A 1140000-nucleotide genomic window follows, 5' to 3' on the forward strand; every position below is an offset into this window, starting at 1 on the left:
CATGAACCTTACCGCAAAACAACTAATAAACATGTACGTTAGACATGAACACTTTAACTCAGATTTTGTCTCATAACTTTATTGAAAAACTCATGACAGTAGTCACGTCATCTATATTTTGATTCAATGTTTAATGACACATCTCAAACGGACAAATGATGCATTATATATATATATATATATATATCTTTTTTTCAGAATGGTTACAAGAATGAGAATTGTTCAAAATACAAAATGTTTTAATAAATGCATTTCTGACCAGCTCAAGAAAGACAGCAGAATGAAAAGGCGATACACGTTTCTCTCACTATATTTAACAAGTATTTCAATTAAAGAGCATGTTCCCCTAAAATATGAAAAAATTTCCTTTCCGACATGTAGTTATGAAACATAAATGTGGATTATCCTTTATTTACATGATGATGTGTCTATGTCCTGGCCAATTAGCAGCCATTTTGACTGATTGTTAAAGTCAGAGCTGGTGCATTTAGCTTCAGTTTTAAACTCAAGATTGGCATCTACTATCTCTTTTTAACAAATTGATAATGCTTCAATACAACAACTATCAAACAAATAAATGATGCACTAAATGTGTTATGGTGTAGCGAACATTTAACTCACATGACTGATCAGGTGTTTCCGCTGTAGGCATTTTCTCGGATATTCCCATGACGTGCAAACGCTTGTCTTCGTCTCTGGACAACATGAAACATGACCAATACTAGTTGACATTAAAGAACAATTGAAACTAATTCATGAAAACTTCTTTCCATTTTTCTCTCGTAGATGGTTAGCCGAAATGTTTTGTTTCCAGTTCGCAACCTCTTCTTCTACTCTGTCAACTAGCGGATTACAACCAATGCGGAGCCTATAGCGACAACTTCTGAACAAACTACGCTGTAGCCGAGTTCATTCGCTCCGAACTAATTGATGGAAACGCGCCTAATTCACATTTCTTTTTTGCGACATTTCAAGTTCACTTAAAGATCTCTTGACAATTGAATGGAAACACTACACTATTGAGACCCTTCCTCCTACAATGAACACAGAGACACTGACGAGTCCTGGGACAACATCAAAGACTCCACCCCAAACCCAAATCCAAACCCGGGAAAAAGAGGTTGAGTGAATGTGATATTGAAGGTGTGGAGGTGGATCAGTTCTTCAGAGCTGACTCTGTAGAAGGACAGAGTGCCAGCAGGAAAGTCCACATACACTGCTACTCTACCAGAAGCAGAGGAGGAGGAGGAGGAAAGACGGACTGTTTCTCTGTTATTGTGCCAAGCGGAGTAACCGACATCAGAGCAGTTTAGACTCCACGACTGATCATTCCTTCCAAACCTGCACTCAGCGCTTTTTCCTTTCCTTGTGATTCCTCTGTAAGTCACTGCTACATCAACATCTCCTCTCCACTCGACCTCCCAGTAACAGCGATCGGTCAGATCATTTCCACACAGCAGCTGACAGCAGCGGTCAAATCTTTCTACATGATCGGGATATGGATGTTTTTTCTCTCCCACCAGTGTCACCTTCCTGTTGTTTTCAGACAGTTTGAGCTTTTTGTGTGTGGTGTTTGTGTCCAGTGTGAGTTCACAGGTATCTAACAGAGATAACAAGACACAAAGGCAGCCGTTTATAATCTAAAATTTTACTTATTGATTATTATATTGGTAATATCATGAATCAAACTGAATAAATACTTACACTTCCTCAGACCAGGTTTTAACCACCGCTGTCCACCATGGTCCACCCTGGAGGAAGAAACACATTCAGACCTGCATATTCTCTTGGCTTAATTAAACAGTAACTTTTGATAACCTTCCTCTGTGAGTGTTTCTCAGCTTGCATTCACATTGGTCTTAACGTTTCCCTCATTTCCTTTACTTGTGTCTGCAAAGTGAAGTATAAGATAATGTGATGTGCTATCCAAATAATAACTTTTATAATAATCACTTTTTAATGAGCGGTGATTCCATTCAATAACTTAAGACGTACAGGTAAAGCTGGGCATACACGGTACGATTTTACAAATGTTGTGTAATTCCTATTCCTACTGTACGAGTAGATGGTTTGCGATGTAAAGCAAAAGCTCACGATTTATATGCCCACACTGTACGGTCCGATCGTCAGCCACGACCTGAGTGCTCACACTGTACGTCTAAAATAGAAGAAAAAAAACACGGGCCGTCGGCCCCTGTGGACCATTCTGGCTGTTGACAGTTGTCAATAAAGATTTGTATGAAAGCTCCGAGACAGCAGCTTTCATACACCGTATACTACACAGCAAACGACATCCGACGAAGCTGAAATTCGGTCAGACTCTAAAGTGAGTCAAACGGCTCAGAATTCAGGCCTGAAACAGGCTAAAATTGTAAAGTGCATGGCCAGTTTAAGATGGTTGTGCCTTTCGTCACTCAACCTTTCTCACTCTTGTCATTGAGACATTGATCGTGTTGGTGAACTCTGTTGATCTTTTTTCAGAGGAAGACAAAAGATATGAATTACAGTGGTCTTTCTGGTCATACCTGAGAGTGTCCAGTCTCCTGTGTGGATCCTCCACTGCAGCAGACAGACGCTTCACTCCCGGGTCTCCTGGATGATTGTAGCTCAGGTCCAGCTCTCTCAAATGGGAAGGGTTGGAGCGCAGAGCTGAGGCCAGAGGAGCACAGCCATCCTCTGTGACCAGACAGCCTGACAGACTGCAATTAAGAAAATATTCATACGGCAACATTTTGGGTGAAACATGTAGACAGAAATCTTCACTGAGCCAGAATGAAAAGTATTCAAATGCTAACAAACTGCTGATTTACCTGACCATTTCCAGTGTACAGTTTGGCATCCCAAGTCCAACAGCGAGCTGCTGCACTCCTAAATCCCGCAGGTCATTGTTACTCAGGTCCAACTCTCTCAGACTACACTGCGAGCTGAGAACTGAGGACAGAGCTTCACAGCTTCGCATTGAGAGTTTACATAAACCCAACCTATGAAGAGATGCAAATATTTTAAACAATTGGTTTTGATATTTTATGTGATATATACCGGTTTGTGTGAGTTTCAAGGCAAAGATTATAAATCCACAAAACAGTAGAATTCCCAGGAAATTGACTCTGACATACCAGTGTTATACTTTTAGTGTTCAACTTTACCGAGGTTAAACCTCACCTGAGAGTTCCAAGTGTACAGTGTGGACTCTCCAGTCCAGCAGTGAGCAGCTTCACTCCTGAATCCCGCAGGTTGTTGTTACTCAGGTCCAGCTCTCTCAGAGTAGAGGACTGGGAGCTGAGAACTGAGGACAGAACTTCACAGCTTCTCTCTGAGAGGTTACAGCCACTCAGCCTAAAGAGAAATTAGTGACGAACAAAAGTTAAAAACATTTTTTTTTTACAGTTTCTCCTCTATAAATGATCAAATATTTATATTTACTGATTCCTCCACATACAGGGCTTTTTTGGAGGCTTTGACCACTGGAAGCAGCCTCTGAAGGGCCTCTTCTGAAGCAGAGTATTTCTTCAGGTCAAATACATCCAGATCTTTTTCTGATGACAGTAAGATGAAGACCAGAGCTGACCACTGAGCGGTAGAGAGTTTTTCTGTGGAGAAATGTCCTGATCTCAGGTTCTGTTGGATCTCCTCCACTAGAGAATGATCATTCAGCTCATTCAAACAGTGGAACAGATTGATGTTTTTCTCTGTAGACGATGTCTCGCTGATCTTCTTCTTGATGTATTTAACTGTTTTGTGATTGGTTTCTGAGCTACTTCCTGTCTGTGTCAGGAGACCTCGTAGGAGGGTCTGATTGGGCTGCAGTGAAAGACCGAGGAGGAAGCGGAGGAACAAGTCCAGGTGTCCATTTGGACTCTGTAAGGCCTTGTCCACAGCACTCTGGTAGAGTTCTGTCAGTTTAGGTTTGTCTTTAAAGACTTTAGAACGCCGGGAGGTTGTTTTTTCTCCTGACAGCAGATTGACACCAGAGTTGATGAATGTCAGATGGACATGAAGAGCAGCCAGAAACTCCTGAACACTCAGATGGACGAAGCAGAACACGTTGTCCTGGTACAGCCCTCTCTCCTCTTTAAAGATCTCTGTGAACACTCCTGAGTACACTGAGGCTGCTTTGATATCGATGCCACACTCTGTCAGGTCTGAGTCATAGAAGATCAGGTTGCCTTTCTGCAGCTGCTCAAAAGCCAGTTTTCCCAGAGACTCAATCATCTCCCTGCTCTCTGAACTCCAGCCTGGATCTCTCTCAGCTCCTCTCTCATACTTCTTCTTCATTTTGGACTGAACAACCAGGAAGTGGATGTACATCTCAGTCAGGGTCTTGGGCAGCTCTCCTCCCTCTTTGGTCTTCAACACATTCTCCAGAACCGTAGCAGTGATCCAGCAGAAGACTGGGATGTGGCACATGATGTGGAGGCTTCGGGATGTCTTTATGTGGGAGATGATTTTGCTGGCCTGCTCCTCATCCCTGAATCTCTTCCTGAAGTACTCCTCCTTCTGTGGGTCAGTGAACCCTCTGACCTCTGTCACCATGTCAACACACTCAGGAGGGATCTGACTGGCTGCTGCAGGTCGTGTGGTTATCCAGAGGCGAGCAGAAGGAAGCAGTTTTCCCTTGATGAGGTTTGTCAGCAGCACATCCACTGAGGTGGACTCTGTAACATCAGTCAGGATCTGATTGTTTTGGAAATCCAGAGGAAGTCGACACTCATCCAGACCGTCAAAGATGAACACAACCTGGAACTCTTCAAACCTGCAGATTCCTGCTTCTTTAGTTACATTAAAGAAGTGATGAATAAGTTCCACCAAGCTGAACTCTTTCTCTTTCAGCACATTCAGTTCTCTAAAAGTGAATGGAAATGTGAACTGTATGTCTTTGTTGGCTTTGTCTTCAGCCCAGTCCAGAGTGGACTTCTGTGTTAAGACTGTTTTCCCGATGCCAGCCACTCCCTTTGTCATCACTGTTCTGATTGGTTCATCTCTTCTAGGTGAGGGTTTAAAGATGTCTTCTCGGCTGACTGTCATTTCTGGTCTGTCTTGTTTCCTGGATGATGTTTCAATCTGTCTGACTTCATGTTCCTCATTGACTTCTGCAGTCCCTCCCTCTATGATGTAGAGCTCTGTGTAGATCTTATTCAGAAGGGTTGGGTTTCCTGCTTTAGCAATCCCCTCAAACACACACTCATACTTCTTCTTTAGATCAGACTTTAGTTTGCGCTGACATAAGAGAGCAGCAACACCATTTCCTGAATGAACAAAAGCCAAATGAAAATGTTTGACTCTGGTAGACCTGATATATGGAAACATTAAAGTTCAGATAAAGTTACATGTAGAGTTTCTGCAGTAATATCTGTTAAAAATGATATTATTATTACTGGTCTGGATGATAAAGTATCATATGATGCACTTTTTCTTGATTTATCCAAAGCATTTGACTCAGTGGATCATGGTCTTCTTCTGCAAAAACTCGAACGTATAGGTTCTAGTGACACTTTGTTGCATTGGTTTTCAAACTATTTAACTGGGAGAACTCAGTGTGTGTCCATAGACAATTATTACTCCGCATCTCTAACAATAAAGATGGGTGATCCTAAAGGATCTATCTTGGGACCAATTTTATTTTCTATTTATGAACTGTAAATGATCTTGGTGTAGGACTAGATCCAGCAAAGGTGCACTTCTATGCAGATGACACTATTACTTATACTGTTAAATAAAGGATAAACAAATAAAAAGTCTTCTTCCTAACATGTTATAAGTGTCCATAGCCTCTTACTGCTCTGCAGACGGCCAGCCAGCTCCTCCTGCTTCATTTTCCTCAGGAAGTGCAGTGTGATCTTCAGAAATCCCTCTTTGCTGCTCCTCCACTTCTCTTCTTCCTCGCCTTCCACCGCCTCCTGATCCTCACACTGACTCTCAAAGCATTCTGGGTAATCTGGACTCAGAACTTTCTGGAACTTCTTCAGTTCGTTCTTCACAAAACTGACAATGTTCTCCTCAAGCAGCTGGAACAGAGTGATATTCGAATTTAAATTAGCAGAACACAATCACATTCACCTGAAAGGCAAGGTAATCCTGATGAAACACAAGAGCTTTAATTCTTGATATATTCTTAAGGCGATGGTAGGCTGATTTTGCAATCATCTTAATATAGATATTGAAATTTACATTAGCGACTGAAGCTGAGCTCTAACTTTTAACAATTAAATGTCTTTTAACTTCTTTGGTTCCAAAAACAATTATTTCTATTTTATCTCAGGTTAATTGCAGAACATTTAGCACACCTGATCATTGATTTGTGCAATGCACCTACTCAGTGCTTGTATGGGAATATAGTCACCTAAGGATATTGTAATATAAATCAGTGTATCGTCTGCATATTGGTAAGGTATTTTGTTGTTTTCTATAATCTGAGCTAGTCGGATTAGTTGAAAAGACGAGGCCCGATAATGGAGCCTTGGGGGACTCCACATGTCCTTTTTGTCAACCACATGACAAACCTGCAGGTCTAAATGGTGTAGCATGGAGACTGCTAGGATCACAAAGGAAGTTTGCAGTAGTAGTTGTGCTTGCACATTTACACACCATGAATACGGAGTTCAGGTCTGTTTGATGCTGCTGGGCAGATTGACTACTGGATACAGGAGAGTCTTGTTTCTGATTTTTGATCCTCCTAAAAACACAGGACATAAACACAACGTTTAATGTGTCATTCTTATGAAAATGTTTTTTTACTTCATAAAATATTTTTTTAAGTCGTTATTGTCATTGAAACACAGCTGTATTCAGAGTAGTTGGTGTTGTCGTAATTTCAGAAACCTTCTTTCTGGATAATGTACTGCTGAAAATGATGTAGAGAAATGTCTGTTATAGAAATCCATACTCTCAGTTTTCAATTCTTACTTTTGATCATCTGACTGCTGTGCATGTTTGAAGTCAAAAGGTCGACCCTTAGAGCTGTCACTCTTCAAGGACACACAGCTGGGACCAGAAGGATCCGGTCTCTGCTGAGGGATCCTGTTAAAACACAACACTGATTAACACACATGTCAAGTAAAATCTTTTTAGATCCTTAAATGTTTCCCAATGTTAGTAATGTTGATGCAAAACTTTCTTTTTGTCCGAGATTTTTTTTTTTTTCCAGCTTTCAACTCTTACTTTTGATAATCAGACTTCTCTTCACGTTTGAAGTCCAGAGGTCGACCCTTAGAGATGTCACTCTTCAAGGACACACAGCTGGGACTAGAAGGATCCGGTCTCTGATGAAGGATCCTGTTAAAATGTAACACTGATTAACACACGTCAAGTAAAATCTTTTTGGATCCTTAAATATTTCCCAATGTTAATTATATTGATGCAAAACTTTCTTTTTGTCAAAGAAATGTTTTTTTCCCCCCAGTTTTCAATTCTTACTTTTGATCATCTGACTGCTGTCCATGTTTGAAATCAAGAGGTCGACCCTTAGAGCTGTCACTCTTCAAGGACACACAACTGGGACCAGAAGGATCCGGTCTCTGCTGAGGGATCCTGTTAAAACACAACATTGATTAACACACGTCAAGTAAAATCTTTTTGCATCCTTAAATGTTTCCCAATGTTAATTATGTTGATGCAAAACTTTCTTTCTGTTCAAGATTTTTTTTTCCAGCTTTCAACTCTTACTTTTGAAAATCAGACTTCTGTTCACATTTGAAATCCAGAGGTCGACCCTTAGAGCTGTCACTCTTCATGGACACACAGCTGGATACAGGAGAGTCTTGTTTCTGCTGCCTCATCCTCCTACAAACACAGAACAATCATTTTTTAAAGGGCTTACATGCTCATTATAAATACTTAAACAGTTATCAAATACTTGACGTTAAGTGACTCATATTTATCTCATATTTAACTATGAAAACGCTGCTTTTTAACATCATAAAATCACAGCTGGATTCAGAGTAGTTTTTGTTGTCGTGAGTTCAGAAACATTCTTTCTGGATAAAATACTGCTGAAACGTTTCTGTCATAGAAATTCATACTTTCAATTCTTACTTTTGATCATCAGACTTCTGTCCGTGTTTGAAGTCAAGAGGCCGACCCTTAGAGCTGTCACTCTTCATGGACACGCAGCTGATTCCAGAGTGATCTGGTCTCTGCTGAGGGATCCTATTAAAACAAAACTCTGATTAACGCACATGTAAAAGTAGAATCTTTGTGGATGCTTAAATGTTTTCCAATATGTTGTTGCAAAACTGTATTCTTGTCAATGAAATGGTTTTCAGCTTTCAATTCTTACCTATGATCATCAGACTGCTGTCCATGTTTGAAGTCAAGAGGTCGACCCTTAGAGCTGTCACTCTTCATGGACACACAGCTGGATACAGGAGAGTCCGGTCTGTTTTGCCGCTCTGGGCTTCAATACAACACACGCAGATTTGAGTGTGAATAATGATGGTGGAGTGATTTGAGAGCTGAGCTCAGGCCGTGTTCTGACCTGATATTAGCATGTGTCCTTGGTGATCGGACCACAAGTGGACAGCTTTAAGTACAAGGTGTGAACGCACTCAACAACCATTGAGGACGCATTGAGATGGGATCTTCCAGACCACATATGGCCACATTAAGGACCGCCTACTCAACTGACGTCCTGCTTGGATCGGCGGGTCTCACTGCGCTCAATACCTACGATAACCTTTTATTTTGATGTTAATAAAATGTACCCAAATTCACCAATATGGAGGATATTACTACTGACATTCATGGCATATTACGTCACAACATCTGCTGAAATAGCCATGTGTTTACTACGTGTTTATTTGCATACAGAGCGGAGAAGTTAGATCAGATCACAACTGGCCACTCAGGGCGCATGTGGAGACGCATGTTAATGCCAGGTCTGAACAGGGCCAAAGACATTTTTTTTTCAGCTTTCAATTCTTACCCTGGATCAGCAGACTGCTGTCCATGTTTGAAGTCAAAAGGTCGACCCTTAGAGCTGTCACTCTTCATGGACACACAGCTGGATACAGGAGAGCGTGGTCTGTGTTTCAACACAACACACACAGAGATTTGAGTGTGAATGATGATGGTTGAGTGATTTGAGCGCTGAGCTCCGACATAGAGAAGAATCATGGACAGTTAGAGATCCTCATCTCACCTCTGAGCTTTGGTCTGGCCATCATGTCCTCCACGCAGAGAGGTTTTAGAGGAAGGGACTCCATCCTCTCTGTCCTCACACCGATTCATAGCAGAGCCCACACCTTCACACAAACACAACAACATGCTGTAATTTATTACAACAAGCTTTACATCACAGGACACATTACTTCTCATTACTGTCACTCAAACAAGAAAACCGGTTTGGATGCAGGAATTCCACTCTAGTCGATTAAAATATTTAATCACGATTAATCGCATGATTGTCCATAGATTAATCACAAATGAATTGCAGATTTTTACCTGTTCAAAATGTACCTTAAAGGGAGATTTGTCAAGTATTTAATACTCTTATCAACATGGGAGTGGACAAATATGCTGCTTTATGCAAATGTATGTATATATTATATATGTATTCATGGTAACTTTGGCCACCGTGCAACATGATTTTGTCCTTTTATTATTATCAAAACTAAGAACAACAGCTGATAGTCGTCACATTTCTTAATGATTAACATAATTTACACATCACCTGTACTTGGAATAATTATTTAGAATATATACACAAACTGTAATATTGGTATTTCTATAGTTCTTTTATAACTTTTGTGAAATGCATTTCTCTCTCTCCGTGTCTGTTTTATGATATAGCTGTTATATTTTACTTTATGTCGTTTCATCTTGGTGGTAAATGTGTAAGTCGCAGTCAATGATAAGGATGTTCTGTGATTTTGTGGTTTAATAAAATAAAACTTTGAACCTTGATGTTTACAACATCTGCTACAATTAATAATTAAGAGATTGGAAGTGTGCATGTACAATCTGTCTGACTCAGAAAAAAAACCCTCCCATTCACCTGGGCGCCTAATAGTGTTGGGTATTTACTCTCTTGCTTCTGCTGTTTCCACTTTTATTGAATATTTTATCTGACATCTGGCCTGTTAAAGACAGGTCGTATGATATTATAGGCATAGGCCAGATAGGCGTTTGCCTAGGGGCGCCACTGTCTGGGGGGGCTCTGATCGCCCTCTAAAAAAAAAAAATGAAATACAAAATTTTAGAAAATGACGGTGGGCGCTCTTCCACTTTCTGCATTGACGTAACAAATGAAAGAAAATAAAACAAGAAAGAAATACACTTTTCCCCTCTGTAACTGTCATTGTAGTGAAACCAATTGTTTATTTATATTATAATAAATACAGTTATTTATGAAATTAAAAATATTAATTTTCAGTCCTCCGACGGAGGACCTATCCTGGTCATCACCAGCGTGATAAGGACATCTTCCCATGTGTACATCACCCGGTGAGATCGATTTACATTGTTTTCTATAAACGATAACGTTACTGTGCACAGTTAGCAGAGCGTTTAGCTCATGCTAAACTAGTGAGGTGCTAACAAGAGCGTGTCTGCTCAGTGTTTACCGTTGACAACAGCTCTCCTCTCTGCTCTGTGTAGCACTATAACGAACATTGCTGACTATAGCTTCTGTGTTACGGTTAGCAGCGCGTCCTCGCTCAGGCTAACTCGGCGCGACACCAGCAACAGTTAAGTATATTGGTAACATTACTGTATGCATTGTTTACTATAAACTTTACTGCCTTATTAATTAGCAGAGTGCTCTCGCTCAGGCTAACTTTGGCATTGCCCACCCCCCCCCACTTGAAAACTCATTCCAGCACCACTACTTCCTGTCTTTGTTTGTTTCCCGCCTATTTAATTGTCTGCACAGCCCTGGACAGTTTCATTAGTCTCGCACACACCTGTTCTTACTTTCCCAGTTAGTCAGTCACTATTTATACCATCTCAGGTCCTTTGGTCTTTGTTGGTTCGCCTTTTGTTTGGAGTTTTGTTTGCCTGTACCTGCCTGCCTTCTTGTTTCTTTTTGTTCTATTATAATATCTTTGTTGGATTCAGGTATCAGGTAGCTACTTGCTATCATGTTTTCAAGCCTGAAAACAGAGCCATGAGGAGGTGCAGAAGTCTAGTTATCTCTCAGGACACTTGAATTACAATATGCTGTAAGGTTATTATGGATTCTTTACCCAATTATGCCAAAAAATATACCGCCTACTGCTGATTTAAATGGTTGTTTTTGATCTGTTGATCACAAACCATGCCAAGTCTTTTTGCTGGACTGTGGACCGTGAATGACACAAACATTCAAGGCGATCCAATGTGTGACCCTTGAAACATGCTATAAAACTTATAACACGATACCTCTCTGCGGCTCTGGTGTGGTTGACAGCCCTTGTTTGAACTTTTCATGGCACTAGCAGTCCGTAAATTGTGAAATACACAGAGTGACCAGAAAAAATATTATCTATAATACAACATCAATGTTCAACAAATCCAACACATCACTGCTACGAGCACCTCTACCGTTATGAGATCAATTTAAAACTGGCACTCGCTGAAAGCAAAAACTCTCGGTTAATTGACCTTCTGATGGTAAAAAACAATCTGCATGAAGTCAACGACTGAAGTTAATCAGCAGCTTCAACCAGAAAAAAGAACAAACATGTAACTCACAGCAGGAGGTTTTCAAAGGTCTGTGGATTCACATACTGTCTGAACTCTCTGTATTCGTCTTCTATCTGAAGTGTTCTTTAAGGAAATGAGATAACGGAGCAGCTCTGAACTTTGGAAAGAAGAACTCAAGTCAAACATTAACAGTATTAATCCTTATGAAAGGATCACAGAGTGTGAGGGTCACTTGCCACGCAGCAGGCTGGTTGGGTTAATTATCTCTGAGGAGAGGCAGCCGTGTGTGGCCTGCCCTCGCTGGTTCTTTTGTTTCATTTATGTTCTAGTCAGCTGCTCGGCAGCGGCGTTTTAGTTTTAGTCTTTTCAAGATATATTGAGTGTAGGGATCCTTCCTTTTTGGCCTGTTTTTATTTGATGTTTCCCCTCTCCCTTTAAATCGCTTGCGATTTCTGTTGTGGTTAACCTTCGGGATGAACTTTTAGATTCCCCTGGTCCGCAATTGCGTCCCTCTCCCCGTTCCCCTGACATAAAGATCTGATGATGCAGTCTTAACGGTGTATTTTATTAAGGCAGATATCCTTCTCATAACCTGACGATTAATCTCTAAATTAATGAATTATGGTTTATCAAACATCAGAAAAAAAACTGTGAAAATGTCCATTGTCCGAGAGCCCGAGTTGTCGTCATGAAATGTCTTGTTTAATCCAACCAAGAGTCCAAAACGTAAAGACATTTAATTTACTGAAAAGTATGTCAAAGAACAGCAGCAGAGATATCACATTCAAGGAAGCTGGAACCGATTTTGTAGCATTTTTACATTTTATATATATATAATATATAATAAATAATCATTCTTAATTAACCTGGAAATAAATGTGGGACTGAGCATAACATTAAAGCCTGTGTCTCTGTTCAGCCCAGTTGCACAGAAGTTCATGAAATAGTCAAAAAATGTAATGTATTGATTCTTCTACATAGAATTTCAATATTTTTTTCGTGATGGTCAGCACGAAATCATTCCGTATGTTGTCCACAGAAATATGAACCAGGAAGTATAGAGAGCGGCAAACGCCCTATAAGAAGGAGGAAGTCGGGGTGGATGGATATATTTGTCATTTAACTTCCGTACTTAAGTTATCCAACTTCCGGTGTTATTTAAACTGCAATCGTTTCCTAAACCTAACTAAGTAGTTCGTTGCCTAAGCCTAATCAAGACGATCTTTTCCGAAGCCTAACTAAGTAGTTTTATTTTGAAAGACTGGAGCGGAAATGTGATGTGATTAATTTGTGATTAATTGTGAGTAACTATGGATAATCGTGCGATTAATCGCGATTAAATAATAATATTTTAATCGATTGACAGCCTTAGTAATGATGCATTTCATTTGTTATAGACTTTGCCTTCACACATACACAGCAAAACAATTTTTTTTGTGTTTGTAGTTTGTGAGAGGAGAAATAATTCAGTAAATAATCCAGAAGTAAGCAAGACACTTTTATTCATTTTGTCACATGTACCTGTAGCAACATGACCAGGAGTCAATAAATACACCAGACTTAAGTGAGTCAGTTTCACTTTTATTTGTTTTCTCACGGGTATGATTTTCTCAGGAGTATGATCTGTATGAGGACCGTGTATTAGGACAGTGTATTTGTGAGGACAGTATATGTGGATATGTACAGTAAGTCAGTGTGTTAAAGGACTGTGTGTGTCTGTGTGAGAGAGAGTTGGTTCCCACTGGATTTTATGATGCTAATAACTTAATTTGCGGTAAAGGCAGCAAAGTGTCAAAGCCTACAGGCCTATATTCACTCAAATCTGAAATCCAGTCCAGAAATGTGGAAAGCAATTTAAAGTTTTGAACAAAGTCTGCTGTTGCTAAAGTTAAATCATCGCGAAAATCCCACAAATAAGAAGAGAAAATTAGCAGAATAATAAAGAGTGGAGAGAACATAAGTCAATTGTGAAGGGAACTCCCTTCAGGCTTTTCTTGCCTGCCACGCTCATGTGATTTGCTACAACAGAATATTCTTGTGAAGTATGGAAGACTTAAAATGTCTAAATTATCAACAAACAAAGAAATAAATACACTTTGTTATGTATGTGTTTCCTTTTTTATGTTTGTATTTACTGTCATAGTTAAATGAAAAACAACTGTTTATTTTTTGTCTTTAAATAATTGTCATTTAACATGCATTTTTCTTTCAATTATGACAGAGTTTGATTTGTTTTAATTTAGACATTTTAAACCTTCCATACTTCACAAGAATATTCTGTTTTAACAAATCACATGAGAGTGGCAGTCAGAGTAAGAAGGTTAGGAAAACCCTGAGGACACTATATTCACTTTATTTATTATTTTCAATTTAGGTATTTTAAAGCTTCCACGGTGAAGCCTTTACTCCTAAACTAAAATAAGATTGGGGCAGCTTTTTTTGTTTCACATGGGAGTGTTTAAGAAGATAAGGCATCAACAGGATAGTGTTGCCCATTTTAGCCGTGACGGTGATTCCTGCTGCAGTAGCTTTCTGTGGTCACTACCCTCAAATCCATTACCTGGAGGTCAAACAAAGAGAACAAACTTTACTGCGAACCAGCAAGATAAAGATTTCATCGCTGTGTTCTCTCCAAATGAGAGTTTACAGGTCATCTGAAGGAGTACGCTCATGGTGTATGACGGATGGATTCCAGGAAAATTCCTTGGTAACTCCAATGCACATCTTGTGAAATCACTGTTACTACAGCAGTGTGCCAAGAACAAACACAAGCAGTATATTTTTATTAGGGTTGTCAATCGATTAAAATATTTAATCGCAAATTAATCGCATGATTGTCCAGAGTTAATCGCGATTAATCGCAAATTTATCACACAATTTGTATCGGTTCCAAATGTACCTTAAAGGAAACCCTCACAGGTACTGCGTTTAGCATAAAAAATATGCCCAAATCATAACATGGCAAACTGCAGCCCAACAGGCAAAAACCCGCTCGGTCACATGACTCGGTCACGGGGTCCCAACATCACGCCGTCGTCGCGGCTTGCGTCCAGCCTCGGTCTGGGTCTCATTCACATGAACGGAGGATGGGAAATAACAATTGATTCAGCTATTAGTGCGTTTTACAACTTTAACAACTTAATCTTTTAAATAAGGGCTATTCAAGTGTTCGTACTGGGAAGTTGATTCACCTAAAAAAAAAAATGATCCGCTGAGTTACAGACGTCTCTTTCCCAATGTAAGTCTATGGGATAAAGTCTTTTTGGGCCCAATGGCATCACGGAAGTTGTGACACGGAAGTTGCAGTACCGCCGTTTGGCTACTACAAAAGTTGGGATCGACGACCGGCGCGCTTCGTGGGGGCTTGTTTGTTGCGCACTAAGTGAAGTGACTGATTCATGACGTGATGTGTCACAATCATATCAGACTCTCTATTGGCACACAGCTAACGTGGGTGGTAGTAATGGACACAATATGCTTGTTTTATTGGCGCAAATGGACCCCATCTGTAGATATGTACTTTTTAATGATACAGCACAATTTTATAATTCATAGCAAATTATTTCACGGACCCCCTGACAGAGTGCCACGGACCCCTGGGGGTCCCCGGTCCCCGGTCCCCGCTTTGAGAATCACTGGCATTTGGACAGGAGCATCTCTTATCTGTGTAATGCGAGTGAAAACAGATATATGTCGTAAGGGTAACTTTGCAGAGCGTGGTGTAGATTGCAAAAGATTGCAGTGTCCAAATGTATTCAAATATTGACATGATGACACAAAGAATACAGGGTCACATGGGAGTGAGTCATGTTAAGCTGCGAGAGAGAGGCTCCTGTCCTTGGTTGTGGCCTTAGTTGACGGTTGATCAATCACTGGAATTTCTTGGTTGACTGGATTTAGTTTAGTGCTAATGATTGAAAGCCGGACTGTATAGAGAAAGAGGTTTTCACAATTGAGTTAATAAGTAATGTTTTTTTGACAAAACAGTTTGTTTGTTTTTTAAATATTTTTTAATCCAGTACCGGAAGAAGTGGTCAACGCTGCAGACAGAGATGAAGACATGGTGATAAGTGATGATGAAGGCCAGAGCTTGTACAAGAAGGGAGTACGGCGCCATCCTCCTCTTTCTGACTGCCTTTTTCTTCATCTATGTGCTACATAACAATAACTTTCTGGAGGTGAGGACTTGCTTTTAGTGTTTGAAAAGTTTAATATTAGTCCGGATTGTGGATATAGTTTTGAAATGTGCGTTTCAATGTGGCCCAGCAACAGCAATGTTCTTCATTGCAATGAAATGCAATTTGAGATAAATGGTATTTTCCCTCTCAGCTGGCGGTACCGTGAAATGGTCGGCTTATTATTAACACAGTGTGTTTCTGTTTAACGTATCGGGGGATGCTTCTCTCATTCAGCAGCCTTGTTATGCAGATCTTTCCCATAGGTCAATGTTAACAGCAACAACAAATATATTGAAAACATCTTCCTTCTTGGCCCCTTTTGCTTTATTTAGTTAATTTACCACAGTGCATTTGTTTGATCTATCTTTGTCACCATCTCTCTGCCAATGTCAGCATGAAGTGGACTCCACCATCAGTGTCCCAAGAGTTTCCACTGATCCTGACATGAATCGCAGCTTCTGCAGTTTCCAGCCACTGTCCCCGAAGGACGCTCTGGAGGAACGCTTCATCCTAGACTCCATTGCTTGGCCTGAAACTCCACCTTTAACAGCTCCTGTTTGCTTGGAGCAGACCAGTGATCCAGCTCACAGCACCTTCATCATTCTCCCAGGGAGGGGAGGAGGACAGTGGCACGTAGGGGATCAGCTGGAGGTTATCATACAAATTTTTGACTTCCAGGGCCGTCCCAAGAAGTCTGGGGGGGACTTCTTACTCGCCAAGCTGCACAGCCGGAAGCTTGGTGCAGGTGTGGCTGGACAAGTAGTGGATCATCTTAATGGGAGCTACTCTGCTGTATTCTCTTTACTCTGGGAAGGAGACGCGCAGGTTGAGGTAATGATAAAAACTATCATGTTAAACTTTCCAGTGTGTAGGATTTAGTAGCATCTAGCGGACAGGTTGCAGATTTGCAACCAACTGTAGAGACAGTTTTTGGTTTGTCTGTTCTGGGCAACATGGCGGACTCTTTGGAATAAGACCCACTCACAATGTAGATATGAAGGGCTCATTCTAAGCTAAAAAAACACAACAATTCTTAGTTTCGGGTGATTATGCTCTAATGAAAACATTTCTGCCAATAGATCCCCCTAAATCCAACGCACTGTTTCTCTAAAATGAGATGGTACTTTAGGTGGTTTTAATTTTCTAATTGATTGTTGAAGTCCCATCCCCTTAGTTACTGTTGCCACGCCTGTTAACTTTCACTTCTCGCATGGCACATACGCAGTTTGAAATGATAACGGTGGCAGATTTACCACTAAAAATGTTGTCTTTTTAGAAACAATTTAACTTTTTCATTTCGGACAAAAGCAAGGTCTCATTACTGGCCACAGATTGCAGATTTTTAATGAAACTCTTGTTCTCTATCCTATCAGGTGACGCTGGTTCATCCTAGTGAGGCCGTCACAGTGTTGCGCAGGCTCACCAGCGAACAGCCTGACAGGATTTACTTCAAGAGCCTCTTCCGCTCAGGCTCACGCTCTGTAACTACCGTCTGTAACGTCTGCCTACGTCCAACCCAGCAGCCGCTGTGCAACTTCACTGACGTCCGTACAGGCGAGCCTTGGTTCTGTTACAAGCCAAAGAAGTTGAGCTGTGATGCCAGGGTCGACCACGTCAGGGAGGATACAAACAAACCATCAAGGCCAAGGAGGAGAGGCTCTTTCAAAGGTGATTTTTTTGTAACTACAGGCCATTAAGATTGAATCTAAAGTTTTTAAGTTCATTAAGTTTTACAGATAATACATCTATTTCTTTTGCCACTTGGGAGCAGCACAACAAGCTATTGAGATATGATCATCTTATGAAGTTGATATGGCTTAAGTGTTAGCAAAGGGTGGGCTATTTAAATCTAGTAGACATGGAGGAACATTAGCATTCATTTGCAGTTGAGTTAACGCTACCTGGAAAGTCCAATACGCATTCACCTTTTAGCTCTAGTTTGGTCTCCACCAACTCTTTTTTCTTTCAAGCAGTTGTTTCCCATTTTAGAGTTAGATTTTTTTAGTTTTGACTGATTTCAAATGTTTGTTCTCTTTTCTTGCATTCATGTTGTTAATGTAGTGTGTTGAAGACACATTTTATTATGTGTGCATTTCTTCAGTGGTGTCAACATGAAAGTCTCCATTCGGGCTTCAGGACCTGCCAGTGTCACCGTGTTGCAAAAAAAGGAAGGTAAAGCATGATTTTTACTACTGCCATCACTGCCTACGATAATAATATTCAATAATAATTAAAAACTGAATGTGCGACAGATGATGAAAGTAAAACTGACAGAAAAAATAAAGTGCAAAAATTTTCTTTTGGGTAGCGTTCCCCTTTAGAGGAACATATTCAGCCCAATTTGAGAAGAGCACTGGGCGCATGGAGTACTTGTTCATGAACGTTAGCCGTGTACCTAGTCCCTCAGGACTAAGGATAGTCCATAAGATGTTCATACAATCACTTTATATCTTGGTTTTGGTCTTTTCATGTGATAACCCACCCTTATCCTTTAACTTCCTCTCAGCTCAACCAAAGGTGAAGAGCACCAGTGTGACATCTGGTCCTTCTGGTTATTACTACCAGGATGTGTGGCGAGCACTAGGTGGCACCACAGTTCGCCAATTCAACACCACTGCCATGATTCAGTGTCTGAAAGGCAAGGTGCTCCACCTGCATGGAGACTCCACTATCAGGCAGTGGTTTGAATCCCTCAACGCAGCTCTACCAGGTAGTTGATCCACGGGGGATTCCACGGGGAACAGTTTGATTTTGTTCCCACTGAAGCTCATTCTGTTCCCTCTGTAATACTTTTAGATCTGAAGGAGTTTGACCTGCACAGCCAGAGGCAAATTGGACCTTTCATGGCCTTGGACTATGTAAACAACATCTTGGTGACGTTCCGCTGCCATGGCCCTCCTATCCGCTTTTCCAAGGTCCCAACCAGCGAGCTTCGTTACATTGCCAATGAACTAGATGGCTTAACCGGAGGTACCAACACTGTTGTAGTTTTTGGCATCTGGTCTCACTTCAGCACTTTCCCCGTGGAGATCTATATCCGGAGGCTGCAGAGCATCCGCAGGGCGGTGGTGCGGCTGCTGGACAGGGCTCCAGGAACGCTGGTCGTCATCCGCACCGCAAACCCAAAAGCTTTGACACTTTACGAGACAATAACCAACAGCGACTGGTTTTCGCTGCAGCGTGAAAAGGTGCTCAGAGCCGTGTTCAAAGGACTGAATGTTCATCTGATCGACGCCTGGGAGATGGTTCTGGCCCACCACCTGCCGCACAACCTCCACCCAGAACCTCCCATTATTAAGAATATGATTGACGTTCTCTTGTCCTACATATGTCCTCAAAAGGGTGGCTAGAATATGTTTTGTTGGGGGGAAGTAGTGAGGATTAAAGCACACGTTGAGTTTACATGTTATCTCTGTGTTTCTACCAAGTTCTGCATTATTCCTTCAGCAGTACATGCACAGACTAGACGCCGATTCAACATGCTGCATCGGCCGAAAAACCTCCGACACAGGCAGACTAGAGCCGACGGTGTGGGGCACAACGGAAAAACTACCACAAGCTGGTCAACGGCCGATCGTCGGCTTGGTGCGTCAGGTCCTTAAAGCTCACTTACACGTTAGAGGGTTAGGTTTGTTTGTTTTATTACAAAAACAAAAGTCTAAAATGACAGTTTGTGGTAATGCGCTGGACTTTTTCTTTGCTGAGCACAGTGACTTTCTGGAGTCTCCGCTGGTTGTCTGGCAACCTAAAATTGTCATTGTCAGCCTGCATTACTTCAGCTGGTTCTGGCTTACTGAGTGTAGCCAAGGTTGCAAACAGCTGCTGCCACCATTTTGGACTGAAAACGCTTATTATATTTATAATATTTTATTGTTCAACACAGGCCATTTCAGGAGAATATGACAATAGAATAGAAATGACTTTGTTTTACTTTTGTACGGCACTTTTTAGGCGGACGTTTTACTGGCATCCGGCAGTCGTTTTCAGTCCAAAATGGCGGAAGCCTAGCTTTGCTGCTGGGCGCTGATGTTGCAATGGAACGAACAATTGACTTCTCACTTCTTGGCAATAGATACATATTTTGGTTTTACAAAAACATGCAAATCTGTCTCAAATCGACCCTTGGGGTGGTTTATACACCAGATACTGTTGTTTTCCAGCAGGGTGGGAGTTTCAGTGAAGCATAAAACTGCAACTGGATTCACTTTTAGAAATGCCTTAATATTAAATAATATCTACCTTTACCTCAACGGCCACATATTAATGAAAATCTCCATCAAGAGATATGTCTGTGTTTTGAGGCTCCAAAGAACAGAAACAGACTATTTTCATGATGTAACAATAATATATTTGCATGACGTCAACTTTGGTATGACGTTCAGAGTATTGATGATACACTGTTAAATTACATGTAATTTAAAGATGTTGCTGTTACAGAATCATTAATACTGCAGGAAATGTTAACAGAGTTCTGCTTTTGGCTGTGGGTTGGTGGGAAGTTGTACTTTTTAGCATTTCTTTATATACTGTATAAAAAACCTATATGTAAAATGAAACGGGAATAATCATATGAATGGAGATTATTTTTCTTAAAATTCTCATATATTATTAGTATGAATATGATCCCTCTGTGAAGTGTTTTCACTGTTAATCCCATGGTGTGATGTTCTAACAGGAATAAAAAATGTTTAGACAAAACAAGGGGTTCTGCAAACAAAAGCATTTAATGAAATTTATTTATATTCAGTTGTTTCATAATGATATAAATGGACTTAGACTTTGCGAGCTGTGCTCTATATGGACTTTCATTCATAAAATCAGTCAAAATCCTAAGCAAACATAAAAAATAACAAAGTAAAAAATATGATTTAGCTCTTGCATCCATCATTAAAGATACAGTAGGTAACTTTAAAAAAAACAACTTTTTGTCATATTTTTCTTTGGGCACGGTGGAATCTTGCAAATGCCATTAGGAGCATTAATGGGTTGGGTCCTCTCACTCAGACTTGATCATCATTCTGGTGGCCTTCACGGAGTAAGGTGCAGGAGATTTCCAGGTATGCCAGTGGAGGCCTGACCCCCAACCGATGTGATTACCAGCTGGATGCCAGTCGCCGTGCAGACTGGCAGATCCGCAGCTGCTGTACCACCAGCCACCACCGTCTGAAGAGGCGCAATCCGTTTATGCAATGTCTCCAAAGATGCATGGGGAGCAGCCGTCGCTGTCGCGGTCGACGGTGCTGAAGCCGAAGCCATTCTGGTCAATGCCTGGATAGGCACCGCGGATGGCATCACCTTTGGACAAAGTTGGAAACCATTTAAGGAAGTTTAAAATGCTTTAAAATGCTTTGTAACGCCCCTTGGCATTGGCGTCACGCCCCTTGGCATTGGCGTCATGCCCTTTGGCATTGGCATCACGCCCCTTGGCGTTGTCGTCACACCCCTTATGTTTGGCATCAAAACCACTATAGTTACCCTCAGTATCACTTTAGGTTTAGGCAACTAAACCCTTTAGTTTAGTTTAGGAATAAACTATATTGTTGGGCTTAAAACTACTACGTTTGTACAGTGAAAATGACACTGAACGTTATAAACACGGGACACAAACGAACAGCTGATTGCAACGTTAAAGCGAAACTTAACGCACAGGACATTAACAGCAACATATCACATCTTTTCATATAAAAGACAAAAATGTGTTATTTCATCTTTCAATGTTTTCTCACTTTAAAGCTGGCATGTGTAGCATTTTATGTGTAGATCAACACATCATTAATCTAGACACATTACAAATGAGACCATCCCTGGGTGCTTTACACAACAAAACAGGAAGAGGGTGCTGTTGTTTCACAGAAAACAGAGCTTAGACAGAGTTTGTACTGAAAGCAGATGGTGGAGGAAATGAAAGTCAAAGTTTTAATCACTTTTGGTGGGACTGAAGGAGCAACGATCTTCAAAGGGAAGCAACACGTTGAAAATGTCATAACCATAAGCTATAAAATCAGCTTTTAATGTGGACCCCATCAGAAGTAGTTTCCAAGGTAATAACATTAAACGTAAAACCTCCATCATTAGCCATGTTTCCATTCACATATTTTTATTCGCATTAGAAAAGCTGTATGGAAACGGCAAAATTTGGTAATCGACCTCAATAGCAAAGAAAAAGTTTTTACGCTCGCTTGAGGTGGTTTTTGCCTTTAGTAATAAAGAGTTGATGCACTAAATGGGATATGGAAACGCATTTGCCGAATAAATTCTGAGGTAGCGGATATTTAACAGCTGTTTCTGGTGTCAGCGTCTTCTCGGATATTCCCATAACGTGCGAATGTTTGTCTTCCTCTCCGGACAACATGAAACATGGCCAATACTAGCTGACCTGAAAGAACAATTAGAACTTGCCCAACTAAATACACAGACTAATAAAATGACCACTTGCAATTAATTTTTGGCATTCGTGATCCCCAGAGGATGATGTCAAAAACTCATCGCAATAAACTCTGACATTCACGATCCCCAGATAATAACAAAATAGAAGGCAAAACATTTATAGCACATGATACAAGCATTCCTTCTGGCTTTTATATTTATACAATTTTTGTTATGGCTGATGAAACAGGTGATTTACCGCTCATTTTTCATATCATTTAGCAACAAAACTGTGACAACAAAACAACAAAAGGGAATCAAATTCACCTCCTACTGCCTGTTAGATGCACTTTTCTTCTTTATGGACCAAATGTGATGTCACCCATGTCCTTTACTGGGCACTCCTCTCACCTCTCGGTTTGGGAATGTGATTGGCCTGAAGCCACATGACCATCTATCCGACCCATCTATGTGTGCCCCATTGGCTGATGTGTGGATGGATTCATATGATTGGTTGTCATTTATAATTTCAAATGATTTGCTCTGCATACTACAAATGTTGCTGGAGTTTTACCTCTTAGTAGAAGTAGGTGAAGTTGTGCCGATACTTCCTACTCTGCTCTGTAATGAAAGTAAAAACATATATTTTTTGATATCATGATTGAAAGTTGGACATGTCTATCAAGTTGGACATGTCTATCATTATTTTTATAGAGAGGATTTCATTATCAAGTTTTAACAAGTATTATTTTTTTAGCACAACAAGGTGTCAGTTACCCCTTTTGTTTTTATTTTTTAATCCAGTACCAGAGGAAGTGGTCATAGTATGCTGCAGCCAGAGATGAAGACTAATCCCTGATCATGAAGGCCACAGCTTGTATAACAAGGGAGTACGGCTCCATCTTCCTCTTTCTGGCTGTCTCTGTCTTGATCTTTGTGCTATGTAACAAGAACGTTCTGCAGGAAGAACTTGGTTTTGGTGAGAATGTTTGAAGGGTGGACCCTGTTTGAAATGTTTAATATAAGTCAGGTTTCTGTGTGTGTTTCAATGTGGCTCAGGATAAAAAGTTATGGAGTCAGATCAGTCTCAATATTAATGAATGCACGGCGAAGGATTTACAAATGTATTTTGTGATTTTTATAGAAATTACTCCCTCCACAAAAATATTTTTAATATGTTGTGTATATACATGTAAAACAAAAATAAAAATCTACATATAAAAAAAAAAAACAAGGTTCATAAATATATTTCTGATGCACACACAAATATTTCTTATTTTAAATAAATGGAATATAAATCCACAAATGTATGTACTGTATTTAAAACATATATATACAAATATATATATATATATATATATATTTATATATATTGAATGTAAAATAAATTTGTTGATGCAATATATACTGTATATATACACCTCAAGTGCAACTACCTTTGTTTACATTTATTTATTTATTACATCTACCCTACCTGTTTTACAATTGCAATTACCTCTGATTACATTACATCTATTTTTATATTTTATACTTCTAGTGTAACACTTCTGTTTATATTTATTTATTACATCTACTTTACCTGTTTTATTTGCTTTATAACTCTGTGTGTTTTACCTGTTATATGTTTTATCTTCCTCGTTTAGTCCTGTCAAGTATTTGTTTTAAGGCACTGAACAGAAGTGGCAACTATTCAAATATTCTATTCAGGTACACAGGTGTGGTTACCTGGGTGGGTGTATCACATTTCGCCTCTCAGCCCGAAGCTGACAAACAACAAACAGAGAAACAATCCATCCCTGCTCAGGTGTGTCTCTGTGATCAGTTAGAATCAGAATAGTCAGTAGGGTTCGTTCAATCCCATTTGATTCAGATTTTATTTGGAACAACAAGCTGCTCGCTGGATCACCACTGCATGCTGAACTGAAGTGTTACCCGCCGACAGGTAACAGGTGAGAGTCACTTGGCTGCGTCCTTTTATTCAACAGGAAAACCCGGAAGATGCTTAAAATGATAGAAAAGTAAATGAAGTCTGGTTTCGGGGGGAAAGAACATGCCTTCTTTCATCATTTGTTTACGGATTGGAAATAGTTCTTTGCGACGCATCATGATTTCACGTGGATATTGATCATTGAGTCCATATTTCGTTCGTTTGAGCTGACCGCCTTGTTGTTTAACCTGATGTTTTTGTTTGTAATGTTCAAATTTTGAGAGAGAGAGAGAGAGAGAGAGAGAGAGAGAGAGAGAGAGAATGCAGTGCTATCTGGCTCTAAATCGACAGTACACCATAGCAGACTATTTGAGCATGGTTACTGATCTACATTTAAGAAAAACCTTGACAAAGTACAGACTGAGTGAGCACAGCCTCGCCATAGAACAGGGGCGACACAGGAAGACCTGGCTCCCTGTTGAGCAACGGCTGTGCTCTCACTGCAGCCTGGGTGAGCTTGAAACAGAGCTACACTTCCTCACCAGATGTGAGAAATATCAAGAAATCAGGGATATACATTTTCAAAAAATTTATTTCAGAACTAAACATTTTCTACAGCTCTCAGGTGAAGAGAAGTTATCTGTCCTACTGGGGAGGACACTAGGATCTGTGAGCTGGTAGCAGTCTATGTTGCTGCCTGCCATCAACTGAGGGACAGGGACATGAACTGGGGGACAGGGACGGGGACAGCTGTCTGTACCTTGTTGTTGTTTGTTTGTTTGTAAATTTGTATCATTCCTTTTTTATATCATTGTTCGAATTAATTGATTGAAATTATTTTGTATTTTATTTTATTTAATCGATGTTAATGAATGTAATTATTGTAAAAAAAAAATCATCATTTGAATATGCTTTGGCAACATGTGCAGTGTTACGTCATGCCAATAAAGCCATTTGAATTGAATTGAAATTGAGAGAGAGAGAGAGAGAGATCAAATGTAGTAAAACAAATCATCAGGATGTGACCTCTTCTACTAAACCATAGGAGGGTTGAGCTTCAAACTGCAGTTTCTAAATGTGGTGTAAGAGAGAGAGAGAGAGAGAGAGAGAGAGAGAGATCACGGGTACAATTGTCCATCAAGAAAAGTAAAAGTAGAAAACTAGACTGTCCTTCATACTGCGTCTTTGTAAGTCCAGAATTGTTTCCTTCATAGTTTTCATTTTGGCGGTGACAGAGGTAAACTGGGTGGTAATGGTGTTGACAGATTGTTGTAGTGACTTGTATTATTTTTGTTATATAGCAGTGTTTTATGAGCATGAGTATGAGTGGGCTCAGTTTTAAAGCTAGAGTGAAGATACTGGTATCAAACTAGAAAACCTAAGGAATGTGGTGGCAGTTTCTGTTAAAACAAGACAAACCAAGGTAACAACTTGTCTTTCAAATAAATTTAATAAAAAAGCATATATTAATAAGAAAAGCATCTGCAGATGGACTCACGAGCTCAGCCACCTGAGTGGACTGTGGCAAGTGAGACCCGAACACAAGAGTAGTCAGTATTTATACATACTAAAGCATAACACATAGATAAGTGCAAAGAAGAGAAGGATAAAAAGTGTATCAATGCATCAGCACACAGCAGACAAAAGAGCATCACTAGACATCACAAGTATTTCAGGAATCTGTTGTTTACAGTTACAGAAGGCAAAACCATCTGGTCACTGTCTTATGGTGACAACGTTCAACATGTGAGGACCTGAGATTATTTAAAGGTACAGTGTTAACTGCAGATATGAAAATTGCCATTACATTCCCCCTTTGAGCATTCAATGCTCACTTTAATAATTAACATATCTGATTACTACTAGCACCATTGTAATACACAAAATCAAAGTGTGAAGATACTATGTGATTTTGATTTAAGTATATGAGAAAGAAGGAATTAAACTATCTCAGACAATATCATCATAAAATGGTGGCGTCCACACTGGAGGTGGAAAAAGGTCAGGAATGCCTTTCTCCAGCTGTGGTGTATGTACATATTGTCCAACAGTAGATTTGATCAAAGAGGCAATCATAGCTTTAGCACAAGGAATAATGCATAATCAATTTAACAAGTGTACTCTGTAACACATATAAGATAATGAAAAAATAACAAAGGCATAGGAATGAAAATAAAAATGAAAAATAAAAAAGATAAAAAAGATAAAAAAAGATTGCAATGTGTTTTCTCCAGGTTTTCCTTTAATGCTGCATTAAAGATGGTTGGGGATTCGTTGGGGACTCAGAAAATCCTCGACGAAGACGCGTAAATTTGTACATTTTTTTCTCAAAAGAAAATGTGAACCAAAACTGGCTGTCTGGGTCGACTGGGATGCTGAAAAATCCCTTTTTCCAAGTCAACGACAGGTGTGAGGGCAAAATTTGTCAGTTTCCATTCTGTGTCTGAGAGGAGTTCAATCGATCTGACTGCGTCTACCACAGCAGAGAATCAGAGACCTTGTGAAAATCAACTTTGGGGTCCGCTGTTTTCTCCCAACCTGTAGCATCATTACACCTTTTAGTCTAAGGTCCCAAATCTTGCCACCTTTCATCCTTCGATTTGATCAATGAGACATTGGGATCAGAGTGTGGTATCTGAAATAGAGACTGAAAAAGTGTGTCAGGCAGAGTCACTCAAACAGCCAGTCAAGCTTGAGTTTGTCCCTATCAAGGCCCTCTCTGTACCATTTATTTTCAAACTCACTGTGTACTCCAAAAGAGATAAAACCGTCGGGTCACTGTCTTATGGTGACAAAGTTGAACATGTGAGGCCCTGAGATTATTTAAAGGTACAGTGTTAACTGCAGATATGAAAATTGCCATTACAGGAATCAATTGTTTTTGGGTTTTTTTGCTAAATGCAGTACCTGTGAGGGTTAGGGTTTTATATTTTCAAATTTGTTTGTGTGTTGTATGATGACCCTGATGAAGGCAATAAGCTGAAACATGTTGGTCTAACAATACAGGTGATCTGCATACTACTGGAGTTGCTGGAGTTTTACCTCTTCAGACTCCCATCTCCATGCACCTTGGAAGTAGGTGAAGTTGTGCTGGAAATCCCTTCTCTGCTTCTGTAATGAAAATGAAAACAGATATTTGTGCAACTTGTTGTTAGGGTAACTTTGCAGCGTGTGGTGTCAGGTTGTCAAAGACAGCACAATCCAAATGTATTTGAATTTACTTCTTTACATGACGTGGCAAAGGGTGCGTGACAGAGGGAATTTCAAGTTTTTAGCAGTAACCCCTATGTTTTTTGTTTTTATTTTTTAATAATTCTCTTCTTTAATCCAGTACCAGAGGGAGTGGTCACAGCCTGCTGCAGCCATAGATCAAGACTATCATGAAGGCCAGAGCTTGTATAAGAAAGGAGTACGGAGTCATCTTCCTCTCTCTGGCTGTCTTTGTCTCGATCTATGTGCTACGTAACATGGATGTTCTGGAGGTGAGAACTTGGTTTTAGAGGGTCTGCTTGAAGGGTGGACCCTGTTGGAAATGTTTAATATTAGTCAGGTTTCAGGATATTTTCAAATGCAATGTGGCTCAGCAACAGTAATGTTATTTCATTGCAAATAAATGCAGTTCAATGGTATTTACCCTCTCAATGCTGCACCTTGACCTGGTGACAGCAGCAGCTCCTCTAGCTAGAGAGCAGTGAACAACACTTTGAAAACCTTGATCATTTGAATTTGATTTTGTGCAATTGAGTAAGGGCCACAGGGGAAGTTGAGAAAGGTAGAAATTCCTGCAGCTAACAGATCAACAGTTCTTATCAACCCCCCCAAAGTTAATTTGAGCTTTGGGATGGGAAATATCTTCCTTCTTGGCCCCTTTTGCTTTATTTGGTTAATTTGCTTTCAGTGCGTTTGTCTGATGCATGTTTGTCACCTTCTCTCTCTCCAGTTTCCGCATAAAGTGAACTCCACCATCATCGTCCCAAGAGTTTTCACTGACCCTGACAAGCATCGCCACTTCTGCACCTTCCAGCCACTGTCCCGTGAGGAGGCTCTGGAGGAACGCTTCCTACGAGACTCCATTGCTTGGCCTGAAACTCCACTTGTCTCTTTGGAGCACACCAGCGATCCAGCTCACAGCAACTTCACCATTCTCCCAGCGAGGGGAGGAGGACAGTGGCACGTAGGGGATCAGCTGGAGGTTATGATACAGATGTCTGACTTCAAGGGCCGTCCCAGGAAGTCTGGGGGGGACTTCTTACTCGCCAAGCTGCACAACCGGAAGCTTGGTGCAGGTGTGGTTGGGCAAGTAGTGGATCATCTCAATGGGAGTTACTCTGCTGTGTTCTCTTTACTCTGGGATGGAGACGCGCAGGTTGAGGTAATGCTAAAAACTATCATGTTAAATGTGATTGTACTGTAGGTATTTTTAATCCTTTGATTGTTCGCGAAGCCCCGTCCCCCTTAGATACTGTTGCTACGCCTGTTAACTTTCACTTCTCGCACGGCACATGCCGTTTGTAATGATAACGGTCATGTCTAGAAAGGAGCCCGCAAACTGAGAAATCTGATCTGAGAGCTGCAAAAACTTGCAGAAACTCTTGCGAGATTTGTTGCCAATGACCAATCCTAATCTTAACTATTCAACATCAATGTCTAACCTTAACTAATAAAAATCAATGCCTAACTTTACCCATTCGAGGTCAATGCCTAACTTTACCCATTCGAGGTCAATGCCGAACTTTACCCATTCGAGGTCAATGCCGAACTTTACCCATTCGAGGTCAATGCCGAACTATACCCATTCGAGGTCAATGCCTAACTTTACCCATTCGAGGTCAATGCCTAACTTTACCAGTTTGTGAAATGTGAAATGACCCGTGATTGGCCAAAGTCTCCCATCACGGGCTAGAATTTCTAAAACCTGAAAACAGAGCCATGAGGAGGTGCAGAAGTCTAGTTTTCTCTCGGAATACAATTGAATTACAATTTGCTGTAAGGTTATTATGGAATCTTTGCCCAATGATGCCAAAAATATTCTGCCTACTGCCACTTTAATACATTCATTTGTTGCACTTTACCTCTTTTGTTTTTGGTTTTGGAAAGGCTGTGTGAAAACTCTGGTTCTCTATCCAATCAGGTGACGCTGATTCACCCCGTTGAGGCTATCCCAGTGCTGAACAGGCTGAACAGCGAACAGCCCGACAGGATTTACTTCAAGAGCCTCTTCCGCTCAGGCTCAGTCTCTGAATCTTCCATCTGTAACGTCTGCCTACGTCCAACCCAGCCTCTGTGCAACTACACTGACGTCCGTACAGGCGAGCCTTGGTTCTGCTACAAGCCAAAGAGCCTGAGCTGTGATGCCAGGGTCGACCACGCCATGGGATCATACAAACAAAACATCAAGGCCGAGGAGGAGAAGCTCTTTCGAAGGTGAGGGAGCAGAGAGACAGGACTGGCATTTTGTGTGACCTCAAATAAATACTTCCATCCGGTCTATGTTTCTCCTGGGTGGGAAGTTTCAGAAGTTTGTAGATGCAGGCAATTAAGATTGAAAAAAAGATGTTTAAAGATAATACAGATCAAACTAATCAGTCTGAATCATACCGGTTGACTTTCATTAAGGACATTGGATAGTATTTGCTGTGATTCGTTTATTTTTTATTGTAAATTAATTAATAATTTATATAGCGCCTTTAAAGAAACCCAAGGACGCTTAACATAGACATAAATAGACACAACAAACGGAACATAACAGTAGCTAACTTTTGAAGCCATAAATCTCCTCTATTATGTCTTTTTTAGGACATTACACATTACTATTACCGGTTTGTTTTACTGTCTATGAGGGACACAGGATTGTTTTCCCCCAAAAGGGGGCGTGGTCTGGATGACGTATTACCGGTCTGATGTGTGAAAATATGAATTAGTGCAGCTTTAACTCACAAAAATTGATTTTTAGAGGTCAAGATTTGTGTAATGTTGAATGAACTTTCAAGCAATTGTTTTCCATTTTAGTGTTCGATCTTTGTAGTTTTAACTTCATTGAATGATTCCAAATGTTTGTCCTCCTTTCTTATATTTATGTTGTAAGAGATATTTTATTGTGTGTGCTTTTCTTCAGCGGTGTTAACTTGAAAGTCTACATGCGGTCTTCAGGACCTGCCAGTGTCACTGTGTTGCCACAAAAGGAAGGTAAAGCATGATTCTTCTTACTGCCTACGATAATAATTCAAAACTGAATGTGCTACAGACAATGAAAGTAAAACAGGCTGAAAAAAACATGGAAAAAAACATACTACTTTCTTCTGGCATTCTCCTGCAGAGACATGTATTCAGCCCAGTTTGAGAAGAGCGCTGGTAGCATGGAGCACTAGGCTAAAAGTTCATGAACGTGGCACCAGCTGTTAGCCGTGTATCTAGTCCCTCAGGACTAAGGATAGGCCATAAGATGTTCATACAGTCACTTTATATCTTGGTTTTGTCTTTTCATGTGATAACCCACCCTTATCCTTCAACTTCCTCTCAGCTCAACCAAAGGTGCAGAGCAGCAGTGTGACATCTGGTCCTTCTGGTTTTTACTACCAGGATGTGTGGCGAGCACTAGGTGGCACCACAGTTCAACAGTTCCAATTCAACACTGCTGCCATGATTCAGTGTCTGAAAGGAAAGGTGGTCCACATGTATGGAGACTCCACCGTCAGGCAGCTGTTTGAATTCCTCAACACAGCTCTACCAGGTAGCTGATCCACAGGGATTTCTGGGAAGAGTTTGATTTTGTTCCCACTGAAGCTCATTCTGTTCCTCTGTCCTCTGTAATACTTTTAGATCTGAAGGAGTTTGACCTGCACAGCCCGAAGAAAGCCGGACCTTACATCTCCTTGGACTATGCAAACAATCTCTTGTTGATGTCCCGCTTCCACGGCCCTCCTATCCGTATTGTCGTCGTCTCAACCAGCCAGCTTCGGTACATTGCCAATGAAATAGATGGCTTAATTGGAGGCACCAACACTGTCGTATTTTTTGGCATCTGGGCTCACTTCGGCACTTTCCCGATGGAGATCTACATCCGGAGGCTGCAGAGCATCCGCAGGGCGGTGGTGCGGCTGCTGGACAGGGCTCCAGGCACGCTGGTCGTCATCCGAACCGGGAACCCCAAAGCTCTGTCGCTTTCTATCTCGCTAACCAACAGCGACTGGCACTCGTGGCAGTGTAACAAGGTGCTCAGAGCCGTGTTCAAAGGACTGAATGTTCATCTGATCGATGCCTGGGAGATGACCCTGGCCCACCACCTGCCGCACGACCTTCACCCAGCACCTCCTATTATTAAGAATATGGTTAACGTTCTCTTGTCCTACATGTGCCCTCAAAAGGGTGTATAGATGTGTGTTTGTTTGGGAGGGGGAGTGGGGATTAAAGCACATGCTGAGTTTACTTGTTATCTCTGTGTTTCTATCAAGTCCTGTTTTTTTCGTTCGGCAACCCATGCACCGACTAGACTGACTACAATTTTTCTAATCAATTTTTAATCAGGGATTGTTGAGTGAGCACAAAAGAAACAGAACTGGTTGGAGTTGGACATTGTAAACTGATAAATGTCACTGCATGGCTTTTTCTATGGTGTTCCTCAGGGTCTTGGTGTCTTAATGTGGTATTTTGGAGGGTTTATTGATCTTTTTTTTTTTTTTATCAATTCTCGAGTGCTAAAATGTTTTTTAAATTTAGCACCAAATCTGTGTAACTTATAAGACATAATAGATCACGGGAATGGACATCATATACTTCTATCATAATGTTCTAAGCTCTGTAAAGGACAGAGGGTGTCGTATCTTGTACAGATTGTAAAGCCCCCTGAGGCAAATTTGTGATTTGTAATTTTGGGCTATACAAATAAAATTGACTTGACTCTTACACACTTTTACAAGTTATTTTAATTAATTCATGTTTATTTCTGATTTATGACCAGATCAATTTCACACAGCTGCATCTCAAATTAATCTTCATGTTCCCAGCTTTCAGATGATGTACACCACTTCTATGTGACATCTACTGCTGACCTGCTATCTCCCTCTAAAGACCCCCTGTAACCGCCTAAAAAAAAGGGTCTATTGTGGGTCCCAGAGGATTAATATTAAGGTGACGGGGTCAGTGTATCTTTTGGTCATTCGATTTCCCTTTTACAAACGGATATTAAAAAAATAAAATTTGTGCTTATTTGTTTTTCTTTTTAAAATACAAAGATTAATATTGAAATAAAGACGTTTTTTTCTTTATCGGGGTCAAAAAGGGATGAACTAAATTTAAAAAACGGGTTGATTTTCATTTTCTATTTCTAAAAACAAAAAAATAAAAATCACTAGAAGACAGATCATGAAAAAACGCAAAAACAGCCGTTTTCTCGTTTTTGGTTTCTGAATCAAAAAACGAAAAACGAATTTAAGCACAGTATCGGGGTAACGGTAGAAGATAAATAGGCTAAATAAACACACAAATAAATACACAAATAAATACATAAATAGATATTTTTTCTTTTGTTCTTTCATTAACACATGAATGTCTTTTATAAAAAAAGTGTGTGATAAATTACAGGGAGCGTCTCTACAGATGTTATACAGAACTCTCCCGTAATTGACACTTTTCTCTCTCACACTCTTACTATGGGCTGTTTCTTTGTCTGCAGGTTAGAAGCACTATGTGGCTACTCCTTTCAACACACCTGACACTTCCACCTGATCCCTTGCACTCATCTAGGAAGGCTGTAGTCTAGTAGCTGTAGTTCTGATTTCACCCAGTAGAGTGAACCATAGGACCAGTAGCCTATTTCATGCTCCCATGCTCCAGACGGGAGTCCAGTTACAGCCAGATACATAGAAAGGATGATAGAAGGCTACTGTATCTTATTTGAATAAGATTATTTAACAGTTAATAAGCAGTGAATATGTTCACAATGCTCTATGATCTAGCTCTCAAAAGACATAAAGGTACACAATCCTTTTGTTATTTCTCCAGGCATGGGCAATGCAGAGCCTGGCAAATTCCCATTAAGATAATGTATTGTATTTTTTAAAATTATATTTTGTGATGTACTATTTAGTTGTGCAGGATGAATTAAAAGCCTAATTAGTTACATGTGGAAATTGCCTTTGTAGTCCTTTCCAGCAGAGGTCCCCACCTCACAGTCTCAGAGTAGTGCCTCTGTGCATGTCTCCTACTATCACCTGTGCTTGATCATGAGCTGTGCATGTGCCATCAGTGTGCCTGCACTGAGTAGGCCCCCAAATACAGCACTGAGGGAGAAATACAGATGAGGAGAAGACGGCTGGACTTCACCTGCTATGATTGATGCCTAATGGACATTTCTGTTCATGTGTTCGTCCATGGAAAATATACAGAAACTGTGATGGACCTTGCATTTAACAATTTAATTTCTCATCAGGCTCATTTCACACAACAATGTTTTGTATGCTTTGATCTGCATCAAGATAAACAGCCTTAACTCTACACTTGGACTCTGCATCTCTCTGTTTCTACACTCTCACCTGAGTCCATCACCTTCAGTTACACAGCAGCACCGTGCTTCTTTTTCTCTCATACACAGCACCGTCCTCATATGCGCTCTTACTTTGTAAATGGCAACTTCCGGTCGCAAAATATGAAAAAATGAGGCGTTTTTTCATAATCTGTCTTCTAGTGATTTTTATTTTTTTTGTTTTTAGAAGTAGAAATGAAAATCAACCCGTTTTTTAAATTTAGTTCATCCCTTTTTGACCCCGATATAGAAAAATAAAGTCTTTATTTCAATATTCATTTTTGTATTTTAAAATGAAAATCAAATAACCACAATTGTTTTGTTTTTTAATATCCGTTTGTAAAAGGAAAATCGAATGAACAAAAGATACACTGACCCCGTCACCTTCATTAATCCTCTGTGACCCACAATAGACCCTTTTTTTTTAGGGATTTACAGGGGGTCTTTAGAGGGAGATAGCAGGTCAGCAGTAGATGTCACATAGAAGTGGTGTACATCATCTGAAAGCTGGAAACATGAAGATTAATTTGAGATGCAGCTGTGTCAAGTTGTTCTAGTCATAAATCAGAAATAAACATGAATTAATTAAAATAACTTGTTAAAGTGTGCAAGAGTCAAGTCAATTTTATTTGTATAGCCCAAAATTACAAATCACAAATTTGCGTCAGGGGGCTTTACAATCTGTACAAGATACGACACCCTCTGTCCTTTACAGAGCTTAGAACATTATGATAGAAGTATATGATGTCCATTCCCGTGTCCTATTATGTCTTATAAGTTGCACAGATTTGGTGCAAAATTTAAGAATTTTTTAGCACTCGAGAATTGATAAAAAAAAAAATAGATCAATAACCCCTCCAAAATACCACATTAAGACACCAAGACCCAGAGGAACACCACAGAAAAAGACATGATGTGGTTTGGGATCAAAAACTTTTGACATTTGGAGATTTCTGCACCCTTATTGTCAATCTACCTATAGGAAAGCCATCCATCCTCTGAATGCTCTAGGTCTCTAGTTTGTGACTGTAAAGTTTCATGAGGCTGTGATTATCCTAGAAGTCACCACAGATCATTTTATACAGCGAGGTCAAGTTTAAAAAAAATGGTCTCACTACAATGAAAATGTAGGGTGACCATATTTTCAAACCCCCAAACCGGGACACTTAAGTGTACCGCACGTTCATTCGCGCGCATCCACATGCGTTAATATGCATGCACCATCGGCGTTTTCATCAGGATGGCTTACTTGGCACACCTGCGGCGCATTTGAGCTCGGAGTGGGATTAGAAAGAAGGTATTATTATAGGGGGGTGCATTAGAGGCTGGGAGAATCATGACTTATCACATTCACTACTTTCACCCCCTTTAATCACAGAGCTATCCACCTCATGACGCAATGACAGTTTGGGAGTCCTGTAGAGAGTTTCCCTCAGAGGAAACGTATTGTTGTCTGGGCTTACGTACATTATTTTTCAACTTGTTTCGTCTCAAGCTGTTATAATTATAATTGTGGAGCTCAGACAACATTTTGGTCAGGATGGAGACACCGTCCGGGTGAAAGACGGATCACCGTATACTATGGGGACTAACATCATCACACATGAATACAATTGGACTCATTGGATCCACAAGATTCTAGTCGGTGTCGGTGCATGGGTTGCCGAACGAAAAAAACAGGACTTGATAGAAACACAGAGATAACAAGTAAACTCAGCATGTGCTTTAATCCCCACTCCCCCTCCCAAACAAACACACATCTATACACCCTTTTGAGGGCACATGTAGGACAAGAGAACGTTAACCATATTCTTAATAATAGGAGGTGCTGGGTGAAGGTCGTGTGGCAGGTGGTGGGCCAGGGTCATCTCCCAGGCATCGATCAGATGAACATTCAGTCCTTTGAACACGGCTCTGAGCACCTTGTTACACTGCCACGAGTGCCAGTCGCTGTTGGTTAGCGAGATAAAAAGCGACAGAGCTTTTGGGTTCCCGGTTCGGATGACGACCAGTGTGCCTGGAGCCCTGTCCAGCAGCCGCACCACCGCCCTGCGGATGCACTGCAGCCTCCGGATGTAGATCTCCATCGGGAAAGTGCCGAAGTGAGCCCAGATGCCAAAAAATACGACAGTGTTGGTGCCTCCGATTAAGCCATCTATTTCATTGGCAATGTACCGAAGCTCGCTGGTTGAGACGACGACAATACGGATAGGAGGGCCGTGGAAGCGGGACGTCAACAAGATGTTGTTTGCATAGTCCAAGGAGATGTAAGGTCCGGCTCTCTTCGGGCTGTGCAGGTCAAACTCCTTCAGATCTAAAAGTATTACAGAGGGAACAGAATGAGCTTCAGTGGGAACAAAATCAAACTCTTCCCAGAAATCCCTGTGGATCAGTTACCTGGTAGAGCTGTGTTGAGGAATTCAAACAGCTGCCTGACAGTGGAGTCTCCATTCATGTGGACCACCTTTCCTTTCAGACATTGAATCATGGCAGAAGTGTTGAATTGATGAACTGTGGTGCCATCTAGTGCTCGCCACACACCCTGGTAGTAATAACCAGAAGGAGCAGATGTCACACTGCTGCTCTGCACCTTTGGTTGAGCTGGGAGGAAGTTGAAGGATAAGGGTGGGTTATCACATAAAAAGACCAAAACCAAGATATAAAGTGACTGTATGAACATCTTATGGCCTATCCTTACTCCTGAAAGACCAGATACACGGCTAACAGCTGGTGCCACGTTCATGAACTTTTAGCCTAGTGCTCCATGCTACCAGCGCTCTTCTCAAACTGGGCTGAATACATGTCTCTACAGGAGAATGCCAGAAGAAAGTAGTATGTTTTTTTCCTGCCTGTTTTACTTGCATTGTCTGTAGCACATTCAGTTTTAAATGATAATCGTAGGCAGTAAGAAAAATCATGCTTTACCTTCCTTTTGTGGCAACACGGTGACACTGGCAGGTCCTGAAGACCGCATGTAGACTTTCAAGTTAACACCGCTGAAGAAAAGCACACACAATAAAATATCTCTTACAACATAAAGATAAGAAAGGAGGACAAACATTTGGAATCATTCAATGAAGTTAAAAACCAGAAAGATCGAACACTAAAATGGAAAACAATTGCTTGAAAGTTCATTCAACATTACACAAATCTTGACCTCTAAAAATCAATTTTTGTGAGTTAAAGCTGCACTAATTCATATTTTCACACATCAGACCAGTAATACGTCATCCAGACCACGCCCCCTTTTGGGGGAAAACAATCCCGTGTCCCTCATAGACAGTAAAACAAACTGGTAATAGTAATGTGTAATGTCCTAAAAAAGATATAATAGAGGAGCTTTATGGCTCCAAAAGTTAGCTACTGTTATGTTCCGTTTGTTGTTTCTATTTATGTCTGTGTTAAGCGTCCTTGGGTTTCTTGAAAGGCGCTATATAAATTATTATTAATTAATTTACAATAAACAAAATACCAGTCCTGTCTCTCTGCTCCCTCACCTTCGAAAGAGCTTCTCCTCCTCGGCCTTGATGTTTTGTTTGTATGATCCCATGGCGTGGTCGACCCTGGCATCACAGCTCAGGTTCTTTGGCTTGTAGCAGAACCAAGGCTCGCCTGTACGGACGTCAGTGTAGTTGCACAGAGGCTGGGTTGGACGTAGGCAGACGTTACAGATGGAAGTTTCAGAGACTGAGCCTGAGCGGAAGAGGCTCTTGAAGTAAATCCTGTCGGGCTGTTCGCTGTTCAGCCTGTTCAGCACTGGGATAGCCTCAACGGGGTGAATCAGCGTCACCTGATTGGATAGAGAACCAGAGTTTTCACAAAGCCTTTCCAAAACCAAAAACAAAAGAGGTAAAGTGCAACAAATTAATGTATTAAAGTGGCAGTAGGCAGAATATTTTTGGCATCATTGGGCAAAGATTCCATAATAACCTTTCAGCAAATTGTAATTCAATTGTATTCCGAGAGAAAACTAGACTTCTGCACCTCCTCATGGCTCTGTTTTCAGGCTTTAGAAATTCTAGCCCGTGATGGGAGACTTTGGCCAATCACAGGTCATTTCACATTTCACAAACTGGTAAAGTTAGGCATTGACCTTGAATGGGTAAAGTTAGGGATTGACCTCGAATTGATTTTTATTAGTTAAGGTTAGACATTGATGTTGAATAGTTAAGGTTAGGATAGGTCATCGGCAGCGAGTCTCGCAAGAGTTTTTGCAAGTTTTTGCAGCTCTCAGATCAGATTTCTCAGTTTGCAGGCTCCTTTCTAGACATGACCGTTATCATTACAAACGGCATGTGATGTGCGAGAATTAAAGTTAACAGCCGTAGCAACAGTTTCTAAGGGGAGCGGGGCTTCGCGAACAATCAGAAGATTACAAATACCTACAGTATAATCACATTTAACATGATAGTTTTTAGCATTACCTCAACCTGCGCGCCTCCATCCCAGAGTAAAGAGAATACAGCAGAGTAACTCCCATTGAGATGATCCACTACTTGCCCAACCACACCTGCACCAAGCTTCCGGTTGTGCAGCTTGGCGAGTAAGAAGTCCCCCCCAGACTTCCTGGGACGGCCCTTGAAGTCAGACATCTGTATCATAACCTCCAGCTGATCCCCTACGTGCCACTGTCCTCCTCCCCTCACTGGGAGAATGGTGAAGTTGCTGTGAGCTGGATCGCTGGTGTGCTCCAAAGAGACAAGTGGAGTTTCAGGCCAAGCAATGGAGTCTCGTAGGAAGCGTTCCTCCAGAGCCTCCTCACGGGACAGTGGCTGGAAGGTGCAGAAGTGGCGATGCTTGTCAGGGTCAGTGAAAACTCTTGGGACGATGATGGTGGAGTTCACTTTATGCGGAAACTGGAGAGAGAGAAGGTGACAAACATGCATCAGACAAACGCACTGAAAGCAAATTAACCATATAAAGCAAAAGGGGCCAAGAAGGAAGATTTTTCCCATCCCAAAGCTCAAATTAACTTTGGGGGGGTTGATAAGAACTGTTGATCTGTTAGCTGCAGGAATTTCTACCTTTCTCAACTTCCCCTGTGGCCCTTACTCAATTGCACAAAATCAAATGGTCAAGGTTTTCAAAGTGTTGTTCACTGCTCTCTAGCTAGAGGAGCTGCTGCTGTCACCAGGTCAAGGTGCAACATTGAGAGGGTAAATACCATTGAACTGCATTGATTTGCAATGAAAGAACATTACTGTTGCTGAGCCACATTGCATTTGAAAATATCCTGAAACCTGACTAATATTAAACATTTCAAACAGGGTCCACCCTTCAAGCAGACCCTCTAAAACCAAGTTCTCACCTCCAGAACATCCATGTTATGTAGCACATAGATCGAGACAAAGAGAGCCAGAAAGAGGAAGATGACTCCGTACTCCTTTCTTATACAAGCTCTGGCCTTCATGATAGTCTTGATCTATGGCTGCAGCAGGTTGTGACCACTTCCTCTGGTACTGGATTAAAGAAGAGAATTATTAAAAAATAAAAACAAAAAACATAGGGGTTACTGCTAAAAACTTGAAATTCCTTTGATTAACCAACCATCAACCAAAGAAAGCAGCTTCCTCTCTTGCAGTTGACCATGATTCAATCTATCCCGCACCCTTTGCCACGTCATGTAAAGAAGTAAATTCAAATACATTTGGATTGTGCTGTTTTTGACAACCTGACACCACACACTGCAAAGTTACCCTAATAACAAGTTGCACAACTATCTGTTTTCATGTTCATTACAGAAGCAGAGAAGGGATTTCCAGCACAACTTCACCTACTTCCAAGGTGCATGGAGATGGGAGTCTAAAGAAGTAAAACTCCAGCAACTCCAGTAGTATGCAGATCACCTGTATTGTTAGACCAACATGTTTCAGCGTGTGGCCTTCATCAGGGTCATCATACAATACACAAACAAATTTGAAAATATAAAAGACTACCAATCATATACATCCACTCCCATGTCAGCCAATGAGGCTCACATAGATGGGCTGGATAGATGGTCATGTGGCTTTCGGCCAATCACATTCCCAAACTGGCAGAGAGGTAAGGGGAGTGCCCAATAAAAGACATGGGTGATATCATATTTGGTCCTCATGCACTAGAGAGGTGCATTAAGAGACAGCACTCAGACTTGTGCAGAAGAGGTCTTAACCCAGTGGGCCTATTTAGTGTGGCATCCTTTGAAAACAAACAAAAAAACTATAAAAGCTAAGAATATGATTAAAAAATAAATGTTTATATATTATTTAGATTAGGGCTGTCAATCAATAAAAATATTTAATTGCGATTAATCGCATGAATGTCCATAGTTAATCACGATTAATCACATTATTTCATCTGTTCAAAATGTACCTTAAAGGGAGATTTTTAGTCAAGTATTTAATACTCTTATCAACATGGGAGTGTGCATATATATTAATGCAAATGTATGTACAGTATATATTTATTATTGGAAATCAATTAACAACACAAAACAATGACAGATATTGTCCAGATCCCTCACAGGTACTGCATTTAGCATAAAAAAAACACACCAGTTGATTCCTTAGGTTATCTAGTTTGATACCAGTATCGTCACTCTAGCTTTAAAACTGAGCCCACTCATACTCATAAAACACTGCTACATAACAAAAAATGAAACAAGTCACTACAACAATCTGTCAACACCATTACCACCCAGCTTATGTCTGTCACCGCCAAAATGAAAACTATGAAGGAAACAATTCTGGACTTACAAAGACGCAGTATGAAGGACACTCTAGTTTTCTAGTTTTACTTTCCATAGATGGACAGTTGTACCAGTGATAAGGACATAACCCCCTGGCTCTTCTAGACACCCCCTCATCTCTCTCTCTCTCTCTCTCTCTCTCTCTCTCTCTCTCTCTCTCTCTGAACATTACAAACAAAAACATCAGGTTAAACAACAAAGCAGTCAGCTCAAGGGAACGAACTATGGACTCAATGATCAATATCCACAAATTATACTTAGATGGAGAGTTGTACCGGGATAAGGACATGAACTCCTGGCTCTTCTAGAAACACGCCCCCCCCCCCCTCCCCCAATCTCCCTCTGTCTCTCGTACACCGCTACACACACACACACAAACACTCCTATGTCAAAATTAAGGTTTAAGGTTTAGACCATAACAACCCTTTCAATATGTCATCAGAACCTGGAATATCCGTGGAATTGGTACACAGCCAAAACAAATAAAAGTTCTGAATCATCTGGCCAAACTACAAGCAGATATATTTATTTAATACAAGAAACACATCTCTCAGATTCAGACTACAATAAATTTAAATAATCACAATTCATTCACTTATTCTCAGCTTACTACAACACAAAACAACGAGGGGTATGTATCTTAATAAACAAAAAAAGTCTCATTTGTCCGTAACACCACCATCACAAATAAATAACATTTTCGTAATTTTTATCGCTTATCTTTATTCATTGGAAAAGGATCCAATTCAAGAAGATATCAACTAATTTCTGAACAGCATTGACCTACCACAACCTAGTAAAAATCAAACCAACACACTGGACTCACCAATAACACCGGACAAACTTGCTTCCCTGTGTGAGTGAAAAATACCATGTCCTTTGGAATGTGTACGTAGCAACAAGTTATCATTTGTTTACTCAGATAAATCGGAATGTTCCGGGAGAGCACAGACTGTCCTAATGTGTAGTTACATTTCTTATCCCCCTCGCACCTGCACTCTGCTAAAACTATCATAAGTAACTCCCTTGTATGAATAGAAAATGCTTTCCCACACACAAGCACGGTGGAAGGTGTGGGCCACCAGGGGGGGAGGCTAAATCAGAGTGACCAGAGACTTTTTATTAAGTCATTTCTCAATCATTTTGGGGGCCCGTCCGGGATCCTTAAATACCCGTTTCTCTTCACCAACAGAGACTCATCTGACACCGTGCACGGGGGAGTCCGGGACTCCTGACTGAAAGACCTCCTCCCCGGCGAAGTAAATTCGACAGTTTGGATTATTTAGAGGCTAGTGAGAGTTGGTGGAGACACACAGGGTGACAGGATCTCGACTGAATACGGGCATAGGAGAAGACTCCTAGACAACTGAATCAGGTTGGTCAATTTTAGTTCTGAAACAATACTGTAAAAGTCCCGGGGGATTTGTGATTACTGTTCTGGGGACAGTTTAATTTTAACCAAAGGGTTAAAGTGTGACAGATCTGTGTGAAGTCCTGGGGGCTTGTAATAACTGTTCTGGGAATAATTTAATTTGAACCGGAGGTTAAAATGGGAAAGGGTGGAAGCAAGATGCCCGCTAAGGGACCCGCTTCTCAGATGGAAAATGTTTACGGGCCCTGGGTCCTAAAACATTTAAAACAATGGAATCAATGGGGATTCCCTGTTAATGGAAGTCTACAGAAACAAGACTTAACTGATCTTAAAGAAAAAAATTTAAGAGAAGGCGGGTGGTAAAGAAAGTAAATAAAAAAATATGGGATTAAGGAATGGAAAATGTCACGGACACTAAAGAAGTAATGGCCGGTGTAAAACATCCAAGAGACATTGGGGGACCCGAATTTGTCAGAGATGTGACATCCTTGGTCCAACAGTACCGACCAACCAGCCCCGAGCTCCTTCAACTTCTCCAGTACAAAGTGGGACTGGAAATGGGAGAGGTCCAGGGTAACTTTAACCCCCTAAATGCCGATGGGACACATTGTATGTTTGACTGGACTAATGGCAGTGAATACAGAGTGGCAGTGGAGGCCCTGTTGGGCCGTGTGTCAACACCACCGCAGGCTGTTCCCCATCTCTCAGCACGATTCAGGCATGAATTTGCCTGCCGGACAGGTCTTTGGAGGAACCGGTGATACACCTTTTGAACAACAATACAAGCACCTGTATGTCAAAGGACTGAGAGAAGATGTACAAAGACTGATGACAACCGTATGCATCACATGGGACAACTGCAGGTTTGCTGTAGTAAAAGAACATTCTGTGCACGCTGAAAGGACACTGAGAGACAGAGAAGAGGAGAGGGCCAGGAGGGAGGACAAGGACAAAAAGAAGAAAAACATCGGAGAACTCTTGATGTATCAGGGGGATGGTGGCAGAGGCCGAGGTGGACACTGCAACAAGTGACTACATTCTCACCCAAACTGAGTTAAAACTCCAGAACCTTTAAGCAAGGCTGTAGCTGTAACTGATGAATTGACTGGGAGAGAAGTAAAACAACGTTTTTCTGCTCTCCACATGTTGTTCAGTGCATTTAATGTGCCGAGATTTGATGTGTGCACTGGGCATTTCTGTAAAAGCCTCCCCTGATGGCACTGAGATAGTTAGGGAAGGAGACTGTAACTTTGTACTCCAGGCATTCCTAACTATTATTTTAGATTTGACCTAGTCACACAGGTCACTAAAGATCTCTCAGCATTGTGTGAAGCTAACTCCCCCCCCCCCCCCCCTCCCACGTCTGACAAAAAGAAGGAAGGAAATATGCACTGCACTGTCAAGGTCCAGCTACCCCTATGCAGAAAGATTTTTTAAGACTTCACATGCTCAGGTCAGGATTTCAGACATTTTTTGGGGAAAAGGTTTTCGCACTGGATTAGTTGTATTAAGACCAGAGGAACAAATTCTGTTTGTCCACATGTTTCTCTAGCCAAACCTAAAGACCCCTCTTGGTAACTATGTGGTCCATTTGAAACCATCTGTGCAGAACTCTACGATTGGGAAGCAGTACCCGATACGCCAGGAGTCAGTTATTCAAAGAAAGGGCAAGTTTGCATATGTGTGCATATGACAGGGAGATTGCCTTTGCCTTTGACAAACCTGATGTTGGTTTAATGAATAACACCTAAATCAACGTACAGGCCTTATCAGAGACAACATCCTTTAAAGCCAGAAGGTATAACACAGGTGTTTAAAGCTCTAAAAGAGAAAGGAATAATAATAGCATGTCCTAACTCACCATGTAACACTCCTATTTACCCAGTGAAAAAGGCATCGCCTTCCAGCAGCTGGTGGATGGTCTAGGACGTACAGGGTGTGAATGCTGCAATCCAGCCACGCACACCTGTGGTAGTGGACCGTCTACAATTTTGTTCCACCAACAGACTGCCTAGAAGTGACGCACGCTGTAACCGGTATCCGTCCAGTAGATGACTCCAGTTACAAATGTCCAAAACTCAAGTGAGTAATGTGGCCTGGAAAGTGACTGTCGAAAACATTAATGTTTCACTTCCCCTTCTCCCTGTCATATGCACCAGTTAACAATTTTACATAAACTTCTCTTGTGGTTTCTTGAGACCTCTACACCCAGACAAAAACAATGCATTACTGATCCTCAACCCATTCTGGCTCCGCTTTTCAACAAAATGATAACTAAAATAGAACAAAATTCAAGATTTCCAGCAAACATGAACACAGCCACAATTTCCCTCCCCCTCAAACCCAACAAAGACCCAACCTTGCCGTCAAGTTACCGTCCCATTTCTCTCCTCAACATAGATACAAAAATCATAACAAAGGTACTAACTCACAGAATAGAAAAAAGTCACTCATCCATAATTCACCCAGATCAAACCGGCTTTATCAAAGGTAGACATTCATCCAACAACACACGTAATTTAATTTAATTCATTATTCATCTTTACAGTAAGCAGGAACCATCATAGCCACCTTGGATGCAGAAAAAGCCTTTGACAGAGTAAACTGGAAATTTCTTTTACTTTTATTTCCCTCATGGGCAGAATAGGTACCGTTAAAATGACAATACTCCCTAAAATAAATGAGCTATTCACAATGATCCCATCCCAACCCACCCCCACCTGGTTTAAATCTCTGGACTCAATCATCTCTCAATTTTACTGGAAAAACAAGACACCAAGAATTAAACTATCCACTCTGCAAAAACCAAAAACACAAGGAGGACTCGAAGCTACCCATTTTTACCATTACTCTCTGGCAAATCAACTGAATCCACCCCAACCAATCAGATAACATATGGTTAGATATAGAGGCAAACAGTTTGTAAAGATATTCAAATCTTAGATTTACCTCGCTAACTCCAAATCCTTCTTCGTAGTACAGGCCTCTGAGCAGGGATTTGTTGTTTCTCTGTTTTCTGTTACTGAAGCAGAGGGCTTAGATGCAAATTGTGACACACCCACCCAGGTAACCACACCTGTGAACCTGGTTGTGAGTTCAGGTTACAGCTATAGGATATACTCCATGCTATATAGTCACACGCAAAGTTTATGCCAGAGGGGTGAATTATTCAGTTTTCTTTCCTGAGATTTAAAGGTAAAATTAGAAGTTTAACATCAAAATGCTGTTGCAGTGTACTTATTATTTTGTTATTTCATTGTTTTAAAGTCACCAGAATTCAGGAAACAAAGTCTCTGAAACTATTTGGAGGTCTCAAGGTTGGCAAGTATGCAAAATAACCACATTTGAAGGTATTTTCTCAAACAGAGCCTTCAACAAAACGGGGTACACACAGCACGAATAGCCGGTGATGGGGCCGGTCTGGGCCAAAATGCCAGGGACGAATTTTTGTCCCAGTCCAGCCCTGACGACGGGCAAAAAAATGTCAGGTGATGGTCCTTTAGCAGTTCCCAGAGGAGGTTCCAGGGTTCTTTAAAGAGTGACTGATTGAGAGATTAGCTTCACTCACTTTGAGGTCGGGCGCAGAGACCTGCAGAGGCAGCAGGTAAAATATCTCCCCCTTTCACTGTTTCTAGGCAACAACAACAGTTGCAACTGTTCTCTTTGGCTGTGCTTTGAAAAGTCAGCGGCAACTGATTCTAACTGATCACAGAGACATACCTGAGGCCTGCACTACGAAGCAGGATTTGGCGTTAGCGAGGTAACTTCAGTGTTAACCCTGGGTTTTCCGTCCTATGAAGGTGGATCACTTCTTACCGGGTGGTACATCGCCATGGTAACTTATGCTGAACACCTTACCTGCTCCGGAGCAGGTTATGTTCCAGATTAGAGATTAACTCTTATGAAAGCACCTCCTACTGACAAATCAGAGCTCGGTGCGGTGATAATCGTATGATAATATTACACACATATGAAGAAGTTTAAGTCATAATACAGACTAAAAACAACACAGTTAAACTGACAAATGCAGGAAGGACAGCTGGCTGTATGTGTGGGTGTTGACCACTTTGAATTATGCTTTCATACTTATTTTTTAACTTCCTCTTGAGTCCGTTTCACATCTCCTGAGAGGAAGGATGCAGCTGAAAGACGGTTAAAATAATCATACATGCCACCAAGTTAGTACTGGGCATGATTACGTGTAATCCAGTCATCCGTTATATATTTAAAAGCTATTTATATCTAGACGAGTATATCTTATTTTTAAGTGTTTCGTTAAATTAATAACTCTGATAATTTATGCATTCACACATCGGGAGTTTTTCTTTTGCCAGCTGTCCTTCCTGCATTTGGCAGCTTCAACTGTGTTACTTTTAGCCTGGATTATGTGTTTAATTTCTTCGTATTTGTCTAATATAGTTTACTCTTTGTAAAATGTGCCGCTCTGCCTGTCTGTCTGCAAATCTGTGGACTTGTCCATGTCTGTGATTGGTCAGATGCTGCAAACACCTCCCTGTTCCTGTGAACGCGCTCATAACCAAAGATGACCTTGCCGAACCAAATGCCGCTGCGCTCGCCTGCGCTCGCCTGCGCCAACCACTGGAAAGACGTGATATAGAAGATGGCTGGACACGAGGAAGAAGACCAGACTGAGAAACCCTGGGTTGATTAACCGAGTTGATAACCACCTTCGTAGGACCGCTTAGCGTGATCTCGTTTGTTCGGGTTAGTGAAGCCAGATAAGGAGAAGATACCCTGGGTATGTTGAACTCACTTCGTAGTACAGGCCTCTGAGCAGGGATATATTGTTTCTCTGTTTGTTGTTACTGAAGCAGAGGGCTGAAATGCAAAATGTGACATACCCACCCAGGTAACCACACCAGGCCTCAATTAGCCGATTAATCAAATGAAAATTAATCTGTAATCAATTCATCATTTAAGTTTTTTTTCAAGCAAACAATTTGATGAAATGTGAGAATTTTTTCTAACATTAAATAAAAATTACATTTGTGGGTTATTTATTATGCCTCTGTTTCATATCTCAGTAAACTGAATATCTTTGAGTTTTGGGCATTTTTCACTGTTTCTGACCAAATAACAGATAATTGAAAATAATAATATTATTAATAATAATTAGCTTAACGTTGGCACCCCCCTGTGGACGTGATAGCACTATCACATCATGAGAGACGTCACTTTTACACTGAAAACACATTTCAAATCAAATATTTCTGATCCAAACAAGTTCTGTGTGTAAACACAAGACATCGTTAATGTATTTCAAATTTTATTTTAAAGGACTGACATCTGCGCCTCTGAGGAAGTCATTCCAAATGATTTTTCAGAATAAAACGACGTGTTTGAGTCCTCATCAGTAAAAGCAAACCGTTGCCGTGGTCAGGTGTTTTTGTCATCGTGTCTGTGGTACCTTCATCATCTGACAGACAGACACACGTCCTGATGATTGGCAGGTGACAGGTCAGAGGTCAGAGGTTAGTTCCCTCCTCGGTCCTGAGCGCTGATGTGCGGCAGGCCGTCATACAGAGGACAGCCCTCCACCAGACTGTTCATCGGGGTCAGAGGGACCCGGGAATCCTCCTCCTCCTCCATGTCTCCCAGGCGACCGTCTCCCAGGCAACCGTCTCCGTCCCGCTCCCTCAGGAACTCCTTAACGATGGAGAGGAGCTTCTTTCTGGACGCCAGAGAGTTTCCTTTAAAGAGACACAAATTCATCTCCTCTTATTACATTATATTATTATATTGTATTGTATTATACTTTTATATTATTATATTTGAATATAGTATATTACATTACTATATGGTATTATACTATATTGTATTATTTATATTATATTGTATTATACTATATTATAATATAGTGCGCGCTCGCGTGTGGCCGGAGTCTCTGCTCCTCTGCCTGCTTGCCTTCACTCACACAACGCGCATTCTCGCTGTTACGCTCCACCTCTACACGTGCATGCTCTCACTACACACTGCAGAAGACTTCGTAGCTTTGAGAATATCTAGTGAATGTACGGTGGACGTTTGTGCAGAAATAACTGAGCGATGTTCGTTCATGTCGACTTTCGTTGACTTAACGGCCACAGGTGTCGCTGTTAACAAGCATTTCTGAAAGTTACAAACAGTCCCTTTAAATCCTTTAGGTGTAGTTTTTCAAACTATTCTGATGGCTTGAGGCTTTTATTTATGGACTAAATATCTTCTTCTATTACATTTTTGCCAACTTTTTTAGGCTTGTTCATGCTCCTGAACACTGTCTGCCGTATTACAAAGTGCCATAGTCTACACACTAACGCCCCCACACAGCCCTGATCCTGACTGAGTGGGTGGTGTTAAACCTCAGTCCTCATGGAGCCCTCTCAGTGCACGCCCACGGCTCTGGAGCTCCTACCGTTCAACAACACCGTGCTGAAAAAGCTGCCGGTGGACGACTCAGAGGAGCCCGGGTCCCGGACAGTCCCTGCAGCATGTTTCTCCAGACTTGGGACTCTTCAGCCCCTGGTGCGTCCGACCTTCGTGGCCCTGTCCTGCTCAGCGCTGGCTCTGCTGGACCTCAGTGTGCAGGATGTGTTGGGTGATCCCCTGAGCCCGGATTATCTGAGCGGCTCCAGGCTGCTGCCGGGCTCCCAGCCGGCTGCGCACTGCTACAGCGGCCACCAGTTCGGCCTGTATGCGTCCCAGCTGGGGGATGGAGCGGTGATGTACCTGGGAGAGGTAGAGTCGGCCACCCACGGGCGATGGGAGATTCAGGTGAAGGGTGCAGGAGTCACACCGTACTCCAGGTAATTCATTTAAGAGTTTATGATCCACCTCAGGAACAGGTTGTAGGTCAGGGACAAAAAGATGGATGAAGTTTCCTCAGAGAGAATAGGACATTTTCAGCAGCAGGTGACACAGCCCAGTCTTTCATAAGCCTCCTCCAGAGGCATGTGAGTGCATTAACCCAAGGAGAGCTGCTTAAGAGCTTATAACTGCTTGGCACACATTAAAGGTGTCCAGCATTGCTTAACGACTGTGTGCTCAGCAGAATCAGTACACCTCTAGTTTCCCCAGATCATTGGGTCTGTTAAACACATAATATGAAGAATATGTGAGGCTGTCTTTTATTCTTAAAGGTCCCATATCGTGCTCATTTTTAGGTTCATACTTGTATTTAGTGTTTCTACTAGAACATGTTTACATGCTGTAATGTTAAAAAAAAACTTTATTTTCCTCACACTGTCAGCCTGAATATATCTGTATTTACCCTCTGTCTGAAACGCTCCGTTTTAGCGCATTTTGACGGAATTGCAACGGAATTGCGTTGCTAGGCAACAGCTTGGGTCCATGTGTACTTCCTGTCAGCGAATGACATTCACATACACTGCAACAGGAAATAAACTGGGACACAAATCCGTGTGACAAACCCATTTTCTCAGAGATGGCGATGGCAGGAAGGTGCTTCGCTCCAGCATCAGAGAGTTCCTGTGCAGCGAGGCCATGGCCGCCCTGGGGATACCCAGCACCCGTGCAGCCTCCCTCGTGACCTCTGATCTCTACGTCAGCAGAGATCCACTCAACAGTGGGAGGCGCATCCCTGAGCGCTGCTCAGTCGTCCTGCGTGTCGCCCACTCCTTCATCAGGTAGGAAACATTCCAATTGTTTTCAGACACAAAAACACTTTGTGCTGTCTGTGGATACATATGGACACTTTCTCTCTTTGTTTTAGATTTGGATCTTTTGAGATCTTTCTCGGCCGAGATGATTTCTCAGGCCTGCAGGGTCCCAGTGCAGGGCGGCATGACATTCGCGCTCAGCTGCTGGATTATGTCATTGAGACTTTTTATCCTTGCATCCAGCAGACCAATCGGAAAGACAGGAACAATACTTTCTTCAGAGAGGTGAGGACTGAGGGGTTTGTTGACAGAATGTCAAACACAAGCTCAGCTAATAAAGGCAGTTTAAGACTTTAGTTCATTTCATGTTTGTGTTTTTTACATTTTGGTCGTCAGATTTGACTTGTGTATCCCCAGGTGATGACGCGAACCGCTAAGCTAGTGGCCCAGTGGCAGTGTGTTGGTTTTTGCCATGGCGTCCTTAACACAGACAACATGAGCATCTTGGGTCTTACTCTGGATTATGGCCCCTTTGGTTTCATGGACAGGTAGGCTTCTACTGGCATCATATGAAACTAGAAATGGAGGAATCAAGGAATCCATTGGTACCAACCATGTCATGTTAGCTTGTCGGGAAGAACGCAAAAATAACGCTACGAAGTGACGTTAAATTTTGGTGAGGAAAAACTGGCACGATCATAATCAAAGGAGTCCCTTGACCTCTGACCTCAAGATATGTGAATGAAAATGGGTTCTATGGTACCCATGAGTCTCCCCTTTACAGATATGCCCACTTTATGATAATCACATGCAGTTTTTTTAATGCATTACAACTGTGTTATTTTCACCTATTCTAAAAATGGCGTATTTTAATATTTCTGCATTCTGGGGTCCCTAAACTGTCTTGAATTACATAAATTGGGTATCACTGTAAAGCTGAGACTCTTGTGGATCCAATGAAACCAACTGTATTCATGTGTGATGATCAACTGACGCACGCATGATGTCCCCATAGTAGCCATTTCATTGTAGTGAGACCATTGTTTGAAACTTGACTTCACTGTATAAAGTGACCTGTGGTGACCTCTAGGATAATCACAGCCTCATGAAACTTTACAACCACAATCTATAGACCTAGAGCATTCAGAGGACGGATGGCTTTTCTCATTAGATTGACAATAAGGGTGTTTCTGAACAGTTTCCAGAACAGAAGTTCTCGCCATCCAATCGCCAAAAACTGCAATTCTAGTAGAAATCTCCAAATGTCAAAAGTTTTTGATACCAAATCACAGCATGGCTTTTTCTATGGTGTTCCTCGAGGTCTTGGTGTCTTAATGTGGTATTTTGGAGGGATTATTGATCATTTTATTTTATCAATTTGAATGGTAAAAAATGGTTAAATTTAGCACCAAATCTGTGTAACAAATGGTATTAACCTAAAAATTGCTGCAACAATTTATGAGACATAATAGAGCATGGGGACGACCATCATATACTTCTATTATAATGTTCTTAGTTCTTATATACTTTCACAATTTATTAATTCATTTTTATTTCTTATTATTGACTAGAATAACTTGACACAGTGCTGAGCTGCATCTCAAATTGATCTTCAGGTTTCCAGCTTTCAGATGATGTACACCACTTCTCATGCTGACTCAAAAAACATTTTCAGCTTTGCCTCAGTAAAATGGTTCTAAAAGTCTGATTACAATCTGTTTTGACATACAGTAACTACAATATAATATTTATACAATATAAGATTTTTATATAATAACTCATATCATATTCTATATGAAAACTCCCCCCACCTGTGTGTCAGATTCGATCCAGATTTCGTCTGCAACACCTCGGACAGAAGAGGGCGCTACTCATACCGAGCCCAACCATCTGTGTGCCGCTGGAATCTGGCTCGCCTGGCGGAGGCGCTGGGCTCTGAGCTGGATGCAGCCCAGGCGGGGGCTGTCCTGGATGAATTCGGACCCACATACGAAGCCTTCTACCTGAGCATCATGAGGAAAAAGCTAGGCCTTGTGAGAAAAGAAGAGGCAGAGGACAGCGAGCTCATATCAGACCTACTGCGCGTCATGCACAACACTGGTACAAAGACAGAAAATTAGAAAGATTAATGTTGACATTTTGGTAATGTTGTGTGACTATAATCTATGAAAATGTGATATGCTTGCAGTCTTGTCATAACATAATGTGCTTCCAGGTGCAGATTTCACCAACACCTTCCGCCTGCTGAGCCGCGTCCCCTGGCCAGAGGAGGGCGACAGTGAGAGGGCCACAGTGGGGCCAGTAGTGGACCTCATCCTAGAGCAGTGTGCCTCTATTGAGGAGCTAAAGGTGGCTAATAAGCCAACTATGGAGGACCGGTGAGGGAGTGTATGGTGGATACAAGTGTGTTCCTTCACAAAGCAGCTACTGTATAACAAGAGGGAACATATAGGCCCAATTCCAAACCATCCCCTACACCCTCTCCCTACCCATTTATATATATATACATATATTTCTTATTTTTTACCCCTATCAGCAGCTATAACCCCATCATTTATTATATATTCAACTGTGCAATACTGATTTAACAGTGCAATAATTTAGTGCATTAATTCAGATGTGCAATAATCTGGTTTACTCCGGCATTAACACTGCATTTATTTATACAGTACATTTAAACTAATATTCATATTTATTTATACTATTCTTGCATTTTTTCATAATTAATGATAGATCAGCATTATTATTTGCACTGTTTTTATACATATTTCTTATTTATTAGGGCTGTCATTCGATTAAAATATTCAATCACAATTAATCGCCTGATTGTCCAGAGTTAATCGTGATCAATCAAAAATTAATCACACATTGGCAGAGAATTTTGACAAATTTTACTTGGGCGCTACCCACATAATCAGCTGTGCTGCTCATCCCACAAATGCATGATCCTTACAATCTGGACATCATTGTGAAGGTAAATAAACAGGCTTTCCAACCATGTAAAATACAATGCCAATTAGCATTGTAACAGCAGCGAAATAATGGAGTGTATATATATATATATTTCTGTTTTAGATTCGTAGTAAAATGTAACTCTATTTCCTCCCCGGGGATCAATAAAGTATTTCTGATTCTGATATTTATTTCCTTGCCGGGGGGTTGGAAGTTTGTCCTTAAGTGACTGCTGTATTTATTACCCTACACCTTAAAGAAGGGTGCTTCATTGAGCTGCGAGCGTTACTACAAATGGAGTTCACTCCGTCATGGAGTGGGAGGGTGTAAGGACCTAATTTAAATTGGGCCATAGTCTCTAGCTGCCCCACCATATACTCCTAATGAATGTGTATTTATCCTATAGCTGAGCAGAGCACTGCTTTCAAATGACTGAATCTCTCTCGTCCTCTAATTTGTTTTTCCTTTTACATGCAAGCATTTTGGGGGAAAAGCTTACCAAGACAATATGTAAGTTAAATGTGTGTTTCGGTAGGATTTATGTTGAGACAGTAGCAGGTGTACGTGGAACATCATGTATGACTAGAGCTCGATTTGTGGTCACTTACCTCTTCTCCCGTTCTAGTGAATTGGCGATGATTCTGTCCATGGCACAAACCAACCCGGTCATGTTTGGGATGGTGGCAGACCAACCAGCTGTGTCCCAGCAGCTGGAACAGATGGGACGGCTAAAGGAGCTGCTGGAGACGGATCAGAACGAGCTTAAGAAAAAGCAGCGCGATGACTGGATTCGCTGGGTTAGCCGATACAGGTAAGAAGAAAAAGGCGAAAACAAAAATAATTGCTGCTTTAAACATTGTCTCTGCTGGTAATTTGTTTTCTTTTCAACCCTGTTTATTGTTTTTATAAATCATATATTAGATTTCCATAACGGATAAATACATTTCCCCATTTTCTCTTGTGCTGAAATACCAGGAGGCGTTTAGCCAGGGAGTCTGACGGCACAAGTGACTTGTCTCTCATCAAAAAGGAAAGGCTCGGTGTGATGAACAGCACCAACCCTCATGTCGTCCTACGCAACTACATCGCCCAGAATGCAATTCAGGCTGCAGAAAAGGGAGACTTCTCTGAGGTCAGGACTCTTTCAGAGATTATCTGTCTCATGTAATACTGTCAGGATATAGTGACAGTTTGAGCAAATATGATAAAAAGTTATATTTATAAAAGTTAACTGCACCTTTAATGGACTGAGTTGTCTCAGTGGAGTTTGTGAATAGTTTGAAAAAGTTTGTTTTTGATGATGATTTAATGCAATTTAAATCCTTTGGATCAATAGAAGTCATCCTACCTGTACCTTGTCCTGCAGGTCAACACAGTCCTCAAAGTTCTGGAGGAACCATATTCTGATGCATTTGGGTTGGAGCCTTTGGATGGACCTAATGCATGTGGTGAAAAGGAGCAGAACGGGAGGGAACTCTCCTATAATAGGAAACCTCCCACCTGGGCACAGAGGATTTGTATCACCTGATCATCGTAGAGGCTCACAGACAGGTGAAGGAGAGAGGTCTGTTTCCACCGGTGGACCACTATAGGCTTCAGTTTTCAGAGCAAACACATTTTTCAGTAGTGTTGCTGTTGCTACTCTTGCTGTTCTCCAATTCCACCTCAGACTTTCTTTCCTTCTTCCTGAAAGGAGGATGTCATGTAACTCAGAGTGTTCCAGTGTTCATCAGTATAATCATAGATCAATGTTTGTGTGATCATGATGCTTTTATTGCAGCGTTTAGAGCTGTTGATGCATAATATATAGACAGTTTTCCTAAAGCTCAATTTGACCAAATTTGACAGATTGGTCACCCCTACGTTGCAACCCGTTCTCACTCCCAATTTGTCAAATACCGCAGCTTGATCACAGCGGCCCTCGGCGTCAGATACAGATGCTGTCAACTAACTTCAATGTAAACCCACCCACATCATTATCAGACAGTCAGAGCAGCTGACGTAGGCCTTAACACATCAGGGGCATGAGGAATAAACAACACAAAAAGGTGAAATACTCTCCTGCGAATGTTATATGTCTACGGCTTTTATTGTGAAAGGTAAGAACGGAAGGAGTGGATTTGGTCTGCGCTGCCTTGTCAAGGTTGAACGGAGTAATACAATTTGTAATTGTAATAAGTTTGAGGCGTAGGGCCACTGACCAAGCCTCGTATTTGACGAGTTGGGAGTGAGAAGGTTTTGCTAAAGTAGTCGATGAATTTGCTGATGAAGTATGACGGCTCAGATGTCCAGTCACACAATGACCTGTCTGGGTCTGAAACACAGGAACACACTGACATCAATTATTTACAGATAGTGGACTTAAAAGGTCAAAATATTAATAATCAAATATGAGCAAAATGATTAGTTTCTTAAAGCTACTTTATATAGAATAAATAGAATGATTGTTGGTATTTTGTTTCTCAAATTTCGAAATAAAAGATTACGCATTGTTTGTCATAAAGTGTGTTAATTAAATGTTATACATACGAGGCATTAGCTCCGTATCTTAAAGGACCTGGAAACATCAGTTTCTTGCCAAACTTGGAACAGTGTTTTGTGTTTTTTTAACATGAGGATATCTGAATACATGTTTTATTTTTGCTGGTTTGAAGTGGCCAGGGCCTAATTAGAAAAAGGTGATGTCACAAATTCCCGTGCAACGTTTAAATCAAATGTATAGCACTGTGGTTGTTAAGCGATTAATTTAATATTTATTCATTTCAATTGCATAAACTGCCAGTATAGAGACATGTAAACTCAGCGTGTGCTTTAATCCCCACACATAAAAACAAACACAAATAAAACACATTCTAACCGCCCTTTTGAGGACATATGTTGGACAAGAGAACGTCAATCATATTCTTAATAATGGGGCGTTGTGGGTGGAGGTTGTGCGGCAGGTGGTGGGCCAGAACCATCTCCCAGGCATCGATCAGATGAACATTCAGTCCTTTGAACACGGCTCTGAGCACCGTGTTACCCTGCAGCGAAAACCAGTCGCTGTTGGTCTGAAAAGACGATGAATCTTTGGGGTTCCCGATCCGGATGACGACCAGCGTTCCTGGAGCCCTGTCCAGCAGCCGCACCACCGCCCTGCGGATGCTCTGCAGCCTCCGGATGTAGATCTCCATGGGGTAAGTGCAGAAGTGAGCCCAGATGCCAAAAACTACAACAGTGTTGGTGCCTCCGATTAAGCCATCTAGTTCATTGGCAATGTAACGAAGCTCGCTGGTTGAGACCCTGTCAAAAAAGAGAGGAGGACCATGGCAGCGGAATGTCAACAAGATGTTGTTTGCATAGTCCAAGGCCATGAAAGGTCCAACATTCTTCAGGCTGTGCAGGTCAAACTCCTTCAGATCTAGAAGTGTTACAGAGGTAACAGAATGAGCTGCAGTGGGCACAAAATCAAACGGTTGCTTGAAATCCCTGTGGATCAGCTACCTGGTAGAGCTGGGATGAGGAATTCATACCACTGCCTGATAGTCGAGTCTCCATACAGGTGGACCTCCTTTCCTTTCAGACACTGACTGATGGCATAGGGGGTGTTGAATTGGTGAACTGTGGTGCCATTTAGTGCTCGCCACACATCCTGGTAGTAATAACCAGAAGGTCCAGATGTCACAATGCTGCTCTGCACCTTTGGTTGACCTGAGAGGAAGTTAAAGGATGAAGGTGGAGTTATTTAAGGTTTGTTATTGTCGACAAATTCCACTAAAGGACCAAATCCAAGGGCCTTCCCTAACCTGATCCTAATCTGTGGCACTCAGCCTCAAGTCAATTCGTTACTAGGGTCCTAGCGCTCTTCTCAAATTGGGCTGAATACATTTCTAGACAGGTCAATGCTACGTTGTTTACAAATGAGTTTTTCCTGAATGTTTTACCTTAATTTTCTGAAGCACATTCAGAAGGCGATTATTTTTATAGGCAGTAGTAAAAATTATGCTTTACCTTCCGTTTTTTGCAACACGGTGACACTGGCAGGTCCTGTAGCCCGAATGGAGACTTTCATGTTGACACCACTGAAGAAAAAGCACACATAATAAAATATCTCTCACACATATTACAACACTAACAACTTAAATACAAGAAAATCTGAAAAATCTGAAATCAGGTTAAAACTAGAAGAGTCTAGCCAGCCTATTCTCATTTCCAAGGTTTTGTGACGGCCGTTGGTGTTCGGTACCGCCACACCCGGCACCCTTTAGCACCGGTATGAAACGCACTGGACGTTCCATTAACTATAATGTAAACTAATCCACGGCAACAGTAAACGTCCCACAAAGGAGATACATAGGTAACACTCGCTGCATGTATTAATTAAAAGTCAAACAAAATGCCCCCTCACCCTCGAAAGAGCTTCTCCTCCTGGGCCTTAAGGTTGAGTCTGTATCCTCCCCTGACGTGGTCAACCCTGGCATCACAGCTCAGCTTCTTTGGCTTGTAGCAGAACCAAGGCTCGCCTGTACGGACGTCAGCGTAGTTGCACAGCGGCTGCTGGGTTGGACGTAGGCAGACGTTACAGACGGTAGTTTCAGAGAGTGAGCCTGAGCGGAAGAGGCTGTTGAAGTACATCCTGTCAGGCTGTTCGCTGTTCAGCCTGTTCAGCACTGTGATGGCCTCACAAGGATGAACCAGCGTCACCTGATTGGATAGAGAACCACAGTTTTCACAGTCCAGTCATGTTCAGTCATGTCAATACAGACAAATAAAATGAGTACTACTTGAAGATCCACACTTTGACACATTTATAAAGATTCACTTCTTCGTAGACCAGATTGATCTCAGATGTCAATCGCTGGAGAGTTAGTTAGAGTTGCTAGGGACAGTTTGCAGCCAACAAAACCTACAATCGGTGGCAAGAAATGAGAACCTGCTTTTTGTTTGAAATGTAAAAGTCTCATTGTTTCTCAAATGACTGACAGTTTTGAGTGGTAAATCTGCCACCGTTATCATTACAAACTGCAACAGTGCCGCGTGAGAAGTGAAAGTTAACAGGCGTAGCACCAGTAACTAAGGGGGACGGGACTTAGTGAATAATCAGAAGATTTAAGACACCTGCAGTTAACATGATCACCTCAACCAGCGCATCTCCTTCCCAGAGTAAAGAGAATACAGCAGAGTAACTCCCATTGAGATGATCCACCACTTGTCCAACCACACCTGCATCAAGCTTCCGGTTGTGCAGCTTGGTGAGTAAGAAGTCCCCCCCAAACTTCTTGGGACGGCCCTGGAAGTCAGACATCTGTATGATAACCTCCAGCTGATCCCCTACGTGCCACTGTCCTCCTCCCCTCGCTGGGAGAATGGTGAAGGTGCTGTGAGCTGGATCGCTGGTCTGCTCCAGGGAAGCAGGAGCTGTTAAAGGTGGAGTTTCAGGCCAAGCAATGGAGTCTAGTAGGAAGCGTTCCTCTAGAGCCTCCTCACGGGACAGTGGTTGGAAATTGCAGAAGCTGCGATTCATGTCAGGGTCAGTGGAAACTCTTGGGACGATGATGGGGGATTTCACTTTATGCTGACACTGGCAGAGAGATGGTGACAAACATGCATCAGACAAATGCACTGAAAGCAAATTAACCAAATAAAGCAAAAGGGACTGAGAAGGAAGATTTTTCCCATCCCAAAGCTCAAATTGACTTTGGGGTGTTGATAAGAACTGTTGATCTGTTAGCTGCAGGAATTTCTACCTTTCTCAACTTCCCCTGTGGCCCTTACTCTGTTGTTAACTTTGATCCATGGAAAAAACACATTTGCACAAAATCAAAGTCAAATGGTCAAGGTTTTCAAAGTGTCCACTGAAATTCATATTTTGGGATATTTTACATCATTGGCGCAGAAGCACTATGGAGGCTGTTTCACACCTGATGGTTTGACATGACAGAGGAAGATTTTAATGGCTGAAAAATGCATTTGATGCATACCAATTGGATTGAACCACACTTCAGGTACAAAAGGGACACTTTGTTTTCAAAAATTGCATTGATAAGAGAATCCAAATAAAAGCCATTGAACCTCTTATGGTACGTGTCCACAGCCTCTGTCCTTTCCATGCTTTCCATTCATTGTCTATGTAAGCAGCCGTGCAATGCATTCTAGTAGCGTGGCTACACGATTCAAGAGACAAGGCATCACGTTGGCCGGTCCTCATTTGTTTATAGTTGAGATCTAGGCTACTTTATGCAAACCAGGGGCATCCGGTGCAATTCGCCGCCTCTGGAAACTCCCAAGAGACTTTAAAACTAAGTGTTGTCCATCCAAAATAAAGACAGATTTAGCAACTGCATGGCTTATTTCTCGCATAAAATGTTTTTAGAAACACATTTCGGAAAACTATTTTCATGATATAAGAGAAGAAAGTTTCCAAATGAGCTGCCATGTTGGTTCCGGTTTGAAAGCTCGGAGCAACAGCCCTCGAGGGAAACCATTCGTCCAATCAGGTGCCTAGTGTCTAGTGGCAGCCTGTCAAGCGTCCATTGCTGGGAAGCGAGGCGATCCCTTGCGATAAAAACGCCCCTGTGGACATTTTGGGGAATCTTTTTAAAAACTGTACATTTGTAACTCATTTGTTTAGGTCTTCAGTGAGAACAAATGAGAACAACATTAATGGTTTTGGTCTAAGGCATAGAATAATGCGAGCCTAGCTAGAGGAGCTGCTGCTGTCACCAGGTCAAGGTGCAGCATTGAGAGGGTAAATACAATTTAACTGCATTTATTTGAAATGAAAGAACATTACTGTTGCTGAGCCACGTTGCATTTGAAAATATCCTGAAACTTGACTAATATTAAACATTTCCAACAGGGTCCACCCTTCAAGCAGACCCTCTAAAACCAAGTTCTCACCTCCAGAACATCCATGTTACGTAGCACATAGATCGAGACAAAGAGAGCCAGAAAGAGGAAGATGACTCCGTACTCCATTCTTATACAAGCTCTGGCCTTCATGATAGTCTTGATCTATGGCTGCAGCAGGCTGTGACCACTTCCTCTGGTACTGGATTAAAGAAGAGAATTATTAAAAAATAAAAAACAAAAAACATAGGGGTTACTGCTAAAAACTTGAAATTCCTTTGATTAATCAACCATCAACCAAAGAAAGCAGCTTCCTCTCTTGCAGTTGACCATGATTCAATCTATCCGCACCCTTTGCCACGTCATGTAAATAAGTAAATTCAAATACATTTGGATTGTGCTGTTTTTGACATCCTGACACCACATGCTGCAAAGTTACCCTAATAACAAGTTGCACAAATATCTGTTTTCATTTTCATTACAGAAGCAGAGAAAGGATTTCCAGCACAACTTCACCTTCTTTCAAGGTGCATGGAGATGGGAGTCTGAAGATGGAGGAGTGAAGATACTGGTATCAAACCAGATAACCTAAGGAACAAACTGGTGTGTTTTTTTATGCTAAATGCAGTACCTGTGAGGGTTTCTGGACAATATGTGTCATTGTTTTGTGTTGTTAATTGATTTCAAATAATAAATATATACATACATTTGCATAAAACAGCATATTTACCCACTCCCATGTTGATAAGAGTATTAAATGCTTGACTAAAAATCGCCCTTTAAGGTACATTTTAAACAGTTGAAAAATGTGATTAATCGCAATTAAATATTTTTATCGATTGACAGCCCTAACCTAAATATGATCTAAATATTTATTTTTTAATCATATTCTTAGCTTTTATAGTTTTTTTGTGTGTTTTCAAAGTATGCCACACTAAATAGGCCCACTGGGTTAAGACCTCTACTGCACAAGTCTGAGTGCTGCCTCTTAATGCACTTCTCTTGTGCATGAGGACCAAATATGATGTCACCATGTCCTTTATTGGGCACTCCCCTCACCTCTCTGTCAGTTTGGGAATGTGATTGGCCTGAATCCACATGACCGCATTATCACCCACATCAGGTTAAACAACAAGGCAGGCAGCTCAAAGGAAAGGACTATAGACTCAATGATCAATATCCACGTGAAATCATGCTACATCACAGAGACTATTTCCAATCCGTAAACAAATGATGAAAGAAGGCAAAAAAGCAATAATCTCAGTGGACAAATTCTACATAGATGGAGAGTTGTACCGTGATAAGGACATGACCCCCTGTCTCTTCTAGACACCCCCCCATCTCCCTCTCTCTCTCGTACACCGCTCCATTAGCTACACAAACATGCACACATCCAAAAACCAAAGAATTCCTGCATCCTATCCTGTGTTCTTTCTCTCTGAAACCAGACTTCATTAACTTTTCTATCATTTTAAGCATCTTCCGGGTTTTCCTGTTGAATAAAAGGATGCAGTCAAGTGACTCTCACCTGTTACCTGTCGGCGGGTAACACTTCAGTTCAGCATGCAGTGGTGATCCAGCGAGCAGCTTGTTGTTCCAAATAAAATCTGAATCAAATGGGACTGAACGAACCCTACTGACTATTCTGATTCTAACTGATCACAGAGACACACCTGAGCAGGGATGTACTGTGTCTCGGTTTGTTCTTAATGAAGCAGAGGGCTGAGAGGCAAAATGTGATACACCCACCCAGGTAACCACACCTGTGTACCTGAATAAAATAGTTGAACAGTTGCCACTTCTGTTCAGTGCTTTAAAACAAATACTTGACAGGACTAAACGAGGAAGATAAAACATATAACAGGTAAAACACAAACAGTTATAAAGCAAATAAAACAGGTAAAGTAGATGTACTAAATAAATATAAACAGAAGTGTTACACTAGAAGTATAAAATATAAAAATAGATGTAATGTAATCAGAGGTAATTGCACTTGTAAAACAGGTAGGGTAGATGTAATAAATAAATAAATGTAAACAAAGGTAGTTGCACTTGAGGTGTATATACAGCGGGTAAAATAAGTATTGAACACGTCACCAGCATGAGGAGGAGGTGCCAGGCTGTTGTGGCTGCGTATGGATCTTCCACCGCTACTGAGGCTCCTGACATATTGTATTAAATGAATAAAGTGTAAAACTGCCAATATGTCTTGTTTGTTCCTTGTTACTGATAGAGAGTTCAATCATCCAATCCATCAAACAACTCAAAACAAGAGTCAACACCAACAGGAGAATACACTGTTTACCATTGACGGAGCATTTTGGCAAATTTTTCTTGGGCGTTACCCACATAATCAGCTGTGCTGCTCATCCCACAAATGCATGATCCTTACAAGTTGGACATCATTGCGAAGGTAAATAAACAGGCTTTCCAATGATGTAAAATACAATGCCAATTAGCATTGTAACAACAGAGAAATAATCCATCAAACACAAGTTTCCGAACTTTTTATTTTCCAGTTTACATAATTATAGTAATTATTTCTGAGGAGAGGCAGCTGTGGAGCCTATATCTTGCCCTAGTTTTAGTGTTCAGGTGCTGACTCATTGAATCTTTGTCAGAAGTTGGAAACAAATAAATAACAGGTTTTGAGAGTCACTTGACTGCATCCTTCTGTTTGGTAGTTTGTCACGCGATGATAGCAAACATCAACAGTGTTTAACCTCAGCCAGGCTATACAGCAAAGATAGTAATCATGGTCAAGCACTACCCTTGACGTGGTGCACCGCTCCAAATCACCACCAAGTTCAAATTATTTTAACTTTGACTTCAGTTGCCGCTGACCTTTCAAAGCCCAACCAATGAGAACAGTTGCAACTGTTGTTGTTGCCTAGAAACAGTGAAAGGGGGAGATATTTTGGGGAGATATTTTACCTGCTGCCTCTGCAGGTCTCTGCGCCCGACCTCACAGAGAGTGAAGCTAACCTCTCATTCAGGCACTCTTTAAAGAACCCTGGAACCTCCTCTGGGACCTGCTAAAGGACCATCACCTAGATTTGGTCGTCTCCTTCTTTTTTTTTGCCCGTCGTCAGGGCTGGACTGGGACAAAAAATCTTCCCTGGCATTTTGGCCCTGACCGGCCCCATCACCGGCCATTCGTGCTGTGTGTACCCTGTTTTGTTGAACGCTCTGTTTGAGGAAATGCCTTCAAATATGGTTATTTTGCATACTTGCCAACCTTGAGACCTGAAAAATAGGGAGGATTTCAAAACCAAAGCGGGGGATCTGGAAGGAGAGAGAGGGACATCAAGAATTTGAGTTTCATAGACTTTGTTTCCTGAATTCTGGTGTCTTTAAAACAATGAAAATAACAAAATAATAAGTACAATGCAACAGCATTTTTATGTTAAACTTCTAATTTTAGGGAGGAACAGCGTGGCCCACGCCCCTCTCCACATCAATGGGAACTATGTGGAGAGGGTGTCATCTTTTAAATTCCTGGGAGTGCACATCTCCGAGGACCTCTCCTGGTCCACAAACACAACGGCTGTGAAAAAGAAGGCCCAGCAGTGACTTCACATCCTGAGAATTCTCAGAAAAAACAAACTTGAACAGAAGCTGCTGGAGTAACCCATAGGATTACTGGCTGCCCTCTGCCCTCCCTGGAAGAGATCTCCAGCTCCCGCTGCCTCAGTAGGTCCACAACTATTCTCAGGGACTCCTCCCACCCAGCTCATCACCTGTTTGACCTGCTGCCCTCTGGCAGGCGCTACAGGTCAATGAAAGCCCGCACCTCCAGACTCGCAAACAGTTTCTTTCCCTGGGCGATACGGACACTAAACAACAATAAATCTGTTCAATATTAGTACACTGAATGTAAAATACATTTGTCCGTGCAATATCGTTTATGCAATATATATATACACCTCAAGTGCAACTACCTTTGTTACATTTATTTATTTATTACATCTACCCTACCTGTTTTACAAGTGCAATTACCTCTGATTACATTACATCTATTTTTATATTTTAACTATTCTATTCAGGTACACAGGTGTGGTTACCTGGGTGGGTGTGTCACATTTTTGCCTCTCAGCCCTCTGCTTCATTAAGAACAAACAGAGACACAATACATTCCTGCTCAGGTGTGTCTCTGTGATCAGTTAGAATCAGAATAGTCAGTAGGGTTCGTTCAATCCCATTTGATTCAGATTTTATTTGGAACAACAAGCTGCTCGCTGGATCACCACTGCATGCTGAACTGAAGTGTTACCCGCCGACAGGTAACAGGTGAGAGTCACTTGGCTGCGTCCTTTTATTCAACAGGAAAACCCGGAAGATGCTTAAAATGATAGAAAAGTAAATGAAGTCTGGTTTCGGGGGGAAAGAACATGCCTTCTTTCATCATTTGTTTACGGATTGGAAATAGTTCTTTGCGACGCATCATGATTTCACGTGGATATTGATCATTGAGTCCATATTTCGTTCGTTTGAGCTGACCGCCTTGTTGTTTAACCTGATGTTTTTGTTTGTAATGTTCAAATTTTGAGAGAGAGAGAGAGAGAGAGAGAGAGAATGCAGTGCTATCTGGCTCTAAATCGACAGTACACCATAGCAGACTATTTGAGCATGGTTACTGATCTACATTTAAGAAAAACCTTGACAAAGTACAGACTGAGTGAGCACAGCCTCGCCATAGAACAGGGGCGACACAGGAAGACCTGGCTCCCTGTTGAGCAACGGCTGTGCTCTCACTGCAGCCTGGGTGAGCTTGAAACAGAGCTACACTTCCTCACCAGATGTGAGAAATATCAAGAAATCAGGGATATACATTTTCAAAAAATTTATTTCAGAACTAAACATTTTCTACAGCTCTCAGGTGAAGAGAAGTTATCTGTCCTACTGGGGAGGACACTAGGATCTGTGAGCTGGTAGCAGTCTATGTTGCTGCCTGCCATCAACTGAGGGACAGGGACATGAACTGAGGGACAGGGACGGGGACAGCTGTCTGTACCTTGTTGTTGTTTGTTTGTTTGTAAATTTGTATCATTCCTTTTTTATATCATTGTTCGAATTAATTGATTGAAATTATTTAGTATTTTATTTTATTTAATCGATGTTAATGAATGTAATTATTGTAAAAAAAAAATCATCATTTGAATATGCTTTGGCAACATGTGCAGTGTTACGTCATGCCAATAAAGCCATTTGAATTGAATTGAAATTGAGAGAGAGAGAGCGAGAGAGAGAGAGAGAGAGAGATCAAATGTAGTAAAACAAATCAACAGGATGTGACCTCTTCTACTAAACCATAGGAGGGTTGAGCTTCAAACTGCAGTTTCTAAATGTGGTGTAAGAGAGAGAGAGAGAGAGAGAGAGAGAGAGAGAGAGAGAGAGAGATCACGGGTACAATTATCCATCAAGAAAAGTAAAAGTAGAAAACTAGACTGTCCTTCATACTGCGTCTTTGTAAGTCCAGAATTGTTTCCTTCATAGTTTTCATTTTGGCGGTGACAGAGGTAAGCTGGGTGGTAATGGTGTTGACAGATTGTTGTAGTGACTTGTTTTATTTTTGTTATATAGCAGTGTTTTATGAGCATGAGTATGAGTGGGCTCAGTTTTAAAGCTAGAGTGAAGATACTGGTATCAAACTAGAAAACCTAAGGAATGTGGTGGCAGTTTCTGTTAAAACAAGACAAACCAAGGTAACAACTTGTCTTTCAAATAAATTTAATAAAAAAGCATATATTAATAAGAAAAGCATCTGCAGATGGACTCACGAGCTCAGCCACCTGAGTGGACTGTGGCAAGTGAGACCCGAACACAAGAGTAGTCAGTATTTATACATACTAAAGCATAACACATAGATAAGTGCAAAGAAGAGAAGGATAAAAAGTGTATCAATGCATCAGCACACAGCAGACAAAAGAGCATCACTAGACATCACAAGTATTTCAGCAATCTGTTGTTTACAGTTACAGAAGGCAAAACCATCTGGTCACTGTCTTATGGTGACAACGTTCAACATGTGAGGACCTGAGATTATTTAAAGGTACAGTGTTAACTGCAGATATGAAAATTGCCATTACATTCCCCCTTTGAGCATTCAATGCTCACTTTAATAATTAACATATCTGATTACTACTAGCACCATTGTAATACACAAAATCAAAGTGTGAAGATACTATGTGATTTTGATTTAAGTATATGAGAAAGAAGGAATTAAACTATCTCAGACAATATCATCATAAAATGGTGGCGTCCACACTGGAGGTGGAAAAAGGTCAGGAATGCCTTTCTCCAGCTGTGGTGTATGTACATATTGTCCAACAGTAGATTTGATCAAAGAGGCAATCATAGCTTTAGCACAAGGAATAATGCATAATCAATTTAACAAGTGTACTCTGTAACACATATAAGATAATGAAAAAATAACAAAGGCATAGGAATGAAAATAAAAATGAAAAATAAAAAAGATAAAAAAGATAAAAAAAGATTGCAATGTGTTTTCTCCAGGTTTTCCTTTAATGCTGCATTAAAGATGGTTGGGGATTCGTTGGGGACTCAGAAAATCCTCGACGAAGACGCGTAAATTTGTACATTTTTTTCTCAAAAGAAAATGTGAACCAAAACTGGCTGTCTGGGTCGACTGGGATGCTGAAAAATCCCTTTTTCCAAGTCAACGACAGGTGTGAGGGCAAAATTTGTCAGTTTCCATTCTGTGTCTGAGAGGAGTTCAATCGATCTGACTGCGTCTACCACAGCAGAGAATCAGAGACCTTGTGAAAATCAACTTTGGGGTCCGCTGTTTTCTCCCAACCTGTAGCATCATTACACCTTTTAGTCTAAGGTCCCAAATCTTGCCACCTTTCATCCTTCGATTTGATCAATGAGACATTGGGATCAGAGTGTGGTATCTGAAATAGAGACTGAAAAAGTGTGTCAGGCAGAGTCACTCAAACAGCCAGTCAAGCTTGAGTTTGTCCCTATCAAGGCCCTCTCTGTACCATTTATTTTCAAACTCACTGTGTACTCCAAAAGAGATAAAACCGTCGGGTCACTGTTTTATGGTGACAAAGTTGAACATGTGAGGCCCTGAGATTATTTAAAGGTACAGTGTTAACTGCAGATATGAAAATTGCCATTACAGGAATCAATTGTTTTGTTTTTTTTTTGCTAAATGCAGTACCTGTGAGGGTTAGGGTTTTATATTTTCAAATTTGTTTGTGTGTTGTATGATGACCCTGATGAAGGCAATAAGCTGAAACATGTTGGTCTAACAATACAGGTGATCTGCATACTACTGGAGTTGCTGGAGTTTTACCTCTTCAGACTCCCATCTCCATGCACCTTGGAAGTAGGTGAAGTTGTGCTGGAAATCCCTTCTCTGCTTCTGTAATGAAAATGAAAACAGATATTTGTGCAACTTGTTGTTAGGGTAACTTTGCAGCGTGTGGTGTCAGGTTGTCAAAGACAGCACAATCCAAATGTATTTGAATTTACTTCTTTACATGACGTGGCAAAGGGTGCGTGACAGAGGGAATTTCAAGTTTTTAGCAGTAACCCCTATGTTTTTTGTTTTTATTTTTTAATAATTCTCTTCTTTAATCCAGTACCAGAGGGAGTGGTCACAGCCTGCTGCAGCCATAGATCAAGACTATCATGAAGGCCAGAGCTTGTATAAGAAAGGAGTACGGAGTCATCTTCCTCTCTCTGGCTGTCTTTGTCTCGATCTATGTGCTACGTAACATGGATGTTCTGGAGGTGAGAACTTGGTTTTAGAGGGTCTGCTTGAAGGGTGGACCCTGTTGGAAATGTTTAATATTAGTCAGGTTTCAGGATATTTTCAAATGCAATGTGGCTCAGCAACAGTAATGTTATTTCATTGCAAATGAATGCAGTTCAATGGTATTTACCCTCTCATTGCTGCACCTTGACCTGGTGACAGCAGCAGCTCCTCTAGCTAGAGAGCAGTGAACAACACTTTGAAAACCTTGATCATTTGAATTTGATTTTGTGCAATTGAGTAAGGGCCACAGGGGAAGTTGAGAAAGGTAGAAATTCCTGCAGCTAACAGATCAACAGTTCTTATCAACCCCCCCAAAGTTAATTTGAGCTTTGGGATGGGAAATAGCTTCCTTCTTGGCCCCTTTTGCTTTATTTGGTTAATTTGCTTTCAGTGCGTTTGTCTGATGCATGTTTGTCACCTTCTCTCTCTCCAGTTTCCGCATAAAGTGAACTCCACCATCATCGTCCCAAGAGTTTTCACTGACCCTGACAAGCATCGCCACTTCTGCACCTTCCAGCCACTGTCCCGTGAGGAGGCTCTGGAGGAACGCTTCCTACGAGACTCCATTGCTTGGCCTGAAACTCCACTTGTCTCTTTGGAGCACACCAGCGATCCAGCTCACAGCAACTTCACCATTCTCCCAGCGAGGGGAGGAGGACAGTGGCACGTAGGGGATCAGCTGGAGGTTATGATACAGATGTCTGACTTCAAGGGCCGTCCCAGGAAGTCTGGGGGGGACTTCTTACTCGCCAAGCTGCACAACCGGAAGCTTGGTGCAGGTGTGGTTGGGCAAGTAGTGGATCATCTCAATGGGAGTTACTCTGCTGTGTTCTCTTTACTCTGGGATGGAGACGCGCAGGTTGAGGTAATGCTAAAAACTATCATGTTAAATGTGATTGTACTGTAGGTATTTTTAATCCTTTGATTGTTCGCGAAGCCCCGTCCCCCTTAGATACTGTTGCTACGCCTGTTAACTTTCACTTCTCGCACGGCACATGCCGTTTGTAATGATAACGGTCATGTCTAGAAAGGAGCCCGCAAACTGAGAAATCTGATCTGAGAGCTGCAAAAACTTGCAGAAACTCTTGCGAGATTTGTTGCCAATGACCAATCCTAATCTTAACTATTCAACATCAATGTCTAACTTTACCCATTCGAGGTCAATGCCTAACTTTACCCATTCGAGGTCAATGCCGAACTTTACCCATTCGAGGTCAATGCCGAACTTTACCCATTCGAGGTCAATGCCGAACTATACCCATTCGAGGTCAATGCCTAACTTTACCCATTCGAGGTCAATGCCTAACTTTACCAGTTTGTGAAATGTGAAATGACCTGTGATTGGCCAAAGTCTCCCATCACGGGCTAGAATTTCTAAAGCCTGAAAACAGAGCCATGAGGAGGTGCAGAAGTCTAGTTTTCTCTCGGAATACAATTGAATTACAATTTGCTGAAAGGTTATTATGGAATCTTTGCCCAATGATGCCAAAAATATTCTGCCTACTGCCACTTTAATACATTCATTTGTTGCACTTTACCTCTTTTGTTTTTGGTTTTGGAAAGGCTGTGTGAAAACTCTGGTTCTCTATCCAATCAGGTGACGCTGATTCACCCCGTTGAGGCTATCCCAGTGCTGAACAGGCTGAACAGCGAACAGCCCGACAGGATTTACTTCAAGAGCCTCTTCCGCTCAGGCTCAGTCTCTGAATCTTCCATCTGTAACGTCTGCCTACGTCCAACCCAGCCTCTGTGCAACTACACTGACGTCCGTACAGGCGAGCCTTGGTTCTGCTACAAGCCAAAGAGCCTGAGCTGTGATGCCAGGGTCGACCACGCCATGGGATCATACAAACAAAACATCAAGGCCGAGGAGGAGAAGCTCTTTCGAAGGTGAGGGAGCAGAGAGACAGGACTGGCATTTTGTGTGACCTCAAATAAATACTTCCATCCGGTCTATGTTTCTCCTGGGTGGGAAGTTTCAGAAGTTTGTAGATGCAGGCAATTAAGATTGAAAAAAAGATGTTTAAAGATAATACAGATCAAACTAATCAGTCTGAATCATACCAGTTGACTTTCATTAAGGACATTGGATAGTATTTGCTGTGATTCGTTTATTTTTTATTGTAAATTAATTAATAATTTATATAGCGCCTTTAAAGAAACCCAAGGACGCTTAACATAGACATAAATAGACACAACAAACGGAACATAACAGTAGCTAACTTTTGAAGCCATAAATCTCCTCTATTATGTCTTTTTTAGGACATTACACATTACTATTACCGGTTTGTTTTACCGTCTATGAGGGACACAGGATTGTTTTCCCCCAAAAGGGGGCGTGGTCTGGATGACGTATTACCGGTCTGATGTGTGAAAATATGAATTAGTGCAGCTTTAACTCACAAAAATTGATTTTTAGAGGTCAAGATTTGTATAATGTTGAATGAACTTTCAAGCAATTGTTTTCCATTTTAGTGTTCGATCTTTGTAGTTTTAACTTCATTGAATGATTCCAAATGTTTGTCCTCCTTTCTTATATTTATGTTGTAAGAGATATTTTATTGTGTGTGCTTTTCTTCAGCGGTGTTAACTTGAAAGTCTACATGCGGTCTTCAGGACCTGCCAGTGTCACCGTGTTGCCACAAAAGGAAGGTAAAGCATGATTCTTCTTACTGCCTACGATAATAATTCAAAACTGAATGTGCTACAGACAATGAAAGTAAAACAGGCTGAAAAAAACATGGAAAAAAACATACTACTTTCTTCTGGCATTCTCCTGCAGAGACATGTATTCAGCCCAGTTTGAGAAGAGCGCTGGTAGCATGGAGCACTAGGCTAAAAGTTCATGAACGTGGCACCAGCTGTTAGCCGTGTATCTAGTCCCTCAGGACTAAGGATAGGCCATAAGATGTTCATACAGTCACTTTATATCTTGGTTTTGTCTTTTCATGTGATAACCCACCCTTATCCTTCAACTTCCTCTCAGCTCAACCAAAGGTGCAGAGCAGCAGTGTGACATCTGGTCCTTCTGGTTTTTACTACCAGGATGTGTGGCGAGCACTAGATGGCACCACAGTTCATCAATTCAACACTTCTGCCATGATTCAGTGTCTGAAAGGAAAGGTGGTCCACATGTATGGAGACTCCACCGTCAGGCAGCTGTTTGAATTCCTCAACGCAGCTCTACCAGGTAGCTGATCCACAGGGATTTCTGGGAAGAGTTTGATTTTGTTCCCACTGAAGCTCATTCTGTTCCTCTGTCCTCTGTAATACTTTTAGATCTGAAGGAGTTTGACCTGCACAGCCCGAAGAAAGCCGGACCTTACATCTCCTTGGACTATGCAAACAATGTCTTGTTGATGTCCCGCTTCCACGGCCCTCCTATCCGTATTGTCGTCGTCTCAACCAGCCAGCTCCGGTACATTGCCAATGAAATAGATGGCTTAATTGGAGGCACCAACACTGTCGTATTTTTTGGCATCTGGGCTCACTTCGGCACTTTCCCGATGGAGATCTACATCCGGAGGCTGCAGAGCATCCGCAGGGCGGTGGTGCGGCTGCTGGACAGGGCTCCAGGCACGCTGGTCGTCATCCGAACCGGGAACCCCAAAGCTCTGTCGCTTTCTATCTCGCTAACCAACAGCGACTGGCACTCGTGGCAGTGTAACAAGGTGCTCAGAGCCGTGTTCAAAGGACTGAATGTTCATCTGATCGATGCCTGGGAGATGACCCTGGCCCACCACCTGCCGCACGACCTTCACCCAGCACCTCCTATTATTAAGAATATGGTTAACGTTCTCTTGTCCTACATGTGCCCTCAAAAGGGTGTATAGATGTGTGTTTGTTTGGGAGGGGGAGTGGGGATTAAAGCACATGCTGAGTTTACTTGTTATCTCTGTGTTTCTATCAAGTCCTGTTTTTTTCGTTCGGCAACCCATGCACCGACTAGACTGACTACAATTTTTCTAATCAATTTTTAATCAGGGATTGTTGAGTGAGCACAAAAGAAACAGAACTGGTTGGAGTTGGACATTGTAAACTGATAAATGTCACTGCATGGCTTTTTCTATGGTGTTCCTCAGGGTCTTGGTGTCTTAATGTGGTATTTTGGAGGGTTTATTGATCTTTTTTTTTTTTTTATCAATTCTCGAGTGCTAAAATGTTTTTTAAATTTAGCACCAAATCTGTGTAACTTATAAGACATAATAGATCACTGGAATGGACATCATATACTTCTATCATAATGTTCTAAGCTCTGTAAAGGACAGAGGGTGTCGTATCTTGTACAGATTGTAAAGCCCCCTGAGGCAAATTTGTGATTTGTAATTTTGGGCTATACAAATAAAATTGACTTGACTCTTACACACTTTTACAAGTTATTTTAATTAATTCATGTTTATTTCTGATTTATGACCAGATCAATTTCACACAGCTGCATCTCAAATTAATCTTCATGTTCCCAGCTTTCAGATGATGTACACCACTTCTATGTGACATCTACTGCTGACCTGCTATCTCCCTCTAAAGACCCCCTGTAACCGCCTAAAAAAAAGGGTCTATTGTGGGTCCCAGAGGATTAATATTAAGGTGACGGGGTCAGTGTATCTTTTGGTCATTCGATTTCCCTTTTACAAACGGATATTAAAAAAATAAAATTTGTGCTTATTTGTTTTTCTTTTTAAAATACAAAGATTAATATTGAAATAAAGACGTTTTTTTCTTTATCGGGGTCAAAAAGGGATGAACTAAATTTAAAAAACGGGTTGATTTTCATTTTCTATTTCTAAAAACAAAAAAATAAAAATCACCAGAAGACAGATCATGAAAAAACGCAAAAACAGCCGTTTTCTCGTTTTTGGTTTCTGAATCAAAAAACGAAAAACGAATTTAAGCACAGTATCGGGGTAACGGTAGAAGATAAATAGGCTAAATAAACACACAAATAAATACACAAATAAATACATAAATAGATATTTTTTCTTTTGTTCTTTCATTAACACATGAATGTCTTTTATAAAAAAAGTGTGTGATAAATTACAGGGAGCGTCTCTACAGATGTTATACAGAACTCTCCCGTAATTGACACTTTTCTCTCTCACACTCTTACTATGGGCTGTTTCTTTGTCTGCAGGTTAGAAGCACTATGTGGCTACTCCTTTCAACACACCTGACACTTCCACCTGATCCCTTGCACTCATCTAGGAAGGCTGTAGTCTAGTAGCTGTAGTTCTGATTTCACCCAGTAGAGTGAACCATAGGACCAGTAGCCTATTTCATGCTCCCATGCTCCAGACGGGAGTCCAGTTACAGCCAGATACATAGAAAGGATGATAGAAGGCTACTGTATCTTATTTGAATAAGATTATTTAACAGTTAATAAGCAGTGAATATGTTCACAATGCTCTATGATCTAGCTCTCAAAAGACATAAAGGTACACAATCCTTTTGTTATTTCTCCAGGCATGGGCAATGCAGAGCCTGGCAAATTCCCATTAAGATAATGTATTGTATTTTTTAAAATTATATTTTGTGATGTACTATTTAGTTGTGCAGGATGAATTAAAAGCCTAATTAGTTACATGTGGAAATTGCCTTTGTAGTCCTTTCCAGCAGAGGTCCCCACCTCACAGTCTCAGAGTAGTGCCTCTGTGCATGTCTCCTACTATCACCTGTGCTTGATCATGAGCTGTGCATGTGCCATCAGTGTGCCTGCACTGAGTAGGCCCCCAAATACAGCACTGAGGGAGAAATACAGATGAGGAGAAGACGGCTGGACTTCACCTGCTATGATTGATGCCTAATGGACATTTCTGTTCATGTGTTCGTCCATGGAAAATATACAGAAACTGTGATGGACCTTGCATTTAACAATTTAATTTCTCATCAGGCTCATTTCACACAACAATGTTTTGTATGCTTTGATCTGCATCAAGATAAACAGCCTTAACTCTACACTTGGACTCTGCATCTCTCTGTTTCTACACTCTCACCTGAGTCCATCACCTTCAGTTACACAGCAGCACCGTGCTTCTTTTTCTCTCATACACAGCACCGTCCTCATATGCGCTCTTACTTTGTAAATGGCAACTTCCGGTCGCAAAATATGAAAAAATGAGGCGTTTTTTCATAATCTGTCTTCTAGTGATTTTTATTTTTTTTGTTTTTAGAAGTAGAAATGAAAATCAACCCGTTTTTTAAATTTAGTTCATCCCTTTTTGACCCCGATAAAGAAAAATAAAGTCTTTATTTCAATATTCATTTTTGTATTTTAAAATGAAAATCAAATAACCACAATTGTTTTGTTTTTTAATATCCGTTTGTAAAAGGAAAATCGAATGAACAAAAGATACACTGACCCCGTCACCTTCATTAATCCTCTGTGACCCACAATAGACCCTTTTTTTTTAGGGATTTACAGGGGGTCTTTAGAGGGAGATAGCAGGTCAGCAGTAGATGTCACATAGAAGTGGTGTACATCATCTGAAAGCTGGAAACATGAAGATTAATTTGAGATGCAGCTGTGTCAAGTTGTTCTAGTCATAAATCAGAAATAAACATGAATTAATTAAAATAACTTGTTAAAGTGTGCAAGAGTCAAGTCAATTTTATTTGTATAGCCCAAAATTACAAATCACAAATTTGCGTCAGGGGGCTTTACAATCTGTACAAGATACGACACCCTCTGTCCTTTACAGAGCTTAGAACATTATGATAGAAGTATATGATGTCCATTCCCGTGTCCTATTATGTCTTATAAGTTGCACAGATTTGGTGCAAAATTTAAGAATTTTTTAGCACTCGAGAATTGATAAAAAAAAAAATAGATCAATAACCCCTCCAAAATACCACATTAAGACACCAAGACCCAGAGGAACACCACAGAAAAAGACATGATGTGGTTTGGGATCAAAAACTTTTGACATTTGGAGATTTCTGCACCCTTATTGTCAATCTACCTATAGGAAAGCCATCCATCCTCTGAATGCTCTAGGTCTCTAGTTTGTGACTGTAAAGTTTCATGAGGCTGTGATTATCCTAGAAGTCACCACAGATCATTTTATACAGCGAGGTCAAGTTTAAAAAAAATGGTCTCACTACAATGAAAATGTAGGGTGACCATATTTTCAAACCCCCAAACCGGGACACTTAAGTGTACCGCACGTTCATTCGCGCGCATCCACATGCGTTAATATGCATGCACCATCGGCGTTTTCATCAGGATGGCTTACTTGGCACACCTGCGGCGCATTTGAGCTCGGAGTGGGATTAGAAAGAAGGTATTATTATAGGGGGGTGCATTAGAGGCTGGGAGAATCATGACTTATCACATTCACTACTTTCACCCCCTTTAATCACAGAGCTATCCACCTCATGACGCAATGACAGTTTGGGAGTCCTGTAGAGAGTTTCCCTCAGAGGAAACGTATTGTTGTCTGGGCTTACGTACATTATTTTTCAACTTGTTTCGTCTCAAGCTATTATAATTATAATTGTGGAGCTCAGACAACATTTTGGTCAGGATGGAGACACCGTCCGGGTGAAAGACGGATCACCGTATACTATGGGGACTAACATCATCACACATGAATACAATTGGACTCATTGGATCCACAAGATTCTAGTCGGTGTCGGTGCATGGGTTGCCTGAATGAAAAAAAACAGGACTTGATAGAAACACAGAGATAACAAGTAAACTCAGCATGTGCTTTAATCCCCACTCCCCCTCCCAAACAAACACACATCTATACACCCTTTTGAGGGCACATGTAGGACAAGAGAACGTTAACCATATTCTTAATAATAGGAGGTGCTGGGTGAAGGTCGTGTGGCAGGTGGTGGGCCAGGGTCATCTCCCAGGCATCGATCAGATGAACATTCAGTCCTTTGAACACGGCTCTGAGCACCTTGTTACACTGCCACGAGTGCCAGTCGCTGTTGGTTAGCGAGATAAAAAGCGACAGAGCTTTTGGGTTCCCGGTTCGGATGACGACCAGTGTGCCTGGAGCCCTGTCCAGCAGCCGCACCACCGCCCTGCGGATGCACTGCAGCCTCCGGATGTAGATCTCCATCGGGAAAGTGCCGAAGTGAGCCCAGATGCCAAAAAATACGACAGTGTTGGTGCCTCCGATTAAGCCATCTATTTCATTGGCAATGTACCGAAGCTCGCTGGTTGAGACGACGACAATACGGATAGGAGGGCCGTGGAAGCGGGACGTCAACAAGATGTTGTTTGCATAGTCCAAGGAGATGTAAGGTCCGGCTCTCTTCGGGCTGTGCAGGTCAAACTCCTTCAGATCTAAAAGTATTACAGAGGGAACAGAATGAGCTTCAGTGGGAACAAAATCAAACTCTTCCCAGAAATCCCTGTGGATCAGCTACCTGGTAGAGCTGTGTTGAGGAATTCAAACAGCTGCCTGACAGTGGAGTCTCCATTCATGTGGACCACCTTTCCTTTCAGACATTGAATCATGGCAGAAGTGTTGAATTGATGAACTGTGGTGCCATCTAGTGCTCGCCACACACCCTGGTAGTAATAACCAGAAGGAGCAGATGTCACACTGCTGCTCTGCACCTTTGGTTGAGCTGGGAGGAAGTTGAAGGATAAGGGTGGGTTATCACATAAAAAGACCAAAACCAAGATATAAAGTGACTGTATGAACATCTTATGGCCTATCCTTACTCCTGAAAGACCAGATACACGGCTAACAGCTGGTGCCACGTTCATGAACTTTTAGCCTAGTGCTCCATGCTACCAGCGCTCTTCTCAAACTGGGCTGAATACATGTCTCTACAGGAGAATGCCAGAAGAAAGTAGTATGTTTTTTTCCTGCCTGTTTTACTTGCATTGTCTGTAGCACATTCAGTTTTAAATGATAATCGTAGGCAGTAAGAAAAATCATGCTTTACCTTCCTTTTGTGGCAACACGGTGACACTGGCAGGTCCTGAAGACCGCATGTAGACTTTCAAGTTAACACCGCTGAAGAAAAGCACACACAATAAAATATCTCTTACAACATAAAGATAAGAAAGGAGGACAAACATTTGGAATCATTCAATGAAGTTAAAAACCAGAAAGATCGAACACTAAAATGGAAAACAATTGCTTGAAAGTTCATTCAACATTACACAAATCTTGACCTCTAAAAATAAATTTTTGTGAGTTAAAGCTGCACTAATTCATATTTTCACACATCAGACCAGTAATACGTCATCCAGACCACGCCCCCTTTTGGGGGAAAACAATCCCGTGTCCCTCATAGACAGTAAAACAAACTGGTAATAGTAATGTGTAATGTCCTAAAAAAGATATAATAGAGGAGCTTTATGGCTCCAAAAGTTAGCTACTGTTATGTTCCGTTTGTTGTTTCTATTTATGTCTGTGTTAAGCGTCCTTGGGTTTCTTGAAAGGCGCTATATAAATTATTATTAATTAATTTACAATAAACAAAATACCAGTCCTGTCTCTCTGCTCCCTCACCTTTGAAAGAGCTTCTCCTCCTCGGCCTTGATGTTTTGTTTGTATGATCCCATGGCGTGGTCGACCCTGGCATCACAGCTCAGGTTCTTTGGCTTGTAGCAGAACCAAGGCTCGCCTGTACGGACGTCAGTGTAGTTGCACAGAGGCTGGGTTGGACGTAGGCAGACGTTACAGATGGAAGTTTCAGAGACTGAGCCTGAGCGGAAGAGGCTCTTGAAGTAAATCCTGTCGGGCTGTTCGCTGTTCAGCCTGTTCAGCACTGGGATAGCCTCAACGGGGTGAATCAGCGTCACCTGATTGGATAGAGAACCAGAGTTTTCACAAAGCCTTTCCAAAACCAAAAACAAAAGAGGTAAAGTGCAACAAATTAATGTATTAAAGTGGCAGTAGGCAGAATATTTTTGGCATCATTGGGCAAAGATTCCATAATAACCTTTCAGCAAATTGTAATTCAATTGTATTCCGAGAGAAAACTAGACTTCTGCACCTCCTCATGGCTCTGTTTTCAGGCTTTAGAAATTCTAGCCCGTGATGGGAGACTTTGGCCAATCACGGGTCATTTCACATTTCACAAACTGGTAAAGTTAGGCATTGACCTTGAATGGGTAAAGTTAGGGATTGACCTCGAATTGATTTTTATTAGTTAAGGTTAGACATTGATGTTGAATAGTTAAGGTTAGGATTGGTCATCGGCAGCGAGTCTCGCAAGAGTTTTTGCAAGTTTTTGCAGCTCTCAGATCAGATTTCTCAGTTTGCAGGCTCCTTTCTAGACATGACCGTTATCATTACAAACGGCATGTGATGTGCGAGAATTAAAGTTAACAGCCGTAGCAACAGTTTCTAAGGGGAGCGGGGCTTCGCGAACAATCAGAAGATTACAAATACCTACAGTATAATCACATTTAACATGATAGTTTTTAGCATTACCTCAACCTGCGCGCCTCCATCCCAGAGTAAAGAGAACACAGCAGAGTAACTCCCATTGAGATGATCCACTACTTGCCCAACCACACCTGCACCAAGCTTCCGGTTGTGCAGCTTGGCGAGTAAGAAGTCCCCCCCAGACTTCCTGGGACGGCCCTTGAAGTCAGACATCTGTATCATAACCTCCAGCTGATCCCCTACGTGCCACTGTCCTCCTCCCCTCACTGGGAGAATGGTGAAGTTGCTGTGAGCTGGATCGCTGGTGTGCTCCAAAGAGACAAGTGGAGTTTCAGGCCAAGCAATGGAGTCTCGTAGGAAGCGTTCCTCCAGAGCCTCCTCACGGGACAGTGGCTGGAAGGTGCAGAAGTGGCGATGCTTGTCAGGGTCAGTGAAAACTCTTGGGACGATGATGGTGGAGTTCACTTTATGCGGAAACTGGAGAGAGAGAAGGTGACAAACATGCATCAGACAAACGCACTGAAAGCAAATTAACCATATAAAGCAAAAGGGGCCAAGAAGGAAGATTTTTCCCATCCCAAAGCTCAAATTAACTTTGGGGGGGTTGATAAGAACTGTTGATCTGTTAGCTGCAGGAATTTCTACCTTTCTCAACTTCCCCTGTGGCCCTTACTCAATTGCACAAAATCAAATGGTCAAGGTTTTCAAAGTGTTGTTCACTGCTCTCTAGCTAGAGGAGCTGCTGCTGTCACCAGGTCAAGGTGCAACATTGAGAGGGTAAATACCATTGAACTGCATTGATTTGCAATGAAAGAACATTACTGTTGCTGAGCCACATTGCATTTGAAAATATCCTGAAACCTGACTAATATTAAACATTTCAAACAGGGTCCACCCTTCAAGCAGACCCTCTAAAACCAAGTTCTCACCTCCAGAACATCCATGTTACGTAGCACATAGATCGAGACAAAGAGAGCCAGAAAGAGGAAGATGACTCCGTACTCCTTTCTTATACAAGCTCTGGCCTTCATGATAGTCTTGATCTATGGCTGCAGCAGGTTGTGACCACTTCCTCTGGTACTGGATTAAAGAAGAGAATTATTAAAAAATAAAAACAAAAAACATAGGGGTTACTGCTAAAAACTTGAAATTCCTTTGATTAATCAACCATCAACCAAAGAAAGCAGCTTCCTCTCTTGCAGTTGACCATGATTCAATCTATCCCGCACCCTTTGCCACGTCATGTAAAGAAGTAAATTCAAATACATTTGGATTGTGCTGTTTTTGACAACCTGACACCACACACTGCAAAGTTACCCTAATAACAAGTTGCACAACTATCTGTTTTCATGTTCATTACAGAAGCAGAGAAGGGATTTCCAGCACAACTTCACCTACTTCCAAGGTGCATGGAGATGGGAGTCTAAAGAAGTAAAACTCCAGCAACTCCAGTAGTATGCAGATCACCTGTATTGTTAGACCAACATGTTTCAGCGTGTGGCCTTCATCAGGGTCATCATACAATACACAAACAAATTTGAAAATATAAAAGACTACCAATCATATACATCCACTCCCATGTCAGCCAATGAGGCTCACATAGATGGGCTGGATAGATGGTCATGTGGCTTTCGGCCAATCACATTCCCAAACTGGCAGAGAGGTAAGGGGAGTGCCCAATAAAAGACATGGGTGATATCATATTTGGTCCTCATGCACTAGAGAGGTGCATTAAGAGACAGCACTCAGACTTGTGCAGAAGAGGTCTTAACCCAGTGGGCCTATTTAGTGTGGCATCCTTTGAAAACAAACAAAAAAACTATAAAAGCTAAGAATATGATTAAAAAATAAATGTTTATATATTATTTAGATTAGGGCTGTCAATCAATAAAAATATTTAATTGCGATTAATCGCATGAATGTCCATAGTTAATCACGATTAATCACATTATTTCATCTGTTCAAAATGTACCTTAAAGGGAGATTTTTAGTCAAGTATTTAATACTCTTATCAACATGGGAGTGTGCATATATATTAATGCAAATGTATGTACAGTATATATTTATTATTGGAAATCAATTAACAACACAAAACAATGACAGATATTGTCCAGATCCCTCACAGGTACTGCATTTAGCATAAAAAAAACACACCAGTTGATTCCTTAGGTTATCTAGTTTGATACCAGTATCGTCACTCTAGCTTTAAAACTGAGCCCACTCATACTCATAAAACACTGCTACATAACAAAAAATGAAACAAGTCACTACAACAATCTGTCAACACCATTACCACCCAGCTTATGTCTGTCACCGCCAAAATGAAAACTATGAAGGAAACAATTCTGGACTTACAAAGACGCAGTATGAAGGACACTCTAGTTTTCTAGTTTTACTTTCCATAGATGGACAGTTGTACCAGTGATAAGGACATAACCCCCTGGCTCTTCTAGACACCCCCTCATCTCTCTCTCTCTCTCTCTCTCTCTCTCTCTCTCTCTCTCTCTCTCTGAACATTACAAACAAAAACATCAGGTTAAACAACAAAGCAGTCAGCTCAAGGGAACGAACTATGGACTCAATGATCAATATCCACAAATTATACTTAGATGGAGAGTTGTACCGGGATAAGGACATGAACTCCTGGCTCTTCTAGAAACACCCCCCCCCCCCCCCCCCCCTCCCCCAATCTCCCTCTGTCTCTCGTACACCGCTACACACACACACACAAACACTCCTATGTCAAAATTAAGGTTTAAGGTTTAGACCATAACAACCCTTTCAATATGTCATCAGAACCTGGAATATCCGTGGAATTGGTACACAGCCAAAACAAATAAAAGTTCTGAATCATCTGGCCAAACTACAAGCAGATATATTTATTTAATACAAGAAACACATCTCTCAGATTCAGACTACAATAAATTTAAATAATCACAATTCATTCACTTATTCTCAGCTTACTACAACACAAAACAACGAGGGGTATGTATCTTAATAAACAAAAAAAGTCTCATTTGTCCGTAACACCACCATCACAAATAAATAACATTTTCGTAATTTTTATCGCTTATCTTTATTCATTGGAAAAGGATCCAATTCAAGAAGATATCAACTAATTTCTGAACAGCATTGACCTACCACAACCTAGTAAAAATCAAACCAACACACTGGACTCACCAATAACACCGGACAAACTTGCTTCCCTGTGTGAGTGAAAAATACCATGTCCTTTGGAATGTGTACGTAGCAACAAGTTATCATTTGTTTACTCAGATAAATCGGAATGTTCCGGGAGAGCACAGACTGTCCTAATGTGTAGTTACATTTCTTATCCCCCTCGCACCTGCACTCTGCTAAAACTATCATAAGTAACTCCCTTGTATGAATAGAAAATGCTTTCCCACACACAAGCACGGTGGAAGGTGTGGGCCACCAGGGGGGGAGGCTAAATCAGAGTGACCAGAGACTTTTTATTAAGTCATTTCTCAATCATTTTGGGGGCCCGTCCGGGATCCTTAAATACCCGTTTCTCTTCACCAACAGAGACTCATCTGACACCGTGCACGGGGGAGTCCGGGACTCCTGACTGAAAGACCTCCTCCCCGGCGAAGTAAATTCGACAGTTTGGATTATTTAGAGGCTAGTGAGAGTTGGTGGAGACACACAGGGTGACAGGATCTCGACTGAATACGGGCATAGGAGAAGACTCCTAGACAACTGAATCAGGTTGGTCAATTTTAGTTCTGAAACAATACTGTAAAAGTCCCGGGGGATTTGTGATTACTGTTCTGGGGACAGTTTAATTTTAACCAAAGGGTTAAAGTGTGACAGATCTGTGTGAAGTCCTGGGGGCTTGTAATAACTGTTCTGGGAATAATTTAATTTGAACCGGAGGTTAAAATGGGAAAGGGTGGAAGCAAGATGCCCGCTAAGGGACCCGCTTCTCAGATGGAAAATGTTTACGGGCCCTGGGTCCTAAAACATTTAAAACAATGGAATCAATGGGGATTCCCTGTTAATGGAAGTCTACAGAAACAAGACTTAACTGATCTTAAAGAAAAAAATTTAAGAGAAGGCGGGTGGTAAAGAAAGTAAATAAAAAAATATGGGATTAAGGAATGGAAAATGTCACGGACACTAAAGAAGTAATGGCCGGTGTAAAACATCCAAGAGACATTGGGGGACCCGAATTTGTCAGAGATGTGACATCCTTGGTCCAACAGTACCGACCAACCAGCCCCGAGCTCCTTCAACTTCTCCAGTACAAAGTGGGACTGGAAATGGGAGAGGTCCAGGGTAACTTTAACCCCCTAAATGCCGATGGGACACATTGTATGTTTGACTGGACTAATGGCAGTGAATACAGAGTGGCAGTGGAGGCCCTGTTGGGCCGTGTGTCAACACCACCGCAGGCTGTTCCCCATCTCTCAGCACTATTCAGGCATGAATTTGCCTGCCGGACAGGTCTTTGGAGGAACCGGTGATACACCTTTTGAACAACAATACAAGCACCTGTATGTCAAAGGACTGAGAGAAGATGTACAAAGACTGATGACAACCGTATGCATCACATGGGACAACTGCAGGTTTGCTGTAGTAAAAGAACATTCTGTGCACGCTGAAAGGACACTGAGAGACAGAGAAGAGGAGAGGGCCAGGAGGGAGGACAAGGACAAAAAGAAGAAAAACATCGGAGAACTCTTGATGTATCAGGGGGATGGTGGCAGAGGCCGAGGTGGACACTGCAACAAGTGACTACATTCTCACCCAAACTGAGTTAAAACTCCAGAACCTTTAAGCAAGGCTGTAGCTGTAACTGATGAATTGACTGGGAGAGAAGTAAAACAACGTTTTTCTGCTCTCCACATGTTGTTCAGTGCATTTAATGTGCCGAGATTTGATGTGTGCACTGGGCATTTCTGTAAAAGCCTCCCCTGATGGCACTGAGATAGTTAGGGAAGGAGACTGTAACTTTGTACTCCAGGCATTCCTAACTATTATTTTAGATTTGACCTAGTCACACAGGTCACTAAAGATCTCTCAGCATTGTGTGAAGCTAACTTCCCCCCCCCCCCTCCCACGTCTGACAAAAAGAAGGAAGGAAATATGCACTGCACTGTCAAGGTCCAGCTACCCCCATGCAGAAAGATTTTTTAAGACTTCACATGCTCAGGTCAGGATTTCAGACATTTTTTGGGGAAAAGGTTTTCGCACTGGATTAGTTGTATTAAGACCAGAGGAACAAATTCTGTTTGTCCACATGTTTCTCTAGCCAAACCTAAAGACCCCTCTTGGTAACTATGTGGTCCATTTGCAACCATCTGTGCAGAACTCTACGATTGGGAAGCAGTACCCGATACGCCAGGAGTCAGTTATTCAAAGAAAGGGCAAGTTTGCATATGTGTGCATATGACAGGGAGATTGCCTTTGCCTTTGACAAACCTGATGTTGGTTTAATGAATAACACCTAAATCAACGTACAGGCCTTATCAGAGACAACATCCTTTAAAGCCAGAAGGTATAACACAGGTGTTTAAAGCTCTAAAAGAGAAAGGAATAATAATAGCATGTCCTAACTCACCATGTAACACTCCTATTTACCCAGTGAAAAAGGCATCGCCTTCCAGCAGCTGGTGGATGGTCTAGGACGTACAGGGTGTGAATGCTGCAATCCAGCCACGCACACCTGTGGTAGTGGACCGTCTACAATTTTGTTCCACCAACAGACTGCCTAGAAGTGACGCACGCTGTAACCGGTATCCGTCCAGTAGATGACTCCAGTTACAAATGTCCAAAACTCAAGTGAGTAATGTGGCCTGGAAAGTGACTGTCGAAAACATTAATGTTTCACTTCCCCTTCTCCCTGTCATATGCACCAGTTAACAATTTTACATAAACTTCTCTTGTGGTTTCTTGAGACCTCTACACCCAGACAAAAACAATGCATTACTGATCCTCAACCCATTCTGGCTCCGCTTTTCAACAAAATGATAACTAAAATAGAACAAAATTCAAGATTTCCAGCAAACATGAACACAGCCACAATTTCCCTCCCCCTCAAACCCAACAAAGACCCAACCTTGCCGTCAAGTTACCGTCCCATTTCTCTCCTCAACATAGATACAAAAATCATAACAAAGGTACTAACTCACAGAATAGAAAAAAGTCACTCATCCATAATTCACCCAGATCAAACCGGCTTCATCCAACAACACACGTAATTTAATTTAATTCATTATTCATCTTTACAGTAAGCAGGAACCATCATAGCCACCTTGGATGCAGAAAAAGCCTTTGACAGAGTAAACTGGAAATTTCTTTTACTTTTATTTCCCTCATGGGCAGAATAGGTACCGTTAAAATGACAATACTCCCTAAAATAAATGAGCTATTCACAATGATCCCATCCCAACCCACCCCCACCTGGTTTAAATCTCTGGACTCAATCATCTCTCAATTTTACTGGAAAAACAAGACACCAAGAATTAAACTATCCACTCTGCAAAAACCAAAAACACAAGGAGGACTCGAAGCTACCCATTTTTACCATTACTCTCTGGCAAATCAACTGAATCCACCCCAACCAATCAGATAACATATGGTTAGATATAGAGGCAAACAGTTTGTAAAGATATTCAAATCTTAGATTTACCTCGCTAACTCCAAATCCTTCTTCGTAGTACAGGCCTCTGAGCAGGGATTTGTTGTTTCTCTGTTTTCTGTTACTGAAGCAGAGGGCTTAGATGCAAATTGTGACACACCCACCCAGGTAACCACACCTGTGAACCTGGTTGTGAGTTCAGGTTACAGCTATAGGATATACTCCATGCTATATAGTCACACGCAAAGTTTATGCCAGAGGGGTGAATTATTCAGTTTTCTTTCCTGAGATTTAAAGGTAAAATTAGAAGTTTAACATCAAAATGCTGTTGCAGTGTACTTATTATTTTGTTATTTCATTGTTTTAAAGTCACCAGAATTCAGGAAACAAAGTCTCTGAAACTATTTGGAGGTCTCAAGGTTGGCAAGTATGCAAAATAACCACATTTGAAGGTATTTTCTCAAACAGAGCCTTCAACAAAACGGGGTACACACAGCACGAATAGCCGGTGATGGGGCCGGTCTGGGCCAAAATGCCAGGGACGAATTTTTGTCCCAGTCCAGCCCTGACGACGGGCAAAAAAATGTCAGGTGATGGTCCTTTAGCAGTTCCCAGAGGAGGTTCCAGGGTTCTTTAAAGAGTGACTGATTGAGAGATTAGCTTCACTCACTTTGAGGTCGGGCGCAGAGACCTGCAGAGGCAGCAGGTAAAATATCTCCCCCTTTCACTGTTTCTAGGCAACAACAACAGTTGCAACTGTTCTCTTTGGCTGTGCTTTGAAAAGTCAGCGGCAACTGATTCTAACTGATCACAGAGACATACCTGAGGCCTGCACTACGAAGCAGGATTTGGCGTTAGCGAGGTAACTTCAGTGTTAACCCTGGGTTTTCCGTCCTATGAAGGTGGATCACTTCTTACCGGGTGGTACATCGCCATGGTAACTTATGCTGAACACCTTACCTGCTCCGGAGCAGGTTATGTTCCAGATTAGAGATTAACTCTTATGAAAGCACCTCCTACTGACAAATCAGAGCTCGGTGCGGTGATAATCGTATGATAATATTACACACATATGAAGAAGTTTAAGTCATAATACAGACTAAAAACAACACAGTTAAACTGACAAATGCAGGAAGGACAGCTGGCTGTATGTGTGGGTGTTGACCACTTTGAATTATGCTTTCATACTTATTTTTTAACTTCCTCTTGAGTCCGTTTCACATCTCCTGAGAGGAAGGATGCAGCTGAAAGACGGTTAAAATAATCATACATGCCACCAAGTTAGTACTGGGCATGATTACGTGTAATCCAGTCATCCGTTATATATTTAAAAGCTATTTATATCTAGACGAGTATATCTTATTTTTAAGTGTTTCGTTAAATTAATAACTCTGATAATTTATGCATTCACACATCGGGAGTTTTTCTTTTGCCAGCTGTCCTTCCTGCATTTGGCAGCTTCAACTGTGTTACTTTTAGCCTGGATTATGTGTTTAATTTCTTCGTATTTGTCTAATATAGTTTACTCTTTGTAAAATGTGCCGCTCTGCCTGTCTGTCTGCAAATCTGTGGACTTGTCCATGTCTGTGATTGGTCAGATGCTGCAAACACCTCCCTGTTCCTGTGAACGCGCTCATAACCAAAGATGACCTTGCCGAACCAAATGCCGCTGCGCTCGCCTGCGCTCGCCTGCGCCAACCACTGGAAAGACGTGATATAGAAGATGGCTGGACACGAGGAAGAAGACCAGACTGAGAAACCCTGGGTTGATTAACCGAGTTGATAACCACCTTCGTAGGACCGCTTAGCGTGATCTCGTTTGTTCGGGTTAGTGAAGCCAGATAAGGAGAAGATACCCTGGGTATGTTGAACTCACTTCGTAGTACAGGCCTCTGAGCAGGGATATATTGTTTCTCTGTTTGTTGTTACTGAAGCAGAGGGCTGAAATGCAAAATGTGACATACCCACCCAGGTAACCACACCAGGCCTCAATTAGCCGATTAATCAAATGAAAATTAATCTGTAATCAATTCATCATTTAAGTTTTTTTTCAAGCAAACAATTTGATGAAATGTGAGAATTTTTTCTAACATTAAATAAAAATTACATTTGTGGGTTATTTATTATGCCTCTGTTTCATATCTCAGTAAACTGAATATCTTTGAGTTTTGGGCATTTTTCACTGTTTCTGACCAAATAACAGATAATTGAAAATAATAATATTATTAATAATAATTAGCTTAACGTTGGCACCCCCCTGTGGACGTGATAGCACTATCACATCATGAGAGACGTCACTTTTACACTGAAAACACATTTCAAATCAAATATTTCTGATCCAAACAAGTTCTGTGTGTAAACACAAGACATCGTTAATGTATTTCAAATTTTATTTTAAAGGACTGACATCTGCGCCTCTGAGGAAGTCATTCCAAATGATTTTTCAGAATAAAACGACGTGTTTGAGTCCTCATCAGTAAAAGCAAACCGTTGCCGTGGTCAGGTGTTTTTGTCATCGTGTCTGTGGTACCTTCATCATCTGACAGACAGACACACGTCCTGATGATTGGCAGGTGACAGGTCAGAGGTCAGAGGTTAGTTCCCTCCTCGGTCCTGAGCGCTGATGTGCGGCAGGCCGTCATACAGAGGACAGCCCTCCACCAGACTGTTCATCGGGGTCAGAGGGACCCGGGAATCCTCCTCCTCCTCCATGTCTCCCAGGCGACCGTCTCCCAGGCAACCGTCTCCGTCCCGCTCCCTCAGGAACTCCTTAACGATGGAGAGGAGCTTCTTTCTGGACGCCAGAGAGTTTCCTTTAAAGAGACACAAATTCATCTCCTCTTATTACATTATATTATTATATTGTATTGTATTATACTTTTATATTATTATATTTGAATATAGTATATTACATTACTATATGGTATTATACTATATTGTATTATTTATATTATATTGTATTATACTATATTATAATATAGTGCGCGCTCGCGTGTGGCCGGAGTCTCTGCTCCTCTGCCTGCTTGCCTTCACTCACACAACGCGCATTCTCGCTGTTACGCTCCACCTCTACACGTGCATGCTCTCACTACACACTGCAGAAGACTTCGTAGCTTTGAGAATATCTAGTGAATGTACGGTGGACGTTTGTGCAGAAATAACTGAGCGATGTTCGTTCATGTCGACTTTCGTTGACTTAACGGCCACAGGTGTCGCTGTTAACAAGCATTTCTGAAAGTTACAAACAGTCCCTTTAAATCCTTTAGGTGTAGTTTTTCAAACTATTCTGATGGCTTGAGGCTTTTATTTATGGACTAAATATCTTCTTCTATTACATTTTTGCCAACTTTTTTAGGCTTGTTCATGCTCCTGAACACTGTCTGCCGTATTACAAAGTGCCATAGTCTACACACTAACGCCCCCACACAGCCCTGATCCTGACTGAGTGGGTGGTGTTAAACCTCAGTCCTCATGGAGCCCTCTCAGTGCACGCCCACGGCTCTGGAGCTCCTACCGTTCAACAACACCGTGCTGAAAAAGCTGCCGGTGGACGACTCAGAGGAGCCCGGGTCCCGGACAGTCCCTGCAGCATGTTTCTCCAGACTTGGGACTCTTCAGCCCCTGGTGCGTCCGACCTTCGTGGCCCTGTCCTGCTCAGCGCTGGCTCTGCTGGACCTCAGTGTGCAGGATGTGTTGGGTGATCCCCTGAGCCCGGATTATCTGAGCGGCTCCAGGCTGCTGCCGGGCTCCCAGCCGGCTGCGCACTGCTACAGCGGCCACCAGTTCGGCCTGTATGCGTCCCAGCTGGGGGATGGAGCGGTGATGTACCTGGGAGAGGTAGAGTCGGCCACCCACGGGCGATGGGAGATTCAGGTGAAGGGTGCAGGAGTCACACCGTACTCCAGGTAATTCATTTAAGAGTTTATGATCCACCTCAGGAACAGGTTGTAGGTCAGGGACAAAAAGATGGATGAAGTTTCCTCAGAGAGAATAGGACATTTTCAGCAGCAGGTGACACAGCCCAGTCTTTCATAAGCCTCCTCCAGAGGCATGTGAGTGCATTAACCCAAGGAGAGCTGCTTAAGAGCTTATAACTGCTTGGCACACATTAAAGGTGTCCAGCATTGCTTAACGACTGTGTGCTCAGCAGAATCAGTACACCTCTAGTTTCCCCAGATCATTGGGTCTGTTAAACACATAATATGAAGAATATGTGAGGCTGTCTTTTATTCTTAAAGGTCCCATATCGTGCTCATTTTTAGGTTCATACTTGTATTTAGTGTTTCTACTAGAACATGTTTACATGCTGTAATGTTAAAAAAAAACTTTATTTTCCTCACACTGTCAGCCTGAATATATCTGTATTTACCCTCTGTCTGAAACGCTCCGTTTTAGCGCATTTTGACGGAATTGCAACGGAATTGCGTTGCTAGGCAACAGCTTGGGTCCATGTGTACTTCCTGTCAGCGAATGACATTCACATACACTGCAACAGGAAATAAACTGGGACACAAATCCGTGTGACAAACCCATTTTCTCAGAGATGGCGATGGCAGGAAGGTGCTTCGCTCCAGCATCAGAGAGTTCCTGTGCAGCGAGGCCATGGCCGCCCTGGGGATACCCAGCACCCGTGCAGCCTCCCTCGTGACCTCTGATCTCTACGTCAGCAGAGATCCACTCAACAGTGGGAGGCGCATCCCTGAGCGCTGCTCAGTCGTCCTGCGTGTCGCCCACTCCTTCATCAGGTAGGAAACATTCCAATTGTTTTCAGACACAAAAACACTTTGTGCTGTCTGTGGATACATATGGACACTTTCTCTCTTTGTTTTAGATTTGGATCTTTTGAGATCTTTCTCGGCCGAGATGATTTCTCAGGCCTGCAGGGTCCCAGTGCAGGGCGGCATGACATTCGCGCTCAGCTGCTGGATTATGTCATTGAGACTTTTTATCCTTGCATCCAGCAGACCAATCGGAAAGACAGGAACAATACTTTCTTCAGAGAGGTGAGGACTGAGGGGTTTGTTGACAGAATGTCAAACACAAGCTCAGCTAATAAAGGCAGTTTAAGACTTTAGTTCATTTCATGTTTGTGTTTTTTACATTTTGGTCGTCAGATTTGACTTGTGTATCCCCAGGTGATGACGCGAACCGCTAAGCTAGTGGCCCAGTGGCAGTGTGTTGGTTTTTGCCATGGCGTCCTTAACACAGACAACATGAGCATCTTGGGTCTTACTCTGGATTATGGCCCCTTTGGTTTCATGGACAGGTAGGCTTCTACTGGCATCATATGAAACTAGAAATGGAGGAATCAAGGAATCCATTGGTACCAACCATGTCATGTTAGCTTGTCGGGAAGAACGCAAAAATAACGCTACGAAGTGACGTTAAATTTTGGTGAGGAAAAACTGGCACGATCATAATCAAAGGAGTCCCTTGACCTCTGACCTCAAGATATGTGAATGAAAATGGGTTCTATGGTACCCATGAGTCTCCCCTTTACAGATATGCCCACTTTATGATAATCACATGCAGTTTTTTTAATGCATTACAACTGTGTTATTTTCACCTATTCTAAAAATGGCGTATTTTAATATTTCTGCATTCTGGGGTCCCTAAACTGTCTTGAATTACATAAATTGGGTATCACTGTAAAGCTGAGACTCTTGTGGATCCAATGAAACCAACTGTATTCATGTGTGATGATCAACTGACGCACGCATGATGTCCCCATAGTAGCCATTTCATTGTAGTGAGACCATTGTTTGAAACTTGACTTCACTGTATAAAGTGACCTGTGGTGACCTCTAGGATAATCACAGCCTCATGAAACTTTACAACCACAATCTATAGACCTAGAGCATTCAGAGGACGGATGGCTTTTCTCATTAGATTGACAATAAGGGTGTTTCTGAACAGTTTCCAGAACAGAAGTTCTCGCCATCCAATCGCCAAAAACTGCAATTCTAGTAGAAATCTCCAAATGTCAAAAGTTTTTGATACCAAATCACAGCATGGCTTTTTCTATGGTGTTCCTCGAGGTCTTGGTGTCTTAATGTGGTATTTTGGAGGGATTATTGATCATTTTATTTTATCAATTTGAATGGTAAAAAATGGTTAAATTTAGCACCAAATCTGTGTAACAAATGGTATTAACCTAAAAATTGCTGCAACAATTTATGAGACATAATAGAGCATGGGGACGACCATCATATACTTCTATTATAATGTTCTTAGTTCTTATATACTTTCACAATTTATTAATTCATTTTTATTTCTTATTATTGACTAGAATAACTTGACACAGTGCTGAGCTGCATCTCAAATTGATCTTCAGGTTTCCAGCTTTCAGATGATGTACACCACTTCTCATGCTGACTCAAAAAACATTTTCAGCTTTGCCTCAGTAAAATGGTTCTAAAAGTCTGATTACAATCTGTTTTGACATACAGTAACTACAATATAATATTTATACAATATAAGATTTTTATATAATAACTCATATCATATTCTATATGAAAACTCCCCCCACCTGTGTGTCAGATTCGATCCAGATTTCGTCTGCAACACCTCGGACAGAAGAGGGCGCTACTCATACCGAGCCCAACCATCTGTGTGCCGCTGGAATCTGGCTCGCCTGGCGGAGGCGCTGGGCTCTGAGCTGGATGCAGCCCAGGCGGGGGCTGTCCTGGATGAATTCGGACCCACATACGAAGCCTTCTACCTGAGCATCATGAGGAAAAAGCTAGGCCTTGTGAGAAAAGAAGAGGCAGAGGACAGCGAGCTCATATCAGACCTACTGCGCGTCATGCACAACACTGGTACAAAGACAGAAAATTAGAAAGATTAATGTTGACATTTTGGTAATGTTGTGTGACTATAATCTATGAAAATGTGATATGCTTGCAGTCTTGTCATAACATAATGTGCTTCCAGGTGCAGATTTCACCAACACCTTCCGCCTGCTGAGCCGCGTCCCCTGGCCAGAGGAGGGCGACAGTGAGAGGGCCACAGTGGGGCCAGTAGTGGACCTCATCCTAGAGCAGTGTGCCTCTATTGAGGAGCTAAAGGTGGCTAATAAGCCAACTATGGAGGACCGGTGAGGGAGTGTATGGTGGATACAAGTGTGTTCCTTCACAAAGCAGCTACTGTATAACAAGAGGGAACATATAGGCCCAATTCCAAACCATCCCCTACACCCTCTCCCTACCCATTTATATATATATACATATATTTCTTATTTTTTACCCCTATCAGCAGCTATAACCCCATCATTTATTATATATTCAACTGTGCAATACTGATTTAACAGTGCAATAATTTAGTGCATTAATTCAGATGTGCAATAATCTGGTTTACTCCGGCATTAACACTGCATTTATTTATACAGTACATTTAAACTAATATTCATATTTATTTATACTATTCTTGCATTTTTTCATAATTAATGATAGATCAGCATTATTATTTGCACTGTTTTTATACATATTTCTTATTTATTAGGGCTGTCATTCGATTAAAATATTCAATCACAATTAATCGCCTGATTGTCCAGAGTTAATCGTGATCAATCAAAAATTAATCACACATTGGCAGAGAATTTTGACAAATTTTACTTGGGCGCTACCCACATAATCAGCTGTGCTGCTCATCCCACAAATGCATGATCCTTACAATCTGGACATCATTGTGAAGGTAAATAAACAGGCTTTCCAACCATGTAAAATACAATGCCAATTAGCATTGTAACAGCAGCGAAATAATGGAGTGTATATATATATATATTTCTGTTTTAGATTCGTAGTAAAATGTAACTCTATTTCCTCCCCGGGGATCAATAAAGTATTTCTGATTCTGATATTTATTTCCTTGCCGGGGGGTTGGAAGTTTGTCCTTAAGTGACTGCTGTATTTATTACCCTACACCTTAAAGAAGGGTGCTTCATTGAGCTGCGAGCGTTACTACAAATGGAGTTCACTCCGTCATGGAGTGGGAGGGTGTAAGGACCTAATTTAAATTGGGCCATAGTCTCTAGCTGCCCCACCATATACTCCTAATGAATGTGTATTTATCCTATAGCTGAGCAGAGCACTGCTTTCAAATGACTGAATCTCTCTCGTCCTCTAATTTGTTTTTCCTTTTACATGCAAGCATTTTGGGGGAAAAGCTTACCAAGACAATATGTAAGTTAAATGTGTGTTTCGGTAGGATTTATGTTGAGACAGTAGCAGGTGTACGTGGAACATCATGTATGACTAGAGCTCGATTTGTGGTCACTTACCTCTTCTCCCGTTCTAGTGAATTGGCGATGATTCTGTCCATGGCACAAACCAACCCGGTCATGTTTGGGATGGTGGCAGACCAACCAGCTGTGTCCCAGCAGCTGGAACAGATGGGACGGCTAAAGGAGCTGCTGGAGACGGATCAGAACGAGCTTAAGAAAAAGCAGCGCGATGACTGGATTCGCTGGGTTAGCCGATACAGGTAAGAAGAAAAAGGCGAAAACAAAAATAATTGCTGCTTTAAACATTGTCTCTGCTGGTAATTTGTTTTCTTTTCAACCCTGTTTATTGTTTTTATAAATCATATATTAGATTTCCATAACGGATAAATACATTTCCCCATTTTCTCTTGTGCTGAAATACCAGGAGGCGTTTAGCCAGGGAGTCTGACGGCACAAGTGACTTGTCTCTCATCAAAAAGGAGAGGCTCATTGTGATGAACAGCACCAACCCCCATGTCGTCCTACGCAACTACATCGCCCAGAATGCAATTCAGGCTGCAGAAAAGGGAGACTTCTCCGAGGTCAGGACTCTTTCAGAGATTATCTGTCTCATGTAATACTGTCAGGATATAGTGACAGTTTGAGCAAATATGATAAAAAGTTATTTTTTATAAAAGTTAACTGCACCTTTAATGGACTGAGTTGTCTCAGTGGAGTTTGTGAATAGTTTGAAAAAGTTTGTTTTTGATGATGATTTAATGCAATTTAAATCCTGTGGATCAATAGAAGTCATCCTACCTGTACCTTGTCCTGCAGGTCAACACAGTCCTCAAAGTTCTGGAGGAACCATATTCTGATGCATTTGGGTTGGAGCCTTTGGATGGACCTAATGCATGTGGTGAAAAGGAGCAGAACGGGAGGGAACTCTCCTATAACAGGAAACCTCCCACCTGGGCACAGAGGATTTGTATCACCTGATCATCGTAGAGGCTCACAGACAGGTGAAGGAGAGAGGTCTGTTTCCACCGGTGGACCACTATAGGCTTCAGTTTTCAGAGCAAACACATTTTTCAGTAGTGTTGCTGTTGCTACTCTTGCTGTTCTCCAATTCCACCTCAGACTTTCTTTCCTTCTTCCTGAAAGGAGGATGTCATGTAACTCAGAGTGTTCCAGTGTTCATCAGTATAATCATAGATCAATGTTTGTGTGATCATGATGCTTTTATTGCAGCGTTTAGAGCTGTTGATGCATAATATATAGACAGTTTTCCTAAAGCTCAATTTGACCAAATTTGACAGATTGGTCACCCCTACGTTGCAACCCGTTCTCACTCCCAATTTGTCAAATACCGCAGCTTGATCACAGCGGCCCTCGGCGTCAGATACAGATGCTGTCAACTAACTTCAATGTAAACCCACCCACATCATTATCAGACAGTCAGAGCAGCTGACGTAGGCCTTAACACATCAGGGGCATGAGGAATAAACAACACAAAAAGGTGAAATACTCTCCTGCGAATGTTATATGTCTACGGCTTTTATTGTGAAAGGTAAGAACGGAAGGAGTGGATTTGGTCTGCGCTGCCTTGTCAAGGTTGAACGGAGTAATACAATTTGTAATTGTAATAAGTTTGAGGCGTAGGGCCACTGACCAAGCCTCGTATTTGACGAGTTAGGAGTGAGAAGGTTTTGCTAAAGTAGTCGATGAATTTGCTGATGAAGTATGACGGCTCAGATGTCCAGTCACACAATGACCTGTCTGGGTCTGAAACACAGGAACACACTGACATCAATTATTTACAGATAGTGGACTTAAAAGGTCAAAATATTAATAATCAAATATGAGCAAAATGATTAGTTTCTTAAAGCTACTTTATATAGAATAAATAGAATGATTGTTGGTATTTTGTTTCTCAAATTTCGAAATAAAAGATTACGCATTGTTTGTCATAAAGTGTGTTAATTAAATGTTATACATACGAGGCATTAGCTCCGTATCTTAAAGGACCTGGAAACATCAGTTTCTTGCCAAACTTGGAACAGTGTTTTGTGTTTTTTTAACATGAGGATATCTGAATACGTGTTTTATTTTTGCTGGTTTGAAGTGGCCAGGGCCTAATTAGAAAAAGGTGATGTCACAAATTCCCGTGCAACGTTTAAATCAAATGTATAGCACTGTGGTTGTTAAGCGATTAATTTAATATTTATTCATTTCAATTGCATAAACTGCCAGTATAGAGACATGTAAACTCAGCGTGTGCTTTAATCCCCACACATAAAAACAAACACAAATAAAACACATTCTAACCGCCCTTTTGAGGACATATGTTGGACAAGAGAACGTCAATCATATTCTTAATAATGGGGCGTTGTGGGTGGAGGTTGTGCGGCAGGTGGTGGGCCAGAACCATCTCCCAGGCATCGATCAGATGAACATTCAGTCCTTTGAACACGGCTCTGAGCACCGTGTTACCCTGCAGCGAAAACCAGTCGCTGTTGGTCTGAAAAGACGATGAATCTTTGGGGTTCCCGATCCGGATGACGACCAGCGTTCCTGTAGCCCTGTCCAGCAGCCGCACCACCGCCCTGCGGATGCTCTGCAGCCTCCGGATGTAGATCTCCATGGGGTAAGTGCAGAAGTGAGCCCAGATGCCAAAAACTACAACAGTGTTGGTGCCTCCGATTAAGCCATCTAGTTCATTGGCAATGTAACGAAGCTCGCTGGTTGAGACCCTGTCAAAAAAGAGAGGAGGACCATGGCAGCGGAATGTCAACAAGATGTTGTTTGCATAGTCCAAGGCCATGAAAGGTCCAACATTCTTCAGGCTGTGCAGGTCAAACTCCTTCAGATCTAGAAGTGTTACAGAGGTAACAGAATGAGCTGCAGTGGGCACAAAATCAAACGGTTGCTTGAAATCCCTGTGGATCAGCTACCTGGTAGAGCTGGGATGAGGAATTCATACCACTGCCTGATAGTCGAGTCTCCATACAGGTGGACCTCCTTTCCTTTCAGACACTGACTGATGGCATAGGGGGTGTTGAATTGGTGAACTGTGGTGCCATTTAGTGCTCGCCACACACCCTGGTAGTAATAACCAGAAGGTCCAGATGTCACAATGCTGCTCTGCACCTTTGGTTGACCTGAGAGGAAGTTAAAGGATGAAGGTGGAGTTATTTAAGGTTTGTTATTGTCGACAAATTCCACTAAAGGACCAAATCCAAGGGCCTTCCCTAACCTGATCCTAATCTGTGGCACTCAGCCTCAAGTCAATTCGTTACTAGGGTCCTAGCGCTCTTCTCAAATTGGGCTGAATACATTTCTAGACAGGTCAATGCTACGTTGTTTACAAATGAGTTTTTCCTGAATGTTTTACCTTAATTTTCTGAAGCACATTCAGAAGGCGATTATTTTTATAGGCAGTAGTAAAAATTATGCTTTACCTTCCGTTTTTTGCAACACGGTGACACTGGCAGGTCCTGTAGCCCGAATGGAGACTTTCATGTTGACACCACTGAAGAAAAAGCACACATAATAAAATATCTCTCACACATATTACAACACTAACAACTTAAATACAAGAAAATCTGAAAAATCTGAAATCAGGTTAAAACTAGAAGAGTCTAGCCAGCCTATTCTCATTTCCAAGGTTTTGTGACGGCCGTTGGTGTTCGGTACCGCCACACCCGGCACCCTTTAGCACCGGTATGAAACGCACTGGACGTTCCATTAACTATAATGTAAACTAATCCACGGCAACAGTAAACGTCCCACAAAGGAGATACATAGGTAACACTCGCTGCATGTATTAATTAAAAGTCAAACAAAATGCCCCCTCACCCTCGAAAGAGCTTCTCCTCCTGGGCCTTAAGGTTGAGTCTGTATCCTCCCCTGACGTGGTCAACCCTGGCATCACAGCTCAGCTTCTTTGGCTTGTAGCAGAACCAAGGCTCGCCTGTACGGACGTCAGCGTAGTTGCACAGCGGCTGCTGGGTTGGACGTAGGCAGACGTTACAGACGGTAGTTTCAGAGAGTGAGCCTGAACGGAAGAGGCTGTTGAAGTACATCCTGTCAGGCTGTTCGCTGTTCAGCCTGTTCAGCACTGTGATGGCCTCACAAGGATGAACCAGCGTCACCTGATTGGATAGAGAACCACAGTTTTCACAGTCCAGTCATGTTCAGTCATGTCAATACAGACAAATAAAATGAGTACTACTTGAAGATCCACACTTTGACACATTTATAAAGATTCACTTCTTCGTAGACCAGATTGATCTCAGATGTCAATCGCTGGAGAGTTAGTTAGAGTTGCTAGGGACAGTTTGCAGCCAACAAAACCTACAATCGGTGGCAAGAAATGAGAACCTGCTTTTTGTTTGAAATGTAAAAGTCTCATTGTTTCTCAAATGACTGACAGTTTTGAGTGGTAAATCTGCCACCGTTATCATTACAAACTGCAACAGTGCCGCGTGAGAAGTGAAAGTTAACAGGCGTAGCACCAGTAACTAAGGGGGACGGGACTTAGTGAATAATCAGAAGATTTAAGACACCTGCAGTTAACATGATCACCTCAACCAGCGCATCTCCTTCCCAGAGTAAAGAGAATACAGCAGAGTAACTCCCATTGAGATGATCCACCACTTGTCCAGCCACACCTGCATCAAGCTTCCGGTTGTGCAGCTTGGTGAGTAAGAAGTCCCACCCAAACTTCTTGGGACGGCCCTGGAAGTCAGACATCTGTATGATAACCTCCAGCTGATCCCCTACGTGCCACTGTCCTCCTCCCCTCGCTGGGAGAATGGTGAAGGTGCTGTGAGCTGGATCGCTGGTCTGCTCCAGGGAAGCAGGAGCTGTTAAAGGTGGAGTTTCAGGCCAAGCAATGGAGTCTAGTAGGAAGCGTTCCTCTAGAGCCTCCTCACGGGACAGTGGTTGGAAATTGCAGAAGCTGCGATTCATGTCAGGGTCAGTGGAAACTCTTGGGACGATGATGGGGGATTTCACTTTATGCTGACACTGGCAGAGAGATGGTGACAAACATGCATCAGACAAATGCACTGAAAGCAAATTAACCAAATAAAGCAAAAGGGACTGAGAAGGAAGATTTTTCCCATCCCAAAGCTCAAATTGACTTTGGGGTGTTGATAAGAACTGTTGATCTGTTAGCTGCAGGAATTTCTACCTTTCTCAACTTCCCCTGTGGCCCTTACTCTGTTGTTAACTTTGATCCATGGAAAAAACACATTTGCACAAAATCAAAGTCAAATGGTCAAGGTTTTCAAAGTGTCCACTGAAATTCATATTTTGGGATATTTTACATCATTGGCGCAGAAGCACTATGGAGGCTGTTTCACACCTGATGGTTTGACATGACAGAGGAAGATTTTAATGGCTGAAAAATGCATTTGATGCATACCAATTGGATTGAACCACACTCCAGGTACAAAAGGGACACTTTGTTTTCAAAAATTGCATTGATAAGAGAATCCAAATAAAAGCCATTGAACCTCTTATGGTACGTGTCCACAGCCTCTGTCCTTTCCATGCTTTCCATTCATTGTCTATGTAAGCAGCCGTGCAATGCATTCTAGTAGCGTGGCTACACGATTCAAGAGACAAGGCATCACGTTGGCCGGTCCTCATTTGTTTATAGTTGAGATCTAGGCTACTTTATGCAAACCAGGGGCATCCGGTGCAATTCGCCACCTCTGGAAACTCCCAAGAGACTTTAAAACTAAGTGTTGTCCATCCAAAATAAAGACAGATTTAGCAACTGCATGGCTTATTTCTCGCATAAAATGTTTTTAGAAACACATTTCGGAAAACTATTTTCATGATATAAGAGAAGAAAGTTTCCAAATGAGCTGCCATGTTGGTTCCGGTTTGAAAGCTCGGAGCAACAGCCCTCGAGGGAAACCATTCGTCCAATCAGGTGCCTAGTGTCTAGTGGCAGCCTGTCAAGCGTCCATTGCTGGGAAGCGAGGCGATCCCTTGCGATAAAAACGCCCCTGTGGACATTTTGGGGAATCTTTTTAAAAACTGTACATTTGTAACTCATTTGTTTAGGTCTTCAGCGAGAACAAATGAGAACAACATTAATGGTTTTGGTCTAAGGCATAGAATAATGCGAGCCTAGCTAGAGGAGCTGCTGCTGTCACCAGGTCAAGGTGCAGCATTGAGAGGGTAAATACAATTTAACTGCATTTATTTGAAATGAAAGAACATTACTGTTGCTGAGCCATGTTGCATTTGAAAATATCCTGAAACTTGACTAATATTAAACATTTCCAACAGGGTCCACCCTTCAAGCAGACCCTCTAAAACCAAGTTCTCACCTCCAGAACATCCATGTTACGTAGCACATAGATCGAGACAAAGAGAGCCAGAAAGAGGAAGATGACTCCGTACTCCATTCTTATACAAGCTCTGGCCTTCATGATAGTCTTGATCTATGGCTGCAGCAGGCTGTGACCACTTCCTCTGGTACTGGATTAAAGAAGAGAATTATTAAAAAATAAAAAACAAAAAACATAGGGGTTACTGCTAAAAACTTGAAATTCCTTTGATTAATCAACCATCAACCAAAGAAAGCAGCTTCCTCTCTTGCAGTTGACCATGATTCAATCTATCCGCACCCTTTGCCACGTCATGTAAATAAGTAAATTCAAATACATTTGGATTGTGCTGTTTTTGACATCCTGACACCACATGCTGCAAAGTTACCCTAATAACAAGTTGCACAAATATCTGTTTTCATTTTCATTACAGAAGCAGAGAAAGGATTTCCAGCACAACTTCACCTTCTTCCAAGGTGCATGGAGATGGGAGTCTGAAGATGGAGGAGTGAAGATACTGGTATCAAACCAGATAACCTAAGGAACAAACTGGTGTGTTTTTTTATGCTAAATGCAGTACCTGTGAGGGTTTCTGGACAATATGTGTCATTGTTTTGTGTTGTTAATTGATTTCAAATAATAAATATATACATACATTTGCATAAAACAGCATATTTACCCACTCCCATGTTGATAAGAGTATTAAATGCTTGACTAAAAATCGCCCTTTAAGGTACATTTTAAACAGTTGAAAAATGTGATTAATCGCAATTAAATATTTTTATCGATTGACAGCCCTAACCTAAATATGATCTAAATATTTATTTTTTAATCATATTCTTAGCTTTTATAGTTTTTTTGTGTGTTTTCAAAGTATGCCACACTAAATAGGCCCACTGGGTTAAGACCTCTACTGCACAAGTCTGAGTGCTGCCTCTTAATGCACTTCTCTTGTGCATGAGGACCAAATATGATGTCACCATGTCCTTTATTGGGCACTCCCCTCACCTCTCTGTCAGTTTGGGAATGTGATTGGCCTGAATCCACATGACCGCATCATCACCCACATCAGGTTAAACAACAAGGCAGGCAGCTCAAAGGAAAGGACTATAGACTCAATGATCAATATCCACGTGAAATCATGCTACATCACAGAGACTATTTCCAATCCGTAAACAAATGATGAAAGAAGGCAAAAAAGCAATAATCTCAGTGGACAAATTCTACATAGATGGAGAGTTGTACCGTGATAAGGACATGACCCCCTGTCTCTTCTAGACACCCCCCCATCTCCCTCTCTCTCTCGTACACCGCTCCATTAGCTACACAAACATGCACACATCCAAAAACCAAAGAATTCCTGCATCCTATCCTGTGTTCTTTCTCTCTGAAACCAGACTTCATTAACTTTTCTATCATTTTAAGCATCTTCCGGGTTTTCCTGTTGAATAAAAGGATGCAGTCAAGTGACTCTCACCTGTTACCTGTCGGCGGGTAACACTTCAGTTCAGCATGCAGTGGTGATCCAGCGAGCAGCTTGTTGTTCCAAATAAAATCTGAATCAAATGGGATTGAACGAACCCTACTGACTATTCTGATTCTAACTGATCACAGAGACACACCTGAGCAGGGATGTACTGTGTCTCGGTTTGTTCTTAATGAAGCAGAGGGCTGAGAGGCAAAATGTGATACACCCACCCAGGTAACCACACCTGTGTACCTGAATAAAATAGTTGAACAGTTGCCACTTCTGTTCAGTGCTTTAAAACAAATACTTGACAGGACTAAACGAGGAAGATAAAACATATAACAGGTAAAACACAAACAGTTATAAAGCAAATAAAACAGGTAAAGTAGATGTACTAAATAAATATAAACAGAAGTGTTACACTAGAAGTATAAAATATAAAAATAGATGTAATGTAATCAGAGGTAATTGCACTTGTAAAACAGGTAGGGTAGATGTAATAAATAAATAAATGTAAACAAAGGTAGTTGCACTTGAGGTGTATATACAGCGGGTAAAATAAGTATTGAACACGTCACCAGCATGAGGAGGAGGTGCCAGGCTGTTGTGGCTGCGTATGGATCTTCCACCGCTACTGAGGCTCCTGACATATTGTATTAAATGAATAAAGTGTAAAACTGCCAATATGTCTTGTTTGTTCCTTGTTACTGATAGAGAGTTCAATCATCCAATCCATCAAACAACTCAAAACAAGAGTCAACACCAACAGGAGAATACACTGTTTACCATTGACGGAGCATTTTGGCAAATTTTTCTTGGGCGTTACCCACATAATCAGCTGTGCTGCTCATCCCACAAATGCATGATCCTTACAAGTTGGACATCATTGCGAAGGTAAATAAACAGGCTTTCCAATGATGTAAAATACAATGCCAATTAGCATTGTAACAACAGAGAAATAATCCATCAAACACAAGTTTCCGAACTTTTTATTTTCCAGTTTACATAATTATAGTAATTATTTCTGAGGAGAGGCAGCTGTGGAGCCTATATCTTGCCCTAGTTTTAGTGTTCAGGTGCTGACTCATTGAATCTTTGTCAGAAGTTGGAAACAAATAAATAACAGGTTTTGAGAGTCACTTGACTGCATCCTTCTGTTTGATAGTTTGTCACGTGATGATAGCAAACATCAACAGTGTTTAACCTCAGCCAGGCTATACAGCAAAGATAGTAATCATGGTCAAGCACTACCCTTGACGTGGTGCACCGCTCCAAATCACCACCAAGTTCAAATTATTTTAACTTTGACTTCAGTTGCCGCTGACCTTTCAAAGCCCAACCAATGAGAACAGTTGCAACTGTTGTTGTTGCCTAGAAACAGTGAAAGGGGGAGATATTTTGGGGAGATATTTTACCTGCTGCCTCTGCAGGTCTCTGCGCCCGACCTCACAGTGAGTGAAGCTAACCTCTCATTCAGGCACTCTTTAAAGAACCCTGGAACCTCCTCTGGGACCTGCTAAAGGACCATCACCTAGATTTGGTCGTCTCCTTCTTTTTTTTTGCCCGTCGTCAGGGCTGGACTGGGACAAAAAATCTTCCCTGGCATTTTGGCCCTGACCGGCCCCATCACCGGCCATTCGTGCTGTGTGTACCCTGTTTTGTTGAACGCTCTGTTTGAGGAAATGCCTTCAAATATGGTTATTTTGCATACTTGCCAACCTTGAGACCTGAAAAATAGGGAGGATTTCAAAACCAAAGCGGGGGATCTGGAAGGAGAGAGAGGGACATCAAGAATTTGAGTTTCATAGACTTTGTTTCCTGAATTCTGGTGTCTTTAAAACAATGAAAATAACAAAATAATAAGTACAATGCAACAGCATTTTTATGTTAAACTTCTAATTTTAGGGAGGAACAGCGTGGCCCACGCCCCTCTCCACATCAATGGGAACTATGTGGAGAGGGTGTCATCTTTTAAATTCCTGGGAGTGCACATCTCCGAGGACCTCTCCTGGTCCACAAACACAACGGCTGTGAAAAAGAAGGCCCAGCAGTGACTTCACATCCTGAGAATTCTCAGAAAAAACAAACTTGAACAGAAGCTGCTGGAGTAACCCATAGGATTACTGGCTGCCCTCTGCCCTCCCTGGAAGAGATCTCCAGCTCCCGCTGCCTCAGTAGGTCCACAACTATTCTCAGGGACTCCTCCCACCCAGCTCATCACCTGTTTGACCTGCTGCCCTCTGGCAGGCGCTACAGGTCAATGAAAGCCCGCACCTCCAGACTCGCAAACAGTTTCTTTCCCTGGGCGATACGGACACTAAACAACAATAAATCTGTTCAATATTAGTACACTGAATGTAAAATACATTTGTCCGTGCAATATCGTTTATGCAATATATATATACACCTCAAGTGCAACTACCTTTGTTACATTTATTTATTTATTACATCTACCCTACCTGTTTTACAAGTGCAATTACCTCTGATTACATTACATCTATTTTTATATTTTAACTATTCTATTCAGGTACACAGGTGTGGTTACCTGGGTGGGTGTGTCACATTTTTGCCTCTCAGCCCTCTGCTTCATTAAGAACAAACAGAGACACAATACATTCCTGCTCAGGTGTGTCTCTGTGATCAGTTAGAATCAGAATAGTCAGTAGGGTTCGTTCAATCCCATTTGATTCAGATTTTATTTGGAACAACAAGCTGCTCGCTGGATCACCACTGCATGCTGAACTGAAGTGTTACCCGCCGACAGGTAACAGGTGAGAGTCACTTGACTGCATCCTTTTATTCAACAGGAAAACCCTGAAGATGCTTAAAATGATAGAAAAGTTAATGAAGTCTGGTTTCAGAGAGAAAGAACACAGGATAGGATGCAGGAATTCTTTGGTTTTTGGATGTGTGCATGTTTGTGTAGCTAATGGAGCGGTGTACGAGAGAGAGAGGGAGATGGGGGGGTGTCTAGAAGAGACAGGGGGTCATGTCCTTATCACGGTACAACTCTCCATCTATGTAGAATTTGTCCACTGAGATTATTGCTTTTTTGCCTTCTTTCATCATTTGTTTACGGATTGGAAATAGTCTCTGTGATGTAGCATGATTTCACGTGGATATTGATCATTGAGTCTATAGTCCTTTCCTTTGAGCTGCCTGCCTTGTTGTTTAACCTGATGTGGGTGATGATGCGGTCATGTGGATTCAGGCCAATCACATTCCCAAACTGACAGAGAGGTGAGGGGAGTGCCCAATAAAGGACATGGTGACATCATATTTGGTCCTCATGCACAAGAGAAGTGCATTAAGAGACAGCACTCAGACTTGTGCAGTAGAGGTCTTAACCCAGTGGGCCTATTTAGTGTGGCATACTTTGAAAACACACAAAAAAACTATAAAAGCTAAGAATATGATTAAAAAATAAATATTTAGATCATATTTAGGTTAGGGCTGTCAATCGATAAAAATATTTAATTGCGATTAATCACATTTTTCAACTGTTTAAAATGTACCTTAAAGGGCGATTTTTAGTCAAGCATTTAATACTCTTATCAACATGGGAGTGGGTAAATATGCTGTTTTATGCAAATGTATGTATATATTTATTATTGGAAATCAATTAACAACACAAAACAATGACACATATTGTCCAGAAACCCTCCCAGGTACTGCATTTAGCATAAAAAAAACACACCAGTTTATTCCTTAGGTTATCTGGTTTGATACCAGTATCTTCACTCCTCCATCTTCAGACTTCCATCTCCATGCACCTTGAAAGAAGGTGAAGTTGTGCTGGAAATCCCTTCTCTGCTTCTGTAATGAAAATGAAAACAGATAGTTGTGCAACTTGTTATTAGGGTAACTTTGCAGCATGTGGTGTCAGGATGTCAAAAACAGCACAATCCAAATGTATTTGAATTTACTTCTTTACATGACGTGGCAAAGGGTGCGGGATAGAGGGAATTTCAAGTTTTTAGAAGTAACCCCTATGTTTTTTGTTTTTATTTTTTAATAATTCTCTTCTTTAATCCAGTACCAGAGGGAGTGGTCACAGCCTGCTGCAGCCATAGATCAAGACTATCATGAAGGCCAGAGCTTGTATAAGAATGGAGTACGGAGTCATCTTCCTCTTTCTGGCTCTCTTTGTCTTGATCTTTGTGCTACGTAACATGGATGTTCTGGAGGTGAGAACTTGGTTTTAGAGGGTCTGCTTGAAGGGTGGACCCTGTTGGAAATGTTTAATATTAGTCAGGTTTCAGGATATTTTCAAATGCAATGTGGCTCAGCAACAGTAACGTTCTTTCATTGCAAATAAATGCAGTTAAATTGTATTTACCCTCTCAATGCTGCACCTTGACCTGGTGACAGCAGCAGCTCCTCTAGCTAGGCTCGCATTATTCTATACCTTAAACCAAAACCATTAATGTTGTTCTCATTTGTTCTCACTGAAGACCTAAACAAATGAGTTACAAATGTACAGTTTTTAAAAAGATTCCCCAAAATGTCCACAGGGGCGTTTTTATCGCAAGGGATCGCCTCGCTTCCCAGCAATGGACGCTTGATGGGCTGCCACTAGACACTAGGCACCTGATTGGACGAATTGTTTCCCTCGAGGGCTGTTGCTCCGAGCTTTCAAACCGGAACCAACATGGCAGCTCATTTGGAAACTTTCTTCTCTTATATCATGAAAATAGTTTTCCGAAATGTGTTTCTGAAAACATTTTATGCGAGAAATAAGCCATGCAGTTGCTAAATCTGTCTTTATTTTGGATCGACAACACTTAGTTTTAAAGTCTCTTGGGAGTTTCCAGAGGCGGCGAATTGCACCGGATGCCCCTGGTTTGCATCAAGTAGCCTAGACCTCAACTATAAGCAAATGAGGACCGGCCAACGTGATGTATCGTCTCTTGAATCGTGCCACCACGCTACTAGAATGCATTGCACGGCTGCTTACATAGACAATGAATGGAAAGCATGGAAAGGACGGAGGCTGTGGACACGTACCATAAGAGGTTCAATGGCTTTTATTTGGATTCTCTTATCAATGCAATTTTTGAAAACAAAGTGTCCCTTTTGTACCTGAAGTGTGGTTCAATCCAATTGGTATGCATCAAATGCATTTTTCAGCCATTAAAATCTTCCTCTGTCATGTCAAACCATCAGGTGTGAAACAGCCTCCATAGTGCTTCTGCGCCAATGATGTAAAATATCCCAAAATATGAATTTCAGTGGACACTTTGAAAACCTTGACCATTTGACTTTGATTTTGTGCAAATGTGTTTTTTCCATGGATCAAAGTTAACAACAGAGTAAGGGCCACAGGGGAAGTTGAGAAAGGTAGAAATTCCTGCAGCTAACAGATCAACAGTTCTTATCAACACCCCAAAGTCAATTTGAGCTTTGGGATGGGAAAAATCTTCCTTCTCGGTCCCTTTTGCTTTATTTGGTTAATTTGCTTTCAGTGCATTTGTCTGATGCATGTTTGTCACCATCTCTCTGCCAGTGTCAGCATAAAGTGAAATCCCCCATCATCGTCCCAAGAGTTTCCACTGACCCTGACATGCATCGCCACTACTGCACCTTCCAGCCACTGTCCCGTGAGGAGGCTCTGGAGGAACGCTTCCTACTAAACTCCATTGCTTGGCCTGAAACTCCACCTTTATCAGCTCCTGTTTCCCTGGAGCAGACCAGTGATCCAGCTAACAGCACCTTCACCATTCTCCCAGCGAGGGGAGGAGGACAGTGGCACGTGGGGGATCAGCTTGAGGTTATCATACAGATGTCTGACTTCCAGGGCCGTCCCAAGAAGTCTGGGGGGGACTTCTTACTCGCCCGGCTGCACAACAGGAAGCTTGGTGCAGGTGTGGCTGGGCAAGTGGTGGATCATGTCAATGGGAGCTACTCTGCTGTATTCTCTTTACTCTGGGAAGGAGATGCGCAGGTTGAGGTAATGCTAAAAACTATCATGTTAAATGTCTAGTGTGTAGGATTTAGTGGCATCTAGCGGTGAGGTTGCAGATTGCAACCAACTGGATAAACCTCCGCTCACCCCTCCCTTTACAAGCGTGTCGGAGACTAAACACTAAAGGCCCTCTCTAGAGCCAGTGTTTGGTTTGTCCATTCTGGGCAACATGGCAGACTTTGTGGAATAGGACCCACTCACAATGTAGATATGAAGGGTTCATTCTAAGCTAACAAAAACGCAACAATTCTTAGTTTCGGGTGATTATACTCTCAAGAAAATATATCTGCCAATAGATCCCCCTAAATCCAACGCGCTGTTTCTTTAAATGTGATGGTACTGTAGGTGGTTTTAATTTTCTAATTGATTGTTCACTAAGTCCCGTCCCCCCTTACTTACTGTTGCCACGCCTGTTAACTTTCACTTCTCGCACGGCACATACGCATTTTGAAATGATAACGGTGGCAGATTTACCACTACATTTTTTTTGTCTTTTTAGAAACAATTTAACTTTTTCATTTCGGACAAAAGCAAGGTCTCATTACTGGTCACGGATTGCAGATTTTTTAATAAAAACTCTGGTTCTGTATCCAATCAGGTGACGCTGGTTCATCCTAGTGAGGCCGTCACAGTGCTGCGCAGGCTGACCAGCGAACAGCCTGACAGGATTTACTTCAAGAGCCTCTTCCGCTCAGGCTCACGCTCTGTAACTACCGTCTGTAACGTCTGCCTACGTCCAACCCAGCAGCCGCTGTGCAACTTCACTGACGTCCGTACAGGCGAGCCTTGGTTCTGTTACAAGCCAAAGAAGTTGAGCTGTGATGCCAGGGTCGACCACGTCAGGGGAGGATACAAACAAACCATCAAGGCCAAGGAGGAGAGGCTCTTTCAAAGGTGATTTTTTGTAACTACAGGCCATTAAGATTGAATCTAAAGTTTTTAAGTTCATTAAGTTTTACAGATAATACATCTATTTCTTTTGCCACTTGGGAGCAGCACAACAAGCTATTGAGATATGATCATCTTATGAAGTTGATATGGCTTAAGTGTTAGCAAAGGGTGGGCTATTTAAATCTAGTAGACATGGAGGAACATTAGCATTCATTTGCAGTTGAGTTAACGCTACCTGGAAAGTCCAATACGCATTCACCTTTTAGCTCTAGTTTGGTCTCCACCAACTCTTTTTTCTTTCAAGCAGTTGTTTCCCATTTTAGAGTTAGATTTTTTTAGTTTTGACTGATTTCAAATGTTTGTTCTCTTTTCTTGCATTCATGTTGTTAATGTAGTGTGTTGAAGACACATTTTATTATGTGTGCATTTCTTCAGTGGTGTCAACATGAAAGTCTCCATTCGGGCTTCAGGACCTGCCAGTGTCACCGTGTTGCAAAAAAAGGAAGGTAAAGCATGATTTTTACTACTGCCATCACTGCCTACGATAATAATATTCAATAATAATTAAAAACTGAATGTGCGACAGATGATGAAAGTAAAACTGACAGAAAAAATAAAGTGCAAAAATTTTCTTTTGGGTAGCGTTCCCCTTTAGAGGAACATATTCAGCCCAATTTGAGAAGAGCACTGGGCGCATGGAGTACTTGTTCATGAACGTTAGCCGTGTACCTAGTCCCTCAGGACTAAGGATAGTCCATAAGATGTTCATACAATCACTTTATATCTTGGTTTTGGTCTTTTCATGTGATAACCCACCCTTATCCTTTAACTTCCTCTCAGCTCAACCAAAGGTGAAGAGCACCAGTGTGACATCTGGTCCTTCTGGTTATTACTACCAGGATGTGTGGCGAGCACTAGGTGGCACCACAGTTCGCCAATTCAACACCACTGCCATGATTCAGTGTCTGAAAGGCAAGGTGCTCCACCTGCATGGAGACTCCACTATCAGGCAGTGGTTTGAATCCCTCAACGCAGCTCTACCAGGTAGTTGATCCACGGGGGATTCCACGGGGAACAGTTTGATTTTGTTCCCACTGAAGCTCATTCTGTTCCCTCTGTAATACTTTTAGATCTGAAGGAGTTTGACCTGCACAGCCAGAGGCAAATTGGACCTTTCATGGCCTTGGACTATGTAAACAACATCTTGGTGACGTTCCGCTGCCATGGCCCTCCTATCCGCTTTTCCAAGGTCCCAACCAGCGAGCTTCGTTACATTGCCAATGAACTAGATGGCTTAACCGGAGGTACCAACACTGTTGTAGTTTTTGGCATCTGGTCTCACTTCAGCACTTTCCCCGTGGAGATCTATATCCGGAGGCTGCAGAGCATCCGCAGGGCGGTGGTGCGGCTGCTGGACAGGGCTCCAGGAACGCTGGTCGTCATCCGCACCGCAAACCCAAAAGCTTTGACACTTTACGAGACAATAACCAACAGCGACTGGTTTTCGCTGCAGCGTGAAAAGGTGCTCAGAGCCGTGTTCAAAGGACTGAATGTTCATCTGATCGACGCCTGGGAGATGGTTCTGGCCCACCACCTGCCGCACAACCTCCACCCAGAACCTCCCATTATTAAGAATATGATTGACGTTCTCTTGTCCTACATATGTCCTCAAAAGGGTGGCTAGAATATGTTTTGTTGGGGGGAAGTAGTGAGGATTAAAGCACACGTTGAGTTTACATGTTATCTCTGTGTTTCTACCAAGTTCTGCATTATTCCTTCAGCAGTACATGCACAGACTAGACGCCGATTCAACATGCTGCATCGGCCGAAAAACCTCCGACACAGGCAGACTAGAGCCGACGGTGTGGGGCACAACGGAAAAACTACCACAAGCTGGTCAACGGCCGATCGTCGGCTTGGTGCGTCAGGTCCTTAAAGCTCACTTACACGTTAGAGGGTTAGGTTTGTTTGTTTTATTACAAAAACAAAAGTCTAAAATGACAGTTTGTGGTAATGCGCTGGACTTTTTCTTTGCTGAGCACAGTGACTTTCTGGAGTCTCCGCTGGTTGTCTGGCAACCTAAAATTGTCATTGTCAGCCTGCATTACTTCAGCTGGTTCTGGCTTACTGAGTGTAGCCAAGGTTGCAAACAGCTGCTGCCACCATTTTGGACTGAAAACGCTTATTATATTTATAATATTTTATTGTTCAACACAGGCCATTTCAGGAGAATATGACAATAGAATAGAAATGACTTTGTTTTACTTTTGTACGGCACTTTTTAGGCGGACGTTTTACTGGCATCCGGCAGTCGTTTTCAGTCCAAAATGGCGGAAGCCTAGCTTTGCTGCTGGGCGCTGATGTTGCAATGGAACGAACAATTGACTTCTCACTTCTTGGCAATAGATACATATTTTGGTTTTACAAAAACATGCAAATCTGTCTCAAATCGACCCTTGGGGTGGTTTATACACCAGATACTGTTGTTTTCCAGCAGGGTGGGAGTTTCAGTGAAGCATAAAACTGCAACTGGATTCACTTTTAGAAATGCCTTAATATTAAATAATATCTACCTTTACCTCAACGGCCACATATTAATGAAAATCTCCATCAAGAGATATGTCTGTGTTTTGAGGCTCCAAAGAACAGAAACAGACTATTTTCATGATGTAACAATAATATATTTGCATGACGTCAACTTTGGTATGACGTTCAGAGTATTGATGATACACTGTTAAATTACATGTAATTTAAAGATGTTGCTGTTACAGAATCATTAATACTGCAGGAAATGTTAACAGAGTTCTGCTTTTGGCTGTGGGTTGGTGGGAAGTTGTACTTTTTAGCATTTCTTTATATACTGTATAAAAAACCTATATGTAAAATGAAACGGGAATAATCATATGAATGGAGATTATTTTTCTTAAAATTCTCATATATTATTAGTATGAATATGATCCCTCTGTGAAGTGTTTTCACTGTTAATCCCATGGTGTGATGTTCTAACAGGAATAAAAAATGTTTAGACAAAACAAGGGGTTCTGCAAACAAAAGCATTTAATGAAATTTATTTATATTCAGTTGTTTCATAATGATATAAATGGACTTAGACTTTGCGAGCTGTGCTCTATATGGACTTTCATTCATAAAATCAGTCAAAATCCTAAGCAAACATAAAAAATAACAAAGTAAAAAATATGATTTAGCTCTTGCATCCATCATTAAAGATACAGTAGGTAACTTTAAAAAAAACAACTTTTTGTCATATTTTTCTTTGGGCACGGTGGAATCTTGCAAATGCCATTAGGAGCATTAATGGGTTGGGTCCTCTCACTCAGACTTGATCATCATTCTGGTGGCCTTCACGGAGTAAGGTGCAGGAGATTTCCAGGTATGCCAGTGGAGGCCTGACCCCCAACCGATGTGATTACCAGCTGGATGCCAGTCGCCGTGCAGACTGGCAGATCCGCAGCTGCTGTACCACCAGCCACCACCGTCTGAAGAGGCGCAATCCGTTTATGCAATGTCTCCAAAGATGCATGGGGAGCAGCCGTCGCTGTCGCGGTCGACGGTGCTGAAGCCGAAGCCATTCTGGTCAATGCCTGGATAGGCACCGCGGATGGCATCACCTTTGGACAAAGTTGGAAACCATTTAAGGAAGTTTAAAATGCTTTAAAATGCTTTGTAACGCCCCTTGGCATTGGCGTCACGCCCCTTGGCATTGGCGTCATGCCCTTTGGCATTGGCATCACGCCCCTTGGCGTTGTCGTCACACCCCTTATGTTTGGCATCAAAACCACTATAGTTACCCTCAGTATCACTTTAGGTTTAGGCAACTAAACCCTTTAGTTTAGTTTAGGAATAAACTATATTGTTGGGCTTAAAACTACTACGTTTGTACAGTGAAAATGACACTGAACGTTATAAACACGGGACACAAACGAACAGCTGATTGCAACGTTAAAGCGAAACTTAACGCACAGGACATTAACAGCAACATATCACATCTTTTCATATAAAAGACAAAAATGTGTTATTTCATCTTTCAATGTTTTCTCACTTTAAAGCTGGCATGTGTAGCATTTTATGTGTAGATCAACACATCATTAATCTAGACACATTACAAATGAGACCATCCCTGGGTGCTTTACACAACAAAACAGGAAGAGGGTGCTGTTGTTTCACAGAAAACAGAGCTTAGACAGAGTTTGTACTGAAAGCAGATGGTGGAGGAAATGAAAGTCAAAGTTTTAATCACTTTTGGTGGGACTGAAGGAGCAACGATCTTCAAAGGGAAGCAACACGTTGAAAATGTCATAACCATAAGCTATAAAATCAGCTTTTAATGTGGACCCCATCAGAAGTAGTTTCCAAGGTAATAACATTAAACGTAAAACCTCCATCATTAGCCATGTTTCCATTCACATATTTTTATTCGCATTAGAAAAGCTGTATGGAAACGGCAAAATTTGGTAATCGACCTCAATAGCAAAGAAAAAGTTTTTACGCTCGCTTGAGGTGGTTTTTGCCTTTAGTAATAAAGAGTTGATGCACTAAATGGGATATGGAAACGCATTTGCCGAATAAATTCTGAGGTAGCGGATATTTAACAGCTGTTTCTGGTGTCAGCGTCTTCTCGGATATTCCCATAACGTGCGAATGTTTGTCTTCCTCTCCGGACAACATGAAACATGGCCAATACTAGCTGACCTGAAAGAACAATTAGAACTTGCCCAACTAAATACACAGACTAATAAAATGACCACTTGCAATTAATTTTTGGCATTCGTGATCCCCAGAGGATGATGTCAAAAACTCATCGCAATAAACTCTGACATTCACGATCCCCAGATAATAACAAAATAGAAGGCAAAACATTTATAGCACATGATACAAGCATTCCTTCTGGCTTTTATATTTATACAATTTTTGTTATGGCTGATGAAACAGGTGATTTACCGCTCATTTTTCATATCATTTAGCAACAAAACTGTGACAACAAAACAACAAAAGGGAATCAAATTCACCTCCTACTGCCTGTTAGATGCACTTTTCTTCTTTATGGACCAAATGTGATGTCACCCATGTCCTTTACTGGGCACTCCTCTCACCTCTCGGTTTGGGAATGTGATTGGCCTGAAGCCACATGACCATCTATCCGACCCATCTATGTGTGCCCCATTGGCTGATGTGTGGATGGATTCATATGATTGGTTGTCATTTATAATTTCAAATGATTTGCTCTGCATACTACAAATGTTGCTGGAGTTTTACCTCTTAGTAGAAGTAGGTGAAGTTGTGCCGATACTTCCTACTCTGCTCTGTAATGAAAGTAAAAACATATATTTTTTGATATCATGATTGAAAGTTGGACATGTCTATCAAGTTGGACATGTCTATCATTATTTTTATAGAGAGGATTTCATTATCAAGTTTTAACAAGTATTATTTTTTTAGCACAACAAGGTGTCAGTTACCCCTTTTGTTTTTATTTTTTAATCCAGTACCAGAGGAAGTGGTCATAGTATGCTGCAGCCAGAGATGAAGACTAATCCCTGATCATGAAGGCCACAGCTTGTATAACAAGGGAGTACGGCTCCATCTTCCTCTTTCTGGCTGTCTCTGTCTTGATCTTTGTGCTATGTAACAAGAACGTTCTGCAGGAAGAACTTGGTTTTGGTGAGAATGTTTGAAGGGTGGACCCTGTTTGAAATGTTTAATATAAGTCAGGTTTCTGTGTGTGTTTCAATGTGGCTCAGGATAAAAAGTTATGGAGTCAGATCAGTCTCAATATTAATGAATGCACGGCGAAGGATTTACAAATGTATTTTGTGATTTTTATAGAAATTACTCCCTCCACAAAAATATTTTTAATATGTTGTGTATATACATGTAAAACAAAAATAAAAATCTACATATAAAAAAAAAAAACAAGGTTCATAAATATATTTCTGATGCACACACAAATATTTCTTATTTTAAATAAATGGAATATAAATCCACAAATGTATGTACTGTATTTAAAACATATATATACAAATATATATATATATATATATATATTTATATATATTGAATGTAAAATAAATTTGTTGATGCAATATATACTGTATATATACACCTCAAGTGCAACTACCTTTGTTTACATTTATTTATTTATTACATCTACCCTACCTGTTTTACAATTGCAATTACCTCTGATTACATTACATCTATTTTTATATTTTATACTTCTAGTGTAACACTTCTGTTTATATTTATTTATTACATCTACTTTACCTGTTTTATTTGCTTTATAACTCTGTGTGTTTTACCTGTTATATGTTTTATCTTCCTCGTTTAGTCCTGTCAAGTATTTGTTTTAAGGCACTGAACAGAAGTGGCAACTATTCAAATATTCTATTCAGGTACACAGGTGTGGTTACCTGGGTGGGTGTATCACATTTCGCCTCTCAGCCCGAAGCTGACAAACAACAAACAGAGAAACAATCCATCCCTGCTCAGGTGTGTCTCTGTGATCAGTTAGAATCAGAATAGTCAGTAGGGTTCGTTCAATCCCATTTGATTCAGATTTTATTTGGAACAACAAGCTGCTCGCTGGATCACCACTGCATGCTGAACTGAAGTGTTACCCGCCGACAGGTAACAGGTGAGAGTCACTTGGCTGCGTCCTTTTATTCAACAGGAAAACCCGGAAGATGCTTAAAATGATAGAAAAGTAAATGAAGTCTGGTTTCGGGGGGAAAGAACATGCCTTCTTTCATCATTTGTTTACGGATTGGAAATAGTTCTTTGCGACGCATCATGATTTCACGTGGATATTGATCATTGAGTCCATATTTCGTTCGTTTGAGCTGACCGCCTTGTTGTTTAACCTGATGTTTTTGTTTGTAATGTTCAAATTTTGAGAGAGAGAGAGAGAGAGAGAGAGAGAGAGAGAGAGAGAGAATGCAGTGCTATCTGGCTCTAAATCGACAGTACACCATAGCAGACTATTTGAGCATGGTTACTGATCTACATTTAAGAAAAACCTTGACAAAGTACAGACTGAGTGAGCACAGCCTCGCCATAGAACAGGGGCGACACAGGAAGACCTGGCTCCCTGTTGAGCAACGGCTGTGCTCTCACTGCAGCCTGGGTGAGCTTGAAACAGAGCTACACTTCCTCACCAGATGTGAGAAATATCAAGAAATCAGGGATATACATTTTCAAAAAATTTATTTCAGAACTAAACATTTTCTACAGCTCTCAGGTGAAGAGAAGTTATCTGTCCTACTGGGGAGGACACTAGGATCTGTGAGCTGGTAGCAGTCTATGTTGCTGCCTGCCATCAACTGAGGGACAGGGACATGAACTGGGGGACAGGGACGGGGACAGCTGTCTGTACCTTGTTGTTGTTTGTTTGTTTGTAAATTTGTATCATTCCTTTTTTATATCATTGTTCGAATTAATTGATTGAAATTATTTTGTATTTTATTTTATTTAATCGATGTTAATGAATGTAATTATTGTAAAAAAAAAATCATCATTTGAATATGCTTTGGCAACATGTGCAGTGTTACGTCATGCCAATAAAGCCATTTGAATTGAATTGAAATTGAGAGAGAGAGAGAGAGAGATCAAATGTAGTAAAACAAATCATCAGGATGTGACCTCTTCTACTAAACCATAGGAGGGTTGAGCTTCAAACTGCAGTTTCTAAATGTGGTGTAAGAGAGAGAGAGAGAGAGAGAGAGAGAGAGAGATCACGGGTACAATTGTCCATCAAGAAAAGTAAAAGTAGAAAACTAGACTGTCCTTCATACTGCGTCTTTGTAAGTCCAGAATTGTTTCCTTCATAGTTTTCATTTTGGCGGTGACAGAGGTAAACTGGGTGGTAATGGTGTTGACAGATTGTTGTAGTGACTTGTATTATTTTTGTTATATAGCAGTGTTTTATGAGCATGAGTATGAGTGGGCTCAGTTTTAAAGCTAGAGTGAAGATACTGGTATCAAACTAGAAAACCTAAGGAATGTGGTGGCAGTTTCTGTTAAAACAAGACAAACCAAGGTAACAACTTGTCTTTCAAATAAATTTAATAAAAAAGCATATATTAATAAGAAAAGCATCTGCAGATGGACTCACGAGCTCAGCCACCTGAGTGGACTGTGGCAAGTGAGACCCGAACACAAGAGTAGTCAGTATTTATACATACTAAAGCATAACACATAGATAAGTGCAAAGAAGAGAAGGATAAAAAGTGTATCAATGCATCAGCACACAGCAGACAAAAGAGCATCACTAGACATCACAAGTATTTCAGGAATCTGTTGTTTACAGTTACAGAAGGCAAAACCATCTGGTCACTGTCTTATGGTGACAACGTTCAACATGTGAGGACCTGAGATTATTTAAAGGTACAGTGTTAACTGCAGATATGAAAATTGCCATTACATTCCCCCTTTGAGCATTCAATGCTCACTTTAATAATTAACATATCTGATTACTACTAGCACCATTGTAATACACAAAATCAAAGTGTGAAGATACTATGTGATTTTGATTTAAGTATATGAGAAAGAAGGAATTAAACTATCTCAGACAATATCATCATAAAATGGTGGCGTCCACACTGGAGGTGGAAAAAGGTCAGGAATGCCTTTCTCCAGCTGTGGTGTATGTACATATTGTCCAACAGTAGATTTGATCAAAGAGGCAATCATAGCTTTAGCACAAGGAATAATGCATAATCAATTTAACAAGTGTACTCTGTAACACATATAAGATAATGAAAAAATAACAAAGGCATAGGAATGAAAATAAAAATGAAAAATAAAAAAGATAAAAAAGATAAAAAAAGATTGCAATGTGTTTTCTCCAGGTTTTCCTTTAATGCTGCATTAAAGATGGTTGGGGATTCGTTGGGGACTCAGAAAATCCTCGACGAAGACGCGTAAATTTGTACATTTTTTTCTCAAAAGAAAATGTGAACCAAAACTGGCTGTCTGGGTCGACTGGGATGCTGAAAAATCCCTTTTTCCAAGTCAACGACAGGTGTGAGGGCAAAATTTGTCAGTTTCCATTCTGTGTCTGAGAGGAGTTCAATCGATCTGACTGCGTCTACCACAGCAGAGAATCAGAGACCTTGTGAAAATCAACTTTGGGGTCCGCTGTTTTCTCCCAACCTGTAGCATCATTACACCTTTTAGTCTAAGGTCCCAAATCTTGCCACCTTTCATCCTTCGATTTGATCAATGAGACATTGGGATCAGAGTGTGGTATCTGAAATAGAGACTGAAAAAGTGTGTCAGGCAGAGTCACTCAAACAGCCAGTCAAGCTTGAGTTTGTCCCTATCAAGGCCCTCTCTGTACCATTTATTTTCAAACTCACTGTGTACTCCAAAAGAGATAAAACCGTCGGGTCACTGTCTTATGGTGACAAAGTTGAACATGTGAGGCCCTGAGATTATTTAAAGGTACAGTGTTAACTGCAGATATGAAAATTGCCATTACAGGAATCAATTGTTTTTGGGTTTTTTTGCTAAATGCAGTACCTGTGAGGGTTAGGGTTTTATATTTTCAAATTTGTTTGTGTGTTGTATGATGACCCTGATGAAGGCAATAAGCTGAAACATGTTGGTCTAACAATACAGGTGATCTGCATACTACTGGAGTTGCTGGAGTTTTACCTCTTCAGACTCCCATCTCCATGCACCTTGGAAGTAGGTGAAGTTGTGCTGGAAATCCCTTCTCTGCTTCTGTAATGAAAATGAAAACAGATATTTGTGCAACTTGTTGTTAGGGTAACTTTGCAGCGTGTGGTGTCAGGTTGTCAAAGACAGCACAATCCAAATGTATTTGAATTTACTTCTTTACATGACGTGGCAAAGGGTGCGTGACAGAGGGAATTTCAAGTTTTTAGCAGTAACCCCTATGTTTTTTGTTTTTATTTTTTAATAATTCTCTTCTTTAATCCAGTACCAGAGGGAGTGGTCACAGCCTGCTGCAGCCATAGATCAAGACTATCATGAAGGCCAGAGCTTGTATAAGAAAGGAGTACGGAGTCATCTTCCTCTCTCTGGCTGTCTTTGTCTCGATCTATGTGCTACGTAACATGGATGTTCTGGAGGTGAGAACTTGGTTTTAGAGGGTCTGCTTGAAGGGTGGACCCTGTTGGAAATGTTTAATATTAGTCAGGTTTCAGGATATTTTCAAATGCAATGTGGCTCAGCAACAGTAATGTTATTTCATTGCAAATAAATGCAGTTCAATGGTATTTACCCTCTCAATGCTGCACCTTGACCTGGTGACAGCAGCAGCTCCTCTAGCTAGAGAGCAGTGAACAACACTTTGAAAACCTTGATCATTTGAATTTGATTTTGTGCAATTGAGTAAGGGCCACAGGGGAAGTTGAGAAAGGTAGAAATTCCTGCAGCTAACAGATCAACAGTTCTTATCAACCCCCCCAAAGTTAATTTGAGCTTTGGGATGGGAAATATCTTCCTTCTTGGCCCCTTTTGCTTTATTTGGTTAATTTGCTTTCAGTGCGTTTGTCTGATGCATGTTTGTCACCTTCTCTCTCTCCAGTTTCCGCATAAAGTGAACTCCACCATCATCGTCCCAAGAGTTTTCACTGACCCTGACAAGCATCGCCACTTCTGCACCTTCCAGCCACTGTCCCGTGAGGAGGCTCTGGAGGAACGCTTCCTACGAGACTCCATTGCTTGGCCTGAAACTCCACTTGTCTCTTTGGAGCACACCAGCGATCCAGCTCACAGCAACTTCACCATTCTCCCAGCGAGGGGAGGAGGACAGTGGCACGTAGGGGATCAGCTGGAGGTTATGATACAGATGTCTGACTTCAAGGGCCGTCCCAGGAAGTCTGGGGGGGACTTCTTACTCGCCAAGCTGCACAACCGGAAGCTTGGTGCAGGTGTGGTTGGGCAAGTAGTGGATCATCTCAATGGGAGTTACTCTGCTGTGTTCTCTTTACTCTGGGATGGAGACGCGCAGGTTGAGGTAATGCTAAAAACTATCATGTTAAATGTGATTGTACTGTAGGTATTTTTAATCCTTTGATTGTTCGCGAAGCCCCGTCCCCCTTAGATACTGTTGCTACGCCTGTTAACTTTCACTTCTCGCACGGCACATGCCGTTTGTAATGATAACGGTCATGTCTAGAAAGGAGCCCGCAAACTGAGAAATCTGATCTGAGAGCTGCAAAAACTTGCAGAAACTCTTGCGAGATTTGTTGCCAATGACCAATCCTAATCTTAACTATTCAACATCAATGTCTAACCTTAACTAATAAAAATCAATGCCTAACTTTACCCATTCGAGGTCAATGCCTAACTTTACCCATTCGAGGTCAATGCCGAACTTTACCCATTCGAGGTCAATGCCGAACTTTACCCATTCGAGGTCAATGCCGAACTATACCCATTCGAGGTCAATGCCTAACTTTACCCATTCGAGGTCAATGCCTAACTTTACCAGTTTGTGAAATGTGAAATGACCCGTGATTGGCCAAAGTCTCCCATCACGGGCTAGAATTTCTAAAACCTGAAAACAGAGCCATGAGGAGGTGCAGAAGTCTAGTTTTCTCTCGGAATACAATTGAATTACAATTTGCTGTAAGGTTATTATGGAATCTTTGCCCAATGATGCCAAAAATATTCTGCCTACTGCCACTTTAATACATTCATTTGTTGCACTTTACCTCTTTTGTTTTTGGTTTTGGAAAGGCTGTGTGAAAACTCTGGTTCTCTATCCAATCAGGTGACGCTGATTCACCCCGTTGAGGCTATCCCAGTGCTGAACAGGCTGAACAGCGAACAGCCCGACAGGATTTACTTCAAGAGCCTCTTCCGCTCAGGCTCAGTCTCTGAATCTTCCATCTGTAACGTCTGCCTACGTCCAACCCAGCCTCTGTGCAACTACACTGACGTCCGTACAGGCGAGCCTTGGTTCTGCTACAAGCCAAAGAGCCTGAGCTGTGATGCCAGGGTCGACCACGCCATGGGATCATACAAACAAAACATCAAGGCCGAGGAGGAGAAGCTCTTTCGAAGGTGAGGGAGCAGAGAGACAGGACTGGCATTTTGTGTGACCTCAAATAAATACTTCCATCCGGTCTATGTTTCTCCTGGGTGGGAAGTTTCAGAAGTTTGTAGATGCAGGCAATTAAGATTGAAAAAAAGATGTTTAAAGATAATACAGATCAAACTAATCAGTCTGAATCATACCGGTTGACTTTCATTAAGGACATTGGATAGTATTTGCTGTGATTCGTTTATTTTTTATTGTAAATTAATTAATAATTTATATAGCGCCTTTAAAGAAACCCAAGGACGCTTAACATAGACATAAATAGACACAACAAACGGAACATAACAGTAGCTAACTTTTGAAGCCATAAATCTCCTCTATTATGTCTTTTTTAGGACATTACACATTACTATTACCGGTTTGTTTTACTGTCTATGAGGGACACAGGATTGTTTTCCCCCAAAAGGGGGCGTGGTCTGGATGACGTATTACCGGTCTGATGTGTGAAAATATGAATTAGTGCAGCTTTAACTCACAAAAATTGATTTTTAGAGGTCAAGATTTGTGTAATGTTGAATGAACTTTCAAGCAATTGTTTTCCATTTTAGTGTTCGATCTTTGTAGTTTTAACTTCATTGAATGATTCCAAATGTTTGTCCTCCTTTCTTATATTTATGTTGTAAGAGATATTTTATTGTGTGTGCTTTTCTTCAGCGGTGTTAACTTGAAAGTCTACATGCGGTCTTCAGGACCTGCCAGTGTCACTGTGTTGCCACAAAAGGAAGGTAAAGCATGATTCTTCTTACTGCCTACGATAATAATTCAAAACTGAATGTGCTACAGACAATGAAAGTAAAACAGGCTGAAAAAAACATGGAAAAAAACATACTACTTTCTTCTGGCATTCTCCTGCAGAGACATGTATTCAGCCCAGTTTGAGAAGAGCGCTGGTAGCATGGAGCACTAGGCTAAAAGTTCATGAACGTGGCACCAGCTGTTAGCCGTGTATCTAGTCCCTCAGGACTAAGGATAGGCCATAAGATGTTCATACAGTCACTTTATATCTTGGTTTTGTCTTTTCATGTGATAACCCACCCTTATCCTTCAACTTCCTCTCAGCTCAACCAAAGGTGCAGAGCAGCAGTGTGACATCTGGTCCTTCTGGTTTTTACTACCAGGATGTGTGGCGAGCACTAGGTGGCACCACAGTTCAACAGTTCCAATTCAACACTGCTGCCATGATTCAGTGTCTGAAAGGAAAGGTGGTCCACATGTATGGAGACTCCACCGTCAGGCAGCTGTTTGAATTCCTCAACACAGCTCTACCAGGTAGCTGATCCACAGGGATTTCTGGGAAGAGTTTGATTTTGTTCCCACTGAAGCTCATTCTGTTCCTCTGTCCTCTGTAATACTTTTAGATCTGAAGGAGTTTGACCTGCACAGCCCGAAGAAAGCCGGACCTTACATCTCCTTGGACTATGCAAACAATCTCTTGTTGATGTCCCGCTTCCACGGCCCTCCTATCCGTATTGTCGTCGTCTCAACCAGCCAGCTTCGGTACATTGCCAATGAAATAGATGGCTTAATTGGAGGCACCAACACTGTCGTATTTTTTGGCATCTGGGCTCACTTCGGCACTTTCCCGATGGAGATCTACATCCGGAGGCTGCAGAGCATCCGCAGGGCGGTGGTGCGGCTGCTGGACAGGGCTCCAGGCACGCTGGTCGTCATCCGAACCGGGAACCCCAAAGCTCTGTCGCTTTCTATCTCGCTAACCAACAGCGACTGGCACTCGTGGCAGTGTAACAAGGTGCTCAGAGCCGTGTTCAAAGGACTGAATGTTCATCTGATCGATGCCTGGGAGATGACCCTGGCCCACCACCTGCCGCACGACCTTCACCCAGCACCTCCTATTATTAAGAATATGGTTAACGTTCTCTTGTCCTACATGTGCCCTCAAAAGGGTGTATAGATGTGTGTTTGTTTGGGAGGGGGAGTGGGGATTAAAGCACATGCTGAGTTTACTTGTTATCTCTGTGTTTCTATCAAGTCCTGTTTTTTTCGTTCGGCAACCCATGCACCGACTAGACTGACTACAATTTTTCTAATCAATTTTTAATCAGGGATTGTTGAGTGAGCACAAAAGAAACAGAACTGGTTGGAGTTGGACATTGTAAACTGATAAATGTCACTGCATGGCTTTTTCTATGGTGTTCCTCAGGGTCTTGGTGTCTTAATGTGGTATTTTGGAGGGTTTATTGATCTTTTTTTTTTTTTTATCAATTCTCGAGTGCTAAAATGTTTTTTAAATTTAGCACCAAATCTGTGTAACTTATAAGACATAATAGATCACGGGAATGGACATCATATACTTCTATCATAATGTTCTAAGCTCTGTAAAGGACAGAGGGTGTCGTATCTTGTACAGATTGTAAAGCCCCCTGAGGCAAATTTGTGATTTGTAATTTTGGGCTATACAAATAAAATTGACTTGACTCTTACACACTTTTACAAGTTATTTTAATTAATTCATGTTTATTTCTGATTTATGACCAGATCAATTTCACACAGCTGCATCTCAAATTAATCTTCATGTTCCCAGCTTTCAGATGATGTACACCACTTCTATGTGACATCTACTGCTGACCTGCTATCTCCCTCTAAAGACCCCCTGTAACCGCCTAAAAAAAAGGGTCTATTGTGGGTCCCAGAGGATTAATATTAAGGTGACGGGGTCAGTGTATCTTTTGGTCATTCGATTTCCCTTTTACAAACGGATATTAAAAAAATAAAATTTGTGCTTATTTGTTTTTCTTTTTAAAATACAAAGATTAATATTGAAATAAAGACGTTTTTTTCTTTATCGGGGTCAAAAAGGGATGAACTAAATTTAAAAAACGGGTTGATTTTCATTTTCTATTTCTAAAAACAAAAAAATAAAAATCACTAGAAGACAGATCATGAAAAAACGCAAAAACAGCCGTTTTCTCGTTTTTGGTTTCTGAATCAAAAAACGAAAAACGAATTTAAGCACAGTATCGGGGTAACGGTAGAAGATAAATAGGCTAAATAAACACACAAATAAATACACAAATAAATACATAAATAGATATTTTTTCTTTTGTTCTTTCATTAACACATGAATGTCTTTTATAAAAAAAGTGTGTGATAAATTACAGGGAGCGTCTCTACAGATGTTATACAGAACTCTCCCGTAATTGACACTTTTCTCTCTCACACTCTTACTATGGGCTGTTTCTTTGTCTGCAGGTTAGAAGCACTATGTGGCTACTCCTTTCAACACACCTGACACTTCCACCTGATCCCTTGCACTCATCTAGGAAGGCTGTAGTCTAGTAGCTGTAGTTCTGATTTCACCCAGTAGAGTGAACCATAGGACCAGTAGCCTATTTCATGCTCCCATGCTCCAGACGGGAGTCCAGTTACAGCCAGATACATAGAAAGGATGATAGAAGGCTACTGTATCTTATTTGAATAAGATTATTTAACAGTTAATAAGCAGTGAATATGTTCACAATGCTCTATGATCTAGCTCTCAAAAGACATAAAGGTACACAATCCTTTTGTTATTTCTCCAGGCATGGGCAATGCAGAGCCTGGCAAATTCCCATTAAGATAATGTATTGTATTTTTTAAAATTATATTTTGTGATGTACTATTTAGTTGTGCAGGATGAATTAAAAGCCTAATTAGTTACATGTGGAAATTGCCTTTGTAGTCCTTTCCAGCAGAGGTCCCCACCTCACAGTCTCAGAGTAGTGCCTCTGTGCATGTCTCCTACTATCACCTGTGCTTGATCATGAGCTGTGCATGTGCCATCAGTGTGCCTGCACTGAGTAGGCCCCCAAATACAGCACTGAGGGAGAAATACAGATGAGGAGAAGACGGCTGGACTTCACCTGCTATGATTGATGCCTAATGGACATTTCTGTTCATGTGTTCGTCCATGGAAAATATACAGAAACTGTGATGGACCTTGCATTTAACAATTTAATTTCTCATCAGGCTCATTTCACACAACAATGTTTTGTATGCTTTGATCTGCATCAAGATAAACAGCCTTAACTCTACACTTGGACTCTGCATCTCTCTGTTTCTACACTCTCACCTGAGTCCATCACCTTCAGTTACACAGCAGCACCGTGCTTCTTTTTCTCTCATACACAGCACCGTCCTCATATGCGCTCTTACTTTGTAAATGGCAACTTCCGGTCGCAAAATATGAAAAAATGAGGCGTTTTTTCATAATCTGTCTTCTAGTGATTTTTATTTTTTTTGTTTTTAGAAGTAGAAATGAAAATCAACCCGTTTTTTAAATTTAGTTCATCCCTTTTTGACCCCGATATAGAAAAATAAAGTCTTTATTTCAATATTCATTTTTGTATTTTAAAATGAAAATCAAATAACCACAATTGTTTTGTTTTTTAATATCCGTTTGTAAAAGGAAAATCGAATGAACAAAAGATACACTGACCCCGTCACCTTCATTAATCCTCTGTGACCCACAATAGACCCTTTTTTTTTAGGGATTTACAGGGGGTCTTTAGAGGGAGATAGCAGGTCAGCAGTAGATGTCACATAGAAGTGGTGTACATCATCTGAAAGCTGGAAACATGAAGATTAATTTGAGATGCAGCTGTGTCAAGTTGTTCTAGTCATAAATCAGAAATAAACATGAATTAATTAAAATAACTTGTTAAAGTGTGCAAGAGTCAAGTCAATTTTATTTGTATAGCCCAAAATTACAAATCACAAATTTGCGTCAGGGGGCTTTACAATCTGTACAAGATACGACACCCTCTGTCCTTTACAGAGCTTAGAACATTATGATAGAAGTATATGATGTCCATTCCCGTGTCCTATTATGTCTTATAAGTTGCACAGATTTGGTGCAAAATTTAAGAATTTTTTAGCACTCGAGAATTGATAAAAAAAAAAATAGATCAATAACCCCTCCAAAATACCACATTAAGACACCAAGACCCAGAGGAACACCACAGAAAAAGACATGATGTGGTTTGGGATCAAAAACTTTTGACATTTGGAGATTTCTGCACCCTTATTGTCAATCTACCTATAGGAAAGCCATCCATCCTCTGAATGCTCTAGGTCTCTAGTTTGTGACTGTAAAGTTTCATGAGGCTGTGATTATCCTAGAAGTCACCACAGATCATTTTATACAGCGAGGTCAAGTTTAAAAAAAATGGTCTCACTACAATGAAAATGTAGGGTGACCATATTTTCAAACCCCCAAACCGGGACACTTAAGTGTACCGCACGTTCATTCGCGCGCATCCACATGCGTTAATATGCATGCACCATCGGCGTTTTCATCAGGATGGCTTACTTGGCACACCTGCGGCGCATTTGAGCTCGGAGTGGGATTAGAAAGAAGGTATTATTATAGGGGGGTGCATTAGAGGCTGGGAGAATCATGACTTATCACATTCACTACTTTCACCCCCTTTAATCACAGAGCTATCCACCTCATGACGCAATGACAGTTTGGGAGTCCTGTAGAGAGTTTCCCTCAGAGGAAACGTATTGTTGTCTGGGCTTACGTACATTATTTTTCAACTTGTTTCGTCTCAAGCTGTTATAATTATAATTGTGGAGCTCAGACAACATTTTGGTCAGGATGGAGACACCGTCCGGGTGAAAGACGGATCACCGTATACTATGGGGACTAACATCATCACACATGAATACAATTGGACTCATTGGATCCACAAGATTCTAGTCGGTGTCGGTGCATGGGTTGCCGAACGAAAAAAACAGGACTTGATAGAAACACAGAGATAACAAGTAAACTCAGCATGTGCTTTAATCCCCACTCCCCCTCCCAAACAAACACACATCTATACACCCTTTTGAGGGCACATGTAGGACAAGAGAACGTTAACCATATTCTTAATAATAGGAGGTGCTGGGTGAAGGTCGTGTGGCAGGTGGTGGGCCAGGGTCATCTCCCAGGCATCGATCAGATGAACATTCAGTCCTTTGAACACGGCTCTGAGCACCTTGTTACACTGCCACGAGTGCCAGTCGCTGTTGGTTAGCGAGATAAAAAGCGACAGAGCTTTTGGGTTCCCGGTTCGGATGACGACCAGTGTGCCTGGAGCCCTGTCCAGCAGCCGCACCACCGCCCTGCGGATGCACTGCAGCCTCCGGATGTAGATCTCCATCGGGAAAGTGCCGAAGTGAGCCCAGATGCCAAAAAATACGACAGTGTTGGTGCCTCCGATTAAGCCATCTATTTCATTGGCAATGTACCGAAGCTCGCTGGTTGAGACGACGACAATACGGATAGGAGGGCCGTGGAAGCGGGACGTCAACAAGATGTTGTTTGCATAGTCCAAGGAGATGTAAGGTCCGGCTCTCTTCGGGCTGTGCAGGTCAAACTCCTTCAGATCTAAAAGTATTACAGAGGGAACAGAATGAGCTTCAGTGGGAACAAAATCAAACTCTTCCCAGAAATCCCTGTGGATCAGTTACCTGGTAGAGCTGTGTTGAGGAATTCAAACAGCTGCCTGACAGTGGAGTCTCCATTCATGTGGACCACCTTTCCTTTCAGACATTGAATCATGGCAGAAGTGTTGAATTGATGAACTGTGGTGCCATCTAGTGCTCGCCACACACCCTGGTAGTAATAACCAGAAGGAGCAGATGTCACACTGCTGCTCTGCACCTTTGGTTGAGCTGGGAGGAAGTTGAAGGATAAGGGTGGGTTATCACATAAAAAGACCAAAACCAAGATATAAAGTGACTGTATGAACATCTTATGGCCTATCCTTACTCCTGAAAGACCAGATACACGGCTAACAGCTGGTGCCACGTTCATGAACTTTTAGCCTAGTGCTCCATGCTACCAGCGCTCTTCTCAAACTGGGCTGAATACATGTCTCTACAGGAGAATGCCAGAAGAAAGTAGTATGTTTTTTTCCTGCCTGTTTTACTTGCATTGTCTGTAGCACATTCAGTTTTAAATGATAATCGTAGGCAGTAAGAAAAATCATGCTTTACCTTCCTTTTGTGGCAACACGGTGACACTGGCAGGTCCTGAAGACCGCATGTAGACTTTCAAGTTAACACCGCTGAAGAAAAGCACACACAATAAAATATCTCTTACAACATAAAGATAAGAAAGGAGGACAAACATTTGGAATCATTCAATGAAGTTAAAAACCAGAAAGATCGAACACTAAAATGGAAAACAATTGCTTGAAAGTTCATTCAACATTACACAAATCTTGACCTCTAAAAATCAATTTTTGTGAGTTAAAGCTGCACTAATTCATATTTTCACACATCAGACCAGTAATACGTCATCCAGACCACGCCCCCTTTTGGGGGAAAACAATCCCGTGTCCCTCATAGACAGTAAAACAAACTGGTAATAGTAATGTGTAATGTCCTAAAAAAGATATAATAGAGGAGCTTTATGGCTCCAAAAGTTAGCTACTGTTATGTTCCGTTTGTTGTTTCTATTTATGTCTGTGTTAAGCGTCCTTGGGTTTCTTGAAAGGCGCTATATAAATTATTATTAATTAATTTACAATAAACAAAATACCAGTCCTGTCTCTCTGCTCCCTCACCTTCGAAAGAGCTTCTCCTCCTCGGCCTTGATGTTTTGTTTGTATGATCCCATGGCGTGGTCGACCCTGGCATCACAGCTCAGGTTCTTTGGCTTGTAGCAGAACCAAGGCTCGCCTGTACGGACGTCAGTGTAGTTGCACAGAGGCTGGGTTGGACGTAGGCAGACGTTACAGATGGAAGTTTCAGAGACTGAGCCTGAGCGGAAGAGGCTCTTGAAGTAAATCCTGTCGGGCTGTTCGCTGTTCAGCCTGTTCAGCACTGGGATAGCCTCAACGGGGTGAATCAGCGTCACCTGATTGGATAGAGAACCAGAGTTTTCACAAAGCCTTTCCAAAACCAAAAACAAAAGAGGTAAAGTGCAACAAATTAATGTATTAAAGTGGCAGTAGGCAGAATATTTTTGGCATCATTGGGCAAAGATTCCATAATAACCTTTCAGCAAATTGTAATTCAATTGTATTCCGAGAGAAAACTAGACTTCTGCACCTCCTCATGGCTCTGTTTTCAGGCTTTAGAAATTCTAGCCCGTGATGGGAGACTTTGGCCAATCACAGGTCATTTCACATTTCACAAACTGGTAAAGTTAGGCATTGACCTTGAATGGGTAAAGTTAGGGATTGACCTCGAATTGATTTTTATTAGTTAAGGTTAGACATTGATGTTGAATAGTTAAGGTTAGGATAGGTCATCGGCAGCGAGTCTCGCAAGAGTTTTTGCAAGTTTTTGCAGCTCTCAGATCAGATTTCTCAGTTTGCAGGCTCCTTTCTAGACATGACCGTTATCATTACAAACGGCATGTGATGTGCGAGAATTAAAGTTAACAGCCGTAGCAACAGTTTCTAAGGGGAGCGGGGCTTCGCGAACAATCAGAAGATTACAAATACCTACAGTATAATCACATTTAACATGATAGTTTTTAGCATTACCTCAACCTGCGCGCCTCCATCCCAGAGTAAAGAGAATACAGCAGAGTAACTCCCATTGAGATGATCCACTACTTGCCCAACCACACCTGCACCAAGCTTCCGGTTGTGCAGCTTGGCGAGTAAGAAGTCCCCCCCAGACTTCCTGGGACGGCCCTTGAAGTCAGACATCTGTATCATAACCTCCAGCTGATCCCCTACGTGCCACTGTCCTCCTCCCCTCACTGGGAGAATGGTGAAGTTGCTGTGAGCTGGATCGCTGGTGTGCTCCAAAGAGACAAGTGGAGTTTCAGGCCAAGCAATGGAGTCTCGTAGGAAGCGTTCCTCCAGAGCCTCCTCACGGGACAGTGGCTGGAAGGTGCAGAAGTGGCGATGCTTGTCAGGGTCAGTGAAAACTCTTGGGACGATGATGGTGGAGTTCACTTTATGCGGAAACTGGAGAGAGAGAAGGTGACAAACATGCATCAGACAAACGCACTGAAAGCAAATTAACCATATAAAGCAAAAGGGGCCAAGAAGGAAGATTTTTCCCATCCCAAAGCTCAAATTAACTTTGGGGGGGTTGATAAGAACTGTTGATCTGTTAGCTGCAGGAATTTCTACCTTTCTCAACTTCCCCTGTGGCCCTTACTCAATTGCACAAAATCAAATGGTCAAGGTTTTCAAAGTGTTGTTCACTGCTCTCTAGCTAGAGGAGCTGCTGCTGTCACCAGGTCAAGGTGCAACATTGAGAGGGTAAATACCATTGAACTGCATTGATTTGCAATGAAAGAACATTACTGTTGCTGAGCCACATTGCATTTGAAAATATCCTGAAACCTGACTAATATTAAACATTTCAAACAGGGTCCACCCTTCAAGCAGACCCTCTAAAACCAAGTTCTCACCTCCAGAACATCCATGTTATGTAGCACATAGATCGAGACAAAGAGAGCCAGAAAGAGGAAGATGACTCCGTACTCCTTTCTTATACAAGCTCTGGCCTTCATGATAGTCTTGATCTATGGCTGCAGCAGGTTGTGACCACTTCCTCTGGTACTGGATTAAAGAAGAGAATTATTAAAAAATAAAAACAAAAAACATAGGGGTTACTGCTAAAAACTTGAAATTCCTTTGATTAACCAACCATCAACCAAAGAAAGCAGCTTCCTCTCTTGCAGTTGACCATGATTCAATCTATCCCGCACCCTTTGCCACGTCATGTAAAGAAGTAAATTCAAATACATTTGGATTGTGCTGTTTTTGACAACCTGACACCACACACTGCAAAGTTACCCTAATAACAAGTTGCACAACTATCTGTTTTCATGTTCATTACAGAAGCAGAGAAGGGATTTCCAGCACAACTTCACCTACTTCCAAGGTGCATGGAGATGGGAGTCTAAAGAAGTAAAACTCCAGCAACTCCAGTAGTATGCAGATCACCTGTATTGTTAGACCAACATGTTTCAGCGTGTGGCCTTCATCAGGGTCATCATACAATACACAAACAAATTTGAAAATATAAAAGACTACCAATCATATACATCCACTCCCATGTCAGCCAATGAGGCTCACATAGATGGGCTGGATAGATGGTCATGTGGCTTTCGGCCAATCACATTCCCAAACTGGCAGAGAGGTAAGGGGAGTGCCCAATAAAAGACATGGGTGATATCATATTTGGTCCTCATGCACTAGAGAGGTGCATTAAGAGACAGCACTCAGACTTGTGCAGAAGAGGTCTTAACCCAGTGGGCCTATTTAGTGTGGCATCCTTTGAAAACAAACAAAAAAACTATAAAAGCTAAGAATATGATTAAAAAATAAATGTTTATATATTATTTAGATTAGGGCTGTCAATCAATAAAAATATTTAATTGCGATTAATCGCATGAATGTCCATAGTTAATCACGATTAATCACATTATTTCATCTGTTCAAAATGTACCTTAAAGGGAGATTTTTAGTCAAGTATTTAATACTCTTATCAACATGGGAGTGTGCATATATATTAATGCAAATGTATGTACAGTATATATTTATTATTGGAAATCAATTAACAACACAAAACAATGACAGATATTGTCCAGATCCCTCACAGGTACTGCATTTAGCATAAAAAAAACACACCAGTTGATTCCTTAGGTTATCTAGTTTGATACCAGTATCGTCACTCTAGCTTTAAAACTGAGCCCACTCATACTCATAAAACACTGCTACATAACAAAAAATGAAACAAGTCACTACAACAATCTGTCAACACCATTACCACCCAGCTTATGTCTGTCACCGCCAAAATGAAAACTATGAAGGAAACAATTCTGGACTTACAAAGACGCAGTATGAAGGACACTCTAGTTTTCTAGTTTTACTTTCCATAGATGGACAGTTGTACCAGTGATAAGGACATAACCCCCTGGCTCTTCTAGACACCCCCTCATCTCTCTCTCTCTCTCTCTCTCTCTCTCTCTCTCTCTCTCTCTCTCTGAACATTACAAACAAAAACATCAGGTTAAACAACAAAGCAGTCAGCTCAAGGGAACGAACTATGGACTCAATGATCAATATCCACAAATTATACTTAGATGGAGAGTTGTACCGGGATAAGGACATGAACTCCTGGCTCTTCTAGAAACACGCCCCCCCCCCCCTCCCCCAATCTCCCTCTGTCTCTCGTACACCGCTACACACACACACACAAACACTCCTATGTCAAAATTAAGGTTTAAGGTTTAGACCATAACAACCCTTTCAATATGTCATCAGAACCTGGAATATCCGTGGAATTGGTACACAGCCAAAACAAATAAAAGTTCTGAATCATCTGGCCAAACTACAAGCAGATATATTTATTTAATACAAGAAACACATCTCTCAGATTCAGACTACAATAAATTTAAATAATCACAATTCATTCACTTATTCTCAGCTTACTACAACACAAAACAACGAGGGGTATGTATCTTAATAAACAAAAAAAGTCTCATTTGTCCGTAACACCACCATCACAAATAAATAACATTTTCGTAATTTTTATCGCTTATCTTTATTCATTGGAAAAGGATCCAATTCAAGAAGATATCAACTAATTTCTGAACAGCATTGACCTACCACAACCTAGTAAAAATCAAACCAACACACTGGACTCACCAATAACACCGGACAAACTTGCTTCCCTGTGTGAGTGAAAAATACCATGTCCTTTGGAATGTGTACGTAGCAACAAGTTATCATTTGTTTACTCAGATAAATCGGAATGTTCCGGGAGAGCACAGACTGTCCTAATGTGTAGTTACATTTCTTATCCCCCTCGCACCTGCACTCTGCTAAAACTATCATAAGTAACTCCCTTGTATGAATAGAAAATGCTTTCCCACACACAAGCACGGTGGAAGGTGTGGGCCACCAGGGGGGGAGGCTAAATCAGAGTGACCAGAGACTTTTTATTAAGTCATTTCTCAATCATTTTGGGGGCCCGTCCGGGATCCTTAAATACCCGTTTCTCTTCACCAACAGAGACTCATCTGACACCGTGCACGGGGGAGTCCGGGACTCCTGACTGAAAGACCTCCTCCCCGGCGAAGTAAATTCGACAGTTTGGATTATTTAGAGGCTAGTGAGAGTTGGTGGAGACACACAGGGTGACAGGATCTCGACTGAATACGGGCATAGGAGAAGACTCCTAGACAACTGAATCAGGTTGGTCAATTTTAGTTCTGAAACAATACTGTAAAAGTCCCGGGGGATTTGTGATTACTGTTCTGGGGACAGTTTAATTTTAACCAAAGGGTTAAAGTGTGACAGATCTGTGTGAAGTCCTGGGGGCTTGTAATAACTGTTCTGGGAATAATTTAATTTGAACCGGAGGTTAAAATGGGAAAGGGTGGAAGCAAGATGCCCGCTAAGGGACCCGCTTCTCAGATGGAAAATGTTTACGGGCCCTGGGTCCTAAAACATTTAAAACAATGGAATCAATGGGGATTCCCTGTTAATGGAAGTCTACAGAAACAAGACTTAACTGATCTTAAAGAAAAAAATTTAAGAGAAGGCGGGTGGTAAAGAAAGTAAATAAAAAAATATGGGATTAAGGAATGGAAAATGTCACGGACACTAAAGAAGTAATGGCCGGTGTAAAACATCCAAGAGACATTGGGGGACCCGAATTTGTCAGAGATGTGACATCCTTGGTCCAACAGTACCGACCAACCAGCCCCGAGCTCCTTCAACTTCTCCAGTACAAAGTGGGACTGGAAATGGGAGAGGTCCAGGGTAACTTTAACCCCCTAAATGCCGATGGGACACATTGTATGTTTGACTGGACTAATGGCAGTGAATACAGAGTGGCAGTGGAGGCCCTGTTGGGCCGTGTGTCAACACCACCGCAGGCTGTTCCCCATCTCTCAGCACTATTCAGGCATGAATTTGCCTGCCGGACAGGTCTTTGGAGGAACCGGTGATACACCTTTTGAACAACAATACAAGCACCTGTATGTCAAAGGACTGAGAGAAGATGTACAAAGACTGATGACAACCGTATGCATCACATGGGACAACTGCAGGTTTGCTGTAGTAAAAGAACATTCTGTGCACGCTGAAAGGACACTGAGAGACAGAGAAGAGGAGAGGGCCAGGAGGGAGGACAAGGACAAAAAGAAGAAAAACATCGGAGAACTCTTGATGTATCAGGGGGATGGTGGCAGAGGCCGAGGTGGACACTGCAACAAGTGACTACATTCTCACCCAAACTGAGTTAAAACTCCAGAACCTTTAAGCAAGGCTGTAGCTGTAACTGATGAATTGACTGGGAGAGAAGTAAAACAACGTTTTTCTGCTCTCCACATGTTGTTCAGTGCATTTAATGTGCCGAGATTTGATGTGTGCACTGGGCATTTCTGTAAAAGCCTCCCCTGATGGCACTGAGATAGTTAGGGAAGGAGACTGTAACTTTGTACTCCAGGCATTCCTAACTATTATTTTAGATTTGACCTAGTCACACAGGTCACTAAAGATCTCTCAGCATTGTGTGAAGCTAACTTCCCCCCCCCCCCTCCCACGTCTGACAAAAAGAAGGAAGGAAATATGCACTGCACTGTCAAGGTCCAGCTACCCCTATGCAGAAAGATTTTTTAAGACTTCACATGCTCAGGTCAGGATTTCAGACATTTTTTGGGGAAAAGGTTTTCGCACTGGATTAGTTGTATTAAGACCAGAGGAACAAATTCTGTTTGTCCACATGTTTCTCTAGCCAAACCTAAAGACCCCTCTTGGTAACTATGTGGTCCATTTGAAACCATCTGTGCAGAACTCTACGATTGGGAAGCAGTACCCGATACGCCAGGAGTCAGTTATTCAAAGAAAGGGCAAGTTTGCATATGTGTGCATATGACAGGGAGATTGCCTTTGCCTTTGACAAACCTGATGTTGGTTTAATGAATAACACCTAAATCAACGTACAGGCCTTATCAGAGACAACATCCTTTAAAGCCAGAAGGTATAACACAGGTGTTTAAAGCTCTAAAAGAGAAAGGAATAATAATAGCATGTCCTAACTCACCATGTAACACTCCTATTTACCCAGTGAAAAAGGCATCGCCTTCCAGCAGCTGGTGGATGGTCTAGGACGTACAGGGTGTGAATGCTGCAATCCAGCCACGCACACCTGTGGTAGTGGACCGTCTACAATTTTGTTCCACCAACAGACTGCCTAGAAGTGACGCACGCTGTAACCGGTATCCGTCCAGTAGATGACTCCAGTTACAAATGTCCAAAACTCAAGTGAGTAATGTGGCCTGGAAAGTGACTGTCGAAAACATTAATGTTTCACTTCCCCTTCTCCCTGTCATATGCACCAGTTAACAATTTTACATAAACTTCTCTTGTGGTTTCTTGAGACCTCTACACCCAGACAAAAACAATGCATTACTGATCCTCAACCCATTCTGGCTCCGCTTTTCAACAAAATGATAACTAAAATAGAACAAAATTCAAGATTTCCAGCAAACATGAACACAGCCACAATTTCCCTCCCCCTCAAACCCAACAAAGACCCAACCTTGCCGTCAAGTTACCGTCCCATTTCTCTCCTCAACATAGATACAAAAATCATAACAAAGGTACTAACTCACAGAATAGAAAAAAGTCACTCATCCATAATTCACCCAGATCAAACCGGCTTTATCAAAGGTAGACATTCATCCAACAACACACGTAATTTAATTTAATTCATTATTCATCTTTACAGTAAGCAGGAACCATCATAGCCACCTTGGATGCAGAAAAAGCCTTTGACAGAGTAAACTGGAAATTTCTTTTACTTTTATTTCCCTCATGGGCAGAATAGGTACCGTTAAAATGACAATACTCCCTAAAATAAATGAGCTATTCACAATGATCCCATCCCAACCCACCCCCACCTGGTTTAAATCTCTGGACTCAATCATCTCTCAATTTTACTGGAAAAACAAGACACCAAGAATTAAACTATCCACTCTGCAAAAACCAAAAACACAAGGAGGACTCGAAGCTACCCATTTTTACCATTACTCTCTGGCAAATCAACTGAATCCACCCCAACCAATCAGATAACATATGGTTAGATATAGAGGCAAACAGTTTGTAAAGATATTCAAATCTTAGATTTACCTCGCTAACTCCAAATCCTTCTTCGTAGTACAGGCCTCTGAGCAGGGATTTGTTGTTTCTCTGTTTTCTGTTACTGAAGCAGAGGGCTTAGATGCAAATTGTGACACACCCACCCAGGTAACCACACCTGTGAACCTGGTTGTGAGTTCAGGTTACAGCTATAGGATATACTCCATGCTATATAGTCACACGCAAAGTTTATGCCAGAGGGGTGAATTATTCAGTTTTCTTTCCTGAGATTTAAAGGTAAAATTAGAAGTTTAACATCAAAATGCTGTTGCAGTGTACTTATTATTTTGTTATTTCATTGTTTTAAAGTCACCAGAATTCAGGAAACAAAGTCTCTGAAACTATTTGGAGGTCTCAAGGTTGGCAAGTATGCAAAATAACCACATTTGAAGGTATTTTCTCAAACAGAGCCTTCAACAAAACGGGGTACACACAGCACGAATAGCCGGTGATGGGGCCGGTCTGGGCCAAAATGCCAGGGACGAATTTTTGTCCCAGTCCAGCCCTGACGACGGGCAAAAAAATGTCAGGTGATGGTCCTTTAGCAGTTCCCAGAGGAGGTTCCAGGGTTCTTTAAAGAGTGACTGATTGAGAGATTAGCTTCACTCACTTTGAGGTCGGGCGCAGAGACCTGCAGAGGCAGCAGGTAAAATATCTCCCCCTTTCACTGTTTCTAGGCAACAACAACAGTTGCAACTGTTCTCTTTGGCTGTGCTTTGAAAAGTCAGCGGCAACTGATTCTAACTGATCACAGAGACATACCTGAGGCCTGCACTACGAAGCAGGATTTGGCGTTAGCGAGGTAACTTCAGTGTTAACCCTGGGTTTTCCGTCCTATGAAGGTGGATCACTTCTTACCGGGTGGTACATCGCCATGGTAACTTATGCTGAACACCTTACCTGCTCCGGAGCAGGTTATGTTCCAGATTAGAGATTAACTCTTATGAAAGCACCTCCTACTGACAAATCAGAGCTCAGTGCGGTAATAATCGTATGATAATATTACACACATATGAAGAAGTTTAAGTCATAATACAGACTAAAAACAACACAGTTAAACTGACAAATGCAAGAAGGACAGCTGGCTGTATGTGTGGGTGTTGACCACTTTGAATTATGCTTTCATACTTATTTTTTAACTTCCTCTTGAGTCCGTTTCACATCTCCTGAGAGGAAGGATGCAGCTGAAAGACGGTTAAAATAATCATACATGCCACCAAGTTAGTACTGGGCATGATTACGTGTAATCCAGTCATCCGTTATATATTTAAAAGCTATTTATATCTAGACGAGTATATCTTATTTTTAAGTGTTTCGTTAAATTAATAACTCTGATAATTTATGCATTCACACATCGGGAGTTTTTCTTTTGCCAGCTGTCCTTCCTGCATTTGGCAGCTTCAACTGTGTTACTTTTAGCCTGGATTATGTGTTTAATTTCTTCGTATTTGTCTAATATAGTTTACTCTTTGTAAAATGTGCCGCTCTGCCTGTCTGTCTGCAAATCTGTGGACTTGTCCATGTCTGTGATTGGTCAGATGCTGCAAACACCTCCCTGTTCCTGTGAACGCGCTCATAACCAAAGATGACCTTGCCGAACCAAATGCCGCTGCGCTCGCCTGCGCTCGCCTGCGCCAACCACTGGAAAGACGTGATATAGAAGATGGCTGGACACGAGGAAGAAGACCAGACTGAGAAACCCTGGGTTGATTAACCGAGTTGATAACCACCTTCGTAGGACCGCTTAGCGTGATCTCGTTTGTTCGGGTTAGTGAAGCCAGATAAGGAGAAGATACCCTGGGTATGTTGAACTCACTTCGTAGTACAGGCCTCTGAGCAGGGATATATTGTTTCTCTGTTTGTTGTTACTGAAGCAGAGGGCTGAAATGCAAAATGTGACATACCCACCCAGGTAACCACACCAGGCCTCAATTAGCCGATTAATCAAATGAAAATTAATCTGTAATCAATTCATCATTTAAGTTTTTTTTCAAGCAAACAATTTGATGAAATGTGAGAATTTTTTCTAACATTAAATAAAAATGACATTTGTGGGTTATTTATTATGCCTCTGTTTCATATCTCAGTAAACTGAATATCTTTGAGTTTTGGGCATTTTTCACTGTTTCTGACCAAATAACAGATAATTGAAAATAATAATATTATTAATAATAATTAGCTTAACGTTGGCACCCCCCTGTGGACGTGATAGCACTATCACATCATGAGAGACGTCACTTTTACACTGAAAACACATTTCAAATCAAATATTTCTGATCCAAACAAGTTCTGTGTGTAAACACAAGACATCGTTAATGTATTTCAAATTTTATTTTAAAGGACTGACATCTGCGCCTCTGAGGAAGTCATTCCAAATGATTTTTCAGAATAAAACGACGTGTTTGAGTCCTCATCAGTAAAAGCAAACCGTTGCCGTGGTCAGGTGTTTTTGTCATCGTGTCTGTGGTACCTTCATCATCTGACAGACAGACACACGTCCTGATGATTGGCAGGTGACAGGTCAGAGGTCAGAGGTTAGTTCCCTCCTCGGTCCTGAGCGCTGATGTGCGGCAGGCCGTCATACAGAGGACAGCCCTCCACCAGACTGTTCATCGGGGTCAGAGGGACCCGGGAATCCTCCTCCTCCTCCATGTCTCCCAGGCGACCGTCTCCCAGGCAACCGTCTCCGTCCCGCTCCCTCAGGAACTCCTTAACGATGGAGAGGAGCTTCTTTCTGGACGCCAGAGAGTTTCCTTTAAAGAGACACAAATTCATCTCCTCTTATTACATTATATTATTATATTGTATTGTATTATACTTTTATATTATTATATTTGAATATAGTATATTACATTACTATATGGTATTATACTATATTGTATTATTTATATTATATTGTATTATACTATATTATAATATAGTGCGCGCTCGCGTGTGGCCGGAGTCTCTGCTCCTCTGCCTGCTTGCCTTCACTCACACAACGCGCATTCTCGCTGTTACGCTCCACCTCTACACGTGCATGCTCTCACTACACACTGCAGAAGACTTCGTAGCTTTGAGAATATCTAGTGAATGTACGGTGGACGTTTGTGCAGAAATAACTGAGCGATGTTCGTTCATGTCGACTTTCGTTGACTTAACGGCCACAGGTGTCGCTGTTAACAAGCATTTCTGAAAGTTACAAACAGTCCCTTTAAATCCTTTAGGTGTAGTTTTTCAAACTATTCTGATGGCTTGAGGCTTTTATTTATGGACTAAATATCTTCTTCTATTACATTTTTGCCAACTTTTTTAGGCTTGTTCATGCTCCTGAACACTGTCTGCCGTATTACAAAGTGCCATAGTCTACACACTAACGCCCCCACACAGCCCTGATCCTGACTGAGTGGGTGGTGTTAAACCTCAGTCCTCATGGAGCCCTCTCAGTGCACGCCCACGGCTCTGGAGCTCCTACCGTTCAACAACACCGTGCTGAAAAAGCTGCCGGTGGACGACTCAGAGGAGCCCGGGTCCCGGACAGTCCCTGCAGCATGTTTCTCCAGACTTGGGACTCTTCAGCCCCTGGTGCGTCCGACCTTCGTGGCCCTGTCCTGCTCAGCGCTGGCTCTGCTGGACCTCAGTGTGCAGGATGTGTTGTGTGATCCCCTGAGCCCGGATTATCTGAGCGGCTCCAGGCTGCTGCCGGGCTCCCAGCCGGCTGCGCACTGCTACAGCGGCCACCAGTTCGGCCTGTATGCGTCCCAGCTGGGGGATGGAGCGGTGATGTACCTGGGAGAGGTAGAGTCGGCCACCCACGGGCGATGGGAGATTCAGGTGAAGGGTGCAGGAGTCACACCGTACTCCAGGTAATTCATTTAAGAGTTTATGATCCACCTCAGGAACAGGTTGTAGGTCAGGGACAAAAAGATGGATGAAGTTTCCTCAGAGAGAATAGGACATTTTCAGCAGCAGGTGACACAGCCCAGTCTTTCATAAGCCTCCTCCAGAGGCATGTGAGTGCATTAACCCAAGGAGAGCTGCTTAAGAGCTTATAACTGCTTGGCACACATTAAAGGTGTCCAGCATTGCTTAACGACTGTGTGCTCAGCAGAATCAGTATACCTCTAGTTTCCCCAGATCATTGGGTCTGTTAAACACATAATATGAAGAATATGTGAGGCTGTCTTTTATTCTTAAAGGTCCCATATCGTGCTCATTTTTAGGTTCATACTTGTATTTAGTGTTTCTACTAGAACATGTTTACATGCTGTAATGTTAAAAAAAAACTTTATTTTCCTCACACTGTCAGCCTGAATATATCTGTATTTACCCTTTGTCTGAAACGCCCCGTTTTAGCGCATTTTGACGGAATTGCAACGGAATTGCGTTGCTAGGCAACAGCTTGGGTCCATGTGTACTTCCTGTCAGCGAATGACATTCACATACACTGCAACAGGAAATAAACTGGGACACAAATCCGTGTGACAAACCCATTTTCTCAGAGATGGCGATGGCAGGAAGGTGCTTCGCTCCAGCATCAGAGAGTTCCTGTGCAGCGAGGCCATGGCCGCCCTGGGGATACCCAGCACCCGTGCAGCCTCCCTCGTGACCTCTGATCTCTACGTCAGCAGAGATCCACTCAACAGTGGGAGGCGCATCCCTGAGCGCTGCTCAGTCGTCCTGCGTGTCGCCCACTCCTTCATCAGGTAGGAAACATTCCAATTGTTTTCAGACACAAAAACACTTTGTGCTGTCTGTGGATACATATGGACACTTTCTCTCTTTGTTTTAGATTTGGATCTTTTGAGATCTTTCTCGGCCGAGATGATTTCTCAGGCCTGCAGGGTCCCAGTGCAGGGCGGCATGACATTCGCGCTCAGCTGCTGGATTATGTCATTGAGACTTTTTATCCTTGCATCCAGCAGACCAATCGGAAAGACAGGAACAATACTTTCTTCAGAGAGGTGAGGACTGAGGGGTTTGTTGACAGAATGTCAAACACAAGCTCAGCTAATAAAGGCAGTTTAAGACTTTAGTTCATTTCATGTTTGTGTTTTTTACATTTTGGTCGTCAGATTTGACTTGTGTATCCCCAGGTGATGACGCGAACCGCTAAGCTAGTGGCCCAGTGGCAGTGTGTTGGTTTTTGCCATGGCGTCCTTAACACAGACAACATGAGCATCTTGGGTCTTACTCTGGATTATGGCCCCTTTGGTTTCATGGACAGGTAGGCTTCTACTGGCATCATATGAAACTAGAAATGGAGGAATCAAGGAATCCATTGGTACCAACCATGTCATGTTAGCTTGTCGGGAAGAACGCAAAAATAACGCTACGAAGTGACGTTAAATTTTGGTGAGGAAAAACTGGCACGATCATAATCAAAGGAGTCCCTTGACCTCTGACCTCAAGATATGTGAATGAAAATGGGTTCTATGGTACCCATGAGTCTCCCCTTTACAGATATGCCCACTTTATGATAATCACATGCAGTTTTTTTAATGCATTACAACTGTGTTATTTTCACCTATTCTAAAAATGGCGTATTTTAATATTTCTGCATTCTGGGGTCCCTAAACTGTCTTGAATTACATAAATTGGGTATCACTGTAAAGCTGAGACTCTTGTGGATCCAATGAAACCAACTGTATTCATGTGTGATGATCAACTGACGCACGCATGATGTCCCCATAGTAGCCATTTCATTGTAGTGAGACCATTGTTTGAAACTTGACTTCACTGTATAAAGTGACCTGTGGTGACCTCTAGGATAATCACAGCCTCATGAAACTTTACAACCACAATCTATAGACCTAGAGCATTCAGAGGACGGATGGCTTTTCTCATTAGATTGACAATAAGGGTGTTTCTGAACAGTTTCCAGAACAGAAGTTCTCGCCATCCAATCGCCAAAAACTGCAATTCTAGTAGAAATCTCCAAATGTCAAAAGTTTTTGATACCAAATCACAGCATGGCTTTTTCTATGGTGTTCCTCGAGGTCTTGGTGTCTTAATGTGGTATTTTGGAGGGATTATTGATCATTTTATTTTATCAATTTGAATGGTAAAAAATGGTTAAATTTAGCACCAAATCTGTGTAACAAATGGTATCAACCTAAAAATTGCTGCAACAATTTATGAGACATAATAGAGCATGGGGACGACCATCATATACTTCTATTATAATGTTCTTAGTTCTTATATACTTTCACAATTTATTAATTCATTTTTATTTCTTATTATTGACTAGAATAACTTGACACAGTGCTGAGCTGCATCTCAAATTGATCTTCAGGTTTCCAGCTTTCAGATGATGTACACCACTTCTCATGCTGACTCAAAAAACATTTTCAGCTTTGCCTCAGTAAAATGGTTCTAAAAGTCTGATTACAATCTGTTTTGACATACAGTAACTACAATATAATATTTATACAATATAAGATTTTTATATAATAACTCATATCATATTCTATATGAAAACTCCCCCCACCTGTGTGTCAGATTCGATCCAGATTTCGTCTGCAACACCTCGGACAGAAGAGGGCGCTACTCATACCGAGCCCAACCATCTGTGTGCCGCTGGAATCTGGCTCGCCTGGCGGAGGCGCTGGGCTCTGAGCTGGATGCAGCCCAGGCGGGGGCTGTCCTGGATGAATTCGCACCCACATACGAAGCCTTCTACCTGAGCATCATGAGGAAAAAGCTAGGCCTTGTGAGAAAAGAAGAGGCAGAGGACAGCGAGCTCATATCAGACCTACTGCGCGTCATGCACAACACTGGTACAAAGACAGAAAATTAGAAAGATTAATGTTGACATTTTGGTAATGTTGTGTGACTATAATCTATGAAAATGTGATATGCTTGCAGTCTTGTCATAACATAATGTGCTTCCAGGTGCAGATTTCACCAACACCTTCCGCCTGCTGAGCCGCGTCCCCTGGCCAGAGGAGGGCGACAGTGAGAGGGCCACAGTGGGGCCAGTAGTGGACCTCATCCTAGAGCAGTGTGCCTCTATTGAGGAGCTAAAGGTGGCTAATAAGCCAACTATGGAGGACCGGTGAGGGAGTGTATGGTGGATACAAGTGTGTTCCTTCACAAAGCAGCTACTGTATAACAAGAGGGAACATATAGGCCCAATTCCAAACCATCCCCTACACCCTCTCCCTACCCATTTATATATATATACATATATTTCTTATTTTTTACCCCTATCAGCAGCTATAACCCCATCATTTATTATATATTCAACTGTGCAATACTGATTTAACAGTGCAATAATTTAGTGCATTAATTCAGATGTGCAATAATCTGGTTTACTCCGGCATTAACACTGCATTTATTTATACAGTACATTTAAACTAATATTCATATTTATTTATACTATTCTTGCATTTTTTCATAATTAATGATAGATCAGCATTATTATTTGCACTGTTTTTATACATATTTCTTATTTATTAGGGCTGTCATTCGATTAAAATATTCAATCACAATTAATCGCCTGATTGTCCAGAGTTAATCGTGATCAATCAAAAATTAATCACACATTGGCAGAGAATTTTGACAAATTTTACTTGGGCGCTACCCACATAATCAGCTGTGCTGCTCATCCCACAAATGCATGATCCTTACAATCTGGACATCATTGTGAAGGTAAATAAACAGGCTTTCCAACCATGTAAAATACAATGCCAATTAGCATTGTAACAGCAGCGAAATAATGGAGTGTATATATATATATATTTCTGTTTTAGATTCGTAGTAAAATGTAACTCTATTTCCTCCCCGGGGATCAATAAAGTATTTCTGATTCTGATATTTATTTCCTTGCCGGGGGGTTGGAAGTTTGTCCTTAAGTGACTGCTGTATTTATTACCCTACACCTTAAAGAAGGGTGCTTCATTGAGCTGCGAGCGTTACTACAAATGGAGTTCACTCCGTCATGGAGTGGGAGGGTGTAAGGACCTAATTTAAATTGGGCCATAGTCTCTAGCTGCCCCACCATATACTCCTAATGAATGTGTATTTATCCTATAGCTGAGCAGAGCACTGCTTTCAAATGACTGAATCTCTCTCGTCCTCTAATTTGTTTTTCCTTTTACATGCAAGCATTTTGGGGGAAAAGCTTACCAAGACAATATGTAAGTTAAATGTGTGTTTCGGTAGGATTTATGTTGAGACAGTAGCAGGTGTACGTGGAACATCATGTATGACTAGAGCTCGATTTGTGGTCACTTACCTCTTCTCCCGTTCTAGTGAATTGGCGATGATTCTGTCCATGGCACAAACCAACCCGGTCATGTTTGGGATGGTGGCAGACCAACCAGCTGTGTCCCAGCAGCTGGAACAGATGGGACGGCTAAAGGAGCTGCTGGAGACGGATCAGAACGAGCTTAAGAAAAAGCAGCGCGATGACTGGATTCGCTGGGTTAGCCGATACAGGTAAGAAGAAAAAGGCGAAAACAAAAATAATTGCTGCTTTAAACATTGTCTCTGCTGGTAATTTGTTTTCTTTTCAACCCTGTTTATTGTTTTTATAAATCATATATTAGATTTCCATAACGGATAAATACATTTCCCCATTTTCTCTTGTGCTGAAATACCAGGAGGCGTTTAGCCAGGGAGTCTGACGGCACAAGTGACTTGTCTCTCATCAAAAAGGAAAGGCTCGGTGTGATGAACAGCACCAACCCTCATGTCGTCCTACGCAACTACATCGCCCAGAATGCAATTCAGGCTGCAGAAAAGGGAGACTTCTCTGAGGTCAGGACTCTTTCAGAGATTATCTGTCTCATGTAATACTGTCAGGATATAGTGACAGTTTGAGCAAATATGATAAAAAGTTATATTTATAAAAGTTAACTGCACCTTTAATGGACTGAGTTGTCTCAGTGGAGTTTGTGAATAGTTTGAAAAAGTTTGTTTTTGATGATGATTTAATGCAATTTAAATCCTTTGGATCAATAGAAGTCATCCTACCTGTACCTTGTCCTGCAGGTCAACACAGTCCTCAAAGTTCTGGAGGAACCATATTCTGATGCATTTGGGTTGGAGCCTTTGGATGGACCTAATGCATGTGGTGAAAAGGAGCAGAACGGGAGGGAACTCTCCTATAATAGGAAACCTCCCACCTGGGCACAGAGGATTTGTATCACCTGATCATCGTAGAGGCTCACAGACAGGTGAAGGAGAGAGGTCTGTTTCCACCGGTGGAACACTATAGGCTTCAGTTTTCAGAGCAAACACATTTTTCAGTAGTGTTGCTGTTGCTACTCTTGCTGTTCTCCAATTCCACCTCAGACTTTCTTTCCTTCTTCCTGAAAGGAGGATGTCATGTAACTCAGAGTGTTCCAGTGTTCATCAGTATAATCATAGATCAATGTTTGTGTGATCATGATGCTTTTATTGCAGCGTTTAGAGCTGTTGATGCATAATATATAGACAGTTTTCCTAAAGCTCAATTTGACCAAATTTGACAGATTGGTCACCCCTACGTTGCAACCCGTTCTCACTCCCAATTTGTCAAATACCGCAGCTTGATCACAGCGGCCCTCGGCGTCAGATACAGATGCTGTCAACTAACTTCAATGTAAACCCACCCACATCATTATCAGACAGTCAGAGCAGCTGACGTAGGCCTTAACACATCAGGGGCATGAGGAATAAACAACACAAAAAGGTGAAATACTCTCCTGCGAATGTTATATGTCTACGGCTTTTATTGTGAAAGGTAAGAACGGACGGAGTGGATTTGGTCTGCGCTGCCTTGTCAAGGTTGAACGGAGTAATACAATTTGTAATTGTAATAAGTTTGAGGCGTAGGGCCACTGACCAAGCCTCGTATTTGACGAGTTAGGAGTGAGAAGGTTTTGCTAAAGTAGTCGATGAATTTGCTGATGAAGTATGACGGCTCAGATGTCCAGTCACACAATGACCTGTCTGGGTCTGAAACACAGGAACACACTGACATCAATTATTTACAGATAGTGGACTTAAAAGGTCAAAATATTAATAATCAAATATGAGCAAAATGATTAGTTTCTTAAAGCTACTTTATATAGAATAAATAGAATGATTGTTGGTATTTTGTTTCTCAAATTTCGAAATAAAAGATTACGCATTGTTTGTCATAAAGTGTGTTAATTAAATGTTATACATACGAGGCATTAGCTCCGTATCTTAAAGGACCTGGAAACATCAGTTTCTTGCCAAACTTGGAACAGTGTTTTGTGTTTTTTTAACATGAGGATATCTGAATACATGTTTTATTTTTGCTGGTTTGAAGTGGCCAGGGCCTAATTAGAAAAAGGTGATGTCACAAATTCCCGTGCAACGTTTAAATCAAATGTATAGCACTGTGGTTGTTAAGCGATTAATTTAATATTTATTCATTTCAATTGCATAAACTGCCAGTATAGAGACATGTAAACTCAGCGTGTGCTTTAATCCCCACACATAAAAACAAACACAAATAAAACACATTCTAACCGCCCTTTTGAGGACATATGTTGGACAAGAGAACGTCAATCATATTCTTAATAATGGGGCGTTGTGGGTGGAGGTTGTGCGGCAGGTGGTGGGCCAGAACCATCTCCCAGGCATCGATCAGATGAACATTCAGTCCTTTGAACACGGCTCTGAGCACCGTGTTACCCTGCAGCGAAAACCAGTCGCTGTTGGTCTGAAAAGACGATGAATCTTTGGGGTTCCCGATCCGGATGACGACCAGCGTTCCTGGAGCCCTGTCCAGCAGCCGCACCACCGCCCTGCGGATGCTCTGCAGCCTCCGGATGTAGATCTCCATGGGGTAAGTGCAGAAGTGAGCCCAGATGCCAAAAACTACAACAGTGTTGGTGCCTCCGATTAAGCCATCTAGTTCATTGGCAATGTAACGAAGCTCGCTGGTTGAGACCCTGGTAAAAAAGAGAGGAAGACCATGGCAGCGGAATGTCAACAAGATGTTGTTTGCATAGTCCAAGGCCATGAAAGGTCCAACATTCTTCAGGCTGTGCAGGTCAAACTCCTTCAGATCTAGAAGTGTTACAGAGGTAACAGAATGAGCTGCAGTGGGCACAAAATCAAACGGTTGCTTGAAATCCCTGTGGATCAGCTACCTGGTAGAGCTGGGATGAGGAATTCATACCACTGCCTGATAGTCGAGTCTCCATACAGGTGGACCTCCTTTCCTTTCAGACACTGACTGATGGCATAGGGGGTGTTGAATTGGTGAACTGTGGTGCCATTTAGTGCTCGCCACACATCCTGGTAGTAATAACCAGAAGGTCCAGATGTCACAATGCTGCTCTGCACCTTTGGTTGACCTGAGAGGAAGTTAAAGGATGAAGGTGGAGTTATTTAAGGTTTGTTATTGTCGACAAATTCCACTAAAGGACCAAATCCAAGGGCCTTCCCTAACCTGATCCTAATCTGTGGCACTCAGCCTCAAGTCAATTCGTTACTAGGGTCCTAGCGCTCTTCTCAAATTGGGCTGAATACATTTCTAGACAGGTCAATGCTACGTTGTTTACAAATGAGTTTTTCCTGAATGTTTTACCTTAATTTTCTGAAGCACATTCAGAAGGCGATTATTTTTATAGGCAGTAGTAAAAATTATGCTTTACCTTCCGTTTTTTGCAACACGGTGACACTGGCAGGTCCTGTAGCCCGAATGGAGACTTTCATGTTGACACCACTGAAGAAAAAGCACACATAATAAAATATCTCTCACACATATTACAACACTAACAACTTAAATACAAGAAAATCTGAAAAATCTGAAATCAGGTTAAAACTAGAAGAGTCTAGCCAGCCTATTCTCATTTCCAAGGTTTTGTGACGGCCGTTGGTGTTCGGTACCGCCACACCCGGCACCCTTTAGCACCGGTATGAAACGCACTGGACGTTCCATTAACTATAATGTAAACTAATCCACGGCAACAGTAAACGTCCCACAAAGGAGATACATAGGTAACACTCGCTGCATGTATTAATTAAAAGTCAAACAAAATGCCCCCTCACCCTCGAAAGAGCTTCTCCTCCTGGGCCTTAAGGTTGAGTCTGTATCCTCCCCTGACGTGGTCAACCCTGGCATCACAGCTCAGCTTCTTTGGCTTGTAGCAGAACCAAGGCTCGCCTGTACGGACGTCAGCGTAGTTGCACAGCGGCTGCTGGGTTGGACGTAGGCAGACGTTACAGACGGTAGTTTCAGAGAGTGAGCCTGAGCGGAAGAGGCTGTTGAAGTACATCCTGTCAGGCTGTTCGCTGTTCAGCCTGTTCAGCACTGTGATGGCCTCACAAGGATGAACCAGCGTCACCTGATTGGATAGAGAACCACAGTTTTCACAGTCCAGTCATGTTCAGTCATGTCAATACAGACAAATAAAATGAGTACTACTTGAAGATCCACACTTTGACACATTTATAAAGATTCACTTCTTCGTAGACCAGATTGATCTCAGATGTCAATCGCTGGAGAGTTAGTTAGAGTTGCTAGGGACAGTTTGCAGCCAACAAAACCTACAATCGGTGGCAAGAAATGAGAACCTGCTTTTTGTTTGAAATGTAAAAGTCTCATTGTTTCTCAAATGACTGACAGTTTTGAGTGGTAAATCTGCCACCGTTATCATTACAAACTGCAACAGTGCCGCGTGAGAAGTGAAAGTTAACAGGCGTAGCACCAGTAACTAAGGGGGACGGGACTTAGTGAATAATCAGAAGATTTAAGACACCTGCAGTTAACATGATCACCTCAACCAGCGCATCTCCTTCCCAGAGTAAAGAGAATACAGCAGAGTAACTCCCATTGAGATGATCCACCACTTGTCCAGCCACACCTGCATCAAGCTTCCGGTTGTGCAGCTTGGTGAGTAAGAAGTCCCCCCCAAACTTCTTGGGACGGCCCTGGAAGTCAGACATCTGTATGATAACCTCCAGCTGATCCCCTACGTGCCACTGTCCTCCTCCCCTCGCTGGGAGAATGGTGAAGGTGCTGTGAGCTGGATCGCTGGTCTGCTCCAGGGAAGCAGGAGCTGTTAAAGGTGGAGTTTCAGGCCAAGCAATGGAGTCTAGTAGGAAGCGTTCCTCTAGAGCCTCCTCACGGGACAGTGGTTGGAAATTGCAGAAGCTGCGATTCATGTCAGGGTCAGTGGAAACTCTTGGGACGATGATGGGGGATTTCACTTTATGCTGACACTGGCAGAGAGATGGTGACAAACATGCATCAGACAAATGCACTGAAAGCAAATTAACCAAATAAAGCAAAAGGGACTGAGAAGGAAGATTTTTCCCATCCCAAAGCTCAAATTGACTTTGGGGTGTTGATAAGAACTGTTGATCTGTTAGCTGCAGGAATTTCTACCTTTCTCAACTTCCCCTGTGGCCCTTACTCTGTTGTTAACTTTGATCCATGGAAAAAACACATTTGCACAAAATCAAAGTCAAATGGTCAAGGTTTTCAAAGTGTCCACTGAAATTCATATTTTGGGATATTTTACATCATTGGCGCAGAAGCACTATGGAGGCTGTTTCACACCTGATGGTTTGACATGACAGAGGAAGATTTTAATGGCTGAAAAATGCATTTGATGCATACCAATTGGATTGAACCACACTTCAGGTACAAAAGGGACACTTTGTTTTCAAAAATTGCATTGATAAGAGAATCCAAATAAAAGCCATTGAACCTCTTATGGTACGTGTCCACAGCCTCCGTCCTTTCCATGCTTTCCATTCATTGTCTATGTAAGCAGCCGTGCAATGCATTCTAGTAGCGTGGCGGCACGATTCAAGAGACAAGGCATCACGTTGGCCGGTCCTCATTTGTTTATAGTTGAGGTCTAGGCTACTTTATGCAAACCTGGGGCATCCGGTGCAATTCGCCGCCTCTGGAAACTCCCAAGAGACTTTAAAACTAAGTGTTGTCCATCCAAAATAAAGACAGATTTAGCAACTGCATGGCTTATTTCTCGCATAAAATGTTTTTAGAAACACATTTCGGAAAACTATTTTCATGATATAAGAGAAGAAAGTTTCCAAATGAGCTGCCATGTTGGTTCCGGTTTGAAAGCTCGGAGCAACAGCCCTCGAGGGAAACCATTCGTCCAATCAGGTGCCTAGTGTCTAGTGGCAGCCTGTCAAGCGTCCATTGCTGGGAAGCGAGGCGATCCCTTGCGATAAAAACGCCCCTGTGGACATTTTGGGGAATCTTTTTAAAAACTGTACATTTGTAACTCATTTGTTTAGGTCTTCAGCGAGAACAAATGAGAACAACATTAATGGTTTTGGTCTAAGGCATAGAATAATGCGAGCCTAGCTAGAGGAGCTGCTGCTGTCACCAGGTCAAGGTGCAGCATTGAGAGGGTAAATACAATTTAACTGCATTTATTTGAAATGAAAGAACATTACTGTTGCTGAGCCATGTTGCATTTGAAAATATCCTGAAACTTGACTAATATTAAACATTTCCAACAGGGTCCACCCTTCAAGCAGACCCTCTAAAACCAAGTTCTCACCTCCAGAACATCCATGTTACGTAGCACATAGATCGAGACAAAGAGAGCCAGAAAGAGGAAGATGACTCCGTACTCCATTCTTATACAAGCTCTGGCCTTCATGATAGTCTTGATCTATGGCTGCAGCAGGCTGTGACCACTTCCTCTGGTACTGGATTAAAGAAGAGAATTATTAAAAAATAAAAAACAAAAAACATAGGGGTTACTGCTAAAAACTTGAAATTCCTTTGATTAATCAACCATCAACCAAAGAAAGCAGCTTCCTCTCTTGCAGTTGACCATGATTCAATCTATCCGCACCCTTTGCCACGTCATGTAAATAAGTAAATTCAAATACATTTGGATTGTGCTGTTTTTGACATCCTGACACCACATGCTGCAAAGTTACCCTAATAACAAGTTGCACAAATATCTGTTTTCATTTTCATTACAGAAGCAGAGAAAGGATTTCCAGCACAACTTCACCTTCTTCCAAGGTGCATGGAGATGGGAGTCTGAAGATGGAGGAGTGAAGATACTGGTATCAAACCAGATAACCTAAGGAACAAACTGGTGTGTTTTTTTATGCTAAATGCAGTACCTGTGAGGGTTTCTGGACAATATGTGTCATTGTTTTGTGTTGTTAATTGATTTCAAATAATAAATATATACATACATTTGCATAAAACAGCATATTTACCCACTCCCATGTTGATAAGAGTATTAAATGCTTGACTAAAAATCGCCCTTTAAGGTACATTTTAAACAGTTGAAAAATGTGATTAATCGCAATTAAATATTTTTATCGATTGACAGCCCTAACCTAAATATGATCTAAATATTTATTTTTTAATCATATTCTTAGCTTTTATAGTTTTTTTGTGTGTTTTCAAAGTATGCCACACTAAATAGGCCCACTGGGTTAAGACCTCTACTGCACAAGTCTGAGTGCTGCCTCTTAATGCACTTCTCTTGTGCATGAGGACCAAATATGATGTCACCATGTCCTTTATTGGGCACTCCCCTCACCTCTCTGTCAGTTTGGGAATGTGATTGGCCTGAATCCACATGACCGCATCATCACCCACATCAGGTTAAACAACAAGGCAGGCAGCTCAAAGGAAAGGACTATAGACTCAATGATCAATATCCACGTGAAATCATGCTACATCACAGAGACTATTTCCAATCCGTAAACAAATGATGAAAGAAGGCAAAAAAGCAATAATCTCAGTGGACAAATTCTACATAGATGGAGAGTTGTACCGTGATAAGGACATGACCCCCTGTCTCTTCTAGACACCCCCCCATCTCCCTCTCTCTCTCGTACACCGCTCCATTAGCTACACAAACATGCACACATCCAAAAACCAAAGAATTCCTGCATCCTATCCTGTGTTCTTTCTCTCTGAAACCAGACTTCATTAACTTTTCTATCATTTTAAGCATCTTCCGGGTTTTCCTGTTGAATAAAAGGATGCAGTCAAGTGACTCTCACCTGTTACCTGTCGGCGGGTAACACTTCAGTTCAGCATGCAGTGGTGATCCAGCGAGCAGCTTGTTGTTCCAAATAAAATCTGAATCAAATGGGACTGAACGAACCCTACTGACTATTCTGATTCTAACTGATCACAGAGACACACCTGAGCAGGGATGTACTGTGTCTCGGTTTGTTCTTAATGAAGCAGAGGGCTGAGAGGCAAAATGTGATACACCCACCCAGGTAACCACACCTGTGTACCTGAATAAAATAGTTGAACAGTTGCCACTTCTGTTCAGTGCTTTAAAACAAATACTTGACAGGACTAAACGAGGAAGATAAAACATATAACAGGTAAAACACAAACAGTTATAAAGCAAATAAAACAGGTAAAGTAGATGTACTAAATAAATATAAACAGAAGTGTTACACTAGAAGTATAAAATATAAAAATAGATGTAATGTAATCAGAGGTAATTGCACTTGTAAAACAGGTAGGGTAGATGTAATAAATAAATAAATGTAAACAAAGGTAGTTGCACTTGAGGTGTATATACAGCGGGTAAAATAAGTATTGAACACGTCACCAGCATGAGGAGGAGGTGCCAGGCTGTTGTGGCTGCGTATGGATCTTCCACCGCTACTGAGGCTCCTGACATATTGTATTAAATGAATAAAGTGTAAAACTGCCAATATGTCTTGTTTGTTCCTTGTTACTGATAGAGAGTTCAATCATCCAATCCATCAAACAACTCAAAACAAGAGTCAACACCAACAGGAGAATACACTGTTTACCATTGACGGAGCATTTTGGCAAATTTTTCTTGGGCGTTACCCACATAATCAGCTGTGCTGCTCATCCCACAAATGCATGATCCTTACAAGTTGGACATCATTGCGAAGGTAAATAAACAGGCTTTCCAATGATGTAAAATACAATGCCAATTAGCATTGTAACAACAGAGAAATAATCCATCAAACACAAGTTTCCGAACTTTTTATTTTCCAGTTTACATAATTATAGTAATTATTTCTGAGGAGAGGCAGCTGTGGAGCCTATATCTTGCCCTAGTTTTAGTGTTCAGGTGCTGACTCATTGAATCTTTGTCAGAAGTTGGAAACAAATAAATAACAGGTTTTGAGAGTCACTTGACTGCATCCTTCTGTTTGGTAGTTTGTCACGCGATGATAGCAAACATCAACAGTGTTTAACCTCAGCCAGGCTATACAGCAAAGATAGTAATCATGGTCAAGCACTACCCTTGACGTGGTGCACCGCTCCAAATCACCACCAAGTTCAAATTATTTTAACTTTGACTTCAGTTGCCGCTGACCTTTCAAAGCCCAACCAATGAGAACAGTTGCAACTGTTGTTGTTGCCTAGAAACAGTGAAAGGGGGAGATATTTTGGGGAGATATTTTACCTGCTGCCTCTGCAGGTCTCTGCGCCCGACCTCACAGTGAGTGAAGCTAACCTCTCATTCAGGCACTCTTTAAAGAACCCTGGAACCTCCTCTGGGACCTGCTAAAGGACCATCACCTAGATTTGGTCGTCTCCTTCTTTTTTTTTGCCCGTCGTCAGGGCTGGACTGGGACAAAAAATCTTCCCTGGCATTTTGGCCCTGACCGGCCCCATCACCGGCCATTCGTGCTGTGTGTACCCTGTTTTGTTGAACGCTCTGTTTGAGGAAATGCCTTCAAATATGGTTATTTTGCATACTTGCCAACCTTGAGACCTGAAAAATAGGGAGGATTTCAAAACCAAAGCGGGGGATCTGGAAGGAGAGAGAGGGACATCAAGAATTTGAGTTTCATAGACTTTGTTTCCTGAATTCTGGTGTCTTTAAAACAATGAAAATAACAAAATAATAAGTACAATGCAACAGCATTTTTATGTTAAACTTCTAATTTTAGGGAGGAACAGCGTGGCCCACGCCCCTCTCCACATCAATGGGAACTATGTGGAGAGGGTGTCATCTTTTAAATTCCTGGGAGTGCACATCTCCGAGGACCTCTCCTGGTCCACAAACACAACGGCTGTGAAAAAGAAGGCCCAGCAGTGACTTCACATCCTGAGAATTCTCAGAAAAAACAAACTTGAACAGAAGCTGCTGGAGTAACCCATAGGATTACTGGCTGCCCTCTGCCCTCCCTGGAAGAGATCTCCAGCTCCCGCTGCCTCAGTAGGTCCACAACTATTCTCAGGGACTCCTCCCACCCAGCTCATCACCTGTTTGACCTGCTGCCCTCTGGCAGGCGCTACAGGTCAATGAAAGCCCGCACCTCCAGACTCGCAAACAGTTTCTTTCCCTGGGCGATACGGACACTAAACAACAATAAATCTGTTCAATATTAGTACACTGAATGTAAAATACATTTGTCCGTGCAATATCGTTTATGCAATATATATATACACCTCAAGTGCAACTACCTTTGTTACATTTATTTATTTATTACATCTACCCTACCTGTTTTACAAGTGCAATTACCTCTGATTACATTACATCTATTTTTATATTTTAACTATTCTATTCAGGTACACAGGTGTGGTTACCTGGGTGGGTGTGTCACATTTTTGCCTCTCAGCCCTCTGCTTCATTAAGAACAAACAGAGACACAATACATTCCTGCTCAGGTGTGTCTCTGTGATCAGTTAGAATCAGAATAGTCAGTAGGGTTCGTTCAATCCCATTTGATTCAGATTTTATTTGGAACAACAAGCTGCTCGCTGGATCACCACTGCATGCTGAACTGAAGTGTTACCCGCCGACAGGTAACAGGTGAGAGTCACTTGGCTGCGTCCTTTTATTCAACAGGAAAACCCGGAAGATGCTTAAAATGATAGAAAAGTAAATGAAGTCTGGTTTCGGGGGGAAAGAACATGCCTTCTTTCATCATTTGTTTACGGATTGGAAATAGTTCTTTGCGACGCATCATGATTTCACGTGGATATTGATCATTGAGTCCATATTTCGTTCGTTTGAGCTGACCGCCTTGTTGTTTAACCTGATGTTTTTGTTTGTAATGTTCAAATTTTGAGAGAGAGAGAGAGAGAGAGAGAGAGAATGCAGTGCTATCTGGCTCTAAATCGACAGTACACCATAGCAGACTATTTGAGCATGGTTACTGATCTACATTTAAGAAAAACCTTGACAAAGTACAGACTGAGTGAGCACAGCCTCGCCATAGAACAGGGGCGACACAGGAAGACCTGGCTCCCTGTTGAGCAACGGCTGTGCTCTCACTGCAGCCTGGGTGAGCTTGAAACAGAGCTACACTTCCTCACCAGATGTGAGAAATATCAAGAAATCAGGGATATACATTTTCAAAAAAATTATTTCAGAACTAAACATTTTCTACAGCTCTCAGGTGAAGAGAAGTTATCTGTCCTACTGGGGAGGACACTAGGATCTGTGAGCTGGTAGCAGTCTATGTTGCTGCCTGCCATCAACTGAGGGACAGGGACATGAACTGGGGGACAGGGACGGGGACAGCTGTCTGTACCTTGTTGTTGTTTGTTTGTTTGTAAATTTGTATCATTCCTTTTTTATATCATTGTTCGAATTAATTGATTGAAATTATTTTGTATTTTATTTTATTTAATCGATGTTAATGAATGTAATTATTGTAAAAAAAAAATCATCATTTGAATATGCTTTGGCAACATGTGCAGTGTTACGTCATGCCAATAAAGCCATTTGAATTGAATTGAAATTGAGAGAGAGAGAGAGAGAGATTAAATGTAGTAAAACAAATCAACAGGATGTGACCTCTTCTACTAAACCATAGGAGGGTTGAGCTTCAAACTGCAGTTTCTAAATGTGGTGTAAGAGAGAGAGAGAGAGAGAGAGAGAGAGAGAGAGATCAAATATAGTAAAACAAATCAACAGGATGTGACCTCTTCTACTAAACAATAGGAGGGTTGAGCTTCAAACTGCAGTTTCTAAATGTGGTGTAAGAGAGAGAGAGAGAGAGAGAGAGAGAGAGATCACGGGTACAATTGTCCATCAAGAAAAGTAAAAGTAGAAAACTAGACTGTCCTTCATACTGCGTCTTTGTAAGTCCAGAATTGTTTCCTTCATAATTTTCATTTTGGCGGTGATAGAGGTAAGCTGGGTGGTAATGGTGTTGACAGATTGTTGTAGTGACTTGTATTATTTTTGTTATATAGCAGTGTTTTATGAGTATGAGTATGAGTGGGCTCAGTTTTAAAGCTAGAGTGAAGATACTGGTATCAAACTAGAAAACCTAAGGAATGTGGTGGCAGTTTCTGTTAAAACAAGACAAACCAAGGTAACAACTTGTCTTTCAAATAAATTTAATAAAAAAGCATATATTAATAAGAAAAGCATCTGCAGATGGACTCACGAGCTCAGCCACCTGAGTGGACTGTGGCAAGTGAGACCCGAACACAAGAGTAGTCAGTGTTTATACATACTAAAGCATAACACATAGATAAGTGCAAAGAAGAGAAGGATAAAAAGTGTATCAATGCATCAGCACACAGCAGACAAAAGAGCATCACTAGACATCACAAGTATTTCAGCAATCTGTTGTTTACAGTTACAGAAGGCAAAACCATCTGGTCACTGTCTTATGGTGACAACGTTCAACATGTGAGGACCTGAGATTATTTAAAGGTACAGTGTTAACTGCAGATATGAAAATTGCCATTACATTCCCCCTTTGAGCATTCAATGCTCACTTTAATAATTAACATATCTGATTACTACTAGCACCATTGTAATACACAAAATCAAAGTGTGAAGATACTATGTGATTTTGATTTAAGTATATGAGAAAGAAGGAATTAAACTATCTCAGACAATATCATCATAAAATGGTGGCGTCCACACTGGAGGTGGAAAAAGGTCAGGAATGCCTTTCTCCAGCTGTGGTGTATGTACATATTGTCCAACAGTAGATTTGATCAAAGAGGCAATCATAGCTTTAGTACAAGGAATAATGCATAATCAATTTAACAAGTGTACTCTGTAACACATATAAGATAATGAAAAAATAACAAAGGCATAGGAATGAAAATAAAAATGAAAAATAAAAAAGATAAAAAAGATAAAAAAAGATTGCAATGTGTTTTCTCCAGGTTTTCCTTTAATGCTGCATTAAAGATGGTTGGGGATTCGTTGGGGACTCAGAAAATCCTCGACGAAGACGCGTAAATTTGTACATTTTTTTCTCAAAAGAAAATGTGAACCAAAACTGGCTGTCTGGGTCGACTGGGATGCTGAAAAATCCCTTTTTCCAAGTCAACGACAGGTGTGAGGGCAAAATTTGTCAGTTTCCATTCTGTGTCTGAGAGGAGTTCAATCGATCTGACTGCGTCTACCACAGCAGAGAATCAGAGACCTTGTGAAAATCAACTTTGGGGTCCGCTGTTTTCTCCCAACCTGTAGCATCATTACACCTTTTAGTCTAAGGTCCCAAATCTTGCCACCTTTCATCCTTCGATTTGATCAATGAGACATTGGGATCAGAGTGTGGTATCTGAAATAGAGACTGAAAAAGTGTGTCAGGCAGAGTCACTCAAACAGCCAGTCAAGCTTGAGTTTGTCCCTATCAAGGCCCTCTCTGTACCATTTATTTTCAAACTCACTGTGTACTCCAAAAGAGATAAAACCGTCGGGTCACTGTCTTATGGTGACAAAGTTGAACATGTGAGGCCCTGAGATTATTTAAAGGTACAGTGTTAACTGCAGATATGAAAATTGCCATTACAGGAATCAATTGTTTTGGTTTTTTTTTGCTAAATGCAGTACCTGTGAGGGTTAGGGTTTTATATTTTCAAATTTGTTTGTGTGTTGTATGATGACCCTGATGAAGGCAATAAGCTGAAACATGTTGGTCTAACAATACAGGTGATCTGCATACTACTGGAGTTGCTGGAGTTTTACCTCTTCAGACTCCCATCTCCATGCACCTTGGAAGTAGGTGAAGTTGTGCTGGAAATCCCTTCTCTGCTTCTGTAATGAAAATGAAAACAGATATTTGTGCAACTTGTTGTTAGGGTAACTTTGCAGCGTGTGGTGTCAGGTTGTCAAAGACAGCACAATCCAAATGTATTTGAATTTACTTCTTTACATGACGTGGCAAAGGGTGCGTGACAGAGGGAATTTCAAGTTTTTAGCAGTAACCCCTATGTTTTTTGTTTTTATTTTTTAATAATTCTCTTCTTTAATCCAGTACCAGAGGGAGTGGTCACAGCCTGCTGCAGCCATAGATCAAGACTATCATGAAGGCCAGAGCTTGTATAAGAAAGGAGTACGGAGTCATCTTCCTCTCTCTGGCTGTCTTTGTCTCGATCTATGTGCTACGTAACATGGATGTTCTGGAGGTGAGAACTTGGTTTTAGAGGGTCTGCTTGAAGGGTGGACCCTGTTGGAAATGTTTAATATTAGTCAGGTTTCAGGATATTTTCAAATGCAATGTGGCTCAGCAACAGTAATGTTATTTCATTGCAAATGAATGCAGTTCAATGGTATTTACCCTCTCATTGCTGCACCTTGACCTGGTGACAGCAGCAGCTCCTCTAGCTAGAGAGCAGTGAACAACACTTTGAAAACCTTGATCATTTGAATTTGATTTTGTGCAATTGAGTAAGGGCCACAGGGGAAGTTGAGAAAGGTAGAAATTCCTGCAGCTAACAGATCAACAGTTCTTATCAACCCCCCCAAAGTTAATTTGAGCTTTGGGATGGGAAATAGCTTCCTTCTTGGCCCCTTTTGCTTTATTTGGTTAATTTGCTTTCAGTGCGTTTGTCTGATGCATGTTTGTCACCTTCTCTCTCTCCAGTTTCCGCATAAAGTGAACTCCACCATCATCGTCCCAAGAGTTTTCACTGACCCTGACAAGCATCGCCACTTCTGCACCTTCCAGCCACTGTCCCGTGAGGAGGCTCTGGAGGAACGCTTCCTACGAGACTCCATTGCTTGGCCTGAAACTCCACTTGTCTCTTTGGAGCACACCAGCGATCCAGCTCACAGCAACTTCACCATTCTCCCAGCGAGGGGAGGAGGACAGTGGCACGTAGGGGATCAGCTGGAGGTTATGATACAGATGTCTGACTTCAAGGGCCGTCCCAGGAAGTCTGGGGGGGACTTCTTACTCGCCAAGCTGCACAACCGGAAGCTTGGTGCAGGTGTGGTTGGGCAAGTAGTGGATCATCTCAATGGGAGTTACTCTGCTGTGTTCTCTTTACTCTGGGATGGAGACGCGCAGGTTGAGGTAATGCTAAAAACTATCATGTTAAATGTGATTGTACTGTAGGTATTTTTAATCCTTTGATTGTTCGCGAAGCCCCGTCCCCCTTAGATACTGTTGCTACGCCTGTTAACTTTCACTTCTCGCACGGCACATGCCGTTTGTAATGATAACGGTCATGTCTAGAAAGGAGCCCGCAAACTGAGAAATCTGATCTGAGAGCTGCAAAAACTTGCAGAAACTCTTGCGAGATTTGTTGCCAATGACCAATCCTAATCTTAACTATTCAACATCAATGTCTAACTTTACCCATTCGAGGTCAATGCCTAACTTTACCCATTCGAGGTCAATGCCGAACTTTACCCATTCGAGGTCAATGCCGAACTTTACCCATTCGAGGTCAATGCCGAACTATACCCATTCGAGGTCAATGCCTAACTTTACCCATTCGAGGTCAATGCCTAACTTTACCAGTTTGTGAAATGTGAAATGACCTGTGATTGGCCAAAGTCTCCCATCACGGGCTAGAATTTCTAAAGCCTGAAAACAGAGCCATGAGGAGGTGCAGAAGTCTAGTTTTCTCTCGGAATACAATTGAATTACAATTTGCTGAAAGGTTATTATGGAATCTTTGCCCAATGATGCCAAAAATATTCTGCCTACTGCCACTTTAATACATTCATTTGTTGCACTTTACCTCTTTTGTTTTTGGTTTTGGAAAGGCTGTGTGAAAACTCTGGTTCTCTATCCAATCAGGTGACGCTGATTCACCCCGTTGAGGCTATCCCAGTGCTGAACAGGCTGAACAGCGAACAGCCCGACAGGATTTACTTCAAGAGCCTCTTCCGCTCAGGCTCAGTCTCTGAATCTTCCATCTGTAACGTCTGCCTACGTCCAACCCAGCCTCTGTGCAACTACACTGACGTCCGTACAGGCGAGCCTTGGTTCTGCTACAAGCCAAAGAGCCTGAGCTGTGATGCCAGGGTCGACCACGCCATGGGATCATACAAACAAAACATCAAGGCCGAGGAGGAGAAGCTCTTTCGAAGGTGAGGGAGCAGAGAGACAGGACTGGCATTTTGTGTGACCTCAAATAAATACTTCCATCCGGTCTATGTTTCTCCTGGGTGGGAAGTTTCAGAAGTTTGTAGATGCAGGCAATTAAGATTGAAAAAAAGATGTTTAAAGATAATACAGATCAAACTAATCAGTCTGAATCATACCAGTTGACTTTCATTAAGGACATTGGATAGTATTTGCTGTGATTCGTTTATTTTTTATTGTAAATTAATTAATAATTTATATAGCGCCTTTAAAGAAACCCAAGGACGCTTAACATAGACATAAATAGACACAACAAACGGAACATAACAGTAGCTAACTTTTGAAGCCATAAATCTCCTCTATTATGTCTTTTTTAGGACATTACACATTACTATTACCGGTTTGTTTTACCGTCTATGAGGGACACAGGATTGTTTTCCCCCAAAAGGGGGCGTGGTCTGGATGACGTATTACCGGTCTGATGTGTGAAAATATGAATTAGTGCAGCTTTAACTCACAAAAATTGATTTTTAGAGGTCAAGATTTGTGTAATGTTGAATGAACTTTCAAGCAATTGTTTTCCATTTTAGTGTTCGATCTTTGTAGTTTTAACTTCATTGAATGATTCCAAATGTTTGTCCTCCTTTCTTATATTTATGTTGTAAGAGATATTTTATTGTGTGTGCTTTTCTTCAGCGGTGTTAACTTGAAAGTCTACATGCGGTCTTCAGGACCTGCCAGTGTCACTGTGTTGCCACAAAAGGAAGGTAAAGCATGATTCTTCTTACTGCCTACGATAATAATTCAAAACTGAATGTGCTACAGACAATGAAAGTAAAACAGGCTGAAAAAAACATGGAAAAAACATACTACTTTCTTCTGGCATTCTCCTGCAGAGACATGTATTCAGCCCAGTTTGAGAAGAGCGCTGGTAGCATGGAGCACTAGGCTAAAAGTTCATGAACGTGGCACCAGCTGTTAGCCGTGTATCTAGTCCCTCAGGACTAAGGATAGGCCATAAGATGTTCATACAGTCACTTTATATCTTGGTTTTGTCTTTTCATGTGATAACCCACCCTTATCCTTCAACTTCCTCTCAGCTCAACCAAAGGTGCAGAGCAGCAGTGTGACATCTGGTCCTTCTGGTTTTTACTACCAGGATGTGTGGCGAGCACTAGGTGGCACCACAGTTCAACAGTTCCAATTCAACACTGCTGCCATGATTCAGTGTCTGAAAGGAAAGGTGGTCCACATGTATGGAGACTCCACCGTCAGGCAGCTGTTTGAATTCCTCAACGCAGCTCTACCAGGTAGCTGATCCACAGGGATTTCTGGGAAGAGTTTGATTTTGTTCCCACTGAAGCTCATTCTGTTCCTCTGTCCTCTGTAATACTTTTAGATCTGAAGGAGTTTGACCTGCACAGCCCGAAGAAAGCCGGACCTTACATCTCCTTGGACTATGCAAACAATGTCTTGTTGATGTCCCGCTTCCACGGCCCTCCTATCCGTATTGTCGTCGTCTCAACCAGCCAGCTTCGGTACATTGCCAATGAAATAGATGGCTTAATTGGAGGCACCAACACTGTCGTATTTTTTGGCATCTGGGCTCACTTCGGCACTTTCCCGATGGAGATCTACATCCGGAGGCTGCAGAGCATCCGCAGGTCGGTGGTGCGGCTGCTGGACAGGGCTCCAGGCACGCTGGTCGTCATCCGAACCGGGAACCCCGAAGCTCTGTCGCTTTCTATCTCGCTAACCAACAGCGACTGGCACTCGTGGCAGTGTAACAAGGTGCTCAGAGCCGTGTTCAAAGGACTGAATGTTCATCTGATCGATGCCTGGGAGATGACCCTGGCCCACCACCTGCCGCACGACCTTCACCCAGCACCTCCTATTATTAAGAATATGGTTAACGTTCTCTTGTCCTACATGTGCCCTCAAAAGGGTGTATAGATGTGTGTTTGTTTGGGAGGGGGAGTGGGGATTAAAGCACATGCTGAGTTTACTTGTTATCTCTGTGTTTCTATCAAGTCCTGTTTTTTTCGTTCGGCAACCCATGCACCGACTAGACTGACTACAATTTTTCTAATCAATTTTTAATCAGGGATTGTTGAGTGAGCACAAAAGAAACAGAACTGGTTGGAGTTGGACATTGTAAACTGATAAATGTCACTGCATGGCTTTTTCTATGGTGTTCCTCTGGGTCTTGGTGTCATAATGTGGTATTTTGGAGGGTTTATTGATCTTTTTTTTTTTTATCAATTCTCGAGTGCTAAAATGTTTTTTAAATTTAGCACCAAATCTGTGTAACTTATAAGACATAATAGATCACGGGAATGGACATCATATACTTCTATCATAATGTTCTAAGCTCTGTAAAGGACAGAGGGTGTCGTATCTTGTACAGATTGTAAAGCCCCCTGAGGCAAATTTGTGATTTGTAATTTTGGGCTATACAAATAAAATTGACTTGACTCTTACACACTTTTACAAGTTATTTTAATTAATTCATGTTTATTTCTGATATATGACTAGAACAACTTGTGCTGCGCTGCATCTCAAATTAATCTTCATGTTCCCAGCTTTTAGATGATGTACACCACTTCTATGTGACATCTACTGTTGACCTGCTATCTCCCCCTAAAGACCCCCTGTAACCCCCTAAAAAAAAGGGTCTATTGTGGGTCCCAGAGGATTAATGAAGGTGACGGGGTCAGTGTATCTTTTGGTCATTCGATTTTCCTTTTACAAATTGATATTAAAAAACAAAAAGTTTGTGGTTATTTGATTTTCGTTTTAAAGGTCCCATATTATAAAAACGTGAGATTTACATGTTTTTTTATTATAAAGCAGGCTTAAGTCCTATATAAATACTGTAAAAGTATCAAAAACACTGAATCAACAGGGAAATACACACAGCCTGTATTCAGAAACTCTGCATTTGAAACAAGACGTCAGGATTTCTGCACATTTGTGATGTCACAAATATACAATATTTAGACTCTTGACATGATTCTAAACGTAAACTTTCTAAATGTGTCCCAGTTTATTTCCTTGTTGCAGTGTATGTGAATGTCATCAGCTGACAGGAAGTAAACATGGACCCAAGCTGTCACCTAGCAACGCAATTCTGTTGCAATTCCGTCAAAATGCGCTAAAACGGAGCGTTTCAAGACAGAGGGTAAATACAGGCATATTCAGGAAGACAGTATGAGGAAAATAAAGTTTTTTTTTAACATTACAGCATGTAAACATGTCTAGTAGAAACACAAAATACAAGTATGAATCTGAAAATGAACAAAATATGGGACCTTTAAAATACAAAAAGTATTATTGAAATAAAGACGTTTTTTCTTTATCTGGGTCAAAAAGTGATGAACTAAATTTAAAAAACGGGTTTATTTTCATTTTCTATTTCTAAAAACAAAAAATAAAATCACTAGAAGACAGATCATGAAAAAACGCCCCTTTTTTCATATTCTGCGATCGGAAGTTGCCATTTACAAAGTAAGAGCGCATACGAGGACGGTGCTGTGCCTCAGGTCGCAGAATATGAAAAAAAAAAAACGGGGCGTTATTTCGTTTCTGTCTTCTAGTGATTTTATTTTTTGTTTTTAGAAATAGAAAATGAATTAAAATGTATGTTGTCATATTTTTGTTTCATACATTTGAGGAGACTCTCCAGCAGGTGGCAGTAACAACAACAAAGACACGTGACCTACTGCAAAATAAAAACATGGAGAAGAAGAAGAAGAGATCTCTGACAACAAATCAACTCCACCAACATGAAACTGCTTGTTTTCAACATTTAGCATTATACTTTTAATAAGAGTGCCTCTTTTATTTAGTAGAGAAGTTAGTAGGTTCAGTGTTATATCTACCTTCAGTCTCATCTTTATCACACAGTTACTACTAATACTAGTTAACTGTGGCTGGATAACAACAGCTAACAGCCAGCTACTCAGGTTTTCAACACCAGTGCGAAAAGATGGACTCAAGTGTCTCCAAAGGTTTGTTTTGTTTGTAATCAGAGAGATATTAAAAGTATAAACTCTTGTGTAAAGTTGTAGTTGGTGATAGTTCAGCTAACGTTGACTTTTAGCAGTGCTTTTAGCTACTCTTAGCCAGGTTAGCTTAGTAAACTAGCATGTTGACTGATCTTTCTGATAGTAATGTGTTTTATTATGCATCAATAATCATTTTGCATTCATAATATCTTGTAAGAATTAGTGTTCAGTGTGTAAAAACTGTGCAAAAGTAGAGCTAGCTAGCTGTGTTTGTGCAACGTTGTTGTTTTTGAACGCGCACTCAGTGTTCAACGTTGCATTCAAGACACATCGTTGTTCCTGCAACAGTTAGCGAAAAACCTGTTTTAGTCTTTTTTAGGGGGTCCAGGGGGTCTTTAGAGGGAGATAGCAGGTCAGCAGTAGATGTCACATAGAAGTGGTGTACATCATCTGAAAGCTGAGAACATGAAGATTAATTTGAGATGCAGCTCAACACAAGTTGTTCTAGTCATAAATCAGAAATAAACATGATTTAATTAAAATAACTTGTAAAAGTGTGTAGGAGTCAAGTCAATTTTATTTGTATAGCCCAAAATCACAAATTACAAATTTTTAAGTTGCACAGATTTGGTGCTAAATTTAACAATTTTTTACCACTCGAGAATTGATAAAAATAAAAAAAAGATCAATGATCCCTCCAAAATACCAAATTAAGACAATAAGACCTTGAGGAACACCATAGAAAAAGACATGCTGTGATTTGGGATCAAAAACTTTTGATATTTTGGAGATTTCTGTAAGAATTGCATTTTTTGGTGATTGGATGGCGAGCACTTCTGTTGTATAAACTGCTCAGAAACCCCCTTATTGTTAATGTAGCTAGGAAAGCCATCCATCCTCTGAATGATCTAGGTCTCTAGTTTGATCCATCCATCCTCTGAATGCTCTAGGTCTCTAGTTTGTGGCTGTAAAGTTGCATGAGGCTGTGATTATCCTAGAGGTCCCACAGGTCATTTTATACAGTGAGGTCAAATGTTTAAAAAATGGTCTCACTACAATGAAATGGCTACTATGGGGACTAACATCATCAGACATGAATACAGTTGAGCTCATTGGATCCACAAGAGTCTCAGCTTTACAGTCAATTTATGTAATTCCAAGACTGTTTGTGGACCCCAGTATGCAGAAATATTCAAATACACCATTTTAGTATCAGCGAAAATAACACATTCATACTGCATTCAAAAAACTGCATGTGGTTATCATAAAGTGGGCATGTCTGTAAAGGGGAGACTCGTGGGTACCATAGAACCCATTTACATTCACATATCTTGAGGTCAGAGGTCAAGGGACCCCTTTGAAAATGGCCTTGACAGTTTTTCCTCCCAACAAGCTAGCATGACATGGTACCAGTGGATTCCTCAGGTTTTCTAGTTTCATATGATATCTGTAACTTCACTCTAGCGCTAAAACTGAAACTGCTACAGCCTCTGAAATACAGTAATGTCGGTTACTGTCAGGTCTCACTGTTGTGACTCATTATACATCGCTTGATTGTGTAATTAAAAACATTTAAAACCAATTATTTCACCAAATTAATCCCAGAATTACTTCTGAATCAGTGTAAATAACAGCCCCAGTCTGACTCCTCACCACCATACAGTCCAATTTGATTAGTTGAATGAGGATAAATGGGACAGATAGCTCAGCTGCATTCACTTTCAGTCTAAGTGCTTTTTATATTCTTCAGGTGAGCCCTCACATGTTCCTCTGGCGTCGCTGCGCCTCCTGGTCCCGCCTTTCCAGCTGATGGCAGCTTCCATGTGGCAGGTTGTGAAGAAACAAGACGTCGCGAACTACTGGAAAGTGGCAGAGTTTGTCTCTTTGGTGATGGACGCGGTCCCAGAGCTGCTTATGTACAAGCACAGGACGCAACTTAACCTGGGATTAAGAGCCAGGGTGGGTACCACTGGAGGACTTTCATTGCTAATATCATATTTCTTTTTAAGATGTATGCAATTATAGATAGTTCCACACAGTTTATGATGTGTGAACTGTATTGTGAAGTATTTTGGTGCAATGTTTATGTTTTTCTCCTCATCAGTATATTCTGGAGTTGTGCCGAAGTGAACAGCTTGTGGAACCTGACTTCATCTTGTCTCATTTGGACCGGATTAAACCGCGCCACCCCACCCTGGTAGATGTAAGTGTCTAGAGTCGAGATTAGTTGATATCGGTTCACACACCACTTAGGAAGCTATCCAGTAGTGAACTTGTGTCATTGTTATGCCTTTATTGCAGATGAAAGAATCCCAAGAGGAGGAAGTAGTGGGTAACTTTCTCGAGTTGATCCAGACTCTGCTCAAAGATCCCGAGGAGAGGCGAGACTTTTTCTCGGTGAGGCGATATCACTTACACTTCTGTGGAGCCAAATTTCAGCTGTAAATGTTACTTACTGTTATTAGATTAGAATTTATACCAAGCTTAGTTCTGTCAGTTGCACAGTTGAGTTGTGGAATCTGGCCGGTGGTACAAATTGCTTGGAAACACGTTTGAAATGGAAAAAAACTCATGCAGAATATAAAAAAAAAGACAATATTGGTATTTTTAAGTAGCTGCAAAAATAGCAGCGAAACCTGACTTTGGTTTTGTAGAGGCGTTGCAGTAAAATTGTCTCTTTTTGTCTTTCTAAGGAGGTCTTCCCTGCTGAGTATGGACCTCAGTACGACAGCGATTTGCAGATGCTGTTTTCAGAGTTCCTCTGTCGGCTGGCTCAGCTGTTGCCAGTTCCTGACCTCGAGCAGGTGAGAGGTGTCATTTTGATAAAAAGTTAACAATCAAAGAATAACTTAAACTACCATACTGATTCTATAGCTACTGCTATACTAATACTGATTACCTCAAAGAAAATGATCTTCTGGTTTACAGACGTCTCTTTATACATTCATGTCTGTCGCCATCTAGCGGCTATTGTCAAAAAAGCAGCAGAGTGTCACCTCTTTGCTTCTATACTCTTTGACATGTCTTACAGGTGTTTAATCTACAAATTTGATATCTCGGTATCCTATTTATGAAGTTGAAATATTTGATTATATTGCATGTGGTGTTCTTTGTGTTTTCATGCATTCCTCACAGACTGTTTCTTGGCTTGGAGGCGAATGCTCCGTGTTGGAGGATTGTGTGCATTCGGTCTCTGAGCCTACAGACCTGAAAAGTTTGCTCCAGCATCACAAACACCTTGGGCATTTAGAGCAGCACGGTAAGTCACTTCCCATGACCACATCTATTGTATTTCACTTAGCTCTCTGACAATAACTTTCGCATCATTCTTGTCCTTTTCTGTGCAGTTCCACCGTCGAGCATGGGCGACAGCATCCTGTCCTCCCTCTCTGCAGCTCCCCCCAGCGGAGCGGCAAAACCTACAGAACAACCCAGCCAATCGGATCCCCTGCAAGGCCTCGGCGATGACACGCACACGGTATCATTCGTGGACGACGTAGCGGTTGAAATAATCGCGGTGACGGATTACGCAGAGGTCGAATTGGATGCGAGCACCGACATCGAAATGGTAATGGGAGAAAACTGCTTTGAAGGAACAGACGCAGTGTCTGAAGATTCGCTAGTAGTGCTTCCTGAGGAGACAACCATAGAAGAAGAAGAAGAAGTGGGCGAAGCAGGTGAAGAAGCAGCACAAGAAAAACCTGTTTCGCCGAACAGTCAAACAGAAGTTAACAAGGACGACTTGGCGTCCTCCCAGCAAAAAATCTCCGTGGGACCTCACGACTGCCCCGACTGCGAGAAGAAATTTAAGTTTGCCTCTTCGCTAATCGCCCACCGGGTCATCCACACCGGCGAGCGCCCCCACCGGTGCAACGACTGCGGCCGCTGCTTTTCCTTCAGGCAGTCCCTCGACAGGCACAGACACACGCACAAAACTGGACGCAAGTACAACTGCGTCATCTGTCGGGAGACCTTCCACTCGCTGTCAGCCCGCACAGAGCACAAGCAAACACACATGGAGGACGGTGTTTACACGTGTCTTCAGTGCGACAAGACATTTAACTGGGAGCTGGCACTCGCAAGGCACCTAAAGACTCACACTGATGATGATCACAATCCAAACAAGCCTACAGAGAGCACTAAGGACGGGCAGGAGGTTGTTATAGGTGATGTCAGCGAGGCTCCTGAACCCGACTGCCAGGTGCAGGCAGAAGATGATAATGATGATGATGATGATCCAGAGAACGCAGAGGCTCAGAGCAGTGAGCCTCCCAACTCTGAGCCCGAAGGCACGGCCCCTGAACTCGACGGTGAGGTAATTTCCCTGGTGAAGGTCCGCACAAGTGGGCGCAAACGCAAACCGACCATGAAGATCCAGGTGATAAATTTGCAGAAGCGCATGGCCACGAAAAGAAGGAAGGAGATCCCCAAAGCCGACCCTCCAGAGCTGAAGCCTCTGCCTTTCAATTGGTAAAAGCATCTCCCCTCATTCCTTTTCTCACAAATTATTTCTGTTTCTGTCTTGTTGATTTTATGGCAGGTTCAGTACATAGATACAAAGAGTATAGAAGCAAAGAGGCGAAACTCTGGGGCTATTTTGACAACAGCCGCTACATGGCGCTGCGGTAGCACTTTCATTTAGGACTGAAAACACCAATGAGTCCATAGCCATGGACGTATAAAGAGACGTCTGATGTTGCAATGGAACATACAGTTGACTTCTTAGCAATAAGCATTATTTGATAGAAATATATATAATGTAATATATTGTGTTTATTTGAAGATACGGTGGCTGTTGAGGGACATCAGGCAGATCCAGCCCCTCATGTTTCTTTCTCTTTTCTCTTCAACAGTGCAGAGCACTCTTATGGGTCGCCCGTGGTCTCAGCGAAGGACGGTGATGAGAGTGAGTTCACTTTTAGACATACAGTTGTTTAATTTCCAACTTGTAATTTTCGGGGTTACTGAATATCCTTACAAACATAAAAGTCCAAAATGCAAGCACATCATTTTACCATTTCTTAGCATAATGTTAATTTCTTTCTCCAGTCCCTAATGTGTTGTTGTTTTTTTCCATAAGTTTCTGTCCCAGATGGCTCATCCGCTGCGTTCTCCTGTCCTAAGTGCTCCTTCCACCACTCAGAAGAAGCACAGGTCCAGCAGCACATTGACAAGGTCCACTCTGTTGAGACCGAGGACGACGAGCTGTCCTTTCAGCCCCTCGCGGATGAAGAGGGACGTTTTAGTTGTCCAGACTGTGAGAAGTGCTTCAAGTTCCAATCCTTACTGAAAGCCCACCAGCGCATCCACACGGGCGAGCAGCCCTTCCTGTGTTCTCAGTGCGGACGGCGGTTCTCCTTCAAGCAGTCACTGGAGAGGCACAAGCAGACGCACAAGTCCGGGCGCAAGTACGAGTGCCTGATCTGCGGCGAGTTCTTCAAGTCCCTGGTGGCTCAGAGGGAGCACAAGAGCACTCACATGGAGAACGGCGAGTACCTGTGCTCGGAGTGCGGCCGGGCGTTCGCCTGGAAGTCGGCGCTGGTGAGACACCTGAAGACCCACGGCGAGGACGCTGACAAGTTGGAGCATTCTTACAAATGCCCTCGCTGTGACCTGGTCTTCAGCTGCGTCAGCTACCTCAACAGGCACCTCCAGACTCACCAAGAAGAACGAGCGCACACCTGCAACTGCGGAAAGAGCTTCGCCTACCGTGCCGCTCTCACCGCACATCAGCGCATCCATCAAAAGGAGCGGCCGCACACGTGCACGCAGTGCGGCAAGGGGTTCCTCTACAAGGGGGGTTTGCTGAGCCACATGAAGATCCACTCGGAGGAGATGCCCTTCATGTGTTCCTTCTGCGGCAAGAGCTTCAAGAGGGAGCGTAACATGAAGAAGCACGAGCGCTGCCACACCAGGGAGAACGTTTTCAGCTGCTCGCAGTGCGACAAGAGTTTCGTCTACAAGGCGACTCTGATCAGACACGAGCTGACTCACTCGGGCGAGAGGCCGTTCCTTTGCTCCGACTGCGGGAAAGGCTTCTTTTCCCACGCCGAGCTCCTGAAGCACGAGCGTTTCCACACGGGCCACAAGCCCTTCCAGTGCCCCCACTGCGGCAAGAAATTCACCCAGTCTTGCTACCTGACCATCCACCTGCGCTACCACACCGGAGTCCGGCCGTACTCCTGCACCGACTGCGACAAGAGCTTCCTCAGTGCCAACCGCCTGAAGAGACACCAGCGAACACATTCAGGGGAAAAACCCTACCTCTGTGTAGAATGTGGGAAGGGATTCAGGCAGTCGTATAATCTCAAAATGCATCAACGGACACATATCATGAAGTTGAAATAGTCAAGACTTTAAAAGGGATAGTTTGGGTGTTTTTGAAGTGGGGATGTATGAGGTACTTATTCATAGTCAGTGTATTACCTACAGTAGATAACGGTCAGCACGCCCCCAGTTTGGAGAAACAGACAGGAGTACCGGGGCAGCAGCAACATGTATTTAACCACCTAAAAAGGCTCACCTAAAAAAAATCAATATCAGTTTAAGTGTACGTTATTTAGAATATTTTCACCACTTTACCTCGCCATTAGAGAGCCCTTTCTGATGGGGAACTGGAGCCGTTTTATCCATCCATGCTCTTGCCAAAGCCACCAGACTTCATTGAAAAAACATGTAATTTTACCTCACAGAATGTGGGGGTTTGCCATGTTATGATTTGAGCATAATTTTTATGCTAAATGCAGTACCTGTGAGGAGTTTCTGGACAATATTTGTCATTGTTTTGTGTTTTTAATTGATTTACAATACTAAATATATACACACATTTGCATAAAGCAGCATATTTTCCCACTCCCATGTTGATAAGAGTATCAAATACTTGACAAATCTCCCTTTAAGGTACATTTTGAACAGATAAAAAATGTGGGATTATCTATGGACAATTATGCGATTAATTGCAATAAAACTGAACTGAACCCGTTGCATCTATGTGCCCTCGCCAAAGCCACCAGACGCTGTTGAAAAAACATGTAATTTTACCTCGCAAAACACGCTGCCTTGATCAGTTAGTTTGATTGTGTTATTGTGTGACTTGGGTGAATTCAAACTAACCAAAGTCACACAATAACACAAACTAACTAACCGATCGAGGCAGCGGTAGACCAGCAACTTTCGTGTCCTGCGAGATAAAATTGCAGTTTTTTTCACCGGAGTCTGGTGGCTTTGGTGAGAGCACAGATAACAACTTCAGTTTCCTGTTGGAAACATAGACTGTATAGTTGTCTGACAGCAAGGTAAACCGGCGGAAAAGCGTACACTTAAACTGATATTGATTCTTTTTGGTGGATAAATACGTTTTGCTGCTGCCCCGTCCACAGCAGTACATTGCTTTGCTCCCATGCTGGTCCTCCTGTTGGTTTCTCCAAACTGGGGCCATGCCGACCATCATCTACTATAGGTAATACACTGACTATGGATAAGTACCTCATACAGCCACACTTCAAAACACTTCTTGATCTGGATGTTTTGGAAATGGTATGAAATTATAGATTAGTTTAGAATGGGGTAAAAACAACTGTACGTGGATTGTGACTTTATCTCCTATGCAATTGCAGTGAACCACATCTAGTATAGAACATTGTTTCGGCAAGAATAGGTACATGTTTTTCCATTATACTGAATGCATTTGATTTCCAGGTTGTGTTGCGATTAAAGCACACTCAGCAGAGGAATGTGTTTGTCAGTCAGATGCATTGTGATGCGACTCAGTCTTCAAATAATTAACAGCAGAAGGTACATAAATCCAGTCTTTATTTTGGGCATGTTTTACGACAGAAACATTTTTTTAACACTGCTTTGGAAAAGAGGCTTAAAACATTTTGTGCTAGAACAAGTTTTTTTTTTTTTAACAGCAGTAGTTTAATTTCAGACAGTAACACATACTGCAGGCTCTGTGGCATTGAGGCTGGTCTCAGGTCAGCAGTAGTACAGACAGGAGCCACAATGTGACGCCGTTCCACAGCCAGTCACAGGGCATTGTTGAGCTTAGACATCTTTTGAGTATTTTAGTGTTAAAGAATAGCTGAGAGGGAAGAGGTGAACATCACTGGGTTTTACTGACAAACTTCAATTGTATGAAAAGACATTATGAATTGTGCTGTGGGGTCATTTTATGAAAGTTGAGAAACTGAAAAAGTTAAAAGACAACTAAGCCACTGCTGATCCTACTGAAATAGTTGGAAGTACTAAGAAAACAGTGAGGGCTGTGTAACGCAGTAGCCCTGCTCAGACAGTGATCTACACAGCTAGGTGCAGAGTGATGGGGCAGTGGTCGCTTCCCAAAGCCTTGTTGCGGATCTTGCTGTCGCACAGGCCCGGCAGCAGGCTGGACGACACCACGAAGTAGTCGAGCCTCCAGCCCACGTTCTTGCCGCGGGCGTTCATCATGTAGGTCCAGAAGGTGTAGGCGTTGGTCTGCTCCGGGTAGAGCTCGCGGAAGCTGTCGGTGAAGCCGGACTCCAGCAGCTGGCTGAAGCCCTCGCGCTCCTCCGCGGTGAAGCCGGCGTTTTTCTTGTTCCCCTTGGGGTTCTTCAGGTCGACCTCCTGGTGCGCGACATTGAGGTCGCCGCACAGCACCAGGGGCTTCTGCATGTCCAGCTCGCTGAGGTACGCCCGGAAGTCCACGTCCCAGGTTTTGCGGTAATCGAGGCGCACGAGGCCTCGGCCGGAGTTTGGCACGTAGGTGGTCACCAGGAAGAAGTTGGCGAACTCGGCAGTGATGACGCGGCCCTCCTTGTCATGCTCTTCTTTACCTGGGGGTAAAGAGGAGGTTCAGCTAAAGGCCTTATTGAGAGCATTTTTATGTGGACGAATATATTTAAAAAAATAAAACATCCACAGAGCTTTTAGAAAAGTGCAGAATAAAAGTGTCGCTTTTCGTGAAAAAATTATTGTGAATTCATCATTTTAAAAATGTTGGCGTGTCCAAAGTGAATGTTTTGTACACCTCTGTGGAATATATATATAGACCAATGATTGAGGTCTGCTATACAGGTCCAGTGTTTAATGTTTCATTAGAAAACACCACTCACCAATGCCATAGGTAACTTTGATGGGTTCAGTCTTGCAGAGCATGGCCACACCGCTGTAACCCTCCTTTTCCTTTGAATTGGCCCAGTACTTGTGAGGGTACTCAGGCATTGAGGTGATGTCAGCGGGGAGGGATTTCTCCGCACACTTTGTCTCTTGCAGGCACAAAACATCTGGAGCCTCCTCACGCACCCACTGAGGGGAAGAAACACAAGCGTTTACCGTTAAAACCAGTCCCAAAACTTAACCGGCAAATCATTTTTGCGTTGCTTTTGTTCACTGCAAACTCACATCCAGGCCCTTCTTTTTCACCCAGGCCCTCAGGCCGTCCACGTTCCAGGAGGTGATCTTCATGTTGGCGTCACGTCCGTCTTTGCTGGTCATTTTGTCGGGAGGATCATCGTACAATATCGGGGCCTCTGGTTCCTTAGTCTTCTTTGTTTTCTTTGCAGAAGCTGTGAGGTGAAAGAAACATACAGGGTCATGATAGATCACGTTAGGAAAATGTATGTAGAGAGAACGGTATGTATGTATGTATTCGTGCCCGCTGCAGTACCGTTGCTGGTGTCATTCTCTCCATCTCCAGCCGCCTCCTCTGCCGCCTTGCCTCTCTTCATACTGGAATTCGCTCTAACTGCAAACACACTTCGCAGACACACAACACGCACACACAACAGCACACGCGCCGCTGGGGAAAAAAACAGAAGAGCAATTTAAGTGTCAGATGCTACAACAATATGCAAGAGTTTTACAGTGCTTCTCAAATGTGCCATGAAGGCCAGCAATGGTCAATTAAAGCTTAATTGCTTCTGGCAAAACAAAACAAGCAATTTGGTTCTGGGAATTTGTGATGAGCATTTATTTTTTTTGGAAGTGACTGGGATCATTCTTTAATGCGTAACCCAACATCAGACTTGACTTAAACATTACTTTCCTAACTTTGTAAAACAAAATGTAACAACAAATAAATACACAGATTTAAACTTATTGAATTATTTATTATTAAAGTAATAAGTTGTACACCAGCAACTTGGTAAAAATCTTCAAAATTAACAGGTTTTAATGCAGCAACAAATTGGTCAAAACTTAAACAGGAAGTCAAATTCCCTTATATAATGAATATAGTATATAAACGCAGAATTGAATTGAATAGATCTCAGCTAATGGGGATCCTTTTTAAATAAATAAATAAATGCATCCCTAATTTATCAGCCAATATATGCAATAATACTTCTCAGCAATAAGCCAATATCGGCCGATATATCGGTCAGTTTTTATTCTAACATGACTGATTGTGGAACTGGTGGAAAGTTTCTCCAGTTGTGTGTCCAATTACTTTATTCAAGCTTGAGTATCTTCAAATAGGCAAATCTGATAATGTGTACAATGTGTACCACCAACACTCATGTAGATGCATATCAGCACCAGTATCGGTCTATCTGATGTTTAGATGTCTCTCTTCATGTAAGAAATATGTTATGAACATTGTCATGTTACAAAATGACATATGCATTAGTTTTACAAAGCTTAAGTACGTTTTTAAAGACTTAAATACATTCTCTGACAGATGTATTTTGATGCAAGTCGTTGCACAGGATGTGCATATAAACCAAGCATGCTAAATATTCAAAACAAGAATGCATTTGTGATCCAAGCTGGATGCAAAATGAACAGCATGCATGTGAAAAAAAACCAATAACAGCAGGTTACACAACAGGTTTTCGTGCTAAGCTATGCTAACACTAGCTTCTCCTCTGTGACAAAGAGCCCAGACCATACAGGCCTGCAGCACTGAGGATGTATGGAGAGCTAGCTGGCTTCAATAGCTTCATATGCATCTTATAATATGATTCATCTACAAAATGCAAATAAGGTTAAACAATGCTGGTGTTTTTAATTTCAACCACGTTGCAGGAAAAGGAGATGCAAATAATCTTACTTGCACGTTCACAACCGGATGCAAAGACAAGTGGTTCTTCTTCACAGCAGCAGTCTTCACTCACTTCCTCCAAACACACTCACAAAGAACAGTACCACATGCTTGATCTGCTTAGCTGCCTTAAAGTATGCCTGATCAAAAATAACTAAAAAACTACACATTTTCATTTTATTTATTTATTTATTTATTTATGTAGCTGCTATGATGCATATTATATTATCCTGACATACTACTGAGGTAAAACATTATTTAGCTAGACCAGGGGTCAGCAACCTTTACTATCAAAAGAACCATTTTAGGCAAAAAATAAAAATAAAAATCTGTGTGGAGCTGCAAAACATTTGATCATTGTGATGAAGGTAACGCAGTTTATAGTCTAAGTATATAGTATATAAGTCTGATGCAGTGAGGGCCAAAGTGCAAATGTACTACTACGAAATGTAACTTAACGAGAAAAATAAGTTGTAATATTACAAAATAAAGTCAAAACTTTACGAGAAAAAAGTCGTAATATTACGAGAATAACTTCACAACTTAAAGAGGAAAAAAGTCGTAATATTACAAGAATAAAGTCATAAGTTTACGAAAAAATAAAGTTGTAATATTACGAAAATAAAGTCATAAGTTAACGAGAAAAAAAGTTGTAATATTACAAAATAAAGTCAAAACTTTACGAGAAAAAAGTCGTAATATTACGAGAATAAAGGCAAAACTTTTCGAGAAAAAAAGTCGTAATATTACGAGAATAAAGGCAAAACTTTACGAGAAAAAAGTTGTAATATTACGAAAATAAAGTCATAAGTTTACAAAAAAAAGTTGTATTATTACGAGAATAAAGTCAGAAGTTTACGAGAATTTTTTTTTAATATTTCGAGAATAAAGTCATAATTTAGCGAGAAAAAAAGTTGTAACATTACGAGAATAAAGTCATAAATTTACGAAAAAAAAGTTGTAATATTACGAGAATAAAGTCATAAGTTTACGAAAAAAAAGTTGTAATATTACGGGAATAAAGTCATAACTTTACGAAAAAAAAGTTGTAATATTACAAGAATAAAGTCATAAGTTTACGAAAAAAAAGTCGTAATATTACGAAAATAAAGTCATAACTTCACGAGAAAAAAAGTCGTAACATTATGAGAATAAAGTCATAACTTTACGGAAAAAAAAGTTGTAATATTACGAGAATAAAGTCATAACTTCACGAGAAAAAAAGTCGGAACATTATGAGAATAAAGTCATAACTTTACGAAAAAAAAGTTGTAATATTACGAGAATAAAGTCATAAGTTTACGAGAAAAAAAGTCGTAACATTATGAGAATAAAGTCATAACTTTACGGGAAAAAAAGTTGTAATATTACGAAAATAAAGTCACAACTTTACGAGAAAAAAAGTCATAATATTACGAGAATAAAGTCATAAGTTTACGAAAAAAAAGTCGCAATATTACAAGAATAAAGTCGTAAGTTAACGAGACAAAAAATGTCGTAACATTACGAGAATAAAGGCAAAACTTTACGATGAAAAAAGTCATAACTAAACAAGAAAAAATGTCGTAACATTACGCAAAAATTACTACTTAATAATATTATGACTTTATTTTCCTAATATTAAGACTTTTTTCTCGTAATATTATGACTTTATTCTCGAAATCTCAGATTTACTATTATATTATTATTTTTCATTTCCATGTTTATAAATCCACATGAAGCCACTGGAGAGGGGCTGAAGAGCCACAGGGTTGCAGACCCCTGCTTTAGACAAATCTTTTTGGTCAGGCAGTATCTCCAGCTGTCTCAGTGTTCAGGACCCCAGAGCTTCAAGTGTGTTTTGGATAGAGTTGTTAAAGTTAGCCGAGTCTGTAACGTTATAATTATTAGTTTAAAAGATTAACTAGCACGAATTTACATTAATGTGAACCACCGAAGGAAAGCGAAGAGCTAGGTAAACCTGTTTTAATGTTAAATGCAGAGTTAATATGCAGTTAAGGTAGTTTAATGAAGACAGTTTGCTGTCACTCTCTGCTAGCTGAGCAGCTAACACAGGTGCTTTAATGTTGTTTAGCTGAATATGAGCTTTATGTTATAATGTGATATTAGGTATGTGTTGTGGAGGTTACTGCACTCTTTACATATTGCAATGTTATTGTTTTAAATGTAAAAGTACCGTTTAAATGTTGACAGTTTGCATGCTTATCACCATAAACCTCACACAATGGAGGTTAAATGTTAGTTAGGTTACACTCCACATTAAGCTGCATAATTCAACAGAAAGCACTTTTCTTTGGGGGAATAAAATATTACAATATTTAATAATAATAATACAATATTTTAGGTTGATCTCTCTGCTATGGAAGTCCATTTCTGCCAGGGGAAAAAACAAATAAAGAAAATTTATGATTAAATTTAAAATTGTTTTGGTAATTGAGCGATACCAAATTTTAAAAAAGAAGATTGTATATATATATACATATATATATATATGTATGTATGTGTATATATATTAAAACAGTTTTTTCTGCTTAAATTGTTAATTATTTACACTATTAAACATTATTATTATTTCCATCTCGTTATATTCTTATGCTGATGACCAAGTGAGTGAATATACAATAATGCATATAAAAAGTGGCAACGGCTTACCAGTTTAGCTTACCATGCCATTCGTTGGACTAGACCAATGGACCTGGCAATCACTAATATTAGACCGAATTGAATGTGTAAAATTGGTGCAGGACCCCTTTAATATCTCAAAGTTTGGACTTAATTTTGACCATGAGTCGCAATATATCGATATTATATTGATATCATGATATGAAACTAGATGTTGTCTTTGATTTTGGATCGAAATATTGTAATAAGTGTTGTCTTTTCCTGGTTTTAAAGACTGCATTACTGTAAAGTGTTGTGATTTTCTGAACTTACCAGACTGTTCTAGCTTTTCTATTATTGCCTTTAGTCACTTATATCCACATTATATATCCACATATTTTGATTTTCTCCATATTGCCCAGCCCTAACCATGAGAATTATTTTTTTTATCATGCCTAACTTTTCAGGTTTTTTATTCTTGGCAGAAATGGGTGTCCAAGAGGGACAAAATAATTCCTCTTTAAAACAGATACTTTACTGCTGTAACGATAAGCTTCTTGGCTTGCATGCAAAGACAGAATGCATTAGTCTTCACTGCACATTACTTTTCTCTTTTACTTAGCTGCCATGACTGTAGTAATCGGATTTGAGGGCAGTGCCAACAAGATCGGCATAGGAATCATCAGGGATGGCGAAGTGCTTTCCAACCCTAGACGGACCTACATTACCCCCCCTGGTCAAGGCAAGTTACGATTACGTCACCTTCACTTCTCAGGTGATAAATGTCAACGTCTAACAATCTTGCATGTGAAGTTGAAAACATGTTATTTTACCCATCAGGGTTCATGCCGAGCGACACCGCCAGGCACCACCGTGCTGTCATACTGACTGTCCTGAAGGAGGCACTGGAGGAAGCTGGGCTGAAGCCTGCAGACATTGACTGTGTGGCATACACCAAAGGTAACATCCTGTGTGGTCACCTTATGGTAGAATAAGATCTGAACTTGCCAGATGTTTGTCAGAACAAGGCAACAGATTAAGACACCAAGACCTTGAGGAACACCGTAGAAAAAGCCATGCTGTGATTTGGTATCAAAAACCTTTGACATTTTGAGATTTCTGCAAGAATTGCATTTTTCAGCAATTGGATGGCCAGCACATCTGTTTTGGAAACTGCTCAGAAACCCCCTTATTGTCAATCTACCCAGGAAAGCCATCCATCCTCTGAATGATCTAGGTCTCTAGTTTGTGGCTGTAAAGTTTCATGAGGCTGTGATTATCCTAGAGGTCCTACTTTAGTAGGGGTCAAGCAGTGAGCAAGGGTATGTGAGCAATGCTCACTTTTGCCTTGTTATATAATTATCCATAAAACATCTTATGTTCATCGATGCCTGCAAGGTGACATCAATCTGACAGACTGACGTGATGGTCTCTCTCAAACAAGGATATAACGTCTTTTTATCAATCCCAACGTGACAAACCCCTCTCTCTCTTTCTCCCTTTGCTTCTCTTCTTCTTCTTCTCTTTCAGGTCCTGGTATGGGTGCCCCTTTGGTGACGGTGGCTCTGGTGGCTCGTACAGTCGCACAGCTTTGGGGGAAGCCGCTCCTCGGTGTCAACCACTGTATCGGACACATTGAGATGGGCCGCCTCATCACACAAGCCAACAACCCTACCGTGCTTTACGTCAGCGGAGGGAACACACAGGTTGGTTTCTGTATGTAGGCCTCACTCCTGAGGAGAAACTACTAGTCTGCATGCTCTTCCTGAGGATCAGCTAAATAGTGTTGTGAGTTATAAGTTCATTAGGTACAAATGTAATTTCCTCCTGTGCAGGTTATTGCGTACTCGGAGCGGCGGTACAGAATATTTGGGGAGACCATCGACATCGCAGTTGGCAACTGTCTGGACAGGTTCGCTAGAGTTATAAAGGTGCGCACCATTACGGTCTTCTTCAGAGCATTTGCCTTTTACTGTCTGTGATAGGTGTGTGTTAATACTTAGTGTGGAACTGTTTCTCCACTCAGATTTCCAATGACCCCAGCCCAGGCTACAACATCGAGCAGCTGGCCAAAAAGTGAGTGAGAGCCACTAAGCAGCTTCACAGTTGTGTTACACTACTAATATTTACTACTTAACTTTGCTTGTCGTCCGTGCTGTTAGAGGGAGTCAGTATGTGGAGCTGCCATATACAGTAAAAGGAATGGACGTCTCATTTTCTGGGATTTTATCCTTTATTGAGGTGAGTGGTTTGCTCAATATAATACAATAAATGCTGTCATTTGAATAATGATTTAAGCCTCTCTGTTGTCTTTTGATATGGTGTAGATGTTAATTAGACAAATCCTGAAGCTGATACTCAAGGCTACAGTTTGATACCTACTACTTCTTTATTCTTTTGCTTTATGATCCTAAACGTTTTTTCTGTTTTTTCTTACATAGGAAGCCGCTCATAAGATGCTGAGCTCTGGTCAGTGTGCAGCAGAGGACCTGTGTTTCTCCCTGCAGGTAAAAGAACAATCACTATGAGTTAAATTTTGGAACCCATCGGCTATCGGTCCGGGCAAAGAGTATCGAAGCAAAGAGACAAAACTCTGGTGCTTTTATGACAAAAGCCGCTGTGGTTGCACTACCAGCCATGGATGTATATAAAGAGACGTCTGTAAATCAGAACGCTTCTGATATCAGAATCTTGTCAAGTTGGCTTCAGATTACTTACAGTTAGTCTGTTAATATAGTGCTGACCCACATGGTGGATCTATGTAGTCCGTTAGTTATGGAACCATTTGTAGAAGCCGCTTGAGATTTTGTCAGTATTGCCCAACACTAATGCTTCCCTCCCTACAGGAGACCGTGTTCTCCATGCTGGTGGAGATCACCGAGAGGGCCATGGCTCACTGCGGTTCCGAAGAGGTCCTCATCGTGGGGGGCGTTGGCTGTAAGTACATCACACAAAAATCACCTTGTTTTGGTGTTTTTTTCATTATCCAATGCACAAATGTCCAGATATTTCCAGTAGCTACACTACACAAATATTGTCTCTCCTGGTTTTGTCATGTTGGCAGAGTTGCAACAAAACAAGATTATTCTTATCTTTGTAAGTGGAAAACCAAAGACAATATCCATGCAATGTCTGAGGGCGTTTTCATATTAGCTACGAATGATTCGTACTGTGCTTGAGTACGATTGCCCCCCCCCCCCCTCTCCACTCCCCCGCAGCTCAGCTTCCACATTAGTAAAAATGTTCAGTACCCATGCGTCATCATCCACGTGTATTAACTATACTATGACTTTTTTTCACGAAATTATTCAACAACAAATTTCATGAAAAAGAATTCATGGTATAGTATGTAAAAAGATTTTATGAAAAAAAAGTCTTAGTATGTCGAAAATCTTCAAGAAAAAGAAGTCATAGTATAGTATGTCAAAAATACTTTATAGAAAAAAAACGTCATAGTATAGTATGTCGAAAGATTTCTTGGGAAAATGTCATAGTTTAGTGTGTCAAAAATGTTCACGGAAAAAAACGTCATAGTATAGTATGTCGAAAGGTTTTGATGGAAAAACATCCTAGTATAGTATGAAGAAAGATTTCATGAAAAAAAAGTCTTAGTATAGTATGTCGAAAAGGTTCGTGAAAAACATCCTAGTATAGTATGTAGTTTGTAAATTAAATTCCCTTTACTGTCACAATCACTGTCGGCATGACTGAGCCGCAGGTATAATATGTAACCGTTGTCGGTTGCTGTTTGTTATTATATTAACCATACCTTTAACAACATACTCCTATCATAATTAACTTAAGTGAACTAGTCCCAGGAATCATTAAAGCCGCACATTAACTTACTCACCAGAAGATTTAACTGTGTGACCTCTTGTTTCCTCTGCAGGTAACCTACGCTTGCAGGAGATGATGGGGGTGATGTGCAAGGAGAGAGGAGCCAAGCTGTTTGCCACAGATGAACGGTAAACCAGCCGCTCCACACTCACTTTCATTTACATTCAAATGACAATAGGTCAGAGGTCCCTGGGCTGAAAATGAAATGTCTCATCTTCGTATACATACAAATTAACTGGATCTACAGTCAGGTGTTACACAGAATCACAGAATTATTCATTCAATAACGGGACCAAACCTTTGCTGTTGCATTTTTAATATTATTTACTACATCTTAGAGGTAGATTAATCAGTGCCGAAGGGACGTTTTACAAACTGTGGGACGTACATCACCGTTTTACATGGAGGCTCCAAGGTAGATGGGGAGTAAAACAGTTAAACACCATCAGCTCTTAACTTTCTTACCAATTTGGCGTTCTCTCTTCTATCCATTCATCAAATGAAATCGTAAACTTTAGCCCTGAGAATATGCATGAACATTAATGGTGTGCAAGAGTGGCATTTAACAATGTACGCAACATCGTTCTGCGCGACAGAAGTAATCCTGGACACTTCAGGATGTTCTCTTACTAATGATTAAATTAAGAGTGACAAAAAAATGCATGCTATGTTTTAGACTGTGCTTTGTTTTTTTCCCCTCTCAGGTGCTATTATTTTAATTCATTTCACTCAAATATTTCAGTAAAGTACTTTAAGTAGAGAAAGACATTATAATAAATACATCAAAGATAAGTTATTGTAGGATGGTAATGTAGTTTTAAGTACAGTGACAAATATGCTGAAAGGTAAATGGGCTGAATATGACTAAAACACTGGTACGGCCCTTTAAGAAATGTTAATACTCAACCATATCAAACTATGAATATGTGGAAAGGGCCGTCGTCACTTCTCTCCGTCACATGCCCTCACTGCTGAGTTCCTAAAATAGTCTGGGGATTTCTGTCCGTCAGAACACTGTGTTCCAGGTTCAATCCAGATAAGTGTTCACTTTGTCCCACAGATTCTGCATAGACAACGGAGCAATGATCGCTCAAGCCGGCTGGGAGATGTTTAAATCCGGTCAGGTGACCGAGCTGGAAGACTCGTGGATTACACAAAGGTAGTACCTCAAGTTACTGGTTCTTTTTGTCTCTTTACACTCTGCTGTTCTCATTTGTCTGCATCTGTCTTGTGGGGAATTATAGAAATCCAAACTGGTTGCTTGATTTAAAGATCCCGCACATCGATGTTCAAAATTGGATCCATGGTGCCTTCAGGCTCCCCCAGCTAAAAAAACAGTATAGATATTCTCAATCGTCCAGGGTTAATAGACCCCTTTTCAATACTCTGAGGTGCTTCATGTTTGCCTCCAGCTAACGCCGTGACGTAATCTGTAAAAGGGTTTATAGTATTTCTGTACAAGTAAAATCAATAACAAAGTCTTCACCAGTTAATTCTTCTAGAAAAGTTGTGATAAATAGATTGTGCTGTCATTCCTTATTATCTGTCCATTAACATTTCTCCTTTCGTAGGTACAGAACAGATGAAGTGGAGGTGACGTGGAGAGACTGACTCGCTGGACTGAGCAACATCTTGGTGCTACGTATGTTGCTGCAGCCGGTCTGTTAAGACGGCTGGTTTGGTACTCCACTGAAGGGACACTTCAACTCTGGAAAAAAAAGCATTTTGTATAAAAGAGAACTAGATTTGTTCTGAGAACTTTTTTTTTTTCTATACGGCCTTTCCCCCTGACCTCCATTACAGTTTACTCGTGTTTAAAGTTGCACAGGGCAAATTCACTCTTTGGCGGCTGTAAGTAGTGTAGCAGTGCGAGATGCTTTTAGATTTACAAATTTGTAGAATTTTGCTACCAACACATTTTTCAGGTGAACTACGTAATTTCTTCTGGTCAGGAGAGGTGATTGAGAAAAAAAAAGTTCTGGCAAGTTAAGCTATTGCCTGGCTGGAGCACTGCTGATATGGAACACATTTTGTCACTTCCTTTACACCATAGTTCCGGTAGTGGCTAGAAGGGAGCCCGCAAACTGGGGAAACTCTTGCGAGACTGTTAAAGTTTGGCATTGACCTCTGACGGTTAATGTCGGCATCGACCTTAAGTGGTAAATGTCGGGGATAGGCCTCGCGGGGTTAATGTCGGGCATCGACCTTAAGTGGTAAATGTCGGGGATAGGCCTCGCGGGGTTAATGTCGGGCATCGACCTTAAGTGGTTAATGTCTGGCACCGACCTCGCGGGGTTAATGTCGGACATCGACTTCGAGGGGTTAATGTCGGGCATAGGCATCCAACGGTTAATGTCGGGCATCGGCCTTGCGGGGGTTAATGTCGGGCATTTAATGCAGAGTTTTTGCAGATCTCAAATAGGATTTCACAGTTTGCGGGCTCCCTTCTAGACATGACCCATAGTTCCCTGAACTGTTCATCTGAAACAGATGAGTGGAGGTCAGTTACAATATTACTGACGCTTTTCAATGACAAAACATTTTTTCTGTACTTTTACCCCATTTATTATTTGATAAAGATTTTCTGTTTAAGTTGGGTTATAAATTGCGTAGTTGTCAGTTATCGTGCACTTGTACTGTCAGGGAGGGGGATATTAAATCTGAACTTCAAGTAAAAAAAAGACAGACTTGTCAAGTTTATTCATTTTTATTAAGCAATACTGTTCACTTACATTCCTCTTTCTCCAGTGTAAATTTTTTTTTATTCAATAAATTTTCTTTTCAAAAATCAACATACTGAACATGGTAAGATCCCTTATGGATTTATGAGTAACATTCACCCGATTGGGGAACCAAATAAAAACAAAAAGGGACACAGCATCAAGATGTGACGGGTAAAGGGTGAACTCTACTGTGCCTTTGACTACACCCCTCTGTAAACTCAAGTCCTCTGCACATATGAACCATAAAACTCAAGCAGGTACAAGACATTCTTCTGTTTGTAATCAAGAAGGGGGGGAAATAAATCACTCTGGTGAGGGTTTCTCGCACACAGGGGGGATTGGTCACAATAGATTTTCTAACAAAGTGCTTGATTGACCACTCGCTTAACAGAGGACAAAAAAGAGTGATAAAACTGCAGCTTTCAAAAAGGGGGGGAAATTAAATTACAGCTCCTCAGAGATAGTATTTTTTTTCTTAAAAAAGACCAGCTCTACACATACAAGCTAAAAATGGTGATGAGAGGCGATGAAAACAGGTCTGATTAAGGCAGGCTTTCTGTAAGGCGTTAAAAAAGTCCATTGCTGTAAGATCTCAAAGGAGTTAGTCCAAAGTGTCTCAGTGTGGCTTTGCGTGAAGACATCATCCTGAGTGCAGTGTGTGTGAACGGGACTCATAAATTTGTCCATCTTTACGTGTTTTAATGTGCATGTAGGTGTGTACATGTGTGTGTTGGATACTTGTTTATATATGCTTTGGGTTTGTCACACTGCTAGGCTGGGTGCCCCTTGGTGTCCTTGTACCAGATCACCTTTTTTGGAACTGCAAAACAGAAAAACAAAACAATGTCAGAGGGAGATGTTTGGAAATAAAGATAATTTATAATATCTGTTATACGTTATAATTAGGGCTATCAAAGTTAACATCATAATAACTTGCTAAAGCAAATTTGTTTTAACGCCACCAATTTCTTTAACGCAACTTGCAATTTTTAGGTTGTAGCGGGCTCAGCTGTAAAGCTAGAGTGAAGATACTGATATCATGAAACTATAAAACCTAAAGAATCCATTGGTACCAACCATGTCATACTGGCTTGTTGTGAAGGAGGTTAAATGACAAATACCCAAACCAACTCTCCCTTTAAAATGTGCAATTACTCGTGATTAACTATGGACAACCATGCGATTAGACATTTTAATCAATTGACAGCCCTAATATAATACATAACTTGATAACATTTGAGTGTCTCATTGTATAAAATCTTGTTCTAACTGACCACCAGACAATAAATTGTTAAAAACTAGGTGTGCAATTTCATTCACAATAATACCGGTATATTTTTAAATGATAAAAAAAAAGGATTCATTCATTATATAATATTCCAAATTGTTGACGTAATGTCATAACGTTACACACAGGTAAGGCTTAAAGCGAAATTGCTGCCGCCTCAACAGTGGAGATTTATAATATCGCAGCCCCATCTAGAGCACAAGTACATCTGACTATAAATACATTTGTGTATTCTGTTAAATTAATGTGTTGCTTAGATGTATTTTTCTAGAATATTAGAAGATACTTTAAATTATGGCAATTTTAGCCTTACTCTTTCAGCTGCAACGTTGGCGGTGTGAAAGACTTGAGAGCAAATAAAAATAAATATAAGAACATAATTACTTTCATATCTTATAATCACCCGCAGCATACATAAAAGTATCGGCAGCAAAGTAACGCAAGGCATTTCATACAGTCTGTGGGACTGCAAGCGCACAACTCTGAAGTGTCTCTCAGCAACATACAGCTCAAGAAGTTGATACAGATAAATGAATATATGATATAAATATTAGGGCTGTCAATTTCTCAACATCTCAAACACCATTTCATCAGATGTAATGTTTTAAGTCTCAGTAAGATGAGAAGCTGTGTGACAGCATTGACCAGTTTACCCTTTGAGTCGACGTACCTTTTTTCTGTTTGTTGCAGATAGCGTTCCATTCTGAGGAGACAAAGAGATTTATTGTTAATATCAATGCACTGAAATGACTATTTTCAAATAACAAAATCTGGCAGACACCATCTTCAAAGCTCCTCCCAGCTCTCACCTCTACTGTGATAGTTCAACGCCTCCACTAGATGGCGACAGCTGAGCAGCAGCTTCCCGTTGCTCTCGTCCACCTCTGGGCGTGTGGTGGCGGCGACGGAGGTAGCGACTGGAATAGGCGTTTCTCCGGGGGGCTGGACTGTGAGAATTGTCTCGAACTGTAGCTCTGCTGATTGTTCGGCGTCTGTGGGCTGGGGAGGGAGGGCGTTGGTGGCGGGGCGAGGGCCGGGGCCCTCCGTGGCGGGCCTCGCCTCGCTGATGAAACTGAGACCCCACTGGTTCTGTAGCAGCACGCCGATGGCAGGGCGGTCCTCCTCGAGCCCTCCGCTTGCCGCTCCCGCCTTCACCTTGGAGGCGTAGCTGACGGCGGGCTGCAGCTTGGCGGGGCTGTCCTGCACCGGGAAGGCAGGTGGGGGCTTGAGCAGTGACAGACTGTCCTCCACCCACCTCTCTTTTTGGTTAACCTTTTGCGGCCGGTCGCCCGCTCGCCCGACCCCCTTCTGACTTTCCCTGCGGAGGCTGCGGCCTTTGTGCTGCGGGCCCCTGCGTTCCCTGCGGAAGCTGAAGGCGTGTCCGGGTCCGGGTCCGATCAGGTCTCCTTCGGGTGAAAGCTGCCGGGGCTGTTGGTCACCTCCGGAGATGCAGCCTCCGCCTCCTCCGCCTCCACAGTTTCCAGAGCCAGGAGACAGACGACGGTTGCGAATGTGTGGCTCGGAGTTGGTGGCTGCGACGAGGACTGCTGGATCACACAGGGTATCGGACTCACACACGGTGTTGCTGGCTTCCCATGTACCTGAAACAGATGTTGACATGGCGGTCAAATGTCTGCTGTTTGGATATACCAATATCTACATATCACACATACCAGAAAAAAAGTTCCCGTTCATGGTGATTAGGCTAATCACAAAGAACATCACTAATCACAATTGGAGAGAAACCATCACTGTCTAGGGGTGGAGGAAACAATTTTTTAAATCGGCTAAAGCTGCATGCTAACTCTGTCATGGACAGGAAACGTTATCTATTGCGGTAACGGGCGGTCAAGCCAGCCGTCACTCTCGTCTCCGTGGTGAAATCGGCCGACGCTACAACTGTAGAGCACCCATATACTGACATTTATGTTAAATGCATTCAAACGGCCCCGATGGAGCTGACCATGGATGTATAAAGAGAACGGAGCTGACGGGAGAGCTAGAGACGGCCTTGGAGAAGTTAGAGGAAGTATACAAAGAGAACTATACAGTATATACAAAATACAGTACATATATAGAAATAAGATTGATTGGATTGTATTCACCAGAATGTCCCTTATAAATTTAAAATACCACTAAATTGTGAGGGAAATGTCTTTATTCTTTGATTTTTGGGTTGCTGGGGAAAATAGGAATAATAATACTACCTGACAATGACTGATATATTTGACTTCAGGACATCTGACTACATACATGCTGAAAATCAAACATTTTTCCTCTATTCATTTAGAGATTTTCCAAAGTAAAGTGTATTATTCAACTCTTTCCCAGGGTCCAAAATCGCAATAAATCGTAATATTGGAAAATCGTAAAACATATCAAATCGTAACCCAAATATCATGATAATATGTAATCAGGAGACAGGCAGATTGTCCCAGCCCTATCTCTGTCCTGATCTTATTTAACAACAGTACTGAGTTATAGTTTCTTGCCTAACAACCAGGTGTTTCACATCACACCATTCTACACTAGGCACTGACTCATAATAGGATCTTTGGACTTGGTTGTTTTATATAAAACAAACATCAGGGCTGGGTGACACGTTTCCACGTGACTGCACTGAGCCAGTAGAGTTTAGGCAGAACAACAGTTGCCTGTATTGTTGACTATTTGCCAAGATTTGCAGAAAAGAACAAGATGAACTGATAGTGAATTAAACGGATGGAGCAGCTGGAGCCGTCTCATATGGAATGTAGAAACATTAGAAATCACAAATTGTCCAGTGAGTATGTCTATGTTTATATACATTATATACTGGAATTTATAAAAAATAATAATTCCTGTTTAAGTTTTGACAAATTCATCGCTGCATTTAAAAGGTTTACACTTTGAATTGTAATTCCTGTTAATTTTTAAGATTTCTTTACCAAGTTTTAAAAGTATAATTTATTATTTTAATAATAAATATAAATTCATTAAATTTCTATCTCTGTATTTGTTACATTTTGTTTTACAAAGTTAGGAAAGTAATGTTTAAGTCGAGCCTGATGTTGCATTACACATAACAGAATGATCCCAGTCACTTCCACACAGTGAGGCATACAGGTTATTAATTAAACACTGGTATCAGATCGATACTCAGTGTCGGCCGATACCCAAAGCCCGGGTATCGCTATCAGGACTGAAAAAGTCAGATCAGTGCATTCCTAGTTTAAACTGTTAGTCGGACAAAGTAGGCAAAATGAAAACGGGAAATACATCTTTGGTGAGAATAAGGAGGACACTCCCAACAGGTGCTTTGTAGTGTTGCATAACTTGTTTTGTGGGGGGCGGGTTCACATTTAAGTGTAACACTCATTTTTCACATTTCAAATAAACTGGAGGTAGTTTACCAAATCCAGGGAGCTCAGTCTCAAAACACAGTGATAGAAATCTCAACAAACTAGCCAACTACTACTAGCACAGGGTTCAGCAACCGTTACTATCAAAAGAGCCATTTTAGGCAAAATTAAAAGAAAAAAAATCTGTCTGGATCCACAAAACATTTGATCATTGTGATGAAGGTAACACAGTTTATAATCTAAGTATATAGGATATAAGTCTAATGTTGTGAGGGCCAAAGAGCAAATATACTATGGAGTATTAGGGCCACATTGAGGGAAAAAACATCTGAGATTTACAGAATAAAGTCAGACTATTACAAGAAAAATGTTGTAACATTTCGACAATAAAAACATAACTCAGAGAAAAAGAGTTGTACTATGAGAATAAAGTCGTAACTTTACAAGAATAAAAGAAAATAACACAGAAAATTACTTCATAATATTATGACTTTATTCTCATAATATTACGACTTTATTCTCATAAACTTCTGACTTTATTCTCATAATATTACGACTTTATTCTCAAATTATTATGACTTTATTCTCAAATTATTATGACTTTATTCTCAAATTATTACGACTTTATTCTCATAATATTACGACTTTATTCTCATAAACTTCTGACTTTATTCTCAAATTATTATGACTTTATTCTCATAATATTACGACTTTATTCTCATAAACTTCTGACTTTATTCTCAAATTATTATGACTTTATTCTCAAAAACTTGTGACTTTATTCTATAAATCTCAGATTATTTTTTTCCCTCAATGTGGCCGTAATAATCCGTCGTACCATAGACCTACAACAATGATAAATAAAAATGTAAACAAAACAGTATATATATATATATATATATATATATACACACACACATACACATATATATATATATATATATATATATATATATATATATATATATATATATATATATATACACACACACATATATATATATATATATATATATATATATATATATATATATAAATACTAGTATATATATATACACTAGTATATACACATATATATAATATATATACATACATATATATATATAATATATAAACATACATATATATACTTAGTTATAGGTGCAAATGGCAATCAAGCTCTTGAATCCTGAATCCCTTGAATCGTGTGGTGGTTGAGCTAACAAGAGGAGCACCGGTTGTTAGCAGACTTTAATTAGCAGCGTCATGGTGAGACGACTTAAACTCGACGGTTTCATGTGTGTAGCCTCTTTACTCTTTAATATAGTTAACTAATGTCCCAACAAACACAGCTGTCCTCCATCAGATGTCTCTACTGTTGACTACATCGTGTTATTAGCAGTTAGCTTAGCATGTTAGCTCAAGTCAAAGTTTCGTAACCCTCCATTCAAAGCTAGCATCGCTAGTTAGCATAGAGAGCTAACAGCGTCAACAAACAGCCGCAGAAAGTGACGGATTTAGATCTTTAAATGTACACAAAAGTTGTCCAAACTCACCTGTTTTGATATGCATGTCTTTCTGTGTAGCTCGTTGGTGAAGTTTACCCGTTTAGTAACTTTAGTTTAGAGTTGTATAAGATAGTGAACTGACGGCGGCTCGCTGCTGGAGGAGGTCTTGTTGTGTGGCCACCCGGAAGCGACACGAGAATGTGGGTGGGACAGGAAGTGTCTACTGATAAAGCGGTCCGGCGGGAAACTTGGAGGGAGGGAATTTTTAATATTCAAACTCTGACTATGATGGTGATATAATCCCCATGTGATAACCACGTGGTAACACATATAACAGGGATTCTCAACCTTTTGTAACTCCAGGCTCACTTCCCAGTAATGCATTTTTTCTTATAAATTTGAATTTCTTTGTATTTATGAAAGAAATGGAATTATATCTGTCAACAATCTCTTCCTCACATAACAAAAAAACAATGAATGTATGCAATATCTTTAATGTTTTTAAGTGAAATTATTGTCATACTCTCGCGTGGTCTTTTTTATTATTATCTACTTATTTATTTATTTTTATTGTTTTTGTTTTTTTATGTTCGTTTTGTTTCATTTCTGTTGTCCTTTTATGTTTGTCACAGCTCTTTGTTGATGTTTTCGCTATGCTTCTTTTGTATGTTGTTTGTTGTACTCCAGGCCCACTTCCAATTGTTAAAACATGCATACATACATACATACATACATACATACTGTACATACATACATACATACATACTGTACATACATACATACATACTGTACATACATACATACACACATACTGTACATACATACATACATACTGTACATACATACATACATACTGTACATACATACACACATACCTACATATTACACATACATTTATTTATTGACGGACTGTACACACTATGTTCACCCATTCACTCTGTATCTTTTATATCTCTATTATTGTTCTTATAATTTTTGTATACCTTTACCTCTCCTGTGTTTCACTCTGTTTGCTGATGTTGCTGCTTTGACACCTGAATTTCCCTCCAGGGATAATAAAGGTTCATCTTATCTTATCTTGTTTCCGAGAACCACCTTCCCAAATAAATGACAAACTGGGCTATAAAATAATGTGTTATGCCACTGTCAGATGTAATGACCCACATAGCTTACTCATCCATCACTGCCTGCCATTATGAATCCAAAGTATTCATATTTCCTCGCCACACACTTGGTGTGTTGAATACACTTATTGTAAGTTACTTTGAATAACAGCATCTGCTAAACGAATGTAATCTAATGTATCTGTCTGTTTGACTTATATCTTGATATATATGTAAAAAGTTCCTGTGTTCACAAAACCAGACAGAACTATACTTTTACAAAAAATGGTTCTCATGCAACAGATCATCACCACATTAAAAAAAACAACAACAACTATTGATTAAAGACAGTTTTTATTTTTAATGACGAAGAAACAATCATCTTCTAATAAATACATTCTTAGCTCCTGACGTCTCAAAGAGTAAATGATTCCACGACAATACCCTTCTCCAAGTGCGTGCGCAGGTGTCTCTTCAGCCTCGTGGAAGTCGAGAAACTCTTCTTACAGAGCAGACAGCCGTGTGGCTTCTCCCCGGTGTGTGTTCGGACGTGCATGTTGAGGTCGGACGAGCACCTGAACCTCCTCTCGCAGTGGGAGCAGGGATAAGGCCTCTCTCCTGTGTGGATCCGCTTGTGGAGGAGGAGCTCGCCGGAGGTGAGGAAGGTCTTCCCGCACTGGGAGCACTGGTGAGGCCGCTCCCCCGTGTGGGTCAGGTTGTGTCGGACGAGCGAGGTCGACTTGGCGAACCTCTTCCCGCAACGACTGCACGCGAACGGTCGCTCTCCCGTGTGCGTGTTGAGGTGTTCGCTCTGAGCTCGCTTGGTTTTGAAGCTCTTCGGGCACTGTGGGCAAGCGAACGGCTTGAAGTCGCTATGGCTGCGCTGGTGCCTCGCCAGCTCTCCGTGCGTGAGGAACGTCTTCTCGCAGGTGGCGCAGACGTACGGCCTCTCGCCCGTGTGGATTCTCTCGTGGCGCGTGAGGCTGGCCAGCTGGGTGAAGCTCTTCTCGCAGTGGGAGCACTGGAAAGGTCGCTGGCCGTTGTGAGTCAGCAGATGCCTGTTGAGGATCTGGAGCTGCGTGAAGCTCTTTCCGCACTCTGTGCATGGGTACGCACGCTCCCTGGTGTGGATCTGCTGGTGCTTATTCAGGAGCCACACATGCGTGAAGCTTTTCCCACACTCACAGGCGAACGGACGCTCGCCGGTGTGTTTCATCTGGTGCCTCTTGAGGTCAGACGCTCGGCTGTATATCTTCTCACACATGGAGCACTTGTACTGATGCCTCACCACGTGTCTCTGCCTGTGCTTCAGACGCTCCAGGATGCTACCGAAGCTCTCCCCACATTTCTGGCATTTGTACTGACCGCCTTCTTTCTCCGACGTCACCTCCGCTACCACGACCTCCGTCGTAAAGTCAAGTGGAGGGTTGCAAGTCTGACCGCAGGCGGTACGTTCGTAATGCAGCTTGAGCAAACCCATTTGTGTGAAGCGTTTGCCACACAGCGAGCAGAGGAAGGGTCGCTCTCCGGTGTGAATGCGCTGATGTCGGGTCAGATCCCAAGAGTTCTTGAAGCCCTTCTTACATTCCTCGCAGGTGTACGGGCGCTCGCCCGTGTGTGTCCGCTGGTGGCGAGTCAGGTCCGAGGCGCGTTTGAAAGTTTTGTCACACTCCTGGCACGCGTGAGGGTCGGGCCTGTCGTGGATGGGGAACGGCTTTGGGAAGTCGGGACGCCGGGCCTTCTTCTTGGTGATATCGGCTGTCTCTGCAGACTTCTGGAGTTTGCTATACTGCTCTGGGTGGCTGTGCTCGATGTGCTGCAGCAGGTAGGACTCCTGCATGTGGAAGAATGGACACTCTGAGCAGGCAAACACCTGGGTGGACATCTCCACAGTGGTACCTGTGCAAAACACAGAAAATATAAGCAGTTGTTTTATATTTCCCTCAAATATGGGAAACTGTTTGTTGTGTGGTTGCTACGGCTGTCCTTGACCAAAGACATTCTGAGTCGACTAGCACTCGTACGATTTGGTCGACTAACAGATTAGTTGATTTAACCGACAGAACAGTAAAACTGAGTTTCTCCACAAAGAATCACACAAAAGCACAACTTAAAATCTTGTGTTTACCAGAGATGTGCTCATAAGTTTTCTGAGTAATTAATCATTCTGCATGATTAAAGTGGCTGTTTACCTTGTGTTCCAAGATGCTCGAGGCATTTGTGGTGCTGCAGGAGAGACCTGAGGTCATCAGGACTGGAGAGCGTTTGTAAGCAGTCCTTCAGTACAGAGGGGGCAGAGGTCAGCCACGACACACTCTGGTAATGGACAAAAGCATACTGGTCAGGAAGAATGAGTTGATCATACCTCCATACCATACACCATACAGTCAGTTCAGAGTGAAATGTGACAAAACTTAAACACTTATTAAACACTTAATAAAAAATAAAGAAAAAAATTTAACACTGTTTTTAGTTTTGTTGTGTGTCCTTTTATCCTTTTTTGTTTCTTTCTTTCTTTCCTGTCTACCTGGATTATGTGTCACAATGGAGGCTCACATCAAAATAAAATAAAGAAAAAAATAAATACAGATCAAAAAGTATAAAAAAGCATAAGGTATACTATGTTAGCAATAGTGTTTTTTTAAATGATAGAAGCAATTAACTTTATATCAGATATATAAAAGCCTACTTGCTAAGCACTCTAAAATCATAAGATTTAAATTTGCAAAAAAATCTTGACATATTTATATTACTATATTAAGTTTATTCCAGACTTAAAATCAGAAATAGAGAGGTTGGGACATTCTTAAACACAGTGCATGTCTCAAGTAGCAGCTGCTGTAATGTAATGTTGTTTCCTACCTGACTGAGGTCTGGTACCGGCAGGAGTTTCTCCAGTTTAGACAGAAACTCCCACACAATGAGCTGCATGTCGGTGTCGTAGCTGGGGCCATACTCTGTTGGAAAAACCTCCTGGGAAGCACAAAGGTAACAGGTGCTCAAAATCCAACTGTGACGGGGACATAGATTCTCTTTAGGATGCCTTTGGGGTTACATGTGAAGCTAACTTGCCTGGTAGAAATGCTCCCTCTCTGCTGGGTCTTTCAGTAGCGTTTGGATGAGCTCCACAAAAATTGCCTCCTCTGCATCCACCTCTGCATCTCCACTCTGAAAGACAATAACAGCGTTATCTCTCCAAACAATATAATAGTGGGGCAGCTAAGCTGAAATATTCATAACAAGAATTGTGCATTTTGTGACAAAAGCAACAAATTTGGCACATATGTAGGTTTATATGTTACGAAAAGATATAGATATCGCTGCAAATTGTTGTTGGTTTGGATGTGTACTGGACGTGAAACAAGATTTCTGTTTGTTTTTTTTGCAGACAGATCTCACTACACCCACAGTTATAAAAGATTTGCTTTGAACTGAAAGTTTAAATTGGTCCCATATCATCTGACCAGTAATTACAATGTTCAGGCCACTGTGCTGTACATGTGGCATTGAGAGAAAGGACTGACTTGTTGTTAACTGTTTTTTTTGGGGAATTGTAATAAGACACACTGCTCTCACTTACTCCTGTGTATCCTGGAAGGCGGATTCGCTCTAGGTGAGGCTGTATGCACGAAATGTTGGCTGTTTCCTCATTTCTGCACAACTCAAGAATAACCTGAAGGGAAAGATGTCAAAAGAAGAGAAAGACACACAGAGTTAACTGAAACCTTGAAGTATGACATACTACATTTTTGTAACTTGATCTTGAGTGAAACCCACTGACTCACTTTTGCTCTCAGTCGCAGGAGCAGCTTGCCTCTTTGCTTTGGGTTGAGCAGGTCTGGAACTGTGGCCGTCACCAGCGTCACAAACTCGTCGAGCTTTTCATAATCGAGAACCTCTCTCCGTTGAGCCACCTGCCACATCGCTGCAGAAAGCAGCCGCAGAGGAGGAATCAGTAGCCTTAGTGATGACAGCGGCAGGAATATATCTGTGCAGACATGGACAGAGTCATCATTTTTATAAAAAGGCTTTTTTAACTCCGTAAGGCAACAGCTTAGTGCACATTTTTCCACACCTTATGTTGTCCTCTTTAGTCATATGTATTGATACCACTGGTTACGGGTTTTAGTTTTCTCATTATTTGATCCTTATGTTTTGTTCTTTTGTTGTTTTTGGTTTGTCTGTATGTCATTGTATCTGTGCAAGCACTTTGTAACTATGGTTAGAAAGGTGCTATACAAATAAAGATTATTATTATTATTATTATTATTATATTATCATATACATTTGTTATGTGATAAGTGACTTCTTGTTACACATGTACAGTAAGTGGCAGAACCTGATTCTAATGTGTGCATGTTTGCTTTAAAAATAAAAAATATAGTTATACACAGGGTCTGGTGTGACTATTTAGGTTTAACAATTTAGTTTAAATCTGGCTTAAATATTAAACGTTCGGGAAACTTTTGTATCAGATGTTTTGTAAACAAACCCAACACACCTCGACAGTGCCTGTATCTAAGTCAGAGTGCAGATTAGAAAACTTTATTATAGTAAAAACATGCAAATTACACAACAAACAGCCTCGAGAACTTGACAGCTGAACGTAGCACAACTACACCTCGTTAAGGTCTCATATTGTAAAAAGTGAGATTTTCATGTCTTTTATAATATAAAGCAGGTTTAAGTGATACATATATACTGTGAAAGTATTAAAACACTCAATCCATGGAGAAATACACACAGCCTGTATTCAGAAACTGAGCTTTTGAAACAAGCCGTTGTCACAAATCTACAATATTTAGACCATTTCACAGTTTTAAACGTAAACATTCTAAATGTGTCCCAGTTTATTTCCTGTAACAGTGTATATGAATGACATCAGCTGACAGGAAGTAAACATGGACCCAAACTGTTGCCTAGCAACGCAATTCTGTTGCCATTCCGTTGAAATGCACTAAAACGGAGCGTTTCAGACAGAGTGTGAATACAGGTATATTCAAGCAGACAGTATGAGGAAAAATAATGTGTTTTTTGAACATTAAAGCACGTAAACATGTTCTAGTAGAAACCCTAAATACAAACATGAACCTGAAAATGAGCATGATATGGGACCTTTAAAATATAATGCTGCCACAATAGCTTGTTGAAAACTGTACTGAGGATACAGCTCTCTTTACAGCAACTTGTCCTTGTCCTGTTGTCTCAACACTGTACAGGACATATCTAATGCACAGCACCTAGCATGTCCTCTCACACATCATCATGCACCAACAACAACTCCTTTTAGCAGAGTTGATTTAGAGCATTGCTTAAGGTCTTACGTAAAGTAAATGTTGCCTTAACTCTATGTCTAGCTGTGTTTACATTGTATTTGTTAGCTGAGGCTAAGAGATAACGACAGCTATACAAGACAGCTAACTATCTGTTAGCTGTGACAACATTATTTAACACTCTAATAAGAAAACGAACCTGTGTTTGCCACTTGACAGGAACTGCCAGTCGTTTCCATGATCAATACAATGTAAAGACACTTTTAAAGTCCCCTAAACACACTAGCATCATAAGCTAGCAGGTAGATTGTTATTAGCTTCTCACAGACCGGAAACACGTGTGGTAAACCTTCAAAATAAAAGCTTTGAATTATAGTAAGTATGTGCTCAGTAAGAATACATTGTGTATATGTATATATGTATATATATATATATGTATATATATATATATATATATATACATATATATATATACACATATATACACATACACATATATACATATACACATATATACATTGACATATACACACATATATATATATATATATATATACACATATATATATACACACATATATATACATGTATATCTACATATATATACACACATACAGTATATACACACACATATTTATATACATATATATATATACATATAAATAAACACAGTAGGTGGCTTGTCCTTCATAATCTATCAGGCGAACTAAACATTGTACTATAATTATGTATAACTTGACAGCAGAAATAACTCTCCAAGGCATAATAATTCTTGTACTTAGCTTTTAAATAATAACAGAGTATTCATGTGTGTAAATGGGAATATCATGCAGTGCGAAACAAGCAAAATGAATGGTCACCATTTAGCAGGTAGAGTAAAACATTTTATTTTCAGTATATTATATTCATGTATTCAGTAGATTTAGATGTGCTGGAATCATATTCCAACACAACAAGGAAATTTTTGTGTGCAAGTAAAATCTTGTTTCTCTGCTTTCATCACAGCTCTTCACTTTTGATGATCACCAGATGGCCATTGTCATTTTTCAATAATAAAAATACTTGAAATGTTATCTCTTCCCCACGGCAACAACGGGAATCCATCCACGCAGAAAGACAGTCCACAGCGACCGGGAACAGGTCACCGAGGCAAGGAGCTCTGTGGGTCAAATCTCTGACGTCAAAGCAGGATGCCACATGTAAAAACTTGCAGTTCGATGGTCCAAACCGTGAGAACTTGGAATGTGATAGCATATATAATAATGTGGTGTTAAATTCAGTCGAAGCTGGGTTAGCATTCTTGACAGCAGGGCAGGACTTCAGGCTCCAGAGTAGTCCAGGGGACGAACCTTCAACAAAAGTAAAAGGTTAAATCTCAGCAAAATAAAGGTACAGATGAAATACAGTGATTTGACCAGACTACAACATTTAACTGAATAAGGGCAGGATGTATTTAAAATGCTGTCAGTGGTTATACGAGCTTAATCTGAGCAGTTCATACAAATGTCAGCACCAATATCACTGCAAAACCACACAGTGCCTACAGAAAGTATTCACGTCAGCCTACCTCAGACTTTATGTTTGATTTAAGATTCTGTATGTATTTCATTGTTTTTATTGGATTGTTTTCCACTGTTTGGTTAGGTATTTTTGTGCAGTTTTATATATGTGCAGATAAATAAATAAAATAAAAAATAAAAAGTATTAGATGATGCCTGGTCGATTAATTTATTAGTGGGTCAACAAAATTTGACAACTATTTTACAATATAGATAATAAATTGAACGTCTGGGTTCATTTTCCTAGCTAAAACACTCGAACATTTGCTTGTTCCAGCTTCATATTTCATTCTTTATCTACTGAGAGTAAACTAGGTGTGTGTTTACATTATAATTACCACTGTGGTCAGCGCCACAGTAACTCATATCTAATATTTGAACAGGCAACAGTTAACACATAAAGAGCAACAGTTAGCTATTAGTTTGACTAACTACTTGAAAGATAAAGGCCTCTGGGCTTAGGTTAGTTCTTTCTTTTTCTTTCTTTCTTCTTTTTAAACAATATTTTTATTGAATTTTACATACACACATATATACACATTCAGACAGACTAACAATATTAATAATTAAATTATACAATGAAATGTTTAGTCAGAATTTCAAAGAAAGAAAGACATGACATTTCACTTAACTTACAAAGAAAACAAATAAATAAAATATAAGACAAAATAAATATAAATAATAATATAATACATATATAATTATTATATATTATATTATATTATTAATAATATTATACAATATTATTATATTATATTATTTATAATTATTATTATAAATAATATAATAATAAATATAAATATGACAAAATAAATATAAATAATAATATAATACATATATAATCATTATATATTATTATATTATAAATAATATTATACAATATTATTATATTATATTATTTATAATTATTATTATAAATAATATAATAAATATCAATATAAGACAAAATAAATATAAATAATAATATAATAATACATATATAATCATTATATATTATTATATTATATTATTAATAATATTATACAATATTATTATATTATATTATTTATAATAATTATTATAAATAATATAATAATAAATATAAGACAAAATAAATATAAATAATAATATAATAATACATATATAATTATACAATATTATTATATTATATTATTCATAATATTATACATTATTATATTATTTATAATAATAATTATAAATAATATAATAATAAATATAAATATAAGACAAAATAAATAAATACCTCTAGAAGAACAAAAAAAATAAAAATAAAAATAAAACCACGACAACACAACTTAGGTTAGTTAGCACAGACTAAAATAGTGACAAATAAACATTGTTATTTAATCATCCATCACTTCACTTGTTGTGTTAACACCACTAACTCAGCTCAGTCAGGTTAGCTTAGCTACTTCCCTAGCATCTTCCTCCCAACAACAACACAGAAACTTCATAAACTCACCTCTCTACGGGACTATGAAGTACATGACGAGGAAAAACACGATGTCAAAGATCACGAAGAGCCAGAAGTCGTACCAGTACGAGTGTTTGGGTAGAGATATGGGTAGAGATATGGAAGCTGGTGGAGATTTAAACATGTTAAGGTCTTTCTGTGACTCAGTCAGAGGAGAGGCTGCTGGGGCCATCTTTCATTTGGTCTGCTTCTACGCATGCGCGAACTACACCGGAAGAGAACAGACATGTGAAGTAGTCCTTCAAAATAAAACACACCCAAAAGCTGTACTTTAAAGGTCCCATTTTATAAGAAAAGTGAGATTTTCATGTTTTTTTATTATTATAAAACAGGCTTAAATCCTATATAAATACTGTGAAAGGCAAGGCAATGCAGCTTTATTTGTATATCTTTATAACTTCTCCCCCTTCTGCAGGAAGGACAGCTGAAAACACCGGACACTGAGTACAAATATAATATCAATATCATGTGCAATACTACTTTTTACATTATCATGTGCAATATCACTGTTCATTGTGTGCAATATTAATGTCCAACATGTGCAATATTACTTATTTTTCTGTTTTTTAGCTTACTTTACCTTTTTTATTTTATTTATCTTATCTTATTTACTCATTTTACTAAATGTATCTTACTTAATTGTTATTCTATTAGGCACTGGTGCTAGAAATAATAAATTAATTTCTCCTATTTATTTATTGATTTTTGCATTTGTTCATTATATATTTATTTGTTATCCATTTTTATATATATATATATATTACACATATATATATATATATATATATATATATATGTGTGTGTATTTATTTATTTATTTCTGCAACAATTTTCCCTTTGCATTTCACCCCTTATTTATTTCCCCAAACTTGTTTATTTCTGTATTCTTTTCTTTGTACATTTCTTAACACATTTCTATCCTGATATCTTCCCATCAGAATCAGCTGGCCTGGAACAGAGATATGAAATGTATTTTGCTGAGTTTGTATCAAAGATGACCACAAGATGGCAGCATATCCCATAGAAAGAAATGAATGTGTGTACAGGTCCCTCAAACCCGGCAGAAAGCTCACCACAGGGTACAAAAATAATCCCTTTCGACAGTTCTTATTTATGATATTAATGCTTATTAACAGATTTCTACATTGAAAATGAAGGCAGCTCATTAATGTGCCTTGTATTGAACCTTTCTATTCAAAACAAACAGGAAAATACTGAATTTACTGAAGAAAACCAGATTGAAAATAGGCTTAGGTTGCTTTGCGACACAGAGCCCTGGGCCAGTTTTCCTTTTGTGGAGGACCAAATTTGGTTATACAGCCTGGATGTGAGAAATAAGTCTAAATAAAGGCAACATGGAATGAATTCAAAAAGTGATAGGCGAGCTCTCGGGGGCTCAAGCCTGATGTCGGACAAGATATTATTTGTTAGGCCTATTAGTCAGTGAAAACTACTAAAAATGTATAATGTGTTAGTTTGTCTATATGCTGCACAAGTGCTGTAAGTACATAAGGAGTGCGTAGACGGGCATTTGTAGTGCACATGCTTACAGTTTGCCATCCCAAGGGTTAAATTAGAAACTCATTCATGCCTCAACCCCCAAAACCAAACAAGTAATTTCTTACTATTCTCTAGAAGCGAATCAGGCCTGCCTTTCGTCTCCCTAATGTGAGCACTGTCTTATACAGTCCAACAATTACAACAGTGCATTATCCAACTCGCTGACTGTAATTCAATTAACTTCCTCCCCCCGGCTTCATCCACCCGGATAATACACACATTAATTAACAACAGAATCCAATATCGGCTGTTCTGCGCCTCCACTTATTTTCATTTCCCATAAAAAAGGTCATAGCAGCCACTTCCAAGTGAAGACAATTGGTGTAAGTGTGTAGTAATGGATTACACTTGCATATCACCAGAGCTCAGAATGTGTGTGTGCGAGTGATGCGGAGCGAGGAAAGTAAAGTGTGTTGGCAGTCGGAGGCTGAGGCCTGGGAGAAGTGCTGACACAGCTGTGATGCACATCGATCATCGGAGTTGTCTTTTCACCAAACTCATAAGGCAAAGTCCCCGTAGAGAGGAATTTTAGCGACAAACATTTTCAGGCAGGCAGATTTCATCGGTCTCATTTTTCTCTGCAGGCAGAACGATCTTTGGTTGAGTTAAACCTCAACGGAGAGAGTCTGATATCTGAACTTCTCTTTCCCATTGAGCGAAGACGCGTCCAAAAGTAGGGATGCTCATTCTGAAAAATGTTCTTAACCCATAACCGACTCTCGTTAACCGATTAATAACCGTTAACCGACAACATTTGTGCCTTGCGTCAGCTGCAGTGTAGGAGCACAACAGACAACTGAGAACCCAATTCACCCGTCCGGGAGCGTCCCGGATTAACAATAGCGATTGTCCGACAAACAGTGTGTGTGTTTGTGCTACATTAGCAGCTCTAGCATTGCCGGAGGCTTCGTGCTCACCGCCGCCGCCACACACATACAGTCTGTCAGCGCGACGTAACTTTAACGAGTGTAAGTGTGTGTGTTGGCGGTGAGTGTGAGGCTGTTGGTGGCGTTTTAGCTGCAAACGTAGGTGTAGCAGTGTGTGTACAGTTTAGTTGTCGCTGAATAAATGCTACGAAACCACTGCTCCTCCACTCAAGCGAGCCGGAGAGACCGGAGCCGACTTCCTATATCCTGCAATCCGGCTCCGCCTCTTAATGCTTAATGTCGGTTAACGGTTAAACGGTTCATTATGAACATCCCTATCCAAAAGACATCAATTTAATGTCTCCGTCTTCCTTTAACTGACAGTTGAGCCTTTCTTCTTACTTTAGATAAATGTATAGTGTTAGAAATGTTTTGTTTGTGTCACCTTGAGGTCGCTATATTATACTGCAACTATAAAAAGTTGTATACGTCGTATAAGCAGGGCCGAGTCTATGGGTTGGCCTTGCCAACTGAAAATGCCCACAACACACCACTCACCACTCGAGGGACATGGAGGTCTGCAAGCTCATCTGGACCCCCTGGCTGGAGTTTTTGACCTGTGTGGGGCTCTAAAGGGCAAAGAGACACGACAGGAACACACACATAATCACATACATGTAACCTACTACAATCAGAGGAGCAGAGAGCAAAACAGAACAATTGCGGGGTAAGTGTTTGCGGTTGGGGTGGGTTAGGGGGGATGGGGGGTGTCAGGGCAGTCTCGTTCATCCCCATTCAACGCGCCAACCTAATTACCAGAGGAGAGGGAAGCAGTAATTAGCAGCGAGTCTCACCTCGTTAATCACAAAGGGCTCCTTCGCTTTATTTATATCTGATTAATGGCTTGCTTAAGCACGCCGAGATATTTATGTTTCTGTTAATTGTGTGCTGCTTGTATCCGCTCCGCTCGCTGCGGCTTGTTTGCACCCCCCCACTGACTGACACGCACACACAGACACACCCCCCTCTACACCTTCCTCGTCTCATTATAGGCTACTACTTACTGTTTTGCTCAAACAGTCAAAGACTGTCATTTGTCTCATACCTGATTTGTTTCTTAGTCGTAATTATCCTATTAGATTGGATGCCTTGTCTAGTTTTCAACGCTGCAGGAGGTGGAAACCTTTTTTTTTCTTACCTTTCGTTTCTTGTTTTGGATATTTTGATGACTCTCGGTGAATTTAACTGCACTTAACTAGAAGTAGAGGCACAGTAGAATGTGAATATTTAAAGGTCCCATATTGTAAAATGTAAGATTTTCATATTTTAAAGCAGGTTTAAGTGCTTTATAAATACTGAGAAAGTATCAAAGCACTCAATATACAGAGAAATACACACAGGCCGTATTCAGAAATTGTGCGTTAGAAACAAGCCATTAGGATTTCGGTCCATTTGTGATGTCACAAATATACAATATTTAGACCATTACACGGTTTTAAACGTAAACATTCTGAATGTGTCCCAGTTTATTTCCTGTTGCAGTGTATGTGAATAACATCAGCTGACAGGAAGTAGACATGGACCCAAACTGTTGCCAGGCAACGCAAGTCTGTTGCAATTCCGTTGAAATGCACTAAAACGGAGCATTTCAGTCAGAGGGTAAATACAGGTGTATTTAGACAGACAGTATGAGGAAAATAACGTTTTTTTTTAACATTACAGCATGTAAACATGTTCTAGTAGAAACACAAAATACAAGCATGAACCTGAAAATGAGCACGATATGGGACCTTTAATATTTTCAACATTAGGGGTTTATTTTGCCTCAGTTTGTGCCTTACTTTATCCACTCCATCACTGTCTTTGCCACCCAAAATATGAACACATTATCATTCACAAACACGCCATAAAATATAAGATTAATGTAGACTGGATAAAAACTTACAGTTTTGTATCAACAAGAAAGGCGAAGAAATGTGTGTCACCTCTGGCTGCCATCTTTGTTTGAAGGAACGAAGATGAAAATCTTCTGCACTGGACTGAATATTTATGGTTCTGGCAGCATAGAGGAGTCTTTGAGGATGCTGGAAACGTCTTCAAAACAGTTAAGTTGTGAGAATGTACCTGCCAGTTTTCCACACTTTGGCTTGATTTTATTTTTGAGAAAACAGTGGCGTATACTGTATCTTTGACTTGGAAATAGATCTTTTTTTTTTTCTCCAAAGAAAGTCCCAGGAACTTTTATTCCCAAGAACTCAAAGGTTCCTTCAGCGCTGATTGTTTAAGTTAGTTAGAAACTTTATTGACCACGTCGTGGAAAATTGTCTTTGCCTTCACCACACTGTTAAAAACAATACTGACAATACAGGCCAATGATACAGGAGTGAGAGGAGGGCTATGGTTGAAATCCAAAGTAGGAAGGAGTAGCTATATTCTTACTCGTCTATAGTGCCTCCCTGAGGGTAAAAGCTCAAAGTGCGAGTGCAAGGGGCGGGAAGCTATCACTTAAAATCTGCTGAAAGCTTCTCACGATCACAGCACAATGAGCTACAAAGCAAAACAGCATGTCTGCAGTTGCTGGTTTTTAAAAACGGTAGTTGGAAACACAGATAAAGTTCCTGAGTTCCTCAAAAGGTTCTTGGTCCCCTTGGAAAGCATTCTAAAATATAAAAGAAATAAGATTCAATGAGAGGATAGACGGGACACTTTTTCTAGTAACAGCAACATAGTAACCGCATGTATATCATGTATATATGATTCTGAACTTTCTGCACAAAATTATGATTTTTGACTCATCACTCCTGTTATAACACAGAGCAGACTACGGAAAAGGAAAGTCATGACTGAGCCCAGCCTCTCCGACTACGAAATCACCAAAAGACCCCTCGGCGTCACTCTTTTTGGTCGCAGTAAACACGTGCTTAATGTAGTGACGTAAACAAAAACACTTGCTTCGGTTCAGGCAATAAAACCACTATAGTCCAGTGGGTGTCTTTTCGCTCTTAAAGCGACGTCACCACCACACACCTGGCACACTTTCCCTGAGTGTTTATATTGATTGATGTGACCTTTTTTTTTTTTAGCTTTTCCACAACAATCTTTCGTATTCTTTCACAGCCTGCAGTAAAAAGACTCTTCTATTTCTTTCCAAGAATTTAATGTCATGTGACTGTCCCTGTGGTTTCTCAATGAACAGTTGTAGAGATGTCTGTACAGGCAAACCCAGCTCGGCCAGTCTTCCCTCGAAGGAGTCCGTGTTGAAACGAAAAACGCAGCGCAGAACAGACGACGCGTAGTTACAAAAATTCAGAGGTGCACGACAAACCACCGCGACAACTTGCGGAGCCTTCGTGCACCACGCGAAAGCTGTGATGACGGAATTTTCTGGTCTGTCCTTTAAAAGTTGGTATCCAACGTCGACGGCTGTGACAAAGCATCAGTATTTGACGCCCTCAGAATGAGAATGGGCCTTGTGCACTCGTGGCATCCTACTATGACTGTGCTTTGCACCATTGATGCACCCAACTAAGCTGCTTAGTGTCATCCACCTACCTTGCATGTCTCTGAACTGTGGGAAGAAGCAGAAAAGGGCAGTGACTGTGATTTAAACCATGAGTTGAGGTGATGTTAACCACTGAGGGGAATCAAAACCTCGCTCCTAACCACGACCCCTTGGCTACGCACTGAAAGCCCAAGTAGAGTGATGGGTCTTGCAGATTTCTATCTTGTCCCGTCTCTACGCCTGACTTGCTTTGACAGGTGTAAAAAGCTCCGAGAGAGAGAGAGACGCACGTGGAAAACGGTAAGAAACATCTGTTAATAGTGGAGCCTCAGATGGGAGCATTGTCTGCTATCTCCCCAACATTCCAGCACAGCTTTGCCAGGCTCACTCACTGGTTGCAATGCGAAGGGAGGCATAATGGGAGAGGATCAAAGAGCTAAACGAGGGGCTAAAGATACTGAAGCAGATTAGCGGCACTTCCCACAATGCCGACAGCTGCTCATAACCACGCTTGGGCCTAAAGGTAGCTGCCGTCTGCTGCCCATAATACAATAGGAGAGGGAGGATCAGCGCGCGCACTGAAAAACATGTGTTATCATCACAAAGGGATTGTCAGCTTCAAACGCCTTACATCCCTCTGCCATCCCTCTGGATCAAACAGGCTGTTGGCTGGCAGTTATCACAGAGCTCTCTTCTAGTCTAGTCACATCCCTATTCTCCACTCTTCACTCGCTCTCCTCTCTTTTTCGCCCCCTCTTCCTCTTTTTCCATTCTCTTTCTCAGCGGGGCCTAATCTCAATCACCGTTATCCTCCGAGCCATCGCCGTTCATTATATGCTCCTGACATCGCTGACGGACAAATAATCAAGACAATCCCTTTTGTCTGGAGTTTGTCTCTGTCTCAGTTTATCCCCCCCCCCCTCCTTCCCTCTCCCATCTCCATCCCTTTCAAAAATTATCAACAACACAGGATCTTATTGTGGAGCTCTTGATATATCTCAAAGCGATGCATTGTTTGCCTGAATTCTCTGACAACCTCAGAGCCACACTCGGCATCATAAAGAGGGAAATGTCTGAAACAGATAGGGGAGCGCTTTGTTCTTTATTGTAATGGATGAACTCTCTAACTCAATCCGCGGCGTCCTAAACAGGCTGGGGCTGAATGCGTTCGCCGATATGAATGTGTCATATTATGAGGAAACAATTACGAGAATTAGAGGAGAATTGTGCTCGGAGAATCACAGTAATCACATTCCTTCACACAGGAGATCTTTCCCATCGCGCTTGCTCTCCTCGCAAAGCTTTCTGGTTGCTTTTTTTGCCTTTCCTCTGTCAGGAGTGACACAAATATTCACATGAAGAAAGAGAGGAATTTAATCTTAGTTATATACTTTAAATTAATCTAACTTAGTGACCCTCAATTGAATAAATTCCTTTGCAGACCTTTGTTGACTGCACAGTAAATAATTATTTGACTGATATGACAGTTAAAACATGTCATTATTTACAGTCTTTATGGTTTTAACACCATTTTCTCTGCACTTTTAACTCACGGCTGTCACGCACACTATAAGCCTCGGACTCGAGGTGTTTATAGCAGTCACCGACGCGGTGGTAAATAAACATAAAGTCCCATGTGCGCCCACACCGAATGCACACAAATAAAGCGCAGTAAACACACGTTGAAGGGCATGTGCAGGTATATTTATATTATTTCTCCAAGAGAAAGCTTTTGGATTATGAGATATTAAAAATACATCCATTTGGAATTTGAGAGACTATTCTTCACCAGTGAAAACATTTTTATTAATTTAATGGGATACAAAATATATATATTTTTTTCATTTTTATATTTTGTAATCTAATTTATCTGTCGATTTCTTTCAATTGGTTGCATCCTCGCAAATCATAATGAACATAGTGGTAGTGAAATGCATCAAAAAAATGATCATTTTATGACTAATATATTTTTAAAATGCTGACTTCTACAATTAATACGAGTGACCAATACAAATAATCTGTACTTTTAAGCAAACCTCACATCCAAATATTGAATCCTAACCTGTAAACTGAGCTTTAATTTAACAATTTACCTCTAAAAAAACAACACTTTTTACTAACTATACACATAATGTTGCTCAATTACTTTCCTTTTATTACTTCTACGTTGATCAGGTGGAGATTGAGATATATTGGGTGTAAATAAAGATATAAAGATAAATATTAAAACATGAATTGTGCAAAACTCAATATAAGAAACGTACTGAATGTTATGTACATTACACTTAGCAGGAGACAAGATGTGTAGTTGAGATGTACACCGACTCATCTCACACTTTTTGACTTTGTAGCTGAAACCAGTCCTCAGCAGGGAAATCTGTCAATTTTGGCAAAACTGTCGATGATTAAGTACCGTGTCTTTTTTTGCCAAACCACATAATGTCTGTTATTCATGGTATGGTATGACGCTAGAATCGGAGGTGATGCCTCATCTGTGGAGTTAATCATCTACTTGGAAGAGAAGAGAGGGTGAAATAGTGAGCGTCTGGGTTTCTCTGTTTCTCCAGTAGATGCCAGCAGTGAACCATTTAAAACGCCCGCCGCCATCTATCTCCCCCCTTCTAATTCGAGGGCGCTCTGCATGTAACTGCTCTGGAGTTGGAGATGGTACAGATGGCTGGCCTAAACGCAACACTTATCCAGACATTTCACTGTTTGCAGAATGATATCAAAGTCAACTCAAAATGGAGGCTGTGCCATCAACTTGAAACAAATTCTAACACTTCCAACAAAATTGTATTGTGAGCAAAGTCGCCGCGGATTTGGTCAGCGTTCAGCACAGATGTCCCCCCCCCACCCCGCCTGTATGTGTGTGTGTGTGTGTGTGTGTGTGTGTGTTTGCGTTAAATAAAAACTAGTGCTTCACATCCTCTTAAAAATTCAGCTGTGGATTTTCGGGGGGGGATAAATGCTCGCAATTATAATGTTTTAATCCAGATTGGATTCAGACACATTTATTTATTTCAGAGCGTGAGAGTTTAAATCGTGTGTCGGAACAAAAACAAATGCCCTAAATTATGTGAAATATGGGAGAATAACTGAAACAGCAACATCTAGTTGATTTTGTCTTTTAGGGCGCTGAATAAAATGTCAAACTGATTATTAACATTTAGATAATTCTGTACATAAATTTAATACAATTCCAATTGAAAATAAAACACTTTTCCTCTCGTCTTATTTCACTGCCCTTTTGTCCTCATCTTGACACGAGCTCGAGATCAAAGTTGGCATCGCAGACCTGCTGTCATTTTAATGTTACAGTGCAAACGTCACATTAATACGTGTGAATTAAAGAAATGTACCCCCTCCTCGTTTCCCCTCGCATCCTAAAAAGTGTGTGTGTGAGGGGAGAAAATGTTGTGAATGTGATATTACATTTGTTAAACTAGTTACCAAGGATACCTTTTATTTTTACCCTCTTTGCCCGAATGCCCCCTTCCTCACTGTCTTTCTCCGCTCTGCTTTTTACTCTGATCCATTAGTTTCCATTAGTTTCTCGTTGCGTGTACAATTTGCGGGATTAAATAGCTGTGAAAAAACTCGCGCTACCTGCTGCTCGCTCAGATCCAAACATGTTTGCAGCTGGTTTCAGAACTAATACTCTGAATATGTGTTTTTGTGACCACTGTTTGAGCTCCAACAATAGGTTATCTGTGCCTATTTCGGGAGGGCGGGGCCCCTGAGACCTGGCCTCCCCGCGCCATTGGCTGGCTCGCCACTGTGAGAAGTTTACTTTGGAGGGTGCTGTATGCTGGATTTTTTCGCTTCCAATTAAATGTGGAATGCAGCACTCTCGAAGGCCATTTGAAGTGTGTTGTGTTTGCATGTGTGTGTGTATGTGTGTGTGTGTTTGTTTGTCTCCGTACCCTCCTCTTTCATTTCCACACACACAGAGGTCTTTCAGCGGAGACAAGACAACCTCCCGAAGAGCAGGTAAGATGGGACCCGAAAAACCCCGCTCGGTTATTTTTTCCCAGCGTCCTCCGTGTCGGTCTGATTCCATCTGCGTTCGGCGTCGTGACCTTAAGAGGAAACGAGGAGGCACAAATTATTTCTTGTCAAAAAATCTTCTCATCCGTAGAGGGATAACACTTTCTGTAAATGTGTGCGTGTGTTCCCTGTGAGTCATAAAAGACTTCTGGCTCCTTGTTTACTGTTTGTCAGAGGTGTCTTTTGTCTGGATGTGATTAGCGCCAGCCTTTTTCCTCTCCCCGTACATGCACAGGAGAAGATGCGGCCTGCCTTTCAAAGGGCCCCCGTTTAGACAGAAGACCATTGTCGTGGGCGGCGAGCGAAAAAGAAAAAGATGTCACCGATTGCTAGAACGTTCCGTTTTGGTTTTTTTCCAAGAGAACTTGTGCACCCGCGCGAACGCCGGAGAAACAAAAAAACACAAATATTAGCACCCGGACTCAAATGTGAAAAGGGAGGTGGAAATAAAAGAGAATTTGAACTTAATGAACATGCATTAGTGGCATAGAAGTGCTTTCATCAGTCTCCTTTTCAAACGTGTTTTCACATCCCCTCAGATGCAACATCACAGCACCAGTGAATCTGACAGAGAGGAGAGTCTTTATTTAGACTCAAATGGGTCTCATCTGAAATAATGAATATGTCCTTGAGAAAAACAAAGAGCCCCACAAAACAGGCTACTCTTCTACAGAGGCAACGGAGATGGCAGATAATTGTTTTCAAGTCTGGCACTGCTCTGTAAATGAGTTTGTTCTGTTCTGCGGGCGGCTAACTGTGTCTTTCCTTCCTTTCATTTCTTTTCACACACACACTTTTTTGATTTTCTTCTCTTTGCCTTTGTTTTCTTGTTATCTGGCCTCCATATTTACCCTCTCCTTGGCTCTCTCAACACCCTCTCTTTCACTTTCTCTCTTCTCAATCTTTTTTCTCTCCCTCTCTTTTCTCTCAGTTCCACATTCTTTTGGCGCAGCGGGCTTTTTACATCTTTGCTTTACTCGTTGTTCCCTTTCTTTGTTTTGTTTGCTCACTGAGCGCCGACAACAGAGGAATTCTCTGTTTTGCTGTGCGTCGTTCACAGCAGATAGTTTACCTTGACTTCAGAGTTCCCCTCTAAGTGTTATTATCGCTTCGGAACAACTGAAGATTTCCACGAAACGCTGATGAGTTCGGCTTTGAGTCATTGTGGACATTCAAGTTTCCTTCAGGCTGAATTTGCTGTGGAAGTCACGTGTCCCATGGGATTAAAATGGTAAACAAGAGTGATGAACAAGGAGCTTCCTATATGGGCAATAAGAAGTCCTTCTACAATTAGAAAATGGCTGCCTCAACAGTGACAAGAACACAACTGTTTCAGCAACATGAAGGAAGTCCAAGTCCAAGTTCGTCTGTGAAAGAAATGTTGAGAAACCAAACAAAACATTTAGATTTCCACATTGTTCTCATTCCATGATGGTTTTCACACCAAGTACGGATTTTCGTCTGAAAAATGTGCACGGAAATTTATATTAAAAAAATGATTTTATGGGTTCTTATGAATGCTTGCATACCCCTGCAGGACATTTGTAGAAGGGAAGAAATATTTGGACAGATTCAGCGGATTTCCGACTGCAGAAATATAGGTTTTACCAATGAAATCCTTTCTTGCAACTGATCTTCGTCATTCTGCATAATAATTAGTCATATGCTTCTGTTTGTTGAATGGAGAGTGTGTATTTTCAGGGCCTTTGGAACGATGGCTGTTTGTTTTCGGGGTAACGGATTGTTGGACAAATGGGCCGTCCCCTTCATCCAATAACGTACAATAAACACTACTACCTCAACAACCAAATAAAGCACAATATATGGCTTGATATCGGCCAGCAGCTGGGATACGATGAAGATGGTAATGTAGCCGATATGCATATAAAGTTATATGTTGGTAACGGAAAGGGGCTAGCCACAACAGATAGCTTTTGCATCAAATTTGGGCTCTGATGAGTTTATGTATTGTGTAGTTAACGTTAGCCCCTTAAGACATTCTCTGTCTGGAAAGGATTTTGTTGGGTGGAGTGGATGAAGGCACTATTTAGGAAACTCATTGGGCCTCATTGACAAAAATGGAACATGGCAACGTGGATAATTGGCACCAGAACCGGTGTGCATAGTGGAAAATTTGCACGCAGGTTTTCCGTAGTCCCACACTGCATTTTTGCACCAGTGAGAAACGGCTTAAAATGATCCAACTAAACTCAATTCTCCAGAGGAAGTTGCAATGATTGCAGATACACAATAACTATAACTATGAATTATTAGATCACAATGACTCCAAGAGTCAAAAGGTAAGAAGCAAAGCGTCTTCAAACGGGGCTAATGAATGAATGACATTAGCAAGAAGCTATCGTTTAGCTGCCTAGAGCACAATCACTACTGTCTAATCTTTCATACATCCTATGTTTTGTGATCTTCCCCGATTCCAATCTGTTTTGCAATCACCTGCCACAATCTATCTTTAAATTATGCATCTCTGTATTCTTTTATTTCTTTATCATAAAGTGCTTTGTACTGGGACACAAAGTGAATGTTTATCAGATGCAATTTATGGATGATGACGTTTGCACAGACGGTGGCTCTGATTGGTCAAACAACCTTTTTTTGGCTTTTGTTGATGCAAGGAAAAAGAAGCAGAAAATCAAACCTGTTCCAAAAACTTTAATCAGAGCTTTGTTATCTGGTGAGAGCTGTTAGACTCAACCAAAAAAAAATAAGTTGTGGGCTGTAAAAACCAAAACAATGAGCTGAAAGATGCTAAAACGTGCTTAGTTTAGCGAAACTGCAGAAAACTGTTCCGAAAACTTTAATGACTAACGAAAGTTTCGGAGTGTAAACGTGATTGACACAAAGCAATATTAATTTATATATACATATTTATTTTTAAACGTGCACGGAAAATACAGACATGGTGTGCAAAGGCCTTAATTCACCAAAAAAATTGGTGTTAAGCAAAACAACAAAATCTTGAGATCGGAATGTACATTGCTAACTAGCCTGACCATGTATGGATGCCACTGCCTGGGTTATCTAATGACAACAAATCCGAACTATTCCTTCAATTTCAAGACAGGAGCACTGTAGATAAAGAGCGGCACTTCCTTCCTTCTTCCCCACTTCCCTTCTTGTACTCTAGGGTTTTGTATTCCCAGGGTTCCACTCTGGGGAGCCCGCCGTCCCTCGAGAACCCCACTAAGCCCTCTCTAGCTGGGTAATAATGGCTTTCTAACGTCGCCTATTTAGACTGCAAGTTTCCATTAAATCTCACTGTGTCATTACAGTTCATATTCTTAATTATGCAGCAAATGTCCCCAAGGGAATATCATGGAGGCCACTACTCCACAATCTGTCCATATGGCACTTAATTAAAAGTTTTCTTAAGAATAAATTGCATTCAATTCAATTAAAACTGTAATGTCATACCAAAATAATGGGCAAAGCCTCCTACAACGTGCAGCTCAGAACACACACAAAAAAAATCTTTTCTCTGTTTTTTTTTTGTTTTTTTTGCAATGTTTGCAATGGGAAAAGTGCATATCTCCCTTCCAAAAAAGCCCCCTAGTAGAAAATATGCAAAAAGCAAATATCACCAAAGCCTCCTACATGCCACCGAGCCCCAGGCAACAACCGCGCTTGAACACTCGAGCTATTTCTAGATTCCACTCTTGGAATTCACACCATGACAAATGAACCATTGGAGTTTGGAATTCCTATTTATCTGCCGCGCACAGAGGCACTTGATTTGGGTGTGAAGAATAAAGGAATTATACGGACAAAAAACCAGACGACTTAAAGGATAAATGATAAAAAATAAATAAATAGATTGTGTGTGTGTGTGTGTTTTTTTTTTTCTTCCTCTGGAGCCAGAGTTGTTTGTTCATCTGATTGAGGGCGTTTAGGTGGGCGTGTCCTTATCATCTGGATGCTCTGATCTCACCAAAGCAAGACAATTTCAAATAAGCAGCATCTGATATTAAAACATCCCCTTGCCACAGATGCACTTCCACCGAGCCCTGCAGGATTATTTCCAAGAAAAGACATTTTCCTTTTGAACAATAAATTTTATTTATGTTCCGTTAAGATGCGCGATGAGCGCCGACACCTCAAATGATCTTTTTTGCTTCAACCGGCAACTTCCTAACCCCTTCCCGCCTGCAGCTCCGGGTGCCGTCGCACAGACGACGAGCATTGATTAGTAGATCGGGAAACAGGGAAAAAGAAAAAGTCCATTTGGTAAAGTAGGCTGCTGTTCCCTGCGCCCCATCTGTTGGGTGTGAGATGCTGACTTCATCTGTTGACGACGCGGCGGTGGCTAGGGAACCAGGGATGAGTTGATTTCCCTTCTTTCGCTGGTTGAGCAGTGAAGGGCCCTAAAGCGTAAACAAAGTGTTTTTCTTGTTCTAAACACAGAGTCTTGGCTCGGCTCGGGCTTGGACTTGGCTGCTACGTGGGTGTGTGTGCATGTATGTGTGTGTGTGTGACTCTGCTGCTCACTCAACCTCGCTCTAAAAGGCCTGTTCGGTTGCCCTCGACACAAACACCCCGCAACCAGCAGCCTACAGGTGATTAGCGCGCGCAAACATGCGGAAAACTTCCACACCTACCCGTCGACAAACCACACCCACGTATCCCTCAACTTCCCCCCACCCTCCCCTTCCACACACACCATCTGAGTAATCATACCGCTGAATGTCAACGCATTGAAAGCCACCTCTGAATGGAAACTGCGCTTAAAAAGATTGGAAGGTTGAGGGTCAGATCGTTTTGTTCAAATCACTACACGCTGGTATTTTTTCATTTGCTGCCTACACACACAAATACTCTCTGGCTCACGGGAAAGAACATTGGGTTTCAGATCAATCACACAATCACAACAATCCACATCTTAGGTACATAAAAAGCATGCCTTTCTATCATTGCAAACCATTCACTCCGATATTAGAAGGAAGAGAGGCTATTACAGCCGGGGCTCCGAGGTGGCGGATGACAGATTGTCGGGAGTTATGCGGCCTCGACCTGCCGTCTCCCCTCTGGAAATGAGGGGTTTTTAAAGAGATACCTGGGCAAAGCATTTACTTCAAATGGCCTCAAATATTTCAACTGCTAGAGGTATAATTGATTTAACTTGCTGACCAGTGCACCTCAAACGGGCAGCGGATGAAAGGAAAACCAGGAGGGAGACTGAAAGCGTTTGCATGAGAGACAGAGAATGACAGCGAGGGAGAAAGAAAGAAGCATAAATGAATTTGTCCTTTTCCCTGCACAGCAGCCTCCATATATACAATAACTCACAATGTGGGCTTTAGTGAAAACATTTGCTGTCAGCCAGTTCCACTGTACTAAGCCAGTCTAACAGATGTGCTCTCACCCAAAGACTTGTGCAGCTGCTACCGCTGCTGCTCCTGTGTGCGCTTCTCTCATGCGTGTGTGCGGGGAAGCCTGCTTATACGCGTGTTTACGGCGATGTTTACGCACAGTTCGGCAGGGGGTTTATGGGCATGAGAGTGTATGCGCCTTCATAACTTTAAAAAAACAGAAATAAAGAAAAAAGAAAACAGAATCTGTTCTAGTTAGATTTGATGTTGATTGCATTACCATATATGAGCACATTCTTGGCTATTGTCCTGGTCCCCTGGGCTGACTCGGGCTCAGTTTTTGGACCGCGCCGGGCTGGGCTGGCCTCCGGATCCCTCCCTCTCTTCCCTGGGAGAGGCATCCAAGGGACCGGGGGCATCCTGCGGCCCAGTTTAGCCTCTCATTCTGGTTCAGGGCACCTGGGTGGCTGCCCTAACCCTCTCCCCGGAGGCCGGGACAGAGCCGGGCTCCACCGCCGACTGTTTCACCAGCATCCTAAAAGGTAAACAAGCTCACAATGACGCCTTCAGCTCTTATTCCCAGAAACAGTTGTTTTTAGAATTAGATTTAGATGATGTGAGATTAAACTTGATAGATGTCAATGTCACTCTCTTACAAGTAAGTCTTGTTTTTTTACCTCAGCTAAGTATGCAACTTCTGTTTTGGGGTTTTAATGTAATTGTCTACCAGTCAATCAATCGACTACTTGATCAACATAATTATTAACCAGCAAATATTTTGATAACTGAGGCATCATTTTAGTAATTTTTTAAGCAAACATTCTCCGAATTCTTCTTCTCAAATATGAGAATGTGCTGCTTTTCGTGGTCATTTAGGATAATAAACTGACCGTGAAATGTTGTCATGAATCATAAAATTGTGCTGTATCATTAAAAAGTGCATCTCTACAGATGGTTGACCATTTGCACCAATAAAACAAGCATTATTGTGTATTGTATTGTAGCTTTGTTGCCAATAGAAGCTCTGATAATGATTGTGACAAGCAGTAAAATTATTGATTCATCATTTTAGTCCATTTGTAAACAAGAAATGTCAAACATTTCCATGAATTCAGCTTCTCAGATGTGACAATTTGCTGCTTTTCGAGGTCATTCATGATAATAAACTGAATGTCTTTTGATGATATCACCTTGGTGTTTTTTTTGGAGAATCATTTGTCATTATTTTCTGACATCTTATTGAGCAGTGATTCTAAAAAGTGGGGTCTGGGAACCCCCAGGTATTCGTAGCACTCTTATCAGGAGGTCTGTCAGTGTGATCATTTGCTATAAATTATAAAAAAAAATGTGCTGTATCATTAAAGAAGTGCATCTCTACAGATGGGGACCCTTTGCACCAATAAAACAAGCATATTGTGTCCATTACTCACGCTAGCTTTAGGCCAATAGAAACTCTGATATGTTTGTGACACACAGCAATAAGTTCATTATTTTTAAGTTCTTACTGAAAAGTCAACTTTAGACTGGTAAATTTAAATATGTGGATTTATTATAGCTACGCCAGTCTTGCTATACTCTTCATTTTCTGGAAGCTTTTAAGATCAATTACCTGAAAAGTATAAATGCTGTCAAGTTGAGTCTAAATGTAATTTGAATAAAAATCATCCTGTCTAAAAGTGTATAAGTGGTATTCACATGATTCAAATTGAAATGTATATATGTATGCAAACACAAATACTGTATATAGTAAGCAAATACAAATAGTAGTAAGCATATACTTAAACGGAGTTATGATTAAGAGGGGGCTCTACCCTGTAAGTATAAAGTTGGAGAACCTCTGGTATAGAGCAACAATTAATTAATTAATAAAGAAAATAATCAGCAGATTAATAATAGTGAAAAATATGGTTATTTGTAGCCCTACATCTAATTGTCTTTTGCTGTCATATCTCCACTGTACAGAACATTTTCAAACAGGAATGAAACCGTATCTAACAAAGTGTTAAAAAACAGGTTCGTTTAAAAAGTCTGCACCAAGTTTTTAAGCGTTGGCCATATTGGCAAACTCATCTCCAAAATAATGAGAACACAGCCACCAAAACCACCCATCTGTTGCTGTCAGATCATTCACTCCGCCGCTATTGATCGGAATATTACCTCAAAAGTGTGAGAACAGAAGAAATCGCAGCAGCTAAACTTCAACCTGAATTCACAGCCAAGTCTGGCAGGTTTGAGGTTTAGTTTCTTTTTTTTAACTTACACAAAAAGTCATTGAAAATATGACTGTTTTTAAGGAGTACTTTTTTTCCTGTTTTTTAAAGGAGAGTTTGGAGGACTGCATTCAGCTAAATTACCTGCCAGTGGATGGAGACATCGTGATTCCTTTCATGAAATATGATCAAAACTTGATTGGTCAGATTAGTGAACCTGCACTTCAAATAATTAAGCATTTAATGGGGTTTTAAAAACAACAATTTAACAATTTGTGTCCTCTGAGTTGACCAATGGTCCAAACTTTTAACATTTTTATGGATTTCTGTTAATCCGCAAATTAATCACACATTTTTTATCTGTTCAAAATGAACCTTAAAGGGAGATTTGTCAAGTATTTAATACTCTTATCAACATGGGAGTGAGCAAATATGTTTGCTTTGTGCAAATGTATGTATATATTTATTATTGGAGATCAATTAACAACTCAAAACAATGACAGATATTGTCCAGAAACCCTCACAGGTACTGCATTTAGCATAACAAATATGCTCAAATCATAACATGGCAAACTGCAGCCCAACAGGCAACAACAGCTGTCAGTGTGTCAGTGTGCTGACTTGACTATGACTTGCTCCAAACTGCATGTGATTATCATAAAGTGGGCATGTCTGTAAAGGGGAGACTCGTGGGTACCCATAGAACCCATTTTCATTCACATATCTTGAGGTCAGAGGTCACGGGACCCCTTTGAAAATGGCCATTGCAGTTTTTCCTCGCCAAAATTTAGCATAGGTTTGGAGCGTTATTTAGCAAAAAGCTAGTATGACATGGTCGGTACCAATGGATTCTTTAGATTTTTCTAGTTTCATATGATACCAGTATCTTCACCCTAGCTTCAAAACAATATAATAATCGCAAGTTGCATTAATGCGTTAACTTTGACAGCATTGATTCCTGTAAAAGCAGATCTATTGGCAAAAAAAAGCAAACAAAAATAGTTTGAACACTTCTAAATCTAATTATTGATGTTTATAACTAATGTATTTTTTTTGCTCCTATGAGTCACGTCCATAGGCGTCAAATTATAAACAAAGCTGCCGTTTCAGTAAATGTACTCTCATCAACTCTCCGTTTAACTGTGGAACTATGTAACACACTGTTGCGCTAAATGCACAGAAAAAACAGCCACACACACACACACACACACACACACACACAACACACACACAAGCGCCCCTTATGCATGTGTGCGTGCATATGCATGACTGACACACACACACACACTTGCTCACACACACACACACCACTCTTTCTTCTTGTCTCATTGGCAGGCTCATATCCCATCTGCTCTCCAGGGGGGCGGACAGAGAGATAGTTGTCATTGTGGAACATCTCTCCAGACACACACACACACACACAGACACACACACACACACACACACACACACACACATGCACCCCATGAACCCCCATACATTCACTTTCAAGCATACCGAGTCCGGCTATATTCTTCTCTGCTAATTGACTGTCATAACGGCTGGAGAGATTAACTTCAGCCCAATCCCTGCAAGATATGAAGGATAAAAGACGTGGGGGCCAAACTGGGCTGGGATGTGGGTGTGGTGGCGGTGGCGATGGCGGTGGTGGAACTGGGCGAGGAAAGGGGGGCTAATACCACCACATACGTCTCCTATTTGTTATTGATATTTACTGGCCGTCTTGTCCCTCCACTTCCCCCCCCTCCTCTGCTCCGTCACCCGTACGGATTAGCGTTAATGGCAGGCTTATGAAGCGAGCGAGCCCCTGTCAAACCCATGTCCCCTCTTTGCCATCTCCCAGATTAGCTGACGCTTTGTGATGGGCTCCCTCTCTCTCTCTCTGCAAGACACAAGCCTCCGAGTGTTAAGGAGGGAACTTTGTCTAAACTTCTCATAAAGTGGGGAGGAAAAAAGGAAGGGAGCTTGTGGCGATGCTTTTTGTGTGTGTGTGTGTGTGTGTGTGTGTGCGATGAGATGATGGTGCATGCTGGCGGGGGTTTAGCTTGTGGTTATGTATGTGTGTTTTTTTATAATAAATGATTGACTGCAAAGGCTTAAAACAAATCATATTTTATTTTTTTTTAAAAAGATGACACTGACTGGATCCTCTGGATTTAACAGATGCTGGATGAAGATGGAGAAATGAAACGCACACACTATATTATACAAGTGTTGCAGTTCAGATGAAGGAATTATGATCACAGTTATAATAGACAGACTGTATTAGTAGTAGTGTATGCTCTCTTGCTCAAACACCGCACGCTTTCTACAATATGAAACTTCACTTTCATAATTTCCTGTCTTTCTTTTTGTCTTATGTTCTAGCTATTATGTTCCTGTTTGAGAAGTATAATAAATGTTCTTCTTCTATTCTTCACCATAGCAGTTGTGCTGTAAGATTTAATTACGATCTCCTCGGGAACACAGTGGTTATCGAGAGGTTAAAGGGCAAAATAATGTACAGTTAGTGTGTTTATTTAGGTCTAAAGATGATTGATATTATTCTTTTTTATTATTATTTCTTTATTCATTTTATTATTTTTATTTTATTATTATTTGGTGAAACATTGTATCGCTTTTCATAGCTGCTGTTTTAATTGATTTGATTCAAATTGATTGATTTAATTAATAGAAATTAATATTCAGATTAATGACTGGTGAAAGTTGTCGTAAGAAAACTCAGAGTTTGATGATAAATCATAATCAAATGTACCGATTTAATTAATTGTGTCTGCTGTGTGTAAGATAACTTTAGCAGTAAGATGAGATTCTGCATATTGGGGGAACTGGTTTAGTTTAGAAAAAGTACAGATACATATGTTACACAAGTCTTTTTGGTATTTTTTTGTTTTTCCTCTTCTATATATATAGTTTGTATTTACATTTAGCAACACAGTGAGAGAAGGCGATGAAACCTGAGAATATTGAAGAAAAAACTTGAAACATATTCACCTAAATCACGCCACATTGGGATGATCTCGAGAATGTAATGTTGTTGCAATCTATATACAGTAATTAATACTACATAATTACATAAAAGGCTCAAAGTAAAACTATAAACCAAACTCAGTATGGACAAACTTCAAACATGATTCCTCTCAATCTCCAGCGTTTTCAGGAGGTGGAGGAGTCATTTCTCTCTTAAAATGTTTTGCATATTTGGGCGACCGCATATTTTATTCTATTCTTTTTTTAATTTAATGTCAGTATATTAATGGTATACAAAGTTTAGAATGTCATAACGTATGTACTGCTTGTCTACTCTATGTAAAGTGTCATTTAATAAGCGTTCTGCGAGAGAAAACACAGAAAGAGACGCACTTCCTCAGCCAAATTTACTTTCCTCTACTTTCTCCTTATTTTAAAATTCTTTAAAAGTTTCTTCCTCTTTTTGTTCACTCCTTTCTCTCCTTCCCTTCATTGTATTCTTTCAACCCACACCTGATTACAATCCCCCCCCATTACAGTAGCCTCCTCTGCAGCTTTCAACCTCCCTCTCTCCTTTCCTTCCTACTCCCCGTGCCTCTCTTCTTTCCCTCCATCTCTCTCTCTCTCCAATCCCGGCCTCTCCTCCCTCCATCCTGGCTGTGCGGATGACAGCCGTGCTCTCATGGCATCTGTCTGCTGCTCCCCAGCTTGTCTGTGTGTGATCAGCTCCTCTCCAGCTCTCCTCCACACTTTATCTCCTCGTCTTAGTGCTCCCTTTTTTCACAGACCGCCGCTCAGCTGCCTCGCTGCCAACTCACTGTCGCTGTTAACTCACATACCATCTTATGTATTGCCAAAGCAGATTGTGTTTGGAGGGCAAGCAATTAAGGGGGAGGCAAGCGCAAAACTGTAATGTAATTTTGGCTGCGATATTTACGGGGGGCGGGGGGGGAGAAAGGAGGAGGAGGTGGGGGGACAAAAAAGCACCGAGGAGGGCTTAAGCGGGTCGGACATTGCGGAGTCAACACCGTCGAGAATAATGATTTTGAGCTGAGATTTAGTGGGACGGAATCTGGCACTTCCCTAATTACGAGAGGCCAAATGTCAAGCCTGCTCGCTGTCAGCTTGGTGGCGGGCGGTGCTGCTTTCTCTCCCGTCTCTCGCTCGCAGTCCCTCCCTCTGTTTCCTTCTCCCTCTCTCTCCCTTTTTCTGCAAGTTTCGGCATGTTTTATGAATCTCATTAAAAGTCATTAAAAGTGTGGTGAGATTTTCACAGCCTCCGCTCCGTGACCCCGTGGTCCTCTTTTTCTATCTGTCACAGATCTGAGAGAAAGAGAAACAGAAAGAGAGCGGCGACGGAGAAAAAACATTACAAACCGAGGCAGATTTGAGTTAGAGAGTGAGAGGCATTTAAGGTAAACAAGAAAGAAGAAAAGAAACAGGTAGAAAGACTCAGGGGCAGCGTATCTAAGTGGATTGGGCGGCAAACATCGCTGAGCCACCTCTCCGAAAGGTCTAATTTTTACAGGCCTGTAGCATTATCGGCACTTTCCAAGAAAGCGAGCACTCTAATACAATAACAGAATGCGAGAATGCGAACAAACACCTTGTAGGTGCGGTGTTTTCAGACAATTTGGCCTATTTGGCGATCAACATCTTTCTCTGCCGCGTCCTTTTCAATGAAAACTATTCTGCATTTACGGCTCCCATTTTCGCGGCGCCAGATACAACGAGGGGTCGGAGTCAAGGTCTGGCTGAGTGGGAGAAACTTCAGATCCTGCTCACAAGCCGTCACAAAGACCTGCTGTTTTTCCTCGTCTCTGGGCGGGTCGGGTCGGGGCGAAGGGTTACCGACCCCTTCGCTGCATACGGTGCATTCTTTTAAGGCCTCTCGGCTGAGTCTCGGCGCGGATGTTCGGCTGCGAGAAGAATGAGCTTCCATCCCATTCAGGGGAGACACGTGGATGGAGGGGGTTGGAGGTGAGAACGGGCGATGTAAAGCGATGATGGAGGATGAAAGAGTGCATGTGTGTGTGTGTTTGTGTGTGAAGGAGGGAGAAAAGGGAAGGAGAGATGGCACTAAAAGCAGTTGGTCTGACATATAGCCTTCCAGTTGCTACGCTGTCGGTCGTGCTCCCAATTACACCAGTTCAATAGACGGGCTGGAATCACATTGGCCCCCTGTGTTTGCGCTCTCCTGCTACAATATCCCCTTAACACACTTTCACACCTACACACATGTAGCCTCCTACCTCCATACACAAACACACACAAAGGCACACATTGTTTCGGACTGTGTTGAAAGTGTGCATGTGGAGCCCAGGTTGTAAAAGTAGTTGTGTAACAGCAAGGTGACTTGGCTTGCCGCACCGCCGTGTCGAGACTTTACAGATGGCCCCGGCGCTGCAGAGGTGGTGACGGCTGGGGTGTGTGTGTGTGTGCACTAGGGAGATCGGCGGGGGCCGCCCTGTGACTTGGCGGAGGGAAGCGCGCGAGGAAGAGGCCTGCGTGGGCGAGGAACCGGCAGAGGTATGAAATGACTTCTTGGAGAGGTGGCGGCGGGGGGTCGTCGGAGGGGCGAGGCGTCAATCGGCGGGGCAGGTGAGGGTTTGAGAAGGTGGTGGTGTGGTTCAATTAGGGGGCTGGGAGCTGTGAGAAAGCTAAGGGAGGAGTGTAATGGGGTGAGAAGCAAAAGTAGAGCCACTTTTTTTTGCAAAAAAATATGTATGGTCATGGTCATGTTAAGTAAACGCCAACCTGTGACCTACGAGCTTTCAAGTCTGGCTACACACACTTTACTTTGTTGAATTTTGTACCAGCAACCGGTGTGTGTCAGTATGTCAATGATCTGAAGCCACAACGAAACTGGAACTTCCAAGTCCCGTTACAGAAGCGAAAACACAACATTAGCTTTTGTAATAACTAGGGCTGTCAAAGTTAATGCGATAATAACGCAAATATTTGTTAAAGCCACTAATTTCTTTAACGCAATTTGCGATTTTTAGGTTGTAGGGGGCTCAGTTTTAAAACTAGAGTGAAGATTCTGGCATCATATAAAACAAAAAAAAACTGATGAATCCATCGGTACCAACCACCACAACCATCACACTAGATTGTTGCGAAGGAGGATAAATAACGTTCTAAACGCTAAATGTTGGCGAGGAAATACTGGCATGGCCATTTTCAAAGGGGTCCCTTGACCTCTGACCTCAAGATATGTGAATGAAAATGGGTTCTATGGGTACCCACAAGTCTCCCCTTTACAGACATGCCCACTTTATGATAATCACATGCAGTTTAGGGCAAAAACCATGACGTTTTTTTGCTGTGTTATTTTTACCTATTCTAAAATTGTGTTTTTCTGGACTACTATGACTGTTTTTCAGCTGTTCCTGTGTTCACAACGTCCAGTCACATTTTCACTTTAAAAACGTAGTCATTTTAAGCCCAATCATGTTGTTTTTTCCTAAACCTAATTAAGTGGTTTTGCTGCCTAAACCTAAGCAAGTGTTTGTGTTTAATTCACAACATTACGCATGCATTTACCGCAACCAAAAAGTGACACCGAGGGGTCTGACAAAGCGTAAGTATGTGACATGGGAATGAGAATATGTTGCAAAGTCATACGTTATGATTTAGGAGTATCTGTGTGACGGGGAACACAGATCTGTTAAATTGAGTAACAGGTTAATGGGGTCTGGAAAGTATAAGTCATTGGAGAGATGGTCGGGTCGGTCATGGTCGAGGCAGATTCAGTCAGTGAGTTTTTTGGCGTTAATTAATTTTGATAGCTAAAGAGCGAAAGTGTTTCAACTGAACACATTTTACTCATTTTATGGATTGCTCGATGGCGCTAACTATAATTCCAGTATTCCCTCTGTGTGTGTGCGCTGTAATCTGAATTTTCGAAATCACGATGACTTCAAATTCAAATAGCAAGTAGAGAAAACGTATTGATCTTGGAATACAGCTAGTAACACTATCAGATATCAGACCTTAGCATGAAACAATGACTAAATAGAGGCACAAACGGAAGCTGATAAAAGAAAAAGAGAAGAATTAGATGGTAGAAGTGTGGGGGGGGTTTAAGGTTTAATAGGGCAGAACTGAGCTAGCAGCACGTTGTAGGCAGGAATGGACACACCGGGGGCTCAGAGGTGTGAATTAGATTTTTTTTCCTCCAACAGTGATTCATTCGGTCTTTCTGGGCTAACTGAATGCATACGTATGAGGTCAGAGTGGTGGATAATAGGTGAAATAACAAGGCAACAATAATAGGGCTCCAGTATCCGGAAGAAAGTGAAAAGAAAAAAAAATTGCATCACAAGCATTAGGTATAGTATAGAAGTATAGAATATCCTTGCTGGAGCCTAATAGGCCTTCTATTCATGGTAAAGCGTGCTCACCTACATAGAAGGACAGCTGGATTTCCCCAGGTCCATTGTTGTCGAGTGCCAGGTGAACCCCCTCTCAGGTTACAACCCACCAGTTGACTCATGTCACACGCTTAAATCTAGGAGGAAGTTGAGAGCAATCGAAAGAGAAGAGGAGGTTAGTGAAGGACACAGACGTCATGGTAACAATAGATTAAATGTCATGTTTCTTCCTATCCTATGCATGAGTAAAATAAAACAATGATTTATCTAATCCTTAAAGCAGCTATAATCAATATTTTTTTATATCAACAACGACACAGGCGTCCACTTCTCTTTTCAAAATCCTGTTTTTTGTCACCTTCCCTTTTAGCGTATAGTTTCAGGTTGATGTTCTTACTATAGTCTCTCTGGACTGTATCCTCTTCATGTCCAGCCACCACTGAGTATCTGAGTGAATTCATACAAATGTTGATATGCTCATCTCAGTAGCCTTCAGTTATTATCATGCACTCAAAGAAATGAGCTGAACAAGCAGGAAGGAGGAGAGCGCTGAGTGTTTCGAAGGCATTTTTTTTTACCCAGGTTTCACCGCTCAGACTACTTACAGGCTATTGATGGAGGTTGTTCGGGTTTTATGCAGCCTGAAAGAAATACCTGAAGATGCTACTTAGGGCTGGAAAAAGAAGTCAACTCTCAACTTTGTTTTGGCACAAGAAAAAATAAAAAAATCGAATTTTGTTAATATTACAATGCTAGAATTGAACATAAGTTAAAGGATACGAATTGTAAGGCAAGGCAAGTTTATCTATACAGCACATTTCAGCAACAAGGTAATTAAAAGCGCTTTACATAAAACATTAAAACACATGAAAGATAAAATTAGTTGATTTTTAAAGTCTGATATAACAATAAAAAAAAATTGGAGCAGGAAAAAGCCAATAGCCCCCACAAAACCAAAAATCAACACTGTCGGAAATGAACAATCTTTGACTTAATACAAACTATATAAGTAACTGACATCAAACTCAAAGTAATAAGAGTAATAAGTAAATAAATAAATAAATAAATCTGGAACTGAAAATCAACAACAAACAGCGGACTTTTAACCAGGAGACTCGCATTCGAGAGAGTTCGTTATTGACCGGTATTTTGTTTTGTAAGTTACTTTAGTGATGTTTGTAACGGGACCATTGTCATGTTTTTTATTGACGTGTGTTACAGGTTTTCTGTACTTTGTTTACTTACTTATTTTAAGCCCTACCATGACGTTTTCCCTTACACCAACTGTTTTTCTTGCCGGAACCTAACTCCGGACGTTAACATGGCACACAAATGACATGTGAAAAGTGGCATACAAATGACACGTGAAAAGGTTAAAATGAGTACTCATGACACGTGGAATGTCGTGGTATTTATACGTCTTCCCGTGAAACCGGGTTTGTTCCCGGGACCGCGAAGGTTTAACCCACATTTTCTAACCCTAACCCTAATAATACGTTGAAGGCTTTAATCAGCCAAAACGATTAATTGGTCGACCTCTAAAAATTAGACCTAAACAATCCGCTAAACAGAAAACTGTATCTAGCCTTTGGACATAGTTTTTTTCCTAAAATATAATGGAGTCTATTGTAAAAACTAGATATAGTATGATATGGTAAAACTCACTTTTCAGCCAAACAGTTTGACCGATTTTGAAATTTTCTTCACATTTGTGTTTAGGCAGGCCCAGAGAACACTTCCACCAAAGAGAATTAAAAATTTGAATGGGTTCGTGCTACTAAATAAAAAATACAAGTAATTTTGTGCCACTGTGGATTGAAGATAAATCTGAAAAAGACTGTATTTTACTAATGTGTGCATAATGTAGAACATCCATAGGTACTCTTTTCCTCGTGACAAACATGATGTATTTGGACGTGGTATTTGAAGAGCTTTGTGACATCTGACCAATTACATCACCGTTGACCAAATATGGTGTTAATGTGGCATGTGAATATTGGGTGGAATGAGGTTGACGCCTGAGTGGAACATCTACCCACACTCGAAAAAAAAGTAACGACTAATCCCCGGCGCTCGCATATAAAATATTAATCATGTGAATATAGTATTTCATAACGTCGAGACTGTTGGTTTTAGCTGATCGGTGCAGCTGAAAGTACAGCACATTTAAACTCTGTTTTTTATTCAAATAATGGTTTAGCAATCTTTTATTTATTTATTATAGACCTATTTTAACACCAGAAATACCCATTTCTCCACACAAACATGACCCAGAAAATAATTTTTAAATGCAGTTTAAAAAAAAAAAAATCAAAAACAAGACACAGATGTATCATCCAATTAGTCTGGCAGAGATCAGGGTCCTCTGTTTTGGCTGTCTGAGGAGATGCCTGCCACATTACCCGTCCACACCACTGTATACACCCCCCAACCCCTGAGTGATGGCAGGAGCGGTGGAGAGGCGAGAAGTGGGAACGTGCGGGGGAACCCCTACTGGGCACGAAGACACATGCCCACACACACACACACATATATACAGTACACACACACACACACACATAAACGTCAGACAGAGCCCTGCAGTCCCACCTTTGACACTAAGCTTCCAGAAGCAGAGAACTCTGGCTCATCCTCGCTAACACAGACTGGCAGGTGAAGCTAAGCGCCCTCTCTTCTCTCCTCCAGTCCTCTCCCTTTTCTGTCTGACTTCTTCTCTTTCTCCATCTCTATGTGTGCTTCTTTCTTTCGCTCACTTTCTCTCCTATTTCTGTTTCCTATATCCATCTGTTTCTTTCTCTTAACCTCCCCCCCCTCCCTCCTCCTTTCCTTTCCTTTTCTCTCTCTCCTTCTCCTCTCTTCCCCTCGGAGGCTGCAGGCTGGGGTTGAACTCATCTGTCAGGATCAGAAAGGGGCTGGAGTGACGGGAGACTCCTGTTTCAGCAAGATAAACAGCCAGCACAGATCAAAATACTCTCCCTTAGACACACACACACACTCATACATGCACACCTACACGCATGCACAAAAGGCACGCACGGCGCGAGCGATCCATCTCGCACAACGGCGACGTCAGATTGAGGGTGTTAGCTCCCTTGTCAGCTTAGAAAAAAAAAGGTGCAGCATCCAAATTCAGGAGGCACCTGGTTATTTACAAAGTTAATCACGGGGAATTCTGCTAAACTTGGCCAGAGAACTCAGAGGCGGCTCGGTGATTGACGGCGCCCGAGCAAAGATGGCGATATAGATCTTTAGAAGAAACAAACATATTTTTTGGACGAGGCATAGAGACATCTGTATTCGCTTTGACTGATATGTTGAGAGCGGCTGAATATCTACAAAAACTAACTTCCTTCTCTCTCTCTCTTTTTTTTTTACATTGCAGACGAGAGCTACTTCAACACTTGCCAAGATGACAACGGTTGCCCAAATGTTCTATTTGATGTTTCAAGCCTCAAGAGCAAGTGGGAGAGAAAGAGTGATACAGAGGGAGAGGAACCGAGGGAAAACAGAGAAAATAAATGGCAATAAGAGAGAGGGAGAAAGGGGAGACTGAAAGCAAATGAGAATGAGAGGAGTGGAAAAGAACATTAGCTCGAGAGATGCCAAGTTCACTATCTGCCAGCCTGAGGTGTGTGCAGTCCCGGGTGTCGTAGTGGCAGCGGATGGGAGGGGGGGTGAGGGAGGGGTGAGGCAGTGGGTGTCAGGTATGTCTGTCTTTTCTATCCCAGCGCTCCAACATGCCTTTTTTTGCTGCAGCTGCTGCTTGCCCGGATAACAAATCATTCCCTACAGCGCCTTCTGGTAACCTCGTCATTCCCGCTAATAACATTTGGAGATGCTAAGCTTGTAAATTAGCGAATCTGGACCGAGGAGATATTATTTATGCTTGTCTCCCGTCCTGAAAGACTCGTCTTGATGGGTAAATTGTGTTTAATTCTTGGAGGAAGCCGTTTTTTTCTGCGCCCCAGCGTGAGATGAGATTAATCCCTTGACAACCTTTGCAGGCGCACTTAAAAATTGCTCCCAAATGTCACCGCCGCCGCCGCCACCGACCGAGATTTGCGGAGGGCGGAAACAGGGAAGAAACGAAGCACAGAAACGGGGACACATCCGACACACACACATATATTCTTTAAATGTATTTGCTTTCCCTTCTTAACATTCACAGAAAAAAAAAAAAACACACACAAACTCGAGGCACAAGCCGTCGCCCGCCCACATACGCAGACACACACCTTGCACCCTCCTATAGATTATGTTCTTGTTATGCAGACACACACGTACCGTCGCAAAATAAAACTGTATCACTTCAAACTGTTTGAGCGGCGACAGCAGACACACGCGTTCACACACAGGGAGCAGTTGTCCTAACACACACACACGACACTTACAGCTTGTTCCCCAGATTGCCTTTTACTAATTTGTTCCCTCCGAGTGAGAGTTTGTCTTTGATTTCTTTATGGCTCTCGGTGAGAAGACGGTTTTAGATTTATTTACCGCAAAAGTCAGACGTGGCCGGAGAGAGGCCTCCGCGAGCCTGGGGCTGCTTTTTTAGGTTGCACATAAATTCACATTGAATTAAAAACAACCCCGCCAGTCATGCTTGTGGAGCTTCGACGGGCGTTCGGAGGCTCCTTATCCCAGTTGGCCCTCAACCCTGGAGGGGTTTGTTGGACAGGTTGGCCTGGGTGATGAGTCCTGGTCCTGGTTCAAGATCCCCTGCAGCTTCTAGATCAACTTCCCAAGGAGGGGGCATGGGTAGCGGGTGTGTTTCTCTTTCTTAATGACCCAAAGTGTGGCGGACATACCAACTGTCAACACACATCCTCTTCCTCCATGCCTTCCTCTCTCCATGTTTGTTTCTCTCCGTGCGGTCTCATCTTTATGCTTTCGCTCTTTTTCCTGTTTTTTTTTTTTTCTTTCTCCCCCTCTCAATTCACAGCTGGGAACGGAGGGGGGAGAACAGAGAGTGGAGGAAAAAAAGAAAAAAGAAACGCACATAATTAGATTGTAAATGCTTCATGATATTTGAGGACTTCAAAGGACAACGACTGAAACGATGAGCGAGTTTCGTGTGTGTTTACGCCTCTCTGTTGACAAGTGCTTCTGCGTGCACGCTTGTTGTCCCCCCCCCCCCATGCTCGTTATGTGTATCCGTATGCTCGCGCGTGTTTTATGCATTATCATTATCAAAGGGGGCTGCTGACCCCTCTTTCTACCAGCTTTTGCGGCGGCAAAAAAACACTCAGAAGTTCATTTCACACCAGCGTGTGAAGAGTTCAGCGGCAACGGCAGCGTGACTGAAAACAATGAGCTTTAATGTGTTAAAAATGAGTTGCAAAGTGCTGCAACCCAAAGTTCCACAGACATCTGACCCCCGCACTCAAACAGAAAATGACACATGTGACTGTTTTCATGAAACAAGTCATTTCTGGTAATTACAGTTATTTGCGGCAAACCGTCCCTACACACCAATTACACCCGTCTGGGGCATTTTCTGTGAGTGTGCACATGAGAGAGAAAAAAATAGCAAAGTTGAAAGCAAAACAATTGTCACATGAAAAAGCAAAATTTGACAATGATATTTTTCAGCTGTCAACTTTTCCTCTTCGACTTTAAAAAAAAAGCAGGAAGTAAACCTCTGACCCCCGGCGAGAGAGGATTAGTCGACTTCCTGTCCGTTGGTTCGCGTCCAGCCCAATTTCGGCAAAGGCCTCTGAGCATGTTCATTGTGACCGCATTTATTTTTGGAAGAACTTTGATGAAATATGTTACGTGATAAAAAAAAAAAAAAAAGAAAAAAAAAAAAGGGGGCTTTAAAGTTGTTTTTGCAGAGCTGAAGAGATGTCATTTAAACAGAACATAATCCATAAGCTGAATAACAAGCAGAGATGTTCGTTCTCTCCCTGCTCCCTCTCTCTCTGTGTGTGACACAGCCACATAATGTCTGTCTGTCGCTGTCTGGATGTAGGCTGCAGATCTGGCAACACACACTTCACCAGCACACACACACACGCAAACAGAAAGAGCTGTCCTCTTGCACAGTAATGTTTATTTATTGGAACATTTTAGAGCCGGCATACTTCTGTCTGTTAAATGACAGCTTGGCACAATGCTGAGGGGAAAAGCTCACTGGACCGCTGCTTCATTTCAAGACTGATTGATTGGCACGGAAGGAGAGAGAACATTATTACTACTGATTGGGACTGTTACTGTACATGGACGGCGTTTTATTCAAGTAGAAGTGTATTTATTAGAACAAAGTTTCTCACATACTTGCCAACCCTATTGATTTTCCTCCCGGGGTCACAATTCTCCCGCATTTCTCCCAATTTATAGCAAATTGTCACACTTTTTTTACCTTTTTTTAAAGAAGATAATGCTGGAGGAGGGTGTACGCCTACCAAAGGCACTAATCACAACCTGACAACTCCAAAGTTAGCCCTCAAAGTTATAACATTACAATTAAAGAACTATTTAAAATTTAAATTTAATATAACCATACAAACCCTGCTCTTATAGGCCTACTATGGCGTTGATTGATTCATTTCTCTTCTCATTTCACTTTTATTTCCTTTATTGACTTTGAGGCATCCTAACTAAGCAAAGAAGTACAGAGACGAAACAACGGTGTGTTTTTGACAACAGCGCTGCCGCCATTTTGGACTGAAAACGCTTATTATATTTAAAATATTGTATTGTTCAACACAGGCCATTTCTGTATTTATGACAATAGAATATAAATCATTTTGTTTTACTTTTGAACGCCACTTTTTAGGCGGAAGTTTTACTGGCGTCCGGTAATCGCCTTCAGTCCAAAATGACGGAAGCATATCTTTGCTGCTGGGCACTGATGTTGCAACGGAACGAATAATTGACTTTCACTTCTTGGCAATATATGTTCATTGCTGTAACTGCACTATGAATGTATTTCCGGTCTTTTATTATATTATATACATTTTAAAGTAACCATAAATAAACGATTAGTTACCACTTTTTATAAAACATGACATCAGAAATGGGTTGGCTAACAATAATTGTTTCAACACTTAAGGTGATCAATTATATTCAATATTACAGATATTGGATGTTTGTCTGACAAAGACCATGATGTTGCATCAATAAAAACTTTTTTGAGCTAGAAAACTTCAACGTGAGGACAATCTGTGCTTTTTCACCACCGCCGACAGCCGTTTAAAGATCACTGATTGAAGTATTTATGACATTTTCAACCAATCACAAATCAATATTTTGCTATTCACCCCGAGGAAAACAATACGCACTTTCTTTCTTTCTTGAAGGGGCTTCTGAAATGTTCCAGGTTTATACAGGGTTTAAAAAAATTCCCAGCTGGAATTCCTGAGTTTCAGTTTGTTTTGACCGGAGTAGAAAATGTAGTTAAAAAAAACATAAGTTTATTGACATCCCAGCATGTAGTTTCTGGGTAATTAATCCCTCAAATTGTCAAAAAGAGAATCCCCTGCTTCCATTTCGGGGGCCACCTAAGTGCAAAATGCCCTAGTGCAACTTTAAAGTATATGTAGCAGTGTATACTTTCTGCAGACATCGCTGGAGATGCATTAAGTGCATTCACAGATTACCTAAAACGTTCTGTATACCTGTCCTGTCCAACATATCAGGTGAGAATCTCAAACTAATGACACATAAACTCTTTCTAATGCAACTTTGAACGCCTTGATATGATTGTCACGGACTAACAGCGGTGTGTAAAGGCTTCATCATGACTTCATCATTGCCAGTGAAGTTATCCCGCAGACCTCCAGTCCTTGGCTCCGTCCTCTGCTGAAAGTCTGACAGTGTTTATGGAGCTGTGTTTTGTGGTCACTGTGGTCTCTCGCCTGTCCCCGAGGCCTTGTAAAGAGCCTCGCCGCAGGGCTGCTCAGCCACACTGTGCTCCCTACCACAATACCAGAGCTCACACATGTGTTGAGCAGCAGCATGTCGGAGCTCCAAATTTATGTCCTATAGACCCGACGGGACATCGGGAAAGACTGGATGTCTCGCTTTGGGTTCGCTGTGTTCTCTGGCTCAAAACAGTTGTTTTTACTGTTTTACTGTGGTATAATTTATCATCGTAAAAAGAGCTTTTGTTATAAGTCTTATAAGACTCATAACAGTCTCTTGAAGCTGACTTTAGATTCAGACGGATTGGGTCAGACTCCAAACACTCAGACATACGGTTCCAAATCATTATTAAAGCTGAAGTAGGCAAGTTGGAGCAAATACGATGTACATATTGTGTCCTCTAGTGCGCCTAACGGCATCTGCAAGATTCGCAGACCAGAGGAAAACAACCAATCAGAGCCGAGCTGAAGCCTTGCCGTCTCTGAGCATCTGTCAGTCACTCGCAAACTCCGATCAAACGGTCAAACTAGGCAGCGCTGATCAAATATGAATCAATATTCTGTTACTGTAATGCCTATTTCTTGCATTAAATGTTATCAGAAACATCTTGTAGTGTATTGTTTAGTTGTAAAATGAGAAAGTTTGTGACCCGCGCCATGTTGAGATCAAGTTGAGGAAATCCCAAGCACCGCCGCCCACCAGCCGGAGCAAACTTTCTCATTTTACAGCTAAACCGTGCACTACAAGATGTTTCTGAAAACATTTGAGGCGAGTAATATGCATTACAGTAACAGAATATTGATTCATATTTGATCAGCGCTGCCTAGTTTGACCGTTTGATCGGAGTTTGCAAGTGATTGACAGCTGCCTCCGTTGAATGAACAGCCAATAGGAACGCTCTCTCTCAATGAAATGACCTGTGATTGGCCAAAGTCTCCCGTCACGGGCTAGATTTTCTAAATCCTGCATACAGAGCCATGAGGAGGAGCAGAAGTCTAGTTTTCACTTGAATTACAATATGCTGAAAGGTCATTATGGAATTTTTGCCCGATGATGCCAAAAATATTTTGCATACTGCCGCTTTAATCTTTCAAAAACAAACTTATTTTTCTTCTAAAAAAAGAACCACAATTTGCTTCTATTATTAATCTATTATTTTGCAATCATTTTCTCTTTTATATAAAGTGGTTGGAATAAAAAACTCAGACTCAGATGTGAAAATAAATTCCAGCGATTGTGCATAATCGTCAGAATTTCCCTTTTTGATTAATGCAACCAAAAGCTTTTCATTATCCAAAAAGCATTTCAGTTACATAAGGCATTCATTTGAATTCATTTAAAGCATTTCAGAAGAGTGTTTCATATGTTGACTGAGATCAGAATTTCAATGAACGCCGATGCTCTGAACAGTTTATTTCCCTGAATCTTTCTCTCACTCACACACACACACACACACACACACACATACTGCCGGCCTCGTGTCCCGGCGATGATGGCTAACACATGCCGTTTAAACAATCGCCCCAATCCCCCCTTATCTTCAGGAGTTATGGGCCTAAATCTACTCATAATACACAGCTCACTGAGGGTGTAATCCCTGGGAACATCGGAATAAATCCAGGCTATATCCGCTACATGCAGACTAGCGGCCCGAGCCAGGGCCATTATGGTGGGGACGGAAGAAGAGGAGGAGGAGGAGGAGGAGGAGGAGGTGGGTTAGTGAAGGCCGCTAATGGGCCGTCTATGAATTCATATTAACACCGAGCCATTAGGACACCTCCGTCCAGGAAATCCCTCTTACACTCACGATACAACAGCTGTCCCAAGTTTAAACTTTAAACCGACAATCCCTCTGCTATCACGTCTCTTCCTGTCTGTGTTTTTTTTTTTTTTCTCCCTCTCTCTCTCGGCTGGATTGTCCTGATTTGTCCCAATCGAAAAGTCTTAACAATTCCACACAGGCCCCAGAGGCAGTGGAGACGGAGCCAACTGGTCATATTTGGCTGCAATGAGAGAGGACACAAAAGCAGGGTGAAGGGTGGGAGGAGGGGACAAATACGTGACGACAACCGAGAGGGCAGCGTGTCTTTTGCGCGCAACCTTTCGCAACCTCTTCTTCAAAAAATACACCGAAAAAACAAAGCTGTCAAAATCAAGTTAATCTCGACTCGGATTCAAAGTCAACTGTCAGGACACATGGCTGTCTGCTGCATGGCTTGTGGCGTCTGCAGCGCCGTCTGGAGAGCACGCATGCCGGGGAAATCCTTGTCATATTAAAAAAAGTCCAAAGCAAAGAGAGAGGAGTAAGTGGGCTCTTTAATCTTGGAGCGAAAATGAAGTGACGAGGCGATCGAATTAAAAATGCAAACTCGAGCGCTCTCTTTCTTTCTTTCTCCCCCCCCCCCCGTCCTCGCTCTTTCTCTATGTCTCTCTGCCTTTTCTTTCCCAGGCTTGAATAAGCAGCCAACACAGCCATCTTAGAGTCTGGAGGGGAGGGGGGCGGGGGGGAATCGAGGCCCCTGGGCTCTTTGGCTCCTTGGCTGGACGACAGTTTCCTGGCCTGAAGGGGTCAGCGGTGGGCTGTCTGAGAAACTGGCAGCCATTGGGGTTCCAGAGGGGATGTTTTTCAGGAGGGAAGAGGGGGTGGTGGTGGTGGGGGGGGATATCTTGTGGCTGGTTGGCATGGGGCGGACGCTGACAGTTTCCAAATAGCGTTGTTGCTGCCAGGGCCCGCTGAGCTCTTACGCATTACGCTACACACAGGAAAAGACCAGAGGCACTGGAGGCCTGGCGCTAGAAAGCCCCTGACAGATTCATCAGAAAACGATAGGGGTGCCTTATTTATTTAGGGTGTGTTCGTACTGTAATGTTTCACAACTCTCAATACTCCAAACAATTACATGGTGCAACATGGGGAACGGAGAGGAGAATTCCTGCTAGAAAACAGACTTCATGAATCTCTAGATAATTGCGTAGAAGAGCTTATTTATATCTCTGCACACTTTAACTTTCACAATCCTTAAAGGGACGGTATGTACGTTTTTACACGTATGTTTTAATCGTTTTTTATTGCCAATGTGTGAACAGGTTGTAACCTAAAACATGAGATCTTCTGTGACTTTCTTGTTTCATCTATCACCCTGTAGACGGCTTTTAATGTGAAGAATGCGGAGACGTTTTTACGGGGAAAAATCCAACGGATGTGACGTCAAGCGCACTCGTGCGTGGCTTTTAATTTCAGCTCAGCAACAGGGCTAACAGTGTGCAACAATAGCTAACGTTCGGTTAGAAATGGAGTCCGCTAACGCCAACAAACAACCCTCCAACACCACAACTCAGACTCCAACACGGAAGCATAAAAAAAACAAAGTTATATCTAGTGAAGCCCGTCTTGAAAACAGTAATGTGACCGACATCGGGGGGAAGTAGGTCATTTTGAAGAATAGCAGAGCAAGTGCGAAGACAGGACGCTGACTGTCGTTGACTTAACAGCTACAGGTGTCACTGTTAACATAGAGCCCCTTTAGAGGCGATCTTGAGAAACTAGCAACTAGATTTTTAAAAATGATTCAATGTCTATGCAGATTTAGGCGGAATATGTTGTAAACTACCACAATGAAATGGAAAAGCAGCTACAACAAAGACTGTGAAACTACTTACAAGTATTTATAAGACGGTGGAAGGCTGATTTTCAGAGTCTTTTGTGAAATCTGGCACTTATTTTTCAAAAAGAGATGTGCCGATCTATGGATGCATTTGGGCAAAGCATAGAGATGTTACAAGATAAAGGGCAGAATAGAAATGTTTATTATTTAAGTTAGATAGACGTTATATCATAGACTACCTCTCAGCTTTGGTAAAGTGTCCTACATTGTCCCACACAAACATACTCTTTCGTCATCCTAAGTGAGGATTGAATGCTTTCCAGGGTTCACTTTCATTCATAAAACCCTGTTTGTACCTACGGAAACATTTGTGGCCTCCTTCCCGATCACATATGTAAAAGTTGTGAAAGACGGCAAGTAGGTAGTCCTCTTATCGGGAGCTTGTAGCACTGACTCAGACAACACGATGATGACCTTTACATACATGCCTGTACTCTTCATGGTCTCTCTGCTTTAACCTGCTCTCGTATTCATTCTGCCTTACTTACATTCATTTCTTTTACTCTTGAACACTAGCTTGAGCCACTCTACTTTGCTTGTTTCTCTTACCCTTTTCCTCCATGCTGATCTGCTTAACCCGTCTGTCCTCTAGTCTCCCTTCTTATACATAATTCCTTTCACCTTACGTATTGCTATATCCCTTTCCTTTGAATGTTCAGCCCTCTTTACTCTTATTTGTTTTACCTCTGTCCTGTTTCTTATTCCCTTTACCGTGTCCCCTTTTAATCCCCGTGTCTCCCTCATAAACCCTTCTTTCCCCCTCTCATTCCTTTCCTACCCTTGTCCTCTCCGCTCTGTCGTATTTCCATATCCCTGAGCTGATTCCCTTGTCCCCCTCGCTTGCAGCCTGTTGTATTCCCTGTCTCTCTTCTCATCCGTTTATCACTGGCCCTTGTTCTGTTAATCCCCGAGGGTTTTGTTTATTTGTGTTGGAGCTGCTTTTACAGCTTGCGACTGACCCCACCTATTTTCTCACCAGTCATTTGAACAGCAGGGCTGCTTTGCAGCTACTCCACCAATTAACATACCATTAGCATAATATTTGCATGTGTGCATTAGGGTGTTGATGGGGAGAGAAAATAACAGTTTTACAGGGTTTTTTTTTTTTTATTATTTTTTTCTTGTTTCAAAAAAATATATATTTTTCACGGGATGACGTTAAAGCGCCCACGGGCTTCTTTATCTCGCTTTGATACTGCTGTTCAGCGAACGACATGTTTTTCAAGTTTGCCGTGAAAAGTTATGTGGCTCTTGAGTGACTGGCCCGCCTACACGTTCTACATATCTGATGATTATTATCTGTTCTATCACGATTCTGTTTTGATAATTATATAAACATCTATCCTTTTACCACTTTAGTGATAGATAGAATATGATAAATGGGAAAAAACAGGCTTGGATCATTATCCAAATCACAAAAAGTTTTGCAAATATGTATTTCAGGATGTTTCCGATGACACTAGGGCGTCCTAAGGTCTTTTCCAAACCACTTTTCCTTGACCTCGATGGAAAACTCCATCAAGGAAAGGTGTGAAGGAGAATTCATAAGGATTTAGGAAAAGACAACCGTGGTGTTAAGAGAATCCGACAGCACTTACACTATAGGCTCCGTAATTATGATGCGACGGCGGTGGATGTTATTGACGTTATTGTCTGCCGTGGTGAAACTACAATGTTCTGAAGATGGACTACAAAAGTTTGTTTTCAAATAGGTCTTTCACTGACAGACTGCTTCACCCCTGGTGTGTGAAAGAGAGATACCGCAGGTCCTTCTGCTGCTGGAACACTTTATCAGCGTATAATAAAAGATTATCTGACCTATTGGGGACAAACGGTGAAAAATATCACTTCATTACCAAGGTTGGATTGATAACCTATAGGCTACCACAAATGATGAATATGATAAATATTGAGTTATGGTGAAGGAGTAGAACCATTCAATGATTTTCATAACAAAACTTACAAGAAAATATCTCCTAATTACGAGAAAAGGTCTCAAAATTATCACTTTTTATCTCTTAACAACAAGAAAATATCTCAAAATTACAATTTCTTCTCATAATTACAAGAAAGATCTGTAAATTATGACTTTTAATCTCTTAATAACAAGAAAATATCTCAAAATAATAACTTTTTATATCATAATTATGACTTTTTATCTGATGTTGTATATTTCTTCCTACTCCTTTTCGGACATAATATTTATTTATGTTGATTATTTGTTTTGCTATATGTTTACTGTTCATTTTATTTGTTATTCTTGTTTAGTTTTCTACTTATTTGTGACTTGTTCAAAATAAATAAATAGAAATAAAGTGAAACTAAATGGTTGCCACTCATATTTATCAACATGAATCCCAATTAGTAAATTAAAATATAATGCATGATAAGCATATTGTTTGTTTTCATGAACGGTAGAACGGTAGTGCGTCTCTTTAAAAGGTGAGGCCGCAAGAAATTGTGGTGCGGCGTTATCTCCTTTCCTTCGGTAAAGGATGGTCCGGTGTATCCTATGCTAAAGGAGATAATAAAGGAAGCATTGAAGCAACTTTCCTTAGCATTTAGAGAGTTCGAACACTCGCTGCCACTCAGATACTTCCGGGTCATTTCACTCCTAAGAGAAAAAGACTTTTCGACCGCAGTCTATTATTAAACTAGAGGACGTAGAGTCACATCGTTGAGGTCAAAGGTGAAGAAAAGGGACAAAAGAGAGTCAAGAATGAGACCAAACAGGACAGGAAAGCTTATGAATGAGAGAATAAAGTGGGCACGTGTCATTGAAAAAAGAGACAAAAACAAACAATCACGGCCCGAACACGCCGACACACGAAGGGAAATAAACAAATCCATACATTTTGACGGAGACAGACAGACAGAGAGGGGTGAAAGTAGGCCAGCTGCTGCCGCTGATGACGCCGGTGAGTGTTTTCATGTGAGAGTGGCGGCTGAGCAGAGGGGCGACGTGTCAGGGGAGTCGAGCCAGTTTCCCAGTCTTGATTGGGGATCAGCCCGCGGGCCTCGCTGTTCCGCCGCGCGCCACGCCTGTCCCTCACACGCCGCCGCTCTCAGATCTGTCACATTAGGGCCGTCGCTCAAACACTGACGGCGCTTTGTGATTGTTTTCCTCGTGTCACGCTGATTACTTTGCTCATTGGAACCTGACTGAAGGAAGTGCATGAAGTTGCGCCGAGGAAAGCAAATGAGGCTAATATCTGCGTGGTCATTGGTTTGTCGCGAAAAACCCTCCCCAATCGTCTCGAGGCTCTTGCTTCGTGTAGAGTCAACCCTTCTCCCCCTCCAGAAACAACAGATGCCAGATACAACCGATTAATCTGCCATGTTTGTATTTAAGACACAAGGACTGAGCAGCGCTGTCATGTGATGATGTGATATGTGCGACATGTGAACTGTCACACATTAATCCTACGTGTAAAAAGTACTCACACTTAAAATAACGGGAAATAAAGTAACTGGGTGGCCATCTGCCAGAAATGATAAAGAAAAAATATATATTTAATAAACCATATGCTTGCATATCTCTATTTTATTTTGCATCTCAGCATCGTGTTGCTTTATTTTTATGGTTTGAGTGCAGGCACTTTCTGATATGGGATTATTTTATGGACTCTTAATGCGTCAGCCACCTAATATTAATGGCCAGGCACAGAGATCCTCTTCTCACTTTTTTTTTTGTAGCATCATTGAGAAACGGGGACGACTGATGAAATATTTGAAAAATTTCGCAGCTTAAGTACTTTGCTGAAATCATTTTTATGAGACTTTTACGATCGCGTTTTTCTGTTTTAATGATGCTGCAGTTTGTGTATACATTAGGCGGGGGGGGGATTAGCTGCGCTGCCAGAAACAGAAGATGAAGGAATAAGAAACTGCTACCTGATTTGTGAGAATATGGGTGTTTTTTGCAGGGCCGGCTCGAACCCTTTTGGTGCCCGAGGTGAGATTCAGATTCGGAGGCCCCCTAACCCTAGCCCCGCAAACTGCAACACACATCAGACATCACAATAGATTTAAGACATAAATTTACGATTTTTATCTTCATAAATAACTATTTATTATAATATAACTTAACAATTGGTCACTCATATTGTATGCTTATAAAGTGTTTCACTACAATTTACAGTTATATTAACAAATAAGTGCGGCAGTATTTCTCTCTTTATCTATTTATTTGTGCATTTGTTGCCTAAATGCAGAAAATGACTAAAGGCACCCACTGGCATTATTTTTTAAGTATTATTATTTTTATTATTTATTTATTTATTTATATTGTTTTTTTAAGTTTTATTATTATTATTTTTTTTATTTATATTGTTTTTTTTTTTTAAGTTTTATTATTATTATTTATTTATTTATATTGGTTTTTTTAGGGGGCAACCAGCGCCCCCCTGAAGGTGGCGCCCTAGGCAACCACCTATATGGCCTATTCCTTAAACCAGCCCTAGTTTTTTGGGCTTGAATTGATCCTTTTGTGAGCTTTTTTTTGCTTTTTCTATTTGCTCCTCTACTCAACTCAACAATTATGTATTTTCAAAATAGAGAACCTAGATTTTTTATTTATTTTATTTTATTTTTTTAAATAAAACCGTATTGAAACTGTGTTCTCTTTTGATTTTTGCACATCACAACCTGATTATTGATTAATGGCAGTTTAACAGTCCTGTTTAAACTGCATTGTCTCATGTATTATGTCTGCAGCTTTATGTAATTATATTAATTCATTCACAAAGCATCAATAAAAAAAATTAAAACATGTCGCAACACAGTTAATTCTAATATCATATTGCTTTCTTTTTAATTCCTCTCTGCGGCTCCACAATATGCTGTATATATATATGTGTGTGTTTAGTCCTTCCTCCTGCATTGTGAGATGTGTGCTCCCACAGTATAAATGCAGTTATATATATATAATATCTAGCAGGCCTGTTGGCCCTGGCTGCTCTGCTGCACTCAGCTCTCTAGCTGCTCTTGTCTCTGTATAATCCCCCCTCCTCATGAATACATTAACGCCGGAGCCTTAAACTCAGCTTAGCTGGCGGCTCAGCGTCACAGCACATCCTATTACCGACTTTAAATCATTAATGTGACATCGTTTTCACTCAATTTCCAAACACCCACGGTCGAAAACTGCATATTTCACTGAGCCGGTGCAGAGAGAGAGAGAGAGAGAGAGAGAGAGAGAGAGAGAGAGATAGAGAGAGAGAGAGAGAGAGAGAGAGAAGGCCGCGCTCAAAGTCACACAGTTGACTCGACGCATGCGCGGCGAGGAACAAACATATAAGTGCACATGATTCACAAGTTTTTCACTGAGCTCACACGCAAGAAAAAGTTGGAGCAAATGAAATCATATTGAGAATATCCACATGTGGCATTCAAATGTAATTGTAATATGGTGCCTTTAAATGGCGAACGCGCTTGTGCTCGCTCTACATAGACATGAACAAGCATCGCTCAAAACAGTGAGGCGACACACGTCAGCTAAAACTACAATATCACTCTCTATTTCAGCTGCATGGCAGTAATGTTAGCTGACCAGACGGAGGTCTCTCCATGAATCACTGCTGATCCTAGTGTTGGCTTTTCCTGCTTCAGCCTCCCGACCGCTGCCGGAGGGAACAGGGGAGACACCGGAGTTTTGGTCGGAGACGATAACGTTTCTCGCTGCGGAGCCCCGTCACTTCACAAGACACGGGAAACCTCTGTTGGTCTGGAGGAGCTGCAGCAGTTATTTCTGCACAAACGTCCACTGTGCATTCACTAGATATTCTCAGAGCTAAACTAACTCTTCTGCAGTGTGGAGTGTGCGCGCATGCACGTGTAGAGGTGGAGCGAGAGAGCGAGAACGAGTTTGGTTTGAGTGAAGGCAAGCAGGCAGAAGAGCAGAGGAGCAGAGTACAGCAGAGACTCTGGTCCTGGAGACCAAAGCTACGGTCTCCCCCGCGTCCTCCGACTGCGACCAACACTGTTTAACAGACGGGCTTCACTAGATATAACTTTGTGGTTTTGGTGCTTCCGTGTAGTTTGTGTTGGAGTCTGAGTTTGAACAGCGTAGCCACACGTGAGTGCGCAAGAGACACCGACCCGGATTTATTTATACGTGTAAGAAGTTACAAACAGCTCCTTTAAGGGATATTAACATTTTAACCCAATGGAAAAATCCCATTGACTTTTTGTTTGAGGGAACCCAGGGCGAATCTCACTTTGTGGTTGGCCTACAAAAATGCATCATCCCTGGAGCTCTCTATTTATTGTAATTTTAGTCGTGTTTTTCTTCACTTGTTAGCCTCTGTAGCTTCTGGACACCGACCACTTGAACACCTCGTGTACACAACTTCCCATGTTGTAAACACGACGAAGGCAGCGATAGTTTTTCACTCCTTTTGTCTCAACTATTGTGATGAAATAGTTTTGTGTGGACTATTGTAGTTTTAAGCTGAGCTAACTCCTACAGCAGGCTTCACCTTAAGGGTGCGTGATTTAATCTGTGAGTCTCGCCACTATTTGCTTCCTCCAGCATCTCGTGCTGCTACTGCTGACAATAAAGGAAAAAAAAAAAATCCCCCCTTTCTTGCTCTTCAACTATTCACACATAAACCTTCTTTTCTCAGGTTTTTACCTCCAGGCCATCTCTGAAAAATTCACAACGCCCAGAGAAGTCCTTCACTTACTGTAGGAGTTGTGGATCTGCCCCCATCCTGCCTCTTTATTGCATCAAAGGGGCTTTTTCTCTATGTGTGCGTGTGTGTGTGTGTGTGTGTGGAGCTATGGTAATTAGCAAAGCACGTAAAAATCATCTCCTCTGAGTGCATTTAACTGTTTTTATGCTCACAGAGTTGTGGGGGTTGATTGTTGAACATATGGACCCAGATGGGGACAGGGTTTTAATGGGCGCACTGAGTGGGGTTTTGTGTTTTTAACCCTTTAAAAAAGTCCTCAACATCCTTTAGAGAGCATCAATTAAAGATTTGCTTTTAAACTGCTGCAGTACAGTACATAATCTTCTTTTTTTGTTTGTGAGTAGCACATGTGAACACATTTCATCACTCACCCCCTCTCTCCTCTTCTCTCCTCTCCTCTCTTCCTCATGTGTCCCTTGTTGAGCTTAATTAGGTTATCAGGTGTCTAACAGGCCGTGATTCGGCTCCACGCCTCCCAGCTGGCCCTCTGATTGGAGGGGCAAGGGAAGGTGGACTTCAGCATAATTAACACGTTGTTATGGAGATGATTGAATTGTTCTCGGCGACACGCAGGCAGTCAGTGCCACATTGTGTCACAGAGTGGAGGGAATTTATGGAAGACTTTTAGAGACAAAAATAAAACACAAGTGGGAAAACAAAATTTGATTTAATAAATTTATGAATTTGATAAAATTGACTTTTAATCAATTAGTTGTCAAGTATTAAATTAAACGACAACTATTTTGATTAATCGGTTTGAGTAATTCGGTTTGGAGGACAGAGGGATGTATGGAAGACTTTTAGAGCCATAAATAAAACAGATGTGGAAAACATCAAAATCTGATTTAAACACTTGAAAAGTGTCTTGAGATAACATTTGTTATGATTTGAGTAAAATTGACATTGCAACAATTAATAGATTACTTTTAAACTATTAAAGGTCCCATATCGTGCTCATTTTCAGGTTCATACTTGTATTTTGTGTTTCTACTAGAACATGTTTACATGCTGTAATGTTAAAAAAAAACTTTATTTTACTCATATTGTCTGCCTGAATATACCTGTATTCACCCTCTGTCTGAAACACTCCGTTTTAGCGCATTTCAACGGAATTGCAATGGACTTGCAATGGAATTGCAATGGAATTGTGTTGCTAGGCAACAGTTTGGGTCCATGTTTACTTCCTGTCAGCTGATGTTATTTACAAACACTGCAACAGAAATGAACTGGGACACATTTAGAATGTTTATGTTTAAAACCGTGTAATGGTCTAAATATTGTATATTTGTGACATCACAAAGGGACAGAAATCCTGACGGCTTGTTTCAAACGCACAATTTCTGAATACAGGCTGTGTGTTTTTCTCCGTATATTGAGTGTTTTGATAGTTTAACAGTATTTATATCGCACTTAAATCTGCTTTATAATATAAAAGACCTGAAAATCTCACTTTTTACAATATGGGGCCTTTAATAAATTGATACATTTGATAAAATTGACTTTAGAACTGAAACAATTAACCAATTAGTTGTCAACTATTAAATTAATCGACAACTATTTTGATTATCGATTAATCAGTTTGAGTAATTTGGTATGGAAGACTTTTAGAGCCATAAATAAAACACAGGTTGAAAACATCAAAATTTGATTTAAAGGTCCCATATCGTGCTCATTTTCAGGTTCATACTTGTATTTTATGTTTCTAAGAACATGTTTACATGCTGTAATGTTAAAAAAAAACACTTTATTTTCCTCGTACTGTCTGCCTGAATATACCTGTATTTACCCGCTGTCTGAAACATCACAAATCCTAACGGCTTGTTTCAAACGCACAGTTTCTGAATACGGGTTGCGTGTATTTCTCCGTATATTGAGCGTTTTGATAGTTTAACAGTATTTATATTGCACTTAAATCTGCTTTATAATATAAAAGACATGAAAATCTCCCTTTTTACAATATGGGACCTTTACACACCTGAAAAGTGTCTTGAGATAACATTTGTTATGATTTGAGTAAAATGGACTTTAGTACTGCAACAATTAATTGATTACTATTAAACTAAAAAATATTAAATTAATCGTCTATTATAGTCATAATGGATTTTTAGGAAAAAAACATTAAAATTTCTCTGATTCCAGCTTCTGAAATATGAATATTTTCTGGTTTCTTTACTCAGTAAACTGAATATCTTTGAGTTGTGGACAAAACAAGACATATGAGGATGTAATTTTGGGCTTTAGGGAAACACTGGTCAACATTTTTCACCATTTTCTGACATTTTATAGACCAAACAACTAATCATTAATTGAGAAAACGATCAAATTGAGGGCTCACATTGTGTCACTGAGTGGACAATGTATGGAAGACTTTTAGAGCCAAAAATAAAACACAGGTGGAAAACATCAACATTTTATTTAAACACCTGAAAAGTGTCTTTAGACAACTTTTGTTATGATTTAAGTAAAATTCACTGCAACAATTAATCAATTAGTTGTCAACCATTAAATTAATCATCAACTATATTGATAATTGATTAATCGGTTTGAGTAATTTTTTAAGAGAAAAAAAGAGGAAAAATTCTCTGATTCCAGCTTCTTAAATGTGAATATTTTCTGATTTATTTCGTCCTCTGTGACAGTAAACTTGTTGTGGACAAAACAAGACATTTGAAGACGCCATCTCGGTATCACTGGTCGTCATTTTACACCGTTTTCTGACCTTTTATAGACCAAACAACTAATCATTTAATCGGGAAAATAATCTACAGAATAGTCGACAATGGAAATAATTGTTGGTTGCATTCCTAATTGGCTCGATTGTCTTTCAAAAATTGTTTTGTGCATATCCACTCTTTTATTTGTCTTCTTGGTTTTCTTAATAACACATAAACAAGCGTGGAGATGCATTCATTGTCCTCTCTGTTCTGCAAAAGGAGGTCATGGCAGTGTATGTTTCTGTGAATATGTTGGAGCTGTAAAACCCATTGTGTGAATGTATGTGTGGAAGAAAGAAGTGACCAGGACCAGCACAAGTTTTACCGAACACATTGCTGTCTTTATTAGAGCCTTGTCTGGCAGTAATACTGAAAAAAAAGTGAACTTAGAACAGATGGTGGTGGCAGCCCACGGCTTTTTTTTTCCTTTCCTGTTTTTCTTTATTTCTTTGATATTTTTCTTCATTTTTTTTTTGTTTGTGAGAGTACTGCGACTCCTGCTTTTCTGTGGCATGGATAACATCAATAAAAGAGACAGTAGGGAGAGAAAAAAAAAAGAAATATACAACTTATATTACACTGTGTTATGAACAAAATATAAATCTATAACTCTATGTTATATTTACATAATTATCTTTCTTGATTTTTCAAGTTGAGATGGTAAGATATTTTTTTTTTTTTACTTGTAATAATTCTTACTTTGTTTTGAGCTCCACTCATGACTTTGATTGTCTTAAATAATATCATTTTCATTGTCTTGATATGGGGTCAGACATTGCCAGCAGGGATGATTGACGTCTTAATGCCCCACCCACCCCTGATACCCTTAAAAATGGATTGATCCACTTAGTCCCCCTCTCTCCAGCATCGGGTCGAACCACGCCGTGATAACGGGGGGTGACTATACAGCGAAATTAAGACCCAGAGGCTCATTATGTGGCGAACATCTACAGCGAGAATGATTGTGGGGGGATCACTATGTGACAGCACACCTGAAGATAAGTCATGGCTCCTGTAGCGTCTCGTGGAGCTCAAACAAAGCAAAGGGCTCCTGATGAGAGGTGACTTTAAAGATACTGTAGATGCGCCTGAACGTCTCACACACACACATACACACACAGTGGAACACCCTGGTGGATCACGGTAAACACTGCTTTCCTATGATTTTTAAAAAAAACACCAAACAAAATATATGTACAGGATTTTAAATTTCATAAAACAGAAAAAAAAAAAAAAGGACAGCATAGGATTCGTTTGGTTGTCACGATAATCTCTTCATTTGAAATGTGTGTTAGTGATTGTGCATGTGTGTGTGTGTGTGTGCGGAGCCGAGCCAGAGGTGATGTTCCACTGTGTCTCGTTGTGTGTCGTTCAGAGCTGGTAAACGGGGACGGGACTCTTTGTTCACAGGAAACAGTTTCCAAAAAAAATGATTTCCCTTAAAGAAAAAAAAAAAAAAAAAGGCAAAATAAAAGAGAGGAAACTTCACATTATACATTATAATAACCATTACAAATAAAATTATAATAACAATAAAAAAAAAATATTTTCTCAGAGTCTGAGTGCTTTTTAGAAACGGGTTTGGACATTAAAAGGTTACGTCTTCAGCTCGGAGGAGGGCCGGCGTCGAGTCGCGTCAGTCCAGCTCGCTGTCCTGACTCCGCCCAGCTCGCTGTCCTGACTCCGCCCACCCGTCCGCAGGATTAATACAAAACGAAAAAAAAAAGAGAAAGGGAACAAAAAAAGAAAAAACAAAGCAAGGTAAAATGACAACTTTTTGTTTAGATCTAAAATACCTACCAGCTAAATAGAATAATGTTTCATCGACTGTCATAGTTTCATATGGTCATTTAAAAACCCGATAAAGAGGAGAAAAATAAATTATACTGTACATAACTTACTAAACTTAGGAAACGCTGACCATCCTTATAATTATTGTTAATAATATTATTAGACTAGAGGCAGTTTGAAGAGAAAATAATAAAATACAGTATTCAAATACAAACAGAAACACTGACTGGCTGCTTCAGCTCAGCTCCGCCCGCTGGGGGCAGCAGGACGATGGTGATTGGAGGGAGCGGGAAAAAAAACACTGAGGGGACACAACAACAGTCGTGTGTGTGTGTGAGTGTATATATATATGTGTGTGTGTGGTACAGTAATTAACAGCAGCAGTGTAAGCCTGTCTTTCTGTATCCTGGACTGATATATGAGATTTTTACATACACACACATACTGATGTTTTGCCCCGGACGAGATCGAGATAGAGGGACGGAGCGAGAAGAAGGAAACTGGTGGATTGTCTCACAACACAGTGCTTTTCGTTTCTGCTCCGTGACGCCAGAAAGACTCCCCGTTCTCCCCCCCTGATAATCAAAGTGGGACAGTCCACGCTGTACCGGTCAGTCCTGGCTGGACCGTCCCATCATCGGAGTCAAAAATACAGAGGAGAAAAAAAAGGGAGTAGAGTGGGAAACCGCTGACAGCACACTGCGAGGTCGAAGATATGTTTCTGTTAAAAATAAACACGTCTGATGTCTTTCAGGTGCTTAACAACGAAAAAAGGGTAAAAAGAAATGTCTCTTTTTTCTATTATTATTATTCAAACTTGTAGCACAAAAACAACAAATCACATTCACAAGCCACTTATTGGCACCGTGTACCTGAGTGAGAATATTATAGAACCAAAGAACAAAAAAAAAAAAAAAAGCTGTTCTTTTTTTTAAAAGTGTCTCTTGATAATAAACAGGTCCGCCATCTTAAAGTGTCGTCCGTTAAGCCTTTTGACAGGTCCGCCGATCCGTCTTTTTCATTTTTAAAACGTCTCCTTTTTCCTACAAACGGTTGCTTTTTATTTTGAGTGTGATTTTTTTTTTATCTCCTCACTCACTCACGCGGTATTAACACTCAAAATCTCGCAGTAGTACTTTATAATATTCCTCGGCAAGCTTCGGGAGGCTGGCTCGGTTCGTCTTCGTCCTCCCCAGACTCCAGTTTGTGTAACAGTCAGTGTGAGTGACAGGTCCTGTGCTTCAGTTGATTGATCAGATGCTGGTATCAGGACTCCAGTGGGATCTGGCTCTGTTAGAAGAGTCCATGTTAGTTAGGAGGAGGTGGGAGGTGGGGGGGTGGGGAGAGGAAAGGGGGGGGTGTTGTGAGGTCGGGACTCAAGGTGATTGGCAAAAAGAGAAAGTTTTCTTCCTGATTGGTGGGATTGTGTGGGATTAACCAGCTGTGATTGGCTTATAAAGTAGGCGGGCTGTATATATAACGCGCCGTCCTATTGGGTGATATGGTTCTCGTTGTCGCTGGTGTAATCTGCCTCCTCGTCCTCGTAGTCGAAGTCGTCGTACACGTCGCCGTTGCTGTCGTCCAGCCGCAGCTCCTCCTCCTTGATGATCCGCGGCTCGTCCCCCTTCAGGCCGGCCAGGTGGGGGTGGTGGTTGGCGTTGGGCTCGGGGCTGCTGGACATGCTTGAGTGCTCTGAGGGCATCTGGGGCGAGGGCATTCCCGCCATGGAGAGGGCACCTGGGTAAACCACGCCTGCGGAGGACAAGGGCAACTGGCCCTGCTGCCTGTAAACGCAAACGGGAGAGTTGTTTTAGCACGGGAGCTGTGGTCACAGTGTCAAACTAAATTAAAGAGGACCTACTATGCTTACTTTCAGGTGCACACTTGTATTGGGGTTTCTACTAGAACATGTTTACATGCTTTAATGTTCAGAAAACGCTTCATTTTTCTCATATCCACTGTGCTGCAGCACCTCTTTTCACTCTCTGTCTGAAATGTTTGAGCTCCGCCCCCCTCCCGAAAAGCCCAGTCTGCTCTGATTGGTCAACCGAATCAAACTCTTTGGACTCCGCTCCAGCTCTGCTCTACTGAGCTTTGTTTGAGAGCGTGCCAAACCAGCCGTTATGCAGATGTGTTACTTGGTGACATCACCACGTTACAGAAGAAAAAGGCTGGAATCCAAGCAAGGTGTTTCAGGCAGTTCAGTAACTCCCTTTGGTGTGGACTTTGTAACTTTGCAGACCTTTTAGATGCACAAAAAACTATACAACACACTAAAGGAAAAGGGGGAAAAAGCACAAAAGCATAGTAGGTCCTCTTTAAAACAGCTAATCAGGCTCTGTCCAAAGGTAACAAAATATGCTGTTTCTCCCTGTTTCCAGTCTTTATGCTAAGATAATCTAACCAGCTGCTGGCTGTAGCTTCATATGTACTGTGGAGAGTGGTCTCAATCCTAGCAAATAAATTTGCTTTTTTTTCTTTCCTAATCCCAGAATCATCATAAATTGGGAACAACTGTTTTTGACCTTTAATTTGTAAGACTGGCTTATTAAGAGCCAGAGTGACAACAATTTCTAACAATTAGAAAAACTTTAAACCTGAAGTTTGAAGAAAAAATAAAGGTAAACCAACCAACAAAAAAAAAGATTTGAAAAATGAGAATAATTAGAAAATATACGTCAAATACGTCAAATAATGCCTCTAATTTCTTTAACGCATTAACACAATCAATCTTTCAGAAGTTGTAGTAGGGTCAGTTTTAAAGCTAGAGTGAAGATACTGGCATCTTATGAAACCTCAGACCTCCAGATATGTGAATGTAAATGGTTTCTATGGGTACCCACGAGTCTCCCCTTTACAGACATGCCCACTTTATGATAATCACATGCAGTTTGGGGCAAGTCATAGTCAAGTCAGCACACTGACACACTGACAGCTGTTGTTGCTTGTTGGGCTGCAGTTTGCCATGTTATGATTTGAGCATATTTCTTTATGCTAAATGCAGTACCTGTGAGGGTTTCTGGACAATATCTGTCATTGTTTTGTGTTGTTAATTGATTTCCAATAATAAATATATACATATATTTGCATAAAGCAAACATAAATGCCCACTCTCATGTTGATAAGAGTATTAAATACTTGACAAACAGATAAACAGATAAAAAATGTACGATTAATTTGCGATTACATATTTGAATCGATTGAAAAAAAATATCAATAACTTCAAACCTGGTGGTTGGTGTTGATTTACTGAACTTTTACAGCTACAATATAAAAGCAAATATGCATTCATGCTCTGAGAGTAGTGGACCGATTTTCTTGAGGGCTTTCTAACAAAACTTTGAATTACTTAATATGTGCTAATCACAATATAAATATTAAATTCTACTGAGGTATAAAATCTATTTGCTATCTTACAGACAACAACAGTTCCCCTCAACAGTTCCCCTACCCCACACTGAAGTATTGCCTCATTTCCTGCCTGCGGGACCTCATGATGGCTTTGTACTCGCCGATGCGCAGCTTCTTGCCGTCCACCAGGCAGGTGCGTTTGGGCCGCGGCTTGTACTTGTAGTCGGGGTACTTCTCCAGGTGCTGCTTGCTGAGGCGAGCCTGCTCCTCGTAGTACGGCTGCTTCTCCAGGTTGGTCATGGCTTTCCAGCGTGAGCCTGGATGATGGGGGGACGCATTAATAACGATCAGTTTCGCTTATAAAGATAAAAAAATAACAGCAAAGCATTACACATCAAATCATTAAAGGGAAACTAAATTAGAGAAATCGGCTTGAAATTAAATTTAACGCTTTAAGATCGATTACATTGTGTGTGTGCGAGGAACAAACGCCGGCGTGACACTACATCACATGTGCATACCGACACGCTCGCACACACATAACGGTGGAAGTTTCACCCGGAAAAAGAAAAAGCAAAAGAGAGAGAGAGAGAGAGAGAGAGGGGGAAAAAAAAAAAGGTTAATGAGGAAGAGCGGTGAGGACGACAGGTACTTATCTAAACTAATGAGGACTTCACTTAACCTGCTGTCATCTCTCTCAGCTCACTTTCTGCTCACAGATTTGTAGCATCAGTCATGTGTGTGTGTGAGAGTGTGTGTGTGGGTGTAATCTCCAGCATGTCTTCCCCTGTGTGTTTCATATCTGGTCTGAATTTGCACTCGACTACTGTATGTTTAATGGGTAAAAGCTGTCAGTGCTTGGCTGTTCTCGCTCTCCGTCTTTCTCTCTCTGTTCTGCGATCTGTTAGCAATCGAGAGAGAGGGAGAGAGAGAGAGAGAGAGAGGGCTTATTAAAACCAGATTTCCCTGTGTTATAAAACGCTTAGGAGCTCTTTAAAATGTCAGGGCCGATCCCGGCGGTCCGGGGGAAATGTCAGGCGGCCTCGCGCTGCTTGTTTAATGCATAATGAATTATATCATCATTTGTCAGGAGCCGCGCTCTCCCCAGCCGTTCATTAACAGCCGCTTACACAATGCCGCCGCTTGTAATGAAATCACTGTGTGTGTTTGAGAAAGTGGGAGATAGAAGCCTGCGTCTTCCTTTCGCTTGGGTTGCGTAGAGGGGTTAGGTGACGAGGGGTGGTGGGGGGAGGGGGCAGCACCTGTCATTCAAAGCTGTGTGTGTGTGTGTGTGTGTGTGTGTGTTTACCGAGGATCTTGCTGATGTTGGAGTTGTGCATGTCGGGGAAGGCCTGCAGGATCTTTCTCCTCTCGTCCTTGGCCCACACCATGAAGGCGTTCATCGGCCGCTTGATGTGCGGCTCGGCGCTGCCGCCGCGACCCCGAGCCTCCCGGAATATTCTGGAGTCCGACACGCTGGGGGAGCCTGGAGGGGTGGAGAGGTGCCGGTGAAAGGGGGGTGGAGGAAGGCAGACAGAAGTTAAATATAGACATAAAGTAGGTGGTTTTAAAGCCAACAAGTGAAGCTACTGGTATCATATGAAACTAGAAAAACCTAAGAACTCCATTAGTACCAACCATGTCATACTAGCTTGTCACGAAGAAGGTGAAATAACACTCCAAAGTTATGCTAAACTTTGGCGAGGGAAAACTGTCATGGCCATTTTCAAAGGGGTCCCTTGACTTCTGACCTCAAGATATGTGAATGAAAATGTGTTCTCTGGGTACCCACGAGTCTCCCCTTTACAGACATGCTCACTTTATGATAATCACATGCAGTTTGGGGAAAGTCATAGCCAAGTCAGCACACTGACACACTGACAGCTGTTGTTGCCATGTTGATGATTTAAGCATATTGTTTTATGCTAAATGCAGTACCTGTGAGGGTTTCTGGACAATATTTGTCATTGTTTTGTGTTAATTGATTTCCAATAATAAATATATATATACATTTGCATAAAGCAAGCATTTTTGCCCACTCCCATGTTGATAAGAGTATTAAATACTTTACAAATCTCCCTATAAGGTACATTTTGAACAGATAAAAATGGTGCGATATATTTTATGATTAATCGCAATTACAAATTTTAATCAATTGACAGCCACAATAGAAACTCAATTAATTATATGAAAAATACACAAAGCTGCCTATTTTTCTTAGCTCATGAAAAGGTGAAGTTTTGGAGACACACAGAGCAGCGACATGCAGGATATTATTACATAACCTCATAACATCATATTATATTAAACTAGAGACATGTATCAAAATGAAACACCTCAAAGTAAAAAGAATCACATTTTCCAATCCTTCTTTATAGCAAAAAAAATCCCACACTTTTTGTCACCTAAATGACTGCATGCATATGTGTGTGTGTGTGTGTGTGTGTGTGTGTGTCCCTACCGTCAGAGTCTCCGCTCATGGTGAAGTCCAGCATGGCGTGGCTGAACTTGTCCTCTGCCTGCTGCTTCAGCTGTTGACTCAGACTCTCCAAGGCAGCCTTGTCCTAAACAACACAAACAGTTCACAGTTGCGGTCGGTCGGCGGGTGAGTCAATGAGTGTGAATGTATGAATGGGTGAAACCACGGACCTGCGGTGACGCTGAGGAAATCTCTTTAATTTGCTTTTAAACATTTAAAAGATGATTTTTATATAATTTTTTTTCATGATATTTTTGGCTCCCTTCAAGTGTTTTATTTATTTATTTATTTATTTTTTATCTCCGATATAATTTATTTTTGGCTCCATTCAAGTTTTTTTTTGTTGTTTTTTTTCTCTGATATAATTTATTACATAGTTATAGCTGAAAAGGGCAATCGTCACAAATCTCTGTTTTGGATAACCACAAATCAAATCAGATGTCCGTCGGCCAAAAGCCAGTTTGTCCACAACAAAGATATATAAACTCTCTGATCTGATATAAATCAGTTCAGTAATAATAATTATTTGTTTTTATCAGCGGATCCAAACCCAGAGAAACCAGACGAATGGCAGCAGCGGTTTCAGACAGTTTGTGTTTTGGCTCATTTCCGTGTAAATTTGCGGAAATGTTAATGTCAACAGCAAATTGTTAGAGTGCCGTACGCCTGCCCGCTTGAACACACATCTGTGCGTCTGTTTGCATGTGCAAGAATGTTGATTACATTTAGTCCTATTTGGATGTTTACTGTTGTGTGTACTGTATATTATATGGGTGTGTGTGTGTGTTTGGACTCCTGGCAGCCACCTGCGAGAGTGGAGTGCGGCGGCTTGCCTCTCTCTCGCAGAGGCCCCCCGAGGGTCGACGCATTAGAGGGAGAGAGAGAACGGGAGAGTGCAACGCGGACGAGAGCGAGGCCACGCCGCACGGCCCCCTGGGTATTTATTACAACCAATAAAAGGCTGATTTACTGAGCATTTACATGCTTAATGCAAGCAGCCGGCACACTCTGCGCTACGACCTGACTGTCGACGAACACACACACACACACACACACACACACACACACACACACACACACACACACACACACACACACACACACACACACACACACACACACACACACACACACACACACACACACACACACACACCGCAGTGCTCCAGCGCCAGCGTTTTACAGTTTAATTACACGATTAGGAGCGGTACCCAAAACACTGTCGTCTTCTAAAACAACCTTCCAAAAAGTGTCCCTCTCCATTTACATGTGACCCTGGCGAGCTGGCTGGCTGGATGGGAGGATGGGCGGAATGATAATGAAATGCATTTTCTCTGTTTTTAGTCCAGCAGAGTTTAATTGTTAGAGATAATTTCCCCCCCAGATTGGAATAAATACGGCTAAAAAGAGAGGCAGAGGCGCGCTGCGGAAATGTTATTTTTTTGTTTATTTGCAAGTCATTTAAAAAGTGTTTTATTTTGAATTTATTACGTTTTAATAGATGAACAATTATCTAGCAGATTTAGCCACTTTGTATGTAAATCAGATATATTTTAGGATTTTTCCTCATTTCACACAAACGATCAGCCGCATTTAAACCTCCAGCACTAAATGTGTCTCGCACTTTCTCGATGTTAAGCTCCAATGTGCCGTTACAAAGGGCTTTTTGCTGCGTGCGAGACAGAGACGGAGATGAACAGGGAGACAGAGTGGATGACAGCCTAGTCTGACATTAAGCCCCGGTACAGTACATGAGAAAAGTGGATTGAATGGCTGACACTGGAGCCAAGACACAAAGTAGCGACAAAACTAATCCTCTGAGTGTCTCAGGGATGACACCGTTGTATCCGAACGCCAAGAGCTCGCCGGCTGCACACACTCAGCGCAGCACAAAGCCAAAGGGCCGAGGGAGCGGGGAGTCGGCGCGGAGCGGAGCGGCGTGGCTTCGGAAGCTGAGAAAGAGTTGCGTTTTAATTCCCCAAAAAAATAATAAAAAATTCCTGATATTTAAATTAAAATGATCATATCAGTATTTAAAAAAATATTTAATATAAATTAAAGTAAAAAAAATATTTTCTTATTCTTGTAAAAATGTTATTAATATTCCTAAATAAGGATCATCATTTCCACCATTATAACTGGTGTGAGAGGATAATCACAATAAAAGGAAAACCTCACTTTTTAACCTCATTTCACTGAATTCTTATGTGATAACATACACCAATTTAACAAGAAGTGACACAAATTACATAATAAACTGATGGTCTAGTATTTTATTATCCCCTCCAGCGGAGTAAAACAGCTAAATACCCCCATTTAATGCAATAAATGTGTGGAACAAGCTGTAAAATATGCTCCTGAAAAACAGCTACATTTCCCCGACGTTCCCTCTCTACCCAGTGCTTTCCCTGATGTGAATCTAATTGGCTATTAGACTGAATCCTTAATACTGTATCTACAGTATATTACTATCTACACTCTGTCTAAATGTGTACAAAAAAACTGGGGTGACTAGATAAATCAGTGTGGGTTTGGACTGTTTGAAACACAGAGTAAAAAAAAAGAAAAAGAGAAAGAGACAGATAGAGCTGTTGAATGTCAGCGGTGCAGATGCTTCAAGCACACTGTTGCTCTGTGAGTATGTGTGTGTGTGTGCGTGCACCAGCTGACTCCCAATGTGTTTAACAAATAACCACAATTTAGCCACGCTGCCGAGGAGCCGGCGCCGTCACTTCACATTACCGTCTCCCCGACGCTCCGCTCTGCCACACACATTTACACACACACACGAGTAGCCCCGTAGTGCGCCTCACAGACACACTCATTACCTCCGAGACGCCTCTGGTTTTACCTTATCTGGCCCTGTTTAGCTTCGACACATTTCAGCGAGAGCATTGTGCGCCGATTTACCTCCTACATGGTGCAGTACGGGATGGCATATGGCAAGGCAAATTATTACACGCCGACAACGAGACGGTGCGGCTGGTGAGGACTTTTTTTTCTTCTTTGGAATCGGTTGTATTTTTTTTTTTTATTGAGATAATCCATATATTTTCCTTTTTGTTTTTGATGGTATTGATGAGTGGGAGTCATTTGTCATAAAAATCATAATATGTATTTTAACAGATGCAAGAAAGAAATAATAAATTCATTAATAAAGACTGTATTTCAGTATGTATTTCCATCGCAAAGGCTAGAACAAATATAAATAAAGACTAAAACAAGTGGTATTTAAGGTAAACTAATATGGACCTTTACATATAATGTAAATAATACAATAATAGTGTATCATAACACATTAGTTAAAGTGACAGATGACCTTTTGAACTACTGTTGTTTTGAACTTCTGTTGAACTTGTACAGCAATAACACACTTTGTGACCAAAATATAAAAATAGTGTTAAATACTATAAAGTTCCCGGGTTTAATGTGAAGAAAACAACATTTTAACTTCAAAGAAATTGAGGAATATAAAAAAAACACCTTGATTTTGGAGGCAGTTGTCACACTTTATCGCCTGTTGCTAAGGTTACAGCACAATCCACTGTGATAACTGTGATCTTACCTTGTCCGAGCGTCCGTTGTTGAGGCTGAGGTTGCTGACGGCGGCGACCTTGGCGTCCAGGACCTGCTGCTCCCTCTTCAGCTGCTCCTTCATCTGCCGGGCCTCGGCGAAGGCCTTGGTCACCGCCTCATGGTCGCTCAGGTAGGCGGTCGTGGACAGTGATGACAACAAGTCTGCTGAGACACACAGAGAGACAGAGGGGACGCGGAGAGACGGAGGGGGACGATTAACTTGGTTATGCATATTCGTGTAAAAATGTGATTCAAGTTGAGTGTCTTTGTCGACTGAATTTGTACTTTAAAGCGACAGTAGGCAGAATATTTTTGGCATCATTGGGCAACAATTCCATAATAACCTTTCAGCATATTGTAATTCAAGTGTTCTGAGAGAAAACTAGACTTCTGCACCTCCTCATGGCTCTGTTTTCAGACTTCTAGCCCGTGACGGGAGACTTTGACCAATCACAGGTCATTTCAGAGAGAGAGAGCGTTCCTATTGGTTGTTCGTTCAACGGAGGCTGCCGTCAATCACTCACAAACTCAGATCAAACGGTCAAACTAGGCAGCGCTGATGAAGAAACATCTTGTAGTGTACTGTGTGCTCCGGCTGGTGGGCGGTGCTTGGTATTTCCTCAACTGTTCTCAACGTAACTGCCAGATCCCAAACCTTCTTGTTTTATGTTTTTAATCATATTTGCTCCAACTTGCCTCCTTCAGATTTAAGAGCATTTAAAATAAATAAGAGAATAATATAGATACATTTGGAATAGAGATGAATGTGTGTGTGTTTATGTTTGTGAAGGTTTTCATCCAGAATAAATCTTCCCCTGAACCATGAGGTAAAGGCATTAACATACACTTGATGAGGGGCATCTGTGTGTGTGTGTGTGTGTGTGTGTGTGTCTCTCTCACACACCCACACACTGACCACTTGACAGTCGAGTCGGGCAAAATGTGAGTCAGAGTGCGCCCCGAGCTAGCCTCGCTACAAGCTGCCCACCGCCTCCTCCACCTGCCCTCAGACGTAAACACACACACACACACACACGGACAGACAACTAAAAAACAACCATAAACAAGTTCGACCTCTGGATAATCTCATTACGACGCCCACCTTTCCACACACACACACACACCTCTTTTCATGTGAACCCTCACACTTTGACGACTCTTATTACGGCTAAAAAGTCCCGCTAATTTCCCCAGTCGAGAACATCTGCCCCGCCACCTAACAAAGATCACATCTCCCCGCCGCTCTATTATTCGTATTATTTCCGCAGCTTAAGTCGCCGCCGAGGCATCTGCTCCGAACTGTGTGTTTGTGAGGCCGTGCGCGCACCGCTATCGCCTCTCCCTATCAGCCGGGTTAGCTCTTAACAAAGAGCCGCGGCTGGCTTATGGGGCCTTTATCAGCGCTAATCCGCACCGCTAATGCCATCTCAGGCCAGATTACCAGCTTCAGATTGGTAATGACAGAGCCGTGAACTCTTTCAGAAGTCATAACCGGAAAATCTGGATGTGAGCGGGTCCAAAAAAAAAAAAAAAAAAGGGGGCAAGGGGGGTGAGAGGGACAGAAGAGAGGGCGATGGAATCGGGTGGCAGTCAATTTTAATCTGGAGTCAAAAGAGAGGGAGGGGGCTGATAGATATTATTGCGCGAGTTAAACTGACAGCGATGCCAACCATCCAGACAAGTGAATGTGACCCAGATAGAAGGGGAGGGGGCGTCTGTCTCTCTCTCTCTCTCTCTCTCTCTCTCTACTCCACACTCACTCTCTGAGCGCCAAATCTCTACAGACAGGCACAATACCTTTTTGACCACAAAAAACACTCCTGCAGGGAGGTCAGGGGGAACTGCAGTGTTTTATGACAGACAAATGTGTGATTGTGGTAGAAGTTACAGGCGCTGACAGCCCTTCAGTTCGGTTTGAGATTGGTAGACGGATGGACGGACGGAGTGGGAGACAGAGAGAAGCGTGCCTTTGGGTTGGTAGGTGTCAAAAAATAGAAAGAGAGGTGAATTGTGGGGGAATTAGCAGAGAGCAGACGAACTGGAACTCACATCAAGTGGAGGGCGAAGCTACTGAGAATTAACTTTTTACCTGCAGATATGACCCAGATATTCTAAAAAGCCTTAGTGAGCATAAACGCAGCTATAGATCTAAAATAAGTCACAATTTTTTTCCAGGCATATTTTATCTTTATCTTAAATGAGGATGCAAACTCAAGCCCAACAGGCAACAACAGCTGTCAGTGTGCTGACTAAAGTGGGCATGTCTGTAAAGGGGAGACTCGTGGGTACCCATAGAACCCATTTAGATTCACACATCTTGAGGTCAGAGGTCAAGGGACCCCTTTGAAAGTGTCCATGACAGTTTTTCCTCACCAAAATTTAGCGCAAGTTTGTAGCGTTATTTAACCTCCTTCGCGACAAGCTATAATGACATGGTTGGTATGGATTCCTTAGGTTTTATAGTTTCATAAGATGCCAGCATCTTCACTCTAGCTTTAAAACTGAGCCCGCTACAGCCCAAGCTGCGTTAATGCGTTAAAAAAAGCTAGTGGCGTTAAAACAAATTTGCGTTATTATAAGCGTTAACTTTGACAGCCCTACTAAAAATGCATCATATTTCACAACGTGACCATATATTTTGTTTGTGAAATCTTAACTATAGCTGTAAGAGAAATGTGGTGAAGTAAAAAGTACACCGAATAAAAGCGGAGACACTCAAGTACCTTATTACTAGAGTAAATGTGCCTTGTTACATTCTACCACTGCCAATCATTTAAAACCAAAGTATTTTCAAAGTGGCACTTTTACCTTCTTCTTTAAAACATTTTTTTTTTTACATTTTGTTTCCACTCCATCCACTGCATGCGTGTCTGTTTGTTTGTTCCTGTCTGAATTTAAATAACCTGAACACACATTCATGCTCTGTACCACCCACCCACACACTCACTCCCACATCAAAACCAACCGCCTCTAGACTCTTTTCCAATTTTGTCTGCCCCTTCTATCCCTTCTGAACTTGTAACAGGAATCCTAATACGACTATGAACCGCAATAACAAACAGCGCCGGTGACCGGCTAAACTCAGGGGCAACAGATGGGACCTACGAGCTACGACGTAAAACTGGAGATCTACGACACGAGAACGCACGCTGGTCTCTCTCCCACAGCACAAATAATTCAGCGGGGATCACACACAAACTTTAAACACTGTAATCCATTTTTCCTGAACAAAAAACATCTGGGACCGCAAATCCACTAATCTGATATTAAATCCGCCGATTTGTTGAAAAACAGTGAGATTAGCCAAGAAGTCAGTGAAAAAAAAAAAATGACTAACTGCCTATTGCATAGGAGGAGGAGGTGGGATTGTGTTTGTGTGTGTGTGTGTTGGAGTGTGTGTGCTGTCATTGTGTCATTAATGCTGGGTGTTTGCGCTGTCCTGGCTCATGTAAGAGGCTTGTCTAATCTCATTGGTGATACCTCCTGTCTGTCATGCGCTCCTCTCTTTATTATTCCCCCGCTTCATCGCTCGGAAAAAAAAGTGCTAATCCCCATCTCTCTCTCTCTCTCTCCCTCTCTCCCCTTCCCCTCACTCCCTATGTCTCTCTGTCTCTTTCAGTCACTAATAAACACATAACAATGAAGCAGCCCCGAGGCAAACAGCGACACGGAAAGAAAAACACAAACACACTAATTATAGCCTGTTACATATGTGTAATATTTGAACTATCAGTGTTGCGTGAAAAATGGATTAAGAGTACAAAATAGTGATTCATTTATGTCATATTTCATGTATGTGTGCATATGGCCGGGTATGATTACGGCACTGGCAGTAGCAACAATGGCAACACTACGAGGGAAATGCTATTCTTGTCATCGCCACTACCAGTGAGGCGATTTGCGGTTTTCGTCAAAGGCGTACATTGTCATAATGGGAGCAATTTGCTTTTCATAAAAGTGTAGGGAGCACTTATATTGTATGTATACATGTTTTCGTTGTTGTTGTTGTGTATGAGTGTGTGTGCATTTAAAGGAAAAAATAGGGTTTAATACAACTTGAATCATATTTTTGTAGGCCATCATTTGTAATGGTAATAACAATAAGGCTGTATTCATTCAATTAATAGCAGAGATTGGGGAACGCCACATCGCCTACAAATAAAATGTGGTTGCTAGGAGCAGTCAAATTCATGTTTCAATCTAAGAAATATCTAGATTATACTGTTATCAGGCCATCAAATAGGCGTTATCGGTGGTTATTACACGGCTGTGTTGAATCCTCGATTCTGATTGGTCAATCACGATGTTCTGCGGTCTGTAATTTCTGTATTACAGACCGTTGCTATGTATAACAGACTGTTGCTATGGGCGCAGCTCTGATGTCAGACTCTGGCGGACCGTTTTTGTGTCAAAACATTGATTTCTTCAGTAAATAGCCCTGTAATAAGCGGGATAATGTACAGCTAGCGGGTCATTGTTGTGAGAGAATCCCCTTCAGGCGGATGAGAGACACCTCTGCTTTGCATCGCCCTGTCGGGTATTCTTTCACAACAATGACCGGCTCACTGTACATTATCCCTTCCTTATCAGCCCCATAGATGTGGGTCAGTAGAGCCCTGCTACACTCACTTAGTAGGTTTTATCATCTATTCACATGGGCAATCACTGAAAGAAGGTAAACAAGAAGACAAAAGCGACCTCTAGCGAGCGTAGTAATTATGACAGGAGCAGAAGTTGAAGTCAGGCGCTGTAGTATAGACAGACAAACTCCGACAAACTCCATAAGGGGTGTAGGTCGGGGGCTATGGATGGGGATGGGGTGGTGTGAAACCAACAACGTGTAGTTGTCTTTTTGCTCACAAGCATTAAGTTTCACTTTCGAAACAGTTATATTAAACCAAAACACAATGTTTTCCCCTAAACTTAACTAAGTGGTTTTGTTGTTTAAACCTAAAGAAGTTGTAGACATAGTAGGCCCCTACTGACCCATATCTATGGTGCTTATAGCGACTGATAACGCCTATTTAATGGCCTGATAACAGTCGAATCGGCTAGAAATATGCCACGATATAACAGCTACCATTTTTCTGTCACTATTTTTAAATGATATAGCTTAGTAGCTAGCTAGCTTTGTAGGAAGATGACGTCAACCCCTAAGTCCTAAGGCTGTTACACACTCGCGGCGTTTATTTGTGCGATTAATTTGCATGTCAATATTTTTTTTCGAATTGTTGTTTTTGTCATGAGTACTTTCACACAGAACGCGAATATTAAACGGGAAAAAAAGACGCAGTTTCTTTTGGAATAAGGTTGATTTTCCTTTAGTTCCCTCTAAAAAACAATCAATAATCACAACATCAGACCTTTTTGAATTGCTAAAAAAATTGTAGATGTGAGTGGTGATTCAGAGGTCTACCTGTAGTAGGCTAGTCATGTTCCCAGATCTCAGTAATAAACTTGAGTACAGTGGTATACAAAATGATGGTCAATACTACAAAAACGACCAATAACGTTGGATTATCCTTCAACTTTTCCTGTGCTGTGTGTGTGTGTGATGGGTACTTGAGTCCACTTACCTATCGAGCTGACCCTGGTCGGTGGACCTCCGATGCTGGAGGGGGCGACGCTGTGCTTCATGGAGCCGGCAGGGCCCAGCTTGGCGGCAGCAGCAGCAGCGACCTGTGGGGAAGTTGGGGGGGAGTTGGGTGACTTGCTCTCGGATGCCTTAGGCTTGGCCGACAGGTTCAGTGGCTGTGCACCCTCACTGTCCTGCAAAAACCAAAACAGCACAGTTTCGCCTGCTGTGACCACCGTAAAAAAATTTGGAAGCGAGGAGGCCCCTCACCGAGACCGCTCGCAATTGCACAACACGTGCTAATGAAACGGAGAGCCCATGCACGGCAATGGGACGGATGACAAGGTGCATGCCACTGCCTGTATCCAAAACAGCTCGTCATAAGCAACAAAAACGGCAGCACAGACAACAATAAAAATATATTTTGGTGCAAACCACTGACATTTACATGCAAAATAAGTGACTTCCTATCGCAGTGAAGGTCGGGACGATTCATGAACATGCGTGTGCACAGTCCTCATGCAGGCTCCAGTAAAACATGCACAATAACTCCTTTACATGCTTCAAACAAGGCCAGCGATAAGAGCAACAATCACACACCTGAGGAGAAGAAATCATTCTCAAAACTACAGTCTCTCTGTCTTTCACAAAGAATAGCACCTCCTTGAGACTGTCTTTACAGCTCTGAAGACATGGTGATGTCTCAATGTATCAAACAGCCAACAGAACAGAGGACTGTCTGCCACTTCAATGTGCACTTGCTCCATTAGAAACAAGGAACCGTCTGTGGAACATGCGAGTGTGTGGAGGGAACAGTGAAGCAGCACTTTCTGCCTCAAAGACACACACACACACACAGCCCCAACAACCAATCAATAACTTTTTAGGTATATTCAGGTCCATGTTGTTAAAGTATTATGATGCCAAACAGGACCATCTATATCATTAAATTCATCTAAATCAAAGCATGTCTGCACACAGCAACAACCTCGACACAAGTAACAGACAGCGGCCCCCTAAATGAATCGGCATGTGGACCACCGCACGACGCCGGGGGGGGCTGTTATCGCGTTAATTGTCATGGCAACGCCACCCCTGCCGATGACCTAATCCAATCAGGAGGGGTAGCCTCAGAGGGTCACGTGACAGGAAGGAAGGAATTAGATCGCCGAGGGGCCAGATGCACACAGACCACTCTGTGTAATTAAAACCCTGCAATTAAAAGGCAGACACAACACGGGGGCGAGGGACGGCTTAATGGGCCCCGCCAGTAAAGATGCACCACAATAGAGTCTGTGAGGAGCAGAAATACAGTTTCTTTTTATTATTTTTAGGGCTGTCAATTGATTAAAATATCTAATCGCAATTAATCACATTTTTTATCTGTTCAAAATGTACCTTAAAGGGAGATTTGTCAAGTATTTAATACTCTTAGCAACATAGGAGTGGGCAAATATGCTGCTTTATGGAAATGTATGTATATATTGATTATTAGAAGTAAATTAACAACCCAAAACAATGACAAATATTGTCCAGAAACCCTCACAGGTACTGCATTTAGCATAAAAAATATGCTCAAATCATAACATGGCAAACTGCAGCCCAACAGGCAACAACTGCTGTCAGTGTGTCAGTGTGCTGACTTGACTATGACTTGCCCCAAACTGCATGTGATTATCATAAAGTGGGCATGTCTGTAAAGGGGAGACTCGTGGGTACCCATAGAACCCATTTACATTAACATATCTTGAGATCAGAGGTCAAGGGACCCCTTTGAAAATGGCCATGAGTTTTCCCTCACCAAGATTTAGCACAAGTTTGGAGCGTTATTTAGCCTCCTTCGAGACGAGCTAGTATGACATGGTTGGTACCAATGGATTCCTTACGTTTTATAGTTTCATATGAGGCTTATGGTGTTATTATTGCTTTAACTTTGACAGCCCTGATTATTTTGTATTATTATGGTAATATATTAATTGTTCCCAAGTGTACATTTTATAGAGTTAGTTTTACAGGTGTGGTCCTACTGTAGCACCATTTAAACCACACAATAGAACAGACATGATTTTTCTTTATTTTCTGGTCATTAGTCTAATTGCTGCTTAGGCGGAGTAGAATCCAGCATACAGTGGGATCCAAAAAAAAGGGAACAAGTACTGTATGTATGTATGTGTGTGTGTGTGTGTGTGTGTGGTATACCCACTCATTAAGGCCGACTTTCCCTGATTCCCACTCCTTGAGTCGTACTAAGCCTTATGAGCCCCTCACAACTCAATTAAGCCCTCCCAATTAAGCCCCTCCATGTGTACGTGCCTATGCGTGTGCGCGATCGCCACTTTGTGTGTGTGCGTGCGAGGCCTAACCGGATTGTCCTTCATTAGGGGCGGGGGTGGGGGGGCTTTCTAAATAGACGGAGGACCCCCAAAGATGCCTTCAGTGAGACAATAGGCCGGAGAAGAAGAAGAGGAGGGAAAAGAAAGGGGAGAAAAACTGAGCGGGATCTTCTCAATCCTGACCCATATTATGGCGGGCTTTGGCTGGGAACGCGTTTGAATATTTATTACAAATAGATAATGCCTCTGCCTCTTGTACAGTGGATGGGGCTGGGGGGGGGGGAGTTTCCTCTCAGCGCCAAAGCCAAATCCTATGGTGGGAAGGTGGCCAACCTGCATTATGCCAGTGTGGAGGAATTAGTTGAGACAGTGGGGCTGAGAGGCTTGGACCGACTTGTTTATGAGTGTGTGTGTGTCAGTGCGAGACATTGTTCAACAAGCTCTAAATCTCATGGCACTGTGTGTGTGTGTGTGTGTGTGTGTGTGTGTGTGTGTGTGTGTGTGTGTGTGTGTGTGTGTGTGTGTGTGTGTGTGTGTGTGTGTGTGTGTGTGTGTGTGAGGCCTCTAAAGCCTCTGAAAGCCTCGGAATCTTGAATTAATACAATTGCTTTTGTGTCTCTCTTGGCTGATGAAACAGTCTCCAGCTTTGAGACCGAAAACATGCAGAGTGACAACGAGAGCCAGAGGGACGGAGAGGAAGCGGGAGGGAGAGATAATGTGTGTGTGTTTGTGTGTGTGTGTGTGTGGGCTGCGTTTCACTCCTGCGGATGCCGACATGTGAAAGCGACATCAGGGTTCTGCATCTTATCACTGGAGCTGATGGTTCAATTAACAGGACAAGTGTGTGTGCCACTAACGTTTATCCTGGGCAGGTTGTGTGTGTGTGTGTGTTGAGGTGTGTGTGCTACAACGTTCATGTCAAGACCTTCCCTCTTTCATCTTTCCTCCTTCTCTTCCTTCCCCCTTCCAGCTATAAATGACTGTTTGGATATTAATTATATTGTCATATCTAATTCTCTCAGACAGCAGACGACGCAGAAGAGGCAGATATGACACCGTTCGTGGCACCGATTCAAACGCTAAACTCCTTGAGTATGTAAATGCACTTCACATTTTCTACTCATTTGTATTTGGAGTAAACAGACGCACAGACTTTACCTTGACAGTCTAGACTGATTGTTTTATTTTTCCTAATGAGGCTAGGCTTGTTGGCTCTTGCTGATACTCCCATCCATTAGACTGAAATGACTTAAGTACAAGTAGTACTACTACCATACCTCATATAACGGTTTGCATGATATCTTGTGAAAAGTTATTCCTCGTTTTTGGTGCGTGAATTCAGTGTAAACAAACACTGAACACGAACACTGGTCTCCTGGGAGAAATGCGGTGTTTGTCGCTCTTTACAGTTCCTGGTTCACATTTACGTGGATTACAAACGAATTGATTCGTATTTCGAATTACAGTGCATTACTTTTCGAACGGTGTATGAGAACAGCCTGCAGTAAAACATACTTAAAGTTGCAAAAGTAAAAGTACTCACTACAGAGAATAGCTCCTTCAGGAGTGTTGCATTTATTCATTCTATTATTACTTTATATACTGTTAAACAATTTTATCTGTAGCGATACATCATATTTTTTAAGAGCTGGTTTATGTGTAAAATCTATAAATGAATAAAAGATAAATGAGTAAGAAGTACTTTATTTCCCTCTGAAAATAATTGAAGTATAAGGTAACATAAAATGGAAAGTACATCATAATTGTCCTTAAGTACGGTAAACATACTCAGTTACTTTTGGCCGCTGCGTGTGTGCGTGATGCATGTCAGCGAATAGGCTACATATGGTGCATAATTTGAATTCGCACTATTGTATGGCTCTGTATGCATGCCTGCCTACATCTGACGGTCCACTCTTGCGTATAAGAAAGCTGCATGTATGCTGCAGTGATTTGTGCATGGGTATGTGTGTGTGCGTGGAGGGGCTGGTTGGTATAGTGTCTTATTCAACACCTGTGTGTGCGTGTGTTTTTGTGCACGACTGTGTGTGTGTGTGTCCGTGTCTCACCCGAGGGTAAAGCACTTAAGCGGTGTGCGCCTGAGTCCAAACAGCTGTGAGCAGAGGCAGGCAGCGTGTCTCTAAATGACTAGAGACCTGAGATAGAGCCCACAGGGGGAGCACACCTCTGAAATATACATGTCACTCACCCAGAGAGAGAGAGAGAGCGAGAGAGAGAGAGAGAGTGTTAGAAAGAATGAGTGAGAGCGCCGCAGTGGTCAGCCGGACTGAAAGAAACCAAAGAAGACTGAGAGAAAAGAAAAAAGAAAGACAAATATCTATAAAGCGCCACCGAGCACGTATCTAAAATTTGTCTCTCTCGTTGATCGCAAACAGTGCGAGTGCACGGGGGAGTAACACCAACACAGCGCTGCGGTCAATTGGCCAGTTTGGCTCCATGGGGCCTGTCGGGTGCCATGTGGGTCCACTCCCCAGTCTGCCACTCCTGCTGGACTGGGGGAGGCCATTACGGCTCCCCACTTCCCCTCCACCACAGGCCGCGGCACTCCATATATATGGTAATACGGCGGTAAGAGGAGTGTGTCGGTGGGGCGGGATGGTAGCGTGTGTGTGTGTGTGTGTGTGTGTGTGTGTGTGATGGAGATGCAGGGAGGGGTTGATGGACAAGGAAGCAGGGGTGTGAGCTCTGGGGTCAAACCGTGAGCTTGAATCTATGCCATGAGCTAGTCCTCAGTGTGTGCATGAGTGTTTGAAGACAGCAGGAGGAGGTCAAGAACAAACTGGGAACAAAAGGGTGATGGAGAAGGATGGAGAAGTTGCAAAAGAAAAGATGTGGAAGTGGAAGTAAGGAGGGGGGAGGTGAAGAGAGGAGAGAAGAGGAAAGGACAGGAGAGAATAAAGGGAAAAGAGAGGAGAAGAAAGGAAAGGAAAGGAAAGGAGAGGAGAGAAAGGGAAAGGAGATATGAGGACAGGAAAGTAAAGTAAAGTGAAGTGAAGTAAAGTAAAGTAAAGTAAAGTAATATAAAGGAAAGGAAAGGAAAGGAAAGGAAAGAAGAGGAGAGGAGAGGAGCGGAAAGGAAAACAAAGGAGAGGAGAGGAGAGGAGAGGAGAGGAGAGGAGAGGAGAGGAGAGGAGAGGAGAGGAGAGGAGAGGAGAGGAGAGGAGAGGAGAGGAGAGGAGAGAAAGGGAAAGGAGATGGGAGGAAGGAAATGAAAACGATAGGACAGACCATGACAGGACAGGACAGGATGGGACAGGAAAGGAGATGGAAGGAAAGGAAAGGAGAGGAGAAGAATGGAAAGGAGAGGAGATGAGATGAGAGAAAGAGAAAGGAGATGGGAGGAAAGAAAAGGAGAGGAGAAGAATGGAAAGGAGAGGAGATGAGATGAGAGAAAGAGAAAGGAGATGGGAGGAAAGAAAAGAAAGCAATGGAAAGAAAAAAAAAAAAGGAAAGACGAGGAGAGGAAAGACAAAGGAAGAAAAAGGAAAAGAAGTTGGGAAGCTGTGATGTATGTGATGAGATCTCATTCTCTGTGGGACGGACAAGTCTGATCCCATGTGTGTGTCAATGTGTTGATTTGTGACTGACCACTACACTTGTGGGGGGTCCGAGGGTGGACAGAGGACGGCAGGGGGCTGTGTGTGTGTGTGTGTGTGTGTGTGTGTGTGTGTGTGTGTGTGTGTGTGTGTGTGTGTGTGTGTGTGTTTGTGTGAGGTGGTCAGGGTCCAGATATTCCGACCAGATATTCATAGACTTCCACTCGGATGGACACGAGGCTTCCCCCTCGCCCCTATTGCGCAGCCAGCCGAGAAAACGGCACAAACAGCAATACATCCTCTCAAATCCACCGCGGCCGTATACAGCACCAGCTGGAGGTTTAGGGATAAAGTTGGGCTGCGACTGTGAGTCTTGTCAAGTTGTACCAAAAGGCGTGCATTAGTATGAGGAGCTGAATGTTGCTCAGTCAGGACACTTGTTTGATTGAAATAAAAAAAAGATGCAATCGGGATGCAACCTTCAAACAAGCTGGGACGCACATTTTCAGCTTCATGCACTGCAGTGAAACATTCACTCTCTCAGTCTCTGTTGTAACACTAGAAAGGCCAAAGAGTTTACAGTTTAACTGCAAAAGTCATTTTTATGGCTATAATCAAGTAAAAAGAAAATATTTCCTTTTTAAAAAAGTGAAAGAATTTGCCGGCACAGTAAGAATATTTAATTTTCTTTCAATAGTAATCCAGTTGTTTCAAGGATTTTTAAGAAATCTCTTTATGTTGAAATAAGAAAGAATAAGACCAGTCCATGTACTAGAATAAGGAAAAATAAAACTAAATTTTAGAAAATACTTGCAGCAAGTTGATTTGCATTGAAACTGGCAGATTGTTTCTCTTTTTTTAAGAAAATAAAAAGTTAAGAACTCAATCTCTAAAATATCTTGCAGTTTGGTGGCTAATTTGAATTCTCTAAATGAAAACAATCTGTCTTAATAATGTCCTTCCATGTAATTGAGACATTTTTTTGTAAATTGGAAAAACTGATTCATACTGGCCACCCAACCTTGAGAGTCAACTCTCAAATCCTCAAATCAACAGGCTTTTCTAGTATTAAACACACACACACACACACACACACACACACTGGCACAGAGGCCTCTCCTTACCTTGGCCTTGTTTGGTAGCGGGGAGCTGCGGCCCTTGTCGCTCTGTGAGTGTGTGTTGGTGGGTGGGGAGTGTGTGCCCATGTTGGATTGGGGTGGCAGGCTGCCTCCGTGCTGCTTGGCCCCCGGAGAGACCTGCATGGCCGCCAGCTGAGCTGCGTACAACTGCTGCGAGGTAAGAGAGACAGGTAGAGAGAGACAGACAGGGGGGGGGGAGAGATATCACAGAGAGACAGAGAAGGGGGGAGAGGAAGAAGAGGGGAGGAGGGGGAAAGAAAGGAGAGGAAAGGGGCGACATGAATAAATGAATACTCGAGAGCGCACAAACAAAAAAGGAGAAGATGCCGGCTAAAAAGCTCTGGAAGAAGAGGCCATTAGTGGCCCGGCCTCTGTTTGTGTGACAGAGAGAGACGACGGAGAGGGACATCTCCGCTGTCAACCCCCTCCCTCACCCCATGGGAGAAGCGCTAACAGCCTCTCTGACAGGCCCAGAGATGGCCGTGTCCCCTCCAGGTGCATCGTGGGAGAAAAGGAAAAACATTCCCGGCTATCGAGGTCACGCCGGAGAGCCCGGCTCTCGCTCAAGGTGAAAAAAAAGTGATGATGGAGACGGAAAAGAGAGAGAGAGAGAGAGAGAGAGAGAGAAGGAAATTTGCGAAGCCAGATGGGACGTGCCAGAAGTGTCTTGTGCCCCTGCGATGTTTTTTTTTTACCGACAATAAGACGCAAAAAACACCCATAAAATAGTCGGAAATAAAGATGAATTGATTCAATAACTGCTGTGGGAAACAAAAAAACAGGTTTTCCCCTATTCTTGTTTATGTATTTAATTAATTTCCAATTAAATAAAAGCATTATGGCTTGAGCTGCTATGGTGTGAACATACTCGGGAATATTTATGCAATACCATTGTATCACACAAAACAGTCTCTGGCCGGTATTTCCACAGCAACAGACACGGCGTAATATTCACAATTTGGAAGGAGCTTCAATGTTCATAAACACTTCTTTCTGTCCCTCTATCTGCCTGCTCAAAAAAATCATCCTGCAAAGCTCAATCGCTTTCATGTCGGCTAATACAAATCTCTCAGACGCTGTTTTTGTTTTCTCAGAATTGTTATTCCCTCTTCTGAAGTGCAACAGAACGGTTGTTTAGCGAGAAGTAACTGATGTGTTTTTTTTTTTTTTTGAATAGTTATAATTGTTATCATTTATTTCTGGTGGAAGATTTTTCTGGAAGAGGACCATCCTTTTTTTTTTTTTTTAGTTTAACTTCCGTCCTTCTGTTGGTGCTTGGCTGCCGGCCACCGGCGTCAAACAAAGGCTGGTTTATGCAAATGGACAAGGAAGAGATGCTGTCACTGCTATCTCTCTCTCTCTCTCTCTCTCTCTGTCTGTTTGTACCTCTCTCTATCTCTCTTGACAGCCACATTAGCTCTTGCTCTCCTCTGCTATCTTAAATAAAGACATTTATCTCTTTTTATACAAACAAGAAAAAAACACATTCAAACTGGCAGCGGACACACTGCACACAAAGAAATACTTTTTTTGGAAGAAACTCGTATTTGAATTTGAAATAATCTCCGCCTGACTGTCACTCACATGTGGCAACAACAATATTCACTGTGTAGAAACGTAACAGCAGCATGTTTTCAGTTACAATTCTTTATCTTTTCTCGCTTTTATTGAATTCCCAAACTTTTTAAAGGTCTTATTGATAACATTTTATTGTTATTTATTTATTTATTATAAAATAATACATCCACATAGCTTTTTAAAGTAAGCCTTTTCCTTTTCCTGTTTATGATTGTGAATTAATCACTTTAAAAAAAAAAATTGGCTGTTCCAAAATGAATGTTTTGTTTACCTCTGTGGAAGATATCTGACGATTGGTTCCCACTTCTAACAAGGCTTGTGAGCCAATAGTGAAATGACGTTGGTATCACGTGGCGTGTCTGGGTCGTCAGTTAGTGTTGAAAAAAACAGATAAATGGCTGAGATTGATGGTAAGTGCCTGGCAACAACTTGTTGTGAAGTGAATGCAATGGAACGGGGGGAGGGAGAATGCGACATCTAGTGGCTGAATGTTATCCATGTTATGGTGTAATAGCACCTTAAAATAAGGTACCTGTACCATGTCCAGAAACCCTCATAGGTACTGCATTTATCATCAAAATATGCTCAAATCATAACATGGCAAACTGCAGCCCAACAGGCAACAACAGCTGTCAGTGTGCTGACTTGACTATGACTTGCCCCAAACTGCATGTGATTATCATAAAGTGGGCATGTCTGTGAAGGGGAGACTCGTGGGTACCCATAGAACCCATTTTCATTCACACATCTTGAGGTCCGAGGTCAAGGGACCCCTTTGAGAATGGCCATGACCACCAAAATTTAGAGTAAGTTTGTTGCGACTTTGCCTCGCCATCGGAAGCAAATGCTTTTTTCGCCCCTTCGCTCGCATAGAATGGAAGTGAACGGGAGGTGAATGTAATTCCATGTGTGACCGTGCCTTAACTTCATCCCTGACAAACACTTTCAGAGACTGGATGCTTTAAGAAATATTGAATTAAATAAACTGAGCTCATGGAAAGTTACGGAGAGTTTTGTCTGTGCTTTAATCTTCTTCACTAAATATCAGACGGTAGGTTTGATCAAATCCTTTGGTGCAGTCTTTGGTCTTCGTTTTGGAAAGCAACCCCTGCCGCTGTTATGGACACGGAGGGGAACAATGATAATTGAGGTACATACAGTAGACAGGGTGTGCTGCCGCTGCTGTTGCTGCTGATGTGGAAATCAGCGGGAGATCGGTCATGCTCCGGCGAGCTACGCGAACGACCGGCTCGCTGAGATCAGATCAGCCTCCGCTCGCTCATTTCTCTTCAATTAGCTGCACTGTGGCTCCTGGAAGAGAGAGTGAGGAGGGAGGACGGGGGGGGGGGGGGGGGGGGGGGGAAGGGGGTGCAGCCGAGCATGAACACCCCTCACCCCCCGTCCCCCCTCCCTCCCCTCCCTACCAGCCAGACCCCCTAGCAAGAGGACCACAGGCGGTGTGTGTGTGTGTATGAGTGTGTGTGTGTGTGTCCTGCCATATTCGGACCAGTGGTTCAAAGGCCTCTTTATTTGCGGAGTGAATTGAGTTCCATTACAAGGCCAGCTCCCGTCACTCAAAGCCCCGCTCAATGGGCCGGCGAGCAATGACACACACACACACGCTCACACACACACACACAGACACACACATACACGTACAGAGGCACACTGTGGAGCGCGCCCAGAGCGTCGCCACAACGACATGCATGTCAACAAACAGGAAGTGACAGCGCAAAGCCCCCTGGGGTGACCGGAGGAGCGAACACACACACAGGCGCACAACCACACACACACACACACACACACACACACACACACCCACAGAGCAACACAATGAGTGAGGGGTGGGGGAATGCAATCGTAGATGCAGGATGAGACTAAGGAATTTGAAATGTCACTCACTGCTGAGCTGTGTGTGTGTGTGCGTGTGTGTGTATTACCTACGTTGTGGGGACATTAACCTGTTTACACAGTCACATTGTGGGGACTCGCCTTCCAAATGGGGACAAAATGCACGTCCCCGTAACGTAAACCATTATATTTTAGGGGTGAGGACTCGGTTTAGGGTTAAGGGTTAAGATTAGGCAAGTAGCAGTTACAGTTAAGGTTATGGTAAGTCTCCAGGAAATGAATGTAAGTCAATGTAATGTCCTCAAAAGTCATGAAAACACAATTGTGTTTGTGTGGGCATGTTCTGTGTGTTAAGACCTGCTCCTCACTCTTTCTGCTCTTAATCCCCTAATGTGCGACCAAAACATCTGCTTGTGTGTGTGTGTGTGTGTGTGTGTGTGTGTGCATGTCTAGTGGTCAGCGTGTGCTTGTCACATGACACCCCACTATGTGTGTTTGTATGTGTGTGTGTGTGTGTGCGTGTGTGTGTGTGTGTAAACCTGAGCTCTATTGACAAGAGGTGAAGAGGTGATGTGAGAGTATTGGTGTTCCTCTGAGTGAAGACATGGGGGTGAGTGTTTGGCATTAGTGCTATTGACAGTGTGTGTGTCCATTCTCTTCGTTTCTCCTGTCATTTTAGTAGGAATGGATCTATGTGTGTGAGTGTGTGTGTGAGTGTTGGTCAATAATCTGCAACTTTAGTCAGATTACCAGCCCGTCTGGTCTTTGTTGTCAGAGTTAGCGGCGCTTCAGAGCTCTATTGTTCATTATGGACACCGATGACTATTGTATGGATCTCAATGGATTCTTGTCCGTCTGTCTGTCAGACTTCCTGTCTGTCTGTTTGTGTCTCAGTGCTGAAGGACAAAAAAGAAAAAGAAAAAGCAAGTGTGGACTGAGTCATAGACATTGAACTGTCTTTATGTTTTCTCTTTCGATTTTGTCTCCTTTGAGCCTTTGTACTCATTTAAGTAACTGAAACGCGTTTGTGAACTAAGCAACAAATAAAATAAAAAAAAACTACCCACACAGAAAGATGAATAGAGTGGCAAAGTGCAAATAAAATGATTACGATGCCTTCCTTATACCTATATGGCGCGACTTCAAGGACAAACACTAACACATAAAAAAATCTGAGGAATTTACTTTAAAAACAAACATCTTCAAGGGTTTCTTTTTCTTTCCCCCGCTGTGCCAGCTTGAGACAGTTTAAAAGAACGTTAAAAGAAAGTTAGTTTTTACTTTATATTTGCTGAAAGCGAAGTGCTGTTACTTCAGCATTGCAACCTAAACGTTTAGATTTAGGAATTTCATCCCAATTTGGAGACAAAGTATGTTTTACACCAATAATATATCATAGAGGATTCATACTAGGGCTGTCAAAGCTAACGCTAGAATAACGCATTAACGCAATCGATGTTTCGGAGGTTGTAGCGGGCTCTGTTTTAAAGCTAGAGAGAAGATACTGCATCATATGAGACAAGAAAACCTGAGGAACCCATTGGTGTAATACTAGCTTGTCGACAAGGAGGCTAAATAATATATTTGTCATTGTTTTGTGTTGTTAATTGATTTCCGATAATAAATACATTTGCATAAAGCAGCATATTTGCCCACTCCCACGTTGATAAGAGTATTAAATACTTGACAAATCTCCCTTACAGGTACATTTTGAACGGATAAAAAACGTGCAATTAATTTAATTAATTAACTTTATTCATTATGTGTGCAGAAGTGGTACTATAGTCACCTATCTCTGCTGCCTATTGATTTCACATTGATCCCACGCTGTTATCACAAAATGGCATTTCCTTGCAACTCCGAGAAGCCTTTAAGGCCGAGAGGAAGATACCGACACTGAAGCAGAAAATGCTCTGCTGCACTCTTTCCCTCCTCCAGATAAGGTTTTGTGGGGAAACGAGTTGCTCGATTGATTTCTCATTTACCTTCTGTCATCTGTCCCTGTCTGTTTTTTCCTCTCCCCCCCCCCTCTGCCTCCCTCTAACCGCCTGCCCGTTGTTCGTCCGTCCGTCTCTCCGGTGTACAGTGTGGTAATCCAGGACAATATGTTCAAACATCTGCCTCTCCATATGATGCCTGACCCGCGCCATTGACCCTCTTTATACCACGCGCCACTCACACACACATTTAATCTCTCGCACACATCCACACTTTTTCTACCTCCATCTCTCTTTCTCTCCATTTATCCTTTTAACTGATCATCCTTCTAAATACTTCTCTGGTACCTCAGCCTTTTCACCTTTATCGCCCATCTCTCTCTCGCCTGGATAAGTGCATTTTTCCTTTTCATTTTTCAGCCTTCTGTCTGTCCTTCTCAGTCCATTTGTGGATGATATCAATGATATCAAGGGTCAATAGGGAGCCAGATTAACATGCTCTAATGCACAATGTCACACTCATCCCCCCAGATTAAGATGCTAAATGCCAACCTTGTACACTCCAAAGCCTCCATTGCCTTGAAACCCGTCTGTGAAGGATTCTATGTTAAGCTCCCATTGACTGTAAGAGCTACTCTGTTTGATTCCTATGGATGTTTTACACATAGAAAGAGCTTTAACTCATTGAGAGATTAATACATTTTTCTAAGAACTGCACTTAAATCAAAGCTGTGCTGTTGAGTTTTATCTAAATCTTTTTTTTCTTTCTATGTATACAGTTTCTACACTTTGTAATCGGGGGAAAAGCCATTGTTCCTCGCAGATTTCCTTCTTTATGTGAATACCGTGTACAAAGAAAAAGTTCACGTTTTCATATTTCAGACGTATTTAAGAGGGACTAAAATGTGGAAAATGGTTTGGCGTAATATCAGGACCCCTAATATCAGTATGTACGACAGATTTTATCAGAAAGACTATGTCACAAGTCAGGGGCATTGACTTTAAAAGACATGAGAATGCACCAGTCAGGGATGTTTAAACAGAAGATGCTATTTAGTTGCATTATGGGAAATGTAAGATTCAGTGTTTCTGGGGTTTAACCTATAAATTGAGACTAAAAGTCAGGATATCTCAGGCTCTGCTGCTGCAGTTTTGATTAAATCTTTTAAAAAATATATCTCTTGTAAGTCCCCCAACTTCAAAACTTGTGCAGAACTAAATTGCTGTAGTGCATGACAGAATGCAAATTTAAGAAGAAAGTACTAAATAAATTACCAAACTCTCTGTTCAAAGAAAGAGAAAGACCATTACATTATTTCTGTGTAATAATATTGTCAAAATTGAAACACACATTAGCCTTTTGTGGTCACCAGCAAGATGCCCGGTGCAGCTTCAATGTTGTACTGTGTCAGTTAGGTAAGACGGATGGGCTGCCTATATTAGCACCATTGTACCAGTGAGTCTATTAAAGCCTGTTGAAAGTACTGAGGCACCAAAGGTCATGACCTGGACAAGATTAAACTCATTGCCTGAGAAAAGAAACTCACTCTTACATGTGTGTTGCATATCACTAAAACTCCAATATTTTCATATTTTTACCTCATTTAAGGATTACATTGTTCCTTTGTGGACTGAAAAAAATGACTTATCTTGGACTTATAATACCTTAAAAAAAATAAAGAATATACTGGATTTAAAAATATAAATATGGCTGTTATATGTAGTTCTTGAAAAGTCAACATTCTAGTGCAATTTCATAGGTGTATGGGAGGAAATGCATGACATAGCATACATGAGGAATTTATGCCAAACATTAGGTGTGTACAAGTAATCACACCATAATGAGTGTGTGTGTGCGTGTAGTTCAAGAGGTGTCCACATGTTGAAATAACACATCTGTCAGTATGTTTCCAAGCACTCCTGAATGCAGCTGGGAAGTTCATTGTGTACTCCGTCTGAAAATCTTTCATTTTTCTACCTCTATTTGTCTGTCTCTGTCGGCTAAGTGGGTTCACTTGAGTCCTCTCCTCCGTCAAACCGCTGTGTTGCCGTGGCGACCCGGGGCCCGAGCTAACTGTCATGTCTCGTCTCGGCGACAGAGACACCTCCTTATCAAATGAGGGCGCAGGGACGATCCCCAAAGGAAATCCATCCACATTGAGACATCTGTACTTGTGTTAGCCCGGACAAATCCGTTCCTTTCAGACAAGCCTTAATCTCAGTGTGTGTGTGTGTGTGTGTCTGAGAGGATTGTAAGAAAGAAATCTGCTAGTGAGATGTTTTTTTGCACTTGTTGTGTCCTCTCACCCCTCCCTGCTGGTAAAAAAAAAAAAAATCCAATTGCAAGGTGGACAAAGCCGTTCGACTGGAGATTGAGTGTGTCTGAACACAGTCGAACATATGGACGGCTAGATTGAAGCAGTGATAGCAGCGCAGAGGACATTATTCTCAGGCTAAACACACAAATGTGCTCACACACACACACGCGCGCGAGTAATAATGAAATCAGTGACGACAGCGGGGTCCGTTCTCCTTGATAGAATTACACAGCTATTCTATTCTCCCTGCAGTGTCTCGCATATGGGGCGGCACGTTTGGCTGACAGGTGCAAACGTATTACACACACTCTGCCTAACCTTTAACCCATATTTTCCCATCATTCCACAGTAAGTGAAAAAGATGCGCAGGGAAAATATGTGCGTCAATTGCAGCTGTTTCCCTCAGATATCCGTGTGTGTGTGTCATATTTTATGATAATGCGTGTCAAGGAGACATGAGGGGCCAAGTGCAGCCTGTGCAGAGGCCGAGCCCAACACTGGAGGTTAATGTGTTTCAGACAGGCAACCAGAGGGGGGGGGGACGCCCGCGCAGGCTCTTAACCCCTGGGAGAGGGGGCCCCAAAGCCCACGTGGATCTGAGTGGAAGTATGTGAGGTCTAGTAGTGAGTGTACGAGCTGCGGTCGGTCGGCGGGGTCAGGATAACCAAGCGATAGGCCATTTATTCTAAATATGCAGACAGGAAAAGGACCAAAGTCAGACTCATCCTCCTTATAAACGGGATAACAGATGTTGACTCGCTTTGTTTTTTACCTCTCTGTGGTTTTGTCTCTCTCTGTCTCTGTCATCTCTTTCTGCTTTCTTGCTTATTCACCATCCAAATTTACGACATAGCAGCAGAGCCAACAAGCAGACTGCGTTCTTGAACCTGAATATGGGACGATCCCTTAAATTTGATTGCTTAAATCTGTCAGATCGCTCCGAGCATCCAATCAAAGTATACGTCTCTGTTAAATCCTCAAATGCCATTTTCATCAGTTATAACAAAGAGTATAGAAGCCGCTGCCGCCATTTTCGACTGAAAACGCTTATAATATTTTATTGTTCAACACAGGTCATTTCGGTAGAATATGACAAAAGAAAAGAAATAATTTTGTTTTACTTTTGTACGGCACTTTTTAATCTTACCCTAACTGCAGACATTTGCAATTGAAAGACAAAAAAACTACAAAAAGTGAACAGTTTTAACTTTAATTTGAAATTGAGACCCAGTTGAGTTAAGGCCTTTACACACCAGGGGCGTGAAGAATAAGCATTATAACGAACATTATATGTCTAGGGCTTTTATTGTGAAAGGTAAGAATGGAAGGAGTGGATCTTGTCTGCGCTGCCTTTGTCAAAGCTGAAAGAAGTAATAAAGTTTGCTGTCCTGGTTCAGACTACGTGTTGTTGTTTCATAAATATAGGTGCAACTCAACCTGTTCCGCACAACGTTTGCGTTGTGTGAAAGCTCCGAAAATCAACTTTGTTCCGTAAAAAAAGTAAGTCGCTTTTCAGCCGCATATTTTTTTTACAGTTATTGACGAATGTGTTTCCCACTTGTTTCCATTCAAGAAGAAAATAATGTTTCAGATGCATGAAGCTTCAGATATATAATCCATGACAGCGAATGGCATTTTCCCTTTTTTTTTGTACTCAAAAGCTGAGAGTATACAGTATAATGCCTAATGACTCGGTGTGTTCAGGTGCCTGCGGAACAAAACGTAATTATCATTTCGATAACGACGATAACCTAGAAGTTAAATATATAGCATATATAAAGATGCCTCTGTGCTGTTGAAGGAGATTGAAATCTCTTCCACACATTAGTTCTGACAGTCAATCTGAATATTGCCAGACCAAAGCCGAGGGCTCGGGTTACACTTGACAGTTCCGTGTGATTTTTGGAGCTCTGATCATGAAGATCATGTTTTTATGGGATCATTTCACTGTCCACACTTTGGCGGAAAGTGACAGATTCCCCCCTCCCTCCCTCCCTCCCTCCCTCCCTCCCTCCCTCCCTCCCTCCCTCCTCACCCCCCCTGTGGCTGTGTTTGTGGTCTTGTATAACTCAGTGGGCAGTATGTGGTGTGAACACTGTCAAGGGATTTATTCCCAACTGGACCACCCAAGTGAAAAGAAGAAATGTACTAGTGTGTGATACTCAAAGATTTCTGGTTGTTGTTGTCGTTGTAATTTACTGCATGTTTTTGCTCCCTATAAATGTGCTTCCGAGAGCTCGTCTGTATAGCTGCTGTGGGTCTTACCTGGAGCTGGAGCTGTCCCAGGCCTGGTGAGGCAGCAGCAGCGGCAGCAGCCATTGTTGTAGGGATGAGCTGGAGAGGGTAGGGGTCACCTGAAGAAAACAAGAAGAAGGTTAAATTGATTGTTTTAAAGTGCGTTTTTACACACTAAGATCCCCTCCATCTCTCTGTCATTCATCTCCTTCTTCTCTTCCAGTAGCATCCCTCCCTTCTCTCATCCTTCTCTGCTCCGTGACCCACTCATCCCTCGCCCTATCCTCCATGCTCAGTCTATATCCCCCCTCCATCCTCTTGTTTTTCTCCTCCCTCTCATCCCACCTTCGTCCCCTCGCCTCACCCCCATCACCCCCTCCCACCACCACCACCTGAGTCCCTCTCTGCAGCTGTTAAAGCCGTCCTTTGTGTGCGCTGCCGGTAGGGCCTTAATGAAAAGCCTGATTGTGTGTCCTCCTCCTTAATACCCCCTGACAAAGAGCAGCGAGGTGAGGGGATTCTGATAAAGCTGGCCCCAGCGCCGTAATTAAGAGCCGCCACTGCCGATTGCTGCTCTCCCCCCCCCCCTTCTCAACTGTCTGTTCTCCTGCTTTGTTGGCAGAGAGCTGCTTTCAGTCTCTCTCTCTCTCTCTCTTTCCCACTTTCTCTCTCCTTGTGTCCTTCTTGTTGTCATCTTTCTCTCTTCACAACTTACTCTCCACCTTTATCCCTCCCTCCCTCCCTGCCACCCCCTGTCAGGAATGATAAATCAAGAGATAGATGGACGAACGGGGCGGAGGAGATGACAGAAGTGCAGAGAGAAGGAGACAGAGAAAAGGACGAGTGTGACCAGGTGCAGATAGGCCGTGCTGTAATTACTTCGAGAGAAAGAGAGAGAGAGAGAGAGAGAGAGAGAGAGAGAGAAGAGGAGGGAGAGAAAGGTCAGGAGGAGATGGAGAGGAGGAATACTGTACTTAATTATCGTCATATTGAATAAAACCTGCCTGTTGACAGCTCTGATTTCCATTTTGGACATGCCCACTAACCAAAATAAAGTACACGGAGGTCAGACTTTTGTACTGGTACCACGTCGAGGACACTCTATTCTTCATGGAGAAAAACTTTGGGAATGTTCTCAGGGCTTGACCTTGCATTTCTGACCTGAACTTTCGGCACAGCGGCCAGCTTCTCTGGACCTTTTATTGCCCGCGTAGATGTGCGTGTGCGCTTGGCATAAGCCAAAACTTTCCTTCCGACATATTTTCCCATATAACTCGGGGAAATAAAAAAAAAAAAAAGCTGAGACATTCTTTTCTCCAGCGGGGAGGGAGGGCAGGAGGGATTAAAGAATTATTTCAGGACTGTGTATTCTAGGAGATGGGTCTTTTCTCCTCGCTCCCTAGACAAACATGAGCTGGGTGGATATTTATGCTCCTCCTGGGGGTCGCTGCAACAAAAGGGAGAGGGACGGAGGAAAGCAAACATGTTGCTCTTGGCTTGGGGACAGCGACCTCGGCGGACGGGGACGAAATTTCTCACTGACAAGCAGACGAAAGAGGGAGATGGATCGGGGAGGGAAGTGAGAGGCAAAGCGCCATTTGGTGTCAATTTGTGCACAATTTTACATTTAATAAAACATATACTTTATATTTTACGTATTTAAAAGTTAAAGTTCGGTTTACTCGTCATAAGGAGTACTACTAACCTTGTAAAATAGCTGTTTATTTAATAGTTTGGGAAAAAAACAAAGAAAAAAAAAGTGAAAACCAGCTTCAAATTTAGTTTTTTTTTTAGTGATAACATTTATAATAATCATAATATTAATCAAACAATATTACTTTAAAAAATTCTTAAAATATTAACCATGACAGAAAACAACAAGCTGACAGACATAGAACAGAGACATAGAAAATAAGGCCCTTTTTAAACTGTGTTAGATAAGGCATAGGTAAGGGTGGGATTGTAAAATAATAAAATAAATAATAAAATAAAATAAATAAAAATAAAATAAAATAAAAGATATAAAATAAATAGAAATAGTAATAAAAAAAATCTACTTTTTAAGTTAATTATGAAAATGTCAGACCTGAAAATGCAGTGCTGTTTAGAACTAATTCTATATACTTCATATTTAATAAATATTTATAAAAGATTTAAAAAGTCCTCACAAAAGTGAAACAGTTATCTTTAGCTTCAACACGTCGTGTCAACAGCTTGGACGGCAGAAAAATGGTGTTACCGCTCAACAAGTGGGGCACAGCAATCCATAACGTGCGGGTGAAATCTATTCATATCTTCAAAGCTACGAAAAGCGCCGTGAGAATATGTCAGAGCACAATGCTACACATGTCCTATTTTAGAGCCGCGCGCCGCCAAACTACATCGACTCAACAACAACTTTGAAAGTTGCCAGAGAGTTTTCTCAGGGGCGGCTCAGCCTGGCGCCGGGTGCCAGTCCGGTTGGAGTTGGCGGAGGCAGTGAAAAGACAAGCCCACCACTTGACAGGGTATTTACGTGGGCAGTGGGCGTGGGTGAAGATGGCACTAATTAAAATGGAATGGACTTGTTTGGGAAGCTGTGAAACTCTAAGGGAGTAGGGGTGGGGGGGTGGGGGGGGTGCGTGCACGGAGCTCGTGTGCACGCTCGCATATCTGTGTCGAAGTTTTTTTTTTGTGTTTGCGATATCACAAAGCATTCTCTGGCTGCCTGGACGTTTGTGTGTGTTGGTGTGTGTGGGCTGCGTTGGAAGCATGTTCTGGCTGCTTCCCGTGTTAATGTGAGGAGAACCTGGGGCAGGTCACATTACCACCCCCCCCACCACCGCCACCACCACCCCCTCTGCTAACCCCCCCACCGTGCATTTATTCCCAGCATCCCCTGGCAAGCAACCACCCCTCTTTCTCTCTCTCTCTCTCTCCGTCTCTATCATGGTAAACAACACATTGCCACACAGCCGGAGCGTGATAGCCAAAAAAAAAAAAAAAAACATGTCCTGCAGGACGCCTGTATTTTGTTGCTTTTATACATCAAAAAATAGACAAGACAAAAGGATGGAGCCAAAAGGACTGAGCAAGAGAGAGAGAGAGAGATAGAGAGTGTAAACAGGAAGGGTGTATTTGGACTGGTTTTTCTATTAAGAGAGAGATGTTGTTGTAGGGGCGAGCTCGTCTTTTGGGAAACAATCCGACTCCTTGTGTGGGAAAAAAACGGTCAGACTCTACCTTGCTCGGTTGAATAACACATAAAAAGTAGTTTGAAAGTTTGTTAGCGTCTGCGTGCGTGGACGTTACTCACTGCAGCCGGGCTTGTAGTTGAAGCCGGGGGGCATGAGGAAGCCTTGCTGGGCCGCGGCCGCCGCCAGAGTCCTCTGGTCCGGAGGAAAGACGGGGATCATGAGCGGAGGGAGCTGGCCCTGGACCTGCTGATGGAGGAGGAGGAAGATAAGGAGGGGAGAGAAGGAGCGAGGAAGGGAGGAAAAAGGACAAGAAAACATGAGCATCTCTTTTAATGACCAGCCATAGACATGCACTGAAAATTCACAATGATGCTAAAAATAGAGCTGTGCATGTGTGTAACTGATCCCACAACAGCCTTAAGTAGAGAGACATCTGAATTACATCATAATAATCTCTCAGAATCATATGCATTCAGGCTCATATACATATATTCATGTCATACATATGGATCACACATATGACACCTCCACACACACACACACACACACACGCCAACACACACACACTAAAACACCCCATCTTCTGGATTCAAAGACAAGTCATGAGAACAGTTCACTAAACTCGCACAACAGCTGGCCTTCTCCTTTTATTTGGAAGATGATGTTCTCTCCCTTCTCCCCACATCAACCCCCTCACACACCGACATACACACCAACACACACACACACACACACACACACACATACACACACACACAACCCTCTCCGCGCGCCCGTCGGCAGAGAGCCATACGACTTCACAAGGTTTCCAGGATTTTAAAAGGAGACGCAGAAAAAAGCTCCTCCGATGGGTGGCTTTGGCAGGGACGACAGGAGAGGGAGAGAGAGAGAGAGAGAAGGAGAGAGAGAGAGAGAGAGAGAGAGAGAAAGAGAGAGAGAGAGGGAGACAGAAAGAGAGAGAAGTAGGAGACAGATGGTTGCACTGAACAGCGTTCTGCCAAAAACAACGCACAAAGACTCGCGTGTGATGGACTGACTGACAGTTCGAGGGGGGAGAAGACGAAGGAGAGGAAGCGAGGGAGGAGAGGGAGAGCAGAGAGAAAAAGGTGAGACGAGGAGGAGAACGAGGGATCTTATCGAGCTGTAAAGATGAGGTGTAACGCTGGTATGATGTAGAAAGACACACATATGAGTGGAGGGAGGGAGCTCAAGCCAAATTCTGTGCAAATTTTAAGCAATTTTCCAAATAAAAAAAAGTCGATACAAGAAAATCAATGTGTTTCCTACTGGGCAACATTTTGGATGATCAGACGCTCAATATAGTAACTCTACAAGTACATCCTGTCATTTACGTTATCTTTCCTTAATTAACTTGAAACATGGCGCGGCACAAGTGGTTAGCAATGTCGCCTCACAGCAAGAGGGTCGCAGGTTCGAATCCGGCTTGGGGCCCTTCTGTGTGGAGTTTGCATGTTCTCCCCGTGTTAGTGTGGGTTTACTCCGGGTGCTCAGGTTTCCTCCCACAGTCTATGTCTATGTGTCAGCCCCGTGATAGTCTGGCGACCTGTCCAGGTTGTACCCCGCCTTCGCCCAATGTCAGCTGGGAACAGCTACAACCCCCCCGACGACCCTGAACAGGATAAGCGGTTACAAATATTGGATGGAACTTGAAACATACAACGTGATGTTTTCATTGGCTATCGGTTTTGCTTCTTGAATCTTTGGGCACGGCAACAATGCTACGCCTACACTGTTACAGAAATAAGATAAAAAAGAAGAAGAGCAATGTAATCACTTATCTAACACTTATCTAAACTGTTTCATCGCTCACGTACTTCTTCTTCTCTTTATCAATAAGATGATTTTTACACGTTGTCTGGAGAGACTGAGTCTTCATTTGAGTGTGCAAATTTAAAAATGCCTTCAAAACAGATGAATGGGAACTAACTCTAGACAACTAATAATAATAGACTTTATTTGTATAGCACTTTTCTTAACAATGTTACAAAGTGCTTCACAACAAGAAAAAACTAGGGCTGTAGATTAAGATTAATCGCATGGTTGTCCATAGCTATTTGCGATTAATCGCAAATCAACATTTTTATCTGTTCAAAATGTACCTTAAAGGGAGATTTGCAAGTATTTAATGCGCTTATTGACATGGGAGTGGACAAATATGCTTTATTTATATTTATTATTGGAAATCAATTAACAACACAAATATTGTCCAGAAACCCTCACAGGTACTGCATTTAGATCTCTGTAAAGGGGAGACTCGTGTGTACCCATAGAACCCATTTTCATTCACATATCTTGAGGTCAGAGGTCAAAGGACCCCTTTGAAAACTGTTTTTCCTCGCCAAAATTTAGCGTTAGTTTGGAGTGTTATTTAGCCTCTTTCACGGCATGCAAGTATGACATGGTTGTTACCGATGGATTCCTTAGGTTTTATAGTTTCATGTCAAGCCTAGACTCTAACTTTAAAACTGAGCCCAGTACAAGCTCCGGAAGATCAATTGCTTTAATGCAGAGTATTTGACAGAGAAAAGCTCCTCCAGAGCCACAGAAAAACATTATACAACTGTGACCTATACTCCACATGACGAGTAAACATAACGTCATGTGTAAAAAATTGGTGCCCCTTTCACTCAAATCCCTGATCTTTAGGGCCTTTGACCTGTATTCCTGGTTGCAAAGCTCTTTGCTTCCTCTTTACTCTCCTCCTTCTCCTGCCGCTCTTTATTTCGCCAGGAGGGCAGAGAGGTAATGGCTGAATAGGATAATGGGCAGGTAAAAGCTTGTTTGATGTGGGAAAATTGATCTGGAATGATGGAAATGGCTGCACAATCACAAGGATGTGGCGGTGCGGCGGCACAATCAGGTAATATCTCAGTGATATGGACACTTGAAGTGCTTGAGACAGGTAAATAGAGAGAGCGGCTGTCTCTCAGCGCTAACAGCGCTCCCAGCTTTCCCTCTGCCTGTGTGTGTATACTCAATTTTCCCTGGGCGTATGCATGCTCGTGTACTGTAAATACCTATGTGTGTGTGTGTGTGTGTGAGCGTGCCTCCCCCTCCTCCTGCTCCTGTGTGTTGGCATGCGGCAGCCAGCAGCACTGTAATCAAACTATCACAGCGCAGGGGAATACAGCTCTCTTCAAGCGGCTCCTGTTTCCCCCTTACACCAAAAACAATAATTACTCCACCATTTTGGTTAACCATAAACCGCCGTGCCGCCGCGATCAGAAGGGAGAGGCGTTCCAGCGCGACGCTCGGACAGGACCCCCGCGGGGACGAATCACAGACAGAACAGTTCCGCTTTGCCTTTCAGGCCTAATTGGACATATGCTGGAGTGGAGCTGGCTAGCAATACTGTAATGTACCGTAGGGAGGAGAGAGGAGAGGAGAGGAGAGGAGAGGAGAGGAGAGGAGAGGAGAGGAGAGGAGAGGAGAGGAGAGGAGAGGAGAGGAGAGGAGAAGATGATGAGAGGAGAGGAGAGGATGAGGATCGAAGAGAAGAGGAGGAGAAGAGAAGATGATGAGAGAAGGAGAGGGTGAGGAGGGGAGGTGAGGAGGGGAGGAGAGGAGAGGAATGGAGCAAAGAGGAGAGGAGAGAATGTATCGTACGGAGGAGAGGAGAGGAGTGAAGAAGAGGAGAGGAGAGGAGTGAAGAGAAGTCTGTGGCAGCTGTAATACATACATACTGTACATAGACACACTGGCACATATACTGTATGACGTCTGTGTGTGTGCAGATGGCTTTGCTGAGTCTTCTCCTCTCTATATCTGCCTCTTCCTCTCTCTCAATAACAAAAAGACGGCTGCACACAATAGGAAGATATTAATCAGCCCACAATACATGTGAGTATGTCTCCAGTCCACAACGGGATGAAGAGACGAAACGACAGAAAAGACACAAGACAAGAAGAAGAAGTAATATACAGAGAATGGTTTATGGAGCATCATTTCCTCCCATATGGTGCTGTTAGAATAGTTGGATGTATGTGTAACAGCTGCTGAGCTGGCCTACACACACACACACACTGACCTCTAAATGGTAATACACACACATATATGAGGCAGAAAACATGGGTAAGAGCAAGTTGGGCGTAACAAGTAAGTAAGTGAGAAACAAGGGACTCTACAATAACTGTGTGTTTGGGTGTGTGTGTCCACTAGTCTCCCTCGTGCATTCCTTCCCATTTACATTCCTTTAAATGACTTAATCTGATATTTCTGGATGAACAATAATGCAAAGTGGATTATGAGCTCTGTGCGTTCGCCTCGTGATCACAGTGTAAACTTTGAAACCGAGAGGAAGAGGAGTAGAGGCAAGAGAGCTCTCCCAAATCAGAGAATGAGAATCAGAGACAAAGGGACGCATTGACAGAAGGAAAGAAAAGCCTGCGAGAGAAAAAGTAGAGGGTGAGAGAAACAGTGCGAGCGAGGCCAGATCTATCAGAAAATCTCCAGATCCCACATAAAGGAAAAAAAAGGCACATCTGAAACAGCAGGCGCTTTGGGGAATAACGCACTCCTCAGCTTCTCTTTCACATCAGGCCCAAAGCGAACATGAAAACCTACAACACACGCAGACAAAACATCACACTGCTGCTACTGCAGGCTGCCGACGTGGAGGATAAGGGGGCTTTTTATCTGCACAAAAAAAACCTCCTCCAGATCCAAAAAACCTGAAACAAACAAAACTGGAACTCATCTGAAAAAATCCTCTAATCAGTGATTTTGCAAAGCAAAACAAAGAATGGAAACGGAATCATATATATATATAAAGAAAGAACGTGTGAAACTTTTTTTTCTTGAGAACTTTCACAGGGGCAAAAAGGACAGAAAGAAAGAGAGAAGTCGACAATTCAACCCTGGCGAGAGAACTTCTCAGGAAATAAACAGCAGATAGAGCGAACAGAATGAACGAGAGAGAGGGAGAGCAAGAGTTGGATAATTGGCAGCGAGTCGAGGCTGCGTTCGCCACGCGCCAGGCGGCACAGCTTGAACTTAAAGCGCCGCTGCGGCATAATGAAGATGTGGCCGCTAATTAACATATGGGGTGCGAAACAGGTTGGTTGGCACGCGGCGCCGCTGAAAACTCCAAGGTAAAGTTATTATTGGGGAGTAATTAGCTCTATGAAGTTAATGCGCCGAACAATAGCTGCCAGCGCCGTGCAATATGGCTCGCGAAAAAAATAGCCCCCGCTAAAGTGCGAGTCCCACAGCTAAAATCTGTTGGCGACCATATGCTCCGGCAATTAATGCAAGACCTGGATGACCTATTGCTAAAGAAGGGACGTGCGAGCGACAGAACCAATAATTAATTTGGAGAGAGAGGGAAAGAGAGGCTTTTAATATTAGTCCATTAACTTTCTATGGACAGGGGCTATTAGAGGCCAGTCTGCTGTCAATGCAGGGGCACAGTTCACGTCCCGGTGGTGCTGCGATGGCTGCACACACACACACAGGTATGCGTGTGTTGGAGTGCATTAGATGTGAGAGAGGGTGGGTCTCTGTGGGAATGGCTGGTTGCGGTCCAGTTTGTGTGTGTGCATGTGCATCGACACATAAAGCGCGTAAGGAAAACACAAATTACACTGGTTGCGGTGTAATGGGAGTGATTAAACAATTACACAGGCAATTGGGTTAGCCGCTCCTATGCACAGAGTACAGAGGTGCCAGTGTGTGTGTTTGGAAATGAATGTTTTTCTCCCACAGAATGTAACAAAAATATCGGACATAGCCGTGCTTCAGGTATTACACGTGTGTGTCCTTGTGATTGAGTTACCAACGTATGTTAGCCTTAATAGAGAGCTTGTTAGCCGCTGTCGCCGGCGCGTCTGGCCTCTCTTAAACTAGTCAAAGCATCAGGTGGCTTTACTCATTTTCTGATCACTTTTCTTTTTCTTCTTCTCTCGTCTCCCACCTATATAGCAAACGGCGGCGCTTGATGAGATGAAAGACAGCAGGCGGAGATGTGCGTGTGTGTTTTCGGTTGAGTGAGTTTTGATTCATTAGGCAGGACACGCTCGCGTCCCGCTCATCCCTCTTGTTTCAATACGCATCGCGAGTGTCTGTGTGTGTGCTGGCCTCTATTCTATGAAAATGTGTTCTCAAGGTAAAGCCCTGAGCCGCTCGGCAGGTGAGCTCCTTTCATCCCCCGTTGCGCTTCCCCTCCGCGCGGCGGCAACGAGCGGTCGTCCCCGGCGACACCGGAGGGAGCCTCGGAGACAAGTTGTTTAATTAGAATGAGAGGAGACGAGGGGCGAAGCAAAGGCAAGTTGGAGGAAATGTGCTCACCCCTTCGAGCTTAACAAGAAGGCCCCTAGCAGGGGGTACGAGTCTCTGTGTGTGTGTGTCTTTATGTGCACACATGTTCTTGTTTTGTAGTTCTTTAGAGAGCAAGTTGTGTTACAACCTCAGATTGAGCACAATGTTTTGCAAAGCAGGGGTCATTTTTTTCCTGGTAGGTTTAAGATTAAAATTTGGAGTTAGAGTTAAGGATAACGTAGCGTCAGGACTTGGATTTAAGCTTCAGTCGTAGAAACCTGCACCTCCTCATGGCTGTTTTCAGGCTTTAAAAAATCTGGTTTGTGACAGGAGACTTTGGCCAACCACAGGTCATTTCAGAGAGAGCGTTCCTAACGGCATCTGATTTCACAGATTGACGGAAAACAACCAGTCAGAGCTGATTTGGAGTCTGCTGTCCAGCTGCCGTCTATATGAGCCGGCTGTCAATCACTCACGAACTCCGATCAAACGGTCAAACTAGGCAGCACTGATCAAATATGAATCAATATTCTCTTACTGTAATGCTTATTTCTCACCTCAAATGTTTTCAGAATCATCTTGTAGTGTAATGTTTAGCTGTAAAATGAGAACGTTCGAGACCACGTTGAGATCTGTTGAGGAAATACCAAGCACCGCCAACCAGCCGGAGCATAGCCAATAAGAACGCTCTCTCACTGAGATGACTAGATTTTTTAAAGCCTGTAAACAGAGTCATGAGGAGGTGCAGAAGTCTAGTTTTCTCTCAGAACACTTGAATTACAATATGCTGAAAGGTTATTATGGAATTTTTGCCCAATGATGCCAAAAATATTCTGCCTACTGGCGCTTTAATGACGTCGGTGCCGACCCGTCATCGTCTTGTGATGGAAAAAAAGGTTGTTTATAAACACATTTCGTCATAGGTTTCGTTAATGAAATTAACATGGTGTGGGGGGACAAAATGAATGCATCATAATTGATGCTAATTCATTGATAATTCCAGGTAGAATCAATTAGTCAAAGCGATAAAGTAGCCAGTGACTCATGACTGGTATGTGTGTGTGTGTGTGTGTGTCCTGTTCAGACAGTTGCTCGTGTCGCCTGCTCTCTGTGAAACGCTTGTTTGTCGACTCGGCGAGTGCCTTTAGTGGCCTAAATAGCAGACGCTAAAACGCATATCGCTAGCTCGATTTAGGTTTCAGGGTGAGAAAAGGAAAAAGGAAAAAAAAAAAAAATAGGAAACCGGACGCGAGGACAATAAATAATTTGCCCTCCTTTCACGAGGGATGTGTGTCACTCTCCTCTCTTTTTCATGAGCTTGATTATTCGTTTCATTTCATCACCTCTTCCAAGTGGACGGTTGAAAGCATTCTTCGCAGGCCTTTGGGGGGTTTCGGGGGGCCTAACAAAGCCAAGGACGCAGACACACAAACACACAACGAAGGGGACAGCTGAACTCAGCCTCGTTAGGGGGAAATGCAATCACAAGGGGCTTATCATACAGACACACACACACACACACACACTGCCCAACACACTGAACCTGGTGCCCTCTCTCTGGCAGGCCATTGTATTGTGGGATTGTGCGGACAATCTCTTCATGAATGATTAAGCAGTGTATTTCTCGACCCAAGTCTTTGATGATGAGTGTGTGTTTGATCATCAGGCAGAGTGTGCGGCGCTCTCTGCGACTGCTCGCGATACGTGTGCGCGCGAGCGAGAGGAAGGCGTATATATTTTTGGTATGTTTGCTTGATGTGTGTGATATATGTGTGTGTGTGTGTGTGTTTAGCGCTCCCGTGATGAGCCCCTGTTGATTGTGTCTCCCCCCCCCTCTCTTAACGAGGCTGCCTACAGCTGCCCCTGCTTGTGAGAAACTATTGTTGGGCCCGTTCAATGGAGGGACGCTTGTTTGGGAAAAGGTTGCAAAGTCATGGGAAAAGAGAGCTTTGTCTCGGCGGGGTCGCGAGGGAGTGAATCATGAGCGGACGTGTTTATGGCTTAACACACACAGCTGCGGCGGACGACGCGCACGCACGTATATGCACAGATGAAGAAATGGACGCTTGAGAGAGAGAGAGAGAGAGAGAGAGAACGCACAGAGAAATCCTCAGAAACTTTATTTTTTTTTTGTCGGAGAGAGACACAAAAACGCGAACAATTCAGAATTCAGCTTGGCACAAAGCAAATAAACACAGCTGCTTTACACAGAAATCACATAGACACACGTCCCACACGCATGCTATCACAAGGTCTCTTATCACACAAACGGACTATGGCTAAACTCTTGGGGGGAAAGGGAATGTGTGTGTGTGTGTGTGTGTGTGTGTGTGTTCTCCTCTTGGACAGGGTGTCTCTTTATGATACAAAGCCCGGCTTTCTCAGCTCAAAATTCAGTGTCATCTGCTTTTACAAAGGCCTGGGCTATTCGTTCCAAGCCACCTGGACCCAACATAGAGGCTCCAGTGTAGCACCCGAAAGGACAATACCTCCATTTTTAAGTGTTACATATATACCCACCCCATTTTATCTGAAGCTAAAATCACAGATTCACATTCAAAGGGACTTTTTTAGATGATTTGCTTTGCGGATTTTGTTTGTCTAAATGTGGTTCTTCACATGACGCTCAAAATAAGAAGTCCACTAAATTTCCTACTAATTACAGGTGAAAGGAATTCCTCCTGTGGATGTCAGGTGTAGGGCTGCAACTAACGATTATTTTCATTATTTATTAATCTGTCAATTATTTTCTCAATTAATCAATTAGTTGTTTGGTCTATAAAATGTCAGAAAATGGTGAAAAATGTCATTCAGTGTTTCCCAAAACCCAAGATGACGTCCTCAAATTTCTTATTTCCTCCAAAACTCAAAGCAAATTTTGACTTATTTTTCTCAAAAAGATTAATAAATTATCAAAATAGTTTGCGATTAATATAATAGCTGACAACGAATCGATTAATTGTTGCAGCTCTGATCAGGGGATTGACAAAAAAGCATCATAACACAACATAATGCAGAGGAAAACAAGCTGACACTACACCCAATGTGCCCAATTCTATGTACTGTAAAACACTATTTATTTGCGTTTTCTTTTTTTTAAGTGATTCCTCATAATTCTACAGTGCCCACTGGAGAGCAAAATGAGGTAACTATGTGACTTAACCCAAGAGATTAACTCAAACTGCAGTCCCCAGCAACACACCTGCCAAGTGTGAAGTAGATCGGATGAGCGGTTCTCGAGATATGCGAAGGACACACGGACAGAGAGAGATTCCTCGCTTTATAATTGGATATCTATATGTTAAAGTGCTCCATCTGTGAGGGCACCACTGCTCTCATGAAAGGAAAAAAAAAATCTTAAATTAGGGTCAAACATGGGTCCACTTGGTTCCCTACTAGTAACCAAAACCTGACCTCAGACCTGAGTCAGGTCGGATCCAAATTACATGAAGTATAATGGGGCCCAGGAAGGCTCCCATTCTAGGGTCTTGGATCAGTGTCTGAATGTGCTTGATACCCAAGTGGATCCAAGTAGATTCACTATCAGCTTAGTTGCCTCATTTGAGTTTGTACAACGTTGCAGTTGCTTAACCGAGCCAACCTGCTGCTCTTCCTGTGAAAACACCTTCACAGCCTCTCAAAGACACAATGGAATAAACATGAAAAACGGGTACTTCACTGTCAGTCTGACGGGCAAACTTTGAGTTATATAATAAAGACTTACATACTGCAGTAGTGCTGATTTTTCCAAACAGACTCAGACTGACCACTTTAAAGTGATTACACAGGTTGTGTGTGCGTGTTAGAGGAGGAGGATGGGCTAATATAAGTCAACACTGATTCAGGCCTCCAAAATGCTGATGGCTGAGCAAAGAAAAAGCCGCAACAATCACAATCACAAAATTGCCTTTTGTGGGGCCGCCGTGCAGACGCACATCAGGACACATCCACACAAACACACGGAGAGATACATACACATGACTACACGCGTGGCTGGACGTCACTCACACACACACACACACACACACACACAAAGCGGTCTCACCTGGATTTGCTGCTGCAGGAGGTTGATTTTGTGTTGCTGCTGCAGAAGCTGCTGCTGTTGCCGGGCAATCTGAGGACGGAGAAACACAACATATTACTAGAATGTATATGCAGTATGTTCGTGTGTGGGAGTGTGTGCATGTGTTGTGTGTGTGTGTGGGGGTGGGGGTGGGTTGGGATGTTTGGTGTGTGTGCAGGGCCTGTGGGAGATGCGACACATCTGCAGGTCTCCGAGGCCCCAGTTGCACGACAGAGGGTCGATGCCCCCAGTATGAAATATTAAAGAGCTCATCTAATCTGGACTCAGCTCACAGCCAAGTGGACAACGGTGTCACACCGACACACTCACTGACATGAACACATTCTTTACTGAACGTGGTAAAGTTTTTTTTTGGAATTCTAATCTATTAGTCAAAGACCTTTTTTTTCTTTTCACTTTTACACATTTATTTGCATCGTTTTGTTGCTTGTAATGTCATTTCACTTAACTCCTTAAAACTGTGACGGCCTGCTGATCTAATCTCCAGGTTCCCAGCTTTCAGATGATGTCCACCACTTCTACGTGGCATCTACTGTTAACTTTTTATCTCCATCTCAACATCCCCTGTCCCCCCTACCTTTCAAAAAACAGGAAGGAATGGTAAGGGGTTAAGCTTGCCCTAATAATAATTGCCTTTGTAATCAACTTCTGCACAGAAACGCTCCAGTGGCTCCTAGAGTGGAATACAGTATCCAGTCCACATACAGTACAGTAACGATGCAGCCGAGGGCACTGTGAGGCATTGTGTTTGTCACAGGTGATTAGTCCTTACAGCGGTGTTTCTGCACGTGTGTTCTCTTTGTAAAAAACCAAGCTTTCCAGAAGCTAAAAAGCACAACAAAGAGGGAAACCCTTCTCTATGCAAATACCTGGCAGACTCTCGCCTGGGAGCTTGGAGTGTATGTGTGTAAGTGTGTAAGTGTGTGTGTAGTATGTCTGCGCTACATCCGCTCCAACACTACATACCCTCAGCTTATTCCTGTGCGATGTCCCTGTGTTCACGCTGCCAAAGGCACATGTCTCTGGCTGTGTGAGCACTATACAGTATAAGGTGTGTGTGTGTGTGTGTGTGTGTGTGAGAGAGAGTAGAGGAAAGAAAAATCCTGTGTAATTTGTTGCTTTTTTGACCACACTTTTGAGCCCACCTTAAAAATTAAAGATGTCTGATGTTTAAGTGTGTCTGCACATACCAGTATGTGTGTGTATATATATCCCAAATCAGCATCCAATCATGTGCCTTTGTTGACTGTTTACTGATCAGGCACAACAGATATACAGTTTACAGATACAAAATGTGCTGATTAAATATTTTAATCGAATGACAGCTGTAGTTTTCCTATTAAAATATGGTGGATTACCCAAAGAATGCAGATGTCCACAGATGTGGAAAAAATCTTGAAAAGTGCTGATCTGATTGGAGATCAGCGATATAACAAATACTTCATTCATTATTTATTGTGCGACCTAAAGCCAGGCTAAATGACCTGTAAAGATGGTTTTATTTTGCAGAGTAAGGCATACAGTATACAGTATCCCCTTCACATGCAGCGTGGCCCCAGTACCTGATACAGTACCTGGTCCTGTTGCTGCTTGGCCAGCTCCATCTGCTGCCTCTGCTTCTCCATCTGCGAGGCGGCCAGCTTCTTCTGCTCCTCGTGGGCCGCCAGGAGCTGCTCCCTCAGGCTGCTCAACTGGCCGATCATGCCCATGAGTTGGCGCTCTTTCTCCGCCAGGCTGTCTGCGGTACCTATAGGGGTGAGAGAAGGGCATGGGGGGGAGAGGGGTCAAAGGAGAGATGGTAGCACTTTGAAGAGAAGCGCAAGACTCGGATGAGGTTATAAAACTTCTTTCATCATTTTAAAGTTCTTTTAAGACGTCTAGCTGATCAGAGATATAGGGACAAGTGTTAATTAACGCACAGTAGTTGTCAGTAACTTCTTCTGTGAAGACATATATGTATATAAGCTGTAAAAGCTGAGATGTCGTGCCGTGCTCTTCCTCTTCTTTGAGAGATTTTCATGGCTATCCGGAGGCCAGAAAAGGATGGTGGGGGTGAGGTTATAGAGGTCAGAGGCATGAAGGAGGAACGAACAACAAAGCAGTGCAGAAACCATCCATGGCTTGTTGGTCAACCTAATATATGACTGGTTAGGGGTTTTGAACGGCAGGAAGGGGGGGGCATGTCAACGGAAGGTACGTTTAGCAAAGAGCGTGTGTGTGCTGCGGAGTTGTAAAACCAGATGTTGACTTATTTTCCTGGTGCACAGAAGGGCCAGCAGTGATTACTCAAGAGTCAAGCCACATCCATCACCACCTTTATTGCCTTATTGAAATAAAGAAAATAAATCTGGCCGAGGAAAACGTGAGCAAAACGTGGCGGCAAGACAAATGTGAGATCTGAGCCAGATTCATGTTGTTTAATAACAAACAAAATAAATCTTCAGCCAGGTTGGAAAATCTACACTTCATGCTAAAAACTTTAAGTAAAAATCTAATTTGATTTGATTGGAATTACGTGGTAAATATGGAGCTGTAGCTATGGAGCTGTATTGTGTGAATGTGTGTGTGAGAGAGAGAGAGAGAGAGAGAGAGAAGAAAAAAAAGAGAGAAGTGTGTCTGGTCTGTGTTTACCCTGCAGTCAGCCAACCTCCTGCTCACATTTAGCATGGCCTGACCTCTGACCTCTCAGATCCTGACATACCAGCTCCATTACACACACACACACACACACACACACACACACACACACAGTTACACATACACAAACACACTTCCACACAAGGCCTAAATCATTCAACAGGATGTAGTTAGAAAGAGGCACACTGAGGCACAATCAGTACGAGGGAGTGTGTGCGCCCATGTCTGGTCATATGTACCGATGTTTGCCTACATGCCTTTGTTGTGTGTGTGCGTGCGTTGCGTTCGTGCGTGCGTGTGTGGAATAGCACAATCCCCCATTGTTCTTCAGCTGCTACCTTTAACAGGGCCACATTCCTGCGCCAGTCAAACCAGATGAGGAAGAGAAAGAGAGGGAGGAAAAGAAAGAAAGAAAGAAAGAGAGAGAGACACAACGGGGGGATGAAAGTCGGGAGAGGTGGACGGAGGGAAAGAAGGACGTGGAGCTGAGGCTGCTTGCTGACCTGCCCTCTGACCGCGCGGGGAAGGTGAGAGCCATCCATTTGTCCTCCCTGTTGGTAGCCGCCGCCGCCTCACGCCACCCCCGCCCGCCTAAACTGCCCACCGACACCCCCTCCTCCTCCTCCACCTCCCTCACTTCCCCCCGCACTCCATCCATCCGCCAACAATGAACAATAAAGGCAACTGTCGGGAGCACTGGCCGCTGGAAAAATAAACACGCCGCTGTCCTAACTCACAGACCCACCTTTGTAGAGCGAGAAATGTGTGTGTGTGTGAGTGTGTGTGTGTGTGTGTGTGTGTGTGTGTGTATAGCCAAAGCTGACCAAGACAAGAAAGAGCCTTGTGTTAAAAACTGTTCAAATGTTGGGGGGTGAAAGGGTGGGGAGGAAAGGGGCGAAAAAAAGGATAAGGGGGGGTTGCAAAGGTGAAGCGATGGATCAAAGGAGTCTTTCTTGTAGGGGGGTTCTTGTTGGGGTTAACCCCCCCTTTTTACACACACACATCCACGCACATGCACAAATGCAAACACAGTAAAATCGGGTACTTCTGTGCAAAACGGTGTGTACGTCGAAGGTGGAAGGACATTCCTTTAAGCGGCAGCCTGGATAGACAAGCCGTCTATTCTTTTCCTACAAGCTGCTCTCAATCCCCCTCTCAGCTGTGGATGTTTCATCGGTAAACCCGGAGTATTTGCAGTAAGAAGACGAATCCAAGAAAACAACACGCTCCCCTAACTGAGATTTGGAAACTCTCTCCTCTTTTCTCTTTCAGACTTTTCAAAATTTCCGCCGCCGCCCCCATAAATCAGCCTCGCGTCGGCTTGTTTCCTCAGCTGCTGCAAGGCGGGCAGGCGGATCGATAACTGGTTTCCTCCATCGGTTTGCACACATTCCTCCTTTAGGCAGATTTGCCACGGCCCCGTGCTTTACCTACAAACCTGCCGAACCGACATCAACTCCTTTTTTTCTTCTTCTCGCGCGCACACTCGTGCACGGCGTAATTAACCAATTTGTAACAATGTAATGCTTGTCACCGTGTTCGCGGGGCTAATTAATGACCCCCGGCTGCATTGATAACTCCCCCCGGTGAGGAGGGAGGAGAGGGGATGAGAAGGAGGGAGAGGAGGGAGACGGATAAGACACAGACATGATGGTGGAGGAGAGAAGACGAAGGCAGACAGAAAAAAGCAGTCTGGAAGTATATTAAGAAGTATATTTACATGGACCTCGATAACACAATTAACGTAAATAATCTAATTAAGTTAAGATTAAGCTAATGAAATTAAGGTTTGATTAAAGCACTTACATGGTTTGCAATAACCTGATTTTCCAAATAGTTTACTTGAACTGTTTGACGACAGACAGCATCTGACTATTGGTGGCATAGTGCAGGTTGTGAATTTGATCGCTACCTTTACGCTCTTAAATCCTGTTTTAAGCTCATGCTGTGCAGCCAAGCTTTACTCAAACCCGAATAATTTACAGTAAATTACAGTTGAGACTCCAACATTTCCAAAGATACCAGATATTCTGAGCAGAAGTCGGAGAAAATGTTTATAAAATGTTGCAAAAGACATCCAGAATATTTCAATTTGATGGAATAAAGAATCTTAGGTCTTTTAACGCCACCAATTTTCTTTAACGCAACTCGCGATTTTTAAGTTGTAGTGGGCTCAGTTTTAAAGTTAGAGTGAAGATGCTGGTATCATGTGGACCTCTGACCTCAATATGATGAAAATGGGTTCTCTGGGTACCCACGAGTCTCCCCCTTTACAGACATGCCCACTTTATGATAATCACATGCAGTTTGGGGCAAGTCATAGTCAAGTCAGCACACTGACACACTGACAGCTGTTGTTGCCTGTTGGGCTGCAGTTTGCCATGTCATGATTTGAGCATATTTCTTTATGCTAAATGCAGTACCTGTGAGGGTTTCTGGACAATATCTGTCATTGTTTTGTGTTGGTAATTGATTTCCAATCATAAATATATACATACATTTGCATAAAGCAGCAGATTTGTCCACTCCCATGTTGATAAGAGTATTAAATACATGACAAATCTCCCTTTAAGGTACATTTTGAACAGATAAAAAATGTGAGATTAATCGTGATTAACTATTTGAATCGATTGACAGCCCCAGTATAAAATGATGTGAAGACATCCAGAAGGTTTCTATTTGATGTAATAACTAATCTTAGGTTTTGGGTTTAAATATCTCCCTGGGTGTAACATCGTTGAGCTTTAATGACGTACTGAAAACAAGCTGATACTGTATAGAAAAAAGCACGAGGGCCAATTCAAAAGGAAAATCAAGAGTTTAAGAGATGCATTTTCCACTGTCACTTTCTGCAGCTGATCTGATGTTAATGACACTATACAGTGGGGAGATGTATTCTAGTGCTATGAGGTCCATACTTTTGTGTGTGTGTGTGTGTGTGTGTGTGTGTGTGTGTTTTGCTATGTGAACCGCATGGGGCCTTTTACCAATGTTGCTTCTCAATAAGGCAGACAGAGCGGGAGGCGGTGGCTCAAAAATCACTTTGTTCCCCCACAAAAAGCTCTTCAATGGAATTCGATGGGGGGAGAAAAAAAAAAGTCAAGGGATGCGCTGACAAATGAGAGCACCGCGCACACACACACACACACACTTACACACACATGCACGTACAAAACCGATGTACGAACACTTGACTTTCCATATATTTCTTCTTCTTCTTTTTTCACAATCACAGGCACGAGTACACGTTGGCCCTCACAGACTCACGTTGTTATGTAAGACACACATATGGACTCAACTGTACATGCACTTCCACACACACACACATGCACTCACACATACTCCTGATGTTGCTCCCCAGCTGTTGGTGTGTGGTGCGCCAAGCGGGACGCCCCTACACAGAAATGTCAGCGCGGCAGGGAGCTGGGAAAAAGGGGGTTTGATCAATGGAGCCCCCCTCTCGACGGCCACGCCGCTCCGCGAGGCTCTTTGATTACATATTGCTTTGCTTCCTAATGAAGCTCAATTACTGGAGGAGAGCGACGGCTTTGCCCCGGAGTTACAGGGAATAATAGCCAGACTCTTCCACCACCTCTCTCTCTCTTTCTGCTTCTCTTTTCCTCTCTGGCTGACTCTTGCTCCTGCATATTCACAGCGCAGCTCCCTCGCTCCCCTTTTTTTGTTTTCACTTCCTGCCCTCTGTCCCGCTCTGTCTGTCTCGCTCTCGGATGTTAAGAAGGGGGCTGATGAGGGTAGAATGGGGGTGATTAACACCGAGATTAACACAGAGCTGATGGACTAGCAGAGACGTCATTGACTGTTTGACATGTCGGTCAAACGCGGGGGGATGAGGCAGCCGGCTCGGTTCAGTTCAGGGCGGCTCAGATCATTTGAGTTCACTTCAACTGAATTTAGTCAATTAAACCATGAACCTAGAGTAGGCAGTTTTTCCTTGGCTTTCATTTCCTAGGGCGATCTCTCCTGATTCGATACTGTCACGTTACTTGGGTGCCGATTCGATATATATTGTGATTTATAAGTATCGCGATCCGATTTTACGATTTATTGCGACTTTTGTTAACTTTTTTAACACTAGACCACGGGGAGAAAGCTCAATCATACACTTCCAGGGACTTTTATTTGGAAAATCTCTAAATTGATACGGTAAAAATGTTTGATTTTCAGCATGTATGTAGTCAGAGATGTCCTGAAGTCAAATATTTCAGTCATTGTCAGGCATTATTTATCATTTGTTTTCCAAAGCAACCCAAAAATCAAAGAATAAAAGACATTTCCCTCACAATTTAGTGGTATTTTCTTTTTAAATTTATAAGGGACATGTAATGTTTTATGCTTCTGGTGAATATAATCCAATTAATCTTATTAATCTTATTTCCATATATGTAATCATATTTCTATATATGTATTTTGATACACATATTTCCATATATGTATTTTGATATGATTTGTCCATGCCATCAGCTGACGTGAGTACTGACATTGTATACAGGTAACAGATAACTGGTTTTATGCAAATTGCTTGGGTTTTGTATGTATATATATATGCATATTATTAGAGTCAAGTCAAGTCTAGTCAATTTTATTTGTAAAGCCCAAAATCACTGCCTCAGGGGGCTTTACAATCTGTACAGGATACGACACCCTCTGTCCTTTACAGTACGACCCTCTCATCGAATAAGGAGACAGGAAAGATGGAAACAAGAACAATGTTGATGGGACACTCTGAGCCTTAGTACTGTCAAATAATGTAAAACGAAAAAGCTGAAATTTATGAATTTTTTCCACTCCTGTTGATTTCCTTTTGCTTATGAATATGTTTAGAGTTGTTACTATTAATTTTCTCATCATAGTTGTAAACAGGAAGTATAATGTTGCCAGGGAGTCAGTGACTTCTCCATGGGCTACACCTGACCCATTTTTTTTTTTTAGTTTGCTTTATATCCGTTTGCATTTTGGTGACTCTGTACCATGAAAAGTGATGTTGCATTAGCTTGCAGTTCTGCACTGTAACCATGGATACAGACATCAACCACCTGGATCCCTTTTGATTATGCGGCAAGTTACTTTTTTTAAGGTTTCTCAGTGGATTTATTTATTTATTTTCCCTCAATGGACATCGGAGGTTGATCTTATTAAGTTCAAAGGGTTAATTGAATTCAGCTCACTGAAGTTTAGTTCTGTCATTTATTTAGTGGTACCATACCTTTAATTTCTCCGATGTGCCCTGAGCCCATGGCCAAAAGTTTATCCTTCCAGTCCTTTGACAACAGCCTCTCAATGCTGGGGGCCTCTGTTTAGGGTGGGGGGGGGGGGAGGAAGGGAAGGGAGGGTGGGGGGAAGAGGAAAGAGAGAGAGAGGGATTCAGTTGGCTGGCCAACATGACAATAAAGCTCATTTAAAGTCCATTTGCTGTAATAAAGGCAGCGGCGGCTCAGCCTAATGGCCGCATCAGCAGGAGAGAGAGCGAGAGGTGGAAAGAGAGAAGCTGATAATCGAAAAGAAAGGAAATCTGAAGAACAAAAACAAGTGAGCAAAAAGGGAAAGAGCGAGAGAGAGAGAGAGAGAGAGGCGACGCAAGATAAAGAGAGAGACAAGTGGAGGAGAGGAGAGAGAGGGAGAGAAAGAGAGAGGCTTTTTTTCCCCTCTCTCACCTGCTGCTAGAGAATCATTAGCCCTGTGGGCCCTGAGACAAAGAGGGCCTTAATGCACCCGCCACAATGGACACATTATCAGCTAGCGCTTTGTTTTCAACACACACTCCAAAGACCCTTACGCACACACACACTTGCACAAACACACACATGTGTGCATGCAGGATCACTAATTACAATCCTAACTATGGTCACACACACACACGTATGAACGCGCTCACACACACACACACACAGTGGGGGGAATGGAAATGTCACACAAGAGAGCGTACGGAGATTCAACCCTACATGTGTGTGCGTATATGCGCTAATAGCGATCTCGCGCACACACACACATGCATGATGTGCACATACAGCATCAACCCAGTCACCCTGTTGACTGTTATTGACATGAACAAAGGGGAGCGAATGAAATGATCAGACAAAGGGAGGCTGAAAGTGTGAAGCAAGAGAGAGAGAGAGAGAGAGAGAGAGAGAGAGAGAGAGAGAGAGAGAGAGAGAGAGAGAGAGAGAGAGAGAGAGAGAGAGAGAGAGAGAGAGAGAGAGAGAGAGGGAGAGGGAGAGAGGGAGTAGTCTATTTACTGGGAGCCATCTGCACTTGGGATGCGAGGCCTTGCTAAGGAAAGAGGTTTTACACTTTGAGTGGGGAGATTAACCCTATCAGCCAACGCAAACACACACACTTGAATGCACAAACACACCACATGCACGCCGCACACACACTTGAATGAGCCTGTATATATAGCTGCACATACACACACTGCTGACGGCAGGCGAAAAGTTTGTTTGTCCCTGGATTATTTTTTTTCTCTCTCCATAATGACAAGACTGATTTAAGGAAAAAAGTCTTAATCTCAGTGGTATGAGACGGCTTGGCTGCACCGACACATAGAGAGGGAGAGATGTCCGGTGTGTTGAGCTGAAACAGCTTAGCACTTTTTCCTCCACTAAGTGAGACGTGAACGCTCACACGCAGCAGCAGCCGCCGCACTCGACAACAAATCACTTTTTACCCGTCATTCAAACACAACAAAACTTCTTCCTTTCTTCCCTCTTCATCCCTCTATTTATTTTCCCGTCTGCGGCGGAGTGAACGCCGGCGAGATGAGGATGAGCAACCACCTGGAGATTTTCAGGATTTAAAGTGACACATGATCACACGCAAACACGGAGAAGAGAGTGGAGAAGCTCTGCTCAGACACTCGCAAAGCACTACGGCGTGTCCTACATACTGTACCTCAGTGTGTGAGTGTGTGTGTGTGTGTGTGTGTGTGTGTGTGTGTGTGTGTGTGCAGCCTCCCCAGAGGCCTGAATCAGGTCCTTTCCTCTGGCGCTAAGTCTAGAGCGCTCACGCTCCGTTGATTACACACATTCGCACACGCGTGTATAGCGAAAGATCAATGCTGAACTTCTTCAAGGCGGTCCACCTCGCACGCTTTTCTATTTCTCACCCCCCCCCCCGCCCCCCTTCAAACCTGTCCACCGTCCTTGGACTCTGACTGGTATGTCCTTGCGTTTTTCCGCCGCTGCCACTCCAGCCAGTTAGTCAGTTTGGGGCGCCGCGTCCCTGATGTGCCCTAGTGCTTTCTGTCAGTAGCCTTCGGGGAATAGGTTAGCAGTGGGGTGAAGGTGGGAGGAGGTAGACGGAGAATCAAAAGAACAGAGAGGACGGAAGGAAACGTAGAGAGGAAGAAAGAGTGTGCTCCTGTGTGTCCCCCCCCCGCCCCTCCCTGACAGCTGTCTCACCATCACCCCAACAGGTGCTATTAGCCCCTGGCGCTCCCTCCCTCCCTCTCTCTCTCCCCCCTTTTCTCTACGTCTCTCACTCTCATCTCCCCCTCTCCCTCAACAATGACAGAGGCTTTTAAGCCAAAGAGCTTTGACAAGTGAGAGGGAACAACAAATGGCAGTGTCGCCTGTTCTCTTTCCACCGCACTCCCTCTCTGTCTCCATCTCCTAGTTATTATTTTTATTTATTAACAGGGCTGCGGTTATTGTCCCCAGTGACAGGCCGGGGCCACTTTAACTATTAATAAAAAGCCAAGAGGCTCTTTCATTGTGCGGCAGGATGGGCAAAATGGGGAGGAAATGGGCACGAGGAGGGGAGGAGAGAGGAGAAGAGAAGAAGAGTTGGCATGCTGCAGCTTTTAGTGAGATGTTGATTGATGTGGTGAACACTATGAGGAATGAACCCTCGCTGTCACCCCCCCAGGATAAACACACAACAAGCCTCGGTTAAAAGGTGTGTTTTGGACATCCTGAAAAAAAAGCGTCTCTCACGCATTAGCATCGTGGTTGTTGGCGCATTACAATACCTCCAACTGCCAAGTCCTTGTTTTCATCTTTGTATATATGAACATGAAATATGGCCGCCATTACCTGACGCTGCACAACAATAACAACTTCTCTCACATTCAGGGATTTATTCGCTCCGGCCCCGGCAGATGGAGAAATGCACCTGATTTTATGTTCTGCGATATTTCAACAGCGTTTTTTTTTCTCTACAAAACCCGCTTGACAGTTGGATGGAAACACAGCGAGCGTCTACTACTGGCAATTAAGGCCAAAAATCACATAATAAAGCAGGACAGCACAACTCTTTCCATGAAAATCAAGAGTAGCTACTCCCTGTTCTTCTGACGTATGGACGTCTGTGTGTGTGCGTGTGTTCTGTGAGGTAAGCGGGTGGAGTTTGGTGCCCACGCAGGGGTGTGGGCTGCATATTTTGCAGGGTGGGGTTCTGGGAGCTGAGGGCGAGGGCGAGGGAGGATGCCCGACTCCCCCTTGTCAAAAACGAAGGGGTGAGGAAATGAACAGAAACGAAAAGGGGAGAGAGGAAGTGGAAGTGTGAGGCGCACAGGGCGGTAAAGGAGCGTGTGTGTTCAACTGTTTCTTTTCCCTCTTAATTAGCTTTAAGGTTGGAAAAAACTAAATTTATATTCTGTTCCAGCTGCTTATTAAAGCTACATGATGATGATGTTTGAACGTCATATAGACGGGACATTGGAAACCTTTAAAATCCTTGTTTTGGATGTACGACAGTGAATCCCTCTTGTTGCGTTTTCATACGAAAGCACATTAATTCATCCGAGGGTGACGTTTCCCGTTCCGATCCCACGCGGCGGTGGCGGCGGCGTGCGAGGGGGATTCTGGGAAAAGCAGAGGGGGGAAAACGCTGACAATGACTCTGGAATCGTCGGCTATTATCTTGGCTCATTGGCTCAAACGGAGTCAAGCTGCTGCCCTGCAGCCGAGCCAAAACAACCCCGTCCACCTGCCGAGAGAGGGAGAGAGAAACTGTCTGTGTGTGTGTGTGTGTGTGAGTGTGTGTGTGTGTGTGTGTTAGAGCGAGCCCCCATCCGGCTTTTGGATCCACAGTGAGCTTTTGGTTCAGAAGCTGCTGGAGAGAGAGAGAGAGGGAGAGAGAGAGAGAGAGAGAGAGAGAGAGGGGAGGAGACTCAACTTCAGTCCAGCTCGCCCCGACCAACCTCACAAACAATACCATCTCTCTCTCTCTCTCTCTCTCTCTCTCACTTTCTATTTTTCACTCAGACGTTTTGCCCTGAGTCACCACAAGCGGCCAGCTCTATTTTTCCTATTATCTCATATTTGTGAAGCCTGGAGACCTTTAGAGGAGAAGGGAGGGAGATGGCGAGGAGGAGGAGGAGGAGGAAGAGGAGGAGGAGGAGGGTTTGTGGAAAGAGAGAGAGAGAGAGAAAGAGAGAGAGAGAGAGAGCCCGGGCCTTCGGGTGCACAACAAAGGGACCTCTGTGCCAGCGCCAGGCCCAGCCGGGCTCGGAGGAGGGTGGAGAATGAAGGAGGAGAGCGAAGACGAGGAGGAGGAGGAGGAGGGCCCACAGGAAAGGGCCCTGGCTTGGGACCCGTGGCCCGGCCCTTATATCCCGAAAAAACAGGCTCCACATTGACTTGGGCCTTGGCAGCCATGGGGAGGACTCCAGCTACACCCCCCCTCCGCCCTCCTCCCTTTCCTTCCCCGTTCTCCTCCTCCTCCCTCCTAAACTGAGCAGGGGTCAGCATTGAATAAGCAATTATACAAGCACTGGTGGAGTTTGTCTAAGACTGCCACCCTGAACACTGAAGTATTGAGATGGAGGGAAGAAGTAACAGAGAGAGGGAGAGAGAGCGAGGAGGAGAGATGTGTGGCGACTTCTGTGGTGGAAACACTCTCGCTGGCGGCCATGACGGAGACGGAGAGAGCACGCTTACATGTGATCGAAAGATTAGATTATAACTGGCATGTAAACACCTCAAAGCAGGTTATCTCAACTGAATGACTGAAAAGATTTGATAGGAATTGTTTCATGGTGAACAATAGAGAACAATGAGATCTTTTTCCACATTATTTGGAACCTCCTAAATAGTTTTTTTCTCTTAATCTGGGTTATTAGGCTGCAAAGCCCCAAGCTGGGCTAAACTACGCTTTACAAATGACCTTTACAGCAACAGTTGCTGTTATAATGAATACTTTCTGTACTTTAAAGAGGAGCTATTATGCTTTTTCCTTTGCGTGTAAAAGGTCTGCGAAGTTACAAAGCCCAAAGTCCACGCCAAAAGGAGAAACACTGCTCCTGAACTGCCAGAATCACTCGCTTGAAATCCCGCCTTTATTCCGTAACGTGGTGATGTCACAAAGTAACATATTTGCATAATACCTGCCTTGTGGCTAGTCTGGTACGCCCTCAATTAAAAGCTGGTTAGAGCGGAGCTGGAGCGGAGTCCGAAGAGTGTGGTTCGGTTGACCAATAACAACAGAGTGGGTCAGCTGACCAATCAGAGCAGACTCGGCGGAGCTCAAACAGAGCGTTTCAGACAAAAGAGGTGTTGAATCACAGCTGGTATGAGAAAAATTAAGTGTTTTTTTAACATTAAAGCATGTAAACATCTTTTAGTAGAAACCTAAATTACAAATATGCACCCAAAAATAGGCATAATAGGTCACCTTTAAAAGGGGAAAAAGTAGTGTTACTATTTAATTAATATGAGGTAACTTAAGTCTTTCAGTAGTAAGATGTTACAACTGGATCTTCTACATTATGGAGATGTTCAAAGAAACTTCAGAAGAGAAAAAAAGGCAGAATTTTGAAAACAACTCCTCACTTATTTACACCCTCTTGATACCACAGCTTTCAGTCTGGCTATTCCTCCCCCACCACCACCACACTGAAGGCACCAACACGCTCCATTACGAAATGATGTTGTTGATATTTTGATGATCAATTCATGTCTGGTTGAGCTGGGCCATGTGTCTGGACACATTTTTCATCGATTCCTTCTAAAGACGGTCCAATCGTTTCCAAAGCAAAAGGGGGCCGTGCCAAGATTACGGGCAGTCTCTTGTCAAAAAAAAAAAATGTAATAAATAAATAACAGGGGCACTATACGGCGGCTTGAGAGGAGGAGAAAGAGATAGATAGAGGGAGATGTATCAAAAAGCTTTTTGTCCGAGCCCACCTCGCACCACCACCTCCGCAAGGTTAGCCGCTAACAGTACCAATTACTGTCTTGTTGTTGGGGAGAACAGCGCTTGGCAACAGTTGCCGCGGTGGCCGGGCCTCTGTGTAAACACTAAAATCCCTCTCCTCCTCCTCCTCCTTATTTCCTAGCCCCCTCCCAGTGCTCCCACTGAAGCAGAGGATCGCTACGAGAAAGGGCCAGTGTGTGTTAGACTCAGTCCCTGGTCGGCCTCAACGTCCACAGTGACTTTTAATTCAGAAGCTGCTCCAACTTCAGTTATTAATAAACACCCAGACCACTAGGCAGGCTAAGGGGACACACACACACAAAGTATTTGGCACACACTCACACACCGAGCGACATGACATCAACTTCTGAGAGTTAAGAGACTTGTTATACGCCGTGCAAAGTTAAGTTAAGTTTTTGGGTGAGGCGACGAGGGACATATGGTCCTCCCCTAAAGTACTGTGACAATCGCAGACACATTTCAGGGCGACACACCTGTTAGCAAAAAAATCGCACACACACGATGTCACTTGCCAAAAAACACCTAACCAGAGAGAGGTCTTTATTTTTGTCTTTATAAAAGTGAGATGAAGTTTAAAAAAATTGACAAATTCTTCCTCATATAAATGTGAGGCCAACATGCTGAAAAAAAATATAAAAAAAGGAATATAACTAACACAAAACAACAGATGTAGTAGGCTTTTTTTTTCCTAGTCTAATATTAGGGATTGTATGGATGTATAGCAACATGTTTCCATTAAATGTGACGTTCTAAGAATAGGCCACGGCGCATAAAGCGGACATTTACAAGGGTGTCAGTCAACAATTTAATAAATTGAAAATCCATTTATCCGAATGCAGAGCTCTGCCCTTCACTCCACTGCCTTTCCCTAACAGATGGTGTTGTGGGTGCTTATGTCCAATTTGATTTGAACCAAACCCTCAGCCAATTTTTACACTGGCATGAAATCTCAGCGAGCCAGATCCGCACACTGGCAGTCAGAAATAGCAGCGGAGAGGGCGCGACATTGTGAAAGAACGATGAAGGGCAAAATCTGGAGCGACATTCGAGAAAGTCGCAGAGAAACTTTTCCTTGTTGTTTCGTTTTCGCTTGTGTGCTGTTTTTATTCCCTCTAACTCTCTCTCTCTCTCCTCCTCCTCCTCTGCGTGTTGTTTTTGTGCCGAGCTGGAGAAATTAGCGATGCTATCTTAATGCAATGTTCCTTTCACACACACACACACACACACACACGGACACATACACACATACCATTTTCCCAATTGCCTTTGTGACCTCCATTATCATTAAATGGTGTTTGATAGCATCTAGACATTTGAATCGGCTGCGGACTAATTCAGCTCGGCCCCCTGATAGCCACTGCCACCGCACCTTATTAGGGACAAGCTATGGGGCCGAACACAGATCCCATTTTCATTTTACTGCCTCATACTTTACAAGCTGAAGAGACCAAGTGTCAACTGTGGTACTGATAACCGCCACATACTGCCCGCTAATTGCCTGGTTAACAAACACGGCCTCATGAGAGACTTTTGAATAGATAATAGAGGTTCACACGCAACAATGGGTCATGATGCATTCAAAACTCACTGAGGATCCTTTGAAAAGCTACTCTGACAGGAGCATTGTATCCAGGTGCTGCTGCCAGGTGAAAACGTTGTATCTCCTTATATGCACATACAATGTAAGCTAATAAGATATAATATGTAAACTAAGAAAAGCAAAGAAGCTTTTCTTAGTTTACATTCAGGAGATACAATGTCCCGCACCTTTTTACTTTTATGTTTTTAGTAGGGCTGTCAATCAATTAAAATATTTAATCGCAATTAAGCGCCTGATTGTCCATTAATAATCGCAATTAATCGCAAATTAATCACACATTTTTTATTTAGCTTAAAGGGAGATTTGTCAAGTATTTAATACTCTTATCAACATGGGAGTGGGCAAATATGCTGCTTTATGCAAATGTATGTATATATTTATTACTGGAAATCAATTAACAACACAAAACAATGACAGATATTGTCCAGAAACCCTCACAGGTACTGCATTTAGCATAAAACAATATGCTCAAATCATAACATGGCAAACTGCAGCCCTACAGGCAACAACAGCTGTCAGTGTGTCAGTGTGCTGACTTGACTATGACTTGCCCAAAACTGCATGTGATTATCATAAAGTGGGCATGTCTGTAAAGGGGAGACTCGTGGGTACCCATAGAACCCATTTTCATTCACATATCTTGAGGTCAGAGGTCAAGGGACCCCTTTGAAAATGGCCATGCCAGTTTTTCTCCGCCAAAATTTAGCGTAAGTTTGGAGCGTTATTTAGCCTCTTTCACAACAACCTCCGAAAGATCGAATACGATTTTGACAGCCCTAGTTTTTAGGCTTTTTTTTACATAATCTGATTTGTTTTGAGACTGTTTCACAAGCCCAAGAGTTAGAGATGCATGAGGTAATCTATCAACTAAAGCATGAAAATCACTTAAATTAGGTTTTCAGCAACAATTTCTATGCAACTCGCCGATCCACGAAATCTGTAGCTTCATGGAAAACTCTGATTCATATCAGTGACCTGTGGATCAACCAATAAGACAAGCCAATTGTCTTCTTGTTTTAAACTGCAAATTCTGCTTCCTCGACCTGATGTCAGAGCGAGGAGAGGGTTAAATACTCAGGGCCGGCACTCTTTTAACGCACGCACATCTCTCCCTGTCAAAAGCATCCTGTTGAAGTAGGCCAAGGCGTGTGTGTCGGTGTGTATCTGTGTGTGTGTGTGTGTGTGTGTGTGTGTGTGTGTAAGTGTGTCGTACACAGTGGCTCGGGCCGCTGTAATGGAAAATGACACTTGCAATCTGTCTCGTGGCAATAACCCCTCTTCAGTGCTCTTGTCTCCACTCCACACACACACACACACACACACACACACACACACACACACACACACACACACACACACACACACACACACACACACACACACACACACACACACACTCAATGTCTCTGTCACCGCGGCAGCCCCCGGGCCCGTCCTTGTCACTGCACAGCTTTATTGCATCACTTTAACGTGACAACAAAAGAAGACATTGTGTGTCGGGCCCTGCCGTGTATAGGAGGGGAACGGACCCACGCATTAACTCCGCGAGAGACAGACGGAGAGCACGCACACACACACACACACACAGAGAGAGAGAGTGCGGCGTTTTCTCTTGTGAGTCGTGACATTTTTCGTCTGCCTGTCAAAGCGATGACAGAGAGACAGACAGAACAGCAAGACAGTCTTGACACGCTAATGTTGCTCCGCATGTTGGGAGCCTATTCAAACAGCGGCTGAGCTGTGACTTTAACCTCCCCTGCGCTTGTGAGACTGATGGGTAAAGACTGTTATTTCTGATGCTATCATACTTTTTGGCCCCGTGTTGGCTGCTTGATTGACAGTTGGCTTGGCTTTAGAGTGGCTTCGCGTTGCCGGACGGCGGAGGCGGGACCCGTCTATTCCAGTTAACGCGAACGCCGCTGACGAGCACAAACACACTTCTCCCTCTGTTTATGTGTCTGTGTTGAGTCTCGATATCCGTCTCCGTCTCTTTCTGTCTTTCTTCTTCTCTCGATGTGTGAACGTTTGTTCCATCTGCGCGTCGGTCGGCCCAGAGACGGAGCGCGTTGTGAAAGCTTTTAAGAATAGCCCGCATTGTCCCGCGTGCTGCTCAAAGATAGGGGCGACAGACATGTGAGAACCATTAGACCAATGGCAACAACAGTCCAAACAGCACTGGAATGCTCTGCTGACTAGCATGTGTGTGTCTGCGAGTGTTTGTGTGCCTGACCTGTTGGAGCCTTACGAGTCACTGTGCTCCAATTATCCCCCCCCTGTAAATGTTTTCCTACTCCCCAGTTTTCCTGGCAAGATCATATCGCTTTTTAGGCGAAGAAATTTCTTTTTATTGGTTGATGAGATGTGCTTCGTCGATAACGGCTGATGCTGCCGGTTAGGTCACATTTAGATCACTTAGCCATCTGTGACCAACAAATAGGACGGTGAATCTTTTACAAATCTGTCTCTCGTGAGATCCCCATAGTTATAGGCCATAGTTATTCACGATATAATCGCACATTCTTTATGTTCAAAATGTACCTTAAAGGGAGATTTGTCAAGTATTTAATACTCTTATCAACATGGGAGTGGGGAAATATGCTGCTTTATGCAAATGTATGTATATATTTATTATTGGAAATCAATTAACAACACAAAACAATGACACATATTGTCCAGAAACCCTCACAGGTACTGCATTTAGCATAGAAATATGCTCAAATTGTAACATGGCAAACTGCAGCCCAACAGCTGTCAGTGTGTCAGTGTGCTGACTCGACTATGACTTGCTCCAAACTGCATGTGGTTATCATAAAGTGGGCATGTCTGTAAAGGGGAGACTCGTGGGTACCCATAGAACCCATTTACATTCACATATCTTGAGGTCAGAGGTCAAGGGACCCCTTTGAAAATGGCCATGACAGCTTTTCCACACCAAAATTTAGAATAGATAAGTCAATTTAAGTCTAAATTTAAGTCTAAATTTGATTGGCCTATCTACCAAAAACACTGATTGAAACATAAGTGTAAGTAAAGAACGATTAGGATGTTTATTAAATCAACCACTGTGTTCATCTGATCATTCCTATCTTTATCAGAACTGTGCCGACTCGATTACACTTCAATTGACTTGATTGATAAATGTCTTCAACTCAGTTTCTTGCATTCTTTTCATCCTGGACATTCCTGTGCCTTTGACCCCCCCACCACCACCACCGCTCCTCCGACGAGACACCCATGACTCTGTGAGTGGGCTAATTGTCTTAACAACGTTTGGCTCAGAAAGAGACCGGAGACTAGAGTCGGGTATGATAACCTTGGCCCGTAACCTCGTTAGCGTAATTAAACGAACCAACAAAACGGACGAGGGGGGCGTGATCTAGACTGGGGCGCTATCCAGTTGGGTTAGAGAGGGCTGCGTTCGCCTGTGTTTTCACATAGTAAGCTGATACCGGGAAGGGGGGGGAGGCAGGGAGGGAGAGCTAAACAGAGGGCTCAATGTTAGAGAGTATGTTGGGTGTGTGTGCTTTTGGGTGTAAGAGTGTGTCAGACAAACCGACATGACCTAACAAACAAGTGTCCAGTGTCTCCGTGCGGACGGCTCCTTGAACGGGCATCACAAGACTGTCTAGTGTGAAGCTCGCAAACAAACATGAGTTCAATTTGTGAGAGGGAGAGAGAGAGGGAAAGTGTGTTATTGAGAGAGAGAGAGAGAGAAAGAAAGAGAGGAAGACAGACACCAAGACGGAGAGAGAGATATAAAGATAGATCTGCCAGAAGGAAATGATGGATCGCGGAATGCTTCCCCTCAATACGTATGAAATGGACCCAGATAGCAGCATCACCGCTTTCAATAGCCCACTACCATCTGACACACACAGACAGGAAACCTTGCAAACTCCACCCACATCTAAAGGAGCCTTAAATAGCGCTGTTACACACCGCTGATCATCGATATTCATAGTTAATCATCGCTTTACTCACAAATTTCATCAAGGATTCTAAATTTACGCCACCGGAAAAAAGGGCTGTGAGCGTAGGAAGGGAGTCTGTGCCCAAAAAAATAAAAAGAATGGTGACGCATGCAGATCATAGATGTGTAAGGTGAAAGTTTTCTCGTAACACACACTAAAATGAAGCAAAGAGGGATGTAAGAAGTGAGTGTGAGCAGGGTAAGGAGGGTAAGGAGGGAGGGAGTCAGGGAGGGAGGGTGACAGCGGAGAGGTAGAAATCATGTGTTGCCTTAGGAATGGAGAGTTTCTCCAACAGTAAACACTGTTGGAAGGCCAAGCTAATACAAACAAGCCTTATTGAGGGTGAATACAGAAGCAAATCCACTTAAAGGGGAACACCACATAAATTAAGAATTCCATTTTTTCCATGGCCTCGTAAAGTTCAATCAATACTTGTGAACAGAGCGACTCTCTCTCTCAAAGCCAGAAGCCAGAAAAGTAAGTTTCAAACTTGTGATGTCATCGGGTATAAAGTCTGGAGCTGTCCCATAGACAATGAATGGGAGGCTGATTTTGTGGACCCAAATGAGCTTTATTCTACTGTAGTGTTCTCAGTTGTTAAACAGAAAATGTACCCATTTATTTTGCTATAAATTATAAAATGTGTGTTGTATCATTAAAAAGTATATATCTACAGATGGGGATCATATGCGCCAATAAAACAAGCGTTAGCCCACGTTAGCTTTGGGCCAATCAAAACTCTGATATGATCGTGACACATCACGTCAATCTGTCAAGAATCTGTCACTTCACTCGGGGCGCAACAAACCGGTTCCTGTTGCTGCTTAGCTTATTAGCGAGCCAGCTATAGTTACGATGGCATCTAAGAGTAAAAATGGTAGTAAGCATTATTCTTAATCGGTGTTACGATTATGAGGACGTCCTTGGAATATGTATTCCCCTTTAAGGGGTCCCTAGAACTCCTGATCTAGAACATCTCTTCCATTCATTGTCTAAGGAGCAGTTCCACACATTATACCCAATGACATCACAAATCTGTTTTAGACCATATGAATAAGTATGCTTAGTTCCCCTTTAATTCCTACAATAAGGACCCTTTAAAGGACGGACTCTGATTGTCTCGGTGAGTCTATAACATCTCTGACGAATGTATTAATGATCACTGTAGTATCATGTCCCTTTTAAACCCACTGACTGTGATGTTTTGGAGAGGCTACAGAAACACACACCTGGGTTACAGACTAGACTGGCGCACAGCAGCTGATTTGCTTTGTCGGTATTACAATGAGCCAAGAGGGCCCCGTGTTTGTGTGTGTGTACATGCGCACATCACCCTGTGTGTGTGCACGCTCGCATCCGAGTGTGCGTATGTTTGTGTGTGTGTGTGTGTGTAGGTGACAGCTCCAGCCCCAAACTGACTGGCATCTGGCGGTGGCAGTTGTTTTAACAGCTGAGCTGACAGCATTAATCCGAACGCACCCAAATCAAAAGGAGACAACACCTGTTCACTGCTCCTGAGCCCAGCCGAGGAAGAGACGACGGAGGGGGGGAGGGAGGGATGGAGGGAGGGAGGAGGAGGAGGGGAGACGGAGAGCGAAGTATGAATGGAGGCTGGGAGTGAAAGAGATGGACGGGGAGTGATTAGAAGCAGGTGGAGAGAGTGACGGGGACAAAAGGTGGTAGGAGGAGGATGGAGGCAGAGAAGAGAAAGTGAGGATGGAAAGCGAGGGATGAGAGGGGGGGAAAAGAGAGAAGGATGAGGTAGGAGAAAAAGGAGGGGATGCGACGAGAGCGGGCACGCTGCCAGGCAACACACACACACACACACACACATACACAGCACTCTTTCCCCTGAGCGAGGCGGAAAGGGGCAGTGGGCCAAACGAGGAGGGAGGGGTGAAAATAGAGGGAAGGGAGGTGAATGGATGGATAGAGGGATCCCACAGGGAGGGAGAGAGAGAGAGAGAAGGAGAGAGAGAGGAGGGCTGGAGAGAGGAGGGATGAGTGGGGGAGCAGACAGAGAAGTACAGCATCCAGAGGAGCATCAGAGCTCCGACATGAGTGGCTGGCGATGGACGCTCCGCCGGCCAAGCAGCAGCGATACCGAGAAGAATGCAGCAGGAGTGAAGGGTGGTGGCGGTGGGGGATGCTTGTCTTCAAACATCTGGCTCAAATAAGGCCGGGGTTGCGCTGTGGGCTTGGGGGTCGCGACCCCGCGGGCCTGACAACACAGACGCCACCACTTCATCTGCGGGAGCCGCCCTCTGAACCGGCAAGCACAGGGGTTAATTAATAGAGACCCTGTGGCTTCAAAGAGTGACACAGTGAATGGATGTCTGAGCAGCGACATGACGGAGGAGCCGATGCATTGAGAGGGGGAGTGGCTTCCTCCGCTGGCTGACATATTGAAAGACTGAGTAACTCGCTCTCTAAGTGTTAAAGCGCAACAGTACGTACGCCACCTTGATATCTGTCACATGAGAGCGAGCAGAAGCGGTAGAAGGTGGCCCGTGGGTGGGCGATTACGTGGATCGCTGGAACGCGTCCATTCGCTATCCCCCCTGATGCATCACGGGAAGCTCCTCGGTCGGGTCGCGTTCGTCATCGCGAGCCGGGCGACATACTGCACATGTTTTTCTAAACATCTAACAAGAGCTATGCGGTGATACACACACACACACTCCTCAAGGCTGTTAAAGCCCCTTTTACATCCTTAAATCCTGCGCTGGACACTGCTGACATGGGTGACAGGGGGCTCACATGTATGTCGGAGCTGTTGGGTTAAGCAGATTGTGCTACTTTGCACACAAGCCGACATGGATTATACAGGGGAAACCGGGGTGTAGTCTCTGTCACACACACATATATATATATTAAAGTGATGGTAGGTAACAATTCCATAATAACCTTTCAGCATATTGTAAAACTACACTTCTGCACCTCCTCATGGCTCTGTTTTCGGGCTTTAAAAAATCTAGCCCGTGACGGGAGACTTTGACCAATCACAGGTCCTTTCAGAGAGAGAGAGCGTTCCTATTGGCTGTTCATTCAACAGAGGCAGCTGTCAATCAAACAGACAATTCAATTCAACAATTCATATTTCATCAGCGCTGCCTAGTTTGACCGTTTGATCGGAGTTTGCGAGTGATTGACAGCTGCTTGAAGACGGCAAGGCTCCAGCTCAGCTCTGATTGGTTGTCTTCCTCGTTCTGTGAAATCTTACAGATGCCATCAGGAGCACCGGACATGACTTTTTTCAGATTACCTGTCTCATGCACTACTGTCAGCATATAGTGACCATAATCATATTTGCTCCAACTTGCCTACTGCAGCTTTAACCTGCAGTATGTGGCAGTTAGGGCACACATACAGACTTGCAAAAACAGCCACAGCTAATAAGCTCTAACACAGAGCTTACTTACTTATTTAAAGCACATTATAGCCTACAGTAAGCTTACATGAAGGTGCCATAACATTGTACACCTACAGTATAGGAGCTGTTATTTAGGTCACATAAACACATAAGCAAATATATGTTGTGGATGCACATATGCATCACAATAGGTAGAGTCCCTTTTTGTCCGGAGGTGACAAGAAATTTGCTTGAATAGGATCATGTTGCCCTGTCTGGTATCACATCTATCTGATTAGCCTGGTTCATTTGCTTATGTTTTGCTGAGCTCTACTTCCTTGGTGTCTGGTGTCCTCAGTGTTTACTGATTCATGGAGATAACAATAACGTATGAGCAACTTCTCAGTAACTCTGTGGTTTTACTGGTCCATAATTTCCTAATATTTAAAGACTCATTTGTTTATACCGTTGGTAAAATAGCAAATTCTCTGGGCCTGCAAGATCAAATGTGAAGAAATTTTCAAAATCGGTCAAACCGTTTGGCTGAAAACTAAGTTTTTCTTATCATATCATATCTTGTATTTGGCAACATGGGACTACTGTTTTTTATAATAGACTCCATTATATTTTAGTCCCATGTCAAACTACAAGGAGCACAGTCAAGTATTTGGTATCTATGAACTCATAACAAGTTGAATATCAAATATATGCACTCATATTCAGTGTAAATAATATATTTCATTTAGAAAACATTTGTGAGTCTTTAAAGTAGACGTAGAGAAAGTCAGCTGAACATGCAAAAATGTGAAATGTATCTACAGGCAGGCATACAATTCAACATATATAAGGAAAAAAGGTTTCAAATAATCCACGAATAATGAATGAAGATTAAGTTTAGATGGGTTTTTTTCCCGCTGGAAATTACCAAACTGCTTCATAACTCAACACAGTAAACTAAAAATTACTGTCTCAGAACTTTGTCTCTATTCTCCCCACGATTACGACCACATTACAAAACTCCTTTCCAGGAAACTGTCTGGGAAATTACGGACCCGTAAAATAAAGCGTTACCAATTGTTGTAATTGAGCCTGCAATACAAAACTATGAAGAAAAAACTCTATAAAAAGACATAAATGTTATTAAAAGTCACCTTTTTTTGCCCTTTTATTTGAAAGTAAACTTAGAAATGCCTCCGTGCACTCACACTACAACATTTGCATGTCAACAGAAATGTCTGGAAAGCTCGCAGCAAAGTGATAGCTTTTTATACTTTGCCGTGGCACGACGTCAAGATGAAAAATCAAGCGTTTCATTCCAAAAATGCGACATCCACCTACTCACAAAGCGACTGCTGGTATGTCAGTAAAGTCCTTAATGGAAGGGTGTCGAAGTTATCTGCTAACTTGACGCTTCTTCTTCTTCTTAAGTAAAAATGTTTGAGGGTGCAGTCGTCCGGCTTTCTGAAAACTGGTGGAACTCCAGGAAGCCATTCCTTCCACACAATGACTGTTTTTGTTGCTTAAGTGCCTCGATGAGAAGTTTTACGATTTTTCAGCTGCGTCTCATATCCTTTTGATAAAGCGATCGACGGACAAATAGTCCGCGCACAAAACTCATTCATCTTTACAAGCCATTTTTTTTGCAGCATAAAAACATTCCTCTGTCTCTCCATGGGAATGGGAGAAAAGACCAAGAAAGGGAAAATCGCAGAAATAGAAGAAAAACAACAACAACAGGGCAGGGCGTGCAAAATGAAGAGAGTTTATGAGAAAGCTGAATAGATAAATCATGGATTCCGCTGATTCGGTCATGGGACGTGGCGCTGAATGGAAGTGAATGGGTGTGGATGCCAAAACACTGGGGCCTGTCTCACATTTGGGAGTCTGTGACAGGAGGCCTTTATGTGGAGACACACACACACACACATATTCATATGATTGTATGACACGCAGGAAAATATGTTCTGCAACGCAAAGAAATCACCAGGTACCAACGTACACGCACTGTACTGTAGGACAGTGGCATTGTGGGTAGGTCACAATAGCTAAGCTATGGAAGCCCTGGCTGATTCATGAACCTCAGGCCTTTGTCCTTAACTTAATGCCACGCCGGGAGGCCAATAACACACACACACCATCAGGGAAACCACAGGACCCTCTCTCCTCTCTCTAAAACCCCTTTATGCTCATGTATCGGACAAAAGCTGGGGCACTGCTTTTCCCCTCCAAAAACGCACACACACACATAGACACACACACGCATGCACACTATTCATCTCCTTAATATCGCTCATCTGGACTGGGAAGAATGGCAGAAAAGGAGTTTCATCCCCACTGATTGTCTCGCAGCAAAAGTCGGAGAGAGAATGGCTGCGTTGAAAAGCAAGACGCAAAACAATTCAATAAGAAAAAAGTGACTTGAATGCGCCTTTCATCGGGCAAACAATGGCCGGCCCCACAATAGGCCTCAGGTTCGCCCCATGACGTTGCCTGTTTCTCATGCCACAAAAGGAAAAAAAAAAAGGAATTGACTCGATTTGAATTGTGAGCCAAGAGCGAAGTTAACTGACACTCGGATAACTGGAAAGAATGATAAATAAAAAACTGGTTTTCTTAGATAAGCAACTCAAAGTGAGTTTTTATTGGTGCCATTTTTCTTTTTCAATGTTTCTTTTCCTCCGCCGGGGTCACAGGAAAGGAGGTGTTGCATAAAGAAAACAACGACACGGAGTTCAAATCTCCTTCGTAAGAAGCAGAGTTAGTCTCATAACCGTGATCTTTTTAGCGAATGCTGATTGTGTATTTAGAGCCCTTTAACTGGCGAACAGGATGACAAAATCTCTCTTTTTTCTGGCTCGACTGAACTTTCTTTTTGAGCTTGTCGTGGATTAAAAAAAAAAAAAAAAAATCTCTCTTTTAACCTCCCTCTGTTTCGTTTCACTCGCCTTCCTTTTTTTCCCAGCGCGAGAAGAATGATCGCGACAAACAATGGCTGTGAGAGTCCTGCTGCACTTCATGTTAATTTATACAACTAACTAATTACCGACAAAGGGGTGGAAATCACATAAAGACGCTCCCACGCTAGGGCTGTCAACCTGCTGCTGCATGTGTATGTAGTCCACGAAAAAATTCCCCCCTTAGGGATCTGTGCCTTAAAGTCACAGCTCCATGTGATGATTTGGGTTGTATATGCCATTGTTGATGTTTATAGAGTGTGTGCGAGTGTTTGACGTAACCCCCCAGATAGCAGAGCAGTGGAAGGATTAAGCAAAGTGAAGGAGGAGGAGGAGGGGGGGTGGACTGATGGCCTGCCTCGATCCCTCCACTTCTCCGGCTCCCTTTTCCCCCCCTTCTCTCCTTCTTCTTGGCAGAATGTATCCGCCCTTCCCATTGTCACCCATTGGAGTGTACGGAGGCGTGAGGGAGCTCCGGCCACTGTGCGCTTGTGTGGCACAATGGCCTCGCCTAAGTGCTGTCCTATAAAATGCCTCAGTGCTCTCTAAAAGCAAGCCCTGGGTTCCCCTCCCTCGCCTTGAAAATAGATGAAGTGCTGTGCGTGCATGTGTGAGCATGTGTGTGTTGTGTGACATCTGTCATTGAGTTGGCGTTTTCAGTATGGAAACCAGTGCCTTGGAGCAGCGAGTACGCTCAGCCATAAAAACACCATTCTGGTTGACCTCGAGGTTGCACGGCGCGGCTATAAAACCTGCACAAGTGTGTGTGTGAGGTCGTGTGTGCATGAGTGTGTTTCACCAGCACGTGTGTTCAGGTCAAGGCCGTGCAGTATAGAGGCCAGGGTAGCGCTACGTTATCTTTCATAGGAATAACAATAATTTTTTGTCGAACTGGGTGTCAGTTTACAAGATAGTGGGCGATTTAAGAGTGTTTCTTTTTTACGGTTAAAAATCAGACTTTTGATCTCATAAATTTATAAAACTGTGGTGGCATTCATGCATTTTAAATTGCTGCTGAATCAATAGAAATTTCTCTCAGGTTTTTTTTCACAGGAAGGGAAGTGTTGACACAGAACAGTGAGGAACACTTGATGAATTTGGCTGTGGTGCTTTAATAAAAAGCAAATCGTAATTTAGTTTTCTTTTTATTCTCATATTCCATTGCAACTCTGCACGCAAAAGGCCAAATGCAACGTTTTAAAGGTTTTATTCAGCTAACAAGACAATTCTAGTTGAGGACCCGTGTTTATTCCTGTTCATAGCAGAGGTTACGCTTAGAAAAATGAGTAAACATAAGAAAGTTCCGGAGGCCGCGGAGCCCAAGTGACGGGTAGCTGTAGCTGGGTAGCAGAGGGTCAACAGACGGGTCCAGAGATGGAGCTCAGCTGGCACTCACTGTGAGCCACTTACAGTCAGAGGAGAGGAGAGGAGAGGAGAGGAGAGGAGAGGAGAGGAGAGGAGAGGAGAGGAGAGGAGAGGAGAGGAGAGGAGAGGAGAGGAGAGGAGAGGAGAGGAGAGGAGGAAGGAGAGGAGAAGAGAGGAGGAATGAGGCTGAGTGTCTGGTGAAAGTCCAGGGCAGTGGAGGCACCACTCCAGGGGCCGAGAGGAACATCTGTGCCCCATTTAGTGATTTTTCTCCTCCTTTTAATTCCCCTCGTTTTTTATTCTCTTTCATTTTGCAGTTTCTAATCACATCCTATCTATCTATCTATCTATCTATCTATCTATCTATCTATCTATCTATCTATCTATCTATCTATCTATCTATCTATCATCCTACTGCTGGGCTAATAGATTGTCACCAGGCCTTGCTCTGTGGTACAGGGGGTCACTAGGGGTTAAATGGCGAGTCCAAGGGAACTGTCCAGGTGTGTGCGTGTGTGTGTGTGTGTGTTCAGTTGTACAGGTGTGTACGTGCGGCCATCTCTCTCGGGGCTTTAGCGCCGGCTCTCCTCTCGACCCCGCGCCTCCCGCGACGCTCCGCACTCCGCTCTCATCATTCCGCGTAATGGCACGCAACACACACTCCAGCACGAGCGGGCCTCGAGTCCAGACAAACACACACACACACACACGAGGCGGTGTCATGGCATGTCTTATCTGCGCTGTTCCTCCCTGTCGCTCCTGAAGAATTTATTTATTGAAGACGGCGACTAGTAGTGTGTGTGTGTGTGTGTGTGTGCACGTATATGTTACCAGTGTGTGTGTGAGTGTGTATCTCCAGGGTAGCAGGTGGCCGGTGGAGTAAGACAGGAGATGAATGGAGAGAGCAGGGGAGCGGTGGAGCATGGTTGGGCCAGGCCATGGGGGACAACATGGCTAGTCATTTATTAGAGGCCAACAACACACACACACACACACACACACACCTTGCATGCATGCAGCCAATCCCTCCCATAAAACACACACACACACACACACACACACACACACACACACACGTGCATTGTCACATATGCAAATACACGTACACAAGTGTACATGCTCCCAGAGGCTTAAACAGCACACACACACTGACCTAGTATCTACCGCTCTCCATTCATCTAGCCTAAGTAGAGCAACACTAGCCACACAACTATATCTCTCAAACTTGAGCCACACTTGTGTGTGTGTGTGTGTGCGTGTGTGTGACTGTCCATGTGTGTGTGTGTGTGTGTGTGTGTGTGTGTAGCTTAGGGCTTGTCTCCGATAAGACAGGCTTCTCATTCTTTTTCGAGATGTTTATCGTTTTCTGACCCATTTTGTGTCTTTGGCCCCTTGTTCACATCCCTCCTAGTGTTAATGCTCCTACACTCCAAATGTGTGTGTGTGTGTGTCATTGATCCAGCTGGAAGCAGTGTGTGTGTGTGTGTAAGAGAGAGAGAGCGAGAGCAGTAATATTCCCGGCCTTTCATAATGATTAAAGCCTTCATTAAATTTTCATCCCAACCTGCTGTTTGCTGCTAATGGCCTTTGTGAGCCACACAGCCAAACAATAGCTAGCCGGGCACAGAAAAGGGATTTCTATCTCGCGTTCAATACCGCCCCTCGTCGTTTCTCTCACCCCCCCCGCCTACTCTCCATTTCCCTCTGCCTCTCTTCATCTTTTCTCAGCATCCCTTTTCTTCCTTTACTCTCTTTTCTTTCCTCCTTTCTCTCTTGCTTGGCCTGAGTTTTTGTGTGTGTGTGTGTGTGTGTGTGTGTGTGTGTGCTGGGTCTGGAGGCGCTGGGGCCTTTTGTTAGCGCGTTTCATTTAAACGTAGGGCAGATAATGCTCCGGGTTGGTTTGGAAGCCGCACCACTGTGGCACTCCGCTAATGGGGTCTGTGAAGAAGACGCTGCTCTCTCTCTCTCTCTCTCCTTCACTCTTCTCTTACTCCTTCCTCTCTCTCTCTCTCTCTCTCTCTCTTTCTGCGCTGGCTGACTCATAAAGATCTATTATTGTTGTTGTTTTTTCCCCCTCCCTGTGCAGCCAGTTCACGAGGTCCAGCGAAGCAGCGAACAACCCCAAACACACCTCAATTACAGCTCCGCTCGACAAACAGCCCAGTTTTTTTTTTCTGTAAAATGTGCCACAACAGGCCTCTTCTATTGACTGGAATAAAAGACGACCAGACGGCGAGAGCTGACCGGCAGCCTCGGCCGCTTTGAAAAACCTCGCAGAAAAAAAACCTGGAAAATAAGGTTAGCAGCACATCGCGGCTTGAAATGAAAGCCTGTTGATGTACTGCCGGAACACACACACACTCACACACACACACCAACACATGAACACCTACACTTAAGAGACAAATACACACTGTACCGCTGCGCTGTTCTTTCACCTCCGTGGGCACGGTGTCGTGCGGGCTGCATACAGTTCAGAGATGTTTGAATAGAAATCTCAGCACGCTGCTGTGGTGGATTTAGAAGCTAAAGGGAGAGTGTGTGGGGAAGCGTATAAGAAGATCTAGTGGTTGTTATGGCATGCATCTGCCATGGAGGGGTCTTGATTGCATTGTGGATCGGGTTCAAATATCCTCGGGTCTGTTGGTGCTCAGGTCCCCTTCAAATCGGGTCTTTTTAAAAAAGAAAAATATAACCAACCACAGGAACTTTCCCCCCGGAACAAGGAACCTTTTGAGGAACTCCTTGCATTTAGACCCACGGTCTAAATTAGTTCTGTGGCCTTTTCAACCCCAAAAAGGCCCTGATCAGGGGGTAATACTTTCTGAAAGACGGCAGTGCTATGAATGAGGAAAAAGAAAACAAACAGAATTTTATACGCGTTTTTTAGCTGAAACAGGCGGACACACTGAACTGCAGGCTGCAGGTTGTGTTTACCGCTGTGACCACCAGCAGCAGGTAGAGCTTGTCCTGTTGTTTTTTCATATGTCAGCAAACTAATTTGCCTAATATTTGCATCATATTTGCTAATTTGTCTTTAGACAGCTATGGAAACGCAGACAACAATGGGCTGAGGGAACCGTTTAGTTAATTGAAAAGTAGTTCCTGGGACAGAAATGACCAGGAGCTTCTTGGTGGAAACCCGGCGATTATGTACACATTGGGTTCAAGTAGGGGATCTGTTTCTGACATTTTGGACCCACGAAGACCTCTGATCTGCTTTGCTTAAGTGCCCATGAGCAAGGCAGTAAATCCCTACCAGGTTCCGGTTCCTGTTTTGAAACTGACCTCCCTGACATCTCCTCCAATAAAGCGCAATGTTATTTATATTATCCCATCAGAAGGACACCTGTTGGTAATCTTCCTATCACATTATCACTTTCATAGTGACTTAAGCCCCCATTTATCTGCCCAATGAGAAATTAGAGCTGGCCACCGGCTAATTTTATCTCTTGACTCCGACTGTTAGCCCGAGGCTAAATTTGTGAATGAAATGCGGGGGCTAATCGAGCTAAGCTATGCAGCCCTGGGCAAAAAATCTGGTTTAGGGTTTTCAACAGTATGTGAAATGTTTAACTGATGGCTGAGAGTGAGCGAGTTATCCCAAAGGTTACAAAGGGAGTAGGAAAGGTGATAAGATGCATTTAAAGCTCACTGATCATTTAGGAGAAAGATAATGTGAGTGCCTTTCCTTTGAAATTAAAACCGGGAAGCATTTGGAGAGTTAAGGGTTAAGGAGTTTTGTTAAGGCTTTTCACACACTCCCGCATACACTACACACACACACGCGCACGCACACCCATCTTATGTGTCAGGTTGTGATAGATATGCAAAGCACGGTGGACAATAGGCCCAAACAGCTGATGCTGTCTGTCTGTGTGCCGCAAAAACAAAGGCTCGCCTCTCATCTGAATGTGTGTGGGTTCATAACAGAGAGGGTGATAGAGAGAAAACAACAAGACAGAGAGAAAAAGAAGAAGAGAGAAACGGACATCAGAGTGTGATAAAAGAGCGGCGGCGGAGCCAGAGAGATGGCGGGGAGTTCCAGATCACACATCTGGCCCGCGACAGCGTCCCCCTTTCATCACTGACCTTCTGGCTCGTTCTTGATCAGCTCCTCCATCTTGCGCTGTTTCAGTGTGTCCACCACGTCTGCCAGGCTGCCCTTGCGTCTCTCGGGGGTCCCCAGGGTGCCCGCGGCCGAGCCCCCGTCGCTGCAGGGCCGCCCTCCGCCTCCGCCATCCTCTTTGCCCGGTGAGGTAGCATTGTGCTGGGGGTAAGGACTCAGAGACCTCCCCTTAGTGCCGTCGTGCTCCTGGAGGGAAAGAGAAGGAGATACATTATTAGATTAAAAAATAAACTTTAAGACATACATAAACAAAGTGAGGGAGGAAAAAAAGAAGGAGGAGGAGGAGCTGGCATACGCCCTTCATTATCTCCATCCTCCTCTTCTTCTCTTGCTCCCTTTATTCTCTCCATCTCCCCTTTTCACAGCTCAATGCAACCAACTGTCATCCCCGGCCAGTTATCTCAAGTTAGGGCACACTTCTTCTTCTTCTTCTCCGTCTCTCACATCCTCGGGAATCTGCATTTGACTGACTTGGAGGTACTTGACAGAACGAGCACATGAAACAAGAGCAAAAGACTCCGCACACTCTCAGAGTCACGCTAACTCTTCATTACAAAGCCTCCGACGGCTCGGCTTTGAGGGCCGTCCAACGCTACTGTACCAAATCCCGAGCCCAAGTTTCAGCGCCGGCGCTACTTTTGTCCTACGATTTCGTGACAATTAATGCTGAGGATGCAACTCCATCAAACAAGAAAATCAACAAGAAAAAAGAAATAGATCCCTGTTTCAAAAAAACTAAAAAAAACAAAGCTTTGGAGAGGTGTCAAATAATTTCCATAAATTCATGAAAGGACTGACAAAACAACGATCAGCATGAGAGATACCAAATATAATATATACAGCTCACAGTAAAGCTGTGTGCCTTTTGCCAAGCTGTCGTGATGAATAATTATCATACTGTCTTGTGTCTAAAGTTTACACTGTCTTTAAGTTTAATGACCTTTGGAAATCATAATATATAGATAAACACACAATTGATTCCTAAATTCATAATTTAGAAAACTACACTCTTTAATTTAAGTCCCCCTCCATGATGTGAATGATGTTTGACATTAGAAAGCTGTAAGGGAGTTTATCTGTGCTGTGCTGTAAGGTTACGGCATGTACATGTGATTGTGGCTTGGTGACATCACTTGAAACCTCCAGCTCAAGTAGACTGAGAATGGACTTTTTCAGTAGAGTAGGAGACATCCTGTATCTAGTATTGAAATGAATGATGTATGTATTGCAATGTCATTTCTAACAAAGTAACTGAACTTTTTTTGTGTAAAAAAAATCTCTTAAAACTTAGGGAGGGGGTCTTTAATAGGATAGTTTGGGTGTTTTGAAGTGGGATTGTATGAGGTACCGCACAGAAGCAAAGCAATGTACTGCTGTGGACGGGGCCGGTAGCAAAACGTATTTTAGTCACCTAAAAGAAAGGCTCACTTAAAAAAAAATCTATATCACTTTAAGTGTTCACTATATTTAGAATATCTTGCCGTGTTTCGGACGGGGAACTGAAGCTATTCTCTCTGCTCTTGCCAAAGCAACCAGACTCCATTGACAAAAACACAAATTTTTATCTCGCAGAACACTGAAGTTGCTGCTCTACTCTGCCTCGATCGGTTAGTTTGTTTGTGTTATTGTGTGACTTTGTTTAGTTTGGATTCACCACAGTCACACAGTAGCACAAACAAACTAAATGATCGAGGCAGCGGTAGACCAGCAACACCAGTTTTCTGTGAGGTAAAATTAGTGTTTTTTTCAATGGAGTCTGGTAGCGTTGGCGAGAGCATACATGGATAAAACGGCTTAAGTTCTCCGTCGGAAAGGGCTGTCTCACGGCCAGGTAAAGCGGTGAAAATCTTCTAAATATAGCGTACACTTAAACTGATACATTGCTTTGCTTCCGTGCGGAAACTCCTGTCTGTTTCTCCGAACTGAGTCATCTACTGTAGGTAACACACTGACTATGGATAAGTACCTCATAAAACCCCACTTCAAAACACCCAAACTATCCCATTAAGTTATTGTTATATTTTAAATGACAAGCTTGATAAAGCTGAATGACAGTAAGAAAGCTAACAACAGCAGCTGACTGGTGAGTAACTTCTAGCATCTTAATCTTTGACCTAATAAAACCTGTGTTTGTTTAGATAGCCCGGTTGATAGACTTAATGCCGGCTAAGCCCAATTAACAGTGACACTGAGAAGGAGGATGGCGTCAGCTTCGGAAGAGAACACACCCTTCCTGTTTGTCTCACACACACACACACACACACGGATGACGAGCGTAGGTACTGTATACGGGCGTGTCGAGATTTGCGTGTCGTGCTCTTTAATTACAGAAACAAGCGAGTCAGCCTGTCAGCTCAGCTCTTTGTAGACGGGAGGGTCAATGGTCCACGAGGTTAATCTTTGGCTAATCTCACTACAATATGGAGCACGCCACCTGGGACGCACATATACAGTACTTCTCTGTGCATGTGTGTGGGTGACACACACAGATAGAGAGTGGCACATTCCAGCTGTATTAATGTCATTACGGTGTACTAGGGCGGAGATAGTCTTCTAATCATTAACTCGCCGGCTGCTGGTGGAAGTGGAACTTAATACCGGGATCACAGTCCACAATGAAGTCATTTAGACCCCAGATGACCCCAGATTCAACACTTTCTTTTTAGCAGAAGAGGAAGAAAACTCCTCAAGACAAAAGTTTGAAATCATTCTTCTGCCGTTCTATTGAGAGAATAAAGCCAGGCGGACGCTTTCAATATTGACGACGCTTTCATTGTCAGTGGCCAAACACTGTACGAGAGGTACAGCAGACCATTATCACTTGCCGTTTTCTACACTTCACTGACTCTCTCTCTCTCTCTCTCTCTTTGGCGCCGTGTGTTTCCACACTCTGAATAAGTCAGCACGCTCAATAATTCACTAATTCTCTCCTCGGCCGTGCTTGCACATGCATTGTAGCGGAGGGGACGGAGTGTGACGGCGATGATACGGCTGTAACAGTACGTATGCGATACGGCGACGAGGCCGGTCGCCGTCGAAGGCTCGGCTGAGGGGCTGAAAAGTGTCTCGTGAAAGACTTCTCCGCTCGCCACCTGACCCGTCTTTCCTTCCTAGCTTCACTTCTTCTTCTTCTCTCCTGCTCTTCAGATTAGGGAAATTCACACTTCAAAAATGAGCGGTTTTGTGATCAGGAGTTGCGTCAGCGAACGGCACGACATGCAAATGCAACGAGACAGAGGGAGAGAAGGAGTGTAAGTGGGTAGAAGTCAAAGAAAGAAAGAAAGAAAGAAGGAGAGAGAGGCGATGTTATTAGAGGAAATGAGAGAGACAGAAAGAGAGAGAGAGAGGGGAAGGGAAGGCATCTTGAAGGCAGCGGTCACACCTGTCACATCCCATTTATCTAATCCAGCGCCTACTTAAAACAGCCGCACTCTTTCTTTCGAGAAAGATGTCGCGCAAAACAAAACAAACAGAACAAGAATACGGGAGGGAGCGAGAGAGACAGGGGGGGATGGAGTTCTTCGCCCTGTCGAAAAATCTGATGTCATCTCGCCTCGTCCAACAATGAAGGTCATTTCCCAATCAAGGGGAATTAGCGGGGAGCCGTGGCTTCTTCAAAGATCTGTTAAATTAGCGCTCGTGACATTATGTATGTGTGAAGTCAGACAGATCCCGGAGGCAACTTAAATGGCTTATGATTTTTTTTTTCTCCCCCCACCTCATCAAACCTCCCAGCGTTTAATCCACGTGCCCTGCTGACACCCCGGCGAAGTCCAAGACAAGAGGGATCAAAAAGACAAGACGCCAGATCTTGTATTGTGGAATCGCTCCGTGCGCGGCGACACGCTCCTGGTCGCAAAAACTTTTTCTCATCAACATGCATTTATTCACAACTGGATACTGTAAACGTTCATGCCCTCCTCTCAGTTGTTGTTTTTTTGCCATTTCTGTGTGACACTGTGAGTGCACATAGCCTGTAGGTGTGTATGTGTGTGTGTGTGTGTGTGTGCCTGCATATATGTATTTATATGCACTGCTGGATGTGGCAGGCTGGCAGTGTGGGCGGTTCTGCCTTTAGTTTGCAGATGTCAATTCTCTTCCAAAACGACTGGAACAAAGTAAAAATTGCGCCTCACTCTCTTTATCCTTTTACTGCCTCTGCAATGGAACCGAATTAAACAACTTTTGTCTTCTTAAGCTCATCTGTGAGGGGAGGTTGGTTTAAAAACACGCAACTCTTGCCAGAAAAAGAGGAAAAAAAAAACATTTTTTTTTTTTTTACCAGCACAGATGCCGCTTTTCCTCTTCTTCCCTTCCTCCTTCTCTGTTGCCCGACTCACTCTTTCTCTCTCTCCCTTCTATTTCTCCACCGTAGCCTTGACATGTCTCGGGCTGTGCAAGGTGCATGTGTGAAAAACAATATTTGATGCTTGGCGCGTCGTCGTGGATCAAGGCATGGACAATGTGGCAGTGGGAAGAGCTGGAAACAGCTGCTCAACTAAAATACTCGCACGCAAACACACACCGACGGGGGAATGTCACCGATCGCTCCTGCAGGGGGGGTAAAGGACTTAGCTCTGCTGCCAGAGCTGCCAATCTCCACGACATACACTTAACACACCTCCGATTACACTGCCAAACACACACACACACACACACATGCAGCAAATCCCTTTACATGCCACGGCTAAACACAGACACTGTCAGTTTTGACTTCGAGGTCCCTCGGGCTGGGACAAGCGTTACTTTTATCCTCCTGTTCCAACAATATGCTGCTTTTTTTTTTCAGGAAAATTAAAAAAAAATAAGGTACCAATTATTTAAGTATATTACACAAACTGCCATTTTGAACGTCCTAATTCTAATTGTAAACTTATTGTGCTTATCTGAAAACATGCAGCTGTATTTTCTGTATTTTTGGCTAAAATGCACGCCAGTAGATTTTTTACCACGACCCCTCGCTGTTGACAGGCAAGCGTGTGTTGATTCATTAGTGCATCACTGGCATGAGAAATTAAGTGTGACCACTGTGTCTCAAGACTGCTCAATGACTGTGTTAAATCTGTCAAATTCACATGCGCACACACACACACACACACACACACACACATAATCACACATACAAATTACACAAAAAAAGGAGGGAAAGAGAAGGCCCCGTGGAGGGAAAATGAATTAGAAATAATGCCTGATGAAATATCTTTATAGTTTTCTATCGCGTGCATCCCGCCTGTTAATGAAATAATTAGTGGTTGTCCATTAACACATTTATGAGAGAAGATGCTCGCCCCTGCCTGATGTGAAAACATTGTTTTTTTTTCTACAAGGATATGCAAAAAACACAAATATAAAAGAACCGAAAAGAAAGCAAATAATTTTAATTTTTTAAACTGGGGAATAAATGACTAACTCTGCTGCATCATACCTGGATTCTGTGCTGATTGGCTGACCTCACTGAACCGCCGCTATAAAATCCCCCCCCGCCACATCAGGCATTTGAACCGAGCTGCTCTCAGCCAATCAGGGTCCAGCGGCGCGGTGAGAACTTCACATTCAATAAAAAACACCCTTTTAGCTAAACTACATTCATTTGCAAACCATTATGAAAAGCACTATTCTCATCGAGAGCCGGGGGTTTGTACAAAACAAAATATACAAAAAAAATGAATAATGTGGCACCTTTCAGCTTTTTAAAGTGTACGTGTGAGTGCTGCTTCTTTTTTTATTTTGTGTGTCTGTGTGTGTATTTGTGTGTGTGTGTGTGCGTGTGTGCAGCTGCAGCAGCAGCAGGCAGGTAAAGCAGCCGGGCCAAAGCCGAGCAGGCAGGCGAGGCGGGCGGGATGAAGAGGTCAGTGTGTGGCTGAGCGCTTCTCCGCCGCCGTGTTAATTTACTATGACAAGATAAAGCTGTAATCTCGTCCCCCCCCCCTCTCACCTCTCCCCCTTTCTCTCGCTCTCCCCCGCTGCCTCACTTCCAAGTCAACCGGTCGCCGCCGATGAGCCATTTACTTCCCCCCTATCACTTTACGACAATTGCCCTGAGAGAGATAGACCCCCACCCCACTCCCTCAGAGTCCCACCGACACCCCCGCCACGCTGTAAATCTCCTCCTCTAGTCTCTCTTCATCCACTCTTCACTGACAGTCAGCGGCGAAGGGATTGGCACTGTAACCCCCCCCCCCCTCCCTCTTTAAACCCCCCCAAAAAAGGAAAAACTTACACATCTTACAACATGCCAAGCAGGCAGTGGGATAAGCCCCCATTCCACCAGCTACACACACACACACACACACACACTGTGGCTTGCCACTTCATAAGCCACATCAGCTATTATGCTGTGCATGAGAACCCCCCCCCCCACCAACCCCCTCTTTCTGACAACGCACACAAACACACACATCAACGCTGTCTCCCTTCTGCTGTCAATTAATGGACTAGAAAGCAGTTTGAGGATATTAAAGAGGGGGCAGTGATATAAGGCCAATTCTGTGTAAAATATTAGTTTGTATATTTGCTTAAATACAGATTTTGTAGCGTAAATATTAGGGCTGTCAATCGAATAAAATATTAATCGCAATTGATCACGATTGTCCATAGTTTTTGTTTTTTTTGTTCAAAATGTACCTTAAAGGGAGATTTGCCAAGTATTTAATACTCTTATCAACATGTGAGTGGGCAGATATGCTGCTTTATGCAAATATATGTATATTTTTATATTTGGAAGTCAATTAACAACACAAAACAATGACAGATATTGTCCAGAAACCCTCACAGGTACTGCATTTAGCATAAAAATATGCTCAAATCATAACACGGCAAACTGCAGCCCAACAGGCAACAACAGCTGTCAGTGTGTCAGTGTGTTGACTTGACTATGACTTGCCCCAAACTGCATGTGATTATCATAAAGTGGGCATGTCTGTAAAGGGGAGACTCGTGGGTACCCATAGAACACATTTTCATTCACATATCTTGAGGTCAGAGGTCAAGGGACCCCTTTGAAAATGGCCATGACAGTTTTTCCTTGCCAAAATTTAGCGCAAGTTTGGAGCGTTATTTAGCCTGCTTCGTGAAAAGCTAGCTAGATTCCTTAGGTTTTCTTGTTTTATATGATATAAAACGATCCGTATCTTCACTCTAGCTTTAAAACTGAGCCTGTTACTACCTAAAAATCACAAGTTTTCTTAGAAATTGGCGGCGTGAAAACAAATTTGCGTTATTATCATGTTAACTTTGACAGCCCTAATAAATATATAAAAAATAAATCTATCTAAACGAACAAGGAGTAATCTCATTGTTGTTTTCAACAGCAACAGATAACAACCAGATAACCAGTGTGTGTGTGTGTGTGTGTGTGTGTGTGTGTGTGTGTGTGTGTGTGTGTGTGAGTTTCCACGCCTGGGTGTTCCTCCCACGGTCCCAGGACTTTGGCTTACAGTCGGCGCCTGCCACACATGCAGAGTCCACCGTGGGAGGGGCCTGCGGGCTAATCAGCGGGCTAATTACAGAATTAGCGTTCCATTACAGCTCCTAAGCACCGTTTCATTGTTTTACAGCGAGCAGGGCATTTTATCGGCAGTATGGGGGAAAGGTCGACGGCGGTTATCAGAGCGCCGCTGTGACGAGTGTGTTTATATCAAGGTGAGAGCCCGGGAGGTAAGACAGCGACTTGTGTCCTGGCATGCCCGCTATAAATAGTTTTTGGTACAAACACATAAGAGTACATTTTAAAGAAGAGAAAATCCTTTAACAGATGCTGTTTCTCACGGTGGATAGTCAACATTTTGTTTGATTTTAAAGCACTAAAAAATGCCAGCAACACCCCATACAGTCACATAATCACACTTATGTACCGAACAGGCATTGTAAATCACATCCAATGTATAGAATGAGTCACATGCAGGAAAACAGAGTGCACACACATGCACGTCAACTAGCAGAAGTTTGCAATAAGCCCGTATACCACGAGGCCTACACTAATATTTAACATGAATCACACAGAAGATGCAATTCAACTGTACAAATACACGTACGGAGCCGTGCATACATACAGCCGCACCACCACCGCCACACAATGTCACACTTCATCCCGAAGAAAATGACTCACTGCGATGGCTCACATTTTGCAGTCACGCAACTGTGCATCAAATGGGCTCAAGGCGACGGCTGGTGGCGCGCGCACATATAAAAGCAAAAACACGTGTGCACCTAAACAGTAGCCTTGAACCTTCAATTTTTTTTTTCCATTTCTGAAGAAGAAAAAAAAGCCTCTAGCTCGCAGCGCCAAACTGCTTTTCACTCGCTGAGAAAAAAGTCAATTTCTGCCTCTTTAGAAATCTCACTCTTTTCATGTGTGAATCAACAAACATACATTTTGTTTCCTCATTGTTGAGCTCTGTGCAGTTGTTTTGTGTGCGGGGTTTAAAAGGTGACTCGTAATCGCCATTAAGGGGAGTAAACAACATACCGACGTCAAAGACGTTGCGTTCCAGACTCTATTTTGTTTTCAATATGCAGAAATATGACGGTTCGCTTGTCTAGAGACGAATGGAAATTCTATAAAAGCGACACAATTCTAATTATTTTTAACGTGTTTCATTCCTACATTATAGAAACAAGGTCAGAGAAGTTAATGTCTAGCTGAATACATTCACTGAAATTTAACATTTTTGTTTTTTTTTAGCAATTTACTGTCATACAGGCGCTTTTCCAACTAATGTAGGGCGCTTGTGTTAAACACAACGGGCGCCGTTTGGCCTCAGCGCTGACGATCCCTCTGTAATGCTGGAGGTCGGGATTACCGTGAACACAATCTGATCTTGGGTCTGTGCCCTAAGGGGGTCACCCCGAGCCTCTCAAACACACATAGGCAGATGCTTATTATGGATAGGAATGGATTTGGTCACTCCTGTTATTATTATTTGACTTCTATTTGGGGCATAATCATGCTGGAAGTTTTGGAACTATAATTCCCATAATGCTTTGGGGATGTAAACAAGAAGCATAATGTGGAGGGCTACAACTCAAGTTTTTGTTTATCTTATTTTTGTTTGGCTGCCTCCTACTAATCGGTCGTTTTGGTCTTAGTCGATTAAGATTTTTTTAGTAGATTAGTTGTTTTTTTAATGCCTTTTTCATGCTGAATGACTTATTTCCAAGAAACTTATGAGCACATCTCTGGTAAAAACAAGATTTAAAGCGGTGCTTTTGTGTGATTCTTTGTGGAGAAACTCAGTTTTACAGATTAAATCCACCAAACGAGATTAGTCGACAAAACCGTATGAGTGTTTGGTTGAGGACAGCTTTATATATTTGTTTACATTTTGGCAAATTAGCGTCATAAAAAGTATGCCGAATCATGCATTAGCAGGTCCTGTTTGTAATGTACCCAAGGATGTACAGACATCTATCACTGGATTACTTAGATACTGAAGAAAACTTAGAAATGCAACGATTCTCAAGCAAGTTCTGGAGTTTTAAAAAGCGTCTTTTTTTCTATGATTTCTATCTTCAGAAGGTGTGTGTATCATGTCAGTGTGTTCAGAGTTATGACTCCTAGAAAGAGTGTGATTTTTGATGCAAATTTGGAAGATTGTATCTATCATTTTTTAGCTAATAATGAACAGTGATAAAGTTTCCCAAATAGACAAAAGTATTGTGACTACTCTGTTGGGTTGAGAAGCAAAACCTGAGACGGCAACACAAACGGTGCGTCATTCCGGTTAGAAAACGTCTTCACGTGTTGCACCTGTTTCATAGCGTGACCCCGAGTCGGCGCTCAAGGCCGCCGTCACCCATAGGTGGGGGTGCTTTCACAACACAACAAGCGAGATCGGGACGCCTTACCATGTTGGGGGGGCTGTCCAAGTTGCGGTTGGGGGGCGAGCGAGGGGACACCTTGCCGCAGTAGGAGACCAGGGGGAGGTGGATGACACCGCCCAGTCCCTCGCTATCCTCATCCTCCATTCGCTGTCTGCTGGTTGCCATGGTTACCTCTCCATCTGTCCCCCCATATGGAGAGGCTGGTCGCTTGGAAGACATCCTGGAAAAAAAAAAAGGGAGATAGAAAGACAGAGAGATGAGGAAAAAGCAAGGGAAGGAGTGAGCAATATTCAAAGGATGATATAATAGATTGACGACTGGAGTATATAGTATCATGGTGGCGACAGGAAGTGTGGATAAAACTAGTTCCTGTAAACTCTCGGATAGCCTGAGCCAACTTTAAACTGTGTGTTTACAGTAAAAGAAACCTTACATGAAGACATCTTTAAGTCCCAGTAGGTATTCACCAAATCCCACTCAGCTCATCAACCTGCACCAATTCTCCCTTTTTCTCTGGATTTTTTTTTCTTTTTCCGTCGCACATTCAGCTCGTTCTCAGCTCTCACACTGCAAGTCCACACACAATATCCCACTTCAGTCGGTTTGTGAGCATCCAGCTCCTTGGCAGACCTTCAAACACACTCTCAGGTCTTACAGTATGTTTACCATGGGGGCCATTCAACGTTCGCATTTCCAAAAGATGGAGGCCATTACTGCAAATGGAGCCCGCTTGCACTGGCATTGTGGAGGAAATGATCATGTCTTGACAATGGGCTTTCAGAGGGAGAGACAGAGTGAGAGCAGTATGCACGGTGACAATAATATGTGTTTATGAAAACCTCTGAACAATGGAGGAACCGGAGGAAAAATAGCTAGCAACGCGAAGGCCCCGCTGTTTGCATTTGTTACCGTTGCTTTGTTCCCTTGAAAAGAAGGAAAGGATATAAAGCCACATCTATTAGGTGAACTCTGTCTCTCACAAGGTAAATTTGCCTCCCCGTACTTCAGCTGAATAGGGATGCAGTGACTATGCGGCAATAATAGAATTTAATGTGCTTCTCAGCATCGCCTGAGTGCTTTCAGATGCACTTGTCAGCCTTGAAGCCACTGCGACTATGACCCTGGGTAATAGGCTGCTAAAGCTCAGTCGCACACAGGCAACGCATGGCAGGGATGGAGGCGTGGATGGAGGGGCTGTGAAAAAGCGTGAGGGGAGGGGAGTGTGATGGGAAGGAATAAGCAACAGGCGTCTGACTCTCACACTCATTCTTGCTTTCCCTTTGTTTTGTTTTTTTACTCTTTTTTTTCTACAGCTGTCCTCGACCAAAGAAATCTTTAGTCGACGAACACTCATACGGTTTTGTTGACTAATCGTTTGGTGGATTTAAATCTGTAAAACTGATAAAGAAATAAGACATTAGGATGAAACAAGCATTGAAAAATGACTAACCGGATAAAAAAATCTTAGTCGACTACGACCAAAATGACAGTTTAAATGACAAATCGATTAAGAGGGGGCAGATCTAGTTGCCATGGAGTCAGGGAGTTACGCTGTGGACTACAATTTGTTCACATTTTGGCAAATTGGCACAATAAAAAGTATTCCGAATAAGCCATTTGCAGTTCCTGTTTGTAATGTACCCATGGATGAACAGACATCTATCACTGGATTACTTAAATACTGAAGAAAACTTAAAAATGCAACGATTCTCAAGCAAGTTCTGGAGTTTTTAAGAAGCGTCTTTTTTTCCTAGGGCTGTCCTCGACCAAGGAAATTCTTAGTTGACTAACACTCGACATACGATTAGTTGATTTAATCGACAGATCTGTAAAATTGAGTTTCTCCACAAAGAATCACACAAAAGCACCACTTTAAATCTTGTTTTTATCAAAGATGTCACTCTTCTGCTCATCCTCTCCTTCGTACCTCTTCTGACTCTGATTTTCCTCTCCAGCCTCACACTCTCTCAAATTCTTCCCCTCTCTCTCTTTCTCCCTGCTTGTCTCCGGTAAACTGATTACACTCTTGACTCTATTGGATTTCCTCCGGACTGTACATCTGGCATTGTTCCTCGGAGCAGACCCCGCCACTAATTCATCGCTTTATTTACCTTGTGACGGCGGAAAGGCAAACAATATTGAGTGGCGCTCACTGGAGGCGATGAGGAGAGCGCCACGCTAAGAGACGCGGCATGCGGCGTTATCACATCGCGGGGGGAAAGGTTCAAAATCGAATAAACTCCACTCCGCCGATAACATAAAAAACGTGATGTAATTTAATTATATTTAATTGTTTTGGGAAGATTTTGCCTTCAAGATTCATAGACTAATCTAATGATTGCATATCGCTGAGAAATGTCAAGTTTTCAGGAACAAAGATAACAGTTTGTTTTCTTTCAATAGGCTCTGCGGGGCTTTTAAAGGTTGCACAACTTCATCCATTTATGAGAATACTTCATTAAGAAGAAAATTACTAAATCACAATTACAGAAATTTGTCTATTAAGTTGTGCAAAACTACAATCTCACAATTTGAATCCCTTTTTTTTTGTACTCTTTCTCAAATTCTATCCGTCACGACAATGTTGGACACGTTACAATCAGTGTTTTCACGAAGACAAATCCACAAACACCCACACATACAGTACATATCTGCTTTATCTGTTTCTCCTGGACGCTCTATCTCCGTGGGCTTGCTCAGCAAAAAAATGCGGCCATAAATGACCAGTAAAGATTTTGTATTTGTTTCGATGACAAAAGACTCGAGATAAAACTGCTATCATGAAATCCATATTAAAACTGAAATGATAACATTTATGATACTTATATGATAGAGGAGAAAGAATGTGTGTGTGTGTGTGTGTGTGTGTTGTTCCACACACCGTCCAATGTGAGCGGCAGGCCCAGCTGTACAAACTACACACACACACACACACATGTGTGCATACATAAAACAGAGGCCCTAACACTGCAGGTCTGTCTTCATCACTGCCTGTTTACTTTACCTCCTTTCACTCTCTCACACTGAGGCCTTTTGTTTCACACACACACACCCTTGTGTCCTGTGCACACCTCTGCCTGGCCATAACCCCCGACACATACACACACACACACACAGACCCGGGGTCAGCTTTGAATCCTCGCTAAAATGCTGCATGTCGGCTCAGCTGCACATGTGCATGTGAGGATTTTTTTAGTTTTGTTTTTACAAATTTTATGATCCATCATTCAGCCACAGTAGCCGCACTGACATATCTAGATGGGCAGGCAGTCCAGAGACAAGAGCGGTTACACATTAACACGGAAAAACAACACAGATATCAAAACTCTGCGGGGCCAAAGAGAACTCAGTGGCAAACATTTCATCATGCTTTTTGCTCCTCTTCTTCTTCTTCTTCTTCACACCCATCCACCCCCCACTCCCCATACTCTGCTACTACTTCCTCAGAGGTGGCTGTCTATGAATGGGGAGGCCGTTCACAGCTCCTCTCCGGCTATAAAATCCCTCTCTCTCCCTCCCGTTCGCCTTTGAAGTGGAATTACTATACAATTGGGCACGGCGGGTGTGCAGGTTACGCCGGCTACTTCATTTAAAGTTTGGCAGGGGCTGTCACGCCAGGCGGAGGAGACCTGGAGGAAGACGCTTGAAAGCGCGGAGCGATGCGAGGATAAAAAATAAAGGATGAGGTTTCATTAAGTTGATAAATTGGCAGTGTCATCCGGGTTATAATAAGAGAATATTAGCATGATTTTACCCTGCCGACAACGCCAAAAAATGGAACACCTCACACCAAACACAGTCATTACCACACATGCTGCTAGCCTTTTTCCACAAAAGGATATTTCAAATGACATAACACCAGTGCAACGTGTGTGTTTTCATTTCCAAATAAAATGAAACTCCATGGAAACACATTTCTAATGTGCTGTTTGTCTCTTCTTTTCCCCCTCAAACTCTCATTTCCCTTGCAGGAACCACTCACACACACACACACACACACAACCGTGCACACGGTGAGAGCGCTAAGCTGAGATTAGAGCGCCACTTCCCCTTGGCTTTTTGATGATTAGCGGCTCCTCAGTTAAGTCCCTCTCATATCACATATGTCCACTGCTGCTAAGTCACTAATCGGACGGCAACGCGCGTCCATTAACGGGGCCGAATAATCGCCGCGGACGGTGGTTAACCGCCTCCTGGCCTTGGCTTAACTGTAATCAACGCGTCCATTTTCGTGTTGGCACGTCAGCAAGTTTACGCACACGGAAGCATGTTTAAATACAGGCGGCGAGCTTATGAGCATGATGCTCACACACATAAATCTAACGAATTAAGCAAAAAAATGAGGGCAAAGATTTGTTTCAGCTTTATTGAAGAGTGAGAGAAAGACAAAGCAGCCATGTCACAGACTATCACACACACACACACACACACAAACACACGCCCGGCTCTCTCGCTCTGTGTGTCTGGCTGCTAACATAATCATGGTGCTAACTGCTCTTGTTAACTCCTCTACTCAGAACAAGCTTTCAGGGAGCGTGGGAGCCTCCTCTGGAGAATTCCACAGTAGAGTGTGTGTGCTTCTGTTCTGCGTATTCATGTGTGTGTGTGTGTGTGTGTGTGTGTGTGCGCTCAGCCTCTCTTTAAATTACAACCCATTATTTCAACCACTAACACAAACACACACGCCGTACAGTCAGTCGGATCCATCGTCTACAGTAAAAATAAGCAACGGCGAGCTAATTCCAAAGCGCTGTCAAAGGAGTCAAAGTGACATTTGTGTTTTTTCCCCGCCGCCGCCACCTTGTGACTGCTAAGAAGTGCCCGCCTGTCACTCAGGTCTATTTGCGTGGAAATGCGCAGCTATCTTTTTGAAATTGTTTCTCCGAGGGAATGGAAGGGCATATCAAAATAGTTGAGCGGAATGTGCCTTTTTAGATAAGGCACCCAGGGCGTTTTGCCTCGGAGGAGCCGACCGCAACATTTACATCCGTGTGACACCTCAGGCGGGAATTTAAACAAATGTTTTCCCTTGTGTCGCGCTATCACTCGCTTTATTAACATCGCTTTCCCCCCCTCCACCTCCTCTCTTCTCTCTCGCTACATTTGGTATTCCTGATCTCAGCTTTCAAAACGATTTCTCCTTCTCTTTTTGGTCTCTATCTCTCCGTCGCACACTCTTGAACTTATTTTAACATCGTCTGCTCTTTCCCTCTCTCTCTGTCTTCCTCTCTCTCTCTCTCTCTCCTGGTGTTGTCTTACTTACACTGTTCCCTCTTTACACAATCAGCTGTTTGTAAGAATGTCGCTCCATCCCTCCACTCCCCCTCCCTCCTTCTCTCCCTCCTTCTCTGTGCAGACTCTTAAGGATATTGCCTAATATCTATTTATAGGCTGTCCTTTTGAACAGTGGGAAGAGTGGGGCAGCAACACAGAGGGGAGATGGAGGGATAAAGATTAAGAGAGATATTCCTTTTCGCCTCACTGAAGCTCTGTTAAGTTTTGAAAAGCAGGCAGAACTTTTGAGCGTAAACGTTTTTCTTATTACATCCCTCTCAGACCTTTTGATATAGAAAACAAGTGTGGGGAAAAAAGCAAATGTCCAGTCAATGGGGCAAATTTAAAAACTATTTTCAAAGATGTTTGGATATGAAGTGTGACTGCGTCGTAAGATCGTAAAGCAAAAAATAAAAATGTTCTGCTTGTTAGTATTGAAAAGCAAAATGCTGTAAAACGCTGGATTTCCCCTGATGACTTTCTCCACTGTAAACAGTGTGTTAACGGGGAGAAAATGTGAACACAGCTCCTGCCTGTGTATAATCACACACACTCGTATACACACGGACACACCCTTACACACACACACACACAAAGGCGCAGACACACACACACTCACACACACACAAAGCATCCTCTGTGAGGTGCCCTAAATCGCCGGCCGACAGCCCAAACCCTGTTTCCTGTCCGGCTTAACCACAAAAGGCAATAACACACAACCTAATGTCACCGCTGTTAATCACACACACACGCTGGAGAGACAGTCATGTGTTGTGCATGTGTGTGTGTGTGTGTGTAGAGAGAGAGCAAAGGGGAGTGGGTGCAAAAGACGTGGGCTAACTCATTTGGCCTCTGGGACTACCTCTCTCTCTCTCTCTCATCCATCCACCCAAAGCTTTAGTCACCAGCGAGGCATCGCTCCACATACTTTCCTCGTCATGTTTTTAGCCTTTTTTCCCCTCTTTAAAAAACGTATTTATGTCTTTACACTGAGTCACCGGACGGCGTGATCGCCACTGACATTTTAGAACGGAAGAAAGGTTGAGAGAAAAAGAAAGAAAAGAATGACAGAGAAAGGGAGGAAGGAAAAAGGAAAGGGAAGAAAGTTTGTTGTCTATCTATCTATCAACTTTAGGTTGTCGTCATCGGTTTGAGGCCGAGCGCAGACAGCTCGTGGGAAAATCTTGAGTGTCGCTATAGATGAAGGAAGAAGAGAGGGAGAAGGAGAGAGTTGGGGGGGGGAGGAGGGGGGTGAAAAGAGACAGACGGAGAGAGGAAAAGTGCATCCGGTGGACGGCGGCCCCGCTCCCCTGGTGTGTGTTTTTTTTGCGAGGGGGAAGAGAGAACGCAGCATAATGTTTATTGAGCGAGGGACAGTGTTTTTCCATTGTTGCGCCGAGGCCACTATTTGTGCCGCGTTTGTTAAGCAATCCATAAAGGAGTCGCAACATTTGTCTCACTGTCAGCGACTTGGCCTGCCCCTGTAAACCAGACGCACACACACACACACACACACACACACACACACACACACAAATACAAGCTCATTCTCTCACATAAATGACAACAACACAAATACGAGCGCACACACTCCCAGCTGGCCTCTTTTCTTTCGTCCCCGCACTTTGAAACTCTCCCACCTCGGCCCAAATGGTCTCCTCCTTTTTCCTCTGACCTCCCCCTCTCTCTCTCTCTCCTCTCTCTCTCTCCCCCACTCTATCTTCCCTCTCTCTCTCTCTCTCCCTCCCTCACTACCTGGAAAGACAGAGGTTTCATTGTAGCGCACTGGGAGGGAGTTGCGAGCCTCTAACACTGTCTCCTATTGTAGATTGGACGGATGGTAAATGGTGTGTGTGTGAGAGATGGAGAGAGAGAGAGCGAGAGAGAGAGAGAGAGAGGGAGAGAGGGAGAGAGAGACAGAGAGGGAGAGAGGGAAAGAGGGAGCAACAGAGCGGGATTAGTGTAAGACAAGCTGCCTGAATCGAGAAGAAGAAGAAGAGATGGAGAGAGAAAGAGGGATGCACGCCGCTGGAGTTTTCCTTCGCTTTGCAATACCTCCACCTGACCTTTGACCCCTACCCTGTGACCTCATGTCATATGACCAGACTCTAGTTAGCCTGGAGGGACACCTCTGTCTGTCTCCACACTTACACTCTCTCTTTCACATTCACTTCCAAGACTCCATCACTCTCTCTCCCCTTCCTCCTCCTCCATCTCCATCTCCATCTCCATCCATAAACAACAACAACAACAACAACAACAAATGCAGCCAAATATCCCCTCCTCCCTTTCTTCCGTTGGCTATCAGAGAGGGTCAGTTGATCGCACCGTGGTGGGAGAGAGTCTGAGGGGTGAAGGGGGGGAGGGTGCCGAGAGAGGGGAGGAAGTGGGGGAGGAGGTGGAGGGGCTTTAGCATTCTCCTCTGGTATTTTTTTCTGTCTGTCGTTCTTTCTTTCCTTTTCTTTCTTTTTTTTTGCCCCCCCTCTCTCGCTCCGTGGATGGAGACACGGTTATCAAGGCTCTCTGGGGACAGACAATATGGCCCAGACAATGGCCTCCAGTCCGAGGTGGTGGTGGTGGTGGTGGTGGGAGAGAGAGGGAGAGGGAGAGGGAGAGAGAGAGGGAGGCCGGGACAGGGCCACAGGGGAAGAGAGGGGCAGAACGGCGCATTAGTTTGCAGAGCACGGACACTCTACTCAATTACTCTACTCGCTCTCTCTCTCTCTCTCTCTCTCCTTCACAGACACACATTCTCTCGTTCCTCAAACACACACACCACTTTAATCTCGCCCTTTTAAATGAAGTACAGAGACACTGGAAGCAGCTACTGCTCACTTAAATTGGAAGCAAGTTTTTTTATCACGAGCCATGAGAATTTCTCCCTTTAAAAAAAACAACTGACCGTATAGCGCTATAATTACAAAATAAAAGTTGTAAATTATTCAAATAAATACAAATAAAAACAGCGGAGTTAAAGTAGTAAAAGCACACTATAAAAATACTCCGGCGTTCAAAATGACACTTTAGTAAAAGTATCATATATACTACAAGTTTTAAAAGTACTCATTATGCAGAATAGCCTTTTTCACAATGTTTTATAATTACAATAATATATTATACATTAATGTGTAAACAATTACTGTTTTAGGTGATCAATATGAGCCACATTTCAACAACTTTACACACTGACTGCTAGTTCAGACTATAATGATACATCATATTTTATAAGCTGATCATTATTTTGTCAAATCTTCAAGGTATGCAGCTGTCAAATAAATGTATTTCAGTAAACAAATACAATATTCAGTAGATGAGTAGATGCAAATACCTAAGTAAAGTACCTTAAAATCACACTTAAGTTGTCTAAATGTACTTATTTACTTTCCGCAGCTGAATATAAACCATATTTATGAATACTAATAATTTTAAAAAAACACAGTTTGTCTCAATGAAATGAAGTGAAATCCTCCAGGCTGCTGAGTGCGACGCGGGTAATGTCAGATTGTATCTGTCCTGCTTCAACCGTTCAAAGTGTTGACACAACCGCTGACACACACACACACACACACACACACACAAACACCCCAATAAACTGAAGGGGACAAATGGAAGGGTGTGAAAATCCACCACTGCCTTTAACACCCCATCGACAGAGACCTCTTCCTCTCCTCCCTCCTCCTTCACATCACCCCCCTCTACCTCCCCTCTTAATCTCTGCCACTCTCACTTTTCTGTAACCCTGCTTCTTCCTCTTCTTCTCCTGTTCACCGGGGAGGAATGTGTCAGTTTGACCGCATCATCTGCTCCTTCAAAACGTCTCTCTGTTTTTTCGGTTGCTTTGGCGTCCTCCGTTTTCTTTCTCTATGTGTATATTTCTGTTTCTGTTTGTGCGAACAGATGAGGCCGTGTTAGCGAAGCCAGTCTGTTTCCACTATTTTCAGCTTAGGCTGGAAATTATTTGATACGCAGCCGAGCGCTCGGGGGAAACCAAAGAAATAGTTTCAAATCATAAAAAGACATAATTAGGATATAAAATTAGAATATAAAATAATAGAATCCACGCTGTGTCAAAGACAGAAGTGCATTTTTTTAAACAGCTAAACAAGTAAGAGATGAAAACCATATCACAAGACTTTTGTTGGCTTAAATAAAATGAGAATACAAAATGATATTTTTAAGCCTCAAAGTAGAAAACTCATATTCAGCAACACATATCAAATAAACTACATTTTCAGTAGTGATTTCTCACCTCCAAAAGAACATAATTTGCAGACAAACCCTCTTCTAGAAACTCAGATCAAACTCTTCTTCACCGGCAATTTTCAATCAAAACTCCAGGTGAATTTTAACAATATGATTTAAGATGAAGAGAAGAAGTAGAAGAAGAAGAAGCAGAAGAAGTAGAAGAAGAAGAAGAAGAAGAAGTGTTGAGAACTAGAAGAAGAGGAAGAAGCGTGGTGAGGAAGAAGAAGAAGAAGCATGGGTAAAAGGAGGCAAGCGGACACTTACAGAGACGCAGGAACCGAGAGCATCGCGACCACCGAGGCTGGAGAGCACACACACTGGCAACTCACACACACTCCGCTCCGCAGAGAGACTGGCGTTCGACACACACACACAGGAAACACACACACACACACACGGAATGGAAGATACCCCTCTCTCATTCACACACACACACACACATACACACACACATACATCCACACACACATACACACTCACGGCCACAGTGATGGAGTGCATTACTGGAAAGCAAGAGTTTTAAGCACTCTCCTCCTAAGTCATTGTAATCCCTGCATTTATCTCCATACATTCTGCTTTTTGGTGTAATCCTTTAAATTTTTAATTCCTCCTAGCTGTTGTTATCTTTTTTTTTTCTCTCCTCAACCACTTTGCCGGATTGAACGGTTTATTAAAAACACATTTTTGCTACATCTAAATGTGTTCTTAATTCAAGGGGCCCCTGAAATCCCCCCCAACTCCAACCCAAACCCCACCGACCCCAGTTTATCTCGGAACAAAAGATTAGTTTCATCGGGGCAAAACAGAGCGCTACTTTAATGCAATAAAAGTCAAGGGAGAGATGTGTGTGTGTGTGTGTTAGTATTAAAACGGCGGGTATTATAACATAATCTGTCTCCCGCAGCATTAGCATCAAACAGCCATTATTCGGAAAGCCACTTGTGTTGACAGTGTCGGAAAAGGGCAAAAGGGTTTCGCACCTCTATAAACTGAAGCGGGCCCGCACAAACATCACAGTGAGATTAACATTAGCATAAGGCAAGAAAAACACAACAACATGCAGATCCACAATAGGATTACTGCGGGTTTGCATGCGTTGAATTTGGATTAAGTGGGAAAATAAATTAGTACATTTTCAAAAAGACGAGGCTGAGCAGGAGGGAAAAGTTGTGTGTTTTAAAAATGAAGAAATTTCTCTATGCAATTTGGACTTGTTGATAGCACCTTGAGGCTGTCACAGAAAGAGACGTACGCATAGCTGACGGGGGGAAAGCAGAAGTAAATAAAGTTGTGGCGAGCAGTGATGAGATGAGAGGAGGCGATCACACATTTTGGCTTTGAAACACACACACACACACACACACACACACACACACACACACACACACACACATCTCTCTCTACAAGTGTTTCATTTTCTCTCTTTCACTGACACACAAACAACACTATTTTAAGCAGTTTCTCTATGGAGGTTTTGAATTGAACTTCAGACAGGAGGGACAGAGGGACAGTTATGTTACTTCTGGGGAAAAAAAAACATGCGCTCACACACACACACACACACACACGATGACCCGGCTTTGCATATGGTATCGCTCCCAAAAGAATAGGAGTCAATCATCAACTCTTTACCATCTCTGACTGTGACACACACACACACACACACACTCTCCAGCCTCAAACTCAGCCGACTCATGCTTCACACACACGCCTTTCTACTTTCTACTCCTATCCTCCCTGCCCTCCCTATCTCCGTCCCGCTCCGTCCCGTCCTCCGTCTCTGTCATCTCTACTTGTGTGTGTGTGTGTGTGAGTGTGAGAAAGCGTCACGTACCTGTTACACTCCTGAGGTAGCTCAGGCTCAGTGAGCATGCTGGAGTAAGGGTCCGTGTCTCTCGTCAACAACAACATAAAACAGTCCCACGAATGCTCAGATGAACAAGGTTAGTCTCCCCAAAACAAGACGGGATAGAAGTGATCCTTCAACCTCTCACACACACTGCTGATTCTCTCTCTCTCTCTCTTTCTCTCTCTCTCTCTCTCTCTCTGTGTGTTCGTCTCTGTCTCTCTCTACTCACACACTTTCAGCCTTACACCCTCGCTCACTCTCTCTCTCTCTCTCTCTCTGTCTCTCTCTCTCTCTCTGTCCCTCCTCTTCTCCCTCCCTCGCTGTAAGCTGTGAGATCTAGGCTCAGCTCTTAAAGGGCCAGCAGCAGAGCCTCGTTCTCTGTCGCTCAGTGTGTGTGTGTGTGTGTGTGTGTGTGTGTGTGTGTGTGTGTGTGTGTGAGAAAGCAAAGGGGAGGGTCCGTTTGACCACAGGGCTCATCACTGCCTGAGTGCAAATGCACAGCAGTGCTGCCCCCTTCCTCAAGTCCATCTCTCACACTCACTCACACACTTGGTTTTCACACACTCAGACAACAGTCACAGATCATGTAGACACACTTCAGAGTGATAAGACCTTGTGCACTTTATTATGCAATAAGAAGGGAATTAATCAATATGAGCTGAACTACAGTGAACTGTATGAAACACACACAAGCACATGCTCTTTTCTGTCTATTATATTTGCTCTGTTTTTACTTTTACACCATCTAAATGGGATGTTAACTGTGATAAAAGTTGTAAAAGTGATGATTTCCTCTATCACAAACACTGGTCCATAAACAACATGAAATTAGGAGATAAATGCTTCAAATTAAAAGAACAATTTTTCAAGTTTTCTGCAGCTTTTTTGCTTCTTTTGGAGTAAAGGCCTTCACACACCGGGGGTTAACGAATAAACGAAAATAAACATCATTCGAATTCAACAAAATTTGAATGGAAATTTATAAAAGACTGATTTTGTGGGGTTTTGTGAATGCCTGCACATCACTGCGGAACATTCGCAAGGGAGGAAAAATATTCGGACGGACCTCGATTTCAGTAGAATTCTGCCTGAGGAAATATATGTTTGACCAATTAAATCCTTTCTCCCAACTGATTGCTTTTATTCTGCATAATAATTAGGCATGTGCTTCTGTTTGTTGCACGGAAAGTGTCTATTTTCGTAGCAATGGGCGTTTGTTTTTGGGGTAACGGACTATCGGACAATGGGCTTTTTCTGGTCCAATGAGACATTTTTCGGACTATTGGTTTTTGGACTAACAATGGGCCGTCCCCTACTCAACACCAAATAATGTACGACAAACACTACTACCTCAACAACCAAATAAAGAACAATATGTAGCTTGATATCGCCCAGCAGCCGGGATACAATGAAGATGGTAATGTAGCCGATAACGTTATATGCCACAACAGCTGGCGTTGGCATCATTAACGTTAGCCCCTTACATTCTTTCTGTATGTCTGAGTGGACACGGGCGTTAATTAGGAGGAAAATCATATGGCCTCATTGACGAAAATGGAACACGGCAACGTGGACAATTCGCACGAGAACCGGTGAGTGTAGTTGTCAATGCGGAAAATTCGAATGTGGATTTTCCGCATTCCCGCACCGCATTTTTGCAAAGCATTGGTGAGAAACGGCTTTAATGTGTGTTGTGCTTCCGAAGTTAGTTGACATGAACATGGTCTATTGTATTTTATCAAAGCTTGCAAAGCCACAGCTGAACATAAAAGCACTTCTGATCGTCCTATGGGATGTTCACATTGTAGGATTTTCATGTTATTGCCGCTTATTTCCAATTTGTCCCTTTCAAAGTAAAGTTTTTAAGAGAGTACCTTCTACTGTAACTGAACTGCAGGATGTAATCAGAAAGACAGCTGTGTGTACTTGAGGTATTCTGTTTACTTGCATGAACCCTACAGTATAATACTGACATTCAGTCTGACATACAGTGACGCTGCACAGTGCTGTGGGTCCGTATAAAGACACAACTTCAACTGCAGCCTGGGAACCTCTGTTAAAGAGTGATAATCTACCTCACAGCGTTCACGGTCCGAACAAAGAAAAGAGGAGCTAAAAGTAATACTTTTTACTACATATTTGGAATGCCTCGGACTCAGCCGTGCTTAATTGGTTAACTTGTGTTGTTCCAGCCTCTTTTACTGTCCCTTTGGTTCCACTGTGTTGGGAAAGTGAAGCTGTTTTGTGCTCCACTTCGACACGTATCGTGCTTTTCACATGATTGGCTTCGCTAACAGAGTAAAGCGACAGAACAGTGGACGCAAAACAAGCCTTGTAACAAGATTAATATGAGCTCGAAGCGATTATAGTCTCTCTGCTACAATGTCCAAAATGGTTAAATCACATTTCTGATGCATCAAAACATTATTAATAACACATATCTATACACGGTATTACTAGGGGTGTCAACCGATTAAAACATTTAATCACGTCCATAGTTAAGTGTGATTAATCGCAAATTAATTGCACATTTTTTATCTGTTCAAAATGTACCTTAAAGGGACATTTGTCAAATATTTAATACTCTTATCAACATGGGTCTGGAAAATATGCTGCTTCATGTAAATACATGTATATAATTATTATTGGAAATCAATTAACAACACAAAACAATGACAAATATTGTCCAGAAACCCTCACAGGTACTGCATTTAGCATAAAACAATATGCTCAAATCATAACATGGCAAACTCAACAGCCGTCAGTGTGTCAGTGTGCTGACTTGACTATGACTTGCCCCAAAACTGCATGTGATTATCATAAAGTGGGCATGTCTGTAAAGGGGAGACTCGTGGGTACCCATAGAACCCATTTACATTCACATGTCTTGAGGTCAGAGGTCAAGGGACCCCTTTGAAAATGGCCATGCCAGTTTTTCCTCATCAAAATTCTGCATAAGTTTGGAGCGTTATTTAACCTCCTTCGCAATAAGCTAGTATGACATGGTTGGTACCAATGGATTCCTTCGGTTTTCTAGTTTCATATGATACCAGTATCTTCTCTCTACAACCTAAAAGTCGCAAGTTGCGTTAATGCGTTAAAGAAATTAGCGGTGTTAAAACAAATTTGTGTTATTATGGCGTTAACTTTGACAGCCCAATAATTACTATTTGCTGATTGATGTTATGATCAAACAATAATGTTTGGAGAAATCTTGATTTTTTTCCAAGGAAAAAACAGAACTTTATTGGTACTATCTTTGTCAATCTTGAAATAACTTTTACTTTATAACTCCAACAAATAAAAGTCAGTGATGTCAGCCTATACTGATTAATATCTCCATCTCTATCCATCTATTCCATTCTCACCCTTTCTTCCCCTCCTACCCAGTCCTATGATTAAATACAGTTATTCACATATTTATATCCATCGGTTTAAATAGAATGAGTGTTAATATGATTTTTCTATGCCTTTTCAGTATTAATGTAGAACAATGACAAGGACGAGCCTTGCAGGTATAATGCAGCTGCAATCCTCCAGCCAATCAGAATCGTTTATTTTTCCCATGGCCATATACTGTAGTACGAAAAATGAGATTGAATAAAATGTTTAACAGACTTCTGTTCGTTTTCCCTTTTGTTTCGGTGCAGCGAGAAGCAGACATTTGATTCTGCGACATGGAACAGTTTTGTTACAAGAAGACAGCTGAACACTTTCAGCAGAACATATGCTGAAGCTCACATGCATGAATGAACACACATACACACACACACACACACAGACGCACTCACAAAATATACAAACTGACTGAAACCCTCACCAATCACCCACACCCATTATGTCCTCAGGTGTACATACAGTGTGTGTGTGTGTGTGTGTGTGTGTGTGTGTGTGTGTGTGTGTGTGTGTGTGTGAGAGTGTGTGTGTGTAAGAGCATGCTGCTTCCAGCCCTTAGTGCTGTCAGTCACTATTAGGGGTGTGTGGTCTACGTGTCACACATACGGCCAATCCAGCTATTGTTCTGGAGAGCGCGGAGAAAAGCAGAGCTGACAGTCTGCCACTTCTGTGATACTTTAACACACACGCTCCGACATTGACACACACACACACACACACACACACACACACACACACACACACACACACACACACACACACACACACACACACACACACACACACACACACACACACACACACACACACACACACAGAGGAGGAGAAAGCGAGCCCTGTTACTGTACCTACTGTAGACAAGCACACATCTACTGTAGTCACACACACAGCATGCATACTGTACATACATTTTTTGTCCATGTTAGTTTAAAAGTTCTTAAAGGGCGGGTCCATTATTATTATTATTTTTAGGTTTTCATATCATTCTAAATTGCAAAATTGCATGCAAAGTATGTATGTTTTAGCGTCAAAATGCTGTTTTCCCAATCCCTTTAAAAGCTGAGGGAGTATCATGGTCACTAATGTGACCCCATCCTAATAGTAATTATGGAGGAGAACATTTCTCTCATACTCTAACACACAGAGCCATTAAATAGACTTTGTTCGTAAAGAATCTATACAACTATGTACATGTATGAGTATACACACACACATCCATACCAGCTCCCCCACCCCATGCTCTCTATAAGACACAGATATGAATATGTCAATGTCAACAATAATCAGTGGCATTACTTTTCTATTTACCTAATCGAATTCATGGTCAAACGGAGAGAATACACTGGGAGGGCTGAATCTAATCACATTCCCCGACTAAATTGAGCCCCGATTGGAAACGGCATCTCTCCTTGACCCTGTAAACAGCTGCAAAACCAATGATAACCTCATTTGTGCATTATAGAAACTTAATTTCTCCATTATGCGGCGGACTCCGCGGCAATTGACCGACGTAGCGGAGCGGCGCTGACCTGGGCGCAACCCTTGTCCCGCGCCCCCCGTCGCCACAAACAGCTGGGAGAAAGGGGCGTTTGTCATGTTTTGAATAGATGTTTATGTCATTACCGAGAACACAATGGGTATGGCTAATAGACTTCACTTTGCCATGAACTTAGCGGTGATCCATTTTGACTTGACAATGGGTTATATAGTAGATGGAGGCGACGTAGAGGCCCAGGAGTGACGAGCCTCTCAGGTGTACGCCGGCGGCTGTAGTCAAAACATGATGTCGCTGAGGAATATGAATGAACAAGGCCACCGGAGTGTATTGTGTTCGGCGAGAGAACAAGCGACAAGGAAATGAAAAGGGACTGTTTCACCTGGGCTGGAAACAAAGAGGGCCTGTTAAGTGATACATAGGTTGATAATATGAGCTGTATTTTTAGAAGGACGAGAGGGAGGTGACACGACAAAGATGGAGGTATCACAGAGCTGCTAGTATAAGACAGGATGTGCAACACTATCACAGAGCGACAGGAACACAAAATACCCAGAAGGAACAGCGAAAAATTCACAATGCTGCAAGAACACACACATCCATGTTCAATAAAACACAGGAACAAACACACGGAGAAGCAACACACTCACACACACTCACAGTCCATTACAATGAAACCGTTGATGGGAGGCCCCCGTGTCGGGACCCTAACAGCTGTAGTGCATTAGGGGCCGACCATGTGCAGGGGCAGGGAGAGACCGGCAGTAAACAATCCCAAAGCCTGAAGACACACACACACATAAAGTCACACACATCACCCACACATTTTCACAAACATTCACGCAACATATTATGCAAATGCGGAGGCGCACACACACAAACACACACACGTCGGACACAATGTGGCAAATCAGTAGTTATGGACCTGAGAGGGTTTTTCTGTGGAAGAGCAAGATCACATCTAGAAAATGACATAGTTTGCATTTAAATCGGGGAGAAATGAGCGTGCTCCGGCTTGTTGAATATTGCTGTGCTGTGATGCTGAGAATCTAAATTCTGGCACGGAGCAGCCACCAAAATTTGCCGATGATTTTTTTTTTTTGAATTTCAATCGTAGCCATTCACTACAAGATGGAAAAACGGTGAGCAATTGTGTTGTGAATGACTGGTTGATATTGATGATTGATTATTCAGCCCGGTGTCCCGAAGAATTAGCTCCATATTGTATGATTCTGCAGCACACGATTGACGGCTCAAAGTAAGACTGTGAAGGTTGGAGGGATGGATGGGTGTGTGCCACAGATCAACAATTTAATTTGACTTGTTTGAAACCTGTAACAACAATCTATCCCCTACTTTAAAGGGACTGTATGTCATTTTTACATGTATAAGCGTATTTTAATCGTTTTTTTTACAGCCAATGTGTCAACAGGTTGTAACCTAACCTAAAAATGAGAGCTTCCGCGATCACAGGGGGATCATTTCTGCCAACAAGGAACAGCTTCCAAATATATAGTAACAAAGTTAGCTGATAAAACCCGCTAGAAAATGGAAACATCTAAGGTTAACTTGAAAACTAGAATGTCACTCGGAGAGAGCAGACCTCCGCCAAGGCACCTGACTTTAAAAACAGATCAATGCTGGCGTTACCGTGAGGTTGTCGGCTTATTATTAACATGGTGTGTTTCCGTGTAACGTATCGTCGGATGCCTCTCTCATTCAGCAGCCTTGTTATGTCTGTATAACGTTACACTATGTTGTCTGTTATCCCGTCATCTACCGCTTTTTTCTTTTTCACCGCGGACGGCCAGCAGCTCCCGCACACACATCCACACACGTATCTCTCTGCTCGAAGAAGGAAGAAGAAGGCGGGGTCATGCGGCATCAACGCATCATCAGTCACACTGCGCATGTGTTATACCCTGTGGTCTTAATGCTCAGGCTGATCGGAATTCTTAAAAAAACTCCTGAATCCGGATCATGATCCGGATCGCCACCAAAAAATCTGATGGATTGTTCATTGTGCTACACTCCACCCCTCCAAAAGATTTCATTCAAACGCAAACTTTTGGAGTTATCCTGCTAACAGACAGACCAACAAACTAACGCCGGTGAAAACATTACTGTACCTCCTTGGCCCAAGGGCTTTGGCCTTGGCGGAGGTAATAATGTAAATAAAGAGCCTCCGCTTCGTGTCGGGCTGAACAACGCCTCTTAGCTGTGATATAATCACAACATACCATGGCCTGTCGTGAGCTATTACTTAAATACACCCGTTAACCACATGGGCACTTGCTGAAACGACTGATTCTGTTTATATTTTCTTGGGGAGGACAGTCTCAAAGCAGAACTTGACAAAACAGTTCTGGCAAGAGAGATATAATATACAATACAAAAATGTATTAATTGAACATAAACCACTGAATCGTTTGGCAGAATCCTTCAATTTCACCATTGAGTCTGGTGACGGGGCACAGCAGTGGTGCTCCCTCATTGGGATAAGCCAGTGGAATAACAGCGGACTGAGTAAAGCTTACATCAGTCACCTGACAGTTATAACTTTGGCACCAACAGCGGCTCAGTTGAGCCAGCATTAATACATTAATGACACTGAGACACAACAAGGGAAAGAAAGCCAGATGGAAAACTTGACTCGCGTCTGAAGAGACGCTTTACTTCAATCGACGAGTAGACAAACCCACACAACCAAATCAAAACACGCAGGAAAAAACTAGAACCAAAAATAGTTGTGATGTCTTACTGTTACCCTGCAAACCGTATGTTTTCAACATTGTATCAGATATCACATTCTAGGTTACATCCTAGGACAGTCTTTAAAAAAAAATATCAGATACGATCAACAATTTAGAATTGAGCATGAAGGCTTGTGGTGGGAATGCTTCTTTTTCCCCCCCCTCCGTCAGTCTCTCGCTCGCAGCTCGCCTCAGTCTCGGGGCGAGCTCGTATATCAATACCTCTGGCATCTCTCTCTTCTTTCCTGGGAGAGCAGGGAGAGGAGGAGAGGCCAGCGTGGAGAGGCACAAGCCCCTGTGAAGTGGCTTTATCGTGGGGAGACACGTGCGGGCGGAGGACCCCGTCTGAAGGCTGAGTGGCAGGCGGCAGAAGCCATTAAGATAGAGCCGCTATCTCTTGCTGCCAGGGCCCTCTTAATACAGGCGGGGGCTCAGGCCGCTCTCATCCACACACACACACACACACACACCTTCTATCCCGTGGTACTTGAACTGACTTGCGTTGACATGGATGTAGACATGTGCGCGCTGATTTACACTTACAAGCAACTCTTTCTCTCTGTGTCTATCTGGAGTCTGTTCCACCTCCAGAACCCGTCAATCCCTGAAAAGTGCACAGATAAATGGGCAGGTAGGCAGGTAGAGATGACCAGAAGACGGACAAACAAATTGCCACTTTTACCACCAAAGTATGTGTGAGGTAAAGTGCACACCAGATTCACCCTTTTGGGATATCCAGGAAAGAATATGCTTAAACCTCTGAAACCCACAATAGACCAGTTTTCGTTTTTTTTAGGGTAGTACAGGGAGTCTTTAGGGGGAGATAGCAGGTCAACAGAAGATGTCACATAGAAGTGGTGTACATTATCTGAAAGCTGGGAGCCTGGAGATTGATTTGAGATGCAGCTCAGCACTGTGTGTCAAGTTGTTCTAGTCATAAATCAGAAATAAACATGAATTAATGATTGCAGCAATTTTTGGGTTGATACCATTTCTTACACAATTTTGGTGCTAAATTTAACCATTTTTTACCACTTGAGAATTAATAAAAATGATAAATAATACCTCCAAAATACCACATTAAGACACAAGACCTTGAGGAACACCATAGAAAAAAGCCATGCTGTGATTTGGTTTCAAAAGCTTTTGACATTTGGAGAATTCTTCAAGAATTGCATTTTTTGTCGATTGGATGGCGAGCACTTCTGTTCTGGAAACTGCTCAGAAAACCTCCTATTTTCAATCCACCTAGGAAAGCCATCCATCCTCTGAATGCTCTAGGTCTCTAGTTTGTGGCTGTAAGGTTTCATGAGGCTGTGATTATCCTAGAGGTCACCACAAGTAATTTTTTGTTAAATGGCTATGATGGGGACTAACATCATCACACATGAATACGGTTGAGCTCATTGGATCCACAAGAGTGTCATCTTTACAGTGATTCCCAATTAATGTAATTCCAAGACTGTTTGTTGACCTCAGTATGCAGAAATATTCAAAAACACCATTATTAGAATAGGAAAAAAAAATTAAAAATTGTGCTTTTTGCCCAAAACTGCATGTGATTATCATAAAGTGGGCATGTCTGTAAAGGGGAAACTCGTGGGAACCCATAGAACCCATTTTCAGTCACATATCTTGAGGTCAGAGGTCAAGGGACCCCTTTGAAAGCCTAACTTTGGAGCACTATTTGGATTCCTCAGGTTTTTTTAGTTTCATATGATATCTGTACCTTTGCTCCAGCTCTAAAACTGAACCTGCTACAGCCTCTGACAGACAGTAAAGTCTACGGGTCTCAGAGGGTTAACCCTAACTTAACTACCAGTTATTTCAGATAGTAGATGTTTTCCTGTCTCACCTGACTGACAGCATTTTAGTCCATCCCTTCATTTGTCTTCCTCAGAGACCGTTCACGATCAGAGTCTTTCTCCGCTGCCGCTCAAGGCTGCTGGATATGGGCTGAAGTGTGTTTGAGTGTGTCAGGGACCTTTCCCTGCCGCGTTTCCACGACAAGAGCGCTGCTCCAAACGCGGCGGCAAACTGTAAACAAAGCTGTTTTCTTCCCCCGACAATGGCTGCGTGGAAAATTAATTAACGATCTGTACTCTTTGTGTGAATCTTAACTCATTCCTAATTAGCTGGATTTTTTCCCCCCCTTCCTCTCCTTGAAAACATCAAGTCAGTTAATTATGGCTGAGGGAACACGGATTGTTTCTGGTGTCACTTATTTATTAGTAATCTTTGGTGCTGTGAGAGAGCGAGCGGCTGGAGCAGACAATGCGAGAAGTGAATGAAAGGGAGTCTGTGTCGTGGCGGGGTTAATGAAACACTAGCCTGGGAAGATAAATAAAAAGTGGATGATTTACTAAAAAACTAAAATGACCGGTCCAGACATCTTGGAAACACACACAGACACAAAAAAGTGTTCACGCATGGGCGCACAAACTCACACAACAAATACACTGCTATTGTTCTGCTACCCAACAGAGTTTTCCTTGAACTCTTCCTCTCTCTTCAATTAACAGCAAACTAAAGGCTTTGGCTGACTAAAATCAATCTGCACAGAGAAAAGAATGAGAATTAATCAAATATCTGGAGGACAAAGCTGTTGGCTCCGATCAGTGAAGATGAATGGCAGAGAGAGACGGACAAGGACTTCATCCACCGAGCACCCACTAGTGTGAGACAGGATTCATTTAAAGGTCACCTATTATGCAAAATGCACTTTTCCATGTCTTTTAAACATCAATATCTGTCCCCAGTGTGTCTACAAGTCACCATAGTATCATAAAAGACCATCCTCTCTGTTTTTCTCCTGCTCCGTTTGTCCGGAAATGGGTGTCGAAAAACGCTGCGCAGCTTTTCCTTCTCTTCTGACGTCGTTAGAGAAATGCAAGTCACGTGAGGGTTTCCTGGTCGAACCAGAGAGAACCTTCAGTAGCTGACCCCGCCCCACAGCGCGTCACTGTCTCTCCTCCTCAACCGAACTTGAGCAAAGTAGCTCCTACTGTTAGTCTGCAAGAACCAGCAGAACAGGCTTCATGTACTCCCATCATCTAAATATAACATGTTCTTTCACAAAGGCTTTATGTAATTACACTGTTTAAACAGATGATATTTATATATTATATATATTTGATGTCATGCATGTAGCAGAGTACAGGTAGTAAATAGTGACTTGTAAGCAACACAACACATTTCTGTTTCACAGTCAAACTTTATTTGAGTTGACAGATGACAATATTAATTATTCACAGCATTTGTAATCATCTCACCTGTTAGTTAGTTATGTGACATGGTACAGGAGAAAGTCTTCAGCTCTGGTAAACTATGGTAAGCTAAGCTCCGGTGGTCTGTAGTCATGGTAACACAGAGACAGCTACTACTGTAAATAATATACCATTACTCTGATCTTCCATACATTTATCTTTTAGCAGAAATAATGAACTGACTACTGTTTCACATCTTCTATTTTCCACCCTGATGGTCGCTGTGTTTACACACCGTGTCATAGCGGTAGCATGTAGCTAACCCGTTAGCATGTAGCTACATGCTAACGGGTTAGCTCTGTATCTCCCATCTGCTCACAGCTATCTGCTCTCAGCTATCTGCTCTCAGCTGTCTGCTCACAGCTGTCTGCTCTCAGCTGTCTGCTCACAGCTATCTGCTCTCAGCTATCTGCTCTCAGCTGTCTGCTCTCAGCTGTCTGCTCTCAGCTGTCTGCTCACAGCTATCTGCTCTCAGCTGTCTGCTCTCCTCTGGGATGATTCTGTCGGTCATTTCTCACAGATGGATCTGTAAAGTCAAACGTAAAACAGAGTGTATGTTTACGGTTTACAGAGTTGATGCATGAGGTAAACACTGAGCTAACTAACAGAGCTATAAATAGCATTATTTACCTGAGAGAACCCGTCAGGTAAACCTGGAATCTGGACCGCAGATGTTCATCATGTGTCGCCGATTTCTGATCAGATTCCTCCGGTCACGTGCGCTGGGTGAAGTTTCTGGTTTATAAACTTTATTCTAGCTGCTCTCTCTCTCTCTCTCTCTCTCTCTCTCTCTCTCTCTCTCTCTCTCTCTCGAGAGAGAGAGAGAGAGAGAGAGAGAGAGAGAGAGAGAGAGAGAGAGAGAGAGAGAGAGAGAGAGAGAGAGCTTCTCCGGGAGGGAGGGGGAGGGTGACGCTGTGTTGTTGAGGATGTTTGATTGACAGAAAACGCTGACCAATCAGAGCAGAGTGGGAGGAGACAGGCTGTGAATCAGGGGTTTTCAGACAGAGGCTGAATTAGGCTCTGAGGCAGGCAGACTCAGGCTGCAGTATGAGAAGAATAAAGGGTTTTTTGAACATTGCAGCATGTAAACATGTTCTAGTGCAACATTAAAATACATCTATGAACCTGGAAATGAGCATAATATGTGACCTTTAAACTAAGATTAGCTCTAATCAGAGTTTAGCAAAACTATGTTTAAAATGAGTAGAACTAGATTTAAAATGAAGAACAGCTCTGTTGCACAATTAAAAACAAATCTCCTTTTAGTAAATCCAAGTTAAAACAAAATTAGAGTTTAATCAATATAGAGATGCTTGCTAACTTAAAGATAGGGTCGACGATGTTGGAAAGCTACCATAATTTGAAAGTAGCATCGCCTCAGGAGCTCTGTCTAAACCCACCAACTCCCCTCGGGGCTCCTTCCAAAGCAACACCCCCACACACACACATGCACGAGCACCGCCGCATTGTAACTACTTATCAGAGGCAGAGCGGAGATAGGACCTCAGCTCAACAACGCTACCTCATGACAAGTAACAGTGCTACTGTTGGTTGAGTTTTCTCTTCAATTGTCCAGTAAACGTGCAGCGACGATGCGCTTTGAGTTCAGGCTGGTGCACGCCAAGGGTATGAGCAGGGAGGCAGGGAGGCATCTGATTGGTTATTTCCAAGCGGACCGCGAGGTAGTGATTGGTAGACGTTTTTACAGGATTACAGCAGTTAGAGATGACGGCTCTTTTTCTGGTCCTTTTTCAGAGCTCATCAGTAACGGATCGCTGTCTGGGTGTAGAGACCATTTCAACCAATATAACAAATAGTGTATACTGGAGAACATCATCAACCCTGCCTTTAATTCTTGTCTGTATCAAAGGTCAAGAGGAAAAATTGATCCTCAACCCAACATGTTCAAAAAGTCTTTGAAGTGCTCGGAAAACTAGAATTACCACCTCGCGGCCGTATGCCTCCAACCAACCAGTCAAGTTGCAGTTTACATCCATGTCTGACCAAAATGTCATAATTTTATCCTGTTAGACATTTGTGTAAAATAGTCATAATTAGCATATGAATTCTTGATATAAAGCCAAAAATGTCAGTGACCTTTGACCTCCCAATTCTAATCAGTTCATCCTGAGTCTAAGAGGATGTTTGCGCCAGATGTAATAAAACTCCCTCCAGGCGTTCCTGACATATCGCGTTCACGATATGCCATCAACTACTCGTAACTGCAAATGTCAAACCTTTAATTAAACAATTACATTAATCTAGATATTCATGGTAATCAAGTGTGCACATCCTGAGTGGCAACTTTAAGAGGTGTTTGATCTCCCCGCTCACCGGGACAATAGATGAATCATTTCCCGGGCACCACAGATGTTTTTCCCCCCCTAAAGAAGTAAGTAAAAGTTGACTCCCAGTCTCATTATATCACAGAGATAGGCAACAGCAAAACATCTTTAAATATGAAAACACAGCGGATTATCACTTTGAGACTCCCTGAGCTTTGTTCTTATCCCCAGGAGCTGATGTTCTCTCTCTACCTCTTCATCTCCCTCCTCCTCCTCCATCACAGTTGCTATCTCTCTCTCCCTCTTTTTCATTCTCCCCCCTTCTCCCCATCCCCTAACCCCCCCCCTTTCCACCTCAAAGCTGTCAGGATGCTGCCTCCTTCGGTCTGAGGCTGAATGGGGGGATTTGGCACCGTTCCCCTCTCCGCTCTCGCTGCAGCCGTATTTTTTTTTTTTTTAAGAGCACACATGTTTATGCACCAAATCTCTGCACTTTGTGTTTCTCCACGTCAAGGCACGAGCTCAACCCTGGATTGATGCGCCCAGGCAGCCCCCTGTGGACTTGCTCTGAGGGAGAAGGGGGATGACAGAGAGAACAGAAGAAAAGAGAGGGAGAGAGAGAGAGAGAGAGGGAATCTAGAGTGAAGAGGAAATGATTTTCTGATTTTCTACACAGGCTTTGTGGTCCTGGAAAGGCTGTTTATATGTGTGTTTTTTAAGTCCATTGGTGAGAACAAGAGGAGAGGAGATTGTGCTATCCACTGCCTGAGGGCTATGCTGAGCCTATATATTTAAGCCCCCCTCTGTTCCTTGCTTAACAATAACGCCTACTAGTTTTAATTTAATTCTGTCTTGTTTTTTTTTTTTACTAAATAATCCACTTCCATTTTTCTATGTCACAGCTGGAGAAATAAATCTAATCTTATCGCGCAGCAGACTGGGTGTGAGGTTTGACACTTAAGAGTTTTTCTTTTCCTTTTTTTCCTCCCTCTTTTTCATCTTCAAGGCCTTGTGTGATAAAGAACAATAGAGGCAGAAGTGTGTGTGTGTGTGTGTAGTTTACAGAAGGGCAGGTAGTGCACAGGACATGCATGGAAGTGGTATGCAACCGTGAGCAGCCCGGTCTCACGGCAAAGCGTGTAATAGACCCGCCTGTCCACCGCAAGAAAGCGTGTCAGTGTCACGTTTTGTGTCGCCGAGACGTGAATACTACACGCCTGCATGAAGGTGCAGTGTTTCATAGTGACGGTTGTCACGCGATGTTTGTCATGTGTTGTGTAGAGACGGAAGTCTTTTTTCAGAGCCAGTTACGTAATATATAAAGTGAGAAAGACCACTTGTGGTGGGCGGTTGGGGATGTGTATGGGTCCATCAAACACAGGGCTTTTAAGCGGGTGACCAGTGTGCGAGACCGGTGTTTTGTTTTGCAAGTTGCGTTACGTTTGTCGTGTGTTTTGTAGTGACGGAAGTCTTATTTCAGAGCTAGTTACGTAGTATATAAAGTGAGAAAGACCACTTATGATGGGCGGGTGGGGATGTGTATGGGTCCAACAAACACAGGGCTTTTAAGCGGGAGACCAGTGTGCGAGACCGGTGTTTTGTTTTGCAAGTTACATTAGTGACGTTTGTCACGTGCTTTGGCGTGATATCGGGTTGCCGTGTGTGTTTGTTTGATGGTGGGAGAAGCATGACTTAAAATTAAACAAGATGTCAAAGTAAGACAGCGACACACTGAATGAAGAAAGATGAGAAAGATGAGTAAAAACTAGTGAAGTTCCTCTGAGAGGAAAGAAAAGAAAACAGAAGAAAAAGAACAGTGCTGCTTGAGGTTTAAGGCTACTAGCCAGTTGGCCCCGTGGCCACTCCAGATGTGGCCAGCTTCCTAAACATCTTACAACCCAGCAGCCTCCGTTAAGCAGCCGACACCCACACAACGTCATTACCAGACCGCAGCTCACCACCTTTTTATAGAAGCTATTTACATCCGATTTGTATATTGGTTCAATGTGGAGCCAGCGCAGAAGCCTGTGTTTGTGTGTCTGACCTGAGACCATGAAAACATCCCCACAGGCATGTGGTGCATTAAGTTAATAATGCCCTTTGTGTATTACTTATTCTTTTGGTGCGCATTGATTTAACAATTAGTTGTATTTAACACTCGAGGCTATGCAGAACAGTCTTTTCACACCTTGGTATGCAACTATAGGGTCACTTTCACACCTTGAGTGAACGTTTCACACGCCTCATGTACGTCATGATTTAGCCTGTTTCCATTGTCTCATTTGGTTTTATCGATGCACTAACTATTCCACCTCATCTAAGCGTAAAAAAACATAATTTTGACTTTTTTTTTTGACTTTTTCTGTGTTTCCAATCAGGTTTTTTTTTATCTGCAAGCTGAAAATGCACATAAAAACATGTGGTTGGGAAACACACTTACTGGCACTTTACAAATGAGCCCAGAGCTGTAAACATGAGGTCTGGCGGATTGACGGGTAACTCATTGATTGGACAGTTTTGGTGACTTTCATCTTGCATCACCATCATCATCATCACACGGATTTGTGATGACTGACAGCAAGTCATGTTGCACTTTATTGCGTCATATGTGTACTCTATGTTCTCTGTTGTCACAAGGAGCTGACCAAGAAATAACGAGATAATGAGTATTATTAGTCAAATCTGCAACTCGACCTTGTTTTATGAATAATGACAACCGGGCAGAAACAAAAACAAAAACGGGAGGATTTTTTCACCTACTTTTGGAAATGCCAAAATACTAGGAGTGAGACACAAGCATGAACTCCTTTTCACTTTCTGATCGATTAAACTACACTCATAAATTACAGATCAGTCATAAGATCATCTCCTTAAAAGTTCACAGCCGGGGGATAGTAATTAAAAGTAGTTTGAATTCATGCAAAAAATCTGTTGGCTGCTTTATTTTAAAAAGCAAAATAAGGAGAGAGAGGAGAAGGCTGGTGGGGAGGGAAAGACAACAAGAGGTTCCGACTCAGACGTCACTAATGATGCAAGTGCAGGCAGGAAGAGACCGAACGGAGCCACCGGTTAATACCATGCTGTACTAAAAGAAAGGGTGCGACCGAATCATGTGCCTGTGCGACCAACTGACAACACTGGTAGCACCAGTGCTACTACAGTTAGTATGGAGCCCTGGATGGCTAGTTCTATTATCAGAAATCATATGAATAGGAGTTGGCGTAAGCCGGTCGGCTCGGCCAGACAGACGTCTGCCGTTATCATATAAAATAATTAGCTTTACAATAATTCAATAGGCTGCAAATAGCTTTTTTTATGACTATTTATAATTCATTTGGGCTACCAAGTAAAGTGCACTCACAGTGCTGCACTGTGGCCGATTCACTTCATCTAGACATAACATGCTGATTTCAACCAATCGATTGGCTGAAGAGGAGGTAGAATTTCAGTCGACCAACATTTTCTTGACCGCAAACTGCTTGGAAGCAGACCAAAACCCTGGTCTCGATCCGGTTGTTTAGTCTGCACCAGAGGCAATAATAAGCATGATTATTTTGACTAACTTCAATCCTTTATGTGGTTATGTACTGCATGGGTAAACATAAGAGTAGTAAGAAATACAGCCTTAGTTTCTATTCCATCTATCCCAGTACTTCCACCCCTATGATCCATCTTTGCCCACAGGAATACGATCGGGGCACAGTGGCTTTGACCCTTGGCTCTTACTATTGGCTTCTTATAATGTTGCCGCTTGTGGAGTTGTTGACACTTAATCAGCTGCTGCTCTCTCTCACTCCCTCCGGACTGCAGCTTCAAGCCTAAATGATAAAAAAATATATATATATGCGCCTGCATATACTGTGCACAGTATGCTCCTATATTTGTTTGAATGAACGAGAATCATCTTACAAGTCATACATTAGATGACTTGCCTGGAGGGCAATTAATCAAATATTAATCGCAATCACAATTTTTGCTTCCCACAATTAAATGAGAGATCTATTGGCAGAAATGAAATAACATATTAATAAGTATGTTTTCTTTAGTGTAAAATCACCTGATAATAAGAATTGTTCAGTCGTCGTTACCTTAGAATGAGCCGTTTATATCTACATAGAGAGCGGGTCCCCTCTCAACGGAGTACGCCATGTTGCACCAACATGTTTCTACAGAAGCCCAAAATGGACAAACCAAACTCCTTTAACCTTTCCTGCTTTGGCCGGAGTCGATAGCGTTACTCGCTCCCGACACCGCCACTCTCTCTCTCTTGCTTCACCACTCACTTCCCATGTACACACACACTTGATACCGCTAGATCCAACACACTGTGACTGCATTATTTTATTGTTTAAAAATTTAGAATTTTTGACGGTTGGAATGAAACACAACATGGAAGTGAAAGCAGTGCTTTGTTTTTTTAAATGTGAAATTGCAATAAAAATATTTTGTCCCTAAAATCTATGAATAGTCGTGATAAATAATCTTGATATCAATATTGATCAAAATAATCATGATTATCATTTTGGACATAATTGTGCAGCCCTACTTGTGAAAGCCTGTGTTTTCATTGCCATATTCTGCACGCAGGGCCACCTTATGTCGCCTGTCAATTCTTAATTTTTACCTCGACATACAGTACAGTTTGTTTTTTTAATGTGTGTTGTGGCAACCCCCGTCACCACCGATACGACCCCCTCCCACAAGTCCCCCTTTTCTCACTGTGGGAACACACTGGCACACAGATGGTTAAGCCCACCCTTGTGATGAGTGGGAAGGGTGGGAGGTGGTTGGGGGGGGTTGCTGCAGATGGCACAGAGGGCATCGCCAATCAGCCTACATGAACGCACACACACACACACATCTACACACACACATCTACACGGAGAAATAAAGAGCCAGAGAGAATGAGGTAAACACATGAGGGGGGGGTGAGATAGTCGGAGATGGATGTATGGATGGAAGGTGTAGGTGGGTGAGTCCTGTACCCCTGGGCGCGTTGTGTGCTCTGTACATGCAATGGCTGGCGTTGATCTAGCGTGGCACACAAAGCTCTGGCATCTCGCTGGCACCTCTGCCCACGCCATGCCACACTGAGAGGCACGGCGAGGCCTGCCAGAGGGCCCTGGCAACACAGTGTGTGCGCCTCTGACTTTGTCTACATATATATAAATATACATATCTATATAAATGCTGTGCGTTTCTATGAATTATGTTTACGTGCATTGCTGATCACTACCTTTTCCCTACAGGACTGGGGTGATACACCATCTCCTGATTCGATACTATCAAAATACTTAGGTGCCGATTCGATATGTATTGCGATTTTTAAGCATTGCAATTCTATATTACAATTTATTGCGTTTTTTGTTAACTTTTTTTAACACTAGACCATGGGAAAAAGTTAAATTATACACTTCTAGGGACTTTTACCTTGGAAAATATCTAAATTAATACAATAAAAAATTTAGATTTTCAGCCTGTTTGTAGTCAGAGATGTCCTGAAGTCAAATATATCAGTATTATTGTCAGGCATTATTTTACTTTTTTTTTTCCAGCAACCCAAAAATGAAAGAATGAAGACATTTCCCTTACAAATTATGTAATGTAATGTTTTATACTTCTGGTGAATATAATCCAATAAATCTCATTACCATAAATGTATGTATTTTGTATATATAGTTTGCAAGACCATATTTTGAAAACCTGACAGTCACACATCAGGGCCGTTTGAATGCATTTAACATAAATGTCAGTATATAGGTGCTCTACAGTTGTAGCGTCAGCCGATTTGACCACGGAGATGAGAGTGACGACCGGCTTGACCGCACGTTACCACAATACGATAACGTTTCCTGTCCATGACAGAGTTAGCATCTAGATTTAGCCGTGATGTCTAGCTCTGCTTTTCCTGGCAATGTGTGAAACCCAAAGTGTTTCCATACTTTACTGGATGTGTAGTGTTTAACACATTGGATTTAAAATGTGAGGGTTCAGGTCCTATCCACGTGGACTCTCCGTCGTTTTCTACTTTCTCATTTCGGTCGGCCGCGGTTTGTTTTGGTTGACGGATACGGAACAGATATGACGTCACGTTACTCAGACTACAACATGGTAACTTCCTTTTACCTCCGCATAGCCTCAAATGAAGCAAATATATTGATTCTGGCATTAAAAAAATTGATTTCAAAATCGTAAAAAGAAAAAAGAAATTCCCCCACTCCTACTAAATACGTGTGACAGAGTGCAGAAAGTATAAAGCCCACTGCTTTTGAAGGTGTGTGTCTAAGTATGCATATACTGTGACCCGACCAAACACTACACAGCAGCACAAACACCGGTACCCCCTCTCATTAGGAAGACCCTACCCTATGTCTCTAATGGCTAAGCCTTTGATATGCAATGACGACTAATTCCCTCCTGTGTTCCACTCTCTGCAGACAGCGCAGTCATTAGACCGCGGACAAGGACACACACAAACACAGGAATCTAATCATTTAACCCGTCCAGAGGTTCTGATTCTCATCTGTCTTCACCTTACGCTGTGAATCGTCTACCGGGGGGACTCGCTCCGCTCACTTGTGATGTAAATAGAACGATATTTACATAAAAACATTTGAATTTATCATTAAAAATGGCTCTTCTTGATGTCGGAATGCTCTTTAAGGCAATAAGGTGAAGCCTAATTTGCCCGTTGCACTGTTTGTTTCGTATGCATAAGTTATTCTGGCATCAATCTCGCGCTGTAATGAGGCAGAGAAATCCAAACATTCAAATGCACCTACTTTTTTAAAAGTGAGGACAAACAGTATGCAAGCAGCTATCGAGTAAAAAGTTCTCATTGAAACTAAATGGTCTGGACCTTCCAAGATGTGAAAGTAGAAATAGGATATTATAGCATTTCAATGTGTCGCTGTCTGCACAGCATCAACAAACGTATTGTTAAGTGCTTTTGTGGGAAGTATTGACCGCTTGGTACCAACATCAATGCAACAATGACAGACACAAATGACAGATATAGTATGAGATCATGTGTTCCTTATATTTCTATCATATTATATCATGAATCTTGTACACCTGGGTTTGTGCTTTCATCACTGCAGCTTGAGAAAGGCCCCATGCTTTCTAATGTAAAGGTGCATTATTCATGCCAGTCTGCAAAAACATTTAAATCTAAATTAAAGCATGTTGCACAACTCTTCTCCAGAACATTTGGTGCTCAATCAACCTCACTAAATGTCCTCAGCTATTTTACCCTAGTGGAAAGAGGGCAAGGTGGATTTACATCGAAGTTACATTACCAAAACCATTACAAATAATGCTTAATTTGCTCAGCTTTAAACCAAAACATGCATTACACATGCTGAAGTAACATTTTATGTGTCAGTAATCCTCTAGTTTGACACACCGGATGTAGACTGTGGGTATAAACCGGCCAATATTCTCCTCCCCTTCCGGTATGTATTTTACAAGAGCACCATCGCAGCATCCTGGTGCTTAGGTTTACTCTGCCAAAGACTAAAAGAGGTGCTCCTATGATATGAATAATTAATCTATAATCTGGAGCTGAAGAGATTAACCTGTGAGATTTTGTGAGAGGTTTTAAAGCTAGTGAAAGCGAATATATTGGTATCATATGAAACTGGACGACCTAAAGAATCCATTGGTGCCAAATCCATTGGTACACAAATCAACAGTTTTTCTGACATTTTATAGACTAAACCATTAATCAGGAAAATAATCTGCAGGTGAATTCATAATGTAGCCCTACTATAATCCATTCAGAGAGACAGAGAATTATTATTGCACTGGGATGTGTGAGCGACAGATTGTTAAAAACGAGGTAAAAAACTGAAGGAGCAGAGGCTGTGATAATGTGACTTTTAGTTTCATAAAGTCTTCCCACAATGCAACTCAGTCCTGTTCTCAAACTAGTAAACACCCATGTCCTTCAATTTCCACGCATCACGTTTGTAACACAGGCTTTCTGTTATGAATTTGAGGCCCAAACTGAGATCGCTCAAGTTATGTCGCTTCAGTAATTCTCTCAGACTTGATAAAGCTCCTCCAGAGCAACATTACTAAACTGTTTTCATAAGCTGAATAGTGCTTCCCATAACAAGTAAACTGATTTACTAAATGCCCGTCTGTCATGAGACCCAGTTCAGTGCAGAGCTGGAAAAAAAATTCCTTCCTCTGATTATTCCCTCTCCTACATTTCCTTATGATTGCTTCCTTATCGGTTGCCCTCCTTTACCTCTATTACTGTCCTCACCTCTGTCATTACCTATTGATTTATTTCCTTTTCTCTCTGCTCTCATCTTTTCCCATAGCCCCTCCATCATCTCTCTCCCTCTCTTTCTAACTAGGGGCGTAAGAAAATAACGATACACATGAGGATCGCGTTTTTTTTTTTTTTTGCAATACCGTATCAATTCTCCAAAACGCTGTATAGATTATTAATTAACCTCTTAAAAATCTGATGGCCCGTCGGCAGATCCGGACACTATTCTGTCTTTCGGAGATTGTAGCGGGGTGAGTTTTAAAGCTAGAGTGGTACTGGCATCGTATGAAAGTAGAAAACCGAAGGAATCCATTGGTAACCACCATGTCATACTTGCATGTCACCAAGAACACTAAATAATGCTAAATTTTTGCAGGGAAAACTGGCATGGTCATTTTCAAAGGGGTCCCTTGACATCTGACCTCCAGATATGTGAATGAAAATGGGTTCTGTGGGTACCCACGAAAGTGTATATCACCTTACTTACAGTATTGCAATATATTGAATGGTTACCCCTGTATTATGATGCGTATTGTATATCCAGATTCTTGCCAATACACAGGCCTATCTCTAACCAAACCTCACTGCCTTCCCTCTATCCCTACACCCACATTCATCTCCTTGCCTTCTTCTTCTCTTTTGTTTCATCCTTCCCTAATCCCACCCTCCTCTCAATTTGTCTTTTCCTTCCCCCCCCCCTTCTTCTACCCATCCCCGGTCCTGTTATCACTCTATTACTGCGTCCTCAGTTCATTCTGTAGCTATTAACCTGGTGAACAGCCTCGCCCCTGTTGACCCCAGCCAGCTCATAGCGCTCTCTCACACACACACACACACTCAAACTCAGCTGGCTGTGTTGGCACACTTCCCTGCTCACTTCTGCCATCGCTAACCCTCGTTTCATAAATCCTTCCTAATCGGCCTCTGTCTGTGGAAGCGTGTTACAGTGATGTTTTTGTGGGGAGGAAGGAGTGGAAGTATTGGCAGACTTCTGCATACAGGCACTGACACGGCCTACGCTGTGTCTCTAATGTCAAGACAATTCGGCATCAAGATCAAGACACAAAGTAGTACAGGGATCAAAGTTACATACACAAATGAACGATTAAGCATCAGAGTTTGAACAATGACACACTTGTTACAGAACTTCTTATTAAAGTCACGATAAGATCTACCAGATCGGCAGGTCGTGGTACAAGTGAAGGGATGGTATCTGTTGAATAGTGACACTGAGTCAGAGAAGGGTTCAGCTATTAGCAGAGGAAGTGGAAAGGCTTTGTTTGTTACTGGCAACAGGCCTGGAAATGTGGCCATTAAAGTCCGACACTAGCGACGGTTGCCACAGTTACCACTAATCACCACTGCGTCGGTAGGTGAGGGTGCGAAGACGAGGCTCCCGTTCGACTGTGGAGCACCGCTCCGAGATGGACCGGGCAGGATGAGACTGATTCTTTTGATGATAGAAGGTGGTGACGGGACTTAACGGGGGCGGAGACTGGGAGGCGGGCGTGTGGCGGAATCTGATTGGCCACCCTCAGTGCCACTCCAGATTTCCTCGACAGTCGCTGATTGCTCAGCTTGTATCCAGAAGCTGACGTCACCTCAAAAGGAAGTGTGTTTTCATGTTACCTGGTTGCCAGTTCTGACAGAAAATACGGATTACGGTGATTTCCAGTTTAGTTTAACACTGAACCACCTGGAAGCAGGTAGCTAACATGAATCTGTTGAGCAATTGCATTTTAAAGCTTCAACAGGCAAGACCTTCATACTAGGGCTGTCAAAGTTAACGCAATAACGTGTTAAAGCAAATTCATTTGAACACCACTTATTTCTTTAACGCATTAACGCAACTAAGGAAACCTAAGGAATCCATTGGTACCAAACATGTCATACTAGCTTGTCACGACGGAGGCTAAATAATGCTCCAAACGTAAGCTACATTTTGGCGAGAAAAAACGGTCATGGCCATTTTCAAAGGGGTTCCTTGACCTCTGACCTCAAGATATGTGAATGAAAATGGTTTCTTATATTTATTATTGTAAATCAATTAACAACACCCATTTACATTCACATATCTTGAGGTCAGAGGTCAAGGGACCCCTTTGAAAATGGCCATGACAGTTTCTTCGTTTGAGAGAAGCTAGTATGATCGGTACCAATGGATTCCTTAGGTTTTCTAGTTTCATATGATACCACTATCTTCACTATAGCTTTAAAACTGAGCCGCTACAACCTAAAAATCCCAAGATGTTAATGCGTTAAAGAAATTAGTGGCATTAAAATTAATTTGAGTTAATGCATTATCACTTTGACAGCCCTATAAATAACAGAAACTAAATGCATTTCAATTATGGTAAAACTTTATTCTACAACTTAAAGTACATTGTTTTGTTGCCCTGTTCTAGTTGGACAGTTGGACGCGGCCTTTTCCCATCATATCTTGTCTTCAAACGTCTCTTTGACAATACGGAAACAGGGAGCGCAGCTCAGCGTTATATTGAGGGGCTACCTGCTATGCCATATGTGGATGAGAGTGATGGGAAAAAAAGAAAGGTAAAACAGAATGGATCTTGGTTCCATTATTTTACATGTTCAGTTTGTGACAATTACTACAAAGTTGTTGCACGCCAGAAAGTCTTGTAGACAGGTGTGTCAGATCAAAAACTACTACACACTGTTGATCAATTGTACTCACTTTTTGGTTCTTTCTATGTTTCATGCTATAATATGGGTAAAAAAACATGAATATATGCATATATTTATGGTTAAGTGCCATTTAGTTCTTTGAATTTTATATCCACACAGGCTCTCAGTAAGCACTGACACAATAGCTGTGTAATACTATTGTCTATGACACAGGGGTGATTGGCATTGAAGCAGCATGTGTGTGTTAATGTGTAGGTTGTTTGTCTTTGTCGACATGTGTGTGTGTGCACATGTGTGTATCCGCAACGGCGGGCTGCAGTTAAGTGAGTGAATGCATTAAAAGGGGGTTGTTGGGGAGCCCAGCTCGCTCACTGCCCGCGATAATGAGGATGTTTTCTGTCTTCAGTTCAATCAGCGCTCCGCGGCTCTCTGAGACGGGAGAGCCTAGCAGATGCACGGCACGTAGCAGATGTGTGCTATTGGAGTGACATCTGAAAGTAAAACTCTAGAGCCTTTTTACGACATTGTGCGCTGCTGTTTAGATGCCCGCGATTTCCTGGCGCCGAGCGCCGGCGACGACTGCAACTCGGGGAACAAGAAAAGGCGGAAAAGAAAGAAGGGGAGAGAAGAAGGAGGAAAAAGGGAGGAAATCTTTGGCAAGGGCCTCGTCTTTGAAGTGATTTGGAGAGAGATGACATGCAAAATTAGAGAGTAGCATTTTGCCCTCTCCACTTTGACTATACACATTAAACGCAACAGGGAGAAATTTTCCCCCACAAAGATAAATGGCGAGTGGGGCACGCCGCGGTCCCTAAACAACACAGATTACCTTGTCTGCGCGCTTTCAGAATCCGTTAGGATTTCAAGCTGTTTGATTAAAGTTTTGTTGCTTTTTTTCCAGACGCAGGTACATATAACTTTCCAACTATTCAGTTCCAACTTTTCAAAAGTCCTTTTTTTCTTCAATCGCCTCCCAGCCAATCAAAAACAGGTGCTTGGCCAAAAAGCACTTAACAGACAAAATATATACAAAGCATTTGTTGTGTACAAAACGCGAGATATCTGAAAGAATAAAATGGCTATAGGGATTTCTTTCATTGTATACCGTCTCACAGGGAAACTGTTGTAATTGTACAAGCAGTGTTTGTTTGGCTCATAATCACAGGACGTGTGGCTGCTATGTAGAGATGTTCGGGTCCTATATCTCCGTCTATTCATCTTCATATGGTACGATATGGCACCGGATCAGAGCCATATGGGCTTCTTATTCTTTCCTAAGAAACAACTGGTATTTACCATTTATTATGGTATGGGCAACTTCAGCAGCAACTTAACTTCCAAACAAGATGCTCAAGTAGGCTGTTTCTGACAACACCACGCAACACTTTCCTCTGTTTGGACTTAACGGGCTACTAAATAACAGTGCAGATTGCATGAAAACAGAATATGTGAATAATGAGAACAGCATTTAGAAAGTGAGAGCACATGGAAGTACTAAATAAGCAGCTGGAGTCCTAAATGGAAGCGGGTATACAATATATGTGAGAGTCGCATAGAAGAATCTCCTTTGAAGGATCAACCAACACAACGTATTTATCAATGCAGCGACGAGGTAACAGTAGTGCTCGTACGCAGTACCGACACTTTTTCATTTTACTCCTTGGCGTACCGTGACTTTTTCTTGGGCATCTCAAACCTGAATGATACCCTACTGCAGGCTACAAAATACACAGGAAATCACTTTAACTATTAACACTAAACACACCACCATAACCTTATAATGTTTGAAGTATGAATATTATTGGAGTATTATAGGCCTACTATAGAAGATGCATAGCCCAAGTGTAATAATATAGCAATAATACCACAGCCAATTATGACTGACACAGTATAACATGCTTAAAGAAATAATAAATAAATACGAATAAGTCATGAGAGATTGCTGACACCAGCCGATACACACATAAACATGTGAATAAGAGAGTACTGGCACTTATCTTTTTCCACGTCAAGCACTAATAGGGCTGTGTATTGGCAAGAATCTGGCGATACGACATGATACAGGGGAAACGATTCAATACATTTCGATATATTGCGATTTTTAAAAATCTAATTTTAGGAAAATTGTCATTATATGAAGAACACACAGCCATATTGCATAAAATCTGAGTAAACAAAAGTATTTTTTTTATGCAATCAGAAAAGTGAGATCTGAATTTGCACTAGTACTTCTTTCAGAAGGCACATACACTGAGAGGGTGCATCTCTTTGCCAATGAAATAAAGCATTGAGTGAGAGTTAATCTTTGCATGAAAACTAACTTTTTATATATAACTATATAAAATTCAATACAGTGTTTTTGAGAATCGATACAAAAAATAATATTGCGATACTCGATATTTTCTCACACCCCTACTGGGTAACAGGCAGGAGTTTGCAGAAAGTACTAAAAGCTCTAATAAGCATCAGTTCATCCCTGAACCTGAAATAAAATGTCCACAAAAGAGCCACTCTGAATACAAAGATCCAAGCTGAGAAGACCATCTATGCATTGAGCTAATTTAGATAGTGTGTAGGTGCATGTTTAACAGATTTAGTGGGCAGGCTTCATGAACACAAGCGCACGCACACACACATACTTATTTGTGTCTTTGAGGCCGATGCATTGTGCGAGTATATATGGTGTGAGGCTGATCTAGAGGGAGTTTTATTGTTGTGCCCACGGGAGCAGATGTCGCTGGCACTTACTCAATACTTTCTCTCATTCTCTCTCTGTTTGCTCCCTCTCTCTCTCTATCTCTGTTTTCCTATCCGTCTCTCCATTTTTTGACCAGATGGAGAGATGCTCTGCTCCAAACCTCTCGCTCAGGATCACAATGCTCTTGAGTCATGTGATCCAGCCTGCTATCTCCTCCCTCTCTCTGTCTCTTTCTCTTTGTCTCTCTCTATCCATAAGCGCTCCCTCTTTCTCAGTGTCCTTCCCCCCCCCTTCTGACAAAGCCAGACAAAGGCCTTTCATTTCTCCTAGCCTGCTTGTGCTCTGTGTGTTTGTACTGTACCAAACTAGGCTCCCTCTCTCATTGTGTTCCCTCCTTCTCTTTCCAAAAGAAGGTGTCTAGGGGCCCCGGGGCCCCTGCTCTGAGACAAGGGGCCTGCCTCAGCCCCGGTGCGGGAGGGAGGGGTCGGCGCGGCGAGTGAGGGGAACGAGGGGAAGAAGAAAGAGCAAAAGCGACAGAGTATATTATTTCATTAAGTGCTTTGGAGCTCGGCGGGGATTGGGGAGTAAAACCTCGCGGCTCCGTGTGTGACAAGGGCACGACCTCCCGCAACCTGGGAACTCTATCCACACATCGCGCCGCTTTCATCTGATACTGGGGGTGTGTGAGAGCTCTCAGTCACTGGCGCTGGCCCGGCTCGCTGAGGGCGCTAAGCTTTTTAGTCAGGGCCCGCTGAACGCAGGGAAAGGTGCTGAGAATGACGGAGGAGGGAGGGAGGGAGGGAGGGAGGGAAGGTAAAGTGACTGGAGTGGTGGGGGAGCAGGGTAGGTGAGGAGTGGAGAGCGGAGTGGAGGGGGGGGGGGGTTTGCCCGAGCCCCGGTAAGACAGAATTGGGCATTGTCGCCAAGCAGAGCAGAGCAGAGCTAGCCCATTCTGTTGATCTGAGCAGGATCCCGGAGAAAACAAAACTGCATTGTTCCCCGCAGATGGAAGCCAGTGTCTCCTGGGTAACAGCATTAATCTCCCCTTTTCTCCTGCTTCCTCTCTTGTCGGGGCCATAATCGGTGGGCTCCTTTCAGCAGCCGAGCCAGCCTCAAAGCCCGGGCTCCTAACTAGCCTCCTAATTAGCTGCAATTACAATGAAGACAACATGATGAGATAATAGAAATTTGCAAAATAATGACATACCACGGGAAAATATTCCTCCTCCCCAAGCACCATTTTTTCCCTCCGGGAGAGGCACAATGGAGAGCCGGGGCCCTTTTCTGAGAACGGGGAGCTCAGAAAAAATGGTGGCGCATTATGTAGCATTGAACCCTATTGTCTGCCTTCTGGTTGCTTCAATCAACAGGCCATTGTCTGGCTGCTTAAATCAAAATGACTCAAATACGGGCTCCGTAATGATGCCCTCTCAGCGCAGCATACTGAACAGAGAGACAGATTGAGGGAGAAAGAGGAGAGGAGAGGAGAGGAGAGGAGGAAAGAGGAGAGGAGAGGGGCTATAGTCATGTAACAAGAGGTAAAATAATTGCGATAGGGTTAGGAAAGGGCCCCTATATCATCAAATATCCCAACAGAAGCCTCGAAAAATCAGAAGGAAAACAACAGGGAGTGTCTGGATACCGGTGATGAATTGTTGCTGCTACACAGTTGTTTTCATCTGGTCTCGTTAGATCACATTAAATAGTCAGAGTACAAGAAAACAGGACCGAGAGCGAGGCAGTCGGAGGAAAAAGGAGAGAGAGACGGAGAGGAGGAGAGGGGAGGGGAGGAGACGGAGGTAGACAGCAGGTGGTAGTCATGCACAGAGCAACGTTTTTAGCAACTAAGAGATACCTTCGCTGGGCAAGTTGTGTGTGGATGGAGAGAGGAACGGGTGGCCTGTTCACTATATCTGTCTGCCCGTCTCTCTAATGAATCACAAGCATCCTTTTGGGATTTCCCCGCTACCCATTAGTAATAAAAGCGTAGAGAAATAATTTACACACACACTCTGAGTCTCTCTCATACACACATATGTGAAGTCGTGCATGCCATCTGCTGATTGGTCCACCTGATAGCTCATCAGGTGACTTTTTCAATCGCCAATCACATTTAAACCGACCAATGAGGTGGGGTTTATAACCTTAAGGCTTTCACTTCTTGGAGCTCCCAAGCCGTCTATCTGACACACAACAAGTACAAAGACAGACTGACATATTGTTTGACAGATCACGCTGCCAAATAGACATGAGGACAGACGGACAGACAGGCAGTGGGACAGAGAACCAGAGGTTGATATTCAGGAGAGTTTGTAGTAGTGGCTTGACAGAATTAGATTCATTAATGCACATCTCTGGTAGTTTTAGTCACTGTGGTGTCACTACAACTGCAAACTACAAACACACTCATACACTCAAGTAAAACTTCTGTGGTACATTATAGTTGCGAGGTAATGTGTTTGAAAATGTGTCTGCACAGGTTTAGAGCAACGTGACGCTTTAATTGCATTTGAAACGTTGGGAGTTTTCATTCCGGCATCACCTCTGATCTGTAACGTATTTATGTGGCTGTAAGTTGAGTCCTATATGCAAGGACGCTATAGCTGAAACATTTTAATTACAACCTGATCAGCTATGGCTAAGTAGAGTGGCATTTCAATATAAATGTTTTTTTTGCGACTCTAATTCACTGATGAAAGGATTTTTAAAAAGCAGCAATAATTGTGTTTTAAGTGTGCATTAACAGTTCGGCTTGAATCCAATCTATGAGACACCTGCATCACAATTGAAATGATTAAAGAGGACCTATTTGTGCTTTTTTCCCTTTCCTTTAGTGAGTTATATAGTTTTATGTGCATGCAAAAGGTCTGCAAAGTTACAAAGCCAAAAGTCCTCTCCCCAACAGAAACACTGCTCCTGAACTGCCTTAAACGCCTTGCTTGAAGTCCCGCCTTTTCTTCCGTTACGTGGTGATGTCACCAAGTAACACGTAAGGGATAATGTACAGTGAGCCAGTCATTGTTGTGAAATAAACCCCGCTAGCTATACATTATCCCGCTTATTACGCTTACTTAAGAAATCAATAATTTGACACGAAAACGGTCTGCCAGAGTCTGACATCAGAACTGCGTCCATAGCAACCGTCTGTTATACATAGCAACGTGCTATATACACGCTACAAACAAATAACAGACCGTAGAACGCCGTGATTGATCAATCAGAATCGAGTATTCAACAAAGCCATGTGATAAAATTGCATAATACCTGCCTAGCGCCTAGTTTGGCACGCCCTCAAACAAAGCTAGTTGGAGCGGAGATGGAACGGAGTTGGAAGAGTTTGGTTCGGTCGACCAATTACAACAGAGCGGGCCAGCTGTCAATCAGAGGGGGTTTCGAGGGTGAAAAGAGGTGCTGCAGCACGGCCGGTATGAGAAAAATAAAGTGTTTTTTGAATATTAAAGCATGTAAACATGTTCTAGTAGAAACCCAAAATACAAGTATGAATCTGAAAATAAGCATAATAGGTCCTCTTTAAACTATTTGAAGTTAGTGATGCAGTTAAAAACTGAAGAGTAATCCCATTGAAAGACATGTGTATCAATATGGAGGGCGAAAGGGAGTCTCAGGCGGAGGTGCTGTAACCTTTTTAAAACCAGCAACCCCAAACACTACTTCCTCCTCCCAAACACAGAGGAGTCCCGCGGAGTAATTAGCGTGCGTCAGATAAGTTGACAAGCTCGTTAACACGCCGCATCATCCGATACCGTCGCCTTTTGTTTGTGTAGGCTTCTGAGGGGAAGTTAGCAGTCTAATTAGCATAATTACGACTGCTGATTTATATGGCTGTAATTAGCGAGCACATTTCCGCATGTTGTGGCCTGATGGAGATACGCTGCTGCTGCAGAGGAGGAGGAGGCTGGAGAGGAGATTCCCTTACAGTACGTCAAAGAGGCCTGCACACACACACACACATACGCACACACTTTCTATTTCTACACGTTTTGACAACTAAATTAACTAAACAGAGAGGTAAAAACATGAATACATGAATATAATGAACATATACCGCCCAGAAACATACACACAAAGTTATTTCCTTCTGGATAGCTGTGATAGATGTGTTATTTTTTCCTATTCTAAAATGGTGTGTTTGAATATTTCTGCATACTGGGGTCCCTAAACAGTCTTGGAATTGCATAAATTGGGTATCACTGTAAAGCTGAGACTCTTGTGGATCCAATGAGCCCGACTGTATTCATGTGTGATGATGTTAGTCCCCATAGTAGCCATTTTTTGAACTTGACCTTGCTGGATAAAATGACCTGTGGTGACCTCTAGGATAATCACAGCCTCATGAAACTTTGCAGCCACAAACTAGAGACCTAGAGCATTCAGAGGATGGATGGCTTTCCTAGCAAGATTGACAATAAGGGGGTTTCTGAGCAGTTTCCACAACAGAAGTGCTCGACATCCAATTGCCGAAAAATGGTTCTCAGCTTTCAGATGATGTACACCACTTCTATGTTACATCTACTGTTGACCTGCCATCTCCCCCTAAAGACCCCCTGTACCCCTCTAAAAAAGACAAAAAAGGGTCTATTGTGGGTCTCCGAGGGTTAACAGGTGAACGGGTTCAGTCACACACGCTCCCACCCTCTAAATAAACAAGCGCTCGCAGCCGATCGGGTGTGTTTGAGTGAGAGAACGAGAGTGAAAAGGCAACACAGAGGCATGACCCGTCTGACAAGTTGGCCTTAATTACAGCAGACGTTCACAGTGGGACAGTGAATTAGTGCAGTTACCTCTCATGACTACTGTACAACCCTGAGGTCAGTAGATTACTTCACACACACATACTGTACAGACACACAACGCGGGGTGCCGTCAGGCGATCTTAGCAGCTTCCTGACGTGACGTTGGGGGTGAAATTAGGGTCAGAGTTAATCTCCGTGCCAAACAAGTTACTGTTACAGTACCAAACAGCATCATTAGGAGACTAAGACAGTGTCCTGATGGCTCAGCAAGTTCAAATATAAATGATGTGGTCTTTTCACGCTGGTTATTAAATGTTGCTTGATCCCTCCTGGTCAGTCCACAAGGTTTCTCATTGACAGGGAGGTTATTTTTCTATTATAAAACAAAGTTTTCTCATTAAAAGCAATGCATGGAAACCAGATGATGCATCTTGACTGAGCATGTGCAAGAAATAGACAAGTTCTTAGATTGTGATCAATTCATTTAAAGCAGGATGTACTAGTGACCTTTTACCACAGGTTGATTATGTCTACTGTGAGCCGTGTTTCCAGATCGGGCTGACAAAAAGTAGCCCAATCAGAGCATGGAGTCCGTCCAATCATCATAAAAGGAGTTTATATATTGGTCCTATCGCCTCCAGTCTACTGTTTTATTTGTATAATTAAAAAAACAAACTCAAAACCACAGTTACAATCGAGAAAAATGTTTAAAAGAAATCAAATCAAATAAGCTTTTGCAAATGTTTTATCATAGCTATGACAGAAAAATAATTGGAAAAGGACAAAAAAGTTTCAACTTAGTTGTAAATAAAGTAAAATGACATTTGGTTTTGTTCATAATTTTTACCCGGGGTAACATGACCTCTGACCTAAAGTAGCACAATTGGGCGGAAAAAACGCCCAATCTGGCAACAGTGGTTATAAACAGTTTCCCCTTAAACTCCTCAGATTGTTTAATTTAAATAATTGTTGGAGGCCTAAAGAGGTACAATTATCCAGTGTTTCACAAAGACAATGTCAACAAAGTTGCCAAACACAAGTTTCCTGAACCAAAGAGGACTGCGAAAAACAATCCTAAAACCCAAAGACATCGAGTTCACTATCATATAAGACAAATAAAGATGGGAAATGCTCACATTTGAGAGGCTGAACTGAGCATTGTTTTGGTGTGTTTTCGCCATGAAAAATAACTTAAAACAATTAATCGATTTTCAAAATTATTGCTCGAACTATCTCAGCTCAATTCTAGGCTATTGAACATGCATTGGAAGATTTATGGTATATGCTTGGTTATCATATTTCCTTCCATTCAGTTTGATGTCTTCATCTCTTTGCACATCATTTACCCACAAATATTGACACAAAACAGCCACGACAGACAGCATTAGCGAACTAATGATCCTTATTCGAGGTGTTTACATGTGTATGAGCTCATCTCCTTGTCATGTTAAAGCCCCGACTACACACACAAACAATCACACAGGTAGTAGTCGTGGCCTGATTGATTTCCATACAAAAACACATACATGCCCACCTGCTGTCTAATGCGGGTCGATGGAGAGGGATGTGTGTATTTGTATGTGTGTGTGTGAATGTAAGTTCTGGATTGACTGCATTAATTAATGCAGTGCAGATGAGTCCCCTCGGAGCTGTCTAATTAGACATTAGCATGGAGATGTAATTACCTGAGAGGGCTCAACACGTTTCACTTAACCACTCTCCCTCCTGCATGACAGGCTGAGCAGGTAGGGCTCACATTGTGTGAGTGTTTATATACCGAACGTGTGACTGCTTTAGGTGTTTTCATGTACACATGCTCCTTCTTGCAGTAGAGTGTGAGGGCTTGATTGATTGGCTCCTAAGAAACTTGTTTCCTCCTCCGCTCCGATCTCTTTTTATTCTCGTCTCTTGCTTTTTTTTTTTTCCTCCACTGTACTGGAGCTGGTCATCCTTTTTGTTCCTCCCTCGCTTTCCATCTCTTTCTAGTCTGGGTCCTAAGTGCATTAGGCCTCTGTACGGAGCGACATGGGTTCGATTCTCGATCAATATCCACCACTCTACTGGCGAACAAAAAAAAAGAAAAAGGACGCCTCTCTCTCTGCTCTTCAGACTCCAAAAGCCTCCCTTCCTCTTAGAAGAGAGGACAGAGCCCAGATCTGAGAGATTGTTTGCCAGCGTCGCCATGGCAACCATCTCTGCCAACCTTGACACTGCAGTTGCATTGTCTGGGATCCTGACATTAGATAAATAAATTACACAACCTTTGTCGCGCATACAAATGCAAATAATATGCCCTTTAATCTTAAAAATCTAAAAATTATAATGTATAAGAAAGGCAATCTCAATCATCCCCCACACACATTAGCCATCCTCTTTGATAAAAACACACTGTTAGGCCGAGCCCAGAGGAGACTGTCAATACGATCCGTAAGACAACAGATTGTGAGAACCCCGTGAACTCCGATACAGCCCGCAACACACCTCTCAGAGCACCAGGAAGAAATCCATGGGCCGCTGCAAGCATTGTCTTCTTATCTGGAGATGGTTCTGTCCTGTTTCCAATAAGGATCGATAGCATTAGCATGTCTGACACAGACATGAGAGACACAAAGAGAGATGTTTACTGCAGCTGTAGACCTGGGCAGGGAACACCTTATTGTAAATATCAAGATCATGCCAGAAATATAGAAGGGATTTCTTCCAACTAATATAAAATACACCTTTCAAATGTAGTGTAGCGTTTAATCCTACATTGATTCATTCTGGCATAAAGAGAGATGCTTGAAGCCAATAGTTAGAGCTGACTAGTGGTAGTTGAGCTCCAGATGTCCACCAATGCAAACCAGTACCCGGGTGTCTATACTCTCTGTATTTACTCTGTAAATATGCCAAAACGGACAGTGGACGCATGTATGGTCCTGTTTGTACTACATTGGGTGTCTGCTCACACAGACATGTTCACACATGTTTACGTGAGGGTCCACGCAGATTGACCGCGTGCAGCCCAAAATGAGCTGTGTTTATATATTTCCAGCATTGTCACAGTTTCTCTAAAAATGCACTGCAAAGCTGTTAACAGTAACATTAAAATACACCATGCATGCTGTATGCCTGAGGTCATAAAGCATGTGGTCAAATCACAGACCATTGATCCCAGTTCACATTGACTATTGAGGCAGCAGATGAAACTTGACTGTAAGCAGGAAACCAATCGAGTTGACATCCATGTCTGTCGCTAATGTCATCATTTCATCAATTTATCCTATTAGACATTTGTGTGAAATTGTCATATTTAGCGCATGAATTCTTGAGGTATGGCCAAAAATGTGTTTTATGAGGTCACAGTGACCTTGACCATTGACCACCAAAGAATTTTTAGACTACTTTTACTTAAGTAAAGTATCTGAGAACTTCTTCCCTCAAGGCGTTCCGAAGATATCACGCTCATGAGAATGGGACAGATATGGGGTCACATTGACCATCAAAATCTGATCAGTTCATCCCTGAGTTCAAGAGGAGGTTTGGGCCAAATTAGAAGAAATTCCCTCCAGGCGTTTCTGAGATATCGCGTTCATGAGAATGGACCGTACGGACGGACAACCCAAAAATCCACGTCTGTAGCCGGCGCGGAGGCATAAAAACATACTTATTTTGGGCTCCCACTACTTGTATTTGTATTTAAAAGGGATTTTTACATCTCTGAGTAAAGGTTACATTCTTAAAGCTACTACTAGGAACTTTCATTTAGTGTTGATTTTGGCGGTCCCTCTGGACAAAAGCGGTAATGTTTCTGAGCACCAGAATCCCTTTAGAAAACCTCTCATTTTACTGCACCAAGGTCTGAAAGTCTGCCCCTGTGCAGTCCTGGTTCAGGTTCTCTCGTGCCTCTCTACCCTCCAGCGGGCCCAGCAATACGGACTGAACCTCTAGCAGCATGATGTCGATGTTGGCTCCCGGGGAGGCGGAGCTCTGCACCTCCGCTGGAGTCTGAAGGAGCTGCTGAACATGCACGACTCCCTCTAATTTTGCGCAGAATCTGACCCGATGGCACCGATGACAAACATTAAGAATGACTATAAAGAAATAGCCAATCCTCTTGTTGACAGTGTTGTTTACTTACGTAGGTCATATAGAGGCATCAGTATTAAATTGAGACTGTTTCATAACCAGTTAAAAGTTCCTCGTAGTAACTTTAATATAAAAATGATAAGTAATAGTGCAGCTTTAAAAGGTATCATCAGTTCAAGTAGGCCTATATAAATTATGCAAATACATTTTCTTTGTCGTTACAGACTGAATACTCATTCACAGATGATCATTTGTTCTAGTTATAAAGTATGGCAGCAATATAAAAACAGTCAGAGACTCTCTATTGTGTCTTTATGAGTACAACAATTGGCTTTTTCACAACTGTCCTTCAGCCAGTCGAGCCAAGATTAACTGAGTAAAAAGTTGTAATTCCACAGCGCTGAAGTTGAAATATCGGTGCCTATAGCATGGCGGCTAAAAGAGAATGCTAATGGAATCATGAAGCAGCTTATCATGTGAATGAGAACAATAATGAGGAGACAAAGCAGAGACAAATCCATTGTAAGTGAGGTGGAATTATGTCGGCTCAGTGGATTATAAAAGGCCTTGATCCAGTGGGAGTTGAAAAACATGGCTTCTATTCTCACACGTTTTCCACACACAATGCATTCATACACAAACCCATGCACATGCCCGTACTGTACAGTATGTCAGAAACACTCGAGCATTAGTGCACATTAATACAAAAACACATGCGCGCACATATGCATATTATACACACACAGAAGCAGGCGCGGAGACGTCAAACCTTGATATCTACTCATGCTGCCAGATAATTGAATTAATTCAGCTGAGGAACAACTTCACAGATTAGCGACTTAACTTTTCAATAATAAGAAAAAACTCAGCCGCGCGAAATAATTGCATTTGTCTCAAATGAGGGCAGCCGTCGAAATGTATCATGCATTGCCGTGCGTCCACAGTTTAACCCACACGCTCGCATGCACACACACACACACACACACACAGACACAGACACCACCCCTGATTGGCTGAGAGATAACACATTTTTGGAGTTGGACAACACCGCAGAAAAGTGGTGGAAACACGGCTTCAGTGTACCGTAGTTAGTGCACATTAGTTGTTCCTAACACCAACAGTGTTTTGGGGACCTATCAAAGGAACACATAATAAAGTTGTCTACAATGTGGCCAATAGTATGTGGACACTATTGTCCACGTACACTTGTGTACTTTTACTTCGTGGCTGTTTTTATAGTTTAGCCTAGGCCCCTTAGTTCCAATTAATTAGTACAGCATACACTGTTTTGGAACATAGTGTGCTTCCAACTTGTGGCATTAGTTTGTGGAAGCCTTGTCCTGTTTCAACCAGGCGGCTACCTCCTGTTCTGAAAAGTGAAGCGGTGAAGTGGTTGCAAAAAGAAGTCTGACTGTATAGAAGTCTATGAGACAGAGAGCCTACTTCTCACTTGATTTATTACCTCAGTAGACATTGTAAACATGAGTTTATGGTCTCAATCACTATAGTTTCAAGTCTTCTTCAATACAGCATGATGTTCATTTAGTAAATTATGGTCCCATTTAGAGTCAAATAGACCATAAAGCAGGGGATGCTTTAGGGCGGGCAACCTGGGAGTTGTCCGTGTTTTTGTCTTACAACTTTAACCCTTCAAAACGGCAGTCCACAAACCAATGGGTGACGTCACGGTGACTATACATCCTCTTCTTATATACAGTCTATGGTTTCAACAAGAAATTTGCCAAGCTCACATCAAATCATTACTTTAAGATTGCAACATCATCTGAAAAGATCAGAATAAATCATCATGACAACAACAGCTGTACTGTGTAAAGGGCTATAATAATACTTTAAAATGAGTGATCACAGAGAAAGTAGGTGACAAAAAGGTTGTCTAAGTAGGCTATAGCCACAAAGCATCTGTTGTCACATCTAAATGAGCTGCAGACAGTATTAGATATGCTTGTAAAACGCGAAACAAGTCTATTAGAAATGGGGCCTCTGAAGAACAGACGCTCTGCTTCTGAAACGTTTCCAGTGGACATCCGAACTGCGACAGAGCCGCGACTGAGCCAGAACACCACCAGAACGCGACACAGCAGGAGTCGATGGACATTAGGGTTATCGTCCAGCATCAGTGGCTGACCTCACTAATTATTTTACGACTGAATGGCCAACGCCAGGTTCTTGTAGAGAGCCTTCCCAGAAGGCTGTTGAAGCTACATATTGAAGCTCATGGTTTTGGAATGAGATGTTCAACAATCAACAAAAGGGTGCAATGTTCCACATACTGCACAAAGACCAGCCTTCTAGCCAGGAGACCAATTGGCGTTTTGTTTTGTAAGTTACGTTAGTGACGTGACAAGTGTCACGTGTGTTTTAGTGACGATTCTGACGTGTTTTCCGTAGTTGTGTTACGTTGATTTCCGTACTTATTTTACTTTGTCTACGTACTTATTTTAAGCCCAACCATGACGTTTCTCCTTAACCTGCACTAAGTGTTTTTCTTGCCTAACCCTAACTGTGGACGTTTGCGTGGCGTACTCACGACACGAGTAATGTCCGTGAGACCGGGTTGCTTTTGTAGTGTACATTAAATTCCTTATAAAGTGAAAAAGACATCTAACCTTCACCTCAAAGCTGAGCTGAGCCCTGAACATAAACCATTCTTGTGAGGTCACTTGGCTCTCACAAGAATAGCAATAATAACACACTGTGATCCAGTCATGAGCTGCTTCTAGCAGTGGACAGCCGCATACAGGGAGGTGAGAAAGGTGCAATGTATATGTCATGGCCCCTCGACACTGAACTCTGAAACTGTAAAAACAAGCCATAAAAATTCCAGAGGGTGCATTGAAATCCTCAGTAGGCACCCCCCCCCAACCCCTCCATCCCTCTTTTCCTCCCTCTCTCAATACGCTGTCTCCCTCTCCTATTTCTGTCTATTGTCAGTACAAAGCATCCCATTCAGGCCCCGATGACTTCTCTTACGGCGGGCAGCGGTAGGCTTAGCGAACAATGGCCGCGCGGAAACAAAAGCCAGTTTATTAGGCTGGACGGTGACAGAGAGACGGGCTGAGAGAGAGGGAGAGAGGAAGACAAGAGAGAAAAAGAGTGGCACTCTGCGTTCCATTGTGGCTGGACTCACATCTGGTGGCCATGTGTGACCGGAGCAGCGGGGCTAATGATGGGCTTCCTGAGGCCAGCTCAATTAGGCCAGGCCTCACCGGACTCCCAGAGAGAGGCAGAAAGAGAGATGACTATCGACATGCTGCTTCACTACGTGCGCGTGTTTGTGCGTACGAGTCAATCTGCACTATGTACAGTCGTCTCCCGCTCGCACGTGCACACACGTGTGTCCACGGATGTGTGTGTTGCGTGCACGCAAATTCCCACTGGCACACTCCTGAGCACTGTCCTTATTATTTAGCCCAAACAACGCCTCCCCTCAGCGCACATGCACACGCACACACAGCCTCCTCCTGAGCGGGCTAAAACTAACTAACAAGCCGTAAAGCCATTAACGGTTAGGGCGCTGCTTTGATGGCCCAACACAAGATTTCCAACGCACTTAAAAGCTACACGGGGGGGGGGGGAGGAGAGCAACAAAAAACAAAAAAAAACAACTAGAGCCTGCGACCGTGTCCTCGGGCGTGTGTGTCCATGTCTGTGCGTGGTGTCTGGTGCTGTGTGTTACATGGTGTACAAGAGAGCGCCAAATCAGATGGGTTCCTGCGACAGCTCCCATCCCTTATTATTCCTGCTTCGCAAACTGTTCACCCCAGAAGACACAGGCTGAAAAATACAAACCAAAAACAGCGAAAGAAAAGCCGGTCTGTCTGTGTTAATAAAGGGCTTTATTGGAGAAATTTGATGCCAATTCTTCTCCTGATCACGTGTTGCTAGTCAGATGTGTATAATTAGTATTGCACAAACAAGAGCTAGGGTCAGTTGAGGCTTTCGGTTTGTAAGTACGGTTACGACACAAATATTAATGTTTCAGCCAGACATGTGTGTCCTGTATCAGTGCCTTGAAAAGACATGGTAAAGTCATTGAGCCTTGTTTGGTCAAATCTTTAATATACTGGGTATTTTACGCAACCTACTGTAGAGAACAACACTCCCAGAAGGGCAGAACGTAATTGATGAATCATCCAACAAAACATCACATAATAAATTTAGCTACGGTGCAACAAGACGAGAAAGGAAATTTGATTTAGCATGATCATGGGACCTCGATGGGCCTATTCACTGAAATATGTTTTTGGTTTTTTTTGCAATGGGTTTCGTTTTTGCACATTACAGATTTTGCAACTTAGTCAACTCACTGCGTGGATCATAATGATGACACATTGTCACAAGCGGGTAATCATGCGCTGTTGTTTGCCTGGGTACAGGAAGGATGCACGTTACAAGCCTGTTATGCCACAAGCCCAGGCATTTACAAACTGTGAGAGTGAGAGGTGAAAGTGAAAGGTGCATGCCGATGTAGCTGCAGCAAAGGCACACAGCTCATGGAGGTAGGGATGCAACGATCCGACTTTTTCAGTCCCGATAGCGATACCTACAGCAGACACTGTGAGCACTGTGAGAAGTTAAGTGTGGTAGTATAAAGACATCATCCTACTGTGTACTAGCGCTGTCTGTAACTGTGTGTCTGAGAGTGAGCAGGAGAGTCTGAGAGAGCTGAGTTTGGTCAGAGGAGATGAACTGAGCACAGAAACACTCAATCTAACCTCTGCCCACATCACCCTCGCTGTCTCTCTCTCTCTCTATCTCTCTCTCTCAAACAGTAAATCAATGGTAGTCAACTGGAGCGTTCGATCCCCATCCGTTTTCACTTGCTTCTTTTGTGTGGCTTTATAGATGGTTTCCGTGGTTACATGAGCTCCCTCTGCGGAGGGGAAGTGGTTCTTATGTGGGAGAATCACAGGTTTCAGTCAGACCATCGCCGCCTCATGTAGACACCATCAAAGTTGATTATCGTGTGTCTGAGTGACTCCTGCCTTCCAAACTCACATATTTGTATCAGAGTTGATCTACAGATTCAGTCTTTCAACTGCTAAAGTAATAATACCACTTCCCTTTGATTGATGATGCCATCAACTCTTCCTTCATGGCGTCCAAGCTTAACAATTGTGGCAAATGTGGTTGCCGGTTCAAGTCCCTGCACTGACCAAGTACGGAGTGTGGACTGGTAGCCGGAGAGGTGCCAGTTTGCCTCCTGGGCACTGCCGAGGTACCCTTGGGCAAGGCACAACCCCCCCTATAACTGCTCCTTGTGTGCTGTATAGTAGCTGCCCACTGCTCCAAACATACTAGGAGAGGTTAAATGCAGTAGCTAAATATAACTGTGTGCTGTGATATGTACAATGTGTGACAATAAAATTGGATTTACATTTTTACATTTACAATATTCTAACTCAGTCCAATGCATTTTGTTCCAATCAAGAGACAAAGTCAACTTTATACACACTAGTGGCAAACTGTAAATGCAGAAGTTCAGAAAAAATACACATAACAGCTTAAATTGCAAACAGCAATTTCATTAATCATGTGACACATAGGTACCGACAGTGTATAGGCTTTTGTGATTTGGCCACTGTTCAATTAATACATTAAAACACACAGTAGCAGAGCAGCTTTTGTTGGTCATCAAGGACAATCTGTACCACCTGTTACACGTCTACAGCAGCACACCCACTGGCACCTCTCCCCTCAGTCCCCGGCTCTGTCTCTACAGGAAATGAGCGGGCCAAATAAGCAGACAGAGATAATTACAGACCAAACAATAGCCGTCATTTCTCTCTACATCGACCTCCTGGCCCTGCCCTCCCACCGACAACACAACGCAGTTCGCCGTAATCTGCGTCCACTCGGCAGACGGATCCGAAGCCAGAGAAGCTTTCGCACATCCATTTCTCCGCGTCTATCCCTCTCCCCCTCTCCCTTCGCTTCCACAGAACAAAGCATGTTAACCTTGAGCTGCGAAACAGCTTTCTGCTGGCGTCTGAGGAGATATTAGGAAGGTGATTAAGTGAGATTGATGGTACTTTAATTCCCTGACAAAAATAATGGTTCCTTCCTGTTGTTTAATCTTCAATCTTCATTACATGGGGGAAGGGACTCAAGAGAGTGTGGGTTTTAGCCAAAAGAAGGCCGTGCTTAACAAAGGACACCATCAAGGATGGTGTATTTACATGTTTAATCAAAATGAATTGTAATTGAAAGTCCAAAGGAGGGTTTGGGAATGCAGCAAACTGTGGGCTGAAAAACAGATTGTTTAGAAATGTGAAGGTAATTTTTTTTTTTTTGGAATTAAGAGCATTTGATTTTGCAATTTAGCCAAAGCGTAATTAGGAACACAATCTTGAAACTCTCGTCTGCATATTACGGCTGTGATTTCAATATTGCTGATGAATTACACAACATGAAATTAGCTTGTTCCCATGACCTTGGAGGCCTGGAAACCCTTTTAAAAGTCACTATTTCAAAAGGATGAGGACAAATTAATAGAAAAGTTGCCTTTTTCTCAACTTCGGACAAAGTTTTGGAGACGGAAAGTTGTCAAAAGACAGCGTCCATTTACATTTTCCCCCAGAAGGTCCAGGACTTGTTTGAGAGTAGTTGGACAACAAAGTTTAAGTGCCGTCATGAGAACTGACCTATAACCTCCTCATTGCGGGATGTGAACGATCACACCGTTGCAGGAAGGTTCAATTCTTGGGTTTTCAAGGTGGCCACAGGTTTGAGTCTTCCTCTCGAGGTGGACGGTTGCGTGTCCTTGAGCAAACCTGCTGTTTGCCCGGAGGCGCTGTTCCAAAGCTGACCCCGTGCACTGACCTCCCGGTGGAAAGCGGCAAGCGAACATGAAATTCCTCCTTTGGGTGATCAATACCGCGAGGAGAAAAAAGAAAAAAAAACAAGGCGATAGATGCCGCCTCGGCTATTCGCTCCTACGGCACGGGGGAGGTCAGAACACAGGGTCAGCTGGAGAGCAGCGCTCTCGGAGCTTCAGTGTCTTGCTCAAGGACACTTCAGCAGGGAGGACGCTCGCCCTGATGCAGCCGGGTTCCTGCAGTCCGATGGCGGGGGAGTCCTCGCTCACCAACTAAATCTAAAGCGCACAATAAACAAGCACAGTGTACACAATTTGAGAGGTCTTTCATTAAAGATGAGAGCAACGGGCCGCCAATGAAAAGAAAAACTGTATGTTTTTATCCTGTCAGTCTGTAATAGCGGTTAGAATAAAAAAGGTTATCCATCTACATATAATTATATATATATATAAAACTTATATCAAAGCCCAGCATGCACACAGAGCCTCAAAGTAGCAACGGAAACAAAATAACAACAGTAAGGAGATGTATTCTGTTTATCATACTCGTTAAAAAACAAATGCCAGCCGACAGAGTTTCCAAGTTAAGCGCATTAGAGAGAAATTGGTAAAGTTGGACCATTTGGCCCCCCTGTTAACGCCCCTTGGGTGCGTTTCCTAGATTATTCTTTCAGTGCCGTGTATTCTACGGCCGCCTAATGATTTGACTGCAAACGGACGGGCTGTCAATGCGACAAACACGGCATGCAGATGAAAGGGCGTCCCGCCGAGTCGGGCCGATATTTTGACCGCGCGTCTGTGCATGTATAAGCATCGTCCGTGTGTGGGTGTGTGTTTGTGCATAAATGCACGTGTGATGAATTGACTGTGGCCTTGTCTATAGGCGCCCCTCTGTACAATAGGGACTACAGCAGCAACAACACAAACAATCCTTTTAATCTAGCGCATCTTTCGCCGCGTCTCGGTCTCATGTCCGACTGCACAAAGAAAGGTCAGGGAGGGCTCGGCTCGGGTGGGTGGAACAAACAACTGGGATTTGCTTTCTCTCTCTCTCTCTCTCTCTCCTCTCGGTGAGGCTTAAAGGTCTGCTTTGGCGTACAGTTACAGTTAGTTTGCTCGCCATCAAAGCCGACCCAAACTTCTGAGTTCTCCAATAGATTTATTTGTGTGTTTTGGTGCAGAAAAATGAATGATGGGGGGGCTTTTAAACTTCCTAATAACTCAACTACGCTGGGAGAAAGTTAAGCAACTTGCTTAAAAAGTTCCCATTCTCCTACATCCTCTCTCTCTCTCTGTTTCTTCTTTGTCTATTTATCTCTTCCCCATGTCATATCGGCACTCCCTATCTATGATAATAGCTGCCAGTCTGAACATTTAATAATAGCTTCCGAATCAGTCGCGGTACTAAACCAATGCCTACCAAATAGCGCCTGCCTAATCTAGCTCATCCTCCTGAGTTCAATACAGTTTATCAGCGAGAGGCGAGGGGGGAAAGAAAGAGAGAGAGAGAGAGCTGCGAGGAAGGAGAGAAAATAAGGAATTGGAGGAGAATAGAGCAGGAGGAGAAGGAGGGAGGAGGGAGGGGGTCAGCGGAGGTAGAAAAGGAGAGATGAATGCAGCCCCTGTTCCTCCCCAATGTCTCAAACAAGGCCTGGGTAAACAGGAAGTACAGCTGCGCTCTGTCTCTGTGACTCTCTCTGTCTTTTAGCTCCTGCACCTCCCTCCTTAGCCTGTCCCAAAATACACTGCATTCCACTTTTTCTATATACGCTAACCCGTGACAATAATAATGGACACAAGTTAATGGGGGAGAGAAAAAAAAAAGGGGGAAAAAGTGAGACGCACAAACAAACAATTGACAAATGTCGCCTAGAATGTCCCGCTGCTTTTCTCGTCACATTGCGAAGAGTCACGATAGTTGGCAATCTAGACACGCAGTTCCCCTCAGTGGGCCCTAATCCCCCTATTTCTTTAAGAGAGAGAGGGAGCAGAGCGGAGGAGAAAGGAGGCATTGTGGCTCGAGACAGTGCAGTAAAAAGAGGAGCGTACAGTACCAAATTGAGGTCGCGGCAAGACAATGGCTGCCCTTCACTGGCTCATTCACACACGGTCTCCACACAGCTCTATCAAACGCCTCTTTCTTTTCTTCCTCCCCTCCTCTGTTCTGTTCTTTCTCTTTTCTTTCTCTCACGTCCGCCTTTCTTCTCCCTCATCACAGAGGGATGGGGGATAATGAAACCCCCGGCTCACCCAGGCTGTTCTGGGGCCCGTTTTCAGAGAAGAGGAACTCTCTCTCTCTCTCTCTCTCTCTCTCATTCTCTCTCTCTCTCTCTCTCTCTCTGGCTCTTCTCAATGGCCACCTTCTCATCTTCTCTGTTCAACGCCCTGCTCCTGCTCCTCCCACCACTTTTGTTTTGGAGGGAGAATAGTATAGTTCAACAGGAAGTGGTTGGTTTAGGAACAGGACCCTATATCATCTTATTTTGAGCAGTTCTTAGTGACCTACAGAGGTATGGATTTCAGTCACACGACTTGGACTGGAGTCACAAAATTGATGACTTTGGTCTCGACAAAATAAATTTAAAAAAAAGACTTTAACACCAATGACATCGTGACTTCACTTAAACTTGGGCCTTTTGACTTTAAAATACTTGATACCTTCCCCCAAGCCCAAAATATGTTATTTAACCCTCCGAGACCCACAATAGACCAGTTTTTCATTGTCATTTTTAGGGTGTACAAGGGGTCACTAGGGGGAGATAGCAGGTACTTTATTACTCCTTTCTTGACAAAGGCAGTGAAGACCACATCTACTCCTTCTATTCTACCTTTCACAATAAAAGCTCCACACATATAATATTGTCAGGCGAGTACCTCGCATTTTCGTATCATTTATACGTCACGCCCCCGGTGTGTAGAGGCCTTAACTCCAAACTCCCAGATTTTTTTTTTCATTTTCAAACTTGTAGTCCTCAGCCACAACCGACGCTGACTCAAGTGACATCAGATGAGGCAATTCATCAATTTTTCATGCAGATATCTCCGGAGCAATACAAGATTTTATACGACTTTTTGCACAAGAAATGCTCTCCAAAACCATGTTGAATGTTATAAATGAACAGACAGCTTAATTCACTATATAACCGATGCTACAGTATGTGGGCTAACTAAAAAAGCAAAGGAAGTCTTGTATTAATGTTCGTTGGCTGTGCTCCAGTCAGTAGCACACCACAGACATTGAACTCGAGTCTTTTAGTGACGCTGGCTCTCAAATGTCAGTCAACCGCTACCAAGGGAAACACCCACCCTGAGGCGTTAAAATTACATACCGTTCCCCTTCATATGTCACAAAAAAACGATTTATACTCTCTTGAAAAATTGGGAAATAAACACACAATAACTGCATCATAGTTTATATTTCCTTACTAAAAAAAAAACTGAAAGGAATTCAAAAGGTATGTAATATTGAGGTCAGAATTTGAGTAATTTGATCAAAGTGTTCAAGAGATGAACTGGATGAAGATTTGTTTCAAATTAACAAAATATTAAGATATAACGTGGTGTTTGTTTTGCTATATATTTGTCATATTTCATGAATAGGAGTTTTTGTTTTGCTTGGATTAGATGTGATTTGATTGTTGATGTGTTAAGTGTATATTTTTTTCCGACTAGTGATGATAATTCCTTTCCTGGATTCACTCATCAGTAGGCTTGGGGAGGGGAAGTATCCAGAATACTTTGCAACACTTGCATAGGTATCTCAAATACATTGTATGTATGATTTCCGTCTATTTTAACACCAATTCAGACCATCTGTTATGAAAGAAAGCTTCGTTCTAATATAGAGCTGGCTCTGTCTTTCTTAAGGACAGACAGATGTCTCATTCACTAAGTCATGTATCATATGGACTGGCTTGGAGAGAAGAAAAGAACCATGGACAGTTAAGTATGCTTCCCTTTCTGCAAATGAATGGATCCGTGGAATTCACTGTTTCACACAGAGACAAACATCTCAGAATGCCTCCGTACAGAAACAAGTTAATAAGAGGGCAGAAGCACCTTCGGGCTATTTGGGTCACAAAGGCCTGATGATCCACAAACCTAATTTGGCTTGGCAAACCTAATCGTTCAAAATGGATCGAATACAGGGTCTATTGGAAGGCCTTTAACCGGTTTATTGCGAGACAACGTTGGGAACAGGGATTGGCATTGTTATTCAAAACCACAGAAAAATTGTTGTCGTCCAATCACATTTCAGCGGAAAGATGTCAACGGCCCACAGGGTTGAGCTCGTGATGGTAAGGTGACCATTATTGCACCACTGGAAAAGACTGTGTTCTTTTGATGGTCAAGTGCTCTTCAGTAGAAGTCAATATTATTGCATCGCACAGACTGTACACTTACAATGGTATATAAACCTATACAACACATACACACACAAATACAAGCGTATAGATAGGAACCTGCAGATTCTCGCACACATATCATGCCTGGAGTCAAGTGGAGAGTATAGACCATGAATACTAATAAGAGGAAAGCCTGGATGAGACCACAGGGCAGGGGTCAAAGGCTTCACCTTATTGGTTATCTGTTATACTTTAATATCCGAGGCGATTGACTGAAAACTGATTTTCATTTATGTTAAAGTCACATGGGAGAAGTCACATAGCAAGAACACACTGACATATCCTTTGTATGTATGCAGTGCATTACCGTACAACCACATCGTGTAGTGTCCGGATCCAAACGGTTAAGATGGAGCAACTGGGTGTTTTGTATTTTCAAGGAATTTTGAAAGTAGTGGAAAACATTTTCATCCAGGCCAAGGCCAATCATTTTTTATTATCTCTGAAAATCGCATCACAAATCGGCCTCAAGGGGCTTTAACATCCGTACATGACACCCTCCTCCGTTCAGACCCAAACCAGCCCAGAGTTGGACAGCCGCGTTGTTGGGGGGGCGTGTTTGCTTCAGGCACAGGCGAGACGTGACATTTCGATCCAGGGAGTCCAGTTTGAGTTACCGTAAATGAATAGCAATAAATAGTAGAAATAAGGCGTTCAAGTTACAAAATAATCATACAACAATGTGTGGTTGCATGCATGTGATGGCCAATACAGCGCCTTGTTGGATGATGTCATGTTGCATCAAAAGTTCAAAGTATTTGCTTAATGTTTTTTTGCCAGAGTCCCTCCGCTGCGTCAATACACTGGCTTCATTCATCACACGTGGCCACTGTCGGTCTGAACATCACTTTAGATCCTCTGTCTACCGAGTTTTTTGTGCTATTCTTCATTTCAGCCTACTTTATTTAAATGAATGGACTTACGTCTCTCCATCACTGACTGATATAACATAATAGTCAATCGATCCAGCATTCATGACAATTTTTACTGTATTTTCACCATGCGAAATGCGAAAAAGATTTTGGGCATTGCTTTTGCCTTATTTAACAGAGCCAGACAGGAAATGTAAGGAGAGAGCAACAGGCTTGACATGCAACAAAGTTCCCTAGCCAAAAGCAGATGTTATGATAACACGGCGCGCACCCTAATCCACTAGGGCATGGGGACGCCTAACACACAAAATGCAGGAAGCATTTGATGTTTTCAGTTTATTTGGGGTATGTAGCTACTAACTATAATTATCACCTTGCGGTTGTATGCTTCCGCCAACCAATCAAGTTGCAGTTTACATCCATGTCTTACCAAAATGTCATCACTTTATCATTTTATCCGATTACATATTTGTGTAAAATTGTCATAATTAACATATGAGTTCTTGATTTACAGCCCAAAATGTGTTTTGTGAGGTCGCAGTGACCTTTGACCGCAACCAGTTCATAAGTAGACGTTTAATTCCCTCTAGGTATTCTTGAGATATAAGATACAAGAACAGACGTGAGGTCACAATGACTTTGACCTTTGACCTCCAAAATCTAATCAGTTCATCCTTGAGTCATTGGTGCCAATTATGAAGAAATTCTCTCCACGTCTGAGATATCATGTTCACGAGAACGGTACAGATGGATGTACGGAAAAAACAAAAACATAATGCCTCCAGCCACGGCTATCAATGAATCAAAACCATAAAAAAAAACTAATTTGTCGAATTTTGAAGAATTTTGCAATCAGAAATTCCCCGATGGATGATTCTCTCTTCAAACTCATAATAATTTTGCAGGCAAAGATCTTGGTCGAAGTCATCACTTTAACAGACACATCATACTGTACTTGCCAACAATCATTTTGTCAGAAATGGCGGATTTTAATGGCGAATAAATGAATGAACAAAATTCACACACACTCCTCACTTTTAACGTGACAGCCACTGGTGATGTGAATCGATGATGTGAACGTTAGTGAAATAAGCAAGCAGCATTGACCGTTTTTCCTACTTAATACTGTCATTTCATCTCTGTTCAAACAACACGCACAGTGTAGAAACTGTCTGACAGGAAACAGGCCGAACATGAGGCGGTTAAATGACAGGTAGGGGAAAAAAAGCCAACAGGTGGAAGGACGGTGCTAATGGAGCTATTGTGGATGCAGTCATAGAGGTGACGCTCTGTGGCCCGCAGGGAGCAGACAGCAGGTCTGACCTCCCAATCTTACATCCAGCGCCGCCACTCTCATGCTGTAATTACCTGTCACGCTGTGAGCGGGTGTGTATCTGCGTTTGTTTTGGACGAAGGGGTGTGGCGGGAGACAGCACTCGCACTTGACCTGACATGCAAACCAACCCTGTGTTTCCCGTAAATGACATGAAAAAAAAATACGCCGTCGGGCCGAGGCACACCTACCTGAGACCCTGACTCCCCCTGGCCCTCTCCCTTTCTGGCTCCCAGTAATTACCTGTGGGCCTATGGAGGGGTGGGAACCATTGTGTGCTGCCTGCGTAGCACTCAGGGAGATGTGGGATTGATGCGCACTCAGCGACCTCTCTGATTGGGGTTAACAGCAGCCTCATTTGCATGAGGAGACGGGGCTTTCATTAGCTACAGTAGCGAGACCTCAGGTGCAAAACACACACACACACACGCACATGGAGAGGGTAAATTATTTAACCTTTCAAAAGACACAAGGTTCTCTTGTTTGTTTTTTTAGGTGTGTGTAAAAAATATCATCATATTTGTCATCCTGGCTGAACTTTTACCAGCCAAAATATGCCCCAAAATGTCTGAATACATAAATAGATTTTAATGTGTGAGGGACACAAGTACAGCTACACTTCACCATTCCACATCTGTTTTCTAGTAAAACGTCTGCATAGATAGTTTCAAAGGACAGGCCTACGCTAGCCTACGCTCATCCCACTCATCTGATATATATATATATATATATATATTATAGACTGGAATTTTAATCCCTGTTTAAGTTTTGGCCAATTTGTTGCTGCATTAAAAAATGTTTACACTTGAATTGTAATTCCTGTTCATTTTTAAGATTTTTTTACCAAGTTACTGGAGTACAAGTTATTATATTAATAATAAATAACAATTTATTACATTTATTTCTATGTATTTATTTGTTAGATTTTGATCCCGGTCCCTTCCACACTGTGAGGCATACAGTTTATTAATTAAACACTGGTATTGGAGCGGTACTCAGTATCGGCCGATACCCAAAGCCCAGGTATACCGGCGTTCAAGGATGCCTTGTGCGGCAGTATCGCCATGACAAAGCGTCGGTATTTGACGCCCTGGGAATGAAAACGGGCTGGATGGCGAAAGGTACGAAGAGTTAAGCGTCGCTAGAACGTTTGGTGGAAAAAGAAAGCTTTAAAAAAAAATTATGTGAATAGTTCACCTCAAAAGCAACTAATGATAAAAAACATGTTTCACTCTTCTGTTGCTCTTCCTGAGGTTTCTAACATTTTTTCCCACCATTAAAAGATTTTTGGATGGAGTTGTTCCTTCTGAATCGAGGGTCTAAGGACAGAGGGTGTCATATGCTGCTGTACAGACTGTAAAGCCCTCTGAGGCAAATGTGTGATTTGTGATATTGGGCTGTATATACTGTAACATGACTCTCTCTGGTTTGGTTTATGATCTGTGGGAAAATATTCAATGTTTAAAACGGACATTCTCCCATGTTTGCCAACCGGTTTTGGCAAGAGATTACTTTGCCTTGTATGGTGAGTAAAGTAATGCTCCCCAATAACCTCTCCTACAGTGGCGCCGCCGCCATTTAGCAGAAGCAAAACCAGAGAGCTTAGCACGTTTAAGACGCACCCATGACAATTAGGATAATCCAGAACAAATTGTTTTTTCCTCTTTGCCAGAGTGGCTTCCAGCAGCGAGCTAAACTACTGCTGAGATACATTAGGTCTGGTCAACTGTTTGATTTCAAAAAGGGAGTTTCTTTATAATACTACATAATAGGGGTTGGGATTGTTTTTAATCTTTTTTTGAATGCCAGAATCAATATATTTGCTTAATTTGAGTGTATGCGGAGGTAGAGGGAAGTTACTGCTTTTATTTTTGAAGTCTAAGTAACGTGACGTCGTATCCGTTCTGTATCCTTCAACCAAAACAAACCAGTCGGCCGCCGCGAGCCAAAACAGATAGTGGAAGTATACACGTGTGACTAGGTCCAGTTTTCAAAATAAAGTGTTAACAAACGGTACTGTATATACAAAATACATACATGGAAATAAGATTGATTTGATTATATTAGCTAGAAGTAGAAAACATTTTACATGCACCCTTATAAATTAAAAAGAATATACCAATAATTTGTGAGCGAAATGTCTTTATTCTTTGATTTTTGGGTTGCTGGAAATTAAAAAAAATAATAATTCCTGATAATGACTGATGTATTTGACTTCAAGACATCTCTGACTACATGCATGCTGAAAATCAAATATTCTTACTGTATTAATTTAGATATTTTCCAAAGTAGAAGTCCCTAGAAGTGTAGGATTCAACCGTCCCCCATGGTCCCCCATGATCGCAATACTTGAATCCTCCCATCCTTATTATAGAAAAAACTAAAAGATTGTTGCTCTCTGAGGCAAATTTGTGATTTGTGATATTACGCTGTATATAATATGACTCTCTCTGGTTTGGTTTATGATCTGTGGGAAAATATTAATTATTCCAAATGGACATTCTCCCATGTTTGCCAACCAGTTTTGGCAAGAGTTTACAGAGCCTTGTAGGGTGAGTAAAGTCTTGTATGGCTTCTAGCAGCAATCTAAGGTCTAGCCTTGGTCAACTGATTCAGAAAGGGAGTTTCTTTATAATACTACATAATACAATCATTTGCACAAACACACAGTGAGAGGGCATGCCAGACAATATACAACTAAGGACAGCTCAGCGCAGATCTGAAATAGAGTCACGCAACAAAGTGGACACTTCACTCAGTGGCACCTACAAAATACTCTCTCTCTCACACACACACACACACACACACATAGTCACACACACTGTCCTGTCCTGCGCTGTCATGTATAATTCAGCGTGTGGCCGGGCGGGCAGATGCCTCATCCCCGGGGGGTCCCATCATGCCTTTGCTAGGATGAAACATTTAACAGCACAGGACAAAATGGAAACACGCTCGACGAATAAACAGGACGGGTTTCTGGAACAACACACAAACACACACACAACACATTCACAGCCTCCCTGTCACATGCTTCGCTTTAAAACAAACATAACCTTTCACACACGCGGGAGCCGAATCAAGAATTATCAAGATTTAGGAGGAGGAGGAATTATTGTGTTAAGTTCACATTCGTACATGTTCTTGTACAAAACCAGCTTTTATCATCGTGACCTCCAAGCCCGAATGCACACACACTTTCACACACACACACACACACGCACGCACACACGCTCTTGTGCAGAGAGAAACACTGGTTCTCATTTTAAGCCTGCGAAAACAAATGGCCACTTGGGTTGTGCACGCACACGCACACACACACGCACACACGCCAGAAGTGGGTCGTTAAATGAGTCACCCAACAACTGTAAGAGTGCTTTTACGGCAGCCTCCTAAGTGAATAACTGTAGAGAAACGACAATATGGCCGCATAATATCAATAGCGTTCCATATTCGGCGCATGATGGGGCAAAGAAGAGGAAGCTGTGTGTGTGTGTGTGTGCGTGTGCGTGTGCGTGTGTGTGTGTGTGTGTGTGAGCGCTCAGAGGCTTCTGTATGAACGCATGCCTGTGCTTGATGGAGCAAAGAGGAAGAAGCTCTGTAAGTGTGAGCAGATGCCGGTGCTTTGAGTGTGTGTGTGAGTGTGTGTGTGTGTGAGCCTAAGAAGGCCTGGAGCGAGGCCAGGCCGGCTGTAGACTGTGAATATTAATGCGCTGTAACCTTGACGCACGAGGAGCTGCTGGTGCTGGAGAGAGGAGCCTCCTCTGATGACATCAGACAGGAAGACAGGGACTCCTACCTGATGTAACACACTGAGGCGTGACTCCTCACTTACACCTCCTCTCCTCTAGTTTCCTCTAATCTCACCTTGTCTCCTCACACATTTTACTCCTCATCTTCTCCCTCAACCTAGCCCTCGATCCTCTTCTCTTTTTCCTTCCATCCTCTTCTCCCTTAAATCTCTTTCTCCGACATTGCAGCCGTGCAATGCATTCTGGTAGCGTGGCGGTGGGGTTCGAGTGACGGGGGCGTCACGTTGGCCTGTTCCTCATATGCATAAAGTTGAGGTCTAGGCGACTTTATGCAATATCAGGGGCGTCCCGTGCGACTCGCCGCCTCTGGAAACTCCAGAGAAACTGTTAAACTAACCGTTGTTGATCCAAAATAAAGACAGATTCAGCAACAGCATGGCTTAGAAGAAAGTTTCCAAACGAACCGCTATGTTGGTTCCAGTTCCAAAGTTGGGAGCAGCAGCCCACGAGGGAGAGCGTTCGTCCAATCAGGTGCCTTGTGTCTAGTGACAGCCCATCAAGCGTCCAATGCTGGGAAATATGGATAAAAAACGCCCCTGTGGACACATACCATAACTTTGTCTCCTCACGCACAATGTCCTCCACCCTCCCCCTCTTCTCCCTCGCCCTCCATCACCTCTCTCATCTCGTCTCCTCCACACCTCCTGTCCTCCTTCCTTTTATGTAACCCATGTTCTCCGCCCTCCTCTTCTCAGCTCTCTCCTGTCCTCTACTCCTGACCTTGTCTCCTCAGACCTCATGTCCTCCACCCTTCTTCTCTTTTTTCCAGCAGCCTTCTTCCTCCCTCTCCTTAGCTCCTCTTTCTTCAATTTCTTTCTCCACCTCCATCACTTCCCACCACCTCTGCCCCCCACTCACCTTTCTTTCCTCTAATCCAACCTAGGCCCCTCAAATTCCTCTTCTTTTCCATCCGTCCTCTTTTTCCTCCTTTGTTCTGTCTCATTCTCCACCTCCATCTCCCTCCTCTCCTCCTGTCTTCTACTCCTCCATCCTCCTTCCTTCTATGTAATCTAACCTTGTCCTCCTCCTTTTTTCACTTTACATTCAGTCCTCTTCACTCCTCTCCTCCTCTTTCTTCAATCGCTTTCTCCACCTCCATCTCCCTTTCCTCTCCTCTCCTGTCTTCTACTCCTCCATCCTCCTTCCTTTTACGTAACCTCGTCGCCTCATACCTCATGTCCTCCACCCTTCTCCTTTTCATTCAGTCCTCTTCACTCCTCCTCTGTCTTCAATCTCTTTCTCCACCTCCATCCCCCTCTTCTCCCTCACTTCCCAACACCACTCTCCTCTCCGCTCGTCTCCTTCTCTTCTCTCCTCCTCCTTCTCTTTCCCTTCCATAACCTTGTACAATCCTCAGCTCTCCTTCTCCTCCTCCTCTTCTCTATCCTCTCCATCTCCTCTCCTCTCCTCTTGTCCATCATTATCGCCATTCACCTCCCATTCTTCTCCCTCCTCTGTGAGGCTGTACAACTCTCTCTCTTTCCTCTTTCTGCCTCTCTGTCTTTCCACCCCCCACCCCCTTCTCTCTCTCTCTCTCTCTCTCTCTCCCTCTTTCAGCTCACTGCCAGGCTACCACAGCCCAAACTGTTCAGCTGCAACTGTTCCAAGCCCAATAATTACAGCTTGTCAGAAAGAATTAATTTTCTCATTTCTCATAAAGACGTGTAAAAAATTACCATGTTATTATAACGCCGCCACTCTCTGGAGGCACCGACGAAAACCAAATTTAATTTCGGAAATTCTTCCCTCGCACATTAAATTAAACACATAAATAAGAGTTTAGGAATTGGGGGGAGGTTGTCGGGGGGGTGGTTGGTGGGGAGGGGGGAGCATATGTTCGTTAGGCCGGCCCCGGCTCTGGGTAATGGCCGTCGTAATGTTTTGATGGGCCAGGCTATTGGTAAGCACCAATACATTTGCATGATCACCGTCGCGGCAGGCAAGCGAGCTGCCAATTAGCTCTCACACAGCTCTGGACAGCGCTGGGAGAGAGAGCACCGCGGATCTGTTCGGCATAAGAAACACACAGCGAGATATGGAACCGAGCTAATTAACAAGCACGTATGGAGAATAGCATATTTCCTGCAGGGAGATGCTCAGTGAGATGTGTGGCTCCTCACAGAGGATCTGCTACTCTTAAGAATATGTTTACAGTAAAGCAAGGCCTTGGGTTCAACGGTGCAAATGCAAACAAACAAAAAAATGGCAAGAGACCTTGCACATAGATGCAATCAAATCTATTCAATAAAATGATTTTCTGTTACAATTCTATTAATGCTCTTTTTTTGCTTTGCTCATTTTGTTCTGTCAAGGCTCAGTAAGCAATTGCTTTGGCTGAGTGCCGTGAGCGTGCACTGATCTAAATAACTTTACAGATTCACTTTTACAACAGAAATTAGCCTCTCGTAAGTCGACAGATTCTGCGTACGTGCCGACTCCCCAGCTCCTTGTGGATGATTGGTTTGTCTGTCTGTGATACCCCCGACCCAATCACTTCCTCTTTCATCTCCTTCAAAAAACACACCAGGAATCAGACAACCAACAGCAACGTGAAGCCGCTGTAAAAGTTCTAACAAAGAACCGACTTGCAGCTTTTTCGTGCTTTCTGAGAATATCCTCCTGAGAAGCACAACTGCATCAGTAATATGCAGTCGTGCTTCTTTGTCGTAATACGTTTAAGTTCAAGTGACAAAGTTTTCTAGCTGCCGTATTAGTTATGGGAGCGAAGGAGGAAGAGAGTTTTTATAGAGTGCTACAGGAATGAGTCCTAAAATCTGGAAATAAGTTAACATTTTAGCACTTCCGGTTCCCTCGTCTGGAAGTCTATTTGTTTTTTAAATGTTTTTTTACTTAGATGCCTGAAATAAGGTCTGTGGTTGACACAAGCTAAAGAGATTTAACGTTTTGGTGTACCATATAAAATAAGTCAGTAAATATCCAACTCGTGAATTATGAAGCCTTTATGTGTCTTAAAAAAGTGACTAAATGAGACGACTAAACGTCATCACGCCGACTCGTCCACCTTTACAGCCTCGTTGTGTATACGCGCGCTCATGCGACCGTGGTGTAGTTCGTTTATAGCCTAACGTTACTTTTTACTTCTGGAGATTGCATTTACACTTAAAAAATCATTAAAAAAAAATGGTGTTCATTTGTGGAGATTATCTTGCCGAACAAAACATGTAAGTATCATAAAAGTGTGTTTGCCACAGAGCTTATTTTCCCATTGGCTTTTTGTCGAGGGAGCCCAGGGCGATGCTAACTTCCTGTTTGCGTCATCCCTGGAGCACTCTATTATAGAGCGACATCAATGGGAGATTGCAGTTTGATTCTAGTTTCCAACCGACAGTCAACGTTGTTGTTTTTTATAGCATGTCGTTCCATAACCTTAAACGTTTATTTTTGCAACCATGATGACGATGACCCCCCTAACCTTAAAGCTACAAGGAGGATCTTTAATTTTGTGTTGATTTTGGCGGTCCCTGTGGACGGTAGTGTTTCCGAGCACAAGAGTCCCTTTAGAAAACCTCTCATTTTACTGCAGCAGTCTGACAGTCTGCTCCCTACAGTCATTGCTCTGGTTCTCCTGCGCTTCCCTTCCCTCCAGCGGGCCCAACAATACGGCCTGGGCCTCCAGCAGCGTGGTGTCGGTGTTGGCTCCGAGCGGGGACCGGCTGAGCAGTGAGGCAAAGCTCTGCTCCTGGTCGGAGGAGGAGCCGCTACTGCCGGGCGTTGAGCTCTCCACCTCAAGCCGGAGCTCCGACTGCAGGTCAAAGGTGGCTGCCGGAGGCCCCACTGGAGTCCGAGCTGAAGGAGTTTCTTCTGATTTAACGCGGAATCTGAGCCAGTGGCACCGATGACAGCCATTAGGAAAAGCTATATAAAAATAACCAATCTTCTCGCTGATGGTCTCGTTTACTGATGTAGGTCATAGAAAGGCATCGGAATTAAATTGAGACAGTTTCATAACCAGTTAAAAGTTCCTTTACTATAACTTTTTTAACAATCATCAGTAACAGTTTTGGAAGGCACAGACAAATGATGTCCGTGCAAAGGGGGGCGTCAGATCAGAAAACGTTGTGTTGTTCTGGACAAAATGTATTTTGTCATCTAATTTGCTGTTTACTTCTTGTGCTTTCTTTCTTCTACGGTGGCCTTCCTGTGCGCTTGCTGTACATTTGTCCGCAGCTCTCACAACAGTGTCACAACTCCCGCATGGACAAGTGCATGACTAAGTATGTACAAGCAAGTGTGTACACAATAACTGTTGACAGTGTGCACACAGCCGCAGGTTGCCGTGGGGATCACGCTGAGACTGTAATCCATGCAAATAAAAAAAATACACTATTTATATTGTAATGCAAACTTAAAAATTAAAGTTGAGGTTCCTATGACTACCTTTTACATTTTGTATGAAACAATTTTATGTTTTTTATTGGGATTCCTTCTTTGAGAGTCAGTTTATGCTCGGGGATTTCAAGCTGGGATCCCATTTCTGGAGTTGAATAATAACTACCTCCTTCTCAGTCTCTTCCATCTTTTCTCTTTGTGTGAGGTAACAACCAGTTTCATGACATTTTATTTCCATTGTTTTATGGGGGACACAGATCTTAAAGCCTTTTGAGGCAAATTTGTGATTTTGAGCTGCATATATACAGTATATATATATAAATATAGGGCTGTTAATCAATTAAAATATTTAAACGCGATTAATCGCAAATTAATCACATTTTTTATCTGTTCAAAATTAAGCTTAAAGGGAGATTTGTCAAGTCTTTAATACTCTTATCAACATGAGTGGGAAAATATGCTTGCTTTATGCAAATATATGTATATATTTATTATTAGAAATCAATTAACAACACAAAACAATGACAAATATTGCCCATAAACCCTCACAGGTACGGTATTTAACATAAAAAATATGTTCAAATCATAACATGGCAAACTGCAGCCCAACAGGCAACAACAGCTGTCAGTGTGTCACTCTGTGTGCTAACTTGACTATGACTTGCCCCAAACTGCATGTGATTATCATAAAGTGGGCATGTCTGTAAAGGGGAGACTCGTGGGTACCCATAGAACCCATTTACATTCACATATCTTGAGGTCAGAGGTCAACGGACCCCTTTGAAAATGGCCATGACAGTTTTTCCTCGCCAAAATTTAGCGAAAGTTTGGAGCGTTATTTAACCTCCTTCTCAACAAGCTGGGATGACATGGTTGGTACCAATGGATTCTTTAGGTTTTCTGGTTTCATATGATGCCAGTATCTTCACTAGCTTTAAAACTGAGTCCGCTACAACCTCTGAAAAATCGATTGCTTTAATGTGTTAAAGAAATTAGTGGCGTTAAACAACTCAAACTTACAACAGTGCAAACTGAAGACTGGCTCATGGTCAGAGAGTGTACTGTATGATGGACCAATTGGAACAAAGTTTAAGAAAAGGGACAGGGTGTGATGATGGATGAACCTTACTGATTCATCATCTGATGCCGCTTGAAGCAAATATAGAAGCAGAATACGCAAAGAAGAATTCAGTGACGTTATAAAAGTCTGATGAAACCGATACAGAAGAGACCAGCCCATCTCGCTCCCACAAACAAACTCACCCAAACACAGATGAACGGGGTGTCCCCTCCAACTCTCTGGCACAGCGCAGACAGGGACTTTCCCCGCCTGCAGCGCAGCACAGACACACACACACACACACACACACACATTCCCAGTGACACACAGAGAAAAAGGTCACCCCTGGTTGACACACACGCAGTGGGCAGATTCATGGCTGATCTGACAGGGCCGCGACAAACATTCATACATCCATTCGCAGACACACAAACACACACGGGCCACGGTCAGCGGAAACCAGTGCCAGCTAAATCTCCTCAGCAGAGCGGTGACGAGGCCGCAATCTGTGATCATGACACCGCCTTGACACACACTGTCTGGACTTCTTCACACACATAAACACACAAAGACACGAGCGTAAAGAGCGAGCCGACAGTATCAGCTGAGCCTCTATTTCATGGCCGTTTGTCTTGGATCTATCGCTGCTTTTTCGTCATCGCAGCCGAGCATGCCGCGGGATAGTTTTCCACTGACACGCCACAACATAGAAACACAGAAATTCAACAGTCAAATTCATTTCCAAGCAAAGTTTTTAGATGAGCAGTCAAAGTTCTCAAGATAGAAACAAGTGGCTGTGCAAAAGAGAAGTGGCGAGGACTATGTTCAGAAAGATTCAGTATGTTTACATCCCAAAAGAAAGGAAAAAATATGTGTGAAAAAAATACCCTTCCAGAAAAAAGGTATATAAGGGTTTAGGTGTCTTTGAGTAGGTTATTGTTAATAAGAGTAACTGTAAACCTGCAGTAACTCCGGCAGACTGATGGATGGAACCGTCTGTGTATGAAACACACACTGAAAGGAGAATAGGAGATCAGTTGGAGCTCTTACCGGTAAGTTGACGGAACAACCTGAAGAGATAAATGTCCTGAAGTAATCAGTTCCTCTGTTCACTGGTCGCCCTCACACCTGGACACAAAGAAGAATAAAAAACAGATAATTATTAGAACTAAATGCAGATAATCAGATATGCATTACTGAGGGGTTAGAAATAGGGATGTCACGAGAACCGTAGCGGGCTCAATTTTAAAGCTAGAGCTGCTAGAGCTAGGGTTAGGGTTAGGATACTGGTATCATATGAAACTAGAAAAAACCTAAGGAATCCATTGGTACCAACCATGTCATACTAGCTTGTCGAGAAAAAAGCTGAATAAGGCTCTAAACTTAAACTACATTTTTGCGAGGAAAAACTGCCATGGCCATTTTCAAAGGGGTCCCTTGACCTCTGACCTCCAGATCAGTGAATGTAAATGGGTTCTATGGGTACCCACGAGTCTCCCCTTTACAGACATGCCCACTTTATGATAATCACATGCAGTTTGGGGCAAGTCATAGTCAAGTCAGCACACTGACACACTGACAGCTGTTGTTGTCTGTTGGGCTGCAGTTTGAAATATATACATACATTTCCTTAAATATTTGGTCACTCCCACGTTAATAAGAGTATTAAATACTTGACAAAACTCCCTTTAAGGTACATTTTGAACAGATACAAAACGTGTGATTTGTGTGTGATTAATCGCGATTAACTATGGACAATCATGCGATTAATCGAATTAAATATCTTAATTGACTGACAGCCGTAAAATACATATTTATTTTTTGGAAGCCATTCTGATCTTCAGTCACTCTTAAGGATTTTGTCATCAAAGTTCAGTAAAGTTACTCCCTAATCAATGGGCTTCCATTTTACAAATCTTCCGTTTGCCTGGATATCTGAGTGTGTGTTGGTCGGGTGTGTTGCGTGTCAAACGCCCTTGTGCAGGAAATTATGAGCTAAGAGTGAAAGAGGAGGGTGAAAGGAGATGAAAAGATAAAAAAGTGAAAAGGAGTGACGGAATCCAACAGCTGAGGGTCGATTAACTCATTCTAGTTCACTGATCCTCTCCTCCTTTTCCTCCTCCTCATCCCTTCATTCCTCCTCCTCTTCCTCTCCTTCACCCCCTCTTGCTCCCTACATTCTTCCTACCATCACCCCCCCCTTCATATACCAGAATTCTTCCATCTATAAATATCAACAAGAGAGACTATAGAAGTACATACACACACGTTGTAAACACACACACCAGTTTAAACCAATGAGCACAGTGGCGTATTGTGCCAGCAGAGCCAATACACACTTCCACGGCCATTACTCCCCATGGAAACAGGCGAGCGCATTCGCACACACATGTGATGTTGACGTTGTACCCGCACAGTGGCTGCCTTAGACAATAAGCTATTTCAGGGCCAAATCGCTGACAAAAATCCATTTTTCCACCCCGCTAAAAAAGATCAGGGAATGAGGGAGGGAGAAAAAGAGCAGGATGGAGAGAAAAGCTGAAATCAAATAAACAGTGGCGTACATCTCTCTTAAGCTGGATTTATCTCTGTATTTTGTCATCATTCTAATTTATTCCCCAACCTGCTTACAATTACTGCCTTTTCAAAACTCATATCGCCGGCTTGTTGTTGTTCTCGGAGAGATTGCGTGGTATCTAGCGAATGAATGAGCGGGGGACTTGCATAAGGTGGAAAAGCTCCTAGTGTACTTTTGTAGATTATCCACTTGATACCGATTCATTTTCTCTCTCACTTGTCACAATTTTGTAAAGGAGGCGATGTAGGACAAACATGCAAACACACACACGCACGCACGCAGACACACACACACACAGCGCTGTAGAGTGTAGAGGAAGGGAGTGGGCTCATCATCTTTAGTTGTGATTACAACACTTGGCAAGCTCTCCCCTGCCTGTTTGCCTGCCTATTGCCTTACAAATGGATTAGTAAGCCCTGTTCCATTTGTGTGTGTAGCTTCTCTGAGATTTAGGCTGACTTACAAATAACACCAATCAGATTTGGGAGCAGCCGTTGTGTAGTCTTTTTTCCGGGGGAATATTGGGCGATGCGATTTGGGGACGGTGCTGCTGCTTGTATGCACTTAGTTTTGGAAAACCTTGGGACTGTGTGAGTCTGTGTGTTGGGAAGATTTTACACATTTCATGATATGGAAGACTGAGTGCAACTTTTGGAGTCGGTCGGCGGTTAATCCATGGGAGGCCTGCTCACTCATCCATAGTTTACAAGTAATACAGAAGAGGACAACACTGATCTGAGGAAGAGAGAAATAGAGGTATTTAGACGGGGAAAGAACGGTATAAGATGATGAGTGTGTTAAAAGCAAGAAAGTCTCTTTTTTATTTGGGGGATTGGTGTTTGTTTCTCTTATTGGTGCAACTAAGAGACAGCTATGAAAGAACTGCAATAAACAATGCCACTGGCCACATTTACACTCATCATTTCAAGAAGGGTTGGGCGATATGATGGTATATATCGTGTGACGGTAAAAATCTCTCCATTGGTAGAGATTTGGCAATACCGTTTCCACCGCGGTAGCTATTCTCATGTTGTTTCGTGATCTCGCAAATCCAGCTGCCTGGCAGCGATATTATGAATCCTACTATAGCGGAGGCATAGCCCGCCCTACTCAGCCTCAACCTAACTCCTCACGCCTCATTCCTAAACCTAACCAATCCAACCACTGAAGGCAGCGAGTACTAGCCAATCAGAGGCAGAGTAGGGCGGGTCATGACTTCACTATAGCAGGATTTGTAATTTAGCTGCCTGATGAAGGTAACGTGATTTGGGCAGACATGGAGGAGGAGAGTGAAGTAGAGGAGAAGGCATCCCAGCCAACCCAAGATGAGGAAGAACTCATGTCTCATGTGAGGCAGTTGTTTTTGTTTGGTATGGAAGTTCCAAATAAAAGAAGAAAATAATCAAACTGAATTTGCAGAACAATTACTGTTATATAGCGTTAGATATAAAATGACATATAACGTCATAGATGATTTTGACCATATCCCCCCCACCCCTAATTTCAAGTCTCTTTTCTGGAATTAATCCAAATGAGATTTAAGACACTTTCATTTACATGTAGCCACATATATGCGTCTCCATTGGCCAGATCACAAATCTGACAGTAATCCATCTTGGTTTTCCCGGGCCACATGCAAATTACGGTCAGCCTTACAACCAGCTCAGAGGGTGGTCATCATGATGCTTCCAAATGTTATCTTGTAAAATGTAGTTTTGGGCTAGAAATTTAATTTGAATAAATCCAGTTGTTTGAAGGAGATGTTTTGACATCAATGTGAAATAGATAATAGAGAGAATTATGACCTGTTTAACTTCCTAACTAAAACTAGTATGCAAACGGTGATAAAGGAGTGGATATTGTAAAACGTTGATGTTTTGTTTTTTACCGTGGTATCGAATTGGTATCGAGAATCATGGAATTTCACTGGTATTGGTATCAACTTCTAAATTTCTAGCATCGTAACATCCCTAATTGAGAGCATGATACGTCTATGAAAATTCTTAGCCCTTCATGTACCATATGAACCTGAGCAGGAATAAAACAATATTACAAAAACGTGCAAATATAATAACACACTGAAGAATCTCCCCTTAAAAATAATTAGATTTTTATCTTTGTGCTTGGCATCAAGGAGCTGATCCAGGTCAGTCCATCAGCGGTGATGGACTTCTTTACCCAGGCATTAACTACTGTACATGTGAGAAAATCATTTATTTTTTGTGATTGTAGTGTGAAATCAGTGTAATGTGCTTTAAGTGCCTTGCTCCAGAGCATCATGACTGGCAACCATCTGGTCACAAACTCTCCTCTCCATCATTTATACATTATAAAATAACATTATAACACTGAGAACACCAATTTGAGCGTAGAAGAACATGGAGTGTTTGGTATATGGGAAAAGTGAGTGTGTGTGCCTTTGTGTGTGTGTGTGTGTGTACACATGTGTTTCTCCCGACCCCGAGAGTACAGTTTGTGTGAATAAAGCTCTAAGCTGAGCTTCCATTAAGCCTCTTTCAACACAATGCCTTTCTCTCTCAGAAACTCTGTCTGATGGAAATCTGCTTTTGTTGCCACAGTTCAATGTCCCTGCTATCTCCTGATGGAAGGAGAGAGAAAGGAAGTCCTGAATGGGCCTCTATAGTTTTATGTTCCAGACAGTTCACACACACACACACTCTATTTTGCCAAATCACACACACTCCTTGCTCCTCCACAATGAAATCAATGCTCTCAGTTTTCCTCTCTGCGCGCAGCATCTCACAGTGCCAAAGGCTTCTTGTGATCAAACACCACATCGTGTTCTGCAACTTCTGATACTGATGCTAACACAGTGCAGCTTTTGTACTTCGGTGTGGCTGTTCATTCACATTGTATTCAGGCGCAATAAAGGATGCCTTTTTTTGATGGGTGTTTTGATTATTATCATTATTCTTTTTTGGATGGAAATTTCTTATTTTCTAACGGTTGCCATGATTTTTTTTTTTTCTTACTGATAGTTTCTGATCACATCTTTCTCATATTTGCTGCCAGGTAGAATACGCCTGCACCTTGCATTAGCAATGTCTTTTCAAAATCAAATCAAACTATAAAGTCATGTATTGTATAACTTAAATCAGCAATGTAAAAGTTGTAATATGTTTTATTTAAAGAGACATTTAACTTTAGATTTTTGACTGCATGTTATGTTATGTGGTTCTATAATCTCTGTGCTGTCTGTGTGGGCATGTTTGTGTGTGTTGGGGTTGAGTGGGTTACACAAGTGAACATATGTCAGGAAATATGTGTTGTGGTTTGGTTTGGATGGGAGCGCTGAGCTGCTGCTCCCAGGGCTACCGTGGGACCAGGAGTGTCCGGGGATAAAGCCTGATTGTTGGGGAAGATAAAGACCGCTAACAGAGTGGACGGAGAGGGGAGGGACCACAGGACCGTCCTGCCAAAGGCTGCTACACACACACACACACACACACACACACTCATGAAGGCACAAAGATGTGAACTAAAACACGCACATAAGCATTATCTACAGTGGTTCTGCGTTAGTTTTCTACAGTAGTTTCGCATTAAAAACAAACAAATACAGTGTGAAAAGGGTATGTTGGCAATATGTTGGTGGGGAGATCATAGGACTGTTGGCTGGAAACAAGACTGTTCCGACATAATGATTGTCTCTGAGACAGTCAGAGTCAGACAAAGACAGATACAGAGAGAGGACAGAACATATAGATTGAAAGATATAGACAGTCAATACCGTGGGGATCATTTGCAAAAACATTTGTTTTAATTAAAGGTGTGTTTCTAATGTCAGCCACATGGAAGGCAGTAACAGGGACTCAAAATGAAAATAAGTTATGACCTCCATTGCCGGCCAATTGAAAGCTTGTGACTGGGTGAAATGGATTATAGACAGGATACGATGGAGACAGATAGGGAGGGCTGGGTCTGTAATATTGCTATTGTGTCCGCCTGCAGGTGACCGGGGTCAAAGACACCACTGGTGTCCAGACTGCTGGCGGACAAGAACACGTTGATAAATTCTTATTAATATGCCAGCATATTCTGGTTCTGGTACTTTGTAAAAAATATGATATATTAAGGTTGCTTTCATTATTGTATAATTAAATGCAACACAGTGAATGACAGATTTTAAAGGGTCTGTTCACCCAAATCACAAAAAAACATTTTGCTGTAAACAGTTGTCGAGGGACTATTTCTTTGGTAGAAAGTAGTTCCCTGTAGTTCTGAAACGTGACGGTACTAATTTTTCTACAGTACCACAGGTACTGTCAGCACTCGAGACTAGTAGACTCACTATTAACCCTGATAATGCTATATTGCGAACATAAAATCTGTGTTGCAATCGGCAGAACAAGAGCTAATTAGCATTAGTTAACGTTACCTAGCTCTCGTCCTGCCGATTTCAACACAGGAGGTGCCATAGATTTACATTATGATACACTCAGGCTTTAGTCAGTAAAAATTTGTATTTGGCAAAGGTAAATTCTAACGTTATCATGATGTGTTCAAGTGTAATCTTGTAAAATGTAGTTTTTGGTGAGAAACTTGAATAAATACAAGTGTTTGAAGGAGATGTTTGCACAGCAATATAAAATAGATAATAGAGAGGGAATTATGACCTGTTTAACTTCCTAACAAAAACCAATATGCAATAAAGGAGTGTATGTAGAAGTACATGGGATTTATTGTTTTACTTTTGCTTTTTACCGTGGTATCGAATTGGTATCGAGAATCGTGGAATTTCACTGGTATTGGTATTGTTAATTTCTGGTATTGTGATTTATCCTAAGTAACCGCGACACTGCTTTTAGAGATGTTGTTGTTGAATTGTTGCAGTTTTACAATTCTTTGAGCACTAAAAATTAAGATCTGTTCACCTTCATAGTGTTGAGGTTTGGAGAAGAATCTCAGAGACAGATATCTCAAAACCTCAGCAAATAAAACCCAAACTATCTGCATAGCTAGATATTATCCATCCATTAGCTATACCCATTTATCCTTGAGGGTCGCGAGGGGGGGCTGGAGCCAATCCCAGCTGACATTGGGTGAGAAGAGGCAGGATACACCCTGGACAGGTCGCCAGTCAATCACAGGGCATACCTCGATATCACTAGAGGTAATTGAGCAAACATGTCTTTATATTATTAGGGTGCATTAACCCTTTAAAGGGTGTAAAGTTAAGATTAACTCCAGGACGGAAAGAGCTATATAATGTACGCACAGAGAGTGTGTGTGTGTGTGTGTGTGTGTGTGTGTGTGTGTGTGAGCAGCAGCAGTTGGAGCATCTGTGAGGGTCACAATGTTGAAGTCCAATCTTGTTTTAACAATTTAATAAGCTCAGCATTCCTCCATGCACACACACACACACACACACACAGTTGCATCGCATCTTCACCACTTAATCACGTTACTCACGGCCTGTCGCAGCACAACACACTCCACACTGACCATACACACCTACTCCAGCACACGTACACACACTGTTGATACACAGCTCATACATAAAAAGTATACAGCTGCAAGTAGGGACATAAGCACATATACACTCAACACACTTATTATAAGGTAAAGGTCAAAGGGTGAACATGTCATTGAGGAGCATCTCTTCAAGTATCTGTTGCTCATTGTCTAACACTGACCGTTATATAAACTCATAAATGTAGATTTTCTCTAATTGTCTCTTGAAGGCACTATTCTCCATTCAAAAAGCATCTCCAGTAAAGGACTTGCATTGTGCTATACGCTATACTTTTCCCATCTTCAATTCAATCCATGTGGACAACAACATCGCTGAAGCAATTTCATTTCTTCCTTCATTCATTTTAAATGGATTATGCCGCACTCTCTAAATGATAATGTGAACAATAATAAAATGCACTTCATTATATCCCATGAGCAAATTAATAGCCTAGTGCATTATATGAAAAGAAGGCATGGTCTAATACCACACAAACAATGCACCATTGGGTCAAAAGATATCACCATGAAGCACAACTTAGTGGAACAAATGTGCTTAGCAATTATGCGTCTGTGACATCGGGGTATTTGTGTTGTTTGTTGTATGGACAAGGACGCATCTCGGTACTTTGACCCCTTCTCAGAGCAGCCCAACAGCTATTCAAACTAAGGGTTCCTTTTGAAATACAACATCACTACTTTCTTTTACCAAGTCCAAATCAACACGGGTAATTAGAATTATATAAACAAGGAAGAATGAGGCCTTTTCTGTTGCGCCTTTGTGAGACAGAATGGGTAGATTGCATTTTCTGATGGATGTCAATAGGAACACCAGATACACGGTTGTGAGACCTTGTACAGACCTTGTACAGACCTTGAAACAAACACACAAACATGTTACGGAGGCAAACATCCTACTGCCATTATGTCCTTTTCTCTCGGGCTCTCAAACCAAAAAATCTACAGCAGTGTCTTGTCTTGCCTGCTCGGTCCTGTCTGGTGTAGCAGCCTGTTCAAATCTGGCCTCATGTGGGCAGTTTATACCAAATGACTGGTCCTTATTAAACCTATTACATCGCTTTCATGTTGTGTAGATAAGGAAAATCTGTCCTGGGATCAATAAGGCCTTATTCAGACTGCCAGCCCAAATCCGTTTTTTGGCATATCCAGATTGTATCCAGATTGATTTTTAGAAAGTCTGGAAGCATAAAACCACATGAAATGCAATTTTTTTTGTCAAATCGGATCCAAACCACAATTGGAGGTGGTTTGAAATGCGATTCCAATCGGAGCTCTACAGATGCGTCTCCGTCTGGACGCTCTGGCCGCTACAATGATTTTAAAGCGTCTTTTTGAGTATCGCAACATCTCCAACAAGTGTGGAGATAGGTCTTGCTAGGCTGGACTACTCGCAATGCGACACACACATACAAACACATCTCTCAAAAATCTGTCAAGTGCAACTAAATATTTTCATTGGTCGCACCGGTGCGCCTGGCATTTAGCAGGTGTGTCTCTGTGTGTATGAGTGAAACCGTGCTCTGTACTCCCTCCTGGAATGACAGCAACCCCCGGTGAGATTATCCTGACCCAACATCGATAAAACGGCCAACATTATGCATTGCATTTATTGCAAAGAGTGCAGCCAAAGCATGGCTGGGAACAGTGCTTTTGCTGTCGGAAGCATCAACGTTCCAAATTGAAATAATAGACTGTATATAAGAAGTGGACGTAGTCCCCGTGACGTCACCTATAGGTTTGTGGACTTTGAAGCCTTGAATTTGTCATTTTGGCCGTCGCCGTCTTGTTTTTTTAATCTCAAGTTTACAATATTTACTGAGGTAATAAATCAAGTGAGAAGTAGGCTCATTTTCTCATAGACTTCTATACAATCAGACTTCTTTTTGCAACCAGAGGAGTCGCCCACTGCTGGTCAGTAGAGAGAATGCAAGTTTAAGGCACTTCCACATCGGCTTCACTTTTCAGATCCGGCGGTTGCCCACTGATTGCAAAAAGAAACACGTCCAGTGCCGTGACACATGGATGGCCATCAGAGCAGCCCCCTTCCACGCGGCGGTTCAGCGCCAGGCAGCAGCATTAATTTAATTACATGTTTATTATCGAGGTTGTAGTTTCCAGTGGTGTTGAACTATACTGCATTATATTGAGAGGGGTAATGCTTTTTATTAATGTTTTGTAATAAGCGTTAGTTAATAGGTAATAAGGCCCTTATAAGTCGTGATAAAATGTTTATTAATATATGTGTTAATAAGACTATATAAGTGTAAATAAGAGCATTATAAACTTTAATTTACAAGCACTTAATAAGAAACTTATTAAGAGTTTATAAACTGCTTAAGAATGTTAATAAAAGCCTTATGAGTTTCTTAGAATTGTTTATAATAGCATTACAAACTCATTTATTTATTTTAACTAACTTTTTTGTTTGCTTTTTGTAAGATTAATACATACTTTATTAAGCATTTATTAACAGTTAACTATGCTTTTTTGCAGGTACCGTCTCTAAAGCGAGTACAATGCTTATTAAGGGTAATAAACCATTTATTATGCACTAATTAACAGTTCCTTTTAAGATTATTTTTGAGCATTTTTCTGCTTTTATTAGATACACCTAATTATGACATGCAGGCCGAAGCCTTAGTACATCAATACATTTAGTTTGTGTTTACCACTCTCAATGCCATTTTCTCTCCGTTATTAATCTATTAGGGCGGCTGTGGCTCAGAGGGTAGAGCAGGTTGTCCACCAATCGGAAGGTCGGTGGTTCGATCCCCGGCTGCTCCGGGTCACATGTCGATGTGTCCTTGAGCAAGACACTTAACCCCAAATTGCTCCCGGAGGCATAGCCATCGGTGTGTGAATGAGTATTTAGATTAAATCCTGATGGGCAAAGTTGGCACCTTAGTAGCCTCTGCCATCAGTGTATGAATGTGTGTGTGAATGGGTGAATACTGACATGTAGTGTAAAGCGCTTTGAGTGGTCGGAAGACTAGAAAAGCGCTATATAAGTCCAAGTCCAAGTCCATTAAAGAGCTCCAACATAAACAAGAAAAATGTGGAATTTTTTTATTTCTAAGATGTCATTTGGGGGACTTGAGCATCTTTCTGACATGGTTTATAATCTGTAAATGCTTTGCCAATATTTTTATGTAAAAGTTACTTTGCCAATCTGCTTACTTTGGATATCACCACTCTCTGCAAGGCTCTCAGCTGCCACATTACAAATAGTGACCCGATTATTAAATCCTTACATATACTGTAATATTTTTGCATTTTACTTGCAATCATTTGTCTTGTGAATGTTATGTATTGTTTGTATGTATACTGCTTTTACTTCACAGCATGATGCAGTAAACCAGCCCTAACCTGATGTATTATCCTGAATGTGATGTCATGTAGGATGGATGCCAAATAATGTGGGAGCATTGCATCTCTATCTGTAACGGTCATGTTTGAACGAGTAAACACGGACAGCCAAAAAGCTATTCAACTACTTTAACAGCAGGACAAACCCAGTAATGTTTGATAATGGCAGAGATTGTAGCATTATAGGTGATACTGTAGGTAACATCGTGATGGACAGAGGTAATGAAAGATTAGGAGAAAAGGCCAAAGTGAAACGCTCAGGCTTGTTTTCCTCTATTCTCTCTCTCTCTCTCTCTGACAGTTGCTGTACCATTAACACCGCCTCCACAATTAGTGTCTTCTCACCGGCTACACACTCACGCACACACACAGACGCACAAACACACACACACACACACGGTGACACCCCAGGGCCCTGCACAACCCAAACAGCATAATTAGACATCCCCTAAACAAAGCACACACTCTGTAATTACTCTGTAATGTTACATAGCACAGGGGACGCAACAAAAGCCATTTTCCCCTGGATCAACCGGTGGCACACACACACAAACACACACACACACACACACACACACACACACACACACACACACACACACACACACACACACACACACACACACACACACACACACACACACACACACACACACACACACACACACACACACACACTATACTCTTGTCCCATGTGTCTGTGACTGTGTACATTTCTATTGATTTCACCAGACAGAGAATTCCCACTGGCTGTTGTCTGGCTTGTGAGGACATGGTAAGTGTGTGTGTGTGTGTGTGTGTGTGTGTGTGTGTGTGTGTGTGTGTGTGTGTGTGTGTGTGTGTGTGTGTGCAGCAAGTACTGTATCTATCGGTATGTGTGTGTGTGGTTGCTTACATAAATGCATGTGTGTGTGTGTGTGTGTCTGCACTCGACAGCACATGAAAAGGCAGAGCAATTGAACGTCTTCATCTTGTGTTGCTCAGTCCAGAGAGGCAGCCATGCTAAGCACAGAAGGTGCGCTCACACGCGCTCACACACACACACACACACACACTCTCTCTCTCTCTCTCTCTGTCTCGTTGCTTCCTCGTCTCCAGGACGGGACATGACTAATTTCTCCAAACAGAGCGACAGCGTAAACACACTGCGCTGATACCGCTGTTGACAGGGCTCCCCTCAGCTCCAACAATCTCCCGTACCACCACCACCACCCCCAAAAACACACCCACTCTCCTCCTCCTCCTCCTCCTCCTCCTCCTCCTCCTCCTCCTCCTCCTCCTCCCCTTTTTTCCGCCTCTGTGCCCCTAAGTCAGTGCAGATATTGCTCCAAGTCCAGCGGCAGTAAATTAAATCTCTGTGCCAAGCCAAGTAGTGTGAAATCACATTAGATCTTAATCAGGGACTATTGTGTTTGCCTTGTTGGTTGTTTTTTTTCCTATTATTATGGGTGTTATCTTTTGTTGTGTGCAGTTTTATTTCACAATGTGTAAGCCATCACAGGGGGAAATATCTGTGAGTAACTTTAAGTTCTGACTTCTTGCTAAGTGTCCCTAAAGGGGACATATCCTGCTCATTTTCAGGTTCATATTTGTGTTTTGGGGTTTCTACCAGAACATGTTTATATGTCTTAGTCAGGGCTTTCAAAGTTAACGCAGTAATAACGTGTTAATGCTAAAGTGACTTGCGTCATATGAAACTAGAAAACCTAATGAATCCATTGGTACCAACCATGTCATACTAGTTTGTCGCGAAGGAGGTTAAATAACGCTCCAAACGTACGCTAAATTTTGGCGAGGAAAAACTGCCATGACCTTTCAAAGGGGTCCCTTGACCTCTGACCTCAAGATATGTGAATGTAAATGGGTTCTCTGGGTACCCACAAGTCTCCCCTTTACAGACATGCCCACTTTATGATAATCACATGCAGTTTGGGGGCAACTCATAGTCAAGTCAGCACACTGACACACTGACAGCTGTTGTTGCCTGTTGGGCTGCAGTTTGCCATGTTATGATTTGAGCATATTTTTTATGCTAAATGCATCCTGTGAGGGTTTCTGGACAATATTTGCCATTGTTTTGTGTTATTAATTGATTGACTTTTTGCAAAAAGCAGCATATTTGGCCACTCCCATGTTGATAAGAGTATTAAATACTTGACAAATCTCCCTTTAATGTACATTTGGAACAGATAAAAAATGTGTGATTAATTTGGAGTTATTCACGATTAACTATGGACAATCATGCGATTAATCCAGATTAAATATTTTAATCAACTGACAGCCTTAGTTTTAATGTTCAAAAAACAAATTTTTCCTCACACACTGTCTGAATATATATGTATTCACCCTCTGTCTGAAACTTTCAGTTTTACTGTGTTGTCCACTGTGTTTCCACAAAGAGAGCTCTGCATGATCAATAAAGTCACTTTTCATCACTGTTATTTCTCCTTTGAAGTTCAGGTGTGTGATGTCAAATTATGAGTGACTTCACTAGATAACAAGAGCCCGTGAAGGATGAGCGTGACACCATGAATGCTCTCCACGTTATGAGCTCCCTTTAATGAGCTACACCACACTTTACAACAAATAAAAATGAACTCTCTCCCTCTAATGATGTCTGTTCGGCTTAAAGACCTTCCTCTTCTTCCTTATCTCACTCTGAGCCAATCAACGCAACTTAACAAGTCTTCTTCATCACCAAGTTAACAATCATAGGCATTACTCAACTAGTCAAAGATGTAGACGGAACGATAAGACATACTGTAGAACAGTGATTCCCAACCAGGGGTACTAGAGTTACTTCTGCATTTGCCAGGGAGGTATGTCTAAAGATGTGGAGAAGTAATTTGAAAAAAAGAGAAAACAAATTATGATTTGATTTAAAAAATATTGAGATGTGATTCCTGAACATCACCTGTTGCAATTGAGAGAGCATGAAAACTAGTTAGCAAGCCAGCTGAGAAGTCTAAATCGTGAGCTTAAAGGTGCTAAATTCGAGATTGGGAGCATCTCTATTGCCTCTCAACATGGCGACCAGCTAACGGTGCTGACAGAGCTAACAGTGTTAACCTGAGAGTGAACGAGAGGGTGGGTGCTACGCTTCTGCAATGACGGCGTTAGTCAGGACGCCGTTAGCGGCTGTAACCGCTATATGAGAGCAGACCGGCGGCCGTGAGCTTACCAGTGGGGCAGGTTCACTAAAAGCATGCACGGCCAGCCCGGCTATAAAGAAATTCTGAGTCGGCTAACACTCATACGATTTTGTCGACTAAGCGATTAGTTGATTTAATCGACAGATCTGTAAAACTAAAAGTTTCTCAACTACAATCACACAAAAACACCACTTTAAATATTGAGTTTACCAGAGATGTGCTCATAAGTTTCTTGGAAATAAGTCATTCAGCATGAAAAAAAGCATAAAAAATGACTAATCGAAGACCGAAACGACCAATTAGTCGACTAATAAAATTATTTTTTTGTCATATTTGCTCAAACTATCACTATATCCTGACAGTAGTACATGACACAGATAATCTGTGAAAAAAAAAATCTGCAAGATTTCAACTGCACCCGAAGGAAAACAACCGATCGGGGCTAAGGAGTCTCTAACACAGCTGTCAATCACTGCTCGTGAAGCTTGTGAAGCTTGTTTCTCACCTCAAATGTTTTCAGAAACATACTTCAGTGTACTGTTTAGCTGTGAAATGACCCGTTGTGACCCGGCAGCTATGTTGAAGACAGTCAATCCAAAACCAAGCACGCGGCCTTATCAACCAGGTCAACCTGCTGCCTCCACTTTCATCTTATGGTCCTGCAGCTCCTAACTGTCATCATATTTTCATTGTTGGTATGACAAAAGTCAATGTAATTTTGATTTTTTTGTAGCTTTTAGCTGAAATGACAGTTGATTTCATAGCATCCCTTTAGGATATTTTAAAGGTGTTTTCAAAAATTGATGGTTGCCAACAAGAAAATGAGCATGCTCTTTTTCATTTCCTGAGATGTGTTCCTGAGATCTGTCTGGAGCTGTCAAAAGCTCGGTTCATGTCGTACAACCTGCTAAAAGTTCTACTGAACAAAGTTATAAAAAATAAACTTCTATGCAACTGGAACATCGATTCTTCTCCATTTGTTTTTGATCATTTCCTCCATCTCTGACTGAAGGCCACGAGCATATACACGATGTTATATGAATACATTAGCACATAATGGTTAGGTGACCTAAGACCTCCCTAACACGACCTTCAGAGAAGCATTGTCTGTGCACACAATCTGGATGGGCTGACAGGACATTGAGCTGTCAAGAGTATTCATGCGGAGGCTCTGGCAATAATGAACACATGTCTGACCGTCGCACCGGAGCCTTGACTGCATTGTTGATGGTCACACTGAAGCCCGACTCTTTAAAAACACACATGCTGTTATGTTGACACCTGAATTTCGAGCACTTATACAATACAGATGCAAAATCAAGGCCTGGAGTAATGACGACATTCAACGGCACAAAGGAGAGAAGAATTCTTCAAACTCTTTTTTTTTATATAACAAGGATTTAGAAACAACTTTCACTGAAGTTATAGTCGATGTTAGACAATCAAGTAAGGTGTGAGTTATGGTGAGGTAAAGAAAAGACAAGAAAACACGTGTTTACAATGAAAAGGTCACAAAAACATTTCAGGGGTTGGGAATTGAACTCGGGGGTCAGTGGAGATGAAAGAAAAATCTATACGTCCGTCCACCGCCATGACCCCACGAGCATCCGCTTTCCTCTGCTCGACTTCAATGTCACACTGCTGCATCTTTCTATTTGTGTTTCCCGCACGTAAATGCAACCCCGATGGAGGAGAAGCAGAGCACATAGTAACAAAGAAAAAGCTCCCACGGACAAACTAGTTAAACGTGTGATTTCTCCTCCATAAATGTATAGAGCTCATCTTGCCCGCTGACGTCCTGCTATATGTGGACACAGCGTGCTTCTTTATGTGCTTTTATGTGTTGTACTGTATATGTGTGTGTGTGACCTCGTGTGCCCGCCCGCATTAGCACATTTGTGTGAGTCAGTAGCTGCTGCGTGTCTTGTCAACACACTTCCCCAACTGAACAGATAGTGCTGTTATCATTTATTGTATTACAGTTTTACAGCTCTGCATCAAAATGATCCACAATGTGCAAAAAGAAAGTGTATTTCTTAAAGACACAGTGTGTAGGATTTGGTTACATCTAGTGGTGTGGTTGCAGATTGCAACCAACTCAGTACAAAACCATGGTAACGCCGTTAACCTTAACCATAATAACACTACTTTAGGAGCAACGGAAGTCAGACGGCGGCTGGCAGGTACCACGGTTTTGCACTCTGCGGCTCACGTTAACGCAGTTTCACAAGCGTGTCGGAGAACTACGGTGGCCTTCAGGTAACGCAAAAACGCTCAAGCCCCCCAGGAAGTATGCTGGGCTTTGAAGCAAATTTGACATAGTGGCCAAATGGTGGAATTAAAACGTCAGGGTCGTTCAAGTGATGCCACTGGGCCCAAAAATACTTTTTTCCCATAGACTTACATTGGGAAAGAGACGAAAAGTTACACAATGTTCCTTTAAATATTTTGGCGAGTAAAGCTGGCTACTCTGAACACGGCAAATCTCATTTAACCTTCTTCTTAGTTCAGGTTACTGTGCTAATATGAGCTTTTGGGGCAACATGGTGAATTATGGGAAGTGTTACACTGCATCACCAAAATAAATAATTTCATTGAAAGCTACAAATTTTGATGTGCAATCTTACAAATTCGGCAAATCTGAGTGGAAAGAGAGAGTGAGAGTGACAGACTTGGTGTAAGGAGGGGAAAAGCCTCTTTTCCAGCCCTCTGCTCTGACATGGCTTACCTAACATGCTTTAGCTGATCACATTGCAGCAGAACAGTACATGAAAACATGAAAAGAAGGACTACGCACGTTCGAGAGCGGCGAGCCAGCCTTGATACGCAAACACACACACACACATCCGAACAAAAACATCGACAGAATAAAGGCCTGTGCGTACTTATGTGCGAGTGAAGGCCTGTTGACAAAGTGTGCGTTTGTCTCAGTACGGAGGCCATACATTACTTTTCATACAATGCAGATGTGCTCCTTTCCAAGCTGCCTTCCTCTTCCTCCCTCAACCTCTCCGTCGTCCTATTATCTCCTGTTTTGTCTCACTCTTCTTCCCCTTTTCTCTCAGAAACAAGGGACACTCCATCAATTTTCATAGTTCTCCCTCGCCCTGCCAATGCCATCGGAGCAGAGAACCGCAAACAGACAAAAGGACACTAAAAAAAGTGAAATTATTGATTTGATGTCAGTGTCAATTAGAGGGAAGAGAGGAGAAGAGCAGCACAGAGAGATCAAGGAGAGAGAGGAGAGAGACTGAAAGTGAACTGTTGGCATCACACAGGTAAAGCTAACGGAGGCGTGGAAAAATACAAATGTAGACCGATGAAGAAATGTCTATAAAAGCTAAAAATATTGACTATATGAATGTTAATATGCTTGCAAAGACAGTATATAGGTGTATGTGTGTCCCACATTGGTGTGTGAAAGAGCTTGTCACTGCTAGTGGCGATGAACACATCACTTCTGTACCAATGCACACTGGGAATAGCAGCAACAGCATCATACAAACACAGAAATGCGAAAACATGCCAGAGAATGCCCATCAGCTATAAGGGGATTCACAGATTATATTTATAATCTTATTTTTGATTCGTAATTCCCCTTCCTGTTGTTTTTTATCTTTATTTTGAAAATCTTTATGGAGGATGGAATGCAATGCGGAGGCCTAAAAAAGACACGGAAATCTCACTTTCTACAATATGGCACCTGAAGTTGGTCCAGGTAGAGATAGAATTCTCTTATATGACATTATAATCCTGCTTGTCTTGCTTAAGGACAATTCAGCAGGCCAAAGATGTTTGCCATTACGGGGACTTGCAAGCAAACCAGGGCGAGCTTTAGCCGAGCATGACATGCATGCATGCATAATAAAAGATCTGCTTGATGAAATTGTGAGTGACAGATGTTGTGGAAAGGAGACACAGTATTGATCTCCTCCACAACATCAGAGGTAGAGGAGGAGGAGAGGAAGGAAGAGGAGTATGGATGAATAACTAACCTGTGATAAAACATCAGAATCTAATGCTTTTACTCAACCTTAAATCGACTGCATCTCAAAAGGGTCAGTTCACCCAAATTACAAAAAGAAAATCATATTTTCACTTAACTCTAGTGGCATCTGGAGATTTTGAGATACAGTATCTGTCTCCCCAATACAATAAAGGTGAATGGATTTTTGTTTGTGGTGCTTACAGTATAGAAAATCTGAATCTAAAAAAAATAAACAGCAACATTTCATACCAGAAAGAAGGCCCTGTTAATGTGGATCGCACAAAGAACAGAACAGAAAGTAGGTCAGATGAAAACTGAATGCAATTCCATTCACGTGTCAATTTACGCTCATTACATGCATGCAGTCGTTTCAAAATAAACTTCTGTCTTCACAGGAAACAACTTGGTTAGGTTAAGGTAACAAAACTACTTAGTTAGGTTTAGGAAAATATCGTGGTTTGGGGTAGAATAACTCCGGAAGTGGCGTTATTTAAGTACAGATGTTACATGACAAATACATCAATGTTTGGGTTAAAATAACTCCGGAAGTAGCGTAACCAAAGTACGGATGTTACACGACAAAAAGTCAAAGTTTGGGTTAAATTAACTCCAAAAGTGGCGTTACTTAAGTAACAAATAAGTCAGAGTTGACTTCTGGTTTCACACGGGGTACAAACAGCGGTCTCATTGGCGAAAGTCTGGTGTTTTTTTAATGGAGCAGAGAGAGGGGGAGGTTCAGTGGGGGAAGGGAGGGAGGGAGAATGGTCAGGATCTGTGTTTGCCATCTGACTCCAGACTAGATACAGCTAGTGGAATGGTAAGTGTGTGTATTTATGCATGTGTTTGCATTTGTGCACATGTGTAGGAGATGGAAGGGCAGGGTGAGGATACTGTTATTTTTCAGAGGACATGATGCCTCATTGAACATCACACACACACACACACACGTAGAGTCAGACAAACGCACACACGCCGCGTGTCACTGCGCATTACTGTTGCTTTCTGTGGGCGCCGCGTCCAGACAATGACAAGCAGGCAGGAGCCACAGCATAATGAGAGAGAGCAGGGGCCTTCGCTTACACACACACACACACACACACACACACACTTCCACGCGCACACACACACGAACACAGAGGGCAGTCGGCTTCACTCCGTCCCCTAGCCTCTCAATTACCCAGCAGGCTTTTAGTGCCACTCCGCTCCACTACAGCAAATTACCCAGGGCCCTGTCTCACTTAGAGACCTGTGACTGTGTGTGAGTGTGTGTGTGTGTGAGTGTGTTTTGGTGGGTGTGGGTGCTTGACAGAGGTAGAGCAAAAAGCGAGACTGTGTGTGTGTGTGTGTGTGTGTGTGTGTGTGGGTGTGTGTGTGTGTGTGTGTGTGTGTGTGTGTGTGTGTGTGTGTGTGTCGTGCGTGCTAAAGCGAGTGGCTCTGAAACAGTGGCTGGAGCCCAGCAGAGGCACGTGAAAAGCTAATAAAAGTGTTTGAATGCAACTGCCATTAGGCTAATACCTCTCCACAACTATGACACACACACACACAGACACACACACACACACACACACACACAGTATGAGAGAGGAGAGAAGAGGCGACAGGGTCAGCTGCGGTGCCCTCTCTTAGATCAAATGTAGCTCTCCGGCTGGCTGAGAGTGCTGGCTTTTATTGAATGAGATATTAAAGAGTTGTTAGCTCAAGAATACTGATACAAATGGCTACTGATGGCTATTTAATTGTATCGCAATTTGGTGCAACTTCAGAAAAATCGACACCCCCCCCTCCTTGCCATGATGCACACATTTTTGGACCGTCTGTGTTTGGGTAATTTCACAACCGTGTCAAAAGCCTGCTGGTTTAAGTGTAACACATATAATTTCCTACTGGACAGAAAATAATGCATAGAGCGTTGATTTTTAAGGTTCTCACTGGCCAGAAAAAACAACACATATTGTTCTAAATCATCATATTGCTGGACATCACACATTTACTGACAACAATTACAAATTTGCAGTGAAGAAGAGGAGGAAGCAACGTCACATGAACGTCACACGATGAGAATATTTGCCAACTCAATAACTCATCACCCATCATTATGTGGCTAGCACGACACGGAAACTGGTCTTGGGTCTTGAGGAGTTGTACACTACCATTTATTCGTCAACAAATAAACTGCACACATGTTTAGAGCTATAACTTTACTGCTACTGCTAACTTCAGACTCACCGTCACACACACACTCTCCATCTCTCCCTCTCGACTGAACGCTCGCTAACATTAAGCACACGACCCAGAGTTATTCCTTAAAGGAGTTTGCTATTTGTATAACACATTTTAGTTTAAAAAATCGTATAAATACATAATCCCCGGATGCTTAGGCACGGAGAGGAGTCAACTTAGGCCCATCGGGGCCGCCAGCTTGCAATGTACTGGAAAAGTTAAGGGAACACCCAAGTTACTACAATTCATCCTTAAGGGGACATGAATGTATGTACTAAATTTCATGGCAATCCAACTTATAGTTGCTGAGACATTTCAGTCTGGACCAAAGTGGTGGACAGACCGATATTGCTAAAAATGTTATGTTTGAACTTGATGTGGGTGTTCCAAACTAGATCAGGAGAACAGGACGGCAGCTACTGGAGACTCTCTCCTAACAATACTGGCATTGCACCATTTTCACTGTCTGAGGTGTCTAATCTCGTCATAATACCTGGTAATGAATGCAGGCCTTCGGTAACTTGAACACACAGTACTTGCTTGCTCAACAGCAATCTCAAAAGCTACACGGTCTAATTTATTTCTGCCTAGAGGTTCAATTTGAATGGCCTAACACGTTATACTGTGTTATATTAGCATTGGTTCGCTTCAGTCACTGGCACGAGGCCAGTAGCCAAGTGTTGAACTACAGCACTCGGCCTTTTGTGAATTCATAAATTCATAAAACTAATTGTGCTAAGCGGAGAGTAGTAGTATTTATTTCTCCTTTTCCACACTGCCACATATCAATATCTTACTTTCACTCTCTAAACAGTTGCTGCTGGTGTTGTAGGTGTCACTTTTACTTTCAAGAAGTTGGTTTAAACAGTTGTTACCATTGTTTGGCCTCTTATATTAGCTGCTGAGAGACATAAAAGAAATAACACACAAAGACTCTGACACACGCACCACAATTTCACTTAAATTGACAACACGACATGAAATCAAATAACATTGCCAAGGAGACGATTTGTGCCAGAATAAGATAAAGATAAGTTCAATTGGTTAGAGTGAGTCAGACAGAGGAGGCAGTGTGTGTTTGTGTCTGTGAGCCGTTGCGAGTACACACACATTTTTCTTTTTTTTTCGCCTTGTTAGCTGTGTTTGTGTCCAAGTTCATGTGCACTCGAAAATGTTTGTGTGTTAGCATGTACATGTATGTGTGCCTGTGCTGTACATGCCTTTACTGGGTGTGTGTGTGTGTGTGTGTGTATTAAGAGATGTATTAATTAAGCAGCAGCTCGGCCCTGGTGCTGGGGTGAGAGACGCAGAGGGAGGCCAACAGAGAGACAGACCGGGAGAGAGAGAGAAAGAGAGGATCAAAGCAGGGGTCTGTGGCCAGGGGGCCCCCTCTGTGCTTAGATGAAATGCGGCGGCTGCAAGCTTTAAAGACTTCCTGCCATTAGCCTGGACCTTGTCCCCTCGCAGGCCTGGACCTCCTCCTGCTACTCCCCCCCAAAACAATGACAGAGAAAGAGAGAAAGAGCGAGAGTGAGAGAGAGAGAGAGAGAGATAGGGAGACAAAGTACAATGACCATAATGACAGTTATATAAGTGAAAAAGACCCGCAGACAAAGCACACTGCTATTACCACAAACACAGCACAGCTTATAAATAGATAACTGATTGAGAGCCCACACTAGGATACATGTCAACAACATCTTTTTCTCTGCATTTTGGCCCTCGGCCCACACGATGCCAACATTTTTCACACCTGAAAATATAGCTTTCTGAATTCTGAAACACGGACATGGAAAATTGAGCTTTTGGAAAACGTTGCGGATGATGGACGACATAAGCCTCGTAGAGCTAAAAAGATAAGTCGATTAGCTGATTTGTCGATCAACAGAAGAATAATCCGCAACAATTTTTATCATCAATGAATTGTTGAAGTCATTTCTTAAAAGTGTACTGGTTCCAGCCTCTTAGGGCGCGTTCGGTTGAGCCGAACCCTAGAGCGTTTACCTCCTTTGTTTGGGTTGGTGTGAGCACCGGACCTCGAACTCTGGTGCGAAACCAAACAACCGCTCTCTGGTCTGCCTGGAAGGGGTGGCCTTGGATCACTGTTAAGTGAACTCTGGTGCGGTTCATTTCTGGTGTGAACACCATTCGAACCAGGAAGTGTACCTTTTATGTGTCAGTTTTGATTTTCCTGTTTTGGTGATTGGTGAACTAGTAGCCTATTTGCGCGTTTGCTACCACTAAATATGATGAATTTACTGTTTATCAGACCACAAATGAGACAATAATTTGCTAGCTAGCGCAGATATCACAAGAATGGGACGGACGTGAGGTCAAGTGACCTTGACCTAAATCCAATCGGTTCATCCTCGCATCTAAATGGATGTTTGTGCCAAATTTGAAGAAATTCCCTCAAGGCATTCCAGAGATATCATGTTCACGAGGATGGACCGGACGTAGGGACGGACGGAATGATGTAGACAACCCGAAAACATGATGCCTCTGGGCACAGCGGTCATCGTCACGGACGCATAAAAATAAGTGATTGAGAGTTCAAAAAGTTTGATCAAAAAGTAGAGTAGCTGGGATGTGTCTGTCCAACTCTTCACCATCAAACCAACAGGTTGTGATGCACAGTTTTGTTTGCTGACAAACGAGGACAAAAGAAGAATTCGATTTAGATTTATTCCATATTTTTTTTGTTGCTTTTGTTGCTGAAGATCTTTATGAAAATGTCCTGAAAACATAAATTTTCACGCATAAACTATGTTTTCAGATTTAGCCATCTTAGTGTGGACGTGGTCTGTAAAGGCATAAATAATGAAAGTATATTTTCACATACTTTATTCGAATTTGCATTCTCGCATAACCTGAACATTCATACTTGAGCGTGTGTGTGTAGTTTTTGTGGAAGTCTGGCCCCCTTAGAGCAAGCACCTCCACCTGGGCTGCATTAGGGAGAGGAAGTGTCTTTACTGTCCTTTTGCCAGGGCACACACACACAAATACATGAACACACACACACCTGACAGAGCCAGGGGCGCGATCTGACCATCTCTCTGGGCGGCGGCGAGCAGAGGAAGCTCACCAAGGGCTAACGAGGGAGGATCAAAGAGCGCATTACCATGCCTCCCCTCTTCCTCTCTCTCTCTCCGTCTCCATTCCTCTCTCCGCCGTTCACAAGCAATAAGAGGCCCGCCGGCCGCCTGTCCTTGTGCTTGTTAGGCGGTGACAATAGGACGTGCCCTGAGCCAAAGGAAATGAATTATTTACCCCGCTCCCTCTTGTACTCTTGAAGAAGGGAGAGAAAAAAAAAAATCCCTTTTCTTGTATTACCATTGAACTCATAGCCCTTGTATTACTCGCACGCCTTGTTCTGCGGCCTTAGATGTTAAACGCTCGGAATAATTCTGTTCCCCGCTGTCGGCGGAGATATCCGTCCCCGGCTCGCCTGCGCACACACAGAACGGAAAAAGGACGCATTACTTGAAGAGATATGTACATGCATTTTGTATAGACAAGGATACTTCGATGCACACACGCTCAATCTTTACACAGCTTTTCAGGGTGAACACACGAAGGGCAAGAGAGGGCGCCGGGACACGGCGAGGGCGATGCAGTGGAGGTTGGAGGGTAGGTGTTGTGGGTTGTGTGTGTGTGTGTGTATGTGTGTGTGTGTGGGAGGCTGCTCCTGACAAGCATACGTCTGCTAATTAATCTGATTATAAAGAGACAATTAAATTCACGACGAGACTTCATATCCCATGACCCCCGGCAGCGTGGCGAGACCGTCACAAGCTAACGCTGCCCTCGCCCAAGAGCTGACAAGAGTTGACATTGGCTGACACGAGTGCACCCGTACAATGTGTGTGTGTGTGTGTGTGTGTGTGTGTGTGTGTACTTTCTGCGCAGTACAATATGCCCTTGGTGAAGTGGCTTCCGTAATTATTTCACTTATATTCCCACACGTCCTCTCTTTCTCTCTCCCTTCCCCAATCACACTTTTTTCCTCATCGTAATTCTTCATCACACCCCTCTTCTTCTTCTTCTTCTTCGCCTCTCCTTTCTCATCCGTCCGCCCCTCCTTATTTTCTGTCTCCGCTTATCTGTCTTCCTCCCCTGTCCTCCGTCCTGGCCCTTCCTCTGTTCTTAGGAGCCGTAATGACTGTCTTTGAAACAAGGGGGAGTAATGGTCACCTTGATAATGATGATGGTCGCGTTGCGATACGAGAGGGGAGGCGGAGCGTAGCCTGTCAGCGCCGGCTCACCTCGCTTGCTCTCTTGTCCCGACGTCAGAGCGGGAGCGGAAACTAGCGAGCAGTAATACTGGAGATTGTTCTTTTTTCTTTTCTTTCTTTCTCCGTTCTCCTCGTTAGATCAATACTCAGAGACCTGGGGCCGACACAATGTGCTGCGGGCTACGCTGGGGCCTGTGCGGGCCCCAGACAATCTATCTCTATGCACTTCTACTGGTGGGGAGGAGGGTAAGGACATGAAAGCGCCTTCACTAGCTGCGCCAAAAGACTCATATATTTCTCACAGGGCATAAAAGGCCATTGTAAAAACGCCCTCTGTTCCCTTTCAAACATAAAACGTGTCAGACGGGCACAAAAGGATTCCAGTCGTCACAGAGAGCGAGGATCATTACCGAACGAGTCGGCAGAGCAGGCCATGCAAGGCGAGCGCAGGCAGCGCCGGCAATGAGAGGAAATCATGATTACAGGAATACAGAGAGGGGGAATGGGGTAAGAGTTTTGACGAGTAGCCTAAAAGAGGAGATGCAAAACAGAAGGAGGATGAATGGCCTTGAGGAGAGGATATACATCCACATGGCGGAACATTTCCAGGTAGTCCTTTATGCTTCAGGCAGCTCTGTGTCTTTCTCTCTCTGACTTCCTGTGTGTACAAACCTTGAGTTAGGGGAGCATCTGTTCTAAAAGCTCCTTTCTGGAGTCCTTGGACGGATAATGACTGCACCGCTGGTCTATTATCAAGCACACAGGCCTTGCATGCCGTTGTTCCAGCCTCTCCCAAACAGAGCTTTCACAATAGAGCCAGCTTTCTGGATTTCAATGGTCCCTTACCCCCCCATCCCCTCCTTTTCTCGGCACCCGACTGCAGGGAAACTGACCCCACGCATGACAGGCGAAGGAACTCAATTACTGGTAGGGTGCCACGGTCAAAGCGGTCTCAGTTCCGCGATGCCCAAACTGGCATAGTTGAGGTAGCAAATCACGGCGCTTGTAGGGAGGGTTGTCCCTCGTGAAGTATAACTGGAATTCGGTGGTTCCGCGGAGACAAAGGAGGAGAAATATTACGCTTTGGATATCAGTGCTGCTGAGACCCCTGACAAAAGAAGCTGATTGAGATTGACCTCTGCTATATGGCGTACAGCAGACAATGTTGTGTCCGTTACGAAAGCTTCCTTTATGCGATGAATCCTGGACAGCAATGACCTTCCGATCTGCGCCATTATCCCCCCCCCCAGAATTCTTTTCAGCTTTTAACGTAAAAGAGTTCGCAGCCATGGCCAAAATCAACAATATTTTACGAGAGAAAAAAAATCCTGGAACATAGAAAATAAAATAGTAGAGGTGGAATGACAAGGCTAGAAAGAAGCAGATATTTATCTGTATAAAAATAATAATATAATTCTGATTTCCCTGAATTAAAAGACGCAGATGTTCCGTATTTGATTATTTCAAGGTAGTGGTCTTGTGTCAAAACTGTAGATTAATTTGTTCCTGACTGACAGGTCAAATGTGCGACTTCTGAATACTAAATTCAGAGTGTTCCTTTCTCCCCTAATTGTTTTTTGGTGTAAGACATTTTAGGAAAATGGTTAAATTGTGAATAAAAGTAGCACTGATTATCTGTTGCTCCTGTGCTTCACTTCAGATATTTGCAACTGTGACGCCACTTCTTTGGATTGACCTATTTAGAAATGAGTGCGCTGATAAGACAACAAAAAACAACACTTTGAGAAGGAGGGGAAGGGAAGGGGAGGAGGAGGGAGGGGAGGTCATGTAATGAAAAAAGTTCCCATATTTGTAACGGAGCGGATCAACTTGTCTGCGCGGCTTAAAAGACTCATTACATTATTAAGCCACAGTGCGGTGATTTGTTTTCAAGTACAACAAGGCTCTCGCAGTGCTCAACATTAACCACCCGTGTTGAGCTGTGTGTGTGTATGTGTGTGTGGGGAAGGAGGAGGAGAAGGAAGAGGAGGAGGAGGAGGCTGGAAAGGACACCAACTATCTCAGCAGACGTGTTCAAGATGGAAAGCCACTGGTGACCTGCGTAGGGAAGGACCGAAGTATTAGTCCAACAGCAAAGATTACATGGTACTTACAGGAGGTCAGGCTCCAGAGAGAGTACAGGGGAAGGAAACAGGAGGGAGGGAGGGAGGGGGTGTACAGCATGAGAGGAAGTAAATACAAGAAGATAGTGGAACTGCTTCAGTGTGTCTTAACAGCTTTTCTATTACTGGGGCTCTGTGTGTGTGTATGTAAGAGAGCGTACAGTAGTTCTACTTGTTATCGTGACAGGTCACGTTTGGATAACGGCAGTCTCTGTCTCGTGTGTTTTTTTTACAATCTGAAAATGACATGTAATGCCGACAAAGGTTAAACACTTTGACTCAACAACTTTCCCTCGTACATCTTGTGGGATTTCATTAGTGATTTACCGACGCTGACATTATTGATTCTGCGCGCCGTCCGTGGCAATAAAACGGGGTTTGAAGTTACAAGTTCTGGACTAAATTAAAGTGATTTGTGGATTGGAGGAGTCAAACATCTGGTCTACAAAGAGGACGGCGCTTTGCTAAGATGTAATAATTAGGGCTGATTAAAATATTTAATCGTGATTAATCGCAAATTGATCGTACAATTTCTTTCTGAAGGGAGATTTGTTAAGTATTTCATACTCTTATCAACAAGGGAGTGGACAAATATGATTTCTTTATGCAAATGTATGTTTATGTTTATTACTGGAAATCGATTAACAACACAAAACAATGTCAGAAATTGTCCAGAAACACTCACAGGTACTGCATTTACCACAAAAAATACGCTCAATTCATAACATGGCAAACTGCAGCCTGCAGTGTGTCAGTGTGCTGACTTGACTATGACTTGCCCAAAACTGCGTGTGATTATCATCAAGTGGGCATGTCTGTAAAGGGGAGACTCGTAGAACACATTTTCATTCACATATCTTGAGGTCAGAGGTCAAGGGACCCCTTTGAAAGTGTCCATGACAGTTTTTCCTCGCCAAAATTTAGTGTAACTTTGGAACGTTATTTAGCCTCCTTCCCAACAAGCTAGTGTGACATGGTTGGTACCAATGGATTCCTTAACTTTCAGAGTCCTAGTAATAATCAATGATTTACTAAGATAACTCGTAAACTCCAGGCAACAGTTTATCCACGTCTGAATGAAGACATTCATATAACACTCGTTGCGAAAATGGAACACGGCAATGCAGATAATTTACACCGAACTCTGTGTGCATTTTCGCATCGCACTGGTGAGAAACAGCTTTAAATCATGTGGAGTTTGTTTTTCATTTGAGACAATAACCATGGTCCCCTTTAATTTTTGTTTTGGATTTATTGTTTTTTTGGTTTGTATTTTTGGTTTGTGAATTTGGGGGCAGTACTTTTTGAATGACACTCATTATCTCCCACTTGTTGTCCCAAGGTAAGACTCTTTTTGTTTCATGGACTAGCCATACACCATACAGCACTGCAGCCTGTTAGCAACCTTCTGCATGAGACACAATCACTTCGGAGCTACTAAAAACCTTAAAAGAAAGGGGTAAGAGTGGACATAAAATAAAACTCATCAGGTAGGGAGCAGCAGGTGTTCCTACATTATCGAGCCTTTAACATAATACGTAAAGCAACCCGATTTATTGAATGGGTCCCGTTGAAAAAGCCTTTTGGAACTGTTAGATGGTTGGTCATCTTGCTGTACTAGTCTCAATTGTGTTGTTGTTGTTGTTATTAATGCCTTTATATCTCTATTTTCGGTTGTTATTCCATCAATAGGGATTGTGTGCAGCACATTTACAAGGACATGTGATGGAAAGACACGCCACATCACGTGTCCCGCAGCCTTGACCAAGAAAAATTGCATTCCAACCATTTAAAAATGCCCCTCAGCTTTTTTTATTATGTTGCACTTATGTGTGGTCATGTGCCTCTTTACATCACTTGAATGCACACATTGTGAAGACCTCATAGCATGAAATTCACATGTTAATCTGTTGTGCTGGGCGACATTAGTTCTGACATTTGTTCGAGTTAATCTGATAATGCCCCAACAAGCGTTATATTAAGTTCTCTTCAATCTTAAATACACTGTTAGGGTGCTTAAGCACATTAAGGGCAGCTTGACCGATGTGACTGTGACTGCAGTTTTATGTAAAGTGAGTCCAAGTGTATCTGAGTACTATGTTCAAAGTGCAGAGAGGCGCAGCTGATGGAGATAACTTATCTGTGCCGGTCGGCGAGGGAACGCTTCTGTCACTTGGCTGGAGCATACGATTGCAGGTGTATGCAGATTCTATCGGCGGCCGGGTGAGCGGCGAGTACGCAAGGCTTATCAGGAGTTTGCAGGAGCCGGCTCTCCTACAGTGGGATCCGCAAACATCGTGTTGAGTTCAGCCGCTCCCGCGCTCCTTTTCAACAGGTAACGACAAACGCACCGCTCGCGCCGAAGAGCGGGATGTTCGGAGAGATGTTGATCGCAAACAAACGGGCGTAAAAAAAAAAAAAAGGATGGCAGAAGTTGTCATCTGATGTTCCTTTGCTCCGAGGAAACACACACAGGAGCCTCGGCGATTTTTTTGATGTACCATATGTGCTTCCTTTTTTATGTCCATTGTTTTAAAACGGGGGTGAAATGTTGAAAACCTGGCCATGCTGAATCTTTGTGAAGATTAGCGAGCGGAAAGCACATGTGCTCTGAGGGAGGTTCACCGCGATAATTACCAAGCGCTCCCGGTTGCATCTGCCTCATGCTAACTGGTGGCAGGCCAACCGACAACATGCACCGAAAACAACAGTCCCTCTCTGCTGGCACTGCTGCCGCTCGCTCGCTGCTTCTTCTTTTCTTTTTTCTTCTTTTTTAAAGCTCTCTCTGCCTTTTTCTCTCCCTCTCTCTGGCCCCATCTGTCTCTCCTCCTCTTTCATCTCTTCGTCTTCTGCATCTTTATCACATTTCCTTTTTTTTTTTTTTTCTCCTTCCTTTTTGCTCCTGAGCTTTCTCTCCCCTCCTACTCTCGTTCCCACTCTCCTCCTCTCTCCGTTCTCTCGCTCCTCTCTGCACCCGGAGGCCATGTGGTCCAGGCGAGGTAGCAGGGTGACAGAAGCCGGACCCTTTGGTGTCGCGAGTTCCTTATCTCGCTTACGAGGTGCTGCCGTGCATGCGCGCCGAGTGTTTGTGCGAGTGTGTGTGTGTGTGTGTGTGTGTGAGCGGGGCGCTGTTCTCGAGGGCAAAGTGAGGTGTGAGAGGATGATGCACTTGATACACTGTGAGGAGAGGAGGAAGAAGTGAGGGAGAGGAGTGGAGGGAGAGACTTCCAGAGGGAGGGAGGGAGGGATGGAGGGAGGTGGAGGCCAGGACTGAGCTGCTTGCGCTGAGTACGCCTCCTACTGGACCTTAGTTTAGTCATCAGAAAGCCATGCGTTTCACGCTGTAAGAAAATAATTACATGCATTCAACACATTGATTCTCCCCTTTTTCCTATCATCTTCACGACATTATGATATCTGTGTTTTAAGAAAAGTATTTAAATGGGTGAAACTTTAATTCCAGATTAAACAATACACCCTATTTTGGCAGATTGTTTTCTCATTAATAAGAAAACAAGACTTCGAAATGACTTGTTGAAACATTTTACAGTATAATTCCAAGTGTTAGTAACCATAATCCTGGTTTTAATAAAAGCTACTCCTGATATGTAGTTGCATCTAATCGAGTGAGGGAGATTCAAACTTTGAATGGTGGCTAATATCATTACAAATCTCTTCAAAATCTAGGCTTTTTTTCTTGCTAGATGTTTCTTTACTTCTACGTAATCAAATCATCTTAAAGTGTCTTATTTTTTAAACATTCTTATCATGCAGATAGATCCATCAGTGTCGCTGAGGGGAGCCTTCAGCAAGACTCTTAACCTTCAAGTGCCCCACGGGTGTCGAAGAAGTTGGCGAAGAAGTTTAAAGGCCTTGACACACCAGGCCGTCGGTCGGCCGTCGGACAATTTCGGGCCGTCAGGTGTTTGCGGCGTGTCCCGGAACCGTTGGTTCTAGTCTAGTAGTGTCGAAGGCTTATTGGTCAATTGAGCGTGTTGAATAGCCGGCGCAGCCCGTCAGTGACAGAAATCACTCTGATTGGCGGTTCAGCTTAAGCGAATCAGTGCATGAGAAGAGAAACCGAAGTGAGGAAAGCAAGCAAACGAATAAAGTCAAGATCTCATTGTTCATCTTCATGTCATCTGATCATTCCAATACACGGATATTTTTTACGACATGGCCTGGAATGAAACTAAGTGGTGAGTGAGAGTGGTGTGAAAGTGGTCGGCAAACGCAGCTTTGTTTCATGCACGTATCATAACAACGGCTTGTATATCCGTCGTCCTCGGTCTTCCGGTTTCCCTTTTTTGAATGACGAATACAGACTACCACTAACCTGCTGGTGTGGAGAGTTATTTCCTCTCACGCAGGCGCAGAACGTACGTGGTAGTTGGCCGTCGACTGTAGCGTTGTGTTCGAGTGCAACTTTTTGGCCAAAACACAGGCGACTTGAGCCACAACAGTCAACCTTCGTCACCACTAGTTCTTTGATGTCGGGCCTTAAAAGTGTCAGTATGCTTCATCCGAAGTGCTAGTTGTATGGTCAAACAGCATCTCCCCTCCACACCTTTCTCATGTCGGAAGTGGGTGTCTGAAAAAGGACAAGCGCTGACACACAGTGACCTTGAGTAAAGCTGCATTGCACATGACCAGGAGGAGAGACGTTGGCAAATTCCCGTTGTTTCGGAGTATCAATGTCGATGATGAACTCCTCCAAGATGATGTGAAAATGCTAGTGTAGACTTTCCAACGGCATTTCAAATCTACCCTCATTAGCGCGGACATAGCCTTCGAGCGCGGAGTGGCGTTTTGCGGATGAAGAGAGATGAAGAGCCTCCCTGGGTAAACACACGGAAGTTGAGAGGCAGAGGTCTTCGACTGCTTGTGCCTCTCTGCAGCCTGTAGCCGACAGACAGAGCAGAATGGCTTGACTTTTGGATCGCGGCCCTTTTTGTGTGTGGCACAGACGCCGAGCAGACATTGCACAGCCGTTGCGTGGACGTGGAGGCCTCGGGTCGCCGCTACGCTGTTATTAAAAACAGTGTGATAGCATGTGGGCTGTTCCCTCTCCGCTCCCTGTTTCTTCTCTCTCGGTTCTCTTCCTCGAGCACAATCAATCGCTCCTCTCTTGCCCTCTTTTCAGTAATAGAACGACCGCCGTCCTCCTGTGTTTACCAGTGAGACATTTTTTACCAGAGCAGTCTCAGAGGCCCACAGCCTCACTGTTTATCTCATATACTTCTCCTATCATCTTTCCCTCACCTTTTCTTGCCATTTTTTCATTCCTAAACTTCCCTCTATACTCTTCTCGGTTCAAAATCACTGCCTTGTTGTGAGTCTTCTCCAGCTGACTGGAGCACCCACCCACCCACCCCCAATTGGGAGACAAGTGTTTTTCAAAGACGCTCTCTTGGAGGTCCTTGAAGAAGATGGCGACAATTCTCTGAGTTTTCAAGGAAACCGTGGGCAAAAAAACAACAAAAAAACACATCCCATCATTCAGTGCTACTAAGTGAAATGGCAAGCATTTGGAACCAAAGGGCTTTTTTTCTATATCAGTCTGTCTGTCTGCTCTTTGAAGTGAAAGGTTTTTAAAAAATCGTCGCTGTTTTGGACCTTTTGAAAATGTCACAGTGAATTTTTTATGCAGGTTACACTCTTCATCCAGTGTTGAGAATGCACATATACACACAATATAGAAATATATATATACTGTAAATTGTTTTTAACTGGAATATTATGTTGATTTGCTGATATGTGCTACGATAATGCATTGGCCGAGGTCTCGACTGACTCGCACGTAGGAGCCAACCATCGCCTATCTGCAGAAGAGATATGATGGCTTACTCTAACAGAGGCAAAGATCCTCATTTCCCTCTCATTTCCTTCTCATTTCCCCGTTCACTTTCCCCTGAGAGCGCTGTAAAATGGGTTCTATTACAATACCCATCACAAGCCCCCTTTTTAAAAAGTGGATACAGATGCACACACACAGGTATTCAGGAGCCAAAAAACATTCACATTACAAAGACTCGGCAGAAATGTGTGCGCTCGGGTGTGAAGACTCATATGCATAGGCAAATTGCATGCAAAAAGTCGGTCCCAAAGATCTTTAGACCAAACAAAGTCACAAACACACACACACAGTAACCGAGTGGAGCGGTCAAGGATGGGTCAGTGGCTCAGAACAGTAAGTATATCAGTCAGTCAGTTTAGGCCTGACTGTCAGTTACCCAATTTAGGTCAACAGGATGGAGTCGAGGTCAAGGTTCTTTTCTGGCGATTGAGTAGGTCGGTCAGGTAGCCATCAGACTTACACCAAGCTACCTGACGCCTCAGTAGGCTGCATCTATCTTGGAAACTTTCCAAAACCGACAATCTGACGATCTCTGCAACTTTACACCAGCGACTGGCCGCGTGTGTGCAGAGGTGTGAAAGTAAACCAGGTTTGTTCTCTCTTTCTCCATTATTGACTTAACTACTTGTCACTTTTCATGTGTGCAAACGTGTGCAACACCATGAATACTTTGGAGAAGAGACTGTGTGGAAGTGTGCCTCAAATGTGGTGATTGGGAACAGGTGTAGACACTTTCGGTCGGAGAAGTCGGACAACCACGTCTAGGGGCAAAAGTGCATATTGAAGCATCATGTAGCCGGTCAGTCATCAAGTCAATGGGTCAGTTTCATTCTCATCTACTCAGTCCCCTCGGTTTGGCGTTTGGCGGGGAGTCAGGTAGTCAAGCACTCAGTCAGCCAATCAGCTAGTCAATCAGTCAGAAACAGGAAGGCAGACAGGCAGGCATTATTCCTGGCCGCGGTCTTGAGCTGATTCCCCCCGGCCCGGCCCGCTCGGCTCCAGAGACGGCCGAAAGAGGTGGAGCCAGGAGGCCTATCAAAGGTCCATCCACAACGGACCTCATTACGGCTTCAAGAGGCGCAGTCACACCCCGCTCCAGCCATCCCACCACCCGTCCCCGGAAACCACTTCTGCTATCCTCCTCCTCCGTCTCTCTCTTGTTCTGTTTTCTGATGCTCGTTCATCCTCGCTCACCCTCGCCCATTCTCTCTCTCCGTTTCCCTCTCTCTCATCTGTCTTTCCTAGAAGGGGCACGTCAGATGTAAACAAAGCCCAACGCCAGCCACTAATTAAATAGATGAGCGGTATTAACATAACCTGAAAGCCCCAGCCAATTGTACCCCCCCCTCCACTTCCCTTTAATATCCCTCCTCCTCATCCCTCCATCCATTTTTTGAATTTTTTTTTCCCTTGTTGTTGTGATCCGAGCAGTGAGCGCCAATTGTGGGCAGTGTAATTACCATTAGGACAGAAAGCCTAGCATGTCTTTGATATGGTAATGATGCTTCATGTACACCCTGTACACCCTCCAACCCCCATTCCTAACCAGCACACACACACCCGTTCCATCACCTCCCTCTCCTGTAACCCCCCCGACACACACACTTCCAAATAATCTCACCCATGAATATCAAGTAGGGCAACTCGTCAACACCTGATAGTGACGGCTGCAGTTTTGCATGAGCTGCTCAAGTGGTGACGGGAGGGGTGAGAGAGCAAGAGCGATAGAATGGGGGGGAAAGAAAGAGCGGATGGGCGACGGATAAAGCGACGGAGGGCAGGGTTGGGGGCAGGGGTGTGGTACGAACATAAGTGCCAAAATTACACAGACAGACAGAGAGGGGGAGGGAGTGATAAGAGGAGAGGAAAGTGAAAAGATGACTAAATTGTGACTAAAGAGGAGAGGAGGTGGAAGGGCAGGAGAGTAGGCTTGTCAAGGGAGTGTAACCTCAGTTATCGTCGCATGCTAGCTGCATGACCGTCGGCTCCTGCTTTAATTATTAATTGCACTTGTCAGGCGTCATTAAGTCCTCTTTAGCATCTCAGTGTTGGTCTGATCGGACAAGAACACCCCCCTGCTGCTAGCATTGTTCTAGTGACATTTTCTTCTTCACCCTTTCTCTTCATCTCCTCATAACCCTTCCTGCCTCGGTCACAAAGACCCCCATGTCTCCTTCCTCCCAACACCCCCCACCTCTTTCTCTATCTCTTTCTACTTGCATCCGCCCTGTCCTCTGACTCCTGCTCCCTTTCTCTCCATCATCTCTCATCCTCGGTGTCCAGGCTCTGGCCTCCAGCCCGAGGATGGAACGGGAACAAACCCGACTGCCCAGCTCCCTGCTGCCTCCCTCTCATCCCGACTACACACACCATCCCTCCGATGCCTTCGTCGGTCCAAATCCCGCAGCCTTTCCCCCCTCAACACCACGTGGCCCTGGCCGGCCCCACAAAATAGCCATGGACCTGGATCCCATGAACAAGAGAGTGTGACAAGTCTCATGGGGCACACATTGCACAATGTCAGCTGCACACAGTGTCCTGTACATTCAGCGTCTCGCCTTTGTGGTGGTAAAAAAGCCGATGCCATTGGCTCTGCAACGTGAAGCTCATGCCAGCTGAAGAAAAAATTGGATTCAACACATAAAAAATCACCCAATTAAACTTCAAAACAGATACAGTATAAGCAGCATGTAATCACATGTGAACTTGTGCTGTACACAAAAAAAAACAGCCAAATTGTTCACTGGAGAATGGATATACATGTACGGTGCACTTATACTGCAGGTACTGTATGCTGGCAGTGGCCTCAGGCATTGTGTGCCACATGTGGTCCAAATGATGGCAAAAGGTGGCATTGTCAGTGTCCATACATTGTGTGCAATTTGGATATGTGAAATATGCTTTGGAGGAAGCACAATTACTGCCTGTAGGAATGTGGTCGGGTAGACGGTGGTCCTACAAGGTGTAGCACTTTGTCACCATTTTCCAGAGTTCACATCTTGCATCCTGTAAGTAATTAAGTTTAGGCTACTAAAACCCTTTGGTTGAAGTTAAAGAGTACATTGATTTAGCATCCCACTCCTGAAACATTGTCGGACTCACAATGCAGCAGAACCAAAGATATTGTCTTTTTTATTCCTTGCATTCTCCTTCCTTGTCAATATACTATAAAACAACTAATATACAACTTTCCTAATGTGCATTAGAACTCCCCAAGGTGTTCCCCATTCAAAAAGGTTGTTGTTTTGTTGAAATATCAAAAATTAAGGCTGTCATTCAATTCAAATATTTAATTACGATTTATCACTATTGTCTATAGTTAACCGCGATTAATCACAAATTATTCAAGTCAAGTATTTAACACTCTTATCAACATGGGAGTGGGTATATATGCTTGCTTTATGCAAATGTATGTATATATTTATTATTGGAAATCAATTAACAACACAAAACAATGACCAAAATTGTCCAGAAACCCTCACAGGTACTGCATTTAGCATAAAAAAATAAAAAATATGCTCAAATCAAGTCAAGATGTTTATATAAGATGAACAAATTTAAGTGATTTTATATTTTGTTTTATATAATTTGAGGTCAAAATGAGGCAATAAATATTAAATAAAAACTAAACTGTGTAAGTCAGCAAAGGTCTTTAACAGAGAGTCAATTCTACTCTGTATTGACTTTAAGATAAAACAAAATTTTAATATTCATAACCACATTTCTATAACGCTATGGTGCAGTAACAGAGTTGGTGGAGGTGAGAGGCTGAAGGTAGGTAGGCAGACCTCGCTGCTCTCCGTCTCCGTCGTCCCGCCGGCTCCCCAGTGGGCCTCGGAGAGCAGAGGGAGCCCCGGCCCGATCAGAGGGGAGCCCAGATGGACTGACACGCACGCACACAAACACACACACATACACACACATGCATACACACACTCACTCAGTCACTCACATGTCATATGTTATCCCATCTGCACTGTCACCAAGCTGCCTGTAACCCCAGGGCCTTGTGGGGGATACACACACACATACGCACGCGCAAACACAGTCGAACAGTCACACACAAAGGTTACAGAAACGTGTGATTGTGTGCACACACGTACACACACAGCGGAGGTGTTCGTTGTGTGTAATTGGAGGTGAAGATAACTGCAGCCTCTCTTGTTCGCTTGAGTGGGCACCCGCGTTGTAGCAGCCGTGCACACACAAACACACACACACACACACACTCCTCAAATATGAGTCTTTTCACATGAGTGACAAAGACTGTCAGTAAACAGTGTGGTAAGATCTACCATGTGTATTTTGTCCTATGGAAGACACTTTTTTTATGCGTCGTGTGGACGGTGCACACACGCCTCTGTCTGCGCTCAGTGTCTCCTCTCCTCGTCACTCTGTGTGTTCGAGTGTAGACGTATCTCAAAGTCACGTTTGCAGGCCCTCTCCCGCTAAACGGAGGCGTTTTGAGGCAGATGTCTCCGGGCATTACACACCCGCCTGCAAGCCCGTGCGTAGTGCAGCCTCTGTAAGGATTCTGTTATTCTACAGTGTTGTTGTTTGTATTGTTATTGAATAAAAAACATTTTCCAAAAGGTTTGGTGTGTTATATGCATGTTTGTAATCCTGAGGGGATTAAAAAAGAAATCTAGAATTACCTACTCGTGGTTGTATGCCTCCGCCAACCAGTCAAGTTGCAGTTTGAAATTGTCATAATTAACGTATGAATTCTTGAGTTATGGCCAAAAACGTGTTTTGTGAGGTCACGGTGACCTTGACCTTTGACCACCAAATTCTAATTGTTCATCGTCCAAGTGGTTGATTGTGCCAAATTTGAAGAAATTCTCTCAAGGCGTTCCTGAGATATTATGTTCACGAGAAAGGTACGTACAGACGGACAAACCGAAAACATAGTGCCTACAGCTGCGGCTGTCGCCGGAACAGAGTCATTAAGAAAACAAATATCGGAATACCAAAATTCATCTTCCCAACAAACGAATAATCACACTTCTTTTTGCAACCAGAGGAGTCACCCCCTGCTGGCTAGTAGAAAGAATTCAGGTACTTCAGCATTGGCTTCACTTTTCAGACCCAGAGGTTGCCCACTGGTTTTGCTTCAAAACACGCTTTTTCAATTAACAAAAAAAGCCAAGTCTCAACTGTTAAATCTTATCTCAACACGAGTGGCTTCCTTAAATAAAATACAATCTAAAATTGGCAAAATACAAAAGATCTGACCAGGGTTCTTGATACTTGCTACTGTCAGTTGGTACCAAAGGTGTACTGAGGTTTCGATACCCAACCCTAGCGATGTTGCCATGTTTCCACATCTCAGCAATTCACTTGGTGAGTAAAATGTTATGATGACTGAAAGGAATGATGGTCAAAACCAGTCATGCGTTAGCAATTGAAACATAACTAAAAGGAAATGGTACACAGACGATCAAACTGGATATGAAAATGAATCTCTATTGTCTGCTCACACACACACTGAACTCCGACCTGCTTATTTATCATCAGTCACATAAGAGAATGAGCTAAAGGGCCTAAATGTAAAAATTGACATGCCTGAAACAACAAATGCACTCACACACACGCAGGCCTTTGTCTAACAGAATGAGACCAGTAATCTTTCCTCCACTTATCTTGGACGTGTCAGCTAAATGGGAAGTGAAAAGTCAAATATGAGATGTCACATTTAGTTTACCTCCCTGCCTACTCCCTCCATCTCTCCCTCTCTCCCTCCCTCCTCCTCTCCCTCCATCCTTCGCCCTGTTTTATTCTACACATCTCTATTTGATTGCATCTCCCTCCGCCTCAACATGACGCTCACACAATGCACACTCGGCTCCCATCTGGGTGATGGTTGTGTATCGGCATGTTGTTGAGTTAATGGATTTTATGCGGAGCATGGCGTGTTTAGTCTGAGCGCGGAGTAAGGGGGTCTTAAGGAACTGACAAAGAAAGAGACGGAGATAGAGAGGGACGAGGAAGAAGACAAAAGGAGCTGCAGATTTAATCCTTCCAGCTACCCCATGTTGCCCTAATCATTACTTTTTCTCTGCTGCCACATAGGTGGAAAAGCACTTTTCTTCATATCACACCTGGAAACCACACTGCCACATCTACAAGAGCCAAATTCAACCGGGTACTTGTGTGAAAATTTCACTCACACTTTTCATCTCCAGTAATCCTCTTTGGCTGCAACTGACTTTCAGGGCTGTTATACAACTTTGTGTGGTGGCTTGTATCAGCTGCTGATACAGTGATGTATTGTGAAAGAACCACTGCAATCAATGAGCCAGAATTAAACGACTACCGTGTGATGTTGCAGAATTTCCCACTGTTAAAGTAAGGACCTTTTCACACTTGAAAGTCCGAACCAAGGTCAGAGTTTTTGTCACATTGTATACATTTAAACCGGTTAGTTTTGGTTTCACATTGCAATTATGTGAGCGTAAGAACTCATGACTTACCTACCGTCGTCATCACCTACAGTACGTGAACTGTGTCTCCGGGCTCTCCCGTCCCTCTCTCTGTCATCCTCGGAAAATAATTTGAGTTTTCTCCAACTGGCTCTTTGTTAAGTCCTCTCCCTGTGTGCTACTGTGGCTCATTTTGTCTTGTTGCCTTTGTCCGGTTCTTAACCGTTCCTGCTAAAGCTTCCAGATTGTGGTGGGGAAGCGCAGGAGAGACTTTGTTTATGCCTCCAGGGCCGACGTTGATGCCAACCGCCTTCACTTTATCCAGCAGCTGAGAAGCAAGACATGGGACCTTTACTTGGGTCCTGGAGAGCTGCAGTTTGTATTCAGAGACAAACTGAAACCTACACTGCAAATTTACTACCACTCAACAACTTGACTGTTAATTTCTTCTCACTTTACGGCCCCACTGACGTGTGTTCTGTTGACACCATAACCATAACTAACAACAATTGCCATTTTCTTTTGTAGTAGTCAAATGACCATGACAAAACTAAGGTCTACGGTCCGAATCCGTCCAAAAATTCTAAGTGACCAGGCAAATCATATCACGCTGTATTCTCCATATACTGCTGCAACTAACGATTATTTTCTCGATTAATCGATTAGTTGGTCAATAAAATGTCAGAAAATGGTAGAACAATATAGATCAGTGTTTCCCAAAGCCCAAGAAGACTTCCTCAAATGTCTACAATTGGTCCACAATACAAAGATATTCAGTTTACTGTCATAGAAGAAACCAGAAAATATTCACATGTAAGAAGCTGGAATAAAATAATTTTTACTTTTTTCAACTATCAATATTTGGCGATTAATTCAATTGTTGACAACTAATTGATTAATCGATTAATCATTGCAGCTCTACCTCCACAGCAGATACGAAGGAAGCCGATCACCTCTGGAGCCATAGAGCTATAATCACATTGAAATGAGCTGATAAAGGTTAATGTGTCATCCCCACATCCATCACAAGACTCAACAGAGTCTTGTTTAAAAGCTGTAAAATTGTGTCTCTTCCCTGCACCTCTGAGGAAATTGTCTTAAACCTGGTTAATTACATAACAGGCCACTTTGCAGGTGTAAAAATCACTGCAGTGCATTGGAAAGTCCCTCTGGAGACTCCAACCAACAGGAAATTGCAGTAAAGAGTTTAATTGTAGAATTGAGAACACTGGGAGGTATAAATTCTTTCACCGGCACTCTGGAGAGCGTTTTCTTTGTTCCTGTCGGTGGGAGAGATAACAATTCCTCCCACCGTTAACTACCTGCCTGCCTGCCGACCGGGTTTTGTTGTGTTTTGTTGTTGCTAATAGGCCTAATTGGCCATAACCCAGGCACCCAGAGAGAGAGAGAGAGAGAGAGAGGGCGGGGGTAATGAAACTACCTGCTCTCTCTCGCTCTCTCTCTCTCCTTCGCCTCGGTTCTCTATCGCACTTTTTTCTTTCTCTTCACAGAAAGAGAATTCCACAGAGAAACAGAAAGCGCATTAAGACAATCTATGAGGCCCGTAGCTCTTTGCACACAGGTAAAGAGGGCATGAGAGCGCCAGAAAGAGCGATAGGGAAAAAGAGAAAGGAAGGCGTGGACGTCTGTGTGGTTTCCCCGCTAGCGGAGAACAAAGCCAGGTAATGTTTATGGATGATGATCTTTAAAGGGCCTGCTGGCGTTCGCTGAGCAGCACTTTGATACTAAAAAACACCCTTGATTATCACCGGGTCAGGCTATAGAATGCACGCTCTTGATGTTTAATTGATGCGGCTATTTTGTGACAGTTAAATACGTCACGCTGGCGTTTTGATCTCCCCACTATGCCGTATCTTATAGCAGCAGAAAAGCCATTGATGTGAGATTCATTTGTTCTGCGCCGCAAGTAGTGATCCCCTATTTGATGTGAACGCACGTGGTTAATCTTTTACTGTAACACTGTGCGTGTCAAACGCTCCTGCTCATCAGCATGTAATTCTACTTTTCTACCACGAACAAAGCAGACAAACTATGATAAATTGGCGTTAAATAAGTAGTATGTTCTGGCTGTATAAATGAAAAAAAACAACACTACAGTGTCCCTGTGTCGAAATGTTGTGAATCATGGTGTGTTGTATTAATATTCCTCAGAGATAAAGGCAGTGAAACCGCCCTGCCCGCACTCTGAGGGAATACTATGAGAACAGTATGTCAGTGGGCAGATTGTTTGTATGTGTGTGTGTGAGTGTGTGTGAGTGTGTGTTTGGAGCAATGGGACCTGAAGGAACACCGCGAGGACAATCTGTCGCCCCTCCGCCTGGGCCCTGGGTGACAGATGATGTGCTCCCACTGCTGAGCAGTGTGTGTGTATGTATGTGTGTGTTTGAGGGGGGGTTGACCGTATGGAGACAGCTTGCAACAATAACAATAGCTTTATTTCAGCCGTGTCGTCAAAGGTTTCAGATGTTCCAGCCAAAAATAATACAGAGATCATCCTTGTCCCGTGTCAACGAGCTTCCGCGCTGCTGAAGTGTCTTTAAGCACTGAATCTCTACCGGCTCTACGTGTGCTGAGCTCTGACATTCAAGAGAGAATTCATCTTCATCATGAGGTAAAGGTACCCTGTGGAAACACAATAACTAACGAACTAACATGCAACTATTGGAAAATACACATTAAGTGACATACATTTACAATGTGAGGAAATGCTCAAACAATACTACTAGGGCTTTCAAAGTTAATGCGATAACGCGCTAATGCAAATTTGTTTTAACTCCACTAATTTCTTTAACGCATTAACACAAATTGTGATTTTTAGATTGTAGCGGGCTCGGTTTTAAATCTAGAGTGAAGATACTGGCATCATATGAAACTAGAAAAACTAAGATATCCCTTGGTACCAACCATGTCATACTAGCTTGTTGTGAAAGAGGTTTAAATAAATTACAAAACCAATTTAATTTTGAAGTCGAAACAGTTTACATGCTTAAGGCCTCTACAAACCGGGGGCGTGACGACTAAACGACACAAAAATGCGGAAAAACTCATCTGCGAATATTATATGTCTAGGGCTTTTATTGTGAAAGGTAAGGACGGAAGGAGTGGATCTGGTCTTCGCTGCCTTTGTCATGGTTGAAAGAGTAATAAAGTTTGCCATCTTGGTTCGGACTATGGAGCCTCCGGGTTGTTATTTCATTAATATGCCTTTATTTGCAGTGCGAAAGCTCCAAAAAATCAACTTCATTCCGAACAAAAGTATGTTGCATAATATTCAAGTTCTGTGTGAAAGTATTCATGACAAAAACAACAGTTCTAAAAAAATGTATTGACGTGCGAATTAAACCGCACAAGAAAACCGTCCATGTGTAAAGGCCTTTAAAGAGGACGTGTGGTCAAACACTACACGATATAGCGTGACAATACTGAACATTGGTTTTAATATTGTCTTGTGGCACAATGCATAGGAAACCAGATGGATAATTGTCCTGCACAAAAGGGGAACCAGTACTTTTTCACAACTTTATTCCAGTTCCTCTGTTGACTTTATAATATCAGCTACGTGTTAGAACACAAACTGGAAGTTCCTTGGGAATCAATAAAGTCTGCTATCAAGGCCCTTACAGTATGTTTGCTCTTCTGAGGGGAAAGTAATAGATTTATGGGAATATGGTTTCAACTTTGAGAAACCTAAAATGCTACACACAGCACCTTTAAAAGGCCAGACAGTCCCTTTGAAATCCCACGTATTCTCAGCCACTATCTCCCAGCTGTGCGTGGCTGCAGTGACCACAGGCTAGTCTTCTTAGCATTACTCACCATTGTATTTACAGTGGATCCCAGGGATAAACTCACCCTTTGTTACCAAGCACTTAAGACCTGACGTGTGCTGTATACACACTGCAGAGTGGGGGTGGCGTGTGTACGTGTGCGTCTCATGCTTGTGTGTGTATTTCGGACAGCCGTTTGTCTCTTAAAACTCAAACAAAAGAGCGCACATCCTCCATCACAGCTTTATCTGTTTATGCCATCAGCTCCTCAGCACCCACATGCCTGTAAACACACCAACCCACCCACTCTGCGTCTCAAACACACACACACACACACACATTAGAAAAAGCAAGCACCCAGGTGGGGGCCAATGCCCCACGTCTTTGAAACGGATTAGTCCCGGTGGAAGTGAAGAGTTCACGCATGTGTCATGTGCGTTACGGTGTGTGCGTGATTCCAGCGGTCACAAGATTTATGGAATATTATGGAAAATTATCCAACTCTCTTAAGAGAAGTCATGGACTATCACATACAGTACATACACACAAAGATATGAAAGTAAATGTGAATGTTGAGTTACAGAGAGGTTACTCTTTCAACCACCTCAAACTTCTTTTAGTAGTCATTTAATGATGGACGGCTGCACTAAAGATGTTTTATAAGACAACTTTGTTTGTTTTTTAATGATCTTTGCATGTATTTATTCTCTATGTATCTATTAGAAATGTGAAAACATTTTCCAAAGACAAACAAGGTGTAGGGCACGCACAGGCAAAAAACTTACAGCACAGGTGCTGGATCAAACTAGAATTACCGCCGCGTGATTGATCGTCTCCGCCAACAGGTCAAGTTGCAGTTTACGTCCTTGTCTGACCAAAATGTCATCACTTCATAACTTTATCCTGTAAGATATTTGTGTGAAATTGTCATAAATAGCATATGAATTCTTGAGTTATGGCCAAAAGCGCGATTTGTGAGGTCACAGTGACCTTGACCTATGACCTCTGGCCTCCAAATTCTAATCAGTTCATCCTTGAGTCCAAGTGGACGTTTGTGCCAGATTTGAAGAAATTCCCTCAAGGAGATTCTGAGATATCGCGTTCACAAGAACGGGACGGATGGACAGACAACCCGAAAACATAATGCTCTGACTTTAACTATGCTGAAAGTTTCCTTGAATGCGTCACCAAAAGTCTCTGCTTGCTTCTGCATTGTTACTCAACATCAACTACAAAATGAGGGTAAAAGAAAGTTATATAAGTCTCTGTAGATTCATGAATGGAAAGCAAATGAAAGAGTGTAATTTAGGGGCAACAGCATGTAGGTGAGCTATTCACAGAAAGTGTGTCTGTCACATTGACTCATGGTCGCAACCTGCTCTCCAGACCTCCTACGCTGACCCAGAAGTCGAACGGGGGAACCAACACACACAACAAAGTGACCCAGCGCTGGGGCCGGTGACCCCGTTAGCGGAGCCCCGTCAGTACCCCAGTTTTCGCTCCGCGGACATTAAAGACGACCGGACTGGATGGAAACTGCATCGAACCCAAGGGCTCCATTCTGAGGCTGCCCGCTTGGCCTTGTTTCCTGGACGGAGCAGAGAGGAGCTAAACCCATATGTCAGACAATATAATGCCCTGTGAAGCATGCCACTTCAGTGAGTGTCTGACAGGAAGGAGAAAAAGAGCACACACACACACACACACACACACGCACACACACACAATCTGATTTGAGGACAGGGCTTTCTGGATGGCCGCTCTGGCAGATGAAGAGACAGCAGTGACATAAAGTCTGTTTCAGTCAAAGTGTCAGTGTTGGTGAGTGTGTGCATGTGCATGTGCTCAAGTCAATGTGTTTACATGCATTTGTTTGAAAGTTTGTGTTTGTGTCCAATAAGAATGTGCATATGCTTTTTTTGTATATGTCTACTGGGTGTGTTTGTGCGTCTCAGCGGGCCTGGCATTGTTACTGGGCCATACTTGCCCTCTCACACACTCGACTCATATCTCCCCACTCTTTGTCCCTTGTGCAGATGGCATGTGGGTCTTTGCTCTTCTATTCTGTCCTCGTGGTCCCTCAGTGCTGAGTCTCTGGGCTGGCGGGAGCCATATGTCCCGACTAAACTGACCTAACTCACACCTCACTGTCAATTTACCTGTGTGTGTGTCTCTCCACTTTTTCTTCCCACCTTGCGTCTATTTTCTTGTTTGTACTAAAAATCTTGACAAAGTAGAGGAACAATTTGACCACAGCGGTATTTCAAAAAAATAAATAAAGCAGGCTCTGTGTTGAAGCTCCATATGTCTCTTTTGTCTCAGCTGTCCTTTGCCGTCCCACGGCTTTCATTTCCCGAACAAACCATCCCATTCTCCCTACCCTCCATATGCTGTTCTCTGACCATCTACCTCTTCGGCCCTCTCACCCCTTTGCGCTCCAAGTGTCCCAGTTTACACTCTAGTTCAACTCCCAGTGTTGGAAAATGTGGGGAACGCAATGAAACAGGCCGAGCATCTGAGCAACGTAGCAGCAGAGGACACATGATTCCTACTAAGAGAACAGACAGCATGGGTGTTGGTTAAAGCTTTGTACGGTGCTGCACTTATGCATACATGAGTTGTGGCAAAGGTCAAGCTAACATTCACGAAACTCTACTTCATCCCAGTGCACCTGACACCAAAATAGCACATTCTATTTCAAAATCCTTCTTAAAATCCCTGTTTTTCTTGCTTTTTCTGTGTATATAATGTTTTTTTGTGTGAAGCAACTTGACAAACCTAAAGAAGCACCGATTGGATTGTTAAATATTTGGAGTTTAACATGACTGCTTCCTGTCTCATCTGCGAGGAGTAGGTTGCTGTTACTCTACTGAAAACATAAGAGTAGTATGCAGAAGTTGGAAGGAGGAAAGTTGTTCAGTCTGTGAGTGTACACGGTAGAAAGTTGGTGAAAAATAAACACTGGTCATGTTGCTCTCTCTCTCCCTCAGGAGATGTCAAGTCCAATGAGGGGATTTTGTTCCTTTAGTATTTACTTGTGTATCTGGGTTGTTCGTCTCAGTCCCCCAGGAGTTTCCTACACTGCTTTTGTGAAACCCCCATTTCTCAAGAGGACGAGAGTTTCCTGGCATGCTTTGCATAGTGTTGCTACTGTATTTTGTATACTATTCATAGAGAGGAATCAGTCTGGAACTTATGAGTCACAAAACTTCGGACTGAATTTGGACATTAGCCTCAGTATAAAGAAAATTACTATATCAACTCTTCTATATTAAAGAATAATACATGAGGATATATTGCATTATTAAATTAGTCTTTTTTCATCAGTGAACCTCACAAGATACATTAGACGCCTCTGTACTAACCACCCCTCCTTCACACAAACACCCTCCTCCCCCTTTACCCTCCATGTCAGATGTACAGATATGATGCTTACTGGCTGCCCACTGGCCCCATAGAGGCCAGCTGAGAATGCCGATTGGCTGGATGCTGACTGTGTAGTCATGGAAACTGACTTGAGCCCTGTGTGTGACCTCGCGAAGGCCACATAAAAGCTGGGTTACAGAGAGAGGGAGAGGGGGGGGGAAAGGGTCCATGTGTGTGTTATGAAAGAGAGGGAGCGAGCATGACGGACAGCATCACCCAGTTCAACGAGTGTTTGTTTGCCATAGTTTTAAAAGCAGCGTCCCTTGAGCACTTACATATTTAAATACAGAATGTCTGTGTGTGTGTGTGTGTGTGTGTGTGTGTGTGTGTGTGTGGCGTATGAAAATAGCAGCTGACCTACAAGCATCCCAGGAGAGGTGGCTCTGCTGAAGAGTGGATGCCCATCGGAGACGCGACCGACTCTGGTAAAGAGAAACAGAGAGAGATTTAGAGACACGGCCAGGTTGACAATAACATGGCAACACACACACAGAGATAAAACACCGCTACAGAGATGTTACGGTGGTGAGAGGAGAAAAAAGAGGACAAATGAAGTGTGGAGCAGATCATCAGAGAGATTGAAGGAGAGTGGAGAGCAAAGCAGAGAGGATCAAACTGGGGAAAATCAATGACTATAAGAGGAGACTGAAAAAAGAGAGACGGGAACTCTCAAAGATGAGAAAGAAGAACATGAGGAATAAAGAGTAGAAGAAGAAGAAGCAAGGTATAAAGGGGAAGATCTAGCTATAAAACAATAAACTAATACCGTATGTGTAGGCCAGTAACTCAACACTTTGAACAAGTGTTTGTTCTTGTAATATCTTTTGTGTTAAATATGCAGAGCAGAATGAGTCCTTCCTCTCCTCCAGGGACTCGATTCAACACCGGAGCTCCCTTTTTTTTAAGAGGCTGTTTAATAATCTTCCAAATTTGGAAATTGCACTAGTTAATTGTTTTGCTGTTGCGGTTTGCTTTCATTGTTTCAATTCATTGTGGACTCATCCTGGAGTCAAAACTCCAGGAAGTCACTGCACACAGCCAAGAAATAGTCTGGCTCATAACCCACCATGAAACCACAAATTGACGTTTTTAAACTAGCATGTTAATGAATGAGCTTTAGAGGTACAGGTAGGGGGGGTTGTTTACTTCAGAGAGAGCCGAGCTAGCTGTTCCTCACTGTTTCTGATCTTTGCACTAAGATAAGCTAAGCCAAGTGGCTGTAGCTTCATATTTATTCCACAGACGTGAAAGTGGTATCGATCGGCAAGCATCTTCAGTAATTACGGTATTTCTGCTCGTGATGCTCCGATACCGGATCGGATATCGGGCCGATACTGACTCAAATAGCTGGATCAGGTATCGGTGACAACGGGGCCGATCTATTGAAGACAATTCTGTTTATATACCATATAAGTTATAGACTGTCATTTTAATTCCTGTTTAACTTTTGACCAATTTGTTGCTGCATTAAAAAAAGTTTACACTTGAATTTTAACTACTGTTAATTTGAAGACTTCTTTAGTTGCTGGTGTACAAATTAGTATTTTAATAATAAATAACGATTCAGTAAATTTATATCGATGTATGTATTTGTTACATTTCGTTTTACAAAGTTAAGAAAGCAATGTTTAAGTCAAGCCTGATGTTGCCTTACACATAAAAGAATGATCCCAGTCACTTCCACACAGTGAGGCATACAGCTTATTAATAAAACACTGGGATTTGATCGGTACTCGGTATCGGCCGATACCCAAAGAACAGGAATCGCTATCGGTGCAGCCCTAATTTCTGCACAGTGTCAGATAATGATCAGGCTCCACTAATATTATTATAATCGTATTATACTGTTAGTAGAATTAGATTCCTGTGGTGACTGCGTAGGATTGTTTCTGTCTCGAGTGATCCAAACATTTCCAATAACTGCAGAGCGTTGTAAAGTCCAAAGTCAACATTTATTGAGAAATGAGATATGTAATCATTTCCAAAATATACAACATGTTTTTATCTAATGAAATATTCTGCTTCAATCCATATTTGTTGGGGTTTAGCCTTTCAATAACTACATTTTCACTGCGGTCAAAAACCTGTTTGCTCTCCCGCTTGCCGCACACAAAGGGAGGCACGCACCTGGGGGGGTTCAGCTTTCCTTAGATATAAATAAGGGGGGCTTCAAGGAAAACAGGCTGTGAACCACTGCAGTGGGCTACAGTCCAGTCCTGACCAATGTAGTAGAGTCCAGTTTGTCCTATTCCATCCCAGTCTGGTCCATTCAGTCCTGATTCAACCCTATCTCTTCAAACCTAGCCAGTCTTGCTTGAGATCAAATGGCAAAAGCCAAGATGTTACTTATAACTGAATATAAAGTGGGTGAGTATCTTATTTTAGAGTGTTAAAGGGTGTGGTTCACCTGCAGAGGGAGTCAGGTGCTCATAACTCCTTACTACTTACACACACTTCTTCACATGTGTAGATGGAAAAAAAAAACATGCTCACTGATACACTTGTGTGCAAACAAATCATCCTTACACTCTCAAAGGCACATCCAGTACGGACACTGTGAACATGGACACAGCTAATGAAGCCGGGGGACAAAGACAGCTCATTACCTGTGTGAAATACAAACTGTGGGTAAACATCCAGATCAGTGGATCTCCTCTTGGCAGGCCTCGGCTGCCTTTCTGCCACGTCCAGCCGCAAAAACCGCCACCCTCCTCCCCTTGTTCCGACCCAACACCTCCCTCTTAAACATCAGCCATTAGATAAACACTCACACACACACGCACACACACACACAATCCCCGTTCCATTTATTACTCTTTAAAAAGGTCACTGTTTTCTCTGGCTAAGCGCCCCGCGCTATTGATAATTTTATGCATAAACAAATGGCAAATTTGTGCCACATAAATATGTATTAGCAATTAATAATGGTGGTGTGTGTGTGTGAGGGGACGCCAGGTGCATGCCGAGTGGGGCTGGCTGGCTGGCTGGTTGGCTGGCTGGCTGGTGGAGCCACAGAAGAGCTGGACTGGTGGCTTTATGTTGCTAGCTGGTCTCCCTCTCCTCCACTGTGTCTGCACAATGGCCACTTAGGCACACACCAGCAAAGTGACACACACACAAAAACACCTCAAACACACACACATGCAGTACACCCAAACACCCTATAAAACCAGCAAAGACACACACAAGGATATAGTTACACGATACACACATACGGTGTATTACACCCGAGTTAAATTTCAACTTCAACACATTTGCATGTAAATACACAGGTGGACAGGCACACACACACACACACACACACTAAGACAGGACAGCATTTGTGCACAGAGGCAGGCCTGAGGGAGTGATGGCACAGCGGGCTTAATGTCCTCTCTCTCTCTCTCTCCCACCTGGAGAACAATGCATCCATTACATTTCACACACCACTGGGAGCAAACACAGGCTTCAGTCGCCTAGGTGCATGTCTGCTTCACATTTTGAGTCCTTCTCCGGGTGCATCGTATTTTTATCGAGCAGCTTACTTCACGTACAGATGATATTGCTTCAGTTGTTGGCCAGTTTAACAGTTACAATGAGTCAAAGGTAGCCCTGTTTCAGACTGCCTCATCCACTGTGTTCCAGTTTATGTCCTGTCGCAGTGTATGTGAGTGACATAAGCTGACAAGAAGTTAACGTGGACCCAAGCTGCTGTCTATATGGGAACCATCTGGGACTGTCTCCCACGCAGGGGATGAAACAGTCCTGCATGGGGGCTAAGCTAAAGGATGTGTTAGAAATGTATCCATTGACATTTAATTAGTAAGTGAAAAACGTACAAAAAAAAGTTATTACAGCACGAGAATCTGGAAAAAGTGAGAAAAAGCAAAGAAGAGACTGCATAATCCCAACCTATTGCACCCTATATTTTCCCTGTGTAAGTTTCATGAAATCCTGGTGTGGCATTAGTGCAATATGACTGCTAAGTTATTGAGGGGCAAAACACCATCATTTGACACCGATAGCACACACCAGACACTTCGTACCGACAGAAGTAGTCAACATACAGAAGCCTGTATGTGCCAAATGTTATGAAATCGCCTTTTCTGGACTATTAATGTGTGCTAATGCTGGGAGATAGGACACTATTAATTAGGATGCGGCGATGCGGAGGGTTAAGTTGACTTATAAGAGCAGGATATCACATCATAGCATGGTAACCTATTGCACTGTGTGACTTTTTAAAGGTTCCCACTGGAGTTTTTGACCTCTAGCAGCACTGTGGAGCTGTTTTTCTATGAGTGAGTTTTGTCAATCGCGTGCACATATTCCTGCCAATGGTTTAACACTATTCCACTGATCAACAGGTGGCGGTAACATACCAAGATATGCAGCAGTACACTTGCAAAGGCAGTGAAGAAGACTGCAAGTGAGTAAGCACGGATGTAAACAATGATGCATTTAAAATACTTTCAAAAATGGGCTTTGCAAATGTTTTATGGAGGAAGGAAATGCACTCGACAACTTTGTCAGACCTCAAAGATCCAATGTGTGCCAGTCACACAACGGTAATTAGGTCAAAGAACAGATAGGTAGCCGCATTTCAGTAGCTACTGCAGTGAGAAGACGAAAATGATTAAAATACAGTGTAAACCTGATGAATACATTTGACCTCAGTTGATTTTTAGGACAACAAAACCAGCAAGGGATATCTAAAAAATTTATATATATATAGTGCAGGAGTTGCAGCGGCTGTGTGTGTGTCCGTCCGCGTATGTGTGTGTGTTATGTTGTCCGTCTGGCGTGGTGAGAGCAGGCTGGCTCCCCCGTAGAGCACTATCACTCTGCTTGGCTAAACACAATCACACAACCTCAACCCGACTCAAACGGCCCACTGAGAGACGGAGAGAGAGAGAGAGAGAGAGCAGGGAGCCTACATGGATATATATAAATATATATATATGTGTGTGTGTGTGTGTGTGTGTGTGTGTGTGTGTGTGTGTGTGTGTGTGTGTGTGTCCTATGTGCACTTGTAGGACAAAAGGCAGCCCCATCTGTTCCATTGTCACAGGGTCTTTAATACGGATCAGATAAACATGACATTTGGGATGAGTGGCCAAGCTCACGTCATAAACCCTGACATCAGACCCTACTCTGTGTGTGTGTGTGTGTGTGTGTGTGTGTGTGTGTGTGTGTGTGTGTTTTAAGGCGAATGCATTTGTGTCCTCCTGTTTCTATCAACCTGAAAAAGCAGTGCAAATTTACCGGTATGTATGCTGTGTGTTATTTTCAATCTTACCACTATTTCAATCATCTGTCTGAGTGTTTGTCCTTTCTGTGTGTGCACTGCTGTTGTGTGCACCTTTAAGTGTGTGTCTGTGTGTGTATGTATTAGTTGTATAACCTGCTCCCATTCTCAGAGGTGCAGGGCAGGGCTGACACACTGGATGTGTGGCGGCTGTGGGAGGATTAGCGGCCCATTGGCCTAATCAGAGGAGGTAATCAGACTATTCTCTATCATGACAACAATCAGCCGAGAGAGACACACATCTGCCTATTGAGCTCAGCTCTAATGCCATAATAGTGATGAAACATCTGGTCATTTGGGGCTCAATGCAATCAAGAAGAGGGATTGGGACAGTTGCAGATGGCAAACCTATAGTAATTATCTGTTTTAGGCAACAGAGGGATACGCACAGCGCTCAGGTTCACAGGCCACCCTGCTGCAGGAACAATGAGCTCACACTGACAGAAACATGTCAGTGGTGCTGAAGAGAGAACACATTTGATTTCCATCATTCAAAGCACCTTTCTGAACTTTGAATTTGAAAGATAGACACAAATAGAAATAAATGATAAGAATACCAGTGAAATTTCACGATTCTCGATACCAATTCAATACTACGGTAAAAAACAAAAGTAAAACGATTAGGGCTGTCAATCAATTCAAATATTTAATTCATATTGATCGCGATTAATCGCAAATGAATTGCAGATTTTTTATCTGTTGAAAATGTACTTTAAAAGAGAGATTTGTCCAGTATTTCTCCTTCATACAACTGTATTTAAGTGTAACTGTATATAACTGTCTCGCCAAAAACTATATTTTACAAGATTACATTTGATCACATCATGATAGTTTTACTTCGCCCAATACTCTTTTACTGAATGAAGCCTAAATCCATCATAATGTACAGACAGTTAACGTTACCCGTTAGTTGGTAAGCAGCATAGTCCTGCACGGAGATAACAGCTTACGTTAACCCCCTTTTGTCCTGCCGATTTCAATACGGATTTGTTTTTCACAATATAGTATTATAAGGTAGTGAGTTTACTGTGTCCCAAACACATTTTCTATTGTTCCAGGGATTATGGGATTACAGGACACCATTAGTCCCGAGCCCTGACGGTACGAGTACCGTGATGTTTTCAGAATTTTGCCATCGACTTGGTACCGGAATCAGTTCTCGTGACATCCCTTCACACAACAGCCTATTTCTTTTTCTGTATAATTTTCTGACCATTATCTGTAACTGCTTTTTGTCAAAGTGTTCATGCTTAAAATGGTCTGACAGGAGGATGACATCTTCATTTTAATGATGACTTTAAAAAAAAAAAAAAAAGAAAGCAGAGTAAAAGTTCAAGTCTCAGAAAATTCATCTACAACACTTTTGATATTGATTAATTGTATTTTTCAAGTCATTTATGAAGCGAAAATGCCAACATTAGTTGGTTTCGACAACTGAGTCTTGATTTTCATACTGACATGAACTAAATCCAACGGCTGCCTGGTGTAATGGTCTAAAACCTCCAAAATCATCAGTGTGGTTTTCAAAGCCACTAAGAGGCAACAAACAACACATGATTTAATATATTAAAACTGAGCATCAATGTTCAGTAGTTGTGTTTCATAACCAAATGTGAACTCTTCACCCCTGAGTTTCACACAACTCACTCTCTCTAACCATGGAGCAGCAGAGAATTTCATTTGTCAACATCCCCAATGAGACTCAGGGCTGTCCTACAAACACCAACATCATCGTCTGTACAGGTGGATTTGAGGTGATGATCCACAGGCAAAAATACATCAAGCAGTGTTTGGCCATGGATAGCTTTGTTCCTCAGAGCTCGCTGTGTTATACACATTAATACTTTCCCATTTTCCCATCTGCTGGAGGAAATGCTGCCAACATCGGCGTTACCCTGAGAATATTTCATGGCAGCCGGGGGTGGAGATAATTTGAGTTTTGAGACCTCGGTTGTCTTTTGTTCTTCACTTCTCATACCGAACCCAGTACAGTTTTTTTAGTCATTTTTATATTTGGAGGGATTAGATGTGCTATAATTACCCATTATAAAACGGGTAGCTCAAATCAAGCAATCTGAATGGTTCATAGGCGTGATATAATTCCCACATATCACTGCTATGACGTGTCTAACCTTTGCACTTTCAGTATCACTGAGAAAAAAATGTTGAAGGGCACTGTTTTACAAATAAAAGCCTTATTAAACTCTGTTTAATAGGTGATATCAGAATCAGAAATAATTTATTGATCCCCGGGGGGGATTTACAGTTGTCCCATTTTAGAATAAAAATATATATATAAACATAGAGATGTTATAAGAAAAACAGAAATAAGAATAGAGATGACATGTTAATATGTGAACATTATCATTTTATAAATGCAATATAAAATGAACTATCAAAGAAATCACATAAACTTAAGTATCAGGGACATCAGATTACTGAATACCATTTATTTTTTTTAATGAAAATATTTTTACGTTTTTAATTAATAAAAAAAAAAATTTAAGTTCCATGATCCGTCATCTATTATTTCATTACTTTTCCTGATTTATTTTAGATTTTTTAGTATCGGTATCGAGATATTTAGGCAGGGTATCGTATCGAAGTCATGATTTTGGTATCGTGAAAACACTAGTTAGTTTTGTGCAGAAACAAGTGATTTGACATTGTTGTCACTTCTTCCTGGTATAGAGTATTAACCTAATATCTAAAAGATGTCATAACATAAAGTGAACCAAACACTGGAGTTTCAAGAAAGGATTCGGCTACTACAGAGGTTTTCCCCCAGTTTGTTTTGCTTTGCCCAGCCCACTCAAACCAAAAGTGTAACCAACTACCGCCACCACATTCCACAGTGTCTGAAGCTGCAGCCGAGTGGGCCAAATTACCTGACTAACTACACAATCACACAGAGAAACACACATGCGTCTCTAGTCTAAGGGGAAACTGACCCCCTACGGGATACCCCCAAAGAGTTACCGAATTAATGTGTGCCCGTTTGTGTGAAGCCTCGTGTGTGTGTGTATGTGTGTTTCCTGTCTGGCTGTGTGTGTGTGTGTGTGTGGCTGCTCTGAGACACAGAGTCCAGTCAAACGCTCCAGTGGAATAAAAGAGCCATTGTTCACCAAGGTGGTCCCTGTTGGACCTCCAATCCTACCCCTTTTACACACACACACACACACACACACACACACAGACAGAGACATATACATACATATACAGTACACTCACACAGTTTGTAGGCCGCCACACAAACACACATAATACACACTCCCCTCTGCCTAATCACAGCTTTGTGCTGGAGGGTGCCTGTTGCACAGAGGTAAATATTTGGGTGTGGGATGTAAATGCTGGTCTGTGTAAATCACACACACACTCATGGTAGTCTGTGCAATTCAGACAGAGCTACTTCCTTCCTGTGGGGTGATGATGTTTAGTCTCACTACACCGCAAATCTGATTGGTGCGTTTGATCTCGTCCACTTCCTGTTTAGGAGCACCGTGACCCGTCCTGGGTCTAAGATCTGGAATCAGCCTTCACCGGGTAGATTCATGCGCACCACATGTGGGAGGGTTGATAGCTAGTCTGAGATCAGATCTGTCTGCCCGACGGCTGATTCATCCCAATTGTCTGCGTCATCTGGCAAATGGGACCAAACTGGATGAATGAACCGGCTGAAAACTGTTGCATCATCTCAAGACTTGTTTTTTTGCCACGGGGATCATGTGCAGTAGGAAACATTGTTTGTGGTGATGCCATTTTTTTTTTACTTCCAAGATGCTTGTGATTCTTGTTCAGGCTCAGTCCAGCCTGAGCATTATCACAACTATCAAATGGACCCTAAACATAACCAGACACACAAAAGACAGTGTGACCAATCTATAACTGAAGCATACACTACACACACCCCTAAAATGTTTCTTAGTTTGCATGTGTGTATGTATGGTGTGAGTGTGTCGGAAGCTGCAGGGCATAAAGGGGAACATGAGACTAACAACTTTAAATGCAGTATAAGCGTTTTGACAGCTTGCTTTGGTGCATTCATACACTAGTTATTTACAGCATTTAGGGAAGGAAGTGAATGAGATCTATTCAGTGGCATTCTGTGATAACCCATTGTATGGTCAACTCAAGTTTGTGGGAAATTGCTATAATATGTTGCTTTCATTGAATAGTCACATAGCCATTCACTATTATAACAGTATAACAGTAGTTAATGAGTGTACATCCTATTTTACTGAAGAGGTGAATCCAAGTGTAATCTACACTCGTACAATTACACCACACCAAATTCTGTTCTCAAATTTAACACTTAAAAGCGTCTTCAAGGTATCATTAAATATGTATTTTTCAAAATATTTATTAATCTTTGTTTTCGAAATCCACATGAACCACTCTTCTTCACATCGGCGTAAATTAGATCCACCGCACAGCACTTATTTAAAAAGAAGATACGTCACTTTTAAAGCTGGTTCGCCTGTTATTCACTGTTATTTCCTTCTTACAAAACAGTGGTGTGTTGACTGCATGCCAAAAGGCCAAATTGCCTCGTAAGTTACCATGTGACCAGGTGCTGACAAACAATGTAGCATTTAAAAGGCTATTTTTTTTTTTAAATGGAGTCCAGTGCAGTGCTCATTCCACGTAAACTGCACCAGGGTTACATTACATCGTATGAAACTACAAAACCTAAGGAACCAAACATGACATACTAGCTGGTCTATGGCGAAGAAAAGGGGTCCCTTGACCTCTGACCTCAAGATATGTGAATGCAAATGGGTTCTATGGGTACCCACGAGTCTCCCCTTTACAGACATGCCCACTTTATGATAATCACATGCAGTTTTGGGCAAGTCATAGTCAAGCCAGCACACTGACACACTGACAGCTGTTGTTGCCTGTTGGGCTGCAGTTTGCCATGTTATGATTTGAGCATATTTTTTATGCTAAATGCAGTACCTGTGAGGGTTTCTGGACAATATCTGTCATTGTTTTGTGTTGTTCATTGATTTCCAGTAATAAATATATACATACATTTACATAAAGAAAGCATATTTGCCCACTCCCATGTTGATAAGAGTATTAAATACCTGATAAATCTCCCTTTAGGATACATTTTGAACAGATAAAAAAATATATATATATATTTTAATTGATTGACAGCCCTACTAAAAACACAAAAACATCCGTCAGCCCGTTAGCGTGTCTTTCACTACCGATCCTGTTTGTAACTGGTACCGACAAAGTCATCTTCACTTCACTTGTTCAACTCACTTTAGCAGTTTAGATAGCAGACACTTGACTGTCCTGCTGTTATTACAGACTAGCGGGGGTTCCCGTTGGCGGCCCGCCAGGCCTGAAACACTGACAATATTTGTTATTGTGATGCAATAAGTACTTTAATGTGAAATAAACAGTAAATAAATAGAAAGATAACAAAATATGTCTATGACAGTGCCTGCTATGACTCAGCCAACAAGAACTGTGGACTGGCCCTATCTTTCTCATAATACAAGAGTGCAACCACCAACCAGCACATTCATGGTGGATTTTTTTTAACCGTCTGTCAATCTGATGAAACACAGCAGTAAACCTCTTGATGTCCAGACCAAACAAAAGCCTTTGTGCAGGCAAAGGCTTGCAACCACTTCAATACAAACTGCACACTGGACAACTTACTCATCTAACTGAGGCCCTGGCCTCAGGAGAGGAAAAAAAAACAGATCACATGGTTGAGACAGTTGCTGGTTAGATGCTGAATGCCCTTTTATCTAAGATATGAGGAGCAGAAAATCTAGATTACACAGCAGAGTTTATCTTTAGTCAGAAATGAATGAAAGCTATTGTACTCAATGTCAGATAATAAAATCAGGAGATAAATTAAGCGTGATTTATTAAGGGAAGCTCAAGGGTCATGTGACACAAGTGCATACCTGCCTACACCCATTTCGCCCGTATTTCAAGGCCTTCCCGCAACCTGGCAACCCACAACCAGCTGTTAGCTTAGCTGTTGTCAAAATGGCTGGGCAAGACAGCGTTCCGCCCAAAAAATATAAAAGACCTGCAAATTTAAGAAAAGTGGACAGAACAGTTTATACTGACTCAAATAGCTGGTTCGGATATCGGTGACAATGGGGCCAAAATCTCCATATTTGTGAGACTGAAAAAAGCATTCTCTGTCATTTTTGCATGAAAAAGTTCTCAAAGCCCTCAGATGTATGAAAATATAATCTAATGTGTCATTAAGTGGATTCAGTGGTTTGACTTATTGGTAAGAGGTAGTCATTTATGAGAACAATGTAAAAGCAGTAGTTAAAAAACACCATAAAAATCGCACCTCCCGCCCCTTATCACCACTCTCTGCTCCGTTGTCCTAAAATAAAAGATGTTAAGAGTGAGACACCTCTTTCAGAAGAAAAGGGAAGCAAAAAGGGACGTGTCACAAAGAAAAGCCTTGAAAAGAAGAGGAAGGAATTGAAGACGAATGTGATTTTTTGCTTCTGAGAAATGACACAGAATGTCACAGAAACAAAGACAAAGTCACATTCACACCAGTGATCTTGTGATGCTCTCTTTAACAGACAAACACAGACCCCAAAGCATGACACAATTGCTGAAATATAACATCTTCTTTTTGATACAGTAAACCAGGAGTTTAAGACACGCCGCTTGAAAGGGAACACCTTTAAATTTCAACGTTGAATTCTGAGGTTTCTATACAGTTTGGTCTGCAAGAAACAGGAGAGAGAACTTCCTTATGTACCAAAATTACAATAAACAAATATAGAAAGAAAAAGCCACTGCCTTTACTCATTTATTAATTTTCAGTGACGCAAAGTGTCACATATTTGTCACACCTATTTGCAAAACTGGTGTAATTTCTTCATATGATTCAACAGGTTTCAGATATTGTGCTCTAATGTAATTTCCCTATCAACAAATGATTGAACTTGTCTGTTAAAACTGCAACCGGTGGCATACAGAGTAAACTGCAGTTACTAGAAATGTAGGGAATGTCTGTGTAATGCGCTTTCATTTGTTTACAAGAGTTATACGAAATCCTCAAGTTTGTGCAACGTAGAGACATACAGTTAACTTCTCCGCATAAAGTCTAAAAATTACACACATACGCAATATTTCAAAGACATTTGGTAAAAGCAAAATAAAAGCGTGTGACATGTGTTGAGCAACTAATATGCCACCAGAGCTCCAGTCTTATATCTTTGATATAAACTAGACAGTCACCGTGGAGGAGGTCAATTGTGGGAAACACTTGTTTGTACTCACTAGACTTGACTGTTTGTATTCAAGTTTGCTTTTGACAGCTGTGGGCTGACACACACACACTTACTGCAGGGTTCAGTGAGAGCTCTACGGACCAAGCGTGAACTATGGATTTGTGGAGGCCGGGATCCATTGCAGATTTGCCCTTTTGACCCAATCATTGAGAGTTATATATAATATATTATTTTGTACAACAACTTCTGCAATATCTGCTTTACGTAAAGAGGAAGAGGGAAAAAAGAGGAGAATAGAAGAGGAGAGTTCCAGAGTTTCCACAGTCACACAACCGTCTAGTCAAAATTTCTCACTATGTCCAGCACTTTGGTTTCAGGACGAGGGAACTTAAAAAACTGACTGCTAGATAAGCTCAAATTGTCCAAATGGAACTTACACTGAACGTTCGAGCTGAACTGACTATACTGAATCACCATTGTCACTGCCTGAATCTGTAGCTTTTAGCAGTGGAGCTCCACTTACTGGTGACTCAGAGCAGTGAAAGAGCACCTGTGTCAGCTCAGCTGTGATACTTCCTCGTTAAAAGCTTAATAAAAGGCCACAAAAGCCACAGAAGCAACGTTGAAGTGATCAGGCTGTTGCCAACAGCTGGCTGCTGAGCTACTAACGTCATGTGCAGTGCTTGTGTAGATATTTGGAACCAGCAACAGGCTGAACGTCTGAAGAGAATCATGCGTCACGGTGTTATGGAGAATGATGATTTGTCCAGTGATGCTCTGGACAGTCTGGATTGCTCATTTTCTCTCCTGAGATCTGGCAACCCAGAAGCGAGATTGGGAAGGAAACATCAACGAGACAAAACGAAGTAAAGGACGTACTAATGTTGTGCGCGCTCTGCTCCTACCGCCTACCTGTTGCACGTTTCCCTTTTGGCAGTCGCTAGACACACATGGACACTTTACCCCACAGAGCGGTGACAGGGAGAAGAAAGGAGGAGGAAGGTTGATAAAAACACTTAGGGCTGTCTCGGGTTTGACAGGGTGAGTTAAACACACCAAGCACAGATCCCTCCTCGTGTCCACACAAACACACACACACTGATGTCTCTATTCATTTAGACTGTCACACTCACACACCCCCAAGAGATCTCACTTCCTCTGTCAGCCCAGCTAAATTACAGCTCTCCTTCTTCCTGTCTATCTCTCTTTTCCTTTCTTTCTGTCTCTCTAACCTCCGTCTGAGAGACAGACAGCAACAAAGACACATGCTTGGCATGTTGTCTCTCCGGCTCTAACACAACAACCGGTGTCGGAAGACGTCTGAGAGGACCAGATGCGCCGCTTAATGTTTTAATGTGATTAAATGTTCCGAGTGAAACAACGACATTAGGGAGAGAAATATCATTTGTGAGGGGGTTGTGTGGGTCAGTGCCCTGGTCTGCCCTCTGAAGGAGGACAAGGGCTGTCTCATGGTTCTGCTGGCTCACACCAAGATAGCTCAGCTGGTTACACTGCTGAACTTATCAATGTGGACAATCCGAACAGAACTCACCTGACTGTCAGCCAAACGAATTAGCCAAAACGGCAACAACAACAACTTCGGTTTCTATGCCAAATACATTGAAGGCATTTAATTGCGTCATTAGGGAGAGAGAACATATTGGAAACTTGTGAAATTATTCGTACATGCATGTGGTACTAAATGATAAGGTGCAAGTTACATTTTCATGTCTTTGTCAACATGCTATCAAGTCAACAATGAGTTACTATTTAACAAGATTAAGGGCGCTTTCACAAGCCAACATTTAGTCCGTTTTAATCGAACTCTGGTGCAGTTCGTTTGGGCAGTTGTGAACGCAGTAATCGTACTCTGGTGCGGACAAAAACAAACAGTCTAAGATCGCTTTCGAGAGGTGATCTTGGACCGTTTCCAAGGGAACCAAAACGCAGGCTGCCTGTGTGGGCATTTGTTGAGATGGACACAGGTAAACAACAGGATAACATGACATTTGGCCCGAAGAGGACGTGCAGAATATGCTAATTAAAGTCCACAAAAATAGTGACACTTATAAAGTCCTTGGAGATAAACTGGAGGAGAAGGGAGTAGATCAGTGCCGAGTCAAAGTGAAACGACTTCGACAGCAGTATATCAAAGTCTGTGATTCCCTGCACAGAAGTAGCAGCTTTAAAGATGAAAAAGATAAATTTGTTCCTTCGTACGCTCCCCTCAGCAACTTATTTTTTTATTTGGTGCGTTTTAATTTGTGCACTGTAAAACTGAACCAGACTAAATAGAAAACAAATGAAAAGTATCAGTTTCACTCTGATTCGGCCCAGCCAAACGGACTGTGGCTTGTGAAAGCGCCCTGAAGGCTCTTGCACACCAGCAGCGCACGTCAATATATTTTTTCACAATCCGAATCATTGGGGAAATTTAAATTTTAACATCACAGTAGCATTAGATTTGTAACATACATGTATGCACAAGGTCTAGATGCACTGTGTTTTAGTGTTTGTAGCTAAATGCTACTTTACAACATCTGTCCACAGGAGGAGAATAACTCACATTCAGTCATCTGACACATTTCAGCTGCGTTTTTTCCATCAATCTGCAGTTTGTCTGACTGTACAGATATGCTTTATTAATTTGAATCAATACTACTGTCTACACCGGTCACGATACAGTCTACAGATAGAGTTTTCTTAAGCTTTGTCTTTCGTTTTTTCCGTCACTTATGCAAAAGTGCTTCTGAGTGCAGAGCAGAACTGTGACCGGACAGATCCAGGAGCTGCTGTGCTGCTTTCAATATGCAAACTTAAGCTTAAAGCTATACTTCATAATAGCTCACAATAGTTTATAATAGAAAAAATAAGCCAGTTTATGTACACTGATGTAGAAAAAACAGCAAATGAAGTGAATAAAGTCAAACCAGATCTTATTAATGCCATAGGTAACTGAGAAATATAAAAGCCGGAGCTAAGTGGACCTGTTTTGCCCAATCAGACTCATGCTGAGAATCAAAGCTATGGGACAAACTCAGATAAACTGACAGATCAACCTAGTTAAAATGAAATGCATTTAACTGATTCAAACATAAACAGATGTCTACAGATTAACAGGACAGTCATTCCTAAAGGAAACAGACCGTTTGTGTGATCTGTTATGGGAAAATTTCTCCCAAAAATAAAACTTACTGAATTTCTAAAGGGTAGAAATACTTCAACTGCACATATATGTCTCATTCACACATACACACACATGTACATCACACCCAGAAGTGGAACAAGAGCCTTAATTCTATCTCAGCGTGGTAACAAACGCTATTCAAAAGAGATTAATTCCACAAGAGGATTATTCTCCACATTAGAGATAATAGGAAGTAGGGTGGGGGGATGGTGGACAACATTTGATCTCACAAACATCTAGCTAATCCCAGGTGTAACACATGTTGATGTTCAAAAGGCAGCCGCATGTGTGCGTGTGCATGCTTCGAGTTTATGCCTTTGTATTCTGTGTGAGTTACGTGTGTGTGTTTTCCTACCTGCTCTACTTTAAGTGTGTGTGTGTGTTTGCTGTGGGTGTGCGGATGCTGATACATTCCCGTAGGCCAAAAACAGCAGCTGTGCCCCCCGGCCTCCTCCTTACAGTGATAACATTGATGTCAGTTTTGCTGCCATTTATCGTTGACTGACATATCCAGTTCATGAAAGAGCTTACAGTCGCTGTTCTGAACGTGCCGTGTCAGGCTGGAAAAGTCCTCCGTCGCAAAAGGAAGTGATGTGATTTACATTTCTGATAGAAGCCACAGCGATTTGTTTCAAGTTAAAAGAAAAGGAGCTGGGTAGTAAGCATGGGAGAGTAGGAAAGAGCGCCAGCTACAGAAAGTTCATCGGAAAATCCCAGAAATAGGGCGCAGCAGTCCCGCCCATACTGTTTGATTGACAGGTGAACTCTGGGAAGCACAGCATAGAAACTAGGGGAGTAACGATACGTTTCTACGATACGATACGCATCACTTTCCATGGTTCCGATACAATTCAATGACGATATTTGGCTCATCTAGAGCGATACAATACGATACGATACGATACGATACGATACGATATGATACGATACGATACGATTCAATGACTTAAAATCGATACAGTAACTTTTTTTTGCAAAGAATTCAATCAGTGTGACTGTGAAATAAATAGCTGATACTGGACAGTGCAGGTCAGGATTCCTCAAAGTTTTTCTTGAAAGGGAATCAGGGATAGATTAATTATGGATATAAACAAGTAAACAATGATTAATGGCAAATACATACACCTTTTATTTGAAAATAATAAAAAAGTGCAACTTTAGGACCCGCTGCGTCAGTTCTTAAGATACAAGGGAGTGCAATATTTAACAAAAAATAAAATAAACCAACTTCTATTCAAGTTAAATTAACAGTGGTTTAACCCTCTGCTTCTGTCCTCATTTCCAATATAAATGATAGAGCAGGGGTCTCCAACACGTCGCTCGCTCGCGACCAGTAGCTCGCGACCAGTAGCTTGCGACCCGTTTCTGAGTCGCTCGCCAAAGGTTCAAAGAATATGTAAACAAATTTGATGAGACAAAGTTACTTGAAATATAAGCCTAATGAATGTGACTAGAGTTGCAGCTAGTGATTATTTCATTATCGAACATTTTACTGACTACTTTCTTGATTAACATGTGACTTAAACGCCCACTGAAGTGAAGAAAACATCAGATAAGGAGACTGTATCGTTCCTGAAAATATGACATGACACAAACATAAATAATATTCTGATATTCGTATGACGGTCATTCAGGCTTTAAGATAGAGACACACACAAACACATGCTGACTCATGTTAAGTGTGTTTCAACACAAACGTGCAAAATATTGCCTCTCTGTACGTGTCTCTCTCTCTCTCTTTCTCACACACAGACAAATTCTCTGGAGCCCACTTAACATGAATGGCCTCTGTCTTGATCAGCTCATCCCTGAGACTAAAACACACACACACGACCTCACATGCATGCACACACACACAAAGAGAAACAAATAAGACTTCTCATCACTTGAACTGCATTGTCTGTCTAGGCAGAAGTAATCAAATCAAGGATGTCTCCCTCCTTTTTTCACACTCTGGCTCTCTCTCTAGTTCTCTCTTTGTTTCTGTCCCTATCTTCCTTTCTCCATCTCTACCTCTAATGAGAAGCTGGCTGCCACTCTGTGTGGCTGTTTGGTGCTCATTTCAAATGCTTCCCCACTCTAATGAGGGTCAGGCAGCTTGAGTTCCTCCAGGTTAATGTTGAACTACAGCAATGAAACTTGCATTTTACACCCAAAAAGTCTTATACGATTTATAACAGATTTAAAACAACTGTAATGGATTGGGGTGGGGGGGGGGGAAATAGAGTTTGGCAGAGGTAGAAGGAAGTTACCGCGTTTATTGGTGTAGTCAGAGTGACGTGATGTCTTATCCGCTTCAATAACCAAAACAAAGCCGCTGTGAGCCGAAGCGAGAAAGCAGGGTCCAAGGGGATATAGCCTGAACCCTCACATTTTAAGTCCAAAATGGTAAACACTACACATACAGTAAAGTATGGAAACACTTTGGGTTTAACACATTGCCAGGAAAAGCAGAGCTAGACATCACGGCTAAAGCTGCATGCTAACTCTGTCATGAACAGGAAACGTTATCGTATCGCGGTAACGTGCGGTCAAGCCGGCCGTCGCTCTCATCTTCGTGGTCAAATCAGCCGACGCTACAACTGTAGAGCACCCATATACTGACATTTATGTTAAATGCATTCAAACGGCCCAGATGGAGCTGATCATGGATGCATAAAGAGAACGGAGCTGACGGGAGAGCTAGCGACGGACTTGGCGAAGTTAGCGGAAGTATACACGTGACTACATCCGTTTTTTAAAAAAGGCGTTAACAAACTCTCTCATGTGTTGATTTAGTCTCTTAGAACAGAAAATTAAATGCTATGAAAATTAATATCTATATTTAATTGTTCACCAAGTGTCAGCATGTGTCTGAGTGATGCTTTTCTATTTTGTTTGTTTTCTACTGTAACAAGAGAATATATCCAGTAGTTGTAGGCCACCAGTAAAGCAGGAACGGAGGTGTAACACTTTACCTTAAAAAGCACAAAAATAACAATTTTACCACATGCACTGTTTCAAAAGGTGGTGGTTAGTACCTGAAGGCACCTTTGTCAGCTCAAACAGGAGGAAGGCACAAGGAAGAAGCCTGCACTGTAATGCAAAAAATAATTTTCCAAAATGACATGTGAACACGGCTGCGAAAGACACACACCTTCGCGTAAACACGAGGTGGCGAGATGTTTGGACGGGCCGACTGCGCGCTCCTCCCTCCGCCTGCACAGAACTCGCAGCGCCGCCTAATCATCGTCATTACAGCTGTTTGAAAAACTGTTTCCAAACAGGCAATCAAAGCCTGTCTGGATAATTAGCGGAGGGGAAGACGTCTTTGTGAGCGAACGGCTCCTCTCCCTCCTCCCATTGCCACCAATCTGAGAACACAAAATCAGATCTGTCTCCTATAAGAAACACACAAAAAAAAACCTGCACATGTGTTTTTTGCATGTGTGACTCTTAGTGTGTTTGTGTGTGCGTGCGTGCGTGCGCGCACCCGTTGCACTTATTGTGCTGCCGAGACAGCTTGACTGAAAACAAACTGACAAAAAACATTTGAAGCAGAAAAAAACGAAGAAAAAAAAAAGAAACACGCACACACAACAACCTGTCAAGAGCGAAATGCCTCTAATTTTTCTGTCATCTGCCAGCCGTTTAACAAGACGAGAGCGCTCTGCCCCCACACTCCTTCTCCGAGCCACGAGAGACAGAGATGGAGGGAGGAGGAGAGGGAAAAGACGAAGGTGGGAAAGAGACAGGAAAAAGACATATCTGATGCTCTGTATGTCTCAAATCATTCGACTCACTTAACCTTTCCTTTCTCTCCAGGTTGTGCTCTTCTCTACCTCAGACAGTGGAAGAACAAAGTGTATATTTGTAACTATCAGGGGAGGCAGGGTAATAAGCACTTAGCCATTGGCCCCGTCTCTCTAAGACCAAACCTCCAGCTCTCTGCCTCCAGCGCTCTCTCTAAGGGGGAATGGTGTTTATAGTAAAGGTCCTGTTCACTTTAATATGGCACATTATGCTGATGCTGCTGTCAGCTTACATGAGGGCGCAGGCGGTGTGTGTGTGTGTGTGTGTGCGTGTGTGTGTGTGTGTGTGTCTCAGCATGTCTATTTCTGTGTATGCTGGCTTGTAAATTCATTTGTGTGCATGCATGTGTACATTTACAGCAAGTGTGTGTGTGTGTGTGTGTGTGTGTGTGTGTGTGTGCGTGCGTGCGCTGTCAGCTTGCCTCCTCTTGCTCCTCCAGCGGAGCTGAGGATCTGTGGAGACAGGCGGATAGATGAAATATTTAACTGTCGTGTGTTTAAAAGAACAACAGATGCTTTGTTCTGCTAATTAGCACTTAGCACAGAGAGCAGAGCTACAGTACGGTTGTGTGTGCGTGTGTGCGTGTGTGCGTGTGTGTGTGGAGATGGGATTGTTATCCTAACTCAAGCTGGGGCTTTAAGCAGCCCCACTCGACTTGCCAAGTCCAATCGTGTTCGCTCTCCACCGAACCTGGTGTTACAAGCAGGTATCCAGCGGAACAAAAGGTGGTAGAGAAAGACCTCCAGCCAAAGATCAGCACGAGGCAAACAACGCGTTTATATATCGCAAAATTTGTTTTGATTCCATAAAAACAAACATACACCACTAAAGGTGGTGATTTGAGGTGGGTGGGTGGGTATAGGTTGGTCATTCTTACAGTCTGCCCCACACTTTGGTACAGACCAAGGTAACTTGATCATTTCTGTCAAGATTGCCATTACATGATATGCGCTGCTTGCACGCAGACACGACGTTGGGGTACACTCGCTGCATTTTTTTAGATGGGACGATTAGTCGCATAAAGTATTAGATTTTTTATAACTTAACGACTATTTGAAAAATCTAAAATCATGACCCATCCCTAGTTAACCACTGACATTATTTCAGTCATCTAAATAAAAACCCATTAAAAAAAACCATTGACTTCCAGACGGGGGAGTGGGAAGTGCTAAAATGCTAACTCATTTCTGGGTTTTAGGACCCATTCCTTTTGCACTCTCTAGTACACTTCCATAGATATGATTGGATGCAACAAGTCAGCTGGTAGCCAAACAGGTGAGCCAGTGATAGTGAATATATGTGGAAACCATTGCAATTTTGGCATCAACAGAACTGCTGAATCCTCCACCCGTGACCCAGTGGAAACTACAGTGTACATCTTTGACATTTTGCTCGAGTTTCTATCACTCTATAGTGACTTATGAGGAGCGCATTAGTGCAATAACCTTAAATTCCTGAGTCATCAAAGTTCACAGTAGAGCTACCAAAGCAGAAGTACAATACCGGTATTAGTCAGCCTAAAATGATAAGACATAAGCAAGTAAATGCAAGGAAAAGAAAGAGATGTAGGAAGGATTTTCTCACTAGTCCTCTGGAATGCAGTTTGGCTTGAGGTAAAGTAGACAAGCAGTTGTGGAAAGACTGCAATCCATTAGCCCAGCACAGCACAGCTCAGCTCAGCACAGCACAGCTCAGCTCAGCTCAGCCCAGTCCAGTAGTTTTGTCCTTATATAGGGCAGGCTAGCGGACGGTCGTATAACACCCGAGTCAGACTCAGCCACAGCAAAACATAAATTAAGACGGAGACAACGGGGGCTAGTCCGAGAAAAAACACAAGGCTAAGACTGTCTGCTCCGATTCTGTCACACAAAACAAAAAGAGAAAGAGAGCGAGCATGGGGCAATGTCATACTGTACACAATATGGGTCATTATTACAAACACACTTTCATTTCCTTTTGTTTGTGGCTTTTTTCAGTAGCCAAGACGTCGCTCTCTATAACGGTGACAGGAGAGGAGGGGCTCTGTGTGTGTGTGTGTGTGTGTGTGTGTGTGTGTGTGTGTGTGTGTGTGTGACAGGTTGTTGTAGTGCCGTGCCCCCTCCTGTCCCTCCTCTGCCCAGAGATGCTTGTCTCCTCTCCTCTCCTCTCATCTGACACTTAATCAATGCACTGGAAGTAGCCTTTCACACACAATCTAATTATATGGAAATGAAGGGAAACCAGGGGGCTCTATGCTAAGTGCGCTAACGCACACACGTACACTTGCACAGCGGCAAGTACTCACTGTGACAGAGAGAGACGGAGAGCTGTAGGAAAGTAAAGAGAGGCAAGGTTACAGGCAAATGGGGTCTACGTTAAGTGCTACTCATATCAACAATACGGTCGTAACTGTAGTAGGTAAAGAGACTGTGCGGCCAGCACACACACACATGAACACACGCTGCTATCTCTCCAACATAAGCCTACATATCATCTGTATTGTCTTGTTATCGGTCCCTATCGTGCTTCGTTTCTGTCCATTTATCAGGCCCTGACACGTGCGCGGAGTTGTAATCTTGTGCGTGTGTGTGTGTGTGTGTGCAGTGGTGAAGGTGACGCTGTGAGGTAGAGTAGGGTCAGGGTTAACTCGTATAATAAATCAGGCTTGTGCAGCCATTAAAGCCGGGATACTGCTCAGGCGATTGCCAAGGGAATCATCCATAAACTGTGACTGCTCAGCTCTGAATGCCTACCCATATTGCACTGTCACATCTCCCTCTTCTCACTGTTGGCTTTAGGAGTCACCACATGAGGATACATACTGTTATACTGTTAACGTTGGAGAGATATCATGACACAGTGCCAGGCGAAATTTGGTGGTAACCGTTGCATCCTTATTGGCAAATGTGGGGATTTTGTCAAGCATGCTTTATGTTCTTTTCAAGCTTGTAGAGTTCATTCTTGAATTCAGCATACAGTTGATTTATAAGGCTGCTGATTCAATATCGAATTAAAGCCACGAGGTGTGGAATTTTTGTGCCATTTTATCATTTTTTATACTGATGTCATATGGCAATTTTTGTTGTTGAAAAGCTATTGTTGTAAAAAAAAAATCTCAGTGAAAACTGGTGCAGTCTGTGTTGCTTTCAGCCAATTCATTTGAAGAGAGAGGCAAAGTCCCGCCCCTCCCAGTGGACCACCATGGGACCTTGCAAATGGTTGCAAAAATAAGACTGAAAATACGTAATTAGAAAGATTACCCACCCAAACGTCGCGTAAGTGACGTCTCTCTCTCTGAAGCTACGATGCCTGTGTGTTTCGTACTGGGATGTACTCACACCAGCAACGGGTCTTGCCGTTTCTTTCGCTTCCCTGCTGATGAAAAAACAGGAGACTTTGCCTCTCTATTGCCCGACGTCTGCCATAGTGTATTTTTTGACACTACTGCTACTATTCACCAAGGTAGGACATTTTCAAATAGACTAATAAAGGCATATATTTTTATGTAAATATGTATTTGTACGTAATGTATATGAAAGTGCACACACAAACTACAGACACTTAAACGCAGCCATTTCTGTGTTTAAACAATGTTGCCATGGATGTATACTGTGCATTTATCAGTCCAATTGGCAGTTGTGATCATAACCCGCAGCACAGTCGGTGTCACAGTGAAAACAGTTCACAGAAAGCAATGATAACTGATACATTAATGAACTTCATACTTATAATATTAATTCTTAATCCATTATATAATGAACATGAATGTTTCGCCAAAAGGTCTCTACATCACTGGATACTGTATCTTGGTCATTTCAGTGTGTGTGTGTGTGTGTGTGCGTGTGCGTGTGCGTGTGCGTGTGTGTGTGTGTGTGTGTGTGTGTGTGTGTGTGTGTATGTGTGTGTGTGTGTGTGTGTGTGTGTGTGTGTGTGCACGTGTCAGAATATGTGAAAGAAAGCGAGACGGAGAAGATGATGATTGAGTCAAGTAACCTGACAGCTGTCAGTTGAACCTATTTCAGCTCACACACACAAACATGTCAATTAGGAGGCATGGTGAGCTGAGCAGTTGTGAGCTGATTGGGTCACATCTTTACTCCCTGCAGCCACTGTCAACAACAGACCAACAATACAGTGGACATCACCTGACACACAGACAAAGAAACACACACATACACACAGATATGCACACATACAGCATATGAAGTATACAGTCAGGAGTGTGAGAGCATCTGGCAAAATAAACAAAGCATATATAACTACAGGTGCACACAGACAGACGGATACAAACACACCTGCACTCAGACATCCACCCCTGTCATCCTACAGCTCCAGCTGTGTGCCAAGCAATGCTGTCGGCTGAGAGTGGTAGCAGGAGGCGAGAAGGAATAAGAAACAACCGATGATGAAGTCTGCAAGTTTCAGGCATAATATAAGAGACTTTTGGGAAGAACTCTGCCGTGCCAAAAAGCTGCAGAGCTTTTAAATTAAGAGTGTTTTGAGTGCTTTTTATTCCGTCAGAGTTACCGCTAACAACACCTCATCCTCCTCCTCATCTGCAACCGCTTATCCCGTTAGGGGTCGCGGGGGGGGGCTGGAGCCGATCCCAGCCGACATTGGGCGAAGGCGGGGTACACCCTGGACAGGTCGCCAGTCCATCACAGGGCTGACACATAGAGACAGACAACCATTCACACTCACATTCACACCTACGGGCAATTTAGAGTCCACAATTAACCTAACCTGCATGTCTTTGGACTGTGGGAGGAAACCGGAGTACCCGGAGAAAACCCACGCTAACACGGGGAGAACCTGCAACCCTCTAGCTGTGAGGCGCCAGTGCTAACCACTGCACCACCGTGCAGCCCGCTAACAACACATTGACGCAAATTCATTTTAACGCCATTAACTTCTTTAACACAACTTGCGATTTTTTTAGGTTGTAGTGGGGTCAGTTTATGAAATAAACTATGAATATATATGAAACTAGAAAACCTAAGGAATCCATTGGTACCAACCATGTCATACTAGCTTACTAACGAAGGAAGTTAAATAACGCTCCAAACTAACGCTACATTTTAGTGAGGAATAATTGTCATGGCCATTTTCAAAGGGGTCCCTTGACCTCTGACCTCAAGATATGTGAATGAAAATGGGTTCTATGGGAACCCACGAGTCTCCCCTTTACAGGCATGCCCACTTTATGATAATCACATGCAGTTTGGGAGAAGTCATAGTCAAGTCAGCACACTGACACACTGACAGCTGTTGTTGCCTGTTGGGCTGCAGTTTGCCATGATTTCCAGTAATAAATATATACATACATTTGCATAAAGAAAGCATATTTGTCCATTCCCACGTTGATAAAAGTATTAAATACTTGACTAATCTCCCTTTAAGGTACACTTTGGACGGATAACAAATGTGCAATTCATTTGCGATTTATCATGATTAAACATTTTAATAGATTGACAGCCCTGTACTTCATATACACACATGATCTTTACTCCAAATACATGTCTTTTGTCATCCCCGGCAGATCATACCGACATGGGATAAGGGTTGCATTTTAGTATAGATATGAAGTGTCATTACACAAACTGATCAGCAATTTGGAAAGTGAATCCAGTCAAAGAGGAAGACAGAGGACACTAATTCATGTCCAGCAGTGAGCCATGCTGGGCCACGTCATCAAAACAACACAGATCAGACAGAAAGGACAAAAGAAGAAGAAAGGAGCGACACAGCAAGAATTAAGAGGATGTGGGCAGGAGAAAAGAATGGTCATGGTAACAATACAACAAAAAGAGTTTAAGAGAGAACAAGCGATAGATGGAGACAAAGTGATAAAGTGCGTGCGTGTGTTCATTATAAAAGTGTTCTGATTGTCTTGGCGTCCTATCAGGTGGCATCAAACCCGTGTGCGATCTGGAGGGGGAACTACAAAGTGGATCCTGGGGCCTGCAGAAAGAAGCCTTTTTGATCGCGCTAATTAAAAGCCATTTTGTTTAAAACAAACAGACACAAGTCTAATTGGCTCTTTTCCATAAGAAAGGGATGGATGTTGAAAGTGGAAGAAGAAGACATGGAGGAGGGAGTGTGTGTCTGTGTGTGTGAGGTGGTGGTGGTGTTGGATCAGAGGGAAGCTGTGCTCAACCTGGCACGTGCACCGCTGCAGACACACACATGTAAACACATACACATTGTATTACTGTGACCCACTATCAGGGATACCCTTTAACAATCTGAGCACACAGTAAAAAGCCAGTGGAAGTATGTGAAGAGAGAACAGGTGGAGAAGGGAGACAAGAAAACAAACACACACAAATTCACACAGGCATAAAAATTCAAAGAAAACTGCTGTTATGTTGAGCATATGGTGGAGTTAAACGGCCCCTAACTGTTTATTATTCTCTTTTTCTAGAGGAGACAACGTTATGTCAACTTTGAGTCCTTTTTGTCTTCAAAAGCAGAGGGCAGCCAACTGGCCTTTAATATTTTTTGTTCTTATGGTAACCACTCTGCAGAACCTATACTAACTATACTCAGCTAGTGTTGTGCAGAAACTCCACAGGCTCTAAATCAAGCTGTGTGTTCCAGAAATAGTTTGTTCTGCACAACCTGGGCAATTTCTCAGCATTTAGTTTTTAACTATCCAAAATATTGGGAGATATTAGAAATGAACGGTGGTAAAGAAATTCTGCGGATTTATTGTTTTGTTTTTACCGTGGTATTGAATTTCACTGGTATTGGTATCGACCACTAAATTTCTGGTGTCTTGACATCCTTACTCTCCACATAAATCACAAAGGATGCATTCAACAAAGTCAATAATATAACAAATATAAATAAATCATAACATTTGTTTAGTTTTGTTTATCACAGTGCATCAAATCCTTGAGGAGCATTTTGCAGTAATACACACACACTGCACGTGTGTCATATGTACACACTCACACACTCACACTCACACATGCACACCTGGGGCTGAACAGGGAACAGATTGTCTCCTTCCATCTCTGAGTCATCACATCACGGCCTGCAGCTCCTCCGGCTGAGTTCACACTGTTCCGCTAAAACTGACTGAAGTAAACTGAGCCGAGCTGGATCAGAGTGGCGGGGGGACAAGTCTGAACTGTACTGGACTGGACTGGACTGGACTGGACTGGACTTGACTGGACTGGAGAGGGGTTAACTAGCCCAGTAAAGAGATATAATCCAGGGCTGTGTATTTCAGTGATGCTACAGTCCACAGGATGCTACGGGAGCGTGTGTGTAAGTGGGAGGAAGGAGGATTTTGAGAGATAAGTGGTGTATTCCTGTTTCTCTCTCACACACACCACCACACACACACATACACATACACACACTACAGAAGTGGAACCAAAAGGCTATTTGAGCCATGAGAGCTGTAGGGGATTTTTTCTCTTGCCTAAACTCACTTTATCACTGTCAAAGAAATTCTCCTGTAGATACAAACACACACTTTTGCACACTTTGCACTAGGGGTGACCCCGAATAGTTGAATAGTTAACTATTCAACAATTCAACAATTTGATCTAAGGAGCCTGACTGCCAATCTCACAGTCAAATCGTCACAATGGTGGTAAAATTTGGTTATATTGGGGATGCTGAATGTCTGATTTTACATAGAATTGATTGGTTTCTCCCAATAAATCATGATATATAGCCTGTTTTTGTATAAATATCCGCCTATTAATAATGCTGTTAATAAAATCAATCTCCTTAGTGTGTGTGTGAATAAATCACTATCAATTTTGCGCGACCATCAGAGCAGCATCTGGCGATAGCCTCAGAGAGACTAGATAACAACATAAGGCTACTGTTTAAAAAATCAAAGAATACATTTATTAATCAAAGCACTCACATAAGAACACTATCAGAACGCTGAATATATTTTGAATTTATGAACGATTTTCCTTCAAAATCATCTGGGGGAGGCGCGTAGAAACAGCTGTTTGCGGTGTATATAACAGCTGTTTGCTGCTTGAGGCGCTCTCGCGCTTTCTCTCATTGACTGTCCCCTTCGTTTCCCTGTTGTTTCCCTTTTATCTATGGATTGCTACAATGGGGGGGGAAATGGAAATAGGGCCGAAAGTTCTATTTACAACCACAAACAGCAAGCAGGCTAAGAAACCGTGTTCTGTCTGTCTACGATCTCCGCTTCGTTTCAGTTCTACGGACAGTGCCGCACCTACACACACCCTCAGCCTACACTCAACAAGCAGCGCTGTCCTGAAACAACAGCTAAGCGATAGTCTTTGTTTGGTACAGATCCTCATAAAAATCACACCATAATCATTTAAATATGTTTTTCAATGAAAAAGAGAATAATGATGTAAAAATGATCATCCGCAAATCAGATTTTAATTGCAATATCTGTCAAAATAAACGCAATTAGATATTTCTTTCCAAATTGTGCAGCCCTAGGCAAGACTTGACCAGATCAGATCTGACTATGTAACTTCTTAGTCGGGGACACCCCTACTTTGTACACTAAGCATGCAATGACACACAATGTTGAATGTTCTGTACAATGTTGTGTAAACCAAAATGTTTTTCTTCATCTTAACCTTGAAATAACATCCAGAATACAGTGCTACCACCTGTAGTTCCACAATCACTCACACACACACTCCAGACTTATGCTGTACCCATGTAAAGATGCACTCATAATGTACACAATCACATGCGAAATGGCCCACTTCCCATCAAAAACCAAGTTATTGAGAAAAACACAAAAACGCGGAAATCATCTTTTCCTCACACACAAGGCCTCCAAAAAAAACTCACAATCTTCAGCGATTGTGTTTACAACTATGATAGAGGAGCGGGCGTCGTGAATGGCAGAGGCGACAGGGGGCAATTTTAACAACGTACACAATACACTACATTAGAGTCGCGCTTCCCCCGTCTTGACGCAACAGAACATTCACTTATCTATATGATAATGGGAGGGCGCAGAACTCAACGTGACAACAAGAGGAGAGACGCAACACAATGCAGAGCGGCGCCTGCAGACAGAGTGATCCGAGATGTAATCTGCTCCGAAGAGAACAAGAGGGAGAGGAGAGAGAAAGGAAGAGGGAGATGCACGTCTTTATGTGACACACAATTTGGAGTTGGGTGGATTGACAATGAAGCTGTCAACAACAAAGCGCAGACATCAGCCTATTGTTAGGGAACATATCTTTAGAGGAGATACTGATGCTGAAAAGGGGATGAAATACAGGAAACGGTGTGATACAGGAAGTACTGACAGACATTACAATTGCAGCTGGTGAGTGTAAGTGGAGTATGATTATAGACAGTTTGGATAAATTACAGTGTTTCGCTCTAATGTTTAATGTATGTTTGAACAAACAGGACCCACTCTAAGTGGAGCAAAAAGTAGCAGAACTGTGTGAAAGTGGATGTTTGCACCTGCTGTGAGTGGGTTTTCATGTCTGTGTGTGAAAGCCTGAATGTGTGTGTATGACAAGCCTATTGAACTTTAATGGAATATTTCGGGGAAATATGCTTATTTGCTTTCTTTTGGAAGAGTGAGATGGAAAGATCAATATCAAGCTCGTGTTCTGTGCATGATGTAAGGAGCCGGGAGTCAGGACGGGTTTCGCTTAGCTTAGCATAAAGACTGAGGGCAGGGGGAAACAGCTAGCCTGGCTATGTCCAAAGTTCAAACACCTGAAAAATGTTGTATGTAGCTTGTGTAATGCACATACAGTATAAACAGAAATGTAAAAATGATAATCTGTGGTATCAATATACGTATATATATATATATATATTCCAGAATTCCAGCCAAATAGAATAACTACCGGACATATGTTTTAAATAGCCATATAATAGCCCACATTTGACATAACTTGAAAATAAGTTAAAGAAGAGGTCTAAAAAATAAAATAATAGGCTTGTCGGTCCGATTCAAAATAGTGTTGTGTGGCTTGTAGGGCTGTAGGCTACCGAACAGTTTGAAGCTTCATTCATAACTTTGACATTCAAATTATTATTAATACCTTACCTAAACTTTGCGTGCAGTCCATAAAACATAGATGTAATCATTATTTATATCATCATTATAGCAACTTGGTCCGAGCCACTTTGTTTGCTTCGCATTTAAACAGTCAGCTGGCTGTGTATGAAGTCCGGCTTTTTTTTTTTCAGCACACACACAGAACAGAGGACCGTGACGAGGTTTTCACTAAATTTGACAAAAAGCATATTGGACTAGAAGCACCGCTTTTATACTTTTGTGTCATATAAATTTATATTTAAGCTGTCTTGGTAACATCTTACAATTTTAGACTACTTAATATGCTATCAGTTAATTAATTCATTCATTTGGCATACTTCCTTGCAGACATTTTGGCCATTGATCATTTATTCTGCCAATCAACTACACATGATACCGTTAAGAAGCTGGCTAACGTAAACCCTGGTTGTTAGGAGAAACTGGGCTAGCTGTTTCTCCCTGCCCCTCAATGCTAAGCTATGCTAAATACGCCCTGACGTCCTAACTCCCATCTCCCTTAAAGCAGATTCATGTTTAGAATATTCCCCCAAAATATTGACCTTAACCTTTGACACTGGCATGCCGCCACAGGACAACAATAACCAGCGAAAGAAAGGACGAGAAAGAGCGAGCGAGGTAGAGGAGAAATCACAAAGGAATTGCACTTTCTCTTGGCTCATATGATCTATTATTAATCCAATTTTGCACGGACCCTTAAATTTTTGGGGGGGAGAAAAATCACATTGAGCAAATTAATGAGGTAAACGTAATGATCTGAGATGATCAAAGGATATCAGTGTTGGGCAAAGTATAGCCACCAATTAGTAAAACAAGCGCAGGAAAGGGACTAAAATATGCACCGCCGCGCCTGATGAAAAGACAGGGTCAGAGAGAATGGACTAATTTCACAAATGAAACGACGTGCACCAAGACAGGCCCGCGTTTGTGTGTGTGCGTGTTCCAGGAAGACGGGGGGGTGTATGCGGGTCATGTTTAGATTCCCCCTGGGTCTACGAGCAGAGAGAGTCAGGGAGGTCCCATAAGAGCAGCAGGAGAGGAGCTGGCTTTACTTTGATAACAATAATAAGGTATTTCTCTCTCGCGCTCTCTCTCTCTCCGTCTCCTTTTTTTATCCCGCTTTGGCACAATGAGCACTGCCGCTCTCGTTTGATCCATGAAAGAAGCTTGTTATGTTTTTTTGAAGAGTTTGATGCACAAAGGAACAGGAGGGAAAAAAAAGTTTGGAAATAGGCTGCATCTGTCCAACTTGGACTTTGGTTCATTAGGAAGGCCTCAAGGGGTGTATTTCTTTTGTCGGTTCTTGTGTTGATCTTTTTTGTTTGTTTTAAAAGGGGTGGGTGATGCTTGACCCGCTGATTGAGTACAAGGTTCTACCGTGTGTGTACTTGTATACGCAAAAAACGATCAGATTTCGGTCAGATTTCCACTGGAATGCTAAAATCATTCTACTGACCCTTTAGCATCCTGAGGCTCATTTAGACGCAAACAAAAATTGAAAATAATGAGATCTCTGAAATGACGAGGCAGCAGTTCATTTGGCTTTGTGGCTGAAAATGTCTCTGTGACGTGTGAGATTCTGTGAAGCCAGGGGATCAACTACAGGAAAATATTTACAGCTGAGGTGTTCGTGATCTACAAACAGACCTACAGACTACTGACCAGTGCTCAGTAGTCTGTAGGTCTGTTTGTAGATCAGTGAAAAAATCAAATATGACCCAGGAAGTCTAGTTTGAGGAACAGATCCATGAGTTTGAAGGGTTATCAAATGCTGCACAATGGTTTATAATACGTATTAACTCTGGAAAGCTATCACGTAGAAGCTAGGGCTCCAGACTAACTTTTTGCATTGGTTGCACTGGTGCGCTTAACTTTTCATTCAGGTGCACCCAAACTTTTTCCCCGCGCCTTTTGGCGCCGCAATAATGCATTTTAAGCATTTTGTCAGTCCCTATAGGCCTATACTATGGATGTCACAATACCAGAAATCGAGAAGTCGATACCAATACCAGTGAAATTCTACGATTCTCAATACCAATTCAATACCACGGTAAAAAACAAAAGTAAAACAATAAATCCCATGTACTTCAACATCCACTCCTTTATTACCATTTGCATACTGTTTTTTGTAAGTTAAACAGGTCATAATTCCCTCTATACTATCTATTAATTATTATTATTTATATTGCTGTGAAAACATTTCCTTCAAAGAGCTGGATTTATTCTGAAGTTTCTCACCAAAAACTACATTTTAAAAGATTACATTTGAACACATCAAGAAATGTTTTTATCATGATAACGCAACAAATTAACCATAGCTCAATACTCATCTTTACTGAGCAGAGCCTGAATGCATAATGGCACCTCCCATTAAGGTCTCGTCCTGCCGATTTCAACACAGATTTGGTGTTCATAATGTGGCATTATCAGGGAAAAAATAGTCGCATATGCGACCAAAATGGAGCCCCGTTAGTTACTTCTGCCCGACTTTTGGAAGTTTACCAAATTCTATCGAAAAGGTCAGTTACTGGAACGGGTGATGAAGTTTCATGCTCAACCCCACAGCCTTTCACACTGCAGACAGGATAAGCCTATACATAGTTAGCCACACTAAGTAAACAAATCATTCATTCATTCAACAATGGTTTTATTTATAGAACAGTCACCATTGAGTTTTGGTCCCAAGGCACACAACAATGTCCATGTGAGATCAAAAGTGACGTTTGACAGGTGTGTGTGTGTGTGTATTAAGCACTGAGTAAGACCTTAGATACAACTTCAATAACAGATATTTTTGAGTCACCTGTGAAGACAACTTGAAATATAATCTGAAAAATCTTAACCTCAATGGGAAACCTTCACACAAACACACTACAAGCTAAGTGCAAGCTAGCAAAGACCACAACTCATGCTAAGCTAAGTTACGTCACACATTACAAACAAGTCCCCTGACTCTTTTCTCCTTCAGCTATTCATCCCAACCAGCGTCTTCTCATCCTGCAACATGTACGGTAGTTCATCTGTCCCAGTTTCACTCTCAGTCTTTAAGGAGATTTGCCATCTTTTAAAGTCAAATATTGTAACAGTTCACTTACTAAAAGCCTCCGCAGGGAATGAAAGCGTGCGGCACATCTCTCAATTTAATAACAATGGATCACTTCGCGCTTACAACAGCACAGAGGAGACACAGGAGGAGGTGGGGGAGAGGAGAAGAAGAGAGAGAGAGAGAGAGAGAGAGAGAGAGAGGGGGGAAAGTTAACGGCTCCTTCTGATGAATTTTAATCCTGACCTCGAAAACAAACAAAAAAAAGAGACAACTGAGAGGAGGGGGTTGGTATTTTGGTTTCATTCTAATTTTTTATTCTTGCTTTGTGTATTCTCCTAAGCCTCTGTGTCACTATGTGTTGACGGAGACAATGTTAGGACAAGCCACTTAAGCCCATTAGTCTAATAATTCATACGCCTTGGCAGCGCACTCCTCATCCTCGTCCAAAAGTCTGCAGAGAGATGCAGGGAAGGAGAGAAAGATAGATAGATCATTAGATAGATGGATAGACAGAGAGAAAGAACAAAACGGGGATACAGGCTACAAAGGAGAGAGAAAGACAAGGAGACTCACAAAGTGTGTACTTAAGTAGTACTTAAGCGTGCAGTGATGAGGTGAATCCAGGTAAAACTCTGAATTTATGACTTAATAAATGAGGTGGATTAAATAAAAATACTGAAAGACAAGATACTGTATCTGTTTACAATATAGTGTTTCCATCAACTTGATTGTTACTGAATGTCTAAAAATGTCACATTAAAAAAGTGGTAAAAAATCTTTATTTATCTTATTATGTTTGTGAATTAATCATTTTAAAAATGTTCTGATTCCCACTTCTAAAAGGCTTGTGAGCCAATAGTAAAACGACGTTGGTATCACGTGGTATCTCTGGGTCGTCAGTTAGTTTGGAAAAAACGGATAAATGGCTGAGATTGACGGTAAGTGCCTGGCAATGACTTGTTGTGAAGTAAATGCAATGGAACGGGGAGGGAGAATGCGACATCTAGTGGCTGAATGTTATTAATGGTTTTAATTAGTTATTTGATGCTGTAAAAAGGGGTTAGACGTCATGATTGACAGCTGTGATTCTCTAATCACTAACAAGCTGCGGCCGTGCTCTGTTCACAATTGGCTCGGGGACTGGTGTTTGGGCGGGATCTCGGCTCCAGCTTCCCGATCACAACCGCGTAGACTCTGGCTCCAAATGACGTCAAAAAATCAAGGTTGCAGCGTTTGCGAAAACCTTGTCAAGCCAGCTGCAGCTTGGATTTTGATGGGCTGTTGTGGTACCGGTGCTTGGAGAAGCCAAAAAGTATGAAGAAAGACTCTCATTACAGCAATAAGTTCTCACAGTTTACATACCAAATAAAAGTGTTTGCCAAGAAAGAAGTCCTAATTTGATCAAACAACTTCCATAATAGGTTTGCTGAGAATGAATTTCTGCTTAAAATGTTCATGACTATGACCATATACACAACTTAAAAGTAGTTTCATTGCCCTCACTGTACAGGGAAAGTCAGCTCAAAGGATAACACATTGATAATGTACTCATTTTTAAACTCATGAAATAAATAAACTACATTACAACATTCATAAATTCCTTCTTCAAAACAAATCCTTAATGGGTTTGCTGAAATTTTCCATGGAGTCCTCTTCAGAGTGACCATGACCATGTCAAATTTGAAGTTATTTCACTGTACTTTTTTTAATATTAAAGGGGAAATTATCTTAAAATTCACATAGAAACTCTTTTTTTCAACGTAATCCTGTTCAGGATGACCCTGACTACGGCCATTGTAAAATCTGAAGTAATTTTACTATCTCACTCAGCCCTGGTCGGACGACATGTTGTACTTAAAACACTTGGAGCGGCTGACCTGCAAACCAAAGGATGGGCGATATGGCTGAAATGGATATCACAATATTCTTCATATTTTTCTGTAACCGATAAATATCACAAAGTGGGAAATGTAGGCAAAATCACAAAGATTCCAAAACAAGCATATCCCACAAAACAAGTGAAGGAAGTTATTGCATTGGGAGCTTTTCTGTGTGCAGTTTTGATTTTGGCAAAATAACATATGAATTGATCACACTGACGTCGCATGTAACAAACCATTCAAGAGATTTTGTAAAACAATAACACGATTTGAAAGTATCGTTCTAATACAATTTCATTAAACGACGAGAGACTAGGATCTAGAAATATGGACAGCCCTTCATAAATTATACACTCACAGTTCATTTTAGAGGTCATGTTGGATTAAATATTATTTCACAAGTGACAAAAACATCCAAAACCACTTCTCAATTGTTTATCAGGCTGATTTTCTAAGCCTATTATATCATTCAAAAAATCTGTTTTTGATTGCTGTTTATTGCACTATTTCTTTCACCAAAACAAACTCCATTTCAAGTGCACTAACATCTCTGCAACACCGACAAACTGGTCCAATTTATACTGTTATATTTCATTGCGCCATAAGTCACACAAACATACTGCGATAGAGAGAGAAGAGAGGGATGTGCTCCAGCGAGCCGCCACATGTTGGGGGATTTGTTTACTGCTTCCTGTCTTGTACGAGATCAACGCCCCGTTAAAGCGCTGACACTCAATCACACACGGCTTTCTCACCTGAGCCCTCTTCTAGTGTGTTTGTGTGTGTGAGAGAGAGAGAGAAGGTATCTCATCAGTTGCATTGGGAAAATACCATTCAGAGACTGACAGATGTCTATCTCTGTTTGACTCTAACCTGCATCTAACAATGTGTCTCGCTCTGTGGGCCTCAGGACTTGTGCACGCTCACTAGAAAACACACCCAAGCACAGAGTGTTTGTGTGTGCATTTCTGTGTACAGTACATTTTTTCTGAAACGGAGCGGAAACCAATCCCTGATGCTACAGCCCGATAACAACATCCACCGCTGCTTGGCAACTGATACTGTACAACTGTAAATAACAGACACACTTCACATTTAATGCAGTTAAAATATATGACTCAGCAATGGCTACAAATCGCTCTTCAAATAAATTGAGCCGGGGCAATTCTAGGAAACAGAATAGCACAGATAAGAATTCTCCTGATAATAAAAGCAAACCTATGAATGCAATATGTCAGAAATCAAAGTAAAGTAGCTTGATCTTTCCCATTTGTCATGTACTGTATAAATCAAAGTTAATCTCTAAGTCTCTAATGGAGACAAATGATTTTACCTCAATAATGTTCTGTAGGTCAGCTCAGCGCTTGCTAATGGTCTAAGAAGACACTGCTCAATAACACAAATGGTTCAGTAGTTTGTTTTAGCGGTAAAAAAAAGTAGACCACACAGCAGCAGAGTTTCAGCACCAACAGGACACAGTTATACGGTGAAGTCTCTTCAGACTTTAACAGCTTTGATTTTTACAGCGGCAGGCTTCCACGATTCCTCAAACTGTCAATGAACAGGGAGAGCAAAGTTTGTCTCTAAACTGGTAATGAACAAGGCACGCTGCTCAAGGAAGTTCCCGCGGCCAAAGTCACACAGGCACACGATTGCACACACAGCGCTCGAGCCATAAAGGCAGGCATTAAGCTGGCAGGACGCCGAGAAATGTAAGGCTTGTTAGAAAGGAAAACGGCAGGAGAGTTGGACACATAAACAAACACAAAGGGTATGAACTGGATGATTGGCTCATTATGAGGTCATGTACTATTACATGGCATTTTAGGAGGCCAGCATGACAACTACTTGATAGGGCGCCTTTGATTTTTCAATAGAAAATGTTGTTAACCATCTACCTACGCTGACACCAGCTACTACAAATCATCATGGATAATATTAAACCACAGGCCCAACTGGTACAGTACAAATCTAAGTAACTGGTCTCTTAGCACATGAACAACCTCACAGCCCTGCCACCAGTCATTCTGTGAGACTACTATATGAATCCTATTTCGTCACAGCTTAAAGAAGCAACAATTGCGGTGATGGTAAGGCTGTCACAATAACCGCAATATTGCAATACTGCGCTACTGACAAGCCAACCGCATGGGATGGCAAGCACCCGCTACAACCGCTATATTCATGTTTTTTCTTTTTTTAAATTCTTTGCAATGGGAGCGCCTCATATTTACATCATGCTACAAACGCCAGCAGCGCGATGAGCCGCTGAGCTTCTATTCTGCACTGAGCGCTCCTCGCATGGTGTTTTTTTTTCTAGTTGCAGAGAGTTGAAAAACTCTGGGTAAAATGCTGCGCCCGTCACTGTCACTTTTTACCCTGCCGTCCAATCCAGTAGAGGAGGGGCGGGAAAAATACCACAAAGAAATTCCTACACCGCGACAGCTCTAGGTGATGGTACAATAAAAACTGGATTTAAGGATTGTCAAGGAATTCGTTTTGTACCGTAAAGTTGTATCGGTGCATCCCAAATTTTCATGGCGTAAAGGAATGGAAACCAGTGGCTATCTGGAAGATGAGAAAACAATCTAACGGAAATCACTGGCATTATTGTAAAACGCATAATCCTACTGAACATCTCCAACACTAAAAGACCCATGTGTTGTTCATTCTTTACAAATGCAGGTTGCATGTTTGAATATTCCTCATTCCATTTTCAGGACTTAACTTCTAGTCAAGACAATGTTTCCAAAGATACCTGATAAAGTGTTTGGACGGGTACAGATGTACAGTATATGCTATAGTATATAACTTTAAAGCTAATTAATGGTCTAACACCTGCAAAACCACTATTATAGTCCTTTCAAACAATCCATTAAGTTTCTTGTAAACTTGCTAATGGATACCAAAGACAGTCAAATCCACTGTAGCAACATCAATGAATACCACAGACAAGCTCTAAGTTCCCACACAAATATTAAAGCAACATGTCATGTCTCACAGAGGTCTACGTCTCTATCTGTCCCTCTCTCTCTCTCCTCTACTCATCCACCGGCTCTCTCTTGCTTTCCGAGAAACAGGGTGGTGATTGGCGGAAAAAAAAGCCTCCCTCAATCCAATCCCTAATCCTCAGCAGGCTTTAAAAAATATGAATGGAGGAGGACCGGCAGCGGCGGCTCTCTCTCGCTGTCCTGTTCTGAGCGTCATTTTCTCTTTTTCCTGCAGCAGCGGCTGTGACAGAGGCAGCGGAGAGGAGCTGGTGCACGGGAAAAGCAGAAAAAGGCGCTCAGCCACGACTGTCTGCCCTGATCTGTGCGCTCTGCGCCTTGGAGAGCCGAGTCACACTGCCAACGCACTCTTGTTGCCATCGCTTCTACAACTTGTGTATGGTGGGAGGTATTTCTGTCTCTGTTACTACTTACCGGATGCTGCGTTGCTTTGGAGACTGTCTTTCCTGTGACTCTGTCTCTATCCGTCTCTCCCCGGGAAAGGCGGAGAGGTGATGGAGGTCGGGGAGGCTGCTGCTGCTGCTGGTGATGGTGGTTTAGGTGCTCACATTGATTTGTGTCACTTCTCTGTCTCTCTCTCTCGCCACTCCACCTCTTCCCCGCTCTCTCTCTTCACTTCACTTCACATTAGACACACATGCATGCACGCACACACATAGACACAGACACATACACAAGGTTTGGGCAAATTAGACAAGGCTCAGGAACCAAGGGGAGGAGACGTCAATTTGTTTCCTCTCTAGAACAGCCACCAACAGAACAGCAGGCCAGCCGGCATCTCCAAACTCCCCAAAACTCAAAACAGCTGTCAACTTCTACCACGTAATGTATCAAACAGCTACAACAACATAAATCTAACACATTTTCATTATCATAATGATGGGAATTCATTAGCATTCCCAAAATTAACGACTACAGTCTGGAGTGGTCCCACGCGCTCTGTGGGTACTGGAAACACGGTTGTGCGTGCAGCCATATTGGTCAGAGTTAATTCTGCAAACAGGATTGAAAGCATAGTGGGCGAATGTGCCCTGAAGCAAGATGCAGCTGTAGCCTGTCAAGATGAATAACTTTTAATGTGTCCGTATCAGGAGTTGTTATGCATGTCAACTCCACACAAAGCCGTATTATTCATTTAACATAACTGCCTTGGCAAGCCAAGTTTCTTCTGGCCACAGAGCTCGGCTCGATTGAGTGACTACTAGCAGGTTAGCAAACGAAATAGCTATAGGCCATTTTCACAGCAGCCGTAAGGCTCGTTCGAGATGAACTGCGCCCCGCCTGGAAAGTAGACGAGATTAGGCAGCAGCAGCAGGGGGCGGTGACAAAAAGCTGCGGTCAAGATGGACAGTTTCCAGACGTTTCCAGTTTCAGCGTTTCAGTTAGATCCTATCTGTAGGTTACTTGTAGTTTGCAGACCCCGTTCAGATTTATTCATATTAAATGTGCTTGTATCTGGCATTGGATTCTATCCTTTATTACTTTTAAGTCCGCCTTGTAAAGCACTTGTGAAGTGTTGGCCGCGGTCGAGGCACGCGGGGGGGACCATAGCTTTGGTCTCCAGGACCGAAATCTCTGCGGTTCTCTCAACAGAGGTTTCCTGTGTCTTGTGAAGTGACGGGGCTCCGCAGCAAGAAACGTTATCGTCTCCAACCGGGTGCCGATATCTCCCCTGTTCCCTCCGGCCGTGGTTGGAAAGCTGAAGCAGGAAAAGCCAACACTAGGATCAGCAGAGATTCATGGAGAGACCTTCATCTGGTCAGCTAACATTACTGCCAAGCAGCTGAAATATAGTGATATTGTAGTTTTAGCTGACGTGTGTAGCCTCACTGTTTTGACTGGTGCTCGCTCACATACAGGTACCGCGCGCACGCGGGCGAGCGCGAGCAACAGGACGCTGACTTTCGTTGACTTAACGGCCACAGGTGTCGCTGTTAACAAGCAATTTCTGATTTTTACAAACAGTCCCTTTAACAAAGGATGAAAATATGTCAAAGGAGTCTCTTGTAGTGACAAACCTACAGTAAATATCACTTGACTCTTGCAGGACTCCTCGGCTTTAGGGAGCATTTTGGCATCTTTCAGTTCACGGTTTTGGTACAACGTTAACTGACGTTTGGGAGCCGTTTGGTGGTAAACTTTAAACCAAGCACAGTTGACTCAAAGTCAGTTTGTTGTTAACTGTTTTTCACACACATCTACCGCCATGTTATAAAGTTAACTTTATGATTATAGTATAAAACACTCACCCGTCTGTAGGCATCGCTAGTGAACCGTTGGTAACGCTAACGTCTTTCTCCTCCTGTCGAGCTGAAATCTCGCGAGACTTGCTGCCCGACGACCTCTCATAACCTTAACAGTCTCGCGAGAGTTTCCCCCAGTTTGCTGGTTCCCTTTTAGCCACAACCCGAAGCGACTGACGCACTTAATTTTTGCGCACATCACAGGGCCCGCCTCCTGCTTTCTCATTGGTCCGTGCCGCTGTCTCCTCGCTCACGCATTGGTTGATCTAGCGCTGACGTCATATAAACAAAAACGGACCGTGCCTGCGTAGAAATTTGATATAAATTTAACATTTATTTATTTAGTGATGATAAAGACACACAGTTAAATTTTAATCAGGTGTTAATGGCTAGCTGTTATGAGTCTGGTGTTTTGCTTATACAGGAAGTAACTTTTTTTTTTCTCTATACTATATATATATATATATATATATATATATATATATACATATATATATATATATATATACATATATATATATATATATATATATATATATTTTTTTTTTTTTTTTTTTTGACTGATGTGTTGGACAGCAGAGATATCTTTTGGAGGAATGATGTTTTCATCCCTCTAGAGACATAATAAAGCAAGGGCCAAGCTTTACTCATTGCCCCCTTGTATGAAGTCTCTTGAAGTCTTACCAGCCAGCAGCAAAGATCCACTCACTGCTTCTTTCTTTCACTGTTGTTAAATCGATAGAGCAACAGTCAACTGAAGAACAGGGATGTTGTTTTGGTCCGCCCTGCACTGTGTGTGTACACACGCCAGAGACAAACATTTGTGTCAGACTGTTGATTATTGATTTTAATAGAAGAAGAAAAATCCAAGAGGAAAATTTGTGAGTGCTCAACCTACTTATTTGTGAGTTGCAAAGACTTGGAGAGGGAGCACTGAAGCTGTTGCAGGTGTCACGGCGGTCAAGACACTTTAATGCTTTATGATGCTCACCAGCTACAGATCATTGTTTACCAAGCTTTTTATTTACTACCGCATCACTGTTTCACTAGACCGAAATGATTCGCCCTGTGCCTCACTCACTGTACCTCTCTCCCTCTCTCCATGTATGCGTACTTGTTTCTAATGTGCGTTTTGCTGCCCACTGTACCTTGTAAATGCCACAGTATGGCTGTTCAGAGGAGAAAAAGGGCTCTGGGGCAATCAGCTGAAGCGTGGGGGGCAGAGCGGATGCGCTTCAAAGGCTGTCAAAACTATATTATATGGTTGATCCCTGTCCAATTCACTTTCACAGTTCAACAGCTACTGTATGTTAAAGCTGGAGAAAACAAAGGCAACTCGTTGACGTCTTGTCGTTCTGAAGTTATAGCTCACACAAGAGGCTTTTGTATTTGTGTGTGATGGAGAGGAGGTTGGTGGTCAAACGAGGGAGCGTCTGAATAGAGTGACCGCATAGGTCAGGTTTGACACACTTTATTATTCATTCAATGTCTGTCCTCAGCTGGGCTTAGCTCATCAGCACACACACGTACACAACCTCCCCTAGGTGCGGCTTTTACTGCGCATATGCGCCTGGACGATGCACAAATGTCATGAGCAATAACTGGGATGTCACTCCAAATTCACTCTCCCCTCCTCAGCGTTTAGCAGCTAGGTAGCTCAGGGAACAGTCTCTCTCTCTCTCTCTCTCTCTCTCTCTCTCTCTCTCTCTCTCTCTCTCTCTCTCTCTCTTTCTACTTGTGTGTTTGTGTATGTGTCCTAACTTCTGAATGTCTACCTGTATGGTTTTTGCCATCAGCTCAAAAATGTCCCACTCCAAAGTTCAATACAATTGAGCCACAAGAACTTGGAGTATCATGACCAGAGGTGCCCTAGAAAATGTCCCACTGGTACAAACTGGTTTATTTAGACCTCAATTAGGTCATTTTCAATTCCAGTACTTTTTAGACTCACCGTCTAAACAACAAATTACAGCACTTACTGTAAAGCTTGAAAGCGTTATTTTACGGGTCTGTAATTTCCTAATAAACTCCTATGTAATCTGGTACTAATCACAGGGAAAATACACGATCAACACATACAGTTATCAGAGTTTAGTTAGCTGTATTGAGTTAGAATTAACTAAACTCTATACATGCATAAAGTATAATTGAACAGATAGATGAATTAATACAATTTGAAAGACATCAGGAGGATGGAGTGTCTTTGGGGGGACTTGACCTTATGACCTCAGTATTTCTAAAATCCTGACTACAGCCCTGTCTCTTTGTCTACTTGTACAACAAAGACCTACATCTTTTCATGCTGACGTGACACACTAATCTGTTTTTTTTCACAAAGCAATTTAGTTGTAAGAGGTTCCGTGTTTGGGTTTGTTTGGGAATGTTTCCAAAATCAGTGTTGGTCTTTCTACTTCAAAACTGGGCATCAGAAATGCCCTAATTTGTTTAAAGCTGCTCCAAATCAAGATCATGTGCAGCCCTCTCTCCGTCGCTCCTTATAGCTTCATGGGTGTTGCTGTGTGTTCGTGTTTGTGTGTGTGTGTGTAGGATGGATGAGGAATCAGGAAGCCTTAGCCATAATACGAGCATAACTTTTATTGCTCGATCTGAGAAATGTCTTATTGTCAATCTCCTGCCGGCACAAAGCTGTTTCTGACCTCTCAGCCATTTCCACGGATTCCTTACAGTTAGTTGAGTTTTTTATGACGCCATATGACTTTTACAATCCGTTGAAAATTTCAATAGGGAATAATATGTTTGATCACATTACATATGAGCACTAATCACACTCCCATTATAGAGCAAAACATCTATTCAATGTTATGGGCTGTTTCATGATTATATCTGGCTTTAGAATAGCTTTGCAGCCCGTCTTTGATTGCATTAGCAAGAACAAAAGGCACACACACTGAGCATCGTGTAGTACTTTTGGGTAGCTTGTAGTACAGCTACTTGCCCAGGATTTGGCAGCCTGTGCCAGACCCATGGGGCCTGGAGCTTAAGAGCCGGGCCAAATGACACCCTGCTGGGGCGACAAGGCAGGGTCCTCCCCCAACCCACCTGGAACAGATAAGCACCAGCACTTTTCCTCTTTCAAGACGGGGCACCCGTGATCAAACCAACGACACTAGGTGGCACAAATCAGCCCTGTGTGTTGGCTAATAGCTGCAGCTACTGAAGTCAGTCAGCTCATTGCAAAAAACATCCATCCCATACGCCTAATCACTTCTCCTTCAAGATTAAAATGCTTTTTTTTTTTTCACTGAAGTTGCACTTGTGTCGCACGTTTCTTTGAGACAAGTGTCAGTATGTTAAGACATCATTAAAGCGTCAGTAGGCAGAATGTTATTGGCATTATTGGGCAACATTTGAGACGAGAAATAGGCATTACAGTAACAGAATATTGATAAATATTTGATCAGCGCTGCCTAGTTTGACCGGTTGATCGGAGTTTGTGAGTGATTGACAGCTGCTCAAGACGGCGAGGTTCCAGCTCGGCTCTAATTGCTTGTTTTCCTCCGGTCTGTGAAATCTTGCAGATGTCATTGGGAGCCCCGGAGGACACCGGAGAACATTTTTCAGATTACCTGTCTCATGCACTACTGTCAGGATATAGTGATCATTTTATAAAAATAAAAATGTTTTAATCATATTTGCTCCATTCTTACCTACTGCAGCTTTAAGTAGCTGCAGATATTCTGTACTCTCTCTCTGGTTTCAAGGATGATATCAATACAGGATGTCTATTAATAAGCTTGTTAAGATGGTAAAGATATGTATTATTATTATTATAGGCAGTGCTTCATACACTCTGCTGTTAAGGCAGGATGTCAAGAGGAGATGTTGCACATAAACACACATGCATACAAATCACCTTCATATTGTGGGTTGATTAATTAATGCTGGCAAACTTGAGTGGTATTCTAGAGAAAATTGCAAAAGTATAACACACTAATAAACAATCAAATTCTGCATTTCTAAACCACATTTCAGAAAAACATTGAGCTTGAAGGCCATGTATATATTCACACAGAGGAGAGCTCATTTAGTGAAACATGTCAGTAGTCTTCTTACCTCCTGTCATGTGCTGTATCTCCACACCTCGCTCACATAGCTCAGGCTTAACCACCCTCTAGTGACCGGAAACTAACATTACAATCACACCACAGCAATCTCCAGTTATTAGGAAGCAGCTTTCCCCTTCTAGCTCACGCTGCTATTTCTACATGCATATATATGCTCTGCTAGACAAATATATCATGATATATCCATCCGCCGGCCGGGGCTATTCCGAGCCTGAGAAATGACAGAGAAATGCAGGAAGTCGTTGGAACATAAACAAGGCGCAATGGAGGAAGCAAGGGTCAAGGCGGTGCTTCCTGTTCCAAAACCACCTCTGTGTGCCTGAAAGCACACACTAAGCAGTACTGACACAGTGGAACTGAACTCCCATTATTATTATTATTATTATTATTACCAGGCTTTTTGTTCTGCATATTTCTTTCATCCTAATTGTATACACTATAAGCTTGTTTTCTCCCAACAACTTGCGTTTTGTGTAGTCTTAAATAAATCTCAATCTCTTTGTCAAACTTCTGTTTTTCAATAAGCAAATCAACTTTTATTTTCATTTTTGGTTTGCTGTTTCTATGTCCTGTTTTATGCTCTATATTAGTTGCACAATAAATTATTGTTTTGATTTAAATCAGTTCATAAAATGTAAAAAAAATAGTGACAAATGGCCTTCACAGTTTATGAGTTTCTAGTTTTATCTTAAGAAATCTTATTAAGGGCCAAAATAACAACAACAAACAACAACAACACTACTACTACTACTACTATTATAAATAATATTAATAATAGTAGTAATATTAATAATAATAAATACATAAAAATAATCAATAAATGATCAAAATAAATAATAGAATAAAATAATAGCAATAATACATAATAATAACATATAATAAACAGTAAATGATAAAATAACTATGGCTGTAACCACAGTGTTATTCATATCAATCAGGATAAATAGTTGTTTTGAATCTTTACCCACAAAGCTGTATACTGCACTTTAATTTCAAGGAGAAATTGGTGCAAATTATGAACCTTTAGTGGAATAATAGTAAACATCTAAGATGTGATGAAGTGTTACAAAAACGTAGAAATAATATGACTTTTGCAGTTTGGGATTTTTGTCCACCTGCAGTCATCCTGCTGCTGCCAGCTTTGATTTCCTGTGTTTTTGCTTTTTCAGTGTTTAATTAGTAATTTCACAAATGAATACAACCTAGAAACCTGCTCAAAGTCATTTGAGGGTTATGAAAACCTCCATTGTCAGATGTCCAGTTTGGATTAGATTCATTCCCCGGCCAGACAAAACGGCAGCATCTGGCCAGCATTATTACGGCATATCATAATGAATTCATAATCTGGTATTATTGAAGCATTTGGTATTATTCTCAAACTCAATTACAGTAATAGGGGTGTAATGATTTCAAAGGGGTTTACATTCTAGGTGACAGACAGGATCTGGTTCCCATACTCTCACTGACTGCACTGACAGATTACCTCCGAAACTCTCTCCATTTTGATTGCTACTCTGAATAACCTATTTCAAAATGTGCTCACTCAGTTTGTCTCTTTCATTCTGCTGTTTTCTTTGCAGGCGGTCCAGCGCTGCTGCTGCTGCTGCTGCAGCCCACACGACGACGCTTTGGACCACAATGCTTGCTAGATTCCACTCAAACGTCTTATCAGCACTTCAGAGGAGATGCAGTGTATCGAAATTTAAGGGAAGACATATGGTGTACATGAGAATTATCTCAACCGACTTAGTGTAGTGTATACAGCATCTGTATCTTAACAGTCTATGAGCAGTGGCGGAGGGAGAATGTGAAAGCTCTGAGGGATTTGGGAGAAAGGATATGATTGCATTTATGTCCCATCAAGCAGCTTGCTGGATCCAGGGGAATGCCTAATATATATCTGTATTTGGTCGCCAGCTTACATCTGTCTGCTTATGGATTTATGACTTCAAAACTATTTGGGAAAAAAAAGGCGCCTCTCGACAGAGCCAGTGACTAATAACTAAAGCCGACAGGGATGGCAGGCAAACACACACACACACACACGGATAGACGTAACGACAAGGCTCGGCGACAAGGAACAAAGGAGTCGAAATCTGACACATTCTCTCTGACAGTAGGATAAAACTCACTCACCCCTCGAGCCATCCTCACACACACACACACACACATGCACACTTCTTTTTCTGTCACGCAGAGTTTTCCTCACAAACATAAAAACAAGTCCTGTCCACACGCTAAACCTTTCAAATCTTCACATTAAGTGTGTTTATTCTCATTTTATTTAATCTTTCGTATATACGAGGGAGGTCCGTGTAGTTAAAAAAGCAACAAACATTTGTGTAGCTGCTGTTGGATCCAGAGACTGTGAGGGATATTTGAAAGGGTGAACACAGCGAGAGCAGTTTGGCTGCAGTTACTGAGTCCATAAAAATGTAATACTTGTTATGATTCTGTTTCAGACATAGAGTTCTTGTAGCCGTTTCCAAGTTGGTGAAATAGCTTTGTTGCACTCAGAGTCTTCAAAATCTCTTCACACATCTGTTATGTTCTTCTTTTAAGGAGCAATATAGCAAATATGTAATGAACATTAGAATATAATGAATACACAAATTTGTATAATTGAGTTTCAATGTTGCTTAATGTTGTTAATCTAAACTCATAGGATTTGAACGGATTCTTTGTAAAGCAGATTTGACTCTGGATCCAGATTTGATAAAGTGCATCTAGTCTATTCAAGAATAAGGTATGAAATTAAAGTGTAAGATGCACCCCTGCAAAAGTAGACATGGTAGGTTAAAACTTTAAAGCAGCATATATTGATTTCTAACTTTATCTGTCTGCCGTTTGGTGCGGGGCAGGTAGTGTACACTAGGTTCATCAGAGCTTTCTTACAGTGGGCTACCTTAGTGAAGCCAATGCAGAAGTGTCTTAAACTTGCAATATTTGCAAAATCTGGTTGCAAAAAGAAGTCTGATTGTATAGAAGTCTATGAGAAAATGAGCCTACTTCTCACTTGATTTATTACCTCAGTAAACATTGTAAACATGAGTTTATGGTCTCAATCGCTAGTTTCAAGTCTTCTTCTGTACAGCATGATGTTCATTTAGTAAATTATGGTCCCATTTAGAGTCAAATAGACCATAAAGCAGGGGATGCTTTAGGGCGGGGCTACCTTATGATTGACAGGTTGCTACCACGGCATTGTCCGGTCTGGGAGTTGTCCGTGTTTTCATCTTACAACTTTAACCCTTTCACAGTGTGTTTTCAGTTCATGAAAGTTAATTGTAATATTTTGGTCGCTTAAAAATGTCCTAATCAGCGTTCGATTGTACTTTGTTCCACCCTCTCGTGTCACCCCTGGTTGCAAAGATGGTGACAGCTAAAAACCAAGATGATGACGGCCAAAACGCCGAACTCAAGGCTTCAAAACGGCAGTCCACAAACCATTGGGTGACGTCACAGTGACTACATCCACTACAGTATATGGTCTGGAAACAGGTTTGATGAGAACGGCAAGACTGAACCAAAACAGTAAAGTTGCAACCAGCAAAATCAAAACAATGAGCTGGAAGACACTAAAAAAACAAACTAGAGATGAGGTGAACCGCAGAGTTGGGTGCTAATTCTCTGTGGGTTTTTCACAACAAGGAACCCCTTTGACATTACACATCAATCATTTAACCCATTGTTTATATAAAAAAAAACATTGATTAGTGCAGCTTTAATGTCCCAATCATTTTGTTAGTATACAGGGCCGCTTTAATCAGGATCACAGTCCACATGGTCCACAGTAAATGCAGCCCATGTAGTAGAGTCCACTTGGTCTGCATTCAAATACATACATTGTACACATTACATGGCATGCACACTGCATGACATTACTGGTGCTACACAACAATTGTGGATTGTGACTTTAAAATATATAAAGAAGGAGACAATTGGAGAGAGTTGGCGCTGGCGGTACGATGAAATAATGAAAGAGGGAGACAGAGAGAGAGAATGAGAGGGAGAAATGGAAGGAGGTGGTAAAGGTGAAGAAGATGTGGATGGGTGGTGGGGGGGAAGGCAGATTGTGTGTGAGAGAGGCGTTTAATCCCCAGAAGCATCCTGACGGCATCTGCTCTGTACAGATGGGGACGAAGGGATGCTGAAACACACACACACACGTGTCACAGAGAGAAAAAAAACTCACTGTCGAATGTTGGAACCCTTTTCTAACACCCTCGAGGATCATGCTAAACATAAGGTAAGGGAGCTTGGTTGTGCTCCATTATTTCCCACTCTACTGAGGCCACTGGAGCTGTGTCATCAGCTGATTAATGAACACAATGCTCTTTCTTTCTCTCCGTCTCTCTCTCAATATGTTATAGAGAGTTTTTTTTCTGTAGCACAGAAGTTTGAATCCCTGGATTGTCTGGGGGAGTGAATGTGTTACGTCTGGTTCATTCTTTCTGTGTGTCTGCACGAAGGCGAGCTCCATATGAAATCACTTCACTGCAGTTTGTTTCTGGGAAACACCAGCTGGTTTCAGCTAGTCTCCAGTTTCTCATGGAGACACATATAAATGACTCCAAAAGTTAACCTTTGACCCCCATTGTTAGGGCTAAAGTCGGCTAATGCCATTTTGACTACTTTTGCTCTCACGTCTAACATTCTCGCTTCCTACAATCTTCAGCTGAGATACCATCTGAGTATCTCCATCCAGTCCTGTGTTTACAGGTTGTTTCTGCGGCCTCCAAAAAAATTGTTTTGTAGGTATGCTTAAAGTCCCAGTGAAACGGAAGTTAAAGCGTTATGGAGCCTCCATACACACCTCCATTAGCGCTAGAAGTTGCACATTGATGGATGGATGTCATGATATTATTGGTTTAAAACTGGTTGAAAGCACACGTCATGTTTTGTTTTACAGGAAGAAAAGAAGATTGTATTTTAATATAAAAAATACGAAGAAATTATTTTTTTTGTAATTTCTTTTGCACATATTGTTTAAAAGGTGCACAATATGAGTAGGGATGTGATCTAAAAGGGTTAAAAAGTCATTTTCATTTAATTCTGCCACTACCAATTTTTTGCCCTGCAGAAAGCCCAGTATGAACATCAATCCTAGAGATACTGGGCTGAAGGCGAAAACTACCAACCTTTCCCAGCTACCTCTCAGGTCTAGACTTTAGGTTAAATTCCATAAAAAGCCGGCCACAGTTCAGCCCATTCATCCCTTGCCAGCCAGTTCATGCAAACTCATTAAAATGAGGTGAGAGTGATATGAAAAAGAACATGGAAATGCAAAGTTTGGTCTGCTAGATGCTCCACAAAGTATAGTCAGTGCCTCACTGTCACAGTCTATTAACACATCAACCAGCATTCAGCACCAGCATGTCTGTCAGCTATAAGTCTGTTTAAATAAACTGGTTAATTGTACAGTAGCATGGTGTCTGTTACCAGTCTGACACAGTGTAAAGATGTGTGTGTGCACGTTTCACTCTTGAAGGCAGGAATGTGGAGCAGCTGGAGAAGATACTTCTGAAGCTCCTGTTAGTTATGTGAGTTATTTGAAACCTCTCAGCTCAGTGTTGGAGAGTCGGAGAGTGACTGCATTGTCTTTCTGCCTCGTCTGTGCAGGAGTTTGGCGCCTTGCTGCTAAATTGGAAACAGCATGAACAATTAGAACATTTTAGAAAAACACATCACAAAATAGATGTGAGAACAAACAACTCTACAATTCATCCTGTTTGTATTTTATGCCTCAATCTTACGCATTTCACCACGTTTAACCCTGTTTATTTATGTTTTTGGCGCCGCCACCTTGTTAATCTATCATCGCTTGTTCCATTTAAAGGTGGAGGATTTATTGTCAGCTGAGACGCGGAGGTGAGGTCACGGCATATCAGAGTGGTGCGGACCGCGACAATAGCCATTGTTCCTGGGACCAACGGGAAGTGTCTGCGTGGGACTTCCTGCTGCAGATAGTGCACCTCTGGAGGGCAGAGAGGGGTGTGTTTGTACGTGGGAATCATGTGTGTGTCATTTGTTTCTTTGTTGATGTCATCTCTCTTGTTTATCTCCTTCTGACAATACCTTGCTCCTTCAGGTTTTCTTCTCTTTGTTAATTCAAAAATAAATCGCAGGTACAATCAGAGCACAATGCGGTTATGAAGTAGCCTTTTTCTTTTTCTCCAAACTTCCCCTTGCTTTGCACACAATAGCTTGCATGTTTGCATTTGAAACACTAGTCACACACACTACGGGAAAAAGGAAATGCACGGCGACAGATATTACTAGTTCTCCGTGGTATTGATTTGATGATTTGCAGGTCATAGGGCACGTTTTTAGATATAAGAATTGTCTGAACACCATGTCACATGTGAAACCAAAAGTCAACTTGATTTATTTGTCATGTAAATTCCGTACTTAAGTTACGCCACTTACGGAGTTATTTGAACCCAAACCGCGATCTTTTCCTAAACCTAAGTAGTTTTGTTGACTAAACCTAACCAAGTCAATCTTTTCCTAAACCTAACAAAATAATTTTCATCATGTAACTTCCGTACTTAAGTTACGTCACATCCAGTGTTATTTTACCCCAAACTGCGATCTTTACCTAAACCTAACTAAGTAGTTTTGTTGCCTAAACCTAACCATATCAATCTTTTCCTAAACCTAACTGAGTAGTTTTTGTCACGTAACATCCGTACTTAAGTTACGCAACTTCCGGACTTATTTCAACCCAAACCACAATGTTTTCCTAAACCTAGTTTAGCAGTTTTTTCTTATCTCAGTAGTTTTGTTGCCAAAACCTAACCAAGTTGATCGTTTCCTAAATTTAACTAAGTAGTTTTTGTTGCGTAACTTCCATACTAAAGTTATGCCACTTTCTGACTTATTTCAACCCAAACCACAATCTTTTCCTAAACCTTGCTTAGTAGTGTTGTTGCCTAAACCTAACCAAGTCATTTCCTGTGAAGCCATATGCTTATTTTGAAAAGACTGGAGCGTAAATAGACACGTGCGTCACGTGTTGCTGAACATTGGTAGGAAAACGCACGAAAAATTAGGAATAACCTTTCGATCATGTATGAGGATACGTTGATATTTCAATGTGAAGGAGGTCGTTATGCATGTATGTAAACTTGTCTTCTGATTGAACCAAAATGAAAGTGCAACATACATGCACACAAAAGAGGGTTTATGTGATTGTGATCAGGTCCCGCTCACTAAAAAAAGGACAGAATGGCATCACTCTGCAGTAAAACATCAGCTTGCACCCGACAAAATTGCCACTTAACTGCAACAATATCACAGTGTTTGATATGTGCACCTATTTATTTCTCAGTATCTACCCTTGTAAAATTATAGGCATGATCAATTTTGATAATGCAAGGGAGCAGCGGCATCTGGCAGAAAAATAACCATCTTGATTATTCCTTCTCGTGGAGAATTTTTTCTTCTTCGATTCTGTACTTTCTTTGCTTTTCCAAGGTAATGGTAACAATTTTCTCTTTTCAGTCTCACTCGAGGCCTCTTTCTCTCACTCACTGGTGAAATATGGCGCCGTTGTTTTTTTTTTTCCCGTCTTTTGCTGCAATGCTGAAAGCCTTTTGACCTACAAAGTAGGGTTTTGTTGATAGATTGATGCTTTCACACAGTGACATTAGCTGAATCACCGGTGTTCAGAGGCCCGCGGTGCCACTCTGGAACAAATACCCTGGAATTTTCCCAAATAATCCCCCTGTGTGCCTGTCTGTGTGTGGCACAGCGTTGATCTCCGGGGGAAATGGAAAGCATCTATCTATATATTTGTCTGTTCGTCAGTCTGTCTGCCTACCTTTTTACTAATCGTTGTCTTTATCGAAGCGGATGGGGGGGGGATGGAGGTGCAGTAACCTTTGATGTGAAAGGAGATATAGATGAATATAGGGGTGGAGAGGGGCAGGGGCAGGAGACGTGGGATTTTGTGATGACAGCTATGGTATTAACACTTGGTGACACTGGTACAACATGGCATTATACCTTGACAGCAAGGTGAGAGAGAGAGAAATGATGAAAGAAGAGACGGAGAAGAGAGAAAGAACATTTCTGTGTGTCACATGAGAATAAAATGTCCGTCCATACAATATTTAAACCTGCATTAGTGGAGATTGTTATGTAGAAATATACCCATTACTGGTGTTACCCAGCAAAGAACAGCATACCATCTCCAACAAATGAGACAACAGATTTAAGTTGTTGGACAAAACACAGTCTCCACAGTCAAGAAGAGCTGCATTACCATTGATTTGGAGTCATGTTTCTGACACCCGGAGAGCAGGGCTGCCAACTTTACAATTTAGTTTGGAGTGAGATGGTAAAAATTACTTTACATGGCCATAGTCAGGGTCATTCTGAACAATGAACATTTCAGCAAACCTCTGAAGGAAAACATTTATTCATTTAATTCATAAGAGTTTAAAAATTGTGACATTTTCTTTGTGTTGAAAAATCATTTGAGGTGACTTTCCTTGCACAGTAATGTGCAGTGAAACTACTTCAAGTTGTATATTGTCATAGGAGCAGAAATTCATTGTGCTTCTCAGCTCAGCTTCTTTGCAAATGTTTTAATTTGGTATATAAAATGTGAGAAATTATTGCTGTAACACCAGACTTTCCTCTTCCTTTTCGGGCTGCTCCAAGCACCGGTACGGTAACAGCACGAATAGATGCCCATCAAAATCCAAACGACGGCTCATTTGATCGCAGTGTTTTACAATGCTGCTGTTGCAACGCTCTCTCTTAAAAAAATTACGTTCCCATACAACAACTAAACTACATTTTCAATTTCGTTTTGATGGAATCGTAATTTCTCGCACTTTTAACACGTGGTTAAAGCTGAAGTAGACGAGATTGGAGCAAATATGATTAAAAAAAGTTGCTATAGTCGCTATATCGTGACAGTAGTAAATGAAACAGGTAACCTGAAAATCGTGTGCCTCTGTGTCATCCGGTGCTCCTAACGGCATCTGCAAGATTTCACAGACCGGAAGAAAACAAGCAGTAAGAGCTGATCTGAGGTCTGCTGTCCAGCTGCCGTCTATGAGAGCCGGCTGTCAATCATTCGCAAACTCCGACCAAACGGTCAAACTAGGCAGAGCTGATCAAATATGAATCAATATTATGTTACGTTAATGCCTATTTCTCTCCTCAAATGTTTTCAGAATCATCTTGTAGTGCACGGTTTAGCTGTAAAATGAGAAAGTTTGTGACGCCGCCGCCATTGTAAAATCTGTTGAAGGAACGCCAAGTTCTGATCACATGACCGCAGTACAGCCAATAAGAACGCTCTCTCAATGAAATGACCTGTGATTGGTCAAAGTCTCCCGTCACGGGCAAGATTTTCTAAAGTCTGTAAACAGAGCCATGAGGAGGAGCAGAAGTCTAGTTATCTCTCAGAACACTTGAATTACAATATGCTGAAAGGTTATTATGGAATTTTTGCCCAATGATGCCAAAAATATACTGCCTACTGACACTTTAACACTTTCAACATTAATTTAAATGTACTTCTTTGCATTTATCTGACCATTTGCTTGGGGTTTTCCTCATCCCTATGGATAAAATACTGACCTATACGATAAAAAGTTATGACATGTGAGTCATGTTTTTGTCATTGGCTTCTCAAACCACATGAAAAACTCACAGATGAAATTCAACCAAGTTCTGGGAGTGTTAGGTAAGCTCTTTGGGGTTGCTGAAGGGGATTCTGGGAAATGTAGGAAGAAGCAGACTGAGAGAAAGTGTGCACAACAGAGAGGTCAACTGGAATGCATCAAAAAAACAACACGGAGTACATTGAACTCGAGAACGGTATTATCAATGTGTCATTAAAATGCAACGCCAGTGTGAAAATAGAGTTCAGTCTTTGCCAGGACAGCCTGAGTAATGTTGTCTTTCTTTACATGCACATACAAGGTATTGTCAAGCCTTGCTAGCGGTGGGTCACAGCTGAGGGGAGTTCAGAGGGTCCAAGACCAGCGCCGTCAAACCCCCCCCCCCCAACCCTCTGCCCAAACACACACACACATACACACCGCCTCGTCAAAGGAGCCTTTGTGCGCTGTTGTTTTTTCAGGGGAAATACTCTCTTTATTCCTCTGTGGGGAATATAAAGCAGCGATCACCTAATCACACACACACACTGAGAAACGCAGTCGAGCCCACCACACACACACACACACACTCACACACATGCTTTATAAAAATACATATGCTCAAACACATGCAGACAACACATACCCTGCACGCACACGTTTGTATTGACACATGTAAATGACCGCACGTTTTGCATACACGTTTCGAGACACGGGCAAAGGCAAACACACACTCACACACACATACATACACACAATGGGTCATTTATGTCCCTCTATGCACCCCACATTCATACTTGGCAGGCGGGTGACGGCTCTGTTGTTTCAGTGACCTGGAGGAGAAGTTATGTGCTCTTAATTTATACATCAGGAAACACACCTCTCTCTCTCTTCCCCCCTCTCTCTCTCTCATATACACACAAGTAAGAGCTTTGTTTTATAGGCAGCAAAAGTCAACAAACAAGCTTAATATTAAAGAAAAAAAACAGATTTCTGGAAAAACAAATGAGAATACACCACCTTCCTTATTTGGAGGAGAGAGAAGCGAGAGAGCGAGGAGTAAAGTAACCCAGAAACCTCCAGCTGCCCCCGGGGCACAGTGTAATATTGATGATGGTTGCAAAAACTCAACTATGGACACAGATGGACACACACTCAGCAGCATGGTTCAAGACCAAACCTTACAAAACAAGGACAGAGAAGAGGTGCTGTTGAAAATGAAATAAAATAAGATGTGTGTGTGCGTGTGAGTGTGTGTGTGTGTGTGTGTGTGTGTGTGTGTGTGGTACCCTACCCACCGAGCGCTGTGCTCTCCCATGGGAACACGAGCACACAGCTGAGAGTAAATGGCAATTATTGTGTTTAACTGTTTTATCCGCGCTCAGAGGCAACCATACATCGCCGATTCCACAGAACATCATTAAAGCACACTTACACACACACACACACACACACACACACACACACACTGTCACGTCTGGTGGGTTATCCATGCCTGTCACATCGTCATTTACTCAACCCGTGATGGAGTGATACAAATACCAGCAGACATATTTCAATATTATGCTGGAGCAAATTATGATATCTGATTAGCAAATGATGGAAAAGGGCATCACACACACACACACACACACACACACACACACACCACACACACACACACACACACAGCAGTCTCTCCGTCACACACACATATTTGCACAGTTCGTTGTAGATCCAGGACTTACAGTTGATGGATGGACCCATCAGTTAAGTGTTATGATGTGGATGATTGGTGATGCCTGGTACAGTTAAAGATGAAGTTAGTATGGGGCAGTTCCACAGTGTTACAGCATACCGGCAAGGCTTCACTTTTAATCAACTTTATTATTTTCCTGAAGGAAATTTAGGCGTTAGATCACATCAGATGACAACAAAAATCTACAAAAATGATGTTATGAAATATAAAAATACTCAGTAATGGAAGAAAATTAAACAACAGAGTGAGAAAGAGCAATGGGAGGAAATGATGTAGGTACAGATGTCAAGAGAAAGACAGGAGAAAGTGGAGGCAGTGGCATCTTCTACACTTTAACCCCTCCAGTAAAATGCATTTATGGATTTTGCAGCCAGGTCTCAAAATTCCTATAAATAACCCATAGAAATAGAATAGGAGTAGATGGGCATTGAACTGTTTTTCATGGTCATTTGACTTGTACAAAAGAAAATTGGGGGATGGACGGATGGATAGTTAGATAGCTAGCTTGTCCCCAGGCAGAGGGACAAAAGACCAAAGAGTATAGAAGCAAAGACATGAAACTCCAGTGTTTTTTTTAACAATAGTCGCTGACGCCATTTTGGACTGAAAATGCTTATTATATTAATAATATTTTATTGTTCAACACAGGCCACGTCAGTAGAATATGACAGTAGAATAGAAATTATTTTGTTTTACGTTTGTGTGACTCTTTTAGGTGGAAGTTTTCCTGGTGTCTGGTAGTTGCTTTCAGTCCAAAATAGCAGAAGAGTAGCTTTGCTGCTGGGCGCTGATGTTGCAATGGAACGACCAATTGACTTTTACTTATTGGCAACATACGTTCTTTGTTAGACCGAGCAGTGTGGATGAAGCAGTAGTGAGTAGTTTTACTCACGTACTCTGGCTCTCTATGTTATGTTACGTTAACATTTCTTCACTGCTCGTTTGAGTCGTTACTGGAAAACCTCACTTCAGTGAGTCAGCGACTTGCCGTAAGTCGGGTTTAGTTTATGCAGAGGTTAGTCCGCTACAACGGTCGCAATGGCAACGGCACACATAAAAATGTCCGCCGCTCTGACCATCCTGCTACGTTGATTTGAATGAGATTGTCCTTTCTACTCCTATTCTATTTTAAATAAATATCCTATATTCAGTGCACTGACCTATAGCGTTCTAAATAGTGCAATACCCCTTTAAAATAAGAGGAAGAATAACAGTAAACTACTTCGAGAAATTGGACTCCTTAATCAATTAAAAATCCTAAAAGTATACATGGGTCTGCACCGTTTGTGACTGAAGAAGTCATAATGGGATATGCATTAGAATATAAATAAGTTTTTGTATATGTTGGCTGTTGCAATAATGCCTTGATTTAATGCTGTTTACGTTTATAACTGGTACAGTAAAGCAGCTTGAATTTGAGTTTTGGGAGAAACAGACGGGGAGACCGAATAAACAAGAGTAGAGAAAGGTACCTTCTCTCCACCTTAATGTGAGTTGGCATTTGACAGGGATGTGTCAGACTTGTGTGAGTAATGAGAGAGAATGACTGTGTGTGTGTTTGTGTTAGAGAGAGAGAGAGAGAGAGCACAAACAGATACAGAGAGAGAGAGAGAGCCTCACTGTAGCTGCTGTGGTGGTATGTGCTGTTGCTCTACAGACAGACAGACAGACAGACAGACAGTTGTTCACTGGCCAGTTGGCTGCCATGGTCGCTGGGCTGGCGCGCTGAGGTGGTCAGCATGAAATGGGTGGCACTGCTTGTATGTGTGTGTGTAAGAGTGTGTGTAAGAGTGTGTGTGCTGTGCATGCGTGTGTGACTCACTCCCACCTGCAGGGAGACAGAGCAGTGCCAGCCGCCAGGCCCGGAGAACATTACTCACCGTCAGGACCGACGTCTCCTTTTGATACACACACACACACACACACACACACACACACACACACACACACACACACACACATACACAAATATTCAGCACACCACTGAATAATAAGTAGGTGTCCTGCATTCCAAAACAAAATGCGCCCACCTGCGAATAAAGTACATGCTTCACCCACGGGGACCGAAAAGCAAAAGCACGGAGAGGTTTTAATATTAACCGCGCTTTGTGGTGGCAAATCTAAAAATAAATCCTTTCCATTTCAATTTCGAGACATTGTTACAATAATCATGAACAAACACCGTTGGCAAGACGATTGGCAGCCTCCACTCTGCATCTTATTTTGTGAGTCATCTCGTTCTAATTTCATAAAAAATCTGCTCGGTCGCTTTATGGCACGAAATAAGAAAGAGAGCACTAATCTTGAGCAGTAAGGGACTGTATGAAAATGATCTGGGTGAGGAAGGGGGCTGAACATTATGTTTCACTTTTCAAAGACCCTTTTCTTTGGATCCTTGACTGAGAGAAATATTGCATCAACCTCCCAGAGAAAGTGTGCAAAGAATTTATGATGCATGTGCTCTAATTTTAACCTTAAAGTGTGCAGTAGTGTAGGATTTGGTAGCATCTAGTGGTGTGGTTGCGAGAGGAAGGGAGCGGTAATGCAGCAGTAACGTGCGCAAAACTGTGGTAACGCCGTTCGTCTTGCTCAGAGGCCATCCTTACCATGATAACACTACTTTAGGAGCAACGGAAGTTAGAGGGCGGCTGGCGGTACCGAGGCTTTGCACTCAGCAGCTCACGTTACCGCAGTTTTACAAGGGTGTCGGAGAACTACGGTGGCTTTCAGGTAACATGGCGATGCAACATGGCGGACTCCGTGAAGAGGACCCGCTCCCTACGTAGATATGAAGGGCTCATTCTAAGCTAACGAAAACACAACGATTCTTAGTTTCAGGTGATTAGACACTAATGAAAACATTGTAATGAATATTATATTCCATTTCTGCTAATAGATCCCCCACACACTATTATGTTAATGGTATAATCATGTTTGCATAGCCACCAAATCGCACATAGAAGTGCAATTAGCAATATTGCAAAATGATGTCAAACATAACAAAATGATGCATCCTGTTTACTAGCCTCGTAGCCTACTAGCTTCTTTATTTTACTACCCTTCCTCCAGCAAAAACTAAAAACAAATCTCTCTCCCTTTTCTAAAACCCTCTAATCATTTTCATACAGTCCCTAAAGTGAGCTCACTGCGCTTCTAGTTTGGAAGGGGTGAAAGGTTAAAGGTGCAGTGTGCAGGATTTGGCGGCATCGAGCGGAGAGGTTGCAGATTGCAACCAACTGAAACTCCTGTGTGCCAAGTGTCTCTATCTAGAGCCGGTGTTTGGTTTGTACGTTCTGGGTTTCTGTAGAAACATGGAGGACTCTGTGAAGAGGACCCGCTCCCTATATGTAGATATAAACGGCTCATTCTAAGGTAACAAAAACACAACGATTCCTATTTTCAGGTGATTATACACTAAAGAAAACAAACTTATTTACTAAGAAAAAATCATTTTCCTAATATATTTATAATAAATATGCATGCCACATCTTTAACTCCTTTACTTTACTGCACTCAACCAACAAAACCTGACCATCAGAAAAATGACATCTAATAAAATCCGATGCAGTTAGGACAGAACGAGGTGAACACCAGAGCAGCAAAATGGCAGATTTTTCCTCTTCTTCAGTACAAAAATGAGACTTCAAGTGCCGTGTGACAGCGGAGCCTCTCCATTACAACACTGATGAGGAATAAAACAGCTTTTACCACAAAGCAAATCAGGCTTTGGCGCCGTAGCTGTGTGAGTGACACTGATCTCTCTGTGCATGAGTGTGTATGCCTGATCTTCATCCGTCCATCTATCCATCCATCCATTTACTCTAAGCTCTTAAGCAGCGCTGCTGTTAAAAAGTCCCCTAAAACTCTAAGCCAAGAGCGATAACATGAGCGGCAGGAGGATAACGTTGATGTAATGTCAGACACACACAACTGACACCCAGTGTTGCTCCCGTGTTAACAAAACCCATCACGGTCTGTCTGTCCGTCTGAAGGCGCGCGCTAATCTGCTCTTAATCACAAGCTCTTATTTACAAAAAAAAATATTTTTTTTATTAATGCAGAGTAGAGGGGGAGGGGAGGGAGGTAGAGGAGGATGATGGTGATATAGTGGTGATGGTGATGATGATTTTGTGATTAAATGATGCCATCGTTGTGTTGGTGGATTAGGACGGGCATGGAAATAGATTAGTTCTGCAGTGGTTTTTCATCGTGATTGGCAGGCCTCCAAAAACTCACTCCCTCTCCCTTTTCCTCTCTGTCTATCTCCCACCTCTCTAAAGGAGAGCTGTGTGGAGGTCTATGGTTTGTAGGCTGCTAGCTCCACCTGCTGGTAAAGAAAGACTTCACTTTAATGATAATTGAACAGGATTGTGTTGTAGTTAGGGAGATGGCTCGACCCCAAAAAAGGTTCCTGTGGCAAAGTGAATGAACAAGGAAGGAGGGATGAACAGAACACATGCAGATACCTCCACACAGGGTGCATGGGAGTCAATGAAGTGTGTGATGATGGGTATGAAAATTATGTTATCAAAACTCCTCTAGTAGTGTTCCAGAGACTCGGAGCTGTTCTGGCAGCCCTGTCTCTTAAACATGACATTAATATGCAGCTAATTTGTTTCCCAATTGCTGCCTGGATTAGAGTATGTTCACTGGGAACATTTTTCCAGTTATAAGTTTAATGTATATGAAAAAATGTATAGACTGATACAAAACATAATCCCTCTCATCACTTATGACCCACTTGAAGTGTGTGGTGGCGTCAGTATCTGCAGAGATCCTGCCCTCTGCCTGTATTTTCTTATTATTTTGCTTTACTCGGGATGCTTCTGGGTGTCTGCAAAGAGGCTTTGGCCCCACGTGGACGTGTGACCCCCCAGTCAATAACAGCGTGCAGGGCGTGAAGCCCGTTCAGGAGGTCAAATATGGGCACTTCTTCACATCCTTCGGCATCTGATACCGAGGCACAAGTCCCCCTTATAGCTCTGTCAGAAAGAGAGAACGGGTTTGTTACATCGCTGTGTTTTCTTATGTGCTTCAGTTTTTCACCTGCTCCTCTCTCTCTCCTCTGCTGGGTTGGATTCCTGCCTTCGGGCACCACCGTTATCTGTACAACTATATCTGCAGTGGGGGTCGTAGAGCCAGTCGCTGGGGCAACCAGGGTCAGAGATGCCAGAGGAATCTCGTAAGTCAAGACATGATGAGGATAAAAACACTGAGCACCGGGGAGAAAGGGCAGAATTGTGAGGCCTTCACGCAGAGAACACACCAAGGTGGAGGCCTGACAATTGCTCCTTGATCAAGCTTCAATAAACCTTCTGTGTAAGACATCAACAGCTCCGGGGCTTCTTCCTTCCTGTTGACTGAGTTAACCCGAGTATCAGAAATTCCACAACAAGGGAGTGTGTGTATTTGTGCTTTAGAACAAACACAAGGCTTTCCTCCAGGAGACCGCTGTTTCCCATGCGCTAACTTTCACTTCCATGTTACAATCAGCTGTTCGTTCGTGTCCCGTGTTCACAACATTCAGTGACATTTTCACTGTACGTAGCCCAACCATGGTATTTCTTTCCTAAACCTAACTATAGTGGTTTTGTTGCCTAATGAGTGACACCAAGGGGCGTGACAAAGCGGTGGTATATGACAAATTGGAATGAGAACGTGTTGGGGTCCATGGGAATTGGACTCACTTTTGGAGCCAGCCTTTTTGGCAGTTTTTGGCACTCATTTCTCAGCACCGGAGTTTGCCGTTTGGAATAATGATGTAGGAGCCAAAGTGTGTATTTATTTTGACGTTTATTATTAAATATTATTTGTTTAGGCTGCACAAGATTGCATGTTTCTAATAAGGTTTTATTGAGACTCTGATTGACCAGTGGACTTGAGTTTCTGAGTGGCAAACTTCCTGTGTTCACCAACAGCACTCTGTGGATCTGTATTTCACACACTACGGCTGCAAAGATCCATACTGTGGTTGCATTTCATTCGTCTCTATGTTTTTTCCATGACAGATCCCTCCTTGCGTAGATGAACATCAGTTTGCAGCTCTAGAAAGAACTCTTGGCTCTTTGATTTTAACACCAGCATAAGTTGTCTGTTGATGTTTATTGTGCCATGATGAGGATCCAGCTGTGGTGGACACATGTTGATTTGTTTTGTACAAACGCAAGGGGCTTGAAGGACATTAGGGTGTCTTTTTCCTGAGTGTACAGTAGATGTGTGAAGTTCTGGAAAGAGAAACTGACCACTGCTCTGCCCTTCAGCATCAGCAGCCATCACTCCTCTCTCTCTCTGCTTCCTCATTAGTGATTCTAACAGAACAACACACACATATAAACGCACTACGCTCACAGAACACACACACACAGTTTGATTCTAATTGGGTGACCCAAAGCCACTGATATCATCTGTTATGGTGTTAGACCACGATCTCATCCAGAGCAGCCTCTGCAGTCACACCGCCTCCGAAGAAGAAGAAGAAGACCGCAGGAGCGAGGGAAGGGTAAAGAAAAGACAAATAGAAGACAAACTGGCCTGAGAAGGAAGGAGAAGAAGAAGAGGGAGACAACAACAACAACAACAACGACGACAAAAACACAAAGTGGCGCCGAGTTCATTAATTAGAATTTCAAATTGGACAAACTCAAGATGACAGCGTTGCGCTTGTCAAATCAGATCATGCCCCGGCGGGGTTGAGAGAGAGGGAAGAGAGGGAAGGAGGCTCACTGCTCAGAGCCAAATACCACTCTTAGTAGCTGAATGGGTGCCATCTCTCTCTCTCTCTCTCTCTCTCTCCTCCTCTCTCTCCATTTCCTCTGATTACGCCGACCGCCTCCCCTCTGTCCCAGCGTGAATGTCACGGCCGCCTTAACAAGAAGTGACAATTAAAACATCATCGGCGTCCTCAGGCTGAATGGGAGCGGCCTGCCGGGGTCCCTGCTTTCTGTGAGGGAAAGAGAGAGAGAGAATGAAAAGAGATGGAGGAGCAGGAGCTGGAGGGAAAGATGCTATGAGCTGAGAGAAATGGAGAGAGAGAGAGAAAGAGAGAGAGAGAGATTGGCAATATATACTGAATTGTGCCAATAAAGCTCAATGATTTGAACTGAGGTTAATGTATGTGTGTTTGGATGTATATGTATAAGGGATGGAACAAAGAAAGCAACCATTAAACATACGAAGCACATCATAAATGCTTTAAAACACAATGTAATGGAAGATCCAGTGATACTGTGCCCAGGAACAAAATGTTTCGTAATGCATGACCATCAGGATTAAAGCTACAGTTGGTAACTTTAATGAAAACAACTTTGTCATATTTGCTCAAACTGTCACTATATCCAGACAGTAGTGCATGAGACAGATAATCTGTGAAAAAATACACCCTATTCGACTGTTATCAGGCCATTAAATAGGCGTTTTCAGTCGCTATAAGCACCATAGATGTGGGTCATTAGGGGCCTACTACACCTACTACGTTGTAAAAGTGTAAGTGAAACTTAAAAGAAACACATTCTAACACATAAAACTGAATGAAATGCCAAGTTTTGAACACAAACAAAAAGGCTTCTTTAGGTTTAGGCAATAAAACTAGAACTTCTTTAGGTTGCAGGGGGCAATTGAGATGTTTTGGCTTCACTTTTGTGGAGCTGTCACGTCCATCTTTATATACAGTCTATGATATAAACCAATATCTTGAATGTATGGGGGTGAATAATACCAAAGAATTCAATCCAATATAATATCACTACTATGGCAAATGTGCCAAAGACAGATGGGAGTGTAACCTCTGACTGTTAAAGCTGAAGTAGACGAGATTGGAACAAATATGATTAAAAAAAGTTATTTTTATAAAACGGTCGCTATATCCTGACAGTAGCGCATGAAACAGGTAACCTGAAAAAAATCATGTTCCTCTGTGTCCTCTGGTGCTCCTAACGGCATCTGCAAGATTTCACAGACTGGAGGAAAACAAGCAGTAAGAGCTGATCTGAGGTCTGCCGTCTATGAGAGCCAGCTGTCAATCACTCGCAAACTCCGACCAAACGGTCAAAGTAGGCAGCGCTGATCAAATATGAACCAATGTTATGTTACGTTAATGCCTATTTCTCTCCTCAAATGTTTCCAGAATCATCTTATAGTGCACAGTTTAGCTGTAAAAATGAGAAAGTTTGTGAAATCTGTTGAAGGAACGCCAAGTTCCGGTCACATGACCGGAGCACAGCCAATAGGAACGCTCTCTCAATGAAATGACCTGTGATTGGTCAAAGTCTCCCGTCACGGGCTAGATTTATTAAAGCCTGAAAACAGAGCCATGAGGAGGTGCAGAAGTCTAGTTTTCTCTCAGAACATTTGAATTACAATATGCTGAAAGGTTATTATGGAATTTTTGCCCAATGATGCCAAAAATATACTGCCTACTGCCACTTTAAATCAGCTCAATGCCAGCGTCTCCATCACTTCACACCATCAGAGTTACTTTAACACCTTTACAAATTATTGCCTCAGAGCCTCAAAAGCAACTTGCCCGATCAACATTTATCAAAAGTACGTAAATGTGAAATAGCAACTCACGTATCCTGGAATGGCTTCAGTAGAGCTGACGTCCAACGTGCCCTCAAACAATCCCGCAACATGTCCTCACCTGTCTAGATGTCATTTAGATTAGATAAGATGTCATGGTAATGATCCCTGTGGGCGAATAATGGAGCAAAGAGCTTAATTTATAGCTAATGATCATTAAACAGACTGCCGTGAGCGTTTAATTGCGAGGAAAAAGCAAACAGTGGAAAGGAAAAGATACGTGAGATACGTGCTTTAGTAATGTCAGCAGTGGCCTAGATTAAGCAGGCTAGATGGTGTTTGGCATTTTGAAGTAGGCCTATGTGTTTTATGTGTGTGTGTGTGTGTGTGTGTGTGTGTGTGTGTGTGTGTGTGTGTGTGTGTGTGTGTGTGTGTGTGTGTGTGTGTGTGTGTGTGTGTGCTCTACACCAGCTGTGCCACTGCACACAAGGAAAGAGCTGGTGCCAAAATGAGCTGTCTTGACAAAGAGCCAAAAATCATCCAGCACGCAACTGGGCACCACCTTACACACACACACACACACTCTCACACACACACACACACACACATGTGCATCCAAACAGAAGCAGACATACAGACAAGACCTCAGTTAATGAGGCATGAATTTAGTAGTGGACACAGTTTACCTCCTGAGTTTTCATTTTTAAACTAGTACAGTGCATCTTGAATTATGTTGCATGTGCATGTGTGTGTGCGTGCACACTTGTGTGCAGAGCCAAACAGCCAAGGGCTCTCCGGTTTGATGGCTTTCTGTTATGACTCCATTATGCTGATGGCTTTGGTCCTGTTCCAGGTTCTCTATAAGTGTGTGTGTGTGTGTGTGTGTGTGTGTGTGTGTGTGTGTGTGTAGGGTGGCAGGAAAACACTTGCACTCCTCAGCATCATTAAGGATTGTGACTCTGGCTCGCCCCTAAAGGTCTTGAACCCTTTGGAGCGTACGACACTCTGAGTAGGGACTTTTATTGCACCTGGAACTATCATGCAGGAACCATAGACTGTATATAAGAAGTGTTCAAGGAGAGGAAAACATGCACATTCTCAAAATTGTTTGTGGTGCTGGGAGTAGATCCCCTCCAATATGTACTTTTTCAAATAAAAAATTACTTGCTCCCGCACACACTTTTCTCTGCTTTATTAGTCAACGTTTCGGTCAACAAGGACCTTCATGAGGACATTAAATTAATGGGAGAAAGTCATTTTTTATTTGAAAATGTTTATAAGAAGTGAACATAGTCACCAATATGTCACCCATTGGTTTGTGGACTGCCGATTTGAAGCCTTGAGTTCGGCATTTTGCAACCAGAAGTGACACAAGAGGGTGAAGCTAAGTACAACCAAACTCTGAATAAGACATTTTTAAGGCAACCAAAATGTTACAACTAACCTTCATGAAGTGAAAACACACTGTGAAAGGGCATCCCCTGCTTTATGGTCTATTTGACTCTAAATGGGACCATAATTTACTAAATGAACATCATGCTGTATTGAAGAAGATTTGAAACTAGAGATTGAGACCATAAACTCATGTTTACAATGTTTACTGAGGTAATAAATCAAGAGATAAGTAGGCTCATTTTCTCATAGACTTCTATATAATCAGACTTCTTTTTGAGTCGCCCCCTGCTGGCTGTTAGAAAGAATGCAAGTTTAAGGCGCTTCCACATTGGCTTCACCTTTCAGACCACTGGGAGGAACTTTAACTCTGGTTCCTCCGAGTCCAAATGTAAGTTTAGTTCCAAAAAAGGTTCTTGGTCTTCTGGGAAAGTTTATTTTTTTAATTTAATTTCAGGGTAAAATACATTATAAATTAATCATCATAAAACATTACAGTGTTCATATGGGAGCTCCGTTTCTAATCTGTAGTTTAGTGCAAAACTTTGAGACATTTTTTAAATGAATGTTTTCATGCCATACTCATATGAAGATTATATATGAAGTAGGTAAATTAGTTAAATCTTGTAGATGCTTTGCAACTCTTACAAAAGTGATATGGAATATATGTTACATATATCTATATGTATATATATATACAGTATATATATGTTCATTCCCAGCCACAGCGGTATCCTGAATGTTGGTTGGAACGCAGCAGAATAAGTCACGGTGGCTGGTTTACTGTAAATTATTGTGCAGTATTGCATGAGACATTAGCCCACTTTTGTTAATTATTTTGGACAGTTGTGTGTTTGTCATTAATTAAAGCTTAAAAGGGGGTAAAGTGGAAAGACACACTCCAGCATATTGCAGTTAAACTACAAATATTGCACTGTTATAGATTGTTCTCTTATTAAAGTACATGCACAGTAGTCACACACTGGTCATTGTGCATGTGTGTGTTCCAGGCTTCACTGATCCACCACCGGCATGGTCCAGTCGCTGGGCGTGCGTCCATACTGTAAGAGAACAAAGGTCAAAAGGTTACAAGAGAGTTCTCCGGGGGCCCGAGCAGTAACAAAAGTCGCTAATCACTAAACTTCTCTCGCCCGCCGCTGCCGCCGCTTAATTGCGAGCAAAACACAAATCAAAAAATGAAATCAAATATCCGTGAGCGAATCTGCAAACTCAGCCACCGACAGAACACAACACAACAGAGCAAAGGAACTATAATAAAAATCAAAACAAAATGTTCCCCAATCCGTGACAGCCGCGGAGACAAATCCAATTATTTGTGTCTCATGTTGCAAATTTGTTCTAATGGTCGAAGTGAGAAAGTAAATAAGCGCCTGCGAAGGGGAAACAAAAGAATGTGATTTCTAATTAACTTGAAAGAGGAACAGCAGGGCGACTTAGTAAACCCATCTTTCATCTGCTGCCTCAGACCACTCGTTTGTTTGTTGCACAATGTTGTCTTCAAGCGGGGCGGCGGGAGGAGGAGGAGGAGTGTGTGCGGGGGGGATAACACCGCGCTGCTTCCCTCCAAATGAAATGTCAACAGATTTAACGGCGCTGCGGAAGGAGCGCGGCATTTTCCAGCGTTTTGTCGATTTTATTGTTCATTAAGCTTCGCTGCCGCCCATTCCCCCCTCCCACCCCCCAAATCTTCCTCCTCCTCCTCCACTTCCACTTGTTCGAGGCTTCATTTGCAGCATCTTGGCTTTGAAGATCACAAAAAGCTGAGGCAATAATTGGGTTTGTGCAATTACAGCAAGCTTAATGAGAGAATTCAGGAGTTTGTCTTGCCCCTATCTCCGACTCTCCATACTCCACCATTAGGCCGGCAACCGTCTCTCTCTCTCTCTCCCGCCTTCTGAAGCACCGTCGACGAAGGAAGATGTTATCGCATATGAAGATGTGGTTAACGCATTCATAACACGCATCGTGCATGCACACGAGGCCTGGACGATGGAGAGAGCAGATATGCTAATCGTCTGACCAGAAAGACAAAAGCAACAAGAACTCGGATGCAGCGCAGAAAGTAAACAGAGCAACAGAGAGAGAGAGACAAAGCAAAAGAAAAGAGGACAAAAGTCACTAGTTGAAGAGATAAGCAACGTCAACTAATCAAAGTGTTCAGAGGACGTTTAGGAAGATTCAAGAATGAAACCCAAAGGCCACTATCTGCTCGTATCATTTAGACGTGTGAGCCTGCAGGGCATCCAGTGCAAATCCAGACAACGTTTATAATTCATAATCATCAGCTTGTCATCAAAACAACTAAGCAAGGACACGCTGACCTTTATTTCTGCCCCATGAGTATTTGTAATAACACTAGTAAACAAACACTGGACTTTCCCCCAGGAGACCGCGGTTTTCCTGCACATGATTTTACGTAATTTTAGGCCAAACCATGATGTTTTTTTTACTAAACCTAACCAATCAGTTTTGTTGCCTAAACCTAACTAGTTTTTCTTTGCATTGTGGTTCAATCATTACATGGCAAACTCAAGCTCAACAGGCAACAACAGCTGTCAGTGTGTCAGTGTGCTGACTTGACTGTGTCTTGCACCAAACTGCATGTGATTAGAGCAGAAAGATTCGGTGTACGCTGTACCGAGACCTTTTAATCTGATAGTGATCTCAACCGGGCCTTTCCAAGTGCCAGTGAGAAAAAAAGGCTAGCATTTGAGCTCATCATACCCCCTACTAATAATAGCCTCATTATACAGCACAATAACAGAAAGTCGGCGATACATAACATGCTCATTAACACTAATTAAGCCTTCAGCAAAGAACATTATGAATCTGTTTAAACCTGTAGCGCTGCATAGACTGTAGAGGTGGCGTGTTTGTACAATATTACCAAGTCATTAGTCATTACCTAATAAGATATTTCACTTATTATGTACTTGCAGGCAAGATAATGCATGCAGTGGGTGTACAATGAGGACCAATGGGGGTTTTCTTAAAGAAAGGACAACTTAACACTTTGATCTCATTGAGTTACATAATAACCACTAAGATAACAGCCCATTAATGCAATTATGGGGATGCAAGATAAGTTAATATTTGGAGGGAATATTGTAAGGTCTTGCCTTTCATCGACCATATTTTCAATTTAATGAGTCAACATATTCATTTAACTTTTTTTGCTTGGTAAATATGTGAGCACTAACAAGGCAGAGAAGTATTAATGTTCTCGGCATTGTTATTTAGCACCAAAACTGCTGGCACACACTTCCACCTTTTATTTTGTAGGATGCTGTTCCAAAATGTTCCCATCCAATCACATCACTGAATGCTTAATTCAAAGTAACCTATTACTACATAAAAATAGAGTCCTGAGGGTGACAAGGGTGTAAAGAACACAGATGTTCCACCAGCTGTTACTGAGCTACATGTAATGGAACCATCTGTGGGATGTGTGTGTGTCTGTATATGTGCATACAAGCATGCATCGCTGTGTGTGTGTGTGTGTGTCTGTGCATCCACCAACCTGTATATCCTTGAGTTCCTTTACTATCCGTGAAGTCAACTGTGCATCCTGACAGGGGATGTGCAAGTTCTAAAACACACAATTTTAATAATTTAATCGGCTGTGTGAATCGACCTCTAGATCACGAGAACATAGAGCATATTAAGTAAACATATTATGATATTAAAACAAGAAGCCGCAGGGTTCTGACAACCTTCTTAAGATGAAACTGTCCACATGCGGTCACAAGAGACCCAGAGCCTCAGTCTTCGAAGCACTAAGCCTCGAAAAGTTTTAAAACTATTCACATATAACTAGTTTTTATTAAAATTAGCTTTTTTCATATGAAAAATGTAATCTAATAAAGACAGCATATCATTTTTACAGTGTAACTGAACTAAAAGTCCAACTTCCTTTAAAGCTAGGGTTGGTAATCTGTCAAATCTGATCTAGTATCTGTAGCTGTCGCAAGAGTGGTATTGATCTTCTCATCTTACGCTCGACAAGAAAGCAAATGAAAGCACTTCTCCAAATGTTGAACTATTCCTTTTAAAGCATACATATTAATACGAATGTAATATAAACTATATAGTGTACACTCTGTAGTTGATTTCTGTGTTCATTTTAAGATTACATGAAAAAGAATGTTTGAAGAAAACATTTTCCAATTTTACTGTATGGTTTATTTGTTATAGAAACTAAGGAGAACACATTGGGACTTTAAATCTGCAATGGTCAAATTCGACAGGATTAAATACAGGCAATGTCTTCAGTTTGCCTGCTGCTGTCTCTTACCTCTCCCTGGTAAACAATGCTTCCAATGGGACAGATCAAGCTGGCGGTACCGCAGCCAAATATCTGCTTGACCCGCTGCTGCTTCAGAGCCGAGCACAGCTGGCTCATGGTCAGGTGGCGCTCTGTCACCTTAAACTCACCCTGGGCACAGAAGAGAGCGGAGGGACAAGGGGAAATGTGATGACTAATTTGGAATATTTATCCGTGCATATTGACCTTTATGGTTTTTGTCTTTCTCACCCATTTCCTGGCTAGGTCCAGGATGCTCTGTCGGGATACACCTGGGAGTATGAGGCCGTCCAGAGATGGAGTTGCAAGTTCTTCCTCTGAAAAAAAACAATAAATTAAGAACAAAATAAAACCTTAACTAGAATCACCGAAATTTTAAGGCAAGCTGGAAAAAAACGTGGTTACTGGAGATGCTGTATTGCAATCATGTTGTAATGCACTGTTCTGCCAGTAGAGGTCAAATCTGCAAAACGTTTTGTATCCAAACATAGACTGTATATTAAGATGGACGACATGACAGCTCTCTAAAAGTGAAGCCAAAACATCTCGATCGCCCCCTGGTGGCTGGCTGCAGTATAGGTCATAAATTCCCACCCCCTCCATGTTAGAGTTAAACTAAAAAGTCAAAGTACACGTTAAATAAATTAGATTGGTTCGGCTGCAACTCCACCGCCTGATCACTGGTCACTGATCCGGGATATTTTGGCTTCACTTCTGTACAGTGGGAGGAAGAGGAGACGCATCGTCCGTCTTTATATAGTCTATGTATCCAAAGCACATTACATAACCTCACCATGAGTGTGAACATTGTTTGCATCTGTGGTGCATGTGGAAGTTGAACCACCCACGCCTTTTTTAGTCCTTCACCTACAGTGCAACAAAACAGCCTGTGATTGGCCAAGTGGGGTCCTGATAGTGCTGCTACTAACCTCCATCCTCATTGATCCAGCGCAGGAACAGGTTCATGGTGCCTGCCTCAGTGATCTGGTGGTCCTCTCCGTACAGCCACAGCACCTGCAGACACCCATAATCCTCTGCTTCGTACTGGGCGGCCAAAGAGCATCCGTAGTTCCTGCAGAAATCCAAAGCAGCAACGTTTTTTCTATATTTGAATTCATTGAAAGACTGAGCGAACACAGGAATAGTTGATGTTTGCATTGGGGCAGAACTGTTAAAACCTTGATTGTTCTGCACCTTAAACAACCACAGTTGAGTGCATTGATTGATTATTGGTGAATAAAAACAAATAACAAAAAATGCATACAGTATGCACCTACCCACCCGCCCAACTTGTGGTTTCCAGTTCCTCCTTTCCAGGCACGCGTGTACTTTGGGTCGGCCCACAAGGACATGCCCTCTGAACCAAACTTGAAGTAAGTGCCCATTTGAGTCAAGATCACATACAGCAAGGCATTGACAGGCTTCTTTATACCCAGATAGTGCTACCATGGACACAAAAACACATAGAAATGTATTTAATTAAAAAGAATAAACCGTCTGCCTCCACATGTTATTGCAGCCCGTCGCTATCCTCCTTACCCCAGTGCCAATAAACGTTGGCCTGATGTACAGATCGAGCGACTTTGAGTGAGGAATCCAGCTCTGGTCGATCTCTAATAGTCGCCTGATGCACTCCAGAAGCTCTGACTGGTCGAAAGCCTGGAGGAGGGAGGGAGGTGGAGAAAGAGAAAGATGAGGAGAGTGGAGGATGAGTGGGAGAACCTTTCATTCCTCCATTACATCCATCTTACCGGCAGACAAGCTCTCTTGGCAGAGTTGGACATGCGGTTCATGTTGAGCATCGGTCTGAAGAGACGCAGTTGGTTGTCATCCCCGCGGTACACCTTGAACCCTTCAAACAGCTGGCGAGGAGAGAAAAGACATTTTTTGTAATCATTCTGTTTATCAATATCTAATTTTTCAGTTACATGGTCAATTTTATATTTCAAATTGTATTTATATGGAGTTCTTTCAAGGAAATTCCTCCAAAAATCAACAACTATTTATAAACTCAGCTACACTAGGAAACTAGGAAATGATTAGGAAGCTGTAAAATAAATGGTGCAGTGTGATATTATGTTTTAAAGAGGACCTATTATGTTCACTATATAACACACTAAAAGAAAGGGAAATAACACAAAAGCATTATAGGTCTTCTTTAAATATATTGTGCAAGTTGCTCACCTTCATATTTACTTTACTAGTTAGATCTTTTTGTGTTTTGAATATGCTGAAACTCTCATCCAGACTTTTATTTCTTACTCCCTATCCTGACTAAACTCCTTGTACTCAGTCAAGTCATGTCTCCTCGAATGCAACATTAGAAGACATTTCAAATCCATTTTAGCTCAGGATAGGTATAAAAAGTAAGGCTAAAGTTTTCCTCCTGGTCAGCCGTGTCACCTGTATGCCGTAGTGTAGTGACGAACTGGCCGGGTGGAGTGACAGGTTCCCAAAGGGTTTGATATGCGGAGCCTGCCAGCCCTCGCTCTTACTCCACTCTATGGTCAGCATGTGACGGTCCCGAAGGGAACCTCGTCCGGTTTGATCTTTAGAGTGGAGGACAGCTCGATAACCAGGTCAGCTGCCTGGTTACAGAACAGAACAGCAGAGGAAATAGAGACATTAAAGGAAAATGTGCACACGTAACTTTGAGGTCGACCCCCTGAGTTCTCCATTCTTGAAATACAGAAACACTCAACTATCTTTACTTCTCCACAGATTATAATTAATCAAAATCAGAAATGTGCAAAGCATAAGGGAACACTAATTGTTATTCATCATCTCCCTTTTTTCCCACTTGATTTCGACGCACTATTGGACGACAAACATCACATCAAAATGTGCATCTTCATGGGGACTGGTGTGGTATGACTCTCCGTGCACAGTTTGTCACTCAAGGACTTGGTAGAGAAATACACATTCAACGTGTTGCCTGTCAAAGTTTTGCAATCGGCCAGCAGGGGTCGCTGTGTAACAGACTGATTCAAAGATGAGCCACAGTTCACCTCTCAGTGACCAGACTGCTGTAAAACCAGACACCAGTGACACAGAAACATCAATGAGACAAAAACTGGGTACTACTTTAAGTATATATCTGCAGTGAAGCTGTCTTTCTCCACTACACAATTTAGAGGTCAAAGGTCATGGTTAGAGACAGAATAGAGTAGCATCCTATTAGCATTGAGGGGGTTTGGAGTCCAGTGTCTGCGTCCATTATGTCACCGTACTACCTTTATTAGTTATCCGATCCTTCTTTTAAAGACGTTTTTCTGGTCTGCTATTCAGTTACTTATCTGTTCCACTGGGATTAGACTGACTCTTTATCCCCTCCCTCCTGGTGCAGAATGTTGTCCGCACCGTAATCCAAGATTACAGTACTGGAAAGTGGCGGGCGACCACAGTAGTATTCCACTTTTTCAACTGTAAATGATTTTTTCTTATCGTTTCTTTTCAGTGTCACATCAAATGCTGTATTTAATGTTCCTTTTTCAAAAAGTTAAAGTCTTCTCTTGCAAATGTTTATCTACATTCTCCAAAACCAATGCCAACATTCATCCTTGTGCGTCTTGTGTCCGTCTGCACATGTCCACCCTAATCTTCACCTGAGCCTGCTGTCTCTGCCGCTCATGCATTCAGGGTCAGAAAACAAGCAAAGCCCCAGCTACTTAGCGTGAGCTGGGAAAGTGGATTCTGCTGAGCAGGCTGCACCAGGAGGAAGAGGAGGACAGGAGTGGACACTGGTTTCCCCTTAAAACAAAATGCAGACAATACGGACGTTATTCTGTTTAAAGAGCTAGCTTTAATATATCCATCGCATTAGTTTCTCATGTGTTTATTGTCACAGTAAGAATGTTGGATGAGTGTGGCTCTCGAGGCCTCTCAGTGCCGCTCGAGGCAACATGAGGACTAGAAGCAGTGCTGGAGTATCTTTTATGTGGAGCAACAGGGGGGATTTTTAGGTGTCAGGAAGCCGAGGAGTCACCAAGATGCTGCAGCTGGAGCAGCTACTGAGGGTAGGTGCTCTGAAAATCATAATGGCATGATGCATTCTACAAACCAAACAGCACATTTGCATATGTTATTTCAATACCTTAAAGCTTGGAAGTCTGTCGTCAGCCATTGCAATGGAGTGGAAATGTAACTGCTTCACTGGAGAAAAAAAATATTGACAATACAAATAGACTTCAAACTGTACACAAAGCAAATATGTGTTTATAGAGCATACGGGAGGTGTTACAGGAGGGTAACCTGATGAACTGGATTGCCAGTTTTGATCAGTTTGAGAAATAAAATTGAGATCCCGTTCGTCTCTTCACATAATATTTTCTCACAACATTTATTTCTATTAAAAAAAAAATCAATATAACTGCTGTGGAGACCATCTTTAGTACTCTGAGTGTTGTACATACATTTCCGTATTAGCGAAACAATCATCAAGTTTCAACTCAATGTGGAAACAGGACTTTTTATTGATAACATCATTACAGATCTCCCTTGTGTTTACCATCACAACGATGAAGTGTGTCTAATTACTTTTTCATTGACCATTCAAAATAATAATAATTAATAACAAATAATATAAATATTGTTTTTCATCTTTCAAAATTGTTTTTAAACTCTCAAAATACCCCAACAAAATATACACTGAAATTTACATGAATAGACATAGCGCCAACCAACCCACAAATCAGTGTGCCAACCAACCCTGCTCCACATTTGACCCAACTTTGTGACGAAATTACTTTATAATAGCCTACGTTTAGTCCACTTTTTGTTTTACTTAAAACTGAAATATTACCTTCACCAAAAAAAAAGTTAGTGACTTCCAGATGTTTTAACATAGTAGATGAGTGCAGGTCAAGATAGCAAAACATTTTCCATTTTTTTGTTTCTGTGACCTTCAAAGGACAAGAAAATAGCTGTGTGCCAACCTACCCCGGTCTCCCCTACTACATATAGGCTAAAAAGTGATGATAATCGTCCACATTAGGAGCTTTAAGTAGTCCGAAAACATCAGTAATTTTGCTGTTTTAATACAAACTATTAATATTAGGCATTTACACTTGAAGCACAACAAAATATGTATCCCCCAAATATTCATGCAAACCTGAATATTGTAGAAGTTACCTTCAGAGCAGGAGAGACGTGTGGATGAGATGTTGCTGTTTTGAGAATGAAACTTAACCTGTTGCACCGCTTACTACACCAAACATACACCCAATTCATGTTTCCACGTAACTGAATATGAATTAACGCCCCTATGGTGACTCTGAACTGCGACGTCAGTGGCTCAATAACATTATCCCTGTACAATGATGGGAGTTCTTGTGTTTATTCTACTTTATCACTATGGAAATAATTTTTAAAAAATGTAGCTATTAATTACTTGATAAAATGTAACAAATATATTTTAATATATACTGTATATATATGTATATATATATATATATATATATATATATATATATATATGTATATATATATTTCTGTTTTAATTTGCTTCTTTATTTATTTATCTTTGTATTAATTCCATTATTTATTTATTATTCTGTTTAAATATTCCCTTTTATTTTTGAATGTATTTATTTTTATTAAGTTTGAAATAAATTTTTGCATTTATATTTATTTATTCAATTATTTTTGTACTTATTTATTTTTGAATTTTTTTATTTGTTTTTGAATGTAAATGTTTACATATGTATTTAAGCGTCTGTGAGTGTGGTGGGGAGTCGGACGCATTATGCATAGGGACAAAATTATTTTTAACTTATTGGACTTTCTTCTTTTTTTTTTATTATATTTTTATTGATTTACAGATCCTATATACTTACACCACCCAACCATGTCTGTCTAAAGTGTCTAGTATTTTAAGATTTGTTATACACATAAAAACAAGTATTCAGACCCTTTACTATGACACTTGAAATTTAGCTCAGGTGCCTCCCATTTCCCTCGATCATCTTTGAGATGTTTCTCCACCTTGTCTGGAGTCCACCAGTGGTAATTTCAATTGATTGGACATGATTTGGAAAGGCACACACCTGTCTATATAAGGTCTCACAGCTGACAACGCATATCAGAGCAAAAACCAAACCATGAGGTCGAAGGAACTGCCTACAGAGCTCAGAGACAGGATTGTGTCGAGGCACAGATCTGGAGAAGGCTACAAAAAATTCTGCTGCATTGAAGGTCCCCAAGAGCACAGTGGCCTCCATAACTCTTAAATGGAAGAAGTTTGGAACAACCAGGACTCTCACTAGAGCTGGCCGCCTGGCCAAACTGAGCAATCGGGGGAGAAGGGCCTTGGTAAGGGAGGTGACCAAGAACCCGATGGCCACGCTGGCTGAGCTCCAGAGATCCTGTGTGGAGATGGGAGACACTTCCAGTAGGACAACCGTCACTGCAACACTTCACCCATCTGGGCTTTATGGCAGAGTGGCCAGACGGAAGCCTCTCCTCAGTGAAAGACACATGAAAGCCCGCTTGGGGTTTGCAAAATAGTCCCTAAAAGACACTCGGACTGTGAGAAACAAGATTCTCTGGTCTGATGAAACCATGATTGAACTGTTTGGCCTCAATTCTAAGCGTCATGTCTGGAGGAAACCAGGAACCACTCATCACCTGCCCAATACCATCCCAACGGTGAAGCATGGTGGTGGCAGCATCATGCTTTGGGGGTGTTTTTCAGCGGCAGGGACTGGGCGACTGGTCAGGGTTGAGGGAAAGCTGGACGGAGCAAAGTACAGAGATATTCTTAATGAAAACCTGGTCCATAGCGCTCAGGACCTCAGACTGGGCCGACGGTTCACCTTCCAACAGGACAACGACCCTAAACACACAGCCAAGATAACACAGGAGTGGCTTAGGGACAACTCTGTGAATGTCCTTGAGTGGCCCAGCCAGAGCCCTGACTTGAACTTGAACCCAATCGAACATCTCTGGAGCGACCTGAAAATGGCTGTCCACCGACGGCCCCCATCCAACCTGACAGAGCTTGAGAGGATCTGCAGAGAAGAATGTCAGAAACTCCCCAAATCCAGATGTGCAAAGCTTGTCGCGTCATACCCAAGAAGACTCGATGCTCTAATCGCTGCCAAAGATGCTTCAACTAAGTACTGAGTAAAGGGTCTGAATATTTAAGTAAATGTGATATTTCAGTTTTTCCTTTTTAATAAATTTGCATAAATTTCTAAAATTCTGTTTCCACTTTGTCATTATGGTGTATTGAGTGAAGATTGATGAGGGAAAAATAATAATTTTATTGATTTTAGCATAAAGCTGCAACATAACAAAATGTGAAAATATATATGTATATATATATATATACTGTACATATATACACATACACATACATACATACATAGGCATAAGTCCAAAAAATAAAGTATTACTCTCCAGGAGAACATTACATCTGAAAATATCTTGTAAGGCACCATGAATCTCTCTCCAATAATCTTGAATGACAGGACAATCCCAGAAAAGAGATTCAAGATTCAAGATTCAAGCCCTTTATTGTCATTGTGTAGTATAACGAAATTAGATTGTGACAATCCCATAGGTGCGAAAAAATATAATACAATAAAAAAAGAGATGGTGCAATATAAATATAAAAAAATATATAAAAGATAATACAATATAAAATATAAAAATACAATATGTATATTGATGAGTTTGAGTTTTGCCAGATGACAGTTTTGCCAGATTATTGCACAAAGTGTCCGTTAGATAATTATATAATTATTGCACAGCATCATATAATTATTGCACATATTCGTAACAGTAGATTTACAGTATTTACATTGCAAAAGTGACACAAAAGTGACAATTGCACATTTACATTGCACGTGTTCAACTCAGACAGTTGATGGCAGTTGGGAAAATACATGGTAACGATGTTGCATTCAGATTTCCAAAATTTCTCCAGCAAGCTGGGGAGTTACATTTATTGGACTTGGACTATGAAGTTGTCTCCTTGGTTTATTTTATTTGGGTGCTGTGTCCCCTTCAAGCCTCAGGGAGGAGGTGCTGGTTTATCTTCTGTGCCCTGAACGCACCACCACTACCTTTTCTGTCTCGAGCTGCTGAGTGAGCTGTAGACCTACCTGTGTGCTCGTGCTCAGAGCTGAGTGGATGTCAGTTGGTTAGACAAACATTTCCCTTCGAGGATATTTGCTTCTACCATCCTGACCAGGTAATAAAAACAACGAACATCTTTATTCTGCCAGCCAAAAGCTGTTTGAGAGCACACAAGGTGTTTATTTGTATTATTAGTGTTTTAAGTTCTGTTTGTTTGGAGATACATTTGCACACCAGCTTTAGCTTCTAAATCTTTTAATGTTTTATTTTATTTTGTCAAAGAGTAGCTTATTTTTACAAATTTACTGTGATTAAATTAATTGTGATATTTAGATTAAATTTTTATTTCTGCTGCAGGGAGTTGTATTATTAGAGAAAATGTGGATATTTATTGAAATAAATGCTTTCGTGTTTAAAGTTTGTTTGCTAGCTAGTTAACTCTTAATTAATTAATTAATTAATTAATTAGCTCGTTTGTGCACCTGGTGCTTTGAATTTTTTTTGCTTTCACGTCGATTGAAAATCTGAAACCTTGTGTGGACTGGTTTGCAATAACTTCTTTGGACTCTCCTACCATATTTTAGTGTTTAGTCCATTTTATTAAGCTTTGTGTGGTTTAGGGAGGTGATGATTTGATTCCCCATCTAGCCCTCTTTTCTTTCCTCTCCATCTTCTACCTTTGTTCAGTCCTTTCTTTCCTCCTCCTTGTGTAAAACAAGAACTCCTGTCTGTGATAGACACATAATATTGGAACTAATAATAACATTTGGCATTGGGTGGTTTGTATCATACCAAAGATGTAATTATTTACTCCATATTGGTCTCAAATATTCCCAATTATTCTCTGCATGCCTGACATTTATTGTATTTCCACCCTGCAGCTCTACTTGCTCATTTCACCAGGGAAAGCAGCCCCTATGTACTTAATGTGCCAGTTATCCAGTACATCATCAGTGTCACCATCAGAATAACAATGGCTTTCTCATTTACATTTTTTCTTCATAATTCTATGTTCTTTTGTCTCCATTTTACCAACTTTGCATGAAATTATTAATTAATTATATCATTTTCCACTTGTGCAATTTTGTTAATAGTCTTTTTATTGTCAATACTGTATATACTGCTCCTATTTTTATACTTCCTTCTATTTAAATGGTTCATATTTTGACACAGTTTTTGGTCTTGTTTGATAGTAAACTGAAAAGGTAAGTATAAATCTAGCAAGAAAACAAACTGCAATTTTTAAAAAAAATTAAATTTTTAGTTTTTTTAAAATCTGACTACTTTTAACGCAACAAAATAAAGCATAATAATACTATGATTTATTATTCCGACACCCTAATTTTATATCTGGCATGTAGACCTTCAAATAAATAAATAAATAAAGACATTTTTATATCCATGTTCATATCCTGACAATAACCTGATATTTTCAGGTGGAATTTCAGTCATTCTCACTGTGCAATATCATTTTCCACTTGTGCAGTGCAATACTGTATATACTGCTCCTATTTTTATACGTCCTTCTTTTTAAATGGTTCATATTTTGTTACACTTTGTTTAGCTCTTTTGCTGCTGTACACTGCAAATTTCCCCACTGCGAAACTAATAAAGGAATATCTTATCTTATCTCTTATCTTAATTAAATGAAATATTTTCTGCTTCTCTCTCCCTAGACTTCAGCCTCTCCTCTAGCCAGGAAGCCAGCACTGCAGCCCTGCCGTCAGCAGCATGGACTGCTACACGCCGCAGCCCAATCGTCGCCACAACCCCGTGGACAGCATCTGCCGCAAACTGCAGACCATCCAGTGGCGCGGTGACCGAGAGCCCAATTCGCCTTTCCAGATTCCCAAACTCTCCTCCAGCAACTACGACAGCCCGCAGAGTGGCCTCAGGCACAACCTGGAAACCATCCTGAAGAAAGGGACCCTGCACAGAGACGAGGGCGAGAGGGGAAAGGACAGAGGGATGGGGTCAGCGGCCTCCCAGCGGAGAGACCTGGGTCCCTCCGTGCGTCCATCGTGCATCCCCTCCAGGCCATCGTGCATCCCCTCCACGCCAACTAACATCACATACACTATCACTAGCACTCTTGGTGAGAGGAGAGGTGCCGATGGGAGTGATTTAAGACAAGTCAAGACATGGCAAGGGTATTGTTCGACGCCCACAGGCCAGTCCAAAGACACCCCTTACTTTACGTTCACTCGAGGACCCCAATCGGTGCAGCCCGAGAGCGAGAGGTCGAGCAGGAGCCCGCCTCTGAGTCGTACGTTCACCCCAAACATGAGCACCCTCTCCTACAACCTCAACTTCTGCTCAGGGGACATGGGGAACTCATCGGAGTGTGAGCTGCCCTACCCAGCTCTGGTTGTGAAGAGACTGTCTATGGGAGATGGAGGTAGGGAGGAGTGGGATGTGCGGGTTGTTGTAGACCGCAACAGATTAAGCATGAAACTTAATTCTTGACCTTTGAAAGGTCAAACCCGTGGTTTGACAAAAATTTAACTTGCAAGCTTTCTTCGAGAGCTTTCAGCCACATCTCCTGGTCTTCATCAACAGATGAAGTTTTTCTGTTTGCTGAGCACTGAGAAGGAGTGTGAGATGCAGTTGAAAGCAATGGAAAAAGCTTATATGTGACCTTGGGTTAAGATTTATTTGTGAAACAAAATGATCTAAACTTCGTCATCCGTCAAAACAGTGAGGCGACACACGTCAGCTAAAACCACAATATCACTCTATATTTTACCTGCTTGGCAGTAATGTTAGCTGACCAGACGAAGGTCTCTTCATGAATCACTGCTGATCCTAGTGTTGGCTTTTCCTGCTTCAGCCTCCCGACCGCGGCCGGAGGGAACAGGGGAGACACCGGAGTTTTGGTCGGAGACGATAAAGTAACTCGCTGCGGAGCCCCGTCACTTCACAAGACACAGGAAACCTCTGTTGGTTTGGAGGAGCTGCAGCATTTATTTCTGCACAAACGTCCACTGTACATTCACTAGATATTCTCAGAGCTAAACTAACTCTTCTTCAGTGTGTAGTATGCGCGCATGCACGTGAGGTGGAGCGAGCTGTGAGTGAAGGCAGGCAGAGGAGCAGAGACTCCAGAGACTACGGTCTCCCCCCGCGTCCTCCGACCGCGGCCAACACTGTTTTGCAAGACGGGCTTCACTAGGTATAACTTTGCAGTTTTGGTGCTTCCGTGTAGTTTGTGTTGGAGTCTGAGTCTGAACAGCGTAGCCACACGGGAGCGCGCATGGGACACCAACCCGGATTGATTTATACGTGTAAGAAGTTAAAAACAGTCCCTTTTTAAGGTTAGGCATTGACCTTGAATGGTTAAGGTTGCGATAGGTCGTCAGGCAGCGAGTCTCGCAAAAGATTTTACAAGTTTTCACAATTTGCGGATTACTTTCACAACCTTAAAAAAAGTTTACTTTTTTAATGCAATAAAATCCCTATAACATCCAACATCATACTTTTTGTTTAATCCAGCCACTGTCTGCCACAAATCTTTTCATGTAAACTATTAATTAAAAATCAAGTGTTTTTGAGAAATTGATAAAGTATCACAAAACATATCACGATACTCAAGTGTATACATTTTTTTCTTACATCCCTAGCACAGAGTGGGAAGAACAAGGGTTAATAAAAAAAACGTAAAATCGTATCATGTGCTTGCTTTGCTATGCAACTCAATTCACTCTGTTTGGTGTGTTTGTGTTGCATATTCATGCTCAGGATCCTCAGTGGCCTCTGAAAACAGGAAGGAGAACATGGCAGAAATCAGCCTAATCTGCGAGGAGAATCTTCTCGATACCATCTTCCACGCCTGTGACACCCAGCGCCGAGGTATGCCCACGCAAAACGGTCATCAAAGGTTGGGTCACGCTTTTTAGTCTTCCAGCAAGCTGAATATCGGCAGCCAAATGACAAATTATACGAGTATAATATTAGTGTGTTTTTATCTGTGTAGAAGGCAGAAGTAATTCCCACGGCTCGAAAAACACTCAGTATCAGCTTTGTCTGTCTTCCTCTTGTGCCTCCTAGCATTGGCAACACAATCCCTCCATTTATTAAGTTTTCTCATCAGTTCAGAGTGTTTACTCAACATGCAGCAGGGTTATGCAAAATGCTATAAGTATATCTCTAAAGAAGAACGCAGGACGCCTGATTTCTCAGGATTTTCAGGAAGATTTTTGTTTTCCCTTCATCTCTGCTTCTGATGGCATCCTAAGCTGCAGTCTCTTCTGTTGTTTGTGCTGTTCAAGGAATACATCTATTTTTTGCTTCTTTCTATCTACCTCAGTTCTTTGGGTCTATTTTTATGTAAAAATAATTTATTTGTTGCATCATCTGTTTACATGAAAACAAAAGATAGTGCTCGTTGCTTCAGAATTAAGGAAATTTACGATGATAGCCTATGTTTTTGTTATTCAAAAATTATATTTATAAAAGTGACTCAAGAATATTGGGGATAATGAGATCATTTAAACTGAAAAGTACTAGCATTTATTCATGTTTCTAGGTTTTATATGCATCCAAACCAAGTGAGGGTGAGAAACATGCTCAGTAATATAAAGCATCAACAGTAGTAGTGTACCGTAGCTTGCAGTTTTTCAGTGTCAATTGTATTGGTTCAGAGCAACAACAGAGAAATTATAAAGGTTTCAAATTGCACTGAGGGTCTGTTTTATAGCTGACACTAAATAACTTGTTAAACTACAAATAATACTTCTACTAATACATACATTTTCTTTTTCTTTTGGACCATTATGCCATTGCGACTGCATTTGTTATGTACAAGCTGTGCCTGAATAACTCCAAAGAAGAATTTACTTTAAAATTCATAAAACGTGTGATGGCCTACTTTATAGGTTTGTGCTTGAGTGTATTATCTCTAACTATTATTTGTTTATTATTTAATAATATTTTATTTATTATTTTAATATCGCTTTTTTCATATAGGCTATGTTTTATTGAAATTGAAAAATAGAATTAAACAAAACAATTGTGTAGGACATCTTCAGTTAAAATGGGATTCAGCAGTGATTGGTCTGATTTAACTTTAATGCGTTTAATTACTCTATTGCTGTGGAATTATTGCAAATTTCTGTCTAATTCAGCTTTGTGTTATGTTGTTTGACATTTAACAGTTTTGGGGAACAGTACTTTATGTAAATCTGTGAAAATAGCAGAAGATGGAGTACATGGAGCATTGCCAGTGGTCGAGTTTAAGTGAGAAATTATTTATGAATTTTGAAAGATGTGGTCATTGAAAGCAGTTTTTTGTCAGTAGAAGAATACTGCTCCACAGTTAAGACTACTGTTGTGATAACTATGTGAAGGCTGAAGAGCTTTTTTAAAAAAAAAGTGAAGTCAGCATTGAGAAATGTGTGATTTCAACTGCAAAAAACAAAAAGTTAATCGTGATTTTTGCTGTCGCTATGGTTACTGCTTTTGCTGCCTTCAGCTATAACTGAACATAGACAAAAAGATTGAGGAAGAAGTGAGTTATATATTAACGGGGGTAAAAGTATCCAACGATTTTTTCTTGATTTTTCTCTGTCGTCTTCCAGGTAAAGTGTATGTGTCTCACATCGTGGACTACCTGCGGCACACCACCAGTCGCAGCTCAGAAGACAGCGGGCTGGATGACCTTTGCAACATGCTCGATCCAGAAAACAAAGACGTCTCCATTGACCTGGATACGTACCACGCCGTCATGAAGGAGTGGATCGATGACTGCCGCAACAACGGGTACTGAAAAGCAGACGTTGTGAATTAAGGGCTTTATTCCAAAACTTTGATACCTTATGCACATCATCCTTTTTTAAGAAATGGGGATTTGCAGGGTGATGTGAGTTTGTTAGCAAGTATTCATCCAGCTGAAGTGGCCTTTAGCAAGATACTCAGTCCATCCTACATGCTGTTCTATAGCCATACTACATGCTGTGACCTTCCTTTGTGGATGGAAGAGAGAATTTTAAATCTCTTTTTGGCTGTCCATACAGAATTGTAGATTAATTGTTGGATAAAATATAAGCTTTCTACTGCTCAGGTTTTTGTCTTGGTAGAGTATCTACTTTAAATTGTAGGTGTGACAGTTGAAGATGACCTTTAGTAACTTAAAAGTGTGAGAACTGGCACAGTTTCAGAGGTGAAGAGTTTATCGGAGGAGCCATGGAAAGTGCTGTTATTGGTTTGTAAAAGTGAGTGGGGAACAAAAGGTTAGATGCCTTTTTTTTTGCACCTTAACGTGCAATCATGACCAGATTCATGTTTTCCATTTTGTGTTTTTGACAAATGTTTTCTTACGGTCTTTTTTTTTTTGTGTCAAGATTGCCCTATGACTAAATTACAGCTTGCACCATCTTCAGCAGTCCTGTGCTTTCTTTTTAGCTTTTCAGGGAAGAGACACATATAGTCTGTTTGAGTTATGCAAGTAGATATTGTGTAGGCGGGTTATGCATCAGAGGAGCGATTACTGGTGGGAATGTTTCCCCCGTAGCTTCAGCTGTGTGCATCTCCGTTTAACAGGATGACGTTTGTCTCAGAGGTCAGATCTATAAGAAATGTGCATTTGACATCTCTGGTGTAGTTTGACACGACTTGGATGGTGGATTAAAATTGAAAGTCAAAATATTTGATATTATATATGTATAATATATACACTATATTCATTTATGTCTTATGCAAGTGGTCGCATTTTGACAAGCCTGAGTGAGATGATGTATCTTAGCCATTGGCCTGATGTGTGGGCTGTAAAGCTCAAGACTTCATACTTTTGAAGGGCTGTAACTGCTGCGTAGAGGTGCTATTTTGGTGATGATTCATCTTGTTACTGACTAGACCAAAGGATCCCTGCGTCAACAGTGGGCATGCTTATATATACATATATATTAAGTGGCTGCTGACCACACGCTAACTGTGAAATGAGTAAGGACTGTGCACCAGCCAGTGAGCTCTCTGCGGTACGGCCAAGGTTTGTTTGTACATCACTTAGAGGAAGAGTTTCAGAGTGAGCAGAGAGCTGACTGTTCTTCGTGCTCAGTGTGCCAGGCACCAAAAATTCAACAAATCATTTCAAGAATGTTTTCAGGAGTCTACAAGAAACCGCACAGCAGCGTGACTGCCAAATCCTAAGAAAAGATTGTGAAAATAATTGATCTTGCACATTTTGATGTTGGATTTTGATTGTTAACTTACTATTTATTATATCTTGTTCTGTTTTTTTTTTACTGATGCCTATTTTTGTTTGCACTCTTATTTGTTGCTGTAACATAGCAAATGTCTGAGCTGTTGGACTAATAAAGGATTATCTTATGTTATGTTGTACCTCAGGGAAGAGCTAACGGATGACGTCACTCAGGACTCCGTCAAACTCAGAGACGGCCTATCTGGTGAGTGTTTTTAGTTTCTCTCAAATGTTTGCTTTTCATTTCTTTGTTTTGTACAAACATCCGATTTTGATAACGCCTGGAGCTTTGATCATTTGTGTGTGTTTTGGGTCTGTGTTTTTAGCCAGGAGGTCCACGTTGCTCAATATGACCTCAGGGAGCTTGGAGGCCTTTGGAGGGGAGGCATCCAGAGCAGAATTGTAAGTGATTTGTGTGTGTAAATAATAGGCAATACACTTCCTATTTATTTGTATGTGTGACCATCCACGCCTGCCCTTGATCTATAAAGCCAAGCTGCATTATCCTATACGCGTAAATGGGTTAAATTGTGATTTGTGACTGTCGAGCATTTTCGTAAGCACTATTTCTTCAGTAGAAAGTAGTTCCAATGAAAGCTGTAGATATTGTATTCTGTGGATGTGGATTGCCGAGAGTAACAACGCCACTGTTTCTGGAAAGAGATGTTGAGTTTTCTAAATGTCATTTTTGTAATGCGGTACCACAAACTAAATTCCATTCATCTTCATTTTAATTGGTGCAATTTCAGAGACGGATATCTCAAATTGAATCTAGCTATCTAAATGGCCAGATACCACTAGGGAGAAACAAGAACATTTACATTTTTATTTTGGTTTATTTTTTGGTAATTTGGGTGAAGCGACCCTTTAAATGAAGTTCACCTCCATGACGCACAGTGAAGTCCCTGAGGATGACAATACAACACCCCACCTATATATGCCTATACATGGATATAAAACAGTAGATGTGACATTTTCCAATGACTTGCCGTTCCAGGAGGGAACCATATGGCAGCTTATCTTACCTGGGTCCAGTTTTAAACTTGCTGTAATTGGAGCCTATGGTGAAAAAGGCTTATGTTGTCCTTATAATCCTTGTATTTCTCTACCAATACACCAATAATGTTTTTTTTATTCAAAGTAATGAGCGTAAGACAACTGTGTGTCAAGTTTTAGCTAATAAAGCAAAGCCTACTATCTGTTCCCTTTGTTTTTATTTACTTACATGATTAGATAAATTCCTTGCCACTACTGCACCGGTTGACCCAATTTAACCCCTGCCTGTGTGTGTGGTCCTCTCCTCAGTGAGACATCAGAGCTGGTGTATTGTGTTGCTGACCTTCAGATGAGCAACCAGAAGCTCCAGGAGGAGGTGAGGAAGCTGAAGCAGGTGGTGGAGGGCATGGAGGAAAGCAACCAGAAGCTGGCAGAGGAGAACGAGGAGCTGCGCACTCAGGCCAGAGTGTAAGAGTGCACTCGCAAATACACGGCACGGATTCAATGTAGCACGCTGCGGTCTGCTGACCTCCATCTGTTTGTCCTCTCGCACAGTAACCAGCAGCTGGCCCAGAAGGAGAAGATGCTGAAGGAGGAGGTGGAGGACATGAAGGCCACTCTGAGCTGTACGGAGGAAGGCAGAGCTCGCGCCTCCGCACACTGCAAACATGTGGTCAGTCAAACTCAGGCAGCACAAAGAGGATCTATAAAAATGCATTCTGCTCGCAAGTGCATACAGATGGCATGTGTCTGTTGTTTTGTTACAAGGGTTTGTTCACCTACACGATGTTTAGACAGTTTCAACAACATTCGTTTACAATTTTTACAATATCTTAAGACTTTCTTTCTAACGTACAAGTCGTGCTGTCAGAATGCAGAACATGTAGGACTGAGCCTGCGTTTCCAAAGTTGCTATTGATTGATTTTCTTCTTTTCAGGAGAGGGAAAACCAGAGTCTCATCGCCAAGATTGCTTCTCTTCAGGAAGAGGTACTTGTTGACAGAAAAATCAATGACCCGACTTCACAGGGAATCAGTAGTACTCACCCATTCATAGATGGCTTACAGACAGTATATTGTTACAAGTTTGTCGATAAAAGGATGTGACCAGCTGTCCTAACTCCCCTCTGATGGCTCCCCAGAACTTCAAGGTCACCATGGAGATGGACGAGCTTCAGAGGAGAATAACAGAGCTGTGTGACATTAACACTGACCTTCAGGTACCTTTTTACTGTCTGTCCATTATCCTTTTTATTCCTCCACGTTTTAGAATTTGTATCTTCTTTGCAGCAACATGCGTATTTGAAGCATTGTCTACTGTCATGGCTACAATAGTGGAGCAGCTGAGCTGAAATATTCATAACAATTGAGCATTTTGCGATAAAAGCAACACATTTGGCACAGATGTTAGTAAGAAAATGCACCGATGGAAAGGTGAAGATCTTGCCGTTCTATAGTTGTATTGTTTGTCCTTCTCTCGTGTCAACTTCAGAGTTTGGTTTTACTTAGCTCCACCCTCTCGTGTCACTTCTGGTTGCAAAAAAACAAGATGCGACGGCCAAAAACCAATGATTCTCCCGTCTTCACTTCCTCTCCCTGGATGACAACCAGGAGAGGAGGCCTCCTGTTCCCTTTGGTAGTCCGTCACAAGCTCATTGGTTTTGCTGGATATTGAGCTCCGCATGTTTCTCACTGGAATCATACATGTCAATATAGCGATAACTTCTGCCACTTGTCGCCAAAACACCTTTTTTCAAATTCCTTCCAAGTCTTCAGTACATATATTATATGAGTCTGGAAAAACGTGAATGTGAACTGCAACTTGACTGACGGGGGCATACAACTGCGAGGCGGTATTTCTAGTTAGATTTTGCGCGGCATTATTACATCTCTACTCTGCCTCACAGTACTCCTCTCACACAGTGTCCTTCTCTTATTCTTTCTCCCTCGCCCTCTGGCATATTTTGAGTGTATTTCTGTTTTCCTTCCTCACAAAATTACCTTCACATTGTAAATCTGTCTCCGGCACATTACAGTAGAATTACTGTGTCCATGACCATGCTGCCATTGTACTGTGCTTTCTTCACGTTATGCAACTTCCCTTTCCCTGTCCTCAGGTGCAAATCCACTCCTATGATGGCGTCGTTAGTGAAAAGGAAGCTGTGATACTAGAGGTCAGTGCCTTATGTTTTATTTTACTGTCGCTGTTAAGCTACTTGTCTACAAAACTCCAACTGGTCTTGTGTCATTTACCTCCTTTTACAGAAGAGCAGACAGATACATGAGCTGAAGTCAACAGTGGAGGAATACTTCTGCATCACAGAGGTCAGTGTGTTGAACTTCAATCACATCATTATTTCAGTTTCTACAAGTCAACAACCACCACTTGTTTCTCATAGATGCTCTCTTGCTGCTTTTACTTGTTTCTGATCTCTCTGCTTGCTCTTGCCTCCTGCCAATGTGGCCGTTTTATCTGCTCCTTATGAACCAGTTGGTCTATTTCTACCACTTTTTAGCTGTTTTCTTGTGTGCAGCAATGGACATCCCTCTTGTTAAATGATATTTGAAAAAATAGTCATAGAAGGAAGCATATCAGATGTCTTGAGTCTTAATTACATAATAATAATAATAACACTTAAAAAGAATTAGAAATATAAACCATGAACTTCAGGTAATGATGAAGCTGTATATGAATATTTGGGTAAAATACTAAAAATGTTTAAAAGCTAAATGTGATTTAATACGGGCAAAACATAAATGTTCCCACTTCTACTGCACAGACACTTCTCTGCTGTGTCCAGTGTGTTGGTACAATTATCAGCATGTGCGTCATTGTCATTTTTGGTTGTGGGAAATAAAACACCTGCTGTCCTTCGACACATGGGTCTTGCAGTCGACACATTTTGTTGCAGTTGGAGAAAGGGTAGGCAACACAGTTGACCACTAAAATAACTAACGGGATGGACTGAGTCATGTTGATTTCTCTGTTGTTGATTCCAGCTGCTGAGGGCAGACAAGAGCAAGCTGGAGAGCAAGATGCAGATGATTTACCCAGACCTGTCTGGGTAAGTGAACTAAGAATAACCTGGGTGTGAAGTAGATGTCTTTCATTTTTTTCACACTATGAATTTATGGAAGTGAAACCCTCTAAGCCTCAAACTGTGTCTTTATAATAAACTATTTGCATGTTCTGCTCTGTAACTTTGGAAAAGATTTGTCCATTACCTCCTTTTCTAATTAACGTCTTTGTTTGTTACTTGTTTGCACTCAACCTCTCCACCCGTGTCCTCCCGTCTCTCACAGAGCTGGTCTGTCCCTGTCGGCGGCCTACAGGTTGAACCAGAGCAGCTCAGGATCCCTACAGACCGAACTGGCTCTGGCACAGTCGCCACTGGAGGTCAGCAGCACTCAATTACTCCGTCTGTCTTCTTCAGTTGCTCACCTTTTCTTTCATGATCTCTGTTTTGCATCTTTTTCCTTCTTGCTCTCATTCTCATATCTATTATTCACCTTCTTTCCTTTTGTCATTTATTCTCATTTCTCTGCACACACTGTTTCAGTCTCTGGTCTTTTAATCCTGACAGAGAATTCATGGCGGCTGCATCTCTTTGCCATCTTCCTTGTTGCAGCCAAACTGATGCACATATAAACTTGGGTGCACCCTACATAGAAACATCAGACACCGCTAGTTTTGCAGTGTTATGTAATCTCAGTTTATAGTGCCCCTGATCCCAGCTGCTGTTCTGAGAAGTTTTATGCCTACAAGCAAGTCTGAAGGTTTTTCTTCCACAAACTGTGGGGGTTCTCAAATATTTCTCACACAATACAAAGCACTGTCTGAACAGTAGGTGCAGTTATTCACACGTTGTCTACTTTGCACTGTCCAGCCTCTCTGCAATAATTGTTTTATTGAAATGTTTTAAGTCTCTTTTGCTTGTTTGTGTAAATATATTGCTGTCTCTTGCAGGCTGACCATTTGTCCACCAATATGAGCTTCGTCTCCCCGTTGGATGAGACGCTGGACAGGGAAGTGTTGCTGATGCTGCAGGGACCCAACCCCGAACACATGGCTCTGGAGTTCAAGAACCTCCTAAATAAACTGGTAACTATGTGTGATTAAGTGTGTGTGTGAAGCGTTAACTTGCACTTGCACTAAAGTTGACCTTAGTGACTGCAGTGGACAATCGGCATCTGCAAAACAGTCCCAGTGTTATCGTGTATAAAATGTTTTATATAAGTTGTTTGACTTGCAAATGACTGTAAATGTCACTCTGCTCCAATCGACACAGATCGGCATGGCATCAGCTGTAGCATATGTAAAAAACAAAGACAAACATTTTTAAAAGTTCAGCTTGAATTATCAAACCTTTTGCTTTTTATTTATTTTTTTGTACCATAATGTGGAACTTTTGAGACTTGGCTTAATTTAAATTTTTAGTCAAATTCAATAAATACCAGGCTTAGACAATACTTAGGCTCTCATATGAGCTTAGAATAATTAAAATAATATGATGTAACAGCTTTATGAATGCATGTAAACCTCTTGCTAATGTGGTGCATAAGACACTTTCCACTCTTGACTTTCCTTCTTGAAGTATTTCTTTCTCACGAGTCATGACATACTTCCTCTTTATGTCTCTCAGAAAAAGGATTTCAGAGAAGAAACCAACTCTGTCTTGACTACAGCTAGAGGCTTGCTGGACGGCGACGCACAGCCAGCGGGCAACACAGACACACGTCTCCAGGTCAGATACACTTTCACAGATGCGTTTGAATTTTTTGGTCAGAGTCCGCCTACCTACGGCACTCGATGTAAGCTTAAGAAAAGTTGCAGTGGGCTGCGGTGTTTGTGTCTGTGAGCATTCCTATTATCTTTGCCTATAGGTTGATTTCAGGCTGAAAAAGGCCGTCTCAGTGCTATTTTAAAAATGTATGAATCATGAAATTATGTAATGTGATCTCCATCTTCCTCTCCCTCCACCTGTTGCACTCTTTTTTTTCTCTATATCTCTATCACTGCTCTTTCTCTCCTTCCCACCCACTATCTCTCCTCTAGAGATCTCTCACTTATATAACTCTCCAACAGGCCCCATCCAAGCAGTGTTGTTTAGTCAGTGTGTTGTACCATGAACACAACCCACTCCCCTCCTCCCTCTCTCCAACTTTCTGTATCTCTCCCTCTTTCTCTCTCCCCCCGCTCCCTCCCTCCTCCTCCTGCATTGTTGCCACTCTGCATTCATTAGCCACGTACTGCCATACAGCAGCAAACATAGCAAATGAGACAGAAATCATTAGTGGAGCAGAGCTGTACCAGTACAGGTCTTTCCTCTGTTGGTTCTTCGGTGTGCCGGCTGACATGGAGAGATTTTGTCACAGTTAGGTGTCAGAAATTGTTGGAGGCGTAAAAGACACCTAGCTATCCAGGCCGCACGGCTGACCCCTCGGCCTCGTCCTCCCACAGGCGGTGCAGGCCGAGCTGGACGCGAGGAGGGCCGACTGGGCCCTCAGCCTGGACCAGCTTGCCCAGTACACGGACTCGCTGGAGAAGGAGCTGATCAAAATGGCCAGTAACATGAGGAGGTCCCGCACTGAGATCCTGCACCTTTCAGTCAGGTAAGCAAAGCTTTCTTGTCTGCGCACTATAAGGATGTTAAAAAATCAGTGGGCGGGCAAGCAGAAATGTGTGAGCTGCTGAAGTGAGTGATGTTGTTGTGAGACTTTGAGAGCAGAGGAAAACGGAAGAGAAGCATTTGGCAGTGAATCTTGCGCCGGCTAATTAAAGACAACTTGACTATAAGGTAGGAAAATGTTTCTTTGAGGAGGAGTTGTGCAGTAGTGATCTCATTGGTTGAATTAAACCCTAGTAGGCAGAGCTACGGAATTCATTTTCTGGCTAAGTAAGGTAATACTGACGCCACTGAAGAATTTGGAAGAAAGCTTAGAAGCTGATTAAATCTATCAGTATAGGCTTAATGAGCTATCAAGGTTAGCTGGTTAGTCAAGCTGACCTATGTTAATACAGCGCTTTCTATAAGCTTGTTAGGATGCCTGTGGAGCTTCAGGTCCCGATTAATTATTAAGTTACTGAGCAGAGATAACGAGGGTTTTATGCACACAATGAAGTTATTTCTGCCATTGCCTATCAGAAGTTCTTATTTCTCAAACTTACTAAAACTCCACTCAAACAACCCTCATACACTACTCAATGTCAGACCCCTGCAAATGTGGGTGTCTCTCCTCTCCAGTGCTCTGTCTCAGTTGGCCAGTCAGTTGTGCTGAGTGGGGGAAAGACCTGTCAATCATCTTGACCTCAGTGACCCCAAAGGGCCCGCCTCACTAGGTCTGAGTCTGTGCCAACTCTGGACTCCACTCTGATTCTGTGTGTGTGTGTCTGTTTTGTCCGTGTGTTCATGGAGACGGACATCCCCTCCAGATATATAACGGAGCTGGAGTGGTACAGTATGAGACTGGAGAGGGAGAAAAGGTCAGGCTGTCCATCTTGGATTTACTGGTGCTTAGTTGCCAGGGTGAACTCAGGAACTTTAATATTGTTTGGGAGAAAAGAAAACTGAAGAGTGCTCATTGTAGGTATAGCTCTACCTCCTACTTTGGAGTGTTTGGGCTACAGACTGTTCAGAGGAAGACTGGCATTCAAGGGAGTGCTAGGATCAGGGTTCAGTTGTAGGACACATTTGGAGGTTCTGAGACTAGAGGGTCGGGGCTGGGACTGGTTCTACAAAACCGTGAAGTCAAGAAACCGTTACTGGGCCAGTCGGAGAACTGGCGCTGGTCACCCTGGGCAACAGAATGGGACACTGCATGGGCCTGCGGATTGGGTACAGTATGTCCACTGTACTGTCTTCTGGGATCATGTGTTTTTTTTCTAGCTCTCTGGACAGTTTAGAGTGCTTTGATAATCCGGGTGTTTCTTCCACATTTTGATTTTGTGTTTTTGTGTCGTTGCACGCAGGGTGCAGGAGCAGGAGAACCAGAAGCGGCAGCTGTGTGAGGAGCTGGAGCAGCTAAAGACACCTCAGGACAGCAGAGAGGCCTCATGTCAGACACCTGCACTAGAGGACGAGGTCAGAGAGGATGTGTGGGCTGTATCACGGAGCTTCAATCTATAAACTTATATTTAATAAACAGAAGCAGCTTCCACTATTCTCAGAAGTAATATTTTAATCGTAATATTCAATGTACACCGTCTGGGAGGTGAGCAAGTGTCAGCTACACTGTTGCATGATATTGGGTTTGGGATACATTCAGCTTTAATCATTTACATGCGTGTGTTTTGTATGTGTTAACATTGGATACTGGAGGGTTTGCTTGGAGAGCAGTGACAGAGCTCATTCTGTATTCAGACAGATGGAGTATCTGGTTAGAGGAGAGTTGAGTGCGAGTTGGCGGCTGAAGTGGACATGTGCACCCACACACACAGGCAGAATCAGATGCGACCACACACCTACGCACTGCTCCTCGCACAAAATGCACCGACACGCTCGAACATTTTTCCATTACAGCACCATTGTTTTTACTGCAAAAACACAATGAGCTTGGTGCTGACGTGGATAATGTAGTTGTTACTTTAAAGTAATAATTCAGTATAGGAAGAACCAATAAAATAAGTTTGTCTTGGATTTGTTATTCAACAAAAATAATAGTATTAAAAAGAAAAAATAATCTAAGAGCTCTGTTTCAATTTTTATTTTGCTGACAGCTTTGTTAATAAGTGATTTTTCTAGAAAACACTTGTAATCGTTGGATTTTGCCACAGTGGGATTTGTTACAGTCAGACTTTGGCAGGTTTTTGTGCATCTCACATTTCCGCTCCTTTTATTGAGACCTCGTCTTTCCCATTTGTAGCCTGGAGATGACTTGGACTGGGATGAGGAGTTCGCCCTTCAAGACTTCCTGAAAAACGAGTTAGCAGAGAGGAATTGCAGAGAACAGGGTGGGCGAACGGACAGAGGTGAAGAGGAGGACGTGGATGAGAAGTGGACAGTGGTGGACACAGCTGGAGAGGGAGAAGTGAGGGACACGTCCACTCCTCTGTCTGCACATTCTGGGGAGTCCCGGCCCGGTGCAGCAGGAGGGGATCAAGGTGAGTGAGGACACGAAGGTGTACATACCATAACATCTCAACAATATAACTGCTCAGCAACTATTTTAACTTTATTCATAGAGAACCATTAAATGGAATAATACTGGTATACTGTAGCTATTCATTTTGAATTGGCTCGCAACAGATTAAATCTTCCTTGAGCCTAGAAAATCCAGTATACACCAGAATTACCCCCGAGCTAACTGGAAACTCATAAAGCCAAGCAAAATAGGGCTAAATATAGTTTAATATTTGTTTGGCCCCATTCTGACCCCTCTCACCCTGTTCCTAGTTCTGGATCCAACTTGGTAGAAATAAGCCTTTAGCTAACCTCATGCAACAAGAATGTGAACTAATACATCCTGCTTCTTGTGAGCATGAGAATATTGAGACCATACTTGTATCCACATTCGTGTTAGGTCCAAATATGCACATACTATATCATTCTGCCCCCCCCCCCCTGTTTTTAGAGAGGTAGGGGTGGGGGACAGGGGATGTTCAGAGGTAGATAAAAAGTCAACAGTAGATGTCACATAGAAGTGGTGTACATCATCTGAAAACTGGGAACCAAAAGATTAATTTGAGATGCAGCTCAGCACTGTGTTCTAATCGGAAATATTAATTAATTAAAATATTTTTTGATTGTAAGGGCTTCGAACATTATGATGCAATTATATGATGGCCATCCCCATGCTCTATTATGTCTCATAAGTTGTTGCAGCTTTTGGGTTGACACCATTTGTCACACGGCTTTGGTGCTAAATCTTTAATTTTTTTACTACTTGAGAATTGATAAAAATGATCAATAATCCCTCCAAAATACCACATTAAGACACCAAGACCTTGAGGAACACCATAGAAAAAGCCATGCTGTGATTTGGTATCAAAAACTTTTGACGATTTTCGGTGATTAGATGGTGAGCACTTCGGTTGTGTAAACTGCTCCGAAACCCCCTTATTGTCAATCTAGCTAGGAAAGCCATCCATCCTCTGAATTCTCTAGGTCTCTAGTTTGTGGCTGTAAAGTTTCATGAAGCTGTGATTATCCTAGAGGTCACCACAGGTCATTTTATACAGTGAGGTCACATTTTTTAAAAAATGGTCTCACTACAATGAAATGGTTACTATGGGGACTAACATCATCACACATGAATACAGTTGGGCTCATTGGATCCACAAGAGTCTCAGCTTTACAGTGATACCCAATTTATGCAATTCTAAGACTTTTTAGGGACCCCAGTATGCAGAAATATTCAAATACACCATTTAGAATATGTGAAAATAACACATTTGTACTGCATGCAAAAAACTGCATGTTTTTTCATTCATATAACGTAAGGTCAGAGGTCAAAGGGCCCCTTTTGAAAATACCCATGCCACTTTTTCCACGCCAGAATGTAGCGTAACTTTGTATCGTTATTTAGCGTTCTTCCCGACATGCTTGCATGACATGGTTGGTACCAGTGGATTTTTTTCTAATTTCAAATGATACCAGTACCTTAAGTCTAGCTCTACCTGAGCCTGCTACAGCCGGCGCCCTCAAGGAGTGGAACAGGTTAAATTCACTCACATGTCCAGCTGGTGCACCAATCTGCAGGTTTCACTGTGTCTTACAAAGTGCTTCACAGGATAAACTCTATAGGTGAAAACGGCTTACAGACTCAGTTATTGTCTTTGGGTGTTGATTTGTGTGAGAGAGAGAGAGAGAGAGAGAGAGAGTGAGTGTGGATTATCCCCCTGTAATCCATGGGAGTCACAGGGCACTCAGCCACCCTTGAAGCACCAGTACAGTACACACACTCACTGTACGGATACACAGACACTCAGAGGCCCTTGGCAGTAGACCCCTGCCTTCTATGGTTGTTGTGGCCCTGGTCTTATTGTGAGCGAGTGTGTGTGTGTGTCTACACAGTACGTGAAATCCTCTCTTCCTCAAGGCCCTTGTATGGCCAGGTGCACGACCGGTCTGAGGCCACGACGTGAGCTCAGTAATCCCCCATTCCTCTGCCTGCATGAGCGGCTGGCAGGCGGAGAGAGAAAGCGAGAGTGTGAACGTGGTCATTAATGCCACCTTAGCCATGCATGGTATTTTAACCTCTGTGCCCCTCCCTCAACTCCATGCCTTGCATAATAGACAGTCTGACCTTTTATGGTAAAAGGTGGGGTTGCTTTTGGACGGCTATTAACCCCTGCAGATTAATTGGACAAATGTTTGCGTTTTCAATAAACAGCTACTTTTTTTTTGGCCTTTTTTTCAGCCTCCTCTTTCCTCCTTTCATTTTTCTTTCTTCCTCTCTATCTGTTACAGGCGCCGAAGCCTGCACTGAGTCAGAGCCAAAGGTGAACTGTCAATCTGTGCAGGTAAATTGAATTGTGACATTTTTCCTGTCATGGGATTATGTATATGTATTGTACATGATGCTCACCATGTTTGGGACTTTGTGTATTATCCTTAACGCTGTGTTTTCCCTAATATTTTACTAAATCTAGTCTTAAAATAGAACAAATTTAATGACAATTGCCTTAAAGTAGTTCAGCAATTAATTACTGAAATCTTTAGCTTGCATGTTATTAAATGGAATATTCTGCATCCCTTGAAACGTTGACTAGAAAATGTCTTTCTAAGTGCTGCATGTAGCATTTCAGAGTAAATTCAAAGTTCATCTTGAATGTCGTAGTTCTCATTCCCAGTGGGATGTTGTGTAACTGTTGCAAGGAATGAACAACCCGACTTTAGCCTCAAGCTTTTAATAATATAGCCAAACTGAATGTAGCATCTTTCAGTCTCTGGAAACCACACGCCCAAATTAATTTGCGATGGCTCACTTGTGATTATCAGAGGATAACACCAGTTTTGACCTTGGGGAAACCCATATCCCTGTGGCTTAGCGCCGTGATAACAGGAATATGTAAAAGCTGTCCTTGTTAAGGATTAGAATCCCTTTCATTTCAACAAACCTTTTGGTGTCTCTTGATATTAAAAATTAACAAAAGCATCAAAAGACATTGCCGCGGTTCATGAAAACCTCGTTATACATCACAAGGATTATTTTAGCTTTGTCCATTATCATAAATGGGCTGAAATAATGTCATGGCCTTTGGGGAAAACTTGGTTGACGAGCTAAAAACAGTGTTAGAATCAATAATTTCCGCTAATGGTGTGACACTTAACCACAAGACACGGCTTCAAAAGACTTATTTTTAGCTGGGCTGCACTGTGAGGAGTGTAAAATGCCTTGCAGAGTACGAGAGACTTCCACCAAACCACAGCACTGTCATGGTTACAGATGAGGACAAGTGACTGGTTTTGAACTCCTACACCTGCTCAGGAAATGTGGGTTGTTTCTACATGTCTATCTCCACCTTGAACAGCTACTGCTGAGGTGCTGTTGAATAAGACACTGAGTCTCAAACCTGCTCAGAGCCCAACAATGGATTACTGTAGTTGTAATGGGCAGCTGCCAGGTGTGTGACAGGTGTGTAAGTGAGTGTCAACAGGAAGCATGAATGTAACAAAAGCGATTTGGTGCTCATCTTGTTTTCATTTGGCATACAGATCTTTGCGGTTTCTGGGAACGTATTTATATACTTCCTTTGCACTGGTGGGAAGGAAGTAGGATGTTTTTAAAGTTATGGTGTTGTCTGGAGTTATGTCAAACAGCAATATATATTCTTGGCTTGAACGTTGAGCGTCTATGGCATCAAATGACACAATCATGATCCCATAGGCATCGCAGTCTCAGACTTTGAAATGGTGGGTATATGGTGTCAGTCTGACACTTGAATCCTTTTGTTGCCTATGATTTTCAGTTTCACCTCAAATATTTCTTCTCATTTGTTTATCATCGCATGACTGAAAAACAGGACATTAAAATAAAATTACATAATAAGGAAGCACACTTACTTTTATTTTGAAGCCACTGGTCAAGGGCTGATAATGATTTGCTCATCTCCGACACGTACAGTATGTTCTGCCTGTGCTGTGTATGGCTCCTCTGATGTGTTTAATGGAAGTAAACAATCTGGTTTCTACCCGATACTGCTCCAGATTAACAGACAGCACCATGCCAAGCCAAAGATGTCATCATCATCAACTGTGATTGGTTCTTCTATTTGAGTTGTTGCAGGGAAGACTTGGCAGTGCCATGTAATAAAGATTTCTAGTGCCTGGTAAAGTTCTTGCCTGACTGGAAAGGCAGCTTCAGAATTTAATTATCAGCAAGCCCTTAGGGTATTGTCCTAATCAAAGAGGCACAGTTGATGTAGAGTCTATTTGGTCTTGAAACTTTGGTATGGTTCAGTCTGTTGCTCTGAACCAGCATCAGGTAGAAACCAAAGGGACCTTCCACATAATTTACATTCCCAAGACATCCTGTTGAACTGGTGGTTGATTTGGGTGATGTGCTCGCATCAGTGGAGTCGTACACAGCAACAGGCTGAACACTTTGTCTGAGTCCAAATGAGATAAACAAAGCATCATCAGCCCTTGACCAGTGGCTTCAAAATAAAAAGTAAAAATCACATTTTTGCTGACTTGGTCTTCCTTATTATGTAATTTAATTAATATTTGAAGTGAACCAGAAAATCATACTTTAGGCAACATTAAGGATTCATATGTTAGACTGACCTACCCTCCATATACTCTGCTAAGTCTTCTGTTGCTTAACCGATAGCGGGCACAACATGAAAACCTCTGGAGATGTAAACAAGTGTCTGTCCTATAACCGATAGAAAAATGTTGTTTTGCAAATTAAGTTTTAAGGACAAAAAAAACTGTGGATTACTTTGTTTGTTTGCTTGGGTGAAGGTGATGTCAAAAAGTGATTTATGACAATGTTACAAGCTGAGACTCTTTTTGCAAACTCTTCCTGGTAGTGCGTTCAAGGACGCTCTGACATATAAAATATCAGAGTTTCAAATATCAGATATGGGAATGTCCTTGAACACACCATCAACAAGGAGGCTTTCAAACAGTCCCTGTCACTGTCCCTGTGATGTCGCTCTAATGGTCATTCATTACATCTACATGTTATTTTCTCTCCCTCTCTCTTATTTCACACTCTAAGCTTCTGCACTCTCTCTATCACTTTCTTTTCCCCTTTCTGCACATTTGCCTACCAAATAGCTCTTCACATATCATTATTCACAGGCTCTGCTCACAGGCAGCAGTCTGCATGCTTGTGCTGAAGCCGTCCGCTTCCTTATATAGAATGACAGTGATGAAACTTTCAGGTCACACCGGGGCAAAAGAGAAAAGGACCTGCTCTTATTGGCAAAATAAGGGATTATGCACCGGCATTTGAAGAAAAATGTAATCTGCACCAAATAACAATGCATGCTATACACTAAACTACACGTTTCGCAGCTATGATCTCAGTCTATTTACACTTTTATGATCTTGGATGTTTTATGCTTTCTACTCACAGTCCTCAATGCTTAATTAATTTCATCGCCGCAAGCTTTTTAAAAACTAATTTAAACACTCCTCATTGCTGCAGTCAGTACGAAAGTGATGTTTGCTTTTGAATTTCCCATGAAGATGACAGTAATTGGGGGTCTTTCCAACAATCCATCACCGATGGAGCAGATGCTTTGTGCTGTCTATCAGCTGTTCGATTTTGTTGACTCCTTATGCAATGTCTTCTCATCTGACAAAGATTTGTTTCTATGGACTGATTGTGGGCCTGCTGTTCGGTACATGCTAAATGTGTGTTGCTTATTTGATCTTTTCACCCCTTTCCTTTTTTGAATATATTATTATTTGTGTGTGTGTGTGTTTTGAGGAGGAGGCAGCAGTGCCATTGAGCACCCACTCACAAGCTGTCAGCATTACACACCCCGAGGCGGATGCTCTCCCTGATCTGCCCCACTCCGAGAACAACAGTAAGACCTCCCTCGCTCTCTTTCTCTGTAATTCACTCTCTACGTGGCTCTATCTTTCCGTTTTACTTTCTCCCCCCCTCCAACTGTCAGCTAGTCTCTCTACTTTGTGCGTTTACAACTTAACCAAAGAGTGAGTCATTTCCTGACTCACTTGGTGTGTTTGCCGTTTGTTTAGAGGAGAGAAGATTTTGCTAAATCTCGCAAGATGAAGGTCAAACTCTACCAAATGCCACAGTAGGAACATCGTTTTTATTGTTTTGTTTTTTTTGGTAATCCAGAATTACATGACTGCTTTGTAAAATCGTGTACTTAGTGACTGCATTACTGCAGCACACTTTTTATTTTACTTTCCGTATGAACTACATGGAGAAAGAAATATTCTCAGATGTTAAAAAAAGCTGTTAAAAACATTTCCCACTACATTAAATAACCTTTTAAGGCTGATGTATTCCATTTGTGTGCAGGTCACACTGAGCTTATGTTTTCTGGTGTTGTCAGAATGCACCCTGAGAAATGTAGGAAATCATTAGAGTAAATTACGACAGCTTTTAATAACTTAATAACCTGTAATCCTCGAGTGCATTGACCATCACACATTGACAACACTTGACACTGATCTTTCTCTTGTCTCAAAAGATGCAGAATCTCCCTCCTGTGGTCCAGCCCAAAGTCTGAGCAACTCACCTGAACAGGACCAAGCAGTCGCACATAGTAATACCCCTCCCACAGCAGCCCAGATGGTTTCTCCCAACAGCACATCACCTGGACAAGATGACACCCAGACTGAGAGGTGAATGAAGAAATTGTAAAGTTGTAGTTGATACACTGGGCGCATAATGTATTAGACTGATTCCTATTCCAAATTTCACCAGTGTTTCTCACAAGATTTTGTGAGACTATGGTGGGTGGACCTTGGACCCTCTGGAGGGGTTCGTTGGCGTGCTCCCCTGGAAAATTGTTTTTAAGTTAAATGCATTAATCTGGTGCACTTTAAGAGCAAAATGAGGAGGCTAGATCTATGAAGAGTCTAGGCTAGTGGAATCATATGAAACAAAAAAAAACCTAAGGAATCCTTTGGCACCAACCATGTCATACTAGTTTGTCACGAAGGAGGTTAAATAACGCTCCGAACTTGCGCTAAATTTTGGCGAGGAAAAACTGGCATGTCCATTTTCAAAGGGGTCCCTTGACCTCTGACCTCAAGATATGTGAATAAAAATGGGTTTTATGGGTACCCACGAGTCTCCCCTTTACAGACATGCCCACTTTATGATAATCACATGCAGTTTGGGGCAAGTCATAGTCAAGTCGACACACTGACAGCTGTTGTTGAGCATATTTTTTATGCTAAATGCAGTACCTGTGAGGGTTTCTGGACAATATTAGTCATTGTTTTGTGTTAATAATAATAAATATATACATACATTTGCATAAAGCAGCATATTTGCCCACTCCCATGTTGATAAAAATATTGAATATTTGACAAATCTCCCTTTTAAGGTTCATTTTGAACAGATAAACAATGATTAATTTGTGATTAATCACGATTAACTATTTGAATCGATTGACAGCCCTAACTTTTACTTAAGTAACATTTTGAATGCAGGACTTTTACTTGTAACAGAGTATTTCTACACTGAATACTCACCTAAGGGGCACAAAACAGAAGCAGGAAACTGACATTACCACACAGCCTCACCTCTGACTTATTTTCATAGCAGTATAACCATCCCGGCTAGATTTGAAGCTGATAGGTGTTAGCCACAATAGTCGCAGTTGAAGTCACCATCTTCGAGTTTCATAATTTCCCTATGACTTGGTCCACATTTGCTAGTCAAATGGGTGTTTTCCTCGCCGTGGGAGGAGCGCGCAGGCTAATTAGCATCGCTGCAGCCAGGCTTTGCATAGGCGCAGTCCAACTACAGAGAGACGACGGCTGTTCCTCATCTCTCTCGCCGTCTCATACCGTCACAATTTGTGTCTCATTAGATGGATAGAAAGTGCATCTAATGTGCGAATCGAGAATGAGGAAATGGACAGTGTTTGATGGTTGACCTTTGACCTTTTCACCTGTGGTCAGCAGCCAGCCGACCAGTGAGGACCACAGGAAAGAAGAGACAGAAGGCAAGGCGGACTGGAGCGCAGGAGCTATGAGTCGCACTAAGGTCAGTAGCAGAGAGGAAGTGTTTTAATGCATGATGCATGAGGGAATACAACTTCCTCTATTCTCTTCAGCATCAGCTCCTCACTACTTCCTCTTTTTCACCCCCTCGCTCTCTCTCTCGCTCTCTCTCTCTCTCTCTCTCTCTCTCTCTCGCTCTGCCACTTCATGTGTTTACTAGCTGAGTGAGAGTAGGTGTGTTTTTGAAGTGACGGGGGTTTCAGTGGGCAGGGCGCCGGCTGGCTTTCCTTGGGAGAGCCTGACAGGGTGTCCTCGCCCTGGGCAAGGACGAGAGAGAGGGCAGGGATATAGAATTAAGGGAAAGATCAGAGCATCTTTATACTGACTGCTCAATTGTATGACCTAGGGAGGATGGGCTACCGCTTTCCCTGAACTCTGTTGCCAAAGGAGGCAAGTACCAAATATTTAATATGGTTTACTAAGTTGTCAATATTAAATTGCGTTCATTATTGCTAAGTATTTATCGTTAAGTCAATTAATGAATATTTTTTGGTATTGATTTATTATTTAATAAACTGATGATTTAAGATTTAAATAGAAATTGCATGGTAAAATTAGAACGCCATCACTATTTCCCAGCGCACAAATTTTCATAAGTTTGATTAACACTCCAAAAAACAACATATATTCAAGTTAAAATGATATCAAACAGTTCACATTTGAGAAACTGAAACAAAAATGCCATTTTTGCTTGATAAATGACTTTTGACACAATTGATTAATTAAAATTGTTGTCAGTTAGTCTTTGTGTCCGTCGACTAACCAAAATGTGATTAAAACCAGTTATATAAAATAAGAAGAATGATCAAAAAGATGGCCATGATGTTCCAAAGCCCACTGGCAAAGGTCTGGACACAGTGGATCATCACTGCATCCTCTGTCTGTCTGTCTGGACTAATTAGTGTTTACAATGAATTGCTTTGATGTGTGCTCTATACAATAAGATGGCTTCATTATGTCCAGCCTCAGATGGGTTTGCAGTGTTTTCATGTTAGAGCCAAGGCTCACTTGTGTTGTGATGCTGTTGCACCACAGTCTGGTTTGCATCCTGCAGAGAGATCGATCAGCCTGGTTTCTTTAGTCTCCTATCTGTTGGTGGCATGTTGGACAGCCTCCCTGCTGAGAGTCTGAGGGAGCCAACAGAGGCAGGCTTTCGACTCTGTGGGTGTGTTCAGTACGTCAATGAAATGCAGTTCTACATTCATCATAGTTCAAGAAAGGTTTTCAGCCAAATCAAGGTTGTCTTTTTATGATTGAAGAATTTGGTTTTAATCTGCCAGCAAAGAGGAGTTGAGTTTCTTATCAACAAAATCATTTGGATATATTCAAATAGCAGTTTTACTTGTAAATGGAAGATATTTTCATAGGACTCAAGGTTTCATATTTATGTTGGGGGCGAGCAGTATAAGTGGAATTCAGAAATTTGTTATGTTTTTGTCATTATTTCACTCTGACAAATGTCCTATTTCTACTAACCGTTTTACAGAGAGAGGATAAATGATAAACCTGACTGATGGCACCTTGCATTCAGTATTGTTTATTCAGTTTCAGTCAAACATTTGGTGTCTGCGATGACATAACTAAGATGTTGTTCTAGGACATGATTGTGCAAGCATAAACATTTTTTGGGATTATCACTGTATTATTTAGCAAAGAAAAATGACATTTTGGGGGATTGGATGACTCAAATTTTTGTAATAAAGCAACAAAGTGCTGCAGGAATGAGTCATAAAAACCTGGAAATGAGTTTGCATTTTCCGGTTCTCTCGTCTCGCAGTCGATGGGTTTTAAGTAAGATGCCTGAAATAAGGTCTGTGGTTAACAGAAGCTTAAGAGATTTGTTTCGATGACATAAAATACACCACTAAGTACCCCACTCGTGAATTTAAAGCTTTTATGTGTCTTCAAAAAGACGGTTGCTAACAAGTGGCTAAATGATACTGCTAAACGTCATCACGATGAACACTAGTCCGCCTTTAGCTTAGTGGTGGTGATGCAAGTCACGCAACCGTGGTGTAGTTTGTTTATAGCCTAATGTTAGATTTGTACTTCTGGTGATTGCATTCACACTTAAAAAATCATAAAGTTGTGTTCATTTGTGAAGATTAATTTACAGAACAAAATGCGTAAGTATCATAGTTTGCCACAGAGCTTATTTTCTGCAATAATCCAAAATCAAATGGAAAATCCCTTTGGGTTGTTGTCGAGGAAATCCGAGTTTCTTCGGATGTAAAATGACATTGAGATCTCTTTAAGTTTTGTATTCAGTGAAATGGTAAGGCAGCTCTCCTATTTTGAGCTACGTCAAAACGGATATTATGCATACTCATTACACAATATCCCGTTTCATTGCTCTGAGCGTTCACCTTGCTCCATTGTGTGCATGTGTGTTCACACACCATTCTGCATGCGCGCAGTCCGCCTCCACTACTTAGCACTGTGCCAGTGTTAACGTGTTCTCTGAGCACCTCTCAGAGCTGCAGGGCTCTCCATGAAGCAACACATTATATAAGGAATCAGTCCAATCTTTCTCTTCGACACACTGTAGAGCTTAGATAGCGTTTCACTGCCATGGGACAGGTACGCTACATGAATGTGTGTGTGTGTGTGTGTGTGTCTTTTAATCATTGACCATTTCTTGTAATGCGGGGCGCTGCAAGGCCACCTGTCTTTTTCTCACCCCCTCCCTCCTTCTCGTCCTTTTGTCCATCAGAGCCTGAGTCGGGACCAGTCGGTAGACAGATCGGCAGCAGAGGACAGGTGAGTGATTCACCATCAACTCTCAGGGTTTTCACACTGCTTCACTATCCAACAGCGGCAGTTACTCTTGAAGGTTTTAGTGATTTCTGCAAAGGGAGAACTTTTTCTCTGCATTTTTTTAGAGACATTAAAGTTTAGATTAGTGTTTTGCAAATGCTATGGTATTTGTATTCCAGCACGTGTCTGCTACCTGTGTTGGTTGAAGAGGAGGAGAGTGTGCAGGACAGTACAACTGAGGTGCCTACAGTGGCCACCAGCATGGAAGGTAGGAAGAAAACACTCAAATCTGCGTTTGCATGAAGGAGGTGAAGAGAGAAGCCGACTGTTTGTTTACGCCTCCTTGCATCTGCGTGTAACTTTGACCACCCACACACCAACTCTTCCTCCCAGGGACGGACCGGCTCACCAGCAGCAGCACAGCGACCACCTTCTCTGACAGCAGCTCTCTTCGGTCAGGCTCGTCCATCACGCATGCCAGCCAATCGGGGAGCGGCATGGGCAGCGCGACCTCTGACCCCAGCCAATCGGAGGATAGTGCAGCCAAAAAGGAGTCCCTCCCCTTCGGTGGCAAAAATAAGAGGGAACTGGTAAGACCTGCTCTACTCCCACTCTCTTCTCAACTGACTATTGGATTAGTTATTCCACTTATTAATGGTGACAACGATTTAAAAGTCATTAGCCTGACTACTGTTGGAGTTGATTACTGCTCTTGTGTAAATCATGATGCTGTAGTTTCTGCTATTTTATCAGTTTTTATTTCTATATAAGGTATCAGTCTTATTTTATTTAGTTTTTGTTTTAATCGTAATTGTTCTGGAGTTCAGACATACAAGCAATAAATTATAAAAGTAAAAACAGCCATCCTAATACATGACAAAATATGTACAAGTTAGTTTTGGTTCTGTTTTATATTTTATTCAAAATGCATAATTTTAATTTTTTCTGTTTTTAAACACTTAATTGTTTTATTATATTCTTAATTCAAGCTTAGCTTAAACCAACCTCAGAGTAGATGTGATGAAACACCACGATCATGTTGAATGTAGCCGGTATCATTAAGATTCAATTTCCTTATTGGCGATGAGTTCCATTAGTATCTTCATTCTGCGTGACATTTTGACCTGAAGAGAATGCTGTTCTTCCAGCTATGTGAGTGAGTGAGTGAGTATGAAAGAGAGAAAGAGGAAGGGAGAGTGCATTGTTTTCATTTTAAGCTCCACTCAGAATCAGATCGTTCACAATAAAGAGCCAACTACACTGCCAGCTGCTTTGAGTCTCCACATTTCACCTTTTTATTATGTAAAAACTGTTGGAAGGACTAGGGAGTAAAGGGAGCAATATGGATGTTGCGGGCGACGTGAGCATGGAGGGAACGGAGTTAAAAGGAGACAAGGAGAGGGAGAAGGAGAATGAGCAGAGAGAGGCAGAGGCAGTAACGTTTGTCTCAACCCTGCAGGAGCTGACACGCAGCATGGAGGCCATCGAGGAGCAGAAGGTTCAGGAGGACCAGAGTGAGACCAGCGGGGCCACTGAGAAGGAATGTATGTGTCATATATTCATTCTACACTGTTACTATATAATATGTATTTAATTTTCCATTCATAAAGCAGTGCTTGTACATTTCCCTTCCTAGCTGAGACATCAATGAAGTCAGACCCCTCCAAAGTGGATAAGAACACGTAAGAGAGCAAATGATCATAGTAACGCAACTTAACACTTAAATCCATAACCATCCATGAGTGCATGTAATAAGACTTGTCACAGAGTCCTCATTGTTGTCTCTTTATCTGCAGCATGTCCCCTAATGACAAGGAGGTCGAGGTATGTATACCGTTAGATCTGCATTCTATAATTACTGTTGTGTTTTGGACATTTTTTTGATCCTCTTGTAGTAGAAACAGGACAGAAAAGAACAAGTTATAAAGTTAATTGTTTTCTTACACAGCATTTTGTCAGCCTAAATTGTGCATACATCAGAAATATGTATCGCAATACAAAGAATACTTCTCTTAGAAACCCATACAACAACCATGCACATAGAAAGTTAACGTATCACTTTAATGCACGTAATGTGAGAGTTTCCTACAGGGAAGTGCGGGAGTTTCATGGTTTATCTGGTGTAACTTTTCCAGTACAATGATGCTTGTCTGTTGATGGGGAATAGCTCTTATCTTAATCAAACAAGGAAATGTTAGAAATGGCCATCTCATCTGCAATTGGCAGGATATAACGCCACATACAGTGTGTGTCCAGCAGTGAGTGCCAAAATTAAAACAAGTGTCTTTCTCATGTTTGCAGGCGGAGTTCCAGCGTCTGGCATTGGGCTTCAAGTGCGACATGTTCACCCTGGAGAAGAGACTACGGCTGGAGGAGAGGTCACGTGACCTGGCTGAGGAGAACGTCCGCAGGGAGGTGTCCAGCTGCCAGGGCTTACTGCAGGTCAGGCTTTTTTGATGATCACCAACAGAATATTTGTTGTGCTTGTGTGCAGCTCCTTTTTATGATACTATAATTTGTCCTGCGCACCTTTTGAGAGCAAACAAAAGTTCCGAAGATGGGTGGCTACTTATCCTGTAAGCGTAGTAAAGACTGTGATTTATGCACACTGTGCTGGCTTTGACAAACCGGTACCAAGTAGATTAGATGGCTACTCTTTTTAGTGACTATAATCTGCAGAAATATTTGGCTGGTATGAATCTTGCAAGCACCACAATATATGGATCTTGTGTCTTGTTCTGCAGCTTTCCTGTTGTATAGATAGAAAAATGTGGACACAATTATCCTGCATCAATAAGAATCAATTAATTAACCTGTAAATTAAATGGAATGAGGTGTGGGTTAGTGAGTACGAGTGGAAAATAAAATAAAATGATTTCTACTGTCAGGTGCAGTCATGATTTTTTTTCTCTTGGTCCTTCTCTTCCTTTGTGTCCCTCGTCAAATCTCTCCTTGTCCTTTTTCTCTCTTCTCTTGTCTCCCAGGCTCTGACTCCTCTGTGTGAGGATGAAAACCAGTCCATGGAGATCATCCTGAGGCTCCAGAAGAACCTGGACATCCTCATCCAGTCCATGACCAGGGTGTCCAGTCGCTCTGAGATGCTAGGAGCTATTCACCAGGTGGGATAATGTGTGTTTGTGTCGTCAGCATTTGCTCCAACTGTTTTGTGATGTGATGAAAATCTAAGCTGAACTGATTTAATGGAGCATTGTGTGTGTGACTCCCAGGAGAGTCGTATTGGTAAGGCTGTAGAGGTGATGATCCAGCATGTTGAGAACCTGAGGAGGATGTATACCAAAGAGCATGCCGAGCTGCTAGAGCTGAGAGAGGCGCTCATGCAGAACGAGAGGTCGTTTGGGTCGCAGACTGAAAGAGGTAGCGAACGGTTCCATAAAGGTTACTATCAAAACTAATGTTTCCAGTTTGCTTCTATTTTGTCCTAACATTCAGCATGTTAAATTTGACAGAAAACAGTTAATTAGGTAGTTAGGCTTGAGTTTGCCATGTTTTTTATGCTAAATGCAGTACCTGTGGGGGTTTCTGGACAATATCTGTCATTGTTTTGTGTTAATTGATTTCCAATAATAAATATATACATACATTTTCATAAATCAAGCAATATTTGCCCACTCCCATGTTGATAAGAGTATTAAATACTTGACAAATCTCCCTTTTAAGGTACATTTTGAACAGTGATTAATTTGCATTAATCGCGATTAAATGTTTTAATCGATTGACAGCCCTAGTGTAAATACAATTTGGGCATATGTGTAAATATGTATGCTCCTTGATGGCACACACAAACCACATATATAGAAGATAACTAAGCTGTTCCTCTTTCCAGATGACTTCCGTGGCAAGAAGCAGACAACACAGTACTACAAGGTCAGCTGCAGCTAGGTTACATATGATCTCATCATTCTCCTTCACTCTGACGTCGTTAGTAATGTTGATGTGTGCTTATGAAGTAATTTATCTTTTTCTTTCTCCCTGCCCAACAGTCGTCAACCCGGCGGGTCAGCATAGCAGCAATCCCCCGCTCTGGTGGAGGCAACATGCACTTTGACATGGTGAGGGTGAGGACGATGAAACGAGATCAGATCATGCAGCATGCCTTTTGGTTTTGGTTGGGCGTTTTGAACTCATAATACAATACAGATTATCCAAAGCTGCTTCACTAGAAAGCTAACATCCTGCTAGCAAGTAGGACAGGTTTTAGTATGACTGAAAATGGATCTAGGTTTAAAATGTTAGTGACGCTTCAGGTTGTGCAAAGGAGCATTTTATTTTTACATGAATCATGACTCAAATTGTTTGATTTTCCCACCACAGTCCAAAACACAAGACTGCTCAGAGGCTGAAATGGAGAGACTGACCAGGCGATCCCCATGGTAGGCATTTGTATGTGTGTCAATGTGTGGGTTAAATCTGCCTGTTATGTAGAGTGACGTTAAACAAGATTTAGTGTATGTGAAGGGGAGAGTGTGCTTAAATTAAAAGTAACAAGACTGTTTAGATTGTTTCTGATGTGCAGGAAGCTACTGGCTGTGACTCTTTCTCAAGCCACCGAAGCTTTCTGTACCATGACATGAGGGTTGTTGTTGTTGTTATGCCCGTATGTGATAACGATGGTTTCCAGGAATGTGGGAGGGAAGAACCCTGCGCGCCCTCCACTAAAGCGCTTTGTTAGTTCTGCGGCCTGGGTTGAAACTGAAGAGCCTTCTCTCATGATGAAGGGGTAAGACATGCCAGGGAGAAGGGTACCACGCTGGCTGTGTCGCGCACGTTTTTCACGGTGGCCCCAGATGCATAAAGATGGCAGCTTTCTGGTGTGACATCATTACCGTCAGTGGGATCTTTCAGTCCTTTTAAGCTTTGGAACAAATTAAAAACAATGTTATCTTTTGTGAGAAGAAAAAAAATCAGTGATGATGACGTCAAACCACACAGCAGCCATCTTTCATGCATCTGGTGCACCTCGCATGGGGAAGTGTTTATCAGAAGCAAACATCCTTTTTATGACATTTTCTTTGTGTAAATTAAGAGAAAGTGTTGACTTTTTTTTAATATTTTTTGTTTATTGGCATTATGTAGCTTTCAAATGTTTGGACGAAGACAGTAGAATTTGCTCTATTTGACTAGCTAAGCCAAAATTGAAGCTTAGGTTATACAAATGAAGCACTTTTCATGCTCTCCAAATATCTGAAAGGTTGTGAAATTGCTTTGTTGGTCCATGATGTAATATTGGAGCACTTAAGTTGAATTGCTGTGCATGAGATCTCTAAAAAAAAAAAAACTCTTTGTGTAAAGCAGGAGAATGTTAATCAGTGACTATTTGCTGGCTGCATATGCATGAAATGTGCATGTGCACATACAGACTCCGTGTGTTGCCACGCTTGTGTGTTTGAATGTGCAACTGTACAGTGTGTTTGTGAATGCCTGACCCACGCGTGCCCACAGGACGCCCTACGACTACACCGACAGCCAGTTCGAGGACGAGCAGAAGGAGGAGCCGGTGGTAGAGAGGAGGAGGTCCAGTCTCAGTGAGCTGGGCATCAAACTCACCTCCCTCATTCTGCCACTCAAGACGTTAGTCCAACCAAATAGCCACCGCTGGCCTACTGCAGCACCACTTTCTGCCAGAAAAGCTAAGAGGCTCGCTGCATAGTGGAAGAGTTCATCATTTAGCTGGATTGAGGTTCCAGTAGCTGCAAACTGAATGTTTTCTGGTATCAGAGATCTGTGGCATATTAGATATTTTTTATTTTATCTCTCTTTGAACATCAATGTATCCAGTATTATGACAGATTTGAATTTTCTGTGATAGTTGGTCTTTGATGGTGGCGCCCAGTAGCTTTTCCACCATCATCAGTCCCTGTATTATTTATTTTAAAGGAGCAGTGTGTAGGATCTGGCAACATCTAGCGGTGAGGTTGCATATTGTAACCAGCTGAAACTTCTCCCGTATGCCAGGCATGTAGGAGAACAACGACGGCTGTTGCGAAAACTTGAATGGCCCGATCTAGTGGGCTACTATAGAAGCATGACGGCCAGCTCCGTTAAGATGACCCGCTCCGTGTGTAGACCAAGCCCCCAGGAAGAGCGTGGGGCTTTAAAGCCAAGTGGCCGAACGGTGGAACTTCCAGGTCGGTCACATGATGCCATCGGGCCCAAAGAGACTTTCCCATAGACTTGCATTGGAAATGAGACCTCTGTAAATCAGCAGATCATTATTATTTTTTTTTAGGTAAATCAACTTCCCGAGACAAATCATCTGAATAGCCCTTATTTAAATCATTAAGTCCTAAAAGTTATAAAATGCTGTAATAGCTGAATCCAGATGCGAATCATGTTGCCGTTCGTGAATGAGCCCGAGACTGGACCGAGGGCTAGGAGGCGGGGTTTGCTCTATGGGCCAAATGACTGCGGAAGATCACAGGATGATCCGGGTACTTTATCACATGTTAGTTGAGCCATTTGGGCTTCATGTGCCACTGAGCAAATTGCATTGGAATGAACGGGGCGTCGCCTCCAACGCTGTATCCAGCTCTCTTAATACATCCATGATGTAGATATAAACGGCTCATTCTAAGGTAACGAAAACCCAACGATTCTTATTTTCAGGTGATTATACACTAAAGAAAACATACTCATCAATATTATATTCCATTTCTGCCAATAGATCCCCCTACATGTTACACACTGTTCCTTTAACTTCACCCTTAGTGCTTCAGAGCATCTTTGAGACACCAACAGATGTCAAAGATTTGCTACATATAGGCTTATTTAACTGTAATTAACTCGCAATAGTGAATTATGCATTATTTAATATGATTATCACTGATCACATGTTACCAGAAAGAACAAAGTTAGAAAAAGTTGAGTATATGGAACCTCCTAAGTGATGAAACTCTTTCATTCTATGGGTCTGTGCTGGACCGAGCTTCTTCTTTGCTCCAGGGGCTCAGCAGCTTTTAATCATGTTAACAGAGCGTTTTTTTACTCCATGGGGACAGAAATGAATGATTTCCTTCAGCTGTTAACTGTCTTGAGATCAGTGTATGTCTGTGTGACACGGCGCTGATTTGTGATTCATGCATGGATCTCAAGTTGTGATTTGCATTGTGTGCAGCTAACAAAGCATCTAACCAATAACTAATTCATCTTTACCCGGCTTTGTCTTCTGTCATTTACTAACATGTTCAGCCACTTTAACAATTTGATGTGCAAACTACTACACTTGGGACTATTTTCTTTATTTTTGTGGTGCAACTGAGCGGATCATGTGGTGTTCTGAACTGTCCTTTCCTCTTTTCCTCCCTCCACGTTGCTCAGGAGTCAGGATGAGCTGTTTGTAATGCTGTAAGTGTGCAGGGGGAGGAGTCCAGAGTGGATGTGCTTGTGGATTCTAGCGCCGTCTAAAAACGCATGCAAAAGGCCTGTATTTATCAAGTAGGAGTGCCAATCAAAGGCCACTTACAGCCTCGCATTGACTCTCTTAATGACTGTAAAGTGATTTGAAGCAGCACTCCTACTGTTGACGATTCCAGGCCATAATTGTCAGCTGCCTTTGCCTTACCAAATCCACCTCCACGCCAACTGCTATTAACCGCGCTGCTGACAGCTTTTTCATTACGCTCATGATGTGAATGGTTCTGCATCTTTGACACCGTTTGAGACAGCTGGTAAAATGCGTTTCATTGAAGCCAACTCTAGATTGCACCAAGCTGCTGCTAATTCACCGCCTGCCATCCATTGCATCAGTTACCACAAATGACAGTTTTTTACTAAAAAGTGTTCTATTCTTCTTCCCTACAAGTCATTTTTGGTAACTTGCTTTATCTTGGATTTTTTATACTCTCTTGCCTTATTTTATATCAATGTGGTAAAATTGTATTCTCTTTGGTTGCCCACTTCCAGTCCGAGCCCTTCCTCCAGCCCTACATCCACAGACCAAGGAATGAGCCAGACTATGTCCCACAGCCTGACCTCTTCCCGGACGGCCGCAGCAGAAGCGGTAGCCAGAGGCAGCAGGGGTCTCTGGCTTTGGTTGGCGATGGTGGTGGTGCTAGCAGGTACACTCAGTTTGCCTGTCGTACTTATTTTAAGGTAATACTTTTCAATCTCATAGACCAGTGGTTCCCAACCTGGGATCTTACAGGGGGTGCGACAGGATTTGTCTGCTCTGACGTTGTCAAATTTAGTTCCGTACATGAATTGAATCATAATAACACTCTTACTGGAATAACTATACAAAAGTCTGTGTATAAAATTATTTTTAAAGATATATTTTTTTGTTACTCAATAGGCCACATTCTCTTTAAACCTGGTATTTTTTGCACAGTAGCAGATAAAGGTCAGGCTACACTAATATTAGGATTTTATTAATTGTAGAATTTGATTCCAGTGGCGGCTGCGTAGCATTGTTTCTGACTTGTGTGGTCCAAACATTTCCAATAACTCCAGAGTGTTGTAAAGTCCAAAAGTCAAACTTTATTGCAAAAAGATAGATGTAATAATTTCCCAAATTCACATGTTTCTATCTAACGAAATATTCACCTTCAATCCATATTTGTTGGCGTTTAGCCTTTAAAAAACAACGTTTCTTAGATACAAGTTGGGGATGGACTTCAAGGAAGATAGGTTGTTATAGACCACACAAATAATATTGACAACAGTAGAAATAAAAGACCAACTCTGATTTAAAGCCTAAAGAAATTGCTGTTTTCTCTCTTTTGGTTAACAGATACTGAAAAAAATGCTTCAGGTTTTAAAACCGTTCCCAATACAGCACGAGGGATAGTTACGTCTCATTCTGTTGTGCTGGTAAATATTCCTGGTTCACCTGCAGGTCTCCTGGCGCTGCTGGCCAGCCTGGTGATGCAGCCAGCGGTAGATGCGGCCCCTGTGGGGACCGGAGACTCCTGGATGACCATCCAGCAGCTGCTGTGGCCCTACACCGGGCTCCGGCACAACGGACAGCCCCCCGTCTAGCCCCCTGAGACCCGGGGATGGATGGCGTTACCGCCCATCGGCTCTCTGCAGAAATGATCTGTGCACTGGGGTGGTGGTGAGGAAAGTACAGAGCACCACTCCTGAGCGGAGGCTGTCGGGATGTTTACTGGTGCCTGAAGATTCCTAAAACAAGACTCGCATTGACAGCACAGGCTTCAGGGGTTAGTTAACCCTGTGGAGGATTTTATGCATCACATCACGTTTGCTAATAGTTAGTCTTTGTGTGTGTGTGTATGCATGTGTCAGTGTTTTTAAGAGAAGAAGCAGTTACAGGTGGTGGAAATCAACATCCTCAACACATCATGATGCAGTTTTCCTGTCAGTGCTGCTGGGACCCAACACAATCTGTCAAATCAGGTTTAATCGGTCATCAGAGCTGGTACAACGTTGACCAATCATGTCACAGCTTCATCAGAATAACGGCACTGATCCACCAAATCACACAATGGGCCGCTGTGCAGTTTTCCATTGACGAACATCATGGACGATGGCTCCAAATGTGCCACATTGCTTTTTAAACCCATTTCATGCACTTGGACTGCCAGCCTTTTTAATGAAATTTTGGACATTTTATAACTTAAGTCTATAAACACTGGTAATAAAACTTTCATTTTAAGTGTTTTGAAATGTATATTTATGAGTTTGTTTGTTTTGAGTGGGGATATGTGAATATCTGTTTATTTTTGTTAAGTTATAATTCTACATTGTTACAGTCTTAACACCAAAGGTTTCTTTGTTTTTATTTTTCTCTTTATGTTCTTGCTGTGGTTGTCACCGTTTTTCATCTTCATACTCTTTTGTATGTTCCAAAGAAGATGCGTGAAACTTTGCACAAATAAAGTAGCCTATTCTACAATAGAAGACGTGTGTTCTTACAGTCTATGCATCCACATTTAAAATGCAGGTGTTTAAGTTGTTGGTTTAAAATGTTCACACAGGGTTATGCATACATGAGGGGTCTGGTGGCACAAAGCAGGCTCTGCACCGTATCGACGAACAGATAACTGCATTCTCTGGTCCTGACTATGCCATCAGTGCTCATGTCGTCCTGGAGCATGTGGATGAAGGTGGAGTGAAACTCACTTCCGGGATAATGGTCTGGAGAGAACGCCTCACTCTTCTCTGTGATTTCCAGCTTCTGACTCCTCTGAGCGCCGAGCAGGTAGAGACCCCAAGAGGCCTTCGGCACCGGGGCAGGGCCATGGTGCTCACACACCTGACACAGGAGAGGGAAGAAGTACAAATGTTAGGGAGGAAAAAAGGGGTAGAATGCTAAATTATATAAGCTGTATCTATGTGTGAGCAAGAATACCTGCATGACTAGATGCTCAGCTCCACATTTGGCATTCCACTTGCTCCACGAGAACGCACACGCAGAGGCGAAGAGGGCCATCTGCTCGTAGGCAGCATGCTCTGTAAGTGGGTCCTGAAGAGGAGAGAAAGAACACAGCATATTTATAACACTGGAAAATGTTTAATCTGGTGATACACAATCAAGTATGAGTAACTTACTTTGATTTACTAATTCTGTAGAATGGCTCCTTTCAGTTTTACATAGCCTAATTTATGGTGAGTAGGTTGTTTACAAGTAAGTAATGTGGTTGATCCAGGCAGAATGTTCATCTCCTTCATAGTGTTGATTAGCTTAAAGGGACAGTGTGTAGGATTTGGCAGCATCTAGTGGTGTGGTTGCAGATTGCAACCAACTGAGTTCCCCTCCGCTCCCTCCTCCCTTTCCAAGATTGTGGTAACGTGATCCGCCAAGTGCAAAACCGTGGTAACGGCATTCACCTCGCTCAGAAGCCGTCCTCACCATAATAAGACTACTTTAAGAGCAACGGAAGTCAGATGGCTGCTGGCGGTACCACGGTTTTGCACTCTGTGGCTCGCGTTACCACAGTTTCACAAGCGTGTCGGAGAACTACGGTGGCCTTCAGGATTGCCATGAAATTTTGGTGCAGATGTTCACGTCCTCAGTGTGAATTTTATTAACTTTAGTGATCCCTTAACTTTAAATGTAGCACCATCATCAGGCCAGAATTATAATTTGTCAAATATTTGGTTTATGGCCAAATTAATAACGTTCCCATCAACCTCAGCCTAGCAAATGTTAGCAGGTAACACTAAAATGATGGTGAACATGGTAAACCCACAGATAACATGTCACTGATATGTGAATACGTGCCAGACACTATGCTAAAACAGCGGTTTGTGCATTCAACACAGAATTGATAACAAATGAAGCTAAGCCTGGCTTAAATCTAGTATCTTGTTCTTCTATTCTGAAAGCCAATAAGGAAAAGATGCAGACCTTGCCACAGGTGCTGACGTATTTCTCGGTGTACTCCTCCACGAAGATGTTGATCCCTGCGTTGAGCATGGCTCTCTGCAGGACGGGGCCACTCATCCACTTCCCTGTGAGGTGAGAGAGACCTCTCTCTCGCTCTGACTGCAACATACACTGATTACCCTGTTGGTCAAAAGGGCACAAATGCAAATAAGTCAATCTACATCTCCTGATTTATTCTTCTGTTTTGTACTTTCCAGTCTCTTACTGTACCTGGATCGTGATGCTAAGGTCGATGAGCGCCCCGTTGATGGTGAAAAGAGCTGAGTCGTGTCCCAGTGGCCTGAGCTCCCAGCTTTGGAAGGGAAGGTTGGCGTAAGTTTCCTGCACCAGCACAAAGGCCTGGAAGAAGTCCATCTTGAAGGAGATTCTGGCCTCCGCCTCCTCATAAGACACGTCAGTGATACCGTCCATCCTCCACTGCTTCGCTGCATGAATAAACGGTTATGTTCCATGACTTTTTAACACCTTTCTATGCCTTTTATATCTTTACATAGCATATGTTGCTGCATGTCCTACCTGCAGCATCCCAGCGAGCCACTTGGGGAGTCTCCAAGAAGACAACAGAGTCGGGCAGGGTCACAGACGCGCCGACAGGAGGGCAGGTAAGACCTTCAGTGTCATCTAAGTTAGAGTTCTCCACAGGGTAGGGGAACACCTGTAGCCCTTTGTCCAACAGCTAGAAAAACAGGGGCACGGTCAACTTTAGCTGCTGGGTCTGGTGTAAGCAAGCAGCAAACACTGACACGATTTACCTGTCTAATTTCCCAGCCGTTGACCTGGTGGGCTTGTGGCGGGAGCTGAAACACGTCATAGTAAAAGACCCCACCCAGAGGTGTGTGCTGCATTAAGTCCACCACCTGGGCAAACTCACTCTCACTCAGGTGCTCTACAGGAGAAGTCAAGTCCCCTTCAACTGAAGAGAGGAAAAACAGAACCATCCATCTATTTTTACAACAGTTAATGATGCAGACACATCTTCATCTATATTAGAAAACATTAGTAACGTAGATTTAGTTGCTGTATGGCGTTAGTTTTGAGTAACATCAGGTTGGTGGGGCTGTTGACATCAGGAAGTGTCGGGCTGGGCATCTTACCGCTGAGCGCCTCCATCTGGGTCTCTATCGGGCTCTTTCGGCTTCCTCGGCTTCCTTTGCTCCCTCGGCTTCCTTTGCTCCCTCGGCTTCCTTTGCTCCCTCGGCTTCCTTTGCTCCCTCGGCTTCCTTGGCTCCCTCGGCTTCCTTTGCTCCCTCGGCTTCCTTGGCTCCCTCGGCTTCCTGTAGACTGGGCACTGTTTCTCCCCGACCGTATACTGGCTGAACTCTGTGAGATACAAACACAATAACAACACAAACATCCCGTTGAATCTAGTAAACCAGACCGGGAACTCATTCTTTCATCTTACCTTCCTCTCTTCAGACCCTTGGATGAACTGCACCTCCTCCTCGTCCACTCTCTGCTGCTGCTGCTGGGTCTCGTTGTCTTCCTCCACCTCCCCCTCTCCTTCTGTCTCCCCCTGCTCAGGTGCATCTATGTCTGCTGGGACTTCCTCGCCACCTGCAAGAGACCTAGGACCAAACATGTGAGGAAAAGACAAGAGAACATGGTTAGTATTAGCAGCATTATTAAAAGTATTCATAGTAGCATCGGCAGAGGTAAGAGCACTATCAGACAAGCACCTGCGGCTGGGTGCGTGTATTCTCAGGTGAGCCATCCTGGCCAGCAAGGACAGATGGTCGTAACGGGTGTGGAGGATCCGTACACCGACGTTGCTCACAGCCAGCTGTTTGGGAAGCTTAAAGCCCAGGCCCGCGTCCTCAAAGTTTAAACCTTTAAACCTGAATGGACCCGTTAGAAACAAAGACAAATACTAGATACGTGTGCTTCCTGCTAAATATGAATGTTCCAAATATAGTGTTGTGACCTGTGATGGCCAACTGGCACGAGTTTAACATTTAAGGAAACACAGTTTCCTCCACAAACCTTGCATTCATCTTGAGGTTGGCCCAGAGACACAGTGTAATGTTGTCATCTTTGACCACAGTCTGCATGTTGCCTGTCTCGGTGTCGATGTTCCCACTGGCCCTCTATGACCAGGGACACACAACACACAGTATTTGTACATCATGCCTTTGACCTTGCAAAATACTAAAAAGCAACCCATGCACACAATAATAACTCATTTCTATTATATAGCACATTTCATATAGTTACAAAGTGCATCACAGAGTGTACCTTGAGGATCTCCTCAGTGGTGAGGAGGTGTTTAGAGTGGACTAGCTCCTGTATCTGTACAAGACCCTCCTGGTACTTCTCGGCCTCTTGTGGATCAGTAACATCTTTGAGTAGACCCTCCAGCTCCTCGATCAGCTATAAACGACAACATTCATGTATTTCTTAAAGGTACAGTGTGTAGGATTTGGTGGCATCTAGCGGTGTGGTTGCATATTGCAAATGAATTTCTAAAATAGGAAATAAATTAAAGCAAGCCATTTACCATTAGGAAGCTGTAACCAGATACATAATTTGTTTACTGATCATTAACACTGGAGTCAATGTACTCTTCATTGATTAATCAACTAAGTGCATGACATTCACTCATCCACATACAGACCTGTAGAGCGACGTTACATTGCTTGAGCACGAGTGTGATGTTGACCTCTGGGTCATCTCTCCATAGGCTGATATATGTGTTAATATCCTGCTGTACTGCCGGGTCTGGGATGCCGTCACAGCGCATGTATCTCTCCCACTGGACAAAAAACAACAACATGTGTGTTTATAGCAGCTGGAATATTTGTTTTATTGAGTAAATTATTTTTTATTTATTCAGTCTGAATAGGGAAATATAATATTTTGTTATTTTTGTATCAACGTTATAGTTTTGTTTTTCCATGTTGGTATCTGCTTGAGTATGGATCAAAAAATTTATTATTGCATTGTTTCAGGAAAACTACAGAAGCATTCAGGTGAGTTTTAATTTCTCCATGCACTTCAAACACAAGTTACACATAACTGTGTTAGCAAGTTATGTCAATTAAAACTTATCTGGAAGAAAACATTAATGCTTTTAGTCCTATTAAGAATTTAAAATTATCCTGACAAAAACTTTCCTTTTCACCTGCCAAATCTTTTTTTTTTCACAGATGGAAAAAAAACATTTCAAGAACTGGTAAAACCCTTTTTCATCTGTTCTTAAGCTATAAAGAAAGAAAAGAAAACAAGTTTCCCTCTCACACATACAGGAACAACACACCTTGGTTTTCTCTGCAGCATCACTTCTCCACTGGATTACTGCAGTGTGATTCTCCTCCAGTAGATGGCGAAGTTCGTTCAGCTCATCTTCTCTGCGCTCTAGGTCCTGTCAGCAAAAAGACACCCAAAGTGGTTACACATGCACCAAAGCAGCTCACCCATACTTAAGACAACAGTGAGTATCTTCTGTGTATTTTCATAAAAGAGTAGTTGTTTCTTTACTTGTTTACATTTCTTCAATCAGCAGGGTTTGTTTGAGATTGAATTTATCCTCACAATGAAAACAAATCTGATAATAATGAACAGCATATCGCAGCAATTGAACAAGAATGGCATGGTAATATATATATCATATGAACATCTTACCTTTAACTCAAGCCTTTCTAGCTCCTTCGCCTTCTCCTCTCTTTCCAATCTCTCCTGCTTTTCTTTCTCTGCTTGCAGCTTTGCTTCCTCTATAAAGCAAAAGCACATATGATGTGTACATACAGTACCTCAACACATATCCTAAAATTGCAGGTTTTATTCCTGAACAGTGCTCGGAAGAAGCTCAAAACAGATGATTAAATGTTTTCTTTTTTTTTTTTTTTACTTTTCATCAGTTTCCTGCGGACTTTAAAGGTCCCATATTGTAAAAAGTAAGATTTTCATATCTTTTATATTATAAAGCAGGTTTATGTGTTATATAAATACTGTGAAAGTATCGAAATGCTCAATATACAGAGAAATACACACAACTCGTTTTCAGAAATTGTGCGTTTGAAACCAGCCGTCAGGATTTCTGTCTATTTGTGATGTCACCAATATGGACCATTACACAATTTTAAATGTGAATATTCTAAATGTGTCTCCAGTTTATTTCCTGTTGCAGTGTATGTGAATGACATCAGCTGACAAGAAGTAAACAGGGACCCAAACTGTTGCTTAGCAATGAAATTCCGTTGCAATTCCGTTGAAATGTGCTTAAAAACGGAGCGTTTCAGACAGAGCATGAATACAGGTATATTCAGGCAGACAGTATGAGGAAAATAATGTGGTTTTTTTTACATTACGGCATGTAAACATGTTCTAGTAGAAACACAAAATACAAGTATGAACCCGAAAATGAGCACGATATGGGACCTTTAATGCCTCATACTAACCACTCACACTGCATGAATGTCAGTTCTTCCAACAAGTACCTAATTTAGCCCCAGTTTAGATGAATAGAGACATATATATATATGGATTACCTTCCTCTCGAAGCTTCCTCTCCTCCTCCTCTTGTTGCTGCTTCACCTTCTGAGCCTTGGTCAGCTTACGTCCTTTTGTTGACTTGAAAATCAGCAACATATTATCAATAAGTGCTTACTTAACAGGAATAGCTCACTTCTACAAAGTGTAGTTGGAAAAGTGGACATTACTGTAGGAGATGGGGGGTGTACTTTATGCCTGGCTGCATCCATCTTCAACTATATTAATGTAGATTTCTTAATGTGCTGACTGACTGATTTGCTCATACCTTTTTTTTCTTGGGTGGCTATCATTCACGGGAGAAAACATAGATAAGATAAGATAAGATAGAACTTTATTAATCCCGAAGGAAATTCTTGTGCCTCAAAGATTGCTAAAAAATACAACAAAAATTACAACAAGTTCAAGTGTATAAAATAAAAAAAGCACTATTTCTAGCAGTGCCTAGTATAATAACAATTAAGTAAGATACATTTAGTAAAATCAGTAAATAAGATAAAATAAAAAAGGTAAAGTAAGCTAACAAACAGAAAAATAAGTAATATTGCACATGTTGGACATTAATATTGCACACAATGAACAGTGATATTGCACATGAGAATGTAAAAAGTAGTATTGCACATGATATTGATATTATATTTGTACTCAGTGATGCAAGATGTAAAACATCTAAGCAGTAGCTACTTGCAGTGTTGTATTTACTATCCTATAAAGCTAGTAGGCAGTCTTTAGCTTTACTTTCTATGTTTTATAACAATACAGTAGTCAGTGTTAAACCCTGGGGTTTAAAAAAAACTGAATATGACAAGGTTTTAAGGCCAAACAGGGGTAATATTAGTCGAAAAACATTGTTAAAAACTCACCATGCTGAATCTAAAAAGCCTCACAGCGTCCTGTAACCATAGAAACGTCTTCTTCTTCTTCTTTGGTGTCTATTGGCGGTTGGCAAACCACCTTAGAGGTGCATCACCGCCACCAGCTGGACTACTGGAGTGTGGAGCAGGAGATTGTGCAGAAACAAAATAATAATAATAATAAAAAAATAAATAAAATAAAAAAATAAATAATAATAAATAGAATAAAATAAAATAAAAATTCATTATAATAATAATAATAATAATGAGGGAAAACTCTAGATTCGTTTAACTAAATCACTTTCTCTTAAAAACTGTAATAACTTCACAGTATATGTTATCATCTGCACCTGGTAACCATAGAAACCATAGGAACGCCTCTGCGCATGCGTGGTTGTCTGTTTTTATTTGCGACACAACGAAACGACGTACGGCAGTGCAGCTGAGCTGTGTCCACTGTAGTCTCAGGAAGGACAAAGACAAAGGAAGACGTCTCTCTATTATTGTACCGTTTGAGTAAATCCACCCAGCAGAAGAACGCATGTAAATATGAAATGCACTGTTTAATATGATCTGTGATGAATGTAGTTTGTGTTAAATACTTAATAACAAGATAACTAGCTGTTCAACTGTAGCTACCAGCTAACAGGCTAATAACAGAGTGGCAACCCTAGAAATGGAATAATTAGCTATATATTGAATAATAAGTGCGATAATAAAGCTAGAGTGAAGATACTGGTATCATATGAAACTAGAAAACCTAATGAATCCATTAATACCAACCATGTCATACTAGCTTGTTGGGAAGGAGGTTAAATAATGCTCCAAAGTTGCACTAAATTTTTAAATTTTGGTGAGAAAAAACTGGCATGGCATTTTCAAAGGGGTCCCTTGACCTCTGACCTCAAGATATGTGAATGTAAATGGGTACTATGGGTACCCACGAGTCTCCCCTTTACAGACATGCCCACTTTATGATAATCACATGCAGTATAAATGTGTTATTTTCTCCTATTCTAAAATAGTGTGTTTGAATATTTCTGCATACTGGGGTCCCTAAACAGTCTTGGAATTACATAAATTGTGTATCATTGTAAAGCTGAGACTCTTGTGGATCCAATGAGCCCAACTGTGTTCATGTGTGATGATGTTAGTCCCCATAGTAGCCATTTCATTGTAGTGAGACCATTTTTTAAAAACTTCTTAAAAACCTCACTGTATAAAATGACCTGTGGTGACCTCTAGGATAATCACAGCCTCATGAAACTTTACAGCCACAAACTAGAGACCTAGAGCATTCAGAGGATGGATAGCTTTCCTAGCTAGATTGATTATAGAGCACATTGACCCACTAACATGATGATAAGAGTATTAAATATTTGACAAACAGATTAAAAATATCTGATTAATTTGCGATGAATCACAATTAATTATGGACAATCATACGATTCAATATTTTAATCGATTGACAGCCATATTAATTCATATTTTTAAATTAATATATAATTTCTATGGTTGCAACTCTTTTATCTTTAGGGCTCTGGCTAATGATATTGTTTGACTGGCTTCTTTCACTCACGCCCCCTAAACGTTTCTGTCTTTGCTGTAATTGTCATCTCAGTTAACAAACAGTTTCCCTTTCATGTTCTTCTCGTTTCAGAAGTGTGAAACCTCGTGTCTGACATGGCCAACCCTTTAAGGGGTCAGGTTTTCAAGCTTTACAAAACTGTAAGTGAATCGCACTTAACGCTACACACACGGTTTGGTTGGGTCCTGTGCTGCACGTGGTTTTAATGCGTTTCTCATCCTCCAAAAGCTGCTGCATCTTGGCCGTGAGTACCCCCAGGGATCAGCTTACTTCAGAGGGAAGCTGAAGGCAGCTTTCATGAAGAATAAAGATGTGACGGACCCCGAAAAGATCCAAAAGCTGGTGGCCCGGGGCGACTTTGTCATCAAGGAACTGGAGGCTTTGTATTTCCTCAGGAAATATCGAGCCATCAAGAAGAGGTATTACGACCAAGATGAAAAGTAATTATTACACACATAAACAGCACTGAATTATCCTTCAGGCTGTGAGGAAAGTACAGTCAATGTGTTAATATTTAATTTATTTTCACATACACACCTCTATTAATGAGATGCAGTACACATTACTCTGCAGTTGCCCTTACATAACAAATAAACTAAGCTTGCCTCACAAGGGAAATGGACAATCCACCTGTAGGAAGTGCCACAAAGTGATGATAATGAAGCTGTTATTGAATTTGCTTTGTATTTTTTATACCCAACTTGTACCTTGAACCAGAGTTTTAAGTAACGAATACTGTACATATGTTAATATCATAGGTTTTCCTCTGAAGCCGTTCTAAATGTCGGAAGCCTAGGTATCAAACTGACTGAATCCGGTTGTACAATGTATTTTCAGTGTATATATTTGTAAATACATGGTCAAACTTCTTGAAGAGTGAATGTACATGACTGTGTATCAATGCACTATTAGATAGAGAACAAGCAGTATTTTAAAACAGTGATGTCCTGTCATAATAAATATTAGAAAATCACAACAATTTATCTCCTTTACTGTCATTGCTATTACGAGATTATACCATTAAATATATTTGTTCTTTTGTATCAAGAACTTGTTTCAAGATATGTCATTGCTCTTATTTCAGCTGCAGATGACAAATATTGCAAGTAATATCAAACCTGTAGTGTATTTTTGTTCCAATTATTTTAAATTTAGATGACCTCTTGCTCTCACAATATTTGTATGAGTCAGTCATTCATCACAGACAGTCATACACTTACTTGCCATCACTTTTCTGTCCTTGGGCTGTGGTTAGTTTGAGGCTTTCTGTAGTGTTGAAGTTAAAGCCCTCAGTGGTCAGTGACAGAGGTCGGCCTTTTAATTCAGTTAATCAGAATCAGAATCAGTTTTTATTAAGTACATACATACAGGCATACAAGCAATTTTAATCGGGGTTTATGCATCTCTCTAAACACACAAAGACAGGACTATTATGTACACAAGTAGTGACAAAATAGGTGTATATATATATACACACACATTACATTTTAGAAAACATCCAGGGTTGCTGATATTTTCAGATGTTATGGCTTTGTGAATAGAATAGGCATACAAATCATCAAACTGGAAAATCTGAAAACAATACGCTAGACCATAACACCATACACTAATCTGAGAACAAAACCTCATACGTGCTGGTGATGGCCAGCCTGTAGAAGACCTCAGATGTGACCACCATTGTCATTGCAAAGAAGAGACCAATCAATGCAAAGTTGGCTTCATAGCAGTAATGAGTAATACTTAACAATTTAGGCTAAAATTACTTAGTAACAGAAAGCATTCAGCTTCCATTCAGACGCAACCAAACAGCCATTTCAGGTAAAAAACATCTCACTCCGTAAAGGTTTGTGTTAAAGAAAACAGCATTCAACAGGCTGGATGAGAAACAAAACAACCTGTCAGGAAGAGATCATTTTTGCATTTTGGACTCCTGCATGAAGCCCATCTGCTGTAACCCTACCTGGGTTGGGTTGGCCAGCACTACAGTGGCTGACAAGTAGCTGCACAGCTGTCAAACTGTGGCCCCCCCGTTAGGAAGTCCCCTGAGCTCCCCTAGCCCCTCGCTCAATCAGGCGTACCAGCATGAGAGCAAACACCACAGAGTCCCCTGACATTTTGATGGAAGTCGCACCAAAACTTTTTTTTCTCCAAACAGATTTCTGTTTTAAAATGCCAGAATGAATATTTTATCAGGGGAGTTCATGTAGAGCTCATTTTCAAAGGGTGGTTCAGATCAGTTTTCTGACTGACTGTTATATAATGCAGTAAAATCTACTTTATTTCAGCATTTTTTAATTTGTAAACAGGTTGTAATGAGATGGAGAACAAAAATAAATCTATCCATTCATTCATTATTTATATCTAACATGTGCAGTGAGAGGTGGACAGGCACACAGAGACAGACAAAGATTCACATTCATACATACGGACTATTTACATGAACCTGACCTGCATGTCTTTGGACTGTGGGAGGAAACTTAACACCAGGAAAACATGCAAACTGCACACAGACTTTTTTTCTTTAACTCCTAAATTGACATTTCTTGTATCAGACCAGTAATTATGTCACAAACATTAGTTGCATCTCATGTGGGAACGCTGCTTTCCGTTAGGTCCAGCTCCACGTCACAGAAAGCAGGATTAGAGCTGCCAGTTTTCGTATCTCTGTCCTTCGTCAGGTCAAGCTCTCCCGTTCGTCTCATAACCTCCAAAAAAGGAAAGAGCAAAAAGCAGAGTCAGCAGCTGTTATTAGTTGATAGTGATATTGTTTTACTGCTGCAACACTTACTCTGTCTTTACAAAACTTGAATAGGTGATAAAGAGTTGTGTCTTCTTTCATTAACATGAACCTCGATTCCACCTTTAGCTTCCAGCCTCCTGAAATGTACATTACGATCACAAAAGAGCACATCAAAAAACAGCACTTTATTCAGACAAATGTAAAAATATGCAACATAATATATGTTGTCTACCTGTAAAGAGGCTGACTAACAGTCCCACACTGATAGCTATGATGGTTCCAATAGGACTGAAGTAAAGGTAGGACAGAGAGTACCAGTTATCTGCCAGCGGAGGCCTGGATGTGGGAGGGAATAGTACATGAAATCTTGCACATACAGACAAAACTGTGACATCAACATTTGTAAATTTCTCCTTATGAATCTTCTGTATAATTGGACTCTCCAGCAGATATTTAGATAAACAAGACATGTTGGGAACGTGTTCTTTTTTTAAAATGTATTTTATTTATTTATTTATTATTATTATTATTATTATACTTTATTTATTTATTTTTATAACATTCTTATGCTGCCACTTATAGGTTACCCTTTGCTCAACTGAGGACACTAAATATGGCAAATAATATCCAACCAATAATCAATCACAGCCAGTTACACACTTACTTGCCATCAATGTGGTGTACTGGGGCTGTGGTGATGGAGGTGGGCTGTGTTGGCAGAGCAGTGGAGGTCCAGTTGAGGCTGCCTGGAACGGTGAAGTTACAGCCCTCGGTGGTCAGAGACAGAGGTCGGCTCATCTCAGGAGGGGGAGGGTACATCTGGGCTCCGATGCCCACCCACAGAGACACAACCAACCCCAACACAAGACCTGACAAAGCTCCCTAGAAAACATTTTAATAACCGGAAATGTTATAATGTCCTTTTCAGAGAAGCAGGTATAAATAGCATACATACGATTTAAAGGGGTGGTGAAGTTCTATGAGGTTTAATTTGGGGAGAAAAATTAAAATAATTCAGATATTGCAGAGAAAATGTTTTTGACATTTTAAAGGATAAACAATATGTAAGGTAAATTATCATCCCAGGAGTAAAACTCATCTACAAAGCTGGATTAATGTCTCTTTTTAATATTAGCACGGGTTACTGGAATCAAAATAACAACAAAAAACAGTTAAATGAGGACAGGCTTACTTTTGAGTTGGCGAACGGACAGAGGATACCCAGTGTAAACACGCCAAGTAAAGGACCTCCAATGATGCCAAATATACTGACGGCCGCCTGTATAAAGAATCAAATATCAGTTAAGTTGCAGGGTCATAAACCCCCAGCCGGAGTCTCCTGCTAAAGCCTACAAAACAGATCCACTTCACCTGCAAGATCCCTCCCATGAGTGAAGCCAGGCCAGCCATTCCAATGCATGAAACCCCGTATATGAGACCTGAAACAGGGAAGAATTTTAGATTTTAATCCTTAATCACCACCTAACAGGAAACTACATGAGGACAATCCACTCACTCAGTCCTTTTGAGATCCAGGACAGGTGTTTCTCAGACATGTTGGTGTACGGTTTGATCAGGTCCTCTACTGTCACTGCAGCCAGCGCATTGATGCTGGAAGACACTGTGCTGGGGGTTGACACAACACCAAAACCACATACAATTTAGTCGAAGAAGAACCACCATATAAATGTCTTGCATATACGGATGCAACTTTTTTTCAATCTCACTTTGTAGTACTGAACGTGAGCCAATTAAATGAAGGGCCGGCTACATAACCAAAGCACTGAGAAGCTCAGATTACAACACACACAGAGGGAGAGTGACTTCATTCTCTGCTCAGGTAGACATTACTCCATTATAAATAGTTGTTTGTTGCTAATAATGCTCTGAATTTTAAATTTAGCACCTTTAATGTTAAGTACTGTATTAACCTGAGAGATCCACTATATGCAGCTGCAACAAACAGTCCAGGAAGGCCAGGAAAGTCTCCCAAGATATCCATCACCAAATACGGCATCAACTACAGAGGAAGGGTGACACTGGATTAACATAAGTGATCAGGAGAGTTAGAGTCTCACAATGCATAAACACATACATACAGTATATACTCTAATAACACATGCATACATAAACCTGGCTTAGGTGTGAAGAACAGAAAATGAATCTCATCTCAGTTGGACCTTCTTGGTATCACACACAAAAAAAAACACAATGTTTATATGTTTAAACCGCAGCACAGTCTTAGTCACTCTCCGTCGTACCTGGTCGGGAGCAGAAACCTGTCCAGCGGTCCATGGGTCACACCTCTTATAGACTGAGAAGAGGCATAGTCCTGCAAACACTGAGCACAGCAAAATGGCCCACAAGCCCACCAGGTTGATGTACAGAGATCTGGAAAACGGAAGAAGGCTGGATAAATATGCCAGGATTTATATACCCTGTCACGTGTCTTGGTAAATGTCTCTCCCAGTAAATCAGGACTCACAGTCTGGCATGAGTGAGGCTCTTGCAGGCGATGTATCTCTGAACCTGGGCCTGGTTGATCCCATAGATACTGACCCAGACGAATGCCCCTCCGATGGTTATGGTCCAGAAAGTGTGTCTCCTCAGAGGGTTTGTGTCAAAGCTGGTAAAACAGAAAACAAAGGCAGTTTGAATTGCAGTGAAAACTTGTTCCTCCAACAAAGTTTACCAGGTTACGTGACATTTACGGACTTTAGAGGTTGATGAAGATTGCCTGAACACAATTGACCGGTAGTTTAGGAGCCACTGAGAGCTCCAAAGGATACACCTTTTGTCTCCAAATTCATTCATTCATGCAACCTGTTATGGTGTATTTGGTGTAGAATTGCAGACTTCAGAGGATGCAGCCTATGATTTAAGGCACAGTTTGAGATTAAACTGTTCAGCACCATGGAGAGAGACGGACCCAATAAAGGCTTTTAGCACCATGAACACACAGAGCAGATTGTTTCTGTACCGTACTTTCTGTACCTCTTCTGTTGACTGTTTAATCTCTTCCCACCGTTCGATAGAGCCATTCAACTTCTGACACATACTCACTCCAAAAAGTTGAGTCTCCCTCCTTGTTGTGAATCTGAAATGATGGGGAGGACTCCACCTTGTACGATCACAGACCTGATGATGACAGACAGGAAGCCTGCAAGCATGACACCAAGCTGGAGGGGAACATTTTCATCATTTAGGTTGCTTTTTTTGTCCCAGTAGTGGTCCTTATTTCACCATTTTTGTTGCACTTTAACTATTGTACATGGATAACATATTTAGTATAATGCATTAATCCAAAACATGAGCCAAAGTGTTGGTGTTTTGAGTGAAATATGTAATGACTTGTGGAGATCAATTTCTTGGCCTACAGCTGCTGGTGAACAGCATTGTCACTAGCAACCACAAAAAGATATGACACATGCACAGTGACTTGGTCAAATCTGACAGATTAATACGAGTGGTACCATAACAACCACACGTTAGTTCCATTCATGGGCCTACCTGAATCACATCTGTCCACACCACCGCCTTCAGACCACCCTGTAACAATGCAGACCACAAACAGGTGTCAAACAAAGAATACAAATCCTGGGGTCAGTTGACGGCGGATTTCGTCACATACCATTGTGCAGTAAAAGGTGCAGACCACACCTGTGGAAATAACCGCACCCCACAGATCCATCCCAGTTACTGCAGAGAGAGGCAGGCTTTCAGACATACTCAACTGAGCAAAACCAAGTAGCTTGAAGTGCCCTCATGTAGGAATGTTTCACCAACCTCACCGCTGTGTACTGAAAACAACATACCTTGGTTTAAAGCAAGGGCCGGGGCATAAATGACGATTCCAGTGTAGAGGATCTGTGAGAGAAATAATAGAAAATGACCTTCAGGTGTCAGATTAGCTGTTTTACCATCAACGGTCAAAGCCCCGTCATTATTTGTTGACTGACTCACTGTCTGAACAATGAAGAGCACAGTTCCCAGCAGACGGGTCGCTCTGTTGAAACGCAGCTCCAGATACTTGGCAGAGACATGACGCAGACAGAAAAGAACAGACAATACATGAGGTCAGTATCGGGAAAGACAAATTGCACATTTTTGACAAAAGTTATCATACCCTAATATCACAAATTTTCCATTGGTCCTGCTTCATACACAAGTAATGACTCATTTTACTCCCCCTTACTTTGGATCAGGGTTCCATGCGATGCGATGCGATGCGATACAAAACGATACGATACAAAATGATATGATACAAAATGATACGATACAAAATGATATGATGTGATACGATACGATATGATAAAAAATTATACAAAACAATACGATACGATACGATGCGATACGATGCGATACAATACGATACGATACCAAATGATACAAAACGATGCGATGCGATGTTATGTGATGCGATGCGATACGATACAAAACGAAGCGAAACGATACGATACGATACGATGCGATACGATGCGATACAAGACGATACGATACCAAATGATACACAACTATGCGAAGCGATGAGATGCGATACGATACGAAATGATGCGATACGATACAAAACGATACGAAATGAAGCGAAACAATACGATGCGATGCGATACGATACGATATGATACGACAAAATGATACCATACAAGGGCGCTGCTATAACTCACCTGGTAGAGTGGACGTCCCATGTACCAGGGCCGAGTCCTTACCGCAGCCGCCTTGGTACATGGGATATGACCTATATCCTTCCTAAACCCCTGTTACCTTACCTTTACCTGACTCCATTTCAACATACACGTTGGAGCAGAGCCATATCATACCTCAGACTACAACAAGGACGTGCTCTTTAGTGCAAGACAATATCTGAGTCAGTTTCTCTTGTGTTTGAAAGCGAAACAAAACATTTGACACGTTTCAGACTTTGTGAATAGAACAGAATAGAATAAGCCACACAAACGCTATAATCTAAAAACCAAACCGCACTTACCTCATACGTGCTGGTGATGGCCAGCCTGTAAAAAACTGGGAGAAAGATCTCAGATGTGACCACCATTGTCACCACATAGGAGAGACCATAAAATCCAATATTGGCTCCGTAGCGGTATACCTACAGAGGGATAATAGGAAGTAGTATGTTTTCTATTAATTTGGTAATTATGTATATGAGTATTATTTTGTTCAATACACAATTTGCAATTATGTATCCCTATGATTTCCCTTTATAATTGCATTGGTGTGATGACTAATCCTCATAGCAGCTCATGTGCTCAAAAGTGTAGGTTATAAGTGTATGTCCCATGCATGTCTCATTGTTTCAAAGGGATACTGCACTGGGAAAGTGATGCATCTCATCCCACTTTAAAAAGTTTTCTTGCAGTGAAAATAAATACATCCTGCAGACTGAACCAGGCACAAAATGAGTTTTCAAGAGATGATTTATGAATTTGTCCCTTGGGTAATCTGCAGTGACCTTACCTCGGCTGGGTTGGACAGCACTGTGATGGCTGACATGAAACTGGCGGTCAGGGACAGGGAGACAGGCAGGGCCGTCAGACTTCGGCCCCCCATTAGGAAGTCCCCCGAGCTTCGCTGGCCCCTGTCCGCCCAGGCGTAGTAGACCCCGACGGCAGCCGACACCAGGAGCATGAGAGCAAACACCACATAGTCCGCTGCCACGAAAGAGCCAGTGACCAGAGAGTTCCCTGACATTGTGGTGGAAGTCAGACACCAAAACTGGAAAGAAAACTTTTCAGAAAGTTATTCAAACTGTTCCGTGGGGGGAAAAAGCAGATCCTCTACGGATGAATGGAAGTCCTGATACATCACCTTCTCACTCAACACTGAGCTGAGAGCAGGACCACGGACCGAGACCTTTTATGTATGTGTGTGTGTGCGTGTGTATGTGTGTGCGTGAAAGAGAGCGAGCATTCCAGGCAGGTACATGTGGAGTCAACAGGCGAGGAGAATGAATTATTCACCTGACCACAGGACTCCAGATTTACACACACACAAACACACACACACACACACACAATACTACAACCTACTCTGTAAATGGAGACTCTATCTGTACATTGACTAATTTCCATTCAAAAGGAAGACTTAACTTTGTGAATATGTTCAATGTTTTGTCCTGAAGGTTGCATTCAAAAGAAGAACTTTGCAGCATGTCTAGATGAATTACAGTATGTGATAAAATGTGATGTATATCTAATTTGTTGTTTAATTAAAGAGGACCTATTATGCAAATTTTCAGGCACACATTTGTATTTTGCGTTTCTACTATAACATGTTTACATGCTTTAATGCTCAAAAAAACGCTTTATTTTTCTCGTACCGGCGTTGCTGCAGCACCTCTTTTCACCCTCTGTCTGAAACGCTCTGTTTGAGCTCCTAGCCCCGCCCTCCTGAAAAGCCAAGTCTGCTCTGATTGGTCAGCTGGCCCATTCTGTTGTGATTGGTGCAACTGAACCAAACTCTTCAGACTCCGCTCCAGCTCCACTCTTGTTTGAGCTTGAACCAAACTAGCTGCTATAGGCAGGTATTATGCAAATGTTTAACTTGGTGATATCAGCGTGTTACAGAAGAAAAGGCAGGATCGAGGCATTTCAGGCAGTTCAGGAGCAGTGTTTCTGTGGGCTTCGTAGACTTTGAATACCTTTTACATGCACAAAAAAAACATAACACACTAACGGAAAGAGAAAAGGCACAAAAGTATATAAGGTCCACTTTAAAATGTTACAAAATGTTTACGCCTATGGCCTACAAGCACTCCCATGTTAGTTTCCTCCATGTTTGTGATTATCAGCTCCCACTCTGTGACCACAGTTTAAATATTTTTATGAACTTCTTTTAAGAGTCTGTAACTTTCATGTGTGCAGTATCTTTGCAATATTCACACTTTTCATATTCACTTTTACACGGACAAGAAATGTATTCAAGAGGAGTGAGTCTAGACGATATGAGTAAAGATAAAAAACATTGTTTTTTTTCTATTGTTGCACAATACTTCCCGTACGTCGTTTTTCACTGCTTCTGAGATGTGTGTCCAGTAAAAAGCAATGATAAGGAACAGACTTCTTGTAAATCAGGCCGAGAGGGAGGCAGCACTTGAGTAAACTGTGGTTTTATTATTCATTTAGTGAATGGGAGGTTTGAGGAGTTGAGATTGGATTTTGTTGTGATGTTTTTTACAGACTTTAGGTATTCACTTTTTAACCCGTTAATCACTGTCAAACTGACCTGGGACATGTAAATACTTCACATTTTATAAACATAAAAGATCAAATTATTGATTTTTCTTTTACATGTTCTGACATATAGCTTTGATAACAAGTAAGATGTAAGGTGTCTTTTGTTTAGGTATATATTGTCGACTCTGTATGAAGTGTTACTAGTGCCTTTTCTAACTCCTCTAGAAATGTCTCTCTCTTCTGGAGCTTTCCAAGGTGCTACCCAGTATTTATGATAATTAATTAATCATTAAATTATCAATGAATAATAATTGAAATGAAACACTATCAGATTAATTGTTCTACCATTAGTGTATGTGTGCTGCCAAAGGCTCATGGGAGATATACAGTTGCTGCTTAAATGTACAGTGTGTAGGATTTAATTATGCAATTATTGATAACTTAAAACTCAAAAATTCTAAATTTACTAAAACTATTAAACTGTTTAAACATTTGAATGTATTCCAATTGTTTAACAGACAATTTCCATTCCTTACATTTTATTTGTTGTGTAATTTATAATTTATTTTTTATATTATTTTTATAATGTAAAATATTTTTGCAGAATTTTAATGAAAAATCTGCGAATGTATTGTATTGAACTCTTGAAATAAAGTATAAAAAAAAATATACATATATATGTATATATATATGCTTCTATATTTACCATATACCAAGTATTTCCTTTATTAATATACTTTATATTATTTGTATATTATTTGTAAATACACTATTATTTTTTATTTTATTTTTTATTTTATATTTTCTACTTAACTTACTGTTTTCTTACATGGTCCGTGGTTAATTTAATGTTCACTTAACAAATGTAAACGAAGTTGGAAGCAGTGTGGGAGTGAAGCATCAAACGAAGGCGGAAGTGACGGAGGGGATTTCTCTCTCGCTTCTCTTCGCTTCTCTTCGCCCACCACAACACGTGGAGTCAAACTTTCCCAGAATGCATTGTTGTTCGACATGGCTGCTCACAGGTCTCAGCGTGTGTGTAAACATTAGTAGCCGACAGAAGAGACACTTTTGAGCTTTAATGAGTCTTTTAAATCACACGACGACCTCTGGAATACATTCAATAACGTGTCGAGCAACAAAACAAAGATGAAGATTAAATCCAAGTCTTCGTATCATAAATCTGAGAACACCTACAGGGTGAGAAACTGACTGTATGCTAACAGACACCTAGCAGAAAACTATAAAGTGTGTTAGCTGTTTGTTAAACTGATGTTTTACATGCAAGTTATGAACCAAGCAAGTACAGGGATTCACTGTTGATTTCACTCAGATAGCACAGTTTAATAAGATATAGAAAATATAGCATTTAACCTGAAATATATCTAATTTAGTCCCATTACTACGATATCATGGTGAGCTTGGTTTGTCTCCAAGCTGTAGCAGATTATAAACCCTTCTGTCTTCTTCCAGTTTCTCACTTTTGCTGAAAGACTTTCCCATGTCAACATTGATGTCATCCATCGCATTGACAGGACTGGATCTTATGCAGAGGTTTGTACAGTCGACAGGCAACATATAATGATGGATCCTCTCATGTAAACAGTGAGCATGTCAGTGTTTGTATGATTTGTGTTTCTGATTGGTAATGACTTGTTTGCTCTTTACGCAGGAGGTAGAAACCTACTTCTCTGAAGGACTGACAAAATGGAGAGACCTCAACTTGACAGAGAATTTCAGTATGTATAAAATATAATAAATAAATACCACTACTAAATAGGGTGACCAGATTTGAACAAACCAAATGTGGGACAAAGAGTATGTTTGTGTGGGACAATGTGGGACATGTTACCAAGGCTGAGAGGTAGTCTACAATTTAGATATAACGTCTATCTAACTTAAATAATAAACACTTCTATTCTGCCCCATATCTTGTAACATCTCTTTGCTTCGCCGAAATGCATCCATAGATCGGCACATTGCCTTTTGAGATGCACATTTCTTGTGAGACTCACATGAACTGTGTCTCTTCCTATGTGAAATTGAAAAATAACTGGCAAATTTCACAAAAAAACTCAGAGAATCGCCTTCTGCCGTCTTATAAATAGTTATAAGTAGTTTCACAGTCTTTGTTGTTGCTGCTTTTTCTTTGCGGTAGTTTACAGCATATTCTGCCTAAATCTGTATAGCTTGTGACTTTACAGCAATTTCCCCCGTTGGGCATAGCGTAGCAAAGACGGTGATCACAGCCTTCCCTGCTTTCTTCACAGATAAAAGCCAGATTTTTAAGAACTGTCTGTCCTGCAGTGGTTTGACTTTTGATAACTAGAGCCAATGAAAACGTGGGACATTGTCTCAATATGTGGGACAAGGGATGAAAATGCTCTGCAGTCCCTCGTAAAGTGGGACACCTGGTCACCCTACTACTAAACCTGAGTAAAGGTGCTGTGTGTGAAAACAAATGCCTTCTCTCCACAGCTACATTTTTGAAAGAGGTTTCCAGCCAGAGCCAGTCGTTCAACATGCTGGTTTTCCACCAGAAGTCGATAGTGGAGAGTCTGAAAACACACCTCGCTGTCAAGAACAGTCTGGCCTACCAGCCACTTCTGGAGTAAGTTGCTTTGTGTTTACCAGAGGAGCAACATTATTGTTGAATTGCAAGATGATATACTAGCTGTATCTCTCCTCCTTCCTCCAGCTTGGTGGTGCAGCTGGCCAGAGACCTGCAGACTGACTTCTACCCCCATTTCCCTGACTTCTTCGTTCTGATCACCTCCGTGCTGGAGACCAAGGACACGGAGGTCCTGGAGTGGGCTTTCACCTGTCTCTCCTACCTCTACAAGTACCTGTGGAGGCTCATGGTAAAGGACATGACCAACATCTACAGGTGAGATAATAATCTGTTTTCCCTGTTGTAGCACTCACCTATTATTGATATGTTTTTGCAGTGGCAGAAGAAGAATGCACATCAATTGTGGGGGGATATTAATACCTCTTTTCACAACCACAGTTTATACAGCACACTGTTGGAGCACAAGAAAGAGCACATCCGCAAGTTTGCAGCAGAGAGCTTCTCCTTTTTGATGAGAAAGGTGAGTTATTTGCACGTGAGCAGCAAACATGAACTCGTGCCTCCCTTTCCTTAAAGTTGAATTGCTTATTATCATAGTACATTTTTGTGTCAGTATTCAGCATTTTTGTTTTCAACGATGTCTCATTGTGTCACACACAGGTTCCAGATCTTGACGCCCTGCTGAGTCACGTGTTCTCAGACCTGCAGCAGCACCCCGACAAGGCGGAGGGAGCAGGTCTACTGCTGTTCGAAATGTGCAAAGGAGTCCGACACATGTTCCACTCCTGCGCTGCAAATGTGAGTTTCTTTTCCAGGGAGTGGGTGACGTTGTGCGCAGAATCCCACGCTCTGTGATGGACAGAGATTTCATTTAAAATAAGAGGACCTGTTATGCTTTTGTGCTTTTTCCCTTTCCTTTAGTGTGTAATATAGTTCAATAATAGACACCGTAGTCCTGAATGTTCTGTGTCTCTTCACCTATCTCTCCAGGCTCTCCCTGTAGCTTTGCGTAAGCTCGGACCCTCAACCAACCCAGGAGCCTCTCTGCCGTGGGACACAGTTAAGGAAGCTCTGGATCACATGGCCCAGGCTGCGGCCGATCACGTTGAAAGAGAACACTTCCTGGTTTTGTGGGAGTCCTTACAGGTGGGCGAGATGTCAGACTTGTTTTACTAGTTAGATCTAGATGGCATGGCATGGGGGAATCATCAGTCCTTTCTGTGTCCCCATGTACAGGCCAGTGTGGTGGAGGTCCTGGGTGTTGTGGAGGCGAATGGAGAAGAAGCGGAGCAGGCAACAGAGCAGCTGGAGAGGCTACTGTTCGTTCTCCACACCTTGGTGTCCCACAAGGACGGAGCCAAGATCACCAAGCCGGAGGCCGTCTGCCAGGTAACGGGAGAACACTGTCACATTCAAAAAACTGTTATTCCTGAACCTCCCAAAAACCGAGTGCACGGCAACATTTTATGAAGGAATAATATACGTCATGCAGCATCCTGTTAGTATGCTTATCTCTTCTACTTAATGTTTTAATTATTATTTATTTATTATTTATTATTTTTTTATTTTTTTAAATCATTTTTATTTATTTATTTTTCTTTTCTTTTCCATTATGGAAAAAAAACTGTTATTCCAATTAGTGTCAAAATTGCGGCTTTTTTCTGTATGTCTTCATCATGTTATTTTCTCATGCCCACAGACGGTGTTGCGGCTGATTCAGAGCTCGTCTCTGTCGGCTTCCTGTTCCCGTCTGCTCCTCCAGATCACCTCCTCTCTGCTCCTCGGGGAGAACATCACCCTGCCCAGAGCACTCATCCAGGAGACAGTCCAAAAGGTGCGTGTTTGTGCTAAACATATCTGATGTTGTGCACGGTGTTGTTAAAGAAATGAATGTGCGAGTAAAAGAAAGGTTTGTGTATATTGATGTGTCTCTCTGTCTTCTTCACAAGGTGTTTGGCAGCACAATGGGACAAGATCTGATTCTAGAGTTCACCAAGGAGATGTTCACCATGAAGCAGTTTGAACAGGTGAGTCGTCACTGGAGTGATAAATCCAGTATTTTGCTGTGTTGCTGGTTCTTTTGTCTCCCTACGACTCCCTGACTTTAACCTTTCTCTCCCTCCTTCTCCTCCAGCTCTTCCTCCCCAGCCTGCTGCGCTTCACCGCTGGGTTGTTCGGCTGCGGCGATCCTCTGTCCCGCCACTGTGGCCTGGATGCGCTGGTCAGTCTGATCCTCGCCAAAGCCCCATCCCCCACAGACGGCTCCATGGCCTTTGAAACCTACCCACTGCTCTTCACCGGACAGACCACAGGGTGAGATACTACAGCATACAGCAAATATTAACTTTAAAAACAGCCCGAATAAGTCATCCTGAATCCTCTTGTGTGTTTAAACTTAACATATTATTCTCCAGGAGGTAAATGTGTTTTTTTCTCCTCCAGCAGTGTGTTGAGCAGTGAGGAGGCAGGTCAGGCCAGCAGCTCAACATCAGAGCAGCCTGCGGTGCCAGAGCTGGTGCTGTCGCTGATCCAGTTTCCCGAGGAGCAGAACCAGTCCATCACCGACCTCTCGCTGCCTTGGGCTGCCCTGGTGCTTCTGCCACACCTCAGGTAACAACACACACCACGCACTGTAGCCTCGATTCCACCGCAGAAACTTTCTCTGAACTAGGAACCTTTTGAGGAACCTCATATTTTGATATGAGTTTCCACACTCACTCGCATGCTTTGCTGAAAGGTCTGATGTATTCATTATATTGATCCGTTGTATTTATGTTTTTTTTCATTTGTCAGGCCCATTGCTCCGGCTAGTGTTGTTCCCGCTGTGACTGCTTTCTTAAACCACCTCCTGTGTGAGATTGAGACCGAGAAACTGGGAAAAGGTTTGTGATTTGTTTTGTTTTTTAATGTCCACAGTGTAGGAAAATGTCAGAAGCATAAAGAAAGTCCCCTTAAATCTTTCTCTTTGGAGTCTACCTAAACGAGTGTTAAAATAGAACCACGATTTTGGATTGTGCATTAAGTTTCTAGCTAATGCTCTGATATCTTATCTCTCCACCCTCCAGCTGGTTTATTTGTAGCCAGACAGGCCCTGAGCTGCCTCCTCTCTCTGGACGGCTCTGCCCAGCTGCTCTCACTGGTCACCGTGGACAAGATCAACTCAATCTTACAGTAAGTACCGCGTGTGTGTTTGCACTGTATACTGCATATAAAGACAGACGACATGTCTCCACTTCCTCCCACTGTACAAAAGTGAAGCCACAGTGAAACTAAAGGGTTTAACTCATAACCATCGTGTTCATTGCGGTTACAGGAAGTTTCCGATAGACCTGTCTGCCCTCCTGCTTGGGGACCTGTACTACACCCGCCTGTCAGTCAGCGGCGTTTCAGAGCACCTATCCCACAGTGCACTGCTGGAGCTCCACCAGATACTGCACGCCAACCTCTCCTCTCACATCTCCAAGGTATGTCTGCAGTCACAGCAGCTGAGACTTGAAGATCATTTGAGCACAGAGTTTGCATTTGTCCTTAAAGTGATAGTTTGTGCGTACCTTTTACCTCATACAACCCCACTTCAGATCACCCTAACTATCCCTTTAAAGCTGCATTTATACCTGTAAATATCCAAGGAATAATTTTAATATGTTGATACTATTACTACCTACTATTTCATCAATGACTTCTTTTCTCTCTCAGATCCGCCTGCTGACTCTGAGGATTCTCTCTCAGTTTGAGGCAGAGCTCCCTCCACAGACCGAGGTACGACCGTCAGTCCAAATTCTCGTGAAACTCGATCAAATACAGAAAACACTAAAGCGCATGTATTTATTTGTGTGAGTGTGTGTGCCTTTCTGTCCAGGGTGAGGAGAGTGTGGAGGTGCAGCCGGTGTTCGCAGTGTGCCTGCAGGCTGAGCTGGTGCCGGCTTCGGTGCAGGACTACAGAGACAAGCTGCTTCACCTCCGGAAGCTGAGACACGACCTGGTGCAGCGCAGTCTGCCTCAGGGGCCACCCGGCACCTTCCAGCAGGTACAAATGACACTCTCCTGGCTGTTGTTGCTACTTCTTTTCATCTTAATAGCAACACTATGATATTGATCATCTATTCTTTTGACAGGATCCTCTGCGTTACCTCATCGCAATGCTGTTCGTCAACTTCAAGCCGCTGTGGGACGCGGTCATTGAACTTATCGTGTGAGTAGAAAAAGGATTCCGCCAAAATACATTAAGCTGAAATTAAAACGCTTATGCTGTTTTGATTAATTGAGTCATTTAGTGTTTGTCAGTCGTGCACTTTTCATATGAGGTGAACGTTTCTAAACATGGATTGCGAACTAGGGGTGGGGGAAAAACTTGATACAGCAAAGTGAAAGAGTGTGTGCATAATCTGCTGTTGAAAAAAAGGGTAATAAATTGCAATAAGATCTTATCGCAACTTAAGTATCGTTCTAATATCGTATCATGGGGCCTCTGGTGATTCCCACCCCTATTTGAGCTCATTGATTTTTAACTGAGGAATGTTAAAAAGTATAAATGTTACAATTATTCAACATGTTGAGGTGTCTGTCCGCTGAATACATGTAGCTTATGAATGAGTCTTTTTCCTCTTCACAGGACCCATGCCAGAGGGATGGACAACAAGGACTTCTGGAGGGTCTACCATGAACATCTGGAGATGGTGGCGGGGCTGGCTGGTAAGGCTGCAGAGTCCTGGTGCATTTTATATTCATGAGTAAAATCTTTGTTCAGTGTCAGCTTTTACATGCTGGAACCCACAGCACTGGAGTATTGAACTGTGAGGGGAAATATGTGAAGGAAATCTTCCTAAGGAGGAGAGTGTGAGGCTGGTTAGGGGTTAGAGTTCTTGTGTTTTCCTTGATATGTTGCTAGAACATTTTGTAGGTGAAGCTACACAAGTAATAGTATTATTTTCAGTATTATTGTTGTCATGATTATTATTACTGCTTTTCATTATTTATTTATTATTTATTTTATTATTATTTTATTATTATTTATTTTTCATTTATTATATTTATTTTTCATTTATTTATTTTTATTTTTTATTATTTATTTTTATTTGTATTATTTTTTTATTATTTCATTATTAATTTATTATTCAGTATTTATTTATTTTCCTTTTTTATGTATTTATTTATCTTGGAAGAGTGTTCTTCTTGTGTCTTTTGTTTATGTTTGTTTATGTTTGTTTATGTGTTTATATGGAAAAGAAGTATGGCGATACTATGTTTTGGAAAAAATTATGCTTCCCAATTAAAATATTTGAAACAGATCTTCCTCTCTACGTGTCATAGAAAAAGAGTTAAGGGAGAACGATGAGGATGATGATGATGATGATGATGATGATGAGGAGGAAGAGTCGGGTCTTCAGGGCGAGCCGGGCTGCGACGTCATTGAAAGCGGGGACGCGGGGGTGCTGTTCCTCGAGCAGCTGAAGTCGACCTCCGACCCCAACGAGAGGACGGACTTCCCCAACTTCCGCAGCCTGCTGTGGCGCTGCATGACCCAGTTTTCCGACAGAGTGGAGCCACGCAGCCGCGAGCTGAGCCCTCTGCTGCTCAGGTTCATCAGGTGAGTGTTCACAGTGTTTTCAACATTTGCCTTATTAATAATTTTCCAAGTCTGCAAGTATCCAGCCCTGATGTTTCTTTTGTCGTCAGGAATGAGTTTTACCGCACCGACCTGCTGGTGGCACCCACTCAGGACTTGAGGAAGGTGAAAGACGCCGCTCTAGAGGAGTCTGGGATGACTGTAGATGAAGAGGAGAGAGAAGAAGAGGAGCAGGAGGCAGAGGAAGGAGGCAGACAACAGAGGAAGGCTCCTCCAAAGAGAGCTGCTGCCAAGTAAGACATCAGAATCACACTGAATGTTGTTTCCCCGGCCAGTACACCTGTACTGGTGTTATATGGTATGTTATATGGTATGTAAGTATAACGGAACCCTGTGTGGGTCTTTTTTCTTCCAGACAACTGATTGCCCATCTGAAGGTATTCGCCAAATTCACCAACCCTCGCTCGCTCTACATGGAGAGCAGCCTCAGTGAGCTCTATAACCAGGTGATCCTCAAACTTCACACACACACCTTGTTGTTAAACAATACCAACATCAGAGCTGCTTGATGCTGGGACCTAAATATAACATATTTGTGGTGAATACCAACGTGTTTTTAACAGAGTTTAGGACACTCTGACCTTTTCTGTTTTGATATATTAAGGTTGAGTGTTTTCTACGACATCAAACCAGCATGTTTCTCTCTGTTTTCAGTTGCTCTGCCATCAGGACCAGCAGATCCAGCGAGTGGCGCTGGAATGTGTTCTCACATACAAAGACTCCAACATAGTACCATACAAGTAAGGAAAACTACCAGGAACGCAAATATACAGTAACAATCTCCCATTCTTCTCTTTTCCTCAAGGAGGTCATTGTGAGCATCTTCGATAGGAATCAGAGCTCTGGTCCTCCGCCATCTATGGTTACAGGCGGAGGAATGTTAACTTCCACCTCGCTGCCGACTCTGCCTAACGACATGCCCTCTATTGTCTGTTATCAAGCTATCCGTTTACTGTAGCTCCAGCCGACCTGCAGACAGATGTATGTTTCTGAGGAAGTTTAGCATTACAGATGATTGTGTATGACTCTTTGTTCAGGATCAGGCTGTCACAAAACAGCATTGAACAGACCCCGTGATTCAGATTGTATGCTTTTCATCAATTCATCTCCTATTAAGTGGTTATTAAATACACATATAGTATCATTATGAGGCTATATTATGGGCAATTAGGAGCCCAAGTTCTGCCATGCGAATGAGTCTTTGTACAAGACATTGAGCCACTACGAGCTGTAGAGGTGATGTGTTTTCACCTTTGTTTGTGTGTGTGTTTGTACAGGGAGAACCTTGAGAGGCTACTGGACGACAAACACTTCAAAGAGGAGATCGTCCACTTCAACATTTCTGAGGAGACGGAAGTGGTCGATGCTTCACACAGAGCCAAACTCATCCCACTGCTCATGAGGTACCTGTGTGTGTGTGCAGATTATGTTTTTGTTAGCTTCCTTAAAGGGGCTGAATTTGAAATTCAGGTTACAGCTGATAACGCCACGGCGTCATCACGGAAGTGTAACACCCACCAAAAATTTAAATACACAAAATATTTTAATAATGTACCACAGCTTTACCAGAAGTAACGAACACATAGATTTGCTCTCTCAGTCACCAGCCCTGTGTTTTTGCGCTGTTTTTTCTGACACAGGATCCTGTTCGGCCGTCTGCGCAGTAAAGCGGGCAGTAAGTTTCAGGGGAAGGCGAGCGCCGCCACCCGGTCCTCCATCATCCTGCGTTTCTTGGCAGGTTGCCAAGCCGAGGAGCTGGGAATGTTCATCGACCTGCTGCTGGAGCCCGTCGGCCATCACAGCAAAGGTAGGACACACGTCTATGGTAGAAAATTAAATATTTTCTAAGTCATAAAGATACATTTTTCTACCACAGACAAACACATTGTCTGTAAAATATATAGTTTTAATTAGTGCTTAAATGTGTAGTTGATCCACAGAAAAAGAGAAGTAACAACAATGTTTTTGCTAATACTTTCTGAAAATAAACCTTTTTGCAGTTAACATTTTAAAAATGCTTGATTTCACATCAACAAATATGATATTGTATGTAAAAACAGCATTTTAAAGTAGGAATTCCCGTATCAATCTTTGTGTCCTCAGGTCCCTGCCTGGCCGCGGTGGAGAAAGCGATAGCTGAGACAGACGTGGGTGCCATCCTGCCGCTGGGCCGGCAGCACAGCCTGCTGAACATCATCAATGTGGTGATCCAGAAACTGGGCCACCTCATCCACAGCTACCTGCCCAAGGTGCTGCAGATCCTGCTGTGTGTCACCGCCTCCGTGTCCACCGCCCTGGACAGCAGGGACCAGGTAATAAGGCTAGGGATTGATACGACTGTTTGTTTGTTTCTTAAAGGTCAGATTACTGAATTCTTTCTTATACAATATAAGTTACCAAGACAACTAGAGACACTGTTGAGAGATGCAAGCCTAAAAACCCTCAGTGCGCTGGTTTCTCAGTGCTGATCTTCCTCCGTTGTCTGCAGCTGCGTGCAGGTTGCATCAGTCCTCTGAAGAACCTGAGGCGACTCGGCATCCTGAGGATCCAGGACTTCTTTGACGGCTTCGACTCCTTCAGCTTCAGTGCAGACGAGCTGGATGCTGTCTTTCAGGGTGTGATCTGGCCTCAGGTATATGTTGTAAATATATACGTGGGTTTTTATTTTATATTTATGTATTTTTTTGTCCTTACATGGTGTGGTTAACTTTATCTTTTTTTATCTTTTTTCTTTTCGTGCAGGTGTGTCGTCTCCCCACAGAGAGCCCTTACTCCCCCACCCCTCTGCTGAAACTCATCCATGTGTGGTGCAAAAATGCCAGGTTAGAGTCTTCCTCTCTTCTGTCTCTTTTATCTACCAGGGTAATAATAGTACACTAAAACGAAAATAAGCAGTGAAAAATATTGTTAAATATTGTAAATAAAAACTGTATAATTTAAGAAAAACTAAAACTGAACTGAAATGATATTATTTGTTTAAAAAAACAAATAAAAATGAATGTAAATTAATTTCAGTTTTAGTTTCGTAGCTTTAATAAATCACTACCGAAAAAAGGAGACAGCATGAATTTCCGTCAACTCTCGTGACATTGATTGAACCTCTGATTGACACAATTGCGTAACATCAGACACTAAAGTAGCATGAAGATTAAACATTATGGCCATTCCTACACAGTTTTCCATCTGTGTATTTTGTATGTATATGTATCTACATACTTCTGAGACATAATACCTGGCCCTAACAAAAACAAACTAAAGCTAAATATACAAAAAATAAAACAAAATATATAAAAAATAAACTAAACCTCTCTGAGAAGCTGAAACTAAACACACTCCGAAAACTAATAAAAATAAAAATAAAATCAGTAAGTCAAACTGAAGTAAAATAAAAACTAATTGAACCAATTAACCACCAATTAACCAATTAATGTTTTTTGTCTGTCTGTTTCAGGTACTTCCCCCTCTTGGCCAAGCAGAGACCAAACCAGCCAGAGTGTGACGTCCTCCTCAACGTCTTCGCCCTCCTCTCAGCCAAGAACGCCTCACCAGCGACCATCGCCATGGTGATGGACATAGCCGAGTCCCTAGCGACCACCGCAGACTTTGTCGCCTCGGAGGGCGAGACAGAACTGAGCGTCAACGGCTGTGTGTTCCCTCAGCCTAAAGAGGGCTCTTTTGTCACTGCAGGTCAGCAGAGTTTGGCTTACTTTATCCATAATATACTGTATATATACTGTATATCTTTAACTCATGCATGTTGTTGCATCTCCTCCAGACTCATTAAGTCAGGGCTCCAGTGTTCTGCTGCCTCACATATCCACCCTGCTGAAGTACCTCAGCGGAATCGTACGCAACACAGAGAGACTCAAGAAGAAGAAGTTCAGGGTGCAGGTCGCCAAAGAGCTCAACATCCTCTCCAAGTTAGTGTCTTATTTTGATGAGTTTTTCTGTTTCACTGTATGGAAGATGTGTTTTTCTCTCTTGAAATCAACCTGTATGCGGCTTTCTTTGTCTCAAACAAATCTTGTTTTTTCTACTGTCAGGGTCAGTCGTTTTGTGAGTGACAAGGAGCAGAGCTCGGTGCTCATCAGCCTGTTGCTGCCCTACCTCCACAAAGGACACAATCCTCAAGTAAGACTTACTACTGTTCAAACGAGATTGAGTCCATAGTAATAAATATTTAATGTAAAATGAAGAGCTTTCTGCCTCAAACTGAGCCTCCAGGTCTGTGTACCACCTCAGACTGTCTCTACCAGCTGAATGATTGAAGTTATGAATGGTTAATGTCAGGGTCAGGGATTTTGGGCTTACAATTTTAGGAGGTGGGATTTTCAGGCATCCAGAGAAGCGTGTGTTGTTTGCATTAAGTTAGAGGTGTTCGTAATAGATGGTCTTAACTGCGTTTATCTCAGGAGACAGAAATCGACATCCTGGCCACGGTGCAGAACCTGCTGCGACAGTGTGTGGAGCCCTCCGCCTTCCTGCGGCCGCTCAGCAAACTCTTCTCCGTCATCCACAACAAGCTGCCCAGGCAGGCCCTCACTAACGTCTTCCAGGTACAGAATATCATGTTTACAGGTGTACTGTGTTTGTAATCTAACTATAAAGGGAGGAATCTCTGTCTGTTTGTCTTTCTGTATGTCCTTTGCCCATCTTGAGAACCACTCATCTGATCGACTTCACACTGGGAGGGTGTGTTGCTCAGGGCCAAAGGGAGTACAGTGTTGAAAGTGGTGCTATTTGGCCAGATGGTGGAGCTATAACTATGAACTTTATGTTGCTATATCGTGACAGAAGCCTCTGTGTCCTCCGGTGCTCCTAACGTCACAGACCGGAGGAAAACAATCAGTAAGAGCTGATCTGAGGTCTGCTGTCCAGCTGCCGACTATGCGAGCCGTCAATCACGAACTCCGACCAAACGGTCAAACTAGGCAGGGCTGATCAAATATGAATCAATATTATGTTACGTTTATGCCTATTTCTCTCCTCAAAAAAAGATGCATTGCTTGTTATTGATATAAAGCCCAGATTTGCCTTGAATGATTAAATGTTAATTTTATTTTATTTAATTTTTTTATGAATCTTCCTCACTCTTAATCTGTCTCTGCTTTCAGACTCTGTCAGATCTGGAGCCTTCACTCTCGTACATCACTGATTTAGCAACAAAGGTAAGATCATTTATAACATTCACATTAATAATATCATTATTTATGTATACATTTACCAGAAACATCTGAGACGTTTACTTAAATATATTAATCTAACTCCTCTAGAGGTCCCGACAGTACTCTTTCTTTCTGTTTCATTGTTTCCTGCTCTCCGTCTCCAGCTCAACGCATTCGACAGTCGACACTTGGATGAGATCTACTTTGATGTACGTCTGGCGGCTTTCCAAGACGCCACCAGGCGAGTCAAAGACATGACGACTCTGGACCTGGACTACATCAGCATTATCATGCACAACTGCTTCCACACCTTTGAGGTAAGCAGATATATGATATGGTTATGCTGTCTAAACTAATAAGCAGATTTTCATCATCATCTGTTCGATTAATTGTTTCTCTCCTTTCACCCTCCAGATCGGTGACATGTCGCTGGGAGACAACGCCACCATGTGTATGTCCGCAGTGATCACACAGCTGGCGGCGGTCGGTGCTGGAGAGCAGCTCTACAAGGACATCGTGCAACACACCATCCTGGACGCCGTACACAAGGGGCTTCGCAGCAAGACAGATGTAGGAACACACACCTTTCGTCCCATTTCAACACAACGCCTTTTAACTCACTCTGAATGAAGTAAAAATGTTATCTCTGCTCTCTCCTCCTCTTCTCTCTCCTCTCTCCCGTCACTCCACTAGAGCGTGCAGCATGAATACACCACCGTGCTGGCCTGCCTGGTGAAGACATTTCCTGCCAGGAAAGAGTTCAGAGACTTGGTACAGCTCACCAACTACAATGACCTCGAGTCTGACTTCTTTGAGCACATGAAGCACATCCAGGTAAGAGAGAAAACATCACTCACTCACGCCTATCTCCTTCCTCCTTCTTTATCTGACTGTTACACACACAACCCCACAAACTGACATTTCTTCTTCCTGTTTAGATCCATCGTCGGGGTCGTGCCCTGAGGAAGTTGGCCAAGCAGCTGACCGAGGGCCAGGTGGTGATGACGCCTCGCTCTCTCCAGAATTACATCATGCCGTACGCCACGACCGCTCTGCTAGATGAAAAGATGGTCAAGGTGACTCAGACGTACATTCGAGAACAATACATGTGTTTTGTTTATTTGTTTGTGTGTCTGACCTTCCTCTCCTCACATAATGCAGCACGAGAACATGATATCAGCGTCGGTGGAGATGGTGGGTGCTGTGTGCCGCAAGCTGACCTGGTCCAAGTACCTCTACTACCTGAAACACTACGTCCACATCCTGCAGACGGCGCAGGCTGAGCAGAAACTGGCTGTCAGGTAGGGTTCGCCATCCAATTCCCAGCTTTCAGATGATGTACACCACTTCTATGCGACATCTAATGTTCCCCCTAAAGACCCCTTGTCCCCCCCTAAAAATGTTAAATGGGTCTATGTGGGTCTCTGACCTTTTTTATTTGAATTCATGATACTTTAACATGATTTATCGAAGCATTTTGTTAAAGCTGTACTAAGAGACTCCCTCTCCTCCCTTGTGTTGTACCACTATAACTCCAGTTTGCTGGTCACAGTCCTGGAGGCTTTCCATTTTGACCATCAGACCCTCAGCAGAGAAATGGAGGCCGCCAAGGCCAGAGAAGGTGAGTGACCGATCCCATTTCAAATTCTCAACTCAAACTACTTTAAAACAAATACAAAGTCTGATAAATGTGATGTCATAATGCGTCTCATTTTAAATTGATACAACTTTTTTTTTTCATCAAGCTGCGAGTGTTGCAGTCGAGGCAGACGATGAGGAGCAAGCTGCAGCCGACGAATCAGACGCAAGCGATGATGAGGAGGCAATGGAGGTGGACGGTAAGACCGCTCCATCTGATGTCCCCATGGAAACGGCCACCACCAGTGGACAAAAGGATGTCGCCTCTAAGGAAGCAGCCACCGTTGAAGCTAAGGTCCCGGCGGCTCCTAAACCCATCGCAGTGGCCAGCGGGCTGCCGCAGAGCAAAGAGGAGCTGGAGTCTCTGATCAGCGCCATCCACAAGACTGTTAGTAACAGCGTTCTGCCTCGTCTGCACAAGTGTCTCACTGCAAAGGTACGATGAGCACACACACAAATGCAGTCTTAATCTGTTCTGAAAGCTCTAAACAGCAGTGTAATAGTGGAAGTGTGTGTCTGTGTGTGTCGTCTAGATAAAGCGTGACGATGAGCACAAGGCAGTGAAGTCGAAGGATGTGAAGGAGGAGGAGGTGGCGAGGATACCGATAGCCTTCGCCATGGTCAAAGTGATGCAGACTCTGCCTCCGGACATCATGGAGGTCAACCTGCCTGGGTATGCACACTGGATGTTGGATGTTGTCTTTTTAAATCTTTTTATTGTATGTTTGAGATCATATCTTATATATGGGACCAAATAAGATATTGGTGAAGTCTTTGTTGCGTATTTTGTCTGTTTTTTGGTAAATATTGTTGATTGTGTGTCATCCAGGATCCTGATCAAGGTGTGTGTGGTGCTGAGGAACCGTTTCCAGGAGGTCCGTGACGTGGCTAGGGGAACTCTGGTGAAGATCATCGAGACGTTAGGCCAAAGGTACCTGCAGTACCTGCTCAAAGAGATGCAGGGGATCCTGGCGAAGGGCTACCAGGTAGGAGCGACACACAGGGAGGCAAACCGTGAAAGCATGTCAGCATTGTCTTTGAAAGTCCTAACATGTCTGTCTGTTTCTCTGTTTGTGCTCCCCTCTACACAGGTCCACGTGCTGACATTCACAGTATACCAGCTGCTGACAGTCCTCATTCCAACCCTGAAGAGTGGGGACCTGGACCCATGCATGAACATGCTCATCGATGTAAGAACGCTTCACACTGCAAACCCACATAGACTCCACTGTGTCAAATAGTGAGCAGTGGGATATTCAGTTGATTGCAATCTGCAGCCACACCACTAGATGCTACCAAATCCTACACACTGTCCCTTTTAAAGCTTTGCCTAAAATCAAATTCAGATATATATTTTTTATATTCTTGATCTGTGTTTTCGGGACATACAGTCATTCTTTACGTTTATCCTTCTTCCTCGTTGGTCAGATCTTCAACAACGAGCTGTTTGGGCCTGTGGCCGAGGAGAAGGAGGTGAAGGGGATCGTCTCCAAGCTGATGGAGGCTCGGCACAGCAAGAGCATGGACTCCTACGAGCTGCTGGCACGCTTCTGCAGCAAGGAGAGCGTCACCAAGTTCATATTACCACTGAAGGAGGTGAGTGATATAAAACGACATGCTTAAGTATACAAGAATCAATATGTGTTTAAACTCAGATGATCGTGCAAGAAAGTATAATGTACATAATCATTTAATCATCATTTTATATTTAATCGTGATTAATCGCAAATTAATCACACATTTCTTTATCTGCGGAGAAAAGATAAACACCATAATCTACAAGGTTACTTCTATGAACTGTGATTACGTCTGACAATCGATTAAAATATTTAATCGTGATTTAATCGCATGATTGTACATAGTTAATTGTGATTAAATGTTCAAAATGTTCCTTAAAGGGAGATTTGTCAAGTATTTAATACTCTTATCAACATGGGAGTGGATAATTATGCTGCTTTATGCAAATATATGTTTATATTTATTATTGGAAATCAATTAACAACACAAAACAATGACAGATATTGTCCAGAAACCCTCACAGTTACTGCATTTAGCATAAAAAAAATGCTCAAATTGAAGTATTGAATTTGACTTTCAGATCCTGGAGACTTCATCGAGTCTGAAGGTGTGTAACCGGGTGGGTGCCGTGCTCCGACGGCTGGTCCTGGGTCTGCTCGTCAACGACGGCATGACTTCTCAGGATATCTTACTGCTGTGCCACGGGCTGATCAGCCAGAGTCTGCCGCTGCTCACCAAGAGAGACCGGTACACTCACACTCACAAGCTCACATCAATATACAGTGAACTATTTTGTTGCTTATTTCCATCTACCATGCATGACGCCGTATATGTGTGTGTGTGTTTGTAGAGAGAAAGCCTCAATTAAGCCTCCCTCAGACCCCAGACTGCCCCCTCCCAGCTGTCTGCTCCTGCCTCCAACTCCAAAGAGAGGGGGTCGGAAAGCTCCGGTTAGCAGCCGAACCAACATGCACATCCTGGTGGACGCCGGCCTCAAGCTGCTCCACCTGAGTCTGAAGAAATCCAAAGTGACGTCGTCCGACGCCTCGGCTCTGCAGATGCTTGATCCTTTCATACTGCTGCTGCTCGACTGCATCGACTCCATGCACGTCAAGGTACTGGCATTATATGTTCACCCCAACGTTTGAGCATCTGATCTCGCAAATGAATCAAATTGAGATTATAACGTGTACTCCCTCCACCCTCTTCTTCCGTCTCCCCTCCCTCCCAGGTGATCACAGAGGCTCTGTTGGCGTTCACTTTGCTTTTGAAGTTCCCTCTGCCAGCAGTGGAGCAGAACGCCGACCAGCTGACCAAGCAGCTCTTTGTCCTGCTGAAGGATTACTCCAAGGCCGGAGCCGCCCGCGGGGAGAACTACCACCTGGTCCAGAACTGCTTCAAGGTACCGCAGATAATTAATACACATGTTTACAAATGTCTTGGATTGGAGAAACCTCACTAAAAAAGAATGAAGATAAAACTGCTACATTGATTTATGATGTTCATTCTGTCTGTTTGTCTCTCAGGCCATCACCATACTGGTGAAGAGTGTCAAAAGCAACCAGATCTCAGAGACACAACTGCAGGTGCTGCTGGGATACGCCGAGGAGGACATCTACGACCAGTCTCGCCAGGCCACCGCCTTCGGCCTGCTGAAGGTAACCAGTCGAGTGTTGAGCTGAGTGTTTGTGGTGCTGTGCAAAAAGAAACCCCTGAGCTATGTGTTTATATGTGTATCTGTCTCCTCCAGGCGATTCTGTCCAGGAAGCTCATTGTTCCAGAGATGGAGCAGGTGATGAAAAAAGTGGCAAAGCTATCCGTCACCGGCAGCAACGGCATGATCAGAATCCACTGTCGACAGGTACTCGCACATAGAAAAAAAGACCACATTTCTCCTCTCTGCTGCACACTGAATGGCAAAAATGTAAAAAATCTTGTGTTGTTATGTTTTGCAGATCTATCTAAAATACCTGCTGGACTACCCACTGGGGAGGAAGCTGAGACAGAACCTGGACTTCGTGGTGGCTCAGCTGCACTACGAGCACGACACAGGCCGGGAGTCGGTGCTGGAGATGTTGGCCTACATCTTCCAGACTTTCCCTCAGGTGAGGACATTTTCTTCTCAAGATTGCATTTACAAGAAGTGGACAAAAAAAACCAGTAACTTTGGTGGTAACACTTCATTTTACATTTTAATGGCATACTTTACTATGGCTTTTTAGTGGCATATGACATACTATGACATACTATAGTGCAACGTTTTATGACAATTTTAGGACTTGCGATACAATTAATTTTTTAGGACTTTTAAGGCATTATACTGACTTTATGACTTTTATAGCGTATATACTATGACATTTTTCGGATGCACTAAACTATGACTTTTATGGCATACTGTGAAATTTTTTGGACATACTATGACATTTTATAACTTATTTAGAACATAATGTTTTATGACTTTTTTAGGACATACTATAATGTAACTTTTTATGACTTTTATAGCGTAATGTACTATGACTTTTTATTACTTATGGCATACTGTACATTACATTTTTCAATTAACTGTATTTTTTCCTGGAAATGTATTAAATAAATTACCAGCTATTGGGAAATAGTGGAATATAATTATTAAATAATGTTTATAATAAAGTATTTATAATTTTGAGGTAAATATTGGGGTAATTCCAAAGAAATTTCAAATAGGTTACTTGCTAATTATCACCTAATTACCATGACATTTACAGACCTGTGAATTGCAGTGTTACCAGTGTTTGGTTAATACTGCATGCACACATTATCATACCCCAAACAAGATGGATGCAGCAAAGAGTGTTTTTATTTTATTTTTTTTTGCTCAGAACTTGCTGTTGCAGCACAGCGGCTTGTTCTTTGCCCCTCTGGCCCTGGTGGTGGTCAACGATGACTCAGCACGCTGCAAGAAAATGGCTGCAATGGCCATCAAGGCCCTGCTGGCCAAGCTGGACCTGAATCGCCAGAACTCCCTGTTCGCCCTCGTCACTACCTGGCTGAATTCAGAAAAGGTACACGTTTTACCAAAAGTCAATCTAAATCAGATGCTTTTTTTGTAATATTTCCATCACATGTGTGTGCTTTACAGTTCTTGTGGTCACTTTGATATGTTAGTATTAAATTATTTTGAATAACATTGAATTTAAACCTCTAACCTTCCTCCCAGGCCAGCCTGAAGCGCCTCGGGGCTCAGATGTGTGGTCTGTTTGTGGAGGTGGAGGAGGAGAAGTTTGCCCGTCGCTTGGACGACCTGCTGCCTCTGCTGGAGAAAGAGATCAATCCTGACAAATACGAAGATGTGAGGCGACACGTTCACACTTCATCTTTGACCACAGGTTTGAAGTTTCGTGAGGAAAAGGAAGCATCTTACCTCTGTGTGTGTTTCAGATCGAGGAGGAGGAGGATGAGAGAGGAGCAGACAGGCTGCTGTACAGTTTTCTGACTCTCATCACCAAACTGAGCAAACACTGCAGCCTGCTGGAGCTCAGCAAGCCTCAGGACACACTCGGACGTATCTGGGGTAAAGAACCGACACACACACGTTAGGATATACTATACTATGACTTTTTACAAGTTTTCATGCCTGCTGGAGGAATTATGTTTTCGGGTTGTCCGTCCGTATCATTATTGTGAACGCAATCTCAGGAAATCTGGCACAAACACCCACTTTAACGCAAGAATGAACCGATTAGAATAAGAATTAATTCTGGTTGTCTCCTGCAGGTCACATTGAAGCCCACCTGCGGTTCCCTCACTGCTGGGTGTGGCTGACTGCCTCACAGCTCTTTGGTCAGCTGTTTGCTGCCCATCAGGCAGAGCAGCTGGTTGCTATTTGGAGAGGAGAGGGAGGAGATGCTTCACCTCAGTCGCCCACCACAGTCTTCATCACCACCAACCTGGACAAGAAGGTGAGTACTTCTTTTTCCAGCCGTGATCTACTTTCTGGATTCTACTCTCATTGTTTGAACTCTTTTTTTTCTGCCTTCTTTATGACAACAGATGAGAGAGTTGGCGTTATCTTTCTGCCATCAGCTACAATCCAAGTTCCTAGACACGGCGTCAGGAGAGCAGGTGCCCAAAACGCACCTAATCTAAAACACATTTCTGTCAAAGCTAAATTCAAACCATATGAGATTTGACTGACAGGATTGTTCCGCTCTGCCCACAGGTCATCAAGAATCTGCTGTTCGTCGGCAAAGTGATCTACCTCATTTCCCCAGAGTCTGACGTCACTCCCCCTCAGGAAGAAGTGAAAGAGGAGGATGTGGAGGAGGAAGTGAAAGAGGAGGATGTGGAGGAGCAGAGGGAGAACGGAGACAACGAGGAGAAGGAAGAGAAAGAAGAAGCAGAGGAGGAGGAGCAGAGGGAGAACGGAGACAACGAGGAGAAGGAAGAGAAAGAAGAAGCAGAGGAGGAGGAAAAAGAGGATGAAGAAGAAGAGGATGACGACAAGGATGATCGGCCTCCTTCCCTGCTGTGGTTGATGAAGAAGCTGTCGCTGATGGCCAAGAGAGAGGCAGCGTACACTCCCAAGATTCCCCTGAAGGTAAACATAGAAACTAGAAGCTTCATGTCCAGTACAGCTTCAGACACTTCCTCCAAACAGCCTTGACTTACTCACTTCACTCTCTCCCGCAGAGAACGTGTGTGTTCAAGTTCCTGGGAGCGATGGCCATGGATCTGGGGAAGGAACGACTCGGCCCTTATCTGACCACTCTCATCACTCCTCTGTACAGGGAGCTGGACAGCACATATGCAGACCAAGGTAATCACTCTTAACAAGCCTAAACAACTCTTTGTCCAAGTTCTAAATTGTCATGAAAATCGCTAGTGATTCCACTGAACCCGCGGTTTGTTTCTGTCCAGATCCCACCCTGAAGAACCTGGCACAAGAGCTGATAGAGCTGATGAAGAGACACGTGGGGCTGGAGAAATTCTCTCTGGCCTTCTCTGCTGTCCAGAAGGAGTTTTCACAGAGGCGAGCGGCACGCAAACGACACCGAGCCATGCAGGTATGTATGACGGACACCAAAGCCCAAACGCAAACACACAAAAGCAACAACTTCCCTAGCAATCAATTTACATTTTGTTTCCTGTTTGTTTTCCCAGGCGGTGGCTAACCCAGAGATCGCAGCCAAGAAGAAACTCAAGAAGCACAAGAACAAAATAGAAGCCAAGAAGAGGAAGATCGAGTTCCTCCGGCCCGGATATAAAGCCAAGAGGCAACGGAGCCACACCCTCAAAGACCTGGCCATGGTGCAGTGAGCCACGTTGGTGGCTACATGTGTTGATCAAGGACACTAGGTGGGTTAGAAAGCTGGCCAGTTGACACCGGAAAGTGACTCTTGTGATTTAACTAGACATGTCCACGTCTTTGTGGGTTAACTGGCTGCAGATTCCACTTCATGAGAAGATCACATTGGACCAGGAAAGACAACAAACAGATGTTTCTCCCTGGTGGTTTGCTTAGTGTGTGAGGAGCAAGGACGTTTTGAAAAACACAACTAACCATGCAAAATAATAAGAAACTAAACCGTCTCTTCTGTTGGATATCCAACAGCCTCATCTGTGTGTAAAAGGAATTAGAAATGAGACGTCATGTAACAGATGTTACACAGCAGGATGTATCTGTATCGCTAATGGCATCATGAACTCTACTTTTTATTTACCTGCTGTGAACAAAGTGTAGAATTGTCCTCATATTTATATCCCGTGCAGTTAAATGTATAACTTTTTGTAATTAATAAAAGATGAGACATTTTTACACATCATCCGTCTTGTGGTCTCTCAATTTTTAAAACAAAACCGCCTCAACACAAAATGGTACAATCACTGATAGCAATCTTTAGATATAAATATGCAACCATAAAACTTTGAGCAACTGTTGAAGATAACCAACTCTTTTTTTCGACATGCTATACTATGACTTTTTATTTTTTCGACATACTATAACTTTTTCTCGACATACTATACTATGACTTTTTTCATGACATTTTCGACATACTATACTGTGACTTTTATACTTTTTCAGCGTACTATACTATGACTATTCTTTTGACATACAATAGTATGACTTTTTCTCAGCAAGAGAAAACATTTGTGTCAGTGCTTTACTTACCCCAAACATTGGCCGGCACAGGTGGTCTGACATGTTCTGCTAATCGATCTGAATTGTTTGTCTGACGTGCTCAGAAAAAGGATATGCAAAGTTACCAATACTTTATATCATTGAGGGTTTATTTTCCCCAACAGTGTCCACAATCCTTTGTCACTTCCAATACGTTTAATCAAAGTTAAAACAAATGCAGTCACGCAATGTTGTCCGAAAATGTTTGCTTCTTTTTCCCCAATCAGAAACACCCGAGATTACTGGCATGAACCTATTTCCTGTAGCCATCTTTGGCCTGCACCAAACTACCAAACACTACCTAGTGCTTGGAGGTCATATCACACTTAAAGGTCCCATATCGTGCTCATTTTCAGGTTCATACTTGTATTTTTTGTTTCTACAAGAACATGTTTACATGCTGTAAAGTTAAAAAAAAACTTTATATTCCTCATACTGTCTGCCTGAATATACCTGTATTTACCCTCTGTCTGAAACGCTCCGTTTTAGCGCATTTTGACGGAATTGCGTTGCTAGGCAACAGCTTGGGTCCAGGTGTACTTCCTGTCAGCTGATGACATTCACATACACTGCACCAAGGCCTATGGAAAGGAGACTGGGACACGAGCGGACATCGGTCTTGGGGTATAACGCATGCGCAGTGTAACCGAAGCTGCAGTCGTGCATTGCGATTGGCTCAATTTCGGTGAGGGCAGGCCAGATTTTACTGTACATGTCTTATACCCACGAAGATATGATAATAATCTAAACCATCTCTTCTGTTGGTCATCCAACAGCCTCATCTGTGTGTAAAAAGAATTAGAAATGAGACGTCATTTACCAGCAGGATGTCTCTGTATCGCTAATGACATCAGTTCATTATGAACTCTCCTGCTGTGAACAAAGGGTAGAATTGTCCTCAGATTTATATCCCGTGTAGTTAAATGTACACATTTTTTTAATTAAAAAAAGATGAGACATTTTTACAGATCATCCGTTTTGTGGTCTCACAATTTTTTGAAAACAAAACCGCCTCAACACAAAATGGTACAATCACTGATAGCAATCTTTACTGAGAATAAATTTCACTGTACAAGCAGATATAAATATGCAACCATAAAACTTTGAGCATACAGTTAGTGTTCAGTAACTAAATGACTAATATGCCAAAGCTGCACTCGAGAATTTTCAATGGAAAAAAAAGTCTAAACTACTTAATTATTTCTTTTCTTTAAAAAAAGTGGGAACAACACAAATAAACAGGAGGAAAAACAATAGAAATCTATGACGTTGTATCTGCCTGACTGACTATATATGGTACAAAAACAGCCCAGGCTGCAGTAACACATGGCCAGAGGACTTGTAGTGGAGTACTTCTTTTTTTTTTTTACACTTATTGAGCCCAAATTTGCATTTCCAAAAATAATAAATCAGAACATTTCGTAGAAGCCGGCAGATTGTTTACAGAGAGGTATGGCTAGTCCAGCATACTATGACAAATTGTCTAATGAGTTGGCGATCAAGCAGTAGCTTCTCGGTGATGTGTCCTCGTCTCTGGTTGCTCAGTTCAGGAGCAGGACTGAAATTTGTACTGTGGAACTTCCTTTATGGTAAAAAACACTGCCACCTGGTGGATCTTCATTACATCTTGCTGATATTAGAGCACATCAACTACAGATCATAGTCTGGCTTCACTACATGCAAACTACTTAACCCCACTGGGAGAAGATGAAGCTAACCGATGCATTGTCCAGTGAAGATGATCTGATTTCAGAAACTCTACAGAGGGTTAGAGATGGACCGGCTTTTCACAGAGCGTTACTTAGATATTCTTCTTAATCCATGATAACTTCAGTGTTGACACTTACAAACGGAATCGTGAAACTAGCAACGTTTAACATGTCTGTTCACAGGGGTTTAGTTGTTGTTGTTTTTTGCATTTCCAAAGCACACAAAAATGCAGATACTAACTTGTCCATCGCTGAAGTCGTACAGCTCTCTAAAACCTTCACTCGTGCCACCAGCATTCGGAGGGATGGGACTGTGTGTATGTGTGTGTGTGTTTGTGTGTGTGCCCAGTCCAGACGTTACTGCAGCCTTCACTTGTAAGTCCCAGGCTTGAAAGGCGTTAGGCATTGGGAGGGCTTGGCCAAGGCTTCAGGTGGGTTGGAGGCGGGCAGGAGTGCAATCACGGGTCCAGTGGAAAGTGGGTCTTGGGGAGGGGTCAGTCACAAGGCTTCATACAGTAGGGGTCAAAGGTCAGGAGTATATACAGAATGGGTGGGAGCCTTTTACTGCCGACTCTTGAGGGAATCCACCAGCCTATGAGGACAGAGACACAGAGCAAATATAATTCAGGCTCGGTAAACACAAAGAACAGATAGCATGTTGTGCAATATGAACCAATGCTGAAGAGGATGAGTAATGTAACGCAATTAACTTTTTTATGAGCCCTCCACATTGCTTTAAAATGGCTCACCGTTGACAAATACAAATGTAGTTCTGGATGGCAATAAACATCACACCTTATTTCTCATCTAATAAGATGTTGAATTTTTTCCTACTTCACACCTATTCTTTATTTCCCTATCTAGTAAGTATGGTAAAGCTTACCATTCCATTGCTTCATCCAGGCCTGTGCCCTTTGTGGCCGAGGTCTTGAAGATCTGCCATTTTCTGTCTTTGAGGGCGGGAAGGCCCAGAGAGTTGGCCACCTCAGCGGGCGTCATTGCCTGGTCCATATCCTGTTTGTTTGCAAATACCACCAGGATAGCTTTCTTTAGCTCTTCCTCCTGGATAAAAACACAAGGTCACAAAATGACATCATGGAGAGAGAAAGAGCCAGAGATTTGCCAAGTGGCAGCTAAAAATATCAGTGAAGCAAAACACAAAAAAGCAAAACACAGCAACTAAATACTTAGTGGATGTTAACCACTCTTAAATACTTATTAAAAGGTGATAACATTTTTATGCAGATGAATAATTTAAAAAAAAGAATTCATCCACAGAGCTTTTAGAAAGGTATTATATTTGGGAATTAATCATTTTTAAAAATGTTGGCGCTGTCCAAAATGAATGTTTTGTTTATCTCTGTGGAAGATATCTGACGTTTGGTTCACACTACCAACAAGGCTACTAACAAGGTGTGACATCTAGTGGCTGATTGTTATCAATGTTATCAATAGCACCTTTAAAATTGTAATACCACTGAATTTATAGCTTTGAAATATTCTACTTTGATAATCATCTGTCTGAATTTTCCAGAAGGTCATGTCAAGTGGTGCACTTTCAAAAACAGTGTCTCAGAATTTCAATTTCAACATTAAGTACAGTAACATTAAGTACACTTTTAGGATTAAAGATGATTTTATTTGCTTACTGCAATTCACACCGATTTTTATTAACATTTAACAATCGCTTTTCACAACATCTAGTCAAGAACCAGTGTTGAACAAATGGATAATGTGACCTCATGGTGGCAGTAGAGGAAAAGTGAAGGTATTCTCTCAAAATGACTAGAATTGATCCTCTGCGGACATTCGATGTCATGGAAATCTATCCAATAGCTTCACTCTTGACAAAGTGTTGAACATCCCTACAGCTTTGCTGCTAAGAAAATATCCACACATGTGACTTGATTCAGTGTTTAGGTTGTAGTTGAGAATAAGCCCACTTACCTCCAACATGGCCACCAGCTCAGACTTCGAGATGCCCATCCTGTCGCGGTCGCTGCTGTCGACGACGTAGATGACTGCATCTGTGTTCGAGTAGTAACACCGCCAGTAGGGCCTGTGAAGCAGAGAGAGGAACAGACAGGTTGACAGATGGAAGAAGAGACAGATATATATAGATATATATAAATATTTATCTATATATAAAAAAAACTTGATTTCTCTGTTTATCCCCAATTTCCAAGTTGCTGTTTGGAGCTATGTCCGTGTTCCACATGCATACGTTTCCCACACAATCACTCCTGGGAGCTCGGCAGTATAGCCACCATCTCCGCCTTACAACCTACCTGATACTCGTCTGTCCTCCCAGATCCCACACCTGGAACTTCAGATTTTTGTATGTGACTGTCTCGACGTTGAAACCGATTGCTGTGCAGAGAAATTCAAATGGTTTCAGTGAAAGCAGAAAATGTGAGCCTGATTATTATCATCGTGTTATCTGGATCGGCAGTATACTGCAAGTATGATATGCACTGCTGTTCACAGTAATGTGAGGGAGATAGCAGAGGAAAATGATGCTCTTTTGTAGAGCCTGAATATAAAGAAAGAATTGGCACGAATACTGAAATACTGCATTTTTAAAGCTTATAAAATCTTTCCCTCGGACAAGAAATTGTAGCATATTTGATTCTAATGAGTGAGGTAGACCACACTGTTTGTCATTTTCTCTACAACTAATTGGTCATGGTCCACTTCATTATAAAACTTCAAAGATCAAATCAACAAACCACAGTGAAACAACATGTGTGTAAGCAAAGTTTGTGCTGTCATGGTAGAAGTGCTCATCTTAAGTTACTCCCCCCTGAGTGGAAAACATGCAAAGATTTATCATCTGCACATTCACATGGAAAAATAACAAAGAAAACACTGCTGAAATGTAAAAGACTGCACAGAAAAAAAAAACTGGATTTTTAAATTAAACATTTGCAACATTTGTTTTCAAACGTGTCCATACATGACCAGAATAATAGCGTTACTCTCCCCCACAGAAACACTGCTCCTGAACTGCCTAAAGCGCCTTTTCTTCCCTAACGTGGTGATGTCAACATGTTATACATTTGCATAATACATGCCTAGCGGCTAGTTAGAGCGGAGTCTGAAGAGTTTTGTTCTGTTGATCAATCGAAACAGAGTGGGCATTTTTCTGTCAGGGATAGGAGCTCAAACAAGAGCGTTTCAGACAGTCGATATGAGAAAAATCAAGCATTTTTTGAACATTAAAGCGTGTAAACACCTTCTGGTAGAAAACCAAAATACAAGTATGAACCTGAAAATGAGCATAATAGTTCCTCTTTAAAGCCAGTGAAATAAAACACTTGTGTGGCAAAGAGAAGAATGTTGCCCAGACTGGTTGCCCGTGTGTGCCAAGCCTCTCCACGTAGAAGCATTTGCCTGCAGGGTTATTGTTCTGTGCCATCCGTAATCTAATTACTGTAGGCTACATCAATACATTGTTGCTACAAAAAATAGTGCATCTGATAAACTGAGAGTTGCACTGATATGAATCTAACGATGTTGTGTAAGGAGGAACAAACACTAAATAAATATGGAAATTAAGAAATAGAGCAAACCAGTACATACTGGGGATTGTAGTGACCACCTCTCCAACCTGCAGCCGGTACAGAATGGTTGTCTTTCCAGCGCCGTCCAAACCCAGGATCAGAATTCTCATCTCCCTGGTGCCAAACAGGCCCGAGAAGAGACTAGAGAAGAAACCTCCTGAGGAATCGACAACACAGGGGAAGAAGTTAGAAGTAGCTTTTGATCAGCTGATGGATAGAAAATGTAGTTTTGATCATTTATCAACTAAAACAGCTTGCTTCATCTTTATTCAAGATTCAAGATTCACTTTATTGTCATTTCACTGAGTATTTGCATACACAGAAGGAAACGAAATATTGTTTCTCCCAGCTCCCGTCAGTGCATTAAAAAGGATAGAATAAATAAGTATTAAAATGAACATACCTAAATATAACAATACAAAAATAAAATAAGTAAACGTTTCAGACAGTCGTGTTTAGCAGCAGAGAAAAGTGCATTTATGTCCATAGTAAAGTGCTGTTTGCATTACTGTTCCAAAAATTGTCTTTGACAGGTGACTAGCTTTAAAAACTGTTTCTGTGTTAATGCTGGGGGGTTGGATGTGAGTGTGAGTGTGTGTGGGGAGGGGACACAGTTCATTTACAAGCCTAACCACTTGTGGGAAGAAGCTGTTCAGCATCCTGCTGCACCTGCAGCAGATGCTCCTTTGAATACTTTGGATGTATTGAGTGTAACACATCACTTTGGGCTCTAGTAAACTCTTGCATGAACTTAATGATAACTCAAATAATAATAAACATAACATGATTAAATCAATGGTAAATCAACTGACAAAATAGTATTTACTTTAAGTTCTAAAAGAATTACAGAAACAGAGAAATGTGAGTCCCCTTTTCAACGAAAAGAGTGAGCTTTTCTACATCTGGAAATATTATAAAGAACCCTTTTCCTGTTTTGCATGACAGTGGCCTAATTCTCTGTGTGTAGGTGGTTGAGCTAGTTAGCTGAGGTTCGCTTCAGTAACAGACGTTATGGTGTGATTGAATTAAATTGAAGACTGCAGGTTGTCGTGCTTTTTCCTCGTATCTCCTCAATGCCATTATGTAAATATTATAAAACAGCTACCTTGAATACACAACGTTTAGGAGCTGTACACACCAAAACACCATGTAATGTAAACAGTTGTAAAATAGGTACGGTAGATATAATAAATAAAATGTAAACAGAAGTGACAGACAGACAGACAGAGAGAGAGAGAGAGAGAGAGAGAGAGAGAGAGAGAGAGAGAGAGAGAGAGAGAGAGAGAGAGAGAGAGAGAGAGAGAGAGAGAGAGAGAGAGAGAGAGAGAGAGAGAGAGAGACAGACAGACAGACAGACAGACAGACAGACAGACAGACAGACAGACAGACAGACAGACAGACAGACAGACAGACAGACAGACAGACACTTTATTGATCCAGAGGGAAATTCAAGTTTCCAGCATCACAGTTCCATAGTGTAAAACATGTTAGTAAAAAGCATTAAAAAAGTTAGTAGAACAAAATACAAAACAATATACCAGATATAAAAATACAAGGAGATGAAGAAAACTGTTAAAACTGAATATAGTACAGGGTAACAGCTGTGATACACAACTATTAAAAAAGTGCAGAAGAGACTGTTAAAAATTAATATAGTGCAGAAGAGACTGTTAAAAATGAATATAGTGCAGGGTAACTCCAGTAACTTAGTCTATGAAAGTGCACTGTGTGCATTATTATCTGTCATGCAGACACTAGAGGAATAAAATTTAAAATAGATGTAATGTAAACAGAGGTAATTGCACATGTAAAATAGGTAGGGTAGATGTAATAATAAGTGTTACACTAGAGGAATAAAATATAAAATAGATGTAATATAAACAGAAGTGTTACACTGGAGGAATAAAATATAAAATAGATGTAATGTAAACAGAAGTGTTACAACTAGAGGAATAAAATATAAATAGATAGATGTAATGTAAACAGGTTGTAAAATAGGTAGTGTAGATGTAATAATAAGTGTTACACTAGAGTAATAAAATAGGTAAAATAGCTGTAATGTAAGCTGTAATGTGATGAAAGGTTATTGCACTTGTAAAATAGGTAAAGTAGATGTAATAATAAGGAAACAGGTTGTAAAATAGGTAGGGTAGATGTAATAATAAGTGTTACACTAGGGTAATAAAATAGGTAAAGTAGATGTAATGTAAGCTGTAATGTGATGTAAGGTAAACAGTTGTAAAATAGGTAAAGTAGATGTCATAATAAGTAAACAGTTGTAAAATAGGTAAGGGTAGATGTAATAAATAAAATGTATGTTGCACTTGAGGTGTATATTACATAGTACATGAGTGAATTCAACTGAAAGAGTGAGCTTCTGTGAGTGTTTTCCTGTGTAACATGACAGTGGCCTAATTCTCTCTGTGTGTAGGTGGTTGAGCTGGTTAGCTGAGGTTAGCTTAGCCAGCTAGCAACAGTCCTAATGTGTGTTAAATGAAGCAGGCTGATACAAAGCAGGTATCTAACTATTCACACGCATTGACAAATACATGTTTTATCGAATACAAGTTAGAAATACTGACCCATTTCGATAAGAATACGACCCTTTGAGTGGAGCAGGAACACAGAGAGGCAGGTTGGACGGTTGGAGACCTACTTCCGGGTTGTTGACGTGTCGCTGTGCTACGTCACCACACTGTCGTTTCAATTTCGTGTCGTCACATTCGTCACATTAAAAAAAAAAAAAATACAATTTTTTTTTTAATTAAAGTTAAAAATTTGTTTTAACAATATAGTTGACACATTAAGAGTCTTTTTTTTTTTTTTTTTATAGACATTAATTTGCATGTGTTTTTTATCGAAAGTGCTGCTCTAGAAAAGAAGCTTCATCATGACGCTGTGGTTCAGGGTGCATTCAAGATGCCAAAACGGTGTCGCGTTCTCAAGTGTTTAACAGCTGTTCTTATTAAAGGGAATTGTGACATTCAAATGATGTGTCAGTATATACCACAGAACTATTGGTAATATTATTGCACTTATATTATTTCCTCATTATTATTATTATTATTTATTATTTTATTTTATTTCATTGTCAGGTCTATTGGGGAATACAGCAGATAACATATACTGTGAAATGATTCAGTTTTTAAGAGAAACTGATTTAGTTAAACGAATCTAGAGTTTTCCTCATTATTTTTTTTCAATATTATATTTATTGTTTTTTTGTTCATTTTGAAACAACAGAACAAACATTCACAAAGGTCCCCAATAATAACATTCTCGGTACAAAGAAACTTAACAAACCTAATATTAATATAAAATAAGCCAGCATAGATACAGGAAAAACATATTATATACAAAAAATAGATATATAAGTAAAAAGAATATACACAAGTAAAATAAATAAAATTGAAAACAATAAAATAAAATAAAATCTATTTATATATACATATATTTACTGTATACATATATACATACATACATACATACATACATACACATATACGCACACACAGTATATACACATACAAAAACACATATACATATAATCAATTAAAAAAAATCTGTGTACAATTCAGTCATCATCCTATTCTATCACCCAGTTTTCCTCATTATTATTAGTATTTTTTTAATTATTATTTTGTTTCTGCACAATCTCCTGCTCCACACTCCAGTCCAGATGGTGGTGGTAATGCACCTCTAAGATGGTTTGCCAATAACACCAAAAAAGAAGCTGAAGCAGGGACTGTGTAACAGAAACTGGGTTGTTTTTGAATGCAACTCACATCTAGACGAAAGGAGTTGCCCTCTCTCTCTCAACAGCATCACATTTTTATTATCACCTCAGAATAAAGACAGATTATAAAGGTAGATGTGGAGAAAAAGAAGCTGCTGTGCATAATGTTATAATTTTTAGTGCAACCTGTTCTGAGCAGTTTATAATAACTTTGCATGCAAACGGATGGATTTGGTGCCTGAAGGCTGAGACATCATCATTTTTACAACCGGGACCGCCGACAGGATGGTGGAGCGGTCGGACCGAGCTCCTCTGCTGGACTGGGAGGAGGTTCAGCCCGGTGGAGCTGCACCACCTGCACCACCGGTACCGGTACCGGCTGCAGCTGCTGCACACACCAAGGAGAGCCGTGCATCACCGGGATGCTGCGGACCAGCAGGGGGTCCAACTCCTCCCAGCAGCTGCAGGTCTGTCTCCTCCAACGCAGACGGCTGCAGCGCCACACCCGCCTTCACCTCCACCTCCACCTCCACCACCACGACGTGCATGGAGGATGAAGCCGAGGAAGAGGCACATCTCTCGGATTCAGAGTCCAGGGAGGAGACGCTGGAGGAGAGGATGGTGAAATGGGAGGAAAAGGACCAGATTGTGTCGGTCTTTGTGGTTGCATTCAACACCAGATCAGGTGGGGGACATAAAAAAAAATATATGCAACATGCAAACACAATGCAAAGGAAAAATATCATGTTTATAGACAGAAAAATATATGCAACATGAAAAATATATGCAACATGGAACACAATGCAAAGGGAAAAGATCATGTTTATAGACAGAAAAATAGATGCAACATTGAACACAATCAGGTGAAGGACATAAAAAATAGAAGCATGCAAACACAATGCAAAGACAGAAAAATAGATGATGCAAAGCAAATCTCTCTCTGTGTGTGTCTGACGCCCAAAATTGCATGTTTTGTACCAAGTCTGCAGAACATTTTCTCCTACAGGTGTGGCCTTTTTCTGACCTGCTTGGCCATAAGTTTAGAGACATGATGCAAAAGGCATCTGTGGCCTGTAACTACAGAACAAGACATGTCCAGATGTCAGGGTGGAAATCAATCAGCTGTTCTGGTTTCTGCAGAGCAGGCCTTATACATTTTTAATGAGGGGTGCATGTTGAAGACAGGATGAACCCTAACCTTGTGAAATATAGCAGGTTACTTGCATAAGATTTCATGTTTTAAAATGATAGAGATAGAGGAAATTCCCTGCAGGGTGGAGCTGCTGGGTGCTTTATGATGTTGCAGCATGTCGGACTGAAATGAGACCAGGAGAAAAGGGTGAGGTTATAACAGGTTATAACAGGTTATAACATGCTTTTTATAAAAAGAAATATTTGCTCACTGATATTAGTGGCTCCACCTCTACCAACCATCTGATAGTGGCTTTGCAAGGAAAGGCCTCAATTTGAAGCTATAACAAATACGACTCCAGGTAGATTAGATGCATCAATTCCTGGTCTGTAGAGTCAATAATGTTACTGGACTTTCAGGGCAACACATGATAAGATAATACATTATTGTTTGCAATGCATCAGGATATTAACAGGAATATACAGTCGGTAAATCTTTGATATGAATATTACAAGACAGTTGGCTGTGGTGCATCATTAGACGAAAACATACCCCTTTTATTCAGTATATTATTAATTGATTATTTGTAGCGCGCTCACACCAAAAGTCCTATATGTTTATACACTCAAATTTCACTCTTATGTTAAAATATACCTGTGTCTCAGCATCACAACTAAATGTAGACTATTAAGACAGATGTGTCTTGGCAAGATATCATTTCCCCATTTCCACTTACAGATAGTAAGCTCAACTTCTGCTTATTTAAAAAGATGCGGTCCACTTGAAACCACTTGTTTAGCTTATGTACTTTCCTGTGACGTGTCGTTGTTTTTTGAGGGTGTTGTTCTGGCAGAAATTGTTCTGGTTTTTCCATATTTTGTATTTTTTTTGGGGGGTTTTTACCTTTTTTATTAGAGTGCAGCAGAGAAATGACAGGAAATGAGGGAAGAGAAGGAGGGAGAAAGATATGCAACAGTTTCATCAAAACAACCCGACGGTTCCTTTTTTTTAAGTGAACAAATGAGACCTAAATATTTCCTAGATTACTTCAGAGTCTATACTGTACTAGAGCAAATAGAGGATTAATTAGAGTAGCATTAGGATTCATTTTTCACCTGTAATAATAATAATAATAATAATAACGCTGACAGAGTGAATATTGATTTGAAGATAATTTCTTACAGAATTTAGCCGAGCATCAAGAGCCACACGATACATCACAAATAGGGCTGCACACGATTATTTTCATTGTCGATTATTTTCTGGATTAATCGATTAGTTGTTTGGTCTATAAAATGTCAGAAAATGGTGAAAAATGTGTGTGTTCTCAAAGCCCTTGACGACATCCTCAAATGTCTTGTTTTGTGTACAACTCAAAGACATTCAGTTTAGAAAATATCAGAAAATATTCACAATTAAGAAGCTGAAATCAGAGAATTTTGACTTTTGAAAAAAAATAAAAATACTCAAACCGATTAATTGATTATCAAAATAGTTGGCGATTAATTTAATAGTTGACGATTAATCAATTAATCGTGGCGGCTCTAATCACAAATCAGAGCAAAGCATTAAGATTTTGTGCTTTTGTTCACAAAATGGGATGCGAAAATATATAATGAAAACCTACTATGTCTCTAGGGGCCTTTTTAAAACAGGTCTGTGTGTACAGGAAACAGCTCTGATAGGCACTTTGCACTGCATGAGACTTAAAGCGAAACGCTTAAAGTCAATAACAGCTGTCAGAGTGGTAACAAGACAGAGCATCTTTGGTGTTTCAGCAGCAGGTGGATGATACAGACCTGTAGGCTCAATCTCATGACTGAACTCTGCAGAAACAACTCTGACTGATACGTGGAGCTAATGATTAGATTGAAAGCTGAGTCACCTCCTCCATCTACCCGCTCCTTTCAGACCATATTTGCTCAGCTGCCGTTCGAGCGTCAGCGCTCAGCCTTCACACATAATGAATTCCAAAGAATCCAGTCGGGCTGTGTCACTGTTGTTTCACGAACACGAAATGGTGATAATATATTTACAGTCTGGTCTTGTATCTTTGTCTGCTTGCCTGTGTGTTCTAACGTTATCTGTCTGTTGTGTGGGTGTGATAGGAAACATGCTGGAGTGGTGTCTGCCCAAAGACATGGACCTGGAAGGAGTGGAGTTCAAAGCCATCGCCAGCGGCTCCCACCGAGTCACAACAGACTTCATGTAAGCACAATAGATGAAGTTGTTCACCTTCTTTACATCCTGAAGGACAAGTGGAGGAAGCTAATTCTCAGTATTAGGATGCGGCCCCATGTCTTCCTCCTGGCAGGACAAACAAAGTGTTGCCTGGCAAAAAACAAAAAAAAAGCCCAGCCATCTGGCAGTGCCTTTGCTTTTCATGACTCATGGCTTCGTCTGTCTCCCTCTCTCTCTTTCTCTCTCCCTCCCCTCCATCCATCCATCCATCCATCCATCCATCCATCCATCCATCCATCCATCCATCCATCCATCCCACAGCTACTTCCGCAAGGGCTGCTACTTTGGCCTGGCCTGCTTTGCCAACATGGCGGTGGAGAGCACAGTGGAGAGGGGGGCGAGGATGAAGTCGGTAGGGATCCTGTCTCCTTCCTACACCCTGCTCTACCGCTACATGAGCTTCCTGGAGCACCAGGTCAGGTAAGAGGAGCTGGTTTGTTCAACAGAGGGGTCTGCTTGATGCGCATGGCGGGAGCCTGTGCATTCACTGAACAGGCTTACAATGATTTAGTCTATAAAATGTCACAAAATAGTGAAAAACGCACACAAATTGCTTGTTTTGTCCAACCAATCATCATATCACACGATCTTCCTCAGGAGATTATGGAATTGCCAGCTTGTTTTCTTTCCCAGGGCGTCAAATACCGATGCTTTGTCACGGCCGTCGGTGATCAATACCGCTGCACAAGCCAACCTTGAGTGGCGGTAATGTGACAATTAACTACACTGTAAACCCATCCATGGAATCAGTAAATGCTCAGGGAAAGTGCTGCGGTAATGTAGGTTAAAGAGCGAAAGAGACACACCAGGCAGGCAGGAGGGAGGGGAGGTGGATGTGTCTAACAAACACAAGGCTTTCATCCAGGAGACCGCTGTTTGTGTCACATGCATCACGATTCACTTTCAGCTGATTGATCGTGTCCCGTGTTCACAGCGTGAAGTCACATTTTCACTGTACAAACAGTCATTTTAAGCCCAACCATGTTGTTTTTCCTAAACCTATCTAAGGGGTTTTGTTGCCTAATCCTAAGAAAGTGTTTTTGTTTAATTCGCAACATTAAGCATGTGTTTACTGCGAGCAAAAGACCTGACAAATTTGGGATGTGAACGTGTTGGAATTGTAGATGTTCACATTTCCTTTTCTTCACATGCCATGTTGGCTTAAAAGTTGAAATTTAAAGTAGGCTGTCAATCGATTATAATATTTAATTGTGATTAATTGCACGATTGTCCATAGTTTATCACAATTAATCCCACATTTTTTGTCTGTTCAAAATGTACCTTAAAGGGAGATTTGTCAAGTATTTAATACTCTTATCAACATGGGAGTGGACAAATATGCTGCTTTATGCAAATGTATGTATATATTTATTATTGGAAATCAATGAACAACACAAAACAATGACAAATATTGTCCATAAACCCTCACAGGTACTGCATTTAGCATAAAAAATATGCTCAAATCATAACATGGCAAACTGCAGCCCAACAGGCAACAACAGCTGTCAGTGTGTCAGTGTGCTGACTTGACTATGACTTGCCTCAAACTGCATGTGATTATCATAAAGTGGACATGTCTGTAAAGGGGAGACTCGTGGGTACCCATAGAACCCATTTACATTCACATATCTGGAGGTCAGAGGTCAAGGGACCACTTTGAAAATGGCCATGACAGTTTTTCCTGTGACTCAACATGATTAATTGATTATCAAAATCTCTTTCAAGTAATTTATTTTAGAGTTAATCCTGTCACACTACTACAACTACATCTACATATACTACTACCACTAAGAGGTTTCAAGTAGGCAATATAAGTCCACAGGTAAGTTCACATACGGCCACTAGGGGCCACTAGTGGGCCTTTCTGACTCTCCTTAGCCGAGTTCTTCCTCTTCTTCTCTCTCTTCCCTTTTCTCAAATAGACCACTCTCACTCTTTCCGTGACTCCCGTTTTCTGTCCCTCAACAGCGCTACACTTCCATTATCCTTAAACCCCATTAATAATGTTGCTGCTGTGGACAGGCCTGTGAATGTTTCATCCCGAGATTTGTCACACCCCTGTCACACTTTCTCTTTGAACACAGTTCCCCCTTTTCTCTCTGCTTTCCCCTCGTCCCTCTCCTCAGTTCCCACACTCCTGTTCTCGCCTGGCCTCCAGTCACGCAGTGCTCATGCTCCTTACTCATCATTCCCCACGTAGCTCGCTCCAGATTCCCCATCTGCTGAATATAAAGGGCTCTCTGTTGGTCATGAGGTTAAGTTAGTTAAGATATAGAGGAATCTCTCTCTCTCTCTCTATTTCTGATTTTGATTCAGTTATGTGTCCTCTCTTGGCACTTCCAGCTAACGCAGGGGTCAGCAACCTTTACTATCAAAAGAGCCATTTTAGGCAAAGAAAACAACAAATCTGTCTGGACCTGCAAAACATTTGAGCATTGTGATGAAGATAACACAGTTTATAGTCTAAGTATATAAGTCTAATGCAGTGAGGGCCAAAGTGTACTACGGAGTATTAGGGCCACATTGAGGGAAAAAAACACCTGAGATTTCCAGAATAAAGTCAAAAAAATGGAAGTTTGGGGTCCCCTGCTGGAGCTGTTGTCCCCGCAACCCGACCCCGAATAAGTGGTTGAAGATGGATGGATGGGATAATTATAACAGATTAACCACAAGAGGTGTAAGAAAATATAGAGTTTTGTGATACTGCATTGATTCTCAAAAACAATATAAAATATATTATAATATAATATAAATAGTTTACATGCAAATATTAACTAAGTCAATACTTGAATAATTTGTATGTGCCCTAGTAAACTGAAATTATTCTTGTATATTTGTGTAAATATTTTAATTTTAAAGTCTTTAATTTTCCATTTTTAAAGTCGCTGAATGTCTTTTTCTGATCCCCCGCCGCTACAGGCTCCAGCTTCAGACCCCCGGCCACTACTCTCCCCTGGAGGCCTTCTATGAGGACAAGAGAGCACTGCTGCCCCCCAGTGTTGATGGTGTTGTTACTGCATGTCCAGCCAACGCCTGGGGAGCTGCAATCAACCACAGCATGCACCCAGAGATGAAGGTAGGAAGGACAGTTCCACCTCTACAACTACGTCAGCTTGTGTGTTTTTTTTACACTGTGTGACTCAGTAATAACCTTGTGTGCATGTCTGTGTTTGCAAACCTCTGGACCAGATCACCCACCCTGCAGGCTGCATGTCCCAGTTCATCCGCTTCTTTGGGGAGCAGATCATGGTGCTGTGGAAGCTGGCTCTCCTCCGCAGACGCATCCTCATCTTCTCCCCTCCACCTGTGGGCGTGGTCTGCTATAGAGGTGAGAAGGAATACACTTTTTAAAAGGGACTGTATGTAAGTTTTTACATGTATAAACATTTTTATGAGTGTTTTTATTGACAATGTGTGAACAGGATGTAACCTAATCTAAAAAATTTAAATCTGCCTACCAGCACCTTTAAAGCTCATTGTGTTTTATCTGGTTTGTATAATCTGTATAAAAACCAAAGTTTAAAACTGACAATCTGTTGTTGTTGAACTTAGGTCTTTATGTTGATCTAAACTAGCGGTCTCAAGGCTCCAGCTTCATACTGAACGGACAGATATGAGAGTGGTATTCTCAATTATCTCTTGGCAAGATAGCAAAATGGTGTATTTCACAAAATGTCAAAAATATAGCCTTAATTTAAAAATCATCATCAAAAGAAAATAATTATTTTCATGTTTTTACTTTTCTAAAAAGTTTAGACCGTCTGCCTTTTACAAATTTATTGTATGAGTCTGGTGGACTGCATTTTCTTGCAGTGTCTCTCCAGCTGTATCAGTGTTGGACGTCATGCACACACTCACATCCTGTGTCGCTCTCTTTCTCTCCCACACTCATGCATCACCCTCCGCCCCCTCTTCCCCTCTCAGTGTACTGCTGCTGTTGCCTGGCAAACATCTCCATCCCCGGGATCGGCGTGGCCGTGCCCGAGTTCCGCCCCTTCTTCTACGTTAACGTGGCCGACATCAGCGCCCTGGAGAACGAGCTCTCCTACGTGGCGTGTAAGTGGGTGCTCGAAAAACATGTTGACATTTTGTGAAAAGCCCCACTGTGAAAAAGGACTAGTTGGTGTAATATGCATCTTTTGCAGGTACGATTAGTATCTTAGAGATGTGTTTGTATGTTTAGGTACTACTGAGAAGATCTTTGAGGAGAAGAAGGATCTGTATGACGTGTATGTAGACAATCAGAATGTAAAGACCTACAGGGAGGGCCTGAAGCCTCTGCTCCGCCTCAGCACCGCAGACAGGGAGAAATATCGCAAACTCACTGAACAGAGGTAAGTTAACACTACTAACAACAGGGCTAATGCTTACACTTCATAATAATTACCAGGGTGGGAATTAAAAGGGACATAATGAGAGTATCTAAGTTTGTCCAAACTGATGTATCTCAACAAATATGAAATTTAAGCTGGTTGCAATCTGCAATCTCACCACTAGATGCCGCCAGATCCTACGCACTGCACCTTTAAGTACAGCCTCACAAAGCTGCTAGCACCATGTGTACCACAAATACACATTACATATGTTGGTATACTGTAGATCACGACTTGTGCACTCTCTCTCCTGTAGGTTTTCAAAGGAACGGCTAGAAATAAAGCGTGTCTGTGTGTGTTTGTAGGCAAATGTTGCTGTACTCCCAGGAGGAGAATGGAGACTGTGTGTCCAGCGAAGAGGATCTCTTTATTCTGTAAGTACAACATGATTCATTTAACCAGCCAGCGGAGTGAGAACTACTGATTAACCACTGTACTGCAGAGCAGACACAAGTTGATCTTTTCATGAAGGGAACAGTCAGCACAGTGGCTGCTTAGAATAAATTGAATCAAAGAGGTAATAAGCCTGACAGAATCTCTCCCGACCTTTCTCCTCCTCTCACAGTAACTGTTGTAATTACATCTCACAAAGGGCGTTTGTGCTGTTTTTCCATCTTTAGGGGGACAAATGAAGGGAAAAGGTCAGCTTTGTGTCGGTCAGCTGAGCCATATTTGATAAACTATAAATTAACTACTCACCCTTCCTTCTTGACTCGTCCAGGTTTTTCCTGGAGCAAAACAACAGGATTTTCCAGACCCTCAGCGAGGTGGCGGGGAGCCCCGATCCCACGCTGACCCAGGAGAGCGTGAGGGCCATGGGTCTGGATCCCCACGGAGACAGGCTCTTCCTGCTCCACCTGCTGGAGATCTACGGCTACGACACCCTGCTGGTGTCGGAGCAGCTGTGCTGCAGTTGAGAGATTATGGACGGCAGGCTTTCCGCCTTTCATCACTGCTGGGTTTTAAAAAAGGGGAGGGTTGATTTGCCTCGCGCAAAAAACGTCAAGTGCTGCACTACTGGCTTCTTGGGAGTCTTCAGGACTGTTTGGATTTCCTCTGGTAGAACTTTTTTGTTGTTGTATATCCCCCCTGTGCTTCTTTTGTTCGCCGTGGTTCTGCTCCCTGCAAGAACAACAACAGTCTCCTTTATTATAACCAAGAGTAATGTGGTCTGTTCTACTTGATACAGCCTCAAGATGTGATACTCACCCTTGGCGGACTAAAAGTGATTCTCTGGATCAGATATTTCAACACTGAGCCGTGTTTGAGAGCCATGGACGGCCGGTCCAAACCCAAGATGAAGACCAAATAAAGTGGCCTGAACTGTACTGGGACATCAATTTGAATGAGAGACTTCCTCAGAGATAAAGCCAGGGATTTGGAGATTTTCAGTGAACCAAATGTGTTCTGAGGATTGATGTATGAAAGTGAAAAAGAGAGGTAGCCGTCCTGTAAATAATTTGTTCCCCTTTGTGTATAGTGTGTCAGCGTATGTGTGATATTGGGGTTCACCTCTCTGCCAGTGTTGCTTTCCTTGTATCAAGTGCTGGATTCAAACATCTCATTTTTAAGCCTCTATGTCCAAATCAGGGGCCTCCTTTCTTGAATATATGTCACTACTAAGCAGGTCAAACCACCTTTGTCTTCATGAGCCATGTCTGTAAAGCACTACTGTTTTAACTGGCACTTAAATGACCAGTTTTGCCATTTAATGTTAAAACTAATTATTTTTTTTTGGCCCTGAGCTAAGACCAAAATCAGATTTTCTAAATGATGTCCAACAGGCGAGGGGCGACGTCCACGTGGACATAGAGGCTAATTTCAAATGGCTTATTTGCACCCGTGCTGTCAGCTGGGCCTGCAGCTCAGACAGAGGAATGCACTGTTACACAAAGACCACTGTTTAGTCTTTAATGCTTTTCTCAAAATGTCCATTTGTGTTCTGCAGCTCTAGTATCAAGACAAAGACAGGCCTTCAGGGGGTCGACTTCACAACTTCAGATGATTCTCTCAGTTCAGAGACACTGAGTTGGTTTATTTAACAGCTATCATCTGCAGAATAGAGAGCATAGAGAATCAGTTAAGACAGTACTATAACTTTTAATAATGTACATTTTGAAGCACGCCATAGCAGCGTATGCTTTCGGCTTCGCCAACAGAGTGGTTGCACTTGTTGATATCTTATGTGCATTGCTGTTAATACATGAGGTAGTGCATACGTGACATAAAATAAACAAGGTTCTTGGTTATTCGGAGAACCTTAAAGTTGCATTAATTAAACTTTGGCCACGACACGGCAAAATAACAACAAAAATGACACAGCTAACACATCAGTGGCTTGTTAAAGGTGCTCTCTACAATATCCAAAGCATTAATAAAGCAGCAAATAACTATTTGCTATGTAAAGATATAGAGGAGTAATGTCTACCTGAGCAGAGAACGAAGTCGCTCTCCCTCTGCGTGGGTTGTAATCCGAGCTTCTCCTTGCTTTATTTACGAAGCCGGGTGTGTGTTTTAAGTGCATGTTAGTGTGACCCACCGGCTAGCTCAGGACCACCGTTCTGCACTGCTCTCATACCCGTCCCGACCGATGGCACCGTTGCTGAAGACGAGCACCCGCCCTCTGGTTCCCCCCCAGGTTAACAATGTAAGCTCTGTCAGCACTGTTGCCGTAGTTTCCACCAAAGAACGTATATTGCTTAAGAAGTGAAATTCAATTGTTCAAGTGTCCACCTAAAAAAGTGCTGTATAAAAGTAAAACAAAATGATTTCTATTCTGTTGTCATATTCGACCGAAATGGCCTACATTGAAATATAAAAGTTTATAAATATAATAAGCGTTTTCCGTCTAAAATGAGCCGTCGCCATGTGCAGAAATGCTCCCAATCTTGAATTTAGCACCTTTAAGTTTAAACAATGGCCTAATTACACATCCAGCGAACATAAAGAAACATTAGCATTCACATGGCGTTGTGTTTTTTGTCTTTTAGCTCTGCGTTGGGTCTCCACCAACTCTAATAGCTTTTAGCTGTTCGACTTTCTTTACTAGCAGCTGCTAACTTTGTAGGTCTCCTGTTTAGCGCTGGATAGGTAACAGTCAATTTATCGAAACATTTTGCCGAAAATAACAGTCTGCTGACGCTGTAAACACGGTTGACGAGAGTAGTGAGATTGCAACCATACAGTTAAAATGCTTCATAAAACCATAACTAGCTAAGAGGCTTAAATATCTCCATGGAGCTGCACAGATTAGCGATAATTCTCTGCAAGTTTGTCAGCGACTGCTTTCACATTCCATGTAGTCATATAAAAAAGAAAATACTCATTAATGCAGCTTTAAGCAATTTTTCCCCTTTGATGGGACAGTAATGATTTCAGCCTGCATACCTCCATAGATCAGGTACAGTTTAGCAATTTTGTGTGGAACAGCAACGTTTGAGGAATTTCTTTTAGACCGACCAACATTACACAACTGCAATGTTAAAATACATGTGCTGAAAAAGACGAATTCTATTGAAATGTCATTTAAAGTCAGTCATATTGTTAACCTGGTGCTTTTTCCACACACACACACGCGAGCTATGATGTACTCCTACAACAAACTAATGGTTATTATTCTGTCATTTTATGTTTTACAGTGATCATTTATCTTTTTTAAAAGTATTGTTTATTTAGTTTCTTTAGCTGTTAATCATTTTGAGTGTAAATATTCAATTGCTGTAACATCATCTGTGAAGAAATGGGGTCAGTTGAATGTGTTTTATAAGGCAATTATGATCCCACAGAGCCTCCTGTGTATCACTGAAACCCTCATGCAATTTTGTGTTCAACCGTCCGCTGTAAGAAATCAACATATTTTCACCCCCACATCGCATGGCACCTTAGACCACGTGTACAGAGCTAAAGCAACCATGTTTGTAGTTGAAGGGATAGTCCGACTCATGTTAAAACACCTTCACTTTATTTATTTTACTGTAAAACCATTTCAGAAATAAAGTGCATCGCCACTTGGAAGGAAAAACACAGTTCTCAGTCTGAATATTCTTATTAACAACTTTTACATTCCTGATTCTAGATTTCATTCATTTTATAAAATGTCCAGTTCAAAGCTCAACATCTGTTGTGTGGCCGTCTTCTCAAACATTCAGCAGTGGTATTCCTGGTGTCCAATGATGATAAATTCCTCACCACTAGAGACGCTTCCGTCACTGACGTTACCATTAATGTAACATCTGGAGCCATTGGTGATGATGTCGTAGCTGTTGAGCGTGCACTGCCTGTCGGTCGCAGCATCTTTCAGAGCAGTCAGCCAGCTCCGTTTGAGACCCGAGCCGGCGCAGAAGAAAGTGTGGGTGCTTTTAGATTGTCTTAAACAGAAACAAGGCTGACCCTGGAGATCCTCGGGGGAATCCTCCACACTGCTGCCCAGTAGAGGGATACTGGACATGGGCTTCACATCCTGGAGATATGGAGGAGTGGGGAGGGGGGGGGGGGGGGGGGGGGACGACATGTCTGTCCAGTTTGAATGAAGTGTTTTACGCTGCTCCGCTACGTACAGCCGATCTCAACATAAACAAAAATACACGTTGATGATGGCGCAAGCTGCACGGAGAGGGGGGCATTCGTACTCGGGCAGCTTGGCGGAGGTCTGCGCTCTCCGAGTGCCATTCTAGTTTAATAATTTGTTTGTAAAACACAAAATGTCGTTTGCATTGAACTGAATCTGTAAAATTGAAAACCAAATAAAGACATTTTAATTTTTTTTTAGAATGAAGCGGCTTTGGACATATGGGGAAAACCTGAAGACATGACTAAAGAAACTTAACAAAATGCAGGGCACGAGAAGTTACCAAATGGTTTGAGGACAATGAAAATGATGTGAATTGTATATCATGGTCCTCACATTAACCAGATTTCAACCCAAGTTGAAATTGTGATTTTTCTACGGTAGATTTCTACGGTTGTTTGACAGCGCTCTCCACCACCATCATAGGACACTTTATATTGATTTTGTTCTTTAATTTATCACCAACAGTATCTGTGTATGTAGCCAGACACTTGGGAAAGTAATGTTACACTAAAACAAAGCCAAAGGGCATTTGCTGTAGGTCCAGATTTAATGCAGCTGAAGATGGATTCAAAGCATGAGGACTTCAAAAGAATATTGTAGTTTTCTGTGGATATGTAAAATGTTTTGAGATTCATTAGGTTTCATTCATAAAAGAAGCAGGAGCAGCTTTAATCTAACCTTTTAAAAAGTCAGAATCTGTTTGTGTAGTTGATTGCACAACTAGCCAACAGCTTTACAATTTCAGCAGGGTTTCCCTTTTTTCCATGAGAGAGCATGATGCAGATGGTGACTGTTGTGTTGTGCGTGTTTGAGGGGGAGAGACTGTGGGGACATCTGTCTGTGACAACATCACATGCATATCCTATAGAAACAGGCCCACCCGAATAACAACGCCATACAAAACAGAAACGAAGTGTTTGGCATCATTACTCCAATGGTTGCATTGTTACATTATTCTTCATCACAGAGATCCTACCTGAGGAGCGGTGTACAGTTGGAGGACCGGAGGTTCAGTCAGGGGGATAACAGACCATACGTGTTGCCAGGTGTTGGGGTTGTCACCATACAGCAGGAAGCCACTCATTACGCAGTCACTAGACACTGCAGATACCTCCGACTGGGACATACAAGAAAACACAACGCGGTTAAAGACTTACGTCCATGTTATGTTGTATTTTATGCTCCTAAAAAAGACCTTTAGAAAACACACCAGACTCACCTCCAGTGTCCTCCTCTTCTTTCCCTCCACCCTCTCGGTCAGGATGGAGTAGCAGGATTTACACACTTTGTTCAGCTTGTTGCCGTCATACTCTAAAGCCACTTTGTTGTCTGAACACTTCCAGCACACCACCTGGGGGAGCAGAGAAACCATCACTGTTATCTTGTACCTTAAAAGAGCTTTTCTCTGTTTATTTGCGTGTTCAGTATTAAGACGTCACGTCTCGTCACTCACGCAGCCACAGGCTCTGCAGTGATGTCTTCTCCTGGTGAGTGCGTTGAAAGGCTCCTGGCATTTCATGCACACGGTCACCTCGTTGTCCCTGATCCAGCGAGGGGCGCGTCGGCCGAGTTCCTCGCACTGTTAAAACACTTGCAAATCAGCTGGGATGTTGTTGGAGTCTTTGCATAATTTTCTGAATAGATTATAAATACATACTTCTGAAATATTATCAAACTTACTGGTTCTTCTACATTCAGCTCCTTAGAAGCCAATTTGAAGGTTTCATTTTTCTTCTGAAACACATCAATGGCTCGCTGAATTACCTGGAAATAAAACTTGTTTTTAGAAAACTCACTTTTCTAAATTCATGTAATATTTAAACACTGAATAATAAAAATACCCCGGTACCTTTATCCACTCATCTCGGTCTTGTTCAGAGCTTGAAAAAACAAATGAGTAAAAAAGCAATTACACATTTAATGCACTTACTGTAAATGTGCTGAAATTCAATAACACGATTATGTTCACAGACGACAATATGTTGAGTAATTTAACACTTTTACTGCACACACACACACACACACCTGGTCTGCAGCTCAAGGGTCTTCTCCTTTCCAGAGACCTGGAAGGTGTATGGGTGGTCTTCATTGGTGGTCTGCTGCACCTCCATGCCATCCACTCCGATCCTGCAGCGGACAGTGAAACGCTGCCCAACTAGGCTGAACTTTGGATTGCAGCACAGCAGGAAGTTGTTGAACTGTGAAGAAAAACACCATAATTCACAAGGTTACTTTTATGAATTGTGATTAGGGCTGTCAACCGATTAAAATATGTAATCGCATTATAGTCCATAGTTAATCACGATTAATCACATTTTTAAATTGTTCAAAATGTAGCTCAAAGGGAGATTTGTCAAGTATTTAATACTCTTATCAACATGGGAGTGGACAAATATGATTGCTTTATGCAAATGTATGTATATATTTATTATTGTAAATCAATTAACACAAAACAATGACAGATATTGTCCAGAAACCCTCACAGGTACTGCATTCAACGCATAGAACCAGTTTTGATTTAGTTTGGAGCGTTATTTACAGCAGGAAGCTAGTATGACATGGTTGGTACCAATGGATTCCTTTGGTTTTCTAGTTTCATATGATGCCAGTATCTTCACAACCTCCGAAAGATCAAATAGTGGCCAGGTTCAACTGCAGCCAGTCAGATTTTGAAGAGGTTAATTAAGATAGAGGGGTGGCTATATGCACATTCAAAAGGTTTTTGGCAGATTAAGGATCATTGTTTAACAAAGATGTTGGTGTGTCTGCATCCGTTTCTAACCAGGAATAGGTGCCTCTCCAGGGCAGATGCGTTCCTGGCAGCAAGCTTGAACAGACGACCTTCCCTGAGGAACTCGTTGGTCGGGTTGACCACCTCCTCCTCTCCGACCATCTCGTAGATCTCCAGCAGCCGCTTCAGGCTCTCCTACAGGGAAGGAAAGAGAAACACTAAAACACATCGGTTTGCACAATAATAATAACATAACAATAATAATAATAACAGGATCACGTTTGACAATATAATACCGTTAATGTGTTGTGCGAAAGTGATGATATCTTACTTAGCACAATGGTAAATGGTGTGTAATGGTAACGTACAGCTTTGTGGATGGCGCTGTTTGAGTGGGTGGCTGCCATGGAAATGGTCTGCAAGGACTCTGCAGGAGGAGACAAAGGAAAAGGTTCACTCTGCTTGTTACAGACACAACAACCCATCAGAGACAGACGGGCACTTTATGAGGGGAAAAAGGTGGACCATCAAAACCTTACACAAGCACACTCGGAGCAATTAAGCTAGTAATAATGGTACAGCATATACGTACTGTGAGCAAGATCATAATCTGGGTTATCCTTGGGCAGTTTCTTCAGGTAATCCCTGAGCAGCATCTCATAACGTGGAACCCTCTGGACCGGTTCCAACATGTGGTGCTGCAGGGTCAGGCTACCACAAACCTCCTGACTCTAAAAACAAGACAACATCACACTCAGACCTCTGTACCTTTATGTGCATAGTATTGCACATACCCTACTGAGTATGCTTTACCTGTATGTCCTGGACGATGTTTCTGAAGGCAGAGGAGCGTTCAGTCCAGGTCCTCACCAGCTCCATGGCCTGGTCAAAGTTACTTACGTAGTCTGCGTACATCCTCAGGAAGGGTGCGTGTTGCACCAGAACCGTACCCAGGCCCGGGCTCTCACACCTACACGTAGAGGGTAAAGTGTTGACCTTTTATATATATATATATATATATATATATATATATATATATATATAGTTTCTCAATTTTAGGGGACAGAAAATAATATGAGAAATGTAGAAGCAATCATATTTAATGTTTTGGTAGCAAGTCCTGACGTCTACTACACAAAAGACTTCGTTCAGTCGTTCAACGTTCAGCATTTGCCCCGCTGATGCTCAGCCAGAGCTGCACTGCAGACTTGCTTGTTTGCTGCCTTCAGTCTGGTATTCAGCAAGTAAAACATAAGCTCAGTTGAGGTCAGGTGACTGATTTTAAGGGGAGACACCCCAGGTGAATAGGGTAGAATTTGGGACTAATAGATATCACCATTAAACTTCCCCGGTTCATTTCTTTCTGAAGTTTTCTGAAATTTTATGTTTAAATATACAAATGAGGAATTATTTTATTCTTGTTCTTGTACTCTTGTTTCATTTTGTTGCCATATTAGAGTCAAAAGTTTTTACAGAGGGAATCTTGGATCTCTTATCACTCCACAAATCAGAAAATACTGTCAACAGCAATTAAAAAAATCTATTTTTACCATGTTTTTAGGAATAAAATGTGATATAAATCAGGCTTTGAATGATATATGAACAGGCCCCTCTGTAAAAACCTTCAGAAATATAGAACGGAATGAAACTGGACAGTTTGGTTGCTACTGAAGTGGAGATTTCTGGCTCAGTCGGAGAAAAACTTGAGAAAACAGCCTTTAGATACAAAAATGATATTCATCCTGCTACCACAAACAGCTGCGGCATCATAAGTAAACCTCACCCCTATCATGTTTAAACAATGAGACAGCATGTACTTGGAAGAAGTGTAGCAAGTAATGCGAGTGTCACATAGCAAGTTGATTTTCATATACAACTTTTCCATACTGTAACGGGCAGAACGGGTCTGAATGGAGTCTGTGTTTATGACGTGAAACACCCACCAGTGGCTGATGCAGCTCTCCAGGTCAGGCAGCAGAAACTGGCTGTGGAAGGAGTAGATGGAGGAAATGTTGGAGAAGATATTTCTTATCACGTCGGGAGGAAACGAGCCTCGGCCCGCCTCTTCTGTTAGGCGTGAGCAGAACACCTGTGGTGGGAGTTAAGAAAGGCACGAAATGAATTTCACACTTGATCCTACACAAAGAAATGTAAACAAAGAAACAAGCATTTTGGTGGAGGAAGCCACAAACAGATGACCACGCTGACCTGGTCCAGCAGGTGGAGACGAGCCACGTAGTGTCTCTCCGTCTGCAGCAGTTCATTGGCTATACTGTACAACTTCTGCTCGGTGTTCTCTTCATCTTTTGTCTCTCCTCCTCCTCCTCTCTCCTTCCTCGTCTCCTCATCACTTTGTTCACCTTTAGACTCCTTGCGAATCCCATCATCTTCTGTTGTCGCCTCGTTCCACTGGCAGGTGGACTTGGAGCCGTATCGTATACGCATCTTGCCTTCTTCCGTTTTGTCATTTATTCCCTTCCCGTTTACCACCGGGCAATCTCTCCCCTTCACTATGCCGTTCATTTGTCCTGGAGAGTGCTCTTTTTTTCCGATGCTCGATAGATGGTTTTCACTCACGGCATGATTGAGTCTGTGGTGAACCGGTGCTTTGATGGTGATGGCTGGCACGGTGCAGTTGATGGATTGCGGCGGTTTCAGAAGAGAGCGTTCAACTTTTTTGGTGGGAATCCTGCAGAAATAAAGTGCATCTATCATTGAAAGAAATGACTGGATGGTGCTATACATGCTACGGAAAGGTATACAGACAATGATGGTGCAGAAACAGACCAAATAAAAAAACCCAACCTGCTCTCGTCCATGTAAACAATCAAGTCGGGCACGCTCAAAGACTTCCCCGCTCTCTTGTCTTGTCCGTCTGTCTTGCTGCCTGGGATCCTGTGCAGTCCTAGCCAGGATTTAGAGTTCTTGGCGGGGCTGTAGCTCCCCATCCTCCCCTGTACAGGGCTGGGGGTCTGCAGTAATCCTCCGAGAGGGCTGAGGTTCCTCGGGGACAATTTAGCAGGGCTGTGCCCTCCTTCCCTCGATGGGCTACGGCTCCGAATGCCTCTTTTGCCTGGACTTGGAGATCCTAAAAGTGGACTGCTTGTAATGTAAGAAACCCCCTGAGTGAGTCTGGCAGGGCTGATATGTGCTCCATTCAAAAAACTGTTCCCTCTTCCTCTGATTGGACTAGGGGAGCCTAGACAGTTCTGCGCTGGGCTGACACAGGAAACAGAAACTCCGTGACCTCTGTTAGGACTCTGGTCTTGCTCTGTGCCGTTAACTGGTTGAGGTAGTGATTTTCCTGTAGTGGGACTGAGGGCTTGAGCTTGTCCTGCCCTCAGAGGACTCTTGAGGTGAGCTGGTTTAGGAGGCACTGCATAAGAGATAGCATTTATGATTATAGTACAATGTCTTGCAGGTACTGTATAGTCCACAAATGCAACTTAGAGTAATAGACTTGCATAGATAGCTTTTATTCTGCTGGACTTCATGCCTACCTTGTGGTTTGAGAGGTGATCTTTTCGCTGGGCTTCTTTCGTTGTCTTCCTCGGCACCAGGTTTAGCGTTTGGTTCTGATCCACAGTCTCTGTCACAAGCCTGGCCACAGCTGTACGAGCCGCTAACTCCACTGCTGCTCACTACTAAAAGAAATACACGGTTACTATAAACACATTTTCCCCCACACTGCATGGCAATGTTTTCTGTACATAGTACTTCTTTCATAGGTTTTATCATAGTTATACCGGGTGAAATATCTAAAATACACAATGTTAAAGGGGACCTATTATGCTTTTGTGATTTTTCCCTTTGCTTTAGTGTGTTGTTTAGTTTTTTGTGCATGTACAAGGTCTGCAAATTTGGTTGCACCATTACAAAAAGTGGAAAAAAATCTAAATGTCTTGCAAAATCATTGTACGCAAAGTTTCCAACTAAAATAAAATGACCTAGCTTTGAACTTTGAGGACCTATTTTGTAGCGTCCTTAGAAACTACACACAACATTTGATGATTCAGAGGTCATGTTCCTCTTGAGCCTTCAACTGCTAAGAAATGCACACACATGGAAAAACTGACCTTACTGTAGTGTTGCTAATCCCTTGGTTGTGTACTGTTACTGGTCAAGTGTTTCATCTGCACTTTAACAAACATTATTAGGGCTGCAACGATTACTTTAATTGTTGATTAATCTGTTTGGTCTATAAAATGTCAGAAAATGACATGAAGATGACGTTCTCAAATATCTTGTTTTGTCCACAACTCAAAGATATTCAGTTTACTGTCATAGAGGAGTAAAGAAATAAGAAAATATTCACATTTAAGAAGCTGGAATCAGAGAATTTTAACTTTTTTTTTCTTAGAAAATGACTCGAACCGATTAATTGATTATCAAAATAGCTGGCGATTGATTTAATAGTTGACAGCTAATTGATTAATTGCTGCAGCTCCAAACATTATCTTGCATCTTGTACTTCTATAAGCACTGCAGGTTGTTGCCGTACAGTATTATGCCTATCTATTGCTGTATTGTTTCCTTCTGCCTGTAGGTATACTATCCTGCATGCTCAATCTTGAACCAAAGACTAAATCAATTAGTTTCTAATTATTATTTAGTCCAAAAGTACAAAATGTTCCATGTGAGGATTACTTTTTGTCTAGAATCAAAGATGAAATGGATTATTCTTGGTTTACGCTGGTTTTGTATTTTATCTAACACGGATCCTCAAAAAAAACAAGTATGCATGTTAAACACATCATAGTATTCACTGCGGTTTCATTACTCTCTGAAATCTGACTGTTCCACTGACATCTTTACTTCACAACAACAATTTACTACTTTCAAAATTGTGTAACATTTTGTTTTCTTACCTGCAATTTATGTCCAAATTTATGTAATTATCCATAACTTGTATAACAAAGTAAAGTTTTTTGCTGTTCACTCTTGGCTCTGCTGATGTGACAAATGTGCTTGTCATGTGGAGAGGACTATACTTTCTCAATACTTCTGCTTTCTCACTTCTCTCTTTTCTCCAACTTTTAACCAGTTTTACATGTTATTTAAGGTCTCAGAGCAACATTCAGCACTTTTCTGAATAAATAGAGTACTATCACTCCCACTACAATCTCGTAGTTGTTAGACAGCACTGATGTCTAGGTGGAGGTGGAGCACAAAAACTACAAAGAGAAAGATGCACGTTGGAGGCTACAGCGATAGGTGACTGCTTTTTAAAAATATCCAAAAGCCTCTACCATTTGAGTTTGTTCATTTTAAAAGAACTGAGTCCAGGGGAAGAGATATTGTAAAATAAAAAAAATAGGCTTGAGTTAATTTAATATAACACGCTTTCCTGTTCTTAATCCACTGGTCACTACTCCCAGCCAAGAAATAGTCTGGCACATAACCCCCCCATAAAACTACAACATGCGACTACAACATTAAAAGGTGCAAAATGCGAGATTGGGAGCATTTCTATTGCCTCCGCACGGTTCTCAACATGGCGACAGCTGAGCGGTCGGCTTGTATCCAACAGTGCTAACTAGGGATGACGCAATACCAGAAATTTAGTAGTCGTTACCAGCACCAGGGAAATGCTACGATTCTTGATACCCAATTCAGTAACTAGCTGCAACTTTAAAAAGGACTATGAAAAAAAAGTGTCTTTCCTCAAATGTCGAACTATTCCTTTAATGTTTTCAACTACATGAACTGAATCCAAAAAGCACGACTGTGTGTGTGTGTATATATATATATATATACACACACACACACACACACACACACACACACACACACATTTATACATATATATATATATATATATATATAGTTTTGAGATGTCTTTGTCTCAAAGTTTTAACACCCCTCTTGCAAAAAAAACTGGCAGTTATTTTCATCTTAAAATGTAATTAATGGCCTTACTTTGTATGTTTTGTATGGCTGCTTGTTTCAACAAGGCTCAAACCAAAGTGCATTATAGGTCGGAGAGATGGATGACACTATTGAATCTTGCATCTGACAGTACCATTGGAGCAAACATACTTCTCTAATCTACACAGATAGCTCGGCCTCAATGGGGGGAACAGAACGGCTTTGTGTGAGTGTCTGTGTGTGTGTGTGTGAGAGAGGGATTGACAAATGCCGGTGGTCTCAAGACACGCAGGCAAAGTCCAGGCTGAATCAGGGGAAAGAGATTTCACAGCAGTAATCCAACAATAAGATAAGAGGCTAATAGGCCAACTGTGCAAAAAAAACATGCATGCACACCAAGTGCAATACATACAATGGCATTATATTAACAAGCTGACTAGGGAAACTAAAAAAAATCATTTAATGATGTATACCAACACAACAAGTCTGTCAGCTTCCTTTATCACCCTCTGGTTGGTGTGACAGCAGACACATTGGAAAATATTCAGACAATATTTTGATAGTGTTTCCAACCAATATCCACTCATATGCATTCTTAGTTTTGCACACAAATTCAAATAAAACTCACCATCCTATCTACTACTGGTCACTTTTTATGCACTTTAGCAATGTAGTTTGGCCTTTGCTAGATAGATAGATAGATAGATAGATCGTAACTTTATTAATGCCGAGGGAAATTCGGCATCACAGTTCCATAGTGAAAAACATGTTATTAAAAAGGCAGTAAAAAAGTTAGTAGTGCAAAGTACAAAAAATATACCAGATATACAAATACAATGAGATGAAGAAAACTGTTAAAACTGAATATGGTGCAGGGTAACAGCTGTGATACAGGACTATTAAAAAAGTGAATATAGTGCAGAAGAGACTGTTAAAAGTGAATATAGTGCAGAAGAGACTGTTAAAAGTGAATATAGTGCAGAAGACTGTTAAAAGTGAATATAGTGCAGAAGAGACTGTTAAAAGTGAATATAGTGCAGAAGACTGTTAAAAAGTGAATATAGTGCAGAAGAGACTGTTAAAAGTGAATATAGTGCAGAAGAGACTGTTAAAAAGTGAATATAGTGCAGAAGAGATTGTTAAAAGTGAGTATAGTGCAGAAGAGACTGTTAAAAAGTGAATATAGTGCAGAAGAGACTGTTAAAAAGTGAGTATAGTGCAGAAGAGACTGTTAAAAGTGAATATAGTGCAGAAGAGACTGTTAAAAAGTGAATATAGTGCAGAAGAGATTGTTAAAAGTGAGTATAGTGCAGAAGAGACTGTTAAAAGTGAGTATAGTGCAGAAGAGACTGTTAAAAGTGAATATAGTGCAGAAGAGACTGTTAAAAAGTGAATATAGTGCAGAAGAGATTGTTAAAAGTGAGTATAGTGCAGAAGAGACTGTTAAAAAGTGAATATAGTGCAGAAGAGACTGTTAAAAGTGAATATAGTGCAGAAGAGACTGTTAAAAGTGAGTATAGTGCAGAAGAGACTGTTAAAAGTGAATATAGTGCAGAAGAGACTGTTAAAAAGTGAGTATAGTGCAGAAGAGACTGTTAAAAAGTGAATATAGTGCAGAAGAGACTGTTAAAAGTGAATATAGTGCAGAAGAGACTGTTAAAAAGTGAATATAGTGCAGAAGAGACTGTTAAAAGTGAATATAGTGCAGAAGAGACTGTTAAAAAGTGAATATAGTGCAGAAGAGACTGTTAAAAGTGAATATAGTGCAGAAGAGATTGTTAAAAGTGAATATAGTGCAGAAGAGACTGTTAAAAGTGAATATAGTGCAGAAGAGATTGTTAAAAGTGAATATAGTGCAGAAGAGATTGTTAAAAGTGAATATAGTGCAGGGTAACTCCAGTAGCTTAGTCTATGAAAGTGCACTGTGTGCATTATTATCTGTTATGGAGCCTGCATTGAATGCAGACAATATTAGAGCCAATATAAGCCAAAAAACTCCATTATTAATCTGTTTTGCATCATTATTTTTGATTAGAATAGAGAAAAAAGCTCCTCTTAAATGAAAGGTAGCTCACCTGTGTGTGAGCTGAGACAGTCCACTGCAGCACCTTTGACCTTCCTTCTGACTGCCACTCTTCTGAACTCCTCTGTCTCTCGGCTGTTCAGAGTCAAACTATTCCTCTTTTTCAGGTCAAACATTGTTACAAAGTACAACTTCCACCACCTGCTGTTTCTGCAGAAAAAAACAAACCAGTAAATTGTTATCAGAAAGAGAGAGAAGAGGGGAGCAACGTGTGCAACTGTTTTCACTATTTCACGTGTTCAATCAATGCCACTATCCTCTCTGCTGTTGTTTGACAAGCCACGCCCCCAGACAAGCCCACCTGAGGCGCTGACCAATCAGATGGCGCAGACTAATTGCATTGACCAATCAGATGCCACTGACCAATTAGATGGTGCACAGTCAGTTGAATCTGGAAAATCAATGAGACTGATGAGATCTGGAGCAGTTTAACACTTTAACTCTGATTAAAAATAAATTATTGTAATCTCTACATGAGCATGCATTAAATTACAGAGGAACTAATATCACTGTTTATTTCTGTTTGTTATTTAGACTCATTTCATTTTTACTTTTGGTTAAGTAAAAGTGTAAAAATGTCTTTTTAATTTAAACAAATAAATGTAATTAAATTTAAAAAGTACAATCTGAATCAGCTTCTTACTGATGTTTTTTTTTTTTTTTCCCACTCACAATGTTGTTTGAAGAAGTCTTTATAGATATTTAAATCAATATCCTCCTCAAAAACACTAACCACACACACACACTTGTCTTTTTTGATATATTTACTGTATTGTTATTGTTGTTATTATATATATCTTGTCCTAATTGTTTTGTTCAAGCTGTTTGTGGAGGTGCAGGTTGGATCTGATGGATGTAGCAGTCTGCTGCCACCAGGAGGCACCACACTACATGAAGCATGCTGACTGTGTAGTTGATGAGCAACACTGCCTCTGGGGTGGATGCTCCATCTGAGGACAGAACACAGAATATACTGAGGAACTGTATTTTGCTTTTTGTTAGTTTTTCAGCACTGATACAAGTTGTTCTGTCACTTGCATCAAAATGTGACTGATTACTTAAAGCCTCTCTTAACATCTCGTTTTCAGTTCTCACCTGTTTTCAGGTACCAGAAGCCCTAGCAGCACACCTGGTCAAATCCTCAATTAGGATAAAGTGATTCATCGAATTAAAAGAGTTGGTCTTTTCTGTATTAAATCAACTTTTGTTATGAATATAGCTCGTCTGTTTCGTCAACATAAATATATGTAGGTGCGGACTGAGGACTGAGGGCTGCGGTGCTCGCTGTATGTGTGTACGTAAGTGTGTGTTTGAGAGGAAGAGACAGACAGAGAGGAACAGAAGTTAGACTAGGAGTTATTAATGACGCTGCTTTGTCAAAGAGTTGTTTCTCACTACATGCAAATGTGCAAATAAGCCTAACACAGTTTTGTATTTAACTCAAGGTCCATTAGCAACTAAAGGATGCAACATTTCCTTTCCTGTACTTAAGTACAAATTCAAGTAACTTTACTTGAGTTATTCTATTTTCTTGTTTAGGCAACAAAACTATAACTTCTTTAGGTTTAGGCAACAAAACTATAACTTAATTAGGTTCAGGCAAAAAAATACACTTGGTTAAGTTTGGGGAAAAACATTGTGTTTTCAGTTAAAATACCTACAAACACAAAGACAACTACACGTTGGTTTCACACGGGTTGCAAAATCCGGTCTCCAAGGTGAAAACCCTGTGTTTTGTGTCCCATTCATCCTCTGACCTCCTCCCCATATGGAGTTTCACACTGTCTATACTACAGCGCCTGACTTCTTCTTTTGCTCCTGCCATAAATACTACAGTCACTAAAGGTCACTGTCGTCTTCTTTTATACCTTCGTTTGGTGATCTACCGTGTGAATAGACGATAGAACCTACTAGGTGCTGCAATAGGCCCCTAATGACCCACATCTATGGGGCTTATAGCGACTGATAACACCTATTTAACAGCCTGACAACAGTCTAAAAAAACATTTTTGATATACTGGAACCAGATTTAGAATCGCCTTCAACGGCCAAGTATGAATAAAAGGATTTTATTTCAGTACTTCTCGTATACACTGTGTCATGGACAAACATAAAGTAACAGACAAATATACTGAATGCTTTTGTCTAGTTCTCTGCATTAAAAGACCTGTAAATCAATTTATCAGTGGGAGTGGGAGGTTACAGTCCTCTGTTTTGAATGTTGAAAGCAGGGCAACCCCTCGTGTTTATATTTGGATCACAATTGCATCTTTAATGTCAGAGATTAATGTGGTCGCCGGGTCATGAATCAGATCTAAAATTCCATCAAAAACAGTCATCCACCGTCATTACTGCGGCGATAAACAACTCAACCACCAGATAACTGTTGAAGTACAGAGCCATTTGTGATTTTATATGAAGTAATCGACGGATCTTGACACGATCCCCCGTCCTCTGTCAGGGTGTTTGGCGGATAATGGCTGCATTGTTTTTGGATTCATCAGCAAAAGCGGGCACTTGTTCTATTTTTGAAAAACCTTTTATGCCGGTGTTAACCATGCATGGGAGTATTGATGTCAGTGTCTGAGATGATTGGGTCACTGGTAATCAAACACAGGTTAATGCTGTGCGTCATACCTCCCCTCTTGATTTTCATTACGTTACCCAGAATAACCCTGCAAGAAGACAGAATGTGATCACAAATATAAAGGATTTATTTGTCTATGAAATAAAAGCACTGATTATATTCAATATATGGAACATATTTTTTTAATTTTCATTGATAAAAAGTGCTCTTTGAGGTTTTTGTGGATGCATTTCAGTAGACTGTGGAGTCCTTGACCATATTATGGAAACCACGCTGCTTTGGAAATCAATCAAGCTACTTTTACTTTAATTTAAAGCCAACTAAATGCCACAAACACATATTTAATTGTTAACATAATGCATAGATTACTTGCACCTTAAATTGACATTTGTGAGGGGGAGCCCCGGAAAATGGAGGTTGACAGCCTCCATTATTGATAACATTAAGGGATCACAGTTAATTAACCTGACTGCATTTATTGGACTGTAAATGCTAAGGGTTTTAATTAACTACGTAAATACGTACATATTTCACCTAAATTAATAATTTTCCTGAAAAATCTGCTGTCAAAATGCACATTAGTGTTAATTTTTTCATTTTAATGTCTTTAACTAAACCTTTTCATGATGCAAAATTAAGATATATGATATAAGAAACAACAACAACATGTAAAACAAAATATAAGAATCACTGATATATCTAAATCGTGTGAACGACTTAACTTAATCTATGTTATCTCCATCTGAGTAATAGAGTTTCAGTTCATTATTGACAAAAATGTAGGGCCTAAATAATTTATGAGATATATCATGCGGGAAAATATAGGCTAATGTTTTCTAAAAGTTAACTTAGAGCAATAGTTTGACGTTTTGCTTACTTGCTTTTTTGCAAAATCTACCAATTAACACCTTAAAAGGCTCACTAAATTAATACATTATATTTTACTTATCTAATCTGTAGATTAAGGCGAGTTAGCCTATGTGCAGGAACATTTCTTGGCTCTAACCCAGGGGTCGACCTTTACTATCAAAAGAGCCATTTTAGGCAAAGAAAAAAAGAAAATATCTGTCTGGAGCCGCAAAATGTTTGAGCATTGTGATGAAGGTAACACAGTTTATAGTCTAAGTATATAGTATATAAGTCTAATGCAGTGAGGGCCAAAGAGACAATGTACGACGGAGTATTAGGGCCACATTGAGAGAAAAAACATCTGAGATTTACAGAATAAAGTCTGAATATTACGAGAAAAAAACTTAATGTTACGAGAATAAAGTCAAAGTTTTACGAGAAAAAAAGGCGTAACTTTTCGAGAAATAAAGTCCTAATAGTACGAGGAATAAAGTCATAACTTTACGAGAATAAAGTCATAACTTTACGAGAAAAAAAGTCGTAATATTACGAGAATAAAGTCATAACTTTAATAATGTGGCTTGAAACGCACAAAGATAGTTTTTAAAATATATACTTTCACAATTTTATTATCAAAATCAACATTTATCTCATATTATGGCTTTACATCTGTTTTTCTTTTATTTATTGTTTTATTATTTTACTTTTTTTTGTATTGTTATTATATATACATCATTATAACAGAGCCACAACACACACACACACACACACGCACACACAAAGCCAGAACAAAATGGTTTAAATTAAAGGCACTGTTTCTTTAAAGTTTATAAAATAATCATTTCTTCATAATCATTATCATCACCATCAGTGTCATCATTAGTAACGTCATTGTCACAATCATTGTTACATAAGATGTCTGGTTATATCATCAGAGCACTGTGGGAGGAGTGCTCGGTGGAGGTTCCTCAGTCGGCACTAGAGAGGCAGGTAGAACGGAGGCGGCAGCAGTAGGTCCCTCTTGCCGTAGGTGCCAGATCCCACGTTGGTCGGCGCGTAGATGGTGCCGATGGTGTTACTGGAGCGGACCAGGAAGTCTGCTAGCCTTTGGGTGACGCAGGTGGCTGTGTTGCATTTCCTCTTCTCTATGTGGTGACTGATGGGTAAAAGAAAGTTAAACATCACAGTAACACTCATAGATAGAATAATGAGGATGAGGATACTGGTTTCTGTAAATGCCGTTACCTGTTCATGGCTGTGAGCCCCCTCTCTGGCCGCGTACTCACGAGGCCGAGGAACGGGTTGGAGATTAACCCCGGGGTTAACCAGCCGTCGCTGTCTGGGAGAGCACTTTCTTGCTCGCTGGATGAGCTGGGACTGAAGTACCTGAATCACAGAAGGGGAAAAAAGGGCCAAACCGTTTCAACTCTGATAGCTGATTACAGTCTTCCCTCTTCAGAACATCCACTAGTCCCGAGAGCAAGAAGAAAATGTGGGCACTTAGCTCCCCACGAGTTGCACAATGAAGCGCTTTCCCCCACACACACACGACTTCCACCACACAGAACATTACAGCCCTACTTGTCACACAATTTCCATGACATTCAGCTGCTTGTCTGCTGACCTCAGATCTGATATGATCAGCAAAGTGAAACCCTTGCTGAATTGGAATTGCTGGTGCTTGCCACCGTTTAAACTCTGCCCCTAATCTTAGACCACAATCACATCATCATTGCACATGCAGCCACACCAAAAGAGCTCATTGCTTCTGATACGCTTACCTGTAGCTCGGGGCGGCGGTGACACAGCGCAGCAACACAAGCAGCGTGAGGAGAAGCACAGGCACCCTCAGGTGATACATAGTGTAGGGTGATTACCTGGATCAACACAGATACAACAGAGTTTGATTTATTGTGAATAATTTGCATGCAATATTTGTTGTAATTAACCTTTATTTAACTACAAAGACAGCAGCACAGACACTTAGCAATTTATGTTCATCATCAGTACATAATGTCCTAATTTAACATGCATAAAAGTGTCATTTCTAAGGAAATTCTGAATTTGAAAACCGTTCCAGACTATTAAGAGAAAAAAAGAGAAACGTATTGTTCTCTATAATTTCATGCAATCTATAAATCACCTACAGTCTAATTTAAAGCTGTGCTCAATGCATCAGTAACAATAATCCACCAGCACCTACCAAGCATTAAGCAGTTCAACACTGATGTTATGAATATAATTTTTTTCCATATGGTTGCAGCTAACAAATTATATATTTCTTAAATTTGATTTATTTCTTTTATTTCTTGTATTTCTTTTATTTATTGCATTTCATTTATTTCTTTTATTTATTTCATTTCATTTATTTATTTATTATTATTATTATTATTATTATTATTATTATTATTATTATTATTATTATTATTATTATTATTATTTTTATTTATTTTTTTATTAATTAATCGATTAATTTTGCCTATAAAATAGAAAATATATAATATATATAAATACAAAAATTCCCGTTAAGAATTTCACAAAAAACACAAAGTCAGAAGCCAAGGTGATGTCTTGTCTGTTTTGTCCGACCAACAGTGCAAAACCCAAAGATATTAAACTTATAATCACACAGGACAAAGAAAAGTAGCAAATCCTCAGAATTGAGAAGCTAGTATCAGAAAATATTTTGCACTTTTGCTTGAAAAATTACATTTATAATATTTTCTGTTGATTGATCATTTCAGCTCTAGATACTTTTTTTTGTGCATCACACTCCTGAGTAAAACATATTTATATTTGTATATATTTGATGGCTTTTGATTCTTCCTTACTTTAAATAAAAAAAATGTCCTGCATCATTTTCTGCACATTTCCCATCATGTGATGCAACAATACATATTTGGTTTCTTTGGGAAACCCTTTTGAATCTTGAATTTAAAATAAATAGAAGTTCTGTTTTGACACACAGATTTAAAGATTTAAAAAATATCTGAAAAGAGGTAGAGATTTAACAAAATATCCTATTCAAACCTACAATTAAAAGTAAAAATTGTTAATTTCCTGTAGCAACCCATTTGTATATACACAAGAATTTCCTGTATAAAAGACAAAGTCCGTAAGTAAGAAATAGTACTTACTCTCTTGTTGTGTCAGCCAGTAGCCAGCAGATCCCAGTCTGTCACTGGAGCAGTCCAGGGTTTGTCAGACTGACACACAAACAGACTCCAACAGTTATAGGCTCTTCGCTCAAACCACTTGTGACATCAGCTCTGTCCAAATATAGCCTTGTTGCATTTTCATTGACACAGAATGGGGAGGACGAGGGGGGGGGGGGGTGTATGGGGGTGTCGGGAAGTCCAAGAGGGTCTTATATTTGCCATACACACACTCAGCTGTACCTTAATGTAGACTCTTTAACCTGTGCACACGCAGGGAAATGCAAATTTTCGCAGTACATACACACAAACACACACACACACAACTTCGTACGTCACCATCCTCATCATCGCCTTCGTCATCATTGTCATCAAGCCTCCGTGATGGGACTGACCCGCCGTAAACCCACACTGGGGAGAGGAAAGTTGTCTCTCTGTTTACCTTGAGACACGTAATGGACTTTTGGGTCACCAAACTCTGGCCCCCCCTCCGCCTCCCTATGGGCTTCATCAACGATGAATAATAAATCTGAGGATGAATTATCGTTAATAATGAATGGCGTCTCATTATTTTGACAGGACACGTCACAAACAACTGAGAAAGTACTAATTAATGAAGCGATGGTGAGCAACACTTGACGCACGTGACCTGGAAATCTGACTAGTGAGCAATTAGCACATCTCTTTGCATTAGTTTCCTGCAAACTTGGTTTGAAATATTAAGTGTTTTTCTGTCATTTTAAAGCTGCTAATCAATATTTTTTATATCAACAATAGATTAAATGATAATGTGTATTGTGAAAAACCCCACAGATAATATCCCCCCTCAGCTCTACATAACATTTTAGCATCTCTCAGCTCATTGTTTTGGTTTTACGTTCCACAACTTTACTGTTTTGGTTGACTCTCACGGCTCTCATCATTGTTGTTTTCAGCCAGAGCAGGCAGCTGTTTTCAAAACTGAAAAAAACAAAAAACTGACTACCAGCACAGCACACAGTGGACGTAGCGGAGCATTTAGCAGTTAAAGACCCGGATGTTTCCCTCCGGAGTTAGTGGTTACTAAAAACAGAGCTAAAAGAGAGTGAATATTGGACTTACAATCGTCATGTGGCCAGAAACACGACTCCAAATGAATTCTAATGTTGCTCCGTGTTTGGTGGATGTGTAAATTGGTTGCTGTCTGTTAACAAGTAAGACATATCAACTTTAAAAAGTGATGTCAGTGTTTGTGTTTACAGCTTGTTACCGCTGCCCCCCATGGCCATGTGACCAAAACAATCGCAGGTCAAATATTGGTGGTTAAGATATTTATGACTAAAGGAAATTATCCCACAACAGAGTGCTACAGGAAGTCCTAAAACCCGGAAATGAGGTAGCATTTTAGCACTTTCGGTTCCCTTGTCTGGAAGTCAATGTTTTTTTTTTAATGGGTTTGTAGTTAGATTCATGAGTCCGTGGTTAACACAAGTTTAAAAGATTTTAACGTTTTGCTCTACGTTATAAAATACGTCAGTAAATATCCCAATCGGGAATTTTGAAGTTTTTGTCTTAAAAAAAGGCGGTTGCTAACAAATGAGTCTACAAAACATCATCACGCCAGCTTGTCCACCTTAACAGTCTCGTTGTTTACACTTGCCCTGATGCGATCGTGGTCTAGTTCGCTTATAGCCTAACGCCATTTGTGAAGATTATCTTACGGAACAAAACGTGTAAGTATCGTAAACGTTTGTTTGCCACAGAACTTATTTTCTGCAATAACCCAAAAACCGATGGAAAATTCCCATTGTTTTTTTGTTTAGAGAACCAGTGCGATGCTAATTTCCTGTTTGGCTTACAAAAAATTGTCATCGCTGGAGCACTCTACTGTCATCAGATTAAAATGTTACTAAACTCTGATTGGTGCATGGAAATATATGACATCAACTTTTCCCAGCAAAGTCACACTCACTTCATATAGGAACCCTCTGTTGACAAAATTGGTTTACTTGGCCTTTAACTCTTACTATCTTTTGCTGGAAAAATCATCTGGTGCACGGAAGCTGATTTCCTTAAATAGAAAATGAACATGAGATATACCGTAATGGTCATAAAAATGCAATTATCAGCGAACGCACGAAAAGAACATTAAATTAAACATTAAATTTAAAATGACTACCTTGACCATGTTTGTGACGTTCATCCCGCGGTCTCAGTGGAGATATGCCGCCACAGGCTGCAGGCTAAGTGCTGGTGGTTTTTCACCGCAGCTTTGAGCTAACAGAGAGATATAGTGCAGTCTTAATGGATATTTAACACCCCCCAAAACCCCAAAACCCATCACGGTCCAACGAACACCTCTTTGTGTTTCCTGTAAACGTCCCAAGAAAACCTGCAGTAACTGCAGACAGAGATGGAGTGACAGATTTCTCTACTTTTACATGGATCATATAGTTTGCATGTTATCAATGCCTGTTAATGCAATTATATTGTGTGTCATTGGCAAACACTGATTGATAAAATAATAATGAAAAATTAACTGAATATATAATTAACCTATTAAATATTTAACTACATGAGCAGCTTGTTTAGAAAGGTTAATGTGCACAATCTTGAAAGGAAGAACGGAGTGGAAGGGAAGGCAGAAGACAGAAAAAAAGCAGAGGAAGAGAGAGTAAGTGGGTGGTAAGTGTAGGATTTTAAGTCTATTTTTATAAGCTATAGTCTGGGGAAACACGTCTCTTCTGTTTTCTTGTCTCTTGGATTACTTTAGTGTGGAGCCAGATGTTACATGGGTGGCATTCTCCATTCTTATTTTTCTTTTATATAGCCGCTTTGTTTCCATTTCCACATTTAGTGCACAGATTTGGGGTTTGGAAGCTCCAATACAGAAGCTCAGTATGGCTTTATTAGTATTCCTCTAGTGATGGACGGACACGAGAGGGATCAGGAGTCACTGGGGATTGATTAGTAGATAAGTAGCCGGTGCCAGTAAAGGTAATGGTGCTGTGGCCTCTGATAATGACTGTTCATGTTCATTGTTGTTAACTGGGGATGTGTCCGACTGTCGTACGACGTACTACTTAAAGCTGAAGTAGGCGAGATTGGAGCAAATATGATTAAAAAAATAGTTATTTTTAGAAAACGGTCGCTATATCATGACAGTAGTACATGAAACAGGTAACCTGAAAAAAAATCATGTTCCTCTGTGTCCTCCGGTGCTCCTAACAGCATCTGCAAGATTTCACAGACCGGAGGAAAACAAGCAGTATAGAGCTAATCTGAGGTCTGCTGTCCAGCTGCCGTCTATGAGAGCCGGCTGTCAATCACTCACAAACTCCGACCAAACGGTCAAACTAGGCAGCGCTGATCAAATATGAATCAATATTATGTTACGTTAATGCCTATTTCTCTCCTCAAATGTTTTCAGAATCATCTTGTAGTGCACGGTTTAGCTGTAAAATGAGAAAGTTCTAGTCACATGACCGGAGCACAGCCAATAGGAACGCTCTCTCAATGAAATGACCTGTGATTGGTCAAAGTCTCCCGTCACAGGCTAGATTTTCTAAAGCCTGAAAACAGAGCCATGAGGAGGAGCAGAAGTCTAGTTATCTCTCAGAACACTTGAATTACAATATGCTGAAAGGTTATTATGGAATTTTTGCCCAATGATGCCAAAAATATATACTGCCTACTGCAGCTTTAACATTGTTTTTTCGTGACTGCGCATAGATCAGATCTGCAAAAATTTAATGTGACAATATCACACATTCAAGGATTAATTTATTGGCATAAAAAGAAAAAAACATTCATTTTGACCGAGAAGTTTCCTCTATAATGTTTTTCAGTTTGGGTCTTGCACGGCTGTTGTGTAATCATGAGTCAACATATTCCATTTTTATGTTTCTACAGCTGTGAAATCGGGTTTTCTAATTCAATACAACAGCTTTAATAAAAGAGGAAGAGCATGCTATAGCCCAGATGAAAAAGCATTCCCTCTTGAAAATCCAGGTAAATGTGACTTTTGGCCCAATTCAGTAACATTTCTAGAAAGGTCCCAGTGTTTGAGACCACATTGGTGCCCACCTTAGTTTTGTGGGCCATCCGTTTCTTTGCAGTGTGTTCTTTCTTTCTCTAACTCCTTGTCATCTGTGAGAATATCCTCTTTTGTCTCCTTGCAAACCTCATCTTTTCCCTCTTTCACCTCGTCCCCTGGCTCCAGCCCGTCCATCTCTATCTTTGCTTCCTCACTTGGAAGAGGAGTAAACTCAACAGTGGTCTCTGTCAGGATGTTATTTGTGTAGCCTCCATCTCGAAGGAGCTGCTCAGTTCTGAGAACCTCCTCTCCCTCCTCCAGTTCTGTTGCGATCCGTACCCAAACTTTGGGAGCTTGAAGCGATTTGGGAGTTTTTGGAGCGCCAGGCTGGTCCTCGGTGGGATTTAATGTGGCTCGAAGTTCAATTGCCTTTGAAGCCTTTGTGTCCTGCGTCTCTATTCCTCGCTCTGATTTTCGAAACTGTCGCCTGAGGAGGACGATGACGGCAATGACGAAGAAATACGAGGAACCACTGAGGGAAGTGATCAGACCCAGGAAGATGATCCTGAAAATAGAGACAAAAAAAATGGACAGAAGGCAATAAAGGGCAGAAATATTTATTGCTACGGTGTTTAAAGTGGTGGAGAAACACTCTACACTTTTTTAGCAAATTCATATTAGCAATCACGTTCTATTTCCACATTTGTAGTCCGTGACGTACCTGTACATCTCAGAGTTGTAGATGCGACATGCCCCCCTGCCACCACACTTCTTGATCGACCACTTCAGGCAAGTTGAATCAATCAGGGCTCCGAAATACACCGGTGCAGGAAGACCACCTACAGACACCCAAATATGTACTGTTACAATATTGAAATGGAGAGAAATATTGTAAATGTAAATATTTATATAATCTTATTTTGACTTGATTGAGGTGTCATTTTTAGGAGGAGGAAGGAGCTTTAGTTTTGGGACCGATCTGCAACTGTGCCAACATTGAAAAACAAAACAAGTCCAAATGAAAAAGTAAAATGATTGTACTTAAATGAAGCTTACCAAGAGTCCTAGCTACCATGGCCTGGATACCTAGCGCAAGGGATTTGAGCTCTGGTGAGATGCACCTGTAATTACAAAACAACACAGTCATTTATATCAGCCCCTTCTCATTCTCAGGGTGTCAAATACCAACGCTCTGTCATGGCCGTCGGCGTTTAATATCGCCGCACAAGAAACCCTTTAGCGCCGGTATGCAACGCACCGGGCTTTCTATTACCTACAAAGGAAACCCTTCCGAGGCAACTGGGAGTGTGGTGACGTAGCTTAAAGAGCGAAGGAGACACACACCGGGTGGGTGGGAGGGGAGGTGGACAGGTCCAACAAATACAACGTTCAGTCACATTTTCAGTAATTTTAAGCCCATCCATGTTGTTTTTTTTCCTAAACCTAACTAAGTAGTTTTGTTGCCTCAAGCTATGCACGTGTTTTTGTTGAATTCACGTTAAGCACGTGTTTACTGCGACCTAAAAGTGACGCCGAGGGGTCTGACAGCGTCAGTATATGTTACGTTACCATGTTGAGAGCCGTGTGGAGGCATAACAATGCTCCCAATCTCTTATTTAGCACCTTTAAAGGAATAGTTTTTGGGTAATACACTCATTTGCTTTCTTGCCGAGAGTTACTTGAGAAGATAAGACACCACTCTCATGTCTGTACGCTGAAATATGAAGCTAGCATTGAAACTATGCAATGCCACTCACAGCTCACTTAGGCTCAGATTATAACAACGATCTACATATAGCACAAATATTCCCAGTTATCATTATTATCATTCTTTGCCAGAAATCAGTGCACAGACCGTATGATGACCATGTAGCCAGGCGTGGTTCCCAGAGAGTTGATGAAGGAGCTGAGGACAGATACGGCCATGTAGGAGGTGAAACTACGGCCGCAGTCCTTGGCATGAGGACACTGGCCCAGCCTCACGGATGTACTGCTGCCTGCTGGGTAAGAGGCGGACACGCAGCTGCAGTTGTGGAAGACCTGGTAAAGAGAGAGAAACTGCAATGTAGCGGGATGACTTACTGGAAATTAAATTAATTACTGGAGGCAATAAAGTAGCCTTTGGATAAATGGGTCACAATAAATAGACCTTCGAACTTAGATTATTTTTGTAACATGAGACACAATGCATGCCGTGCTGATTCCACTGACTACTGTCGTCAAGAAATCGAATAAAATTTAATAAAATAATAAATGTTATCAATAAATTAGGTGACAAATGTGATTATATACATAATTCTGACATGTGGGACCTTATTATTGACAATCAATTATTATTAATTTAATGCAATAATGGAATATTAACTAATGCATGTAAACTCAATAGGTTTAAGTAACTGTATACTGTGTATTTTATTTATTTTATTTATTTTATTTATTTTATTTATTTTATTTATTTTATTTTATTTATTTTATTTATTTTTTTAAATTTTATTTTATTTTATTTTATTGTATTATTTTATTTTATCTTATTTTATTTTATTTTATTTTATTTTATTTTATTTTGATTTATTTTATTTTATTTTATTTTATTTATTTTTTTATTTTATTTTATTTTATTTTATTCTAATTAAAATATTTGTACATAAGTTCTATGTGTGTGTGAAAGGGCTACATCTTACATTTCATTGTGCAACCCTGTGTTATAAAATGACAAATCACTGAACCTCGCAACATTGAAAGGGCTTCGAACGAGATTTTGGTAGTTATTCCAGAAAAATGACCATGAATTTATGCTTCGATAAAGTAACTATTTCACAATGCAGAGTGGGGAGTGTATAGAGTGTTGACTATAGCAGGGAGAGGAAGCGAAGAAATTAATATTCAAATTCTTTGCTGCTGAGGAATAAGGGTTGTGGGCTGCATGGTACTGCTGATAAACACGTCTAATCTAACACATTTGTGATTAATTCCTAATCATAGATTAGGAGATCAAGAGTTTCCTATTTCTGTAAACACTGTGTGTTTGTGCATCTACGTGTGCAGCCCATACTGTGTTCTTGCCGTATCCACTGGAGTTGAGGCAGCCGGCCATACACGGAGAGACGTAGGTGATGCCGCTGTCTGAGCACACGGGGTCCCACTCCTCTGCTGAACACGAGCAGTCTCTGTTGCACTCTGAGAAGAGCATATCCCTGTCGGATGATATAAGCTGCGTCCTGTAGGGCAAAGAGGGTTTATGTTAGGGGTTATGGTGTATGTTTATGTATTTTAAAGCTGTGGTCATCTTCGTACGCCCTCTGCACTGACCCGTTGTATGAGATGGTGAGCCCAGCCATGGGGATGTTATCACACTTGGTGCCAAACTGCAGCAGCATGAGGAGGTACGCCAGGAAGGATGTGGCAAAAGAGAGCTGTGCTCCTGACACCAAACTCAGTTTATACCTCTTCATCAGCAGCCCTCCCAGGAAGATCCCCCCCGCCACCGCCGGCAGGTTCAACACACCTAGAAGAAAAACACGAGGGAGTCTGGACACTTTCTCTTACAGTAGGAAGTCTCTCATCAAACACCCTGTGATATTTAGTTTCTCTATAAGTCGTTGCTTTGTGCAGAAGTGTACCATTTGAACCTTTGTCCTTTATCTAAGGGACGTGTAGGGAAGCGTTCGCTTGTATGCTGACGATATGACCTACTATAGGCCTATAGATTTGGCGGCATCTAGTGGTGAGGTTGCAGATTGCAACAAACTCAAATTTCTCTCTTGTGCCAAGAACTACGGTGTCCGACGCGAAAATGTGAAAACGCAAATGGCCCTATTTAGAGCCAGTGTTTGTCCGTGTTGGGCTGCTGTAGTAGCATGAAGGCCGGCTGTAACATCAATAACCCTTCAATTTAACTGCAAGTATAAGATTTCACTTTGTTGTTAGGTGTAATATATATTTTAAATTAATACAGACTTTGATTCTCACAAACTGTCGTTTTTGGTCACATTAGGTTGGCACGTGTTACCATGGTTACACGTCTCCAACCGGCAACAAGGCCCTCAAGAAGTGGCGACGTAAATTACAGTTCAGTGCGTCCGAAAAGATACATACTACTTTTCATCCACACATGTCGAACGATAGTACACCTATTGAGTTTGTAGTGCATAGTATGCGGACGAAGCACATTGTTTACCTATGAGGAAGTTGGCTCTGGAGGCAGACTGTCCAAACTGTTGTTCCATGTATTTGGCTTTGAAGGTAAACAGGCCGATGAAGGAGTTGAACTTCAGGATGCTCCCACAAAGGAGCAGGAAGTAGGTAGGAGTTCCCAACAGACGCTTTAGCGAGGGAAAAAACCCTGTGGAAGGACATCCAGTAAAAAGCAATGACCATAAACCTGCATGTTGCAGTTTATTAAAATACCAAATCCTAAATGCCAACCTTTAGCGATGTCAGTCAGCTTGAGGTTGTGATGGTTGTTGGGGACATCCTCTGTCCCATCCAGGGTCTCAAGGGCGGGAGTTGGCTTGCCGTCGTCTCCCTTCTGCTTCGGCAGCGAGCGGGGCAGGAACCAGAAGGGAATGCTGGAGATGAGGAGGAGAGCGGAGGACGCTATGAAGCCCATCCACCAGGCGCCCACCCAGCGGGCATCTTTAGGAGTGATGGTCACACTCTCTGAGGCCAGAAAATAGTTTTCAAGTGAGTGCACAGCAGGAGCAGGAAGCCTGATGTTTCATTTTTCACTTTCATTTGTAATTTCAATGTCACTTCCCTTTGTGTGAATGACCATATTGGACACATTTTGACAACAGGCAAATTGCGTCTTATATTATCAGGGATGGGACACTCTAGTAGCGACACTGCACACTTCAGGTGGACTGATTGAGTTTGTTTGACCAATAAATTATTGATTTTACCTTATCTATCTGTGAGAGTTGAGACAGTTCCTCACAGGGACACTCAGAAGTGTCCTCACTAAGCTGTTCTGACAGATGAGAGCCTATTTTTGTGGTATCCTGACGGACCTTTGCACCATGAGCAGCAGGCTGGTCAAATCAGTCTGAAATAAAGCTCCAGCCAGAGTCACCGTGTCTCTTCTGTCAAAATGTGACATTCTAGCCAAAAGGCGTGCATAGGTTTAACTCTGTCGTCTACACGGGAGGCGTTTGATTCTAATTTCATTGCAATTTTTGAAACAATGAGTCCTTATTGATTTCAGACAGAAACAGACATCTTGTTTTTTTGCAACCAGAAATGAAACGAGAGGGTGGAGCTAAGTATTTAGAGTGAAGACTAACTGATGATACATAGCCTACTTCTTGCAAAACAAACACATTGCACTCACCGATATCAACATATCCAATGTCAACATATAGTTTGGCACAATAGGAGCCCAGGAGGAAACCAAACATGGGGCCCAGGAGAGTGATGGTCTGGAGACAAGCTGCAAAATCACAAACCAATCGATAGATTAACATTTTGTATGACGTGGTCTGAAAGGGGAGGTGAAAAGACATTTGATAAGAGTTAAGAAGATAAAGGATACACATACCAATCTATGTGTAAGTTTTAAGAAATGTGTTTGTTGGTTAACACAATTCATGACATTTGAACCCTTTAAAAATTCCACTGGAAACCCAAAATGTGCAAAGATATCTTACCAATATAGAAGGGCGAGTTTTCAGCTCTGGCAAAATCGTCGATGTAAGAAATGCCCAGAGGCGTAACCGGGGTTTCTCCGATCCCTCGCAGAGCGTTCCCCAGGAACACATAGATCCACATGTGGGAACTAGACTCTCTCACACAGGCTACATAAAGACACACACACACACACAATAAGGAAAGCCTGAGTTACAAAGATCTGATAAACTGTGATATTCATAGACACTGCTTTATACTATCTCTGATGTATTGTTTAACATTAAATACATGTTTTTAAATGTATAATATCACTGATGATCAGTGCCATTCCTAAACTCAAATGTAGAAAATACTAAAAACTTTGGTGCATGTGTATCAAAAGCCCCCTACCATTCATAAGTTACAGAGAAAAAGGAAATAAAGTCTCAAACCCGACGTATGAATATAATGTAGTGTTGTGATTCAATGTCATGTAATAGGATTCGGCTTTAAGCTTGCATACCGCTGCACCGTGTGTGACGCCCATATTGTATTTCTTTTCTAAATAAATCTCATCAGTGTGGCTGAACAGGATCAATACGTTGCATTCTGTGGGTGTATGACGTGTTATTGTGAGAAGAAGAATTAATTATGGCTCAACAATAGAAAAACTGAAGTAAGGGAAGTAGAATTCATCGGACGAGAGCAACTCCTCAAAATATTGAAGGATACATAAACAGATATGTGTCCAAGCTAAATTTATTACCATAAATATAACAGACGTCTGCTTTCTTCTCGGTGATGTTATAAGACCTGATGGTCCCACATATTATTCTGTCTCTTTCTTTTTCTTGTTGGTTTCTTGCTCTGCAGTCCACATGTCATAGACTGATGACTGGCACTGGATAATTGTACTGTACAGTGTCGGCCTACTCAGCACGGGAGGTGAGTGGCTTTGAGGGTCGGACCAGGATCAGTGCATTCCACGGATGGTTGAAACAAAGCCAGTGAGTTGTTAAGACTTTTGAACCAGGTTTCATGTTAAGGCAGTCAGTATGCTACTGGTGGCAGCTGACTTTTCCACCCACATGGCCAGTACTGTACAAGTTTTATTGTTAGGCCACACTAACAGCATTTCAGTCAAAACATAGACTGTATATAAGAAGCGGACGTAGTCACCATGATTTCACCCATTGGTTTTGTGGACTATGTTTTTGAAGCCTCACGTTCGGCATTTTGGCTGTCGCCGTCTTGTTTTTTTGCAACCATAAGTGACACGAGAGGGTGGAGCTAAGTACAACCGAACACTGAATAAGACATTTTTAGGTGACCAAAATGTTATTATTAACTTTCATGAGCTGAAAACACACTGTGAACGGGTTAAAGTTATAAGACGAAAACACGGACAACTCCCAGACTGGACAACGCCATGGTAGCGACCTGTCCATCACAAGGTAGCCACGCCCTAAAGCATCCTCTGTTTTAATGTCTATCTGACTCTAAATGGGACCATAATTTACTAAATGAACATCATGATGTATTGAAGAAGACTTGAAACTAGTGATTGAGACCATAAACTCATGTTTACAATGTTTACTGAGGTAATAAACCAAGAGAGAAGTAGGCTCATTTTCTCATAGACTTCTATACAATCAGACTTCTTTTAGCAACCAGAGGACTCCTCTGCTGGCTGTTTTAGGTTTAAGGCACTTCAACATTGGCTTCACTTTTCAGACCCGGAGTTGAAACAACAAATGTCAACCTTGTAGCCTAGATGTTGAGATATTTCAGTCTAGACCAAAGTGGTGGACCTCGTATCTAACTGTTGCTTATTGTTTTTTGAAGGTGCCCATTTGACCCCTGCGTGTAGCCCACAGTCTTACCTTTGTTGACTTCCACAGAAGGCTCAATCTGAACTTCAGGTACTTCTGTTTTCAGAGGATCCACACAGGCTGCGATGGTCACACTGTCATTCTGGAAACCCTGGATGACTGTGCTGTACTCGTAGCTGTGAAAACCGCAAAGAGACGTCCGATAACGATCATTTGAAACTCTTTTTCTGCTTTGCAAAAGTTTCAAAGAATCTGCCGTTTGTTGCCGTTTACCGTCCCATGAAGAAGTGCGTCAGGCCCGTGAGAAAGGACCCTACGGCCATGAGTAAACAGCCCACAGCAATGAATCTGGGCCGATGAAGCCTGGCCCCAAAATGGCTGACCACAGCGAGAAACAGCAAGTTGCCTACCTCCAAGAAAGAGAAACCAAGAGAGCAGAAGAAAAAAACCATTATATATTTAGAGAATCATCAGCTACAGAGTCAGACGTTCAAAAGATTAGGGTGAATTCAAAAGATAGATGGTACCCATTTCAAAACTGCCATCTATGAGTCCGACGTGCGTGCTGGAGAGGTCGAAACGTCTCTCAATCTGAGTGATGGAGCTCTTCATGTAGGTTCCTGCTAGAGCCTTGGAGAAGCAGGCGAAGGACAGCGCCACAATAAACAACTAGAAAACACACAAGGGGAAATATAAGTCATCAAAATAGGCTAATAATTCATATATTTTACAAACGTGAAAAGTCATCTGTCATTTTTTAATACCACCATTTCATGTAATATCTACTTTGAGGAAACCAATCACGTAAAATGTTTAAACTATTTGATACGTTGCTATTATAAAAATATAGATTATATCCACTTTAATAATAATCCTCAAACTAAAAAAGATAAATGGTTTCTGCCTACACAGCCTTTGATTTTTACTCTGTGTGGGCACCCTGGAGTCCCTTTATTACTAAATTAATTCCCATCTGCATGTTCTGCTATGTACAGCATTTCATCGATTATGTTGCCAAGGTTTTCATTTTCAGTTTAAACTTGATGGATGGACCACTTGGGGCTCTAAATTCTCTTGAAAACCTTAAAGAGGACCTATTATGCTTTTGTGCTTTTTCCTTTAGTGTTATATAGTTTTTTTGGGCATGTAAAAAGTCTACAAAGTTACAAAGAGTTACTCTCCTCCACAGAAACTCTGCTCCTGAACTGCCTGATCAACGCCTTGCTTGAAGTCCCGCCTTTTCTTCCGTAACGTGGTGATGTCACCAAGTAACACATTTGCACAATACCTGCCTAGAGGGTGCCTAGTTTGGCAAACAAAGCTAGTTAGAGCGGAGCTGGAGCGGAGTCCGAAGAGTTTGGTTTGGTTGACCAATCACAACAGAGCGGGCCAACTGACCAATCAGAGCAGACTGGGCTTTTTGGGAGGGCGGGGGCTCGAACAGACTGTTTTAAACAGAGCGTGAAAAGAGGTGCTGAATCACATTCGTTATGAGAAAAATAAAGCGTTTTTTGAACATTAAAACATGTAAACATGTTCTAGTAGAAACACAAAATACGTAATAAGTATGCATCTAAAAATAAGCATTATAGGTCCTCTTTAATTAGAGCTCATAAAGCAGTGTGTATATTTTGCTGTATAAATTTTCTTTTCAACCCAATATCTACAGACTGAGCTAAGGAACCGTGAGGGAAAATGTCTTGGATGAAGTTGTTATATAGATGTGTTGTTGGGGGAAATACTCCATTAACTTTACACATGCTGATGTAGTCCTTCAATCAGGCAAGGCTGAGCTCAGGACTGATGCTGAAGTGTTTGACTACAGTTGATATGCTGATAGAGTAGAAATGTGGCCTGCCAAGACTTTCGAAAAGAACATAACATCAGCTCTTGGCTTGATTCTACCTACTTTTGGGGGAAAGCCTTTTCCTAAAAATGTTCAATTTGACCAAAAACTGATCTGCGTTTCACATTTTAAGCATTTATCCATCCATCCATCATCTATACACGCTTATCGAAGTTTGACCCCCTTTGACCCTGCACTGCCTTTTAGGCTTTTAACTGATGTTTACTCTGAGTACATCATTAGAATGAACTTCAGCCCATGACGAAGAAAACAGAGTTAAAAGTAGACAGCAAGAGGAGTGCTGATTACAGATAGCTTTTGTACTTTGAGAGTGGAGATCCTGGGGCATTTTCTGGTCTTCTGATCAGGGTCACACAGACCATGCTGGCTGGTCATCTTGTCTCCGTCCTCTGCTGCTTCCTCCATCCTACACTCAATGTTTGTCTGCCGGTCTATCCTGCCCTCAGGGCCACTGCAAGAAAAGCAAACATAGACAACAGATAGACAATAAAGAAAGGAAGGTCAGGCTAAAGACTGAATTCACTCTTTAATTCCCTTTCTTGCTGAGAGTTAGAGGAGATACCACTCTCATGTCTGCACCAAAGACTGTATACAAAGATAGACGCAATGACAACTCCCCAAAAGTGAAGTCAAAACATCTCGATCGCCCCGTGGTGGATGGCTGCAGTATAGGTCTTAAATCTGGACGGGAGCGGATGGGACAAACTAAAAAGTCAAAATACATGTCAAATAAATTTTTCCCAAAGGTGTTTCTGTCATTTTAGGTTCTTATCCCGCTGATGGATGTTCAAGTGTTTTTTCCTCAGACCTATTATAAAATTACGAAGAAAAAAAATATACGCCACAAGTCGTGAACTCGGAAATTTCAGAAACTTTCCACTTCCGAGATCATGAATACGACATGAGGGGACATTCTTATGGGCCCAACTCGTAAACACGGTAAACACGGTAAACACGACCCCATTTGAAGGCACCAATGCTCTCGGCAAGAACGTGAATAGGCCGGCTCACCCACTCATTTCATATAACATAACATTTTGTATATTTAGATATATTTATAGCACATTAAATGGTATGAAGCTAAATTTTAATTTCTACTGCATAATAAAATATTTAAAGCTTTCAATATTGGACGGTTTCAAGGAAATCAGATTCTCAGTTATTGGCTAAAAGATCGATTTTTTACCATCATTATCAACTTATTAGCAGTTTTATGTTGTTGAAACATTTCCTCAAGTCCAAAGTCCTGGTCCTGCAAATACCCCCTCACTTGAGCCTCACATTTAAATTTGTAAAGTGAGTGAAAACAGAGCAGCCGTAATGATACCTGTGTAAACTCCACCAACGTCTTCTCCTCACAATCCTCTCAGCTCAGGGAAACATTGTCAGGAGCTGCAAGTTGAATCCATATCACAGAGGAGAAATGGTTTCCGATGACAACTCATTTGTCCTTTGGAAAACTTGAGACCTGACATAAAGTAACACAATTAACCAGTTAGAATGTTTTTCACTTCATAACTCCAATAATTAACTACTAAAGAAGTTTAATACTTATTGCATCTCCAGGCCGTAGGGTCAGGGGTCTGCCCTCTCTTCTTCTTCTTCTTCTTCAGCTCCTCTTTAAGCAGCCATGTGTCTCTCCTCCTACTGAGATGAAGAAAACCTGCTCTCTCCGTGCTCCTATTCTCCCGTGTGACAGCAGAGCGCTTACTTGGAACTAGAGGGACAAAAGGCCTCGCACATTTTTATTCCACACACATGCCATCCAGTCCAGGAGGGGGACGGCAACAGGAGAACAGGGGTGGAGGGGGAGACAGATTAGTAACTCCAAACTTGCATTTTGGATTATTTTTTTCTCACAAGGCAAAGTTGCAAGAATTTTAAAAGAGGTGTATAAAATAAGTGTTTTATTTTGAAAGTTTTGGTCCAAATTGCCTTTTCATATATCTACTGATAACAAAAAATACATATAACATCATGCAGGACACGTCAACCTAAAATCAATCATTTGCTGGATTGTATTGATGAAGAACCTCAAATATGGATCAGTGTATCTCAGTATTAAAGAGTGTGTTTCGCGGTGTAAACATGTGTTCGGGGAATGCTGTGTTAGTCCAGTGACCGGTGGGGGGGTTCAGGCTGCCAGGCAACGGGTCACTCAATCAGCTTGGACCGCTCACAGATTTAGATTAAGAGTTCACATTCCTGCACAGCAACAGTGAAGGAAGTGTTTATACAAGTATTTTGCACGTCTTTCGTCACTGTATCTAGTTTCAGGTGCACTCGGACAGGAATGCAGTTTGTTACTGCCATTAGATACTGTACCTGCTGCAAATTATATTGGTTTTTAATGAGAATTTAACATATATTTGTTTAATCTTACAGTACACATTTCCTGTCTGACTGGCTTTAGTTTGTACTAATAAGCAGTGAGACACCCTCAGTGGCATTGTACAGTGGATATTTTCTTGTATAGAGTACAGCCTGCTGGTAAAAACAGATACTGCACTCAGATTCATGAGCAACAAGACAATAAGGAAAAATTAAATTAATTGGATAAATGCAGAAGAGATTATATCATTCACATTTAAAGCTAAAAGTTGCACATTTTTTAAATCTAGTAAAGCATAATACAGGTTTAACGATCATACAATATTGTAAGCACTGCTCATAACAGTTACAATATATTAAATAACAAGGTAAAAGGTAAAAACAAACAAACAAACACAAGGTTATCCGTAAAGTAAACTTACCATTTGTCCAATAAAAGAAAGAGAAAACACTTTTGTTGAGGCACAAAGTAAACACAGAGGAGTCAAAGTTTGATAGACTAGGTTATGTAATGTGTAAACAACCTTCAACTTTAAGCAATCCAGAGTGATGTGTTGATGCACACGGGTTTTAAAATGAATAAACCAAAGTGTCCTCGGGTATCATTTACTTTTTCAGTCTTGGTGGACTGTAAAAGATAATGTTAAGGTTCAAACTACATTTTTTATATATATATATATATATATACATATATATATATATATGTATATATATATATATTAGAAGAGGAATTGTCATGTCATGTCATGTCAGCAGGTGCACAACTGGAGACTGGACAGCCATTATTAAGATCATTGACCCCTGTGTTGTTGGTGTCATTGACCCTGCTCATGCTCTTGTGTTATCTAAAGCTATATATATTGTATTTTCTACTATAGCAGCATGGCTAAATGTTTGTTTGTCGATCAGTCGGTCCACTTTGGTCCAGACTGAAATATCTAATGGAAGCCATTAAATATGGTGCAGAAAATCATGGTTCCCAGATGATGTATCCTTCTGACGTTGGTGATCCCTTGACTTTTCCTCCAGGGTTAGGGTTGAAATATCTCAACATTATACCTGTTAAACATCTGCATTCATAGCATTGTCATTGTTAGCATGTTGACTTTTGCATTTAGCTCAAAGCACAGCTGCTAGATTCATTTTGGAGTCTGCAATAACTATTTTTTTTTACCACTTGGGTGCAGCAGAAACAAATCTGTGAACACAACACTGACAATATTGTCACCTTCTAAATTGATAGAGTGCTCCAGGGATGATGTATTTTTGTAGGCCAACCAGGAATTTAACATCGTCGTGGGTTCCCTCAACAAAAAGCCAATGGGGGTTTTTCCATTGGGTTTTGGATTATTGCAGAAAATAAGCTCTGTGGCAAACAGACGTTTATGATATTTACACGTTTCGTTCAGCAAGATAATCTTCACAAATGAACACCACTTTTTTTTATTTTTGAAGTGTAAATGCAATCGTAAAAAGCTAACATTATAAGTATAAGTATAAGTATACACGACGAGGCTGTAAAGGTGGATGAGTTGGCGTGATGACGTTTAGTATTCTCATTTACTCTTAATTTTTAAGACACAAAGGCTTCAAAATTCATGAGTGGGATATTTACTGACGTGTTTTATATCGTAGAACAAATCGTTAACATCTCTTAAGCTTGTTTCAGACCAGAAGTGCTTAATTGCTAACTCATTTCCGGGTTTTAGGACTCATTCATGTAGCACTCTATTGGCGAACTTGTTAGTTACCTGCTACACATCCACCAGATGAGGAGCAACATTCATTTGGTGTCGTGTTTCTGGTCACAAGTCCAACATTCACTCTTTTTCCACTAATTCCTGAAGGTAATATCTGGCTCTTTAGCTGCTGAATTAATTAAGACTCAGGGTTAAAAACATATTGTGAAAATCTGTCTTTAAGTTTACAGATATGCTTCAAGGACAATCAACAAAATTGTAAAAAAAAAGGAAAAAAAGAAAGAAATAAAAGGCAGAAATGATAAAACAAAATATATGGACACAATAAAAACATCTAACTCAATATATAAATTCTCATAATTAACAGCAATAATACTGTATATACTAGCTGATGATACATTTTCATCCACAACTACAGTGTTACAATCAAGTTTGAGTTACACTTCACCTACTTTTAGTCCACTGTCCAAACTATAGCGAACTTTTCCAGACACTAGTGAGTCAAAGGATTATATGAACTTGTATGACCTTTTACGGTTTGTGTAATATGATGTGATGTAACAAGGGTTAGTGTGTGTAAAGTCAGACAGGTGAGATATCCCCACATGTTAAATGCCGCTGGGGCACAGTCTGAATAAAGGTTAACAGGCTGAGATCCCTTTGACCATGTTTAGGCTATGATTTTGTCAGTGTCCAAAATTTTTATCCAAAACGATTGACGATTGATACCACTCTCGTTTCTGCACTTTAAATTTAAAGCTACTGCAAGAAGACAGATAGCTTAGCTTAGCACAAAGACTGGGAACAGGCGGATGCAGCTAGCCTGTCTCTATCCAAAGCCCAAATATCATTGCCACTAAAACTTATTAATTAACACATTATATCTCATTTCTTTAATACATCGTTTTTGCTGGTTGCAAGGCAAACGTGCTGTGTTGACAAGACTCCAGGAGGTCACTGCTCCCGGCCAAGAAATAGTCACATAACCCTCGTAAGCACCACAATGTGTCGTATTTACACTTGTATTTCGTACATATTAAATAAACAAAGTATAAATAGTGAGCTTTAGAAGACTCTGTTACCTTTGGACAGAGTCCAGAGTCCAGTCTTTGTGGTAAGCTAACCTGCAGTCTTCCTATGTTTATCTAACAGACATGAGAGTGATAGTGATATTTTCATCCCACCCTGGACGAGAAAGCGAATTTGGCCAATATGGTTAACTATATCTGTAAGTTAATTCATATTTGGCCTCAGAGAAAGCAGGTTTGTTTGGAGCTGCAAAAAAAGGTGCCAACCCGAAAAACTGACCTGACAAAAATGGCATCATTTCCTGGACAAGTTGAACCTCTACATTAGTGTTAACTTTTTTACTTAAAAACACCCTCACTGTCCTCATAACAATACTGTTCAATGAAGTAAGCTTTATAATCTCACAAACTCTCAGAAAAACATGAAAGAAAACATCGTCAATCACTGAAAAAACATGAACAATACTTCATCTCATGCTACCGCATCTTAGACCACAAACACTTAAAGTAGTATTTAAAACTATACACTGTACATACTATATATTGTACATATACTGTATACATAAATCACTTTGAATGTAAAGCTGTGGGATGAGACATTACTATCATTACCTGACCTATTCAAGTGTAAATGGTGAACACAAGCTCAAAAGCCAAACGTTCACGTCCTCTAACATCATACTGAAATGTCTCATAAGTGAACAGCATATGTTCCCATTATGTTTTCTTGACTGTTGACTGTTGAAGTAGAGCAAAAAATTACCTCTAAGTTTTATGCGTTTTTGTGCAGATGTGGACTGCATATCGGCTAATGTCATTTGATTGTTGTTCATATTAAAACTAAGCTCTAGTCGGGGTCTTTGACCTTTGAAGTGAACAAACAGCAGCTCATGTTTTCGGCACAAAATCTGTGTAAAAAAAGAGTTGTGCTGTTCGAAGACCAAAGAGTGCTGACACTGTACCATTACCACATTTGGTCCACTATGGATGCAGCACTTTAGGCAATGGAAAATATGTGTTGTTCACCTGCATTATACAACGGTGTTGAGCTTCCTCAAACTCCTTAAATAGTGCTCTCATTGTCCGCGTCTTCTTTGTTTTTGGTGATGCTGATGTTGGCGTGTCCGTTGCCCGCCGCGTTACCCTCCAGTCCGTTTTCTTTGGCCTGATTCCTCAGTGCTAACTTCTTATGTCTCTTGACAATTCTGAAATAGAGGCCTCCCCAGAGTATGTTGGATAGGCAGTAGAGTCCGGTAATCAACCCCAAGAACGTCATTCTGAAAGTAAAGTATATTGGAACGGGTTAAAGATATAATATGCAAAAAATCCTAAAAAACAATGTTTAGACTGATACAAAAACAATCCCTCTCAATCACCACTTATGACTTATGACCCACTAGAAGTGTGTCTGTATCTGCAGAGACCTTGACCTCTGCCTGTATTTTCTCTTTACTTATTTTGCTGTGTTCGGGACTCTTCTGCAAACAGCCTTTCGGTCTCACTTGGGGGGGTAACCCCAAGCTAATAACAGCGTGTTCCGCTCGTTCAAGGCCCCTTTTAGCTCTGTCAGATACAAAGCGACCCTATGTCACAGATGAGAACAGATTGTTACATCGCTGTAAGTTCACCCTGTTCCTCCCCGCATTCATTCAAAATCTGGCAAGCGGCACCTTCCTGCAGGGATCTGTGAAGGTGTTTGGAGTTGTGGTTGTGTATATTTGTGTTTTAGAACGTAACCGTCGTGAAATAAGCAGAAAACAACATTTTATTTTTCTGATTAATAGCTTTGTTCTCGCTAACGTCGCTCCCTATCTTCAGTCACTCTGTAGCTCGCTACACCATCGCTGCTCTCTCTTTTTAAATTGCTCGTTGAGCCGAGGAGGACGTGCCAACTTTGAATGCAGTGTGTTTACCAACAGCAACCAAAAATGGTTACATTATACCTTTAAGTTTATTTAGTTATTCATTTTTTGCTTCTTTAGGTGCCTTCATTTGGAATTATGAACACAAAAGCGAAAATGGTGTAAAAAGTGTAGAAATCCAAATGATTTACACGATTAACACACATCTTCCCCATCTCTAAAATAAGAGTCTGGTTTTACCGTACCTGAATGCATCAGCATCATAGAGTCTACATGCTCCACGGCCTCCACATTGCTTGGTTCCCCACTTCAAACAGGTTCGGTCAATCAATGCTCCGAAATATATAGGAGGAGGTATCCCACCTGAAAACACACAAGGTCACATGTGCTTACACATAACACGAGACAATTTCACTAATCATTGCTCTCAGTATAACATGGTCCTGTACCCTAGATAACACCTTTAACATAATTATTTTACAAAACCAACATGTAGTTTCGATACTCACCCAGAGTTCTTACTATCAGTGTCTGCATACCCAAAGCCAGTGCCTTCAGATCTGGCTGTATGGACCTGGAGGATCAGCCCAAACATCATCACATCAGACCTTGATATCAGCATTTTAAGATGCAATATTACCTACAATAGTGTCACACAAAATCAGTACATGTGCCAGAAATCAATAAGACACTGCAAGGCATCATTATACGCAACCATTTAAGATGTGAGCTGAGCTCTTTTAGCTTTAGTGTCTCTGACCTGAGCAGAACGATGTATCCCGGCGTGCCCCCGCAGGCAGAAATGAACGACCCCAAGGCGGACAAACCCATATAGATTTTGAATATGCGATCACAGTTACTCTTCCTGGGGCACTGGCCCAGCACTGCGGACATGTTCATGCCTGGAGTCGTCATCTCCCCAGCGCAGGAGCAGTTATGAAACATCTAAAGAAACCAGAAGACAAGAGATGTGAAGAATTACCTTTGATTACTTTTAATCTACCAGTCTTATCTATTTGCATGAGGAAATATAAGTTGCTGTCTTACAATGTCCTTGCCTTTGCCGGTGGTGGTCTGGCAGCCAGCCAGGCAGGGCGAGGCGTACGTTATGCCGTTGTAGGCGCATACTGGGTCCCATTGCTTCATTGAGCAGGAGCAGTCCATGTTGCACTGTGACAACAAGGTCTGTTGGTTGTAGGACAGTTGAGGAGCCCTGGTGCACACAGACATGAACAGAGATGCATGAGTTGGGGGATATTGGTCCAGTAAGGCTTAACTGAGTTTCCATGGAGATCATTCTTAACTCATGATAGAGTCGAAAACATTTCAGTTGCAAACTTTGGCCACTCACCCCTGATATGAGACGGTCAGACCCGCCACCTCTGCCTTGTCACAGTTGATGAAGACCTGAATGAAGAGCAGACATAAGGACCCGACGGAGGCAGCTATCGACACCCTGGCCGCTCCGATGATACCCAGCTTGAAACGCTTCAGTATAAAACCTCCGGTGATGATGCCCAAAGCTACCGCTGGCAGGTTCAGTACACCTGGATGGATGAATGGATGGATGATCAATAACACTGGAAATACTATGAAATGAAAACGTCCTACTGATCACAATGTTATGGCATAATGTAATAAAAACAATGTGTCCTAAACATTGGGTAACACATAAGCATGTTGACGAGAATAACAAATATAAAGAGGACTGTGAGATAGAGTCATGGATGACCTTTGGATATCGAACAGTTATTTTAGCTTCGGTCCCCGTCCTAACAGATGAACTCAATTAACCCTTCACCAACACCACCTGGCATGTTTCAATGTGTTCATTTGAAATATTTTAAATTATTTAACACCAATAATTATATGCTATTTAAACTATTACTAATTACTTTTAGCTAACTATTTCAACCATTTATTCAATACTTTTAGTTAATTGTTTCAACTATTTATTCATTACTTTTAGCTATCAATTTTAACCAATTTAATTTATTCAATATTTTTAGCTAATTTATTATTTTCAACTATTTTAACTTTATTAATTACTCCTTGCTATGTTTTTTAATCATTTACTTTTAGCTATCTGTTACAACCATTTATCCATTAATTTTCTTACTTATGCACTCTCACTTGCAACACATTTCAGGCGTTACATCTAACTCAATATGTAGATTTTTTTTAATCTTTTTTTTTTTTTAAATTAGCTACTCCCCAATCTTTCCACGTACACCACATAGTATGAATTTGCAATTTTCATAATAGCAGGTGATTGTGGAACAATGTCTTTATATATATATAAATATAAACATCCCAACAATAACGCTTTCAGCTAGCCGTGCTGGTCATAAAACCTAATCATACCACAGGTCGCTACTTTATAGACACACACACAAAAGGAGGCTCTCCTTTCCACAGTGGGCTACTTGGTGCTTACATCTCAAGTCAACTTTATCTCTCGCAATCACGCTTCCCTTCAATAACATCATTGTTTCAGTTGCCTTCGGGCCACAAAAAGTGCAGTAAAGACGAAAGTGAATGAGGGTCAGTTATTGCTCCGTACCTATGAGGAAAATGGCCTTGGAGGCCGATTGGCCGTAGATTTGCTCCAAGAACTTTGGCTTGAAGGTGATCATGCCGATGAAGCCGTTGACGGCCACCAGGTACGTGAGGATCATCAGCGTGTAGATGTTGTTCTTGAAGAGTCGCCTCAGAGACGGAACAAAATCTGGTGAAGAACAAAGCACAAAGAGAGATTGTAGCATTAAACTAAAGTAGTTTTATTAAGAGGCACTATGGAATATTATGCATATTGTCATTTTACACACATTAAAGAGAATTATTACATAACCTCTATCTTCTTCTTCTGTATATAATCACTCTTTTGTTTTGTTTTTTAGTTCTCTTTTGCGGCTTTTTGTATGTGATATCGCTTTCAAATAATAATGTACAAAAGTTAAACACTGTTATATCATGTTGTGTAAGGTGTTATGGCATAACTAAGCCCTTAGGTAACTGTTTCCACGTGTTTCTCTGTCCTGAAGTGTCATTCAACTCATGTGCAGATTGCAACGGTGGTTTGGTACTGTAAGTCCTGGATTCAGGGTTACAGATGGTTTGTCTGGGCTACACCTGGTTAATGATTAAACACATCAACCCTAAAAACTATTTGCACAGAGATACATTTCTTGGAGTTTAAAATCTTAGAAGCTTTTTTTTTGTCAAGTCATATGTGATGACCCGCCGTTAAATGCAGAGTTGTGTATGTCAACATGACCTGAGGCCGCAGAAAACAAATCACAGTTGCTTTATAGCGTTTTGTGCTGATGCAAAAGCTTTGGACGGTACCTTTAGCCAGCTCCTTGAACGAAACCGGCTTCTCCTCGTGATCCTGGTTCTCGTCCGGCATGAAATTCTCCTGCTCTGCCACCGTGGCGAGCTCTGTGCTTTTACTCTGGCTCTGCTCTTGCCCCTGCTTCGGCAAAGACTTTGGCAGGAACCAGAACGGGATGCTGGACAGCAGGATCAGGGTGCCGGTCACTATGAAGCCCAGCCACCAGGCCCCCACCCAGCGGGAGTCCTTATAGTTGATGGTGACAGCATCTGGGAGAGGAAAGACGAGCAAAGACGGCAGATTCATGAAGTGTTTATAGGACTGTTTTCATCGTAACAGCTTCGACAATAGCAGGAGGACATGTCAACAGCTCTAATCAATGCAGTAAACACCGAAATAGTCTTACTATGTCCACAGGATGTAACCTATTGTGTCTGGAAGATTTGTAATTACTCAACTGTTTTTCTCTTTAATTACGACCTTGCCATGTAGGTTCAAAGGGAGGTAGGGTTAACTGTTTTGCTGAAGGGCGCTTTAATGCCAGAGGGGTTATGTGTAATAGGTCTGCACGCAGCCAATTACGCAATATTTGTATAATCAATCAAGGGTAACAGACTGAATGGGTAAGAACTACCAAAAACACAGTCTGCATGTTGTGCCACTTTAACACACATACAGTACTGTATTGAGAGAGATCCCATACCTAAATCAACAGATCCAATGTCCACGTAGATCTTGGCAAGGTAGGACCCGAGCATGAATCCAAACATAGGTCCTAAGATTCCCACTGTATGGATGCAGGCTGGGGGAATGGAGAAACAGAGACAGAAAGGTTATGCACTCTAATACTGTCATATTAATCATTACACACAGTGGGCACACAGGAAAGCAACAAAACACCAAGAGCGGGAGAGTTTGTAAGCAGGCTAGGTGTGACCAAGAGTAGAAACTAACACAGCTGTAAAGTGTGTAAAAATGTCATAAAAACTAGCACAGTAGGAGGTAAAAAAAAATGAACTAACCCAAATAGAAAGGAGTGTTCTCCTCTCTGGAGAAGTCATCCAGGTAGGACACACCCAGAGGCATGATGGGAGTCTCTCCGATTCCACGCAGCATGTTTCCCAAGAATACGTAGATCCACAGGGACGAGCCAGCTGCCTTTTCACAGGCTGATGGAGGAGGAAAAACTGGGCTCAGAATGTGAAATGAAACCGGACATGATATTCGAAAAGGTGTTTTATCTGTTTATACCTGTTATGGTCGCTAAATCAGGCATCTTGTCTGCTTTGGCCAGGCTGTGGTTGGACAGACAGGGCAGGACGCTCTCAGTGCTGTTCACAGATGTACTGTGAGACATACTGGTCTCATATTTATACCTGGAAAATATTGAGAATTATTATTATTATTATTATATTATTGTTTCTTTCATCTATGCCTTGATTGAATGATTTTCTGAAAATTACAGGGCATATAAATTAACTACAAAAATGTTCAGTGAAAGCATTACAGTAGTGTTTATATGTAACATGTGGTGTGCATACCCAGTTTGCTCATACATATGCAAATTGTTATAGATTGTATTACATTTTAGAAATTCTTTGAGGCAGACGGGTTCTGTATTGAGAACTAGAACATGTTTACATGCTTTAATGTTAAAAAAAAAACAACACTTTATTTTTCAGATACTGGCTGACTGAACTCCTGTCCTCCCCCTTCAAAATAAAAGCCTAGTCTGCTCTGATTGGTCAGCTCTCCCACTCTGTTGTGATTGGTAAACCTAACCAAACTCTTCGGACTCCACTCCAGCTCCGCTCTAACTAGCTTTGTTTGAGGGCGTACCAAACTAGTCACTAGGCAGGTATTGTGCAAATGTGTTACTTGGTGACATCACCACGTTACGGAAGAAAAGGCGGGACTTCAAGCAAGGCGTTTAAGGAGCAGTTCAGGAGCAGAGTATCTGTGGGGGAGAGTAACTCCCTTTGGCGTGGACTTTGGGCTTTATAACCCTGTAGATCTTTTACATGCATAAAAAAATGATATAACACACTAAAGGAAAGGAAAATGCTAGAAAAAGCATAATAGGTCCTCTTTAAAAAATTCATGTAACAACTTTAGTGTCTTTTAGAAGATGTCCAGTGTTGGGTTTACCATCCTGCAGCACTCTACTGGGGCTTAGTTGGGGTAAGCAGCAATACCTGTCACTCAGACAGGGCAAACATACTGTATGAGTCTTTAAATCTTAAAATCTCCTTATCAAAAATAGCCAGTGAGATGCACATTCAATGCTGGATTACCAAACAGGCAAAGCAGGTACCTGCCTCGGAGCTCCAGACTCCCAGGAGCCACAAAAGCCTTAAAAGTTACTGTGTGTCTGTGGATTTTTTGGGAATTTAATTAACTGCAAGTTTGTCAAGGAATTTGCCCTGCCTGATGAAGCACAAGATTAACTAAGCCGGGTCATGAGTTATTTCCTAATCTTCTGACCCTGCCTTGTGTCAAAATGTAGTTTTAATACTTTAGATTAATTTACACACAGAAAACGTGTGTCCTGGTAGTCCTATTTCCACATATAGTACTGGATAGTTTGCTGTGTGCACTGAACTTGGAGGCGGCGGGCTACATACACAGCTTGGGTAGGGGCCCTGAAACCCCAAACAGACTATTCCCACCTAATGCACATTAGAATAAGTAAAATTAGGTTCATTATGATATTATATACCCTTTTGTATCCTAAATAACAGTAGTTCTTTTTCTAACTTCGTTCGGTGTTTCACTATGGGGAATCGCCTCGGCGTGACCAACTAAGGAAGCTCCAATGACACAACGTCTGTCATTGACAGACAGGTCGACCTGTGTTAGGGCTACGCCCCCTCATATTAACACAGTCAACCGCCCCTTACAAATCATTCTCGCTTTTCTTCCCGTGGAGAAACTATAGCTCCCTCAGCTCATCTAAGCTAGCTTGGTTTTTCTGCTTAACAGTTCACAGACGACCCGTCAAGGAAAACGTCGCCGAACGCAGTTCCCGGCTTTAGTTTGGTTTTGCTGAGTAAGTACTTCGTGAGAAGTGTACTTTGTGGTGTTACACAGGATAATTAACCGAGCAGTGTCCGCATTAAGGCGAGCTGTGTCCGGCTAACCTGTATTTGTTTATCGGCGTAGCCGGTGACTGTGTAACATTATACCGTACGGCTAGCGCGTTAAGGCGAGCCTACTAGGTTCAGTTAGCATTAGCTTGTTAGCCGAACCGAGTACCCGGAGTTCAGCTAACGTGTCACGGCGAGCAGACTCTAACGGTGCGCTGTTAGCTCGGGCTAAACCCCGTTTGCTAACGCTACTAACCGACAGGCTAACGCGTTGCGGCGCGCCTGATACGGCTGAATATTTATACTTTTCGCTCCTTTTCCAGTCGCCATGTCTTCGGCTGCTCCCCCCACCAAAGGGTCTGAGCCGAAGGTTAAAGAGGCTGCATCCCGCCTGTGCCCTGCGTCATGCGGGGCTTCCATCTCGGGCAAGGACCCTCATCCTATGTGCATAGCTTGCATGGGCGCTAAACACGCTCAAGCATCGCTGGCTAACCCCCAGTTATGTACCCACTGTGCGTCAATGCCAGAAAAGACCCTGGAAAGGAGGCTGAGAGTGGCAGTGGCCAGTAGTCAGGACCCGTGCCTGTCTGGAGCCATCTCAAAAGCCACAACCAGCACCCATCAGCCGCGAGCCTCAACCGGCTGGGCGGACTCGATGGACGCTGTTTGCCCGGACATGCCTCCACTTTTCGAGGAGCTCCTCGAGGTGGAGCCGGGCTGTGAGGACGCAGAGGGCGATGCCAGCTCTGACCTCCTCGGCACGGACGACATGGAGGATGAGGAGGATGACTCCACATTTCCTCTTCAACAGTCCAGACCCCCCAGCGTATCTGATGCTGTTCCCACAGTGGACAGCAACTTATACGAGGTCTGCAAACGGGCCGCGTCCAAATTGGGGATTCAATGGCCCGCAGCCCAGGACGCCACAGGGGCGGAGAGAGATCTATATGATGGTAAGAGGCTCCCACCAGCCCAACCACCATCTAAACAACTCCTGCCAGCAGTGCCTGCCTGCATGAAAGAAATGAGCAGGTACTGGTCCAGCCCATTTAAGAGTAAGCTTCCCACCAAAGGCTACTCAAAGCTTGAGATCCACGGAATGGGGGAACTGGGGCTGGCCGAACCCCCAGCGGTGGAGCCTTCAGTGGCTTATCACCTCCACCCAAACCGTCGCTCTCTCTCAGCTTCTTCCAACATCTCTCTACCTAGTAAAATGGAGCGACTCACGGCGTCTGTTTTCCAGAGGATGTATAAGTACGCAGCGCAATCAGTGTGCTCTCTTAATGCAATGACACTGCTTTCTGCGTACCAGGCGGAAATCCTGGAGGAGATGGGTGGACAGCTGGACTCAGGTTCACCTAACCCTGCTCTATGGGATGAGATTTGTGTGGTGAACGACCTCATCCTGCGCTCCTCACGTGGCGCAGTGCAGGGCTGCGGTCATGTAATGGGACTTGCAGTCTCAGGTGAGAGGGCCCTGTGGCTGAATCTCTCAGGCCTGAGTGATGCTCAGAAGGCAGAGGTTATGGATGCGGCATACGACCCCACCAAAGGTCTTTTCGGTCCAGCTCTGGAGAAAATGAGAGAGACCAGCACCCTCAGAAAACAAGAGGGCGAAGCTTTTGACCTCTGCCTACCCCGACGACCCATCTCTCGCCCCCCTCAGGGACCAAGGGCTGGCTTTGCTGCTGCAGCCTCAGCAGTGAGGGAGAGACAGGGGTCGGACCGCAGATCACAGAAACAGGCAGCTGGTCAACAGACTAGCCAGCAGCCCCGGTCAGAAAAAGCTAAGCCATGGGGCAAACGCTCTTTCGCTGCAGTTGCAGCAAGAAACCGCCCATCCCACCCCGGGGACGGGAAGAAGGGGCGTGCGACCTAACACCCCTTGCTTCTCCCTCCCCCCCTCCCTCAAAGAAAAGAAAGGGAATGGAGGTGGAGCAGAGCCCCCAAGCTCAGGCTTCAGAGGCCCTGGTATGTTCCAGTTTTCCAGAGGTCCTCTCTCAGTTCCTCTCCCCTCATGTTCAAGGGGAAGAGAACAGGGGGCAGGTAACACAGTGTCACCAAGCACTTGTACCCAGTTCAACACTAAAAGAAATAAAGTGCATTTTCACAGCCAGGCCAAGGGCCGAGGGTGAAATGTTCCCCCCAAAACAAAATAAAAACAAAACAAGGTCATGGCCTCATAATCCCAGCAGATGGAGCTCACGCTCCTCTGAGGGGAGGCCGCTCCCTCCAGGTGATGGAGGTGACGTCACCGCAGGACGTGCACAGCCCACTCGCTGCGCGGACAGACCAGTGGCGCGCATGCGCAGTTCACCCATGGGTTTTGTCCACTGTTACCCAGGGTTACAGGCTACAGTTCGCTATGAAACCACCCAGATTCAACGGTGTGTTAGTTTCAGTAGCCAGGGGGGATTCAGCACTTGTCCTAGAGGACGAGATAGCATCCCTGCTAAACAAACAGGCGATCAGAGCCGTCCCGAGCGAGGAAGCTCAGCGGGGTTTTTACTCCCGTTACTTCCTCATTCCCAAGAAGGGCGGCTCAGCCTTACGGCCCATTTTAGACCTCCGTGTGTTAAACAGACACCTACGAAAGTACACTTTCAGGATGTTAACACACAAAGTGCTCTGTCGATCTATTCGTCCAGGAGATTGGTTTGTAACAATCGATCTCTCGGACGCGTATTTTCACATCGCCATTTATCCCGCACACAGGAAGTTTCTCAGGTTTGCGTATCAAGGCAGAGCCTACGAATACCAAGCCATCCCGTTCGGGCTGTCATTAGCACCAAGGGTGTTCACAAAGTGTGTGGAGGCAGCTCTGTCTCCGTTACGGAACAGCGGCATCAGGATATTCTCGTACATAGACGACTACCTGATATGCTCCCACTCACGGGAGCAGGCAGTCAGGGATTCCGCTGCGGTGATAAATCACCTCGGGGATCTTGGGTTCAATATAAACTGGGCAAAGAGTCGAGTAGAACCCGCACAATGTACAGAATACTTGGGTCTCAACATAAACTCGCTCTCCTATCGAGTCACGCTGTCGGAGGGGAGAGTACAGTGGTAGCATACATCAACCGCCAGGGCGGGACTCGCTCACTGCCGTTACACAGGTTAGCTCGGAAGATAATCATGTGGAGCAGCTCGAGGCTAATGTCCCTCCGAGCGGCTCATGTGCCGGGCGTTTTGAACAGGGGCGCAGATCTCCTGTCCCGGGGAAACCCCCTGTACGGAGAGTGGACTCTCCACCCGCAGGTGGTGGAGCAGGTGTGGCAGAAATACGGCCGGGCAGCCGTAGATCTCTTCGCCTCGCAGGAAAACGCTCACTGTCGACTGTTTTTCTCCCTGTCAGACGTAAATGCACCTTTGGGGGTGGATGCGCTGGCCCACTCATGGCCAAACGTGCTGCTCTATGCATTCCCCCCTCTCAGCCTGATCTCCCCCACTCTAGCCAGGGTGAGAGAGCAGAGCTTGTCGCTAATCCTGATAGCACCGCGGTGGTCGTCCAAGCACTGGGTAGCAGAAATAATTCAGCTTCTAGTGGGCGAACCGTGGCCTCTCCCCATACGCAGGGATCTTCTATCCCAGGCGCGCGGGGAGATCTACCACCCACACCCAGACCGCATGGCGCTCTGGGCCTGGCCCGTGAAAGGTGGAACCTGAACGCGGCAGGCCTGCCCGCACAGGTCATTGACACCATTCAGAGTGCGAGGGCCTCCTCCACTCGCTCTCTTTACAGTTGTAAGTGGCGGGTTTTTGAGGAGTGGTGCGACTCGAGGCACACCATTCCTTTTCAGTGTTCGGTGGTTGACCTGCTATGTTTCCTGCAGGAATTGGTAAATAAGGGTAAGGCCTTTTCTACCATTAAAGTGTATTTAGCGGCCATCTCAGCCTGTCATGTAGGCTTTGGAGAGAAGCCGGTGGGGCAACATCCTTTAGTTGTCGCTTCATGAAAGGTGCACGCCGCAAGCTTCCAGTTTCCAGGCCCCTGGTTCCTCTGTGGGATCTGTCGGTCGTGTTGGACGCCCTCTCTCATCACCCATTTGAGCCTATAGAGGCGGTGGGGATGAAGTTTATTTCACTTAAAACAGTGTTGCTCTTAGCCTTAACCACAGCAAAGCGTGTGAGTGATTTACAGGCTTTATCCATCCGCCTTTCCTGCTTACAGTTTGCCCCAGGGCTCACTAAAGTCTGCCTACGGCCCAATCCAGCGTTTGTGCCTAAGGTGGTGGAGTCAACCTACAGATGTCCCGCCAGAGGCTATCCCACTGGATTGTGGAGGCCATATCCCTGGCTTATGGCTGTAGAGGTCTGCAACCTCCACAGGGGTTAAAGGCCCATTCCACTAGGAGCATGGCCACTTCATGGGCCCTGTTCAAGGGAGTGTCAGTGCAGGACATTTGTGCTGCGGCGAGCTGGGCTACGCCTCACACTTTTTTAAGGTTCTACAGGCTGGATGTCTCGGGGCCATCCTTGGCACGGGCTGTGCTAGAGGCAAACACGCCAGGGTCGGTGTGATGTTCACTGTCTGGCTTATTGTTTATGGCTTCGGGAAACGTATGCAATACGGGAGTGGTCTATATCTCCCATAGTGAAACACCGAACGAAGTTAGAAAAAGAACTTAAGGTTACTTAACGTAACCCCGGTTCTTTGATAACAGAGTGAGGTGTTTCACCAGCACGTCCCTACATGCATAGACACGGAAAGAAACCGTTCTAGAATGATTTGTAAGGGGCGGTCGACTGTGTTAATATGAGGGGGCGTAGCCCTAACACAGGTCGACCTGTCTGTCAATGACAGACGTTGTGTCATTGGAGCTTCCTTAGTTGGTCACGCCGAGGCGATTCCCCATAGTGAAACACCTCACTCTGTTATCAAAGAACCGGGGTTACGTTAAGTAACCTTAAGTTCTCTCTCATTGTGGTTCAATTGTCTCTGCTTCCACAGCAGCTCTGCCTCCAAGAGCCATATCATTTGATTGTAATTAATGATGTGTATCATTACTGCAGGGCAGTTACAGTATTTACAACATTTGAATATTAAGAAGATAAAGTAAAAAGGGTGTACTAACAGTCCCTGGAAGAAGTGAGGCAGGGCTATGAGGAAACTTCCAAAAGCCATGATCACACAGCCGATACCAATCAGCCTGGGACGATGGAGCTTCGCACCAAAGTAGCTCACAAAGGCTATTACCAACAGGTTGCCTGGGGAGAGAGAGGAATCACAAAATAACTGAATGAATGAATGAATTATTTGCTTAAAGGAATAGTTTGACATTTTGGAAAACATTCACTTTTCTTGCAGAGAGTTGCACAATTAGATACCACTCTCATGTCTGTATGCTAAATGTGAAGCTAGAGACTGTAGGTGGTTAGCAGAGCTAAGCATAAAGACTTTTTTAAAGGAACAGTGTGTAATATTTCTATAATAATTTTTTATTAGCAGAAATGGAATATAACATTCATAACTATGTTTTCATTGGTGTATAATCATCTGAAACTAAGAATCGTTGTGTTTTCGTTAGCTTAGAACGAGCCCTTCATATCTACATAGGGAGCGGGTCCTCTTCACGGAGTCTACCTTTTGCCTTTTTACGTGACCTGAAGGCCACCGTAGTTCTATGACACACTTGTGAACCTGTAACGTGAACCCTATAGTGCAAAACCGTGGTACCGCCAGCTGCCATCTAACTTCCGTTGCTCCTAAAGTAGTGTTATTATGGTAAGGATGGCCTCTGAGCGAGGCGAACGCCACGGTTTTGCACTCACGTTACCGCAGTCTTAGGAAAGGGAGGAGTGAGCGGAGAGGTGCAATCTGCAACCAAACCCTACACACTGTACCTTTAAAATAAAAAAAAAGTTGCACATACCCATTTCGAAGCTGCCATCTATGACCCCTATGAGGGAGCTGGGGATATCAAAGCGCCTCTCGATCTGGGTGATGGAGCTCTTCATGTAGGCTCCACCAAAGGCTTTGGAGAAGTATACAAATGCCAGAGAGGCCAGGAAGAGCTGGAAACACACACAAAACAACAAGCATGTTGGATGAAACTGTTGATTTCATTAGGTTTCGTTACCGCTCAGACTGATTCTCAGAATATCTTTAAATGGTGAAACTGAGTGTTGTTGTAAAGTGATTACCTCGGTAATAATCTCTCCTCAAAGACTTCCGTGTGAGAGGATTAATCTACTTTTCTTTTGCAATGAAAGGTGTTTGAATGAGGCTTATTCCAATACAAAAGAATAAAAGGATGTAATTGCACCTTGCACAGATGTTAAGGGAAGGGGTGAATGACTGTGTTTAACACGTAGACTCCTCCCATGATGGATTAAGCTCACACACACACACACAAACACACATTAACAGACCTGCTTTCAACACTGATTGGATTTACATTCATTGAGATTAGATTAGTTTAAATCTAATCTAATGTAAACTTGTTTGTTTTTTCCCCCCACATCATGTTTGTGATAGACAAAGCAAGTTGTCACATCATTTTGTCATATTAAATTGATACAAAGTTTGGGTTAAACGTTTAGTGAAATCTTAAATCTTTGGGAACTAACTGTTTGCTTTACTATTAAATCCTGCTTGCGTTACATGATTGCCACAAAGATAGTTAAAGATTAAGAGGGATTCCCACTGGGCTGTAGGTCATATACTATTCTGTGAATGTGTGTAGAGAACAGATAAAGCTCCACAGGTCAACAAAATTTTAATTTCCTCCAGACTTCAACACGCCAGAAATCAATATTATAAACCAATATCAAATTGCTACTGATCTGATAATGTCCCATTTTCTTCTATAATCAGTCTGTTATCAGAAAGCATGTAATAAACTGTGCCATCATATAAGTGAACCAATAAAAAAATAACTCTTACATGGTATGAATACAGCTCACTGCAAGCTAAAAAGCACTTCAATAACTATAAGCCTTATCTCTTTGTCTGTGGTTAACCTGCATATTAACACTCTCTTTACACTCATTAACATCAAATAACACACTTTTCGTGGACTCAAAGTCTTATTTGGTGTCAAAGTATCAGATTTTATCTGGTCAAGAGAAAAAAAAACGAGGCTTTTTTTGTTAAAGCTTTGCCTTTTACTGCCTCATCAGGTGCAGCATTTGTCGGACGCAGATAATACTGACACAGAAATGGAATACCGAGACAAACGCATGGAGATAAGGTTGAAGAAAAAGCAGTTATACAATGAGATTTTACAACTTGGCACTGTCCCAGGTCCATACAGAGGCGAGCTATAAGAACTGTAAACTGATTATCATGAACCATCCAACCAACATATTATTTATAAACTTTTCAAATTTAGAGATTTGGTGGACTTTAAAACTACACAATTAATGAATAAAGTAAAAAAAATAAGTTGTTCCAAATTGGAGTGAGTCATCATGAACTAAGAGGAATTAGCATGTTAACAAAAACTAGGTTAGAACAAATGCAAAACAAATACGTATATTTCATTTTATTTCGTTTTTAGTGTATAAATTTAACGAGAAGTGTACAAAATAATGAATGTAAAAAGGGTAAGTGCACTTTGGCTTGTTACTATTTCAGAAGTAATGGCTTATTATTATTAACGTGATAATAACGCAAATTTGTTTTAACGCCACTAAATTCTTTAACGCATTAACACAACCAATCTTTTGTAGCAGGCTCAGTTTTAAAGCCAAAGTGAAGATAGATACTGGTATCATATGAAACTAGAGAATCTAAGGAATCCATTGGTACCAACCACGTCGTCATACTAGCTTGTCGGCTAAATAACGCCCCAAATTTACGCTAAATTTTAGCGAGGAAAAACTGTCATGGCCATTTTCAAAGGGGTCCCGTGACCTCTGACCTCAAGATATGTGAATGTAAATGGGTTCTATGGGTACCCACGAGTCTCCCCTTTACAGACATGCCCACTTTATGATAATCACATGCAGTTTTGGGGCAAGTCATAGTCAAGTCAGCACACTGACACACTGTTGTTGCCTGCCTGCGGTTTCTGGACAATATGTGTCATTGTTTTATGTTAATTGATTTCCAATAATAAATATATACATACATTTGCATAAAGCAGCAGATTTCTCCACTCCCATGTTGATAAGAGTATTAAATACTTGACAAATCTCTCTTGAAGGTACATTTTGAACAGATAATAAATGAACTAAACTAAACATTTGTTTTCACAACCATGGATTTAAATGATTAAGAACGTACAGTACATTAAAACAGTGAGCGATATTCCCCAACACTTTGTAATTCTATAAAAGGGTGACATTTCACTGACCTTGAGGTTGGAGCAGCAAGCCTCACGTGTTTTTTTGGACTCTACACTCATGATGCTGCTGTGTGCTCAACAGATGCAAGGAAGCAGGAAAAAAACACACCACCAAAGGACCTGCAGAAAGACGGCAAGATTAGAAGCACATCAGAAATTTGGGGGAAATTATGTTTATTTCATGTGATTTTTATCAAAATAATTTCCTTCAAAATGTCCAAAAGTTGAAAAAGAAACTAGAATTCCTTCTTAGAAGTGTAATTTTATAAGAAAATTGAGTCATCAACCTGTCATACATGCTGGGAAAATACATTTTGAGAAACTTAGAATTTGAGATTTGTTACCAAATTCACGTTGTTATGTCAGTTTTCTGATCACAATACAGACGATATACCAGTAATTTACACTAAAATAGCAGTAACATATGTAAACCTTGGTGCAGCATTAGAAGAAAAAGCAGAAAAAGTATTTACCTGAGAGGCAGCAGTGGTCCTATGAGGGATGGGAAGGATGTGGTGTGGTAGCTGAAGGCTGGCAGGACTTTGTGCTTAAAGCAAAAGTCTTATCACAGACAAACTATAACATCACCTGTAATCAGTAACCCAGTCACTCATGTGCACTTGTTGATCATGTCAATAAAAAGCTCTCCAGCCCCTCTAGCACTCATGCACACAGACACAGACACGCATTCGCAAACCCAAAACGTGACCTCTCTTGCTGGGTAAGGTTCAGCTGGATGTATGGCTGAACAGCACCGGAAGGTTCAGAGGTTCACCGAGCGCAAACACACACACACACACACACACACACACACACACGTTCACGGTCTGCGCACACTCGCACATCCTCCTCTGTGAACATCACAAGCCTTCCAAGTATCCATCCTTTTGTACACACAACAAACAGCAGCAGCGTGAAGCTGCCCAAAGCTTATTTTACAAGCCTGCTGTTTCTGTTAGTGTACTGTTTTTCAAAGACTTAAAATGCTTTTCCTCTCCTGGAGAGGTTCAGCTTTTGTAAGGCTGGGTGTTTTCCGAGGCCTGATCAAAGTCTTCCTGTCCTATTGATAGCCCCTAACAATGGCTTTCTCTCTGTGTCCTAAGTGGCTGAGTATGGCACATCACGTCACCTGATCACATCACATTCAATGAAAATACTTACATATTTAAAATTCAACACACCAGAGAACTTTTGGAGAACATTTCTGACATTACAGTTGCAGCAGTAATGTCTGTGCAACAAAGTGTAATTCAAGTGTTCTGAGAGATAACTAGACTTCTGCACCTCCTCATGGCTCTGTTTTCAAGCTTTAAAAAGTCTAAGCCGACGGGAGACTTTGACCAATCACAGGTCATTTAATTGAGAGAGCGTTCCTATTGGCTGTGCTTAAACTTAGCGTTCCTTCACCAGATTTCACAATGGCAGCAGCGTCACAAATTTTGTAATTTTACAGCTAAACCGTGCACTACAAGATGATTCTGAAAACATTTGAGGTGAGAAATAGGCCGTTTTACCGTTTGGTTGGAGTTCGCGAGTGATTGACAGCCGGCTCTCATAGACAGCAGCTGGACAGCGGACCTCAGATCAGCTCTTACTGCTTGTTTTCCTCCGGTATGTGAAATCTTGCAGATGCCGTTAGGAGCACCACAGGACACAGAGGAACATAATTTTCTTCAGGTTACCTGTTTCATGTACTACTGTCACGATATAGCGACCGTTTTATAAAAATAACCTTTTGTAATCATATTTGCTCCAATCTTGCCTATTTCAGCTTTTAAGGACAAGTTCACCCAAACTACAAAAAACACTATTGGTGATAGCCATACACATATTTGAATTTAAAACATAAACTTAACAGCATATGACAGTGTTCCTGTTACTGTTGATAGCTTTCAAAGGGACTTTTCTTCTGTAGGAAGTAGTTCCAGAGATAAACAGCAAACTTTGCAGCAAAGTTTTGGGATTATTTAGAGCAATCATTCCCAAAGACTGGGTTGCAGGAGATTTTATTAAGGGCGCCAAATAAATTTGCAGAATTTCTTCTATCTATCTGCAGTACTCCTTCGGGTTGCAATGGTTTGTCATTTTTAAAGATTAGTTCCCTAGAAAAAAAAGTTTGTGAAACACAAATTTCAGAGTAACAATGATGTTTATTCTGGAAAGAGATGCTTGCTGTCGACCTTTTTCAGTGCTATGAGCACCACAAGAACAGTTCCTCTACTTTCATTGTGTTGGGGTGAAGGCAGAAATCTCAGTATCTCAAAAGCCTGGGCAAATCAAATCTAACAGCATGGCTTGATACCACTATTGAGAAACTATCTTTTTTTTTTCTCAGTGAAACAACCTTTGACCTCCTGGAAGACTCGTTATTGGCAGAAATGGGAGTGATCAAAGCGGCTTTATGGCCAATTGGTACTTAAGGTGATAAAGTGGGAATAGAGTAGATTTAAGTTGCAATACTGCACTGGAAGAAGATGCATACTACAAACTTTGGCAATTAGTCAGTGATTTATTTGATAGAGAGATTCAGTGATTGCTTTAAATAAAGAACAGGGTTTTAATTAATAATTCATTAAATATGAATATATTAGATTTTGATTTGGAAATCTAAAGGATACATTACTAAAAAGGTTATTCTTGGCTCTGGTATGTGCTGTCATTACACTATTACTCCAGTAGGTAGTATGCTACAGGCTGTGCACACACAGCTTGTGATGTGCTTGTAGTAGTAGTGTCTGAACGAGAGGTCGAAGCACTTCAGGATCGCTGATCTCCTCTCGGAGCTCCGTTCCTGACAGCAACTGCACTTCTGCTCCACCACCAGAAAATCGTGTAACACGAGTCTGTTCCAGTGGACCGAGAGAGTTGGGGGGGAGGAAGACGGAGGACAGAGAGGGAGATGTGTTATTATATCTTTAACCGGAGTTACAATTCAGCTCTAAACTTCACATGGGACTGAAGGAAAAAAGAAGTCCTCAGTATGAACACTAAAAACCTCAAAATGTGTTAATTGGCTGCTACTGATCAGTGACAGGTATATTTCTTCTCACCTGGGCTGAGACACACATTGGCCCTGACACACAGGTATCTGCATGACGGCGGTACAGTTTTCTACTGTGACGCTGACAGCGGTCACCTTCGGAGCACAGCTCTGGTTACCTGAAGTCAGAGGAAAATTAATACGGGAGGCAGTGTGATGAGTGACGGCAAAACATCTACAAAATATGAAGATATTTTTCCTCTTTATCAAGTTTTGAACGAAGGAAAGACCCACGTTACTTAACTTATTGGTTAAATAGCTGGAACTGAAATGTCAAATGTCAATCTTCAATATTTTATTGATTTTGACTTAACTTACAGGTAAAGCAGCAGTGTTGGACGTCCCAGATTCTGTCCTCCTGGTTAATAAATCACAACAGCTCAAGGTTAAAGGTGCTATATGTGAGATTGGGAGCATTTCTATTGCCTCTGCACGGCTCTCAACATGGCGACAGCTGAGCCGGCGGCTCGCAGCTAACAGCAGTAACAGTGAAAACAACGGCAACCCTGCCAACAATGCCGTCGGTCGGGACGGCGTTATCAGCTGTGGCCGCTGTAAGAGCGAAGTGCAGAGCGGCAACCATGAGCTAGCCAGTGGGGCACGCTTACATGCATGAACATGTACTAAAAGGCACACAAAACCGGCGCTGCTCTGTCAACAAAGCACGGAGAAGTTCTGATTACAACACACACAGAGGGACTTCATTCTCTGCTCAGGTAGACATTACTCCTCTATATCCTTACATCGCAACAGTTGTTTTCTGCTATATTAATGCTACTGATATCGTTTAGAGCACCTTTCCATGTTTGTTCTTCTACAGTTTTTGTATTCAAAATCCCTTTTCACTTGGTTAGCTAACCCATAACCCTTTTTCGTTTCATAATGTACCTCCCTGTAGGAAGAGAAATGCTTTCTTTCCACACCCAATAAATGTGACTTTTTTTTTCTTCATTCTAAAACAATGCTTTAGCTGGTGGTGAAATTCATTAATACATGACTTAGTATTACTGTAGAATAAGGCTGGTAGGATGGTATAGTTTAAGGAACAGAGCAGCGGGGTGTGCAGTACCTCCTGACAGTCTTCTCTGGGACAGACTCTCGTCTCAGTCTGAATGCCCTCTTTGCTGCAACTGAATGACATGCAGGGATGGACAGGATCCTTCCAACTGTCTCCCACCTACACACAACAAGACACAGTGATTCATTTCAATCTAAATGCTTTATTTTCCTCTATGGGAGAATAAAGTAGAGAGACTGTTATAAGATTAGACACATCATACCTTGTATGTTTGTCCACGATTACTGCATGTCTTCTCAACTGAAACATTTTATGTGGTTTGTATTAGTATTCATGTGAGGAAAGGAAAGTCTCTGAGATAGTACTTAAAGGTCCCATATCATGCTCATTTTCAGGTTCATACTTGTAGTTTTAGTATTTCTACTAGAACATGTTTACATGCTATAATGTTAAAAAACAACAACTTTATTTTCCTCATACTGTCTGCCTGAATATACCTGTATTTACCCTCTGTCTGAAACACTCCGTTTTAGCGCATTTCAACAGAATTGCGTTGCTAGGCAACAGCTTGGGTCCATGTTTACTTCCTGTCAGCTGATGTTATTTACATCCACTGCAGGAACAGGAAATAAACTGGGACACATTTAGAATGTTTACGTTTAAAACCGTGTAACGGTCTAAATATTGTATATTTGTGACATCACAAATGGACAGAAATCCTAACGGCTTGTTTCAAAACAAACAATTTCTGAATACGGGCTGTGTGTGTTTCTCCGTATATTGAGCATATTTTGATAGTTTAACAGGATTTTTATAGCACTTAAACCTGCTTTATAATATAAAAAGACATGAAGATCTCCCTTTTTAAAATATGGGACCTTTAAACCATTTAAAATATTATGACGTGCCAGTGCTTACCACAAATCTGATCACCACAGCAGGAGGTGTACATCGAGGTGTTTATCAGTACAGCAGTGGGGCTACAGAGGGGAGCTGGTTCCGGGGGTTTTGGAACACACTCCTCTGTGTGAGTCTTGCTGTTACATGTACATTGGTGACAGCCGGACAGCCACACCTCGCCACCCTGGTGAACAGGTATAGAAATGCTTTTAAAAATCTAAAATCTAGAGTCAGAAATATCACTATTTTCACAGTGATGGGACAAAGTTACTCACCATTCTGGGCTCACCGAGTGGTCCTTTACAATCTGACGGAAGAGACACAAACTGTACATTAACACTAGTTATTATGACAACATATGTCTAGGTGTGAGTGTCAGCCTTATAGCCCATGTTACTCACAGGGACAGTCAGACACACAGATGTGAGAGTGATTTCCTGCCCTGAAGAGGCCGCTGGGACAAAAACAGCCTTCCCTGCCGTTCACGAGGGACGCTCCTGGATAACGCATTCTGTGCAGCCAAAACCAGAAGAGAAACAGATATGGTGCACATCTTGACAGGGGAAACATTTGGGATTTAATCAAGTGAGAAATCAACAAGAACAAGTGTCTGTGAGTCCTGCCCGAGGCTATATGTTCTCAGTGATCCACAAATGACATCTCACTGTGGAGCCTCGGACTTTATTCAGACCAGTATAATGGTGGGAAAGCAAATTATAATGAGAAACTGGAGGAATCCCGGCGAGCCCTCTTTTCAGGAGTGGTTCACAGAGTTGGCAAAAGTGGCATCATACGAACAACTTTCTTTCAGCTTGAAGGACAGGACTGAGAAATATGTGGCGGAGTGGGGAGACTACTTGGAATACATTGCTCATGTGGACAGACCTTGAAGTAAAGCACACACCATCACACAATACTTGTATACACTGCACACACACTCACACTTTGTGTGTTTGAAAATGTATTGGATTCTTGTAAATTAGATTAGATCATGGTGCAGATGAATGTAGGAATATGTATTTGATTTGTCTCTTTTAATTTATTTATTTATATTTATTTTTTTCATTTTATTTGTATAATAGGATTTTGTAGATATTTTTTTTTAAATGTATTCATTTATTTATTATTATTTTTTATATTAATATTATTTTGCGTATAGGAGTTTGATCTGTGGACCAAAATGTGACAATGTTCATGTAAAAAATAAATGAAACACTAATTACATAAAATATAAAACAAGAACAAGTGTAAGGGTGTTATTTGATCAAAGTGAATTTTACAAACCCTCCAAAGCAGAAGTCATCCAGCTTGTCACGACATTCTCTGTAAACCAATCCTTCTGGACATGTCACATCTGAAACAATGAATAAGGACAATTAAGTTATTAAAGACATACATTAAGTCCCTAGTATGACCGGCTTTGCTTTACAGAGTATAAGAAAAAGTATAAAAGATACATACTACAGCTTCCGTTAGTCAGTGCTCTCCAGTCAACACAGACACCAGCATTCATGCATTCCTCAGCAGCTTGCTCTAGTGATGAGCAAGGACCATTCCTGCATGAATCAAACTCACAGTTCTTCTTTTTAAGGGCCAGATTTACGTACCCGCTGCAATTTGAAAAGACTCTGAGGAAACAGAATAGATTTGATTTTTAGTTGGGCTGTCAATCGATAATAAGATTTAATCGCATGACTGTCCATGATTAATCACAATTAATTGCACATGTTTTATCAGTTCAAAATTGTCAAGTATTTAAAACTCTTATCAACATCAGAGTGGACAAATATGCTGCTTTATACAAATGTATGTATATATTTATTATTGGAAATCAATTAACAACACAAAACAATGACAAATATTGTCCAGAAACCCTCACAGGTACTGCATTTAGCATACAAAATGTGCTCAAATCATAACATGGCAAACTGCAGCCCAACAGGCAACAACAGCTGTCAGTGTGTCAGTGTGCTGACTTGACTATGACTTGACCCCAAACTGCATGTGATTATCATAAAGTGGGCATTTCTGTAAAGGGGAGACTCGTGGGTACCCAGACAACCCATTTACATTCACCCCTTTAAAACGGGCCATGACAGTTTCTCCTCTTCAAAACTTAAGCACAAGTTCGGAGCGTTATTTAACCTCCTTTGCGACAAGCTGGTATTACATGGTTAGGTTTTCTAGTTTCATGTGATACCAGTATCTTCACATTAGCTTTAAAACTGAGCCAACAACCTCCTAAAGATCAATTGTGTTAATGTGTTAAAGAAATTAGCGACGTTAAAACAAATTCGGGTTACCACGTTAACTTTGACAACCCTAATAATAAGCCAAGGCTTAATGTTTAGTCGAGGTTACTAGGTGGTTGCTAGGTCACTACTAGGTGGTTGTGTGGAGGTTGTTAAGGGTGACTGCCAGTGAACTAGTAGCTGGAGTGTATGGGGTGACTTTGGGTGGTTTCTACTTTGTGTCTGCATTGGTCACAAAGGTAGCTCTTAAGTAAAGGAAAAGCATTGCGTCTGAGCAAACACACTAATTCCCAATTCTACCACAAATTCCCTGACGAGGTGTGTGTGTGTGTGTGTGTGTGTGTGTGTGTGTGTGTGTGTGTGTGTGTGTGTGTGTGTGTGTGTGTGTGAAGCTTACGGGTGGTGTAGCAGCTCACATAGTGAGCTCGCAGGGCAGGAGGTGGTAGTGTAAGGGGGTACTGTAGTGAGTGAGTAGCAAGGTACGTCTCTTGGTGCAGAAGCACAGGCCGGCTTCAGCGGGTCGGCGTACACCCAGTCATAGGCCGTCTTATCACAGCAGCTGTCGTCCTCGATCTGCCCTCCTTTACGGATACATGATGCACCGCCACATACACCTGGGGAGAACACGGAGAGGTGCTATCTGATGTCTAATATACACATAAACCTTTTAATTGACATAAACACTCTACACCACTCACACTATGTATGGCTTTTAGCCTTTTTTTATGGTTATATGGCCCATACGTAGACCAACCCCTTCCCCCTATTATAAACTGTACGCAGACATTCAAGCAAGAAACCTCAAACAAGCAGCATTTATGCTATCTAAAAAAACAGAAAGTGGCTGGTTAAAAAAGTTAAAAAGTTAAATGTGCAAAATGTAAACAAGCATATTGGATCACAGACAACATGTTTCTTTGGGATTGGTGTTTCTTTCTGCCTTCAGTGGTCAGAAAGTGTTTAATGCAACTTAAGTTCCTGATCAGACAGAGTACGTTTTAGCAGCCTGGTGCAGCTTTTTGTAATTGTTTTCAATGATAGTGAAGCGTTTTGCGTACTGATTTTGCGTTGCTGAGCGCCTCGCATTTTTTGCAGGAGTGCCCTGAACGCCTCAAGTTGAAAAAATTCAACAGTGGAAAAGTGACCGACATCTTTAGCATTTTTTTCTCATTGTGGTGACTTTTGCTGGACACCTTTAGATGTATATGACTTAACCAACCGTAGTTACCATGATCCAAACAGAAAACAGCAGGTCTGGAGGTTTTCGGGTAAGTTGTTTTCATAAATTTAAACTGTACTTTTAACTATTAGGTAGGGTTCGTGGCTTGTGTTAAGTTAACGTTAGCACTCATCTGGTGGTTCCCTAGAAACAATTACGGAAAAGATGCTGCAAATTTCCGTCACTGCACTTTACTGTTTTCCAAACTGTTAAACCTCTGTGTATATATATATATATATATAAAAATATTAATTAATTAATATATTAATTTATATATTAATTACAAATTACAAAATTACAAATTTACATTACTATTCTATACTTACTTTATGCCTTAGATTATCATTGTGCTTTTACATTTATTAGTGTGATTTCCCCTCTTATATATATACATATTTTATGAGCGTTGTTGAGGGAACCTGAGACCAAAGATTTTCATTGCCAATGACTGCTTTGCTGGAATTGACATATGACAAATAAAGAACCTTGAACCTCGTCTGATCGGCCACCAAAAAGGCGCGGTGTGGTGCGCCTTGCGTTTTCCACCTGCAAAACGCGCTCTTTCAGATCAGGGCCTAGAGCTGTTTGGCTTTGTTAGCCTACAAGCTAATTTAGCAACATGTTGGCTACTGTTGTAAAATTGTCAGACACGATTAAGCTAATAAATTCACGAAAATCTGCGAGATTTAGAGGTTCTTTTTTGCATTACCTGAAAATCCCCCCTACACCCAAACAACCACTGTCAAAATGGATGTATAATATGCATTTAACCACACCCGTGGACCGTCCCCTTCGATCCATTACCCACCACATTGTCCCTGGGTGTTGTTGAGGAAGTACTCCATGGCCAGACTGACCACCAGGGTGTAAGACGGACTGAGGGAGACATAAGAGCGGAGCTCTGGGAGGTAGATTGACACTAAGTACCCCGTGGTCTCAAACCTAAACCCGTGCTCCTCATATGGTGGCTCTATGATCACGTTGTTCAGAGTTGCCTAGGGAGAATTAGATCAGTATCAACTTAATTCTTTCAATAGAGTATGGTATCATTAAATAGTAGAGCTCTGAAGTAAAAACACGCTTTATCGTGACATACTGTAATAAATAGAGTTGCATTTTATCCTACCTTTATTCCGGGGATACTGAGTGTAGCTATATTGTCCTGATATTTCAGGATGATGCCTTTAGCACAGGAGATGCCGGGCGCACAGTCTACATTGTCCACAGCGATGGTCAGATTATGACGCGGTGACCGCTCCTCCACTAGGATGTAGGTGCAGTCGTCCAGGAAATCAAAGGTTACACCTTGGAAAGAGGTGTAGTGGGGGTCCCCATATAGATTGCAGCGACCTAGGGAGGTTAAGAGGTGATTTTAATAGATATGGACAGAGAAGAAAAGAATTACCCACGTTAGCAGCATGGCTCTAGGGATGGCATCAAAGACTGTATATTGATTATAAAGTCAATTGTTTATTCCATTGCAACATCAGCGCCCAGCAGCCGAGCTACGCTTCCGCCATTTTGGACTGAAAACAACTACCGGACGCCTGTAAAACGTCCGCCTACAAAGAGCCGTACAAATATAAAACAAAATGTTATTCTACTGTCATCATTTTAATGTCTCTACCGAAATGGCCTGAGTTGAACAGTAAAAATATTATAAATATGCATACTGTTGTAATATTTACTTACTTACTCATTTATTTATCAAACTTGTTTTGTCTGGCTGCTTCCCAGAGGAGCATAAAAGGAGCGATGGACATTAATGCAATTTAGAAAAATCCAGCACACAGATTTTGAATGCAATCTCAAACTTTTTAAAGTCAAGGACCTCCAAAATGGATGTCCAATAGACCACAGACCATGGATGTATAAGAGGTTGTGCCCTATGCTTTTGCCTTGTGTGTTAATAAATAAGCTACAACTACATTAAATTTATGTCATGCTACTAGCACTACTAGCTACTGGCTGATAGCCGGTTGTTTGGGAACAGAGACGTTAATACATCCACCACGGTACAGGCTTACAGCATACAGCCCATGGGTGTATTATAAGATAATAAAAGTGATGAATTACAGCCAATATATCCATTATTACAGCCGCATACAGCTAGCGGGAAGCTGGCAGAACCATATGTGTCATATCACAAACGTCTCTTTATTTATCCATGGAGTTTCGTCTCTTTGCTTCTATACTCTTTGATGGCATTGTCGGTCGCTCAATTCACCCCTTTGGTGCAGACTAAAACATCTCTACAACTATTGGATGGATTGCCGTGACATTTACGACATGCATTCATGTTCCCCACAGGATTCATTACAATTATCTTGGTGATCCCTTAACTTTTCCTCTAGTACCATCATCTAGTTTGACATGTGTCTAACACTTTACATCATTACCAAATACCTACGAAACATTCCCATCAGCCTTAACTGTACTTTGTGATAAGTGCTGATTAGCAAGAGATGGCATTCTAAACAAAGATAGTGACCACAGTAAACGTTACCTGCTAAACGTCAGCATGTTAACATGTTAGCATATAGGTCAAAGCACCAATGTCCTTAACTACAGCCTCACAGAGTGTGGCGTTATAAGGACAGATACGTCAGTGCGGATTGATTCAAGGGAATTAGGAACAAGATTACTTGATGCTGTTCTCAAGAGCAGCACTTTGTACTCTGAAATAAAATACACTGCCTAAACACACACAGAAAATATCAGAGATAGACATGTAGAGGGATAAATGGGGGCAAACGAGAGCAGTGGCAAAGACGGACAACACTTACAATCACACTTCCATGTTTCACAGCATCCATCTGAGACTTTTGTGGCTTGGCCTCTGGGGCAGTTGGGAATTGTAGACTCTGGACAAACCACTGAAGTCAACTCTATCTTCCCATCTGTACAGTTCTTATGGAAGCAGTCCTCTGCCCACGTCTCACCGCAATCCCAGCTTTTTCTCCTTTTCAGGTCTGTACACTCACACACTGGTGGTGCTATAAACACAAAACAGAAGACAGTGACCATGGAATAGAATAGTTTAGGCAATTATTTAAGGAACTGATTGCTAGGATAAGTGAAAAAAACAGACTTGTGTAGTTTGGTTCAGTTGTAGTTGACAAATATTCAGTAGTAGTTGAGACATTGGTAGTGGTCGTCATTGGTGTAGAGGTGGTTGTTGACCACGTTTCAGTGGTTGTTGGTGTAGTGGTAGTAGAAAGCATTGTTGTTTCGGTGGTAGTTGAAGCAGTTGTGGTTGTTGGTGTAGTGGTAGTGTAATACCCAGTTGTTTCGGTGGTAGTTGAAGCAGTTGTGGTTGTTGGTGTAGTGGTAGTGTAATACCCAGTTGTTTCGGTGGTAGTTGAAGCAGTTGTGGTTGTTGGTGTAGTGGTAGTGTAATACCCAGTTGTTTCGTTGGTAGTTGAAGCAGGTGTAGTAGTGGGCGGAGGTGCTGTTGGAGCAGAGGTGGAATAGAGGTCTAGTGTTTTGAAAACAGGTTCTGTGAAGGCAGATATACTCTAATCTAAAATATTTAAAAAGCTAATATTTTTGTGTAACTGGTATTTTGTAAATGTAGTCATACATGAATATAATTCATACTCACAACAGTTCAGTGTTCCATGTTCACAGCGGCTGAGGAGGATAATATAAGAAAATCATAAATATCCAGTTGTCAATGTAGCAACTAATAAAAAGTGCACAATTTTTCAGATTATGCTGAACATATATATATGTAGACATACTGTATATATATATATGAAGAATTGCTGAACTTACCACTCAGTAGACTGTATCATCACCAATGCCCGAGGCTGAATGATAGTGTCATTAAAATAACAGGTGCAGTTTCTCAATTTGGTGCATTCACCAGTATTTTCATCATAGTATGGTGCCTCCTTTGAACATCTGGGGTAGCAGCCTTTTCCAAGAATACACATAATGTTTATTTTATGGGTGCAAATGGATTTGTACTAAGCATTGACTAGAAAAATCTTTTTATAAATTGTGAGGGTTTTATTCAAAGGCCAAGCTTGTTTGCAATAATGACAGAATTAGACATTAAAACATTGTTTTCACTTTTCCCTTTCACTAAATTCAACTGATGATTAAGAATTAAGTTTAGCTGTTATATTTGGATACAACTGAGAAAGTCTGCTTACCTTCCAGCTTGCGAATGACATAGTCTTTTCCGCAGGTTAGCATCTCACCACAGGCTTCATAGTGCCAGCTACACTGGCCCTGCTCGTTGTAGTAGTCACAGTAGACCGCTAAGGTTTAAATGATGACAGGGTAAATTGTTACAGACTTATACAGTTTATGTTTATGATTTGCCAAAAATACAATAATAATTGACACACTTTACATCATATGGATTGTTGATATTTCACATACTTTATACACTTTCTATAATGTTGTTGTTTACTATTAAATTGTCTGTAATGTACTACATGTTTCATATTATTCAACTCTTTAGCAAGAAAGTAAACTTAAACAAGAGATGATGCATATTTAGCACTTTTAGCATAGCCAGCCAAAAAAAAAAAAAAAAAGCCTCCTGACATGACGATCTCCTTTCACTCGACTGACTGGTGCTGATCTAATCTATGTTCTCTTTATGGGTTTAAGTTAGAAGTTGTTCTAAAATGTCGCATTGCTGCTACCATCTGAAAAAAATATGTCTTTAAAGGTGTAGTGTGTAGGATCTGGCGGCATCTAGTGGTGAGGTTGCAGATCACAACCAGCTGAAACTTCTCCTGTGTGTCAAGCGTGTAGGAGAACTACGGAGGCTGACACGAAAACGTAAAAGCGTGAATGGCCCTATCTAGAGCCAGTGTTTGGTTTGTCTGCTCTGGGCTACTGTAGAAACATGGCAGCCAGCTCCGTGAAGAAGGACCCGCTCCATATGTACATATAAACAGCTCATTCTAAGGTGATGATTCTTATTTTCAGGTGATTATACACTAAACAAAACATACTTCTATTCCATTTCTGCCATAGATCCCCCTAAATGTTGCATACAGAGTCAAATTAATGTTGGTGGGGGGAAAAAAGGGTCTTAACTTACGACACCTATCAGGCGTCCTCCATTTTACACACACATCCTGTTCGCTGCAGGCCTCTGCGTAGGCCGCCACAGCTGTGCAGAAGCCCAGGAACTTCCCTTCAAACTCACAGGAGCAGGACTCCTTCACACAGGCATGGTAGTAGGGATCTGGATCCACCTGTAGAACATCCAAAAATAGAGCTTTTACTAACACATCTAAGGGCTCTCTGTGAGGGGTCTATAACTGTATATACTTATTATATGGTTTCAAATCTATAGCAACTAAAGACCTGCACAGGAGTCCAACCCCTGACCCCTGGTGTTGGTGTCATGCTAAATATGTAAAATACATACTTTTAAGTGGCAATCATTGAATGTGTCTCCTGTAAGGATCATACAGCGCCGCTCGGCCCAGGCTGAGCAGTAGGAGTTGCGTTCACATGGAAATATCTCAGTGATCACATCAGAGCAAGGAGTTGTGGCGGCTTTCCAGCTGTTGCCAAATGCCAGATGACTGGACACCACTAAAAAAATAAAAGATTTGTTGGTGTTATTTTGACCACTGTGACAAAACTAAACGTCATAAGCTTCATAAAAACAAAAAGAAAATGTACCTGTCGAGCCACTTATCTGAAAGTCATTCATCTCATTGGAGTCAAAATTGCCACAGAGGCCGCACACTCGGTTCTGCAGGAGAGATGGTTGTGAAATCAATTTTAAAATGTATTAAAAAGTTCAGCAAGTACACTTAAAATGAAAGGAACTGCTGATGTTTAGGGAGGATGGATCTATTAGTGATGATCAATGCTTAAATATAATGTTAGTTTCTTTTCTGAGTTGACTCGAGCTGGTTAAATAAATAAATCAGTACAAAGTTGAGAAAGGACGCAAGAAGAAATTAAGCAATTGTACAAAATGTGGATTTCAAATTAAAATTCTAACCTTATGTTTAGCAGTGCCTTATATATATATTTTTAATTTAGGCTCAGGATCAAAGTGTGACAAGTGATATATATAAATAACTAGATTTCCAAATCCTCATCACTCACCCTCCAGTTCGCATGCAGCTCGATGGTGAGCCGGGTGTGTTTGTCCCAGATGAGAGTGATCCCTCTGCTCGGCACTGAGATTATGATGTAGAGTCCCACGGTGTGCGTGGAGTAAAGCGGATCTTGCTGCAGAGTCCAGCCTTCGTGGTGGCGCCTGGTCACCTTCATGTCGCTCAGTGTCAGGGTGACTTCGCCCTTTTGGGACAGCACAGGTACAATTCATGGTATAAGAATATTTTTAATTGTTGACATTTACTGATTCGTGACCATTTATCTGTCATAAAATTCAGTCAGTAGCACACTGTTATTATTTACTGATGACTAAGTGTATTGATATTGGTATAATAAAGATAATGATAATAAACATGTGGACAATAGCTCCCAGAAATCCACCTGAAGGTCGAGGATGATGGAGCGAGAGCAGGTGAGCGCCTCATCACAGCAGGGGACGCTCTCCACTCTGACAGAGAAGGTGCCCTTTCCATTTCCACAGTCATCCTTAAAGTAAAAAGATCAGATTTAAAATGAAAAATATGGCAAACTCTTGGCATATATTTTTAAAAATTCCCTATAGTATTTGGATGATGTACTGTATCCTTTGAAGGCGATGCATTGGAGGCCTACAAAGCTTTCATGTTTCATGTCTCACCTCTACAAGTGTGTACTGGCAATGTCCATCAAAGCGATACCATTTGGAGTCAAAGGTCTGGTAGTGTCCGTTCCCGTAAACTTGACAATTCCCAGGGCAAGGCTCGTCTCTGCAGTGCCACTGACCCTGACCACAGATACTGTAACAGTAGTGATGTAAACTGCTTTCAAATGAAGAATGAAGAATAATTCATGAATAAGCAAGTCATGTATAGAAACATAATATTTGTTGACCTACCATTGGTTTGCTGAGACTGTCACAGGTTTTCTGAGCCGTGTTAACTGGATACACGGAGCAATGAAAACAAACCTTCCCATTGCTGCACCCTGCGTTAATTAGATTCCAGACAGTTCACAGATTTAACTTTTTTTTTTGCAGAAACTAGCATTACAGTGATTTTTTATTGTTAAAACTCTGGGTGAATTCCCACTTTTAACATATTAATGAAGTTGAATAATCAATGGAGCAAAGGTAACAAAGGATGATTTTGATAGAAGAATATATATTTACCACAATCCGGAGAACAGTGCAGTTCTCCATTCTCACAGATACTGCAATAGACACAATATTTGGTTTGAGATATAAAACAATTTTGCCTACATATGTGTACATCATAGGTGTAGTCTACACTTGGTTAGGGTAGACAGTGGGTAATAGCCTCAGACATAAATGGTATTTAAAGGTATACTATGCAGGATTTTCTTAAAACAGAAGATATAGACTCATACAAAAATAATCCCTCTCAATCATCACTTATGACCCACTAGAAGTGTTTGGCTGTGTCTGTATCCACAAAGACCTCTGCCTGTATTTTCTTCCCCTGGGTGTGTTGCCCCCATGCATGCATAAGCACGGATCCATGAGTAAGCCACCGCCGCCGAATAAACGTAAATATAGAGACGCGGACAAAGCTTGTTCCAAACGAGAGTGAAGCTGGGGGTTGGCTTTTACTTTCTATGCCGTATGTAATGCTGCAGGCGATACACTGGGCTGTGTTCTGGCAACGGCGGCCAGGGGACAAACGCTTCTGGTGTTGTTGAGCCACAGGGGGAGGAGGGGCCAACTTTGAATATTGTATTTACAAAAAGTAAGCGACAATTCCTGCATAGTATGCCTTTAAGCATTGTAATTGACTGTAAATACTCAGATGATCAGCTCACCACTTTTGTCCTTCCATAATAACAGATCCCGGGAGTATTATACGGCCGTGGTAGTGACAAAGGCAATTTGACTTTGGGACACAGTATCCATTGCTCAGGTGGGTTCCCTCCGGACAGCCACAGCCCTCCACGAGAGCGTCGTCCAGCCCACAGGTAGGGTCGGGGCCAGACAGGGAATGGCATGTGTGGTTGCAGGCTTGCATGTTGTAGGAGAATTCTTGGTTGTTCTGACATGTCAGAGCTGGGACACAACATTAACATTAATGTACCACTGATTTTAACACTACTATATGTGACATTTCTATGAACATAATTTTACACTCTTGGCAGTTGTAACACGGTAGTTGATTCAACCTATAATCTGTATAAAGCCTTTACATTTACTGTTATAAACATCTGGTGTCTGAAAGGTTTTTAATCATCCTTTTATCATTATCACAAAAGTGAAAAACAACAATCTCATAAATGGAGCAGAATGTATTTGATTTAGGCTTTTTGGAGCCAGTTGTTATGTTGAACATTGGCTCTTTTCAGTGGACTGTGTAAAGTGGGAGGATGCTGACAGAATAAATTGTATATTTATCAAAGCTGTACTTACTGCAGTTGGTAGCTTTCCTCCAGTCACCAATTACAACACCCAGACTGGCGCAGGCTTTGGCGTAGCTGCCCAGAGCAACACACAGGCACTGAGGCGGACTGTTGCCACAGTTACATGTTCTTTGGATGCAAGCCTGGAAATAACAAAAACAATCTGTTACATGCTAACAGGAGTCAGTCATTGATATGTCAATTGTTGAAAACACTAAAACTTATTAAGTATTAATTATTAAGTGCAAAAGTGTTACCGTGTGGTAGTGATCAGTTGGGATGTGACCATGGCACTTAGCAAATATCCCAGTTGGGTTGTTCAACACAGAGCACATTTCCTCAGCATATATTTCTGCAAAAATACATATTGAGACAATGAAATATGTTTGTTTGTCCTTGTAGTTTAAGTATTTGTATATACATTTATTTTTTTATCTTATTTATTATTTTCTGATTTATTTATTAACTTTGTTTTATGTTTGAGTATATATATATATTCATTAATTTTATTTATTTAGTTACCTATCCCCCCCGTAGTACAATGGTTTTGTCTGTGTATAAGTCTACGGTATGAAAGCATGTACCAGTATGTTAGATGTCAAGTGTTTGTCATGTTTATGAAGTGTATGAAGTTTGCTTAAAAGTGAGAAAGAAAATAAATAAAAATATTTGAATAATAATAATAATAAGTATTTGAATCATATCATAGAGAAGCAAGCAAACTAGAGAGCCAAAATGTAATAATTGTATGTCTATTTTTTCTATTTAACTTTTTTTAATAACTTCTCATCCCTGATATGTAGAATTCAGGCAGACAAATAAAATACGATGCATGAATTTATACACATATTTCCGACATTTTAGAAGCACAATTCCATCCTTAATTAGTACCGTTGTCAGTGTTGATGCAGATGCGGGGTATGTTCACCGGAAGACAAGCACCAACACTCCAGGACTGAGCGAACAGTTGAGCCGAGTTCTCGATGATCCCGCTGCTAGTGGTGAAGTCGTCTGTGGTGTCGTTGTTGCTGTTGCCACAAAGACCTGAAAGACAGAACGACCATGATTGCAAATCAAGCTGGATCATGCCACTGACGATATACAAAGTATTTTATTTTTGGTCTTGAGAGCTCATAAAACAAAACGTTGGCTCGTTTGTAGACTGACATCCTGACCTGAGATCATGCCAGTGTGGTTTCTGGGTGGGGTGATGTACAGCTGGATTTCAGGAGACATCTGGACTTGGATCTTCATACCGAAGGACGTGTGGACCTGGACGTACAAGGAGGACTGCCAGAATACCAGAGCATGATCTGACAGGGGACAGAAGTTGGTAAGTGATTAGGTGGGTGGGTAACTAAGGCTACAAGACATAGCACATATTCAAATCTAAGATCCAGTCAATAGATGCAATCGACAACAGTTCTTCCTATTTTTGTTTACCAGACTGATGAAGTTCAGTCATGTCCTCTTCTCCTAATTTAACCATGTTGTGTGAGAATGTATACGAGTCCTGCCAATTCAAAAAAAGAAGGGCATTTATAGTCAGAGACATTTTTTTGATAGATTATATCATTTTAAATTCAACCCTCAAAGACTGCTTTTACCTGAAGAATCTGAAAAATAACTTTTGTCAGAGAGGGAGCCTTTGCAGAAAACTCTATTGTTATTGTCCAGTTGAGACCCTTAAAAATAAAAGAGCAGTTAGTATCATAACAAGATCAAACATGGGGTTAATGTTATATGTTGAGCTAGTGGGGGAAAAATTCACCTGTGAAGCCACATACGTGCATTTACCAGGGACAACATATTGTTTGCCATCGAATGTTGTCACAAACTGCCCTTCAATGAGACATCCGGTGGGGCAGAAGTTTTCAGAGCATCGCCATTTCCCGCCGTCACACATACTGTAGAAGACACATGAGGATGAAACTTCAATTAAAAACTTCAAACTAGTTCATTTTATTGATCTTTTATTAATAAATTTGCAATTCATGGCTATTCCATAAGTATCAAAACTGTTTTTCTGCCTACTTTAATTGCTATGGACCCTCTTGTGAGTCTGAAACTGTATGAAGTGGACGTAGTCACCATGACGTCACCCATTGGTTTGTAGACTGAGGTTTTGAAGCTTCAAGCTCCAGACCTCTCGGTAGATTTTTCAGCCCATATTTGACTTTGTGACTCGGGGGTGCAGAGGATACTGTGACATGACTACAGTGCTTCGGCGCCTCCCCCATTGTTAAGATGTCAAACGATCTTATACAAAGTTTGCATCCAGCTCTCTTTTCCCATTTGGAATTGTTAACCAACCAGGCTTTGCATTTGGGATTGTCAAGCCAGCCCTCAGAGAACTCGCATTCACCCATTGTGGCCGTTCAGTCCACAACCTTAAACAGAAAGTTGGATGACGTTCCACTGTCAGACATCTTGCACTTGGGGCAATGGCACTCTAGGTGAAAAACAATTATGCCTCTATTAACAACAGGGAAAGATTGGGATAGAAATCCATACTGGGACTTTTGAGATGGAGAGGCCTTTAATGTGAGTGCCCGTAGGATGCGAGCGGAAAAATTTGGGGCAGTAATTTTAACATTAATACAGTTTTGTGGTATAAAAATAATCTGATGATGCTGAAGACCTTCAAGACACGTCATAGTGGATGACACCTCCTCAGTTTGTATAAGCACGCCGCTGTTGCACTGAATCGAAACAAGACCGGCCAGACAAGCTGAGGTGAGCTGGAACACTAGTCGCAGTTTGTCACGTTCACAATGAAAATAACTGAGCCAATCAGATTTCAACCAAAATGAGGATCAGTCAAAATTAGGAGGGGCCGCTCGTATCCCACCTCAATATTGAAAGTATTAGATTTGCGCAGTCTGACAGGCAGAGTTACGCCTACAGTTTTTGGTTACTTTTTATTGTTATATTATTATTTTTATTTTGCTCATAATGAAAAGTTGGCTCACATTTCGCCACCCTTGCCAAAGTGCCGCTTGTATTATTCAATTTATTTTTTAGAAATTCTGAATTTTATATTTTAGAAAACAGAATAGGGGCAATAGTATGGAAACAGAAATATTTTTCCATAGTCTCTTTTCTTTTTTTACATACTTATCCAGACATGGAAATTACTAAAATCAAATTCCATACAGCGTAGGATCCTGTATGAATCTTGTTTTTTTGCAGCCAGAGGTGACATGAGAGGGTGGAGCTAAGTATAATCAAACCAAACGCTGAATAAGACATTTTTAGGTGACCAAAATGTTACAATTAATTTTCATGAATTGAAAACACACTGTGAAAGGGTTAAAGTTCTACGACGAAAACAAGGACAACGCTGTGGTAGCGACCTGTCGATCACAAGGTAGCCACGCCCTAAAGCATCCCCTGCTTTATGGTCTATTTGACTCTAAATGGGACCATAATTTACTAAATGAACATCATGCTGTATTGAAGAAGACTTGAAACTAGCGATTGAGACCATAAACTCATGTTTACAATGTTTACTGAGGTAATAAATCAAGTGAGAGGTAGGCTCATTTTCTCATAGACTTCTATACAATCAGACTTCTTTTTGCAACCAGAGGAGTCGCCCCCTGCTGGCTAGTAGAAAGAATGCGAGTTTAAAGCACTTCAGCATTGGCTTCACTTATTCACTTATTTCCCACTGGTTCTGAAATAAAGTTAGAACTGTATTGAATTACCATGACTGACACTTGGTGCTGCGTATGTCCCCGGTTGAGTAGCTCTTGCCAGCAAACACACAGGGGCAGCTGGACACACTCACACAGTGGAAGCCATCTGCGCGATCATTAAGCACCTCACCTACAACACAAATTAATATACCTTTTAATATTAGGCTCATGTAGGCTAAACAAGCAATGCAACAACAAGTGAAGAGCTACATCATAACGTCAGATTGTGCTCTCTCACCCTTTGTGCAGACACAGGAGCTGGTGAGTTCCTGGTTGGAGAATGTGGGGTAAGGGTTGGAGCAGCTGGGAAGAAAGGGCGGTCCCTGTTCTACATAAACCAGGTCTCCAGGACAAGTCGGCTCCGCTGCGTTCACCCACAGAAACAATCACATCCATCAAACATGAAATTTGAGCCAATTAATTTGAAGAACTTTAAAAATGTAGTTTTAAAGAGCACTTACCACATTCAGTTAAAGTTCTCCATACGTTCCAGGCGTAGCTTTCATTTCCACACTGTCGAACAACTTCTTTGAAGAAAGCACAGCCGATGTATCCGCTTGTTTCGTAGAGGTAAATGTTCTCTTCACAGAGTTGCATGTAATAAGGCGTCCTGTCTCGCAGACAATCCCAGGTGTAGGAAAAGAATATTCTGCATGCCTGCAAATATCATCAGAGAAACCACCTGAACATCTGGACCCATGACATATTGTATGGCTTTGTGGACTTTGTCTTATAACTTCAAATCTCCACCACTGACGTAGAAAAGAACAGAACAGAGTAGAAAAGAATGGAGACCCTTTGATGCTGCTGCAATGTTTATTGATGTATATGAAAGCTGCAAATATGGGTACTAATCTCAATATTATTATTATTATTATTCAGTGTTTTTTTATTTTCCACCTTATGTTATGTATTCTATTCATATCATATTTTTTATCTTATTTTTTATTTCAAGTGTTTTTATCTTATTTTACAATAATTTCTACATTACATTATTACATACATTATTGAAAAAATGTTCTCCTTTATTGTAAAGTAATTTGTGCTGCATTTCTTGTATGAAATGTGCTACAACAGCATCCACTCGGTTGTGTTTTAAATATTAACAATCAGCGCAGCAGTTAACTTACTGGATTCATAGCAGAGACAGGATCTCGGATTTGACATGTGTCCTCAGTGAGCACGCTCTCCGTAATCAACTGCTGCCCGTCGCCTGATTTCATGAAAGTTGTACATTCTTAGAGCAAACTGTATGCAAGCAAATATCAAAGTTTGCATGAACAAAATGTGTGCAGCATTTGTATAATCAACTCAATTATAATCATAACTAGAAATACTCTTACACTTTACACTTGTGGTTTCACTTGTACTATGAATTCTACTTTTTATTTTAATTTAACATCACATACAAGTTAAAAAATTCCATATAAAACTCATTTATAGGCTATTATAACCACAATTGCTAATGGTATTACTGCTATATTACAATAATCCTGCTATCAATTCCAGTCATTTAACCATCATACCTGCGACGTTGTGTTTTCCACACAGTCCAGTCATGTCGGTGCTCAGCTCCTGCTCCAGCTCCACCTTTAACAACAAGTTTATAAAAAAAGTAGCTTCAGTGGTTGAGTTTCGAGCTCTGCAGTACCAAACTAGCTGTGAGGATGTGGGATGATGCATGAGGTGTGCATGTATTTGTGTGCCTGTGTTTATGCTCTTGTGTGTGTTAACTCACCCACACAGTGTCTATTCCTCCAGGTAGGTTGTGCCAGGTGACCGACAGAGGAAGCAGCGAGCTCTTCAGTTTAGTGTAGATGCCGTACTGAAAGATGTGCTGGTAGGTGTGGTCGTACGGAAGGGAAACACTGTTAACAAATAAACATACAGAGGTATCAAGAGAGGTGGAGGAAGTATTCACATCATTTACTCAAGTAAAAGTACTAATAACACACAATAAAAATACTATGTTACAAGTCCTGCGTTACTTAAGTAAAAGTAAGTACAATCAGGAAAATGTACTTAAAAGTATTAAAAGTACTCAATGCAGAAACATTTAAATCACTTTAATCTATCAAAATAATTAAAATAATTATAAGGAAACCAGCAAATTCTCATATTTGTGAAGCTGGAAACAGGAAATGTTTGGCATGAAAAAGGACGATTATCAAAGTAGCTGCCAATTAATTTCCTGTCAGTCGATTAATCTACTAATTGTTTCGGCTGCGCATTTTAATGTTTTGAATGCAGAAATCCTAATTTGTAAAGTAACTAGTAATTGTAGTGGAGTGGAAGTAAAAATTTGGCTTGAGATTAAAAAACTCACTAGTACCCTTAAATGTGTAATTAAGTACAGTACTTGAGTAAATGTACTTAGTTACGCTCCACCAATACAGATGCAGAGAACAGGAGTTATCACAGTGGATTTTAAAGACAAATAAAAACAAAATAATTTAATAAACTGTTTGTATATTCAGTATATTTTTCCTCTTTCTCAGACAAACCAGGTCTTTCAGGAAGTCTTCTCACTTCCTCCACTTTGATTTGAAAAAAATGATAATACTGGTTAAAGATTAGTGTCCACCTCCCCCCAAATACAGCCTGTAAGTCACCTTGCAGAATGCAACAACTTGTATGTTTTCATTTGACTGAACCCGGAGAGACAACCCATTAATAATGCAATGTGTCCCAGAGTCAAAGCTAATGATCAACTAACATTGATGACATTAAGAATGCATAAAAAACACCTGGCTTGGTGGCTGAGTGTGAATGCCAATTTAAGTGAATGATTTGTGTTTGACAAAACACTCATGTATGATTGGATCGAACTTTGCATGAATCATTACTTGATGTCAGTTTCCCTGTAATGAAACAATATCAGGGCGGGTCAGGGTTGGGCCCGAACCTTTTCTTCTCCACCAGGATGTTTCCGTTCTGCACAACAGTCCTGACTTTGTTGATAATGATCTCGACTTGGACCAGCAGCCCGTTGTCACCTCGCCTTACGGTGATATCACATTCCACCCGGTTGTGGGTGAAGCGTGTGAGGGTGAACGGGCAGTTGGACCGGACGTGGTAACTTGAACCGTTGAAAGGCTGGACGACTCCACTGCCAAACGTCCTGCAAGTGTCTGATCACAATTCACTGATTAATGCTCAACAATGAAGACATAACTGCGCTCAATAATGAAGAAAGAAATCAATTCAATTATGTTGTTATGTTGGATTTAGGGTTTAAAATGTCATTGTCAATTTTTTCTAGTATAGTATATGATAATTTTTTTAAGAGTACCATTTTAAAATCAATAAGCCACATGATCAACTATTATTTCAAGTCTAAATTTTTATTTTTTAAATCAAATCACGTTAATTTGCCACATTCATACACACTACAACGTACAGTAAAATGTGCTTGTGCCCAGCTCCAGAAAGCAAGTAACAATGAGTAAAATAAATTGACTAAAATACTATAGAATAAAATAAATAAAATATTTTACAAAAGAATCAATAAAACAATGTAATAAAGTAAGAAATTAAAACAATCAATAAAACAATGAAATTGAAAATTGAAAGTTTCAGAAAAACTGAAACAATATAACCGGTACATATATCTGTATAATGAACTGATCAACATCCAACATTGATTGAATTATACTCACATTTCTGAGTTTCTGTTGTTGTGACTGATTCCCCTGTGCCTAAAACTAGGAGAGAAATACAGCGTCATGGTGGAAGTAAACATGAATTATGATTAAAAACACAAATGGATACAGCGGGGATTGTTATTGTTGTACCAGATACAATATTTAGATATGTAATGTACGGATAATGCGCATCAGTGGTAGTAAAAATAAAAGTATTCGCACAATATTAAATACTTTATTTTTAAGAATTAAATTGAATTTTTACTTTTTTAAGACTTTTACTTTTAATTAAGTAAAAGCCCTGCATTGAAAATGTCACATACGTAAAAGTATTATAACTACCACAACTTTACAGTATCAAAAGTAACTCATAATTGAGAACAATAGCTCCAGTCAGTGTTATACTAATTGACTAATTATATTATTGGACTAGTGGGTGGTTTAATCTACAACATTTCATCATCGTTTTGTGTGTAAATTATTAATTTGTAAAGTAATAGTAACTAAAGCTGTCAAATAAATGTTAGTGGAGTAAAAAGAACAATATATTTTTTTGAATTGTAGTATAGTAGAAATAAAAAGTAGCATGAAATTGAAATACTGTTCCTCAAATTTATACTTAAGTACAGCAAATATACTTTTTTTATTCCAACCCTCTGTGAAAATGACATTTCCTACTCCAGTTTGCCAAATGTGATAAAAAACAAAACCTAGAGAAAATAACCATAAAAAACAACAAATAATTTTATAGAATATGGCAAATGTTAAAAGTTTTGCCGTTTATGCTGCTATAATTCATTAATTTTTTATCCTTTTTTTGATTTTGCAATATCCTTTTCCCTTGTCACTTTTTTCTGCTTAGAAGAATTAATTAATATTCATAATTGCATTGTACCTGAGGCCAGTGCAAAGCAGAGTGCCAGCATCCATCGCTGTGAGGTCATGCTGCCTGATGATCCCTCGCTGCAGGAGACCAGATGAAACCAGGAGGAACTGCACACACAGCCCACCACATGGGCTTATATATATGTGCAGTGTCCATACGCACACTCCACCCCATACTCGTGCACACAAATGTAAACCAGGAAACTAGAAATAGGAAAAAAGAGTTTAAACATTAAACTAATTAGTAATTCAGCAGAAACATGGAAATGATCACAAAATGCTTGGAAAACCAGCTTAATTTAAAAATATATTCAGCTTTTTCATGGTTCAACAACAATCCCTATAATAATACTACCGTGGGAAATTTTGAGTGCGTCTGTAAAAGAGAGATCTTGATAAGAAAAAGGTCGGGATGGATGCACAAACACAGTGGACGTCTCAATATCAACTGCTAAAGAGAGTCTGAAATGTAATCCCGTTCTTTTATTTCTTAAAAACCCAATGTTTCCTGCCAGAAAATATCAACACCTTGTTAACATTTGGGTCATCACCCCTCACACATAACAGGTCAAAACAAATCTTGTATTATGGACAAAGAGGGATGCTTACTTTTGGCAAACACTGGTGAACCAGACAATGCCAGGAAAAATGGACCAATAACAAATTGAGAAATGAGGCTAGGTAAATGACCAGGGGCAATGAACCAGGAAATAGTTAGTTATTTTTCAGTTTCCGAGCTGTAGGGAGAGTACCACAAGACGTTTTAAAGGCGTGTTCTGCAGTGCAGCTATTCTCAGATTTCTTTTCATGCAAAGATTATACTTAAAGCTGCAAACTTGAGTTTAAAAGCTTCTCAAGTTAAATTAGTGAGGTGGTAAAAGGATTAAGTGGCTTATCAACACATCAACAGGCTACATTATAGCTGAGAGCTATCACCGTAACCCACCACCTGTCAATTGAGATATTATACGTTTCAAGTGAAATTCTTAGTGTGTGTAGATATTAATACTTTCACTGCTTATGGCTAACTACAACTGTGGTAACTTGGTATTTATTGGTTGAAGGTAAATCTAAATTACCTTATGCAAGTAGTGTTTAAAGGGCCTGTTTGTAACTTCTTACACGTATAAATCAATCTGGGTCGGTGTCCCATGCGCCCTCGCGTGTGGCTACGCTGTTCAGACACAGACTCCAACACAAACTACACGAAAGCACCAAAACCACAAAGTTATATCTAGTGAAGCCCGTCTTGCAAAACAGTGTTGGCCGCGAGTCTCTGAGTCTCTGCTGTACTCTGCTCCTCTGCCTGCTTGCATTCACTCAAACACCGCGCTCGTTCTCGCTATTTCGCTCCACTCTCACGTGCATGCGCGCACACCAAACACTGCAGAAGAGTTCGTTTAGCTCTGAGCAAGGGCAAGGCTGTGAAGAATCTTGTAAATTGAGCTGACACCAGCCAGGAACAGCCATTTTTGGAAAATATATGTACTTCATGACTTTGGAGTGTGTGGTACTTTTTGCCCATATTATGTTAGGACATAAAGTATGGACATGTTATATTTTGAGATACCTGTTCATCTGATATCCGGCGAGCTTGAAGTTGTTGTACTCTGCTGAAGTCGTCTGCCACGTCCACGTCCACGTCCACGTCCACGTCCACGTCCACGTCCACCAGCTCGCCCTCTACCTCTTCCTCATCCACTCCTAGCCGGCTGCTCCAGGACATAGTCAGGATCTGACTCAACGGTGCTCTGTCAGTAATATATATGTAACAAATGTAAAATTACCTATTTGCATTATGACAAACATTTTCAGATGTGTAAAGTTATCTATGCAGACTAAAAACACTAAAGTTAGAAAGATAGCATTACTGAAACTTGAAGGAGCAACTGGGCGATGGCTAACGTTAGCCAGCTAGCTATGCTATAGATTGAATAAAACATTGGGCTACGTTGTTTCAAAAGTTTAGCTCGTCATTTCGTCTAGAAAATAAACAATTGTTTTAATTTGGTCTATAAACGAAACTCTTCATATGCAGCAAAGTCTTACAATACTTTAGCTTTTGTTGTCGTCTGTCTCTAGCGTTATTTTACACTAAGCGTAAATACTGTTTATTGTTCGTTCATATGTTCAAAGTTGTCCGTGGTAGCTAATTGTGGTCTGTGACAAAGTATTTTTCTCACCTGTGAATCGGCCATGGCAACTGTTTATGCCGTTAGAAGGTATCGCTGCCGGTAGCCTCCTCAGATGTAGCGTGCACGTTCGAAGCGCGTGCGGGCTTCGGACAGAGAGGAGAGAGCTGCTCGAGGGGATGCGTTTTCCGGATTCTACGCACTACAGCTTTAAAACATTGAATCTAATATAAAAGGCTAGCGTACAAATTCCGTTTGTTTTAATGATGAGAGGGAAAACACAAAAGCCTGTTAACTCCACCTAAATGCATTTATTTTGTCTCATTTATGAAGTATTTAACATGCGTATATGTTTTCAATAATACATGCGTAAAACAAAGTTGTGATTTATCAAACATATATCTCTTTTTAAATGTTTAAAGGTTTACCTATTCAAGATAATATGATAGTGATGCAGAAATGGCAGTAAAGATTGACAGAAACGTTCATTTATGCACAAATTCGCACTTCTTACGACTTACAGATAAGGCCTATTGTGAATCGGGTTGCAATGGTTTGTCATTTTTAAGGAGTAGGTCCCCAGAAAAAAAAGTTTGTGAAACACTAATTTAGAGTAACAATGATGTTTATTCTGGAAAGGGATGCTTGCTGTCGACCTTTTTTAAGTGCTATGAGCACCACAAGAACAGTTCCTCTACTTTCATTGTATTGGGGTGAAGGCAGAAATCTCAGTATCTCAAAAGCTAACAGCATGGCTTGATACCACTATTGAGAAACTATGATTTTTTTTTTGCAGTGAAACAACCTTTGACGTCCTGGAAGACTTGTTATTGGCAGAAATGTGAGTGATCAAAGCGGCTGTATGGCCAATCGGTACTCAGGGTGATAAAGTGTGAATAGAGTAGATTGAAGTTGCAATACTGCACTGGAAGAAGATGCATACTACAAACTTTGGCAATTAGTCAGTGATTTATTTGATAGAGAGATTCAGTGATTGCTTTAAATGAAGAACAGGGTTTTAATTAATAATTTATTGAATTTGAATATATTAGATTTTGATTTGGAAATCTAAAGGATACAAGGTTATTCTTGGCTCTGGTATGTGCTGTCATTACAGTAGTTCTCCAGTAGGAAACATGCTACAGGCTGTGCACTCACAGCTGGTGATGTGCTTGTAGTGGTATTGTCTGGTCGAGAGGTCGAAGCACTGCAGGGTCACTGGTCTCCTCTCGGAGCTCCAGTCCTGACAGCAACTGCACTTCTGCTTCACCACCAGATAACCGTGTAACACGACTCTGTTACATTGGACAGAGAGGTGGGGGGGGGGGAGGAAGACGGAGGACAGAGAGTTATTGAGACAGACAGAGGGAGGGAGAGAGATGTGTTATTATATCTTTAACCGGAGTTACAATTCAGCTCTAAACTTCACATGGGACTGAAGGAAAAAAGAAGTCCTCAGTATGAACACTAAAAACCTCAAAATGTGTTAATTGGCTGCTACTGATCAGTGACAGGTATATTTCTTCTCACCTGGGCTGAGACACACATTGGCCCTGACACACAGGTATCTGCATGACGGCGGTACAGTTTTCTACTGTGACGCTGACAGCGGTCACCTTCGGAGCACAGCTCTGGTTACCTGAAGTCAGAGGAAAATTAATACGGGAGGCAGTGTGATGAGTGACGGCAAAACATCTACAAAATATGAAGATATTTTTCCTCTTTATCAAGTTTTGAACGAAGGAAAGACCCACGTTATATAACTTTTGATTGGTTAAATAGCTGGACTGGAACTGAAATGTCAAATGTCAATCTTCAATATTTTATTGATTTTGACTTAACTTACAGGTAAAGCAGCAGTGTTGGACGTCCCAGATTCTGTCCTCCTGGTTAATAAATCACAACAGCTCAAGGTTAAAGGTGCTAAATGTGAGATTGGGAGCATTTCTATTGCTGCGCAGCTAACGGTGACTAAAAGCAGTAACAGTGAAAACAACAGCAACCCTGCCAACGATGCCGTCGGTCAGGACGGCGTTATCGGCTGTAGCCGCTGTATGAGCGGCAGCCATGAGCTAGCCAGTGGGGCACGCTTACATGCATGAACATGCACCAAAAGGCACACACAACCGGCGCTGCCATGTCAACAAAGCACGGAAAAGCTCTGATTACAACACACAGAGAGAGGGAGAGTGACTTCCTTCTCTGCTCAGGTAGACATTACTCCTCTATATCCTTACATCGCAACAGTTGTTTTCTGCTATATTAATGCTACTGATATCGTTTAGAGCACCTTTCCATGTTTGTTCTTCTACAGTTTTTGTATTCAAAATCCCTTTTCACTTGGTTAGCTAACCCATAACCCTTTTTCGTTTCATAATGTACCTCCCTGTAGGAAGAGAAATGCTTTCTTTCCACACCCAATAAATGTGACTTTTTTTTTCTTCATTCTAAAACAATGCTTTAGCTGGTGGTGAAATTCATTAATACATGACTTAGTATTACTGTAGAATAAGGCTGGTAGGATGGTATAGTTTAAGGAACAGAGCAGCGGGGTGTGCAGTACCTCCTGACAGTCTTCTCTGGGACAGACTCTCGTCTCAGTCTGAATGCCCTCTTTGCTGCAACTGAATGACATGCAGGGATGGACAGGATCCTTCCAACTGTCTCCCACCTACACACAACAAGACACAGTGATTCATTTCAATCTAAATGCTTTTTTTTCCTCTATGGGAGAATAAAGTAGAGAGACTGTTATAAGATTAGACACATCATACCTTGTATGTTTGTCCACGATAACTGCATGTCTTCTCAACTGAAAAAGGATGTGTTGTTTGTATTAGTATTCATGTGAGGAAAGGAAAGTCTCTGAGATAGTACTTAAAGGTCCCATATCATGCTCATTTTCAGGTTCATACTTGTATTTTGTGTTTCTACTAGAACATGTTTACATGCTATAATGTTAAAAAAAACACCTTTATTTTCCTCATACTGTCTGCCTGAATATACCTGTATTTACCCTCTGTCTGAAACACTTCGTTTTAGCGCATTTCAACGGAATTGTGTTGCTAGGCAACAGCTTGGGTCCATGATTTCCTGTCAGCTGATGTTATTTACATCCACTGCAACGGGAAATGAACTGGGACACATTTAAAATGTTTAAAACCGTGTAATGGTCTAAATATTGTATATTTATAACATCACAAATGGACAGAAATCCTAACGGCTTGTTTCAAACGCACAATTTGTGAATACGGGCTGTGTGTGTTTCTCTGTATATTGAGCGTTTTGATAGTTTAAAGGGACTGTTTGTAAGAATCAGAAGTTGCTTGTTAACAGCGACATCTGTGGCCATTAAGTCAAAGAAAGTCAGCGTCCTATTGCTCGTGCGTGCTTGTGATTGCGACACATGTCAGCTAAAACCACAGTATCACTATATTTCACCTGCTTGTCAGTAATGTTAGCTGACCAGATGAAGGTCTCTCCAAGAATCAAAGCTGATCCTAGTGTTGGCTTTTCCTGCTTCAGCCTTCCGACCGCGGCCGGAGGAAACAGGAGAGACACCGGAGTTTTGGTCGGAGACGATAACGTTTCTATCTGCGGAGTCCCATCACTTCACAAGACACGGGAAACTTCTGTTGGTCTGGAGGAGCTGCAGCATTTAATTCTGCACAAACGTCCACTGTACATTCACTAAATATTCTCAGAGCTAAACTAACTCTTCTGCAGTGTGTAGTGTGCGCGCATGCACGTGAGAGTGGAGCGAAAGAGCAAGCAAGAACGAGCGCGGTGTGTGAGTGAAGGCAAGCAGAGGAGCAGAGGAGCAGAGTACAGCAGAGACTCCGGTCCTGGAGACCAAAGCTACAGTCTCCCCCGTGTCCTCCGACCGTGGTCAACACTGTTTAGCAAGACGGGCTACACTAGATATAACTTTGCGGTTTTGGTGCTTCCGTGTAGTTTGTGTTGGAGTCTGAGTCTGAACATCGTAGCCACACGCGAGCGCGCATGGGACACCGACCCGAAACGATTTATACGTGTAAGAAGTTACAAACAGCCCCTTTAACAGGATTTATAAAGCACTTAAACCTGCTTTATAATATAAAAGACATGAAAATCTCACTTTCTTTAAATATGGGACCTTTAAACCATTTAAAATATTATGACGTGCCAGTGCTTACCACAAATCTGATCAGCACAGCAGGAGGTGTACATCGAGGTGTTTATCAGTACAGCACTGGGGCTACAGAGGGGAGCTGGTTCCGGGGGTTTTGGAACACACTCCTCTGTGTGAGTCTTGTTGTTACATGTACATTGGTAACAGCCGGACTGCCACACCTCGCCACCCTGGTGAACAGGTATAGAAATGCTTTTAAATATCTAGAATACAATCAAGAGTCAGAAATATCACTATTTTCGCACTGATGAGACAAAAGTTACTCACCATTCTGGGCTCACCGAGTGGTCCTTTACAATCTGACGGAAGAGACACAAACTGTACATTAACACTTGTTATTATGACAACATATGTCTAGGTGTGAGTGTCAGCCTTATAGCCCATGTTACTCACAGGGACAGTCAGACACACAGATGTGAGAGTGATTTCCTGCCCTGAAGAGGCCGCTGGGACAAAAACAGCCTTCCCTGCTGTTCTCGAGGGACGCTCCTTGATAACGCATTCTGTGCAGCCAAAACCAGAAGAGAAACAGAAATGGTGGACATCTTGATAGGGCAAACATTTGGGATTTAACCAAGTGAGAAATCAACAAGAACAAGTGTCTGTGAGTCCTGCCCGAGGCTATATGTTCTCAGTGATCCACAAATGACATCTCACTGTGGAGCCTCGGACTTTATTCAGACCAGTATAAAGCAAATTATAATGAGAAACTGGAGGAATCCCGGCGAGCCCTCTTTTCAGGAGTGGTTCACAGAGTTGGCAAAAGTGGCATCATACGAACAACTTTCTTTCAGCTTGAAGGACAGGACTGAGAAATATGTGGTGGAGTGGGGAGACTACTTGGAATACATTGCTCATGTGGACAGACCTTGAAGTAAAGCACACACCATCACACAATACTTGTATACACACCACACTCACACACACTTTGTGTGTTTGAAAATGTATTGGATTCTTGTAAATTAGATTAGATCATGGTGCAGATGAATGTAGGAATATGTATTTCATTTGTCTCTTTTAATTTATTTATTTATATTTATTTTTTGCATTTTATTTGTATACTAGGATTTTGTAGATATTATTTTTTAAATGTATTCATTTATGTCTTTTATTTATTATTGTTTTTTATATTAATATTATTTTGTGACAATGTTTATGTAAAAAATCAATAAAATACTAATTACAAAAAAAACAAAACAAGAACAAGTGTAAGGGTGTTATTTGGTCAAAGTGAATTTTACAAACCCTCCAAAGCAGAAGTCATCCAGCTTGTCACGATATTCTCTGTAAACCAATCCGTCTGGACATGTCACATCTGAAACAATGAACAAGGACAATTAAGTTATTAACGTCAAGTATCAGTTTCAAGACATACATTAAGTCCCTAGTATGACCGGCTTTGCTTTACAGAGTATAAGAAAAAGTATAAAAGATACATACTACAGCTTCCGTTAGTCAGTGCTCTCCAGTCAACACGGACACCAGCATTCATGCATTCCTCAGCAGCTTGCTCTAGTGATGAGCAAGGACCATTCCTGCATGAATCAAACTCACAGTTCTTCTTTTTAAGGGCCAGATTTACGTACCCGCTGCAATTTGAAAAGACTCTGAGGAAACAGAATAGATTCAATTTTTAGTTGGTTTGTTGAAATATTTAATCTCGATTAATCGCATGACTGTCCATGATTAATCACAATTAATTGCACATGTTTTATCTGTTCAAAATGTACCATAAAGGGAGATTTGTCAAGTACTTCATACTCTTATCAACATCTGAGTGGGCAAATATGCTGCTTTATACAAATGTATGTATATATTTATTAATTTATTATTGGAAATCAATTAACAACACAAAACAATGACAAATATTGTCCAGAAACCCTCACAGGTACTGCATTTAGCATAACAAATATGCTCAAATCATAACATGGCAAACTGCAGCCCAACAGGCAACAACAGCTGTCAGTGTGTCAGTGTGCTGACTTGACTATGACTTGACCCAAACTGCATGTGATTATCATAAAGTGGGCATGTCTGTAAAGGGGAGACTCGTGGGTACCCATAGAACCCATTTTCATTCACCCATTTAAAACTGGCCATGACAGTTTTTCCTCGCCAAAACTTAAGTGCAAGTTCAGAGCGTTATTTAACCTCCTTTGCGACAAGCTGGTATTACATGGTTAGGTTTTCTAGTTTCATGTACCAGTATCTTCACATTAGCTTTAAAACTGAGCCTGCTACAACCTCTGAAAGATCAATTGTGTTAATGTGTTAAAAAAATGAGTGGTGTTAAAACAAATTTGGGTTAACGCTTTATCTAACTTTGACAACCCTAATAATAAGCCAAGCCCTAATGTTTAGTCAAGGTTACTAGGTGGTTGCTAGGTCACCACTAGGTGGTTGCGTGGAGGTTGTTAAGGGTTGACTGCCAGGGAATTAGTAGGTAGGGTGTACTACTTTGTGTCTGCATTAGTCACAAAGGTAACTCTTAAGTAAAGGAAAAGCATTGCGTCGGAGTAAACACACTAATTCCCAAATCTACCACAAATTCCCTGACGAGGTGTGTGTGTGTGTGTGTGTGTGTGTGTGTGTGTGTGTGTGTGTGTGTGTGTGTGTGAAGCTTACGGGTGGTGTAGCAGCTCACATAGTGAGCTCGCAGGGCAGGGGGTGGTAGTGGTTGTGTAAGTGGGTACTGTAGTGGATGAGTAACAAGGTAAGTCCCTTGGTGCAGAAGCACAGGCCGGCTTCAGCGGGTCGGCGTACACCCAGTCATAGGCCGTCTTATCACAGCAGCTGTTGTCCTCGATCTGCCCTCCTTTACGGATACATGATGCAACGCCACATACACCTGGGGAGAACACGGAGAGGTGCCATCTGATGTCTAATATACACATAAACCTTTTAATTGACATAAACACTCTACACCACTCACACTATGTATGGCTTTTAGCCTTTTTTTATGGTTATATGGCCCATACGTAGACCAACCCCTTCCCCCTATTATAAACTATACGCAGACATTCAAGCAAGAAACCTCAAACAAGCAGCATTTATGCTATCTAAAAAAACAGAAAGTGGCTGGTTAAAAAAGTTAAAAAGTTAAATGTGCAAAATGTAAACAAGCAAATTGGATCAAAGACAACATGTTTCTTTGGGATTGGTGTTTCTTTCTGCCCTCAGTGATCAGAAAGTGTTTAATGCAGCTTAAGTTCCTGATCAGACTGAGCACGTTTTAGCAGCCTGGTGCAGCTTTTTGTAATTGTTTGAAGCGTTTTGCGTGCTGATTTGCGATGCTGAGCGCCTCGCATTTTTGCGCCCTGTACGCCTCAAGTTGAAAAAATTCAACAACGGAAAAGTGACTGACATTATTTTTTTCTCATTGTGGTGACTTTTGCTGGACACCAGGAGATATATATGACTTAACCAATCGTAGTTACCATGATCCGAACAGAAAACAGCAGGTCTGGAGGCAAATTAGTGCAGTACTTCAGATTTCGGGTAAGTTGTTTTCATAAATTTGAACTGTACTATTAACTATTAGGTAGCGTTTATGGTTTGTGTTAAGTTAACGTTAGCACTCATTTGGTGGTTTCCTGGCAACAATTAAAAAAAAGACGCAGCAAATTTCCTTCACTTCACTTTACTGTTTTCCAAACTGTTAAACCTCTGTGTATATACAGTATATATATATATTTATATAATTAATTTTATTTATTTATTTATTACTTCTCTATACATACTACATTCCTGTGTACACCTCTGTTCAGTTTTCCCATCTGAAATACTGTCCTCAACAAAATTACTTTTACATTACTATTCTATACTTACTTTATGCCTTAGATTATATTTTGCTTTTACATTTATTAGTGTGATTTCCCCTCTTATATATATACATATTTTATGAGCGTTGTTGAGGGAACCTGAGACCGAAGATTTTCATTGCCAATGACTGCTTTGCTGGAATTGACATATGACAAATAAAGAACCTTGAACCTCGTCTGATCGGCCACCAAAAAGGCGCGGTGTGGTGCGCCTTGCGTTTTCCACCTGCAAAACGCGCTCTTTCAGATCAGGGCCTAGAGCTGTTTGGCTTTGTTAGCCTACAAGCTAATTTAGCAACATGTTGGCTACTGTTATAAAATTGTCAGACACGATTAAGCTAATAAATTCATAAAAAATCTGCGAGATTTAGAGGTTCTTTTTGCATTACCTGAAAATCACCCCTACACCCAAACAACCACTGTCAAAATGGATGTATAATATGCATTTAACCACACCCGTGGACCGTCCCCTTCGATCCATTACCCACCACATTGTCCCTGGGTGTTGTTGAGGAAGTACTCCATGGCCAGACTGACCACCAGGGTGTAAGAAGGACTGAGGGAGACATAAGAGCGGAGCTCTGGGAGGTAGATTGACACTAAGTACCTCGTGGTCTCAAACCTAAACCCGTGCTCCTCATATGGTGGCTCTATGGTCACGTTGTTCAGAGTTGCCTAGGGAGAATTAGATCAGTATCAACTTAATTCTTTCAATAGAGTATGGTATGGTAAATAGTAGAGCTCTGAAGTAAAAATACGCTTTATCGTGACATACTGTAATAAATAGAGTTGCATTTTATCCTACCTGTACTCCAAACAATCGCGGTAGGATACGGAGTGTAGCTATATTGTCCTGATATTTCAGGATGATGCCTTTAGCACAAGAGCCCTGCAGGCCCGGCACACAGTCTACGTTGTCCACAGCAATGGTCAGATGATGACGCGGTGACCGCTCCTCCACCAGGATGTAGGTGCATTCGTCCAGGAAATCGAAGGTTACACCTTGGAAAGAGATGTAGTGGGGGTCCCCATATAGCTCGCAGCGACCTAGGGAGGTTAAGAGGTGATTTTAATAGATATGGACAGAAAAGAAAAGAATTAGCCACGTTAGCAGCCTGGCTCTAGGGATGGCATCAAAGACTGTATATTGATAAGAAATGAAAGTAAATTGTTTATTCCATTGCAACATCGCACATTTATTCAATAAACTTGTCTGCCCGGCTGCTTCCCAGAGGAGCATTAAGTGAGCACACAGATTTTGAGAGCAATATCAAACTTTTTCATGTCAGGGACCCCCAAAATGGATGTCCAATAGACCACAGACCATGGACGTATAAGAGGTTGTGTCCTGTGCTTTTGCCTTGCGTGTTAGTAAATAGCCTACAACTCCATTAAATTCTGTTTATGTCATGCTACTAGCACTACTAGCTACTGGCCGATAACCGGTTGTTTGGGAACAGAGACGTTAATACATCCCACCACGGTACAGGCTTACAGCACACAGCCCATGGGTGTATTATAAGGTAATAAAAGTGGTGAATTACAGCCAATATATCCATTATTACAGCCGCAAACAGCTAGCAGGAAGCTGGCAGAACCAAATGTGTCATATGAGCGTGCAGGGCGGTGCAGTCTTGTGGGTCTGATGCACGTTCATAATGCTGAGGAAAATAACTTGATTCGGCTATTAGTGAATTTTAAATTTTTAGGACATAATGATTTAAATGAGGGCTATTTAAGTGTTCATACTGGGAAGTTGATTTACCTCAAAAGTCCTCTGATTTACAGACATCTCTTTATTTATCCATGGAGTTTCGTCTCTTTGCTTCTATACTCTTTGATGGCATTGTCGGTCGGTCGCTCAATTCACCCCTGTGTTCCAGACTAAAACATTTCTACAACTATTGGATGGATTGCCATGACATTTACGACATGCATTCATGTTCCCCACAGGATTCGTTACAATTATCTTGGTGATCCCTTAACTTTTCCTCTAGTACCATCATCTAGTTTGACATGTGTCCAACACTTTACATCATTACCAAATACCTACGAAACATTCCCATCAGCCTTAACTGTACTTTGTGATAAGTGCTGATTAGCAAGAGATGGCATTCTAAACAAAGATAGTGACCACAGTAAACGTTACCTGCTAAACGTCAGCATGTTAACTTTGTCATTGTTAGCATGTTAGCATGCTGACGTTAGCATATAGGTCAAAGCACCAATGTCCTTAACTACAGCCTCACAGAGTGTGGCGTTATAAGGACAGATACGTCAGTGCGGATTGATTCAAGGGAATTGGGAACAAGATTACTTGATGCTGTTCTCAAGAGCAGCACTTTGTACTCTGAAATAAAATACACTGCCTAAACACACACAGAAAATATCAGAGATAGACATGTAGAGGGATAAATGGGGGCAAACGAGAGCAGTGGCAAAGACGGACAACACTTACAATCACACTTCCATGTTTCACAGCATCCATCTGAGACTTTTGTGGCTTGGCCTCTGGGGCAGTTGGGAATTGTAGACTCTGGACAAACCACTGAAGTCAACTCTATCTTCCCATCTGTACAGTTCTTATGGAAGCAGTCCTCTGTCCACGTCTCACCGCAATCCCAGCGTTTTCTCCTCTTCAGGTCTGTACACTCACACACTGGTGGTTCTATAAACACAAAACAGAAGACAGTGACCATGGAATAGAATAGTTTAGGCAATTATTTAAGGAACTGATTGCTAGGATAAGTGAAAAAAAACAGACTAATGTGCAGAGCGAGTACATGGCACGCACCCTTGGTTGTGGAGCTTGGTACAGTTGTAGTTGTTGACCAATTTTCAGTAGAAGTTGAGACATTGGTAATGGTCGTCATCGGTGTAGAGGGCGCTGTTGACGATGTTTCAGCCGTAGTTGAGGAAGTTGTAGTTGGTGGAGGGGTAGTGGAAAGCGCTGTTGACCAATATTCAGTAGTAGTTGAGACAATGGGAATGGTCGTCATTGGTGTAGAGGTGGTGGGGGGCGCTGTTGACGACGTTTCAGCCGTAATTGATACCAGTTTAGCAGTTGTGAATGTCGTTGTTGTGCCGGTGACTTCTGTGGGGTATGTTGTCATTGTTGTGCCTGATTCTTCAGTGGTTATCAGTTCAGTGGTAGATGTTGCATTGGTAAATCCTTCACTTGTGGGCATCTCGGTGGTGTATGTTGTTGGGGGCATCGTCGTGGATTTAGACGTCACTCCCTGAGACGTTGTTGCTTCTGAGAAGGTGGTAGTGGGTTGAGTGGTTGAATGTGTAGAAGAGGTAAATGTTTCAGTTGGAGCTTCTGACATGGTTACTTCAGTTGGACCTGAGGTTTCAGCAGATGTAGCAGATGTAGCTGGGGTAGTTGTAGTTGTTGGTGTAGAGGTGGTGGAAAGCATAGTTGACCAATTTTCAGTAGTAGTTGAGACATTGGTAATGGTCGTCATTGGTGTAGAGGTGGTAGGGGGCGCTGTTGGCAATGTTTCAGCCGTAGTTAAGGTAGTTGTAGTTGTTGGTGTTGAGGTGGTGGAAAGCGATGTTGACCAATTTTCAGTACTGGTTGAGACATTGGTAATGGTCGTCATTGGTGTAGAGGTGGTAGGGGGCGCTGTTGGCAATGTTTCAGCCGTAGTTAAGGTAGTTGTAGTTGTTGGTGTTGAGGTGGTGGAAAGCGATGTTGACCAATTTTCAGTAGTAGTTGAGACATTGATAGTGGTCGTCATTGGTGTAGAGGTGGAAGGGGGCGCTGTTGACGATGTTTCAGCTGTAGTTAAGGAAGTTGTATTTGTTGGTGTAGCGATGGTGGAAAGCGCTGTTGACCAATTTTCAGTAGTAGTTGAGACATTGGTAATGGTCGTCATTGGTGTAGAGGTGGTAGGGGGCGCTGTTGGCAATGTTTCAGCCGTAGTTAAGGTAGTTGTAGTTGTTGGTGTTGAGGTGGTGGAAAGCGATGTTGACCAATTTTCAGTACTGGTTGAGACATTGGTAATGGTCGTCATTGGTGTAGAGGTGGTAGGGGGCGCTGTTGGCAATGTTTCAGCCGTAGTTAAGGTAGTTGTAGTTGTTGGTGTTGAGGTGGTGGAAAGCGATGTTGACCAATTTTCAGTAGTAGTTGAGACATTGATAGTGGTCGTCATTGGTGTAGAGGTGGAAGGGGGCGCTGTTGACGATGTTTCAGCTGTAGTTAAGGAAGTTGTATTTGTTGGTGTAGCGGTGGTGGAAAGCGCTGTTGACCAATTTTCAGTAGTAGTTGAGACATTTGGAATGGTCGTCATTGGTGTAGAGGTGGTAGGGGGCGCTGTTGACGATGTTTCAGCCGTAGTTAAGGTAGTTGTAGTTGTTGGTGTAGAGGTGGTGGAAACCTCAGTTGACCAATTTTCTGTGGTAGTTGAGACATTGGGAATGGTCGTCATCGGTGTAGAGGTGGTTGTTGACAACGTTTCAGTGGTTGTTGGTGTAGTGGTAGTAGAAAGCATTGTTGTTTCGGTGGTAGTTGAAGCAGTTGTGGTTGTTGGTGTAGTGGTAGTAGACAGCACTGTTGTTTCAGTGGTGGTTGAGGCAGCTGTGGTGGGAGGGCTTGATGTAGGAGCAGGTGTAGTAGTGGGCGGAGGTGCTGTTGGAGCAGAGGTGGAATAGAGGTCTGGTGTTTTGAAAACAGGTTCTGTGAAGGCAGATATACTCTAATCTAAAATATTTAAAAAGCTAATAGTTTTTTGTAACTGGTATTTTGTAAATGTAGTCGTACATGAATATAATTCATACTCACGACAGTTCATTGTTCCATTTTCACAGCGACTGAGGAGGATAATATAAGAAAATCATAAATATCCAGTTGTCAATGTAGCAACTAATGAAATGTGCACAATTTTTCAGATTATGCTGAACATATACATATGTAGACATACTGTCTATATATGTGAAGAATTGCTGAACTTACCACTCAGTAGACTGTATCATCACCAATGCCCGAGGCTGAATGATAGTGTCATTAAAATAACAGGTGCAGTTTCTCAATTTGGTGCATTCACCAGTATTTTCATCATAGTATGCACCATCCTTTGAACATCTGGGGTAGCAGCCTTTTCCAAGAATACACATAATGTTTATTTTATGGGTGCAAATGGATTTGTACTAAACATTGACTAGAAAAAAAACCATTTCATAGATATCTAAATTGTGAGGGTTTTATTCAGTTTAAATAAGTTTGCTTGCAATACTGCCAGAATTAGACATTAAAACATTGTTTTCAATTTTCATTTTCACTAAATTTAACTGATGATTAAGAATTAAGTTTAGCAGTTACATTAGGATAAAACTGAGAAAGTCTGCTTACCTTCCAGCTTGCGAGTCACGTAGTTGTCTTTTCCGCAGGTTAGCGTCTCACCGCAGGCTTCATAGTGCCAGCTACACTGGCCCTGCTCGTTGTAGTAGTCACAGTAGACCGCTAAGGTTTAAATGATGACAGGGTAAGTTGTTACAGACTTATAGAGTTTATGTTTATGATTTGCAGAAATCCAATAATAATTGACACACTTTTCATCATATGGATTGTTGGCTATATTGATTGATTACTTTATTTATGTGTCTTACACAGTGTCAGTCCCTGCATAATGACAAAGAAATATTCCAGTATTGATAAAACATTATATAAAGTGTATAAAGTACGTGAAATACCAAGCAGTGAAATGAAACTTGGATATTTACCTTTAAATTGTCTCTAATGTACTATATGTTCCATATTACCAACTCTTTAGCATGAAAGTAAACTTGAACAAGAGATGATGCATCTTTAGCACTTTGAGCATAGCCCACTAAAAAAAATTGTTTTGTTAAAATGCTTCCTTACATGACGATCTCCTTTCACTCGACTGACTGGTGCTGATCTAATCTATGTTCTCTTTATGGGTTTAAGTTAGAAGTTGTTCTAAAATGTCGCATTGCTGCTACCATCTGAAAAAAAGATGTCTTTAAAGGTGTAGTGTGTAGGATCTGGCGGCATCTAGTGGTGAGGTTGCAGATTACAACCAGCTGAAACTTCTCCTGTGTGTCAAGCGTGTAGGAGAACTACAGTGGCTGACGCAAGAAATGTGAAAACGTGAATGTCCTTCTGTGTTTGGTTGGTCTGTTCTGGGCTACTGTAGAAACATGGCGGCCAGCTCCGTGAAGAAGGACCCGCTCCATATGTAGATATAAACAGCTCATTCTAAGGTAATGATTCTTATTTTCAGCTGATTATACATAAAACATACTTCTTAATATTATATTCCATCTCTGCTAATAGATCCCCCTAAATGTTGCACACTGTTCCTTTAAGAGTCAAATTAATGTTGGTGGGGGGAAAAAAGGGTCTTAACTTACGACACAAATCAGGCGTCCTCCATTTTACACACACATCCTGTTCGCTGCAGGCCTCTGCGTAGGCCGCCACAGCTGTGCAGAAGCCCAGGAACTTCCCTTCAAACTCACAGGAGCAGGACTCCTGCACACAGGCATGGTAGTAGGGATCTGGATCCACCTGTAGAACATCCAAAAATAGAGCTTTTACTAACACATCTAAGGGCTCTCTGTGAGGGGTCTATAACTGTATATACTTATTATATGGTTTCAAAGCTATAGCAACTAAAGACCTGCACAGGAGTCCAACCCCTGACCCCTGGTGTTGGTGTCATGCTAAATATGTAAAATACATACTTTTAAGTGGCAATCATTGAATGTGTCTCCTGTAAGGATCATACAGCGCCGCTGGGCCCAGGCTGAGCAGTAGGATTTGCGTTCACATGGAAATATCTCAGTGATCACATCAGAGCAAGGAGTTGTGGCGGCTTTCCAGCTGTTGCCAAATGCCAGAGGACTGGACTCCACTAAAAAAAAAAAATGTTTTGGTGTTATTTTGACCACTGTGACAAAACTAAACGTCATATCTTCATAAAATCAAAAAGAAAATGTACCTGCTGAGCCACTTATCTGAAGGTCATTCATCTCATTGGAGTCAAAATTGCCACAGAGGCCGCACACTCGGTTCTGCAGGAGAGATGGTTGTGAAATGAATTTTAAAATGTATTAAAAAGTTCAGCAAGTACACTTAAAATGAAAGGAACTGCTGATGTTTAGGGAGGATGGATCTATTAGTGATGATCAATGCTTAAATATAATGTTAGTGTCTTTTCTAGTAGTAACACATAGAGGCTTTGATCTAAATCGAAGTTGACTTGAGCTGGTTAAATAAATAAATCAGTACAAAGTTGAGAGAGGAAGCAAGAAGACATTAAGCAATTTAGGCTCAGGATCAAAGTGTGACAAGTGATATATATAAATAACTAGATTTCCAAATCCTCATCACTCACCCTCCAGTACGCATGCAGCTCGATGGTGAGCCGGGTGTGTTTGTCCCAGATGAGAGTGATCCCTCTGCTCGGCACTGAGATTATGATGTAGAGTCCCACGGTGTGCGTGGAGTAAAGCGGATCTTGCTGCAGAGTCCAGCCTTCGTGGTGGCGCCTGGTCACCTTCATGTCGCTCAGTGTCAGGGTGACTTCGCCCTGTTAGGACAGCACAGGTACAACTCATGGTATAAGAATATTTTTAGTGTGTGAAGCAATGGGATGGAAAAAAGTGAATAACGGAATTAATATTAGTATAATGAAGATAATGATAATAAACATGTGGACAATAGCTCCCAGAAATCCACCTGAAGGTCGAGGATGATGGAGCGAGAGCAGGTGAGCGCCTCGTCACAGCAGGGGACGCTCTCCACTCTGACAGAGAAGGTGCCCTTTCCATTTCCACAGTCATCCTTAAAGTAAAAAGATCATATTTAAAATGAAAAATATGGCAAACTCTGGGCATATATTTTAAAAAATTCCCTATAGTATTTGGATGATGTACTGTATCCTTTGAAGGCGATGCATTGGAGGCCTACAAAGCTTTCGTGCTTCATGTCTCACCTCTACAAGTATGTACTGGCATTGTCCATCGAAGCGATACCATTTGGAGTCGAAGGTCTGGTAGTGTCCGTTCCCGTAAACTTGACACTTCCCGGGGCAAGGCTCGTCTCTGCAGTGCCACTGACCCTGACCACAGATACTGTAACAGTAGTGATGTAAACCTTTTAGCCTCTGGCTTTAATAGCAATGAACAATTATGAAAGCAACAGGTGTTACCATGTTTTGCAGTTGGTTTTGACGTGCTGTCCCACGCTGAATACTTTGCCACTGTACACACAGGTGCAGTTGTCCAGAGGAACACAGTTTCCACGGTGATCCTCATACTGGTCATGTGGGCAGTAGCAGCCACTCTCACAGGTCATATTGGTCACCTGGAAATCACACCAAAAGAATATGTTGTAACCATCACAATAAAAGAAACCTGTATTTGGACAAAGTGACCGGTAAAAAAATTTAAAAATCAAATGACAGATTTCAGTAGCAGCTGCTCTCAATTTAATGCTAATAATAATAATAATAATAATAATAAATAGCCATATTATTAAGCTTACAGTTTTAACGGGTAATTAGTCAGATACTGCTTTCAAATGAAGAATGAAGAATAATTCATGAATAAGCAAGTCATGTATAGAAACATAATATCTGTTGACCTACCATTGGTTTGCTGAGACTGTCACAGGTTTTCTGAGCCGTGTTAACTGGGAACTCGGAGCAATGAAAACAAACCTTCCCATTTTTGCACCCTGCGTTAATAAGATTCCAGACAGTTCACAGATTTAATTTTTTATTTTTTTCCTTTTGTTTTGCAGAAACTAGCATTACATTTTTTTATTGTTAAAACTCTGGGTGAATTCCCACTTTTAACATATTAATGAAGTTGAATAATCAATGGAGCAAAGGTAACAAAGGATGATTTTGATAGAAGAATATATATTTACCACAATCCGGAGAACAGTGCAGTTCTCCATTCTCACAGATGCTGCAATAAACACAATATTTTGGTTTGAGATATAAAACAATTTTGCCTACATACAGTATGTTTACATCATAGGTGTAGTCTCACTATAACAGCATTTGGGAAGACTTGGTTAGGGTAGACAGTGGGTAAAAGCCTCAGACATAAATGGTATTTAAAAGGTATACTGTGCAGGATTTTCTTAAAATAGAAGATCATCACTTATGACCCACTAGAAGTGTTTGGCTGTGTCTGTATCCACAAAGACCTCTGCCTGTATTTTCTTCCCCTGGGTGTGTTGCCCCCATGCACGCACAAGCACGCATCCATGAGTAAGCTACAAAAATGATGGACACAGCGCCGCCGCCGCCGAATAAACGTAAATATAGCGACGTTGACAAAGCTTGTTCCAAATGAGAGTGAATCTGGGGGTTGGCTTTCAGGAGGGGCCAACTTTGAATATAGTATTTACAAACAGTAAACGACAATTCCTGCATAGTATGCCTTTAAGCATTGTAATTGACTGTAAATATTCAGATGATCAGCTCACCACTTTCGTCCTTCGATAATAATAGATCCCGGGGCTGTTATACCGCCGTGGTAGTGACAACCGCACTCTGACTTTCGGGTGCAGATGTATCCTTGGTTCAGATGGGTTCCCTCCGGACAGCCACAGCCCTCCACGGGAGCGTCGTCCAGCCCACAGGTAAGGTCGAAGCCAGACAGGGAACGGCATGTGTGGTTGCAGGCTTGCATGTTGTAGGAGAATTTTTGGTTGTTCTGACATGTCAGAGCTGGGACACAACATTAACATTAATGTACCACTGATTTTAACACTACTATATGTGACATTCTTATGAACATAATTTTACACTCTTGGCAGTTGTAACACGGTAGTTGATTCAACCTATAATCTGTATAAAGCCTTTACATTTACTGTTATAAACATCTGGTGTCTGAATGGTTTTTAATCATCCTTTTATCATTATCACAAAAGTGAAAAACAACAATCTCATAAATGGAGCAGAATGTATTTGATTTAGGCTTTTTGGAGCCAGTTGTTATGTTGAACATTGGCTCTTTTCAGTGGACTGTGTAAAGTGGGAGGATACAGACAGAATAAATTGTATATTTATCAAAGCTGTACTTACTGCAGTTGGTAGCTTTCCTCCAGTCACCAATTACAACACCCAGACTGGCGCAGGCTTTGGCGTAGCTGCCCAGAGCAACACACAGGCACTGAGGCGGACTGTTGCCACAGTTACATGTTCTTTGGATGCAAGCCTGGAAATAACAAAAACAATCTGTTTTATGCTAACAGGAGTCAGTCATTGATATGTCAATTGTTGAAAACACTAAAACTTATTAAGTACGGTGCAAAAGTGTTACCGTGTGGTAGTGATCAGTTGGGATGTGATCATGGCACTTAGCAAATATCCCAGTTGGGTTGTTCAACACAGAGCACATTTCCTCAGCATATATTTCTGCAAAAATACATATTGAGACAATGAAATATGTTTGTTTGTCCTTGTAGTTTAAGTATTTGTATATATATTTATTTTCATTAGTTTTTTTATCCTATTTATTATTATTTTCTAATTTATTTATGAACTTTTTTGTTTATGTAAATATATATATATATATACATTCATTAATTAATTTATCTATTTTTAAATTTTATAAATACATTTTATATTTATTTGTATTATTATTTAGTTATTTAGTTACCTATCCCCCCCGTAGTACAATGGTTTTGTCTGTGTATAAGTCTACGGTATGAAAGCATGTACCAGTATGTTAGATGTCAAGTGTTTGTCATGTTTATGAAGTGTATGAAGTTTGCTTAAAAGTGAAAAAGAAATCAATAAAAATATTTGATTAATAATAATAAGTATTTGACAGAGAAGCAAGCAAACTATAGAGCAAATTCCAATATTTTAATATCAAAATATAATAATTGTATGTCTATTTTTTCTATTTAATTTTTTTAATAACTTCTCATCCCTGATATGTAGAATTCAGGCAGACAAATAAAATACGATGCATGAATCTATACACATATTTCCGACATTTTAGAAGCACGTTCCATCCTTAATTAGTACCGTTGTCAGTGTTGATGCAGGTGGGGGGTATGTTCCGAGGACAAGCACCAACACTCCAGGACTGAGCGAACGGTTGAGCCGAGTTCTCGATGATCCCGCTGCTGGTGGTGAAGTCGTCTGTGGTGTCGTTGTTGCTGTTGCCACAAAGACCTGAAAGACAGAACGACTCTGATTACAAACTGGATCATGTATTCTTGTATTTTATTTTTTGGTCTTGAGAGCTCATAAAAACAAAACGTTGGCTCGTTTGTAGACTGACATCCTGACCTGAGATCATGCCAGTGTGGTTTCTGGGTGGGGTGATGTACAGCTGGATTTCAGGAGACATCTGGACTTGGATCTTCATACCGAAGGATGTGTGGACTTGGACGTACAAGGAGGACTGCCAGAAAACCAGAGCATGATCTGACAGGGGACAGAAGTTGGTAAGTGTTTAGGTGGGTGGGTAACTAAGGCTACAAGACATATCACATATTCAAATCTATGATCCAGTCAATAGATGCAATGGACGACAGTTCTTCCCATTTTTTTTTACCAGACTGATGAAGTTCAGTCATGTCCTCTTCTCCTAATTTAACCATGTTGTGTGAGAATGTATACGAGTCCTGCCAATTCAAAAAAAGAAGGGCATTTATAGTCAGTGACATTTTTTTTTATAGATTATATCATTTAAAATTCAACCCTCAAAGACTGCTTGTACCTGAAAAAGCTGAAGAATAACTTTTGTCAGAGAGGGCGCCTTTGCAGAAAACTCTATTGTTATTGTCCAGTTGAGACCCTTAAAAATTAAAAGAGCAGTTAGTATCATAAAAAAGACAACATGGGTTAATGTTACATGTTGAGCTACTGGGGGAAAAATTCACCTGTGAAGCCACATACGTGCATTTACCAGGGACGACAAATTGTTTGCCATCGAATGTTGTCACAAACTGCCCTTCAATTAGACATCTGGTGGGGCAGAGGTTTTCAGAGCATCGCCATTTCCCGCTGTCACACATACTGTAGAAGACACATGAGGATGAAAACTTAAATTAAAAACTTTACGTCTCTTTTCTTTTTTCAATACTTATCCATATCTGGGAATTACTAAAATCAAATTTTATACAGCGTAGGATCCCGTATGAATCTTGTTTTTTTGCCGCCAGAGGTGACATGAGAGGGTGGAGCTAAGTATAACCAATCACTGAATAAGACATTTTTAGGCAACCAAAATGTTACAATTAACTTTCATGAACTGAAAACACACTGTGAAAGGGTTAAAGTTCTACGACGAAAACACGGACAACTCCCAGACCAGACAACACCGTGGTAGCGACCTGTCAATCACAAGGTAGCCACGGCCTAAAGCATCCCCTGCTTTATGGTCTATTTGACTCATGCTGTATTGGAGAAGACTTGAAACTAGTGATTGAGACCATAAACTCATATTTACAATGTTTACTGAGGTAATAAATCAAGTGAGAGGTAGGCTCATTTTCTCATAGACTTCTATACAATCAGACTTCTTTTTGCAACCAGAGGAGTCGCCCCCTGCTGGCTAGTAGAAAGAATACGAGTTTAAAGCACTTCAGCATTGGCTTCACTTATTCACTTATTTCCCACTGGTTCTGAAATAAAGTTTGAACTGAATTGAATTACCATGACTGACACTTGGTGCTGCGTATGTCCCCGGTTGAGTAGCTCTTGCCAGCAAACACACAGGGGCAGCTGGACACACTCACACAGTGGAAGCCATCTGCGCGATCATTAAGCACCTCACCTACAACACAAATTAATATACCTTTTAATATTAGGCTCATGTAGGCTAAACAAGCAATGCAACAACAAGTGAAGAGCTACATCATAACGTCAGATTGTGCTCTCTCACCCTTTGTGCAGACACAGGAGCTGGTGAGTTCCTGGTTGGAGAATGTGGGGTAAGGGTTGGAGCAGCTGGGAAGAAAGGGCGGTCCCTGTTCTACATAAACCAGGTCTCCAGGACAAGTCGGCTCCGCTGCGTTCACCCACAGAAACAATCACATAATTCAAACATGAAATTTGAGCCAAATAATTTGAAGAACTTTAAAAATCTAGTTTTAAAGAGCACCTACCACATTCAGTTAAAGTTCTCCATACGTTCCAGGCGTAGCTTTCATTTCCACACTGTCGGACAACTTCTTTGAAGAAAGCACAGCCGATGTATCCGCTTGTTTCGTAGAGGTAAATGTTCTCTTCACAGAGTTGCATGTAATGAGGCGTCCTGTCTCGCAGACAATCCAAGGTGTAGGAAAAGAACATTCTGCATGCCTGCAAATATCATCAGAGAAACCACCTGAACATCTGGATCCATGACATATTGTATGGCCTTGTGGACTTTGTCTTATAACTTCAAATCTCCACCACTGACGTAGAAAAGAACAGAACAGAATAGAAAATAATGGAGACCCTTTGATGCTGATCTCAATATTATTATTATTCAGTGTTTTTTATTTTCCTCCTTATGTTTTGTATTCTATTCAATCGTATTTTTTATTTTAAGTGTGTTTTTATCTTATTTTACATTAATTTTACATTACATTATTGCATACATTATTTTAAATTATATGCTCCTTTATTGTAAAGCTATTTGTGCTGCATTTCTTGTATGAAATGTGCTATAAAAATAAGTAATAAACTTTATTATTATTAAACTGAGGTGTGTTTAAACGCAGCTGAATGGATTGCCTCCCAAAAACATGAATTACTGAAAGTCATTACTTTATAACTAAAGAGACAGTTGCGTCAAATAATTCAAACCCTCTTTCCAGTGAGGTCAATGAGTGAAAAAACCCAAAGAAAGTAACGTAGAGAGGAGCAGTACAGTACCAACAGCAGACTGGAATCTAGTATCATCAGCATCCACTCTGATGGTTGTGTTTTAAATCATCAACAGTCAGCCATTTCAGCAGTTAACTTACTGGATTCACAGCGGAGTCAAGATCTCGGGTTTGACATGTGTCATCAGCGAGCACGCTCTCCGTAATCAACTGCTGCCCGTTGCCTGATTTCATGAAAATTGTACATTCTTAGAGCAAACTGTATGCAAGCAAATATCAAAGTTTGCATGAACAAAATGTGTGCAGCATTCTTATAATCAACTACATTATAATCATGACTACAAATACTCATTCATTTTACACTTGTGGTTTCACTTGACTTATGAATTCTTCTTTTTATGACCTCCGCCAAGCCCGAAGGCCTATGAGGGAGGTTATGTTTTCACCGACGTTGGTTTGTTGGTTTGTCTGTTTGCAGGATTACTCCAAAAAGTCCGCAATGGATTTGAATTAAACTTTATGGAGGGGTGGGGTGTGGCACAATGAACAACCTATTCGATTTTGGTGGTGATCCGGATCATGATCCGGCTTCGAAAATGTGTTTTTATAACTCCGCTCAGCCTGTGCATTAACACCACAGGCTTTAAGACATGCGCAGTGTAACTGATGATGCGTTCATGACACGTCACCCTGCATCTTTCCTTCTGCCTGCAGAAAGAAAGCGAGGGGTGGAGGGAGTGGGGGGACACCTGTAGATTCAGCATTTTTTCACATTAAACTAGGTGAAATTACAGTTGAGTTCGACCAAAGCACACTTGGTGATTGTTAGAAAGATTAACGATGACAGTTTAGGTGAGTTTTATTTTGTTTGCTCCGCTGCGGTCAGCTGATCTCAGCATAAACAAAAATACACGTGGATGATGGCGCAAGCTGCATCAAGCTGAGAGGGGGGGGCAATCGTACTCGGGCAGCTTGGCGGAGGTCTGCGCTCTCCGAGTGCAATTCTAGTTTTAATTTAACATCACATACAGCTTAACAAAAGCTACAAATTCCATATAAAACTCATTTATAGGCTATTATAACCACAATTGCTAATGGTATTACTGCTATATTACAACAATACTGCTATCAATTCCAGTAATTTAACCATCATACCTGCGACGTTGTGTTTTCCACACAGTCCAGTCATGTCGTTGCACAGCTCCTGCTCCAGCTCCACCTTTAACAACAAGTTTATAAAAAAAGTAGCTTCAGTGGTTGAGTTTCGAGCTCTGCAGTACCAAACTAGCTGTGAGGATGTGGGATGATGCATGAGGTGTGCATGTATTTGTGTGTCTGTGTTTATGCTCTTGTGTGTGTTAACTCACCCACACAGTGTCTATTCCTCCAGGTAGGTTGTGCCAGGTGACCGACAGAGGAAGCAGCGAGCTCTTCAGTTTAGTGTAGATGCCGTACTGAAAGATGTGCTGGTAGGTGTGGTCGTACGGAAGGGAAACACTGTTAACAAATAAACATACAGAGGTATCAAGAGAGGTGGAGGAAGTATTCACATCATTTACTCAAGTAAAAGTACTAATAACACACAATAAAAATACTATGTTACAAGTCCTGCGTTGAAAACGTTACTTAAGTAAAAGTACAATCAGGAAAATGTACTTAAAAGTATTAAAAGTACTCAATGCAGAAACATTTAAATCAGTTTAATCTATCAAAATAATTAAAATAATTATAAGGAAATCAGCAAATTCTCATATTTGTGAAGCTGGAAACAGGAAATGTTTTTGCATGAAAAAGGACGATTATCAAAGTAGTTGCCAATTAATTTTCTATCAATCGATCAATCTACTAATTGTTTCAGCTGCACATTTTAATATTTTGAGTGCAGAAATCATAATTTGTAAAGGAACTAGTAACTAAAGTTAACTAATAATTGTAGTGGAGTGGAAGTAAAAATTTGGCTTGAGATTAAAATACTCACTAGTACCCTTAAATGTGTACTTAGGTACAGTACTTAAGTAAATGTACTTAGTTACGCTCCACCAATACAGATGCAGAGAACAGGAGTTATCACAGTGGATTTTAAAGACAAATAAAAACAAAATAATTTAATAAACCGTTTGTGTATGTCTGTTTGTATATTTCCTCTTTCTCAGACAAACCAGGTCTTTCAGGAAGTCTTCTCACTTAATCCACTTTGATTTGAAAAAATTATAATACTGGTTAAAGATTAGTGTCCACCTCCCCCCAAATACAGCCTGTAAGTCACCTTGCAGAATACTTGTATGTTTTCATTTGTTTCAACCCGGAGAGACAACCCATTAATAATGCAATGTGTCCCAGAGTCAAAGCTAATGATCAACTAACATTGATGACATTAAGAATGCATAAAAACCACCTGGCTTGGTGGCTGAGTGTGAATGCCAATTTAAGTGAATGATTTGTGTTTGACAAAACACTCATGTATGATTGGATCGAACTTTGCATGAATCATTACTTGATGTCAGTTTCCCTGTAATGAAACAATATCAGGGCGGGTCAGGGTTGGGCCCGAACCTTTTCTTCTCCACCAGGATGTTTCCGTTCTGCACAACAGTCCTGACTTTGTTGATAATGATCTCGACTTGGACCAGCAGCCCGTTGTCACCTCGCCTTACGGTGATATCACATTCCACCCGGTTGTGGGTGAAGCGTGTGAGGGTGAACGGGCAGTTGGACCGGACGTGGTAACTTGAACTGTTGAAAGGCTGGACGACTCCACTGCCAAACGTCCTGCAAGTGTCTGATCACAATTCACTGATTAATGCTCAACAATGAAGACATAACTGGGCTCAATAATGAAGCAGTAAATCAATTAAATTATGCTGTTATGTTGGATTTAGGGTTTAAAATGTCAATGTCAATTTTTTCTAGTCTGTTATATGATAAAATTTTTAAAAGTACCATTTTTAAAATCAATAAGCCACATGATCAACTATTATTTCAAGTCTAAAAAAATCTAAATCAAATCACATTAATTTGCCACAATCATACACATGACAACGTACAGTAAAATTTGCTCGTGTCCAGCTCCAGAAAGCAAGTAACAATGAGTAAAATAAATTGACTAAAATACTATAGAATAAAATAAACCAAATAAAATAAAATATTTTACAAAAGAAACAATAAAACAATGTAATGTATCAGTATGTTTCAGATGAATTAAAACAAAACAGTGAAACAATGAAATTGAAAATTTAAAGTTTCAGAAAAACTGAAACAATATAACCGGTACATATATCTGTATAATGAACTGATCAATATCCAACATTGATTGAATTATACTCACATTTCTGAGTTTCTGTTGTTGTGACTGATTCCCCTGTGCCTAAAACTAGGAGAAATACAGCGTCATGGTGGAAGTAAACATGAATTATGATTAAAAACACAAATGGATACAGCGGGGATTGTTATTGTTGTACCAGATACAATATTTAGATATGTAATGCACAGATAATGCACATCAGTGGTAGTAAAAATTGATTATTTTTTATATATTTAAGACTTTTACTTTTAATTAAGTAAAAGTCGTGCATTGAAAATGTCACACATGTAAAAGTATTATTAGCTACAGTAACTCTACTTTACAGTATCAAAAGTAACTCATAATTGAGAACAATAGCTCCAGTCAGTGTTATACTAATTGACTAATTATATTATTGGACTAGTGGGTGGTTTAATCTACAACATTTCATCATACGTTTTGTGCGTAAATTATTAATTTGTAAAGTAATAGTAAGTAAAGCTGTCAAATAAATGTTACTAGAGTAAAAACAACAACATATAGTATAGTAGAAATAAAAAAGTAGCATGAAATTGAAATACTGTTCCTCAAATTTATACTTAAGTACAGCAAATATACTTTTTTTATTCCACCCCTCAGTGAAAATGACATTTCCTACTCCAGTTTGCCAAATGTGATTAAAAAAAAAAACCTAGAGGAAATAACCATAAAAAACAACAAATAATTTTATAGAATATGGCAAATGTTAAAAGTTTTGCCGTTTATGCTGCTATAATTCATTAATTTTTGGTCCTTTTTTTGATTTTGCAATATCCTTTTCCCTTGTCACTTTTTTCTGCTTAGAAGAATTAAATAATATTCATAATTGCATGGTACCTGAGGCCAGTGCAAAGCAGAATGCCAGCATCCATCGCTGTGAGGTCATGCTGCCTGATGGTCTCTCGCTGCAGGAGACCAGATGAAACCAGGAGGAACTGCACACACAGCCCACCACATGGGCTTATATATATGTGCAGTGTCCATACGCACACTCCACCCCATACTTGTGCACACAAACGTAGACCAGGAAACTAGAAAAAGAAATCAGTTTAAACATTAAACTAATTAGTAATTCAGCAGAAACATGGAAATGATTACACAATGCTTGGAAAACCAGCTTAATTTAAAAACATATCCTGCTTTTCATATTGCATTTACAGTGACTATTTCATGGTTCAACAACAATCTCTATAATAATACTCCCGTGGGAAATTTTGAGTGCGTCTGTTAAAGAGAGATCTTGATTAGAAAGAGGTTGGGATGGATGCACAAACACAGTGGACGTCTCAATATCAACTGCTAAAGAGAGTTTGAAACGTAATCCTGTTCTTTTATTTCTTTAAAGCCCTAAGTGTTTCCTGCCAGTAAATATCAACACCTTGTTAACACTTGGGTCATCACCCCTCACACATAACGGGTAAAAACAAATCTTGTATTATGGAGAAAGAGGGATGCTTACTTTTGGAAAACACTGGTGAACCAGACAATGCCTTTGCTAGTTAACAGAGGACAAATGGACCAATAACAAAGTGAGAAATGAGGCTAAGTAAATGACCAGGGTGCATGAACCAGGAAATAGTTAGTTATTTTTCCGTTTCAGAGCTGAGGGAGAGTACCACATGACGTTTTAAAGACATGTTCTGCAGCTATACTCAGATTTCTTTTCATGCAAAGATTATACTTAAAGCTGCAAACTTGAGTTTAAAAGCTTCTCAACTTAAATCAGTGAGGTGGTAAAAGGATTAAGTGGCTTATCAACACTTCAGCAGGCTACATTAAAGCTGAGAGCTATCACCGTAACCCACCACCTGTCAATTGAGATATTATAGCTTCCAAATATGAAATTCTTAGTGTGTGTAGATATTAGTATTGAGAAGTACTTTCACTGCTTATGATTTACTACAACTGTGGTATTTATTGGTTGAAGGTAAAACTAAATTACCTTATGCAAGTAGTGTTTAAGTAGTTATATACAGTTGTAAACCACTGCAAAATACTAAGTGTATGTAGGGGAGAGTGGGGTAAAATGAGCCAGTGGGTAAGTTGACCCACCCCCTGTATCTTGGCAACTGTGATTATGTTTTGTCATGTGACCATAAATTCAGGAAGTACCCATCATTTCTATCTTGCTGTGATGAAGTGAAGCACATGGGAGAAGTAGTAAGTACTTTTTTACACCAAAAACAGTTTTTTCCCTATCAAAGTAAATTTTCTGCATGTCAGGAATAATGAATGTTAGGTCAAAGCAAATTTATCCAGGTCTAAAAAAATATATTATACATGTTGGTGATTTACTAAGGTATAACACCATGTTAATCCCTTCGCTAAAGATTAGCCTGAATTGCTAAGCTGGGCCATTTTTTCCAAAATGGTAGCTATGGGGCAAAGTGAGCCAAAGGCTATGGGGTAAGTTGAGCCACTGGCTCACTAATATTCTACTATTATTCCGAGCCACTGGCTCAACTTACCCCACCATAAATTAACCAAATTAATTCTCTGATGTATAAAATGGTATTACTGTTGAGTGTTACACAACTTGGTTTGATTTTTTTATGTGTTAACCTTTATAGAAGAGGGAGATAAAGGAAGTTAAAACAGTTGGTTATAGTGGAACAGCAGAGGCAAAGAGGGTCCTCACAGAGGAGGTAGAGAAGGAGCTTGCAGACCATATCAAGAAGCTGGCTGAACAGTTCCACGGCCTTACTCCAAAGAAATGCTGTGAACTGGCATTGGAATTGGCAGAAAGAACAACCTTCCTGTCCCCAACAACTGGAAAGAGCAGGGTTTAGCAGGTAGGCCTAGGTCAAACCAAAGACCAAGACGAAAATCACAGCGTACAGCAGTTCTGAGGAGAGTGTGATGCCATCCCATTTGATGACACTTCTGAGCACGAGAGTTCTAATGATGAGAGAAGTGAATCAGACATCTCAGATCTGTTAGTTGGTGACTTTGTCATAGTAAACTTTGTATCCAAAGGCAGAAGCTACCATTACATTGGCTTGGTTGAGAGCCTGGAGGGCAACGAAGTGAGTGCAAGATTTCTCAGAAGAATCCGGGGGAACACTTGACGTGAGAAGCCCACCTTTGTATTCAAGGAAAAGGATGAGGCATCTTTTCCACTGAGTGATGTGCTGAAGGAGCTACCTCAACCTCAAAAGGCTGGAGGAACTGCAAGGAGGGAGCAACAGTTCATATTTCACTGCAACCTTGACGACTGGAATATTGTCGAATATTGAATGATATTTTGATTGTTCAATGGTCTTGAAACTCACAGGTGGTTTGTTCTCACAAGTTCATAACTGTGAAACTGTTTGTTAACACACTTATGCTGAGGTTTAAACTTAAAAACTCAGATGTTCAGTTTACCCCACGATGGCTCAACTTACCCACTGACTCGGATCAACTTACCCCTTACCTGGGGCAAGTTGAGGCACAGGAGCACTTTTTTTGGGAAGGTCATTTTTTCCAGACAGCTTTGTGATGGATGCATGCTGATCATTTCATTTGATAGGAGAGATCCTGAATTTAAGGTTCAAGTTTTCATTCTGCTTCTGTCTCATTTTTCCTAACCTCGAGGACAGCATAAGTAAAAATTGTCTCATCTTACCCCACTCTCCCCTATATCAAAAATTGTCCAATGTTGGTATGGAAAAATAAAGCATTGTGCTCTGGTGACATTTCATTGAAATAAGCAAGGTATACCTACTTGTCATAACTCACTGTAACTGCCATAGAAACTCCTGTCAGTGCAACATGGACAAAATCTTTGTGTATCCCTCCAGAGCAGGGGTCTGCCACCCAGGGCTCCGGAGCCACATGTGGCTCTTTAGCTCCTCTCCAGTGGCTCCCTGTGGATTTATAAAAATGGAAATGAATAACTGTTTTTTGTTTACATTTTCATTTTTATTTATCATTGTTGTAGGTCTATGGTAGGATGGAGTATTAGGGCCACATTGAGGGAAAAAAATAATCTGAGATTTCGAGAATAAAGTCATAATATTACGAGAATAAAGTCAGAAGTTTACATGAACATTTTTTTAATATTATGAGAATAAAGTCATAACTTTATGATAAAAAAGTCATAATATTATGAGAATAAAGTCATAACTTTAAGATAAAAAAGTCATAATATTATGAGAATAAAGTCATAACTTTAAGATAAAAAAGTCATAATATTATGAGAATAAAGTCATAACTTTAAGATAAAAAAAGTCATAATATTATGAGAATAAAGTCATAACTTTAAGATAAAAAAGTCATAATATTATGAGAATAAAGTCATAACTTTAAGATAAAAAAGTCATAATATTATGAGAATAAAGTCATAATATTACGAGAATAAAGTTGCTGACCCCTGGCTTTAAGGCTAACCTGTTAGCAACTAGCTAGGTTAGCTAACTTACCTTCACAAACCAGCAGTCACGGAGCAATATTATCATGTTTCAAGCATAGCTAGCTAGCATAGCAACACCACCAACACAAAGTAAAACTTATCTCCAAAGCAAAAAATTAGAGACATTACTGGCATAATGTTACCTTATGTCCTCATTTAACTAATTAACTAACTAACTAACTAACTAACTAACTAACTAACTTAACGTCAACTCACTCCGTTATTCACCTTAATCTCCATGGCAACATGGAAGAGGCCGTTGATTGGTCGACGGAAACGACAGTTCGACGACTGGGAGCAACATCCGGGCTCTTCCGCTCCTCTCCAGTGACTCCCTGTGGATTTATAAACATGGATATGAATAACTGTTTTATGTTTATATTTTAATTTCATTGTTGTAGGTCTGTGGTACGATGGAGTATTAGGGCCAAATTGAGGGAAAAAAATAAATCTGAGATTTCGAGAAAAAAGTCATAGGTTTACATAAAAAAAGTTGCAATATTATGAGAATAAAGACATAAGTTTACGAGAAAATAAGTAGTAATATTACGAGAATAAAGTCTTAACTTTACGAGACAAAAACTAATATTACAAGAATAAAGTCAGAAGTTTACGAGAAAAAAGGCGTAATATTACGAGAATAAAGTCATAACTTTACAAGAAAAAAGTCGTAATATTATGAGAATAAAGTCATAACTTATCGGGAAAAAAGTCGTAATATTATGAGAATAAAGTCATAACTTATCGGGAAAAAAGTCGTAATATTACGAGAAAAAAGTCATAACTTAACGAGAAAAAAGTTGTAATATTATGAGAATAGTCATAACTTTATGAGAAAAAAATAAAATAACACGTAAAATTACTACTTTATAATGTTATGACTTTATTCTCAAAATAATATGACTTATTCTTGAAATCTCAGATTTAGGTTTTTTCCTCTCCTACCATAGACCTACAACAATGATAAATAAAAAATAAAAATGTAAACAAAGAACAGTTATTCATTTCCATGTTTATAAATCCACAGGGAGCCACTGGAGACGAGCTGAAGACCCCGGATGTTGCTGGCCCCTGCCTTAATGCTAACCTGTTAGCAACTAGCTAACTTACCTACACAACCAGCAGTCACGGAGCAATATTATCATGTTTCAAGCATAGCTAGCTAGCATAGCAACACCACCAACACAAAGTAAAACTTATCTCCAAAGCAAAAAATTAGAGACATTACTGGCATAATGTTACCTTATGTCCTCATTTAACTAATTAACTAACTAACTAACTAACTTAACGTCAACTCACTCCGTTATTCACTTTAGTCTCCATGGCAACATGGAAGGGGCCGTTGATTGGTCCACGGAAGCCGACGGAAACGACGGTTCGACGACTGGGAGCAACATCCGGGCTCTTCAGCTCCTCTCCAGTGACTCTCTGTGGATTTAGGAAACAAAAGGAAATTAATAACTGTTTTATGTTTATATTTTCATTTTTTTTATATCATTGTTATAGGTCTATGGTACGACGGAGTATTAGGGCCATATTGATGGAAAAAAATGAATCTGAAATTTCAAGAAAAAAGTCATAATATTATAAAGTAGTAATTTTATGTGTTATTTTCTTTTTTTTCTCGTAAAGTTATGACTTTATTTGCCAAAGTAAGTATTTTCACACTGGTTTTGGTCTTCACACAAACTCCATGGAAATATGTAGCTGGGTCTTTTAGCTGGTGGCCGCTAAACTAACGTGTTAGTATACAGAAGGTTTATCAGAGCATTTGATTTATTGCTGATATATACAGTATAATGTTGTTGATATTGAGAAGCTTTTACATTCATATCAAAGCAGACATTTTGACATGTAGCCTTTAACAGAAAAAAAAGCACAGGTGTAACTAATAACATTAATTAGGGCTGTGTGCCATTAAAGGGACTGTTTGTAACTTCTTACACGTATAAATCACCTGGGTCGGTGTCCCCATGCGTGCTCGCTCGCATATGGCTACGCTGTTCAGACTCAGACTCCAACACAAACTACACGGAAGCACCAAAACCGCAAAGTTATAGGCCTATCTAGTGAAGCCCGTCTGTTAAACAGTGTTGGCCGCGGTCGGAGGACGCGGGGGAGACCGTAGCTTTGGTCTCCAGGACCGGAGTCTCTGCCGTACTCTGCTCCTCTTCTCCTCTGCCTGCTTACCTTCACTCGGCTCGCTCCAACTCACGTGCATGCACGCACACTACACACTGCAGAAGAGTTAGTAGCTCTGAGAATATCTAGTGAATGTACAGTGGACGTTTGTGCAGAAATAACTGCTGCAGCTCCTCCAGACCAACAGAAGTTTCCCGTGTCTTGTGAAGTGACGGGACTCCGCAGCGAGAAACGTTATCGTCTCTGACCGGGTGCCGGTGTCTCCCTGTTCTCTCCCACCGCGGTCGGGGGGCTGAGGCAGGAAAAGCCAACACTAGGATCAGCATTGATTCATGGAGAGACCTTCGTCTGGTCAGCTAACATTACTGCCAAGCAGCTGAAATATAGAGTGATATTGTGGTTTTAGCTGACGTGTGTCACCTCACTGTTTTGAGCGATTCTTACAAACAGTCCCTTTAATTAGGGCTCTGTGCCATTAAATGCCTCAGTGAGCCAGTCCAGTGAGACAGCATGCACAATACATGACCCTGAAACTTGCTCACCTTAATATATGGTCTTTGTCATTCATGTTTTTAATTAAACCTGTGCAATTTCCGACTACACTAGCTATATTATAATGTCAAAATGTGTCCTGCTGTGAAAAAAGGTCTATAGGTTTTAGTTGTCAATACCCAGCCCACTTGGCACAGTAGGAGTGAAACCATGATCCTGCTCTGTTTCCTTGACTGGAACTGTTATTACAACATTATCCTCTCAACAGGTTGCAGACCGGTCTTTTTCTCCCCCCAGTTTCTTCTTTTTGATGCTGGTTTACACAAAGACGGAGGATTGGGTTCTCTTAAGCCTATACTTTTCTCCCTGTAATGTTGCATGTCAGCTAGCCTGACTGACTCATTTGGGTGTGCATTTGTAGCTGTAGTGCTGCAAATGTTCTTGGGTGTTTTTGTTTGATTTGAAAGGTTGAGCTTGATTATGGAGAACTTGGAAGAAATGACTCAGTTTGAGGCTTGGCAATCTGACAACCCATCAGAATTTGTCAGCTGTACTCTGGATTTTTCTAGATGTACAAACCTTTGTAGAATATCTGAGAGCAGTCCAGATAAATCAGGAACACCATGGAACTGTAAAGATGATAATATTTTGTGCACATAAATTACAATTAGTCATCAAACTCTCATAATTCGCGCCTTAAAAATGCTTGGCAGGCTGCTGGTTTAGAGTAGGAAGTCTATTTCCTCTTCGACGAGTTAGCACGCAGACAGGAAATACGACAAGCTGGGCTTATGTGTGATCTCTGTAAATCTATGATATTACTCAACTTCTGGATGGTGACACATTAAAATCAATATGAAATTGCAGTTCCGTGTGTTGCAGAACATTAACATGAGGTATAACTTAGTGATTCTTTGGTGAGACGTTGTCCGGTCTGGGAGTTGTCCGTGTTTTTGTCTTAGATCTTTAACCCTTTCACAGTGTGTTTTCAGTTCATAAAAGTTCATTATAACCGTTTTGGTTGCCTAAAAATGTCTTATTCAGCGTTCGGTTGTACTTAGCTCCACCCTCTTGTGTCACTTCTGGTTGCAAATAACCAAGATGGGTATGTGTAAATGTTAGTCGGATGTTGGTGCTTGTGGAATAATCAGGTTGCTAAAATTTGAGCTGTGATTCATACCTAATTTTAGAAAATCTGGCCAGCAGTTGTCAAGAGTTCGACCGATCGACAGAACGACTGACGTACATCGCCACCCCAAGGCCCCGCCACTCAACTGGAATCACAAGGTTAATTTCCCTAAAAGAGACATTATAGGTTTGCACCATGAAACCATGTACACCATTATGCGTATACAGGAAACTTCCATTATTGCCCTCCTTCTCTAATGGGCTCGATCATGAGCCATTATCAGGCTGTACTCATTCTCCATTTTGTGTGACACCGCTGTCCACATATTGATCCCCCTCCACACATGAATGCATTTACAACCGTGTCATTTCTCCAGCCGGCATCCATGCAGCATGTTCACTCAGATTACTCTTTTCTGTGTTTGAAGCCTGATCAATAATGGAGAAGAAGGTTGGCAGTAATAATGATTACATGTGTGAAAGAGGGAGCTCTGAACATGAGAGCTTTTCATGGCTCATGGAGACATTTTGTTTGTTTGGTCTTTTAGATGAGGGCAGATATTTTGATAATGGATTAATCTTTTTAGATATTTTTCAAGCAAAAACAACAAACATTGCTTTCTTCCAGCCTCTTAATTGTGAGGATTCGCTGTTTTCCTTTAATGGATAGTAAACTGAAATTGTGGACCACTGTGTGCATAATCTGAGTCAGACCAGCAGGGGGCAGCCTTTTTCCTATTATTGCCAGAGGCAGCCTGTTGTATACAGTAACAGGTGAAAACATGGTGATATGAAGTCTTATTTGAAATGTGTGTCATCATTAAGAATCTATATTTATATTATAGACATAGCCACAGGTTATATGCATCTATGTCCTTTGTCCCCCGAGCCATCAAACTGTACAACACCTTTCTAGGGAGGTGGGGTACAAAGGAGGACGGTCTGCATGACAGATAATAATGCACACAGTGCACTTTCATAGACTAAGCTACTGGAGTTACCCTGCACTATACTCCCTTTTAACAGTCTCTTCTGCACTATACTCACTTTTAACAGTCTCTTCTGCACTATACTCCCTTTTAACAGTCTCTTCTGCACTATACTCACTTTTAACAGTCTCTTCTGCACTATACTCACTTTTAACAGTCTCTTCTGCACTATATTCACTTTTTTAATAGTCATGTATCGCAGCTGTTACCCTGTACTATATTCAGTTTTAACAGTTTTTTTCATCTCCTTGTATTTTTATATCTGGTATATTTTTTTGTACTTTGTACTACTAACTTTTTTACTGCCTTTTTACTAACATGTTTTGCACTATGGAACTGTGATGCTGGAAACTTGAATTTCCCTCGGGATCAATAAAGTTACTATCTATCTATGTATCTATCTATCTAATTATCTATCTATCTATCTATCTATCTATCTATCTATCTATCTATCTATCTATCTATCTATCTATCTATCTATCTATATCTATGCAATAATTTACAGAATATTTTGTTAGATTTTGCTTGTGCCCAAATATTGTTTTCATAGTCACAACTGATAGTAAACATCCTAATTGCCCCTTTATTCCAACAGTGTATTGATTTATAGTGTACTGTACTGCTTTCTATTTCCAGCAGCCTATCTAATCTCCATGATTTAATTGAATTGTAGCAGACTTAAATCTCTGCCACAAACCATTCACTCCAGCTTCCCAAAACAATATTTCCTTGCGTCACACCGACGCTGGTGGTGACGAGCTGCTCCACTCCACACTCCTCCTGTCTTTTACCTTTTCCATCCTCACTCTGCCTCCAACTCTCTCATCAGGACCACTGGAGGGGATGTGATGCTCTGACTGCACAACAACAACAACAAGGCTTGGACATCAACTTTTATTTATTTATTCTAGGAGTGCTTTGTGGATAAACTAAAACACAGTAACTCCAAAAACTGAAGAAGGGGTGGGGTGGGAGAATTAGTTTTTGTTTTCTTTTTTTCTTTTATTTTGAAGCATCAACTATAAGCAGCACCTTGTGCTGCACTGTGTGCATTGTCTGAGTCAGACCAGCAGGGGGCAGCCTTTTTCCTATTATAGAGGCAGCCTGTTGTATACAGTAACAGGTGAAAACATGGTGATATGAAGCCTTATTTGAAATGTGTGTCATCATTAAGAATCTATATTTATATTATAGAAATAGCCACAGGTTATATGCATCTAAATCCATGCAATAATTTACAGAATATTTTGTTAGATTTTGCTTGTGCACAAAAATGAAATATTGTCACAACTGATAGTAAACATCCTAATTGCCCCTTCATTCTAATAGCCTATCGATTTTTTTTGTGTGTACTGTAATGCTTTTCTATTTTCAGCAGCCTTTTTCCCTGCCACAAACGATCCACTTCCAGCATCATGCTTCCAAAAAACAATATTTCCTTGCGTCACACCGACGCTGGTGATGACGAGCTGCTCCACTCCACACTCCTCCTGTCTTTTACCTTTTCCATCCTCACTCTTCCTTCAACTCTCTCATCAGGACCACTGGAGGATGGGATGCTCTGACGCACAACAACAACAACAAGGCTTTGGAAATCAACTTTTATTTATTTTTGTGGATAAACTAGCACAGTAACTCCAAAACCTGAAGAAGGGGTGGGGTGGGAGAATTAGTTTTTGTTTTCTTTTCTTTTTTTTGAAGCATCAACTATAAGAAGCACCCACTTGTGTTGCATTTCCCATATGTCTCGAAAGCAGGGCGACCATGACTACAACCTCCGGAGTATGAGCAACCTGATGGGCGAGAGGTGGAAGAAAGTGAATGATGGAGGAGAGAGGAGTCTCATCAAGGCTGCATCTCCATCCAGCTCCAGCATCAGCAGCCTGCAGGGTGCATCAGCTGCAGCTCCATCACCATCACCAGGCGCACCAGCACCTCCATCCTCCTCCACCTCCACCACAACCGGTGACTTGGAGAGGGCTGCACGCAAGCAGTTCCAGCAGGATGTCACCCCAGGTTTCGTCTACATCCTGGCCTCCTTCTCCGCCCTGGGAGGGTTTCTTTTCGGCTACGACACCGGGGTGATCTCCGGAGCGATGCTGCTGCTGAAGAGAGAGATGGATCTGAGCGCACTGTGGCAGGAGCTGCTCATCTCCAGTACTGTGGCTGCAGCCGCTCTCTCTGCGCTGCTGGGAGGCTTCCTCAACGGGCTGTTCGGCCGCAGAGTGTGCATCCTGATGGCCAGCTGCTTCTTCACCGTGGGGGGCATCGTGCTGAGCAGCGCACCCGGGAAGGAGGTGCTGCTGGCGGGGAGGCTGGTGGTCGGAGTGGGGCTGGGTGAGTAAGACATGTGGTTCAACATACTTTCTGTTCCTTCTCTCTGTTTGAGCGTTTCCCCCAGTTTGTTTCTTTAAATTGCATCAACAGATCAGGTTTAACATATTGTTTATGTGAAAGCAAGTAAAAGCATTTTGCATTAGTTTTAAATGCCATTTTAGAGACTTGTCACACCACATTACCCAACATCAACACTCACTGATGCAAAGACAAAGTTGCTTTTAATTAGAAACCATATGTTCAACATAGTCCCTTCTGTGTATCATCAAATCAGATGCTTGTTTGAGCATTTCCCCCCCAGTTTTTCTATTAACTTAAATTGCATTGCAATTGTTTTCGTGAAAGCAAGTAAAAAAAACCTGGGATAAGAATTTGCATTAGTTTTAAATGCCAGTTTAGAGACTTGTCACACCACGTTACCCTACATCAACAGTTGCTTTTAATTAGAAACCAGTGAAATTATCTCACCCCACTAGCAGCACTAATGCTAATGTAATACTTTATTGATCCCTGCCTTATCATTCCCCCCGCACTTGCTCCCCATCACAAAGTTCAGAGGTCAGAATCAGCTTTTAAGTGCACCTTAGGAGGTGCTCCTGGCGGGGAGGCTGGTGGTTGGAGTGTGGCTTGGTAAGAAGATATGTGGTTCAACATATAGTCTCTTCTGTCTGTCATCAAATCAGATGCTTGTTTGAGCATTTCCCCCAGTTTTTTTTTAAATTGCATGAACAGATCAGGTTTAAACCCACATGTTGTTTATGTGAAAGCAAGTAAAAGCATTTGCATTAGTTTTAAATGCCATTTTAGAGACTTGTCACACCACATGTTATTGCTCAGCAGTTTGGTCCAATACTTCATTAGGTAATATAAGAAAACTGCAACTGGTCCAGAATAAAGCAGCAGGTTTAGCTCTTTCTTGTGGGTGGAGAACAAATGTAATTAAAATGCATAAATGTCTCTCTTGGTTTGAAGTGAGAAATAGATTGCTGTATTCATTGATGGTTTTCATTAAGAATGTCATAACAACAAAGACTCCACTTATTTGTTACCAAAAATATCCTTTAGTACAGATACACATAATTATTCCACAAGGCATGCTGCTGCAGGTTGTTTTACTTTACCAAGATCCAAAACCAAATCAGGTCAAAGTACCTGTAGTAGTGTGTTATGTTAGTGTATGATGAGTAGTGTGAATGTGTATTTTTGTATTGTCATCATGTAAACTATGTTGACCCCAGGAAGAATAGCTGCTGCTATGCAAAAGCTAATGGGGATCTAAACAAACAAACATTACCCTACATCAACACTCACTGATGTGAAGACAAAGTTGCCTTTAATTAGAAACCAGTGAAATTATCTCACCCCACTGGCAGCACTAATACTAATGTGTTACTTTATTGATCCCTGCCTTAACATTTCCCCCCTGCACTTGCTCCCCATCACAAAGTTCAGAGGTCAGAATCAGCTTTTAAGTGCACCTTCAGGCCACATGTAATGGGTTTGGTTTTGTCTCTTCTTCTTTCTGCCTCTCCCCTCTGCCTCTGGCCCTGATATTTGCAATTACTCACAGCTCCTAATTACACAGTCGTGACCCTTCTGCTTGCTCGGGCTGCTAGACAACTTGCTGTCTTTATTATTATCGTCATTAAAGATTATTATTAGATTTAGTCGGGGGTGCCATTACGTGATTAAAGAACTCTGATAAGAAGCGGATATCATCACAGCAGCACGCCCAAAAAGGAAGCCAAGATGAACGTCAAAGCACCCTGGAAACTTTTAGTGTCAACGAGGTCGTCCTTCATCAGACGCTGATGTCAGAGTTACATTTATCTGATTGGCCCCATCCCTGCTTCCTCCCCCCACCACCAACACACCTCTGCACATTCCCTTTCTACTTCTTCCTTCCCTGCATGCATATTTTTCATCTCTGCTTTTTGAATCCTTCCTCTCTCTGCACGCTTTTTACATGCAGCAGCGCGCCTTTTGATCCGAATTCAATGTACCCCAAATTATTTATAGTGGCTGCCGTTACTCATGAGTCACATCCTCTGTGGAAAGGGCTGTTAAAACTGGCTTTCCAGGGCTGAGCGCCACGTTGATGGCACTCGTGCACCGCCTCCTCTGAGAGTAGTAAGCGCTCTCTCCCTCAGTCATACGTGGAGGAATTGCAGACCATTTTCTCTCCTCAATCAACCACTGGGAGAGGAGAGGAGGCTTAATTCTTTAATAAACAACCCTGACCACAGTGAAGAGCACTGTGTTTACTTCCTCTTACAAACTAAAGCCCTTTATTATCTATGTTTGAATCAAGATTTGCCTTCAGACACCCTTTTAGTACCATTTCTTAATCTTCTTGTGATGAATGGCTGTAATTTTGATTCTTGTTGTGTGGTATATAAATCAATCACGCTATGATTAGCTTATATTTATCTAGCTGGCATCAGGAATGTGCAGATGATGAATGTTTCTTTGCAGCCATTTATCCAGCGGTGTTGGCTGGGAAAAGAAGGAGATAACGATTTAAAGGGAAATACTTCAGTCTATATCTGATTTGCATTTCCCATAATTATTTTTCAATGCATGTTGGATACAGTGTGTATTTTTCTTTTGGCTATGAAAGTCATGCAAAGTAAAAAAAAAACTGGAAGTTACAGTAAAGTTTTGATTTTTAGAAACTTCAGGTGATTGGCAGGAAGTGCTGGTATGAAAACACTCAACTCGGGTGCAATGAAACGACAACTAGATACGAAACTAAATTAAAGCTTCATGTTTCTTGTGATGGATATAGTTTGAGGAGTTTACAAGTCTGTAGAAAACGCTTTTTCTCACTGAACAAGAATGAAGCAAATCAGAGATTGACGAGGCTTGTGAAGGGTCGAAAATGAGCCCTGCAGTAAGATACCCCAGATCCCCCAGATACCCCATAGCAAACTCATAAAACTTCCCTTTACTAAAACAGCTCTTAAGCAAAGTTGTGTTTTCCTGGACTGTAATTCTCCAAACTTGTTTTCTCTGTGCAATCAATTAGAGCAATTACAGAGAATTCTACAAAAACAATTTTCTCTTCAGGTATAGAAAGGGTTCAGTTATAATGACAGTGAACTGCTGACACTTTTTCTCATTAAAATACCTACAATGTGCAATTAGAGAGATGGTTGTTGTTATACCAATCTTACAAAAACTGGTATACTGAAATGTGAACATGTTTTAAAACTCTCCATCCTATATTTAAACCTGTCCACCTCTTGAATCTCACCTATCATGACCTCTTGCACTTTCAATCCATTTGTTTTTATGCACATTATGAATTTGTGCATAAAGCACTTGAATGAAACCCTATCAGAATCAGTGAGAGTGTTGATACCCGTTTGGGTTAGGTTCGGCCTACTTGGACACGGTGCTACAAGTTCTTTATAGTGAAAATATAATGATGGCCCTATTGTCTGTGTTGGGCTGATCTCTATAAACAGATATCTGCATATGGATGTGTCGGCAAAGGGACAAGATTTTGGTATTGGAAGCCTTCTGGTTTCCATTTGTAGTCCGAGTAGTATTGACCAACAATACACGTCTGAGCCGACTTTGGTTGCATACAGGTAAACAGTCCTTGTGGAGAGCAAAAGAGATGGAACGTGTTGTCTGTAGTGCAATCTCTGAACCCATCGGCTATTGTTTGACTTGGATCGGTTGGGATATAAAAAACAGAATAGCCCCGGGTCGGGCTCGGTTACTACTCTCTCACACTGGGGTTGGGTTTAAACAGAAATATGTGAGTACAACTGAACTCAGCCTGTGAAAACTGTTGAATAATGTCTCCTATGGCTCTGGAGGAGCTTTCTAAAGTCTGATAAAGAATAACCTCGATGATGTCGTCAGCGTTATCTTAGTGTGGGCTTGGAGGATGAATTTATAACAGAGAGCCTGTGAGACAAAGTTGGGGAATAAGAGATTGAAAGAACATTTATAAGGGAGGCAGAGAAACTCTAATGAGGAGACGCTATTAAGATGCATTATGGGAAATGTTGGATCCAACTGTTGCATGCTTATATAGAAAAGAAATGGTGGAGGACAAAAACAAATATAGTCAGAGAAAATTACTTGATTAGTTGATCAACAGAAAGATGATTATCTATCTATCGATCTATCTATCTATCTATCTATCTATCTATCTATCTATCTATCTATCTATCTATCTATCTATCTATCTATCTATCTATCTATCTATCTATCTATCTATCTATTTACCATTATAAGTTGAATATATTTGGGGTTTGTACATTTGGTTGGACTAAATAAGTTATATGAAGACATCAACTTGGGCTCTGGGAAATTTTGATGAGCATTTTTCACAACTTTTCCAACATTTGATAGCCCGATAGACCAGATCGTAAAAATCAAATGACTGATCGATAATGAAAACAATTGTTAGTTGCAGCCCTACAGTAAGTAATAACTGCGCCAAATGTTGCTGCTTTAATCCATTTAAGAATTTCTGCTGCTCTTCTGATTATGTAGTCTTGTTGTGCCCTTTTTAAATATATTTGCATACCTGTTTGCTGGAAATAAACAGTGATTATTTTCTACCTCTGACTTTTTGGAAACATAGTTAATGGAAAGTCATCAACCACTAGTTTTTTTTATGGAGATGGGAGCCAGTTTTAATTTGAAATAGCAGCCCCATAATGGACTGCAATATCAACACAAACAATTGTGGCAGTAATGCCAGTCTATGTTTGTGTTTGTTTCGAACCAACAATAATGAAATGTGATGGAAAGAAACAAATATTTTCACAGATTTGAATACCTAAATAAAAGGTGAATAAATGATGATGATTTCCCCCAAAACAAACATGTGAAATGAGGGTTGAAACTGCAGCAGCCACTCACTTCATTTACATACACAAGATTGCTAATATGTGGAAGAAACTAATCACGCGGGTCATTTCAGCTGCTACATTATAAGTGGCTGTTTCATTATAAGTATCCACTCCCCTTCTGCCACCACAATGTTTTTCCCATACAGCCATCTTCATTACACAAGCATGCACGAGCCGGCCCCGGTAGATAATGAAACACATTCAGGCACCGCAATTAGCTGCCGGAGACGCTAATAAGGCGACATTTTTCTTCGCATGCAATTATTTTTCGGCCGAACCTGTCACCTCTAGCCCACATCAACGTGACCGCCGGACGGTTCACACAGGAAAAGCCAGTTGTTTAGTATTTCTGAACCGAACTCGCCAAAAAGGTCATCGTCAAACCAGGAAAGGCCATACACCGCCAAGCCCTGCCCTCTCTGTATTTCTACCCATACGCGTCTGGTTCATCTGCTGCCGGCCGGATATTGTTGATCTGACCTTTTGCCTGGGCGCTGGGACTGTTGTGTGATACGAGCCGTTGCTAGCAGACGGTATTGAACCAGACTGTTTGACTTTGCCAAGTTATTACAGGAATCCCTGTCAATCCTGTCAAATGAAGAGGTTTTTTCTCGCTACACAGGAGATTTGTAGAAAGATGTTTCAATCTTGGAGGAGAAATCTACTCTTGTTAGCTCCAATGGGTGTGCAAGGGGAGTTATTCTATAATTATTAAGCATAGGAATTTACTCTAACCAATCTTGGACTAGACTCTTGAGGGACCGCTTGGGATAGCCGAGCTAGCACTATAGCACCAGCGAACTAATCTGCTGGATATGCAAGGGTCATGTCTAGATGGTAACACGCAAATTGCGAATCTCTTGCGAGATGGTTAAGGTCAGGCATTGACCTTGAATGGTTGCAAAGTGTTACCTTCTAGACACGACTCTGTCCACACTGTTGTTGCATTTTTTTCCAGAGACCACACTGGCTGTGGGCTTTATGATGTTGTTTTCCTCAGTTTTTACTAAAAAAGGTAGTGATAGATACATTTTGGTAGGAATTGATTATTGACAGTAATAATGTTTTTTCTTTAAACCTGCAATAATAAAAATTTTGGCCACTTGGGGGCAGCAAAAACAAACTGTGAATACAACAGTGACATATAATCACCTTTTAAGTTAAGATATTGCAAACTTGTTAGTAAGCCCGACCGATTGAGGATTTTTGAGGCCAATACTGATATTGATATTTGGGAGTTTAAAGAACCCTATAATGATAAAGTATATCAGCCAATATTAATTTTCTTCCACAACCCATAACATATATAAACATTTTTGATATGGTTGCCTTTAAATTTTCCTTTTTTAACAGTTGCAGGCAAGAAATGTTCATTGCAGGACATTTTACTGTTGAAAAATAAACTTGTCAAAGTTGTGAAAGAATAAAGAAAAGCAGCAGCTTTATTGTATTTTTCACTTTTCTGCTTTATAGAGTTTTACTACATTTTCAAGGACAACTGAGTAGACAAACTAGCACAGCTAACAAAAATTAGTCCACTGACAATCTGTCATGTGATCCTTGCCCTGCAGTTTTTAATCTTCGGTTATACTTTTCCGCGAGAACGACCACACTGAAATGAGCTGACGTGGAATCGTGACGAGGAAACGTTTGGATCTTTTATACTCCGTGCAGGTTTCTCCTCGCGGCAAAATGGACATTCTCAAAGTTCCTCAAAGTTCTCCATAATCTCCGCCCATCCGAGTCCACGTAGTTAGAAGGATTGTCTGATGGTGTGACGTCACTTTGCCCGTGCAGATGCGACAAGCATAAATCATGCTTTAGTGGTATCTCAGAGTGTCCCTCTAAAATAATGAATTCTTTGCATGCTGTCTGTGTGGTGACGGTTAGATTTAAGGTTGAAATGTTTTTCTTAAGACAAATCTGCTCTGATGCCTTCAGCCCTAGTTAGTCATAATCCATTCCCTCACACATAGACACTCAAATATCAGCATGCACCCTCATGTTGTGTGTATAATCATGTTTTCTGGACAAATTATCCATCAGTTGCAAACGTTGAACTGTGTTGTCCTCGGAGACAGTAGATGAAGGGTCCGCATAAAAATAGTGCAGTTAATTACATTGAGATAACGTTTAATTATTACCTGGAGGTTTCTATAATTAATTGGTTGGTTTATATAATTAAGCGACAATTCTCATCCTAACCAAGTGGAAGCGCGTAGGTGGAAGTGTAGACTTATTAAAAGGTTTGTTTATGCGGATATTATCATTGTAATGTTCAAATCACATCACTAACCTGTCAAGTGTTCAAGGAATAAGTTGTTTTTGGCTCAACATTTTGTGCATTTTGAGTTATTTTTCTTTCCAAAATGTGCACATGAAGTCATAGAATTTCATTTGACTAATCTCCAAAGTGAAGTAAAATCATTAAATTGGTATATTATGCGATAAATTGCCTTTAGACAAACAAATCCGTATTGGCAAAATCCAATGTGAGATTAGGCACATTTACTGAATTCAATTAAGAAAAGGGCACAACCTCTCCTGCTTTTACCAGTGAATTTAATCACCACTCACGCCACTTACCCATTTGCAAGTCAACAACGGCTTTATCTCGGGGAGGTTTCTCTTTTCCTCACTCCGCATTTTCAAGGATGCTCCATTAGCCTCTAATTAGCTTCCTCCATCACAACCAGCTACTTAGTAGCAGAAAATGTCCTGCCTCTCTCTTTACTACATCACAGTGATGGAGGGTCTGGTGGAGTATCTCCCTCGTATACTCTGATCAAGAGAGTCAGTGCCGAGCTTTGTACTACGTGCCTAGAGGCTGCCTTCACAAGACCAGACAGAGTCTTTGTTTAACTGCGCTGTGCTGCTTTGAGGCTTCGGAGCCTGACCAGACGATGACTTTATGAGGGTGTGTGTTTGTGTGTGTGTGTGTGTGTGTGGAGAAAGGAGTGCTGGGAGCTGTCCCTTGGTGCTGAAAGAGAGCTCATTAACGAGAAAGGGAACACACTGCAAATGTGTTTGTAAGGGATTCACATTAAGTGAAGAAACCTGGCCTGTGGTTGAGGTAATAGTGCTTGTTTTCAGTGCAGTTTCACTTCCAGTGGAGAACTTAAGAGAGAATATGAATACTTGAGATGGCTTCACTTATCAAAATGATGTCACTTGACTCCAGATATGTCTTCTTTTAAATAATACTGGTAGGACTATATACTATTAGTCACAATCATCAGTGGGTCTTCAGGTCTTATTCTCATAATCGTGCTCCCTCCGACTGTGGGTCATGCAAACTTTGCATTAGCCACTTCCGTTGTAGAGATTCAGGCCAGATGCCTGGCACATTAGCAAGGCATTTAGTGTGCAATAAGAACGCCTTTCTTGCTTTTGGCGTGTCATTTGTACGCCGTATAGTACGGGTCCAAGAAACACACGACTTTTAACCAGGAGACCAGTGTTTGAGACCGACGTTTTGTCCTGTAAGTTATATTAGTGACGTGTTTTTTAGTGACGTTTGTGACATGTTTTCCGTACTCATGTTATGTTGTTTCCATACGTATTTTACTTAATTTACGTACTTATTTTAAACCCAAGCATGATAACACGAAAAGCCTAAAATGCGTCCTCATGACACGAGGAATGTCCTTGTAATGTCGTGCAATTTATACGCCTTTCCGTGAGACCGGGTTGCGCTGCAAGCATTGCCAGCTTCTGAAAGCTTTCCAAATAAACTTTATAATACTGTGTTTTACATATATCACTTCAACGATTCTTAGTTTCAGGTGATTTATTCACTAACATAAATACAGATATGAAATATTATATTCAATTTCTGCGAATAGATCCCCTCCGAAATGTTATATACTGCTCCTTTTAAATGCTTGTCTCTGAGTCCAACCAGAAGTAAACACATACATTAGCCCCTTGATAAGCTATTTTTACTAACTGTATAGGGATATACAACCAGCCGGCTAGCTGTTTCGTTAGCCAATTAGTAAACTACCTATCACATTTGACGTAATAACAAACATTTGTCACTTATTGTTTCATATATAACATGATACTATTTCAATTTTCCTTTATGCAACATCAAAATAAACACAGAAGACGTAACATATAAGTGAAATTATAAGATTAGCAGCTTAAAAAGCCAATGTAAGATAAAATAGCTGCGAAGCCGGACTCCCAGCCGAAAACACTTAATTTCAGACGATCAATAAACTAAAGGAAAAGCGTAAAGTATTTGACCTTTTTACTGGCCTGTAATGGTATTAGCTTTAATGGGCTCGAACATATTTTCTCTGTTACCACCTGCAGCAGGATGTGAAATGGAAACGATCCATTACTCAGTGAATACATCAACATCAGCTGTAGTATCTCACTCGTACGCATATGGGCTGTGTGTGTGGCAGCAGGTGTGCCTCATGACGGAGACAGGCTGGTGGTGCATATGGCCGAGATGTATAACAGAGAAACATGGAGGGGAAACTAGCAGGAGGGAGGACGAGGAGGATGAGGTGCTGTATGAGGTGAATACAGATAGAGGCATTACAGCATGATGAGGACTTTGGGACTTGTTTGTGTTAAGTGTGTTCAGATCTGTGCACATGTCCGTCTGTCTGTGTGTGTGCATCTGCATAATGTCATCTAGAGTATACAAACCTGCAGTGCAAACACACTCAGTCAGAAAAGCTGTCAGATAGAAAGGAGCGAAAACAGATTTCATGGCTTTTGGTGTTTGCTGCCTCCGCTGATGAATTGCTCTGCAGATTAGCATGAAATCCGCCTGCTGCTCTGTTTACCTGTTGAATCATTACACTCGAAAACTTGATACTTATTCTAATATAGCTTTTTTTCCAAACATGCTGGATCGAACTGCATTCAACGATACAGTATTAACATATTTAGTTTGACAACAAAATTCTAGCGCTAGGTCCACTTACCGCAAAATTGATTGTGTCTTCAGCCACATCTTTGTCAGCGAATGGAGTTTGCTTGGTCACCAAGGAGATGATATTGTTAACCCAAGTATGGAATTTCACTTATGTGATAACATCTGGTTGTATTTGGTGAAGGGGGGGATTTTGACCCATGTCATGAGGCCACTGCGCTGTGTACAGGAAAAGGAAAAATTAAGGAAAAGTGATGCAGAAGTGCCTTAAACTTGCATTCTTTCTACTAGCCAGCAGGGGGCGACTCCTCTGGTTGCAAAAAGAAGTCTGATTGTATAGAGCTCTATGAGAAAATGAGCCTACTTCTCACTTGATTTATTACCTCAGTAAACATTATAAACATGAGTTTATGGTCTCAATCTCTAGTTTCAAGTCTTCCTCAATACAGCATGATGTTCATTTAGTAAATTATGGTCCCATTTAGAGTCAAATAGACCATAAAGCAGGGGATGCTTTAGGGCGTGGCTACCTTGTGATTGACAGGTCGCTACCACGGCGTTGTCCAGTCTGGGGGTTGTCCGGGTTTTTCCGTCGTAGACCTTTAACCCTTTCACAGTGTGGTTTCAGTTCATGAAAGTTAATTGTAACATTTTGGTCGCTTAAAAATGTCTCATTCAGCAGTCGATTGGACTTAGCTTCACCCTTTTGTGTTACTTGTGGTTGCAAAAAGCAAAGATGGTGGCGACCAAAATGTTGAAGTTGAAGCTTCAAATGGCCACAAACCAATGGGTGACATCACGGTGACTATGTCCACTTTTTATACAGTATACAGTTTATTACTGTAACCTATAACCTAGAGGTCAGGTTTTCTCTCATGTCTGTCTTGCAGCATTATCTCTTAAAAGCTTATGAATGGATTTCCATTGAATTGGCCTGAGCAGACGGGCTTCATGCCAAAGAGCAGTTGATTAGATTTCGGCGGTGATCTGGATCTCGGATTTCCGCCCCTCAGATGATAATCCTTTTTTTAGCCATAACTAAGATAAAGACTTGACTCCAAATCCTTTGGGTGTGTTTGCACGGTCAAGAAAATCAATTTGAAGACATAAGAGACGAGACGGATATCTCAGCAGGCTGGAGAGCGAGGAGAGAGAGTCTACGAGTGCCTCTCCTCTGATCACTCAACGCTGAGCAGCAGACCAGCGGAGTCTTGAACCATTACCGTTAACTTTTTTCATAGTACACTGTGGGGAAAGAAATTGTGCCTTTTTTAAGATAAAGTTCTGAACTCCTTCAAGAACTCTGCTTTGAAATGTTGATGATGGTGATTTCCTTTTGAGGAGACAACAACAACAACAGAAGAAGAAATCCTCCTCTCTCTGGGTTATCGATTTCCCCTTCCCAGAGCTGCCACAGTGTGATGCCCGCTGTGGAGACTGGTTTCCCAGCAAGTGGTTGCCATAGCAACAGGTAGCCACGTAGTCATGGCGGCCGTCGAGGGCAGGGTGGTGGCAGTAGGGAGGGGATGGGAGGGAGAGGTGAGGAGGATGGGGTTTGGTGTGTGTGTGTGTGTGTAGAAAGCAGTGGCAGACTATTAATAGAGCTTATCAGGAGCCAGCTGCAGAACGCTGCGGTCTCATGGCACCTTGTCAGATACATCGTAAGCAAACACACACACACACACACACACACACACTGTTTGCTCTGTGTGTGTATGTGAGCACAGAAGCGTGCATGTGACTCTGTGTGTGTGCATGTGCATGTGAGAAAGGATGTTTTCCAGATCAGAGTAGTGCAGAGCCCATTACTGAGATGGACTATAGCCTGTGTTTCACTTTACGTCCACATGACGTCATTGTTGCTGTTGTTGATGTCAGGGTCAAAGGTCATTTTAAATTAGTCCCTTGATACAGACAATAGAGATTACTGAAATTATTGTAATTAGTAATGATGATGTAAAACTCACTCAATTAAATTTCCCCAATGAAGGATTAATAAAGTTTTTCTTAAAAAGTTAAGCTAAAAAACTGCCTTGATAGGTTCATATGTTATACATTTTTAGACACCTGGTCGCATGGTTGGTCCACCATTTTGGTCTAGACTAGGGCCGTCAAGGTTAACGCGATAATAACGTGTCAACACAAATTCATTTTAACTACTATTTTAACTAATTTCTTTAACGCATTAACGCAACTTGTGATTTTTAGGTTGTCGCGGACTCAGTTTTAAAGTGAAGATACTGGTATCATGTGAAACTAGAAAACCTAAAGAATCCATTGGTGTCATACTAGCTTGTAACGAAGGAGGCTACATAACTTAGGCTAAATTTTGGTGAGGAAAAATTGGCATGGCCATTTTCAAAGGGGTCCCTTGACCTCTGACCTCCAGATGTGTGAATGTAAATGGGTTCTATGGGTACCCACGAGTCTCCCCTTTACAGACATGCCCACTTTATGATAATCACATGCAGTTTGGGGCAAGTCATAGTCAAGTCAGCACACTGACACACTGACAGCTGTTGTTGCCTGTTGGGCTGCAGTTTGCCATGTTATGATTTGAGCATATTTGTTATGCTAAATGCAGTACCTGTGAGGGTTTCTGGACAATATTTTTCATTGTCTTGTGTTGTTAATTGATTTACAATAATAAATATATACATACATTTACATAAAGCAGCATATTTGTCCACTCCCATGTTGATAAGAGTATTAAATACTTGACAAATCTCCCTTTAAGGTACATTTTGAATAGATAAAAAAATGTGCGATTAATCACAATTAACTATTTTAATGGATTGACAGACCTAGTTGTATTATATTTTAGATATTGTTAAGGTCATTTGATTGGTTAATGTTAGTATAAGGTTTTTGTCATGGTTAAGCTTATAGACTTGCCCCAATGGGTTCATATGTGGTACATTTTTAATTTATGTAAATAAGTCCTTTTCATACAGACTGCAATTTCCTTTGAGAACAAGCAACATCTGCTGTACAAGGCCCAATCTCTGAGTCACCTCTCTTAGCAGAACCTCCCGCTAAATGTCGCCTCTTGCTTCTCTCTCTCTCTCTCTCTCTCCCTCCTGCTGTGTAGGTATTGCTTCTATGACAGTGCCAGTGTACATCGCCGAGGCCTCTCCGCCTCACCTCAGGGGTCAGCTGGTGACGGTGAACACCCTCTTCATCACCGGCGGACAGTTCACCGCGAGCCTCGTTGACGGCGCCTTCAGCTACCTGCAGCGCGACGGGTGGAGGTCAGACACAAAGACACTCACCTCACACACACACACACACACACACACACACACACAGAAGACAAATAAAGGGATACATAACATAAAATTTCATCGTTTATGTCTGCATAAAAACACAAAGGATTCCCATTTCCCTTCCTGATCGACGGTCATCTAATCAGATATGATATTAGCGTCTTTTCTTTGGCTTCTTATCGTATCAAATGCCAGAAAAAGTCAGGCTGGCTCAAACCCTCATTCCAAATGTCAACACATGCACGGGTCATCCCCTAACATTTGCTGACAGCAGCTGTACTGTACGTTTTGAGAGATACAGTATGCCTCTTTCTCTCTGTCCTTCTCTTCTTCGCTCTTTTTCTGCTTCTGTTTGCATCTTTTCCTGCTTGTCACACTGAATGTTTCAATGTTGAGCTGCGAGATATTTTAGATAAAAATCGTCCTTTTTGCAAGGATTCGCTTCAACTACAGTTCTGATGGAGCTGGCGCAGATCGTTTAGAAGCAACTAGATTGCTGTGATTCATACATGATAATGGCTTTTTCGGAGACGCTTATTGAGTTTGGAGTATGACTGTTGTCGGATTGACGTCTTTGCTTGCGCAGTAGACGAAAAGCCTTATATCTCTGGGTGTGTACTTCACTAGAAATATATGGATTTATTTTTCCACTTTCTCTTTGGAGTTGTATAAAACAACGACCTGCTGCTTTCTCCACTTCAGAGTTAAAGCTCTCTAACATTTTATCATTATCACAGTCTTTTCCTCCCTCATTCCCCTCGCTTGCACTGTACCCTTTTATTCTTTGCCTTCACACCACATAATATTTTGGATTTGTAGAACGACCCCTTTTACAGAATGTGTTGAACCCTTATTGTGTGCATGAGCGGATTCAGAGAGGCAATTTTCCTCTCAACATAAAAAAGTCCAGTACATCAGTGGGTAGTTATTCTGTCATGGTTTGCTGTCAGAGTTAAAACATGCAGTCAGTGTATGTTTATGCACTCATGATCTGATCTTTTAACTGATCACAGGCAAAATAAGATCATTTTTTTACACCCCAACACTCCATCTGTTACATTCAGGGTCAAAGTTAAATGTAAATGTTATTTTAAGCAGCGTAATCTTAATAAAAGCCGTGACATTTTCCCCAGCGTTTCATTTTAATGAACCACCTGATGCTTGAACCAACATATGCTGAATGTATGGGTAACCTATAGAAACCTATTTCTGTAACTAATGTCGAAGGAATTGAAATTTGCATGCAAAGCTTTCCAAAGTCAGCCAGAAACCAAAAGCATCTGGTTATGTAGTGTCTGTGATCGTAATTAGATTCCTCACGCCATGTATTATCCCCTCCCTCCCTCCCTCCCTCCCTGTCCAGGTACATGTTGGGCCTGTCGGTAGTCCCCGCCGTGCTCCAGTTCGTGGGATTCCTGTTCCTGCCAGAGAGCCCTCGCTGGTTGATCCAACGTGGCCTGACCCAGAAGGCCCGCCGCGTGCTCAGCCAGATCCGAGGCAACCAGAACATCGACGAGGAGTACGACAGCATCAAGAACAGCATCGATGAGGAGGAGGACAGCGGAGGAGGTAACGGGGAGTGAAAGGAGGGAGGATAGGGGCAAGAGAGCAGCATTTTGTTTTTGCTTTTTGTTTCATGCTTTAAAAGATTTTGCTTATTTTCATGTGCATGCTTGTATTTTGGGTTTTACTAGAACATGTTTATATGCTTTAATGCTAAAAAAACTATTTGGTTTTCTCATACCGGCCGTGCTGCAGAACCTCTTTTCACCCTCTGTCTGAAAAGACTCCACTCTAACTGGCTTTGTTTGAGGGCGTGCCAAACTAGCCGCTAGGCGGTTATCTTACAAATGTGTTACTTGGTGACATCACCACGTTACGGAAGAAAAGGCAGGACTTCAAGCAAGGCGTTTCAGGCAGTTCAGTAGCAGTGTTTATTTGGGGGAGAGTAACTCCTTTTGGCGTGGACTTTGTAACTTTGCAGAACTTTTACATGCACAAAAAGTTATATAACCTATAACATATATAATAATCTATGAAGGTAACAATCTTTTCAAGGCATTTCATTGGTGTAGAGGTGACTGCTACAGGTCAGAGATCACTCATCATCTTTACACAGGCTTTCTTAGGCCCTGTCTAGACGTCGAAGGATTTTTTTTTAAAACATATTTTCATCTACGTTTTGGCCTCTACGAAGTTTTGGGTCACAAAAACGGATATTTTTAATATGCCTTCTAAGGTGCAGATTTGTAAAAACTCTGGTTACTTGGGGTCTGTGTGGACGATGATGTGCTCTCCTCATTTCCATGCCCATTGTTTCTTTGTGTAGAAACAATAACAAAGATGGCGGACTACCAGCTTTGTTAGCACTGCTCAGACTAATTACTACTTTACATTTGAAAAATGTTACAGTCACAGGAGGCCAAAGCAGGGAACACATTAAATACTGTATGTCGAGGCTGAATGGTGATTGAATAAAGAGACAGTGGAGGACAGCAGAGTGATGACAGTCATGCAGTTCGACCAGGAATCTCAGGCCCCCCACCAACAATAACCGTTATCCAACTGACTGTGATGAAGCCGAAGGAAAGGGAGTGAGAAGGGTGGTAACAAAATTCATTGACCCTTAACTTGTAATCTCACTTGTCGTGTAAATATTACGCTGAATGTTTGGAGTCCTTTTTGCGTTTGAGTGTGAACGGAGATATTTTGTAACGGAGGGGAAAATATCCGTTTTTAATATCATCTCTATACGTGTAGACAAGGCCTTAGGGACCTCCTCCACAGCAAAGGCATACAGCGCTGTCAAGGGATGATTTTAAACATGTTTGAAAGGGACTGGCTAATTCTTGGGCTCATGTTATTAACACCTCACAGCTGACAGTCACGACCCCGAGCCTCGAAGGCAGCAGCCATCCTTTTCAGTCACTCTGATGAGTGAGGCTGATTAGAGAGTTCATGCTCCCCCTCCTGCTGAGTGATGAAGTCCTTCCTACTGAAGCAACAATAACTCATTCAGTTGCTCTGTTGCGTTCCCCTTGACTCCCAGGGCGATGATGGCGGCCCGCTGCGAGCAGTAAAGTAGCATCTTTTTCTGTTGACGTCTTCTTTTGTCCCGTCCCGCTTTCAGCGCTCAAGATGACTTTTGTAGTCGTGTACAACAGCGAATGTTTCCTCACACAGCAACAAGTGTAAAGAGCAGTATACTGTTGAAGCTGTCATGAACTGGATGGAGGTTGAATCCTTTGGTGATAGCTCAGCTTTCAACAAGGTGAATCAGCGCTGTGAATAGAGATCTCTGCTGGAAAAAGGCAAACACAAACAGAAAGCGGAGGAGGTTAACGACTGTGACGGAGTAGATAGAAAAAACTTTCTTCTTCACGGTCAATTATTGTGTGAGCTGACCTTTGCTTTAGCACTCGGATGCTGCTGTTTGGTGCGGGGCTTTGCCAGCGTGAGCCGACAGTATTGAACGAGGTTGTCAGAATGACGGCTGACTATTAGCTGTGTTTCAGAACACGGCTCGTGACAATCATGACATTTTACTGTATTTCAAAGGCTGCGTGTGTGTGTGTGGTACGCATCGGTCTGATCCTGCAAATCTTTATCTCACCTCCCGTCTCTTTTCCATCCTCGCTTAAACCAGCACAAGACTCACAAACACACTCGTTTTTATTCACATTTCATAACACTCTTTATCTGCCATCTGTTTGTGTCTCGTGTGTGCGAGAGAACGCATAATTAAATCCACCAAAGAGACACATTATGCACATTCGCAAGCGAAGAGCATACGGTGTTCGTGAAAGTAATTGAAAGTGAATTATAATTGCTGCACTGATGTGAATCTGAATCCAACCCTCAAAAAACAGTTACTTTCACGATCGCTGGAAGTCTCCTATCAAAATTCTAGTCGTTTTATTTTTATTTGTTAACTTAAAAGGCTGATTTTCACCTGTTGCCCCTTCAAATAACAGGAAAGCGAACAACATGTAAAATAATAAACAGATCCTGGATGTTACCAGCTATATCAGAGTTTGGATTTTAATTTGGGAAACCAACCCCAGCCAAATTTGAGAGCGTTGCATTCACAAAAAATCATAAACTCTGTCTTCTTATTCAAAACATTTAAGCTAAGAATCCAAACAGAGTTATGTCATATGAATGACACAATAATGCGCAAGGCAAAAGCGTGTATGAAGAACGCCGTTCTTGCTTCAGGTGTGTCATTTTCACGCCATGTAGTCTGTACTGACTGCAGTGTAAATGCATTCGCGTGAATATGCTACACTCAGAGCTAGTGGCGTAGTATAAAACGTGAGAAAGACCGCTTATGGTAGACGGAAGGGGAGGTGGATGGGTCCAACATACAGAGTTACGTTAGTTACGTTAGTGACATTTGTCACGTTTTCCGTACTTCTGTTACGTTGTTTCCGTACGTATTTTACATAGTTTACGTAGTTATTTTAAGCCCAACCATGACGTTTTTCCTAAACCTGCGTGAGTGGTTTTGCTGCCCTCTGTTGGTAGATTACTGCACCTTCATACACGCATGTAATATTATTATAACGTAACACTGACATGCTATCCTCTGGTAGACAGGTCTATTACACGCTTTGGCCTGATACAGTCTGATATTACATTTTTCCTTATCATACGTTTGACTAACTAGCTCTACAATGTTGTATCTTTCTTCTTTTAGCACAACATTTAGCCATCAATAGCATATTTTTAAGACACTTCACAAGATTCTTCTTTTAAAAGGTGTCAACTGGAGTTTTCAATCAACTGATTAAGCGTTAGCGTAGCAAGCTAGATGGGAAATGGCCTTTGCATTTATAGTCTTCCGCCCACTCAGAGTGCATCTGGTATGCTCTGATGAAGGTCTGACCGACCGAAAGCTTAGAATAAAGTGGAATACTGCATAGATCTAAAGTGTGTGGATATCTTTTCTATCATCTTTTGGACTCATTGATTTTTCCAGCACCTTAAGCACAGTTTAAGACAGGTGGAGCGGTTTTCATCCTGCAAAACTATTTAGGTTGAATTTGTTTTTTTTACCACTACATGCAGGATTTCTTTTTTTAAGCAGAGTCAAGCCTGAGATGAAGTTGTAAATGACTTCTACCGTCATAGCACACAAACCCTTAAACAACTGCGTTTCCAATTATACTAGAAGAGCTACAAGCCACAGATACAGAATATGGTTTCCTGATCTGGATGCAATACTTCAATTTCTCAACGGTGATGGCGATGACTTCCAAGCCTACAGTGCGTGACCATCAAAGGTGTTTTCTATGTTTGTACAACTTTCTCTACTGAGCTTATTGTTTGTCTCGGCCTGTCTGCGCTGAGCCGAGCCGGGAGAGTAATGGAGGGCGAGAGAAAGTGGAGATAGGAGAGTCGATTAATAGGCAGGAGAGGACAAGCGGGCGAAAGGCTGAAAGAACGGCAAAAGAAGGGGAGGATGAGGAGAGGAGAGGAAATTGGATTCATCCTGCAACTAATCAACCTTGACAACAGAGAACAGCATGTCTCTGGAAGGAGTGGCATCCACCGGTCCCCTGGGTCCATGTGGCCTGCCGTGGAGACAGAGGAGCCTCTATCATCACACACTGATGTATTAAAAACACACTGGCTGCTGAGTGTCCCTCTTGTGGGACTCAGTGTGTGTCCTCTTTTCATTTCAGTGTCTCTCCTCCTCACTGTAACTCATCGCTTGCGGTCAGCATCAGTTACTGTGTGCGACCAGAGGCACAGCAGGGCGGCTCCTCTCACTGCCAGCTTGTTATCTCGCAGCCAGTGTTTAACATGTTGATTCAACGTGAAATATAGAAACCAAATGTACAGACCTTATGTTGTCGTCTCGCTTGAGTTTGTTTCAAGTTTCAGGCCTCTCTGTGATTCCAATTAGCACGGCAGAAAATGTAACAATGTTTCTGGTTTTTCCTGCAGAGACGTTGCCGTTATACTGCACCTTTCATTGGGTTTTGGTTAGAATGATGATGGAGCAGCTGGAAGATTGAATTGGCACATTAACTAATATCACACGCATTAAATGCCAAATGAGTTCTGTGATGACTTTCACTAATTAGCCACTTTCCAAACACACTGCACTTTGCACTCAAACTTATATACTAAAACTGGCTGGCTGTTTTTTTTCTCAAATGTCCATGAAATATCTTGTCCACTCTGCAGCCTAATTGCCGCGGGCTTTACGCTGCTGGATTACTTAGAATAACATCAGATGGATTTGTGGTTGTGATCGGCTGTGAATTCACTGCTCGATGGATCAAGGCCAGATCCATGAGCGTGTCTTAACTCAACAAGTTTGGCTCTATACTCTATATAGTTATATTATCTCCTGAGATGCATAGTCTTGTTTTCAAGAGGGTCCTCACCTCCTCCGGGGTCTGAAAAGCGAAGTCAATGCGGAAGTGCCTTAAACCTTTATTCTGTCTAACAGCCAGCAGGGGGCGACTCCTCTGGTTGCAAAAAGAAGTCTGATTGTATAGAAGTCTATGAGAAAATGAGTCTACTTCTCACTTGATTTATTACCTCAGTAAACATTGTAAACATGAGTTTATGGTCTCAATCGCTAGTTTCAAGTCTTCTTCAATACAGCATGGTGTTCATTTGGTAAATGATGGTCCCATTTAGAGTCAAATAGACCATAAAGCAGGGGATGCTTTAGGGGCGTGGCTACCGTGTGATTGACAGGTCGCTACCACGGCGTTGTCCAGTCTGGGTCACAGTGTGTTTTCAGTTCATGAAAGTTAATTCTAACCGTTTTTGTCACCTAAAAAATGTCTTAGTCAGCGTTCGGTTGTACTTAGCTTCACCCTCTCGTGTAACTTCTGGTTGCAAATAACCAAAATGCCGACCTCAAGGCTTCAAATTGGCAGTCCACAAACCAATGGATGATGTCACGGTGACTACGTCCACTTGTATACAGTCTATGTGGCCTGACAAGTCATTCCACTTTACCATCTTATTGGATAGTACAAACAAACAAAACAAACACACAAAGCATGACAAATAGTAAAGAAAAATAATAAAGTAATTGCCATGACATTCATTCATTATTATTATAAAAGTGAACATTACAAGCAAGAGCAACTTGATTTAAAGTAAGAAAAATGCTCCAAAAGATGCTTTGTTCCTTCTGGCATTTCAAGACATCAGATTAAGATACTCTCTACTGTCAGAAACTGACATTTCAAAATAAATTTTAAATAAACCATTGTAAATAACATTTAAAGGTAAATATTTGACTTAGTAGTATTATGACACACTATGTCAGCATAATCCAGAATGGGTAGCAACGATTGGTTGACAAGCTTTTTCCTGACATTAAAAAATAAAGACCTATAAAGAATGCCCAGATCTTGATTTACTTTTTTAATAACAGCATATGTGGATATTGGAAGAAGCTCAGAATCAATGTTAATGCCTTGTGATATGAAAAACCCACCAATGCATGTAATTGAAAGTGTATTTGAGGATTCGCTTGTTGGTGTCAAGAAGCACACAACAAAGATTTATTTTTATTAGGCGGCAGCTTGTAGACAAAAATCACACTGAGGCAAATACTGAAGGCAGCAAGTCGAAGATTTTCATCTCTCTTCAACTTATTATTATTTTATTTTGAAGGCAGAAATTCAATCAGAGTCATCCAACTATGTAAATTAAACTGTAAATCTTAAAACTAAACTTCTTGAAAGGTGCTACAGCCCCTTTCACACAGCCTGTTCAAGGCGGGAATGTTGTGACGTTGTTCCGCCTCGCTGTTCTGTATGAAAGGTACGGAGACGGAATGGGGACGTTGTTCCACCGCTGAGCCAGCAGCGGAGGTAGTCACAGAGCCGAGTCGATGTCTGTGTGAAGCGGACAGCCGGCACGGAGCTACACGCACACACACGCTAGACCCCGACGCTGTTGTGTTTAACGTGACGCCCCTTTTGCTCCTGTGATGCCGGCGTGCTATCTAAAATCATTATTCCGCCAATGGTGTTTCGTTCAATGTGAAAAAGTAAAGCCGGCGTAACGGCGGATCTTCTTTATGGCAGTATTGCAGAATCCATCCATATGAAAAGGTCGGCTATGATTGAGGGATTGACTCCACGCGTCTCTCAACATGTTGACAGCTGAGCTATGCTATGCTTATAGTTGTTTGGTTATGTAAGACATTTTCAAACTGTTTTATTTTGTCAACTCGCTCAGCAAAAAGTCTCAGACTAACATAAGAAAGTTTTAACAGATAGGGGATTCGTGGGGAATCAGGCAGAAAGGGCAGACACTACATGACACTACATGATTTGACCTTTATAATTTACTTTACCACCTTTCAGCAGAACAGGAGACCAGTGTTGCTCATGTCTCATACTCATTCTCTCCTCCAAATCTCCTCCAAAGTGTAGTTGTTGGATTAAATCACAGTACATACAGTCTCAAGGTTCCTCACGACTGAATTCCAAAGTGAAGAACCTTTCTAATGTGCGGCCACCATCTGTGCCACATCATTTCATGCCTGTACCACTAGCATGTTTGCAATTTACATGCTCTCTTTAGGGCTGACGTACTGTATGACCTGGAGACCAGCTGTCGCCTAGCAACCAGACAGAGGGAGAGGGCAGAGGGATCGGTAGACGGACAGATGGAGAGAGAATTAAAAGGAAGGTTAAAAACTATTTATTTGGTTACTGAGTCTCCTGAGTGGCTCAGTCATGGTCAGGTGACCAGGAGCAGGAAGTTCTTGTAGATAGCAGGGTTGAGGTCAAAACAACTCGAGTTGGAACTACCACAGAGGCAATTTAGAGTACTTTGCCAGGTGTTTTTATGTCTGTGGACAGATTTTGTGACCGCGATAGCTTCACAATTGTGCAAAATGCAGTCATGAAAATTTACAGGTGTGTAGTTAAGATCGAAATGAAGGCCGACTTTGAAGATTGGTGCGGTTCTGAGCAAGGGCGCCGGAAGTAGTGGGGTAGGAAATGGGGAAAGGGCAGTGGGCAACCTCCGGGTCTGAAAAGTGAAGCCAATGCTGAAGTGCCTTCAACTTGCATTCTTTCTAACAGCCAGCAGGGGGCGACTCCTCTGGTTACAAAAAGAAGTCTGATTGTATAGAAGTCTATGAGAAAATGAGTCTACTTCTCTCTTGATTTATTACCTCAGTAAACATTATAAACATGAGTTTATGGTCTCAATCTCTAGTTTCAAGTCTTCTTCAATACAGCATGATGTTCATTTAGTAAATTATGGTCCCATTTAGAGTCAAACAGACCATAAAGCAGGGGATGCTTTAGGGCGTGGCTACCTTGTGATTGAGAGGTCGCTACCACGGCGTTGTCCATGTTTTCCTCGTAGAACTTTAACTCTTTCACAGTGTGATTTCAAATTATATACAATTTTGGTTGCCATGATCTTGGATGAACTCGAGGCTTCAAAACCGTAGTCCACAAACCAATAGGTGACGTCACGGTGACTACGTCCACTTCTTATACAGTATACTTATTTAGCGTCGAGGCTGGTGTGTGATCGCATCACAAAGTGGTCTCTAGTGAAGTTTACCATAGTTTAATTTTATTTTCTGATTCAAAATTTTCAATAATTTTACATTAAATGTCAACTACAGTAACAGAGAACATCAGTGGTCACGATGAAGTGTAGTTTTTAAAATGAACAAAAGCAATAAAAACGTCCATTAAGCATTAAGAGTTTGCAGTTCCTCCTGCAAGTACGAGAGCTTCTTAAGAGCCTCCCATGAGTGAGTAGGAGGCCCTCGTTAATCTACATTAAGAGTGTCTTAAATTAAGATGCTTTTAGGGAACACCTCTTCAGCTTAAGAGGGTTTGTAAGATGAATTTTTATAATCATTAAGATGCTTTTGAGAAACGGGGCCCTGGATAGAAAAATGTGGTTCCATAAAGAACAAAATGTACAAGTGATTCTCTCTCCGACATGATGAACTGATAAAATACAGAGAGTTCACTGTGAGTGACGGATTTTTCTACCTGCTTTGTAAGTTTGCAGTATGTGTAAACGTTATTGTAATAAACATTAAAGGTTGCGAGGAAATGCGAAGGCCATGATGTGAGTTTAAAGAATGGCAGGCGTTCCACCAATTTGTCTTCGTTGCCCTTTAGAGTACTCATTAAGTGTGTGTGTGTGTGTGTGTGTGTGTGCGTGTGTGCGTGTGTGTGTGTGTGTGTGTGTACACGTATGTTTTCTCACCTGGAAAAAAACAAAGACGCACCGTGCCGCTTTGCTGACATGTCGGTTACCATGGAAACAACACTTCTCACTTCCCTTTTCCTCTCACCTCAGACGTAACAGTGATTATAGTGTGCATAAATCGCATAAACCTCCTTCGCTCCCTCTCTTTCACACACACACACACACACACACACACACACACACACACACACACACGCACACAAAAGGTGCAAATGACTCAGTGGTCAGAAAGCTGATAATGACAGAAGGATAATTATAGAAGGAACAGCTGCACACACAGTTCTCATCACGTCGCTGTCATCACCTCCTGTCAAAGTCAAAGTTAGCATATACTATATACTATACTATATATAGTATACTATATACGTAACTGCACATTGTGAGATTATGCAGCCTTTGTTAAGGTACAAGAAAGTCTTTTCAGAGTTGAATTGAGTCACAAACAGTAAGTTAATCTTCAGTGTTTCTTGCTGATTTAAATATGTGGGTTTCATTTTACTTACTTGTCTCGAAGCTGTTATTTCCAATAGAAGATATTTTGTGTTTCTGATTGACTTCGTTGTATTTTTGGTACTTAAACGTCAGGCTAATGTGGAAAGAAGGATGTAGAAACCCTCAGCGCCTACTTCATCTTTTGAAACTTGCTCAAAGATGTGATGATGATGATGATGTGTTGTCAGCCCCAAAGTCAATGAGCTCTGATTACCGTCTTTTCAGCCCTGAGAGGTGCAAAAGGGGAGAGAGGAGGAGGAGGAGGAGAAGAGGGGAGGGGGAGGAGAGGTCGAAGATATAAGAGAAAGTGAAGTGGAAAATGGAGGTGTTGGGGCGGCAATTATGATGGAGGAGCAATATTGTGGCAATATTGCAGGCCAGTTCTGTCAGCCATTCTTCATGAGAAACTTCATAGCGCACCGCTATTGAACGCATTGATTTCTTCAGAGGGCTTGTTCATAACAATTCTTGTTCCAAGCAACACAGAGCAGATGTAACAAAGGTCATGAACGGACTTGAGTGATGAGGGCAATGTAGACCGCTACAGCTACATGACATGGAAAATGCTTCTACTGCAAACAAGGTTAAAGGAAAAGCCAGTTAAAGCTAGACTTTGTTTAATTTTGGAGATTATTGGTGATTACAACATTCAGTAGACAAGAAGGAGAATGTTAAACACATGGCTGTTTTTAAAGTGATAGAGCATCCACTATCTGTCTCCTGAGAATGAAGCACTTGCTCTCTTTAGACCTTAAAGGTTACTGTAAAAAGTCGGTTCCTGGCTTCCTCATTAGGCTGCAAATGGTTTTACAGCAAGACATGTTAACTTGTTACAGCCAGTGAAGCAAAAAGGTTTAACTAATAACATTAACAATGGCTCAGTTCCATTAAGTGTCCCAGTAAGCTATGACAGGGAGCAACGTATCCTCACACAACGGTTCGTATGATATCTTACGAAAAGTTGTTCCTCATTTTTCGTGCGTTTTCCTACGAATGTCCAGCAACACTCGTTACATGCATACAGTCTTTTCAAAATAAACTTCCGTCTTCACAGGAATTTAGGCAACAAAACTACTTAGTTAAGTGTAGGAAACGATTGTGATTAGGGTTAAAATAACAACGGAAGTGGCGTAACTTAAGTACGGAAGTTACGTGACAAATAAGTCAACGTTTGGTTTAAAATAACAACGGAAGTGGCAATACTTAAGTACGGAAGTTACGTGACAAATAAGTCAAGGTTTGGGTTAAAATAACAACGGAAGTGGCGTAACTTAAGTGGGGGAGGGTTTACAATTTAAAACAGCAATATTTTATTTTTTTTGGGCCATTTTAGCATTACATTAGCATTAATTTGGAGTTTCTGTCCACCTAGCAAATGTGAGTCAGCTCCTTTTAGCTCTGTTTTGGTCTCCACCAACACATGAGAGAAATATCTTGTCTCTTTCGCTATTAAATGCTCCACTATGGTTAACCAGTTGCTTTCTTTGTCTGCCGTTTGGTGTTGAGCAGGTAGAGCGCAGAGCAGGCAGATGATGAGAGCTGCGAGACTGAACCGAAACAGTAAAGATGTGGGGTCGTAGAACCAAAACAACCAGCTGAAAGATGCTAAAACTCTTCATAGAGCTAAAGGGAATGTCAGAGTTGGGTGATAATCATATTACATGTAGTCATTTGGTCCATTGTTAATATGAAAAAAATGATTCAGTACAGCTTTGAAGATAGATTTGGTTGTGCAGTATCCCTTTAAAGAAAGTTTACTTTCAGTCTGCTCATCCAGTTTGAATGAATCCAATTTGATTTTGAAGAAGAAATCGCTCAATGTCAAGTACTTTTGACATCAATTTAGCACACTGCAATCACTGCATTACATAAGATGTCTTGGTAGGCAAACAGGCGCAGCCAGTAATCAACATGAGTGGCTATATTGTTTAAATATGAACACGGCTTCATGTGAAAGCTGTAAATCCAGAGAACATTCAGACTGATTTATAAAGAAATCACAACATCGGTCGAGGTGCGGGCAATTTAATTAGTGTTATATATACAATTGTTCGTGGTCCAAAGCAATCTCCTCTTTAACCCGCCGTTCTGTTTGACTCACGCTCGCTTTTAACCATCTGGCTGCAGGTAATTGAATGGCACACTGTGTTAGCTGTCAACAAAAGTGTGCTGCCCATGTTCCTGCCAGTCTAAATCATTAATTTTATGCCTTTATAATCGCCACTTATTCTTAGGGAACACACAGGCGTAAACACATTGCACAAACACCTGATGGATGTCTGAGGGAGTTTTAGCGTCTACCTCCCATCGCAGTCCTAATTCTCCCACTGGTCTTTAATAATTCAGGCTATTTGAACATTTTATGAAACTCCACTGCTGCTCTGGGTCTGTTTAAATCCTCCAGGAAGCCATAATGAGACCAGGGCTTCACACTGAGGAGAGCGTGTTCGGAGTCAACAAACAGCATCTTCACTATCTTGAATTTAAGCATGACTTGTTGTCTTTAAAATCAAGTTTAGAGATCCCATTATTGGTTGTAATAGAATGGAATAAAAGAGGCTTTATTTGGTGAATTCAACTAGTTTCAAAGCAGCAGTCCAAGCGTCACTATTTACCGATGTAGTCTGGGTTCACTGCTCCGCTCTCATATCAGACTTAATTGAATCTAAACATGCTAGAGGCTTTGTCTTCTAAATATGCTTTCTGCTCCGGTGCTTTTTCATTCCCCGCTTCTCGTTCCACCTCCCGTGCTCGTGCGTTTAACGAACCCAAATGTGCCTTTCGACAAGTATGCTCAGGGTAATACGAACAAATATTTTGAGATCAGACTATTGGAAACGACACATCTGTCATCAGTTTGAACAATGAGCCCGATGAGCGGGGGTTGCAGGGTGGAGTGAGGGGAAATGAGACCAAAGTCCCAACTGGGAAATTATTATGGAGGATGCATTAGCAGAGGCAAAGCAAGGCAAGCTGCTCCTGATGAAAGCAGAGAGGGGAGATTAGGGAATTATCTTTCTCTTTACTTCAGTAATTGGTTTCTAGCGAGGCCTACTTGTAAGTCCAAAAAACAAAAGTATGAATGTATTCAACTCACGATTCAATATTTTTATTGCTGTTACAAATGATTGAGTGACTATTCATCAGCTGCAGAATTTTATTGATGTTTTACATATCAACAGGCATTTCCAGATCACAGTGTTCATTGCTTTTTTGTTGGAAAATCAATGCACTCGATACACGTTGAGGAGCACGAGGGGATTGTTTTCTTTTTTGTTTTCAGCAGAAGAAGGTAAAAAAAAGTTCTCGGAGAAATACAAATCAGCACACAAATTTGAAAGTCAATAGCAGAAATAAGTTGCTGATTATACGTAAAGAGTGGAGGCCTCTGGTAATTGCATTTTTAATTAAAAAAAAGTAAGTTAACAAAAACAAAACTAGAATTACGGCCTTGTGGTTGTATGGCTCTGCCAACAAGTTGCAGTTTACATCCATGTCTGTCCTAAATGTGATCACAAGATCACTTTATCCTGACAGACGTGTGTGAAATTGTCATAATTAGCATATCTTGAGTTATGGCCAAAAACCCCAAAATCAAAAAAATGGAGCAGTATCAAGAAGGATTTCGTTTTTCTTGCGAAACCCGACAAATTCCCACACTGCAGAGTTTACGTTTTTAGCAGGGCGATAAAGTATCTCCTTTTCATTCGTCGTCATTTTGACAGAATCACAAACACAAGACATGCGTTTACTTGTGGTGTATTTACTTTATAGTCTGTTTGTGGCGCGCGTGTATGACGTCATGTATGCGACAAGCTTTTATTTACTGCGTGCGGGAGAATATAAAAGAGAAATAGCTAAAGTTGTTGTTAAACACAAGATATCGCGGCTGGATTATTTACACAATATTACTATTTTCATGTTTTTAATAAAGTGATTACCGCAAAACCGGAATACCGCAACACCCTGTTTGTATAAAACAAAGAAGTAAAGGAGGATTTTAACTGTGCTGAAATTCAACCTTTAATTATCGTCACCTCTTGTCAACTCACAATGGAGGAACAACAAAAGGAGTTTTCTAATGGCTCCACTTTCACTTGTTTGAATCACAGGGCACAATGGGATTGAAACGAAGGCTACTTGAACACACAGCAATGTTCCTCTGAAGATGCTATTCCAGGGTCGCGGTATCCGCATGCAATGACAGCGATGAACCTGTGACTCATCCAGAGAAGCTTTATTTAATTCCAATACCGCTTGTTGAATTGGTTTCTTTTGGGTACGGAGGCCCCAATGAGCCCCTGAGTGAAATTAACAAGCACAGTAATGGTTCTGACTCAAATGTTCTATCTGTAAATGTGGGTTTATGAGGTCATTAAATTATCTTTTGTGGAACTATTATTCTAATAGGTTTTAATGGGAAAGGCGAAATGAGAAATTCAGATGATATAGGTAACGGTGCCTATGCTTCCTGTTTATCCCCGAGCCTCTCTGACTCACTCGCTCTGTTATTTCTCTATGTGTGTGTGTGTGTGTGTGTGTGTGTGTGTGTGTGTGTGTGTGTGTGTGCCCCTAAGGAAGACCCTCGTCATTTGCATTAGGGCAGGTGTGCAGCTGGGACGTCATGAATCTCAATAACTCGGTAGATTGATTACCAGCAGACTTCAAAATGGCTCCAGAGATTTTATTATTGGCCAATGGGAATGGAAAGATGGATGAGGTTGTGTGTGTGTGTGTGTGTGTGTGTGTGTGTGTTTGTGTGTGTGTCTCACAAGTTTGTGAATGCAGCTGCATAAGCTGAAACCAACCATGAAGGCACATTCAAAGCATAAATGTTTGGCGAGGTTTCCTCTTCACATCGGAGCATTTACTGATTTAGACTGGTTCATTTTAACCTGCTTAGAGCAATACTTGAACATCGATGATCATCAGAAATAACGGCTTAGATAAATTAATATTAAGATATAATAATTATTATTATAAATAATTAAAAAAAAAAAAAATCCTTTGGTTTTCTAGTTTCATTTGATGCCAGTATCTTCACTCTAGCTTTAAAAACTGAGCCCGCTACAACCTCCGAAATATCGATTGCGTTAATGCGTTAAAGAAATTAGTGGCGTTCAACAAATTTACGTTAACACGTTATTATAGCATTCAATTTAACAGCCCTACTATATCTATATGTATATGTATATATATATATCCGCCAATAGTGATCGATGTTTGTAAGACTGCCATGGAAGGAGGTCTCTCACTTCCCTCAGCTACGTCTGTCTTTAACACCATTTATTACACGGCTTTGTTGAATACTCAATTCTGATTGGTCAATCACGGCGTTCTACGGTCTGATATTTCTTTATAGCAGGCCGTTGCTATGTATAGCAGACCGCTGCTATGTATGGCAGACCGTTGCTATGGGCGCAGTTTTGATGTCAGACTCTGGAGGACCGCTTTTGTGTCAAATGATTGATTTCTTGAGTAAGTAGCCGTGTAATAAGCGGGATAATGTACAGCTAGCGGGTCGTTGTTGTAAAATAAACCCCTTCAGGGCGATGAGAGACGCCTCCTGCTTTGCATCGCCTTGTCGTTGTTTCTTTCACAACAATGACTGGCTTGCTGTACATTATTCCTTTACATGTTGCATTGTTAAATATCTGCTAAAATGCGAGGTTGTTACAAGCGGCAGATGCCAACCTTCACAACAGAACAGACGAGAAGTTAAAAGACAAAATACAGCACCCGGAGCACTTCCATGTTGCCGGGAAACATCAGAGCTGGGTGTGATAACAACTACAACAGACAGACAGACTCCTGTGGTCAGGTGGGAGTCCATAAAAGATCCAGTGTGGACTTTACTCTTTAAAGAATTTGCCAAAGGAACATTTTTCACAACGATTCTAACTAAAGAAATCAAAAGAGACCTGTGAGATTTATGAGATTTACTCTCTCTCTCTTTGTATCTGTCATGTCACACATCTTTTTACCTTTTACCTGAAATGTAAGACGAGTCAGCGCTACCAGCTGTGTTTTCATCACAGCAGCACAAGAGTTGCCTTCCGGAGACGGATCTCTTTAAGATCTCTCCGTCTTTTCAACACGCATTTGTTTCCTTGTTTCACATTTAAAAGGCCTCGGGCCTTCTGAAATCACTGAGCCAGCACTTCAGACGTACGATAAGACGTTTGAAAGGAGCGTTTCATTCACCCTCTATCTCGCTGTTACAGCTTGTATCTTTCCCTTGAAAACGATTTTTTTCCCCCCTTGATTCTTAATACAATCATTTTTCTCCTCTAATCTGTATCTACTTGTCACTTTGTCTTTTTGCACAGATCGTTCTGAATATTTGCTTTGCTTGAATGGATCAATCAGACATTGATTTGTTTACTTAATCGTCTTTCAGAGGAGCAAAGCTGTCTGGGTACTTTGTGCGTAGTCCGATTGTTCGTTAAACCCACTCAGTTCTTCTCAAGGCCGCTCAGACGAGAGGTGACTCAGAGAGGAGAAAAGATTTTTGACAAGATCAAATGTGGAAGAAGTTCTTCACTACTAAACTCCCATTGCCTCCCGGTGAACATTTCCAAGCAGACATGACATCGCTGCTAAATTTGTGATAGCTGCTGCTGTGTCGCTGAACAGGAAAAGGTTTGTATCAAAGTTTTTCTAGTTGTATTTAAGCAGAAGGGTCTTTTTTATTTTGTGAGTGACATTATTTTCCGTTACCTGTGGTTATGGTGGATGCCAATTTAGAGGTTCCCTAGTGCTGTGCTATTTGTGCATCAGAGCAATAACGTCTGGAGATGCTGTCTGAGTTATTTGAGTTATTTAAAAAGCGTATTAAGATGCCATGCGGTTAAAACACCGGCAGGTTAAATATGGATGACAGGCAGCCGACTGCTGTTTCCAATGACAACAGATCCTTTCTCCTTTCTCCCCCCGTGGCTCTCCACTCACCTCTCCTCCCGACTCCCAACCTCATGACAGCAGCTAATTCCTCTCCTCTCCCTTTCTCTCCTCTTGTTTCCTTTATCCCCTTTTCTTCCTCTCCTCTCCTTTCCTTTACCTGTCTTTCCTTTCTTTTCTTTTCCTTTCCTTTCCTCTCTTCTCCTCTCCCTTCCTCTTCCTCTTTGTTTTCTTTCCTCTCATTTCCTTTCCTTTATCCCTCCCCTTTCCTTCCCTCTTCATTTTCTTTCCTCTCCTCTCCTCTCCTCTCCTCTCCTCTCCTCTCCTCTCCTCTCCTCTCCTCTCCTCTCCTCTCCTCTCCTCTCCTCTCCTCTCCTCTCCTCTCCCTTTCCCTTTCCTTTCTTTTCCTTTCCTCTCCTCTCCATTCCTCTTCCTCTTCCTCTTTCTCTTCCTCTTTCTTTTCTTTCCTTTCCTTTCATGTCATTTCCTTTACCTTTCTTTCCTTTCCTTTATCCCTCCCCTCTCCTTCCCTCTTCTTTTTCTCTCCTCTCCTCTCCTCTCCTCTCCTCTCCTCTCCTCTCCTCTCCTCTCCTCTCCTCTCCTCTCCTCTCCTCTCCTCTCCTCTCCTCTCCTCTCCTCTCCTCTCCCTTCCTCTTCCTCTTCCTTTTCTTTTCTTTCCTTTCCTTTCATTTAATTTCCTTTACCTTTCTTTCATTTCCTTTATTCCTCCCCTCTGCTTCCCTCTTCCTTTTCTTTGCTCTCATCTCCTTTCCTTTACGCTGTTTTCCTTTCCTTTTTCCCCCTCTCCTCTACCTTCCTCTTCCTTTTCTTTCCTCCCCTCTCCTTTCCCTTTTTTCTTTCCTCTCTCCTCCCTTCCTCTTCCTCTTCGTCTTCTTTCTTCTCATCTCCTTTCCTTTACTTTTCTTTCCTTTCCTATCCTTTTCTCCCCCCTCTCATCTCACTTCCTCTTCCTTTCCTCTCCTTCATCTTTCTTTGTTTTCTCCTTACCTTTCCTTTCCTCTCTTGTCCTTTCTTTTCCTTCCTTTATCCTTCTTTTCTCTTTTCCTTCCCTTTGTTTTCTTTACTCCCTTTTTTCTCCAAACCTACCCCTCCTTTCCTTCCCTTTCTTGCTCGCTCCTTTCCTTCCTCCTCTCCTCTCCTCTCCTCTCCTCTCCTCTCCTCTCCTCTCCTCTCCTCTCCTCTCCTCTCCTCTCCTATGGAATCACATTTGACCAGTTAGACTGACTGTAGTAGTACGTAGGAGAACCAGATCAGATTGCGATCACAAGTCACGCCACCCGGCCGGCCTGAAGGTCATCGCTGCTCCTTTCGAAATGCAGATCACACTTTTCTCCCCTGCTGCTTAACACACTCTTTTACCAATGAGTCTCTTAGAGACGCCGATGTCTCCAATCACTCTGCTTTTGTGAGTAATGTTTGCTGTTGCTCGTCTTCTACACAGATTGGTGTGCAGATTGGACCCGGTCTGCATTCAAAATGTGTGCCATCTGTTTAGTGATTGACTCTTGACTCTAGTGGAGAGACTGAGCAATCAAACCCTCCTTAGTAGAACGGGCTGTAAGAAAGTCAGCATTATCTTCCATCTATCATTTCAACCATATTCAATTTTATTCACTTGAATTCAGCTTCATTTACATAGAAATATAAATAACTATATGATATAAAGTGCTCTGCAGGAAAGCAAGGACAAGTATACAGTCCATAAAGATGCCAGTGCTACAAGGTTGAAATAAGAAAAACAATCATATACTTATCTAATGAGGATACTGATAACCAAGTGTCTTGTTCTGAAGGAGCACCAAAAGTGTCTTAACTACATTTACACTTTTATTTAAGTTTTCTCTGGTGAAAACATGCACGCCATGGATGCATGCTCACGCTGCAGAGGGCGGAGCTGGCAAGCTGGTGCATGTCGGAGAGTGAACCGGAGTAACGTTTAACATTTCTTTACTAATAAAAGTGCTAAAAACACTTTCATATAACGTTTGTCGTCCTTAAATACAAGATGCAAATCCTTAGTATCGATACAATGGATTTTTGCGTTTCAAGTCGATTTTATATCGATGTACGTCTCCCCGTGAAGGACAACTTGCCGAGAACCTATAGATGTAGTTGGATCATAGGAATATAAATCGATACATCGATATAGTAGATGAATCGTTACACCCCTAATACGTGGTATTTCAATTTCAAATGAGTTTGCCAAAAATACAAGGATATACTGTTGCATCCGGTCGCATTTTGCAGCATGCTTTTCTGGTTATTCTGATCCACAATCCTAGATATAGGAGAGATATATGAGCAAGAGTGTCAAAGTTCAAGGCACAATCTTATGATGAAGTAGTATGTCCCGATTGTACGCACACTGCATGCAACAGTACCTACTTTGTAAGGGCAGCTGCAGTGTGTGCTAAAACTAAAAAGAAAAAGTATGTGATTTGAAACGCAGCTCGAGTACTGGCAGCGAGTGCGTTTACTCAGCTGCCTGCTAGTAAATACTGTGTGAGCTGTGTGTTTTAGCTGTAGATGGGCAGACATATTGTAATGTGTTTGTTCATATAGAGAGTAATGGGTGGGGAGGGGAGAATTGGAAAGTACAGCAGGGTCCAAAATACCTCCATCTGCACCCTTGTATGCATAGAGAGCCTCCAGAAGAGACATTGCTCCTGTCCATTTAAAAGGGATGATTTGAGATTTTGAGATTTTCTTTCTTAGTACTGATTAGACTCATCAAGCTCAGTGGATTCAAACTGCAGGCAGAGACATAAAAAATCCACCCATGAGTTTGTCTGATTAAGTAAATATCTGTCCTTTAACCCTCCCACTCATAACCTGGCCCATCGTTAAGAAACTGTGCAGCAAAAAAGACAATGAATAACAGTCGCCAGCAGTCTTAAAAACTGACCGTGACAAGTTTTTGTTGGTCACTGTGTGTTACACAACAAACAACGAGGAAAAGCAACAGTGACAAACAGAGAACAAAAGAGCCCCTTTTCTCCACCGCTCTCCGCTCCTCGGCTCCCCTGTAGGTTTTAAGCAGCTTATTAATAATTGAGCGAGGAGAGTTGTGCGATGGCAGATCTATCACGATTCCCCCACCGCGCCTGCCACAAGCCCTCCACGGCTAGATGGATATTGAATCAGCCTCTTTTCCACACAGTATTTTTTGGGGAGGGCACGGGCAGGCCAGCTGCATTATTTCACCACTTAAATATGTGATAATGAATTTCAGTCTGGGCGCATGAGCTGGCTCAGACTGTAGAAGAAAATCCCCACATGCCAGATAAGACAGGACGTGTGAAAAAAAAGTGAATACAGTATTTGTGGATGTGTAATTTGTGCGTGTATATTTAGTTCAAAGGCAGTTTTCACAATGGTGTATCGTTCATGTGTTATGGAGCTATTATGAAATGCATATCAGAGTGTGTTTGCGTCCAGAAAAATAGTCTACCGCAGAATAATAAGATATGAAATGGAAAAAGTGTGTGTGGATAGTTTTCTGTGTGTATTTCTGCCTGTTTCCCCGAGGCCATCAAGACACACTCGCTATTCTTTCCTCTCTACTCGTGTCCCTCAGGACTAACTACCCACCAGTTTTGGGTCAAACTGGCAATAGCGGCTGATTCTTGCATAACATTTTTGTTTAAACATGCAGGGAGTACTGGATAGCTGGAGTTTACCCAAAATAACGTCTGTTCCCAAAATGAAAAACAAGTTCTCCTTGAGCTTTTTTTTTTCGCTTTGATACTTTTCATTTAATGACGGACTGCAGGGAACGATGTCTCACTGCTGAATAATAAAAAATCTCAGTTGGAGAATCGGATGGGGTTTAAAAATGAATGCGCCTCCCTCTCTCGTGTCCTCCTCTCAACCTCAGGTAGCTCTGCTGGTGTGATCTGATTCTGGGTTACATAACCAGGCGGTGACTTTTCAGCACTTTTCGAACCAAAATGGGAGAACTCGTCTTCTTTCTTTGCATCTTTCTTTGCCTTCGTATAACCGTCTTTGTTTATCCGCCCCGGCTACAGAAAACGGACAGGAACGACATGACAGGCTGACAGGCAACCCTCCTGCGTTCTATTGATCGATTCCTTTGATGCGATTAGTTTCAAACTGGAGAGATGGTGGTTTTGTTGACACTTGCACTGAGACTCCGAAAGCTTTCAGAGACACTGTTAGCTTCAATTCAGACAGCAACTCTCCTTCATTCAAAAGTTTTCTCTCTTTGCTATTCCAGTCACTTCTTTTGTTTTCCACAACACCGTCTCTTTTCAGTATTAAAGAAGTTTGTGATGATAATTTAGAGAAAGGGACGCACCTGATTCCCTCATCATCTGGTCTTTCATTGGTTTTGAGTATAGACCGTGTATAAGTTGATGTAGTCATCGTGATGTCATCCACTGATTTGTGGACTTCGGTTTTGAGGCTTCGAGTTCGGCATTTTGTCCTTCGCCATCTTGTTTTTTTGCAACCAGAAGTGACACAAGAAGGTGGAGCTAAGTACAACCAAATTAAACATATTTAGGCGACCGAAATCTTACAACTAACTTTCATGAACTGAAAACACACTGTGAAAGCGACCTGTCAATCACAAGGTAACCACGCCCTAAAGCATGCCCTGCTTTATGGTCTATTTGACACTAAATGGGACCATAATTTACTAAATGAACATCATGCTGTATTGAAGACTTGAAACTAGAGATTGAGACCATAAACTCATGTTTACAATATTTACTGAGGTAATAAATCAAGTGAGAAGTAGGCTCATCTTCTCATAGACTTCTATACAATCAGACTTCTTGCTGGCTGTTAGAAAGAATGCAAGTTTAATGTTTGAACAGGGAGCCAGTGTAGTTGGATGAGAATGGGGGGTGATGGGTGATTTGACGTCTGTTGAGCAATTTGGTGGGAAGGCCAGAGAGAACAGCGTTGCGGTAGTCAATCCGGGATGTAAGAAATGTGTGTTCTAGGATTTCTGTGCTGGAATGAGACAGGAATGGGCGGAGTCTGGATATGTTGTGTAGTTGGAAGAAAGCAGTCCGGGTTTTTATGTGAGGTGCAAAGGAGAGGGTGCTGTCAAGGGTGACCCCAAGGCTCTTGACATGGGTTGAGATTGGGATGGAGAAGCCATCGATAATGAGGTTTGGGGCAGTGGTGTTTTGTGCTTTGGAGAGGTTGTTTTTGATACTCTGTTTTATTCCCATGGGTGGCAGTCCCAGTGGGTTTTGTTGAAATATAGACCTGCGTGTCGTCGGCATAGCAGTGAAAGTGGACATCATAATGACGGAGGATAGTGCCCAGGGGAATAATCAAGCAGCCCTACCTTCTTGTGTATTAAATACACAAGAAGGTAGGGCTGCTTGATTATTCCCCTGGGCACTATCCTAGCTCTGTCAGTCAATGTGTGTGTGTGTGTGTGTGTGTGTGTGTGTGTGTGTGTGTGTGTGTGTGTGTGTGGGTGTTAGACTCCACTCATTCATCTATTTATCCATCCATCTATCCGTCTGCCTGGCGCTCGGCTCCTGGCAACCGCTGGCCCCTCGGTGCCCTGAGATAAACACAGCTGCTCCCCTGCATCTGCCGACACTGACGAGATTTGATCAGCTCCACTTAAAATGCTGTTCCTCCCTAACGCTACAGGTCCAGAGAGATTCTCAGTTATCCAAAAACCATATAGCTTCTTCATGATATTATCAAAACGACAGGACGCACACTGCTCGACAGCATCTTCTTCAGCTTGATTTGATTTTTCTTTCTATCAACATACCATGCCTCCAACTGATGTCAGAGAGGTCCAATGGATATTATGGGCTGCCAGTGATTCAAAGATTGCAGAAATAAAGGCTTCTTTAAGTGCAAGTGTGCTAAAAAAAAACACCAGGAATGCTCCGTATCTCTGAAAAGCACAGACTATTATGAGAAGCAGGAGGAATGAAGTTCATGTTGATGTAACCTCACATTAGTTCAGTAAAAATGTATTTAAAAGAAATCTTTACTGGCACGGACACTCCAGTCTGTAAAAATGAGAGTTTCATTACCCCAAGGTGCCTGTAATCATAATCCTTCTCAGCTGTCCATACAGGGCTGTAAAGCAGCACATATAGATTATTTTTATGTAAACATTATAATTAATTCATGCTATAATTATGGAAAGCTCTCTCTCCCTGTCTTATCAACGGAGTCACCGTATATTCAACCTGTTTCTCTAAATGCAAATGTGGTAGAAGGTGTAGTCACCGTTGAGAAGCAAAACTTCATCACGAAAATATTGATGTTTTCATAACGATTTAACTAAAAGTGTCTGAAGTAAGATCAGGGTGCTGTTCAACTTAACCCAAACAACCCAAATTAAAGGAATAGTTCAACATTTTATTTCTATAGCGAGAGTCAGGTGAAAAGATTTATATCCATGTTGAGAACCAATTAGAGACAATAGAAATGCTCCCAATTCAGTATTTAACACCTTTAAATGTAAAACTACATGCTGCATTCAAGCAATGTCAGAATCTCGCCTACTTCAGCTTTAACTATCAAGGTATTTTTGAATGACAGCTTCTCCTACTCCAGCTTTAAGGAGAGATTGAGCTTGATTACATGGTGGCTATTTAGTTGTAATATTAACATTTTAGAAACAGCAGCTTCTTTGTAATTTAATGAAACACCAAATGGGCTGCACGGTGCTTCCAAAAACCAGTTCCAGGGACGGACCTAATCTCTATTCTTCATTAGTTCTGACCTTTCTGTTCTGATCTTGACTTTGTAAGTAAGAGTGCGAGGTGTCATGATCCGACTCTGATGAGGAAGCGGAGGGGAGGTGAGAAAGGGAGAGAAGAGGGGGAAGTATGGAGAAGAAATAATTAGAGGGAGAGATGGGGTAGAGGTAGGAGGGCTGCAGATTGCCTGTTCAGGCTTCAGTCCTTGATTGCAGCGCTCCCGGTTATGTAAGTGAAGCCCGCTTCCCTTCCAGCCACTCACTCCCCGAGGACACGGTGATTGGACGGATAGAAAGAGCTATTCTCTTATAGACGGAGTTCTATCTTAATAATTCCTCCTGTTCTTTTATCCGCCGTCTCATTGGGCCTTTTTGTTCCCTTGATTGCACATTGTTCAACACCAACCCATGGGTAGATATACATTTCACTGATTCAGAAAGGATTTACAAATCGATATGGGAATCCGTCATCGCAAGTTTTGTGGGTAGATGTTTGCCAATGATCCTGGAAAGCGAGCCGCCTCGGTCCCTGCTGTATATTTCATTAAGCCGACTGACTGTGGCACGTGTTTGAAGCATGAATAAAACAACACATCTGACAGGACCAACGGTGCTAAACGGGCGCTCTAATTGGCCGTGGGGGGTTGTTGTGTGGATGAAGTTGGGGGGTGTCTCCCGAAAGCAGGTAGCCGAGGAAAAGAGAGCTAATTGGGGATTCCTTCAGTGAATATCAAAGAGGAGGAGGAGAAGAACAAGAAGAGGGAGAGATGGACCTCGTTCTCATTAAAAACACATCCCAGGCTTCCCCATGCTCACTGTACAAACAAACCGTGGTCGTGTGGTCTTAGATTAAGGATAGGAGTATTTGCTGAATTGAATGCCGATAAGATGTGAAAACAAACTGCAGGTTGTGATGGAGGAGGGATGATCACAGAGCTTGTGTGTGTAGATTGACATGAGAAGAGAGAGTCATGCCTTTGTAGTGAGCTTTGTGTGTGTGTGTGTGTTACGCTGACTACTAGGGGTGTAAGGAAATATTCTATATAATCGATTAAAACATTCAGTCGCATGATTGTCCATAGTTAATCGTGATCAGTCGCAAATTAATCACATATTTTTTATCTGTTCAAAATGTACCTTAAAGGGAGATTTGCCAAGTATTTAATACTCTTATCAACATGGGAGTGGGCAAATATGCTGCTTTATGCTAATGCATGTATATATTTATTATTGTAAATCAATTAACAACACAAATCAATGACAGATATTGTCCAGAAACCCTCACAGGTACTGCATTTAGCATAAAACATATGCTCAAATCATAACATGGCAAACTGCAGCCCAACAGGCAACAACAGCTGTCAGTGTGTCAGTGTGCTAACTTGACTATGACTTGTCCCAAACTGCATGTGATTATCATAAAGTGGGCATGTCTGTAAAGGGGAGACTCGTGGGTACCCATAGGACCCATTTTCATTCACATATCTTGAGGTCAGAGGTCAAGGGACAACCTTTGAAAATGGTTTTTCCTCGCCAAAATTTAGCGCAAGTTTGGAGCGTTATTTAGTCTCCTTGGCGACATGTTAGTATGACATGGTTGGTACCAATGGATTTGTTAGGTTTTATAGTTTCACATGATGCCAGTAGATTCACTCTGACTTTAAAAACTGAGCCTGCTACAACCTAAAAATCACAAAGTGCATTAAAGAAATTAGTGGCGTTAAAACAAATTTGCGTTAAAGCGTTATTATCATGTTAACTTTGACAGCCCTAATCGCAAATAAGTATTTTGTTTTGTGATATTGTATTGATTCTCAAAAAAAAATTGATTTTTCATTAATAGTTTACATGAAAAGATGAACTCAGTCAATACTTTATTTCATTTGCAAAGAGATGCGCCGTCTCTGTGTAGGTGTCCTCTCAAAGTGCTCTGATGTTGGATGTTACAGAGACTGTGATAAATGCAAATGCAGATCCCACTGTTCTGATTGCATAAAAAAAACTTTTTTTTATTCAGATTTTATGCATAAGGTGGTGTGTTCCTTATACTATGACAGTTTTCCTAAAGTTAGATTTAAAAAATCGTAATATATCGATATCAACATACTAACAGTATGCCAATATATCGCAATATATTGAATCCTAACACTGTATCATGATACGTATCGTATTGCCAGATTATTGACTGACTACATCTAGGTTTTGTGTGTTTTATTATCACATTCAGTGCTCATCTCTCAGAAGAGCTGGTCTATTTTGACTTGTACTATTTGTGCATCTACCCGTGATATGCATCATGCTTGAAGTTTGAAGGTAATGGTGCTGCCTCAGTATAGACTGAATGAAATGAGGCTGATATAGTGTGGAATACTGACGTGCAATTACTGCAGCGCTGCCTGTGAGACCTAATCACTGTGCTTGTGGCTTGCTGGTTGCTCGCTGACTTGTTTTTCAACGCCATCCTTCTTCTTCAATATGTCATCTGATTAAATTACAGCTGGGTGGTGTTCAGCGGAGGAAATGAAGCTGTGTGTGTTTTGTGAGCTTGTTGCGTGTGGGTTTTGTGCATGTATGTAAAACTGTGTCTCTAAGCAGATACGAGTATGAATGTGTCTATTTTAAATTGGATTTTCATGGAAAAACGTACATATGCTGTATTATTAACCCCAAAGAGAGTCAGAGGGAATAACATATTGTGTCTGTATGAGTACAGTATATGAATGCGTGTGTGTAGCTCTTCTGCAGGCAGCCATCAGGTCCCCACTCTCTCGATATAGTTGACTTCGGCCCATGAATCCTGATTTCCCTGTCGGCTAATCAGATAACAGTCCTCTGCTCTGGTCTCGAGGGATCAGCCAATCACCCTCCACCACGTTAGCGCCATGGAAATGGCTCAGCCCATAAACACATCACTTCGTCTCCGCTGTCTGCGGTTAGAGCTCTGCTTCACATTAAACCTAGACTTTGAAAGCTGAAACCTGCCTTGGCGGAGGTCTGCGTTCTCCGAGTGCACTTCTAGTTTATCATTCAAATAAATTGTACTCCAGCAATTTGATAAAAAATCTTAAAAATTAAGGAATTACAATTGAAAAAAGTGAAAGCCTTTTTAATGCAACAACAAAATTGGTCAAAATGTAAACAGGAATTACAATTCCAGTATTTAATGTATATAGGATATAAACGTAGAATTGAATTGAATAGATCAGCCCCATTGTCACCAATATCCGATCCAGATATTTGAGTCAGTATCGGCCCGATATCCGATATAGTATCGATATCGGTGCATCCCTAAAGCCAATGCACAATACATAATAGAAATATTTAAAAAGAATGGTCAATATCTGTGCAGCCGAGGCTGAGATATCCTGACTTTTAGTCTCTAGTATAGGTCAAACTCCTTGAACCTACATTTCCCATAATGCACTTGGGATCAAGTATTTTATTAGATTGCTTGATAAATACCCTATATCTTTTAAACTCTTGTCCCAAATTCGTAACACAGGATTTTTGTTTTAAAGTTTGAAGCCTCAATCCCAATCCGAGATAAAACCCCGATGACATCACTATGACGTCATCGTCATAAAATCATGGAGTGCCCCTTTAAATCCCCTGTTTTGAGCTTGTTATCCACAAGCTAACTTAAGTTATTTATAAATAATAAAGAACAGGGCTCATATAACGATAATAACTTCTGATGATGGGTCACAGTATTAAATCAGATATACATCCACTCAACCTTATGTGGCTATCTTTAACTTCAACACCCTCATTTTTTCACTACAGCAACAACAGCACGATTGTGTGGAGTGGGTGGATGGTAACATAACAGTAGGCGGTGGCTGTTAATAGTAAATATGGTATTATCATAAAGGCTTTACCAAAGTCTGGGCTGCCATTTGAGAACTCTATTCTATTTTTATCGCTCTGTGACGCAACACTAATGGAATTATAGTCGCAGAAAAGAAGCAAGTCCCTGGTTGGAAGTACCGCATATAAATGAACTGTGATATGATCCAGATATTTGGTATGAATTTGCGAGTCACAGCCACTCAGTCATGGAACGGCTTTATATAAAGAAATGGAAAACCAATAAACAAAGCAGATAAAATGCTACTTTATCTTACTTATTTGTTGTTTACTTCCTATAGTGACACTGAATAATGTATCACATTCCTTCAAAGGCATTTCATTATCTAGTGGGAGTTTCTCCCTGTTTCCAGTCCATGCTAATTTTGAGATTAGGGGAGCGTTGGGGGACCAGTCAGTAAACAAACTGTGTTTTTTTTCTTGGAACGGATTTTATAATTACATATAAAGTGTCTTGAATTATGTAATTGTTTTCAATGTTTGAGTTGTTATCAATGTGAGAGTCTCAGTTTAACCTTTTCTACTCCACCCCTCTTTTGTCATAGCAAAGATTTTGTCTTTTTTTAGGGGGGTACAGTACAGGGGGTCTTTAGGGGGAGATAGCAGGTCAACAGTAGATGTCACATAAAAGTGGTGTACATCATCTGAAAGCTGGGAACCTGAAGATTAATTTGAGATGCAGCTCAGCACTATGTGTCAAGTTGTTCTAGACATAAATCAGAAAGTGTATAAGGGTTTAGAACATTATGATAGAAGTATGTGATGGTCATCCCCATGCTCTGTTATGTCTCATAAGTTTTTGCAGCAATTTTGGGGTTGATAGAATTTGTTACACACATTTGGAGCTAAATTTAACACATTTTTTACCACTCAAGATTTGATCAAAATTATCAATAATCTCTCAAAAATACCACATTAAGACACCAAGACCTTGAGGAACACCATAGAAAAAGCCATGCTGTGATTTGGTATCAAAAACTTTTGACATTTGGAGATTTCTGCAAGAATTGCATTTTTCGGCAATTGGATGGCGAACACTTCTGTTGTGTAAACTGCTCAGAAACTCCCTTATTGTCAATCTAGCTAGGAAAGCCATCCATCTTCTGAATGCTCTAGGTCTCTAGTTTTTGGCTGTAGAGTTTCATGAGGCTGTGATTATCCTAGAGGTCACCACAGGTCATTTTATACAGGGAGGTCAAATTTAAAAAAAAAAATGGTCTTACCATATGAAATGTCTACTATGGGGACTAACATCATCACACATGAATACAGTTGGGCTCATTGGATCCACAAGAGTCTCAGCTTTACAGTGATACCCAATTTATGTAATTCCAAGACTGTTTAGGGACCCCAGTATGCAGAAATATTCAAACACACCATTTTAGAATAGGCAAAAATAACACATTTATACTGCATTTATACTCCTGTTGTTTTGCCCCAAACTGCATGAAAGTTGGCATGTCTGTAAAGGGGAGACTCGTGGGTACCCATAGAACCCATTTTCATTCACATATATTGAGGTCAGAGGTCAAGGGACCCCTTTGAAAATGGCAAAAAATAGATAAAGTAGTGTATGAGTAAATAGAGTACATAGAGATGAAGCTGAGTTCATGTTGTTGATAAAGTTAAAACTCTGTTACACAAAACACGAGTGATGCATTTTCATCTCATGATTTCTAGTTGATTAACATCAACCTTGTGAAGTATACAGAGCGTGTTTATGTGGGATACATTGAATTGAGGAAAAGCTGTTAAATTGAGACTAAAGTTATGTATTTGGCTGCTTCGGAGTGTGCTGTGAAAATTGCCTCCCGTCTCTTTAAACGGAAGAGAAGTGGCTTCTGCAGGGAAATTGCGGACGGATCGGTGAAGGTTATCTTTCAGCATTTCGGGATTGAAAGGAATCAAAGATGATAATGTCCCTCTGAGAAGTCGGCCGTCGGGAAAAAGAAGGCTGGAGTGTGTTTTGTGTGTCAGCGGGGGCCCTCCTTTACAGAGTCTGGTCTGCTTGTCAAACTGCTAAAGGAGATGTTCACTGGTCCAGAGTCCTCCCACACACAGCTGCTCCCAAATAATCAGCCTGTGTGTCAGTTCATATGTGCAGGCTCATGCATTATGATATGTTTATATGTGCTTGTGTTTGCACAGTCACTTCTTCTTGTGTATCCAGTCGTACCTGTGTGTGTGTGTGTTTCTCTCCTGTGTGTGTTCAGGCTTGTTTGTCTGATCTCTTGGCTCTAGCGCGCGTCTCCCTCTTTATCCGACAGCTTCATGCCTGTCCAGCCGCTCTCTCATCTTATTAAGACTTCTCCTCCCAAAGGAGGCCGCTTGTCTGTGTGTGTTGGAGATCACAGTCTGCGCTCTGCTGCCGAGCCAAGTGGGACTCGGCGAGGCCAAAGCCTGGCGTCAAATATTTGTTTCATCCCAAACTGAGAGATCCACCATCTGAAAAATGGAAATAAAAAAGGCAGCTACTGTGCTGTGCTGATCCTCAAGAGAGACATTTCTTTTTTACACTTTTTCCAGCACCACCGCAGCGAGGTCAGAGGTCAAAGTAACAGAGAAGAGATCCCCGGAGCTAACAAGGCCTCAGTGCAAAGAAATGTCAGTAGGGCAGATGGTTGCTGTCACAAAGGCTTGAATATAGATCTTCCAATTTGAGGACAGTATGACTCATCATGTCAACCTCATGTCCAAATCATAAATATATTATGAATATGGGAATTTATCAGCCGACAAAATTAGTGATTTCTCTGTGTGTACTTTGGAAATAAAAACATTTATTTGGGAGTTTTTTTGATAATCACATTATGTGTGTTTTCGCTTGTGTTAAAGGAATAGTTCAACACTTTGGGAAATATTCGTATTTACTTTCTTGCCAAGAGTTAGATGAGAAGATCGGCACCACTTTCATGTTTGTACGCTAAATATTAAGGTTAACACATCATATCTTATATATTATTTTTTGTTTTGTTTAAACAAGTTTAAAAGTAAAATATGTCTGTCAACGACCTTTTTTTTCCATGACGAGACGATGACGAGATGGCACCGAAAAAAGGAAAAAGAAAAAGGACGTGACTAAAATGTTGTTTAAAAACATAAAAACGTTACCAAAACTCTTTATTTTTGTCACCTTATACCTTCTCTTCCCCTCTCTCTGTCTCAAACACACACACAAAACAAAGGTAGAATTGATCTTCTAATCTAACTCTCGGCAAGAAAGTGAACTTTTCCTTTAATGGTTGTCTTGTTCTTCCTAGCATTTAATGTTATATATCAAATAATGCACTAATATTTCTTCTTCTTCCTCGTTCTGTAAAGACTCAGACGCATCTTGCACCCACCGACCTTTATGAAAATTTCATTAAAATGTGAAACTGAACCACGACGAACCCACATTTGAGACACACAGTCAATAAAAATAATCATTCAATACTACTGTACATGTTTATCATCCAATAACAGATTTAGGGGACTCACTGTATCCAACTCCTCTTCAAGTCCAACATCCATTTCATGCAGTACCAAGTCAAATCATAAAATTAGTTTCAAAGTCAGACGTACTATAATAACATGACGTACCAACACCAGCTCTTGTTAGCATCGGGGGGTCTTGTTCCTCTCATGGTGGCGAGCTGATAGTGGAATCAAACTCTGTTAATGCCTCTGTAATTTTAGTAAGTCATGCTGAGTTTGAAATTAATTTCTGCTGTGCCGTTGCTTGTGTCTCCAGATGGCCCTGTGATTTGGCGGATGCTGACCTACCCCCCCACTCGGCGAGCCCTCCTGGTGGGCTGTGGTCTTCAGATGTTCCAGCAGCTTTCAGGAATCAACACGGTCATGTGAGTGAAACCATCCGCCATCGTTTTACCTCAGTCGTCCAGTACAAGTCTGAATTATTCTCCAGGTTGGGCCGCAACAACAGACTTCTCAAAACTGTATAGAGTCCGCATAATACGGCAGGTCATTATGGGACAGTTACTATTTGTAGTTATGAAGAATGCAGCTCCATCAATTCTAAACATGCTCATCTTAGTATCCCTAGCTGCATTTACAGTATGCTTATTATGACATACGGTACGGAACCAGAAACAGGACCGCTCGGGGGCAGACTGTCAGACCCTGCTGCAGTAAAATGAGAGGTTTTCTAAAGGGACTCACTACCACATGGACCACCAAAATCAACACAAAAAGTTCCTCATAGCAGCTTTAACATCACGAAAAATGTACTTGTGGCCACTTGAGGCCGTGTGACTTAGTCAGTTCTCTTAATCCTGGATCAAACTGGAGAGTCTGTCTTGTTACTAGATCATATTGTCACTGAAAAAAAAGGAAAGTTCAAGTGAGCTTTTATCTCTCTGGCCCTCCGGGTTAACCAAAACAAGGATGATACATGACACTGTGAATCTGTGTGTCACCAGCCGTCCCTTTGAACACAACAGACGGATCTAGACAGATGTATTTGGTTTAGCGGCACAGTATTAAATCATAAAACATTTCTTTCATCTCTCACACACCGGGGGGACGAGTAGCCTCATTGCATCACTGCCCACTTTGCCGGCGAAAGGGGACGGACCACCTTTTCCTCTTTTATTCTTTTTTATCTCTCCATCTGAGGAGATTGTGTCATCTGTCTCTGTCTCACCTCCCCTTTCAGATGAACTATATTACAGGCTCTGTAAACAATCTGTGGATATGTGCTGTTGCTTAGCAACCGTCGGAGGTGAGAGCAATAGGATAAGTGCGAGCTGTGTTTGTGCGTGTGTGTGTCTGCATGCATGAAATGTGACACTATGGACTTTAAGGTCTGCAGCTGTGTGGTTTGTATGTGACTAAAGGTATGGACGTTTCCATATGTGCGCTCGTATCCGGAGGTTTGAAATTAGCAGAGGTGTCACACTGGATGTGTCACAAATCTCTTTACAGTAAATACTCGTTTCTGTCACAGCTCCGTCCCTATCCAGTCTTTCTGAAAAAGGTTCTGCCTGCTGGTTTATCTGTGTCAGCAGTGACCCATTTACACGGAGCATTTTAATGCATCTTTGATCAAAGAGGGTGTCTAGTTTGTGTTGTGTTTACACCTAAGCATTGAAATGTGTCTACAGATCTACTAATTTAAATCTGACTGCCCTTTCATTTGCAAAAAAGAAAACACCCGCTGTGGCTTCCTTCGGTGATAATTGCGTCCTTCAAAAATTGACATTAAAGAACTCATCCTGCTGACAATTGATTTTTGACGATAACGTCTCAGTTTGAGTTGTTTACTGTTTGTTTGCTTTGTGCCGTCTCCTGGTTTGGAAACATTTTATTTAGCGCGCGTTAGATGTATCAGAATAACAGTTTATTGTTAAATAAACTGCACGTCTACACAGGTGTCTACAGTTAATATGGATTAACTCTAAGCTGGATTTTTCTGAAAACTCAGGTATTTATGGAATTTGTCGTTAATGCACACTATTTCTATCTCTAGGAGAGTTTGTCTGTCAGCGAGAAACACTTTTTACATTATTTATCATGTGAGGCTGATAATTCCTGAGCGTCGGGTTTAATACGAGTTACATCATTTCAATTTTCCCAGAAACATTTAGCCTAATAAATCATTTCCAGTGTTCAAAAGACACCATGATCTTATTCTGGGGGTATTAAATAATGAATTCACAATCAGAATATCAATAAATACAGAATAAATAATATAAAGGCATTCTCCCAGTAGAAATAGTGTACCTCTAAGCAGGTTTCCTGCGTCTAACACTCAAGGAAAAGACACAGTTGAGGGAAACGTGGATGCAATTCAAAAGACTTGGGGTGCTCCGATATTCAGTTGTTTTTGCATTTGTGTGCAGTTATTTTTTTTTCTCAAACTGCATGAAAGATATTGTACTCAAGTATTTCTATATGTGCAATTCACAGGTAAATTATAAACATGTTTTAGACAAAAATGTCATCACATCACAGCTGTGTGCCAGGATCAGGATCAGAATGCAAACAGCAGCGACTGAGCAGGTGAAGGAGCTTCTAATCAATACTGCTTGAAGCAGCAGGCAGACAATTTAACAGCTGACCCGGTGCAGCTGGGTTAGGAAGGCAGCAGGGCAGGGCTGATGAAGGGATGACCTACAGGTGAGCCCGACAGGGGTATTTTATACTACATACTAATTTACAAGCAGGATTTATCATTTATTCACTTTTTCTGGAAAAAAAGTGAATTTTAGAAGCAGCCAGTGCAGAAAAATAACATAGTAATCCCTTAAAAGTGTTAACAATGGACAGCATGATTGTCTGTTTTTGTCTGTGTTCTAGTGTATTCTCGGCATTGTGATTGCTTCCATGTCTCTGCTGAGCGTTTCTGGTTTATCCAGCGTTTTTCCGGCTCATCCTGTGTCCTCTTTACCTCTGTATACTCCGCCAGCCCGTCTGTTTGCCACCTGCCTTTTTTGTTCCCGTGTGAAGCCACCGAGCTATTAGCCGGCGAGATACAAAGGAGGTCTGGGGAGCAAGTAAATCAGCCTGTCTTAGAGACGAGCCCAGCTCTCGCTGTCCCCAGCTGCTTTTCCTGATTAAACCACCGGGCTTGGCTTCAGAGAAAAGAAGGAAAAGGGCAGTGAGAGTACGCTGACAGACTGGCAAAAAAAAAAAATTGCAAATCAAACTAGCAAGCACACAGTGTCTGTCACTCTGCTGTAACAGTCTGCTCTCTCAAGTTGGGAACCTGACTGCAGCAGATTGATGGAAGTCAAATATGCTCACACAAAGGGGTGCATTTGAGTTCATATTAACACATTGTCCTACTTGAAGTCTTCCCGACAGTGAAGTAAAAGTTAGTTAACACATTCCCCCACAGGTGTGCCCTCTCAGATCTGACTCACTTCGCTGCTTCCGACAAATGTTTGTATATCTAAATCCCAGTCCGTCTAATACAGATATTCGAGATGACTCCTGATCAGATATGTCCCTGAGATCTCACTGGAATTTGTTCACTCCGACGTTATTCAATCAAAACAGCGGTGAAGGGCAAGAAAGCTCAGTGCGCCTCGCTGTGCTGTACCGAGCCACGGATGTATTATGAGACCTGGAACGTTTGTTCGTTTCAAGGCCGTCAACTTTAGAGTACAAGTTGTGTTTTCTATTCAGATGCAAATACTGAATCTACTCTTTTTTTTTTTTTTTTTTTCTTGAAGCATAATGGAAAATGTAATAATATTATAGCTAGGGTTGTCAAAGTTAACTTGATTATAACACGTTAATGCAAATTCATTTTAACGACACTAATTTCTTGAATGCATCAACGCAACTTGCGATTTCAGGTAGTGGTTGTAGCGGGCTCAGTTTTAAAGCTAGAGTGAAGATGCTGCTATCATATGAAACTAGAAAACCTGAGGAATCCATTGGTACCAACCGTGTCAACCGGGCTATGAAACCGCTCAATGAACTACATCAACGAGTATAGAAGCAAAGAGATGAAACTCCAGTGTTTTTTTTGACAACAGCCGCTGCCGCCATTTCGGACTGCTTATTATATTTACAATATTTTATTGTTCAACACAGGCCATTTCGGTGACAATGGAATAGAATTTGTTTTACTTTTGTACGGCACTTTGAAGGCGGACGATTTACTGGCGTCCAGTAGTCGCTTTCAGTCCAAAATGGCAGAAGCGTAGCTCTGCTGCTGGGCGCTGATGTTGCAATGGAACAAACAATTGACTTTCACTTCTTGGCAATATACGTTCTTTGACTACATCTCTCATCTCACACAATATACTTAAATTATACTTTCGGTACGAAATACACAGGCAACGTAGCTTCAGTGATGAGACTTTTAGGTGTATAGTCTTTATAATTATGTATTTTCACAGTTTTATACTGCAACAGTTGAAATAAGGTCCACCGGAAGAAGAAGGACTTTGTTTCTCTATTGGACAAATCAAAAATTTGACCTGATGAACGCATTACTGTGAGTTAAAAATTAATGGGTCACCAAAGTTATTACGATTCATGTGTGTGCCGAAGGTGCAATAGCTGACCACCTACCTGGTCTATGGTTGATTTATGTGATTAATGGTGAAATACCTGCAGAAACAGTCGGCTTGGCTAAGGGTCTCGTTGTCTGCAGCACAGGAAAGGATATTTTGTGACCGTAGACGTGATCTGAACTGAACTCTGCAGAACATCATGACAGATTTGTGAGTACATGCTCACACATCTATGTTTTTTACAGCAGGTTGATTTGAACTCATATGTCAGGCACACTCTCTCTCTGGACTCTCTGGCTGTTATATGAATGACCTCCCTCACCCCATGCACGCACACACACACACACACACACACACACTCCAGTCAGCGAAGCCTGTGTGATGAGAGATGTATTTGTCAATAATACATCTCTCAGGAACCAAAGAAGTGTCAGGTGGCGTGTCTGGTCTGCTTGTCTTTCTGCCCGCATGAGTTGTTGTCCCTGAACGCCTCGCCGCCTGACTGCCTGCCAACGGATGAAGGGATGAAGGGATGGATGGATGGATGGGTATATAGATTACATAGATAGATAAATAGATGAGTGATTCTTTCTCAGCTATTTTTCCTCTCCACCTTTCCCTCTCTGTTCACTCATAAATGTGGAATAATGCGATACAGCAGTGGGTCAATTAGATATCACCCCTCCCCATTAGCCACTGTATCATTTAGATTGAATTAGCCACATAATCTAGCATGTAGAGGTCATTATGGGCTGGTGGGGGGAACTGCTGCGTGTTTGTCTGGATCTTGTCAGGGGCGGGTCAGCGGACTGTGTTGACAAAGCGGCCGGGGGTAAACGGGGGAAAGAAGACGGAGAGAGATGAAGTGAGCAGAGGGGAGAGAGGAGGAAAAAGAGACAGATAGGGTAGGACAGAGGGAAGAAGAAGAAGAGGGCGGAGGGAGAGATGGTGATGAGGTGGAGGAAGGTGTGGAGGGGGATCAAGGCAGATGACAGGCAGAGGGAGGGTGAGATAGATTTATAAAGGGAGACAGAATAAGGGACAAGAAATATTGAGTACAGGAAGAAAAACTCTGTGTTCTTTCATTTCTGTTCCTTTGGCACATTTTGTAACAAGCAGGTTTGTGTTTATACACACTGAATATACAGACAATACATGTTTATATATTATGCGTACACTCACACTGTTATCATTTGTGAAACATGAACTCCTGTGATGTTTTTACTAGCAACTTTTTGTCTGTTTTGTAGTTGTGTGGTCAGGCTACCGTTCATGGCATGACGTTACATCAGTAGAGAAGTAGAGAAAGGAGTTATTGGTGAAAAGTCCAGCTGTGTGTTCCCTCGCCCAGCTCTACAGGAAGTGGTCACAGTGTACTGGTCAAGATGGAGCAGTTAATGATCCGAAAATAACCCAAGGCAGAATAAAACAAACTTATTTTGTTGAAAAAATGATATAATATTGCAAAAGAAATCAACAATGTGTATGTTTCTGTCAGAGTTAACGTGATAACAATGCGTTAACGCAAATTTGTTTTAACGCCACAAATTGTTTAACGCATTAACGCACCTTGCGATTTTTCATTAACCTCTTGAAAATCTGACGGCCACTTTCGGTGGTTGTAGTAGACTCCATTTTCAAGCTAGAGTGAAGATACTGTCTTCATATGAAACTAAAAAACCTAATGAATCCATTGGTACCAACCATGTCACACTAGCTCGTCGAGAAGGAGGCTGAATAACGCTCCAAGCTTGCGCTAAATTTTGGTGAGGAAAAACTGGCATGGACATTTTCAAAGGCGTCCCTTGACTTCTAACCTCAAGATATGTGAATGTAAATGGGTTCTCTGGGTACCCACGAGTCTCCCCTTTACAGACATGCCCACTTTATGATAATCACATGCAGTTTGGGGCAACTCATAGTCAAGTCAGCACACTGACACACTGACAGCTGTTGTTGCCTGTTGGGCTGCAGTTTGCCATGTTATGATTTGAGCATATTTGTTATGCTAAATGCAGTACCTGTGAGGGTTTCTGGACAATATTTTTCATTGTCTTGTGTTGTTAATTGATTTACAATAATAAATATATACATACATTTACATAAAGCAAAAGTATTTGCCCTCTCGAATGTTGATAAGAGTATGAAATACTTGAAAAATCTCCCTTTAAGGTACATTTTGAACAAATAAAAAATGTGTGATTAATTTGCGATTAATCATGATTAAATATTTTAATCCATTGACAGCCCTTTAACGATTGTAGAAGTGAACAAAGACCTACCTGGCTTTACAGGAACAGTGTTGTTCCTTAATTCCATTGTCTTCTGTCTCGATCGTCAGGTGACGTCGTGGTTCAGTTACTTTTACACTCATCTGTAGGCTTTTTTTTTTGTTTCGCTGCTGAATCAGTTTGACATCCTGGATATATCTTTCAAATGCATTATGAAGAACCTTTTGTCTTCCTTTCTCTCTTTTTGTCTCCAGAGATTCGATCATAGTTATGCCCAGAGTGCAATTAGTGACAGTGTGGGCTCTATGGGAGCTCTGACAGCCTGACAGAGTATCAGCGGGGGGCAAATGGTCAATTGGATGGAAACACAGCTACTGTCTGTTCGTGGGACATGTGGTGTGATATTAAATCAATTCTATAATTTTATAAGGACCAAAAAAAGAATAAAAATCCGACAGGTGCCTTGAGAAACCACATTTTTGTATTATTAGTACAGATGATGCAATATAATCTGATATGATATATGACGAGAGCATGTTGTTGTTAGTGGGCAGTTAGGTGTTTTGTCGTTGACACAGGCCAGTTGGCCCTCACAGATGGTCCCGCAGACAAATGTCATGATGCAAATGTCACAAAACGGCAGTTTTTACGTGGTCACTCCGCTGGCAAGACCGCAAGTAGCTGGCAGAGCCCACTCGGTTGTGCGTATGTGTTGTGTGCGTGACTTCATGTTGAGAGAAATGCTGTTTCTTAACGTGTTCCTGTTTGTGTTTGTATGCTTTCAGGCATTCTTAAGCAACTTAATCATGCCAACGTCCTCTGCTGTCTCCAAATGGAGTCGCAGCGAGATCCTCTTTAATGAGAAATATTCTAATTTCCCCCCCTAATCAAATGCAAACAGAAACACATTAACCCTCACTTCAGCACAAACATCTCATTTGCTTAATAGCAAGTTGTCATTTTGTGAAGCACGCTTATTCTGTCGATGGAGTGGCGTTTTACAATGTGTATAATAGTCATTTAAGCAAAATGCAGAGGGCTTGTATAACACAGAAAGCCACGTGTAACAAGAGAAATGAAAGCACAACGTCTGAAAGACTGAAGTTATTTTATATTCAGGTGTTTTCTCTTGTGTTTCCTGATTAGACCTCCTCTCAGGACTCGGGTGTGTTCACGCTGTGCTTGGTTGGCATCTCCCTCAGTCCTTTGGTAGTTTGTTACCTTTATCATTTGCATTAGAAGTACGTACATAACAGGCCTTTTTCACAGAAGACATTTTGACTTGTCAAAAGCACAGGTGTAAATAATAAAATTAACGATGGCTGAATTCCATGCAGCTGCGTTGATTTCAGGGTGCTCAAACAACGAGCAGCCTACATCGATGCCGACTTAACCGGCTGCCCTTACTGACGACGTGCAACGCAGTTTTGTGTTCGTCATGGAACACGCTCCAATGTCAGTTCCGTGCGACTACCACTAAAAACATTTACTTGTAATCTACTCAAACTGACATTTAATTTATTCTACTTTATTGTCATACAGACGTCAACAACATAAAGTAAAACAAATATACCCTCATCTAGTCTGTAGACGGTAGACATGTTCATTAGATTGTAAATTGTTGTATTTACTGTATATATATATATATATATATATATATATATATATATATGCAGTATATATATAATTTTTTACCCCTATCAGGAGCTATAACCCCAAAATGTATTATATCTTCAACTGTGCAATACTGACTCAATAGTGCAATAATTCAGCTGTGCAATAATCTGTTTTACTCCGGCATTAACACTGCATTTATTTATATAGAACATTTAAAATAATATTCTTATTCTACACTATTCTTGCATTCTTATAAATGCATGCATTCATACTATTTGCATAGGTCCTATTTTTCATCATTACTATTTGCACTGTTCTCATATATATTTCTTATTTATATTTTGTTAAGGATTTCTCTATTTTCATATATTCATATTTATATTCTAGAACGGGAGCAAAACGTAACTCAATTTCCCCCCCGGGGATCAATAAAGTATTACTGATTCTGATATTTATTTCCTTGCCAGAGAGAGGGAAGTGTTTCCCAAAGTGGCTGCTGTATTTATACCCTCCACCTTAAAGACGGAGCTTCATTGAGCTGTGAGTGTGACTACAAACGGAGTTCACTCCACCACAGAGTGACGGAGGGTGTCGGGGCCGGATTAGAATTGGGCCAAAATGTCTGCTGTGAAAAAGCCGGGGTGCAATCAGTGAGGATATTGAAAACACCTGTGTCCGTGTGACAGACCTATAAATAGTTTAAAGAGTAGAGGTGAAAAAACCACAGAGCAGGTAATTCATAGAATGGAAATATATTTATTCTCTCTTAATCTCTAACTTGACAGGATGGGTTTTGAAATACCTAAATAAACAAAAATATAAAACTGCCCTTAAATAAGTAGTTACTTATGATTTGGACCAAAGGAAAACAGACTGCTGTTGGTGGTGGTATGTACTCGTATTACCTTTAGTCAAAGCATTTCAGGCAGCACTAATATAATAATAATATGTGCAATAATGAATAAACCAGAATTTAATTTGCATATCTTTGTGAAACATTTGCTTCTAGAAGCTTTGGTGATGTAGTTACTACCCACAGGGCTCGGCTGGTGGCCGGGGAGCCAACAGTTTACACGCCAACCAGGCAGCCACTTTCTGGTTTACTCCCTGCTGATATTATTGCCCTTAGCAACAGCTTCGGTCCAAGTTTGCTAATGCAGTAACTGACAGGAAATAAACTTGGAGGGCAACAGCTTTGGTCACTCATTCACACACCGATGGCTGTGCCTTCGGGAGCAATTTGGGGTTAAGTGTTTTGCTCAAGGACACATCGACATGTGTTAAATCACAAGTCTCCACCACACCTACAAGAGTGGTATAGAACGCCACTCCTGATTAGACCACTCCACCTAGATTATATAAATCTGTCCTCCAGGCCTGAACCCTCCCTTTTCCCTCCAAACAATCCCAGGCAGAACAAAGAAGAGTGATGTGAGTTTAATATGGCTTTTGCACCTTTATATTTTATTTGGTTGAAATGAAACATATATTGTTTGAAAGTTAACAGATTGTTTTGTGTTATGTTAGATACCGAGGTTTAATATTTCAAGGAGTAAAGCCAGATTCCAGATTGTGGATGCATGAACGATGTAAATGAAAATGATCATTACTGCCAGTTCATCACGTACAATACAGCGGTAGAGACTGAAGATGACATTTGGACATCATCATTGGACTGAACCCGTTGTCAATCATGTACTCTGCTGGTTGTTGATTCGTAACTAGCTAAGAGAGGATGACCTCCCTTTGGAGCGTCATTTCACGTGTCTTGGCCAATCACAGACAAGCATGAAAAAAATGAAATGCATTGAGTTGATAGGAGATGTCCCGCCCCAAGGGAGGACGGAGGGTGCTCGACCTCCTCTACCCCCTGAGAAAACTCAAAGGAGAAAAGCAGGTCCACCTTAAGAGAGTCTGAGCCGGCGTTACAGATACAGGAAGTCGGCTCCCGTCTATAGCTCGCTTGAGCGGAGGAGTTGTAGCCTCGTAGCATTTATTCACCGACAAATAAACGGTACACACACTGTCTGCTACAGCTACGCTCACAGCTATAACGCCACCTACAACACACACATGGTCTGTCGGACACTCGCTGAAGTTACGTTGGGAAAGTGGCTGCATGTCCGCGACACTACACGCAACACCGTGGCTGCTAAGTTAACGCTCCCGGACGGGACTGTCTGTTGTGCTCATACACTGCAGCTGGCGCACCGCTGCATACGAGGCAAAAATCTTGTCGGTTAATGGTTAATAGTCGGTTAACGAGGGTTGGTTATCGGTTAAGAATATTTTTCAAAATTAGCATCCCTAATTTGAACCAATTACTCTTTTATATTTTGATCTCCCTCTTTCCTCTCGAAAAATAGAGGAGGAGCAACCTGCTCTGCCTCTCTGGACCGGCCTCCTCTGGTGTGTGTGTGTGTGTAGTCTGAATCAGAACATCCAATCTGCAGTGTACCTATTCGGGCTAAGCGTTTTTGTTCCAGAGCATAAATGCGCCGCGGCTCTGTGTTCGTATGCATTCATTTGAAAAATAGGCCAGTTCCCACGAGGATCTCTATCTCTGTCTCTCTCTCTCTCTCTGTGTCTCTGCAGCCACATCTTTTCCTGTCTGTCCATTTGTTCTTGTTTTCACACCCACATCCCTCCTCTATTTTCTCCAACCATTCATTCTTCCTCTCGCCTCTCCATCCTTTTCTCACTTACTTCCTGCTCTCTCTCTCTTCCCCTGCCTCCTTCTGTTTCTCCGTTCTCACACCTCGTCACTTAGTCTCTTACTCAGTGAGTCGGTCACTTACTCGCTCACACACACATACACACACACACACACACACACACACACAAGCGCTCGCTCGTTCATTTTCACCCACTCACTCACTACTTGCCCACTCACACACACACACTTACACTTGTTTGTTCGCTCAATCTCCCGCTCTCTCTCTCTCTCATTGTTGCCTTTACAGTGAATCCTTCCCTCTAAATCCATACTATTAAGTCACATAATGAGATCAGCGCTCCGTCAATAAGTAGCACTCTGTTAGAGCGTTAGGGAAACCTTCCCTTTAGTTCTCCTTCGCACTCTCGCACGCATGTATAGGTTTGTCATCACTCGTCATTTAACTGCTCCGGCAGCATCATGACCTTCTCTGTTAGTCAGGCAGCTTCCTTTGTTTCCTCTGGAATGAAAAGAGGTTTAGGTAGATTTTGAAGTACCGTTTTAGCCAGTTGGTAACCTCCAGTTCTGAGAAGTAAGCAAATGCTGAAGTGCCTTAAACTTGCATTCTTTCTAACAGCCAGCAGGGGGCGACTCCTCTGGTTGCTAAAAGAAGTCTGATTGTATAGAAGTCTATGAGAAAATGAGCCTACTCCTCACTTGATTTATTACCTCAGTAAACATTGTAAACATGAGTTTATGGTCTCAATCACTAGTTTCAAGTCTTCTTCAATACAGCATGATGTTCATTTAGTAAATTATGGTCCCATTTAGAGTCAAATAGACCATAAAGCAGGAGATGCTTTAGGGCGGGGCTACCTTGTGATTGACAGGTCGCTACCACGGCGTTGTCTGGTCTGGGAGTTGTCCGTGTTTTTGTCTTACAACTTTTACCCTTTCACAGTGTGTTTTCAGTTCATGAAAGTTAATTGTAACATTGGTTGCCTAAAAATGACCAATTTTCAGCATTTAGTTTTACTTAGCTCCACCTACTCATGACACAAAAACCAAGATGGCGATGACCAAAATGCTGAACTTGAGGCTTCAGAATTGTAGTTCACAAACCAATGGGTGACGTGACGGTGATTAAGTCCACTTCTTATACACAGTCAATGGTTGCAGCAATGCAAACAAAACCATAAAGATCGTGATTATTATCAATATCATGGAGATAAATAAAAAAAAAAAAAAGAAATGACACAAGAAGTTTGACTTATTGCCAGTTTATGTTAGCTAAAATTGTGTTTTGTTTTAAAAATCTACGTTTGAAAAGTGAAAGTGAAACTTAATGCTTGTGAACACAAAGACAACTACACGCCCCCGACCTCCGCCTTATATGGAGTTTCCCGATGTCTATACTATAGTGCTTTGACTTTCGTTTCCTGTCATAATTGCTGCGGTTGAGGTCGGTGTCGTCTTCTTTTATTCCTTCTTTTGATGATCGGCATGTGAATCGATGATAAAACCTACTATTGGGTGTAGCAGGCCCCTTCTGACCCACATCTATGAGGATTATAACCACTGGTAATGCCCATTTAATTAACTGATAACAGTCTAAACAGCTATTTTACAGCAGCAGAAGTCAAACCTTTTCATATTGCTCTGGAATTCACTGAAAACTGTCTCTATCTGAAAGGTGGCAAATCAAAGCAACCTAGAAATGTGTTGCTAAAATGTGCAAAGCCGCCAGTGTGGTCCTTTAAGACCCCATGTTGTGCGCTCCCAAGAGTCAGAAGCCTCCCAGACGATCCAGTAACGTGTCAGTTAAATGTCAACCGTGAGTCAGCCGAGTCCTCTCATCATCACCCATGGGAAATGGGCTGAGAACGGCGGGGGAGCGATCGAATACAAGTGGGAGATGGAGTCGAGCGGAAACATGTCTATTATCTATTTAAATTAGCTAAATGAGAAATCAGGCGTGTATTCATTTTATAAGTGTTACTTTACTGTATGTCGGCTGTATCTGCAGTGCAAATCACTGTTTTTCAATTTTCAGTGGAAGTGTAAAATTGACAGAAAGAAATTGACAGACTTAAAAGAACAGATTTGGTTGCAGGGATTTGATTTATTCCACCTTTTAGCTAGTGATAGGTGTAAATGACTTGACAAGTTGCGATACAAGAACTAAATACATAAACGTACCCGTGAAATGTGTATTTTCTCTTCCACCTGTCACTTTCCTGTTTGCTCCCTGCAGCTACTTTCCTTCATGTGTCTCTCTCTCTTTTCTCTCTATCTTCCCCGCTGCATCTGTCTTTCCTCCCCGGCTGACGTCCGTGTTGTCACTCTCCATTAATGTTGCTGAATGAGAGGTTTGGATTGGAAGCGTGACAGGAGTGAGGATCCATGTTTCCATTTTCAGACCGGGGTTAGGGCCAGATCACACCTTCCCGTGTTTGTTTCGCACCGACGCTCCGCAGGGGGTCTTATGTAAAAGACAGTGGGTGGGTGTGTGTTTGTGCACGTGGGCGTGTCTGTGTGTGTATTTGTGGGACAGAGAATGATGACATCTCTGTTACTCAGTGTGTGTGTGTGTGTGTGTGTGTGTGTGTGTGTGTGTGTGTGCTCTCTGATGATTACTTTTTATCTGCACAGAGGAAGATGATCACTCTGTGGAGGTGTAATCAAATTAAAATTACTTCAATACAATCTGATAATCAGGGATCATTACCAGGAGACTGTGGTTCTGATCTTTGATCATGTTATTATTATCTGTGTGTTATGATGGCAAACTAGGATTGAAACCTTGTTCCTCTCACTGTAAATGATAATAGGTGTTCCTATTGAGTGCTATTTCACATATAAAGTATAAGATGTAGAAGGATAATATAACCTATGTGCAGTTGTAACTGAAGGATATATGCTTTATGCAGGGGTCACAGCACAAAGTTACATTCGCTCGTCAATACGAATCTGGTGACGTAGTGACTACTCGCACGGCTAGTTGGTGGCTAGCAAGCTAGCAGTTCAGGCCGTTCGCACGAAAAAGCGTATGAATGACACGATAATGCACAAGGCTTTTAGCGTGCAATAATGCCTTTCTTGCATTTGGCGTGTCATTTGTACGCCATGTAGTCTGTTCTGACTGCAGTGTAAATGCATCCGCATAAATATGCGTAGAATAAAAAGCGAGAAAGACTGCTTATCGCGGGCGGAGAGGTGGATGGGTCCAACAAACACAGGACGTTTAACCAGGAGACCGGTGTTCGAGACAGGCGTTTTGTTTTTTAAGTTAGTTAGTTAGTGACGTTTGTCACATATTTTTTAGTGATGTTTGCGTCAGGTTTTCTGTACTTATGTTACGTTGTTTCCGTAGGTATTTTACTTAGTTTATGTACTTATTACAAGCCCAACCGTGACGTTTTTCCTAAACCTAACTAAGTGGTTTTGGTGCCTAAGCTTTAGTGCAGACATTAGCGCAGTTTTGTTGCGTGGCGTACAAATGACACGTGAAAAACCTAAAATACGCCGTCATGACACGCAGAATGTTCTAATGTCTTGCTATTTATACGCCTTCCTGTGAGATCGGGTTGAAGTGACATTCGCTCATCAATCGAAATTGGTGACGTACACAACCAAACACAGCATCAACTAAACTCACCAACACTAATTAACTTGCTTCAAAAGTATAGAAAGTAATCGGTGAAATCATTATTTCTTGCAGAATGAGAACAACCGACCTCTCGACCTCGATAGATGTGGTATGGGACCACTTCCTAAAAGAGTAGCAACAGCCCTTCAGTTAATCCTCAGACTTTCAAGGCACAGAATGGCTGCATATTAGCAGCATTTTTCCATTTTCTTCCTCTCAGTACAGTTTTTATGAAATCCCCGCAGGCTCCCAGAGGCCCAGGTAATTGGACCAAATCCAGTCCTGACTCACCTCTGACCCCCCTCAGACACCTTCTTATTAAAGCCAGTTTCCATTGTGAACATTGTTACTGTTTAATAACCGTGCCTTTTCTCCCACTCTCAGTTCTTATGAATTAATGTATTTTTTAAGTTTATTGTGAAAGACTGCTTTGTGTCTTAGAAGATCAAAATGAAAGAAAAATATGCACTTTCGGACATCAGACATCTGGAACTACCTCGGTGGTCTGTTTCATTCAGGTCCTGCTTGACTTCCCTGGGAGTGTTTCTTGTCACTTTGCAAGTATTGAGTGTTTCAGACTGAGAGGTGTCACTTTCTATCAGGGGTGACAGCTTAAATCTGTCCTGTTCGGCATTCAGGCTTGCAGCCAGTGGACTATCTCCAGGTCTGAAAAGTGAAGCCAATGCAGGAAGTGCCTTAAACTTGCATTCTTTCTAATAGCCAGCAGGGGGCGACTCCTCTGGTTGCAAAAAGACGTCAGATTGTATAGAAGTCTAAATGAGCCTACTTCTCACTTGATTTATTACCTCAGTAACCATTCTAAACATGAATTTATGGTCTCAATCGCTAGTTTCAAGTCTTCTTCAACACAACATGATGTTCATTTAGTAAATTATGGTCCCATTTAGAGTCAAATAGACCATAAAGCAGGGGATGCTTTAGGGCGTAGCTACCTTGTGATTGACAGGTCGCTACCACGGCGTTGTCCGCATTTTCGTCTCACAACTTTAACCCTCTCACAGTGTGTTTTCAGTTCATGAAAGTTAATCGTAACATCGGTCGCCTAAAAATGTCTTATTCAGCATTTAGTTGTACTTAGCTCCACCCTCAGGTGTCACTTCTGGTTGCAAAAAACCAAGACAGCGACGGCCAAAATGCCAAACTTGAGGCTTCAAAACTGTAGACCATAAACCAGTGGGTAACATGACAGTGATTACGTCCACATCTTATACACAGTCTATTGTTGCAACACTGCAAAATACCTTAAAGATCATGAATATTATCAATATTATGGAGATAAATACCAAAAAAACAAAAAAAAAAAAAGATGTTTGACTTATTGCCAGTTTATGTCAAGTAAATGTGCACACTTCATTGTCTGTCAGATTCCTTTCACTAAGAAATAAGAATTAAGTGCATATTTTTATCAGGACAAACAAAACTGGCTCCCAGAAATGAACAATATGCCATTTTGAAGAATTTTAACGACATGCCAAAGTAAATAGCGAGGACTTTCTGTACCACAGTGTTCTCTGTGTGTACCCATTAAAATGATGCATTCTCATCTTGGGAAGACTTTCCATGAGCAGCAGCGCTTCTTCACGCATTGATTCCAAAATTTCAGCTCGTCTCCCAACCAGCTTTTCCCTCGATGCTGAGATGAAAAAAAACAAAAAAACACATTCATAAGCAAACCTGATGCTCTCTGCAGATCTGCGAGGAGACACAAAGAATTAGCACAAGCACAAATGACGCTGCATACATTATTTTTCCAAGGCCGTCTTCTGTTGTCCTGCTAACAATTCAGTCGCCTGTTACTAGATAACAACACTTTTCACAGGAGGACTCAGAGGAGGGTGCAGAGGACGGGTAATCACAGTTATCAGGAATTAGACAGGCCCAAGTTCACCCCCTTGAGTGTCTGAGACGCCAATTCTGTGATGCTTTTTACACTTCTTGGCGCAGTGGTCAGAAAAAATTATCATTTTGTTTCTGCAGGCTGTTATTCACAGTAGTTTAAGTCAGAGCATATTGTTTGTGTGTGCATGTGTGTGACCGTGTGTGTGTGTGTGTGTGTGTGCTGTAATCAGTAATCAGTAAGATGCAGGGCTGGAGATGGAGCACAGCAGGCTGCACCGCTGAGAACAGAAATAGTTGCTTTTACTCCCGCTGCTGCTCCAAAATCAACTCATTTCTTCTGGCATTTGTGTCTCCGTGTGTCCGTTCAGCACATGCATTTGCTGCTAGATATAGTTATATAAGTTTGCAATAAAGCCGTCTGTAACTTTTATCACCAAAGCTTTTTAAGAAACAGAATTTCACACCATCTCATCTCTTGTTCTGTTCCCGTCCTGTCTGACTGGATACCATGGCAGAAAAGTAACAAGTTATTATGCAAATCCCTCAATTGAATGTCTTTGTTTTGGAGAAGAGAGACAGAGAACAATCCTTTTGAAGAGATGAAAAGCAGAATGCTAATTCTGAGTTGCCTGTCGAGACACAAAGAGAGGTAGACAATGCGGGAGACTTTTTTATTTTTCTTTAACGAGAATTAACTTCTTTGTATTTGCATTCTCTACGGGTTTACTATTTATATACAGCTTGTGTACATCCTTTGTGGGTGAGAGTTATATATATATATATAGGGACACCTTGAATCAAATCCTTGCAGGTTTATGTGGTTGTGCAGCCATCACGGCATCATAATTGAAGTGGGGGAAATGGACCCCATCCAGCTGTTGACCGCGGTCTGTTTAGAGCCTTGTTGATGATGATTGGGAGGTAATCTGCCTACGTGGAGCAACATGGTGCCAGAGTTGCAAGTATAATTATACTGTATGAGAACAGAGAGGGGGGGAAAGAGAGGGAGAGCCATTGAAAGTGACTGGTGAGAGACTATTTATAGCTGATTGCTAACATGAGTGGCTGGTACTCAAGTAGAGAGGCTGTGATTGGTGGATGAGTGTTTGGGCTCTCAAGAAGAGAAGTTATGGTTGGTTTGTTGACTTGTCTCGACTCATGATGTCATATGTTTAGTTATTTAAAGTATTTTTTTGAAACTTGTGTATTATTACTGCAAAGATATTTATGTAGTAAGGATAATTGTGGTAGAATTATTACCTCCGCCAAGCAAGAAGGCCTAGGAAGGAGGTTATGCTTTCACCGATGTTGGTTTGTTGGTTTGTTTGTCCGTTAGCAGGATAACTCCAAAAGTCTGTGATGGATTTGAATGACATTTTTTGGAGGCGTGGGGTGTGGCTCAATGAACAATCCATTAGACTTTGGTGGCGATCCGGATCATGATCCGGTTTCGGGAATTTTTCTTAATAACTACGCTCAGCCTGTGCATTAACACCACAGGCTTTAGGACATGCATCACACCGCCTCTTTCCTTCTGCCAGCAGAGGGATGGACAGAGACGTTCAGCTACGTTCAGCTGATCGCAACATAAACACAAATACACGTGGATGATGGTGCAAGCTGAATGGAGAGGGGGGGCAATCGTACTCGGGCAGCTTGGCGGAGGTCTGCGCTCCCCGAGTGCCACTCTAGTTACTGACTATTTTGGGTGGACACACTTTTTTTTACCTCCAAATAAAGTGGTTTAAAGCAGTGGTTCAGCATTTTGGGAAATACTCTAATTTGCTTTTTTGGGGCGACTTCGAAAGATACCACTCTCATGTTTGTACGCTGCCAGTTAGCTTAGCTTAGCATAAAGACATCGGGAAACAGCAAAAACCAAAGGGTAAAAACAATACAATGTTTTAAGGGAGGTTTGGACTGAATCAGACTAGCTGTTTCCACGTTTCTAGCCTTTGCGAGCCGCACTTCGTCACTGCCTGATGTGAATCTGGCGGAACTCTTGGTAAGAAAGTGAATGTGTGTTTCCTAAAATGTCAAACTGTTCCTTTAAATAATCAGGCTAATCTGTTGACTTCTTTACAACCTCTCTGATAATCTGCTCGTATCTGTTGCCCCATCGGACTTATTGCAATTGCCATGTTCCCACAATAATCCTTTAATTTTTCTGCTCTTTAGCTCTTTATCTGGTATAAAAAAGGACCATTTTCCACTTTTAGACTGGAGAAAGTGTTGTTTAAATGTCACAACGACAGTAACTCATTGGTTATTTTCTGTCTTTGTGTTCCACAGGTACTACAGCGCCACCATCCTGCAGATGTCAGGAGTGCGGGACGACAGGCTGGCGATCTGGTTGGCCGGACTCACCACCCTAACCAACTTCCTCTTTACCCTGCTGGGAGTGTGGCTGGTGGAGAAAGTGGGGCGCAGGAAGCTCACCCTGGGCAGCATTATAGGTAACTCACTCAGAATGTCCACATCATCAGGTAGTGATGTCCACAGATCCGAACAGTCCTTCTTGCATGTTATGTGTTGTCATTTTTTTTCAACAGGTACATGTTTGAGTTTGAGTCTGCTGGCTGTTGGTTTCCTGATGTCTGCCCAGCACAGTCCTCCTGTCACCTTCCACCCGTTAGACCCATCTATGGCCAACTCTACCTGCTCCAAATACCAGTGAGTACATACGTGTAGAGTTCACTTTGGTTCCAAGTAGCATTCATTAAAGAGGACCTATCATTATTATTATTTTCAGGTGCATACTTGTATTTTAGGTTTCTACTGGAACATGTTTACATTCTTTATTGTACAAAAAACACTTTATTTTTCTCATACCCGCTGTGCTGCAGCACCTCTTTTCACCCTCTGTCTGAAACGCTCTGTTTGAGCTTTTTCCCAAAGTAAGTCTATGGGGAAAAGTATTTTTGGGCCCAATGCATCACGTGACTGACACAGAAGTTGCAGTACCGCCGTTTGGCCCCCACAAAAGTCCGGATCGATGGCCGGCGCACTTCCTGGGGGCTTGGTATTATGCAAATGTGTTACTTGGTGACATCACCACGTTACGGAAGAAAAGGCGGGACTTCAAGCGAGGTGTTTCAGGCGGTTCAGGAGCAGTGCTTCTGTGTTGGAGAGTAACTCCCTTTGGCGTGGACTTTGGGCTTTGTAACTTTGCAGACCGTTAATATGCTCAAAAAAACTATATAACACACTAAAGGAAAGGGAAAAAGCATAATAAGTCCTCTTTAAGCTGCTGCTGCTGGCTCCTCTGCTATGAAACAATGAGCACTTATTCATCTACCCTTATTACAAACCATAAGCAAAAACTATTTACAGAACAAATCATGATTTTACAATCCAAGGAAGCTGTTTAAAACTGACTCAGGACCGGGAATGATTAGTTTGAGCCCTTTAAATTACTCCCAATGCTAATTGTAATCCCAAAGATATAAATAAAAAAGGAGCTTTACGGTGTTTAGATATGAATTCAACATCCAGGTGTCCTCCGAAGACGAAGCTGCATACATTTATTTAACAATTAGACACTTTTTATAAGCATACCAAAGGATTGATAAAGATTGCTCTGCTGTTTTATCCCCCTCTCCACCAGCTCTTCACTAGGGGGTTGATATTAAGTGCCATTATGTCACATTATGCACACAGGTATAGATGAAAACAGAGAGAGCTATGGCAAGACCGCTGTTCACCTCAGAGCACGTCTGCTCTTTTTGTAAAAGCACTCAATACTTTACAGTGTCAGACTATCAATCCTGGAGAGCACTCTCAGTGGTGGAGAGCTTCGGAGGATAAAACTCTTGCTAAAAGGATATTTGTGGTGAAGCTATCGCAAGTTTTCACACATACATTAGTACGGATCTCGAGGTGGAAATTAGTGCCAGGTCAGATTTGTGCGCTTTACCCAGCAGAAGACGTTTTATTCTGTGTTTCCTCTGACTGGTTTATTAATAGCAGGGAAAAAAACAATGGGTTGTCATGGAAACAGTACTGTAAAGATGCCGGGGTAAATATTGTTCTTGTCTATATGACTTTTTATCATCTCCCAAAACCTTCAGGCCGAATGAGGCTACAATTCACTTCATTGTCGCCACAAAAGGGCAAACACAGACAGAGAGTGTGTTTTTGGAGATCAGATGCCTCCGTGTCCCAATTTACTCTCACTTACGCAGAGACAAGATGAAGCTCGTGTGTAACGACGCTCTTTCATCATAACAACAAACAACGCCTAATGGACTCGCTGTCCGGCACCCACACGCTGTAACACACACCAACACACGGGTAATTTGAAGAGATGAGTGCTTTTACCACACTGTAGTGGCTTCATTGAGTTCACTTTACTCCACACAAGCCCACACATCTCCTCTGCAGAGGCCTCTCTCTGTGGACGGGACGTCTCATTTATTTAAGGAGTGTATTCTTAAGGTGTCTCCAGTGGGGGATTGACTGTAGGCTACTGACGCAATCTCTCGGATATGCTATCTTTAAATCGATAAATGACCGTGCAGTTGATGGATTCATACTTGATGTTGAGCCAGACATGAAAAAGAAGAAGCAGCATTGTTTTTGTGTTGCAGTGTGGAGCTAGTTAAGTCCATAGAGTGTCTATAAGAAGTGGACGTAGTCACCGTGACGTCAACCATTGGTTTGTGGACTGCTGTTTCGAAGCCTTCGCCCATCGCAATCTTGTTTTTTGGCAATTGCCATCTTGTTTTTTGCAACCAGAAGTGACACGAGAAGGTGGAGCTACGTACAACCGAACGCTGAATAAGACATTTTTAGGCGACCAAAATGTTACAGTTAAATTTCATGAAGTGAAAACACACTGTGAAAGGGTTAAAGTTGTCAAATGAAAACACGGACAACTCCCAGACCGGACAAAGCCGTGGTAGTGACCTGTCAATCACAATGTAGCCACGCCCTAAAGCATCCCCTGCTTTATGGTCTATTTGACTCTAAATGGGACCATCATTTACTAAATGGACATCATGCTGTATTGAAGAAGACTTGAAACTAGTGATTGAGACCATAAACTCATGTTTACAATGTTTACTGAGGTAATAAATCAAATGAGAAGTAGGCTCGCCCCCTGCTGGCTAGTAGAAAGAATGCAAGTTTAAGACACTTCAGCATTGGCTTCACTTCTCAGACCCGGAGGTTGCCGCCTGGTTAAGTCCGAGAATTAGTAAAGTATGATGGGGTTTAAACTTTCCAAAAATCTACTAAAGAGCAGGGCGGAGCTGCTAATGTTCACCTAAACTGAGATAGTAGCATCCGGGGCCAGCTTCCACACAGCGGGGGAAATTGTACAAAGTGCAGTTTATTTTAGTACAGATAAACACACTGTAAACACACACAAGAAAAAAGGGCAATTAGTCAGATCTCCACAGAATAATAGTTTTTACAATCAAGGAGAAAACTCCACAACCGGTGATAATACACAGTTTTATTTATATCTAGTTGACCTCAGTGTGAAATTAGAGCAAGGTGCCCTGCACACGGGGAGGCTGCAGCCTGCAAAAATAGACCTCTGAAAACAAAACACACATTTCATTCCCTTCCATCAAGATAACAACAACAGCAACAAACCTGATGGAACTGCAATGTGCCCTTGTGAAATGAAGTATCTGTGCTGGGATCAACAGTATTGGTAGCCTATAGGCAGATGTAACTCAATACTATACTTTTATGTTTGTGAAAAGTAAAGGAATATGACTCCAATAGCTACCAGGCAGTACGATTGATTGATTGTGTTCAGGGGAAATTATAGCTAATGTGTGTGCCATTTGGCTCGCAGGCTGTGTGAGCCGTGCATGCTGGACCCAGGATGTGGCTACTGTTACCGTGAGAACGCCTCGGCGCTCCTCACCTCCTCCTGTGTGCCCGTCAACAAGGCCTCCACCGAGCAAGCAGCATGGGGCAGGTGAGTCACAGGATGCTGCACGAGTATGTGTTTAGGATGTAGCAGGCGGGGGGGATACGCTGTGGTGGAAAAACGTTTGGATAACATAGGATGAGAATATATATTTAGAGTCTAGTGCAGGGGGTCTGCAACCTGCGGCTCCGGAGCCACATATGGCTCTTTAGCTCCTCTCCAGTGGCTCCCTGTGGATTTTTAAAAATGGAAATGAATAACTGTTTTTTGTTTACATTTTCATTTTTATTTATCATTGTTGTAGGTCTAGGCTCTCTTTTGATTGTAAAGGTTGCTGACCCCTGGTCGAGTGTCAGGAGTGATTGATAAAAGCTTAATGAGTGTGTGCCTCCCTCTTCCAGATGCTCCAACTCCAGCTTGATGAGAGATCAGACCTACTGGGCCTACAACTACTGTCCCACGTCCTACTCCTGGCTGGTTTTACTGGGTCTGGTCCTCTACCTGGCTGCCTTCGCTCCAGGTACACTTGTCATTTCAGTGTCACTCGATCTAAAATCAGGTTTTGTTCACATTGCTGTGTTAAATTTAACATCAAATATTGTGCTATTTACTTTAAAGGGATAGTTCAGGTGTTTTGAAGTGGGGTTGTATGAGGTACTTTTGTTAGTTCACATTCACCAGAGTCACACAATAGCACAAACAAACTGACATATCGAGGCAGTGGTAGACCAGCAACTCCCCGTGTTGTGCGAGGTTAAAATTACAGGTTTATTCAATGGAGTCTGGTGGCTTTTGTGAGAGCATTGATGGATGCAACGGCTTCAGTTCCCCGTTAGAAAGGGCTGTCTGACGGCAATGTGCAGTAACTCCTGTCTGCTTCAACAAGCTGGCGGCGTGCTGACTGTCATCTACTGAAGGTAATACGCAGACTGTGGATAAGTACCTCATACACACCTCAAAACAAACTACCCCTTTAAAGCTACAATATGCAAGTTGAGATGGGAGGTTCCTTCTTGACCCAGGAAACATCACTCTCACCACAAGGTCCATTAGGAAGCTGCTCTGGAGCTTTCAATCATGTCATGCAATCCTCCTCAGCAGATGGAGTTTGCCCATTTGTCATGGAATTGTAGATGACATACTATACTTCTCCATCCTCTGATAATAAGGCTCTCATCTCATCTCTCTCAGGGATGGGCCCGATGCCGTGGACCATCAACTCAGAGATCTACCCTCTGTGGGCGAGGAGCACAGGCAACGCCTGCGCTGCCGGAGTCAACTGGACCTTCAACATCCTGGTGTCCCTCACTTTCCTCCACCTGGCTCAGTACTTCACCTACTACGGTCAGTTTCTGGGCTGCAGAAATTCTGAACAAACCAATTTATTTTTTATTTTTCTGTGGAAGAGATTTTCTTTCTTTTATAAATCCAGTCAAACTTCAGCTCATGTAATTTCATGACACTTCCTGTCAGGAGCAATTACCAGCAGCAATCAGTGCTGTCAGTCTTCATCTTATTCCGTCAAACCTCTCAGCACATCTTGTGTAACATATCATACATCTATACGATACGTCAAAACCAGCAAAGCAGGTGACAGCTGATTGATACCCTGATGTGTTTCCAACCTTTTTCTCCTTCCACACCTCCTCCGTTAGTGTTGCGGAGGCATCCTGAGCTGCAACAGGGTTAATGATTGATTTCTGAGTCGTTCATCCGCTCACTCCAGTTTATAAGAATTGTTCGACGTTGCTATAGAAATGGTAATTGTATTTAGCATAATGCACTTAAAAATGTCTGCTTTGACAAGGAGAAAATAGAGATCACAGCGGTCAGGAAATCTCATTAAACTTCTGTCTCTGTGTGAACACGTTTTTAGGTGTAGTAAGCCATTGTGACAGTGGAACTTCTACTTTAACGTTATCGTGTGGTGACCAGCAGCCTGGAAGTAACATTTCAATTTGGTAAAACATTTGCCAGCACACACACACACATCTCCGTAGAGGTTTGTGGGCAGTCAGCATCCAACTGCCTTCAGGATCCACCAGTGTTTCTTTTTCTATAGATGAATGAACTCATTTATAAAAAGCGACACTGCTCTCAAAAGCCACGCCAGCGTGTTCCTCTCGTTTGTTGGTCTTCAGTGACGCTGTGTTCTTTTGTTTTTCTAACCATTCCCTAGGAGCTTTCTTCCTCTACTCCAGCATGGCTCTGCTGGGCTTCTTCTTCGTCTACGGCTGCCTGCCGGAGACCAAAGGCCGCCGCCTGGAGGAGATCGAAGCGCTGTTCGAAAACCAGCTCTGCTCCTGCGGCGTCTCCGATTCGGACGAGGCGCGGCAGGTTGAATACATCCGAGTCAAAGGTTCGAACTACCATCTATCGGACAACGACGCATCCGACGTGGACTAGGGAGAGTTTGAGTTTTAGTTAGCTTCGGTGATCGCTGAGTGTAATATCTTTCTTTTGTTGTTGTTGTGTGTGAGCTGAGGAGCCACTGGTTACCCTCACGATGAGGTTAAGAAGGCCTTTTATGCTTGTATCATAATGTGAGTGAGTTCCCTTCCAATACAGGGATACATCAGACCGGCACATACGGGTGATTCACAAAAAGTCAAGGCCGCGCCCCCTTTTGTGGGAAAGAAAACCCAAAGATTTGTATGCATTCATCTCTTGATAAACAAACGTTTGTTTTATACACGTCTAATAATTATTTAGCGATCTTGCCTGATGCTGATCGCCGTCATGTCCCTTCAGTCTTCCCCCGTCTAACACAGTATTTGCTTATCCAGACTTCTATACAGATATGATTGAATCACGTTAGGCTAAGTGTTGTCTGTAAATAACCAACGCGTTAATATCCAACTGTTTGATCTATAGGCTTAGATTTAGTTGGAGACGACAGTCTGATGCTGCTAACGTTAATGTATGACTGTATTACTGCAGCAGCCTCACACCCAAGCTAACGTTAGCTAGCCATGCTAGTCACTGTCACCAGCATCATTTAGTGGTTTACCACACTGAGTGATTATTCACATATCATATGTCCCTCAAATCAACAGCGTTTTGACGTTTTCTCTCCTGTGACAGCAAGTTTCTTTACCCCCAAAAGGGAGCGCAGCCTCGGCGATGACACCATGCTGGTCTGGTCTATAGCTTGGAGCCATACAGCTCCTCTATTAGATCTTTTTTAGGACATGGCAGGGGAACAAATCAGCGTTTTTGGATTCATTGTTGGTGCAACCAACTATACAGCAACTCTTCGGCATAGCGTTATCACTATTACCGGTTTGTTTAAAGTAGAAGTTTGGAGACATCTTTCAACTTCTTCTGTTTACTCTGTTACCGTCTGTGAGGGACACAGGATTGTTTTCCCCCCAAAAGGGGGCGTTGTCATGTGAGCCTACTCTGGATGACGTATTGCCGGTCTGATGTATCCAAACACACTCATGCATTTGTCGGCCTATTCTCTGAAATGAGGTGTGAACTTGACGCCAAATCTGGAGTCAAACCTGCTTTTAGTAGACAGCTGAATCTTCAACCACGCACCACAAATATCTAAACTACAAAATGACTGTTGAACAACACTGCATGTACAAAATACAAGGGACACAGATGGCAGAGGCTGCGGCTCAGCATCAGGAAGATGTTCCTAATATTTTGTACATTTGTTGACTAAATATCATTTATACACGATGTTGTACGTAGTGTACAGCCATCCTACAGCAAAGTTACAGTAAACGTGGTGTTGAAAACCAGGTTCGTGCGTCCGGTTACGAAACTTTTCGTCGACACGACAGCAGTTGTGACTTCTCGTCGTGTATCTATAGAACCATTATGCCTTTCTATATGAAACACATCTCAAGTTACATGTTGTTTTAAGCTTGTAGCATAGCGCACTAATGTCGGTTCCTCATCTGATGACTTATGTCTTAGTTCGTGGTCGTTCTGATATTGTTGTTTTTTTTATGAAAAGCAAACACCAGAGATGTACAGTATATTGTTCCGAGTTTAGAAAACTTGTATTGTCAGTTGGTGCCTAAACAAAACCACTCACCAATCTAGTAGCACTGAAAGGAATAAAAGTTGCTATTTATTTATTTAAATATTTTTTGTACTAATTGCTTGAGCATAGTCTGTTTTTTAAGTTTTAGGCCTGCAATTCTGTTGCTTACCTGCCTCTAAAAATGGCAGTTTTTAACATAATACTATGGAGAGTACCGTCTCGTGTCACCTAAACTATGAGCCCATGTTATAAACCTGGGTACAGCAAAGAAAGCGGTAGACTAAAACGATGGTTTTATGATCTTCTAAGTATGTAATGCCATCCTAAACATGATCATATTAGTGCCTGTGTGTATTGTGAAGGTCCCTGCTGGCCGTTTTTCAGTCCAAATCCCTGAAATGGATATATTATAGCTTTTTTTCCCTTATTTGACATGTACATATTTTACATTTTCACCCGTGATGGAATGTTTTTTTTACTATAATTTCATGTATTTTTGATTTTGTCTTCCTTCATAGCCTTATGTACAAATAGCAGAGCATATCATTTATGTGGTTCTCGTGTCAAAGGTCGAGGCTTTCGCGTAATTTGCCACTGTCGTTTTGTAAAAAAATTGTAAAAATTGTGCACCTTGTTAGTCAAATATACATAGATTTTTTTCTGTGTAGCAAAAAACAGTTTGAAGGTAGATTACGGAGTATCTTTGTGTAACAAAAACAAAACAAGGCACTAAACAGGCCCGTCATTTTTTGACACGTGGGTCCCAACCCATCATGAATTAATAAGATATAATACCTCTTTTTAATATAACTTTTCAAATAAGAAGCTGTTCATCAAACAGCTGCGGCACAATAAGGATATTTTCAGTGACCCCGTCAAAGTCGAATGAAGTATTTGCATCGAGTATTGTGATATTTTTTGGTATTGTCGAGGTGTCACACGTACATATGGATGCCTATGGGAATTATTAATCAGTATAAGAGGAATTAGTAACATATTATGCTCATAAATGGCAAGACAGTAATACAATTTAAGTTTAAAGATGGAGAAAAGTATAATTCAGAATGTGATGGTATTATCTGTTCTGTCTTAAAAACCACACACACTAGTTTTGTACTCAAAGTATTATAACAGGAATTAAAACACACAGATAAAGCTCCATGCATTAACACAGATTGTGTAATTAAACTTGTGTTGACCAAATATATTAGCGTGATTGTTCCAGCTGTTGACATCCAGTCGTGTTAACGCTGTCAATGTGTACTTCTGGTGAAAAATGGTCGCAATTCTTTTTCTATGTGAACCAACTACGTGTGTTTCTACAGTTTACGAGGAACTACAAAAATACCAATAAAAACGAGTGCTGTATATTTGATTATTGTTCCAGCTGTATATGTTTTGCTAGAGTTTATATTCTATTAAAAAAGTCAATATCTTCATGAAATCTTAACACTTGAACGTGTATACGGGGAAAGAAATAAACTTATGAATCGGAGTGAACGCTTTTGGGCTTTATTTCATAACACTTAGAACAAACACTTTGAATATTTAATATGGTTTATGTGCTTAAAACAATAACGGTTTGTATAAAAACATGCACGGAACAGTTTTTTTTTTTTTTAAATCTATCTTACTTCCCTTTTCTGTTTGAGCAGGAGCAAGATGTCAGCTATTTCCTGGAGTGTCTCGGCCTCCTCTGAGAGTCCGTTGGCCCGGATGCCAGATGTGACCTCCTCTCTCGCTTCGATTGAGAGGTCTTTCATCACATGGCCATTTTCTTGTTGCCCTCTCTCCTCTCTGCCCTCTCTATTCTCCTTACCTAAATCACAAATAAGAGCAGAAAACATTCATTTCTGTATTAGTCGGTGGAATTTGCTGAATATAAACAATGAATAATGTAAATATGTTTCTTAATTAACACATGAAATGAGTTCACTTTCATGTTATACCTCTTCCACCAGTGATGCTCAGAGCATCCAGAAAGGGGTTTATGGGTCTCACTCTGCCATCAGTGTGTTTGTTTATAACGCTGCTGCCTGATAGAGAACCGCCCCTGGGTTTCTTCTCGGTCCAGGGTTTCTCTCCTCTCCTTGCCTTCCCTGATGGAGGTGCTTGTGGCTTTGCAGCGGTATCAGTTTGCCTCCCTGTGGCTGGATGCTGCACCGACACATCAACAGGTGGTAGGCACAACCCAGTGGCTTCAGTTGCAACAACGTCCACAACAACGCTGCACTGAGTCGAGGCATCATGCGTCTCAGCTGTGGGGTTGTAGACTGTTTGAGTTCCCGCATCTCGACTTTCACCGGGTGTTTTCTTGCATTTGCACGCTGAGCTTTGAGTTTGAGCTTGTGGAGATGCAAACTGAGCCGTGCTGCTGTTACTTCCTGATGCTTTAACTTGGAAAACTACGTTCTCCATAATTTTGCGATTATCTCTGATGTTCATTTGGGGTTTTGGGAGCGGGGTGGGAGGCCTGGGATGCTTGGTGGGCCTTTGTTGTGGATTCCCCTGGTTCGGGTTTAGGATATCTGCACAACAGGCTTGGTCCATATATGAAGAGGCGGCCTGGAGGAGACATGGCTGACAGCATTCTTCCTCCTAAAATACAGTTAGAAAAGTGTTAGATGTTAGATGTTGCTAAAGAGAACAGTTACTGATGTGTGGTGTTGTGAAATTCAGAAATGAATGCTAACTATTAGGGGTGTAAATCACAAGTTTCATCACAATAGGATATTATATAGATCCTTTGGACAACAATATGATATTTAATGAGATCACAAAGTCTGCCACGATACGATTTTGATCCGATTCAATCGATGTTTTCATTTTGTATGGATATTGGATTGTCGATCACCGAATCCATATATCGACGTATCGTTACACCCCTATTAACTATTGCTGACAGGTGCGGATTGGAGGATTGTTTCTATTGCACCTGTGCATGTTCAATAACGATGATGTGTTCAAAAATGATGGCTGCAGTCACTGGCACAGTGCTGATTTAATTTTATTTTATTTTATTTTATTTAATTTAAAACAATGCAGTCAAATATTAGACTAAACTTTACTGCGGCTTTAACTGTTTTACTCTGAGGTGATTCTGTAGTCCCAGTACAACGGCAAGCTGGACAAAAACTTCTAAGTGCAACTTAACTTACGTCATCCGAGTCTGAACTGAGGTAACCTCTCCTACAAGAGTAACTTGGCGAGTATTCGCAGCCATTCATGGGGCCGCTGTTGTGTTCCAGACATGCTGCAGGAGAGGAAAAAAACCCAACATCTATTCAATTTATTGTCTTTTGCCAGCATATACACAATTAGCTTAATTGGAGATCCTTGAGAAACTTACAAAAGTCCACGTCAGTGCAGTTGGAGAGCTGTGAATAAAACAGAATTAACATGTAAAACTGCAGCTGCCCACATCATCAACATGGCATAGTATCTTGTATAACTCTATCAGGATACATTTATAAATACTTTTAGTAGCTCTATACCAGTGGTTCCCAACCGTTTGGTTCCCATCATTGAGTAAACTGATAACCCTCAACTAAGTGACATTTTATGGATATTTCATATTATATTCAATGCATAACAATAACGGTACAGAACAACTGATAAATTGTACAATCAACCCAAATAGTGAATTACTGCAGGATGTTTGCGTAAAATGAGCGATTTGGATGAATTTTGAGCAGATTATTTCCTGTGAATATTGCATCGGAGATGAGTTTTCCTGTTATTTTTTAGGAACTTTTAATACAAATCTCTGTCTGTATTACGTATCTTTTAAATTGTAATTTCTTTAACAATTATACTTACTTAATAGGATTATTTCTTATTGACAAATTGAGTGTTTTCTTCTCCCTGACGCTTGGCCATAGTTTATATCTTAAATAATAATCCAAATTTTAAAAATAACAATTTAATTTAGTTTTCCTCACAGAAATTAACGAAATGCTGAGATACAGGCTAACTGTCTATATTTTTTTTAAAAAGTTGTCTTGAGTCGAGTTTCCACCGAGAAGTTCCGGGTAATTTTAGTCCTGGGACTTTTCAAGGAAAATCAAGACCTCGCAACCCCCTCCGTGGAACTTTGGCGACCCCTTGTGGGGTCGGGACCCCAGGTTGGGAACTGGTGCTTTATAAAACAGTTCATAATGATTGGAGAACCAGGATACATTTTCTTAATCGTCAAGCAGATATTTATTGTTTGTTTTCTTTCACTTCAATGTCGGTGCTGTTGCAGTTACAAAATCTGCCACCGGGTGGTGATAAAAGGCTAACTTAACACTCACATGTATGATGTCGCTTCCCTCCACTTCCATGCACTGTGGGTCAGGAACAGTTCTGACAGTGAAGAGAAACATAAGAAAAAATCATATTACATATCAGTGATTTAAAAAAAAGAAGAAGATATTTCATGTGTATAAACCTACTGTGGTGCTGAAGATGTGGCTGGTGTTTCATCTTTGAGGTATATCTTTGATGTTCCGCTCCCAAAATGAGAACCTGAAATCAAATTTCATGTTAAACCTTAACAAGGAAGTCGCTGTGGTTGCGTCAAAGTTTCAAGCAGTATTCACCTTTTCTTTCACATTCTTCAGTACTGAAGCCCCTGAAGACATCTCCCTCAAACTGCTGCTCAGTTTCTGACTGGTTGAGAGTGAAGTCCAACAGGGTCTCCTTGTCCTCTGGTTGGTTGAGAGAGAAGATGACCTCACGTCTCGCTTGGTCCCCGGCCTCTGTGTTACTGTGACAACGCACGTGTGATTTGAGTGCTTATAACAAAAATGACAGAGAGAAAATAATCCATCAAATATAAGTCTCACTCTGGCTCTGGACTTGTAAACAGGACTCGAGCTGCTGTGGGTGTCTCCAGTTGGTAGAGAGGTGGGTTGGATCCACAGGACCAGGGGACACAGTCTGTCATACCTCTGGGCTGGGAGAAAGGCTGAAACTAACGGAAATAAAATTAGATTGGAAATTAAAGTGGCATCATATTTGGGAAGACGCTGTCACACTTTGATACTTTGAAAATATTCTGTGAGATATTCATTTCAAAAATAATATTCCCTTTTTTACTACCTTGGTTTGCTCCAGCCCTGAGGTGTCCCAGAGGCGAGGGGAGCAGCGGGGAGGTAGCTGTGCCTGCGTCTGGCCTCTCTGCTGGAGGTTCAGCTGCAGGGGGAACATTCCTGAGGAGACCAGTTTGATTTGGCTTAAATTGACAGATTGTATAAAATACACTCATGCACAGTTATCATTGCGTAATTTAATTTGTGAGAGAAAATACTTCGCAACACCACCTTGGCCTGAGGAAGCTGATGAGGTGGAGGAGAAGGGGCTGAGGGAGTCGGTTATAGGTGTCAGGTAGTCAGATGCGCTGTTGTCTGAGAAAGCTGATTCCAGCACTGGTGACAGCTGGGGAACAGAAACGTAAGTGACTTTTTAGCCAGAGGGTCCCAACAGAGATAAGAAAAGTGCCATATGAATAGCTGGAAAGTGACTAACCTGCCGACACTTGAAGCCTTGTGGAATAACATGCTTTCTTTTTCTCGTCCCTTGAGCACTAGGCGTTGACACAGAATATCCACAATGAATGTTAGTAATGTTTTCAGTATTCATTCATAGACCTGGGTGATGCTAATACAAACCACACTCCAGCTCTACCTGTACTGAGCTTGTACTGCGCCCTCAACCAGACTCAGCTGTGACGGAGAACAGGGGCTCATCGGGAGAACCAGCGGCTCATTTCTCTTATGCTTGGATCCTCTAGAGCTGCCAAGAACTGCCACTTTCGGAGGATCTGAAAAACACAAACATTGTTTACTTAAATCTTTTGCCACACTGAGGAACTAATGAACATATGCATAAGTCTGTGATCCCATATAAATAAGCCACGGGACATTCATATTTGCACAATAGTGTTATTTGATTTGGAAAATACTTCATTTTCATGTGCTGTACCTTCTGAGTCTGATACATTACTATAAAACACATCATGATTTTTTTGTATATATCAGTCAACCTGGTTAGTTGGCCTATAATTGATCTGGTTTATTAAATAACTATTTGATTTGTAAATAAAAATAATCCTAGTTTTATCCTAAAATAACAATATTTTAGCAATTATATTTGCTATTATAACATGGTTGTTATATATGATTTGTTGTTATAATTATGAAAAGATTTTAATTATTTTTTTTATTTTATAATTTTGAACAACTGATACTGATACCTGCAAGGTTAAGGTATAATTGTTTAATTATATTTTCATGATTTTATTAATTATACCTTCTTCTTTCTAATCTCGTTATTACTTTTCTTGATTTTATAATTCATTACAATATTACTTGACGCTATGGCAAATTGTCCTCGTTATATTCATGCCAATAAAGCAAATTGAATATATTATATATATTATAGATTTTAATGTGTTTTGTATGATATTATGCTATGTATTTATTATGCATTTGTTTTATGTTGTGGCGTCTGAAACTTTAATGTATGTTTAAATGCTGCTGTCTTGGCCAGGTCTGAGTACTACTGGTTAAATAAAGGTTAAATAAAATAAATAAAAATATATTATATTTGTTACCACTGTAACTTTCACACTGAATTTGTTTGAGGTAAAGACAGTATAAGGGAGGGTACCCTTAATTTTTCTCCTGAACTAATGTAATATTTTCCCTTTCAGCATCTTTATTGTGACTTTTGATAACCATAACTATTGACTTATAAATATATATATGTCTAGTTCTCACCTTTAATGTCCTTCTTAGCAGCTATCTGGTTGACTATAAACAGAGTGACCAGGTCCATACTACCAGAGCTAACGTTAGAGCCTCCAGGGGATGCTGGCAGAGAGACTCCCAAGTTTCTCAACTTCTGCTGCATTTTTCTCTTTTCAAAGAACTCCTGAGGGGGAAATAAAGCAAAACCACAATGTATTAAAAGATTTTTGTCTTGTAAAGTCATGGAAATTGTATTCAGCTGTCTCACCCTCTGCTTTTTTGCATCATTCTTCACCACGAACCGGTTCCTGCAATGTGAGTAGTTCACGTTAACATAACTAAGATAACTTAGCTTAACTAAGCTTTTTGAATACTTTGTTTTCTCATTTTATTATTATTATATGTACATATTACTTTATTATGGTTTAGGTTGTTGAAATATTTTTTCAGTAAAACATTAAAAAGCAGGATTGAAAAAAGAAAAAATATTGTACTAGTAATGTTTTTTTTAAAACTTTTTATAATTGTATTATTTATTATTAATAATTGTATTTATTATTATTATTATTATTGTTATTATTATTATCATTATTATTAATATTATCATTATTATTATTACCATTGTTATTATAATTATAATTGTTATTATTATTATTATTACTATTATTATCATTGTTATTATTATCATTATCATTGTTATTATTATTATTATTATTACTATTATTATCATTGTTATTATTATCATTATCATTGTTATTATTATCATTATTATCATTGTTATTATTATTATCATTATTACCATAGTTATTATTATTATTATCACTATTGTTATTATTATTATTATCACTATTGTTATTATTATTATCATTGTTATTATTATTATCACCATTGTTATTATTATTATCATTATTACCATAGTTATTATTATTATCACTATTATTATTATTATTGGTATTATTATTATCATTATTATCATTGTTATTATTATCATTATTACCATAGTTATTATTATTATTATCACTACTGTTATTATTATTATTATCATTGGTATTATTATTATCATTGTTATTATTATTATTATCATTATTACCATAGTTATTATTATTATTATCACTATTGTTATTATTATTATTATCATTATTATCATTGTTATTATTATTATCATTATTACCATAGTTATTATTATTATTATCACTATTGTTATTATTATTATTATCACTATTGTTATTATTATTATTATCACTATTGTTATTATTATTATTATTATCACTATTGTTATTATTATTATTATTATTATCACTATTGTTATTATTATTATTACCATTTTTTCCTCTCCCTTGTTTTCTCAATTCAGTTACCTAGTTATCTGTTATTATATGTATTTTATTGTATTTGTTATGGTTTAGGATGTTGAAATCATTTTAAATAAGGAAACAATAGCAAAAAAAAACATAAATAAATAAAATGGAATAGAACTAAGCTAAGTTAGCTTAACTATGCTAATTTAGCTAAACTAGCTTAGTTAACGGTTATAGACTAACGGTAACATTAACACCTCAACTAGCTAAACTAACCTCCTCTCTCTTACCTTGAACCTCCAACCCAGTTCATGTTCACCAGCTGTAACTATCAGAGAAGCAGTGAAAACAACAACACTAGTGTGGAAGGTCTGGTAGTTAGCATGTTTCTGCTAGGTAGCTATCTAACGGTTACTGAAGCTGTATGAAGAGGTGCGCGAGGACCAACTGCCGCTATCACGCGCCGCTCAGAAGAAGTTCATACATGTGTGTTAAAGGTCCCAAATCAGCTCTTTATCAGGTGTTTACATTTTTATTTATCATTTATCATTGTTGTAGGTCTATGGTAGGATGGTACGACGGAGTATTAGGGCCACATTGAGGGAAAAAAAATTATCTGAGTTTATGAGAATAAAGTCGTAATATTATAAAGTAGTCATTTTATGTGTTATTTTCTTTTTTTCTGGTTAAGTTATGACTTTATTCTCTTAATATTACAACTTTTTTTCTCGTAAAGTTATGACTTTATTCCTGTAATATTACGACTTTATTCTCTTTAAGATATGACTTTATTCTCGTAATATTACGACTTTTTTTCTCTTAAAGTTACAACTTTATTCTCGTAATATTACAACTTTTTTCTTGTAAAGTTATGACTTTATTCTGGTAGTATTAAGGCTTTATTCTCTTTAAGATATGACTTTATTCTCGTAATATTACGACTTTTTTCTTGTAAAGTTATGACTTTATTCTGGTAGTATTAAGACTTTATTCTCTTTAAGATATGACTTTATTCTCGTAATATTACGACTTTTTTCTTGTAAAGTTATGACTTTATTCTGGTAGTATTAAGACTTTATTCTCTTTAAGATATGACTTTATTCTCGTAATATTACGACTTTTTTCTTGTAAAGTTATGACTTTATTCTGGTAGTATTAAGACTTTATTCTCTTTAAGATATGACTTTATTCTCGTAATATTACGACTTTTTTCTTGTAAAGTTATGACTTTATTCTGGTAGTATTAAGACTTTATTCTCTTTAAGATATGACTTTATTCTCGTAATATTACGACTTTTTTCTTGTAAAGTTATGACTTTATTCTGGTAGTATTAAGACTTTATTCTCTTTAAGATATGACTTTATTCTCGTAATATTACAACTTTTTTTCCGTAAAGTTATGACTTTATTCTCGTAATATTACGACTTTTTTTCTCTTAAAGTTACAACTTTATTCTCGTAATATTATGATTTTTTTTCTCTTAAAGTTACAACTTTATTCTCGTAATATTACGACTTTTTTCTTGTAAAGTTATGACTTTATTCTCGTAATATTACGACTTTTTTCTTGTAAAGTTATGACTTCATTCTCGTAATATTAAGACTTTATTCTCTTTAAGATATGACTTTATTCTCGTAATATTACAACTTTTTTTCTTGTAAAGTTATGACTTTATTCTCGTAATATTAAGACTTTATTCTCTTTAAGATATGACTTTATTCTCGTAATATTACAACTTTTTTTCCGTTAAATTACGACTTTATTCTTGTATTACTACTTTTTTTCTCGTAAAGTTGTGGCTTTATTCTCGTAATATTAAGACTTTTTTCTTGTAAAGTTATGACTTTATTCTGGTAGTATTACAACTTTTTTCTCGTAATATTATGACTTTATTCTCAAAATCTCAGATGTTTTTTTTCCTCAATGTGGCCCTAATACTCCGTAGTACATTGTCTCTTGGGCCCTCACTGCATTAGACTTATATACTATATACTTAGACTATAAACTGTGTTACCTTCATCACAATGATCAAATGTTTTGCGGCTCCAGACAGATTTCTTCTTTTTTCTTTTTTCCTAAAATGTCTCTTTTGATAGTAAAGGTTGCTGACCCCTGCTATAAGTTGTTAAAATGATGCTTCCAACAATATATTTTTCCCGGATACCAATGTACTGTATGACATACCGTTAGTATATGGTAACATAATGTACCATAATATACAGTTAGGACAGTCAGTTACGTGACGTCACTCAGCCAATGGAGTTTCGCCGGTGGCTCGACCAATCACAAAAGCCTAGGGCGGAAATAAGGAGCGTCACAGTGTCAAAACTATAAACAAAACAGGATGTTAAGCGAATTAACTTTTAAAAAATAAAACCATAAACTTTTTTTTATTTTTTTTATTTCAAAATTACAGTAAACATAGTAAGAGCAGAAAACATTAAAAACATTTACATGCAGAAGAAGCATAGCGAAAACATAAAACATCAGTTCAGGAGAAGAATGAAGGGTTCCCACTCCCTTATACTGTATTTACCTCAAACACATTCAGTGTGAAAGCTGGTAACAAATATAATGCATTCAATTTGCTTTATTGGCATGAATATAATGAGGACAATTTGCCAAAGCGTCAAGTAATATTGTAATGAGATTATAAAATCAAGAAAAGTAATAACGAGATTAGAAAGAAGAAGGTATAATTAATAAAATCAAGAAAATATAAGTAAACAATTATACCTTAACCTTGCAGGTATCAGTATCAGTTGTTCAAAATTATAAAATAAAAAAAAATAATTCAAATCTTTTCATAATTATAATAACAAATCATATATAACAACCATGTTATAATAGCAAATATAATTGCTAAAATATTGTTATTTTAGGATAAAATTAGGATTATTTTTATTTACAAATCAAATAGTGTATATTAGTCAGGTTTAATATATATTTATTTATTTATTTATTTATCTCACTTATTTTTGTAAGTGTTGGTATTATTATTGTTATTGCTATTATTATCATGACCTCATCATCATCATCATCTTTATTATTATTAATATTATTAATATATATATGTATGTATATATACTGTATTATATATATATTTTACTAATTTCTTTTCTTTTTGTTCCCCCTATGCTCTACACATAAAAGGAAGGATTTCTGTGTGTGTGTGTGTATGTGTAGATATGTGTGCATGTGTACAGTATATGTGTTTAAGAGTAGATATATGTCATATATGACCATCTAGCCTCATTCAATGCCAAACACACACCCATTATCCTCAATTTGCTTTATTGGCATGTGTACAGCTCTGGAAAAAATTAAGAGAGCACTTCAAAATTATCAGTTTCTCTGGTTTTACTATTTATTGGTATGTGTTTGAGTAAAATTCAATTTTTTGTTTTATTCTATAAACTACTGACAACATTTCTCCCAAATTTCAAATAAAAATATTGTCATTTAGAGCATTTATTTGCAGAAAATGACAACTGGTCAAAATAACAAAAAAGATGCAATGTTTTCAGATCTGGAATAATGCAAAGAAAACAAGTTCATATTAATTTTTAAACAACACAATACTAATGTTTTAACTTAGGAAGAGTTCAGAAATCAATATTTGGTGGAATAACCTTGATTTACAATCACAGCTTTCATGCGTCTTGGCATGCTCTCCACCGGCCTTTCACATTGCTGTTGGGTGACTTTATGCCACTCCTGGCGCAAGAATTCAAGCAGTTTACTCAAACACATACCAATACATAGTAAAACCAGAGAAACTGATAATTTTGAAGTGGTCTCTTAATTTTTTCCAGAGCTGTATACATGCCAATAAAGCAAATTGAGGATAATGGGTGTGTGTTTGGCATTAAATGAGGCTAGATGGTCATATATGACATATATCTACTCTTAAACACAATATACTGTACACATGCACACATATCTACACACACACACACACACACACTCACATACAGAAATCCTTCCTTTTATGTGTAGAGCATAGGGGGAACAAAAAGAAACGAAATTAGTTAAATATATATATAATACAGTATATATACATACATATATATATTAATAATATGAATAATAATAAAGATGATGATGATGATGATGAGGTCATGATAATAATAGCAATAACAATAATAATACCAACACTTACAAAAATAAGTGAGATAAATAAATAAATAAATACAATATTACTTGACGCTTTGGCAAATTGTCCTCATTTTATTCATGCCAATAAAGCAAATTGAATATATTATATGTGTTACCAGCTTTCACACTGAATGTGTTTGAGGTAAATACAGTATAAGGGAGTGGGAACCCTTCATTTTTCTCCTGAACTGATGTTTATGTTTTCGCTAGTGGTCTCTTAATTTTTTCCAGAGCTGTATAATAAAGACAATTTAATATAAATAATATTGTGATGTATACAAATAAAGCCTTGCCTTAAGCTTTTATTTTGACATATATAAACCGGAAGTGTCACGAACCGTCTTCCGTCTAACTTAACCGTTGGTACAGCGAGAGGAGCAGGATGTAGCGGTACAAGCTCTCTTCACATCAATCCAACCACCACAAAAAGCCCGTCTTTCTCTCTATTAATGTCGTCGCGGTGAGAGTTTGGTGTTTTTAGCTGTGAGATATGATGGCTGTTGTTCGGATTATCCACTAATATAAGAGATAAACCATGTCCAACATCCTGGATGCGGCGGTTGGAGTGAAATGGGACCGAACAACCGCAGCGAAGCGAGCCGTGATCATCGCTGCTGCCGCCTACGGACTGAAGACTCTCTACCCAGTCATCTGCAGGCAGCTCTGCAGCAAGAAAAGCACCGATAAAAACCCGTGTTTAAAGGGTGAAAACGGCTGTGTAAAAACCCAAATATGTGCTTCAGATCACACCAAGAAGAAGAAGACATCTCCAGCTGTGAATGCGGAGTTCTTCCACCAGATCCTGGAGCTCAGTAAGATCCTGTTTCCAAAGCTAGTCTCCAGAGAGCTGGCTTTGCTCTCTTTACACTCTGTGGCTCTCATATCGAGGACCTTTCTGTCTATATATGTGGCCAGTTTGGATGGGAAGATAGTGAAGACGATAGTGGAGAAGGAGCCGAGGAGCTTCATCATGCAGCTGATGAAATGGCTCCTCATCGCCATCCCTGCAACCTTCGTCAACAGCGCCATCCGGTACCTGGAGTGCAAGCTGGCTCTGGCCTTCCGGACCCGGCTGGTGGACCACGCATACCGGACCTACTTCACCAAGCAGACCTACTACAGAGTCAGCAACATGGACGGGAGGCTGGCCAATCCGGATCAGTCTCTCACTGAAGATGTCATGATGTTCTCTCAGTCTGTAGCTCATCTTTACTCCAACCTCACCAAGCCCATCCTGGACGTGATGCTGACCTCCTACACGCTGATCCAGACCGCCCGGTCCAGGGGGGCCAACGCCAGTGGACCGACCCTGCTGGCCGGGTTGGTGGTGTTTGTTACGGCCAAAGTGCTGAGGGCATGCTCGCCCAAGTTTGGGAAGCTGGTGGCCGAGGAGGCTCACAGGAAGGGCTACCTGAGATATGTGCACTCCAGGATCATTGCTAATGCTGAGGAGATAGCTTTCTACAGGGGACACAAGGTATGCAGGGGGGGATGCATTTATTTAACCTTTATTTAACATTTATTTAAACTTTATTTAACATTTATTTAACATTTATTTAACATTTATTTAACCTCTTTTCCAAGAGAGACCTGGCCAAGAGGGTCAGCAGCAAGAACACAAAGTTGCAGACACAAATAAAGATAAAATACAATTCACAAACACTAAAAGCACTAAAATGTGCATTAAAAGAGAACTATCTGAAGACAAATGAGGGGACAAAAAGGAACTTTTCTAGGAGTCAGCTGTACAGGGATGGATATGTGCATTATTGTTGCATTTGTTGTGGCAAGAATGCAGTAATATTACAGGCAATAATGTGGTGGGGAATGAAATACTTGGCTAATATGTTTTTCAGTATAATATATATATATAGTCCATCATTATGTGCACTCCAGGATCATTGCTAATGCTGAGGAGATAGCTTTCTACAGGGGACACAAGGTATGCAGGGGATGGATGCATTTATTTAACCTTTATTTAACATTTATTTAAACTTTATTTAACCTCTTTTCGAAGGGAGACCTGGCCAAGACGGTCAGCAGCAAAAACACAAAGTTGCAGACACAAATCGACACAAAATTTGCATTAAAAGAGAACTATTTAAAGACAAATAGGGGGACAAAAATGAACTTTTCTGGGAGTCAGCTGTACAACAAGGGGGCTTAAAACATTGGCATGCCATAGAGTCTGCTTCTAAAGCCTTCATTTTAGATTTAAAAAATATTTAATGATACCAGCTCCTTGATTTTTAGGTCATTTTGGAGCAAATTCCAGGCTGAGGGTGCAGAATATAATGCAAAATATGCAAAAGCCCAAACAACATAAGATGTGGGAGGTTGCATTTGTTGTGGCAAGCATCAGTGTTGGAAATTAACTTTTGTTGTCTACCTGTCACTGTGGCCGGTGGACTCCAACAATCTACCAGTCACTCAACAGATTACCATAAATGTTTCTTTGGCTGCTGGTGAGGGAAGCAAATCTAGCAGCCTCTTGCATATTTTACCAGCATTTGGCTGGTGGCTGGTGCTAATTTCCAACCCTGGCAAGCATGCAGTAATATTATGCAATAATGTGGTGAGGAATGAAATTGTTACGAGTATAGAATACAACCACAAAAGTAAATCCATATTCAATCCCCCAGAACCCTAGCCCCGTAAAACCACAACTCACATCAGACATCACAATGGTTTCAAGACAAAAATTCAGATTTTTACTTTCATAAATAACTGTTTTTATTATAATACAAATAAACAATTGGTCCCTGATGTTGTATGTATAAGTGTTTAGTCAGTTTCACTACATCGAGAGTTACAGGGGTGAAAAGTTTCTTTCTTTCTTTCTTTCTTTCTTTCTTTCTTTCTTTCTTTGTTCACCTCATTTTACCTCAATGCAGAAAATGAGGAAGGGCGCCCAGCGGCATTTAAAAAAACATTTTTTTAGGGGGCGACCAGTGCCCCCCAGAAGGTGGCGCCATAAATTAATAACATTTTTATGTAGACGAATATTTAAAAAAAACAACATAATACATCCACAGTGCCTTTTAGAAAGTTGCTGAACAAAACTATGGCTTTTCCTATTGTGAGCCAATAGTAAAATGATATTAAAATGATAGTAAATAATGGTATCATGTGGTGTCTCTGGGTCGTCAGTTAGTGTGGGAAAAACGGAAAAATAGCTGAGATTGACGGTAAGTGCCTGGCAACGACTTGTTGTGAAGTAAATGCAATGGAACCGGGGAGGGAAAATGCGACATCTAGTAGCTGATAATTATCAATAGTACCTTTTTAATTTTGTTTCCTCCATTCCAACCTTGGCACTTCTACAAGTCAAATCCAGTTATAAACATGAGATATGAGATTATCGTGATCATCCACATCCAATAACAAAGTTCACATAGTGTCATAACTAATAATCAAATATATAATAGCACACAAGCAGGTCCAGCTGGCGATGACTTCAGTCAAATACAGGCTCAAGCATAGATTAACTGAATGTTCACATCCCAAAACAATGCTCCATCTAATCAAATCAAATGCAGGAAGTGGCTATGTAATGGTGCTCTATGTTGTTATTGTTGTCCTTTTGCAGGTGGAGATGCGTCAGCTGCAGAAGTGCTACCGAGCCCTGGCGGACCAGATGAACCTGATCCTGTCAAAGCGTCTCTGGTACATCATGATCGAGCAGTTCCTAATGAAGTATGTGTGGAGCGGCAGCGGGCTCATCATGGTGGCCGTGCCGATCATCACAGCCACCGGCTTCGCTGACAGCAGTAAGGAGGCCTAAAGGTGCCCCACAACCAACCAGGGAACCTCAGTTTGCTTGATTGTATCTGATAGTATCTGATGTGTAATAGCTTTTTTTAAGCACCATTTTTAATAGTTTGTTTCATTCTGTTGTTCTTGTTGTGTAAAGCATATTTCACAGTGCACGCGAGGGTCATTAGCACCTCCGAACCAAACACCCTCCTCAAGCAGGGGGCTGATTAGCATGTGTGAGAACAGTAGCTGCCTCCCACACCTCCCGGATGACATTTCAGTTGCATCTAAAATAAAAGCTACAACTGAGTCCCTTTGTGTACCGATGAGCACTACTGCCGTGCTACCGTTCCAGTGTCACTGCTGATATTTAAATAACTTATTTCCATGGCATTCTAATGCTCGTAGTGTGAGAATACGTTTTCAATGGGCTCACAGGACAGAGACACAGAAATGAGTTTTGTTGCTTAAAATACAAATGTCTCCAGTGTCACAGTTTCTTAAATCAGTTGTCCCTCCCCTGTCTTTCGTCTCTCTCTCTCTCTCCTCCCTCTAGAAACAGCAGACGGGCGCACGCAGGTGATGGTGAGCGAGAGGACGGAGGCTTTCACCACCGCCCGCAACCTCCTGGCATCGGGAGCCGACGCCATCGAGAGGATCATGTCCTCCTACAAAGAGGTGAGGAGTGTTGAAGTTAATGTAGCCGTCTTAGTTTCTTTAGTTTATATAGTGTGAGATCTCTCTCTCTCTCTCTCTCTCTCTCTGCCTAAGAGGATTTCCTTGCTCCACCTAAATTTTCCCTCTTTTCACTTCAAAGTTCAAAATAAAACACTTCTGATTTTACTGGAAATCCCAACACAAAAGTCATTAAATAAAAAATAAAGGTAAAGGTTAGTCACTGCTAGGCTACAAAACAAAATAAACTATGTATCGCCCACAGTCATATTGGGAGTCATTCACAAAAACAATTGCCGTGGGCCGTTGCAGTTGAGAAACAAGGGAATGTTGCGTCATCTAAATCAGATTTATAAGCCTACCTTTTATTATTTTCAACCCACCTTTGAATGTAGCTGTTGTAAGATAAACTATGATGAACCTTGCCCTACCATGTGTCTTGATAACGGCATTGCACACTTGTTTAGAGCTGGAAACAATTAGTTGATTAATCAGGAAATGAATCTGCTACTATTCTGATAATCGGTTATTCATCAAGTCATTTTTCAAGCAGCAACGTCGAACACTCACTGGCTCTAGCTTCTTTTAATGCGAGCATTTGCTGCTTTACTCTGTTATATCTCATTGTAAATTAAGTATCTTTGAGTTGTGGACTTTTGATCAGACAAAACGAGGCATTTGAAGGCCTCACCTTGATTTCCGGGAATCGCATGGCATTTGTTTTTGACATTTAACAGGCCAGACGATTGACAGACTAATCCAAAAATGATTCATCAGATTAAGCAACAATGAAAACAATCATAAGTCGCAGCCCTTTATCATGTGGTTGCACAGTAAACTTGCAGATATATCCGTCTAGTTTGTGAGTGTGACATGTTGGTGTCTGTGGTGTCCACACCAACTGCGTTTCTGCTTCTGTGCTGCTGCCAGCCCTTTCTTTCTACATAGAGTTTGCCTTTCATAATGGCCATTTCAATTCATGATAAATGTCATTTATTTTAGACAGAAAAAGGTTAAGAAGTGCGTGCTCATTCGTAAATAATAGTAATAATCCACAATTAAAAGCCGATACTCTATTTTATTTATGGTGTCATTGCATTTTCCACAACACTGTCTGCAAATATTTCAGATTAAAAGCCTTATGTTAAAAAATGAAGGAATTCTGCCCACAGAAAAACAAATACTCGACTTTTATTTTGAGTTTAAAATAAATATTTACTTCTTTTTTTTTGAATGTCTGTGACATATTCTACAGATGTAGACATTGAAACTGTTGTAATGTTGCTGGTATGATGTCAATATACTGTCAAAAGATCATTTTCGCTGTCTATCTTTGCTGTGAAGACCTCAAATCTCTAGAAGAGGACAGATGTAGCATGGGTGGTTGGGTCACTTCATTGGAACGGGTTTGAACAGACTTCAAGTGGTCCAACAGATGGGTGGGCGGATGGATGAATGCACAGATTGGCTGTATGATTGACAGATGCGTACTGTATATCCATCTCTCTCTCTACTTCCCCCCGTGTGAAGCTCACCATGCATGCACAGGAATTTATTTAAGTCCCGACTAACTGAAAAAGCAAAGAATCACAGAATGAAAGACCTCGTTCATCGAGGGCCAAATCCCTGATCTCTCGTTGCATTTTAATCCCCCAAAAAATAGCAAGACCCATTCATGCATTCTCTCTCTCTCTCTCTCTCTCTCTCTCTCTCTCTCTCTCTCTCTCTCTCTCTCTCTCTCTCTCTCGCTGCATTTTGAGGTCCATAAGAGGATTTGGCTGCAGCACACTTGTGGTGAAGCCGTATTGCAGTACAGCTGGTTTCTACTTGTCTGCTTTCAATCATATGCTCACATGGGGTGTACTTTTTCAACATAGTCAGTCATTTCCTAAGTAACATACGCAGTCAGGTGAACATCCAAAGAATGTCTGTGTCATGATGAGGACTCTAAACTCTTTTAAAAGTGCTAGCGGGTTGTTGTCAGCTTCCTTAAGCGTGAGTCACTTTTTCTCTGAAACTTCCCATTGTACCACTTTTAGTCTCACCAGAGAGAGAGAGCAGAGCCAGACACGCACACAAGCCCCATTTTTTACAAACACACAGAAGGCTCAAACTGCTGTGAAATCTTCAGAAACGCAATGCCAGTTCCAAGAGGAATTATTTCATTTCAGTAATGTGCAAATCTGTGGCAGAGCGGATTGTCACGACTGTCATTTCTATTGGCAGTCTCCGGCTCAAAACACGTCCCTGGAGGATGCAAGTTTTAGCCTGCGTTCAGCTCCGGTCTGAGCACAGTGTTTATCACATGTGCAGCAGCAAGCCCCCGCATGCAAAGCCAAGAGATGTGAGAGTGTGTGTGATTTAATTGACAGGCAGCAGGGATGGAGCACATTCCTCAAGCTGTATGCCCTGCTCACGCCTCCAAACACTCTGCCTGTTTTATATGACAGTGTACAGTATGTGTGTGTTTGTTTATTCTGTGTGTGTGAGTGGTCAGATGGCCCTATGACATGTCCTAGCTCGTCCCAGTTTGTTACTCATCTTGTAGACTCAGATTTTCTTTTTGTTCTTCGAAGGTCTGCTCTATCCCCGTCTGGAATAGAGCTCTCCCTATTAGCTTTCTGTGGTTTCTTTTCTTTTTTTTACAGAATTAAAAGGATAGTTTGGGTGTTTTGAAGTGAGGTTGTATGAGGTACTTATCCATAATCAGTGTATTAGCTACAGTAGATGACAGTCGGCACGCCCCCAGCTTGGAGAAGCAGACAGGAGTTACCGCACAGAAGCAAAGCAATGTACTGCTGCAAAACCTACACCTTAAAAAAATCAATATCAGTTTAAGTGCACGCTATATTTAGAATATTTTCACCGCTCTACCTTGCCGTCAGACAGACCTTTCTGACGAGGAGCTGAAGAAGTTGTATCCATCTATGCTCTCGCTAAAGCCACCAGACTCCATTGAAAAAACTTGTAATTTTACTTTGCAGAACACAGGGGTTGCTAGTCTACTGCTGCGTCAGTCGGTTAATTTGTTTGTGCTGTTGTGTGACTTTGGTGAATCAAAACTAACCAAAGTCACACAATAACACAAACAAACTAACCAATCGAGGCAGCGGTGGACCAGCAACTCCCGTGTTCTGCAAAGTAAAATTACTGTTTTTTTCAATGGAGTCTGGTTTCTTTGGCGAGAGCATAGATGGATACAACGGCTTCAGTTCCCTGTCAAAAGCATAGACCGTATAGCTCTCTGACAGCAAGGTAAACGGGCGAAAACATTCTAAATAATAGTGTCCACTTTTTTCAATTCAGATGATTTGGGTGATGTTGGTCCTCTGATAGGTGTTAGGCCACATTAAGATCTAATAATGCGGAAAAAAAGGAACACAGAAACCTTTTTTATAGGCATCCATTCCTCAAGATTGAATCTAGTGCTGCCCTCATGTCACTGTAGGTCAGCCAGCAGTGAGTTGTGGTGTGTGTGTTGACTGTCCAGAGCTCCTTCCTTCCCTTGGGGCTTTGCCTAGCTGTGAATAATCCTCCATCTGGTGATCTCTCAGCCTGCAGCACTTCTGCATCTCTTTCTCACTTTCCCTCGCAGCATGTGCTCCAGCCCTCCAACACTTTTTAGGCAAATGGGGGAGGACAGTTATCATATGTGCTGGTTCTGATTTATTATGGCTATACTTATACAGTATATTTGCACAACTTAGCACATCAGAGTACACCTGCCTCGCTGCCTCAATTTAGCACCTTTTTGTTTTGGACGTCTGCTGGACTTCTGAGGCCCAACGCTGTTTTTATTTGGTGAAAGAGAAGTTTTGGCATGTTCAACTGTTTTTTTTCTGGCTCCTAATAATCACACTTACTGGTGGACCAAGTCTCGGTTTGGGGGATGGGTGTTGTTAAGGATTGCTGACCATTATCTTCCACAGTATTTGCATATTTTTTTTTAGTTTCTGCGTGATGAGCACAGTGTTATCAAGGATGAATCCCGATCATTTCAGAGTGGGCAGTCCACTCATTTCTATTACTTTATTCTATATTTGTACAGTAATTAGTGAAGTAAAGCAGAGCAGTAGGCAAAGTAGTGATGGCGACGGTTTGTGGGAGTCGTAAATCAGGCTGCAAGCTCCACAAATCTCTTTGGCAGCGAGCACAGAAGTCATCCCGTGTCCTTTTGTAGGGCTGTGTGACCATAAAACAGTCTAAAATAAGTTAACAGAGCCATAAATGTTGACTGATTTTTACAAGTAGCCAAAATATCCTATTTTCATTCATTTCATTTTAATTTTCTAATGATATAAATAGCAAAAAAATAAGTAAATCCTTCATTTCAATGCATGTGAGAAGTGGTTATCAATGATAAAACAATTGATTATAAAAGGGATGATCGGTTACTTTCAGCAACACACTCATGGAGAGCAGCTGTGGAGATATGTTCGGAGATAAAGGATGTGACAAACCCCGCTGTATCACTTCTTTTTGCATCTTCACATCCATGCTGAATAACAGGAAGCAGAAAAATACTGCATGTCTCCACATGTGTCCGTGTTTTGATTCCAAATATACCTTTGTTTGAGTTGACACATTTAAAGGTGGAGATGTTCAGGGCTATATTTTAACATAAATTAAAAATCAGACATCTGTCATGTCTCTTCCTGACAAAAGTGATTTCTAAATTAAGCTATTCAGTGTTTTTTCAATACAGCGGAGGGATCACTGATCCTGCTAGAATTCTGCAATAAGCTGTCGAAGCTCTTTTAATCTAAATATTTCCTTCAGCGTTTCACACGAGGAACACCATCATCAGTCCTCCACTCTTCTCTCATCTGTCCCTCCCTTTTTTTCCGACACATTTCATTTTCTTTCTTTCTTTGAGCCAGTCACATCTCTAAAGCCCCACATGGTGTCCAGGAATTCCCAGAATCGGTGTTTGTTGTTTAATATATAATCAAGCTGAGTCAACAGCCTGGTATTTATTCGCCGCAGGGTAGCAGCACTAAAGCCAAAGCAAGAGGGCGATTTCTTCCCCTCTTGTTTTTTCCCCTCATTTGTCCTCATGAGTTTCAGGACACTCTCCCACTGCTGATAAAGATAATAGTTTTGTTCCTTTTTCTTTTAAACCTTAATGCATTTTGTGTTTATATTGTTTTGTGTTGTTAAATCATTACAATTGGTTTTGTTAATTTTACAAATTGAATTCTTTTATATATATTTTAATATGTTTGTTTTGTTTAATTTTAAATATACTTTTTTCATTCGCCCATCTCTCAAAGATCATCACACATTATGTTCAGCACTTCTTCAGATCTGTGTGGATGTGAGTGTGTGAAGTCTACACACTGTAAACAAACACAGAAGAACACGCAACTGGATTATAGAGATTATAACTGATCCAAGAGTGTACAGTCCACAAACAACATATCCACAGCAGCAGCAGCCACTCAGGGACTTCTGAGTTAGTTACATATTTGTATAAACGCTGTCACACATTGTTGCACTCACACTTTATATACTCTAACGCAGACGTTCTCAACCTTTTTGATTTAATCAATTCATTAAGTTTAGCCATTTGAACTATTTATTCAGTCATATTTAGCTATTTCAACTGTTAATTATATAATTTAGCTATCCATTTCTAGCTAGCCATTTATCCAATATTTTTAGTTAACCATTTTAACCATTTATTCATTATTGTTAGCTAACTATTTCAACCATTTATCCATTTTTTTAGCTAATTATTTTAACCATTTATCTATTATTTTTAGCTAATTAATTCAACCATTTAGACATTATTTTTAGCTAATTATTTCAACCATTTATCCATTATTTTTAGCTAATTATTTCAACCATTTATCCATTATCTTTAGCTAATTATTTTAACCATTTATCTATTATTTTTAGCTAATTAATTCAACCATTTAGACATTATTTTTAGCTAATTATTTCAACCATTTATCCATTATTTTTAGCTAATTAATTCAACCATTTAGACATTATTTTTAGCTAATTATTTCAACCATTTAGCCATTATTTTTAGCTAATTATTTCAACCATTTAGCCATTATTTTTAGCTAATTATTTCAACCATTTAGCCATTATTTTTAGCTAATTATTTCAACCATTTAGCCATTATTTTTAGCTAATTATTTCAACCATTTAGCCATTATTTTTAGCTAATTATTTCAACCATTTAGCCATTATTTTTAGCTAATTATTTCAACCATTTATCCATTATTTTTAGCTAATTAATTCAACCATTTAGACATTATTTTTAGCTAATTATTTCAACCATTTAGGCATTATTTTTAGCTAATTATTTCAACCATTTAGCCATTATTTTTAGCTAATTATTTCAACCATTTAGCCATTATTTTTAGCTAATTATTTCAACCATTTATCCATTATTTTTAGCTAATTATTTCAACCATTTAGCAATTATTTTTAGCTAATTAATTCAACCATTTGGCCATTATTTTTAGCTAATTATTTCAACCATTTATCCATTATTTTTAGCTAATTATTTCAACCATTTATCCATTATTTTTAGCTAATTGTTTCAACCATTTATCCATTATTTTTAGCTAATTAATTCAACCATTTAGCCATTATTTTTAGCTAATTATTTCAACCATTTATCCATTATTTTTAGCTAATTATTTCAACCATTTATCTATTATTTTTAGCTAATTATTTCAACCATTTAGCCATTATTTTTAGCTAATTATTTCAACCATTTAGCCATTATTTTTAGCTAATTATTTCAACCATTTAGCCATTATTTTTAGCTAATTATTTCAACCATTTAGCCATTATTTTTAGCTAATTATTTCAACCATTTAGCCATTATTTTTAGCTAATTATTTCAACCATTTATCCATTATTTTTAGCTAATTAATTCAACCATTTAGACATTATTTTTAGCTAATTATTTCAACCATTTAGGCATTATTTTTAGCTAATTATTTCAACCATTTAGCCATTATTTTTAGCTAATTATTTCAACCATTTAGCCATTATTTTTAGCTAATTATTTCAACCATTTATCCATTATTTTTAGCTAATTAATTCAACCATTTAGCCATTATTTTTAGCTAATTATTTCAACCATTTATCCATTATTTTTAGCTAATTAATTCAACCATTTAGCCATTATTTTTAGCTAAATATTTCAACAATATATCTGTCACTTTTAGCTAACTCTTTCAATCATTTATTCATTATTTTTAGCTAACTGCTAAGATCTCTACTCGCTTGCTAACTAGTGTTCATGTATTTTTGATGGCAACATGTAGTGTTCAGGTGTCACAGGGATTCAATATGTGGATACATTTTTTAATCATATTGTAATTACTATTTTTTTTTCTTCTCACATGAGTGGATCTGCTCTACAATGTCTCCACATACACCCTGGTAACTGCAGATGTACCACTAGTTGAGAATCACTGCTGTAACGGTCACTCACAGTCAGAGTTTTATCAGCACATGACCTTGATGGTATCTTCTCTCTCTGGGTCACGTCCTTAACATTCCTCTGACTTTACTTTGTAATAATGACCTTTGACCCCTGTGTGTTTGTTTGTGACAGGTCACGGAGCTGGCAGGCTACACCGCACGGGTCCACAACATGTTCGTGGTGTTTGAGGACGTCCAGAGGGGCGTTTACAAGCGCTCCACTCTGTCAGCCACGACAGGAGCAGAGAAGAAGAGCAGGCCTGAGATGCACATAGATGGACCGCTGGAGATAAAGGGTAGGCCTGATCTGCTGAATACACACACCCACACCTCCTCTCCTGTATTAAAATACACTGAAAGAGAGAAACAGGTAGTCACCACACACACTTGGTTACTGTTGCTATGTTGGACAAGCTTTTGCACACTCCTGCTGTCTGGAGTATGTGGCTTTGGTTGGTTAGTCACATCAGATTGCACTTACATAACCCTAACTCAGGTCCATAATTTGTCTTAAATATGTATTTTTTATATATATTATAGTCAAATTAGTCATAACTCCAAATGAACAGCAAGCTTTCTATCCAAAGTTGATGCATTTAGCCAAACCTTTATCTAGGGCAACCTGCATAAGCAGAATAAATCCTAGATCACCGACATAGTGTCACACGCAATCAGCAGTATCAAGGTCAAAGGTTAGAATCATAGCATAAATATCTATTTGACCCTAGAATGAATCTCCTATTGGAGAGCACAGTTAAGCTAAGAGATAATAGAAGCGGTAAAGAGGGATTTTTTAATTTAATTTTTAACCCCATAATTCCTGCCATGTAGGTATTATCCCACCCATGCTTTATGCATCAACGGAATTTCTGCTCTTATAACGCTGTGATTCTTTCTTTTCTTTCTCTGTCTTCAGGTGAAGTGATAGATGTGGACAACGGCATCGTGTGCGAGAACGTCCCAATTATTACGCCGAACGGGGACGTAGTAGTGTCTTGCCTGAATGTCAAGGTGAGACAGCATACAGTATATTGCTTCTATTGTATAGCTCTTCTTTTAACATATGAAAAGCACCAGAATGGTCATTTTGATCTCTATTCCAGACTCCACTTTATATAACCCATTAATGTTAACTGATATATTCACACTCTCTGAACCCGACTCCACCGTCAGACTCCCTGAGGGTTGTTTTGGTCTATGTGGAGTTTGTGAACATGTATGAAGAATCCTCTGTGGTCTCATTAGGAAACCGATACCTCCTTTTGGGTGTTACCGACGTGTTGCTCCCTTCAGGCTGCTGGCTGAGGGGATATTGTGGTGCTTAAAATTACAGATCAATGCTGACAAAAGAGTACAATGTCACTTTTTGAACATTTCAGTTGTCATTAGGACAGTAACTCCTTCCTATTCGTATAAAACGCTCGGTGCGTAGAGCTCCTTCTCTCCTGAGGGGCTGCCCCGTGGGTAGAAATAAATTGTCTACATTTTTATCTTTGTCCCACTGCCCTGCCCTGGTCTTCAAACTATATGTTGATAATTGATTTTCATTGCAAATGATTGATGACAACGATCCTGGATTTCTCAGTTCCTCACAGCTGGCTTTAAAGCGTATCTAAAAACTAACATGTCTTTAAGCTCAAACCTGCAAGAGTGCAGATTTATTCCCAGTGAGAAGTGAGAATAGAATAAAGGTTGAAGCTTCAACGGAAGATTAAAAAAAAAAACACCCTGGCCTCAATTTTTAAAAAAGGAAAGTGTCTCCTGTGGGAGTTATTGCTTCATTCAAACTAGCTCTTAGCAGCTCATGCTATCAGACCTCAGTCAACACTGCTGTCGAGAATGCTGATTTGAGGTCAATACACCTGCTGACATTGAGCTGGCAGATAGCAGGAAAATCTGTTGACATTGTACTTATGCCCACAAGTTTAAGACTAGTTAGTTCTTCTCATAGTCTAAATATAGAGGTGAAACTGCTACAGTGTGTGTGACAGCTGGTATTAAAGGGATCGTTTGGGTGTTTTGAAGTGGAGTTGTATGAGGTACTTATCCATAGTCAGTGATATTGGTAATACACTGACTATGGATAAGTACCTCATACAACCCCACTTCAAAACACCCAAACTATCCCTTTAAGTATAGAATTAGACAGACCTAATATTTCATGTATCTCCATTCAGAACAGAATTTGTTTTTACCTTGTTGCTTTTTTATTTTGATTGCTTCAACAGAAACACAAAGCAATATATGCTGTGCTGTTATCCTGTTAACTACAGGCACACTAAAGGCATTTAGCATACCTCCAAACCGTTTGATCTGACTTCAAGCTATAGCTCAGAGGGTTCAGTTTCAGAGAACGGAGAACTCAAACATTCTGTTAGAAACGAGGATCTCTGAGGAGACTCTTCCTGTGTTGACATTTCAGATCTCCTGTGTGTAATGTTAAGTAGTCATATCTATCAAAAGCTACACGCCCACCGATGCTTTACATCTCAATGTTGTTTTATAACTTTACTGATGTTTGACTCATCTCAAGGGGGATTAATGAATTCCCTCTCCGTTCCAGGTGGAAGAAGGCATGCACCTATTGATCACGGGGCCTAACGGCTGTGGGAAGAGCTCTCTGTTCAGGATCCTCAGCGGCTTGTGGCCCGTCTACGGCGGCCGCCTACACAAACCCTCTCCTCAACACATGTTCTACATTCCTCAGAGGTATACAAACAAACACTTTCACACATTACTTATTCCAACATCCACACAGAGGGGATTTGATCATTGTACCGGTGAGCCATACCAGTAATCTAATCTATCGTAACAAGACCTGACAAAGAGAAACCAGAGCTCTGGCCACAGTGAAATATTTACCACCCAGACAAGGCTCGAAATACTTTCAATTACAATCATTTCTTTGATATACTTATCTCTGTAAGTTGAGTATCATCAGTGTACCAGAATCAGTCATGTGCATCTTTTTGCTCCAATGATCTGTGATAACTGTCTGTTGAATGATTAAAGGTAGCTAGAGTTATCCAAAGTGTCACTACTGACCTCTTAGGGAAAAAAAGTACCTGATATTTCAGGCGACAGGAAATTAATTGGCACCCAATTTGATAATCAATTAATCTTTGAGAGAGTTGAGAGAGGAAAAGAGTTGGAAAGTAACACCTTGTGGTGTCACTCAACTCTTAACAGGTAAGATGATCAATTAATCAACCAAAAAGGTACAGAAGGACTGAACTGAACCCGTCTAAGACAAACCATCAAATGTAATATTACCCAGGGCTGCGACTCCCTCCCTCCCGCAGAGCGGTGAATATTTTATACATAGGATGAGACGGACACCTGGCAGCTGTAAGAGAATCCAACACTCTGTCCACAATAGATACAACAGAAGTGTAATGGGTGTCTTTCTCTTCTAATTCCTGTTCTTAAAAGGTGTATCCTTTTGTACACATACGCCCACTCTGTCAGCTGTCTGGAGCACTTAATGAAATGAGGGGTTAACAAAGAATCACTCAGTGGATAAGGTGTGTGTGTGTGTGTGTGTGTTTCCCCAGGCCATACATGTCCATGGGTTCACTGCGGGACCAGGTGATCTACCCAGACTCAGTGGAGGACATGGCTGCCAGAGGCCTCAGTGACAAGGACCTGGCCGCCATCCTGGACATAGTCAACCTCTACCACATTGTCACCAGAGAAGGAGGTAGGACAGTAATAAAGACTTAAGAAAAACACACAACAATAGCTCAGGAAACACTTTCTGACATCTTAAACCTCCCTAAGCTAGACAAGGTAACCATCAAAGAACAAAATAATCACAAGCTACGGGTGTGCCTGTTCCACCCAGGGAGGCAGCGGGCACACCCAAAAATCCGATGCAGAATTTTTAGTTATAGCCTTACTAAAACGAGATACTATTACTAAACAAAATAAACTGTGACTATCCACGTGCAGCCTTTTTATATTTCTTCTCGTGGAAGTTGTCTTGCGTGCGGCCGGGAACCAGGAGAGGATGCACAGAGAGCTGCCGGAGGCCGGTAGAAAATGAAGCGGCAGTTGGCAGCTGTTTCGCTCTTGTGAATTTCTGACACGCCACGACTTACATGTATACACAGAGGTGGCAGCTGGGGTGGCTGTATTAGTGTTAAAACTGCCAAAAGAAATATTTTCATACCCTCTGGGCGCTCGTATAAAGAGCCTCTCTATCTCAAAGTCCCAGGCTGGTCAGCTTCTGTATCATGTGGCACACAGTTTTTTTTTACTGGCTACGCTAGTGGACTAAATAACTGGAACATCAGAGAAAAAACAACAATCACCGGTCCTAGACAAAACTGACAAAATAAGAGAAGAAACAACTATCAACTAGGCAAAACTAGAGACCATCTTGCAAATGGACTCACACCAGCTGTGATGTGGGCCCCTACTCTCGGCGTCCTTGCTTGCACCACACCCGTCTTCATACTCAACATCCATTTCGATCTCAACTACACACCTGTAAAGTTTCGTGACTGTATCTTGCACAGTTTTGACGTTATCGCGGTCACAAGAATCTGACCACAGAGTCACACACATACTCTCAGGGTGAAAACAATACCAGCGTCTCTATCACGGCTGTGGTAATAACCATCAGACAAATGAACCATTATGATGATGACAAAATAACCATCAACTAGTCACAATAGACCCAATAACCATCAGACAAACATAATGATCAGCTAGACACAATAACTAGACAAAACAACTGTCAGACAAAATAACCAACAGCTAGACAAAATAAGCAGTACAGCCACTAGAGTCCAACAGAGTCCTTGACAGTTTAGTCACTGACAATGGGAACTATTTTGTCTTCTTCTTTCAGTGTTAAAGATTCTACATTTTGTCTTTCAAATAATTCAAATGTGTGCAAAATGTGCTGTGCACACTGCAGCTGCAGAGCAGGTTTGCTGGTGTTGTCAGATCAAACAGACTGGTTATGTACTGTCTGTGCACCAGCCAGGTTCTAATTCTTAAGTACTGTATTACGTGCATTGCCTAAACTTGCGTCCGTGTGGTTAATTGGCAGCCGCTCTCCTCTCATTGCCAAACAAACAGGCCTATTGTTGTGAACCAACTACAGTACAAAGCTGCAAGCGGGTTTAATGTATGAATGGCTGCACTGTGAAAATGTTGTCTTGATCGCACATGCAATCGAACTCACGCATATTGCAGCAGGCACGGATCGTCAGTCGTGGATTTGCACACGTGCAAAATAACTGCAAAGAATTTCCTGTGAAGTCTTTGAAAATGTCAAACAGAAAGCTGCTCCGTCGTGCACCTAGACTGGTTAAACCCTTCAGTGCTGTTCCCTTCCTTTGTAATGGCTGTTGTAACAACAGCAGCATAGAAACAGTCTGTAAAACCTGTCTGTTTGCATTTTCATTATTCATGCACAAAATGTATTTCTGATTAACTCTTCATGCTAATGCCTAATTTATTCCAGAGTTTCCACTATCATACAAACTGGGAAATATTTGCTCTTAGCATCTATAATCCTAAAATATTATGTGTTTTCAAGGGTGTGGTGTGATGTCTTGTGTTTTTTTTTGTTCAGGCTGGGATGCTGAGCTGGACTGGAAGGACGTGCTGTCAGGAGGCGAGAAGCAGAGGATGGGCATGGCTCGCATGTTCTACCACAAGTAAGGAGGAACAGCAACATTGTTGTCTGCCAATAAACTGAGGCCCATTTACTGTCAAACACGTGACATATGACACACCTGGAGCGGTGTACTGCCAACTATCACAAAGAATCCTTTTATACCTCCCTGCCGGCGACAGCTGTAGCCAGAGGCATTGTGTTTTCTGGTTGTTCGTCTGCACGTCCGTCCCATTCTCTTGAATGCGATATCTCAAGAACGCCTTTAGGAAGTTTCTTCAAAATTTGGCACAAATCTCCACTTGGACTCAGGGATGAATTGATTAGAATTTGGTGGTCAAAGGTCACAAAACACATTTTTGGCAGTGGGGTCTGAGAAGTGAAGCCAATGCTGAAGTGCCTTAAACTTACATTCTCTCTACTAGCCAGCAGGGGGCGACTCCTCTGGTTGCAAAAAGAAGTCTGATTGTATAGAAGTCTATGAGAAAATGATCCTACTTCTCACTTGATTTATTACCTCAGTAAACATTGTAAACATGAGTTTATGGTCCCAGTCGCTAGTTTCAAGTCTTCTTCAATGCAGTGTGATGTTAATTTAGTAAATTATGGTCCCAATTAGAGTCAAATAGACCATAAAGCAGGGTGTGCTTTAGGGCGTGGCTACCTTGTGATTGACAGGTCGCTACCAAGGCGTTGTCCGGTCTGGGTGTTGTCCGTGTTTCCGTCTTACAACTTTAACCCTTTCACAGTGTGTTTTCAGTTCATTAAAGTTGACATTCAAAATGACGAACTCGAGGTTTCAAAATGTCAGTCCACAAACCAATGTCTGACGTTATCATCAGTATCATTACCTGCTTAAGACAGCAAAATGAGTTGATGAACAGTAGAATCAATAAGACATTAAATACGATTCCTGCAGTCTAGTTTTTCATGTTTGCATGTAAAATGTTTGAATGCAGAGTTGATGGTTGATTAACATTTATAGGGTAACAGTTGATTTGCACATGCTAATGATCTCACTGATTAACCAATGTCATTAGTTACTCTCTATTAAAACAATCTCCCCTGTGTGTGTCAGGCCTAAATATGCGCTGTTGGATGAGTGTACCAGCGCCGTGAGCATCGACGTGGAGGGAAAGATTTTCCAGACCGCTAAGGACACCGGCATCTCTCTGCTCTCCATCACACACAGACCCTCCCTGTGGTAAGACACAGGATCTCACACAAAATGTTATTATTCAATAAAGGAGAAATTAAATGAAATTGTCTAATAAAGTACAAACCAAATTAAGACACGTGAAACTGCTGAAGTTGCCACTTTAAATCCTTCCTCTCCGCCTCCAGGAAGTACCACACCCACCTGCTGCAGTTCGACGGCGAGGGAGGCTGGCGCTTCGAGCAGCTGGACACGGCGACGCGCCTCTCCCTCACCGAGGAGAAGCAGCGGCTGGAGGCCCAGCTGGCCGGTATTCCCGAGATGCAGCATCGCCTCAACGAGCTCTGCAAGATCCTGGGAGACGACTCTGTCCTCAAGACAGTCGAGGAGTGAGAGAGAGAGAGAGAGAGAGAGAGAGAGGGAGGGAAAAGGGAAGAGGCCCAGAGGGGAAAAGAAGTGGGGGGAGGAGGAGAAGAGAGTGTGGGAGACAAAGAGGCAATGGAAGAATAAGAAATCTCTAGGGGTTTTTTAGTGTTATTCTCAGGCTTAGATTTTCTTTTGCTCGTTCAGATTTTTTTTTTTCTTTTGCCCCGAGCCTCTCCTCCGTTAAAGCAGCCAGTCTTTCAGCTCTCCTTTCTCCTCTCCCCCTTCCTTTAATCTCTCCTTTGCCCCGCTCCACCACCGAGAAATGGAGGGAGGAGAGTGAAGCAGATCCACAAAGTATTATTCCCCCCTTCTGACGCACATCGACTGCATACTAGATTTGAAAACGTTTGGTTTTTAGCGCACATCATTTTTTCAACATTCAATTTGCCACGGTTCAAAACAAATGGCAAAAAAAAATAATCTAAAATTAACCAAGATAATTTATTTGTTTGTTTTTATAGCACTTTACTCTGCTTCTAGAGGGCTGTTTCTCGTTTTGTTGTTGTAGCTCACAGTGAAATGAGGTGATAGCTGCGTTTTTTAGCTGGAAAACTTTGAACATATAGAACCACTTTAATAATGTCCAAAGCAGTATTCCACGCCCAGTTCCGCTGGGTTGTGCAGGATCCACGTTTGTTATAATTTTAGCTGTAGATTTTAGTTTTTTTTCTGAACTTAATGTGGCCGAGAGGTCAAAAGAGACTATTTTTCAAAAAATGTCACAATATGCCTTTTGTTTGATTTTTGTGTATCTGGCCGCAGTACAATCCCCTTTCCTTATACTGCATCTTAGCCCTGGAACCATGGATGTAGGCTCAGTTGCAAACAGCGAAGAAGAAAGAGCCAATCTAGGGTCTATTATTAGAGCGATTAGTGACGCAGGTCTGACTCCAAAACTATAGGTTTCTGGTTTATTGGACAAATACAATGAGCTAAAGAGGCCCTCTTCAAAGGACGAGGAGCAAAGAGCAAGCTGACCCCGCTAGTCCGGTCTATGAATAGTCACACATGTATACTTGTTCATGAATGAACATGTAGACATCCAAACTATAACGTTCAAACGCTGGCCACCTGTTGAAACTCGCCCCGTGTTGACACAAAACACACTCGTGTGCCAGATGCCTGCTGGGACTCAGCAGTTTTGAGCCTGTTTAGATGCACTGGACAACGGCGTAATACATTATGCTAATTTACTTTATATAAATTAGATGATGATGACGTAAAAAAATACTTTCATTTGATTTCTCACCTTTCTAAAAAAGTGAATTTAATGTCACGAAGTGTGTTTACACGCACTTGTATATTTTAGATAATACTCCACATATTATTATGTTAAAATATATGAGGCCTTATTGGGTTTTACCTGATTAGCGTATTACATAATAGGGCTAATATACAGTTAGTTTGAGGTCAGACTAGGCTGGCGTACATCTCGGCCACATACAAGAATGAAATTACTTAGTTTGTTTTTAGCTTCCTATGTTTGTTACCAGTGACTTATCTGAAGTTGTGATACTGTGAAATTAGTGATTTGTTGCATTAACATTATTTTTTGTTCACATGAAAGAAGAAGTCCTAAACGCTGTGTTCTCATGTGGTGGTTCTGAGCTGTGTGTTTGTGCTTACTGTGTCATCGCATAAAGAGTCAGAGGAAAAGTAAATTAGGCGATTTAGCCTCCCAGATTGCACTGAGTGAAATAGGAGAGGGGATCATGGATGTTTTCAGGTTTCACCATAAGCATGTAGACTTCATTTTTGATTTTTAAAACATTCAATTGGGCCTGAAGCTTAAGAAATAAAAATTATCACTGCATTTGAAAAAGCAAAAAAAGCACCCAGAAACATTTGCATTTCTTTTTTTTGCTGTGTGACTCAGACGTTTCCCTCCTTTAAAACCCCTTAGTACATTACAGAACCACTTAAGAAACATGAATATGGTGAAATCTTAATGTACGAGTGGTCCAGATGCCACTTCAAAAACAGGAGAACCTCTGGACTTCTGTATGTTATCCTCACATTGTACCGCACACAGGACTCAATCCATGTCACAGTGTAATATCAAGTCACCTAACTGGTTAGAACACCACTATTTCTGTTATGTCTCTTGGTTTGGTTAACACACCACCCTGTCAGAGAGAATGTACAATCAGTCACATCATCAGCAGAATACAAACAAAGTGCACTGCTGTATTTCAAACTACTCCTTGGTTTGTTTTTTGTCTGCAAAGAAATAAGTAAATGAGCTCTGGTTTTAGGTAAAAAAAACAACAACACACGTGCATCATCTGATTTGTTAATGTAAATTGTTGAGTATGTCTCCCTCAAGGCCTTTTTTGTTAGACTGAGCTGGGGCTGCATCCAAAGTGCAACATCTTCGCTCCATTGAAACTTTTGCAACCTCCTCTTTTGGCTTTTAGTGTACAGTTCAAGACCCATTTGGATGCAGCTCTGCTCTGCTCAGGATGATGGCTGCTAGGTTACAGAAGGACAATTTTTTTTCCCCCCTTAAATGTGACTGGAAAAGGAAAAAAAAATTAACAATGGAAATGTCAATGCATCCCTTTAATATATAAAGGGATAATAATAAGTGGAATGCTCTCTAATATAATCTGGACTGCAAAAAAAAATAAAAAAATTACGCTTTCCTTTGGTATGCAAGAGAGCATCGTAGACAGTACTGTAGGGCTTTGAAATGGCACGGCCCTTTTTAGCAGCGTTCTGCGCTGGACTTTCTGACCTGACATAAGTTATCATTGTGTGCCGTCAGTCAGACTCTGTTGACAGGAGGCCAGACGAGCCGCTGAATGACGCAGAGTCTGCCAAGTGACACTGTAGCACATGAGGTCAGCTCGAGAGAAGACAGTGCCTGATATTCACAGGCATGACCATAGCTTCAGAACTACTACTGTTTCATCTTGAGAGGACGGGATAAGAAATGATGAGGTGCCATTTTAATAGAATACTTTCGGATAGATCTTTCTGTCAAAAATTGTGTTTTTATGAATTTTTCTTCTGGTTTGAGTTGCGTAATAGGGTGCTTTTTGTGCTGCACATTCTCTCTGAGGATCACATTATTCTTTCCAATGATTATAAGGCTAAGAGTGGGCTAATTTTGTCCTCTAATCACACCACAAAACTGAGCCTAGCTGAGGCTAAACTCCTCCCTTTGGAGTCAGTCCCATTATGTTCCCTCAGCATCATGTTAAAATATTATAATATATATTAAAATCTTTAAAGTGGCTATAATCAATAGTCTTATATTAGCAATAAATCACATACATGTATTTGAAGGTGAACACACGAGAGAGAGCTCTATGGAGCTTTTTTAGCAACGTTCAAGTCATTGTTCTGGTCATCCGGCCTTACTATTTTGGTTGACTCTCACCGGTCTCATGAGGTTGCTTTCGGACGAGCTCAGTACGCTACCTCTCCAGCACAGCAAAACCACGGATGTACATCCACGCGGCAAACAGGCAAAGTCAGCCACTAGGTAGCTAGTCAACATAGGGGCAAGTGGAGCATTTAGCTAGTAGCTAAATTTCCATTGATTTGCGTCGGGAGTTGGTGGGTCGTGGCTTTAGAAGATAACGCGTAAAATTGCGAAACTCTTGCAAGATGGTTATGGTTAGGCATTGACCTCGAATGGTTAAGTTTAGGATAGGTCATTTGCAATTTTTTTCCAAGTTTTCGCAATTTGCGGGTTACTCTCAAGACACGACCAAGTTGGTGGTCAGCAAGCAGCGCTAAAAAGGAGAATAAATATTGGATTTACACGACTCCAAAATGAATGTCAATGTTGCTCCGTATCTGCTGAATGTGTAAATTGTCCACTTTTGGAGTAACAAGTTAGCAATATCAACTTGAAATGAACATTTAGCATTAGGTTTAAGCTCGCTTGTTAGTGTTAAGCTTGTATCTGCTGCCTCCAAGTGGACCAAAATAGTTATTGCAGATACGATATTGTAATAATATACTGCTGTGACTCTGCCTAGCGTCTTTTTTCATGACTTTAGTCGCAAATTACAAGGAAAAAATATCTATGTTGACTTTATCTTTTAACCTGGCACCTCATTATTTCTTACCCCTTCTGGAAACCAGTGATGATAGCTCACTTAGCAGTGAAGATAGCTCACTTAGAAGTGAAGATAGGCCTTCTAGTGGCCTACAACGACACTGTATGACCCAGCTATATACTGTAATGACATCCTTACTAACAAAAACTTTGATACTGAAAGTTTCACATTCTATCTTCCCTTTTGTAAGTAAGAGATTGAATGTATCCATTATGTATGATAAAGCATCTCTTTAAGGTTACGAAGACAATGTATACATGTGGTCAGGTCATACAAGTTTCCTTTTTTTGTTTGATAATTCATCATTTTATAATTGTGTTGATATAGTGCATGTAACATTATTTTATTAGAGCCACATTGTGGTGTTTAAATTGGGATTTACTGTACATGTGGTGTATGAACTGGGATAAATGGGAAAGGAAAACCATGACCCAGAGTACAGTAGTTCTCAAATCCAGGGATTACTACACTTTTATTACATAATTAGAGTTTGCAATCAAAAATCCCATACATGTAACTATTTTATTTTTTATTTCCAGGAACAGTAGCCCAGATTTTCCTTTATTGGGATGTCATTGTGCATGTGTAGGAATATTCTGTATTCTTTAACCTTAGAACCAAGAGAGAGGTACATCGGCACAAAGGTCATCTGTTCCAAAAAAATCATGTGCTAAGGTCACTTTATGTTGAAAGATGAAGATGTATTTTCTTGTAAATAAAACAATACAGTGCAACCTTGAAAAAATGGGCCTTGTGTGTTTAATTTACACCATTTAAAGTTTCAATACCTACAAAATAAATGTTTGAAGTGCTTAGATTAGCTACAGGTTTTTGTCACATCTGTGTTTCCTTACATTGAGAAGTGAATGTCAAGTTATTTATAGCCCGAGTAGGTGGTTCATGTCCTTTGATTCAACAAATTATAAATAGAAGCATTGTAGAGTTTAAGCACACATACAAATGAACAGCAAGCTAAAGGTCATGCCACTTCTTCTGATATTTATAGTGTCAAGCCCAATATTAAAATGCATCATAATTCAGATTCTAGACAGTTTTAATATCTGATTCTTAATTCAATACTACACTAAAAAACAATAAATCAATATTGTCTTGTTTCATTTCCTATTTGTAGATAGATTTGTTTCTATACTAACTGCAAAAGCAGTACACTATGAGAAATATTATACTGCATACAAGTACCAGTGTGTTAGTGAGGTCATCTGCTGGTGAAGAAGCCACATTACTTTAATGACTCCTACAGTGCAATAATAAGAGTTGACCTCAAGATGGCAGCATGGCCCAGTAGACATTTATTCATTTATTGCAAATCTCTGATTTGCATACACCTTCAGAATATCACCATGTCATTTGTATTGCAAATACATTCAAATTACATTCAAACAGAATGCAACAGGGTTCATTGTAATGGGATTGCTAGTTCATGTGTTCAGATGTTTTTTTATTACAACTTTATTTAACAATGAAGAACAAAAGTTTGCATTTACATAGTAGCTATATCATTTTATTATTATTATTACTATTATTATTATTATTATTAATAATATTATTAATAATATTAATAATATTATATTAATATTATATATTATATAATATTATATTATATTGATATATATATATATATTTTAATACTTTATTGCAAGAGTTCAATACAATATATTTGCATGTTCAGATTTGTAATTACAATTCTGCAAAAATATTTTACTTTTTAAAAATAACAGGAAAAAATTATAAATTATACAACCGATAAAATCTAAGGAAAGGAAAAGATGAATAAAAAAAAAACATTTGGGGTCTGTTAAACATTTGGAATACATTTAAAATGTCTAGACAATTTAATAGTTTTAGTCAAGTTTTAAGTTATCAATCATTGTCAAATTTTTTTTATTTTTTTTTATTCGTTATCAAAAATATACATACAACAAGGCATTGTCAATTATTATAACAGTAAGAAAAACATCTTTGGGTTGAGCATGGGCAACAACAACATCTATCATTTAAAATGTATAAACAATTTAATAGTGATAGTCAATTTAGAATATTTGAGTTTGAAGTTATCAATCATGGTCAAATTTCTTTTATTTATTTTTTTATGTGTTATCAAAAATATACAAATATTCAAAGTGAATAAAAATAAAGTAAAACTGGTCAAGGAACAAGTAATACAAAAATAAAATTAAAAAAAGAATAAATAAATAAAAATAAAAAAAGAATGTTGATTATTACTGACAAAAAAAGCTGTTAAATTGATCTCTTTATTTTTGATATGTACAAACTAATTTGAGAAGATTAAAAACAAACAAACAAATAAACAATAAATTGAATTTATTCTTTATTACTTCTTGTATACAGGCTCTATGTCCAGTTATTGGTACAGCCCAGGAGGAGGAGGAGTCTGGTGACGTCATCAGTCTCAAGCCCCACACACGCCAAGTGGATCCAGCTCCGACACACACACCGACACACCACTACTCTGCACCGGTCTGCAGCTGAGACGATGCCTCTGGAGAGGTGACCACCGCCGGATCCTGATGCACGTTATATCCTCTACAATGGAGAACAAATAAATATCACAAAACATGAAGAGGAGGAGGAGCTCAACATAGAAGCGCTTCCCTGGTGACTGGGAGGAAGGACAGCCAGCCTGCAGCTCTCTTGTCTCGTAAGAGGATAAAGAAAAAGAGAAATCAAGCTATTTATAACCAGGTCTTGTTGTGGACTTCCATCATCCACCATGAGCAGCGATGAGAGCTCGGTTCGAGTGGCCCTGAGGTAAGGATGCAAGACCCTCCTCATCATCATCTCTCTGCAAAAGATGCTCACACCTGCTACAACCATGCATGCACATGTTATTCCTGCTTTTTATTCTTTATGCTTCACATTGCATATGTTTATGTTTATTTGTTTTGCACAATTTAAGACTATACAACATAACAAAAGAAATAAATGAATAATATACAGTGCAGCAGGAAGAGGCAAAAAAACCCACTGGGCTTATCTGAGGCTCCACCCAGAGACAAGATTAATATAAAGAAATAATATGACTACATAATAGTGATAACAAACAATTAGGACAAGATATATATAATAACAACAATAACAATACAGTAAATATATAACAAAAAGACAAGTGTGTGTGTGTTGCGTGGAAGTGTGTGGTTAGAAAAACATAAAAACAGATACATGGACAACATGGGGGGAAAAGCAATTACAAGATTACATATCATCGGCCATTTATTCAGCTCAGACACTCTTAATCTACTTATGCCTCTCTCTCTCCATTCCTCTTCCTCTCCTATCCCCAAATCCCTCCAAAGCAATACCCCTTTCTTCACTAAATGTGCTTTTATTTTGAAGCTACATGCTTTCTCTCATCTATACCCTGCACTTTAATGCTCATTGCATGATTAAGACAACACATATAGACCCACGGTTACATGAGCTTCTTTTGTTAATACCTGCACTGCATGTACATGCTGTTGTAGTGGATTTATGAATGGAGATCTCAGCTTCAGAGGGATTAGGCCTGTAACTCTCCCCTGACAGTGTGTCTCCTGTAGTCAGCGACTACACAACATACAATAGGCTTTTGGTAACCATACACAGGTTAATATGTCTGCTGGATCTTTGGAGCGATGACTGCATTTGATCCCATTGGTTTCAGGCATTTTACACTTTGAATTTGTGGTATATTGTGGTTCAGGCAGTTTGTATTTGCTGCATCGTAGTGATCTGACCTTTGCCCCCACCGTTGGCCAATCCGCCACTTATACACAGCGGCAGACAAGCTGAGATAGTCACCGTCTGGTCAACCGCTTATATCAGCAGAAGTGTTTCTAGTGTGTGGAACAGTAAGACCTCGGACATCAATAGAGGGCGGTTGGGGGCAGGTGCTTTTCTATGTGTGTGTGTGTGTGTTGGAATGGAAAGACAATCTGAAACGTCATGTGAACTGGATCAGAGGACAAAAGCTTGTTCCTATCATGTTTCTCTCCCCTCTCTCTCTCTCTGCCTCGCTTGTTGTTGTGCATTCAGACTTTGACCCAGGAGGACTCTTGTTTACTGTGTCTCTCTCTGTCATAGATAATAAACTATATAATCTGTCTCATCATGCACTCTGCTTCTTCAGTGCTCATCAAAAAGATTTGATTTGTCTGGCTTCTTAATAATTCAATATGTGCATTGAGATTTGCTGTGTTAGTTTGCTGTAGACATACGGCTACAGAAAGGTGTGTGTGTGTGTGTGTTTTTCTCTTTGAGTGGAAACTTGCTGCTATTGTATCTTCTTAGAAAGCTCATTCATTATTTGTAGAGCTCTTGTCGTCTTGTTTGCTAGCCGGGTTTCCACCTTTTAGTCCTATTGATGATCAGTCGACTATTCATCGGTTTACTCTTTCATGTGTTTGTCTTTCTTTCTTTATTCTGTTCACTCAGATTCTGTTCCTCTATCATAAAATGATTATATATGACAGTTGCACAAATTGAGGAAATGTTTGATTTAAAGATAAACCATTTAGGAGGCAGGTAAAATGACTCGGAGTTGGTTTGGTCATTGTGATACTACAAAACTATAGTCAGTACTTGCTGTGGAAAAGATCTTGAATCCTGAGTCAGCAGTTCAGAGCTTCTTCTGAGGTCAGCTGTGGCTCCTGAAAGTGCTTCATCTCTAATCTCTTATTTTACTCTCACCCAAGGTGATCCACTGAGACCTTACCTGCAAGCCCACATAGCTCTTTAATCGTACTGTATCACACATTAGGCACATTCTCTGTCACAAATACAAATCTATATTCAAGTGTGCTTTATTTGCATGAATGAGTGTAGACCTTTTTGACAGCAGACATTTGGATTTTAAGTAAGAAAAGCCAAGCTCATTTCCATTTCCATTGTCCTACGAGGTCACACCAGTGAGCCAGCATGTGCAATACCAGTACCTTAGAACCTAGCAAAACTAGATCTGATGTGAAAAAGACCTGTTAGAGAAAAAACACATTGAAACAAATATAAATTATTGAAAGATTTTAAGTGATTAAATGATCAATAGCGAGCAAAAACGCTATTGGAATATTTAACTTAAAGCTGCACTATTCAGATTGAGATTCAGACAACTTTACTGATCCCGAAAAGGGCAATTCAATTCACAGCTTACCTCATCACAAACACACACAGACAACATCCAGACAAACATCCATAATGTTGTGTCAAGCACAGATCAGTAAACCTGACAAACAGAGGTCGGTAAAGGACAGCAGATAAGTTAATACAATATAATAAATAGCAATAAATAAATAAAAAGAGAAAACAAATAGATAATAAATAGACATTGTTACATGATTTATCATGTAAGGGAACTGTCAATAAAAATCTCACATGAAATGACTACTGTCTGAGTTTAATAACCTGATAGCAGAAGGAATAAAAGATCTGGAGTAACGGTTAGTTCTCCTCAGAGGTGCCCGATAACAGCGGCCTGAAGCCATCAATGAGAACTCAGGAGACAGAACAAGAAGAGGTTTGATTATTTTGACTGATATTGCAATAGCGATATGATTTTCGATATAAGAGGGAATGATAATTTTTACATCATTATTCTCATTTTCATAGAAACACATTTAAATGATTATGGCGTGGATTTTGTGGGGATCTGTACCAAACAAGTCTGCAGAATATGATGTGTAGGCCAGGATATCTCTGCAGCACCACAATATCTAATTTAAAATAGCATTTTGACACACATTTCACCTTTAACAAATATTGCGATTTCCTCCTCATCATCCTGCAATTTGAAAATTGCAGTAGGCCATATTTTGATTTTGATAAAATTTCAATTAATTGTGCAGCCCTAGTAGTGAGCACCTTTTAACTTTCCTTTATATACTCATATGCTTCTGTACTATAATTATGTGCACTTACTGCACTGTATCTGTGCTGAGCTGATAATAGGCGAGGCTGTAATCTGCAGTGTGATATGCTGAATTGAGACTCATCACGATAATAATGTTTCCAGCTGAGTCAGCAATTAGACACTTAAAAAGGAGTCCCATCATGCATCACATTCACAGTGAAAGCGACATGAAGACGGGATGGAAAAAAAACATTTCAATGCTTAATAATCCCCTGGAAGCCGTACCTTTTCATCTGCTATTAAATCTCTGACTTCATCCCTTTGAACATGAAACCGCAGCATCATGTTGGTGTTTTCAGCTCGATTAATCGCCGTGGCAACGTCCTAATCATTTGGAGCTTGTGGCGAACCCGAACTTCAGAGCATCTGAAAGGCTTTCACTGTCAGCCTCTCCGCACTCTGTAATAGTTTAGTTAGCTCAGTGTGTGTGTGTGTGTGTGTGTGTGTGTGTGTGTGTGTGTTCGCAGTAATCAGCTAGCAGGTTGCCAACCAGTACCTGCCTCAGCCTGCGAGGCTAATGCTGTCTGTTAGCAAGTTCCCTAATCCTCCCACCCCAACATGTCCACAGTGATGAAATGCTTCTTTATCATCCTGATTCTGGCGCTTCTTTTTGAGGCAGAACAAGAATGAAAGAGGTCTGGAGCCTGAACAGAGAGAAGGTGTTTATGTCATCTTGATTTATCACTGGAAAGATGATGTAACTTAAAAGTCTATTTGCTCTTTAGTAGTGCCTCTTGATGGGAGTAGATGTGTGTGCTGTGCTGCCATCTCTGGTTTTGAAGACTATCACGCCTGACAGCATACAGATGGGTCACTCCAGTAGCACATTGCTGGCTGATTCAGCAAACACACACATACACAGATAGTGTTTACTGGGTTATCCCCATGTGTGAGTGTGTTCCAGATCTCTCTTTCCTTACGTAACATCCCATCTGCGTTTGCATATGTTTCTCCTGTCACATGTTCCACGATGAAAACAATACAGGAAGTTAACGATTTATCCCAGAAGGAAGTCATGTTACAGACTTTGCCTGAAGGCGCCACTCAAGTGACTTATTAGTATGCCAATATCCTTGAAGTGCAGCTTTAATAATTAAGAGCCCACAGACAGAATTAGCCAGCGGTGAGGAATCGGGTTTCATACTGTTGAATTGGGAACAGATAGCTCTTCCTCTTTAATTAGATGAGTTAGTGTTTTTACGCTTCCATATGGCGTATAGCACCCTGCAGGTTAGGGAATCTGTTGGGGGAAATTGGGAAAATGCAAACTAGACCGACAGTCCCAGACGGTCCAACTCCTATTGGCTCCTCACATGTGTCCGTCAGACACAAGTCCCTCCTTCTTGACCTTTCGTGGATTATATTTGAGGCAAAGGCTGCACGCCTGCTGCCATGATACAAAAGCATTGTGCGTGTGTTCATATGTGTGTGTGTGCGTGCGCGTATAAACACTGTGTCCGTCCATGCATATTCCTGATAAATATTCATGAACCAGTTCAAGTGAACTGAGACACAAAAGCAAAGCATGCTGCAAGCCAGCTGCCAGCTGCTGTCATGTGATATTGCAGCTACTGAGATATTCAATAACTTCTGTCTAACCAGCACAAGCAGAGCTTAATTCAATATTTCTTTGTCTCTGTATTTTAAGGCCATTCTTTTTTCCACTTCCTACCATAAATGTATGCAAAACAACATGTTTTTGCTCTGCTTATTTACCGGGTATTTCATCTGTCCCATGTGTGCTGTGAATGGGCTGAACTGTCCTTGTCAGAAAGGGACATTTCCATTAAGCAGGAGGTGCTGGAAGCCAGTGGCGTGTCTGTGTTATCCTCATACGCCCTCTCTTGACAGCTACCATCCTCTCTGCCACCGGCGTCAACCTCTCCCCTCCTTCCTGTCCAGCGACCTTTGACCCAGGAAGCAGTCAGAGCTGTGATCAGTCAGAATCCCCCAGTGGTAGCTTTGTTTTAGCTGTCACCATGGTAACCACGGGTCCTTTTCAAAGGTTCGGGGTTGTGCGGCGATGACCCTGTGAATGGACACCGGTCAGTCAGCCGTCTAAACAACAAAACGAGAGAAAGAGAAAGAGGGGGCGGGGAGGACTGAAACGCTGAGTCAGCAGAACACTTTGTCTTTTTTCTCTTTCCCGCTCTCTTGACCTTTCTCCATTTTTCTTGGCTTCATTCCGAAATGCCCTCTGTGACATCACTGCCTAGCTGTTTCCACACGGACAGAAAAGACACATTCAAGGTCTTTGTCATAATGTCTTTATCACTTCCTGTGAACTGGTGTCAGTTTTTCTCACCAACCAGATAATAGCAAGGATGAATCCAACACTTCACTTCCATATTGGCTGACACAAATAATCAGTGCCTTCTCTAGTATATAGTCTTTGGTAAAATACACAGCTATGCACCTAAATTGACAGCGAATGTACAGTAATGATGCACCTGTCTTCAGGCCTTTACACACCGGCAGCATGACAAATAAATGACACAAAACTGCGAAATACTCGCCTGTGAATATTATGTCTAGGGCTTTTATTGTGAAAGGTGAGAACAGAAGGAGTGGATCTGGTCTGCGCTGCCTTTGTCGAGGTTGAAAGGAGTCATAAAGTTTGCCATCATGCATGTTGTTGTTTCATAAATATAGGCAGCACTCGTGATTTGTTAATGCCTTTATTTTTGGGGCGAAAGCTCAGAAAAATCGTCCTCGTTCCAAAAGAAAATGTACGCTATTTCGCAGCGTAATATTCACGTTCAGTGTCAAAGTATTTGTGACAAAATCGGTTTCGAAAAAAAATGTTGACATGTGAATTAATTGCACGAAAAAAACACCTCCAGTATGTTAAAAGGTCTTTACTGCGCTCTTGATAAATTAATTTTAAATGTGGTAATTCCGAATAAAATAATTAGTAGATTTTACAATATTTTATGAAACTGAGACAAGCAAAATGCCAAATGTCATTTTGCTAATTTTTTAAAATCTTTTTAAGCAATTGCTTTTTCCAGTGAGATGCATTTTACATGATGATATCAACATTACGTGATGTCAAATTCACAAAATTGAATATAAATGGATTTTTTCCTGAGATTGTGTTGACTGCAAAACATACACATACAAAGTGACAGTATTATAGCCTTTTGCTCTTGACTCATGGTGCTTTAAGATGATGCTAAAAACTATGTGAATTATTGATTCTTTGCAGTCTGAATGCAGTAAATAATATTGCATATTCATTTTTAATCTTTTTCTCATTTCTGCAGACATGATCCATCCTTCATTATGATTGTAAATCGTGCAGATTTCTGGCCAGCGTTTGTCTGCGTTCAGCCTCTCGCAGGTTGAAGACTTGTTTGAGCTTGCTGCTTACAGAAGTACACTGAAGAGAGTGATACGATGAATAGGCTCTTGATGTTGAGAGCAGCTGCTAGACAATGGAAAGACTGTCCTGCTGAGTTGTGGTGACTTAAAACAGTAGTCGCTCTTTGTGGCCGGACCATTTTTCACTGTCCGTAAGGTCTACTTTCTCTCTTTTATCTACATCATTTCTGTCTCCTCTTGCTCTGGGCGTCCATTAGAGCGCAGTCAACAGACTAATACAAACATACAAGTAGTGCACCTGCTGCCCGATGCACGATAAAAGAGCTGTCTGAATGTGTGTGTGCATATTGTTATATAAGTAAGTCATGATGGTGTACCTGAAGGCATTCTTTCAGTGGTACAATCCTGAAGAATAGAGTGAAGCTTTTTCAGTATTTACGCTCCAACAGAGGCCTCTTGAGTGTTGTCCCTCATTAACCTCTGTTGGAAAGCATCAGTCCACAGTTAAAGCACCTCCGAGGACTCACAGTCCACTCACATCTACATCAAAACACTCACAGACATTCTTCAGCTGCTTAGCCTCAGTTGTTATTGAAACTTTTTCTTATTCGACTGCACATTTTGAACGCTTAGAGAACACCGTGCTTGCTCTACTCTCACTTTTTGACTCCTCTGTTAGAAACTGAGAGCAAATTTCCCCAGTTGAATGTCATTTATCCTTCATGATTATACCTAAAGAAAAGAAGGCATCTGACAAAAGAAGATGTCGACGAAGGGAAGCAAGTGTGTTTGCATCACGTTGCATCTTTCTATTGATTTTTTTCTCCAGTCGTGCTGCCTCGCAGTCTGTCTAATGATCATTAAGTCTCAATGAAACGGAAGTTAAAGCGTCTTTAGCTTCTATATTGTGAGTATACCCCAGTGAAACAGAATATGTGAACAGTGTACAGTTACAAGAGGGATTTAAATCAAATCATTTGCGTTTAATTGAACTGCTAAAAAGTGGGCGGGCTAAGAAAGTGGCACGATGCTGTCGTTGCAGATTGATTGATGGATGGATGTCATAATATGATTGGTTGAAATTGGTTGGTACTATCTTACGAAAGCACACGTCATATTTTGGAAGGAAAAGATGATTGGATTTTAATATAAGAATATGAAGAAATAGATTTTTGTTGTAATTTCTTTTGCATATATTGTTAAATAGGTGCACAATATGACCGGTGATGTCTTCTAAAAGAGTTATAAAAAGACATTTTTCATTTCATCTTAACTTGAAAACTCAAAATCAGAGATTGGAGACGTCCCTCATATCTCGTATACTCACTCAAAGAAAAGTTTGAGGTGAAGATTTATTTTGAAAATTAGTGTTTTCAATTGTGTAATTTGTCATTTTTTGTTAGAAGTTTAAAGTGGTGGTTATCCCCAGATGCAATTATTCAATGCTTTGAGCACCACAAAAAAAAGTCCAGAAATATCATTGGGCCTCATGCAGGAAGGGATAGAAGAGCAAATTTCTTCGAATCCACAATTTGTTTTTATTTTGTTAGTACCCATTGATTCACCTATGTTTTCTTATTTTTGCTCTATTTTATGAGTGGCTGAGAGCACTCTTACCAAGATAAGAAAGAAACATATTGTTTTCACAGTCCACAAACTGTTTGTCCAACACAATGAAACACAAGTTTTAAATTTGAGGAACATAACAACAACGCATGATTATCTTATAACCAAGCATATATGTTTTAGATTGGATTATTAAATTCCAGTAACGCCAGTAATAACGCTCTAGAGAATCAAATGTTACTACTGCTACTGAAGTTCTTCTTCCTACAGCCTTTTTTTTGTAGCATCTCTCCAATTCTTGGGCGTGTGCCAGCGTATTTTCACACAGCAAAACATCTGTCCTTATATAGTGTTTAGGGGGCGTTATCTATGCTAATAATAATAAACAATCTGCCACACGCCTCCAATTTAAGACCAAGTGGGATTCATCATTCGGCACATCTGGGTAAGAGCAGATTTGGGTGGTTAAGAACATTTGGTGCATCTGGAGTTGACTTCTCTTATTTTTTCTCTTAACAAAAAATTAAGAGAAAATATAAGATACATTTCATACAATGTTGCTGCATGAGGACCAATTACACATATCTTAAAACATATCTATATGGCTAGATGCTGCTAATGGTAATTTTTTTTAATATCTACACTGTACATTCGGGTGAAATGGTTCTTCAAAGCAGCATCAGGCCAATTTTGGGATATAGCAGGTAATGCATGATGCAAACAGATTATTTTACATGAGATTGAAACATTGAATTTAAAAGGAAAAGATTCAGAAATATGAGACTCTACAAAATGAGGTCAGGTGATGAGTCAGTGTGCTGGTAGCAGTTTGAGACGTGCAGAAGAGAAGAGTCTTGTTGTCTGATGCCTTGTGGGCTCACATGTTCCTTTTTGCTTCTGCTGAATCACTGCACCAGCTTTACATCGCACTCAAAGTGAACCTCAACACTAAACCAAAAATTAGATTACAGAGGATTAGATTTGGTAGGTAGGAATGAAACGCCGGGGCTTTGTTGTCGGTGATGATGCAGAGGGATCTGACCGCATCCCCAGGGAGTGATTTGATTGGCTGATTGTCAGGAGGAGTGATGTCAGCAGGCGATGTGACTTTCAGGAAGGATGAGATCAGCAGCGTGGTGCTGATGGACTGACTCATCTCCTTTTGTTTTTAACCAGCATCTCCTCATTTCTTGTTTGTTGATAAGGTCAGCAGACGGGTAACGCTGATGGGAAGGATTTTATTTAGTTTTATATTATGTATCTGTTCTTATTGATAGGATCAGGGTAAAAAATGGTCTCTACAATAAGATGTTTTCATTTAAAAAAAGTTATGTCTACTTTATGATATGATAAAGGGAGTTTGTGTGTGTGTGATTGTGTGTTTTGTGGCAGATTAAATCCTTTAACTAGTTGAGATGTTTTAACTTTCATCAGTTTAACTCCCCTCACAGTGTATGACACCTCTAAAACCAAGGCCGATGGTTGTATGATGTCTGGGTTTTTCTCTGGTTGTGTGTGCATGAGTAGCCCACTGTTTCTCAGACTATCGCTGTAATTGCAGTAATGAGACTGAGAGCAGGAGTCTAACAGGACCTGTCACATGAGTAGAGGCCGACAAAGCCCCTCTGTGTGTGTGTTCCTGTCTGTACAGTAATATAATGTGTATGTGTATTTGAAAAGGTATATATGTATGTGTGTGCGTCCTCTCGTTCATCTCTTGGAAAGGTTCAGTGAACTCTTATCTCATCACTCTAAACTCCTCACATCAGTCAACGGCAGCTTACCTCTATGTCTGTGGTCATATTGGAATAACACCGGTGGTCTTATGGTCACAGTTTACATGCACATGTTCTCTTAAAGTGTCGTTTAGCCAAACAATGAGCTCCTTTATCTTCATCGTTTGTCACTTTGGATAAAAACATCAACTAAAAAGTAACTAGTACGACTGATAAGACACTGAAATTGTACTTTTCATTTTAATATTAGTAACTTTTAGTCATTTGGTAGCCACTTACGGTAATTACAATCAAGTTTGCGGTGCTGTAACATAAACAGCAAGTTGGCACAGTTAGCTTTCTCTTTTTTAGAAACTAATATGCACCTCTGGCCATAACATTACAAGCTATCTGAGCACTAGCGCTAACATTTTGTTCAATATGGAACATAAATGTTTGTGAAGGTTCTCAGTCATCCAGGTCATGGTATCAGATTAAGGGTTAAATCAGCAGCAACGGGACTTGGTTTAGATTCTTGAAGATGTTTCACTTCTCATGTGTAAGTACCTGGTGACAAATTGTATTTTATATAAAAGTATCTTTTCTAATCCTCTCCACAATGGAACTTCTTAGTATTTTACTTCCTAGCATTCCCTCCAACCGGCTGAAACTGTCATAGCAGATTAATGTGTTGAGCAGGTTTTCACTTGGCGTTTGGGGGGCCCCTGATCTGTGTGTGTGTGTACCTGTGATGGGGGTTTTCACATTTGATATTTGGGAATAATAATAATTGTGTATTGCAAGATACAAAATATTAAAATCACAAATTAGTTTTTTATTTATCTGAAGAATCATCAAGCGGCTGAACAATGTTGTTACATAACTCTAATTACGTTTAGTGAACAACTCCCCAAACAGTGAAGTTGCATGTACAAGAGTATGAAAGTGTTGAGGCATGCTTCCCTATGTGCATGTGATTGTGCACGTTTAGGAAGCGGCAGAGTTAAGTTTCCTGGAGAGAAAGAGCCTGTGAGGAGGCTGCGTGTGTCACTCTAGAAGGCGGATTAGTGCTGAAGGGCAGCCCTTATTCAGCCAGGAGAAAAAGAGTGTTTTGGGTTGAACCCCAGAGTGAAGCCTGCCAGATCATAATCACAGCTACAGTCAGTCACACTAATAACACAGCAGCAGGACGTGCTTCACACCTAGCTTAACCCTCACCTGTTTACAGTTAGTGGAGATGCGTGTGATGCCAGAACTTGTATTCGTTGTGAATACATAACACGTTCAACAGAATACTCAAAATAGAGGTCCATTGTGCCACAATGTCAAACATCTTTATGTAAGGCTACTTGACATTTATTCATTTGAGATCCATTACACAACGTCAGAATTTACGATATGTTTTTAAAATGACTTTCTTGCTTTAAAGCGGCCGTTGGCTTTCATTCATTTTAGTGCATTTTAGTTCAGAATTTGTCTAAGGGTGCGATTCTGGTGCAAGATTGGAGTCCAGTGCCTTTATGTAGCAAGGCCAAGGAGGTGTGTATGGGAAAAAAATGCTTTTTCGGTCATTGTGCATCATGTGATGAACGTGGAATTTGCAATATCCCATGCAGCCATTACGCCAAAGTCATACACCGTATAGCTATAAGAAGTGGACGTATAGTCACCATGACGTCACCCATTGGTTTGTGGACTGCCGTTTTGAAGCCTCGACTTCGGCATTTTGGCTGTTGCAGTCTTGGTTTTTGCAACCGGAAGTAACGAGAGGGTGGAGCTAAGTACAACCGAACGCCAGAATATTACAATTAACTTTCATGAACTGAAAACACACTGTGAAAGGATTAAAGTTGTAAGACGAAAAACACGGATCGGACAACGTCGTGGTAGCGACCTGTCAATCACAAGGTAGCCACGCCCTAAAGCATCCCCTGCTTTATGGTCTATTTGACTCTAAATGGGACCATCATTTACTAAATGAACATCATGCTGTATTGAAGAAGACTTGAAACTAGAGATTGAGACCATAAACTCATGTTTACTATGTTTACTGAGGTAATAAATCAAGGGAGAAGTAGGCTCATTTTCTCATAGACTTCTATACAATCAGACTTCTTTTTGCAACCAGAGGAGTCGCCCCCTGTTGGCTGTTAGAGAGAATGCAAGTTTAAGGCACTCTCGCGTTGGCTTCACTTTTCAGACTCCGAGGTTGCAAACTGGTCTAAATAGCTTCACTCCCAGTGCTGCTCCTGGGGGGCTTGTTGTGAGCATTTTAGCATTTAGCTCAAAACATCGCTGTTAATACCATAACGATCCTGTAGTTACCAAGCACAAGGATTGTAGGAATGATTCATGGAAAGAAATTAAACATTTTCATTGAAAGTAATGTGGGATTTTGAAGAATTATGACAAATTTCCATATGTTGGACCGTCTTAAAATTGGTCCCTTTTAGCACCTTCAAAAGTTTGTAGAGTTCCCGAAGGCTGATCCGCTTCAGTCTGCTGGTCTTGTTCTGTGAAAGACCATCATTACGTAGATTAGACAGATAATAGGTCTGTTTGAGTGGACGGACTGTGGAAGGCCTCCTAATGCGAAGATTGCCATCAGTGTTTTGTCTGGGCTGTAACCATTATGTCTCGTCTCCTTCTCTTTTTATCCTCTTTCTTTCTCTCTAACATTTTCTCAGACATTCAAATTTAGCCCACCCCGTCTATCCCTCGATGTACGGAGGACCCCGGGGATGTCGCACAGAGCAAACATTGTGTCACACTGTTGAGATGAACACAATCAGAAAGACAGGGCATTTATTCTGAATGGAGCTACAGTCATACAGGACTTGTTCCCTCGGTTCTCCAGCAACCATTGACCTACTTCATTATTCTTTACTGTCTTTGACATTTTCTACATTTGACGTCTCACGTTGAAGTCCATATTTCGTTACATTCCTTCTTTCAAGTTGCCGACGTGAACAATGACCCGGTGACTTAATGCCCTTTGCTGTGAGCAGCAGTGAGTGCCTCCATTGTTACTCTGGATTACAGTAATGGCTCTCTGTCAGGTTTTGGGAAGGTGGCCAAAGGGATTAATGCAGATTCTCTCTCCTGCAATGCCCTAAACCATCCTACCATTAAATCACAGCCTCCTCAGATGACTTGACTAACCACACTGACTGTTACACTTACGTCAGTTTCACAAGCTAGAACAGCCTCCGTTGTGTACGGTTTTAACGAGCACTGTTATAAAACTGCTCTAATTAATATTTTTACTTTAACAATGTGTCAAATTACTACGTGTAATGTGAAAGGCGACGCTCGTAATGACGAACCCACAAAAAAAACACAACAAAATGGACAAATTTTAAGTGCGAAAAACAACAATTATGAACAGCCTGAAATGTTTATAATTGTTGTTTTTCGCACTATATGCTATATTGTTTATTTTTCTATTAATGGAAATATTTCCCCACATTCTTAGTTTATTCCTAGTTTGTGATTTGATTTCCTAGTCAACACTTTAGCCAATTTAGTAGTAGGTGTAAATCACAATTTTTATCATGAAACGATATAGTGATTCTTTGGTACAACGATACAATATTTGCTGATATCACAAAGTCTGCCTGCGATCAATATGAGACAATATCATATTCCCATGTAACACAATCAGTTTATATCAACTCACAAAAATCCACTAAAATATGATTTGATAATTTTATTACTGGGCTCTTCCAGACATTTAAATGAAGAACAATCTATTTTTTTTAACAAAAAGAATAAATATAAAGTGGGAATTTCAAAATAAAGGCGTATCTTAAAGGTACAGTGTGTAGGATTTGGCCGCATCTAGTGGTGTGGTTGCAGATTGCAACCGACTGAGTATCCCTCCGCTCACTCCTCCCTTTCCAAGACCGTAGTAACGTGAGCCGCTGAGTGAAAAACAGTGGTAACGCTATCGGCCTAGCTCATAATAGCACTACTTTAGGAGCAACGGAAGTCAGAGGGCGACTGGCGGTACCACGATTTGCACTCTGCGGCTCACGTTACCACAGTTTCACAACGGTGGCCTTCAGGTAATGTAAAAATGCAAAAGGCTCTCTCTAGAGTCAGTGGTTGGTTTGTCTGTTCTTGGCTTCTGTAGAAACATGTTGGATTCTGTGATTCCTGCTCCCTATGTAGCTAACGAAAACACAACGATTCTTAGTTTCAAGGGATTATACACTAATGAAAACATAGTTATGAATATTATATTCCATTTCTGCTAATAGATCCTCCTAAATGTTACATACTGTTCCTTTTAAAGATGATATGTGTCTCAATTTTCACTTTGCATTGTTGACATCGGATCGTTGATCATTGAATCGATATATCGAATCCAGATCAATGCGTTGCTAAACCCCTACAAATTAGGGTATTTTTCAGGTGAATGCTTCTTGCATTTCAAAAATATTTTCTAGTATTGTTATAATAATAAATAGATTAAGACGTCATGACAAACAAAAATCCTGTTGTCAAAGGTATATTAAACACCACAATGCAATTTTATAGTGCTGCAATTGTAGGATCTTATATATCCACATTTTGACTAGTTTCCCTTCGGCTATCAGTAATGAAATACTGACATAACATCTATCATTCATTGTTCAAACTGGGATAAATTGGGGCAATTGTGCTTGTCTCTAACACAAAGCTGACAGTAATGCTCTGCAGGTGTACAGTTACTGCAGGTAGGACTGTGTTTCCAACGGTCCCTCCTTGTCCCCGGCTCTGTCCTCTCTGTCATCAGGGCTGTAATCCCAGATAGACTATAGCTGGGATCTGATGTCACACACACACACACACACACACACACACACACACACACACACACACACACACACTCACACACACACACTGTCCTTTCAGGCCATTCAGACGTTCTATAGACTCTTGCTGTGATGAATGTGAGAGTCTTTTTTAATGCAACCACACACAAAAAGTGTTGCACACACAGCACAGAATACAAACTGCATGCAAAGCACACACACACACACACACACACACACACACACACACAATCAGAGTTAATGCCTGCCGGGCAGAGAGCAACAATAGCATCTATTTATAACGATACTGTTCTGTTCTCAGGTGTCTTGGTTATTATTTCCTCTTTTTATAAGTCTCATTTATCTGGGTTCATTTTCACTGTAGCCTTGGAGAAATATATTTTTTTTAAATATCCAGTTTTATTTCTAGTGTTTCAGTATTATATTTTTGCTGTATCTAATCTTCAATATGTTTTTGTCAAATAATAATAAATAATAAACTTTATTTTTATAGCACTTTTCCAAACATAGTTCCAAAGTGCTTTACATAAGTTAAAATAGTGCAAACATCAAGATAAAAACAATACAAAATAAAAATATAGGCCAAAATAAAATGTTGAACATAAGACTTAATAAAACAGTGTGTACAAAAAGTCAACAATAATGAAATTTAAAACAAGGGATTGCTATAAAAAAAGGCCTTCCTGTAAAGGTAGGTTTTGAGGCGTGATTTAAAAGAAGAAACAGAGTTTACTAGCCTGAATTCGGTTCTAACGGAGAACGCCCGGTCTCCCTTTGTAACGAGACGGGCTGCGGTGACAGTGAGGAGGGTCCTACCTGAGGAGCGCAGGCAGCGGTTGGGCTCGTAGGGCTCGAGGAACTCTAAAATGTAGTTAAGTGCAAGGCTGTGTAGGGCTTTAAAAGTAATTAGTAACATTTTAAAATCAATTCGATACCTGACTGGGAGCCAGTGAAGTGTTGCAACGATGGGTGTGATATGGTCTCGTCTCTTAGAGTTTGTTGATAGTCTGGTGCCACATTCTGAACAAGTTGGAGACGGGATATGGCTTTTTGACTGAGCCCTGAATAAGTAGTCCAATCGGGATGAGATGAATGCATGGATGACTTTTTCTAGGTCCGTTTAGGAAATGAAATGTTTGACTTTAGAGATGTTCCAAAGCTGAGCTCAGAGTCAAAGACCACACCCAGGTTAACGGGCGGACTGCGTGACGTTAGATCGATGACAAGTTGCCAAGATTCTGCAAATATTTCTATATATTAATATTTTAATAACGCTCCCAATATGTCGCAAATATTTCCTTCCAATATTTCCACTTCCTGTTCAGGTGGACAAGTGAGTTCAGTGATGAGAGACAGAGTTGCATGATGGGAGGAAATGATGTAATATAACAGTGTGTTTATTTGCTCTAAAGTAAACAGAGTGATTCCTTAATGAAATCCAGGGTGGGACTGTTTACCCAGAGCTCTCTCTCTCTCTCTCTCTCTCTCTCTCTCTCTCTCTCTCTCTCTCTCTCTCTCTCTCTCTCTGGTGAACAGTGAGGGCACTGTGCGGTGTATGGTGGCTGCTGGAGAGTGTGCTGGCACTGCGTGGTCCTTCACTCACACACTCACACACACACACACACACACACACACACACACACACACAGTAGCAGCACTCATCTGCTTGCAGTTCAGTGAAAATATTATCTATCTTCAGTCAGCTACATTTTTTACCATCAAACCTGTAAAAATGTGAAATATCAGATTCTTGATCAGGCTGTAGATGCGTGCACAGACAGCTCAGCACCGCCTCAAACATCTTGGAAATGTCCTAGATCTTTAGCCTTGTTGACGATGAAGTTATAGCACTGGCCAACCTCCGAGTCTGAGAAGAGAAGCCAATGCTGAAGTGCCTTAAACTTGCATTCTTTCTAACAGCCAGCAGGGGGCGACTCCTCTGGTTGCTAAAAGAAGTCTGATTGTATAGAAGTCTATGAGAAGATGAGCCTACTTCTCACTTGATTTATTACCTCAGTAAACATTGTAAACATGAGTTTATGGTCTCAATCGCTAGTTTCACATCTTCTTCAATACAGCATGATGTTCATTTAGTAAATTATGGTCCCATTTAGAGTCAAATAGACCATAAAGCAGGGGATGCTTTAGGGCGGGGCTACCTTGTGATTGACAGGTCGCTACCACGGCATTGTCCGGTCTGGGAGTTGTCTGAGTTTTCGTCTTAGAGCTTTAACCCTTTCACAGTGTGTTTGCAATTCATGAAAGTTGATTGTAACTTTTTGGTTGCCTAGAAATGTCTTATTCAGGGTTTTGTTGTACTTAGCTCCACCCTCTCGTGTCACTTCTGGTTGCAAAAAAAACAATCTGGCGACGGCCAAAATTCCGAACTCGAGGCTTCAATGTCTTGTTCAACACTTCACATGTTAAAAAACGTGATGGAAGTTAGATTTGTAGTTTTTATATAAATGATTTCAGGGTTTTTTCAGCCTTGGATAATAGGTATAAAAATGAGAAATCTGGTCATGGTGGGCAGTTACAAAACTCACCCCTTCTCTTTCTCCTTCTCTCTACCAGGATCCGTCCTCAGCTGGCCAAAGAGAGGATCGAGGGATGCCACATCTGTACGTATGTGTTGCCCGGGGAGCCCCAGGTGGTGCTGGGTAAAGACAAGGCCTTCACCTACGACCATGTCTTTGACATGGACACCCAGCAGGAAACCATCTACCACCACTGCACCGAGAGCCTCATCGAAGGCTGCTTCGAGGGCTACAACGCCACTATCTTTGCATACGGACAGGTTAGTCCACCGGCTACTAGAATCAGCACAGCACACACATGCACATTCACTTTCCAGTTTGCACCGCTGCAGGGGATGGGGAGTTACCCTCAGCAAGATTTACGACAGCATGTGATATGATCATTCATTTCATATCATCAGACAAGTAATGAGGGAGTGAACCCGGCTCCCCAGCTGCACCAGCTCTGTCAATACACTATCAGCTGACATGTTCTGACCTGCTCTCCCAACCGCAGCTTTATATTGGCTCCGATAGATTAGCCTGAGAGGGCAAGATAGAAAGTGTTATTATTACCCAATCAGAGAAAAGTGTGGACTGATTGCATCACCTCATACCAGAGCTGGGAAATAAACCGCAAAGTCAAAACATAATTGAGAGACGTTAGGTGCTGGTAGGTGGATTTTGTTACCTCTGGACAGAACCAGACTAGCTGTTTCCCACTTTTTCCAGTTTTTATACTAAGCTAGGCTAACTGACTGCAGGCTGTAGATTCATATTTAGCAGACAGATATGCCCACTTTATGATAATCACATGCAGTTTGGGGCAAGTCATAGTCAAGTCAGCACACTGACACACTGACAGCTGTTGTTGCCTGTTGGGCTGCAGTTTGCCATGTTATGATTTGAGCATATTTGTATGCTAAATGCAGTACCTGTGAGGGTTTCTGGATCAATATTTGTCATTTTTTTGTGTTGTTAATTGATTTCCAATAATAAATATATACATACATTTGCATAAAGCAGCATATTTGGCCACTCCCATGTTGATAAGAGTATTAAATACTTGACAAATCTCCCTTTAAGGTACATTTTGAACAGATAGAAAGTGGAGGCCTGTAACAGTAATTATAGAAGAAACAAAAGAACAATACAAAAACAATATTAAAGCCTATTAGATAAAAAGAGTTTCTATTAGTCTTTACTGCATCTCGTCCAGACTATAATGTGCATTGAGGGAGAAAGAAAGAAGCTTCCTGCTTTTTATGTGTCTCTCACACAGCGCCTCAACAGTTCCCTCCTCTTAACCTTCCCCTCCGCTCTTCTTCCTCTTCTTTCTGTTCATTATTCTCTCCTCACATTGTTCCTGCAGCTCTTGTGTTCCTGTCAAAGAGCCTTTCACAGGGCGCAGCGGAGGCCACATGCACACACACAGGAGCATGTGCACAAACGTAGTAATCACACAGGTGTGGTCTCACAGAATAAAACCGACACACACACTCCCTCATATGCTACCACACAGACAAACGCACACTGTCAGGGTCTCTTTCAGGCATTTCGACAGCAAGGAGAGGGGTGACGCGTGAATTTGAGCTCAATGTTGCATTCCTCTTTTTGTCACCACGGCGACCACCCCATCCCCTCTGACCCCCCCTGTGTTAGAGAAACTACTCCGAGCCTCTGAGTCCCAGAGCCTCTGAGCAGTCGAATGGTTGCTAAGAAACTATATTGATTTAATATAGAGGAAAAACACACATGATAAGAGCAGATTTTTATTCCCGTTTGGTAAAGTAGCTGATGTCTCTTGTCTTCTCCCACCACCCCACGTGTCCAGACAGGCTCAGGGAAGACCTACACCATGGGAACCGGCTTCGACGTCAACATCGGAGACGACGAGCTGGGTATCATTCCCCGGGCCGTCAACCACCTGTTCAGAGGGATCGAGGAGCGCAGACAGGCTGCCACCGAGCAGGGCAGGCCTGTTCCCGAGTTCAAGATCAACGCACAGTTCCTGGAGGTGCACAAACACACACACACACACACACACACACACAGAGGGAAACACTTCCACAGGATTAACCCATAAATGAGTGTTTTCATCTCAAATTAAGGTGCATTTATCACTCTAAACTCAAAACATCCAGTCCACTTAAGGCCCATTAGTTAGGCGTAGCTAGAGACATGCAGACAGCTAGAGGTCAAAGGTCAGCAGAGGGTGTAGAGGTTTTAGGGTGTTAAAGTGTCCAGATGACCCGACAGCCATTAAACTGTCATTAGTCTGTCTCTGTGGTCAGCTCCTGGATTTATTTTTAACCGCCAGCGAGCGGCCGCCAGCAGCTGGTGAAGAAGCAGCTGAGGGGAAAGGATGAGGCCGGGAAGTGAAGCAAATGACAGTATTGATGATGTCATCATGACACTGACTATTCATGCAATAATATGTGTATTATCTGTTTTCTGTTTTTTTTAAAATTTTATTAACCATACTCTCCAGTTGTACAACGAGGAGGTGCTGGACTTGTTCGATTCGACGCGAGACATCGAGGCCAGGAAGCAGAGATCCAACATCAAAATCCACGAGGACGCCAACGGGGGCATCTACACCGTGGGGGTGACCACGCGCACCGTCACTTCTGCAGCTGAGGTCAGCTTTAACATTCAAAACCACCACTATGAGATTAAAGGGCCAGATTACACAAAGTAGAAAAAAAACACCATGCAGCTACAGTAGTTTTTTGGCTGTATTTTCACGTTTTCAGACCTCTGTCTATAGATTTATGTCTTCTCACCCAACCGATTAGACTGTTATCAAGTCATTAAATGGGGCGTTATCATTGGTTATAAGCCTCATAGATGTGGGTCAGTAGGGCCCTGCTACACCCACTAGTAGGTTTTGTCATCTATACAGATGGGCGAACACCGAAAGAAGGAATCAAAGAAGACGACAGCGACCTCTAGCGACAGTAGTATTTATGACAGGAGCAAAAGCAGAAATCAGGCGCTGTAGTATAAACAGCGTATCCTGTGTTTGATATTTACTTTGAAACGTAATTATTTTAAGCCAAAACACAGGCTTTTTTTCCTTAACTTAACAAAGTGGTTTTGTTGCCTAAACCTTAAGAAATTGTTTGTGTTCGATTCTTGCGGTTTTACGTGTTGGAACGTGTTGCTTTTTAGTTTTGCTTTCACTCTTACGACTTAGTAGGCGTAGCAGGCCCCTACTGACCCACGTCTGAGGCTTATAGCGAGCGATGACGCCACAGAGGTGAATTGAATTTTATTTGTTTTCCTCAAAACACTGAAAACATTTCAGCAGCAACGTGTCTTTCCAAAATCCATGTTACTCTAAAGAATCCACATACCTCACTGTGAACATAGTACGACGCTCTGCTGAAGAAATAGTCCCTGTGAAAGCTGATCATAGCAAGGTCTGTGGATTAGTGACATATTGGGACAATGAAGGAAATATAAATTACCATTCATAACCAAATTGTCCTTAATCTGTTTGTTCTATTGATATAATGGACCGGTTCGCTATACAGTTTCCATCCAAGGACCTTCACCCCTAAGATCACTGTGTGTTTTGTCTCTCCTGCCAACAGATGATTCAGTGTCTGAAGCTGGGCGCTCTGTGTCGTACCACCGCCAGCACTCAGATGAACGCCCAGAGTTCGCGCTCCCATGCCATCTTCACCATCCACCTGTGCCAAGTCCGAGTCTGCTCTCCCGACAATGACGTACGTACTCCAACACACAGTGCTGGGTCCACGCTGCCACTTAACGTGAATATCACTGATGTGTTGAGATGATCATCAGCTGCAATTTCCTCACTCAAACCCTTAAATTGTAGCACTTGCTGGAAGACGTATTTATTTTCTGCTCCGTTCTTTCTCTTCCAGGATAACACGACGGACAACCGTCTAAGTAACGACTCTGAGATTAACGAGTTTGAGACGCTGACGGCCAAGTTCCACTTTGTGGACCTGGCTGGTTCTGAGAGACTGAAGAGAACTGGAGCTACAGGAGACAGAGCTAAAGAGGGCATCTCCATCAACTGTGGGCTGGTGAGGAAGCTCATAGTCTCGTTATTGTTTATGCATTTGATCCATGATGATTTGGTGTTCTGTTGCTACAAGAACATTTTTCTTTATTGAGGTGATGATGGAAAGGTATTAATATGTCATTCTACAATTGCACATGTTCACCAGTGTCAGGTGATATTTGTGGAGCAAGAGAGCCCCCTGGTGGCACATTTAATTTCTTTTTCCCTACCACAAGTATCAATATTTACACTCAAGTACACATTAATGGTGTTTTTCCCTATTTCATTAAGTCCTGGAATTGTTTTTCTCCCCTCAAATATCCAACGATAAACTTGTTTGTTTGTCTCACCTCAGCTTGCTTTGGGAAACGTCATCAGTGCTCTGGGAGACAGGAGTAAGCGCTCCTCTCACGTGCCTTACAGAGACTCCAAACTGACCCGGCTGTTACAGGACTCACTAGGTGGCAACAGGTTTGTGAACACTGTGTGATGTATATCTTTGGCAATGGATCACAAACCAAGTATTTTGATGCTGCTAAAAGTTGACGTACCTGCTTTGAAATCAGGGATTGAGTATAGATCACTAGTCTGTTTTTTAAAAAAATTTATTCATGCACCCTGTAGGTTGAATTTGTCCTTCCGTACGCCTAACATCACAGTCCTTACCACTAACTAGCCTAAATTAGCAGAGTAGTAGTAAAGAACTTGTTAGTTTTACAGGTTAGTCTTTGCATCCGATCACCGTTCTTCATCTGTGCCTTCTCCAGTCTAACGGTGATGATCGCCTGCATCAGCCCGTCGGACCGGGACTTCATGGAGACCTTGAACTGCATGAAGTACGCCAACAGGGCCCGAAACATTAAGAACAAGGTGATGGTGAACCAGGACAAGGCCAGCCAGCAGATCAGCGTCCTGAGGACGGAGATAGCACGGCTGCAGATGGAGCTGATGGAGTACAAGACGGTAAGAAGGCAGATGGAAAGGAAGGAGGGAGGCTGGTAGATGGAAATAACATTTCCTAATATGAATCTCTCTGTCTGATGCTCAGGGGAAGCGTATGGTGGGTGAAGACGGCATGGAGGGCATCAATGACTTGGTCCATGAGAATTCTATGCTGCAAACTGAAAACAACAACCTGAGGGTGAGAGTGAAGGCCATGCAGGAGACCATCGACGCCCAGAGAGCCAGACTCACACAGATCCTCAGTGACCAGGCCAACACGATCCTGGCTAAAGCAGGTGGGCAAAAAACTCATTCCCTCCGCCAAGGCCGAAGGCCTAGGAAGGAGGTTATGTTTTCACCGGCGTTGGGTTGTTTGTTGGTTTGTCCGTTAGCAGGTTTACTCCAAAAGTCAGCAATGGATTTGAATGAATTGTTTTGGAGGGGTGGGGTGTGGCACAATGAACAATCCATTAGATTTGGGGGGCGATCCGGATCATGATACGGATTCAGGAATATTTGTAATGATTCCGATCAGCCTGAGCATTAAAACCACATGGTATGTAGCTGATGACGCATTGATGTCGCGTGACCCCGCCTTCTTCTGAGAGCAGAGAGATACGTGTGTGGATGTGTGTACAGAAGCTGCTGGCCGTCCGTTGTGAGAAAGAAAAAAGCTGTAGATGACGGGATGACAGACAACGTAGTGTAACGTTATACAGACAAAACAAGGCTGCTGAATGAGAGAGGCATCCGCCGATACGGAAACACACCGCGTTAATAACAAGCCGACCAACTCACGGTACCGCCAGCTTTAGCACTAAACACAAAGTACAGCTGACCCTGATGGAAATGTCATTAGTTTTGCAGGTTTTTAGTATTTGATTCAATTCAAATTTCGACCTGCTGATGGCGCGACATGAAGAGTGAGCTGGTTCACCAAAGCAGGTTTCTGAAATGGGTTGTCACAGAAGTAGTGTAAGAATAAAGAGGAGCCTTGTAGGGAAGGTTTTGTATGTAACAAAAAAATTTAATTACACTTGAAAGTCGCCACCACTGCTCCTGAAAAGTCACCATGAATCCATATTAAAGCTAACGTGATGCTTCTGCTTGCAGGTGAAGGAAGCGAAGAGATCGGGAACATGATTCAGAACTACATCAAAGAAATCGAGGAGCTCAGGTACGAAGTGACCACATTTATTTTATTATAGTATTTTGCTATTATTATTAATAAATCCATTTATAGTAATTAAAAACACTTGTTCATGCTGTACTGTAACTTCTTCCTTCTCTCAGAGCTAAACTTCTTGAAAGCGAGGCCGTGAACGAGAATCTCAGGAAGACTTTGTCTCGGGCCTCGACGCGCTCCACGCTGTACGCCGGTCCCAGCGGCACCTTCTCGACCGCGCTCCTCGCCCCTGAGAAGGAGGCCAGCGACGTCATCGAGATGGCCAAGAAAAGCCTGGAGAAACTCAAAAAGAAGGAGAGGAGGAAGAAGAAGAGGTATAAGCGTGGGTCAGCAGTTTGCACCCTTTAGACAAGATGATAGTGACAAGCTATTAATGATGATGGCTGCCTGTGATTGCACATTAGAAGTGAGGAATTACATTTGTGATCTGGTAGCAGGGTTTCTTTGTCATCTGCATCTCCATAAGCAGTGTACATCATTCGAACACACTGTTTCTGTGAGAGTCTCTGCACTCGCTTGCTGCTCTCTCACTCTCTGTCTTTCTCCTATCTTGCAATATTCCCTCACTTGCCCCGACTTCTACAAACTGTCTGCCCTCCTCTACCTCCTCCTCACCTCCGCACCTCACCATCCTCACCCCCCATCCCTCTCTCTCTCCGAAGACTGAGGCGATATGAGGAGAACCACCACCAAGAGGTTGAACACACCAGGTTTGCTACATCCCCCCACCCAGGATTGGGTCACATCTGAAACCGGTTCAATTACAAAATCATGTGCTCAGATTCAAAATGCACCAAGTAATTGAAAGGATTTCAGTTGACTGTTGACCTGCGTCCGAACCCAAATCTCCCAAAGTGACTAACCTCTAACTTCTTCTGCACCTACAGGCGGTTTACACTCCTGGAGGGAAACTGATATTATAACCAGCTCTTACCTCTTTCCTCTCAACCCTCTGTTCTGTCTGTGTTTTCCTGTTCACTGCACACGGCTAGATGTTGATCAGATCTCATCAGAAGTAGTGTCTTAACCTTGAGTTTGATTTTGTGCAGAAAATATCAGGATTGTACGGAGCTGCCCTAGACCCTTTGGAGAATGTTTTATTAATTCGTGCCCTCAAGTTAGTATCTCGTTCCCTCGAGTTAGGTATCTTGTTCCCTCGAGTTAGTTATCTTGTTCCCTCGAGTTAGGTATCTCGTTCCCTCGAGTTAGGTATCTCGTTCCCTCGAGTTAGGTATCTTGTTCCCTCGAGTTAGGTATCTTGTTCCCTCGAGTTAGGTAACTCGTTCCCTCGAGTTAGGTATCTCGTTCCCTCGAGTTAGGTATCTCGTTCCCTCGAGTTAGGTATCTTATTCCCTCGAGTTAGGTAACTCGTTCCCTCGAGTTAGGTATCTCATTCCCTCGAGTTAGTATCTCGTTCCCTCGAGTTAGGTATCTCGTTCCCTTGAGTTAGGTACGTTCCCTGGAGTTAGGTTTCTCGTTCCCTCGAGTTGGGAACTCGTTCCCTCGAGTTAGGTATCTCGTTCCCGATTTAGGTATCTCATTCCCTCGAGTTAGTAACTCGTTCCCTCGAGTTAGGTTTCTCGTTCCCTCGAGTTGGGAACTCGTTCCCTCGAGTTAGGTAACTCGTTCCCTCGAGTTAGGTAACTCGTTCCCTCGAGTTAGGTTTCTCGTTCCCTCAAGTTGGGAACTCGTTCCCTCGAGTTAGGTAACTCATTCCCTCGAGTTAGGTATCTCGTTCCCTCGAGTTAGGTATCTCGTTCCCTCGAATTAGGTAACTCGTTCCCTCGAGTTAGGTAACTCGTTCCCTCGAGTTAGGTAACTTGTTCCCTCGAGTTAGGTAACTCGTTCCCTCGAATTAGGTAACTCATTCCCTCGAGTTAGGTATCTCGTTCCCTCGAATTAGGTAACTCATTCCCTCGAGTTAGGTAACTCGTTCCCTCGAGTTAGGTAACTTGTTCCCTCGAGTTAGGTATCTCGTTCCCGATTTAGGTATCTCGTTCCCGATTTAGGTATCTCGTTCCCGATTTAGGTATCTCGTTCCCGATTTAGGTATCTCGTTCCCTCGAGTTAGGTATCTCGTTCCCTCGAGTTAGGTATCTCGTTCCCTCGAATTAGGTAACTCATTCCCTCGAGTTAGGTAACTCGTTCCCTCGAGTTAGGTATCTCGTTCCCTAAGGAGATCATTGATGTGTGAAGTAATTTTGATGGTACTACACTGTACAATACTGAAGTTATTGAATATTTTTCTCTTCTCGGCGTTGCACTTTGTAGACGCTCCCTGACCACTCGTCTCACCGCCGGCTGCGCATAGAGACCAACGTTATGTGTTAATTAAAATGAGGTTGTAGCTCGTTGTCTACCTTACTACGGTTAGAAAGAGACGTTGTTTGTCTTTTAACAACGTCTTTGTTTTGAGTTATTGATCAAGGAAGTTTGAATCCGTCAATATCTTTCCAACTTTACCAAAGTACATCATCTTGAGGGAACGAGTTACTAACTTGAGGGAACGAGTTAATACAAATGTTCTCCTAGGGGTCTGGGGGGCTCTGTAGGATTGAGAATTTGGTCAACAAATCTTAATAGTGTGTGGCAACCCTTCTTAAAATGAAATCAGCTTGTAATGTGAATGGTAATAATTGTTAATAGTGATCAGTTCATCATTTTGTCTTTCCCCAGTGTATCATTAACGCCGCCCCCCCCTCACCATGCAATCACAGTGAAATCATTCATTAATACACTGATCCACATCTGCTCCTGATCGGATCGAGTGTATAATCATTTGCATGTGCACTTTACCCTCCTTGTTGTCAACTCAATTGCAGTCAATTCCAAATCTGACCTCCAGTATAAAGATCTCAGTCGGTAGCTGCTGGATAACAGCCTTTTCCTTTTTCAGTGTCATCAAAGAGGAAGTGCCAGACAATGACCACGAGCCAGGCCACGAGGAGGCAGAGGTGGAGAATCACTAGATCAAGCTTTTTTAGATTGCTGTTTAAGGATCACACATTTCCATGCGTGTATTTTTGATTGTTTATTTCATGCATGTGCTTGTACGATTCCAGGAGGGCAGCGACCACGAAGAAGGCGAGGACGCAGACGTAGAGGAGGAGGACTCTGACATGGCGGGAGACGAGACGTCTGACGGTTCTGACTCTGAAGAACTGGAGGAGAAAGGTAAGACGAACCGTTATGTACAACTTCTTCTCTGAAGTCAAATGGTAGGTAATAAAACAGAAAAGAGCCACAGGATCTAATGATGATGTTTGTGCACAGACAACGTCCAGGCCGACCTGGCCAACATCACCTGCGAGATCGCCATCAAGCAGAAGCTGATAGACGAGCTGGAGAACAGCCAGCGGCGTCTGCACACTCTGAAACAGCAGTACGAGCAGAAGCTGACGATGCTGCAGAACAAGATCATAGACACACAGCTGGAGAGGGACAAGGTGCTGCATAATATGGGTAAGAGCAAAGAGATAAATAGGGAACCTTGTAACTGATACCTAAATGCGAAAGGAAAGCTTCATCATTTCCTCGTTTGTCTCCAGGTTCAGTGGAGTCGGGTACGGAGGAGAAGGCCAAGAAGATCAAAACAGAGTACGAGAGGAGGCTGAGCTCCATGAACAAAGAGCTGCAGAAGCTCCAGTCGGCTCAGAAGGAGCACGCCCGCCTGCTGAAGAACCAGTCGCAGTACGAGAAGCAGCTCAAGAAGCTCCAGATGGACGTGAACGAGATGAAGAAGACCAAGGTAAAGGAACAGGGTTCTGTTTTTTGTTTTTACTTTCCAACACTCGTCTTGTTGCAGTGCTAAGTTGTATTTTGTCCACCAGGTGGTGCTGATGCGTCAGATGAAGGAGCAGCAGGAGAGGAACCGAGCCACAGAGTGCAAGAGGAACCGGGAGATCGCCTCTCTGAAGAAAGACCAACGCAGAGCTGAGGTGAGAGGGATGGAAATCATTTTTTACATATTATTTTACCATTTATTTGGTTTATTTTACACATAAGCAAATATATAGTCAAGAGTAGACCCACCTAAACTCAAACAACCAGTTTACCACGGTTTCTTTCCTAATATTCATTCCTTCACACAGCACCAACTGAGGCAGATGGAGGCCACGAAAAGACAACAGGAGTTGATCCTTCGCAGGAAGAATGAAGAGGTGAGACACACACAGTCACAGTGGAGTTTGAATCCGCCACGGTTTCTCTCTTTAATACGCTAAATGACTCTTTTTATTTTGTGAACCGCATCAGGTGACGGCTCTCAGGCGGCAAGTGAGGCCCGTGTCTGGGAAGGTCACCAGGAAGGTCGGCGGCTTACCCGAACATGTACAGGAGCCGTCTCACAGAGCCATCCCAGGAAGGATGCAGACATCTGGGGCGTCCACAGCCAATGGAGCAAGGTGCAGCATCTGAGCTATGTGTGTGTTACACAGTTGAGTGTTTGTTTTAAACAGTTTCAAAAGAGCTGTATCTTTTCTCCTCAGGAGTTCCCCGGTGCGGATGGGAAGTACCTACCTCAACAGGATGGTCAGGACCAAATGGCAGTCGCTGGAGAGACGCGTCACTGACATCATCATGCAGAGGCTGACCATCTCTAACATGGAGACGGATATGAACAGACTGCTGAAGGTATACAACATCAGATTCAAGATGCTCGCAGAAAAGTAAAGCAAGAGGAGTCCTCTCGAATAAATAGAAAATGGTTCTTTAGTTAGTTAGTTAGTTACCAGATCTAAAGCGAGAACAATCCTTATTAAGGTAAATAAATTCTTTATTAATGCACTAAGTAGTTGGTTTTTTTGAAAGATTATTTTTGGGCCTTCATTAAATACAGCTAAAGACGACATGCAGCAAAGGGCCGCGGGTCGGATTCGAACCCTGGCCTCTAAGGCCACAGTCTTACCACATGGGGCGCCCGCTCTACCCGGTATGAGCACTACCTGTTGTCAAAAAGCAAAGTTAACTGTTAACTGTTAATAAGTGCTTTATTAACTGCTTATAAATGCATAATAAAGTATGTATTAATATTAATAAAAGTAACAAAAAGGTTTAACAATGATATAACAGGTAAGTTAGTTAAACTCAATTAAATGTGTTTGCTTTTATAAACAATTATAAGAAACTCATAAGGCTTTTATTAACCTCCTTAAGCGGTCTATAAACTGTTAACAACTTACTTATAAGTGCTTATAAGGGCCTTATTACCTATTAACTAACGCTTAATACAAGAACCTTAATACAAAGCGTTACCTGGAAAAGGATATTTGCCTGTGAAACCTTTGGAAATATGTAGGACATTTCAGCTAATCGAGTGCTAAATAGGGAAGTTAGTTGAATTATATTTTATTAAATTTAAAGTATAGTTCCAAAACCCCAAAGCTAAAAATGCATACTAGCAAATGCAGTTTTTTTTTTTTAAATCTGTTCTTTTGAATGGCTTCTTTGTCCCTTATTCTCATTCTTCTTTTGTTTCTTCTCCTTCCCGTCTCCTCTCGCTTCCCTCTTACTAACCTCCCACCACCCATCTCAGCAACGAGAGGATTTGACCAGGCGGAGGGAGAAAGTGTCCAGAAAGAGAGAAAAGATGGCGGTGGAGGGCGCGGACGCCGACCGCTCTCTGGCCTCCCTGAACGAGGAGCTGGAGTCTCTGAGCGCCAACATCGACTACATCAACGACAGCATCGCCGACTGCCAGGCCAACATCATGCAGATGGAGGAGGCCAAGGTGAGGCGGCGGGGAATCTCATTCCTTGGTAGTCATGACGCTTGTAGTTGTAATACATGAAGGTAAAGGGAGGACACAGTTGATCACAGAGCTCAGTGATGTGTATCACTACCTCATTAGCTGGTAAATGCGTGTACTGGACTGTAGCCCTTCAAGCAAACAATTTGGAAATAATTGCACAGTTCAGCACCACTGACTGCTCCCAGAGCTTTTTGGACAAATAAGCATCAGGCGCTTATTTATCAGAGAAACAGTGGCTCAATAAAACAACCAATGGCCGTGGCAGCCCATTAATCCAGCCAAAAACATTGGAACAGCAGCCTAATGATGCACACTGAACAGCAGCTCATAAATGTAACTTTACAAAATACTGTATACAGTCAAATACAAGTGTCCTATGACCGAGTTTCTTACAAAGCCACTTTACTGAATGTGTTATTGTTATTTTCCAGGAGGAAGGAGACACAGTGGATGTTACCGCGGTGATCAGTTCCTGTAATTTATCAGAGGCTCGCTTCCTTCTGGATCATTTCATGACTATGGCCATCAATAAGGTACCTACCGGCCAGGCTGACTTAATGTTATTTCACTCCTAATGTCATCAGTGTGTCTTTGTTTGCATTCACGTACTGACAGCAGGTAAAGTCAGGTTTACTCTGGAAGCAATTTAACCCTTTGCTTTTTTTATTATTTACGTGATGCCCATATATCTTTCTAAATAAATGGACTGCATGAATTTGATCGCTGGCGTACACTGCTGGTCGTTATGGCAACTTGCATACAATTTGTCTCTTTGTGGTGATCTTGCTTTTCGTAGCCACGGCTCCTTTTAATGAGACTTTAAATGGAACAACTTGATTGAATTAAGTTTCAATTAGATTAGATAAGATTAGATTTGATGAAACCTAATAGGTCCAGTGAGGAAATGCATTCAGCCCAGCGGTGCAGAACAAGACAGATAGAACAAATGAAGAGGTGGAAGTAATTTACAGAGGTAAAGAAGATACAGAGCCTTCATTGGGTTTGCCTGTTTGAGATTTACAAAACAGTTTAAAAAGAATATGCTGCTGTGTCTCCAGTGATAATATGTCTGTCGTGTGTGGTCAGGGTCTGCAGGCGGCTCAGAAGGACTCCCAGCTGAAGGTGATGGAGGGCAGGCTGAAGCAGACGGAGATCAACAGCGCCACCCAGAACCAGCTGCTGTTCCACATGCTGAAGGAGAAAGCAGAGATCAACCCGGAGCTGGACGCTCTGCTCGGCAGCGCTCTGCAAGGTACAAGAAACACCGATAACTAACCGATACCGGTCCGAGCATGTCGATCACAATCATCTTTTTGTTTCTTTCACCACGCGGCTACGTTTTATTTTGTAGGCCTCACTTCTTTGTAGGTGTGAAAAGAGAATTGATGACTAAAAAATCAGGCCTATAAAATAAAGAGTAGCCCTTTTTCTCATCTTTGGGTTTGATTTTTGATTTGATTACTGTTTGTTTTCTCTGTTGTGCTTGTGTGAACTCAGAGTTAGGTTACCTGTCGCCAGGTGAGTACGAGTTGCATAGCAATGTGACTGTGTTTGAGAGAGCGTGGCGCATGCACACTACAAGATTTCCACAATATTTACCTCCAATTAAAGGCAAATATGGAATTAAAGGGATAGTTGGGGGTGTATTGAAGTGGGATTGTATGAGGTACTTCATCTATAGTCAGCGTATTACCTACAGTAGATGACGGTCGGCACTCCCCCAGCTTGGAGAAGCAGACAGGAGTTACCGCACGGAAGCAAAGCACTGTACTGCTGTGGACGGAGCCTAAAAGAAAGGCCCACCTAAATAATCTACCAGTGACGTGGTCAGCAGACAGTGCGGTAACTCCTGTCTGCTTCTCCAAACTGGGGGCGTGATGACCATCATCTACTGTAGATAATACACTGACTATGGATAAGTACCTCATACAACCTCACTTCAAAACACCTGAACTATCCCTTCAAACTAAAAGATCAAAAAGATAATTTTACTTTACGTTTAGAGCCTTTTTAAACTTTAGTGATGTAACAGCTTATTGCACTTTGGGCTCTTTAAAAAATATCGTTTTACCTTAAAATTGATATCTAAAGACTCAGGAAAAGTTGTAGTTGTACAGTACTTAGTATACCCAAGGTGACTCTGACATTTTTTAATATTTTATGTATTAATGTGCTTATGATAACTATATTTCTAAACTAGATAAAGAAATCTTGTAGCGTGCATCAACCCTCCATTTAAAAACTAACCCAGTTGAAATAACTCTGCCATTACGTGCATGATGTGTTTGTGTTAACGTTTCCCCCTGTTACACCACCTGCTAGCAAGTCCCACTTAACTCAGGTCACTAAAACTAAAGATCCACGCTGCAGCAGGACTCAAAGCTGAAGTGTCCTCAGCAGTTTGTGTGTCTGCATATCTGTGTTTGTATCTACCTCTCTCTCTCTCTTTTGCTTTCTCCATTCCTCCTTTACACAGGATAAACACTCCAACCGTGTAGCATCCAGCCACATTACACTAATAACCCCCGACTGTTCTCTAAAACTAAACCCCCGACCTTGTTATGAAGCCCTAATCATTGTTGTGCTGTAATATTTAGCTCTCTTAATGGACCTTGTCTTTTGTTAGATTTCTTTGAAAATACAGTTTGTTAGCAGATATACTGTACCCATGTACACACATGTGCTTTGCAAATGAAGTGAGAAATCATATTTTTTACAGAGAATGGAGATGACAGCAGTAGTGACGAGTCTACCGCCAGTCCAGCTGCGGAGGGCGGGTAAATACACTTACACACACACACACACACACACACACACACAGTGTTTTTCAGGTTCAGAATTCAACTGCACTTTTTTATGTTCAAACTGTCATTGCAGAAAAACGAGTAATGTTTGTTTGTATGTGTCACGTTAAACTTTTACAATAAATCCAGACTAGGGATGCACCAGTCCAACTTTTTCAGTCCCAATACTGATAGCGATACCTGGGCTTTGGGTTTCGGCCAATACCGAGTACCGATCCGATACCAGTGTTTAATTAATAAGCTGTATGCCTCACTGTGTGGAAGTGACTGGGATCATTCTTTTATGTGTAAGGCAACATCAGGCTTGACTTAAACATTGTTCTCATAACTTTGCAACAAATTGGCCAAAACTTAAACAGGAGAAAACGTAAAATATAAAACGTAGAATTTAATTGAATGGATCGTCCCCATCGTCACAGATACCCGATCCAGCTATTCAAGTCAGTATCGGCGCGATATCTAACATCATATCGGTGCATCCCTAGTCCAGACTGAAACATCTCAACACCTAATGTTGCACAGACATTATAGAATTGTAATAACGTTGGTGGTCTCTTCAGTTGCGCCACCATCAGGTCAACATTTCCTGTATTGTCCAGCAGTTATATTTATCACCAAATAGTTTCAACAGCCTCAGCTGTACTTTGCAAGCATGGTAAACATTATACCTGCTTAACATGTTAGCATGCAGCGGGTGTAACTGATTGAAAATCATTGACTTTGTTTCAGCACACTGGCATCAGATCTAATGAAGCTATGTGGTGAATCCAGACCCAGAAGCAAGGTACTGTTCTGTGCATGGCCATCTGATATACTGTAATAAAAAGTGTCTTAATAGTAATAGTAAAAGTCAAATATTTACTTCCTATAACTACAACTTTTTCCACTCCACAGTAGTTATTTATAGAAATAATTACTATCTGGTCCATTGACTTGTGAGTCAGCTGAATGTTGAGCCAAAACAACTCTGGTCCCTCAGGCTCGCAGACGGACCACCACCCAGATGGAGCTGCTGTATGCTGGCAGCGGGGACCCGTCGTGTGAATCCCCCACCGGAGACTTCCCGGCCCCTCTGCTGCCCCTCTCGGAGCGCCCGGAGGGGTCGCCAGACATGCAGGGTCAGGCGCTTGGTCAAACTCCCGACCGCGAGCAAACCGTTTCCCCATCTGCTGCGTCTGCCCGGCCAGCTGGCATGTAAGTGTCGAGGGTAACATTTGTCAGTTAGAGATTTCTCTTTGTCTGAAATGTAGAAAATTTTTATTTTTGGTGGGGGGATTGCAAGTTAATCATTCAGAACTGTAAAAAAGCATTAAAGATTGTTGCTCGTTGGTCAGTTCACACTTCCATCCTGCACCCTTCTGTCACTTTTCCTGTCTGCAGCTCTGGATCCAGGTCACCTACGGGGACTGACAGAAGGCTGCCGGGCTCGCCGCTCACCCGAAGGAAGGGGCAAGAGAGAGGAGCCACGGCGACACACATCCCAGCACCGACGCACACACTACCACTCAGCACAGCAGAGGCTAAAACTAAAGCAAGTGACCACAAATCACTGTAAGTGAGAAGCGTCATCAATAGCAGTGATCCTTCACATGTTTTTCTTTAAAGGTGCCATTGATAACATTCAGCCACTAGATGTCTCAATCTCCGTTCGTTATAGGTTAAAGGTTATGATATGATTTTGAAATGTACATGTTACATTATATTTCATGTTACTTTGTTTTCTCATTCAGGTTGGAGGAGTCACCTGTATTTGAAGGCCATAGGTAATCATCTTAATCTGTCCCTTCTCTCAAATACAAACTTTAACTATCTCTATTTTGAATCCTGTTATTTCTATATATCACCTGCACTGTAGTAGTACTAGCCGCTGGGTATATCTTTCATTATGTCATGTGTATTGTAGAGGTGTGATCAACCCCGTGACAGCATCGAAGAACAGCCGCGGGGCCAAACTTCAGTGTGTCTACGTAGCAGAGGGACACACCAAACCTGTCCTCTGCGTAGACGCCACAGATGATCTGCTCTTCACAGGATCCAAAGGTCAAAAACTAAATTATTTGCAACTCAGAAAACCTTTTTTCTTTTTTCGTCTTATTCTCTAACATGTTGCATTGTGTGCATGTTTTCAGACCGTACATGTAAAGTCTGGAACTTGGTGACGGGTCAGGAGATCATGTCTCTGGCAGATCATCCCAGCAGTGTCGTCTCCGTCAGGTACTAGTATGCAGCAAGTTAAATAGAAGTAATATTAGTATTTAGTAGTGGTATAGAAGAACAGGGAATGATTTTAGTTTGTTTTTTTGTTATATTTCAGGTACACTTCTAGTCTCGTCTTCACTGTTTCCACTGCTTACATCAAAGTGTGGGACATACGAGACTCTGCCAAGTGTATCCGCACACTCACGTAAGTTTAGTTATCATCCGACAAGTTTTGCAGCTTAAAGGGATAGTTCGGGTGTTTTGAAGTGGGGTTATATGAGGTATCCATAATCAGCGTATTACCTACAGTAGATGACGGTCGGCACGCCTCCAGTTTGGAGAAGCAGACAAGAGTTACCGCACGGAGACAAAGCAATGTAATGCTGTGGACGAAAATGTATTTTAGCCACCTAAAAAAATCTATATCAGGCGTGCTGACTGTCATCTACTGTAGGTAACACACTGACTATGGATAAGTACCTCATACAACCCCACTTCAAAACACCCGACCTATCCCTTTAACATTGTCTAAGTGTAATGCCGCTAATAAGGATGTGTTTTGTTGTGGATGTCAGGTCATCGGGCCAGGTGGGTTCGGGGGACATCTGCTCGTCTGTCAGGAGTTTATCCATCCCACCGGGAGAGAGTCAGATCAACCAGATCGCTCTCAACCCTTCTGGCTCCTTCCTTTATGCTGCCGCCGGCAACGCTGTGCGCATGTGGGACCTCCGCAAGTACGTCCAAACACAGATTAGAGTTTTAATTGTACAAAGCATTTAACAGATGGAACTGTACTCACCTCCTCACCTCTACTGTAGGTTTGTATCCACGGGAAAGCTGACCGGCCATTTGGGACCCGTCATGTGTCTGACTGTTGACAAATTAAGTAACGGACAGGATGTCGTCCTCACTGGCTCCAAAGACCATCATATCAAAGTAAGAGACACATCACTATAATTGCATTTCTCAAGTCTGCAGTTCTGTGTGTATGCAAGACAAGAATCAGATGCATGGTGGGTATTTTTGTTTGTTTTTTTCCCAGATGTTTGAGGTGGCAGAAGGTGCTCAGGGTAGCATCAGCTCCTGCCAGACGTTTGAGCCCGCCCATCAGGACGGCGTTGAGTCTTTGGCGGTGCACGGAGACGTTTTCTACAGCGGCTCCAGAGACTATTGCATCAAGAAATGGGACTTAACTAGTAAACGCCTGTTACAGGTATGCGGATAGTGGAGCCAGAAGCTTTTTTTCCCCCCTAGATTTCCATTTATATGAGCTGAAAACGTTTTTTAAAAATAGTTTTTAAAAGCACAGTATGATCTGAGATACAGAATAAAACTCTGCACTGGCTGTCGTTTCCTCTAGCAGTCCGTCAGCGCCCAGGCAGACTGGGTCAGCGCTCTGGGCGTGGTGCCAGGCTCCCCAGTGCTCCTCAGCGGATGCAGAGGAGGGCTGCTGCGCCTCTGGCACGCCGACTCGCTAGCGCCCCTCGGCGAGGTCCGGGGACACGATAGTCCCATCAACGGCCTCGCCACCAACAGCAGCCAACTGTTCACCGCCTCAGAGTGAGTCACAAAAACATGCTCATTTCATGCTTTCTCTCATTACAGTCAAGTGTGCAGCGATACGATTCTATATCAAACATAACATCTTGCCAGTTTTGATTTTATTTTTAACTTTTTCATGTGTTTGTTTTTTTGGCAGCGACCGCACAGTGAAGATTTGGGAAGCCAAAGGATCTCTGGAGGAAGGAGTCCACTGACACAAACCTGAAATCGAGGTTCGTCTACTGGCCTTTTACCCAATCAAAATGAATCATTAGTGAAGCGACTACATCGTCCGTGACTTGATGAAAGTGTTGGCCGGGAACCCAAATTAGTTCTGGGGACCTGAAAGTGTGTTTTTTTTTCCCACTGAAAAAAGACTCTTTAAACAACACTGATCCTTCACTGATGCTCCAGAGGGATCCGTTTCAGGGAAGTCTAATTAGATGCGACAGCTCTCAGTCTTTGAAGCCGAGCGCGTGTGCTGATATTTTAGGTCAAGACGAATCACGGCGGAGCCTCTCGAGTCTCCTGTTGAGCAGAACAGCTGCGACGGACAGCATCTTTCATAACTGTGACAGAAAACAACAAAACTGAAGTAAAAATATGAACTCAATCGATCCAGGAGTCTCTCCTGTGTTTTCAACATTCCTCTCCTCAGTTCAGCACTCTACGACAACATGGATACCTTCTATCTATAGCCTACAGTGCTGACAAAAAAGAACAGTTGTTGTTGAAATGCTTTGCTTCTTCAGAGTCTCTCTCCTGCTCAACCAGCTATAACTGTGAGTCTCTCATCTTGTGTGTTCACATGATGTGTCGTGTCGTTGCTCTCCAGGTCATTTTGTGTGTTCTTTTGTAAGCAAGGACCAAATAACTACTGAAACTGTGTCTGGTCTTATTCTTCAGCTGTTACTGCCAAACCCTCTATAGTGCAGAGGTTTTTCAAAGTGGGAGGCGGGCCTCCAAACAGTTTAATAAAAGCCTTAGGACGGACCTTCTTCGTGTATTCGGTGTAGTCTGAAGTTATGTCAAACAGCGATATTAGGCCATTAGTGTCTATTGGATCAAATAACATGATCATGATACCATAGGCATCCAGGAATTGAGCGAAACTAAGCCCATAGTCTCAGACTAAAATCCCCTGCTCTAGTGGAACTCTAAATAAAACATACCGCGTTCCTTTGACAGAGTCCTTACACATTTTCCACTTCAAATTTCAGTATTTTTTCTGGGCTGCGGTCGAAAAGTCTTTGAGTGAAATGACCCGAAAGTATCTGAGTGGTAGCCATGATAAGAGCTGTTCAAATTCTATAAATGCTAAGGACAGGTGCTTCAATGCTTCCTTTTTTATTATCTCCATTAGCAGAGGAAACACTGGAGCATCCTTTTACGAAAGGAAAGGAGATAATGCTGTCCCACAATTCCTTACGGCTGCAACATTTAAAGCGACCATTCATGAAAACAAACAAACATTTCAACCTTGGTTAATGAAGTGATATTTTTCACCGGTTGTCCACGTTAGGTCAGATAATCCTTTATTATATGTTGATAAAGTGTTCCAGCAGCAAAGGGAGCTGTGGTATCTCTGTTTCACAAACCACAGGGTGAAGGAGTCTGTCACTGAAAGAGCTATTTCAAAACACATGGGGGCAAACATGCGCATTTTAGTAGTAGTTTCACCACAGCAGACCCTGCGTCAATATCATCCGCCGCTGTCGCATCATAATTACTAATTACGGAGCCTATAGTGTAAGTGCTGTTGGATTCTCTCTTAACACCACGGTTGTCTTTTCCTAAGTCCTTACGACTTCTCCTTCACGTCTTTCCTTGACCTCATGACGTTTTCCATCGAGGTCAAAGAAAAGTGGTTAGGAAAAGACTTTTCAACCGCAGCCCTGGTGTTTTAGTCAGTGTTCATTAAATCAACTGCTGACCAATACTATGTCTATGAAAATGTGTGTATCATGGCTGAATAAACACTATTTCTACATATTTGCAGTAACTATGAACAGAATTTTAAGTTTCATTTAGCTTTCTTGTCCATTTGCACTTGACGAGCTGCTGTAACTGGTCAGATGGTTGCAGACCAGCGTTAATTCCCGAAATGAAATTGTGTTATAAAACTGTAATAAGTTGAGTTGACAAAAAAAATGACAAATCAGACGTTCCTATGGCAACCGCCCTGCACTGACATTGTGTTTCACTATAATCCGTCCTTGATTGTGTGCTGTGATTGGCTGATCGTCTGATCTCTCATGATCAGAGGGGCAAAGAGGTAATTTATCGATCCAAACGATGTGAGTTTTCGTTCCCGTTCTCCGTGTACAGTACTGTTCACCTCTAGTGTCTGTAAACTGCACACATGCTGCAGTTTAACCATATCAAACATCATTCAATCTTTTGAAATGTGAGTCTATTTATTTATTGTTTCGTTCATTTTGCATGTTGTGTCCTCATTATCAATCAGAGATTTTGAACTAACTTCCCATCTAATGCCTCTGATGTCTCAGCATTGCACAGAATAGGCCGATGGATTTCAGTGCCTGTAATGAATCCTAAACTGTGGATAGCGACTGTAGAATCGCTACATGATCTTATTAAAAATGTCAGGAGTATCCTTCAAATTGATTGAAAAACACTTGCTGCTCTGGTTTGGATATAGGAGGTATGTTAGCAATGCTAAAGTCAAGGGGACTCAAATAATTGAATTTTTTTTTAACTTTAAATCAGTTTTCCCGCATTGTCTTACAACATAGGAGTGAAATCGATTACAGAAACTGTTTTTCAGTTCCATTGACTTGCACTTGATTTGCTAACTAAATGAAACCCAAAAAAAGAAATAAATATGAGCTGTAAGTATTCATAATTAATCAGATTATGAAAATCTTAATTATCCTCTTAATTGTAGTTGTGTCTTATTTTGTAATTTGACTGCTCTTGTGTAAATACGACTGTTGTTTTTCTTCCTGCTGATTCTCTTGTGCACAATTTCAAAATGATTGAAATATCATGTGCAGTGTGAAAATACATTTTTAAAATAAATAAAAGTCTTTTTGTTTCATTTCTTTAACCGTGTATTAATACATTACGACCACATGGTGGTAGTACTGTATGATGACATGTGATTGCAACTTTTGTATTTGTAAAGCTTTGTGTTTTTCTGACAAATATTTAAATGACACAGTCGGATCATATGAGATGTTAATGAAAACAGCTGCAGGCAGACTATTTTACATTTTCTTATTTTAATTTGTTTTATTTAATGCCCCCCAAATACATGTTATATGAAGAGGGGAATTAGAGAGTACTGTCACTCAAGAAAAATCAAAACAGCCTCCCTATAAATATATTTAACAGTATATTAACTCACAAGAATTTACATAATCTCTGCTGTCTGTTTCATTCCTCCTTTACTTCTAACTTCAGGCTGTAATTTACTCCAGCGCAGAAGCCGCAGACAGAGAGAGAGGTGAAAAAAGGGTAAGAAACTCCCCCTGAAGACACAAATTAATGTGAACAGTGATGGAGGGATCAATATTTAATGTTCGGCTGCACTGAGAGCAGCCGAGTGTTAATTGGCCTCGCAGGAGCAGAGCATTGACTCACGCTGCCTTACGTGTGTGTTGTGTTGGACTTCTACTCTAGTCTATTGTACTTTATGCGATTCTAATAAGTGCTTTCGGGTGACATAACACACCCACACACGATGCATCTCTCAACCTGATTAACTCCACATAACGTGTTTTCCTTTCTCCGATTGATTTGAATTAATGTCACAACATTGTCAGCTTGGAAATCAGCTGGCCAGCCTGTCCTTTCTGTACTGTTTACACACATTAACAAGCTAATGTATATAATAGAGGATCACATTAGTTGCATACTGTTGTCCTAACAGGAGGCTAACTAACTAACATTGTTGGTTTATTTTATGATAACATTTTAAAGTATTGATACTCAACTATCAGGTGACAGATGGATAGACCCTGATAGTTTATGGACCCTTCAGTTGACCTTAAAGCTCCTAAATGCGAGATTGGGAGCATTTCTGTTGCCTCCGCACGGCTCGCAACCGGAGGCTGGGTGCTACGCTATAATGGCGCCAACGGTCGGGATAGCGTTATCAGCTACAACCGCCGTATGAGAACAGTGCAGACCAGCGACCCGTGAGCTAGCCAGTGGTGACTTCATTCTCTGCTCAGGTAAACATTACTCCTCTATATCTTTACATAGCAAATAGTTGTTTGATGCTATATTAATACTCTTGATGTCGCATAGAGCACCTTTAAGGTCTCTATACCCTGAAGGTATAGTTTGACATTTTGGAAAATTTGCTTTCTTGCTGAGAGTTAGATGAGAAAATGTTTTTACTTTACCTGAAGGCCACCGTAGTTCTCCGACACGCTTGTAAAACTGCACCATGAGCCACCATGAGTGCAAAACCGTGGTACAGCCAGCCACCTTCTGACTTCTGTAGCTCCTAAAGTAGTGTTATTATGGTAACCTCTGAGTAAGGCGAATGGCGTTACCATGGTTTTGCACTCAACGGCTCACATTACTTGGAAAGGGAGAAGTGAGGAGGGGTATTCAGTTGGTTGCAATCTGCAACCACACCGCTAGATGTCGCCAAATCCTACACACTGTACCTTTAACAGACAGACACGAGAGTGGTATCAATCTTCTCAGCTAACTCTCGGTAAGGAATCGAATAAACGTATTTGGCAAAATATTAAACTCTACATTTTTGTGACATAGGGTCACTTGACAGGAAGTAAGGTCAACACAAGACTTCATGTGTGACCTTCTATAGGCCTATGAGTCCCACAGTTTCACTTTGTGAGCTAGTGACAGAATCTTGGAAAACACCTGCATGCCGTCCTAAATTAGCTTTACATGAACACCAACAGTATCGGTCCTACCAGCTCCACAGGATGTTGTAGGCCTATACGGGAATCGAATAACATTCATATTCCTGGCACATTAGCGTGTACAGTACAAGCCGGATGATCAAGTTCTACCAGAAATCAATAACGACTGCTCAGACGGAGAGCGCGAGGCTGAGACTTACACTTTCACTTTAAGTGTAGCATGATCTATGATGAGTTTGGATAATACATCCTCCTCTGATCTGTTCAGTGAGCACATTGATTGGTGATGTGCGGGGGTTTACGCCGGATGCTCTTGTTTCACAGTTAAATCTGTCTGAATAATGTGATTTGTACAGCTGCAGGTGCCCTTTATTAACTGGGGGATTCAAATCAATACGGGGTGAGATTTAGCTGTTTGTGTGTGTGTGTGTGTGTGTGTGTCAGGCTCCCTTCAGTATTCATGCTCAATATTATGCTATCTATGCTTTGGACCATCCTTTCAGTATGATATTCCCATTATTGGTTGGCCATTAGTTGCTGCATTAGAGATGTTTACTGCACATTTCTTTGTTTTTACCTTTAGATCTGCATCATTAGGAGTTGTTTTCTGACATTCAGCAAGCTATTTGCTTCAACCTGCGGCGTGAAAAACACACCTTATTTGCATTTCTTTAACTGCCATATGGAAACAAACTCAAAGACAGAATTGGTGGGAGAATACGTTGCTGATGTGGGAAACAGAAACCAGGAAAGAGGAAGGTTTGGGGGGGGAACAGGCAGCCAAGTGGCAGTTAAGGACATTTTTTTCTGAGCGGCAATGAGGCTCAGGAGGACAGGGTCAATATTCACCACCCCGGCTCCTATCTCTGAGCGACCACAGAGTGAATCCTCCGGCTAAAAATACCAGCGCTGCTGCTTTATGACCAGAACTGATGAGCCGTGATACTGCTGCTTGCTCTCTTAATGCGGCTACAGAAATCAACCTTGTCCCCTCTCGGCGGATCTCAGTTATCAAGAAAAAACAGATTGGGAAGAACAGAGTTTTTTTAATATGACGGTAAAAAGCGTTTTAGCATGAAATTAGAGGGCAGTGCCTTTTGAAGAAATTCCATTTACTGAATCCGTTTTTTTTTTACGTCTCAACAAAGAGAGCAGCGTGGAGAGAGAGGTGGAGGATGAACAAAAAAACGACACCAAGCAGGAGTGTGATTGTGAACGGGTGGGAAATGATAGTGAGAGATAGAGCTGATAGTGAGAGGGTCAAGTGTTGGCTCTTGTGAAGCCTACATTTGACGAAAAGGGAAGCTCTCCACATTGAATAGATCTCTCCATGTAAGTGCAGGTCAGTATCAATTGTGTGGCAAGTGGCAGCGACTATTGAATCAGGAGAGCTCTTCAGTTGGAACCTGCGTTGTGGAGAGTAAATGAGATCATAACTATGTGGGACTTCAACACTATAGGGTAACAAGGAATTTAGGCAGCTGAGAGAGAAAGACATTCTGCATTTTTTTTCTGTACCTTACTGTCAAAATCAGACCTGCATGGCTCTTAGTTTTTCTAAACTAGATAGCCCAGTAGCTTGATCTATAGGGAATATCTGTTAATAATATGATATGAGAGATTTTTAGTCACACTAGCGGCGCAGATGTCGGGATGGCGATGCTAATCTGTCGTTCCACCCCCTTTGGTCCACACTGAAATATCTGCATGAATTGCCGTGACATTTTGTAAAGGCAAAATGAATGACATTTCCATCAGCCTCAACTATACTTTCCATTTGGTGTTAAAGAGGACCTGTTATGCTTTTTCCCTTTCCTTTAGTGTGTTATATAGTTTTTTTGTGCATGTAAAAGGTCTGCAAAGTTACAAAGCCCAAACCAAAGGGAGTGACTCTCCGCCACAGAAACACTGCTCCTGAACTGCCTGAAACGCCGCGCTTGAAGTCCCGCCTTTTTTTCCCGTAACGTGGTGATGTCACCAAGTAACATATTTGCATAATACCTGCCTAGTGGTTAGTTTGGTACGCCCTCAAACAAAGCTAGTTAGAGCGGAGCTGGAGCGTAGTCCGAAGAGTTTGGTTTGGTTGACCAATCACAACAGAGTGGGCCAACTGACCAATCAGAGCAGGCGTTTCAGACAGAGGGTGAAAAGAGGTGCAGCACAGCCGGTATGAGAAAAATAAAGCGTTTTTTGAACATTAAAGCATGTAAATATGTTTTAGTAGAAACCCAGAATGCAAATATGCACCTGAAAATGAATATATGTCCACTTTACTTAGCAAATGTTAGCATAAAAAAATCATAAATATCCCTTCTTCCCTTTTTAAATTGCAATTTCTTTCTCTTTCTTTCTCTTTATACATTATGAACCTACAAACATTAGGTATTTGTATATGTATGATATTTGTAGGTGGGTCTCTTGATATAGATGTGTGAGAACAACTGATCATGATAGCAATTGTAGTTGCATGTAATAATTATGGAGCAATTTATTGGTAACGAACAGCTTCATGTTTTATGCATGTTCGGGGATTCAGTAGCTGAATTATGATTCATGGGGTATCAACATTCTTGCATGGACTGAAAAGTGTGTGTGTAGTGTGTTTGCATATTTAACCCTTTTCGGCCTATTTCCGTCTGAATTTACATACGTCTCTTTAATACTTAATAAATTCTCATGTAAGAAAACACAATTACATATAAGCATAGATTACTTAATTTATTGATCTACATGAAAATTTAGGACAGTAAATACACATCTATATTGAAAAAAATAAAATCAGACTTAAATGCTTTTGTAATAAGATAAAACAAGATTAACCTTTGGCGTCGCAAACGTTCTCATTTTACATATAAACCGTGCACTACAAGATGATTCTGAAAACATTTGAGGCGAGAAATAAGCCTTAACGTAACATAATATTGATTCATATTTGATCAGCGCTGCCTAGTTTGACCATTTGGTCGGAGTTTGCGAGTGATTGACAGCCGACTCTCATAGACGGCAGCTGGACAGCGGACCTCAGATCAGCTCTTACTGCTTCTTTTCCTCCGGTCTGTGAAATCTTGCAGATGCCGTTAGGAGCACCGGAGGACACAGGAGGACACCGGAGGACACCGGAGGACACCGGAGGACACCGGAGGACACCGGAGGACACCGGAGGACACTGGAGGACACAGAGGCACATGATTTTTTTCAGGTTACCTGTTTCATGTACTACTTTCACGATATTATTTTTTTTATAAAAATAACTCTTTTTTAATCCTATTTGCTCCAATCTCTCCTACTTCAGCTTTAAGCTACTATATCTTTATATAGCAAATACTTATTTGCTGCTTATATTAATGCTCTGGATATCAAATAGAGCACCTTTAATGAGCAACTTGTTTACAACTTGTAAACAACACCAGTGTCCACACACCAGGAGGCACTGCAGAAAGAAGTTGCCAGTGTTTCTCGTGTGGTGCTATATAGTCAGGAGGCGATGATGATGTGATGTTTGCTCACACAAACGGCTTCTGTCTTTCTGTCTGTTACACCCTGTATATGTGTGTATGTGTGTGTGTATGTGTGTGTGTGTGTGTCTCAGTGTGTGCCCATTAGTTTTTGCTCCCATCCACCCCGCCCATGGTGTTTGGTCAAAGGTGCCCCAATGGTTTTTGCATCCAGCCCAGGGAGCATCAGTGCATGTGTTTGTGTGTGTGTGTGTGTGTGTGTGTGTGTGTGTGTGTGTGTGTGTGTGTGTGTGTGTGTGTGTGCATGTGTGTGTGTGTGTGTGTGTGTGTGTAAGACAGCTATATTTAGAGATGTAGTTAGCCAGTAAACACACTGAGTAATACTGAGATGCGTCATTTTGCGATCCTGTGACTCTATGATCTAAGAGAAATGCTTACACACACACACACACACGCCCTAAAGCAGCCTATAGCAAACGTAGTAGTTTGGGACACTTGCGATGTGGTAATGTGACGTATGCATTTGCACAAGTATTAGTATAAGAAGAGGTAGTTGTAGCTTTGATGCAAAACTTTTTTTCAGACATTCTAACAAGAAATCCTTTTTCAGTTTTATTTTTAGAAAATAGGAAAAAAAAAAAATCTGTACTCATTAAGACAGAACACATACTGTACAGTGAAACAAGGAGGACTGTGTTCTCCCTACAAACACACCCAGAGTGAAACAGATCAACATACCGTACGTCTCTTTTGGAAACACACACACACACACACACACTCATACGCATAATGTCTTCATAATGTGACTCTCCTCCTTATCCCTTCACATTCATCATGCTGTCATTTTATTCTCTGCCAGCGGAGGGTCTCCCTTCCAGTTAATTAAGTCAGATGCTTATCCTCATCGCATGGAGAGAGAGAGAGAGAGACTTATTAGTGTTTCTACAAGCACTAATAATAATAATGTTAATAATAATCTCCTCTCAGACTACTGAGGGACTGAATGTGCTGCACATCTACTTTACTGTCCAGGCATACACACAAAGACAAGAGAAAATGGGCAACTACACTGGTTTCTGGTCATTTGTAAGTGGACCCTGTGTCAAAATCTTGTAGTAAGACCTTAAAGGTGTACTGCAGTGATTTAGTATTGCACTTCCATAAAGTTGAGGGAGTTACAAGAGACAGATCAGCACAAAAATGGTCAAAATCGAAGCAGCAGATGCATGCAATAGGTTCAACATCCTACATTTCCCATAAGTCAATAGCGTCTTTTGTTTGACCCATAGACTGTATATAAGAAGTGGACGCAGTCACCGTGACGTCACCCATTGGTTTGCTGTTTTGAAGCCTCGAGTTCGGCATTTTCCCCCTCTTGGTTTTTGGCCGTCGCCATCTTGGTTTCTTTTGCAACCAGAAGTGCCACGAGAGGGTGGAGCTAAGTACAGACGAACGCTGAATGAGACATTTTTTAGGGGATCAAAATGTTATTAACTTTCATGAAGTGAAAACACGTTGTGAAAGGGTTGAAGTTGTAAGACGAAAAACACGGACAACACCCAGATCGGACAACGCCGTGGTAATGACCTGTCAATCGCAAGGTAGCCACGCCCTAAGGCATCCCTTGCTTTATGGTCTATTTGACTCTAATGCCAGAATCAGACTACACAATATTTTTGACGGTTACGATGGTCACTATGTCAGATTAGATGATTGAGAGTCATAAATTATTGTTGTGACTTGGCCGCGACACATGACAGACTACACAAAAAAAAATTAAACATGCTAGACTTTCTGACGGTTGTCGATTTTTCGCACACGACACTCTTATCGTTCCCGATCCTCTACGACGGCCGTGTCGGGCTATAATCGGGCTGATATCGTGTAGTCTGAACCGAGCATTAGACTTTTATACAATCAGACTTATTTTTGCAACCAGAGGAGTCGCCCCCTGCTGGCTGTTAGAAAGAATGCAAGTTTAAGACACTTCCGCATTGGCTTCACTTCTCAGACCCGGAGGTTGCCCACTGTTTGTGTAACAGGCTTTCTGTTATAAATGATTAATCTCCAAGGTCGTGCCGAAATAACCCCAAGTGTGCATTTATGCCCTGTGCCCCCTAACAGGCTAATCCGGCCATGAAAGAGGGAGAGTGAGGGGTTGTGTTTCGTGCCAACAACCCACATTGAATTGAACTGAATTAAACTGAATTGAACTGAATTGAACTGGTGTGAATGAGAGCATTGAGGGGAAATATGTGACTTTTCATGACAGATTTCTTCATGATTGTGTCATTGTCATTAACTTCCATGCCGGTGAATATGAATTTTAAATGAGCTGAGCTGAAGTGAATTGAAAGAGTGAGAGTGAGAGAGAGAGAGAGAGAGAGAGAGGGGAAGGAGATGTCATAAAGAAAGAGGGAAGGAAGGAAGGAAGGGAGAAGGAAACACACAGAGAGGAGGAGAAAGAGAGGAGAGAGAAGTGACATCACATCTCCCAGCCTCTCTCTCTCTCTCTCTGTCTCTCTCTCTCCTCCTCCTCCTTCCACCTTTGCTCCACTTCTCGCCGAGGAGGCGCTCAGCTCAGTTCCTCTCTCTTCCTCTTCTTCTCTCTGCTCATTAAAGGGGGCTGGACCACACGAGGGAAAACATATTTTTATTTTTGACAGGATGACCACCACTTACCTAAACATGGCGTCGATAGGAGACTTCGACCCGCTCAACGCGTCTATTCCTGCCACCAAAGTTGAAATCACAGTGTCCTGCAGGTAAGGAGGAATGTCTCTCTGTTGTAACCTGCTTTCCTTTAGTCTCACGGAAAAACACCGAGCTGTGGACGAGGCTGGAAGTCACCTGCACTCCAACTCCAAGTTTATGTTTAGTTAACCGTCTTTTTAGCGTGGAACAATGTAACTTTTAATGGCGAGTAAACGTTAAATCTTCTCAGAATTAGAATACTAGCTAGTATTAGCAGCGCCAGCTTTATTTTGAAAAGGTGACAGTTGGACACTTTTACTCCACTCCGACGAACTATTGCATCATGACAACACACACACACGACTACTATAGCAAACGTGTACGTTATATGTGAATAATCTGTTCAAACTATAAACGTTACCAGCCAGTAAAGTCAGCTACAAACTCACTTTTTAAGTAGAGAGACGTTAACATTATACTGGTCTGCGCTCTCCCAGTGACGTTCTACGTAGAGACGTTAACGTTCTAAGTGTTAACATTCTAAGTGTTAACATTCTAACTAGAGACGTTAACATTCTAAGTGTTAACATTCTAAGTGTTAACATTCTAACTAGAGATGTTAACATTCTAAGTGTTAACATTCTAACTAGAGATGTTAACATTCTAAGTGTTAACGTTTTAACTAGAGACGTTAACATTCTAAGTGTTAACATTCTAACTAGAGATGTTAACATTCTAAGTGTTAACATTCTAACTATAGACGTTAACATTCTAAGTGTTAACATTCTAAGTGTTAACATTCTAAGTGTTAACATTCTAACTAGAGACGTTAACTTTCTAAGTGTTAACATTCTAACTATAGACGTTAACATTCTAAGTGTTAACATTCTAAGTGTTAACATTCTAAGTGTTAACATTCTAACTAGGGATGTTAACATTCTAAGTGTTAACATTCTAACTAGAGATGTTAACATTCTAAGTGTTAACGTTTTAACTAGAGACGTTAACATTCTAAGTGTTAACATTCTAACTAGAGATGTTAACATTCTAAGTGTTAACATTCTAACTAGGGATGTTAACATTCTAAGTGTTAACATTCTAACTAGGGATGTTAACATTCTAAGTGTTAACATTCTAACTAGAGATGTTAACATTCTAAGTGTTAACGTTTTAACTAGAGATGTTAACATTCTAAGTGTTAACGTTCTAAGTGTTAACGTTCTAAGTGTTAACATTCTAAATAGAGACGTTGACATTCTTAGTAGAGACGTTTACATTCTAAGTGTTAACGTTCTAAGGGTTAACATTCTAAGTATTAAAGTTCTAAGTGGAGACGTTAACATTCGAAGTGTTAATGTTCTAAGTGTTAACGTTCTAAGTCACACGGGGGCATGTTTACAGTAGCATAGTAGGGGGAACAATTGTGTTTTATGGCTGTTAATAACACACTGTCAGATATACAGTCACACTTAAATACGACATACAAGTATATTATAGTGGTACAATAGGAAATATGAACTGTAGGAAGAGGTATAATTTGATTATTTGATATAAAAGATGTTGTAAATGTTCCAATAAATGTGGATTCTCGCCAGTGCGACTGTAAAGGATGCTAATGAGTTATTGCTAATTATTTAGGTATTTCATACTGTATGTGTTTATATTATTGCAGTATTTGGCAGCTGACAGTCGTGTTGTTGTTGCTGGTTGGTCACCTGTCAAGAGATCATTTAGGCGTATGAAAAGCGTATAAAAAGGTGTTAAAATCATTTCATGGTGTGTGCAGAGAGAAAGCAGGCTGGTGTGTGTTTAAAGCTCTTTGAAAGAGAGGTCTTTCTCTGTCATTCAGGGGAGGATTTTCCTCTCTGAATACAAGCAGGGTGAAAAAATGCAGAGAATGTGGTCTGTTTTCTGCCTGACTGGTGGTGACCCACAGTAGGCTACAGGCTGTATATGCTTCACAGGGTGGACACCACATTTTCTGAGGAGGAGCCCCCCTGTAAAGGGAATCCTATTGAATGTGTCACCTGCATCAAATGGAAAGAAAGGTCACGTTACATTTTTTTTACTATGAAGAGGTTGTTTCATACATATTTGAATGCTTCGTATAGAGCAGGGGTCAGCAACCTTTACTATCAAAAGAGACATTTTAGGCAAAAAAAAAATCTGTCTGGAGCCGCAAAACATTTGAGCATTGTGATTTTGAATTGCATTGTTTATAGTCTAAGTATATAGTATATAAATCTAATGCAGTGAGGGCCCAAGTGCAAATGTACTACGGAGTATTAGGGCCACATTGAGGGGAAAAAAAACTGACATTACGAGAAAAAAGTCATAACTTTACGAGAAAATAACACGTAGTATAACGAGAATAAAGTCATAAATTTACGAGAATAAAGTCATAACTTTACGAGAAAAAAGTCGTAATATTACGAGAATAAAGTCATAACTTTACGAGAAAAAAGTCGTAATATTACGAGAATAAAGTCATAATTTTGCGAGAAAAAAGTCGTACAATTACGAGAATAAAGTCATAACTTTACGAGAAAAAAATCGTAATATTACGAGAATAAAGTCATAACTTTACTAGAAAAAAAGAAAATAACGTAAAATTACTACTTTATAATATTATGACTTTATTCTCATAATCTCAGATTTTTTTTTTTTTCCTCAAATTGGCCCTAATACTCTGTCGTATCGTCTTACCATAGACCTACAACAATGATAAATAAAAATGAAAATGTAAACCAAAAAACTGTTATTCATTTCCACTAATTAAAAAAAACAAAAACACAGGGAGCCACTGGAGAGGAGCTAAAGAGCCGCGGCTCCGGAGACGCAGGTTGCAGACCCCTGGTATAGAGAAATAAATGCAATGTTAAAAATGAGCAGGTGTGCATTATAGTGTCACACCCCTGAAGCTGCCACTGGCATTGTTAAACAGGTTGCAGTGTATTGGAGTTTGATAAATTGGCTTCCACAGTAGACTGTGCAGTGTGCCTGTGTATCTATCTAATGATATGTAAATGTGTCTTCCCTGCAGTCATTCAAATGTTTGACAGAAATCTTCCTGTGAAACTTCTCCTGAATCTAGAAAAACATGTTCGTTCCCAGAGGGTTGGACAGATACTCAAAGGCAATTACTTAAATTGAAACTGAAACTGTCTTTGCTTGGTGCGCCAGTGCTTTGTTGTTGTTTTGATTGTTTGTTTGTTTTTGTCATCAAGCATGATGTCTCAAACGCTGCTGGTTGGATTGTGATGATATTTGAAGAGTTGAGACACGTTGGCGTTGTGTTTTCATTAACACACAATCCTGACAATTTTTCATTGAGGCAGTAATATTGTTTTTTAGTAGGGCTGCAACTAACAATTATTTTCATTGTCAATTAATCTGGTTATTTTCTTGATTAATCAATTAGTTGTTTGGTCTATAAAATGTTGAATCGGTGTTTCCTAAAGCCAAAGATGACGTCTTCAATTTTCTCCACAACTCAAAGATATTCAGTTTATTGTCATAGAGGAGTAAAGAAAACATTCACATTTAAGAAGCTAGAATCGGAGCATTTTCCTTAAAGAAATTACTCAAACTGATTAATCGATTATCAAAATATTTTGTCTATTAAGTTAATAATTTTAATAATTAATTGAAAACTAATCTATTAATCGTTCCAGCTCTAGTTTTTAGCTTTTACACATTAAGTGGAATCGACTTTAAACATGCCACATGAATCCATATCCTTTTCGATTTCCAGTAAGTGGTTTGATAAGAGTGCTGTACAGTTAGGCCTTAAGTGTATAGTATATTTTGGCACTATTCAAAGATCAAACTTTATGTGATGTTGTTGGTAGCCTACTAGTCCAAGAGGAGTGGACAGAAAACGTCCCTCAGATACTGTAGTTACTGTAAGGTTTTAGTACCAGCATCTCCTTAGTAACAGAGAGACAATGTCATCTCCCAGCAGAATATATGAACACGTCGGGCAGACTTTGCTAATGTCTGAGTCACCCGGCTCCCCAGCCCCCGGGAGTGTTTTGGTGGCTATCCTCCCACATTCAGAGAGTACAGAATGCCATGGTTACGGCCAGCCAGGTGTGTGTGCGTGCATACATGTTTGTGTGAGCTTATAGCATATAAGTTGTGTGTTTGTGCATGTTTCTTGTGGACACAAAGGGCAGTGTCACCATGGTTACTACTTTTTTTTAAAGTTTCCCTCTGTGTTGTGTAGGGGGGGTGTTAAGAGTGAGAAATTTCATCGACGAGACAATGGCTTAAGTGAGAGCAATATGAATGAGTGGTCGTTATATCAGATTGAATATAACTAGGGCTGTCAATGGATTCAAATATTTAATCGCGATTAATTGCATCACTGTCCACAGTTTATCACGATTAATCACACATTTTTTTTATCTGTTCAAAATGTACCTTAAAGGGAGTCAAGTATTTAATACTCTTATCAACATGGGAGTGGACAATTATGCTTGCTTTGTGCAAATGTATGTATATATTTATTATTGGAAATCAGTTAACAACACAAAACAATGACAGATATTGTCCAAAAACCCTCACAGGTACTGCATTTGGCATAAAAATATGCTCAAATCATAACATGGCAAACTGCAGCCCAACAGGCAACAACAGCTGTCAGTGTGTCAGTGTGTTGACTTGACTATGACTTGCCCCAAACTGTATGTGATTTTCATAAAGTGGGCATGTCTGTAAAACATATTAGAGGTCAAATGTCAAAAGTCTGGAGCGTTATTTAGCCTCCTTCACGACAAGCTAGTATGACATAGTTGGTACCAATGGATTCCTTGGGTTTTCTAGTTTCATATGAAACCAGTATCTTCACTCTAGCTTTAAAACTGAGCCCACTTCAACCTAAAAACCGCAAGTTGCGTTAATGCGTTAAAGAAATTATGGGCATTTAAACAAATTTGCGATATTGCGTTATCTCATTAACTTTGAGAGCCCTAATTATAATGTGTGTGATGTGGCTGCAATTGTGGTCACTGTCATTCGTAACTGATGTAGGATGAGAGCAAGGAAAAAAAGTTTCCATCTTAACAGGTCCTTTAGTTGAGTGTATCTTATGGAAATGAGTGAAGAAATCTACTCGCTAAATAAGCTAATTTGGCTTGTTTCCAATGCAAATCAGCATTCTTGAAACACTCTGAGTGAACAGTCTGGTTTTTAAGATGTTGACACCTGTTTCGGGAAAAACCGCAGTAGGCAATTTGCCAACAAGTGACATAATCATCTTTTGCTTTCACTTTTAATTTGATATTCATACTTGTTAAGCCTTTTTAAGACACTGAATAGCTTGTTAAAATGAGGGAGAGAGAGAGCAGAAAGCGAGAAAAGAAGAAAGTGGTTGTGAGACTTGGAACAGATGCTCTCATTCCAAGTAGCTCTCCTCGTGTAATTGTTAGTGGTGACATAAGCGTTGCAGAAATATTGACAGATCCTCCTCTGAGTCTGCATCTCCAGCTAATTCAGATAATGCTCCGATGCTATGGGGGATATGAAGTAAGAGCCTTGCTGCGACTCAGCAGCAGTGAGCTGGAGACATTTTGCTGATCGATGGGAGAGCCCGAGGTATCAGCTGGGATCGATGCGCTACAGACTCTCCCTGCTGCGCCGTACAAAAGCTGGCAGTGCCCACATGTATAACACACATATACGTATAGGTCTACATATATAAATGGCTGTACACACACACACACACAACCGTTCGTCACCCTCACTCCAACAGTCACAGAAGAATAAATTACTCCCTGATGCACTTACCAGGGGAGTCTGCTGTGAATGGCCTCCAGTCCAAATATTCCATTATGTTATTGATCGGGCCAGCACCCGGGTTGTTATCTGTGTTTTCACGCTCAAACACTCACACAAAAGCAATACTACTCATAGTTTAAATGAGTGACGTGCTTAGAATATTTCTTGGTGTTTTAAGTTGAGTCAAGTTACTATTGTATTGTGAAGTGAGTTAGCACGCTGGGGCTGATGCCTTCCTGTTATTGTTTCTTGGGCGGCTGCATGGTGCTGGAATTTAATGTGTGTTTCCTATTATGTCTGTGTGTCTATCAAACCGCAGTTCTGTTTTGGTACCAACCACAATGTGTTTGTAGCACCGAAAGTGTGAGAATGTTTGCATCAAATGCCTGGTGAGATTCATGGCCTTGTGTACTCATTAATCAGATATTTAAAATTAGATTTAAATATAAGTTGTAGAAAAGCATCTACATGAACATCTTTATATTCTTGAAAGTAAGGCATCAAAGACATTTTGATACACATTGTCGGTACTAAAGCTCAAGTATCAGCACTAGTATTGAAAAATTGGAAACAATACCCAGTGATAAGAATAAAATGGACACCCAACTTTTTGTTGCTAACAATTATTTAAACTAATCTGTGCAGCCCTGTCTCCTAAAAATTACGTTCCCATACAACTAAATTGCGTTCTCAATCACGCTTTGACGGAAACGTATTTTGTCACGGATTACGTATGTCTTCGACGTATCACTAATACCTTTATTAAGTCTGCGGACGGCTGCAGCGAGTGACGTAGTACAACGAGCAACGCGCAGAGCAGGTGAAGTAGTATATCGAGTGACCATTAATCAAAGTTATGTCGAATAATAACGTTATTGAATAATAACGGGTATAACAAGTGAGAAAGTCAACCTCTGGCGGCCGGGAGCGGAGGTGAATAGGTCCAACAAACACCAGACTTTGTGAAACATAGTCATTTTTGCTTTTTTGTTTTGTTTTGTTTCTATGTTGTAATCATTTTAAGCCAATGATGTTTTTTTTTTACTAAACCTAACGCAATTTTTTTTATCCCTAAACCTAAAAAAATAGTTTTGTTGCATATTTGTTTTTGTTCCAATTTACAATGTCAATCACATGTTTAAAACAGTTTAAAACTGCGACTGTAATCTAGGAGAAAAGAACCCTCAAAACGTATTTTGGTTGTGCAGTTTAGTTGTATGGATGGACGTCATTGTGTGGGAGACAAGGCTGGTCTGTGCTGTGTTGTGAAAGAGAGAATGTCAGCTGACATATTTGTCTCCAGAGGAAAATTGCTCCATGCTGGACAATTGGCCGCTGTTTAGTGTATTGTGGGTTTCCACTCAAACACACAAACCAAGGCTGCTAATGTGCTTCATTTCAGGTTCTTTCTGTAGTCTTCAGCACAAGCCTTTTTCCTACCAGCATGATAGAAGAGCGAGAAATAACACTTGCACACAAACAAGCTTGCAGCACCAGACGAATGACCCAGGAGAGATAACAAGGGACTAGTTTTGAGTAAGATTGAAACAGTTTTTCTCCCCCAACGTCTTTTAGACAGCTTGACACATCTGTCTCTGACTCTCTCTCTCTCTCTCTCTCTCCTTCTCTCTCTCTGTGTGTCTAGCCATGCATCCCAGCACTGTCAGCAAACATCGTAGCTGTTGACAGTAATAACTCTCCGATTCTCTTTCCCTCTTCTGTCTACCGTCTCTCTGTTGAGGAGCGATGGAAAAGATACAAAATCCCCCACTCTCTCCTGGATCCAATGTTGCCACAACATATTGGTTGTGGTGTAAATGAAAAACAGAGAGGTGTTTTTCTAAAGTTAGAGCTGGCTTTGTCCTGCATGTGTGTGCTAAATATGAACACTTGGGTATGACCGTCGGAGTGAATGTCATATTATTTCCCCATAATAATAAAATTCCCCAAAAATAATTGGTCTGAATAAGTCTTAATCATCATACTTTCTACCAGTAAGTCCATGTGGTTCCTGACTGATTTCAGTAAAGCCCAGTTTGGAAATATGAAAAGAGGCCAAATTTGAAAACGAGGTCATATTTGTGCAGGCCTGAAGGCTGGGACACGCGACTGCTGTGATCCTAATGGATTCACTCAAAAAATGTGTCATCGTATCAGCTTCAAACTACAAATAGTCCTGCGGCTTTGGGTATTTCTTGTCTTTCCAAATATGAGTTAAAATGGCCATTACATAACAGTAGTTTAGGCTCATCTCTTGGGACAACTTGATGTTTTCCCTCAGTGATAATGTTCAATCGTTTGACGTGGATTTGATGCGAGTACATTACAAGATGTCTGGTTTATTTAAGGACAAATAGTCTGCAGAAGAACGATTTTGAATCATGTATCTGTTACTTAAAGGGCGGGTCCATCTGCTTTCTGTTCCATTTTTATCCAAATGGAAACGTCCACTCAGCCGTTGCAAAAAGCAGTGATGTAGGTTACCAAAGTAAGCTAATTGAAGCTAATCAATAAGGTTATAAATAATGTGAACGCTAGAGCTAGCTGAGTCAGTGGCTGTGGACGGAAGCAACAGAAAAATGTATTTTAGCCACCTAAAAAAAATCAATATCAGCTTAAGTGTATGCTATATTTAGAATACTTTCATAGCTTTACCTCGCCATCAGACAGCCCATTCCCGATGGAGAACAACAGCCGCTCTATTGTTGTCTTCATAGCCACCAGACCAGACTCCATTCACAAAAACAGTCATTTTATTTTACCACGCAGAACACAGGAGTTGGTGGTCTACCGCTACATCGATCGGTTAGTTTGACATGAACACGAACAAACCTTTTATGATTGCATATGACCCAGCTGTGCTCTACGTCCAGACAACCAATATTAAGGTAAAAGTGTGACGTACTGTTGGAGAATATTTGAAGAGAAGGAGGTAAGACTAGTTTTCCTCTCAGTCTTTTAAGAGCATTGTATGGGAGCTAGATGTGTATCTGTGTGTGTTTGTACTTCTGTGGCTGCGAGTTTTTGTTTGAAGTACACAAACCGTAGCCCATTTCAACCGTGTTTTGCTTATTGGGGATTTCCCTTGTTTTGTTGTATTTCTAAATAGTGTTTGTTTGCCAGAAGAATTTGGTTAGATGGCAATCTCAGCTCTCGAAAGAGCACAGTTGTACTTTCTAAGAAAAACCTGCATGGTAGCCATTATCAACACAACCAGTTCTGCCGAAGACAGTTCTCAATGTGGGTTGTAGTTGTTGTTGCAGTCCACCGTCGATTTGTAAGGCTAATATAATGCCAATTATTAAACTATATTCGTAATGAATAATCCACAAAATGTATATAAGATGAAGGACAAACTGATCAACATGCATTGTAGTCAATGTATCATTGTAATAGTGACATTGAAAGTAATATTAACAGCACCAGGAGAAAGCTGAAACTTAATTAGACAAACATTTGGTAATATTTTGATAAATGGAATGCACTATGGAATAAGTTGAAGTTGTGTTTGGTGATGTTGATGTTGAGGCCTTTGCTTTGTGACGAGTCTAAACAAACACCATTCATATCTTGATTTAGTGAAGACGTAGTACAGACTATGTGGACCATTGAACTTTTGCCAAAAAGATTTATAGTATATTCCAGTCCAAAAGTCCAAAAGTCTGGGATTGACTGCAATGCATTTTAGTCTCTATATTTGCTTTGGAGCAAAGTTATTCATTGTTCAAGGAAGTTAGAGAGAAGACAAATAACTGCAAAATAAATACAAGATAAGAGACAGTATGCTAGTGTTAGTTTTGTCAGCTATGTTTTTATTTAGTCTTAGTCCTTTGTCAAATGTCCTTGTTAGTTTTCATCATATTTAGTCAACCTCATCCTGTTTTTTCGTCAAATTTTAGTTTTCAATTTTAGTTTTATTTGACTAGTCTGGGCATTTTGGTCTTATTTTAGTCAAAGAAAACCGTAACTGTTCAAGTATATTTTGAGGCTGTCAGTCGATTAAAATATTTAATCGCACGATTGTCCATAGTTAATTGCTATTAATCACAAATTAATCACATTTTTATCTGTTCAAAATGTACCTAAAAGGGAGATCTGTCAAGTATTTAATACTCTTATCAACATGAGAGTGGGCTAATATGCTGCTTTATACAAATTTATGTATATATTTATTATTGGAAATCAATTAACAACACAAAACAATGACCAATATTGTCCAGAAAACAGTATGCTCAAATCATAACATGGGAAATTTTTAGTAAATGAAAACTGTTGACATTTTTATATTTTTTAGTCATCAGATTATATTGAACATTTTAGCCAAGTTTTTTATTTTTTAAACTACATTTTATTCTCATCTTTTTACATCAAAATTCTTGCATATTGATATAGCCACAATTAGTGTTGAATGACGTCGGGGCCGTCTTGTCATCGTCTTGTCATCGTCTCGTCTTAGTTATGGGAAAAAAAAGTTGTTGACAAACATATTTAGTTGTAGTTTTCGTCAATGATCAGTGCAATATGTAAACAGTGATTTGGTTGAATCTCACGTAGAGGGAAAACACTCGAGGTTATTGGGCCACAGCCAAGAAAAGGAGGAAAAGTAGGTCTGGTAAATGTAGGTTGTGTAAGGCTGGATCTTACAGAACAACAGATGCAGACTTTTGGACTATTGAGCCGAGATTAAAGGAAAAGCTTGACATTTCAGATTTTATTAAGACTCCGGGCCACTGCTGTAATTATGAATGCATTCTTCTTAGTCGTCTTGAAAAATAATCCCTCAAAGGATTATAGATGTTCAGATTTGAAGTTATGCAGTGTTGTGCTTCTTAGAACTGCTATCGTTGATCATGGAGCCACTGCTGGCGGCAAAGTATTCAGTGTCAAAGTATTTTTTGAAGAGATAACATAAAGCTGAAGACGTGACTCTTAGACTCTTCCTGAGGGTCACATGCTCTACATCAGTGGTCTCAAACTCAATTTACCTGGGGGCCGCTGGAGGCAGAGTCTGGGTGAGGCTGGGCCGCATCAGGTATTCCACAAAAAAAGCTTTGTTAAAAAAAAAAACAATCTTCTCAAACGTCATTATTAACAGTTCTTTAACTTGAATGGGTTCTTCTGAACATGAACTGTCCTGAACATTAATGGAACATTGAAGAACATGAACGGTTCTTCTGAACATGGCCTCTATTGCGTCTCCCACTTTTCCTGAAATTGTCTGTGCTCGTCACCAACCTTTCTCTTCACTGCAGGCTTTGAAAAAGACATGATTGGGGCTGTGTGACAAGATATATATTAATTCCACTTGGTGTCACTCCGCAATAAAGTTGTGCCTGCTGTGTTTGTGTTGCTCTGCAATTACACCACCAAACCGCTAGTTGGCGGCGGCGTCTCTATGAGTTTCCTCTTCTTCTTGTACTACAAACAGAAACTGAGCGGAGTTGGAGCTAATAACTGTTGAACCACAGAACTTCTACTGACATTACTGCAACGCCGAAAAGAGAAAATATATCTGAGTGGATTTGTGTGAACAAACATTGAAAAGATGGAGGCAAAGAGAAGTAGAACTTTCTGTGGTTGTCCGGGGTCCTGGCCGCTCAGCATCGCTGAGAGACTGGACCAATCACAGCTGTTGCGGTCTGCGTCGCCGCGACGTGTAGTTACATTTCTGGAGAGGTGCACGTCAGGCTACGGCGTCGATTCAACGCAGAAGTATAAATCAAGCTTTAATCAAGCTTATGCGATGTTACACGGGCGCCGCCACAGTTGTTGTGAAATGTTTCTCTGCTTGCATCAAGCCCGGCCGATTGCCCGTCCCCGGGAGCCATATACCCCGCTGTGATTGGTAGGTTCGTTCAGCTCGGGCTCGCGCAACAAAGGGACCTTCAACGGCAAACTGCCATTCACATAAAACTCGCGGGCCGAGGGCGCCTGGTTAGCTCAGTTGGTAGAGCGGGCGCCCATGTAACAAGACTTGGTCCTGACCGCGGCGGCCCGGGTTCGAATCCGGCCTGTGGCCCTTTCCGCATCCACTCTCTCTCTCCCCCCTTTCCAAGACTCTATCCACTGTCCTGTCAATAAAAATGAAAAAATGCCCCCAAAAAAAACTTTATAAAAAAAAAAAAAATTTGCGGGCCGCACTAACATTAAACTTTCATATCAAGGTGGGGGCCACAAAATATCGTCTTGCGGGCCGCAATTGGCCCACGGGCCGCGAGTTTGAGACCCCTGCTCTACATTGTATATCAAGAAACCCTGCGGACTTCACACCATTGATTGTATTGATTCACATTTTAAATGTTGCCATTTCTCTTGTAAAGCAGCTCTTCCACCCTTTATACTTTGCTTGTTAGGGAGGTTGACCACTTACCCTGCAACCCCGCCCCTTAACATCACGAGTCATGCGCGACCCCACGATCTATTTTCAGGTCGCTCACTCCCACTCTCAGTAAGGGAAGTGATTGCGTTGACCTTTTTGGCCCCATAGAACTCAGCATAATGGTTTTTCTCATTGAAGACTCACGGCTGACAACCATCACTTTGAAGAGAAGACGTGGTCGCCCGCTGTGCGCCGGTTCAATGCCAGCCGAAAAAGCAACAAAAGGAGTGTGTGCGAGTGTGCGTGATGACACGACGGCCGCTAACTTTCCTGTCTGTTTACACGCGGTTCCGAGCAGCAGGGAGCGCAAATGATTTTTGGATGAGAACACAGTGGTGGCGGCAATCAGCGAGACAAAGACGAAATCCTGTCTGAGCTGCCACAAATTGACGCCATTGTCTTGACTTGTCTTATTTTACCTCTGCTTCTTGAGTGAGGCAGGGTGTGTGTTTTTTTGGCTGCTGTCAGAGTGTGTTTATGAGAGTTTTTGTGTGTTCTGTAATCAGGTTTGGGCTTTTTTCTGCAAGTTACGATTTATGCAATCTGAGGAAATTACTATCGACGTCCTTCCTTCTGTTGTTCTCTCACTGCGGGCGCTTTTTCTACATAAGTCACCAGACGGTATGGGCACTGTGTCACAAACTGTGTGTTAAATTGCACTGTAACCACACACATTTTGAGAACGCACACACTCGACCACACAGTGATACAATGCCTCCGCTGCGCTCCATGCATCACGCTGTATAGCTGCAGCGAGAAAATGGATTGATAAAGATCTGATGGAGAGGCAGAGCTAGTCATTGGCAAAGGTCAAGGGCTACACACCCACACACACACACACACACACACACACACACAAACCAGATGTGTACCTCTCTACTACTACATGCAGAAGCAATAAACGGAGGGCTAATAGGTGTACACATTGACCTTACTCTCAAGGTTAGACAGCTGTGGTGTTATTTTAAAATGCAGGTGATAAAGCATGTATTCAAGGACACACACACATAAATACACTCCTTTCACATCAGCAACTGAAAGGCAAGCTAACATGTTACTCTGTCACGGATATTCCTGAAAAGTTAAGACCTTTGCACAACAAGTCTGTATTTTTTTGTCCGATATTGTCACATTTTAAAAAATAAATATGACCTCAAGTTGTGCCAATAACGTTTACACACCGAAACTTTCATCCGTCATTAAAGTTTTTGGAACGTATTTGATTTTCTGCGTTTTTTCGCATCCATCAAAAGGCAAAAGAGGGTTGTTTGACCACTCAAAGCCACCGTCCGTGCAAACGTCGTCATCCAAAATGGCTTAATAAACATTCACTTTGTCTCCCAGGACAAACTACATATATTGAGCGTTTTATTCAGTCTAGTTTAGCCAAAATATCACCTTCTTTTTTTCTCCCGAACCATGTTGTTGTCATTGTTAACTTGAGCATAAGTAAGTTACTTAAGTTTTACAGGTCTTCCTGACTTTGCTCATCGTGTGCTGCCGGTGTAGTCCTGATATGAGGGGTGCAGCAGAGGACACAGGATTTTTCACAGGATTTTTCTTCTAGGGCATTCTTGAGGATATTCCTGGGCAATAAGTGAGCATTGAGATCTATGGACCTCTGGGTCAAACAGGCGTTAAGAGCTCTGCTTAATGGGCCAACAGAGAATGTGCTGAAGTCCTAATTGCAAATGTAGTCATCAATAACTACCACGATGTACAGCAGAAAGCCTTAGGGAGCAATTCAGGACTGCATACTACTGACTGCCACATACATAATACACACAGTATGTGCACACGTGCAATTAAATTTAAACACTCATGCCTGCACACACACAGATATTTGTGCTGCTGTGCCTCCCGTCAGTCAGCCAATGACATTTTCAGCACAAGCGCCACACACACATAAAATCCGGTCACATTTGATGCTCTGACATTTCATTTTCACTCTGACGTAGATTGCGTCCCATGAAACACAACACTGTATGAAAACAAATCAAAACATCTCCTATAAATTCTGCCAGCCCAATTACATTTTTGGACAATTTTTGGGTGTGATATATGGATAGAAATTGGCTATATCTGTTGAGGATTTTTTTCACAAAAGGAAGGCGCAGAGCTACACACTGATCTCTCGGATTGTCGGCGCGACACAGATTGAAACTATTTGACAAGTGAGATTCCTTGACATACAGTAAATCACCCTCACAGCCGTGTTTACAGCCAGAGAGGGACAGATAGAGACGAGAGAGAGAGAGACTGGCCAGCCTAATGAAGTCATCTCCATCCCGGTCACATAGCACAGAGGCTGTTTGAATTCCTCCAGGGATGCTGCCTCCCTTTCTGTCTGTCTCCCCCCTCTCTCTCTCTCTCATGTAGAAGCCGTCGGCCTCGGCCTGCACATCCAAGCATGTCTCTGTGTTTCTCTCACATGATGCACAAACACACACTCGACGTCCTGTTGAGTTCTTTGTACAAAGGCCACAGCATGCAGGAAAGGGGAGCTGTGGAGGGGAGAGAAATACCTCCATCTTCCTCCCTCCCTTTTCCTCTTGCCCTGTGGTAGCCTCACCAAACAGTTATACACACATGCTGACACACTGTCCGTCATTCTGTAACACAACTATTCGTACACAGACCTGTGCAGACACAATCACAAACCACCCGCACACACACACACACCTCACATAGGCACAATTTGGCTGCTTGACAAATACCATCTGAGTATGTTCCATTTATTGTGTGCTGACACTGACATTTTAGAATAAGAATTAGGGCTGTCAATCAACAGTATCATAGTTAATCGCAAATTAATCGCACATTTTTATCTGTTCAAAATGTACCTTAAAGGGAGATTTGTCAGGTATTTAATACTCTTATCAACATGGGAGTGGACAATTATGCTGCTTTATGCAAATATATGTACATATTTATTATTGGAAGTCAATTAACAACACAAAACATTGACAAATATTGTCCAGAAACCCTCACAGGTACTGCATTTAGCATAAATAATATGCTCAAATCATAACATGGCAAACTGCAGCCCAACAGGCAACAACAGCTGTCTGTGTGTCAGTGTGCTGACTTGACTATGACTTGCACCAAACTGCATGTGATTATCATAAAGTGGGCATGTCTGTAAAGGGGAGTCTCGTGGGTACCCAGAGAACCCATTTTCATTCACATATCTTGAGGTCAGAGGTCAAGGGACCCCTTTTGAAAATGGCAAGTGAAAGTTTTTCCTCGCCAAAATGTAGCATAACTTTGGAGCATTCTTTAACCTCCTTTACGACAAGCTAGTATGACATGGTTGATACCAATGGATTTCTTAGGTTTTCTAGTTTCATTGGTACCAGTATCTTCACTCCAGCTTTAAAAAAAAAAATTCTCAAGTTGCGTTAATTCGCTAAAGAAATTAGTGGCATTAAAACAAATTTGTGTTAACTTGTTATTATCACGTTAACTTTGACAGCCCTAATAAGAATATAATGTATGCCGGAGAATAAATTATAAAAAACATATTGCACGTCAGAGAAAATAACATCTTTTAGTCATTATCTCAACCCTCAGTCCGTCTCATACTGTATGTAAATCAGCTGAGACAGTTGACCTTTGTCCAAATTGAGCAGTTAAGAGCATATGAAGGCCAGTGACGTGTTGATGGAGGAAAATATAGGCCAGTCGGACTAAACGGCAGTGAAAGCGGTGACAAAGGCAATTAAGGTAAAATGCCACGCGCGCAGATGTGCGGCTGTGTGTTGTCCGCGACTTATGTGTATTTCGTTGCACATGTCTGTGTGTAAATGGATAGTGGCGTGGCATATTTCAGCTTGTGTGTGTGAGTGTGTGTGCTGAGATGTTCTCTTGGCTCTCCCAGCCCTTGTCAAGAAGAATTAGGGCAGCCCTCTTAGAGAAGCAGGGAGAAAATACAAGCTGCTGATGCTCCTCTTCAGTGTCTGTGTGTGTGTGTGTGTGAGAGAGAGAGAGATTGGGGGGGATTGTACAAGCATGTGCTTTTCTTCATGCTCTGTAACAAATGGTCATCAGTAGCAAATTGGATAGATCAGTAAGAATGCAGAGGGAAAGAAGTGATAGAGAAAGAACACAAAGGAGAAAAAGAAGAGCTGCAGGTACTACAGGTAGCATTGTGTACTCAGCGACCTGTTGAGAACATCTGAGCATGCCCAGTAGTCTCCTCTCGCTCCACACGTTTCCAAGAATATTTCAGGTCTGTTGCTAAGCACGTCTAAACACACACTCTCAGCGAAGAGTCCTGCAGAGAAGTGCATGAAAGGTGAATAGAACCTCTATTCAAATGTAAATGCACACCAACGTCTTTGATATAAACAGCATGTTTAACATCCCAACTGGAAATCACTTGAATTGAAGTCGGAATGTTTAAAATGTGACATGGAAAGGAATTCAATTGTCAAGATATTATCAGATTAAAATATTTATATATGGTAGAGTGTGTAGGATTTGGCTGGATCTAGTGGTGTGGTTGCAGATTGCAACCAACTCAGTACCCCTCTGCTCACTCCTCCCTTTCCTAGACTGCATTAATGTGAGCCGCAGAGTGCAAAACAGTGGTAACGCTGTTCGCCTCGCTCAAAGGCCATTCTTAAGGCCTTTACACACCGGATGAATGACGAATAAAAGCAGCGAAAATGCGAAATACTCGCAGTAAATATTCTATATCTAGGGCTTTTATTGTGAAAGGTAAGAACTGAAGGAACGGATCTTTGTCAAGGTTGGAACCAGTGATCAAGTTTGCCGTCCTGGTTCGGTCTATGGAGCCTCCGTGTTGTTGTTTCATATAAATATGGGTGCAACGCAACCCGTTCCGCACAACGTGCATCGCATTTTTAACGTGAAAAAAATGCCCCCCAGTGTTTAAAGGCAGCTGTTTCACAAGCGTGTCGGACAACTACGGTAGCCTTCAGGTAATGTAAAAACGTGAAAAGCCTTCTCTAGTGCCAGTGTTTGGTTTGTCCGTTCTGGGCTACTGTAGAAACACGGCGGAGCAACACGACGAAGAGGACCCGCTAGATATGAAGGGCTCATTCTCAGGTAACGAAAACGTTACCTTAAACGGTAGTTTCAGGTGATTGTTCACTTAATCCCATTTCTGCTAATAAATCCCCCAAAGACCAACAATCCTTTAAGTGATAAGAAGAAAATGTTTCTTTTCTAAACCTAGTGATTTGGCCTTTGCAGTCTTTGCATAATATATGAGTTGTGTTAGACCTCCATAACAAGCCCCTTAAAGCTCCATTTAACAGTATTGTTGGTATTAAGATTTAATGAGTGGACTCCCGGTGGGGTGAATGGGTTTCTTGTACCTCCGGCCCTTCCCTCAGCGTCAACACTGCAGTCTGTAGCTTTTTGCAGTTTTTAGCTGCTTTCAGCTGGTTGTGGTTTTGTGGATTGGCAGGTCTGTACCTCGGAGGGGAAAACAGTTTCTCAGAGTTGACTCTTTGTTGTCTCCTGAGAAATGAGTCATATTTTTTTATTTTGGAATAACTCGATTCTGGATGTTTTCTTGTAAACTTTAGGAGAAACCCCACTTAGGAGAAAATTAAGGGCAAAAATAATGATCATCGTCACACTAGTAGTGCCTAAATAGCAAAGAGAGTCTTTGTAAAACTGGAAGCGAGGGGAGTGGAACGGAAATGTCTGGTGTAATCAGTGAGTCTCTGCTCTGTGCTGCTAGGCAGAGATTGGACCTAGGTCTATATGTAATATAGATGTGTTATGATTCAGACCACTTCTGTAAGGCGAAGGTCCAAGCCAGTATGATTGGATGAGCTACGTCACACCGTCAGAGTGGAACGAGAGCAGTCAGGTGGATACATAAAATGACCACAGCAGTAAATGCAGTAAATGCTTCCTGAAATGAGACATAACAGCGACAGTAATGTCTGTAAAGAAAATATTTTTCAACAAAAATAGTAGAGAAAACATTTGAATAGTTGACTGTGATGGCTTTGTTGTGTTGTTTTACATTATTTAAAGCAGTATGCAGCCCTTCATTTGTATATGGCCACTGCAATTTAAGTTTTGTGTCAGATATTTAACCTTACTTTGAGTAATTCACATAATTCAGTCTCATTAACTTCCGCTTATCTGGGGCCGGGTCTACCCCAGCAATGCTTTCCAGCTCTTCCTGGGGGACCCCGAGGCGTTCTCAGGCTGTTCTGGGTCTACCCCGGGGCCTTTTACCAGTTGGACATGCCCGGAAGACCTCCAAAGGGAGGCGTCCAGGTGTCCAGGCGTCCAGATCAGATGCCCGAACCATCTCGGCTGGCTCCCTCCGGATGTCTGTCTCTAAGGCTGAGCCCAGCCACCCTAGGAAGGAAACTCATTTCAGCCGCTTGTATCCACAATCTCAGTCTTTCGGCCCCCTACCCAAAGTTCATGACCCTAGGTCAGTGTCGGAACGTTGATGGACCGGTAAATCGAGAGCTTTGCCTTTTGGCTTAGCACCCTCTTCACCACAACAGACCGGTACAACGCCTGCATGACTGCTGACGTCGTACCGACCCACCTGTCAATCTCCTGCTCCATTTTACCCTGAACAACACCCCGAGATACTTGAACTCCTTCGCTTGGGGCAGTGACTCACTCCAAATCTGGAGGGCGCAATCCACAGTTTTCCGGCAGAGAACCATGGCCTCAGACTTGGAGGTACTGACTCTCAATCCCCGACCGCTTCACACTCGGCTGCAAACTGACCCAGTGTGTGCTGAAGGTCACAGTCTGATGGAGCAAACAGAACCACATCATCTGCAAAGACCAGAGACGTAATTCTGAGGTCCCCAAACTGGAAACGCTGGGAAAAGTTGTAATATTGCAAGAATAAAGTCATAACGTTAAGAGAAAAAAAGTCGTAATATTACGAGAAAAAAAGTTGTAATATTGCAAGAATAAAGTCATAACTTAAGAGAAAAAAGTCGTAATATTACGAGAGGCGAATGTGGCTACGGAGCCGCAGGTTGCAGACCCCTGAAATAAGATATGCAGGGAATTCAATTTCTGACTATATTGTTATGTCCACAGACCACCGACTGTCTGCTACGTCATACAGATAGTTTTCTGATGGCTTTCAACATATTAATTGATTTTCCTAGTTGCACAGTAGCTCCCATTCATAGCAATCACAGCAGGTTTATGTGTGTACTCAGTGGTGGTGGGGGGCAGTTTTATCACATGAAAAAGTGACTCTAGAGATTTGTTACCACAAGGTCTCTGTAGTTTTTTTCCCCACTTCCTCTAAAGTGTCTCTTGGATTTAAATTTGTTGCTCGAAGGAGATATATTAGTGTACACTTAATATCTCCAGTAAATAGTGAAGGGAATTGCTTGAGTGAACTGCATCCCTCTCAGCGTGTCGTTCTTCCTCCTTCTCTCTTTTACCGCCGTTTGCAGTCACACATGGACTCTAATTTCGGATTAGTCACCACAGCAGAAATAGTCTCTTTGTTTTCCACCCAGCGTTATCTTTAGCATTGCTGTTTTTTTTTCCTCCCTTGCATGGGTTCTTTATCTTGTTCATTGAGTAGATGCTTATTAGATTTGGAATACTGGATCTTCCCATATCATAACGCAAAATTGAAGCAGTAACATGTGTGTGTGTGTGACGTGGTGGACATCCGGGATAGTTGAACTGGAAAATCATTAGACCATACACAAGTTGCTCCATGTGGTTCTCTGCGTGTATCTACATGTGTGTAAATGTATCTAGTTCAGTGAGATGGTGTAGTCTCCACAGAGCTTATTCAGGTCACGGTCAAACTGAGAGAGAGAGATGGAAAGAAAAAGAGAGAGGGAGAGTGAGGGGGGGAAGAAGAAGTCAAACAGAAGACGGAACAGGAAATAATGCTCTGGGCTCGAACCAAGAAAACCCCTATTCCCCCTGAGAAGAGGACAGAACCGGTGACAAGAGGAGATGGAAGTAAAGAATACTTTAGTAATAATGAAGAGTAATGATGTAAAAGCATGATGTGTGAAAAGCTCAAGTAGGGACAGAGGATGTTTGAGGGAGCAGAAGGTGATGCGGAAGAAATGTGATGAAAAGACAGCACAGCATGTAACAGGCTTGAGCAGCAAGTTCCAGGCATACCAAACAGCTGTAGCAGTACCAAATGACCAGAAATACCATACCAAGAGTGATTCATGAAAAATATCAGTTTAAAGAGGACCTATTTTGCTCATGTTCAGGTGCATACTTGTATTTCGGGTTTCTACTAGAACATGTTTACATGCTTTAAAGTTCAAAAAACGCTTTATTTCTCTCATACCGGCTGTGCTGCGGCACCTCTTTTCACCCTCTGTCTGAAACGCTCTGTTTGAGCTCAAAAAGCCCAGTCTGCTCTGAATGGTCAGCTGGCCCGCTCTGTTGTGATTAGTCAACAGAAACCAAACTCTTCAGACTCCGCTCCAGCTCCGCTCTAACTACCTTTGTTTGACCAAACTAGCTGCTGTAGGCAGATATTATGCAAATGTGTTACTTGGTGACATCACCACGTTACGGAAGAGAAGGCAGGTCCCATATTGTAAAAAGTGAGATTTTCAGGTCTTTTATATTATAAAGCAGGTTTAAGTGCTATATCAAAACGCTCAATATACGGAGAAACACACACAGCCCGTATTCAGAAATTGTGCGTTTGAAACAAGCCGTCAGGATTTCTGTCCATTTGTGATGTCACAAATATACAATATATATAGACCCTTACACAGTTTTAAACGTACTAAATGTGTCTCAGTTTATTTCCTTTTGCAGTGTATGTGAATAACATCAGCTGGCAGGAAGTAAACATGGACCCAAGCTGTTGCCTAGCGACGCAATTCCGTTGCAATTCCGTTGAAATGCACTAAAACGGAGCGTTTCAGACGGAGGGTAAACACAGGTATATTCAGGCAGACAGTATGTGGAAAATAACGTTGTTTTTTTTACATTACAGCATGTAAACATGTTTTTAGTAGAAACATAAAATACAAGTGTGAACCTGAAAATGAGCACGATATGGGACCTTTAAACAGGGCGTTTCAGGCAGTTCAGGAATTTCTGTGGGGTAGAGTAACTCTTTTTGGCCTGGACTTTGTAACTTTGCAGAACTTTTACATGCACATAAAACTATATAACACACTAAAAAAGAGGGATAAAGCACATAACAGTCCTCTTTAAATCTTTGGATGAAAACCAGCAATTAGAATAAATGTCGGTCGATGGCACAGATCAGGATAACTGCTTCAATTATAATGATGAAGTTGTCTTCCTCTGTTAACAGCCAAAATGATGAAGCTTTATTTATAACGCTACATTAACCTATAGCAACGTGAATTAAATGTAATGAAAACCACTTTAATGGTATTGGCATGCATTCAAAAGTTTACTTATACAAATTATAGGTAATTTCAGGAAACTCAAAGCAGCTGCTGCTGTAATCTTTCAATGCAGTAGATTTGTAGATTTGGCTTTGCCCAGAAGAAGCAATTTGTTGTGCTGTCACATCACTTTACTTATACAGATTGCAAGGTTTTAAGACTTATACTGCAAATACTGCTGACATAGAGTGCACACTACGCAGAGAATATTCACATCCTTTGCTTAAGTAAAAGTACAATGGTCACAAGATAGATCTGACTTTTTTGTGTGAAATATTGGATAATTTGACCGCTTTTGGCCTCCCAACAATTATTTAAATGAAGCCATTTTAGAGGTTTAGAGGGCAAATCACTGTTTAGTGAAATTACTCATAGACATCTGAAAGGTGAAAAGGTGAAAAGCAGCCCCAACTAGGCTTTTAATCACTTAATAATAATCTGAAAAGGCTGTAAAATAAATGTCGTGGAGTTAAAATTACAATATTTCTCTCTCTGAAATGAAGTGGAAAATAAAGCTGCATAAAATGGAACGACTGGAAGTGCCTCAAAAGGGTACTTAACTACAGAAATTGAGAAAGTGTATTTACTTTCCGCCACTAACTCTGTAGCTAATTAGCCAATTAGAACTAACTGAGAGTTAATGATAACCAATTAAGAAAAACATCATAACCTTATTTCAAACCAACCAACTGTAACTATTACAGAGTGAATCAAAACAAGTGGCTGAAAAGAAAGAAAATAAATGAATGTTGACATTGAATATGACATGATGACGTCTTCACTCATTAAATTAGATCTTGGCTGACTTTCCTTTATGAAAATGATTCATTATATTTGCAGCGGTGGCTACCACGACAATATATCTTGCTCAGTTTATAACCTAGAAAAGAAAGCCTCTATACTCTGCTCCGCTATGTTCTGTATTAAACCCTCTCCTCTTTTACGCTCAACTTTTCTCTCTTTCTTAGTTAAGCCTGGACTTCAAATAGAGTCCACAACTGTAGAAATAGAGCAGATACGGTCTCAAACACACACAAAAGAGCTTCCTCTGTAGAGACACAGTCTGCTAATCAGACTTCCTGCCTCTTCTTCCTCAGTGTGCAACTCTTTCACTCAACACCTGAACTGTCTCTTCCTCTCAACTCCGTCCGTTTGGAGGGAAGTTCTCTATTGAACTTCTCTCTTTCTCTTATTTTCTTCCCTTTTCTTTATTTCTACAGTTATTCTTTAATTCTGCTTCCTCTCCTCTCCTCATCCTCATCCTCATCCTCTCCTCTCCTCTCCTCTCCTCTCCTCTCCTCTCCTCTCCTCTCCTCTCCTCTCCTCTCCTCTCCTCTCCTCTCCTCTCCTCTCCTCTCCTCTCCTCTCCTGTTCTCATCCTCTTTTCTCTTCTCCTCTCCTCTTTACCCTCCTCTTATTTCCTCTCCTCATCCTCTCCTTTCCTCTTCTCTTCTCTCCTCTTCACCCTCCTCTCCTCCCCATCTCTTCATCCTCATCCTCATCCTCTCCTCTCCTCTCCTCTCCTCTCCTCTCCTCTCCTCTCCTCTCCTCTCCTCTCCTCTCCTCTCCTCTCCTCTCCTCTCCTCTCCTCTCCTCTCCTCTCCTCCAGTGGGCTAAAAACCCAGTTTATGTCTGTAGTGTAGATGGCTATGAGGGTCCCTGGAGGGGGTTTTGCTGTTGTGTCGTCCAGGTAACACACTTGTCAGGGACACGGCCTCTCAAGCCAGTCCAAAAGGCACAGTGCATGTATTCATTAATTTTATAATAGGAGGGGGGGGCAGAGGGAAATGGGGAAAGGAGAGAGGGATCGACCGGAGAGGAGGAGAGAGGAGGAAAATGGATTAAGAGAAGGGGGAAAGTGGGATAGGAAGTGAAAGGAGAGAGGAAGGTAGGAAGGAAGGAAGCTAGAGAGGAGAGGAAATCTCAAGAAAGAGGTGAAAAGGTGAGCGCCACCAACACCTCGGCACTGATGGAATCCCTGCTCGTGGAGTCGGGTGGAGAAACACACACACACACAGCTGTCAGTCAAGTCAGTCAAGTGGCCCCAATTGGCTGTCAGTAGTTGCCATGGTTACCGTCCCCCATTATGCCGTTATCGTGTGGCTCTCCCCCGATGAGCAAACGCACAGAGGTGTGTCTTCCACTGTGTGAGAGAACCAGGCATTTGACATAATTACAGAGTCGTCATATCAGTTAAAGACGCTGCCTCACCATCTCTCTCTCCGTCTCTCTCTCTGTCTTTCTTTTGTCCCCATTTTTCCTTATTTAATTCCTTCTTTCCCCTTTTTTTATTAACTCTCTCAGAGGGAGATTGACAAAGCAAATGAGCATATCGGAGCTCGTATGTGTGTCCTGCCCATCTGGTCAGATTTCACTTCCCTTCCTGTTGCTGTGATTGACAGCTGTCAAGAGGTGATGAGTCAGAGGCATGGCCACGGAGGCAGGGCACCGTACTGGTATAGTTTGCCCCCCAGGGAGGAGGAAGCACGGTTTGACAGGCAACGGAGACGCTTTGATCAGATCTGAGATCAGCACCTTCATATCTGCCGATGATAACTCTATTTTGATTGTTTTATGTGTATATAAGAGAGTTGTACGTTAAATATTGGAGCAAAGTTGATTAAAACTGTTGAATAACGATTCTTTTTGCAGACAGTATGATTAAAAAATAGCATGGCAAAGGTAGGCTGGTACATTTGCCTTTAACTTAGTAGACCCAGGTTCAATATCCAGCTCAAATAAAGGACTTTTCTCCTGTTCGTGAAGTATAAAACTTTTCATGAGTTTATAAGCTATTTACAGCTTTATGACGGTATGGCATTTTTAGATAACCCAATGGGCTTTTAAATGGTTTATATATCTTAAGAAGTTGGAGAATTTTCTCAACCCATAAAGGAATACTTTCAAAATCACCAAATGTTGAGAAACATGGTTTTCATTGGATAGTGATGCAATTAGTGCCGCCCCCTCTTAGTCGGTAGTCTAATAATCGTCCGTTTTGGTCTTAGTCGTAGTGATACAGATCACATTTTTTTAATTAAATGTATAGAACAGCATCTAGTCTGCCAGAAAGGATTAAAATAAGATGAGATCTTTTACAGCTGCAAAGCCAAACAAGCCAACATGGTAAAACTGGAGTGCACTGAATGGTTTTAGGCATATTTTGGCTTCCCTAATATGGATCATTCCTATAAATGTATGCACGTCTAATTTCTTGTGCAATAAGTCTGCAAAAATGTCATTGAAATGAAAAGATACTGAACTTTTCATTTGACGTCACAACCATGTGACAACCCTTTACATCACGATCTTATGTGAACGGTGAATGTGCAAACCACTTCTAGGTAAGATGTAGGTATTTATGTCTCCTACATCGTAATCACCTAATGGGGGCGCTTTGTGCTTTGCGTCATGCGTGGTCCCTGTTCTTTCTTGCTAATTGCCTTAAAAGCTGCATATGGTGAGAGCTTGAAAAGGGTGCTGCTATGTGATGTGTCCTTTGGCAGAAACACATGTTCATGTTAGACAGCTCAACAGATAGCTGCATTTTTCATTTTTTGTTTACCACATGCGTAAACTGCCTATAATCTGTTATTGATTAGATTTCTGTTTAAAGGATTACCAAACCCAGTTAAGGCTGACTGAGTCACTTAGGCTTTTATATAAATTGAATTATTTGCATTTAGATGTGCAGACTAGAGAGATAAAGAAATGATTAAGTGATTCAGTCCGACTCACAAAGTGTTTTTTTGTGTCAAGGAACATGCATGCACCAGAAACGGTGAGAGCCAGCAGAAATGCCAAAGGCGGTGTTTTTTGTGGGGGAAAGGATGAGAGTGAGAAAGAGGCTGCATAGAAAATCTGTTGAAGAAATCAATATTTTCTGGACACAAACCAGCTCTCCACTTTGCCATCAACAGTAGGACTCTATTGCTTATCATCACAGCCGATTAGTTGATTGATACATTCATCTTTTTCTATCAAAAGATCAATTGTTCCGTCATTTATTGGACCGAAAAGGCGTAAAATCAAAATTACACATTACTCATATGAGAGAGCATTTTTTTTTTTTTTCTAAATATACTAGCACACTATATTTAAGCGTGGTGCGTTTATTCTGCAGACCTCTCCGTGACTCGGATGGCAGCTTTTAGCTTTCCGCTGCCTGCCTCTGGATGAAAAGAGGGAGAGAAAAAGAGAGAGAGCAGCCATGACTCATTCACATTATCCTCTGAAGTGGAAATCCTGAAAATGTGTCTTACTCACACACACACATTCACACACATTCACACACACAAACACACAACTCGTGAGCAGGGGGGAGCCCAGGAGCCCATTTGGAGTGCCACCATGTGTGATGTGCTTTGAGCAGCAGCCAGTCAAAGAGTGTGGAGCCTCAAATATTCTCTCAAAGGGTGAAAGTGTATTTTAACCTGAGTCTCGAACTGCACCTCCAACTGTGGGGGGGGTATCGAGTGGGAAATGACTCCCGGCCACCAGCAACCAGCCAACATGGTGCCACGTCAGTGTGCAAGTTTATTTTCTAGCATATACAGTAGGTGTGCATTCATCTGTTGATGTCCAGGTTTATTTTTAGATGGTGTTAGATGGTGAAACTGCTTTATGAATTTCCATCCCGATCTGATGGGAAGGCGTATATGTAAGACAGCATTACAAGGACATTCAAGAGAACGCATTTTAGCCTTTTCACGTGTCATTCGATCTATTCAATTCAGTTCTATGCTTATATACTATATACATTAAAGCTTCAGTAAGAAGTATGTTTTTGGCATCATTGGGCAAAAATTCCATAATAACCTTTCAGCATATTGTAATTCAAGTGTTCTGAGAGATAACTAGACTTCTGCACCTCCTCATGGCTCTGTTTTCAGACTTAAGAGAATCTAGCCTGTGACGGGAGACTTTGACCAATCACAGGTCATTTCCTTGAGAGAGCGTTCCTATTGGCTGTGCTCCGGCTCCATGCGGCGGCGTCACAAACTTTCTCATTTTACAGCTAAACCGTGCACTACAAGATGATTCTGGAAACATTTGAGGAGAGAAATAGGCATTAATGTAACATAATATTGATTCATATTTGATCAGCGCTGCCTAGTTTGACCGTTTGGTCGGAGTTTGCGAGTGATTGACAGCCGGAACTCATAGACGGCAGATGGACAGCAGACCTCAGATCAGCTCTTACTGCTTGTTTTCTTCCGGTCTGTGGTTGCAGATGCCGTCAGGAGCACCAGAGGACACTGGAGGACACAGAAGAACATGATTTTTTTCAGATTACCTGTTTCATGTACTACTGTCACGATATAGCGACCGTTTTATAAAAATAACTTTTTTTAATCATATTTGCGCCAATCTCGCCTACTTCAGCTTTAAATACTGCAATTTGTTGCTGCACTAAAAAGGTTTACACTTGAATTGTAATTCCTGTTTTGAAGATTTTTTTAACCAAGTTGCTGGTGCACGATTTCTTATTTTAATAATGAATAACAAATCAGTACATTTATATCTGTGTATTTATTTGTTACATTTTGTTTTGCAAAGCAATATTTCAGGCAAGCCTTACACATAAATGATGATCCCAGTCACCACACGGCTTATTAATTAAACACTAGTATCAAATCGGTACTCGGTGTCGGCCGATACCCAAAGACCAGTTATCGCTGTCGGTATCGGGACTGAAAAAGTCAGATAGATGCATCCCTAGTTTTCTCATAATGTAATATTCATTCACTTATATTTATAACAACACAGCTGGTTGTTTCTTCATGTCAAACTTTGAGAGAGAATGGCATTGTATTGAAGCAGTCATTATAGTCAGGCTATGCTATAAAGCATGTAAACATCTTAGCTGGATTATTGCATCCATGCGGAGGACAGACAACACAGTAGGCAAACACCTACGGATGATTTTGAGTCTGCAGTGCACCTGACGTGTGTGTTTGGATGATGGGAGGAAACAACTAAGTTACCTGGAACATGTAACCTGAACCAAACGCTTCAAACAACTGCTTCTCAAATGTCTCAAAATATGACGACAAATCATCGTGCAAAGTGCCTCTTGACGTGGCACATTTGATGCGAGCGATTTGATATAGAGAGATGGAGACAACTGAAAAGTGAGCTGAAAACCAGTTTGCAGTCTGCACTCCCTCGCCAATGACGGTTTCAGGGCTTAAGTCTGACAGCCTTTCACAATCCCTAGGATTTCAAAGGATGATGGGGAAGCATTACCCACATTTTCATGCCCCCTTCGGCGACCAGGAAACGCCAGGGCACCTTAAATAGATGAAAGGAAGTGGATTGGAGAGTAGATCTCAATTCTTATTGAGGCCACTTAACATGCTAGAGTGATTTAACCTCTTTGACAAGTTAGTGATCTCAATCTCTCCTCTCCTCCCCTCTGGAGACCATTAGCTGCCACCACCGCCATCATCATCTTTCATCTCATTATTCCCAAATCAGACTTAATGATAAGATATTATGCCGCTTTCATATCCGGCCATTTCGCTTTTCCCCAGCCTTCCTCCTTTTCCGTTTTTGGGGAGCATAAATTCTTCTTAATGTCCATCTCGGCTGAAACTCATTGGTTTGTTTAAAGCCGCACAATCTAGCACTATAGAGAATATAATCTTAGACGTAGTGTTCTTCAAGCGTGAAATGAGGAATCTGAATATCCACAAATAAAGAGGCTGAATAATAAACAAACATTGAAATGTTTTCGCCGCGGACGTGAAGACGCGTAGCTCAGTTTGTCTTCTCTTGTCAGGTTTAACTGAAACTTTCTGCTCACTGTGGGGATTAAGACACAGTAAGATGTCTACCTGTCAGTACAGCCCTCGTCTCAGACAGGAGTAAATTTCCACTGTGTAACGTCAAAGAATAAGGGTGGAGATATTCTATATTTTTCTTTCTGTCACTACCAACAAGTCCATCTGTCAATACTTTCCAACATCCCTACCCTGTTTGTTATTTCATGGGTTTTGTTACGAGCCTCCGTGCCGTGGGGTATCCAGTATTTTAGGTATGTTTTGTATTTTCACACCTCAGATAAGAGTTTCACAGGAATACTGTAAACAGAGCGGGACCCTAACGTGCCGACTCATGGCCAACAGAGGACATAAATAGTCTACGTGTTATAATGCATTCACTGACACATTTGGATGACGAATGTGTTTCTGACTACTTTCCCTCTTTTGTGTCTCTACAGAAACCTGCTGGACAGGGACACCTTCTCCAAATCAGACCCAAGTAAGACTCACCACCTCTCCACCTTTTTGTTTTATTATCACCCCATGGTCAACAAGTTTGTGTTTGTGTCAGTACATGATTGTTCATTGTGGATGGCAAAAGGCTCTTTATCATTTCTGAGCTTGCCCAAAATCACAAAAAGAGAAGGTAAGAACAGTAGAGGCCTAAGGCAAGAAAGAAGGAAATAACAGCATTAATAAATAAAGAACACAAGAGAAGAATAAGGAGAACTAATGTTGTATAAACTGAGAAATTAATTAGAGACCAAAAGAAGGTCTTTTGTTTTGCCATATGTAGTCGTGAGTCACTCCTTATGTGTGTTGTTGTTTTTTTTCACTAAATGCGTGAGCTCGGCTGTAGGCGGGTCTGACTAATGCATGAAGCCAACTAAGAAGCTCCTCTCATCTCCCAGCAGTTAAAATCATTATAATAATGCTGTTTAGTGGCAAGAAGTTAAAGGAGTATAGTTAAATAAGCTTATTCGCGTCCTTTTCTAAGAGTCAGATGAGAAGCTCGATACCGCTCTCCTGCATGTCAGAGCTGTTGGCTTGAGACTTAGAGGTCGTCTGCTGAGAGACTTTACTCATTTACATCCAAACTACTCCTTTAAGAGAGTTCTACACCTCGTTTCCACACAGTTTTTGTTTGTAATCCCGCAGTACGCCCCCTGGTATTCAAAGCAAGGAAATGCATCTCTTTATGGATGGATAGTAAAGCCAGCGCAGATATGGCAGGGAAGTTAATTTTGTCTGTTTTTCGCCTTCCAGTCTAACATTAGATGAGTCTCATTTATAAAAGAAATGTGTGAAAAGTTCAACGGCGTATTTAGTTAACACTGGTAGCATGCTTATTGTGCAACATATACACTCACCGGCCACTTTATTAGGTACACATTGCTAGTAAGTGCTTCAAGGTTGGACGTGTTGTGCGTTCAGAGATGGTATTCTGCATACCTTGGTTGTAACGAATGGTTATTTGAGTTACTGTTGCCTTTCTATCATCTCGAACCACTCTGCCCATTCTCCTCTGACCTCTGACATCAATAAGGCATTTCCGTCCACACAACTGCCTCTCACTGGATATTTTCTCTTGTTCGGACCATTCTCTGTAAACCCTAGAGGTGGTTGTGCGTGAAAATCCCAGTAGATCAGCAGTTTTTGAAATACTCAGACCAGCCCGTCTGGCACCAACAACCATGCCACGTTCAAAGTCACTTAAATCCCCTTTCTTCCCCATTCTGATGCTCGGTTTGAACTTCAGCAAGTCGTCTTCACCACGTCTAGATGCCTAAATGCATTGAGTTGCTGCCATGTGATTGGCTGATTAGCTATTTGTGTTAACAAGCAATTGAACAGGGGTGCCTCATAAAGTGGCCGGTGACTGTATATATAAACAGAGATGTATTACATTCATTACAGTCAGTTGGTGCATTAGTTTGCATACGGTCTGTCCTCAATCTGCCGCCAACGTACTCTAGGCAAATTACGGGCCGAAAAAAATAGGAATGAATGAACTTCCGGTAGACTTGCATACCTACACAGAGCTCTGTGGAAACGAAGCGTCACGGTTAGTTATGAGTGGTTTGTAAATGCCGGATGTTTTCTCCACTGGGTGTGTTGGTATGTCATGTGTTAGGGAGTATGGATAGGAGTTGAAGGATAAGATTCATCGAAAATTAAATAATTCGCTATCAAAGATGATCATCTTGAGGTGTGTGTGTGTGAATTTGGGATTATGATATCAGGATGCCTTTTGGTGCTCTCCTATGAGTCAGTAATACACACACATACTGTTTTTGCACAATATAGTATGTCAGCACATTTATAGTAGCACAGGATTATAATGACTCAAGGTGATGACGATGACAGTGATGAACACGACGGCGAGGATGACAGTGATTAACATGAGGAGGAGGAGGAGGAGGAGGAAGGAGCTCAGGCTTTACCCATACATTTATGCATGCTCTTGTGATGAGCAGCACTTGTGATTATGCTGAGCACAGCGACTCTGGTCTCCTGATATGAACCAGCCTGACAGGGGGAAAAGAGCACGTAGGGAAACGAAAGAGAATGTAGAGATACCTCGGATCTGCCACTCGCTGGTAAAAATACCTTTAAAATGTAAAGAGCAGTGATCCAAAAAGGGAAGCAAGTCTCGCTGGTACAAGTGGCATAGAGACATAAAGCCCTTCAATATATAAGCCGCAAAACCACCATGAAGTTTCCTGTTCTATTATCGGTTTAAACTTATCTCTTCCCCAGAATATCTTTCTATCATTTCACCCCAGAAATAAGAAGAAATCTCTCGTGTGTCTCAGTGTGTATGTACGTGCCGATTGATATATCTGAACAGAACATCAAAGGCCTCCAGATATGAAGTGTGTGATGATGAGTGAGCTCTGTAATTTGCCTTTTAGTGAATTGTCTCGTTTGGGGGGGGGGGGAACTGCATAATGGCCCGTAATGACGTCTTTCACCATCTGAAGACGGGAAATAGTTTTGGGCTTCATGAATAAAACTATTAGGTGCTGTTTGATGTGGTTTTTGTTGTTTCTAAATCATGCATTTAGAGCGTATTAGTCATGTTCTGATGGATCCAATAAATACCGTGACATTTGAGTTTGTTTTTCTATTTTGTTTGCTTTGTGTTTTATGTGTAACGTTCCTCTATCCTTCCCTTAGTTAGCCATCAGTTCAGTAATACATACGTTAAAAATAAAGATCCTATTACACAGTGGTCAGGTAGTTTTTAGGTTCAGTATATGAATAACTTAGAAAGTTTTGAGGACAATGCGTGGACAACTATAATGCTATTACCATGGGTTTTAGCATGATCTTTAATGTCATGTTATGTGTCTCTGTTCTTCACAGTTTGTGTTCTCTACACACAAGGCATGGGCAACAAGGAGTGGAGAGAGGTGAGTGTGGATCACAGTACGTTGCATCACCAATATTCAACCTTTCAGTACAATTAGAGACACAATGGACTCCGATGTTGAAGAAAAAACACATACATACACTTAGTATGTTTCAAACAGTCATTATTTGGCTCGCTATGGTACAACAAGAGGCTACAGCTCTGCTAGGAGCTCTGTGTGTGGCCTTACTTATGCGCAGTGGTGCTTTGAGTTTAATGCTAATATCACCATACTAACTTACTGTCCCTCCCCTGTAAGATATTGGTAAGGATTATCTTCACAGTTCAAAGGAATGAAGGGAAATTGATGTTTCAAATGCAGTTTAAATGGTAAACATCTGTTCAGCTACTGTGGAAATATCAATATCTAAAGTCAAAAAAACTGTCTTGCCTGCAGTATAACATATACATAAACATACATTGAACATTTGACCAACATAGCTGAAAACACAAGATCTTTAAAAGATCTCCTTAAAGGGATAGTTTGGGTGTATTGAAGTGGGGTTGTATGAGGTACTTATCCATAGTCAGTGTATTACCTACAGTAGATGACGGTTCAGTTTGAAGAAGCAGACAGGAGTTACCGCACGGAAGCAAAGAAATGTAGTGCTGTGGACGAGGCTGGAAGCAAAACATAAAATCAATATCAATTTAAATGAATATTTCCACCGCTTTACCTTGCCGTCAGACAGATATACAGTCTATGTTTCCGACAGGGAACTGAAGCCGTTATATCCATCTATGCTCTCACCAAAGCAACCAGACTCCTTCGGAAAAAAACAGTATTTTACCTTGCAGTTCCCCGTTGGAGAGGGCCGTCTGACGGCAATGTGAAGCAGTGAAAATATTCAAAATATAGCGTAAACTTAAACTCATATTGATTTTTTTTAGGTGGCTAAAATACGTTTTGCTGCCTGCCTCGTCCACAGCAGTACATTGCTTTGCTTCCGTGCGGTAACTCCCGTCGGGTTCTCCAAACTGGGGGCGTGCCGACCGTCTGACACACTGACTATGGAAAAGTACCTCATACAACCCCTCTAATGTATTATTCACAATACAAAGAGAGTAATAGTATTATGATAAGTAAACCCACTTTGTTCGTGCTTGTAGACACAGCCAGTACCTACAACTTGTTTATGAGCATGTGTGCACGCACGTATGACTGAACTCACCAATGTGTTTCACAACGCTGAATATTCATGAATGTAAATGAGAGGGGCAAATCTTGCAGCCCCAATCATTCTCAGTTATCCGTAGTTGCGGGTAGCCCATCGTCTGCATGCATTAGTAACAGGCTAAGTTAAATGCCAAACCGGGAACCTACTTGACCCCCATTGACTTGATACTTCAGCTGCTCTGCATTCATTACTCCAAAGCTGCACATAATCTTCTGTAACCAGCCTTCTCCCCTGGTGTCACCGGAGGGGTAAAACCGCTGGTGATTAGTTATTCACACGAGTCGCTGCCACTTCACCAATGAGTGCTTATAAAAAACTGTGATTTGTGGAAGATTGGTGAGCTGCAGAAACGTTAAAACAACAGATGACGGTTTTACGGCAACGATTTGGGTCATTAAACTGACATTCTTTTGTGGTGCAATATGTAGAAAATATATAGAAGAAACAATGGTTTTCCTTTCAATTCATCCAAAAGGTGTTCTTATGTGTCTTTATCTTCCTTTCTTTGTCCAGTTTGGGAGAACGGAGGTGATTGACAACACGCTAAACCCAGACTTTGTGCGGAAATTCATTTTGGACTACTTCTTTGAAGAGCGACAGAACCTCCGATTTGACTTGTAAGTAATGCCTACGCGTGTGTGTGTGTGTGTGTGTGTGTGTGTGTCATCATGGTATTAATATAATATATATACTTGTTCTGGCACCAGACATTGTAAAGGTCAAATAGCATTTAAGGTTCAAGAGTTGATCTTTGGTTTACTCAACGTTAGAAGCCTCTTCTAGGAAGCATCCCTATCACATTATTAGTTCCTAAAAATACAAACCTTCACTTTTATTCTGGAGCTACGAATATGGTGTTTTTTATCTTAGATTTTTCTCTCTTCACTGGACAGTTGTTGGTATGCAAACACAGTTTTCCTACTCGACTCTAATTTTCTCTCTGTTTACGTGAATTGAGAGGTGAAGTAGATTGCCACTTGATTAATATTCATTCATGCCACCTACTATTGGCGTCAGTCGATTCAAATATTTAATTGCGATTAATCGCACATTTAGTATCTGTTCAAAATGTACGTTAAAGGGATATTTGTCAAGTATTTAATGCATTTATCAACATGGGAGTGGACAAATATGCTGCTTTATGCAAATTAATGTATATATTTATAATTGGAAATCAATTAACAAGACAAAACAACGACAAATATTGTCCAGAAACCCTCACAGGTACTGCATTTAGCATAACAAATATGCTCAAATCATAACATGGCAAACTGCAGCCCAACAGGCAACAACAGCTGTCAGTGTGTCAGTGTGCTGACTTGACTACGACTTGCCCCAAACTGCATGTGATTATCATAAAGTGTATAGAGTCTGTAAAGGGGAGACTCGTGGGTACCCATAGAACCCATTTACATTCACATATCTTGTGGTCAGAGGTCAAGGGACGCCTTTGAAAATAGCCATGCCAGTTTTTCCTCGCCAAAATGTAGTGTACGTTTTGAGCGTTATTTAGCCACATTCGCAACGAACTAGTATGACATGGTTGGAACCAATGGATTCTTTAGGTTTTCTAGTTTCATATGATGCCAGTATCTTCTCTCTAGCTTTAAAAGCTCAGGAAGACCTTGAGGGAATTTCTTCAAATTTGGCACAAATGTCCACTTGGACTCAAGAATGAACTGATTAGATTTTGGTGGTCAAAGGTCACTGTGACCTCACAAAACACATTTTTGCCCATAACTCAATAATTCATATGCTAATTATGACAATTTCACACAAATGTCTAAAAGGATAAAAAGATGAAGTGATGACATTTTGGACAGACGTGGATGTAAAACTGCAACTTGATGCTTGGCAGAGGCATACATCCTCTTTTCCCATGGCAACTACAGACAGTAATTTATTGCACAGAAGTTCCTCATTGTACATCACTTAGACTGCTTCATTTGTTTAGATGCATTGCTATGCTCATTATATTGGTTGATAGCGACTTTAAAAGCAGTATTGGTTTTGGTCCAATATGACTATTAGTGCTGATATTTGGCAGATTATTGAATTGGCATGCCAACCGCTAAGTACGTCCTCCAAAGTTTCAAAGTGTCAGTAGTGAGTTGGAAGGAAATTTAAGATATTAATGAGCACTATGTGGTATCAAATACTGCATATTAAAAAGCTTAACCTGCTTTGCATCTGTTTGTAAGACCTTAGAAATACATGTGTACACTGTGAGAGTAACTGTCACTTAGTAAGGTTGAATCTCTGCTATCCTAGTGAGTCAATATAAAGTCACATTACATGGCGCTGTTTATGCACGCGTTATAAGCTTTGTGGCTGCATCTCAGACTTCATTAGCGCTCCTTTGCATATAAGATGCTATCTGTAGGAGAGAGTTGGTCTTTAGCTTCATTAAGCCAGCAGACTGCCTGTAGGTGAGGGGGATTCTCTTTCTCAATTTAGCTCTCTGATCACATTTCTCATTGAATTACAGAGGGGATTTCAGTGGCTTTATTTTATTAGATGGAGACTAATTAGATTATAATCTATGAACCAGGGAGCCACATCGGCTGCCCAACTGGGATCTGAAAGTTAGACTCTGTGAAGAGGAGTCAGTGTTTCTGTATATATTATGTTTGCCTATCTCTATATAGGAATAGGGGTTTCTGCATCCCTTTTTTCACCGCTGTATTAGCACTGCTTCTGGTCTAACTGCAAACCTCTTCATTCTCCTTTTTCATTGCAATATAGCCTATACAAATTTAGTAATATCCCTGCGGTTGTGGTCTTGACCGGTCTTTGAATGAATAAAATGAAATACAGAGTCCTCTTTGTATGAGACCCAGACAAGACGGAGTAAAAATGTGGTCGATTCCGAGACGAGACGGAGACCTTCAAAAAGTGGTATTGAGACCGGAGGTGGAAAGTGATACTTCTTTTTCTTCACCTGTCTGTCAGCCAGTCTCTCCGTGCCTGTTGCACATTCATCATCGCTGGTGTCCGAGTCGGCAGCTCTGTTAGACTCTCCCTCACCGCCAGCTTCCTCCTTTCTCTCCTCATTTTTTTTTTTTTTTTAAATAATCAGCGATAGACCGCTTCATTTTGAGGAACAGCGAAACTTTGGCGCCCTGCAGTGTGTGTGATGCGCGTGAGGTAGGGGCGGCGTTTACACAGGTTTACACAGAACAGAGGAGAGTGCAGGAGGGGAGAGAAAGGCTGCGCCAGTGAGGAACAAAAAGGACTGCTTTCATCTGCAATATCCAACGCTCTTACCGTGTTACCAAAATAGTAATGATCATGCACTCACACAAATGCGACTAGGTCAAAATTTAACTCGCACACTCCCAAAAAAAGGTTGCATATGTGACCATTTTGGTCGCAGTCTAGAGCCCTGCATAGGTGTATAGCCATCGGTGTGTGAATGAGATTTAGATTATAGATTATAGATTAGATGGGCAAAGTTGTATGAATGCCACTGTATGAATGTGTGTGTGAATGGGTGAATGCTGACTTAGTGTAAAGCGCTTTGAGTGGTCAGAAGACTAGAAAAGCGCTGTATAAATGCAAGTCCATTTACCATCTCGAGACCAAGACCGATCTCAAGTACAACAACACTGAAATAGTGTATATCTACGCTAAAATTAATGCATCATACTAAAATTTGGTGTGCAGAGAACCTTGAACTAGTACTATTTTCATGTACGTTGCCACCTCTCTGTCCATCAAAACTGTTACAGTGTGTAAATTACTGTGAAAAAAATAGGAAGGAGTCGTCACTTCTCGCTATCGGATGAAAAAAAAAGGAGAATGTGGTCTATTTTTCCATCATTTGTCTGGATTTCCTGCGTCAGTGGATCAGTGAATTGCTCTCTCTCATGACCCTGTTCATCCATACGTTGTTCTAGTGTTTCAGTATCTCGGCCGGTTGCTCCGTCTCTTTCACACAACACACATAACTCATATTGTCATCTCGCAAGTGTCACCAGGTCAACGTGGACAGACCCCACTCCAAGACAAAAAGCGAAGCTGATGTGTGCGTGAGAGACGTGCGCATTCCCCCCATACTGTGTGGTGGCCATGGTGACAACGTTGTGTGTGCATTGCGTGTGCGATGGTAACCATAACAACCGGGTGATTCCAAGGGGGCGGTGAGTGTGATATAGGAGCGGACAGATTTCCTTCAGGGAAAGAGAAGCATTTAACCTTTTCATATCTACTCTGCCTGCTCCACTTCTGCACCGCGCGCCATGTTACCACCCAGTATTCATTACCACTCATGAATCAACTGGAAAAAAACGTACATGCAGGACTTTGAGTTGTGCGTTTTGTTGTCTCTAAACTTCTCACTTTGATAAAAATATCCGTGTTTTGAACTGATTTTTGTAGCTGCTTTGATCCTTTGGCCTTCCTCTGAATCACTTCCAGCTGCTGCTATAAAGAGAGCCCTGTTTGGATGCTAGAAGTGTACCTGAATGTGTTTTTATAACATCTTTTTTTATCAGAATAGGTGTCATATTTCACCTTTATGTGAAACTCGAGTGGGCAGTTACGTGAGACATTTAAAGGCTGTTATGTGTTCTGTGACGACATACTGTATATACACACAAGATGCACACACTTTCTAGTTGTGACATTCTTATGCTCAGGATATGAAAGGATAGTTTGAATGCCTTCTCATTTGTTTAGGCAGATGAATAAATGTCTGAATACATGTCTTTATGCTCGTCTCTTAAGTGGTTTTCTGAATATAACTGAGCAACGTCGCACTGGCCTTTTGTTGGTCTGTTTGTGTGTGTTGTTGCTAGTGTCGTACATGTGTGTGCGTGGACCTAGATTGCTGACATGTCTCACAGCCGTAGACCTAGTAGTCTGGCCGGTCTGCCGAGCGTAACACAGTCTGAGACGATAACAGATGAGAGACTGTTTCCTCCCTCAGGCCCATAAAGATGGGATCTGTATGAAAATGTTATGAAACACTACAGCTTGTCCTCTGAATATGAAGTACAACACCACACTGTGTGTAATAAACCTCTCTGCATCTCCATTCATAGTGTGTACGTATGGATTTCAGTACATGTCATTCTACTACTTTGTGATCCCCCCTGCCTTTTCCTCTAGTGCCACTATGAGGTTGACCTTTTGGCAATATCTCAACAGCTATTAGATGGATTGCCATGACATTTTGTTCTGACATTCATGTTCCCCAGAGGATGAATTGTAAAAACTTTGATCCCCCCGAACTTTCATCTATATCCCCATCATCGGGTCAAAAGTTCACTCCAACTAATACTTTTGTTTTTGAATAATCACTAATGGTATTCCCATCAGCCTCTTCTTTGTGCTTTGTTCTAATAAGCTAAATATCAGCATGCTAAAACGCTAAAATAACATGATAAACATCAACATGCTGGAAAAAGGTAACGCCTGCACACTTACTCCACATCACAAAAATGTATTAATGATTATACATTTCGATCCTACTTGGATCTTTGTGGAAACCACAACCATATTTATACATCATGCACACCAATAGGCAACAAGCTCTATGATGGCAGGTGTGGTTCATCCAAAAAATACCCAGGGTGATAAAACATCCACATACAATTAAAGGTGCTAAATGCGAGATTGGGAGCATTTCTGTTGCTTCTGCACGGCGCTCAACATGGCGACAGCTGCTAACAGTGAAAAGAACAGCAACAGTGCTGACAGAGCTTACAGTGTTACCCTGAGGGGGCAACCGGAGGGTGGGTGCTACGCTTCTGCGACCGACGGCGTTATCGGTTGTCATTGCCGTATGAGAGCAGTGCAGAGCGCCGGCCGTGAGCTAGCCAGTGGGGCAAGCTCACATGTACAACATGCACTAAAAGCATGCGCGGCAGGCCCCGGCTATGTCAACAAAGAGCGGAGAAGCTCATATTACAACACACTGAGAGTGACTTCATTCTCTGCTCAGGTAGATGCACTATATCTTTACGTAGCAAATAGTTGTGTACTGCTATATTAATGCTCTGAATATCATATAGAACACCTTTAACAATTAAATAAAGTACACATAAAAATCAGTAATACAAATCCATCAAAAATACGTTATTTATAAACACGTCATATTCATCATCGCATGTATCAGAAACTACATCACCTATGTTCAAAAAGATATTGGTGTGCATGATATACATATAAATAAGGGTGTGGTTTCCACTTTTCCACATTCTGACCAGACGAAGATCCAAGTAGGATCAAAACGTAGTCGTTAATACATTTTTGTGGCTTGGAGTAAGTGTGCAGACGTCACGCAATGTGCGTATAATTTATCTTCTTGTAACATCAGCATGCTAAAATTATCATTGTTAGCACGTTAATCTACAGTCTCACAAAGCTCGTCTTGTTTCTTCACAAGGAGTTCAAAGGTCACAGAGAAGCAGAGCCATAAATGACTAAAATAGGGCTCAAAGGTCTTCTATTTATTTTTTTATTAGTTCATTTGTTTTTATTAATTTCCAACCCCTCAGCTTTATAATAATTTAATTACAGTGAAACAGGGTGTCTCCAATTACTAGTGTACATAGGGGATTTGTCTGAACGTGGCTCTGAGTCAGTATGGACACTTTTGTTGATAGTGAATCATCTCTGCTCCAGAGGGTGGATGACTGTCAGACACTGATAATAAGATATCATGTGATTTGTGTTTAATCACTTTGAATACTTGGTCATGCTTCGGGATCAGATTGATCGTAATTACCCCACGCACAACACACACACACACACACACACACACACACACAGAGGATGTACATTATCCCAAACATTTTTTGTAAAGTAACTTAAATTGCTCCTCATTTTCTCCCCCCAAAATATTACCCACCAAAGGGCAATCCATTTATAGTGGCGGCTGAAATGACCTGAGCTGTGAAACGACCTCAAATTGCTGAGTGAATGGCTTGTCTGATTGCTTCCCATTCTTTTGGAGTATAGCCTCTGCACTGGAGGTCCGCATTTCTCTGCAAGTATCGTATGTTGTATGAGAGACCTGCAGGTGGAACGGAGGAAAACGAAACGTGTGAATAATATTCAAGCACCGAAACACACACTAATGAGCAATATTTCTCTCTCTCTCTCCCTCACATGTATGCATGACTGCCAATTAGTCCATTTAGTGTCACTTAAATGGAGGATGCCTGTGAGCCCGCGATGCCGGGAAAGTGAAATACCCAGAGCCTCTGGTGAGATCGTCGTTGACAAGCTGCTTGGCCCCGTTACTGATTTACTCCGTCTGTAATCCCTGTCGTATTCCCGGCTGAGCTCCTGTCACCCTCCATCACTTTCTAATGCACTGACTTTCGCTCTCTCTTTTCCCTTTTCCTACAGGTACGATGTCGACTCGAAGAGCGCCAACCTGTCAAAACACGTGAGTACTAACAACTTGATTATGTGTGTCTTTTTTTGTGCGCACATGTATGTTTACACCGTATTTAATTCGGTGTGAGCGAGTGTTTGTGTGAGCGTGATTGCCGTCCTTGTTATTACCTCCCATTAGCCTCATTTCAGTCGCATAACAGCAATCTGGCCATTACAATGAGTGTGTTTATCATCTACTGTAAATAGCACATTCCCTGAACAGCCATTTAGAAATTAAATCAATTCCGACTTCCCCTGTCCACCCCGCTTTTTTTTTCACATTGTTAGCAGTGATTAGCATAACGGTAATTAAAAACAACAATGTGATAACTTTGATAGTAATAGCTGTGTCCTGCCTGCTGCATCATGGGGATTGTAGTTCAAACAGTCTGAGCTCGGACGCAAAGAGTAGAGAAGCAAAGACACGAAACTCTGGTGCTTTTTTGACAGCTGCCGCCACAAAATGTTTATTATATTTATAATATTTTATTGTTCAACACAGGCCATTTCGGTAAAAATATGACAACAGAATAGAAATAATTTTGTTTTACTTTTGAACGGCACTTTTTAGGCGGACGTTTTACTGGCTTCTGGTAGTTGCTTTCAGTCCAAAATGGCGGAAGCGTAGCTTATCTGCTGGGTGCTGATGTTGCAACGGACGAACAATTGACTTTAACTTCTTGGCAGTATACGTTCTTTGTCGTACCCTTAAATGTTTTCCTCTGTAATGTGTAGAGCGGTTCACTAGTCTTTTTTGATTTACATATGCTCAGTTTTGATCGCAGGACCAAATGAGATACGTTTTAGTTAGTGAGCCATACAGTTTCTGATAGGTAGATTTTGTTACCTACAGACAGTCAGGCTAGCTGTTTCCCCCAGTTTCCAGTTTTTATGCAAAGCTAAGTTGGCTGGCTGCTGGCGGTAGCTTCATACTTAATACTCAGTCTTCTAGAAGAGAAGAAATTGAAAAATCAAATATTTAACTTAAAGCTGAAGTTGATAACTTTAGCAAATATGATAAAAAGTATTTTTTTATTAAACAGTCACTATATCCTGACTGGGGCAGATAATAATAGACAATACACAGATAATCTGTGATAAAAAATCATGTTCCTCCGTGTCCTCCTAGTGCTCATCAGAGCCGAGCAGTCTCTAGGTAGCCGTCAATCACTGCTCACTGCGAAACTCTGCTAGGCAACGCTGAAGTATGAATCAAGATTCTGTTACTGTAATGCTTATTACCTCGCCTCAGATGTTTTTCAGAAACATCTTGTAGTGTACTGTTCAGCTGTAAATGAGAAAGTTTGCTCTGGGCGATGGGGCGGTGCTTGGGTTTTGGCTTGACTGTTTTCAACACGGCGGTCGGGTCACAAATGTTAGGACGCAGTGAAATCTTGCAAATGCCATTAGGAGCACTAGGAGGACACAGAGGACTATCACAGATTACCTGTCTCATGCATTACTGTTGGGATATAGTGACAGTTTTATAAAATAACTTTATCATTTGCTCAAAGTTATCGAATGCAGCTGTAAGAGGTAACACTGTCTGTCATCGTGCAACAATTAGTGACTGTTTAAATTGATAACTTTCATCTGTTCACTGAGCTGTATGTGTATCCTGAAGGTCTGTAATCCTGTGTGCACATCTGTTGTCATGAAATCGGCTTTTCAGTGATATCTGAGACATGTTTGTGCAGGTTTGCTGTGACTAACGGTCAATACCGGCTTTAAAACCGTCGCTCTCCAATGTGAGGAAGTCATAGCAACAATAAAAATGATGGGAGGCAGTAAAAGATAAAACAACAGCTGTCTTTTCTACTCACAATCTCTGACCGTTATGTGGACATTTACATTTACAGCTTCAGCGTCCGTAATAGCCGTATCAGGCTTTGCTTCCTCCCTCTATTAAACACCACCTGGAAGAGAAACCGCTACAACTGTGTGCAGTACATATGTATGTGTCTGTTATACTTAACATGACTTTTGTGTCCCAGTCTGCCTCTGAGCAGAGCTGCAGACAATGACTCACGTTCTGCCCTGAGTTGACACACTTGCTCTTACCAGTTGTTTGCTCTTCATTGTCCGACCCGACCGGTCTGACCACATATCACACGATATATAGACACACCGTCACATAACTTCCATTGTGTCTTAAACAAACGGGAAGGATGCGGGGATTATTGGAAGAAAACAGTAGAGGATGTGGAAAAACATGACTTGAGGCTTTAAAGATGAGTACTTGTTATATTTGAGCACGCTACAATCCAAATATTAAAGGCCTACAGTGCTATTAAAGACCATTACAGGACAAGACTTTCCTTTGTTCAAGTGCTGTCTTTATAGTTTATAAATGATAGAACAGCACTCAGACATGATTTGTGTCCTAGGGCGATAACAATGCTGCAATGCTAAAGCATAGACATACAAAAGCAATATAGAAGCTGATTGAATGATCTTGTGAAACGTACAATCTCCTGCTGCATATTCTGTTTTAATTGTGTATTTTTTATTACTGGGTTATAGCAACAAAATCAAATTGAATAGTGCCTTATCAAGAGGCATCTGGTAGGACCATTAAAATTTCCCCTGTTTTCCTATTATGTGATTGTTACATTTCCATCTACCCTGAAATTGGGAAAAATTATATTTATTTTTCTCTATCATTTTTTTTCCATAAAGCCATTTCATGACACCAGGGGAATAAATCTAATAGGTGTAATTGAGCACCTCTGTAAAGGCACAGGAGGGTAAAAGGTTGTATTTTCTACACTTTCATATGTACCTGTCAAAAGGGGATGTGGATTTTATTTAGCCATTATGCTCAATTACAGCAAACTGCTGTGTACAGTTGGTATCATTATGTGGCATTAGACTGAATGGTGCAATGCGGTGCAAAAGGGAGTCTTACATGTATGTACAGTCACATTGATTTCAGTGCAGGACCATATAGTGGTGGTGGTGGTCATGTTACGACCTTTAATCTATCCAGTGGGCAACCTCTGGGTCTGAAAAGTGAAGCCAATGCCTTAAACTTGCATTCTTTCTAACAGCCAGCAGGGGGCGACTCCTCTGGTTGCAAAAAGAAGTCTGATTGTATAGAGGTCTGTGAGAAAATGAGCCTACTTCTCACTTGATTTATTACCTCAGTAAACATTGTAAACATGAGTTTATGTTCTCAATCGCTAGTTTCAAGTCTTCTTCAATACAACATGATGTTCATTTAGTAAATTATGGTCCCATTTAGAGTCAAATAGACCATAAAGCAGGGGATGCTTTAGGGCGCGGCTACCTTGTGATTGTCAGGTCGCTTTCACAGTGTGTTACAAGTTAATTGTAACATTTTTGTTGCCTAAAAATGTTTCATTTAGTTGTACTTAGCTCCGCCCTCTCGCGTCACTTCTGGTTGCAAAAAGCCAAAATGCCGAACTCGAGGCTTCAAAAGGGCAGTCCACAAACCAATGGGTGATGGTCCAAACAAGCAAAAAGGTTGAAATCATGGGTATATGTCTATAGATATAGTTAATTTACCTACAGCATATAAATTTGACATTTACTTATACGGTATGAAGGAAAGGGGAAGAAAGTTAGCTAGCTTTGATTTCAAGGTACAAGGCAGTAAGTGTTTAAAAGTATAAATATAGATGAAGAGGTTACAAGATTTGCTTTTTCTTAAGGTTCAGTGTACCTTAGTCATTTGTGGCTTTTATTGCTATCTTTGTCTTCCTGGAAAGAGGACCTTTAACTTTATTGTGTTATTAAATCAAAAGTGGGTTTTGTTTTCAAAACTTTATACTGCAAAAAAAAAATGTTTTTTTACCGCTGTGATGGATGACATCAGTATTATTTCATCTATAGCTTTTAAATCATTATTATAATGTAGCTGCAAGGCGGTGTCATGGGTCATTATCTGCCTCCAACAATAATTCACATTGAGCTTTATTTTTCAGTTTTTAGAGCTGCAGCTTTTAAAACGGTTGAATGAAAGCCATGAAATGAACTTCTGGCATTTATTTGCCAGTAACTGTATGAAACTAGATAAATTGAATAGTACAGTGAGAAACACTTTCAGTCCCTCAAAAGCAAATTTAGTCCCTCTCAGTTTCTCTTTGTTGTCTCTCTGGACGCATTCCATCCCTCTCGTGCTTCCCTCATCTCTCCTCCCCGTCTGTCACCTTTCCTTTTTTATTTCATTGCCATACTCTTGTTCTCTCACTTTCTCTGTCTTGATCTCTCCATTTCCCATTTCCCATTTTCTTAGCAGCTAAAACCACAATATCACTACATGTTTCACATTGCTTGGCAGTAATGTTAGCTACCAAACGAAGGTCCCTCCGTGACTCGAAGGCTGATGTTGATCCTAGTTTTCCTCCGACGTCGGTCACATTCCAGTTTCACAGACGGGCTTCACCAGATATAACTTTGGGGTTTTTTTTGTGCTTCTGTGGAGTTTGTGTTGGAGTCTGAGTTGTGGTGCTGGCTGGTTGTTTGTTTGCATTAGTGGACTCCATTTCTAACTGAACGTTAGCTACAGTTGTACACTGTTAACCCTGTTAGCGGAGCTGAAAATAAAGGCTCTCGCGAATGCGCGTGACGTCACATCTGTTGGATTTTCCCGGAAAAAAAACACAACCCGGGTTCTTAACATCAAAAGCAGTCTACAGGCTGAAACCCTTTTTAGGTTAGGTAGCAACCTGTTCACACATTGGCAATAAAAAATTATTAAAATACATTTATACGTGTAAAAACTCACATACAGTGCCTTTAAATTATTATTATTATTGTTGAATTGATTTATTGGTCAATAAAATGTAAAAAAAAAAAAGTAAAAAATCTGAATTTCACAAAGTTGACAAACTGTTTTGTCCAACCAAGAGCCCAAAACCCAAAGATATTAAGTCTAATATCATAAAATAAAAGCAAATATTCACATTTAATAAATGAATAAACGATTATTTGATTGTCAAAATAGGTGCTGGTTAATTTTCTATATCCATCTGCTCACACTCGCCCTGAACTCCTCCTCCGCTGTGGATCTGAGTCTTATCCACCAAACAGTTGATTTTTCCGGATCATTACTGAATGGAGCTACACCCACACAACTATCTTTTATAAATATTTTTATAGCCCGCGCTGTTGTATATATTTAGCCATTAGCTGCACACGGCCAATTCTCCGATGGACCTCATGCTGGCAACATCCACGGTTGCTAGGCGATTTGTGACTTTACTGCACAGCCTCTGCATCACACAGTGGAAAATATCATAAAAATAATTTTACAATGTTATTGTGGCCAAAACAAATTAGTTTAAAATTAAAGTCACATGACCGTATGTATGCAACACTGATGAGATAAATGAGCTAGACAGGACGGCGTGAAGCTGGGTCGATGCTTAGATATAGAGACAGAATAACAAAAGAGGCTAATCAATGGAGCAAAGAGAATCCATTATGTTAGTGCTGCTTGGAGCTGCTTCAGTCAGATATTAGAGACGGTGTCCAATAATGACAAACGGCCTCAACAGCGAGCCCCCCGGTGAAACTAGGATCGAGATGGCTTGTTTCTGTAATAGCTTCTATACAATTAGACATAGTTTGTGTGTTACAGTAGTTGTGTTTCATACTTGGCTTTTATTTTGAAGACTTATGTTTGAAACAGATTGCAGCTGTTTTATGCTGACAGACAACTTTATAAATTGTCATGAACACAAATTTAGTTCGTAACTGTTTCCAGGACTGATTCGTACTCTTTTCTCCATCTCTCTGTACTTTCTGTATCAACTGTAAAGTTTCATTATGTGACGGTGTTTTAATCTACCAGGAAAGTGGAGTGGAGAGAGCAGAGTGGGTCAGGTGTGAGGGCTGGTGGGAGGAAGGCTCAGTCTACTCGGCAGTATTATCTGTCTAAAGGGGAACATGGAGGTATTGTAGAGATCAGGGACGAGGGTCATTTTATGACTATTTTGTTTTATGAAGTGTATTTTATGTGTGTTTTATTTTTTGTTATGTGTTTTTTTTTTAAAACTCTCTCTCCTTCTCTGTCTGTGCAGGACTTTCTGGGCCAGGCCTACTGTACTCTCGGAGAGGTGGTTGGATCGTTGGGTAGTCGCTCGGAAAAACCTCTTGGGTGAGTAGTAGTAGGTGGGAGTGTGCCGATATTTCAGTAATGATCTGACCGATGTTGATTGATGACCGTTGATGTTTTTCTCCTACAGAGTATAGAGTAGGACCAAAGCATTTCCTTTGGGAGTTACTGTGTTTAAGCATTAAAACATTGCTGTTGTTTCACAAAGATTGTTTGCTTTAAATGCTTTAAATTGGGTATTTTCAGCTAATTATGTCACATAACTAGCTATATATCTATATATCTATAGATATATAGATATATATATATAAAAATAAAAAATAAAAGAAATATAGATTTGTCGGGTTTAATACTTTATATTAACATGGATAAATATGCTTGATTTATGCAAATGCGTGTATATATTTATGTCTAGAAATCAATTACAAACACAAAACAATGCCAAGTATTGTCCAGAAACCCTCACAGGTACTGCATTTAAGCATAAAGAATATGCTCAAATCATAACTGTAAACTGCAGCCCAACAGGCAACAACAGCTGTCAGTGTGTCAGTGTGCTGACTTGACTATGACTTGCTTCAAACTGCATGTGATTATCATCAAGTGGGCATGTCTGTAAAGGGGAGACTCGTGGGTACCCATAGAACCCATTTTCATTCACATATCTGGAGGTCAGAGGTCAAGGGACGCCTTTGAAAATGGCCATGCCCGTTTTTCCTCGCCATAATTTAGTGTAAGTTTGGAGTTTCTTAGGTTTTATAGTTTCATATGATACCAGTATCTTCTCTCTAGCTTTAAAACTGAGCCCACTACAACCTAAAAATTGTACGTTGCGTTAATGCGTTAAAGAAATTAGTGGCGTTAAAACAAATTTATATATGTATATATATACAGTATATACTCATAATAGCTAGTTATGTGACATAATTAGCTGAAAATAACTATTCAAAGGAACAAACAATCTTCATTAATTGTCATGAATTCTATTAATTTTCAGATATTTTATTAAGAGAATTAAACACACTAAAAAAGATCCTTTTAAAGAAGTATACAGTAATTGATTTGTGATTAGTTTGCATTCAATCTCCAAGTTGTTTGGTAACAGTCTGTCTCTCACCATCTGTAAATCTACCTGGCTGACTGCACACTAATGAATGACAAGGTGTCTTTCAGGTGTGAAGCCAGTATATCCATGAACCATATATGTATAAGGTATGCAGGCATAGAGCTTTAAAGCTGTGAGATGGGTGTAGATTTACTTTGTGTGGAAGAATATCTGCTTCTTGGTAATTGGAGTGATTGAATCAGTATCAAGTGCATCTCGACATCTGTTTCTGGGGATACTAAGCTGAGGAAAAGTGCCCACACCTCCAGCTTTTTAATGAACATACATGCTCACAAAAACACTCTTCCCACACACTCGAGGGTATTCTTACACATTCAAACTCACAGGCTCATTACATCGATCGTGTTCCTCAGGCTTGTGAGGTCAGCTTGCAGCAACGCGTATAGATCGCAATATATGCATCTGTTTGTTTGTGTGTGTATACATGCGTTTCCTTGAGTGCATTTCCATGAAAGTGTGAGCCTAATTATACTTTTACATTTTGTTGTTGTTGTACGTTTTCTTGCGGTAGCCTTTCTAAAAATGAGCAGCGGTGAAACTTACTATATTCCTACTATATATCTGATCCGGTTGTCTTTGCGACAGCGGCGCCGACAATAATACCACTTGGAAACGCTAAGAGGGGAAAAGTTTAAAAGTTGCCACTTTAACTAGGGCATCTGTCACTTCAGAATAAAAATGCTTCAGGCCCTCTTCATCTTTAATTTGTCATTGCTGATGTGCATGAGAGATTGTTGTCAGAGAATCTTATCTGCTTAGATAAATGACAGACGCATTAGATCGTTTGTCACCGCGCTCGCATCAACACATGAATCAAAATCTTCCTCTTGTGCTAAATTACAAATTAACAAGAGTGTGACATGCAGGATTTGAAATGTTCTATTTAGAAGCAATATTAAGAATGTGAATAATATAAATTCAAATATTATTAAATAATAATAATAATAAATTATGAAAAATATTAAGCAAATTAAAGTTAAAAAAAAATAAGTAAAAATAATTATAATATTTAAGAAATAAAAATGAATAAATAAAATAAAATAAAAATAAAATAAATTCACTCACCAGATTCCCGATCAGAGCATTTTTAATCAGTATCTAAGCCAAGTCTCCCATTTACAGACACATATGTCTCTGATGCAGTGACACAAAGTTGAGTGGTTTTTGAAACGAAAAAATGTTGTTGGAGTTTGTAATTTATTTGGGAAGGTGCTCCTCTGAAATGTTTTTAACAATCCGAAGTGGGCCTCAGGATACAGAAGGTTGAGAACCCCTGTTCTAAACCATTGTGCTCCAGCTATCCAAGCTGTCAGAAATGCCCCTCTGTGCTTCTTTAAAACACTATTAGCCGTTTCCAGACAGATATCCGCTCTGACAGGGAGCTGTTTTCCACTTTTAAAGAATGGCTTTGCCTCTATTTTAGTGACATTTTGCAGGTGTGCCACATCTCTGTGGTGCTGCTGTTGGTCCAAACCTTCCTGCCACGACAGTTCCACAATGACGCGCTCTCTAAAGATATTTTTACAAAAGAATAGCATTAGCAGGGATGCAGGGTGCATCGCTGTTCTGTGTCAAATAAAATGAAAAATAACTTAGTCTAGTATTAACCTGCACCATGCAGCTGTATTAAAAAATAAGCATTATTTACAGATATTAAAATAGTTTGATGAAGATCAGCTTCATTAGGGACCCTAATTAGGATACATCATTATCTGCTTTTATCCATGCTGCTGCTCCGTTGGCCTCCTCTGGTGCACATATTTTCTCTCTCTGTCACGGTGAAGCCCTCTTGGCTTCCTTTCAATTGTGTATTTTTAATCCAATTTGCTCGTTCATTTGAAGCCTTCATGAGCCTTGAGATCCCAAAAGGTGGGGTGGCGGGGGAAATAACGGCCAAGCTGGCATCCCTTCACTGAGCACTGTCAACAACCTGTGTGTGTGTGTGTGTGTGTGTGTGTGTGTGTGTGTGTGTGTGTGTGTGTGTGTGTGTGTGTGTGTGTGTGTGTGTGTGTGTGTGTGTGTGTGTGTGTGTGTGTGTGTGTGTGTGTGTGTGTGTGTGTGTGTGTGTGTGTGTGTGTGTGTGTGTGTGTGTGTGTGTGTGTGTGTGTGTGTGTGTGTGTGTGTGTGTGTGTGTGTGTGTGTGTGTGTGTGTGTTCCACTATTCCTTTTTGTTTCAAAGCAACACTGCCATCCACTTGAGCGGCAATCGCCATGGTGATTTCAGAGAGAGAGAGAGAAAGAGCTGTCTGTCCATGTACTTGTGTGTGTGTGTGTGTGCGCACACACATGCCTTTACATGCACCATGGACCCCTCCAAAGTGCAAAACGATGTTGTCCACCCTGAAGCGCTACTTAAGAAATCCCTCCCTCCACGGCACTCTTCATCACACACACACACACACACACACATGGACGGACGGCGTACACATACTTGTAGTAATTTATTATACCTACGAAAAGGTAATGCACTATAATTTATATATAGACCTAAAATCAATTTGTGGTTGGGGTAGATGGTCAGAAAACACACAACCTTCGCCCAGGAGGCCAGTGTTCATACCCCGTGTGAAACCAGAAGTCAACGTTGATTTATTTGTAACGTGACTTCCGTACTTAAGTTATTCCACTTCCCGAGTTATTTTAACCCAAACCGCGTTCCTTTCCTGAACCTAACTGAGTAGTTTTGTTGTTGAACCTAATGCCTGGTTCACACTACACGACATAAGCCCTGATTTTCCGCTCCCAGACAGTTTTTGGAGCTCCTCAGATCAGAGGTAAATCGGCGTTGGAACGCTGCTCGCACATCGGCGCTCGAGAGTCATGTTTGAACTGTTGCCAGTGCCTCGCACACATATTCCAGATATCTACCATGCTAAATATCTGGACCTGTCGGGGACTCCGGTCATGAGCTACAGCCAATGAGAGCGCAAGACAGGTGTTGAGGGGAAACCTGGGGGAGGAGGGGGTCGCCTGTAACAATAAGAACTTACTGTATGTGCTGCATTTGCAACACGGAGCAAAGTTGTTGTTGCACCTAGAGGAATAAATAGTAAAAAAGAGTGTGGAAACAGGCTACTTTGTAAACACACGTGCCAACAACAATATCGGTCATTTCCCGTGTATGTCTCGCGTGTTTACGTGACAAAATGTAGTTTTGAGACCTCGTCGTGAATTCCTCCTCGGTGAAAGATCTTGTGCAAGTTGTGTAGTGTGAACTTGGCTTAAGTAGTTTTATTTTGAAAAGACTGGAGCAGAAATTGACAAAAGAAAAATGAAATATAAGTTTTCATAGGAGATCATACAAACCGTTGTGTGAGGATGCGTTGATCTGTTAATTGTGACACTAATGGCAAAAGAGAATGCACATCAGAGCCACAGCTGCCATTTTTATGGCTGCATTAAAGCGTTTCTTTGAATATTTTAGACGTCTTGTGCATGATGTTATTAGAATTATTGAGAGGAAAGGTTGCATGATTTTTTTGCAGAGGCTCTGAACTTTCACAGCTAAGGAAAGCAGAACGTGGGAGTTGTTTATTCTCAGGTCCTGAAGACATCCACTCCTCATGTATTATTATACCGTGTTATTGCAAAATATTTGCAGCTAAAAAAAAAACATCCCGTCTGATTGAAATGCGTTTACTAGATTCATATATTGCTCAAGGCCCTGGTATTTACTGGCGACTTGTTCAGGGTGTAAAGCATCAGCGGTTTCAAATAATGGATGGATGGATGGATATATTCCACAAGTGTCATATTGACCGTTTCTAACCTGTTTTCAAAGATGTCAGGAGTGATTTGGCGCAGAAATAGAAACCCTGTCAACATTTATTAGAAACAAAGGTACTGAGGCCACAGCTGTTGCAGTCGTTGTCTTGCTGAGGTTGTGTCTGTATGTAAGTATGCGTGTGTGTTTGTGTGTGTGTTTGTGTTTGTGTGTTAGACTTCGTCAGACACACACCTGCAGTCTGACACGACAGGGGGGGATCTTTAACAATTTTAATGAGTGATAATTACAGCTAATTACATTGTTCAATCAAACTCCAGTGGGCATTCAGGAGTGTGTGTGTGTGTGTGTGAGAGAGAGAGAGAGAGAGAGAGAGAGAGAGAGAAAGAGTGAGAGCAACAGAATGCAAAACAATGACAAGTACAGTATTGTGCGTTGCGCGGCTCCTGGCCGACCAGCAGTGTGTGTCTGTGCTCTCACATGTGTTTCCATGTGTCTCTCTGTGTTGTCTGATTACTCTCAGTCCTGCTGGTCACTCGTTTCTTTTAATTTGACTACTGCAATCTACAATTATCCATAAAGTAAAGTTAATCGGTTCTTGAAAATGCTGCCCTCTTGTAAAAGTATTGTATCGCATCGCATCGCATCGCATCGCATCGCATCGCATCGCATCGCATCGCATGTTGTGTTCTTATAGGGGGAGTGGCTTTGTAGGGACATGACGATTTTCTCGCTAGATTTATCAACTTGGAGCTAGAGCTGCTTGCTGCTTTCATCTGAAAAGAGTTGGCATCACTGGGCTGGGTTTGTTCGGTTGGATAACTTTTAAAATGCAGTGTACTCTTGCTAGTTTCTCTAGATTACCAACCCTAGCTTTAAGCTCATGTTGACTTTAAATGCATATAACCTCATCATTTATTTCACTGCAGGCACAGCTCCTGTAAAATATGAGTTCTGTGTGCTGCATGTTGAAGCTGATAAAAAGTCCTTGAGGGCCTATTTAACTTCAGGAATGCATGACGTGTTACCCTGACTCATTGTTTGGTTATATTTGCATGAGAGCACTCAGGTTTAGTGAATACCACCTGATATTTAATTCAATTACCATTTTATTACTGATAACGTTTTCACTTGAAATGGTGTTCATTTTGAGAGGGTTTGTGAGTTAGTCCCTATCGCTTTTCTGTTCTTTATTCTTCCCTCTCCTCTCCAACTCTCCATCTTTATCTCCCTCACACTCGCCCACCCTCTTTTTTTGTTCCCACAAACGAGGTATTCCAGTGTTCACGGGGTCAGAGAGAAGCCCTGGTGAACTGTGGTAGAGCCAAGCGGGCTACAATTTGAGACACAAGTGAGCCAAGAACGCCGACACACACACACACACAGACACAAAGACTGATAGCTGTGAATACAAGCCTGATTGTATGGATTTGTAAAGGAAGGACAAAGAAACTCAATCTGCCGCTGGTGTACCGTGTGACATGGATTTGATGTCAATCTTCCCTTTTGTGCGAGAGAATTATGGTTATGAGTTTCCTTTTAGGGGGGAAAGAGTGAGTGTGTGTGAGTGTGTGTGATTGTGTCGGGGCATGACCGAGAATAGATTCTCGTGGTCTTATAATTATAATTGATATCTCATTTAGGTATTCTCCCGTCATTGGGAATATAATGGAAATGACGTGTGTGTGTAAGGTGTGTGTGTGTGTGTGTGAGCCCCTGTTTGTGCATGCATGTGTGTGTTACGCTGCAGCCCAGAAGTGGCCCAGACTTAATTACCCGTCTCTCGCCAGACGCTGATTGCAAATCCATGTGTCTTGATTAGAAGATTCACAGTGTTTCCTCACACACACACACACACACACACACGCACACACGCACGCACGCACGCACGCACGCACGCACGCACGCACGCACGCACGCACGCGCGCAGGGAGAGAGATATTCCTGAAGTGCTTCTCAACTTTTGAGTGCTTTTCTGTGTCGTGAATAAAACTAAAAAGCATTTTACCTGAGAGCGAGGGATTCACATGAAATTTTCATACCCTAAGCATTTTCAAAAGCTCTGTTTTTATTCAAAAACACACATTAAAGTCATTCACTTCACTGTAAACGCCAAACATACAAAGACTCAAGACTCAATTTTCTGGCTAGAACGAAGCTTTCTCTCTCTGTTGTACAGTAATAAATACACCAGTGCTGGATTTCAGCAAATAACTAAAACACTCAGTGATTGCAGCATAACAATACGCCGCCGTTACTCATGTGTTGTCGTAATATTTCTTTTGAAAATTGCAGTTTAGAAAGCAGCGTTGTGTGGTGTGGCGTTTTTGTTTTTTTTGTATGGATTTGAGCTTTGAACCGGTCCTTCTTGTCTTTACCACATATTGTGTCTGTTTGCATGTAACTGTGTGAGATACATTATTCATCCTGTAACTATGCAATCCTGTCAGTTCACACCCACGTTATCATTTTAAGGCCGATCTCTCAGACAGAATAACGACCGCCTCTGAAGAAAAAAAAATAGAGGAGCGAGAGCAAGCATTTGAGGAAATAACGAGCAGAGGAATCCCATTCGATATCCCGCAGTGGGGGCCCCAGCTCGGCAGAGTTGTCATGGCGACGTGGATTCTGGGCGCTTGTCTCGGGTGTGTTGGCATGTGTGTGTGTGTGTGTGTGTGCGTGTGTGTGCGTCTTTAACTCTTTCTCTATCTGCATATTGTTGCAGTGAGATGATTGAGACTGAGGGTGAGAAAGTCTTTAGTGTGCTCCGAAAAAGTTGTATTTACTTCTGCCTCCTAATGCCGGGCACACACTAGGGATGCACCGATACCACTTTTTTCAGACCGAATAAAAGTACTTACATTTCGGTACTCGCCAATACCGAGTACCGATACGAGTACTTCTCAGTGCCAAAAGACCCTCGTTAACAGCCAGCTGGAGGGTGTGAGCGACACACGGCATGCTGGGGAGACCCGCATACGAGGCGGTGCGCCGCGACCCGCTCTAGGTCGGCTTGGAAAGGCTCGGGGCGAAGGTGCTACCCGGGGCCGTGGCCAAATATCACCGGGGCGGACTGTCCTTTGTGCGCCCCAAACGCGTCGTGCCCCCAGGGCGGGGCTCGGTCCACGTAAAAGGTGCCAGGGGTCTGCGGCGATGTCGGCAACCCACCCGACCCGTCTTGAAACACGGACCAAGGAGTCTAACACACACGCGAGTCAGAGGGTGCAAGCAAAACCCCGTGGCGCAGTGAAAGTGAGGGCCGGCGCGCACCACCTGAGGTGGGATCTCGGCCCAGCGAGGTCGGGCGCACCACCGGCCCGTCTCGCCCGCACTGTCGGGGAGGTGGAGTGTGAGCGCGTGCGATAGGACACGAAAGAGGTTAACGTCACGATGCTGTAAAGTGGTATCGGAGCCGTTTTGCGAGTACGAGTACATAAGCAAAGTATCGGACCCGATCCATAGCACACACTACACAAGAATCCAGCTAATTTTGGGCCCGATTCCCCCCTCCTGACAGACGTCAGCAAAGCTCCGTTCTTTTTGCCACTAGTTGCCGCTAAATCCTACACATTGTACCTTTAGGTAAGTTACGTAAGTTAAAATAAGTCAACGTTGACTTTTGGTTTCACACAGGACACAAACGTCAGTCTCCTGGGTGAAAGTTACCTGACTTCCTAGTTTACTCCCGTAATAATTACTACGGCTACTAGAAGCAGCCCTGCACGTATAAATCTGATGCTACATGTACGTGGAGCACCATAGATTGTCGCACAGGGCCACTGACTTAGGTGTGATTTATATCAAGTATCCGCACGGCCAAAGTGACATCACGCTCTCAGACACGGCCCTTCGTGGGTGTTCTGTGCGGCACGTTTTCACCTGTCCATACAACTCCAGACCCCGCCCGACCCCCTCCAGTTCTGTCTGGAAATAAAATGAAATGAGAAAAAGTCTCCTTTCTCCTCAAGGTGCTATTTTAGCTTTCTCCCCATCTTCAGATGTCTGAGAAATGGGTTTTTGCTTTTGCAAGTTAAAAGAAATAAAAAAAAACTCTTCAATGCAAAGCGTCAGTTCCAGGATCTGTTTCATTTCGATAAATCTTGCCATTTCAAAAGCACTTTCCCCACCGGTTCCTTGTGCTGGAGTAAAAGGAGACTTGAATTACATTCACGCAGAGGTCCTCAACCCCAATCCTGGGCTGTCTAAATGACTGCCTGAGTCGATTTGTGCCAGGTGGGTCTTTCAGAGCGGAGCTCATCAGACGACAGGCCCTTTTCACCAGATTGCGAGACCTCTCAAAAGTCAAGTCAAATCATGCTCTTCTTCCCACACGGAGGTGGTCGCACGATTGTAATCGGAGTAGATACAGCGCTATCACTGTATGCATGGGATCAAGTACTGTCTGCATAACAAGAAGTTATGATCGTTTTATAATAGATCTCAATGTAACTTTCATTAGCAATATACTTTATGATGCAGAACTTAAGGATATTGAACCTTTAACAGATCGACAAGACTGGTATATAAAATAATCAAAATCTAAATCTGTGAATACGAGAATGTCAGATGCTAAACGGTCTGCCCTGGTCTACTTCCTAACGGACTCAAAGAAACATTTGCAGACAGTGAAGTCAGTCAGGTCTGTGTGTGTGTCTGTGTGTGTGTTTGTATGGGAGGAGGAGGAGGAGGAGGAGGTGCTGCAAATGATGTCATTGAGTCCACCTTCAGCACCATGATGTTAATTCAGAGGAGGTGCTCACACATGCATCACCTATCCCCACCTCAACCACAGCTGCAACGGCCCACTTACACAGTGAAACACACCACTACGGTCAAGTGGGTCCACACAAACACACATGCAAACATAAACACCTCATGCTCAACAGTGTTTCCTTTGTATCTCAATGGGAATGTTTTGAGGCGTAGTGAAGTAGTAAAACTTTCCATGAGGTTTGTTCCTGACCAGAGTCTGAAGAGGGGTGTGCTCATACAGTAAATCTGACATTTCCAGTAGGTCTTACTTCATAATGTGCTTTCACAATAAAGGGTGTGTTTTCTATATTTAATCTGTTGGATGTCACGAAATGACGCTCAGCTGAGGTTCTTAACACTGACCAGACCTACACCTGTTTTTAAGGGTGGGAATCATCAGAGGCCCCACGATACAATATCATCACGATATTTAAAGCTGCAGTAGGAAGTATATTTTTGGCATCATTGGGCAAAAATTCCATAATAACCTTTCAGCATATTGTAATTCAAGTGTTCTGTGAGATAACTAGACTTCTGCACCTCCTCATAGCTCTGTTTTCAGGCTTTAAAAAAACTAGTCCATGACGGGAGACTTTGGCCAATCACAGGTCATTTCACAGAGAGAGAGCGTTCCTATTGGCTGTGCTCCGACTGGTGGGCGGTGCTTGGTATTTCCTCAACTGTTCTCAACATGGCTGCCGGGTCACAAGCTTTCTCATTTTACAGCTAAACAGAACACTACAAGATGATTCTGAAAACATTTGAGGCGAGAAATAGGCATTAACGTAACATAATATTGATTCATATTTGATCAGCGCTGCCTAGTTTGACCGTTTGGGCGGCAGCTGGACGTCAAGGCTCCAGCTCGGCTCTTGTTGGTTGTTTTCCTCTGGTCTGTGAAATCTTGCAGATGCCGTTAGGAGCACCGGAGGACACAGAGGCACATGATTTTCTTCAGATTACCTGTCTCATGCACTACTGTCAGGATATAGTGACCGTTTTATATAAATAACTTTTTTTAATCTAAAAAAGATGTATTGCAATTTATTATGCAATTTGTCAACATCTGTTTTATCTAATAAGATACAGTTTTCACTCTGTTAATCTCAGAGTTTTCACTCACATATCTTGAGGTCAGAGGTCAGAGGTCAGAGGTCAAGGGACCCCTTTGAAAATGGCCAGGCCAGTCTATCCTTGCCAAAAATGTAGCGTAAATTTTGAGCGTTATTTTGAATTCTTCTCGACAAGCTACCATGACACGGTTGGTACCCATTGATTCCTTAAGTTTTATAGTGTCACATGATACCAGTATCTTTACTCTTGCTTTAAGACAGAGCCCGCTACATCCTCTGAAATACAGATTAGCGTCCGGACCCGCCAGCGGGCCATCGGATTGTTAAAAGATTAATAGTTTATATAATAAGAGATCGATACTTGACGTCCGTGTATCAATACAATATAGCCACGCTAGATATCACCATACTATGCTGTATTGATTTTTTCCCCCCCAGCTCTACCTGTTTTAGACTTATTTCTAAATCCAACTCATCAACAGCTGGAACCATGTATGTATGGATCAGTGAGTTTGATGTCCATTTAGAGACAGCGGAGAAATGTCATCTGAGGTCACATCCTGAAGGAAATGAAGTGTCACATTATGGAATGTGGGCGGCTGCACTGCGGTGTTTCCAATGTCCCCTTATGATGTCTCATAAAGGGATGTGTAATTTATTAGATCTTTTTTGTGCTTTCACTCAAACAAGTTGATAAAAACTATAAAAATAACAAAGCATATTTTGTGGAAACCGGTACAAATCTCCCCTGCATCCATCCCCTCCCAGCGTGCAATCAACTGCAATCACTGAAAAATGTCACGATGAAGAGACACTGTTTTGAGAAAGAATCTTAGTTTTTTCTAATTTCTGGTATCCTGTGGTCAACATGACACAGAGCCAGTATGGAACATCACTGAGTAAACAAACAAGGCAGTGGGGTCAGTGTGGGATCTCTCCTGCTGTGAGAAGGTCACCATCCAGCCTGGAACCTCTGCTCTGGGATGTGTATGAAACTAGTCTCGCCGTTATCAAACACGCTCGCTGCTGTCATTGACTCCTCTTCTAGTGTACACACTGTTCTGATGTCGAGGTGCTGATTCCGGTTAGGAAACACGAGATGCCTTCCGGTTATTCCACAACTTGACCTTGGCCCCGAGAGCAAGAGAACAGCAGAGACGTAGGAGGAGGAAGGATGCATGTAGAGTAAACAACGTGGTCATGCCAAACACCCTATCCATGTCTTAACCCTTTGCTGTGTTGTGTGTTTGTGTGCAGCGGCATCCAAGGGAAGAAATGCGGGACCGTTATTGTGAAAGCCGAGGAGCTGAACAACTGCAGGGTGAGGATGGATGAACACTTCCTAAAAAACTTTCTCTTTACTTTCTGTATCTGCTCCTTTCTCTGGCAGGACATTTGTATTGGAGGATTCAAGGCACAATAGCTGTGGGAACTTGTGTGTCTGTTTACAGACTTAAGAGGCCCCTTTGACCTTTATTTAAATATTTTAATATTTCATTGAACTTTAGAGAACAACAAAACCCCCCCACTAAAAAGCACTTTAAAGCAGCTGTTTGGATTCCATGTTGCGTTTCTGGTGCCATGTTTTGTTGGTGGTGTATTTTGTAGTTATGGGGGATGACTGTTCCAATTTGCACATTATCAATCAATCAATCAATCAAACTTTATGTATATAGCACCTTTCAAACAAGTCAAATGCAATTCAAAGTGCTGTACAGACGATTGACAAAAATATAGAGTGTTAAAAATGGATTTAGAGACTAATAAACACCAAAACAACCAATATAAAAGTTCATTAAAAAAGAAAGCAATAAGAGATGGGTATTTAAGATAATAAAAGATAAATAAAAATTATGAAACTACACAAAATAAGCAGATTGTATTAAAATAACATTTTAATAAAATAGAATGTGACATTATGACATTAGACGTAGAAATATAGAAATGTTATCTATAGCAGGGAGTATGGAGCCAAAGCGACCACAAAAAGAATCAAAAGTGTATCAGATGAGTCACAAATATGACTGAATACATCAATAAACTAGAGGGGCACTCTGAGAGCGCAGACCTCCGCCAAGGTCTCACAATGTTAATGAAATTGAAAAATAATTTGTGTATCTGCCCTGTAATTCGGATCCGCTTCAGAATTTAATATGTTCTTCCTTGGCCCATGGTACACCCTTCCACCAAATGTCATGAAAATCAGGCCAGTAGTTTTTCCGTAATCCTGAAGACAAACAAACAAATCGAACCGTGGTGACATAATTAAAATGGAGTGTAAAAAGAAATATAAAAGCTGAGTCTTTTCCTTTCGCTTTTAACCTACCCAAAAAAATCTTTTTATATTTTTTTTTCTTTACCTGCAAACAGGTGATAAAATAAATTAATGGATTTTTCTCCTCTATTTGTGTTTTACTAGCTCTACTTATTTTTCATCTTTCATCACCGGTGTCCTATTTTTTGGCTTCAGCACAAATTTAATAATTTTTTGGGCGCCGTAGTACATCAGAAAAACTCTTTTAAGTCAACAATAAAAGACTTTTAGAGTCAGTCATTATGAACTATTTGGCTCCTGCATTCAACAATCACATGCCGTGAAGCCCTCTGGAGAAGAAAGATAACAAACATTACTACCGACAGCGACCTCAATCGACCAGCAGAAATCAAACTATTGCATTCAAAGGGAATTAAGGCCACCTATGCATTTTTTATTCAGGTTTCTCTCTGTCCTTTTCTGTCTCTACTCATTAGGAATCAGTGATGATGCAGTTCTGCGGGAACAAGCTGGACAAAAAGGATTTCTTCGGCAAGTCCGACCCCTTCCTGGTCTTCTACAGGAGCAATGAGGACGGCACGTGAGTTCCCCTCCCCCCTTCCTCCATCACCATCTCTCCTTCTCCCCTTTCATGTTTGCTTTAATCCCTCCCTGCATCCAAAGGAAATTGGTTTCATCGATTTGCCATCAGATTAAAAGCCGCGCTGCCTGTTTAAGCACGTGTGTGAATTGCATGTGGAAGTATTTGTGGATGACGTGTGTGTGTGTGTGTGTGTGTGTGTGTGTGTGTGTGTGTGTGTGTGTGTGTGTGTGTGTGTGTGTGTGTGTGTGTGTGTGTGTGTGTGTGTGTGTGTGTGTGTGTGTGTGTGTGTGTGTGTGTGTGTGTGTGTGTGTGTGTGTGGAAGCAGGAGGCATTGAAGTGCAGTGCTGTAGTATGTGTGTGTTCGACCCAGCTCTGTGGGTTCTCTTTTCCATCCTGCAGTGTGTGACAAGTCAGATAAAACCTTGTGCTCTGAGGGCAGAAGATACCAAGTCCACCTGCTAGCCAAGGGACTAATGAAATTACATCTTGCAGTGTGTGTTTGTGTGTGTATTTCTGTGTCAGGGAAGTAGTCCCACTTCCACAGCCCTTCGCTTTTACTCCCAGTTTGCAGAAAGTCTCCTCTTTAACTCCATTACCTTTTCCATTTCCCTCTCTCCTCCCACAAATCTTATTTTTCTCCCATCGCTCTTTTTTCTTTTTCTCACTCTCTCTGCCTCTCCTCGTCTCTCTCTCTCTCTGCAGGTTTACCATCTGCCACAAGACAGAGGTGGTGAAGAACACATTGAACCCAGTGTGGCAGGCCTTTAAGATCCCCGTTCGAGCTCTTTGCAATGGTGACTACGACAGGTGAGTCCTTTTTTTCATTTAGATATGATAGAAGGCCTCTTCAGGCTGCTTACACACAGCATAACACTGCTGGCTGTGGCTCACCAAAGAGGTCTGTCTCAAATATTTAAAATGTTTTGGTAATTTTTAGTACGAGAAACCCAAATATCCGCAATATTAACCCATTTGTACCTGCACCTGAAAGTTTTAACTTCCTTTGGAAGTGTTCTCTTGACTTGCCTAAGCACAAGTGTGAAGAAATTTTCAATATCGGTCAAACCGTTTGGCTGAAAAGTGAGTTTTGTCTTATCATACTATATCTAGTATTTGGGCACATGGGACTGCTGGTTTTGCAATAAACTCCATTATATTTTAGGAAAAAGCAAGAGTCCCATGTGCCCAAATACTAGATATAGTATGATAAGAAAATGACTGTATCTCAGAAACTACAATCAAGTATTTGGTATCTATGAACTCATAACAAGTTGAATATCAAAGGTATGCACATATATGCAGTGTAAAAATAGTCATTTTTCAAAAATCCTGATTTAGACTATTAATAAATGTGTGGTTTTTCCTGTGATTTCCTGAAAATGTCAAAGTTGTTATGTGAGATAATTTCCCCAAGTATGTCCGTACCAAATTTCAAGACTTTTGACCAATCAGAACAAATGTTGTGGCATGATTAATCGATTATTTGAATAGGTGACAATCAATTTATCTTTGCAGTTCTAGAAAAATAGCTAAGCTAAAAGTAAATCTTCATAATATTTGTTACTGGAAAGTTTTCTTATAGTTTGAATTGTCTGCTTGCCTGCAGAAAAAAACACAGATTTTTGCATGTTGAGCTGACCTGCAGTGCTAAAAGGTCCCGAGATTACATCAGCATTAATCTGAATTAATTAATTCAAAGTGAACCATCTGAACGCTGTCTGTGCATTCTCATTAATTAGTTCCCAATAACAGTTTTGGTTCCTTCAAAGAAACATCTTGGAAAGTTATTAGAACATTCTTAAAAAAAAATATGGACCTGTTAAAAAATAGCACTGTGGCTTTTTTACTGCCTCATTTTGATATGTCGCTTCTGTTTAACTTCAAACTGCGTTTCTGTCTCTTTAAATTATTTTTGCATCGCTCAAAGCCGTCTTTCTTGTGGGGGGGGAACAGGCTTAACTTTAGATCTCAGGAGAAGTCAGACTGAGGTAAAAGTGTCTCTCATGACAGACGTGTGTTTGTGTCCATATCGGGTGTGGACAGCAGCTGTGTAGTGAGAAAGACACAAAGAAGCAGACGATAGGTTTTAGCTTAGCTCAGCTAGCAGACAGCAGCATCGATCTGAAGTTTGGTCCAATAAGCTTATTAGACAAGTCTCATCAATGTTGGACTCAGGAAACTCACAGTGCACACACAGCACACTCACACATTGAATCGGTCTGTGTGCAGCCTGGGAGAAGAGATAAGGACGAGCTCAAGCTGGCAAACAATAGACAACTGTGTCTTTCTGCTCTGAGGTCCTCTGATGGACCTGTGTTTGTTCACTCATTCACTCACACACACTTACTCACACGCGTACACACACACATGCAGCGAGACCACAAGTTTAACAAGCGAAATCATTGTCAACTTCCTGTTAGTGTTGCCTCATCAAAGCTCAGAGAGAGGGGATGTTTCCCACCGAGATGTGGCATAACAACGACTTAATGAGACACACACGTCCCTAAAACACCCACAATATGCAGACCGGTGTTCATTTTGGCAGCTATTTTAGATTTAGTCTTTAGACGAAAATGCTCATTAGTTTTAGTCACATTGTAGTCGTTTTTATCCTCCTAAAATCTTATTTTAGTCGACGAAAAGTCTTTATATTTCACTCAACTTTTTGTCATTATTTTTAGTCAAAGTGGTTTCTCTCTTAATTTGTCAGCTATTTTTTAATATGTTAAAATGTCATTTTTTAGTCATCAGATTATATTGAACACTTCAGTCAATCTGGTGTGGCCAAAACCAATAGTTTTGTGATTTTAGTCAAACTGATTTCACATTTTATCCGATCATTATTTGATGGAAAAACGCAGTTTGAATCATTTGGGATGCAGCTTTGCAGTTACTCCGAGTCCTCCCGTTGTGAGAGCCATTCCGCACCGCAAAACATGCAAAAATGTGCGTTAATCAACCCCCCAAAGCCGACCCGCAAACTACCAACTTAATGCACTATAGTAGCACAATAGTCAGGGCTAAAACAAGAAGGACAGAGACAGACTGAGCGCCGCCGCAGCGCACGTTGTGTGTGCGCTTGTGTGTTTGAGACAGGAAGAGAAAATGTTAATCCAACCAGGAGACACATTCATCCCCGGAGTGCACATCACTATCAGCCAGCCTGTTATTGCCTCTCTAAGCAGCTCTAAGGCCAATTAATGATGCTTTTTACCTTCCACTCCTTCTCATATTGAAAGATGAGCAGGATGCAAATGTTTTTAAGTTTTTAAGTTGGGCGCTGTTTATCGTAGAAAGCTGTGCAAGTCATACAAGACTCATGAGATACTAGTCTGCTCACAAACTTTTACACAAAATTTGACCCGTCTCCACCTCCTGCTGTCAAAAAGACGAATTTAATCCACTGAGAAAGTGCGAGCACTACATGTTTTTTATTTATTTTCCACCAGTTTTGAGTCCCTCGCTCCCTCTCCTTTGTTCTTGTGCCTTCTGCTCTTTTTTAATTCAGTCTCTATCTATTCTCCTTTTGCCTCACCCCTCTCGCTCTCTGCTATACGTATCGCTCTCCTGCTTTTGTTGGACAGAAATGACCCTCCTGTTGAAGATATTGGTAGATGGAGTGATAGCGCAGCATATCTGCCTCTCGCAGACTATTTTCACATTTGCTTGTAAGCTATAATGGGATGCAGAGATAGATGTATTTGGAGATGAGGGGAACCCATTACCGGAGGCAAATACAGTGACAGGCAGACAGTGTTGGAATAAAGATAAGCTGCAGAATGGATCTCTTATTGCCTCCATGACAACAATGACAGAAGAAATTAGCATGCTTCTGATCAAGTGTTAGAGACAACATCTATATATATATATATACAAGTAGATTGCTTTTTAGCGCTTTGAATATGAGTATAATAAGTCAGTTTAGTTGTTCTCTGGAGATGATTCACTCCTTTTTATTGCAAGTGCCCAGCAACATTGCAATGCCTCAAGAAATATATAAACAAATGCGTATCAGGAGAAACATCAAGACTCATAATTCAGGAAAAGAAAACGTCTTTTTAACCTGATCCTCATTCTGCCTCTCCCAACAGAACGATCAAGGTGGAGGTTTACGACTGGGACAGAGATGGCAGGTAATTCCTCTTTTATTTGCACACTTCCATTGTTATTTTTGTAATTGAACTGTCACACAACCCTTTAAATTACAGCCTGCAAGTGCATATGACAGATTATGTTTTCATGTGGTTCCACACCTCTACTGTTTGTTACTTTCCTGCAGATGTATAAGCGGCGTTCAGACAGACAACAGCACTGCATTAAAACACACAGGCACCTCTGTAATTTGCATGAAGTCACTACCAAGTTATACTAGGGTCAGAATAACAGACATCATTACAGATTCCAGTTGTTTTATTATTGTATGTAGGAAAGAACCATGTGTTATGATTTTTGAAAGATGTCTTCTGAATACATTTTATTACCACTGAGTAATTTTCAATTTTTTTTTATTATTATTATTCTGTGTTAATTTCTTAATCACATGCATATTAAAACACAAGATTTTCAAGTTTTCTAAGGATGGATAACAAATCTATTTATTGTATGAGCTCTCTAAACTAACAAGGCTCAAGTACAACAGAAACAAAGAAGAGAATTCATGCGTCCAAAACGCCACCTAACATGAGACCAATTTTTCAATTTATTTGTAACGATACTGTTGACGCAAGTATTGATACTTAAGACAAGATTTAGTATCGGCGGTATCAATACTTGAAGGGTAACTTCGGTATTTGTTTTTTGTGTCAAAGTGACTAATGGGGACGTTTTGAAATTGGTCCAGTATTGAGGGAGAACGCTGCAGCCACCAGCCGCTAAACGGGCTGTAATGTAATAACTCGGGGAAACTCCTCAACATTAAAAGTGCTTGTTTTTGCCACTGACAGACTCAGATTGTTATAATAAGTGTCTGACAACATTATGGAAAAGACTCTACGGAGAAATAAAACGTTTTTCTTACAATTTTTCTTTCGCTCGGAGAAGCCTTGTTGTGAAAAGTCACGTCACATCCACATTAGACAACACTAAGCTACGCTTTCTGTACTCCAACACAACAAACTCTGACAACACCGGGGTCCCTTGGCACTCCTCTCTCCAACTGTCACTCACCTCGCCACTGTCGTCTTCCGGCAACAAGTCACATAACACAATTACAAACAGAAAGCAAAAGATGAGATAAAAGGTTTCATTTCTCTGTAGGGTCCTTTCCGTAATGTTGTCAGACATTTATAATAACAGTCTGAGCCTGTGGGCGGTAAAAAACGGCACTTTTAGTGGACGTAAATTGAGGGGGCAGAATTGCCCGTTATGATTACATTACAGCCCGTTTAGCGGCTGCCATCTGCTGCGTTATCGCTCAATACTGGACCAATTTCTGAAATTGTTGTCCCTATTAGTCACACAAAAACATAGGAAAATAGGGTCCAGGTTGAAAAATACCGAAGTTGCCCTTTAAGTATCAACCTGTCCACCCCTACTTTGTTGATACAGAACAACGCAGTGTCGTCGGTCAAAAGCTTTTGCCTGAATGCAGTGTGACCTCATCTGACTGCGTTGACCAATCCAATAAGTGCAAGCGTACATTCATGGTAGATTTCTGTGTGACGTGAATGCTGTTTACCTCGTGATCGTTGTGAAGAAGAGAGAAAATAATTGCCACCATGATAACTTTCTAGAACAGTTCAATCCTTGGGCATCTGATGAGTCTTCAGACTCCTGGATCTATTACTCCAGCTGGACTTCCAGGATCACATCTTCATTGTCTCTGTACCTGAAGCGACCTTCATTTCATTTTTTTAAAAGCAGGGCTGTTTTCGGTCTGAACGTCCACTTATATAACAATTACTAAAACAACACTCTATCATTCTTTATATCTATTCTGTTTTCATCATGTTATTGAGTTTGGTTACAAGATTTTAAGGATAGCAGGTTGTTGTGCAGATATAAATCTGATATGCAATAACTTGTTATCGCAGATAAACACACAGCAATAAACTCCCTTATTACTTCTTATCCTGATTACATTAACATGCAACACACGTTAGCTTCCTGTGTACAGATAATCTACTCCGAGTCACACATAATTAACACTAGCTTATGTTTTCAGTAGGTAAGGAGGCTGGGTGCGGGATCGGCACAGATTGACTGCTTAATGATGAGTCTGGATTCTGACTGCTGACAGTCAGACAGAAAGAAAGAGGAGTGACATTTGTCAAGCTGTAGTTGAACAGGGAGTTATTCCTCTATTCTTCATGCAATCTATTCAGTGTCACTCTCAATCTGATAGCGGGGAACACAGTGACATTTTGGTGTAATGTCTTTTCAATGGCACGGAGAAATGCTCACAATTTTTCAACAAAAACTGAGCTTCAGTGTTTTTGTTTTAAACCATTGTCCGTGCACTTGAAAAACGTTTGGTGTCTTCTTTTTCTCTCATGTTTGAGTCGCTTTCAGTTTCACTAACGACAAACTCGCTCACTAACTCTCGCTGCAAGTTACATAAGTTGGGATTGTGGTCTGTATGTGCTATCTTATGTAATCAAATGGAATATATTGTCCAAACACTACTGTTTTTTTTAATATATTCCTTTTGTTCTTGCTCTTTGTCTTCCTCGCTTCTCTCTGCAGTCATGACTTTATCGGAGAGTTCAGCACCAGCTACAGAGAACTCTCCAGAGGGCAGAGCCAGTTCAACGTCTACGAGGTGAGTTTGTGTGTGTTTTTATACTGTATATGTGAACTTGCATGTAGTTCTCCTCACAAGACCAGTGTTTCAGGTCAGCAGGTCACTCACACACATAGCAATTTCCACCTCAAGCTTTTTCTACTGACGTTAGAAATAAACATATTGTTGTTACAGCTCAGCTAAAGACTGTTTTCGAGTAGTATTAATAGCCTCTTAAAGTAGAACTATCCTGCTTGAGCTTGAGGCAGTAGGAGCTAAAGCAGATAAAACTTTATGGATCATGTCCATGTTTCTTTTGATAATGTCACTTCTCATAGAAACAGACACAAACCAGATGCTTGAACACGAGACTTCAGAGCAGTGGATGTAATGTTGTTGTTTACAGATCATGTTGGATTAGGGATGGGAATTTGTTATGTTACTGACATTTATAAGAATGTATGTAGCCAACTACATAGCTAGTACAAAACTGAGCGAGTAAAAGAGCAGGAGAGATGCAAATGCAAAGAGAAACTTAAAGATACTCCATCGATGTAGACTCTTAAAGGAACAGTGTTTCGGGGATCTATTGGCAGAAATGGAATATAATATGAATAAGTATGTTTTCATTAGTTTATAATCACCTGAAAATAAGAATCATGTTTCTACAGTATCCCAGAACGGACAAACCAAACATAGTTAACTTTTCCTGCTTGGCCCAGAGTCTATAACGTCACTCTCTGCTGCTCTCTCTCTCTTGCTTCACTACTCACTTCCTACATACACACACACTCTACACCCTGCCTCTCTTACAACAACTGGCTCTAGAGAGGGTCATTCACGTTTTAGCTTTGGCTAACGTAGTTCTCCTACATGCTTGACACAAGGGAGAGGCTTTAGTTGATTGCATTCTGCAACCTCACCGCTAGATACTGCCAGAGCCTGCCAGATCCCACACACTGCTCCTTTAATGGACAGATAAAAAACAGTATCAGAATCAATGCAGCAGCAGAACCAGAGATATTGTCTTTTTATTCCACACATTCATCTTCCTTGTCAAAACAATTAGAACAGATTTTTTTTTTTTTCATTTTCAAACTTGTAGTCTTCAGCCTCAACTGAAGCTGACTTAAGTGACATCACCTGAGGCAATAGAAGCCACAAAAGGCTTTATGCAACTTTTTTCGCAGCAGCACTCCCCAAGGCCTGTAAACTGATTTAAATATGTAAAATCAGTGGAGTTCAACTTTAACTTTTTACTGTATTTCAACAGTTCACTGGAAGGAATACATTAACTCACACGCTTGGCCCTCTGTTACCAGCCTCTCACATTTTCATATGTAGAAAATCATTCTGACGATACTGATCGCCTGCTCCCACCTACATCAGAATAGATATATTCTGTACATGTAACACCCAATACACATTGGAGATCACATGGAAATCACATGGGGGAAAAAAATTCTAAAATATGGTATGATTTAAATACGTCCCCCTATAATCTAACATATTATACTGTATTTTTTATGTGTGGAGAATAATTAATGATGAAGATTATGAGGCTCTCATAAGACTTAGTTGATGACGACCAAAATCTTAATCCTCACTTTCTCATGCACACACACACACACACACACACACACACACACACACACACACACACACACTGACAGACAGTTATGATGGATCGCTGGCTTATCTTCTCCCAGGAAGAGTCAACACTTCTTGATTAACAGAGCACCACACAGAGAGGAGCGAGCACACAGGGGACCGTCATTTTAAACAGCTGCTGTTTGCCTAATAGCGCTCAGATGAGCACATGCACAAAGGTGCACACCGAGAGTGCATCGACAAGTAGGTGAGGAACGGCAAACGGATAGAAACGCAGACACACACACACACACACAAAGTCATTTTGTGATTTCTGACCTGTTGCTTGACCCTGGCTTCCAACTCAAAGCTGGCAGTTAGAGAGAGAAGATCACTTTGCATGACTAAAGTCCCTCAGTGTGTGTGTGTTTTTGTGTTACAACCACGTTTCAATCATCGCACCCCACCTCCAGAGGCAAGCGTGTCCTTGTGTGTACCCATTGCAATGTGAACCAAGGAGAAATGCATAAATCCACACATTTGTATGTTGTTTCCCTGAAGGCCTCTCTTTCTGTTTAACCTTGGCACAGTTTAATTAGACCACAGAGCTCTGATTTAACAGCTCTGACGCGCTGTTTGGGATTCAAAGGGAGTTTGCAGGTCTGTCTCTGGCTGTCCCTACATCACAGGAACAATTGTATGTTTTAATGAGCTCGGGTTGCAACATGAGAGATGAAATTAATTGAGGCACACGGCCGAAGAAAATGTGTCTTCTTTTCTAATCTGTTCACAAAAACAACAGGTTGCCAAAGCGAAACGTAAAGCTTGTTTAGATGCGTAGGACTCTTGATTTGTCCAATGAAGGTTGACTGTGTCCTGTTACATATTCATGAAGTCCCACCACTTAGTTAAGAGCCATAATCCACCTCTGGATTTTAGCTGCACCTCTGGTTCTAAGTGCATTGCTCAAAGGCATATTCATGGTTTGGTTTGAGCACTGCCTGCCAAGCACCAGACGCCATCATAATTTAGCAGCTAGCTGGTGAACATAGTGGAGCATTTTGCAGCTTAAAGAGCCAGATATTTCCCTCAGTCTGTGCCAATTCTGAAAAAACGCAGCCTTATGCTGTATAACACAAATTAAATGAAATGACTGAATGAATAAAATCACAACAGAGAATTTTGTCTTTTTTTTTTAGGTGATAAATCCAAAGAAGAAAGGGAGGAAGAAAAAATACCTCAACTCTGGAACGGTGAGGAAATATCCATCAATCATGAATCCTTCTTGTCCTTGATACATAGGGGGCTGAATTTGTACTCTTTCATACTGCTGAGTGTTTCATTTTCTAATTGAACCTGTCAGAAAGAATAAGCAAACTGTATTTGCTCTGTCAGAGGCAACACCTGAAAGTGATTATCACTGACACAGAGCTGATTGTGGCCCCTATATCGCTTACAGGTAACGCTGCTGTCGTTCCTGGTGGACATTGAAGTCACCTTCCTGGACTACATCAAAGGAGGGTAGGTCGATGACTACGCATTCATTGAACGCACAACTCACAGATGGAGGTTGTAGTCCCTTTTAATGAGAAGTGACACGCTGAGTGTGCCGGTCCCTGTCTCGATAATAACCCCGTCATGACTCAGTGTCTGCAGTATGCCAAAGATAATGACCCCTCAGTGTGAGCGGAATCAGATGGAAAAGTGTACATTTGCATGTGAGAGAAGGGCGGTGAAAGGTGGAGAGAGAGAGAGAGACTGGCAGATGGGCCGACCTGAAGTCCAGTACACACTGGTCAGACTCTGAATGTGTGTGTGTGTGTGTGTGTCGGTGCCCTTGTGTGTAATCTTGTATTGTGTTTGCCGACGCGTGTGCTCGTCTACGTGCATGCGCTTGTGTTCGTATGTTGCTCAGGAGGGTTGACCGTGTGCAACCAGGCATGGCGTGAAGGTTCGCCTACACACTCTGCCTTCATTAGACTCACAGAGGGAGGGGGAAAGAGAGGGGGGGAGTCAAGGGAGAGGATGTGAGTGTGTGTGTGTGTGTGTGTGTGTGTGTGTGTGTGTTCAACTTTGGGGAGAAAAACTCCATTTGAGTCCTTGTATGTCTCCGTTCATGCTGCCCTTGAAGCTGTGTTTTTAGGTGCTACAGAATTATCAGCTTTTTCAAAATAAAGTTTTTGCCTTATTCTGAAGGGGAGAAAAAAAATCCTCATAAAATCACTGAACGTATGAGCTTGTTTCCCTCGGTGACAAACTCATAAGAAAACAACACAATCTATTTTCCGACTAGCTTTTTTTATTTTCCCACGCTGCTGTTGTTGCTCATTTCAGGAGGATTTCAACACAGCTCAGAGCAGAAAGTCCAAAAAAGGGCTCGAACAAATTAGGGGATTATCCGAGAAGCCAACACTCGCTGCGCTAGACTGTCTTCACCTTGCACCACAAATGATTTAAAGGACTTAAAGCCGGCCTTAAACTGTGATACATTGATTCGTTGGATGTTATTGTTGTTGTAGGTAGTACATTGCTTTTGCAGATAAATCTAAACCTTCATTCACACTTGCCTTTAATCAAAACTTTGAGCTCCACAGACGGCTTGCTATCTTCAGCGATAGGTCTATTTTCTCTGCGTGCCGCAAGCGAATCTGGCAAGAAAAAACACACTGATAATCTACTATAAACAATATAACAGATATAGGGGATTTGGATTGGAGAAAAAAATCGATTCACCCACAGTATGTATCGCGTTTTTTTTTTTTTTCGATATTGAAATTGATTTTTTTTAATGCCAGATTCGATATATTTGCTTAATTTGAGTTAATGCGGAGGTAGAAGGAAATTACCGCTTTTATTGTTGTATTCAGAGTAACGTGACGTCATATCCGTTCCGTATCCGTCACCAAAAACAAACCGCAGCCGGCCGCAGCGAGCCGAGACAAGAAAGTAGTAGTAACAGCGGAGGGTCTGCGTGGATACGACCTGCACCCTCACATTTTAAATCCAACGTGGTTAACACTACACATCCAGTAAAGTATGGAAACACTTTGGGTTTCATACATTGACAGGAAAAGCAGAGCTAGACATCACGGCTAAAGCTGCATGCTAACTCTGTAATTGACAGGAAACGTTATCTTATCGCGGTAACGTGCCGTCAAGCCGGCCGCCACTCTCATCTCCGTGGTCAAATCGGCCGACGCTACAACTGTAAAGCACCCATATACTGACATTTATGTTAAATGCATTCAAACGGCCCCGATGGAGCTGACCATGGAGGAATAAACAGAACGGAGCTGACGGGAGAGTTAGAGACGGACTGGGCGAAGTTAGCGGAAGTCTATAAGTAGAAAAAAAGTCTTTATTCTTTGATTTTTTTTTGGTTGCTAGAATTTTTTTTAATAAATAATGCCTGACAATGACTGATATATTTGACTTCAGGACATCTCTGACTACATACATGCTGAAAATCAAACATTTTTACTGTATCAATTTAGATATTTTCCAAAGTAAAAGACCCCAGAAGTGTATGATTCAACTTTCCCCCATGGTCTAGTGTTAAAAAAGTTAATAAAAATCACAGTACTTGTAGAATTGCAATATTTAAAAATCGCAATATATATATCAAATCGGCACCCAAGTATCGTGATAGTATCGAATCGGGAGATAGGTGTATCATTCCAGCCTTAATAAATTATGAAATATGCATCCCACGCACACTTTTGTGCTCTCTCCCTGCTGTTCTCCTGGAGCTCCAATTCCCCTGATTCGAAGGTAATATACAGTAAATGTGCACATAGTTTGATCCTTCACCGCCTTGTGAAGCCAGTGAAAATAATCCCTTTGTGACTAAGAGCACAGATCGATATGCTATTAACTCACGGGGCATCAGGAATGCACTCTGTACGTGCCGGATTAAGATATTAGATGGAGCTACTGTATTTGTTTATGGAAAATGGAAGTGAAGCAGAAGTATTAATCAGCGTGACAGGAAGGCAGGTCATGTTTGTATGCTGATGCAGCACGTTGTGGCCATGTGCTTAAGTGGAATCAATCTGCAAGCTCATCAGAAATGACTGCATGTGTGAGGGCTGGCTCTGAAATACATGTGTGTGCACCAACACCACGTGTGCCGGCATATGTTTACTCGCTCTGTCGCTCGCTGCTAATGGACAATTCCCGTCTCAGAGCCTCCCTACACACACAGACCACATTTCCCATCAGCACCATCGGTCAGAGAGCACTTTTGAAACTCTCAGGAAGAGGGTGTTTTTTTTCTGTTACACGCTTGTGTGGCTAAATGAAGTGCCAAGTGCTGTCTCACTGTTTGAAACCTAAATGGACTGTAATGGTCCAGTTGCTCTTACTTCAATTGCATAATGGGAAAACTATGTATTCACTCGCACACATAAAGGTAAACCCACGCTCGCACAAGCAGGCACACGCCCTCCGAGGTGCTTTCCCACATTCCCCGAAATCCCTCGCGTGTCTCAATCTTGTCGGACCGTGCACACACAGGTATTTTTGTCACATTGCCGACTCATCTTGTTCCATTTCCTTGTATCTCTTCTTTCAGCTCTCCTCCCTTCTTCTCTCATCTCTCTGATTGACAGCTCTTTTTGCAGCTTCAACCCAATCAGCTAATTGTTCATTTGGACCTAATTAGGAACATGATCCGCCGGCAGCATTAGCATAAATGACTGATTTGAGAAGGCTCCGTCTCAATCTGGAGAGCACCGCCGCTCCTATTCTTTTCACTTCATCCCTTTTGATAAAGCATTAGTACCACCCATTGATTTCAACAAAGAGGCCCTCTATTCACGAGCAAGCGGATAAAAAAGAAGAATTGCAGGCTATATCTTTCATTTTGAGTTGTGCCTTTGAAGGCAGCCCCGTCACTCACAGTGACAGATATTGTTTCCTCTTGTTTTGGGTTGTGAATTGAGCATTGAAACCAGAATAGAAGCAGGAGGGAACTCTGCGTGTATTGAAATCACTCTGAGAGGTTATCATTAGATAGAGGAGTCAGAATCAAGACAAAGATATGGAGAAAAAAAAATCAAATCTTTGAAAAGATGCCAGGCGTTTTACTTTGTGGGTTATACTTAGCAAATTAACAAGCACTGCCAATATCAACGCTAATCTGACTTAAAACAGGTAGCTGATCTCTCCTCAACTCTCCTCTCCTCTCCTCTCCTCTCCTCTCCTCTCCTCTCCTCAACTGTCCTCTCCTCTCCTCTCCTCAACTGTCCTCTCCTCTCCTCTCCTCTCCTCTCCTCTCCTCTCCTCAACTGTCCTCTCCTCTCCTCTCCTCTCCTCTCCTCTCCTCAACTCTCCTCTCCTCTCCTCTCCTCTCCTCTCCTCTCCTCTCCTCTCCTCTCCTCTCCTCTCCTCTCCTCTCTTCTCTTCTCTTCTCTTCTCTTCTCTTCTCTCCTCTCCTCTCCTCTCCTCTCCTCTCCTCTCCTCTCCTCTCCTCTCCTCTCCTCTCCTCTCCTCTCTTCTCTTCTCTCCTCTCCTCTCCTCTCCTCTCCTCTCCTCTCCTCTCCTCTCCTCTCCTCTCCTCTCCTCTCCTCTCCTCAACTGTCCTCTCCTCTCCTCTCCTCTCCTCTCCTCTCCTCTCCTCTCCTCAACTGTCCTCTCCTCTCCTCTCCTCTCCTCTCCTCTCCTCTCCTCTCCTCTCCTCTCCTCTCCTCTCCTCTCCTCTCCTCTCCTCTCCTCTCCTCTCCTCTCCTCCCCTCTCCTCTCCTCCAGCCAGATGGACACTGTCCAAACCAGCAACATCTGTTTGCATATTATCAGGAGAGGTCACATCGCACGACCTCTGCTGCCGTTTTTAGGCCACTCAGTGCACTCATGCATACGATTCCCTCTGGCTATTGGATGTAAGAGGAAAGGGGGAATTCTTGTAAACATTTTCAAGCACTTTTTTCTTAAATTTCCACTTTGAAGATGAACATTTTCCAACATGGGGTACACAGCCTGTTGAGACTGCCTGTCAGAACTATAATGTCAGTATTTTCCTGAAATATACTCAAGTGAAATGTGGTTTGGTGGCATTTCAATTTCCCAAATTACAGTGGATTGTATCTAATCAATTATGGACTGTTACTGTTAAAGCTCATACGTTAAAAAAAGTTCAGACTTTGTGTCCGCCCGCTTCATCGCATTGACTGGAAAATTAGTGCAACATGTTGACAACTCTGTCTGATAGAGTATCAGGCAAAGAGTGGAGCAGAGCGAAGTGAAAACAAACTACGATGACGGGCGATAATGCTGCCTGCGGCGCACAGCTTGACGACGACATTAGTCCCGCCCCTTGGCACTGATTGACTAATTTGTTAGTCCTCCCCCGCTGCACTCATTGGTTTGATCGCTTTTTCAACCAAGAAACCGCTGTTTCATGTCACGATGCCAGACGAATCAATCAGCTCGATGGAGTCGGAAGATTCAAAGGTCCTTACCCAGGCATGGAAATAACAGTACAGTTTGTTGTTTTTTTGTTTTAAGTTCAGCTGTATGCCGCCTCTGGCTTTAGTCTGTTTTTTTTTGTTTTTAAATGTGCTTAATGGTATTCATCATCTTTGTTTTTCACTCCAGTAGTGAAAGTTGCCCTTCTGCAGGAGCAATGTCACTAGAGATGTGAAAGACATAATGTTTTTTACAGTCTATAAATTAGATACTTTTGAAGATTTAGGCGAGACATTATCATCCAGCCTGTTCAGTCTGCTGGAAACCTAATTTGAATGTAGTGCGCAACCTCCTCATCAGTCCGCCCCCCCTGCCATGCGGTATTTTGTCATATTGGTTCCTCGCTGAGTCACTGCAGGCTTTAACAGCAGGGGAAGATCAGTGACTGACAGAAAACCAGCTGGTAAAGTGGCATTCCCCCTTCACCCCAAACACACTATTAAATACTGTACAGTATGTGTATGTAGTGCAGTATGCGGTCCTTACTGTGTGTATTGTTGTTTGTGTATACTACATAAGACACAGAGAAAGAGATACCAAACCAAAGTAAAAGTGAGCAGGCATCTTCAGTATGCAATTAAAGCACGGCACTTAGCCAGCCATTGCTCACATAGTGGTGCTGGTAAAGGGTGTGCCGCCTCACTGAAACCCTTTACTGTTCAAATGGAGGTTAGTAGAACAGATCAGAAAGACAGATTTAAAGCTGAAGTAGGTGAGATTGGAGCAAATATGATTTTTAAAAAGTTATTTTTATAAAAACGGTCGCTATATCGTGACAGTAGTACATGAAACAGGTAATCTGAAAAAAATCATGCTCCTCTGTTTCCTCCGGTGCTCCTAACGGCATCTGCAAGATTTCACAGACCGGAGGAAAACAAGCAGTCAGAGCTGATCTGAGGTCTGCTGTTCATCTGCCGTCTATGAGAGCCGGCTGTCAATCACTCACGAACTCCGACCAAACGGTCAAACTAGACAGCGCTTGATCAAATATGAAGCTGTAAAATGAGAAAGTTTGTGACGCCGTCGCCATTGTAGAAATTTGTTGAAGGAACGCCAAGTTCTGGTCACATGACCGAAGCACAGCCAATAGGAACGCTCTCTCAGTGAAATAACCTGTGATTGGTCAAAGTCTCCCGTCGCGGGCTAGACTTTAAAGCCTGAAAACAGAGCCATGAGGAGGTGCAGAAGTCTAGTTTTCTCTCAGAACACTTGAATTACAATATGCTGAAAGGTTATTATGGAATTTTTGCCCAATGATGCCAAAAATATACTGCCTACTGCCCCTTTAAGGAATAAGAGGAGGTACGGTTTCAAGTTTGTGCGTCTTTCCCACGTAAATCCACCAGCGAAGATAAACAGGTGAAACTTGATTTTTTGAGTATGTGTGTGTTTCTACTGAAGCCAAGAGCTGAGGTGAGCTTGCCAAGAGGTGGATTGCAGCCATTTAAAAAGACATCATGACACGATAAGGTGTCATTAAAAGGGTTAGAGAAGTTTCCCCCCCCGTATACCTTCAGGACACTGAGCGATAAGGTTTGGTTTTTAAGGCGGGCTAAAGCTCACAGCTCACGTCCCTCTGCTGAAGCCCAACCATTAAAAACTCCTTATCATACCTGCCAGAACATTTTGCTGCCTGTTTGGTTTGCAGCGATGCTCTGCTGCAGATCTCCTTTTGCTGCTCAGGGGAATTTGTCTGTGTCTGTGTCTGTGTCTGTGTGTCTGTGTGTGTGTGTGTGTGTGTGTGTGTGTGTGTGTGTGTGTCTGTGTGTCTGTGTCTGTGTGTGTGTGTGTGTGTGTGTGTGTGTGTGTGTGTGTGTGTGTGTGTGTGTGTGTGTGTGTGTGTGTGTGTGTGTGTGTGTTCAGTACAGGAATGTACTCAACTTCAAGTATCATGTGTTTATTTAGTCAGTGTCAGCAACCTAAGTCGCACCTTCTGGTGTTATCTGCACAGCCAGTGTAGATGAAGATAGTCTGGAAACAAACATGATGATGCCTTACAGCCTTTGGTGCCAAATCCATGTCCTCGTATGTTGATGGTATTATTTCAGAGGGAAATTGGTTTTGCTTATGGGCACAAAATTTAACAAAAAAAACAAACCAGAATAAAACAATCAACGGACAAACATAGTCCACACATGGCAGACACCTGCAATAAACAGTACGCAATACTACACAGCACCATTCTGCAGTGCAAAGATGCAATACAGCACAAAACAACACATAAAACTATCTACCATGCAGCACTAACTATAGTGTTACCTATAGTATATCAAAGGTATTGAAAGCAGATTTAAAAAATCAATAAATAGTATTTTTCCGTGGCATTAAGGTCTGTCCAGATGTTTGTAAAGCAAGTTTAACAAAGTTAGCAAGCTGTTGTAATTACATACTTTTTTAAATATTCAATTTATTTATGTTTTAACCAGTGGGCAACCTGCAGGTCTGAAAAGTGAAGCCGATGCGGAAGTGCCTTAAACTTGCGTTATTTCTAACAGCCAGCAGGGGGCGACTCCTCTGGTTGCAAAAGAAATCTGATTGTATAGAAGTCTATGAGAAAATGAGCCTACTTCTCACTTGATTTATTACCTCAGTAAACATTGTAAACATGAGTTTATGGTATCAATCGCTAGTTTCAAGTCTTCTTCAATACAGCATGATGTTCATTTAGTAAATTATGGTCCCATTTAGAGTCAAATAGACCATAAAGCAGGGGATGCTTTAGGGCGTGGCTACCTTGTGATCGACAGGTCGCTACCACGGCGTTGTCCGGTCTGGGAGTTGTCCGTGTTTTCGTCTTACAGCTTTAACCCTCTCACTTTTCAGTTCATGAAATTTAGTTGTAATATTTTGGTCGCCTAAAAAATGTCTCATTCAGCGTTCGGTTGTACTTTGCTCCACCCTCTCGTGTCACTTCTGGCTGCAAAAAACTAAAATGGCAACAGACAAAATGCCAAACTCGAGGCTTCACATTGGCAGTCCACAAACCTCTGGTTGACGTCACGGTGACTACGTCCACTCATGTCTATGGTATTAATTCGTAATTTATAATAATGTCATATTTTTCATATTAATATAAGAGACAGGAATTGATTTCATGCTAGATTTGACACTGTATTATTTTTAAGCAATACAAGCAATTTTACAAATGTATGTACATATAAGTTGATATAAAACACAAGAAAATACTGTAATATAACATAAAAAACATGATTGAAAAAACTAAATGTCTAGTAGGATGACATCCAGAAACACATCAAGAGCCAATAAACTGATACCGTACTCCCATTCCTGTGAGATTAATGCAGATGATAGAGTTGACCTTTCGGAGAGCGTCCTGTGTTCTGCTCTGGATATTAATAATCTCTCCATTAGGGGTGATATTCACTTTGTAAAGCAAGAAACTCTCACATTGACTTTCAATCTAATGACTGTGAATTTTACAGTCTCAACATAGCTCAAAGTAATCACAGCCAGGCTGCAGAGGTTTGAGGATGTCGATCAATACCAAGTGACTCAACAATTGCAACTCTCTTTTGAAAAGTATTCAGCCGATATCGTCTGATTTTTTTGGGTCCCTTATGTTGTTGTCGATTCCTGCTTTTGTCATATTTCTTTTGACAGCTTTTAAATTGTACATAATGTTTGTGACTCACGTTGCTGATGCAATGTTGACGTTGTTGTTTTCTTGTGCTGACGTTGCAGAGTGACGCATTCCAATTTCTCTATATAAGGAAATACTTGTGTCTTATCATGGAGTAAGAGGTGAAGTTGTTGTAAGAGAGAAGTATGAGGTGAAGTTAAATGAATATGAGGTGAAGGGCAGTATTTTTCCAGTATGCTCTCTCTCTCTCCCTCTCGCTGGGTTAGGTTATTTACGATTGAGCACACACTTCTTAGCCTTTTTCTGTCTAAAATAAATTGAAATAACTATATATATTTATATTGAAATGAAACATTCTATTATTTAGGGCCGTTATCAAAGGCAAACTTAATGTGCAAGGTAGTCGTCACACACAGGTAGACTTAGGCGGTGAGTCCCAGGCCTTATTTTGTCTCTTTTTATTGTCCGTCCCTGGAATCACCTTGTTTCTCTGGCTGTCCCTTCACACTCACACGATTGGAGTACCTCTCTCAAACTTTATAACTTTGTGTTTGTGTGTGTGTGTGTGTGTGTGTGTGTGTGTGTGTGTGTGTGTGTGTGTGTGTGTGTGTGTGTGTGTGTGTGTGTGTGTGTGTGTGTGTGTGTGTGTGTGTGTGTGTGTGTGTGTGTGTGTGTGTGTGTGTGTGTGTGTGTGTGTGTGTGTGTGTGTGTGTGTGTGTGTGTGACAGAGAGAGATTGGGTGGGAGAGAAAGAGGGCATGCATAATTTAGGCTGAAGCTTGTCTGTGCCAGCAGAACTGGACCAGAATTCACTCAGATCTCCACCCTCTGCTCGTTTGTCCTTGCAGCCGTCCCCCTAGAATAAAGCTTATTTACTGGAATTTTCCCGATGTTCCCATTATGTTGATGAAATGAACCGCCTCATTACGCACTGTATAATCAGCCATAAAGAATGTCAGTGAGAACATTTTACACCATCAACTTTTTATCAACTAAGAGTAGCCTCCAATGATTTTGGACATTATCAGGTGGTGTTTAAAACTTTCACTGTATATATATATATATATGTATATATATATATATATATGTATGTATATTTACAGTATATAAGTTGGCACGTTCTCTTCACTATTAGAGGCACCATGCAGCTCTAAATATGTGAAATGATTACTATTATTGACTGCCTAATTAAGACAAAGCTATTTGTGAACAGATCTAATTATCTCGCCCACTCGACCCTGATTTAGCTCAACGTTTACATCGACAGTATCTGAATAACTTACTTTATGCATGACACTTTCCCTAAAAAAAGAAAAAAATCAGAGTGAAATTAAAAGTAGAAATATTAAGTTTACAGTCGCTAAGTTGGATGTTATTTGGGAGTTGAGATAGAGAGCTTCTCCCACTCTCTCTTTATTCCCCCTCTCTTTTGTCAAGCTGCAACTACTATCTGTACGCTAACCTGAGCTGGCAGGTCCACGCCACAGGCCTTCTGGGTTTCCTGTGTTGTGAAAACCCCAAACATGTGGGCTGATCATTAAATGCCTCTCCTCCCCTATCAGTCCGTCCCCTCTGGACGGCACAGTGCCTGCACCTCACATGGCCCGGCGCTGAGGTGACAGAGACGATGAGCTACTAGCTGTTTGACACTATCTGAATACAGGACGTGTGTGTGTGTGTGAGGTAGACAGGGAGGCTTTGTGTGTGTGTGTGTGTGTGTGTGTGTGTGTGTGTGTGTTTGTGACTGTGTTTGGCAGCGGATGAGGATCGGTGTGAAAAAGCTGTGACAGGACGACAGAGCGCTTAACCACATCCTGCTCCTGCAGGTTAACAAGTGAGGAGATGTTTTGATGGAGAGGGAGAGATGCTGCCACTCTCTCATGCTGGGTGATGTGGTGCTTGTTGTTTGTCTCTGTCTTGCTTCAAGTCTCTTTTCTTTCATTCTTCTTCATCACCTCTATTTTCATTTGTCTGTTTTTCCTCTCAGAAAGTTTTTGTGAGGAAGTCATAAAAGTGTGTAGAAAATGTAAAGGCACAACGTATATTATCTAATCTGATATCCACTTTCTCTTGCCTAATGACCTCTGACTTTTAAGCCACGCTAGCGAGGTTGGTCACTACCACCACTTTGGTCCAAACTGAAATATCTCAAACTATAGGGAATGGGAATCGCAGAGCATTCTGGGGCGGCACCCCCATTTTTGAGGGGGTAGCGTACGGAGCTACCAGCTGTTCATCTGTCATCTGTCTATCGTTCATCATCAGAAATGTATTAAGTATGCACCAAAGACAGATACCCATATGAAGAGAAGCTGACAGAGGCAAAAGGGCGATATATTACAAAATTGAAGTAGTTAATGATATCGATCCTTAAACTTTGACAGCTAGCTAGCCACCCATAACGGTCACTGATGTGTGTTGATGTGATCAACAACGTTTATTTTAAATGTTCTCTGGAGTTTCGAGAGGCGGCGAGTCGCGTCGGACACCCGTGATTTGCATAAAGTAGACTAGCCCTCAATTTAATGCAAATGAGGAACGGCCGTTGTGACGCTCCGTCTCTCGAATCGCGCCGCCACGCTACCAGAATGCACTGCACGGCTGCTTGCATAGACAATGAATGGGAAGCATGGAAAGGATGGATCCTGTGGACACGTACCATTAGTCTTGTTTAATTTAAGTCCTGAGATGACTGCGGCTCACAGTTATGTAACTCCGAACTGTAACTTTGAAGTCCAATTTAGCATATTTGTAAAATTTCACCTCCTGTCTACCAGAATGCTGTCGGATGCAAAGAGCCGGGGTCACAGCTGAATGGAGTTGTATTTTGGGAGCAAAGTCAGTGTGGCACATGCTATTTTCACCCGTGCAGTTGTTAAAGAGACCGTTAGCTGTGTTCTCCATTTAAAAGCAACAACCTTCCCCTGAGCGACGCCGTGCTCGCGTGCGTGGTGTGAAAGCCCAGCGACTCGCTGTCCACTCATTACTGTCGCAGCTAAAAGGGCAGGAGGAACTCTGTTTGCTCTCTCAGACATTGATCACTTTAACCTGATTATGTCTGCAGTTCATTCATTTCTTCAGATTGTTTCTGGTTGGATCACAAGTGTGTGTGTGTGTGAGAGAGAGAAGCAGAGAGAAAGGGAAATGATTGTTGATTAATAAATCATCTCACTGCTTTTGTCTTCTCAGGACCCAGATTAACTTCACCGTGGCCATCGATTTCACAGCTTCCAACGGTGAGCCTCCCAGTAAAACACACAAACACACACTCAGAGACCCACATAACGACACATAAAAAGCTCTGAATGCCGACGGAAGAGCGTTTATTCAAATATATGCAGATGGGAATCAAGTGTTTCCTAATAGCCCTCTCCATCACACCTGGCAGCTAAAGCTGAGTGCAGTAACACGCCACGATGGCTGTGATTAAGGACCGTGTTATCCATCTACCCTTGAGCTCGGTCCTAGCAGGACAGACAGGCGGCAGCAAATGTGATGCGGAGGTGTACTTGAACTTGTCTGGCTCTCACTAAAATCTCAATTTAGAATGACGGCTAGTAGAGATCTGCAGTTTATTAAAACACAGCTGGGATAGCGAGTCAAGTTTCATATTACATTAACGTAATTAGCAGCCAATTTGGCTCCATCAGTGACGTCATGCATGGTTTTGTTTCCATACAAACAGAACCACTAGAGAACTATTTGTTGGTTGCTTGTTATTGGAATCACTGGCTGCTAAATTGAACCACCAAGTATTGGAAAAACATCATTTAGATTCGAGTGGTTATAGTGGTTCTTATAAAGCCCACACAGCTGCTGACAGTTCATCGTATTTACAACACAGATGGGTAATTAATTACCTGGTTAGGTTTATTTATGTTAGTTAAAAGGATATTGACAAAAATTGCATTCTTGATTTTTTAATTTTGCAATTTTGGACTTAAGTACTTTATGATTTTAAAGTTTAATTGGGTCTAATAGTTTCCCAAAGATTGCAGTTTTCTACCAAAAATAAGACTCACTAACATTTCAAAAAAGGTTTTTTGTCCCATTTTTGATTCAACGAGTAAAACTTATGCACTCACATAATAACAGAGAAGTTTGGATGTTGAAAAGTTCATATTTGATTCTCCACACTGTAACCATGACACCTTCAAGATTAATCACCTCCTACAAATCTAAAGTTTAGTCACTGAATGCAATTTATTTCCTGCAGATAAATGTATATATAAATATATTTAGAATAGGCGAAAATAACACATTTATACTGCATGCAAAAAAAACTGCATGTGATTATCATAAAGTGGGCATGTCTGTAAAGGGGAGACTTGTGGGTACCCATAGAACCCATTTTTCATTCACATATCTTGAGGTCAGAGGTCAAGGGACCCCTTTGAAAATGACCATGACAGTTTTTCCTCGCCATAATTTAGTGTAAGTTTGGAGCGTTATTTAGCCTCCTTCGTGACAAGCCAGTATGACATAGTTGGTACCGATGGATTCATTAGGTTCTATACTTTCACATGATACCAGTATCTTAACTGTAGCCTTCCGAGCCTGCTATAGCCTCTGAAGGATGGTAATATCTGCCAAGGAGGCCGGCGTCCTAGGGGAGTTTAAGAGGTTAAATGAAGTCAAGTCAAAGAAGTAAATTGAGACATTTTCAAAGAATGTATGAAGCGTCATTCATTCATTGTCTAAGCACATTATCCTACTCATAGAATATCATCTGACTGTGTGTGTGTGTTCCCTTTTGGCACAAACAGGTAACCCAGCCCAGCCCACATCGCTCCACTACATGAGTCCCTACCAGCTGAACGCCTACGCGATGGCCCTGAAAGCGGTAGGAGAAATCATCCAGGACTACGACAGCGATAAGATGTTTCCCGCGCTGGGGTTCGGAGCCAAGCTGCCGCCCGACGGACGGATCTCCCACGAGTTTGCTTTGGTACGAACGACGAGGGGTTGGGAGACCAGAGATGGAGGACAGGGAGGGAGTGAAACATGGAGATGTTCTCTGCAACCACTCTGACAATCTGACGAAATGAAAATGTGACATTACATCCCTGAAAATACTTCTAATGCAACAAGAGCAAGGTTTTACAAGAAATTGTTTAACAGCTAATTCTTTTCTTCAGAAACATCAACAGTTAACATCAGGTTTTAATGTCAATGCAACCTTGTTGAACAGCAATTTACACCAAACTCTTGCCAATAACAAGAACACAATATCAGCTTTTTAACCAACAAGAGCAACAATTGACCCCCTACTACTATTAGTTAATGTAATTAATGCTGGCCAGCAAGTTTTTGTTGGCTTTTTTTTTAACAATGGCTGGAGAAAATATGAATTTTTCTGAATATATACAGTAACTCACTCTCGGCGAGAGAAAATGTTGCTAATAGTTTAGCTACTGCTTACTGCAACAAACGCTAAACTATTAGCAAAATCTCTCTCATAGTTTAGCCTGCTCATTGAGCGATGAGCTCTCCGCTGTGGTGCAGCAGCCGTGACGGCTAATTACGGTTTGCAGAAGGCTAAGCTAAAATATTAGCAACGTTTTCTCTCCATCTCTGAAACACCTCACCGATATTGTAGCTTGCTAGAGCTTGTCATCTCAAATGCATGCGACAACACGTGCGTTTGTATTCAACAACACAGTAAGATGACATCATGTGTAGCCTACTACTCTGAGGTGATTCGTGTTTGCCTCCAGTCTTTCCTTTGTTTTGCCTCCGGCTAAACCGTGACGTAATCATGATGTCAGCTGTAAAAGGATCTATACGCAAGCCAAGCATTTTTTTGTTATATCTTTTAGCAGTTTGTTTAGATTAATTTTTGCAAAACACTGGGATATATATATAAATCATCCTTAAGCCGGTCTGTTCCATCTGTTTCTCCTCGGCGCATCTGAAATGAATCATGCAGGTTAATGGTTTCCTCTTCTCTCCTCTCCTTAATGTAGAATGGGAACCCTCAGAACCCGTACTGTACAGGTATTGAAGGTGTGATGGAGGCCTACTACCAGAGTCTGAAGTCAGTTCAGCTCTACGGACCCACCAACTTCTCCCCTGTCATCAACCATGTGGCCAGGTAACATACACAATTTATAGGCGTTAATGTAATATTTTCCTCCTTCCCTCATTTACATGTACTCCAGTGATTGGTTTCCTATGTTTACCTTTCCACACTTTGTTTTTTTGTTACTCAATTTTCACTCTTTTACACTTGCATATTTGCTCTCACCGCTTATATAATGAACTTCAAATCATTTGCGTGAAAGAACACCGAGTACATTTCACTTTGCGAGATTGACACTCAGAATGTGTTCTCAGGTTTTCTGTAACAGGCTCCGTGCAGCAGGTGTTGCCAGGTAGCTAACAAGAGTTCAACGGAGAGAGAAGATATAAGGACACATACAGAGAAAGAACCTGACAGCTGATTACTTGTTTGTTTGTGTCACTGCGTTAGACGGGAACATAAGTTATGCTGCAGCAAAGCTCAGTCATGTGATCTGTTCAAAGTTCTGAACTAAAAAAAAAGAAGTGACATTAAGGAACTATTCATGCAAGTGTGTAATTAAAGAGATGCGCTCAAGTGAAGCCTCTCATCAGGTTACTTTATATACTTAGAAGATAATTTACTGAAATCTTAATTGCGTAGTTACACATGAAGAGACACTCTGAAGGGAAGCGGTTTAACATGCAGAGGCAGCAGTTTCTTCTTAGTCACCTGAAATACCCTGAAATACCCTTTTTTCTCCTGACTAATGTTCCATCAAACCTCCTTCATAAAGCCTCTTTGCTTTTATCCACTCCTCACTAACATGTTGTTTTTTAATGCGCAAATAAATCACAAATTTATTTTTACTGTAATTACATCAAAATCCTATATTCTCTCTTTTTAAAGGAACAGTTTTGGGAAATAAGCTTACTCGCTTTCTTGCCGAGAGTTAGATGAGAAGATTCATACTACCATCACGTCTTTACATATCTTTACATTACGTATGGAGCTGAAGCTGGGAGGCAGCTTAGTTTGGTATAAAATCAGGGGAAAACTAGCTAGCTTAGCACCTCCAAAGCTCACTAATTAACATTGTACCTTGTTTAATCTTAACACAGACAGAACTTTAGAGGTGCTTTAGGCTTTTTGGGGGAATGGATATGAAGCAACAGCCAGGAGATATTAGCTTAGTATAAAGACTGGGAGCAGGGGGAACCAGCTGGCCTGGCTCTGTCCAAAGTTAAAACAACGTCTGCCTACCAGCACCTCTAAAGCTCACTAATTAACATAATATATCTGGTACGTTTAAAGGTGCTAAATTTGAAATTCAGATCATCAAAACAGCAGCAAACTACTATTTGTGCTGCTAATAACATGCCGTCACCATGTTGAGAGCCGTGTGAAGGCAATCCCTCGATCATATTTATGCTCTGAATTTTGAATTTTGAACCTTGAAACCGCACAACAGCTGTTGTGTGAAGTGTTTTGACAGGTGGTTATGTGTTATGTGTTTGGGTTTGTATGAATTAAACGAACAAGATATATTAATTAGTGATTCAATTGTCTATTAGTGAGCTTAAAGGTCGTTACACATCGGTGCAGGTTTTTTCGTGCAATTAATTCGCACGTCAATATATATTTTTTAGAACGTTTTTTTTCGTCAATTTTCTGAGCTTTTGCATGAACGTACGAACGTTGTGTGGAACCAGTTGAGTTGCGCCTGTTATTTATGAAACAACAACACGGAGGCTCCGTAGTCCGAACCAGGACAGCAAACTTTATTACTCCTTTCAACCTTGACGGAGGCAGCGCAGACCAAGTCCACTCCTTCTGTTCTTAACTTTCACAATAAAAGCCCTAAACATACAATATTCGCAGGCGAGTATTTCACATTTTCATGTTGTTTATTCGTCATGAGCCTTGTGTGTAAAGGCCTTTTAGAGGTGTGGGTGGTAAGGGGCTTTTATTACTTTTACGCTGAGCCAGGCCAGCTGTTTCCCCCTGCTTCCAGTCTTTATGCTAAGCTAAGTTAACATCCTCCTGGCTGTAGCTTCATATTTAACGAACAGACACAAAAGCGTTGTCGATTATTATATCTAAATCTCTACAAGAATTACTCCTAATCATCCATCTTCTCATCCTGTCCTCCTCTCTTCTTCTCTCTTCTTCTTTTGTTTTGTTTGTTTGACCTTTTCTTACCGTACTCACGATTTTGTTTATCTGTTACTGAAGCACTCTTTCTTGGTTCGTGCAAATAACAGAACACAAAGCACACAAACACAAAGTAGCAAACCAAATAGTTTAATCCATGCAGCAAATGAGATAAATATGTAAATTTTTACTGTAAACAAAAACACATTTTTCATAAACGCCTCGCCTCTCTCAGCCTCAGACTACATCTCATTAATTTTTTAGCAACAAGATTTAACTTCAAGAATCTACTCAGTTTAAGTACCAGACTAATCAGCGCACATTCGACAAACTCGTGCTCCCAAACCTCATTAAAAACTTTTAACATTTAAACATCTTTCTGCAACTTTATTGCCCATTTGTCAACTTAAAGCCTGCTTACAGTATGTAACCAAGCAGAGGCTGTGTTTCCCCTCATATTTCAATAATCCCTTTTAACTCTTCTATCTTTCTTCACTCCCACATGCAGCTTAGTAACTATACACTTTACTCTCTTCCCCTCTCTACCACTCTTTAATTGTTGCTTTATGTATCCGCTATGTTGTTATCATCTTCAGTGAGACACTTAAAACATCAGTTGTCACCATCGGGGAGGAGACAGACATTGATCTAACCTCCCGGTGCAGAAAGGTGAAGCATAGCAAGAGCGACTGAAATAATGTCAGTGTGTAAATATCAGTAATAGTTGGTTTACAACTCACATGGGAGCGAAAGGTTACTCTCGATATCACAGCAGAAATTGAAAGCCGTATTGAGCTGAGCATCTATAGAATTGGCTTAAAGAGAGAGACGTACAGAGAGAAGTGCTTGACAGATTAAAATCCTCCAGAGTGGTAGGTAAGAGACATTTATTCAATGAGAACTTTCAAAGGACGTGTAGTGCCTCCTTTTCCACTCAACTATTTGCGTGTACTCTATTTAACTTGAGAACTAGCTTGAGTACTTTAATTAAAAAACCACACAGAATGATGCTTGATATGCTCAAGTAATGAATCATCACGGTAAACAAAAGACACGATGGATGGTAGCGCAGGCGTAATTACAAAGATTATGTTTTTTTGTGTGTGTAGGTATGCAGCTTCAGTGAAGGACGGCTCCCAGTACTTTGTGCTCCTCATCATCACCGACGGCGTCATCTCAGACATGGCCCAGACCAAGGAGTCTATTGTCAACGTAAGTGCATCTGCTGTAGCTGTTAACACCTAACCCCCCCAAAACAACAGGAGAAAAAAGACAGTTCACCAAAAAGAGAATTCAGATTAAAGGGTGTCCTCACTTCTTCACCAGTCTTTTAGTTGGAGAAATGCATCTAAATGGATTTGATTGTAATGATAATGATAACTATGGTTCAAGCACTCAATGCATTTGGGAACTGAAGGCTCGCAGGAAGTCAACAGCGTTGCTGAATACATTTTGAACAGGTGGTTCGACATGTGTTTGTTTGCATGCTTATCCAGGCTGAGTCTGATCCAGCCTTGCCTCACGAGAGCTGCTGAATCTGTGTCATTTTGCACCTCATTCACAAGCAATGAAGTGCCTCTTATCTTAAGTGCTGTTCTCTCAAAACATAAAAGGCAGAAATACAATGAACACTGAAATGAATTCAATCCCTAACTAATGATTTATGTAGCTGATTTTTCGGAAAAAGACACAAAATAACACATAAAAAGACGGACACAAAAAGTCAGAACATTAAAAACAAAGCAGACGAATGAATGAAGAGCGGAAAGGCTGCCATTAAGACAGCTAGACTGTATAGATATATATAAGACTGTATATAAATATGGACGACATGACAGCTCCCCAAAAGTAAAGCCAAAACATCTTGATCGCCCCCTGGTGGCTGGTTGCAGTATAGGTCATATACCTTCATGTTAGCGGATGGGCCAAACTAAAAAGTCAAATAAATTTTTCCCAAACATGGTTTCTGTCATTTTAGGTAGTTCTTATCAGGCTGATATACAGTATGTTCAAGTGTTCTTTTTTCTGCTAAGTTTGGTTTTATTGAGTTATTTGATGCTATAAAAAGGGGGTGAGACGTCATGATCGACAGCTGTGATTGACAGCTGCTCTGAGGGAAGTAGTCGTGCAGCTGGAGGCTCGGGAATTATACGAGAGAGGAAATGTAACTTTCCGTAACCGTCACAAGTATGTAATAGAACATGAGTCAGCTCGATCATAAATGTCGTTATAGCGATATTAGTCACTAGGTGGCTCACTCTAACAAGCAAGCTGCTGCCGTGCTCGGCTTGTGATTGGCACAGTTGGATGTGTGGGTGGGATTTCGATACCACTCCAAATGACGTCAAAATCTCAAGAAGGCAGCTCTCGTATCCGGGATAGTTTGGCTTCACTTTTGTACAGTGGAAGGAAGTGGAGACGTGTCGTCCATCTATATATACTGTAGGCAGTCTGGTATCTTTTCTTTTTCTTTATGCAAACTATCTACAAGACAGACTCTGGCTGCTTGTTTGTGTGTAGATAACCGTTACATTTTTCTATATGAATTGGATATTAAGGAAGGTATTTAGTTGTTGTTGTGCTCTTTTGTTATTTTCCATATACTGTAGTATTCATCCAAAGAGACATTTCACCGAAAAGGAAATACATCATGGAAAGCATTCACAATAAATGCCTTAATTATATAGCAATTTGTAGTATTTCATGATGCATAGTTGCTTAAATATAAAAAAAATATTTATGTAGATGAGTAGAACTGTCATGGTGAGAACTTTTTTACATTTGGGCAAAAATGTCTCTGTTAAATTCTCCTCATCGTTACTTGTTTTGCTCGCGGCAGCAAAAATCTGTCTTTGAAACAAAAGCTGGAAAACAGCTGTGCCAATATTTCCCTAATAAGGCTGTTAGGCAGCTCGCTGTCAGCTTATAGATGTATTGACTATGGAATTACTACACGGAGAAATGGCAGATATTGTTGACTTTAGAAACAGATAATGTAAATCTACCAGATCCGTTTAAGTCTCAGAGTATACATGAACATAAGGCTAGACATATTTGTATCCGTCCTTCCGTGCAATGCCAACAGAAATATGATGTGACTTTACGACTGATATTCGTTCGCTGTGCCGGCCTGACTTTTGACAGCATGTTATTCACCCTCCGTCCGTCCTCTCCATCACTGTCAAGTCATAGCAATGCTCCGGAGGGAAGCCAGAGTGCGATGTAGAATGCAAACAAAGTGAACAGTGAACGACAGCCGTTTGTGTGAAGGCAGTGATCCATCTCAGACCTTTGAAGGCAGAGACGGAGTGGAGAGAAGAGGTTGAGAGGAGCGAAATATTAAGGAGAAAAGGAGGTTGAGAGAGGAGGAGAAAGAGGCGGCAGGGTAGAGGGGACGGGGAATAAAAAGAGAGCAGTAGAGACGTAAAGAAAACCTTTTACCGAAGGGAGCGGAAAATAAACGAGATGTTTTGATAAGATCATCTATTGCTCCGCTGCCCGAGGTCAACCCATTACTCAAAATACGCTGAGAACACACACACTCACACCGCTGGCCCTCTCTTTCAAATAGCCGCTCTGTGACACACAAACACATGTCATTTATAAGCCGTCAGCGAGTCCAGGCCGTGTTGTTGATTCTCTCGTCTCTAATATTATTCCCTGTGATGCCTCGACCCACGCAGCGCTGCAGGAGGTGCTGTAGAAAGCACACGCGTTTACACGTACTGTATGTACTATACATGTTGACAAGAACATGACAGAATGAAGACAAAGGCTGTATCTTCTTTATCCAATTAACAACCCACATGGGTAAACCAACTCTTTCTCATTCCAAAGTTGCCACATACGGACGCTTGGTTAGAATTCCTTGGCATCACTTAGTTAACTACTTGGTTAGGTTTAATAAAAGATTGCATGTATGTTTGTTCAGTTATGTAGCCTACGTTACGTATGGGACGTAAGCAGGCGATAACCTCCTGGTCTGAGAAGTGAAGCCAATGTGGAAGTGCCTTAAACTTGCATTCTTTCTAACAGCCAGCAGGGGGCGACTCCTCTGGTTGCTAAAATAAGTCAGATTGTATAGAAGTCTACGAGAAAATGAGCATAACATAGTTAGGCTACGTAACTTAAAATAAGTCAACGTTGACGTTTGGTTTCACACGGAACATGAACAGCGGCCTACTGGGTGAAAGTCCGGTGTTTATTTGACCCGTCCATCCGCCCCATCCTCCTCCCTACTTTGCCTCTTTTGTCGCTCTTTATACTACGTCACTTGACTTCCAGAGCAGTTGCAGTGTTTACATTGGAGTTACTTGACAGCCCGGTGCGTCTCATACAGGCGCTAAAGGGTATCGGACGCTGTGACAGAACGTTGTGTTTTGACGTCCTGGGAATGAGACCGGGTTGGGTAGACACACACACTTTTCACAAAAGAAGAATATTTTCAAATTTTTTAAATATTAATTATTCCTCTCCTCTCCTGCAGGCCGCCTGTCTGCCAATGTCAATCATCATCGTGGGGGTGGGGCCCGCAGAATTTGATGGTAAGTCACCAAGAACTGGGTTTGCTGGTTCTGCTTTGGTATTTTTCAGGTTGGTACTCTGTATGTTTTTTTTTAGACTTTGACAACAATGAGAAATAATGTGTTTTATTTTGTTTTTCTTCTCCTCAGCCATGGTCGAGTTGGACGGCGATGAAATCAGAATCTCATCAAGAGGACGATTTGCTGAGAGGGACATTGTTCAGGTACACAATCCTTTCTTTCTCTCAAACCATTCCCCCTCTGCTGTTTTATTGTCCCTCTTATGGAAAGACTGATAGTTTTGACGGTATTCCAAAATGAAACCACGTCCAACATTACAAATGAGCTCTGCCTCTCGGCCACTTAGATCCTTTGTCATCACTTTTTTTCTGATTTATTCCCTAATGATTTATTATAAATGTGATACTGATTTTGAGCCAGCAGTAAAATCAAGGCCACATTAACCCACTCCACTGCCCCGGGGTAAAAATTAACCTTGTGTTCCCCCCCTTTTTCTGTATAATGAAACACCTCGCTTGAAGTCCTGCCTTTTTCTTCCGTAACGTGGTGATGTCACCAAGTAACACATTTGCTTAGCAGCTAGTTTGGCAACGCCCTCAAGCAAAGCTAGTTAGAGCGGAGCTGGAGCGGAGTCCGAAGAGTTTTGTTTGGTTGACCAATCACAAAAGAGTGGGTCAGCTGACCAATCAGAGCAAACTGGGCTTTTTCGGGATGGCGGGGCAGGAGCTCAAACAGAGCGTATCAAACAGAAGGTAAAAAGAGGTGCTGCAGCACAGCTGGTATGAGAAAAATAAATAATTTTTTGGACATTAAAGCGTGTAAACATGTTCTAGTAGAAACCCCAAATATGTATGTACCTGAAAATGGGCATATTTTGTCCTCTTTAATAATGCAAAAGTATCAAAACTCAACCAGTGATATTGGACAATGTTAGACGGACCAACAGGAATACTCAAAATTCACAACTTTTCAGAGGATTTATTTGGAAGTGTAGAAGGATTTGTGTGCAAGCTGTGTCGCTGTTTTAAAGGTGAGTAGCTAAAAAAAAAACACCCGAGTCCTGTCCAGACTGTTCAACTCTGTCCGTGCCGACAGACACCCGGTCACCTCGACCCCACGGCGCACCAGACCCCAGATGGCAACATAGACGCACAAATGCAGCACACACATATGTACACACACAGAGAGATAATAGCATGCTCCCCAGTATCTGCTGAGAGTCTGCCACATCGTCTTCGTCTTTCTCATTAAAGCGGATGAACAGAGACCCTCGGCTCGAACCCCGGCCTGCAGGGCAGCGTGGGGTCTGCTGTCATCCACGCAGAAGGGACTTTTTCCACCAAGCTGCTACAACTTAGCCGTATCAGAAGCCGCCTTTTTACTTCCTTTAAATCTTCCCTTGTAGAGTTTTGGATATGAAGTTTGCCCCGACAGAGAAAAACAGCAACAAAAACAACGAATGTCTTGAAAAATGCAAAGTAGAAAGTACAAGATTGCTGGGAACGACTGCTCAGAATCTAAACTATGATTAATTTACAGTCATTCCTTCAGCCCGTCCTTCATCCCGTATTCATCCCTTTGTTGATTTTTTTTAAAATTTGTTATCCTTGTTTGTTTTTGCTGTAATTGATCAGCCCACAATGACAAGTTATTACCTTTCAAACTCATCATTCGCTGACACCAAAGCGAAGAGATGCAAACATTCAGAGCGAGCCGTTTGTTTGTTGCGACACAGCGGAGTCACATTTTTTCTCCTCCGTGACCTTTATACCGCCGCTGTCATATCTCACTCCCTCACACCCTCCCTTAGCCCACGTAGGCGAGGGAGGCTAGCTCGTTAGTTGGCTTTTTAACAAGCTCAAGTACACACACACACACACACACACACACACACATGCACATGCACATGCAGAAAAAGACCTGGAGATGGTATAAAACTAAGTTTCAGTAGTGGAACATTACAGCAGTTCTGCCTGCAGGCTCTCATTACGAGCAAGCTAATAACCCCCAGCGACACGGCGAAGGTTACACTTCGCAGCGAGGGTTTCCAGCACAAATTGGCCTCTCATGTGATCTCGTGATTGCAGGTGACAAACAGTCTCATATCTGTCCTCATTTAATTCAGCATTATCGTCAACGTAAGAGCCTATAACCGGGTGGTTTGTGACACGTGACTGAGATACACCATTATTTATGTCATCACAGCAGGTGTGTTGGTATTTAGAAGAAGGCTGGAGATGTACATAATGAGTCACAACAGGGCGGCCCGATGGTTTGAGAAGTCAACATAAACATGTGTCCAAGGGGCTCCTGAGCAAAACATTGAAAAACTTATTATAAGTTAGTCTGGAAACTATTGTCACTGCAGTGCCTGTTTAGAGGTGAAGTGACATTCTAACAATGTAGGTAGCTCCATGAGATTATAGTGCACAGTCCCGGTTATGGTCGCTGCTAACGATTATTATTCATTGTCAATTAAGATATTCAGTTTACTGTCATAGAGGAGTAAAGAAACCAGAAAATATTCACATTTAAGAAGCTGGAATCAGAGAATTATTCCTTTTTTTTCCTTAAGAAATATGGTCTTGTCTCGAAGGTAACCCACAAATTGCAAAAACTTGCAAAAAGCTTGACTCGACAGTGAAACTCGCTGCCCGACAGCGCATCCTAACCTTAACTCTTCAAGGTCAATCCCTAACCTTAACTCTTCGAGGTTGATCCCTAACCTTAACCATATGGCAAGGATTTCTCAATTTGCTCGTTACCTTCTACCCATGGCCAACTAATACAGACTACCGCCACCTGCTGGTAGGCAGAGTTATTTCCTCCCACGCAGGCGAAGAACGTACGTGCTGGTTGGCCGTTGGCTGTAGTCTTTGCGGTGTGTTCAAGTGCGACTTTGCACACAAGCGACACAACACTTAGCCTTTGTTACCGCTAGTTGCTGTTGGTTTGGTGTGTCTGGGCCTTTAGTTTTTAATCTTACCTTACATAGAAATGATCCCAATGTGTTCCACACAGAGTGGTTTACAGATTTTACATATGAGAATGAGACACCACTGGTATTATATTGTGAATCATGACCTTAGTTGAGGTATTAGAGTTGGAATAAAGGGAGAAAAAGGTGTATTATTCTTCTATGTGTGAGTGACAAATGGCAGAAAACCATCAACATCAGTTAGATTCCTGACTTGCTACCGACCAGTTCTTGACTGTGCTATTGTGCAAATTAGCAGAGCTGATCCCCTCATTTGAACCTGCATATTTTCCCAGACATTTGCGAGAGCTAACTACGTCTTGGTATGTAGCTGCTGGCTCTGCGCCCGTCTCCTCTCTCCATCTTAAAGCTTGAAGCTGTCCAATTTCACACGCCGGCAGCCCCAAATGGCGTCGGCGAGCTTTAATACCTAACATTCTCAGTAAAAACATCATATCACTAATTTGCACATTCTTTGTATCCACATTGGCTGCTCATCTCAGTGACCTTAGGGGATCACATTTCTTCTCCGAGTGCTGTTTGGGAGAAAGTTTTGACATTCACCGCCAGAAAATAGAGCGAAGCTGCAGCCTCTTAATTAGGAGGGACTCGCTTCTCTGTAGCAATAAACTCGCAGTTCAGAAGAAGCTCCTTCCACTTAAAACAGTGAACGAAGCAACTTGAAACAAAGAGGATAAATTAGGTTATATAATTTGAATTCTTTCTTCTCTTTTCATCATTCTCTCCTCTGGTTTTGCTCCCAGACATTTCACCCTCATTCCTCTGCTCTTAAACTTCTTTCTAATTGCTGTTATTTGTCTTTTCACTCCATCTGCTCTTCTTTTCTGCAATCTTCATCTCTCCTATCATCATTTCCCCTCTCGTCACCAAACCAACTGTCTCTCCTCTCATCATTTCAACCCTCAATACTTGCACCTCTCCTACCACTCTCAATTGACTAATCCTAAGTGCCGCCCCCCTTCCCATAGTTACTTAGATAGTTTCTGGTTTCTAGGCAATATAGCGTCAAGAAGCCAACAGCGAGGCCTACAGTTTGCGGATATATTCAAAACAATAAACTTTACCGAGGTAACTTTTCTCATTGGGATGCCAGATTCGTGCACGTGACTGTCTGACCCTGCTGCAGTAAAATGAGAGCTTTTCTAAAGGGAATCTGGTGCACTACCACTTTTGTCCACAGGGACCCGTCAAAATCAACACAAAATTAAAATTCCTCACAATAGCTGTGACTACATACAATGTAATGTGTCCGTGAAGATTGTGACACCGACGTAATGTGACTTACAGACGTAGCATATCTAAGTATAACCCGCGAGGAAAGGGGACAGTTGAAGGAGGTTCTGCCGGGTTCCAAACTTGCTCAGCTGTTATTGGAGCACAGAGCGCAAAGGGGCGGGACTTAGGAAGGATCAATTGACCATTCGGCCTCCCCCTTAGCTACTGTTGCTACGCCGGTAAAACTTTCCATTCTTGCACAAGTGAATATGCAGTTTACAATGATAACAGCGGCAGGTTTTCGACTCAAAATTGTTCGCAATTTTTGAAACAGTGGATCCTTGATTTCAGATAGACGTAAACAAAAGCAGGCTTCTCATTTCCTACGAGTGAATGTTGATTTTCACTCGTCTCCAGCTGACTCCTTGATGCCTACAGTACATACATGATATTGTGCTATAAGTTTCCCACTTTAACTCCCTCTCTTCCCTCTCCTCCCTCCCAGTTTGTCCCATTCAGGGACTACATCGACCGGACGGGGAACCACATCCTGAGCATGGCCCGGCTCGCCAAAGACGTCTTGGCCGAGATCCCCGACCAGTTCCTCTCCTACATGAGAACCCGCGGGATCAAGCCGTCGCCAGCGCCACCTCCCTACACGCCGCCAGGGCCACCCATCCAAACCCAGATATGAGGAGCCGGAGAGGTGGGGGTGTGGAAGAATGATTTTCGGAGTCGGTGGTCAGCTGAACTTTTACGCGCGAAATACTTCCAATTTCCCTGAAGCCGCTCTCCATGCCTTGTCGTCGTGGATCATGTGTTCAGGAAGCTGCATGTCGGGCCGGGGGAGTGTCGCTTTTTGAGGACAGGAAAAGCCAATGAGAGTCTGTTTACTTCCACTGTCAAGCATTCCTGTTAATGTCTGGAATTTATTATTTTTTTGAGCCCGGGGGGAAACCAGGACAAGCCTCGGAGAGAGCTCGGAGAATTTTTAAGCCGGGAGGAAACGAAGGAATGAAAGAGAGGAAATGAAAGACAGCTTTGGAAACACTGTAAAGAGAATGTCTCCAGACAAAAACAAAGGAATCACTTGATCTTAAATTCACTTTCTCTGTAAATAACTGGACATGAGTAACTTCTTCTATCTCCGTCTCTCTCTCTCTCTCTCTCTCTCTCTCCAACTCACTCATTGTTTACAGTAAACACTAACAAGGATTTTTACTGTTGATACTTTTATATACACATAATTTCAATATGAATCTCTCTCTCTCTCTCTTTCTCTCTCTCTTTCTCTCTCTCTCTCTCTCTCTCTCCTGGCGTGTGTGTCAGGTAGCAGCAGTGCAGGTCCTGGTAGCCCTACTGTACCGTACCGTACCGTGCTGTACCGTACCGTACCGTACCGTATTCTGGTGTTTGTATTAACCTTTTGCATGAGTGTAGCCTCAGTCAAGTGCATGCATATAGTGGCCCTGCACTACCTCTTCTACCCATCCATCCGCCTGTCTGCCTGTCTGTCTGTCTGTCTGTCTGTCTGTCTGTCTGTCTGTCTGTGGGGGGTGAGTGTCTGTCTGCCTGTATCTCCATTTGTCACTTCACCCTGTCTGTCTGTCTGTCTGTCTGTCTGTCTGTCTGTCTGCACTGCTCTCAGGCCTGAGAAGTCTGTCTATCTGTCTCCCTGTTGCAGCTTTTCTTATCTCTCTCTGTCTCTCTCTTTCTTTTATTCCTCTGTCACTTTTACTAGCTGTTTCCATCCAACATTTCTTTTCAAAGTTCGAGCTGAATAGAAAATGCATGATTTAATGCTCATTGTTCGAACAGGGAGGAGTTTCATTGCAGAATGTGATGAACAGCAAAGGAAATTTCCTTTCAGTTCACTTTGGCCCAAATTAACATTTGTGCATTTTGAAATGTATAACATCTGTTCTACTCTGTCTCCCAGAGATTTTATACCCCTGAGGTGTCCATCATCTTAAAAAAAAAGCCAGTATGTGCAATACTATTATTATTTCCAAATGCATCTGTTGTTTTTGAGTCTTGCCTAGCAGCATGGCTCAACAGATGGCAGCGTCCGTCCACCACTTTGGTCCAGACTGAAATATCTCATCAATTATTCGATAGGTCGCCATGAAATTAGGTACAAACATTCAAGTTTCCCTCAGGATGAATTGTAATTCTTTAGTGATCCTCTGACTTCCTCTGATTCATGACCAAATGCCTGCAAAACTATTATTGACGTGTCCGTCAGTCTCAGCTTTTGTGTTTAGTGCTAATGAGCAAATATTAGCACGCTAACACACTAAACTAAGATGATGAATATGGTAAATAGGGCTGTCATGATATTAGATTTTCACTAAAAGAATTTAGTTGATTAACAATCATTAACACAATTTTGTCAACTAATGGATGACTTGATTTAATTGACAGATCTGTTAAAGTTTCACACAGAAGCACCACTTTAAATCTGGTGTTTACCAGATGTGCTCACAAGTTTCTTAGAAATAAATCATTCATCATGAAAAAAACATTAAAAAAACGACTTACCTGTTTAAGAAATCTTAGTTGACTAATTAACTTATAAACCCAAAAATAAAATCAATCAATTAATCATAGAAAATTTTAAAATAACAATAATAATGCTATCAGTCAAATTCTTCTTTAACTTTGTTATTATTGTTTATTTTGTCACTTTTTTGGCAAATTAATTACACTCAAAATACGATAGTAGGGAGGTAGAGAGAGAGTCTGTTACCGTAACTGTATATATAAAATGATTTAAGAGGCGCCGGATTATTTATATGATATTATCATATGTGTGTTTTTAACGTGATATTAATATTTTATTTTTAAAATATCACGTCAATATCGGTGCATCGCGACACTCCTTAGTGGTAAACGTTATACCTGATAAACAGCATGTGAGCATGTCAGCATGGCTGTAGACTCTTAGTCTTGTGCTTCGTCTCAAAGAAACAGAGTATGAAGTATTGGCCACATTAGCAAACATTTAAGAACAAATGTTTTACATTTCAAAATGCCAGATTGTTTGTTTGCTTTAGCCAAAATGATGAAGATTCAAATTGTGCAATTTCTGTTTTTCAGCATTTAATATTTTTGTGTAGCATTTATTTGACTTCTGAATGGAAGCACAGCTACTCTCTCTCTCTCTCTCTCTCTCTCTCTCTCTCTCTCTCTCTCTCTCTCTCTCTCTCTCTCTCTCTCTCTCTCTCTCTCTCTCTCTCTCTCTCTCTCTCTCTCTCTCTCTCTCTCTCTCTGTCTCTGTTCTCCAAACTGCCTTGGCAATATGATGCCCACGTGCCCAGGGGTTTCGTCTCATCGTGTCGTCCAACACCACATCCCCGCCCCATGTTTGAAAACGACAGCAGCTGCTCTCAAACGAAAATACCGTTTGAGCATAAAGAGCCCAGTGGTCAAAAATGCAGAGAAAAACACACTTTCCCTACGTTGGCTTTCTGTTCCATTTGATTTTGTACCTTTTATTGCACCTTTTAGCTTTGATACAGCTTTTTATATGTTTAGTTTTTTTGGATGTATATTCTTAATATGTGCCAATCATGTGTAAAAGGATGATTTGCGTGATTCCTAAACAGAGTTTGTCCGACAAGTCTCCGATTTAACAATTTAATTTAATGTTTTCTAAACGGCGTCTAACGAAGAATGAGTTGTGTTTTTGTCATGAATGTTGAAGGATTGTTCATTGTTTTATTGAAAAGTATGTTTCGATGATGAAAGGATACGTTAAATGTGAATGTATTGTATGACACAGCTTATTTTAAAACAACATTATATGAAATGTTTAAAAAGTCTTACAAGAAGCGGGAACATTTATTGGATCATGACAATGTGAAAGGATATTTAAGCATTGACACCCTGAAGTAGTCTTAAAATTATGGCACAAACATTAATATCATTATTATTTATTTTGTGTGACTTACTGTAGAGCTCATGACCACCATATCATCTGCTAACTAACTCTAATGTCTTATAAATAGAAGACTTTTTAATGAAATCATGATGTATTATCAACCCAACACACATTGTGTATCAAAAACAAATGATATGTGCTGAGTTGCTGCTATTGGTTGCACTAATGTCTCTACATATTGCTTAATTATGGCCATTTTCTGGTGTTGCCAACAAGATTTCCAAGATTTTTTTATGTGAAATAGTCAGCTGATTACGGAGTCAAAGTATTTAACAAAGTTGTGGCAGTGCCAGACACATAATTCTTGCTACGCTCCTTTTTTGAGGAGATGTTTAAAGAGTAAATTTGCTACACTTTTCTACACTTTTTTGGGGTATTTACAGCAGTGGAAAGTTTCCTTGTGGCTCAAAGACACCGGACCACGCTGACATTATCGCTAAAACTGCAACTCAGATGTCTTATAAAACACTACAGAGTGGAGTAACCAAGCATGATTATTTGTAACTGACATTTTATACACTTTGTTTTTAATATCTTACATTGCTGCCTTGACTTATTGCTTAATATCCTTAAATTCATCTTTGTTTTCTCACATTCCCCTCCTGTATAGCCACCGTAGCAGAGTGGACTGACTGTACGTGTGTTTGCTTAGCCGGTGCAGTCGCACTCCGGCACACACGTTCAAAGCGTAGCTGGACACATCATTAGGACTGCAGGTCAAAGTGAGGAGCTCATTACTGCCTCAGCAGATATACTGTAAGACTCGCATCCTCCAAACTGTTAGAGATCCAACGCTGCGGGGGGGTCAGGGAAGATATTATGTTTGGGTGGGACTGCTTCGCGCGGAGTCAGCTCAGTGTTTGATGTTTGTGCTCGGTGACAATTTAGCATGAATCCCTTCTGGTAGAGACACATTTTTGTGTATAGATAAAAGCAAGCCTTTTGCTGCAGCCTAACGTGAACTCATGGCAAGGCGTATAAAAAAAGTAGGACATTTTAAGGACATTCCACGTGTCATGATAGCGCGTTTTTGGCTTTTCACGTGTCATTTCAGACGTCGTTACTGTGAAACTGTCGCGGTTATGTTTAGGCATCAAAACTACGGTAACAGCCACATTTAGGTTTAGGAAAAACATCATGGTTGGGCTTGAAATGAGTACGTAAAATACCGACGTAAACAACGTAACACAAGTACGGAAAACACGTCACAAACGTCAACTTCAAAATAACTCAACAACACTTTTCAGAACTCCTGGTTGAAAGTCCTGTGTTTGTTGGACCCAAACTTTTTATTCTACGTCACTAGCTCTGAGCGCAGCATATTTATGCGGGTGCGTTTACATCGCAGTCAGTACAGACTACACGGCGTGAAATGACACGCCAAAGACAAGAACGGTGTTGTTATTGTGCACGAAATGACTTACAAATTGCCGCGTCATTCACAAGCCATTTTGGTGAGACCGGGCTGGGCAGCCACTGTGGACAACAAGTGACGACTACGGGATAATATTAAGGAAAATTATGGTTTATTGCAACGTTTATTTATGTCTTTCCGGCTATTGGTTCTATCGGTTATGATAACATTGTACTTATCAAAGTTGTAGTTGCTAAATTACTGCTAAAATGTAAATTGTAATGAGTCAAACGGACTCCGTAATGTCAGTTACACAGCAATACAGTATCTGTCTAAAGTTAGCTAACATTGGTTGACTAGATTGAAACCCCCCGTCTTGCCATTTGAACGGCTAACTACCTCCTGTTTCAAATCACGTGTTCTTCAGCAAATCAAGTAGGAAAAGGCATCTTTTACTTCATGCTCGTTTCCCCAAATTTAATGACAAGTCTTGTCGCCGAGGACGGGACTCGGTATGGAAGCAAAAAAAGGCCACACGGACTTGAAACCTTTGAAATGTCATCACTGCAGAATATTTAATGTTGTGATTGAAATACTATCAAATTAGCATAGCATTTAAATATTTTACTATGGAAACTATCTGAATTTATGTGGTTTGAATTCTTAAACCACTCAAACCTAAATAACGTAAAACCTATGCCAAATCAAATATGAGGATCATGAAATCAGATCTCAGATGATCCGCTGTGGCGACCCCTAACGGGAGCGGCCGAAATACGAACAACGTTCAAGTTGCTCAGAACTATTTGGTACTTTTTTTATCTAAAAATTCAAATCCATTAAAAAACAAGTGAAATTCAGACACCAAAATTCAAAATGCAAATTTTAACATCGGGGCTACCAAGGATAAGCAATCATGTGAATTTTCTATCTGAATTTGTGGATTTGGGGGGGAAAAAAAAAAATTGCAAAACTTAAATTTCAAAAAGGGGATGTCAAAACATGTTAATTCAGATGGTTTCAAATAAAAATATTTCAGTAATATTAATTCAATGGTATTTTTTTCAGCATTTCTTCAATTTCAAAATATATTCATTTGCTAATATTTTTTTTTTATTTTTTTTTTTGGCCCTTTTTTGCTTCCATACACATACACACATTATCGCCATAGTCATTCGTGCCAGTTATTTTGTGTTGGTCTGTTTAGGATGGACGGGTATTAATATTATTATTTTAACTTTCCATCATTTTTCCACCATAGTGCAACAGCTCACTAACTTTGCCAAGCCCCTAAGAGTGTGTGTGTGTGTGCATGCGTTTGATATAAGTATACTTTGCGTGTGTGTGTGTGTGTGTGTGTGTGTGCGAGTATGTATGTGCCCGTGCGGCGCCTTTATACGAGTGTTTTAATAGACCATGTGAGGTGTAAACACACATAAGATCTTTGTTTACTGAAGCTATCCAAATAATATATTGTATGCTCGTCATATCTTCTTAACAACGTGCACCATGTTTGCATGTACAGTTTTACAAAGGATGCACCAGTTCCTTTTGTTAAAAACTGCGTGTTTTGAAATATATATATATATATTAAAAAAAAATCTATATGAAAATCTAACTGTACAAAATGGCCTTAAATCTTTCACTGATTTTCTTGGAATTGTTGCGACGCCTTCTTCAGAAAAATGAATTGTTTCGAGGAGTTTAATCGTTATCTATTTTGTGTCGGTGTTTCTATTGCTTTCTAGTGGATTCTTTCTTTGCACAAGTTCAATTATGGAAAAATAATTATCTTGTACTTTTTTGAACCGTGATTAATCAGAGAAAGCATGGCTGAAGTACTGATTGTCTGATAATACATATAATAGATGACTATTTCTGTATCGAACTATGGATTTTTAAATAAATATTCATATTAAACACAGAAGTTGTCGGAGCTTTTTCGTTTTGTATTTGCTCTTTACATATTTTGTATCCGTTCCTTCGTGGTTGTTGTTTTCTCTCCTCTCTCCATTCATAGCTTATTAGGACTAATATGTGGTTTGTTCCCTCTGATAGGATAATTATAGTACATGAAAGTCTTCCCACACGGACACAGGACCACTAGTCTGCTGCAAAACACGTAACATTTATTCATATCATCCTTCTGTTTCTCTGAATCCTTCAGATTTACCACCCAGCCGCGGTGGAAACCTTCCATCCGCCTGCTGAAGTGGCATCTATTTCCTAGAATATAAAAAAATTGAAAAATATTTTGTCCTGAGAGTAATTGGCACATACTTTAAAGAGGCAATTAGCGAGACTGTCAAAGCCCCGTCACACAAATATACCAAAATGTGTCTGTTTATCTGCCGGGGGGGTTGATAGGCTTCTTCATCAAAACCCAGCGAGTTCTTTGACAGGTGCTGAGATCCCTGATTTTCCAAAAAGTCACGATCCAGCTTGTTTTTTTATCAGCATTTTAAGATATTCTCAGTCTCATTGCTGCCACTCAGAGTGACGGAAGGGTTGCGGAGTTTTGCAGCAGCCGTGAATGTCTTCCTACTATGAGAGAGGTTAATAAAGGTCAAAGCTTATGAAATACTTAAAAAGAATAGTTTGACATTTTGGGAAATATATTCATTTGCTTTTTTGCCGAGGATCAATGTAACCCTGTCTCCTTCAAAATTACATTCCCATACAACTGAACTGCATTCTCAATTACGTTTTGAGGGAAGCGTATTAGGTTTAGGTAACAAAACAACTTGGTTAGGTTTATTAAAAACATCATGGTTTGGCTTAAAATAAGAACATTTGTTACATTTGTTACGTTACGGACGTAATTTAAAATAAGTCAACATTGACTTTTGGTTTCACACAGGACGTGAACAGCAGCCTCCCGGGTGAAAGTCCTGTGTTTGTTTGACCCATCCCAACCCAACCCAACCCAACCCAACCCAACCCAACCCTCCTACCTACACAGACTTCCGTGGACTTTGATTAGAAACATATTTGTGATACGTCAAACACAAACGTAAATTAAGTTTTTTTTTTAGAAAACCAGGCCAGCTGTTCTCCCTGCTTCCAGTCTTTACGGTAATACTTAATCACCTCTCGGTTCTAGCTTAATGCTTAACGCTGAGTGGTATCAATTTTTTCATATAACTCTTAGCAACAAAGGGAGTATTTTTATTTATATAGCACATGTCATACGACAGACTCAATGTTCTTCAAATAAAAACAGGCAAAGATCAATTCAGTGTTTGAAACTTTATGTACAACCAGGTATTAAATAAATCAAGTCATTTTATTCCCTGGAAGTTGAACCTAAATGAAATACAAGTAGGTTTTTGAGACCATGTTACAACCGACCAAGTCTATTTATTCTGTAAAGCAAAAAAAGTGTGCAGATGTTTTCATGCTTGTTCTCCAAAGAAACTGCACCAATCTCGAGTATTTGGGACTTTTTGCCAGACATTGCAACAAGTCTGGAGGCTTGCGAGATGATCTTTTTGCAAAATACTGGATACTTTTCCCTCGAAATAAAATAAATTGAAAAGGAATAATCACCCTTTGGTGTAGAGAGGGGTGTTTTGATTTAAGGCCCAAAACATCGGGAACCGAGGGTCTTTTCGTACGTTGGTTGGTGCATGAATAGAAGCAATCAGGGACTTGTTCTTGTCTTTATGTTGCTATTTTGATGCTTTTCTAGCATTTCACAAATGTATAAAAACTCACTATATAATGACTACATTCACTTTCTCTTTCTAATCACCGTTACATGTGTCCATATGAGTTGCTGTTTACGTGGTAACTTGTCTTCATCTGTCTTCACCTGCCATGCGTGATGCCTGAGAGTCGCAATTAACTTTATTCCTTTCAAACTCCCTCCCACTGCGCACCCGTCCGTCTCTGGCTTGATAAGATAAACACATAATGATCTGTCACATACTGTAAGTCGACGGTCTGTTATTAAGGTAAACAGCTTGTTCTATAGACGAAGATGGAGAGCCCACAGCATATGGACGCCAATTATCTCCTCGGGAAGCAACACAAAGGGTGTCAAAAGAGATTTCAAAGTAAACATCAGACAAAGTTTTACTGTGAATTAAAGTTGTAGCCTTTTAATTACTTGTTAAATATACTACACATTGGTGCTGTTCACTTTTCAAGCAAAAAAATGTGTGAAAAAAGGAGTGGGATATTGCGTATTGTTAGCGTGGACTCATTTCAGAATGGACGGCTTGTCTCGAGTGAAAATAAAGTAAGACATCCACAGTACATGTGTCAACATTATGTTGATAATCAAGATGTTGACAGATGTAATCAAGTGTCCTGCTTGCCCCAATCAATCACCATCAGCCCTCTCATGTAGTAAATAGATGTCACGTGTCGACCCGTCCATTTCCCCCGTCATAAATACACTCATACATTTAGAGAGCGGACAGAATTGGCTGATGAATTTGCCTTATTACAGATCTACATTTGCATATATTTGCAAAACAAATCCCACTCCGTTGGCTTCACGTTTGGCCCCGCTCGAAATCAAGCCTGAAATTGTGGCTTTGGCGGCCCGAGGTGAAGCGAAATTAGAGCTTAAATTAAGTTTGTACATCTAAATGAAATAGGACGGCAATGAGGGAAGGATTCTATATCTCAGAGGACGGTGTTAAGGGTATGTGTGTGTGTGTGTGTGTGGGCGGTAATATGTCCGAGGGAATAAAGATTTATTTTAGTCGTGATGTAAATGGCACTCAGATATCAAATGTTCCACCAAACGCAATATTTATTAATTCCGTTCCATTTGTGGCAGCCTTGAGATTACTTTGGTGTCTGCTGGGAAAACTTTAGATTTGCTTTGCACAAGTTTTAAAATGTAATATTCAAACTTTATCATGTGTTGGTATTCACCATAAAGACTGAAGACTTTCTTTGCAACAGTGTGGGGGCATGGAGAAATTCAACTCACCTGGTCTGATTGCATGCTGCTTTACTTAACGGTGACTTCAAATGTTGTCGTGTTTACCGTGTTCACGAGAAGAGTCCATATGAACGCCCCCCTCTTGTGGTATTCACGATCTTGTAAGTGGAAAGTTTCTGAAAGTTCACGCGTTGTGACGTGTTTGTTGACGTTGTCAGAAATGATTGAGGCCATGGAAGTTAATTTTTCGGTGCATAATAAGTTAATTTATTGTAATTTTAGTCGTACATTGTTTTTCTTCATAATTTTATAATGTCTGTCATTATGCTTTTTTCATTTACTGCATTATGTTACCTGCTTTGATATTGCCGTTGCTTAGCAGCGGTGTTCTCTCGACTTTACCATCTGAACGCCGAGCATATCGTGTACACGACTTCCCATGTTGTAATCCGAGCTCACGAGTTTCATTTCAAGGCACCATTAAGTTAGTAGCAGTCACCCAGTCTCTCGTTTGCTTGGTCACAGTTTGGTTTCTTTTTCTTTGTCATAGAACAGCATAGCAGCACATACACCCTCCTTGTTTTCACTTTTAATGTAGTTTCTTTTCTCTTAACCTTTTTAACCTTTTAGTTTCAACTCCTTTGTCCTTCCTTGAGGCAGACTGAGACATGGAAACTGTGCCAAACCTTCCTTTTCACTAGATAAAGTCCCTGCTCGTTTACATGTTGTGTGACAGGTTTGAAATTCCTCACAACTCTACCACAGCAGGTTCAGCAGCACAACAGCGAGTCTTATGTTTATACTGGATTTGTCCGGCCGTAGTTTGTTTGTGCACTCAGAGGAGCTCGACAGAACTCACAGCCCAAAATACACAATCATACAGGAAGAGAACAACAACTTCAAACACTCATTTCAGAGCAGTGTGAGGAGCACAGAGACAAAACAAAAACACAAGACATTGGAAGGAGCCCCGAGGGGAGGGGTTGGGTTTAGACGGAGCTCCTGAGGCGATGCTACGTTCAAATTATACTAGCTTTCCAACATCGTCGACCCTATCTTTAAACTATTGTCTTCTGATACTAAATGTATAATCTGCAAGATTTAAAACCCATGGAAGAGTCAGATGATGATTTTAGCACACTGTATGCATTGGATGTTTGTAATGCAAAGGTTATTTTTTTACTGAACAAAGGGGAGAGCCTTGTGCATGCCTCTAGTTGCTTTAAATAGCTTTATTTTCCCAGCGTCCCTTGAGGCCAAAGGGAGGCGACGGATGGATTGATTGAGGGTCTGAAGAGAGGCAGAGTGAGGGAAAGGTGCTAATATCACTGTCAATCAACTTCTAATGCAACGCCAGCAGAGAGAGAGAGAGAGAGAGCGTATCCGAACACACACACATGCACACAAACACACACACACACAGCACAAGGGAGTAACAGTGCTCATTAACAGACAAACATCAAGGCCACCAATAGCAAGCTGCACCTGGAGGATACGATGCTCACAATGCAGGAAAATAACAAGTCAACCTGACAGCGTGCATGAGACTCAGCGCTCAGATAATAACATCCGTACTGTAAGGAAAACGAGACACAATTCCTTTGCTCCTTAATTGTTTAAATACTTATTCACCGAATGATTATGTGGTAATTAGCCGATGCAAAAGGCTGCGTGAGGTTTTAGTCCTTTCAAAAGACTTGATGTCTTAATGCTTGCGTAAGTCTAATGAACACTGTGGTCGGTGTCTGTCAGCCGGGGTTGTAATTATGTTCGCCTGTCACTTCCTGACACAGCCTGTAGCTTAGCAACCTGTTACGGAGACGGAGCTAAAGTTGGATCTCATTTGAATATTCCCCAGAAATTAAGAAGAAGGAAAGAAACTCAGGTGGTCGGTGCAATACTATGAGCAGAGTTTCATTTCTGCAAACCTGAAGGTCTCATCAGGACACCCCTAAAAAGAATTCTCTCACACACCTCCCCCACAACGGCAGGAAAGTTTTACAGACAGCGTGCTGGAAACAGTGATATGAATGTGGGCAGGTTGCATAATTACTGTGTGCCGTTAATAAAACAAAACACATGTTTTGGCCACTCCGCCCACTGAACTCCCACCGCTCTTATTTAAATAGAACATGCTCCTCGTGGACTGTAATTGTTTTTTTCTTAAAGGTGCTGGCAGGTATAGCTGCTGCTGTGTTCAGGTTCATGTAGTTTCATTATGTAACTTTTAAATTTGGATTTGTGTATTTAATATTTTTCTTACAGCATATGTCCAAATGAGATTTCTATTTGTGTTAAAAGCAGAGGTGTGAGCGGTGTGGCACGTATTGCTATTTTCGAAACAAGTTTTGCAAGTTACGTCAGTGACGTTTGTCACATGTTTGAAGTTTATTACACAGCTTTGTTGAATACTAATAATTTAATATGATGCTGGCTTTTATCATCCCTCTTTGGCCATTTTATTCTGCCTTTTAAAAAGATGTATTTTATCCCCAGATGTTTTTTGTTTTTATAATCCCTCTGTTGTTTGTATTTTCTTTTTTGCTGATTTACTGTTTTTTGCGTTTTTACAGTTTTTTGGGTTGTTTTTTTTCCGGAAAAGCGTTTTGTAACCTTGTTTAGAAAAGTGCTATATATATATATAAAGTTTATTATTATATTATTATTATAATACTCAATTCTGATTGGTCAATCACGGCGTTCTACGGTCTGTAATTTCTATGTATAGCAGACCGTTGCTATGTATAACAGACCGTTGCTATGGATGAAGTTCTGATCTCAGGCTCTGGAAGACCATTTTGATGTCAAATTATTGATTTCTTAAGTAAGTAGCCGTGTAATAAGCGATGCCCCCTCCGCTAACATGGCCCTATCTGGGTTTATTTCACAACAATGACCGACTCGCTGCACATTATCCCTAACTTGTGACGTGTTTTCCATACTTATGTCACGTTGTTTACGTACATATTTTACTTGGTTGACGAACTTACGTACTTATTTTAAGCCCGTTTTTCCTAATCATAAGTAAGTGGTTTTGTTGCCTCAACCTACCTGCGGATGTTACCGTAGTTTGGTTGTGTGGCGTCCAAATGACACGCCAAAAGCCTAAAATGCGTCCTAATGACACACGGAATGTCGTACTATTTATACTATATATATATTTTTTTTAAAGTGCCTGCCCTTTTCCAAACAGTTTTCAAAGACGGCTTCTCAGATGGTTCTGTGTAACAATCTATCTGGTGAGTCAGGTTAGCTATTGTGTGCATGTGCACGAGCACACACATGTGCATGTGCACATCACCTCATTAGTTCAGACATTTCACACTGTAATTATCATTAAAACTGTGTTTTGACATGTATGTGATTTGTTAAATCACTTAGTAGCAAACATGATGATGAACACAGACTAGTTTAATTTGAGTCATCATGTCTCAAGTCAAGTCAGGTCACGAGTCTTTAACTTCCAAGTCCAAGTCGAGTCTCAAGTAATTTATTATCTGTCAAGTCGTCGTCACAGTGACTCGAGTCGACTCAAGTCCAAGTCACAATGACTCGAGTCCACATCTCTGCTTAGCAGTAATGAAAATCAATTCAGAAGGAGCCTATTATGAATGTACTCTATAAATTATGACACATAATAGTATATGAGCTGCTTTTAATAATAGAAAGTATCTGTGATTTGGGTCCTCGTAATACTTGCCATTGGATCGGTGTTGCGTATTGGATATTGCAGTATTGTTTCCTCTGCCTGTGTGCTATCACGTTCTTTTGCAAAAACTATGAACTCGTTGCTACCGTGAGACTTGTAGAATAAAGTCTTTTTGACGTGTCACAGTAACACATGGTGTCCTCCGCTTCTCCATCTGTTTCTTGCGTTTACTTAGTTGAAGGTGCGATCGAGGCTCAAACTGCAGCATAATTAAATCACAAGGAAACAATTTACTGTCAAAATCTGATTTGCATCATAATTACAGAAAGCGATAATTAAGTCGTGATCATGTGAAAACGAAGTTTGATATCTCAAGATAATGGGATAATTGAGTAGCGATCTCTGAAGATAATGGGAAGAGAGAGAGAGAGAGAGAGTGAAAATGCTTTTGGCTCTGTTTCATTTCTGCTCATTTGAAACAAATCAAATTAAAACACACAGATGAAGAGCTGCGACGCTGATCGTGCTTCTTCATTATAGTCCACAAACACTAACAGGGCTAAGTGAGACAAAATGGTAACTTGGGCCACTCAGATGACTGATGGTTTTTATTGCGCTTGTTGTGTTTAATTAGATACCACACACACTCACACAGAAACGTTGCTTTTGTCTCAATTAGCAGCACATATGAGGCCGCTTGTTCTCCCTAACCTGGCTTGATACATTATGCATCACGGCTAAGCGTTAAGTGTGCGACAGTGTGTTTCCACCTCGGCTAGCAATGCATTATGCAGTGAGACAGGAGGCAGATGCATGGGGGTGCTAGGAGCCTCATTGACTTGTACGTTTTTATGTGTGTGTGAGAGAAAGAGATGGTATAATAGGTCAGTGGGGGAATCTGGTGAATTTCCATTTCATTGTTTGTGATTTCTCCAGATACATGTACTGTACGGAGGCTATCTGAGAGTGCTGAGTTTCTCTACATGTGAATGTGAATACATGTATGTGTGTTGACATGTGGACACGTGTGCGTAGGAAGCAGACTGATGCACAGCGACAGGGTCGAGAGTGTCGGAGGAGTTGGAAGATCATCTGACAGCGACGGCCTCGAGTGCGCGGAGCGATGACTCCACACACTTCCACACACTCGCTCGTTGCTGCTCCGCACAGACGGAACAGGGACGTTAAAGTTATAATTGGTATGACGATTTATCGAAGCCAGGAAATATGCCTCCAAATGAATGCTAATGTTGCTCCATGTCTGCTGGGAGTTCAAACAGGCAACTGTTGAGTAACACATTCAACTTGAAGGTATATACCCGGGCCTTTCTGGTGAAGTTTCAGTGACATTTTGCTTGAATTTCTGGTCTCTGATGCTGGTTCTAAGGTCAGATCAGTGTTTGCAGTGGCTAAACTTTTTACGCTAGTATCAAAAAATCTTATCATGTCATTGTTGCTTATTCCCATTAGCAGATTATTATGTTTATTGATCAAATGGCTACACTCAACCAGAGAAATAATACTGTAAAGAAGCCTTAAGGTGACCACGAGTCCTTCTAAAAAGAGAGGCATGTATACTGAGCTCTATAACTCACAGGACCCCCGTGCTCCGAAGAGGCAGAGTGGAAAATGAAAAGGTCTCTGTTGTAACCGCCCACTGTAGGGGTGATGATAATTATCAGGAATGGCATGTGCCTCGCCTTTGAAATAATGACACTGACAGTTAAAGGCGGTGCATTGCTTCCGAAGGCAATAGTTCGGTAATACAATGTGAGGTATCGGATGAGTTGCTGATACCGATGTGTTCCCTTTTTGTTCAGTCGTGTCACATATTTCCTTAAAGGAGCTATAAACTAAACGGAGTGTGGTAATCCGTCATTCGCTGTCATTTCCCTTTTCCCCCAAAGCATTTTAACTGAATGTCACAATTCCCCTGAGTTGATTGGAGGGTTATTCAGGTCACCTGTTGTGCAGGGCGTGAGGACTGGCTCCTAATTAACAATTGAGAACAACTTGGTGCATTTCCCTTCTCGGTGTGACGACACCCTTTTTCTTTAGGGCTTAAAAGAGGCGGTGAGTTGTGCACCCAGGGTGTTCTGATTGCCTGCAGGCTTTATTTTATTTTGTTTAATGGTTTATTTTCATTGAAACCTCCTTTTATACACATTTCCTCATTACATATTTTATTATAATTGAAGAAGTATTTTTTATTATTATAAAAGAGATGAAGTTACTTGTGAGATTCGTTTCTACATATAAATATTTATGTATGTGGTTGGGAACTTGTCATTGCCACATAGACAATTGGCCTTGGTTGTCAACATAAATACACTTTGGACAAACCAAATATTGGCTCTACGGAGGGCCTTTCACAGTTTTATGTTACCTGAAGGCCACCGTAGTCCTACAACACGCTTGTGAAACTGTGGTAGCATGAGCCGCAGAGTGCAAAACCGTGGTACCACCAGCCACCGTCTGACTTCTATTGCTCCTAAAGTAGTGTTATTATGGTAAGGATGAACGGTATTACCATGGTGTTGCACTCGACTGCACACGCTACCGCTGTCTTGGAAAGGGAGGAGTGAGCGGAGGGGTACTCAGTTGGTTGCAATCTGCAACCAACCCACTGTACCTTTAAGGTGCTAGGCCTTACCTGTGGTGAGTACTATTTACCCACAAGTCTGGTGAAGCAACCATAAATTGGCGACCCCACCTGCAGCCAACCACTTTCATATCCAGAAAGTATATAGCTCCTTTAAATTCTCCAACACACATCTCATTTTGAACACTGTATCCGCTCAGATATTCACTTCTTTTTTTACTTTTCTACACCTGCGTGATCTTCTCAGGCTGCCAAGTGCTTCAGTTAATCAGGTAAGTGGGAGATCTGTCATTACAAAACACCGCGAGCGTGAACTGAATTGATTTAAAGGATAAGTCTGATGGTATTCAGTGTTTTTAGTTGAAAATAGTCCCCAACCAAATGCACTATTTACTCTTGTTTTAGTAATGTTTGCTGAGAGCTGCTGAGCCCAGCTATGCTAAGAGACAATTTTAAAGATTTTGCTTTCAGTAGAAACAAAAGAGCTCAGATCGCCACAGATACAGTACAGAGAATAACACCGGTGTTATGACAGCTGTTGCACATTCAACAGCTTCGGGTCTTTCAGAGTGAACCTGTCCATATCCACAGAGCACATGTGGGCAGTGTGTTACAGTATATGTTTTTATAAAAGTACACGGTGACATAGATGAGTCTAAAAAGTTGATTCTCTTACATGATTGTGAAGATTATATATTATATAAACCTGCAACTGCAGTAATTATATCCACCTCTTTTGTAATGAGATTCTTTCCGTGCTGTCATATCATACCTGTGAATCTGTGTTTTTCTCTCCCTCCTCCTCCTCATCCTCCTCATCCTCTCCTCCCCCTCCATCTTTTCTCATCCCAATTATTTTCCGCTCATGCAACTTTTATGTCACCTCGGGGAATGAATTAAGTAGCAAACTCCGATTACATTTAAAAAAAACAAATCTACCTCGGTGTCTTTTCTGTGCTTGTCCTGTCCTCACCTTTGGCTCCGGAAAACAAATGTCTCTTACTTGGAGCTTCCCTTTCTAATGGCAGCCTCTGATGCTGCTTAAGTTAAAAGTCTGGGAGAAAAGTTTGCATTGTGTTTGGTGCATACCTGCAAGAAGAAACATGTCATCCTTAAGAAATACTACAGTTCTATTCGGAGCAAATCAGTGACAAATATACCTTCAGATGTGACTTGCAATTAGTGCTGCACATGTTGTATGGAAGTTTATTACCGACAAAACTATTAAATATGCACATAACAAATATAAGCTTTGAACGCATGATCCTGATCCGCATTTACGACGTTTACAAATCTGTCCTTTGTTCTTTGAGAAAAAAAAATCCACAGACTTTGAACAACAACCCGCATTTAAGCTTAATTTATACTTTCCGTGTCCTTTTGGCTGCGAGGGTCCACGTGACGGATGGTAGAGATAAGAAAGATTCCCCTGTTACTGACTTGCAAGTGTTCAATTCAAGACAGTCATATGATTACAGAGTTGGTCATGTGATAGACTAACTACTGCATTAACAACTTAACAATATATTCATTGAATTTGGGTTTGATTACATCGAACGATGGACTTGACTGGCGTGAGTTGTAGAGCACCTTAAAGGACCAGTGTGTAGCATTAAGGGGGATTTATTGGCAGAAATGGAATATAATATTAATAAGTATGTTTTCTTAAGTGTATAAATTGAATCCACCGTAGTTCTCCTGCACGCTCGCAACATGGTTTCAGGTTGGTTGCAATCTGCAACCACACCGCTAGATATCCTACACTCTGCACCTTTAAGTCAGATTTATTTATCAGAGCTTTCAGAAGTTTCCTTGTTGTAATTACGACGCAAATGTTGATATGAACACTGTTTCGGAAACTTGTACTTCGCTATGACATGAATGTGGAAATGTTTTTTCTTCCCTTAATTATAAATTTACAATAAATAAAGAAATATACCTTGACTTTATTTTTGACTGCAAAAGCTGATTGTCTTTCCAGTTCGACGTGAGTATGAGATAGTTTACTCCTCCGATATGTTTTCTGATTCCTCAACGTTTTTGTCGTTAATGAACTTCCGTATTCTCAGGGCCAATCAGTTTGAGTAATTTTGGTAACAGTGGGGGGGAGAGCCATCATTCTACCTAATGCAATCAGTGATTACTCAGATATTCTGCATTATACGAGGACAAAGTTATCCTGACAGAAGAAAAAAAGGATCGATAAATGATGTTAGCGCCTTCCTCTAGGACTGTAATTTTCATAATGCCAGAACAAAGTGGTGAGAAAAGACTTTCATCACCCCCAAAGTAAAAATCAATGAGACAGTGAAAAGGAAAAGAGTCAGGGAGGTTTAGCAAAAAGCCAGAATAGAAAATATGACAAGTAATCTCCACCCTGAACACAACCAGTATCTCCTTCAAAACCAGCTCTGAGTGTCTGAATAGTGTAATCAACATTTGTATAATCATCCCAGTTTGACTTTTATTAAAGTCTCTCCTGTGAGCCGGCCTCACGCTGCTGATGTAATTAGAATCTGGTAGTCATACGGGTGAGACGGAGAGCAATCATTGTGCTACTTGTTTTCTTTTGGGCTTTCACTTACAAAGTAAAGACTCTCTAAATGACTATGAGCGGCAGAGCAATCGACAGGTTTTATTTATTATCATCATTACAGACTGTAGAGTGTCAGATCCTGCTAATCAGATTTGGGTTTCTGCTTTTGTTTGTCTTCGTCTTGCTGTAATTTCATTTCATTTGAAAGCGCTGGTGTTTTGTTAAGAGGTGCGGATAATTTGAACAGAATGGAAACAGAACAAGGCTTCAAGGCCGGATTCACAATAACCCATTTAGCTTTTTAAGTCTGCTTTTTGGGGTTACTCAGCTGTGAAAGCATAATTTAATGTTGAATTTGTAACCAGTTTTGATTGATTCACTTCATGTTTTAGTGCTTCCTCTGTTACAGCTTTGACTTATAGCTCCCCCTAGTGGCTGATCTGTTGAGCTACCACGTTAAAGTTTGTGATGCATTTGTTTTAAAGCTTTTTATTTTCCTTTTTTATCTATTGTTTTGCTCTTTGTGTTAGATTAGATTGATTTTTTCCCGTACATATATTTGCCGAAAGCGCTCTCTAAATAAACTGGACTTGAGACTCCATATTTGCGCAATTTTATTCAAAGGTAAACACACAATTGCATCATCAGCGGGGGGGCAGGATACAGCGGAATGGACAGATCAACTTCATGATTAAATCTTGTGTATCTACATAGAAAAGTAACAGTGAAATAAGCATAACCAGGCACAATGAATCATAGACAGACAGAAAAGGGGATACAGATAATTAACAATTAAACTACAAAAGCAATAAACTTAATGTCAAACAAAAACATCTAAATCTAAATCACTTCCAGTGGATCTTTATGGCTTCGTCAAAGTAAAAATCAGGTAAAAAAATTTGGAAACATGTGTATTTTGTCCGTAATTATAAAGTTGGTCAAAGGTCAAATGCGTCCATCGGTGTCACTCCGTTACAAAAAACATCCCGTACAATAAAAATTCTCAACTTTACAATATGGCTGTCGTTTTTGGTCTCTTTAATCATATTTACAGCTCTTAATAAGTTATTTCACCAAAGATCGATTCATAGAACTGCATAAAGTATTTACATTTAAAGTACAAAACAGTTATAGCCATAAGAAAAAACTACACCCAAGCCTCGTCAACTCCCAGAAACCTGCAGAAAATGTGGAAATTATTAAAAGAGAAGGGGTCAACAGTTCAACCAAAACTTGTAGGTACAGTAGAAACAAGTTTTATATACAGTGAATTCGCATCGAAAACAGACAATTCAGACCGGATTTTACAAACACCGATACCACCACTGTATTGTCATTGTCAAAGCCAAAAACAAAATTAATACTCTTTCTTGTCGTTTTCATGTAATTGTGAACTGATTCACAGTAAATGTCATGTCCCCTTAAAAACCTCACAATGAAATGTTTTTTGATTTTCACCACCACTTATCACGTTAAAACCGTAGACTGTATATAAAGATAGACGACGTGACAGCTCCCCAAAAGTGAAGCCAAAACAACCTGATCGCCCCCTGGTGGCTGGCTGCGGTATAGAGCATAAATCCCACCCCCTCAATGTTAGCAAATGGGCCAAACTAAAAGTACATTTTTTTCATTTTAGGTAGTTCTTATCATGCTAATGTATGTTCAAGTGTTAATTTTTCTGATAAGTTTGGTATTAATTAGTTATTTGATGCTATAAAAAGGGGGCGAGACGTCATGATTGGAAGCTGTGAGTCTCTCTCGCTGACAAGCTGCGGCCACGCTCGGTTCGTGATTGGTTCGGCTGGGTGTCCTCGATACCGCTGCTGCACCCCCCGATCACTACTGTGCAGACTCTGGCTCCAAATGACGTTTAAAATCTCAAGATGCCTGCTCCTGTATCCAGGATATTTTGGCTTCACTTTTGTACAGCGGGAGGATGTGGCGACGAGTTGTCCATCTTTATTTACAGTCTATTATTACTAGCAATGTTGATTCTCAGTGTAAGCTGGCGATCCCTATACACAAACCCGAACACCATTTGGTCATACTCATGTATGTAAATGAGACGTAACAGAAGCTTTTCTTTAATCTCTGAAATGTCACATGTACTGTGGTTCTCCGTTTGAGATGCAGGACCTCCTGACATCACTCCTCTTTTGTTCACCACATGAACCTCTGTGTGGCCGCGCTGTCCGGCCAGTGGAAGGTCTTACTGATGAAGATGTAAATTGTGGCGATGTTGACCACCGTGTACAGGACGAACTCCGCGATGAGTCTGGGCAGAGAGGGGAGAGGCATGTGCAGGCGGTACATCAGGTAGGGAACGATGAAGTACCTGAACTCCAGCAGCTTCTGGGGCACCGTCGCAGCCAGGAGGCACGCCAGGAACGCCAAACTCCAGAAGAGCGAGCGCGACTTGAAGGAGTCCAGAAAATTCCACCCTGCGAACACGTAAACGGGGACGAGGAGGAAGCGCACCAGCTCGTGCCTCTGGAACAGCCTTTTCCACACGTAGAAGGGGAAGTGGCGGTTATCCGCCAGGAGGTACTTGTGGACGGCGGTGAACTTCCACACCAGGAGCAAGGCGACGCACGTGACGGAGAGGTAAAACAGAGGCTGCTTTTTCAGAGACTGGAGGAAGCGGAGAGCGCGGTAGTAGCACAGCGAGACGGGGAGGGAGAAGAAGAGGGCGAAGGAGAAGAAGTAGAAGAGCTGGGGGAAGTTGAGGCAGGCTTCGTGGTTCGTCCTGTCGCCCACCACGATCCCGTCATTCAGCAACACGAACAACAGGAAGCCCACGCCGACCACCGCGTAAGGCCAGGCCACCAGCAGCACCGCCTTCATGTGACTGGGTGAGGTGAGGAACTCCAGCGTGAAAAGCAGCACTTTCTTAGCGCCGCTGAGCGACAGCGGTACCTGGGACGGCGGGGACTTATCATCCCTCTTCTTCGTGTGCTCCGTCCTCCAGACCTCGTCCATCTTGGCGGCCACCAAAGTGCCCGCGCAGAAGGCAACCCAGATGATGTTGGTCTGACGAAAGAGCACGGAGCAGACGCCGAGGAGCGCCGAGGCCTTGTGGCAGCCGTAGAGCGTCATGAGGTAGGTGAAGAGGGTGAAGAAAGTAGATCCGGCGTCGGTGTAGTAGAGGAAGTTGAAGAAGTAGAGCACGGGGAAGGTGGATAGAGACAGCGCTGAGAGGACACGCCGTGAGGTCGTTCGCGTCTGGAAGAGAGGAAAACGTGATATCAGCAAACAAGAAAATGACGAGACCTACGAATGATTATCTTCATCATCTGGAAATACCTTCTCCCTGAGGTGCAGCTTGCAGATGAGCAGGTAGAGCAGGTAGAGGTTACCGCAGTTAAACAGCAGGTTGATGAAGCGAAGCATCGCCGTGGAACACACCACCTGGCCCGTCAGATCAGCGAGCCACACCACGGGCTTGATGACGCCCACAGAGACGAGATAAAGGCCTGGGAGAGTGGTGATCATCGGGTCCCACTGGAGAAGGAACAAAACTGTGTTAAAGGGGCATTCCACCAATTAAAGGGGCAGTGTGGAGGATTTCAGGGGATCTGTTAGCAGGTAGCTGGTACCGCCAGCCGCCGTCTGACTTCATTGCTTCTGAAGTAGTGTCATTATGGTAAGGATGGCGTCTCAGCGAGGCGAATGACGGTTTTGCACACGGCGGCTCACGTCACCGCAGTCTTGGAAAGGGAGTGAGTGGAGGGGTACTCAGTTGGTTGCAATCTGCTACCACACCACTAGATGCCACCAAATCCTACACACTGTCCCTTTAAGATATGTTAATTTGTCTTGGTTAGTGTCCCTCTGCTTGTGAAAACAGATGCATCATGTCTTCTGTGGCTCTAGAGGATCTTTCCAAAGTCTTAAGAAATTAACCTAGTGATGTCATCAGAGTTATCTCAGCTTAGGTTTGTTGCATGTCACATCTCTCTCACCATCAGTGAGAGAGACTGGCTCCCTGTGGATTTTTTAAAAAAAATTAGTGGAGATGAATAACTGTTTTTGTTTACATTTTCATTTATCATTGTTGTAGGTCTATGGCACAACGGTACGACAGAGTATAAGGGCCACATTGAGGAAAAAAAAAAAATCTGAGATTGAGAAAAAAAAGTCGTAATATTACGAAAATAAAGTCAGAAGTTTACGAGAAAAAAAGTCATATTATAAAGTAGTAATTTTACGTGATATGACCTTTTCTCTCGTAATATTCTGACTTTATTCTCGTAATATTAGGACTTTATTCTGGAAATCTCAGATGTTTTTTCCCTGAATGTGGCCCTAATACTCCGTAGTATATTGTCTCTTTGTCCCTCACTGCATTAGACTTATATACTATATACTTAGACTATAAACTGTGTTACCTTCATCATAATGATCAAATGTTTTGTGGCTCCAGACAGATTTTTCTTTATTACCTAAAATGTCTCTTGATAGTAAAGGTTGCTGACCCCTGGTGACCCCTGGTGACCCCTGGTCTAAACCATGGAAAGACACTATCGAGGTGCATCATGGGAAATGTAGGATCCAGCATTTTTTTTTGGAGCTTGCCCCATACTAGGAACTACAGTACCTTAAGGCACATAAACCTCCACTAATGCCTTTATACATGTCCAACAAGGAGATTAAAAGCTCCACAAAGCTGCAACAGCATTTTAAAAAGACAATAGCTCCTCTGCTAGCTAACCTTAATCCCTCTAAACTACAACAACAACAGCCCAGGCTGCCTCTTTACCTCGTTGAACTTGCCGTGGCAGTACTTCTGAGCCTGCGGGACGTGGAACATCTCGTCCATGTAGGGCTCCCTCTGCTCCCGGGTGACTCTGGAGAACAGCAGGCAGGAGATCAGGAAGTTGGTGCTGCAGAGCGCAGTGAACATGTAGCCTTCAAACCTCTCCATGTTTAACGACCAAATACCACGAACACACTGAATACAGTCTAAAGAGAGCTGTTCTAACGTCTGACTGTACCGCACAACTACGAGATCAGCGTGTTAAAACCCCACTACACGACCTCAGTCTGGAGGAAACACTGGTTCAACTGAACTGTGTTGTGAAACGGTTTTTATATTTGACAGCTGGCGGTGCGCTTCTGAAACATGCCCGGAACGGAAACTCTTCTATAGATATTAGTTCCTAGTTGTGCTAAATGGTTTAGCATCACCTCTATAGTAATAATAGAAGTAATAGTAATCACCATAATCATGGATCATAAAGTTTTCTTTCTTTCTTTCTTTCTTTATTTGTTTATTTATTTTTCTTTCTTTCTTTTTCTTTCTTTATTTATTTTTGTTTATTTATTTTTGTTTATTTATTTTTTTCTTTCTTTAATTTATTTTTCTCACCATTTTATTTTATTCATATTTCATTTTATTTTATTTTGTTATGAGGAAAAGGAAGAAAGAAAGAAAAAAAGGGAAAAAATTCAATTCAAAATATATTATTTCCTTTTTTTATATATATAAAAAGGAAAAAATACACATATATATATATATACACACATATATATATATATATATATATATATGTGTGTATATATATTATTATTATTTTCTTTCTTTCTTTCTTTCTTTATTTGTTTATTTATTTTTCTTTCTTTCTTTCTTTTTTTCTTTCTTTAATTAATTAATTTTTCTTTCTTTCTTTTTGTATTTCTTTAATTTATTTTTCTCTCCATTTTGTTTTATTCATATTTAATTTTATTTTATTTTGTTATGAGGAAAAGGAAGAAAGAAAGGAAAATATATATATATATATATATTTCCTTTTTTTATATATATAAAAAGGAAAAAATTATAATAAATATTTTTATTTTTTTTATTTCTTCCTAGTACTAATAGTAATCACCATAATTATATATGACACACTTTAAATGCTTTAATATATATTTTTCTTGCTTTTGTGGAACTGTTTTCATCTAAACAGGAACTTCCGTCCCGAGCGGTGTCACCGTGTTATTGTTCCCCCTTGTGTACACACGTTAACGTGAAGCTCGGTAATTGTCTTCATAGATCGTGAAACATGCATTTAACACATGAACTGGAGCTTTTTCCTGACCACAAAGTGACTCAAATGCTCTTTAAGGAGGTGAAGAATGCGTCAGAGTTGAGACAGTGTGCTGTGGAGGGTAAAATAAACGGAGCCCTGATCAACCCGACCATGGTGAGCTTTTCTTATTGTTTTATGTGTATTTATCAGCATTACTTTCCTCACATAACTATCTTTTATGGGAGATGGGAAGTAAAAGGTGTCAGAGAAACTGTGGCACTTCATTTATCACTTCTTTCTTGTTCATTTACAGCTGGTGAGTCCTTTCCATGTGCTGGTAGCTGCTAACAAGGCTGTCAGTTTACAGAAAAGTGGCAAAATGAAGACAAGAAGTTTATACTCAGAAATAATCTTCAACCTGTCACCTACTAATAATGTGAGTAACCAAAATCTAACATCATTTTCTCTTTCTTGATCTGAAATGGGTTTTTTTGTGTTGTTTAAAAGTCCCATATCATGCTCATTTTCAGGTTCATACTTGTATTTTGTGTTTCTACTAGAACATGTTTACATGCTGTAATGTAAAAAAATACTTTATTTTCCTCATACTGTCTGCCTGAATATACCCGTATTTACCCTCTGTCTGAAACACTCTGTTTTAGCGCATTTTGAAACGCCTCGCTTGAAGTCACGCCTTTTCTTCCGTAACGTGGTGATGTCACCAAGTAACACGCGATACCCGCCAAGCGTTCTAGTTTGTCAAGCTTGTCAGAGTAGAGCTGTAGTGGAGTCTGAAGAGTTTGGTTCAGTTGACCAATCACAACAGAGTGGGCCAGCTGAACTGCCTGAAATGACACCCTTGAAGTCCCGCTTTTTCTTCCGTAACGTAGTGATGTCACCAACTAACACATTTGCATAATACCTGCCTAGCGGCTAGTTTGGCACGGTGTCAAACAAAGCTAGTTAGAGCGGAGCTGGAGCGAAGTCCGAAGAGTTTGGTTCGGTTGACCAATCACAACAGAGCGGGCCAGCTGACCAATCGGAGCAGACTGGGCTTTTCGAGAGGGGGGGGGGAGCTCAAACAGAGTGTTTCAGACAGAGGGTGAAAAGAGGTGCTGCAGCGCAGCCGGTCTGAGAAAAGTAAAGCATTTTTTGAACACTAAGGCAGGTAAATATGGTGTAGTAGAAACCCTAAATACAAGTATGCACCTGAAAATAAGCATAACAGGTTCCCCTTTAATAAACTCAAAACAGAAATGAATCATATTTGTGTGCCCTTCCCTAATACAGATTTCTGAGGCGTTCAAAAGGTTTGGGAGCTCTGACGGCGACGAGTCTGTCCTGGTGGTCTTGGTTCATAACAAAGATGAGTCCCAGGTTCTGTCAGATATCACAGCCAGGGTGAGCGGACGGCAGGTTCCAGCGGAAGACATTTCCTCCCTGACAGACCATGCAAAAATCAAAAAGGTTCTCCATCTCTGCTTTCATTTTATGGGACTCAATCCATGTAATCTGGACTAGACTGTGTGTGATTTGCTAGACAACTATTTTAGTCAAATCCAGGACATGCACACACATGCAGTATATTATATATACAGTTCATTATCTGAATGAGTGACCATCAGCTGGAATTGATTAGAGGAACGTTGTCAGCTTCTTTCCAAAATGTGATTTCTGCTTTTTTGAAAGAACTGACACCTATGGCCGTACTTACTAAATGGATTTCAGTGTCATTTCTTCTAATCTTACCCCTTTTTTGTCTTTGTTCCAGCTGTATAAAATCACCCCTCAGGAGGAGAAGTGTGGGACTCTGCTGGACGCAGTTGTATGCAGGATGGCCACCAAGGACGTCATGTAGCTACAACAGGAAAATGTACAAGAGTTAAAAGAAAATAAAAATAAATGGTTTCCTTTTTTTCATATGAGATTTGGATTCATATTCATATTCACTACATTTTTAAGTCTCAAAACATGCAAATATTATCTTTTCTGCACTCCACAAAAACTTGAATCATCGTTAACTACAGAAAAAGTCAAAATTTTCCTAGCTGAATAAAAAATATCTTATTTTTTATATATCTTTTCATGGACTTAAATTTACTTTTCTCCTGCTTACATTTTCAATATAGTTGTCAGACTGATAAAGTTTGAGAGGCAGTTAGGGAAGTCATAACACTTTATTTGGCACCGTCTCAAGTTCCACCAGCAACTTTTCGTGCTTCTCAGTCGTTCCTTTGAACCTTTTTGCTGACAGTTATTTTTGTGTCTAAAAGTTGAAGGTGAGTTTTTTGTCAGTAGGGGGACAGTGATGGTTTCATTCCAGCAGTTGGTGAATAATGAATCTAAAATGCTCCGGGCCAAATATCAACAAGATCTCAAGAGGATTAAAAAAAAAATACATCCACAACAGTGACATGAAAGATTCAGTGGAACCCTGTCAGCCTAAGAATATTAAATGTACCGGTTGTCTAAAACATTTGGATGCAGCTTTGCTATAAATTTGTTCTTTTAAATCACCTTGAATTATCTGTTTTTATATTAAGTGTAGGAACACTAAAATTCTTTAACCAATGGCATCACTTCATTTGCATCTGGATGTTTACTTTTACTCATTCTCAGGTTTTCCGAGGACACAAAATTCACATGCTCTCAATGAAATGCGATTGAGGTATTTATTAAAACCGACTGCAGCTCCACACACTGGAACAAACAAAATTACATTGACTTTAAATGTATAGTGATCTACTTGAGATTGAGGTAATTAAAAAGCTTATCAAGAGTTTTGTTATAGAAAATTAGTGTTAAAATTCACATTATAGTTCATATGTAAACTCGTTTCATCATGATTCATGTCCACGTCCTTGTTACAGTAAGACAGGTCACATTATAGCGGTGTACATTCGTCAGTCGTCAGGGAAGTTGGCGAGCTCGTCTTTCCCGATGTTCCCTCCGCTGAGGATGCACACCACGTTCTTCCCTTCCAGGTCGGGGATCTTGTCGTTAACGACGGCGGCGAACGCGGCGGAGCCCGAAGCTTCCACCACGAGCCCGGATCTGTAGAGGGCGGACACGGCCGCCTTGATCTCCTCGTCGTTTATCAGGACGATCCCCTCCACGTAACGCTGACACAATTCAAAGGGCAGAGTGCCTGGGATGTGAAGAATAGTTAACAACAGTAAGGAATTCTTCAACCTAAAATGATTAGTCTTCCTCTAACTTAAGACTTAAGATGGGAAGTTTCTGTACTACAGCTGCAGACTTCCAAGAGTCTAATTTAAAGCAATGGAGAGAGAGAGATTGGAGAGAAACAACTTTCATGATACCTGCAAAAGGCGGTGCAAGTCCTGAGGCGATGCTCTTGGTGTCCATGCCCACTGGCTTCTTCTCAATGAAACTCCTGTACATGGTGCAGGCTGAGTTTAAACAGAAAAACAACAAGTTCAGCAGTGAGCTGCTGGGATGTGTGGTGGCTCTGCATGTGAAGCTTATACGTGCTTTTACTCCTGTATGTTAGTTTTACCTCCCTCTGGTTCCACACCGTAGATTCTGGTCTTGTCACAGCCTGACAGTTTGATGGCAGCGGCTACACCGGCCAGCAGCCCGCCTCCACCGCAGCACACCACCACCACATCAGGCTCTGGCATCACCTCCAGCACCTCCATACCTAGACTGGACACACGGGTTTAGACTTTGTTCTAATACAGGGGGTCTCAACCAAGGGCCCGGGGACCCGCAGTGGTCCTTGAGGGAATATTATCAAATTGGGATCCGTGACCTAATCAGAAATCAGAATCAGGAGCACTTTATTGATCCCCGAGTGGAAACTGGGGCGTTACAGTTGCTGTTGTATAAACATAAAAGATGTAAGAAATAAAGGAGTATGTGACATGTAAATTATGTACATAATGCTACAATATAAACGAAATATATGTAAAGAACTATAAGTACTAAAATAAGAAAATTAGTATATAAAAAATATGAAAAAGTGCATAAAGACATGCATGTAATGTATATCAATTTAGGGGTCCTTGACATGAAAAAGGTTGAGAACCACTGTTAGACTAATAGATGGAAGTTTGAATAATCCACCGTCAGCCCTCGAGCGTACCTCGCATGTCCTGCTATTAGATCCAGGTCGTCATAGGAGTGCAGGAAGGTCATGTTGTCCTCCTGAACACAGCGGTTCACCACATTCATCAGACAGGAGGTGGGAACTCGCTCCACCTCCACCCCAAAACTCTGAGGACGAGAATGACGCTTTCATTACCGAGCATACAATAACAGCAAATCACAGCATAAACCGACATAATGTCACATGTCTAACCTGTATGAGGATGGATCTGGACACGGGGGCTGTTTCCGGCATCACCACCTTGCCCTTTGACCCGTAGTGTTTTGAGGCATACGCAAAAGACTTCCCATAGTTCCCTGCAGACATGGTGACAAAATGACCCCCCTTCGGTCTCCTGGCAAACTGATTGGCCACCCCTCTGATCTTGAACGACCCTGTCAATTTAAAAAAAAGTAAGACAATTCTTAAGTAACGAGCTGAGATGTGGTTTCGCGAGATGAATCAAAGTGTTTTTCTTTTCGTCCAACCAGTTCTCTGCATGTTCTCCAGTTTAATGTGGATGTTGCAGCCGACGTCGAGAGGCAGGGTCGTCTGGCACCAGGGGATCATGGGAGTGTTGATGACGCCAAGCGGGCTGCCTCTCACCGTCTCTCTGGCTTCTCTCAGCAGATCCAGGGTGACGGCGTCTGCAGACACTTCACCCATCTGTCTCAGAAACACACAATTTCCCCTTTTTATTTTCTATTAACTTATTTGTTTATTTAATTTATTATTACTCTCTTATTTTTGTATTATTATTGTTTTTTTGTTTTTTTTTACTTTATTCTTTCTTTTTATCATCATTATTATTATTATTATTATTATTATTTATTTATTTTCTTAATTTTATTTCAATTTTGAATGTTGAGTTTTTTTTTTCTCTAGTGTACTTAATAAGTTTGTCTATAAGCTCAACTACTTAAAAATTGGTTTATAAACTATTGTAATTACAACTGTAAATTGCATATATGAAAACAACCTTGAAAAAAGAGAAAAAATTAAGTATTAAAAAAAAAACTAAAAAAATAAATAAATTTACTATCAGGAATAGATCTGCATTATGGAGCCACTATTTTGGCTTATAAAACATACGCATTTCATAAATAAATGGTCTTTTTTAAAATAAGTAATAAGTAGTATAATTTGTTTTAAATTACTATAACTATATAAATACATATAATTTAAGAATGAATCTATAAATGTAAAAAATTAATTAAAAATAAATGCAAAAATAAATAAATAAAATGGGAAATTAAATAGAAGAGTAGCTAGATAGGGGAAGTAATACAAACATCTATTTTAATTATTTTTGGTTCATTTAATGGCATATTTATTTATTGAGTCATTTGTTTTTGATTTTGGCAGGTTCCTTCCTCCATACTATGGTAGTTTTATTATTATTTATAGGATTTAACATCTGCAATTAACACTATTCCAACTCTCATTCATCTTCTGTACAATACACCAATTATATTGTGAATATGTATATAATAAGCTACTTTTAGTTGCTATGCTGATAACATGACTATGTGAGCACCTTTACACAGATTTATTAAGAAAAGCTAATGCACAATTATAAAACCTACTTTTTACATTACAAAGCGATATGTTTCGTGCTTTAAGCTTATTTCCCACTGACCTTATACTTGTGTGGATTTTTCCCTTTACTTAAAAACTATGACAGCCCACGTGATGTTGAGCGTGTTACATTTTTTACTGCTCCCTCCAGCCAGCTAAAGAAAATAGTTCCCCTTTGGAACGTGTTTCTTGTCGGACCTTATTATCAAACAGACCCCAAGATGGCTACCCTTCATAAGTGGCCATGGGGACTTTTCTTAGTTACCTAAGAAAACAAGTATTAAAAGACAGAAATATAGTTTGAAAACATGGGTTTTATTAGACACGTGGTGTGCGCCATGTCCGGAGGTGTTGACAGCTCTGTGGCTGCGTTGTTACTGAAGAGAAGAGGTGAGTTTAAACCTGTTCTTGTGACACTAATAACACAGAAACACTGAATGCTGAAGCTCCTCTCTGTCCTCTGAAGGCTACAGTGTGACAGGAGTGTTTATGAAGAACTGGGACCCTCTGGATGAGAGAGGAGTGTGCACTGCAGAGACAGACTGTGAGGACGCCTACAGAGTGTGTCAGACTCTGGACATCCCCTTCCACCAGGTGTCTTATGTCAAAGAGTACTGGCATGAGGTCTTCAGGTACTTCTGCTGGCCATGCATAACTTTTTTTTAATTGTATAACACTTTAAAGCTGCAGTAGGCAGAATATTTTTGGCATCATTGTGCAAAAAAGTCCACAATAATCTTTTAGTATATTGTAATTCAAGTGATCTGAGAGAGACTTCTGCACCTCCTCATGGCTCTGTTTCAGGCTTTAAAGGTCCTAATTATAAAAAAGTGAGATTTTCATGTTTTTTTTATTATAAAGCACGCTTAAGTCCTATATAAATACTGTGAAAGTATCGAAACACTCAATCCACAGGGAAATACACACAGCCCGTATTCAGAAACTCTGCATTTGAAACAAGCTGTCAGGATTTCTGTCCATTTGTGATGTCATGAATATACAATATTTAGACCCTTGACACTTTTTTAAACGTAAACATTCTAAATGTGTCCCAGTTTATTCCTGGTTGCAGTGTGTATGTGAATGTCATCAGCTGACAGGAAGTAAACATGGACCCAAGCTGTTGCCTAGCAACGCAATTCTGTTGCAGGTCCGTCAAAATGCGCTAAAACGGAGCGTTTCAGACAGAGGGTAAATACAGGTATATTCAGGCAGACAGTTTGAACATTACAGCATGTAAACATGTTCTAGTAGAAACACAAAATATAAATATTAACATGAAAATTAACATGATATGGGACCTTTAAAGAAATGTAGCCCGTGACAGGTATTTCTTAAACTGATCTCGACATGGCTCAATTTTACAGCTAAACAGTACACTACAAGATGTTTCTGAAAACATTTGTGGCGAGAAAATAGGCATTAACGTAACATAATATTGATTCATATTTGATCAGCGCTGCCTAGCTTGACCATTTGATCGGAGTTAGCAAGTGATTGACAGCTGGTCAGAGACTGCAAAGCTCCAGCTCGGCTCTGATTGGTTGTTTTCCTCTGGTCTGTGAACTCTTGCAGATGTCATAAGGAGCACCGCAGGACACAGAGGCACATTACTGTCAGGATATAGTGACTGTTTTATAAAAAATAAAGTTTTTGAATCATATTTGCTCATATCTGCCTACTCCAGCTTTAATGGAATCTGTCTTTTTGCCACTTTCAGTAAACTATTGAAGGATTATGAGAAGGGGAGGACACCCAACCCAGATATACTATGCAACAAGCACATCAAATTCAACCATTTCCACAAGTACGCCATCAACACTCTGGGTATGTAATGTGTTCATACACTGATATAAACTCATTCTGAGCAGCTTAACATCTGTTTAACGTGTTTATTCATTTGGACTGGAAAGCAGTGGGTGCTAGTTGCAGATATGAGGATTGAATTAAACAGATTTTACATATTATACACAATAGCGTTTAATCTGCGCTGTGCCGTTGTTGATTCAGGTGCTGATGCCATGGCAACAGGCCATTACGCCAGGACGTCGCAGGAAGACGAAGAGGTGTTCCAACAGACGCACGTGGCGCCGTCGTCCTCTCTCTTCAGAGATCGATTTGAGATTAGAAATCGTAAGAGTTTGACAGGCAGTGGGATTTAATTTTTCCACAGCACCATACAGCTTTGAGGTCAGACCCTCTAAACAATGTTCTCCCCTCTTCCCTCTGCACAGCGGTGAGGTTGTACCAAGGAGCAGATCTCTTCAAAGACCAAACCTTCTTCCTCAGTCAGATCTCCCAGGATGCCTTGAGACAAACCATGTTCCCACTGGCCGGCCTCACCAAAGACTTTGTGAAAAAGATTGCTGCTGAGGCCGGGTTTCATCATGTGTTAAAGAAGAAAGAGGTAGACACACACACACACACACACACACACACACACAAATAGACAGACATTTAATTCATGTTTATATTACATCAGCATAAATAGGGATATGTATTCACGTAATATGCTAAAAGTAAACTTTGTTTTTCCAGAGTATGGGCATCTGCTTCATTGGAGAGAGAAACTTTGAAAACTTTATTTTGGAGGTAAGAATTAACAAGTATCTGTTCCCGCTTTACAATTTGGCAAATTTGCTTTGTTTTCTTTATTTTTCCTCTTCTGCAGTTTTTCGGATTTGGAACAGAGCCTCCTGTTTGTGTTTTTGAAAAGCTCAAAAGCAATTATTTATTAAAAGATACATGTAAAACTGTACGTTTATTTTGTTGTTGTGTTGTTGTTGTTTCCAGTATCTGGAGCCTAAACCAGGGAACCTTGTCTCCATTGAGGACGGGGCTGTCAAAGGAACACATAAAGGTATGTTTGTGGTGGTTTGAGGTTCTCAAATTATGAATTTCTCTGCCAAAATGAAGAACTGCTGTGTCACTATATCATTATCATAGAGACATAATGCAATGGCTCCCAATATGTTATATGTCAATTAAAACAAAAATCCCTGTTTTCTGCTTCACCGATCCTCACGTGTAAGTTTGTGTTCATAACAAATGACGCATAAAATGACTCAGTGTTCTTCCTTTCCCCATATCTTGTCCTTATCCTGTGTGTCTCTGTCCATCCAGGCTGGTTCACTTTGACTCTGGGTCAGAGGGCGAGAATTGGAGGGCAGAAACACCCCTGGTTTGTGGTGGATAAAGACACCGCTACTGGAGATGTGTTTGTGGTGAGAAAGTCTGTCTCCTCTTGAATCATATAGTACACTATGTTAAAAAAAACTTTCTCAAACACATTTGCCTGAACCACTGTATGCTGTCCAAGCACTATTTAATGCTGCATTAATGAAACGACAAGGAGCACAAGGAGCATACACATTTTTGCTGACACTTTATTCCCTAAATTTCTCCCGGATCAGGCTCCGACTACCAATCACTCGGCTCTTTTCCGGGACACAATGCGGACGGACCGCTTCCACTGGTTAACAGTCGACCCGCCTCCTGAACTAGTCAAGACCCACATGATGGAGTGTCATTTCCGCTTCAACCACCAGATGCCGCTCAGTGAGTCTTTGTGTCATCAGTAGCCTGTACACTGATGAATGACAAGTTATTTACTGAACAAAAAAAATACCTTTTCTTGTGCTTTCCAGTTCCCTGTACGGTGACACTGAACATGAACGGCTCTGTGTGGATCTCACTCTCCCAGCCAGTCAGAGCTCTGACGCCTGGACAGGTAACAGCTAACGCACCTGTGTTACATAATACAGTGTTGGGCCTATGCTGTTACTTACTCCTTCTTTCCATTCCTCCCCACAGTTTGCTGTGCTGTACAAAGGAGATGAGTGTCTGGGCAGTGGGAAGATCATGCAACTGGGGCCCAGCGAATACACACTCCAGCAGGGCAGAGAACGGTGGGAAGCAGCCACGCAGCAGAAGGAGGACCAGAAGAGCCCTGAACCAGCCAGCTGAGATGAGCTCGCAGCCCAGATACGGTTGAAATGAGCTCTGTCTGGTACATTAGGTAGAGCACACTGTTTATGAAGATAAGCTGTCTCACAGGTGATTGTTGTTAAATGCCCAGCTTCGACATATCAACAGTATTATTGATAAAACAAGGATAAAAGGGTTGATTTCAGTACTGTTTCTAGACACTAAGAGGTTACCTGCTTGCTGCTCAGATTAACCATCTGCATCCAAGCCAAAGGGTGTTTTGGAGACTAGATGTAATATATATATATTTTTAAAGAGGACCTATTATGCTTTTGGGCCTTTTCCATTTCCTTTAGTGTGTTACATAGTTTTTTGTGCATGTAAAAGGTCTGCAAAGCCCAAAGTCAAGAAGAAACTCTGCTCCTGAACTGCCTGAAACGCCTCGCTTGAAGTCCCGCCTTTTCTTCCATAATGTGGTGATGTCACCATGTAACACATTTGCATAATAACTGGCACACGGCGGAAGTTTCAGTTGGTCGCAATCTGCAAACCTCACCGCTAGATGCCGCCAGTACTTGACCTGGTATTGAAGAAGTGTTGGGTGTATTTTCAATTGCCGGTATAGGAAACCTGTGAGTGACCCGGGGAAATGGAGGTTTAGAAAGTTCTGGGGGGATTTGACTCTAAGCTAGCAGAGGGTTTCTTGTGGGTCCAGAGATGGTGGACACAATATTTCGTCCCTCTTATCTGTGAATGAAAGTGACTCTCTTGTTTATTCAGTTTAATAATGTGACTCATTTACTGTAGCTTTTCCTGTATCCTGTAAGGCTGCTCATGTTGTTCATGAGTTTCCCTCCTGTCCTTTCCCTTTTGTCTGATTGACTCATGTTCCCCCTGACCTCCACCTGCAAACCTACAGCACTGTACATCGGGGATCAATGTTAAGCTATGTCTCTACTTGGTTCTTTGAATCATTGGAAAGCGCTTTCTTTTTGTTTAATTGATAAATCAAGTTAATACTTAAGTAATAAAATAGAAACAACCGAATATGATGCAAAAAAATACAGTGTTATTAGTTGTTTAAGCTCTTTTAAACGTCACATTATGAGACGGTTGATTCAATTGTTCTAAATAAATAAAAATACAATGAAACTGTATGAAACTCAGCTGCTTTGTACTGTCATGCATATCCAATTTTTTAAACAACAAATTATTGAAATATGTATAAGACCATGTTTAAGTGCCTTTTTCTCTTCATAATGGCGTTGTTGTACGTCGTGGAGCATCATGTTCATCCTCAACTGCAAACTGTAAATACTTGAACATTTTACCAATGAGTGAATAAACCTAATAAGTGTGACGTGTTGATCATTTGTTTATTGGCCTGTATACCTAAATATTCCCTCCAGAGTCACTATATACTTATGCATACTTAAAGAGGAACACCACCTAAAGTAAGAATTCCAGTATGTTGTTTCCATGGATGAGGAGTTCAATCAATATTTGTGAACATGATTTCCTCTCTCTCAAAGCCAGAAACCAGAGAAGTCTCAAACTTGTGATGTCACCGGGTATAAAGTCTGGAGCTGCTCCATAGACAATGAATGGAGACTGATTTATTGGACTCAAATAAGCTTTATTCTACTGTAGTGTTGTCAGTCCCTTATACTCAGAACATTCCTATGGGTCATCTCAGTGTCATCTATGACTTCTCTCCCATCTCATTGTCTATGGAGCAGCTCCACACTTTATACCCTATGACATCACAAATATGAGTTTTAGCAATCTAGTTCTTGAATTTGGGAGAGGCGTTCATGTTTACCAATATTTTTTGGGCTGTTTTAGACAATAGGAATAGTAGTTGTAATAGTTTTATAGTAGTTGTTGCAGTTGTGCATTGGTTGTCCTGCTGTTATTGATCCACAGGGGGCGCTAGTATACAAGATTAACCTGCAGGGTGAACCTGTTGTTCTCCAGTCAGCATTGTTTTGCACAATCAGCATACTGTATATTCTTATGAATCCTAATGACAGTCATGGCACAGCCTAATTATACAAATTAGACCTCATCATATTGTCTGTTTTCACAGAATACGGTAGATTACTTCTTTTTTTTTGTTAAAGTTTGAAAAGTTTTTTATCGGTTCATCTTTTTAAAACTTTTAAAACAGAACATAAAGGCTCAAACAACACCAATAACAGTCATAAATAAATAAATATATAACACGTTTTGCTGAGATACCATCATGCAATACAATAAAGTGAAAATAAAAGTTCCAAAAACAAAATTATGAAGAAAATATTAGATGCGTAATAAAGACTTATCTAACATGTTTCACTATTAGATGTTTATTTTCTGAGAGATAGCACACTATGCTACAACTATTACTGTATCATGACCATTCAACAATGTCAACATGAAGAACACAATCATATATTGATTAACAAAAGTCATAATTAACTGGTTTATTAAGCTGTAACATTTGCTGGAAAATTATTCATATGATGCTGTAACTAGTTGTCCACCTTTTTTATTTTTATGGAGTTGTGTGAAATGTCAACATCATTTTCTAAATCTGTGGCATTGAAGTCTTAGTTCAGCCACTTTTCATGTCTTTTTGATGCTTACAACTTCTTCAACATACAAAAGTTGAGGAGGTAGAGGACACTCAAAACACACATTAGGAATTTTACCCAACTCTCACCCTATTTTTTTTGCCTTTACTTGGTTTTACTCAGACATTAACATAAACATACTTAGTTATATACAAATATGAAGTGAACCAACTTTTCCACTTTTTACAATGACATTATAGAACACACAAATAGAACATGGGGTGCTTTTCATATTGATATCTTCCATTGAAATTCACAATATTGTAACCAAACTTCTTCTGAAATGCAGCTATTAGTTTAAATATTACAACCTCATTTACTACTAAGTTTCTAAGAAAGTACTTCTTTTAACATAAATATCCTTAAATTAGATAATTAGATTAACAAAAGTAATAATTAACTGGTTTATTAAGCTGTAACATTTGCTGAAAACTTATTTGAATGATACTGTAATTATAGTTGTCCACCTTTTCCACCTTATTCCATTGTGAAATGTCAACATCATTTTCTAAATCTGTGGCATTGAAGTCTTAGTTCAGCTACTTTTCATGTTTTTTTTCTATGCAACATGCAACTTTATGCAACAACTTCAACACACACAAGTTGAGGACACTCAAACACACATTAGGAATTTCACCCTATTTTAATAACAATGCTCTTGCGCGCATTGCTCACCCTATTTGGCCACTTCCCTAAATCTCCATGAGAAAAAGAGCCCCCCTGTGAAAGCGTCCCAGAGGGAGAAACCCAGCAGGTTTATGGTAATAAGGAGGAGAGAAGGAGGAGGAGGAGGAGGAGGAGGAGAGCCACGGAGCCATTTTGTACTCATTTGAAACTCAGTGTGGTTTAACGCAGCTGCTGCGCGTCGTGGAGACTCCAACTCCAACACTATGGATACCAAGCGTCTGTTTCCACTTTAAACAACTTCACAATGAGGGATAAAAGTAAAACGCGCTGCTGGGAGAGGAAGAGTTAATGCTTTTTGTGCAGGACTTTCGGGTGAAGTTGAGTGGCAGGTTCACAAAAGCATGGAGCTGAAGAGGTGTTGGGTTTTTTGCGTCCTGTTTCAGCTTGTGGGATGTTTGGAGATCCACCTTTCGGACACTTTACAGCCTGGGACACTTCTGGCAAACCTGTCCTTCGTGCCTGGATGGACTTCTAAACTTGACAGGACTTTATCACCCACATTCATGCAGAGTTTCTTCCAGGTTGGCAGACACGACGGGCTCATCCGTTTGTCCCACAGAGTCCAGTGTGCGCACACACAGAGGAACCCAGCACCTGTCTACTTCAGGACAGGTTCCTCCACATCTGGGGGACTTATTCTGACACAGTTTAATGTGTTTGTGCACGGCCAGGACTGTTTTATTAAATACAAGAGAAAGAAAGCGTCAGGTAAGCCAGACATTCACATTAATTACCTGACACACCTGGAGGAGACTTCCTGCTTACCTGCAGGTAAACTGCTTCTGAATGTGACAGAACTTTTGCCTGCTTTTACGCACAACATTGCCTTTTTGGACACTATGTGTGTTGGTGAGGAGTTGAAGGCAATGTTCAGGAGTGGGGATTTGTTCCTGGTTAGTGACTTGTGTCTGGAGCACAGCAGAGTGAGTTTGCACTGCAAGCTGCACAGCTCTCCAGGTGGCTCCAGGCTCTCTGTGCAAGTGAGTTTGACGCTTTTAAAAGTGCCTAAACAACATGGATCCTCCTCAGAAACCAGGCAGAGAAAGTCTGGCAAGTTGATGCACAGGGGGAAGCGACAGGTCAACGCGTCTCCCCAGTTCCAGCTCCCCAACTATCAGGTGTCAGTGCCCGAGAATGAGCCTGCAGGCACAAGGGTTATCACCCTGAAAGCCACTGACCCGGATGATGGAGAGGCAGGGAGGCTGGAGTACAGCATGGAAGCCTTGTTCGACAGCAGGTCCAATGACTATTTCGACATCGACTCCCAGACGGGGAGCATCACAACCGTCCAGGCTCTGGACAGAGAAGAAAAAGACAACCATCTTTTCAAAGTCACCGTGACTGACAATGGCTCCCCCAAAAGATCCGCCACTTCTTACATCACCGTCACCGTGAGCGACACCAATGACCACAGCCCGACGTTTGAGCAAACTGAGTATCGCGTTACCATCCGGGAGAATGTAGAAGTGGGGTTTGAGGTGATGACAATCCGAGCCACTGACGGGGACGCCCCCTCCAACGCCAACATGATTTATAAAATTGTCAACGGTGACGGGGTTAACTCTGTGTTTGAAATCGACTCCCGGAACGGCCTGGTGAGGATAAGGGAGCGGCCCGATAGGGAGACCCGCGCCCGGTACAAGCTGATTGTTGAGGCCAACGACCAGGGCAAAGACCCGGGCCCCCGCAGTGCCACCGCCACTGTCAACATCTCTGTGGAGGACGAGAATGACAACTACCCACAGTTCACTGAAAAGAGGTACGTTGTACAGATCCCGGAGAACGTGGCGGTCAGCACCAAAGTCATCCAGGTGGAAGCCACAGACAAAGACGAGGGGAACAACGCCAAAGTTCATTACAGCATCATCAGTGGCAACGTTAGAGGACAGTTCTACATTCACTCCCCCACCGGTGTGATCGACGTCATCAATCCTCTGGACTACGAGATGATCCGAGAGTATAATTTGCGGATTAAGGCTCAGGACGGTGGCAGGCCTCCTCTGATAAATGGCACGGGGATGGTGGTGGTGCAAGTGGTGGACGTGAACGACAACGCCCCCATGTTTGTCAGCACGCCTTTCCAGGCTACTGTGCTGGAAAATGTGGCCATTGGTTACTCTGTGATCCACATTCAAGCAATTGATAGTGACGCAGGAGAAAACGCCCGTTTGGAATACCGGTTGACCGGCACCACGCCTGGTTTCCCGTTCACCATCAACAACAGCACGGGCTGGATTACAGTGAGCGAAGAGCTCGACAGAGAGACGACCGACTTCTATACCTTTGGCGTGCAGGCGAGAGACAATGGGATACCTGTGATGTCCTCCTCAGCCAGCGTCAGCATCACTGTGCTTGATGTGAACGACAACGTACCCACCTTTACGGAGAAGGTCTACTCACTGAAGATCAATGAAGATGCTTTCGTGGGGACCAGCGTACTGACAGTGACGGCCGTGGACAGGGACGCCAACAGTGTGGTGACCTATCAGATCTCCAGTGGCAACACCAGGAACCGCTTTGCCATCACTAGCCAGAGCGGCGGCGGGCTCATCACCTTAGCCCTCCCCTTGGACTATAAGCAGGAACGCCAGTACGTCCTGTCAGTCACCGCCAGTGACGGAACGCTCTACGACACCGCTCAGGTGTTCATCAATGTCACGGACGCCAACACGCACCGGCCCGTCTTCCAAAGTGCCAACTACCAGGTGATGCTCAGCGAAGAGAAACCGTCGGGCTCTACTGTGGTGGTGATCAGTGCGACGGACGAGGACACGGGGGAAAATGCTCGCATCACGTACCTGATGGAGGACAATGTTCCCCAGTTTAAAATTGACCCGGATACAGGTGCCATCACAACGCAAATGGAGATTGATTATGAAGACCAGGCCTCCTACACGTTGGCCATCATTGCCAGAGACAATGGCATCCCTCAGAAATCTGATACCACCTATGTGGAGATTATCATCCTTGATGCCAATGATAATACTCCTCAATTCCTTAGGGACCGGTACCAGGGGTCTGTATTTGAAGATGCACCTGTCTACACCAGCGTCCTCCAGATCTCTGCCTCAGATAGAGATTCTGGCTCGAATGGCAGGTTGAGCTATACGTTTCAGGGCGGCGACGACGGAGAGGGGGATTTCTTCATAGAGCCTTACTCTGGTATCATCAGAACTGCTCGCAAACTGGACCGGGAGAACGTTCCCGTTTACAATCTGAAGGCCTACGCCGTGGATAGGGGGGTTCCACCTCTGAAAGCGTCCGTTCCCATTCACGTGGTGGTCCAAGACATAAACGACAACGCTCCGGTGTTCGAGAAGGACGAGCTATTCATCGACGTGGAGGAGAACAGCCCGGTGGGGTCCGTCGTGGCCCGGATCACTGCCACCGATCCCGACGAGGGCACCAACGCTCAGATCATGTACCAGATCGTTGAAGGGAATATTCCAGAAGTTTTCCAGCTGGACATTTTTAGCGGCGACCTCACTGCACTCACAGACCTGGATTATGAGACTAAAACCGAGTACGTCATCGTGGTCCAGGCCACCTCGGCGCCACTGGTGAGTCGGGCCACCGTGCACATCCGCCTCGTAGATATGAACGACAATGTGCCGGTGCTGCAGAACTTTGAGATCATCTTCAACAACTACATCACCAACAAGTCCAACAGTTTCCCGTCAGGAATTATAGGAAAGGTACCGGCTCATGACCCGGATGTGTCGGATAAGCTGCGGTACAAGTTTGAGTCTGGGAATGAGCTCAGTCTGCTGCTGTTGAACGAGGACACTGGGGACCTGAGGTTGAGCAGGGACCTGGACAACGACAGGGCCCTGGAAGCACCCATGACCATTTCCGTCACAGGTAAGAGAAAATATCCTTTTGTCTTATTTCCAAGCTGTTTTTTTCCCGTGAGAAAATTCTCCCTTTTCATGTCAGTTACATGAAAGATGGTAAAATTTGAGTCACCACATGTGATGCATCATCACGCTGCAGTCAATATCTTCTGTTGAATAGAGAATAGGCAGGTTTCGGCTGTGCTGTTGGCTGTATGTTCAGCGAGTGTTTGCTGCAGGCTCTATGCAGGATCCGGTTGTGCTGCTTTTGGGTGATAAATGCATTGTGTGCAAGTGGTTGGTTGAGGTAATAAAAAAGGTGCTATGAGCAGGGCACCCTGATAACCGAGCCGCTTTGTTGCTGCAGATACGTGGGCTTCTGTCACACGTTGGAACACACACGTGCATATACAGTAGTGCAGGCATATGCACACACACATGGTTTCCCTCTCTTAGAGCATATAGAGACCGCACTCTTTGAAGTGGCTGCAGGTTTTTTTGGCCTCGTGTAGGTGCGCTGCAGGGAGCTTTATGAACATCTTGTTGCAAGATGTCTCCCAGGATTTCACCAGAATAACTTTCCTCGCTTTGCATTACAAGTTTCTTACGCTTATGATCCAGAGTTTTGTTTTGGGGGGGAACTTTCTATCACATGGGTTTGGATCTCAAGGCTCGTGTGTTCATATTACAAGGTCGTGCAGGAAGAACTTGCCTTAAGTTGCTTTTTTTTTTCCCACTACAGAAGCAGACTTTGTTCTTTCAAGTTAAAGATTAGACAAAAGCAAACACTGGACATTCACACCTGAACTGGCAGGGTGACTAACTGCTACAGTACAAGCAAGCACACACACACACACTTTGCAAGAAACCACTTCACACATTAATCAGGCAGTTGAACAGGAATGATAAATCTGATACCCTGACAGAATAACTACCCTTGTCACCTATTGACAGCTGGTTGCCCAACCTTTTCTTATTCGTTTCTCGCTCTCCATCTCGCTCTGTTGATCTCCTTAAAGCACATTAAGCCCCGAAATGGGCAAACAGCCCAACACGGCTAGATCTCTTCAGCTCGCCCTCTCCCTGTGTCATTCTATCATCTCTCCATGCTGAGGAATGCCAGCATATCACACATACTGAAGGAATACAAATGAGCTGCTATGGACCAGGCTGCACCGGGGCAAGCCCACATTCCCAGTCCATCAGTCTAATCACATTTTGACAGCTAGAAATAATTCTCAGCTTGTCAACTTGAATATCTTTCTCTGATCATTTCATTTCAGGGGCATTCCCCCCTCTTTTGGGCAGTGACGTAGACATTGATAGGATAATACAGTAGTTCCTTAGCTGGGGTTAAACCTGCATTGTTATACAATCAGGCAGATGTCTCACCTTTTTTCCTCTAACAGTGTTTCTCCTAAAAGGACTCGTGCCCTGTCTTTGTCTCGGAACAAAAGGCCGACTGTCCTTTTCTAAATGCTTTTTATTACCCTTATAGACGACCTGCGGAGCGTCTGAGGAGGCAGCGACTGACCACAATAGTTCCTCATTCACTGCTGCTGCATTCATGTTTGTCAATAACAGCTGACAGCTCTCGCCGTATCCCTGACAACGGTGACCTCATCATGATGGTCCCAAAGGGGATTGGACCTCTTCATTAGTTGTACCCATGCGCGCACACACACATAAATATAAGTAAGCATGTGTTCATGCACAATTAAACAGACGCACTTTACTATTCCAAACCCCCCTTTTTTCTGGAGGCTCACACTGATGTCAAGTGTTAGGTAACCATTACCGCTGATGCCTTGACCTTTCAACCCCGGGCTCTTGGGAGAGGAAGGCCAGAGGGGGATTGGTGAGCTAATAGCGCTTTAACAAGAGAGACAAGACTCTGATTGTGTCTCTCTTGAATTCAGTCTTTCTGTGGCTCCAATGGTCTCCCATATTCTCGTTTTGGAGTTTTATTTCATGGTTATTGTTGTGACCTTTTCTCCGTCACTGGCTGATGTAGAGGTCTTCACGGGCCCGAGGCATGACCCAGGACCTGAGTTGGACCGGGTCCAAATTATACTCAGTCTAGGGTCTGGTTATGTGTTTTATTCCCGAGTGCATCCGAGTTAATAGTTCATTATGTCTGCGCACATCAGCATTGACATCCTCTCTCCATGATTGATGACATTGATCAGAGTGCATACGTTCTGCTTAACCCTGATTATTATTCCTGATCAATTGAACAAAAGACTGTTGATGTATCACAGTGAGCATTGATTTGTCGTTGCCGTGGAAGACATCCTCCTAATCACAGCTCTTCTCTGAACCTGTCAACAGAAGTGCACAGGTGCTTTTATTGTGGCGACCAGAAAGCCTGAAAATGTTTCCCTAGCTTTTTTTTTTTTGCTGAAACACAAGTATTCCCTGATAACTCTCCCGAGATACACTCTGCTTTACACGCTCTGCTAGCCACAACATTATCTGCTCTCGTTCCCTCTCCCCCCTGTACTTATGTGTGGTAGCTCTGTGGTCAGATAGCTGAAGGCATTCTCATTGTAAGAGCTCTTATCTTAGCTTGTTAAATTTCACTTAAAACCTTTGGGGTCTTCACTCTGTTTTCTAAAAAATGAGTATCCGTCTGACTGTCACAAAGTATTTCAGTGTAGAGCACCTTTATTCTTGCTTTTTGTGCTGTATTTCCTTCAACAGGTGTAGACGTTCACTACATCACTGAGCCCTCTCCAGTCAGTGACAGGGATTTCTAATGAATCAAAGCAAAGCCCGCTGTTGTATACAAGTTCACCAATTTGTTACCGTAGTTACTGCACAATTAGACTCTCAAACCAGCTGGTTGATTGCCAGAACTGACAGTCAGACCCGCCACCTAATGCCAAGATTTACCCGCGTTTGGCTGGCTTGTGTTGTTAATATGCCAGCCATTTGTTTATTCGACCATGTAGCCACAACATTCTTTTACGAGCTCCAACCAAAACGCTGCTTCCTGATGTGCAAAAAGGCATCGCCTAATGTTCGCTGGCGTTTCCAGGAAACATTTACCTGATAGGTGGGGTCCCCAGCAGCAAAAGTTAAAGCTTGCACCAACCGGCTATAGGTGGAGTCGTTTGTTATATCATTCGATGATGTAGCATAGCAGATTGTTACTTAAACGATTAGGAATGATTGATGCTAAATCGTCTTTTTTTTTTTCCAATGTGGCTCTGATCTTTTTCCTTACCTTCGGTGAGCGGGACGGCGTGCCGCTACACGCCTCCTCCTCCCTAACCCTCCCCCTCTTTTCCCCCATGGGGCTTTTGCTGAGCTTCCATGCCTTTGGTTTGGCTCTTAATCCCGTTCGAGGAGTTGCATAGCTCAGCTTTTTAACATTTCTGTTCTCGTCCGACGCCCCCCCCTTTAACACTTTCTCTGCTTTCTCTCAACACACATAATTAGATTTATACTGTGACACAAAAGCTTTAGCTTTGTGCTTATTTTAAAACCCAGGCCAAGATAGAACACAATCTGCAGATGTACTCACTGACCTTCCACTTAAAGACATTCCTGTGAAAACCCCTGTATTTATAAGGAGATAAGTGTTATTGTCTCTTCATTATGAGGCAGGGTTACTCTTGTGCAATGCATGTATAGTATTGGGCGTGATGCGTTGTTCTCCGTATGAATTCTGTGGCTTATCTTTCAATCTCTTGCCACATTATCAAGTAATCTTCCTCTCTTCTGCCTCCATCCCCTGTCCTTGGCATTCTTTTGGTTTCAAACTATTATTTGGCCGTGAAATATTGCATCACGGAGGACACAAGAACGCATATTGGGAAAGACAAATTACTCCATGTGTGTGAGTCAAGGGACAAACATCCTCCTGTCAGACTTCCGTTCCCTTTTCCCGTCTTCTCCCAGGTAACCGTTGTGTCTTTTATGTCCCGACAAGAGAGGCAGTGATGCACAGACAGTACACGTGACCTCTGACCTGAGAGATCAAAGCAGGACATGGGCTTTTAAACGTGCACTCAGCGGTGAGAAATGACCCTGGACTATTTCTACACATGACTTGTGACCTCCCAACCTGATGGATGGGGCAGAGAGAGAGCAATAAGGAGCGCATGTGTGGAAGAGAGATGTCTATGTGGCTCTGAGTGGATGTCAATATTCCTCCGTTGCTGAAGTCCATATCAACAGAGGAAATAGCGGTGGCAAAAAAATAAATTTACCTATGTATCTGTACTATTTTGAAATTAATTTTTTTAATGTCAGAATCGATATATTTGCTTAATTTGAGTCTATGCAGAGGTAGAAGGAAGTTGCCGCTTTTATTGTTGTAGTCAGTAATGTGACGTCATATCAGTTCCGTATCCGTCAACCAAAACAAACTGCAAATCCAGCGTGGTAAACATTACACATAAAGTAAAGTATGGAATCACTTTGGGTTTCACACATTGCAGGAAAAGCAGAGCTAGACATCACGGCTAGAGCTGCATGCTAACTCTTTCATGGACAGGAAACGTTATCGTATAGCAGTAACGTGCGGTCGAGCCGGCTGTCACTCTCATCTCCGTGGTCAAATCGGCCGAAACTACAACTGTAGAGCACCCATATACTGACATTTATGTTAAATGCATTCAAACAGCCCCGATGGAGCTGACCATGGATGTTTAAAGAGAACGGAGTTGACAGGAGAGCTAGAGACGGACTTGGCGTAAGGTGTTAACAAAGGGAACTGTATATGCAAAATACATATATAGTAATCAGATTGATCAAATTATATTCACCAGAAGTATAAAGCTTACATGTCCCTTATAAATTAAAAAGAAAATACCACTAATTTGTGAGGGAAATGTCTTTATTCTTAGATTTTTGGGTTGCTGGTTAATAAATAATTCCTGACAATAACTGATATATTTGAATTCAGGACATCTCAGACTACATACATGCTGAAAATCAAACAGTTTCACTGTATTCATTTAGATATTTTCCTAAGTAAAAGTCCCTAGAAGTGTATGATTCAACTTTTTTCCAGTCTAGTGTTAAAATAAATCATAATATCAAATCGCAATACTTAAAAATCACAATACATCACAGAGGAAAAGTGGAAAAACTTCAACCACGTAGTCGTTTCAAGGAGCTGTAATCTGCATGGATGGAGTCAGTCTTGTCTGCAGCAGCTCATATGTTTTCCTGCAGTATGTGTGTGTGAGATATGCTGCCATTCCCAGGCTTGGCACTCTCAGTAACTGATATTAGGAGATCCCATTCATTCCTAAGATATCACACACTCCTGCCTCTACACCGAGCCCCTCACCACATTCCCCTCTGTGTCCTCCCTCCTCGTCCTCCTCTTATCTCACTGTTCTTTCCTCTCACCTTTCTGACTTATTGTCTTCCCTCATGTCTTCTTTGTCTCTCTGTACTTTTTCTAAAGAATGCACCCATATGTGCCTGGAGAGTGTTGCCGTCCCGCCGCGTGGTTGTTTGTTGAAGCTAAATCTGTCCTGAGAGGTTACAGAAACTTATTACATTACTGTTCCTTCTCGTTTTCTCTATCTGTCCACATGCCTCCGTGTGCCTCTCGTCAGTCTTCCCCTATATCTGTGCGTGCATATTGCATGTGTAGTATGTTTTCTAGCCATGCAAGCAGCAATTTCACGGTGCCCCTCTTGTCCTGAGGCACGGTAGAGAAGAAGACGGAGCATGTGCAGGTGTAACAACTGTGCTCTCGTCTCCATGACTCTGTTTGTGTGTTCAATGAGCGAGAAAGGAATCACATTCATGCTTAATCTTGTACATCCACCGTGGGCTTTAATGTTTGGGTATCTGTGTGTGTGTGTGTGTGTGTGTGTGCCTCCAGGCTGGAGACTAGAGTTTGAAGTGTAAATACCAGGGGATCAGGACTGGTCACTGTTCGACTCCACTGATGTCTGAATGCTCAATTACAGGCTAAAGAGAGAGAGAGAGGAGGGACGTTTGAGGATCCAAGGCTGTCTGCTGATGCCGATTATGGGATAGGTTGGGTGCAAACTGCTCCCTTTACCTCGTGGGAAAAAAATGACTTTGTGTCACTTGAAAGATGCTAGAAGAAGTTTAATTTTTGATTCTTTATACCCGGGACAGATGGTAGTTTTTACACTCTTATGTTTGTTCGCCGTCGTCTGAATCTCCCAAATCGGTCTATATCTTTCCTCCCACACTCATAATCCATGCGCTACTTTCTCAAGATCTGTGTTTTGTTTCCTGCAGGAAATCTCTCTCTAAGCATTGCGCTTGTTTCTGTAGCTGGCTGGAAAGAGAGCTAGAAAGTGTGCGTGCTTGTTGGGGTTGTTTGTATGCAAACACCTATGTTTCTGGTCCGGTTGAGCAAGGTAAAGGCGGAGGTATTCGGAGGGGGATTTTACCTTTGGTTTCCCTCGTGATGTGTGATTATACGTGGGAGTTTTTACATTAAATTTGAGTGTATAAATGTGTTTTTAATGTGAGTATATGTGTGCTGTTTAATGATATAGGCATTCATCTGGTTTGACACACAGATGACACACTCCCTCCCCTTTCCCCTCTCTGTCACCCAAACACACAGGCAGGGTTATCTCTCGTTTACATGCTGCAGGACAGTGCTTTCACCACGCAAACTCCAACAGGTTTTTTGGGTGGTGGAGGGGGTCGTATTTGATTGTAACCCGACACACCTCCCTCAGTCCCTTTCCTTTTCATTCTCTCTCTCACTCAGAGGACACAGTACTCCTCTTTGTCTCTCTCTCACCGAGGAGGAGGAGGAGGTATAGGGAGAGCATCGCGGCTCGCCGGCGGCTCACGAGTGTGACATTACATGCGTCATGATGTGCGATGACCAGCTGCAGGAATGTTAAGTGGTGGTGTGGAGGGGGGGGGCTGAGGGTGTATATATACAGTATCTAGCCAGGGTGAGTGACATGTGTGACAGTGAAGGAGAAGGAGGCAAAAGAAGAGGAGAAAGAGGAGAAAGAGGAGAGCGTCCCTCCACTAGTTGTCTATTGGGCGGCTCATATCTGATTTTCTGTGACATGTTTAAGGGTATCTTTAGGAACCTGCGTGATGAACCGACAGTGAAGTCTAAAGATGTATTTGCAGAGTAACAATAACAAAAGACGTCATCATTATGTACCCGTTTGTCTTATTTCTGTTTCTAAGCTTTTGGCTTTGACACTTTGCCCTGCCGAGCTTCCCGTGCCAAGTTTATGGCAACAGTCTCATGTGAATGACATGACATTTACTGGTTGTCACAGCAACTGGGACACATTTAGATATGAGCATTCAAATACCAGTCATGTGTACGTTGCACGCCATGAGGTCAGATTATTTACTGATATACCGTATCTCTACCTATGTGGTTCACGTGGGAACTAAAGTCATGTGACTCTCCATTCAACTGTGTTGACACATGGTTGCAGAATCAGTTTTAAAGTCTCTGTGGTTACTTTAAAATACACAGTTTAGCTGCAGCCTGCATTATTAACTCTTAGAAACCAGACTTTACCCCGAGGTGTCCAGGCTGTTCTTCAGTCTAGACTGAAGGCCAGAAGAAGTTTATCATCAGGGTCTCTACAATGATGTCTGAGGAGCTGAGGCCAGTTAACTCAGTGCATTCTCGTGAAACTATTCTTAAAAAAACGCAATTAGGAACATCAATTGTGCAATTTTTTAATAGTCTGTTTATTGTCAATACTGTATATACTGCTCCTATTTTTATACTTCCTTCTATTTAAATGGTTCATATTTTGTTTCACTTTGTTAAACTCTTTTTTTTTTTACTGTGTTAGCTGATGCTTCTTGTTTTTCCACTTTGTTGCTGTACACTGCACATTTCCCCACTGCGGGACTAATAAAGGAATCTCTTATCTTATCTTATCAGAGACTTAGAAACATCATTTGATCCATGGCGGAATGAAATCAGTAGCTATTTAAGGTGCCAAGCAAAACTTGTATCTTAAATTTCGCAGTAATGATCTGAAAAGTTGAGGACTTATACATTTTTACACTTTAGTTTTTGAACTGATTAAACAAAAAAGAGCCAGGCTAACTCTTTCCCCTTGTTTCCAGTCTTTAATGCTAAACTAAGATAAGATAGTTTAGCATAAACTGGCTGCACCTTCATATTTGGCGTACAAATATGAGATTGGTGTTCTCATCTAACTGATGTAACTAATGTCTAACCATTCCTTTGAGACTGACCAAGACATTTGAGCTAAAATTAGCTTTTCTTTGAGTGTGTATCTAAATCTTTTTTGCAAAACTGACCTCCGGACATTTTTTTCGAAGGTGTCTTGCTGTTATTCAATGTTTAGTTTTCTGTCTTTTCTATTGCTGACTAATTTATTATTGGCTGTTTAATCTATTTTTGAGAGAAGTCCAGAAGTTGGGACAAAGCAGAGGAGAAGTGAAAAATATAAACTTCCTGCCCATTACAACACTACTTCGTCCAGATACTTTGCTGTTTAGTGTGTACTCTTAATCCTGCACTATGTCATTACTTCTGCCACGCACTGTAACTCCATATCCAAGCCAAACCCTTGCTCCCTGTGTAATAGTACTAAATGTAATGCATTGGCCTACGATCCTCACAGCTATTAAGACTTGGCATTGGCACTGACAATGCAGGTATTAGGATGAAATGTCAAACGGCTTAAATGGATTGAGTTCACCGGCACAAACAGAATATCCATTCAACGTTAAAGTCCCGTTGCTTAATCCAGAGCCAAACAAGAAAAGGGTGCTCTTCTGTAGAAATCCTATCCATGAACATCAGTTTTGATTAAAAAAATGGCACTTTATGATCGTGAAAATAGGTTGAAGTAAACGAGGAAAGCTTCTTGAGTTTGGATGGAGACACTTCTATCAACACGTTTACGTTTACATCTCATAGTTGTCCTTCCTTAAAAACTCCTTGATTGGGGCTTTAACATCGACCCTCTACGAGTGTTGACTTTGGACTCCACAGAAAGACTTCATGTCAGATTGTGTTCACAGAGGTGTCAGTTTTAGTCATTCCCCCCTTCAGCGACAGCCGGAGAAGGAGCCGGTGACAGGTGTAATCTTGACAGTTCATAGCTTGTGTGTGGGGGAACTTGTTGATGCACGCTTGCCTCTCAAATTGTTGTCCCTTTTGTGTCTTACTGTCTGTCGAGACAGCACTCGACTTTTCAGAAACGTTATATTTTCGATTTAAAGTCGCTATCGTGCGTAGATTACAGGCGGTGTTGATGCATTTATAGTTTCTCTTCCTGCTCAGATGTAATACTGAAGTGGCTGGCAGCGTGATAGACGGCCGTGCTAGCAGGCAAAGCCTTTGATTACACACAGAGTTGTACTCCTGCCTGAGGACTGGGCAGAACTAACCTCTCCTCACCAGGTAAATTGCTGTGTATTCTCCAGATTTTTCAGGGTGAGGCTAATTTTAGTGTACAGTTTAGCCACACTACCTATTGTCCACCACTTTGGTACAGACTGAGTTATCCCAACAACTATTGGATGGATTGAATACTTTGGTTTATGACCAAATATGTGCAAAACTAATGACATTTTTGTCACTTTGTCTTTAGTGCTAATTAGCCAATTTCGATTAATGTGATTAATTTGCATATTAATATTTTTTCGAACTGTTGTTTTTCGCTTTTTGTTTGCAGAATGGATGCTACATGTCTACTGTTTGTGATCCCTGTGAGGATACATTTTTTCCCAAGCACAGGAGGTTTGAATGTCTCGCTCAGGGGCACTTCAGTGGCCTGGATGTTTACATGTCAAGAGGGGATTTGAACCCTGACTGAGAGGAACATTTTGGAAGTATCCTAACCAGCTTTTTTCCCCCAATGTGTCAGTCACAACTGCTGTCATCGTGGGTGTCACCTTGCAACCTCATGACAGCTTCTGTTTTGCTCTGACAGCGCCTTTCTCTTGTCAGCTTGAAGGGAGAATATATGTGTGCACACTTGCATAATATGCATTAACACACACATGTAAGAGCACTCGCAGAGCATCGCAGGCAAAGCCTACACCACACCCTGGGTCACACTTGGCTCCTACAGGCGGAGCGGCTTAGGCCTCTGTAAGCATTTCAAAGGAGCAGACTAAGGCGTGCGGATTGAAGCTTTGTATGTTTCCTCCGGCACCTCCAGGCCTCGTCTTTTAACAGAGAGGGAGAGACGGATACGTGGATGTAGACAGAGGGAGCTCCGAGGTGTATTGGGTTTTGCTCTGCCTTTTGATAGGGTGTCAAGATGCTTCTTTGATCTGAGACATCCTCCTGTTACATTTTGGATGGGGTGACTCATACACACAAAAAAAAAACACATCCATAACCTGTATATAAGGCTGGTAAAGTCGCCCCACTATCCGTCACACATGATCCAGATCGCACAACAACAAGCCGTGGACTTCGCAGCGCGCCGACCTCTTCCCCTGGAGTGTTAAGGCCAAGTTTCACACAAAGATCCCTTCCACCTTTTATACGGCACACAAAACCCGCCTCACCCTCCCCGAATGTCTTCAGTTACATGCATATCAAAGTAAAGGCTGCTTTATCTTTCAGGAGCAGCTTTTACAAAGTGCAACTTAAAAATGTGCTCTAAAGTTCCCAGTGAATGTTTTTCGGGGGCTCGTTGTCACATTATTATAAAATTCTGCAGCATTTTTATAAACCATGTTTCTTTGCGTGATACATTCAGCATTTTTTTGCTTGACTGATCATGTGATAACTGTGATTGGATACCTTTGTTTGTAATTTTACTACTAATAAGAGTGTGTGTCTTGAGTTTGTGTGTGTATGCTGATACCATGGAGATTTAGCCTGACATTATTTAACCTCCAATTTATCACCTATAAGCAGTATTTAACTATATAATACATTGTTTATAACACATTAGGCAACATATCCTCATACAGCGGTTTGTATGATATCTTGTCCAGCATCACGTGTCAATATCCGCTTGTTACATGCATACAGTGTTTTCAAAATAAACTTCTGTCTTCACAGGAAACAACCTGGTTAGGTTTAGGCAACAAAACTACTTAATTAGTTTCAGGAAAAGAACGTGGTTTGGGTTACAATAACTCCAGAAATGACGTAACTTAAGTACAGAATTTACGTGACAAATAAATCAACGTTGACTTCTTTCACACGGGGTTTCTCAGGTGTTTTTTGTCCACATAAATCCAAACAATCCTGCCAGTCTCTCTTGTTTTGCTAATAGTAATTAAGAATCGATGCCTCCCTTCCTTATCTTCATCACTGTTGAAGATGTTTAGCAACACTCCTCCTAACACCTCTTGGTATGGAGCAGGACGCAGGACCCACAATGCCTCTCTCTGTCTCCCTTCATCCCATGTGATGTATGAAAATGACTTACGTGCTGCTGTCTACCTTCACCTTATTAAATCACATCCCGGGTTACAGTGAGGAGCTGTTTGTGTTTGTGTGCACGGGTTAGTGTGTGTAGTGCCTTTCTGACTGGGAGTAGATACCTTAAAATGCTCTCAGAGACGTCCACTTGACTTCATCTCTCTACCGTCCTGTTTGGCTCCCTCTTATTCAAAGTCAATACTGATGCTCTGCGACAAAGTGGGATGTCAGCCAATGCTACTTCTGCTTGTACTAGTGCGTTAGTCTAGGCCAGCTGCCAGCCCCTAACCCTCTCTGAATGCTGTTAGAGGCTAAGAGCGACACTCAGTATCTGACCACAGACACTCCTGACAGGCTGCCGAGCACTCTGCTTAAGATCCTCTAAGATGAATCCATTTCCTTGTTGGTTTAGATTAATCGATAAATGTAGCCATCAGTTCTTAATAGACTCTTTACATTACTTTAAAGCAGCAGTAGGCGAGATTGAAGCAAATATGATTTAAAAAAGTTATTTTTATAAAACATAGTACATGAAACAGGTAACCTCAAAAGAATCATGTTCCTCTGTGTCCTCCGGTGCTCCTAACAGCATCTGCAAGATTTCACATACCGGAGGAAAACAAGAAGTAAGAGCTGATCTGAGGTCTGCTGTCCACCTTCCATCTATGAGAGCCGGCTGTCAATCACTCGCGAACTCCGACCAAACGGTCAAACTAGGCAGCGCTGATCAAATATGAATCAATATTATGTTACGTTGATGCCTATTTCTCATCTCAAATGTTTTCAGAATCATCTTGTAGTGCACGGTTTAGCTGTAAAATGAGAAAGTTTGTGACGCCGCTGCCATTGTGAAATCTGGTGACGGAACGCCCAATTCCGATCACATGACCGGAGCACAGCCAATAGGAACGCTCTCTCTCTCTCTGAAATGACCTGTGATTGGTCAAGGTCTCCCGTCACGGGATAGTTTTTCTAAAGCCTGTAAACAGAGCCATGAGGAGGTGCAGAAGTTTAGTTATCTCTCAGAACACTTGAATTACAATATGATGAAAGGTTATTATGAGATTTTTGCCCAATGATGCCAAAAATATACTGCATACTGCAAGTTTAATGCTTTTAGATGAACTGCTGTTGCAACTCAGTGCAATAAGGCAAGACAGGCCAAAGTAATTTTAAGAAAGAAGATGTCAGGTTACTGCAGTGAGTGATTTAAGTCCATCAGGTGCAGGTATAAGACAAGCTGAGTTTCAGTCTGCTTTCTGTCAGGCCGATAAATGACCTGATGAGGCGGTGCAGGTTCAGGGGTCCTGACCCTGTGATTATGGTCACTTCACCTTTGACCCCTAGGTCACACAGACAAAGTAGAAGGGCTTAGACTTTAGCAGCTGAGGGCTTCGTTGCCTTATCCGAGTAAACCTCCACTTGCTGCAGGGTCATCTGGACTGTCACTCTGGTCTGCCTGTCACAGATAGTGGTCGTCTTTCTTGGGAAACACGGAAAGAGACAGAAGCTTCCATGTGTCTTGTGTTTTAAAGTGATGGCTTTTCATGAAGTGGGTGTCTGGAACCTGACTAAACCTGATTGTTTTTGTCACTAAAGCTTTAATTGACGACCAATGAATCCACTAATACATATTTTTGTTAGGCCTGTCAAAATTAACGTGATAATAGCACGTTAACACATTCGTTTTAACTCCACTAATTTCTTTAACGCATTAACTCAACTTGCAATTTTTAGGTTGTAGCGGGCTCAGTTTTAAAGCTAGAGTGAAGATACTGGCATCATATGAAACCAGAAAACCTAATGAATCCATCGGTACCAACAATGTCCTACTAGCTTGTCAGAAAGGAGGCTAAATAACGCTCTAAAACTGTCATGATCATTTTCAAAGGGGTCCCTTGACCTCTGACCTCAAGATATGTGAATGAAAATGGGTTCTATGGGTACCCACAAGTCTCCCCTTTACAGACATGCCCACTTTATGATAATCACATGCAGTTTGGGGCAAGTCATAGTCAAGTCAGCACACTGACACTCTGACAGCTGTTGTTGCCTGTTGAGCTGCAGTTTACCATGTTATATTTGAGCATATTTCTTATGCTAAATGCAGTACCTGTGAGGGTTTCTGGACAATATTTGTCGTTGTTTTGTGTTGTTAATTGATTTTCAATAATAAATATATACATATATTTGCATAAAGCAGCATATTTGCTCACTCACATGTTGATAAGAGTATTAAATGCGATTAATCGCGATTAAATATTTTAATCGATTGACAGCCCTAATTTTTTAATATCAATTTCATTATTTATTGGAGAGTGAACCCCTCTAAATAATAGATACAGGCCACATACAGGCAGAGAAACAGTTTCCTGTTACCACGCCCAGAGTTCAGACAGTCAAGAGTCAGGCCTTTGTTTGCATTTTATCTACCAGTTCACAATCCTGTTCTTCCTCTCTCTATATTAGAATACAGTACCCTTACCAATGAGCTGCTTTGACATGAAAAGCACAGGTGAGGAAAAGGCTTTACGTTTTAACATGTCAAAAGTGTGTGTGTCTGTGTGTCTTCAAATGCTGATGGCCTCTCTCCAGCCAGCCCTCACCCCGGCCAGCAGCTTTGTGTTGTATGTGTGAAGTGATTGTCTCAACGTGTCGAGAGTCACACAGGTTATAATGGGCTCACAGGACGAGGCATTTCAATATAGACTTAAGAGGTTCAGTGGGGACCTTTTATTACAGAGATCAGAGTAACGTTGAGTACTTTTAAGCACTCTCAGCTTGTTTGTTGGTCTTTACAAGCCTTCAGTAAAGTCTGTGGTCTTCAGCTCTTAAGGATTTGGTGCTGATGGTTTTTGCAGGATCAGAAGTCCTCCAATTTTTGGAGGCCCCCCTCGGTCATGTATGTGACATGGATCCTGCAGCGCTTCATGTTTGCATTAGGCTGGGTTCTCAGGTATTCGCTCGTTGGTGTTTTGAGTCCCCCTGCCATACATCTGACACCACATGTGGGTTGAGGACTGGGTAGAGGGGTAAAGCTGTGATACCATGGGGGGCCCAAGAGAAGCCCCTTCCTTCCGAGCTCAACCATGTGTGTGATGCGAGGAATGAGTTGGTTCAGCTCCAGAGTCTGGTGCTTACAGTTGAACTTACCGAGGGTCCGGGGCCGACAGCTGGCTCTTCATGCCAGGCATACTGCTGCTGCTGCTCCCGAACACATTCATCACCACACAGACACACACACCTATACATGTATGCATTCCTCGGGGGCTGGAGAATAGCTGCCCCGCTGCTGCTGATAGTTAGGATGGTAGGATCGGTTAAATGCAAAGGACAGATGTATGTGTAAAAATAGGTCACTTTAAGTAGTCTGCTGCATAAAGCTTTGAATATTGAAGTGTATTCTTTTGTATTGTATTTTAATCAAAATACATAGTTGGATATTTGCAGAGAGTTAGATGTCAGGGTGCCCATGCTGTCATAATGTTATGGCTGATCGGTGTATAAAATAATTAAATAATATGATATAAATTATAATGTATATTGTAAATTCAACTATCAATGCAAACTTAATTCTAAAATCCATGGACAATCATGCAGTTTACTACCATAGCAATATTCACCTGCCTTACACTGTAGCATATTAATATATCTAAACAGTATATTTGTGGCCGCATGTGTAGGCCTACAGTCCCGGCAACTCCCTCGGGATCAGTTCCTCTCCGTCCTCACCCTACGCCACCTTTCCATCAAGTAAACACATGCTTGCTATGTCTGTATTCCCCGCAGCAGCAGTGACGTTCGTAGGCACCGGTCCAAGGATTGGTACGTGATGTCACTGCCATACGGGCATGCTCCTGTCGGCTACACAGAGCTGCACTTGAGCTCCAGAAATGCTTGGGTAAAATAACCTACCTCATGACTTGATCAATAAAAGAGCTAACCTACTGAAAAGCTATTTGATTCAGAAAACAGCGAGGCTACCCCCGTGCTACTGAGAAATGTAGTTCAACTAGTAACGCTGCTACTTGTAGCGCCGCTACTGCCAAACATTGCAGTCAAGCCAAGTTTGCTCAGCTTAACAGGACATGAACAGATTTCCTGTGACTTGTATTTATGTTACTTGTAGTGATACTGTAGTTTGCATTTCCTCCACTGCCCTGTTTCCCTTTGTACTCTCTTCCACACAAAGACCATCTGTGTGTATACGACACGTCTCTCCCCTAAATGTTGCATGTGCTGAGGACACACTGATGTGAGTCAAGGCCTGTCGGTCTTGTAAGACAGCATCCATAAAATGTGTGAGGAGAGCTGTGGTTAGTTGTGGTTTGGCTTCGGTGGGAACTTGTTTCACAGCCGGGAGGATCATCCTTTGCCACACACACATTCACAAGTAGATGTATAAACAGTCGGCCTTGTATTCCCATCCATACCCGCTCTCTGTAGTCACTCAGTCAGTGGGGGTTTATAAAGTGGAACTGGCCTGTTATTACTAAAGCGATGACAGCAGCCGTGGGCAGGCAGGCATCACATACTGGCAGGCATACCTCTGGCATTGCGTAAGTGGAGCTTTTATCGCATGCAAATGCTTTTACACTTTTTATTACCCATCAATATCCGTCTTATTCTCTCCCTCCATGGCTATTTTACACGCTGTGAAGTCTATAATACATACGTTGTGTGTGTTGGTTTCACGTGTTTACATCAGTTCTAGATTCTTATTTATACCCTGTTTTTGATCGGTGCGTCATGACTCACTTTCCCCACAGAGATCATAGACTGTTAATGAATCTCTTCTTTGTTTTCTTTTAAAGTCCTGCTCGCTCACAGATGACCATCTGAAAAGAGTTTGAGAAAATTTACAGACTTGTGTACTCATTAAGCCCCTTACATTTTGATTTCCATATAAAAACGTTCTAAGTTTGCAGGTAGTAGTAAATCAGTGCATATTTATAATGTTGAATGTCCATTGGTTGCTAGCTTGGTCCACCACTTTGGTCTATTACTAACTATTGGATGGATTGCCATGAAATTTTGGACAGACACTCATGATCCCTGGAGGATTAATCCTACAGGTGAGCCTTCGACTTTTCATCTTTTAAAGGGGACCTATTATGCTTTTATGCTTTTTCCCCTTTCCTTTAGTGTGTTATATAGTTTTCTGTGCATGTAAAAGGTCTGCAAAGTTACAAAGTCCACACCAAAGGGAGTTACTCTCCCCCCACAGAAACACTGCTCCAGAACTGCCTGAAACGCCACCCTTGAAGTCCCGCTTTTTCTTCCGTAACATAGTGATGTCACCAAGTAAGACATTTGTATAATACCTGCCTAGCGGTTAGTTTGGCACGGCCTCAAACAAAGCCAGTTGAGCAAAGTCCGAAGAGTTTGTTTGGTTCGGTTGACCGATCACAACACAGTGGGCCAGCTGACCAATCAGAGCAGACTGGGGCTTTTTGGGAGGGGCACAGGAGCTCAAACAGAGCGTTTCAGACAGAGGTAGAAAAGAGGTGTGCAGCACAGCTACTATGAGAAAAGTAAAGCGTTTTTTGAACCTTAAAACATGTAAACATGTTCTAGTAGAAACCCCAAATACAAGAATGCACCTGAAAATAAGCATAATAGGTCCTCTTTAATATGTCCAATACTTTGTATATGACCAAATGCCAGCAAAATTAACGGCATTCCTGTCAGCATTTTATACAACTGTTCAAAGACTCGATCGTTCCCTCTTTTTCTCTGTAAAACTAGAGACCTCCCACCTGGATTAAGCCACATCTGGTTAACTGGAACAGATGCAGGATCAATAGAGAACACACACTCTCTCTCTGACACACACACACACACACTTCTGTTTGTGTCTTACAAAAGAAGTCACTTCTCTTCCTACTTAATAGCCTCCGCATTCCACCCTCCACCACAGGAATGACTTCACCTGCAAGCAAAACCAAGACACGTCTTTTTAATTTGACCGAGAGCTGCCTGGAAGTGTGTGTGCATGTGCATTCATGCTTGTACACAAACACGCAGTTTGTTTTGCCCTTCAAATACACACTTGAAAACACATTAAATGGAGCAAATTGCCCTGTAGGAATGACTGAGGCGCCGACTACAACGTTGACAATCCTTCCTCTCCTGTAAGCAGTATTCACACACACACACACCTACAAGCACAGAGCCAGTAGAGCCCCTTAGTCTTATTATAATATATATTATATATAGTGACCCTGCACCTCCCGCTCTTCTTGAAAGCATCAAACATGTCATAACACAACCCGCAAAACTTCAATAACCTTCCTTTTTTTTTTGAAGAGCAGAAATATTCTGTATTTTTGGGAACTGATTGACGTGAAGTGCTGAGAGAGTAATTCGTGGGATCATTAAAATTTGTCTCTTTGGGGGTCGACTAAATAGCTGTGTGATGTTGGGGCGTGTACCTGCAGGTTGAGCCGGAGTCATAATTTACTGTTTCTCAGCCCTGATAAATCCCTCTTTTATGAGAGGAACGACGGGGCGAGAAAGAAGCAGGATGACGAGGGAGGACGAGTAATTTAAGGTGACAAGAAATATTGTCTCCAACTAAGCAGTTTATTATGTAATCTGTAATTTTGATGAACACATTGTCAAGATGTAGTCATTTATTTGCCAGCAGTGTCAGATAGATGCTGTTGTAAAGAGACTGAGAGCTATGTAATTTTGTATTCAACAATATAAAGTTGATTTAGAAAGTTCAAAGTTTGTCTTTTGTTTTCTAATATAAAGATGGCTTTATGTCCCGCAGCCTCCCTTATAATAAGAAGCTGCTATATTTAGCTGCACTGCGCGTTGACAGTAATTGCTACCTTAATTTCAGTGAGGAATGCCGTCAATTTGTCAACGTTGGTGAGAACCAGTGGGACCACCCGCGCTAAGATGTGGTAAAGTGGTGTCAGTTTTGACAAATTCTTGTCAAAAGAAGCCCTTTTGTTTTATACAAGACAATAAACATGTTCCACTTATGAGCATTCAAACTATGCACGAGCAATAATAACTTTTTAAGCAGGATTAGGAGGAGAGAAAAGGTCAGGATCGGGACGAGGTCGGAGTGGTAAGGAGGAGAAAACTCTGAATATCTTTGGGAGAAGGAAAGACTGGAAGAAAATGTAACCTCCATGTAGCCTCTAGTGAGCACTTTGACTTATTTTGTTTCTCTAATTCACTTTAAAGGGATAGTTCGGGTGTTTTTAAGTGGGGTTGTATGAGGTACTTATCCATAGTCAGTGTATTACCTACAGCAGATGATGGTCTGCAATCTGAAGAAGCAGACAGGAGTTACTACTCGGAAGCAAAGCAATGTACTGCTGCGGACGAGGCCGGCAGCAAAGCGTATTTTAGACATCTAAAAGCCCACCTAAAGAAAAACAATATCAGTTTACGTGTACGCTATATTTAGAACATAGATAACGGCTTCAGTTCCCCATCTGAAACATAAACTGTATAGCTATTTGACAGCAAGGTTAACCAGGGAAAATATTCTAAATGTAACGTACACTTAAACTGATGACATTTACACTTTTCTTTAGGTGGGCCCTTCTTTTCAGTTGCTAAAATACGTTTTGCTGCCGGCCCCGTGCACAGCAGTACATTGCTATGACACCCGAATTATCCTTTTAAGGAAGCTTCATGGCCTGATGTGGCAATTTAAATTCAGAGAGGTAGGGGAGCTTCTCTATAAAAGAAACTGGTAAGTTGACAGAAACCGATACGTCTCACTGCCTCCCTCCTTTTTTTGTCCTGAAGCTGACTCATTATCACGCACCATTCTTGTCGGCCGTGTCACCGAGCACAATACATTGACATTTAACTGACCCTCTGGAGGAGAAGACGATGGGGGGAGTGGGAGAGAGGTAAACAGAAGGAGGAGGAAGATACAGGGTGGAAGCTCTGGCACAGTGATAAGAGGCGAAGCGAGGGAGATAGATGAATCTTGAGAGGAAAGGGAGTAAAATGAGGTGAAATAAGTAGGAGGGAAGAAAGGAAGGAAGGATGGAGGAAAGAGGTGGGGGGCATCTCCCCTTTTTTTTACCCCTCACATTCTCTCTTTTTCGGACTTCAAAGAATCTCCCGGTGAGAAGGAATTATTCCTCTCCGCTCAACCGTACCTCTTTGTTACACCGCTACTCCTCTACCTCAGCAACCCCCATTGTGGCCACATCTACTTATTGCTTCCAAAGAGAATAGTCTTGTAAACGGGATGGCTCTATTCAAATAGAGATGCTTTTATAGCTGATGTTTCTTTCTGGTTATGAAAGTAAAGATTCCTACATTTCAATGTCTTAATTTCCCTCCACAAACCTTAGGGAATTACCGGGTTCCCTGGAGATTAACATGATGAAGGCCCCCGACCAGTAAAAACCCAGTAAGGGCTCGTAAAACCCAGACACAACAGTCTTTGTGAAATGCACCTGAGCTCTGCAATCTCCTTTTTTTTTTGTAACCGAAAGAGAGAGAGAGAGTAAGGTATTTGAATTGTTGGCTGAATCCGTGACGGCCCAGGGCCAGCGGAGGATAGAAACATCAAGAGGTCAGCTGGCAGCCAGCAGCTCCAGGTGGGCTGTGAGCCCGGTCCGAGTCCAACCATCTGCGTCTGTATCAACAGCGTATTCAATCCGCTCAATCTGTTTTTGGTTTGGTCGCTGACTAACCGATGGACCGGACGCATGAATGAATCAGTGAATCTGACTGCTTGACCGGCTGCCTGATTTAATGACTGAATGGATTCATGAATGACTTCATTGATTGAGCAAATGTTTGGCTGGGTGACCAACTGGCCCGCAGCGTCTGAACAGCTGATATACTACATGTGTGTCTGTCGGGGCAATCAGCCAAACATTTGGAGTGCAATCTCAGCTTCCCAAGATACGTAACACTAATGACACATGTTCTATATTTATGTTTGTGAGCTTGACGAGAGTATTTTTTTTTTTTCAGTTTTATCCAGCGGCTTTTGAGAAGAAGTTAGAACAGTAACGCTAGATTACTTTCATTTAGGGCTTATTGTCTTTGTTGATTAATCTGTCGATTATTGTCTTGATTAATCGATTAATTATTTGGTCTATAAAATGTTGATGAAAATGTTTCTAAAAGCCCAAAATGACGTCCTCAAATGTCTTGTTATTGTCATAGAGGAGTAAAGAAACCAGAAAATATTCACACTTAAGAAGCTGGAATCAGAGAATTATGACTTTTCTTTTCCTTTAATTTTACTCAAACTGATTAATCGGTTATCAAAGTAGTTGGCGATTGATTTAATTGTTGACAACTAATCAATTAATCGATTAATTGTTGCAGCTCGAATATTTTTGTTTGTGAGCTTGGCGAAAGTATTTTTTTTTCCATTTTAATCCAGTGGTTTTTGAGAAGAAGTTAAAAAAGTAGACCAGAGATAACTTACATTGAGGGCTGCAACTAGCGATTATTTTCATTGTTGATTATTTTCTCAATTAATTGATTAGTTGTTTGGTCTATAAAATGTCTGAAAATGGTGAAAAATGTTGATCAATGTTTCCCAAAGCCCAAGATAACGTCCTCAAATGTCTTGTTTTATCCATAACTCAAAGATTTTTTTCTTAAAAAATGACTCAAACCGATGAATCAATTATCAAAATAGTTGGCGATTAATTAATAGGTGACAACTAATCGATTAATCATTGCAGCACATTGTTTCCTGTGCATGTAAAGGCAATCCGAATCAAGTGCGGGAATGGCGGACCCCGCCACTAACAATGAGATCTACTATATAGGGAGGTAATTGCAGAATGTGAATACATTGAATGGCTATTGCTGAAAATCATAAATAATATAAAAAACAGGATTTTATCTAATGAAAATCTTAAGGGTTGTAACTTAAAGAACCACCATACTGTTCCTTTAAGCTCGGTTACCACATTTATTATAGAAGACATCTTTGAAGACGGCTTACAAGCCGCGATGTGTGTCACTGGCTGCTCAGCGTTTGCGGTGCCGTCTTCTGATAATTGTTAGCTTTCAACCCGTCCTCTGACAAACAATTTATAGGGTTTTCTTTAGACTTCCTGAAGTTGACAGCAGGTCTTAAGAGCAAGCCTCCAGGCCTCGATTACTCGACAGGAGAACAGAGGGTGAGGTAGTTGGGGAGTTTTGCCGTGGCTAATTAGGAATGGAAAGTAACAATTATGGCAGCCTGCTTTTTGTAAAAGTCACTCTATTCTTTTGGTGTTTGATTCGCTTTTTCCTGCCTTCTGGGGTTGACAGCAGACATAAAGTGAGAAATGGCAGGTATTCTTTTCATCTAGTGGCTGACCTTGTAACTAGCAGACCTGCCGCTTGCTGGGGGAGCGGAGGTTAAACAATAAAAGGGGAGGATATGTGTGATTTCCCTCAGCATAGTAACATCATTACTGTTTGAGTAATGAAAAAGTGGAAAACCCAGGGGAATACGTAAGCATGCAGTCTCTATTTAAAGCTGCAGTAGGAAGTATATTTTTGGCATCATTGGGCAAAAATTCCATAATAACCTTTCAGCATATTGTAATTCAAGTGTTTTGAGAGATAACTAGACTTCTGCTCCTCTTCATAGCTCTGTTTTCAGACTTTAAAAAATCTAAGGGAGACCAATCACAGGTCATTTCATCGAGAGCGTTCCTATTGGCTGTGACCGGAACATTTGAGGCGAGAAATAGGCATAAACGTAACATAATATTGATTCATATTTGATCAGCGCTGCCTAGTTTGACCGTTTGGTCGGAGTTCGCGAATGATTGACAGCCGGCTCTCATAGACGGCAGCTGGACAGCAGACCTCAGATCAGCTCTTACTGATTGTTTTCCTCCGGTTTGTGAAATCTTGCAGATGCCGTTAGGAGCACCGGAGGACACAGAGGCACATGATTTTTTTCAGGTTACCTGTTTCATGTACTACTGTCACGATATAGCGACCGTTTTATAAAAATAACTTTTTTTAATCTCCAATCTTGCCTACTTCAGCTTTAACTTGAGTTACACCTTTTAAATGTTCACGGCTGGCTCAAAGACACATTACCAATGCAACGTCAGTCCATTTACCTTCTTATAAATACCTTAATTACCTTAATGCTTCAATTAAGCTTCCAATTGGAGTCACCAGATAGAAGAGTGACGCAAAAGGCTGCTGAGTAATAATTTATTTAGGTGCAGTCATAACTGCAATGCAACTAAGATCTTTACACTCCCACTTCCGTAGTCACCCAAATGTTGGCTTATTGGTCATGTATGTTCCGTACATAAGTAATGCCACTTTGGTAGTTATTTTAACAAAATAAGAAAAATAACTTTTTGTGAGAAATCATACGAACAGTTGTATGAAGATATGATTTTACAGTACATTTTCTAAATTTATCAGGCAGTTCTAGCTGAGGGAATCGAGCAATTAAAGCCTCTACCTGTTTGCTTTGTATGTAACTATCTTTTGAAAACACCAATAATCATTCCTTAAATATTGTCACGTTATTGCAGAGCTTATAACGTGATCAATCAGTTAGTTGAATAAAAGGAAATTAAGGTGAGGGTTGGCTGCTTTTCCTTATTTTAAGTTATAATAAAGTGGAATATTGGTTGTAAAAAACATTAATTTTGAAGATTATTTGTCAGTATTAAGCAGCAACTGTCTCTTTCCCCGGGCCGCCCGTGTGTTTGTGAGGAGGTGGAGTTTGGCAGAGTGCCACTTTAATGCCAGCAGGGGTGGAGGCAGGATGGGGGTATCCACCGGGCATTCAGCAGGTGTCGGTGGGGTATTCAGGGGTGTCGGAAGGGTCAGTGTCTCCCGAGCTTTGTCCTCCGAAAACAACCCCACACGCACACATCCACACACTTGAACACACACGCACAAACGTCTTGGAGATTTGCCCGAGTCTCTATTTAAATTGACACAAGTCTCATGGTTTCCCAGGGCGACCTTCCCTACACCACCCCGCCCCTCCTCCTAGCCGCTTTGTTGAAAAGAGCCAATCGTGCGTTGGCTGGTAACTAGGCACTCTTTTTATCAGTAACCAGCACCAACAATAACTGTAACCCGACACCTCCTCAGAGAGAAAGACACGGAGGAAAGTAGGGAGTTGGAATGAGACGGAAAATGGAAAGGAAAAGAAAAGTCAGGAACTACCAGAAAAAGTTTATGTTCAAAATATATTCCTTTTATTATTTACTATATCGCTTTTTTGTATTTATTTCAAGTAGGTTTGTTGCTTTTGTAAACTGACTCGGCAATTAAAACCCGTAACATTTTACTACACCAATAAAGTGTCTGTAATAGAAGTGAATGAAAGGAAATGTGTGAACGAGAGCCAGGATGAGCGAGGGAAGAGAGCAGCTAACGGCAGCGGCAGAGAGAGAAAGACGGGATCTAGTGTCAGTGTAATGGATACTCGGGTCCTATTAGGCCATTCATGGCTGGGTAGCTCTTAAGAGAGCGGTGCAGGCCGACCTGTGAGGAGGCTTTTGATCAGTGCGCGCCCCCACCAGACCAACTATTTGTCCGCTGTTAGCTTATCAGCCGGGATCAATGCTGGAGAGGAGTGAGGGGAGGAGCGCTGTGTGTGCAGATGTACATGTTGTCTTCTGCATTTTGTAAATGTGTATACACGTGTTTGTTTTTATGGACAGGTGGAAATGTTTGTGTCTGAGGATGTTGTGCGTGCAGAGCAGCAGAGCGTGACCAACTGTTGACGAGGCTTTACATAGTGTGTGTGTGTGTGTGTGTGTGTGTGTGTGTGTGTGTGTGTGTGTGTGTGTGTGTGTGTGTGTGTGTGTGTGTGCGCATTCCTGGTTATAGTTGAGTGATTCTCTCTGTGAAACAGAGAAAGGCCCGTTTGACTCTTCACCCTCTCCTGATCTCTTGAATAAGGACTTTAAAAAAAGATCTAATACTAATCAGCCGACCACACACACACTGAAAAGACTCACCATGGTGATACACTAGTAGACACCAGCTATCCAACGCGTATGTATGTAGGTGTTTGTGTGCATGTGAATCTAAAAAACTACAAATCCTACATATGAATAGGTTCACCTACTGTGTCTCATATGACCTCATATGTTATTAGAAATTACATTCAGGTAGAAGCAGGATGAAAAAGAGGCGTCTTACCTCAGTATTCACTCACTTTTTTTTGTAATTAATTTTTTATTGTAAAGAAGTTATTATATTGTTATTATATTAGTTACACACGCAGGGTAAGCATTGGTATTATCTATTATATTGCTATTACTCACGTGTCATCGTAATACTAGTTCACATGGCGAGTATATTTATCACTCTTATATCAAAATGATAGTAACAACCAGAGCAAGTATTGCTCGATATATAGCTGCTGCTCATATTTCCAATAGTAATGACATGTAGAGCAAACATCCCATTACATTGCTAACATTCACATCTAAATAAGTATGACCGTCCCTCATACAGTATATCCTGATAACATCTTATTGGGTAAACAAATTACATGGGAGTTACACCACTCTCTGATTCGTCGTGGAAATTCCATAAAGTCGCGTGCAGATGTACATACATGGTAAATGATTTTGCTTTTTTCTACCTTGATACATTTTGATTTTAGATGTTTTTGTTGTTTTTAAATCTCATTAGCACAATCCTTTTTATGCTTTGTGCCTTGTTATTGTGCAAATAAATAAGTTAACTAAAGTTACTTAATATATTGCTTTTCCCTTTCTTGGAAGTTATAATAAAAAAAAAAAGATAATCGGTCGTTTTGGTCTTAGTCGATTAAGATTTCTTTAGTTGATTAGTCATTTTTTAATGCTTTTTTTCATGCTGAATGACTTATTCCCAAGAAACTTATGAGCACATCTCTGGTAAACACAGGATTTAAAGTGGTGCTTTTATGGGATTCTTTGTGGAAAAACTCAAAATCGTATTGTTAGTCGACTTCGACAGCCCTAAATAACACCCATAGTTTGCTTCCTTTCATCTCCCGGCTCTGACAGGTCGTAATGAGGCTCATTCTAGTTTTTACATGATGTCAAAGGCTAATGGCTACCTGCTGGAGTTGATGACAGTACACGTTCGGACTTGTACAGGAGTTCACCCCTTCCTCCACTTTAAGAGACACGATACAAAATATGACATCCACTTTTTAAAAAAAAAATACCCACAGTTATTAAATTACAAATAGCACTCAAAACAAATTGTGATATCAGCTGAAGGTCTTTTGAGGAAAACAGGATGTCACTTTTACCATTAGATCCTGGAGAGATACTGAATGCTTAATTAAAAGTGACAGTTAATTTAAGCCTTCAATTAAACTGTCTCTCAGCTGTCAGATCGTTTTTCTGTCCCGTTAATTTACCTTCAGACCGTTTGGGGCAAAGCCTGGCCCACATCTTATGCCTAAAGGCAAACATCATCTGGTGAAAACAGAGCCAGACGACACCTGGAAGCTGTAACCTTTTGAACCTTTAATAATGAGAAGAAGTGGAGGGGCTTTAAAGAGAGAGGGGGGGACGGCTGACGCAGCTAAAAGACTGAGTGGAGCAGCTAAGTGGATCTAACAGTGTTTTAAAATCAATTATGAAAGCAGCAGCGAGAGTGACTCGATAATGCCTTCGATTAGCTGCACGTTTAGAGAGCTAATGGTGCTTGATAGTGCGCCGTTGGGCCTGGTGTTGTGCAGCACAACTGGCGTTATGCTCTGAAATGTTATAATTGAGTTTGTGTGAGCCGAGCAAGCATCGCATGACACCCTCCTGATTTAGCGGACAAAGACATTTCTGATTGATTTACACGGGCTGGACAGCTTAATCCAGTTTCCCACAAAGTTCCCCCTCTCTCGTTCTACTTTTCTCAGTCCCGAGGGCGTCCTCTCGGACTTGTTAACAGCAGAATGTGATGTTCTCTACCAGCTGCTGATTCTATCATCAGAAACCGTGTCACAACAACGAGCCTGATGTCTTTTCTCCCTCCCGTCTCTGCTTTCAATCTCATGTCCACATCTGCACTTCGCCGATCGAGGTCTCTCTAGTATCTCTGTGATTAATTACTCTATCTGGCAACACTCTAACAAGCGATGAGCTAACAAAGTGCCCTAATACCAGTCTACCCTCAGGCACTAAAACAAACCAGGCGTTCATTTGGGCTCGCTTTGCATTGTCTGGCCTCCTCATCCGGGCTCGTTTAGTATTGTCTGGGCAGGAACAGAGCCTCTATTCTTTTCACCCCCTCTCTCACAGAGATCCTAAATGGGACATAGATATTCTAGCCGGGTCGGTTCTTGGCCTGGCACTCGATGCCCCCGAGTGCTCCGCTTAAGTACAGCCACTAAGGGCACTTGTTGAGGAGCTTGTGAAAGTCCATTCTGCTTGGGGGTGAAGGTGGAGGAGAAGTTGATACAGCGGCGCAGGCTTCTGAACTCCCTCGTGTGCCAAGCCAAAGGTTTCACATTATCACGGTGTGCGGACGGTTTGCTTACACCAGATGTGTTTCAACCATGTATTGTCTGATGGAACAGATATACCTTAATTGTAAGCAATACAGCTGTCAATACTGCCAATGTCGCGGCTTGTGCCTTCAACTGCGACACAAAGCATCTTTTTAGACTATTTTTGTCCGACTTGCGCACATAGCGGCAGTACTTTTGGCTGAATGGATCAAATGTGGGCACTGACATAGGACTGTAGCTGCTGCTGCTGTTGTGCTGCTCACATTTTGCTTTCACTAACATAGCTGTTGAGCTACAACTGAACAAAACCTTGTATAACTTGACAAGGTATTGTATGTATTTGGTTGGCCAATGCAGCACCTAGGGCTGCTCGATTATATATATTAAGAACCCTAATATTGAGATCTTAATTCTTTAACACGATTACTCAATGACTTTGGAAACATCATGCATTTAGAGGGAACATTTTGTTAACTTAAATGCATCAATCTGGTGCACTTTTGAGCAAAATGAAGAGGCTAGATCTATTGTGAACTCGTAAACAATTTAATCATAAACACATTTGTTATATAGATATGAATGGTGATGACACGGCAAAAAAAAAGCATGGTAAATGAGACGGGGTCCGTGTTTTAGGTCAGGTTGGGGGGGTTTGTGAGGGTTTAAGCGGCGAGGTTTGGGCGACGGGTGCTGTAAACCACCAACTACACCCCCGGGCCTTTCCAAGCCGACCTAGAGCTGGTCGCTGTGCACCACCGTGGTGGAGATACAGCCGACGAGAGGACCCCCTGCCTCTGCGTTGGCACCCCCGCTAAGCCGACGCAGCTGTCCCCCATTCAAATTAATGAAGGGGGGTTATGTTTTTCATAATACTATTGTCTGTCTGAATATGGCCTCAGGCTCAAGAGTCCACTCTTGGACAATGGGCTTGCGATTATAATGTGATTCCTCAAACATGGTGCACTTGATCTGATTGACCTTATTCAATGATAATGCTGTCCATGTTATGATAAACCTCACAGAACTAGCCTACATATTTTTGCTAAATTATCGTCGATTATGTCGACTTGTATCGGGAATTCCCAAACTTAATGAAAAACTATTAGAACATTATGAAATTAAACAGGTTTCGGCATTTGCATGGTTCATTTCTCACATGTCAAATCATTCAAAGAGTCATTTTTGGATCCTTTTAGATACATTTGATGTGTCCAGAACTGAAAACAAAAGGTCAAACCAGTGGTACACATGAATTGTTTTCTATTTCAAGGAAAAGCCTGTAGCATTTGATAGGCATGCAATAATACCGGCACAAAAAGCTCACAGAAATCCAAAAGAACTGCTTGGCTTTCCCGTAAGATTTCCCTATTTCAATGATAAACATATTTACTACATCGGTGGTTTGGAATCTGTGTGACTCAAAGCCTCTGATATCCAGTCTGATCAATGAGCTAGCTGCCTTCCCACCTGTTTCTCATGGCTGTTTGTTCGGCCCAATCACCGATCCCGGTTCAGTCAGTGTGTCTGTCTGTGTGTAATCCCACCTGTTCACCGGGATGTTATCCTTCTGACAACCTCGACGCACCCACCCAACACCCAGACCTCACCCACAGTCCCTACCCACTTCCACTACTCACTGCTGGGCTGAAAGGAATCTTTTGTGCGGCCTGTTGCAACTTTTTTTTTTGCTCTATGAAGGCTTGAAGAGAGAATGATAGAGAGAGAGAGAGAGAGAGAGCTAATCCCACGAGTGTGGTCACTGAGTGAAGGATGAAGAGTAGAAGAGGAGGTAGAGTAGGGGAGGTCTTTGGACCCCTGAAGAGCTGCAGGTGTTGTGGGGAAATTGGACTGCGACAGCTGTGTGTTTATGTGAGTGTGTAGGCTCGATGATATACGGTCACACATGCACACACAATTCCTCCAACCCTGGCACGACAACCTCCGGCATTACAAGACGGAAGTGAAACACACTGCGTAACCCTCCATCTGTCTCCCTCCAGTTCTTTATTGCTGTTTTCATTCCTCCATATCGTACCAACACTGCGTATTAAATAACACACAGTAGATCATTCCCATCCGCTCGCAGTCTCTGTCCGCAGTTTCCCTCCCTTTCTCACCCCTGTCTGACTGCCCAGTGGTCTGCATGTCCGCCAAGTTTATCTCCATGTGTCCGTGTGAGTGTTCAAAGCTTAGCCCTCCTCTGTCCTCGACGCTTTTAATCACACGGACATACCTGAGGGAAAAATACGGCCAGCAGCTTGAGTGCTGAGTGCTTCCAGATATGAGCGAGTGTACTGTAGCCAGCGGATAGAAACTCTCCAGCGTTGAGTGTAAGCTGACAGAGGTCGTCGACTAGGATCGCGACTCTGTCGATTCTTATGTAAAGCTGCGATTAAAGTGACAACAGGGTGTTTCTTGGCTGTCATTGTACTTGTGTTACAACTTTGAGTTTTGGCTTTTGTTATTCCTCCAGAAATCAACTTGTTGGATGAATTGCAAGAACTGTACCCCCTTTGAAGTTAAAAATGTTGTATGAAATAAAATACAGCAGGAGTCTGGTGCTCTAGATTTATTTCTGAGAACCTATAAATCTCTCTTTCTTTCTAGTCTTTATCTATTAACTTTGCTGCCTCTGACATTCCTGTGGTTAATCATCTACCCTCGGTTAGCCTTTGTTTGCATTTTGAAATCACCACTGCCTCATGGTTAAAGCTAAACGAGTTAAATAATTAAAACACATCGCCTACTTTATGATGGGAATATGTGAAACAGTGTTATACTGAATGCTAAATTAGGCTATACCTACCGTCCATCTTTTGCTCCATAGCTTTGACTTGGAACTGAAATTTTTTTAAAGGAAAGGTTTGATCGTTTAGAGAAAGACGCTTATCAGCCTTTTTGGGTTGGATAAGAACATTGATACCACTCTCTTATCTGTCTTTAGACTCCGCTCCAGCTACACTCTAACAAGCTTTGTTTGAGGGCCTGCCAAACTACTTGTAGGCATTATGCAAATGTGTTACTCGGTAACATCACCATGTTACGAAAGACAAGGCGGGACTTCAAGCGAGGCATTTCAGGCAGGTCAGGAGCAGTGTTTCTGTGGGGGAGAGTAACTCCCTTTGGGGTGGACTTTGGGCTTTATAACTTTGCAGATATTTTACATGCACAAAAAACTATAAAACACACTAAAGGAAAGGGGAAAAAGCACAAAAGCATAATAGGTCGTCTTTAAGAAAGCACTAATGCTGGATTAACTGTTGTCTTTTCAATATTGATGATTGTTAGCCTATAGTTACGCAGTTGAGGAGGCATTGCTACTGTGTAAATTACACCTGCCCCGTGTGTTCCACCTGTACCTTCATACAGGAACTAAATTATTATTATTATTATTATTAATTATGATGTTTCATTACATCAGGACACAACTATGACTAGCGTGACATCATGTAAGTAGGTTTGACTGCTGCAGAAAGCAGCCAGGGAACCACTTTAGTCTGACATGAGTGGTGTTTTTCTTTGCTATCTTTCTTGATTTTTTTAAAGGGAAGGATGATGAGAAAAATAGATAACTTCAAATGTGGTTCAACCTTACAATTTGCATACTACTTTGTGTAATATGGTAAAATGATTGCAAAGAGAGAGTGGGAGTTCCACTCACTGAGACATTTCCTGCTCATAATAATCTCTTTTTTTATTGTCAATTTGGCTTTACGTCGTTTGATTGACGGTGCTTTGATTAAGTTAACTTCAGTGTGATTTCTGTGGGGTGATTTCCCTCCGCTTCCAGTTTACAGGATGTCTGTCAGCGTGTCTGCAAGCTGCTGATACGTGATCTGATGTTGGCGCTGGTCGCCATGAGAGAGGAAAAAGGGAGCAAAATGGAGATGAGACTTGACATCTTGTTGGCCTCTGAACAGAACAGTTGCAATTACTATTGAGGGCAATGCTTCCTTTGAGGAAAACTAAAATGTTTTAATGGAGTTTGGGCACACAAAGAGAGATTAGAGAGATGAGAGGACAAGCAGAAAAGGAACTCAGCTCAGAGCAAAGTTATTGTTTTGGATCAGTGTTTCCTGTCACTTGGATGCTTTATTGGAGAAACGTACTGTTCAAAGAGTGTGTGTGTGTGTGTGTGTGTGTGTGTGTGTGTGTGTGTTTGATCAGCTCTAAAGTCAAGCTTGGTGTTTGTTTGCCCCTCCCTGATAGGCTGGGAGTGTTCAGGTGTGTCCAATAAGGTGGAGCTGACGGTTGAGTTTCTACCCAGCGATTGGCTGGAGGCCGCTCAGGTTACAGGCTTTGTGTTGATTCAAATATTTGAAACCTTTAGGGAGAAAGTTGTCTGCTGCTCTGTGGGATTTACCTGACAGCAGTTTTCATTGGCTGCTCTGCTGTAAAACTTTAACTGTGCAGTAAAAAAAGTGTTGCGAGGTGAAAAAATGGCACAGACAATTTTTTACAATGCCCCTTCTTATAGGTTTCCTGCCTTTATAACGGCGAGCCTCCTTTGAGCTTGTAACATTTTAAGCTCTCAATTACCATCCTCTTTAGTCGTGATAAATGTCAGCAGGATGGAAATCACTTCATCAGCTGAGAACGGGCCACTGAAGGAAGGAATACGTCGATCCCTTCAGGAAAAGAAAAAAACAACAACAAAAGAGTGAAAACCTAGATGAATGAATTGAAAGCAGCGGCCTTTTATCGGAGGAGAATGCGTAGCCTGGATTTTACCTTTCAAAAGGGTTTTTAGGAGGGTGTGTGTGAAAGGCGTGAAGTGTGTGTCTCCCTGGTGGGCTCGTCACCTCGCTGAAACCTGTCGCAGCTACAAATGTCTTGTTTGTTTTCTGCTGTTTTACTGACCGTCCCTCTCGCTAACTGACCAAACACTGTTGTTGATTTTACACATTGGAGTTGGGGTGGGGGGGAGGCCACCAGAGTTGTCTCTGTAGAGCAGAGTGTCTGCAAGCCAGAAAAGAAGTCTCAAATACAAATTGTGACCGTCGTACTTTCAGAGATGATAAACAATAATGTTATTTTTTTAAGATGAGGACCTCTGACATGTGTTTGGTAATAGTGTCAATATATCAAACTATAGCCTTATTTTGGAAGGAACCAGGATGAGCTATTAATTTGAAAATGAGCTGACTTTTTCTAAATTAAAAAATATTAAATAAACTTCTTTATTATGCTGTAGGTGTAGGGGGAAAAAATCCCTGCAGCATAGTGTCGCGATACTTCCATTACTTTCTTAATGGGCTCGGCCGCTTTTCTTTCTTTCAGAGGTTGTAGCGGGCTCAGTCTTAAAGCTAGACTGAAGATCCTGGTATCATATGAAACAAAAAAACCTAAAGAATCTACTGGTTTCGACCGTATCATGTCAGCTTGTCAGGAGAACGCTAAATAACGCTCCAAATTTACGCTAAATTTTGGCAAGGAAAAACTGGCATTGACATTTTCAAAGGGGTCCCTTGACCTCTGACCTCTGAAAACGGTATCTTACTAGATAAAACAGATAGTGCATGCATAATTTGCATTCGAAAAAAGGTAATAAATTGCAATATATATTTTATCGCAATACTCACCATATTGCAAAATGTTTAAAATCGCAATAATATCGTATCCTGGGGCTTCTGGTGCATGCATATGTCGTAGGGAGCTGTGCGTGGGTGTCCCTCACAGTGACAGCTGGACAGTGTGTGTCAACAATGTAGGTTGTTTACGATGAGCACAAACCACAGACAGAGACCTGTGTGTGTGTGTGTGTGTGTGTGTGTGTGTGTGTGTGTGTGTGTGTGTGTGTGTGTGTGTGTGTGTGTGTGTGTGTGTGTGTGTGTGTATGTGTGCACAAGTGTGTCATTTTTGTGGCTTGCCTCACAGGTCATTAACAGCTCTTATCACCTCCGCAGCCCAATGTGAGACTCTAAATGTGTGGCCTGTTGATAATGAATGCACCTACACCTCAATAAATACAGACTACTAAATAAACTTATCCCAATTAAAAGCATTTGACAGATCATAATCATTATCAGTGCTGTAAAAGCAACAATAACCAAACCATAACGTGCTGTAAACACATTGCTGATGTTTTACAAGGGTTATCCAGTGAGTGTGTGGACGCTTGTAAACACGCCAGCTAATAGAGATAAGAAGACGTGTATAGTTAATAAGCAATTTACCCACGATACTTCAAAAGTGTTGAGATTAACGCAGCAGCTTTGATGCTTGTTTTTGCTCGGAGGGTCATCTATTAAAACTCTCTCAGTAGTAGTAAGTCCTGTTAAACCCGTGCGTCTGCTGGTGGGTGCCTATATGTGTGTGTCTGCTGGTGGGTGCCACATTTATTTTTTTCCGTGGTGTCTGTCCGTGACACACCCTTTCCACGGTTCAGCCCATCCTCTGCATGTGTTTGTGTGTGTGTGATACCATGCTAGCAGCTGGTGGGCTCTATAAATAGTGCGGGTGCCCCAAAAGAGAAAGGAAACAAACAACTATTTAAAAGAAAATAATTCTTGGCATTGGTCAGAAAGTAGTTTTTGAGTAAGAAAGACCTTCCTCTTGCAGTATTTAAAAATTGACACCACTTATGTTATAATTGGCGCCGCATGATTGCATAGCCGATGCAATCTCCATCGGATTTTCTCAGCAACGCCCTTGTTTTTTCTGCCCCATAAATTCTGCTCCATGATCCTGTGATCTTTTCCGTCACAGTCCATCATTTCTGGATCCAGCGCTGGTGGCTGGGCTCCTGCAGCTCGCTCTGTGGTGTCAATGCTGTATTTCATTTTTCCTCCCCGCCGTCCTCTGCCAATTCCCACCCTGGGAATAATTCTTGGAGCGCTGACTGTGTCGGAGCGCTAATCTGCTTTAGTTTACTTAGTCACAAAATAGCTCTGCTTGTGTATAGAATAGGTGATGAAGTGCGGTGTCAGTCATCGTGTAAAAGCCTCACACTGAGCAGTGCTGTCAGTGTGTAGTTTGTGTGTTTGGATATGAAACGAGAATGAATAAATGTGAGCGTGTGTGGTAACAGATTGTGTCAGGACCTACTTGGTTACAGACTCATTAGATGTGACTTTGCACACCTGGTGTATTTCTTGACTCGGCATTAAAGAGGATGCTTTTGTGCTTTTTTCTCTTTCCTTTAGTGTTATATAGCTTTTTTGTGCTTGTAAAGTTCTGCAAAGTTACAAAGTCCACGCCAAAGGGAGTTACTCTCCCCCACAGAAACACTGCTCCTGAACTGCCTGAATCGACTCGCTTGAAGTCCCGCCTTTTTTTTTTCCGTAACGTGGTGATGTCACCAAGTAACACATAATACCCACTAAGCGTTCTAGTTTGTCAAGCTTGCCAGAGTAGAGCTGTAGTGGAACATGCTATAGTAGAAACCCCAAATACAAGTAAGCACCTGAAAATAAGAATAATAGGTCCTCTTTAAAGAGACAGGCGCTAAAACAGAGCGTTTCAGACAGAGGGTGAATACAGGCATATTCAGACAGGCAGTATGAGCAAAACTAAAGTGTTTTTTGAACATTAAAACATGTAAACATGCATTAGTAGAAACCCCAAATACAAGTATGAACCTGAAAATGAGCCGGATATGTCCCCTTTAAAAATCATAGAATTATGATATTAAAAATAAATCACCATAATAAAAGATTTACCACCTTTTTTTTAACAATAAGGCCTTTTATTTTGTCGCTGCAAGCTTTTATTAGCTTCAACCCAACACTGGTTGGACCCGGTCCTATCTCCTGTGCCCTCTCTCTGCTGCAGCTTAACAGCTTGACTTGTCTACTTTGTAGCACTTTTTGCCGCTAGATTGAATTAAGTAGTTGCCAGTCGGAGTAGATTCGGTCTGATTCAAGCCCCGGCTGGGAGTAATTGGATCAGTCTAGGATTTCTGCCCCTGGGGACGGCTGGGTCTGGTCTCATACCTACTTCTGGCACAACTGTAAGCTCCGGTGCCTATGGAGGGAAACAGAAGGCTATAGGCTGCAGAGGGCACATGTTGGGTGATTGAATACAGCTGACAACAGGTGGTGAGGCCAGATGAAATCCACAGGGGGTGTAATACTGTTGAAACGGGGCAGAGAGATGGGTCGGATTGCACAGCTTTGCTCCGGCCATACCGAGCACATGAGTGCGTCATGTGTGTGTTTCCAAGTATGTGTGTGTGTTTAGGGGGTGAAAGAGTCGCGGTGAGGTTCGGCCACAGGTGCCCTGTCACTCTCAGATGAGGTCGTTTCTCAGGACCCTGAACTCGGTCGATCAGAGCAGGGTGTGGACAGGCCGGCTCATCAGGCTATGTCTGAAGCTAACCGCTAACCAGACTGGAGGTCAACTGCAACTGCACGAGGACGAATAACTCACAATGGGATGCAACATGAGGGTCAATTAGTTCAGTGCAGCTGAGCTAGTTCATGTCTGCAGTGGAAATAAATCAAGGTGCATGGGGGGAAACAGAGAGACAAAAAGCACTCATATAAATACAGACACACATGGAGATCAACAGTTTAAAGCCCACCTTTTGAACGGCTCCGGATCTGGAAGTGAATTTCGCATTCATTTGTTTCAATGACGTTTCAGAAAGTCCGTATATAAAAGAGTTTTAAGAATGGAACCAAGACAACCAGCTATGAGATGAATCGTGACCATAAAACATTTGACTCAGAGCAAAAAAACATTGTAAAGGTAAAGGTACAAGACTGTGTTCGTAAATATTTTAAGAGTGAAGGAACTACTCATCCCATAAACCATTGTGCATGGCGACACGCCGCTTTAAACTAACTGTTGCTGATTTAAAACAAAGGCAGATTTGGTAACTTTCTTGCCTCAAAGGTACACATTTCCTTGGTAACAGCGAGCTCCACCAATCAGTGACGTTGTCGTTACACTTAGGATTGTGGGTAATGTATTACTTCACCATGACAGCACGAATAAAACATGTTTTTCTTAAACCAAGGTTGAAGGGTACAGGAGCATATACCATTGTCTTGGATGGTTACATCATGGCTAATAATCAAATCCACGATTCAGAATATGAAATTTCACTTCCAGAACGTCACTGTTGAGCGTCATCAACGACTCACTCTGCAGGACGGTGACATTAAGCAGCAGCTGTGGTGTATTGGGGCTGCTGTAATGTGCCTCATTCAACACGGTGCTGAGTGTCTGTTGGCTACTGTGTGTTTATTTCTCTGCAGCGCTCCACACCTGTCACTCCCCAGAGGTCGGGGGGGAAAACACTGTTATCCCACTTGGGATCCATCAACTGACAGTTTACACACACACAGACACTTGAATGCACACAGACTCATAATGTGGCAGAGTGATACATGCACACACTGGCACGATTCAGTGAATGCAATCATAATTTAGGGAATACAATTCTACTTTGGTGGCTCATGCTGTTCTTTTGAGTCTTTTTCTTACATAAAGACACACACATATTTGTATTTTGGGTTTCTACTAGAACATGTTTACACGCTTTAATGTCCAAAAAAACGCTTTACTTTTCTCATACCGGCTGTGCCCACTGTTGGTGTATGTCTTTTGGAAACAATATTAATAGACCGCTCTGAGACACTGTGAGAAACTGAAGAATAAGCTAATGGCAGATATGAGTGGACATTAGTGGAGGAGACAGAGACAGTTGTTGTCCGGAGACATGAAGAGGGAGCCGTTTGGCAGTAAATCAAGTGGCAGAGACATCTAGTCTCAGTGAAACATGATATTAGTCGGAAAAATATGTGGGAGAAATGTATATGGACTATTACAGGAAGGAAAACTTTTGTATTGTAACGCACGCCTAGAATTAGTTGCTTTTATTTTGAAATGGACTTTGATTTTAAAACTTTTATTTGCAACCTTGGAAACACCTTTGGCTTCAGAGTGTGTGTTGTTGGCTTAATCTGCTTTGTTGATATGCACTGTGTCATAGAAAGCACTCACCTTGCTGAAACCTGGCCTCATGTCTGAGGACAAACACTGTCTTTCGTATTACTCCATCAGACTACAGTTTTCTGATGTCAATTTAGATGATTTCTTGATATTAAATGTGTTGTATGTCAACCTGTTGCTTTGTTAGTTGCCGCCAATAAGTAAAAGTGTGTTAACGGTAAAACATCTGCCCTCTCTTTCCTCCAGATGGCGTCCATCGCGTCGTGGCCCTCTGCACGCTGCGCGTCACCATCATCACCGACGACATGTTGACCAACAGCATCACGGTGCGCCTGGAGAACATGTCTCAGGAGCGCTTCCTCTCCCCCCTCCTCAGCCTCTTCCTCGAGGGCGTGGCGGCCGTGCTCTCCACCAAACGGGAGGCGGTGTTCGTGTTCAACATCCAGAACGACACCGACGTGCAGGGCTCCATCCTCAACGTGACCTTTTCGGCGATGCAGCCCGGCGGCGCCCCGGGTAAAGGGACGTTCTTCCCTTCGGAGGAGTTGCAGGAGCATATCTACCTCAACAGGACTCTGCTCAGGCTGATATCCTCTCAGGAGGTAACATATACACACACATAAATGCACATATACACATTCACACAAGTGCATTTTAAAGCTGAGATTTCCTCTTCTCTCCAGGTGTTGCCGTTTGACGACAACATCTGCCTGCGGGAGCCCTGCGAGAACTACATGAAATGCGTGTCGGTGCTGAAGTTCGACAGCTCGCCTCCGTTCATCGCCTCCAACACGGTTCTGTTTCGGCCCATCCACCCCATCAACGGGCTGCGCTGCCGCTGCCCGCACGGTTTCTCCGGGGACTACTGCGAGACCGAGATCGACCTCTGCTACTCGGGGCCGTGCAAGAACAACGGGAGGTGCCGCAGCAGAGAGGGAGGGTACACCTGCGAGTGCCAGGAAGACTTCACGGGTGAGTTGGAAATAAACAAGAAAATGTAATAAATCATTGAAACTCAACTTATTTTTCTTTAAAAATAAGTAAAAATTAATTATCTAGGTATTCGTTTTTGTTACTTAGACCCAGTTACAGACTGTTATGATGGACGTTTTTTGCAATTTATGGCGTACAGATCCTGGTTGTAGACCTCCACTGCCCCAATACTGGCAGGATTTGTCATGCAATTACAAAAATATTTTCAAAATAATCTTCCATCAAATCTACATATGATGTTAGTGTCAACTTTTATGACCTTTGACAGAGTTAATCTATAGGTCTTCATTGTTTTTGTAGCTTGTATATCATTGGAGAGACTATCAAAGTAAAATAAATGATTACCTCTTTATTTATTTGTATTATTTTGAAAGTATTTTTGACTATTGGACAAAAATATCTTAACTAAACTTTATGGTACTTAATACAAATTGCACATATGGGATAAAAGCCTTTGTGTATTAAAGCCACCACAGAAGAAAGTCTTTATAAGTATGTGCGAGGGCTCATATTCTTTCTGACAAAGGCTTGAATGATCGGTACAAAATGGCCAAACCGCACTGACAGGTTGTAAAAGCTCTCAGCACCTATTGTTGTAGCTTGAGGTCGACCTCAGTGCAGGAAGGGGAAATACTGTAGGTATAGCCACCTGCACACACACATACAGTAGATTTATTGCTGTATAGAAGTGTGCGGAATGCTGACTGTACTGGTCAAACCAGATCTCAGATATCACTTAACCCATTCACCCAAACCACTTTAGCTTTAATAACATTGTTGTTTTAAAACGTACCTAGTCTATTATACTATTTCAGAAATTGTTGTTCCCATTACTCACTTCACTCACGTCACTTGGACATAAAAACATTGGAAAATAGGGTCCAGGTTGAAAAATACCAAAGTTACGCGATAATAACGTGTTAACGCAAATTACACCACTAATTTCTTTAACGCATTAACGCAAATTGTGATTTTTAACTTGTAGCCGCTCAGTTTTTAAAGCTAGAGTGATGATACTGTTATCATATGAAACTAGAAAACCTAAAGAATCCATTGGTACCAACCATGTCATACTAGCTTGTAACAAAGGAGGTTAAATCACGCTCCAAACTTGACAGGAAAAACTGTCATTGCCATTTTCAAAGGGGTCCCTTTGACCTCTGACCTCAAGATATGTGAATGTAAATGGGCTCTATGGGTACCCACGAGTCTCCCCTTTACAGACATGCCCACTTTATGATAATCACATGCAGTTTGGGGCAAGTCATAGTCAAGTCAGCACACTGACACACTGACAGCTGTTGTTGCCTGTTGGGCTGCAGTTTGCCATGTTATGATTTGAGCGTATGTTTGTATGCTAAATGCAGTACCGGTGAGGGTTTCTGGACAATATTTGTCATTGTTTTGTGTTGTTAATTGATTTCCAATAATAAATATATATACATTTGCATAAAGCAGCATATTTGCCCACTCCCATGTTGATAAGAGTATTAAATACTTGACAAATCTCCCTTTAAGGTTCATTTTGAACAGATAAAAAATGTGTGCGATTAAATATTTTAATCGATTGACAGCCCTAAATAATACCCATGCCTGTTGTTCCAAAGTGTTGTCCCTCTATCACTGTCTTTAGAGGCATTGGGAAACAGGTTTTTTGGGATCAGCATTGGCAAATAAACAGATTCTCAGTTAATCCTCGTAAATCAGTGAGCCAAAATGAGGACACATTGTCAAGACTCAACAGATCAGGGGAAGAAGTAAAGAAGAAGCCCGCTAGCTGGCAACCAGGGATGTAAACTAAACTGATTTAGAGGAAAAATTACCCTAAACTCTGCCTGGAAGCTGGCAGTTACAGTCACTCTGCACAGCTTTCACATGGTAGATGAGCCTCGAAAGCTTTCATCATTCTCATTGAAACCACTTTCCCAAATATTTCCCGATGTCAGTGATCTTCCTCCCATACTTCCCCTTCATACATCTGATACCTGACTGTCTCTGCTTCCCTGTCTCACCCTAATAGAGCCTCTGACAGCCGTCATCCTTCCTCTCCTCTTGTCTCCTCCAACACTCCTTCTCTTCCTCTATCTTATCTGATGTAATTACCTGATTATACCCGCCTGCCTTTGTCACTCACTGGCCCTCTCTCGCCTTCTCCTCCGGCTCCCCGTGTCCGTCTTCTCCACTCACCCGTTCGTACTTCCCTTACCTGCGTCCCCGCTTTGAAGGTCACAGTTCAACTCCAGATAGTCAGGAGCCCATCAGGGGCCATTACGGGGCCGATGACAAGGGGCCCCCGATCTGTCCTCCTTGGGTTTCCTACATTACAGGGAAACAGATCCTTATAATTCCCCCCTCGGAATAAAGGATTATGCTGAGGAGAGAAGGGCCATTAGCTGGTTCCAAGCTGTGGTGTTGGGGGTCTGTGTGTGTGTCCTGGATGGAGAGATCTTGTCTGGACAGCAGGTTGACACACAACACTGTACGGGACACGGAGGCACCCATCACAAATAATATTCAGTCAGAAGAACGAGGTCTGCTGGTGTATTAGTGGAGGAATTTATATGACGGGAGCCAGGAAACTGAGCTAGAGACACATCATTTACGAGGAATTTCCCATGGCCACTGCAGATCTGATAATGTAGTATTATAAATGTGGTATCAACATGCAGCCTTCAAGTTATTTAGTGAAGGAAAGACTAATGGCAATTCCCAGTGGCTGGCACACAAGACCTCATAGAGCCACTCAAAAGCCTCCTTGCCAGCTTAGTTTGGTCATGGCCATGCTTAGACCAACTCCCAATAGGAATCCAGGCAAAACAACAAGACAAAAATGGATTTGTTCCTTTATGCCAAACTATTTTGTACAATCTTTCAACAGTCATATTTAGAGAAATCCCTCCTTAAAAACAGACTCAAAATCCCTCCACTGACAGTAGGGAATGTAATGTGTTCACAGCTGTGCTACGTGCTGATGATTGATCACACAGACCTATATAGTAGATGCCTATATATACAATTTTGATTGTTAACAGAAAGTTAACCCGAAGAGAGCCGTTTTAGTCTTTTTTAGGGGGTCACAGGGGGTCTTTAGGGTGAGATAGCAGGTCAACAGTAGTCAACATCATCTGAAAGGTTGGAACCTGAAGTTTAATTTGAGATGCAGCTCAGCACTGTGTGTCAAGTTATTAAGTTATTCTCATGCTCCATTATGTGTTATAAGTATAAGTTGTTGCAGCAATTTTTGGGTTGATACCATTTGTCACACAGATTTGCTGCTAAGTTTAACCATTTTTTACCACTTGAGAATTAATAAAAATGATCAATAATCCCTCCAAAATACTACATTAAGACACCAAGACCTTGAGGAACAAATCATTTAAAAAGCCATGATGCGATTTGGTATCAAAATTGAAAATGGAATGAAAAGAATTGCATTTTTTGGTGATTGGATGGCGAGCACTTCTGTTGTGTAAACTGCTCAGAAACCCCCTTATTGTCAATCTAGCTAGGAAAACAATCCATCCTCTGAATGCTCTAGGTCTCTAGTTTGTGGCTGTAAAGTTTCATGAGGCTGTGATTATCCTAGAGGTCACCACAGGTCATTTTATACAGCGAGGTCAAGTTTCAAAATATGGTCTCACTATAATGAAATGGCTACTATGGGGACTAACATCATCACACATGAATACAGTTGGGCTCATTGGATCCACAAGAGTCTCAGCTTTACAGTGATACCCAATTTATGTAATTTTAAGACTGTTTAGGGACCACAGTATGCAGAAATATTCAGATACACCATTTTAGAATAGGAGAAAATAACACATTTATAATGAATGCTGAAAACTGCATTTGTTTTGCCACAAACTGCATGTGATTATCATAAAGTGAGCATGTCTGTAAAGGGGAGACTTGTGGGTACCCATAGAACCCATTTTCATTCACATATCTTGAGGTCAGAGGTCAAGGGACCCCTTTGAAAATGGCCATGATAGTTTATCCCAACAAACAATCTGAAGGAATTGTAGGAATGTAGTGTCTTCATTCCAGAGTGAGTGTTTTCTGTAACTTCATAAAACCCCAAGCCAGAGTGACGCTCAGAAGGATTTAGCTGGTCAGCTGTTATCTGATCTTTATATTGCCATGGATTTGAGTTAATGGAGGAATCTCTCATCCCTGTCACTTCTTTCTTTCTCTTTATCTTTCACCCACTCTCCATTAAGTTTTTTCCTCTTGTCACTCCTTTTCCATGCTCCTTACTCCTCTTTATCTCCCATCCTCTCTCTTCTCTCCAAATATGGACAAATAACGTTGTGGCTAAGACCTGCCCTTCCCTAGAAAAAGGCCTATAAACAGGGCTTTGTTGTAGTTGCTAATGTTTAAATGGTTAGATTTTAAAAGAGGCCTAAAGGAGGAGAAGGTACAGGATAGTTGAATAAGTGTGCTCCACTTATAATGAAAGTTGTTAAAACAACTGGATTCCAAACAGATGATGCATCTGTATTCCAGTCAACGGTGGACAACATGCTTCACAGAAAAGATGAAATGATGATAATTAATTGATGAAATGACAGGTAATTCATCATTCACATGCCGTTGCAATACACACATCTCGTATCTACAGACAACACAGTGTTGCCTTACACCACCCACACAGGGAGTGAAGGTATTAACCTGTTCAAACCAGTGAAGGTGTGAGCCCCAGTAAATAGATAAAATTACAGATGCAACACAGCTCACAACTTAAACTGAATTCCTCCCTTTCTTCTTCTCATAGGCGAGCACTGCGAGGTGAACGCATCATCGGGCCGCTGTGAACCCGGCGTGTGCAAGAACAACGGCAAGTGTGTCAACCGACTGGCGGGTGGATTCATGTGCGAGTGTATGCCGGGGGAGTTCGAGAAGCCCTACTGCGAGATGACCACACGCAGCTTCCCCGGACAGTCCTTCATCACCTTCAGAGGCCTGCGGCAAAGGTTCCACTTCACCGTCTCCTTCACGTGAGTACTTTCCTTCCTTCCTTCCTTCCTTCCTTCCTTTGTTCCTTCTTTCCCTGTTTTTTTATTATTTACCAATGAACGCAAAGTCCCATCCATTCCAATGTGTGGATGAAATTCAGTTCAAGATAAAGCTTGCTAAACCTCGTCCACATGAGTCCTAAAACCCCAAAATGAGTTAGCATTTTAGCACTTCCGCTTCCCTTGTCTCGAAGTCAATGTTTTTTTTTTAATGAGTTTATGGTTTGAGGTCTGTGTCTTCAAAAGGGCAGCTAAATGAGACTGATAAACATCATCACGGCAAACACAAGTCCGCCTTTGGCTTACTGGTGGCGACGTGAAGTCATGCGACCGCGGTGTGCATGTTTGTTTATAGCCTAACGTTAGCTTTTTACTTCTGGCGATTGCATTTATGCTTCAAAATTTATAAAAGTGATGTTCGTTTGTGAAGATGATCATAAACGCTTGTTTGCCACAGAGCATATCTTCTGCAATACTCCCAAACCCAATGGAAAAATCTCATTCCCTTTTTGTCGAGGAAACCAGAGCGATGCTAACTTCCGGATTGGCCTGCAAAAAAAACGTCATCCCTATAGCACTCAATACAGTTCTTGCACGGCACATATTTACCTTAACAGTGGCAGATTTACCACTGAGAATTATTAGTCATTTTCTAAACAATTAGGTAGACATTGGCTAGTTAAATAAACACAATAACTGTTAACCGTCTCCGGCTAACTTTTAAATGACTCCAGCCTGTTTTAAAATGAGAATCTTGTAAAAGGGCTCTTGAATATTCATTTCATGGCTACATGCACGACATTATGCTAAAAGACTGTGGCTAAAGCGGAATCGGAATAGTCGTGATGTATTATTTATACAAAATATCTGTTATCTGCCACTAAAGAGTACTGTTCCTGTTCAAAACGTCTGTGACACATGTAGCAGTGTTTGTAGTAAACTGTAATTGGGGAGTGCGAGGAGCCACACAAATAAAAAAGTGTGTCAACCGAGGCGTGACGAGACATGTACACACTTTTCCATTGTGTCCCAGTTCCCTCCTCACACACAAATGAACACACACGTAAAAATAAAGAAGACACACTCCATCTGAATGTGTATTATTGTGAGGTGTGCTTGTAGGAAAATAACCCGTGTTCAGCTCACAACACAGTAAATATTATGCAGAGAAGAACTTTTTATCGCATGTTTCGTTACCAGTAATCGGTAAGATGACTTTGATAATGCGAGTTCGTCGACACGGTGACGGTGAGAAAGGTTTGCAGTGCGGTGAAAACAGGAAAGGCCGTGTGATGAGTTTCCCTTATCAGTGTTTGGCTACCGCCTTCCTGACTTCCTGTCCCGTCGGCCTCGCTGGCATCTGCCGGCTGACTCCTCTGCCCTCACCTTACGCTCACACACAAACAGCTATGTGAACTTTGTACCCTCATCATCACGAGTAAAGGTATTTACCAGGTCTTTCTCCGTCTCTCACACACGTGGATACAGTCTAAGGCAGGGGAACTGTTTCCTCTCTGCGGCCCGCCGGCTTTTACACATCCTGCCTTTCCTTTCCAAGTGACTTTTTTCCTCAAGAGCTCCTCGGCCCCTTTCATCATAAAGCTATCTGCGAGGCCTTCAACCGCTCAGTCCCGGTCTGTTTGCGTTGGATAGGTGCTTAGAAATGTGACAGGAAACATGAGATAGAGCAGAGAAAAACAGTTGGAGTCCACTCAACTCTGGCAAATCTGAATACCCAGCGTTTTATTTTGTACATTTAGATTGGATACATTATTAATTTATAGCTTCTACATACTGTATCTCCATTTTTGGGTTGAAAAATAATCTAAAATCCCGTCCGTCTCTACAGGTTTGCGACCAGAGAGAGGAACTCTCTGCTTCTCTACAACGGCAGATTCAATGAAAAACACGACTTCATCGCTCTGGAGATCATCAACGAGCAGATTCAGCTCACCTTCTCTGGAGGTTAGCCTCCCGTAATGTTTCTCTGTGTGTGTGTGTGTGTGTGTGCGTGTGTGTGTGTGGTAACCACTCAAAGTGATTGTGGTTAATATCAGCTCCACTGTAAGTAGATTAACTCAGGTGTAAGTGCACTTTATCTAAAGTGACTTTCACAAAGAGCCGACTACATAACTCTTATCAACACACGCTTTCCTTTGTCAAGGGTGTGTATTTTTGTGTATGTGTGTGCATGCATGTATTCAGAATGTGAACATGTTCATGTGTGTGTGTGTCTCTGTGTGTGTGTAGGTGAGAGAGATGGGTGTGTTTCACTGTTTTGAAAGCAGCTGCTTCCTCCGAGTGGGAGCTGCCAGCCTGATTAATGATGGCTTAGACACTTAGTGGCCAAAAAACACCTACTCAGTACACACAAGCACACACGCACACACACATACACACTCTGAGAGGCTAAAGCCCACGATCAGCAGATCACTCAAAACTTTTTCCACAAACAATGCAAGTTTTTAAAAGCATGCATGCGCACACAAATCTGCAAATACACATGCATAATCACACACATACAGTTTGTGTGCAATCAAACCAGAGGTGGAAGAAGTACTCACATATTTTGTATTATTAATCTAAATCTGCAAAGTTACTTAAGTTACCAGATAAGTAACCAGTGGTGGAAAAAATTAAATATTAGCTTCTGTATTGTAGTGAAGTAGAAGTATAAAGTACCTCAAAATCGTACTTAAGTACACTACTTGAGTAAATGTACTTAGATACTTTCCACCGCTGAATCACTCACATACACTCAATCATTACTCAAACTGGAAGCTGTTGGATTGCAGATCAAACGCCTGCTCTTTGGGCTGGTGACTGTTGTTTTCAGAGTCGGCCTACTTTCCCATGGTACCATACAGGGAGGAATCCAGTTCAATATGATTACGTTGGGTGAAGCCCGTTTAGGATCCGAGCCAAGTCCTTGTGCCCTGCTCAAAATCTGACTCATCACATTAAACACTCCAAATTATGACTCACGGTTAATGAGAAAGGGTGGGAAGAAAGCCGTTGATTTGCTTGCAGTATTTTTCAATCTTTATGTTGGACACATGGGCGAAGTAGGACGTACAATCACCTGCACATACTTAGCCCTCTTTCCAGCCATCACTTATTAACCCTCCCTCTCACACACATTAGTTGTCAGTGTTGCCGTGCTGTTTACTGATTTCCAGAGCGGTGGATTCCTGCCCAGGCTGCTCCTGCCCTTGACAAACAGAGTAAACCCCTCAGTAAATCTGGTGCCTTTGTGCCGTACAATCTTCTCACTGAGAGCCATTGATACAAACTAACACTGGCTTTCCCACTTGATTTATGATCATGGTGTGTGTGTGTTAAGTAAGGCCATAGAGTTTGAATTTAAAGGTAACTTGTAGAATATGTTGAGCTGTGCTTAACCATTTAAATTGCATTATATTCATAATTAATTTTGCTGTTTCCCCTCTCTCTCCTCTCCATTTTCCTCTTTCTTAACTTTTGAATTTTCTCCCTATTCCCTCACTCAATTCCTCCTCTCTACCCGACATCCCTCCTTCCCTCGTCACTGTCACTGTTTTCCTCCCGTCTTCCCTCGTCGTCCAGGTGAGACAAAGACCACAGTGTCTCCCTACATCCCAGGCGGGGTCAGTGACGGCCAGTGGCACTCTGTCCAGCTCCATTACTACAACAAGGTAAGGAACTTAATCACCTAACTAACCGCTGCTCCTCCTCCTCCTCCTCCTCCTCCTCTTCCTCCTCTTCCTCTTCCTCCTCTTGTAAAAAATTCCTTTTCAGCACTTAAAACGTGAGATGGGGGGTAACCGAGAGTTTGTAATATAGAAAAATCAAGTTGAATATTGCATTTTTTCCTTTAAAAATGCGATCATAATTAGCCAGCGTTGAGAGTTGTATCGCGGGAGTATGAAATATGGCTTTCTTTGAGGCTTCTAAGGCAGTTGACCTTGACTGCTGATTCGGGAGATTATTTTAAGAGTTGCAGGTTTGACTTATGGCGTTAAGTCTGAGACAGGCTCAACCCTCCGCTTTACCCTTCGACATTGAATTATAGTACGGCTCTTCTGAAAGAAGCGCAGGCTTAGGCCTCAAGGGTCAAACGTTCATCAACTGACAGCTTACCGGCAAGTATGTATGTCTTTCTGAGTCAAGGGGAACTATGGATGGTTTCATAATGGTACCATCTCAATTGAATCTTAATCACCGCCAAAAGGATTTTTTTTTTTTAGACATCCTAGTTTGTTTCATTCACAGTGTCGAAAGTCATCTTTCAAGACGTTCCCACGACGGTCCTCTTGCTTCTTTACGAAGTCCAATCTCAAGACAAGAGACAGCGATCGTTTCACAACCTAGCTCATGTATCCACTTCAGTTGTAATATTATATTAGACGGGCTTACATCGCAGTCAATTGCTGGTGTTTATTTACGACAAGACTTCCAGAGCCTGCGGGCGTTGTTATTATAGTATTCAACCAGACAGGAAATAAGATAACACTGGCTTCTGAACATGGAGATCCTACAGTTTGTGTCTGGTTATTAAAGCTGCAGTTGGTAACTTTGAGCAAATATGATAAAAAGTTATTATTCACCACAGTATAACTGACTCAAACTGTCAAACTAGGCAGCACTGATTAAATTCTGTTACTGTAATGCCTATTTCTCTCCTCAAATGTTTTCAGAAACATCTTGTAGTGTACTGTTTAGCTGTAAAATGAGAACGTTTGCTCTGGTCACTGGGCGGTGCTTGGTTTTGTCTCGACCAAGGCCTATAGAAAGGAGGCTGGGTCACGTGCACATTAAAATGGGCAGTAGAATCTGGTCTGCACTCCCCGAAATTGAGCCAATCGCAACGCACGACCGCAGCTTCAGTTACACTGCGCATGTGTTATACCCCTTACCCCAAGACCCATGTCCGCCCGTGACTTAGCCTTCTTTCCATACGCCTTGGTCTCTTCTGTTTTCAACATGACCTCTGGGTCACAAACTTTATTTTACAGCTAAACAGTACACTCAGCTATGTTTCTGAAAACATTTGTGGTGAGAAATAGGCATTACAGTAACAGAATATTGATTCATATTTGATCAGCGCTGCCTAGTTTGACCGTTTGATTGGAGTTCATGAGCTTCGCGAGCAGCGATCGACAGCTGCTTTAGAGGCTGCTCGGCCCTGCAAATGTCATTAGGAGCACTAGCAGGACACAGAGGAACAGGATTATCTGTCTCTTGCACTACTGTCAGAATATAGTAATCATTTTATAAAAATAACTTTATCATATTTGCTCAAAGTTACCGTTTGCAGCCTTAACTGTATAATTCCTCTGGACTTAAAAAGTCAGCTGCATTTGTCATTTTCTCTCAGATGAACTTGTCAGTGGTGTACTATAATAGAAATGGCAATGTGTTATGTATGAAAGCTGAGCGAGTTAAAGTATTGCATCGCTAATATGACGATTATCTTCATTCTCACTTCCCTCAAGATCAATTTGACCCGTTTAAATTTGAAGCAGCGATTAATTTCCCATCTTCCCTTAGCGAATCAATTCACGCCTTTGTGGACATGTGACACATCATGCGCTGACCTTATTTCATAACCTTTCAAAGCTAATATATGCTAACTGCCGTGCATGTGCTATGCTATGTTCTGACAAAAGACATCGATCCCTCTTTTCATTCACTTCTCCCCCCCCCCCTCCATCTCTTTCTGGCTCTTCCTTCATGTATCCGACGCTGAAAGCCGCAGCCTCGCCGGTCTGACCCGAGACTTCTTCCAGCGTCGTATTTCAGCAGCACCTGTGTTTTGCAGCCTGCTTCTTGGCCTTGACGCTAGCTTACTGTACAATGCACACCTTCTCACATTTCACAGGTTGTTCGCCTCTTTCTTGTGACCAGCTATAGAGCCCATAGCGTACTCGGTAACCTTGACAGGGCCGTTTTTCATCAAAGGTGATGAATCTGGCTGCCGTACCGTACCGTGTCAGCCGCGGGGTCACATGTGTATCTATTGTTTGAGGTGTATTTAGGCTGTACGTCTGCCTGTTCAGCAGCGCTGCCTTTATGATGCTAGAGACAATAGCTTAAAGCTTGTAGTGCTTTGTTAACGTTGCTGCGAGGCTCATAACTACCACAGGTATTATTTGCAGAGCACAGTCCGTTGGCACTGAAGACGTCTTTTGTTTTGTTTGTCTATTGGGTTGTCGAGTATTTGGAGGGATGTCTCCATGGAAACGAAGGATTAATTTCCACGTCCGAACAGATTTCCTGCTCTGTGCAGTTTACTTTCCTGAGTTCTTTAGCTTCACTGATCCTACAGGCTTTGCTTCTTTGACATGCAGGTACAAGTAGTACGCACACATGTATGACATCAGTGTTATGAGAGTGTATCCTTGTGTTATTACTTAGCATGTAAAGCAAGGGGATGTGTGCGTTCCACCAATGTCAGTCTTAATACAGACCAGTGATTTGCAAAGCCGGTGACACATTCCCTTAAATTAGCCCGAGGGCGACCGTAGCGCTGACACAGGGTCAGCTTTTTCTTCACGCGTTGAATGATCAGAAGTCGGATTGACTGATGGTAATTTAATCCCACATCAGTCGCCGGGAGGTTTAGTGGAAATGTATATGGCAGAAAGCAGTAATGTTCTCACAATAGATCAGATGTGTTGACATGTGAACGTAATGGATGTGAATGAAGTCAAAGACATTTTTTGTGTCGGTAAAATTGCTCGCATAGCTCAGACGGAGACTATAAGGAAGATCAGAGCCCTTTTCTGAAATGGTGATGTAATCCAGATACATGTCGTGCAAACACACACATAAATAATGTTGCATCTGTGTCCATATGGTATCTTTCTGGGAGCTTTTCAGGGGCTTTAGCTATCATAAAATGGAGTCAAGATGGTGATTGATATATTGTTAAGAGATCAGTAGCCAGTTCCACCAGTTCAAAAGTAGCCTAGTTATAATAAAATACAAATTCTTACGTATATATCATATACTTAACATAATATTTACACTACGGCTGAAATCTTTGATTACGGTATAGCTCATTTCATATCTCAATAACAATATATATCACAATATAGCATGTTTTTCTGATAATTCAGTACATAAATATCACCTAGTATTTTCTAGTATTAAGAAAATTAGTGCAAAATGAACAGTTTTGAATGAAATTATAGAGAAAAAAAGAGATAAATACAGGCCTAACCTATATCGCGATAGAAACGATATAGAAAAATATGTAAGATAGACATTTTTACATCGTTTTGAAGATACGTATCGTCATATTACCCAGCCCTAATTCACACCCAACAGAGCTTTTGCCAACTTCTAATTTAGGCTAAGTGTTTACTAATTGGAGATTCATGCATCTGTAAATTAAAATGAGTTGCGCCACACAAACTAGTTCTTACATAAAGATTTGTTGTTACGCTCAGTAAATATTTGCCAGGTGTAACTAAGGTTAACTAAAATACGGCCAGTTTAGCCTGAGTAAACGAGGTGATATGGAATACGGTCGACACATCTGACCTGACACTTTACATAAACTAGTAAGATTTTAAACTGCATTTCACAAAAAAACACAAAATTACAAAACATTATGCCCATAACATTAGCCTTAATTACCAAATAGTGTCCGTTAGGTTAGCGTAATTTGAAATTTACCAACTCTGAAATTGATATTTCTCCATGTTTGCTTATCAAAATTAAACAAAGTAATAATATATTTTATTAGCCCCTAAAAAAACTGTTGTTTTTGTCAGTTACGTTCCAACTTGTGATGCTTGTGACTTTCTATGTACGGTAGTTTTTGATTGAGCAGCGCTACAGATGATTACAAGCCAACCAATTTAGACAATTTAGGTAGTTTTTACTACGTAAGACAATTTTTTGTACCCTGAATCACTAGTTTCAAACTCACCAGTAGTTACTAAGACTATACCCTACATTCACGAATAGCTGGTGCAACCCAATCCAGGGTTGTTCGTCCCACTTGAGCCCCCAGTTGTTTTTCAACGGTCCCAACGGCACACTCACACAATACTCACACGCACAGACGGTGATTTATTGGGTCAGATGATGAGGCGGTTAAACTTGTGCGTGTTTGTATGGGTGCCCCCTTTTAAATCCGCTGCTGCTGCTCTCTTTAGAAGAACCAGGGTGCCTCTGCTAAAAAACAGAGGTCAAAGGTCAGGGGGAGGGTTGGCATGACAACAGACGTGGACTTGCCATTGTCGTAGGGATCTAGGTCGGTTGGAAAGCTGTCTGTGCGTGTGTTTTGCATCTGCGGGGGGCAGACCAATAGAGAGCTACTCTGAGTGTGTGTGTGTGTGTTGTTGAACGTGTGCATATGTCCGTACTGCTATTAAGAGATTTACACAATAGAAGTGGAAGGAGAAAGACATTTTTGAAATTCCACGGTGGCGTAGTCTCAAGGACAGTCGACTGTGTCAGCAAGGCAGACCTAAACAGGAAACACACAAAACACAGATAAAGTGCGCGTAGATGGGTATTCCTGGAGCAGCAGGAGGTTTTGTCTTGGGTTTTGATGTGTGCGAACTACAGGAAACAATGTCTCTTGTTGGGGGAAATGATGTTATTTAGCTGGACACTGAGGCAGGATGTCAGTTCTATCATGTCTACATCTGCCAAGCCACCTGCATGGATTACATCAGGAAGAAATAGATGCCGAATAGACAAGCAGTGCTTGATTTATTTTATTTCGTGTTAATTTTTACCGTAATTACAACCATAATCTCACCATGATAGTTCCATTTCAAAAAAATATTATTTTATAATAGAGGTTTTGCATGGACAGAAACATTATAAATGAACATTGACCTTTAAATTAATACAAATAAATGAATGAATGAATGAATAAATGAATGAATAAATAAATAAAGGGAAAATGAAATAGAAAAGTAGATAAATATGGGAATTAATATAAAGGCAAATAAATATAGAAGCAAATTAAAACAGAACCAGACATTTTTGTCACATTTGATCAATTCATTAATGCCTATATTTATTTTTAATATTATTTTTGGAACATTTAGGTATATTAATTTATCTTTCGCTATTTTTGATTTTGGCAGGTTGTGTCCTCCATATGTGAAAGCTCTGGAAAAAGCTAAAGAGAAGTTGAGTTACACTTGTAACTGTAACTGTAAACCAGACTTAAACACAGTTATTATATAGTGGCTGTTGCCACACGTCAACCTCTTTCAATTTGTGGTGATTTGACGAACTCCGTGAGTACTAATTCATAATGCAAACCCTTTTAATTTGGTGTTTGGTGACAGAAAATTTTACTTTGTGACCGCGTCCCGTATGATCCGTTTCCAACAAGCCTGAAGTTCCAGGAAGAATTTGCTAAGTTATTATTGGTTAGTATGATTTCACATGGGAAGCATGAAAGCAAGAAGGAACTCGCAGGAATATCAATCATCATACTTGCGTATCATGTTTCGCTTGCTATCTTTAAACGAGAATAAAGTATGAAAATATGCTTGTGAGTGAATCACCAATTAACTGTGAACCACAGCTATGAATAAACTATAATTAAGCTCCATGTGATCCGTCCATGTGCTGCCAGATTCAGCGAAGCGTAGCATGACTGCAGACATGACATGCCTGTGTGTGTTTGCAGTTTACAATGCTGCACACGGGCGTGATGTTGGATAGGTTAATAGTGTTACACTGGCTAATATGGGCTATGATATTTACAGCGAGGGTGTGTAGACGGCATTCCCAGACAGGCTTAGCTGGCTCTTATCACCAGCGAGCACCGAAAGTTCACTCTTTCTGCTTCTGCCGGTCCTCCCTGGCTCTCACTCCGGTGCTGTTTACATGGCAGGACTTTAATCATCAGAACATTAGTGCAAATTACATCACGGCATAGCTTGAAGTACTTTTTGAATATGCTGTGTGTGTATTTCTGCGTTCCAACGCTGCTGGGCTGTAACTCAACCACACACGGGCGTATGTATGTGAGGAAGCTGTTGGGTTAACTCAGACATGGACGGGTCTTGCTGCAACTTTATCAATACTTTTGCACCCGTGAAAAGATTTACAACACTTTTAGTCTGCAAGGGTGATTTTAAAGATAGAGGGATATCATATATTAAAGGTACAGTGTGTAGGATTTGGCGGCATTTAGTGATGTGGTTGCAGATTGCAACCAACCGACTGCCCTTCCGCTCACTCCTCCCTTTCCAAGACTGCGGTAACGTGAGCCACCGAGTACAAAACCGTGGTAACATTGTTCGCCTCGCTCAGAGGTCGTCCTTAGGGTCAGCTGTGGTAACAAACACACAGGGAATTATCACCCAATTCTACAGTTCTCCTCAGCTCTACAGAGTGTTTTAGCATCTTTCAGCTCATTGTTTTGGTTTTACATCCCACAACTTTACTGTTTTAGATCACTGATGTCATCAGTATCATTTTTAGAAAAAAAAAAGCTCTGATAAATCCACTGTAGCAGACAGATAAAATTAGCGACTAGCTGCCGAACATAGTGGAGCATTTAGCAGCTACAGTAAAGAGCCAGATATTGTCTTCAGGAGTGGGTGGAGATCAAAAATGGAGCTAAAAGGAGAGCGAATATTGGACTCAACATCCATCAGCTGGACATAAACACAACTCCGAATGAATGCTAATGTTGTTCCGTGTCAATATTTTGTGTTTATAGCTTGTTTCCACTTCCCCCAAGTGTCCAAAAAAAAAGATTTTCTTTTACCTAGATTACTTTTACAATAGGGCATTCTTTTTGAAAATGATCACATTAACTGCGTCTAATACATCGATACATCATGGGTGGAACAGTGGTTGGTAAAAGGAGATGATATTTGCCATTTGTCGTTGATTGAGCTGCAGGTAACAGGTAACGACCTGCCTAAGTGTACCAGTGAGATGGAGTCAAAACCAAAACTATCCAAGACATTGTCACTCATCTAGATAGATATCAATTCAGCTTTTCTCACTGGTCGCCATCAGGGGAATTGCTCCGAACAGTTATCTCAATCTGTGCTATAAAGTGAAAAGCTGCTGCCCTCTTCTCTGTATTCTTCCTCTGCCTCTTCTTTGTTGATGTTTCAGGGCTTATTGGGTTTCCAGGACAAGCTGATATGCAGTCAAACACACACACACACACACTGTGGATAACTGCTCTTGAAATAAATACACTGCCTGTAAGTGGCTTTGGAGTTGCCATCCACGTCCTTGTGTTGCAGTTTTATTGCCAATAGTCGAGGCCACATGAGGCTTCCCTGGGTGGCCGTAAAGACTAAAAGAGGGACAGACGCATGCCTTATTAGGTTTGTGACTCTGTCATGGCGACACACACACACACACACTTCATCAGCTGTGCATAGGGATGTGTGTGTTATGATGCGTCATTGTATGTTTCTGCAGACACGGGTGCATGTTTGTGTATTTTCTCTGCTAAGTGCTTTCTAGAAGTTATTTTTTGAGGTGAAGCTCCAGACTCCACATTCCCCGGCAGGGAGTGTTTTTAGAGGAAGGGGGCCGTGTCATTCTTTGTTCTTCTTGACGCAGGTTTCCCCAGACCTCAAACAGTTAAGTTTATCATCACACATAAACATTTAAAATACCAGGAACTATTCTTTTACTCACTATAATGCAGTATCTGTGTATATGTAAACGTAGTGTTTTGTATCAGTGTGATGTAACTACCTTTTATTGACATGTGGAAGCTGTTTTTGGGGCTTTCACATGCTTGTTCCCTGTGTTTTTCCTGCTGTAAATTTCACCTGAGACATCTTTGTCCGACGGCGGCAGCGCATGAGTTGTGGCCCTATTGTGTGAGGTGGTGGGAGATGTGGTGTTTGAAGTGGGCAGGAAGGAATTATGTTTTACTCTGGATGTCGTTACTGTTGGCAAATTGTTGTGGTAGCAAATCCAACCACAGACACTTGTATGCCTCTTGACTGTAAAAAAACCCTCCAAACATCCATATACATGACAGCATAAATATAGTAGTGACGTGGCTTGGTTGTGGTCTGCAGGTCTAACGAGGTGTCTCTCTCTCACGGTGTCTCTCTATCAGGACGGGGGGAGTCTGGTGGACTCCAGTGGGGCTCTGCGGTTCCCGCTCTTTACCGCCTGGCTGGAGCTCAATCAGAAGGAGGTAACCTCTGACCTCTAGCCTAGTCCCCACTGGTGCTCTTTTCTCCCCCCTCCCCACGGGGTCTCATGTAGTCCTTGCTCTGCTTCTAGTACAGTCTATACTGGATTAACTCTACTGTACATTCTTACCTCAGACATCCTCAGATATACAGAGGTAACATGGCCCTGTAACACCAGGGTGTTGGCTCTTAATTTAGTCTGGTCAGGACTATAGATGAGTAGATGTTGGTGTGGTTTTCTGGTTTAGTTTGGCTGTATATGGTGCGTGGACTTGGTAGTTGGCAGTTCCAATATGACTTTTTCCGTCTCCTGTTTTTTGACTTCTTGGTGAAACTAAAACAGGAAAAACATTCGTCAAAACATCGCTCTATAGCACTACTAGTGGTCAAAAACTCCACTTTGTGCCTTTAATAAATGCACAAAACAATATTTTTCTGCTTCAGCCTGGTGTTGCATGTTCAGGTTACTCTCACACCGAAGTTCTTTTAAATGAAAGGTCAGGTCTTGTAGGGTCTCCCTGCCTTTCTCTGTTTCTCCATCTGCTGGAGAAGCTCCTCATAGCTAAAAATAGACCAGCGGTGCATTCGGAGAAATGACACAGTAACAGCCCTCTTGCTCACCTGTCAGTTCTCATTGACTTCCTCCTTTTGAGGTTTGTGCAGGTGAGCCAAACATGTCTGAGCCTTGACAGGAAGACAGACAGGTAGGTAGACACCCAACGAGCGGTGATTGTGGTTTGCTTGGCAGCAGCACGGCGTTCTGAAGCATCGATTCTGTCAGGGAGGATTAGCGACGTTCAGAAGTCGTCTGAGATTCTCTTGTAAACAGCGCAGACAACAAGTGCCTCACACGCTTCCGTTTAGTCTGTCATGTAAAGTTTAAGCAAGGGATTTCATTTTATATTAATCCTTAATCTTCTCGTGTTACACTAAGATCCCTAATGTGCCTTAGCGTTTAGTAATAATTGGATAATTAACTGAATAATAGTGAGATATCGTGTTGAATAGAGCAAATGGTTACACCCAGTTTCAGGCTTCTGCACTTTTGGCTGTTGCAGTCACTTTCTCCTACAATGTATTTGGGTGTGTTTGTGTGTGCGTGGGTGTGCAACGGCACATGTGGCAGGGTTTCAAACTTTCGAATAAAGTAAATATAAACAGTTATATTATATATATATATTAGTATATCATTATTCATTTCGCATCAAGCAATGAAGGCACTAATTAAAGCAATTTAAGGCATGAAATGTGCCTTCACCACAAATTGTGTCCGTAATGTGTGTGTAGTGAATCATCACATAATTCGGGCTTCATGATTGAATTACAGATCAGTTATATATTTCATATCTTAAATTGTGACCATTTAAGATATGAAAAATGCAACAAAATATGATTGTTGTGAGGCCTGACAATGGTCAAAGTGGAAGATAATGGACATTGATATGTAAAATTGATTGCAGTTATTTGTGTGATCCCGGTTCTCTGAGTAGCAGGAGTGAGATGTCTTACTATGGGATACGCCCCGTTGTATATTTACTTGAGCACTTATATTTTGTAATGCCAGCCCTGTGCTGAGACCCTCGGACAGTGTTCTTTTTGCCATTCATTTATGTTTTCTAGCTTCAGAAACCAAGCTGTACGGTAGGTCTATAGCTCAAGGCTAACTGGCTAAACTGTCCTCAAATTGCCGGGTGCTAGTAGCCTGGGTTGCTGGTCCAGTTAAGCGCACATCATGGATGGTTTTTGACCAGTTTCCACGTTGGTTCAGCTACGCCTAGCAAGCGAGCAGCACCTGGTGCCCAGTTTAAGGACAGTTTAGCTAGTTAGCCTTGAGATACGCGTTATAATGAATCCCACTAGGATTGGCCAGGTGTCCATGCTCGCGTGAGGCACCAATAACCCGATTCGTTCCAATTTTGGCTGTCCCCATCTTGGTTTTTGGCCGTCGCCGTCTTGTTTTTTTTGCAACCAGAAGTGACACGAGAGGTCGGAGCTATGTACAACTGAACGCTAGACCATAAACTCATGTTTACGATGTTTACTGAGGTAATAAATCAAGTGAGAAGTAGGCTCATTTTCTCATAGACTTCTATACAATCAGACTTCTTTTTTGCAACCAGAGGAGTCGCCCCCTGCTGGCTGTTAGAAAGAATGCAGGTTTAAGACACTACAGCATTGATTTTATAATTCAATTCATAATTGCGTGGCTGTAGCTCTACTTCTGAAGCAAGAAGAGTTGATTGAAGCTATATATATAAAGACGTTGGGTCTCGGCGCAGATGTGTTACGACTCGATCGTAAAACGCCCACACCGGTTGAATCTTTATATGCTGACATTCATGTACAGGTTTTGTCAGGATGAGCGAGTTACCAGTCAGTAGGAACAAGCAGATGTGTACAATATTGTGTCATTGAGGAATGAAGATAAATCTGATAAATCTGTCACTACAGACCGCCTTCACACATGACCGCATAACCCCCTTCATCTCTCTCTCTCTATTTCTCTTCACCTTGTCTCAATTTGACACTCCTTGCTTGTTCTCTTGTGATGAGAGGGAGTGTGTGTGCGTGTGGCACTGAAAAGAGTGCATTTCCCACACCTCACCTAGCATGACCTAAACCTCTTATCAAGAGACAGACAGTGGAATCTGCCAGGAAGAGAAAAGGAGAGATAAAAATGCTGAGGAAGTGTAGAAATGAAGCTGAGAGACAGAAGACGTCCATATAGTTTATAACCACTCTATACTCTTGGCTCGCACTAATGCATCTTCCTCCTCCTCCTCTTCGTCTTGCGTCTCTCTGTCTCCTCAGCTTATCTCTTTCCACTAAAGTAAATCTCTTATCTCTTATATGATCCCTATCAAGTTCGGTTTTATTGTGCCAATACTTTTACTGCTAAACATTAGCATCACTCCTAGTAATCCTTAATTGCTTTATGTCGTGCTCTCTGCAGGGCTGTTTAGATAACGGTTAGATGGTCATCGTGCAGCAGCTGCAGAGGTCAGATTCAGATACATGTTGTATATTTTGAATTTGTAGCATTTCTATTTCCTCCGCACGGCTCTCAACATGGCAACACCTAATAGTGCTAACAGAGCTAAAAGTGGAGAACCTTCACAAACGTGCAACAAAACAGATTTCTCCTGAAGTCATCAAGACTAAACATATCCAAGATACCTGATCTAAAAAGACGGAAGAGAAAAAAAAGCAAGATTAGTCATGCAAAAGGGACAAAACCTGCCTGTAAAATATGGTTGGAAAACATTCAATCAGAAGGTAATCCCATTGATGTCAGCGTACAGGCTGGTGGCCACGTTTGTCGAGATGTAAAAGGAATTCTCTCAAGGCGCTCCGAACAGGATACAGTTACCTCAGTTTCTGTGTCATCTGCACATTTTGTTTTGCTGCTTGAAAGCTACAAGCCAACATTGGCCGCTGCCCATCTGTTACACTGATAGATAGACGATGAAGACCGGTAACATATAGGCTTGAACGTCGTAGCCTAGTAGTTTAAAGCCTCTGGGAACTCTGTGTGTGTGTGTGTTTGAATAATTCACACTTCTAGGTTTACATAGCCAGAGGGCAGGTGAGGTAATGTGGACATGACAGAGTCTGTTGCAGCCGGAGGGAAGGTGGGACACACTAGCCTGTGCATGACGGGGCCAAACATCAACTTCACACACTAGTAGAGATACTGATGTTGGTTCAATGCCCGTCTTTATTTTGGCTCCGGTTTATGGATGATAAAAACATGTTTGGTCTGGAGAAACACAGCATGCACACACACACCATAAAGCATCAGGAGATTGCAAATATCCATCAAGAGTATATCTCATCAGAGCGTTGGAGAAACAATGGCATTTCCTCAGGCGAGCCCAAATAAAATAAAAGACCGCCCGCTCTTTTTCCTTTATTATCAGAATGAACCGCGTGGCCGTCTGTTGCTACTTCCTGCCTCACACACACACACAAACAATCTTCCCTCTTGCTCACTCAACACACACGCTTAAACACATTTTACAGACATCCTGCGTAGTCCCCAAACACACAAGTTTTCCCTCTATCCCACCCTCTACGCACACACACATATTTCCTGGTCATTAGCTGCACGTTTTGACAGCGTTACAGGTGTTTTTCTGACTAAGCTGTCGAACTGTGTTTTGTATGTAACTCAATCTGTGCAGCAAGGCTCTTTATCCCGGCCGCGGGGCTGGTTGAGTTATCGTGTCGGCTTTGACAGACAGCCCGATGGCGATAGAGGTGTTAGTGTGTGTTGGTGGGAGGGGAGAGAGTGTGTGTTGTCCCGTAGAGCGAAAAGTGTGTGTTTTGATTCCATGTGGCAGTATTTGGCGCTTTTTTTAGTTGGTGTGAGTGCGCCCCTCGGTCCACTCGCGTCCTCTGCCCTCCTCGTCTTTGTGGCTAGCTGTGGGGATCAAGTGCGTTACCATGGCGGCGGCAAGCCTATCGCCCCTGGAGACGACACCTTTAGAGAGAGGGAATCTTCAACAAGCCCAGTGTCGGGCGGAGGGTAAATGGGAGACTCTCATGGGGCCTCTCAAAGTGAGGGCCAAGTGCACTTTTAAGAGCAGGAGGTCAGAACGAAGCCTGAAACTATATACAGTCGTACCTGCCCCGGTTACACAGCTATAGGACACGGCAAGAGTCTTTTATAAGGGAATTTATGGAGTTTTAAAGCGAAGATCATGGTTAAAGATTTAGTTTTAAATAAGCTGAGCATATAGAAAAGCATTTGTGTGGAATTATAATTTACAGAATCCAATATTATTCTATTTTTCTTTGCCTACTACATTGGCATAATATCACCTACTGTTTCTGTGTTCATCTAACCAGAGCTTTCTGAATCGACTTATAGTTCGGGGGGCTCACAGGAAATTGAATGATGTAAAATCTGTGTAGTGGCCCTTTAAGAGAGGCTTAGTCAATGTTAGGTGGTTTTGTCTGACATTGTTTACATTATCACGCTTCAGAAAGTTTGGATTTGATATTGTTTAAAGCAAAATTGCATCCAAAAGTGTGACTGACAGCATGCATTGGTGTGGTTCATTCATGCAGTAAAAGTTATGCAGCGTGGGAAGTTTATATGAGCCCTGGAGCAGTTATGTACTAACAGCTGCGTTAATGCTCCTTTATCCCCTACAGATACCATAAATACATGCAGCACTTACACAGTGTGTTCATACATGTCAGTCTATGAGTTAGCAGCACATGGAACAGCTGCACCCCCACACCCACACCCCCCGAGACGTTTGGGTTGCGGGTCCATTATGTACGATATCTCTTTCTCTCTCCGGTGCTTCCTGTCTTTATCTCATCCCTTCCTCGCTCAACTGGACTCCAAAGAGATGATAAGATTGTAATCAGCATAACTGGAGATTCCTCTATTAGAGGAGTCACTGACTCTTTAGGTTTTCTCTATCGAGCAAATTACCTTTTGTTGCCCTTGAAAACCTTTTATACAGTTATCGCACTTTCCCTTCTCGTTTTCTTTTCACCCACCGGTTTGAAAAGTAATTTGAGTAATTGTTTGACCCACATTTGTCAGATTTTTAAGAATATCTGAAGTTTTCATGCACACACATGAGATTAATATCCATCTTATCATCTCACTCTTGTATTTCCCAAAATGTTGCACTGTTCCTTTAAATTTCTATGTCATTATAGTGTTAGCTGTCTTCTTGAAAGTAGTTTATGGGAGGAATGATGCATCTCTTCTTCACTTTTGCAACTTCATTTCATCAAATCGAGCCACAAGCGAGATTTAATAACAAAATATAGACAGGAAAGATTTGTGAAAATTAGGAAATGAAGCCAAAATAACGAGTTTCTCTACCTTTATTTTTCCTATTTTTAGAGGAATTTGTCCGTCTTGCTCACTATAATATAACACACTTACATAGCATATTGTCCAATCACTTCTGTGCTCTTCTTGCTGTGAATTTGGGCACATAGAAGAGGACGATGGCTGTTTTTTTCCTACCCGTCTCTTCTTTTCTTCACCGTCGTTGAGCATCTTTGAACACTTTAGCTATTTGTGTTGGGGGTCTTCATTGTTCTCCGGCTGCTGGCTGCGTGGTGCCAACATTTCTTTACAGCTTCAGGCTGCAGGCTTTGCTGCTTTCGGGAACAAAACCAGATCCTTTTTTTTCTTTCTCTCACACATTGGAGTAAGTCCCTTGATCGCAGGCTGCTGTGGTGGCAGTTTCTGTTAAAACAAGACACAAACCAACGTAACAACTTGTCTTTCAGTGAATTTAATAAAAAGGGATACATTAATAACTAAAACATCTGCAGATGGACTCACGAGCACAGCCACCTGTTGTGGACTGTGGCAAGTGAGCCCCGAATACAAAGAGTAGTCAGTATTTATACATTTAAAGCATAACATGAAGATAAGTGCAAAGAAGAAAAGAAGAGAAGGATAGAAAATGTATCAATGCGTCAGCACACAGCAGACAACAGAGCATCACAAGACATAACAAGTATTTCAGCAATCTGTTGTTTGCAGTTACAGAGAACTAAAATGTCAGGTCACTGTCCTATGGTGACGAAGTTGAACATGTGAGGCCCTGAGATTATCTAAAGGTACAGTGTTAAACTGCAGATATGAAAATTGCCATTACACTGCCCACAGGGGACATTCATGTGTATTTTACAGCAGGATGATGGATTAAAGCTACTAAAGTATCAGGGACATTTCATAAACATTTGGCCACAAGTCTGAATTATTTTCTCACACTGCCATGGTATACTCCCTCACAACTATGACGCAGATTTCCTGAAGTGCGGCACCCAGCGTGCAGGTACAATCCAAGTTACTTAACGATAAATCATGACAGTAGATTTTCAACTAGGGCCCGTCCTACTTTTCTAATATTACTTCAGCCAACTGTTGGAGACGAGTTGTCACCATGGCGATGTTGGGAGGTAAGGGTGGGAGGGTTAACACAGGTAGGCAGCTGTAGATAGAGTGCAGAGGGGACGCTGGCCGGTTGCCAGTGATAAGGGTGTGGTTTCCTACTATATACATGCCCCACATACAGTACGAGGTGATTATAGGTTACTGACACACACACAGACAGTCTGAGAGAGGTTAGTGGGGACAAAACAGTATGAACTCTGACTCAGGATACTTTAATCTAATTTTTAAGTTTAATATTGAATATAGTTAGTGGATCAACAGTAAATTAATCCTCAATTATTTTGATAATTGATTAATCATTTAATCAACACATTCTCTATTTTCAGCTTCTCAAATGTGAGGATATGCTGATTTTTCTTGGTCTTATATTCTAGTAAATTGAATATCTTTGGGTTTTGGACTGTTGCTCGGACAAAAAAAAAGACATTTGGTGACGTCCCCTAGGACTAGGGGAAATTGTGATGAGTATTTTTATCTCTTTTCTGATGTTTTATAGACTCAACAGTTAATTGATTAATAATAATAAAAAGTAAATAAATTAAAATGCTGAGGAAAATAATGACTAAAAATAAAATAAAATAAAATAATTAGAATAAAATAATAAAAATAATAATTTATTAATTTAATTTTGCATGTTGTAACAAAATCTAATAAATTACATAAAATGACAACAAAATAAAGAATATGCGTGTTGATGTTTGCATCTTGGATTATGGTTGCAACTAACAATTATTTTCATTATTGATTAATGCTGATTATTTTCTAGATTAATCTATAAAATGTCAGAAAAGAGTGAAAAATGTCCATCCCAGTTCCTCAAAGTCCAGGGTGATATCTTTTAATGTCTTGGTTTGTCAATCCAAAACCCCAAAACATATTCAGTTTTATATGATATAAAGCCAAAGAAAAGCTGGAAATCTCCATATCTGAGAGGCTGAAAACAGCATTTTCTGCCATTTTTGCATGAAAAATTACTTTAATGATTAATCAAAATAGTTGGTGATTATTTTTCTGTCGATAGATTAATTGATTAGTACTGTCTTGGATCGCATCTAAGTTAATGTATATTAATTGAAAGCATCCTACAACACAGACGTTATGTTCTAAGTTTAAAGGAGACATGATAGAGTTCACCCATGATGCCTTGCTCCTCGACCACGCCCGACATGACTACGCTATCTATTGTCACACTTCCACAGGAAAGGGATCAAATGCTCCCACAGCTTGTGCTCACTCTATTTTTCTGTTCTCATCTGTGTGTGAGAGACACGATTGTGAGTGAGTGAAAAATAAAAGACGAGAGAACGAAGTGAGATTAGAAGTGACAAAGAAAGTAGTGGCGTCAGAGGTGTTCAGTTAGCCCTCCTCTCGTCTCTAATATGGAAAGTGTGAAAGTGTTTTTGGGGTGAATCAGTGGAAACAGGGCATGTTGAAGGGAGTGGCAGCGATAAACTCCCTGTGGGTTGGAAAATATGCCCGGACCGGAGCCCACCTGAGCCAAAATAGAAGACACTGCCCCCCTCTGTTGCTCTTTTTTTTACCCGTCCGCCAGTTGCTCTTTTGTCTTTCTCTTTCAGGCTCTTATTTCTGGTCAGTCCACTTCCCTATTTTTGTCCGTTGCTCTTTCTTTTCTATTTTTCGTTTTCTTTTTTTTCCCTCTTCCATTGTTTGCGGAGTCTCTGCCCCACCAGTATCTCATTACTCTAATCCTATTTATGAAGCAGAAAAACACATAATGCACACACATCGTCTTTCCATGCATGCCCTTTCTTTTTCTTTCTACATCTCTTTCCATTTCAACATTTCTCTGAAATTTATATGAAAGATGAAAATGCTAAATGAGCTGTTTTAAACAATTTATTCAAGAACTCAAAAACTTTAAAAAGGGATTTTGTGTCTTTCATTTTGTCATATTAAGCTGTATACTGTAGATGCACCACCATAGTGGTTTGAAAGTCTCTCTTGCTATCGCTCAAACTGTCAAACCTCTAAACAATCTTATGTAAACACTGCCCTGTGATCAGATCTGGGATCTGTAGTTTTATTGTTGTAGTCATGAGATTTACCACTCTCCCAGGAGAGATAGCAGAGAGAGGTAACTAATCATTTTTATCTATTGTAAGCCACTCACAGCAAGAAAATTAAATATAAAAATTTGTTTTACGCTAAATATTTTGGAAAGAAAATTTGCCATATCAACTTTATTGATCTAAAGCAGGGGTCAGCAAGCTTTACTATCAAAAGAGCAATTTTAGGAAAAAAAAAAATCTGTCTGGAGCCGCAAAACATTTGATCATTGTGATGAAGGAAACACAGTTTATAGTGTAAGTATATAGAATATAAGTCTAATGCAGTGAGGGACAAAGTGCAAATGTACTACGGAGTATTAGGGCCACATTGAGGGAAAAAAACTCTGAGATTTACAGAATAAAGTCATAACTTTACGAGAAAAAAAAGTCGTAATATTACGAGAATAAAGTCATAACTTTATGAGAAAAAAAGAAAATAACAAATAAAATTACTACTTTATAATATTATTACTTTATTCTTGAAATCTCAGATAGATTTTTTTCCCCTCAATGTGGCTCTAATACTCCGTCGTACCGTCATACCATAGACCTTCAACAGTGATAAATAAAAATGAAAATATAAACACAAAACAGTTATTCATTTCCATATTTAAAATGGAGCCGCAGGTTGCAGACCCGTGATCTAAAGAATATTTTTTTATGTCTCGTAATGGCTCATATCTTTAGCAATGAAAAGAGGTGTTATTTAATTGGTGGAAACGTTTCTATTATTGAACTCCTTAAATTCTTTCTGCTTCCTGTTCCAAGGCCACTATTGTGAAGCGAAACGCTCCATTGAACTTCGGTCTGCAGGTTAGATATTACAAGAACTAAAGCGATTTGGTGGCCTGATTTTCTAAGCTGATCCACATTTTCTCAGATCAACATTTGTCGGCCACAGGCCTTGATGGAGGCATTAGCCTACTTTGTAATCATTAGGTGCCAGCTAATGCACACAATGGGCTTTTTGTGTCATCTTAAGCCAACAGAGGCCTGTGTACTTCTTCTCCAAGTCAGCTAAAGTCAGACAGACATTGTTTGTGTAGCTCTGACCTGCGCTGATCGAGCACCAAAGCTCGAGCTCAGCCAAGTTTCTCACGTTGAATAAAAAGAAAATAAAGAAAGAAATCAAGCGTTAACATTTTTAACTGAATTCAGTCGGTGGAGATTTACCATGACAATACACTGTAAAAGATTATTTTGGCACTCGGAAAGGCAAAAGGAGACAATAGATGTCTTGCTAAACAGTGTTGGCCGCGGTTGGAGGACGCGAAGGAGACCGTAGATTTGGTCTCCAGGACCGGAGTCTCTGCTGTACTCTGCTCCTCTGCCTGCTTGCCTTCACTCACACACCGCGCTCGTTCTCGCTCTTTCGCTCCACCTCTACACGTGCATGCGCGCACACTCCACACTGCAGAAGAGTTAGTTCAGCTCTGAGAATATCTAGTCTAGTGGACGTTTGTGCAGAAATAAATGCAGCAGCTTCTCCAGACGTTATCGTCTCTGACCGGGTGCCGGTGTCTCCCCTGTTCCCTCCGACCGCGGTCGGGGGGCTGAGGCAGGAAAAGCAAACACTAGGATCAGCAGTGATTCATGGAGAGACCTTCGTCTGGTCAGCTAACATTACTGCCAAGCAGCTGAAATATAGAGTGATATTGTGGTTTTAGCTGACGTGTGTCGCTTCACTGTTTTGAGCGATACTCATTCCTGTCTATGTAGAGCGAGCACAAGCGCGAGCAACAGGACGCTGACTTTTGTTGACTTAACGGCCACAGGCGGCGCTGTTAACAAGCAATTTCTGATTCTTACAAACAGTCCCTTTAACTATTTCAACTGCTTATACATTACTTCCAACTAACTATTTCAAGTGTTTATTCATTGCTTTTAGCTAACTGTTTCTCTTTGCCCTTCTGGTTGCTTGCTTACTATTTTTCAAGCACTTGGTCCCAGGTGGTGGTGTTCAGGTGTTATAGCTCTTTATTTCAATCTAATTACTTTAACTGCTCCATAATCTTTCCCTGCCAACTGCAGAAATAACCTCCGGGAGTAAAAGTGGAATTACTGGTGTAGAGAATCCTTAGATAACCTGGATCTAATCTAATCTAATCTTTATTTTGTTTTATTTTTCAGCCAAACATTGGGCGTCTAGGCATCCCTCATGGACCCTCTGGAGAAAAGGTGGCCGTGGTTGCCGTAGACGACTGTGACATCTCCATGGCGATTCGCTTCGGAAGGCAGATCGGCAACTACTCCTGCGCCGCCCAAGGCACCCAGACCGGACAGAAGAAGTAAGCTCTCTCTTTCTCTTTCACTTATCTCTTTAGGATTTATCACTCATTATCTCCAATCCATCCCCAGCACACTCTGCACACAAACTAGTCAGACTAATAGGTAAATATGTTGTACCTTGGGGGCTACGTCAATTTGCCTCCTCTCATTCTACAACGCTCTCCTCCTTTTGTCTTTTAATCAGTGTTCATCCTCGTGCTCTTTCTGCTGTCAGACACGGCCTTAGACAACCCGAAAGCTCACCTCAACACAGGCTTAATCTGACTTACTCTGTGTTTATGTAATGAATTTTTATTTTTATAGCGTGAGACTTTTTTTTTTAATGAGTCTTATGGAGAGCTAGCATGCTGAGACATATTTAGTTTGCAGAGGGCGGGGACAGAGAGAGAGAGAGCTTCAAAGAGGAGCTAATGAGGTTACATTCCTTCAGGAACTTGTTGCACAGGTCACAGACGCTGAGAGGCGTTTAGAGGATACTCGAATATACAAAGTATACATGTGGTACAAACACCTAAAGATATGTTATGGAGAATGTCTAGACATGATCCACAGTGTGATTGAGGCACAGAGCAGGAACCACTTGGCTTTAAGTTTGATCCATCACATGCATTAAGTATCTCTTACAGTGTACTTTTACACAGTTTGCAAGGCTCTGATATCCTTGTTATAACTCAATACAGAGTCCATACCGTACTGTATGTCTCTGCAGGACATATTTGTCTGTCATTCTTTGAAATCGAGTAAAGTTTGGATTCACTACATACATCCACAATTTCTCATCTGAATTCTTCTGATACATTTGCATGTTGCCAAATCTAGATATTTCATTATTTCAATTCTAAAAATAGACGTTTGTCTAAATAAAAATAAAAAATAATGCAAAAACTTTCCCTATCGTAAAATATCTTGAATCTATCAGTATTATATCAGTTGTAGTCATCAGGTTGCATTATTCATATTCAAACAAACTAATATTGATGGGTTATTTTAAAATGCATTTCCTTTTTTATGATCATGATTATTATTTAAATTACTTTTTATGTTCCACTCACTTACCTACTTATTAATATTAATATTATTATTATTATTATTATTATTATTATTATTAATAATAATAATAATAATAATAATAATAATAATAATCTATTTGTTTGTCTGTTTTTCCTTGCTTTTATTTTATTTTATTTATTTTCTCTTATTTTTCTTTCTTTTATTTATTTATTTATTTATTTATTTATTCATTCATTCATTCATTTATTTATTTATTTATTCATTCATTTATTTATTTATTTCCCCTCACAGATTTATGATTATGTCAAGGCATGTTCTCTGGCTTAATCATTGATATTGTATGATAATATAAACAATAAACAATTCATGTACAGTCTTAAGCGAGTCAATAAATAAAAAGTTAAAAATATATATTTTTGAAGCAATAGAAAAGCATATCTATGAACTACTAAGTAAAAATATCTCTGAAGAGCTGTTGCAGTGTATGGCTCTAAAACTACAACAGAATCCCATTTGATTTATTTGAATAAGCTCCACATGCTCCTGCCTGGCCATGCAACCGTGTTTGTGCTGCATGCACACTACATGCAACGGTTTAGCATTGCATTACATTAAGTCTCTTACAGCCCTTTGGTGTTTGATGTTTTAGAGGCTCGGAGTGTAAGCAGCTTCCTACATGACCCAGTATCAGGAACCTGACTCGGTCGTGGTGATGGTAGCGGTTAACCTTGTGACAGCTTAAAACCTTCTGAAACTTATTTCAGAAATGTCAGACATGCTAAGGGCTGATGCCTTACCTCAGTCGCCCTTTCTGGGGTAAAATAAATATAAATGAACAGTCCTGAACATCATATTCCTTATTTATGATACATAGTAGTAGCATTTTTTTGTGTTATCTATTCACAAAATATGGGTTTATTCATTGTAGATACTAAATCATTGTGCATTTGTGTCCACACCTGACTCTAATTTTGTGGTTTCTTGTATTTAAAAGTATTTAACATTGACACATATTCAGTTATAAGGATTTTTTTTATCCATTTTCTGTGTCGTCTGCAGGTCACTGGACTTGACGGGACCGCTGTTGCTAGGCGGAGTTCCCAACCTACCCGAGGACTTCCCGGTCAGGAACAGAGACTTTGTGGGCTGCATGAGGAACCTCAGCATCGACACCAAACCCGTCGACATGGCCAGCTACATCGCTAACAACGGCACCGAAGCAGGTCAGACATGCTGCTAAAGTTGAGCTTGTTTAAAAGCCTACAATTTGTTTTATTTCTCTGTGTTTTTGCAGCCCGTAAACAGATGCATACATTGTACAAACAGATACTGATGATTTCATTATGTGTTTGATGTCAAGGTTGTCCAGCAAAGAAAAACTTTTGCACGACTGACGTGTGTCACAACGGAGGAGTCTGCGTCAGCAAGTGGGACACCTACGGCTGCGACTGCCCGACCGGCTACGGAGGCAAGAATTGTGAACAAGGTAAGAAGAAGACAGAGTCAAAAGTGTCTGTGTGTATGTCTTTGCATTTACATATTCATATACAGATGTGTCTACCTGTATCTACATGCTCCTCTGTGAGCTTCCCAGCGAATACATGCGTGATGTGTTACCTACAGTAAGTGTGTGTCTCGAGGACTTCTAGGAAATGCTGTGTGCTTGGGAGATCAAAACGGGATAAAGAGCGCCTCCCCTGACTCAGTCTGACTCATGCAGCAACCACAATGGCGGGTGACAGTGAAGCCTCTGCTTGCTGATACACAGACACTAAACATAGCCTCAGGTTTGGAGTTGAAGGACAAGAACGAACTCTGACTCACTTATCAAAACCCAGACAAAAGGATGAAACAAAACACACTGACCCCCATAGCTATCGCTCTGTGTTGCCAGCTCATGTTATGTTATCATGTAGTGAAGACCTATATACAGCTCTTATAGATAGATAGATAGTGAGGGTTATATATGTCAGTGTTATCTTGTTAGCAAAGGAAGCATAAAAGTGTTTTTATTGACACTCCATAACTCCGTCTCATGTTCTTCTACGGTAAGCAGAGAACTTTGATTTCCTCCTTCAGGGCGAGCTTCCAAACAATGTGTGAAGGTGTGAATTCCTCTCCTTGCCCCCTCGCCTATGAGATAGCCGCCTAGCCAGCGCCAGGCCCCGGTATCCAGTATCTGAACTGGGTCGGGATCACAGCGAGCTGGGAAGAGGTTTTTGGCTTCTCTGCCGCTCTGTTGACACTATTTGGTTTGAGGGCTTCGCAGCACGCCGAGCCCGCCACACGAGAAACAAGAGATTTGTTATCGTGGATTTTACGATGCCAAAAATCATCCCAACTGGACGGACATGAAACGACCTGACTCACCCGGTCAGACTCTTTCTTCTGATTCGTTAAGATCCAATTTCAATTGCGCAGACTGTTTTTTTTTAAAACACAAGGAATGAGTTCTGTCACGCTAACTTAAAGCAGATTACTGTCAAGCTAAATATAAGCATACTGCATACTGGAAATCACTCGCTGCTACATGGGTGGCGGTAGCTTTTTATGACAAGTGTATCTCAAGTTTGAATCTCTGGACTGGTGTCAAACAAGTTGTTGCAGTAATTAAGGATGTGTTTATAGTCAACATACCTGGTTAATACCTTTACTATTCTTAGGAAGGTGTGAAAGTTGTTCAGGTGAGTCTCAGTTTGAATTCTAGTTGTCCTCGGCTGCTCTAGCTTTTACAGAACCGTGTGAACCTCACTCTGATCCAGCAGATTTTAAGGACCCAGATTAGCACTGTTTACCAGATTTTTTGCCCAATCTCTTAATAAAATGGGAAGAAAAGATGAGGTTTAGCATAAGAACTATTTGTAATAAAATGTTAGCATGCTAACGAGCTAAACTCACATGGTGAACCTGATAATAATTACCTGCTACCGGTTTTCACTACAATTAAAATAATAATATCATTCTTACATAGACGTTTATCATGTCCCACTCATTAATTAATTTGTGCGCAACAGATAAGTATACAAAAAGCCAGCACAGCGCACCACTGCAGTCTCTATAGAGAGTGATGTTGCGCGCGGTCAAGCCACAATTACGCATGGACGCAACAAATATCCGCTGCTTATATTAAGTGTTGTTTTGATCCACAGAACCCTCCTTGCTTATGTGCACATCAAATTTGTCGTTTTGATTAATTATTCTACACAGGTCCTTCTGCGCATCAACAGACATTTCACTCCGCTTATAACTCCCCCAGGACCTTCCGTTCCTGTCAGTCTTTCACCCGGACGGTGTCTCCATCCTGGACAAAGTGTCGTCTGAGCTCCACAATTATAATTATAATAGCCTGAGACAAAAACAAGTTGAATAATAATGTACGTAGGCCCAGACAACAATACGTTTCCTCTGAGGGAAACTCTACGGGACTCCCAAACTGTCATTGCGTCATTAGGGGGATTGCTCTGTGATTAAAGGGGGTGAAAGTAGTGAATGTGATAAGTCATGATTGTCACAGCCTCTAATGCACCCCCCTATAATAATGCCTTCTTTCTGATCCCACTCTGTGCTCAAATGCGCCACAGGTGCGCCAAGTTAGCCATCCTGATGAAACTTAAGGGTCACGTTTTGAAGGTTTGAAAATATGGTCACTCTAGTCAAAGTACAGACTCACAGAGCCGCTAGCGTGGCTGTAGACTCTTTCTGTCTTATATTGTTTATATCTGAGTCTTGATAAAGTAAATCAGAACAGAGGAGTGGCTATTTTTTTTTTTTTTACTTTATGTATGACTAAGCTTTGGTAAAGTAGTCAGACTAAAACCACTGTAGCTGCCGGTTACCAGGAACAAATATGTGCTTTGTTTCATAATTACAGCTTTTGTATGTGTGTGTTTGTGATTGCTCCTGTTGAAATATGTGCCCTGGGGAACCGAGAACATACGGGGTATAGATTATACACCTCACTGTATGTTGTGCTGAAAAGTGGACCCTCGCTGTGTGTGTGTGTGTTTCTTGATCTCTCAACATCTACAGGAGCTTATATACTGTAGTACAGTATGTGTTACGTCTGTAGGCTTTTCTGTGGATTTTCAGAATTTCTCTAGACATTGAATGTTTAAGAATTACTGTGTAGTAATCCTAATACATAAAGGAGTAATTATACTATATGAAATGAAAAAAAGAGAAAAAATGTTTCCGCACACATCTTAAAAAGTGGTATTGTTACTGCTAGACATGATACTGCATAGCTTTCTGATTTATCCACATCCACTATAGTAGTCCACAAGTTGCATATACTATCAAAATGCTTTAGCTTAACTTACAGAAATATAGTTATTTCATATATATAAACTGACATTTGAACAGATTTATCCTTAAAATGCTAAACACTAACCATATTTTCCTCTTACTCTCCCTCCTGTCTTGTCCCTGTCCAGTGATGCCATCTCCTCAGTTCTTTGACGGCCAGGCGAGGGTCTCCTGGAGCGAGACGGACGTTACCATCGCTGTCCCCTGGTACATGGGCCTCATGTTCCGCACCAGGCAGCCTGCTGGCACCCTGATGCAGGCCAATGCCGGACCCTTTTCCACCATAAACCTCATGGTAAGATACAGTATGAAGTGTCAACAAATTATTTCCTACAAAAATGGCATCATCATCAGCATATAGTGTGAACGTTTTTAGCACTGAGTACAAGTTAGACTTAGAATTCTTTATGAATGGAGATGAAAGTAAAATAACTGTCTTCCCTACCATACAGGTGAGTGAGCAACATGTCCGTATGGAGGTGTTAATGAGGCAGCAGCTGGTGGCGTCGCTGGGCTTCCCCCAAGTTCGGGTCAATGACGGGGAGTGGCACCACTTGCTGGTAGAACTGAGAAGCGCTAAAGACGGCAAGGACATCAAATACATAGCTTCTGTGTCCCTGGACTACGGCATGTACCAGGTACAGGATAATTACATCACAAATAGACAAGGATATACACATAGATCAAGCTGTCAAGTTTCTGATTTTCAATTCTGTATTTTTAAACAGAAGTCTATGGAGATTGGTAACGACCTCCCAGGATTGAAGCTGCAAACTCTTCACATTGGAGGTTTGCCTGGAGAGGGCAACCATGTCAGAAAAGGATTTGTTGGCTGCATACAGGTAAGTGCGTTTGTATTTTTCCCATTTCTTCTTCTTGTCCTGCCTCTGTTTTCTTCATCATCAATGTGTGCCCTCCATCAGGGTGTTCGTATGGGCGAGACATCCACCAACGTGGCCAACGTGAACATGGCTCAGGGCCTGAAGATCCGCGTGGAGGACGGCTGCGACCTGGCTGACCCCTGCGACTCCAACATCTGCCCTGAGAACAGCCACTGCAGCGATGACTGGAGCACGCACACCTGTGTCTGTGACCCAGGTAATATACGCATACAACAACATACACTCCAGTTAAACTCTACATATATCGCTCAGTAAAGTTTGAGTGTCATTCCTCGCTCTTTTCTCTGCGTCCTGCAGGTTATTTTGGGAAGGAGTGTGTGGACGCTTGCCAGCTCAACCCTTGTGAGCACGTCTCCACCTGCGTTCGCAAACCAAGTTCCTCCCACGGCTACACCTGTGAATGTGGACAGAACCACTACGGCCAGTACTGTGAATACAAGTAAGGTCCCTTACTCTTTGTGTATGTGTTTTTTAATGATTTTTACACTGTTTAAATGAGGTCACATTTTTTGATATGTAAGATGTTGGATTTTCTTAAAAATCTAAAGTTTGTCAATCAATACCTCAGAAATTGTTCAGCACTGTTTCAGTCTGTGAAAGTGTTTATTGTGTTTGAGAAAGCATTCATGTTACCTACAATTCTTATAGTTACTATGAGGAACTTTAAACTGGGTATGAATCTGGCTTCGCTGCCTCCTTCGATCTGCAGTCAGAGCTCCGGCGAGTGGTGGAGAGCTGTGAGCCCGTCAGCAGCGGCTCCTCTTCCGGTCATTTGTTCCACCCTCTACCATTTATTGCACTCATTATAGCATGTTATTTTAGAGAGGGGGGGCGACATGTAAATGGCCGCCGCGGTTAGGACTCGTTATATGGGCGCCGGCTCTACCAACTGAGCTATCGGGGCGCCCGCAGATTGCATCTTTAACTGCATTTTAGAGAAGTAATCTTTGCATGCCTAATGCTCCCTCCAAGACAGTCCTTTGTATCCGAGATGTTAAAAATGAATCGGACTAAAAATCGACTCTGCCTCCCACGGAGACAAAGCGCATTAATCTCCTTCAGTTATGTTAGGCTCTTGCTCTTTTTGTAAGGTTGCCAAAGTCCTGAGTCTTTCAGAGCAGCTTTATTAGTCATTAATCTGAGCTCGATAGTGTTTGTGTGCCTGTGTGTGAACAGAGAGACAGAGAGAGAGAGGAAAGATCAGACATCAAAAAGAAATAATCAAACTATTAGGTGAAACTGGAATGTCTGTATACACGCAGAAAGTTGGTTCTGCATTGTAGTATTGTGAATTAGCCAGCCCTGCATGAAGAAGCAGTCATTTCCCCCTGAACCCTGACCCCTATGACACGCATCACTTCCTGTCTTAAGCAGGATGTGGGATTCCCCGCTTCACGCTTGACTGATCCTCCATAGGTGTTTAGTCACCGCTGCCCTCATACCGCTGCTCGTCCCCTATCAGATCACATCGCTCAGCCGGAGATCGCATCTCCTGAGAGAGAAAGAGAGTCTGTGTGTGTTTGTATGAATGAATGACACACCTGATTCACTGACTTGAAAGTGCAGAGGAAGTTTATTTTAGATTCAGGGCGACAAGGAGCGTTTAGTCGGAGATAAACTTAACAGATACCAAGTCAGTAACATGTCAAAACCCGATCAACCATCACTTTGCTTATATGACACATTATTTTGTATTTTATTCCAAAAGAATAGGTGCACTGGTCCAACTGCATGTTGACCAAAAGACTAATTATTGTCTTCTTTTTTCCCCACTTTTCTCCACTCTTTCACGTTACCATTTAATCATAGAAATGAAACACCACTGTCTTATTATGTAATTATAATGTGATTTCAGTTTCATGAGGGCAAAGACAAGAGAAAAGAAATCTAGTATTGCTAGAAAAATACAATGTAGATGTTGCATGCCAGGTTAAATTACATGTTAGGTTGGATTTTGTGCTAAAAGAATTAGTTACCTACTTTTTAATGGTTATTTGGAAATTGCAAGTTGTATTGTTTTCCATGTGTGGTGAAAAACTATGTTTGATTTTACAATGTAAGTGTGATGAAACTGGCAATGACAGATTTGTTTCCAGTTTTACAATGTGTCATTTGATGCATTGTTGTTATAAAAATATCAATTAGAGCCGCTTTAATGGATGTGTTATTATGTCTTTGATGACAGAGTGGAGAAGCCATGTGCTCAAGGCTGGTGGGGCAGTCCAATGTGTGGACCCTGTAACTGTGATACGAGCAGGGGATTTCATAAGGACTGCAACAAGACCACTGGAGAGTGTCGCTGCAAGGTAAAAATAATCATAACTTGATATTTTCCAGATTGATAGGAGATACAAGAGTGTTTCTTTTTGCTTGTTGTGGCTAATGTTCGCAAACTTTAGGTGCATTCTGCTGTTTAACTGATATTACTGGGTCATTAAGACTCTTTTCTCCTTGTTCTTCTGTTTCATTATGTTTTAGCATTTAGTATCAATTGTAATCATTACTTGTGGCCAGTAAAAAAGACATAGACCCGCTTTAAAAAGGGCCTTAAAGATGCACTAATAGCACCCCTAAATATCTAAGTTTAAAGAGTCATCTATGTCTTCTCCTCTTCCTGTAGGAAAACCACTATCGGCCAGAGGGCGAGGACAGTTGCTACCCCTGCGAGTGTTTCTCTATTGGCTCCGATTCTCGAACCTGCGACGGCATCTCTGGGCAGTGCCCCTGTAAAGGAGGAGTAATCGGTCGTCAGTGTAACCGCTGCGATAACCCCTTCGCCGAGGTCACTCCCACTGGATGCGAGGGTACGTGTATTTGAAATATGATCTTTCGTGATCTTTCTTTCTTGTGACGGACTGTAATTTTAAAGGTGCTCTGTAGGATATCCAGGCGACGTCGCGGAAGCACCCAGCCTCCGGTTGTTAGTGCTGTTGGCAGTGTTTGCTGCGAGCTGCCGGTTCAGCCGTGTTGAGAGCCCTGCAGAGGCAATAGAAATGCTCCCAATCTTTTCATTCATTCAGCATCTTTAAGGCAAGAAAACAAGAAATTGAGTGACTAAACTCTTGAACAATAGATCTAAAGGTTGAAAAAATGGAGTAAAAAACACTTAACAACTTTCTTCTAATGTAACAATATCCGTAATAAATCTAAAGAACTCACTTTTACTCACATTAAATAGACTAATTCACTCAAATCTGAAGCAATGAATAAATAATTGGGATTAAATTAAATGCATAAATGAAAGAAAAGTGAAAGTATGAGTTCAGATAAATTTGACTAAATGAAAGAATGGTGCATGACAAGGACGATGATTTTAAAAAGCATTTGAGTTGGGTGTATTATTCCTTTAAATGTTCAGGTTCACAGAGCGAGCCCAGATGAATCAATGAAGTGTCAAAAGGGAGACAAATATTGTCGCTCAGATCTGCTGGTGCTGCGGTCGAGCTAACTGCACGTCTTTGTCGCCACCCGGTCAAGCAGAAGAGGCAAGTCTGGCTGGTGAGCTGACTTGGCAGCGGGACTGCACACGCACAATACAGTAGAGATGAATAGAAGACAAAACCCGCAAAGTCCCCATGAACAGAAGATGAATGTCAATGCGCTTACAGTTTGACCCAATATGAAGCTCTTCAACATGTCAGAACGTGTTTGGACTGTTAATGGATGCAGTTCCAATGACAATACGGTTGCTTTTAATTAGATTTAAGACATTTTTTTCATATCTAAAGGATCAAATAAATCCTAAATTCAAGGAAGGAGTGAGGGAGGGAGTGGAGACGGAGGGATGAAACAAGATAGAGGTTACTTGTGGGGTCACTGAGATGTGACCATCCATGGCAGGCCTCATACCGATCTGTCAGCTCCGCGCCAAACACAGCGGTTAATGTCACCACAGCCTTTAAGGAATGACAGAATGACTTGTGTTTGAGTAGAAATGATCCTTAAAGAAAGGGTAAGTGTGATCTAAAAAGCGGAAAAGTGAAAATAGTAGCTACATGAAGACTAAAACGTGTAAATGATGAGCTCATTTAATCAAAAATATAAGTTTTATTGAGTTTATGTGTCATAGTTAAGAGTTAATAAAACACTGAGGGATTACAGGCCGTGTGCAGCTACAGTAAGAGGAGCTAGCCTGCAGGTCCCAGCTTGGTTTGTCATGGAGATTTATTAATCCAGATATGCTGAAATGAATTATGTATCACAGCTTGTGTAATGGCTCTGCAAGCTTAATTTGGTCTAATGTCACTGTGCTAGTCTGACTGGCTGTTTAATAAAGAGGAGTGGATCCTGAGGTGGAACCAAAGCAGACGTTTACCTTTTAAAAGGTAATTTACGTGGTCCAGCTTAAGTTTATGATGTAATTTAAAGGTCCCATATCGTGCTCATTTTCAGGTTCATACTTGTATTTTGTGTTTCTACTAGAACATGTTTACATGCTGTAATGTTAAAAAAAAACTTTATTTTCCTCATACTGTCAGCCTGAATATGCCTGTATTTACGTCTGTCTGAAACGCTCCGTTTTAGAGCATTTTGACGGAATGGCAACAGAATTGTGTTGCTAGGCAACAGCTTGGGTCCATGTGTACTTCCTGTCAGCTGATGACATTCACATACACTGCAACAGGAAATAAACTGAGACACATTTAGAATATTTATGTTTAAAATGTGTCAAGGGTCTAAATATTGTATATTCGTGACATCACAAATGGGCAGAAATCCTGACGGCTTGTTTCAAATGCAGAGTTTCTGAATACGGGTTGTGTGTATTTCCCTGTGGATTGAGTGTTTCGATACTTTCACAGCATTTATATAGGACTTAAGCCTGCTTTATAATTAAAAAACATGAAAATCTCACTTTTTTATAATATGTGACCTTTAAGGGCTAATTTAAGTAATGCTCTCAAACCAATTTGAATTTTTCTGTATGTGTGGGTAATGGTTTGTGTTCACATCTAAACCTTCTACTTCTTTGTTTGTCCTTTCCCTCCACAGTGGTGTACGAGGGCTGTCCCAAGGCATTTGACGCAGGCATCTGGTGGCCCAAGACCCAATTTGGACGCCCCGCCGCCATGAACTGTCCCAAAGGATCAATCGGTGAGTGCTTTTTATATCCCTCTGATGACAAAAGCAACATGTGGAGTAATTATTTAGCTCTGGGTGAAGTCAAAACAGTGTGTGGTCCACGTCAGCTGAATGGAGATGAGAAGTGTTTCAGGCCACTGGCTGTAAAGTTTATATTGAGGTCAATGTCGATGTTAAGTTTTATCTTCCCTTTTCTGGGATATTTAAAGTAATAGTTTGACATTTTATTACCTTCAGACAGAGCCAGGCTAACTGCTAAATCTCGCTTTAAAAAGAGAAAAGACGTCTCTGTGCCAAGATATTCAGCATTATTGAGCAACAGCAGTCGGATTAAGCTGCATGGGTGGCTGTGGGTTTGTGAGTTAATGTATTTTAAGACATATAAGCACACTCTTTCTCTCCGTGGAGCTTAACAACACAGTGATAAGGCTCTCTGATTGGTCCGTTAATCCAGCAGAGCTTTGTCATCGAGCCAATCATGTACATGTTTGTCTGTAGAGACTCTTGGAAAAACACCAGGTACACTGAGAGCTGACGGTAATAGTCCTCCTCCTCCTCCAGCAGTGTGTGTGTGTGAGAGAGGAAGACAGTCGAACTCAAGACTCGAGCTCACTGACCTGTTCCTCAGTAAAGCGCTGTCCCTTTCCTGGTTACCCCTCTAAATTATTGCCGTCACCGTGGCGACCCCTTTGTTGTTGTCTCCCCCAGACTCATTGGGGAATTTATTTGCAAACACTGCTCGTCGCCTTCTCTTAGCTCCAACTGGCAAAGTCTTTCAGCCATTTCTTCCTTTGCAACAATAGCATTTGGAGAGAGTCTTTTCTCAAACTGAATCAGACTGGAACAAGTCAGCATGGTTTCAAATATTTAAACCACTAAGACAGGAAGTGTTTTACATTTTTCAGGTATTTAACTGATGCACATATTCAGAGCAGTTTTCTTTTTACTTAATTACTTAACCTGTATTTCCTTTTTTTTGCCCTGAGTAGTGGCAGCTTGTATGTAGCCTGAGAGAAAAATCAGTAAAAACTACGGCAGTATATTGCTGCCACACCAGAAAAAAAAATTGGATCAGTATCCTGTTATGACATGAAAAGTTTATTGTTATAACAAGATATTTTCACGTTAATACGACGTACAAACATATCATGCCATAACAAGAACTTTTCTTCTTATAACAATTTACTATTTATCTTATAACGTGAAACTTTTCATGTTGAAATGTGATAATTTATATTGTTAAAACATGAAATATTTCACGTCCTGTTTTTATGTCGTAATAACATGAAATTATGTTGTTATAACGAGAAAAAAATCTTCTTATAACAATAAACTTTTCACGTTATAACGTGATACTGATCCGATTGTTTTTTTCTAGAATGGCAGCAATACGCTGCCGTACAAACCAGATTACGAAGTGATGTTTTATTGTGCCTTAATATCATTTTGTGAACATATTGTGTACACTCACACAACTAGATGTTTAACTTGGCTGCCTCCTTGTCTGTGAAACACTTTGCCAGAAACGTAATGAAAATTTGTTTTTGTTTTTTTGCAGGTACTGCCATCCGCCACTGTAACGATGAGAAGGGCTGGTTGTCGCCCGAGCTCTTCAACTGCACCACCATCACCTTCTCCGATCTGAAGAAACTGGTGAGTGCTGCACTTTCAGCCAAAAATCTTTTACTCAATGATGACAATTTTTTAAGGTTTAGCTGAAATTGAAGGAGTAAATGTGTGATGAGATACTCTTACACTTGAATGAAAAAAATGAAAAATGAATTACTTCTAAACTAAAGCTCTTTCTTTTTCTGCAAAGTTGACAGTTTGACATAATACCTTTAATTCCCAACCAATAACATTTTTAAAGTTTTCATCAGACTGTTTATGCCTCTGTACACTGCGTTAGTCACCCTTAATAATAATAATCATAATGATTACTGGCAGTTATTTAAAACCAACTGTGCAGTGCAAAAGAGCTGATGTGTCGTCAACCAAGTGTAATTTCATAGGAGGAAGTCTCTGGGAGATTTAAAGAAAGTATTGCACCTATTGTGTTTGAACCTGAACTTAATACTCGAGGCGTGAATTTCTCAAAAGCCCCACTAATCCCGGGATTGACCAATTTCTATTATGTTTAATCGCGCCAACTCAGCGTGCCTTTGCCTTGACCTGCCTTCTCTTTCCAACCCTCGGGTCCTTTCTTCCAGAACGAGGAGCTGCGCCGCAACAGCTCAAGAATGGACGGCGAGCGGTCCAAGACCATCGCGCGTTTACTCCAAAGCGCCACCAACAACACCCCGCGTTACTACGGCAACGACGTGAAGACGGCCGCCCAGCTGCTGAATCACGTGCTGCAGTATGAGAGCCGGCAGGCGGGGTTCGACCTCACCGCCATGAGGGACGCAGACTTCAATGAGGTAGAAAACTTAACAGGATTCACAGATCTGCTTTTACAAAATGCTTCAGTGATTACCGACTGGTGGCTCTCCTGGATGGATTCCAACTGGGAGCACTGGTGGCACACTGCCCTCCACTGGTTGATCTCACTGGGAGAGCAACTTGATACATCACTGTAGTTATCTTACACTTCCACCATTGTTTTATTACTACAGTTTTTGCTATATAATGCATTTATTTTCAATATTCAACAAATGATATGCCATAAAATGCTTAATTTATGTCACTTTTTCCAGAACTTGGTGCGAGCAGGAAGCGCCATACTGGATCCTGACACCAAGGAACATTGGGAGCAGATACAGAAGACCGAAGGCGGCACCGCCCACCTGCTCCGCAACTTCGAGGAGTACGCCAACACCCTGGCACAGAACGTCAGGAAAACCTACCTGAAACCCTTCACCATCGTCACTGACAACATGAGTGAGTGGAGGGGAGCTGTGATCTCACTGCTGTGTGTAACGTGGGACACATGATCTGACATATCGTCCTCTGTTTCCTCTTCTTCTTCCTGCCACTTAATCTAGTTCTGACCGTGGACTACCTGGATGTGTCGGACCCGGAGAGGGCGACATTGCCTCGGTTCCAGGATATCCATGAGGAATACTCCAAAGACCTCGGCTCGTCCGTCCACTTCCCTCAGTTCAACCTCCGCGCTCAGGCCCACAGAGGTAAAAAAGCGCTGGCAGAATCACACCTTCTTTTATGCTGCAAGAGTTTAAAATGTGTAAAAAAAATACTCAATTTATCTCTTGCTATCCACCTCCCAGCAGAGCCCACTCCTCCTGCCCCTCAATCTGAGACCGATCCGCCACTTGAGGAGGAGCACACAGTGTCCGACAGGAGACGGCGCCATCTCGAGCCAGCTGCACCTCTGCCGGTTGCCGTGGTGATAGTGTACAAATCACTGGGGAAGCTCCTCCCGGAAAGATACGACCCCGACCGCAGGAGTCTGAGGTACAAAGTCCAAGTTTCGGCCTACTGATGACTTCATTGGCTTCAAATACATCCCACTTTTACACATATGTTGACGTGTGTTTTTGTCAGACACCGAACCGACTGTCTCACGCACTTGGATTAAATTATGAAGTGTAATCCAGTCAAATTGTTTAAAACAAGGCGTAAAATAATGGAAATAAAGAGAGCCCACACATGATCTGAACTCTAAAAACTCTCTACTGTACTTACCAGTGTATATACAGTATAATTCATCATATTCTATAAACGTTTGAAGAAACCATGAAAGTGTTTCATCTTTAATGTTAATGCATGTCATAATATTTACTGTTATAGGTTTGAAGGAACCACCTTATCAGTGCCTATAAAACCTGTTTAGTTATTCAGAAAAACTGAGCACGGAGTCAGTGAGGGTTGTGTGTTCTTCATGTCTGTGGAAAGAGAGACAGTTACTCAGAATATGTTTAGTTAACAAAAGGATAAGAGAGAATAGGACCAAATGTAAACAAGATTTCAGTCTGTTATGGTCTACTCTACATGTGTGTGTATTTGTGTAATAAAGCCATAAAAAGCAAATTAAAAATAAAACTTACTCAGGTCATAGGTCAGTGTATCATTTAGTCATTCGATTTTCCTTTCCCAAACGGATATTAAAAAACATAAAATTAGTGGTTTTTCATTTTAAAATACAAAAATTTATATTAAAATACAAGACGTTTTTGTTTATCGGGGTCAAAAAGGGATGAACTAAACTTAAAAAACGGGTTAATTTCATTTTCTATTTCTAAAAACAAAAAATAAAATCACAAAAAGGCGTTTTTTTTGTGATTTTATTTTTTGTTTTTAAGTTTAGTTCATCCCCTTTTGACCCCGATAAACAAAAATGTCTTGTATTTCAATTTTATTGTTTTTATTTTAGAACGAAAATCAAATAACCACTCATTTTTTGTTTTTTAATATCCGTTTGTGAAATGAAAATCGAATGACCAAAAGATACACTGACCGTCATACTTACTTGTTTTTTCCTGTCTTTCCAGGCTCCCCAACCGTCCGGTGATCAACACAGCCATAGTGAGTGCCACGGTGCACAGCGAGGGTCCGCCTGTTCCCCCCATCCTGGAACCCCCCATCACCCTGGAGTACACCATGCTGGAGACGGAGGAGAGGACCAAACCTGTGTGTGTCTTCTGGAACCACTCCATCGCGTGAGTTGAACGCACACAGACGAACACACACACAAATGCATCAGAGATTAACTTGGGCAGATAAAACAGCATTTATGATATATTTTTGTGTGCAGTCAGCTGTAAATTTCATCTGCTGTGTGTGTGTTTGTGTGTGTTTAGGATCGGAGGTACAGGCGGCTGGTCTGCAAAAGGCTGTGAAGTGCTCAACAGGAACAACAGCCACATTAGCTGTCAGTGTAACCACATGACCAGCTTCGCCGTGCTCATGGACATTTCCAAGAGAGAGGTATTGTTGAAAAAGATAATCTTAAACTTGCTATTTTCTGCCTTTTGTCTTGTTATTGACTCTTGGAACTGCTCTCCAACAGCACGGTGACGTTCTCCCCCTGAAGATTGTCACCTACACCACGGTGTCAGTGTCCCTCTTCCTCCTCCTCATCACCTTCATCTTGCTGTGCCTCTTGCGCCGGCTGCGCTCCAACCTCCACGCCATCCACAGGAACCTGGTAGCGGCGCTCTTCTTCTCCGAGCTCGTCTTCCTGCTCGGCATCAATCAGACCGACAACCCGGTGAGTGATATGCTCAACATTTTAGATGGAAAACAACACATGCATATGATACAGGGACGCACCAGTTAGTACTTTTCCCATGCTTGTGGCGTGGTGGAACTTGAGGTGGGATACAGGATGTACTGTACTGTAAGGATGTCTCTCTCTGGTGTTTACTGTATTAAAAACCGCCAGGCAGCCAACGATATTTGTTTGGCCTGCAGGCAAACGTGGTGTTGACAGGGACTTAACCAGGCTTAATGGGCCGATGCCTTACCTGAGTCTGTCTTTATATGACAGATTATGTGTTTTGATGCTCGGCTAATGACTGTCATAGTGAGGAATGTGCTTGTTGCCGAAGCCCTCTCCAAATATAACCGCCTATAAGTTGTTTTTTATTGACCTGACAGCCCCTGCTGGATGTAACTTTGTTACTGTGAAGCTCTCTAATTAGAAAGGTGTAATAGATAGTACACGGTCTGTAGTCGGAAATCTAATGAGCTAATTACGTTAAGTTCATAATCTAGTTTGGAGCTGGGTCGGTCACAGTAACGGCTATGCGTGTGCACACACACATAGACGTACAGTAAAGGATCAAAAAGGTGTGGGAACTCTTTGAAGTCTGCTTACACAGACATTCAGACTCATGGACACACACACCTCGGTTTGCCAGTAGCTGAGACATGCTGTGACTGGTACCTGTCTCCAGAAGCAGGCCTCAGGGCGGTAGGCGCTGGCAAAGTGTTTCCCAAAACAACTTCTTACTTTTCACTTGATAAATCTCTAGCATGTCTGTGGTACAGAAAACACTATTAAAATGTTAATAGCGGGGTAATCCTGCTTTTTTTTTTTTAGAAGACGTGAGGCTTGGGAAGCGGAGACACTTGGTAGACCTTGGTGGGGAAACACAATGACAGATTTAAACAGTGGACAAAAACAAGCTGAGTTTAGATCAGCAAATCTGATAGTGACATGAATGCCACATTCATTTGTATTAATTCATCATTGTCTGTCTAATTCATCAGATTTTATTATTTGCAAGCACTTTGTTTGATGCATCTTTAGCCTTCCATAGATATCTGTCCAGGTTCAAGCCTTCAAATACCATGTAACTATGCTAAAGCATAATGTAACCGTAGCAAAAGTGGAGAAGAGTCAGCAAACTTGCTCAGTAGTGTCCATTATAGAACAATATTTAGCTAAAATTTGGCAACCAAAAGCTACTGGTCTTACCACACCGAGTAAAAGCCGTTTCTCACCGCTGCGTTTTTTTCTTCTTCATGCATTTAATTCACACAACAATATAACTTTTTTGACTGTTTTTGTCATGAATACTTTCACACAGAACACAAATAGTACGTGGGGAAAGAGCGACAATTTTTTTTCGGATTTTTCTGAGCCTTCGCACTGCGAATAAAGACATCAACCAATCACGTTCCGGGTTAAGTTGCGCCAATATTTATAAAACAACAACACGGAGGCTCCGTAGTCCAAACCAAGATGGCAAACTCTATTACTCCTTTCATGGACAATCATGCATTTTCTTAATGTCATTTATTCGTCACGCCCCCGGTGTGTAAAGGCCTTAAGGGCTGTAGTAGCAAAACCTCCCGAGTGTATTGAAATTGAGCAGCGGTGCGTTTTATTGCTTATATGAGTTCAACTTTTCAAGTTATATAGTGTTGCTTTAAAATTAATGCATCATCTCTGACTAGTCCGGCTAAACCAGATGTCTCTAGTCTCACACGAGACATCACGAGATCATCAGGCCCAACTGTCAGTCCCGTGACACCGTGGTGGGTAGTAACTGAAAACCAGCAGCTGTCAACCAGGTGTACAGGTCTGGCTCTGACCCTCTCAGCGGGGGATTAACATCAAGTCAATTCAGGTTGCATAGCCCTATATCACAAACAATTAGCCTTAGATAGATAGATAGATAGATAGATAGATAGATAGATAGATAGATAGATAGATAGATAGATAGATAGATAGATAGATAGATAGATAGATAGATAGATAGATAGATAGATAGATAGATAGATAGATAGATAGATAGATAGATAGATAGACAGATAGACAGATAGATAGTAACTTTATTGATCTTGAGGGAAATTCAAGTTTCCAGCATCACAGTTCCATAGTGCAAAACATATTAGTAAAAAGGCACAAGTAAGTAATGCTGAGTATAAAAAAAAATACCAGATATAAGAATAACAGGAGAAGAAGAAACTGTTAAAACTGAATATAGTGCAGGGTAACAACTGAGATACAGGATTCTTAAAAATGTGAATATAGTGCAGAAAGTGATATAGCGCTGGATAATAAAATATAGGAGTTATAGATATTAAGAAATGTCAAATATGGAATATAATGTGGGATAATAACTGAGGTAGATTATTTGTTTTTTAAAAATAGACTAAAGTGCAGAATAAAGCTGTACATTGTTTGTATAATACAGTAAAACCAGTCTATAAAGGTGCAGAGTAGAGCTGTTTGTGGTGTGCAGAATTAAAAAAGTAGCTCACTGTGTGCATTATCTGCATTATCTGTCCTGCAGACCGTCCTCCTTTATAGCAATGCCCTTTTTTATGAATATGTCACAACTCAACCCATCAAAAAACTGAAAAACCCACAGAATTGAGAGAACTTAAACCGACTCATGCACCCTGGAACAAAAATCTGCCAAACAATTCAGCATGCTGTCTGCATTTGGATAAACCAGAAGTCCAAATACGAAAGCAAAGGGGACGACTCAGACTAGCAAACCAGGATCAAAGATTAGGCGCCTGTACGTTTACAAGTTCCAGATAAGTTGTGGGAGTCTTCTTGTCTTGTAGAGATGTTCTGACTCACAGTGTTTTGACTGGGATGAGGGGGACTCCAGCGCTGACTAACGACACGCTGCGTTATCTACAACTGTGTTTGAAGTAGAAGCAGAAATCTTCACGGAGATTTTAAAAAAGAGAGGGAGTTTAATGTGTTTGTTTTTTTTCCATCACTCTGAATTCATATTTGTGTGCGTACATGTCCTTTCCATCTAGTGCTTAGGTGTGTGTTTGTGTCTCAACTGTGGAATGCTGTCAGTATGAGCCCAGGGCCATCTTCAGGATGATTTACAACCCTGTCAGAGTAGTCTCTCTCTCTCTCTCTCTCTCTCTCTCTCTCTCGCTCTCTGATCTCCACAGCATTACTAAAATACAGTATCTCAACTGCTGGGACATTCCCTGACACACTGCATTCTCCAGTACAGCAACAGGCATGGAAATAGGGAGGGAAGGAGACAAAAGAGTGTAGGGACATCAATTGATGAAGTTAGTCATTCAAAAAAATTGAGGTATGCCTACCATTAGGGCTGCAAATATTGCTTATTTTAATCTGTTTATTACTTTTTTTGTTGATAAAATGCCGTAAAATTGTAAAAAGAAAAATGCTCATCTCAACTTCCTGGAGCCATTTTCAAATTGCTTGTTAGTACAACCAACAATCCAATATCCAAACATATTTAATTTTCAATCATATAAAACACAGAATACTAACATTTAAAGCTGAAGTAGGTTAGTAGTAGGTTATTTTTATAAAACGGTCGCTATATCGTGACAGTAGTACATGAAACAGGTAACCTGAAAAAGAATCATGTTCCTCTGTGTCCTCCGGTGCTCCTAACGGCATCTGCAAGATTTCACAGACCGGAGGGAAACAAGCAGTAAGAGCTGATCTGAGGTCTGCTGTCCAGCTGCTGTCTATGAGAGCCGGCTGTCAATAACTCGCAAACTCCGACCAAACGGTCAAACTAGGCAGCGCTGATCAAATGTGAATCAATATTATGTTACGTTAATGCCTATTTCTCTCCTCAAATGTTTTCAGAATCATCTTGTAGTGCACGGTTTAGCTGTAAAATGAGAAAGTTTGTAACGCCGCCACCATTGTGAAATCTGTTGAAGGAACGCCAAGTTCCGGTCACATGACCGGAGCACAGACAATAGGATTGTCTCTCTCAATGAAATGACCTGTGATTGGTCAAAGTCTCCCGTCATGGGCTAGATTTACTAAAGCCTGAAAACAGAGCCATGAGGAAGAGCAGAAGTCTAGTTATTTCTCAGAACACTTGAATTACAATATGCTGAAAGGTTATTATGGAATTTTTGCCCAATGATGCCAAAAATATACTGACTACTGAAACTTTAAGAGGCTGTAACTTGGCTTTTTGCGGCATTTTGTGTAATAAATGAGTATCGAAATACTGACTAATAGCGATTCCTTGTGCATGAGCAGGGAAAAAGGAGCTCAAAGTGGAGTTTTTTTTAACATTAATGTATGTAAACATGTTGAAAATAAGCATAATAGGTCCTCTTTAAATATACTCATGCTTTTTTTTCTCTTTTCCTCTCTCTCTCTCTGCGATCTCCCTCCAGTTTGTGTGCACGGTGATAGCCATCCTCCTCCACTTCTTCTACATGTGCACTTTTGCCTGGATGTTCGTGGAGGGGCTGCACATCTACCGCATGCTGACGGAGCTGCGAAACATCAACCACGGCCACATGAGGTTCTACTACGCCATGGGTTGGGGCATACCGGCTATTATCACTGGTGAGACACACACAGACACACACACAGACACACACAGAAACAGAGCGACAGAAGAGTGTCAGGGTGCATTCATGCTGTGACTCGTCTCTTCTGACGAGGCTGTGATCCCCGTGGGAAAATTATTAAACAAGAGATGAAGAATTTAAAGAGGGGGAGAAACACACAATGAGAGACGCCCGTTATTTCGATATGTCACATGAAGACAAAAACAGTAAAGTACATTTCATGTCTAAAAAAACGGTGACAGAGAAGCGTGTGTGTTGCTGGAAATTGTATCTTGACATGCCGCAAACTCATAAATAACTTGTTGATTTATTCGTTTTATAACCTTTTTTATTGTCTCTTGATATAACTGTGACATAAAATTTTATTCATCTGGTATCTCCACAATTAGCACCACCTTTTCAAGGCTGCCATTTACTGCATATCTTACTTTACAGCCCTCTTTGACATGTGATATGATTACAGTAATATATTAAATGCTTTGCGATGTGCTGACATGTTTTGGCAGTAACGGATGCCAGCAAAGCTTAACTTGATTGGAATTTGGATGGAGACATAGTGTGAGAGACGTCTAGAGTTACAGAGTAAGACGCACAGATAATCAAAAATGACGAACAGATAAGGAACGAAAATGACAAATGACTGTGATGAGTGATTAAGATGATAGCTGGGAAAACTGGAATACAAAAGAAGGGACATTTTGGGTGTCTGCTTGCACTGTGGCACTCCTTTAAAAACAGAGGAGGGAGGACGAAGTGAGGAGGAAATGAAAAAAACGAGGCGTAGAAACAGTTGTAACACATATTTTTTGTGTGTGTTTCTAGGTTTGGCAGTAGGTCTTGACCCTCAGGGTTATGGGAACCCAGATTTCTGCTGGCTTTCCGTCCATGACACACTCATCTGGAGCTTCGCTGGACCCATCTTTGTAGTTGTCCTGGTATGTGCATGAATTAAAATAGTACCAGGATTGCTGGTTCTTGTTGTCTATCTATACCTTGAATGTATTCAGACCATTAAGTGTTGTAGATCAAACCGTTCTGAAGTGTTCTGATCACAAACCCTCTTCCTCCCTCTCTAAAGGTGAACATAGTGATCTTTATTCTGGCTGCGAAGGCTTCATGTGGTCGCAGGCAGAAGGCGATGGAGAAGTCAGGAGCTATGTAAGTTTCCACATTAATAATCCAATATGTAGCACAACATTTGTTTACTTTATGGCACTGGGGGAAGCTGATCCGTGTGCGTTTTCCCTCCTCAGTCCTGCACTTAGAATGGCCTTCCTCCTGCTGCTACTCATCAGCGCTACCTGGATGCTCGGCCTGATGGCGGTCAACAGCGACGTAATGACCTTCCACTACCTGTTCGCCATCTTCAGCTGTTTGCAGGTAACACAGCGTTTATGTTATTGGCAAAATCAAAAATAAATCAATAAATGAATAAATGACTAAATATATAAATGTCATTAAATGTAGCAAAAATAATATTAAAAATAATGTAGCCATTAATTAAATGATAAAATGTGACATAAATTGATATTTGTGTTTTAATTTGCTTCATTTATTTATCTTTGTATTAATTCCCTTATTTATTTACTCTTCTATTTAATTTTACCTTTTATTTTTTCATTTATTTTTGATTTATTTATTTATTTTTGCATTTGTTTTTTATTTATTGATTTTTTTTGCATTTATTTGTTTGTTTATTTTATATTTATTTTTAAATATATGCTTTTATTTATTTATTGATTGATTGATTTATTTATGCACGATTTTCCCTTTGCATTTCACCCCTTATTTATTTCCCCAAACTTATTTATTTCTGTATTCTTTTCTTTATACATTTCTTTATGCATTTCTGCCTCATTATGTAAAATGAGGGGGCTGACACTCAATGTGTGTCATGGGGTCAGAGCATACAAAGATAAATAAGAAGCAAATTAAAACAGAAATATCAATTTATGTCACATTTTATCAATTAATGAATGGCTTTCTCTCCTGTTTATAACGTATCTCTTTTGCTTTCTTCACAGGGAGTCTTCATCTTCTTCTTCCATGTGATCTTCAACAAAGAGGTGAGGAAAAACCTCAAGAACGTCTTCACGGGAAAGAAGACCGTACCAGATGAATCCAGCACCACGAGGGCCTCTTTGCTCACAGTGAGTGAACTAATATGGCCCCACATGTTGATCTTATCTTATATTTATTGTGTCATTGCATATTTATTGTCACTGTTTGCTCAAAAATCCTGGAATTATCAGACAAAACAAAGTCATATTTTTTTTTGTCCTCCCCTTCTTCCATCCTCTCATCCTCTCATCCCTGCGTCCTCAGCGTTCTCTCAACTGCAACAACACGTACACAGAAGACGGCCCGTTGTACCGCTCGGGCATCGGAGAGTCCACCGTCTCCCTCGACAGCACGCTCAGGTCAGCCAAGAGCCGCAGCAGCTACCTGGCTTACACTCTCAGGTACAACACGCTCACTGACTGCATGGCTGCTTCTACTACATCGCTTTATGACGAGTGTGCATGTGTGTCTGTTTGTCCACTTCACTTTTCTTTATGTTGTTCTCCTCCCTGCATGTCTGCTGATGCATCAAATGTCTCACACATACTAACACATCCCCAGCTCCTAATTTATTTTTATATATATATACCCACACATACTTTACAGGTGCACACACACACACTTTGTCCTTATTATCTACCTTATCCTAAAGCAAGGATAAGTTAAGTTTCTCTACATTTTGAGGGTATTTCTTTGTTTTCTTTCGCACATGCATGCTGCCACAGAACGGCACCTGCATTGTACAGTAACTCTGCTTGCATGAAAGACCAAGCTGAGGTTTGCCAGTGCATGGCGCACAGCTTTGTTGCAAAACCCAACACACACACATACAGGAAAAGACATATCAACTCTTATTGATATGCACCGAGGCAAAAGAACACACTATTCATACATACTGTTATGTTGTGCTATGTTGTATGTATTGACTTTCTTCATGTGAAACTTGAAGTTTCATGATATGAGGAGTAAAGAAATGTGTATAATGAGAACAAATACTATTCTATACTATACTACTATTATACCGTCCAACCAGTTTCAACAAAAACTCAACACTATAACCAGCCATTGCAAGGCTGTTGTATTAAACTGTATTAGTTTTAGCTCTTTAGCTCTTCACTGCTAGCTATATCTTCTAACAACGTTGACTATTAGCAATATCTCAGATATTATACAGTTTTGCTTTATTGTACAACTGCTACATGTTCACAATTTCTATGTTATGCAGTTAAATCTGGCAGTGCTACATATGAAATTGGTTTAATTTATTATGAGATATGGTCCAGCATGTTTGTTCTATTACTATTTGCAACAGCTTTTAGGGAAATATATGTTATAAGTGATGTTAGACAGCCAAGAATCTATTGTGAGTTGAGTAGATATTTTCTTTACCGTGTGTATATCTACATGCCTTTTATTGCTTTCTTACTTCCAACATTGTGCGCTTGTGCTCAGCGCTTCTTTAGCATCAGGACAAGTGTATTCATGTCTGATGAGTCTCTAAAAAAAAAGTTGTCATTTTGAGATATGGCTCTTCCAGGATATACTATCATCTCAGGTTGATCTGTGTTTGTGCGTATCACAGACATGTTTTCATCGCCGTGGAGTGGTGTTACATATATCTGGCGTTTTAAAACAGTTTTACAGAATCAAGGTGAGGTGTGACTGTACGCCTCGGCTCGTAAAGCTGTCATCGGGGTAACGCGAGCTGACACCGGGGTCAATGAGAGCGAAAACGCCAGAAGGGGGGGAGCAAGATGGCGTGCTGCCTGTGCGAAAAGGGGTAAAAAGTTGGGGAATAGAAAGAGAGGGGGAGGACGACAGAGAGAGGAGATGAGGAAGGAGATTTGGGGAAATAAGGGAGATGGGACTGTACCTGTTGAAGTGGGAATGTAATACAGAAACACATACTTCCTCCCTGCGGCGGTTGGCACGTCTTCAGCTGCTTCCAGAAGTTTCTCTCTGATCAGCCATCAGACAGGTCAGAGAGTCTCCTGTAGCGTTTTTACCCTCCAGCTCAACATCTCAACCCAACCTGGAATAAACAGCTATAGGTGGAGAGGAGAGGAGGTTATTGCCGTTTAGCAATAAGTCTTTCAAATATCCATCTCTTTTTTCTGTTTATGATCAAGCAGCCAGTTTACTGTAACTCAAACCTCCTGTAAGCGCACCTCAACCACAATTTAATACTCGTTTAAGCTTTTGTTGAAGCCAACAACAGAGGCAAATGTTTGGTAATGAGAGATGTCTGGTGTTTTCAGCTGTTTAACTTTAATTGTCTCAAACCGCGAGTTTGGGCTTGAATTAACATCCAGCGACGCCGTAGTTCCCCTCTCTTCCTCCTCTTAACCTCCACCTCTTCTTTTCCACTCCCATGTCTCTCTCACTTCCCTGTCCTTCTCTTCCTGTATCTGTCTTTATCTACGTAGGGAGGAGTCTGGTCAGAAGCCCAGTGTCTCTTCAGGTACAGCTAAAGGAATCACAGATCTGGACGGACCTCTGTTCCACAGGAACGGCACCAAGGGAGACGGTGAGTTTTTCATATATTGCAGTTACAGAATGAAGTAAACTCTCTCGGTGATTTTGCATGTATATATAAAACTGCGTACCTCTGTGCATTTAATTAATAGAGGTCCATCTTTCTACCTTCCCTCCTTGTCCCGTCAGACTCTGACTCAGACAGTGAGCTGTCAGTCGACGAACACAGCTCCTCCTACGCCTCCTCGCACTCCTCTGACAGCGAAGATGACGACATCGACGTCAAGCCCAAGTGGAACAACGAGAGGCAGCCCGTTACCAGCACGCCTAAAGGTATATAGGTGGTCCTATTGAGCCTAACTACTGTACTCACTACTTTATACTTCTGCTTCACACAGAAAAATACTGTTCTTTTTACACCACTAAGCTATATTTACTTTTCAGATACATTTAATGTACAAAATATGTGATGAACTTGTAAAATATGATGTATTGTTTGTTCCCATATAACGTAGCTAAATTTCCGGCTGCTTTCAATATGTCAGCTTTTCCTTCTCTAGTCGATGCAGTATCTAATCACGTGAAGCCTTACTGGCCAGCGGAGGCCACCACCGCCAGCGACAGCGAGGAGCCCGGTGGGGCAGACAGGTTGAGGGTGGAGACCAAGGTGAACGTGGAGCTGCATCCGGAAAATAAGCTCAACCACATCAGTGAGAGAGAGAGGGAGACTCCCCCGGAGAGAGACAACCAAACGCCTGGTAACGCTAGAGACACAGCTCTAGCTAGCCAATCCCACAACAACAGCAACCACCAACCGGAGGCGAGGAAAGGTAAGAGTTGAAAAGAGAGGAATGAAACTGAATGAATTGATTGATCTGATGTGCATCGGAATGACCTCTTTGTCCGTCTCAGGCATCTTAAAGAATAAGATCAGCTACCCTCCTCCGCTGACCGACAAGAACATGAAGAACCGTCTGAGGGAGAAGCTGAGCGACTACAACCACCCCACCATCACCTCGCCTCCGCCAAACAACAACAGCTCCTCCTCGCCGCCTCTCTCCTCCGTCAACATCATGACCCCTTCGTCACGACCGCCCTCGCTGGCCTCCAATGACGGAGGTCGCCCCGGCAACCATGAAACCAGCTCCCTCCTAAAGCCCCCCGTCGCACCGCGTCCACAGGTTCCTGCCGGGGCCCCGCCAGCGGCCATCTATCGGGAGACCAACGGGGGAGTAGCGATGCACTTGAAGTCAGGGACGGTCAACGGAGGCAACGAGTCTGATTCAGAGTAAGTAGGTCTTAGTAAGTAGCGTTGTAGTGTTGGCATGTAACAATGACCTTTTTCTGTTTTTGCATCATTCTTTGTGCTCATAAAAACAATGATTAAAGGGTGGGTCCATTATTATTATTTATTTATTAGGTTTTTATATCCTTCTGTAGTTTTCCAGTGGTGTTCCTCATATAATCAAATTCAAACATTCAAACAATAGTCACACAATAACCCAAACAAACTAACCGATCGATGCGCTACACCAGCAACTCCTGTGTTCTGCGAGGTAAATTACTGTTTTTGTGAATGGAGTCTGGTCTGGTGGCTATGAAGACAGTGATATAACGGCTTCAGATCCCCGTTTGAAAGGGCTGTCTGACGGCAAAGTAGTGGTGAAAATATTCTAAATATAGCGTACGCTTAGACTTTTACTATACATAAAGTATGTACCCTTTTTACCTCACTGTCAGACAGCCCTTCCCACAGTAACTGAAGCCGTTACATTGTTCTCTTCAAAGCCACCAGACTCCATTCACAAAAGCAGTAATTTTACCTCTCATAATGCGGGAGTATACCCGTACATACAACCCCACTTCAAAAAATCTGACTCAGCTAGCGCTAACATTATTAATAACCTTATTGATTAGCTTTGATTATCTTACTTTGGTAACCTACGTCACTGCTTTTTAAAACGGCTGAGTGAACGTTTCCATTTGAAAAAAAACCAGAAGGTAATGCAGATGGACCCGCCCTTTAAGTTGAATTCGTAGGAGTCATTTGAATCAGTTTAAAAAGGATTCAAGATCAAGTTGATAGTGATTTTAAGAGTTTGAAAAAACAAAACATGTATAGGTTGACCATTACATCAACTGATGGAATAATGCATGTATCATAACAGGATCCATAGTTAAAGGAATAGTTTAACTTTCTGGGAAATAGGTTTATTCGCTTTCTTGCCGAGAATTAGACGAGAAGCTTGATACCATATACAGATATGAGAGCGGTATCGATCTTTTCATCTACCTCTCGCCAAGAAAGCAAACAATCATATTTCCCAAAATGTCAAACTATTCCTTCAACCATAGCATGAATAATATGACCATCCTGCTTGAATGCTGCATGATGGCTTCCTGCATCCCTGCATTCATTTTCACATCGCATGTTCTTCCTTTCTTTCTCCTTGCACCCATCCTCCCTGCATCCCCCCCTCCACCGTTAACAGTGGCAGTAACGAGACTTCGATCTGACCTGTTAGGAAAACCCAGACCAGCCTGCCCTTGTGAGAGGAGGAGCGAAGAACCTGCTGGGGGTTGGAGAGGAGAGGAAAAGGAGGAGAGCCAAGAGGATGGGAATAAAAGAAAAGAAGAAAAGTGCTGCAGATTGAGTTAAAGGGGGGGGAAATGTTCCCCATGCCTGATCCGTCCATCCATCCCTCCTCTCATGTTCCCTCTCTCTGGAGAGCAGTATTAAATGCAGACGTTAAGACGTTGCCCGAGACGAGAAAATAAGCAGAAAAAGATGTGAGAAATAATAAAGGGAATGCTGGGCTGTACCACGAGAGGATGCAATGGAGCCACGTGTGCCAAAACCACTGTAGGAAGTGACGGGGACGCAGAAGAAGAAGACGGTGTTCCTCCATGGTCGCCCTATCAACGGGTGAAGTTAGGAAAGCTGGAAAAGGCAGATGAATAATCACCGTGCATGAACCCAGACTCAAATACATGCTGGTACATTTTGTAGTCCAAAAGGATTTCAAGGACTACAAGTCCTTTTAAAATGTCAGACTCAACCTGTTCTCACTGACTATTGGACACTCTGATATCGGACAGCGCTATCACACACACACACACACACACACCAAGTGCTCTTTTCTTTTGTTTGTTTTTTACTCAACGAAAGGCTTCCCCGGCCTCTCAATGCAGTGCATTTAGAGTGTAATTAACATGTAGATATTGTTAAAGGTGAAGAAGAAATCTATTTTGTATTTCAGCCGTAGCGAGGACAAGTTTTCTAAACTAAAAATAATCATCTGCTCTGTGTTAAGTTGGGAACGCTTCCCAATGGTGCAAATCACTATAGATATGCTGGTTTAATCGACTGAGAACAATCCTGAAATGAGGCCTTACATAAACAAACACATACTGTATTAGCCTGTAGTGGGCTTTCCGGTTTTATTCTGCTATAAAGACACACATTGTGCATGCACAAACACAGAACAGTGGGCCTAAATGAACATTAATTATGTGGAATAATGTTGAAAACTCTCCAGTTCGAGCACTATGAACCTGAAGCCTTCTTTTCCAGTGTCCATCCTGCCTGTTTGTCCAATTGCAACACACTCCTGGTTACCAAAGTCATGAACTACAATAAATGTGCACATTAGGGTTGGAGTCAGTTTCACTTTTAACTCACTTTTATTCCAAAATATGTGGAAAAAAATACATTTATTTGGTCTTTGATGGCATAAAAATACAGCACAGGATTAGTTAATCTTCAAATCTATGCTTTTCAAGCACTCAATGGAGACATAATCAAACTTCAGTGTGAATAAAAAGAGTTCAAAGTGGAAATGATGCCAACTCTAATGCATTTGACAGCTAACTTAAAGTCTTGTTTACCACTCACTGAATGCCTTTGTACCATACGTACAACCCCAGTGTTTTCTTGTCCTCCTTGTAATCAATGCTGTTGATAAAATGTTGTTTTTTTTTATTGATCCGAGACACTGGAAATGTTTTGTAACATAATGTATATTTATTTTTTATGGTTTCAAGACACTGGAAAGAAAAGATGATTGTGACTGTAAAATTAAAAGACATGATGAATTTTTAACAGCAGCCTGTTACACGTCTGTTGCCCGGAAGGAAGCGCGGCTCGTCAAAACATGTACTCCTCGCTCGAGGAAAATCGACTGTTCTGGATCAAACGAGTGATGAGTAACGGAAAGTGTTACTCACTTATTTCACATTTTCATTTGTAGGTGGTGTAGGTGTATATTTCCATGTTAAAGTAGTCCTGTTTTCATATCAGGGAAAGAATACCATTGTGGATGAGAAAGACGGATGGAGGGACAGATGGTTTGGAATGAATCCAACAGAGATTTCAAACAGAGGTGCACCTTTAAGTACTGTGTATGCCATGCAGATGTTGTCCATACAAGGTAATGTATAAGGAGAGCAGTCTTACTGTCTTAATCTGTCCTGTCCTCCGTGATCAGAGCCCCGCTGACTATCAGTGAGCAGTACAGGTCTGTTTACTGTGGCTATGTGAGAGGAAGTATGACCGCTCTACTGTGGAGTTGAACCTCAAACACAAGAAGCATGTGTGTGTGTGTGTGTATCAGAGTGGGTGGGAGGCTGGTTAGAGGTACAGTACGGCTGTATCTGTCTGAGTGTTAATCCTCATAGAACAATGGTGGCAGGCGGTCTTAATAAATCCCCTCACTTTGATCCAAACCTGTGCAGGGCACACACATGCACACAGTCTATGGAAGCAAATAATTGCATTACACACACACACACACACACACACACACACACACACACACACACACACACCATCGTTCCAGAGTAACTCTATTTTTACACATCAGTATCAGTTGTGCAAGAGACTCAACGAATTTTCTTTTTTCGTTTCATTTCATTATCATTTCTTTCACAAATAAGTATCGTAGTATCGTAGCAAGCACTTTTCCCAAACTGTCAAAATTCTGCTTTAATGTTGCATAAAAAATCTTGAATTATCATTGGAGGAACCGGAATTTGCTTAAAGAGGACTTGATGTTTCTACAAGAACATGTTACATGCTTTAATGTTTGCACTTTTTTACATACTGTACTGCAGCACCTCTTTTCACCCTCTGTCTAAAACGCTCTGTTTGAGCTCCTGCCAGACCTTTAACATGCACAAAAAAACTATATAACGCACTAAAGGAAAGGGAAAAAGCACTATAAAGCATAATAGGTCCTCTTTAAACAAATTTTCAGAATGACGTTGCTTGTTAAATATATACAATTTCTACATTGTGCCCACCAAATCTTCCTTAAACTTGCCACTGAAGATGCTTTGTTGTTCACTGCAAAGCCCTGTACTGAACCTTTTACCCCACATTATTTACGTTTTTCCACAGCTTTAAGAACCGACACTTTGCTCTGGCATTCCCAAGGTAAGCCGGCTATACGCAGGCCTTTACTTTAATGTTTTTTCTGTAGGAATTCGTCTTCAGCCATGTGTACCAGATTAGTGGAGATGCACTTAGTGGATCAAAGAGCTGCGAAAAGGTAAAAGGCTGCTGAGGTCACCATGAATGCTCCTTTTGCTTAAACTGGGGGGGATGTAAGTGAATTACATCACTGCAAGGCGTTGAATCCCTCTCTTGTCTCTCCGTGTCTTAGTATAGATAAGATAGGTGTACTCATGTCATTGATGTAAAGGGCAACAGTGCCAAGACCATCACACAAACATGTACGCATCCAGTCTGCTGCCACTGGGTATTGCCAAGGTGAATTATTGTGAGCATGCAGAGTGAAAGGTTAGATGGGAGGGTCAGGTTTCACAAGCCTATTGGGCGGTTGGTTGTTATGGCAACTCACGCCAGTCCGTCTCAGGTGACCGAAGGTACAAAGATGAAGTAAAGAGTTGGAACGGAGGTAGCATGTGACAATATGACTGGTGGTGGGATTAGACGTCACAATCATGATGCATGTACAGGTTTACACTGTCTGCGTTCCATATTTTCTCTATTACATTACATTAACTTCCTTACTGTCAAAACAGGTATCATTCTGTCAGGTTGTCTATATTTCACTTTGGAATAAAAAACCTTAAACTTGAAACTTGAGGAGTACAAGTAAAGAGTCTCACGGGTCTATCAGAGTGACCCTCTGCCCTCCTGTTTATCTCTGTTCCATGATCACAGACAGGCTAACTAAATAATTCAGACTCATGAGAGCCACAGTTTGGCATCCTAAAGAAACTGCTGTGCTGAACAAGATCAGGAGGATGACTGGTCCGATTGTGCCATCTACTGGTGAAGAATACAAAGTCACATGTACACCAATACTGAGTGTGTTCTTAGTATGTTCTTTACTTGTGAGGACAGGAATTGAAAGCACTGAAGGATGAGAGAATTATCTTAAAGTGAGATTATGTAACTTTTGAAGAGAAAGAGGACTACATTGTTCCTTTTACAAAAAAAGAAGTTGAATTCATAAGCAGTAACATGCACCATTGCTTAAAGCTGAAGTAGGCGAGATTGGAGCAAATATGATTAAGAACAAGTTATTTTTATAAAACTGTCGCTATATCGTGACAGTAATACATGAAACAGGTAACCTGAAAAAAATCATGTCCCTCATAATCGATTAATCGTGTAAGTAATTTGTTCGAGTAAAAATTCCAAATATTACTCAGTTCTTTCCTCTTAAATGTGACATTTGCTCATTTTCTTTTTCTTATTTGATAGAAACCTGAATGCTTTGGGGAGTGTTGGTTGGATAAAACAAACAATTTGTTGATAATAAATAAAAATGTTATGAGCTTTTTTTTTTTTTTTTTTCTGGCACCAAACGATTAATCTAAACAGTAATCAGCAGATTAATTTAAAATGAAAATAATCATTAGTTGCAGCTTTACTGTGTTTTATTACATTCATTCAGAGTTTTCTTCAAATGAAACAGTGTTTTAAATCCACAGAGGAGTTAGACAAACTTGTTTTTATTGAAATTGCGCCTTTGTTGAATAAATGCAGAGCTGCTTTTAGTGGTTTTGTGTCTCTGTGTGTCTCTGCAGGGTGAACATGAATGGCCTCTTCACGTCGCTCGTCTTCATCACAGCTCGTATCACTTTCGCCCCACGGTGGCTGTAAGAAACTGATTTTTCTATCTCCTGTCCATTGTTTCTATAAGGAAGAGTTTCATATAACACACCTGTTTTATTATCAGAGTTTATAAGCTGCATTTGGAAACAACTCTACTGCAGATTGTTCACTTTTACTAACATTACTGAACAGATCTACAGATACACAACAGTCTTTATATAGTAGTATTTACTATATTCATATAAGTAACATAACAATTACTTGTGCATCTTTCTTCAAGGTCAAGCAGACTGCAGTACTGACCATCACTACGTGAGGGCGCTCTTGACTAACTACCACTTCCACTTCTACAGACGCTGCACTGACTTGTAGATGCACTTTTATTTATTCTTAATTGGAAGAACATTGCAAGGCATATAAATTAGAGAGCAAATAAGTAGTCTTCTATTTTTCATCCATTTTTCAGGAACAGGATGTGGAAGAAATTTTGGGGATTAGTTTCAAAACCTCATCTTCTAAAAAAAGACGTTCTTCTAAATTCAGGAATTGAAAGAAATGTACTTTAGTCGCAAAGCAGTAATTACAAGATGTTAGAATAAAATAGAAAGCTTTATTGTCATCGTATTAAATACAACGAGATTCACGGTTGTCACTTCTGGTCAGTGCTTTAAAACAAATACTTGACAAGACTAAACGAGGCAGATAAAAAACATATAACAGGTAAAACACACACAGTTATAAAGGAAATAAAACAGGTAAAGTATATGTAATAAATAAATATAAACAGACGTGTTACACTAGAGGAATAAAATATAAAATAGATGTAATGTAAACAGAGGTAATTGCACTTGTAAAATACGTAGGGTAGATGTAATAAATAAAATGTAAACAAAGGTAGTTGCACTTGAGGTATATATTTCATCAAAGAATATATTGCACAGTCAAATGTATTTCACATTCAGTGTATTAATATTTCACAGATTTATTGTTGTTCAGTGTCCGTATGGCCCAGGGAAAGAAACTGTTTGCGAGTCTGGAGGTGCAGGCTTTCATTGACCTGTAGCGCCTGCCAGAGGGCAGCAGGTCAAACAGGTGATGAGCAGGGTGGGAGGAGTCCCTGAGAATAGTTGTGGACCTACTGAGGCAGCAGGAGCTGGAGATCTCTTCCAGGGAGGGCGGAGGGCAGCCGATAATCCTCTGGGCCGTGTCTATGACCCTCTGCAGAGCCCTCCTGTCTGGAGGTGTCATGTTAACGTTACTTATTAAAATAAATAGTTGTAGTCATATCTGACTGTGAAACTGAGCTGAACTGAACGTGAATGAATCCTGACTGCTCTGCTTTATGTGAAATTAAAACTAATAAACAGTGAGGTCTGTTTAAAAGTCTCATTGCATTACTTAGACATTTAAAATGTTGACATTTTGACAGTGAGGACCAGAGGGTTTAACATGTCGTCAGTTAACCTTATGGAGACTTTCATTGACTAAATCCACCCTCTCAGTGGTGGAGGAAGTATTCAGATACTCTGTCACAAGTAAAAGTCCTGCATTGAAAATTTTACTTAAAGGTCCCATATCATGCTCATTTTCAGGTTCATACTTGTATTTTGTGTTTCTACTAGAACATGATTACATGCTTCAATGTTAAAAAAAAACTTTATTTTTCTCATACTGTCTGTCTGAATATGCCTGTATTTATTCTCTGTCTGAAACGCTCCGTTTTAGTGCATTTCTACGAAATTGCGTTGCTAGGCAACAGCTTGGATCCATGTTTACTTCCTGTCAGCTGATGGGCTGTGAGTGTTTCCCCGTATATTCAGCGTTTTGATACTTTCACAGTATTTATATATAGCACTTAAACCTGCTTTATAATATGAAAGACATGAAAACCTCCCTTTTCACAATATGGGGCCTTTAAGTAAAAATATAAGTACAGCAGTACATCTACTTACGAAGGTCATATAGAGACATCATTCAGAGTTTCCTGTAGTAACTTTAACTGCTAATGACTGATTACAGTAGTTGTATGTTGACGTAATTTTTAGGTTAGTTTTCTTAACATGTGAACTCCCTCAGCTGTACACACACACTGATGACTAATTCAGGTGGAGGAGGTGCAGCAACAGAAACACCGAACTAATTAGGTGACAAACGTCTCAGCTGCAGAGAGGAAGCTAAAGTTGCAGAGATGGACGTCCAGCTCACTGTGAGTATCTGTTTTATATATATACAGTATATGGTCACTCTATAGGAACCTGTCTGATACTCCACTTTATGTGTTTGTTCATTGATCAGTTTTCTCTGACAATATGAGATGTTTTCTCTTAAGAAAATCATTTGAATGCAAATAAGCTTAATTTCATAATGCAGGACTTATCTTCTGTTAGGAAACTAAAGAATTGACGTCAGTTTTCACTCTTCACAGATTGTTTGAATTTAATAAATCTTGAAAAGTTCGCTGCAGAAGAAATCAGGAATTTTCTTTGCAGTGATATTGATTATAAGTTCTGCAGATTATATCTCATACATGATGCTTTTAGTTAACATCATTTTTTAAAGGGCTGTACCATTTAAGTTATGTTTCATTTCCCGTGTTTTATTCTATTAACAATAACATCTGGTCTATTTTCCATTCATGTTCATATCTTCACAACTACTGGCCAGATTTCCACGATATTTTATGTGTATGTTTATTTATTCAATAACCCAGAATTCCCATTAGTTACTACCACTGTAGAACCTTCTCTTCTTGGGGTCCGTACAAAAACAGTACATCACAATGTAAAGAAAAATATGTAATTAAAATCCAAAGCAAAAAGAGGGAACAAAAAACAATAGAAAAGCAGACAAACTTCAACCAAAACAAATTAATCAATTAATTAATTTGTTATTTCTGTGCATATGTATTTATTTTCAAAGTAACCTGCAGATTTATTTGATAATTGAGGCTTTTAATTTATTTATTTATTTATTTATTTTAATGGCAGCTTTAGTCCTCCGTAGTTTATTGAGCTCTGAGGTAAATTCTTAAATATTGCATATTTATTTATTTTCAAATTAACCTGCAGATTTATTTGATAATTTTTTTCTTAATTTATTTCTTTGTTATTTATTTATTTATTTATTTATAATAATGGCAGCTTTAGTTCTCCATAGTTTATAGATCTCTCTCCAAACTAAACAAAAAACAGGTGTAACGTTCCTGAGCGGATACAGGTAACTAATCTCTACTCAGCTGTCAGTGTGTGTGTGTGTGTGTGTGTAGCGGTGTCGTCTGTCAGCTCGGAGACTGATGGACAGATGTCTCTTGTCACCACGGAAACTGTCGTCCTGGGAAACTGTCTCTCCCAGGCTTCAGTCTGTCCTCTGAGAACATGTAATTAACTGATACTCTATATCCTCTGTGTGTGTGTGTGTGTGTGTGTGTGTGTGTGTGTGTGTGTGTGTGTGTGTGTGTGTGTGTGTGTGTGTGTGTGTGTGTGTGTGTGTTGCAGGTCGGGGTGGGAGCTCGTCATCTCTCTCAGATTCAGGAGGAGTCGGACAGCAGAGAGCACAGGTAACACTTAATTATCCACTCGTGACATTGAGGTACTTGTACTTTACTTGAGTAGTTACATAATATACTACTTTATACTTCTATTCCACTACAACCCAGAGGTAAATATTGTACTTTTTACTCCACAACATATTTGACAGCTTCAGTTGCTTTGCAGATTCAGATAATGAATACAAAATATGTATTATTATAGATTAAACAACCAGCAGTATATAAAGTCATTAAAAGTAGCTCCATCTTAAAATGATGAACACATTAATACATCAATAATTATAACATCTTATATATCATTCTGCATAATGAGTATTCCGTCGCAACTTCGTCAAAATGCGCTAAAACGGAGCGTTTAAGACAGAGGGTAAATACAGGCATATTCAGGCTGACAGTATGAGGAAAATAAAAGTGTTTTTTTTTAACATTACAGCACGTAAACATGTTCTAGTAGAAACACAAAATACAAGTATGAACCTGAAAATGAGCATGATATGGGACCTTTAAAGACTAAAAGTCCGGTTGCCTTTGAATTCGAGGAATCCACAATACCCAATTTAAAGATTAAAACTTTATTTAGAAACATGGTTCACAATTCTCATTCTGACCTTTAGTCAAGAATTTCCCTATAACAGCCAAACCCAAACATCCAAACACTGGCGAAAATACCCACATTTTCGGAAAAAGAAATAGGTTGGTAGGTTGACCAAGATGTTAAGTGTATATATGTGATGTTAAAGTTTAACATTTAAATGAATGAAGATAAAATAGATAGATATATCCAAATACAAACTTGGATGGAAACATTTACTGCTGCTATCTGCAGAAGACCTGGAAACTCAGTCTGGACCGACAATCTAATAACAGTGCGTGTGTGTGTGCGTACATGCGTGCATGCCTGTGTGTGTGATACTCTCCACTGAAGCACGACCTTGGCAGAGGGATACGTTACCGTGATCAGACCCGACCGTAAACAAATCTGAATGGAAACTGGTTTACATGGAAGTGTGTGTGTGTTCTTGTCCAGCTATTTTTGTGGGGACCAATGTGAGTTTTAGACCGTCGGAGTGAGGACACTGAGGACATTTTAGGAAAGTGACGACCTACAAAGGATGGTTTTAAGTTTCAGGTTAGAATCAGGTTTAGGTTAGAGTTAGGGTAAGGGTTGGGGTCAGGTATTTAGTTGTGATGGTTAAGGTTAGGTTAAGGGGCTAGGGAACACATTATGTCAATGAGTGTCCTCACAAAGACAGAAGTACAAGGTTGTGTGTGTGATGCAGATTGACAAGATTACAACATGAACATGAAGAAGGGAAACATGACCCCATCACTCTCTCTCTCTCTTTGTGTGTGTTTCAGTACCTGTTTCCTGCCTCCGATCGTCCAGCAGCAGCAGACAGGTGCAGCAGGTAAACCAGGTGAGGACGAGGCAGAGAGACAGGAAGTGAGGCGTCTGTCTGATCCGGCGTCGCTGGCTCTGTACGAGCAGCAGAGGAAGCTGGAGGACAACAGGAGTCTGCTGGAGGAGGTAACAAAGAACGTATATTGATAAGAAGTGAAAGTTGTTCGTTCCGTAACAACATCAGCGCACAGCAGCAGCGCTACGCTTCCGTCATTTTGAACTGAAAGCGACTACCGGACGCCAGTAAAACGTTCGCCTACAAAGTTTCGTACAAAAGCAAATGTTTAATCTCTACCGAAATGGCCCGTGTTATAAATATAAATATATAAATATTATAAATATAATAGGTGTTTCAGTCCAAATGTAAAAAAAACACTGAAGTTTCGTCTCTCTTTGCTTTTATACTCTTTGCCCGTAGTGTCCTCGCCGGACCTGGTGGACATGTACTGCTGGATTTAACATAATAAACATGACCATTGACTATTAGTGGAACAATTTAGCCACAAATTCACAGACATATACTCTGTTTGGAGCCAGTCTTGTTATCAATCAAACAGGATGAAATACAGCGTTTGTTGGGGACTATTTTCAGCGGCGGATTAATCCACATTTGGTGCTCTAGTGAGTATTTTGGGGCAGTAGGACTCAAAATAAACTGTGTGTTTCAGTTGGGTCTTATCGAGGCAGAGCTCCGGGAGTCGGTGCGTCTGGACGTTGAGCGGCAGCAAGAATCCGAATTCCTTCGCCAACAAGGGAACAACCTGCTGAGAACCAACCTGTGTTACCTGAGCCTCAGCCAGCGCATCGCCAAGTACACATACACCTGAGCACCATCACTTTATTTAAGATATCACTCCTCCGCTTCGAGGTAACTTCCCGTTGTGTCCTCCACAGACCCTGGGTCAGCAGCTACTTCAGGAAGTTCCCCATGCACATCTACTGTCTTCCTGTCCAGCCGGCCAATCACAGACGCCGGAGACGGGGCCTGACGAAGAAGAGATGAGAGGACTCTGATATATGTTTAAAGGGCGGGTCGTTCGCTCAGTGACGTAGGTTAGCACAGGAAGCTAATCAATAAGGTTATGACTAATGTGAACGCTAGCACTAGCTGAGTTGATGTTAGCTGTTTGGAAATAACTGAAAGGGTTAGTTTGGATGTTTTGAAGTGAGGTTGTATGTATACTCCCGTGTTCTGCGAGGTAAAATTACTGTTTTTATGAATGGAGTCTGGTGGCTTTGAAGACAGCGATAACGGCTTCAGTTCCCCGTCAGAAAGGGCTGTCTGACGGCGAGGTAAAGCAGCTGTGGACGGGAGCTGCAGAAAAACATATAATTTGATATAATAGACAGTAATTTTACCTCTCAGAACGCAGGAGTTGCTGGGTTACCGCTGCATTGATCGGTTAGTTAGTTTGTGTTATTGTGTGACTTTCTGATCTGAACTAACGTATATATATAAATATATATCTATGTATGTAATGTACATGTAGCAGCGTTATCATGCAGAAACCTACGTCAGGTCACACTAAAATATATGTACTTTTACCAAGATGTGAATATTCGGATTTGAATACATAAGGAACACCACTGGGAAGATAGAGAATGATATAAAAAAAAAATACTTAAATAAATAATGGACCCGCCCCCTTTAACTTGTTTATGTTTTTGCTGTTTTTTACTCCCCCATCCATTATTCTTTCCATAAAGTACAAAAAGACATAATCAAAGAACATTATATTATTAATAATTAATATATAATTAATCTGATTATTCTCTCTTAGCTAAATTTCATATACATAAATCCAAATTTAGTAAATCTAAACCTTCATTTTTTGTATTTTAACATGAAACCAAACAATACATTAAATTGATTCTCTCCTCTTAATAACTTTTTTGTTTTCGGAGGAGAGAATCAATTTAATGTATTGTTTGGTTTCATGTTCAAATACAAAAAAATGAAGGTTTAGATTGACTAAATTTTGATTTATGTATATGAACTTTAGCTAAGAGAATAATCAGATTAATAATATAATATTCTTAGATTTTACTGTTACCTTTATGGAAACCAAACCAAACATTCTCTAGACATAGAATAAAATCAGAGTCATTATTATCAATAATGAATCTACTCTACTGCGTCATTCTGGTGTCGCAGCATTACGTTTTTTACGTAACTACGTCACTCCGCTGCCCAGCCCTTCTTCTGTGTCTCTGCTCGGCTCCAGCTCCAAACCACAGACATCATGGTGAGCTTTAAACATCTATTATCTCTCTTTATAAAC

At 41.6% G+C, this 1140000-nt stretch overlaps 45 protein-coding genes, 4 long non-coding RNA genes and 3 pseudogenes across 98 annotated transcripts in view; 23 read left to right on the forward strand and 29 right to left on the reverse strand.

Annotated features, from left to right (window-relative positions):
• Window positions 1-18: 18 nt before the first annotated feature.
• LOC141761843 (NACHT, LRR and PYD domains-containing protein 3-like) lies at window positions 19-11842 on the reverse strand. Of its 2 annotated transcripts, XM_074625482.1 has the most exons (17): window positions 11668-11842; window positions 9137-9239; window positions 8921-9019; window positions 8276-8392; window positions 8032-8145; window positions 7663-7776; window positions 7414-7527; window positions 7159-7272; window positions 6904-7017; window positions 6586-6673; window positions 5777-6005; window positions 3440-5246; window positions 3163-3336; window positions 2811-2981; window positions 2526-2699; window positions 1705-1751; window positions 19-1600 (listed from the first exon to the last, which is right to left on the reverse strand). In XM_074625482.1, the coding sequence occupies exons 2-17, from the start codon at window positions 9223-9225 to the stop codon at window positions 1035-1037; spliced, it is 4131 nt and encodes a 1376-aa protein (XP_074481583.1). In that variant the 5' UTR covers window positions 9226-9239; window positions 11668-11842; the 3' UTR covers window positions 19-1034. The 2 variants fall into 2 exon arrangements, with proteins under 2 accessions (XP_074481583.1, XP_074481584.1); XM_074625483.1 differs by lacking the exons at window positions 7414-7527; window positions 7663-7776 and having other exon boundaries at window positions 11668-11841.
• A 3595-nt stretch (window positions 11843-15437) lies between these two features.
• Window positions 15438-20367, forward strand: LOC141761863 (NXPE family member 3-like). Its single transcript, XM_074625502.1, is given in 7 exon segments — window positions 15438-15797; window positions 16476-16628; window positions 17171-17408; window positions 17411-17465; window positions 17899-17969; window positions 18304-18507; window positions 18594-20367. Coding segments are annotated over 7 exon segments (1380 nt in total). The 5' UTR covers window positions 15438-15692; the 3' UTR covers window positions 19148-20367.
• Window positions 20368-27005: 6638 nt separating this feature from the next.
• LOC141761866 (uncharacterized) lies at window positions 27006-48276 on the reverse strand. Its single transcript, XR_012592652.1, has 3 exons — window positions 48122-48276; window positions 47138-47420; window positions 27006-27201 (listed from the first exon to the last, which is right to left on the reverse strand). It is a non-coding gene; the product is annotated as an uncharacterized LOC141761866 (long non-coding RNA).
• LOC141761851 (NXPE family member 3-like) lies at window positions 27045-31992 on the forward strand. The gene is made up of 6 exons (XM_074625488.1): window positions 27045-27572; window positions 28031-28462; window positions 29222-29514; window positions 30206-30276; window positions 30611-30820; window positions 30910-31992. Exons 1-6 carry the CDS (start codon window positions 27471-27473, stop codon window positions 31461-31463), a joined length of 1662 nt encoding a protein of 553 aa, XP_074481589.1. The 5' UTR covers window positions 27045-27470; the 3' UTR covers window positions 31464-31992.
• Window positions 35264-39505, reverse strand: LOC141761857 (NXPE family member 3-like). The gene is made up of 7 exons (XM_074625496.1): window positions 39388-39505; window positions 38919-39069; window positions 38035-38466; window positions 37108-37400; window positions 36536-36606; window positions 36008-36211; window positions 35264-35924 (listed from the first exon to the last, which is right to left on the reverse strand). The coding sequence occupies exons 2-7, from the start codon at window positions 39018-39020 to the stop codon at window positions 35371-35373; spliced, it is 1656 nt and encodes a 551-aa protein (XP_074481597.1). The 5' UTR covers window positions 39021-39069; window positions 39388-39505; the 3' UTR covers window positions 35264-35370.
• On the forward strand, window positions 47792-54783 carry LOC141761849 (protein adenylyltransferase SelO-1, mitochondrial-like; annotated as a pseudogene).
• A 143-nt stretch (window positions 54784-54926) lies between these two features.
• Window positions 54927-57812, reverse strand: LOC141761859 (NXPE family member 3-like). Its single transcript, XM_074625498.1, has 5 exons — window positions 57394-57812; window positions 56665-56960; window positions 56268-56338; window positions 55761-55967; window positions 54927-55677 (listed from the first exon to the last, which is right to left on the reverse strand). Exons 1-5 carry the CDS (start codon window positions 57778-57780, stop codon window positions 55130-55132), a joined length of 1509 nt encoding a protein of 502 aa, XP_074481599.1. The 5' UTR covers window positions 57781-57812; the 3' UTR covers window positions 54927-55129.
• Window positions 57813-66167: 8355 nt separating this feature from the next.
• On the reverse strand, window positions 66168-87528 carry LOC141761865 (uncharacterized). The gene is made up of 3 exons (XR_012592651.1): window positions 87374-87528; window positions 86390-86672; window positions 66168-66498 (listed from the first exon to the last, which is right to left on the reverse strand). It is a non-coding gene; the product is annotated as an uncharacterized LOC141761865 (long non-coding RNA).
• LOC141761853 (NXPE family member 3-like) lies at window positions 66337-70779 on the forward strand. Its single transcript, XM_074625490.1, has 6 exons — window positions 66337-66869; window positions 67328-67759; window positions 68492-68784; window positions 69476-69546; window positions 69881-70084; window positions 70174-70779. Exons 1-6 carry the CDS (start codon window positions 66768-66770, stop codon window positions 70725-70727), a joined length of 1656 nt encoding a protein of 551 aa, XP_074481591.1. The 5' UTR covers window positions 66337-66767; the 3' UTR covers window positions 70728-70779.
• Window positions 73484-83708, reverse strand: LOC141762337 (NXPE family member 3-like). The gene is made up of 7 exons (XM_074626422.1): window positions 83682-83708; window positions 78185-78298; window positions 77301-77732; window positions 76374-76666; window positions 75802-75872; window positions 75274-75477; window positions 73484-75190 (listed from the first exon to the last, which is right to left on the reverse strand). Exons 1-7 carry the CDS (start codon window positions 83706-83708, stop codon window positions 74637-74639), a joined length of 1695 nt encoding a protein of 564 aa, XP_074482523.1. The 3' UTR covers window positions 73484-74636.
• On the forward strand, window positions 87316-93670 carry LOC141761848 (protein adenylyltransferase SelO-1, mitochondrial-like; annotated as a pseudogene).
• On the reverse strand, window positions 93601-97062 carry LOC141761861 (NXPE family member 3-like). Its single transcript, XM_074625500.1, has 5 exons — window positions 96647-97062; window positions 95918-96213; window positions 95521-95591; window positions 95014-95220; window positions 93601-94930 (listed from the first exon to the last, which is right to left on the reverse strand). Exons 1-5 carry the CDS (start codon window positions 97031-97033, stop codon window positions 94383-94385), a joined length of 1509 nt encoding a protein of 502 aa, XP_074481601.1. The 5' UTR covers window positions 97034-97062; the 3' UTR covers window positions 93601-94382.
• An 8363-nt stretch (window positions 97063-105425) lies between these two features.
• LOC141761862 (NXPE family member 3-like) lies at window positions 105426-109637 on the forward strand. The gene is made up of 5 exons (XM_074625501.1): window positions 105426-105827; window positions 106441-106736; window positions 107169-107239; window positions 107574-107777; window positions 107864-109637. Exons 1-5 carry the CDS (start codon window positions 105441-105443, stop codon window positions 108415-108417), a joined length of 1512 nt encoding a protein of 503 aa, XP_074481602.1. The 5' UTR covers window positions 105426-105440; the 3' UTR covers window positions 108418-109637.
• A 6638-nt stretch (window positions 109638-116275) lies between these two features.
• On the reverse strand, window positions 116276-137521 carry LOC141761867 (uncharacterized). Its single transcript, XR_012592653.1, has 3 exons — window positions 137389-137521; window positions 136405-136687; window positions 116276-116471 (listed from the first exon to the last, which is right to left on the reverse strand). It is a non-coding gene; the product is annotated as an uncharacterized LOC141761867 (long non-coding RNA).
• Window positions 116315-121262, forward strand: LOC141761852 (NXPE family member 3-like). The gene is made up of 6 exons (XM_074625489.1): window positions 116315-116842; window positions 117301-117732; window positions 118492-118784; window positions 119476-119546; window positions 119881-120090; window positions 120180-121262. Exons 1-6 carry the CDS (start codon window positions 116741-116743, stop codon window positions 120731-120733), a joined length of 1662 nt encoding a protein of 553 aa, XP_074481590.1. The 5' UTR covers window positions 116315-116740; the 3' UTR covers window positions 120734-121262.
• LOC141761856 (NXPE family member 3-like) lies at window positions 124534-133018 on the reverse strand. 2 transcript variants are annotated; one of them, XM_074625494.1, is made up of 7 exons: window positions 132838-133018; window positions 128189-128339; window positions 127305-127736; window positions 126378-126670; window positions 125806-125876; window positions 125278-125481; window positions 124534-125194 (listed from the first exon to the last, which is right to left on the reverse strand). In XM_074625494.1, exons 2-7 carry the CDS (start codon window positions 128288-128290, stop codon window positions 124641-124643), a joined length of 1656 nt encoding a protein of 551 aa, XP_074481595.1. In that variant the 5' UTR covers window positions 128291-128339; window positions 132838-133018; the 3' UTR covers window positions 124534-124640. The 2 variants fall into 2 exon arrangements, with proteins under 2 accessions (XP_074481595.1, XP_074481594.1); XM_074625493.1 differs by lacking the exon at window positions 132838-133018 and adding an exon at window positions 128658-128775.
• On the forward strand, window positions 137063-143119 carry LOC141761847 (protein adenylyltransferase SelO-1, mitochondrial-like; annotated as a pseudogene).
• A 1074-nt stretch (window positions 143120-144193) lies between these two features.
• LOC141761858 (NXPE family member 3-like) lies at window positions 144194-147079 on the reverse strand. Its single transcript, XM_074625497.1, has 5 exons — window positions 146661-147079; window positions 145932-146227; window positions 145535-145605; window positions 145028-145234; window positions 144194-144944 (listed from the first exon to the last, which is right to left on the reverse strand). The coding sequence occupies exons 1-5, from the start codon at window positions 147045-147047 to the stop codon at window positions 144397-144399; spliced, it is 1509 nt and encodes a 502-aa protein (XP_074481598.1). The 5' UTR covers window positions 147048-147079; the 3' UTR covers window positions 144194-144396.
• Window positions 147080-155525: 8446 nt separating this feature from the next.
• On the forward strand, window positions 155526-160624 carry LOC141762123 (NXPE family member 3-like). Its single transcript, XM_074626041.1, has 6 exons — window positions 155526-156234; window positions 156693-157124; window positions 157857-158149; window positions 158841-158911; window positions 159245-159454; window positions 159544-160624. Exons 1-6 carry the CDS (start codon window positions 156133-156135, stop codon window positions 160095-160097), a joined length of 1662 nt encoding a protein of 553 aa, XP_074482142.1. The 5' UTR covers window positions 155526-156132; the 3' UTR covers window positions 160098-160624.
• Window positions 160625-161835: 1211 nt separating this feature from the next.
• LOC141762077 (uncharacterized) lies at window positions 161836-458520 on the forward strand. Of its 3 annotated transcripts, none has more exons than XR_012592720.1 (10): window positions 161836-162154; window positions 163902-164110; window positions 164256-164354; window positions 164453-164548; window positions 164845-164955; window positions 165287-165410; window positions 165499-166621; window positions 167005-167057; window positions 167232-168852; window positions 458448-458520. XR_012592720.1 is itself a non-coding variant. In XM_074625919.1 (9 exons), the coding sequence occupies exons 1-9, from the start codon at window positions 162133-162135 to the stop codon at window positions 168497-168499; spliced, it is 3105 nt and encodes a 1034-aa protein (XP_074482020.1). In that variant the 5' UTR covers window positions 161836-162132; the 3' UTR covers window positions 168500-169990. The 3 variants fall into 3 exon arrangements, 1 of the variants encoding a protein (XP_074482020.1); XR_012592719.1 differs by lacking the exon at window positions 458448-458520 and adding an exon at window positions 415033-415075; XM_074625919.1 differs by lacking the exon at window positions 458448-458520 and having other exon boundaries at window positions 167232-169990.
• Window positions 169947-173333, reverse strand: apex1 (APEX nuclease (multifunctional DNA repair enzyme) 1). Its single transcript, XM_074625944.1, has 5 exons — window positions 173181-173333; window positions 171798-171929; window positions 171533-171696; window positions 171244-171436; window positions 169947-170964 (listed from the first exon to the last, which is right to left on the reverse strand). Exons 2-5 carry the CDS (start codon window positions 171856-171858, stop codon window positions 170450-170452), a joined length of 933 nt encoding a protein of 310 aa, XP_074482045.1. The 5' UTR covers window positions 171859-171929; window positions 173181-173333; the 3' UTR covers window positions 169947-170449.
• osgep (O-sialoglycoprotein endopeptidase) lies at window positions 174966-182290 on the forward strand. Its single transcript, XM_074625943.1, has 12 exons — window positions 174966-175125; window positions 176395-176514; window positions 176613-176732; window positions 177303-177478; window positions 177608-177703; window positions 177799-177848; window positions 177935-178013; window positions 178214-178279; window positions 178619-178709; window positions 179662-179737; window positions 180670-180768; window positions 181181-182290. Exons 2-12 carry the CDS (start codon window positions 176400-176402, stop codon window positions 181218-181220), a joined length of 1008 nt encoding a protein of 335 aa, XP_074482044.1. The 5' UTR covers window positions 174966-175125; window positions 176395-176399; the 3' UTR covers window positions 181221-182290.
• Window positions 182298-188662, reverse strand: LOC141762084 (uncharacterized). Its single transcript, XM_074625945.1, has 4 exons — window positions 188497-188662; window positions 184430-185221; window positions 184291-184323; window positions 182298-183152 (listed from the first exon to the last, which is right to left on the reverse strand). The coding sequence occupies exons 1-4, from the start codon at window positions 188510-188512 to the stop codon at window positions 183103-183105; spliced, it is 891 nt and encodes a 296-aa protein (XP_074482046.1). The 5' UTR covers window positions 188513-188662; the 3' UTR covers window positions 182298-183102.
• Window positions 189892-195184, reverse strand: LOC141761782 (uncharacterized). Its single transcript, XM_074625395.1, has 7 exons — window positions 195024-195184; window positions 193337-193539; window positions 193132-193224; window positions 192624-192719; window positions 192414-192524; window positions 191744-191867; window positions 189892-191450 (listed from the first exon to the last, which is right to left on the reverse strand). Exons 1-7 carry the CDS (start codon window positions 195061-195063, stop codon window positions 189967-189969), a joined length of 2151 nt encoding a protein of 716 aa, XP_074481496.1. The 5' UTR covers window positions 195064-195184; the 3' UTR covers window positions 189892-189966.
• Window positions 195687-227542, reverse strand: LOC141761783 (uncharacterized). 2 transcript variants are annotated; one of them, XR_012592637.1, is made up of 7 exons: window positions 227524-227542; window positions 222746-222852; window positions 213440-213694; window positions 207712-207867; window positions 200842-200912; window positions 197846-198096; window positions 195687-196173 (listed from the first exon to the last, which is right to left on the reverse strand). It is a non-coding gene; the product is annotated as an uncharacterized LOC141761783 (long non-coding RNA). The 2 variants fall into 2 exon arrangements; XR_012592638.1 differs by lacking the exons at window positions 207712-207867; window positions 213440-213694; window positions 222746-222852; window positions 227524-227542 and adding an exon at window positions 201389-201403.
• Window positions 243975-488120, reverse strand: sox5 (SRY-box transcription factor 5). 22 transcript variants are annotated; one of them, XM_074625940.1, is made up of 18 exons: window positions 487966-488120; window positions 486131-486336; window positions 448610-448670; window positions 402645-402722; window positions 331941-332136; window positions 322058-322280; window positions 298773-298859; window positions 292474-292658; window positions 290873-290941; window positions 280671-280797; window positions 277406-277494; window positions 267442-267606; window positions 260429-260621; window positions 254842-255017; window positions 251259-251361; window positions 250107-250283; window positions 248898-249114; window positions 243975-247230 (listed from the first exon to the last, which is right to left on the reverse strand). In XM_074625940.1, exons 5-18 carry the CDS (start codon window positions 332133-332135, stop codon window positions 246936-246938), a joined length of 2301 nt encoding a protein of 766 aa, XP_074482041.1. In that variant the 5' UTR covers window position 332136; window positions 402645-402722; window positions 448610-448670; window positions 486131-486336; window positions 487966-488120; the 3' UTR covers window positions 243975-246935. The 22 variants fall into 22 exon arrangements, with proteins under 22 accessions (XP_074482041.1, XP_074482040.1, XP_074482042.1 ...); XM_074625939.1 differs by having other exon boundaries at window positions 448606-448670; XM_074625941.1 differs by having other exon boundaries at window positions 448606-448670; window positions 486131-486331; window positions 487966-488024.
• A 25628-nt stretch (window positions 488121-513748) lies between these two features.
• bcat1 (branched chain amino-acid transaminase 1, cytosolic) lies at window positions 513749-523039 on the reverse strand. The gene is given in 13 exon segments (XM_074626344.1): window positions 513749-514375; window positions 515163-515317; window positions 516856-516924; window positions 517630-517770; window positions 517870-517955; window positions 518568-518710; window positions 518920-519080; window positions 519178-519297; window positions 519390-519500; window positions 520042-520157; window positions 520160-520226; window positions 521732-521790; window positions 522769-523039. Coding segments are annotated over 11 exon segments (1170 nt in total). The 5' UTR covers window positions 521762-521790; window positions 522769-523039; the 3' UTR covers window positions 513749-514375; window positions 515163-515191.
• A 2634-nt stretch (window positions 523040-525673) lies between these two features.
• Window positions 525674-562699, forward strand: lrmp (lymphoid-restricted membrane protein). Its single transcript, XM_074626343.1, has 39 exons — window positions 525674-525832; window positions 527394-528115; window positions 529456-529566; window positions 531294-531474; window positions 533059-533117; window positions 533239-533314; window positions 534218-534376; window positions 534464-534581; window positions 534847-534897; window positions 535050-535127; window positions 536025-536081; window positions 536173-536232; window positions 536908-536972; window positions 537211-537304; window positions 537875-538009; window positions 538551-538652; window positions 539369-539520; window positions 540878-540989; window positions 541771-542008; window positions 544317-544369; window positions 547792-547891; window positions 548528-548681; window positions 549972-550056; window positions 552787-552833; window positions 553010-553098; window positions 553224-553420; window positions 554290-554374; window positions 554467-554512; window positions 554627-554654; window positions 555132-555272; window positions 555815-555949; window positions 556058-556205; window positions 556675-556715; window positions 556832-556900; window positions 557163-557221; window positions 557470-557568; window positions 558291-558419; window positions 560751-560905; window positions 561682-562699. Exons 2-39 carry the CDS (start codon window positions 527449-527451, stop codon window positions 561822-561824), a joined length of 4518 nt encoding a protein of 1505 aa, XP_074482444.1. The 5' UTR covers window positions 525674-525832; window positions 527394-527448; the 3' UTR covers window positions 561825-562699.
• On the reverse strand, window positions 562561-569835 carry dnai7 (dynein axonemal intermediate chain 7). 2 transcript variants are annotated; one of them, XM_074626339.1, is made up of 17 exons: window positions 569544-569835; window positions 568949-568966; window positions 568680-568761; window positions 567814-567902; window positions 567449-567553; window positions 566807-566944; window positions 566428-566562; window positions 566176-566279; window positions 565872-566030; window positions 565598-565760; window positions 565290-565515; window positions 564948-565108; window positions 564712-564871; window positions 564406-564620; window positions 564157-564315; window positions 563158-563271; window positions 562561-563061 (listed from the first exon to the last, which is right to left on the reverse strand). In XM_074626339.1, exons 1-17 carry the CDS (start codon window positions 569544-569546, stop codon window positions 562786-562788), a joined length of 2307 nt encoding a protein of 768 aa, XP_074482440.1. In that variant the 5' UTR covers window positions 569547-569835; the 3' UTR covers window positions 562561-562785. The 2 variants fall into 2 exon arrangements, with proteins under 2 accessions (XP_074482440.1, XP_074482441.1); XM_074626340.1 differs by lacking the exon at window positions 568949-568966.
• An 89-nt stretch (window positions 569836-569924) lies between these two features.
• On the forward strand, window positions 569925-572101 carry lyrm5a (LYR motif containing 5a). The gene is made up of 3 exons (XM_074626342.1): window positions 569925-570077; window positions 571195-571262; window positions 571351-572101. Exons 2-3 carry the CDS (start codon window positions 571218-571220, stop codon window positions 571564-571566), a joined length of 261 nt encoding a protein of 86 aa, XP_074482443.1. The 5' UTR covers window positions 569925-570077; window positions 571195-571217; the 3' UTR covers window positions 571567-572101.
• A 1596-nt stretch (window positions 572102-573697) lies between these two features.
• slc5a8 (solute carrier family 5 member 8) lies at window positions 573698-579629 on the reverse strand. Its single transcript, XM_074626341.1, has 17 exons — window positions 579335-579629; window positions 578847-578966; window positions 577826-577891; window positions 577678-577729; window positions 577494-577561; window positions 577373-577411; window positions 576926-577041; window positions 576348-576488; window positions 576124-576253; window positions 575794-575882; window positions 575379-575488; window positions 575234-575301; window positions 575055-575141; window positions 574527-574744; window positions 574095-574198; window positions 573911-573999; window positions 573698-573827 (listed from the first exon to the last, which is right to left on the reverse strand). The coding sequence occupies exons 1-17, from the start codon at window positions 579566-579568 to the stop codon at window positions 573708-573710; spliced, it is 1851 nt and encodes a 616-aa protein (XP_074482442.1). The 5' UTR covers window positions 579569-579629; the 3' UTR covers window positions 573698-573707.
• Window positions 579630-582055: 2426 nt separating this feature from the next.
• On the forward strand, window positions 582056-603363 carry utp20 (UTP20 small subunit processome component). 4 transcript variants are annotated; one of them, XM_074626413.1, is made up of 61 exons: window positions 582056-582252; window positions 582526-582606; window positions 582725-582791; window positions 583531-583663; window positions 583751-583939; window positions 584063-584144; window positions 584285-584422; window positions 584615-584770; window positions 584861-585013; window positions 585324-585458; window positions 585574-585651; window positions 585759-585937; window positions 586067-586234; window positions 586418-586506; window positions 586690-586795; window positions 586938-587088; window positions 587321-587383; window positions 587484-587651; window positions 587740-587816; window positions 588237-588316; window positions 588935-589211; window positions 589301-589483; window positions 589606-589696; window positions 589905-589990; window positions 590528-590653; window positions 590891-591057; window positions 591354-591562; window positions 591739-591882; window positions 591993-592072; window positions 592702-592937; window positions 593026-593170; window positions 593294-593381; window positions 593663-593806; window positions 594365-594418; window positions 594580-594732; window positions 594830-594985; window positions 595109-595249; window positions 595354-595491; window positions 595577-595716; window positions 595954-596036; window positions 596161-596489; window positions 596587-596726; window positions 596883-597039; window positions 597145-597243; window positions 597482-597649; window positions 598152-598318; window positions 598422-598686; window positions 598803-598973; window positions 599098-599229; window positions 599322-599432; window positions 599527-599676; window positions 600430-600612; window positions 600768-600899; window positions 600989-601121; window positions 601325-601509; window positions 601601-601672; window positions 601770-601892; window positions 601953-602147; window positions 602240-602366; window positions 602468-602613; window positions 602711-603003. In XM_074626413.1, exons 1-61 carry the CDS (start codon window positions 582202-582204, stop codon window positions 602864-602866), a joined length of 8526 nt encoding a protein of 2841 aa, XP_074482514.1. In that variant the 5' UTR covers window positions 582056-582201; the 3' UTR covers window positions 602867-603003. The 4 variants fall into 4 exon arrangements, with proteins under 4 accessions (XP_074482514.1, XP_074482515.1, XP_074482512.1 ...); XM_074626414.1 differs by having other exon boundaries at window positions 601770-601865; XM_074626411.1 differs by having other exon boundaries at window positions 601770-602147; window positions 602711-603363.
• Window positions 603364-605081: 1718 nt separating this feature from the next.
• arl1 (ADP-ribosylation factor-like 1) lies at window positions 605082-611712 on the reverse strand. Its single transcript, XM_074626415.1, has 6 exons — window positions 611583-611712; window positions 609020-609157; window positions 607726-607807; window positions 607385-607496; window positions 606321-606499; window positions 605082-606029 (listed from the first exon to the last, which is right to left on the reverse strand). The coding sequence occupies exons 1-6, from the start codon at window positions 611584-611586 to the stop codon at window positions 605999-606001; spliced, it is 546 nt and encodes a 181-aa protein (XP_074482516.1). The 5' UTR covers window positions 611587-611712; the 3' UTR covers window positions 605082-605998.
• Window positions 611713-612756: 1044 nt separating this feature from the next.
• On the forward strand, window positions 612757-623224 carry LOC141761703 (DENN domain-containing protein 11-like). The gene is made up of 9 exons (XM_074625262.1): window positions 612757-613421; window positions 615977-616076; window positions 616371-616529; window positions 619029-619185; window positions 619299-619437; window positions 620034-620165; window positions 620293-620443; window positions 620788-620856; window positions 621204-623224. Exons 1-9 carry the CDS (start codon window positions 613022-613024, stop codon window positions 621397-621399), a joined length of 1503 nt encoding a protein of 500 aa, XP_074481363.1. The 5' UTR covers window positions 612757-613021; the 3' UTR covers window positions 621400-623224.
• Window positions 623225-624421: 1197 nt separating this feature from the next.
• LOC141761702 (FYVE, RhoGEF and PH domain-containing protein 4-like) lies at window positions 624422-636014 on the reverse strand. Of its 2 annotated transcripts, none has more exons than XM_074625261.1 (16): window positions 635727-636014; window positions 631284-631424; window positions 630589-631159; window positions 629992-630472; window positions 629727-629872; window positions 628597-628753; window positions 628376-628514; window positions 628152-628210; window positions 627835-627978; window positions 627078-627250; window positions 626902-626932; window positions 626733-626816; window positions 626506-626631; window positions 626272-626403; window positions 626029-626169; window positions 624422-624941 (listed from the first exon to the last, which is right to left on the reverse strand). In XM_074625261.1, the coding sequence occupies exons 1-16, from the start codon at window positions 635848-635850 to the stop codon at window positions 624627-624629; spliced, it is 2964 nt and encodes a 987-aa protein (XP_074481362.1). In that variant the 5' UTR covers window positions 635851-636014; the 3' UTR covers window positions 624422-624626. The 2 variants fall into 2 exon arrangements, with proteins under 2 accessions (XP_074481362.1, XP_074481360.1); XM_074625259.1 differs by having other exon boundaries at window positions 631284-631427.
• Window positions 636015-639770: 3756 nt separating this feature from the next.
• Window positions 639771-645546, reverse strand: iapp (islet amyloid polypeptide). 2 transcript variants are annotated; one of them, XM_074626051.1, is made up of 5 exons: window positions 644484-645546; window positions 642308-644375; window positions 640952-641047; window positions 640416-640556; window positions 639771-640326 (listed from the first exon to the last, which is right to left on the reverse strand). In XM_074626051.1, the coding sequence occupies exons 3-5, from the start codon at window positions 641029-641031 to the stop codon at window positions 640149-640151; spliced, it is 399 nt and encodes a 132-aa protein (XP_074482152.1). In that variant the 5' UTR covers window positions 641032-641047; window positions 642308-644375; window positions 644484-645546; the 3' UTR covers window positions 639771-640148. The 2 variants fall into 2 exon arrangements, with proteins under 2 accessions (XP_074482152.1, XP_074482151.1); XM_074626050.1 differs by having other exon boundaries at window positions 642308-645546.
• A 524-nt stretch (window positions 645547-646070) lies between these two features.
• slco1e1 (solute carrier organic anion transporter family, member 1E1) lies at window positions 646071-657415 on the reverse strand. Of its 2 annotated transcripts, XM_074626045.1 has the most exons (17): window positions 657195-657415; window positions 657022-657111; window positions 656971-656986; window positions 655947-656094; window positions 654304-654445; window positions 654050-654182; window positions 653828-653952; window positions 651986-652132; window positions 651670-651768; window positions 650766-650999; window positions 650518-650682; window positions 649650-649845; window positions 649393-649558; window positions 648196-648380; window positions 647397-647461; window positions 647062-647179; window positions 646071-646905 (listed from the first exon to the last, which is right to left on the reverse strand). In XM_074626045.1, exons 4-17 carry the CDS (start codon window positions 656046-656048, stop codon window positions 646392-646394), a joined length of 2391 nt encoding a protein of 796 aa, XP_074482146.1. In that variant the 5' UTR covers window positions 656049-656094; window positions 656971-656986; window positions 657022-657111; window positions 657195-657415; the 3' UTR covers window positions 646071-646391. The 2 variants fall into 2 exon arrangements, with proteins under 2 accessions (XP_074482146.1, XP_074482145.1); XM_074626044.1 differs by lacking the exons at window positions 656971-656986; window positions 657022-657111 and having other exon boundaries at window positions 657195-657414.
• Window positions 657416-661137: 3722 nt separating this feature from the next.
• Window positions 661138-701690, reverse strand: slco1d1 (solute carrier organic anion transporter family, member 1D1). Of its 3 annotated transcripts, XM_074626048.1 has the most exons (16): window positions 701681-701690; window positions 677749-677807; window positions 677285-677395; window positions 674858-674999; window positions 674060-674192; window positions 667150-667274; window positions 666921-667067; window positions 666602-666700; window positions 665913-666167; window positions 665128-665292; window positions 663916-664111; window positions 663612-663777; window positions 663325-663509; window positions 663074-663138; window positions 662810-662927; window positions 661138-661979 (listed from the first exon to the last, which is right to left on the reverse strand). In XM_074626048.1, exons 3-16 carry the CDS (start codon window positions 677333-677335, stop codon window positions 661766-661768), a joined length of 2061 nt encoding a protein of 686 aa, XP_074482149.1. In that variant the 5' UTR covers window positions 677336-677395; window positions 677749-677807; window positions 701681-701690; the 3' UTR covers window positions 661138-661765. The 3 variants fall into 3 exon arrangements, with proteins under 3 accessions (XP_074482149.1, XP_074482148.1, XP_074482150.1); XM_074626047.1 differs by lacking the exon at window positions 701681-701690 and having other exon boundaries at window positions 677749-678020; XM_074626049.1 differs by lacking the exons at window positions 661138-661979; window positions 662810-662927; window positions 663074-663138; window positions 701681-701690 and having other exon boundaries at window positions 663366-663509; window positions 663623-663777; window positions 677749-678024.
• LOC141762134 (mucin-6) lies at window positions 679406-730635 on the reverse strand. The gene is made up of 43 exons (XM_074626052.1): window positions 730521-730635; window positions 729690-729734; window positions 728918-729143; window positions 727732-727861; window positions 727520-727583; window positions 726506-726588; window positions 725660-725855; window positions 725437-725562; window positions 725208-725328; window positions 724433-724568; window positions 724270-724347; window positions 724105-724174; window positions 723837-723974; window positions 723570-723719; window positions 722857-722951; window positions 722619-722751; window positions 722018-722261; window positions 721451-721491; window positions 721167-721255; window positions 720729-720883; window positions 720513-720651; window positions 720257-720361; window positions 719913-720107; window positions 719517-719589; window positions 719260-719429; window positions 718927-719083; window positions 717902-718012; window positions 689482-689623; window positions 689309-689337; window positions 688491-688691; window positions 686831-687054; window positions 686513-686699; window positions 684883-685099; window positions 683695-683861; window positions 683518-683587; window positions 682635-682744; window positions 682509-682540; window positions 682252-682417; window positions 681596-681633; window positions 681385-681492; window positions 680634-680673; window positions 680326-680434; window positions 679406-680118 (listed from the first exon to the last, which is right to left on the reverse strand). Exons 1-43 carry the CDS (start codon window positions 730567-730569, stop codon window positions 679935-679937), a joined length of 5343 nt encoding a protein of 1780 aa, XP_074482153.1. The 5' UTR covers window positions 730570-730635; the 3' UTR covers window positions 679406-679934.
• LOC141762338 (mucin-6-like) lies at window positions 692612-704140 on the reverse strand. Its single transcript, XM_074626423.1, has 19 exons — window positions 703995-704140; window positions 702435-702628; window positions 701555-701599; window positions 700801-701026; window positions 699634-699763; window positions 699422-699485; window positions 699026-699108; window positions 698357-698552; window positions 698134-698259; window positions 697905-698025; window positions 695966-696101; window positions 695638-695707; window positions 695370-695507; window positions 695086-695238; window positions 694452-694546; window positions 694205-694337; window positions 693607-693847; window positions 692957-692997; window positions 692612-692772 (listed from the first exon to the last, which is right to left on the reverse strand). The coding sequence occupies exons 2-19, from the start codon at window positions 702481-702483 to the stop codon at window positions 692651-692653; spliced, it is 2169 nt and encodes a 722-aa protein (XP_074482524.1). The 5' UTR covers window positions 702484-702628; window positions 703995-704140; the 3' UTR covers window positions 692612-692650.
• Window positions 705164-715494, reverse strand: LOC141762130 (intestinal mucin-like protein). The gene is made up of 15 exons (XM_074626046.1): window positions 715343-715494; window positions 715007-715216; window positions 713354-713595; window positions 713037-713223; window positions 711353-711575; window positions 710168-710334; window positions 709973-710042; window positions 709121-709230; window positions 708995-709026; window positions 708732-708897; window positions 707331-707368; window positions 707120-707227; window positions 706403-706442; window positions 706087-706195; window positions 705164-705851 (listed from the first exon to the last, which is right to left on the reverse strand). Exons 1-15 carry the CDS (start codon window positions 715419-715421, stop codon window positions 705668-705670), a joined length of 1965 nt encoding a protein of 654 aa, XP_074482147.1. The 5' UTR covers window positions 715422-715494; the 3' UTR covers window positions 705164-705667.
• Window positions 730636-740331: 9696 nt separating the features above from the next.
• On the forward strand, window positions 740332-813791 carry LOC141762299 (proton myo-inositol cotransporter-like). The gene is made up of 10 exons (XM_074626357.1): window positions 740332-741164; window positions 754027-754186; window positions 755565-755770; window positions 786160-786268; window positions 804702-804865; window positions 804962-805082; window positions 808219-808344; window positions 808698-808816; window positions 809488-809640; window positions 810476-813791. The coding sequence occupies exons 1-10, from the start codon at window positions 740570-740572 to the stop codon at window positions 810700-810702; spliced, it is 1980 nt and encodes a 659-aa protein (XP_074482458.1). The 5' UTR covers window positions 740332-740569; the 3' UTR covers window positions 810703-813791.
• Window position 813792: 1 nt separating this feature from the next.
• On the reverse strand, window positions 813793-820780 carry redic1 (regulator of DNA class I crossover intermediates 1). The gene is made up of 15 exons (XM_074626356.1): window positions 820619-820780; window positions 819299-819338; window positions 819061-819214; window positions 817967-818102; window positions 817808-817865; window positions 817603-817717; window positions 817382-817491; window positions 817126-817253; window positions 816880-817046; window positions 816733-816805; window positions 816592-816643; window positions 815646-815673; window positions 815455-815549; window positions 814246-814894; window positions 813793-814115 (listed from the first exon to the last, which is right to left on the reverse strand). The coding sequence occupies exons 1-15, from the start codon at window positions 820639-820641 to the stop codon at window positions 813922-813924; spliced, it is 2022 nt and encodes a 673-aa protein (XP_074482457.1). The 5' UTR covers window positions 820642-820780; the 3' UTR covers window positions 813793-813921.
• A 4051-nt stretch (window positions 820781-824831) lies between these two features.
• On the forward strand, window positions 824832-848399 carry abcd2 (ATP-binding cassette, sub-family D (ALD), member 2). Of its 4 annotated transcripts, none has more exons than XM_074626352.1 (10): window positions 824832-825964; window positions 828077-828257; window positions 828800-828921; window positions 836504-836666; window positions 837287-837381; window positions 838934-839079; window positions 839925-840070; window positions 841958-842042; window positions 843078-843203; window positions 843344-848399. In XM_074626352.1, the coding sequence occupies exons 1-10, from the start codon at window positions 825023-825025 to the stop codon at window positions 843546-843548; spliced, it is 2211 nt and encodes a 736-aa protein (XP_074482453.1). In that variant the 5' UTR covers window positions 824832-825022; the 3' UTR covers window positions 843549-848399. The 4 variants fall into 4 exon arrangements, with proteins under 4 accessions (XP_074482453.1, XP_074482455.1, XP_074482456.1 ...); XM_074626354.1 differs by having other exon boundaries at window positions 824833-825964; window positions 828077-828273; XM_074626355.1 differs by lacking the exon at window positions 824832-825964 and adding an exon at window positions 826370-826429 and having other exon boundaries at window positions 828077-828273.
• Window positions 848400-850124: 1725 nt separating this feature from the next.
• Window positions 850125-889044, forward strand: LOC141761675 (kinesin-like protein KIF21A). Of its 3 annotated transcripts, XM_074625209.1 has the most exons (39): window positions 850125-850444; window positions 867577-867799; window positions 869353-869535; window positions 870010-870159; window positions 871118-871252; window positions 871415-871579; window positions 871913-872028; window positions 872325-872520; window positions 872606-872795; window positions 873613-873676; window positions 873793-873999; window positions 874348-874395; window positions 876582-876639; window positions 876748-876859; window positions 876959-877147; window positions 877234-877433; window positions 877516-877623; window positions 877777-877845; window positions 877940-878088; window positions 878173-878317; window positions 878523-878615; window positions 879219-879413; window positions 879866-879967; window positions 880521-880686; window positions 880932-880952; window positions 882154-882211; window positions 882968-883022; window positions 883218-883432; window positions 883619-883789; window positions 883969-884001; window positions 884142-884278; window positions 884368-884452; window positions 884553-884642; window positions 885013-885171; window positions 885256-885373; window positions 885480-885650; window positions 885798-885997; window positions 886137-887555; window positions 887654-889044. In XM_074625209.1, the coding sequence occupies exons 1-38, from the start codon at window positions 850407-850409 to the stop codon at window positions 886192-886194; spliced, it is 4872 nt and encodes a 1623-aa protein (XP_074481310.1). In that variant the 5' UTR covers window positions 850125-850406; the 3' UTR covers window positions 886195-887555; window positions 887654-889044. The 3 variants fall into 3 exon arrangements, with proteins under 3 accessions (XP_074481310.1, XP_074481311.1, XP_074481312.1); XM_074625210.1 differs by lacking the exon at window positions 887654-889044 and having other exon boundaries at window positions 885801-885997; window positions 886137-886291; XM_074625211.1 differs by lacking the exons at window positions 874348-874395; window positions 878523-878615; window positions 880932-880952.
• A 7911-nt stretch (window positions 889045-896955) lies between these two features.
• LOC141762140 (copine-8) lies at window positions 896956-995975 on the forward strand. The gene is made up of 20 exons (XM_074626072.1): window positions 896956-897064; window positions 925768-925808; window positions 928679-928725; window positions 930416-930519; window positions 937262-937301; window positions 943339-943415; window positions 955306-955369; window positions 956800-956903; window positions 957609-957713; window positions 960998-961039; window positions 963591-963666; window positions 966417-966470; window positions 966677-966738; window positions 978472-978518; window positions 980049-980230; window positions 981249-981376; window positions 984547-984649; window positions 987924-987981; window positions 988111-988184; window positions 992700-995975. Exons 1-20 carry the CDS (start codon window positions 896967-896969, stop codon window positions 992886-992888), a joined length of 1695 nt encoding a protein of 564 aa, XP_074482173.1. The 5' UTR covers window positions 896956-896966; the 3' UTR covers window positions 992889-995975.
• Window positions 995976-1011778: 15803 nt separating this feature from the next.
• Window positions 1011779-1016298, reverse strand: alg10 (ALG10 alpha-1,2-mannosyltransferase). Its single transcript, XM_074625146.1, has 3 exons — window positions 1015941-1016298; window positions 1014485-1014682; window positions 1011779-1014403 (listed from the first exon to the last, which is right to left on the reverse strand). Exons 1-3 carry the CDS (start codon window positions 1016103-1016105, stop codon window positions 1013342-1013344), a joined length of 1425 nt encoding a protein of 474 aa, XP_074481247.1. The 5' UTR covers window positions 1016106-1016298; the 3' UTR covers window positions 1011779-1013341.
• Window positions 1016299-1017135: 837 nt separating this feature from the next.
• On the forward strand, window positions 1017136-1019112 carry tprkb (Tp53rk binding protein). Its single transcript, XM_074626075.1, has 4 exons — window positions 1017136-1017366; window positions 1017506-1017628; window positions 1018483-1018659; window positions 1018964-1019112. The coding sequence occupies exons 1-4, from the start codon at window positions 1017226-1017228 to the stop codon at window positions 1019048-1019050; spliced, it is 528 nt and encodes a 175-aa protein (XP_074482176.1). The 5' UTR covers window positions 1017136-1017225; the 3' UTR covers window positions 1019051-1019112.
• Window positions 1019113-1019862: 750 nt separating this feature from the next.
• Window positions 1019863-1022998, reverse strand: LOC141762143 (L-threonine ammonia-lyase-like). The gene is made up of 7 exons (XM_074626074.1): window positions 1022943-1022998; window positions 1021792-1021969; window positions 1021517-1021698; window positions 1021301-1021431; window positions 1020713-1020861; window positions 1020516-1020605; window positions 1019863-1020340 (listed from the first exon to the last, which is right to left on the reverse strand). Exons 2-7 carry the CDS (start codon window positions 1021967-1021969, stop codon window positions 1020096-1020098), a joined length of 975 nt encoding a protein of 324 aa, XP_074482175.1. The 5' UTR covers window positions 1022943-1022998; the 3' UTR covers window positions 1019863-1020095.
• Window positions 1022999-1023051: 53 nt separating this feature from the next.
• trmu (tRNA 5-methylaminomethyl-2-thiouridylate methyltransferase) lies at window positions 1023052-1027870 on the forward strand. Its single transcript, XM_074626073.1, has 11 exons — window positions 1023052-1023271; window positions 1023348-1023513; window positions 1024602-1024708; window positions 1024892-1025014; window positions 1025116-1025288; window positions 1025420-1025473; window positions 1025675-1025741; window positions 1026005-1026105; window positions 1026295-1026439; window positions 1026529-1026611; window positions 1026695-1027870. Exons 1-11 carry the CDS (start codon window positions 1023190-1023192, stop codon window positions 1026845-1026847), a joined length of 1254 nt encoding a protein of 417 aa, XP_074482174.1. The 5' UTR covers window positions 1023052-1023189; the 3' UTR covers window positions 1026848-1027870.
• A 2365-nt stretch (window positions 1027871-1030235) lies between these two features.
• celsr1a (cadherin EGF LAG seven-pass G-type receptor 1a) lies at window positions 1030236-1129784 on the forward strand. 10 transcript variants are annotated; one of them, XM_074626063.1, is made up of 37 exons: window positions 1030236-1033971; window positions 1070903-1071258; window positions 1071340-1071628; window positions 1076424-1076646; window positions 1078514-1078629; window positions 1080250-1080338; window positions 1088729-1088809; window positions 1099947-1100104; window positions 1102176-1102339; window positions 1102477-1102602; window positions 1105550-1105716; window positions 1105874-1106059; window positions 1106150-1106263; window positions 1106345-1106519; window positions 1106621-1106762; window positions 1108509-1108629; window positions 1108944-1109127; window positions 1111316-1111417; window positions 1112964-1113058; window positions 1113616-1113825; window positions 1114102-1114285; window positions 1114390-1114533; window positions 1114633-1114819; window positions 1115857-1116024; window positions 1116166-1116292; window positions 1116375-1116575; window positions 1120967-1121141; window positions 1121969-1122081; window positions 1122225-1122304; window positions 1122400-1122526; window positions 1123171-1123296; window positions 1123472-1123608; window positions 1125634-1125734; window positions 1125872-1126015; window positions 1126228-1126512; window positions 1126595-1126970; window positions 1128175-1129784. In XM_074626063.1, the coding sequence occupies exons 1-37, from the start codon at window positions 1030452-1030454 to the stop codon at window positions 1128197-1128199; spliced, it is 9318 nt and encodes a 3105-aa protein (XP_074482164.1). In that variant the 5' UTR covers window positions 1030236-1030451; the 3' UTR covers window positions 1128200-1129784. The 10 variants fall into 10 exon arrangements, with proteins under 10 accessions (XP_074482164.1, XP_074482162.1, XP_074482167.1 ...); XM_074626061.1 differs by having other exon boundaries at window positions 1128208-1129784; XM_074626066.1 differs by having other exon boundaries at window positions 1126243-1126512.
• A 10090-nt stretch (window positions 1129785-1139874) lies between these two features.
• cct2 (chaperonin containing TCP1, subunit 2 (beta)) overlaps window positions 1139875-1140000 on the forward strand; it is an 8118-nt gene continuing 7992 nt past the window's right edge. Inside the window, exon 1 of the mRNA XM_074625147.1 lies at window positions 1139875-1139964. Coding sequence (XP_074481248.1) covers window positions 1139962-1139964 — 3 coding nt within the window. The 5' untranslated portion in view covers window positions 1139875-1139961. The remainder of the gene's footprint in view (window positions 1139965-1140000) is intronic.

This window comes from Sebastes fasciatus, chromosome 23 (genome assembly GCF_043250625.1).
Source record: "Sebastes fasciatus isolate fSebFas1 chromosome 23, fSebFas1.pri, whole genome shotgun sequence".
In the NCBI taxonomy this organism is placed as follows: domain Eukaryota; kingdom Metazoa; phylum Chordata; class Actinopteri; order Perciformes; family Sebastidae; genus Sebastes; species Sebastes fasciatus.

Coding starts and splice junctions, on each gene's coding strand:
- LOC141761843 (XM_074625482.1), bottom strand. CDS start 9,225: ATGAATCGGTGTGAGGACAGAGAGGATGGAGTCCCTTCCTCTAAAACC. Junction 9,020..9,136: donor GGCCAGACCAAAGCTCAGAG/GTGAGATGAGGA, acceptor GTTGAAACACAG/ACCACGCTCTCCTGTATCCA. Junction 8,393..8,920: donor CAGCAGTCTGCTGATCCAGG/GTAAGAATTGAA, acceptor GTTGTATTGAAG/CCCAGAGCGGCAAAACAGAC.
- LOC141761851 (XM_074625488.1), top strand. CDS start 27,471: ATGAAGGCCAGAGCTTGTATAAGAAAGGAGTACGGAGTCATCTTCCTC. Junction 29,515..30,205: donor GAGGAGAAGCTCTTTCGAAG/GTGAGGGAGCAG, acceptor GCTTTTCTTCAG/CGGTGTTAACTTGAAAGTCT. Junction 30,821..30,909: donor CCTCAACACAGCTCTACCAG/GTAGCTGATCCA, acceptor TAATACTTTTAG/ATCTGAAGGAGTTTGACCTG.
- LOC141761857 (XM_074625496.1), bottom strand. CDS start 39,020: ATGAAGGCCAGAGCTTGTATAAGAAAGGAGTACGGAGTCATCTTCCTC. Junction 38,467..38,918: donor ATAACATGGATGTTCTGGAG/GTGAGAACTTGG, acceptor CTCTCTCTCCAG/TTTCCGCATAAAGTGAACTC. Junction 36,212..36,535: donor CGTGTTGCCACAAAAGGAAG/GTAAAGCATGAT, acceptor ACTTCCTCCCAG/CTCAACCAAAGGTGCAGAGC.
- LOC141761859 (XM_074625498.1), bottom strand. CDS start 57,780: ATGAATCGCAGCTTCTGCAATTTCCAACCACTGTCCCGTGAGGAGGCT. Junction 56,339..56,664: donor GAGGAGAAGCTCTTTCGAGG/GTGAGGGGGCAT, acceptor CTTTTTCTTCAG/TGGTGTCAACATGAAAGTCT. Junction 55,678..55,760: donor CCTCATCCCAGCTCTACCAG/GTAGCTGATCCA, acceptor TAACACTTCTAG/ATCTGAAGGAGTTTGACCTG.
- LOC141761853 (XM_074625490.1), top strand. CDS start 66,768: ATGAAGGCCAGAGCTTGTATAAGAAAGGAGTACGGAGTCATCTTCCTC. Junction 67,760..68,491: donor ATGGAGACGCGCAGGTTGAG/GTAATGCTAAAA, acceptor CTATCCAATCAG/GTGACGCTGATTCACCCCGT. Junction 69,547..69,880: donor CGTGTTGCCACAAAAGGAAG/GTAAAGCATGAT, acceptor ACTTCCTCTCAG/CTCAACCAAAGGTGCAGAGC.
- LOC141762337 (XM_074626422.1), bottom strand. CDS start 83,708: ATGATTGAGTCCAGAGATTTAAACCAG. Junction 75,478..75,801: donor CGTGTTGCCACAAAAGGAAG/GTAAAGCATGAT, acceptor ACTTCCTCCCAG/CTCAACCAAAGGTGCAGAGC. Junction 75,191..75,273: donor CCTCAACACAGCTCTACCAG/GTAGCTGATCCA, acceptor TAATACTTTTAG/ATCTGAAGGAGTTTGACCTG.
- LOC141761861 (XM_074625500.1), bottom strand. CDS start 97,033: ATGAATCGCAGCTTCTGCAATTTCCAACCACTGTCCCGTGAGGAGGCT. Junction 96,214..96,646: donor AAGGAGATGCGCTGGTTGAG/GTGATCATGTTA, acceptor CTATCCAATCAG/GTGACGCTGGTTCATCCTTG. Junction 95,592..95,917: donor GAGGAGAAGCTCTTTCGAGG/GTGAGGGGGCAT, acceptor CTTTTTCTTCAG/TGGTGTCAACATGAAAGTCT.
- LOC141761862 (XM_074625501.1), top strand. CDS start 105,441: ATGCATCGCCACTACTGCACCTTCCAGCCACTGTCCCGTGAGGAGGCT. Junction 105,828..106,440: donor AAGGAGATGCGCAGGTTGAG/GTAATGCTAAAA, acceptor GTATCCAATCAG/GTGACGCTGGTTCATCCTAG. Junction 107,240..107,573: donor CGTGTTGCAAAAAAAGGAAG/GTAAAGCATGAT, acceptor ACTTCCTCTCAG/CTCAACCAAAGGTGAAGAGC.
- LOC141761852 (XM_074625489.1), top strand. CDS start 116,741: ATGAAGGCCAGAGCTTGTATAAGAAAGGAGTACGGAGTCATCTTCCTC. Junction 117,733..118,491: donor ATGGAGACGCGCAGGTTGAG/GTAATGCTAAAA, acceptor CTATCCAATCAG/GTGACGCTGATTCACCCCGT. Junction 118,785..119,475: donor GAGGAGAAGCTCTTTCGAAG/GTGAGGGAGCAG, acceptor GCTTTTCTTCAG/CGGTGTTAACTTGAAAGTCT.
- LOC141761856 (XM_074625494.1), bottom strand. CDS start 128,290: ATGAAGGCCAGAGCTTGTATAAGAAAGGAGTACGGAGTCATCTTCCTC. Junction 126,671..127,304: donor ATGGAGGCGCGCAGGTTGAG/GTAATGCTAAAA, acceptor CTATCCAATCAG/GTGACGCTGATTCACCCCGT. Junction 125,195..125,277: donor CCTCAACACAGCTCTACCAG/GTAACTGATCCA, acceptor TAATACTTTTAG/ATCTGAAGGAGTTTGACCTG.
- LOC141761858 (XM_074625497.1), bottom strand. CDS start 147,047: ATGAATCGCAGCTTCTGCAATTTCCAACCACTGTCCCGTGAGGAGGCT. Junction 146,228..146,660: donor AAGGAGATGCGCTGGTTGAG/GTGATCATGTTA, acceptor CTATCCAATCAG/GTGACGCTGGTTCATCCTTG. Junction 145,606..145,931: donor GAGGAGAAGCTCTTTCGAGG/GTGAGGGGGCAT, acceptor CTTTTTCTTCAG/TGGTGTCAACATGAAAGTCT.
- LOC141762123 (XM_074626041.1), top strand. CDS start 156,133: ATGAAGGCCAGAGCTTGTATAAGAAAGGAGTACGGAGTCATCTTCCTC. Junction 157,125..157,856: donor ATGGAGACGCGCAGGTTGAG/GTAATGCTAAAA, acceptor CTATCCAATCAG/GTGACGCTGATTCACCCCGT. Junction 159,455..159,543: donor CCTCAACGCAGCTCTACCAG/GTAGCTGATCCA, acceptor TAATACTTTTAG/ATCTGAAGGAGTTTGACCTG.
- LOC141762077 (XM_074625919.1), top strand. CDS start 162,133: ATGGACTCAAGTGTCTCCAAAG. Junction 164,549..164,844: donor AGAGGCGAGACTTTTTCTCG/GTGAGGCGATAT, acceptor TGTCTTTCTAAG/GAGGTCTTCCCTGCTGAGTA. Junction 167,058..167,231: donor AGCGAAGGACGGTGATGAGA/GTGAGTTCACTT, acceptor TTTTTCCATAAG/TTTCTGTCCCAGATGGCTCA.
- apex1 (XM_074625944.1), bottom strand. CDS start 171,858: ATGAAGAGAGGCAAGGCGGCAGAGGAGGCGGCTGGAGATGGAGAGAAT. Junction 171,697..171,797: donor AGAGAATGACACCAGCAACG/GTACTGCAGCGG, acceptor TTCACCTCACAG/CTTCTGCAAAGAAAACAAAG. Junction 171,437..171,532: donor TGAAAAAGAAGGGCCTGGAT/GTGAGTTTGCAG, acceptor TCTTCCCCTCAG/TGGGTGCGTGAGGAGGCTCC.
- osgep (XM_074625943.1), top strand. CDS start 176,400: ATGACTGTAGTAATCGGATTTGAGGGCAGTGCCAACAAGATCGGCATA. Junction 178,710..179,661: donor CATCGTGGGGGGCGTTGGCT/GTAAGTACATCA, acceptor TTTCCTCTGCAG/GTAACCTACGCTTGCAGGAG. Junction 179,738..180,669: donor CTGTTTGCCACAGATGAACG/GTAAACCAGCCG, acceptor TTTGTCCCACAG/ATTCTGCATAGACAACGGAG.
- LOC141762084 (XM_074625945.1), bottom strand. Junction 184,324..184,429: donor GTTGAACTATCACAGTAGAG/GTGAGAGCTGGG, acceptor TTGTCTCCTCAG/AATGGAACGCTATCTGCAAC. Junction 183,153..184,290: donor CTGCAACAAACAGAAAAAAG/GTACGTCGACTC, acceptor TCTGTTTTGCAG/TTCCAAAAAAGGTGATCTGG.
- LOC141761782 (XM_074625395.1), bottom strand. CDS start 195,063: ATGGAAACGACTGGCAGTTCCTGTCAAGTGGCAAACACAG. Junction 193,540..195,023: donor CTGTCAAGTGGCAAACACAG/GTTCGTTTTCTT, acceptor ATGTCTGCACAG/ATATATTCCTGCCGCTGTCA. Junction 192,525..192,623: donor AGAGGGAGCATTTCTACCAG/GCAAGTTAGCTT, acceptor TGTGCTTCCCAG/GAGGTTTTTCCAACAGAGTA.
- sox5 (XM_074625920.1), bottom strand. CDS start 341,857: ATGAGAGAGGGGTATCTTCCATTCCGTGTGTGTGTGTGTGTGTTTCCT. Junction 332,137..341,699: donor CTCTCGGTTCCTGCGTCTCT/GTAAGTGTCCGC, acceptor TTTTTTTTCCAG/GATGTCTTCCAAGCGACCAG. Junction 290,942..292,473: donor AGGACCAGGTACTGTATCAG/GTACTGGGGCCA, acceptor CTCCGTCCTCAG/ATTGCCCGGCAACAGCAGCA.
- lrmp (XM_074626343.1), top strand. CDS start 527,449: ATGGACTGCTACACGCCGCAGCCCAATCGTCGCCACAACCCCGTGGAC. Junction 537,305..537,874: donor TGGCACAGTCGCCACTGGAG/GTCAGCAGCACT, acceptor TGTCTCTTGCAG/GCTGACCATTTGTCCACCAA. Junction 539,521..540,877: donor ATCCTGCACCTTTCAGTCAG/GTAAGCAAAGCT, acceptor CGTTGCACGCAG/GGTGCAGGAGCAGGAGAACC.
- dnai7 (XM_074626339.1), bottom strand. Junction 567,554..567,813: donor TAGAAAGGCTTGAGTTAAAG/GTAAGATGTTCA, acceptor TTTTGCTGACAG/GACCTAGAGCGCAGAGAAGA. Junction 565,516..565,597: donor AAGGGTCTGAAGAGAGGAAG/GTAAGATGAAAG, acceptor TGTATCTCACAG/AGTTCAGCCAGTATACGGTC.
- lyrm5a (XM_074626342.1), top strand. CDS start 571,218: ATGGCCAACCCTTTAAGGGGTCAGGTTTTCAAGCTTTACAAAACT. Junction 571,263..571,350: donor TTTTCAAGCTTTACAAAACT/GTAAGTGAATCG, acceptor ATCCTCCAAAAG/CTGCTGCATCTTGGCCGTGA.
- slc5a8 (XM_074626341.1), bottom strand. CDS start 579,568: ATGTCAGGGAACTCTCTGGTCACTGGCTCTTTCGTGGCAGCGGACTAT. Junction 577,562..577,677: donor GGCCCTTGCTTTAAACCAAG/GTATGTTGTTTT, acceptor CTCTCTCTGCAG/TAACTGGGATGGATCTGTGG. Junction 575,302..575,378: donor CTGGATCTCAAAAGGACTGA/GTGAGTGGATTG, acceptor TCCCTGTTTCAG/GTCTCATATACGGGGTTTCA.
- utp20 (XM_074626411.1), top strand. CDS start 582,202: ATGAAGATTAAATCCAAGTCTTCGTATCATAAATCTGAGAACACCTAC. Junction 595,492..595,576: donor TAGATGAAAAGATGGTCAAG/GTGACTCAGACG, acceptor CACATAATGCAG/CACGAGAACATGATATCAGC. Junction 600,900..600,988: donor ATCCTGACAAATACGAAGAT/GTGAGGCGACAC, acceptor TGTGTGTTTCAG/ATCGAGGAGGAGGAGGATGA.
- arl1 (XM_074626415.1), bottom strand. Junction 606,500..607,384: donor AGCTGGTGGCCATGTTGGAG/GTAAGTGGGCTT, acceptor GTTTTTATCCAG/GAGGAAGAGCTAAAGAAAGC. Junction 606,030..606,320: donor CTGGATGAAGCAATGGAATG/GTAAGCTTTACC, acceptor CTGTCCTCATAG/GCTGGTGGATTCCCTCAAGA.
- LOC141761703 (XM_074625262.1), top strand. CDS start 613,022: ATGGTGGAGCGGTCGGACCGAGCTCCTCTGCTGGACTGGGAGGAGGTT. Junction 616,077..616,370: donor CGAGTCACAACAGACTTCAT/GTAAGCACAATA, acceptor TCCATCCCACAG/CTACTTCCGCAAGGGCTGCT. Junction 620,444..620,787: donor CGCAAACTCACTGAACAGAG/GTAAGTTAACAC, acceptor GTGTGTTTGTAG/GCAAATGTTGCTGTACTCCC.
- LOC141761702 (XM_074625259.1), bottom strand. CDS start 635,850: ATGTTTGACCTGAAAAAGAGGAATAGTTTGACTCTGAACAGCCGAGAG. Junction 631,428..635,726: donor CTGTCTCAGCTCACACACAG/GTGAGCTACCTT, acceptor TATTTCTTTTAG/TAGTGAGCAGCAGTGGAGTT. Junction 628,754..629,726: donor GAGAGCTGCATCAGCCACTG/GTGGGTGTTTCA, acceptor CTCTACGTGTAG/GTGTGAGAGCCCGGGCCTGG.
- iapp (XM_074626051.1), bottom strand. CDS start 641,031: ATGTATCACCTGAGGGTGCCTGTGCTTCTCCTCACGCTGCTTGTGTTG. Junction 640,557..640,951: donor ACCGCCGCCCCGAGCTACAG/GTAAGCGTATCA, acceptor TCTGTGATTCAG/GTACTTCAGTCCCAGCTCAT. Junction 640,327..640,415: donor GGGCTCACAGCCATGAACAG/GTAACGGCATTT, acceptor TTTACCCATCAG/TCACCACATAGAGAAGAGGA.
- slco1e1 (XM_074626045.1), bottom strand. CDS start 656,048: ATGGAGGAAGCAGCAGAGGACGGAGACAAGATGACCAGCCAGCATGGT. Junction 654,183..654,303: donor AGATGGCAGTTTTGAAATGG/GTACCATCTATC, acceptor TCTTGGAGGTAG/GCAACTTGCTGTTTCTCGCT. Junction 647,462..648,195: donor GGCTACATGGTCATCATACG/GTCTGTGCACTG, acceptor TTGTAATTACAG/GTGCATCTCACCAGAGCTCA.
- slco1d1 (XM_074626048.1), bottom strand. CDS start 677,335: ATGAGTGTAGAGTCCAAAAAAACACGTGAGGCTTGCTGCTCCAACCTC. Junction 667,275..674,059: donor CCTCACTTCTTCCAGGGACT/GTTAGTACACCC, acceptor AATATTTTCCAG/GTATAAATATGAGACCAGTA. Junction 663,510..663,611: donor CCGGCAAAGGCAAGGACATT/GTAAGACAGCAA, acceptor TGGTTTCTTTAG/ATGTTTCATAACTGCTCCTG.
- LOC141762338 (XM_074626423.1), bottom strand. CDS start 702,483: ATGACCTCACAGCGATGGATGCTGGCACTCTGCTTTGCACTGGCCTCA. Junction 695,708..695,965: donor GCACGTATGTGGCTTCACAG/GTGAATTTTTCC, acceptor TTGAATTGGCAG/GACTCGTATACATTCTCACA. Junction 695,239..695,369: donor CCACACTGGCATGATCTCAG/GTCAGGATGTCA, acceptor TCTGTCTTTCAG/GTCTTTGTGGCAACAGCAAC.
- LOC141762130 (XM_074626046.1), bottom strand. CDS start 715,421: ATGACGACCATTACCAATGTCTCAACTTCTACTGAAAATTGGTCAACA. Junction 710,043..710,167: donor ACTGACTAACGGAAGCTGTA/GTATGTATCTTT, acceptor TCATTGTTTCAG/ATGTGACATGTCCAGACGGA. Junction 705,852..706,086: donor CAATGTGTGTCTCAGCCCAG/GTGAGAAGAAAT, acceptor CCAATGTAACAG/AGTCGTGTTACACGGTTATC.
- LOC141762134 (XM_074626052.1), bottom strand. CDS start 730,569: ATGACCTCACAGCGATGGATGCTGGCATTCTGCTTTGCACTGGCCTCA. Junction 722,262..722,618: donor GAGGAAAGCTACCAACTGCA/GTAAGTACAGCT, acceptor GTTGTGTCCCAG/CTCTGACATGTCAGAACAAC. Junction 686,700..686,830: donor TCAGTATCCCCGGAATAAAG/GTAGGATAAAAT, acceptor AATTCTCCCTAG/GCAACTCTGAACAACGTGAT.
- LOC141762299 (XM_074626357.1), top strand. CDS start 740,570: ATGTCTCGAAAGCAGGGCGACCATGACTACAACCTCCGGAGTATGAGC. Junction 754,187..755,564: donor CTGCAGCGCGACGGGTGGAG/GTCAGACACAAA, acceptor CTCCCTGTCCAG/GTACATGTTGGGCCTGTCGG. Junction 755,771..786,159: donor GGAGGAGGACAGCGGAGGAG/GTAACGGGGAGT, acceptor TTGTGTCTCCAG/ATGGCCCTGTGATTTGGCGG.
- redic1 (XM_074626356.1), bottom strand. CDS start 820,641: ATGAACTGGGTTGGAGGTTCAAG. Junction 815,550..815,645: donor CTGCACTGACGTGGACTTTT/GTAAGTTTCTCA, acceptor CCTCTCCTGCAG/CATGTCTGGAACACAACAGC. Junction 814,116..814,245: donor GAGCATCACTGGTGGAAGAG/GTATAACATGAA, acceptor TTTGTGATTTAG/GTAAGGAGAATAGAGAGGGC.
- abcd2 (XM_074626352.1), top strand. CDS start 825,023: ATGTCCAACATCCTGGATGCGGCGGTTGGAGTGAAATGGGACCGAACA. Junction 825,965..828,076: donor CTTTCTACAGGGGACACAAG/GTATGCAGGGGG, acceptor GTCCTTTTGCAG/GTGGAGATGCGTCAGCTGCA. Junction 842,043..843,077: donor GCTCGCATGTTCTACCACAA/GTAAGGAGGAAC, acceptor TGTGTGTGTCAG/GCCTAAATATGCGCTGTTGG.
- LOC141761675 (XM_074625209.1), top strand. CDS start 850,407: ATGAGCAGCGATGAGAGCTCGGTTCGAGTGGCCCTGAG. Junction 879,414..879,865: donor TGCAGATGGAGGAGGCCAAG/GTGAGGCGGCGG, acceptor GTTATTTTCCAG/GAGGAAGGAGACACAGTGGA. Junction 884,643..885,012: donor AAGTGTATCCGCACACTCAC/GTAAGTTTAGTT, acceptor TGTGGATGTCAG/GTCATCGGGCCAGGTGGGTT.
- LOC141762140 (XM_074626072.1), top strand. CDS start 896,967: ATGACCACCACTTACCTAAACATGGCGTCGATAGGAGACTTCGACCCG. Junction 928,726..930,415: donor GCAACAAGGAGTGGAGAGAG/GTGAGTGTGGAT, acceptor TTCTTTGTCCAG/TTTGGGAGAACGGAGGTGAT. Junction 981,377..984,546: donor GTCATCAACCATGTGGCCAG/GTAACATACACA, acceptor TTGTGTGTGTAG/GTATGCAGCTTCAGTGAAGG.
- alg10 (XM_074625146.1), bottom strand. CDS start 1,016,105: ATGGAGAGGTTTGAAGGCTACATGTTCACTGCGCTCTGCAGCACCAAC. Junction 1,014,683..1,015,940: donor GCCACGGCAAGTTCAACGAG/GTAAAGAGGCAG, acceptor TTCCTTCTCCAG/TGGGACCCGATGATCACCAC. Junction 1,014,404..1,014,484: donor AGCTGCACCTCAGGGAGAAG/GTATTTCCAGAT, acceptor CCTCTCTTCCAG/ACGCGAACGACCTCACGGCG.
- tprkb (XM_074626075.1), top strand. CDS start 1,017,226: ATGCATTTAACACATGAACTGGAGCTTTTTCCTGACCACAAAGTGACT. Junction 1,017,367..1,017,505: donor CCCTGATCAACCCGACCATG/GTGAGCTTTTCT, acceptor GTTCATTTACAG/CTGGTGAGTCCTTTCCATGT. Junction 1,018,660..1,018,963: donor ACCATGCAAAAATCAAAAAG/GTTCTCCATCTC, acceptor TCTTTGTTCCAG/CTGTATAAAATCACCCCTCA.
- LOC141762143 (XM_074626074.1), bottom strand. CDS start 1,021,969: ATGGGTGAAGTGTCTGCAGACGCCGTCACCCTGGATCTGCTGAGAGAA. Junction 1,020,862..1,021,300: donor CTAATAGCAGGACATGCGAG/GTACGCTCGAGG, acceptor CCGTGTGTCCAG/TCTAGGTATGGAGGTGCTGG. Junction 1,020,606..1,020,712: donor CGGTGTGGAACCAGAGGGAG/GTAAAACTAACA, acceptor GTTTAAACTCAG/CCTGCACCATGTACAGGAGT.
- trmu (XM_074626073.1), top strand. CDS start 1,023,190: ATGGGTTTTATTAGACACGTGGTGTGCGCCATGTCCGGAGGTGTTGAC. Junction 1,025,015..1,025,115: donor TCGATTTGAGATTAGAAATC/GTAAGAGTTTGA, acceptor CCCTCTGCACAG/CGGTGAGGTTGTACCAAGGA. Junction 1,025,289..1,025,419: donor ATGTGTTAAAGAAGAAAGAG/GTAGACACACAC, acceptor TTGTTTTTCCAG/AGTATGGGCATCTGCTTCAT.
- celsr1a (XM_074626061.1), top strand. CDS start 1,030,452: ATGGAGCTGAAGAGGTGTTGGGTTTTTTGCGTCCTGTTTCAGCTTGTG. Junction 1,071,259..1,071,339: donor GGCTGATATCCTCTCAGGAG/GTAACATATACA, acceptor TCTTCTCTCCAG/GTGTTGCCGTTTGACGACAA. Junction 1,116,293..1,116,374: donor TGGACATTTCCAAGAGAGAG/GTATTGTTGAAA, acceptor GCTCTCCAACAG/CACGGTGACGTTCTCCCCCT.